Genomic DNA, 1,109,918 nt, shown 5'->3' with positions numbered 1-1,109,918 from the left:
TCGTGCACAGCATGAATGTACAGTGTTCACACCTTCTTTGTGCTATATGTAGGTCTTTTTCTCACATTTATTACGTTTTTACTCCTATTTCACAGTACCATGCATGATAGCCCAGACGCAGGACGGGCGGAGGTTTAACCTGGCGAAGGCATATCTCCGTATGGACCAGGAGGACATCGAGCAATGAGGGTGACAGTCCTATGGACAGCGCCGCGACAGAGCTTGTGAGTCCGCGCACGGAGACTTGAGCGGTGAGTTAACCACTTAGGTCCACAGGCACACCTGGATCTTGGAGAGGAGATACGCTACTTACCTCTGTTGCTGTGGTTTCCATGGCACCCCAGATGTCCTTATACACGTCAAAGGCATCGGACGTGGTCCGGAGTAACATTATCCCTCAACCAAGATGGCCGCCGGCTCACAAAGCCTTTGGGCGCATGCGCCAATTCTCAGATGACGGCAACACAATAGCACACACAAGACTTCCGTGTAGTCCGGAGCATCAATTGTAGAACACCATGTGTTTCCTGCAGGGAGCGACAGACTTCGCGCCTGAACACAGCAGGAGACACCATCACACCGAGTTTTATGAATGAAAGTGCCGAGACGTGGGAGGATCCGTAAGCCGATTGGTGGACTATTGTTTTTATGTATGAAATTCACATGCATTTTTATGCACTTTTCACTATGAATTTTCACTGTATGCATATCATACTAGCCTTTTTATTGCACTTGTATATATATTTTGGATTGACACGTGTATAATTATTAACCATTTGTCATTTACTCACAATTTGTATGAACCAATGAAATGTACCGTTTGCCTATATATGTTTGTGTGCTGGCCACATTCACCATGCTTGATAAAGGCTCGTAAGGAGCTGAAACGTCGCTTATGGAATAAAGACACCCACTTTATTTGACACTATCTACGGAGTGCTGCCTTTTCCTGATCTAACATTTTAGTCCCCTGGCCTGGGGACTCACGGTCTGTGCACCCACCGAAGTTGCTGGGCTGCTCCGAACTTTCCCTTATCCTATCTATCTATCTATCGATCTATCTATCTATCTATCTATCTATCTATCTATCTATCTATCTATAATTTGTCTATTTCCTATCCATATCTCTGTCTATCTAACCATTTATCTATTTATTTTTTTTACTATTTATTAATCCGCATATCTTCTATCTACCTACCCATCTCCAATCTATTATCTATCCATTGATTTTCTATCTTTCTTCTGCTCTATCTATCTCTCATATCTATCTATCTTCTATCATCTATCTATATATGATCTACACTCACCGGCCACTTTATTAGGTACACCATGCTAGTAACGGGTTGGACCCCCTTTTGCCTTCAGAACTGCCTCAATTCTTCGTGGCATAGATTCAACAAGGTGCTGGAAGCATTCCTCAGAGATTTTGGTCCATATTGATATGATGGCATCACACAGTTGCCGCAGATTTGTCGGCTGCACATCCATGATGCGAATCTCCCGTTCCACCACATCCCAAAGGTGCTCTACTGGATTGAGATCTGGTGACTGTGGAGGCCATTTGAGTACAGTGAACTCATTGTCATGTTCAAGAAACCAGTCTGAGATGAATCCAGCTTTATGACATGGCACATTATCCTGCTGAAAGTAGCCATCAGATGTTGGGTACATTGTGGTCATAAAGGGATGGACATGGTCAGCAACAATACTCAGGTAGGCTGTGGCGTTGCAACGATGCTCAATTGGTACCAAGGGGCCCAAAGACTGCCAAGAAAATATTCCCCACACCGTGACACCACCACCACCAGCCTGAACCGTTGATACAAGGCAGGATGGATCCATGCTTTCATGTTGTTGATGCCAAATTCTGACCCTACCATCCGAATGTCGCAGCAGAAATCGAGACTCATCAGACCAGGCAACGTTTTTCCAATCTTCTACTGTCCAATTTCGATGAGCTTGTGCAAATTGTAGCCTCAGTTTCCTGTTCTTAGCTGAAAGGAGTGGCACCTGGTGTGGTCTTCTGCTGCTGTAGCCCATCTGCCTCAAAGTTCGACGTACTGTGCGTTCAGAGATGCTCTTCTGCCTACCTTGGTTGTAACGGGTGGTGATTTGAGTCACTGTTGCCTTTCTATCAGCTCAAACCAGTCTGCCCATTCTCCTCTGACCTCTGGCATCAACAAGGCATTTCCGCCCACAGAACTGCCGCTCACTGGATGTTTTTTCTTTTTCGGACCATTCTCTGTAAACCCCAGAGATGGTTGTGCGTGAAAATCCCAGTAGATCAGCAGTTTCTGAAATACTCAGACCAGCCCTTCTGGCACCAACAACCATGCCACGTTCAAAGGCACTCAAATCACCTTTCTTCCCCATACTGATGCTCAGTATGAACTGCAGGAGATTGTCTTGACCGTGTCTACATGCCTAAATGCACTGAGTTGCCGCCATGTGATTGGCTGATTAAAAATTAAGTGTTAACGAGCAGTTGGACAGGTGTACCTAATAAAGTGGCCGGTGAGTGTACTTTATAGAAGAAATTGCCATAGACTTGACACTGATCCCTCCAATGGCTTATGTGGAAACCCAACATGCTTTTGCACAGAATTTTCTTGAGGAAGTGACATGTGAGTTTTATTTTTTTTATTAATGCATGACATGCATTAGAAATCTGCACTGCCATGTTCCCATCCAAACCAAAAGAATGTAAAATATCCACTAAAATATATAGATTTAGCAATGTGTACAGTCCAAATCTAGGTGCCACCGCCATGTCCTCAGGGGTGTAACTCGAGGGGGTTACAGAGGACCCCAGAGGCATAGGGGGCTCATAAGGTGTCACTTTCCCATATAAGAAGACTAATACTATAAACCTTAGATTTTAGTAGGGTGGCACAGACTTTGCCCATAAGCTTCAAGTTATACGCCACAGCACATCCTCCATTCTTTACAAAGATGGATATTTTCTGGCAATTTTAAAAAATTATTTTTTTAGCCATAAATCAAAAATATAATAACTTTCAAGTACGGGAAAAGCGAAAAACCATTATATTTACTAAATATTTACAGAAAAGTAAACGCTGCGTGTAATTTTCTACTAAAAGTGATGACAAGGTAGCGAGCGCTGCCAAACGCAATCAAGGAAAAGTTAATGCTCTGGGTTTTGGTTTTGTAATAATTTATTCATTGTTTACTATGAAATTTCAACACATCCTCCCCTCCCCCCCATGTGATTAACCTGGCAGTGACACTGCCTGCTGCTCTTTGGCTGACACTGGGATCTGCCGTTTGTTTTATTGAAGACACAGGCGTAATGTTCACGAAAATTTGCTTAATTTGCTATGTTAATATTGGATAAACAAACATTGTGCCATTTTCAGTCAATCAGCGTGCGTGCCTAGCTGTAAAGTAGTTTTAGTAATTAAGTGTTCTGGCTGTTTTAGGATGTCAGCGCTTTCATTATCACTTTGGTTGGGAGTGAACATTAGAAGGTGCATTATTTTTGTCAACGTTAATGAAATGCATTGGAATGAGAGCGGTAGACTTGGCAGGGAAAGAGCATTATACATTCATAGGATTTGTTATATTCAAGCACGTAATGAAATGCACTGGTCTCATTAGTCATCTCTTCAAGGGGGGTAATTGAGCGGTTCTTTTTCTCATAACTACATGAAAGGTGCTATGTGAAAATATTCAAAACAGGGGGGAAAAAGTCCTCACGTTCTTCAGAAAATGTATATTCTCAAGAATGTGTTCACTATAGAAATAGAGATTAGGGAAAAATTCATTAAAACACAAGATACAATGGTTACCCCTTTACCAAATTGTATGTTTTTTCCTAAATTCGAACAAAAACTAATTTACATTTTCGACGCAGTTTTAGGAGTAGATAGAGTACCAGATCAAGGAGATAAGTCAAAACAGATACGACTTGGTCATTCATTTGTTAAGTAAAATGATCAAATATTATATATCTGCGAGTGATAAATGTGTGAGAACATTTTCTATCTGTTTCTGGTGTGACCACAATAATTTGGACATCAATAACTTCATTTGGGTAATTGCATATTTGTCTTGTAATCAACATTTGAGCACAGTCCTCCATAAAAATTGTGTGAACTCTTATATTGGTGGGTTTATCCCCTAGAACTGTTCAACTGGATTGTAAACAGGCGGTTTAGGCGATAGCCCGGGGCCCAAGGATTCTAGGAGGCCCATGGCCACCCACCAGATATTATACTGAGAAGGGCCTTCACCCATGAAATCCTCATACATCCTGCTCTCGATAAACATGTACACAAGAACCATTTCAGGACCTTTGAAGGCCCACTAAAGGTCCTGAAACCACAGATTGAAAGCAGCCTAAAGGAATACATCATCCATTCCCTACGAGTTTCAGAGTTGTAGGGGGCTATAATATTCATACAGCCCAGGGCCCATGGTAGTCTTAATCTGCCCCTGGCTTCAGGTGCTACCACTACATTCTTTTGGATCAAGGTGAGGGCATTGACTTTGCTGTTCCAAAACCTGAACTTTATTTCACTTATTTCAAAGTTGTCTTGCTGCATGGCCCATTTTCTCTCGAGATATAGCTCATGGAGATGTGTCCTGGCATCTTCCTTTAAATGAGCAGATATTACTCAAATTCTCTGTTTTATCAATGATAGCAATTTTTTCTTTTGGTTTTTGGTTTGTTTACTGCATCCATCCAGCAGAACATTAGGGGGGGATTAGTCGAGACTTGCAATGGTGTACAAGTGTTAAAAATTTCTGACGCAAGGCCAAATGGGTAGGGTGTGAAGTGGGTCATACTGGGCTATAGAGAGGAAGGTGCGGCATTTTCCCAGGTCCTCTTGCTGGTAATATAATGTCCTGGAGTTTGGCCATTATAAAATTTAACTCTAGCCCCAGGGATCTATTGGGATTGATAACCCCATTAGCATGCCCAACTCCAGTAATCTGGGTATTAGGGCCTCATTAGCACCAAGGATCACTTTAAATGCTACATTTTAGCCCTTAGTTAAAGGGGTATTCCGGGAATATGAACGTCTGACACAAAAACCCTTAATGATATAAATAAATTAATACAACAATACTCAATGTCATTAGTCACAAAACGGAGCTAAAATAATATGATTCTATGATTTACAAAATTTATGGCCTCTCTAAAGTAGGTGGAGTTATCACTAAGATGGCCGCCACTGGAAACTACAAGTTCCATGATCCTTTAGTTCTCAGTAACTCCTCCTACCACTTATGCTCTGCTAACAGTGATGATGTAACAGGTTTTCTTGCTCTGTTACCATAGTAATGATGTGTAACTGCCATCACCACAACACTGATCATACTGCATGCACTGCAACCAACCGACTACAGCCAAACGTAGTGGTGATCACATGACCCTGCCCAGGCAGGTACAGGACATGTGATGTGGACATGTGACCAGCGGCCATCTTCTTTTCTGCGACGGACAGCGCGGAGGAAATTAACGGACTGATTAAAGGGCCGGTAGCATTTTAATTCTTCAATTACAGTCTATGTCATCAGCATTTTCTGCTAAGGGGAGCTAAATTTTAAATAACAACTAATTGCACATTAGCTTATATTTTGAGTGCCCACTTGTATATGAATTATGCTGATTCCTGGAATACCCCTTTAAGCTGCATGGCTCATTATTACCACCAAGCGGGGATAAAGGCATTGTATGTGCATTATGATTATTATTGCATGTAACCCAAGGGTTAAATGTTTGTTTACATTAACTATGCTAAACTACCTTCCTGAGGCTTAGCAGGCTCATTGTTTGGCTATCCAGAGTGTCTAGACAGAAGTATAGCTCTGTCTAGAGCTCTGGGCTCTTCTGAGATGGTCTCTGTTTTGTGCTGTGAGCATACCAGATTGTATGCCGACTGTAGTACTGCTAATGCAACAGAGCCGACCCAGCTCACCGGAAATACTTGTCACCCAAGCTGATCGCTAGACCAGGTTGACTTTTCTTACTGCCACCACCAACCATATCATAACCCTGTGAAGGAAGGAGTCTGTAGCCAGCCTGTCATCTGCTGTGGTAAATTCATCTCCTAATAAAGGGACCATGAGTTGTTTTCCAGATCCCCCCTTTCTGTGTGTGTCACTGGCCTGCCACAACCATCATGGTCCTCTCTCATTACCATCTGCTGTGGATTTGTCAACTACACTGTGAGTGCCCCAGGGGGAACCCTAACTGTCACGTGGCCTGTCTCTTATTTAACTTCACCTTGTCGGCCCTGATGGGTTTGGATGAGGCCTACCACTAGGACCAAAGGCTTCCATGACAACAGCGGTCTAGCCGCCAACAAACCGGTCACTTTGGTCCTAGCCTTCTGCTGCCCCCAGATACTGTTGCCCCTTCCCCGGTGAGGACGTTGCACAATTCTACATCAGACAGGGCCTGGTTGGAGGCTGATCTTCCAGCTCTATTCTCTGTTTTGCTCCAATCATTTTAAAGAATTCTATCACAAATTGTTAAAATAACACTGCCACATATTTCTCTTGGAATTTGCCAACCAAAACACCTCTATATTTTAATTACATAATACTTCCATAAAATGACCTTTGTATGGAACAAGTATCATAACTTTGGCAGTTATGATGGGATTTTACCGTTCTTTAGTTATTTGATTCTGATATCTGGACACTGTGTGTTATTATAATTTAGCCACATTATTTTTTGGTTAATGTGGTGGTATTGTTGTTATTTGAGTAATATGTACAGAACTATTGGATCCCATGTACTTTCAACATCTATTCTTCTTAAAGCCTTTACCCTAACCCCATGCACATCTGAAATAGCCACACAGATGACTCTTTTAATAGGATGAAAAAAAGGTGCACTCCAGCACTGTACAAAGGGAATCCTCGTTGAGTCTTAGGCCAATTGAATTATCCTTTATTCATTAAAAAGATGCACAAATTCACATGAGGAGACAATAAGGATGACCCGTTTCAACGCTGAGCGTCTTAATCATAACTGTTATGGAGGTTATGATTAAGACGCTCAGCGTTGAAACGCGTCAACCTTATTGTCTCTTCATGTGAATTTGTTCATCTTTTTAATGAATAAAGGATAATTCAATTGGCCTAAGACTCAACGAGGATTCCCTTTATACAGTGCTGGAGTGCACCTTTTTTTCATCCTTTTATCCAGACGGTTGTGGATGATCTTTCTGTGCACCAAAGGGGAGCCGAGGTCGGAGTGCCATCTTTTGAGGTCTTGTGGTTGGGTGAGCTGGCATTTTTTTACTACTTCACTGTAGTGGGATATATATTTTTTTACACTCTTTTACTAGGGTACATCCCAGCACAATGAAAGCAGATGGTTTTATGTTATACCTTGTTCAGCAGGGTCGGATTTCTTGTATTAGTAGAGATCCGGTCATGCCGACTGGTGTGCACTTTATTTCCATGGTGGATGTTCTTGCCTAAATTGTACAATGGCCCGAGGCCTGAAATCTGTTCAAGTAAAAGACTGTTTTTAGCACACCATACACAGATCTTGGATTCTGAGTTACAAAAAGATTAAATCAGTGGTTTAAGTAGAAAAACAAAACTAAGAAAATCTTGACCTAAAAACCTACAAAAACTTACTAGGATAATTAATACAGACATACTCAAGTATGTACATTTCTTAGAATGTACCTTCTTAATGAGACACTAATTATGAATTTTTTGTGCAGAACTGTGCAACCAATTTGTAAGCATGAGAGCTCCAAAAACAAGCAGATCTTGTTTAATAAATGTGAACTGTTCCTATGTAGCCGGAGGCAATTCATTATATGTCCATTTTTAATCACTTGAAGTGAATTAATCCAGAAAACTATGTGACGGACAGCCATGAGTACACAATTTAGGATGGACAATCTGAAAGTTTTTAAAGATGGATTTGTGTACTTCATAAAGAAAGCCATTTTGTTAGCCTAAAAACTTTTTCCGAGGAAAAAAGTAAATGCCTATCAGTAGGACATAGGGGGTTATTTATCATTAGGCAGCTCCTTGGGACAGCTCTATGTCTATTATTGGAGCTCCGCTACCCATCAGATTAATAAAAGTGGCTTTTTTTTTTTCTCAAAAATTCCTCAAAAAAGTCTCAAAATGCTTAAAAAGTCCCAGCCCATAGACCGAAGGGGACTGTATTGACTGTGAGACTTATGTCTCAAGTCACAAGACATGAATATGGCTTTGCATGGTGTGGCACTAGCAGTAATGTTTACACCAGATTAAATGGGTTTTCCCATGGATAGGGCCTAACTTTTGTTAGTGGGAAAACCCCACAGATCACAAAAATGATTGCTCCCAGGTACCTCCATCGGACCCCTCAACGCTCTGTCAGAGTAATGGAGCAGAGGCTGCACATGACCGTTCTGCTCCAATAATCTCTATGGAGCTGACGGAAATTGGCGAGCGCCACACTCACCGATCTCTGTCAGCTCCATAGAGATTATTGATTATTGGAGCAGAACAGTCATGAACAGTCATGCGCAGCCCTGACACCTCCCATGCATAGTGCCTAACTTTTGTTCATGGAAACACCCCTTTAATGAAGAGGTGGAAATAGTCCTGTGAGACTTTTTAGCAATGAAAAGTCTCAAAAACCCTCAATGCGACCATAGACTTTATTGTGACCATTCCCCACTTTTATAAGCCTTAGCTCCTTGCATCCTTTATTAGGCATTGTATCACAATAGCAAACTAATTTAAATTATTTCTCTGGCCACCACCATTCCTGACTGATCAATGTCATAATTTTAGGATCTCTATCGTAAATGGTTGGAGCCAAGTTGTCGGTTCCAGCCCAGGGCCACCCAATAGAAATCTGGCAGTTTTATTGTAGTTTCAGTAGCCAATGTGCTAATTGGGGTCTCTACCTCCAGTTGGGTGGTCTTGGGCAGGAGAAGACAGCTTGGCACTACCCATCTAACAGTTGTGATCCAAAAATAATGAGTTTATTTGCCTGGGAACTTTGGGGACTAGAGAGAAAATTATCAGTGGATCTTTTTAAAGGATGCAAAGAGTTGGAGTTAATGGGGGTGGTGAAAGCTACGGCAGTAGTTCAGCACAGAACTGTTAAAGGGGTTGTACAGCCACTCAAGGGACACTCAATTGTCGGTGGAAATAAGGATTAGTTTTAGGCACTGCGGAAGTAGTCACTATGACTTGTCCCATGAAATAGTGTTAGATATCTTAACATAGGTATCACCAATAATACAGGCAGTTTGGACAGTAGCCCGGGGCCCAAACCCTCTAGGAGGCCCATGGACACCCAAACCACCCACCAAATTTTATACCCAGAGGGACCTTCACCCATGAAATCCTTGTGTATCTGTTCCTGCTCTTAATACACATGTACACAATATGAGGACCTTTCAAGGGCCTCCAAAGGTCCTGAAACAGTTGCTTCCTCCATTCCCCAACTTTGATTCTAGAACCATATGTTGGAAGTGAATTCCGGACTTGTAGGGGCTATAATATTCATACAGCCCAGGGCCCATGGCAGTCTTAATCAGCCCCTGGGTATCACTTCCAACACTGACTGCAGCTTTTAATAAACCACAACCAAGTAAAGTTATGTAAAAGTGCATAAATATTAACCCAGAAAATAATAAAAGTTATGTTTAAAAAAAAAAGAGACGACTATTTATTTCGGACACATTTTGTTTTGTTTGATATGATAAGCCCATCATGTTCTCTGGGGATCTTGCTTATTTTGGCTTACCTAAAATGTCAGCACTGGATCAATGCTATAGTCTAGTGCCAACGCAGTTGGGGTCTCTAGAGGGCAGAGTCCTGGCTTAGCTAAGATTGAAAGGTCTCTTGTTATTTCTGTATACAAAGAGAAGTGTCAATCATAGTGAGGCCAGAACTATATGTTCTCTAGAACGCTAAACTGGATTTTGAACAGCTTGATCTTGGGAAAAAGTTCTGTGTAAAGTGTCTTTTAATAAAGTTGTTGACAACCCATGGTGACTTATTCCAAACCATTGGGGTTTACATTCAAACACAGTCTATGGTACCATGTTGTCAGAGCGGGTCAGACATGAAGAAGAGCCGATTCATTCCCCAGTTGGTAGGTAACCCCCATCCACTACTGATCATAGAATGACGCTGACATCAAATATAGATTTGACCAGCGATAGCATAATTTCAATAAACAATAAAATAAACAATTTTAGAAAAAGGAAAATGAAAACATGCAAAAATGATAATCTGATAATCTGACCTTCTTCTCCTGACCTCCAGACCCCTCTGTCCTCCTTAAAATCCCTCTGTCCTCTTCCTCCAAACTCCTCTGGCCTTCTCCTCCTCCTCCAGACTCCTCTGTCCTCCTCCGCCAGACTCCTCTGTCCTCCTCCTCCTGACGTCCAGACTCCTCTGTCTTCCTCCGCCAGACTCCTCTGTCCTCTGTCCTTCTCCTCCAGACTCCTCTGTTCTCCTGCTCCAGACTCCCCTGTCCTCCTACAGACTCCCTTCTCTTTCTTCAGGCTCCTCTATCATCCTTTAGGCCTCTCTGTTTGTGTAAAATATGTGTAATTTTAGCGAAAGATCAGTATTTTATGCAAATGAGCTTCTCTGTGCTATGAGTCATCACTTTATCTTCTCTTCTAAACTTATTCATTACCCATACATCTTCTTTCAATGAGCGATGTCCTTGTGTAAAGAGGAGGTGATTGGCAGCAACTAGACAATAGAGAAAGAAGAAGAAAAACTGAAGTTTATCAGGAAGGTTATGCCTGGAAAGCTCGTGAAGTGCCCTACATAACACCATTTTTACTTATCAGATGTTTTGCCAGCTGGTACCACCACTTATAGTATTTTTTTCTCTTTAACACATCACTGATTATCCCGTACCATACCTTAATGGTGACAGATGGTGGAGTAATGGGCACATCTGTGCTCCCCTATTCCAAACAGGTTACCAAACATGATTCTCCAAAAAAGGGAACATTGAAATCTGTAACCAATATAAGCGCGGTTTGCTCTGATTAGTTTATTAGAGGAGCAGAAAGACGGCATAAAAGGGTTTTCATGTACTTTTCTGCTTATAATTTATGATCCACACTGCTCCGCATCACATCTACAGTCCTGGTTTCATAGGTCTGTGTATGTTCTTACTGTTGTCTTTCACTTACCACTTGTTTATTATCATATTTTGACATACTGTCCTCAGAATTGTTATTCTTGGGCCCAGTTTTATAAAACATTGATTTAAAATGAGAAAAAAAAGGTCACGGACCATGAAAATAGATGAAGTCATGCCCTCCCAAAGTAAATACTTTGCTTAATAAACATACGGCTATTTTAATATGTTTGTATATGGAGGTAAAATTGAATATTAACCCTTATCTATGTGAATGTCTTGTATTATGGAGATATCAAATGACATAGGAAGTGATGATGACATTCAAGTGATGATGTGGAGTATCTATTGATGATGGGAACTGTGTTTTGTGAATGGAGCAGTCTGAGACGTTAAGAATATCTTCATGTCTTTCAAAGAATACAGCTAAGGGCTTATTCACATGGTCATTCTGATGCATGATGTGAGACCAGATCATGGTCCCCTTAGACCTCTATGGCACCCGGTCACAGTGCGGTGAACATACGGTGCACCACGACACTGTGGCTAAAGCCAGGCGGACATGTCCTATACTTTGGCAGATTTGTGGCGTAGCCGCTCAGTATGCCTATGGAGGGGGGTGAAATGAAAAGTGCCCCCCCTTCACATCCTGCTCCCCACCCTGTACTCTGGACCAGGCGAGCACATGGCTGTGGAAATAAAGCGTGAGACTAAGTAATAGAGAGTAGTTGTGGACCCACTATGCCACCAGACATCTTTGACTCAAGGCTTATCCCTATACTGTTTTCTGAATGACCCTGTTTTCTCCCTTGACCCCAGTAGAGGGGTCTGGATTTCGCTGTTATATAAGAGGGCTAATATTTTTCAAAGTTTTTACAGTACTGGTGGAGGTGGCACCAGGGTTCACACAGAGAATCCAAAATATAAAGTTAGTACTCTACTCCTTGTGATATTATCAAACACGAGAAACTCTCACCACCTTAATTATAATTTTAAAAAAAACTAAAAATTTAAATCACCCCCCTTTCCCTAAAACTGATATAAATATTAACCCCTTCCCAACTTGCATGTTAAAAATGGTGCTTGGTCTGACTGAGCGCCGGAACGCGCCCTAATTTATGTTGTGTATTGCCTAGTGCAGCTGCACCACAAAAGGGTCGCATGCGACACAATAGTGGTGCAGAGACTTCTTAAATACCTGTGCACGCAGTTTACACCTAAAAGAACATGCAAAGTGTGACAGAAAAACGGTGCAAAACCCTTAGTAAATGAGTCCCAATGTGAAAGGGTGCATTTACACAAACATGTGTTAGTCGAACACACGTCAGTGAGCTGGAGAGGAGGAGGGATGATGCAGGGTCAGCTCCAGCTATCAGTAGGCCCCTGGGCGACAGAATCTTAGTGGGCCCCTTTGCAGTGACTTATGTGGCGGCATTAAAAATTTGGAAACTAAACCAGTCTCCTGTTCCCTAAAATATTCCCTAATTTATCATCCCAAACAGTCCCTCATGGTTATTTTATATAAAGCCCCCCTCACCCCCGATGGATTCTTAGATACAGCCCCCTCACACCCTATGGATTCATTATGTACAGCCTTATGTGGGACCAGTGCTGGCTCCGGCCCAGTGATGAGGGATGGCACAAGGTAGAGAAGGCTCTATCTTTTTTGCGGCACATTGTGCTGACTGGCCGCCGCCGGGCTCCAAAGCTTCTACGGTCCCCACAACTTTCATCTGAATGCAACCTAAATTTTAAAAATAAAATAGGGAAACCACACACACATACATGCAGAATATATTGACCTTGTAATTGAGGAGCTTGGATCCATATGGATGAATCTGTATGACTGTAGAGGAAAATAAATGATTTTTTTCGACAAGGATAAATTATGAAGACTTTCGGATTTTCAATGTAAATGTGGAGTAACAGGAAGTCTTTCATAAATGATGTGTTACATGTTAACAATTTACTTTAAGGGTTTTTTTTATGTCTGTTTATTTCTTTTTTTCTATCAATCAGTGCCTGCCCTGTCCAGAAATATCTTGGCATAAATAAAATAAAAGTCATGTGATTTTAGAGGCATTTGTATAATTATTTCTTTTCCTGTCAGATTTGTTCCCTAACTCTGTAAATTTTCATGTTACTTATTGTCACTGCAGATTCATACACTTCCTATAAGAGTTTTACATGGAAGGATACAGGTAACACTTGGTAAATCAATATTTCATCATCATTTTCATCATATTTCATCATATCCGACCTGTTGGTCCAGAGGACTAAGTGTAGTTCCCTGTAAAAGGGGATCATTGAACTTCGGACAATTGTGGATGTTTGAATATTTCCCCTATGCAAACTCAACACTTCTTACTTTATTTTCTATAATAATAATATAATCCATAATCTTTTGTTATGTACATTCTGTTTATTATTGCTGTAACTAGATTAATGAACATTGGGAGACATTTAGGACTGTGTATCTCTAACTAAAGACGAGCCAGTAATTTTCCAGCTATAACAGAGCTTGTTTTGCAGAAAAAGGCAGACAGTCTGACCTTTTGAATGACAGGTCCTGTCTGGAAAGTTGTTTACACTTTAAAGGGAACCTGTCACCAGGAGACCCATTTTTAGCACTACCCCAGTCCCCACAGAGCATAGTACATGCACTGCCAAAGAGTTTTTGTATAAAAAATTGGTTTTACAGAAAAAAAGATATGTTATATTGTACCTTTCATTAGCATCTGCTGTGTGACTAGGCAGTTGCCAAATGGGAGGGGCTGGAAAGGAGCAGCCCCCCCCCACCCTTGGGAAACATGTGACCTTTTCAAATACATAAATAACTCCCCACACTCTAAAATATTCAAAGAGAAAAAGAGGTGTGCCAATAGACAAAATTATGTAAAAAAGTGATAAATCTTTATTTCAACAATAGAAAAACTTCATCAAGGCATGAAGGACAAGTTAAAAACAATTAAAAAACATACATGAGTCAAAATGTTTGCCACAACCAGGTAAGGTTCACCAAACAAACACCTCCTCCATACAGTGGAACCTGGCCCCAAGTATGATACAAGTACAATAGAAGGATGAATAAGGCCCAAGCTGTCTAATGACCCTGAACAGATGAAGATAAATCTGCCATAACAATCATAGTGCGGCTATAGGATAAATGGGTAAGTATACATTATGAGTCAGTGGTCAGCAGGCAGGCATCAGTACAGTAAGTCAACAGGGCGGCTCAGCAGTAGTGGAGGACGTGGAGGACTCCCCACGCGTTCCGTCTCCCAAGTGGAGACTTCCTCAGGGGTGAAAGTCATAGTGATCGGTGTTTTCATATATTTGAAAAGGTCACATGGAGAAGCTGTTCCCCAATGGTGGGGGGGGGGGGAACTGTTCCTTTCCAGCCCCTCCCATTTGGCAACTGCCTAGTCACACAGCAGATGCTAATGAAATAACGTATCTTTTTTTCTGTAAAACCAAATTTTAATACAAAAACACTTTGGCAGTGTATGTACTATGCTCTGTGGGGACTGGGGGAGTGCTAGAAATGGGTCTCCTGGTGACAGGTTCCCTTTAAAAACTTGCTGCCATAGAATATTAGAGTGAATCATTGTAAGTCTATAGAGGATGCTTTGTCAGTGTTCTGAAATGTAACTGTCCATCACCAGGTAGAAGGTGTATGAGGAAAACAGCCCCAGTCCCTAGTGTCTTGCAGTTTGGAAACAGAGTTTGGAGAAGAACACTGCCAGTCTACCTGAGCAACCGGAAGAAGAAGCTGAGACAGGAATAATCTTCCTTTGACCCTGGGCTCCTAACCTTTCACAGGGCTACCAAGTTTCTGAGAAAGAGAGGGACAGTAACCCCAGACCTTTCATCAGCATTGAACCCTTCTTCTACCAGAGAGAAGATTGGGGAAGTCAGTATTTTGATCTGCTTTCATTGCTTTGCACCTGAATTTCTTGAGTAAAGAAGGAAGCCGTTTACTGCAGTCCCTGCATCTCTAGACAATGGGGCAGATTTACTTACCCGGTCTATTCGCAATCCAGCAACGCATTCTCTGCGGTGGATTCGGGTCCGGCCGGGATTCACTAAGGGAGTTCCTCCAACGTCCACCAGGTGGCGCTGCTGTGCTGAAGTTCCCCGAGGCCCGCTGGAATGCCCTGAATTTCACCGGCCTATTCCTGGTGAAGGTAAATGCAAGTCCCGCAACACTTTTTTTTTTTAAATGCAGCAGTTTTTCCGAATTCGGCGGGTTTTCGTTCGGCCACACCCCCCGATTTCCGTCGCATGCATGCCAGCGCCAATGTGCCACAATCCGATCACGTGCGCCAAAATCTGGGGCAATACAGGGAAAATTGGCGCAAATCGGAAATATTCGGATAACACGTCAGGAAAACGCAAATCGGGCCCTTAGTAAATGATCCCATTCTTTCCATTTCGGTGCACCATGCCTTACCATCCCTTCCACAGAGCAGTAACACGTGGTGATACCTCGATGGTGCCTGGTGGACCCAGCATAGTGTTGGGGTAATTTCTAACTCGGGCACCATCTAACCCAATGCCGATTGGTCCATATTAGGGAAGAGATTCCTTGCCAATTCTACATATGTCAGTCCAAATGACTCTCTGGATCAATGTTCAACCTAATTTGCTGTCAATGTCCAACTTGGGATAGTTTGTGTGAAGAAGTTGTGTTGCACTATGTGGAGTAAATGGTGGGCACACTGGGTACAGACTGGTTATCTGACCATCATTGAACACCGCCAATACAGAATAAAATGCACATTTTAAAGTGTCCTTTTATTGTGGCCAGCCTAAGGCTCACCTTTGCAATAATCTCAGAAAAGCATCACTATCAAAGATTTAGACAAATCTGTGAACATTGGGGACAGGTTTTTACAACTCTGCCGGGTTTGTTGTGCTTGTTTTTGCACCTAAAAACTCACATATCGATAATTGATCCATATTTTTCACCAACATTAGTTTCACCAACTTTTGCAGCTTTTTAAATGCAAAAATAAGCACAACAAACCCATCACTGTTATGATAAATCTCCCCAATATTTGAGAGGCCATTTGTGTACATAGAAAAAGTCTAAGATCCTTGGGGGGATGTATTAAGACTGGCACAATGTGCACTAATCTTATTACTCCACCACCAGCACACAACACTAAGACGTTCCGGCCTCTCAGTAAATTCGGTCCCCAGATTTCAGCTATAACCTGTGCCAGGTTGATATCTGGTATCTACTGTATGGTATCAATAAATTGAAAATACTGTCATGCACCAGGGGTAGTGGACCCACACCTGGGACCGGAGTCTAAGTGGTACCCGGTTTTCACTAGAGCCCGCCACAAAGTAGGTTGGACTTGTTGCGACGTGGTGCCACCAGGTCGTTTCACAGGCGTGACTTTGTCCGTGGTGGTGGCTAAGGCGAGGTACACAGACGTTGACCAGTATCATAGTCAGGGACAGGCAGGAGGTCAGGACTGGCAGCACAGGATCAGCATTCGAGACGAAGCAGAAGGTCAGGGCAGGCAGCATAGGAGCGTAGTCAGAAACGGAACCGTGGTCACAACGGGAATTCAGAACACAAGCACAGGGTATCAGGAACAAAGCTTTCTCAAAGGAACAAGGCAGAAAGATCTGGCAGGGTGTGCCGGAAGAGGCTGGATTATAAGGGATTCTGGGTATGACCGGCGCCAATTAACGGTGCGCTGGTCCTTTAAATCTTCGGAAGCTGGTGCAAAAGCAGCATAGGAGACGGGATACGTGTGCACGACCACCGGATAGGAAACTGGAGCGAGGACAGGTGAGTTGGAGATGAGGGAGCTGGGGTACATAGAGGGGCAGGGGTGACCCCGCGAGCCAAGATATTTTTGTCACGGGAGCACCCATGACAAATACAAAGAAAACGTCCACAATTGTCCACAATGGACAAATAGAAAATGAAAAATCATTTATAAGGCTCAAAATCCATTTTACATCTATTCCTCTCTTTCTGATAATACACCTTTGAAATATGTCCTTAAAAACTAAAATATGTAATGCAACAGAAAAGAAGCAACGAATAAATTTCATTAGTTTTCATCATCCTGAAGTTTTTTCTCCTTACATTTCCGCTAATTCTTCCATGACGTGGGGATATGTTGATTGATCTTTTGATCAAGGGTTTACTTCTCTTTCCTAAATTTATGAATTTGAGATATTCAAATCCCAGGACCCCATAAATTTATTTACTGATCTTATTTCATTTATATTATGTAACAAGATGTTCCTGGAATATTTCATATTAAGATACTATAAATTATCTATAATCCGTAGAAATCCAAGAAAACAGGTTTTTCTGTCTCTGATAATGATTTGCGCAGGTAAAGATTGTGTTCTTCTATAATTTATAGTTTACATTATAAAGAGCTTTGTGCAGATAACTCACTGCTGCTTCTTCCATCATCTTAAATAGGATGATAAATCAGCAATCTAATAGAAATTGATGCTATTTTAATACTAGGATTTTTCCAAAGTACCGTAATTGTTGATTTTTCATTCTGTAAAAGTTGTGCTATGAAACACGAGAGACTTCACATCTGATGTAAACATTATTGAATCAAAATATAGACATGATAACCAAACACTAAGCTAAAATTACAAATATGGGAAGAGAAAAAAAATTATAATTATAATATTATTAGACATTATTAAGTCAATAAAATTTTTAGACATCTGAGATCCCCATGTGGCAATAATTAAAGAGGTTTTCCACAAAACCAGAAATACCACCTGGAGCCAGGACCGATAGAAGTGTATTTTTCTCTGGCTAACAGTTCCAGTGTCCTGGTGGTCTTTTGGTCTTCAGTACTGACGGCTCCATGGATCACATGACCCATTTCATCCAATCAGTGCTCCAAGCAGAATCCCTTGTGATGTAGGGAGTGACATCCCCTTGTCCTGTGACCTAGAGCACTCCCTGCCAAGCCACCAGGGCCAAAGACCAGAAGACTACACTTGGTCTTTTATTTGGTCGCACTTGACATGGCCCCCAGGGGATTTCTGGATAACCCATTCAGGTTGATAAGGAACTATTGCATAGTAAACCCCTTGTTACTATTAGGGTACGGTCACACGTTGAGTTTATTGCATGCGTTTAAAAATGCATTGCAATAGCTGAAGAGTGATTTGCCTAATTATACAGCTGTTAACACGTGTGTTTACAAAACGCTACAGTAAATGCATTGTTAACACATACGCTAACATTGAGGTTAACACATGCATTTGTTAATGAAATGTTAACACATGCGTTCACGCAAGCATTAACATTTGCGTTTTTTTTAATTAGGCAAACCTCCCTTCAGCTGTTGCAGTGCATTTTTAAATGCATGCGGTAAACGCAACGGGTGACCGCACCCTTACTATCCCCTTACTCCAGCCCCTGTTGCAAGGATCTGTTTGTATTTAGTTGAATCGACCTGAATTTTCTTTAAATTCCCACACATGGTGACTGGTAGCGCCACTGTGCAGTAAAAATACAAGAGCTGAGGAGAGGAGATTTGTCTAATGACAATGTTGTAAACATTTGTATTTGCGAAATGCGGTGACAACATTTGTATTTTGTAAACGCAAATGTTAACAGCAATGTAATTAGGCAAATCTCTCCTGAGCTGTTTCAAAACTCAATGTACACGTTTTGTACACTGCGTTTAAAAACGCAATGTAAAAGCCACTTGTGAACGCAGCCAAAGATTAATTAGAAATTGGGGACCCAGCCCAAATACTAATATCATGCGCCAAACTGTATACTCCAGAGTACACATCTCCACTACTACAGATTGCAGGAAACCTACAACTAAGGATCTACCCATTAAGGTAGATCCAGTGATAGGTGCATCTAACATATGTAAGGATAGCCCTTTTTAGGGCTAATTCTTTACTCCCCTCAATCTTCACAAATCTTTAATCATGGCAATATGCAAATTTTCTAAAGAGGCTACTGGGCCATGGAGTAGCTGGAGCTGAGGCTACACAACGCGGCTACTCCACGCCCCAGTAACTTCTTTGATCTTCCTACCCAGACATCTTCAGAGCGCAGTTACAAGGAGCACTCGTCCACAAAGCCGGAGTTCTGGGCTTGCGCAATAGCCCCGGCATTGGAGCTGAGACTGAGCTGTCTGCTGAGAGATGTGTAGGAGAGAGGACGTGGCTGAGACAGTTGAGTAGAAAGACTTGCTTGAACTTAAAGCAAAAGCTTGTACACTAGGAGAGAAAAATGGAGGTGATCACCTGAACCTCACCTAGATTCTGGGGGCTGTATTGGGTATAGCCATACATGAAAACTGCCTGGCGCAATTGATAGGAAATTTTGAAAACATCCCTACTGGTAAAATGATTTTAGTCTCTTTATAAATACAAAAGGTAAAAGAAAGAAGAAAACTTGGCAATGTTGCGGATAGTCTTTAAACTTCTCCATCACTGAGGGAGCTAATTGTTTATTCCTAGGCATAAAGTCTCCTCTATTTCTCCATACAAAACTGTAAAATAAATTCTTCATGTTAGATCTAACAGTGTCTTCTATTACCTGACATGACCTAAAACATTTAAAAGACTATTAATATTTTATTGTATTTTGTGCCATAAAAAGTAAAAATATATATCCATCAGCATTGAATCTGGATCCACTCGCTGGGGAGATTTATTTACAGTGTTTCAGTCTCATAAACCCTTGAGAACTTTTGGGACACATCCAAGAGAACAACTAGCTGAGGAATTCCTCGTCTCACTTATTTCAAGGATTGATCTTCAAGTGTAAAACTGTCCCTCTATTCATCAAGATTTTTAGTATTAAGGAGACGGAGAGATTGAACGCAGACCTTGTAAATGCTTCCAGCTCGTGGTTCTGTTACCAAGATTTCAAAAGCCCTGCTCTTTGTCACATTTGTGGTTCTTTGAAGATAGACTAGTTTTTTTGTATCTAGTTTTATATGGCAGAGAAGGAGTCTTAGTGATATGGGTCATAGATGTAGGAAAGCACGAGTAGCAGTTACACATAAGTCCGGAGGCGAGCACTGTCTGCTTTTACAGGGCAGGTAAGTATGCAGACATCTGAGTATCAGGTAACCGGCACAGAATCGGGGTACAAGCCCAGGAACAGGGTTCAGAATACATCTCCAGTTCTGGATTAGGTCGGGATTCAAGGTGCCTGATCAGGTCAGGATACAGGCTGGGGTACGCAGGTTTCCGAATCAAGACAGGATACAATGTTCCAGCACTCCTGGCAGGGTACAGGGTTGCAGCAAACAGACAATTTTAACAATTAAACATGAATTTGGGGTAATTTTACATACTCGCATTGAAAACAGAATATAGTTTACAACACAACATTGGGTCACATTTACTTACCCAGTCCTGTCGCGATTCCCGATCCGGACGGTCCGACAAAGATGACGTCCGGCGCCTGAGATCCTGCATCTGTCACTTCTCCGCTGAGGTCCGCCGGAGTTCACCTTCTTCTTCCCGTTGTGAGTGCATGTCTTGCGACACAATTTGCGATGCTAAATCCTGCTCGTTGTCCGAATCCGTCGGATCGTCCACCGGCCCGCCCCCCCATATGTGTTGCATGAAAGCCGGTGCCGATGCACCAAAATCCGATCGCGTGCGCCAAAAACCCCTGTTAAATGCGGCGCAACGCGGAAATCGTCGGGAAACCTGACAAAAATGCAGTCCGCGAGCCCCGCAGCGATGACTGCATAATGTAACATTTAGATTGAAATTTGATTTAATGTAGTTGTCAGCCTGTGAACACCTTATAACATTTAAATAATGGTTAAATACATGTCACTCATGGTAGTATATGATTCAAGTTGTTCCTCAATTTAGGGAACCAACCCTAATCATATTAAATAAGGAAGTACTTGGCATTCAAATGCAATGCAATACTTACCTTTGAATTTCAGTATGCAATCCAGAATTAACGTTTTGGTCAAATCACATGACCTTCGTCACCAATGGATGGCCCATGTAAGAGATGAGAAGTAATGAGACAAGCATGGTGTGCATCAGTGAAACTGCGGGTGCCATGTGAATAAGCGTCTATATAACTCAGGATTGCATACTGAAAGTCAAATGTACATATTCTTTTGAATTAAAGAAGATTGCATCGCATTTGAGTGCCAAGTACTTCCTTATTTTTAAAATTTAAAGGGGCTTTACAGTTTTATGGAAAATTCTCTGGAGGGTTGAAACAGTGTCTGGTGGAGGCCCCGCCTGAATGTAGCATACGAACACATGCTTTGCCTCACTATCTACTATCCCTGCAGTAATACATCTACATACAGCCGCCAACCCCCCATATACATCCACCTCACCCCCAGTAATACATCTACATACAGCTGCCAACCCCCCAGTAATACATTTATATACATCCGCCTCACCCCCAGTAATACATCTACATACAGCCGCCAACCCCCAGTAATACATTTATATACATCCGCCTCACCCCCAGTAATACATCTACATACAGCTGCCAACCCCCCAGTAATACATTTATATACATCCGCCTCACCCCCAGTAATACATCTACATACAGCCGCCAACCCCCAGTAATACATTTATATACATCCGCCTCACCCCCAGTAATACATCTACATACAGCCGCCAACCCCCAGTAATACATTTATATACATCCACCTCACCCCCAGTAATACATCTACATACAGCTGCCAACCCCCCAGGAATACATTTATATACATCCACCTCACCCCCAGTAATACATCTACATACAGCCGCCAACCCCCAGTAATACATTTATATACATCCGCCTCACCCCAAGTAATACATTTATACCCCTACCCAGTACACTCACCCCCTGCCCTGTACACTTGCACCCCTACCCAGAAGGAAAAAACACCTACCAGAACAACATCTATTGTATATATAGCCCCAAATAAAATAATAACATTGTACTCCCACCCCCTCCCTTGTTCCCCTGATGCAGGCCGGCCTTCTCCTCCTCTCCCACTGTGTCTGTGTACTGGCGCAGGCAATGCAGTGTGTGACATCACTGTGCTGCATGTGTAAGGACGGCGACGTTGTGTGCATGCTGCGCACTATGGCAGAGCAGGGAATGTATTGTTCCCTGCTCCATCTTACACTGAATTCAACCAGCTACTGCCTGGTTCTCCAGGCGAAGAGCTGAATAACCGCCCATATCGCCTACACTTGGTGGGGGCCCCATTAAGTGCAAAGTGGTGGGGGCCCCGGGGCGGGATCCCCACGTGCCCATCCTTTAATCTGGCCCCGACCATAAGTGCAACAAAAACTCCACCGGTGTCTCAGGACCTCAAGGTGAGCAGTGAGTATTGAAGAAATAAAAAAAATACATTTCCTCTCAGAAAATAAACTAATGCGGGTTAATCACTAACATATGAAGTATGTGGCCATAATCAACATGAAAGCAGTTCTTCAACCCATGAGCCTGAATAAAAGAAAGATACAAAAACGTGTTATGAAGTTGTGAACAAAACAAGAGCATGTGGCCATCAAAGAGAGAATAGAAGGCAGAACATCACCTACATTGTATCCAGCAGACAATTAGAATTCTCCCGTGGACAATTGACTTTCAAGAAAATGAAAGAATAGAAAAACATTGCTTGACTTGACTTTTAATACCGCACATCTTTCATGTAATTCCATGAGGAAGCGAATTACAAAGGTACAAAACCTCACCGGGGCTTTTCTACAAGCAACTGAACCGTTGTACTAAAGTGTCCATATACCGTAATATAGATGAAACAACCAGCTGATGCTTCTCTGCATTAGTGTTATTCTATGTATTGTGTCTTTTCAGCTTTTATGTGATGCCGCTGTGTACTTGATGATAGGGATGACGACTGTCAGTATTGTGGGAAGACGGAATAAAGTGTTTCGCTGTATATTATATAAAAATGAATTACAAGGATTGCTTTAAAAGCTAAACAGATAAAAGCAACTGTGCACAACCAAGATGAAGCCAACAACGAGACATCAAACTAGAACAATGGCCCCTGCATCCGCCGCGCCGCATAGAAAAACGTACCACGTTATTTCAACCCCTTCCCACCAAAGCCCATTAGAAATTTGTATTTTTACTTCCAGCATTTTCATTCCATTCAGTGAAATATAAAAGAGCTCTTTTTTTTGAAAAACAAATTATTCCTTATAATTTTGATCTTTTAATATAAGTCTGTACAATCTGAAAAAAAAAATTCGGACATTTCTCTAATGGACTTTGTTTTTAAGGCTGAAATCTACCTTCACTATATTAGGCGTGTACAACCTGAGTGCTTCTAGCAATGATTTATATGTACCAGATCCTGGGTAGTGTTGAAAACTTCTAAAAAGTGCTGAATAGGTCCGATTCTCCGATGCTTTGTGTACAGCAGAGCTCTGGGTCCTGCCACCCCATGCATATAGCCAGCTTCAGTAAATGTGGCCAGCGAGGGAGTTTAGCACTTAGACAGGGGCATAACTACAGGGCTAGCAGCTACAGCAGCTGCTATGGGGCCCACAGTGTCAGGAGGGGTACTGGGTGTGTACTGGGAGTGTACTATATGCTGTATGTTTGTACAGGCGGTCCCCTACTTAAGGACACCCGACTTACAGACAACCCATAGTTACAGACAGACCCCTCTGCCCACTGTGACCTCTGATGAAGCTCTTTGGATGCTTTAAAATAGTCCCAGACTGCAATAATCAGCTTAAAATTGTCTGCAATGAAGCTTTATTGATAATTCTTGGTCCTATTACAGCAAAAAAATTTGAAACTCCAATTGTCACTGGGGCAAAAAAAAAAATTGTCGGGAACTACAATGATAAAATATACAGTTTCGACTTACATACAAATTCAACTTAAGAACAAACCTACAGTCCCTATCTTGTATGTAACCCGGGGACTGCCTGTATATGGTATTGTATGTTATGTGTGTATTTGCTATATGTGTGTATATGCTGCATGACTGTATATAGTGTATGTATGTTTATGCTGTATGTATATGCTGTATGTGTGTGTGATTGCAACTCACATCTGTGAGTATACAAATATGTATATTATTTAAGGGGGGAGGAGGGCCATATTAAGAAGTCTGAAATGGGGCCCTGTCTCTCCTAGTTATACCCCTGCAACTAGAGCTGAAGAGAAAAATATGTATGTTTTTGTTGACTGGTCTGGGGTCTAAATTATTATAAATGGTATGATCTGTGGTTGGCATCCTTACAGATCATCTCATTTGGGGGTCTACTATCTTGCCATCTGCCTCATTATGTATCATCTGAGGACTACAGTAACTATCTGTGTCTTATAATTGTCTGGTCTGGGGCCTATGTTATTACTTTCCTATTCTGGGATCTGCACTATTTTTAATTGTCTGGTTAGAGGTCTACATTAATATTTGTCTGCCCTGGGTCTGCTTTATTTATTGTCCTGTTTGGGGTCTGTATTATAATCAATAGTCTAATCTTGGTCTATGTCTTTGTCTCTTATATTCTATTATATTTTTTATGCATAGCCTCCTTCCTTATAAATTCAACTTCTACACTTATGCTAATGAGTCAGAAGGGCTCTAGAGTCATTACCAGAGCCCCTCTGTGCTGCAGCTTCACAGGCTTTTGCACTGTCTCCCCCCTCCCCGAGAGAGTAATTCCCCCTAACCTCAGGGCAGCAGAAGAAGTTTCTGCACACAATGGGAGGGTGGGGGGCAGTTCTTCTGCAAAGTGTAGCAACCCATGAAGCTGCAGCATGGAGGGGCTCTGGTAAATATTAGCATAATTTTAAAAGTTGAATGTAAATGGAATGAGGCCGAAGATAACAAATATAAGAAGATTATCACAGCACAGTGTGTGGATCTATGAGTAATATCCCTGGTTTATCATGATGGGTCTTAATAGTAGATTTCCTTTAATGTAACACAGTTTCTAATTATTGATTCTACAGTCCCTACAACATCCAGCTCTACACTATGTGTAAAGTTTATTAATGTAATTTAGTATTGAACAAAGTTTACCCTATTATCAGCCTTTTTTCATGGCTAATTTTCTACTTATCGTGGCAGCTGGCAATGGAGGTGAGATTACAGTGTATAATTTCATGCCCATTTCCCAATTTCAGTTTACCTTAGTAAACCACTGAGTAAAGCAAAATCTAATTTACCGGTGAAGAGTGACAAAAGAAAGGCTGATAATGAAGCAAGTGTTTGCGGCTACATTTCAAGGCTGTAATCACTTGCTTATTATGCAAATAACAGGGGGTTTAATGAAGAGATTGATTGACAGTTTGTCTAATTAGAATCTAATGTCATTTTCATGCGGTTAAAGTTGTAATGCACAAAAAGTTAGACATTCTGCAAGTTTCACAGCTATGAATAGACTCGTGTCAGTACTCAAACATAACATGGAAGAGTTTTAAAACTTGGATTACCGCATATTTGAAGGAACCCCATTTCCGGTTGCCGCCATGCTGGACATCAGAAGATCCATTTTGTTGTTAATATATTTGGCCTAGTGCTACAGCAGCGTGTAGGGTCAAAATAATTACCCATTATTTACATGGGGCCCCCCTTCCCACCTAAAAAATATACATATTTGTAAACTGACACATTCAAGTTACAATCACACATTTATATACTCATGCAAACACATATAGAACATATACACTCACATACCGTGCCATATACAAACATTCAGCATATATACACACATACAGTATATACAGACACCATACAGCATATACACATACAGCATATATACATCATAGATATATTATATACATATTGGGGCACATTTACTGAGGGTCCGAATCGCTCTTTTTCGTCGTGTTTCCCGGAAATTACCGGTTTGCGCCGAATTGCCCCGGGATTTTGGCGCACGTGAGCAGATTGTGGCGCATCGGCGCCGGCATGCATGCGACAGAAATCGGGGAGCTTGGCCGTCGGAAAACCCGATGGATTCTGAAAAATAACGGTATTTTTTATAAAAAATGTGTCGCTTGACACGTGCTTACATGCACCAGGAATAGGTTGGTGAACTCCGGCGGACCTAGGCGCAGCAGCGACACCTGGTGGACATCGGGCGCAGGACCTTAGTGAATCGCCAGAAGACCCGAATCCTCGACGGAGAGCGCGCCGCTGGATCGCGACAGGACCGGGTAAGTAAATGTGCCCCATTATGTTGTACAATGTGCAGCCCAATATGTATATAATGGTGTACATCCTCTATTCTTCAGTGTATCAGGTTGGATGATGGGGCCCCCTGACACTCCGGGCCCCATAGCAGCTGCTATGGCTGCTAACACTTTAGTTACGCCCCTGATTGCCATATTGTTCTCGCCCCTCTACGCTGGGCTTCTCACCAAGTTACATGGCCCCGACTAGCCCTATAAAGTAGTGAGTTCTCATTTTAAAGCAAAGTGGCAAAAAAGTGGCTTTTCTTACATTTGGGCGTTCAATGCCGGGGATAACTGTTATAATATTTTGATAGATTGGATATTTTGAGATGTGGTGATACCTAACATGTTTATAATTTAACTTGTTTTTTTATTTTTATATCAGTTCTAGGGAAAGGGGGGTGACGGTTTTATTAATTTATTTTTATTGTTTTGACTTTTTTTTAAAAAAAAATTCTCTAATTTTCAGACCCCTCAGGGTACTTTAACCCTAGGTTGTCTGATTGATCCTGCCATATACTGTCATACTAGATTATGGTAGTAATTGGGGATTTTCCACAACATCTATTACAAAGTGCAAATCGCACATTGTAATAGATAAACTAAAACTAGACAGCGATGAAATGTGCTTTCTAGAATTCTCTTTTATATGTCAAGTCTCACCTGCTACCTATAAAAAAATTCCACCAACGTCACATGCAAATGAGAAGAGAAGTGTCACGTTTTAGAGGATGCATGGGGAGTGTCACTTCAGACAACCCTATCCTCAGTTCTATGTACCTAGTCATGCTTTGGGTATCATAGGAAAGATAAGAATCCTATCTTTCAAATTGGATCAGGCTTGTGGTTGTGCGATCTACAGAAAAGGAACTGGAGTGAGAAATGGGAACTAGATCTTTATCTGCAGATCGAATGTCTAACTATGTCTTTAACTGAGAATATAACGGGTAAGATTTCACATAAGATGGAATTTTAGAGAAGACATTTCATATGCTACCAGAGGGGGATAGAAGATAATTGGGGTAAAATCCAGTTACAGGTTATCATATATTCTATAAAGGCTGGACAATAGAAGAGGCCATTGCAAATATTTAGTACCAGCCTTCTTTTTTTTTACCTATTCCATAATTTTGCATTGTGCTGTTTAAGTCCAAAAATTTGAAAATGATGACTTCAGCTCTACTACAGGGGGCTCAATTTAAATAGTTAATAAACAACACTTCTATAATATTTAAAATACCTGTCGGTGCATCTGCCATAGGGCAATCCGAGCCTCTCGCCTCAGGTAACAGCTTTGCCTTAATTATCCGTCTACATTTAAATTGTTGTTCTGTGTGTAGATCATGAGAATTTTCCCCCAAACGAAAAAGAAACTCCTATTATTAACTTGCTCAAAGTTATAGCAACGACAAGCTAAATATATCTACATGTAAAATCCAAAAGATGAACAATCCCTTTAAAATCCCACAGTAAGAGCAAAACATATTCTCCTTGTAGGATTAAGATTTTTTTTTGCAAGGGTTTGTAGCAACAATCACCTGCTTTTACATGCATGAGTAATCTACATGTCAAGTAAACACAACATTGGGCCTATGCCGACATTCATGTTACAGCGTCTTGATGTATGTTCCGCTAAAAGCGTTCCTTTCAAATATTTTTACAACTCTTATTTTTAGCTTTTTTTTCGTGTTTAATCTTAATTATGAAAACAAAGGCTTTCAAGGAATCTATAAATCAGAATGAAGCCGGGGAGCTCTCCATCCTGGTAATGGAAGTTTAATGATGAGCTATAGAAAGAAGCCTTATACAGGAAAATTGTTATTTATGAAACTCCTTGTTTGTGTTTTTGACATGAACTGTAGTTAAAATCTCATTTACTGGATATGTTTGCACAAGTTAAGAGGCTTAGTAGCTTAGTGTAAATATATGTATTTTTAGGTACTAACACTGTACTAAATACAAGTTACTGCGTTACAATTCTGCTTTAATGCAGGTTTTTATGTAATAAATATTTTAAAAACCCACTTGCCCCCTCCATTCCAGTACTCACGGCCCAGTGCCAGCTCCTGTTCAGCTTGATAAATGATGTGTTATTCAGGACCGGTCAGTGCTGTAGAACTGACCTTAACAGCTTCCCCTACAGAATCTATAGTCATGTGACTACACTGGTCAGTCAGTTATGTGCCAAAGGTCATCACTGGGGTCACTGATTGGCTGAACAACGTTTAAAATCAACAGCTGATGACTAACCCTAATCGGTGACCCTTAAAGGGGTTCTCCTCCAACATACAAGTTAGGATAGGGGCTAACTTGCTGATCAGTGAGGGTCTCAGTGATGAGACCGCTATGGATCACGAGAATGCTGCTCTATTCAACTGTATGGGGCTGACAGAGATAGCTGAGTGTGACACTGTAGAGATGAATAACCCCGTTTTTTGTAATCTGTGGTCCTATTACTGAGACCGCCACAGATCAGCAAGTTAGTCCTTCCATGGGCCCTGGGTTGTATAAATATTATAGCCCCTACAAGTCTGGAATTCACTTCCTACATATGGTACTAGAATCAAACTGGAGGATGCGTCCCTTCTGTCTGCGTTCAATCGGTGGTTTCAGGACCTTTAAAGGTCCTGAAATGGCTCTTCTGTATTGAGAGCAGGAACAGATGTAAAAGAATTTCCTGTGTGAAGGTCCTTCTCAGTATAAAATTTGTTGGTTGTTTGGGTGGCCATGGGCCCCCTAGAAGTCTTGGGCCCTGGACTACCGCCCAAACTGCCTATATTATAATCCACTACTACCCTATTCATAACTTGTATGACACTGGAGAACCCTTTAAACATTACCTGTCGCAGGCTACAGGTAGTGCGCAGACCCACTCCACGGCCCACCACCAAAGTGGTATAGAGGATGAAATAGTCACTGCATCGGAAATTACAGCTTAATCATGGCTTGTATGCCAGTATTTAGGAGTACAAGCCAAGATAAATCCCCCCAATGTGTTGTCACCATCGTTCCCTTCCTCCACTTTTTGTCATTTACTTTTACCATCTACTTACTTTATAGAAGAGAAATCCCAACAAACACTGTTCAACCACCAACTATTTCTAATAAAGTTCAGTAACATGCGTCCAATAACTGTAGGATAGAAATATAAGCCGAGGTAGCTTGCCAGGAGATGGAAGAGCATGTCCTGCCCTCATAAACCTGTCCCGGCCACAAGGTTTGGAGACACACTTTAGCCTCGTCTTGAGACTGAAAAAATTCTTTTCTCTTGGAAGATAAATTGCGCAGCTGAGTTTCGTCATGATGAATTAGAATTAGTAGAAATTATTAGAATGGTTGGTTACTACTCCAATGTCTTGGCCTGTAACCGGATCAGATCTGTAAACATTAAGAAGTCAGGATCAGAAAAACATGACTGCTTTCTTTAAAAAATAGAAGTGCCTCATCTGTCCGCAGGTCATGTATGGTATTGCAACTCCATACACCTATATATTGCAGAGATGTAATACTACACAGCACCTGTAATGAGGTGTGGCACTGTTCCTGAAGCAAAACAGCCATGTTTTTATTATATCCTATTAGACCCCTGTAGGATTTGACTATGTAAGTATAGTCAGACTATAATATATGGTACATGGTACATTGATTACTCAAAAATTTTTAAAGAGACTTTTTAGCAAAGTTTCATGGACTTTATAGTGGGGTTTGTTGAATAAATAAAAATGCACATATAACTAAGTTAATTGACAAATTTGTTACAGGACAGAAAGACTGTTCCTGACCATTCTTGTTCTACTGACCTCCGGTCCTGTACACGATTGTAAATTTTGACCGCACTAACAATGTCCTATCTCACAGCCCCCATAGACTTTCACCTTAGCTGTTAACCCTGCCAATGTTGATTTGTACACACTGGGGCACATTTACTTACCCGGTCCCGTGGAGTTCGCGAAAGTGCATTGTCCGACAATAATGCACTGTGCCGCGATTCACTAAGATCCTGCGCCCAATATCCTGCATGTGTTGCTTCCCCGCTCAGGTACGCCGGATTTCACCTTCTTCTTCCTGGTGCATGTAAGTCCTTGGGCTTGCAACACAATTTGAATCTTAGATCCCGAGTTCAGTCCGAATCAGTAGCCACCCCCCCCAATTTCTGTTGCATGAAAGCCGCCACAATCCAATCGCCTGTGACACAATCCCAGCGCAAACCACTGTTAAATGCCTGTCAAAGCTGCGCAAATCCAGAAAACAGCCCAATAAAAGTGTGTTCGCGACCCTTAGTAAATAAGCCACACTGTGGTGTGCATTAGGCCTTAGCTTATTACTCACCTCTGACCCCTGATAGTTGTATACGTATGCTTTACCTCTCTGTACTTATGGAAAGGCGAGAATAAAAGAAAGGCCTGATTCTGGGTATATTTTCATGTAAACATTAATGTTATATGTATTGTCTTATTATCACAACAAAGTCAATGAAATTTTTTTTTAAAGGAAGTCTACCACTCGAGTAGTTATGTGAACTATGAACACTTACATGTGGACCTTTTCTTCAGTGTTCTGAAACTTCTTAAAAAACTGGTGAAAAGATAAAAAACGACTTTATAGGATATGGTAATTGGCGCGGGGTGCTCCTGTGGGTGTCAGACAGGCAGTCCAGTACTTCTTTGTTTCCTAATTATGCACACCTATGGCGTGCGCTATTGTGCTATTCCACTCCTCTTCCCCTGTCCAAGAACGAGTGACGTCAGCCGGCCCTGGGGAAGTCTCATGCATGCAAGCCGTTTTTTTACCTGAAACCTGGACCGCATATGCTCAAGACTGTCATGGGTGCCCCCGCGATCCATATTACGGATCACGAGCACACCCGTGCCCCTCTCAGTGGCGTGGTGCCCCCAACCCTGTGTTATTCCTTGTTCCTGTTCCCGTTCCCACTCTGCCCTGTTCTCCAGTTGTGACCTCGTACATGACCTGTGACCTTGCATCTCTGCCTCCAGCCCTGACTATGTGCCTGTACCTGACCTAGAGCCTGTACGCTGCTTTTGTATCTTGACCATGGCTGCCACCGCGGGCTAGTTGCACCTGTGGAATGAACTGGTGGCACCAAGCTGCAACAAGACTGTCCCTCATCGCGTAGGGCTCTGGTGAAGACCAGGTGCCACTTAGATTCCGGTCCCAGGTGTCAGCTAGTACCATCTCCCGTGGTGGTCCAGGGGGTTCAAAGACTTGACAAAGACTTTCCGATAGCTGGGTGACGTCACTGGCTCTCGTACAGGGGTAGAGGAGTGGAATAGTACAATAGCGCATGCTGTAGGTGTGCATAATTAGGAAACAAAGAAGCACCGGCCCGCCTGTGTGATGTCCAGCGCTGATTAGCATATTCAATACAGTTGGTTTTTTATCTTTTTACCTGTATTTTAAAATACTGAAAAGAAGTTTCAGAACACTGAAAAAAAGAAAATTTTACAGTATGAAGCCCCCAAGTCAGCAGCAACCATCCATTATAAAATCTGCAGGTATAATATTCTAAAATTGTTTTTGCATGTGTGGACCTTTAGTTATGGCAAACTGGAAGGATAACAAATCTATACTTTTATTGTACTTTTGACATCTAATGCATAAAATTCAATAGCTTGTACTTTATGCCTCATAAATCCATAGGCTCTCAGTCACGACCCTCTGCTTCCACATGGAGTATATTGAACATGATCTCGACCTGACGCTCTTTCTGTGGAGAGAACCTATTAGTTCTCTGATACCTGTTCTTTTATCATGGTACAATTAAAATTAGTCTTTAGCTGAAGGATTAATGTTAAAGGGGTATTTGACGAAAAAAACATAATTAATCACCTTATATTTTAATAAACCATTTGAATATTAGTGGTTATTTAAAACTTTGCTCCCTTTAGCAGAAAAACACTGAGGACATATACTGTAATGATGGAACAAATGCTACTGTGACTTTTATTTGTCCTGCACCTTTCTCCCACTACAGCAGGTAGAGGACAAAAGATGACTGCCCTCTGGGCTGGTCACATGTCTCGCAACTGCCTGTGCAGGTCATGTGATCATTGCTAGGATTGGCTGTAGCTTGTTGCTCTCAGTAGGTTTTGTGTCACAGAGGGGACGGAGCATTTAGTAAGAAGTCTGAGAAATCTCTGCAGACAGGTCAGTTCATGGAGAGAAGTGAAGATGTGTAGGGCGCAACAGGACTGTGCAGGGGAAATGTAAGGGCCAAGAGTGATGTCATTTACATTGGAGCTAAAGTGCGGGAGGGATGTACAACCTCTCTACTATATACAATCTGCTTGTCTGCTGGAAAACAAGGCATGAAAAAAGTAACAATTCCTAACCAACATCCATGCCCAACTAACACACCCAATAATAGCCCATCACCAATTCCTGCCACCACCAACCCATCAACACAGAAAGGAAAGATCCATAATGATGGAATTATGAACCATTAAACCTCCCCATGAAAAGGAAATGGTTTCCTCAGGAATCGGCTTAGGGCTACCACTGGAAACTACACTAGTAGAGTGAAATGTCAACTCATTCCGCCTGCAGAAGTTTCACTGAGGTGTCAGCTGTTAGTTACAGCTAACACCCACTAATTCCTGATGCCGATTCAGCTTCAGTAACAAACTGAACTCAGCACCGTACATATAGGGCTCTGCGTGCTAAGAGGTCAATATCTCCCACAATGCATAATATTCCCCTTAGCGGCCCACGCATAGCAAGTCATTTATCGTTTTATTTCCAGATTTGTTCAAAATAATTGCGATTTTTCCGCCCACCATCAAAGTTCGCCATGACTGAATTATATTTTGAAATTCAGATGTTGACATCTTAAAAAGTGCCAAATATTGTGCAATGGCGGCAAAAGGTTGCAATTTGTGCACAAAAAACAAAAAAACAAAATAGACAAAATAAACCCAAACACTCATAGTACAGTATCCGCTTTGTGTGGCCCCTCACTGTATATTGCTTCATGTCCAGTGATCATCTACCCCAAACTATCAAATACTCTTTAGTGTTACTCACCAAAATATAATGACCCCTTAATTTTTACTCCCACTTATCAAACCCTCCTATCTTAAGCCCCAGAAAATCTACTTACTTCTAGTTCCATTGCAGCAGTGCTGGCTATTCCGGTACTTGTTTTTGAATTAAATGGTTCACACAGTTCATCTTACAGTATAAAAACATGATAAAAGTTTTCTGCAGGTTATGATTAAGGAGATACCAAACATGTACAGGTATAGTTTACTACTTTAGCAAAATCAACACCTTTTTGAGGAAGGTTATTTGTAGCCATATTGTAAAAGCTATATATTTTTTTACACCTCAATAAAAAGAAGATTATTGGGGTTTCTTTATTGCGGGATAAGATAAAGACTAGATTCGTACATCCAACTTTTTGATCACTTGTTATTACACTTTTTTTGGTAGGTTGTATTTTCGAAGAGTTATTTATTTATTTTTTAAATAAATTATCTTTTGGCAGTCATGGAGGTCTTCCGACCTTCGGCTGACATGGCGACCACAAGGCACCCTGCTATCTGGTTGCAATCGGCAGTGTGAATGATACCTTAGACGACTTCCCTGCAAATCAATGTCCAACCCTTTCTATGGCCTTCAAACATGATTCAGGCTACTGCACGAAATATACTTATCTTATTATTAGTGAAAACTATAATTCAGTTGCCATTAATCCAGTAATTTTAGACTCTGCTTGGGATATTTTTGTGCTATTTGTATACTTTGTATCCCCAGTCTAGCAAACATTCCTAAACTCTGGATTAGCACAGAATATGATGAGAATGGAACATCCTTATAAGGTTTTGATGGAAGCATTCTTAGAATACCTTTTTATAGAAAGAATGGATTTTCATAGAAAAGTAATTCTCTGTTCCATGACCACTATCCTCATATCTATCTATCTATCTATCTATCTATCTATCTATCTATCTATCTATCTATCTATCTATCTATCTAATGTAAATCTACCATCAAAATCCATCATGATAAACCAGGGACATTACTCATAGATACGGGCACCATGACTTTGGGAATCTTCTTATATTTGTTATCCATGGCCTCCTTCCTTTTAAAATCAACTTTTAAAATGATGTTAACCTAGTACCTCTGTACTGTTCCTTCACAGGCTGTTACACTGGCAACCCTTCTCTCCCTCCTCTGGGGGAAGTGCTCCTGCACAATATAACGGCCTGTGAATCTAAAAGTAGATTTTAGAAGGAAGGAGGCCCTGGATAACAAATATAAGAAGTTTAACATAGTCACAGTGCCTGGGTCTGTCAGTAGGTGGTTTGCAATGCCTGATTTTTATGGTAGATTTCTTTTAATACTTTAAAATCGTGATCTCATCTGCAACCTTAATCATGGATAGGTTTTTATGTCCTATGACAGTGATGGCTAACCTATGGCACTGGTGCCAGAGGTGGCACTCAGAGCCCTTTCTGTGGGCACTCAGGCCATCACCAGAGATGACTCCAGGTATATTCCTGCAGTCCCAGACAGCCCAGGACTTGCTGTGCACAGAGCTATTTTAAAGTGACAGCTCAACCTGGGACTGTTTTCAGCTTTATTGGTGTCCTCAGAGTGCTGGTATCAATGAAAATCTGTGACAGAGAAGGGAGTATAAATCACAAATAGAATTTCTGTGTTGGCACTTAGCGATAAATAAGCGGGTCTTTGTTGTAGTTTGGGCACTCGGTCTCTAAAAGGTTTGCCATCACTGTCCTATGATGTTGCATCTTGGTTCCTTTACCTTCACTATTGGGGATCAGTCCCAATATACTAGCCTCAGGGGGTCAGTTCTAACTTACTAGATAGCAGCTCATATCGGAATGATCATTGTGATGGGGGACATTGGTGGTCACATTGAATTGTCACCACTATTCTGTATGGCAAAAGTTATATGAGGCGACCAAGTAAACAAGCATGATTCTTGAATTCTTCATAAATAAATGGAAAATTCTAATTTTACTTCAATTGTTTCAAAAACATTAAGCAGTTTTCAGGCTATTGTGCATGAGTAGCACAATACCATAATATTTGGTATGATTGGATTAAGATTTGTTACAAAACTAACATTTTTTCATGCACTGAAATGAATATTTAAAAATGGCCGCTGAGGTATGAGGTAGGAAAAAAGAGGACTAGAGGGGATTATGTACCAATTTCCAGGACAATTGTAGCAACTACAGTTCGGACTAATTTAATTTGGAGCCTAATCGAATCTTTTGAAAACTTAGCTGAAGCTTCAGAAGCAAATCTTGCATTCATACAAGCGTATGAAAATGGCCGTACATTTGGGTAGCACATGGCCCCATTAATTTTAATGGGAAATACAGCCATCCATTTATATGGCCGCATTGCCCACCGTACCGTACCGTAAGTGAGCCGTGTAAAAATATAGAACATGTCCTATTTTCTCATGTATTTCCGTCCCATATGCCACATGGAAGTCTTTGGGAATGTTTAAAATACGGGTTGCATCGTGTGCTTCCATATATATGTGCAGTATCCAGAAGCCGTGGGAGGTCCTTTTTTATCAGCCAGCCAATAGTCAAGCCTTCTATCTGCCAGCCAACCGTATTTTATATGTATACGGTGACATACCGATGAAAATCATCACATATATACGGAATCATACAGCACAGAAATATAGGAATGGAGAAATGTACTTCAATGTATCATCAGAGGATATCATAAAGTTGTTTCTTAATTGATAGGGGCACATGTAGCCACTAGCACCAGCCGTTACCAGCAGGTGATCCAATTCTCCTTATGGTTAATTGTTATCATGGGTGACCCATATTCCGGGTTGCAGGTGCACCGCTGTGCCTCCCTGTGCCCCCGGGGCCTGCCTGCACGAGAACTCACCTCTCTTGGCTCCAGCGACCGTCTCCTCGGCTTCCGTGGTCCAGCGCCCACATGCCTGTCTCTTAGGGCGCGCGTCCCGACTGGCGCAGATTTAGCCCCTTATGACCTGGCCCTTTTTTGTTTTTTCATTTCCATTTTTCACTCCCCACCTTCAAAAATCAATAACTTTTTTATTTTTACACATAAAGAGCAATGTGACTTCATAGTGATAGTATTGAATATTCCATATTCCAATTGATTTGAATTTTCTGTTTTTTTTATTATAATTTTTTTTTTTTACTTTCACTATTTTTCAGACCTTCTAGGGTACTTTAACCCTAGGTTGTCTGATCAATCCCACCATATGCAGAAGACCCGAGGCTGTCATGGCAACCGATCGCCGCTCCCCGATGATGTCAAGGGGAGCGACGACCCTCAACAAGATGGCGACGTTTATGCTCCCAGCGCCCATGAGAAAGCTGTATTCCAAGCCCTTTGCGATTATCGTGATTTGCCGTTGTTACCTCGATTCCATTCCTGACTCCGATCCTGTGCTGCCTGTCCTGACCTATCGCTACATCCCCGACTCTGATCCTGTGTTGCCAGTCTCGACCTCCTGCCTGTCTCCGAACATGAGTTTGCCTTACGATTCTGTACTTCGCCTTGGCCGCCACTGAGGACAAAGTCGCACCTGTGGAACGACCTGGTGGTACCACGCCACAGCAAGTCCAACCCGCTTTGGGGCGGGCTCTGGTGAAAACCGGGTCCCAGGTGTCGGCTTACGTCATACTCCGTGGTGGTCCAGTGTGTCCACTACCCCTGGTCCACTACCCCCGGATGCTTTATTACATATAAAACGTATAAAAAAAAAATCATATTCTCAATGTTTTAAAGCTGCTGACAAGTTTACAAATATCACAGACAGAATACATGGATGCCTCATAGAACAAAAAGGATAAACTCTGAACAAATTATGGCTCAGAGGATGAAAAATTATAACAAACTCCAGAGCCAGAAATTCTAGAAATACTTCAAAGGATCTATCACCTCTCCTGACTAGTCTGTTTTAGTAAAATCTTACATTCCCAATAGAATAACAGGGAGATGTACTCAACTTAATGAACTAGATTTCTGTCTCATTTTGTGCCAAAAATTTCACCACATTTATTATGTGTTTTAGACATGTATGTGTAATCATATAGGGGTATACGCTGCAATCTTTCTTTTTAAGGATCCATCACAAAACCTTCTTAGAATGGAGGAAAAAACTAGATATTAAGTAGCCTAAGGGAGTCCCTCAAACAAAAGGGAATATTCCAGAAGAATATTTTAATAAAACTTAGACATGTCTCTGCATGTATGTTTGCCTCATTTGATAGCTTGAGCCGTTCCCTGTTCTCCCCATGCTGCCCTCTGCATATTTACACAGTTCCACCCTCACAGACAGAGTGAGGAAGAGGGAATGGAGAAGGATGAGTCATAATCTCCTCCTACAGCTCCTCCTATTCAGCAGAGCTCAGACATGTAAACAAAGAAGCACAGAGAGTCGGCGCACAGCAAATCAGTAAGTAGCAGGAGTGCTTAATCACTTGATAAATATTTAGGGCATATTCATAAGGCAGTAAAGGCACACGTGCAACTTATGTAAAAGAGTGCCCAACGCCTATAAATGACTGTATTTTATGGACTATAAGACACACTTTTAGCAAGAAAAAGTCTTGCTGAAAAGTACCTGCCTCTTTTAGACTAAAATCTATAAGAGGCAGGCACTCTATATCAGTCAGTCTATTGTCTATCCTGATGTTGTAGGGCTGTGTGTGAGCGAACGGATGTAGAGGAGTTGTGTGTATGAATGAATGAATGCAGCATCGCAGGTGTGAGTGAATGTATGTATGAGAGGTGTGTATGAGTGAATGAATGTAGCTTGGCAGTGTGTGAGTGAACGATTGCAGCCCCGTTGATGTCAGGATTCAGGGGTAGTGGACCCACTGTACCACCGTGGACGATGACTTAAGCCAACACCTGGGAGTGGAGTCTAAGTGGTACCCAGTTTTCACCAAAGCCCGTCGCAAAGCGTTGGACTTGCTGTGGCATGGTACCACTAGGTCGCTCCACAGGCGAGACTTTGTCCGCGGTGGGGGCCAAGGCGAAGTACAGAGTCGTGGAGCAGAATCGTAGTTGGGGACAGGCAAGAGGTCAGGACAGGCAGCATGGGATCAGTAGCAGAAGGTCAGGGCTGGCAGCAGAGGATTGCTGTCAGGAACAGAGCCAAGGCCACAACGGGAAATCACCATAAAAGCAAGGGACATCAGGAGCAAGCTTTTCAGGCATGAGGCAAAGATCCGGCGGGGCATAAGGGAAGAGGCTGGCTATTTATTTGCTTGCCAGATGGCCAGCGCCAATTGGCGGCACACTGGCCCTTTAAATCTCATGAAGCCGCCGCGCGTGCGCCCTAGGTGATGGGAACATGCACACAGGATCACGGGAGACAGATTTGGAATGCGGAGAGGTGAGAGAGCCTGCCACTGGGCTGAGGGGGCATAGGGAGGCACATGGGTGAGGCTGCAACCCGAGAGGAGCACCTGTGACAGTTGAGTATGTGAGTGAATGGATGTAGAAGAGTTTTGTGTGAATAAATTTATGTAGTAGAGTTTTGTGTGAATACATTTATGTAGTAGAGTTTAGTGAATGAATGTAGCATAGTTTTGTGTGAGTAAATAGATGTGGAAGTGCAGTGTGTCTGAGTGAATGGATGTAGCGAGCTTTGTGTGTGAGAGAAGGGATGTAGCAGTGTGTTTTACAGCAAATACCACTAGATGATATGCTAAATATACCTATATATATATATTGGTCCGTTTGGGGGACTGTAAATTCAAGGACATGGGCCAGAAGTTGTCTCCTTGTCCCAGTTGAGACCAGAAGCAGACACTTCAACCAGAGCGCACATTAAAAGTAAACGGAAAACAACTCCTTAAGGCTCAGTCCCTGTTAACAGGGCTCCAAACAGCTCATAGGGTGGGGACTGTGTCAACTGATAGGCCATCAATAGTAAATCCTGGCCATATCTGTGATTTCTCACAGAATCTTCTATATTGAGGCTACTACCGGACTGGAGCATCCAGCATGGCTAATAACTTACACTTAGGTGACTTCACACATCACATATATTGCATATGTTTGACAGGACTTCTGTAAGGTATCGGCACACAATGACATCATACTGTACTGTTCCTTATAAAGCAAGATAATAGAAAATGGAGAATAATGGAGAGGGGTCGGTATTTTTCAATCATTCAGCTGTACAAATACATTGCGTCCCAGACTGGCAGCCTGTTATTTAGCCTTTCAATCAGACTGCTCAGCTCAGACTGGAGGAAAGCCAGAACACACTGGAAGATTTCAACGTGGACCTAATAAATTAGCCTCATAATAATTCAATTTGCCCTGTCAGACATAAAAGTCCAATTACAAGATGCAGTCTTGGTTACCACAGGTAAAAGCTTTGAATGTGTTCTCATTGCGAACAATAGATATGTACAGGGATCATTGGCCATGGAGAGATTTGACTGACGTAGTACTTTCTGGGGCTTGTAGATTTTCAATACTCTAATGATGCTTTTTACAAGAACCTCTCACCGTGCACATATGACACACGTGTCATTATATATAGGTCATGTGTCACATACGCACTGCGCACATGGATTATACACCAGACTCACACTGCTCAGACATGTTACATACCACATTCACACTACTCGTAAGTCACAAGCCGCACTTATCCACAGAGGTGGATAAGCCTGCCATGTGCCCTGGATTGTATGATTATTATAGCCCCCACAAGTGTCTGTAATACCTTCCTACATATGGTGCTAGAATCAGCTTCTAGGAGAATGGAGGATGTGTCCCTTCTGACTGCTTTCCATCTGCGGTTTCAGGACATTTGGAGGACCTTCAAAGGTCTTGAAATGGCTCTTGTGTACGTGTGTATTGAGAGCAGGAACAGTTGTACGAGGATTTCATGGGTGATGGTGTTTCTCAGAATATAATTTGGTGAATGGTTTGGGTATCCCAAAGGCTATACGGCCTACGTTATAATCCACTACTGCTTATCCTACTAACACATGGATAATATACCATAATATACACTCACACTAACTAATGGTTTACCGTATATGTCATACACTACTCATAAGCTACATGCCTCACTAATAGTACTTACATGTGGATTTTATCCAATGGATATGTTTTTGGAAGATGTTCTATGCCGTGGTTTGTGGCAATTGTTGTTTCATGACAGGAAAACTGGTTGACGTTTTAGGACTACATCCATGACTTCAGAATCTTTGTATGACGCTGGTGTTTCCCATGATATTATCACCAAGTGGTTTTGCATCATTTGAATTACACAGTAGTTATCAATTTACAACAGAAATACGTTAACAAAAAATTGGGGTCAACTTTTTGGACCTGTTTGGCTAATCCATGGGGTGGCTCCTAATTACCCAGATTTTTTTTTTTTAATTCAAAGATTTTTTTTCATACAAGTACAGGAAAGACGGTTTTATGCTCAAACAAACATAAGCACAGGCTTGCGTAGTAAATGATGACAATCACAAAATAAATAGAGCATACATAGTGACCATTATGGGTATACCGTATACAGTACCCAACTAATTCCAGAACAAACTCAATAAAAAAGGGAAAGATGCACATAGACAGGGGCGCAGGTAGGAGCATAGAAAGGGGGGAAGGAGGGGGCTGTGGAGGTCTATATAGGGCAACAATTGCGTTGCGACTCAAGCAGTTGTGATTTGCACTGTACAATATGAATTCTGGTACAATAACCACGGTGTCCAGGTAATCACACAATGAGGGACATGTATTATTGTCTCTGCGCCTAAAAAATGCCGGGATCTTTTGTTTTTTTGGGGCGCAGAATTGTTGCGGATCATTTATAATGAGTTTGCGCCAGAAAGAACAGGTGTTTCCGACTATCCAGACTCTTCCTCCCTTTTTTGCCGCAAGTGGGCGTGGCCTAACTTTTCCACATTATCCGTCACATTTATGTGTATTTTGTCGGCATTTTTAGGCGCAATCAATAGACCAGGAAAAAAATGTTCAGAGAGGAAAATTAACACGCAGTCCATGTAAGATTTTGGCGCACATCTCATTGATGTCGGCATTTTAATGGTGCACGACTGATTATTATTTACTTTTTACTTACAGCCATGCACCACTTTAAAACATTGGGCTGTGCTTTTCGGAGACTGATCTCCAATGCCGACAGTCGTGCTTGCACCAGAATTTGTAAATGGGTCTTCCTCAGGAGAGAGGGCAATAAGTTACTCCATATGTTGGATAGAAGCGATCTCAGTAAACCAGGCGTTGGGTTAGGGATTTCTCATAGAATGACAATGGTAGGTCAAACATAAATAAAAAGGGTGGCTTTCGGGGAATTAGGATTGGAGATGTGATGTCACAGATCAAAAACACTGCCCCCACCAAATGTGGTCCATGGTGCTGACTTCAGAGCCAAATCACCAACAGCTGACAGGGATTGATGGATACCATTGGTGAATAAGAGTTGCGCTGACTGCAGGGATCATTACTGGTCTCCCGATCCTTGGTAGCAATCACAGATCAGTGGTACAGGGAAGAACATTTGGACCATCGTGTCGGTGTGAAAGATTTCCCAAGTTCTGTCCCCGAAGCAGCACAAAAGGAAGGGGAGCTTTGGGAATGAGAAGAGATCAGAGAAGAGAACAGTCTATGTGGGATATTTGATTTCGCCATAGATAGCGGATAGGACATGGCTGAAGTCCATAGTCCACGTGTCCTTTGATGGAGTTATAAAAGTGCCAAAGTTCAGTGAATTTAAAATATTTCCGAGAGGAGGGAACATCTTGGAACAATACACTTAAAAGCTTAAGGGAGGTTCCAACCAAAATCTCTTTGAACCGAGAGATTTAGAAAGGGAAGATGAAAGATATTATTTATTATACGTCCCCCGGAAGACAGCGTTGTCTAGACTAGGGTGTTGTGGACCTTTGGAATCAACTGCAGCTTAGCATAAGGTGTGACCTGTGGTGAATGAAACAGCAGGCTGTGCCTAAGACCTAAAGGACCAGGTGGGTGTACCCTTATTTTTTAATACCTTAAAGTGCCATGACGTATCTGTACATCATGGAGCTGTTAAGGAGGTATAAAGAAGGCGGAGCAATATTCATAGATACCAGGTGTTTGCTGCATTATGCAGAAAACACCCACCAGAAACACCAGGCACGGATCGCTGTTAACATTTTAAGTGCCACTGGTAAAGCTGGGAGGAGCTATAAGACTACAGGACCTGTCATTAAAGGGGACCTAACACCACAAATCTACCTATAAAGGTAGATCGGACCAATAGGACGTGAGGATAGCCCTTTTAAGGGCTAATCCTCACGTCCCCGCACTGTTTTGTGAAACTATATTTAAGGTTTATGCTAATTTTGTTATGCAGCTACTGGGGCGTGGAGTAGCCACAGCTGTGGCTACACGGCGCGGCTACTCCACACCCCAGTAGCCACTTTACCCCTCCTACCCCCAATCTTCGTGCTGCAAGGAGCTGCGCGCCCTCGTCCGGCGATCCTGCCGTCTGCGCAGGCGCAGAACAGCAGGCCCGCGCCTGTTTCGGAGCAGTGACCACACAGGCATGGGCCTGCTGTTCTGCGCATGCGCAGACGGCAGGATCGCCGGACGAGGGCACGCAGCTCCTTGCAGCCGAAGATTGTGGGTAGGAGGGGTAAAGTGGCTACTGGGGCGTGGAGTAGCCACGCCGTGTAGCCACAGCTGCGGCTACTCCACGCCCCAGTAGCCGCATACAAAATTAGCATAAACCTTTAATATAAGTTCACAAAACAGTGCGGGGACGTGAGGATTAGCCCTTAAAAGGGCTATCCTCACGTCCTATTGATCCACCTACCACCCGATCTACCTTTATAGGTAGATTCGTGGTGGTAGGTGCCCTTTAAGAGAGGTTTGTCACGGCCTGTGTATAAGGGGGCTTGACAGATCACCTCCAATACTGCCACCTACTGCAATACAGTAGTATTGCAGTAGATGGCAGGAACTCTAAGGCTATATTCACACTGCCGTTGCCCGCCCGTACCGTACCGTAGCGGGCAACGGCAGTGTACGGGGAGAGGAGGAGGAGGTGAGCGCAGCTCACCCCCGCCCCTCTCCATAGCAACCTATGGCGCACGGCGCCGTATTACGGGAAAAGATAGGACAGGTCCTATCTTTTTCCCGTGTGCGGCACCGTACCGCTCCCGTAGGGTGCTGTGCGCCCATAGAAGTTTATGGGGGACGTATATCGGCCGTATATACGTCGGCCGTATATACGTCCCCCATACGTTAGTGTGAATGTAGCCTAAGACTTCATAGGGTTGAAGTACCCTATGCGGTCTACAAATACAATTAAAAAAAAAAAGTAAATTTAAAAAAACTCTGAAAATTGAAATCACCCCATTTCCCTAGGCTGGATATAAAAATAAACAAAAAAACATGTTGTTTATTTCTGCACCCCAAAATGACTGGTCTTTCAAAATATAAAAAATGACCCCTAACACCAAAGTTTGAAAAAAAGTATTAGCTTCAGAAGATGGTGAAAGAATTTTTTTTTGTACAAAAGGTGTTATTTCATAGTTTCATAGTTTCATAGTTTCATAGTTTATACGGTTGAAAAAAGACACTTGTCCATCAAGTTCAACCAAGGAAGGGAAGGGATTGGATGAGGAAGGGATTTAGGGGAACAATTCTATATAACATAACCATCAATGTTATTTAGGTGTAAAAAGGCATCAAGACCCTTCTTAAAGCTCTCTGCTGTCCCTGCTGTGACCAGCGCCTGAGGCAGGCTATTCCACAGAGTTACAGTTCTCATAGTAAAAAAGCCCTGTCGCCACCGGTGGTTAAACCTTGTTTTCTCCAGACGGAGACAGTGCCCCCTCGTCTTTTGATTTGATCTAATCTGAAACAACTTACCACCATATTTTTTGTATGGACCATTCATATATTTAAATAAATTAATCATGTCCCCTCGTAGTCGTCTCTTTTCCAGACTAAATAAATCTAGTTGTTTTAATCTTTCCTCATAACTAAGACCCTCCATACCCCTTATCATTTTTGTGGCTCTACGTTGAACCCTCTCCAGCTCCAGGGCATCCTTTTTATGGACCGGTGCCCAGAACTGGACAGCATATTCCAGGTGAGGCCGAACCAGTGCCTTGTACAGGGGTAATATTACATCCCTATCACGAGAGTCCATACCACTTTTGATACACGACAAGATCCTACTAGCTTTAGAGGCAGCTGATTGACATTGCATGCTGTTATTCAATTTATTTTAAAAAAATCTTATATAAATTTGGTATCCCCTGATCGTACTGATCCAAAAAATAAAGTGGCTGCGTCATTTGTAGCGCACATTAAGGAAGTCCACAAGAAAGGGGCCCAAATGAATTATTTCACAATTTCAGCACATTTAGAATATTTTTCCCAGCCTGCCGGCACACGACAATGAATATTCAATACCATCACTTGGATATACAATTTGTTATGCAGAAAAAAAAGCCTTTATACAGATCTATAGCAAAAAGTTATGGATTTTTGAAGATGGGAGCCAAAAATGTAAACACGAAAAACGAAAAAAACGCAGAGGAAGCCACTTCTCAGGAATAACGGAAACAAATATATCTCCCATCTAATCTTCCATAGGCAAAGAGAAAGTGATGAAGATGTCCACTCCTTCATGGGATATAATGTATCCAATTAGAAAATATTGTGTTGGCTTTGATACAGCCGCCTCACCTCCCTGACGCTTTAATTATGATCAAATCCTAAAATTTCCATACACTTGGCGTCAGCGCTGCCTCCATTACCATAATGAGCCCATTTTCATATATCTCCGAACATACCGGCAATGACTTGCCTGGAATATATTGCTCTTTATGAGCGACTATTAAAATTCTAAATTCATCAAATCCAATTTGTTTTGCCAGAATGTTGATAAATGATGAATTTTACCCAAGTGACACATACAGAACAGCTTGACAAAGCTCCGCGTTAGTTCAATATTTTACACGGATCTTGACAATTGAGGTAATTACAAAGTACGGCATCAGTCCTGCCTACACTGTCATTTCTCACACTGTATTTACAACCACTTACATGAGGTTATTGATGATAAAATTGGAGGCCTTCATCTTCATTCGTTATCTCCAGGCAAGTGACACTTCCCATTCAGATGTGGAGTTGTGGTGTAGGAGCTAATAGCGCTAGACCGTAACATAAAAGTCACATAATATTAAATGCTAAGGTAGGTAAGTGTGTGTTATTCTCTTCCCAGATCTTTCCACGAGACTAAAGAGTGAAAGGAGGACACTTATAGAGACGCTGTACAATGATACAATGTACTTTATACGGCGGGTCACAGGAGTTAGCTTTTAGTTTTCATTGCTTTGCTGAATTTGTGAGAAACATAATAATAATAATAATAATAATAGCACTTTACAAATCATAGGGGACATATACAAATATAATAATAAGCTACAGAGTACAAACAGTCATATGGAACAATAGGAGTCTTACAGTCTTACAGCTTACAGCTTACAGTCTGTGAGGATGAGGGGGTGACACAAGAGCTTACAGTCTATGAGGGGGTGACACAAGAGCTTACAGTCTATGAGGATGAGGGGGTGACACAAGAGCTTACAGTCTATGAGGGGGTTTCACAAGAGCTTACAGTCTATGAGGATGAGGGGGTGACACAAGAGCTTACAGTCTATGAGGATGAGGGGGTGACACAAGAGCTTACAGACTATGAGTATGAGGGGTTACCTAAGAGCTTACAGTCTATGAGGATGAGGGGATGACACAAGAGCTTACAGTCTATGAGGATGAGGGGGTGACATAAGAGCTTACAGTCTATGAGGATGAGGGGTGACACAAGAGCTTACAGTCTATGAGGATGAGGGGGTGACATAAGAGCTTACAGTCTATGAGGATGAGGGGATGACACAAGAGCTTACAGTCTATGAGGATGAGGGGATGACACAAGAGCTTACAGTCTATGAGGATGAGGGGTGACACAAGAGCTTACAGTCTATGAGGATGAGGGGGTGACATAAGAGCTTACAGTCTATGAGGATGAGGGGGTGACATAAGAGCTTACAGTCTATGAGGATGAGGGGGTGACATAAGAGCTTACAGTCTATGAGGATGAGGGGGTGACATAAGAGCTTACAGTCTATGAGGATGAGGGGGCGACACAAGAGCTTACAGTCTATGAGGATGAGGGGGTGACACAAGAGCTTACAGTCTATGAGGATGAGGGGTGACACAAGAGCTTACAGTCTATGAGGATGAGAGGTCAGCATCCAGCACAACCCCAAGACAGCGGGCCTGCTGCCTCGGTGCTGTAGTGATCCCACAGACCGAGATGGAGAGGTCATGGTTGGGTTGGTTAGTAGGTGGTGGAAAGATAAGTAGTTCAGTCTTAGAAAGATTAAGTTTCAAGAAGAGAGAGGACATGATGTCAGAGACAGCAGAGAGACAGTCACTAGTGTTCTGGATTAAGGCAGGGGTGATGTTACGTGCTGAGGTATATAGCCGGGTGTCATCAGCATAAAGATGATACTGGAAACCAAATCTGCTGATAGTTTGTCCAATGGGGGCAGTATAGAGGGAGAAGAGAAGAGGACGGACCTAGGACTGAGCCCTGAGGAACCCCGACAGAGAGGAACAGAAGAAGAGAAAGATCCAGAAAAGGAGACACTAAAAGTGCGGTCAGAGAGATAGGAGGAAAACCAAGAGAGTGCAGTGTCCTTTAGGCCAATGGAGTGAAGCCTCCTGAGGAGATGCTGGTGGTCCACAGTATCAAATGCTGCCGAGAGATCCAGAAGAACAAGGAGAGAATAGTCACCTTTGGATTAAGTAGTGAGGAGATCATTGGAGACTTTAGAAAGAGCAGTTTCAGTGGAATACATAGAGCGGAAACCAGATTGCAGGGGGTCAAGGAGGGAGTTAGCTGAGAGATAGCGGGTGAGTCGAGAATAGACCAGGCGTTCCAGGAGTTTGGAGATGAAAGGGAGGTTAGAAACAATGTATAGGATTAATTTACAATCTAGGTGACGTGTCAGTCAGGTCTGACTAAAGGGATACTCCAAGAAACAAATACTGAAAGGAAATCTACCATCACAATCCATCATGATAAACCAGGGACATCACTCATAGATCCAGACACTGCGACTATGATAAAGTTCTTATATTTGTTATCCATGGCCTCCTTCCTTCTAAAAATCAACTTTTAAAATGATACTAATGAGAAAGAAGGGCTCTCGGGGGTACCAAAGACCATCCAATTTGCAGTTTCACAGGTTGTTACACGGTCTCCCCCTCCCCCCTGCTCTCACAGAACTTCACCCCCTTTAGGCCCTTTGGACATAACATTGCCTGGGTACTTGCTTGTGATTATACATATTGGGGCACATTTACTTACCTGGTCCAGCGAGGTTCCCTGAAAGTGCATTGTCCGACCGTAATGCACTGTGCCGCCATTCACTAAGATCGTGCGCCCGATATCCTGCATGTGCAGAGTTCCTGGTGCATGTAAGAACTTGGTCATGCTGCACTTCGGCCACCTCTGCTGGAGGAATTGCACAAGGAAACAAAGTTTCTGTATATAAAATGTCCGGGAGTTACTGCATAACACTACAGCCGTCCTGTGGTAATGATCGCTGAATCCAGGTGGTCAGGCAGAGCTCAATTGCGCAAGTCTGGCCACCGCTGCCAAAATGTGAGGTGGTCGTATCCGAGAAAGCCATCTCGTTTCTAAGGGACAACATGGCTACATGTATGAGAAATTATCTTCACATAGGAACTTTTTTTTAAAATAACATCCAATTGCAGAAACGTTTACATGTGGTAAATGAATTAAATTTAAATGCCCAGATGGGAATACCCCTTTAAGTACTTTTTATTTTTATTAAGTTGTTTGGTAGTTGTTATGTATTCTCATCTTTTTTTGGTGGATGAGCCAGAAGGGCTCTGGGGGTTGTTACTAGAGCCCATCCAATTTGCAGTTTCACAGGTTGTTACACTGGTCTCCTCATCCCCCCTGCTCTCCCAGCACATCACAGTGTGACCAAGGCCTGGATTATAGGGGGAACTCCAGGGGCACGCCCCGGGGCTCCCACCAGCGATGTCGGACAGTCATCTCACCGGTGTCTATCTCTGGAAAAGATGCTGAGCAGCGAAGCAAACACGGCACACATGCGCCTGCCTATTCTGCAGCATCATGCTTTTCAGGAGCTGTGTTGCATGCAGTGACACCTGACCCCCATCCCCCCTCCTCCTCAGTACCTAACACTGGTTGGCTGAACTGGTTGCCAGCAAAGTCTGAACCCATCAGTATTATATTTACTTCCTCATTGACCACTCAGAGCGAACTCTCAGGGAAGCAGTGGCCCTTGGGACTGGCGACTAGGACTAGTAGTCAGTACTACTGCCACTGTGCCTGCCGGGCCAGCTGCTAGGCTAATGTATAAGGAGGAGAAAATGTTAAATATTAATGATAATTTAGAATAGTAACGTGCACCACTGTCTGGGCTACATTCACTGAGGACCCCCACCAGATTTTGGGCCCAGGGGGCCTCCACCTACCTTAATCCACTGTTGAAACTGCTGCAGCCTGCAACTTTACTGCGGCAGCGGGTGTGCACATGTCAATGTGCCATTACAGCTAAGACTCTGTATAGAAAGAGACCAGCAGTGTCTGATGGTGGACGAATGGGTCTCAGTGAGGTCATATAGACCTTTTTTGTAAATCGTCTTCCTGATGGTGGACGCCCCACACAGAACTGGAATGGGTGGGTATAGCTTGCGGGTTATATTAATATCCCACCAGACTCTATATTTATAAACCCCCCATCCCTGGTAGCCACTTTAAAAAATAAAGATAGAATATAGATAAAATATAGATGGGAGTACAATGGGGCCCACTAGAGGAATAGATTTTTAGGCCCACTGGATCTTCAGAACATGATTCAATGCAGATCTAAATGCAGGCTACCTATTTGAATAGGTGTAATATGTGCAGCTACTGTAATATTACTAATAAATCCATCTCTGTTGCTGTACAGGCGGCCATTCAGCATCTAAGTAGTAGTCCCGGCCAGTATACAGCATATCATCTCCCAGCTGCTGGGAACGGTGTATAGAAATGATCCAAGCCCTGTTCTGGTTGAATTGTGCTTCACAATAATAGTTAACTGCAATGTGTGAACACATTAACACCCAATATTATGTCATCAGCCGAGTGTGTGCCGGCTGCCAGATGGATCAATATTTTATCCTATTTTAGATGATGTTGTCAGTAATAATGGCTACTTTCCTGATACTTAGAGTAGCTCACACACAGAATCTTCTCTTTAAAATGACACCAAAGCATGTATCTAGGTCTTATAGAACTGAAGATTGGGACATCTGAAGTGACACTTCCCTTGCAGCCCCAAACTTAACTCCAATCAGATAAAAACTGCCCCTTCTCTGCTCATTTTTACATGACTTTGGAGGAGATTTTTTTTTAATTGGTAAATGGATGAGACTGTACATAAAAGAGGGGGTTGGTAGTGAAAAGGGTAAAAATTGGGTGACCGAATCCCCTTAAAAAATACTGGGGGGGATGTTCATGCAGTGCATTATATGCAGTAGACAATTCACACTAAAGTGATCAATAAAATATTGTAACTAATGAGAATGAATCTCTTTTGACTACAACAAATCAAATTAATAATAGACAGACACGTACATGTGGTTTGGGTTTTATACTTTATAGTTAGTTATAAATGTGACATAATACGGCCGGGTTATAGTCGTTCATGTCTCCGCTACTGCTAATCCCGCCACTCCATTTACATTCCTTGTTATTTATAGGATCAGAGGGGAAATGCTGCCATCTGCTGGAATGCATTCAAAACTGCATGGCTATTAGTTTTAAAGGGAACCTACCACCACAAATCTACCTATAAAGGTAGATTGGGTGGTAGGTGGATCAATGGGACGTGAGGATAGCCCTTTTAAGGGCTAATCCTCACGTCCCCGCACTTTTTTTATAACGTTTATTAGATATATATTCAAATTTACTTATGCGGCTACTGGGGCGTGGTAGCCTCTTTTCCCCTCCTACTCACCCATCTTCGGCGCGCAGCTACGCAATCCTGCCGTCTGCGCATGCGCAGAAGAGCAGGCCCGCGCCTGCGCGGTCACTGCTCCGAAACAGGCGTGGGCCTGCTCTTCTGCGCATGCGCCGAAGATGGGTGAGTAGGAGGGGAAAAGAGGCTACCGGGGCGTGGAGTAGCCGCCTCGTGTAACCTCAGATGCGGCTACTCCACGCCCCAGTAGCCGCATAAGTAAATTTGAATATATATCTAATAAAAGTTATCAAAAAAGTGCGGGGACGTGAGGATTAGCCCTTAAAAGGGCTATCCTCACGTCCCATTGATCCACCTACCACCCAATCTACCTTTATAGGTAGATTTGTGGTGGTAGGTTCCCTTTAAAAAAAAAAACTAAAGACCGGACTAAATAATTGCACTAAATTTAACGTCAACTGCAACTGTTTTCTACAAGATACAAGTAATGAAATGAATGAAAGAAAGAATGGAAGTGGTGAACACAACGTGTGAGAGGAAATGCTGCTCATCATAAGAACACCTGACACCCAGTCCCCTGAAGGCTATTCCCACCTACATCTGGACACCCATATATACTTTGTCGGACCTGAAGAAGGGAACTCGTAGACCACCAAATAAAACAATTCATCGTCACTTGCTGCATCACCTGGGTCCCAAACCAGGTTGGATATTGACACGATACCAGAATCAACCACAGAGACTCATCCAACAACATTCTGGTCATACAAGACCATATGGAGATTCCAGCATCTTACACCTATTCGCACCCTACTTCGCCTGTTATTTTACCTGTATAGGTGAATAGGTACAAGCACATATATTAAAGAGGTACCGTATTTTTCGGACGATAAGGCACACAAAAAATCTTTAGATCTTCTCAGAAATCAAAGGTGCGCCTTATAGTCCAGTGTGCCTTATATATGAACCGTACTTACAGACAACAGCTGCCATAAACTGTGCACAGGTCTGCCACCTGCTGGTCATTCATCCTTATAATCAGGTGCGCATCATAATCGGGTATGCCTTATATATGAACCTAAACTTATTAGCAGGCATTTATTGATGGTGCGCCTTATAATCTGGTGCGCCTTATAGTCTGAAATATATAATACTTTGGACACAACACTCTGCTGTTACTGAAAGTGCCAGAGACAGACCTGCCGCTCCATTCATTTGAGGTCTGTGGTGGTTCCAAAGCTTGTATCCATCTCTGTAGATGGGAATTCTAGTTACAACAACATATCCTCTTTTAGACATGTACAGGCAGTCCCCGGGTTACGTACAAGAAAGGGTCCGGAGGTTTGTTCTTAAGTTGAATTTGTAATTTGTAATTACAAAAACTGGATGGTTATGATTTTCCATTTTACTCATTAAAATATTCAGCAATCCTTCTAAGATCCAAAGTTAGAATGGATATTTTTAATAATCATGGAAGCAAGTGGTGGGCTTTTAGGCTAGTGGAGGGGGGAAAAAAAATTATATTATAATATATAAATATATATAATATATCTGTGTGTGTGTGTTTGTGTAAAAATATGGTGTGTCTAAAAGTCTGTATACAAATACATAATCATTAAATATTCTACGTGCAAAAACCAATAGAATTTACTTAATACAAAAATATATATTTCTGAAAAACACAGAATAAATAACGCTGAATGACAGAATAGAATGTGTTTTCTGTACGTACAAAACTGTACAAGACGTGAATAGTAACATCAGTGACATAACCACAGATCGCTATAAAATCTCCTGTAAAATCAGATGTAATGTCTCCAGCTCCTCTGGCTGACTCCTGGACATTTTCTTCTTAATATACTGGATCTCCACCTTCCCAGAGGCTTTGCCCAAAGCCAGAGCCATGAGATTATTGTTCTTTTCTGGTTCTCCGAAAACCGCCAAACTCAGCACCCTGGGGAGATCAGGAAGAATAAGGTGTTACATTACCAGACCATGAGGCTATTAGTCACAATCAGTCTTGAGCGGACCCAAATGTTCAGGTTTGTAGCCAATTTTTGCGAGTTCGGTTCTCCGAGACCCAACACTGAAGTAGAAGTTTTGGTAAGGGTTCGGGTCAACCCCCCTCATCTTTAAAATCTTCATTTCCCTATGAGCGAATTTTGCCAACACCATTTAAACAACTTATTCCTGTGAATGGTGCCAGAACCAATAGCGGGTACTAAAGGTTGGGGTTCAGTAACTGAACCTGGACGGGTATTTTAAATTCCAAGCTGCCCCACTCGAATTCTTACAGGTAGCTTGTCGCTAGTCACTAACTTTTCAAACACTTCACAAAAATAAACTTTACCGACAAACATATAAAAACCCCTTGTAGCAGCCCCGGCACCTGAATAATATCTTTAGGCTGGTTAACAAGAAGAGTCTTTGTTACAACAAACTCGCTCTGTGCACTTTCAAGATTTACCGGACCGAACCCAGAATCACTGACCTGAACTCAGCAAGTCCGCTCAGTTTAGCAATTCAAGGTTCATTCCTGTAAATCCTACAAGCACAGGGCCGAACCAGGAATAAAGAGCAGGTCATTATCATTTTGTGGCCCATTATGCACAAATCTCTAAACATATCGGGAAGATTTACCAGAGTGCCCGCTGCTGGATCATGAATCCAGAGATCTAGAAAACCGTGAGGAAGGGTCCTTTGTCCCTTCATTCTTCAGATCAGCAAGGGTCCGTAAGATGTGCTTTAACTAATGATATAGCATATTCTGAAAATACGCCTTTTATCCACATATTCTCCCATGAGCAAAACAATGTAAGTGGAGGTACTAATCCTGCAGATCATGGTGGGGTATGTTAGGGGCAGAGTATTCGCAGACATGTCCATATGACTTGCTGTATTATACACATCTCTTTCCAGACATTGTATCACCATCGTCATCACTCTGACACATAGTGACACCCTACGGCAAAGTCCCCAGACGTTACTCAGTCAGAAGAAAACAAACTGCATCTTTTATTTGCTTCTTTATGTCTACATTTTTTTTTCTAGCTTTGATGTAACCTGATGTTTACTTACGGGTCAGGCATAATGGATTCCTTGGCTATTGGATGCAAATCATTCTGTGACAAATCCCATATGTAGATGGAAGATGCTGCATCTAGGACGAAAAAGACGGTAGGCCTGGTGAAGGACCATTGTAGGGCGGTAATAGATTGGCCATTAGTGCTGTCATTCCACTGCTGGGCCGGGAACTCTGTGCTCATTGTGTGTAACCGTATGGAGCCATCCGAGCATCCTGCCTGAAGAAGGAAAGCATAGAGAAAAATTATTATTTATGTTATACAATGACATAGACAGCATCCTTATCTCATGTTTTGGGCTCTGTTTATATATGGGACATGAACATGAGGTCAGGGTATGTCACATGGTACATACATACCAAAAATGCAGCTGCACCACATGGTGAAAAATCAATGGCTGTGACCTGTGATGGCCGGAGCTTGCTGTGCATAGATGTGTACTGCATGGGGGGTTCAATCAGTCCATAACGTGTACCATGAGTTACTAAACCCTATAAAAAATGCATAGGAAGTTATAAAAGAACCGACAAATGTACAATAAATCAAATGAAAGAAAATAAATATCACAATAACAAATGCAACAGAATATTTGATAATGTGTACAGAATCAATGGAGACAATCATGGTCACTAAACAGGAACTCAGGGGCAATCAGAGGATCATATGCTGCCCCCTGCAGGGGAAAGCTGGTATTTATATGGCATCCAAATGTTGGTATATCTTGACTTATTGTGACTAAGACAATATAATAATTTAAATGGACAATGTGCAATGCCTAACATTCCCTGTAGTGGCACTGGTGGGAAACTTAACACTTGCTTCCAGGGTTCAACAATGAAAACAGGTAATTGCTGGGGGTAGCAGCCTGGAGACACTTGTGATCCGATAACTCTCAAGGGACCCTTCACACTGCACACACTTGTCCAAGCCAGAGAATTATTATCAAAGGGGTTGGCCACAATTACCAAAGTTTATCAGGGTAAGAACAACCTCCTAATAGGGTAATCTATACCTTATCTACCCTGGTAAACTTTCCACTTATGTCTTTATAATTTGCGGGTCAAATGGCCCCCTGCTAATGACGTCCAGTGTCCTGTGGCACTTTCAGCGGGTCAGGGTGTTGAATGCCGACTCACGATCACGCCTCTCCTGTCAACACCACCGCCATGACACTGGTTGGAGGAGATCATTGGCACCACTTCCAACCAGTGACATGGAAGTAGTGTTCAGGGAGAAGGTGTGGATAAAGTATTAAGTACAGGTTACAGCTTTACCCCCTGATGTGCCATAGGACACTGGATATCACCAAAAGTACCAAAAGCTATCACCGAAGGGTCACGTACAGCTCGTACAGGTACAAGGTGTATTTTACAAGGGTAAGCCCAATATCGGTGACACGATTAGGGGATTGTACTTGACTGGAAAACTTTAGTATTTGTGGTCTACCCCTTTAACATTATATGAAGACTAGACATTCCATCAAATCTGCAAATATTCTGTAACTCACAATATCAGTCCCAATCACAAAATGATTGAAGTCCCCAGGAAGAAACTTGATGTTCAGAGTCTGTGGGCTCCCCAGCATTAGAACATCTTTGTGAAAGAATCTAGAAAACAAAATGACAAACGTGTAAAGAAGAACGGCTTGTGATACTTTTGCAAAATAAATAATACAAAAAAATGACAAATAAATGGAAGAATCCTTACACTTGCATAGAATATAGGGAACACCACAAAACCTTACCCCTGCCATAGAGAAGGAAGATTTGATAGAGACAGTAAAATACACTGTTATCTAGACCTGACTTGGCCTTATGGGAAGAAGCAAATTCACAGTTGGGTGGATGATGTCTCCTAACCCCTTCATACATTAGAATAGAATACAGAGGAGGACACTTACCTGTCACCGAGGTGTATAGATGAGCTGTGTATGAGCTTGACTTTCCCTCCAGGGATTAAACCTAGACACACAGGTACATATTCAGTATCACAGAATACACAGAAAATGTAGAATCACAAAAAATGTAGAAAAAAAAATGTATGGCTAACTTCACACTTGACCATTTACAGAAATTCTGTTTTTTTCATGCATTAATAACAAATGTGTAACAAAAGATAAACAAAGGTCCATTACAGTCTATGGGGGAATAGAAGACCATCCCATTCACCTTACATTCTTAGTTTCCATTACGGCCTCCTTAAACGGAATCTGTCATCAGGATTTGACATTTCTACAAGATGACAGGCTCCAATAGCCTTTCATATCATAAGGGTAGTACAGGTGGTTCCCTACTTAAGGACACCTGACGTACAGACGACCCCTAGTTAAAGACGGACCCCCTCTGCCCACTGGTAAGCTCTCTGGATGCTTTACTATATTCCTAGATTGTAAAAATTGGCTTAAAAGTGTCTGTAATGAAGCTTTATTGATAATCCTTGTTCCCCTTACAGCTAAAAATTTTGAAACTCTAATTGCCACTGGGACAAAAAAAAATAATCAAGGCATCTTCCATCATCCCCCCTCCCTCATGTCTGCAGGAGATTTTTTTGCAGCTGTCAGCTCACATAGGCATGTGGAAGCAAGGATGATGGAGAATGACTTGGTGCATTGAAAGATTGATTACAAAACGCAGTACAGGCAGTCCCCGGGTTACATACAAGATAGGGTCTGGAGGTTTGTTCTTAAGTTGAATTTGTATGTAAGTCGAAACTGTATATTTTATAATGGAAGTTCTAGACAATTTTTTTTCTTTTGCCCCAGTGACAATTGGAGTTTCAAAATTTTTGGTGTAATTGGACCAAGAATTATCAATAAAGCTTCATTACAGACATCTTACAGCTGATCATTGCAGTCTGGGACTATAGTAAAGCATCCAGAGAGCTTCACCAGAGGTCACAGTGGGCAGAGGGGTCCGTCTGTAACTATGGGTTGTCTGTAAGTCGGGTGTCCTTAAGTAGGGGACCGCCTGTATTGCACTCATGATAGAAAAGGACCATCATCAGGCAGAAATGTCAAACCCTGATGACAGCTTCCCTTTAAAGGAAACCTACCACTGCTAATGGTAGGTATTAGCTGTAAACACCGGGCACCAGCTCAGGATGAGCTGGTGCCGGAGCTTACCTTTGCTAGTGTTTTAAAACCGCTATATCGCATTTAAACACACGGCCGCGCGCAGCGCCGAAGCTGCTAGCAAAGGTAAACACTATCAAAGGTAAGCTCCGGCACCAGCTCACCCTGAGCTGGTGCCCGGTGTTTACAGCTAATACCTACCATTACCAGTGGTAGGTTTCCTTTAAATGGAGATTGTGATGGAAAGTGTGAACTAGGCCCAACTCTAATAATTTAGTAACTTACCCAAGTCACTTTGAGAGCCGGCAAGGTCAACTTTTCTTAGCTCTACCACGACCTGCGGTCACAAACAATAAAAGTAATGTAACATTAATATAACATTTTTACATGAAAAGCAAAGACACTATCTTTGTATAGAGGGGCTAAGTAATTTTAAGCATAGTGTGAGTAGAAAGCAGATACAACTTGTTCCAGGTTGCACCCCCTATGAAGGATCTCCATACTGCCCCAAAAACAGTCTCTCCCATTTATTTCTGCTTAACTTAGGCTAGAGTATTTGTTAACTTGCCCATGGTGACATGATTTCTAAATTTTACTCTATGGGGCTCATTTACTTAGGGTCTGTGGACCACACAAATGTCGGATATTCAGCCGATTTCGGATTAGCGCCGCATTTAAAAGGGTATTGTGTCGCACGCAACCAGATTTTGGCGCAATCGCGCCGGCTTTCATGCGACACAAGTCGGGGGGGGCGGGCCGTCGGACGATCCGACGGATTCGGACAAACCGCGGGATTTAACTTATAAATTGTGTCACCAAGCACTTACATGCATCGGGAGGAAGATGGTGAACTCCGGCGGACCTAATCAGGGAAGTGACGCATTCAGCAAGTCGGGCGCACGATGTAAGTGAATGGCTCCACAGTGCATTATCGTAGGACAATGCACTTTGGGATCTCATCCGGACCGGGTAAGTAAAAGTGCCCCTATGTGTTCCCTATTACATGCACAAGAAACTCCTGAATGATGGATTGGTCCAAGCCAAATCTACAGTTACGAATAATAATTAGAGAGGTTCCTAAAACACAGTTATAGATTAGGAGCCTCCCTGACTGTATATTTATGGTATAGAGAATATTGATGGAGAAGGAAATCACAGTGCACTCCCAGCTAGCACAGATGCTCTTGTCTCTAAATGTACATGTCAAGCTGTGCTGAAACATTATGGGATTAATAGCAAAGTAGAAAGGAAGAGAATCAGAGGAGAGGTTGCACTGCAAAGAATAGGTGCAGTAGGTATAAAATATGTACATTGTGTTATGTTCATTCTGCCAAGTTTCCGCTACATTAAATTCCAGAATGAATAAAGTTATGGCCACATATGTGCATTTACTGTCTATGGGACTGGGTCGGAGATAGCTTATTAGATTGTTTTATAAGAAGAAGCTGCTTCTTGGGTCTGGCTAGTACAATGCCACCGCTTATGTGCCCCACGATCAGGAAAACTGGGCTGTACTACTGATCAGGGAATACGACCGCTACCAGACATAGTAGATGAAACATTTTAGGAAATCAAAAGGAACATCAAGGGGACCGCATAAAAAGTAGATCAGCAATATCTGAAAGTTTTTTTTCAGATGGCTTTTTCGATTTACTTACCCATAAAATAAGTTGCCCGCTTTCATCTAGAGAAGCCACTTGAAATGACAAACCTGACATCTCTGAAAAAGAATGATAAAAATATTCACATCAAATGTAAGCAGATATCACAAAGGGAAAACACTTTGCAAATAAGACAAATGGAAAGATAAAGGCAGGAATGATAAAGATCTTGCTCTTGATAAAAAAAAATGTGTGGCAAACTTAATAAAAGGGCAAACTTAAACATAAAATGATAAATCTGGTGTAGTTTAAAGGGGTTGTACCAACTTTGAAAGTTATCCACCCCTGTGCACACCACGCTGATTGGTGATGGTTCGACAGCTGGGACACCAATGATAAGAATGGGAACCCACTGTTGGAGATCTGAGGTAGGCGAGTATCCAGCTTAGCCCACTCATGAAAACTGGCCCATACATTGGTTCGATTTCACAGATTGCACACCATGCATAGCATGGAGTCCTTGAATTATTCAGAAGTATGATACAAGGATTTCCTGTAGGTTGGCAGAACTGCAGCACTGGAACTGTATTAACCTTTAAAAAGGAAACCTTAATGGAGAGGGGTGAGGAGCGCAGGTCCTCTTCTTGCTTTGGATGCTCCAATGCCTCTTCAGGTCCTCCGGCTCCTCTTTGGGTCACCACGCAATGCCAGCGGCACACAAACAATGACACTGGCAAGCGGCTGACGTCATTCTGTGTGCAGTGGACCCGAAGAGAAGCTGAATGACCCAAAGAGGACACAAAGGACCCAGAGGCACTGGAGCATCTGAAGCAAGAAGAAGACCTGCGCAAGGCGTCGGAAAGGCGAGTATAGTGTTAATTTTTTATTTAAGGCTTGGCATACTCGGGGCAGGGGCTGGACAGCCATAGACACTGGGGGCAGGGGCTGGCAGGCTTTATACTGGGGGGGCAGAGGCTGGCAGGCTATATACTGGGGGGGGCAGAGGCTGGCTAGCTGTGTTAAAATTAGGTACCTCAGCTTATTCTCGACCATATACGGTATGTTTTGTTTTTTTACAATTTTTTCAGGGTGTTCCAACTTTGAATGTTATCCCCAATACACAGGAGACGGGATAACTTCGAAATTGGAAAGACCCCTTTAACATTAAAGCACAACATTTCAACACAATTCTTTTTATTCAGATGAAGACTGCAAGATGAAACTGTACCTTCAGGGGAAGACAAAGAAGAAATCCCAGGATTCATGGTCTCTGTACTAGGGACGGGTTCAATGGCCTTCACTGAACGCGTGTGACTCACTTGACTAAATATTCCATCTGCAAAGAACAGATATATAAGTATTATACAATAATATGAGAGTACTGAACAGCTTACTAATAACAGGGGGCATATAATGCATAAAAGCTTATGGTCTCCCCTACAAGAAGAGTATAAAGGACATGTAGAATCATTTTACATAATGCATTCATAATAACATGGGAATGACCAGCCAACCAGTTATTGGATACTGACATTAGAGGATATAAGAATCAGGCGAGATGGATTTGTCTTCAGGACATAAACTACTTCCAGAGAGGAACAGGAGCGTTATTCTCTCCACCCATGAACACTTAATCACTCCAAGCGTGCATGTGTACAGGGGGTTAGGAAGAGTTACTTGGAGCTAAAAACTGAATTTTTTGTGCCAACTGCCAGGGAAACAGAGATGGCAGTGAAAACTTTGGATTATTGATATGATATCAACATGGTTTATTTAAAGGGAAACTGTCATCAGCAATTTTCCAGTATATTGTCAAGCGCTGTGACACCTTCTAGTTTCTGTTTCTTTCATGGACTTTGGTGGTGGCATCATCCAGAAAATCAAATTTGAAGTGAAATTTGAGAGTAAATTGTTTGTATAAAACGTCAAGGAGGCGGAGAGTTTAACACTAAAGTCAAGGTGGACAGCTCTGAACGCCTCCTCCTCTGTGATTGACATTATGCATCAGATTTAGGCACATCTGTTTAGTGATGCCTCAACCATTAATGCAGTGACCATCAATTACAGCTTTACCAATTTTACCAATTTACATCTCACTTCTAAGTTGATTTTGTGGATGATGCCACTGCAATGGGTCAGAAATAAAACACGATCTAAAAGGTGCTTAGCTGCAACATACTGGTAGTGGTTTAATAGGTCAATTTCTGCCTACAGGTCCCCTTTAAGGCAGTCAGCTATAAAATACTTAGAGTACTAACCTGTAGAAAAAGTAGCAGATCTAAAGGTCCAATTGTTGTCTTCTAGCCTCCTAGTCTGATGCATGCTGGAGTCCTCCCGTAAATCCCATACCAAGACAGAACCGTCCATTGTACCCGCAAAGACCAGAGATGCCTTCCCCGGGCTGAAACAGCAACATCTGACCTATAAAAATTCCAACAAGTCTATCTAAGAAAATGTAGACAATAATATATGAAAAGCTAAGCCTGATTCAGTGGCGAGTTACAAAGACTTGCATATCTGAAGCTGAATAGAGACAATGGGGACATTTAACAGTGCTTGCATGCAAGTTTTCTTGTGCTTAAAGGATAGGGCCTAACTTGTGGGGGTCTCAGTGATGAGACCTGTGGGGGTCTCAGTGATGAGACCCCCACAGATCACGAAAAAGAGGGGTCCGATGGGGTCCCACGTATCATAATCGTACCCCTCGTGGCTCCGGGAGAGTAATGAAGCAGAGAGCTGCGCACGACCCTTCTGTTCCATACATTTCAATGGAGATGGCAGAAATTGCAGAGCACCGTGTTCACCAATCTCCGTCAGCTCCATAGAAATAATCGCAATTCCTTGCAAATTTCCTCCTTTACACTTCCAAGTGGGCGTGGAGGGTTGTGAAGGGTGGCTTGCCTGGTGGCAGAGAGGGTCATCTCAGGGTGATCCTGGCCGCGCCTGTGCACTCACTATAGCGTGCAAAAATTCAAGCCCAAACTAATGTATTTTGTACAGCTATAGGGTGGGGCTTATATCATACGCCGGCGCAAAGTCTCTGGATGGGAAATCTCGGAGATTAGTTCAGGGAAAAATAAGGAATCTGTAATGTGGACAAACTCTCTACCATTATAAAATATTGTGTGAAAGGAGAAAAATAAACACACAGAACTTACAGGGACAAAAACAACAATGTTTTCTTACCTCAGACTCGCACGTGAGGATTTTTTGAGGAGTAGAGGGCTGCCATATATTCCATACACAGATGATGTACTTATCCCAGAGACTGGTAGACTCAGGGCTGTTGCCTAATCCATGCGCAGTAAGTAGCAGGTGTCTCTGTGCCTCTGAAAACTGCATCTGGTATACACTACGACCTAGAAAGCCATAAAGAGTATAGCGTTTATGTTATCATGGATTCATCCCAAGACTTATGGGTTTATAAAGATAGATCATTCTGTCAAACATTGCTCTTCTATCTGTGAAGCTCAACGGAATTTGATGCCGCTATATAAATAAAGATTATTATTATATCTACATCACACATGTCACATATTTTACACAGTTTATTTGTTTTGTATAGAAAATGTGCAGTCTAATACAGTGGTAGTATAGTGCATGAGACTTATCCAAATCAAATATACACTCTAGGAGAAAAAAAATCAGCAACAGAAGTGGCTTTCTGCAGCAGGGTCATAATCCGCATCATGTCCTTTATCTGTAGCAGATCCCTTGCAGAATACAACTTTTGCAATGCAAAGAAAGGTCAAGCTCTGCCCCACAGCGACAGCAAAATTGAGGCGTAAAGATTATTTAGGCTTGTTTCTGATGTTCACGGAATGGTTGCAAGGTTATCACTGTAGTAACTTCTACACCCCATATGCTACGTTTTCAGATAGCCTAAAGGTCTCTGTACACGTTGCAGAATGGCTGCAGGATTTACCCCAGCGCTAATCCTGCTGCCATTGCCCAAGCAACAGAAACCAGACAAAATCCCCTTGTTTCTAATGTGAATCTTAGCGCATTTCTGCCGCTGTTGGAGGTCAACTTTTGCATTGCAAAGGTCGATTTCCCCAAACTGATCCTCAGCAATAAGTTCCTCGTCATTTATTTGCTGCCGTTGAAGACTTACCACGGAAAGGAGATGTAGAATTTTTATGCATTGTGTGTGTGATGTCAGTTCCCTACACTATAATTCTACCATATCAAGCTGCGTTTTTTCAGCAATGTGTGAAGAAACTGTAATAGTTATATAACTGCATATAAAATGCCCATTGTCTCCACTAAATCAATGGACGTTTTAAAGGATCCATTAGACTTACATCATTATCGTTTTTGTGACAGAAGTCAATAGGCTAAGTGCGAACATAGGTGCGAATTGGGCCTAATGGAGATAGTCCATTGTTGCCCTTCAGACATAGAATAAAGTTATACCACTGATCTAGTCAAGATTCTGCAGAAGATGCTAAGATCCCCCTTTGACACAGATTCTAGAGGTGGTGTCCACAAATATCATACATTTACCACCTAGCCTTTGTTTTTGAGCAATCCAGCAGTAAAATTTTGTTCTGTAGGTAATAACGACTATTTTTTTAATTAAACATCAATCTTTCTAGGTGTCGTTAGGCTTTCATCCCCCACTTTGCTTGTCGCCAAATAAGAACCATTACACATGGATGTATATGTAATATGTGTCAGTGTATACATGGTATGGATCCGCTGTTCCTCCCATTGTACTATTCAAGCGGATATAATAAAGGGGGGTGTCAATCAGAATACATTTTCTACCTTGCAGAAAGGGGAGGCTGGTATTTAAGTGGAAGCAATTCTCGCTGAAGGACAGGCAGGGGTCTTTAGACTGAACCTTGTAATTAGATTGCGCCTCAGCTCGATTCTCTTCTAGCAGAACAGTTACAACCTAGAAATAGTCAGATACAAACAATTACAATTGTTAGGTGGTTGAAGGTTACAAATATAATCTAAAAAAGGTAAAAGAAACCAGATTTAAGAAAAAAAATGCAGCAGAAGCTGAACAGACAGCAAGTCTGAGACCAACCTGACAAGCAGAACGGAGGAATGTGGTGAGTCGCTGTGAGTCCACCCTGGTTACTGCACCTACCTCTGGCACAGCATCATTTTTTTGTCCTGCAAATTGTATAAAAACATTTTTTTAAGAGTTTAAAGGAAATCTGTTAGTTGTTTTGACCATACAAAGCTACATACATTATATGCCTGAGGTCCCATAAAAATGCTTACAGTACAGGACAGAACTAGTGCACATATGCAGGGATTCACTGCATCACAATTGACTACAATTGGCTAGGATGCTGTGAGTGATGATCCATGTACACGGTTCATAAAGAAAATATACGACACATCGAACGAGTTCTTGGGACCCAACACTGTGGTGAGCAACATACCACACACTTTCTCCAAAGAGAACTGTCAAATAGGAGCAGTGGATGATGGAAAACCTATGCAGATGCCAGATTACACCTCTACACATCCCCAAGATATGTCCAAAGTTTTTATAACTTGGCATCTCATGTTCAGGCATCAGCAGGCAGAGTCATATTCCTAACCGTAAACTCATCAATCCTGATCCACAATCTCCTAAATAATGCCTAGTTTACTTTAGGCCCCATTCACACATTGCGGCCAAATCACAACCTCAACAGAAGTTTAAGGCACCCCAGTCCGGCTGCAGTGAGCACAAAGTGTCTCACCGCACAGTGACCAAGCTGTGTGACCGCATTGCAAAATATAGAACATGTCCTATACATTGTCGGATTTGTGGCCTGGCCGCTCAACTTTCAGTGAAGAGGATAGGGGTGAGGAGCGCTCACCCCTCCTCCCTTCCCCACACCCCGGATCTGGTCCAGACGAGCACACAGTAGTGTGAATAAGGCCTTACTTACTTACTGTGTTCTCGAAATAAGTAAAACTTACTACTAGATACATTCCTTATTCATTTATAATACAATTTAGGTCACCTCCACACACAACAGCGCCTTCCCCTGGATGCTGCGTCCACTTTTCTTCCAGCTCTATTTCCTCAGTTTGTAGTTCTCTGTCAATGGCATCTTCATTGCACTGGACATATGCCTGCAATAACAAGGTGAGAGAGATGAGAGGGAAATCTGCTTCCCTACCCGCAGAGAAGATTTTTTTTTTTTTTTTTTAGGAAAAGGGGCGAGAGGTCACGTAAAAGAGGGAATTCTAGAAAGGACATTTCATACAAGCACTGTCCCAGAACAAATTATGCTCGTAATCCAAGGTTCCCATTACACCTACTACTACTCACCTGCTTTGTATTGGTCTTTCCAAAATTCCTAATGTACATTTCATATTCCTTAACAGGAGGAAGATCCAATAAAGAGAAAGTAGAAGAAAAATCTAAGTCGACGAGTCGGAGGATTTCCAAACTGCGCTTCCTTAAATGAAATATTAAAATACAAAGTAAGGGAACCCATCCATAGGCTTGGGGCATCTAAACAGTCAAAAGATAGGGTTTAGGATCCTAAAAGAGCTTATCTTATTGGTGTCCGGGACAGATAGGTGAACTGACCTCAGGACAATGCACATGCAAAGATAACATACAGAGGTGAAACTTAGCTAGGACGAATCAGATGTGCTATACATTGATAATCAATGTTTCAGTGTCTATACATTGATAATCAAATGTGAACCCAATAGTTTATAGTCCTAGTAACACAACACTATGTGTGTTTGATAATAAAAAAAACATCCTTTATGATCGATTTTGTATTGGATGACAAGTCCTGCTTCTACACAGCAGAAAGGACCATGTGTACTCTGCTGCTAGTTACCATGAAATGGGAAGAAAGGTGTCCTGTTCTCCTAGGCACTTGCATTTAGTAAACAAGTAAATAATCTAGGATCACCCTACATTACATTAAAGGGCAAAGATATAAGCAACCAAGAACACTAGGGAGTTCTAATAATGTGTTGAGAAAGGGAATTATTGTCCACAGATTAAATTAAGGGACATCTATCATCAGTTTAGTGATGGTAGATGTGTCCTAATAAGATGTTCGTTCCCCAAGACTTTTTTGTTTTAATTCTAATTCTATATGCCACAATCTCCCGGACGCCTCAGGGAGCCTCGTATCAATTAATTTATGCATTCCTCCCGTAGTGCTAGCACTCCTGTCCCACCACCAGAAGCGCATAATAGATAGGCGATTTCTTATTAGGACTCATCTATCATCAGTAAAATTTTGGTAGATGTCCTTTGAAGGTACACATCAAATGTGACCCTGCTAGGACATCTTAGAGCCAACAATAAGGAGAAGATTCAAAACCTCTAACATGTTCTTTTCTGCAGGATAACAAGCACACTATTTTTCTCTAAATATAGTAAATAACCAAATGTACATACTTCTGCTTTGTTGAGATCTGGCCACTAACTTGACGCTGTTTTGCATTTCCAAAATCTATGAATACCCCTCGCTGAGCACTTTTTCTTGGAGTAGAACTGCGCCCTAAAGATGCAGAAATAAAGATTGTTACAACAAGAAGACTATTCAATTGAGTAAACAGTAAGATAAAGGCAAAACATACATTTATCACAATGACCTCATACCCTATGTTTGACATAGTAAAATCAAGTTTTGGCCTTTATCATAATGGAAAATAATCACACATGGGGGCACATTTACTTACTCGGTCTGGAGGAGTTCCCGAATGCATAGTGCATTGCCGACAATGCACTGTGCCATGATTCAATAAGATTGTGCACTCGATTTCCCGAATGTGTTGCTTCCTCGCTCAGGTCAGCCGGAATTCACCATCTTCCTCCCGGAGTATGTAAGTGTCTTGCGACACAAATTTAAAGTTAAATCCCACGCTTAGTGCGGTGGCCTGCCCCCCGATTTGTGTCGCATGAAAGCCGGCGCCGCTGCTCCAAAATTTGATTATGTGCACCAAAATCCCCTTCTAAATACCTGTCCCAGCGGCACAATCCCCAAAAACGTCAGAAAACCCAACGGAAATGCGATCCGCGGACCCTTAGTAAATAAGCCCCATTGTGTGTAATGCAAAAGTAGGTCTCACAGAAGTGAATATGAGCTGCGCCCACAGAGAATCCGTCCCATCGGTTGGAGAGGTTTGCTTACAGCTCCATGCATAATGTAGCATTGGGCCAGAAACAGTGGGGAGCGCTTCAACCAATCAACTACTTATGACCTATCCTATTAGTAGTCCATAAAACCCCTTTAACAAGCCGCAGATTGGTTGAAGAAATTTCTGTAGCTAATAACCTGTTCCATATACTGGAATGGGTAGATTACTGCAAGGCCCCATCAGATGAATAGGAACACCTCTACAACAAATATGATACATGTGAATTCACGTATTGAATATATGGCAACTCCTTATATTGCTGAAAGTAATGAAAGCAGCTTCTCAGGTCTATTATCAGATGTCTACCATCAAAACAGGGTCTAAAACTGGACATACACCTTAGATACATGTTCACTGACAGCGATGTCTACCGATTCCCTCATACACATTATTTTTAGGTTCAGCTTACCATCATGTGTCCTAACCATCATGTGTCCTTTATGGGTCAACATAACTCCGCGACGCTTCTGGTGGGGACTTTACTCATTTCAGAAAATAAACGATTAGGCAGATTGAAACCCAATTCTTATCTCTCCTGACATCTGCTGTAGTTGAAGAATTATGAAGCTAAAATCCACACCAAATGCTGGTAAAACTACTAATGCAGATAACACACTCCTGCCACACTGTTATAATGACAGAGATTTATCAGGACTTGTACTAATCGCAGCACCTTGTGAACCGCCATGCATTGCGATTATTTTCTCTTTTATGCTACCACCATGCATAGTGGATATGGAGGGGTGCAAAGGGGTGTTGCGGCCAGTGGCTGAACAGCTGCTGGTTAACAATGCTAATCTTCACTAGGCAGGACCTGCTGTAGATATGCACGCCAGTGCAGCTGCCCTGCTGAACACATCAGGGCACCGGAACATCTTGATATATCCACTAGCACTATAGGGGCAGGAACTTCATCATACGCCAGTGCACGATGCACTGGCATGTAATAAATCTCCCCCAATGAAATAATAAAGATAACAGAGCCGCCTCCTGGCTATATATATGCTCTGGGATCAGGAGAAAAAATTTAGTAGTAAAGATGGTGTCTCATCAGCGCAGGGAAGTGAGTGCCTTTGAAACTCTGCACTTCAATTTCATACGCTGTAGTCAGGAAATAGGTGCAGGGATGGATTTTCTTGGCTGGAGTTCTTTTGCTTCTATAACACTAAACTCACCTTACAATTGTAGTTACCCAAAGTAACACAAAAAAAAGCAAAAAATAAACAAAATGAAAGTGAAAACCTTCGGAGCGTGATTCTTCATCCTGGTGATCGTATGCCTTGTGTCTGTGTGCAGCAGGGACTGCGGTGATACTTTCATTCTCCAAGAGCATGGCCTTCTGAATCTCCTCCACTTCAGCACTCCTGGAGAAGGCTTTGGGTTCTGGCGTTTTGTCTGTAGTGTCAACCTCTTCACTCTCATCTTCAAAATCATCATCGTAATCCTAAGGAATGAAATCAAAGCTTTTTAATAATAATTATTCCTTTATTTATATAGCGCGTACAGATTGCCAAAATAGTCCCGGTCCCCAATGGGCTCACAATCTAATCAACCTTACCAGTATGTTTTGGAGTGTGAGAGGAAACCAGAGGACCCGGATGAAACCCATGCAAAGTGAGTAACAACATACAAACTCTTTGCAGATGTTGACCCTGGGACTTGAACCGAGGTTCACAGTGCTGCAAGGCTGTAATGCTAACTACTGAGCCACTGTGCTAAAAAATTGGAAACCACAATAAAGTTCGGCCACTTACTTCAAAATCCTCTTCATAGTTTGTGGACTCATCGTTTGCTGTATCAGTGTTATATAGAGTCTCCTCAATTTCCTTAAAAATAAAATTATAACAGAGATCAAAAAGGAGAAAAAAAATTTTCTTTGCAATACAGAACTTCAAATAAAACTGATAAAATCCAAATTTTTTTTATGTGTTATGACGTCGCTTATAATAATATTCCAATCGGGACCCTCACCAATTTTAGTGAATTATCCCAAGGTCATCAATATATTAAACTCGGATAAAAATTCTTTAACCCCTTGACGCCTCCAAGCTGACTTTTTACTGATTAAACTTGAAGGCATTACACTTGCACATACTCTTTTTATGTACCAATAGAAGAGACACGAGGAAGAGACCCCTGTTATTGTGATCTGTAGAGTTCTTAGGCGAATCATCACTGATCAGATTGTTATCCACTATACTGTGGATGGAAGATTACAAAAAAAGGGGAACTAGCTGAAGGCTGCCATAAATGTGCATTATGAGCCGTAAAATATAGGGCAGGTTCTATTCGTGTACAGCTCTCTATGGAGAGCGCTCACCCCTCCCTTCTCCATCCAACCTGTGGTTCACAGCTCCTGTTTGACGGTTCCCACGGATGTGTCAATGAAGCCTTAGTTGGGGAGGGACTGCACCACACTGAATCGGAACACCAGAGAGGGGACCTATGTTTAAATCCCTGATCCCGGAGAGGATGAGTTAAAATTTTGCAAAAGTGCCCACAACTTCCTATCTACTTCCATGACTTAGACAGTCAATTGCAATTAAACTGTGATGTTGCAGACCCAGGAATATTTCTATAGCTACATATAATGTCTTCATCCAGTATGTGCAGGTAATAGGCAAAGGATAAACACATCCAGTGAATTCACCACTTCCCTGCTGATCTATACGCCGTTACATTGTGTGGGTGTTGGAAACAGGTTCTGAGTGCAGCAGAAAGCTTTCATCTGATCCTTATATAAATGTTTATGCCGCAGTGCACTAAAATCTGATCTAAGACCCAGGGAGCAGAGATAAAGCCATGCAAAGTGGGGGAAGAAGTGGCACTGCTGGACTAGGAATTTACTTTGAAGAACAATCAAAAGAAAAGAGCAGTGAAGGCCTATAGTGCTTATCTGGCAAGTCTCCCCAGTACATCACATACGCCTCCGTCACTATAATTATTTCCTAAGGGCAGATGCTCCGGCTCTGAACAAGCCTGGTAGGTGATGGGAATTTGTCAGACCATCTCTTGGTCTAGGCCTCCATCAGAAAAACTTTTTCCATCATAACTTTTTTCTTGTACTAACATCAGAGGAAAGAGTTGCTCTGCCCCCATTTTAATGAGTAACATTATGATTTTCCCTGAAAGCAACACTAAGAGTCAGCAAAGGTCACCGTTACCTTCTCATCATTGCTTTCCTGCTTTGCTGTGAGGTCCTTGGAGCGGCTTTTGTGTGCTGCAATGTTTTCCTATTAAAATGGAAACAAAACATTTATGGTACATCATTATTTTAGAAAATAGTTACCAAAAAGCTGCATCCAGGAGGCATTGATTTAATTGAGTCCTGGACAATAGTGAAGACACAAAATCTTTTCTCTAGGTTTCAGGAAAATGATCAGAGACAAACTACAAGCAAGTTGTGTATTCCGTTAGTTAATGCAATATTTATGCTGACAATTAAAGGGGCTATGCCACAAACGTAACTTATCCTCTACCGACAGGATAGGAAATTAGTTGCACACTGATGTGGGTACAAAATCTGGGGAAAAAGGGGTACCTCAAGCCATTTGTAACTAGTCTTATACCCATAGAATATGAGATGTTCCATAGATGGGACAACCCCTTTAAATGAATTTTTCAAACCCAATACTTGTTTGTAATGTGATGTTTAAGACCCCTTTTGACATGGCGGAAACCTCTGAGATTATAGCAGGCAAGAAAGCCACAGTAGAAAGGGGATCCAGCAACGCTAAAAAAAACCCCACCCCCGGTAAACCAGCACAATCCTAAAAGTTGATTATGGAAGTAAAGAGGCCACGCACAACAAACACAAAAAGAGCATCATAGCCACAAGGCCCAGATCCACGAGCAGGCAGAGAGCAGGAGAGTGTATAAAAAATACCCACTTCAATTCCATGCAAGACTTTGAGACGGCTGGGGATCCCACTTATTTTCTATACTCTTTTAAGGATCAATGACTACAGCAAAAAAAGTGTGTGCAGAAACATGTACATTTCATTATTCATTCAAATTTGCATAATGCCTTGCAGCACTGGGGACCTGGGTTCCTGGGTTCCTGAAGAATGGACGCTAGGAGCATTTGTGATTTTAAGGAAAATGTTAGATGCCAGTGAATCTATGAGAGCATTGCCATGTTTTACCTGAGAATCAGTTCTCTTAGTCTCATGTGCACGTGTTCTGCGGTCTTTCTTATCTCGGTGTCTTTTTTCCTTTTCTCCCTCATGTGAAAAACCTTCCTTATGATGTTTTTCTTTTGCTCGGTCTGAATATACAACAGGTTCCTCTGTGGCCCTCTGGTCTGAATGTGTCCCCCTCTCTCGTCTGCTGTGATGTCTCTTCTCTTGGTCTGCAGTCTCTCTCTGTTTTCTTTCCCTCCTTCTTCTTTCCTGATCTGCATCTTCACTGATAAAATCTTCAGTTTGTTTGTAGTGTCTTAACTTATGACTTGCGTCTTCTTCACCCTTGAAGGGAATACATGAGGTGAGGAAATATTTAATAGGTTATTTACTACTGTGGTTTCGAACGTATAAAAAATTCTATCTGTTCTTAGTCATGGTCAGACCATGACTAACAACAGATAGAATTTTTTTATACATTGGAAAAGTGTCTGTGTGTGCCACACATCCAATTTTGCATTTCACTGCTTTTAATGTAAACCAATAATTTTTTTTTTTTTATTTCATTTGAGTGCAGGAGAACCTCTTTCTATGTTTTTCTACAAACTGCTGCTAGCCGACACCGACGCGGTTTTGGAGGATCGACGAGTGCTCTCATCTACCCCCTCTCCTCTCTCGAGCACTAGTGGTCACATGGTGAATTCCTTGCAATAGGTGAGCTGATATTTTATTTTTTCAAGTTTCAATACAATGTTTTCTTTATCCCATCCAGGAAAACTTGACTGCATATTTACTGTGGGAATGAGGGTGACATAGCACCTGGGTAAGAGTTAAAAGTTGAGGGGCTGACTGCTGAAACTTCTACCAATCACAACAATGGAACGCCCAGAAATCCAGAGAAGTAATTCCTGTTTTCACTTATGGATAAAGTGCGAGTCATGGTGCTCCATTCAATAGTATGAGGGTATCAGATAATGCAGAGCGCAGTGCTCAGGTATCTCTGGCACTTCCATTCACTTTCTACGAGAGTCCTGGAGTCCAAACGCCGTTCCCTCTTCTCTTATTTCAGACACTCACATAATACTGAATGGAGCGGGACACATGCTGGTCCCAGCGCTCCATCCATTAGTAAGAACGGCATCGCATTTTATTTGTACTGAGAATCTTTAATTTTACTGCAGTGCAAATTGTGTTACATGTTAAAATTTACCTCCCGTTTCCGCTCTTCCCTTTCCCGTCTTTCTCTATGTCGTCTTTCTCGGTCCTCACTTCTGTGTTTGCTTTTTTCTAAAATTAGAAAATACATGGTCATCACTATAACTTGTATATAATATGTAACAGAATACATATAATACCAATGAACAAAAAGATACTGAAGCAGCACTCTGTAAATGTGATTCATTCCACCTTCACGATGCGACGTTTCGTCCATTCAATCAAGACATTTTCAAGCTTGAAAATGTCTTGATTGAATGGACGAAACGTCGCATCATGAAGGTGGAATAAATCACATTTACAGAGTGCTGCTTCAGTATCTTTTTGTTCTTGGATGTATGGGCCATCACTGGACCCTATTGTGAAGACCTGCACCTGAGTTTTTCTCCTTTAAACGCGGTGCTGCTCCTTAATCTCCCTCTGACCCTATAATACCAATGAGATTTCTCTGGTGTTTTTACGGTTTTTGTACTTCTGCTGCATGTCCTAGGCACAAATTGACTCTATAGTCTAATGTGTGACTTTAGAGCTCAGTGAGAACTGTCCAAACGTTGTTTCACAGCTTTTTTTTCTTTTCCAGAAAAACACCACTTGATAGCATTTTACTAGCCATGAGCAGATTGGAAGGAAATATAGATTTATACATCCTTTACTAATGTAGAAGATGGATATAACGTCCAAAATTACATTTTTCAGGAAAAAAAAAACCCCTTACACGTTTTAGCATGGTGGATTTTTTAAATTTTTTTTTAGGAAAACACAACGGGGCACATTTACTTACTAGTCCAACGGAGTTCACCGAAAGGGCATTGTCCGCAATAATGCACTGTGCCGCGAGTTAACGTTCTTCTTCGTAGTGCACGTAAGTGCATTGTCTTACGACACAATTTGAAAGTTAAATCCCATGCTCAGTCCGAATCAGTCGGATCATCCAATGGAAGGCCCCCCAATTTGTGTCGTATGAAAGCAGCACAGTTGCGCCAAAAATCAATTGCGTGCGACACAATCCCAGAGCAGATACCTGTTCAACAGATGCAATTCCCGAAAAAGGTGCATAGTTCAACTAAAGTGCAGCCCACAACCCTTAGTAAATAAGCCCCAATGTCACTTACCAAGACTGTCTCTTATCTTCCTTTCCTCTCGATTTAAGTCTCTTGTTCCATATTCCTTAACGGCTTTCTCCCTACTCTCCATTTTGTCCCTGGTTTTCTCTCTGTCCTTAGTTCTGTGCCTCTCTGATACATGATGTCTGTCCTTGTCGCCTTCTCTTGCTTTCTCCCTCTCTCTCCGGTGCTCTCGCCCATCACCCCTGTTTCGGTCAGTCTCTTTTTCATCTGCCTTCTCATCAGGCTTATGTCTGCGTCGGGCATGTTCCTCTCGATCTTCCTCTCTGTGATGTCTTCTTTCCTTATGTCTCTTGTCTTTGGCATTTTCAGACTGCATACTCTATATAAAGGAGTAAGAGATGAAGGAAAAAGCAAATACAATGAAGCTGGAGAGCGAAAACCTGACAAGTAGTTCTATAAAAGGACAGCAAATAAACAGTAATGCTACAATAACTACAGGCAGTCCACAGGTTAGGTACAAGGTGAGTTCTGTAGGTTTGCTCTTAAGTCGTATGTTATTGTTCTTGTATGTAAGTCGGATGAGGTTAATTTTGTGTAACTCCAGAAAACATATTTTCTTTGATCTTGTGACAATTGGATTTTCAGATTTTTTTGGTTTGTCATGGGAACAAGGATTAACAATAAAATTTAATGGCAAACACCTTTGATATCTCTTAGGGATAAAATTCAATAACCATAGTAAGTGCTCTGAACTTTGTCATTGACTAATCTCAAAGTTTATTGAACACAAAATTCAATAAATTACCAGCATTCAGAGAACTTCCCAGGGGGCAGTGAGGATTGTCTGTAAGTACAAGTAGTCTTAAGTCCAGGACTGCCTGTACTAATATTTATTTCTGAAAGTCACAAAATATGGCAAATCCCTATGCTTCCGGCATTAAATATAATACATTTTTATCATTTACTGCTTCACTACTCTATGGTGGGCAGAAACACTCTACATTGGCAGCTGACAATATAATCCTTTACACTTTCCCCGCAGGAGTCTTCTTATATACACCAACATGCACTGCATAGGAAATCCTACATCACTGACAACCAGGGCAAGTCTGTAATACATCTCTAATATCCAAGTTATTTCTTTACCTGCTTGTTGTTATGTGACTGACTGGGAGCCAATTGATCAAAAGAACAGGAGTCCATTGTACCCCTGGGTCAAGGAAGAAGCCGCCACATCGTTACCTGTCTATGAAACTGATGGAAATGGCCGAAATTGAGCTCACATATCTCTGGCAGAGCTGTAGATATGAATATGTGCAGCATGGTGCATGTGCAACCAGCTGATCTATTCATTTTGGGGGTACAATAGAACCCGAATTTTTGTGATTGGCATGAATATCTCCTATTCTGGAGATAGAGGAAAAGAGAAGAGTGGGGAAAGGCGAATGATTTCATCAGGGAGGGGATTCTATACACAGAGGGAGGGGGCTAGAGAAAAGGAGCAGTTTTTTGTAGCCGTGGCTAATGGCACCCGTGGGGGCTCCCGTAATGGTATTGCTATATAAATGTAACTACTTAAAGCGGTTATCCACTATCAGTAAATAATTGATCTTGTGTGTGTATTGGAAAGTTATACAAATTTCCAATATACTTTCTGTATCAATTCCTCAGGGTTTTATAGATCTCTGCTTGCTGTCCTGCTATAAAAAGCTTCTATATTTACTTTCAGTGGATGGAAATCTGTCCAAGGGCAAGTGATGTCACACAGGTGCACAAGCCTTTATTACAACGGAGAGTAATAGGATCTGTGTGATTTATGGCAACCACAATGCTGATGTGCTGATGAGTTTGACACCCCTGACGTGGGTGTTTCGTGGCTATATGGACTCAGACAGCAGACCAACACACTGTGTACTTCACTGGGGCTCACAAGTAGGAACTCATTCACATTACATCCTACGTATGACTTTTTATATAAGTAATATTTAGTTCTCTGCAGTCTCCTAGGCTACAACAAATCGTAGCGGCTCTACGGAGAACACTTTGCATCACTGATAGATGTACGTTTTTTTATTCTAAATGCAGAAAGTATATAACCTGTGACAGATCAGGAAGAATCCAAACATCATAACATTGTCTGGAAAGAAATCCTTCACCTTTAACTGTTTCTTCAGCTCGTCTGTCGTCCAAGTGTCCTCCTTGGATTTATGCTGCAAAATACACAAAACCCATCAGTCACTTCATGCACTGCATCTGCATCTCACTGCTGCGATCATATGTAACATATAGAGGAAGAGGAAGAGCTCTGTCACATAGAGGATTATGGAATCTGGAACTTGACAGGACACCTAGAAGAGAAAGCAGGAGTCTAAAATCGGTGCCTAGATGGGGTGAAGATTTATCTGTGTTAGGGTCACATGGTATTCCTATGATCCACAAGAGTCCAAGCAATTAGACACTGGTACACAACTATTAGGATTATGATTCGTCAGCCTATAATAAAAAGGACTGATAAATTAAATGAAATCAAAATAACACGTGACAAACCAGGGACTCTTACTCATAGATCCAGACATGGTGACTGCAGTATTCTTCTTATATTTGTTATCCATGGCTCCCTTCCATCTAAAATTCACATGGGTGCGCTATAGTTTCACAGGATGTTACACTGGCCCCCCCCCCCCCCCCCTCACCACTGCTCTCGCCTCCCTCTGCCAGCTGTTATCTCACAGAAGTGCTCCTGCACAGTGTAACACCATGTGAAGCTATAGCACGGAGGGGCTAATTACAATAAGATGTTGATTTGAGATGGAAAGAGACCATGGATAACAAATAAAAGAAGATTATCACAGTCACGTTGCCTGAATCTATGAGTAAGTGTCCCTGGGTTGTCATGATGGATTTTGAGGGTCTTGGATATAGTCCAAGAAAGAAACTTCTCCTTTAAGGATAGATTGAGGAGATGGTTATGTTTGGTTCAGGAAAGGAACTATTGCGTTTCTCCAAGAATACGACAGAGTAGTATTATTTGCGCCGAAAACGGGTTAGGGCGTATTTTTTCAAGATTTATTAAAAATAGAATCAGATCTTTATCTTTTGGACATCATCATAACTCTACAAACCCCAAATTCCTGAATTTCATGTGACTCTATTGGCACTTTCCTTTTCTTACCCCTTTGTCCATGTAGCTGTTTGCAGCAAATTGCATCTGTCACCTCCCTCTTCCCTGCAGCTTCCTCCTCCTCCATGCTGCCTTCAGCAGAGAGACTGGAGGGAGGACCTAGAAACACAGTTCTGGTGTATTTTTAAAGAGCATAATCTTCCTTTTAAACTGTGTAGGTGCCACAGGCATAGAGATATATAGAGTTAAAGTTACAGACCAAAGTGGGAGCTGTATATGAAAATTACACTCCCAACTGTAAATTTAACAGTGGAAATCTCCGGCTCTGTGGCACCTAGAAAAACAATCCTTATAATTTGATAAAATAGAGGGAAGTCTCCTCTTTAAAATGACACCAAAACTAGGTGCCACAGAATGTATATAGGCATTTGTAACCTACGACTTATTTTTGGGGCAAATATGTTTTCTGAGAGCGTAGCCTGGCCTATAAGACTTCATCTGCATATTCTGGGGATGGCTATATGGATTGATAACCGATTAATGTCAAAGCATTATATTTAGCAGTCAGACCCCAGTAATCAGGAAAACAGAAGCCCACTGATGTGCCCCATGTGGACAGAGCACTGATGTACATGGGTGACCTGCGCTCCATTTACTTTTATGGGGCTAAGCCATCCTGGAAGTTTTTCAAAAACTAATGGAGTTCAGGTCAGGCATTTAAAGCAGTGCTACATTCACATGGGACGCTATAGAGGACTTGTGGACCCTCCGTGATCAGACACTTAGCAGAGAAGTGTCAATAGCAGTATAACCCCTAGAGAGGTGGAACGCAGTCTGAACAGGGCCTAACCCTGTTTAAATGTGACAGGACACGGCTTCTCAGGTGCCATCTGCCAGTATGAGAAGGATAAGCTGCTCCCGTCTCTTCATTCTCTAATGCTGCACACGGCGCATATAATCTCCTCCTATTCACACTGCTGTTTGCCTCTGCAATCCTTCTATGAAGATAAACCAATCCAGCAGGATGAAAATAATCCCAGGACATGAATGTATATAAAAAACAATATAAAACACTATTAGATGAAAAATAATATATATACAGGCAGTTCCCATGTTATGTACAGGATAGGTTCTGTAGGTTTGTTCTTAAGTTGAATTTGTATGTAAGTTGGAACTGTATATTTTATAATTGTAACTCTAGACACATTTTTTTAGTCTCTGTGACAATTGGATTTTAAAAATGTTGGGTTGTCATCAGAACCAGGATTAACAATAAATCGTAATTACAGACACCTCTGATAACTGTTATAGCTATTTATTGTAGCCTGGGGCTAAAGTACAGTAAATTACCAACATCCAGAGGTCCGTTTGAAACTAGGGGTCATCTGTAAGTCAGGTGTTCTTAAGTAAGAGACCGTCTGTAAATGTACAGGTGGCTGTACACATTAGGCAGATATCCTGTCCAACTTCCACATGCATGCTGAGCCAATGAAAAAGTAGAAAAAGACTGCAGGACGCATCTGGTAATCTTTCATCTCAATCCCGAAGAACAAATAAGATTAGCTGTGATCCAACATCTGCGGCCAGTAGAGAAGACTACATACATATATTACTTGTATGGCCAGCTTAAAGGGATTGTCTAGGATCTGCTGAGTCTGCAGTGAAGAGACTGCAGAGCTCAGACAAGTCGCATGGCCTCTTGTACTTCCTATGGAGAAGATGGCTGTACACAGTGTAACAGCAGTGCTTTACCTGTCCGTGTGATGTATGAACAAGACCTCAGTAACTTGTGAAGCAGAAACAGCATTCACAGGACTGCGGTGACCGCTTCATGTACTGCTCTGTAATTGATTATCTATCCTGAAGACAGGAGATCAGTTATTCAACCTGGAATATTCCTAAATTCAGGGCTGCCCTGTGTAAGCACCAATGCTGTCAGTATACACCGATCCGGCTCTTTGGTTGTACCCTGGCTTATGCCAGATCACAAGTTTTTCACCTACAAAAGTTGGCAGAGCGAAACGAGACAAATGTTAGCCAGACAAATTTACTATAACCTGCCCTAGAGAAAAGGCCCAAAACTGGTGAAGATTTCAGTTCCGGTGTCAGTGATGCAGCAGAAATATTTTAAGGGGTTGTCCACTTTCAGCAAATAATTGATATTGTTTGTGTGATTAAAAGTTATGCAATTTTCCAATATACTTTCTGTATCAATTCCTCACAGTTTCCTAGATCTCTAGGTCCGTGGTCATGTCACACAGGTGCTCAGCTTGTTATTCACCAGGTCATGTAATATCACACAGGTAAACAGCTCGTTATATCCCTGGTCATGTGATGGGCTGTACACATGACAATAGATATGACGAGCCGTGTACCTGTCACATGCCCAGGAAGCGATTTTATCCACAGGAAGTAAACGGTTAATCTTTCCATAGAATAACAACAAGCAGAGATCTAGAAGGAATAGGTGAGGAATTGATACAGAAAGAATATTGAAAAATTATATAAGCAACACAAACAATATCAATTATTTGCCAAAAGTGGACAACCCCTTTAACAGGTCAGAACCTTTTAATAATTACTGTACATCGCTCGCCAGTGGAGCCCAGTATTAAAACCAAACAAAAAGCTCTGGTTTTATCAATCCGCCCCCATTGTGTATAATGTACTCTGCCTGTTTATTTTTCACTAATACCTTCATCAGTAATCTGACTCAGAGCTGCACATGACCGAGCGCGTTGCCCAGATTTCACAGAGAAACCACAGCACCAGGGACTCCATGCATCGTAGTCATATATTATGCCCTTACTCCTTGCAAAACACCAGCACAAAGAAGTCATGATTACAGTTTGGCAAGGAGGCAGCGACTCCATGTATTATAGATCACTATGAAACTCAGGTTCGCTGTACTGTGGTCGGTCCAGCCAGTGCATAGTGCGTGTTTCACAGACCGAGTCACACTAAGGGTGCGTTCACATTGCTTTTTGTAACACAACGCAAAGGCTGTTTGGAGGAGATTTTCCTTATTGCATCAACGCAATGTAAATAAATTGTATTTAAATTGTGCTTTTAAGAAAATGCTATTTTAATGTAATGGAATTTGGCGAATTTCCTCTAAACAGCCATTGCATTGCGCTACAAAACCTAATGTGGCAACGCATCCTCAGGCTTTTGTCTCCGTTAGGTGCAGGTCAGTGGTAACTTCTTCTTATATTTGTTATATAGCCTGAGGGGCTCCTGGGGGTTTTACCAGAGCCCCTTGTGCTGTATCTTCACAGGCAGGTACACTTCCAGACTTATCACACAGTGGGAGGGCAAAGTGCTCCAGCACAGTGTAGCAGCCTGTGAAGCTACAACCCAAAGAGATTCTGTTTACAATCCCTAGAGCCCTCCTGATTCATTAGCATAATTTTAAAAGTTGATATTAGAAGGAAGGAGGCCGTGGATAACAAACATAAGATGATTATCACAGTTGCAGTGCCTGGATTCAGGATCTGGTTGATGGATTGTGATGATAGATTTCCTTTACGCCTAATTTTCTGATTCCTAAATAGCGGTTTTTGCTGAGTGTGAGTGTGAGTGTGTGTGTGTGGGGGGGGGGGGAGTATGTCAGGAATGTTTACTAACAGCCCTATAAGGCAAGGTCATTTGGGGAGGGGGGGGTTGTTGACAGATTCCATTAATCGTTGTTTCTTGCAGGTTTCCCAGGCTGTAGCTCCCATCCATTCCCTGCTAGAGCTCTTAGGCCTAGTTCACACCTGCGTTTGGACCACCGTTATTAACTTCCATCATTAAAATGATAATAACGGATCCGTTAAAATGTCAGTTGATTTCAACAGCCTTTTAATGCCTCCTGTTACTATCATTTTAGTGGTGGAAGTTAATAGCCGAGCTCTGAATGCAGGTGTGAACCGGGCTGTAGCCTAAATGTATCCGTGTCATATGGGTCATATCACTGATCCGAACATTACTGACCCACAGACTGGAAGGAGAGACACAATCCAGTCACAACCTATCTGTGTAATAACTGCATCTACCTGATGTTGTTGTGGCGCCCCTTGTGGCTGAACTACAAGTGACAGGATGGCAGGGGGTGCTCACACACTATGGGCACAGTCAGGAATATGAAGGATGATACTTCACCCTCTCTGGCTGCATGGTCCTCTCAGCCTTGTCCCCTCCGCCTGCAGCTCTCTCCGTTACCAGGTAAGTCACTCCGTTCTGTTGACTACATGGGCCGGCGCCATGACACCCAGGCTCTTGGTTCACTGCGCAGGCGCACGGGCAGCTTCACCAAGGCAACGGCGGCGTCAGTCCTACTGGCAACCGCAGCCAGGGAGCGGCGGGCACGCGCTCGCGCGGCCGACAACCAGCCAGCGCGCGTGCGCAATCCGATACTTTATTCTTCCTTCCCATAATGAGAGTGCAGGAGGAAATATTTTCTTTTTTTTTTGTCTTTTTTATGAGGGGAAAGCAACCGTGAAACCGCTAGTTTAATATGACAAAGCTATGAGCCTATAGCTGACTTCAAGACCAAGGGGGGGGGGGGGGAATAAGTCATTTTTGTTTTGTTTTTGCAATTTTTTGTTATGTACATTGCAATTTTGGGGTTCTTCACTCCAATGTTAATGTTCAGGCAAGTTCAATGTGTTTTTCATCAATGCCTTCTATTTTTTTTTACTTTTCTGTCACCCAGTGTGGGGTCTTGTTTTCATTGGAAGGAAATGTAGTTTTTAATAGCACAGTTTTGGGTTTTATATATATCCAACTGGTGAACTTTTATTAACCCTTTCTGTGCAGTGTATTTTAAAAAGAACGAAAATCTCACATTGTTTTTCTAATAAAACTTTCTACTTTTATCATTGAATCCTAAATAACAGGACAGGGGAGATGTATCATTGTACAGTATGATAAAACCACTCCCCTACCGCCACCGCGGCAGATACATCATGAGGCTTAGACCTCATGATGTATCCGCTGGCCGTTCTGACTGCCCGCCCACTCCATTGGCACACCCACGTAGATGGCGTAGTCGCTGGAATAATAGCAATTTCTTGCAATGCGAAAAAAATTGCGATTGTATCAGTGTATCTTTGCCAAAAAAAATGGCATAGAAGCACTGACAAATCTCCCAAAAAAACTTTTTCCTCTGGGTTTGCTTCACCATCTTCCAGGCACAATAACTTTTGGTGAGGACTTTTTATTTTTTGCAAAAAGACCTGTAGATTTTATTTGTACACGTTTGTTCGTAAAGTTTTTTGAGCACGATTAATATAATTTTATTGAGTGATGGATGATAAAAAGTCAGTTTTGTCATCGTTGTTCATTTTCTATTTTAAAGTTTTTTGTTCTATGGTATAAAAACTGTTAAAGTTTTCTAGCCTGCGTCTGATTTCACTTCTTTTTTTTTTTTTTTTAATTTCCATCTGATTTTTTTTTTGCATAGCTTTTTTGATATGTTGGATAATGCACTACTAATACCGGTATATAGCATCCTTTCCTGACAGATCTGCAGCCTGGCCTAATAGATAGTTCATTGTTCCTTCACTGGATCTCAGACTGCTGTGCCACGCCATCGGCACCCTGCGATTGCGGCTGTGGCAGTGGGAGTTGACTCTCTTGCATATGGTGAACGTATTTTAAGAGCGCTGTCCCACGTTGCGTTTTGGCTGTGTTTGCAAACGCAGACCAATCTGCACTCACCCGGGCGGGTCGTTCTTGATCCCAGGCGGTGGGTACGGTTTGGTCTGCGATTTGTAAACGCAGACAAAACCGCAACATGGGACAGCGCTCTTAATGCAAGAGAAACACAACAGGGTTGGGCTTGTCCACAGCACATATGTGTTCCCACTGTAATTCATGCGTTTTGCAATGAGCAGCACATGTTTTGCATAAAACTTGTGTGTTTCAGTGGAATCATAAATGCGTTTTGGCCACATGTGAATATGGCCTCAGAATTTCTTCACTCCATCAGGAGCACATTTTCCAGAATTGTGTGCAGATGATCACCTATGGATTACATAGGCTTTGCAATATGGGAGTAGAAAAATCCAACGTAAAATCGACAATAAATCGTCATAACATGCAGATCCACCATACTTCTTGGTCTGGATTTACCTGTAGATTGAATGAATAGGGTCCTGTAATGTTTTTGATTAGTTGCCAATTAGTGCAATTCCTGAATTGTGACTAGTAGTCATGCCTTGGCCAGTCATGGTCATCTGCAGGACAACGTCTCTTTTTCTGCAAGTGTTTAGAAAGCTGGGTGACTTCAAAAGAGAACTCGAATATCTAAACGCTGACAAGTTCAAATACCAAAATATCCTAAGGGTTTTATCCTGATCTGAATGTCTGCTTTTTTCCTCTAAAGGAGTTTATTGCAGTTCACAACCTTCCTCTTTCACCTAGTAAAGCAGTACTGTATTATCACAATCATTACAGACACAATAGAACATTCACATGTGACAGGTTATAAGCAACAGGGGTGAGGAGGAACTTAAAGGGAGTTTCTAGCTTAGTGATACTGATGACCTGTCCATAAAATAGGCCATTAAATGGAACCTGTCATAAAGATTTAGAACTTCATATATACAGTACAGTATAAGGATTGTAATTATGTCCTAAATTCTTAGAGATTTAGCATAATGCAGAGATAAATCTTTGAACACTGTGCTTACATGACCTTTAAAGGAAATCAACCATGTGGATTTTGTGGTTTTAACCAAAGTATACCTGCACTCTGACGTGTGCCCCCTGAAACAGGATCCGTTCTGCATTAAGCTTAAAATGGCTTATTTTTCATGAAATAGGAGTTTTATGAATATGCAAATGAACCTAACAGGCTTTTGTGTGTGTCACAGAAGCCCCTTCTGGCTCAATCGGCTGCTAATTATTCAAGCCTTCATTTGGTGCTTATGCCGCCTCATCCTTTCCCTGTCCTGTCAGCTGACGGAGCCAGATGGGGCTTCGGTGACATACAGAGGAGCCCCTGAGGCTCATTAGCATGTTTTTGAAATTTTCCTTCAAAAATAAGTAATCAAAAGCCGAATGAAGAATGGATCCTGTTTCAGAGGGGACATACACCAGTGTGTAAGTATGCTTGGGCTAAAGCCACTTCATCTTTGTGATTGAAATATATTAAGGAGTCATGGGGGTGGAGAAGAGTCACCATAATATATTCCCTCCTGGCCTAGTCACAAGGAACATCATCACAAGTCTGGGGGTAGGGCTGATGGGGGGTTATGAGGTCAGGTTAGTGTTATTCTTCACCACGCCATGATTCTTTGGTTCATTTTTATGCAGCTTTCCAAATGTATTTATCTGTGTAGGGCCCCGTTCACACCACTGTAATTGTGACCATGATCTGACCTCACAAATTGTGGCCGTATCATGGCCACAGTAAGAAGTCTATGGCACCTGCAGTGAGCACCCAGGGGGAGATTTATCACTGCTTCTACGCCGGTTTCCTGTCTAAGCCACCTCCATGCCATGTGAGCATGGAGGCGGCTCAGAGGGGCGTTGTGGGGGTCAGAGTTTGCGGGAACGCCCCGTGCCTGTTTAATTTAACATTTTTGTTTGCCTTAATAAGGACAATAATTCAAAAGTCGTCATCTAGGAATGCCAAGTTATCTTATTATATTGAAATGGTGTGCTAACCTACTTCACCTGATATTGAGTGAAGTGTATTATACTTATCTGTGTAACTTTAAAAAACCTGTATACGTTTTTACGCAAAACTACTCCAGTAGTTGTACCTAACAGCCAGGCCCCCCCCCCTCCCAAGCTACATCAAGAGGCCTAAAGGTGATGTCACACATGGCGTTTTTAGTTTTCAGATAAAAAAAACCGCATGCGATTAAAAATGCATCCGTTTTTAAAAATGCATGCGTTTTTGTCAGTTTAAATTGCTCAAATTCGGAAAACCGGACAAAAACGCATGCGGTTTTTATCTGAAAATGCACCTAAACGCAACTAAAAACGGCCTAAAAATGCCATGTGTGACATCACCCTAAACCTTAGCAGAAGCACCGACTTATGATAAATCTCCCCCATAAACTTTCAGCAGTTCATCCCCATTCAAGTGAATAGAACCGAGCTGCACTACCAAGCCCATCCACGATACCATCCACAGAAACCAGTTCTGATCCATATCCTAGATAGAGCCCCCCTTTAACTAAGGCAGATGCAAAACGACCCCTTTAAGACAGACGTAAAGTGTGTGAGGTGCGCTATAGTAATAACATTACAGGCCTAGGACACAATAATTTAGCAAAATTAGTCACTAGATGTTTTATGCTTCGCAATTAGTTGTTTAAATAAAGCTTATTGAAAGTGGAAGAAAAAAAAAAAAGCAAGAACGCTGAGCCCCGCCCAGTTGCCGCCCCTCCTTGCACACATCCTGTAGCTGTGGCTGGGCAGGGGGCGGGGCCTGAGCAGCAGTGAGTGACACGGGAGCAGTGGAGCCAGGTCTGCAGTGGATGTGTATGGCAGCGGCAGCACAACATAGAGCAGGGCGCCGGGCGGGCAGCTCCTGATGTGTCTGTGCAGGAGCAAGGGGGAGACATTGCTATTCCTGTACCAGCTGACCTGATCACCCTGATCACTAGTGACCCTATTGTCCAGAGTGCAGGATGACCCAGGACCAGGGCACCCAGGAGGGGACTGTGCCCCCGGCAGTGCCCCCGGCAGTGCCCCCTGAGGAGCCTGGCATGATCAGTGTGGACATTGCAGGACTCTTCTACCAGTTTGCCAAGACTTTTGTGCTGATCTTCCCTGTGTATGTGCTGGGATACTTTGGGCTGAGCTTCAGCTGGTTACTCATTGCTCTCATCTGCCTGATGTGGTTTAGGAAGAATAAAGGGAATAAAAGTTCCAGGCTTTACCGGGCGCTGGCATTCCTGGAGAACGAGGAGAAGGCGGTCAAACACACCATCAGCACCGCAGACCTACCCGCCTGGGTAAGTACCCCTCACCAAGTTATCACTGGCATAGAGTATCCCTTTAAAAAAAATTGTTGTGTACTTGGGATTGTCTTGCCACACCCCTTTCTTAAATTTTTTTTGGGAGGTGGAACACGCGTCTTGAGAAAATTGCACAATTTCCACACACAACATCTGCTATCGGCTACCTATGGGTAGTACCAGCTGGTGCACTGGCGAAGGGTGTTGGCATGTTTTTCCTGCTCGTCTAGGTATCATGTTAGTAAAAAAAGTTTGCTGTAAGCTTAAAGGGATTTTCTAAATAAAAAAAAAAATTGCCCAAGGGTAGGACACTGTAAAATGAAATTTTACTCTCCTGCTGATTCGTCCCCCGATTGTTCTGCACGTGACGGCTGCAGCCAATCACCAGCCTCAATGTCACTGACAATGAGGGCGATTATTGAATGTTTTTAAATGATAATCAACACGTATTTGCTGTGAAAGGGACATCATACACAATTCCTTGGAATATTTTTCCTAAATTCTGATTAGGATTAGATTTTTATTTTGCTGCCCGTATAACATTTGCAAATTTCTTCCCAAAGTGGTATTATTGGCCTGAATTGACACTATGGACTGGTTAAATGCGTCCATATTACGTTTATGGTATCTAAATTCCGGGGCTTAATGGGGTTGTTCATCAGTTGAAAACTATGGATTGTTTCTTCTAAAACAGCGCCACTCCTGACCATGGTTTGTGCTGGTATTGCAGCTGTATAGAGATGAATGGAGCTCAGTTGCGATACCATACACTAGCCTTGATCAGAAGAGGAGCCGAAAGTAGAGGGTGTTTGGTTTATGTGTACAATGTGGTGGTTCCTGTATGTTGCATGGACCTAACAATATCAGGCCAGCAGGAGATCTATAGATGTATGGTCTGAGATTTTCTCTGTACATGTCATGGTGTCCATGGAGAGAATTTAAAAGTCACATCTCCGACAACACAAAGTTGCATCATGCTCCTCGATTGCAATAGCACCCTGGCCATAGGTATAACTATCACTTTGTTCACATAGGGAGGTTCTGCAGCAGCTCAATTTGCACTTCTCCTGCATATAGAATCCTAAAATAACTTCCAGTTAAGCTTGTTTAGGTCTGTCTGTGGCGAGGGTCAGAGTATCTGCCTGGGGCTAATCGTTTCCATTTGTGTGAATGGGATTGTTTTGGCGGCAAACATATGGATTTCTGTAGGCGTTCAGAAGAATGGAAAAGGTGCAGAAAGTGCCAAAAAAAGTATTTTCGTTTGTGAATTCACCCTTGGGTATATGATGCCCTTAAAGCGTCTATGTGTGGACTTCCATCATGGAATAGATGACAGAAAAAAAATAATGGTAGGGGATAGCTAGCTGATTAGTGAGACTGCTGGTACCCCACTGATCACTAGAACTGGACCCCCAGCTCTCCAGAGAATGAGGATCCCCTCTATGGATCGGAGATAGACAGACAGGTGCTGTGTTATGCTATTTCCATCATTCCCACACAATAGAATGGAGCTGCTCTTGCTGCGGCTTCACCTCATTTTTTTAATTATTTAATCCCTATATTTAATATAGTGCACACAGATTCCGCAGCGCTGCACAGAGTTGGTCATATCGGTCCCTGTCTCCAATGGGGCTCACAATCTCTAATCAACCTAACAGTATGTTTTTGAGTGTGGGAGGAAACCAGAGGACCCGGAGGAAGCCCGCACAAACACGGAGCGAACATACAATCTCTTTGCAGATGTTGATAAAGGGATTGCCTGGTGTCTGTTCTCGTGATCCTCTGGATCGGAGATAACTTAAATACTTGGGACAACTCCTTTATTTATTGCTGTATTGGAATTTAACTGTTGCAAGGCAAAGGTTGATCTCTACTCCCAACCAATGCAAAATTCTGGATAACTCCTGCAGGTCAAGGGTAAAAAACAAAGTAGACTTACTTCTCTCTGCTTCATGGTTCCCTTTACGCACCAGTATTACCAACCTTAGGCCACGTTCACACACAGTCTTTGTGTATTGCAAAACAATAAGTGCTCCTGAAGCACTTGTTCTTGGTAACCAGCACCACGTATTATGCATTGCTTATGTGCAAAACACATGGGGCTTCATCCCAATTGCAAGATTTTCAATGAAAATGCATCTGCAATGGGACAATCTGCTCCTTCGCAGCATTTGCGTTGCATTTCAAAATGCAACATGACGCGGTGTGTGAACATGACCTTAGTCTCCCTTGCCTATGGGAGGTAATTTTATTTTACAGACTGGCCAAAGCTATTCCTGTGACCCCGGCACCTCTGACCCAAAGCCTGGAAGTACCGGCATGACGTGGGAGCCGGCGTAGGGTAATTACACTTAGATTTTTCTTGTTTTCTTTGGTGCTCTTCTAGAATTCCTAGAAAGGCCAATTAAAGCTGCAGCAGAAACCAGTCATTTTTATCTAGTTTTTGCTGTTATTGGATTCTGGGGCGATAACTTTACCCCGCAATAACTTTACCCTAGGTAGTAGCTCTCTGCATTTATTGCAGCTATATACAGTTTCTGTACAGGATTAATCAGCACATGCTTTTGCTGGGACAGTCCTATGTGTTCACGAGACAAGGTCGATGCGCTGAATACCAAACGCTTTTTCTCACTGACATCAAAGTATGCTGATAATGTGAAAAGAAAGAAGGAGGATTCCACTAATATACAAATAACCATTCCAGAATTTTGCTCAAATGTCCAATGTATTTGTTGTGTTACTTACTGCTATGGCGATATGGGCCAGATTGTGAGCATGGTTACTAGTTACCCCATTAAATTATGTAGTGGGGAATCCTTTTACATCCTATTTGTAGGATATTTTAGACAATTTAAAAACAAACAAACAAACATATTTTATGATACCCTAGAATAACAGTTTGGCTGTCATCCATGAGATAACGGAGTGCAGACCACTGTTTGCGGCAGTCTGTTCTCTGCCAATAATTCTGCAGACACAGACTACCATAAAACGGTTCGACCTGGATGAGATGGAAGCCATGAAGTCTGATTTCTCCTGATCTATTATTGGCCTGCTCCTGCACGCTACGGGTACAATTCCAATAATAGAAGGAACTGCAGGGAATTTGTGCCGATGCCGGCAGCTATAGGATGGAGTGCAGGTGTCTGCTCTGCGTTCTGTCTTCACCTATAGTATATATGGCAGTCCTATGGGGCTGGGGATTACTGATTGAATCGCGTGTATGATCGGGGTGTGACTTGGTACATGAGAGGACTCCATTGGCAGCAGAGTGAGGAGTTCCTGTTTGGCAGCCACCCAGGTATGCATGTGATGTCCTGTAGATACTTATCTCTGATCACTGTGCTATCTTGTCGGTGTTTTTGATTAGGACACTGTCACATAACCCATGAAACTACTGCGTCTGTGTAACTTATAAGTTCGATATATAGAGAGTAAGATATATAAAATATATATAAAACGAACATCTACAGGTGTCACTTTTATGCACAATTTTTTTTTCATTCAAAAGATCCATTGAGTTCCATAAAAGAATACAACGTTGCAGAAGTTTGAGTCAAAGAATTCTCTAGGATGAGACAAGGCTACGTGACTACCCATGATACCGCCCATCTCTGCTCTGTTGTGTTGCTCTATATGAGTGTAGTAACTGTGAAACCTGTGAAGTGGGATTAATGATGTCACCAGTGGCCCCGGGCTATAGTGAACACACAGGCAGGTGTGAAGGGCGGACTTCTCTGTCGTACCAGTCATTAACCGCTCGGAAGTCCCCTATGTTAGGGGAACACATCCGCATTCAATTACCTGCAGATGTTATACACAGTGATGGAGGTTGGATTATTCATCCCTAATAATTCTAAATGATATTGCAAATCTTTACCCAAAACAAGCGCTGGAGTATAGAATTCCCGATTACTGTATGGGGCACATGTATCCATATAACTGTATAAGTCTGGCTTTTTTTAGTTACTTTTCTGCTGTTCGGATGCATCTTGGTGGTTTTTCCTTGTTACGTGTGGTGTCTGGTCTTTAGTGAATTTGCGACTTTTTAAAACAAAAGTCACAAATAGTATCCAGAGGTCACAATCTGCTCCAAGCTATTCTTTACACCTAGTCAGGGGCAGCCATAGATTTTTTTTAAAAAGTAGCAACTTTCACATCTTCATTCAGGTAATAACTCGGGGAGCACTGCAGAAAACGAGAAAATGTCTGGCTTTGAAAGGAGGCAATTTTATGCACCAATAAAGTCACAAATGAACATAACCACCATGAAAAGTCTCAAAAATTAAAGAAAAAGGCGAGCCAAAATTTTATACATGTGTGATTATTGTCTGAAGTCCATTTCACAATCTGGCCCTTGCTGGATGCTATTTATCCAGAATGAAAGGAATTTAAAGGACAATTTTCCCATATTTGCACATTGCAACACAATGTGAAGATTACAGCCGGACTCGAGAGCTCTTCTAGTTTCTCATCACATATTGCTAGGCTTTTGGAAAAGAGACAAGAAATCCATTTGGTGATGTAGCGGGATATAGCAGCGACCGGTATAAGTGTAGTGTAGCGCTGCGGGTCTAGTGCTGAGTATCCCGCTTTTCTGCTTACAAAGCTTAGTGCCATCTATGTGGTGACCTGCTTATCCACCGTGTACCTCCCGATTTCTAATAAATAAAGTCCACTTTTAATGAATGAAGTCTGTCTACTGTTTCGGGGCGTATTTTGTATTCCGAATAAAGCGACTCTATTCCTCATTAGATATGAATGGAATCTCCTGCAGAGTCATCTAAACTTTGTATGAAGTTATCAGAGTAAAATTTTATTATTAAACTTTGATGGTGAAGTAACTGCTCTCCCCAAACCTCAGCGCTGTCTAGCCACGCAATTCTGCAGGTATTATTTTGTTATACTACAGTCACAGACTCACATTCTCTGTCTATAGCAGTGCCGGTGATAGCCATGCGTTTTGCTCACTCCTATCCAATGCTCCCATAGTATTGAATCGGGGGCATGACACATGCTTCACCTGCCTTTCCATCAATAAGTGAGAACAGGATCCCATTCTTGTGATCCCTGGGGATTCCTAAGATCCATCCCCACTGATCAGATTTCTACCCCCTATCTTGTGGATAGGGGAAACAATAATAGTATAATCCCTTTAAGGTAGAATTCATTGAGTAGCATGGAAATAATATTCAACTTGGGCTAAATTGACACGAATGTGTGCCTGCCGTACCATAGCACGGTGGACACACGTCGCCGCCCGGGAGAGGAGGGGATGAGCGCTGCTCACTCCCGCCCCTCTCCATAGAGAAACATGGGGCATGGCGCCATGTTACAGGGATAGATGGGACTTGTCACATCTTTTCCCCGGGTACAGAACGGTGCTGCACGTGTGCGCCATGCGCCAATTGCTGGTCTATTGGGGACGTATGTACGACGTATATACATCTGCCGTATATACATCCCCAAATGCCCGTCTGAAAGCAGATAATTATAAAGGTTATAATGGCAAGTGTAAGCCTTTAAAGATGCTAAACTTTCACTCAGTAGATCTTTAGAGCTTTGTCATCAGTTCAAGGAACGTCTCGTATAGTCATGGTGTTGCCCTTTCTCCTAAGGGTTAATGGTATTTCTGTTCGACCCCATGGCTGAGCGCTGTGCTATTTATATGGATGCTATACCATGTCCTTGCTTCTTCTGTTACAGTATTCACAAGCGCTCTAAGTGGCATCCATCGTTACCATTAGGGTTGACCTTGAGACTATTGTTTGGGGCCATCTGTGAATTGATAGAATAAATACACTTAGCAGGGACTTGCGTTGTGATTCCCAAACCTATATATGTCTATTTGGCTACTTCTAGGTGTGTGAATGTTGACAGACTAGCTATGAGCGTCGTCTTCATGTGTCGGTGTTGGGTGACGACATTTACCATAGGTCATAGTGAGGGTCATCAGAGCTGAGTGCGCAGTGTCTGACTTCTTTCGGTAGGACCTGCCAACAGACGAATGGTGGAAGTGATCTTGTTTCGTCAGTCTCGGGGACTGCCAGAGATACAGAACAGTAAAATCCTTGGTTATTAGCTGTGCTAATGGGGACCCACAAAGGGCCGACTCTTAAAGGAAATCTTCCGTATGGAATCAATTTCTATTCTTAGTAGATCTAAGCTCGCAGAGCTAATGCTACACTGCACCCCCTGCACGTAGACGTCCGTGCCGCTTCTGAACGTAGTGGAGCAGCAGAAACCATTGCGCCTGCGTCTCCACATGGACGCACATGGCCCTGCATAGGCAGTAGTATGTAGTGCATGTAGTAGCGCCCCAAGAGCTCACAAAGGCTTCTCCAAGCCCCTAGTAACCTCTACAAGTAATTGGCATATACAGGCGGTCCCCTACTTAAGAACAGCCAACTTACAGATGGCCCGTAGTTACAAACGGACCTCTTGTAATTGGTAATTTACAGTCCTTTAGCCCTAGGCTACAATAAACAGCTATAACAGTTATCACAGGTGTCTGTAATAAAGATTTATTGTTAATCCTGGTTCTTATGACAACCCAACATTTTAAAAATTCCAATTGTCACAGAGACACAAAAAAATTTGTCTGGAGCTACAATTATAAAATATACAGTTCCGACTTACATACAAATTCACCTTAAGAGCAAACCTACAGAACTGATCTTATATGTAACATGGGGACTGCCTGTACATAAAAAAAATTGATAGGCAGCTTTACAATCAATATTTAAACAGATGCACACCATAGAAACCATTGAAAATTTCTGCAAATTCTTACCCCCATAGACTATTTTTATTCACTTGTGTTGTCTATTTCCAATGTATTTCAAGATTTATGCAGTGAATGACATTTGTAAAAACCGACTAAAAAATAAGTTAAAGAACCATGAAAAAAGAAAAACATTTTTTGAACATTTAGTTTTCTGGTTGCTTCCTCTGACATACCTTGATAACAGTGCAAAGACGACCAGAGCAGGTTTCGGTGACATTTAGATGTTGTGTTGTGTTTGTTTTTGTTTTTTTTTTTTTTTTAGACAAATTCCTAGAATTTTTCTAAAGAAAACCACATTCTCAATAAACATTTTAGAGTTCTGAAATCCCCACTAAAATGCAGCAAAAAAAAATTTTTTTTTTTAAATATATAAAAAAAAGCCCCAATCTTAGTTGCTGCTGTAAGATGAGCTACTTAGTGTTAGACTTGCAAAAATCAAATGAAAGGTGTAATTGATGGCTCCTAGACTGACCTGTAAATTTATGAGTGGAACTTCTGTTTACAATGCCCCAGACTAACCGTGTCATCTTGTCCTTTCATTATGTCACCAGCAGTGACCAGAACCTACTGATTATAGCTGAAATGACAGATCATTCTCATGATAGCGATAAAGAGATGTATTTATGCTAGAATACTAAAATTGCTTGGATTTCAAGTGGCAGAACAAATGTAAAGCAATTACCATACTGATGTGATATAAAAGATATAAAATCAATGCTACATAGATTTAAAGGGAATCCCTCAGCACAATTTACCCACCTTAACTACCATAAGTGTTAAGTTACGTGTGGATATGTCCACACTGGGCAGCCATACTTTTATTTTTTTTCTGCTGCTCCTTCCAAATCAAAAGTGACCTTTATAAATATGCAAATTAGGCTAAAGTGCTTTGGGGGGGGGGGCATAAGCAAAGCACCTTAGCAATAACAATACCTCCTGCTATACTTCCATAGTCCATTGCCTTCTCTCATCCTTCCCCCTTCAGCTGTATCACTCCTGGGTCTGCTGAAATGTTGAGCTCTGCTGAAGCATATTTCTATTCTAAAGTAATGTTTTGACATGGAAGGCGCAGCTGGACAAAAAACAAAGGTATGGGTGAAATGTGTAGACATAGCCCTACATAACATAGCAGTTACTTAGGGTAAGTAAATTGTGGTGACAGATTCCCTTTAAAGGGAACCTGTCACCAACTACCTAATTTTCACTAAGGACAGGTTGCAGAAGCTTATTACAGCTGTATTGCATATATGTCTTTCTGCTTTCTGTAAGCATTTGCATTACAATATAATTGTGTGTTGCTTCCTGACAAAATCTTCTGTGTATTCCCAGGGGTTGGGCTTTGGTTTGGCTGCATTTCAAAAAACAACATGTGACTTGTCTGTGCTGCTCACTCCTCAGCTCTCAGTCCCTAACTTTATGTACCTGTACAGCTCCTCTGGAGGAGCACAAAGGTGGGGGCTGAGGAGTAAACGGCACAGACAAGTCACAGGTTGTTGTCTGAAATGCATTCAAACTATAGCCCAACCCCTGGGACTACACAGAGGATTTTGTTAGGGTGCAGGGTAAGTTATAACACACATATATTGTAATGCAAATGCTTAGAGAAACCAGAAAGGCAGATTTGCACTGCATGTGTAATAGGCTTCTGTAACCTGTCTTTAGCGACAATGAGGTCCCTGGTGACAGGTTTCCTTTAACTCAATCTCCATGGTTACAGACTACAAACAAACATTGTGTAGTCTGATCTTAGACATACTCTCTACCTGCTCCCTACATCTTGCACCAATACTTGCAAATATTAAAACTTAATTTTCTCTAGAATAGCAAATGACTTAGAATCAGGTGCGGTATGTCTGGAAAGATTATGAGGTGCCACCATAATGCTGGTTTTATTTGTGGATGAGATTGGAGGTGGTAAACGCCTTTTTAAAAGTTGAGAGGTGCTCGATGATGTAACCGTCTGGTTTCTTTTGTTATCTTATCTTCCCTGATACCAGATCACCTCGCCTCAAAATGCATTCCATAAAAAGCTGTGTGAATTCAGCCTAAACCTCCCTCTTCACCTAGTATAGCATATATAATTGTTACCTGCATATAGATGTATCCTGCCGCACCTTCCAAATACCAGAAGGCCATAGCAGCTCTGTCACACTGGCTGTATTATCGATCACCCAATAGTTTTTTGTTTGTTTTTTTTTCCGCATTTGCAAATTATTTGCAGTCATTTGGTGGAGTATGCGGTCAGCATTACTTCACACTGACAAGCCATTGAGCAGCTGCTGCTGGATTCCTTTGGGTTTATTCTTCTATTCTTCTTGAGAGAACATCATGTGCGTGACCAAAAATACAAACATCGTAAAAATACACATTTTTGTAAGATAAAAAAAGCTACTGTGATGATGGATCTGAAGGCATTACACGCCGATCCTATGGCATAATATAAGGCATAAGAGGCTACTGTACAGCGGGTACTAATATTATAAGCATGACCTGATCATGTTGGCCGTGCAGAGGAGGAAATCACAGAAGAATGAAGGCAAACTGTGGTATGTTCTTAAAGGGGGTGTTCAGGATTTTTTTTAAAAAAAGCATCTGTATTTATTTTGACTTTAAGAATCCGCACCACATCTATTGGTTGTGTCTGATGTTGTTGTGTCTAATGTTGTTGTTGTCATGCTTGATCACCTGAAAGAGGATGAGCTTCAATACCAGATAAAGCCCCTTTCATATCCGGAACGGTTCCTGTCAACACTTTTGGGGTCCCTAAACTAGCAGCATTTTTAGTTCCCAAATTTGATAAACACAGCGTCTTGGGCTGTGGTGAAGTAAAATATTCAGTTTTGCCTCAGTTGGTCATACCAAGGCAGCCACATGGTGGGTTATAATAATATGATGGCTGTCACTCCGATCATAACAGCGGGAGTTTTGGAGGTCCCCTGTGTGAACAGAACCATATTAATCCTATGAATAGTATCTCCTCAATCCTCTTAAAGGGGTTGTACTAAGTTTGTATGTATGTATTTCTCACCTTAGATTGGGGATTACAGTCTGATGAGATTCTAACTCCTAGGACCCCCATCAATCACGAGAATTAATCCCCAGCGATCTGGGTAATAAGGTTTCCTGTACACGATTGTTGTTTTAATATGTACACAATGGTTATAGAGATGTTATTTGCAGCCAGTGTGTTAAAAGGGGTTGTCCAAGATTCGGCAAGAATAGCGAGGTGAGGGGGGGCTGCACCAAAAAAAAAATAAACATGTGCTTACCTCCTGCACTCCGGTGTCCCACGCCACGGACCCTCTGTGCAGTGCTCCTATTTGTTTACAGGGGCGCGGCACATCGGCGCCGACAACTTCCGACCGCCTGCCCCGCACACCCGTCCCCTGTCGGGTGCTGGGACAGGATGACCGGAGGGCGTGCCAGGCGCCCGGAAGCTGTCGGTGCATTGCCCCTGTAAACAAACAGGTGCACAGCACCGAGGGGCAGTGTCCCGGGACACCAGGAGCCCCTTAGGACGCAAGTACATTTATTTTCTTGCTGAATCAGACAGCCCCTTGAACTGTATTTCCTCTGTGTAACCGGCGTTTATCCACAAAGTAGGTCCATGTTCAGACTGGATGTAGTCTTTTTTTTTTTTTTTTTTTTGCAGATCCAAAAAAATTCTAGCAAATTATATCTGTAGCTTTTCCCAAGCTCTTGGAGTGTCACATGATTCTGTTGCATAGCAACTGATCCGCAAATAGGGAGAGCACACGGATGACAAACCGCATGTTATCCGTATTTGCAGAGATGTAAACAAGGCAAAGAATAAGACCTGCTCTAAGTTTTTCCTCGGGGCACGAGGCTCAGATATGAGGCTGACAAATCCGCGTAGCTATACATGAAGCAGCGAGACAGACGCGAAAAAAAAAACCATCCATATCTAAGGAAAAAATGACTGTGTGCTTGAGGGCTAAATATCTAGTACTCATACTGGAATTGTCTGAAATTGCCCAGGACAGCCTTTATCTGTCTCCAGCACTCACATTCATTGTTTATGTGAGAGATACCCCAGCGCTGTTCTCAGCAATTTCCAATGTACCATAAAACCATTACAATACTGTTGAATGGAGCAGCAGGGATGCATGTGCGTCCTGCACTCTTTATTGCTGGGGGTCCGTTTTTCGAGATCGGTGGAAGTTCCCGGAGTTGATCATTAAGACTGTTGCCCCATATCCACAAGATAGTGGGTAACATTCAAACATAATACAATCCCTTTAAGTGAATGTAGGGGTTTGGAACTAAACACATGCTAAAGTAAAATTTTTGTTGATCCCAAAGTGGTAAATGGAACGGTTCCCACATTTAGACCTTCATAAGTCACTCAAGTACCTTTAATTCTTGTGAATGTTGGGAGCTCCCAAGATCATATATTTATCATGTATCGTATGGGATATCCTTTTGGGAAATCCCCTTAATAGAAAGACGCTGTTATGGCTCCATCAGAGGGCTACCCTAAGGCATTCAGATGCTCAACTGATTGCTATGGATTTTTCCTTGCACGCGATGCACATTGATCTGGTGTGAACATGGATCAAATTTGTATCCATCAGTCTGTGGGTCTGTGATTCGGTTGTATGTACATTTTATGGGATTTTGCGTGTGTGAGTGATTTTGAATATTTGTTACATGATAAATATTTATATATATATCTTTTACTAAAATCTTTTGCTTTGCTATTGTAATTTTTTTCTACAGTTGAAAATCCCGTATTTTCCAAGGTTTCCCCCTCTGATTACATTTCTTAAATGATACATGGCCAAATTTCCTTACATGGGGCTCCGCTATACAAATTTTGGGGAGGTTTGGCAGGAAAATCTCCATGATGCAGCAGAAAAGAATGTACATTGACAGATCTTGGAGTTTTCCTGCAGACATTCCTGTTCTCTGAGTCAGGGCTCTTGTAGGTCTTCTTACATGTGACAGAGGATTCAACCCTAAGCTTAGAAACTCGTCTGCCCTACATCAGCCCCCTGACAAGTAGAGAAAACTTTAGTCTGTTATCAGCCGGTGGCCATGTGCTGTGGAGGTTCCTATGTGCTCAGCAGTAACTCCAGCTTCTATTACTGTCCATGTAAGGACAGGCTGCACCTAAGGGATATCCTTCTGTTCCAGTCAGTTATAACTTTACTTGCTTAACAAAATTTACATTTTTTTTTTTCTAAACAGTAGGACAGTTATCAGCTCCTGCCCCTTTATTCCTCTTGTTCAACAGGATCCTGATAGGCAGCACGGTGGCTCTGTGGTAGCAATACAGCCTTGCAGTGCTGGGGTCCTGGGTCCCATCTAGGTCAACATCTGCAAAGAGTTTGTATGTTCTCTCTGTGTTTGCATGGGTTTCCACCAGGTCCTCTGGTTTTTTCCCACACTCCAAAACACACTGGTAGGTGTAGGTAGGTGCTAGATTGTGAGCCCCATGAGGACAGCGACCGATTTGGCGAGCTCTGTGTAGCACTGCTCAATCTGTTTGCTCTATATAATAAAGGAATTAGTATTTATCTGAATTTAACTTCCTACTTTCAGTATTGGTGACCTCAAGGCACCAATAGGATTTGAAAGCTTTGGCAGAGCAGGGAGCAAAACGTTGCAGATTAAATTGCTGTGTTGACACTGTGATAAATGGGGGATGTTTGTTTTAGTTTGGGTACTCTGCCTCTAAAAGGATCACCATTATTGGTCTAGGGCAGTGGTGGCGAACCTATGGCACTGGTGCCAGAGATGGCACTCGGAGGCCTCTCTGTGGGCACACGGGCTGTCTCCCAGGCACAGAGTTTGCCAGACATGGCATCTTCTCAGGCAGTCCAGGTAGTGCCCTACTACTTTAAAGTGACCCATCCTGTGCTGTTTGGTCCTGTCCGAAGAGTGAAAAGGTATGGACAGGGTTGGATTGGAGCTCAAAGATTCTGGTAGCAATAAGTTTGTTACTGCCTAAATTGCCATGTTGGCATTTTGGGAAAAGCTAGAGTTTTGTGGGTCTCATTTTGGGCACTCGATCTCTAAAAGGTTCGCCATCACTGGTCTAGGGTATATGTTGTAAATGTATATAGACCTAAATCACAGATAAAAAGCTATAGTTTTCACTCATAGATCCTGATCATACAAAACCTTATTCCTTCTATTCCCTTTTTATTTTATGCTAGATATACAGTGTTGGACTGGCCTACCAGAGCATCAGACGATCCTCCAGTGGGTCCTGGCTATAACCCAGTACTGGACCCTATAGATCAGAGCTGGGCATGACGAGGCCTGTGGGCCACGTCCGGCCCTCTCAGAATTTTTGACCGACCTGCCAGGTCGCAACCACCTAATGAGAGGGGGCATTATGAATAGGGATCATAATACGATATGGGGGTGCAATGAGAGGGGACATTTGGTGTTGGGTAAAACTGAGTTAAGTATAATAGTCCGGCCCTCTAAAACCATTTCAATTTCTCATTTGGTCCCAGACTAGGGTCTTTTTCTTGGCGATTATGAAGTGGGGCCCTCAGAATAATATTTTCTAGTGAGTCCAATGACCCCAGTCTGACAATGTTGATGTATTTGTTTATATGTGCGTTAAGATTTCCAATGCAACTAGCGCCTCACTCTTGTTATATGGGTTGCATGTATGGCTGTCATTGTTTACCCTTCTTATGCAGACATCTCATAGATAGAAGATGGTAAGCCATATTTGCTGTCATATGAGAGGCGTTGTCATATCCAGTAAATAAATAAGGTTTCTCTTGGGAACAGTAAATGTTTGTTCAGTCATCAATGCCTGAGTCTAATGTGGGGATAAATATGAAGTAAGTGTAATCACGCTGATGTGATTGGAGTTTTATATCTTTGGTACAATTGACCCGAACCGTATAATCCTTGTAATACTTTTATAGGGGAAACTTAAATACCAGTATGTCTTTATGCAAGAGTTACCTGATAAAGCTTACGGTAACTAAACTTTTAACATTTCTATGCTGTGTACAGTATGTCAGATACACTGCTCACTACAGGAGAAAGAAGGAGCAGAAAAAAGGCACACAAAAGCTGTTTTAACTAATAAAGTATATTGCAAAATTTACTATTATCACCTGTTCTATTTATTTCTGTAGGTGGTTCAGCTACGCTGTAACCCTAAATTGGGCCAACTAGCCTCTCTGATTTATAAATGTATCCATCTAGGTTCAGTTCAGGTTATCACTGTTGTCAAAAGTGGCTAATTCTTGTGAGGATCTCTAATCTCAGTTGTGAGTAGAGCCTAAAGCTGTTTACAGTCATGTGCAGTGAATGGGATGTAAGTCCAGAAAAGCAAAGTTCGAATAAAGTTTAACTTCTAAAGTAAGGCAGGCAAGATGGGACGTGTAGTACTTTAAGTCTTGTGCCTGTACAAGTCTGAAGCACTGAGAATAACACACTACTGAAACACCTTATTTACACTCATACAACTTCTTATAACTTGTGCATACAATGAGGCAGAATTAAATCTATCATCAAAATCATGCACGGTAAACCGTAGACACTATGGCCAATGTTAAAAAGAAAACATAATCCTGCACAACCCCTTTAAGAGAACAAATAGCAATCTATGGCATGATAGGTAGACATAGACTCCCTGCACTGTTATTTCCTCAGTTTGAACTAAATATCAATTCCAAACATATTACACTTTAAAGGAAATCTACCATTAAAATCCATCATGATAAACCAGGGACAGTTACTCATAGATCCAGGCACCAAGGCTGTGGTCATCTTCTTATGTGTGTTATCCATGACCTCCGACCTTCTAAAATAAAATTGTATAATTATGCTAATGAACCAGAAGGACTCTCAGGGGTGTTAGCAGAACCCCTGTCTCACACTCTCTCCTGTCCCCCCCCCCCCCTCCTTGCTCTGCATGCTGAAATATCAACCAGCAGGAGGGGGAAGTGCTCCTTCAAATGGACCTTCAAATCCATCATGATAAACCAGGGACACTTGCTCATAGATCCAGGCACTGTGACTCTGGTAATCTTCTTATACATAAAATCCGCTTTTAATATTCTGCTAATGAGCCCGAGGGCATGTTCTAGCCCCTCTGTGATCTGGCTTTACAGGCTATTACGCTGTCTCACCTTCCCCCTGCTCCCTAAGCCCTTGTGCAGTGAGCACTTCCTGTTCACCGCACAAGTGCTGAAGGAGCAGGGGGAGGGAGAAAAAGGCTAAGGATACCTAGGAAGATTACCCGAGTCACGGTTCCTGGATCTATGAATAAGTGTCCCTGGTTTATCATGATGGATTTTGAAGGTAGATTGAGGTTGGATGATAATATAAAGGACAATATAAAAAAAACATATTTGCCAAAATGATGCGAATTTTGTCAATATTTGTTCAGTATGCCAATCTGTGATTCTCTGACATAATTTATTTTCCGCAAATTATTGTTAATCCGGCCCTAAAAGATAAAGTTGTGTTTTAGGTCTTGGTTTACCTATATAACTAAGCTATAACAGTAGACAACCCTATTAAGAAGTGATTAGAGTCCTGTATTCATTATGAGATATAGGTTGGGCTTGGTCTGCCCACACGTCTGTGCTATATAGGGTATAGATTTCTATGTTTACCCATATCTATACATTTGCCATTGCCGGACTCCATTGACTGCGGTTATCTCTTAAGTGAACAAAAGTATGTCTGCTCAAACTCTGTATACCCTGTCCTTTTTTCCCCCACACATATAGAATCAATGCAGAGTCTGGACTACGCCCAAGATGTTATGTTGGTCAATATATGTACCCCACTAACCCTTCTTAATAAATGACAGCGCAATAAAAGAGAAGACAAAGCAGATCTGACTGCACTCAGGCTTTGTTTGTAGTCTGTAACCATAGATACACCGAAACGAAAAAGAATCTTGGCAAAGTTGCTACATTTTATTTGATATTTTAAAATACTTTCAGTTGTGTAAATGAAGAAAAAGTAAATTCTGTACTTGTTGATAAGGGACACATGGACAGTTACCCATGGCACATGTTGGTACAGAGATAAGACACAATAACATACCTGAGAGAGAACTGTGTTGTGCTAAGTCCACAAGATAGAATATTTCCGTCCTCTGAAGTCCTGTAAATCTGCTGCTTATCTGATGCATCTGTGATCAGTGAGTCAAGGGCAGCGTGGTACGAATTCCCTCATCTACATTACATATGACCCTGGTGATCAGAGTCCATAGGACACAAAATCCACTATACTAGCAGGTGCACTGACACCACGGGTATTAGGATTTTGGGAATATATGATGATCCACGGATTCATTCATAAATCACAGCTTACACCTTTGAATATGAGTCATTAAAACGGCTCTTGTCCAGAGTGTCCCTTTCCCGTTCCCTTTAAGCAAGTATTTGTTTTAGATCATATAGCAGGTATTTCCACTATATCATATAATAATAATCTATTATAACCATCTGTATGTTACTGAATGTAATTGCAGGTTATCTAGTTTTCATGTAATTGGCTCGTAAAATCCAGGCTCTTGGGTGTCTTCAGCCTTTTAAATCCTTTCCTGACATGTATGGACATATATAGGAAAATAGAAGGTTTGAGAAAATTTACAGTTTTTTTTTTTAAGAAGATATCATGAAATTCAACTTTTGTTTAGAATTTTTTAGGATATGTTAGGAAATGGCTTAAATGAGAACTATCATCAAAATCAAGGATGATAAACCAGGGACACTTACTCATAGATACAGGCACCATGAGAGTGGTAATCTTCTTATCGCCTCCTTCCTTTTAAAATCAACTTTTAAAATTATGCTACTAAGACTGATGATGGGCTCCTGTGGTTGTTGCCAGAGCCCCTCAGGTCCACAGCTGCACAGGCTGTTGCATGGTGGGGCTCTGGTAACGCCCCTCCACCCCCCCCCCCCCCCATTCCAGGCTCATTAGGATAATTTTTTAAATTTAATTTTAGAAAGAAGGAGGCCTGGGATAACAAATACAAGATGATTTCCACAGTCCCGGTGCCTATATCTATGAAGAAGTGCCCCTGGTTTATCATAATGGATTTTGATGATAGATTACCAATCCATCAATCTAGTGTAAAGGACCATGTACGGTATATAGCAGTGATGGCGAACCTTTTAGTGGCTGAGTGCCCAAACTGCAACCCAAAACCCCCAAAATTTATTGTGAGGTGCCAACCAAAAATTAAAGCAGTAACTTATTGCTTCCTGTTCTTCAATAACTTTCAATCATATTGGCCTCCTGAGGACAAGATGGAAAATTTGCATCATTTTAGCTTCTTTCCAGTGTCCCTCTGTACACATAATCGTGGGGCCAGCAGAAGGTCCTCAAAAGATTATTTGGTCCTGTCTACACATTCTCCCTCTTTCTCCAGTCCCAAGTAGCAAACTAAGTTTAACCTTAATATATGACTGAAAGAAACATCTTTTAAAGAGAACCCGTCATGCAAAATAACCCCCCTAAACTAAATATATTTTAATAAACTGCCATTAGAGAGCATTGCCTCTATCCCTTCATTGTCCCTCTACATGCCTGTAATCCTAAGCAATGAGGTCCTAAAGCTGTATGCAAATGACCTGTGAGTTGTCCAATGAGTCATTACCATATTCAAGCTGTCCAGCTTATTCATGAGTGGGAGGCACAGCCACACCCCCAATGCATGACTGACAGCCTGTGTAATGATGTGAGCCTGTATAATGATGTGCTTGCTGGTGCTGGCGCCCCCTGCAGCCTCTGTGTGTGCATGTCTGTGTGTATGTGAAAGATACAACAGCTCCAGGCAGCCATGTTATAACAGAACATGTCTCTGTGTATTAGGAGGATGCAGCATGTCGGCAGATGCAGCACACACACTAGCAATGCATTACTATACATTACACACAGACATGGAGGAGGAGAGGGAGGAGAGGGGAGGGGTAACGGGGGTGACATCACTGCCTCTGACCATGTGAACAGCCTCATTTGCATAATAAAGAAATGATTTTGCAATGATTAATGTATGAATTGACTAGATAAAGGCTGGGATGGATCCTTGTGAGCTGCTCCAACAGGTAGAGGTGACAGGACTAGTGACACAGACCCGATGACAGGAGTCCTTTAAGTTGCTTTTAACTGCAGAATGATTCCTGGCTGGTGTGTTGGGGTGGTGGCCTGGGTACCCACAGAAAGGGCGCTGAGTGCCACCTCTGGCACCCGTGCCATAGGTTCGCCACCACTGGTATATAGCATAGTATATTAAATGTTTTATATGAAGTCTTTATTATGGACAATTAGGCACCGTATGTACCGCCAGGTTGTATGCATGATTGATCTTGACGAGAAAGAAAAATGTGTAATGCAACATACATCTTCCACCCATTTCCCACAAATGTGTTTTTGTGGGTCAATACAAAAATTACTTGTGGATGCCTAACCATTTTGAGGCAGCACTATACTTATAGGGTTATTCTAATCTTGGCTCTTTATGGCTGAGATAGGAAAACCGTTCCATATGATGTAGCCGGAGGTGGCTGGGATTATAGAAACGACTGGTCTTGCTGTGCTAAGTGAGTGGGAGTTATGGAAGCAGAATAGCACAATAATAGCTCTGTTCATTCGCTGTGCTATGCTTTTCTGTAAATCCCATAGACTAATAGGTTCACACATTGTACCTGCAGGTCAGACTCTCAGACATTTTCAGGGAGGTGATGTTGCTCAAATCTTCTCCCATAGAAGAAATGCCATGTATGGTCCATGTGGAACCACTCATTGGTCGAAAACCAGAAGGTCCTGAGTGACGCTGGAAAAGGATACGATCACATCACAGTTTGTCCATACGTTGTAAGGACATGTTGGTTGGATTCCCATTGTGTCCTTACAATGTATGGCACATACGTATGCTTATACAGTGGGATAGGTCGCCTGGTGCCTCCTTTATCCTCCCTGACTTTGGGGGAGGTGTGAACTTTGGCAGCAGCCAGTGATTGGTTCTTCCGGATGTTTGCTCAGCAGAGGTCGGGGGAAGATGCTGTACTGCTGCATCCACTGCCTTCCTTCCCATAGACCAGTGATGGCAAAACTTTTAGACACCGAGTGCCGAAACTGCAACCAAAACCCACATATTTTTCGCAAAGTGCCAATGCGACAATTTAAGCAGTAACTTATTACTCCCTGCTCTTTCACAGGTTTAAATTGTATAGGCACCTGAGGACACCAATACGATAGAAAGAAGGAGAAGTCCAGATTATCATTGTAGCTTCTTTCTGGGGTCCTGGGCTGCCTGGGACTGCAAGATGCCTTGAGTCCTGTCTGGCGAACCCTGCCCTGGGGTGATGGCCTGGATGCCCATATAGAGGATTCTGAGTACCACCTCTGGCACCCGTGCTTCGCCACCACTAGTCTATAGCAAAATATCCCTGCTCTGCTTCTTCTTCTGGTTGCTCAGGTAACTGGCAGTCTCCTCCTCCAAGATCTGTTCCCTAACTGCAAGTCACTAAGGACTGGGACTATTCTCCTTATATACTTTCTACCAGGGGAGGAAAAACAAGAACAATGGCAAAGCGTTCTCCCATAGACTTGCATTAAGTCCCCATTATATTCCATTGCAGCAAGATTCTAAAGTGTAAACAACTTTACAGACATCACCTGTCATTCTAAAGGTCAAACTGTCTGCTTTTCTGGTAAACAAGCAAAACAATATCCACTATGGCTGGAAAATGACTGGCTTCTTTTTAGTTAGAGATACCCAGTCAGAAATGTCTTTCAATGTTCCTTAACCCTTTCTACTAGTCTATACAGATACAGTACTAATATACAGAATGTATGTAACATAACAGTATAGATTAATGTAAGTTAACACACCCCTTCTGTCTTACTACTCTGAAAAGTGTCTTAATCTCTTTAGAAATGTGGTGCAATACATTTTAGAAATGTTTGGAAATTACGACAGACATAACAACATAATTTCCATTACTTGTGGCAGTGATCCAAACCCGAAATCCTATACCAGTGATGGCAAACTTTTTGGAGACCGAGTGCCCAAACTACAACCAAAATCCACTTATTTACTGTGGAGTGCCAACATGGCATTTTAAGCAGTAACTAATCGCTACCCGTTCTTCCACATTCTTCAATCATATCGCCCCCTTGAGGCCACCAACTCAGTTGAAAGAAAGGGGGCAAATCAAACTCTCATAGTAGCCTCTCACCAGGGTCTCTCTGTAGAGAAAGAATGGAGGGTCCAGCAGTATGAGCTTCAAAGATAATGTAGTCCTGTCAACACCTTCTCACTTTTCCCACAGTTCCAAAGAAGTGTCACTTAAGTTGCCTAGGGCTGCAGGAAGATTTGGTCCTATTTGGTAAACTCTGTACTTGGGGCAATGGTCTGAGTGCCCACAGAAATGGCTCCGAGTGCCACCTCTGGCACCCGTGCCATAGGTTCGCCACCACTGCCATAGACTATTATTTATTTGTTATATATTTTCCTAGCATTTGCTCTATCCCTTTAACACAGCAAGCGAGGTTAAGACTTTGTTCATGACTCAGTGCTGACGTGTAGGATTTGGCTAGCCGGAGCACTCACTTGACTGTGCTTGATGAATGGAGGGTGCTGCTTCCAAATTAGGTTTTAGTAATCTAGATCATTTGCGGCGCGTGGTTTTCCTTGGTGTCTCTGTAAGTGATCCTCTGCTTGTATTGTAGGCTGGAGGACATGTATTTATGGCAGTCATACATCCTGTGACGACAGCTGCTGTAATTGTTAACGTGTGGACTCCTGACACACTTTACCCGCTCCTACTGTACATGAAAAGAGCGGGGCTACCTTCTGTTTTCCATCGCTACTGTCTTTTATAGATTAGTCCTGTGATTGGTTATTAGACTCCAAGATCATATAGTCATACCGAAAATAACAGGACCCCACCTATTAACCTGGGGTCTGGAGTGTCCCTCACCCATCTGATATTGATGGCTTTCACATGTGTACTCGAGGTCACCAATATAATTATCTTGGAAAACCCAACAGCACCAAGGTGGAAACATACCTTAAATCGACCATTTGATTTGATGCATTATGAAGCAAACATACCTTAAAATGCTGTAGCTACACTGATGCAGGATTATATATTGGTAAATCCCTGAGCCGAGTGGTTTTGCTGAAAAACCAATTATAAAATTATGATAATGAAGCTCTGTAGTGCCTGTGGCTGGCTCGGCGCTTCTCCTCTCACATTAAGTATGCACTGTTTCAGAGAATGATGTAATCACTGTGTTGTGCCTGACAGGCAGAAGTAATCAACCCCTCCACCATCCCCAGCTGCCATTATGCTTAGGTTGATTAGCCATGCCTGGACTGTTCAGAAAGCTCAGTGTAATCAACGGCAGGCTAAAGCAATCAAGCTTTCCTGAATGTTATGTTGTGTGTGTTTGTGTTTTTTTTTTTTAGCAAAACCTCTCATATCAGGGATTGAACAAGATATGTATCTGCATCAGTGTAGCTACAGCATTCTCAAGGTATGTTTGTTTCATAATGCATGAAATCAAATTAATACCCTGGTAAATCACTTCAACTTCTATCTCTCCCAGTAAGGGATATGAGCAGCTTCTGGACATATCTCTATCAGCTATAATGTATTAGACAAGAGAAATCTAACCTGTCCTATTTATTATCTCCCTATGGCAGAGTTTTGCACCTGATTGTAATATGCGTAGTCGCTGTATACACTCATATGCTGCCGTGTCATGTCCAGTATTATATTCTGTGGATTCGTGCTGACATCCTCTAGTGACCTTGTTTAAGGCTTGAGGTTTGTTAAAATGAACATTGTGCAATATTATAGCCTTAAAGGGAACATGTGAGCAGAAACTAACCTAATACGCCGCTACCAGGATGTTGTCAAGAAGATCAACATCTTGCAGATCCTGTTTCGTTCATCTCCCAGCATGATGGGATCATCCATAAAATCAGCTTAAGGCTACATTCACACGGCCGCTGGGGTACGTACTGATTATACAGCCGCCGTATATATGTCCCCCATTGGCCGGCAATGGGCGCAAATAGCTGTGTATCTCTATGGAGAGGGGTGGGGGTGAGCACACATGTGTGTGAATGCAGCCTTATAGTGAATGCAACCTTATAATTGGCTGTATACAGTCACAATAGCAGAGAGTTTAGCACGGAAGTCAAGCTCTCCCAATTTATGCTGTTATTGAGGGACTTGCTTCCAGGGACATCATAGCCAGTTCTCCTGAAGTAAAGTGCACGGTGTCAGTCACAGCTGAGGGGGATTTTTGAGGTAGGGAGAGCTTGACTTCAGCACTAAACTCTCCACCGCTGTGACTTTATGCAACCAATTTGCAAATTGCTTCAAAGTTGATTTTCTGGATGATGCCACCACACTGTACCATGAAAGAAACACGATCTGGAAGGTACTAAACTGCTTTACAGGAAACTGGTAGTAGTTTATTAGGTCACTTTTTGCTGACAGGTTCCCTTTTAAATGGTCAACAAGGTTTCCAAAAGGAGAAACTCTGCTACTATGGATATAAAATTGGTGACTGAAGCTCCTTACGAAGCTTCTAATGTAAACGTAGCCGGTCATTGAGATCCGTGGAGAGGAGATTCGGGAGTAGAAGCTGAGTGATCGTGGAGAGGCACACACAAAGATATTGGCTGCTTGAGGAATTTTGGAAAACCCTGTGAGGACCTGGAAATGGTTGGCAAAAAAAAAATAAAGCATTCTTACCCTCCTCTTAGTCCACATCACTCTGGTACCTCCAGTCTTTGGTGCTTGCAACCAACTGGAAGTTTAGGCGCATTCTGGAATCCACTTGGGCCAATGAATGGCCTCCTTGGACCATGGGAAGCCACTTCCTTACAAGAAATGTGATCAAGAAGGCTACTCATTGGCTGAAGCGCCCAACAACACCCTCAGAACTTCCAGTTGCTGCCGAAGACTGTAAGTACTGGGATAGTCGGTGCAGTGTGTGTGCACTTTTTTGGGTTTTATTTTGGCTTTTGAGTGCAAGAGAGTTATGGGGTAAATTCTTCTATTTTGTGTGTGTTGTATAGCAACTACTCTACATCTACCATAAATGTGAATAAGCACTTGCCATGAGGGAAAACTGCAAAAATATGCAAAATAGAAATCCTACAATATCCAAAAACTGCATGTTTCCTCATGTACACACATTGTGCTATTGATCTATGTCATACTATGTTGAAAGGTTGGGTACCCTTTAATTTGAATGAATTGCACGTTAGAACATGTACACTGAGACATCACTGTGTGAATGCAGGTAATCCTGTTATGTCACATTATTAGGCCTATTGACAATTTTACTGCTGCCGTTTCTACTTTTTATTACAGCATCTTAAACGGCGACTCCATCATGTTACTAGGAAGAGTTGACATCTAGGAATCAATTTGCAATATTGTAGACGATCATTTGTCTGCTGTGGGGATGGAGCTTTGCTGGGAAAATCTAAACGCCATTTCCAGAAAGCTTTTGTGTCTAGGGAATGAATGGCCATCGGTGCGATTAATCTCTATCTCGTGTATACTATTGTAACGGTGGTTTATGCTTGTAATCTAGATGTACTTCCCATTGGCAGTGATGTAGATTCAGATTAAAGTTGTTCTTTTGTGTGTTTAATAAATCGGTAAGACACGTCCCAATACATTGTGGGGTTCTGCTGCTGAAATGGGGCCAATGTTGTTGAAAATCATTTAATACATGAATGGGAAGCGATCAATAAAATAATTGACAAGCAAACCCACCTATTTATGGGATCATTGGGGAATAAACTGAACTGGCAATTAATTTGGGAAAAAATTAGTAAGATATTCCCAGTTTACTTTACTAGCTAACTTGATTTGTCCTATGTCCAAATCTTTCCTTCAGATATGACACCATTAGGAGGGGGACTGCCATACCAGACTAAACCAGCAATTTGTATGGCATTCAATAGGTTTTCCAGAAATACCTTTCTTCTTTATAAGTAATCTAATGTTTTAAAGAAAACTGTTTTTATCATTATGCAAATGAGCTATTCAGTGCATCAGGGGGCATGACCACATTTGATGGTGTCCCCTTCTCGGCTCCCCCCCTTTATAGAAAGATTGACATAAAGATTGAAGCATAAAATGATTCTGCTAATGTTTCTACTTATGGTAATGTTTAAGCACTGGTTGACACCTTTTTTGGTAACTATTGTAACTTAAATTCACAGTTTTTTTTTTTTAGTTGTGAATTTCCTTTAAAATCTGCCGTTTTTCAGTAAGCAGCTCCTAGCGCAGTGATGGCCAACCTATGACACGCGTGTCAGTGCTGACACGCATAGCCATTTTCAGTGACACGCGGCCGCTGGAGAGTTAAGTTTCATTCTCGGCTCCTACACGGCCAGGTGCAGTAGCCAGGAGGCTGAGAGATTGTCCAGCACAATAAATAGATGATGTGGAAAATCCCCATATACTGCCATACTGTAGTACATGGTAGGATCAATCACACAACCTAGGATTAAAGTACCCTAGAAGTTAAATAATTATACATATTTGTTACTTAAAACTATAAATATCACAAAATTATGGGTTTTTTTTGTCAAGGTGACACACCACCCGAGTTATGCTCGGTTTTTTGGCGAATTTTGACACACCAAGCTCAAAAGGTTGCCCATCACTGTCCTAGCGCTACCGCATTTTTAGCAGTAGCTAATTGCAAGTTTTGTTGGAACCCCCCAATAAAGCTAGCGAATAATGCAGCGCCATGCCCTCAGAACGCCCGAGCTTACAGCGGTCCGCCGTATTCATGAGGGGGGGGGGGGTACAAGGAGGGGGTGACTGTTACATGAAGCCCGGCAGTCACTGCGGGCCTATGACGTGGGAGGGTTGGCCCGAAGTGCTGCTTCTTCCCCGGACTGCCCCTCCCACGCCATAGGCCAGCGCTCCTAGGGTACAGCATTACTGAAAACAATCATGAGTAAGAGCACGTCCTGTGCTTGAAACGCGTTGATTTTTTTTATGTCATGCCCTAAATACCTGTAAATATGGAATCCCTCTTTTGCTTCACAGCGCTGCAGTGTCTGATAGCTTTATTGGAAGGTTCTGATAAAGCTAGCAGTTTATCACTGCTAAAAATAGGGTAGCGCTAGGAGCTGCTTTAGTAAGCAGCTCCTCGTGCTTTTTTTTTTTTTTTTCTTAGGGTGACAAGTCCTCTTTTAAACACCTTTCTCTGATATTTTTTTTTTTTTTTTCCCAAGTCGGCTGACTGAAAATGTATGGTACTTTATTACATATTGTATGAATGTTTTATGGAGTCGCCGTTTGCTGTTTTTTTTTTTTTAATAAAGGGACTATAATGTTTTTTTTTTTGTGGTGCCAGCATTGCTAGACTTCATAGAAGATTATATCCCAGAACCTTAAGTGCCTGTCACTGTAAATTTAAGGTATAACTCTGAACTAATGGTCCATGGGATTGAATCCTAAAAATTGATTTTTATTTTCCTCTGCACTCATTGGCCTATCCCTGAAGGTACAGAGGAAAGTCTGACCTTCAGTTATGTGTGCAACGTATTTTTTTTTTTTATTACGTTTCCACAATGATGGTCTCTTCTGTGACGAATATTGCAATTTTCTCTGAAAAGGCCCATCCTGTCTTAAAGGGTTTTTCCACTTTCAGCAAATAATTGATATTGTCTGAGTAATGAAAAGTTATACAGTTTTCCAATATTCTTTCTGTACAATTTCTTGCTATTTTCTAAATCTCCGCTTGCTGACATTCTATAGGAAGTGTCATTGTTTACTTCCTGTTGGTAAAAACATACGTACATGGTCATGTGATGTCACACAGGCGCACGGCTCGGATTACTCTCTGTGCTGTAACGAACTGTGCACCTGTGTGAAATCATTTAGACCAGGGTCCGGTTTTTATCAACAGGAAGTAAACATTGAAACTTCCTGTTGAATGACCGCAACCAGAGATCTAGAAAACCATGAAGAATAGATACATAAAGAATATTGGAAAACTTTAGCACTTTTCATTACACAAACATTATCAATTATTTACTAAAAATGTACAACCCCTCTAAAGCTACTTTCACTGTAACCGTTCTGGGACGTGTGCTGGTTGTTATTTCATGGGATGTGACCCCATGTGAGACCTGACGGCTCGAGCCACATATCACACAGCTGGTCCTATTCCTGTCCCTTTTGATAGTCTTTTTTTTCTATTGTTATTGGCACGGGAGCGGATCTCATACAATGACACACGGGCCGCAAACAAAGGACCACAAGCCTTTTGTTTGCGCGCTGCAGTTGCACGCATTTGTGTACCGGTAACATAACCCATAGGTTTTTTACGTGCTTATTACATACCCCGGTACAGTCCACATTCCCCTCCATTATATTACTGAACCGGCTCTGAGGTAACGGGCTGACATCGGAGCTGAGGAGCGAGGCCTGTGGTACCGTAGCACTTACTACATGCTGACAGTAATTGCCTGTCGTAATAGGGAATGCAGAGACATCAGTCATAAGAATTTGTGTCTCCCTTTCAGGGTATTCACGGTGGTAAGGGGTGTTTCCCTCCCGTAAAATCTTTTTAACTATTTGTTTGGATTATAACTATTTTCCAGGTCTATGATCAGTATATGGATGTTGGTAAGTACTTCCTGCGTTGCAGTGGGGTAGGGAGGTGGTGACACCTACCACATAGCATGTATCTATGTAGTATCGTGATAACCGCGTCTACGGTCGTTTTATTATTGTTTTACAGTCAATGGGGTTGTCAGAAAATGGCTATTGTGGCGCCATCCGTAGGAGTCCGCATAGTTGGAGTTTGTCAAGAACCATCTATTGAAAGGCATACACAGAAGTCATAGGGCCTCATAACCATGGTTAAAGGAAATCTACCATCAAAATCCATCATGATAAACCAGGGACATTTACTTGTAGATCCAGGCTCAGTGACGGTGGTAATCTTCTTATATTTGTTATCCATGGCCACCTTACTTCTAAGATCAACTTTTAAAATTATTCTAATGAGCCTTAAGGGCTCCTGGGGGTGATGAAACTTACACATATATTTCTTTTTTTTATTTATGATGTTACTCGCATACCAAATATGTATTGTTTACACTGCAGCTCTTTCTCCTCTCTCACAGCTTAAGGCCTTGCGCACATAAAGGTGTGCTTTGCTTGGGCCTCAAAAAAACAGATCTATGTGTATTTCGTATGTCATCCTCATGTGACCCGTACATTATGTGTCATCCGTTTGTCACATGTTTTTGCGGATCCTCGAAAAGAAAAAAAATGGAAGGAAAGTGATGGGAAGCTTAACACAATGCCTTGAAGGGTCACATGACCGTGTTACCTGGCAACTGATCCATGTGTCGTCTGTTGTCTTGCGTTCCCATAGACTTTTATGGGAAGGGCTGAGTTGCAGACATGGGACAGAAAAGGAATTCTACTTTTGGCTCTTGCACTGATGCAGGAAAAACCCAGCAATGCACATGATCCCATAGAAATGTATGTGTTGCTGTGGTATGTGTAGAAGTAATGGATATTACAAGAAGTGAGTCGGCGATGCAAGGAGTCCCTTCTTCCCCGAGGGCTGGCAATTCACAATAGTTTGGCACTGCTGTTTTGTGGGGAAGAAGGGTCTCCATGTACCATATATATTTGTGATCCTCAGAGTCCAGTCTCTGGCACTGTTGTCGGTACGTGAAGTCTGGCGAGTGCAATGTCCGTTTTTTAATGGACCAATCACGGTTGTATTCAGCTGATCGCACATCAAGTCTGTGTGTAGAAGGGCTTAGTTTAACAAGAGTTAAAGCGAGACTACAGCTGTATCCCCCCTTCTACCCTTCTCTCTTTCATCTTTAATGATGTCAAGTTTATTTATTTGTGTACGTGTGATTTCTTATTGTTGGCAGAGCGCGTGTAACTAGGGAAAGGGGGAACTATTGACTGCTTACTGGTAAGGATGAAGTGTTTTTTTGCCTAATATCTACACTACAAAGTCTTATCTATTCTCACATACACTGCTATAGGTACATTTAAAAGGATCATTTCTCTTGGCCTATGTTTGTCCCAAAAACAAATCGATACATTTTCTGCGTTTTTGTTCTTTTGAAGGCAATATGGAAGAGAATAATATTCAGAGAATGGGAAAAAAATATAATCCTAATGCTTCTGTCCTTTTGATTTTGTATTTATCTGTCCTGATGTAATCCATGAGGTGAATGTGGCCAATAGTAGTCATGTTCTCTTTACTAATATAATTTCTTCTTACTAGCTACAATATACGGTAGATTCCATGTTCAGTAACAACATTTTTGACCCAAAAATATCTCCTCCAAATCTACATTTTAAAACAGATCGTCGTCTTGGAAATGGCCAGAGACCCATTATCCATGAAATATTGTTGTATGGGATTCCCAAGACGATGTATAAATAGGACACAATACCCGTCGTGTGCGAATCCCGGGGCTGCACAACGTTCCTGACAAGATGTTCCGCCGGCTCTAGGATATTATAGCAAAAACACAAAATCTATATTTTCTGTCTGTATAATTAGGAATGTAAAGAGGACATTGTGTCACCAAAATAACATAACGGTTCCCACCCGCTGGGGCTGTGTATTTATATCCTAAGGTTCATATTTTCCTTCTGAGAATTTATGGCAGAAAATCCCTTTTTTTGTTCTCACAAGTTTATTTGCATTCGTTACCATGAAGTGGAGAGAACTGATTGGTTTTTACTGCGAGTCTTCACATTGATCCACAAGTCCATTGACTTTCCTCATGCCCATGAGAAGTGCAGGTGGGGTTGAATGTCATCTTGCCCTATATAACATATAAATTATGGGCTCTGTTGACAAAGATAGTTCAGGGTGGATTTATGAAACACTCTAGGAGAAGAAATTTTTTTGGTGACCATAGTTATTCCTTAAAATTTTTTGGATAATTGTCTACCAAAGACTCGTGGTATGGCATAGGTAAGGTGGCTTCTGCTTTGCTTAGTGTTTTCATGGAGCTATTCACTTCAGTGGGTGAATACATTTGGAAAATGGGCCAGACAGTCCAATAAACATAATCGTGCATGCGCTATTTTTTTGTGGACTATGGATTGCCCATGGCCATGTGCATATGAGAGCTTAGGGTTATATAACAGCTGTTCTGGCACTTTGGCTTCATGCACACAACACGAGGGTAGTTTTCCAATGTACAAACCGTGAAATAATGGCAATGCCTTGTCAGGAATTGTGACTATTTTCCCCTTTTATGCCACCTCCACACAAAATGGGCGTGAAGTGGGCACGGCCGGTGGTGGACTTGGCTGGCATGGGGCGTTATTACCTGCATATTTGCTGCAGCCAGCAACTGCCTTTATATATCAACCAATTGTCCAAGCCACAAAACTCGGAGCAGGTCCTACTACTGCCGTCTGTCTTTATTACAGTCACCAGCGTGTGAGTTGGCCTCTTGGGTCGTAAATAGACCTTCACCTGGTAACCCTAGAAGAAAAAACCCAACATGTATGTTATGTTGTTGTGTCCTGTATATGATCTCAATAATAAGAACTGTCAGAGCCAGGGATTTATGATGCAGCTAATCCCTCGGCCTGGATTACGCATGCACTTTAACACCTTTCTCATACTTCTTTATGTCCCACTTTATTCACTTCATTGCAGCAAATCTTAAATCGACCCCCTATCCTGTATATGTATAGAAATATTTCTAGCGTGAAACGTTATTACATAAATTAGTGCGAGCCAAGATGCACTCCATTTGTCTGCACAGTGTGCGGCAGGTAATAACATTGCAGATTTTACATTTGTTGTTACTTTATGGTTTCTGTGAGTAATGACTGAGGATTCATTGTCTGCAATTCAATTGTGTTATTAGTCATACATTTTCATAGGATTGTTGGATGCAAACACACGGATTATGTCATTCCTTTTTTTGCCATATACTCAAGTACTGTATATATTCGAGTATAAGCCGACCTGAGTATAAGTCAAGGTACCTAATTTTAACACGAAAAAACTGGGAAAACCTATTGACTCGAGTATAAGTCTAATGTGGGAAATGCATTGGGAACAGCCCCCCTAGTATATAACCAGCGCCTGCCTCCTAGTATATAACCAGTAGCCCCTGCACACAGTATATAGCCAGCAGACCCCTAGTATATAGCCTGCCCCCTAGTATATAGCCTGCCCCAGTAGTCCCATGCCCCTAGTATTTAGCCAGACGCCTGCCCTCCTGTATTTAGCCAGTGCCTTCCCCCCAGTATATAGCCAGTGCCTGCCACCAGCCTAAAATAAAACCCAAAAACTGTTTCAGACGTCCCCCACAAGTGTCTTCAACTCCAGCTCCACACGTTGCCTTTACATATACCATGACGTCAGCCGCTTGCTGACATCATAGTGTGTGCCGATGGTGTGTGTGACACAGCGCTCAGGGACCCGAAGACTGAGCAAGAGAGAAGAGGACCTGCAGAGGATGTCGGAAAGGTTTTTGAGTATAAGCCGATTAAGGGTTTTTCAGCACTTTTTTTTTTTTTCCGAAAAATTCAGCTTATATTCGAGTATATACAGTACTCTCAAATATAATGGTATGAAAAGAAGGAACGGGATAAGTAACAAACAATTTGTTCACACGGCAGTGTTTGAGAGGGATTTTCCCCACTCATTGTACACTGCCTGAGGCTGACATCCCAAACTCCCTCTCCCTTCCTTTTTTCTGCGAGCACTCCAAAAAAAATACAAAACAAAACAAAAAAACATTCCCTATATTCGGGTGAACACCACTTGAAATATAGGGCATGTCTCAAAATTCTGCTTTAGGCAACTGATTTTGACACAGTTCTAGTGGAAAATCTGTGTCTAATAGAGTTGTGTGAAACCTTCTTTATGCTTATGAGAAAAATGTTGAGGAATATTTTTAGTTGGGGAGTTTGCAGCACCCATTAGAGGCATTGGGGGGGGGCAGAGGCAACTTTATGACATTCATAGCTCTTCCTGCTGGAGAGTGATGTATATGCTCAGCAAGGCCATTAAAAGCTATGGTGGATGTCACAGTATGGCCTTTATCTCTGGCCTGTGCTGAGCGTATGCTGTGTGTATATGAAGCAAATTTCAACTGCAGCCAATAAAAAAAGCCCTTTAAACTCTGTTTTACATCAAGAATGTGTAAGGACCTTTGTTATTGGCTGTTCCGGCACTGCATCTGTACCCCTGCCGAGCGGTGTCGGCATTTGCTGCAATCCTGAACAGGAAAAGGTTCAAGAGTGTTAATATACATAACACTTGTCATATCACTTCTTTTCATTATGTTATTTCCAAGATCTTCCCTGTTTCATCCGTATGCTAATCAGGCAGTTGGTGCATTCGGGTCAAGTCCTCAAGACCTAGAGCACTACTATTCCTGCCCAATTCCCTTGCCTTTTCTCCCAGTAATTAGGATAGTCCGGGCAGGCTAGTCCAGCTAGTCCGGGCAGGAATAACCGTGCACCAAGTACTTAGGACATGACCTGGGTATACAAACTGCCTCATTAGAATATATACAGTAGGTTAAAAACAGAATTTCTCAGAAATGGCATAATTCACAGAAATAATAATGGTAATTTTGAAATTTTACGGTATTTCTCGAAAACATACTGCAGAGAGATTGCGGTATAATGTTTGTGACAGTGATGGATTACTTTAAAAAGCAATATACAGTGCTGCTGCCAAGTCCATAAACTGTAAAAATAATATGCTGTAAAATAAGCGGTGCCACAGACCCCCAACCTAAGAACGTACAATAATGTAATGTACATTACCACTTAGTGTTTTTCTCTATTGCTGTACAGTAATATAATTCCACAGAACTGTATCCGGAGCCATGATTCATTTATTTACTAAGGCCTCATCCCACGATTCGTGCCATACAATATCATAAAGCTGAAAGACGGGTGACTAGCAGGTCACAGGGGATTAGCACCTTGTCATAAATAGAGCTTTGTAAGATTTGCTGCCTCATTAATGAATGGTGATGAAGCTCAGCGATGCACTAAATGCTGCTGACAGGTACCCATCGTACATGCAGGATTCATAATCAAGCAAGCCAGGCAAACACAGCATCCGTTTTATAACAAAATTAAAATGACTTTATTGTGTTTTTGGGGTTGAAAACCTACAGCGCAGATCACTTTGCTATACAGATTTCTAGTTCCGTAGAGAGATGAGATCCGGTAAAGCATACCTCACCTGTCAATAAACTTTGGCAAAAATCGGTAGCGCACAATGTGACTAGTAATCTTAATTTTCCCAGCAGCACTTCTCTTTGCAGTCTCTGTCTATAAATTTAGCAGTTCCCTCTGAGCTGGTGGGTGAAGTCAGCAAGTTCTAGTGACTCTCCCTGTCTTCTCCATTGAACTTCTATGTTATTGTAGCTCTTACACCTCAATGACCTTTTGTCTGTCTTGCTAGCAAAACTGAATTCCAAGTAGAATCAGATTGTGGCTATATTCACACGAAAGTATGGGGGACGTATATACTGCATATATGCGTCCCCCATACATCGCAAAGGCCCCACGGAACCATACCGTTCCGTAACCTGTAGAAAGATGGGGCATGTCCTACCTTTCGTCGGAATACGGCGCAGGGCTCTATGTTAAGCTATGGTGAGGGGAGGGGGTGAGCAGCGCCGTGGGCCCGCAGTACTACTGGCAACGGCAGTGTGAATACCCTGCAAGAGCAAATGACGAGAGCCAAAGCAGAGTAAGCAGAGAAAGAAGCACTTTCCTCTACGTTGGCTACCTACACATCGCAGACACTTCATGCTGCAATACTTATTTTGTAGTAAACATGGGTTACAGAATATATTATTCTCCAGAGCTGCGCTCACAATTCAGCTGGTTGTTTGTGGATTTATCCAAGCTCCCCTATTCAAGCAGGACATTTGAGCAATATTTAAAATCCTGACCAGATCCCAAAATTAAAATGATTTAGAATTGGCTCTTTGTTATCGTTAAGCCAGAGTTGTGCTGGAAGGTTTCAGCACTGAAGCTTATAGAATTGTGTTTGCAACTGTGAGCTATGATAGAGACTGTAATGCAGCACCGATAGAAAGTTGCTCAATGTTTCATGTAGTTTTGTTTTGTATGTAAATTAAAAAAGATGAACTGTTTTTATGGAAAGATAAGTCAGTGGGTTATGTGAGGCCACTGCTCCAGTGACATGTGTTGGTTATTTCCAATGTTCTCCTCTGTTAAAGAAGAAAGAAAACAATGGAAGTGAAGGACAGTGCTCGGGCATGATGGTCTCCATTTCCATTTTGATATCCGCAAGAGAGGTTCCAATGATAATTTGGACAGAACCTAATATTGTACATGGTGATTACATATAACAATTGCCAATGTCGACTCTGCTTCATCTGCGGCACCTGCCGAAGCTCATGATGCAAGGACACTGCATAGAGGAGGTTAGCCTCACCTTACCGAGGAATGTCTTCCTGGCATCACTTTCTTTTCTTTGTCGTTAGGAATGTTTAGTGAAATACCCTCAGCAACACAAGGCATTGTGAAGTGGAGAGTAAATAGTGGTGAACAGTCATTGGGGAGAATTTATGATTCGCTTCCTGGTGTTGAAAAACAAAAATATCTACATTTTTTTTGGTTTGCACAAACTTGCAATAGTTTTTTTTCTGCCTCATCAATTTCTTTGCTGAAAAGTCTGCACCATTTCTAAAAATTTTTAAATATCATACAATAATTGTACCATATTATACTCAAATGCCCACTTTATCCTGAGTGCTTTCACTCAAAATCTTCCCGATACAGTGGGGCAGATGCTGCACAAGATTCATATAAGAGTGTGGTGTCGGATGATAAATCTGTCGTAGTATAGAATGTCTATTCGTACTCTGCACTTCCTATAAGGCTGCATTCACACTGTTCTAGGGGGACGTAGATCTACGTCCCCCGTGTATATACGGCCTATTTCGCCCCCCCCCCCCCCCATAGACGGGTGCACGGCGCCTCTCCCCTCCTCCCCTCCCCGGCGCCGAATGAAGCCTAAGTTTGCTTATTGTACGCCAGAAAACTGGGGCAACACTCTGTTGGGTCAGTAAAGTTGCACCCCTTTCTATACGCCCCTCCCTTTTGTAGAACTAGTCGTAGAAGTGTCTGAAAACTTCCTAACGCCTTTTATAAATGTGGCGCGTACCGTGTTTTTAGTGCAAATCACAATATAATTCTGTTGTAGATGGATTCATAAAGAGGTTTTCCAGGAATCTGGAGTACAACCTGCCTGGGTCCTTTTTGTTCAGTCCTGGGACTTGCTTCAGCCAATGAGTGGCCTCAGGACCATGGCAACAATAAAGGAGGAATTGACATTCCTTATAACATGTCCCATTTTTCGTGGAGGCAGTAGTATAGGATTGACGTGGGAACCAGGACTCGGAGGACTTTGTTTTTTGTTTGTTTTTTGTTTGTTTTTTTACTCCTCTGCCCACTAGGGTTTTCCATATCCCTAGAAAACCCCTTTGACTATTTTCACTTACATGCACCTTGTCCCAGGATTTCCATTGTTTCTGTACTTCTGCCAGTGCCATCATGAACCAGGGAGATCTGGATGTAAAATCCTCTATACCCATCCTGTTTAATAAGAAGACTTCTACATCATATTGTTGGAGGACAACTATGAATTAGCTGTGCCTGATAATAATAATCTTTATTTACATAGCAGTGTCTTATTCTGTTGGGCTTTACAAATCGCTTGATACTTTTCTCTCACAGTATGGAAGTCCTCCATAGTGGCGTCTGATAACTTATTGTCTTCTTCCATTGAAGAACACATGCATGCTCTGCCAGGCTGAGTGTGTATGAAGGGGTCAGCAGGAATAGCTGTTGGCTTTTATCCCATGTCCTTTAGAGTTCACTGAAGGACACTGCTTCTGCATCTTGTTTTTCTATATTCAGATCCTAACTTTAAACCAACATCTTATTTGGAGAAAATAAGATTAAGAAAATGAGGATGAAGCAGTCCTGTAACCAGGAAGAGAATATCTGTATAACAATACTGTTCACTGGAACAACCGAACATGGGCCTAGGGGCATTCCAGGTCCTGCCGCCCCCTCCTCCCCTTGAATGACAGACACAGATGATTACAAGCTGCAAACACAACAAAGAGTGCGGATACCAGGCAGCCAATGTCTGAAAACTCAACATGCAGACCCAGAATATTGTTTTTTATGTATGCAGAAAGATTCCTATAGACGTGAACTGAGAGCTGGTACTGCTACTGGCAGGATCCCCCCAAAAAAACCCAGGTTCAGTAGACCTATTAAAACATAACTGGTGGGATCCCAATAGGAGAATCCCTACTATACTGATTTCACACAAACTCATTGAAACGTGTGCTACCAGTACCGTACCGTACAGACAGCATACAGCCACATTCGCTACAATGGGCAATATGGTCGTCTATTTAAATAGCCGTATTGCTCACCGTACCGTGATCCAGACATAGAAAAATCTAGAGCATCTCCTATTTTCTCCTGTATTTCTGTTGCATACACATCATAGAAGCCAATGTGATAGAAGCCAATGTGATGCATGCGGTTGTGCACTGTATGCCGCCATATATACGCGTAGTATCCAAGCAAGCTAGTGACATCATTTGCCATCCGTTTTCGGATACGGAACAGATTTGGTGACATACATGCGCATACAGTAAAAAAAAAAAAAGTGATTATATATATATATATATATTTATATATATTTATATATATAGTGCCAAATACGGCACTGAAAAAAAGAATATGTTCATGTGAAAGGGGCCTTACATTGTTTCTACAGGCCTGCTTACTACATTCGGGTACATTCACACGGCAGTATGCTGGGCGGGCATACAGCTGTGCGCTGGAGAGGTGGAAGATGGGACCCCAACCCCCTCCATGGAAAACAGCAGCGCATGACCGCACACACGGGCATGCGTGGCACCGTATTGCCGCCTATGGGGACATGTATGCGGCCACATATACACCCCCCCCCCCCAGACGGCAGTGTGAATGCACCCTTACTATGTATTGGCTGTGCAGTGGCAGAATCCTGAGAAGGTAGGTGGGTGTTAGTGATCCCATCAATCTTCCATGTGAAGAGTTTAATCGGTAGTTGACTCCTTGTTTAAATTTGTCTTAGTTTTTGGAGCACATTGAATATTCAGATTAATATAAGAACATCCCATTTCTGCGATGGACAATGACAGGACTATTTTTTATTTTGTTTAACCACAGACTAGCCATAAACTATCTGCACATGTACAGTAATGTCTGTGGAATCCACTTCAGTGGCAAGATCTGCATACATTCCTTGAATTTTCTAAACCAACCAAAATTCTGTGTAATTTGTAATGGGTGCGGGTGCTCTTAGTGTATCTGCACATGTTCTGTATGGTCTGCAGAATGAGGGAGAGAGGGGGAAATGAGGGTGTTGAGAAAGGCTGTGTTTGACTCTGCTCAGCTCCCTCACACCCCCTCAGGAATTCTCTTCAGTGAGTCACACACAGCCAATGTCTCCCTCAACATCCTCAGTACCATCTCTCTCCCAATCCTGAGTCGGGGGGGGGGGGGGGAGGGGGGGGGAGATAAGGGAGCTGAGCCAATTCTTACAGAGACTCTGCTCAACACCCTCATTCTCTCCTTCCTCAATTCCTGAGAGAGTGGGGGATCAGGAAGCTGAGCCTAGTCTTATAGTGACTCTGCTGAAGAGAAGACACATCCCTGTCCCACTGTGAGTCTTCTGGAAAGGTGCAAGCTCCTTTTTTTCCCCCTTTTTTACAAAAAGCTAGATCTGAGTTGTGGATTTTGTTTTATGTGATTTTTAATTTCATTTATTTCACCTGTAATGTTACATAATTTTTTGGCAATGTTAGCATAAAACCTGCATCAATACATTTTTTTTTTGGGGGGGGGGGGCGGTTCCTGCTTGTTTCACTTGCTCATAGTCATATAAAGAAAGAAAACTGAAACAAAAATCCACAAACATGAGGTTGAAAGGTGCCATTTGCATTTTCCACAATGCACAACAATTTTTGTGTGGAAAAAAGTGTTGTCCACGTCACTTTTTCAAAAGCATATTCATTTTAGTGCAACTTTTAAAAGTCGGGCAGCCTTCCCTTTTTGGCTTCTTTGTTTGTCTATTATTTTCACTGTATATTTTATTCCATATATTTGTTGTGAGCTTTTAGTGTGTTATTAGACCTCATGTACACGACCGTATAAATACGGCCGGTATATGGCCCCCATGCATTCCAATGAGCGGGACATATAAAAATATATTGTAGAGCATGTCGAATTTTCCACCATATTTCCGTACGGCACATAGAAGTCAATGCAAACATACAAATACGTGCTGCATACGGCTGTGCAACGTGTGCTACCGTACATACGTGCAGTATCCAGAACCAGTGGAAGGAACATTCTGTCAGCCTGCCAATAGCCGGCCATCCACGTTACACTACATCCCATATGTACGGCCACAATCCAGCCGCATATACAGAACATAAAAGACCATACGGTCGTGTGCATGAGGCCTTAATCCCCTGTATAACAATGTCACATTACATATAGATTACATCCACACAATAGACATGTATTTAATAGAGAACGTTTGTGTCTGAGGTAACTCTCAACTAGGCCTGCATTTTCTTTTGCTGAATCCTATATATTTTGGGGAACGCTCCTCCCTTTACACTACAGGCCAGGCTTTCTGCGCTGTTTACAGTCGCCGGGTGCCTAGAGACCAGGGTTTGTGAAATGTGCCAGGCTGCAGTGTAGTGACGGTATGACTCAGAAAGGAAACAGACTGGCTTTGCGAGCTGTCAGGGTGGGGCACTTGGTTTTTTTTCGATTACACTTCATGATTCACAGGATTGTGTCAGAAAAGAACCTCGTATACTGCGACGCTTACACAACGAGCAGCACAACGTTCTCTGGGCAGAGCCTAGAGGAGTAGCTGAGGCCTTATGATCTGCTACTGAATAATAGGGCACATTTACAATAGGATCAGATCTATTGTGTGTATTGGCGCCGTGTACTCGACACCTTTTATTACCTGATAGAGTTATTACACCTCATTCATCAGCTTGTCATGGCGTATTGCTGGAAATATTCGAGCCTTAGTCGCTTATCATTTATTTGGCGACAAACGGAACCTTCTGCTATCTAGAAAGTGTCTGTCCACGCGGAGAAAACCAATTTACATGATAAAATTGTGATTATTACTTGGTATAGGGTGCACATAATCTGCAGTGAGGCCTTGCGTGTGTAATATGTTTAGATGAGCCATTTTATAAACATGGGAGTAGGCCTGAATGCAATTTACTTAGATGGGCAGTTGTGCAGCATTTTGGCATGAAGTTTTTAGAAGGATTGCCTAGGGCGGCACAACATTTTTAGGAACCCCTTTGTTGTTAATAATTCTAATATAAAGCATGAAGCACCCACTTTCTCTGCTGTGGGTACTTAACGGGACACAGTCATCTGATTTTACCCCAATAAACTAATAGTATCCTCAGGCAGGGTAAGAAATGTCCATATTAGTATTCCCTCTTCTATATGAAATTTCACCCATTTAACCTATTAAAAACCCCTAAGAGTTGAAGAGAAGAGGGAGAGTTGAATGTGATGTTACTTGGGGTGTTGGAGAAGAAGATGGGCTCCTTGCAGATGGATATTGATTCCAGCATTTTTAAGCAGGGATTCCCAGGGGTGGCATTGGGCCATGTTTTTAGGGCTGAAGCAGTTTTCATGTTGCACAGAAGCTTCTCTGTAGGGAATAAGATTTTGGATTTTAATCAAGATCCAATTACAAAAATCAATGTTTTGAGAACTTTTTAGTTGTACAATTTTTGGTAAGGTTTTTCCTTCTCCATTTACCTACAGTTGTACGAACCCATGGCAGAAACCGCATTAGTTGTTTGGACTTTTTGCCTCTGTTCTGCAACTGGTATAGTTTCCCTTGCTCCAATCGGTGGTACCCAGGACATGGAACACAAAGCATAGACATAAAGCCTCCCCTCCTCCTACTACATGGAAAGCTGGCTTACTAGCAGAGCCGGAAACCTTTTCAAATTCTTCCCTCCACCTCTCTGTCCTTTAGATCTTGGAAAGGTAAGGAGGGGCGGGGGGTGACTGTCAAATGTCCAGCCAAAAGAGAGTTTTCCATTTTGGCTGATTGATAGTAATTGAATTCCGCTCCAAATAAATGTCACTCCGGTTTTTTCAACCCCGTGCGATGTGACTTTTTTTTTTGTATTAACAAATGTGACGTCCATTTGCAGATTGAAGCTGTTTGCGGAGCAGCTTTTAATTATAGGAGCTGACCAGCGGAGGAACATGTCATCGCGTTGATCCTGAGAAACCAATGTTCCAGTTCACTATGTTAAATAATTAAACACGAGCCATGATAAGCGAATTGGAGTTATTTGCTGTATGTCTAGATCAGCAGCAATGTCAACATCTGCTATATTTAGTGCTAGTGCGGGCGTTCAGAGGATACGGAAAGCATTGCTTCAGCTTTACCTGGCATTGTGTGTACATTATTGGAAAATCGAGCGTTGTAATATATTACTATCATTCATTAGTGATAGAGGAGGCGCCATAGATGACCGGCGGTAATGGACAGCTGTGTCTACACCACTTTACGAGATTGATTCCTAATGCAAAATGCTAATTTTAAGGAGCACCAAGACTAAAGTCTACATGTTATGAAGAGTTATTACGTAAATGGTTCTGAAGGACCTGTGGAGATGGGCTAAGGGTATTTGTACTCTGGGAAAGGTGCAATCTATAATATATTTTTGATGAGGTGCATTCTTTACCTAATCCAGACACTACAAATGGTAAACTATTCTGTATTTTTCAATCAATCAATTAAATAGGGGTCTGGCTGTAAATTAACCTCTGTCTCTCTGGTCTCCCCAAGTCATATGATGGAGTAGGTGTTCCAGATACTCAATGTTCCTACAAACTGGCCCTGTACAGGCAGGTACATACAAGATAGGGTCTGTAGGTTTGTTCTTAAGTTGAATTTGTATGTAAGTCGGAACTTTATATTTTAGCATTGTAATCCCAGCCAGAACTTTTTTGGTCTCTGTAACAATTGGATTTCAAAAATGTTGGGTTGTCATTAGAACCAGGATTAACAATAAAGCTTCATTACAGACACCTGTGATAACTGTTATTGCTGATTATTGTAGCCTAGGACTAAAGTACAATAAATTACCAATATCCAGTGGTCCGTTTGTAACTATGGGTCGTATGTAAGTCGAGTGTTCTTAAGTAGGGGACCGCCTGTACTGGTATTCTCATGACTAGAAGCTTCCCAAATTGGTGAGATGATAAAGGATTCTCTTATCTTATCCTTTTAACCCCTGTCGACAAGAACCCATTGCTAGTCCGTATTTAGACACCTTCTGGGTGCAATTAGGATCTGAATTGCTGCTAGGTGGAAATTCCCCCATCCCACTACCTTGGTTCAATGCGTCCGAAGAGAAGAAAACATCTTTTCGACCTCCTCTATTCGAAGTAGGCTTGAGAAGTGGAATTCCCTGTAAGGTTTCCAGGAATATCCCTTTTTTATGTTACTTCCACTATTTCTTCCCCACTTGCCATCTTTGGTGGTTTTGTGTATGTTCCGTTTTTTCTGCCATCAGATTCTCTATTAACAGATTTGGCTCTTAGCCGTATTGGGCATTTTTCTCGTGGTGACTAGTACTTGGGTCCTGGGACTGTTGTATTTCGATTTGTTTAATGCTGTTCATGAATTGTTGTTTTTCCATGAAGAAAGAATTAAAAAAATATTGGGCCTGTAAGAAGTACTATATGCAATACTCATATCTTATACTGACTGCTGGGACAATGGGGTCCAAATACCATGGAAATGGTGTATCTACCCCAGAGATCTCCTGGTGTATGGACCACTAAAACAGGTTGCATCTTCCCATGGACTACCATAATCGTGTCCGATTACACCCCTTATCCCCCCCCCCCCAAGTAATGAAATGTGCCTGAGCTGTGATACTAGACAGTAGTGTTGTTTCGTACATCAAGCGCGAACACAACTTTCAGTGTAGACTTTCAAGCTTGAAACCTGTTCTGTTTCTTAAAGGAAGTGTCCTGCAGAGCTCTATATACTACTGAAAGCCTTTTTGGCAACAAATTCCGGATGTATCCAATGCATTGTTCTAAGCAAATTGCCTCAGATTTCACTCATTCTGAAAGCTACGACTAGAACATGAATCATCAAGTATATGGTCATGTTTTGGAGCTGAATAGTCAATTTGCTTGTTTCACATTGGTGGGTTACGATTAAAATATGCCACCCCCGAAACGCGTAGTCCACTATCCATACAAATAAAATTTCTAACTAAAGATATTTGTGACGAATCAACTATATATCGGGCAGCGCGTCTGACAACAACCCGTTTTTTTCCGTTACCATGTTTGTGTGGAGATCAGTGCAATGACGGATCGCATTGGACTCAAACAAGAAAAACGCTCCTTGGAAAGGGGGCCTAGCTCTTCCACCACTTTGTCCTGTCAGCTCCCTTTCTCTGGAGGCCTCATGGTTGGCCTTCCAGCTTATATACATGGTTGTATTTTTGGTCCATGTTCTGTCATGTGAACAGTAGTCCTGCACATGGACCCAAAGTATTCCATGAAGGAATTTATGAATCCTTTTCTCTGTGCTGACCCGTAGTCCATACTATTTTGGTATGACAGAATGTGCTACTTGAAACTGTTTTGTCGAAGACACAGACTGGACAACCATAGAAGACAATTCTCTCCCAACAACCCCTTAGTCCGGCTCATCTGTGGACATACAGATTCAACTCATGTATTGTCCGCTTATAGCTGGCGCAACTTATTTCTTATATGACCTTCACCATCAGCCCCTTAGAGGATGTTCATATGTTTAAGATTTGATAAGGGTTTTCAAAGGCAAAATTGGAAGTAGGTAGCAAAAATGAAGAATGAGAGATATTTGGTATCTTTATTGGTGTCTTTATTGTTGGCTCTAAAGTAAAAAAATAAATGAAGTAAAATATGCAGCATGTGTTGTATTGCTTAGGGCTTAGTTATGTGTTGTTTCTAATCTTTTATGCTTTTCTTTTTACAGGTCCATTTTCCGGACATTGAAAGAGCAGAATGGCTGAACAAGGTACGACTTTACCATTCCTGTAGTTATGTGAATCTGATCTATTGTATTAATATAGATGTTGTTTGATTTACCATCAGACTCGAGCATAATAAACCTGGGACACTTACTCATAGATCCAGGCCCTGTACCTGTGGGAATGTTCTTATATTTATTATCTATGGCCTCCTTCCTTCTAAAATCAACTTTTAAAATTATGCCAATCTGTCAGAAGGGCTCTGGGGTGTTACCAGAGCCTTTCTATAAGCAGCTTCACAGGCTTTTACACTCTTCCCCTCCCCCTCTGCTCTCCCAGCACTTCACCTCCCCTCCCTCTGTCTGATGTAATCTTACGGCAGAAGAGGAAGTTTTGTCACACTGTGGAAGGAGGGAGTACTCTCGCTCAGTGTAACAGCCTGTGAAGCTACAACATAGAAGGGCTCTGTTAAAAGCCCTGAGAGCCCTTTGGTTTACTGGCACAATTAAAAAATTTGAGTTTAGAAGGAAGGAGGTCATGTATAACGAATATAAGAAGATTTCCACGGTCATTGTGCCTGGAACTATGAGTAAGTGTCTCTGGTTTATTAGGTAAATTGTACAGAAGCTGAAGTGTTCTTGGCTGTTGGAAGTGTTGAAAACACACACTAACAGAAGCCATCAAAAGTCCATTAAAAGCAAAGCACATTTTAATGGATCTGTTCGACACCCCCCCCCCCCCTCCCTATAATATTGTTTTAGTGATGGAAAATAATAATGGAGATTCAAATGAAGGTTTGAACCGGTTCTCTGTGTACCAACTGAGACTGGTGGTGATGATAGGTGCTGCACTCTACTACGAGGTGGGTATAGCTTCCCCTTGGCCATGTGTTTTAGAACCCTAATTTTTGAACAGACTTCTTTTTGCTTGGGCACTTCTGTTTTAGCCAGACTCCCTAAAATGGACCCCTTTCAAACTGGAGGGGTTGGCTTAAAGGAAACCAACCACCTAAAAAAAAGCATTTAAAAAAAATGTATTAATACTCACCGACGCTCCTCTTCACCTTCATCCTGGTGCTGTCCATCGCTAAGTCTGACATGCCTGCATCACCTAGAAAAGAAAGTTGCAATTGGGAGCACGGGGACAAGATGTCCGGTGCTCTGGGCTGCTAATTATGCACTTTCTCCCATGCTGGGAGATGGAGGTGACGTCACACAGGTGGCATGAATACACACCTCTCGCGTGACGTCACCTCGGTCTCCGATGCTCCCAGCATGGGAGAGGGAGGTGCGGGCAGCCCGAAGCACCGGACATCTTGTCCCCGTGCTAATTATAATTTTATTTTCTAGGTGATCCCAGCGTGTCAGGCTTGGCGACAGATGATACTTTTGCACTTACGTATGATCACTTCTTAGCAGCGCCACAAGCTTTCACAGTGAATAACACATGCCAGATCAGCAGGGATTGAGACAGCAGGGAGCACAATGTGCCCACTTGTAGACAGGTTGAGTAGCTAGAATATTTGTTATTTACATGGACAGGGACATTATGACTATGTATTTCCGGGAGGAATACTGGAGGCACAGCACAAGCAGAATAGTTACTGGGGCTGACAGGTTTCTCGAAAATGTTACTAACTTTTTAACCAGCTTTTCCCAAATCAATAGAGCATTTTGTAATAAATCTTATCAAATGAAAGCGCTTTATTGCACATGTCCTATGGCTCTTATCAAGCTCCCTCCTACCAATATCAGGAGATGGAGCTGCAGGAGCAGGGATAGTAGCAGTATGTGTGTGTGTCTATAGCAGTGATGAGTGTGTTCCTATTTATATACCGTAGTGGTGCGTGTGTTCAGATGTAAGAGTAGCAGTGATGAGTGTGTTCCTTGTGTGTATAGTAGTGTGGAGTGTGTTCCTCTGTGTGTGTGTAAAGCAGTGCTGTGTGTTTCTATGTGTGTACAGCAGTGATCCTATGTATGTACAGTAGTGAGGAGTGTGATCCTATGTGTGTATAGCAGTAAAGAGTGTGTTCCTGTGTGTATAGCAGTGAGGAATGTGTTCCTATGTGTGTATAGCAGTAAAGAGTGTGTTCCTGTGTGTATAGCAGTGAGGAATGTGTTCCTATGTGTGTATAGCAGTGAGGAATGTGTTCCTATGTGTGTATAGCAGTGAGGAATGTGTTCCTATGTGTGTATAGCAGTGAGGAATGTGTTCCTATGTGTGTATAGCAGTGAGGCATGTGTTCCTATGTGTGTGTGTGTACAGCAGTAATGAGTGTGTTCCTATGTGTGTATAGCAGTAATGAATGTGTTCCTATGTGTGTGTATAGCAGTAAAGTGTGTTCCTATGTGTGTATAGCAGTAATGAATGTGTTCCTATGTGTGTATAGCAGTGAAGAGTGTGTTCCTATGTGTATATAGCAGTGATGAGTTTGTTTCTGTGTGTATTGCAGTAAAGAGTATGTTCCTATGTGTGTATAGCAGTGATGTGTGTTCCTATGTGTGTATAGCAGTAATGAATTTGTTCCTATGTGTGTATAGCAGTGAAGAGTGTGTTCCTGTGTATATATAACAGTGCTCAGTGTGCGCATGTGAGTGGGTGCATTTGGGAGACCTGAGAGAATGAATGGATGTATTAGAGCTGTGTGTACTGTACTTATGTTTGACCAACAGGGAAATTTTAATATGTGTGAATTGAATTATGTTTAACAGTTAGTGATTATTTAAGATGTTTGATCCCTGTGCTTTCAATCATGATGGAGAGTTGCAAACCAGGTATGACAAACTTAAAAAAAAATCACATGATGTTATCACATGGCTAGCTTAGTATTTGTCCCGTACATAGTATAGATGCTAATTGGTCATTTTCCAGGTATATAACAGATTTCTCCCTATTTTCTGAAAAATAAGACCTCTACAATCCCTCCATCTAGCCTTTTATCACTTTTCGGTATTATGTCTCTTGTCAGGTTGTAGACCGTTCTGTTGTTGACACCTATTTTTAGCACAGCCTTATGTATTCTTAGCTCTTTATTTCAGGCATATGAACTTATGTGTCCTAATTCACTCTTCAACTTTTGTGGCACATGATTTCTTGACACTTGCAGATGACACCATATGGACATGTGCATAAACAGTGGCCCAATGCGCTCACAGTAGCGCGGTATTATAATAGAATCGAGCAGAATGGAAACATGTCTGGTCTCTATGAGCGGCGCCACTCGTGCCCTTTGTGATAATTATCTTCCTGTCTCTTGTATTTATGTAAATGTGATTGGTTTAGATTCATGAAAAATGGGAAAGAAACCAATTAGGATGATTTATTACTTCTTTACAGACGGTCAAACACATGTGGCCCTTCATCTGTCAGTTCATAGACAAGTTGTTCAGAGAAACCATCGAACCGGCGGTCCGAGGAGCCAATGCCCACCTGAGCACGTTCTGCTTTACCAAGATTGACATGGGCTCTCAGGTTAGTGCCTTAGGGTTTATGATTTGGAGAAACTGAAGAATTCACCAGTTACGATACTCATGCTTTAGATGAGAAGGTGGAAGTGTGGCCTCACAGCTGTGCTCTTAGCTCTCTATAGAAAGGCTATTTGCAGGTAAATTCTGCAAAAATTGTATCAATTTGGCTAGCATTCATTATTAAAGGGGTTGGCCTCTATCCATAAATAATTGGGGTTTTTTTTGTGTAATGAAATGTTATACCATTTTCAAATATGCTTATATAATTACATCAGTTTTTCCACTGCATTCTAGATCTCTGCTTGCTGTTCTGCTATAGGAAGCCTCATTGTTTACTTCCTGTGAGTAAACACCAGTCCATGGTTCACGGCTCGTTATATCACAGACAGTAATCAGAGCTGTTTGTCACAAACCGTGCACTTGTGTGACATCACATGACCATGGATATATAACGAGCCGTGCACCTGTGTGACACCATATGCCCAGGGATATAATGAGCCATGCACTTGTGTGACACGATATGACCAGGGATGTAACGAGCCATGCATCTGTGTGACACCTTGTGACCAGGGATACAACGAGCCGTGCACCTGTGTGACGTGACCTGACCAGGGATATAACAAGCCAAGCACCTGTGTGACATCACATGACCAGGGATACAACGAGCCGCGCACCTATGTGACATCACATGACCAGGGATATAACAAGCCAAGCACCTGTGTGACATCACATGACCAGGGATATAACGAGCTGCGCACCTTTGTGACATCACATGACCAGGGATATAACGTGCCGTGCACCTGTGTAACATCACGTGACCAGGGATACGAGCCGAGCACCTGTGTGACATCACATGACCAGGGATACAATGAGCTGCGCACCTGTGTGACATCACGTGACCAGGGATACAACGAGTCGAGCACCTGTGTGACATCACATGACCAGGGATACAACGAGTCGAGCACCTGTGTGACATCACATGACCAGGGATACAACGAGTCGAGCACCTGTGTGACATCACATGACCAGGGATATAGCGAGCTGTGCACTTGCCTGACATCACATGACCTGGTATATAGCGAGCTGTGCACCTGCGTGACATCACATGACCAGGGACCGTATTTTTTTCCACAGGAACTAAACATTGAACCTCCCTGTTGAATAATTGCGATCGGAGATTTAGAAAACCATGAGGAATTGATACAGAAAGCATATTGGAAAATTGTTTTACTTTTCATTACAAACCATATTAATTATTTGCTCAAAGTGGACAACCCCTGTAACTATGAACTGAGTGATTTGTGGAAATCATTCTGACTAGAACATACTTTTTAACACATCAGTGGTACAGTCCGTTAAAAGGTATAACATTTAGTGCACTTTAATTTTTTATAGACATTTGCCTTAATACCATGGCAATATATTAGTCTTCATAAACATATATACTAGCAGATGGAGGCAACCTTTTTGCTTCCATCTGCGCAGTATACATTGTGTAACCATGGTAAACAAAGGATGGAAAGACCAGGCAAAGCTACTTCTAACCATCTTGCTTCCTACAGCTGATGAATGAAGAATACACTCAGCTGAGGCCATGATAGCCTAGGGGGACAGATGCAATTGAATGGCATCCATCCCTGGCATCTGCTGCGCATATGTTCTGGGAGGTCCCCAGTAATGTAACTGCCCATATAAGGTTAGTTACTTCACAGGGGGACCATCCTAGGCAGTGATTGGCTGCTGACGCTATTTACTCCACCCCCTGCTTTCAGTGGGGAAGTGTGGAACTGGACTACGTATCCCACTGTATGTGAGTGCAGTGAAATACGTACAAGCCCTCTAAGGAGATCCGCCCAAGTTATCCTTACAATGGAGGGCAATAACAGGATGTGAACATAGTCTGTGGTCTAAAGAAATCCTGACTTTACAATGGCCATCTTCTCGTTTGCATTTTTTTGACAGCCGCTAAGGGTTAATGGTGTAAAAGTCTACACTGAGAATGTTGACAAAAGACAGATTATACTGGATCTTCAGATAAGGTAAGGCTTCCCAAAATCCAGCTAACACTGTGTATCTCTTTTTATTTGTATTATCATCATAATTTGTACTTTGTATGTCACTGGTATATTGAAAGGAGAACATTCAGAAAAAAATGACAATAAACATTTTTAAATGATATCATATGATTATATATATATTTTTTATATATATACCGATATATACTTTATATTTACATTTCTAGTGTATGGGACTGCACTACAGAGATATACTTTTGGTTTATGTCGGGTACAGTGTTTCCACAAATTCTTTGGGGATGTTTATCATAACCCAGCGCGGAGACGGTGTGAATGGGGAAATAATAGCAATTACTGACGATTCTCTAGTAATTTTGATTATTTCAGGACATGCACGCCAAAAAAACTGGAGTATAAGCCCCAAGAAATCTCCCCATTTGTGTACAATATAATACATTCTGGAAGAATCTGCACAAAGGAGCTTGGAGCTGTCATCCTTATTTCTCAGTAGTGTAGCCTCAGGCTAATGCCTTTCAAATTTAGCCACATGATCCACATCATACACAGTTTACCCGCACCTTGTTGACAGCTAACTAAACAAACAGAAACATGACTGCTGTGACATCATGGGATAGACAGTAGTGTGATAGATGAAATATCCTTATAGTGGGGGCTCGTTATGCTCCGCACTGTATAAAGATCACTTATCTTAGTTTGTGTGACTATTTTTTTCTGAAGCGCACTATAATAAGCACTCTGTGCCGCTGAAATCTGGCATCCTCATCCGTGTCGGCAGCTAATGGAAATGGCATGTTAGTAATTACATTGATGTGAAATATAATTGCCCGGTTTCCAATTACCTCTTTTGTTCTTTGTTTGCCTTTTTCAGTTTTGTAGGGAACACAGAAATTGATTTGGAGATTAAAAGATATTTCTGCAAAGCCGGTGTGAAGAGTATCCAGGTAATACAAGAGTATGTGCATGTGAGGAAAGCTAGAATGGTTTTGGGAAACCTAAATATTTTGTGAGATTGGGGTTTCTTGGGTCCACTGGATCAAATCATTTTGGGTGCACTCTGCATTCACCCCCTAGAACCATAGTAGTCTCTCAGTTGGGTTGACCCGGTCACTTGTACTCGAAGGTGGTGTCTATCATACGCCAGCGCATCAGCCTTCTCCGCCCTTCTGATGTAACGGGCGTCCACCGAGCTGGTGTACAATTCTAGGCCAGCCACTGCCTGATGTAGAATTGCCCTATAACCAGTGACCGTCCGGGCTATAGCGCGATTTGTGTAGGATCGCAAGAACTTAGAATTATTTCAGGGCTTGTAGCTCGGGGAAAACTGGAGTCAAATCCCTAAAAAATCTCTCCCAAAGTACGGTATCTGGAGAGTCTGCACTTGACTAATACAGGATTAGTTTTATATTGCTACTGAATATAACCCCTGTAATTCATGTTACAATATGTACAGTGCTGCTAACCATTATTGGCACCCCTTAATTTTTTCATTAGAAAGAATTAGACATGTACCAAAGTTGAATCTTTCAGATATTTTCATTTATGGTCCAAAGTAATACATTATTTTTAAACTTGCATGTTGCAATTTCAAAGAAAAAACTGAATAAACAGCATTTTCAGTAATAAAAGCCTGCCTAATAACTCTTTGAACGCCTGAGATGAACGCCTCCAATTTCTTGTATCCATCTGTAAGATTCTGGAACCTCTCAGCTGGGATTTTCTCCCATTCTTGATGGGGGTCGCGGCTGCTGGCAGAGGGGCGCGGAGAGTTCCTGCTCTGTGTCTGTGCATATACTGCAGATACATGTAAAAGTTTGCAGGTAGTAGCATATTCAGGACCTGGCATAGACAGATATGCTGAATGGCCGCCCTGTTGGATACATCAGGAGGACTTAGCCTTTTGATGTATCTGTTGCAGCAGGGATTTCATTATAAATGTATAACTTGTGCAGGGCCTTGAGGGAGGAGCAGGACTCTAGGTTCAAAAAAGGGTTCTAGGAATACAATAAAAACGAGTCATGCTCCTACCTTCAGGCCTTGCATCATAAATTCACTGAAGCTTAGACTGGAGTGTTCCTTTAAACTTCATGGGGTGCCAAGAATGATGAGCAGGACTGTAAACCTGGTCTTCATAACGTCTAAAAGTATCCATTCTTCTTTTCTAGCTCCATGGCACGATAAGAGTAATTCTGGAACCTTTGCTTGGAGACGTTCCAATAATTGGGGCTATTTCGTTATTTTTCCTGAAGAAACCGGTAAGTGAGATCCATTAGTTATTATTCTGGTTTGTCCCATGCTGATGTGAGGGGCACAAGATATTGGATATATCTTGTTTGGCGGCTACTGGGAATAAGATTATTTGGCAGAAGTTTTGGGGAGATGTTCCCATATTCAGTTTTTATCAGATGCAGTTTTTGATGTCCAAACCAGGAGCAGAGTAAAGTAAAAAAAAAAAAAGAAGAGGGGGAGAACCTTTCAATTGTATGTTCTCACCCATTATTATGATCAAAAGCTTTTGGCTTCAAAAACTGCATCTGAAAATCTGATGTTGGAACGCAGCCTTGTTGAATGAGAGTATCCACTTAGTGTTCATGTGATTTCAATACAAGGATGTAATATGGGTTTGAAGGATATTGGCGACGGATGAGATCAATTACTGCTGATGGGATGTCATTAACCCAAACTGTTCGTAAATACTGAAAATAAATTGAATCTTAATGCTAAATATACAGAACTATTGCTGATGTCATTAGTGAACTACATTGCGCAGCACGCCTGGTTATTGGATCCAGGGCCGGATTATAGGCGGGGCTCCCGGGGCTCGAGCCCCGGGGCCCCCACCATCTTGCCCCCACCAGATCGCGCCCCCGGGCCCTGACTCCTCAGCCGCCACCTTCCTGAGCCGTCCGCCCCCCAGCAAAGGTTCCCGCCTCCCTGCCCGCCCATCCCGCTGCATGGCTAAACCTCCCCGCCTGCTCGTAACCCCGCTCGCGCTCCCTCCTCCCCTGCCCGAACAAGCGGCCGTCCACTCTACCCCCCCCCCTCCTCCGCCTCAACAAACGGCCGTCCTCCGCTCCCCAACCCCGCCTGAAAAGCGTCCGTCCTCCGCTCCCCAACCCCCCACCGGCGGAACAATTGCCCGTCCTCCGCTCAACCACCTCCTCCCCCGCTCGAAAAAGCGGTCACGCCCCGCTCCCCAACCCCGACCGAAAACCGGCCGTCCTCCGCTGGCCCCCCCCTCCCCCCACTGGCGGAACAAGCGGCTCTCCTCCGCTCCAAACCCCCCCCCCCCCAGTGTATGTACAGTGTATATACTGTGTGTATATATGCATCTACATTCTATATATTTATATACTGTTTATATATGCATCTACTGTGTATATACTGTGTATATATGTATAAACTGTGTAAATGTGTATATATGAAACTACTGTGTATATATGTATATACTGTGTATATGTGTATAAACTGTGTATATGTGTATATATGCATCTACTGTCTATATATTTATATACTGTGTATATATTCATTTACTGTGTATATTTGTATATACCGTATATATGCATTTACTGTCTATATATGTATATACTGTGTGTATATGGATTTACTGTCTATATATGTATATACTGTGTATATATGCATTTACTGTATTTATACACACATATATTTGTATAAGCATATATATATATATATGATGTATGTTTATGTTTATATGCTGTGTATGTGGTATGTATGTATATGTTCTGCATACTGAATGTGTGTGTGTGTGTGTGTGTGTGTGTGTGTGTGTATTTCCCATATGTGTGTGAAAATGTTGTATATACTGAACATGTGTGTATTTGCTGTATGTGTGTATATTCTGTATGTATATGCAGCATGTGTATATATGGTCAGTGTATACTGTATGTGTGTGTATATGTATATATATATGTATATGTATATATATATTGTATATAATGTGTATGCCGTATGTGTTATGTATATATACGGTATGTGTGTATATACTTTGAGTTTGTGTTTTAGTGTATAAATGTATATGGGTACATAAATGTTTGTGTATACTTGTATATATATGGGTGCAAGCATACGAGTGTAGAACTTTATGTGTGTATATAAAGGTGTGTATATATCAGTGTACAAATGAGTGTAATTGTATAAACTGTGGGACTGCACATCTGGTGCGGGCTGAGGTGTATGTTAAATGGGACTGCATATCTGGTAGGAGAGAAGGTAGATACAAAGATGTGTTACTGGGGGTGAGGCGACTGTATGTAGCTGTGTTACTGGGGGCGAGGCGGCTGTATGTAGATGTGTTACTGGGGTGAGGCGGCAGTATGTAGCTGTGTTACTGGGGTGAGGCGGCAGTATGTAGCTGTGTTACTGGGGGTGAGGCGTCTGTATGTAGCTGTGTTACTGGGGGTGAGGTGGCTGTATGTAGCTGTGTTACTGGGGGTGAGGCGGCTGTATGTAGCGGTGTTACTGGGGGTGAGGCGGCTGTATGTAGCTGTGTTAATACGGATGAGGCGGCTGTATGTAGCTGTGTTACTGGGGGTGATGCGGCTGTATGTAGCTTTGTTACTGGGGGTGAGGCGGCTGTATGTAGATGTGTTACTGGGGGTGAGGCGCTGTATGTAGATGTGTTACTGGGGGTGAGGCGGCTGTATGTAGCGGTGTTACTGGGGGTGAGGCGGCTGTATGTAGCTGTGTTCCTACGGATGAGGCGGCTGTATGTAGCTGTGTTACTGGGGGTGATGCGGCTGTATGTAGCTGTGTTACTGGGGGTGAGGCGCTGTATGTAGATGTGTTACTGGGGATGAGGCGCTGTATGTAGATGTGTTACTGGGGGTGAGGCGGCTGTATGTAGCTGTGTTACTGGGGGTGAGGCGGCTGTATGTAGCGGTGTTACTGGGGGCGAGGCGGCTGTATGTAGCGGTGTTACTGGGGGCGAGGCGGCTGTATGTAGCGGTGTTACTGGGGGCGAGGCGGCTGTATGTAGCGGTGTTACTGGGGGCGAGGCGGCTGTATGTAGCTGTGTTACTACGGATGAGGTGGCTGTATGTAGCAGTGTTAATACGGATGAGGCGGCTGTATGTAGCTGTGTTACTGGGGGTGTTGCGTCTGTATTTAGCTGTGTTACTGGGGGTGAGGCGGCTGTATGTAGCTGTGTTACTGGGATTGAGGTGGCTGTATGTAGATGTGTTACTGGGGATGAGGCGGCTGTATGTAGCTGTGTTACTGGGGGTGAGGCGGCTGTATGTAGCTCTGTTACTACGGATGAGGCGGCTGTATGTAGCTGTGTTAATACGGATGAGGCGGCTGTATGTAGCTGTGTTACTGGGGGCGTTGCGTCTGTATTTAGCTGTGTTACTGGGTGTGAGGCGGCTGTATGTAGCTGTGTTACTGGGATTGAGGTGGCTGTATGTAGATGTGTTACTGGGGATGAGGCGGCTGTATGTAGCTGTGTTACTGGGATTGAGGTGGCTGTATGTAGATGTGTTACTGGGGATGAGGCGGCTGTATGTAGATGTGTTACTGGGGATGAGGCGGCTGTATGTAGATGTGTTACTGGGGATGAGGCGGCTGTATGTAGCTGTGTTACTGGGGGTGAGGCGGCTGTATGTAGCTGTGTTACTGGGGATGAGGGGGCTGTATGTAGCTGTGTTACTAGGGATAAGGTGGCTGTATGTAACTGTGTTACTGGGGGCGAGGCGGCTGTATGTAGCGGTGTTACTGGGGGTAAGGTGGCTGTATGTAGCTGTGTTACTAGGGATGAGGCGGCTGTATGTAGCGGTGTTACAGGAGGACGGGTATGCACGCTACACTCAGTTGGGGCCTCCACCAGATTTCGCGCCCAGGGGCCCCCACCATCCTTAATCCGGCCCTGATTGGATCTCTCTGAGCCATTACTACCTTTTGGCACAGCATTTAATGTGTGTTTTCAATGCTTTCATTTATTATTTATGTGCTTTGTATGCATTCATCTGTTTATGAGCTTAGGTTATAGATAAGTCTGCAACCTGTAGCTCACCAGCTGTTGTGAAGAAGAAGAAAGCTGTCCTTCCATGGCGGTCTAAATGTTTAGGGCGTTCTGGGCCTTTAAGTTGCTCAACTTGCTGGGTTCTCATAAATGGCAAACCCCAATGTTAGCGTATCAAATGGTATTGATCACTGACAAAGAGGGAATGTAGTTTGGCTTTTTTTCCCCTAGTTTCAATGTAATTCCCCTCCGCCCTCTTGCTTCTTGCCAGAGGAGCTCTCCCTATCGCCTCTTCTTTCGCCTCTTCTTTCTGTGTATTTATAACAGGATCCAAACAGAAAAGCTATAAGACTTCGACTTTACTAAAAGGTTCTAGACACAGGGTGTCGGCAACAAAAAATTGTGTGTATTTTGAACTGCACACCTGTATTATGACTAAGGCCGGCGGCACACGTGGCATTTTGAACCCGTTTTTGGCCCGTTTTTAAGCGGACCGTTAAAAAACGCATGCGTTTTTCACCGGTTTTATCTTGATTAAAACGGGTCAAAAACACATACGTTTTTTAAAGGACTGCTTAAAAGCTGCCCAAAAAGGGTTCAAAACGCCAAGTGTGCCGCAGGGCTGAGAGTGATTGGTACCCGAATGTCCAGGTCATTTTTTGCAGTTCTGTTTTGCACTTATTTAAATGACAATATCTTTCGAACCACTTTACATAAAATAAATAAATAAATATTTTTTTTCATCACAAGTAAGACTTTAACTTTGACTTTAACTTAAAGATTTTTGTTAGAGAATTAGTAGACAAATAATAATAATCTTTATTTATATAGAGCCATCAGATTCTGTGGTGCTTTACAGATTCCAGGGAACAGACAAATAAAATATTACATTACAGAAGAATAACATAGTCATATGAGGGCCCTGCTCACAAGAGCTTACGTTCTATGAGACAAATAAATAATGTGAAATTCTATGCTTTTTTGGTCATTTTAACCATTTACATTATTTTTTAGTCAGCATTAAAAATGTATAAATCTTTAACAAAAAAAGTTCTAGATATGTGCAGATAAACATTTTTTTTTAAACTGCTACTTTAGCAATGAATATCTCCGGTTCTGTTTTACCTACAACCACAATCCTGATATTATAATAAATGGGAGATTCTAGGTTCCTGGGTGCTATGGTTATACAATGGTTTAAAATTTGACATTTATATAGATGCTATCTGCACATGCAAATAGGACATCTATAGCCGTATGGCAGGTGTGAGGCTTTAAAAAGTTCCGGTAGCTGAACATGCCATTTTACGATCCAGAAGTCACAAGTATTAAAGGGGTTGTCCAGAGGTTGAAATACATAGCTTCTTTTTTTTTTTTCAAAAACAGCACCACACCTGATCATGGGTTGTGCTGGTTTTGCTGCTCAGCTGTGTAGAAATGAGTAGAGCCTAGTTGCAATACTACTCATGGTCAGATGAGGCGCTGTTTTTGTTTTAAAACCTCCGAACAACTCCTTTAATTAAGATTACTAGCAGAGATGACGGTTGTCCTTCACCAAAACCTGGTTAACCTTAATAAATAATAATAATGATAAAATAAAAAATTCCAATTTGTGTTGCCCTGAATACAAGGACTCCTCAGGGTCGAATATAGATATACATTTATCCACAAATGAGATCGTAGCAAGAAGACACCAAGAAAATATACAAAATGAAGGCAGAAACACCCCTATAATTAGACTCGCAGACCCAGTGAGAGGTTACATAGTTGTAGTGTTCTCATTTTTGCTCCTTTCCCCTAGATGTTTTCCATTATTGTGTGTTTTCTGTGATTTATTATCTGCAGACATTTTTAAGATTACAAAAAGAATACCTGAGTTATCATATGACTCGATGTATTTATATATGTAAGGAACTCGTTACGTAAAACCAATACCACCCATCTAAGGAATTAACCGGGCACTAGGTAACTGGTTACTCCACCTGTGATAAATATTAAGGAGGGGTGAATACTGAAAGATCAATGTGTAAAGGTTCAAAAGAGGTTGATGTGTTCTACATAGATGTTGTACATTTACATGGATGTCAATGGTGATTTGTGATTGGCTGTAGGACTTACAAATATGAAAAAAAAAGGGATAACACAGAATCTTTTTAATATAATATATTGAAGAATTATGCTTCCTCCTCTAAGTTCTAGGCTGCTTTCCTCCTCCTCATTCTCTTTTCTCTCACATATTTAACCTCACACATAGAAGTCTTTGGAGAGGGTGGGAGGAGTAGGAGGTTAGCGTTTGGCCAGTAAGTGATTTATTAATTCACACTAAAAAATGGTAGAGCTTAATTTTACTGGCTTGGTTTTAGTAGAGCTTAAAAGAAACTCCATTGTGGGTGTCACTTGCAGCCCTGTTTTAAAGCAGAAAAGAACAGGAAACTGATAAATGTTGAATTAAAGAGAACCTGTCATCAGCACTTGGCCTAATAAACCTCTACCAGTATATTGTCAAGCAGTATAACACCTCCTAGTTTTTGTTTCTTTTATGGTCCACTGCAGTGGCATCATCCAGAAAATCAACTTTGAAGTGACATGTGAAATGGTTTTATAAAGGAGGAGGAGAGTTTAACATTGAAATCAAGTTGGAGAACTCTGAACGCCTCCTCCTGTGTGATTGACATTGTGCATGAGACTTCAGAAGATCTGGTTAGTGATGTCTCTGGATGCAGGACCTTCAATTACAGTGAGGAGCTTTCTGAGACGGGGAAAGCTTGACTTGACAGTGTTAAAATCTCCGCCTCCTTGACTTTATACACACAATTTACATCTCAGTTGATTTTCTGGATGATGCCACCGCATTGGGTCATGAAAGAAACAAAACATGGAAAGTGGAAGCTGCTTGGCAAGCTACTGGTAGTCGTTTATTAGGTCATTTTTGGATGACAGGTTCCCTTTTTAAACATTTTTCTGATCAAATATTTTCCATCAGTCCGTGATGGCTCATCCCTTGAGTGTGCCAAAATTCGTACATCACATAAGTAATGTGTCACTTCTAGAAAAATCTTTGATTTTGTGATATTTTTATCTCTAATAACAAAGAGTTCTCTTCCCCCAGTATTGCTGAGTTATAATTGAGGGTAGAACAATGGCAGCAGAATGACATTTTTAGCTGCTTTAAGATGGGTTGTAAAGAGCACACACTTCTGAGACTCTCCTATCTCACCGTAGTCACTGCAGTGGACGTGGTCCTGCCATCTGATGTTGACAGGGAAACTGTAGGACACCTCATAAATTTAGCGTGGGTGGTAAATTGGGCTTCACAGCCTAACTGTCTTCACTACCAGAGGTAAAATGTCCGCCTCTCACGACATGTTCTCCGCAGGAGAGCTTCCCCACCGCCAGATGCTGACGCTGTCAGGTAGTGAAGCCAGAGTAGCAAGCAGACAGTGTTTGCATCCGTAGACGTGGGCAACTCTCCTCAGAGTGCGGTGTGAACAGCGGCCATCTTACCTCAGTTGGTAAATGGCACTCCACTCTCTGGATGGAGTCGGCTCGCTTCGGCTCAGCAGTGTCACCTCTGACACTTGTGTCATAGGTTAGACATTACTGACATAGGTTCATGTCTACACTTGCTTTATACATTTATGAAAGTTGTTTTATAATTGGAGGTAGACTTTAATTGGTAATTACATCTCATTACATCAGCACTGCTGAAAGTTACGAGTAGCATTGAGATTAGACATGTTGAATCCATATATTCTTAGAGGAGTTTAATCTCTCTAAATGCCAACTGATCCAGCATTGGGTTAAGAGATCAAATGTATTGCTACCGTAAAGGTTGTCTACCTCCTCCACCAGTTTTGCTGGCAGCATGTTGTAGAGATATACACTGTGAGTTCCAGCATACCCTCTGTCCACGATGACATTTCTGAGAAATTCCCATTCTAATCCATATGCTAATGAGGCAGTTAGTGCACTAAAGTTGTGACTTTAGTATTCATTGCACTGCTATTTGTACCTTGACCCCTACCTATTCGATTAGCAGGTGATTTGTCCATCTGAGCGACACTAATGTGATTCAGGCAGGAATAGCAGTGCTTCGGTGCTGAAGACTTGACAACTACCTCATTAGCATATGGATTAAAATGGGAATCACACTGTATTTCTCTATAACATTCTGTCCATGGATTACAACAATTGGTGGAAGGGGTAGACAACCTTTAAAGGGATATTCCTAAAGTTTGCAAACTTGTCTGCATCTGGCAATCAATGATTGGTGATGCCAGGATCTTCCAAGTAGCGTTACACTGATTTCCATGTAGATAGATGTCCCATATTTCATTGTATTTTCACTTTAACATAGAGCAGTGTCCAGTGTTGGAGCCGTCTCCCATTGTAACTCAAATTCTCTGCATATGTTAGTGACAAGGGATTTCCAGGATAATCCATGGATAGAAACTGGGATTTTTCACCTTTTCTCCTGTAGACGAGTTCTTCAGTTCCTTAAACACTTTGTATTGAGTTTTTATTGGTTGCCACATATTTAACATGTTATAAATAGCAAGTCTCTGATTGTCCTCCGAGTGGCGGATGATGAAGTGTAAGATCTCACCGCTGCCTTTCAGTGGAATTCACTGGCTGCATCAGTGAGGGTGCTGTCACACGTCGCGTTTACTGCATGCATTTAAAAACGCATTGCTACAGCTGAAGGGGTATTTCCCTAATTAAACAGCTGTTAACGCTTGCGTTTACAAAACGCAAGTGTTAACGCATTGTTAACGCATGCGTTAACATCGCGGTTAACACATGCGGTTGTTAACGCATGCGTTAACCGCGATGTTAACGCATGCGTTTTGTAAACGCAAGCGTTAACAGCTGTTTAATTAGGGAAATATCCCTTCAGCTGTAGCAATGCGGTTTTAAACGCATGCAGTAAACGCGACGTGTGACAGCACCCTAAGACAGGATTTTTGTCCCTCTCATATTTTCCAGGCCAGCATAATTGGCAGATGATCCCATTGTTGTCCCTGGAGTGTTTACAGGACTTCTCGCCCCTTATAAGGAAATCTTGTCCAAATTAATAATTATGTACATTCTTATCAAATGCGTCTCAGCAGACCCTGCAACTTCTTGTTTGGAAATGTTGTAGCGTAGGCTAAGAGACACTTGGCACTGTCTTACATAACCTTGTGGAGCGGCTGGAGAGAAAGTTCTTCTCATTTGCCATAGATTAAGAGCTTAATTTCTTTGGAAAGAGATGTCTTTGTATGGAGAGGAGCCGGAGTCTCTACCAGAGGGAAGGACGTCCTGCTAATCACTTTGTGGACCTGACTTACATTATTAGAAACAGAAACTAGTGTGTGATTTAAAAGGGAACTTTCATTTTTCTTGATGTGACTATTGTTAAAAAAAAAAAAAAAAAAAAAGCTTGAATTCTCTGTTGAAAAATTGTTAGAATTTTCTTTTCTTTCGTTTTGTTTCTCTGTAATTATTTTTAGCAATTTTATGTGTAGTTAGCAAGTAGTAGTAGTACTAAAACATATTCCAGATCTGTAAGGAGTAAAGTTTTAGCCTCCTCTCCGTATCTATCAGTTGTATACAGACTTGAAGAATGATTGCAGATACACAGTGGATGTTGTAAATGGGAGACAGCATGTTCTTGTGCCTTCAGCACTAGTTAGACATCATTGAATTCTACGGGTTCAAACGTCAAACTTTTTACACCCACTTGTCACTTAACAATTTTTTTTTTTCAAGGAGGAATAAAAAAGAAAAACGATGATTTAAAATAGTTACTGTAACTGAATTAGGACCTTGTGCTATTCCTCTTAGAAATTTACCAATAAATTGGATACCTAGATGTCAATCCATAATGGGAGAGGGAGGGGAAGCACCCATTTAGTGCTAGCGGTACCCGGCTGTGTAGTGATTCATTCCATTTAACAAGGGGCAATGATACAAATATTTTACTTGACACATACTTTGTTTATTACAGATTAACACATACTTGTCAATTAGTTCAGAAATATTAATGAGAAATAACAAAGGGACATCATGACATAGAATTAGAAGAAAAATTGACCCAGTGTTTTTATTTCAAGAGGAATAGGCTTGCCATTCGGCAATATACACGTCTAGGGAATAGATATTTTTCATGAAATTTTGCAAGAAATCTATTTAAAATAATTGCCTGTCTTTCCCTCACTTTGATTTATAAAAATCTATTACTATCCTGTGCATGTCACACAGGGGTTCCACGCTCTCCCATTAGGCCATTATGCACGCCTCCAGCGTTTCTCTAGCTAACATGTCCCGTCCCTTCCTTGAGAGCTGGTAACAACACTGGGCTCCCGGCTGCCCTCTACCTCTATCTGTTTATGTGCTACAGTTCCCCAAAGCTTGCTGGTGTCATCGGCTCTCGGGAAAGGAAATGGGAGGGGCTGGAAGTGTTAGCTAGAGACATGCTGGAGGCGTGCATAAACAGGCTAATAGGAGAGCGTGGAGCACCCTGTGTTAAATGCACAGGAGTACAAAGCCTCATTAGCATAATAGTAAAAGCTGATTTTTGTCAAAATCGGTCTACATCAGTCTGAAGGTATGTCTGCTTTGAAATGACATCTATAAAGTGGTAGATTTCCTATAAAGCAATGCATAAAAAACAACACAAAGAAACCGTTTGGTTTGAATAAAGTTTATTGCAAACTTTACTTCTATCACCTGCACTATGAATTTATGCAATAATAAAATTATATTTTTTAATTGAATGGATTAGTTTGATTAGTCAAACTTGGCTATTTTCTCCTAAAACTGTACCACGCTTGTCTGCCTGTCAGTATTTAGTATTGCATCTCTTCTCCTATGAAGTAGTTGCCACCGACGGTATGTGGGGTGGCAGTGTTTTTAGGAGAGAACAGCAATGTTTTCCAATTCTGCACAATGGCAGTAGTCTCTAAAGAGATAAGTATCAAAGATTAATCTACGTATTTTGCTGTGCTGTTTGTATCCTATGAAATGCGATGGTGTATTCACACCTAGCTTGTGTGGGTTTGGTGTATGTCACATGATGGCGGCACTATTTACTTGTAAAAGTAGCTTAAGGGAGCTGGCTGTCTTCTGGTGGCGTTCTATATTGTGTTGTGTTTTCTGGGCAGTGTGCCTACTTGTCCACAAACCGCCTGGTGCAGAAAAATAGGCACAGAAATAACCCCCTGTTGTAAGAGGAATCCATACACCACACAAGCCTCTGTATAGTAAAGATGAGCAGTTTTTTTTTTTTTTTGGTCTTGGCATAGCATAATATGTTAAATTAAAGGGGTTTTCCAGTAATTGGGAAAAACTAGAGGCTCTGGGCATAAATGGGAAAAAAAAGAAAGCAACATTCCTGTTTTTTTTCATATATAATTTTGTACATGAGGCCCCTGGACTAGGTTCTAGGGTCATCGTGCCATAATTGACCCCCACCATGAAAATGCTGCCCACCCCCAATGATGTTACCTCACACACTAGTGGTCAGTCAGTGACCCAGACATGAGTGAATTAGCGACATATAGTATCTAGTACTTTACAGGTGACAATCTGCTCCATCAGGAAGACGACTTCTTCAAGATTTCTCAAGTCAGTCAAATGTCTTCAGCTCCATGCAGCACAACTCCACACAGCGCCCCTAAAAAAACCACAGTCACTTACACTATAAAGAAGCATGTTCCTAAATACACAACACGACTGAACACCCTATTCCCCACACAAAACATCCTTTATATAGTCCCCTGAATAATTTATAGTATCTACAACACCGACAATTTATTATATATACCAGGCTCCGCATAGAGACACAGGCCAGTGTGCGTGATGAAGTCATTACGCATGCTGTCCTATGTCCTGCAAGAGCGGTGCACACAGTTGCGATGTGCTGCACCGCTCTGCCTGTCAAGGCTTTAAAGACACCAGTGTAATTGACTTTTTATGTAGTACGGACTTGCCAGCAATTGGTGAATCTGTACTAGCGGTGGGGATATGCCGCCTCTACAAGGGTCCGCAATCTGCCTTCGTCCCGCTTCATGGCACATGGGGCCCTGCCTAGATTCAGAGACTGGGCCAGGCAGCAGGATACTTATGGGACCCCTAAAATAGATGAGAGACAACGTGTGTGATCCATTGCTGGTCCGTATGTCTGCAAAGATTATCCATGTGTGATCCATTTTTGCAGAAGGCTGGCAAATGATGTCCCCATCTCAAGGGTCCCATGATTGTGTTACTTTGCAACTGATCCGCAAATCCGGGATGGATGACCATGACTGTGTGGCATCGTAACTTTCACATTCCTATCGACTTTTAGGGTGCGTTCACACGTGGCAGTAATGCATGTGTTTTCAATCTTATCTGAACAGCTGAGGAGATTTGCCTGATTACATAGATGTTAACATTGTGTTTACAAAACATATGCTTTGATGCAATGTTAACACATAAGTTTCCACATGCATTTGTTAATGCTGCGTGTTAACGCATGTTTTTTGTGAACGCATTGTTAAGGCTGGGTTCACACCATGTTATGTGGAGGATTCCGACATGTATTTCCAACGTATGGCTTGTCCCACTGCATGCCTATACAGGGGGATACGTTGTTCAAGGCTCCCCCCCCCCCCCATACCCCCTGGATGCAGGGGCAAATAAACGGGGCGTCCCACCATTGATGTCACTGTCCTGGTGTGCCATTAGCTTCAAAAAACTGATATGCGACAGATGCGCGTTGTCCGACTACAAGTGACAGCACGCAACCCCTGTGTATATTTGGAGATTTGTAAAGTACGAGGCGCGTCTAAGAAGCTGCCAGTATCTTTCCAGCCCTTGTAGAAGGGTCTCGTGACTTTAGTGGTTTGGCATTTCCTGTAATCAGTCGGGATGGAAAAATAATCATAACGGTAGAAAATCGGTGACGTCCTCCTCCAGCCGCGTCTTCTAGAGTGATGTCTTGGTGATGATCCAGATTCTCACTAGGTTTACAACATCCATTGGATGAGGCCTATTTATAAACATGTACAGATGTAGCAGAGCTGAAGGTGGTTTCTCAATGTAAGACACAGGATATTTCATGAAATTAGATTTTTATGTGGAGCATAGGGGGTCGCCCATCCCTGCCTGTGCAGAGGCATCAGCAATATGGACACCAGAGAATTTTTTAATTTTATTTTTCGTATTCAAAATTCAATAGTCATTCAACTGACAATCCCTTTAAAGAGGTTTTCCAGGACTTTGAAGGTCTTACATTTAGCTGACCCTGGTGCTGCAGGTTACATTATCAAGAATCCACGGAACTAAAATATTATTATACTTTATAATATTAATTGCCTTTTTTGTATTTCATTTTTAACAGAACAGAATTTCTGACATAAATGTGAACCGAGCCATTTTATTATTTGTTATTTGTTCTGGTCTATCGCCTCTATGTCTGCGTTCTCTATTAAATGCACATGATGCGAGATGGTGTCATTACTTGACTGTGTTAGAGATGTATAAAAAAAATGCATTTATATTCCTGGTTCTAGTTTGTGGATTGTTTTACAATGATATTTTTTTTTTGTTTGTTTTCATGTATAAAAATGTATTTTTCTATTTTCTAGCTTCTAGATATCAACTGGACGGGACTCACAAATATGTTGGACATTCCTGGTCTAAAGTAAGTGCAAACAGAGTCGTTACAGGATTAACTGGAATGCATGTGCAAAGCTTAAAGGGAAATTGTCATATGATTTTGCCCCATTAAACAACTAGTCCTGCCCATTAAAGAAAGTTCTCAAATTTTAATCCCCTGGTGATGTCTACACAATAAAGGTAAAGATCGTTTTTTTAACCCCCTTACTTTATAATTTTACTCTGTTTTATTACTAATTTAGCTCCTATAACTCAGCGAGTATGGACGGGGACTCTCGAAGCAGACACTTCATGATTCCTCGGTGCTACGACATGCTGTGTGCTGGCAATGTGCTTAGATTATCAGGGTACAAGGTGTATATACACTTTTATTTAGCTTCTGAACATTTTACTAGTATCTAAAACATAGAAAAAGAGAGATGAGACAGATAAGAGATAAGAGATTCATGAGATGGATATAAAACACAATGACACTCAAGGCTCTGCTAACTCGCCTATGCCTCCCTTCAGATACATACCTTATCTTGCAGAGTAAGTCTCTGCACACTGCTTGCCAGGAGGAAGTGCCTGTGTCTGAGCTGGTCTTGTAATGTGAGGTGAATGGGCTGTAGGCAGAGAGCACTGCAGTGTGCAGACAAGAAAAGCTATTCATGAGAAGAATCCGAGCATAGAAGATTTACGGTCATATCCAGGGGCAATAAATTGTAAACACCAGGACTCTTAGAGACAGTGTGGAATTATATCTGAGATATGCTGTATTTTATATTAAAGAATCTTGTCTTCGTGGGAATACCCCTTTGAAAAAAATGGTTTCTTTGTGCTATTTTTCTACCTTTCTTTAAAGGAAATCTACCACCAAAGCCATTTGAATATGAGCAGAGAATAGTCATATTTTACATGAGATGAGTTAAGTTTTGAGGTGAGGGAAGTATCAATTCAGAAAACCTTTATCTTGTTCTATCTACCTGTCAGCTTGTGGTGTCATATTAAAGAGAAGGAATCTCTGTCCTTTCAGATCAGCATTAGGTTTGTGGTTCTGTGATCTACAGAACCGAGATACAAGCAGTTAAGTACAGATGTAATTAGATTAAATGTGAGATGCAGATAAAAATCTAATTCATCTTTTTTAACTGTTTGTATCTCCGGTTCTGTAGCTCACAGAACCACAAACCTAATGTGATCTGAAAGGAAGAGATTCCTTTCTTTAATATGACACCACAAGCTGGATTCTCGTAGGTACTACAGAACTGGAGTTAAAGGTTTTTGAAGTGACTTTCTCCCTGCAGCCTCTAAAAGTGACTCCTCTCGGGTAAAATATGACCCTTTCCTGCTCATTTTCACATTACTTTTTAGGAGATTTTTCTTTATAGGTAAATGGGGGAAATTTTGCATAGTTTTAATGGGGTAAAAATCTGGTAACCGGTTCCCTTTAACGGATGGTATATAGCAGTGGTGGCGAACCTATGGCACGGGTGCCAGAGGCGGCACTCAGGGCCCTTTTTGTGGGCACCCGGTCCACAGCCCCAGCACACAAGACAGGACTCAAAGAATATTCCTGCAGTTCCAAGCAACTTAAAAGATGCTGCTTTCAGTGATATTTTGATACTTCCTTCGCTACTTGGGACTGTAGGAAGAGGGAGAATGATTAGACAGGGCCGAATTATCTTTGGAGGACCTCCTGCTGGCCCCACAATTTTTCCATCTTTCTACTGTGTTGCTGTTCTCAGGAGGCCAATATGATTGAAAGTTGTTGAACAGGGAGCAATAAGTTACTGATTCAATTTTTGGTTGGCACCTCGCGATAAATAAGAGGGGTTTGGGTTGCAGTTTGGGCACTCGGCCGCTAAAAGGTTCGCCATCACTGGTATATAGGGTCAAATTATTAATTGAATGACATGTGATTGGCTTCTGTGTAATCACTTGTCTCTGTACACATAAGGGCATGATAATCTGATTAAAAAAGATCAAAGTATAGAATTCTATCCTTCATACTGCCACCTAGTGGGGGTTATAGGACAATGTTGTCATTATATAAAATGGTGAAAAAATTCAGCAATTTTAATAGATATATATTATTTCACACCATACATGGAGACGGCTTAGCCCTCCCATAGTAGAGAAGTAGAGTCTTAAACAGTCTAAAAACATCTACATTTTCTAAAATCCAAAACTCAAATCAACTAAATATTTTCCTTTATTTTTATTTACAGTGGTGTCTCCGATACAATCATTTTGGATATTATATCCAATTACTTGGTTCTTCCAAATCGTATTACCGTTCCACTTGTGAGTGACCTGCAGATTGCACAGCTACGCTTCCCTATTCCCAAGGTGAGTGGTGAAGTATTCAGTATAATGCACCTGAAATCGTTGAGGGAATCTGTAAAAAAAATTGACTTTTATTACAGGATTGTAGCTGGACTTGGTCCCTGTGTGTGTCCGCACATTGCTGTTTTCATCACTTTCATTATTGCTGTACCTGATACTATTTAGATACTACAGCGGTCTCTCAGAGCATATGAGGGGGGCTGTGGAATAACTAAATACAGAAGACTCGGAGCACAGCAGTGTGAGGACACTTTTCTAGTGCGCCTGCATAATGCACCCAATCCTGAAATATGTTTCCAATCTCTGGTGCATTGTTGGCTTATGTCTCTGAATAATTTAGTGACAAATCACCCCATTGCACAGGGGATCGTGGTCCTTATTATCGCTGCACAGACACCTACATGTACCAAATGTCTGATCAACCATGATGACATTGACCAAGTCGAGTGTGTGGTTTACATAAGTATTAGTGAGTCCTGTAAATTTACCTCATGTTTACTTCATGCATGTTAACAGGGAGTTTTGAGGATCCATTTTATTGAAGCCCAGGATTTGATGTGGAAGGACACATACATGAAGGGGCTGGTGAAAGGCAAGTCTGATCCTTATGGCGTTATCCGTATCGGCAATCAGTTGTTCCAGAGCAAAGTCATCAAAGAAAACCTAAATCCCAAGTGGAATGAAGTGTATGAGGTGAGGAATCGCAAACTGCAGTTGTGGCCCAATAGCGGGATGTACGTGTTTTATTGTGTGTCTTTTACTGGTATGAAAAATATCTAAGCTTGTTCACTCACTCACGACTGCCATACAGCTGTATAAGTCCTATTTGCAAATGCCCTGTGCAGAAAGGATGTTTATAAATGTCATGACAGACACCTATATCTCCTGAACCCTGGCACCTAGAAACACATTCTGGTGTTGTAATAAATCTGGAAATCTGATATCTGGATTGTGTATGGATGCTTCACAGAACCGGAGATATCCACTCTCAGGGCTCATGCACACTAACATATGGCCGCATTGCCGTAGTCTGGCAGGCACACGTCGCCGCGCGGGAGAGGAGGAGGGGGTGAGCATATGTGATCGGCCGTGGGCCGCCCCAGTGCGCTTTGATTCTGTCACAAAACTGAATCAAAGCGCTGACGTGTGACATCGCCCTTACTGTACAGTTTGCAGAATTGCAGAAGTACATGCACCCTCTGCATTTGTAGCTGAACTTGGGAAAAGGGTGGGGGAATAATGCTGGCATATTTTGGTGTATTAAATTCTACAACTTATTTTTTAAAAACTTTGACTGCAAATGTGAAAAAAATAAGCTTTTTTTCCATATTTATCTGCCAATTTTATAAATTAAAAAAATGTAATTATAAAAAGATTGTATAAAGTTAAAGTCTGACATGTCAAGAAATAAACAAAGTAAAATTACTTTTGATAGGTAAAGCGTTTCCAAAGATATCGCCATTTAAAGAAGCTCATAACAGAACTGCAAAAATTGACCTGGGCATTCAGGCATCAATGACCCTCAGGATGGTGGCACACGTTTTTAGGCCGCTTTTAAACAGTCCTTTAAAAAATGCATACTTTTTTTACCGTTTTTGTCCATTTTTAATTATCTTAATTAAGACAATGGGGAAAAGCGGTCAAAAACGCATGCGTTTATTTACAGACTGCTCAAAAATGGCCTAAAAACAGTTTTAAAACGCAATATGTGCCCACCCCCCTAGTCACTTTGGTTACACAGGTGCACGGCTGTCAGAAATGTGTGATATAATGAGCCGTGCATCTGTGTAATTATGGTGAGATTTCTGTCCATTAGAAGTAAACATAGAAGCTTCTACAGAATTACAGCAAGCAGAGATCTAGAAAACAGTGAGGAATTGATACGGAAAGTATATTGGAAATTGGTTTAACTTTTTACAATAGAAACAATAACATTAATTTGCTGAAATGGGAACACCTCTTTAAGGAGGGAAATTTTTCCCGCCTAAAACATCTGAGGTAACTCGAGGGGTGACTGGGCTCCATTTATTCTGCATAGTGTTCAGATAGGGCCTCTTCTCACACCCTATGGAAAATGTCATTGATGAATGGGTTCTGTGAACACGGGCAACTTCATAAGTGTATCAATGGATCATTCCCCCCCAAATGTGGCTCAAATGAAGTACAAATCTACATCTCAGTTCAGCTAAGTTTGGTTCAGGCTAAGGCCGGCGGCACACATGGCGTTTTGAACCCGTTTTTGGGCCGTTTTTAAGCAGTCCGTTAAAAAATGCATGCTTTTTTTTAAAAAAAAAGCATGCGTTTTTTGAAGACTCATCTGTTTTTGACCGGTTTTACCAATTCTCTTAATTAAAACGGGTCAAAAACAGATGCGGCTTTTAACGCTTGTGTGTTTTAACGGACTGCTTAAAAACGGCCCAAAAACGGGTTAAAAACCCCACTTGTTCTGCCAGCCTTAGAAATACGCCCATCGTGTGAATTGAGTTTCCTAGCCTGATCTTGGCTGTGTGAACACAGATTTATTGCACATTTTATGTCCCCAAAAATACTACATTAGATCACAGACCAGTAAAACACTTTTTAAGGTAAAATGGAACAATTCTTTGGTTATGTAATTCAGTTCCGATCACTATCAGCGGCTTCTAGTACTTACAGGAGAAGGGTGTGGGGCATAAATACCTCATACTAAATCATGTCTTAATGCCAAACGCAGGGAATTTCACTTACCTCAGGAAATTAAAAAGTTCTATTTGATACCTGTGTGATGATGGAAGGTGACATCATCGTCTGCAAAAACTGAATGTATGTGTCATTGATTGAGTTTTGTTCTGAGCAGGTCACAAGTTACAATACATTGTGTGCAGTGTGAACCTCTTACAGGATTGTACATTTAATTTCACTTTTTCGTTGTTTTTTTTTTGCTTTTTCACATCTACATGTTTACAGGCTTTAATTTATGAGAATCTAGGCCAGGAACTGGAGATTGAGCTCTTTGATGAAGACACAGATAAAGATGATTTCCTGGGCAAGTAAGTGTCAGATTTATTTTTTCACTCCTGCTATATTTTCCTCTTAAGCTGCGTTCACACATTGCGTTTCGTTTGCGTTTAACGCAGGGGATTCCAACAGCTGAAGAGGAGATTTGCCTAATTACATTGTTGTCAACATTGCGTTTACAAACGCAAGCGTTAATGCGATATTGACACGTGTTAACAAACACATGATTAAACAAAACATTGACACATGCACTGACATCGCATGAACGCATGGGTTTTGTAAACACAATGTTGACAACAATGTAATTAGGCAAATCTCCTCTTCAGCTGTTTGAAAACATGACTTAAACGCAAAAAAACACAATATGTGATCACAGCCTTAGGGTCAATGCACACTAGAGTGGTTGGTCAGTGAATCCTGGATCGTACACTGGCCGAATTTCACAGACTGACCACAGTGGACAAGGACAGGACTCCAAACCACATAGTGATTTATGATGCAAGGAGTCGATTCTGTTCTGTGGGTTAAGCAGGGACTCTTACATCTTATATCGCCATGATACTCAGAGTCCCATCCTCACTAATGTGGTTGGTCCATGAAATATGGCCAGCACACGGTCTAGGTTTTACAGACCAATTAATTTGTCTGAATTAACCCTTATATAGAAAAACTGCTTGCAGGGTAGGAGTAATACAGCAGTGAAGAGAGTGGAGTGTACTTTAGGATGAGGCTCTTGGTGCGCTGTGTGTGCTGTAAATTGCCTGTGTGAACGAGGTGACATTAAAATAGCCCAACCTTGCCAAAGTTGGATAAGAGTCTGAGTAGCTAACAGATTTTAAAAAAATATGTCACCCTCTTATTTAAAGATAATTATAAAACATTACAGCAATTTATTTTAATTCAAAATATTTGACGCATTTGTTTTCTTGTAGCCTTTTGATTGACCTGGCAGAAGTGGAGAAGGAAAGAGTGGTGGATGAGGTAAGTCACTATGAGAACCCCTGGGTTCTATGGGGCAGATTTATCAAGTGTCTGAAAGTCAGAATATTTCTAGTTACCCATGGCAACCAATCACAGCTCCCCTTTATAATATTAATGAGCACTGGTAAAATGAAAGCTGAGCTGTGATTGGTTGCCATGGGCAACTAGAAATAATAATATTAGGTTATCGCCTAATTGGACCCTTGTGACTTGTGTGGGTGGTGATTAGGGTGTAGTGACGTACCCACCCTATCAGTTTACTTGTATATGTACTGCGGTACTTTTACATTTTTTTTGATGTTACATGTATGTATTTTTTATGATTATTGGTATATAGAATAAAGTGACTTTCTATTTAAATATTGATCCTAGTTTGGATACATAGTGTACTGTGGTATTTATCATTTCTGGGGTGGTATTTTCTGCTGTCCTGTGGTTATTGGTGCATCTAGGGTGATGGTTACTGATGCGGCATAAAGTTGAACAATCTTACATTACTGACAATATGGCCCTTAGATCAATAACATTTGTTCACCTCTGGCCCAAATTCTTAGATTAGAAATAGAACAGAGATTTATAGGAAATTTCATAATGTTTATATTTTATTTATATATTTGTGAGGTCGGTCAGTTTTATCATGACTCCCACTCCACCAAAATGGTTACCACAACCATGGATGCCATGTAATAGTAGCCTTAGAGGGTTAGTTTGATAGCACAAAAAAAAAAAATCAAGCTAGATGACGTCCTTCCATAATGTGACTACATATAATAATGTCAGAAGCACAGAAGTGTAAACATGTTCTTTTCTCTCCTTACAGTGGTTTGTTCTTGACGAAGCGACTTCTGGAAAACTCCATTTAAAGCTTGAGTGGCTTTCTCCAAAGTCCACCACTGAGAACCTGGATAAGGTATGTAGAGAAACTCGAAGTGAACTTACAGCTGATTTGGCACAATAACGTTGTGGCCGGTGATGTAGACATATGACTGCTTCTGCAGACATTCAAAGCCAATCCTGGTGAGGTAGATTTGAAAAGGAGATATACAGTCACCGGCCACTTTATTAGGTACACCTGTCCAACTGCTCGTTAACACTTAATTTCTAATCAGCCAATCACATGGCGGCAACTCAGTGCATTTAGGCATGTAGACATGGTCAAGACAATCTCCTGCAGTTCAAACCGAGCATCAGTATGGGGAAGAAAGGTGATTTGAGTGCCTTTGAACGTGGCATGGTTGTTGGTGCCAGAAGGGCTGGTCTGAGTATTTCAGAAACTGCTGATCTACTGGGATTTTCACGCACAACCATCTCTAGGGTTTACAGAGAATGGTCCGAAAAAGAAAAAACATCCAGTGAGCGGTAGTTCTGTGGGCGGAAATGGGCAGACTGGTTCGAGCTGGCAAGGCAACAGTGACTCAAATCTCCACCCGTTACAACCAAGGTAGGCAGAAGAGCATCTCTGAACGCACAGTACGTCGAACTTTGAGGCAGATGGGCTACAGCAGCAGAAGACCACACCAGGTGCCACTCCTTTCAGCTAAGAACAGGAAACTGAGGCTACAATTTGCACAAGCTCATCGAAATTGGACAGTAGAAGATTGGAAAAACGTTGCCTGGTCTGATGAGTCTCGATTTCTGCTGCGACATTCGGATGGTAGGGTCAGAATTTGGCGTCAACAACATGAAAGCATGGATCCATCCTGCCTTGTATCAATGGTTCAGGCTGGTGGTGGTGGTGTCATGGTGTGGGGAATATTTTCTTGGCACTCTTTGGGCCCCTTGGTACCAATTGAGCATTGTTGCAACGCCACAGCCTACCTGAGTATTGTTGCTGACCATGTCCATCCCTTTATGAGCACAATGTACCCTGTAACATCTGATGGCTACTTTCAGCAGGATAATGCGCCATGTCATAAAGCTGGAATCATCTCAGACTGGTTTCTTGAACATGACAATGAGGTCACTGTACTCAAATGGCCTCCACAGTCACCAGATCTCAATCCAATAGAGCATCTTTGGGATGTGGTGGAACGGGAGATTCGCATCATGGATGTGCAGCCGACAAATCTGCGGCAAATGTGTGATGCCATTATGTCAATATGGACCAAAATCTCTGAGGAATGCTTCCAGCACCTTGTTGAATCTATGCCACGAAGAATTGAGGCAGTTCTGAAGGCAAAAGGGGGTCCAACCCGTTACTAGCATGGTGTACCTAATAAAGTGGCCGGTGAGTGTGTGTGTATATATATATATCTCTTCACCATAGGCAACCATTTTGTCATACAGGATCTGTGGAAGTAAACATGGTCCTTAGACAAGTCAAATAAAACTTGGACTTGGAATTTATATGAAAGACTCCTGTGTATAATGTCTAATCTAAAGTTTTTGTTTTTCATCCTTCAGGTACTGACTAGCATAAAAGCTGACAAGGACCAGGCAGACGATGGCCTTTCTGCAGCTCTGCTAATACTGTACCTAGATTCAGCCAGAAATTTGCCTGTAAGTACGATCTGCACCCTAGGTATGGGTCTGTGTTTGTGGTATTCATTCTTATAAATGTTCTACCCTCAGCTTTAGGTAAAAATAAATCAGATTTTATCTGGAAAACATTGGATATAAGAATATTGCCTGTATTCATGTTGACCTATAGGATACTGTATATACATTACATCACATCCATCCATAGAGAATGCTGGACATGGTAGCTGAGCTTAGACACGACAATATTGTAAATCCTCCAATTTTGTAGTATACTGTCAAGACATTGAGGTTGTCTCTCTGTAGGACTCGCCTTATATGTGTTTTCTACTAGAAGTATTAGTCATAGAATAAAAGAATACCTCTATGATACATTGTTTGATAGATGGTGGTCAAATGCATTTGATTTTCAGGAATAGTGGACATGCCATTGTCACAATAGGTAATAACAAGAAAACTTGTCACCAGATTTTACTCCATTAAACTACCATCCTCCTCGGGTAGGATCTGAAATTTCCTTTGTAGAATTCCCTCTTTTATTTGAATTCTTTTTCATTTACCACTCCCCTCCAAAGTCACCGACTCTCTGATTATGTTTCATTTTCGTTGCTACATCACTTTTCTGTTATTCGTCAATATTCCATTAATCATCACATTTCTTTCCCTGCCTCAGTTAATTATTAACCATTCGATACCATTCACAGCTTTTCCACATCCGAAATTTGTCTTCTTTGTCCCAGTTGTGTTTCCTTTTGTTGTTGTTTTTTGCCCTGTTTACTCATATGCTTATTGTATCATTATTATTATTATGTTTTGCTTCGCTTTGGTCATTCTTGGCTTCCTTGCTTCATCTTCCATCTTCCAAGAGTATCTACGAGGGGAATGTAGGGTGTGGCTTCTTAAAAGAGAGGAAGGCTTCGGGACTGATCTTTTGTGAGAACACCTCCTCCCTATATAGAACATTATTTGTGAGTTTCCTGGTGGCGGCTGCGGAGTGCTGCAATAGACATGCATGTGTGTCTGCATTGCATGTTTTTCAGCATGTCCTCAATACAATTAATGGTGAATAGAAATGAGATCTAAGTAACCATCCATATGTATGTTCTATGTTCTACGTTGGATTTAAGAACTTCTAGTTTCGGATCTGTCCTAAGGAAATGATGAAGGCTTTACACGTAGCGTTCTTGTCCGTTTTCAAATGTCCGTTACTTTGTCAAACAAGGGCAAAAGCAAGGAGTTCTGCTGAGAGATGTAAAATGAGTGTTTATAGGGATTGCTAATTCCGTGAAAAAAGGATTTTCAGGAATTTAAAGTGTAAGTAAACGATTAGCGGAATTGGATAAATCAAGACTATAGATGATAATGTTCCTTTTGTCCTTCTTTTTCCGTTGCCTTTTTTCCTGTTTTTGTGTGTAACAATCAGCTGATAGACTCAACTCTGTATAGACATTCCCTGGATAGTCTTTTATGTCTTTAGTGAGATGGATTATCAAGAGAAATAGTCACTAGGCATGGAAAAGGTTAATCTTTGGCCTCCTGTTCTCATCTGGTACAGACTTGATACCACTTTCCCAGAAGTAGAGCCATAAAAAGTTTAAAGACCCCTATAAAAATTCAAGCAAATCCTTCAAAGGGTTTATTGTTATTCCCTATCCAAAGAATAGGGGGTAACAGTCTTGATTGGTGTTTGGGACCCCCACGATCATAATAATAATTATAATAATAATAATTCCTTTATTTGTATAGCGCACACAGATTACACATTGCTGCACCGAGCTTGCCAAATCGGTCCCTGTCCCCAATGGGGCCCACAATCTAATCAGCCTACTAGTATGTTTTGGAGTGTGGGAGAAAATCGGAGGACCCGGAGGAAACCCACGCAAACACGGAGAGAACATACAAACTCTTTGCAGATGTTGACCCTGGGACATGAACCCAGCGCTGAAAGGCTGTAATGCTAAGATCATGAGAATGAGTTTCCTCTTCTCAGTAATTGAACAAAGGGATAGGTTGAGCATGTGTCCAGCCACTCCATTCAATACTGCTGGAGTGATTAGAAATGGCTGGGCACATCGCTTGGCAATATCCGTTGATCCCTTAATATTGAATGGAGCGGCAGGAGGCATACTCGACCTGTCACTTCCTTTAATTCCTAAGAACAGAGGCCTCTCTCTCGATGGGTGGGGTCCCCAGAAGGTGCTATAGAAAACAATTAAACTTGGGACAACAACTTTAAAGATTCCCAGCAAAAGTTCAAGCAAAATTGTCCAAACCTTTTTTTAATCTTTTTTTTATAATGAGGCCTCTCGAGTCCCTTGGAAGATTAGGTCAGGGTTAAAATAGGATCAACAAAATAGAATCTTAACGCTGCCGTCAGAGGTTTACGGCAGAGCCTTCCTTCACTCGCCCCGTTCAGAATATATGCATGCTTGGCTCAACCGAGCATGCATGTACATGGAGGAGTTGAGGGGGGAGTAGCTGTTATCCCTAGGAGTTTTCATCTCGCTACAATTGAAGGACATTGTGACCAATGTTCACATTGAGCTGCCGATCTTATTGTAAGAAGTTGAGTCTTGTACAGTGGAAATGTTCCTGCTTTTTACCTTGCAAAAATTTGGTTGTAAAATTTTAACCATTTTTGTGTTGCACCTTACAGTCACCAGAACAGAGATAAGATTGTGTCTTTAGTTTGCTGTTGCTCCCTTCTGAACATCGCTCTCCCATTGTCTGTCTCATGTGTCGAGTAAACATGTAACTTCTATAATTCAGCCTGTTTTTTGTATTGTTCCCGTGTCGTCCTGTGGTTAACCTGCTCGAGCATCCTCCATAGCTTGGTTTATTAACCCTGCGTGTGTTCATTTTTCCCCCTGTTATAAGAGTAATCCATTAGAGCTTAACCGGGATGGCATGAAGAAGTCTGCTGTTGACAAAGCTAAAAAGGTAAAACAATCCGGTTAAACCTTTTCGGGACCTTAAAGGATAACTCAAACAAACGTGTGTTCTAAGAGAATAATACATGTATAAAGCAGAATTTTTCCCATAAGGTAACAGGCAGGTGGGCATGAGTATGCCATATTATGAGCTCTTACCCTGCCACAGTGGTAAAGGTGGCCATACACAATACATTTTGGTGGGACCGACCAATCAATTAATTGGGGGTTCCTATTTTCCGTCAACATTAAATATTATGAAAAGGTATGGTGGGCCATGTTATATCTCAACACGCCCAAGCTTGATCTTACAGAAGATATTGAGAATATTTGGGCATACCCTCATTAAGTGGATCCAACCAAGCAAGTGCTTGGCCGACGGCTATAGGTGTATGGTCTTCTTTAGTATTGGACAGACGGAATGGTCAATGGCTGCCCCCAGCATGAACAATGTCATCAGTTCCTTGGGAATTGATAGATTAGACATTGACTCATCATATAGATGGCCTATCGATGCTACGTTATTAACCTGCTAAGAGCTTGGCCCAAATAACAACCAAGTTAAGGGGGGGCATTGCCTTCCTTTATACATACCATTACATATACGAAACACCTAATGTTTACCCTATGCATGGACATTACTCATCATAAAGATACTTTGCATACATGAGGGCGTATATTTTCAGTGTCTGTAGTCTATGGCCAGCTGAGAGGGGGGCTGCAGGGAGCTTGAGCTCCCTGCAGCTTCCTTAGTTATTGTCTGGGTAATGCCAGTATATTGGATAACTAAACACAAGAAAATTACTTAAAATTTGGTTAAATTACGGGGTTGTAAAATACACTTTATAAGCTACAGTATATATCCAGTTGTTTTTTTATATTGGTTGTAATAACAGGGCACATATAATAATTTGCACTATAGGCAGTGGGAAAAAAAATTAGTCTGGAGCTACAATTCTAAAATGTACAGTTCCAACTTGCATATAAATTCAACTTAAGAACAAACCTAAGGAACCCGGGGACTACTGTACTTGCTAACACTACACAGTGCACAAGTGTGAGAAGCTAAAGGTAAACTTGCCAGACACTTAAAGGGGAAATCCTCCAAAACAATGACATGCCAAAATATAGCACTGGTGATCTTCGTCAGATTTCAGGAAGTATAAAGAGCTTGCAGAGGACTGGTCAGTTCGCAGACATGTCTTTGAGTTGTCTTGTACAGGCGGTCTGCTACTTAAGAACACCTGACTTACAGACGACCCCTAGTTACAAACGGACCTCTGGATGCTAGCAATTTAGTGTACTTTAGGGTACATTCAGAGCTGTGTGTTATAACGTGTCATGCACCTGTATGACATCACATGACCACATACAGGTTTCTATCCAGTGGAAGTAAACAATGAACAATGAAGCTCATGTTGAAAGACAGCAAGCACAGATCTAGAAAACTGTGAGGAATTAATACAGAAAGTAGATTGAAAAATTATAAAACATTTCATTACACAAACCATATCCAATATTTGCTGGAAGTAGACATCCCCTTTAATTTTTGGATTATACATCAGAACTTCATTGAGAAGGGATTTCCCCTTTAAAAATCTTTCTCACCGTATTTCTAACACCATCACTCAATATAACAGTACATAATGGTCGGTATGGCCTCTGTCACAGAAATGACTCTAAATGAAGAGTTTTACACCATATTGTACAGTAATACAAATATTATAGCCCTTGTATAGACGCCATTCATGGGCAGTTGTGGTAGTGGCTGGCGGTCTCACCAATGTCTAGTTGACAGGTGTACTTTACCATAGATGACCGTAACCCACGACCAAGAGGTCCCAGCAGGACGGAACAGCGTAAGCGAGAACTGGAGCTTCCTGACAAACGCATTTTACTTCCCTCCTCCCATTTACGCTATTTCTTTTAGTGAAATGTACAATTGTGCAGCTTGGAAGCTTTGTACATTTACAATCCTGCATACATTCTCCACTGTGTCAATGCTAACCTGCATGGGCTTGCTGTATTTTATTTTTAATTTTTTTTCTTCCGGATTTTTATTTATTCACTTTATTGCATTTACATCTGTGTTTCTTTGACCATCCTGATTTGGAATGAAAGAAATTTATTTTAGCAGATGTAATGCCAAATTTTTCTTTAACTTTCTAATGTGTAATTACTGTTATTGTTTGCCAAGCCGTGTAACATTTTGCGTTTTTCCGTTTCCCGTTCCAGTCAGGAAAGAAAATGGGCAGCACCCCTAATCCTTATGTGCTGTTCTCACTGGGGCATAATGTACAGGAAAGTAAGGTAAGAGTGGAAGATCTGATAATGCTTGTTGACATAAGTGAGGTGCACTACCTATAAAACATCACAGGGGCACTAGATCTGTTACCTAGATGTTTAACCCTTGAATAGACATAGGGGCGCATTTACTAAAAGTGTAGAAAACTGCACTAAATGCAGTTTGCCCGTGAATAAAGCTCGGTCTGACCGATTCAGCAAGAAAGTGCACCAGAAATCATGAATCTGGCGCTTCCCCGCACTGGTCCAAAGTTTTTTTTGTGGTGCACCTTTAACATAGGGTGTGCGACAGACTTTGCATGTTAAATCCGACGCGCGGTCCGATTGAGCACCAGAACGTCCCTAATTTGTGTCCCATGGTGCCTAGTGAAGCTGCGCCACAAAACGGTCGCATGCGACACATTTGTGGTGCAGACACTTCTTAAATACCTATGCACGCAGTTTACACTAGTAAGAACGTGCAAAGTCCGACAGAAAACCGGTGCAAAGCTCTTAGTAAATGTGCTCCATAGACAACATCTATAGCCCGTTACCCACCAGCGCGTTTGTTCCAAAAAACTCACTTCGTGCACTTGTGGGATTTAAAGCACTGAATAAAAAATTGCTGTACTGAGCTTGGTACTTGATCCAGTAAATCCCACAAGTGCACAGAGCAGGTTTGTCGGAAATGGGCAAATACCAAGGAACAAACTGGTTTTCCGAAGCTTTGGTATCAAGTATCCATGCCAACATTTTTGGCTGTTATTTTTACCACCGCTTATCTACTCCTACCTAGAGCATGGATAGGAAACTCTCATAGAAAGAGTTCCAAAATTGTAAACATATCCACAATCGGAAAAATTAAAAAAAACTGATTTGAAGAAAGTGACATGCTTTTACTTGCTAGGCTAAAAGAAAAATACACACATCTTACACTTTTTCATAGGTGAAACACAAGACCATTGAGCCGGTGTGGGAACAGGCCTTCACTTTCTTTGTCCACAATCCTAAAAGACAAACCCTTGAAGTGGAGGTAAGTCATCTGGCACAATGCTTTCCTTATGGCCGTCCGTATTGTAGGGCTTTGTTGTTGCAGGCTCATTGATCTGCTATTTGTTGTGTCGTCTTGCCAGCAGGAGGTAACATAAGTGTGGGCCGTGCGTACATCTTTACTCGTGCCTTTTTGCATGTGCCATCTGTCTGGGATTGCTCATTTGTGGTCTGATAATGTATTCTTTGCAGATGGTGCAGTATAAGTAAAGTTATATATCCTGAGTGAAGCCTACTGTCCAATGAGGCCATTTTTTTTTCCCAAAAAAATTTAAGGTTTCATTGTATCCATAAATATGCTAGAAGTATAAATAACATAAGTTTGTTGGATCCATGATATGAAGGTTGTGATAAGGCCCCATTCATACACAACCGTCGCTCAGCCATCGATGAAGAGGGTAGGGGTGAAAAATGCTCACTCACCCTCCCTTCTCCACTCTTGTGCTACGCCCGGCAGGCACAAAGCTGTGTAAATGAGGCCTAATATTGTGAACAGAGCCTGACGGTGCCTAATAGGGACCCTACTGATTATCTTTCTACTGAGCTGTGTCCACTCTTGCAGGTTAAGGATGAATATCACCAAAGTTCCATGGGGAACCTGACGATTCCATTGAGTAAGCTCCTGGCGAGTGATGACCTCACCATGAACCAGAGGTTTCAACTCAATAACTCTGGTCCTAACAGCGTCATAAACATGAAGATTGCACTAAGGGTATGGAGTATCTTTGTCTACTGTGTACTTCTGTTATTCTCACTGGAGTATAGGCAGTTTATTGTTACTTATCGTTGGGTCCAAGGGCTTATGCACGGCCTGACAACAAGAACAGGCATCCCGTTCTCACTTATTGTTAGAGCAGTAGTCTGAGCTTGCGTCCTGTCGGTCCAAATTGGCAACTCAGTGATAGGGTATCTCCCATTCACTGTCCGTGAGAGTGACGGACAACTGAAGGGCTGTGCTAAATATAGTGGGTTAAATATAGGTTGTTTGGTTTTTTTGGGTTTTTTTTTTTATAACTACTGGGGTTTCCATCCCTTACGACCCCTTTATGGATAGGCTATCAATTTTGCTTTTGTAAATTATAGTTTGGCAGAGTTCTGACTGTAAATTATTTTTTCTTAGATCCTGTATGTTGATAGACCAGTGCGTTCTCCTGATGAACAGCACACGTCACAAGTCAAGAGACCATCAATATTCAAGGGGAAAGCAAATCCAGCAATGCCAACTACACCGACGGCTGTAACAGAAGCGCAGAAGCCTCCGCCAACACCCAAAGCAGATGCTAATAAAAAGATTGAGAATGGGGAGAAAGAGAGTCCCCAAAATGCTAGTCCTCAGAGACCAACCGAGCTACACAAAAGCTCCTCCAGCCTCTCAGGTTCCAGTTTCACATATTCCCCATCACACCTGCCCATGAAAGAACCCACACCCAGCATCGCCTCCGACATATCTCTACCCGTTGCCACACAGGAACTCCGCCAGCGATTGCGGCAACTTCAGAAGTAAGTCTGGTTTCCATTATTTATTACAATGTGGCCTGCTTCCACTGGAGGTACGCCACTTAGGGTGCGGTCACAAGTAGGGCAGAGCTACGGCATGGGCCTCCGCCTGATCACTTTATGCATTTTTATGGTAATGCTTGCTATTGGTACGCAGAACCGGGGTCTTGCATAAAAACAATGCAAGACACCGGGTTCCGGTTAACGCTCTCATACATTTGTATAGAAACGAAGGCGCGATTGGGCCAAGGCCCATTCCCGTACATAACGCTACTTGTGACCGCACTCTTACTGTCTGCAAGCAAATTAGGTCCTAAGTAGGTGCTAAATTAGGTCCGCCTCAGTCGCACATGAAACTGGATTATCCATTGCACATACATAATCATGTTTTTATGTCTGCATTAATTAATCAGTTCATACAGAAATGTACGTGTTTGTTCCTATTATGTGCACATTAAAGGGTCAGTCCAGGAAAACTCAAGACTTAGACCCTATTATAAATGTTACACTAACTTCTATGAATGAAATATAACTTTCTTTTTACAGTGGAACATCCCTGGGACAATCGCCTCTAGGACAGATCCAGTTAACTCTTCGACACAGCTCTCACCGAAATAAGTTGATGGTTGTCGTACATTCCTGCAGGTTAGAAGTTCAGATTTTGTCTAAAAGAGAATGTGTTCCTCAACACATAAAATGAAGGGAAAACAAATGGTACCTACAGCTGCGTCATCTGCAACAGGGGCCCAAAAATTCAGGGGCCCACTGCTGACAGAGTATACTGCTTTTCTCTCACCACCTCAAACTTCATAGGGGAGAGTTATCGGGGCTTGTGTGTAAGAAAGATGTATGAAAGAAAGGGCACATTGGAGAGCTACAGAAAGAAAACTGAGAGGCTGCGATACATTAAAGGACACCTGTCATCAGGTCTGTGTCACTAGTCCTGTCACCTCTACCTGTTGGAGCAGCTCACAAGGATCCATCCCAGCCTTTATCTAGTTATTTCATCCATTAATCATTATAAAATCATCATTTCTTTATTATGTAAATGAGGCTGGTCACATGGTCAGAGACAGTGATGTCACTCCTGTTCCCCCTCCCCTCTCCTCCCCCTGCTCATGTCTGTGTGTAATGTATAGTAAAGCATTGCTGGTGTGTGTGCTGCATCTGCTGACATGCTGCATCCTCCTAATACACAGAGACACAGACATCAGCTACACAAGTACCTGACATGTTCTGCTACAACATGGCTGCATCCTGGAGCTGTTGTATCTCTCCTATACACACACAGGCTGCAGGAGGCGCCAGCACCAGGAAGCACATCATTATACAGCCTCACATCATTACACAGGCTGTCAGTCATGCACTGGGGCGTGGCTGTACCTCCCACTTATGAATAAGCTGGACAGCTTGAATATGCTAATGCTTCATTGGACATTTCACAGGTCATTTGCATACAGCTTTAGGACCTCATTGCTTAGGATTACAGGCATGTAGAGGGACAATGAAGGGATAGAGGCAATGCTCTCTAATGGCAGTTTATTAAAATATATTTAGTTTAGGGGGGTTATTTTGCATGACGGGTTCTCTTTAAAGGTAAAAGAAGCTTTTATCAGCCATATGGAACACATAGTAAAGAACACATAGTTTCTGAAATATATAGTTTTAGATTCATAAAATCCCTTTAAATTGCTAACCATCTCTGTATCCATATTAGTTAGCTTGTGGCCTTCTTTTTTTCTTCCTCCAGAAACCTTATCGCATTCTCTGAAGAAGGGTCTGATCCATATGTAAGAATGTATTTATTACCCGACAAACGGAGATCAGGAAGAAGAAAAACCCACGTGTATAAGAAGACGTTGAATCCTGTGTTTGATCAAACGTATGGCTTTTTTTTAGCTTTTCGATCATGTTGATCTCTATTAACTAACAGTCATTTTTAATGCATCTTTAAAAATTTCAATTATACAACTTATATATCATAATTTTCCATTTGCGTTGTGTTTGAGTTTACTGTTAAATTAAGCTGTTACCACTGTCAAACAGTCTATATGTTAAGAGTTTACCTATGTTATTCAAGATAAGATATCAGTAGCCGCTACCCCAGCCACTGCTACTACATAGTGTACATAGCCAGACATGTATGTACACTGAGTAGTGGCTATGCTGTGGTATTGCAACTTCATTTTTCACATATATGACATACCATCTTGTCATCATAGCTCATTGTCCTTACCCAAAGTTTTCATGTTTTATTCGCAGGTTCGAGTTTAACGTGTCACTGCCTGAACTCCCGAGGAGAACACTAGATGTTGCTGTAAAGAATAGTGGGGGATTCTTATCTAGAGACAAAGGTCTGCTTGGAAAGGTGAGTTCTCCAGTCTACTCAGCTCTTATGTGCTTGAAAATAATTACCTTTTTCCCATTGCACCGAGTGATTCAGAGCTGACAATTGTCACACACTGACAAACAATGGACTTCACTTTCTCAGTTTTTCCTGTATGAATCTACATGTATCCCGACAGGGATTTTATTAGGGGAATGCAGCTGTCCAAACCTGACATACCTGCCCCTAGGTTTGTAAAAAGGGAGTCTTTAGTCCTAGGCTACAATAATCAGCTGTAAGAGTTATCACTGGTGTCTGTAATGAAGCTTTAGTGTTAATCCTGGTTCTTCTGACAATCCAACATTTTTAAGATCCAATTGTCACAGAGACCAAAAAAGTTCTGTCTGGGATTACAATGATAAAATATATAGTTCCGACTTACATACAAATTCAACTTAAGAACAAACCTACAGACCCTATCATGTATGTAACCCGGGGACTGCCTGTATAAGGACACTGCAGTGGATATGTCACATTGACTGAACATGACTCCTGGTAACTGTTACTGGCCTCAGCGTTATATACTGAGGCCAGTGTTGGATTGCAGATGTCACATGGCATTGGCGGGACATCCCCACTATATGCAGGGACCTGCGATGACTGAAGGCTGAGTTGTTTTAACGTTTTCCAAAATTCTTCATCCCAGTTAACTCCTTTAAAGAGAACCTGTCTGCAAAAATCTACTTAATAAACCACCACCAGCAGGATTGTGCCATCCAGTTTTGTTCCTTTATGACCCAGTTTGGTATCAAAGTCCAGAAAGTACTTAGAAGTGAGATTGGTTGTATAAAGTCATGGAGGCAGAGAGTTTAGCACTGAAGTCAAGCTCTCCTAATCAAAGAACACTCCCTCCACAGCTATTGACGCCCTGGATTATTGGCTCAATTTCTGCCAACAGTTTCTCTTTAAGGAATCTATAAATGTAAAATGTTGTGATATTTTATATGCACAGACATCGCACTATGCGGTTGTACATTATTCTCTTGTTTCAATTTTTCAGTTATTACTCGATCTAAATTCAGAAGAAATTACCAAAGGTTGGACACAATGGTAAGAAGGAATTGTTATCATCTTACAATGCTCATCATTAATTTGTCTATAAATAAATATTTATCTTTTGGGATTTATTATGTGTTAAGTATTTTGTGTTTCCCTGCCCCCCTCATTCCTACCTCCCCCTTCCCCATCTGTCCCCCCCCCCCCCCAGAACAGGATATAACTATTTTCTAGGGACGTTAATCTGCCAGCCTATACCGTATGATTGTGTGCCTTCAAACCGAATGAGGACTCTACTACTGATAAGAGAGGACTAAAGCTGTTAACTGGAACTAAATAAATCCCGATGACCTACTGAACCCCTTCTCCCCCTTTTCCTTTTCTTTCCTTTCCCCTCTTTCTTATGGGTCCTAGACCCAACGTTTGTATTGATGACCCTATGTTGGGGTTTTGTTCTTTTGTTTCATAAAATTGAAAATTTAATAAATAGTTTAAAATATATATATAATTTTTTTTTTTAATAAATTAACTCTGCAAAACAAATAACTAAAGTTCTGTGTCCATTCTGCTGAAATACTTGACTCACCAAGACATGTGAATAAGCCCTGACAAGCAGTGGCAATTGCACAGCTACTCCATACAATCGAAACCAGAAGTTTACACTATAAAAAAAACATATGATGATTTTCTCACTATCTTACATGAAATCAGAATCAGAAAACATTAGGACTACCAAAATATATTTGACATATGCCAGAATAACGAGAGGGAGAGAGTTTTACTTTATTACTTTCTGCAAAGTTTACGTACACTAAGATTACTATGCCTATAAATAGTTTGGGACACCGCATATGATGATAATATTTCTTTGAAAGCTTTCATTGGCAACATCTGAGTTAATTAGAGAGATGTATTTTGTGGATGTATTTTAAGGCATACCTGAAATACATTGTTTCTGTGTGTAACATTGTGGGAAGGTTTAAAGAAATCAGATAAGATATCTGTAAGAGATTTGTGGACTTGCACAAGTCTGATTCATCCTTTGGTGTAACTGTACTTTATGAGCACACCCTAAGGATATCGGACGATTTGTTCTGAGAGAATTGTCTGCAACCGAATAGATGGGTGGTGGCATTCTCTGTGGCTGAGTTTCTGTGCCTGTAAGTGTTTGTTGTCCAGAGCTAAGAGGGTTTAGTCCTGCATCGGGGTAGCACTTTAGCTGCTGGGTTGTTCCACCAATAGCCACAGAAGCTGCAGTCCTGTACCTAATCAAAAAAGGATCACATTTAGGCTGCATGCTCATGCAATATACAGTGAGGACGTGTGCTAGCCATTGGCTAGCATACATTTGCCAATTTACTTCTTCTATGGCAGTGGTGGCGAACCTATGGCACGGGTGCACTCAGAGCCCTCTCTGTGGGCACCCAGGCCATCACCTAGCACAAAGGTCACCATTCAGGACTCCTCCTCCTGTAGTAACAGGCAGCCCAGAACGTGCCATGTTCAGCACTATTTTAAAGTGACTTGAAGAGTAAGGGAGGAGCAAGGAGGAGTGGACAGAGCTGGATTATCATTGAAGCCCCTTCTGAGGGCCTGTGATTCATCCTGTGAAGGGGACCTTAGAGGGAAGCTACAATAATAATCCAAATTTCTCCATCTTACTACTGTATTGTTGTCTTCAGGACGCCAATACGTTTAAATCTGTGACACAGCAGGGAGCAATAAGTTACATTAAATTGGCATTTGGCACTTTGTGAAAAATATGTGGCTTTTGGTTGTAGTTTGGGCACTCAGTCTCTAAAAGGTTCGTCATCACTGTTCTATGGCCTCTTCCCAGGGCCCTGTGTATGAACCTACTGCCCGGGCTACAAATTGTACAGCAGGTCCTATTTCTGCCCATCTTTGCAGGTCGATGACAGGGTGCCATAGACAAGCGACCACATGCCCTTTCTCTGTGGTCCAGAAATAGGGACACGTTTGTGTACATGAGGCTTAAGGATGATGACGCGAAGTGATAAACTTGAACATTCTCCTGCAAACCTGCATGTTTTGCATTACCTTCTCACTAGCGCATGTTCTCTTTTTTCCTTTAGGTATGATTTAACAGAAGATGGAAGGACGCAAGCCTCCAACTAACCCATCCAGCGCATCACACGGCACCTTTTCTCTGCAACTACATATGACGACTTTTATTATTTTTTTATTTTACAGAAGAGTTTTATTTCATTACCCTACGTCACACTTGTTTTTATCCTACTTTTTACCTTCTTTTGCAAGACTTTGGTGAATCCTGTCCTTGAGCTTTCATTCGCCGTTCAGCTTTACCTTCTGTCTAATCATGTGCAATAGGGTGTTTTAACTACATTAAAATCTAAAGAATGTTTATCCCTTTTATAAAACCGCGGGAGCTACGTTTTTATTTTTCACTTAGTGCAGGTGGAGTATTGCACTGTGTAAATATGTACTATTATTATATTTTATATTATTTTTCTTTTTTCATTCAAGTTTTTGGTTATTCTGATGTTCGGTTTTGTAGGGTCTAGCGATGGCATCTCCTCAAGCCGACGGATTAGTGTAAACTCTTGGTTGCTCTGAATCGCTGATCCTTTTAGCTGTAGGGATTACGGCAGCGGTACGTTGTTTGTTCTGCTGTTTCCATGTTAAAATAATTGATCCTGTCCTTTTTACGTGGATCTTGTTTTAATCAGATGCTTGTACAGAGACCATAAGCAGCTGAAATAATAAGGGTCTTGAATGGTAAATTGGCAGCGAGGAGGAAGTGATTACCCCGGATGGCCGCAATGCCGAGATTAAATTGAATGTTTCCGATACAGCTTGAGCATTGCAATTGATTTAAAGGGCAGTTCTCGACTAGAGAAATTATTTAGCTTTTTGCATTGGTTCAGAATTTAGTATTTCAGATATTGTATAAAACACCATTGAACGACTTTGTGAATTCTTTTCCTATTCATTTGCAATGCTGCACTGCTTCAGCCATTTTTATATTGTACATCTAAGTATATTGTATACTGTGTGTTGCAAGAATTCGGCCATATACAATATTTAATGTGAATCTATATGTGTATTTTTATAGAACCCCTATGTATATCAAGAACGGGAAGGGGGAATCTGATTCTATGTGACCCTATTCTCTAGGGTAATGGCGTATATCTTATTATGCGGAAAGTGCACTTTGTAGGCCGGAGGACGGTGAGGTATAAATAATTCCAGTCTGTTGTGGCATCTGATTACTGACTGGATTGTAATGTTTACTGTCACGCCGAGTAGATAGGGATACATTGGAGCTTGCAATTTAAAGGAAATCTACCATCAAGATAAAGCATGATAAACCAGGGACACTTACTCATAGATCCAGGCACCGTGACTGTGGTAATCTACTTATATTTGTTATCCATGGCCTCCTTCCTTCTAAAATCAACTTTTTATAATCATGCTAACGAACCAGAAGGGCTCTGAAGGTAGTTACCAGAGCTCTCCGTGCTGTAGCTTCACAGGCTGTTACACTGTGCAGTGAGCACTTCTTCGCTCCTACTGTGTTCTGCTGCCGGGTTTTGCAGTGATGGTGCCAGTTGTTAGACGCCTATTATTCTGATATCAATGATATCCTATTATATGGATAAGACATTAAAATAAAAATGGCAGATTACCCCATTATTTTTCTGATATGACAATCCAGACAACGGTAAGACCTCACCGCAATGGACATTTCCTGTCCCGGAAATGCCGCAATCACAACGAGCGGATTTCGCTTTAGTGGGCAAGCAGTCAAAGTCCTTATTTGTCACTAGAACTTGTAAAACGGTTTATGAAATAATGGCAACACGTAACATTCCTTTTGCCTCCCAAAATAAACAAAATTTATCAAGCTAACAACAAAAGTCAGAGGTAGAGTAGGATCCCAAAGATGTATATTGTTGCCATATTAGTGCTATAATCCCTCATGTATCCTTACATCTCCTGTACTCATACAGTGGGATAAGTCATCCAGTTCAGCTCCTCCCCAACCCCCCCTAAAAGTTGGAGGAGGAGTGAACTGCTGCTGATATTCCAGGACATAACAGTCTTTATATGAACAGTTAAATCATTGGGGAAATACAGCATATGCTCAGTGGAGGCCAGGGATGGATGCCATAAAGTTGCATCCGTCCCCATAGACTATTATGGCTTCCGCTGAGCAAATAAGTCGCTCAGTCTGATGATACAGAGCGGTCTGCTGCATTTTTTCATCCAGTGTTTTCTGCTAGATGCAACGTATACTGAGCAGACGGAGGTAAAAAGTATTAGTATAAGTAGTATGTGTGTCTGGAGCATCACTATTGTTGTAGTGTAAGTAAAGACTGAAAATAAATGAATGTTAAAGTCAGGTAAGAAGACGATTCAGGTATTAATTAAGGTGGTTAAGAAGATAATGTTGAACTATGCAAATAGAATCTGCACCTTAAAGAAGAACCCAACATCTGTAGTACTATGATATACAGTTATAAAGAATATATTATAATGGATGATATGGGAATAATGAAACCTTTTTCTGTATCCCGAACCTGGTAGCAATAATCTCTAAGTTACTTTTACCCTTGTAGCACCAAGTTCTAATGCTGTAGATGTATTCCATAAATACAGAAAATAGACCCCTGGCTGAGTTGTCTGTAAGGGGGGTCCCTGTCCTGTATTGTGTAATGCTTCAGCCATAGGAGGACATGTTAGTCTCAGTTACTGTAGATTAACATTGATGTGAGCTTATTGAGGAGAGTCCTGAATATGACAGGCGCACAGATGCAATGACCTAGTTTGCAATATGTTACCAAGCTGTTGAGAAAAGGAGATGGCTCTGTACTCGAGCACACACTTGGCAGGGTTGGGAGATATGCAGAGATATTTTATTATACAGAGCAAATAGTTTCACATATAGGAAATCAAGAGATAGACCTTGATATCGGTCAAATGTGCCTCACACCTCAGTAATAGCTCTGAAAAGATTAACCAAAGTGATGTGGAAAGATTTTTTATGAAGTTTGTAGCCCCATTGAAAGGGAAGTGCTTCTGATTGGTTGTTATGAGACTTTAAAGGAAACCCTTCAACAGAAATGGACCAAATAAATCACTACCATTAAGTTGTTAAGCAGCTCAACACCTTCCAGATCATGTTTCTTTCAGGGTGGTTGCACCATCCACAGATGGAAATTGGTTGTATAAAGTTACGGAGGTGGAGCAGTACTGAAGTCAAGCTCTCCTCATCTCAGAATGCATCCTTCGCAATAATTGATAGTCCTATGTCCCGGGAAATCACTATCCGACTCTCCTGAATTCTGGTGAATGATATCAGTCACATCAGAGGGGGCATTCTGAAGCAGGGAGAGCTTGACTTCAGTGCTAAACTGCTGGCCTCTTTGACATTTTATACATTCAATTTTCAAAGATAATTTTCGGGATGATGCCACCTCGCAGGCCCTTGAAAGAAACTGAAAGGTGTTATTCTACATGGCAATGTACTGATAGTGGCTTATAGAAGATCTGTACAGGATAACCTTTGACCTTTCTTGACCTGTCCCTATAACTATATAACTATATTTCCTTTTATATAACTGTTTCAGTAACTTTTTCTTGTAAATTGACAGCTGGGTGTTATTTACCCTGTCTTAGGGGTGCGTCCTAATGGTACAGGACACAGGAGTACGTGTTTCAAGTCCTGTTGTGAGATGTGACAGGTCTTCTTTAAAAAAAAAAAGTTTTCATTGTTCCTGAAGCATTCAGCAAAGAAAATAACTTCCAAAACTGTCCCTTAAAGAGAACCCGTCAGGGCGATTTGAGAAACAAAGCCACCCACAGGTCTGTATGGACCGGTGCTTTAGTGTTCCAAAGTGCCCTTTTAACAAGTCCTTCCATGAACGCTATAAAAAACCTTTTATACTGACCTGGATATGGGTCCGATGAGGTGCATTGGACCCATTTCTAGTGCTCCCCGCACCTGCACAGTACTTTAATGAAGCTGGAGCAGTACACCCAGGCTTCATTACGCAAGTGCTATAACTACGGCGCATGCGCAGTGTAGCCGAGGTGTAGTAGTGACTCTTCACTGTGAAGGTGCGGCAGCATCGGAACAGTGTAAGTATAAAGGTTTTTTATTTTACTAGTGTGCACATAGGGACTAGCTGTGGCAATTTTGGACACAAAACTACGATTCCATAAGGACATGTAGATGTTGTAGTGTGCCAAGTCGCCCCGACTGGTCCTCTTTAAAATAGTCTCTATGAATCTAGCTCTCGTCATGGTTATTTTTCTAACCCAGGAACGTCACTTTGAGCTACGTACGGAAATCCCTATTATCCTTAACGTCACAGCTTTGCATTAGTTATTCATATGTGAATCGTCACCATGAAATTGCACTGCAATGGGCTGACAGCATGTTATAGAGCAGGAAGAAGTGAGCAAATTGTCCATGGTGTCCTATCTGCAGGCAGCATGTTATAGAGCAGAAATGGGTAAGCAGATTGTACATGGTGTCATATCTGCAGGCAGCATGTTATAGAGCAGAAATGGGTAAGCAGATTGTACATGGTGTCATATCTGCAGGCAGCATGTTATAGAGCAGAAATGGGTAAGCAGATTGTACATGGTGTCATATCTGCAGGCAGCATGTTATAGAGCAGGAGGAGCTAAGCAGCTTGATACAAAGATCAGAGATGTGAATGGATTAATTAACCTTTTCCCACAAATCTATTTAGAAGTATTTCTCTAGTCTAGTCCTATGACTAAGCCCTATGAAAGTTTGACAGCTAAATCTCGTGCATGGAGGGCTTTGATCCACTTATAAGACTTTGCACTGGTGATAGTGATTCTTTTCCCACAAAAGTAAAATACAATTTTCTCATCTATAACATGCTGCCTGCAGATAGGACACTATGTACAATCTGCTCAGCTCCTCCTGCTCTGGAAAATGATGCCTGCAGATAGGACACTATGTACAATCTGCTCAGCTCTTCCTGCTCCATAACCTGCTGCCTGCAGATTACACTCCATTTTTATGATGACGGGTTCCCATGAAAGGATTTTACTACAGAAGATATCTACATTACAAGCTCTCTGCTATTTCAGAAACCTGCTAACCGGAGTCTTTGATATGTCATTATATATTTTTATCTTGTGCCTTAAATTACTAAATGTAAATGTATCCTCATAAAATCCAATGTTTACTGTATTGAAACTACATTGATATTTTTGTGTATGAAAGTGTAGCCTGATGAGCAGATTAGCCATATGAAAAGAGCATGAAAATCCAGATATGAATCAGTGTATCACTTGGATTTGGATTAAAGAATTATACATTGTATTGTTGATTTTTTTTTTTTTCTTTTATTCACCAGGTCATTCAGCACTTGCACACATTTACCCTATGTAGGGCAGCATAGATTGTCTGTCTGTCTGTCTGTCTGTCGCATTAAATTGAATGTGATTTGGAAAAATCACAGAACATAAAATGATTGTGTTCTTGTGCAACTTATATTTTATTTACATTAAAGTCTATGGGATAGTGAGAATCTACATCAAATCTGCACAGTTATTCTTGAAATGATGACAGATCAGGGGAAACAAAACCGCAGGAGATCGCTCCTTGCCAGGCATTTTAACTCCTTAGCTGCTGCTACTCTACTCTATTGCAGCAGCTAAGGAGTTAAACTGCCTGGCAAGGAGCGATCTCCTGCTGGCAGTGTCCCTCATGTACTACTCTAGGACATGATGTCAATAGCATGGGAGGAGGCGTGGAGAGGCAGGGAGAGCATGACTTCAATGTTAAAATCTCCGCCTCCCTGACTTTATACATCTAACTCACTTCAAAGTTGATTTTTTTGAATGATGCCACCACACTGGGTCATAAAAGAACCATGATCTAGAAACTGCTTGACAACATACTGGCAGTGGTTGTGATGATTCCACACTACTTACTGATCCAATCCTGCTCTATTGGCCTATTGTAGTCTTAATTCAAGCTCAATCTGGCTATAATAGGACATAGATTTACTATGCAGTCTGCAACGGACTTCTGGGGTAGACTGCACATAAATACCCGTGCAAACTGGTTGCACATGTATTTATGAAGCGTCTGCGCTATTATTGTGTGGTCGGCTGCACTGTGCATGCCACTACACAATACCGTGCACAGAAACAGGCGTTCCCGTATTCATGAAAGCGTCGCCTGCTGCACATTAGTCAGGCAAACTGCACCTAGGTAGTATTCTTCACTAATTATAAATCTTTTCCTAAAAGTTAAAACTGGGACAGACCCCAAATCTTGAGAGGAAAGACCCAAAGACAGAAAGAAGCAGTACTGTGTGTGAGAAGAGGCAAACAACGCCAGAGGGACGGGGAGCCAGAGATTTCAGTGCGGACCGAGGTCTTTCAGCTGCAGGGAGCAGAAGGGGCCACAGGAGGGACTGGTGCTTCTGCAGCGAAGATCCAGAGCCTCTTCTTGAGAGACGGCAGCTCGGGTCCTCACCACTGCTCGAGTAAATAGCCACGTTTGGTCACTGACCAGAGGTAGGTGTCCATGATAGAGGCCTGGGTCATGCCTAGATGCAGCCGATGAGCAGCGATAGGTCTCTGGTCATGGTGAGCTGCTACCACGATAAACATCTCAAAGGCTTCAAGGAACTTTTGTTCCCACTCTAGGGGTAAAGGCCTTTAATTCGCCATCTTGAAGCAGCTGTGTCACTCCACAAGGCACTGTAGACTCCTGCTTTGTTGATGCAGCATGGAAGAGTTTCAGGCCAGTAGGACGGGGCTTGAGCTCTTCCCGCCAGAAGTTTTGGTGGGCCTGGAATTTCTCTTGCGCAACGCTCCTACATGGACGGAGCTTAGCGAGTGCAGCTTGAGTTTCCCGCCAGTGAATTTTCTGCTGCCGAGCAAAGTACAGCAGAGTAACACAGTCTGATATCACAGTTCAATCACAGTGGGGGCCTAAACCTGTTTAGCAGAAGGGTTTGGCAACACAGTTCAATAAAATACAGTTCAATGCTACCAGCAAAGTACAGAAGTAGAAGACGTCACTTGCAAAGTCCTCCCAGCGGACCTGACCAAATGGCATGGTCGCAGCTGGATTCCCCCTGGTAACTGAGTGGCTGGCTTTGGCGCGGCCTAGCGCAATGCTTGTCACGATCGCTTGGTAGGGTGGAACTTCCCTTCTGGGCAGATTTCCATGCATCCACCAATTAGAAACCTTGGGGCAGAACAGGATTGACATAAGTAATTACAGTTCTAATTAGTTATTATATCCTGCCCTTCCAGGCAGATAACAACATGTTAAGCTGCATTACCAGCGGGCCATTACAAATACATACCTCCCAATTGTCCAGTGGGACAGTCCTGATTTTTAGGCTTTGTCCTGTGCTGGGACAGGTATGGGCTTGGGGCATTAGCTCTGTCTGTATTATCTGGAAGCTGGCTGAGTTGATTACAGTGTTCTATGGTTCTGCTGTAGCAGAGCTGGCAGGTGATGTGACAATGTCATCTCTGTCTACCGACTTCACTACTATGTCCAGCAGAAGAAAGAAGAGAGGAGCTGCTGCAGGGGAACGGTGAAAGGTGAGTATGTGTGTTTATTTCTTTTTGGGGCACAATAACAGGAGGAGCTGTGGGTGGGGGGGGAATGTCTTGGGGTGGGCACAATAAGATGGGGAGCTGTGATTAATAGTAATAGTAAAATGAAAGTGCAATAAGTAGGTGAGTAATAGTAAAATGAAAGTACAATAAGTAGGTGAGCTGCTGGGGGGAAATGATAAGAAGGGGAACTTCTGGGGGTGGGCACAATAAGATGGGGAGCTGTGGGGAGCAGTAAGAGGAAGGTAAATAAGTGGGTGAGCCGGGGTGGGGGGGGCAATGTAATTGGGATTTACTGAGTAGGCTTTAATTTAATGGATGGAGCTGATGGCACAATATCAGAGGGGCTACAATGTAAGAGGGAGATGGCGGCACTAAGGGCTTAATTATACAGTGTGAGGGAGGGGTAAGGGGAGGAGCAAAAGGTGTGGCTTACAGCAAAAAGCGTGGCTTAGGGCAAAAACAAAAAGTTTGTCCCACTTTCGCTCCTGCAAAAGTTGGGTGGTACGTTTGCAAGCCTTCAGTTCTTTTTGCGAATCCATGAAAATGTATGAAATACAGGTGACATACACTTTTGCAATGAATTACTTATTGATGACATAAAGATCGCAAAGTTGTAAAAGCTATTTTGGCATGGCTGTAATCTAATAATTTACCACTAGATGGCAGACGCGTCCTATTTACATAGAAGCAACTAAAGTATTTAATAAGTTATCTATGAATGGACTGTATGCTGAGCGGCTGCAGATGAGGAGGAAACCTATGTATCTTTACACATATGTATACCCAGGGGGATTTTTCTTGACACTTTCAAAAATTGTTTTAAAATTACATTTATTTAATAATAATAATAAAGAAAGATCATTTAGACGAGATTGCAATAATAATAAAGACACTGAAAGAAGGTGATATTACTGAAGTTTCATCCAGGTCAACATCTGCAGAGAGTTTGTATGTTCTCTCCGTGTTTGCGTGGGTTTTCTCCGGGTCCTCCCGTTTCCTCCCACACTACAAAACATACAGGTAGGTTGATTAGATTATGAGCCCCATGGGGACAGGGACTGCTATGGCAAGTTCTGTGCAGCGCTGTGTAATCTATGTGCACTATATAAATAAAGGAATTATTATTATTATATGATGGTCTTCCATCTCTCCATACCCTTGTTTTCTAGAGACATTTTCTTCCACTTGTTGTTGCTGGGATTTCTGTCTGCCTTCAGCAGGTTCTCATGCCAATTATTTCTGCCCCATCTGTGCCATCATCTGTACTTGTTACAGTGATTAAAAAAAGTCTTTGAAATAGAAACTGCTGCTACTCACCAGATTTTATAATATTAAATCAATGCAGAGCTACGCTCTTGGTGCTGCTATACTGTACCATGCATTAGAAAGTAGCCATATTAAAAGGGTTATTTGGGTCAAAACTATTTTAAACCCCTGTCAATAAATAAAATCAGATAATAAGAATACATTTACATGCATACCCCAGGGACACAGCTCTGCATTGGTCCCCAGCCAATCAGTGGACGCCGCAGAGGTCATGCACCACATTATTGGCATCATGGGGGTCTATGACCCATGGCTATGATTGGTGGCAGTGGTCACATACCATATGCATGTAAATAAAAAAAAAACTGTGCGCAGTAGCGGAAAGGCAGTACAAATCATCAGGGACAAAGATAGATGACTATTCATTCAGCTAAAAAAAAAAACCTGTATACATCCTTTAACCCTAGGGGCATAACTAGTTATTACTGGTCCCATCAGACACATGCTCCTATAATCAAGGAGATATCAAAATTTCTAGCCTCTAAAAGGAACAGCTGAATTTCTTTTCAGTAACTGATTTTTAAGGTAGAACAGTGTTTGTAGAGTCCGTATTACCGGTGGCAATCTACCGCCTGAGGCTGATACTTCATCCCGCCTCATGGCAGATGCGGCCCTGCACAGGAGGAGGCTGGGGGACATGAGGCCACAATACGAAGGAGGAGGGGTCTAAATTATACTATGCTCGGGTACAGCAAGGGAGCATGGTTTGGAAAAAAGTGTGTGGGGCATGGGTTGTGAGGTATAGGTTAGGGGCATAGTTTGAAGGGGAGCAGCTAAGGGGTGGCATAGTATGAAGAGCAGCAGTTGGGTGGGCATAGTATGAGAGTGAGCTGCTTGGGGTAGGGGCCACAGTATAAAGGGGATCTGTTGGACAGTATGAGGGGTATATGCAGGGAGGCACAATATCAGAGGGGACAAACTATGAGGATAGGGGACAATGTAAGAGAGGGATGGGGAGCACTAATGGATGGAAATATATTGTATGGGGTAGAGTAAGGAATGGGGCAAAAGATGTGGCCTAGGGTCAAAAACAATCATTTATCCCTCTGTCACCGCTCTAAAAGTTGAGTATGCATGGACTGTCTGTAAAGGGTTATTCTCATCTGGGCAATTACATTTAATAATTCATCTGCCATACACATACATTCCGTTAATTAGATGTTATTTTTAAAAAATTTACATGTGTACATGTAGTCGTACTGTCCCTTAGAAACAAAACTATCCTTGATTCTTGGATATGACCACACCCACACTCTGGCAGCGAGAGCACACATGTGCTATTGAACCCTGCCTGACCACCTGGCTTCAGCATTCATTACGGACGGCTGTGGAAAATACAGTAATGCCCGAGCATTTCATATGCAAGAACCATTTGTTTCTTTGCGGAATCCATCCAGCAGAAGTGGTCTTATCCAAGGTCAGCTATCTCATTTCTAATTGACCATATTACTACATTTATGGGAAATTATCTTCACAATGGTGCATGTTTTATATAACATCCTATTGAAGAAATGCATGTATATGGCAAGTGAATTTAAATTTCAATGCCCAGGCAAGCATACCCCTTTAAGTCATTACACACTTCATCAGGTTTCTATATACCTCAGCAGGTCAGTGACCCTGTCGTCAGATTTTACCAGGTAGGTTATGAAATGTCCTATCTAGAATTCCTTCCGTTATGTGAAATCTTGCCTGTTTCACCTATATAAATTATTCCAAGTCATGTGATAATTAGAAGAGAAGAGTCACATTTTGTCTGAAATGAGTCAAGTGTAGAGACTGTAGGGGGAGCATCACTTCAGACACTTCTATCATTGTTTCTATAGTACCTGGAAATTAAATCAAAGATAAGAATCCAATCTTTCTGAAAAGTTTTTTTTAGAGATGGGTAAAATTTCAAATTAAAGAGGGTATTCTAGAAAGGACAGTTCATGCAGCTGCCATGGGGCTCGCAGTGTCAGGGGGGCCCAGTCATCTGACCACACAATAAATAATGGAGGATGTATCCCATTAAATACATATTATGCAGCACATTGTACAGAATATGTATATAACGTATGTGATGTATATATGCTGCACGTGTGTATGGTGTGTATAAACTGTATGTGTGTATATATGCTATACACCTTTATATGGCACTGTATGTGTGTATATATGCTTTATATGTGTCCCAAAGTGTGTGTGAGTGTATGAAGAGTGTATAAATATGTGTGTTTGAGTGAAGAACTGTGTGTTTATGTATATAGGTATATACATTTGTGTGTGTATATATATATATATATATATATATATATATATATATATATATATAAATGTAGTATGTATATGGGGAGGGGGGCCCCATTCGGAGGTTTGCTATGGGGCCCTGTCTATCTTAGTTACGCACCTGTACCCGACCTAAGGGAGCTGATTGTTTAATGGGGTAAACTCTTGTTACATGGTTCCTTTGAATATGGAAGGAAGGCAGAGAAAAACAAGAACACAGGAGCAGATTTCTTTAATAAAGGTTATTACAAAGTTTACTATTATCATCTGCATCATCATTTATATCGCTGTCCGTGTTTTCATGTTGATTCAGTTACCAAAACCACATTAAGCATTAATAAACTAGAAAAATAGGCAGATCTCTGCCTTTGATTAACATCCATGAAAGGCAAATTCACTGAGTTTCCTTAGGTTTTCCAACACAAAGCCAGCTACATGTAACCTCTGTGTGAACCAGCCCTTAGTTTGGTTTTCCGTCCTTTTTTTTTTTTGCAAGAACTATTTTAAAAACTCTGTGTGAACAAGGATTTTAATACAACAACAAAAAAATCTAAATTCTATCAGGAATGGGAATATTTTACACCAGTCTCAACTTTCGCAGCTTTATTGACAGCTACAAAGAAACACAGACAATGACAAGAGGCGGTTTCCATGGAGCCTGAAAAACAAAACAGGAAGTTTCCGGAGACTTTCGCTTCTCGCGCCGTGACGCACTTCCGGCGGGCGGTTTAGGAGAATTTGAATTGAGCGCCGGGCGGGAATTGAATGAGAGGACGGTGCGGTATATAAGGAGGTAAGTGACTGGCGGTGGTGGTTATCGTAATAGTTGTTAGTGTAGTGTGCGGTCATAACATGCGTTTCTGATGCGGTTGCGAACTGTGTGTGTACAGTACCCTGTGTCACTCATACGCTACGTGTATCTTCTAGGATCTTCCCTATTTACTGTTCAGACTATGTTCACATTACATGTATGAGCTTTCTGCTTCCCACTAGTATACTTTGGAATTATTTTGTGATGGATTTTTATTTAATGCAAAATATTATTGTAAAAATAATAACAACGTGTGGCTTATGTCTGAAGGAGAAGTAGATTTCACTATAAAATACTAATGAATCGACTGCAAAAGTCCAGGTGTCCGGTGTCTGCTCCTGGATTAGTAGTGAAACGCATGAGATGTGTACATTATAGAGATCCTGCATTAGGAAAAGCAGCCTTAAAGGGATTGTCCAGGTGCTGATGTAAAACACTAGAACATATACTTATCTCTTTTTCTCCATTCAGCTCCTGTCTCTGTATACAGAGTATGGTGCGTGACTATATAACTGGCCTCATTGGTGTGAGGCTGAGGCCAGTGATGTGCTGACATCATATAAAAGCTGCAGCTGAACATCACCACTGCGTCCTCTGTATACAGACAGGGAATGATGGGAGCTGGACAGAGGGAAGTAGAAGCTCTATTGTCTTCAACCACTTCTTTTTTAATGGGTTGTTCCAAATTTGATTATTATTGTCTGACCATGGATAGATCCTAAGAAGGGGTTCCCATTATCTGTAACTGATGGAGCGGTTGGTCCTGGAGTATGTGTCCTGCTGTTCCATTCGATATTAAAGATTATGAGAACATAACCCCCAATAGTAAGGAGAATGGGAGTCCAGTTCTCACTGATGGGTGGAGTAGTTGGGCGAGTATATGTCCTGCCGCTCCATTCATTTCTATGGGATCAGCCATGGGATAGTCAAGTGCTGTGCTCTCTAATCTTTGGCTGCTTTGATAGAATTGAAAGCTTCCTAAAATTGATAACTTACGAAACGGTGAGGGTTTGCCTGCCGAGACCCTTACAGATCCACAGAATGGGGGTCCCATTCTCAATTATGGGTAGAGCTTCTTCTAATTGCTGGGGGGGGTTGTTGAGTTCTCAAGATCGGTGAAGGTCCCAGTTGTCAGACAATCATTGAATAGATAAGAGATAACTATGAAAGTTGGGACAACTGCTTTAAGATGGAAACGCTTGTGCTTCAGTTGAAAGAGAATGGCGGCATCTCATTTAATTAGCTGGTACTGTACTAGGGCGAACACGCGCTCAGTCTGTGAAATGCACCCACCATATGGTCCATGTTGAACGGGTCAAGCATGTTTGTGTGAGCTAACCTTTATGCTATTCTTCTGTCCTTCTAACCAAGAAAGAAAAAGATTGGAAATGCTCCTGAATGTCTGACCTAATGGGAAAAGGGTCCCAAACATTAAAAAAGAGAAGAATCTGATGTGCAAAAGAGGTTGCTAAAAATAGTTTTAAAGGGAACATCACATATTCATAAAATCAACTTGATCAGAGGGGGCATGTCCACCCATCCTCAGTCACTTCTACTCCATCTCATCATTCAGCACTTAATGTCATTTGATGACCAGGATGACGTCATCTACAGTCCTTTACCCACTAACATTTGCAAAAATCTACCCCTTGTTTGTATCTGATCACATGAAATTACAACATGTCTCCATTGATCTCTACTCCCCATCCTCCGTGGAGGCATTCTGTGATTCTATGTGATCACATACATACAGTAAAATGTTTGCAAATGTTTTAGTGGATAATAATGACATCATCCTGTTCACATGACATGAAGTGCTAAAAGATGCGAAGGAGGCAGGGGGAGGAGCCACTGGACTTGACATGTCCCCTTTACTTGCTGCTGATGCCAGGTAAGATGACAAAGTTGACTTTATGAGGAAGCGAGCGAAACCATTTTTAGCTAAAAGAAGGCTGGCATTTAGTTAATAGGACTCCATGGGAACCTGTCACTAGCTGGATTTTTGAAAAAGTTTGGGACAGGTTCCCTTTAAATAACATTTATGTACATGGTTTTACCCACGTAACCTTTGAAACTTCCTGTAGAATAACAGCAACTATGGATCTAGAAAGAGGAATTGATAAAGTTTATATTTAAAAAAATTGATTAACTTTTCATTATACATAACATTTATCTGCTTTATAAACTGGACAACCCCTTTAAATAGACCAAATGTACTTCCTTACAGTTGTCATTTTTCCTGTGATTTTTTTTTTTTAATTTTGTACTATATAAATATTGTAGTGTAAGATATGAAAAGACAGAAAAACCTAAAATGTGGAGGTAAGAACTCTCCAGGGACATATAAAATGTCTTTGTATAATACGGCTTAATAAGTAGAGCTACATAGCAAAACAAAACCCTAAACATGATCTGCTGTCAGCACACGTCTAGGAAGCCCCAGATGACACGTCCCTGTACGTAGATAGAGGTTGTACTGTCATTACTCATTGGTCTGATTACATACAGGGCCCCATATAGAGGTTCTGGATTAAGACAATGGGTACATGTTTTAGGACCTTTTTCCAGGTCACTGATTTTAGAAAACTGTCCAGGGAAAGGCGTACACTGCATTGAACGGATGCCTCCAGTTTGTGCCAATCACTGCACTGGCTACCTGTCTCCTTCCGTATTCACTTTAAAATAATAACCTTCATCCACAAAGCTCTGAATAATGCTGCACCCCCTATCTCTCTTCTCTCATCTCAGTCTATCGCCCCCTTCCCGTGCTCTTCGATCTGCCAGTGACATTAGATTAATCTCTACCTTAATTCGAACCTCCCATGCACGTCTCCAGGACTTCTCCCGAGTTGCACCAATTCTCTGGAATGCCCTTCCCCAGACTCTGAGACTAATACCCACCCTCCAAAGCTTCAAACGTGCTCTTAAAACCCATCTCTTTAGGCAAGCCTATCACACTCGCTAACTGCTTGAAATGTCAACTCTCCCTTTACTAATCCATCCTATGTCCTATCTCCCATCTGTTATCTGGCAAACAACTGATATATACCAAGCTCCAGGCTTCTCTGCAGTCTTTTTCACCTAGGACCCTGTAAATAAGATGGCGGCTGATGGCTGGTTCAAGCAGCAACATCGTTGTTTAGTAAATTATTTATTAAATTATTTTATATTGTTCCCTTATAAAGAATGGCTGGACCATTATACAACCTCTTGTGTCACCCCCTCATCCTCATAGTCTGTAAGCTCTTGTGAGCAGGGCCATCACTCCTATTGTAATATAGTTGTATATGTCCCCTATGATTTATAAAGCGCTACGGAATTTGATGGCACTATATAAATAAAGATTATTATTATTATTGAATGATACAGCATGTGTTATAGAGGGTTTATGATGGTAAATGGTGCACGCAGTGTTAGTCATGTGGCGGGATATATTCTCACACCCACTGTGCCATAGAAAGAGCAAATGTTTAAAAAACAAATGAATGGGAAGGCAGTGGATCCTATTAGTCATGATTGAGCTGAATAATATGTAGGACGAGTGTTTGATAATGTGCAGAGGTCTATGTGTACACACACTGTGCAGTCACTGTAAATCAAGAGATTTTGGCTTAACTCTGTATGCCCCTATTACAGATAAAATGTTATGAAGAAAATGGTAAAGTAGGTACTTTTTTTCTCTCTCTCTCTCTCTGCTCCACGCCTATCAATATTACTGGAAAACTCCTTAAAGCAAAGTAATTATTCATGGGTTAAATAGTCCGTTTTGATAATTTTCTCATTTGCTGTTTACAGATAACAATGTCAAAGCGAGAAGCGTTTATACAAGCCACAGGACGGGAGACGGTTGAAGAGTTCTTAAAATTTATCGAGCACCATGTAAGTACCATGCTATAGATTTGGTAATGGGGTTTCTGCTTTGAATAATCCCTTATTCCTGGTAGGGTACCTGGGTCTAATCAGCGGTTACCTACAGGTTCAGGGTGTCAAAAGGTGACAACACAGGATCTATTTCTAGTAAGGGTGCGCTCACATTTCTTTTGTGGAACATATTTTGTGGGTAAGCCTGGAAAGTTTTGGACTTTAACTGACAGTTGAGGACTCATTTTGACCTCCTTCTGATCAGTTAATGTCTCCATACAGCAAAGAATACATGATAAGTGTAGTAGACTTAAGAATACTATTGCTGCAAAAAAAATAAAAAGGTTGTGAGAAGCCATAATAGTCTATGGGAGACGGACGCTGCTGTATTGCATCCATCCCTAGCCTACGCCGATCATAGACCTTCGTGTTGCTCAGTGATGTAAAGGTCCATATGTGGACAATTACATTACAAGGTTAACATTCTGACCATCTGCAGCGGCAATTCAATGCCTATCTTAGATGGGGATGTCCCGCTGTGTCCTCATACAGTGGGTTACTGTGCACCTCCATTGTAAGTATACCACTAGAATCCACCTGACATATATATACCACAGAGGAAAATTAAATTTACAACTCTGGTCAACTTTTACTGCCCTATTACATTCTGTCTGCAGATTAGAAGGCATCTTAATGGTTAAAAGGGGTTTTCTTATATGCTCTCCTTAGGCGATTGAAAACAGCCTAAGAAAACCATTTTTCACCATTAAGATACCTTCTAATCTGCATACAGCATCTAAACAGAGTTGTACATTTAATTTTCCTCTGTCCTAACCAGACTAATAATTATTTATGGTTCAGTATAAAGTGTTTATTCAATTACAGTAAATCTCCGCTCTTGTATTGGTCAGTAGTAGGTGGTCCTAATCAGTGGTTGACTACCAGACCCTTATGACTGTGCATCCATTAATGACTAGGACCCTACCATCTACACCCAAAATAAATAGAGGTTGAAGAATGGGTTGAGAGTTTTACTGAATGCTTTCTTCAATAACGCTATATACAGTATTAATTAACTCAGCTCTTCCTGCTCTATAACACGCTGCCTGCAGAAAGGACACTATATACAATCTGCTCAGCTCATCCTGCTTTACAACATGCTGCCTGCAGAAAGGACACTATGTACAATCTGATCAGCACCTCCTGCTCTATAACATGCTGCCTGCAGAAAGGACACTGTGTACAATCTGTTCAGCACCTCCTGCTTTATAACATGCTGCCTGCAGAAAGGAAACTATATACAATCTGCTCAGCTTCTCCTGCTTTATAACATGCTGCCTGCAGAAAGGGCACTATGTACAATCTGCTCAGCCCCTCCTGCTCTGTAACATGCTGCCTGCAGAAGGGACAGTATAGGCTCAGCTCCTCCTGCTATATAACATGCTGCCTGCAGATAGGACATGTTCAATCTGCTCAGCTCCCCCTGCTCTGTGACTTTGGAGGCAGCTTGGCGCAGCTCATGTGTGCGGGTTTAGTTGTCAGAGCCCGAAAATCTGATCTGATTACCCATTCTTGGTATAGTCATTAGCTTTAAAACTATCCAGAGAAGCAGTGTTTCTCAGCTAGAAGGATAGGATTATGTATAATCCTGTAAATAATTCCCAATCCCAGACATATTAATGAGTAGTCAGTGGTGTGGTGGAAGTCCACTCTTCTAGGTTACACAATTCATATATGCAGCATTCTGTCTGACAACCATTTCCTTATATAGAGGAGAGCGTGAATTATAACTGTTGTGATTGTTTCTTCTTTCTCTCGTACAATTGTCATTAGACGCCTTTCAGGCTTTTTGTATTGATAATGACATGTCAAACATTTCATAGAGAGATGCGTCTGATCCTTTTGATCTGAATGAATTACTGCAAGAGTTGCCAAGGAAACAGAAAGAGGAATTATGGCAGAAGCTGAAGACTCTGCTGGCAGATACACTGGTGGCGAATCCGGTGGAATCGTGGAACAGACTAGAGGATGACAGCGATGATGACATGGAAGTGGAAGGAGCTGCCGATGTGGTAAATGCAGAGCAGTTCATCACCGTTCATCCATTAGTTGTTCTACATAGAAGATTTTCATATAATCTATTATGGGGAACTCCCACTTTCCTGCTACTGACAGCAACAGTCACTGTCTGTATGAGAAATGATTATAGGATTTTACTAGAGCCCCTCCGTGCTGCAGCTTCATAGGCTGTTAAACTTTTCAGGAGCACTCCCTCTGGTGGCTAATGACTAGCTGCTATAATGTCTCCCACACTACACATTTTGGGAAATTTATGAAGACTGGCATTTTAACCCCTTACCGACATGTGACGTAATAGTACGTTTCATGCCAGGTGCAAGCAGAGGGCTCATGGGCTGAGCTCTCTCCATAGCCGGTAAGCCCTCGCTGCATGTTGCAGCAAAGGCTTACCGGTAACACCTGCAGTCGGTGCTAGCACCAATCACGGGTGGCAAGCCGCTGATTGCTGCCGGCGGCTTAAAAAAAAAAAAAGGGTTTTAACCCTTTCATTATGCTGATCGCACATTGTAATGGATGAGGAGGAAAATCCCCATATACTGCCATACTGTAGTATTGTAGTGTAGTACTGTAGTATGGCAGTATATGATGGGATCGATCAGGCAACCTAGGGTTAAAGTACCCTAGGGAGACTGAAAAATAGTAAAAATAAAAAGTTTTAAAAAAAAAATTATAATTTAAAAAACCCTAAAAATTCAAATCACCTTCCTTTCTAGAACTGATATAAATAAACAGTAAAAATTACAAACACATTAAGTATCTCCGCGTGCGAAAATGCCTGATCTATCAAAACATAACAACGGTTTTCACTGCATTTAACCCCGTAACGGAAAATAGCGCCCAAAGTCGAAAATGGCACCTTTTTGCCATTTTTAAAAATTCTATAAAATTTTATCAAAACGTCGTACAGTCGCAAAAAATGACACCACCCACAGCTCCGTACACTAAAGTATGAAAAAGTCATTAGCGCCAGAAGATGGCAAAAAAAAAAGGTTTAAATCTTTGTAAATGTATGAAAACATTATTAAAAGCTATACAAATTTGGGTTCCCCTTGATCCAAAGAATAGAGTAGACATGTCATTTGGGGTGTACACTGAAATCCGTAAAATCCAAGCCCACAAGAAAACAGCTCAAATGCGTTGTTTCACTGCATTTGGATTTTTTTTCCCGCTTCCCAGTACGTGGCATGGAATATTAAATACCATTACTATGAAATGCAATTTGTTACGCAGAAAACTAGCTATCACACAGCTCTGTACATGGAAAAATAAAAAAGTTATAGGAGTGAAAAATGAAAATGCAAAAACATAAACGGGCTGTGGCGGGAAGGGGTTAAAGTATCACCCGGCATCCAAGATTTACTAAAAGGCTCCGGCCTCGAAAAAGATGTGGCACAACATCTTTCTTAAACCAGGTCTCATCTGGGGGAGATTTCTGTTGTAGCCTGGCAGAGAATGCATTGTGAATCACCCCCATAGGGTTATGTTTTTCTCTGCTTTCTATCTTGGACTCATCAGCAGAATTATATAGAGAAGTGATGTGAAGACTGCACCCAGCTAAATAGAAAACTCCCCCCCCCCCCCCCCCATGTCTCTCACTCGGCTCTCATTGACTACTCCCCCTCCTCTTTCCATAGACTTATATCATGAGTCACATGACACTACTGTGCTTTGCAGTCTGTCTTGCAGGAAGGTAGGATTCAGAGATCATGCCAACGGAAAAAAAAGTGGAGAAAGTAATTTTTCTGAAAAACACTTAAGAATTGCTTACATTCGACCTGCTCTATTCAGATGGTCACTAGGCACCCCTCTTATAGCTCATCTCCCTCCCACAACAGGCACCAGCCCTTGCAGCCGCACTGAGGGGCAGACGACTGCGCTTTGAGAGAGCTGAGGTCACCCAGTTCTTGGAAACACCCGCCCATGCGCAGTCGGCTCCCTCATTGCCTTCCCTTCCACAACAGGCATCTGTGCAAGCACTGTGGGAGGAAGTGCAGTAAGGAAGCCGACCGCGCATGTGTGAGCGTTCCTGAGAACCGGGTGACGTCATTGGCCTTCGAGAACATCTGAATCCGTGTGAGGGGACGTGATATACAAGTAGCAAGAGGTGTGAATAAATTCTAAGAAGAAAAGCTCTGGGTGCCCCGTGTGACTTGCACAGGAGCTCCCGGAGCTAATTTGCATGAATTAAAAAGATGATTTCTGCTAAATTTACATTGTTTTATGGCTAAAGAGAACTCCCTGCATCACTGTGCACTCAGCTAAATGTGAGTGTGCTTGGTCTACAATGTGCTTTTCTAAGTGGTAGATTTCCTCTAAGCAAGATATCTCTTTTCTTCCTAGAAACACACAATGGAAGTCATTCACGGCGTGACGACTGTTGCCACCGTTTCTGTGTCGGTCATAGATGGTGACGTAACTTACGGTTCACTTCTGGAATGTGCTACTATTCTTAAAGGTAGGGTGGTTTTTTTTTTTTGGTTGCAATATAAAGCATTTTATTCACCTAAAGTAAATGACTAGACCTCATAATCCAGATGTTTTCTTATATGGTGTCATTCCTTTCTATGGATACATAATATTATATATTCATGTGACAATCTCTTTAAATTTATTGCCTCTTTTTTGTAATTTTTAAAAATTTAGTCTGATCTCTAGAACTGTTTTTTTTTATCCTTGCAGAACTTTTGGAAGCTTTGCCAACATCGGAGTCCAAGGTGCGCATTGCCATCCAGCGTCTTTGTGAAGCCTGGTGGGAAAAGGGGCTGGATGAGAAGGAGGAGTTTGGAAAAATGGCGTTTGTCTTGCTCCTGGCCAAGTCTCTTGATGCAAAGTGTGTGGTATGTAGCAGTTTGTAAAAGACTTCATCTATATTTTTGTAAGTTTATTTTTGGTTTGCCAGGGCTAATACTTCATGCCAGGGAAGGTATGTTTGCACAGAGTACAAGAAATCTTTTTAGCAGGGGATTGGTTACAGGGGTTGCACCAAGTTTGCATGTTATCCCCTATCCTCAAGATAACAAGGGGCTAACAAGCTTGCCATTGAGTGTCCTACTGCTGTGACCCCACCGATCATGAGAACGGGACCCCAGCAATTGGAGACCGGGGGTCATGATTTAACTAATGGATGGAGTGGCAGATTGTTATGCATCCTGCTGCTCCATTCAATAGAATGGGTGTGTTGGAAATTGTCAAGCACAGAGCTAGCAATTTACAACTCACTTGGCCTATTCAATTTAAAGGGGTTGTCCGAGAGTAATGGAAAAAAAAATAAAGGTGGCCGGAGGGGGCTGCTTAAAAAAATAAAGATTTACTTACCTTCCAGAGCCCTCCGGTGTCCCACGCTGCTGTTGCTCTGGTCCCGGCGCCATGTAAACAAACATGGCCGCCGGAGCAGTGCAGGACTCCGCTTCCGTCCGGCCGTGTCCGGCCACGCCTACCTGTCCCTATTCACAGCATTGTCAATGCGGGCCGGAAGGTTGTCGGGTCCGGCCAGAAGCTGAGTCCTGCGCTGCTCCAGGAGCCATGTTTGTTTACATGGCGCCCGGACCAGAGCGACAGCAGCGCAGGACACCGGAGGGCACCGGAAGGTAAGTAGATCTTTATTTTTTTAAGCAGCCCCCTCCGGTCACCTTTATTTTTTTTTTCATTACTCTCGGACAACCCCTTTAAATTGAATAGAAAGGTAGGATACCCATTAGAAGGGACCCTGGTCCAAACAGCCGGGCCTTTACCAATCAACTTGTTACGCCTTATCCCTTTATTCATGTTTGTGTGCAGCTTCAGTGCAGTCAATGGGAGCACTCTATGCATCATGGTTTGTTTTCTACACATTTGTCACTCCATTGTTAAGTGGGCTGGTCTTTAAAGGGAACCTACCACCACGAATCTACCTAAGTAGATCGGGTGGTAGGTGGATCATTGGGACGTGAGGATAGCCCTTTTAAGGGCTAATCCTCACGTCCCCGCACTTTTTTAGTAACTTTTATTACACTTGTATGCAAATTTTCTTATTCTTTTCCCCTCCTACTCACCATCTTCGGCCCTCGTCCGATGATCCTGCCGTCTGCGCATGCGCAGAACAGCAGGCCCGCGCCTGTGCAGCCCCGGCTTCGGAGCAGTGACCGCGCACCGGTAGCTGCACGCCGAAGATGGTGAGTAGGAGGGGAAAAGAGGCTACCGGGGCGTGGAGTAGCCGCGCCATGTAACCTCAGATGCGGCTACTCCACGCCCCAGTAGCCGCATAAGAACATTTGCATACAAGTGTAATAAAAGTTACTAAAGAAAAAAAGTGCGGGACATGAGGATTAACCCTTAAAAGGGCTATCCTCACGTCCCATTGATCCACCTACCACCCGATCTACCTTTATAGGTAGATTTGTGGTGGTAGGTTCCCTTTAAAGTGATATGTGCTACAGTTAAATTTGCATGTCATCCTTTCACCTCTACTGCTGTTGAACCAGAATTAAAAAAAAAAGTTTTCTAATTTTAGAAATCCTTCATTTCACAGGTCGCAGACATTACTCGCTTGTGGCAACTGCATTCATCTCTTCTTTGCTTTGATTACAACTCGGATGAGAGCAGCGAGGTGAAGGATTTGTTGCTGCAGTGTTTTATGAGTATTAACCACGTTAAAAGAGAAGAGGTAATCCTGCACACCAGAATGAAGATATATCACGTAAAATCGTGATTTATATTTTTAAGACAGTTATTCAATAATTCTGTGGTTTGTGGCCTTTTCAAATAAGACCTTTCAAATGTTAGTTTTTGCAGCTTCATCTCTTCTTTGGTTTACTAGAGATGTAGCTTAAAGGAAATCTACCATTTCATTTCATGCATTATGAACTAAACAGACCTTAATGTAGCTACATTGATGCAGAAGCATATCTTGTTTTATCCATGAGATGAGTGGTTTTGCTGAAAAAACAGCTTGGGTAAGCTGGGTTGAATTCAGCCTGCGGTTCATAAACACATTACATGGAGCTTTCTGAACTGTCCAGGCAGGACTAATCAACCTAAGCAGGAACAATCATACAAAGAAGTTGGGGGATGGTGCAGTGATTGATTACTTCTGCCTGTCAGGCACAACACAGTGATTACATCATTCTCTGAAGCAGTGTGTACTTAAAGGGGTTGGCCACTTTCAGTAAATAATTGATATAATGTACTTTATGTATCGATTCCTTATGGTTTTCTATCTCTGCTTGCTGTACTTCTATAAAAAAAAGCTTCTGTTTATTTCCAGTGGATAGAAATCTGTCTGTGGTGATGTGATGGACATGCAGGTGCATAAGCTGTTATTATCACAATAATAGGAGTTGTGTGATAACTGCTTGTGCACCTGAATGTCTATCACATCTCCATGGACAGATTATATCCACTGGAAGTAAACTTAGTTTTCTATAGAAGCAAAGCAAGCAGAGATCTAGAAAAAGGTGAGAAATTGATGCAGAAAGTATATTGGAAAATTGTATAACTTTTCCTTACACAAACAATATGAATATCACATACAGATACCAGACATGAGTCTGAAATCTGATTTGCATATCAGAAAAATAATTGTAATTCAGGTACCGTGCCCCACTGGAAGCTAATTTTAGGTGATTTGGGTGGACTTTTAACCCTTTATCAGCAGGCATTGTAAGTCAGGAGGGGGGTCAAAATCTGGGACAGGTTCTCTTTAACTTTTGGACTCTTTTTTTATTTCAGAAATCAATAGTGCAGGTGACACAAGTATATACACATATTTCTTTTTCCCTTCAGTGTGAAATGTATTTGAAATGTGAAGTCCACAAACCTTTTATACCTTCTCCTGTGTTTTGACTGTCATCAAGGTATGCGGGCGTGCTACAGCAAAGTCAAGCTGCTTCACTTTCATTGGCCACACACAGGACCCCTTTCCTGGAATGTTATCCTCCTCTTTGGAGATCCTGTACATAGCACCGTCCGAGGTTACGCAGGGCCAGGGCCAGCTGCACCGATGTTCTGCGCACCAGGCCGCTGCAGGAGTTATTCTTTTCTTGCTTACTCTTACAGTGCGCCCTTGAGATTGTTGATGGTAGGTCTGTGCCGGCCCAGCGCATCCTCGGATGGCACTATGCAAAGGAATTCCAGGAGCAGGATAACATTGTTGAATGAAGGGCTGTGTAGGAATTGTGAGCGGATGAGAGGAGGCTGCGGAGGTTGACTCTATGCCCGAGTTCCCCCACCTCCTTGACGTTACCTTCAGAATGCAAGAAATGGAATAAAACATTTTTTTTACAATGGTGGTGGCAGCAATTTATATAAATAAGATTTGTAATACTACGGAATATGATGCCGCTATTTGAGTAAAGATTATTATTAAATAAGGGCATAATTAGAACTCTATATTGCACTCCATTAAAAGGTGCTATTTGGAGTTTAATAGGGAGATCGTTGGTCTGTAAGCCGTTTGTATAACTAGAAATTAGATCAGCTGCTATAAAATCTTTGCCCTGCTTGTCAGGGAAGGAGCAGTGTTTATAGTAGTATAACAATATAGAGAATGCCTATACAGGCAGTTCCCATGTTACATGTTACAAGATAGGTTCTGTAGGTTTGTTCTTAAGTTGAATTCGTATGTAAGTCGGAACTGTATATTTTATAATTGTAACTCCAGCCAAAATTTTTTGGTGTCTGTGACAATTGGATTTTAAAAATGTTTGGTTTTCTTAAGTACCAGGATTAACTATAAAGCTTTATTGTAGACACCGTTGATAACTGTTATAGCTGATTATTGTAACCTAAGGCTAAAGTACAGAAAATTACTAATATCCAGAGGTCTGTTTGTAACTAGGGGTCGTCTGTAAGTCGGGTGTTCTTAAAGGGAACCTACCACCACAATTATACCTATAAAGGTAGAACGGGTGGTAGGTGGATGTATGGGATGTGAGGTTAGCCCTTTTTAGAGCTAATCCTCACGTCCCTGCCACGGCTACGCGGCCACTCCTCCAGAGCTACTGCGCGTGGGCAGAACTCCTGCTTCTCGGACGAGGGCGTGCTACTACGAGGAGCTGCGTGTCGAAGATGTCAGGGTAGGAGGAGAAAAGAGGCTACTGGGGTGTGGAGTAGCCGCAACGTGTAGCCACGTCCCAGTAGCCGCTTAAGAAAATTTACATATTAGGGTATTAAAGTTTTAAAAATATAGCGGGGACGTGCGGATTAGTTCTAAAAAGGGCTATCATCATGTCCCATAGATGCACCTACCACCCATTCTACCTTTATAGGCAGAATCGTGGCGTAGGTTCCCTTTAAGTAGGGTTCCCGCGTGTATTTACAGCTGAGGGAAGGAAACTTTATCTTATTAAAATTTCCCTTTGCTGCTGCTAATATTTTTCCTTCAAAAAGTAAAAGGTCAAATAACGAAGTAGATTAAAACCAACATAAAGATATAATCCGCTCCTGTTATTTTATTTTACCATTAGGGTCGCAGATTTCTGAGTTTTCTGTTCAGCTGGGATTTCAACTTCATAAAAATGATCCATGGAACCATAAAGAATCAGCTCCAGTGTTTTCCCAAGTAAGTGTCTTTTTTTTAATTGTTATTGTGACTTTATTCTGAGCCTCCCATAGACCTATTGGAATTAGATTAAAACATTAACGTTAAACTTTTCTTCCCTCCCTACACATGTATCTTTCATGTTGGTTGCATTTATAAAAGGGTGAGGGTCTTCCAATCAATAAAATAATAATTTTAAAGTCAAGATGTTTTGTATTTTCTTAAACATTTCTAATATTTTCTGATCGCCGTTGCAATTTTTTTCCTTAAAATCAGGTCAATGATGAACAACATTGCAGATATATATTTCCGAGCCTGGAAGAAGGCATCTGGTGACATTTTAACGGTAACTATATTCCTTATGTATCTTTCTATATTTAACTGAAGACAGATTGGGTGGTTAGTAAGTTGGGAATTGGCACTAACACTATCAGATTTTGATGTTTACTTTTCATATGAGTTAGGATTAAGAGCAAAATTACTTTTCGCTTAAGAATCTTGTTTGTTAAAGATAATCGCCTGAAACCAATAGAACTTTATTTCTTTCCTTTCTAAAAGACTATTGAACATACCTGTATCCAAGACTTCATGCACCATGGTGTTCATTTGCCAAGGAATTCTCCAGTACATCCTAAAGTGAGAGAGGTAAGTAATCTCTAGTTTCTAGACTAAACTCTAGTTTCTACTTATGTGTAAACTTTCAGCGCAGCAAAGTGGATTCACCGAATAGCACCGAGCCGGTGCCAATGAAATATCGGTTATCTGTCTGTGTAAGGGCGGCTTCACACACGTTTCTTCAGCCTGTGAACCGTAGCTAGCATTTGTACTGTATTTCATGAGCTGACCAGTGATCCAGGACTAGATATGAGCAGACCCCTAGTTTCAGTTTGGGTTGGCGACACCCCCTGGCCAATCACGCAAGAGGTCACTTTGTTCTATTGGCTGTTTGGTTGCCAATCTAGCAATACATCATGGTTGCACATTCCAATTTGAACTGATACTAAGGGTCCTCTCATTTCTACCCAAGACTAAAAACCCAATTGTCATTTTTAGTACAGGTCATTATTCCTGGTGGGTGGGAGTAGTGTCTCACAGCATCATAGATCACTATGATGGTGTAAATTAGGATCAGTGTTTATAGCTTGGGGGGGCTCAGTGGTTAGCACTACATCTTTGCAGCGCTGGTGAGCTGGGTTCAAGTCCGATCCGGGTCAACATCTGCAAAAAGTGTGCATGTTCTCTCCGTGTTTGCATAGGTTTCCTCCCACACTCGAAAACATACTGGTAGGTTGTTTAGATTGTGAGCCTCATGGTGACAGGGACTGATGTGGCAAGCTCTGTGCAGCTCTGCGTAATCTGTGTGCGTTATATAAATAAAGGAATTATTATTATTCATTTAGCATTTTTATAAAATCAATAGAAAATGTCAACACAAAGTAATATGACACAATAAAAACAAAAAATATTCAAGAAGCAAGAAATGCAGTCTCACAGGACTACATATATCAACAGCATGTGCTCAAATGGTCAGAAGAATAGTGTCCGCAATGATAGAGGCTAAATATACAGGTCACATGGGAATTCAGTTTATCAGGCTGAGGTAAGGGGTAATATGCCATATGGTCTTACAAACTTGAAGGAGGAAACCGGAATTGAACCAGGAGAATCTAATATACCTATGTGTCTACTCATGGGACATACTAAGTGGGTAAGAGCATAGACACACACGGATGTAGACACAAGAAGGAAGGGGGCAATAGAAGGGGAAATGGGGAAAAGTGAAGAAGGCGAAGAGTAACTGATCTGTGGCTCTGCCCCCACCTCCCCCCAGGCAATTCAGCTGATCCCTAGTAAGTGGCAGAAAGCATTCATTTCATTGCATTAGAACTGTGATTTATTGGATCTTATTTTTTTCAGATACTAAGTTACTTTCACCAGCAAAAACTGCGTCAGGGAGTGGAGGGGATGTTGTACAGACTGTACCAGCCCATTGTCTGGAGAGGGTTAAAGGTAAAGTTTTTATGGTCTTGTTACTGTTTGCTGATGTACAGTTATGAAAAAGTAAATCCATGATAATTGTTACATTTTTCTCACTCTATTATCGGTGTATAAAGTTATCATGGGTTTATGCGTAGTTCTCCCTCTCAATATGAGCAGAGATTTCCCCGGATGAAAGGAGGAATTTACTGATTCCCACTAATCGTGAGATAGGAGTCTGTAGTACCTGCACAGTGGCAAAACACCGTAAACACCACTGTGAAGGGGATCCAGAAGTGCAGCCATTTTGGGACTATTTGCTGCTGTTCATTGATCACACGCCCCTTCTCTTACTAGTTTTAAGGGGAGACCGTTGTTTTTTTCTTTAAGACAAAATTCTGTCGACCAGATTGTCAAATCTGCCCCTTTATTTTTATGATGGGTTGAGGTCAGTTATAAAGTTGTGGTACAATATACAAATTTATAAGCTGGGAATACTTTTAAATAATAAAATGTAGTGTTTTTAAAAATATTTATTATAATTACGAACACTTGTCACATTTTGGAAATAGGCAAGGCATTCAGAGGTGCGATCCAACGCAGCATTGTTATTTGTCGAAGCCTTTCCCTTGCGGGATCCCAATATGAATCATGAGGACATGGACAATGAGATCCAGAAGCAGTTTGAAGAACTTTTTGTAAGTTTTTATTTTTATTCATTTATTTATTTTTACTATATTAATTAGGAATTTGGTCACAATAATGTATACTAACATTAATATACTTTCCATTTGCAGAACCTTTTAGAAGATCCACAGCCTGTTGTGCGATCTACTGGAGTTTTGGGGGTCTGCAAAATTTCTGCTAAATACTGGGAGATGATCCCTCCTATGATCTTGGCAGATTTTATGAAGAAAATCCTTGGTGATCTGGCTGCTGATATTAGCTCTGCTGATGTGCGCTGCTCTGTTTTTAAGGTAGTTTTGCATTCCCTTTCCCTGCCGAGCCATCCAGTTATGGTTTTTGAACAGTGGAGATGGCAAAATATTAAAAAAGGCAAAGACTTGAATGGGTTAAAGTTTAGCTTTTCTTCTCACACACAGTGCCTGACCATCCTTTTGGACAACAAGTTGAGCCATCCATTATTAGAGCAGATGCTTCCAGCACTGAAGAACAGTCTCCATGATAACTCTGAGAAGGTCCGCGTGGCTTTTGTCGATATGCTGCTTAAGATAAAGGCTGTCCGAGCTGCAAAGGTATTGTTATTGTACTGTATGTAGTTCTACCTCCTGGTTACACCCCTCATCTCCATTTCTGATGCTTCCTGGATTTCCTCTGGTCTCTAATTCCTGGTCCTGTCAAACGCAGGAATTGCCTGATCTGCCAATCATAGGCCGAAGCAGTTGGCCAAAAGGGTTTTTGTACCAGGTCAAGAAGGGACCTGGACGCTGAGACCAGAAGGGACCCAGTAATTGTCAAAATGAGAGTCTTGTGGGCACTGAGGCTGAGGTTCACGTCTCAGTAAGGTTATCAGTTATTAAGAGCCAAAACCAAGTGTATTAAAACACACAGAACTGTTGAAAATCCTTCAATTTTTATTTAAAAAAAAAATGATAAACTCACTGAAATTTAAATTGCCCATAATAATTGAATTTATTCTTAGCATGATTTACCTTTCTCAGACATCCCCATATTTTAATATTTATATATGTAGCGATTTACAGATTATAGGGTACGATAAAGTTACACAGGCTGCATTCACACAGCCATATGGGGGGCGTATATATAGCCAATGTATATATGTCTGATATACGTCCCCAACAGACGGCAGTTGGCGCACGGTGCCATGCTCTATGTTTCTCTATGGAGACGTGTGTGAATGTAGCCTTAGTCAAATATTCTCGTACAGTATATTTTATTAAAAATCTTTATTTTCGTATAATAATCTTATTCTTTGTACTTTTTTTTTTTTTACTATTTCAGTTCTGGAAAGTGTGCCCCATGGAGCACCTCTTGGCCCGCCTCGAAATAGATTCACGTCCAGTTTGCCGCCGCATTGTCAACCTCATGTTTAACTCTTTCTTCCCTGTCAATCAACCAGAGGAGACCTGGTGTGAGCGCTGTGTAGCCCTTATACAGATGAACGCTGGAGCCGCACGGAAGTTTTATCAGTACACCTACGAACACACTGCTCCGACCAATATAGGTAACAGCAGCAGTTTCTGGGTATCTTTCCATGATTTTATGAAATATTATAGTATATTATCCATCAACATCATCATCTATAAAAGAATTTTATTAACTTCACTTCTTCAGCCAAACTTATGCTGACTATAAGGCGCTGTCTGAACGCCTGCCTGCAGAAGACCATTCGTGACGAAGATGAGGAGAATGATGACGGCAATGAGGAGACTCAAAAGAAAGCTAATAAGAGTGTATGTGAGAATTTTATCCTCAGTATGGTCTGTGATCATAGTCTATATTTGTAATACGTGTGACACATCCATTGCGCCAGAATGAAATCTACGCCAGACAGTTCTCTGTTACAGGTTATAGTAAAGCTGCTAAGACCTCGCCCTGCTCTGCCGAAATAAAAATGTTTTGCATGCAGGACATAATACATTCCCCATAGTGTGTTTACACTTAGTGAACTCCTGGATAGGAGAAACAATTTGATCGGTGAGGGTCTGACTGTGAAAGCGGGATCTCTGTCTCCTGATCAGTGGGGGCCCCAGTAGTTGGGCTCTCACCGATCATCTTGTTATCCCTTATTCTGTTGGTCGCTTATAAACTTGGGGAAATCCTTTCAAACTAAACAGAGTCCCTCATCACAGAGATGTATGACGCAGTACATTTTGAATAGAACCTATATATTCTTAGAGACTGTGTGCATTATAAAGCATTTGTACATAGTATTTAATCTGTAAGGAATCACAGGTGGAGTGGCTTGTATGATGCCCCATAAGACTAGTCCCTCATCAAAAGATGATGCTACAAAAACTTGTAATAATTTTGAAGGAGTATGGGACATGATTCAGTCCAGGAAGGGACACTCCAGAATGGCTCTGGCCGTGTTCAAAGTCTGAATATAGAAGGACATTATTGTGAACTTGAGTACATTCACAAAGAGCAGTAATAAGGTGGCAGCTGTTACACCACAAAGGTAGTCTGCTTTAATCCTAAAATTACTGTATCAAAAACTTTATAAATCTCATATATATAATATATATTTCATAACTGCTTTGCTGCCTTTTCTGCAGAATAATGTAGTTTTTCCATGTTTTCAGGTGTTAGAAAATGTTCTGTCCACCGAGGATGCTGCCTCTATGGCCAGTTTATTGGAAATTGTGGTCATTCTGTGGCGTAGTATCAGAAAAGCTCTGGATCAAAATGAAGAGGCCAAAAAGTATACAATAAGTAAATTTGCTTCCGTGCTGCCGGATTACTTCAGAGTGTTTAAGGTAAGTGTGTGTAAGCATGGTGTATAAACCAAATCTGCCAGTGGTGTTACTCACTGTTCTAATATTAACCAACCAGTGCACTGTTTACAGTTTGTAAGCAGTTTAAAAAAAAGAAAACTGCACTGTGATTGGTTGCTATTGGCAACAAGGTGAGTTTTCTTCTTGGGTCTTATTCACATGACCAGGTGGTCTGTGATCCAGTTTTATGGACCCTGTTCACCCATGGAAACAAATGGGTCAATTACCGTATTTTTTGGACTATTAGGCACACCGGATTATAAGGCGCACCATCAATAACTGCCTGCTAAAACATCTAGGTTCATATATAACGCGCACCTGATTATAAGGATGAATGACCAGCAGGTGGCAGACCTGTGCACAGTTCAACGCAACTGTTGTCTGTAAGTATGGTTCATATATGAGGCGCACTGGACTATAAGGCGCACCTTTAATTTATGGGAAAATCAAAGGATTTTTTGTGCGCCTTATAGTTCGAAACATACGGTAACCTAAATGTAAGCAATATGATAAGATTCTGGACTGTGAAAAACCATGAGAATCTAAACATTCGTGTTAATGTACTGAATTATGGTAGTAACTTTGTATGTAAACGTATGTGTTTACTGTGTTTAAAAAAATAGCTAAGAGTTTCCATCATTTGCAGAGCTGTTTGCGGATCTCGACATGAAGTCATTCTGAGTAAATGCTCCATTTGTTGTAGTAAGATCATATACATTTCCATGTTTTACATTTGCATACATTTACCTGCAGGATGAGCGCTGCACTGTCGCATTAATAATCCTGGCTTCTTTTATGCCTCCATCTGCTGTTCCAACATTCAGGTAGACATTACTCAGATGTTTGGCTTTAGCTCTGTTTACTGTTAAACCTTTCGCTTATACAATCATTTTTATATCCATTATTCTCTAGCTGCTCGGTCTTGTCTAAGTTGAGAAACTTACAGAATGGCGCTGAAGAGAGCAAATACTCTACTCTCATAGACTGCCTGTGTCGCTGGGGGCAGGTGGGCCACATACTGGAGCTCATCAATGACTGGCTGTCTGACACCTTCCCAGAGAAAAAGGTAAAGCCCAAAAACGGGGACAAAACAATGTAACATGTCATTCCATTGTATAATTTCCCCAGGAGCAATGGGGAATCCCAGTGGTCAGACTCCACCAATTATAAAGCGTTGGCATGTATTATACAATATATACTATACACAGGGTTTTAAAAACTTATTGAGAGTCTACTGATTAGTTCCTGCCTTAAATTGTGTCCTTTGCTGCGAAGGACGGCAACAGGGAATGGATGGGTGATTTGATGGGGGCCTTCTACAGGCCGGAGTTTTAAAAAAACAGTTTTTAAGGCAATAATAATACCATATTTTTCGGACTATAAGGCGCTCTGGACTATAAGGCGCACCATCAATAAATGCCTGCTAAAACATCTAGGTTCATATACAAGGCGCACCTGATTATAAGGATGAATGACCAGCAGGTGGCAGACCTGTGCACAGTTCAAGGCAGCTGTTGTCTGTCAGTACGGTTCATATATAAGGCGCACTGGACTATAAGGCGCACCTTTGATTTATGAGAAAATCAAAGGATTTTTTGTGCGCCTTATAGTCCCAAAAATATGGTAAATTCAATAATTAATGTGATGTGTATATTCATCATGGGCTAATCTGTCAGTATAGGTTGTCTTAAAAATTTGTGGCCATTAAAGTTATTATTTAGAAGATTAATTACTGTTGTTTCATTTGTTTTTGTACCCCCCCTTCCTTTTCTTAGAGTCGAAAGGATTCTGGGCGACAAGTCCGCATCCAGGACACAATGGAGAGTAAGCCGGAGCTAGCTCTCGATTATATAGAGTACATCATGACCCACACCATGAATCGAGAATGTCTCCTCTCTGTGCCGACAAAAAAGTTAAACAGTCTTCTTAAGGTTCTGGAGCTTGTAAAAGTAAGTTTTACAATGTGGCTTAGAGAATAGGCTTTCCGTATCTTAAAAGGGGTTCCCATTCCCATACAGCTTGCACACAGAATGGGCTAAATATCTAGCAGATGCAGAGTCAGACCCTTGTCTTATGATCAGGGTTAGGGACCCGAATATGACAGATGTTTTATCTGTTTATCCACACGTTTGTTGCTCTCTTATCATTAACATTTTTTTAAAGCTATAGAAGAGAATAGATAAATAGGTACATCTGTGGTCAGCGCCTCAATCCTAGGGGCAGGGGATATGAGTCCCTGAACTTGGCTTTTCAGATTACAGATTTGTTGCGGTGACACTTTAAGGTTGTAATCAAACGTTTCAATTTAACTTGTTTTTCTTACATAAATAGTCATAAAGGTTCCTATTGATTTGAGATTATGAAAACTGTAAGGAATTGGCTAAAAAAAAGTATACAGCATTTTTCTTTCTATAATGGAAATGTATCTGCTGAAACAGAGTTACCTTTCTAATTCACTTACTGCTGATTCCACCACCTACATTTGCTGGAAGCCAATTCCAAGCCCCTGTAAAGCAATGAAAACAAGGTTATGTTGATCAGGATGCCGCCAGCTTTTGGTCTTTATTCCCTGTATATTTGGTGATCTTGTGGAATCAATAGACTTTCCTCTGACATAAGGTTTCTATGTATTTTAGGAGGTGCTGTGCTCTTTTATGAAGCCAATGAAAGATACTTCTCATAAGGTGACTCAAGAAACTGCTCTGAGGGCGTTCAGCCTTTATTGCAGGCTCAGTATCCACCTCCAATACAAGGTAATGTAGCTAAAGTGATTGAACCTCCAGGAGATCATAATTCGATGTGTACATTATGTTACGTCTTACTGACCACCATCATTTCTGCTTTTGATATACAGTTCAGTTCTGAAGGAAGAACATATCTCTCAGTCCTGGAGGACACGGGGTCCTGGATTGAAGACAGAGTCCTTGCACTTCTAGCATCTGATGAAGTCATTTCAGATCAGCAAAGTGATTTATCTCATGAAATACTTAAGGTGAGATCTTTTAGACTCTTCAGCTTGTGTTGGGTTTCTTTGTATTACCAGCAAACTAATTTTACAGCGGAGTGGTCATACATATTAGATGAATGCCAGCTGACCCAGAGGCAGAAAGGATGTGTATGGTGCCCTCTCGAATCTCATATACAAAACCCAGTGTGCCTGATCCAGAGATGTCTGGTCGATGGTTATTCTCCCCTCTGAAATGAGAACAATTGCACCCCCATCAGTCAAACCTGCATTTTGTACATACGGATAGGTAGAAGTAGCTATCAAATGCCAATTTGGACAACCGCCTTCTGCTTTATCCACCTTGTAAGTGGAAGCGACCACACTAAGGCCTCATGCAAACAAACGTATAAAAATGGCCATATATAGGTGTATCATCCGGCCCCATTTATTACAATGTGCAATACGGCCAAACATTTTAATGTGAGCTTGACGTACAAAAAATATACAGGGTGTCCTATATTCTCATGTGTTTTTGTTCCATATGCCCTAAAGAAGTCTATGGGAACTTATAAAATACGGGTTGCTTACAGTTGTGTACGTTTGCTGCCATATATAAGTGCAGTATCAGGGGAGACCATAACTAGTGGGAGCTGCATGCTGTCAAGCAGCCATCATTTGCCAGCCCACCACATTTGATACGTTACAGATGCGGTGCCATACGTGCTCAGACGGGTGAAAATCGTCCTGTATTTACGGCCAAAATACAGCTGTATATGCAGAACAGGAAAAAACATACAGTAATGTGCATGGAGTCTAATGTGAACTGAGCCATGGGTGAACAGGGGTATTCGTAGATATGTCATAAATACATGAAGGCTGTGTGTCCGCCAGTGACCCCCTTCCTGAAGCCTGGCCAAACCGGACAGTTTACTGCGCATTTGCGGCCATTGTGTTTAGGAAATGCTCAAATAATATGAAGCGATATGACTGCTGTGTGCGGTATGTAGTCAGTGATTTGTGCATTCTATTTGTTTCTTTTCATCAGACCTACCTGACTGTTTGTAAAGATGTTATAATGGTCGGCCTTGGCGATACTGAATTTCAAGCACAGATCCTTCAAATTGTTATCTCAACAATACAGACTGGTGAGTATGTATGACGGGAAGGACTTCACTGCTACAGGCGCGGAGAATGGAACATAAAGTGCCCAGAAATCCTTGAGAACAAATAAATACGCTGAGATACGTGTGTGTATATATGTTAGATTTAGATATAGTGTGTAAAATATATGCATTATGCAGACAATCACACACATATATACATATGAATATTTATACTTTCTGTGTTATTCACTCTCATAGAAGAAACTGTAGTGGTGTTTTGGGGCCTATTTAAAGGCAATGTTGAATGGAAAAGAAAATATATAAATATGAGACCGTCCTGCATGCACATATCTTCCATCCATTGCCTTTAGTGGAAAGGACTCTCACTGTTGCAGATGCAGAAATGGACAATCTTTTTTTTAATGGGTTTTTTTTTGTATTTATTATTAATGTATCTATTTTTAGAGATCACTTATTCTTAGGTTTTGTCATTCGTATCATGATCGGGGTCTTAGCTGTTTAAAGAAGTCAATCTGGTTCTGCTTGTTCTTCACAGTCTTGTGATGTTACTTTTCTTATGTCCTGTTTGCAGCTCAGTCCCTTTTTAGTGAAAGGGGCTCAGCTGCGATACAAAGCAAACGACATTATGTACAGTAATTTGCTAAGAATGGGAAAAGTAAGTAGCATAAACTTGAATGACAGGTGATGAAAATAGTGAGAAAGGTAAGATGAAATTAAATGATGCCGGTATGTGATCTAGCGAGGAATGTTAAAGTATTTGGATATGTGGAGCTCCTCTTCAGTACATGCGCTGTACTTTTTTTTTTTTTCTGTTTTTTTTTAGAGAAGTCCTATAACCTGCTGCCAATGCTGGTTTCTGTACTGAAGGAGATAACAGAAGTCTGTCTGGCTCATAAAATGAGTAACACTTGTGCTGACTTGGATAAACACCTTGATGCTATTCAGACAATCTTCCACAAAGCTTTAGAGACGGCCGCTCGTAGACTGAGGAAGCAGCAGGAGGAAGCGCTCCAGGTATTCATCAAATGACTCCATGTAATACAGGACACACTGGGACATGGTTTGCATAGTTTCTCCGTGTTTCGTTTTGTAGTTCTTTTCAATTAAAATATAAATGTGTTTAATTCTTTTTCCCTTTCTGCTTTATGGTGCAGCTTCTACAGTCCATGCAAGTTCCTCTCAGCCAGTTCATACACACGGTTCAATGCTGGCACAGCGCTTCTACGGAGGTGCACCGGGGCATGCTCTCCACCCTGCTCGCCGCTGCTGTGGCAGAAATAAGCCATTCTTTACGCAAAGTACGTATTGGTATGCCAAAGAAATAAACTAATGTGTAATAGATATACATCTAGTCTTTTAGCCCAAATTCCTTATATATTGTACTTTTCGGACTATATGACACACTTCAAAAAGAAAGAAATCTTGCTAAATAGTGTCTGCGTCTTTTAGTCTAAAGGTCAGGAGGATCCAGCACTGACCACTGTTCTGGAGATCTGGCGAATCACTTACAAAGATTTTACCTGATCTCTGAAAAAAACAGCTCTCCCTCTCATTGCTCATCCTACCATGACTATTCCCGCCAGAACTGATTACATACTTTTCAGGTCTTTAAACCCTTGCATGCTGCCAGGGGCTGCGGCCAGAGAAGATATTGCGCTGGACTGTGTATGAAGATGTCTTTGTGTGTGAGAGAGGTAATGAATGGATGTAGCAGTGCTGAGTGTGTACATGTGAATGAATGTATGTAGAAGATCTTGGTTAGTGATGAATGTAGCAAGAGGTGTGTGAGCGATTGCATAAAGCAGAGCTGTGTGTGCTTGTTTGTCACCAACAGGATAGTTGTAATTGGTGTGAAATATACCATATTTTTCGTACTAAAATATATCTGAATCTTACAAAGCAATCTCTTAGGATGCAAGGGTTATTTTCTGTGTAATTTCTCCTACTATATAGTTGAAGAAATAAGGGAAGAGGTTATAGAGACCAGAATGAAATAGTGATCGCAGAAAATTTCTCACATTTTTGCTAGTTCATGTCCACTGCTTGAAAAAAAAGTGCAGATACAGAGACTGCTTGTACCCAAAATTATTATTCTATTTGTATATGTCCTCTATGATTTGTAGAGCGCTACAGAATATGATGGAGCTATATAGATTATATAAAGATTATTATTGATATCACACCCTACCAAAATAATCAACTCTGTATGTAGATTCCAGTTATAAGCCCCTCTGAGCGTTCAGCCTCCATCATAGATAAGACTAAGACACCTCACATCAAAATATCATTCATTTTAGATTTCGGATCCAACAGAAATTCCCACACCAGCGGCTCCTTCAGATCTGCCACCACTCTCGCGCTGTCTGATGTCCATTGTTATAAAGACAACCAGTGTGCTGAGGTAAGTTTCCCGCCATGAAAACTGTACATTGTCTCGATCTGACCCCTTAAATGGGTCGTTTCTTTCCAGAACCGCTCCTCTTTGGACTATGGGGTAGTGCGTGGTATTGCAACTAAGTTCTATTAATTTCTATACAGTTGCAATACCAGCTCAATCCATGGTCAGGTGTAGTTGCTTTTATCCATAAACTGCGCTATAATTTGCAACCTCTGGACAATCCCTTTAATCAGATAGTGTCCTGTTAGAGTACTATATCTGGTTGTGATACATTTCCTGCCGGTGTATCTATATCTGTAGTTGTTAAAGGGGGATTCTTATAACATGCTATCCCCTATCCACAGGGGGTAACCCGCTGATTAGTGGGAGATCCTATTGGTGGGATCATGAGAACTGGGGTGCTTTTATATTAACAAATTAATTGAGCTGCCAGTTGAGGATGCATTTTATCACTACCATCTGCTCCATTCTTGATCATAAAGCTCGCTGTGACCGTAGTACCCCATACCTGTGGTGGGGGAGTTCTTCACTCTAGATGTCGTCATTTGTATTTAGGTGTTTTATGAATTTTATTTTGTGTCCTTTCCAGTTCATTTTTAGGAGAACTATCAGAATTCATCTCATTAGGAGACATTGATGGAATCCTGAGTCTGACTGCATCCTTACATATAGTAATGGTCTGCTCCAAAGGTACAGTCTCTTGTCTGGATGTAATAGAATTGCATATTAAAGGAGTTGCTCGGATGTTGATGTTGCTGACCTGTCCTTAGTAAAGGTCATGCGTATCAGATTAATGGGAGGATATTATAAAATGTCTGATGCTTTGCTTGGTAAGAAGAGATTAGGCTGCGGCACTGAATGTGTGTAATGAGGAGGAATCTCTCTCATAGGCTGCAGTCTGGGATTTTGTCTCAGTGTGAACTAAATAATAGCACCCAAACATCTTAGTATTAGTACTTAGTACTTCCCATCATTACACACCCTCAGTCAACCTTATCACAAAAGTCTTGTTATAAAGTTATAACTAATGTTCTTAACTAAGGACACTAAGGTTAGATACTGAGTTTTTGAATGACAGAAATGAGCATTATGCTAACATTTATTAATTAGAAACTTCTAGGCAAGTTGTTATCTGAAGAATTTGTAATTTTATTTATTTTTTTGAAGGTAAAAGAATGTCTTCTGCCACTAAAGACATCGCTTCAACCATTCATCAGAAACTGAAGACGTATAGAGAGATCACGATGGAAGATGATGAAAACATAGAGAGGTAAATTGTGAATATTGAAGGGTCAATGAGGGAGGTGTTCTGTGACCTTTTAGCACTTACCAGACATAAGAGACTTTGGAATAGAACTATGTGTAGTACCAGTTGTAGCCACTACAGGATGTATAGCGCTGTCTGGTAATCAAAAGGTCACAGCACTTCCCATATGGAAAAACCATATACAGACACTTAAGTTTTTATTGCTTAATATTACATAGCTGTTCCCAATTCTGCTCTCAGGTTGATAATAATAATTATACTGTGCAAATTATAGGAGACAAAAGAAAATAAGACACTATAAACAGTCATATGGAACAATAGGGGTGAGGGCCCTCCTGAGAGGGCTTACAATGAGGGTGAGGGCTGCTTAGGGGGACTTGCAATTCTCCATACTGCCTATACCAGTGGTCCTTATTATCAGACACCCTGCAATAAGACTTTTATCCCCTATTCTGTAGGGAAACCCTTTAATGAAGTTTATATGAACTTCATCAGAGTCACAAATAGATGTATACAACATGCAGCATGACCAAGAGTTTGCATAGACTATAAGTGAATGAATCAACTCATCACAGACATCCGAGATTAATCACCCTGTGACGTGAGATCTTTGCTGTATGTCGGGAAATAACCCTACAAGTGTGTGTGCTCATTACCCATCACACAGATACAAGGGGCTTGTCGTATGTTTGTACTGACGTAAGACAAAGGCTCTATGTATTTTTATCTGATCTGCATCAGCCTCGGGCTAGACTGACGCACAATAATGTAAGTGTCTTTTATCTTTTCAGGGCCATTTATGAATCATCAGTGAGAACTTTGGATCAGCTCCTGTTGCCTTAATTTCATCCCCGGAGAATATATGTTTGTTGTAATTATAGGGAAATGTACTGACTGGGATATTAATGTAAGATGGGACATGAATATCGGAACAGTGGGAATCCTAGCATCATTCTCCATCAAACTAGCTGCTGAGCTTTGGGTCAGTACAGCACTGTATAGTGGGTAATGCTCCAGAATGGTACTGCAACATTGATCCAATTTAACAGGACGGAAGTATCACTGAAGTATCATCCTGGCCACCAGATCATTGAGGGTGACACTGCCGGAAGACTCGCTGACACCAGAGGGAAGCCAAAGACAACATTTGAATGCAGTGGCGGATCCTCCAGGGTGCTGCCGCTTTGTTCTTCTCTGTGAGACCGACAATGTGAGGACAATCTCCTCTGGTGATTGAAGAATACACCAGCCCAAATTCTTGACCAACATTGTTTAAATGGGACATATTCTGGGGATGTGTCTGCAATGGCTTTACCAGTTATAAGAGATATAACTTCTTATTACCAGTAGAGCCCTTTAAATATCTTTATAAAAAAAAAAAAATACTTTTTTTGTAATGTACAATAAATTTTTGCAGTTTTCTGTTATGTACATATAAAATATATATATTATGGAGATGAATCTGTATATTCTGATTTTATCTGACTAGCTGTAGTACCCCGGGGGTTGCCCTGGATCGTAAATAATTGCTCTTATAGAACGGGTCAACAAAAAAATATATATATATTTAGTATATAAAAATCACAAACTGATGGAAACATTTCACATCATATATTTAACATTGCAACACCGATTAACTAAATGATTCCCCAAGAAATGTGAAGCTTTATATACAACTAGTAGTATTTATATACAACTCGTTATTCCAGAGCCTTTTGATAAACAACATTCTTCATTTTTCCTTATGGTGCAAAGACGAACAGGTTCTTGGCAGTTCCTACTCTTGAACAGGCCACCATGAGACCATGAGAAAAACACCGAAATTGTGAATCAATTCCTACTTTCAAAGACTGTCCCTTAGCCTTGCTGATGGACATTGCAGATACCAGATAGACTAGAAGCTGGAGGCGTTTAAGATGAAAAGGTAAATATCCTGGAATAACCCCAATGGTTGGAATAAGAACCTCCTCTCCTTTGGCACATCCTTTAAAAATAGTTGCAGCAATTACAGTACATGTGAAACGGGTTCCTAAAACAGTCATTTAGTTTAACAAACTACAGATACTTACCTGCGCCCCTTTTCATCCCAGCTTTACACCTGACCATGGTTGGTGTCGGTGTACTTGGAAACGCAAAGTTTCTAGTAACCGATCCACCGCTGCTTTTTTTTCATGATGCTTTTAGATCCCTGCTGCACTCTATTTAATGGTTGGCTCCTGACACAGTGATGGGTCATTTGTGACCAAGCTGGCATAAAGAACCGGCTTTTTACAGTGAACAATGGGAGCCGGCTCCCACCTGAGAGATGAGTCAGTGACCCAAAGAGGGTCGGACCAGGCAGTAGGACAGGACATGATGATGTTTATTGGGGTCTTTCCTCCCTCCTGACCCGTCCAGCTCTCTGTTTCTAATAAAATGACCCTGCACTAGGCTCCGAGCAGGATGTCAATGGTTCAGTAAACTTGCCCCTTCGTGGTTGACTCCAACCCTGAATGGAGACACCTTATATTATATTTAATAGGGAGCCGTTCAGGAGCTAGAAGAGCCGGCTCATTTCAGTGAGCAGAACCTAATGATCCAGCCCACTAAGAAGATCCGGATTGCCCATCACTAGCTTGACCGCACAGGAAGCACTTGGAGAGACCAAACAGTGATAACAGCAATGACTCAAAAACTCGCACTCAGTCACTGAGTGGCCCCCCATGACATTGCCTATGTGTTCAGGAGTTAGAGTTGTAGGTTGTGATCACTTTCCTGGACGCCTTAATTTATCATTTTGTTTCTGCCAAATTCCTTTAATTCAATCAAAATTATTTTACATCAACAGCAAGAAAAAATGGTTGCAAAAGTGATCACTCCTTTAATGTATATGGATGTTACGCGCCTCTAAATATGAATACTTCACATAATATAAAAAGAAAAGATTCTGCTGGCTTGTTATACATGGCATCTCTCCATGTGTCTGACATTAGTGTAGACTGTGACTTATACCTTGTCATATTGGGTGTGACAAGTGCACGGTAACCTCCCCCTCCGGTGCTCTACATGAATTACCAGGACAATCAATCTACATGGAATAAGGCAGCGGATCATATATATGCTGTAATACACCCAGTCTGACAGCCCTATTAAAGTGATGGATAGCGCTCTCTATAGTCTTAATTATACCTTTAACATCCAGGAATCATGGGACTTTGAGTAAGATGCAATAAATATGTTTATATTTAAAGGTGACCGGGGCTGTGAAATCATCTGGATAAACCGGCTTCGGCTTGGGCACAGAGAATGGACATACCACTGAACGGGAAGAACTACTACAACAAAATACGCACCATGCGTTGCTTAGTTAAATAGAACCTATCATCAGGGTTTCACCAAGACTTATGTGGGAACCTGTCATTAAGTTTAATGGTGAATCTTTTGATGTCAGTGCCACAAACAATACGGTCGTGTGCATTTAGCCTAAGAGAGGTTATTAAAAGTAGTTCTGGGTAGTGTAGACGAAAGGAGAGCAAATCTTCAGGTGAGAGGTCTGCTTTAAGGGGTAAAAGATGCAAAGTGTTGAAGTTGGTAAAAGTTCCTACTGCCTGATGCGGTCAGCGAGAGTTGCGTACAGTGGGCGGAACATGGAAAGACCGGACATGGAAGACACTGCGGCGCCGGGAGTTACGCAAAATACGTAGCGACTTCCACACTTGCTCATGCCCAGATGAATGCGGAGACCTTCCATCTGCTTCATCTGCACATGACCGGGCGCAACATTGTGCAAGATGCTCACCGCACAGGCACGAGAATGCCTAATGCGGTCAGCGAGAGTTGCTGGCAAAACATGGATTGGTGATGTCTGCTGGGGGGCAAGCCAGGGGGCGTGAAAATGATGGTAGAAGGGCAGGTGAGGGGCGGTATTAGTCATTTGAAAATCACACACAGAGGAACGGAGGAGCAGTTTGGGGGGGGGGGGGACTAATCCTCTGTGGACCCGCAGGGGGCGAAGTGACTAGTCACTGAGCACATGGCATTGTAAGTTAATATATAACTTATCATTTTTTCTGTAAAACCTATTTTTCATACAAAAACTTTTTGACAGTGGAATGCTCTATGGGGACTGGGGGGTTGCTAAAAATGGGTCTCCTAGTGACAGGTTCCCTTTAATCTCCCCCATTGTCTGCTGGCTATAGAGTGTACACATCTCCTTATTGGAGTTTCGTTGTTTGTTAATATTCTGGCTTGTAGAGGATATTTATAACTGAGGAAAAAGATGTGGAAATGATGTGATACATGAATGCGGAGGTCCATATGGTGAGCTGACAAAATGCTTCAAAGTCTATGGAGCTTGGATATTTCAGTGATCACGGATCGTCTTTACTTCCCCCTGAACAAATGTTCACCTGCAGAAACACAAGGTAAACTTGGGAAATCAAGGGGTTTATTGCTAGATTCGTAAAGCGCTGCAGAATGTGGTGGCGCTGTGTAAATAAAGATTATTATATGATTATTTATTCATCCGTAAGTAAGAAACTGTTCCGGCTGTTATCAGGGAATAGATGTAGATGTGGAACCTATGATGATATAGCACATGTGCCTGGTGCTAGTATCCTGCAGTCACTGCTATCTGCATACTGTAGATGTGGGAACTGCTATTTTACATAATAGACAACACAGGAATAGTGGGAACAAATACCCGGGCCTCCTACCAAGGTGGTTAGCACCAAGGAAAGCACAAGTGGTCGCTGGAGGACCTGGTCCTGGTAAATGATGGCGCACGCAAACGGCTCTACCAAAGTTCAGGAGTTATTAGAACCCATCAAATGGCTTTTGTTATAAACTGGATGAAAGCAGGTTCAGAGCCTAAACCTGTGAACCTCTTTGTAACAAGCAGCGGGTATGGACCCACCATATTAATCCACTGGTTTGATTATGGGCCACCTCTAAAGGCCCTATCTCTAAACACCCCACTAACTTCACCCCTGCAGAGACACCCCAAGGCTGATACCTATGTAGATGGACAGCAGGGCAAGAGTGCATGGCACCAAAGGATGGGCCAAGATAAGGGCAGGCAGAATTCGTCCAGGGTCAGAAATTAGGCAGAGGGTTGAGGAAACCGACATGGGATCATAGATCAGACTCAAGCTGGCGTTATACACTGCTGAGAGTAAGTGATCATGAATGGAGTCAACCCAGGGGTCAATCAGTGAGACAAGGCTTACCATGAAGCAGGACTGGACTAGCTTGAACTTTTATTCTGGTACTGGGGAATAGGACATGCTTAAATTGTAGTAAATCCTACTAAACATGGTCTTTTAAATAATGTATAGGTGCTTAGCACAGCTTTAAAGGGTAGAAAGTCACAAAGTTGCACAAAATGTGTAACTTTTTTTTAAAGATCACAAAACTACTATGGATGTCCTTATAATTACTCTCCTTGTATTTTGCCTCCTCCAACATACAAAGAAGCATCACTGTAAGGAGAGGAAACCCTCCAATATCATGGATGGTGCAGAATTAACCAGAATCGGCTCCGTTATCTGTGAGTTTTATGTATTCCCTGTTTGTGGAATATTTTGAGTTTAGCTATTTGTAGTATCTCCCCATAGAATAACATGGGGTCCCAGCGGAGGAAGCAGCCAGTTAGATCTTCACTCTGCAGCAGATGTGGTTACTTGACATAAAGCCCAGAAGAGCAGGGACGGGATGAGGCTGAACAACAACACTCGGCGCTCTCCGGTATATATACGGTTTACAACATTAGGAAATCTTATTTCACTCTTTTGCTTCATCGTGATCTACGTTCATCCAAATACAACTCTTCTATCCTTCAGTAGAAGATATTACGGAGAAAGAACAGAGGATTTGTAATTTATTTGACCCATATTACGATATTGTGCAAGTCATTAACGGGCATTCAATGAAAGATAATTACCAATTTCTACATGGAAAATTGCTCCCTTACAGCACTGCATTGGTAAATGAGAAATTTGATAGCTCGTTTAACGCTATGGTTTATTACTTTCAATTGAGAGGCTTCTGAGCAAGTTTTATCTATGTTCTAACTAATGGAAATTAAAATAGTTTCATACCTGACTGATTGTGCAAGAAATGTGTGTGGGCTTCTCACTTTGGATGGATGATGCTCTTGTTAAGGTGGACGATCTTATAAGGAGACCCCCTCTTCATATGAGTTATTGCTCCTGTACAAATTGATTTATACCATTTGCATGCATAAGGATTACACCAGAAAAAAAATCTTGGTCAGCGGCAAAGACGGGGCCGCATAATAGGTGGGGCACCAAATGTGGGCGATTCGGGCAGTCGCATGACCACAACCACTATATAATGCATGGCAATATGCTTGGTATCTGAACACTACAGTCTCTTCTAACAGGTGAATAGGGTGGGCGGTGGTCAGACCCCCTACACATCTCATATTAATGACCTATTCTGGAAGAGCATAAGCTGCAGGGAAGGAAGCAGAGAGACCATTTGGCAACATAGGGCACCAAAAATAAAAAAAAAGTCAAGGCCAGGATTTTTGACTCCTCTCCCCCACCAAGTGGGCGGGGAGGTGAGTGAAGTGTCATAGGGTGTAACTCAATTCTATGTCAGACAGGGCCTGGCGTAGAATTGATCTGTACGTATGGTCACAGTCAGCCTGCAGCCTCTTAGTATATCTGGCACAACCAAGTACTTAAAGGGGACCTGTCATCAGAAATTGACCAAATAAATCACTACCAGTATGTTGTCCAGCAGATTAACTCTTTCTAGATACCCTAGTGTGGTAACATTATTCCGAAACTTTGGAGTGAAATTGATTGTATAATGTCACAGAGGTGGAAAGATCAATGCTGAAGTCAAGCTCTCCCTGTCTCAGAATGTCCTCTCTTCTGTGATGGACACCTTGCACCAGACTTATGGAGTGCTGGCTACTTGCATTCCTGTATGCATGAACCTCAATTACAGTTAAGGGGGCATTCTGGGACAGGGAGAGCAGAGACTGTCCGTCTCTGTGACTTCATAGAACCAATTTACATCTCACTTTAAAGTAGATTTTCTGGATGATGCCATCACGCAGGGCCGGGACAGAAACATCATCTAGGAGGTATTAATCTGCTTGATAACATACTGTTTGTTGTTTATGAAGTTAATTTCTGCTGACAAGTTCCCTTTAAAAAATAATTCCATCATAAGGTAGAAGATTCCTGGTAGTAATAATATGGACCTTGCAGAACCCCAAAATCATGACCCACCAATCTGTCTGGGATTACATGAAGGAATTGAACAAGCCTACATCTAGATATGTTTGGAACAACCTCCCTGCAGAGTTCCTTCTGGAGCTCTGTGAAGGTGTAGTTAGAAGAATTGACACTGTTATAAAGGTAAGTGGTGATTACACCAAATATTGAGCAAGATAAATTATTAACACCTCTATTTTTATAGCTGTCTCACTATGCACCATTTTCCACACACCTGCCCGTGTATATATCTCAATTATTTATCATTTCAATGCTGAGGCCCGGTAGGAAATAACAGGAAAGTGAAGCTCTACACTAAATATATAGTCACATTCTGCTATTGTGTTTCCTTTTCTTTACCGTCACAGAGGGAATAGGTCTTTATCTGTAAATCAAAGTGTCTTGTAAAGTCGCCGCGACAATGTGGGTTTTCAGAGAAAGAGGGAAAACTTCAAATGAAAATTGGCTTTTCTGTTGAGGACACATTTATCGGATACGTTGCGGGCCCGGATTCTTTGTAGACAATAAAATAGTAGAGAGAAGAAATAAAAAGGAAAGGTAATTATGGAGAACTAAATGTCTCATTGCGCTATTGAGACTTCAAAGCCCGGGTCAGGAGCCGTGGTACGATACGTGATCAGACACTGAGAGTAAGGTTTTCATCATGTTCCATGTCGCTTGGTTAGAAATGTATCTATATATATTAAAAAAAACTCCCCTGGATCTTGTGGCTATGTGTCCTCATGGACAGGGCAGGCGCCAGCACCTGGCATACCTGGGCAAGTGCCGGGGCCCAGAGCTGCTGGGGGGGCCCACATAAGTCTTCAATTAGTAATCCATGGAGGTGAGGGGGTGTATCTAATGAATCCATAGAGGGAATGGGGGGCTTATATAAAATAACCATGAGGGGGCTGTTAAGTATGATAAATCAGGGAGCAGGAGAATATCTTAGTTTCTAAATTTGTAATGCTGCCACATGAGCTACTGCAAAGGGGCCTACTGAGGCTCTGTCGCCCAGGGGCCTACTGATACCTGGAGCCGACCCTGCTCATGGATTAGCGTGTAATATTATAATTGTGCATTATTGTATACTGGACTAGACAGACCTTATGATGTGCAGATATATTGTAGTAATACAGAAACTAATGATCTACCATGAAAGAAGCAAGAGGCCAGATTTATTTTTAGAGTCTTTTATTATCTTTTTTTTCTACTACTCTGGGGGAGGGGGATGTAGATTCCAAAATAAACTTGTCTAGATAGTCCAAAGTTAGGGGCACAGCACAGCTTTGCGGAAAATGCCCTTCTTGATAAATGCCCCCCATAGACAGGACAGTGAAGGGGGTAAAAACCATTATCAGGTTTTTACCATTAAACCTAATGACAGGTTACCACAGAAGACTTCATACTTTGCCCCATGATTTTTTTAAGATTAAAATCCATAGCTCAGGTCTAACAAAATCACTTTTGAATAACAGTAGTTGGCACCTTGCAGAGAGACTTACAGAGTCACAAGGGGCTTGTTTTCTCTTCATTTGAACCACTGTGTAACACAGATCAGCTCCCTCACTGCCCCCACCCTAGTTTCTCACTGAAAGAAGGAGATGAGAGAGATAATGGCTGTGTGTGACTCGCTGCAGAGAATTCCTAAGGGAGGGGAAATGAGGAAGTTGAGAAAAAGATGTTGGCTGTGTGTACCTCACTGAAGTGAATTACTGAGGGAAGGGGCAATTAAGGGAGTTAAATGCTCTTCTGCAATTTACACACAGCCAACATCTCTCTCAACTCCTTCATTCCCCCTCCCTCAGGAATTTTCTTCATCGAGTCACACACAGCCAACATCTCTCTCAACTCCTTCATCCCCCCTCCCTCCCTTTCCATCAGCTCCTTCATTCCCACTTCTATCAGGAATTTCTCTTCAGCTAGTCACACGCAGCCAATGTCTTTCTCAATAAGGAAACTGAGCCATGTTACACAGTCGACTGAAGAGAGAACATGCCCTTTAGCCACATTGATTTGAAAGATAATCAATATTAAACCCCTCTTAATCAAACCTTGGTCTGATCCACCCTAGGATTCTCCTCTCTCCACCATTAGGCCAATACACTTATGGTGAGTCCCCAGAAGGTTACTTGAATTTATCCTGGAGGCTATATAAAGGGGGCTTCAAGAGAATAAAAGTGTGTATTCATCTCCTATGACAGTTCGGATTTTCTAATTGGATAATGGATGTTTAATTGGGATGTAACAAATCAGGACAAAATTCAAAGATATAATAGAAGGGGGACAAGGCCTACTTATAAGGCAACTCAATGGTAAAAAATGTAACACACCCATTGTGCTATTTAACTGGTTTGGGCCTCACACTAAAGGGCATTATCCCTGGACCTCTCCGGTATTCACCCTTTTACCCCTATACAGGGATCTGGACTCTGCTACGGAGAGATTGCAAGGCCGCTTCCTCTTGTGGTGGTCCCAGTGTGGATAGCAGCTAGCCCAGTGGGCAGAGGGACACCGGTACATGGTACCAAGTGGTCAGGCAAAGCCACTAGTCAAATTCAGTCCAGAGTCGAATCAGGCAATGTACAAGCAGAAATGTAGACAAGCAGAGAGTTGTGGGTGGCAGCTTAGGCTCAGAATACAAGGTTCCCTCGGGTCAGGTACCAGGGAACACGGAGCAGAAACAGAGCCGGAGGATGAGCCTAAGGTCACACATGGGAAGACAAGCAGAAACAGACACCATCCAGCAAGTTTAGACCTAACTAACAACCTTTCTCAGGAGCGGGAGCAGGGCATGCTGGACAATAAGGCAGGAGCCACCTGCGCCATATGGGAGCTGGTGCATGGACGACACGACATCTGTACGGAGACCTGCAATGAGGAGTGTGACCAGGGATGGAACCCGTCGCCAGCGTTACCAAAAAGCTTTTATAGTCTGATTAATGTCAGATCTAATTAGTTCTGCTGCGATTATTTGATAAAGCGTATTTCTTGTGTAAAAATACCATTTTTGGTCAAATAATCTTGCAATTTTCGCAGATGAATGAATGACTCAGCTCTCATAAACTTTGTAACATTTTACTTTTCACAAAACAGAGACGGAACGAGCGCTTAATGGAAGGAAATTATAGGCTGATAAAACTAATAGCGGCAGATTAAGCTGCACTTCAATAACTCCCCATTATCTACACACGTGACAAAGCGTGTGTAATACGCCACAATGTCATAAACTTTAATGAGAAAATTACACATAATGCAGATGTTCTAAAAAAAAAATGGATAAAAACAGTAGAGGCACAAAGACTAATAGAGAATAGAATTATATGAAGAGCTTTGTACAGGATTACAAGGGTGCGGACGCCTTTCGTGGAGACTTATAGGGCTTGGCTGACACTGGGTCGATTTAATTAATATTTTTGGAAAAAAAAAAAAATTAATAAACTTACCTGATCCTTTTGCTCTAATACTGGATGCAGTGATATCTAGTAATATACTGTTCCAGGGCAAGCCACCATCTTCAATATCCTTAATGGTGACCTCTACACACACAGCACGTAACACATAACATCAGGTCGTAGCCATCAGTTGTATCCCAACCAGTGGCGTAACTAGGAGCTGTTGGGCCCCAGTGCAAAGTCTGTGCCAGGCCCCCCTGACTATATTATGATTAAGACGCAGTAGCGTTGAAACCCGTCAATCCATTTTTGTTGTCCATCCATATGTTGTACCCCACTGATTAGTAATAAAGGCCAGCCTTTTATGGGACAGCACCGGCGCGGTTTCTTGGAGTGCCGCTCTTTTCCTATTTTTGCATTACTGTGGTCGTGGAGTCGAGGACCTGGAAGCTGGCACCGCCACTTGGACTCTCTGTTTGGAGGCTACTACTGGTGATTGGGTGAACGAACCAGATACACTTTTTTCTCTACATGACTATAATGTACGGTTCATAGTACTAGTCTTCTCATATGGGAAAGTGAGACCATATGGGCCCCCAAAGCCTCTTGGGCCCGGTTGCGACCGCATCCTCTGCACCCCCTCAAGTTACGCCCCTGATCGAAACGTATCTTTACAACAAATGGCTAGGATGCACATACAGTGGGATACGTCGTCCTGTTCCTCTCGTCCCCCTGAATTCAGGAGGAGGGGTGAACATAGACAGCAGTCAGTGATTGGCTACTGTCGATGTTCAGGGTGGCAAAAAGGAAGTCCCCACTTGCATGAAAAAGTACATGCATAATATTTTCAGCTCTCCTGCTCAAAAACCAACCCATCTGACAGTAAAGAGTGTAAGTTGTTATGGTAGTTACCATGCAGCTGTAATGTTATTTGCATGAGAAGGGAGGGTTTACATGTTGACCAATTATAACTAATGTTTTATGATTGTCCATCCTGTTCTGTCCCCAGGTCCCCAACTGGTGGATGTCTGAAACTCCGGCCAAAGTGGAAGATAACTTATACTCCCTCAAGCTGAAATTCCAGAATAATACCCAGAGATCTCTACATTGCACATACACCAGGAGAGCCCCAGGGGGAAGAGTTTCCATCTTAGCCTGCATTCACACACATGTATGGGGGATGTATATACGGCCGATATACGTCCCCCATACACTTCTATGGGCTCACGACCCTTCTATGGGCTCACGACCCAGCACACGTATGGCACCGTACCGCTCCGTAGCCCGTAAAAAGATAGGACATGTCCTTTCTTTCTACATGATACGGCGCCGTGCGCTGTATATGCCTATGTAGAGGGGCGGGGGTGAGCGGCGCTCATCCCCTGCTCCTCTCCGCAGCGCCGATGTATGCCCGCCGTACTATGGTAAGGCAGGCATACATCGTCTGAATGTAGCCTAATTGTGGCCTCATCCTCTTCTTGCAATCCCCTCAATGACCCCACCTGGCTTGGACCTGGGCCTGTTCACCTGGACCAATCGACCGTGAGAAGTTTAGCGCTAGGCAGCCAAAGACAACTACTCAGGTACCAGTAGAATCCAGCTGGCCCCAAGCCGAAAGGTCCGGCCCGGTGGGAGGACCCCTTTAATTTTTTTCAACTTAGAAACCAAATGAGACATGTACTTCTGCAGGGGGGTCTCACACCTTGTACACCCCTGCAATTCCTCTGCTCATGTCTCTAGCAGACGGTTTTAGATGAGAATTGCTGAAAGAGCCAAATGGTTTTTGGGAAGCATTAAGTGTCAGAGCTTCTGCAGAATTATTCATGAAAAACCATTCTGATAAAAATAAGCACTTTCTCTGAGCTAATTACCATTTTTATTGCATGGGATAATGAAACACATTCTAAAAGAGCTTTATTTGCTCAAATCTTCATTTTTATCTTACTACTTATGTATTTCTTTCTCAAATTGTCCTAAATTGTACTTGTCCTTGTATAACATTCCAGAAAGGTTACGATTTTTCCATCTACCTCCTCCCTGTATGTTACTAGTTGAGATTGAGATTTTTTTAGCTTTCAATTTTTTCAGGTCTTTAAATAAAATACAAGTTTAAATAAAAGTTTAGAGTTTTTCCAGTACAAAAAGGATCTCCCGAAATAGATAAACCTCTGCTCATTATGTGCATTATTAGTCATAGTTTTTACTATGTTGCTGCCTCGTCTCAACTATTTTTCCTGTAAAAGGCTTCAGAGTTTAGGAGTTTTCTTCCTTTGTAAAAGTTATCTGTGGCATAAATGGTCCAGTATGCTAGGGGGCGCTACGCAGCTCTTGTGTGATGTCCTCGTGGTTCCATGCTTGTCATACTGATCCAGATTAAGTATGAGGCATTTATAACGTGGCTGCTATTTTGGCATTTTTGTGTTTCAGAGGTAGCAACCCTATTAAAGGCAACTATTAACCATGGGACCCCAATACATGGAATGGGGCTCCCAATGCAACATAACAATTTGAGAAGCACATTTCAAAAGGCTTAATAATAATAGACGGCGGTGAGGTCACAATACAGGTAAATGTCATAGAACGGAAATAATACACACAGTAATGTCACAGTACAGGGATAATACACACAGTGATGTCACAGTACAGGGATAATACACACAGTGATGTCACAGTGCAGGGATAATACACACAGTGATGTCATAGTACAGGGATAAAACACACAGTGATGTCACAGTGCAGGGATAATACACACAGTGATGTCACAGTACAGGGATAATGTACACAGTGATGTCATAGTACAGAGATAATACACACAGTGATGTCACAGTACAGGGATAATACACACAGTGATGTCACAGTACAGAGATAATATACACAGTGATGTCACAGTACAGGGATAATATACACAGTGATGTCACAGTACAGTGATAATACACACAGTGATGTCACAGTACAGTGATAATACACACAGTGATGTCACAGTACAGAGATAATACACACAGTGATGTCACAGTACAGGGATAATACACAGTGATGTCACAGTACAGGGATAATACACACAGTGATGTCACAATACAGGGATAATACACACAGTGATGTCACAGTACAGGGATAATGCACACAGTGATGTCACAGTACAGGGATAATACACACAGTGATGTCACAGTGCAGGGATAATACACACAGTGATGTCATAGTACAGGGATAAAACACACAGTGATGTCACAGTGCAGGGATAATACACACAGTGATGTCACAGTACAGGGATAATATACACAGTGATGTCATAGTACAGAGATAATACACACAGTGATGTCACAGTACAGGGATAATACACACAGTGATGTCACAGTACAGAGATAATATACACAGTGATGTAACAGTACAGGGATAATATACACAGTGATGTCACAGTACAGTGATAATACACACAGTGATGTCACAGTACAGTGATAATACACACAGTGATGTCACAGTACAGAGATAATACACACAGTGATGTCACAGTACAGGGATAATACACAGTGATGTCACAGTACAGGGATAATACACACAGTGATGTCACAATACAGGGATAATACACACAGTGATGTCACAGTACAGGGATAATGCACACAGTGATGTCACAGTACAGGGATAATACACACAGTGATGTTACATTACAGGGATAATACACACACTGATGTCACAGTACAGAGATAATACACACAGTGATGTCACAGTACAGAGATAATACACACAGTGATGTCACAGGACATGGATAATATACACAGTGATGTCACAGTACAGGGATAATACACACAGTGATGTCACAGTACAGAGATAATACACACAGTGATGTCACAGTACAGGGATAATACACAGTGATGTCACAGTACAGGGATAATACACACAATGATGTTACATTACAGGGATAATACACACACTGATGTCACAGTACAGAGATAATACACACAGTGATGTCACAGTACAGAGATAATACACACAGTGATGTCACAGTACAGGGATAATACACACAGTGATGTCACAGTACAGGGATAATATACACAGTGATGTCACAGTACAGGGATAATACACACAGTGATGTCACAGTACAGAGAGAATACACACAGTGATGTCACAGTACAGAGAGAATACACACAGTGATGTCACAGTACAGGGATAATACACACAGTGATGTCACAGTACAGGGATAATGCACACAGTGATGTCACAGTACAGGGATAATATACACAGTGATGTCACAGTACAGAGATAATACACACAGTGATGTCACAGTACAGGGATAATACACACAGTGATATCACAGTACAGGGACAATACACACCGTGATGTCATAGTACAGGGATAATACACACAGTGATGTCACAGTACAGAGATAATACACACAGTGATGGCACAGTACAGGGATAATACACACAGTGATGTCACAGTACAGGGATAATACACACCGTGATGCCACAGTACAGAGATAATACACACACTGATGTCACAGTACAGGGATAATACACACAGTGATGTCACAGTACAGGGATAATACACACAGTGATGTCATAGTACAGGGATAATACACACAGTGATGTCACAGTACAGGGATAATACACACAGTGATGTCATAGTACAGGGATAATACACACAGTGATGTCACAGTACAGAGATAATACACAAAGTGATGTCACAGTACAGGGATAATACACACAGTGATGTCACAGTACAGGGATAATACACACAGTGATGTCATAGTACAGGGATAATACACACAGTGATGTCATAGTACATGGGATAATACACACAGTGATGTCACAGTACAGGGATAATACACACAGTGATGTCACAGTACAGTGATAATACGCACAGTGATGTCACAGTACAGAGATAATACACACAGTGATGTCACAGTACAGGGATAATACACACAGTGATGTCACGGTACAGAGATAATACACACAGTGATGTCACAGTACAGGGATAATACACACAGTGATGTCACAATACAGGGATAATACACACAGTGATGTTACATTACAGGGATAATACACACACTGATGTCACAGTACAGATATAATACACACAGTGATATCACAGTACAGAGATAATACACAAAGTGATGTCACAGTACAGGGATAATACACACAGTGATGTCACAGTACAGGGATAATATACACAGTGATGTCACAGTACAGGGATAATACACACAGTGATGTCACAGTACAGAGAGAATACACACAGTGATGTCACAGTACAGAGATAATACACACAGTGATGTCACAGTACAGAGAGAATACACACAGTGATGTCACAGTACAGGGATAATACACACAGTGATGTCACAGTACAGGGATAATGCACACAGTGATGTCACAGTACAGGGATAATATACACAGTGATGTCACAGTACAGGGATAATACACACAGTGATGTCACAGTACAGAGAGAATACACACAGTGATGTCACAGTACAGAGATAATACACACAGTGATGTCACAGTACAGGGATAATACACACAGTGATGTCACAGTACAGGGATAATATACACAGTGATGTCACAGTACAGGGATAATACACACAGTGATGTCACAGTACAGAGAGAATACACACAGTGATGTCACAGTACAGGGATAATACACACAGTGATGTCACAGTACAGAGAGAATACACACAGTGATGTCACAGTACAGGGATAATACACACCGTGATGTCATAGTACAGGGATAATACACACAGTGATGTCACAGTACAGAGATAATACACACAGTGATGACACAGTACAGGGATAATACACACAGTGATGTCACAGTACAGGGATAATACACACCGTGATGCCACAGTACAGAGATAATACACACACTGATGTCACAGTACAGGGATAATACACACAGTGATGTCACAGTACAGAGATAATACACACAGGGATGTCACAGTACAGGGATAATACACACAGTGATGTCACAGTACAGGGATAATACACACAGTGATGTCATAGTACAGGGATAATACACACAGTGATGTCACAGTACAGTGATAATACACAAAGTGATGTCACAGTACAGGGATAATACACACAGTGATGTCACAGTACAGGGATAATACACACAGTGATGTCATAGTACAGGGATAATACACACAGTGATGTCATAGTACAGGGATAATACACACAGTGATGTCACAGTACAGGGATAATACACACAGTGATGTCATAGTACAGGGATAATACACACAGTGATGTCACAGTACAGGGATAATACACACAGTGATGTCATAGTACAGGGATAATACACACAGTGATGTCATTCTCAGAATAATGTACACAGTAATGTCAGCGTGCAGGGAAAATATACACAGTGATGTTCCAGTATAGAAAGGAATAATACACACAGTGATGTCACAGTACAGGGATAATACACACAGTGATGTCACAGTACAGGGATTATACACACAGTGATGTCATAGTACAGGGATAATACACACCGTGATGTCATAGTACAGGGATTATACACACAGTGATGTCATAGTACAGGGATAATACACACAATGATGTCACAGTACAGGGATAATACCAATGGCTATCATTCTCAGAATAATGTACACAGTAATGTCAGCGTGCAGGGAAAATATACACAGTGATGTTCCAGTATAGAAAGGAATAATACATACAGTGATGTCACAGTACTGGTATATTAAACCCAAAAATGTGGTTATCTACTAAGTAATGTTAAGACACCAACTGAGACACCACAGGGATTATAAAATTAAATAAAGTGTTAATTGATAGACACAGCTCTGTAATAAAGCTCAGTCAAGCAAAGTAAAAGTAAAAATTTGCCACCTTTATTACTAACGGCTCCCTATGTCTGAGCTGATATGGTCCTCCTTGTGAGTGAATATTAGAGGAGAAAGAAACACTTCAAAGTTTTATTTTTACCAGTAATACATCCAAAGTGTGTGACCATTTGATCTTTGATGTGTTTGCCTTATGTGTAGACACACAATGGTTTCATATAATGCATATCCATTATCATTTCTCTGACAAGGGAGTTGGGTTTGCTTTCTTAAAATCATCTATTTTTATTTTTTTAAAACATTCTGGTTGGTGGCAACACATTCTCTATAATATACCAAGTTGCTGACGTAGGCAACTTGACCTCTGGGCAAAGGTTAAAGGGGTTGTCAACTTTTAGCAAATAATTGGTGTTGTGTGTGAAGAAAAGTTATACAATTTTCCTTCCAATATACTTTCTGTCTCGATTTTCTAGACCTCTGCTTGCTGTCATTCTATAGGAAGGTTCCATGTTCACTTCCAGAGGATAGAAATCTGTCCAAGGTCATGTGATGTCACACAGGTGCATGAGCCATTATTTTCACAAAGAGCAATCAGAGACACAGCATAATAATGGCTGGTGCACCTGTGTGACCATGGACAGAATTCTTTCCTCTGGAAGTAAACATAGAAGCTTTCTATAGGAGGACAGCAAGCAGAGATCTAGAACACCGTGAGGAATTGATACAGAAAGTATATTGGAAAATTGTATAACTTTTCCTTACACAAACAATATCAATTATTTGTTGGAAGTGGACGAGCCCTTTAGATAAAAAAGGAAGCAAACCTAGAAATTTGGCTTTACATATAGAATATTGGAATAAGAAGGATGAATCATCACATTTACGCAACAGTAACCACATTCTACAAGAACATCTGCAAGGATGCAAGTAACTGCAATGCTATGAAGGCAAAGCTGAAGGACATGACATGATGACCATGGAAGATACAACAACCTCAGCTGGGTCTGAACATCTGGGATATAAAATTAGATTTCTTCTTCCATTGCTAATTCTGGATACAAGCATTGCCTTGCTGTCAGCCATTCTTCAGGCAATCGTATATGTTACAGATGACAATATGGTTATATAGTATAAGACAGAGCCGGGTACACAGATCTATCTCCCTCTAATGGAGAATGGTAATAACATTAGAGCATCTAATAATGAAATTGCACAGAAACAGCTGCATGTTCCTGCCGGGAAACAACCACAATTAGCTCCACTGCTTAATGTACTGCAAATTTATGAGCGTTCATAGAAAACTGCAGAAACCAAGAGGAACACAAGTTCTTCGTATGGTCAAGAGTGAATTTATCTCATATAAAAGGCAGTCATTTGCTGGTTACAGTTCAGACACTAGACATGGTCGTTCACAGTAATTGTCTGTATATGAGGTCCCAGACATACACTGAATGACCACTTTATTAGACACCCCCCATCTATTAGTACCGGAGGCTACAGGGGCCTAACTTCTCATGTTACTGGTTAAATGCACAGTTACAACTAATGTTAAATAGACTTTTAAGTGGCTTTTGTTTTGTTAAGTGTTCATTTAAAGTTTGCTGCAACGTTGTTGTTCTGAGGGATCAAGTCTCTTTTATAAGTCTGGAAGTTGGGTAAAGTTTACCATAGTGGGCACTATAGTAGCAGGGGTGCACTAATAATATCTTCAAGGACATAGATTATTACAATCATATCAAGGCAATGAGTATTTTCCATGACTCAACAACCTTGGCCGGGATATAATAATAAAACAACAAGAATTTAAAGGGGTGTTCCCATCTCAGCATTCAGATTTAATTTAATGCATCTGCCATATACAGTGGGTACAAAAAGTTTTCAGAGCCCTTTTCATTGCAGCCAATTGGTAACTTCAAAAAAGATCAAGATCAGAAAAAAACGGAAATATCACATGGTCATAAGTATTCAGATTCTGTCTTTACAGGAGCTCACAGTACATGTCAGAGCTCGTGAAAATCATGAGGTGCAAAGAACTGCCCAAGGAGCTTGGAGACAGAATTGTGGGAAGGCACAGATCTGGTCAAGGTTACAAATTTCTGCAGCACTCAAGGTTCCTAAGAGCACAGTGGTCTCCAAAATCCTTAAATGGAAAAAGTTTGGGGCGACCACAACTCTTCCTTGACCTGGCCGTCCTGCCAAACTAAGCAACTGTGGGAAAAGAGCTTTGGTAAGACAGGTGAAGAAGAATCACAAGATTACAGTGTCTGAGATCCAGAACTGCAGTAGGGAGATGGTAGAAATTTCTACAAAGTTACCTACCACTGCAGCCTCCACCAGTCGGGGCTTTATGGCAGAGTGTGCCGACTGAAGTCTCTCCTCAGTGCAAGACACATGAAAGCCGTATACAGTTTGCAAAAAAACACACATGAAAGACTCCCAGACTATGAGAAATAAGATTTTCTGGTCTGATGAGACAAAGACTGAACTTTTTGGTATGTGTGGAGAAAACCAGGTACTGCTCATCACCTGCCAATTACAATCCCAGCAGTGACACATGGTGGTGGCAGCATGCTCTGGGGGTAGGGACAGGGCTACTGGTTGCAATTGAAGGAAAGATGAATGCGGCCAAGTACAGAGATATCCTGGATGGAAACCTCTTCCAGAGTGCTCTGGACCTCAGACTGGGCCGAAGGTTCACCTTCGAACAAGACAATGACCCTAAGCACACAGCTAAAATAATAAAGCAGAGGCTTCAGAACATCTCTGCGACCATTCCTGACTGGCCCAGCCAGAGCCGTGACCTACACCCAACTGAGCATCTCTGGAGAGACTTGATAATGACTTCCACCAACATTCACCATCCAACCTGAGGGAACTGGAGAGGATCCTCAAATCCAGGTATGAAAAACTTGTTGCATCATTCCCAAGAAGATTAATGTCAACACAATACGCAGTCCTCAATTGTGGAACTACACAGTCCCGCACCAGTCCCTCAGTTCACGTATTCACAAAATAACCACCAGTTCTCTATGCTTCTGATCTTAGCTCAAGACTTCATCCAGCTTCGGCTACCCGTGCATTTCTTCCCTCCAGTGTACACACAAACACTTGTCAATGTCTTCACTATAGGAGATAATACACACAGATAGCACACAAACATTAGTATACACAAGAACCCCAAACCCAACAGATATCACATCCAAAAATAATCAATAAGTACATTGTCACAGTGTTCTAGATCAATAAACATCAGGTCCAAAAATAACACATACTTATCCCACCTTAGGTCTGGTGCTTTGGGTTTCTAGCCCTGCACCCAACCATAATTTCTGGAGGTGTCACAGCACCCGCTTTATACAAAGAGTTACCTCCTTAGATAAAGGAACAACGCAGGAAGTGAAGTCCCTTGGAAACTGGAGGAGGCCAGTCATTGGATGAAGTGGATCCTGTGACCTTGCGGAACTACAAGAGGATTGTAGGACCTGGGGGCCGGAGCGGGGGAAGTATGTGATCTATTTTTTTAAATTTACCCAGCCCCCTAGGGTTTTTTTCCATATTAATGGCAAAACCCAAGATACAGAGGTGTGATTCAGTCCCTTTCTATTCATGATTTAGATCTATCTACAGTATGTTAATAAAGTGAATCAATTCTATTTCCATACTTCTGTTTACCTCTAACATCTTTCATTCTAACTTTTTATATTCATAAAATATATCTATCAATATGTTTTTATTTTTGTTTTTCTTGACATCATCATATTGTAAGTGTTGAGATATTCCAATGAGAAAGCCCTCACTGTAATAAGCCTTGAGGTTTCTATATATAGATAATCAGATGTGAGCAGGCACAGGGGCTATCTCCTGCTTTGACAGCTGTTTCGTTAGACCCCACTGCAGACAGACATGCTTTTATCACCATCCACTTACTATTCTGGGGGATTTTTAAGTGTTTGATGCCAGAGAAAATGTTTTATGAAGCACAGAGAGATACGGTAATAGCAGTGTCAGTATTGTCTGCTTTCTTAGTCAACTACAAAGCTCATATTAAGGCTGCGCCTTTCTACACATGGACATACCTAGGGTTCCAAGTATAAAGAGGACTACAATCTTTCACCTACAGCAATGGGAGGGATATTCTCACAGGCTTTCAATGTGAAATACAAAAAAATAGGACGGTATAGTGCACAGTATATGAAAAAAGTGTAGTCAACTACAATATTACATCCTGCAAAAAAAGTGCGTTACAATGGGGCTTATTTACTAAAGGTAAATGCGGCCACATTTCTGTCGGGTTTTCCGTCATTTTCGGGGATCGCGCCGTCGGGACAGGTATTTACCAGGCGATTGTGTCACACGCAATCAGATTTTGACGCAAATCGGGGGTGCGCCGTCGGATGAACCGATAGATTTGGACAAACCGAGGGATTTAACTTAAAAATTGTGTCGCAAGACAATGCACTTACATGCACCAGGAGGAAGAAGGTGAACTCCGGCGGACCTGAGCGGGGAAGTGACACATTCAGGAAATCGGGTGCACGATCTTATTGAATCGCCGCACAGTGCATTTTCATCGGACAATTCACTTTCGGGAACTCCTCTGGAGTGGGGAAGTAAATGTTCCCTTTTGTGCCAGATTGATGTCCAAAAATTAAAAAAAATTGAAAAAAATTATAAACAAACAAACACACAACGGATGGTGGTTAATAAGGGCCCATAAGGTGGTAGTTGATTACAAAAAATGTATTTTCAGGTGGTGTTGCCCGGCTGTGGCGCTGAGAAGACGCTTCTGATTTGAGCCCTTGTGTTTTCTGCACCCCTCATATGGACCACTACTCTGACCACCTCAGTGGTTTACCCAATCTAAGGTTGAAACAGTTGCTGAATTCCCACTTTTTACTACTGTTCTGTTTTGAAAATGTTAAATAAAGAATTAAAAGTGAAACAAATATCAACAGTTTGTAAGTTTGTCTGTTCAGGTTCAAGTTTGGTGCAGCTATAAAGAGTATCTTCTGCTCTGGAGGAACTATTCTGTCTATCATTACTTAAACAACTTGCTGTGTAATGTCTAATTTCCCCTCTTGCTGCCAAGTTCTCATGTTGTTTTGCCACATCAGGTGGCAAACTATGTTTTCCCCTATGCGCAGGATACGGGGCTAACTTTCTGATTGTGAGGGTCAAATGGATCACCAGAACAGGGGTCCTATGTACCCTCAAATGAAGATATTAGGTGATGCAGGGATAGCAGAGAACAGTAGGCTGCTACTTCTGTCAGTGTTGGGGTGCAGCGTGAATACCCATCCTGCCACTCCAGGGGAACAACAGACCCCTGTTCTGGTACCCGCACCACTGCCACCCACATCTATCAGCAAGTTATCCCCTATCCTGTGGAGGACACAAGTTGAGGACATCTTTCAAATATACAAACTGGTAGAGATACTCGTCATGTGACTGGAATACAAGGTATTATGTATGAAAATTTCTACTGAAAAAGAAACTAACTGCCATGTAAAGTCTATAACAGTAGAAAATATTTTTCATGTTATCAATTACTCTACATATAGTTGAAACCAGAAGTGTCCTACCAATTATTGTGAGAAGCTTGTAGAAGGATATCCAAAACGGGGTTCTCTGACATTAATAAAAATTTTTACTGATGAACTTGGAGGGGGTGGGGGGTTTGTTGTGAAAAAATATAAACCTATACTTACGTCTCTCGCCTTTCGCCGTGTAGCAGCCACTGAGCCAGGTCGGCAGAAGTTGTCTGGGGTACAGCAACGAAGGATGGAAGGTGGGACACTGGGACCGCCAAGGGAGGTACGTATAGAGTTTTTTTTAATAGCCCCCAGTAAAGTTTTTATTAATGTCAGGCAACCCCATTAAAGTAAATCTACCAGTTAAAAAACACAATGTAAACTATTCACACTCACATTTAGCGGTTGGCACCTTGATGCAGGCACTTTCCTTCACTATCCATAAAAACTCGTAATTTCTTGAAAAATTGCCTCTTTCAACTATGCAAATTAGCGGAGGGTACTCCTGTGCACCTCACACTGGGTGCTCCTTTGCTAGAAATTTATCCATGCCTCCTGCTCTTCTATCCAGCCCCGTCCCTCCGATTCCCAATTCCCGAGTGCCAGTGGCGTCACCCGATCGGACCGCTGGTGCGTGTGTGGTCCGCTCCCTCAATGTGCAGTGTGATTTCAATGAGCTTTCCTAAGTGTTAGATTTCCTTTGGGCAGTGGTTCCAAATAATAATTAATTTAATGTAAATATTAATGTAAATATATATTAATATACCGGTAAATAAAATTTGTAAGCGACCTAAAACAGGAAAGGTTTATTCTGATTTCATGTCAGAAAAACAAGTGTATGTGTCTTTTTATGTAGTGTATGTAAACTTCTGGTTTCAACTGTAATTGTAAAATAAAGCGATATGACTATGTCTGTCAGGAGTTGTAGTACTCCAGGGAAATCATAAGATCTAACCTCTCCTGACAGGCATTGCAGTAAATAATTCTCCTTTTCCTCTATGGAATAAACAGATCCCATTGTACAGTATGGAAAAATTGTCAATGGCGTCCTAGATAAGCAAATCATCCAAAAGAAAAAAAATTCCAGGATTCCAGTGATGATCGCTGAAGGTTTAGTTCCATTGTTTGCAACTGTTTCTTTAAACTGAACCTGTTACATGTAAACTAGCACCACCCTCAGGTATCAGATGTCCTTTCTAGGATTTCTTATTTTAGGTGAAATCACACTTATTTGACTATTTAAAAAATCTTCTACAAAGTCATATGAAAATGAGCAGAGATTAGTGACTCTTAGAGGCTGAAAGGGGAGTAATAATGAGATTTGCATATCTAATATCACACCAAAAGCATGGTTCTTGGTGCTATAGAGCCAAAGATAGGGATCTTTGTATCTATAGCACCCAGAACCATGCTTTTGGTGTCAAATTAAATATAAAATTCCACCCACAGACTTGTGTTTTCTTTAAGCGAAAGCACAAGTTATGTACCTAAAGGCAGTTATGTAGATTACAGAAGCACAAGCCTTATACAATTGGAAATATGGGATTCTATATCAAAAACAGGGTTCTGAGTACTACAGAACCAAAGATAGGGTTATTGCAGGTCACGATCCCCATGCACCCAGTAAAAGTGACTTATCTCAGCCTATACATAACTCTTCTCAGCTCATTTTCACAAGACTTTGGGGAGGTAATAGGGTGAGATCTCTCATAAAAGGGGAATTCTATAAGGGACATTTCAACCCCACCTGACGGGGCTAGTAGTTTATTAAGGCAGAGACTCTTGAAAGAGTTTATTTAAATGGTATCAAATCACAAAGAGTGTCTTGTGTTTTGTAGGATCTGGCCTGTGAAAAGCTCAACTCCCTCTGTGGTGACATTGTAGGGAACCCGAAGAATTTATTATCTATTCTTGTAGATCACACAAAACATTTCTATTGGAATCAACAGCATATAAATATGTTCAGTGTAATTTACCCATTAAAAAATCTCCTCCAGACGATAAAGTTGAATATTTGATGATAATTGAGACACATCACATTCACGTCCCCGTTGAGCCTTTGCCGCTTTTTTGTACGACAGAGCCCATTGTGGAATGGAAGATGTGTCCCTTCTGCCTGCTTTCAAATTGTGGTTTCAGGACCTTTTGAGGGTCTCCAAAGGTCCTGAAATGGCTCTTGTGTACAGGGCCATCTTAGTCTAAAATTTGGTTGGTGGTTTTTGTGGCCAAGGCCAACTAGAAGGCTTGGGCCCCGCTACTGACTGTATGCTCGCCCAGGCCATACCTTGCCGTAGCGTACAGCCAGCTCTGTTACGGTGCACTGGTTGCCATACGGTCAAGTGCAATTGGCCTAAAAGGGAGGAGGGGGCCCACAAAGCAAGAGGGAGGATCACAATGTAAGAGAGGGAAGGGGGCCACAATGAAAGGGGTGGAGGGGGCCACAATGTAAGGGGTGGAGGGAGCCACAATGTAAGGGGTGGAGGGGGCCACAATGTAAGGGGTGGAGGGGGCCACAATGTAAGGGGTGGAGGGGGCCACAATGTAAGGGGTGGAGGGGGCCACAATGTAAGGATGGAAGGGAAGCACAATGTGGGGCATAGATAAAGATGGTGCAAAAATAAAATGGCTGAATTTAAGTGGGGATCAAAGAGGGACAAACAGAAATAGATTATTATGAGTAATGGGCTACAGAAAAGATGGAATCAGGGGGGCTACAGCATGGGTCATTATAAATAGGGTCTAAAATTAAGGAGGAACATTGTATTTTGGTGGGCCAGATGACAGGGTTAAGTTGCGTCTTAAATTGGGAGTAATGCCAAATCTGTCGATGGGGGGATAACAATATAACTTGGTACAACCCCTTTAACAGTAAAAGTCACAGTGCCCCCACAACAGTGACACAAGCTACTTGTTCAGCATATTGCTAACCTGTAACTTTCCTGACAATGAGAACCTGTACAGAACCATTTTCAGCCCCGTGAGGACATAGAACAAAACTGAAAACCAGAAATAAATAAGAACAAAGGGTAAATGAGCAACAGATCACAGAACTGGTGGAAGGAATCTGATACCTGCATGACATGAAACACACCAGGAGTGAGAGCTAGAATTATACACACACATATATATATATGAATAAAACGTATTTTTTATGGAACACATGAACCCTATATATATAGACCATTATAAATCTGTTATGGTGATGGGGATAAGGCCCTGCTGGTGGCCCTCATGTAAGCCATCTCTTATGTTATAATTGTATCCACAGTACATCATTAATTACATACAGTAAAGATAATGACATGTTTAACAATCTGAACAGTAAAAGTTGGTTCAGCGCTGTTACAAACGACACCAAATGATAGAGACGAAGTCACTCAGGAGACAAGTTAATTACTATAATCCATACCAGTAAGAAGGAGGCTCAGGAAACAAATTCCGATTTGACCTGTAATTATTTTATAATGGTTTACAGTGGAAATGATTGCAGAAAATATAGGGGAAAAAAAACTCATAAACCCAGAAATATGCAAGATCTGTGCATTCAGAAGATCCACTATGAAAATATAGTTATTACAGATAGGGAAATTATTGGGTCTGAGCTGCAATACCTGACACAGCCTACACACACGAGTGGCACTGTTACTAAAAAAAAAAAAAAAAAAGAAGAAGATTGTCTTTTCTAATTTCAAACGGTGGCTCAGTGGTTAGCACTACAACCTCGCAGCGCTTAGGTCCTTGGTTCAAGTCCCATCCAGGTCAAGAGTTTGTATGTTCTCTCCATGTTTGCGTTGGTTTGCTCCGGGTCCTCCCACACTCCAAAAACATACTGGTTGGTTGATTAGATTGTGAGCCCCATTGGGGACAATCTGTGTGCGCTATATAAATAAAGGGATTCTTATTATTATTAACCCCTATAAGGATCCTGGGCATCGAAAAAACTTTTGAATCAAAGGTTCATTTTCCATATTAGATAGTCGTGGGTTGTGTACTGTATATGCATACTAGAATAAGACAAGTGTGCAGGGAATATGAATCCCTGAAGATTGGAGTATATAAAATAATATATAAAAAAAGATGCTTAAGTTGCTATGCTAAAAAAAAGCACCGATCAAAGTTAAGATGAAAAAGATTACTTTTTTTTAATAAGTTTTTTTGTCCTTTCATCTAAGAATTGATTAATGGTGCTATTTCAATATTTTAATTTTACTCATAGATCCAGACACCGTGACTGTGGTAATCTTCTTATATTTGATATTCATGGCCTTCTTCCATCTAAAATCAACTTTTACAACTATGCCAAAATAGCCTGACGGGCTCTGGTGGGTGTTCCAGAGCCCCTCTGTTCTGTAGCTTCACAGGCTGTTACACTATTCAGGAACATGTCTCCACTCTACGTCAGCACTTCCTCCCTCTGTCTGATCTAATCTCACACAATGGGAGGGAGGAAGTGCTTGTGCACAGTATAACAGCGTGTGAAGCTACAGCATGGAGGAGCTCTGGTAACATGCCCAGGAGCCATTCCGACTTATTAGCAAACATTTACAAGCTGATTTTAGAAGGAAGGAGTGGATGGATAACAAATATACGAATATTCCCACAGTCACAGTGCCTGGATCTATGAGTAAGTGTCCCTGATTTTAATAGTAGAATTGCTTTAATTTATTAGTACGGTCATGTTAGAATATAATTTTTTTCATATCTTTTTTTTCCCACAATGTGCGCGAAATGACTATTTTGTGCATTTATCCCTGGCCATCAGGTCACACCTTGTATGACATGTTATATCAGGATGAAGGTGCTGAGGAGAAGGTTCCGGATGCAGATAAGAAGCTGTGAGCGCTGCACATGTCACTTGTGCTATTTTTGGACTTTGTTTATTGAAAGCGATCACATGTGGCTTCACTGATGGAGATGTCACATTTTCTGCTCAGCAGTCGGTGCTCCTGATTCTCCCACCGCTCTTTTGTTCTTTTTATGGATTTTGGTGGCGTTCTGACATACTGATTAAAGTGGGTTACCAGATTACGGCAGATTATCAGGATTATGTCCTTTTGTTGTCAGTCGTTTCCCATCATATTTTATGGTGGAATCCCTAGGATGTAAATCAACTGGGATTAAGGCAGAAATGTCAAGGTTTCACATGAATGATAGACATAGATGAACTCAACCTGTCTCACAGCTGAGCTGGATGGGGTGTGTGGAGGATATATCACCGCTTCATTCTTTCTCATCATTCCTGATGCTATATCTATTGTTATCATATTACCTATCTATTTATCTTATATCTATCATATACTGTATACCATTCCTCTCTCTTCCTGAGCCAGGCTATAGAATGGTGCTCCACTCCACTCCTATTTTTAAGTGTCAGGACCTTCTTTGTAGCAGGTGACTGCCGCCCCCCAACCTTGCTGCAGGCGGTGCCGCCTGAGGCAAGAGGCTCAGCTCACCTTATGGCTGGTGCATTTCCTGTAACATTCTCAATCAGAAAATCGAAGTTATGATTCAGTTTTATTAGAAGCTGTCCCATATATAATGAAATATCTTCGAGACGACCCCCTACTATTGACTTCAGGGAGTGGGGTCCTCTCATAAAACACTGCTAGTATGTGAAATTAAAAGGTCAGGTCACACAATTGTATTTGTCCTGGAATTTTATAGTGGAAAATCCAGTTTCAATAATACCAAATCAACAGTTGGGTTTGGGCACTGATTTGGAACGACGTGTCCTATACATCGATCTGCAGTCTCACATTAATTTCAATAATAGTGCAATTTTCCCAGAGAGAACAATTTGTGTAAAGGAGCCAAAAAGCAAGAAATATAGTCTGGATAAAAGAGAGGATGCTTTGGTGAATCTTTTTTTGCATTATACTTCTGCATAATGTATGTTAGAGGAAATCTACTCTCAGAAATATACTTACTGAAGTAGATCCCATTGTAGATTACTCACAGCTTCATCATCTCTAAACATTTTTTTGTTTATATTCCTTAGTCTGCAGCCTTTTTCCTAAAAAACATTGGGGGTCATTTACTAAGGGCCCGAGTTGCCCTTTTTCGCCGGGTTTTCCGAAAATTACCGGTTTGCGCCGAATTGCCCCGGGATTTTGGCACACGCGATCGGATTGTGGCGCATCGGTGCCGGCATGCATGCCACAGAAATGGGGGGTGGACGTGGCCGTCTGAAAAAACGCGGTATTTAAAAAAAAAATGTGTCGAATCCTCGACAGAGAGCGCGCCGCTGGATCGCCACAGGACCAGGTAAGTAAATGTGGCCCATTATTTTATTAATAAGCAAATTTCTTTCAGAGGCTACTCAGAGAGTGGAGTAGCCCGTGTGAGCCTCAGGGGCTCTAAGGTTATTCCCCATCCTGAGTTTCCCTGCAGAGCCTCCCTGCACATCCATGCGGCCGGCACAGGCACATTGTACTATATATACTTCTACATACCATACTTCTTATACATATAATCGTATTGGAAACCCCCTACACGGTACCCCCGAAAATTACGGGGTGAAACTCGATAGAGGAGGGGATGAGAGAAGGGAGGGAGAAACAAAAAGGCGCTTTCCTAGTGTAGTAGGTAGGTAAAATTAGTAAGAGTATAAGGTGTCAATATCATGCGCTCACCTTGTAGCGCTAGAATTAGCGCTTATATGCAGAGTTTGTCCTAAATGGCTTGCCGATTCCTCCTTCCTCACGGTCGTCTGCTCCAAACAATCAGAGGACGCTGTGATGATCCATGCAAAAAGGGCCCAAGGTATAGGGTACGGAAGGTATCTGGTGCCGGCGCTCGTGGATGGAATGCTCCGCAGATGATAGTTACTTAAGATCGTGTTTTATTTAATATGCAACGCGTTTCGGCCCGGGAAACGGGCCTTCGTCAGGCATAAAACATTATAGGGTACATACATTCACAGTTATATATCTTTCCGGTGACCGGAAACGGTCATCAGGTGTACACGTTAAAACTGTTAATAGATCATTTTTAAATATAAAATCAGTTAAAATAGTGAATCCATTTCATACAAGTGCTATAAAATGTGTTTGTCTTATAATAAATATGAAATACTAATCCAAGGAATAAATATGAAATCCCAATCTAAAAAGTGTGATTACTTGAGTCGTCAGGCTTCCGGTTTGCCGTTCGACTTCCGGTGAAGGGTTGTAACCGGCGTCCTGTTGCTAGGCAGTGTGGATGTAACCTACCGAGCTCAAGAACTTCCGGGGCATGTTTGGTTGCGGGGCAACCCTACCGCTGTAGTGATGCTGCCGGTAAAGGAGGATGCCGTGTGGTGGCGCAATGCACTTTGGTAAGTGGTGAGTTAAAAAAAATGTCAAAAATATCAAAAGATTAATGCATTGTATTCAATCGGATGTACGGACAAGTATAATGGTGCAATTATAAAATGAAATTTTTATAAATATATATATATATATAGTTTTTGTTATATTGTTTCCAGTTTCTCATTTAGACCATTGGGTGTTAGAGTGTTTAGCTTATATATCCAAAATGCTTCTCTCCTATTGAGAGTTTTAGTCCTATTGTGCTGATGACTAGAGATTTGTTCTAAGGGAGTTACAATGAGGGCTTCAAAGGAACAATTTTTTTTCTACAGTTAAGTGCTTGGACAAGCTGTGTTTTAAAAAGCCCGTTTTGGCTCTATGTCTGTGTCCGTTTAATCGGACTCGAAGAGATTGTACTGTCCTCCCCACATATTGGAGACCACAGATACAGTCTATCACGTATATGATAAAATTAGAGTTGCAGGACAAATTCTGTTTGATCATAAATCTTTCTCCCGTGGATTTTGATGTCAGGTACTTTGCTTCCACGTTAATACTCTTACAGCAAAGGCACTTTGGATGTCCGCATTTCTTCACTCCGTTGTCCGAAATCTTCGTCCCTTGGTGTGTTTCGATCTTTCTTAGTTTACTAGGGGCCAAGATATTTTTAATAGTCGTCGATTTCCGGAATGTTATTCTGGGCTCATTGGGGATAATTTCTCTAAGTAAGGGATCCCCTTGGAGGATACCCCAATGCTTGTTGAGGATACTCCTAATTTTCTTGTTCGCTTTGTCATAAGTTGTGATAAAGCTTAATGTGTGGTCCTTCGTTCTTGTTGGAGTAGTTCCCACAGGTTTTTTCGTCCGCGGTTCTAGGATTTCCTCTTGTCCTCGATTGAGGTTTAATTGATAAGCTTTTTTAATCAAACCTTCAGGGTAATTTTTCTGTAAGAAACGTCTTTCTAGGATCGAGGATTGTTTCCTATAGTCCTGTATTTTACTGCAATTTTTTCGGATACGGTGGAACTGGCTGAACGGTACATTTTTCAGCCATTTTGGATAATGTGCGCTTTTATATTCGAGATAGCTATTGGTATCAACCGGTTTGAAATGTGTCCTTGTTATAAGCTCTTCATTTTCATGCGTGATCTCCAGGTCTAAAAAGATGATTTTCTCCTTTTCCAGACTCTAATTTTATCATATACGTGATAGACTGTATCTGTGGTCTCCAATATGTGGGGAGGACAGTACAATCTCTTCGAGTCCGATTAAACGGACACAGACATAGAGCCAAAACGGGCTTTTTAAAACACAGCTTGTCCAAGCACTTAACTGTAGAAAAAAATTGTTCCTTTGAAGCCCTCATTGTAACTCCCTTAGAACAAATCTCTAGTCATCAGCACAATAGGACTAAAACTCTCAATAGGAGAGAAGCATTTTGGATATATAAGCTAAACACTCTAACACCCAATGGTCTAAATGAGAAACTGGAAACAATATAACAAAAACTATATATATATATATATTTATAAAAATTTCATTTTATAATTGCACCATTATACTTGTCCGTACATCCGATTGAATACAATGCATTAATCTTTTGATATTTTTGACATTTTTTTTTAACTCACCACTTACCAAAGTGCATTGCGCCACCACACGGCATCCTCCTTTACCGGCAGCATCACTACAGCGGTAGGGTTGCCCCGCAACCAAACATGCCCCGGAAGTTCTTGAGCTCGGTAGGTTACATCCACACTGCCTAGCAACAGGACGCCGGTTACAACCCTTCACCGGAAGTCGAACGGCAAACCGGAAGCCTGACGACTCAAGTAATCACACTTTTTAGATTGGGATTTCATATTTATTCCTTGGATTAGTATTTCATATTTATTATAAGACAAACACATTTTATAGCACTTGTATGAAATGGATTCACTATTTTAACTGATTTTATATTTAAAAATGATCTATTAACAGTTTTAACGTGTACACCTGATGACCGTTTCCGGTCACCGGAAAGATATATAACTGTGAATGTATGTACCCTATAATGTTTTATGCCTGACGAAGGCCCGTTTCCCGGGCCGAAACGCGTTGCATATTAAATAAAACACGATCTTAAGTAACTATCATCTGCGGAGCATTCCATCCACGAGCGCCGGCACCAGATACCTTCCGTACCCTATACCTTGGGCCCTTTTTGCATACTTCTTATACAGACATTCAAATATCCTATCAATCAGACTATGGTTCTAAATACCAAGTCCTAGACTAGACTTAGATTCTAGTCTAGTTATATGTTGCTTATGTTATATATGGAACTATATACATTCTATATACTTCTCTGTACATCCATACATACACTATTAGGGTGGTCATCAAGGGGGACCGGTCAGTATATTGGAGAGGAACCAATTTCAAGAGCGGTCCAGCTCGGTGCTCGGAGCTCAGCAGTACAGCAGGGGGGGGGGGGGGGGTACTTATTTGGAGACTTCACAGCCATTGGTCAGTTTCATCATGCTATGAAGTATCTGATTAATAATTAGCAGGTTGTAATGACATGAGATGACATATTGGATGTTAGGCTACAAGGAAATAAAAAGTTATAATCAAAGAAATATTGAGAACTGGGAGAAACAACTTATTGATGACAGCCGTGTAATTTTCACATACGATTGATAACAATCTTATGTTCTCCAGTTTATAGCTTTTATATGATTATATGACAGATCAAAGTTCTTTCATGCAAATGAAGTTTCCACAAACTTACATAAAACACCCATATACAGGCGGTCCCCTACTTAAGGACACCCGACTTACAGACAACCCATAGTTACAGACGGACACCTCTGCCCACTGTGACCTCTGGTGAAGCTCTCTGGATGCTTTACTATAGTCCCAGACTGCAATGATCAGCTGTAAGATGTCTGTAATGAAGCTTTATTGATAATTCTTGGTCCAATTACACCAAAAATTTTGAAACTGGGGCAAAACAAAAAAAATTGTCTAGAACTTCCATTATAAAATATACAGTTTCGACTTACATACAAATTCAACTTAAGAACAAACCTCCAGACCCTATCTTGTATGTAACCCGGGGACTGCCTGTAGTGCTATATTGTTACAAGTGACTTAACATTATTTGCATATAATATGGAATATATCCCTATCACACTATATGTACTGTATTATACGTACACTACACATAATTCTCTGTACAGTTATACATACACTATATGTGGGGGAGATTTATCATCACGTTTCTTAGGTCAAACTGTTCTATTTGCTCATTTCAAACCAAATAGAGCTCAGCTTTTATTTTATAAACTGCTGTGGGAAAATGAAAGCTAAGCTGTGATTGGTTGAACAGTTCTGCTCTAGGAGACTTATGATAAATCTCCCTATATGTATTATATGTACTTTGTATACACACCATACAAAGTTCTCTACATATATATATATATATATATATATATATATATATATACACACATATATATATATATCTCAAATGTAAGTCATGCATACATTATGTATAGTATTATATAGTGATACTACTATATATCCTATCCTATGCAATATATAGTACTATTTGCAGCCATACATTAAAGAGAACCCGTCAGGCAAAATAACCCCCCTAAACTAAATATATTTTCATAAACTGCCATTAGAGAGCATTGCCTCTATCCCTTCATTGTCCCTCTACATTCCTGTAAACCCAAGCAATGAGGTCCTAAAGCTGTATGCAAATGACCTGTGAAATGCCCAATGAGTCATTAGCATATTCAAGCTGTCAGGCTTATTCATGAGTGGGAGGTACAACCACACCCCCAGTGCTTGACTGACAGCCTGTATAATGATGTTAGGCTGTATAATGGTTTAATGGCTCCTCCATGTGCTTCCTGGTGCTGGTCACGCCCCCTGCAGCCTGTGTGTGTGTATAGGAGAGATGCAACAGGCTCCAGGATGTAGCCATGTTATAGCAGACCATGTCAGGTACTTGCGTAGCTGATGTCTGTGTCTCACACATGTGTATTAGGAGGATGCAGCATGTCAGCAGATGCAGCACACCCACCAGCAATGCTTTACTATACATTACACACAGACATGATCAGGGGGAAGAGAGGGGAGGAGTAACATGGGTGACATCACTGCCTCTGACCATGTGACCAGCCTCATTTACATAATAAAGAAAAGATGATTTTACAATAATTAATGTATGCAACAACTAGATAAAGGCTGGGATGGGATCCTTGTGAACTGCTCCAACAGGTAGTAGTGACAGGACAAGTAACACAGACCTGATGACAGGTGTCCTTTAAGCATACACTATCTGTAACACTACTTATAGTCAAACATACACACCATATATAGTACTGTCATAAAAGTATAATGATACATACACTATGTAGCACTATATGCAGCCATACATACACTATATACACAGTATATAATTCTATGTGACTTCCCAAATTTACACAGAAAATTGGTCTTTTAAAGGGGTGGACTGCTCAAAGGGGGGGTCAAAGGTGAGCAGCTACCATTGAGTATAATGGGGGAAAAAATGGACAGTTATACATACACTATACATAGTTGTCTGCACGGTTATACATACTTTATATGTATTCTATGTACTTTGTATACATACACTATACACAGTTCTCCTTGCAGCCATACATCATATATAGTTCTCTGCACAGTATACACTACATGTACTATATGTACTCTGTTATACACAGTCCTGTGCACAAGTTGTACATACACTGTATGTATTCTATATACTCTGTATACATACAATATACCTGTTCTCACTTTCTATATACAGTCATACACATCATATTTAGTTCTCCATATACGGTCTAAGTTGTCTGTATACATACACTATACATAGACTCTTCATGCAGTCCTACATGTATGATCTATGAGCCGTATATACATGTATGGTATATGACCAGTATATACATGTATGGTATATGACCAGTATATACATATATGATCTATGACCAGTATATACATGTATGATCTATGAGCCGTATATACATGTATGGTATATGACCAGTATATACATGTATGGTATATGACCAGTATATATACATGTATGATTTAAGAGCCATATACAGGCGGTCCCCTACTTAAGAACACTCGACTTACATACGACCCCGTGTTACAAACGGACCCCTGGATATTGGTAATTTATTGTGCTTTAGTCCTAGGCTACAATGATCAGATGTAACAGGTATCACAGGTGTCTGTAATGAAGCTTTATTGTTAATCTTGGTTCTTATGACAACCCAACATTTTTAAAATCCAATTGTCATAGAGACCAAAAAAGTTCTGGCTGGGATTAAAATGATAAAATATACAGTTCCGACTTACATACAAACTCAACTTAAGAACAAACCTACAGTCCCTATCTTGTATGTAACCCGGGGACTGCCTCTATACATGTATGGTATATGACCAGTATATACATGTATGATCTATGAACTGTATATACATGTATGATCTATGACCAGTATATACATGTATGATCTATGAACTGTATATACATGTATGATCTATAACCAGTATATACATGTATGGTATATGACCAGTATATACATGTATGATCTATGAACTGTATATACATGTATGATCTATAACCAGTATATACATGTATGATCTATGACCAGTATATACATGTATGATCTATGACCAGTATATACATGTATGGTATATGACCAGTATATACATGTATTATCTATGAGCCGTATATACATGTATGGTATATGACCAGTTTATACATGTATGGTATATGGCCACTATATACATGTATGTATGGTGGCAGCAGTCTCCATTCATGCTGCCGGTCCAGCGGCCGGGCGGGCGCTCGCCCCATTCATCTCCTCCGGAGGCCGGGCTCCGGTCATGTGATCAGTGTCGGCGGGGGGCGTGGCATGCGCCGTGTAGTGGGCGGGCCGGTGCTGGTCGCTGTCCAGGGTGTTGGAGCTGCCGGGGCTAAGCGCTGCCGTCCTGCCGCCGTCCTGCTGCCCCGTGCCTGCTGCTCTCTGTAGACTGATGGATTATTATTGCTCGGCATGATGGGCTCCCTGCACGCCGCACACCTCCTCCTCCTCCTCCTGCTCTCGGCTTCTGCTCACCTCCAGCCTGCAAGTGCTGACTCCAGATTCGGTGAGTGCCCTGTCCCCTGCTCCGTGCACTGGGAGGACTGGCTGCAGGGGGCGCTGCACCCATACCCTCCTCTCTCTTACCATACAGGTGGGGGTAAGAGGGTAGGAGGGTCTCCTGGAGGTTGTGGGGGGCAGGAGGGATGGGGGAGGGTGCTGACATGGAGGGGGGACATCTGCACCCTTTATATACCCTAATATACAGGTGCCCCTGCACTGCCAGTCCTCTCATTGTAAACAAAAGGTGCAGATCCTGGGGGAGGGGGGGCACATGTACCCTCATTGTCCTAAACTCATCGCAGCTCCGTCCGTCATATCCCCCAAAATTTTACACTATATGTGGCATCTCATTGTGACATGCTCATGCCACGTGATTAACCCCTGGTTGGCTGCCGTGCCACTTTCTCTGTGGTACCTGTGCCCTTTTGGATAGAGGGGCAGGAGGATACAGGTGCAGGTGCCCCCTGGACATAGTTGCAGTTTCTGTACCCGTTCTTGTTGTATATAACAATAAAATATCAAATCTATTGTGTTTTCTCATCAAGGTCGTGTTATTTGGGTCTTATGACCCTTATATGAGTAGATTGTGAGCTCAGAGGTCAAGTGCTGGTGCATAGTTATCGCTAACATCACTGGAGCTCCCAGTCCCCATGAAATGGGACTTCCCCTTTAAATGCTGTCTTCTACTTGGTTGACTTGGCTTTCCCTTAAATAACTTTTGTCGCTCTGGTATAGGAAGGGATCTGCCTACTCGTTGCTAAAACTCTCCCTCCATCTATTCCAAGTTTGAAACGGCAGCTTGCATACAAAGAGGTTCTGCAGCAGTGATTATTGAGCATTGATTTTTCAGGCAGAATCCAGTGATTGTATAAGACGCTCCGGAGCCTCCGGATGAAAAATTCCTTGCAGATTCTAATTTTAAATGTGGGAACTGTGCAGTCTTGATGTCGGTGTTTTCCTCGGTGGCTTATTTCCATGATAATCGTATTCCATAAATAGGATTTAAGGCCATGTTTATGTTTTAAGACTAGCGAACAGAATAAAGACGGAATTACTGGCGTGTGATGTCATCAGTTACTATGTGGAATTCTAGGAATCTTTGGAGAATGTAAAGCCGATTCATGAAATCTTCACCTGTTACACGTTTTAGTAGAAATGCTTCAATATTCTGAATTATTTCTTAAAATAAAAAAACTTCTAGCCAGCATTTATTTCGCTTGCTTCTCCAAATCTAACGTAACTGAATGTCATGGTTGCAGTGGATCTCCAGACCGGGCTCCTTTAAGGTCATGATGTCATGAACAGCCCTGACCACTGTATAATTCAGTACAAAATAACTTCAGGACCCAGTATAGGAAGAAGTTATTTGTGCAGGAGATCTGAAGGTATTATGTTTAAGGAAAAGTTAGAACCCTCCCCCCCCCCCACAACTTATAACAAAGTAACAGCTGAACTCCTTCTTGTAGCTCAGACTTGTATACTATACATTAGGCCTCAATGATACCTCCATGCACTGCGCCCCTCTCTGGACCACAAGGGAACTGTATGCACGGACTCAGTTATATGTCCATGTACTGTGTCCCTCACTGGACAACACTTGAAGTATACACTAGGCCTCACTGATATGTCCATGTACTGCGCCCCACTCTGGACAACTTGGGAAGTATACACTAGGCTTCACTGATATGTTCATGTACTGCGCCCCTCACTGGACAACTTGGGAAGTATACACTATGCCTCACTGATATGTCCATGTACTGCGCCCCTCTCTGGACAACATTTGAAGTATACACTAGGCCTCACTGATATGTCCATGTACTGCGCCCCTGTCTGGACAACATTTGAAGTATACACTAGGCCTCACTGATATGTCCATGTACTGCACCCCTGTCTGGACAACATGGGAAATATACACTAGGCCTCACTGATATGTCCGTGTACTGCGCCCCTCTCTGGACAATATGAGAACTTCAGGCGGTCCCAGGTTACGTACAGGATAAGTTCTTTAGGTTTGTACTGGAGTTGAATTTGTATGTAAGTTGGAATTGCTATATTTTATAAGTGTAATTCCAAACAAAGAATTTTTTTGTCCCTGTGACAATTGGATTTTCAAACTTTTGTGCTGTCATGGGAACAAGGATTATCAATAAAGCTTCATTACAGACACCTTACAGCTGATCATTGCAGTCTGAGAGTAAAGTAACGCATCCAGAGAGCCTCATAATGGGCCGAGAGGTCTGTCTGTAACTTGGGGTTGTCTGTAAGTCAGGGGTTCTTAAGTTGGGGACCGCTTGTATATACTATGCCTCAGTGACATGTACTACGTCTCTTTCTCAGACATGTGTGAACTACACACTAGGCCTCACTTATATGTCCATGCACTGTCCCCCTTTCTGGAAAACATGGGGACCATACACCAGGCCTTAGTAATATGTCTATGTGCTGTGCCCCTTTCTGAACCACATGGGAACTATACATTAGGCCTCAATAATATGTCCATGCATTTTGCCCCTTTCTGGACCGTGTGGGAACTATACACTAGGCCTCTGTGATATGTTCATGCACTGCTCCCCTCTCTGTACCACATGAGAACTATATAATAGGCCTCCGTGATATGCCCATGCCCTGCGCCCCCACTCTGGATCACACGGGAACTATACATTAGGTCTCAGTGATATGCCCATGCCCTGCGCCCCCACTCTGGATAACACGGGAACTATACATTAGGTCTCAGTGATATGCCCATGCCCTGCGCCCCCACTCTGGATAACACAGGAACTATACATTAGGTCTCAGTGATATGCCCATGCTCTGCGCCCCCACTCTGGATCACACGGGAACTATACATTAGGTCTCAGTGATATGCCCATGCCCTGCGCCCCCACTCTGGATAACACGGGAACTATACATTAGGTCTCAGTGATATGCCCATGCCCTGCGCCCCCACTCTGGATAACACAGGAACTATACATTAGGTCTCAGTGATATGCCCATGCCCTGCGCCCCCACTCTGGATAACACGGGAACTATACATTAGGTCTCAGTGATATGCCCATGCCCTGCGCCCCCACTCTGGATAACACGGGAACTATACATTAGGTCTCAGTGATATGCCCATGCCCTGCGCCCCCACTCTGGATAACACAGGAACTATACATTAGGTCTCAGTGATATGCCCATGCCCTGTGCCCTGTGCCATTGGTTTTGGGTTACATATCTTAAAAAATCTCTGATCTCCATGTGTCCTCACTTATAAACCTTGAACAGGTTTGGACCAAGGCTGGGAAAAGTCAACTATGGAGACAGCTGCCGAACATATCTTGTTGTTGATTTTGTTTGCACAATGTTGATCTGAAGTTTCAAGCTACTCCTGTATATTTTTTGGAAAGATAGTGAACAAAAATATGATTTACTCCTCTTTTTGGATCTTGGTGTTGAATGAAAGTTTGTGCATACGTCTGAAGGTTCTCATCATCTTCTGGTGGCCTTGGTTTGGTCAGCTGCTGTCACTATGGAAATGTCTGAGATGCTTTGTCTGTCTCTCGCTAATTAAATGAAGCAGAAAACCCCGAGCAGGTGGGGGAGAGGAGGAAGGTAATAACACATTATGTAAACTCATTACAAGTCGTGATGTTTTTTCCCTCTCAGTAATACGTGTATTATATCATTTGCTGAAAATGATTCTCTTAAAAAGGCAAATCCTAGAACCTTTGCCCGTTATGGCATCAACAATTACATCAACTTTATGTATGACATTATGTGGGGTTTTACTGGGCTGTGTGTGGGACATGGTCTTTTTTATGTCTGGGGCTGAGGTTACGATTTTTTGTAAACTCTATTGAAATGAATGTGGCAGTTTCAGAAAAGTTTGCAAAAAATTAGCAAAATTGGATGTATTCTTAGCAAATTAGCCTCAGTAGTCTTGGCGAGAGCTAGCTGCAGTGCACAGTAGCACCAAAGTGGGTGAAATGTACCACAAATGAGGAAGTACCATGTGTCCCACATAGAATAAGCCCTCTTATAGCTTTGTAAATTAAAACAACTATGCATTTTTTTAACTTAAAGTTTAAGCTATGTCTGTAAAGCGAATGTCATTTTTAACTGGTGACAGGTTCCTATAGCCCAGTGGTGGCGAACCTATGGCACGGGTGCCAGAGGTGGCACTCAGAGCCCTTTCTGTGGGCACTCAGACCATCACTCCAGGACAGAGTTCACCAAATAAAGTGACACTTCATTGATTGTTTGGAACTGGGGGAAAAGTGAACTGCAATATATTTAGAGGTTTTCATTCTGGACCCACCATTCTTCCACTACAGAGAGAAGCTACAACGAGAGTCTGATTTTACCCTCCTTCTTTCAACTGTATTGGTGGCCTCAGGGGGCCGATACGATTGAAAGATGTGGAAGAACAGGTAGCAATAAGTTACTGCTAGAAATGCCATGTTGGCACTTCATGGTAAATAAGTGGATTTTGGTTGTAGTTTGGGCACTCAGTCTCCAAAAGGTTCGCCATCACTGCTATAGCCTATGCTATGCTGATTTTAAAATACATTTGTGAGCATTCTGAATCATTTCAGTACTTTATAATAATTTATTTTACATTACCCGGCTCCCTTCCAGCACTGTGTGGTGAGTCCTGTCGTGGGGAGGGGCAGCTGCAGCCTGTGTGTGCCTGTGTCTCCTCATGTAATCTTCCTCTAATTCACACTATTCCCCTCCCTCCCCTGCCTGCTCAATGCACATGACAGGAAGTGGGGAGGAGGAGGGAGCTTTATGAGTGTGGAGGAGAGGAGACTGATACAGGCACACACAGTCTACATTTAACCAGCATCCTCCCCATCCCCCCAGGACTCACCATACGCTGCTTGCAGGGAACCAGGTAATCTAAAATAAACTATTATTAACTACTGAAATGATTCAGAATGCTGACAAAGGAACTTTTAAAATCGGAATAGCGTAGGTTATTGGAACCTAACTAAAGATGACTTTCTTAGTGACAGGTTCCCTTTAAAGGGTACATATTCAAAAATGTATTTTTGGTGTAAAAATAGATTTCAAACCATAACATAGCATAGGCAATATGTACACTGCCTAATTATATAACAGTTTAACCCTAAAGTACTAGTTAATACATCAGAATATCAGAGGGAATAAACTTTGTCCTTTCCCTTTCCATAGAACATTAGTTTTCTCCAATTACTATAATCAATGGTGTTCAGGTATTTTATATTAATGTGATAATAGTTTCCCCCAGAGATTTCCAGTTTACAGATTATTCCCCGGGAGCTGAATACTATTTCACTATTAGGAAATGTTCTCTAATATGGAAATGTCTAAATATAGCGCTATTGATAAGCAGCTTGAGCAACAAAAGGTGTCCTTATCTCTTCTCCCAGGAGTTTGTCATGGAAAAGGAACAGACAAATATGTGGCAGACGGATGGATAAGGTTTCTGTTCGCTGCGGGTCTAAATTATATTGATATTTAAATATGGGAGTTAAGTGCATGGAAAATATGTTAGTTATCGATTATGTGAATTGTCGCCCAACCCTCAAAGGAAGAACTGACCTAGAAAGCAACTCAGTCCAAGGCTGTGACAGAGGCTATTTGGGACCTACGAGAAATCCAGTTTCTTGTAGGAAAAATATATATTTATAGATTTTAGACCCATTTATCACAGTCAGTCAGTTTTCCCGGAGTCCAGGGCATGAAAAAGTTGCAGTACCTGCCACACGGTCAGGATTTGCAAAAATTTTTTCTCCCTTACCCCAGTGAATTGACTATAGCCTGTGTCGATTTCCTGGTGTAGGTTATTCTGCGATTCTACGCCAGACAGTACCTGCGTCTGCATGGACCTTAATCTGGCATGGGGGGGGGGAGGTAACATCAAGAGCTGGTTCACAATAGCCACTTCTTGCTGATTACCCTCATTTAAAGAAAATATACAATCAAAATCCATCATGATAAAACAGGGACACTTACCCATAGATCCAGGCACCGTCACAGTGGTAATCTTCTTATATTTGTTATCCATGGCCTCCTCCCTTCTAATATCAAATTATGCTAATGAGTCAAAAGGGCTCATGTGGGTCTTATCAGAGCCCCTTAGTGCAGTAGTTTCACAGGTTGTTACAATGAGCACTGCAGGGCGATATTCTGCTCATTGTAACATCCTGTGAGGCTACAGCTGTGATAACGTCCCCAGAGCTTTTCAGGCGCATTAGCATTAGTTTATTTTAAAAGGAAGGAGGCCATGAATAACAATTATAAGAAGATTACCACAGTCACGGTGCCCAAATCTACCGGTATGAGTAAGTGTCCCTGGTTTATCATGATGGATTTTTATGATAGATTTCCTTTATTTCCTTTGATGGCAAATTTTGACAGCAGCTAGTGATTTGCTGTCGCCAATGTTCTGGGTGTCTTCCAAGTGGCATAACTGTCCAAATTTGGACTGTTCTATCATGGAGGAAAAACCCAGAGGATAGAGGACGGAGATGGAATATTTACAGTTGCATCTTTCCTCCACAGCCTCCAAGCATCTCATCAGCAGGGCTGTAGAGTCGGTAAGACAAACTTCTGACTCCAACTCCGACCCGACTACTCAATTTCCCAAAATGGTACAGACTCTAAATTCACAGTATTGATTTCCTGGTCCCTCTAGCAAACCTTGAGATGAATGCAAGCATTGCTTCCCAGTTCCTTACTCCTCTAATCTGTAGCAGAGGAGCTTCACTCCAGAGCATGTACATAAAGTGCAGCACACATTCATCTCAACTAAAAGGTTGGTCAGGGCTGCACAAGCCGCACCGACAGGCCACACGCAGCCTTTTTAATGGAATGGTTCTTGTCAAATGTACTGCTCCTCGGTCCTGATGCCGCCGCAAACAACCAGCACTGGAGTCAGAGCAGAAGGACACATGGAGGAGAGAAGAGGCCGCAGTACGGTGCAGGGAGGAGAAGAAGAACCAGGGAAGGAGAGGATTTATTTTTTGTCTGCTTTGTGGTCTTTTGTATTATTAGTTTTATAAACTAGGGGTGTCCAGTATTGTCTTCTATGGGGTATCCAGTATTATTGTTTTCTGCTTTATTATCTGCTATGGGGGTTCCAGTATTGTTAGTTTGCTCTGGGGGGTCTCCAGTATTGTTAGTCTGCTCTGGTGGTCTCTAATATTAGTAGTTTTATGCTCTTGTGGTCTCCAGTATTTTAAGCCTACTACATGGTCTACGGTATTATTTCTATCTGCTCTGGGGTCTGCACTATTATTGTCTACTCTGAATGCAGTATTTGGTTTCTGGGGTGGTATTTTGTGCTGTACTGTGGTTGCTGGTGCATCTAGGGTGCTGGTTACTGATGCAGCCCCTTGTTGAGCAGTATGACAATGAGGCCCTTGAACCAATAAATATTCTTCACTCCTACCCTAAATCATTAGATCAGGAATAGAAGAGACATTTAAAGGAAATCACATTTTTTATGATTTATTATATGTTTGTGGAGTGAAGTCAGACCATTTTATCATGATTTCAACTCCAACAAAATTGTCACAGACTCCGACACCACAACCTTTACATCCCAGTACAGTGTAGGGAACTGACACTACATAAACTACTCCAGAGACACACATAAGGCCATGTCCCCCTTTTAGTAGAAGTTGAAAAAGTTTGTTAAACTATCTAAAACACTTTATAAATGTGACACAAGGCATTATAGAGCAGAATCTTGGCACAAGTTTTACACTCTCTGAATCTGTATTTCCAAGCTGTTATCTCAAGGATTTTTTTCTTACAAATCTCCATAACACTGCAGTTTTTATGACTGCGCAGTAAAGTGCCACAGAGACTCTACATGTGCAGTGATATCTCAAAATAATTCCCATAAATTCTATAAATAATTTCTTCCTAATTTTGTTATCACTAGAGAGACTCTTGAAAGTTACCTTTTCTTCCTCATTCTTCTTCTTACAATCCCCTATTGTGCATTGTACGTTGCTTTTGTGCCTGTTGTGTATTTACGTCTTTTACTAAATCCAATAAGAGAGTCAGAATATATGCTGACAGACGCAATCGTACAATACGGCAGCTGCACAAGTCCCAAGAATCACTTCAATCTTTAATGACCTCATCAATCAAAGATGGAACAATTGGAGTGAATGGAGTAAGAAGCGGGGATGCAATTTGATTTGTAGAGGATGAGGGTAGATGCTATGAATATTAACTAAAATCATATCACGTCAGTAGGAACACGTATCATGGGTACCAGTGCTGCGGAGATGATATTCAAATTAGAGAACTTGGAATATGGACATTTATGGATCTGTGGAGGATTAATGTAGTGGAATAAGGGGGCTGGAAAGAATATATTTTTCTTATGGGAAAAGTGGGAGCAATAGAAATCAGACTCCATGAATATTCTTTGTCCAAGTATTCACTGGGCGTAGCTGAAGCCTGTCCCGAGCCTTCCCTCTGACACGTGTTGTCCAACAGGGAGTCCTAATGCCTCTCTCTTACCATTGACCCCGGCTCTGCATGAACCTCCCCCCGACCCACACTATAGCTTTCTGTCTCCCAATGAAGCTACAACTTACAGATTTTGTTAAAACATACATGCCAATAGAAAATTGGCCACAAGCGAACAAGTTACCAATAGATTGGGGGAAAATGACTAAGCTAAAGATGATAGAATTCCAGTGTAATTTGTCACGTCACTTGCACCACATATAGGAAGTGTTTTAGACACTTTTTAGACATTTTTATAACTTACAGGGGTTTTTTACCACAAACAAAAGTTAGACGCTATTTATGGGATATTGCCTAACTTGCACATCAGTGGGGGTCTCGGTGCTGAGACCCCCACAGATCATGAAAAAGAGAGGTCCGTCGGACCCCTCGTCACTCTGTCAGACTAATGGAGCAGACGGCCTTGCATGACCACTCTACTCTATTAATCTCTATGGAGCTGATGGAGATCGCCGAGCACGGTGCCCGGTAATTTCTGTCAGCTCCATAGAGATTAATGGAGCAGAGGGGTCATGCACGGCCGTCTGCTCCATTAGTCCGACGGAGCGACAAGGGGTCTGACGGAGGTGCGTGGGACCCCATCGGACCCCTCGTTTTCGTGATCAGTGGGGGTCTCAGTTAGGGCCTAACTTTTGTTTGTGGGAAAACCCCTTTAAAGAGAAAAAGGGTGTAGCCTACATTGCTATACGGTATGCCTATTATTTTCCAAATTTAGAACGCTATTTTCAGATGTGAATGAAGCCAATTAATAGGAGTTTATAAGATATAATGCCCTTAAAGAGAAGCTGTCAGGTCGACCCTAAACCAACAACAGGTTCATTAGGACTTGTGGTTTAGGGTACGGTATGGAATCTCTTTTCTAGAATTCCCTCTTTTATGTGAAATCTCACCCTTTTACCTATAAAAATCACCTTCAAAGTTGTGTAAAAATGAATATATTTTTCCTGAGATGAGTTAAAGGGGATTTCCCACAAATCAAAGTTAGGTCCTATCCACAGAATAGGGCCTAACTTGCTGATAAGTGATAAGACCCCCACAGATCACGAAAATGAGGGGTACCCTTCTCGCTCCCCAAGAGACGGCGGCGCACGGAGCTCACTGATATGTAAAAGTGTTTGAAAGTTTTAATCACTGATAGTGACACATATTATAATCACTTAGAGTCGGCCGTGTCAGGAAGATGCAAAATGACCAAGTCGTAAAGGGGTTAACTGCCTTTATCTCTAGCTCTGTAAATCACAGAACCACAAGCCTGATGTGATCTAAAAGATGAGATTCTCATCTCATGCAAAATGTGACTCTTCTTCTCATTTTTATATGACTTCAGAGGAAAAAGAATTTCTAGATAAAAAGGCACATTAAGTTGCACATAAAAGAGGGAATTCTAGAAAGTACAGATGATAATTACTATATAGCTATAATCAGAGATCGCATTAACGCCTCACCAAGCGTCATAGACGCATGATGAGGCGCCATTACTCCCCAAAATAATTGCCAAGCGTAAAAGTACGCTTGGCAATTATCCCTGGCTGTAGTGTGTGAGCTTAGCGGTCCGGAGCGCACAGCAATGGTGTGCAGGACATTACACTGGCAGCGCACGGGCCGGCACTGCTCAGCTCACACTACAGCGCTGGAAGCCTGTAGAATGGAGCTGCTCCGAGGAGCCGTGATGTTACGACAAGGGGCGGGGCCTCCGGGAAAGGGGCGTGGCTTACTACGCAATCTCCTCACAGGAAGTAGAGCTGTAATGGCTGCCTGCAAGTAGAACGTGTACAGGTACTGTGTGCATGCATGTGTATGGAGGTGAGGGGGCCTGACAGGAGTAGATGTGATAAGGTCAGGGAAGACCTTTATGTTACATGGGACTGCATGTCTTGCAGGTGCTGAGTTGGCATGAGGTGTATTTTACATAGGTCTGCATGTCTGGCAGGTGCTGAGGTGGCAGGTGTGTGTTACGTAGGACTGCGTGTCTGGTGGGTGCTGAGGTGGCAGGTGTATGTTACATGGGACTGCATGTCTGGTGCTGAGGTGGCATGAGGTATATGTTACGTGAGACTGCGTGTCTGATGGGTGCTGAGGTGGCATGAGGTATATGTTACGTGGGACTGCGTGTCTGGCGGGTGCTGAGGTGGCATGAGGTGTATGTGAAACAGAACTGCATAAACAGTAAAAACACGTAAAAAATTACAAAGACACAAATTCAATTAATAAAAAAACCTAAAAAAAAAACCCCTCCCCCCAACAAAGACACCAAAAAAAATAAACCAAAATTTCTTTTTAAAAAAAAACATTTTACAAAGCAACTATCATGGATTTGCAGTGTCGGCTGCAGTCTGGCCACTGAGGCTCGGCGGCGGCTGCCACAGTCTGGTCACATGGGGAGGGGGATACATTGTGCGATAGCCGCAGTCTGGACGTTTGGTGTCAGCGGCGTTAGCCACAGTGTGGTGGTGGGAGGATTTGGCGGGCCGCAGAGTGGTGGTGGGAGGTTTCAGCGACTGTGGTTGGGGGGTTGGTGGTGTCAGCTCCAGTCTGGGCAATGCATGATGTAACATCACTATAACTGCCTCCATTCGCTATTTAAACACAGAAGATACTGACACATGATTTTCTTATATAATTAGCGTCTATCAACATTATATACAGCTATGAGTTATATACTTGTATTACTGAAAATTTCATACTCCTTCCCGGCTAAAAATACTCCTCAAAAATAGTAAGAGGAGAATTATTACCCTGCTAGAAATATGTTAGTGCGACCTCTGGCTATAATAAATTAGCTTCATTCTATAAGGATAAGCATCCTTCACATATATGTAAGGGTTCTACTTGTAGAGGTCCTTACTAAGGGGTTTGGCCACATTCATCTGTAACGTTCTGAAATAAACCTGTAGAATCCGTCAGATTCTCCTCCATGTGAAAATGTTGCTCTTATTATGGACAGAAAAAAATACTTTGAGCTTCCTTGTCTTAACTATGACCTGACTATACCCTGTGCCGACAGACGGCATGGAAGGTCTGATTGTGAAATATCTCACAATCATAGGTGTCAATAAAACCGTGGGCAAGAACCAATCATCTAGAATTTCTGTAATTGTCCCTTTCAGAATCAATTTTCAGTTCAGTAGATATGATTATATTCCTCCAGGTAGTCAGGTTTTCCAGGCCTCCCATGCTATATTGGCCATCAGCCCCGCCAGCATGACCCATTTCTACAATACAGTTATGAATTAATTTTATTTTATTTTTTGTTATAAACTTACCTGAAACAGTCTTTGTTACCAAAAAAAAAAAAGAAAAAAAGACACATAACAGATTGCACATTTAAAAACCCACCATATTTGATTACATTTATTAAACACTCAATGTGCAATAAGCCTAAGGTTTAAAGGGGCGGCACAAGGTCATTTCTGGATGTAAACTACAGTAAAGCAGCAGGACCAAAATACCTACAGAAAAAAAAAAACATTCTGCATATATTTTTTTTCAAGATTGGTGGAGGACCTACTATTACAAAGTTCTTCTAACCCGCAACGCTAGATTGCAGAGGATACATATAAAGGGGTTACGTACAAGATTTTTTTCATTTTAATTTTTAAAATGTTGGGTTGTCATAAGAACCAGGATTAACAATAAAGCTTCATTACAGACACCTGTGATAACTGGTATAGCTGTTTATTGTAGCCTAAGGCTAAAGTACAGTAAATTAACAACATCCAGAGGGCCGTTTGTAACTAGGAGTCGTCTGTAAGTTGAGTGTTCTTAAGTAGGGGACTGCCTGTATAAAGAAATATTGTATCGTATGATTAATAAAAGTGATCAATAAGTTAGAGGAAAAATTCATTAGCGCTTGTGTGCCATTCTTTTTTTTTTTTGCGTAAAAGCCCTGAAATAATCGGAATTCCTTGTGAACCGCCAGGCATTGCTATCATATTCCACTTTGCGCCACGTCCAACAAAATAGACATGGCGGGGGATGATGGATGGATAGTAGAGTGGACCAGCGAAGGACGTTCCTGTCCCAATTCCCTTTTAAGCCTGGACGGTCACTGGTAATAGCGCAATTGTACACCAGGCAGACCCTGATAAATCTTCCCCTATGAGTCCATTGTATTCATGAGCTTAGTGCTCCCCCGATCTGCTGCTGTTTATACCTATATAGGGTAGCGCGGTCTGATTAGGATACCGGCATATACTTGTGAAGTTAATATCTGCTCATTCCGCGTGCTGAAATTCCTCTTAGTAATCTCTTTGTACAGAACAGATTGCTCCAGTCACAGTTCTTAGATAAGAGTGGCACTTGAAACAACATGGAATGAGAAGCTTGTCACTCTGTAAAACACTTTTATTACTAAGAAGTACAATATTAATGTGTCATTTTAAACTAAAGTATAAAAGATATCTATAAAAGGTTTCTTTGGTTTTGAATCCTGTAATAACATCTTGGAAAATCAAAATGAAGCCTGATAAACCAGGGGGACTTAATCATAAAACTAGGCACCGTGACTGTGTTCATTTTTTATATTTGTTATCCATGGCCTCCTTCCTTCTAAAATTAACTTTTGAAATTATGCTAATGAGCCTAAAGGGCTCCTGGGGGCATTACTAGAGCCCCTCCACGCCATGGATTCACAAGTCGTTATAGTGTGCAAGGAGCATTTCCCCCTGCTACCCTGTGCTGTAACTTCCTCTGTTGCAGTGAGATCACATCAGGCAGAGGGAGGGGTGAAGTACGGAGGAAGCAGGGGAAGGGGGGAAACAGTGTGACAGCCTGTGAAGCTATAGCATGGAGGGACTCTGCTAACAGTGTTGGTCAAACTAGCAAGCAAACATTGCACAGAAAGTGTTACAGCCACATTGTGCCTTACCCAACAAGTGGGTGTGATGTTATAAAAAGGGGATTTGGGTTTTCCTAAATGGCAGATTGACTTAACAAGCATTAGTTTGCACCATTAATATGTTGCAAAACTGTAAGTTATACTTTCATAGTATATAAGGTTGGAAAAAAACACAGGTCTATCAAGTCCAACCTATAAATCCTACGTTGTTGATCTGGAGAAAGGCAAAAAATAGCTTCCGATTGAGTCCCAATTAGGGAAAAATTACTTCCCTACCCAAAGGTCAAAGTATTCCAAACAGTACGTGGTATATGCTAAGACTGGAGAGTATGAAGATACACCAATTTATTATCCAAGAGCAATTAAAGGGATAAATGACCAATTATACCAAACTGTTTAGGATACATTTAAGACCCTTATAGGGTCACCCATATTACAGTATCTTGTTCATCACTTCCTGCAACTTCCAGTGTCCTTGTGTCCAGTGTCCTTGTCTGCAGATGGAGGAGGCTGTGCACTCATCACTGTCTGCACACTCCCTCCATCATACCCCATACCAGTGGGTCCTTCTACCCGGGGGTCAAATGACTTGGGGCAAATGAGAAAACATCCACTTCATGTTTCATCACAGTTTGTGACGCAGATTTCCCTGTATCACATCATCGTCACTACCTTCTACCTTCAAATTCTTAAAATGGTTGCCCACAAGTGCATTTGGTCTGAGAAAGTCGTTCTGTGCCCTGACGGGATTTCCAGGACTAAAGTTTGGACCACTGGACTGAATTGACATTTTGGGGCTCACTAAGGCTTTACGAAGGGTCTGAACGCCGCCGTCGGGTTACCTGAATATTTCTGTTTTGCGCTGAATTGCCCTGGGATTTTGGCGCATCGTCGCCAGCATTCACGCGACAGAAATTGGGGGGGATTCGGACAGATTCGGACAAACCGCAGAATTTAAAAAAGGATTTGTGTTGCAAGATCAAGCACCCACATGCACCAGGAAGAAGTTGGTGAACTCTGATGGACCCGAATCCTCGTCGGATAACGCACCGCGGGATCGCGACGGGACCGTTTAAGTAAATCTGCCCCTTTAAGTTCACTCAATTGATAGAAGGTTTTTGCAGGAAATGCTGCAAGTCTCTTGCACCTAGCTCACCTGCAGACCCATTCATGCGCCGTGCATGCATGTTGTTTCTGGTTGTATAAAAGGCGCATACACAATTGCACACCCGGGTCATATAGGCATGCCGGGATTACAGCACGTGGTGCATGCCCCCCACCGATCACATATTGAAAGTTCATTGTAAGGATACCTCTTCATTGTTGTAGTCATGATGGGGAATACAGGAAGGATGTCCAGAGATTCTCCATCGGAAATATTAGCCTCTATCTCTTATGTAACCAATGATACTACAATATGTAGATGTATCTCTTACGAAATTCATGGTGTAAAGATGGTAAGCTGGTGCTAAAAGTGTGGGATGTGTTTATGCTCATTTTAACCTGTCGAGGGAATTCTTAGCATATTCTATCTAGAGGAAGTCATTGACGTGTGGAGCTGAAGTGCGAACGAAAAAAAAAAAGCGCCTCTCGAGTCCCTCACGATAAGCAGTATGAACAGCTGACACATCTGTGACACTGATAGAGGGGGCTGGAAAGATAAAATAAGATACAGTCATATCCATATTTTGATTAGCAATGTTGATATGAAGGCTTTATATTGTATTTATGTTCTAACAGGGTAAATGGACACCATTAAGGGACTACCATATGCTTGGGTCTTCTCCTGGCAGGGCCTATCTATCCTTATACTATAAGGACAACCATTCATCTGAGCAGGGCCGGACAGAGACAACTGAAGGTCCTGTGAACACTGGGTATTCCAACAGTGTATGCAGCATGGTGGCTCAGTGGTTAGCATTACAGTCTTGCAGCGCTGGGGTCCTGGGTTCAAGTCCCAGAGTCAACATCTGCAAAGAGTTTGTATGTTCTCTCCATGTTTGCATGTGTTTCCTCCGGGTCCTCCGATTTCCTCCCACACTCCAAAACATACTGATAGGTTGATTAGATTGTGAGCCCCATTGGGGATAGGGACCGATTTGGCAAGCTCTGTGCAGTGCTGCGTAATCTGTGTGCTCTATATAAATAAAGGAATTATTATTATCTCCACAACTTATTTTTTAGCCCCTGCTTTCACTACTTTGGGGTCCTTGATGATTGAATCCCATCTAGTGGTGATCTCTCCTGTATGTATGGTCTGAATAACAACACCACTAGTGGTATAACATATTACAGAGCTTGACAGGAACCTAACTGGTAGGAGGATGCTTGTACAATATACCCTGGGTAGCATGAGCCTCTTCTGCTGTCTGCACCCCTGTGTTGCTACACAGTAGCACATGCTATATGTCACATTATGGCTGCTATGTAATTATACCTGGCTGCCCAGGGCCTATATTACCCCATGTGACCAACTTCAGCCAGTCATTGAACTCATTGAACATGTACCTTAGGGTTGGTTAGTGGTTAAGGTGGGTTTGTATATGTTGTGTTCTTAGATGACAGTGCTCTAAGTTGCTATAAGGAAGTATTCCCGCAAAGACAAATTTCACAAATGTACTATGGATAAGAAAATAACACATTCTCTTATTCAATGTTATTAACAAAAATACAGCATTTCACATATATAATTCCAACCTGTCTCCATCAGTCCTAGTGTATAGAATTTTGGTTGCCTCAGGATCTGACCATAAATCTTCTGATAATAGTTGGGCAGGGCAGATTCTCCTCATGAATAGCTTTTCCTGTCTGCACTATGCAGTGTGATCTCTGCCCCTCCCTCCTGCATTATAAGATAAAATTACACACAGACACTCCCTGCCAGCACGGTCGGGATCTTGGTACGGAGAGATAGGTGGGGTACTGTCAAATGTGGCGCACACAATGATTCGGAATGACTCGTCAGATGGGATAATGAGGAATGTTTATTACTTGTCTCGGAACACAACGTGTTTCGGAGTATTAGGAACTCCTTTCTCAAGTGATAAGAGACTGCCGCGCGGGGAGTGGAGTGTTTGTCCCAGTGGCTGGGACAAACACTCCACTCCCCGCGCGGCAGTCTCTTATCACACCATGCCACGCCCCCGATTTCTGACGCGTGAAAGCCAGCGCCGATGCACTACAATCCAATCGCGTGCCAAAATCCCAGTGCAATTCAGCGCAAATCGGAAAAATTAGGGAAACCCGGCGGAAAAACGTGATTCGGACCCTTAGTAAATGTGCCTCAATGTTTAAATTATTCATTCTGGCCAACCAAAATCTCCAGTGTACATCCAGCTTTTGCCCATGTCCACCTCCAGCAAGACTTTCCAAGAATGGGATTTGCAATATGTGAGGGACTAGGAAGCAGCTCTGGAATGGGGAAAAGATGAGGAAGAAAAAATGATGAAACCTTTTCAAAGAATGGATTATTTTATTCAACAATAGAAATTGTAGATATTTTGGCCTAAAGGTCAGAAATTGAACAGAAAGACTTTACCCGCCGGAAATCCTACTGATCTCTCTTCATCCACTTGTGTCTTGTCTCTCTCAGTTTTTGAAACCTAAATACACAATGACACATGACCTTTACGCAGCTCACAGACATTAGTTATCTGTAAGATTAGATTACAGTTCAATACAATGACGGTTTCATTTTATGGAAGACAAAATGGAGTCCTCATGGTCAACAGAATATCATTTTTGGCAACAAAAGTTACCATTCGGCCCTCCATTGCCAAAATATAAAGCCCAATGAATATTGGAGGTAGGAAGCTCTGCTGTAACTAGTGTGGACGGCCGGGCTCTGCTATAATAACTGAGGAAGGCCTGCCTCTGCTATAATAACTGAGGAAGGCCGGGCTCTGCTATAATAACTGAGGAAGGCCGGGCTCTGCTATAATAACTGAGGAAGGCCGGGCTCTGCTATAATAACTGAGGAAGGCCGGGCTCTGCTATAATAACTGAGTAAGGCCAGGCTCTGCTATAATAACTGAGGAAGACCGGGATCTGCTATAAATACATGGGAAACCTGGCTCCTGCTCTTATTACTGGGGAAGGAAAGGTTCGACTATAACTACTGGGGAGGCCAGGCTCTTCTGTAACTATTAGGGAAGGTCGGGATCCACTCCAACTACGGGGGGCTCTTCTGTAAGTACTGGGGAAGGTTTGGCTCCCCTTTAACTATGGGGGAGGCTGGGCTCTGATATAAATACAAGGGAAACCTGGCTCCTGCTTTAACTACTGGGGAAGGTGAAGGTCCACTATAACAACTGAGAAAGGCCAGACTGTGCTGTAACTACTGGTGGAGGCTGGACTCTGCTGTAACTATTAGAGAAGGCAGGGCTCTGCTGTAACTACTGGGAAGGCCGCACTCTGCTGTAACTACTGGGAAGGCCGGACTCTGCTGTAACTACTAGGGAATGCCGGGCTCTGCTGTAACTACTAGGGAATGCCGGGCTCTGCTGTAACTACTAGGGAATGCCAGGCTCTGCTGTAACTACTAGGGAATGCCGGGCTCTGCTGTAACTACTAGGGAATGCCAGGCTCTGCTGTAACTACTAGGGAAGGTGAAGTTCCACTCTAACAACTGGGGAAGGCCGGGCTCTGCTGTAACTACTGGGAAGGCCGCACTCTGCTGTAACTACTGGGAAGGCCGGACTCTGCTGTAACTACTAGGGAATGCCGGGCTCTGCTGTAACTACTAGGGAATGCCGGGCTCTGCTGTAACTACTAGGGAATGCCAGGCTCTGCTGTAACTACTAGGGAATGCCGGGCTCTGCTGTAACTACTAGGGAATGCCAGGCTCTGCTGTAACTACTAGGGAAGGTGAAGTTCCACTCTAACAACTGGGGAAGGCCGGGCTCTGCTGTAACTACTGGGAAGGCCGGGCTCTGCTGTAACTACAAAGGAAAGGCCGGGCTCTGCTGTAACTACTGGGGAAGGCTGGGCTCTGCTGTAACTACTAGGGAATGCCAGGCTCTGCTGTAACTACTAGGGAATGCCAGGCTCTGCTGTAACTACTAGGGAATGCCAGGCTCTGCTGTAACTACTAGGGAATGCCAGGCTCTGCTGTAACTACTAGGGAATGCCAGGCTCTGCTGTAACTACTAGGGAAGGTGAAGTTCCACTATAACAACTGGGGAAGGCCGGGCTCTGCTGTAACTACAAGGGAAGGCCGGGCTCTGCTGTAACTACTGGGGGAGGCCGGGCTCTGCTGTAACTACTAGGGAAGGCCGGGCCCTGCTGTAACTACTAGGGAAGGCCGGGCTCTGCTGTAACTACTAGGGAAGGCCGGGCTCTGCTGTAAATACTGGGGGAGGCCGGGCTTTGCTGTAACTACTGGGAAGGCCGGGCTCTGCTGTAACTACTAGGGAAGGCCGGGCTCTGCTGTAACTACTAGGGAAGGCCGGGCTCTGCTGTAAATACTGGGGGAGGCCGGGCTTTGCTGTAACTACTGGGAAGGCCGGGCTCTGCTGTAACTACTAGGGAAGGCTGGGCTCTGCTGTAACTACTGGGGAAGGAAGGGAGACTAAAAAGACAGACTCTGGCAACGCGGCCGTTTCGTGCTCTATGGCGCTTTCTCAAGATCGGCTTGAGAAAGCGCCATAGAGCGCGAAACGGCCCGTCTTTTTACCCCCCTGCATGCCTCCCCACCAATAAAGGACGCTTTCCACGTTTCTGGAACCGGTGAGTGCCGTCATCTTTTGCTATGTATTGCGTTTGGATATCTTTCTACTTATATCTGATTGAGCACCACCGGGCAGTCCTGCCATGATTGCCTCTGCCCCTGGAAAGTCGAGCTCCGTGTTGGGCTGTCGGCAGTATCGTTGGGGCTGTGCCCGCCAGAGACATTTCTTCATTTAATATTAATTTACATGAACCTTAAAGGGCTTTGCTTTCCATAAGGAAATAATATATTAATAATGTGAGATGAGTGGGTCCTTTAAAAGTCTGATATCACCGATCTTATGGATAGGTCATCAGTATTATAATTCTATAAAAGGATTTAGATTTCCTTGGGCTCCAGTATAGTTATAATAGGAAAGTCAGATTTTTTTTTAGGAATACATGTGCTATGATGTTATATTTTTCTAAAATCACTGTACTGTTAAAATATAATTAATCTCTCAACATCTAAGCCAACCTTACATCTTATCAAATTGTATCATTTGGAAAAGAGCAGGCAGCCCCCGAGGTACATATTAGAGCAGTGTTAGATGTGCCCAGCATGATCCAGTTATGTGCAGCGTGGCGCCTGCGCCTGCCCTCTGCCGCTCAGATTAGGATTATCATAGGCGCACAGCACTAAACATGTTTGTTGTTATTGTTACAGATTTATTCTTCATCTCTGTCCTTGTTGGGGATATTATATCTGTAATAAACCAGCTGAAATGAAGAATATATATGGCTTGAAAAGGCTGACATTTACATTTTATACATAATGACCTCCATAGAGATAACACTGACCCATCATTACTTCACTACTTCCAATAGATGATGTCACAGCTTATCTCCTCTCCCTCCCTGTACAATGACCTATATATAGATAACACTGACCCATCATTACATCACTACTGACAATAGATGATGTCACAGCTTATCTTCTCCCCCTCCCTGTACAATGACCTCTATATAGATAACACTGACCCATCATTACATCACTACTGACAATAGATGATGTCACAGCTTATCTTCTCCCCCTCCCTGTACAATGACCTCTATATAGATAACACTGACCCATCATTACATCACTACTGACAATAGATGATGTCACAGCTTATCTCCTCCCCCTCCCTGTACAATGACCTCCATAGAGATAACACTGACCCATCATTACTTCACTACTGCCAATAGATGATGTCACAGCTTATCTCCTCTCCCTCCCTGTACAATGACCTATATATAGATAACACTGACCCATCATTACATCACTACTGACAATAGATGATGTCACAGCTTATCTCCTCCCCCTCCCTGTACAATGACCTCTATATAGATAACACTGACCCATCATTACATCACTACTGACAATAGATGATGTCACAGCTTATCTCCTCCCCCTCCCTGTACAATGACCTCTATATAGATAACACTGACCCATCATTACATCACTACTGACAATAGATGATGTCACAGCTTATCTCCTCTCCCTCCCTGTACAATGACCTATATATAGATAACACTGACCCATCATTACATCACTACTGACAATAGATGATGTCACAGCTTATCTCCTCCCCCTCCCTGTACAATGACCTCTATATAGATAACACTGACCCATCATTACATCACTACTGACAATAGATGATGTCACAGCTTATCTCCTCCCCCTCCCTGTACAATGACCTCTATATAGATAACACTGACCCATCATTACATCACTACTGACAATAGATGATGTCACAGCTTATCTCCTCCCCCTCCCTGTACAATGACCTCTATATAGATAACACTGACCCATCATTACATCACTACTGACAATAGATGATGTCACAGCTTATCTCCTCCCCCTCCCTGTACAATGACCTCTATATAGATAACACTGACCCATCATTACATCACTACTGACAATAGGTGATGTCACAGCTATTCCCCTCCCCCTCCCTGTACAATGACCTCTATATAGATAACACTGACCCATCATTACATCACTACTGACAATAGATGATGTCACAGCTTATCTCCTCCCCCTCCCTGTACAATGACCTCTATATAGATAACACTGACCCATCATTACATCACTACTGACAATAGATGATGTCACAGCTACTCTCCTCCCCCCTCCCTGTCCTCTACATAGATAATCTTGGTGCACCTCCAGCACGCCCTGCTTCCTGCACCTGAACAAAGGTTCCTAGCTTGCTTGTCCTTCTGAATTGGTATTTTGTTTCTGTATACTGCCAGTGTGTGACTCCCAGCTTGTTCCTGACTCTGATTTGACCTGCGCTCCCCAACCTGTTCTTGAAGCTGCCACAACCCTCTCCATGTCTCTGAATTCAGATTGAACGCCACCTACCTTGACTATGGACTGACACTGACTACCCGCCTTATCTGACCCCTTGGTACCATGTACCGGTGTCTCTGTGCTCGCTGGGCCTGCTGCTGTCTATACTGGGACGACCACAAGAGGAAGCGGCTTTGCAATTTCACTGCAGCAAAGTCCAGATCCCTGTATAGGGGTAAAAGGGTGAATATCAGAGAGGTCCAGGGATAATGTCTTTAGTGAGAGGCCCAAAGCCAAACCAGTTTTATAGCACATTGGGATAACACCCGCTGCTTGATACAAGGAGTTTCTATGATTTAACATTCAAAATTGTGTCGCAAGCCATGCACTTACATGCATCGGGAAGAAGATGGTGAACTCCGGCGGACCTGAGCGGGGAAGCGACACATGTAGGAAATTGGACGCACGATCTTAGTGAATTGCGGCAGCTCCAGATCCTCGTCGGACAATGCAGCTCGGGGATCGCGACGGGATGGGTAAGAAAATGTGCCCCAATGTTGAGAGTGGGCAGGAGACTTAAGGGAAAGGATGTTGTGGCACATTTACTTACCCGGTCGCTGGAGTTTACTGGAATTAGATTGTCCGTCTTTAATGCACTGTGCCGCGATACACTAAGATTGTGCGCCTGATATCCTGCATGTGTTGCTTCCCCGCTCAGATCTGACAGAGTCCACCATCTTTTTAGTGGTGCATGTAAGTGCTTGGGCTTGCGACACAATTTAAAAATTAAATCCCGCGCTCAGTTCGAATCAGTCAGATTGTCCGAAGGTACGGTCCCAAAATTGCGTCGCATGGACGCCGGTGCAGCTGCGCCACAAAAGGGTCGCGTGTGCCAAAGTCCCAGCACAGACACTTGTTAAATACCTGTTCAAGCAGAGTAATCCCGAAACAGGAGCACAGTAGGGCGTTCGCGGTTCATTCGCGATCCAGTGGCGCGTTCTCTGTGGAGGATTCGGGTCTTCCGGCGATTCACTAAGGTAGTGCACCCGATGTCCACTAGCTGTCGCTGCTGCGCTGAAGTCCATCTGAGTTCACTGGAGTACACCAAGCTATCGTGGGTGCAGGTAAACGCGTGTCAAGCGACACTTTTTTTTTTTTTTTTAAATACAGCGGTTTTTCTGAATCCGTCTGGTTTTCTTACGGCCTGAACTGAATGGGACAAATGTGCAATAATGAAAGATAGCACTTTATACCTCTTTACATTCAAGGGACAAATGTGTAATAAAGAGACATAGCATACAGCACCTTAGAAACTCTATGGCCGCATATGTCCCATCATACAAATCGTAGCGATCCAGAACACATTCCTAAAGATACCTGACACTTGAGAGTTTTTTAGATTCATAGTCGATTAAATCACACATATGATATTTTTAATGCATATCAAATAAAAGTGATATTTTATTTTTCTTTCTGTAAATACCACCTATGTATTCCTTAAATCTGATTACACTGGAAGATATAGGTCATTCTATGAGTTATTAGTAAATATACAGGCAGTCCTCGGGTTACGTACAAGATAGGTTCTGTAGGTTTGTTCTTAAGTTGAATTTGTATGTAAGTCAGAACTGTATATTTTATAATTGTAACCCCAGCCAGAATTTTTTTGGTCTCTGTGACAATTGGATTTTAAAAATGTTGGGTTGTCATAAGAACCAGGATTAATAATAAATCTTAATTACCAACACCTTTGATAACTGTTATAGCTATTTGTTGTAGCCTAAGGCTAAAGGACTGTAAGTTACCAACATCCAGAGGTCCGTTTGTAACTAGGGGTCGCCTGTAAGTCAGGTGTTCTTAAGTAGGGGGTCGTCTGTATTACTTTTTTTAGTTTTTGCGTTTATTAATGTTGTGGATGTGTCAGCTTGGTTGTTCCATTCACTGATATGTATATTGATCCTGAATGCTTTATAGCTGCCTTTATGGCCGTTTGCAATTTTCTATGTCTTATCTTGACTTTTGTGAAGTTATAAGGAGTGTTAAAGAAAATCTACTATAAAAATCAAACATAATAAACCGGGGACTCTTACTCATAGATCCAGGCATAGTGACTGTTATGCATGGCCTCTTTACTTCTAAAGTCAACTTTTAAAATATATATATATATGAGGGAGCCGTACGCCAGGCAGTAACCCCTCACCACTCCACTTTTAACCCGATTGTATCAGGTTAAAGGGGGCATGGTGAGCCGGTTAGGGGCGGGGTTGGCCGAGCGGCTCCCGTCGTTAACGAACTAGAGCTGGCTCTTAGAATAGGCTTGTTCGCGAACGACACAGTCTAACAACAGCCTACGAATCCAAAGCACAGTGGACTTTTGGCTCATTAGCATAATTTTAAAGGTTGCTTTAAGAAGTAAAAAGGCCATGGATAACACACATAAGAAGATTACCACAGTCACAGTGAATGGATCAGTGAGTAAGTGTACTTGGTTTATCCATGCTTGATTTTAATGTCTTTTAGTAGTGATTCTTTAGTTTTATACATTTTTTAGTTGAAGTGTTTTTTTTTTTTTTAAGTAAATTGGGATAGACAGTAATCTCTGTGTAATTAGAAGGTGAAGAGAACATTGAGAAATGATTCATTTCTGGATATCGGTGATAGATGAATGCTTTTCTTTTCTGCCGTGAGCTGTGAAAGAGCGATACGTGGGAAAGAGATGTGCTGTCAGGCTTAAATACATGTTATCTTAATAACAGGGAGCGGGAACAAAGAAAGGTACAAGTGGGCACCGACATCATGATGGGGCAGGCTAAAACCTACTATTCTACAGAAAGGTCACTTCCAACCAATAGCTTATTACTTTCAACTATTGGACAGGTTTACTTACTCGGACAAACTTGGAAAGACAGTCTGAATGTGAGGGGTGCCGGATGTTAAATATTGTACATCATAAAAGTATCTAGTTTAGGTTTGGTTGTCTTACTTTGTCCAAGATCTTTGGACAACACTGTCACTTCATAATCTACATCCTATTTTAAGAAACCACAACGCCCATTTGCTTAAAACCACATTCCCTTTTTAAAGTGCACAATAAATGGGGAGCAAAAAATGTAGGCCAGTTTTTGGCCACACATTTTTTTAAAATAAAGCCACATTTTAGGGTTTAGGTAATCTCCCTATATGCGAGTTTCAGCATGAGTATTTAGTTAGTGGGACTGGCAGGTGTTTCCCTGCCTCGATTGTATTTGCATCCTCAGGAGTAGATATAGATGAATATGTCAGGATCACAGACTTGATTCAGGAAGGAATCCTGCTGGGTCATACTGGACCCCCTCCTGACAGCTATCCACCCTCCAAAACCTAAGTGATTTTACCTGCCACCACTCGTCATATATAAGGCTGACAATACACCTTGCATAGACTATGCCCAAATACAATATTACACGATAATACAAAATACAATATTACACAAGTTATGGAATCGTTATAACACTAAAGTGCACTTATTAAATTGACGTTTTATTAGACAATGCTTAAAAACAGAGAGGTTATCATACAAAAGGGTGACATAAACAAACTTATACATGCAATGCAAAAATAAAAGTTTGATAAAATAAAAGATATAAAACACAGAACTTAATACATTATGTGATGTTATAATTCTGGTGTCTGCTAGGGATACCCAAAGAATGACCATTTCTATATGGAAATTTCCATCCAAGTAGGATTCCAAAATCGTCAATACCCAAGTATAAACAGAGGTACATAATTTTAAAACAAAAAAAGGTGAAAACTGATTGACTCGAGTATAAGCCCAGTGTGGGAAATGCATTGGTCACAGCCTCCAGCCAGTATATAGCTAGCCAGCCCCGGCCCTTAGTATATAGAGAGCCAGCCCATGCCCCTCAGTATGTAGCCATTCAGTCCATGCCCTTTAGTATATAGCCAACCAGCCCCTGTCACCTAATATATATGAAGCCCATTCCCTCCAGTAAATAGTTAGGCCCTGCTCCCTAATATATAGCCAGCCAAACCCTGCCCCACATTATATTTCTAGCCCGTGCTCCCAGTATATAGCCAGCCAGAACCTGCCCCCCCATATATAGCCAGTCTGCCCATGCCCACTACTATATAGCCAGCCTGCCCCTGTCCCCCAGTATATAACCAGCAGCCCCTGCCCCCTAGTCTATAGCCAGTCCATGCCCACTAGTATATAGCCAGAAGCCCCTGTCCCCAGTATATAGCCAGCCCATGCCCACTAGTATATGGCCAGCAGCCCATGCAGTGGCGTAACAACAGCCGTAGCAGCTGTAGCGGTTGCTACGGGGCCCGTGCTGTACATGGGCCCGGGATGGACGGTGATACCAAGAATTCTTAGTGCCGTTCTCCCGGGCCCCGTCTGCTATGCTGAACGCAGAGCTGCCCACTTGTGCTGGCCCGCACTCTCCTACCAGCCCCAAACTCATGACCCGCCCTCCAGTACGTCCTCTTCACCTTCCCTTCCTGCGTCCACGTCTTCCCTCCCCCGCGCCCGCCTTGCACATTCCTCACACCTGCCGATCGACAGGTCCTCCCGCTGACCGGTACTTTCACCCACTCGTAAGCTGCCACTATCTCCCTCTCCTTCTCGTACTTTTGCCGGCCGGCACTTCCTCCTAACGCCGGCCGACGTGTCCTCCCGCCAGCCGGCACCCGTGGTCAAGTTCCTCCCACCTGCTGGCCAACATGTCCTCTCACCGGCCTGCACTTTCCCCGCCAACCGGCGGCCCGACGCGTCCTCCCCACCCGCCGGACTACACAGCCTGCTGATCTTGAAGAAGGCAAGACCAGCCCACGAGCAAAAAAGCAAGTAACGTTTTCTGTATATAAGTGTATATGGTGTGTGTGTATGTATATGTATATATGTGTATATGCTGTGTGTATGTATACTGTATATGTGTATATGCTGTGTGTATGTATATAAGTGTATATGCTGTGTGTATGTATATATGTGTATATGCTGTGTGTATGTATATATGTGTATATGCTGTGTGTATGTATATATGTGTATATGCTGTGTGTGTGTATGTATATATGTGTATATGCTGTGTGTGTGTATGTATATATGTGTATATGCTGTGTGTATGTATATATGTGTATATGCTGTGTCTATGTATATATGTGTATATGCTGTGTCTATGTATATATGTGTATATGCTGTGTCTATGTATATATGTGTATATGCTGTGTGTGCATGTATATATGTGTATATGCGGTGTGTGCATGTATATATGTGTATATGCTGTGTGTGTGTATGTATGTATATATGTGTATATGCTGTGTGTGTGTATGTATATATGTGTATATGCTGTGTGTGTGTGTATGTATATATGTGTATATGCTGTGTGTATGTATATATGTGTATATGCTGTGTGTGTATGTATATATGTGTATATGCTGTGTGTGTGTATGTATATATGTGTATATGCTGTGTGTGTATGTATATATGTGCATATACTGTGTGTGTATGTATATATGTGTATATGCTGTGTGTGTATGTATACTGTATATGTGTATATGCTGTGTATGTATATATGTGCATATACTGTGTGTGTATGTATATATGTGTATATGCTGTGTGTGTATGTATACTGTATATGTGTATATGCTGTGTGTATGTATATATGTGTATATGCTGTGTGTATGTATATGTATATATGTGTATATGCTGTGTCTATGTATATATATGTATATGCTGTGTGTGTATGTATATATGTGTATATGCTGTGTGTGTGTATGTATATATGTGCATTTGCTGTGTGTGTGTATGTATATATGTGCATATACTCTGTGTGTGTATGTATATATGTGTATATGCTGTGTGTATGTATATATGTGTATATGCTGTGTGTATGTATATATGTGTATATGCTGTGTGTATGTATATATGTGTATATGCTGTGTATGTATGTATATATGTGTATATGCTGTGTATGTATGTATATATGTGTATATGCTGTGTGTGTGTATGTATATATGTGTATATGCTGTGTGTGTATGTATATATGTGTATATGCTGTGTATGTATGTAAATATATGTGTATATCGTGTGTGTATGGATATGTGTGTATGGGGTGTAAATGTGTGTGTTTTTATAAATTTGTCTTTACAAATTTATATAATTTTTTTTTTATATGGTGAAGGGGGGGCCCCATGCAGAAATCTGCTATGGGGCCCAAGCTCTCCTAGTTACGCCCCTGAGCCCATGCCCACTAGTATATAGCCAGCCCATGCCCACTAGTATATAGCCAGAAGCCCCTGCCCCCAGTATATAGCCAGCCCATGCCCACTAGTATATGGCCAGCAGCCCTTCCCCTGGCTTATATGCCTATGCTTATGAGCCTATAAAAAAAATTAAAACTTTACTGTAGCTGGCAGTCAGGGGGGTTTTCCTCTCAGTGTTCCGCTCACTTCACATTCTGTGGTGTAATACTTACTGGAAATAAATGTGATAATTAACATATAATAAGTGTAATATATAGTACTATGAAAAATCTTCATATATTGAAAATTTCACACAAAAATATCTGCTGGTGACAGGAAGTGTAGTCTAACTTCTGCACTGCCATGGTGGAAATCCTACAGTGTAAAGAATGTTATGATGCAGGATTGAAGAAATCTTGTGTATCTATGGTCTAAATCAATTTAAAACTTTTTACTGAATATTTCTTTGAAAGGTTTCTTTAACTTTAGCTTTGTATGTGGAATTATAGTATCCTTTATATCCCTATTTATAAAATGATCTTTATTAGGATTTTCCAGGGTAGAAAAAAGGGTCTGCTAGGGCCAGTAACAGAGTAAACTTACTGCTTCCAGATCCCCCACTGTTCTAGTAGCGCATTGGGAGCGGAGAATGGTAGATAGTTATATTATGTCACTGGCTCTCCAGAAAATCTCTTTTCAAAATAATTTTGCTTAAAGGACATCTATCGCCAGATCAAGGATTGTATACCAAGCCCCCTCTGGCAGGATCTTCTGCTCTTTTAGCTTCTTATGCTGCTGTTTTTAAGAAAAAAAGGCTTTAAAAATTATGCAAATGAGTCTGATTAACTCCTATGGAGCCGGAAGCCCCTCTGACTCATTTGCATAATTTTAAAAGCCTTATTTGTAAAAAAAAAGTGAAAAAATTTCTATTCCAGGATTGTAACTGGACACTGGGGGAATGATCTGGGGGATGTTTGCACCCTTCTGCGCTGTTAGATCTCTGCATCACACTGTACCACACTTGTTTTAGTACAAGCAGTTCAATTCAGAGCTCTTACAGTACAACAGTGTGAGGAAACTCCCTGTTGCACCAAGTCCAGCTACAATCCTGAAATATAAATCCATTTTTTACAGTCATGCTGCTACTTACAAGTATAATTACACAGATCTCCAGGGCTTCTATTTAACAGATTTTTGCATGGTCAGAATTGCTGATACACTCCCTTTGAAGTACATTGTGATTTTATGTTTGTTGACCTAATAAACCACTTTATTTTTGTTGGATTCTTCATCACGTCCTGCAGAACTCAAAGTACTACACCCCCTCCCCCCTTACAATATCCAGAATTTGTAGAATAGTCTAAATATATCACAGGGCAGCCATTAATCCGCTTGGTTTGGACATGTTCTTCTTATTGCTTCCTTCCATTTCTGTAGCAGTTTTTTTTTTTACTTCTGACATGCGACTTTTTATTTCCTGGAGTTAGAAAATTTTAAGGCAATCTTTCAGAGCCGGATTTCTCACCAGAGGATTCAGAATTAGTTTGTTTTGTTCTCTTTGTTGCAGCTTTATCTCTAAACTTCATAGGAAGGTACCATGAGAAAAAGACCTGGAAAGCGTCCAATTATATTACCATTTCATGATTTCTGTTGTTACTGCACAGCGATTTTAAGGCTGTGAAACTTTTTTTTGTTATGTTTGTTTTTATTTTTTTATTTTCTAATTTTCTATGTCTCCTTCTTAAAACAGGGAACAGGGGGTCCTATGGCTATTTACTGGGGCCAGGGGGCTGGCAGGCTATATACTGGGGCCAAGGAGCTGGCAGGCTTTATACTAGGATCAGTGGCTTCTGGCTATATACTGGGTACAGTTGGCTGGCTATATACTGAGGGACAGGGGGCTGGCTAGCTATATATAAGAGGGCATGTGCTGGATGGCTATATACTGGGGGCAGAGGCTGGCTAGCTATATACTGGGTGGAGGCTGAAACCAATTCATTTCTTACCCTAGGCTTATACTCAAGTCAATAGGTTTTCCCAGTTTTTGTGTTCAAATTGGGTACCTCTACTCATACTCGGGACGGCTTATACTCGAGTACATACGGTAAACATCACAATCCTAAAATTTTGCAGCCTACTTTCTAAACATTAAGTGCTTGGAATTAGATGACAGCTTTTGTAAAAATGATTTCTTGTTCATCAAAGGGCAGGGTTTCAATTAAAGAGCTACCCAAATGCAGTCACTGTTTCACGGCACCTTATGATGTTATACATTGTTTTGTTGTTATAATGTACAGTAAAGAGGACCTTTCACCACCTCAAACATGAGGTGATGCACATACCATTCTGTAGGGCCTCCTACAAAGATTCAAGTGCACTTTGAATTTTCTTACTGAGATATCAGTTTCAGTATCTGACCATTGCAATCCTCTCCATTGTCAGTGAGGAGGTGCTGGTGAGGAGGAGGGGGTGTTATGATAAACTTCTCTTGCACTGAGACATTGAGAAGTTTATAAAACTTAGAACTTATATGCTCCAGCACCTCTTCTCTGACAGTGGAGGGGATTACAATGGTCAGATACTGGACTGATATCTCAGAAACTGTTGGGGCTAAAAGAATTTTTTAATTGTCCTTGAGTCTGTGTCCCATGCATTTTGTATGCTCCTCACCATATGTGTGAGGCGGTGAAAGGTCCTCTTTAACAGGACACTTTCATATATGAGTGTGTTATGTTTTATGTCCCAGAATGTTCTTCAGTATTTGCTCTTCTTGAAACATTATAAAGAAAGAATATTGAATCTAGAGAATTTTCCTATTTATAGATAACACAGGATCACATTATTAACAATAGGTGACTCAGATAGAACATTCCTTCTCCATCCTCTTTCTACCTGGACAATGACATTTAAGTGTGTCAGGCTTTTGGGGTAGTGAACCCCCCTGGACCATCGCGGACTATGATACAAGCCGACACTTGGAACCAAAATCTAAGTGGCACTCAATTTTCACCAGAGCTACCGACTTGTTGCGGCGTGGTACAACCAGGTCGTTCAACGGGTGCGACTATGTCCGCAAAGGTAAGGTTAGTCGGCAAGTTCATGGTGGGGGACAGGCAGGAGGTCAAGACCGGTGGAGGCAAGAGCAGAAGGTCAGGGCTGGCAACAGGGAAGCGTAAACGGGAACAGGTCCGGGGTCACAATGGGAGGTCAGCACACAGGAGTATTGCAAGGGTCATAGCTTTCTCTTAGGCATATAGCACGAAGATCTGACAGGGAATGCTGGGAGAAGCCGCCTTTTATCTAATTCTGGGAAGTGGCCAGTGCCAATCAGCAGTGCACTGGCCCTTTAAATTTACGAGCGCCGGAACGGGTGTTAGCGATGGGTCTTTGCTGCGATATGCAGCAAAGCTCATCTCTGTATGAAGAGGGCTCAGCCAGTGAGCCCTCTTCATACACCCTTCATAGCTCTCCGGCGGATATATCCATCACAGAGCGTGAAGGTGTTAAAAGGGTTTTTCAGAAATCCTGTAAAAATCCCTTTTGGCCATGACACTAGCCATGTTGAGTCTGTTGTCTCCGACAGCACCTCCTGCAGCATTGTGGGGGGCGTCATTAGGAGTGCATTCATCTGCTACAAAGCAGAACTTGACACTTAAAAACAGTGGGGCTCATTTGCTTACACGGTCACCGGAGTTCACGGAAAGTGCATTGTTTGCCTCTTATCCACTGTGCCGCGATTCACTAAGATCGTGCGCCCGATATCCTGCATGTGTCGCTTCCCCGCTCTGGTCCGACAGAGTTCACCTTCTTCTTCCTGGTACATGTAAGTGCTTGGGCTTGCGACACAATTTGAATATTAAATCTGCTCAGCCGAACAGTTGGATCGTCCGCCAATTTGTGTTACATGGAAGCCAGTGCAGCTGTGCCAAAAAAAAAGGTCGCGTGTGAAAAATCACAGCGCACCCACTTCTTAAATACCTGTGCAAGCCGTTTAAGTGGCCAGTGTGTATGAGGTCTCTTGTTAAAGACATAATTCTTGTTAAATATTAATCTTTTTATAAAATCTTTAAAAAAAATCATTTTAAGGACAAACAAATGACCAAAAAAAAAGAAAGAATCAAGGAAACATAATGTATATAAAATTGTTTATAAAATATCATATTTTGCAAAACCTTAGAGATGTCTCCAGAAACTATCCTGTACCTGCTGCTTCATTATATGAAAAAGCCGCAGGCATGTTAGTGCCTAACACTGGGGAACAGGTTTTTTAAGGATTTGTGCCTTAATAAAAGCAATATGTGACTCCTGGAGGGGTTGCCAAGCAACAGCACAGAAAAACAATTAGAATTGCTGATGGATAGGATCAAGTGTGGAAGTGAAGAGTTGGAAGGATACAACTGAAATTGGAGACTGATTAACCTTGCATATTAGTTCTCTGAATGTATCACACGTGGGAATCACCCTGTATTACCGCACAGTCTATACCATCAGTATTGAAGTTGTAAAATTTGTTTTGCAAACTGTGGATCATGAATCAGAAGCTAAACAATGAGAATTTCCGATGAGGGTGGTGATACTTCTAGGTGGAGGTCATTTGGATGTCTCCTTCCACCAGTATTGGTTCTACAGACTGGAGGTTCTATAAGGAGCAGGAGGTTTTGGACCTACTGTTCCAACTTACTAGTTTGTCTCGGGGCTACATCTAAGGCTACATTCACACTAATGTAGGCTCACATACGTCCGCGGCGATGGAGAAGAGGAGGAGTGACTCCTCCCCTCTCCATAGAGATACATGGCGCACAACGCCATAATACAGGGAAAGATAGGACATGTCCTATCTTTTCCCTGGGTACAGAGTGGTACGGTGCCACACGTGTTCTGCACCGTACTGCTCAGTACATATATATATATATGCCGGTCGTGTGAATGTAGCCTATGGGTGTTGTATAAGTACCCCCGTCCGTTTCCACCTTGTACAGGGATCTCATCTTCACAGCCAAACACATCTGTGTGGTAGAAGAGTTTTTGGTCACCCTTAGCAATAGAACCTCTTGATCGTTAAAGAAAATCTACCATTAAAATCAAGTATGGATAAACCAGGGACACTTACTCTTTATATATGTCATCCATGGCCTCCTTCCTTATAAAACCTACTTTGTAAACTATGCTAATGAGCCTCATGCGCTACACTAGCCCCTTCTGCGATCTAGCTTTACAGGCTGTTACACTGTCTGCCCCCTGCTCCCTCAGCACCTGTGCTGTGAACACTTCCTGCTGTTATCTCAGTACTGTGGGAGCACAGAGGAGGTGATTAAACGTCACAGTCTGTAAAGCCACTTTACAGAGAGGCTAGGGTAGCCCATCAGGCTCATTAGCATAGTTAAAAAGTTGACTTTGGAAGGAAGGAAGCCATGGATAACAAATATAAGAAGATTACCACAGTCACAGGGCCTGGGTCTATGAGTAAGTGTCTCTGATTTATCATAATGGATTTTGATGGTAGATTTCCTTTAGTCAGTCCGGGGACTGCCTGTACTTGCAAATACCGTTCAAGTTTCCATATATGATAGGATAGGGGAGATTTGCTGATCATGGTATCCAGTGACCGGGGATCCATTGTAACTTTAAGTTTAGAACTAATATTATGCATATCAGGTAACCACTTCGCCAGCCGTCACTTCTAGCTTTACCCTCCAGTTATATGGCATGTACACCTTCATATGTTTTGGGGTCTTATAGTGGCCCTTTTCTCAAGTGGCAGATTTCTTTACTTGAAGTCCGGCTTCTCATTCGTGCAGCTGAGACATGCAGGACAAGCCGGACACTTCTTTCACTTAAGAAAAGAGCCCGAAACGCGTTGTGGTGTACATATATAAAATATAAAATAATTCAATTTGCTAAATGTCCGATCAAGAGTTATCCGGTGTGGGCCAAAATTCTGTTCCACTATTTACATTCCAGTTGACATGTTTGTAGGTACAATCCAAACGAAGAGCACTGTGGCACGATGTTGGTGAACAGATTCGGCTGTTTAGGGAGGTATAACAAGCTGGTGTACGATTGTTTTCTTATGTTTATGTTAATATTAGCACTGACATTGTAGTAGTTTATACTTTAGTGGCTGAGAATGATAGCTCTGCATAAGTACACAGATCTCTAGACCCTTGTTCATACTACAGTGAATTTTGTGTCCCATCTTTAATGGTTATAAAATGTATTCAGGAGGTGAATCGCGTCGGCGCTATCCTAAGAACTGAGCAGTGCGATTAATATTGGAGAAAAATGCAGTTTGCCTTTTTATGAATCGTGTTTGCAAATTATAGACCGAGAAATGTGTCATTTCGGATGCAAAGTTTTATCATAGACTAAGAAAAGATAATGCGCTCTGGAAATCTGAAGTGAAAGTGTTCCCATTTGCAGCAATGTTTCTTAAGAACTGTTCCCCCGGTCATCGCTTCTTCTAGAAATGGAGCAGGGAGACGTTTATCGAGGCGGCGTAATGAGCAGTTTGCCTGTAATCTTCATGGAGTTGAATTGCAGAAAGTGCTAAAATGTGTTAATGTTCTTGAAAAAAGGTTTTCCAGGCAGGCAATATTAATGGCTTGCCCTTAAAGGAAACCTACCACTTGAAGTGGCAGGTTTAAGAAGAAAACTCCGAGCACCAGCTCAGGGTGAGCTGGTGCCGGAGCTTATTTTTGTTAGTGTTTTAAGCCGCTGTATTGCGGTTTAAAACACTTTTTAAACTGTATAGCCGGCGCAGGGAGGTACGCGCTCGGCGCTTACCATGCACGCGACCGTGCGCGCGGCTACATAGGAAGTGAAGGAGAGCCGCGCGCATGGTAAGCGCCGAGCGCGTACCTCCCTGCGCCGGCTATACAGTTTAAAAAGTGTTTTAAACCGCGATACAGCGGTTTAAAACACTAACAAAAATAAGCTCCGGCACCAGCTTACCCTGAGCTGGTGCTCGGTGTTTTCTTCTTAAACCTGCCACTTCAAGTGGTAGGTTTCCTTTAACCCTTGTATAGTCAGGAGTCAATGGTGCCTGAAGGTCCGAATTCATTTTTGCAGTTCTGTTTTGCTGTTCTTTAAGTGATTTTATCTTTGGAAGAGCTTTATCTATCATAAAAAAAATAAAAATTCATAAAATAACTTGTCATGATATGTGAGACTATTACTTGATAGGTTAAGTTTATTAATCACATGTGTTTTGGCCATAGAATTATCAAACGACTAAAAATGTGAAAAAATACCCTTTTTTGTCATTTTTCCCATGAAAGTTTTTAATAAGTAGTAAAATTAAGTAAACCTTTGCCAAAATATGTTAAAATATATGCAGCGTCAATCTGTCTCCCTTCCCCAGGTTCAGCTACAGATGCAGAGGGTGCAAGTACTTGTCCAAAATGTTAGTTCTGTCTCTCCGCAGCTCCTATTCCAGTGTTGATTTCAGTTGACGGGGCGGAGGTGGGTGGGAGGACTTGAAACACCTATATCTCCTGAACCTAGACACAAAGATTGTAGAAAGTTCTGGTGTCATATTAAAGAGGAGAATCTTCCCTTTAATATCATATTGGGTTTGTGTTTCTAGGTGTTACAGAAGCTAGAGATACACAATGTTATAGTTACAGTCAGGAACGGGAAGCTGTATAAAAAAAAAAAAAACACATCAATTTTAACAGTGAATATATCTGGTTCTGTACCTATAAACACAATCCTAATGGGATATTAAAGGGGAGAGTAGTCTTCTATTTATGGATATGCTTGGAATTCTGTGTCAAGAGGGAAAACATTCTGTCAAGGGGAGACATAAGGATAGTTTTGTGTGAGGGGAGAGCAGTCTGTTAGAGCAGGACATGAGGAGATTCCTGTATAGAGGGAGGCATAAGAAACATTCTGTATCGAAGGGATGACAGACAGTGGGATAAGGAAAAGTATTCAGATCCCTTTAAAATTTTTAGTCTTTATTTTATTGCTTATTAATGTACACTCTTCTCCCATCTTGACAGAAAAATACAGAAATGTATATATTTTTTTAAAATTAATTTATTAAACAAGAAAAACTGAAATATAACATGGTCATAAGTATTCAGTGATATTTAACTCACATGCTGTCCATTTCCTTCTGATCTTCCTTGAGATGGTTCTACTTCATTGGAGTCCAGCTGTGTTTAATTAAACTGATTGGCCTTCATGAATAATAAAGGCATGCTCTTAAAGTGCACCTGTCACCAGGAATGTGATCTTAAGCTGGTGGCAGGTTCTCAACCTATGCTACGCTGATTTTTAAAACGCCTTTGTCAGCATTCAGTATCAGTTCAGTAATTCACATTACCTGGCTCCCTGCCAGCAGTGTGTGGTGAATCCCTGGAGCTGCAGCCTATGTGTGCCTGTGTCAGTCTCCTCTACTCCTTTCCCATGCAGCTCCCCCCCAATTCCTGCCATGTGCATTGATCAGGCAGTGGAGGGAGGGGGATGGTGTGGAGAAAGAATACATGAGGAGACACAGGAACACATTGGCTGCAGCTGAACATCCGCCTTCCCCTCAGCACTCACCACACGCTGCTGGCAGGGAGCCATTTAATATAAATCAAACTAGTATAAACCACTGAAGTGATTCAGAATGCTGACAAAGGCATTTTTAGGATCAGCATAGCATAGACTATTGGAACTTGTCACCAGCTAAAAATCACATTCCTGGTGACAGGTTCACTTTAATATCCTTATTATAACCCATGTCACTGAAAAATAAGGATTACCTAAAGCCGAGCGATGCAGTATTTTCACTCCTCCAGTAACCAAGCCAATAAGATAGGTCTCTACACGATGAAGAACACGATTGTACAGAAATGTTCTCATTAGTATGCGAGAGCTGCGCAAATTACAGAAAAAGAATCAAATTGTTTATCAGTTCCAGCAACCAAGATATCAAACTGTATTACTACACCGTGCCAGAATCTTTTCACAAACGTGCTCTTAAGTAGATTTCGGTTATGTGGAGTGAATAAAATAAATCTCTGAATAGTGAAAAGCGTTTTGCGTGGTTTATATAATAATGGATTAAATAATAATGTGCTTGTATTGCTCAGGATACATCGTTCTCAATACATTGATCTGAATATTTTGGTCCTGAGTAATGACCTTGTGCAACATGGCAGCGGTAAGGCTTCTTTTCATCTTTAATGAAAACCTACCATCACGTAGATCCGATGGTAGGTTCCTGCTCTAATTCTCACCCCGATAGTGTTTTTCGATAAACTTGACATTCAGTAATTTCACATAAAAATGTTATCATGTAAATGATCGGCGTAGCCGCGACGTGGCAATTGTTCAAGGACAGATAGAGATCACATGACCCTCCATGTGCGGCCATTTTATGTACAGGACTGTCTGGCTGATGAGGTAAAAGTCAGGAAGATTCACTTCACATATCAAGAAAGCGGTGCAGAATTATTAATAGATGTATATTGGTAAATTATCTAATATCCTGCTCCCCCCCACACTTACACACACATTACAAAAACATGAGGTAAAGTGGCCAACCCCTTTAACGTCAAGCTAGACACCTATCCTTCAAGTGTATATGGGCTCATAACAGCCAAAAAAAGTCATAAACGTCTACAATTAATGGGGGTGTGTCCTCTGTGTGGTATGAAAAGGTTACCGCCCCCTTGACTAGTATCACATAAATCACATATAAACTTCCGGAGACCAAATGTTTTGAACAGATGGATGGATATTAAAATAGAAAATTCAAACAGATCAGCGGCGCAGCGGAAATCCAATAAGTTATGTCATACAGCATATGGTTTTGTGGGGATAGTTCTTCTTTAAAGTTTAGAAACACAGTATAGAACACAAGCAGCCATATAGAATAACAAACAATTAGACAGACCTTCTCTTCCTCGGTCAGTTCTCTCTTGTTACCTTGAGGCACGGCAATGGGTTCTGTACTCTTTTACTCGCCCGCAGAGTGAGAATTGTAAAATTGATTTCTTGTCTGTGGCGCTTAAGAATATATTGCAGCCAATCTGAAATTCAAGACACAGGCTGTTTAATAAAGACGTCTGGACAGGGCGGTTGTAAATACTGAGTAATGGCTTGCAGTAATTACTATTACATGGCACTGCTCTATATAACCTTCATTCACTGTGATGCGGCTAGACGGTCAGTACTTATTGCACTCTTCCATGTATCATTAGCGCTATATACAATACGGCTAGTGTATATGGTGTGGAGAAGGCATTGGTACCAGCATTGCTTTTAAGGGGGTGTCTGAGATGAACATGTTATTGGCTGTTACTAGGTGGTCTCTCTCCACATTGGGTGACCACTGCAGCCTATAACTGGCCTAGGGGTTGGGACCCTACCTATTCTGCTTGTGTACCCGAGTCGTATCTCAAGGTTATTAATTTATTCATACAAGAGAAATAACAGAGGAACAGTTACAACATCTAATTTGTGTTGTCACTAATGAATGCCCCACTAATGATATCAATCATGCAGCCTCCCCTCACTAATGAAATGCCCCATGCAGCTTCCACAGTTATTGAATGCCCAATGCAGACTTCTCTAACTAATAAAAAATGCCCCATGAAGCCTCTCTCAGTAATAAAATATCTCATGCAGCAGCCCTTCCCCAGTAATGATATGCCCCATGCAGCAGCCCTTCCCCAGTAATGATATGCCCCATGCAGCAGCCTCCACTAGTAATGAAATGCTCCATGTAGCCTCCCTCAGTAATGAAATGCCCCATCCAGTCCTCCTCCACTACTGATATGCCCCATGTAGCCCCCCCACCGTAAAGATATGCCTCATGCAGCCTCCCCCTGTAATGAAATGCCCCATATAGCAGCCTCCAATAGTAATGTAATGCCCCATGCAGTCTCCCACAGTAATGAAATACCCCATGCAGCCCTCATGCCCCATATGCCCCATGCAGCCCTCCCCCTAATAAGGATATGCCTCCTGCAGCCTCCCCCCAGTAATGGAATGCCCCATGAAGCAGCCCCTCATTGTATAAAACAAAATTAAATGTATATACTTACCCTCCGATGGTTTTCTTCCCTCTTGTATTCATGTGTATCAGAGTGAACAGAGATGTGTCCATTCACTCTGCCTATGTAGACACCTGACTACCTGCGCTGTGCACAATCATGTGAAGCCCCTGGGATCGGGCCAAGATGTTCGTGTGCATGAGCAGGAAGCCGCGGCGACACGAGGAGCTGCTGGGGAGCGCCGGAGGATAAGTATTTTAGTTTATTTTTTTCATATACAGACTGATAAACTTGGCTTATGTTCGAGTATATATGGTATTTATCACACAGTGCCAAAATGGCAATTCAAACATTAACTTATTACTCCCTGCTTTGTCCTATTGGCATCCTGAGTACACAGTAATCTATTGCTCGCTGCTTTGTCACAGTTTTCAATCGTGTTGGCGTCCTGAGGACACCAATACAGTACTAAGAAGGAGAAGAAATTTAAATTATAATGTAATGTGTAGCTTCCCTCCAGGGTCCCCTGTAGAGGAAGAATTATGGGGCCCACAGTAGGAGCTCCTATTGTAATCCAGTTCTGTCCACACCTTCTCTCTCCAGCCCATGATGTGTCATGTAAAAATAGCGCTGATCACGTCCTGCGTGGCCTGGTACTGTAGTCCTGCCTGGTGAATTCTGCGCTGGGGTGACCCACAGAGAGGGCTCTGAGTGCTACATCTGGCCCCCGTGCCATGTGTCCACCACCAGTGCCCCATAGTTACCAGCTGTTTACAGTCCAACATGTGTAACTTCCCTTAGATCTAGATGACCCAATATGTAGGTGACATGAGGTATCGGGCCAGCTTTGCCTTATCTCTGTCTTATATCTGCTCCGGCCAAAAAAGAGAGAGAGAAAGTGATCAGTGCTCAGTGTTTCCGATGAAATATCTAGAGATCCTCGACCATACCATTGCCTTTGTTTGATGGATCCGACTGTGAAATGTTTTTCTGCATTTACTTCTGTTGACAATGTGAAGCCGCTGTGAGGATTTGCGTAGAGAAGCAGCAGATTTAGTATCGGAGTTACATGGATGAACCTGGCAACTGTGTATTTTTTGTCGATTGAAGTGGGGAACAGATGGTAAAGTGGGTTTGCCAGCCACAAATGCACAAAGCGATGGTAGGGAATGAATGTTACATATCTTTCTGCTGTTCTCATATTGCTTCACTATGCTCCAGTTACAATGATGTATTGTCTCATTACATAGGTATCCAGGATGTAAGAGGCATTATATAAACATCAGGGCAATGAGCGTTACATCACAAACAGCTATGAAATGTATCCGGATGCGGATGGAAACCTCATTGATGATTGCATATTAAGTATTGCTGTCAGTATAAATATGTATATAATATGTATAGTATAGTGCATGAAAAGTTTTAATTATCCTAAAGATACTAATTGAAGAGGACAACAATTGCTAGTGAACTAATATGGAAATATCTTGTAAAGATAGATGGTTCTTATACAGAGGGGCTCATTTACTTACCCGGTCCTGTCGCGATCCTGCGGCGCGTTGTCCGAAGCAGATTCGGAGCTGGCCAGGATTCACTAAGGTCGTGCGCCCGATGTCCACTAGGTGTCACTGCTGCGCTGAAGTCCGCCGGAGTTCACCACCTTCGTCCCAGTGTATGTGAGTGCTATTCTTGCGACACAATTTTAAAAAAAAAATCCATGTTTTTTCCGTATATGCCGGGTTTTCCGACGCCCCCCCCCCCCCCGATCTCTGTCGCTTGAAAGCCAATGCGACACAATCCGATCCCGGGGCAATTCGGCGCAAATTGGAAATATTCGGGAAACCCTACGAAAATGAGCGTTTCGGTCCCTTTGTAAATGAGCCCCAATGAGTATTTCGCTGATAAGTAAAACACACATAATATACGTAAGAACATGTCTAATACCCCTAATGGCTACACCATCGTTTCACATCAACTCGGGGACGAGTAGTGAAGATGTACCGTACATGTACTGCTTCATAGCTGCCTGAAATTCTGAAATGACCACCTAGGTGATTTCTAAAGGAGTTTTCCAGGGAGCACCCCTTCAGGGCCAGGGCAGGGGGGTTGCAAAATAATTTAATGTTTACTTGTCCTTCTCCATCTCCTGCATCTTCTGGTGTCCAGCTTCTGTGCCTTGCTGGAGATACAGGAGGCTCACGGCTACGGCTTCAGCCATTCCTAGGCCTCCTCGGAACATGAGTCATAATTTTTGACGTCAGTGGAAATGGCATTGCATGATCTGAGGATTCCATCTTTTGTCTTAAGCTGATCCCATGACCCCCCAGCACTTTTGGCTTGGCACAGGTGCCAATTACCAGAAGTACTGATGCGATTCTGCAACCACAAGGAGGTTAAATCCCAGATTTCCAGAAAAATTCCCACGAAATTGAGGTGTATGGTCTTCCTGGATAACAGATTCCACAGAAGCATACGGTAATTGGTCTGAGATTTTGGTGATTTGGAAGCCAAGTCAAAACCTTGGCCAAGTCAACAACAACACACTGTTACGCCATTCTGGTTTGCAGCATTGCAGATGCCATATGTTTCTGGAATAGGCCACTACTGTTAGAGAATAATGCTACCAAGCAGGGGTGTATGTAGATTTTCACATTAAATGGTTTAGTGGTATTTTTCAAAATAACATCCACATCATGATTTCCCAGCAGGCCAAAGCAGAGCAGTAGCACTCATTTGTCTTCTTGGATTATGGTGCTATGGGTGTGTTCACATTAACGCATGCATGGTGAAATGCATTTATAACAGCTGAGAAGAGGAGGTTTGCATGATTACATTGATGTCAACATTGCGTTTAGAAAATGCATGGGTTAACTCCATATGTACACACCTTATCTCTTCCCTGTACAAGGGGACAACAATCAGTATAATGTAATTCCTCACACCTGGGCTAGATTTTTCCATTGTTGCAGTTCCGATGTCCACATACCATTGTAGGAATATATTGGGGTCAGCATGGGCACTGTGATGTGTCATATCTGTGCAGAACCATATACGACATCTTTCATGAGAGCCAAAGTAAAACTTTTGCTGGCAGTTCTTTTGTGGGATTGGACCAGATAAGCCTTTTCCCCCGCACACATGAGCTTTGTGTTACTTTGACTTCAAAGATTCTTTCCAATATTTTGGATAGGTTCTAACCGCTGCCATGTTAACACAAACTAATTTTTGGGCAATGTTGCAATCCAACCATCTAATAATTGCAATTCACCTTTTTCGGTTGACTCGGATCCCTACACTTGTCGGTTTTCTTGCTTCCTACTTATCTTCTAATTGTTCATTCGTCACCATAGCATTTTACTTAGCATATATACTCGAGTATAAGCCTAGTTTTTCAACACAAAAAAATGTGCTGAAAACTCAAACTAGGCTTATACTTGAGTAAAAAAAATATAGGTTTTACCAGGTTTATGTGGTAAAATTAGGGGTCTCGGCTTATACTTGGGTCGGCTTATACTTGATTATATACAGTATATGGTAATCAAGCTAAAACTGTGGCAAAATTGCTGCAAAACTACCCAAGGGAAATTCAGCTTGGGTAGTTTCTTCCTGAGAATTTATGCCTGGAAACATCAGTGTATATTCATAATGCAGGACGCCACATTAACCAAGTGTAAAGAGAAATTGAGGGGGATTTAAGGATATTACTAAAATCTTGATGAGAGAAGACAGATGAACCTCACAATCCTAATTAGAATTTATTACTGATCATTATCTGGGGTCTGCGTTTCAACATGTTTTTGTCTGTCTAACTCCATCTGTCTCCTGTAGATCCTCTGTACAGCGGAGCTGCCATCTTCTATTGTCTGTCCTAATAAAAACACGCACATGCTGGAGTGCGCTTCCACAACTACTACTGGCTCGTAACACCGCCCGACCCAAATTATATGAAATGAAGTGTATTACAGCTCAGCCATAAAGGAAAAATACTCAGCAAGGAGGCAACATCTAGCTAGACACATAACCACATGCTGAAGATGGTTTACAGCTGCACAAACCATATTAGAGAATTATATTATTGGTATTGGGGAATTACTCTACCAGTTGTATAAAAGTGTCTTGAAAGTAAGGATATGTATGGAGACATACAGAGGGAGGACCGCATTTCTGGCAGGTTCCCCGACTATTTCCGATTTGCGCCGCATTTAACAGGGCTTTTTGGCGCAATCGCACCAACTTTCATGCGACACAAATCAGGGGGTGGGCCGTCGGACAACCCGACTGATTCGGACTAAGCGCAGGATTTAAAATTCAAATTGTGTCGCAAGACATGCACTCACATACACCGGGAAGAAGAAAGTGAACTCCGGCGGACCTGAGCGGAGAAGCGACACATGCAGGATACCGCCGGGCTGTAGGTTTGTGTATTGTATGGGGAATTGCTCTGGTAGATGCCTTGTAGCAGTGCAGGAAGCAGGGACACACGCAGAGTTAAAGTCCAAAAAATCAAGTGTTTTATTCACACTTCCTTGTCAAAACGCAAATTCAGCCTTGGCTTTGGCACATACAAATTACAAAATAAACCCTGCCCGGCTGGGCACTGCCTAATACAATAACAGCACCTAACTATACATGTACCAGGATGCCTGGCACACGCTCTTGGCCAGCAGAATATCTGGAGGCACTCAGTTACCTTTGCTGTGTGAACACGGTCCAGCCTTCAGCTCTCCAGGTACTGCCTCACCTATTGCTTCTGGCTTGCAGACTAAATCAGGCTCTAACGAGGTCTGTGACCTGCACCTGTGGGCTATACAGAAACCCAGGGCCGAAGCCCGGGTGGAGAAGGAGTCCCACTACCAGCCTACCGCTACTCCATAATAAGCAGGCCCAGTACGGACATTACAAAGCTGTCTATGCTAGCTAGGCCAACATAGACAATACAGACTTCTCCTGCTTACCACATGTCTGCATTAACCCTTTGGTTACTGCAGACAAATCCAGGTCTTTTACCACATACTTTTTATCTGCCTGTAGGACAGATAGCGGTTCTCCCACACGACAGTCACTTTCTCACAATACGTAGTCTAAGGTGTATATAGGCTGTTTGCCCCAGGCCTTCTGCATCTTACATACTTATCTAGTTGTTGGCCCTTGTTCTGGCCCTGTTATAAAATTAGCATAACACAAGGGTGATTCACCACATTCAATAACACTTTACACATCCTTCTCCACATCCACATGTGGTGTTACCAGTGGCAAAGCGTCAATGAGACTACAATGATTGGCTTCTCTGGCGCCTAGGAGCATTATAGAGTGTGACATAATGGGGGAGATTTACTTACCCGTCCGACCGAGTGCATACCCGAATTAGTTGGATCGTCGGACGGCACACCACCCGATTTCTGTCGCATGAAAGCCAGCGCAGCTGCGCCACAATCCGATTGGGTGCAACACAATCCCAGCGCAAACCCCTGTTAAGTACCTGTCATCGCTGCACAAATCCCGAAAACCCTTAGTAAATAAGCCCCAATATGTTATGAAATTATATTTTATTTTTTACATTTTTTTTCTGCTGTCTTGTCTATATTTTATGACATCCAAACCTCAGCCTCTGGGCTATGTGGAGAACATTTGCTGTTGGATCAGATAACATCATTATTTTCCAGCTCTTTTTCCAGCTCTGTGATCTATAACACTGGTGGATCCATTAGGTTAAGTACTAAGGCTTCTAAGTGTTTTTTGTACTGTGATATTATAGTTATTGTTCTGTATTTTTGGCATGGTGGCATGGGTGTGTTAACTGCTTCCATACCATTCGCTGCAGGTCCATATATACGTCATGGTTGTAGGATGGTAATTGGAAAAGTAAATAAAGTGACTCTTTATCTTACGGCCTAGTAATATTATGATAATCAATCTTTATTTATATTGCGTTGTCATATTTCGAGCTGTTTACAGATCATATACAAACAGAATTACACTACTTGTTTACCCCCTAGACACCACAGTCAGCAGGGGTTCATGGCATCTTTGTGGTTACACAGGGGGAGAAAGCCCATTCCATCACCTCATTGGCCCTCCATAAAGGAAATCTACCACCAGGATGAAGTATTGTAAACCAAGCACACTGACATACTGCTGCGTGCCCCCTTTGGCAGGATCTGCTCTTCTTTTTGCTTCATATGTCCTAGTTTTTACAAAAAAATTATGTAGATGAGTCTGAGGGGCTCCAGGCTTCATAGAAGTTAATGGAACCTGGAGCCCCTCAGGCTGATTTGCATAATTTGCTTGCTTTATAATCCTTTATCCTGGTGGTAGATGTCCTTTAGATGTCCTCTAATTGTGTCCGTAAATCGCTATTGCCTTAGAGGGCCTGACCCAGATATTTGTCTACTAGATGGTCTTATCCATTGCCTGTCAGTTTTATCATTGAGAGGCAATAATTGTTTGTCATACCTACGGTATGACATTATATAAGAGGTCACTAGATCTAATTGTGATGTCTTGCACCTAAATTATTTTTTGTTTTGTGATTTTGCAAAAGTGTTAAAAGTTCTGAAATTGTGGTTTTGGTTCATCCTGTCTTCCATAAAAACATAAAATGCATTAATTGAAGTGTGGCCTTTGTTCAGCCAGTGTACTGTATGTCAAAAACAAAAGGAAATGGATTTAATAAACTGCTCTATTCTTTAAAAAATAAGTTAAACACTCTTTAAAGACCAGGCTATTTTTTTTTTTTTTTGCGCTTCCATTTTTATTTTCCTGTGTATAGAGCTGTTGTTTTCTGTGTAACAAATTCTAGAGTTTTCATTCATTTTATTCCATGTTGGTACTGAAGGTGGAAAAAAATTCCAAATGCCATGAAATTCTAAAAAAATTCATATTTACGCCATTTTCTTGTGCACATTTTACTGGTTTCACTGTGCACCACAAGTGACACCTCTCGTCACTTACGGATTACAATATAGGCAGTTTGGGTGGTAGCCCGGGGTCCAAGCCCTCTAAGGAGCCCATGGCCACCCAAACCACCAACCAAATTTGATCTGAGGGGGACCCTAACCCATGAAATCCACATACATCTGTTCCTGTTCTCATTACACATGTACTCAAAAACCATTTTAGTACTTTTGAAGGTCCTCAAACCACAGATTGAAAGCAGGTAGAAGGGACACATTCTCGATTCCCCAAGAATCTTGATTCTAGTATCATATGTAGGAAGTGACCTCCAGATTTGTAGGGGCTATAATATTCGTATAGCTCAGGGCCCATGAAAGTATAAATCCGCCCCTGCCTCTCATGTATTTTTTGGTTTGGTTTTTATTATTACCGTGTATACTCAAGTATAACCCGACCGAGTATAAGCCGAGACCCCTAATTTTAACTTGAAAACCTATTGACTCGACTCAAGGGTGGGAAATGCATTGGTGACAGCCTCCCCAGTATATAGCCTGCCAGCCCCCTGTAGTATACAGCCAGCCCCCAATAGTGTATAGTCTGTCACCCCCCAGTAGTGTATAGCCTGAAAGCCCCCTGTAGTATATAGTCTACCAGCCCACTGTAGTATATAACTTGCCAGCCCCTGTATTATATAGCTTGCCAGCCCCTGTAGTATATAGCCTTCCAGCCCCCTGTAGTATATAGCCTGCCATCCCTTTAGAGTATATAGCCTGGCAGGCTCCTGTAGTATATAGCCTGCCAGCCCCCTGTAGTAGACAGTTGTGCGCCGCCAGATGTCGCGGACCTGCAGCCGGCATGAAGAAAGAAGAGGCGTTGCATGCGCAGCTGTCGCGGACCTGCCGCGAACATGAGGAAGGAAGGAGCTGCGTGGGCCGTCAGAATGGTGAGTACTCAGTTTATTTATTTTTTATATACCCGAGTATAAGCCGAGTGCTGACAAACGCGGCTTATACTCGATTATTTACGGTAATTAAAAAAAATTAAAACATTTTGAATAAATAATATTTTCTTCATTTTGCCCTATTCTGACACTTATAACTTTTTCATACTTCAGTGTACGGTACCGTGTAGGGTGTTTTTTTTTTTGTGGGATGAGCTGATGTTTTCATTGCTACCATTTGGGAACTACAGTATTGTAGTATATGGATACGCTAAGTATGACAGGTCGCTGAATGACAGGTCCTGGAGTCTTATAAAGACTCCAAGCTGGCATGAGAATAGGTCGCTCCTTCATGACATCACAGGAAGCGACGATCCCCGCCAACACCGAGAGTATTTAGATGTATGCCAGCAACGACTGCAGATGTTAGCAACAGGTGTTTGCTGCATTATTAGTAACGCAGGCATCAATTGCAGATGCAAATCCTTTAAAACGCTAGCGGGCATGACATCATCGGGGAGCAGTGATCCTAGGGAAAATGGCAGCACTCATGCCAGCACTGAGCGCAGGTAATAACGGCGCGGGTGATCCCAAACGCCGAACCCAATCTTCTGACTCAAGTCCAGATACATTGCGGTTCAGGTCAGGTCATTACTACTCTTAAAGGGGTTGGTCACTTTAACTCATGTTTTTTGTAATGTGTAAGTGTGTAGGGGGCAGGATATTAGACAATTTGTCTATAAACATCTATCTACAGTTCTGCTCTGCTTTCTTGATATGTAACGTGAAGCCTCCTGTCTTTTACCTCATCAGCCAGACATTCCTGACCATAAAATGGCCGCACATGGAGGGTCATGTGATCTCCAACGGGCAATTGCTCATGGACAGATAGAGATCACATTGCCATTTTATGGTCAGAAATGTCTGCTTGATGAGGTAAAATGATGAGGTAAAAGACAAGAGGCTTCACTTCACATATCAAGAAAGCGGAGCAGAACTAGTAATAGATGTAAATTGGTAAATTACCTAATATCCTGCCCCCCCACAGATTACAAAAAACATGAGGTAAAGTGGCCAACCCCTTTAAGTCTAAAAAAACTGGGGGAAGAAGCCTGCCCAATGATAACCGCTTTCCCCCAGGACTGTGTAATAACAGTGCCTTCGATCTGTTACAGAGCCATGATGGGGGACATAGTCAGCATTGTGAAAAGATGCCCAAAATGTAGTCTCTTGTCATCTTCATAATAAGAATTTCTGCTTCTTTTTAATATATTTTGTGGCCAAGTTCTGGAATAAAATATTCATGTATAAATCAGTTTTATGGACAGTTTGCCTCCTGGTTCACGGCACAAACATTTCTGCAGAAACTCTAAATTTCCTAAATTCTACACTAAAAATAATGAATTTGAGAAGAGCAAAGTGAGCGGAGGGTCCCCGCTGTGTATTAATAATGGATCGCTCCGTTATACTATTATGTAAGGCAGATATCAGTTTTAATGTATTCTCCATTGGAGGCTCTGGGAACAATTCCCTGCATTGTATCGCCACATTTGTTTGTTTGCTTTGTGTGTAGTACATGATTCACCGAGCTGTCGTTTCGATATTAATTTCTCGACTGTCCTCCGAATTAATAAATGTGAGCGGAACATAATATAATGAAGTCACATCTAACTGGGTCGTGCTTGGTTTATGAATCACTAGAATCCAGACTGTAATCCAGCATCTCACCCATTCATTCTCTATGGGGGTTTAATCCCCTACTGACAGCGAAGGAGCTGGAATATGAGATACATTGGCGGCTGTCACATGACGAGGAGATGGCGATCATACATTGACATGACAGGAGGGCTGGAATATAAATACATTTATGGAACACACGGAGATCGGAATGAAATGTCTCCGATTAAAAGGTGGAGATGAAAAATGTGTACATTTATAAATAGCATCTTTACATCTGTCACAACAGAACACAAAATAGATTCTATGAAGGAAATCTACCATCAAACCCATGCATGATAAACCAGGGACATCCAGGCTCTGACTGTGATAATCTTCCTATATTTGTTATCTATGGCCTCATTTAGAATTAAGCTAATGAGCCAGAAGGGCTCTGGGGGTGTTACCAGAGTCCTTCCCTGCTATGGCTACACAGGCTGTTGCACTGTGCATGCAATCTCATTGCAGCAGGGAGGTTAAGCACACATTGGCAGGGGGATGTGCTCCTGCACAGTGTAACAGCCTGTGAAGCTACATCACAGAGGATGGAGTGCCTCTGGTAGTGCCCCCTAAAGCACCTCTACCTCATTAAGATAATTTTATTGATTCATTTTATTGATTAAATAGATTTTAAAAGGAAGGAGGCAATGGATATCAAATATAAGAAGATTACCACAGTTAGGTTGCCTGCATCTATGAGTAAGTGCCCCTGGTTTTTCAGACTTGACTTTGGTAGCAGCCCCGGAGATCTGTATTATCATATACCTTTGTGTATGTTGTGGACTGCAAAAAACTATTCCCTATGTAATTACATATAGAAGCATTCAGGAGCACGAAGAACCATTTTTTTTTTAGTTACCTGAGACAAAAGCCGAACTTCCCATCACAATACTGTGCAGTGTTAAGCTGCAGCAGGCTTTTGGTTGAAAACGACAGCAGTCACTCAGAGCAAAGAGGAGGGGCTGTTCTAAGTTTAGCTACAATTCTGGAATGTAATTTCACTTTTTACAGTCCACAACTTCCCAAAGGTCTGATAATACAGCTCTCCTGGGCTGCTAGTTTACACTGCTGAATCAAGTCCAGCTACAATTGTGGAAAATAAAGGACTTTTTCACAGTCCTGCTGGTACTAACAACACACATATCTATTTAATTACAGAGATCTCCAGGACTGATACCTTACTCTGTCTGCAGCTTTATACGCAGGGGCGTAACTGGAGGGGGTGCAGAGGTTGTGCTCGCACCAGGGCTCAAGAGGTTTAGGGGGCCCTTATGGTGTCACTTTCCCATATGAGAGGACTATTACTATAAACCATACATTATAGCCGGGGGCCTGGCACAGACTTTGCACTGGGGCCCATCAGCTTCTAGTTACGCCGCTGTTTATACGGTCACAACTGCTGGTAGACTCGCTTTAAAGGGGAAATCCTTACACTTTCTCAAGTCTTCTCCAGACTGTACATGTACTCAACACTCCCTTTAAGAGATACTAAGCACTGACTAAAATAGATGAAAAAAGACTATACTTATTTATACTGTTACTTTACGTACTTCTTGGCTAGTGGTGCTATTGGTATATTAGTTCTAAAACATCAAAAAATGCAACAAGCTACGTTTTAATTTGGAGTCATAAGGGGGTTGTAATTTCTTCCAGCTAAAACCGTTTTTCGTATGGATCCTTTTCTACTTCCTGCTAATGAAACTCTGGGGATTTGATAGCCGCGCCATGTTCTGTATAAGAAAATCCCTAAGTAACATCATTGTAAGTCTTCATTGAATATAATAATGAAGGGTCTACAGGTAGGCGGATTTATTTTCGCCTGGCTTTTTTCCTGTAATTTTGCTCATATAATGGTCCTGTGGATCCATTATCTCCTTCTCCGTTCTTCTTTTATTTCTTAGGGGTGAGGAGGGCAGGCATCCTCCTGGAGGATTGTGCTGGAGGCAATTACCGTCAATGGGTTTCGGCGCGCTCGCTGTGTTCTCCGGCCCTTCACCTCTTTTTTTTTCCATCATGGCTTCGTCTACAGGTGTTTTACCTACAATTACTTAATGAACATCACAGATGATTAGCGCCACGTCAACGTGTGAGCGCTACAGAGGCCAATTATAGAAAACCTCATCCTACCGCTGTCTGAACAGGACAGCACGAAAGGAAAAGAAACTGGATGACGCTAGTAATGGTTCGTACTATGTCAATATTCTGCTGGGTCTACCGGGTAAAATAGAATAATGACTGTCAACCAGTGGCGGGCGGAATAAAAATAATGTCACCGTTTTCTTTTTTTTTTTTTTATTAAGTTAATGTTGCCATTTGCACAAACCGAAAATGATGTTGACGCTGCACGATAATGACATATGACAGACAGAAAGGGAATAAAATGGCAGCTGAAATTTTACGCTGATAAATGTAAGGCTGTGCACCCAGACCGGGGTTAGATCCTTCGTGAAAGGTGAAGGGGAAAGATTTGTGGTAAACAGAGCTGAACTTTTTAGAGGGAGATTTCTAAGTTAGAACCTAATCTGGTCAACTGTGTAATCTATGATAAATGTATTCACCTATACCAGAGATGTACAACCTACAACCCATTGGCCACATGTGGCCGTGACTGCGTCAAGTTGTGGCCTGCACGCTACTGTCTCAAGTTGTGGCCTGCACGCTACTGTCTCAAGTTGTGGCCTGCACGCTACTGTCTCAAGTTGTGGCCTGCACGCTATGGTCTCAAGTTGTGGCCTGCACGCTACTGTCTCAAGTTTTGGCCTGCACACTACTGTCTCAAGTTGTGGCTTGCACGCTACTGTCTCAAGTTGTGGCCTGCATGCTACTGTCTCAAGTTGTGGCCTGCATGTTACTGTCTGAAATTGTGGCCTGCACGCTACTGTCTCAAGTTTTGGCCTGCACGCTACTGTCTCAAGTTGTGGCCTGCAAAACCACCTGTGTCTCAAGTTGTGGCCTTCACGCTTCTGTCTCAAGTTTTGGCCTGCACGCTACTGTCTCAAGTTGTGGCCTCCAAAACTTGTGGCCTGCAAAACCACCTGTGTCTGAAATTGTGGCCTGCACGCTACTGTCTCAAGTTTTGGCCTGCACGCTACTGTCTCAAGTTGTGGCCTGCAAAATCACCTGTGTCTCAAGTTGTGGCCTTCACGCTTCTGTCTCAAGTTTTGGCCTGCACGCTACTGTCTCAAGTTGTGGCCTCCAAAACTTGTGGCCTGCAAAACCACCTGTGTCTGAAGTTGTGGCCTGCACGCTACTGTCTCAAGTTGTGGCCTGCACGCTTCTGTCTCAAGTTGTGGCCTGCACGCTACTGTCTCAAGTTGTGGTCTGCACGCTACTGTCTCAAGTTGTGGTCTGCACGCTACTGTCTCAAGTTGTGGCCTGCACACTACTGTCTCAAGTTTTGGCCTGCACGCTACTGTCTCAAGTTGTGGCCTGCACACTACTGTCTCAAGTTGTGGCCTGCACACTACTGTCTCAAGTTGTGGCCTGCATGCTACTGTCTCAAGCTGTGGCCTGCACTCTCCTGTCTCAAGTTGTGGCCTGCACACTACTGTCTCAAGTTGTGGCCTGCATGCTACTGTCTGAAATTGTGGCCTGCACTCTCCTGTCTCAAGTTGTGGCCTGCATGCTACTGTCTCAAGTTGTGGCCTGCATCTGAAAAACTGAACGTGTGGACACACCCCGAGGGTGCAGTTTAGGTTTAAGGTGAATGACATTTGTGGAACAGGTTTCCCCTTCAAAATTTAATTCACCAGTTCAGTTCGTGTCATTCATCTGTTAAATTAACAAAAACCACCTAAAACCACCTCAAAACTGAATGTGACTGCAGCGTGTGACTGCACCCAAATGGTTGGTAGTGTCTACCGTGTGACAAATTCACCATTGCATCCTGGGTTAGATTTTTAATACACAATCACAACGCAGCTGTCACCTGCTTTTTTCCAAGCTATTCCTACTCCACTACACTTTACTCCTGATAATAACTATTCCATTGCTCTCTTTTTTTATAACTTCTGGAGTCCAGTTACTTTTAAAAACAAATTTTTCCTCCTGGGATAAATATGTAAATGTGGGCTGTGATGACATCCTTGGTTCCGGCTAAGGCCGGCGGCACACGTGGTGTTTTGAACCTGTTTGAACCATGTGTTAAAAAACCCATGGAAAACGCATGCGTTTTTGACCCGTTTAAATTAAGATAATTGGTAAAACCAGTCAAAAACTGATGCGTTTTCAAAACTGCTTACAACTGGCCCAAAAAACGGGAGCCGCCACGTGTGCCACCGGCCTAAGTCGTCCCTCTCGTGATAGACCAACAACGGTCTCCCACCATGGAAATCTTGGTGGCAGACATGATGAAAAGGCCAGTGTCATAGGGGTTGAAGTGTGCAAGCACTGGAATTCAAGTTAAAGAAGAGGCTTTCATGAGAAGAAGGCAGTGTCCGGAGTTCCTTCTTGTAAAAAAAAGTTGGGCATCAGATTGGGGAGGCGTTTATATATGATGCAAACAATGCAAAACACGTTGGGCTTCTTACCGATCACGTGAGTTTTAGTTGAAACGTATCCAAAGCGAATTGTATTTCATCCAGAATGTGTGGACGTAGCATCATCCCCACCGATCGCTTCCTTGTGCCCATTTGTAAAGCGGAGAACTTGATCAAATCACTTGCCTACATCCTTCGTGGTCTTCATTCATGATTTCGAATGTGTTGTGTGCTCTGTAAAGGCACGCAGGATATTTTTAGCAAGTCCACTAGAGTTGTGTGAGTCATAGAGCGATAGAATATTTATATAAGAATGAAACTAGTTCCACTTCTTATGACTCATCCCATTCAACTGCAACTGATCACTTTTGGGATACTGCCCATTGCTACGAGGATTTTAGGCTGTAAAACAGAAAATTAAAAGGGAAATTTTCTGGCGGTATAAGTATATGTTTTTTTTGACTAAGGGCACACAATTTGTTGAAGTGGCCAGAAACGCGTCAGCCCGTATGGATGGCAATACCTACCAGTTCGTTTTTAACATGTACTTAATAAATCAAGTATTTTTAAAGGAAACCTACCACTTGTAGTGGCAGGTTTCCGATGGCAATACCGGGCACCAGCTCAGGGTGAGCTGGTGCTGGAGCTTATTTTAGTTAGTGTTTTAAACCGCGATATCGCGGTTTAAAATACTTTTTAAACTTTATAGCCGGCGCAGGCAGGTACGCGCTCGGCGCTTACCGTGCACGTGGCTACATAGGAAGTGAATGAGAGCCGCGTGCACGGTAAGCGCCGAGCGCGTACCTGCCTGCGCCGGCTATAACGTTTAAAAAGTGTTTTAAACCGCGATATCGCGGTTTAAAACACTAACTAAAATAAGCTCCGGCACCAGCTCACCCTGAGCTGGTGCCCGGTATTTCCATCGGAAACCTGCCACTACAAGTGGTAGGTTTCCTTTAATTGTGGTGCTGGGATCCTTCTTCTTTTTCAAGCATAAGAAGACTATAAATTACTTCTTTTAAAGGGGTGGTCTGTATCCTATGGGCTAAATATTAACATTTTGCCTATATCAACATTTCTTAGACCCCTTCCTCTTGATTATTATTCCAGCCTCCCACACATGAGCAGACTACTGTTATTTTTAAAGGGGTTAAATAGCCCCCCCCTCCCCCAAAAAAAGTACATTACTTCACCAATCTCATCCATTGGCAGACGCCATGATGACATAATCACTGAAGGTTTATTGTTATGGCTGCTCAGTATATAAATGTGAAGGTCAAGTCACAGGTAATTCAGGTTACGTCTCCAGCTTTTACATAACACATTGTTGGTAAATGTTGTCTAATAAACACATTGCTTTGTAGTAAAAGACTCAATTAATGTTCAGGTAATAGTGTAGGAGGTCGAAATAGAAGAGATCGAGTAAAAGTGTCTCACGCATTAAAGTGATTAATTAATCATGACGTCCATAACTAAGTGCTTTACATTGAGAAGCGTCTAATCCGCTGCCTCCGCTCATTACCCAGCACAGCTGTACGGAGCACCTGGACATTTGCTGGCATTAAACATCTCCAAGGTTGTTTGAGTTGTGTTACCTATATTGTATTACTGTACAGGTTCTATTCATTTTGGGGCACAATGAACCCCCATTCTGGTGTCCAAGTGATGGGACAGCCACTGATTTCAGTTTCATAAAGTATGAGCAGTGTTCCTACAACACACTGTGACTCCTTCTACAGTCCTCGGGTTACGTACAGGATAGGTATGTAGGATTGTTCTTAAGTTGAATTTGTATGTAAGTCGGAACTGTGTATGTTATAATTGTAACCCCGGCCAAATTTTTTTTGTTCTCCGTGACAATTGTATTTTAAAAATGTTGGGTTGTCATCAGAACCAGGATTAACAATAAAGCTTAGTTATAGACACATTTGGTAACTGTTACAGCTGATCATTGTAGCCTGGGGCTAAAGTACAGTGAATAACCAATAACCAGAGTTGCGTCTGTAACTAGGGGTCGTCTGTAAGTCAGGTACTCTTAAGTAGGGGCTTGTCTGTATACAACGGTGGGGGGATTCAGCAAAATTACCACTTCCTTCAGTTACCACCCGTTTTTCGTTTTTGTGTTTTAATTTTTCACATTTCGGATTCGAAAAAAACATATCTTTTATATTTTTCTATTTACATAGCCCAACAATGGCTTGTTATCTGGGGGCACATTGTACTACTCGATGGCACTATGAAGTGTACTGGAATTGACAACAACAACACAGTTGTGCCATTTTCTTACATGACATCACAGATATGTCTGTAAAGAAAAATATCCTTAACTCGCCCATAACTTTTGTACGTTTTTGTGGGATGAGCTGGTGTTTTTTATTGATACTATTTTGGTGGTTTGATCACTTTTTGTTCAAATTGGTGAAGCATCATTTGGATATTTGTACCTTTGTTCTGTTACGGAGTTCACCATATGGTATGATTATCTTTGGAACAGTTTTTTGGGAGGCATGGAATTTGTTTATTTATGTATTTGTTCCAGGGAAATGATTGGGGCTTGATTTTTTTTTTGCTGATTCCTAAAAAAAAATATATTTTTGATACTTTTTAAAATTTGTTCCTTATTATATCCTTATATTTTCATTCGGTGCAAGCACTTTACACACTGACAAAATGGGTGGTGCAGATCCCAATGCCCAGTATATATAAAGATATGAAACAAAAGAAAACATACACTTGGCTGGCTAAGAATAAGCCTTGGAGGCGAAACCCTGGGTCGGGCGTTTTGGCTAGCGCGTGTGTGCATACAGGATTTTAAATGCAGATTTTAAAATATTAAAATGAGAGTTCTATGTATTAAATCATTTTATGTGAATTATGGTTGGGCTACGCTATGTGCATCTATTCTTTTCAGTAGAAGGAATATGAATTACATGTCAAATAGGGTGGAAAAGAAGGAAAACGCACAGTGGAGTGGTGTGGGTTGTGACTTATTCACGGCTTGCGGCTTATATACGTCCACTATAGGCCGGCAATGGCCATATGAAGTGGTACGGTGCCACACACATGCGGCATCGTGCCACCCTGTACACGGGGAAAAGAGAGGAAATGTCTTACCTTTCCCGTGTTACAGCGCCGTACACTTTGTATCTCTATGGAGAGGGGAGGGGTCAACCCTCCTCCTCTCCATGGTGCCGGCTACGGCCTGGTGGACATACGTTCGTGTGAATGCAATATATATTGTATCTTGACACAAGAAAAATATAATATAATATTGATTTCTTGATGATCGAATTTTTAACAGTGGGCGTGTAGCAGCCTAATATATGGCCTTTTTGTTTCATATCTTGTTCCTTACTACTTTTTCAAAACTACCGTTTTTGCAGTATATTGCCTCACACAGGCTGCGATATGAAATGCTGTATGACACCCTCAGAGCCTGGGTTGCAACAGGATGTACTTAAAATTAACTATTGAGCTTAATCTTATTCACATACACTCATAGGGGAGATTTATCAGAAGTGCCTGAGGTAAAACTGTTCTAGTTGCCCATGGAAACCAATCAGAGCTCAGCTTTCATGTTATAAACTGCTGTGGGAAAATGAAATCTGAGATCTGATTGGTTGCCATGGGCAACAAGAACAGTTCTGCTTTCAGGTGCTCCTGATAAATCTCCCCCATAGCCCAAACTGATTTCCATTACTTCTCTCCACAGCACATTAGATCTCACTTAATGTAGATGCTGTAAGTTGCGCTCTACCTGATTCTAAGTTGTTGAAATCCCATTAACTGTTTCATTCTATAAAACATCTGGGCATTTTGACAAATGATAGTAATTATACAGATCCTTGAAAACCGTCCCTGCAGTAAAGTTGTGCCTTAAGCATTTATACAATTCGAAACTGAGAATTTGTTTTTTTAAACTTAAATTGGCAATTCAGTCCTCTGCTTACCTTAATGGAGGTCTTGTGCCTATAACCAAAGCTAATCCCTTATTTTGTTGTTTTTTTTATGTAATATTGAATGTAACCAGCCTTAAAGCGGGAATATAGATCATCAAGGTCTTTACGTAGATGGAAGCAGTTGACTCTTCTCTTCGCAGTGATCGGAAGCCATAATCCATATATCGTGTATACTCGAGTATAAGCCGAGTTTTTCAGCACAAAAAATGTGCGGAAAAACAATAAATTGGCTTATACCCAAGTCAAGCAGCTGAGGTCATGGTGTGTGCGATTGGTCCACGCGGGAAGCCGAAGATGGAGCTGGAGCTGAAGACAGAAGAGGACCTGCGAGGGGAATAGGAAAGGTAAGTACAGTGGGGGTTTTTCTTAGGCTGAGCAGGGTCTGCTGGCTATATAGTAAGGGAGCAGGCACTGGCAATATACGAGGGGGCAGACACTAGCTATATACTGGGGGACAGGCACTGGCTATATACTAAGGGAGCAGGTACTGCCCATATACAAGGGGGAAGGCACTGCAATATACAAGGGGGCTGCTGGCTATATACTGGGCAGGCACTGGCTATATACAGGGGGGAAGGTACTGGCTATATACAAGGGGGTTGCTGGCTATATACAAGGGGGCAGGCACTGGCTATATACAAGGGGGCAGGCACTGGCTATATACTAGGGGCAGGCACTGGTTATATACAAGGGAGCAGGGGCTGCTGGCTATATACAAGGGGGCAGGCACTGGCTATATACAAGGGGACTGCTGGCTATATACAGGCGGTCCCCTACTTACAGACAACCCATAGTTACAGACAGACCCCTCTGACCTCTGGTGAAGCTCTCTGGTTGTTACTATAGTCCCAGATTGCAATGATCAGCTGTAAGGTGTCTGTAATGAAGCTTTATGGATAATCCTTGGTCCCATTACAGCAAAAAATGTTTAAACTCCAATGGTCACTGGGGCCAAACTTCTTTGTCTACAATTATAAAATATACAGTTTCGACTTACATACAAATTCAACTTAAGAACAAACCTCCGGACCCTATCTTGTACGTAACCCGGGGACTGCTTGTGCTAGGGGGCAGGTGTTAAAATGAAGCCTCGGCTTATACTCAGGCCGGCTTATACTCGAGTATATATGGTAACTCAATAAAAGTATGTTAAATTGTAGTATCTGTTTACCAGAAAAGGACATGTCTTGGTGCATCCAGTTTTGCGTGAAACCAGCCTCACACTGTTCATCCTCCGTGGATGTTAGGGCATAAAATATTTTAACTGTATTTTATATACATTCTATCTTCGATACGTCCCATGTGCTCCAGACACTGACCTTTGCCACCATCATATTATTCCCCATGATATAAAATTATTAATAAGATATTCGGCTGTAACACCACAGACCTGCCAGCGAAGCAAAAATGAGCCCTCCATATATACAGCCATGGGCTGTTCTCTGGTTAATCACCTCCAAATGACCAATTGGCTTTTATGTCCCAGTGAATAAGAGTAAATCCGCTGCCCGGGGAGCTACTTAGCGGCTGTAAAGGATATCTGGAGGCAGTATCCATTTATGTAAATGACAGTCATGTTTTCAATGAAGAGCCCAGCATCTGCTATGTCCTTAATTGCCAGCGTTAAAAAAAATTCACAGCTCAGCACTGAAATATAAATAGGTCCCTTTAAAGAGATTGAGCGATGCAAGGTATTCCTTAAGGCATCTTCTGTTTATTTGGAAATTATTTGGTGTAAATTGGAAAAAATAAAAAATTGTCAAAAGGAAAAGTTCATCTGAGAAAAAAACGCATGTTGCCGGGTTCTCAGCCGTGACATGTTATATAACGTCTTGTCTTATCTTAAGGATGATTAAGAGTTCAGGAGCTGGAAATGATTAACAGTTTGAGCAAATCTTTCGCAGATGTGCTGTATATTTTGCCCACTTGAGAGTGTGATATGTTCAACTCCCATCACACGCGCAGCAACTGCTGGCTGCAACGTCTGGCCCCAGCGCTGAACATCCGGAACTGAACTGACATGTGGACTTCAGTTGTGGTTGCTCAGAGTTTGCCTATGGGCAAAATATACAGGAATTTAGATCAACAAATTACAATTAAAGTGTAACCGTCATTTCAAAAAACTTTTGATATGTTGTAGGGCAGGTAATTTTAAGCACTTTTGCAATTGGATTAGTTACCCGAATCGTGCTGCTTCCTCTTGTATTCTGCAGACTTCCCCTAGATGTCAGCAATCTCACATATGTCTGTTGCTAAGCTCATCCCGTCTTCAGAAAGAAGCTGAGACTATGGGGGAAGAGACACGCCCTCATCTCTCTCCCTCCAATCAGCTGATTACCTCATAGCTCAGTGCTGCAGAACTCATGTGTCACTGCCCCAGCAGTCAGTCATGTGTAGGGAGAAGCCCTCACTAATGTAGTGACCAAGCACCTACACTTATCTCTCCTCAGATTCCCCTACACTTGTGTATAAACCAATAATCCACACAGACAGAAACTGCAGCCCCCCCCTCCCTTCCCTAGATAGATAGATAGATAGATATGAGATGGATGATAGATAGATAGATAGATAGATATATATGAGATAGATAGATAGATAGATAGATATATGGATATGAGATAGATAGATATATGGATAGGAGATAGATAGATAGATAGATAGATAGATAGATAGATAGATAGATAGATATGAGATAGATAGATGACAGGAGGAAGTCCCGCCCCTCCTTCTTGCTGATTGATTTTTGAGAGCGGGAAACCCTGGTTGCTATGGGCCAAAAAAGATACTAAATGAGGAACCAGAGGCAAAATACTTCACAGGGACACAGGAATAATTCACAGGGACACATGGAGCAGAATTATGTATTTAGTTTTTTTTTTTGCTCAGAATGACGGTTACACTTTAAGCATTATTCAATCTGTTTAGAAACTCCAAATCTGTAAAACACTGCCTAAGAATGGGACACTATGTACAATCTGCTCAGCTCCTCCTGCTCTATAACATGCTGCCCGTAGATAGGACACTATGTACAATCTGCTCAGCTCCTTCTGCTCTATAACATGCTGCCTGCAGATAGGACACTATATACAATCTGCTCAGCTCCTTCTGCTCTATAACATGCTGACTGCAGATAGGACACTATGTTTAATCTGCTCAGCTATTCCTACTCTATAACATTCTGCCTGCAGATGGGACACTATGTACAATCTGCTCATCTTCTCTTGCTCTATAACATGCTGCCTGCAGATAGGACACTATGTACAATATGCTCAGTGCCTACGGCTTTGTAACATGATGCCTGATGATAGGACACTAAATTCAATCTGCTAATCTCCTCTATATAACATATTGCTAGCAGATAGGACACCTTGTACAATCTGTTTAGCTCTTGCTGCTCTATAACATGCTACCCACAAATAGGACACTAAATGTGCTCAGCTCCTTCTGCTCTCTAACATGCTGCATGCAGATAGAACACTACCTATAATCTGCTCATCTCCTCCTGCTCTATAATATGATGCCTTCATACAGGGCACTGGGGCAGATGTATCATAGTTTTGTCTGAGGTGAATTTTAGAGACTTTTGGCGGCTAATTTTTGCACCTTATGTATGATCCTGTCTTTTTACCTGTGATACATGTTCAGTTTTTCCTATCCTGGCAGGCAGCAAATTTTGGCTTCTTTTTGAGACTTTTTGTTGCAAATGTCTCAAATCCACATGGACGTAAACCACATAAGGGGGTTATATACAGGAGAGGATACAAGCCACGTGAGGGGGTTGTATACAGGAGAGGATACAAGCCACGTAAGGGGTTATATGCAGGAGTGGACACAAGCCATGTGAGGGGTTATTTACAGGAGTGGAAACGAGCCATGTGAGGGGGTTATATACAGGAGAGGATACAAGCCATGTGAGGGGTTATATACAGGAGAGGACACAAGCCATGTGAGGGGTTATATACAGGAGAGGACACAAGCCACATGAGGGGGTTATATACAGGAGAGGACACAAGCCATGTGAGGGGTTATATACAGGAGTGGACACAAGCCATGTGATGAGGGGGTTATATACAGGAGAGGACACAAGCCATGTGAGGGGTTATATACAGGAGAGGACACAAACCATGTGAGGGTTATATACAGGAGAGGATACAAGCCACGTGAGGGGGTTATATACAGGAGAGAACACAAGCCATCTGAGGGGGTTATATACAGGAGAGGATACAAGCCATGTGAGGGGGTTATATACTGGAGAGGACACAAGCCATGTGAGGGGGTTATATACAGGAGAGGATACAAGCCATGTGAGGGGTTATATACAGGAGAGGACTCAAGCCACGTTAGGGGGTAATATACAGGAGAGGACACAAGCCATCTGAGGGGGTTATATACAGGAGAGGATACAAGCCATCTGAGGGGGTTATATACTGGAGAGGACACAAGCCATGTAAGGGGTTATATACAGGAGAGGGTACAAGCCATGTGAGGGGTTATATACAGGAGAGGATACAAGCCATGTGAGGGGTATATACAGGAGGGGATACAAGCCATGTGAGGGGTATATACAGGAGAGGATACAAGCCATGTGAGGGGTTATATACAGGAGAGGATACAAGCCATGTGAGGGGTTATATACAAGAGAGGATACAAGCCACGTAAGGGGTTATATGCAGGAGTGGACCCAAGCCATGTGAGGGGTTATTTACAGGAGTGGAAACGAGCCATGTGAGGGGGTTATATACAGGAGAGGATACAAGCCATGTGAGGGGTTATATACAGGAGAGGACACAAGCCATGTGAGGGGTTATATACAGGAGAGGACACAAGCCATGTGAGGGGTTATATACAGGAGAGGACACAAGCCACATGAGGGGGTTATATACAGGAGAGGACACAAGCCATGTGAGGGGTTATATACAGGAGTGGACACAAGCCATGTGATGAGGGGGTTATATACAGGAGAGGACACAAGCCATGTGAGGAGTTATATACAGGAGAGGACACAAACCATGTGAGGGGTTATATACAGGAGAGGATACAAGCCACGTGAGGGGGTTATATACAGGAGAGAACACAAGCCATCTGAGGGGGTTATATACAGGAGAGGATACAAGCCATGTGAGGGGGTTATATACTGGAGAGGACACAAGCCATGTGAGGGGGTTATATACAGGAGAGGATACAAGCCATGTGAGGGGTTATATACAGGAGAGGACTCAAGCCACGTGAGGGGGTAATATACAGGAGAGGACACAAGCCATCTGAGGGGGTTATATACAGGAGAGGATACAAGCCATGTGAGGGGGTTATATACTGGAGAGGACACAAGCCATTTAAGGGGTTATATACAGGAGAGGGTACAAGCCATGTGAGGGGTTATATACAGGAGAGGATACAAGCCATGTGAGGGGTATATACAGGAGAGGATACAAGCCATGTGAGGGGTTATATACAGGAGAGGATACAAGCCATGTGAGGGGTTATATACAGGAGAGGATACAAGCCATGTGAGGGGGTTATATACAGGAGAGGATACAAGCCATGTGAGGGGGTTATATACAGGAGAGGATACAAGCCATGTGAGGGGTTATATACAAGAGAGGATACAAGCCACGTAAGGGGTTATATGCAGGAGTGGACCCAAGCCATGTGAGGGGTTATTTACAGGAGTGGAAACGAGCCATGTGAGGGGGTTATATACAGGAGAGGATACAAGCCATGTGAGGGGTTATATACAGGAGAGGACACAAGCCATGTGAGGGGTTATATACAGGAGAGGACACAAGCCATGTGAGGGGTTATATACAGGAGAGGACACAAGCCACATGAGGGGGTTATATACAGGAGAGGACACAAGCCATGTGAGGGGTTATATACAGGAGTGGACACAAGCCATGTGATGAGGGGGTTATATACAGGAGAGGACACAAGCCATGTGAGGGGTTATATACAGGAGAGGACACAAACCATGTGAGGGGTTATATACAGGAGAGGATACAAGCCACGTGAGGGGGTTATATACAGGAGAGGACACAAGCCATGTGAAGGGTTATATACAGGAGAGGACACAAGCCATGTGAGGGGTTATATACAGGAGAGGATACAAGCCATGTGAGGGGGTTATATACAGGAGAGGACACAAGCCATGTGAGGGGTTATATACAGGAGGGGATACAAGCCATATGAGGGGGTTATATACTGGAGAGGACACAAGCCATCTGAGGGGGTTATATACAGGAGAGAATACAAGCCGTGTGAGGGGGTTATATACAGGAGTGGGCATAAGCCACGTAAGGGGTTATATACAGGAGTGGACGCCACTGTTAATTTAGGATTTAACATGTTTAATTTTTAATGCATTTTGAAACTAATTACAACAGCTGAGGAGAGTTATTTTTCCTAATTTCATTACTTTTAACATTTGAATTTACAAAAAAAACTGCGTTTTGTAAACACAAATGTTAACAGTAATGAAATAAGGCAAATAACCTCCTCAGCTGTTGTAATTAGTTTCAAAATGGATTAAAAACGCTAGTAAACTGCTACATGTGACCTCACCCATAGAAGTAACCAATTAAAAAAAAATAATTAAGAATTTTGACAAGAGGTTACTGTGCAAAATGTTAAACATTTAAAGCATGTGGAATAATTCCAATTTACATGTTAAAATCGGGTCCATGAAATAAAAACTTCCTTTGCACCTGCCCTGGACCAGGTGCAGATTTGCGCCTAAAAAGTTGCAAACATAAGCAAAAAAAGTGATACATAAGTGAAAAGTCGCACAGAACATCTGGGATACAATGATACATAAGACACATTGCACAAAGTGCAGACCAAGGCGTACTTGAAAAACGACAGGTGAAAAGTCGCAAAAAAGTCGCAAATATGACAAAAGTCGCAAAAATGAGACAATTTAACTAGCAGAAATAATGATACATGTCCCCCACTGTGTACAATCTGCTCAGCTCCTCCTGCTCTATAACATCTTCTGTCTATAATCTTCTTCCTTCTCTGTAGCATGCTTCCTGCAGATGGGACACTATGTAGAATGTATTAGTTGTACTTTAAAACACCCGTAGACTTTCTGTCAGTAGATAATTCTGGTAGAGGACATACTGGTAAGTTTACAGATTAGTCACCTTGAGGTGGCGCCAGAGAGGCAGTTTTCTTTCCATTTAAGGAGAGCCGCTGTGTACTGTAGGGTATTTTTTAGGCTTACATCTTCACATTCCCTAGTTTCATGTTGCATTTTGTAATTGACTATAATGTGCTACTCCGAGCTGTACGTGAACCGAATGCTCCTCTGCATTTTGCTAAAAGTTTTATCCTCAGACAGATGATCATCTTACAAGACAAATGACCTTCTTGCTGCCAAACTCAAGGTCGTCACACGCTGCTTACATTAACTTTGCCTTCAATCAGTTTACCAATTAGTCATTTTGTTGCATGCCAAAGATTGTTACAGTGGATTGTCACTGCAGATAACAGATCTATGGAGTCAGAGGCGCGGAGGATTGTAAATCTTAATATTGCATCTTCGTAAGGACTTTACAACATATTTATTTGTAGATTGAGCAATATCATCACTTACCTAAAGGGAGTCAAGTAATTCAATTTAGCAGCAGAAAATCTTATAAAATAAAATTATCATTCTCCCACAATACAGAGAATACATTGTCAATACAGAGGAAGAGGTGCAGTCCCTGCCTACTTTCCCACACTGCACTTATCCGTAGGTGATAACTGGATGACAGTCTCTACTCTCTATATGTTCTCAGAACAGATGGCAAACGGACAGAGAGATACAGACATTACCATGTCAATACCAAAATGGCGGCAAATAACAGAATTGTGAAAGTAGTTTAAAATATAGCAAGGATCAGAATCAGTTGAAATGATGGACAGTCAAACCAATCAGTGGGCGAGGTGGCATCCAGGGAAATCCACATATACCTACTCTTCATTTGACTCAGGTGCTGGTTACACTGGTCTCTTGACACTTGTATTTTTACCTCTTCTATTGTGCTCCTCCCCCTTACTTCTCCATAGAGAGCCAGAAGGGTGTGCCGCAAAACGGGCAGGAACAGGACCTTCTCAAGTGATTGTGTTGCGGCTGCCCAGCTTGGTCACAGTGCAGTAGGACACAAAGTGCTTTGTGGCCAGGTGTAGTAGACATGTATGGGTACCATTATTTGGTGACAATTTTTATGCCATGATTATGACCCCCAATAGGATTGTGTGCATGGAGTCTTATTTAACTGTGATAATCCTATATTTGTTATCCATGGCCTACTTTCCTCTAAAATCTAATTATGCTAATGGACCTTAAAAGTTGTGGGAATTCAGCAGAGGAGTTGTTATGTATGGTAGTAACCGTAAAGGGGTTTTCCCACTGATCAGCAAGTTAGACCCTATCCCGTGTATAGGGCCTAACTTGCTGATCAGTGGGGGTCTTAGTGCTGAGATTCCCACAGATCGCGAAAACGAGGGGTCCGTCCGACCCCTCCCCGCTCCTCAGACTAATTGAGCAGACAGCCGCGCATGATCGTTCTGCTCCATTAATCTCTATGGAGATGACGCTGATTGGAGAAATCAGTGTCTTTGAGGGAAAACCCCTTTAAAGAGGAGGTCTGATAAATTTTTCTCCTATTTCCCTAAACTTTACAAGTTATGAAATAGAAATGACCTTTAGCATACAATGAATCATGATCCATCATGGACCTCTTTCGGTGCTCCCAGTCTCTGAATTGAGCCAAATTTAAGGACCAACACTCACTCACAGTTCTGGGCCTTCCGATTCAACATGGAATTTGGGAGCACCGCAGGAGATCCAGCTCTGGATCAACTTTTGGGAAATTTGGCAAGTTTTATCATATAACTTGTGAACCATGGGGCACTTAAAAGAACACGTTTATCAAAACGAATTCATAGAATTCAACCGTGTGCAAGGCCTTAAGGGAGGAGCTGGACTCTGGCACCATGAATTATTAAATGAATTGACTTTGACTGGAGTCTTCCTTTAAAGGGACCAAAAATAGCTGCTTGGATGGTGAACTTCCACAACAAAGTTCTGGTGTTCCTTAGCCATGGAGCCAGGAGTCTTAGCCATGATCAGCAGCAGAATGAAAAGAATGGGCCACATTTGCCACGGCTTGTACAGGGAGGGGCTGGTGCCGCCCCATGCTTTGGGCGTACTGTCTATAGCCTGCGCCCGTTATCTCCTAGAGCTTAGCTGTTGTAGCTACTGCGTCATCACAAATTAACATGGCCAGGTTATTCTAGGGTCATTAGCCATCATTTATTATTTACGTCATACAGATGAGACATCACAATTGGGAAAAAACCCCAGTTCTTTACTAACATTGTCGGATCTTTCATAGTTTCTGGACTTCACACTTTCATTTCTTGTTGTACAGATAATTGATTTAATAAAACAATAGAAATAACAATGGATTTTGAGATTATTTTTATGAATTATGTTCGATGGCACTGCACTAGTGTGTGATGATTTTCCCCCCACTCTGCAGCCGGAGGCTCCTGTCTGGTATATAGACTTGTGCTATAGCCTGCACCTGAATACACAACTCTTATACACGAGTTAATACAGCCAGCCCAGCACTTTTAAAATAAACTTATATACTCACCCTCTGGCGGCCCCGATGCGCACTGTGCTCCCCCAATGTCAGCGCGGGTTCTCTTCTGTCTCCTTCTGTCTTCTTTCTTCGATAACATCCTGCAGGACGCCGCCATGTTTTTCTCCCGGCCGGCGCACAGTATGACGTCAGCAGCGGCCATGTATGACGTCAGCCGGGCCACGCACTTCCTGGCTGACAGGCGCATAGTAAGACAGAAGAAGGCAGAAGGCACGGACATCGGGGGAGCAGCGCTACACATTGGGGCTGGCTGTATACTACTGGGGGCAGGCTGGGCTGGCTGTATACTACTGGGGGCAGGCTGGGCCGTGCTGTATACTACACGGGGCAGGCTGGGCTGGCTGTATACTACTGGGGGCAGGCTGGGCTGGCTGTATATACTGGGGGCAGGCTGGGCCTTGCTGTATACTACACGGGGCAGGCTGGGCTGGCTGTATACTACTGGGGGCAGGCTGGGTTGGCTGTATACTACTGGGGGCAGGCTGGGCTGGCTGTATACTACTGGTGGCAGGCTGGGCTGGCTGTATACTACTGGGGGCAGGCTGGGCTGGCTGTATACTACTGGGGACAGGCTGGGCTGGCTGTATATACTGGGGGCAGGCTGGGCTGGCTGTATACTACTGGGGGCAGGCTGGGCTGGCTGTATACTACTTCTGTATTCCACTACTACCCTTCTTCTGTGTGGAATAACTATTACAATTCTGTGCTGCTGTGGGTAAGATGGGACTCCTTCCATTACACATCACTATGATGCATGGAGTCCCCTCTTTGCCAGTGTGGTCTGTGAAATCTGGCCACCACATTGGTACACGACCTTGAGTGCACCAACTACCTCATCAGTGTACAGATTGAAATGGGAATTTCTCATATAATACTGCCAACAGATCATAATGATTGAGGAGGTGGTAGGCTCCGTTTAACCCTTCATGACTGCCATACGGCCATATAGATCCTAATTGCACATGCCCGTGTAGATAGCACATGAATAGAAGTCATGGCAGTGGCCTATTTCAAATGGCTATATCTTCTGAATCATGGCACCTAGAAACACAGTTCTGGTGTCATATTAAAGAGGATTCTATGTGCTATAAAACTGTAAATATTCACAGTTAAAGTTGTTGGAAAACATTAGATTTTTCTATACATCTTTATATTCCTGATCTAAACAGGTCTCTTGTTGTGCGACACCTAGAAACATCGTCCTGATGTGATACTAAAGTGAAGATTTTCCTTTTTCATATGACAAGACTGTGCAAGTGTGAACTGTGTCTCCCCTCCAGCCTGTCAGGTGAAGACAGAAGGTTGAAGTAGATGCAGGGAGATTGAGATGAGAGTTTGCAGAAGCACATGCACACTCTGCATCTGTAACTAAAATTAGGGAAGACAAATGGATAGATGTCATATTTCCTCACAGATTACGAAAGCGAGGGGTCCGTTGAATTCAGACTAATGGAGCAGATGGCCGCACACGACCGTTCTGCTCCATTAATCTCTATGGAGCTGATGGAAATCGGTGAGTGCAGCGCTCTGCAATTTCCATCAGCTCCATAGAGATTAATGGAGCAGAATCGTCATGCACGACCGTCTGCTCCATTAGTCTGACGGAGCGACCAGGGGTCCAACTGAGGTCTCCTCGTTTTCGTGATCTGTGGGGGTCTCATCACTGAGACCCCTAATGATCAGCAGGTTAGGCCCTGTCCCGTGTATGGGACCTAACTTTTCTTCGTGGAAAAAGCCCTTTAAACCCCGAGCAGGGCTTGGCAGTTTCCATCAGCTCCATAGAGATTAATGGAGCAGAACCCGTGGATGGGTCTCTGTCAAGTGACAGTCTTGTCCTATACAGGCAGTCCCCAGGTTACATACAATATAGGTTCCATATGTTTGTTGAATTTGTATGTTAGTCGAAACTGTATATTTTATAATTGTAGTTCCAGCCCCAAAAATTTTTCGGTTGCAGTGACAATTGGAGTTAAATTCTTTTTTGCTGTAATGGGACCAAGGATTATCAATAAACCCTCATTACAGACACTTTACAGCTGATCATTGCAGTCTGGGACTATAGTAACATCCAGAGAGCTTCACCAGAGGTCACATGGGGCAGAGGGGTCCGTCTTTAACTAGGGGTCGTCTGTAAGTTGGGTGTCCTTAAGTAGGGGACCGTCTGTATGTGGAAAATGTCCACATAGGAATGTGAGCATAGCCGTCTAGGATATCCCTGCCTCTATGTTTTCCTGGTAACCAGCTGTATACTGCTTTATACTGTTTGTATATATCCTATTATTGAAAAGGCAAATGAAATGGTATCATCCTTAATCTCCCTTGAGTCTTCTATTCTGTACCTCCCGTGCAAGTTGCTGATATATTCTGTAAATAAGAGATAGACACAGGTGGCCAAAGCACCCAAAAACTTACCACTGACACCTTACTATAATAACCAACCAACTTTGACTTTCAGCTTCTCAGCTTTTCTAGGGGGTTTGCCTGAAATATCCTAAAAGCTATGGGAGTAGAATTTGGTGTGGAATTGGTGACACCTAGTGGCAAGAGGATGAACAACAGGTGGGCTTCTGTTGAAGACCCTTTTAGCTGTGATAAAAGCTGGAATTATGTATATATTCTCTTTTACTTTCAGAATAATATGTTTATATAGCGATAGATAGATGATAGATAGATAAATAAGATGGGAGGTAAAAAGATAGAAATTAGATAGACATGAATAAATATTAGATATATAAAATATAGATAGATATTGGGTAGGTAGTTTGATAGATAGATATTATTTCTTTATTATAGATAGATAATTATTCCTTTATATAGCGCACATAGATTATGCAGCGCTGCACAGGGCTTGCCAAATCGGTCATCGGTTTTATATATATATATATATATATATATATATATATATATATATATATATGTATATATATATAAGCCAACAAAGTACGACAAAGAAAAGCTCCATGTAATATATCAAAGATAAAGGCAGCACTCCAAGCTCAAAGTGAACCACCTCGTTTCAGCCTCTACTGATGCCTTTGTCATGCATTTACAAAGTGTTACTTACAAGCCTTTCTAGGGAGTGACCTTATATCCAATTATATAAATATACATCATAATTCCATGTATTATAGCGAATAACAGTGAATATTTACAAAATTCCATAGTTCATATTACTTAATAAATATAGTGATATTGATTCCACATACAGTCATGTATTAGTATGTAATATTAAAGTGAATGGGGGATATTTATCATACGCCAGCGCTCGTGCGCCAGCATATGATCGCCCCGCCGCTGCAAGCTCGCAGCCCGATATATCAAGAGGCTTCTGCCTCTTGATGTATCGGGGCTGATTGCAGCGCAGGGCCTGGTGTAGAAAAAAGCGTAGCCGGCGGCTTTTCACGTCGGCGGCCACTCCCGTCCGGCCATGCCCTCTGCTCGGCCGGCCCGCCCCCCCTTCACGCCCCACTGGAGTGAAGGTGGCGGATCGGGGCAAATAATCGCAAAAGCTAGCAATAAGCTAGCATTTGCGATTATTTAAGGGCCTCTGCGCCACTGGCGGTGCACAGAGGTCCTGATAAATATGCCCCAATGTGTGCATCTAATAAATGGTTAAAAATACCACAGGTTTATACACTGGTCTTCACCCTCATGTAAACATAATAGGGCAGATTTACTTACCCAGTGCTGTTGCAATCCCGCGGTGCGTTGTCCGACGAGGATTTGGGTCTGCTGCGATTCACTAAGATCGTGTGCCCGAGTTCCTGCATCTGTCGCTTCTGCGTCGAAGTCCGCTGGAGATCACCTGCTTTTTCCCGGTGCTTGTAAGTGCGTGTCATGCGACACAATTCTAAATGTTAAATCTTGCGCGTTGACCGAATCCGTCGGGTTGTCCGACGGCCCGCCCCCCCCATTTCTGTTGCATGCAAGCCGGCACTGATGTGGCAAAATCCAATCTCGTGTGCCAAAATCCCGGGGCAATTCGGCACAAAACGGGAATCGTGGGGAAACCCGATGAAAATGCGCTCCACGGACCCTTAGTAAATGAGCCCAGATGAGTCTATACACCAGTTTTATTTGTGGTATTGTGAACACTGTCATGTCCACCTGAGACTGTGACAAGTCAGTGAGTAGGGCTGCGGTGCACCACAAGGACCAGCTATCCCACAGGTAACAGCACCACCATCAGCGTTCATCTCGTCCCATTAATCCAGAGCTCAGTGCTATATACAGTATACAGTAGAGAGGAACCAAAACACCTACAGACTTTGCTAATATGGTGGTGGCTCACTAACCCCGCCCCCAAACTGCTCACCACACCCCCTTTAACCCAATGAAATCGGCTTAAAAATGGTGTGGGGTGACTTACTGGCCTGCAGCTCCCTATTTTATATTTCATAGGGAACCGTTCAGGAGCCAAAAGAGCCAGCTCCTCTTAGTGAGCAGAGCCTAATGAGCCAGCTCGCTAAGAAGAGGCGGACTTCCCATCACTACCTGGCACACTGCATGATTACACATCTCTCCAAAACCAATAACTTACAATGTATGAAAACAATTGACAGATTCACTTTAGGCCCTGCCCCTGGATCACCCATGTACCCTCCCATGAATTTCTGGCCACACTCCTGAACCACTATGTGATTTTATAGGCCTTGTCCAATTTTTGGACAGAAAGCCCCATCTCTAAGAAAATGGACCATCATGGAACGGTTCATTAGCAAGTATCCAAATTTATTTGCACAAACAAGAGGGACACTCAGTGACCCCAGAAAAGTTATGGTGCATATCACTTTTGTAACTTTTCCTGTTAACAATACAATATGGTGATCAAGAGACGAAAACCAGGAATGTTTTGATAACGTCAGTCTGTGAGATAACGAAAAAGCAGCCTCTCTGGTAAAGGGGACTTCTTTTTTGTAGGAGACATATTTAGTTTTGATAGTAGGAAACTTTTGGGCTTCAGTCTTCCATTTAGTGCAGTTTTAAGTAAACCTTAGAAATTAGAGGGTGATTTTTTTCACATGGAATAAAGTGGGAATAGGGTCCCTAAAAAATGAACTTTTCAACTTACCAAAACTACACCAATAAACAGGGAATGAGCCAACGACCCTCTGATCAGGTAGCGGTGGCATAAACGACACCCCATAAATTTCTAATCCTGCTTTACACACAGTCTTGTACCAGTGATATACATAATAGAAGCTTAGGTCCCGGATATAAGAAATGTAAAACATTTTTAAAAAATTCTAATATCTTTCTTCAGTGACATTTACCCTAAATTCCCAGAAGATAACCGAGTGCGGAGTGATTTTTGGAATAATACAGCAGCACATGTGAATCATTCATACTTGGCCTCCCTGATGAATAGACTCTCCCCTTTGATATGCACAGGCAGCCCTATAACATTTAAACAGTTGTGTCATACGAGAAAGGGCAGCGTCGCGGTGAATATGGAGATGATCCGCACCTTTTATTATTCCGACACATTTGAATAAAAGCAAAATGCGTTGACCTGGGGTCAAGGGGTTTTTAAGAATACCTCTAACATTTAGGAATTTTATTTAATTTTTTTTGGTCATACATTCATAATGTTTCAGTGTGACAAACACACTGGGGAAAAACAAGCTTATTCTTAACCCTTTTGTGCACATTGCCTAAACATGAGATATGTATTTGTTATTCTGGCTTTCTTACTCGGGGCAGATTTACTTACCCGGTCCATTCGCGATCCAGCGGCGCGTTCTCTGAACAGGATTCGGGTCCGGACGGGATTTATGAAGGTAGTTCCCCCGCCGTCCACTAGGTGGCGCTGCTGCGCTGAAAATCATCTGAACGCGCCGGAATACACCGAACTGGACCAGGTGAAGGTAAGCGCTTCCCAAGCGACACATTTTTGGTTTTTAAATGCGGCGGTTTTTCCGAATACGTCAGGTTTTCGTTCGGCCACGCCCCCCCCCGATTTCCGTCGTGTGCATGCCAGCGCAGATGTGCCACAATCCGATCGCGTGCGCCAAAATCCCGGGGCAATTCAGGTACAATCGGCGCAAATCGGAAATATTCGGGTAACACGTTGGGAAAACGCGAATCGGGCCCTTAGTAAATGACCCCCACTGTGTAACATCTGCTCTGCTCCTCGTGCTCTATAATATGCGGCCTGCAGATAGGACACTGTGTACTATCTGCTCAGCTCCTTCTACTCTATAACATGCCACCTGCAGATAGGACACTATGCACAATCTGCTCAGCTCCTCCTGTTCTATAAAACCGGCAGATAGGACTCTGTATAAATTGCTCAATTATCTCCTACTCTCGTAATGCGAGATGCGTGGAAAATCGTAGAACTTTTCATCATAAAAAACATTCGATTTACTTGCTGTAAGTAGATACCCCTTTAAAGGAATCTACCAGTATTAGAATGTAAAATTAAACTACAGATACTTACCTCTAGGTAAGTAACAGCGCTCTAGGCTGTTAATTATTCAGGCCTCTTGTGTGAAGTCACCTCCCTCTCCAATCTTGGTCTCGTGAAAGGCGTGAATTCACAACTGCTGTGCGATAGATACTTTCCTTTCCCATGTTGAAGAGGGAGATGACATCATGCGAGTGGCATGAATAATTAACAGCCTGGAGAATTGGGGCATCGCATCTCCGGGCTGCTTTTTAGAAAAAAAATTTTCCAGCGATCCCGGCGTGTCAAGATTAAAGGGAACCTGTCATCAGAAATTGGCTTAAAGAAAATCTACCATTTGATTTGATGCATTATGAACCAAACATACCTTGAGAATGCTGTCACTAAACTGATACTTAAACATATCTAGTGTAAACCCTGTGCTGAGGGGTTCTGCTGATTAAACAGCTATAAAATTATGGTAATGAGGTTTTGGTCACTCCTGTGTCTGGCTTCTCCTAGCACATTAGTTATGCACTGCACCAGAGGATGATGTAATCCCTGGGTCATGCCTGAAGGCAGAATAATAAATTGCTGCACCATCCCCCAGCTGCTGTGTATGAGTGATCCAGCTCAGGTTGATTAGTCATGTCTTGACTAAGCTCAGTGTGTAATGACAAGCTCTGTGTGTAATGTCTGTATGTAGACAGCCAACCTTACCCAGCTTTCCCAAGGTCCTGAATGTTATAATTGTTTTTTCAGCAAAACCACTCAACTCAGGGAATAACCAAGATATGCTTTTGCATCAGTGTAACTACAGCAATCTCAAGGTATGTTTGGTTCATACTGCATAAATCAAATGGTAGGTTTCCTTTAAGCCCCTAAGCAGCTTCTAGGTCATACTTCTTTCTTGGCCTGATGTGGTGGCATTATCCAGAAAATCAAATTTGAAGTGAGATGTAAATTGGTTTTATGAAGTCAAGTAGGCGGAGAGTTTAACATTGAAGTCAAGCTTTCCCTTCCCTAGAACACCCCCTTTACTGTAATTATGGTCCTGCATCCAGTGAAAAAGGTTCTCCGCTGCTTCACAACACACTGGTAGCGGTTTCCTATGCCAATTTCTGATGACAGGTTCTCTTTAAAGAAGACCAGTGCCGGGATTGAGGTGAAGAGGACTACAGGTGAGTATCTGTAGTTTAATTTTACTTTATATTACTGGTAGATTTCCTTTAAGGAAACCACTCAATACAGAGAGGTGTGGCAATACCCTAGGTTGAGCAGTGTTTTCTCCACTCACTGGGGCAGATTTACTTACCTGGTGCAGTCGCGATACCGTGGCTCGTTGTCTGACGCTGATTCGAGTCTGCCGGGATTCACTGAGCTCCGTGCGCCCGATATCCAGCAGGTGTCGCTGCTGCGCCGAGGTCACCTTCTTCGTCCCGGTGCATGTAAGTGCTGATCTTGCGACACAAATTCTTTTTTAAATTCCACAGTTTTTCCGAATCCGTTGGGTTGTCCGACGTGCACGCCTCCCGATTTCTGTCGCGTGAAAGCCAGCGACGATGCGCACACAATCTGATCGCGTGCGCCAAAATCTGATTGTGTGCGCCAAAATCCCGGGGGAATTTGTCGCAAAACAGAAATATTCGGGAAACCCGGCGAGAGTGCGGCGTTCAAACCCTTAGTAAATGAGCACTGTGAGGAGATTCGGGTGTCTATTTAATCACTTCTGAATAAATCTGAGAAGTTTGGCTGCTCCGATATCACATTTTCATCCCTTACTCCATTGATTCCTTGTTTCAAAATGCTCTCCGAACCTCTATAGGATTGTTGGGGTGCACAGATAATCTAGTTAAAAAGCCTCCTTCCTTTTTATAGTTTGCTTACTTTTCCTTTAGTACTTTTTGGCATTGCTGTTCAGAGTCCATCCTCCCGGCAGTCTGTATCCAGCAAAAATGATACAACTGCTATCCGTCATTATAAAATATCCATTTATTCTTTTATGCCCTGCGAATAAAAGCCCCTAAAACTAATTTTTCTTTATAAATGTATTAATTTTTTGTTGCCTTTTCATGGTAACTCTGGGTTTTACAGCGATGAAAGAAACGGGTCTGCCAAATCCGATGCTTGTTATGGATCTATAAAAGAAAATATCATGCACAAGGCAGCAGTCCTGAAAATTGCAGTAATTGCTATCCTCGCTTTATAACCCTCAAAATAATTTATCGAGCTTGTGTTTTCATGAACTGTAAAATGATGGAGGGTTTGTTAAAGGTTCCTAGGGGTCGCCTCTTGTTTCCATAGCAGCAGTCAGCCTTTAAATTCTTCATCGCTAAATATTCTTTTTGTCTACCTTATCTGTCAGATGATGTTAAACTCAAAAGGTTCATATTCCCATTGCTATAACATCACAAAGTCCCCTGTTCTGGTACATGTCCACGGTCCCCATCCGAAATTGAACTTTGCTTTGATATTGAGGACTTTGTAACGAAATACAATACATGTTCATGAAACTTAAAAGAAGGAAGACTTGATACAAAAACTTTCATTGGGGGACATTTTGCAAGCAGTGCCTGCCCCTCTGCCGTTGCAGGAGCAGGGGCAGCTTAATACAACCATGGGCCCCGGGCTATATAAAAATTGTTGGTCATTACAAGCCTAATTTTTTAATGGCATTTACTTGAGAAAGGAGGGGTGTCCCTTCTGTCCGCTTTTAGTTCTGCAGTTTGCGGACATTTGAAGGACCTTTATGGATGGAGATCCTTCTCTTTATTACCTCTACAGGAAAGTATCAAACTTGGGGATTGGTTAAGGTGGTAATGGGCCCCTCAGAAGCCTTGGGCCCTGGGCGACCACCCAAACCACCTATACTATAATCCGCTACAGGTCCGTCTGCATTGGCCAGGTCTTGCCTGGCATAGAACCGCGCTGTTACCAGCAACCATTCATGCTTGAACAATCAATGGCAATAGCGAATGTGCAGGCAGGAACACCCCTCGCCAAACCACTCCGCCGCTGGACATGTCCCATTCACACCCCTCCACCCTCACTTGGCATAAAGGGGAACATAGTTGCAATGCCTGGTGGTTTCTTAGGAACTGTGATTATTTCAGGACTTGTAGGCTAAAAACTGCCATGGCAGTCCTGAAAAATGTCCCTGCAAGATGTTATTTTCTGTAGAGTTACTCTTGGGTCAGTGGTTTCCTTAAAAGTTTGTCCACTTCCAGCAAATAATTTATAGGGGGAGATTTATCATCAAGTCTTTGAGGTAAAACTGTTCTAGTTGCCTATGGAAACCAATCAGAGCTCAGCTTTAATTTTGTAAATGGCTGTAGGAAAATGAAAGCTGAGCTCTGATTGATTGCCTTGTGGAACTTGAACAGTTCTGCTCTCACAGACTTTTGAGAAATCTCCCCCATATTGTTTGTGCAATGAAAAGTTCTGCAATTTTCCAAGGTACTTTCTGTGTCAATTGTTTTTTTGCGATCTTCTATAGGAATATTCATTGTTTGTTTCCTGTGGATAAATACCGGTCCCTCGTCATGTGATGTCACACAGGTGCACGTCTCGTTATATCACACAACTCTGATTACTCTCCATGATATAACAAGCCATGCACCTGTGTGACATCACATGACCAGGGATATAGAGAACCGTCTCTCACCTAGAAACAAACTTTGAGCAAACTTTGCCAATGAGAATTGGAGATGTTTTTTTCTTTAGTTCTGCTCTATAAGTGATTTTCTAAATGAATTCATTTTAATTGAATAGATTGACAGAAAAACTTGGTGTAAAACTCCTGCCACTGCCATTTAGTTGACCAAAGAAGCCAAGCGTTGGGTAGTCAGAGGGAGCTAAACTTTTTTTCATGTAAAAATCCCTTTTAATTAACATTACTGCTACCACTCACTTTTAAAAGTATACAAAAGTAAAGCTAGCTTCCTGCCACCAAACTGGACTGAGCCACAGATTCATCATCATTATCTGCCCACTGCTCTTACAAGTCTACTTCCTCCTCCCCTCCCCTCATGCAAACATGAGCTGACAGAGGTTTGCTTGCGGCACAGGGTCAGCTCATGGGGGGTAGGGAGGAGGAAGTAGAGTTCTGAGAGCAGTGTGCAGATAATGGTGATGACTCTGTGGTCCGATCCATTTTTCTGGCAGGAAGCCAGGTCTACTTTTATATACTTTGCAAAGTGAGTGGAAGCAGTATTATTCATTATAAAAGCAGGTCAGGAATTTGTATTAAAAAGGCTATGGGAATCTGTCTTTAGTTCAAGATGTGACATCCTGATGACAGGTTCCCATTAAACTATTAATGACATATCCAAAAGTTAGGTCATACTTTGCATTCGCAATCACGGAATGCAGTAGTGTCAGCGATACTGCACTATGGTCCCAAGGATATGCCATAATTACATGATAGGTAAGGATCCCACCTTTAGGGACCCTCACTTATATCAAGAACGGTGACTCCCTACCCACCATTGGGCTGAATGAAGAGTTGTGAATACCGGACCACTATGAATTGTGGATGGGTCATTAAAGGGGTACACTGGTAACGGGGATAGTACATAGCTTGCTCATCAGTGGGTGTCAGTGGTGGGACCCCATCATTCACAAGAATCAGGTTTTTATAGTTTAGTATTGCAATATCAAGAGAACACAGCAATAGTTTGTATACACAACTTTTTATCTCTTCCCATTACTTGTCTCCAGTGTTGCAAGATGTGAAGTCAATTTTCCTGCATGGAGCTTAAGCTAACGTTAGGTTTTAATTACTTTGTTGATATAACAGGGAGGCCTGAACCGTCATAAATTATTCATTTTGGAGCCTGAATTTGCAAATGTTTTTTCATGTGTTTAAAGCAAGTTAGAATAATCCGTGGAAACGACAGCAGCCTTGGCTTGCCATATGGTTCCTGATCAGAAAGCTTTCTTGGAATTTCATGTAAGACAAGTGGTGTGACCTTTATAATGAGAGCGGCAAGTCTGCTCTGTTCCTCCATATTCAGTATTAATCCAATGGATATACATATTTTATGTAGGAGGGGAAATCTGTTTCACAATTTTAGGAAATGTTTATGTGTAGAATGTCATCTTACAGTGAGACGGATCGACGTGGTGGCAATTTGAAGATCACACAATGTAGATGCCACATGTATTCAGGATAGAATTGAAGGATATTAAAATCTATGCAATTTTATATGTCATAGTAAATGTTTTTAAAGAGTATTTCAAATCAAAGCCCCTCCTCTGCCCAACAAGCCACACCCCTTCTTAACATGCCACACCCATGCTTAACAAACCACACCCCTGCTTATCAAAAATACAATTGTTTAAAACAACCTAATGTGGAGACTTCACCTGGATATACTAAATAGTCATACACTGACTCCTTAAAGGTTTATTCCCATCTCAGTGTTAACGTTTAATATAATTCATCTGCCATATATGTTTATTTCTTCAATTGCATGTTATTAAAAAAATGATTCTGTGTGAATATAATTTCCCACACATGTAGTCATATGGTCCCTTAGTTACACAGGACAGCTGTCCTTGGATACAACCACCGATGTTGGCGTGATTGCACAAAAAAGTTTTTTTATGAATATGAAATGGACAAGAGTAGCTCCAGGTGATCAGTCAAGCCTCAATAGTGCATGTCTGGCCACTTCTGGAAGAGTGCATTGGTGGTCTTATCTAAAAACAACCATCTTGTTTCTAAGGAACAACATGACTAGAGCAATGGGAAATTATCGTTTTTAGCTTCCGTTACAGTCTTCTAAAGCGGAGAGTATAGCGAAAAACCCTGATGCTTGAGTGAACTGCCCACTAAAACCTCTGTAAGAAAACATGGCCTTATGGGGTTTCTAGAGGAATAAATTGATGAAGCAGTGTCCTATAGTCATTTAATTTATTCCTCACTACTTTTCTATTAACTTGGCTTTAACTTCTGTGAAGTTAAGTTCACTCTGTTCAGCAGAGGAAAACCAGTCACGGTAATGAAGCGAGAGGGCATTTATGATTAGACGCCTGGAGTACATGATTTAGCAATAATCTTGATTAACACCAGGTAGGTCTATTTATAAAGCTGATACCGAGAGTCTTCTCAGCACATTATAAATCCATTACACTCCCACCTTCAGCAGATTTCCATATGCATAAGCCTCATTATTGTAATTAAGGCTGGGGTTGTGGTGCCATGCGTTCTCTTGGATGATCACATCCGAAAGTAGAGGGATTTCCTACAGGTTTAATAACATAGTAAAAAATACACTAGGCATTACCATTGATTCACCATGCCAGTTCAGGATTTGTTTTGGACTTTTTTTTCTAGGCCAGTAGAGGGTTTTTTTTTTTTAAGAATTTGAATGTGTTATTAAAAGGGACTTTTTATATAAGTCACAGATTCAGTATATTTATGGATTATATTTAAAAAAACATGTTCTTCGAGAAAATATTGAAAAACTTAATTGGGGAAACAAAGTGTACTTACCTTGCTCCAGCTCCTGGTTCCTGCATAGCTCCAAATCCTACAACACAACCACTTCTCTACAATCACTGAATACAACCGACTGCTAGACTCTTTTAGCCCACATGGAGCAAAGTGTCCAACAAATAAATGACAAGGCAGACTGAACCGTTTCTCAAAAACATAAAGGAAACCTACCATGAGGAATCTGCTATCAGAAGTAGACATGATGGTAGATTCCTCCTGCTGCCTCTGCCCTAATCTGTAATGTAATAATCCTGGAACCTAACTTGTTAAAAACTTTATTTTTAGTAATTTGTAAATTAACTGCAGAGGCTACTGGGGCGTGGAAGAGCATTACCTCCTAGAGCCCGGCCAGGCTAGTACACACCCCAATAGCCTCTGCAGTTAATTTACATATTACTAAAAATAAAGTTTTCAGCAAGTTAGGTTCCAGGATTATTAAATTACAGATTAGGGCAGAGGCAGCAGGAGGAATCTACCATCAGATCTACTTGTGATTGAAGATTCCTCATCGTAGGTTTCCTTTAATATCATCTCTATAACCTGATATGTTATGTAATATCTATACTGTTTGCATTTTGTACTGAAATGAATAGATACTGCTAAATTGCTAATAAATATTTTTCCCCCTTTGTTTTAGGATGCTTGTTTGAAGACGACCTTTGCAAACAATACGAGGTGTGCTTAAACGGTAAGTCTCATGTAATAAATAGTCTCAAAATGGAAAAGAAAAAATTCTTAGATAGGTTTGAGTAAATTAGATAGTTTATGTCTGTTACATGTCATCTTCTATAATTAGATATTTGGGGATATTTATAAATGCTGGCACATTGTGCATCGGCGTTTAATCTCCCCACCTTCCCTTTATCTCAAGTCACCTACATCAAGAGGCTCCGGCCTGGGAATTGTGTACAGGGCACGGGCCACTACACACTCTCCACGACCACTTGACATGAAAGGGGAACTGGTCGCAATTCCTGACCTGAAATCGTCAGTTCTTGCACAATAGGAAAGTAGCTGTGATTAACATAAGTAAATGTCTGATGTATTAGAATGACAATTATTAATGAATCGCCATCTGTAATCCATTATGGTAACTTGGCACACACCGAAAACCTGAAGACAAATCTTATGTCCACACGTTATATATTTTCTCGGAAGAGATGACAACAAATTTACAGTATATATCACACTGTTTATGTACTGTGTATATAACATGTATCGATCTATATACTAAGCTGGGTATATACCCTTAATTTACTCATCTATATATTACACTATGTATATACACTCCATGTACTTATCTGTTTATTATCATTACAAAGGACAAGGACAAAATCCACATGCCGAAGCGTGAAAAAGTTATTGGCGTCAGAAAATCATTTTTGTACAAAAGGTTTTAATTTTTTACAATCTATTAACAAATAATAAAACCTATATAAATGGCCTATAAAGAAGCCGCTCTGATCATAGGGCATGTGTGTGAAAACCCGCATTGGAAAGTCAGATTTCATATTTCGACACTGGGTCAAATACTGCCTTGTGAATATACCGTTATACTGTGTCCAAGTTTCTGATCTTGACTCTGTTGTACTATTAGACTGTCTAGTTTCACTTTACAACTCCTACTAGTATCACGACTTGGACCACACCCCCACACCTTATGGGAAAACTTCTCCCATAAGCCAAGCCCTCTTTTCACACAAGTAATCAAATCGCCTAAGAATGGTCAAAACACCTCAAATTTATGTGTCACTGTATACCAGAAATGTTGCACAAATTACTCTGGAATTCTGAAAGATTTTGTTTATTGGCAACCCCTCTATTATACATATCTTTATCTTATGCTTCCTGACAAAAAATGCTATAATTGCACTAAAAATGATATGACACTCTCACAACATAACATATATACATATACTATAACTATATGTTATACTATAACATGCTAGATGACACATTGACATGCTATAGATTCATTGCATAATTTTATTTTTCTAGAATCCACTCTAGTCCAGTATATTGTGTCAGAACTATCTGAATGGGTTCTTGATGCAGGGTTTTGCGATTATGAGCCACTTCCATGGTTTCTTTGCTTGAAGCTGTTATCGACAGACTGCTCTGCAGAGTTTAGTTCCCTCTCTGGGTGTGTCCTGTTGAAAGAGAGTGGTTTCATCTTGGAGCTTAGTGTGTGTCAGGTGTAGTTGAGTGAAAGACAGTTGAACCAATCTGTGCCTGTGGCGGCATCTAGGAACTCCACATATACCTGCTCCTCTTTTCACTCAGGTTCTAGTTGTACTAGTTTCTTGCTTCTTGTGGGGCTATTGTCTTGCTATGTATTCTGACCCTTGCTTAGTTATGTGACTATTCTTTTGCCTAATGATTCTGTACCTCGCCACCATCATGGATTTGACCTAGTTACTCTGACTTTGCTTATGTCTGTTTATTTATCTTTCTGTTTGTCTCTGTCTGTTTGTTTGTTTTGTGTTCTGAACACATACTGAGAGTAGAGACTGTCATCCAGTTGTCCCCTGCAGGTTAGTGCAGTACAGGCAAGTGGGTAGCTCAAGGCCTGCATCTCTTTTTCTGCCTTGACAGTTTTTGTCTTTAGGACAAGACAGCATAAAATAGTTCATTCAATGTTTTAATGCAGGTGTGAACTTTGGCTGTCTTTGGCTGTAATAAATTAGAAGGTACTCATGGTGGATGATGCATTTTGCCAACAAGTTTGCAGAATCTGATTTTAATAGTTCTCAGAGAGTCTAGGTAGATGTTATGTCTTTACTGAGACACCAATGGATATTCTTTTATAAAAAGAAGGTCAGTCATCCAGGTGGACATGTGTACTCACTATACTTAGGGTTATTATGTGCTATCATGCTCACTATTATGTACAGTTAGCGACTTTTCTATTTGTCCTTAAGAACTATGCCTGGCACTTATAATAAGTATATACATCAATTGATGATACTATTGTAAATCTCCCCATATATCACGTCCCCCAGATGTTTTATGTTGGCATGGCTGGCATTTTTATTTAAGCCTTGTCTCACTGTATTTTAAATAAATAACTTCAATAAAATTTGATATTTTTGCACAATATATCTATGGAATTCTGGCTTCTTCTGTGTAGGCTTTAATTCTTTTATAAAATCCAGATGTCTTCAAAATAGAAATTACCAGTAGGTACCAATTGTCTTTTAATACCTGGTTAGATATTAACTTTTTTTTTTACAAACAAAGCTTTGTATGTGTCAAACATTTTAGCTACAATGAGAACGGTTTGCTAGTTTTTCCCATCGCACGGCTGACAGAGACAGGTGTTGTGCGATTATTGAGCAAATAAAGCCGAGTTCTGAAGTGATTAGCGCTTTAAAGGCTAAACCGGATTGGCAGGGGACTTGTTTAGCTGCGTGAATAATTGTTAGTTTGACCTGGTTATACAGCAAAGGTTTTAGTTTTGATATCTCAATATGTAAATGTGAAATAAAGCACCTAAACAAACCACTAAACGGGTCTCATTGAATTATATATCTGATGGCCCAGTTTAAACCTCCTTAAAAATACTCCTTAGTAAGTAAATTTAAGTTTCTCATCTAGAGTTGAGTTTAGCTTTATTTAAGTTGCAAGGAGAAAGGTTGGCTAACAGTGGTGCTTTACTTAAACCTTGCTGATAGGAGATAGATAGCAATGAACATGAAATTGTAGATAAAATATCTATTTTACTAGAGCAGTGATGGCGAACCTTTTAGAGATCGAGTGCCCAAAATGAGGCCCAAAACATCTTTTCCTAAAGTACCAACACGGCAATTTAGGCAGTAAGGCTACATTCACACGATGTATACCCGCCGTACCGTAGTACGGCGGGCATACATCGGCGCCGCGGAGAGGAGCAGGGGATGAGCGCTGCTCACCACCGCCCCTCTCCATAGGAAGATACAGACCCACTGTACCAACAATCTGTTGGATTGGAACAGCTGGCATCCCCAACCATTAAGATCTGGCATACCCATCGGACAATATCTCAGAGCACGCAGAAACTGCTCTGACGAGGCTACCTTTAAGAGGGAGTGTGATAATTTGTTCAGGAGATTTAGGAATCGGGGGTATCCTAAAAAATGCCTATATAAGGCTTATTCCAGAGCAAAAAATGCGGATAGGAGTACCCTCTTTCAACAGAAACATCAACAACCAACTCAGTAAATCATTAGATGTATTGGCACATATGACGCTTATGCAGATACCATCAAGAAGATCCTCTCTAGATACTGGCCAATCCTCACAGCAGACCCAGATTTGAAAGAGAAATTGACCTATAAACCTACTATCACCTATCGTAGGGGGTCCCAATTTGAGAAATCACTTGGTACACAGACATTTCACGGAAGCCGCAACATCTATTCGAACTGCGAGAAGTCCCATAGTAGGATCTTACCCGTGTGGCTCTTGTTCTTTCTGCCCCCTGATGCCTAGAACAAAAACCTTTACTAACCCAGCGAATGGAGAAAACATCTCCATTAGACATTTTCTGAACTGCAAAAGGATTGCAGTAGTCTATGTGGCACAATGTCCGTGCCCAGGACTGTACGTTGGAAAAACTATTCAACAACTACGGAGAAGAATTTCCAGCCATGTCAGCTCTATAACGACTAATAAAGATACTCCAATTTCCAGACATGTGAGACTCCACCATGGGGGGCAATGCAAGCACTCTTAAATTTTGGGCGATCGATCAAGTCAAAACTGGACCTCGTAAAGGTAACATTGGCCGCAAATTATTACAACTTGAATCGAGGTGGATCCATCGCCTTAAATCCTTGAGCCCCCTGGGCCTCAATGAAGGTTTTACCTTCACCGCATTCATTTAAGCCCTTTGACTTTATGTATTCATTTTGTGTCAATATTAGTGATATACTTGCTTTATTAATACCACCCAGATGACTGTAGGCCCTTCTAGAGGCTACTATGATTAGTGTTTATAATTAATTAAGTGTTATATATTCATAATACTCCTTCTCCACAATGCATCCCTACAACTTCTCCCTGATTAATTCTCCCTAACAAGTTCCTCCATAGTAGGCAATACCCTAATAACATATCTCAGGTTATTTACAATATGATATGAACTGTACACATGACCATCCAAGCCTTCAAGATATCAAATCCAGCAAGACATGCTCAATATATACTGAAGATATTCCACAATCTAAAACTACTTACCTAAGCATTATGCTGACCTTTATATCTATATCAGTGGCATATACTTGCATCTAGTCTGCAGTCATGCGCAGTGTCATGCAGACCATCACCTCTTAAGGCTGGAATGACGCACCTCGCACTAAGTCCACAGTCATGCGCATTATGACAGGGCATAGTGCCGATATCGGCACTAAGTCCGATGTCATGCGCGGGGTTCCGTCGGGCCGGTAGTCAGCTGACTCTATGAGTCAGCTGACCAGAGGGCTTGACGGCATATCTAGCCGCTATTGGAAGAATAGTACGAGTCACACCTCCATTTTTTTCTACTGGGAGGAGTCATCACCTTTCAATGTACACCTCATTGGTTTATTATGGTGCCCTTTATTGACTCTTCAAATGGGATGCGCCTCTCTGGGAGGGACCCACTTTCATAGGTCCCACTTGGTCATACGGGGAGGGGCTTTATTGTTATATACTCGGCGTGATAGCACCGCGTTTAGCATTTAGCCCAAACCCCTGATGAAACCAGTTGTACTGGTGAAACATGTCGGGGGGCTAATGTTTGAGAAATTTTAATCTGCAGTGTGGCATAGTCATTGGCAGGCAGTGGCAACAAATATATCACCATCAGTTGAGATAGGGACAGATAGTATCATTCCTAGACCTTCCAGTCCAATATTTCTAACTATATTTCTAACTATAGGACTAGGACCTCCATGTAGTATTTATAACAATACAGCCTGCTACCATAGCGGCCCCTGCTGGGGCAGCACAGGCAATACTTCTATCCATGGTCTAGGTCAGTGATGGCAAACCTTTTAGAGACCGAGTGCCCAAACTTCAACAAAGACCCACTTATTTCTCGCAAAGTGCCAACACAGAAATTTATTTGTGATTTATACTCCCTGCTCTGTCACAGTTTTCATTGATACCGGCACCTGAGGACATCAATATAGCAGAAAATAGTCCCAGGTAGAGCTGTCACTTTAAAATACCTCTGTGCACAGCAAGTCCTGGGCTGTCTGGGACTGCAGGAAGATACCTGGAGTCCTCTCTGGTGATGGCCTGAGTGCCCACAGAAAGGGCTCTGAGTGCCACCTCTGGCACCAGTGCCATAGGTTAGCCATCACTGGTCTAGGTCGTCATTCTAGGGCTCTTATCCATACAAATAATTGGTCTAGGTCTAGGTCGTCATTCTGGGGCTCTAATCCATACAAATAATTTACATTACTCTAGCAGACAACACTGCGTAGGACAGTCCACGCTATTTGGCCAATAGTGGACTCACAGTAATTAATATAGGTGGGCTTAGACCCCTTTTTGTGTCCGCTATCTCGCACTTTGTACCACTAACTATCTACAACTGCCCATGACCCAGTACACACTGTGTTTTTCATCCACTGTTTGTCCTGTGCATCTAGTGGTTTATGCCACAACAGTTTGTAATATAGAGCAATCTCTTTTAAGAACTTCTAATAAAAGTGATGTTTTATTTTATATTTTTTTCATTTGTCCGGATATGGGTCAATTTTGACTGCCCAAAGCCAGTTTTATAAAATAATCCCTAGGAAGATACAGCGCACAGCGCCGTATCACGGGAGAAGATAGGACATGTCCTATCTTTTCCCGGGCTACGGAGCGGTACGGTGCCGCACGTGTGCCGCACCGTACCGCTCCCGTACAGGGCTGTGAGCCCATAGAAGTGTATGGGGGACGTATATCGGCCGTATATATATGTGAATGTAGCCTAACAAACTGAGGAAGCAATAGGCGAAAGGCGTGTCTGGGCGAGGGGCGAACGGCAGCCACTGCAACGAGGTAATAATCAGCCTAATATCTATTTTACCAAAGGACTTTTGGATAAATGAGACAGAGATGTCAGTATGAATTAAGAATAGGCACATAAGAGTATCATCATCATTATATAAAAGGCAATACCGGACTGCTTTTGTTTGGTTGCCTAGCTCCATTTACTCTTGGGATCAGTTTTAAAATGTTTGTAAAAATTACTTTAATGTGTGTTTTTATTTTAAATTGATGAAATAAAAAATAATATATTTTATCATATAGTGGATGAGTTCCCCTTCTTTGTAGGGTGTTTGATTTAAGGTTAGGGGGAAGTCATCCTAACTCTAAGCAAGGACGCAATACATTTGGGTTATATTGTAAGTAACAAACTTATTGCTACCAGAATCTTTGAGCTACATTTTGACCCTGTCCACAAAGTTTCACTCTTCGGACAGGACCAGGCAACACAGGATGGGTCACTTTAAAATATCAGGGCACTACTTGGACTGTTTGAGACTGCAGGAAGGTGCCATGTCTGGCAAAATCTGTGCCTGGGAGACAGCCCACGTGCCCACAGAAAGGTCTCTGAGTGCCATCTCTGGCACCAGTGCCATAGGTTCGCCACCACTGACCTAGAGTATGGACAAGTTGCCCTTGAATTTGTAGAGCAAACTTGCTATCTTATAATGTCCTGTGATCACAGCAGCATGTGCACTATTTTATCATGCAGTCTCTACAGTAAGCTGGTGAGAAAGACCAGCAGGTATAATGTCAGCTATTAGTGTAACATCTGTATCCGTGTCATCTACTGTCCGTGGAATGCAGCTGAGGAGGCCCTGATTGTGGCGTTGCGTCCTTGAACACTGAAGTGTGAATGTGGATTGATTTGCACCACACCCGTCTCTTTCCTTTAGCTTGGCACTTTAACCATAACCCTCTGTGATTGACTGCTTCACACACTAATCACATCACTCCCCTTATCTCTGTATCATCTAGTAGTATTGAGACTCTGAGATAATATAAAAGTCCTGCTCGCCCTAGCTAGGATTCTGGCTAAAGAACTCTCTTCATTTGCTCCATATCATTTTTGTGATTCTGATCTCTGCTTGCTGGTTACCTGACTTACCTTACTCGTGTTCAGACTATTCTGCAGTCTTGTCTTTTTGTACAGTGTTTGCCCTCTTTGTTGTGACCTGGCTCTAATGACTCTTATCTGTTTGACTCCTTATTTTGCACTTTGGTGTAGGGAGGGATTGTCAACCAGTTGTCCCATATAACTAGGGCTTGCTAGGCAATTGGGTAGGGAATCCTGGGTAGTTTGCTAAGCATTAGGGCTCACTTTCTTAATCTACCTTCCTTGTCTTCCCAAAGCATTACAATTAAACTTGTAGATATAGTGGCCAAGGCTGCAACTGGACTGGATTAGTAGTGGTCAAGACAATTGTATAAATATTCTGATTTCTGTAAATAAATAAGAAGATCAGTTACCTAGTATGAATAACTAAGCTCTAAAAATATTCATCGTTAGAAACTTAGAGTACAGTGACATTTTTCATTGGGGCATATTTAAATGGAATATATAATGCCATTGTCATTATATACTATATATTATATACTTAGCTATCAGAATATATAATATAATAAATTGTACTGCTGTGTTATTGAAGTGCAATGTAGACAATGTTTTGTGTGTGTAGCCGGAGAAGCATTTCATGTTTTAACTCAGACAAGTTGAATATCTGTGATCAATACCTTCTAAAAATTACTGTCTCAGGCAATTGACTGGCAAAGCCGGCATTAACAGCTAGCGTCAATTCAGTGAACTTTACAGCCATCTACTCTGAGCTGGGAGCTTTCTCTTGAAGGATTTTGAAGGACTCGACGAATCAATAGAAGTACAAACTAAAGTGTATGTCATATACAGAGACCTATGTCCAATAAATTCAGAATCTGAGTTATACTAGAAAGTATAATAATTTTAAATAACTTTTTGATAGCATCCAGAAACAATTTCATGCCCATGTTTTGCCCAGTACAAATTAAAGAGTTCTGTCTAATATTTAAATGAGTTGATCATTAAGACACTAGGGGATTTTTATAATCTGAAGCGCCAATTTATGATAAAAGCCCGCTCTTCCACCTGACCTCCTGATCTGGCAGTCGGCTGTGCTTGCTGACTATTCTAGAATTCTGAATGATACTGACCATTGACCATTCTGAATGGTCACAGGCTACAGCTAATACGCAAGTGCAGGTGGGATGCCCACTTGGCGTACAGGTGGCGTAAACGGGGAAATAATTGCAATTCTAGGCTCTTCACAACGAATTGGGATTATTCCAAAGTTAGCTTGACAGAAAACGGGCCTATAAGCTCTGATAATTCTCACCAACAAAAATTTTCACAACATTCTATGCCTTACAAAATTCTGCAGGGTAATTTATGAAAGTTTGACGTTATGGCTGTATCGCACCCTCTTGTTTTCTGGCATTTTAGAAGGAGTACAAAGTAGTTAGTGTTTTATGGTGCTTTTAGTGAACTTTTTTGTGGAGTTTTTAGGAGAAAAGTAAAAAACATACAATACCCACAGCATACTGCATACTGCTAGTTTATGTAGTGCATTTTATATAGCATTAAAAACATTGCAGAAATGAATTGTAGAAGTAAACTCTGGAAACTCTGTAATATATCTTACTTGTTGGATTATATAGAAGTTCTATGGAGAGGGGAGGGGAAGCGATGAGTCACAAATGCTAGATATCCTCCTATCTGCACAGAGAGGAACGCAACTTCATAGACAGAGACTGCAGAGATATGTGATAATAGACAATGAAAATGACCAGTAACATAGTGGGGGGATTTTGTTAATATTGGCATTTACAATGTTAGTCTTAAAATTCCCCCCACTGGCAGTCCTACAATCATATTCATTCAGAAGTTCCGACCTCTTAGTGAATATGGGCGCAAACTCCACTAGTTCCGACCTGTAGACCATATTGTAACTAGAAGAGTTTTATGCTATATTCTCCACCAGTTTTCCATTGGAGTCTATAATAAAAGTGATTGGCCCACCCTTTGCCTTCCACACTCCTCTCCCGTTCCCCGTTGAAACGCCCATAGTGGAGGGCGGGTCCATGTGGCATTGAATGCCATAATGAATTTCTCCTATCTTTTACTACTTATATGCACACAGGAATACTGATGTCTGCAAAGTTTGTTGAAAGGTTAGGGGTATGCTACTGTATTAATTAACATCTAATAATTTTGATAAAATGTTTAAAAAAGAAAATTTGACACCAAAAACCTAGAAAAAAAACAAAATGCCCTGCTTATGCCCTTTTATTTCTAGCGAATGCGTGGCCCGTCCAACTACACATTCGCATGGATCTATACAGCAGATCTTGTTGTAAATATGTGTCCAATTTTCAATTTAAACCTTAACCAACAAAATCTGTGTTTTTTTTTTTTACAGTTTTATTATACAAACATAAAAACCATTAAAATATATTCTAAAGGCAAAACAATAACTAGAGACCCTGATCGGTCTATCAGATCAATAGCAGCTCATTTAATAGGCACAAATTGGCCATAACCATAAAGAAGGTTTACTGCAACGGGCCCTGAAGAATTTCACTTAACCATGTCAAGTAAGGAAATGAGATTTTTATTTTTCAGTCAGTGGAAAATAACCTACACAGCTGACAGATGCTTACCCGGTATTTAATACCAACTGGTCTTACCGCTGGAAACCTCACCGCTAATTGCTTTAATTATTTACAGCTTTTCAACGCTCCGTGCATATAAACACAGCTCTGCATTGTGGAACAGCACATTAACGTTACTAATGTTGAAATGACAAACAAAACAAGTGGTTTGTCATCTCGGGGTCCCGAGCCAGAACCGGCTTGATTGACAGCCTGAACTATTGACTAATCCTCAGCTGACATTTCACCATGGAGAAGAAAGTTCGGAACTGATTTTTTTTCTCCTGATTTTCCACTTCGGTAACTTTATAATTATGTTATAACCATTAACCAGGGACTTTTACTAAAAACAGAATGTGTCCTTGACGTCCTTACGTTGTGTGTATGGAGACTGAACAGAGACCCGTAGAGTTTAAGAGACTGTACGACATAGTGTTATGCTTCTACGGATGGATGAGAAGATATTCTTCAAAATACATAGATATTTTTTTGTACTGTAGATTCTAATTTCAGAAACCCATATGGCAAAGACAACTTTTTAAGTAATAGGTTTCAGGTTTTCACTGGAAAAAACTTGGGGAAAAGGGGCAAGAAACAAAAATCAACCAGTAGGAAAAAATTTAAAAAAGCACTATAGATACTCACCTACCCCCCTCTCTTAATCTGGATCCCGACGCTTGTGTTCACCGGGATCATCTAGAAAAGAGATTTATAACTAGCAGGCTGGAGCATGAGGATGCCATGTCCGGTGCTCTGGGCTGCTAATTATGCATGGCCCCATGTCATGAGGATGGTGTGAATTAATGGCTTTCACGTGATGTCACCTACCTCTCTCAGAATTGTAGAGGTGGTGAGGGTGTGCATTATTAGCAGCCTGGAGCGCCGGACATCTCGTCCCTGCGCTTCGGGCTGCTAATTATAAGTTTCTTTTTTTTGGATGATCCCGCTGTGTCAAAATTGGCGGAGACAAGCACTGGGATCAAGATGAAGAGAGGCGTAGGTGTATTGTGTAGTGTTTCTTTTTTTTACTTTTTCCTACTGGTTGGTTTCCTTTAACCTGATTATTCACCCCATTCCTAAAGGCAGACTCCCAATTTTGTTGTGTACACTTCTTGCTATACCACTGCAGCCAAAAAGTGGCGTCACTGCTAAATGCAACAATTCAAGTAACCTGAAGGATATGTTTATTTAGAATATACAAAAATTGGGACAAATCAGCATTATACACAATTGTTTTGACGATTGCAGCAGAAGCGGGCAATGACTATCCCCAAAATTAATTTTAATACCCAAAAGTTCATTAACCAAGTGCAGTATATCTCTATACTCAATGCGTGGAATCTAGTGGTATTGCTGAGCATTCTTGTACCCATCCATGGCCAGTGTTTCTATCTCCGCTCACAGAAGGCTCAATGACAATTTGAAACCTGGAGCAGGGGAGAGAGTTACAATCAAGGACTGTTAAGAAGTGAATTATTAATAGTGTACATATGTACCCTCATCTGTCTTTCCGTTCCCAGCCCCCTAGAGTCCTTCAGCTGGAATCTTTGCACTGACAGCTCCGACATCAGAGTGTCTGCCAATAAATATTTATACCCGGATTGAGCAAATAGAAATGAATAATCAATAGATGATTTAACCTTGCAAATTTTAATTTTAAGTGCCACTTCAAAAGATTAAGGGGTTTCCAAAACATGTCATCAATATGAGAATGGTGGGGATCAACAGGCAGCGTCCTACAGATCAGCTGTTCATACAGAGAATAAAACATGAAGAAGTGGGTATTCTTGAGGAATAATACTATTTCTAGCCATTATGTCTTGTATTCTAAAGCTTTTAGTAGTCTTCCCCTCTGTAGGTCCTATTTCAGAGCTGGTAACTGGAGACTAGCTACCATGTTGTCTCCCATACACTTCACTTAGATAGTAGGAAAAAACATACTTGAGGTATGATAGGAACTTATTATTTAGCTTCAGCCTGTGTCTTTCTGTGAATCATGTTATGAAAAGTGATGAGCGGACCCGGAACCCAACCAGCAACACCCGCAATTTGTGCTGTTTCCAGCTGCATTCAAATGGCTGCGGCTACCCACCGGCATCAACCGGCTGTCATGCTGACGCCGACGTCATTGCTCCTCTGATGACGTCATTGCTCCCGAAGACGTCATCAGAGAGTGATGATTCTCCCCAAAATGAAAGCGTCCAGCACCTTTTACAGAGTTAATGCCTGTGATTGGTGCTGGTTAACCACGGGGGGGAAAGTTGAGTTGAACTTCTAATAAAGTTCATGGTCGGCGCCAGAGCCAGCAAGCTCGGAAAATTTGGTATGAGCCTGAACTTTTCAGTTCCAGCCTGCACAGCACTAGATATTAAAACTGATACCTCTGTGAACTGAAGAACTGGTTTTCTGAGACTTCAGATTTAGGTTAGCAGACTGGAGGGGCAGGAAAAATCCTGATGATTGGAGGAAGAAGCTATTTCTTTTCTAATAAAGATTAAAAAGAGATTTTCTAAACTTTGTTTCTACAAAGTTTATTAAAAAGCTGTTGGCCATTTAGGTATCCATATATACTCGAGTATAAGCCAAGGTATCTAATTTTACCACAAAAAAACTGGGAAATCTTATTGACTTGAGTATAAGCCAGACGCTAGTCTTTGATATAATGTCCAGCAGCATACCTCCTTATTAATTTATGGCTGAATACATCTGTACTGTAATGTTGTATGAAGCCACCATGTATTGTACCAGGGGCAATATGGTCCATAATACCGGGTTAATCCACATACCGTATATACTCGAGTATAAGCCGACCCGAGTATAAACCGAGACCCCTAATTTTACCACCAAAAACTGGGAAAACATATTGACTCGAGTATAAGCTGAGGGTGGGAAATGCATTGGTCACAGACCCCCCCCCCAGTATATAGCCAACCAGCCCCCTATAGTATACAGCCAGTCCAGCCTGCCCCCAGTAGTATACAGCCAGTCCAGCCTGCCCCCAGTAGTATACAGCCAGCCCAGCCTGCCCCCAGTAGTATACAGCACTGCCCCCAGTAGTATACGGCACTGCCCCCAGTAGTATGCAGCACTGCCCCCAGTAGTATACAGCCTGCCCCCAGTAGTATGCAGCACTGCCCCCAGTAGTATGCAGCCTGCCCCCAGTAGTATACAGCACTGCCCCCAGTAGTATACAGCACTGCCCCCAGTAGTATGCAGCCTGCCCCCAGTAGTATACAGCCTGCCCCCAGTGGTATACAGCCTGCCCCAGTAGAATACAGCACTGCCCCCAGTAGTATACAGCACTGCCCCCAGTAGTATACAGCCTGCCCCCAGTAGTATACAGCCCAGCCTTCCCCCGGTAGTATACGCCTGCCCCCAGTAGTATACAGCTTGCCCCAGCATTAAAAAAAAAAAAAAACTTATGTACTCACCCTCCGGTGGCCCCGATGTGCAGCGCTGCTCCCCCGATGTCCGCGCGGCTCGTCTTCAGGCTTCCGCGCCCGTCTTCTTTCTTCTGCCGGGCGCCGCCATTGCTCTCTCTCTCGGCCGGCGCCTAGTATGACGCGCTGCTGCTGACGTCATACTAGGCGCGGACATCGGGGGAGCAGCGCTGCACATCGGGGCCACCGGAGGGTGAGTATATACGTTTATTATTTTTTAAGTATTTTTAACTTCCTATATGACTCGTGTATAAGCCGAGGGGACGTTTTTCAGCACATTTTTTGTGCTGAAAAACTCGGCTTATACACGAGTATATACGGTAGTTGTATACAATGTATGATGTATCACACTAGGCTTAGATATCGGGGAAGCTCTGCTGCTTCTGGGAGCAAATATATTGTAATATTTTCCACGACAGTAACTAAGGCTTTCATAAAAGAACAGTACAGCATTATCCATTATCAGTACATGTCACACCACATGATATTACCCTTCTCTTCTATGTTCCATTTATAACTAGACAGGTGTGATGGAAATAATAGGGGTGCCAGATTGCATGTAGTGAGCAGCCAGGTGTTGATGGTAGTATGTATAACATGACCACACTGACACCTCTTATTCGGTACATTTACTATACAGATGAGCTATTCTGCAGAGTTACTATAGAGACACATCTAGCCAAAACAAACAGTATAGTTGCTAGCGGGAGCCATTAGTGTTTATTGGATAGATACATCTAGAAAATACTCTCAGAGCAGCTCCGCTCATATCTGTCAGCATGAAAACATGATCACTGGTTCCGATATTACTAATTCCCTGTGTAGTGTTAGAAGAATATCACAGTCGGGTCTTATATTCTAGATGTTTTTACAAAAACTTTACATTTTTTTAAATTAATTTTTTATTGGGAACAGGGACATTGGTAAACAATGTGTACTTACCCTGCTCACAGTTTTCAGCACCTACACCAAATTTGAAGCAAAGAGGTGGTAATTGGACCCACTTTGACCAATCAGTGGTCTCCTCGATCAACACAGGACTTTACTTCTTCTGACATAAGTGATGTCCTGTGGTCATGCCAGGTACAGGTGCCAGATCAGGGTAAGTACAAGTAAGTGTTTCTTCCACCTCTTCCCCAGTCCTGTAAATTCCTGGAAACCCCATTTCAAAGGGGTTTTCAAGGATTAGCAAACTTACTTCCCTAAGATCTACAGTGATGATTTGCCTTCTTTATGTGCGCACTACAGCCAGTTACAAATAAGACCCGCCCACAGTGCACTCAGAGGCTGTCTTGTAGAGGTCAGCTTGACATATGTTTTTGAACATACATGATTATTGTGCTTCTTCTCTAAAACTGCCTGTACTTTATTATTTATGTAAATTAGGCAGTGGGTGCGTGGTTAGCAAAGGCCTTCTGGGCTCTGTCTTCACTGGCTTCTCCATGCCCGCTGCAGCACTTCTATCCGGCCCACTGCCTCTACCGCAACTTCCTCTAGCAGATCACATCACTTTCTCTCATCAAACCTTGCACATTCACACTTTGATCTCTTTTGTGCAGCTACCATGTACTCACTGCTGCTAAGAGATGAGCCGGAAGTATCATCGATCAAGAACTCCTTCAATAAGGAGAGCCTGGATAGGATCTGGTAATGCCCCCAAAGAACTTCTACCTAATTTACATACTTCCTGGACTGGCCTTGAAGAAGGCTGTAGGGCGGGAAGGGGGGGGGGGGACTGGGGAATTTATCATTGCTTGTATTGGCGTAGGAATTACACAATAGTGACTTTTACCCTTCCTACACCACCCCACCGCAACACCATGTGGGCCCTGGTGGTCTACAGAGTGGCCCAATTCGGGGAGAGGAAACCCCACGCCGGTGCACAAGCTACAGCCTGCATCCGTTCCTGGCACAGGTTATAGTGCTTGGTCATACACTGGCTATACTAAGAGGCCTGGCTACTCTGTGACTTTATTATCTAGATCTTTGTACTATTTTGACGGTGTTCTGCTGCCGAATATATTCTGTACGGATTATGAAAAAAATTCTATGTGACCGCTCAGTTAAAGTGGCTTGTAAGAAACTCCATAAAAAGACGGAGGGGGTGACGAGAGACGTCTCTATCTGGACTTCTTTATTCAGTTTTTCTATTTTATTAACATTAGCTCTGCTTTCCTCTTTTAGCGGCTTCTCAGTTGATTTAACAAGATAGATATCTGGGGCTTTTTGTGAGGAAAGGTCACGTTAATTTGGATCTTAAAGTGGTGAAATTCACTCCAGGAGCAAAGTGCAGCATAATTTCAGCAAAGGAGTCTATTGACTTTTTATTCTTTGTAAAGTTGCTAATTATAGCATTGCATGCACGGCTAGCTGTATCTAATGGCAGAGAGAGAACCACAGTTTTTCCAAGAGTGCAAAACATTCCGAACAGATCTTTATTCTTCCGATGGAATGTTCTTATTTTTCTTTAATTAGCTGCTTTATTAAAATGTCATTAGGAGAGATTAAAGGGGTTGTATCACAAAAAATATTGTGCTCATCAAATCAAAGCTGCAAATCAATACAGTTTGTCCCACATTATTAAAAACTGTGCAGTCTGTAATAATAATAATAATTCCTTTATTTATATAGCGCTCACAGATCACACAGAACTTGCCAAATCAGTCCCTGTCCCCATTGGGGCTCACAATCTAATCAACCTACCAGTATGTTTTTGGATTGTGGGAGTAAACCGGAGGACCCATGCAAACACTGAAAGAACATAGAAACTCTTGGCAGATGTTGACCTGGATTGGACTTGAACGCAGGACCCCAGCGCTGCAAGGCTTTAGTGCTAACCACTAAGCCACCGTGCTGCCCTATCTACTGTACTACGTGCAGTTTTCCTGTGTATAGCGCATAGGGCGTCAGATTCTCGAATTCTGACACCCGTTTTCCATGAAACAGGGGCTCCCTGCACTGCCCCAAAATAGTGCACACACTTTTTTTGGTGCACCTTTGATATGGGGCGTGTGCCAAAATTCTGTCACACTTTGCATTATTAATATGGCGCACGGTCCAACTGAGCACCAGAGAGCCGGTTTTAGTGCCGAATTTTGTGTTGCGACAAGTAAATGTGTAACGGACACTTTATAAATACATGCGCAAGAAGTTTACACTGAAAAAAGGAGCAAATTCACTCAAAAAAACTGGCGGCGAGGGTTTAATAAATGAGGCCTATTACCTACCTGGTAATTCCTATAGTTCCACATGCCCAGTAGGTCTTTACTTGGCTACGTGCCTGTCCCCCTACATGACTACTGCGACCACTTTGGCATGAGGATCCAATTACAAACCTTATACGGTCTTGTGTTTTACAGACCATGAACTACTTTGTCCCATGTGCTCATCCATGTCCATCCTTTCACATAATATAACAGGTATCAGTAACCAGATGATAATTAGCTGGATATTTGATTATTAACTTGCAATCATCTTGTTAATTTGCTGTGGAGCTATTTGGCACTCGGATCTGGTGTAAATGATTGCAGCTGTCCTTTTTAACACTGGGAATTTTGACTGAAATACAATAATTATATTTGCGAATTGCCAGAATGTCAGTCTTAATATTCAACAAGGTTATGAGAATCCGAGGCACTGATGGATATCGCTGGCTCCTGCTGTTATCTGGCAGCCATTTTGAGTATTCTCAACTACAGTCACTGCGAAATATAGCGCTGGCTGCACACACCGCAATTTGGAAGATGGTAGAAAAGAAAATGTTACTGCAATATAATCCAATTTTTAAAAATTACACTTATAGACTTTTGGGACATTTAAGACAAAACTGCAAACATATGAGCCAATTATTTTCCCACAGAAGTAAGATACAGTCACTTTTATGTGACATCACAGTGTGTATTATCCCTGTACTGTGCCATCACTGAGTGTATTATCCCTGTACTGTGACATCACTGTGCGCATTATCCCTGTACTGTGCCATCACTGTGTGTATTATCCCTGTACTGTGACATCACTGTGTGTATTATCACAGTACTGTGACATCACTGTGAGTATTATCACTGTACTGTGGCATCACTGTGTGTATTATCACTGTACTGTGGCATCACTGTGTGTATTATCACCGTACAGTGACATCACTGTGTGTATTATCCCTGTACTTTGACATCACTGTGTGTATAATCCCTGTACTGTGACATCACTGTGTGTATTATCCCTGTACTGTGACATCATGTGTGTATTATCTCTGTACTGTGATATCACTGTGTGTATTATCTCTGCACTGTGACATCACTGTGTGTATTATCACTATACAGTGACATCACTGTGTGTATTATCCTTGTCCTGTGACATCACTGTGTGTATTATCCCTGTACTGTGACATCACTGTGTGTATTATCCCTGTACTGTGACATCACTGTGTGTATTATCTCTGTACTGTGATATCATTGTGTGTATTATCTCTGTACTGTGACATTACTGTGTGTATTATCCCTGTACTGTGACATCACTGTGTGTATTATCTCTGTACTGTGATATCATTGTGTGTATTATCTCTGTACTGTGACATCACTGTGTGTATTATCACAATACAGTGACATCACTGTGTATATTATCCCTGTACTGTGACATAACTGTGTGTATTATCCCTGTACTGTGACATCACTGTGTGTATTATCTCTGTACTGTGATATCACTGTGTGTATTATCTCTGTACTGTAACATCACTGTGTGTATTATCCCTGTACTGTGACATCACTGTGTGTATTATCCCTGTACTGTGACATCACTGTGTGTATTAACCCTGTCCTGTGACATCACTGTGTGTATTATCCCTGCACTGTGACATCACTGTGTGTATTATCCCTGTCCTGTGACATCACTGTGTGTATTATCCCTGTACTGCGACATCACTGTGTGTATTATCCCTGCACTGTGACATCACTGTGTGTATTATCCCTGTCCTGTGACATCACTGTGTGTAATATCCCTGTACTGTGACATCACTGTGTGTATTATCTCTGTACTGTGACATCACTGTGTGTATTATAACTATACAGTGACATCATTGTGTGTATTATCCCTGTCCTGTGACATCACTGTGTGTATTATCCCTGTACTGTGACATCACTATGTGTATTATCTCTGTACTGTGACATCACTGTGTGTATTATAACTATACAGTGACATCATTGTGTGTATTATCCCTGTACTGTGACATCACTGTGTGTATTATCTCTGTACTGTGACATCACTGTGTGTATTATCACTATACAGTGACATCACTGTGTGTATTATCCCTGTCCTGTGACATCTCTGTGTGTATTATCCCTGTACTGTGACATCACTGTGTGTATTATCCCTGTCCTGTGACATCACTGTGTGTATTATCCCTGTACTGTGACATCTCTGTGTGTATTATCCCTGTACTGTGACATCACTGTGTGTAATATCCCTGTACTGTGACATCACTGTGTGTATTATCTCTGTACTGTGACATCACTGTGTGTATTATCACTATACAGTGACATCATTGTGTGTATTATCCCTGTCCTGTGACATCTCTGTGTGTATTATCCCTGTACTGTGACATCACTGTGTGTATTATCTCTGTACTGTGACATCACTGTGTGTATTATCCCTGTACTGTGACATCACTGTGTGTATTATACCTGTACTGTGACATCACTCTGTGTATTATCCCTGTACTGTGACATCACTGTGTGTATTATCTCTGTACTGTGATATCACTGTGTGTATTATCTCTGTACTGTGACATCACTGTGTATATTATCACTATACAGTGACATCACTGTGTATATTATCCCTTTACTGTGACATCACTGTGTGTATTATCTCTGTACTGTGACATCACTGTGTGTATTATCCCTGTTCTGTGACATCACTGTGTGTATTATCTCTGTACTGTGATATCACTGTGTGTATTATCTCTGTACTGTGACATCACTGTGTATATTATCACTATACAGTGACATCACTGTGTATATTATCCCTTTACTGTGACATCACTGTGTGTATTATCTCTGTACTGTGACATCACTGTGTGTATTATCCATGTACTGTGACATCACTATGTGTATTATCTCTGTACTGTGACATCACTGTGTATATTATCCCTGTACTGTGACATCACTGTGTGTATTATCCCTGTCCTGTGACATTACTGTGTGTATTATCCCTGTACTGTGACATCTCTGTGTGTATTATCCCTGTACTGTGACATCACTGTGTGTATTATCCCTGTACTGTGACATCACTGTGTGTAGTATCCCTGTACTGTGACATCACTGTGTGTAATATCCCTGTACTGTGACATCACTGTGTGTATTATCCCTGTACTGTGACATCACTGTTTGTATTATCCCAGTACTGTGACATCACTGTGTGTATTATCCCTGTACTGTGACATCACTATATGTATTATCCCTGTACTGCGACATCACTGTGTGTATTATCCCTGTACTGCGACATCACTGTGTGTATTATCCCTGTACTGTGACATCACTGTGTGTATTATCTCTGTACTGTGACATCAATGTGTGTATTATCACTATACAGTGACATCATTGTGTGTATTATCCCTGTCCTGTGACATCACTGTGTGTATTATCCCTGTACTGTGACATCACTGTGTGTATTATCTCTGTACTGTGACATCACTGTGTATATTATCCCTGTACTGTGACATCACTGTGTATATTATCCCTGTACTGTGACATCACTGTGTGTATTATTCCTGTCCTGTGACATCACTGTGTGTATTATCCCTGTACTGTGACATCTCTGTGTGTATTATCCCTGTACTGTGACATCACTGTGTGTATTATCCCTGTAATGTGACATCACTGTTTGTATTATCCCTGTACTGTGACATCACTGTGTGTATTATCCCTGTACTGTGACATCACTGTTTGTATTATCCCAGTACTGTAACATCACTGTGTGTATTATCCCTGTACTGTGACATCACTGTGTGTATTATCCCTGTAATGTGACATCACTGTTTGTATTATCCCTGTACTGTGACATCACTGTGTGTATTATCCCTGTACTGTGACATCACTGTGTGTATTATCCCTGTAATGTGACATCACTGTTTGTATTATCCCTGTACTGTGACATCACTGTGTGTATTATCCCTGTACTGTGACATCACTGTTTGTATTATCCCAGTACTGTAACATCACTGCGTGTATTATCCCTGTACTGTGACATCACTGTATGTATTATCCCTGTACTGTGACATCACTGTGTGTATTATCCCTGTACTGTGACATCACTGTGTGTATTATCCCTGTACTGTGACATCACTGTGTGTATTATCACAGTACTGTGACATCACTGTGTGTATTATCCCTGTAATGTGACATCACTGGTTGTATTATCCCAGTACTGTGACACCACCATCGGACGAATACGATTGATGTGGACTAAGCACGGGATTTCACTTTGAAATTGTGTCGCAAGCCATGCACTTACATGCATACTCCGGCGGACCTGAGGGGGGAAGCGACACTTGCAGGATATCGGGCACACGATCTACGTGAATAGCGGCAGAGCTTATCCTTGTCGGACATTCCGGATTGGGGATCGTGCAGGGACCGGGTAAGTAAATGTGCCCCATTGCCTTCAAACAGGACGCTATACACAATCTGCTCAGCTCCTCCTGCTCTATGACATTCTGCCTGTAGACCGGATATTATGTACAGTCTGCTCAGCTCCTCCTGCTCTATAACACAATTCTTGCAGATAGAATATGGTTGGGGTATGCAGTACCTGTACCTGTAAGTATGTGTGATATGTGTAAATGATCATTAGGGGACAATCAATCTTTCCTTCTAGGTTAACGTAAATCAATACGTACAGTATACAAACATTATTGGAAGATAACTGATGTGTAATTCAGAGAGAGATTAATACTAGCAGCTGTTCTGCGCTCGGCTTGCTGGATTTGTCTTGCTATGGAGCAGCCTGTTAATTACATTTACCTCCTCTTTTTTTTTCTCGCCGCCTGCTGCTAATTAAATAATCCGTAAGAAAAGCACATTGGGCATTAGAGCTTATTTTATAGCATTGATCAATCATTAAAAAGGAGAAGAAAATATTGTAATTAATGTTCCTTCATATAGAAGATTATTACATAGTTTTATAACGTTAGTACTATTTGCTTAGTATTTGTGAGGCATATTTGCATTCTCTTATGAAAGGGGAGAGATCAGTCGTTTTCCTTATCCACCCCTTTCATAAGAACATTCATTTCTTAAAGGGGTTGGTCACTTTACCTCATGTCTTTGTAATGTGTGTGTGTGTAAGGCCCCTTCCACACTAGCGTTGCATTTCACGTCAGGGTGCAATGCGTGAAAAACTGACGTTTTTGGCTGCGTTTTTGTTCCATTTTTCCATGGAGTCATTAGCGTTTTTGCGTTTTTCACGCGCGTGTTGTTCGCGTTTTTTGCATTTTCGGTGCGTTTTTCATGCGCGTTTTTTAAGTCAATGGGACTTTTTCAAAGGGACCATGGTTCGGGAATAAAATGTTTTATTTAATTGAAAAGGAATGTCTTCTGATAAGTTATCAGATGTATGCAAACATCTGCAATCTATTCTTCACTGTTCCGCGCGTATATTATCTCCCGACACGTTAGCAGATGTGAAGAACAGTGAAGAATAGAATAAAAACAGTGAACACAGTGAACACAGGATAATTTAAGTGAAAAACACAGTAAAGAACACAGTGAAGAATAGATTACAGATGTTCGGCACATCTGCTTATTTGTCGGGAGATACGTGCGGAACGGTGCGAACAAAATAGCATGTGAAGAACAATATATATGTGTGTGTAGAACACATTGCAGGACAGGACGCTCCCTCTGCAGCCGCTTAGACATGTTTGACTGCGGTGTCTGAGGTGTTAAACACCCGGGTTTCGGGTAACGGGAGGTGTCACTGTGGACCAGAGGTAAGGATCAAGTATTAGTTCTTCCTTCTTGAGGAACCACCTGAGATCAATAGTAATTAAAATATTCAGTCCTGGACATAACCTTTAAGTTTTTTGATTCAAGTAAAGTGAAGGTTTCCACTTCTTTTTGTGTTTTTGCACAGAGATACTTTACATTCAAATGCTATAATTTTAGGATCTTTGAATATTTATAACAACCGCAGGATTGAGCGCGTCCCGTCTTCTCCCAAAGTCATTTCTGCAAGTTCTCGGCCATGTTTTTCTAATCTCTTATTTCATCTCACACCATTGTAATTGTGGATCTACTTGAAGCATCTTTCTAAATAGCTATTGTTGCTTTCACAGCTGCCTCTGCGGTGCAGCAAGTGTAAGATTATTCTACGTGACATTTCCTTTCTATGAATTGCAACTGAGAAAAGTGAATTTTAATAAGAACTGGCTGCGATTTATAATTTATGAAACACCTTGGAAAGTTTGCTTCTATCGTGCGCTGAAAAATTCACTTCAATTTGTCTTCACATTATTCATCCCATCATTTCTGTGTCTACAGCGTCATATTTAACGTATACAATACATATATCGTATATGTATAGGGTATGCAGTACATGTGCATTTACTTATTTTTTTTAGAAAACTATTATTAAATACTTTTATTTGTTAAAACAAAATCCACAATGATTATTACTGGGATTAGATATAAGAACTGGGCTCTTGGATATTAAAGGAGATAAGAGACATAGAAGCCATTGATTGCCTGACATCAACATGGTATTCTGTAGCTCCCGTGTGTTTGGATATGTAATCCAAGGTTGCTAAGTGAGATTTAAAGGGCTGCACTACTAATTAGGACAAAAACCCTAATAGGGTCATCATATTGATAAAGTTTCTCTGTAGCCTGGGGGAGCTGTCGGTCACATGACCTCCCGGCAGTAGGACTCAGTACTTCCTGTGACATCCTGTGTCCTGCTGACTTCTGGTGGATGAAGGGAGAAATGCAGTCATTGCTGTATGCATGCCCCTTCTTAATAATGCTCCACCAATTCCAACACCCTGTGGTAGTACCAAGGTTATCTTTCCAAGGAGCCTGTATGGCGGTCCAGTAAAGCTAGAGTAGTACATACTATATATAATATACATCTCCATAACCTTCAGGTGCAAGGGCTCTAAGTATAAGTTTTTATTTTTGTTGAGGATCTATACAACCAATCATAATGAACTAATAGGAGCTTTAGTGCCCTTACTTGATACTATGAAAAAACTTCAGTAGTTAATTTGAAGAAATACCGGTAATGTGTCACCGAAGTGGCCCTGGTCATGCCAATTTTTGATTTTTTCTGTGCTTCTGATTATTAACCACCATCCTATAAATTAATAATAATACCATGGATTGTACCGATTCATTGATTTCCTATTCTGACATGTATTTGCTCTGACTGTGGCAATAAAACCTATTCCCTATGTGCTGCCTATTACCTGTATCTTTATGGAACCCCTATTTGTAGAGGGTTATGGAAATTGTTTGAATTTCTTTTTGAGATAAGTGAGCTATTTCTCAAGCTCGATAACCTTATTTAAGCCCGGGTCCATTTATTGCTCCCATGTTATGTTGTTACTTGTGGCGATATGGTAGCTATTTTCAGTAAGGTAGATAATATTATCTCCTACCGTACGAATTGGTTTATTAAATTAAGTGGATGGGTAACGTACAAGATTTTATATGCAGTGTGCGATTTCCCATTTTCCGTAGAGATATATCATATTTTAATGTAGACCCTGATGTCACAATGGCGCCATGATTTTGGGAAAGCAGAGTTGGGAAGTGAAACGCGTCGTGCTGTTGTTGGGTTTCTCTTTTTTTTGGCATGCATTTCAGGTTAGTCCTCTCTTACTGAGCCGCTAATGGAAAATCTCAGTAGGTGAATTTGATGTATTACATTTGAGATTGTCAAGTTCCTGATTTCCTGCAAGTTCTTTCTCCCGCAGATGCAATTACGGATTATGAAATTTCGTTCCTGCCTTCAGATGTTTATTCAGATAGGGGTTTTCAGATAAATACACTTCGGCGCCTCACTAAATGTATCTTTTTTTAATCAGCAGCAAGAAAGCCGGATGATTTATATGTATTTTAACAACTGTGGGCAACTATTTTACTGGCGGGGAGAAGGGTGTAAGTGTAATGTGTGCTTAGCATGTCAGGGGTAAAGGACATTGCAAATAAAGTTACTGAATTCAAGGTCATTTGGCGATCAAAGTGTAACTGCCGCTTGAGATCATTTTTAATATTGTGTCATGTTGAGTATTTCTGATTTACTGTATTAAGAAATTCTCCTTAGTTTGTAAAAAATCATACTGCAAAACTCCCTTCTTAGAAATGGCTATTATCTCTGGCTCTGTATAGCTCTGTATTCCAGCTGGTATAATATGTGTCTATGGAGGCTAACTACATGGCTAGATCTAATCTTCTTGTGTTTCTTTATGCAGCTCTGAGCAGTGAAGAATAACCTTTTCTTCTCTTTGAATGACTATAGTATTCTATGAGCACTATTTTATAACAGAACTGTTTATTTAGGTCTTACTGCTCAGTCCTCTTTGCTTATTTAGCTAAAAGTGAAATCAAGAGACAGGCAGAGGAACAATATTATTAGAAAATAGTGCATATAGAAAACTATAGCCAGGCAGAGTGCAGAAATGGTTAAGCCCACTGCTTAGAGATGTGTACACACACACAGGGAGAGCAGAAATAACCCCCCTAGTCTGGCTGGAATAACATCTTCCTTATCAACAGAGACACAAAGATGTTACCAAGGTGCACTTTGCAGTTTGTTTCATTAAAAATAAAGCAGAATCACTTAATACAGTGTATTAGCAAATGTTCTCAATGCTTAATTTGTTACAATATAAAAATATTTCTAAATTGACACCTACTCTTAACTGGTTCTTCTAGGTGCAACTACCCTTTCAACTGCCTTAGGCAAAAAGTGAGATGTTGCCCCATGTACACCCCAAAATCATCTTTTACATGAACATCACAACACTGCAATACCCAGAACAACCTCTGCAGATCACTTGGCATGTTTAGCTCAATCATCTGGCATCTAATGTAAAGTGTAGTGCCGTTAAAGAGAAGATCAGGTGGTTGCCAAAAGGAACTGCCTCCACTGACACCTTGGGCACCTTTGAAAACATTTTGCATTGACATTTTGTCAATGTTTTCATGTTTTCCCCAATCCACACGATAGGGGATAACATGCTGTTGGTAGCCCCCATTGATCACAAGAATGGGGTTCTAATTTACCATACTGCAAGGAGTGACAAGAGGTAGTTACAGGGTGACATGTGCAGCCATTAAAAGCTGCTTGAAAAATGCTGCTAGAACCCCTGATGCAGCCACCTACCCCCATTCCTGAAGGTAGTGGTGCCTGAGGTAAAATGCTCTACCAGCCTCATGGCAGGTGACCCCTACATATTTGTACAGATAAATAAATATAGTTACAATTTCATGTGAAGACGACTATTGACCTTATTGGAATATTGAACGTGTTGCATTGTTCTTAGCAGAGAAGGGAATGGACAATTGTGGGCTCATATCCTTCCCTTTAGCCATGCTACCACCAATTTACATCTTCTTTTATTTAAAGGGAACCATCATCAAGAACAGATACAATAAACCTTACTAACCCCCCACTGTGCCTTTGTTGAAAAGTGTAATGCAGACGTCCCTGCCAGAATCCTGCCTTCTTCCACCAATAAAATCATCCTCAAACTTTTTTTGCCTTTGTCTATGTGGAATCCAGTCGCTGGTGTGTGGCCCTGCCCACTGCTGTGTGGCTCCACCCATTGTGGGGTATATGAAATGGTGACAAGCTCTGCAGTTTCCCACACAGTGCTCACTGCTAAATTCACCACGCAGTGAGGGGGACAGCATTCTGATAAGGACAGGAAGTGAATAGGGAGAGGACGCCCTGCCTGCTCAGCATCGAAGAGAGACACTCAGCTGTCAATCAAAAGAAGGAGGCGTGGTTCACTGGCAGCCTGGAGCAAACATGACTCTTCTTTTCAGACTCATCTACACTCATTTGAATATCAGAAAAACGTCTTTAATTAAAGTACAGTGCTGCATTGGCAGATAATTGTAGGCAATATGGGTAGGACTTGTAACCCCATGTATAACTAGTGTGAGGGGTAAAATTCTGGAGACAGGTCTTTTTTAAAGGGGTATTCCAGGAATAAGCATACTTCATATACAAATTGGTCCTTAAAATATAAGATAATATGTAATTAGTTATTTAAAACTTTGCTCCCCTGCTGTGACATACGCTGTAATGAAGAATTAAAATGCAACTGGCCCTTTAATCAGTTCGTTGATTTCCTCCACGCGGAGCAGACACAGGACAGAAGATGGCTGCTGGTCACATGTCCACATCACATGTCCTGCACCTGCCTAGGAAAGTCATGTGATCATCACTATGTTAGGCTGTAGTTCGTTGGTTGCAGTAAATCCAGTATGGCCGGTGTTGTGGTGAGACCCATCTCAGTGATGCCATGTATAGGGATGGCAATTATTACATCACATCATTACTATGGTAACAGAGCAAGAAAGTCTGTTAGATCATCACTGGGAGCAGAGCATAAGAGGCAGGAGGAGAACTAAAGGACCATGGGACTTGTGGTTTCTACAATCTTTCCTTTCTGTACTTGTCCTGTAATATAGGTTTTGGTCAAGAGTAAAAACTTCTGACTCGTGGCTAAAACAAGAAGTAGCCCGTCATTTTACAGGGAATTCCCGACTTTACCCTGAAAACAGATGATGTTGTTGTTCTCATTTTTGGGAACGCTGTCAAGATGGACCAAAAGCAGGTTTCTCTCCTCTCCACATTTATTCTCCATATACTTTTAGCCAGATGTGTGTGGAGTCATCAAGCAACTTTACAGAGTAGATATTTGATCTCATGGAGCCTTTTTAACAGAAAATTGGGTTCCCAAAATCCAGCAGAAAAGTAACACGTTTGGAGTTGACTTTTTTTAAATCAAAACAATTTTTGGGTAAAACAAAATGTACCTGTGCCAAACACTCTAACAAGTGAACAATCCCTACTATATCACCATACACGAACCTCCTACCATGTATATATAAAAGATGTGGTATTTTGGGGTCTAGATGGTAATTTGCTATTAAATATAAGTGGATACCTGGTGATGGTGGAAACCGGACCTCCTGGTCTAAAGTGGATACAGTCCCTTTTCGTGCTGGAATCCGGAAATATGGTAGAGTCCACGATTATGGTTGTCCAGAAGGGTTTCTTTCCACAGGTAATCCAAACTGGATGTTCATAGACTTGAACTTGAAATATGGTAGAGTCCACGATTATGGTTGTCCAGAAGGGTTTCTTTCCACAGGTAATCCAAACTGGATGTTCACACACTATATGCACAGTGACACAAATTCCCTGATGAAGAAGGCAGCAGCCTTCGAAACGCGTAGGAAGAAGTTTTGTCTTTCTGGACTTACCGTACCGGGTGACGTCACCACATGGATTGCAATCAGAACTGTGTATGGAGCAGTAGTCACCGTCCGGGGCTCTACTCCACGTGCAAACACTAGCGATCCTCAAGTCTATGAACATCCAGTTTGGATTACCTGTGGAAAGAAACCCTTCTGGACAACCATAATCGTGGACTCTACCATATTTCCGGATTCCAGCACGAAAAGGGACTGTATCCACTTTAGACCAGGAGGTCCGGTTTCCACCATCACCAGGTATCCACTTATATTTAATAGCAAATTACCATCTAGACCCCAAAATACCACATCTTTTATATATACATGGTAGGAGGTTCGTGTATGGTGATATAGTAGGGATTGTTCACTTGTTAGAGTGTTTGGCGCAGGTACATTTTGTTTTATCTTGTTTTTAGTAGCTCCACTAGTTGGATCTATACTCAAGTTGGGGTGCAGGTCACCACCTTTGTTACCAGCGACTTCAGGCTATTGTCCAGTGTTTGCGCTGACTCATTCCTGTTATCAAAACAATTTTTATTTAAATATTTTTATTGTGGTTTTGCATCCTTTTTTCCACCCACGTTTCACAGCTCCCTGACTTTTCAAGATGAAGTTTCCATGTCTGAATAGACAACAGATTTTCAGCTTTATAATTTTGGGGGGTTTCATATAGTAATAAAATAATAATTGTCTTGACTTGTTCCTTCTTGATAGAGAATGTCAGTCTCTGTTGATGTGTCACCTGTGGCCATTGTCCGGCCAGCTGCTATACAGGGAATACTTCAGAACGTTTATGAAATACGGCATCATTAAAGTTTATTGCTTTGTGTTGAAGCCGAACACCAAAAGCCGTGATTCCGAGATGATATTTTCTTACTTCTACTGGAGTCATCCTTGTAATCAGCAATTTCTGATTGAGTTTCAAGCTCACTTCATAGCAAAGAAGTATAAAATTAGCAATTGGTTCCTACGTAAGAACGCTGTATATCATCTCAAAGTATCAGTGAAGTTTTCATTTGTTTCCTTCTTCCACCACATTACCTAAATTATGCTTCTTTTGGTCACTTTTGACGTATACTCCAGCCTAAATTACCCAAAGACTAGTGATGGTGAAACTTTCATAGGCCCAGTGCCCAAACTGCAGCCAAAAACTCACTTATTTATTGTGCCGACATAGCAATTTAATTAGGAACTAATTGCTCCCTGTTCTGGCACAGCTTTCAATTGTATTGGGGTCTTGAAGATACCAATTCCGTTGAAAGAAGAAGGGGAAATTCTTATTATCATCGTAGCTTCCCTCAACGGTTCTCTGGAACACAAATAATTGCAGGGACCTCCAATGATCCTCCTAGCTCCTATGGGCTACAGGGCTGCCAGAGGATGCCAGACTCAACCTTTCTGGAAAACTGTGTGCTGGGGTGATGGCACAGGTGCCCACACAGATGGCTCTGGATGCCACTAAGAGAGACACATGTATGCCCCTTTTTCTATAGTTTCGCTTAACGTGTTATTTTTCTTATACCCCCTTTCCCCGGCTTTAGGTACCCTTCCCCCACCACCACATTTTATGCCTGCCTTTAGTGCCAGTCTTTGCTGTCTACACTTTGACTGGTCTAGGACGCTCTCTCCATGGCCCCCATAGCCACCACTATAGCTGTTACTTGTTCCACTAGTAGTCACATCATGTGGTAGCTGGAAATGGACACTATCCCAGAAACTGGACTCCAAGTTCAGTAGGGATATACGAAGCAAGAACTCTCTTACGCACAATGATTTTCTCACTTGTTTCTCTCCTTGCATCGTATATATCCTTTGATTTTATCATTATTATAATATTTAAAGGAATACAGAACAGAAATGTTTGTGATGAACATGAAATATCACAAATCATTATAGGGAAATTCAAAGAATATAGGAAAAATGTTGGGAAAAAATTTTGAAAGATCAGTCAGTCTTAGGCCTCATGCACACAACCGGATGGGCTTTGGCCGTCTGTTTTTGAGTCCGTTTTATGGAAGCAAAAATGGGACATGTGTCACCCGTATGTAACCCATATGGCACTGATAACTTCCCCTATCTACAAAAAAAATGGTGGGCTGGCACGAATGTGACCTGGTCTCTTGGACAACTCACTGCAAAAATTGTTGTTTTTTTTTTAGACTTCTATGGAGAGACCATACCACAAAAACGTAAAAATATAGGACGTGTACTATTTTTTACTTTGCATTCTGAAGGCCAGTGCACGGTGCGGTGAGAAATCCCGTAACCAGATACATAGCCATACTTCCTTCCTTATTAAAGTCAATGGGGCCGTTTTTTAGACCCCCAATAAAACTTGCGGTGGCTGTTTATATATCTAAGGCCTCATGTACATGACAGTTGTAGACGTATAAACGGCCATCGCAAGTTTTTTTTTGGGGGGGGGGGGGTCTATTAAAAACTATAGCTATGTATCTGGACACCGTATTTCGCACCACACCTTGAACTGACCGTTAGACCGCAAGGTAAAACCTAGAAGAAGCCTATGGGAGTACAAAAAAACTGCCTGTACGCAGTGTTGTCCTCTGTATACGGCCCGTTTTTGCAGGAGACCAGGTCACGTGGGTGCCAGCCCACCGTGTGCATGAGGCCTTACTATGTGAATCATAACATCAAAAAAATCTCTATATTTGCAGCTACCAGCAGATGGCAGTGCAATGCAAGGAGCCCCTGCCTTTCAGTTTGCTTCCTGCTGTATTATTAACCATACACCTGTTAGTTTTATTCTTTACATTAGTCATGTCCTCTCAAAGGAACAGTGCTCAGACTTGGCTTCTACTGTATATCATATACAGTGAAATCTCTGCAAAAGACCACTTCTTTGAGAAGTTCCCACTGTTGCGAAAGACCAGATTTTTCAGTGTCCAATTTTTTTCACCATTCATTTCTGTGGAAGCTTCTCCTCTATGCACAGAACCCCCCATTAAGACCAATTTTCTGTGCAAAATTTGGCAGTAAGCTCATAGAGGTTTCATTGTACGGTGTTAAAATGTATTTGAATTAACTATTTAGCTGTGGGTAACTGTATATCAATGGGCATAGAGGTGCTACCCAGTACAATTGCTGCATTTTATATTAGGGTGCCACCCTATGCTGTCTCTCATAGTGTGCTTGAGAGATATTGTCACCAAATGTAGAAATAAAAAAAATACTACATCAGTCTCAGTGTTTGTACTGGGTGATATCTGCAAGGTATGGTTACACAGATCTCCAGGGACAATACTAACACTGATGTCTTCTAATTTGTGTGGTCAAAGGTGCTGGTAGATTCCCTTTAAAAGCTTAAAGGGGGTTTCTGGCTTCGCATAATAAAATGATGTGCAAATAGTTCACAGCAGCAATATGAGACATTAAACAAATTTTCAGGGCTCGGGATCAGTGAACCCCATGGACCACCGCATACGAGCCGACACCTGGGACAGTCATCTAAGTGGCACCAGGTCTTCACCAGAGCCCGCCGCAAAGCAGGATGGTCTTGCTGGGGCGTGATGCCACCAGGTCGTTCCACAGGTGCGACTTCTCCATGGTGGCAGCCGAGGTTGTGGTACAGGAATGTTAGGCAGTCTCGTGGTCAGGAACAGGCAGATGGTCAGGGCAGGCGGCAATTATGCGAAGTCGGGGACGGAGCAGGAGGTCAGGGCTGGCAACGAAGGAGCGAGGTTAGGTTCAGGTCCAGAGTCACAACGGGAGAGCAGAGCACAAAAGGTACGCAGGGGAAGCTTTCTCATAAGCTTGAAGCACTCAAATCCGGCAGGGGTTGCTGGGAGAAGCCGGCTTTCAAGGGAAACCCAGAAGTGGCCAGCACCAATTAGTGGTGCGCTGGCCCTTTAAATCTGCGAGTGCCGCCCTAGGAAAACGGGACCTGCGCGCTGGCAGGCGGGGACTGGAGCAGGAACGAGGAGAGGTGAGTCCGCACGTAACGGGGTGCTGCCACGAAGACATGGATCGCAGGGGCACGCGTGACACAAATAGACTGTAATTTCTAACATTTCATTAATACTGGACTCATTTGTAAAGCACTGCAGAATATAATGGCACTATATAAATAAATATTTATCTTCTTATGAATACTAACTGAATTAATTCATTCCCGTTGAATGCAATAAGTGCTAAACCCATAAAAACTATTGTAGGATTGCCTTTTTTTCCCATTTCACAATCTTTTTTTAGGTCGGGGTTCAATACATGCAGTGCCACAAGTTGCAGTCCACACTGTCCAACCAAGAAGCATAGCAAAGCAATTGGGGCTGGTGCCCAGGTCACAGGGAGTCCTCTCCGACATCCTCTTCTGCTGCTCTGGCTGTTGACACTGGATATTTGCACCAGCAGCAGGACTCAGAATAAAAGCTGTGCCCAATGCTGGAGAAGATGAGTGATATGTGCCAGTATCCAGGCTGGTAATATGTGCCAGTGTCAATACCCAAAGCCGAGCGGTACCCGGATCAGAGAAGACTGTCCACAGTGGCAGGGAGGAGAAGAAGAGCAATAAAAGGTGAGTATTTTTAATCTCTATTTTTCCTGCTCTGGGGTCTCCATTATTATTATTTATCTACTCTGGGGTCTCCATTAATTAATTAATCAATCAATCCATTAATCTCCATTATTGTAATTATCTACTCTGGGATTATGGGGGGGATCATTATTTGTCTTCTCTGGGGCCCCCATTATTTTTTTTCTGGTTTGGATCTTTGTTACTGGTATTAACTGCCCCGGGGTTTCTAATATTTAGTGCTTTGTCTGGGGGTCTGTATTTTATTAGGTAGAGGAAATAAACATTTTTGGGTAGTGATATCACACCCCAAGATAGAACACACAGAAACAATTACCTAATTTAAGTAAGAGAATGGGAGAAATGAGAAATTTTAAGAATGGGAGGGAAAATTGAGAAAGGGAAGGCAATGAAAGGGGAGAGTAGAGGATCAGGGGATGTCCGGCGGGTTGGAGCTCTCAGAAAGTGGCCGTGGAGCTGAAGGAAACCCAAAGGGGTCTGTATTAGTTATCACCTGAGTGCTATATTTGATTTCTAGGTAAGTATTTAGTGCTGGACTGTGGTATTTATTGTGTGTAGGGTGGTGTTTTTCCTGTACTACTTTAGTTGCTACTTCAAAGGTGCTGGTTACTAGTGCCGCCGAGTCCTCAGACCAGTAAAGGTTGTGCACCTTTTAAGTCATAAGTAATTCATTGGGTAAATTTAATGTAAGATTAAAAATATGATACCTTATTCGTCAAAAAAGATAACACATGTTGATAAAAACGTTAAAAAAAGTAAAGCATTTGATGTGTATATAGAAGAGCGAGAGGTCATACAGTATGCGTTGTACTGAAAAGGAAAGCACTTGTGATGTTTTGTGTTGGTGGAAATATGGCAGGATGACACATTAGAGATCCATTCATTGTGCTCTCTGTGATCGGATTGTATTTCCTGCATATCTAGCGGTGAAATCATCCATAATGTGTAAGAAAAGACAAGCAGGGAGATATGGAAGACGGCTATTATAATAATGGTAATAGAGGCGTTAGTCATCCTCTCCTCTCCTAATGTCTATATAATGGGATGATATTGAGGTGTGGGTGTCATCACTCTTTTCTACAGCGGGATTAAATAGTATATATTCCGCAGAAGGACCGTTTTGCTCAGATTAAAATTAGAGCAATCATTTTTATGGCGAGCTAAGTATCAATGCGGTTATAGAAAAAAAGATAACTGTTCATTTGTATCCTATATTATATATGAATGAAAATTACAGTAGTATTTGTTATAGAAGTCAGTAAATATTAGTATTTGGCCAATACCGTGCCATATAGGAGATATTTTCCATTTTCATGGAGAGGGTTCATCTTAAAGGTTTTTTTTTCTAAATTTATCTGCCATACATATACATTTCTTCATTTGGATGTTATTTTAAAAAATGAAATAATGTTGTCCCTTAGAAACAAGATAGCTTCCTTGGATACAACCACCTCTGCACTGTGGCAGCAGTGGCCAGACATGCACTATTGAGGTACCTGACCACCTGGATTCGGCGTTCATTACCACAGGACGGCTGTGGGACCTGCAGTAACTCCCGGACATTTCATATGCAAATACTAATTGTTTATTTGTGCAATAGCTTCTGCACCGGTGGTCATATCCAAGGACAGCTATTTTGTTTCTAAGGAACTACAGGGCTACATTTATAGGAAATTATCTTCACACAGGAACTTTTTTTTTTAATAACATGCAGATAAGGAAATGTTTGTATATGGGAGATGAATTAAGTTAAATGAGAATGCCCAGATGATAATACCCCTTTGAGTTATACAATGTTGTAGGTCTCCTTGTCCCTGTACTGTTTTTTATGAGCTGTTGCCAATTTACTGAACTATAAGTTATACAATGTTTTCCATGCCGCATGAACTGTTACTCATTTTTGGATACTACAGCCACAACATATTTTGTACTTTATTATATTATGTGATAGACCAAGTCAAAGTATCAAGTTTTCTGAAGTGTAAAGAAAGTGATAAATGCTTTTTTGCCAAAAAGAATGGAAAGTGAACTGTTAAATATTCAGCTTCCTGTACTCTGACACTCCTAAATAACGCCCTACGTTATAACTTATAAGAGTATAAATCACCGGAGCTGTTTTGTGAAGGCCTCAGAAGTTTGTTAGAGAACATTAATGAACAAACAATTTCAAGAATACAAAGGAACACACTACAGAGCTCACTTCACATATACTTGATACTATGGGGCTCATTTACTAAGGGTCTGCGGACCGCACAGACATGGGATATTATGTTGCATGCGACCGGATTTTGGCGCTGGCTTTCCTGTGACACAAATTGGAGGGTGGGCTGTCGGACGATCTGACGGATTCAGACAAACTTAAAAATTGTGTCGCCAGCCATGCACTTACATGCACTGGGAGGAAGATGGTGAACTCCGGCGGACCTGAGCGGGGAAGCGACAGATGCAGGAGATCAGGCACACAATCTAAGTGAATCGCGGCACAGCGCATTATCGGCAGACAATGTACTTTCGGAATCTCCTCCGAACCAGGTAAGTAAATGTGCCGCTTTGTGTTGCTTTGTCTTGTCTTTATTGCAATGAAAATATTTTAGTTTGTGGCTGTGAATTTTAAAATTGAGGAAAAATACAAGGGGCATGAATACTTTTGCAACACCCTGTATTAATTTAGGTTATCCTGGCAAAAAAACAACTTGTCTATGATCCTGCATGTTGCTCGGTGTATAGTTCATTAAATTTCTGTATGCCACACATGGCTTAGACATCATCTGTCCCTAGCCCAAGGCTCTGTCCAGTGAGACTTCTGTCAGCATTTCCTGAAGTTTTGATAACCAGAATAGTGTAGTCTGTTGTCATAGATACAGGAACTGCAATGGAGCCCATTAATGTCAACGGGGTCTGTAAAGATTTGCTGAGTCTTGTTAAAAACAAGAACCAACATAGCTATTAAGGTCCTGTTATAACCGGGATATGTGATACTGTGTTATTAATATTACTATGTGACGATGTGACGTTAACCCTACATTTGTTTAGTAAATCCTTAAAATAACACATTCTCTAAGAACTGGGAAATGCCAGAGAGATTTAATAGAGTGATCCAATTCAGAATTTTGGGAAGTTCATTTCCTGAATCGTTATTTGATGGAGAATATAAACTTGTACTAAAATTGACATATAGGGGCACATTACTTACCCGTCCGCTGGGGTTCACCGAAAGTGCATCATCCGACGATAATGCACTGTGCCTCAATTCACTAAGATCGTGCGCCCGATATCCTGCATGTGTCGCTTCGCCGCTCAGGTCTGACAGAGTTCACCTTCTTCTTCCCGGTGTATATAAGTGCATTGGATTGTGACACAATTTGGAAGTTAAATCCTGCACTCAGTCCAAATCAGTCGGATCGTCTGACGGCACGTCCCCCGATTTGTGTCACATGGAAGCCAGTGCAGCTGCGCCAAAAAACAATCGCGGACGACACAATCCCAGCACAGACACCTGATAAATACCTGCCCAAGCCATACAATCCCCGAAAAAGTTGAACAGTCCCGACGAAAGTGCGATCCGCGACCCTTTGTGAATGAGCCACGTTGGGGTTATATTTATCAGGGCTTCTGCGTCACGTTATCTTATAGCTAGCACTTGCGATTATTTTCCCCAATCCGCCACCTATATGCCAGGGGATTATAAGGGGGTGGGTCTAGTGGAGTAGGCGTGGTCTGCAGTGAGTGGGCGTGGTTTTCCTGTACACTATGCACTCGCTGCATTTGGCAAATTTTCATACATGAAAATTCACAGGCTGCGTTTATTTCCACGCCAGGTAGGGCCCGACGTATAGATAGCCTCTACGTATCATACGCCAACACACGATAAATAAGCCCCATATAGTCAGGGCCGCACTCATGTTGTATCTTCTCTGATATCACTCAGACAGGACTGAAATAACATTAGTATTGATCCTCAGTCCCTACCAGCTCGATAACCTCAGATAACTCCATGTGTTCCCTGTAGACCTTGGAGGCGGCTCCCACCCACATTCATATGGAAGACAAAAGAAATCTCTGTCACAGTTTTTGCACTAATGAAATATATATATATGGTAGATTGTACAAGTGCAGTGCAATCTCCCACTAGAGGCAGAGGCTAATGCCAGTCATTAGTAGCCGTATTATGTGTTATTATGACAAGTGCTGGAGAGCTGTCATCATATTCCTCCTGTCTGTGTCATAATTACATTTATTCCATAAGTAAAATGTACTGTGGAAATCCCTGGATGACATCTTTTGGTGCCTTCAGGCCGTGTCCTTATTGCCTCTTCTATTTTACCGCAAATTGTTTCTTCTATGGGGTACAATCTGTCAAGACTTGATAGAAAAGCCTTTAAGAGTATAAGTTCACGTTAACAAATATACCATTTTTATGTGGGCTTCCTACGCAAAACTAAGACCCCCTACTATACATTACATATTAGCATCACGTTTTAAAAGCCTTAGATCAGGGGTCTCAAACTCAATTTACCTGGGGGCCGCTGGAGGTAGATTCTGGGTAAGGCTGGGCCGCATCAAGTTTTCCACACAAAATGCGCTTACAAAATATCATTATTCAGATTCAAATGTCATGGCGTCTCCCAGCGCAAGGAAAGCCCCGAGCTGGGAGACGTGTTTTCTCTATGAACGCGTCCTGTGTACCGAGGGGTCCCAAGCTCCTACCGCACTGAGCCCAGTCAGGGGCTCAGTGCGAAATTTGATAATATGTTCAATGATATCATTTTTAGGACTGTACGACCTTTTGATCACTTTTTATAGATTTTTTTATATTTTTCAAAATGGCAAAAAAGTGCCATTTTCGACTTTGGGCGCTATTTTCCGTAACGGGGTAAAACGCATTGTAAAAAACGTTATTATATTTTGATAGATCGGGCATTTTCGGACGCGTCGATACCTAATGTGTTTATGATTTTTACTGTTTATTTATATTTATGTCAGTTCTAGGGAAAGGGGGGTGATTTGAAATTTAATTTTTTTTTATTCTAATTTTTTTTTAAAAAACTTTTTTTTATTTTTATTTATACTATTTTTCAGACTCCCTAGGGTTCTTTAACCCTAGGTTGTCTGATCGATCCTACCATATACTGCCATACTACAGTATGGCAGTATAAGGGGATTTTCCTCCTCATTCATTACAATGTGCTATCAGCACATTGTAATGAAGGGGTTAAAACGAAATAGCCTCGGGAAGACCCGAGGCTACCATGGAGACGGAACGCCGCCCCCCGATGACGTCACGGGGAGCGGCGATCCCATGTAAGATGGCGGCGCCCATGCGCCGCTATCTGTTTGAGGCTGTCGGCAGCTTTGCCGGCAGCCCACGCTGTAAAAACACCCGCGAACGGTGCTAGCACCGATCGCGGGTGTTACCAGTAAGCCTTTGCTGCAATATGCAGCAAAGACTTACCGGCTATGGAGAGGGCTCAGCCCGTGAGCCCTCTCCATCCAGGTGGGGGCCGCAAAATGTTGTCCCGTGGGCCGCAGTTGGCCCGCGGGCCGCGAGTTTGAGACCCCTGCCTTAGATAATGCACACTGTTATGTCACAGTACAGGGATAATACACACAGTGATGTCACAGTACAGGGATAATACACACAGTGATGTCACAGTACAAGATAATACACACAGTGATGTCACAGTACAGGGATAATACACACAGTGATGTCACAGTACAGGGATAATACACACAGTGATGTCACAGTACAGGGATAATACACACAGTGATGTCACAGTACAGGATAATACACACAGTGATGTCACAGTACAGGGATAGTACACACATTGATGTCACAGTACAGGGATAATACACACAGTGATGTCACAGTACAGGGATAATACACACAGTGATGTCACAGTACAGGGGTAATACACACAGTGATGTCACAGTACAGGGATAATACACACAGTGATGTCACAGTACAGGGATAATACACACAGTGATGTCACAGTACAGGGATAATACACACAGTGATGTCACAGTACAGGGGTAATACACACAGTGATGTCACAGTACAGGGATAATACACACAGTGATGTCACAGTACAGGGGTAATACACACAGTGATGTCACAGTACAGGGATAATACACAGTGATGTCACAGTACAGGGATAATACACACAGTGATGTCACAGTACAGGGGTAATACACACAGTGATGTCACAGTACAGGGATAATACACACAGTGATGTCACAGTACAGGGATAATACACACAGTGATGTCACAGTACAAGGATAATACACACAGTGATGTCACAGTACAGGGATAATACACAGTGATGTCACAGTACAGGGATAATACACACAGTGATGTCACAGTACAGGGGTAATACACACAGTGATGTCACAGTACAGGGATAATACACACAGTGATATCACAGTACAGGGATAATACATACAGTGATGTCACAGTACAGGGATAATACAAACAGTGATGTCACAGTACAGGATAATACACACAGTGATGTCACAGTACAGGGATAATACACACAGTGATGTCACAGTACAGGGATAATACACACAGTGATGTCACAGTACAGGGATAATACACACAGTGATGTCACAGTACAGGATAATACACACAGTGATGTCACAGTACAGGGATAATACACATAGTGATGTCACAGTACAGGGATAATACACACAGTGATGTCACAGTACAGGGATAATACACACAGTGATGTCACAGTACAGGGATAATACACACAGTGATGTCACAGTACAGGGATAATACACACAGTGATGTCACAGTACAGGGGTAATGCACACAGTGATGTCACAGTACAGGGATAATACACACAGTGATGTCACAGTACAGGGATAATACACACAGTGATGTTACAGTGCAAGGATAATACAAACAGTGATGTCACAGTACAAGTATAATACACAGAGTGATGTCACAGTACAGGGATAACACACACAGTGATGTCATAGTACAGGGATAATACACACAGTGATATCATAGTACAGGGATAATACACACAGTCATGTCACAGCACAGGGATAGTACACACAGTATACAGGGCTCAATAGCGCATGTCTGGCCACCGCTGCCAAGGTGCGACGATGGTCGTATCCAAGGACTACTATATGATTTGTAAATGACAACATAGCTACATTTTTGGGAAATTATCTTCACATGGGTACATTTTTTTTATCACATCCTATCAAACAAATGTTTATTTGTGGCAGATTAATATAATTAAATGTGAATGCCCAGATGGGAATATCCCTTTAATATTATTGGGCCATTTAGCATTCAGATAAATAGAAGTGGACAAGTAGTGTGCATAAGTGACTCTTGAGAACTTGATGAAAGTGAATGAACTGTCAGCATGTATGGTAGACCACCACTCCATTCCCCTTTATAAGTCTGGCCAAGCTTGTACTGTTTTGTATTATTCTATTACGGCCCATTAAGTTATTTGTTAAAAGTCACTAGAGACTATGATTAGATGAAAACCATGTGCATGTTCATGGTCTTACCCTTAAAACGTTATATATTGTGGTGATTTCTATAGTTGCACATCCCTATGAACAATGGGGGTCATTTATTAAGGGCCCGATTCGCGTTTTCCCAACGTGTTACCCGAATATTTCCGATTAGCGCCGATTTCCCCTGAATTGCCCCCGGGATTTTGGCGCACGCGATCGGATTGTGGCGCATTGGTGCTGGCATGCACCCAACGGAAATCGGGGGGACGTGGCCAAACGTAAACCCGACGGATTTGGAAAAACCGCCGCATTTAAAAAAAAAAAAGTGTCGCAGAGCTTGCACTTACCTTCACTAGGAATAGGCCGGTGAACTTGAGTGCGTTCCGATGCTTTTCAGCGCAGCAGCGACACCTGGTGGACGTCGGAGGAACTGCCTTAATGAATCCCGGCCGGTCCCGAATCCACCACAGAGAACTCGCCGCTGGATCGCGAATGGACCGGGTAAGTAAATCTGCCCCAATATGTTATCATTGTACACACCCCCACATGTGACACCTCCATAGCATGTGTTATCACATGAAGTTCTCCATACGAGAAAAGGGAAACTTGAGAAATACAGTCGCTGTTCTAAAAAAAAAACCACTTGCGTAACAAACCTTCTGGCAAAAAGATGCCAAAAAAGACGCCAGCTGTTTTCCTGACAGTCTGAAAGCTATTACAGGTACTCAGCGTTACACAGGAGAAAATGAAAGAGCTCTCTGGCTGCTATTCAAACAAAGAGCGGCGTTCAGCGCGCGGCACAGGGTTGTCTATTGATTGTTCTGTAAATGCATTAAGGCTTTTTATCTCAGCTACAGTGTAGGGAAATAAGTGCAAAACAGCAGCATCTTCACAATCAGATGCCGTGCACCATCAAAGGACTGGGCTGACGTGATCCGAAAATAAGGTGGCCGCAGAGTCAAGGATTGGACATCATCAGGCAAAGCCGTCATTATCGGAATGTTCCTTCTTTCCATCTAAATGTTAAAAGAACATATTTACACTGAAAAAAAAAATGGCGGAAATGCTCCGTAATGTTCTAAATCGCTAAATGTGTACCCAATCCATTCATTCCTGAAGTTCTGTGCTGACCTCTTCATACGTATCCCTCATGGTTATGAAACTGACTGTTTTTAATAAAAGTAATTTAATTACAGGAAGTCCCCGACTTAAAGGGAACCTGTCATCAGAAATGGAACTAATAACCCACTACCAGCATGTTGCCAAGTAGCCGAACATCTTCCAGAAAGAGATATTTGCAGATTGGCTGCTGCTTCGTTTTTTCCAACTAAATTAGCTTATCTCTGGATACTTTGGGGGTCATTTACTAAGGGCCCGATTCGCGGTTTCCCGACGTGTTACCCGAATATTTCCGATTTGCGCCGATTGTACCTGAATTGCCCCGGGATTTTGGCGCACGCGATCGGATTGTGGCGCATCGGCGCTGGCATGCACGTGACGGAAATCGGGGGGCGTGGTCGAACGAAAACCCGACGGATTTGGAAAAAACGCCGCATTTAATAACCGAAAATGTGTCGCTTGGGAAGCGCTTACCTTCACCTGGTCCAGCTAGGTGTGTTCCGGCGCGTTCAGATGATTTTCAGCGCAGCAGCGGCGGAGGAACTACCTTCATAAATCCCGTCTGGACCCGAATCCTGTTCAGAGAACGCGCCGCTGGATCGCGAATGGGCCGGGTAAGTAAATCTGCCCCTTTTTATCAGAAATGTGACAAATGGGAGTAATGCAGATCATAACATTTTCTTACAGGTTGCTATGGTGCTCTATTTCTTATTGTAGTAAAGTTCATCATTACAGACCCCTTACAGCTGATCATTAAATTTGGCTTAAATTTTTGATATGTCCTTTATTTTTTACGAAATACGGTTGTCTTCACGTGCTCGCCCTGGCCGGCACCTGATCTTTATGTTTTTTTTACATTTATTTAAAATAATTTAAATAATGAAACTTTAAGTTAGTGCTATGCTTTTAAATTACATAGGATATCCAAATGAGAAGAATTGTGCCTCTTTACAAACCAGATTTTCCTGGAGCAGTTCAAACACAGAAAGCAAACACGGTTTGTCGTTACAGGAAATGCAATTTTTATGTACCAGACTGTAGATATTAAATATGGGAACAAGATATTCAGAAATAAGCTTGGTTTCCTCTCTGAATTATGACAGCTCTGAGTCCTAAGGGGAAGTCTGAAACACCTCCTACGAATCGTTTCACTGGTATTTTTTCTGCAATCGGTTTTTGGATTGGGAACATAGAATATTCCTGTTGTGTCAGTTGAGGACATGTAGACCAGAAAGGATTGTACAACCAATGGGAATCGCTTAAAGGGGTACTCCAGGAATCAGCATAATTCATATACAAATGGGTCCTTAAAATATAAGCTTATATGTAATTAGTTGTTATTTACATTTTTTCTCCCCTTAGCGCGGTCTGTTGCAGGGCATACACAGGACAGAAGATGGTCGCTGGTCACATGTCCACATTACACGTCCTGCAGCTGCCTGGGCAGGTCATGTGATCACCACTATGTTTGGCTGTAGTCGGTTGGTTGCAGTGCATCCAGTATGGCCAGTGTGTTGGTGATGGCAGTTACACATCATTACTATGGTAACAGAGCAAGAATACCTGTTAAATCATCCCTGGGAGCAGAGCATAAGAGGGAGGAGAAGTTACTGAGAACTAAAGGATCATGGGACTTGTAGTTTCCAGTGGCAGCCATCTTGATGATAACTTTAGAGAGGCAATAGAATTTTGTGAATCATAAAATCAAACTATTTAAGCTCCATTTTGTAACTAATGACATTAAGTTTTGTTACATTCATTTATTTATATCATCATGGGTTTTTGTATCAGACGTTCATATTCCTGGAATACCCCTTTAAATTAAATTATTAATAACATGAATAACAAATTAAATAATTATACAAATGCCAGAAGAGGCGATTGTTATAATAAAATAGGTGCATGGGTCAAAGTTCAAATGGATGCTTTTCTAGTGTTGCAGAGTTTGAGGATGATGAGGTTTTTTTTTAACATTTCCTTTTTTCCTCTCTTTTTCTTCCCTTTGAGAGGCAATGGAAAGTCGGAAATGTTGTGTTTCCTCCGTTGCTGTCTATATAATCCTAATCCCGTATTTCAGTTTCATTCTGATATCTTTGCAGATTTTCAGCTTTCTAGTTAGATCCAGGCTCACTGAAGTGTCAGATTCCATAAAAGTCTATTTAGAGGGGGAGTGAGTCGCATCAGCTAGACCTCCACCCAGCAGCTCTGAGACAACTGCAAATTACCCTACAAAGAAAAGATGAAGATTTCAAGTCACATAATGACCAGAAACATTGTTACTCCTCAGGTGCATAAACTGCACTACTGACTTGTTGAACCTGGACCTTATCCTAACCAACAGACCTGATAGGGTATCAAAACTACAGGTTGGGGGGAACCTGGGGAATAGTGATCATAATATCATTGATTTTGTAGTACGGTTTACTAAGAACGTTAGGGAAGGGGCAACCAACACTCTAAACTTCAGGAGGGCAAATTTTCAGCAACTAAGGGAAGACCTTAAAGGCATAGACTGGGATAATGTTCTCAAAGACAAAAGCCCCCCCCCAAAAAATGTGAATTTTTCTCATATATTCTGAAAAAGTCCTGTGAGAAACACATACCTTATGGGAAAAAGCATAAGAGGAACAAGAAACAGCCAATGTGGCTAACTAGTCTTGTAAGGAAAGCAATAAGCAAGAAAGATAAGGCGTTTAAGGTGCTAAAACGTGAAGGTAGCGATGAGGCATTACAGGATTCTAGAGAGAAAAATAAATCCTGTAAAAAGCAGATAAAGGCTGCAAAAATAGAGACTGAGAGAAAAATTGCCAGAGAGAGCAAAAATAATCCCAAATTATTTTTAAAGTATATAAATGATAAGAAACTAAAAACAGAGAGTGTGGGTCCCCTTATAAATAACATGGGGGTCATGGTGGAAGGAGATGAGGAAAGGGCCAGTCTACTGAATGTCGCCTTCTCAACTGTCTTTACCCAGGAAAATCCCCTGGTGGAAGACACAATGAGGAATAATGTAAATTTTTTTTGGAATGTCAACAGTTTAACCCAGGAAGAGGTTCAGCGCCTCCTCGCAAGCACTAAGATAGATAAATCACCGGGGCCAGATGGCATGCACCCCCGGGTTCTGCATGAACTATGTACCATGATAGACAGACCGTTATTTTTAATATTTGAAGATTCACTGAGGACTGGTTATGTTCCACAGGACTGGCGCAAATGTGGTACCAATATACAAAAAAGGATCAAATAGCGATCCTGGAAACTACAGACCCGTGAGTCTAACTGCTGTGGTGGGGAAAATATTTGAGGGGTTTGTTAGAGATGCTATCCTAGAGTATCTCACTGTGCACAACCTTATAACCCAGCATCAGCATGGGTTTATGAGAGATCGGTCCTGTCAGACTAATCTGATTGGTTTCTACGAGGAGGTAAGTTCAAGACTGGATCTGGGGGACGCTGTGGATGTTGTATATCTGGACTTTTCAAAGGCATTTGACACCGTGCCACATAAAAGGTTGGTATATAAAATGAGACTGCTGGGAATAGGAGAAAATCTGTGTATTTGGGTAAGTAATTGGCTTAGTGATAGAAAACAGAGGGTCGTCATTAATGGCACATTTTCAGATTGGGTTGAGGTTACTAGTGAAGTGCCACAGGGGTCAGTATTGGGGCCACTTCTTTTTAATATTTTTATTAATGACCTTGTAGTGGGTTTACACAGTCAAGTTTCAATATTTGCAGATGATACTAAGCTGTGTAAAGTAATAAATACAGAGATCGATAGTTTAGCATTACAGAGGGATTTGTGGAAGCTTGAGGAGTGGGCAGAGAAATGGTTGATGAGATTTAATGTAGATAAATGTAAAGTTATGCACTTGGGCCATGGAAACAAAAAGTATAATTATGTTCTAAACGGTTAATTACTTGGTAAAACTGGATCTGAAAAGGACTTGGGGGTATTGGTGGATGGTAAACTTAATTTTAGTGACCAGAGCCAGGCAGCTACTGCCAAAGCAAATAAAATTATGGGATGTATCAAGAGATGAATAGATACTCATGATAAAGACATAGTTTTGCCCTTATACAAATCGCTGGTCAGACCACACATGGAATATTGTGTACAGTTTTGGGCACCAGTGTATAAAAAGGATATAGTAGAGCTGGAACGGGTGCAGAGGAGAGCAACCAGGATTATTAGGGGAATGGGGGGATTAGAATACAATGACAGATTACAAAATTTGGGATTATTCAATTTAGAAAAAAGACGACTGAGGGGAGACCTCATTACAATGTACAAATACCTAAATGGACAGTACAAGGATCTCCCCAAAGATCTTTTTATACCTAGGCCTGTGACCAGGACAAGAGGGCAAAGGAGAGGACATTCTACCATCACCATAGACAGGGGGCATCCTCTACACCTAGAGGAGAGGCGATTTTACCATCAACATAAAGGTTCTTTACTGTAAGAGTAGTGAGACTATGGAACTCTCTGCTGCAGGAGGTTGCTATGGCGGGCTCTATGTACATGTTCAAGAGAGGCCTGGATGCCTTTCTGGAGAGCAAAAATATCACGGGTTATGGGGATAAAACATTTATTTAATTCTTAAAGGTTGGACTTGATGGACTTGCGTCTTTTTCCAGCCTTATATACTATGATACTATGAATTGTGAAGTGCAAAGATGAAATAAATATTCCATTAATGAAGGATGGTAAAAATAAAGTCACTTCTTCGGTATCTTGTTGTAGCATATCATAAGTGGTATACTGTAATGGGATACAGATATAGACAGTGAACCCTGAATCAAAGCCCCCATCCCCATATCAGCTCTACTTACTTGCCTCTGTGTACCTTAAATGGTACAGGAAAACTAGAGGCAGTCCCAACCTATGCCAAAGTGTAAAAACATAACAGGTCAAATAACACAAACATAGAATAATAGTCAACAAGGCAGGTCACAACAGAGATAGCAGTGAAGTATCGAATCACAAAGCCAGGAGAATAGTCGGAACAGTAGCAAAGATTGAAATACCAGAAATATAGCAAACAGCATCTCTCTCAAAGGCAATAAAACGGATCAAGATAAATTAAAACCCAGCACGGGACAGAATGTGAACAAAACACTTATCGGAGGCAAGAATCTCTGATCCAGGACAATTGAAGCAGAGCTCAGTCACAACAGTTAACCATTGTTGAAGCAGTGCAGACTGTAGGAGATTAAAGGGGACCTACCACCACGATTCTACCTCTAAAGGTAGAACGGGTGGTAGGTGGATGAATGGGACGTAAGGATAGTCCTTTTTGGGCCAATCCTTACGTCCCGGCTATCCTTTTGTAAACTTTAATCAGTTGATATGCTAATTTATTTAAGCGGCTACTGGGGCGTGGAGTAGCCGGACATGAGGCTACCAGTCGCGGCTACTCCCCGCTCCAGTAGCCTTGTTCCTCCGCCTACCATGTAATCTTCGGCGCGCAGCTACGAGGTAGCTGCGCGCCCTCGTCCGAGCACCCGGCGTCTGCGCATGCGCAGTAGCGCCGGCCTCGGAGCTACGGCCGCACACCCGTAGGCCTGCGTCCTGCGCATGCGCAGAACGCAGGATATTCGCACGTAGCTGCGCGCCGAAGATTACCCGGTAGGAACAAGGCTACTGGGGCGTGGAGTAGCCGCGACTAGTAGCCTCATGTCCGGCTACTCCACGCCCCAGTTGCCGCTTAAATAAATTAGCATATCAACTGATTAAAGTTTACAAAAGGATAGCCGGGACGTAAGGATTAGCCCAAAAAGGGCTATCCTTACGTCCCATTTATCCACCTACCACCCGTTTTACCTTTATAGGTAGAATCGTGGTGGTAGGTCCCCTTTAAGGGCATGGTGCAATTAACTCCCATTTGGCCAACAAACTACATGCTTGTTCACACAGGCTAATAACATGAAATATATAGACAAAATCAACATCTCTTCAGATTGACCCCACGAACTGAGGATGACGCTGGAACAGATTTTACACAAACATTCTGGAATTGGATTTTTTTGTGACCAAATCTATCTTACAAAGCAGAAGTAATGCAGTATTCAACCTATGTTAAATGAGAGTCTGGGTCATACAGAAAACAGTTTAGATCTTAGAATAATTTAAATCGACTTACCAGCATCCTTAATTTTGGTGCTATTAGATACTGTCCGTGGAAGGTCAATGCTGGGGATAATTGAAGGCCTTAGCAATGACATTTGCTCCCATGGCACATCGCCTACTGACCTCTGCATTGATATGTTGTCCATGTAGGAGTGTTGTCCATTACTGAGCACAAAGCTACTACTAAAAGACTATTCTCATGTAAAGTATTTCTGACTCTTTATATCCGAATTCGGCCGTGCCAAAGGGCAAATTGGCCACACATTTCCGACCACCTTCTATTCAGGTCTTTGATAGCACCACAAATAGCCAAGTCTGTGTTTGTGCTATCAAATGCTTAGATGGGAATACCTCTTTAAGGTGATTTTCAATTCATTAGTTTGCAAGATTAAAGCAGCCATCACCAGCCTTTTTGCCCTGCTTGCCACTTGGATATGGGGGGGGGGAGCAGAAAATGGGCATGCTGGGACTTGAAATGCCTGGCCCGCCGCATTTTCTGTAGTCTCTATAGGAAAGACAGTGGAGACTATAGCTGTAATCTCCAAGAGGTCAGACCTGATCTAAACATAGAGGAGATTGTGACACAGACCTACTAATAGGCTGTATCCTCTTAGATCTAGGCAGTGGAGCACCAGTGGGGTAAATTTTAGGACTGGCTTTTAAAACGCCTGACTTAAAAAATTCCCCCCATTCTTTTTCAAGTGAAAGGGTGTGTACCTGCAGTAAACAGTGTAGGTTTTGCGTCTCTGTCGCCGTACATTACAATTTGAGCAAAGGCAATGCCAAAGCAATCGGTTTATGATGACCTTTCCTAAGTCTGGACCATTAATATCAAAATCCTGATAAATCCCTTTAACACACAAAATATACTGTAATTATACATTATTATGATCATATAATTCTATTTTCTGACATAAGGCACATAATTTCACATGAGCTTCACAGTTTTCTTAGATACTGAGATAGACCACCCGCAGATTGTGCCAGATTATGATTAGGATTACCATTTCCCCGCTATCAGTCTATTTTATCTCTCTGCCCTTCCGCCATAAACTGTCCTTGATAAGAAAAATAGAAATTAAATTAAATTGAGGAATCCGCCTTTAAGCCTCAAGTTACACATTCCTTCTATTTTTTTTATGTTGTTATTGAAGCAACCAAAATGAAATGCAAATCCTAATTCCATTTCGAAGCGGCTCACAAAGGTTTTAAATATCCTGTTCTGGGAGCTAATGGACTTGCAGTAAATTAGCAATGGGCTGTAGCTCCGTCTTCCGCATTGTGTTCCGACTTTCATCTGAGAGCTCTGTTATCAGGCAGGATTTCATTAACGGGAAACACTGCTCATCATATAATTCACATCAAAATTATAATCAATCACGTAACCTTCATATCTTCTGCCATTCTCTTGCCTTTCTTTTTTTTTTTTTCGTCAGAATGAAAGTGGAACATTCAGAGTTTTTCTAAGTATCTAAATGCCTCTTAAAGTTTTTCTTCTTTTTCAAGGTACATTATAGACAGTACTTAAAGAATTACTATAATGCTCCTTTATCGTTCCCATCTCTTCCTAAATGACCCGTCTTTTGTTCCCCATTATCTGTCTGATAAATAGCACAGATGGCCTAAAAGGTTTTTCTTCTATCCCATGTTTCTAACTTCATTCACAAAAATCTTAGTGTTTTGCCGATTTAAAAGGCTTTTATACACAATTCTGGTGTTTTCTAAGGGTTCTAATGTTGGAGTCGGAGGAAGCACAAGTTTTAGAGGAATATAACATTTTCTGAATGTAAATTTGCAGTTATGGATATAAATGATACCATACAATGGGGCACATTTACTTACCCGGTCTTGTTGCGATCCCCGATCCGGGCTGTGCGGCAAACATGAAGTCTGGCGCGATTCACCAAAATCGTGCACCCGAGATCCTGCATCTGTCGCTTCCCCGCTAAGGTCCGTCGGAGTTCACCTTCTTCTTCCCGGTGTATGTGAATGCGGCTTGTGTCACAATTTGACATGTTAAATCCCGCTCGTTGTCCGAATCCGTCAAACGATGGATCGCCCCCCCCCCCCCCCATTTGTGTCACGTGAAAGCCAGCGCCGATGTGCCAAAATCCGATCGTGTGCGCCAAAAACCCCAGTTAAATGCGGAGCAAAACAGAAAAATTTGGGGAACCCGATGGAAATGCATTCCGAGGACCCTTAGTAAATGTGCCCCAATATCTCAATTAGCTGGTGTGTGGTATTTAAAGGTATCCTATTTATGCTCACAAGCTGTCACCAGCCTGTTATCCCGGCCATTACAGATCATTCTATGCAGAAAAAGATATTTATGTGTGGATGTGTAAGGAGTCCTGTAAGAGATGAGAAGAGTCACATAGGCCTATCCCTTCTTAGCTTTATTGATGTCATATCGGTCATATACTTCTTTAGAAGCTGCTGTCCAAATTGATGATGCACCTGGCTTATGGGACATCAGCCAAGCCAGTAGGATATAACCAATTATCAGAATTCTTCTGCAATGTTTTGATGCTGTCTTTCATGAAGTTTCCCAATAAGGGAGCAGAATTTCCTTTTTTCTCCATTTGCAGTGTATGCACAAGCTCAGGGACAACTAAGATTTAGAGATTGAGCCTGCAGAGGGGAAAACTGCTAAATGCAGAATGCATGTGATATAATGGATAGGCAGAAATATTCTTATGCATCATGTACAAATACGCAGATACATTAATATTTTTACTCAAGTAGCTTCTACTTCACTATCAGTGGAAGGATAGCCAAATAGCAATTCAATGTTGCCAGAATTCAGACAATGGTGGTGCATAGGGCCTTGTGTAGAATTGCGCTAGAACCTGGGTGCGGAACTGTCTATAGCTAATTCTGGCACAGCAATTCCTAGCCTTGTGCCAATGAAAACCTTGATAAATCCCCCACAATGTTCCCTAATGTGCTTGCTTTTTCATTAATGAACACTTCAGTCTAACTCCTATGGCAAAATGTAGTCACCTGTAGGTTGTGGTAGTATTTCTATGCCGTGAAAGGCCTGTGAGAATCAATGGCTGTAAGTCAAATGGAGTGTTTTCCATAAGAAGAGCTCTTACTTTCTGACCCTAGTCAAAAGCCTCTCACTCAGCTAAACCAGTTCCCTACACTGTACTGATGAGATGCAACAATATCGAAACAGCGCTGTCTACAATTGGGAATCTGTTCCTTCTGGAATATATATATATACAGGTGGTCCCCTGCTTAAGGACACTTGACTTACAGACGACCACAAGTTACAGGCGGACCTCTCTGCCCACTGTGACCTCTGGTGAAGCTCTCTGGATGCTATTACTATAGTCCCAGGCTGTAATGATCAGCTGTAAGGTGTCTGTAATGAAGCTTTATTGATAATCCTTGGTCCAATCACAGCAAAAAATTTTGAAACTCCAAAAAATGTTTTTTTGTCTGGATTCAGTAAGCAGAACTCTTACACCCTGACCCTAAGAAGATCAGCTTATGTTTGAAGAAATGTTATGGATTTTGAAAAAAAACTAAAAAAAAAATCAACCAACTTAATTCAGAAAAAGGAAAAAAGTTGGAACTCTCCACAGAATACAATGCCTGGTCTACATTTACTTCTTCATAAAAGCAGACATGCGACACAGGGAGGGATGAAGAGCGCAGGGGATAAGGGCATGTGAAGGACGACCCATTTTGAGTTACACAGAGCACTTCCTCTTGCCTCAAAGCACTTAGCATGCACACCTGTATTTAAATGGTGGTGCCTTATGGCGTCTCTATGCAACAAACATAAACAAACACATTTAAAATCATCTGATAGGTTAAAAGTTAGAAAGTAGGTAGGTCCATTGTGGTCACGCCTGCTCCGGCAACAACAACTGAAACTCTACTACTACATTGGACATATATCAACCAATCTATGCCTGTTTTTTGGCATAGATTGCAAGTGCTAACTGGTTGCACAAGTATTTATGAAGTGTTTCTGACAGTATTGTGTCGCAGCTGCATTATACTGTGTGCCAGTCTTCATAAATCGGGTGTACTCTGCACGATAGTGAGGCAGTTTACCTCTCTATTAGTAATTTTGGCCCTTAGGGTACATTCACACGTCGGTATGCCCGCCTGGCACTTGAGAGGAGGAGGTGACCCCTCCATAGTGGGGCATGGCCTCACAGTCGGGAAAAGAGCATGCTTTTCCTGGTGTACAGCGCAGAACGTGGCGTGTACAGCACTGAACGTGGGGCGTACCGCCGCCGGCCGCCATTGCAATCTATTGGGGCGTATATGCGCCCACAAATTTGCGGCTGCATATACATCCCCCCAGACGGCCCTATAAATACAACCTTACTGTTTCTATTTAACAATGGATGACTTTTTCAAAATACCAGATTCTACTGAAAATGTTCTAATTTTTTATTTTATTTTTTTTTAATTTTTTTTATTGAAAAAATTCTAATAAACATGTACAATACCATTCCTCAAAATACATATGTACAAGTAAATACCATATAAATTACACAATATTGCACATAATACTAAAGTGCGATCTAAACTTGTGATACCCATACCACCCCCCTACCCTCCCACCCCCTCCCGCACCCACCCTACAAGGAGGATGGGGAGACTCGAGACCGACCCATATAAACCGAGGCTAAACAAAAGAGAAAAATAAATAAATAAATAAAAAATAAAAAAAAAATATCAAAAAATAAAAAATAAATAAATAAAAAGAATAAAACATAAAAATAAAATAAAATAATAATAATAATAATAATAGTAACAGAGAATCCTGTCTTATATACCCACACACCAGACCTTCTTCCATTTATTTATAGATCCGCCTCTTTCTGCAGTGAGTTTCTCATAGCTTTTGCATTTTTGTACCTCTGACATAAATTCTCCGCAGGACGGGGTTTCTGCGCTACCCCATTTCCTAGCAATGATCAATCTAGCCAGAAAAAGAAGTTTATGAACTATCAGCCTTTTCCTACACTCATCTCTCCCCAAGTCTATGAGACCTAGGAGCAGAACCCGAGCTGAAAAAGTAAGTCTCAAATTATAAGTACCATTTATATAGTCCAGTATCCCATTCCAATAGTCCCTCAACTTCTGACAACCGAATGCTACATGAAGAAAGTCCGCATTCTCCAGGGGGCACCTCCGACATCTAGAATCGGCCCTAAGTTTCATTTTGAATAAACCCCTGGGAGTATAATATAACTGGTGAATAAAGTTAAACTGTACTATCTTATGATTCCAAGACTGAGAGGACAATCCGATACCCTTATAGCACAATTTCCAGTGCTCTTCTGATATCTCCCCCACTTGCATGTGCCATTTATTCCTCGAGGGATGAACCACCCCTTTCACAAACCCGTGCATGATATATTTATACATCTGTGAAGTCACCTTCTTCCTAAGGCTCGTGCTAGTCAAAAATTCTATTCCTACATCTGTGCATAACGTGAATCTATCTTTACACAGCACCGCATTGAATGCATGATGCAGCTGCATAAACCGAAAAAAACTCGAATTCCCAAACACCGTATAATCGCATAATTGAGACCTATCCAGAATCTGTGAAAAAAATCGAACCCCCTACTTAAACCAATGCTCACTATCCGGAATAGATTTAAATTCTTCAAAGTGAAAATTCTCCCATATTGGGGTAAACCACAAAATGCCCTTTATACCCTTTAACTTTTTATATGTTCCCCAACATCTATCCAATAACTCCGCCATGTGAATATTCTTATAATTATTAAATCTAAATTCCCCACTTTCTAACAGAGAGAAAATGGAATCCCTACTTCCCACACTAAACTCTATTAACCTACCATAGGCACTGCAGTTCTTTCTTATAACTAAAAAAGCCAGTTGAGGAGCCAGAAAATAACAAAAGAAATAGGGAACCCCCAGCCCCCCGTCCTCCAGAGAACAATAGAGAGAGGACAACCCGATCCTGGCCTGCCTTTTCCCCCAAATCAAGTCTCTGACCAGACCTTCAAGAATTCTGAACAGTTTCCCGGAGAGCCAAATTGGGGATACCGCTAGGGGGTAGAGAAGCTGTGGGAGGAGGATCATTTTGACAATAGCTACCCTATCAGCTCTAGAAAAGGGCATTTTTATCCATCCCGAGATATTCCTTCTTAGCTTATTAATGAGCGGGGTTATATTTAATTCCACATACCTCCCGAAATCCCCGGAAACCCATATTCCTAAGTATTTAACGGAGGCACCCCTTTCTAACCGGGAAATAGGGAGGTCTTCCTCTCTTCCCACCCCATCCAACGGTAGAAGGACTGATTTGCCCCAATTGATCTTTAATCCCGAAAAAAATCCGAACCCATCCACCAATTTAATGACCTCCTGTATAGAGTCGTCTGAACTCTGGATAGTCAACAAAATATCATCCGCGTAGAGCGAAATCTTGTCCCTCTCTCCCCCACACCCCCAGCCCTTGATGTGATCGGAATCCCGGATCAAAATGGCCAACGGCTCAACAAAAAGGGCAAAGAGGAGGGGGGAGAGCGGACATCCCTGCCTAGTCCCCCTGTACAATTGGAAGGGCTCAGAGAGCAAACCATTAACACACATCCTCGCTATGGGAGAGTGATACATGGTCTTAACCCACCTAGCGAAGACTCCACCTAACCCGAATCAATCCATCACCTTCCATAAGTAAGGCTACTCCACCCTGTCAAACGCTTTAACAGCGTCTAATGACAGGATGGAGCGGTCCCCTTTGCTTCCCAATTGCATATCTGAGAACAGCCTATGGAGGTTATGTCCCGTGCTCCTTGACGGGATAAACCCGTTTTGATCCGGGTGAACAATGACGGAGATTACCTTTTTCAACCTGGAGGAAAGAATTTTTGCTAAGATTTTTATATCGGAATTCAGTAAAGAAATCGGTCTATAAGAACCCATCTCAGCTCCATCTTTATCCTTCTTAAGAATCAGTACTATGGCGGCCTCCGTCATTGATCCCCGTATCGCCCCCTCTGCAAATGCTGCTGCAAACACCGATTCTAATATCTGAGACAGGACATTTTGATACTTTCTATAGAAGGCGAAGGGTAAACCGTCTAATCCGGGTGCTGAATCTGATGTTGAAGTCCTAATAGCCTCCAGAATCTCTTCTACCCCTATAGGATCATTCAGTGGGAGCCTCTCTTCTTCTGACAAACTAGGGAAAGGGATCGACTCCAGAAAGCTATTTAACTGACCATCCATATAACTTGCTTCGGATGCATAGAGCGCCTCATAAAAGAGCCTGAAGCTCTCCAATATTGCTCTTTGATCTTGGACCAGTTTCCCAGTGTGGTCCAAGATAGCGTGAATCCCTTGGTTACTCTCTTTTTTTTTAGAAAGTTAGCCAAAAGTTTGCCCGGTTTGCCCCCCTCCGCATAATTTCTATATCCCCTAAAAAAAGCTCTATGTTGGGATTTCTCTGTCATGAAGGTGGTATAAGCCAATTGGGACTCCAAAAACTTATCTCTATCTGCTTCCATAGAGGTAGCAGCCCAGGTTTTCTGGCTAAGATCTAATTCGTTTTTAAGTTTGAGCTCCCTCTGCCTGAATTCCTTTTTCTTCCAGTTAATCTCTGAAAAAAAGATACCACGCAGATAAGCTTTCAATGAATCCCACACCCTCCATGGTTCCCCACTCCCCAAGTTACAAGACCAGAATTCTTGAATCAGTCTATTGATCTTCTCCTCATTATTCAGGATTGAAAGCCAGTGAGGGTTAAGTCTAAAAAAGCTTCCTCTTTCCAAACATGTTCCCTTCTGCATCCTCAATAAGAGGGATATCCCGCCATGGTCAGAGACCGCTATAGACTCATACTTCATTCTCTCTATAAATCCAAAAAAGGCGTCATTAGCCAAGCATAAGTCAATCCTGGAGAGAGATGAATGAGTCCGACTAAAACAAGAGAACGCGGGTTTATCCAAATATTTAGTACGCCAGACATCCTTAAGTGACCAACTCTCACAAAAAGTTCTTAAGCCCGAGGACCCCCTATCCCTATGCCCGGCAAGACTACTCAGGCTACGTCTGTCCAGATCTCCATCAAAAACTGTATTAAAATCCCCTAGGACCAGGACCGGATTGTCCTCTCTGTCTCTAGTAAACTGGGTTAACTCATTTAGAACTTCCATTGAAAAGGGAGGCGGGATATAAATAAAGGCCAGGACACACAGGAGTTTATATAATGAACAAAATAAGAAGATGAACCTCCCCTTTTTATCTGTCTTGACCGCTAAAATTTTTATATCCACCCTATTATGAATGAGAACGGATACTCCCCTGGAGAATGCGGACCCACAAGAATGGAAAACAAAAGATTTCCTTCCTTCTATCTAGCCAGGCCGTAGTGTGGAGTGTAAGATGTGTCTCTATTAAACAAACAATACCAGGCAAATGTCAGGCCACTATGTCATTTACGATACATCGCTTACGGCGATTGTTCAGGCCCCTGACATTCCACACAAAAACTTGAGTAGACATAGATTAAAGAGAAAAGAAAAAAAAAAAGAAAAATCCCCTTAGCCAGCTCGATATGTCTCTCTATCCCCCCATCCCTCCTATCCCACCCACTCCCCCCACCCCTTCTCCCCCCCACCTTCTGACCTGCCACTAAGTGCAGGACTCAAAAAACCTCCTAACTTCCATTCCGACCCCCCCCCCCTCCTCTCCACCCAAACCGCCCAAAATGATACATGATACAACTTTATTACAAGATATCCGCCAAGGCAAACCTTCATTCTTAGAAGCCCTTTGATTCCAGCCAATTGGAGGCTTCAATAGAACTATAAAAAAAGCAGTGTGATCATTATACACCATCCTCAACTTGGCTGGATACAACAATGAGAACTTCATCCCTGCCTCATTCATGCGCATTTTAACATCTTTAAACTTCACTCTTTTCTGCTGTGTTGCCAGTGAAAAATCAGGAAAAATTGAAACCCTGACCCCATTATAAGTCAAGTCTTGTTTAGAACGTGAAAACCTTATAATCCTATCCCGGTCCTGAGAGCACAAAATTTTAGCTAGGATGACCCTAGGGGGGGGGGGGGGGCACCTGGTATCGGGGGTTTACCGGGGACCCGGTGGACCCTCTCAATCATAAATAGAGAAGAGAGCTCGTCGGGGCCCATTATTTCTTTGAGCCACGCTTGAACCCATTCCGTTAGGGAATTTTCTCCAACTTCCTCGGGGAGGCCTATTATACGGATATTAGAACGCCTAGAGCGGTCCTCTAAGTCCGTCAGTTTCTCCCTCAGGAGAGTCTGTATTTTCCCCATACCCCCGACTTCCTTCTTCAGACTTTTGGTTTCCCCTTCCAGGGTCCTAACTTGACTCGACACATTGGAGACCTTGTCCCGGATCTTAACCACTTCCTCCTTCACTAGATCTATTTCAGTTGATAGGGCCGAGACCTGTTTGTCTAACCCCTCCACCGTTATCCCTATCTTCTGTACAGTTGTTAAGATTTCCACCCAGATTGGATTAGTGGCATCTTCTGTAGCCTCTATTACACCCTCCGGGGTAGATTTAGCAGGACATTCACCCTGGAGGGGGGGAGAGGGGGTAATACCACTTTTTGCATTTTGACAGGTTTTTGTGATTGGAGAGTTCCATATTTTTTCTAGTTTTCCAGACGAATCTGTTTTCCCACCACTCCGGTCCTTCCCTTCCTTCGGGGACCCTCCAATCCCTCCCCCAGATTTTCTCCCTGTAGATTTTGGGGGCATTTTTTTATTTTTTTCCCTCCTCCCCTTTTTTCTGTTCTCGACCCTCTAAGTTAAACAAGGTTATATATACGCACTTATCAACACGATTAACTTACAACATTCCAGTTCAATTACAAAAAAACAAAACAGAGAGAACAAATTTATAAACTGCCGTGGGGGGGGGGGGTAATACCAAAAAACGCCACTTGGGGGGCTTGTAGAAACCCTACGGATGGAATAGCCGGAGAAAACAGCCAGCAAGATATTATCAAAGTCCACTCCAGCAAAGAGTAAAATAGTCCAGAGAGGGGACAGAGGCAAATGGCGCCCGAGACTAAGCTGAAGCCCCAAAACACAATATGTCCTCTAGTATATTTCAGGAGAATTCACCCTTATACTTCAATTAACACCCAAACAAAGAGGGGAACTCAGAGTTAGTTAGTTTAAAAATCTTATAAATTCTTTTATTTCATAACACATAAAACCAAATACAGACATTAACTTCAACAGGTTAAAAAAATGGTCCCAAATTGATGGGGGAGACTTCAGCAATTCATCCTATATATATTCATTGTGCCTTTAAACATTATGCTAGATGATAAAGTGCATTGTATAATATAATAAAGTGCTAGGCAATAAAGTGCATTTTTCTCATTTACAATCAATGGTATGAGGATTATTACCTTGCTACGGCTGTTTGTCTACCCCGCGCCCCGACGCACGTTTCGCTTACTGCTTCCTCAGGAGGCGTGAAGCTGAAGCCCCCCTTTTTCTTTTTTTTTATCCTTCCCCTTTTCCCTTCCTTCGTCCTCTCTCTTTCTTCTCTTTCCCTTTTTTCTTCCTCCCTTCTTCCTTCTCCTTCTTCCCCGCAGAGAGGATAAAGTTAGTTAGTAAGTGTAGTTAGTAGGGAGAAGACACTGACCAGGGTTTTTCGGGCAGGGAGCGTTAATTAGCAGCACAGTCAGATTAGTAGAGTTTTAGTAGACAAAAAGCAGAAGGGGGTAGCAGTTATCTATCGTTAGAGAGGGCGCAAGCCAGCGTAAGGAACCTCCACACAATAGGCCCCAAAGGGACCACAACTCCTGCGACACAAAGGTATCTCACCACCAGCTGTTCAGGCGACCCTTGGATCTCCCTTGGCTCTCCGGATCCATACCACGATTCCAGGCGCGAACAGGATCCATGCACAACGTCGTACAGCCCACCGAGATGACAGCAATGGGCCCTCCAACCGAGCAACAGCCTCTGGACCGCCCGACAGACCGATGTTAAGGTCCACTCCAGCTCTCACGTGGAGCATCCGACATGAAATGAGGCCCTCGGCTCCGGCCCCACCTGGAACGCCCAGCCTCCACTCACTGACAATCGGCCTCAGCTCCAGCTCTCACCAGGAGTTGAATCTGTTTCTCTGCGTGCCGACCTCAAGGCACGCTCTGAACGCCGGGCCAGAGAAGCCGTCACGATACTGGGCCACTGGCTCGGCCTGGCAGCGCCACCCCGAACAGCCGGAACCCACTCGGAGCCGGCACCAGGCTAGAGCAACAGCTTGGCGGGGAAAGCGACCTCCGTTACCTTGGCGGCATCAGCGGGACGGCTCGCGGGCAGAGTGGGGGAGAGGGGGCGGATCCGGACGTGCGTGCACTCGTCACGGCATGCCGATCCGGAAGCCGCTTGCTGCATTCGAAAATGTTCTAATTTTAAAGCATTATTATATATTATTTTAGAAAAACATTATATTTTCGGTCATTCTTTATACATGTATTGATACCTTCCCTGATACCGGTTCAGTCTATTAGGTGTTTTCTTTGTATACAAACTATACGTCAAAAAATGACGATGATTACGAAACCAAACGTTTCAAAGGAAAAAAAAATAAGAACAATAGCTTTGAAAGATCCATTTGCATCATCTGTTCCAACAAGACGTGCATTAGCCATCAAAGTGGTGGATGATGTGCTGGCAAATTGTGAAGGGTTGTTTGTGTGTGACTGACATTGCCACCTAAGAAGGCGCTAGGCCTCATCCATAATTGGCATGAAGCGGATTTGATGTATCTGTGAATGGCACTGTGTAAATCCATCATGAGAGCTCTGCCATTTCTCCCTTCCTTTGATGTATAATGCCATTTGAAAATTGTCCCAGCACCTGATGAACAAACAGCTCTGTGCGAGTCTTGTACGGCGGGTTAGACTGGCATGTGATTGTCTCTGAGCACACAGTGCTGTAAAGAGACTTACGCTGTTAGCAGTACAGAGCGAATGAAAAAATTAAGCAAGAAAATGTCAGCGTTTATTAACCTGATGTGTACCTGGAGAGCAGACAATAGCGGAGCCTGACTCCTGTACTCGCCCCGCTGTCGTGGTTTCTGTGGCTAATGGAGGAGAATCAATTATTCCTTAAAACGGCACAACATAATCTCAGGCCTGCCAATGCGATTTGTTTTAGTGTTTCCTTGCCAACAGATTGCAGCATGTTATAAGTGAATTAAAAAGATTTGATTTACTAGGGTAAAAAGATTGCACCGATCGGCCATGAGATTAAAACCAGATGAAGTGGACAATATGGATTACCTCATGAACATCATGGATTACCTCATAACGGAGGAGATGGATATACCGTATTATACAGCAAGTAAACAATCGGTTCCTAAAGAAATATATGGATATGAACTACTTTTATTGAATTTGAGGTCAATGTGGGGGAATTTATTTGGTGTATAAGACTTAGGGTACATTCACACGGTGGTATGCCCGCCGTGCGGGCATACCGCCGTGTGCTGGAGAGGAGGAGGAGGCGGCCCCTCCTCTCTCCATAGAGAATAGTGGCGCACGGCCGCAGACACGCTGGAAAATAGAGCATGCTCTATCTTTTTGCGGTGTGTGGCCCGGATCGGTGGCACACATGTGTGGCACCGTATCTGCGCCGCTATTGCCGTCTATGGGGACGTACATGCGACCGCAAATTTGCGGCCGCATGTACGTCCCCGTAGACAGCCATGTGAATGTGCCCTTAAAGGGGTTCTCCGGTCACTATATGTACTTTTTTTTTTAACTAACCAGTTCTTTTGCATATATTATAGTTGCACACCCTTACCTCACCACCCTGGGCTGTATACTTTCTTTTCCTTCACTTGTCACTTCACAGCTCACTGCTGCAGCTGCATAACTCCAAGATGGCTGCCCCCATTCTGCTAAAAGACTACATCTCCCACAATCCCCCCAGCAGGGAACAAGGAGCTGACTGCACATGTCAGACCAGAGAGCAGAGACAGTATACAGGTCATTTCTATGGAAACTCTAAGTGTAGCAGGAGCTGGCAGTGCACAGGAATGACTTTGATTTCATGAAAAGGGGGCAGAAGATTTAATGACACTGAATTAGTAAAGTGATAAGTCTGGGGAGATAATGTATAGTGAGGTCAATCTTTGTCACCGGAGAACCCCTTTAAGCCACCTCTATGCTAAGTGGCCATGACGAGGTGGGGAGTAGGTTGGGCTGTTGACGCATTTTCTGTAACAGGTTGTAGCAGAATTCTACACCAGGCACTACCAGTAGCGGGAAGAGTATCACCAAGTCGGGAATTCCCCCCCGCCGATTGAATGTCTAAATGATAGGATCCCAGACCATTAAGAGGGATCCACATTACTACTGGCCACTATTAGGTCATATTTAAGGGTTACATTTTTGAAGGGAAAATCTTTGTTAGGTGACAGCTTTGGGCCTGAGAGTTAAGGGGCTACATAACATCTGTCCAACTACAAAGTGTTGATTGGTTAATAATTTTTCTAAACATCTTCAGGATTTATTATTTAAAGAAGGTCCTAGGTCTGCATAAAACAGAGTACCACTTCTGACAACTGTGCAGCACTAAAAGAACCTACAACGGGTATATGGGTATCTTACCTTGCCCAGATCTCATGAATCAAGTGTCCCTATTTATAATGTGTACCATTAGATCCTTGTTCCAATTGTAAATTCTGGGTCATGGAATTCACATTATGCAGATATTGCTCAGTCAGATACAACTAAACATTGTTGTAGAAATTGACACCCCTCTGTGGCGGTAACCCTAATAGTAGTGGCTACATAGCAAAAGTTTTGGGAACGGTCCCCAAAGATGCAGGCCCCAGATCTTTTGTCGTAGCTTCGCCGCTGGTGTAAATGCTTAGCAGAAAGCCAGAAGACTGCTAGTTGTCGATAAATCCGGAAGACTCCATTCTATCGTTAACGTGTTATTTATTATAGGACAGAATAGTTCTACTTAAGTGGGTGTTCATGGGTATTTAAACAAATAGAGACTTCCCTCCCAACAACCCTCTAATATTATAGATTCCAATAAAATGCTTTTTGCTCATCTTAGCTAAGTCAACTTTCTACATTTATTTGACTTTACTGCACAATTTCTCTTTCCACAAACTTCAAATCTAATTTTCTTTTTAAGCTATTATTGTGGGAATGTTTCATTATAGCACTTTTAGTATTAAGAAGACATAGAAAAAAGACATTTCCATGGGGCTTTATCGCTGGAAAAAGAGGAGTCCTCAGACATGTTTAATGCGGTTTTTAATTAAGTTTTATTGAGGCACTGAGTTCTTGATATGACCATGGAAAAAAAAGAAAAGGCGTTATGTCTGGTAATTCAGAGACAAAATGCCATCAGAAGTGTTTCCTTTTCATTGTTTTGTTGGTCTGAGCCACAATTTGATAAATGACCTTCATTTCTCATCCAGTCATTGTATATTTATATTTTTCTTTTAGTCTCAATGTCACATTGGGATCTACTATGTCCACCAGTCATTTTAATTAAAAGAATCACAAAATCTGTTGTACATGTTTTTTGACCATAGAAAATTCTAAATAAAACCTGTTTAACAGCGAAAAGGTACAAGGTTATCCCAAAGTAGAACCAAGTTACAATTATCCCACGTGAAGCTCTATTCAAAGAGGAAAGTGATCTCATCTCTAAATTTTTTTACTTCAGATTTACTATGTGCATTCAGATACATTTATAAAATTAGAAGCTTTCGAAAGTCTCAAATTTAGGCACCAATCCACTGTAACATCTCAATGGCACAGAAACAACTGTTTTGCGACTTTGTAGTTAAAAAGTGTCCAATGCTAAAATAAAACCACATTTATCAATCTATTTTAGCCACTAAACTATATCAAATGTGCAAAATGCACCAAAAGGGCTCCGAAGACACCCCCCAAAAAACAGGAGTAGGATACAAGTGTACAAAAGACAAAAGACACAGATGTTAGGACTTACACATTATGGGGGAGCCCTCTATTCTGTGTATTAGCAACACATATTACAGGTGGTCCCCTACTTAAGGACACCCGACTTACAGACGACTCCTAGTTAAAGATGGACCCCTCTGCCCTCTATGACATCTGGTGAAGCTCTCTGGATGCTATTACTTTAGTCCCCGGCTGCAATGATCCGCTGTAAGGTGTCTGTAATGCAGTTTTATTGATAATCCTTGGTCCCATTTCAGATAAAATTTTGAAAATCCAGTTGTCACTGGGGCAAAAACATTTTTTTGTCTGGAACTACAATTATAAAATATACAGTTCCGACTTACATACAAATTCAACTTAAGAACAAACCGATGGACCCTATCTTGTACGTAACCCGCGGACTGCCTGTATATTGAAAGTAGAATGAATGGCCAACAATCCAGTCTGAATTGTAGAATCTTCGACCACCTTATTAACTGTATCTTATTTAAAGATGTCTGCCCATCAGTTCCACCATTTTGTCAATCATTCTTTCCCACCATCAAAAGTTATGGACATTTATTGAAGTATCAGACCATAAGCCTATATGGGCACAGTCAATAAACACATTTATAAAGGCTATGGAAAAAATTTATCATATGCTGGCACTTTCTGCCGCAGCCACGGGCCTCCTAATGTATCTGACGGGCTGTGGAGCGCACAGTTTCCACTATTAACCATCAACTGTTGAGCTTGAATGGTCGCGGTGTAGCGAGAGCTGTTCACGTACACTGTACAGTCAAATATTCTGGATGGAAAATTACTATACAGGTAGTCCCCGGGTTACGTACAAGATAGGTTCCATAGGTATGTTCTTAAGTTGAATTTGTATGTAAGTCGAAACTGTATATTTTATAATTGTAACTCCAGACAAAACATTTTTTTCTGTCCCAGTGACAATTGGAGTTTCAAAATTTTTTGCTGTAATTGGACCAAGGATTATCAATAAAGCTTCATTACAGACACCTTACAGCTGATCAGTGCAGTCTGGGACTAGAGTAAAGCATCCAGCGAGCTTCACCGGAGGTCACAGTGGGCAGAGAGGTCCGTCTTTAACTGTGGGTCGTCGGTAATCACAGTTGGGTGTCCTTAAGTAGGGGACCGTCTGTATGTTCTACTTAATCTTTAGTAATTATGTTGGAAAGTTGCTAACCAATCTCCCTCCTGGTTAACCTCACCCACATGTGCCATCTGTTGTGAAATTGTTATGCCCAAATCGTAGCAAATATTGATAATAACTGCTGCTATTACATAGACTGTAATAGATGGCTCTGTATATGCATAGACCTGTTTATGAATATCAATTCGGCCTTTTATGTATTTGTTGTTTTGTGTTGCATAATACCGTTTTTACGTTTTACAAATAATATAATAGAATAGAATAACAGGAAAAATATAATTTTTCATCTACAAAACTTTTGTGTTTCTCTGAACTTTTCTGTTTTCAATTACCGTACGTTCTTTTTTTTTTTTTTTTCAAACCATGTACCCGGTACATCTGCTCAAGAGCGGTGCCAGGCTTCAATTAAGAATAGGCTCCATGCCAGGCAAAGGTAGATTATAGAGAAAGAGAAAAAAAATACTCAACGTCAACTTCATTCTGGTAAACAGAACCCGACAGCTTTTGCAAAACTCAAGGAGCAACTTTTCCTATCAAAAAAATCTTGTGAAAAATTAATTACAGTCTCTTTATTTGTATAAAAAAGGAACATTCATCTCCCCATTTGCAAAACTAATAGCGAGCTGAATGCAACTACGGAGCTGCTGCTAATACACTCCACAATAACATTATGGAAATTGGAAAAGCAAATTGACGGCTTGACCTCATGGCCTCTCCCATTTAGCAAGAAGATGAATTCAGACATAAAAATGGTTCAGTAATTTGTTATTACTCTTCCGGAGAGTTTAAAGGCAGTATCAGAATATAAATCCATTAATTCTCCAGAGTTTTTTGGCCGGTGAAAAATACTTTGTAAATTGAGGTTTTAAAGCAACTGTTAAGTCATAGCCAGTGATTTCTGAGTTGTTTTACATTTACTTGAGATTGGTGTTTTACTCAGAGTGTAAACATGTAAAATTCTCTGTCAAAACATGTAACTGTCTTTGGGTTAAAATCAATAGTCAAGGAGATCTTGTTTTATGTGACATATAAAGTTTTTCAATTTGAGATCAGGCAATGGTAAAACATTTGTAAGGATACATCGGGTATCTGCCCTAATCTGTAATTTAATAATCCTGGAACCTAACTTGTAAAACAATTTATTTTAGTAATATGTAAATTACCTGCAGAGGCTACTGGGGCGGGGAGTAGCCTTAGCTCCTAGTGCCCGGCCAGGCTTGTACACGCCCCAGTAGCCTCTGCAGGTAATTTACATATTACTAAAATAAAGTTTTTAACTACTTAGGTTAGGTTCCAGGATTATTGAATTACTGATTAGGGCAGAGGCAGCAGGAGGAATCTACCATCAGATCTACTTCTCATAGTAGATTCTTCATGGTGGGTTTCCTTTAAAGGGTGAAAGAGTGAATGTCAAGGGTGTCCTTGGTGAAGAAGTGAAAAATAGTGGCACTAGCTTCTAAATCTTTTTTTTCCAAACAACAGATGTCGTTGTAATCCACAATAAGGCAACTGTAGAGACCTTGCGGTTCCAAATGCTTTGCGGTGCTGACAAGCCCCCAAGTTGCACCAAATATTGTTAGTCACAAAATAGAAGCAGGAGGCGGCACTCGCTGCTTGCAATCCTATCAACTTTATTTCTCTGGCAAAGTAACCCAAGTACATGGATGCCGAGACTACACTGTTTCGCATGTATAGCACTATTTTTTTTTTTTAAAGCGCTATATGTGGGAAAGAGCCGGTTTGTCTGATTTTGCCACAGCAATAAAATTGATGGCATTGTAAGCAGCGAGTACCGCTTCCTACTTATACTTTGTGACTTATGTAAAGGGTGTGCTCCTGTGGACCTCCCTGAGGGTATGCTCAGTTGAGGCCGGAAGATGGATGCAGTACTGCTGCACCCATTCCCCATAGGGTATTATGGCCTCCACTAAGTGTGTATGGCACATGCCTCCTGACGAAGCCGCAGGGTGAAACGTACGTCGAGGTTTTTGGACCGCGGCGTGTCTGTGTTCCTTTTGGCAAGATGACGCAAGGTATACATAGGTTTGAATATCTTGTTTGATTTGGGGATGTACTCTTATCTTGAGACCTTTCCCTATTTCTCATTCCCAGCTTATTAGATTCTTACTCAGTTTCTGGGGTGATTTTTGGATTATTTATTGGTGTCATTGCTGCTGGTAGTGCTGTATTATTTTGCCCTATGTTTTACCTTTGCCATTGTTATCCATTCACTCTTTACCTATGAGTACATGTTATAACTGGTATTGCCCTCATAGTCCTTTGGCCTTAGCCTCTTGCCAGTTACACATTCACGCTGTGGTAGCTTCTATATCTACCCACCTTTTAGCCAGTCATTGTAAGTGTGATTTGTCTTACGGTCTCTCCTTATGATATGTGCTTTTGTGATTTTTTATGTTTACATCTATGCTCTTGTACTATTATCATGCTTGAATAAAATTTGGATAATTCTTATTGATTATATGGTTGTTGTACTCTCGCTCTTTTTTTGGTATATAGTAGTGGCTTTTGAGCCGAGCGAGTGGGTGCATTTGGGTGATGACCCCCCTCTTTGAGGTTCCCCTTTTTTTCGGTTAACTTGTGCATGGCACTTAGCATGAGTAGCAGAATGTAAGTACCATTAGCCTGCCTAGGAATGCCTTCTTTCAGTTGGCGTCTGCACGAACCCTGTTCCCCAGATAACTGAGATAAGACAAATTTACTGTTATGGTAAAAGAAAATTTGGGACAGTTTGGGTCTGGGTATGGGTCAATCTATGTTCATCACTGCTCAGGTACGGGACGTTCAGTGAGTCATCTATGGGTGAGCTCCGTTCACTCGCAAATGACTGCCTGGGACACAAAAACAAGCAGGAATAGGCCCTGTTCTATGTCAATTTCAAAGCCCTGTGCAAGAGAGGGACATGCGCAGTTAACCTTATACAATATTTTGTACTAATTGACCAGAAACATTCCCAACTTTTGGAGTTCATCTTGGTACTTGTGTTTTCAAAATGAGTGCATCTTTGGGGACAGGGTAAGATTAGGAAAGGTATGAAAATGTATTTCTGAATGGAAATTTTGGGCCCCCACCATATCAGTTCTACAGTATAAGAACTGTTGAAGAAGTTTTGAAGGTCCTGGAAGGACTATCACATATATGGATGTTGAAAAATAGCACATTTGTATCAGGAGTTCAGGGCTGGAGACCCCTCTCTTTCTCATTTCTACAGAACAGTATCAAACTTTTTGAGGGGTTTGTGCAGTCAAGAGCTCTCTTGAGACCGTGGCTCCCTGGCACGCTGCCCAAATTACCTATACAGGCAGTCCCCGGGTTACTTACAAGATAGGGTCTGTAGGTTTGTTCTTAAGTTGAATTTGTATGTAAGTCGGAACTGTATATTTTATGATTGTAATCCCAGCCAGAACTTTTTTGGTTTCTGTGACAATTGAATTTAAAAAATGTTGGATTGTCATAAGAATCAGGATTAACAATAAAGCTTAATTACAGACACCTGTGATAACTGTTATAGCTGTTTATTGTAGCCTAAGGCTAAAGTACAATAAATTACCAATATCCAGTGGTCTGTTTGTAACTAGGGGTCGTATGTAAGTCGAGTGTTCTTAAGTAGGGGACCGCCTGTATTGTAATACACTACTGGTCAGATAGACATTTTAACAGTGGAACCAAGGTGTGTGTCTAATCTCTACTTAGTGGACGCTACTACTCTTATTGATCTTGGCACCGAGTGCTTGTTTCCAAACTTGTTGCCTGAACCTACTGAGAAGCGACTAACTGGACATTGTTTCATTTAATCAACTTAAAGAGATATTAATGATTGCAGTTGCTGAACCCCAATACAACATCTGTAACCAATTTCCCAACCCTAATGCATTTTTATAGAACAAGTCTCTTAGTACCAGAAGGGGCACCTTATGGGTCCCCTATGCTTCCTGGGTACACTCAGAAATAAAAGCTTCCTCACGTTATACGATCAGCCGACCAAAGCCATTAGAAGTTCTTGGATTGCATGTGTTTGCCACAATCTGTATTATAACACTATTGCCTGTTTAAAACCTTAAAATAATATTGGTAACAATAACAGCTTTCCCCTTTCTCTGTATACTTCTATACTTCTTTTTATTTTTTACTTCTTTAATCCAAAATAAATATTTTTATATCACTTTGAGAACCATCTACCATTGCTCCTACACAACACATAGCTGCTGTTCTTAACTTCTTATCGCCCTAAAGCTTGTACTATTTGCTGCTGTTTTGGCTTTTTTAGGCAAGCCCACCTACTGTAATATCATAGTTGACAAGACTCAAAAAACCTTTACCTAGTTGTCAGAACGTGTTCTGTTTGATCAACTTTTGGATGGATTACCTAAGTGTTTTGCTCTGCGGAACATTTTTGTTGTTCATCATAGAGCCGAGTTTGTGCCAGGTGTTGTTTGAGTTATGGACGGACGAAACTAATCAGTGTCCAGGGTAGCGTCCAGGAACTCCATATTTACCACTCCAGTCAGTACTGGTTACAATAGTCTCTTGTAGTAATTCTTTCTCTATTGTACTTATTGCTGTGTATTCTGAACCTTTATTTTTGTCATTGCTTCATGATCCTTTACCTCACCGCCATCTTGGTTTTGACTCAATCTACCTGTCTACACTTATTTCCGTCTATTTGCCATCTGTTCTCTGCACATATCCAGAGTAGGGATCATCACCCAGTTGTCACCTGTGGTTTAGCGCAGGGCCTGGCAAGTAGGCAGGGACACAAGGTTTTAGATAGGCAGGGCTCATCCCTGTTTTGACATTAGTTCTGCTTATTATCCTGCAATGTTGTTCTTTCTCTGACCCAATAATCTCAGTTCTCTTTTATAGAGATATATTGGAAACCTTTTAATTAGCCGCCGAGGATGCCCTATGTACCAGTTAAAAACCTGGGCATTGATAGATCATATTTTACATAGGCATTAGGTTAATTTTTTACATAAATATCCCACATTTGTTAATCTTTTAGTGTATATTATTGCTGCGGTCACCTGTCTTTGATCCCCAACATCTGCAATTTAAGAAAAAAAATTAAACAAAAATGAAAAGTAGGTCATGTCACTGAATGATAGCAGAATACAAACCTATCAATGGTTTTCTATCGCTGCTGGTGCCAACATTAAAATGAGAAAATCTCTTGTTGCTGGATTCCAAGACCCAGTATCATTGTGTAGAGAGCGAAATGATGGCACTCCAAAATGTTTGGTCCTTATGTAGTTTAATTACTATCTAACGCTAGTGAGAATCAGAGGAGAGGCAGCAGACAACATTTCCGCTCAAGCAGCTGGCAAAGATCATGATGTGAGGATGTTGGCACAGCTTTGACATATCTGTTGGCAGTTCTGTGTTCGTGAACCAACAAATGACACATTCCAGCCAAGACTGAGTGCCAAATAAGCATTTTCCCCTCTTTTGCATCCTACTGTGAATCACTCTTTGGGACATGATGAAAGATAAAACCGGACTTATTTTTTTCCTTCAAAAAAATAATGGCTGCTGTTATTTTTTATACCATATGCCAACATGGCTGCTTATATACCACCTGCTTAAAGAGGTTCTGTCCAGGTGATTTGGGACGCTCAACCACCCATAGGTCCTTAAAGACCATTGGTTTAGTGTCCAAAATTGCCCTGTACCAGGTTCCTCCGTGGGCGCTATCTAAAAAACAAACCTTTACACCTACCTAGAGATGGGTCTGATAAGACGCATCGGACCCATCTCTTGTGATCCCCTTGCCTGAGCAGTACTTCAATGAAGCCAAAGCTGTCCCACTTCAATGAAGCCGAAGCTGTCTCCCCCTACTTCATTCAGCAAGTGCCAAAACCACAGCGCATGCGTGGTGATGCCAGGGTGTAGTACACCTGCTTCACCATGCAATGGCGCAGGCGCAGGGAATTCCAGACAGAGCTGAGTATAAACATTTTTTATTTTAATAATGGGCACATTGCTTATGGCGCTTTAAATTATGAAATACAGTTCCGGCTTCATTGAAGTACTGCACAGACGAGTGGAACACAAGATATGTCTCATCGGCCCCATCTCCAGGTAAGTGTGAAGGTTTGTTTTTTTTAGATGGTGACCATAGTGGGAACTGGTAAGGGCCATTTGAGACACTAAACCACTGCTCCTTAAGGACCTGTAAAGGGGTTACTGTCCCTAATTGCCCTGACAGGTTTTCTTTAAGTATGTATAATACTATACCTCCATGGTGATGTTGGATGCATCATAAGCTTTCCAAACATACCTTAAGTTTTACTTTCCAGACATACCTTAAGTTTTATACATTTTTTATATTTTTATATAATACCTTTGTACAATATAGAAATTCGTTTCTGGGTACCTTGTGTTGTGGGGGTGTGGTTGTGCCCACTACAGCACCTTTTTTTTTTCTTTCTATACTTCATGTAACTAGTAAACTCCCCGTAGTTACATGATCACTAACATTTCCCATAGAAAAATCATGTAGATAGAAGAAAGCAGTTGTACCAGCAGGTACCTGGTATACTGAAAAGCTATGTTCCATAAAGATAAAATCAAATTTTCATAGAATGCAATAAAAGAAAATTAACTTTGTTTTATTTGTAGGTTTAAATAAAGTGATGTCATACAAAATTTTATTATATACGGTAAATATAGATTACACCATTGTGTTTTTTCCTCACTTTATTTTATACTGTTGAACATATAGGGGCACATTTACTAAGGGTCCGCAGCCGCGAATCCGTCGGGTTTTTCCCGAATATTTCCGCTTTGCGCTGTATTTCACGGGATTGTGGCGCACGCGGTCGATTTTTAGCGCAATCGCGCCGACTTTCACGCGACAGAAATCGGGGGTGTGGCCACCGGACAACCCGAAGGATTCGGAAAAAACGCGGAATTTAAAAAACCATTTGTGTTGCAAGATCAAGCCCTCACATACACCACAAAAAAGCAGGTGAACTCCGGCGGACCTCGGCGCAGCAGCGACACCTGGTGAATATCGGTGCACGGACCTTAGTGAATCCCGGCAGAAGCCGAATCAGCGTCGGAGAACCCGCCGCTGGATCGTGACTGGACGGGGTAAGTAAATGTGCCCCATACAGTGCTACTCACTGCGCTGGATTCGGGTCCGGCCGGGATTTAATAAGGTAGTTCCTCCGCCGTCCACCAGGTGGCGCTGCTGCGCTGAAAAGTATCTGAACGCGCCGGAATTCACCGAGGCCGGCTGAGTGAAGGTAAGTGCGTCCCGAGTGACACATTTTCCGTTTTTAAATGCGGCGGTTTTTCCGAATACGTCGGGTTTTCGTTCGGCCACGCCCCCCGATTTCCGTCGCGTGCATGCCGGCGCCGATGCGCCACAATCCGATCGCATGCGCCAAAATCCCGTGGCAATTCAGGTACAATCGGCGCAAATCGGAAATATTCGGGTAACACGTCGGGAAAACGCGAATCGGGCCCTTAATAAATGACCCCCAATGTGTATTTTATAATGTAAAGAAGATAAAATATTTTTTTTTCACTAACCCTAGGCTAACATTAGACTAAACTTAAGTTAACTCTAACATGGACTTAACATGGTTAAAAAATGTTAAAGTGGCTTGGGTGGTTCCCTGCTCCAACCAATGATTGACTGAGCATACATTTCCTAGTTTTTGCTGTGGTATCGGGATATTTACAGATAAATAAATATTTACTGGGTAAATAAAAATATTTCTTATTGGTCAGGAATCGGTACCATCAGCAGCAGGATGCATTTTCCTTTTTTATCGCATGACCTACCTTATCATTACCTTGATTTCCGTGATCCCATTTAAAGAGAATATGCCATTGAAACTAACCCACCTAAAATAATACTTCAATTAAAAAGCATTACCCTTATCCCCCTTATCCCTCAATAGTTCCTTCCCATGGCTGCAATGGTAGTGCAATGTTAGTTTGTAAACTCATCTAAGGTCCAATGAGGCTAACAGAGTCCAGTGAGGTGTGGTATATTCAGTGGTTACTGCATTGCCCTGTCTCTTCATTCTTGATTAATAGGTCTCAAGCTATGATATCCTACTGTATGGAACATTGAGATAGCTCTCTGTTACATCATTGGGCACTTAAAATTAGGTGGCCATAGTGATGTCATCTAAGGTCCTGTTACATCTGTAACATCGACCCCATGTATGTATCTGATCACATTAAATCACAGCAGCCTCCATGGATTTCAACTCCTCCCCTTGCTTACATGAAGGCATTCTGTGATTTCATGTGATCATATACATACATGGGGTAGAAGTTACAAATATAGCAGGACCTTAGATGGCATCACCCTGGTCACATGACACAATGTGCTGAATACTTAGAAAAGGCATGGGACTATGGGAAGAGTAGCAGCCAAGCAGGATCCTCTGATGCCAGGGAATATAACATAAAGTTAATTTATGGGGATGTAAGGAAGCAATTTTAGCTAGAAGAAGGGTGTCAATTAAAAAGACTCTTTAGGAATTTGTCACTATTTGTGAAAATGTGACGACAGGTTCCCTTTAATAACAGCTAGCTGAGATCTTAAAGAGACAAAAAATGTAAAATAATACAGAAAATTGTAGCAAATCTAAATATTATTTAATGGGGTTTCCAGGAATTTCGGAAAACCTGCCTTGGATTAGGGCAGCTATATAGATAAAATAAGTATGCTTACCCTGCTCTTTGTTCCTGTTCCAACTGCATGCCTATAATTAGTTCAGTGACACTCCTGTATGTGGCGGTAGTCCCGGGTCTGCTGCTGCCAATCATTGGCCTCCTTGGTGATATCATAGTTACATAGTTTATATGGTTGAAAATAAACACATGTCCATCAAGTTCAACCAAGGAAGGGAAGGGATTGCATGGGGAAGAGATTTAGGGGAAACAATTCTATATAACATAACCATCAATGTTATTTAGGTGTAAAAAGGCATCTAGACCCTTCTTGAAGCTCTCTACTGTCTCTGCTGTGACCAGCGCCTGAGGCAGGCTATTCCACAGATTGACCGTTCTCATAGTAAAAAAGCCCTGTCACCTCTGGAGATTAAACCTTGTTTTCTCCAGACGGAGACAGTGCCCCCTTGTCTGTTGATTTGATTTAACAACTTTCCACCATATTGTTTAAAATCCCCAGGACCCTCAGGAGTCCACTGAATGTCAGCAAAATTATTGAGGTCTCAACGCTGGGAAAACCCCTATAACTTCTCAATCTGCAATGACTAAACTTTACTAAATCTCTAGTATTAAAGACCAGATGAATGAGATGGCTTGTCAGACGTCAGGGAATGTTTAGTAACTCTAGTAAATATTCTGACCTTCAACATTACATCAGATTATGGTGTTTTATTGAGTGTGATGTGGAATGTGCCGTGGAAGTGTAACAATATGCAATGGCTGGCGCGGCTCTCGCTGGTTTCACATTACTTGAGTCTGCATATGGACGGCTTCCAGTATTAGATTCCGCGTCTATATTTCTCACAGGGTTTCTGTGCATTTGGACTACACACGCCGTGTATTAGTTCAGATTCGTTATATTAAAACCTGTCACAGAAAGGGAACCAATTTCATAAGGTTTCCTGATTAATGAGAGTCTGGTTACGTGTTGGTTGCTTTCTTTATACATCTGGACCTCGTTATAATCTGCCATTCTTAATCAGATTTTAATTTTCACATAAATTGCTTTCATTATCCCTTCATTTACAATACCATGTGTGCTTACTGCTCCTTAATGTGCCGCCTCTCCTTTCCTGAGACAAGGCTTTTAACCCGTCACAGCTTTTTTTTTTTTTTTGCTGTGATTAAAACAGATTAAGACAGTTTTTTTTCCAACCTCAAATGACTTTACATGTTTTAGGGTGTCACTTATCACAACTGCTTGTTTTATGCAGAGTGTATGCAAAATAAATTACAGGTTGCAAAAAAGGATTCTGTAGTTCTACTGGAAAAAATCCATCATGATAAACCAGGGACACTTACTCATAGATCCAGGCACTGTGACTGTGGTTATCTTCCTACATTTGTTACCCATAGCCTCCTTCCTGCTAAAATCAACTTTTAAAATTATGCTAATGAGACTGAAGGGCTTCCTCACTGCAACAGAGGTAGTTTCAACACACACTGGGGGGGGGGGGGGAACTCCTGCACCATGTAACAACTTGTGCAGCTGCAGCATGGGGGGCTCTGCTACTCATTAGCATAATTGTAAAAGTTGTCTTGAGAAGGAAGGAGGTCATGAGTGACAAATATAAGAAAACTACCTAAATTATCTATGAGTAAGTGTCCCATGCTTGATTTTGATGGTAGATTTCCTTTAAGAAATATAAAGTCAAACTTTCTTAGTCTAATTTTAAAGTGAGGATCCACTAAACAGATGATTTACATACTATATAATAGGTGTACTAGAATGTTATTACTGTGGTGCATTATTAGCAGAGTGCAGACATGTTTCTGGCAAATTGTGCACTGTGAATGGGCTCTTGGCAATCATTTTTAGTACCAATAGTAATAAGGAAGAGTTAAATTGGTTAAGAAGATTTGATGAAGACTCTAGCCAGGAGTTTACATGGATCCTGTACAGCAGCTTGTTATCCTGTCACCAGGTTTTACTCCATTAAACTACTAGCCCCCTCAGGTAGGCTATGAAATATCCTTTCTCTAATTGCCTCTTCTATGTAAAATCTTTCTTGTTTAGCTATTAAAAATTCTCCAAATTTTTGTGTGAAATGAGTCAGCCTTAAAGCGTTACAGGCAAAAAATAGCTTTAGCACAGCTGGAGAGAGCCATTCCAATGATACCTGTATCATGCTGATGTGGGTGGGAACTTGGGCAGAGGTTGTGACATCAGTTCAGGGCACTGAAGCCAGAACAGGACAACATGTTTGTAAATGGACGACCTGAAGCATGTGATGAGTCAAGTGAAGTATAAGCAAGAAGGCCAGCTCACCTCCCGTTCAGGACACGCCGAGCGAGGCACGGGCCTCCCCTCTGCCAGGGTTAGCAATCCAAATGAACGAAAATAACGGCTCAGCCAGGCTCCAGGCAATGCATTTAACGTCCTTTATTTATGCATAAAAGTGCAACATCCACTGTGTGGGGAAACAGCAGCAGCTGACGCGTTTCGGGCAGGTTAACCGTCCTTAGTCATAGCTGACACATTGTATCCTAACAAACTTTAGATACTAAAAACACAGTCTTAAGCCCCGCCCCAACACCTTAAGCCCCGCCCCCACCGGAAGTCAAGTGCCATACCCACAGAAAGCAAGAAAAACATGACATTTGCCTGCAATTGAATATATACAATCAAAGAAGTGAGTGGGCGTTTTCCCAAACACTAAATTAGACATCCCTTGAGCATGTAATACAGTCCATTACATTTGGAAATAGCATATGCAGTAATACAGATCAGGTGATCGTGGGGTCACGTGTCACATGATCGGGAGGTCACGTGACCGCGTCGTATCCGTGGCAACCGCATCACATGATGCGTAGTCATGGAAGCAGGACGCCAGTTGAAAATGAACAAAAAAAAAAAAAAGGGGGGGGGGGGATTCGTTCGGCATCGCCACGGAGATCAGTGGAGCGTGCGGGAAGCCAAGGGCCGTCTGTGCGGCATGGGTGGAGAAGGGACCGGGATCAGCGCGGCGAAGCCGAAGTCGCATCCTCCTTGGAGGTGGGTAGGTGGGGCATGCATCTAAAAGCAGATAAGACAACGTTAGTGGCTAAGAAACAATTTGGATAATATCATAAGAAAGGATAAAAACAACAATAGGACTCGTAAGGGTAGAGAGAGTAAAGAGAAAGCTGGAGATAGAACAATATTCCATTGGGTCACGACTATCCCTGGTATGAAAAAGAGGGGAATTAATAATGGTACATGAGTTCACGTTTTGCATTCAATCCATGTGGATAACATGTTTCTAGTGTAAATATCCAATACGCCTCTCTATTCAATAACCGGGAAGTTGTACTGCCACCCCTGATATTTCTGGTCATTCTTTCAACGGCAAATGTTCTGAGAGAGCTAACGTCACCTTTGTGTACCTGAACAAAGTGCTTAGAAGCACCCGACAGATTACGGCCCAGAGGGTTAGAAATATCATAGAGATGTTCTACGAACCTGGTTTTAAATGTGATGAGTCACATGCTCATGACATTACTAAAGGTCCTATGGCCCCTCCTAACAAGCCTCCTGTCATCTCTACATGTTCTATATGGTTTCCCATGGCTACCAGACAGCATGGGAAATGGAGATTAGCCTGTGCCCCTACATGTTTTGGGATTTATTTATACACTGCATTTATATACATGGCGTGCGCCCAGTGTGAGAACAACACTGTGAAGTGTTTTACTCCTCTGTTTTCTATCTGACCCTAAAAAGCCATCTGTTGGAAACTTTGCTGGCATAGCGTGAAGTATTGTCCTTCACTGCAGTGCACTGAACACCTTAGGGGGTGTTCCTTTGGAAGCTTCCTTTTAATAAATTTGTGTATTTTAGTCGGACCTGAGGAAGGGAGTGATCTGCTCCAGAAACACGTTGTTTTACTAATTAATTGAATATTCTACCTGTTCCATCTACGACCAATTATTGAGGGAGCGCACCAGTTTTACCTGTTTTTATCTACACTGTTTTGGGGCTTTTTTGGCCAAATTGCAGAGGGCGTGGAATCTAACCCTTGTATTACAAGAATGGTAGTAGCCCCATTCCTCCTGAGCTTTAACATCATGATCCTTCTTTGTATATACCTGGGCCCCCAATCCCTCATTTATTTATTATTCTGTTTTTCTCCCGGTGGCTGTTTGATGTTCCTAGTTTTAGCTTCAGAAGCCATTAAACACATCTTTAGTAATTATATTGAAAGCATAGATGAGTGGCTGCACATTATTGAAACACTAATAAATGTCTTCACGCTACAGTCCCTCCAGACAAATAGGATGTAAAATCTATTACAATTTAATGCAGCGCCTTTTATTTTTTTTGGTTTTATGTATGATAAGAGTTTATTCAATGTTTTGTAAGTGTTGTTAGTAGAAAATTGGATGAATAGCTTTGTAGATGACATCATTTACATATTTCTGAAATGATTTACCTCCAAGCCTTTTTTAAAAAAGTTTGCATACAGATAAAATACAGATATTGAATTTGGACTAGAAAAGATTTTACCATGCATAAAGATTGAGTAAGGTTATGTTTGAAGGAGGGTACCGTAATTTCGAGGGATTTTTAAAGGCTTTTCTGGGATCAGGTTTTTTTTTAATGGGCCTATGGGGGTCCAAAAATAAGGCAGGGCCTATACTCACTACTCCATGGCACTCTAATTCAGCGCCATGCCTTCCGTCAGCACCGGCCTCCGTTGGTATACTGTGGCTCAGTGGTGATGTCATGTTAACAACTGTACATCTGATGCAGCTGTAGAGAGTGCGTTGTAAATGCTGCTGAGCCACTGACCCAATGGTTACTGCAGGTGCCATGCCAAACCAGAGAGACCCGGAATGAGGCGAGTTTAGTGTGTTTGTTATTTGTATATCTCCCTTGGCCCATATTCCAAAAAACCCTTATTCTGGACAACCAAGAAAACCTGCTGTCCGATGTTTCTTCTGCTTAGCTTTTTAGATACTCGGTATGCTGGACCAATCAGAATCGTGACTTAATTGTCCAATCCTATCCCTTTGTTGAGTTTTAAAGTCTCAATACGACCTTTTTCGTCAACGTTCATTGAATTCCTACATCCAATTTTCAAAATACCATATATACTAGTATAAGCCAAGTTTTTCAGCACAAAAAAATGTGCTGAAAACCTAAACCTGGCTTATACTCGAGTAAAAAAAAAATAGGTTTTACCAGGTTTTTGTGGTAAAATTAAGGCTTATACCTGGGTCGGCTTATACTCGAGTATATACGGTAAATGTTTGAGGTTTGATGTATTTCTATGTTCTCTTGGGTCTTTCTTGCATACTCTCTTTTTGATCCCTATTTAGGAAGAGAACTTTTTTGTACAATCCCATATGATAAGCCATAATGTGAAGTCATAAAGGTGTACTGACAGTGAGTGATGGTTACAAGCCGAAAGGGGTGGAAATTTTTTCTTGCCTCCAAGTTAGATACATTGGGTTGTACATTTCCAATAAGCTTTGCGCTATGGATTATTTAGGGCTTTTGCAGATGGAGGATTTTACAAAAATAATGGGCAGGTTTGAATGGTGTTCTGTGGGGTTTTTTTGCCATAGATTCATGACTGATAAGTTCCTTTCAATGGGTCTATCATGTCAATCCTGCAACATGGACTTTGAATAAACTGTGGCTAGAAATCAATACACGTTTTCCAAAAAGATATTAGTGCAGAATATGCAGCAAAATACATATTATAAATATAAAATATAAATATAAATATCAGCTGTGTGAACATGCCTCAAAGAGTAAATAATACATTTTGTAATATACTGCACTAAGAAAAGCAGCTTCTCCATTCTTTTTTCCGCTCCTTTTTTCTCCTGTAGTGAGCAATGATAAAGATAAAGACAGGAGGCTAAAGATGATCTCTTTCCATACCTAGATAATTTTTCCCTTGATGATTCAGCAGGGACAGTAAAGCGTTAAGTCATTAGACACATTTTATTAGGTTAATTTATTTCTCGGCTGTCAGTGGATACAGGACAGAAAGCTGATTTACACAAATTGCTTAAAGGGGTATTCTCGTCTGGGCATTCCCATTCAGTTTGATAAATCTGCCATATATAAACATTTCTTCAAATAGATGTTATTAAAAAAAATGTTCCTGAGTGAAGATAATTCTCCATAAATGTAGTGATATGGTCCCTTAGAAACAATACAGTTCCCTTGGATACGGCCACCTCTGCTGGAGGGATTGCACAAATAAACAAAAAGTTTTTGTATATGAAATGTCCCGGAGTTACTGCAAGTCCCACAGCCGTCCTGTGGTGATGATTGCTGAATCCAGGAGGTCAGGCAGGACTCAATAGCGCAAGTCTGGCCACCGCTGCCAGAGTATGAGGTGGTCGTAACCGAGGAAGCTATCTGGTTTCTAAGGGACAACATGGCTATGTTTATGGGAAATTATCTTCACACAGGAACATTTGAAGAAATGTTTATATATGGAAGATTAGTGAAACTGAATGTGACTGCCCAGACCAGAATACCCCTTTAAATAAGGAAAAAAGGAGGGAAATAGAAGGACACATGAACAGATTTCTTTACTAAAGTATATTACAAAATTTACTATTATCATCTGCACTATTCATTAATATAATTTTGTTAAAAGTTTATTTAGACTTTAAGAGATGATTTATCCTACTTAAAGTTTGTGGTGTGGTATTATTATAGATATATAGTACATGTATCATATTTAATAAATGTCCGGTAATCCCTGGTGCCCTTGGTCACATAGACAACAGTCTGCGTTATGGTGACAGGGAAAGCCATGTGTTCAATGTAAAAACAAATTCATTTTCTATTAGCTCTACATTGCAAAGTAATAAAGCACATAAGAGCACAATTAACACATTTCTAATGAGATGTCAGTAGACAATCTGCCACCTGCTACTGTACATCTCTATAAACTCCTATTAATAGGAGTTTAGTTTGAAAAATATGGTTATGTAGTTGTCACATCGTAAGTTCACTTTGCTTCAAGTACTACATATTAATTCCAGACCACACACACACACACACACAACCTGTTTTCCAATAGTCACATGCACAGTAGATAGCAATGCTGTGTATACAGTACTGTGCAGGAATTTTAGGGAGGTGTCCAAAAATGCAGTAAAGAAGTTCTTTGAAAAATAAAAGTAGTTACAGTTTATTTTTGACAATTAAGAAAAATCTAAATTGACAATAGAGAAATCTAAATCAATTTAGTTTGTCCAGTGGCCATCCATTAAATGGATTTTCCCACAAAACAAAGTTTGGCTCTATCCACAGGATAGGGCCTAAGTTGCTGATTGGTGGGGTGCTCAATGATGAGACCCCGGCAGATCATGAAAACCAGGGGGTCTGAAAGGGTCCGAGGTACCTCTGTCAGACTCCTCATCGCTCCACGAGATGAGTGGAGCAGGCAGCCTCGCATGTCTGTTCTGCTCCATTCATTTCTATGGAACTGATGGAGATTGGCGAGTGGACCTTACTTATTTTGTGGGAAACCCCCTTTAAGGTACACAGTTTTTGAAGCAACATGGGAGGAAGGTTGTTCCAAACATCATGGAGCACTAACTACATATCTCTTGTGGATGGAGGTCTCTTTATGTGATCTCAGACATACTTAAAGTGGTTTTTCCAACTGGGCGTTCACATTTAATTTAATTCATTTGCCATATGTGAACATTTCTTCAATTAAATGTTATTAAAAATTTTTCCTGTGTTAAGATAATTTCTCATAAATGTATCCCTGTTGTCCCTTAGAAACCAGATAGCTTCCTCAGATACGACCACCCCACACTCTAGCAGTGATGGCCAGACATGTACTATTTAGTACTGCCTGGCCACCTGGATTCGGCAATCATTTCCACATGACGTCTGTGGGACCTGCAGTAACTCCCGGACATTTCATATACAAAAACCATTTGTTTCTTTGTGCAATCCCTCCAGCAGAGGTGGCCGTATCCAAGGACACAGTCTTGTTTCTAGGGGACCATGTTTTGAAGAAATGTATATATCTGTCAGATTAATCAAACTAATTGTTAATGCCCTGACAGGAATACCCCTTTAATGATGTTGAGGTCAGGGCTTTGTGGGGGCCTTATACCTGCCAGGACTTTGGCTGTATGTTTTGGGTCATTGTGCTGCTGTAGAGTACATTCCTAAAACTTCTATTTTGGAATTCTTCCCACACCTGTCTAAAGACAAAAATAATCAAATCAAATATGCAAACTTTTAGGAAGAGTAACTAAAGGTCACATTGAGCTTGACAGATCTAGTGAACCTCTTCATGGCCACATAAAAGAAGAACATTTATACCCATTATCTGGAACGCTCACATCTACGTGTCGCAGTAAACCTCGGCATCACTGTGCAAGCACCAATATTATCCCATCTTCACTTACCGCAACCCCAGAAGAGGAATCTGTGTGGGATCTGCAGAGCTGAGTCCCATGTACCTCCTCTGACTCACATCTAGGTAAGTATAAATGTTTGTTTTGGTAACTGAGGACACCCAAAACAAATATACAAGTTTATTTGGAAACCTAAACCACAGATCCACATGGACCCGTAGGTGGTTTAGGGCCCCAAACTGACCTGACATATACTTTTTATGTTGAATCAGTTTTATTATATGCAGTACGTATAGAACATTTAACAAGCAACAAATTGAAAAAAGTATATGCAGTTACAGTCAAATGATAGGAGACTGAAATGAGTTTGGCAGGACAAGCAGGTCCGCCGTATCAGAGAAAAGATATAGCCAAAGGTAAGAGCTATTCACCGAACTCTAGTAACCTCAGAGAGCAGCAAGGACCCAATGTGCACCAAGCCCCAAGAGCTCACTACTATGTCCAGAAGTGTCCCTCCAACCATCATATCTGCCTCGAGGGAGCTGCACTCTAAATATACATAGAAGGAGGCCTTTTGACTTTTTTGACCATCACCGTGCACAACACCCAACTTACATGACTAATCAAACAGACACCAGACGTACACATAAGGGAGTGGACAGGAGGATAAGAAATGATCTCCAGATGGCACAGCTAAAAAGATTGAAATAGAAGAACGGGTGGAGAGAAGTATTGAGGACTGTAAAGATAAAGATATGGGCAAATCATTAGGCCTAAACCACAAAGAAATCCCCATACTCCTGGGAATCTCTAAATCTCATCCACGGGGTCCACACCTGCAGGAACCTCTCGTTATATATCCTCTTTAAATGATTTGTACTGTAAACTGTATTGTTTTAAAGATGCTTTGGGCAGTTCCTCCCCCTCTGAATTCACCCTTGAAGAGTGAAGTCCCACACGCATTGTCAAGATTGTCAAGTGGTAGGTCTAGGTTAGGCCCGATCCTCTCTCGCCAGAACCTTGGATAAACCATACAACCTCCATTGTACGTAAACCTTAGGGTCAGTTCACACAATTTTTCTTGGGCAAAATCCATATCCTATTGAATTGAATGAGAGTCCATTGTGTGTTTTTTTTCAGCAAGTGGCAAGACTGGGACTAAACCGAGACTTATTATTACTATTGCATGGCATATACCATGGATTCCACCTGTAGCTCAAACATTAAAATAAACTTGCAGTTCCAAAATGTGGAGGTGTAGCCCTGACCCTAAATCCTTAAAAAAAATGCCACAGTGACCCCCATGTAGTTATACCATGCTGTTCTAAGCCACATGGTGCAGTACTGTCCTGCAGCTTTGTTACCCCTATAATTAAGGCTTCTTGGTCTCATTCCAATGAATATGCCACTAACAGCAGATTGTATATAGAACAAGAACAGTCATATAGAGAATAAGAGAATTGTTCTATCCTTTTTATGAGCGATGGAAGAGCCATCGAAATTGTGACACAACCCCCCCCCCCTCCCTCCCTCCTCCAACGGGAAGCCAACTTAATGAACGACTCTCCAAATAAAGCCTAATTAGTAGTTAATTAGTAGGTATACACTAGAATCTGTTGATGAGGAGGCTGTCATTTTGTTCTGATGGCATATAACGAAATGAATGAGGCTCCGTTATTACTCCATTTTCCTCTGAGTTTTCTTTCCCTTTTTTATTAGAAAATACACTTCAGCTAATTTGGCACATTATGCGGCAGTGCGCCTGCTTTTAAGCACATATACAGCTTTGTTTGCTATTTATATTGGGACTTAATAGACCTCCTAAGTGGCATGCTAAATGTCTTCATAAATGCAAGGAATGTGCAATGTACAAACGACTAATAGAGGGACATTATGTAACAGATGTTACATTGTGTTTGCTTTGTTGGGGGCAATTTTTTTTGTTAAAATATATTTACTATAAAAAAAGGTAAAAGCTTCTAAAAAAAATACCAAAACTGCAAAAGCAAAAATGAAATGAAAAATTACCCCCCAAAAAAGCTAAATAATGTAACATCTGTTACATAATAGCGGCCGGATCATGGTCTATGGCACCTGTTCACACTGTATCCCACTGCATCATGACCGAGCCGTGACCACTCGGCTTTCAGTTGAGAGGGGAAAGTAAGGAGCGCTCACTCCTCTCCATTCCTTGTCCACAACTGTGTGAATGAGGCCTAAAACCTACATAGCAGAAACTGTCACATTTTTAATGTTTTGGACTCAGTGCTGGTTTTGTTCTCTTGTGGATGATTACTTATTATTATTTTATCAAAATGTTTTGACTTTTTATTTATTAAAAAAATTAGACTAAAAAGTTTGACTTCATTGTTCTCAAAAGGAAATTTAGCCTAAAAAAATCAAGCATCATAAACCGATAAACCAGGGACACTTACTCATAGAGCCAGGCACTGTGACTGTGGCAATCTTTTTATATTTATCCATGACCTCTTTCCTTCTAATATCAACTTTTATAATTATGCTAATGACTCTTGGGGCATTACCAGAGCACCTCTCTGCTCTGGCTTCACAGGATGTTAAACTGACCCTTCTCTGCTCCCTTAGCGATTTTGCTCCCACATGGTGTGAAGCTAGGAGGGGCTCTGGTAAGTCCCCCATAGCACTTCTGGCTCAATAGCATAATTTTACCGGTGGACTTTTGAAGGATTTCCACAGTCATGGTGCCTGGATCTATGAGTAAGTGTCCCTGGTTTATCATTCTGGATTCTGATGGTAGCTTTCCTTTAAAGGGAGTCTCCCACCTCCTAACACCCCCACAAGTAAAACCAGCTTTGTGTTGAGGACTTTATAAGCTTTTCAGAAATACTTTTCCTGTGTTTCTACCATTGGTCATTTTTGTAAAAATTACATTTTTTTTAATGCAAATTAGCTTCTTCTAATACAACAATACACCCAACATCTCGCCCTTGCATATTGACTGCCACCCCTTTATGCTTTGGGTCAGTGCAATCACAAAGATAACAGATATATTTAGTTTCTTTAATACATATTTTTATATTTTTATGATATTATTAATATTAATTTATAATAATATATTTTATAATTTTTTTTACATATTTTAATATGTTTAAAAGCATTAAAAGAAAACATTAAAAACAATAATAATAATACCTTATTCTAACAAATGTAACTTTTGTATTTGATTTACAGAGCTAAGAGATAGACACTGAGACCATTTATGAAAATGTATGACCTTTTGATCACTTTTGATGAGATAATGGGTGTCGACAATCTCATCCGAGATTGTGGTCATGAAGTGTAGCGGTCATATTAAAAACAAATGTAAAAATGTTACGTTTTCGACATTGTACTATCTAATCTTAAGAGAAAATATTTCACTCATTTCCCATTCATTATCATTTGTTATTTTTTACTATCGCTCATTTCCTTTTTCCATGGCAGCAACAGAAGACGAAAATTCAGATATGAAAAATAATGCATTTCTTGTCACATTTTCGACAATCAACCGACTAGACAAACACCAATTAAAATCCTCCTCTACATCATGAGCGCTCCTAGATACTGTATATCTCCGTCATACACACTCAGGAGATGGAGATTTATATGCCTGCTGAATGTTAATGTGCTTTTATACAAGATTTATTGCCACTGTTTATTTTATATGTTACTTCACCAGAAAAAAATCATCAATCACATAATTTTTTCCTCTAAGTGTTTTTCCTATTTGCATCCTAAGTACTGTTTATCTGCTGCACTGAGTAATGAAATGTTGCATACAATTATAGACAACATACTTTTCATAACAAGTTTTAAAATATGTCTTTTATTTTCTCTTAAAAAGATGGAGTGTTTGGGAGGTGTCAGCGGCTACCAGTGAGAGACGTATACAAGTATCAAGTTTCGCCTCCTGTTATCCAGCGTCTAAGGACTATACTTCAGAAGCTTTCACACAGAGGTAAGCGGTTGTGTATAAACGTTTTGTGAAAAGGACTGCCCCCAAAATATTTATGTCAAGGAGGAGTGTCGTAAAAGACAGATTTTGGAAGATTAAATTGGGCAGATCGTGTATGAAATGGGTTTCGGCTTTTATGGGAAATGGGTGTGTCTTAAAGGGAACCAGATCTTCACTAATAAGCCTAATAACAAGTTTACATCTATCCAAACTTGTGCCCACACAGTTTTTAGCTAAAAATACATAGTTCCTATTTCCAGAGAATGAAGTTTGTAAGCTTGAAGGATCAGGGTGTCCCACAAGCGTGTGCTATTCATGCCGGGCTGTGTCTCTTACCTCATGTCTGCTCCCCCCCCCCCTCCCTCCTGCAGTGCAGAGCAGACGAGGACTCATCACCCAAATGGAAGGGGTTGTGGACCTGGAGTATGGTGTTAAACGCGAACCTTTGCATGTTTAGTCACCAGGGGGACAAGCACAAGAAAAGGGCGCAACCCTAGTGTGATACCATACGGTAAAGTGAAGTATAAACGAGAACACAATAAGGACTCTCACCTGGTCCCAGATGAGATATGGACCTTGAATAATACTGGTGATGGCAGCCCGTCCAGCCTGTGACCTCGTCTCGGGTGGACCCAGGGAACCACTTCGTCGAGTAAGATAATGAACGTAATCCCGTGGAATAAGCAAATGGCGGACCGGCGCCCGGTGAATAAAAAATTCTGGAGAGCCTCGTCTCATACAAGGAGCTTTATTGTAGTGACGCGTTTCAGCCCCGTAACGGAACTTTCATCAGGCATGACATGTAGAACAAATCATTCAATATATATACAAAGCGTTAGACCGGATGCCGTGATGACATCACGTTCAGGTGACCGGGGGGGGGGGGGGGTAAAAAAAATCAAACTAAAAAAAGACCACATATGATGCAATACATACTAAAAACCACAAACACATATAGTAGATAGATAATAGAATAAATAATTGGGGAGGATGACCTATTTTATGAAAGATGCGGAGGACAGTGTTGCCCGCACTCCCCGTGTACTTAGCAAATTTTGATAAAACTTGGAGTTTAAAATTTTAAAAATACCACAAGGAGGACATGATATAAAGGATAGAATTAAAACATTCACTTTAATAAACTAACTTAAGTTAAAGTGGATTTTCCGCCACTTTATGAGCAGAGGTGGGTAGGGATCGTGCAGGCATGTGGTCGCGAGAACGCCCCAGACTACTGTATTCATAGCTGAAGTCCAGTTAGGTGAGACCTGGTCTTACCTGGTGGAGATTCATTCCATATCTACTATGAGGCCAGATTCTCTTCTAGAATGGGCTGCAGAGCATTGGCAGGGGGAAATATCAAAACTGGCGTGCAAAATGTACCCTAGTGGACCCGGGTGGTGCTTAAAAGACCACATTGGACTTGAAGGATCTGTTTTCCATACTGTACATTTTAATGCAATCTTTGCAATCCTCCAAGTGCAGCCTACAGTGTAGTTGTGAATTTAGATTTAACCATCTCCTGGTTCCTGTACTGTTGACAAAAGACAGCTGACGTAGTTAAGGCACTTACCAAAAATACTACGGTAGGTTTCAGGATCATAGCACTACTGCATGAGATCATTTGTAAAGTATTTTTATTCAGAGGGGGTTTTCCGTAAATCATTGGAAACTCCCTGGGGGCTGTGTCAAGGGTAGAAAAAAAATGTAATGGGTTCCTGGTTTTAGTGTTCTTGTAGTCTTCTGGTATTCCGAACTGCCAACTCAATTGGAATTCTGGAGTCAAGGGATATGGAGTCAGTGGACACAATGGCACACAGTAGGTCACTTCTTCTACGTCACAAGTGCACTTATTTTATGGTTCCTATGGGGTTCTTCTGGATTCCTGGAAAGTTTTTGTCATCTTAATCCATACTAAAAACACCCAACTATCAGCAGGCCCTGACATTGTACATGATGTGTGGTGGTTGTTTTAGTTGCACCATGGTAGGTAAGTATTCTGCACCTATAAATGTTTCTTCTTCTGAACCATCTGAGACTACAGTGAGTTGCCAAAAAGTCAAACTTTCTAACTCTCCAAGCAACCAAAATATTCATGCACGCCAACAACACATCCCACTTTGACAAGTGCAACCTTTTATAGCAAAAACAACATCAAACAAACTCAACAACCCTGGGAATAATCAAAGAGCAAAAGGAAATGGATGTTTTCCAGCAGATGGTGAAGTATAATTAATTCCACGATGAGACAGATCATCACATTCATCAAAGTAACAAAGTGATAGTGAGAAATAAAAGATAAGAGAGTATGTGCAGCTTATCACACTCACATTGACTTTAATGTGTAAGATTAGTATGGGTTGCTTTGCATTTTACTAACCACCAATACATATACCGCATGTATTACAGCTTAGCTTCATTGTCTGTCAGTCATGGACTGACAGTCATGGACAGAGAGATGAAATTTGCAGATTTAATTTAAGAGGGTCGATCACAGGTTTTCTGTGTAGTGAACTTTTGCTTTTTAACTACTAAAGTGTGGTGATGCATGCAAGGACTCCCTACTTCCCTACTCCCTTAAAAATTCCCATAGCAGTGTATAGACATAGATAGAGATAAGGAAGTGAAATTTGATCCAAATTTAATGAGATTCTACAAAAATAGAAAAAATTAGGAAATTCATAGTTTCATAGTTTATATGGTTGAAAAAAGACACTTGTCCATCAAGTTCAACCAAGGAAGGGAAGGGATTGGATGAGGAAGGGATTTAGGGGAAACAATTCTATATAACATAACCATCAATGTTATTAATGTTAGGAAAAAATTAGGAAAAATTGTGGTAAGGAAGATCAGAGACCAGGAGATTGTGAAAGCCGTAACTGATCTTGTCTAGACCTTTCCAATCATGGCTGAACAATTCATCCTTTTGCCCTGGTTGCGGCAGAGATGCTGCCAAGACCAGTAGCCTCTCAAAAAGTAGCGACACTCCTAGAGCCCTGACTCAGCCAGGAGGGTGGCACCTACCTGTAAGTATGGAAACAGGAGGAGCCGGTTCCCCCAGGCCAAATCAGGGCTGCAGCTACGTTTTGAAAAAAATCAGTAAATAAGTTGAATCTAATTTCTGAAAAATTTGCTCTGTGCTAAAGATATTCATGCAATGCCACCACTCTGCCACTGCAAGAACATAGAATACTGTCATAGATGCTGCAAAGGAATGTGACAGCGGTTCATCTGAATCGCTTCTCGTGATCTATGGGGGTCCCATCACTGGAGGCCCTAACTTTCTTCTTGGGACAGCCCCTTTAAGACCTTCTAAAGACCAGTTATTTATTCATTTATTATGCCCTGATATATAAAACCATAGGAGGAGATTTATCAGAATTTTGCGAGAGATGAATTGTTCTAGTTGTAAACCAATTAGAGCTCCGCTTTCATTTACCCACAACTGTGTATAAAATGAAAGCTGCACTCTGATTGGTTGAAAGACTAGAACAGTTTTGCTTTTCTTTTTCTTGTATATTGATATGCAGAAAATCCACCATAACCTATAGGTTACCATACACATATGTTTCTGCTATTCTTAATATAAAACCATTGTGTTATTAAGAAAGGGCCTCGCGACATACTAATGGCATTGGCAAGTAGTAACACTCCTCTAGAATACGCGACAGGATGGCCTTTGGCATGACATATGTTCTGATCTTTCAGAAAAACATGTTTTTTAATTTATTTATTCATTTTCTATTTTTTTCATGGTTTCCTGAGGCAGAATGTCATATTTTGAGTCTGTGTGTCCTTCTGATATATAGCTCAAGGCTGCAGCCTGTCGTCGGCATCACAATGTACAATCAAATGTAACAGAAAGTTCTAGTAGAAATATAAAGTTGTTGCTACTTATACTGTATATTGAATTATTCCTTTTAGTTTAGTTTAGTTCAGCCTAACTTAAAGGGGTTTTCCCACGAAGAAAAGTTAGGCCCTATCTATGGGCTATCCACAGACCCCTCAATTTCGTGATCTATGGGGGTTTCAGCAAGTTAGATAGGGCCTAACTTTTCTTCGACCGGAAACCCCTTTGAATTCTACAGGGGTGGGAGTTATGAGAAGCCATTAAACTAGTAGTAGGGCTGGGCCTGCTCATTAGCTATAGCCTCCTCCAGGATCGGATGCAGGCTATTGCACAGGTCTACGTCACGTTGGACAGTGGGATGCGCCCAGCATCGGGCCCACGCCAGCAGGCATTTATTGGGAGGATGGACACTCTTCTCGGGTGCCAGGGGGTGGGGTGTGAGTCATATGGGTTGGAATTGCTTATGCTAGAGCTAGTCATTGTTGGAAACACGGGAACAGTAAATTTAAGGGGTTTCTATCATATCATCATTTTATTTAATGTGTAGTCTAGGCCACATGCAAGATATTTGAAATGTAATTTATTTACTTAATCTGTGTTATTTAAATAAAAGAACTGTATGTAAAACAATTCCTCCTGAACAACTTTTTTTTGGATCAAATACATTTTTTATTGAAAAACCAACAATGAGTTTTCCATTTTTTCATATTTAAACATTATACAAACCCTTGCAACTAACCCCTCCCTCCCCCTCTAAGCAACTCTTTAAAAGAGTGTTTAAATGTGTCAGGGCATATGCACACAAGGGCAACAAGATTTTGGTTCATCTGCATGCAGTTAGTTCTTGAGCTCCCTCTAGTGGTGAGATGTAACTAAGCAGCTTCAATTATTTCATGTAAGATCACTTCTAAACAGGGGATTTTGAGTTCTGTAGTATTCAAGGACAGGTAGAATAATAAAGTATGAAGTACAATGATGTATGCACTTGCCTTGTAATAAATGAATAATGTAAAAACTTGAATACATATGTTTTGTACAATAAAAAGATCTACAGAGTATATTATATATTATATATTTGTATTGTATGTTTAGCTTTATACAACATTATGTCATGTATTCCATCATCGATGGGTTCAGCAGATGATTTCTTACATTCCCTCTTTAATGGTGATACGCAGAGCCACACTAAAATACAATACATTAACCGAGTTTAGCAGCCTTGACATGCAAAAGATATATAAAATGAATGTTCTCGCCATCAGGATTTCACTAGACCAGTGATGGCGAACCTTTTAGAGACTGAGTGCCCAAACTACAACCAAGACCCACTTATTTATCGCAAAGTGCCAACACAGAAATTTTATTTGTGATTTATACTCCCTGCTCAGTCACAACACCTTCCCACTCCTCCTGTAGTCCCAGGTAGAGCTGTCACTTTTAAATAGCTCTATGCACAGCAAGTACTGGGGTGTCTGGGACTGTAGGAAGATACCTGGAGTCATCTCTGGTGATGGCCTGAGTGCCCACAGAAAGGGCTCTGAGTGCCACCTCTGGCACCAGTGCCATAGGTTCGCCACCACTGCACTAGACTGTTATTAACAAAGACACTTAAATAATGTCAACTTTTCTGCCGTAAATGTATTTCCACAATTCCTATCCTACATTATAATGAATCTTTTACTGTGAAATAGGGAAGTCAATTTTGCTCGTACAGAAAGTTAAATACTCAGGCTGTAAAATGCTTTACCTAACATTGATAATAACAAGTGCGGCCTCGGATAACACCATCTATTTAGTGAGGAAATGTGCAGCAGTTGATGCTATAGAAACGGCCTTTAAAAGGATGTAGATTCTTCTATATACTTACTGTATGCATTTACTCAATTGAATCCGCTACTGCATTACTTTCACAGTATCACATAGCAGGGCATGATGCAAAAAAAAAAAAGAACATAGTACCATGATCTGTATAGTTATAGGTAGGTAGTAAAATGAGTAAAAGCAGGGTGGGCTTAATTTTGGAGAGTGCCCTATATTAACTTACATGATCCCCTACAACAATAATAATAAGAGAGGCAGCAGTGTTTTTTTTAGGCATAAACATAGTTTGAGATAACTCGTAATATTGCGTGGGGTAGAGTGTTGTTAACATTTTTCTAATATTTCTAATTTTTCTTTTTTTTTAACAAATTCTGCTTAGTTAAGTAAAGAAACTGGCTGCAATGCCCCTTCTTGTAGAGATCCATATCTAAAAATAAATATTCTCCGTTATTTTGTTGGTTCCTGCTTTTTTACTTTTTTACTTCCTGGATCACACAAGAAATGATTGCTCAGCTAAACCCTGGTTACCTCTGAGGCCAGTGATTGGTTGAGTAGACATTTCAAGGCATTTCCTGTTTGTCAAGTCAAAAAACTGTACTGGTGGCTCCTCCCATTACTGTTAATGACCTCCCATACAAAAATCAATCAGCTGAATGCAACAATGCTGATGCATCCCTCAAATACAGAGTATGGTCTAGAGACAAAGCTGTCTCCTACCAGCTTCAGATGTAGTGTTACGGTACATCCCCACTACTGCACTCAGATAATCGGCGGGGATACCAGGTGTTGTACCCCCCACTAATTACTTACCTATACTATAAATTGCTCACTCTAAGGCAGATATCATGATAGGAAATTGCTCCTGGTTCATCTTGGGATGTTTCATGATAAAACTAGAGGATGGCGTAGAAGAAAAAAGGCTGCAAAGGTCCTATAGGGAAAGGATTCACCTTTAACACTATTGTGGATGAGCCTTAGATAGGGGTAGTTTCTTCTTCTTTTATATCTGTTTGACCATCTATCTATTGAATTTATACAATATCCTTATTTTGTTCAATCCAAATACTTATAAAGACAAAATGTTGACAGAATACCACAACCAGTTCTATTTTATCTTCTTTCATCTGACTATCATTTCCTCTATTATGTTCCAATCTGCTGTACAGGATATCTCTAGGTGTGGGACAGAATGGAGACTCAGGACTATTGTTATTCCACAATGGACTCTGTACTCCTAATTTTTTATTCCTATGTCCAAGGGCAAAAGATCGCTTACTGTTTGATGACTTGGAGAGATGAGCATTGTGTCGTGTAATGTACAGCCCGATGTAATGACATATCGCTCCAAGGATACAAGAGATAAATTACTCTGGATGTGTTAGGTATTTATCTTGTTACAACTTCCTGAATATGAGACATTTTTCCACGGTAGGCAAGATAGAAGTAAGTTACCCTACAGGTTTGGAGAGGGGAGATTTAGTGGGGCTTGTGATCGCTTTATGGCTTCCATTTACAGCCATGGAAACTATGAGGGATCCATTCCATATAGATCTTAAGAGATCCTGGCAGATCTTAAATACTTTCCGGTGTACCGCTCACTCTTTACATCTTCATTACTATAATCAGATAACCTAGACAAATTCTGTCTTTGGACAAAGTAAACAATGAAGGATTCTTTTCATTGACTGCAACCAGAGAACTTGGAGATTGTAAGGCACTGATAAACAAAACTCCATGTACTAGAAAGTGTAATATTTCCATAATAACCACACCGGTCTTCTGTCAATAAAACAAGTCATGATGTTGCATGTGTGTTGGACCTTATTATCCAACCAACTAAGCATCTCACCAACCTTACAACTGGTTGTGGGTAGTATTACTGAGACAGAATTTTGGATCGCCAAGGCGCTGGTCACCATGTTCCTGTGGACATTTTACTGCTACCACATGAACTTCTGATTATTCTAGACCTTTTCCCCACATGCTGTCTTTTCTATATCACTTGAAACCTGCCTTGTTTAAACATTTCAAACAGATTTGGCAAATATAAACTTCAGTAGTTACAAAATTGTGTCAATTTTATATAGGGACTCATTATAGCCCCAAAAGTATCAACATTTATGTCATGATCAGAAGTAGTGGATCCTCTGAACGACCGCAGATGATGACACAAGCCAACACCTGGGACCGGAGTCTAAGTAGCACCCGGTTTTCACCAGAACCCGCCCCAAAGCAGGATGGTCTTGCTGCGGCGTGGTACCACCAGGTCCTTCCACGGGCGTGATTTGTCCGCGGTGGTAGCCAAGGTCAAGGTACAAGAACCGCAGGCAAACTTGTAGTCAGGGACAGGCAAGAGCTCAGGACGGGCAGCCCGGAATCAGTGTCGGGAACGTAGCAATAGGTCAAGGCAGGCAGAGAAGGAGCGTAGTCAGGAACGGAACCGGGGTCACAATGGGAAATCACAATAACAGCACAATGCATTAGACAAAGTTTTCTCTAAGGCACAAGGCACGAGGATCAGGCAGGGTGTGCAGGAAGAGGCAGGCTTATATGGAATTCTGAAAATGGGCAGCGGCACGCTGGGACTATAAATCTAGAGAAACCGGGGCGCGCGCGCCCTAGGAGTTGGGATCACGCGTGTAAGTTGGAGGGAGCCGAGACAGGAGCCGAGACGGGTAAGATGCGCGGGCGATGCGCCAGCGGGGGTAGAGGGGCAGGGGTGAGCACGCAACCAGAGATTGGGTCACTGGACTACCTATGATAACTTAAAACAGTATATTGTATTTTTTCTTCTCAAATAGCAAAATTTTCAAAACAGCATGTTATTCATGGTCATGCTTGATGTGAAGGGAGCTGCCTAACAAGGTAGCTAAAAGAGGCGTGGTTTTTCTTATTCTGTTGTTGAAAGCCTATTTGCATGCTTTCCCAGAATCCGGTAGTGGAGCATCAATGGCTATAATTCTCCACACACCTACAAGGGGGCCATAATTGGCAAAGTCTCCGTAAGGTCAAAACAGCGCTGTCTACAATTGGGAATCTGTCCCTTCTGGAATAGAAATACTGGTTTGGTCTTAATCCCACATCATGTCATTAGGCTTCCTGAAGGTCTTGCTTGATGTCAAGGTTTTCCTTATCCCATTCCTTATGCATCCTTGCATAATTTGCCAGAATCCCCTAGTGGAGCCTCAATGGCTATAAGTCTCCATTGCCTACAAGGCAATTATATCTCACATCAGTTAAAAAAAATATATATTCCCCCTGTTCATGGACACATTGCATGGTACCATAGACAGTAGTACTATTCATCCTATTATGGGTCGATCAAAGACCATTCCTTGGCATGAGGCGATCTAGATGCTTCATTTACTCTACATACTACTTTGCAAAGACAGCAAACATTTTTGGGGCACGCTCCCTTTCTCAGACATGACCACTCAATCACCTCTTAGCTTGATGAGCTGAAGTTATACGATGAAAAGTGAGTATATATAATATTTAACAAAACACATTTTGACAAGACACTGTTGATATAGCACAAAGATAAGAATGCAAATTCTTGTTCTGGATCATTTAATGAATATTATGGCTACAAGATGATTAAACACCTAATGCAATGGCCCACATTTGTCAAAACTTCTGAATATAATTCATATAATTAACTATAGTAAATTATCACAATTTTTATAAGGCATCTGAGTATATATATATATATATATATATATATATATATATATATATATATATATATATAGTATGGTAACTATTATTCAATGTCACTCATTGATCCATTGATCTTCACACAGGGAGTGACCCATAAAGTAAAATATGATAGGACCATGAGCTCCACAATATTACATCAACAAAGTTTGTTAGTAAATGATAGTTGGAGGGAGTTCCTGTCATATAGGAATTTGGCATATTTTTTAGATCATTCTTTTTTCTGTGTTAATTCAATTTAGATGGAAATGTAAATAGTTTTTTTGCACTTTACCCATAGTGACATCTACTGACAAGATAGGAAACTACATTGTTCTTAGAATTTTTGTTTGCATTTTTATGTTTATGGTTTCACATGCGTCATAATTTTGTATTTTATATCTATATAGAACTAAAACATGCATGACTTTATCATAACCACAACATAGATACCATATACATTAATATATTAAACCCCCCTAAAAATTTAGTCTTATTTCCAGTTATCAAATTATAATATCCTTCAGGCTATAGCAACTCTATAGTTTGGTAAAGAAATGATTATGCTATTTATCCCTGAGCAAGATTAGTCTCCTGCTGGAATACACTTCCTGTTTCCTCTTGACTCACAGGAAATGACTGCTCAGCCAATCAGTGGCCAGAGTCCCCTAGGGTTTATAGCAATCCTGGAGACTTAATGCTTCTTTTACTTTCTGGTCTGTCATCGTAAACGTTTATTTGTGCCTTTTTTGGCGCAAGGAGTCGATTGTGCTTATTTTTGTGACTTTTTAAAGTTACACTGCATTTACACAGTTAAATCCTGATAGTGCGGTTGGGTACTGCCTGCTACAGTTCATCTGTTTAACCCCTTAACGACCTGACCCTTTTTTTTTTTTGGATTTCCATTTTTCAATCCCCACCCCATTGTGCGAGGACTTATTTTCTGTGTAACAAATTGCACTTTATAGTGAAAGTATTTAATTTTCCATGCCGTGTAATGAGAAGCGATCTGCCATCTTCTGGTGCCAATAACTTTTTCATACTTCATACTTTCATACATTTTAAGGACTGTACGGCCTTTTGATCACTTTTTTTTTAAATGGCAAAAAAGTGGCATTTTCTACTTTGGATGCTTCACGGGGAGAAACTCCAGGGAAAAAACGTTATTATATTTGATAGATCAGACATTTTGCGACAAGGCGATACCTAACATTTTTATGATTTTTACTGTTTATTTATATTTATATATTTATATAGTTCTAGGGAAAGGGGAGGATTTGAATTTTTAGAGTTTTTTAATTTAACTGTAAGACATGGGTTAAAATCAGACAGCCTTGGGCCTTTGTATGTCCCGAGGCTGTCATAATAACCGATCGCCTTCCAATGATTTCACAGTGGGCTGTGATCAAATCCAACATGGCGACACCCACACGCACCACTGTCGGGATTTAAATGCCTCTGGCAGCTTTGCCGGAGGTATTTACAGGTTTAACACCTGCGATCATTACCATATGCAGCAAATGCTTACCTTGTATGGAGCATTATTCATACAGCGGGAGCTGACGTCACATGTCGGTAAGGGGTTAAAGTTTAACTAAACCATTAAAGCAAATGTACAGTTGATAATAGTAAAGTTTATAATAGATTCCATTAAGTAAGCTACTTCTCTGCTTCTTTCTCCTGTAGTGAGCAGTGTATTTGAAGTTACCCACAGCATCGAGATAAGGAAAAGATGCTAAAGATTATCTTTTTCTATACCTAGAGAGTATTTCCTTTGACAATTCATCTCTCTGAGGAGATTAGGCTATCCAAAGACTGTCTGTAAAGAGTTAAGTCATTAGACAATTCATCTGGTTCCTTTATCTCTCAGCTGTCAGTAAATACAGGACAGAAACTGCTTAAATAAGGAAGAAAGGCAGAGGAAAAAGAAGGGCACATGAACAGATTCATTTGCTAAAGTATATTAAAAGTTCACTATAATCATCTGCACTTTCACTATTGAATTAATGCTATATTTCTTACTACCTATTGATTCACCTTTATTCTTCTTTTTCCTGATCATTATTTGTTGTTAAATTCTAGAATACAAAGAAAATCTACCTAGAGAAAAAAAATGTATATTAGTCAAGACGACTTCTAAAATAGCGCACAAGTTGTTAATAAGTGTTAGCAACATCCAGTCTCTAAATAACATTCCTATTAATTACTGTTTTAATACAATTATTTTGTAGATATCAATGACCTCAACAGCGAGGGATCTCATCATCCCCAGAATCAATGCTTCACTTATTTATATAATTTGTGGTGTGACATAAGATTTTGGGACATATTTTCTATTACTTCCCTAATGAATGAAGAATTTTGAAGAATTCTCTCCTTGTATTCTACGTAAGTGGAAAAGGGATATTACCAAACATTTCATTTACATATCAACTGGCAGCAAATGCTGGTTCGGTCGGAAGAATTAATAATGTATTAAATCTTCTTTAAGCTTTCAGTGTCCTTGTTTTAGAAAAAAAAGCTTTCAAAATTATGCAAATGAGCTCAAGGGGCTCCAGGCTGCATTAACATTTATGGAGCCGGAACCCCTTATTGCTCATTTGCTTTTTTTTGTAAAAACTAGGGAATAGGAAGCTTAGATATATGCAAATGAGCATAAGAGGCTCCAGACTCCATAGATGTTAATGGAGCCTGGAGCCCTTCAAGCTCATTTGCATAATTTTTAAAGCCTTTTTTTCCCTAAAAACAAGGACATAGAAAGCTGCAAGAAGAGTGGATCCTGCCAGAGTTGGCACACACCAGTATGTCAGTGTGCTTGGTTTACAATCCTTCATCCTGGTGGTAGTTTTCCTTTAAGCAGCTTTGATTATAGATGAAAATAGAAAGCGACATTAAAAAAAGGGAAACTGTCCATAGAAACTAGTTTGTTTTGTAAAGTAATTTATTTTTTATGCATTTTCTTCACTTCTTCTATTGTACTTTGTAAATACAGGCAGTGCCCAGGTCACGTACAAGATAGGTTCTAAAGTTGAATTTAGAGTTCTAAAGTTGAATTTTTATGTAAGGCGGAACTGTATATATCAGTGATGGCTAACCTATGGCACTGGTGCCAGAGGTGGCACTCAGAGCCCTTTCTGTCGGCACTCAGGCCATCACCAGAGATGACTCCAGGTATCTTCCTGCAGTCCCAGACAGCCCAGGACTTGCTGTGCACAGAGCTATTTTAAAGTGACAGCGCTACCTGGGACTATTTTCTGCTTTATTGGTGACCTCAGGTGCTGGTATCAATGAAAACTGTGACAGAGAAGGGAGTATAAATCACAAATTAAATTTGTGTTGGCACTTTGCAATAAATAAGCGGGTCTTTGTTGTAGTTTGGGCACTCGGTCTTTAAAAGGTTTGCCATCACTGGTATATATTATAATTGTAACCTCAGACAATCTATTTCTGGTCTCTGTGACAACTGGATTTTAAAAATGTTGCTTACCTTATATACTCGAGTATAAGCCTAGTTTTTCAGCACAAAATTTGTGCTCAAAAACCCTAACTCGGCTTATACTCGAGTCAACTAAAAACAAAGACAAAACTCACCATTCTGACGTCACCCATAGGAGACAGTCTGAGCCAGAAGAGGACCTATGGGGGACGTCGGAAAGATGAGTACAGTTTTTTTTGCTACTACAGGGGCTGGGCAGGCTGCATGCTACAGGGGCTGGGCAGGCTGTATGCTACAGGGGCTGGGCAGGCTGCATGCTACAGGGGTTGGGCAGGCTGTATGCTACAGGGGCTGGCAGACTATATACTGGGAGGCTGTAACCAATGCATTTCCCACCCTCGGCTTATACTCGAGTCAATCGGTTTTCCCAGTTTTTTGTGTTGAAATTAGGGGTCTCGGCTTATACTCGGGTCGGCTTATACTCGAGTATATACGGTAATTGCAGACGCATTTGATAACTGCTGAAGCTGTTTATGGTAGCCTAAGACTAAAGTACAGTAAATCCACAGGACGGATGATAAATGTTAGACTGGGGGTGGTCTGACTGCTGGGATTCCTTCACATCTAACATCTATCACCTATCCCATAAAATTGGATAAATGTTGCTGACCGTGGTGTCCTCTATTTTTTCTTCTCAAATCTTTATTTATATAAAGGTAATCAATATATAATTAATTCAATATATTCTGTATTAGATCAAGAGAATAAAATTGTGTAGGGAAATGAAGAAACAGTAATGCAGATTAAGAAAGAGAGAGAATAAGAAGAGAGAAAATATTTCCATGGAGTGTTAACTAGACATACATTTTCTTTTCTTTTCCATCAATTATATTTGTATGTAGCCTGGCCAGCCTGCACATAGGTCAGTGAAGTTCTTTAATCTAATATTCCCTTTTTCCCACATAAATTACTCAAAATGCCAAGTTTCATTTACCTGGGAAATAACCTCCTAAATTGTCTGGGTAGCTGCCCTTTTCCTCTTCTTAATTACGGCTGATCTAGATGCCACACATATTTTATTGATAATCCAACAATACTTTTTATTGTGAGCTATATTTTATATTCCTTTATTTATATAGTGCACACAGATTACACAGCGCTGCACAGAGCTTACCAAATGTGTCCCTGTTACCAAGGGGCTCACAATCTAATCAACCTACCAGTTTGTTTTTGGAGCGTGAGAGGAAACCGAGGACCCGGAGGAAACCCACGCAAACACGGAGAGAACATACAAGCTCTTTGCAGATGTTGACCTGGTTGGGACTTGAAACCAGGACCCCAGCGCTGCTTTCATATTGATTAACCCCTTCCTTTGTGTGCTGGTACAGAGCTGAGCCCTCTCCATAGCCTGTAAGTCTTGGCTGCATATTGCAGCCAAGACTTACCGGAAACACCCCTGGTCGGTGCCTGAGACAGACAGTCACTGAAAGAGTCTGCTAGAGACAGTCACTAGAATGAGAGTGGCCAATATAGACAGTTACTGGAATGAGAGTGGCCGATATTGACAGTTACTGGAATGAGAGTTCCCGAGACAGACAGTCACTGGAATGAGAGTTCCCGAGACAGACAGTCACTGGAATGAGAGTGCCCGAGACAGACAGTCACTGGAATGAGAGTGCCCGAGACAGACAGTCACTGGAATGAGAGTGCCCGAGACAGGCAGTCACTGGAATGAGAGTGCCAGAGACAGACAGTCACTGGAATGAGAGTGCCAGAGACAGACAATTACTGAAAGAGACTGTCTCAGACTGTTTCTGACTGTCTGTCTCTGGCAGTCTATAGATAGATATAAAATATTTTTTGTTAACCCATTCTATTTTGTTATAGCTAAGAGCAGTTATTTACTGCTTAATAACCACCATATAGAGGAGCCATTGTCTTCTGCTATGGCAGTTAGAAGCTGAGCCGTGATTGGTTGCTGTTCTACCAAAAGTCATTAATATGAGCTCTGAGCTTTGTTTGGCTTCTACAGGCAGTAAGTATAAAACAGCTTATGTGTAAGGTAAGATGGATAGAGAAAGAGAGACAGACAGGTTGTGACAGGGACTGAGACAGCATATGGCATGAAGGTTTTCAGATGAAATTTTCACCCCAAACTTTCCAAAATCCACTCATTAACCACCATATATTGGAGCCATTGCTGTGGCAGTTAGAAGCTGAGCCGTAATTGGTTGCTGTTTTGCCACAGGTCATTAATACATAGGTCAGTGTATACTCTCATACACTTCTCTTAAATCATAGAGAAAGTGACAGTCAGAGACAAATCCAGAGGCGGTCAGAGGCAGTCACAGTCAGAGACGTTAAGAGACAATTGTAGACAGTCAGAGACAATCGTAGGCAGACAGTGTCAGAGACAATCAGAGACAGTCTGAGAAAGTCAGCGAAAGACACAGTCTGAGAAAGTCAGAGACAATCAGAGACAGTCAGAGAAACCTGGAGTCAGTTGGAGACAGAGAGACACAGTCGGAGACACTCAGAAACAGAAGCGGTCAAAAACAGACACAGTCGGGGATGGTCAGTGCCAGAGAAAGTCAAAAACAAACACAAACAAAAAGTCAGAGACACTCAGAGACAGAAAAAAAATCTGAGATAGAGTCAGAGAGAGATAGATACAAATAAAATACCCAGTCCCATTCTCAACTTCGCTTTTTCCCAACGTATTACCCGAATATTTCAGATTTGCTTTGATTTTTTTCCTGAATTGCCCAGGTTTTTGGCGCACGCGATCGGATTGTGGCGCATCGGCGCCGGCGTGCACGTGATGGAAATCGGGGGGCCTGGCCGAACGAAAACCTGACGGATTCGGAGAAACCGCCGCATTTTAAAAAAAAGTGTCGCTGGACACGCGCTTACCTGCACCAGGAATAGGATTGTGAACTCCGGCGGACCTCGGAGGACTTCAGTGCAGCAGCAACACCTGGTGGACGTCGGAGGAACTACCTTAGTGAATCGCCGGAAGACCTGAATCCACCGCAGAGAGCGCGCCGCTGGATCGCGAATGGACCGGGTAAGTAAATCTGCCCCATAGAGCCTATAAGCATGAATTTTTTCTTGTTAAAAAGTGTTTTATAGTCCGAAAAAATATTTTTTTTTACACTGCATAACAAGCTGCAGAATGTTCATCTGTGGTATCCACAACATTCTGCAGCTTGCACTGTAGTGTATACATAAAAAGCCTTGAAGTGGCTGTGGCTAAGTTATAAACCACAGTAAAGTGTTCTGGTATCTCCCAATACATGTACATTAGACACAAATTTCATTTACTGTCCATTTTCACCGCAGTACTCTGTAAATCAATAAAATGCTTCAAAATAATGCCCAAAAATAAATGACACCAAATGGAAATAAAGTAATAAACTCCGCAGCGATCAGTAGCGGCGATAGAGCGCACTTCCTGTAATGAGGACTGTTTGATTAAGAATGTAAATTAGAATCATTTTTTTCCAGCAGGGATTTTGATAAACGATTCCCAAAATGACTGATTTCCTCTGGGATTTAGGTGCTGCGGTCATTATAACAAGTCTGGTATTTGGGTCCAGGAGAGCATCTGTTCTGCAGAAAACAATCTCTCTTCAGACCGGACAAGTCATTTATTATCTCCTCCTCAGAACACACATTAACAATCCAAATACTTTGTGTTACCTTAACTCCTTCCAGCCAAAATAAGGAGTGTGAGGCCTCTTGCACACTAGCGTTGCGTTTCACGTGCGGGTGCAATGCGTGAAAAACTGACGTTTTTGCTGCGTTTTTGTTTCATTTTTGTTCGCGTTTTTTTGCGTTTTCGTTGCGTTTTTCACGCGCGTTTTTTTAAGTCAATGGGACTTTTTCAAAGGGACCAAGGTTCGGGAATAAAATGTTTTATTTAATTGAAAAATAATGTCTTCTGATAAGTTGCAAACATCTGCGATCTATTCTTCACTGTTCCGCGCGCGTATATTATCTCCCGACAAGTTAGCAGATGACAAAATAGCATGTGAAGAACAATATATATGTGTGTAAAGAACACATTGCAGATGTTTCCATGCATCTGCAATGTCTTCTTCACACATATATATTGTTCTTCACATGCTATTTTGTTCGCACCGCTCCGCGCGTATCTCCCGACAAGTAAGCAGATGTGCCGAACATCTGTAATCTATTCTGCACTGTGTTCTGCACTGTGTTTTTATCTTAAATGATCCTGTGGTCACTGTGTTCACTGTGTTCACTGGTTTTATTCTATTCTTCACTGTTCTTCATTGTGTTTTTTTAATTAAATGATCGTTCGCGAGCAGGGGAAATACTGTTATACTGGTCACCTAGCAACCCTTACGTTTAAAACGCATTGCACTCGCATTGCACTTGCAATGTTTGCGAGTGCAATGCGTTTTTGATACGTCCCCATAGACTTGAATGGGGCGTGAAAAATGCGCGTGAATCGCAAAAATAGAGCATGCTGCGATTTTGACGCGCGTGCAAACGAACGCAAGCACGCGCGTTGAAAACCACGCAAATGGAGAAAGACCCATTGAATACAATGGGACAGAGTGCAATGCGAGTTCTGCGCGTCAAATGCACGCGCAGAACTCGCGCGTGAAAAACGCCAGTGTAGAAGGGGCCTGAGGCCTTTACTTATGCTCCATCAAATGAATGAGTGTTTTGTTTTTTTTTGTTTTTTTTTTTGTGCAAAAATCTCTTCAATAATATGACACTGTGGGGGAGATACATCTATATGTAATTGCACCTTTATGTGCCAAAAATGACATAATTACAGCCATTCAACTTTTTAGGCTCAAAAACAAGCACAACAAACCCATCAGATTGATAAATCCCCCTTATGAGTTAAGCAGTTTGTACAAATTCCCAGTCCTTCTTCACTACTAAACTGTTATATGGAGTAGTTTGAATGGAGCAGTACTTAAAGCGTTTTTTTCTACAAAACAAGTTAGGCCCTATCATCAGGATAAGGCCTAACTTGCTGATTGGTGGGGGTTTCAGTGATGATCACAAGAACGGGGTTTCCGATTTACCTCCATCAGACCCCTCGTCCCTCCACAAAATGAGCGGAACAAGCGTCTGTGCTTGGCCGGGCTGCCCCATTCATCTGTATGAAACTGCCAAGCACCGTACTCGGCAATCTCCGTCAGCTCCATAGAGATGAACAGCGCAGCCCCGATATGAGTGATTGGCTGCTCAGCTCATCCCTGGGAGTAAAGAGGGGTCGAACCAAGGTCTCATCACTGAGACCCCCTCCAGTCAGCAAGTTAGGCCCTATTTAGTGGATAGGGACTAACAGTGCAGCTGCCCATGGAGAGGGGAGGGGTAAATAGCTCTCACCCCTCCCTTTCTTCAGCTGGCAGAATGCTGTGCCTGGGTTTGAGTAATGAATGGCTGAACCACTTAGCTGCTGGGGGCAGTTTCCAGGAAGTCCTTTTATATCTAACCAGTTCTGATTGCAGGTTGCTACACTTTGTATCTATCGTTATCAGTTTGCTACTTTGTGCATCTGACCTCTGCTACGTTTATTTGAACGTACTGTGCCTAACAGTTATCTTGGATTCGACTCATTTCTTTCTGACTTAGGGTACATTGACACGGTGGTATGCACGCCGGGTAGGCATACGGCCGTGTGCTGGAGAGGAAGAGGAGGTGACCCCCTCCATGGAAAACAGCAACGCATGGCCGCACACACAGGAAAAGATAGAGCATTCTCTGTCTTTTTCCGGTGTACGGTGCAGAACAGTCCCACTCATGTGTGGCACCGTACCACCACCGGGTTGCCATTGACATCTATGGGACGTATAATTTGCGGCCGCAAATATATATCCCCACAGACAGGCGTGTGAATGAGCCTTGAGTGTTGTTTCTCCTGTTGCTTCCCGGCTTTCCCTGACTCAGACTTGTGTTCGTTTATTGCCTTGACAAAGTAAGTTTTCCTCTTACCTTGCAGGGTCTCTCAGGGTTTATTAGCAGATTCCTGATAGTGGCGGTTTATCCGCTGTAGGCAGGGCTCTAGTCCAAAGCGATAGTGCACGGTGAGTTCACCACCACTTACCCTGTTTAACAGTTCGCTTCAAGTTTGTCTGTGGTTGTGCTGGATAGGTTCCTAATAACACCCTTTGAAAAATATGGCACCTTAAACCCTCTTCTGGGGGTTTCTTCTGGGGGTTCCTGTGTGTCTCAGACAATCTGCATTGCCAGAGATAAAGACTGTAAAGGAGAAAAAAATTATATTGTACAGTACGTACATTATTCTCCAAATGAGAATACGCCTTTTATTCTCCCTCACGTGCCACATACATAATCTAGGTCTAGGACCTATCGCATTGCATTCAATTTTGTTAACTTTTGTCAGCTTAATAAAATGGAAAGCCCCTCTGTAAAAAATGTTTTTATTTATTAGAAGATATGCATATTTTAAATGTATATATCATACCACTGTATTTTTAATGCCAAAAGTTATCATTTTGACCCATCAAAACCGTCCAAAAAGATACATTAAAAACAATAAATATATAAATTTACATACCGTAATAATTATTCCCAACACCATTCAATTAAAATATACATCTTGTCTTCCAAAAAAACAAGCCCCCTGTACTGTTACAATGATTTTCTTTAAAGTTTGGAAATCCAAAGATAAAAAAAAAACATTGATCATCTGATCATCTCAACAGACAATGACCGTCTATACATTTTTTACTCTTTACTAGGTAATAAGAATGGCTTGGTATAATGCACTGATAATATGTTGCAGTAACACAAGACCCGTGCTCTCAGACTCCGCACTTGTTTCACTTCTATTTTTTTTTCTCTCATGGACAATCTCTTTATTGGAACAGCCTTGCGCTTGTATGGGCGGACAGTGCGGATTATCTGGTTGGTGCGATTCATCATATTGGAGACATAAATGTAATGAAGCGAGCAGTAACTTTTTACAACACGTCAGCCGAACACTTCCAACAATTTGTTATCCTCATAGATAGGCCATGTGAAGTGTGTGGCTCTCATTGTTCATTGTGGGAATTCAAGGGATCGAGAGTACACAATGTTGACAGGTCTCCAGCAGGGATGGTTAATCGGTAGCGGGGTGTCCCACATGGTAGTGACATGGAATTAATGTGTTCAAAAGAGAATCACTGTGATCCTGTTCATCCAGGGAAAGTAAATTATTATAATTGGGTTGAGAGCCAAGAGCAGTGGCGAGGTGTAGTACTGCAGACAAAGGACACGGGAAACTACCATACGTTACTACTCAACATTAGTTTCTGGTTTTGTTGCTATAATGGAAGATGTCTTGTCAGACACAGGATGTGACTGTGAAACCTTAATTTATTTATTATGGAGTACAACAGCGAAGAGCGACTATTTTTGGGCAACATTAGAACCATTGGCAAATTTCTTTTTCATGTTTACATAGCAGTGATCCACCTTCATTATAGCTTCACACATATTTTCAAGACTTACTGTCCCACAATTAGAAAAATTAAAGGGCATGGCTATTTTACATTTTTTAATGTAATGTAATGTATGTTTGTTATGTTTGTATTCATGAAGAAAATCTTAAGGTTCTGGAAGGTAGATTGTCATGGACAGATAGAGATCAGATCACATGACCCTCCATCTGCGGCCATAGACAGCAATTGCTGCCCAATGGCGGTACGGTGCCACACATGTTCCGCGCCGTTCCGTACCTTACACATGGAAAAGATGGAGCATGCTCTATCTTTCCCCGTGTGTGTGGTCGTGCAGCGGTTTTCTCTATGGAGGGGGGGGGGGGGGTCACCCCTCCTCCTCTCCAGTGCACAGCGGTATGCCCGACCAGCTGCAGCCATGTGAATGTACCCTAAGAAAGCGGTGAAGAACTTTTAATATATATATATATTAAATTATTTTAATATATAAATATGTAAATTACCTAATATCCTAATCCTTACGTTTACACACACATTACAATAAACATGAAGTAAAGTGGTCAACCCCTTTAATATTAAAACAGAGATGCTCCATTACAGTGGCACATTCTGTGTTATTTTTGCACAAATGTATGCGTTTATATATTTCAACAAGTTCATATATCAGCTAATTAACAGGTGATTTTTGGTTGAAATAAGGGAAAGACATTTTTTATTTCCATAATGCACAGAGAGACTCCTCCTTAGGGAAAAAAAAGGTTGCCTCCATCGTGGCTGGTATCTGCTCAGGGACATATTTTATAAATGGAGCATTGGATTTAAATACATAAAACACAGCAGTAACAAAACAAGACATCATTTTTTTTTTACTGGAGCTGAATCAGCATCCGGAAGCACCAAGTGTCTGTAACTAGCAGCTGACATCCCCATATAACACCCAGGCTCGCAGCATTTAAATTGCCTGTGGGACTGCTCACCCCCATGACAGGATCTTACAGGCACTGGGGCATATTTATCAGGACCTCTGCACACCACCAGTGGCGCAAAGGCCCTGAAATAATCGCAAATGCTAGCTTATTGCTAGGTTTTGCGATTATTTTCCCCAATCTGCCACCTTCACACCAGTGGGGCGTGAAGGGGGGGAGCGGCCGGCCGAGCAGGGGGCGCGGCCGGACCGGAGTGGGCTGGCGTGGGGTGTTACTGTGAAAAGTCGCCAGCTGCGTTTTTTTCTTGATGTATCGGGTTGCGAATTGGCAGCAGCGGGGCGATCATACGCTGGCGCTCGTGTGATAAATATGCCCCACTGTGTCAGCCTAAGGGTCTGCATCCTTATTGCAGATACGTTAGTATTGCAGGGTATTATAATCAACAAGCAATCAGATGATTTCTTGTTCATAGTGGGACTATTAAAAAGTAAAAAAACCCTGTAAAACAAAATATAAAACAATAAATCCCTGTGAATGCAGCAATCTTCTTATTTTTGCTATCAACTTTTAAAATTATGCAAATGGGCCTGAAGAACTCTGGAGGAGTTACCAAAGCCCAACAGTTCTTCAAATTCACAGGCTACATTGTGCAGGACATCTCTCACCAGACCCCCTGCCCTCTTCCTCTGTCTGTGTAATATAGCAGCAGCAGGAAGTGCAGGGGAGGGGAGACCAGCTCTGCTCATTGCAACAGCCTGTGAAGCCACAGCACTGAGGGCTCTGGAAACACCCACCAGAGCTCTTTAGGCTCATTAGAATGAATATTACAGTAGATTTTAGGAGGGAGGCCACGGATAACAAATATAAGACTTGATGGACTTGGACTTGATGGACTTGCGTTTGGACTTGATGGACTTGCGTCTCCTTCCAGCCTTATATACTATGATACTATGATACCACAATCACAGTGCCGGGATCTATGAGTAAGTGTCCCTGGTTTATCATGCTGGATTTTGGTGGTAGATTTCCTTTAAAGTTGGGGCAATACTATTGAAATCCCAACATACATTTTACTACCATGATCATAAAATACTCCGTAACTTTCAATCAATCTGTATGCTTTAAAGCCATTTCAAAGCAAAAAAAAAAGCAAACCAAAAAAAAGCATTCTGACTGCAATCTATTGCAGAGAAAAGAACCTTGTGTATCTCTACCATAATTGTTTTGTTCTGAAAATTCCTGGCAGTCATCATATATGTTTTCGAATAAATTAAGTATAATTGGAAAATTTCTGCAACAAAAACAAAAAAACCACATGAAATTACACATTTGATTGAAAAAGCTTTAATCATTCCGTGAACGTTATAATTCAGTAAAGTACAAGATATATAACAAACAATGATCAGCCTTATACTTAAATAGGGTAGCAGAATAGGAAAAAACAGACACACTTTAGATGTCCCTGTTACCTTGTATCTTCATGTTAAACTCTTGTTCACATTTTTTCAAGAGTTTATTTAGTTTTATCAAGGGGAACAGCAGATACTGTACTCTGTATTCTGGACACACAATTCAAAGTTTGACAAACCTCTAGAGCTGGTGACAGGTGGTTGGATAACACAATAATAGTGAGAAAATCTTTGAGGGGGGAGTGTTTCTGCTTTTTAAATACATACATAGCAAAGTGATGGTTTTACTTGTTTCTGCAAAGTTATAATTTAAACTCATTTCAGCAGTGTGACAGTTTTACTCATTGTAGCAGTGTGACAGTTTTACTCATTGTAGCAGTGTGGCACTTACACATGGTTTACTTTTGTCAATAAGCCAAAGTTTTTTTATATCATTAACCAATTCTATTTGATTCTGTTTATCTTAACAGTTGCTTTTAAAATGCAACTAAAACCTTTCAATGAGTGGTAAAAGTTCATAAATTCATAAGATCAACGAAAAGTAAATGGTAATGTAATTTTCTTTTTTTTTTTTCAGGAAAAATAAAGATGTATTATGTGATTGAGTCTCTTAATATTCTTTAGCAGGATGCTGAAAAAATTGTAATCGTTTGTTTGTCGCTTTAGGTTTAACTTGGAAAGATGATTACACTCAACATATCATTGCGAATGAATTATCAAATATTCGGAAAGTCTATGGAAGACAACCGGATTCAATTCCATCTGATGCTTCCACCAATTCAAGGTAAGAATCTTGTGACTGAATTTATTGTACACTTTTTCCTCTGAGCTACATACAAAATGCAAAAAGGAAGCAAATAAAAAAGCTGTAAAGCCCCCAATAATTAGATGTAGTTGTTAGGCTATTTTATTGATTTATGATAACAAGTGGTGTAACCAGAAACCAGTGGGCCCGGATTTGAACTTTGGGTCAGGGTCCCCATATAATTAAAATTGCATGCCACCCCATCCAACACATAACACATTCGAAAATACACATATAGGATACACAAACATATACTCATAGAACCATACTCATACATCTTCATACACCTCATGTCCAGCAGCAGCCTCCCTTATTAAGATACTGTCTCACAACCCCACTCATCAATAAGAAGTCCAGCAGCAGCCTCCACTTAATGAAATGGACAACAGCAACCTCCGCTCAATAAAATGTCCAGCAGCAGCCTCCACTCAATAAAATGAACAGCAGCAGCTTCCACTCAATAAAATGTCCAGCAGCCTCCACTGAATAAATTGAGCAGCAGCGGTCTCCACTGAATAAATTGAGCAACAGCTGTCTCCACTGTATATGAGTAACAGTAGCCTCCCCTTAATAATAAGATGTGCACAACCGCCTTTCCTCATGAATAAATCGTAAATTAGCAGTCATGGTGCCCCTCTGTCATATTTAAAAAAAAAGAAAAATGGTTTCTCTCTATGGCAGTAAATCGGAGGTTTCTGCCATGATTATTGTTCCCTCTTAGCCTCTAGCTAATGATTATAGATCCTATAGAACTGTTTTAACTGACAGCTCAGTCTCTCTTCAAATCTTCAGGGGGAAACTGTACTTTAAACCACGTTAACCCACCCACTGTGTGCAGGACCAAAGGGTGATGGCAGGGGCCAAATAGTGGTGGGCAGTGTCTTATTTCAATGGAGCATAGCCAACTTTGCCAAACTTTCAGGAAGCAATTTCCATAACGAGGAAGCGGATTTGAGCCAGTATGTGGTGTTACTCGTTGGGCGGAGGGTGTCTGTTATTGTGTCTGTTATAGATGACAGGGTTCTATTAACCAAACACATTTGGTGCTTTAGCATGTGGGATAAAGGCTGAGACCAGACAAGACAGAACCCTAAAACACACACACAGATATGGGCTTCTCCTCATTACTCCCTTGTACCTACACAGATTTCAAACATGGAGAAATGAGAAAAATGCCAAAAATAGGCTGATAGCCAGAGAGAAAAAACTAGTGCACGGAAGTATGATAGAATGTTATGTAATTGATGAACTGCAGAAGGGAGTTACTCAATAATGGAGGCATCACAAGGTAACGGCAGAAAAGAATGGATTTTCCAATTAAAAATTAATTATATTTCTATAATATTGCTTTCCTTTCACTTCCAGAGTTTCAACAATAAATTCTGAAAGCAACAGAGATTATGAATCTGAAGCTAATAAGAATTTTGCCAAATCTTTTCATCAGTATCTTCAGTATCTTGGGATTCTGCCACGGCCTGTAGCTCCAAGCTTCTACCCAAGGACAAAGAGTGAGAAGCCTGTGATTACGGTAATAACCTCAGAAATTATTAATAACTTCCTAAGCACTTCTGCATTACAATAAGGTGACAAATACTGTATTATTTAAGAAAAGGAAAATTAGAAATAAACCTCCTTACTTTAATTATCTTCCCTGATAGGACGGGTATGCTGAGAAGCTGTGGCTAGCATACTTTTTTGGTCAGCATAGTATTTTGGGGAATCTTTGGTTTGGGAAGTATTTGGGTCAGCTAAATATTGGGGGCATCTTTTAGGTTCAATTTGTGTAGTATAATGTATAAATGAGTGAATAGACTATGAAGGTTATTTCTAAATATATTACTACGTCTACAATTAAAGGGGAATTTATCTCGAATTTTCTCAAATATTAGACCTGGCGGTGTTGTAAAAGGAACCCCCTGTTGGCCCTGGTAATTTCTGTGGTGGTCACTGGCAGTTCTCCAATGATGACGTCACCTATAACATCGTACTGTACAAAGCTTCATTGCTTGAGGACCAAATCTAATAGTTATATTAAGCTTTTTATGTTGTAATATAATTTTTCCTGCTTACAGTGAATCTACTGGAAATGCCAAGACACATCCATTCACATACAGGATACAGGCCCACTTCAAATTGGCATAATAAGAACAGACCATATGACCATATTTTCTGGCCAAAATACCACCCAGGGACTCAGAATCCTAGAATTATTGCCATATAGGATTCTATAGCATAGGGTTGTGGAACTCGTGCCCAAAGTACAGAACTGTAATGGTGGAGCCCCAGAAGTCTATGGAGCCTTACTTTTGTAACGTATGGTGTACAGCTATATTCACTGCTCACAATGGGTGTATCTGTTACATGATGCAATAAAACTGCACTATATGGCAGTAGTCATTGACCCCGATGTATCGTAGTTTGTGTACCAGCTTTTGCCATAGAAGGCACACATCATGGAATTTTAGACACTTTACCCCTTTTGGGACACTTTTAGTAAAAGTCGGTGGGGAACAATGTACTATAACAATTTACAATAGATGTCACCAGTAGAGATGAGTGCACCCAAACGTTAAGTTCTGTGTTTTCCATTCGCCATCTACGCCTAACCTGGACGTGTTGCTTGATGGCCATTCAAGCAGCTTTATGCCCCTAGCAACTAAACATGGCTGTGATTGGCCAGATTTGTCCACCAGGTATCTACTTGGCAAATCTCAGCCAAGCAACACATCAAACAACATGTCCAGGTTAGACGAAGATGCCGAAAGGAGGATGTTGAATCTAAGGTTTGGGTTGGCTGATCTCTAGTCACAGGTCATTGCTGAAATCTATGCCTGCTACACCAGGCATAAATTTTGATTCCGCTACATGTCGTCGGAACCTCTTCTTTCCATTGATTCACAGGGTGCGCTGATCATCAAGACCGGCACACAATGCACAATTGGTCCCATTGAGCTTATGACTTCCTTTTATGGAGTTGTAGGGACATACAGGCTTTGTGCACACAGCTCTGCCATGCATGGGTCAAGCAAACAGTGTTTACGATGGATACTTTATTTATCTGACCTTTAGACTGAAGTATTCAAAATAATCTGAAGGAGGGAATGATGTGAAAAATACTCAATAAATGAGGGATTTCTGGCTTTCAATCTGCCGACATTCCAAGTTCTTGTTAGAATGTCTCTGTCTTTTAGCCTTTATATATTATTGATTTGTGCTGAAAAGTAACTCTGCTTGGTAAAACGGTAGAAATGTTTTAAAGGGCAAATCTAATACAATAAAATGATAACTAATTCAAGGCTCTTTTTATACCAGTGATCTACAGTTCCATGTTTTTATGTGTTTTTTTTATATATGCTGACCTCTGATCCAACGGAATAAAAAAAAAAATCCTCAAAAATGTTATAATTTCACTGAAATGTAAAGACTGTGCGCAATTATATTTAATGAGAAGAAGACAAGTGACCTGCTGGGACTTCATTGTGACATCAACAATAGCATTTTTCAGATGAAAAGCTAAAACAATATTAAATGTAATCTTTGCTAATTAACTGTTATGCATAAAACATAGAACTGAAATGATTAAGACTGTTGTGGGCGCAGTAATTATACTTTATAGCCGCGCAAGTCAAATATTTGTTGGGATAATATGAGAAGAAATTAGTACATTTATGGTGCACACAAATGGAAGTCTTATAAAATATAGTAAATTTCATATAATTTGACCTTAACAGCCCTTTCTCCATAATCAAATACTCTGGATTGTTAGAGAACCCAAAATAAAATATTAACATAAAATAGATTACTATACAGGGGCAAACACAGAAATGAATATGTTTCTGGGTAATTCTGGAGAGTATTACATTATAGGAAGACTTGTCACCAAGAGGTCTCGCCAGAGGTATATAAACAATATTTATCACACTACCAGTTACTTTTTATTACTGTATATACTTAAGTATAAGCTGAGTTTTTAAGCACAATTTTTGTGCTGAATAATTCCCACTCATCTTATGCTCGGGTATATAAAAAAATAAACTCAGTACTCACCTTTCCGATGCCCCCCCCCCCACCACCACGTGTCCTCTTCTTGCTTCCTCTGCGCCGGCAGCAACAGGTCTGTGCATGCTGGCTGCGCACACACTTTGACATCATATTGTGTGCTCGGCTGTCACTGCCAGTGCACAGGAAGCAAGAAGAGGACCTGCAGGGGGTGTCGGAAAGGTGTGTACTGAAATTATTTTTTTATACTGAGTACTGAGTTTATTACTTTTATGTGCTGGGCATACTGGGGGAAGGTGGCTGTCTATAAACTACTGAGGGCAGGCCAACTATATACTACTGGGGGTTGGCTGGCTATACACTACGGGGTGTTGGCTGGCTATATATACTACTGGGGACTGGCTGGCTATACACTACCGGGGATTGGCTGGCTATATACTACTGAGGACAGGCTGGCTATATACTACTGAGGGCTGGCTATATACTTCTAAGGGCAGGTTGCCTATATACTACTGGTAGTTTATAGCCAGCCAGGCCCTAGCAGGATATAAACTACCAGGGGCTGGGTGGCTATACACTACTGGTGGTTGGCTGGCTATATACCGCTGGGGGCTGGCTATATACTCCTGAAGCAGGTTTGCTATATAATACTGAAGGCAGGCTAGCTATATACTACTGGGATCAGGCTGACTACATACTACTGGGGGCTGGGCGACTTGCAGGCTATGTACTGGGGGGAGGCAGTGACCAATGACTTTCCTACTGAAATCAATATGTTTTCCCCGTTTTTTTGTGGTAAAATTAGGGGCCTCAGCTTATAGGCAAGTATATATGGGCAAGGTTTGGCGTCCTCGTGGAAATACTTTGATATGCGCATTTTTTACCTATTTATGTGAGTAGAACCTGAAATAAAATGTTTTAAATTCTTAAACTGTCTACACTATGTCTGGATATGTCTCTCATATACAGTGAGTGGAGGAGACTAGGACAGGAGTGAGAATATTGCGGGTTCTGGTCTGAATGGTGACTTAGTGATCCCTTGTGTTTTGTATACAAATAAGGAGGAATCATGCACTAATCGATATTTGGGATCATGAGCTCCGGTCATTGAAAGAATTATTCTCTACAAGTATATATGGGTTAGTTGGATTTGATTGATGTCCCACAGCTTAGGTATGGCATCAAACTGGAACCTGGTGCATGGACACAATACAGATGTAGGCAAAGCTAATACACCAACTTTACTGCGCAAGTGGTGGATAAGTCTATTTTTTTTTTTTTTTAAATCAGGTAATTTTTATTAACTACTTAACCAATTTTCCATTTTCGTTACACAGATCCAGTACAAACAATACATTGCACAGACATCGGTGATACATTAGGAAAATGACAACAGTTCTGAACATACAAACATATAATCATAACCCCCCCCCCCCATCTCCCCATCCAACCCATCCCAGACCGAGATTAATAGTAAACCAAGGTGATGTATTATTCAACCGACCGGATAAAATGGCTGAGCTTCTAAACACAAACCTTATCCAGTATTAGTATGTTCCTTATAGTAGCATCCTATATATTTGATAACTCTATGCATGCATTAATGCATCCCTTAGTAAGGCACCAGTTGGTAATCCCGGAGCGGCCATCCATTTTCCCCAGGTAGTGTCAAATTTCTTTAACGCTGCCCTTTTTTTATACACCGCTCGCTCCAATCATATATAATTACTTAATCTGCTACGTAATTCCGCAGAAGATGGGATAGTAGGCTGGATCCAGTGTGCCGCTATGAGCTTTCGGGCTTGATATAAAATGTGTGCAGTAGTCAGCGTGACCGTCCTTTCGCTGGATAAGGCTATTGTTAAAAAATTGGCATCCAAACATGCTGTTTTTATATCTTGAAAACATTCAATTTGCAATTTTGTCTTATGGACACTACAAGGACAGCCCTTTAAACTGAAGCATCTGAAAGGTATAAACATGTTAATCAATTGTTCTCTTATACAACTATTTCCTTTCCACTTCGATATAAGGATTTTACATGTATGTTTTAAAATGTTTAGACGTTCTTTCATTTAGTAGATTGCCATTTTTAATGTTATTCCACTCTCAGGAAATCAAGTTTCTTACAAATAAACAAATGCTTCTTCAGGGATATGGGAACAAAATTGTTAATTAAAGATTATTTGCAGCAAGACCAATTGGCTTTTATTTATTTCCTCTGCTTTATTTGTCTTCCATAATTGAGAATTTGCCTCCGTTATTTGCCTGCGATAGGAATATTGACAATTATATTGCTCTAAATGTTTTATTCTTTGTTCCTTGTTTTCTACTTGCGGACAATAAACTTTGTCAACTGATTTTTTCAGAATTCAAAAGGAACATCTGGTCTGTTATTTGCGCCAGCCTCCCATCAAAAAGTTCTTGAGATACCTTCAAATGTCCTACCTAAGACTCTGGTTGAAAAGCCACCCCAAGAGTCTGAAGCCGACCTTGAAAAAAAGACTTTACTAGCAGCTTTGAAGACCTACCTGGCCCAAAAAACAGTATCTCAAAATCCTGATAGCCTAAATCCGAAAGGGAAAGCATCATTTTCTTCATTATACACCAATAAATACCGTCCTCCACAAATTGGTCAACTGGATGGAGGGCTTCCTAAAAATGAAGAAGAGGATAGTTATCGGATAAAATCTTTTCTTCCAAGACCAAGAGGCCGAGTCTTGTCAAGGCCAAAAATTGGAGCACTGATTTATAAATCCACTTCTCGCCAGGAAAACCCAAAGGACCCGCTGAGTGCTGTAGATGGTAATACATGTTTATTTTCTGCAATATGTTATCCTATAGAATACAGGGAAATTTCGTAATACAAAATAAATTTGTTCTTTAAATTTGTTGAATATTGCTGTTTTTGAGTTTTTTTGGTCTTAAAAAAATTACTTACCTAGTTCCCTGGCTGAAAATCTATCTGTCTATATAAATATCAATCAAGTCTCAGTTTGTCAATCTAAATCAAGTGGGAATCAATGTTCACCAAGAAAACCATTTATCACAGAATAGATGAGACATTTATAGTGTATTAATGGGAGTCTGAATACTGGAATGGGGGTGCATGACCACTGCTCTTTTTGATACTGTAGGGCTGACGGAGCAGTGTACTCGGTTAGCTCCATCAGTCCTACAAAAATGAATAGATTGGTGGTCACATATATCCACGACTCCCTCTTGGAGGTCGGTGAAGGTTCCAGAAGTTTGATCTCTAGCAATCATACATTTATCACATGTCTTACATATTTTTTTCAATAAAAATGTAAGAAATCACAGCACTCCAAAGTATAAGATGCATAGTATGTAAAACTCACTCAATTTAATAAGCATCGGTCACCAGAATTTTAGCCTTCACACCAGTAAAAGCTGCTGGTAAAGGGTTTAAATGCCTCCACATATCACCTAAAATTATTTGACACTGAGGCACTGTAAGTTTATTACACACATTTTTCTGACATACAAATGAGATGAGTCAACTTCTGAGGAGAAGAGTCAGGTTTTCTCCCAAGCTGCCAGTGGCTCACACCTCTTTCTTTTGACTGTCAACTCAGTGTCTCTTCAAATCTTGGCCTGAGCAGACAGTCCCCTTCCTGTCCCTTGCTGTCCCTCTCACTGCATGGCGTATTCAGAAGTGAACATTATGGCCTACGATTGGATCAGTTGACATATCCAAATACAACTTGGACCAAATGGTCCAAAGGCTGGGAGACGTCGGAAGAGGGGACAAGGATTTTTTTTGGTTTACCCTTAAGCTTGGAAAAACCCCTCTAACTTTTTATTATACATAAAACCTGGTGTAGCAAACGTAAATCAATCTCAATGATTGATGCAAATATACCGTATTTTCCGGGTCATAAGGTGCACCGGACTATAAGGCGCATTACTAAAAAAGGCCTTATATATGGAATAATTTCATATGTAAGGCGCAGGGTCCGTGGGCATGGAGGAGGTCCGGGGGCGTGGAGGAGGTCCGGGAGCGTGGTGTGAAAACCAGCGGCTCTCCACAGACCCGGCAAGAGGTGAGCGGTCTCCCCAGGGAGATGGGGAAGGAGGTCCGATCAGGTGGAGGAGGGCAGCGGACCCACCTTATAGTCCGGTGCGCCTTATGTATGGAGGAGTTCAGCGGACCCTACTTACATAGGTCCCCGCTACCGGAGACAGCAGATCTCCAGCGGGAACTGCAGTTCCCGCTGGAGATCTGCTGTCTCTGGTAGCGGGGACCTATGTAAGTAGGGTCCGCTGCCCTCCTCCATACATAAGGCGCACCGGACTATAAGGCGCACTTTGGATTTCTAAGGAAATCTTAGGTTTTTATGTGCGCCTTATAGTCCGGAAAATACGGTATATCTAATAAACCAGCATTTATACAGATGCTCTCAAATTGATTTCTTGTGTCTGACATTAACACCGATGTCTTGTCTTTCACTTAGAAACATTTATTCAGAATGTTGTGAAGGAGCTTGGAAAGCATAAATTTAACTTCGATAATCTCAGCCCTAAAGAGCTGGATGAACTAGCAGATGTGATCGCTGATACTCTTCAGATTGTTGATGGTGATCAAGTTGATGCTCGTAAAATTGAGACGGAAAGAGGAGATGAAGAAGTTAAAAGAGTGGATCCCTATAAATCGGAGGAACGGGATGAGAACAAAGAGAATAATCAGACTTCTCAAGGTATGAAAAATGAAAGATAACAATATGGCCAAGACTATAATTAAAGGGGTATTCTTATTCCATCAAGGAAGGAAAGGAAATTGAATGAAGTATGAGATTGGGAATCCAGAAGTTGCCCATAATCTATTTTCTATTTATATCTCATTCCATGGATGGGTGATAATTGTTGATCGAAATCAGTTTGAGTTCCCCAAAGTGGTACCAATATAAGAAACTCAGGAACATACCCCATTAGGGTTCTAGTAAAAACAAGCAGACTCTACTCTCACAATGTATGATTAAAGTGCTCAGAAAGTTCTTCCTCCATCAAGTTCTCAGTAACCAACATTCCCTTTTGTGCTAGATTGATTTCTCCAATGGTTTCCTGTTTTATCCTATTTTCTCTCTATGAAACATTATAAAGTTATATCGTTTAGGCAAAAACCAAAGTCTGGCAATTTTCTAGGGCATACTGCACTTTTAATGTTCTGGAAACTAGGATGAGCCAAAAGTCCCAGGACACTTTTATTTCAGAAATTATTCTCTATAGCCCAGCACATAGTGGGTGAGAGGGCCTTTCCTTTGGGCTCAAAGGGAACTTGTCATCAGGAGCCTTATTTGTGGTTCCCTCATGTGCTCACAGAGAATAGTCTATACATTGCCTAGTCTATACAAAAATAGAGTTTTTGTAGTAAAAATAGCATTTACTCAAAATGACTTAGAGAAAACTTTACCTATATTGTATGCAGAGACCAGTCTCTTGTCCCCTGGGTGTGGCTAGAGAGGAGCGCCCTGAGTCCTTGGAGAAACCACTACGTCATGCGTTCTTTTAAAATTAAAAAAGAACTTCCCATCCCCCATGTAGCTCCGCCACTGTTGCTTCCCCCTGCAGACGTCATGCATACAATGCCCCTCAGCCATCTCCTCTTCCTGCCGAAGGCAATTCTTGCGCATGCATGGTCAGCATCTGCCTGAATCTGCGGCTGGCGCATGCACAGATTGATGTTGGAACTGTGCGGCTGGATCCACATCCATCTGCACATGCGCCAGCCGTTGTAGTAATAAGGTTGCATTGAGGTTTCTTGTGGAGCTGCAATTCTTGAAAATTTTTAAGGTCATAAAGCCTTATCATTGTTGAGAAAAATAAAACAAACACAAAAGTAACTAAAAATGTTATATCCATTAAGAAAATGTATTATGTTAAAAGAAATTGTCAGCTGTATTATATGTTTGCCCTTCTGTTCTCCAGTCGTATATCTCTTTACTGTGTAAGTGTATGCAGGTGCTGTATCTGCCTTAAAGAAAATGACACTTCATAAACAATCAAAACCATTGAAACAATCATCTTAGAAAAGTGTATGTTTATATCTTACTCACTCCACGGGAAACACTACATAAATAACACGCTTTGCAGGCAGCCGCTTGACACCTGTGACCCGCAATCAATAGTCTCCCGCTGTAAAGTGCAGGAAACTAACCTTGAAACTTGTTGTTAAGCACTAAATTTGCACAAACTGTGTGTTCGAAGCAGAAAGAATATTTGCATAATCTCTTTCTACAAGATCAATGTATTGATTTTCCCAATGTACAGTTCAGTAACTTGTGTAACAACAAGTCGTCGCCTCAGAGTCAATGAGTTGGTGCTACAGGCGTTATAATTTATCGGTTGCATATTTGCATATATTTATGCTCTAGAGAAAGGAGTATTAAGTAATTCCTGATCGGTAGGGAAGGTTTAGGCATCTTTTGGTTAAATTGCAGCAAAAAAAGCTAACAAAGCACATTTTTGTTTTATTTTTTGTAAAATGAATCGAAAGGAGACATGTATTGCAAGCACTTTATGACATGAGGTTTAGCTTTTATCTTTTAGCTTTTATTTAAGTGAGGAATAGATCCAGCTAAATCAAATTTAATGGGGTTGTTCAATTTTAGAAAATATAAATAAAGTTATACAGCTTTATAATATACTTTCTGTTTCAATTCCTCACAGTAGACCAGATCTCTGCTTGCTGTCATTCAAACTTAAGCTTCATTCCTTCATTCAGTGGATAGAACTCTGTCCATGGTCATGTGATGTCACACAGGTGCACAGCTCCTTATATCACAGAGAGAAATCAGAGTAATGCACCTGTGTGACATCACATGACCAGGGATATACCAAGCCGTGCACCTGTGTGACATCATATGACCAGGAATATAACGAGTTGTACACCTGTGTGACATCACATGACCAGGGACCAACAATGAAGCTTCCTATAGAATGACAGCAAGCAGAAATCTAGAAAGCAATGAGAAATTGATATAGAAAGTATATTGGAAAATGGTATAACTTTTAACTAACAAAAGATAATATTCATTTGTCGAAACTGCAAGAGGGTCTCAGTGATGGGACCCCCACAAAAAAAGAGAGCAACCACTGATGGACATTGCCATGGAGTATGACGCTAGGCTTTGCACATTGTAATAGACAAGGTGTAAAATCCTCATATACTGCCATACTGTAGTATGTCAAAATATGGTTGCATCAATTAGACAACCAAAGGTTAAAATACCCTGGGGGCTATGAAAAATAGTAAAAAAAAAAAATTAAAAAAGAAAAAAAAATTTCAAATCACCCCCTTTCCCTAGAACTGATACAAATATAAACAGTAAAAATCATAAACATGTTAGGTATTGCCACATCCTATAATGTCTGATCTATCAAAGTGTAATAATGGTTATTCCCAGCTTTTAACCCTGTAATGTAAAATAGCGCCCAAAGTTGAAAATGCTTTCTTTTTTTGCCATTTCGATAAATAAAAAGTGATCAAAAGGCCGTGCAGTCCTTGGTAGCATTGAAAACATCATCAAACATTGCAAAACATTATAAAACCAATATAAATCCCCGTAATTGTACCGACCCAAAGAATAAAGGTGACGTTATTTGGGTGCACAGTGAAAGCCGTAAAATCCAAGCCCACAAGAAAATGGCATATTTTTTCACCAATTTCACTTCATTTGGAAATTTTTTCCTGCTTCCCAGTACATGGCATCTAATATTAAAATACTGTCACTATGAAGTGCAATTTGTTACACAAAAAAAAACCCTCACACAGCTCTGTACATGGAAAAATAAAAAAGTTATAGATTTTTGAAGGTGGGGAATGAAAAACGATAAAATGGAGAATGGCCAGGTCGTTAAGGGGTTAAGAAATGCCACCGCTCAGGTCACCCAAATTCTGCAAAGATTTTGGCATTACAAAGATTAAAGGAAAGATTAAAACAACTAGATTTGTTTATTCAGGAAAAGAGACAACTACGAGGGGACATGATTAATTTATATAAATATATGAATGGTCCATACAAAAAATATGCTGGTAAGTTGTTTCAGATTGAATCAAATCAAAAGACGAGGGGGCACTGTCTCAGTCTGGAGAAAACAAGGTTTAATCACCGGAGGCGACAGGGCTTTTTTACTATGAGAACTGTCAATCTGTGGAATAGCTGAGCTCAGGCGCTGGTCACAGCAGGGACAGCAGAGAGCTTCAAGAAGGGTCTAGATGCCTTTTTAAACCTAAATAACATTAATGGTTATGTTGTATAGAAATGTTTCCCCTAAATCCTTTCCTCATGCAATCCCTTCCCTTCATTGGTTGAACCTGATGGACATGTGTCTTTTTTCAACCGTATAAACTATGATACTATGATATCCTAGGAATGTCTCGTACTTTCTCAGTTAGGGGTACACCACCGGTATTATCATCTTATGTATTTCCTATTGTATAATTCGATACCATCATGTGTTGATATTATTATGTGATTATCCATATTTGTTAAGGTGATCTTTATGTTAATTTATAGGTCAGGAAACAAGCAAGGAGCAGTCACAAAATGAAATAAAGGTACATTAACTTTTTAAACTGATTTTCGCCCTTTATTTTTTTTTTTTTAGAATAATTTATATATAAATAGTAAATGATTAGGGCAAGCGGCTTATTAAATCATTGTATACATCGATACAATCACATATATACAGAATATACATATACTATAGAGATGTGTCTGAAAGGCCTAAGCTTGGTAAGTTTATGCAAATATTGCCGCAAACTAACAACACACAACATCTATGTGACTGCACATAAAAACAGGGGGGATATAACTTTGTAACGCAATATCCAAAAACGACAAACCAGTGATCCCTCTATGGCAGGGGTCAGGAACCTTTTTGACTGAGAGAGCCATGAACGCAACATATTTTAAAATGTTATTCCGTAAGAGCCGTACCATATGCACATGCCCCCCAGTAGATAGGTCGTCCCAGTGTCACGGGTGCCCCTGCGATCTAGGTCTCGGTTCGCAGGCACACCCGTGCCCCTCTCTGTGGTGGTACCCCTTTCTGAGCTCACTCAACTCACCACTTTCCGGCTCCCGTCCCGGCTGCCCAGCATGCGTGCGCCGGCACTCACAGGTTTAAAGGGCCAGCGGGCCGCTGATTGGCCTGCCCACTCCTGGGTTCCCATAAAGACCGATGGCTCCCAGCGTTCCCCGTTGGATCTTAGTGCTTCATGCCTATGAGGAAGCTTTCCACACTGTTTCCTTCCCAAGTGTTGATCTCCTATTGTGACCCCGGAGCTGTTCCTGATTCTGCTCCTTCACTGCCAGCCTTGACCTCTTGCTCCATCCCCGACCTCGCATCATTGCCGCCTGCCTTGACCGTCTGCCTGTTACGGACCACGAGACTGCCTAGTGATCCTGTACCTCGACCCTGGCTGCCACCGTGGACAAGTCGCGCCTGTGGAATGACCTGGTTGTATTACGCTATAGTAAGACCCTCCTGCTTTGTGGCAGGCACTGGTGAAGACCGGGTGCCACTTAGATTCCGGTCCCAGGTGTTTGCTTACATCATTGTTTGCGGTGGTCCAGGGGGTTCACTACTCCAAATCCTGACACCCACCACATGCCTCCCAGTAAATAGGTAGTCCCAGCACATACCCCCAAGTAGATAGGTAGCTACAACACATACTCCCAGTAAATAGGAAACAATAGCACATGCCTCCCCCAGTATATAGGTAGCCACAGCACATACTTCCCAGGAGAGAGGTAGTCACAGCACATGCCTCCCTGTATATAGGTAGCTCCAGCACATACTCCCAGTAGATGGGTAGCCACAGCACATACTCCCAAGTAGATAGGTTGCCACAGCACACGCCCCCAGTATATGGGTAGCCACAGCACATACTCCCAGTAGATAAAAGCCAGAAAAGGGATGAGGGCGGCACTGTGAAGTGGATTCAAATCCAGGTGGGTGCAAGCTCTTTGGGCCCGACTCGAGGCACCAGAGGAATCCAAAAGAAACAGCAGGAGAGCAGCACTCCGTGGTGACTAATATTTATTCAAACACCAGTGGTACAAATAAGCAACGTTTCGGTTAGCTCCATGCAGCCATTTTCAAGCTTGAAAATGGCTGCATGGAGCTAACCGAAACGTTGCTTATTTGTACCACTGGTGTTTGAATAAATATTAGTCACCACGGAGTGCTGCTCTCCTGCTGTTTCTTTTGGATTACTCCCAGTAGATAGGTAACCCCAGCACATACTCCCAGTAGATAGGTAGCCCCAGCACATACTCCCAGTAGATAGGTAGCCACAGCACATGCCCCCAAGTAGATAGGTAGCCACAGCACATGCCCTCCAGTAGATAGGTAGTGACAGCAAAAAAAAAAAAGAATATTCACTTACCAGCGCTACATGCAGCCAGCTCCTTATCGCTCCCACGCTCTTCTCTTTGACCCAGTCTTAGGCGATGGCGTCAGGGTCGTACAAAGGACGTAGGCAGCGGTAACATTGCTGTCTGTGTCCAGTGATCAGTCTAAGACACACACAGCAGCCATCACTATTTATTAAAAAATCTGTCTGAGAGCCAGATGCAGCCAACAAAAGAGCCATATCTGGCTCCCGAGCCATAGGTTCCCTACCCCTGCTCTATGGGGATCATATACACATTAGACTAAAGGTTGGACAACAATAGTTTCATTACATTATTGTCTTAAATGAAGTTGAACTTTTTTTCATTTTATATTTCGTTTTTATTATTTGACGCATGATATTCCGTTATTAATATTTATTTTTAATAACGGTGCTGTAATGGACCGGTTCACATACATTACATTAACCCCTTCACAACCGTCCACCAGAAAAATATAAGTGGTCCGGATGTAAAGTGGAGTATCGAGTAGTCACAAATTGAGCCCTTTTTATACCAGGCAGGTAGGTGTCAGCTGTATGACACAGCTCACACATGCCGGGAACTGCCACAGCCGCTGCTGGCACAGATTGCGTCAGTTAAACTTTTAGGAGCTGCAGTGAAACCCAATCGCAGAACCTAACGTACCTTTAGCTGGACGCCTCTGTGACTTCATCGCAGAGTGCTGATGGACGCAATGACCTTTTGGGTCCTTTTAAATGCTCCCATAGCTGTCATCAGTAATCCTATATTACAGTCTGAAATGGAAAGGAGATTATGATGGTCGACGTTGCTATCACTGTGGCTCGAGTTCGGTATCAATGACTTTACCCGGCATCGTGGACACAGCAGTCCGGGGTGCTCATCCAAAGTACAAGTCCATAATATACAAAAATTGAAGGAAGAAGCGTGACTGTCACCGAAACTTTTAACAAGGATGTTTATCTTAGAGCCATCAGAACAGGCGACGGGTCGTGCTTTCTCAAGTCTTCTGATGTCAGCCATGCAGAATAAATGATATACCGGCCTCTCAGGCAGACGTCATCAAAACAGTAAACTACACATGATTATATTGCAGTCTGTCTACTATATCTACTATGTATAGACAAAAAGAAAAAAATAGTAGAGATTCAGCTCACCCTTCTGTGGTCAAGACATCAGGTGCCGGTGCGCGGATATGCTGAGCCGATTCAGTGCATCTTGGACAAACAAACGATTGATCCAGCATCCAGGCTTGAAATAAGTGCTATAAAACTTCTATTTATTTCATCAAGGTATAAAAAGGTTTAAAAAAAGGTACCGTTATACAGACATCTGTACAGACATCTGGATGCTGGATCAATCGTTTGTTTATATCTACTATGTACTGCAATACAGTTGTATTGCAGTATATTGTATAAGTGATCAAACCCCCTATGGCTCAAGGACCTTTAGTTGGTTTAGTGTCTCAAATTGCCCTGACAGGTTCTCTTATGATTTCAATGTCCTACATCCCAGAGAAGTGAATGGAGAGCTGATCTTTATTCCTATTTTTGGACACTTTTGGGGACTTGGGTTTTCATCTTTATTCATGACATTGAGGAAATATGGTAAAGCTGTATTTGATGCTTTTTTTTAGGAAAAAGAAAGAAGTGCAAAGAAAGAGGATCTTCCTGATTTTAATAGTAACTCTATGTCACACGAGTTCATGTCAGAGCCTTTTGAGAATGGATTTAAGAGATTTGGGGATTTTCATTACACCTCAGATGATGATGACTATGATGATGAAAAGAAAGTAGGGATTGAGAATGTGAAGAGTGAGACGTACACTAGAGAGCTGACAGCTCAGAAGAAGTCAGCTGAAGACGACTCTGATTCTAAGGAAGAGATTGAGCTTCAGCGCTGGGTACAGGAAAGTTATGCTCAGGACGACAGATCTTTCGAGGAAAAACCAAAGAAAATAGGACAAGAAGTGGAACTTCAAGTGAAGTCTTCCAGCAGTGACAAGTATGGCTACATTGTAACACAAAAGAGGTAGGTGTTTCACATAAAGTATTTCAAAGGCCTTGTGGGGATTGGGTTCCCCCTGCAATCTACTATATTCTGTAGTTAAACTGGGCAACAAGTGTATTTTGCACTATAGCATGATCACTGGATAAATTTAGGACAGGTCCTCCAGAGAGAAGCTTTTTGTAAGAACCCAAAAAATCTCCTATATTGACGGTACTTAGGTACTGTAGGTTCTCCAGAGGTGAACTTAACCAATGCCTTCAAAGATAACTCAACCGTTTTGAAAAATTGGTATATCCAGATTCAAGATTAAAATGATGTCACCAACCTACCCTGGAAACATTGATGCAAAAAACAGTCCCTGACTTAAGTACACCAACATTCAGACAACCCCCAGTTACAAACGGGCTTTAATTATCTACTGTAACATTTACCAAAGGTGTCGGGAATTAAGCTTTATTATTAATATTTGTTCTTATGACGACCCAAAAATGAGAAAATCCAGTCACTGTAAAAAAAATTTGGCTTGAGTTTTGTCTTACAAAATATACCTGATCCAGCTTTCATACAAATTCAACTTGTGTATGTAACATGAGGACTGCCTGTACTTTATATATAACAGCATGATTTGCTACTTCCAAGACATCATTTGTTCCCACCAGCCTACAGATTTGTTAACGTTGAGGTATTAGAACTTCCAACCGAGTTGTAAATCAGAAAACATGTTCTAGCGAAAGTACTTGCCAATGCTTCTGGGGACCCCACTTTTCTCTACTTCCTGGTCTTCCTCAACAGAAGACGTGACCAGTCATGGGTCATCGTTGCATCCTGTGTTTGTTTCCTGCTTGTTGAGAAGGAACAGGAAGTAGACAATTATGTAGGACCACGGAGGTGTTGGGATGGAGGCAATCTAGGATCAGGTCATTGAGGTGAATATGTTTATATATTTTTTTGCTATTATTACCCTACAACCTCTTTAAAATGTAAATTGTAATGGGTGGCTAGCTAAAGAATGACGGTGTCTGGGAAGATTGAAATATATCTTCCCCTTGAGGGAACCAGATGTGACAGGTATGTGTTTCGATATGTACCTTTTATTTTCATTACCAGACCCCTTTCTGGCCATAGTCTACAAAATATACACAGCAAGAACAGATTTGTGCACATCATTTATGGCATCTGCTCCCTAATGTAAATTCATCTATACCATTGGCTTCTCATCGCTGGCCTATAACACATATCTATGTTGTAACTAACAGGAAGAACAGAAGCTCCCTGTGTTTCTGTCCTTACTTTTGTCTCGAAAGTGAATTTCCAGCCAGCTGCATATAAAGCAATGTTCAAAGTTTATTATTCACTAGACGGCTTGATCACACCCAGGAGACACAGCATTGAAATCCATTATTATAGTCTATGGGGCTGAAATGTCTGTCTTCTTTCTGTCAAGCTTCCCCAGGTTAAATGAAATGAGCCATTTTTCCATTCAGTCAGAGGTAAGAATTTCTATCAGGGATGTATCTTGAGCCGTAATGTTTAAATTGACCTCACAACACTTGGAAGGGGTACAGCAATTTCACCAGGTAATTTTAGCACCGTTTTCCCTGCATCTTGGCCTAAAATAATTTAATGACTCTTCAGCTTCAGCTGGTGAAATAATCAGGGGACTAAGCTTGGTATTCGTTGGGGTGATTTGCCATTTTGAGTTATTTTAGTGCTTTCTGAACCCTTGAAATAGATGGCTCTTCGTTCCACCATTGAGTCAAATTGATTTTTGCACTCTGAACACTACAGATTTCCATAAAAATGTATTAAAAAAAGGGAACATAAAAACTTGCCATTCCACTTCTACATTTCTTTCAAATACAATTGACATTAATTATTTTTTTGTGAATTTATACTTTTGTTTTTTTCCCTGTGTAGATTATAAAAGAAACAATACAATGGTTTCTTTTTAATTTATTTTTCACTACAAATAGTTGTAAGCAGACATGAAATGTGTATCTTGTAATTTTGTGGGGGTTTTTTTGCCTTTTGTTAAGGATATGTGTCAGTATTAAGCTAATGTCTCGATTTAGTTTTTTTTAAAATGGAATCTGTCATCAGAAATTGGCCTCATAAACATTAGCAGTACCGTATATGCTCGAGTATAAGCCGACCCGAGTATAAGCCGAGACCCCTAATTTTACCACCAAAAATTGGGTAAACCTATTGGGTAAACCTCCAGTATAAGCCGAGGGTGTAGTATACAGCCAGTCAGCCCCCTTTAGTATGATGCCAATGCCATGATGGCGCATGATGCCAATCACATAAGAGGAGGTGTTCAGAGGCAGGGAGAGTTTGACTTTAATGTTGAACTCTCCGCCTCCCTGACTTTATACATTTAATTTACAACTAACTTCAAAGTTGATTTTCTGGGTGATGGCATTAAGCTGGGTCTTCAAAGAAACAGGATCTGGAAGGTGTGCAACTGCTTGACAGCGTAAAGGTAGTGTTTTATTAGGCCAATTTCTGATGATAGGTTCCCTTTAAAGTTGTATTGTTTCAGTGTTATATTTGTAATCTGATTTTGTATCTACTGTTCTGTAGGGAAAATAAGTATTTGATACACCTACACCTTCCCACCTATAAGGAATGGAGAGGTCAGTGATTTTAATCATAGGCACGCTTAAGCTGCCAGAGACAGAATCTAAAATATTGCAAGATTTTTAAATAATTAATTTGCATTGTATTTCATTAAATATGTATTTCATACAATAGGGAAACATAACTCCTCTTCTTCTTCTATAATTTTCACTGCAGCAGGTATTTTGGCCCAGTCCTCCATACAGGTCTTCTCCGGAAGATTTAAGGTTTTGGGCTGTGTAGGTGCAACATTGAGTTTCAGCTCCCGTCAGAGGCTTAGCTAGGGGTTCAGCAAGGAGGGGGGGGGGGCAAAACACACCAATTGGGCACCCAACACCGGTATACCAAGATTACCACCATACAGTCAACATGTAATGTTAGATACTGTTTCTACATAGTGCAGGACATAACAATGTAGTAACTTACAGGTGACATCTCTGTGGTCATCCACATATCTTGTCTCTTTCATCTGACCAGGCCACCATGACCACTTCTACCGACTGCAACTTGGAGCTGTCATATTAAAATGGCTTTCCATGATTATATGAAATTATTCCATTACAATTATACTACTATAACTGTGCTGTGTTCATATATACAGGATAGGAGTAGTTGTATTGTGCTGTGTCTATTTAAACAGGATATGAATAGTAGTACTATGCCATTTCTTTATATACAGGATAGGAGTAGTAGTACTGTGCTGTACTCATATTTACAGGATAGGAGTAGTAGTACTGTGCTGTACCCATTTATACAGGATAGGAGTAGTAGTACTGTTCTGTACCCATATATACAGGATAGGAGTAGTAGTACTGTACAGGGCTTGAGTAGTAGTACGGTGCTATGTCTTTATAAACCGGATAGAAGTAGTATTACTGTTATGAGCCTATATACACATGATAGGAGTAGTAGTACTGTGTCCATGTATACAGGATATGGGTAGATATACTGAGCAGTACTTAAAAAGAAGACAGGCAAACAGACAGAAGACTACAAGCAGACAGACACAGAGACACAAACATAAACCCATACTTACCTGACACATGTGCTCTGTCACTCCCTCTTTGTGCTGTGCTCACCAAAAAGGACCTTTGGAGGTCTGTCACAGGTTCTGGAAGGTCAATAGTAATACATATATGTTGGGAGTCAGCACACATATATATCCATTGAGACTAGAGCAAGGCTGCACTTATCACTGTATACAACTCTATCCTAGGGAGTGGGCCCCTCAAAGCTCTGGGACCTGGAGCCACTGGCCCTTTGCCCCCCTGGTAGCTACGTCTCGGGCTCACTCCAAAGATTTTTGATTAGGTTAAGGTCTCAAGACTAGCTAGACCACTCTGGGACCTTGAAATACTTCTCAGCGCCACTCTTTAGTCATGGCCATGTGTCATACTAGAAGACACAAAGATCTTACTTGTTTAAGAGGAGCAACGTTTAAATGAATTCCAAGTTAGCCTGTACCATATACTTTAAGTATAGGATTGTCCTTCTAGGCCAAAGCAGTTCCACTCTGAATAACCAAAACCGGCTTTCCCAGACCTACAACAAGGTCTTATTTGTGTCCCAAGGCTTGTCTCAAAAAAAGAACTTGGAAATTAAAGGACTTTTCCCACGAACAGAAGTTAGGCCCCCATTGAAGGGACCCCACACGGATCACGAAAACGACGATCTCTGTCAGCTCCATAGAGATTAATGGAGCAGAACGGTCATCCGCGGCCGTCTGCTCTATTACTCTGATGGAGCGACAAGAGGTCTGACAGAGTTACGTGGGACCCCATGAAACCCTTTGTTTTCATGATCTATGGGGGTCTCATCACTGAGATCCCTACCGATCAGCAAGTTAGGCCCTATCCTGTGGATAAGGCCTAACTTCTGTTCATGGGAAATCCCCTTTAAGGCAAAAAAAGAATTGGCAAAGAAGAGGAAAATCAACTTGTGGGTTGTAGCACTTAGACAATGATAAAAAAAATTTTTTTTGTTGCAGTTACAAGTGGGATTGGCAACTCTGGGATCAGAATGGCAGAGTTAGGAATATATCAGAACTGTATTGGCGTCCTGTCCTATGGATGCTTCCATATGTTGACATTTTGCTTCTCCCAGATTCCCCAAACCAGATTCTGGGCCCTCCTTGTTCTTTTGAGGCCAAATCAATTTCCTGGGTTGCATTATGTGTAAATCTACCCCTGTCTGCAGTACAATTTATGTAGTTGGTTGTGTCTAAAGTTCAAAATAAAAATTTATTTAATTAGTTCTCTCAGATAGAAATTCCTAATTATGGAGAAAATCACATGACATCAAAATCACATGACAGAGATAAGGCTATTTGCACGTTGGAATCGGTAACTACTTAGTTTTCATGAAGTTCATGTTTCCTTATATGTAACGATATACACTTTTTCTACAAAGAAAACTTGGCTTCAATCTCAGTTTCTCTCTGGCAAGTTTCAGAAACGCTGGAGAGAAACTCATGCCAGAAAGGATGCCGTAGTCTTCTATGGGATGGTTTCTGGCATCTGGTGCATCAGTTTTGATGCCAGATGTCTCCCTTCACAGGATGCTGTGTTTTCTGCCTGGCTATTCTCTCTGTATGGGTGCCAGATGGGGGCATTCGGTGCAGCTAAATGTCATCATTTGTGTCCGGCTTTAGTGTACAACTGTGAATGCAGCCTTCAAAGGCTCCTTCCAACTAAAGTACCTACATCTTCTAAGCCATTACTTCCAAGCCCGCTTAATATTGTACCGTTTGCCAATTGCATTTGGGTAGGAAAATGGGATTAATTAATTTGACCATAAACAATGGTATCTCATGCAATGAAAAATAAAGGATTATTGGCGCAGTGGGACAGTAGGCGCACATATAGAGCCTCAGTCAGGCCTGTGTGTAGGTAACTATAGAACATTTTTATTTCGGGTGGGTTCACATCTCGTTTTTTGCATACTGTTGACGGATCCGTTTTTTAATTGAGAAACACTTGTGCTACAACGCATCCATTCATGCCTATGGGCACGACAGATGCAAAAACAGTGCACATTTGTTGTCCTGTGAGTCTTTTCCCTTTTTTTCGTTTTGGTTGAGAATAACATGGATGCAAAACGTATCCTTTTTTTTACCATTGGTGTCTATGGACGATGTATGCAGAAGGTGTTACAGCATATGCATCCATCTATCACATCCGTTTTTATGCCCACATACAGATCTTATAGATCTCATCTTAAAAAAAAAGGTAAACGTTTTATCTCAACGTTTTTAAAACGTTTTTATCACTACGTACACAGCGAATGCAATGTATAGGTCACAAAATGTAGACATATGAAGAAAAATGCATCAGTTTTTGTAAATTTTGCAGCAAACGTCTAACAAATGCAAAAAAAGCCAAGATGTAAACCCAGCCGTACGGATATCAGAGTAATCTGCTGTATAAAGTAGATGGAAAAGTTTCCTAATTACAAATTCCAGGTAATTCAGCACGAGAACATATTTCTTAGAATCACATAACCTCTTCATTTGACTGACGATAGAAACTCTAATTATTGGGTTTCCGTGTATTTTTAAAAATGTTCTCGGCTGATAAATAATTCTATTGGATTCAATGTACCAGAACTTAAGTTAGAAGTCATTGGATTCTGCCTGTGAGAATTTTTGGCATTCAAATTAAAAATGAAATCACTTTAATTTTGTCCACGTGCTTGTATCTTCTCTAGAATTACAATGTATTTCTATTTTTTTATTGGTAAGAATTCCACTAATTTAGTTTGTATAGAAAATACGTTTGGAGCCGTGTTCTTGCTTCATATGATTCTGTTACGCCATTTGCCGGCGTTGGCTAATCCAATATCTAATTTGTATGAAAGTATCATGTAACCTGGATCAGTTTAGCCTGTCACGTCCTATTTCTTGCCAAGTCTGTGCAGCAGACAAGGAAATAGGGGCGTATTTTGATGTGAATTCCATATGACACATCCAGATCTTCTCTTCTATAATAGCCCTGGAGACTTAATTCCCATCCATTCTGCTCCATTACTACATTAAGGGGGCCTTTCTAAATTTTAGTAATCTTCACTGACCTTCGCAGGTGAGTATCTGAAATTGATTTTTACAAACTGTCACCCGAGTTGTAATTGGTTCAGACGTGCATCTGTGTTGAGTTAGGACAAGTATTCATCACGCCCATCGAGGGACGACAATGAGCAGCACGGGGAGCATGAAAACTGTGTCAACCAGTAAATATGTTAAAATTGGAAAAGATTGTCGCTGCTTTATCCTGCTGGTGTGATGTATTGTAAAATGTCACCTTAAGATACCCACTAGAAATAAATGCAGAGATTTTTTTGCAAGTTTTTGCTGTAAGTTTTACCTTCTAAACAGATTCCGAATAGAACATTCCATTTTTAACGTAAATTGTCAATGAATTGCACATTATAGGAAATGGTTTCAATTAGAATTATGTACGGTAGGTAAAAATAAAAACTTTCAACAGGAGGTCAATATTGGGTGTGGCATGATTTGTTTCTATGGTTATGTGGTATATATATATATATATATACATTTTTTAGAAAGTAGGTATATCAAAAGTATTTGTACTCTTATTTCTCGACATCAACCTTGGCAGTTCTCTGTAGAGGGATATACAGGCAGTCCCTGGGTTACGTACAGGATAGGTTCTGTAGGTTTGTTCTTAAGTTGAATTTGTATGTAAGTCAGAACTGTATATTTTATAATTGTAACCCCAAACAGAATTTATTTGATCTCTGTGACAATCGGATTTTAAAAATGTTGGATTGTCATAAGAACCAGGATTAATATTAAAGCTTATTTGCAGACATATTTAATAACTGTTACAGCTGTTTATTGTAGCCTAGGGCTAAAGTACAGTAATTTAACAATATCCAGAGGTCTGTTTGTAACTAGGGGTCGTCTGTAAGTCGGGTGTTCTTAAGTAGGGGACCGCCTGTAACTTCTACTACTTGTAATGTTGCATGACGATACTAGCCAGTCATGGCATTGCCATTTGATATTGCATCAACAAAGCGTTGTCATGATTATTATTTATTTATAGAGCAAGATTAATTTCTTACAGTACAACAGCTCAATAAGGGGTTCACCAGGGTCGGCTCCAGGTTTCAGTGGGCTCCTGGGCGACAGAGCCTCAGTGGGCCCCTTTGTAGTGAACTGGTGATGGTATTAAAGATTCAGAAACTAAAAGAGTCTCCTGTTCCCTAAAATATTCCCTAGTTTATCATCCCAAATAACCCATGGTTATTTTATATACATCCCCCTCATGGTTATTTCATACAAAAGCCCCCTCATCTCCTACGGATTCATGAGATACAGCTACCGTCACCCACATGGATTCCTAATGGTCAGGCTCATGTGGGCCCCTCTAGCAACTCCGGGCCCCGGCACTTGTCCTTGTATACCCAGTGCTGGCGCCGGCCCTGGGATTCACATACATTACATTAAATGGAAGAACTAAAGATAGAAAGATACATTGAACTACAAAAAGTATAAGCTACTGGTAGTACCAAGCACAATCACTCAATCACCATGAATTTAAAAAATATACAATAATGGGCACAATTAGCAGGCACCACAACCAATAATTCAACTTGGATATTGTGTAAAGCCTCAAATTTGCATTGCAGCAAACATTTTATAAAAGCCGTCCCTAAATGATGTATAGTACTATCAGTTTCATTTTCTAAGTAAAGATGTTCATGGCTCCTGTAAGCCACTGTCATCATATTGGGATTCATGGTAGGAATAACCACATTCAGCTGTCACCTCAGTAACAGTGAGGAGAGTATTCATAGGGGATGTTCAATGCTAAACTCTCCAACTCCGTCATTTACATCTCACTTCAAAATTGATTTTCTAGATGATAGCACCAAACCAGGTCATGAAATAAACATGATTGGAAAGGTATTAACCTGTTTGGCAACAAACAGATAGGGATTTAATAGATCAATTTCTGCTGGCAGGTTCCCTTTAAACCCATATTCTAAGAATATTTGCCGATGTTCATCATAATGCTCATTACAATTGTAAAAAATCCTGGGGTTTTTACACTGACCAGTAGACCTAATAATGGAGTGAAATTTCTGTTCTGTTTTCAGTTCTCTACTATTTTCAGCAGTTGTGTCATTTTCATCACAGACATTTTTTACAAGGAAGAATAACACCTCTATTTTAACCTCCACTTTTTACAATAGGTGACGGTGAAATCTTATCTACTCCCTCTCCTAAAATATCCACTTTCATTGACCTCAATAACTATAAGACACCAACAACCGATTGTCCATGTTACTGCAGTAACATCAACTGCCACCCCCATGATTACCCACAAAAAATTTGGATACAAAAAATATGATAAAAAAAAGATTAGAAATAAGTTTTATAAATACAAAAAAAAACCTGATGATCCTTTCCCTTTAACATACTGGGGCACATTTACTAAGGGTCCGCAGGCGTGAATCCGTCAGGTTTTTCCCGAATATTTCCGCTTTGCGCTGTATTTCACGGGATTGTGGCGCACGCGATCGATTTTTGGCGCAATCGCGCCGACTTTCACGCAACAGAAATGGGGGGGGGCGTGGCCACCGGCCAACCCGAAGGATTCGGAAAAACAGCGGAATTTAAAAAGCCATTTGTGTCGCAAGATCAAGCACTCACATACACCAGAAAAAAACAGGTGAACTCCGGCGTACCTCGGCGCAGCAGCGACACCTGGTGAATATCGGCGCACGGACCTTAGTGAATCCTGGCAGAACCCGCCGCTGGATCGCGACTGGACCGGGTAAGTAAATGTGCCCCATTGGGGCACATTTACTTACCCGGGCCTGCGCGTTCCCCGATCCGGAGTGTCCGACGAGAGTGCACTTTGCATTGTGCGCCCGATATCCTGCATGTGTCGCTTCCCCGCTCAGGTCCACCGGAGTTCACCTTCTTCTCCCCGGTGCATGTAAGCGCTTCGCTTGCGACACAATTCTGAAGTAAAAACCCGCGGTTTGTCCGAATCAGTCGGATCGTCTGACGGCCCGCTCCCAGATTTGTGTCGCATAAAATCCGATCGTGTGCAACACAATGCCCTTCTAAATCCCTGTCCCGGCGGCGCGATCCCTGAAAAGTCGGAAAACCGGACAGAAATGCGCTAGCGGGACCCTTAGTAAATAAGCCCCATTACTTTACATACAAAGGATCTGCAGTCCTGTTAACATGGCTTTAATCTTCTTCCTCCCAATCAATATTTCCTAGCTCAGAAGTTTTTTCGATGCCACTATAATCTCTTCCCGCCGCTGCTTAGGAATATAGAGTAGAGCTGACAGCGAGCATTGTATCATTTTGTGGGAATTCAGACTGCTACATTACATGACCTAAGCTGAACTTTTTCAACTGAGATGATATCGTCCCCCCCACTTTGGATAAGTATTGTTATAAGGAAAGACACATCTACATTTGTTCAATTTAGTCTCTAGTGTTTCTTCGTGGCAGCACAAAATGGTCTCTGGGAAATGCTTGTTAGAGAAGAGGAGAGCGGCGGAAAATGACATAATTTGTCTCCTATAAATTGCCCGTTAGCTCTTCGCCGTTCAATTTAGAAATAATATTTAGTCTGACAATCCAGATAGAAAGCTCTAGAATATCACGCGATGGTCGGACGCTCATTTCATGCTTCCGATGAGCTGTTGTTTACACAGTAATTACCTATGGGCAGCTACTTAGCGAGCCGACAGCCCAGAAGATCACAACGTAGGTCACAATGAAATGTCGCTATTTCTAGACGTAAGGCCACCGAAGCTGGAGATGAATAGGCTGTATTTTATTTTTTGCTAATTCCATACATCCATTCCATACAGAAAACGCGTGACGTCAATCCGCATGCAGTGAATGCCTTTTCAAGTTCCTTTTGCGCAAACTGCTGGGATTTGACCCTCCACCGCTGTGCTCCGCTTAGCAATCACTTCCTCACCCACTGTGTGTAAAAATAAACCCCTTATTTCTGCCAGAACAACATAATAAATACAATATTCCCTCCATTTTATAAACCCTGCTTTTAAGAATTTTTTTTTTTTTTAACTCCGTGAAGTCTGGAAGAACACATAAATGAGCATTAAGCGTCTGCAGCTGCTCCACACTCCTACTTTAACGTATTCTTGTCTTGTCAATGCCAGGCCACGCAGGGAGTTGGTGGAACAATAATGGCCTAATGGGGAAATGCCAGGCAGGAGCCATTGACACAATAACAGTGCGGAAAGAAAAGCTTTCATTAACATGAGTGTAGAAAAAAAACGACTCTAGTGAGAAAGAGTGAGTAATACAAAGCACGTTAAAATGTATATTCAGACGTGGCAGAGCTGGAGTCTTGATTTATTGCTTTTACTGTAAAAATATAAAACTATGAAAACGATCCAGTTCAGAAATGTAAAAGTATATAGAATTCACGTGTAAGGTTAGAAGGAAGTGCAAAACGTGTAAAGAAGTCATAAAATATAAATATGTGGTCAGCCCCTTTTTAGTGTTTTTTTCTGGTGCAGTTCCCCCTATACTGTACTATATAGATCTCATCTTCATAGAGAACTCTTTGCACATTCGGGAGGTCCATCCAAGACTTTTCATGTTAAATCTGGAACGCCCCCATCAGTGCTGAAATTTGTGAAATAGTACAACCGCGCCACAAAAGGGTGACGTGCGACACAAATTTGGCGCAGGCACTTCATAAATAACTTTGTAAGCAGTTTGCGCCTAAAAGAAAGTGCAAGTCTGACTGGCGTCCGAAAACTGGTGCATGGCCCTTAGTAAATGTGCCCCATCGTGTCTAACTTTTGGAAAAAAACAAAAGACAGTCCAAAATGTTACAAATCTCTTAAGAATTTTTGATGATTTGTTTTTTTTTCAGTATTAATAAAATGTTTTAACAAAAAGTACTATATGCTATTATATGCTGCCAATTAAAGATAATGTCAAGCAATTTTTTTATTTTTCTTTTACATGCTTTGAGAATGCTGTAGCTACACTGATGCATAAACATATCTTGTTTTTAGTCCCTGAACCGAGTGATTTTGCTGAAAAAACAATCATAAAATTATGATAATGAGGCTCTGTCGCTCCTGTGGCTGCCGCGGCGCTTCTCCTCTTATCCTAATTATGCACTGCTCCAGTCTCATCACTGTGTTGTCCCTGACAGGCAGAAGTAATCAATCACTGCACCTTCCCCCAGCTGCTGGGTATGAGTCATCCAGCTCAGGTTGATTAGTCCTGTCTGGACAGTTCAGGAAGCTTTGTGTTATGCGTTTATGTAGGCAGCCAGCATGCAAACCAGCTTTCCCAAGGTCCTCAATTTTATAATTTTTTTTTGAGCAAAACCACTCGGGTCAGGAATTAAACAAGAACTGTTTCTGCATCAGTGTCGCTACAGCATTCTCAAGTTATGTTTGGTTCACAATGCATAAAAACAAATGGCAGACTTTTTTTTTAAGTATTACAACAAGCAAAAAACAGCCGCCTCAGGAAAGTACATAGTACAATAAATATCAAGCATTAGTGATACAAACAAGGAGTAAGAGTTATACCACTAAAAGATGCCACACTTTTTAATATGCATGTAGGTATCCTGATCCCACCAATGTGCCCAAACCTAAGTTCCCTAGATAGATAAGCCACCCTGTAATCATCTGACATGATCAAGTGTGTATATAAGTAAGGAGCAGGGGCGTATGTAGGAGTGGGAGGGCCCTATAGCAGACTTCTGAATGGGGTCCTTCTTCCCCCTCAAAAAATATATATATATTTGTATACTCAGACACTCTTACACACATACACACATTTATAAACTCATGTGCACACATGTATACACTGATTCATACACTTATACTGACCTGTCCCAGTAGCTGCTGACCACATGGGGAAAGTAGAAGGCAGGAAGTAGAGATGAGAGATTCCTAATCCTGATGTTCTGCTGTCTAATGATGGGAAGTCTGGCTTGTCTTAGTGAGCTGGATCATTATGCTCCTCTCACTAAGAAGAGCCGGCTCTTCTGGCTCCCGAACGGCCAGCCACTTCACTAAACGCCACTTTTAACCCGATTTTATTGGGTTAAAAGGGGTGCGGGTTTAATGAGCTATCGGCATTCACGCGAATGACCTATCACTACTGCTGTCCCCTTCCCCTCCCCTGACTCATTCTGTGCACTGTTATATACTGTACATATTATGGTTTACAATGTGCAAAGTAATATGTATATAATGGTCCACATCCTGCATTCTTTAGTGAGCCAGGTCAGATGCCAGGGCCCCCTGAAACTGCAGGCCCCATAGTAGCTGCTATGGCTGCTACCACTGTAGTTACTTCCCTGGTAAGGAGTAACTATGAAAAGCCTACCACCTCAAAGACCTACCACCCCAGTGTTTATTGCTTAAACCCTTACTACCTCTAACTTTATCTTGTACCTTTTGTGGGCCTTTAGTATGTGGTAACTTTAGTACCGTAGTATAATCCAGAGTTGCTTCCTTACGAGTCTGCCAACTTTTATCTACCTTGTGTCATTTATTATCGCCATTTTAATCCTGGTCTATTTCTGATAACCAGAATGACGTCAGATTTTTTGTATATTCTACTATATCTTCCCTTTATTATATAACACGTCATTTATATATAGATTAAAATATAAAAAAATCTAACATTTGTAAAAAAATTATAAAATCTAAAAAATGAATAATATAATATATATAATATCAAGGGTGGTACGGTGGCTGAGTGGGTAGCACTTCTGCCTTCTGCCAGGGGGGTCCTGGGTTCGAATCCCACCCAGGTTTACATCTGTAAGAGTTTGTATGTTTGTGTGGGTTTCCTCCGGGTCCTCCGGTTTCCTTCTACACTCCAAAACATACTGTTAGGTTGTTTAGATTGTGAGCCCCATGGGGACAGGGACCAATTTGACATGCTTTGTGCAGCGCTACGTAATCTGTAGCTGCTATATAAATAAAGAATTATTATTATTAAAATATAAAATAAATAATATAATATAAAATAAATAATAAAAAGATGTTTATCCTTACAAATGATTATATATATATATATATATATATATATATAAAATTTTTATATCAAGACACACATATGACAGTTCATCTTTGGATGGATTGGGGACATCATACACTTCCTAAGGATTTCATTTACACTATATTGTTTGTCCTATTGCTGGAAAATTCAGGTGATTCATCATGTTCTCCAAAGCACCTGATCCCTATTCCCTAGATATCACACTCTCAATGTGACAGGAATATAGCAAGCTATGGCTTTTATATCTTGAAAGGCCAAGGTGATAACTCTTTTGGGACTTAAGCCTTTCGCCTATTGATGAGTTCCATTTTTTTGCTAATGCTTTTTCTCTGCTCTCTCCTTACAGCCCCCTGACTGTGGAGAAGGGTCTAGAATTATTAAACGAGGTGGCCGTGCTCCTGCAGCAGCCGATGACCGTGTTTAGTGATGTCAGGTAGGTTTCATTATCTGCCTGCCTTCATATTTTATTCCGTCCTGTGATCCTCTTTGCGTTTGATTTCCATCGCCATTCACAATCCTTAGTAAAGTTATACTGACCTGCTTGAGAGAAGACCTTGATATGTGGGTATCAGAAGCGTTCTCTAAATAAAAAACAGACTCAGGATAGATTTTTAGAGAAAATTTCAGTGAGGAAAAGTCGTGTCGTTAAGGATACGGCGGGAATATTCTACTTGATGAATAATGCTATATCATTTTACCATTACAGAGAAAACTTGGAGATTTTTTTTTTTTACATTTCAAGGCTTCCACCGAAAGAGTTAGAATGAGAAATAGCAAAATTGTAATTTTATTAATAAGATACTTATCCGTCAGAAATAAGATTAACTATTTGTTTTAGGGAGGAAAAGTAGAAATAGATATATTTTTGCCTATGAACCATTATGTATGGTAAAGTCAACTATACATCACAATTAAAGATGTATGTAACATAATGGTAATGCTTTCCATAAGCGACCGGACAAAGATGGACAGTGAGCCCTAAAGCTGTTCCTGCCTAATTGATGACAATTGGTAGACGTGACCTTTCTGCACCATAATGCAAACATAGAGACAAAAAAGTACAACACAAATAGTTGTACAAATGCAGGTCAAATCAAGAGGACAATGCAGTACAGAATCTATAGTCTAGAAATGCTAGCAAGCACCAAGGAGGACAGGTTCTGGAAAATGGGCAGACAATCCTCTTATTAGATATCAGAGTCCTGGTCTAGAAAGTTCATCACGGCTAGCTTAACTGTCTGCAGCCCAGAACAAACTCAACAGGAAACAAACAGGAGTGGAATAAGGCAGGGTACAGACTAGTGCAGGACAGAATACAAATTAAGTACATGAGCGTATCTTTTGAGTCACTTTACAGGCAGCAGATGACACTGAAGCCTGAACAGGCACAGAAGTTACAGTAACATAATTTTAGTATTAGCAACTCTGGCATTATATCATTAGGATTTGTAATACTTTTGGTACCAGTCTATGGGGATTTCTAGCTACATAATGCAGGATACTGTATAGAAAACTCATAGACCTTTCGATCCTTTTGATGGTGGTATATAGGATGGTTCCCTCAATCCATCGCTGATGGACACGCCAATGCTACCAGTTTTTATATACCTCAAAAACGTATTAAATAACTTACATATTCTGCTGTAATTATAGTTGTTATGAATACCAAACATGTTTCTGACGTGTGAGTAAATGCAATAAACATCATTTTAATAAAATATATAAAATGTAAAAAGGTTGAATTTAAAAAAGTTGTAATAGTACGGCACACATCGGGTGCGGGTGCATGGAGAGGGCTCACAAGCTGAGCCCTCTCCATAGCTGGTAAGTCTTTGCTGCATCCATGCCATGACAGCCTTGGGTCTTCCGAAGACCCAGACTGTCTCATTTTAGTATGGCAATATATGGTAGGATCGATCAGACAACCTAGAGTTAAAGAAAAAAGGGCGTACGGTCCTAAAAATGGTAAAAAAGTCATCAAAATTAACAAAAAATGACACCACCCACAGCTCCGTACACTGAAGTATGAAAAAGTTATTCGTTCCGGAAGATGGCAAAATCCCCCCCCCCCAATTTTTTTTTTTGTAAATGTATGAAAACATTATAAAACCTATACAAATTTATTGTGATCACACCGACCCAAAGAATAAAGTAGAATTGTCATTTGTGGCGCACAGTGAAAGCCGTAAAATCCAAACCCACAAGAAAACCGCCCAAATGCGTTTTTTCACCAGTTTTACTGCATTTGGAATTTTTTTCCCGCTTCCCAGTACACAGCATGGAATATTCAATACCATCACTATGTAGTGCAATTTGTTACACAGAAAACAAGTCACAGAGCTCTTTACGTGTAAAAATTAAAAAAAGTTATAGATTTTTGAAGGTGGGGAGTGAAAAATGGAAATGAAAAAACAAAAAATGTCCGGGTCGTTAAGGGGTTAATAAAATTGCTGAGGAAATACTTACTTGCTTCCAATGTTCTAAGCACTGAAAATTCCATTTCCGTGACATATTTGCTGGAAACGCTCTAGATATTAGCAGAAGATATTAGGGGACCTATATAAGTATAAAAAATGGCAAGCTGTACATTCATAGGAGACTGATTTCCTTTTATTATTACATCACAAATTATATTATATGCCATAATCTTGTTTACAGCCCTAATAATCTGCCCAAACCAATGGTTAATAGGTTTTAGCCTATGGCTAAGCATAGACTAGTACTGTCACCCGTATCCTTCTAATAACACTGCTGGAAGACCTACCCTCATCCAGAAGGCAGGAAAGATAAAATTAATGATGTAATATTGCAAAATGAGAAATAGTGTGCAAAGACCGATATCACGCCAAAGGGCTAGGCCTCACTGAGACAATTGTCTGCCTTTATAAGTGCTATGTGTATGCACTGTGCCATCACAGGAACACGCTGAAAGTTAATACTTGACCTGTGTCAGAGGGAAAAAATATTGTTGTGCTGTAGATTCCATATAAAGAACTTGAAGTTTCTAATAGTTGTGGATGAAACCTGCTAAGTTAAGATAAATTCTATGGAATATTGAGAGTTTAAGAGTTTGATAAAGCAGGGCCAGTGCCAGCACCTGGCAACCCCAGGCAAGTACCGGGGCCCACAGCTGCTGGGAGGCCCACTCGTGGCCCCATACCCGTCCCCAGCAGCCTGGCCGTGCCGGGTGCTGGTGCCCTAAAGCGGCACTACGTGTGCTGCAGGACGCATGTGAATTGCTATGCGGCTGCGGGCAGGAGGAGGAACTTGGCAAAAGGGAAGCTCCAGAACTGAGCAGAAGACAGAGGTGAGTACTATTCTTTTATTTTGAATACTCATGTTTACTAGGCCGTGGGGAGGAGAGGCTGTATATAATGAATGGGGGATGAGGAGGGGGCTGTATATAATGGATGGGTCGGTGTGGAGGTGCCTGCATATAATATATGGGGGTGAATATAATGTATGTTTTACTGATGTCTCTATCCCTCCAAGTCATGGAAAGGATCTGCAGTATACAGTTTGTATACCCCACCTCCTCACTGACGCTGACAATGCAAACCCGTCACCCCTCATGAATTAAAGAGACATGTGACTCTCTGAAAAATTCCTGAGGGCAACTTGAAGTTTTTTTTATCTTTACATAGCCATGTCTCCCTCTGCTCCCAGCTTTCTGAGCAAGTGGTTAATGATGTAGCAGTGCTGAGTCACACAACCACTGTCTGTATGTGTGTCTCTCTCATTGCATTGCAGCAAGGGATTGTGTACAACTTCCTTTTCCCTGAAGGTGAAAGTAAAGACAGCTGTATATGTCTGTAGTTGAATATTGGCAGACAGTCTAGTTCCATAAGGCAGCATGTTTGCAGAAGTGAGACCTGTCAATCAGGAACAAAGAGGCATGGTAGCGCAGAGAACACTGAATATGCAGGACCCCATTACTATCACTGGACTCACATCAGGTGAGTTGCATATAAGTTTACAAACTGATTTCTTTAACAGTGTACCATGAAAATTAACCATTTAAGGATAAGGGCAGTGATTTTTAATGAAGTATTTATTTGGGGTGGGTTTAAATTACATTGCAGGTTCTCTTTATTATTTAGTTCCATACTTGATTTTTGCACCCTTGTAGTGTGTACTCTGTTTGACAAATGTTTTTAGGATTTGAACTATATATACTGTTTATATATAGTATGAGTCTATATTCTCAACCGGGTCTCCATTCCAATGGCAATAAATAAAAGCTCATAATATGAAACATAATGGTTTCCGACGATGTGACTGCTATATCTGCATTTCTTAGGCCCCTTCCACACTAGCGTTGCATTTCGCGTCAGGGTGCAATGCGTGAAAAACTGACGTTTTTGGATGCGTTTTTGTTTCATTTTTCGTTGGAGTCATTAGCGTTTTTGCGTTTTTCACGCGCGTGTTGTTCGCGTTTTTCTTGTGTTTTTGGTGCGTTTTTCAAGCGCGTTTTTTAAGTCAATGACTTAAAAAAAGACTCGAGCATTTTTCAAAGGGACCATGGTTCGGGAATAAAATGTTTTATTTAATTGAAAAAGAATGTCTTCTGATAAGTTAGCAGATGTATGCAAACATCTGCAATCTATTCTTCACTGTTCCGCGTGTATATTATCTCCCGACAAGTTATCAGATGTGAAGAACAGTGAAGAATAGAATAAAAACAGTGAACACAGGATCATTTAAGTAAAAAACACAGTAAAGAACACAGTGAAGAATAGATTACAGATGTTCGGCACATCTGCTTACTTGTCGGGAGATACACGCGAAACGGTGCGAACAAAATAGTATGTGAAGAACAATATATATGTGTGAAGAAGACATTGCAGATGAAAAACGCTAGTGTGGAAGGGGCCTTACAGCTATATCCCTGCTTGTACATTTTGTAAGGGATCATCTTTTTGGTTTCACTTCCAATAAAAGACATAAAAATGTAAACAAAATCTTCTGCCTTGAATGTGAGAATTACATCTACTTGGAACCAGCACTTAGGCTTTTCCGTACCATCCAAATCGCAGCTGAATTGATTAAAAATCCTGTGCCCTGTATATGATAGAAATACTACTTCCTAATATGTTTTGTTAATAGCTATGTAGCTGTCAAATAATATCCATTATTCCTTATTACATCATTAAAGACCATTAAAACGACATTAGCATGCTCATGTAATTATGCAAGCGGACGTAAAATGAGCGTGGTTATGATTTGATCATCTCATTATGGGCCACGGTATAGCCTATAGTGATTGATAGTGGACCAATCTGGAGGAGTATAGGTGTCGGCACTAGGATGCATGACCATTAAATCCCAATATATCCTCCTAAGCGTTCGTGATGTCCTAGGATTTTTGGGCACGGTACTCAAACTGCCTTTAAATCACGATTACATTAATTCCCTTCACCAAAGTTGTAATACCCATAAATGCACCATGGTGCAAAGGAATTAAATGGTAATTTGTCTTGTATAAATTTTGCATGGGATCTTTTCCGGATGATAAAGTGCTGCCTATAAACGTTTATCATGGACGTAAATTCTGTTTGTGGTGATTGATTGAAATTGACGTCCTGCATCTGTCCTCGGTGGAGCTGGAAGAAAAGCGTAGACATAATGCACTGGATCTATCTTTAGAAATCGACTGGTCCTTTCATTAATTTTAATGAATGTTTGCCCATCATGTCTTGAGTATGGTCGCTCTCAATCACTAGTTTTTATCTCGGATCATCATTATAGTGCTCTCTGGGGAGAGAAAATAGTGGATTGTGACAACCTGAAAGGTCTTATGCCTGATGTAAAATTGCCTCATATCCATATATTGCCATTTACTTTTATATAGAACCTCTTATATAATGTTTTTTTGAGGCTCCATACACTGTGAGTACTTAAGGACATACACTGAATGTATGGTTGAATTTTTTACATCTGAATATGTCTTCTATGGACTCTCCTATGCTTTTTTTTGTAAGATGCCTTTGTATAAGAAATATGGCTCTGTATTTTTATTATATTAGTTATATAATATATTACATATTGGGGCTTATTTACTAAGGGTCCCGCAGCCGCATTTCCGTCGGGTTTACCGATTTTTCTGGGATCGTGGCGGGGATTGTGTGGCATGCGATTGTTTTGTGTCGCAATCGCACCAGTTTTCACGCGACACAACTCGAATGGGCGGGCCGTCGGACGATCCGACGGATTCGGTCTACGCGCGGAATTCAATTTGTGTCGCAAGCCATGGACTTACATGCACTGGGAGGAAGAAGGTGAACTCTGGCGGACCTGATCAGGAAAGCGACACATGCAGGATATCGGGCGCACATTCTTCATGAATCGTGGCAGATGGGCATTCCAGCGGACAACGCACAGCGGGGATCACGCAGGGACCGGGTAAGTAAATGTGCCCCATTATGTTATGTTAAAATGTATTCGGGTGAATATTAATCAAATTTATGAAAATTTGTAATTTGGGATAGCAGAAGTCTCTGCATTTCTTTTGTTAGCACTTCAGGAGTATTTCCCCACTGAACCATAACTTCTGTTTCTATATAACTTTATTGTTGTAAAGGAAAGATGGAAAGTTCGGACAGACATTGACAGTGACCCTTAAAACATGGGCCTAATTGCCCATCCTACCCTAAGGAATAAGTGACAACTGGCTGACATTTCTCTCCTAGTAGTAGTAGTAGAGCAACTTGCAAGGTTTATTAGAAGTTCAGGATTGGGGCCAGGTTGGGTTCCCAAATTTTCCCATGGTTAATGTCCCCAATCGCTGATGTCAGCTCTTTATATGCTGCTGGCAAAGGTGCCAGCCGTATTAAAATGTCCGCGGTCACATGGAGATTAACCTGCCAGCAGAGCTGGATGCTGCCATTTTGGAGAGGATTGTTGGTACCCAATGTTGTAGGGGCAAGGGGTCAGGAGTGACAACCCCCACCCCCAAAATGGCGCCATGAAGCGGTGCTGCCGGGTCAGTGCTAGAACACGCTCCTGTAGTGGTTTAAATGGCTCAAGTGACTATTCCAGAAAAAAGATTTTTAAATTCGGGTTCAGCTGAATCCAAATTTCAATGGGTCGACTCGCCACTAGTCTTGAGCCAAAGTAAAAACAGAGACAAAAACAGAACAGAAGAAGGACACAGAAGAAAAGTTGTACAAATATGGGTCAGAACCTGTAGTACAGAATTAAGAGACAAACAGATGGTCTGAAGATAGGGTCAAAGAATCCAAAATACAGAATTCCAGAAAACTCTAGCAAGCACTGGGAGGAGGCCAGACAATCCTCTTATGTGATATCAGAGATGTGGTCCTCAAAGTGATTGTAGGTGGTATACTTATAGCTCCAGGCACTGCGACTATGGAAATCTTCTTAAATATGTTATTCATGGCCTCCTTCCTTTAATGCTAATGAATCGGAAGGCTCATTGTCTCCAGAGCCCTTGAGTGCTGTAGCTTCACAGGATGTTACAATGAGCACTTCCTAATGCTAGATTACACAGGTCGACTTTTCGAGAATTGCGCCGCCGGGACAGGGATTTAGAAGGGCATTGTGTCGTGATTCGGACAAACCGTGGGATTTAACTTTAAAACTGTGTCGCAAGCCAAGCACTTACGTGCACCGGGAAGGAGATGGTGAACTCCGGCGGACCAGATCGGGGAAGCGGCAACATGCAGCATATCGGGCACACGATGTAAGTGAATCGCGGCACAGTGCATTCTCGTCGGACACTCCGGATCGGGGAACACGCAGGACCGGTTAAGTAAATGTGCCCCAATGTGTATAGGGCACAGTATGAAAGGGAGCAGACAGCAGAATGACAGGACTAGGGATCTCTCATCTCTAGTTCCTACTGTGTACTTGCCCATGTGGTCAGCAGCTTCTTGGGCAGATCTGTGTAAACGAATACACTCACCGGCCACTTTATTAGGTACACCATGCTAGTAACGGGTTGGACCCCCTTTTGCCTTCAGAACTGCCTCAATTCTTCGTGGCATAGATTCAACAAGTTGCTGGAAGCATTCCTCAGAGATTTTGGTCCATATTGACATGATGGCATCACACAGTTGCCGCAGATTTGTCGCCTGCACATCCATGATGCGAATCTCCCGTTCCACCACATCCCAAAGATGCTCTATTGGATTGAGATCTGGTGACTGTGGAGGCCATTTGAGTACAGTGAACTCATTGTCATGTTCAAGAAACCAGTCTGAGATGATTCCAGCTTTATGACATGGCGCAATTTCCTGCTGAAAGTAGCCATCAGATGTTGGGTACATTGTGGTCATAAAGGGATGGACATGGTCAGTAACAATACTCAGGTAGGCTGTGGCGTTGCAACGATGCTCAATTGGTACCAAGGGGCCAAAAGAGTGCCAAGAAAATATTCCCCACACCATGACACCACCACCACCAGCCTGAACCGTTGACGTCAAATTCTGACCCTACCATCCGAATGTCGCAGCAGAAATCGAGACTCATCAGACCAGGCAACATTTTTCCAATCTTCTACTGTCCAATTTCGATGAGCTCGTGCAAATTGTAGCCTCAGTTTCCTGTTCTTAGCTGAAAGGAGTGGCACCCGGTGTGGTCTTCTGCTGCTGTAGCCCATCTGCCTCAAAGTTCGACGTACTGTGCGTTTAGAGATGCTCTTCTGCCTACCTTGGTTGTAACGGGTGGCGATTTGAGTCACTGTTGCCTTTCTATCAGCTCGAACCAGTTTGCCCATTCTCCTCTGATCTCTGGCATCAACAAGGCACTTCCGCCCACAGAACTGCCGCTCACTGGATGTTTTTTCTTTTTCGGACCATTCTCTGTAAACCCTAGAGATGGTTGTGCGTTAAAATCCCAGTAGATCAGCAGTTTCTGAAATACTCAGACCAGCCCTTCTGGCACCAACAACCATGCCACGTTCAAAGGCACTCAAATCACCTTTCTTCCCCATACTGATGCTCGGTTTGAACTGCAGGAGATTGTCTTGACCATGTCTACATGCCTAAATGCACTGCGTTGCCGCCATGTGATTGGCTGATTAGAAATGAAGTGTTAACGAGCAGTTGGACAGGTGTACCTAATAAAGTGTCCGGTGAGTGTATATGTATGTATATGTGCATAATTGTGTACGCATAAGTGTATAAATGTTTGTAAGAGTGTATAAATGTATATATCAGTGCATATGTGTGCCCATAAGTGTCTAAATGCGTTACCAAATATGTATGTTTTCTGAGGGAGTAAGGGGGGGCCCATTCAGAAGTCTGTCACGCCCCTGTCCAACGCCATCCATTCCCTTAATAGAAAGCTGCAATGGCTTTCAGAATCTGTAATCTCTAACAATGTCTCTTCCATTTTAGTGAGATGTAATAAATATTTGCTTGGGATCCTTGTGCCACCAGTAATAAACATGAATACGTATCATCTGCATATTCTGAAGACGGGGAAGAACATCAGAAACCCGCTGAGCTGTAGAGAGGTGTCACTATAAATATCTGCTGTATTTATTCCACTTAGTTGTGCGATACAATATCCCGCAGAACGGATAAACTTGTCATAGGTCACCGATACCCATGTGGGCTGTGTTATAAGTCAACATGTCAGGCGGTTGCGTTCTGCTTTCTCTAGCGCGCTCGCAGTGTTTACCCTCTCACACCTCAAATAGCTAATCAGCCAGTGGATTAAATGCACTCAACCTAAACGCTAAACCAGTCTTCCGTCTTTCCACTTCATCATGCTGATTGATTATGACATCCCCCCGGTGCTGTAATAAATGTGAACACATGAAGGAGTGATTGGAAGCCGTAGGGATAACTCAGACTGGCTGGCAGCTTTATATACGTGTTGATACTCTACCACCATCTAGATAACTACAGACATCTATTCTTAACTTTTATTTGATCCGACATTGAGAAGCTGCTCTATGGCGCGTGAAGTCTGGGCTCAGTATACAAAATGTTTCACCCCATCTAAAGGAGTTCAAACGAATGGAGCTGCCGCCTAGATAAGTATTTCATTGACTTGGCCAGGCGTCGTCGTCCGTCACTAAACATGGGGAAAGAAACAAGCGCAAATACAGTGACTCATCGTCTTCTAGTCGAATTGTGTCTATGCCTTGGAGGTTGTCTCTTTTTAGCATTTCTTTTCTTTAGGAGTTTTATTTAATAGTTCCCCAGTAGAACACATTACCGTATTTTTCGGTATACGGCGCACCGGATTATAAGGAGCACCATCAATAAATGCCTGCTAAAACATCTAGGTTCATATATAAGGCGCAACATCAATAAATGCCTGTTAAAACGGCTAGGTTCATATATAAGGCGCACCAGATTATAAGGATGAATGACCTGCAGGTGGCAGACCTGTGCACAGTTCAAGGCAGCTGTTGTCTGTCAGTACAGTTCATATATAAGGCGCACTGGACTAATCATGTAGAGTATATCAATAACTCCCTAGTCCATAAGGATAATATATGCAGTGATGTCACAGTACAGAGATAATACATCTACTGATGTCACAGTACAAGGTTAAAATACACAACTATGAAACAGTCCAAAAACATACTGGTAGGTTGATTAGATTGTGAGCCCCATTGGGGACAGGGACTAATTTGGCAAACTCTGTGGATAGAAATGGCAAAAAAAAAGAGTACTTAAAAGGGATGAAGACATATTTTTATATAGTTTTGTATTTTTATATTTCCTCCTCTTTTATATCCCTGTTTCAAAAAAAAATAATAGGATAACTTTCAGTATCATTTGAATGGCCATAAGACCAATGGACACAGCTTAACTGGCCTTAGAAAAGAGAAGCAAAGCCGCCTCCGATACTAGCCTATTGTAGAGATACCATGTGTTGGACCCCCACCAATCTAATGTTGATGGAATATTCTAAGAATAAACCATCTATATCATATTTCATAAAAGCCCCTTAAAAAGAACCTGTCACCAGTGACCTTCCCACAAACCACACACAGTACCTCTTAGAGGTCTTTACGCATTTTCACTGTTACCTCTATCCTTGTAATTAGAGCCACCATTCTTCTAAAAAGACTTTTATTGATACCTCTGTTTCAGTCCCAGAGGTGGGGAGCTACACAGTAAAGTCAAGCTAACTCGCCCTCCTCACTGACGCTGACACAACTAGCCTGGCTGAAGAGAATTCCTGAGGAAGGGGTAGGGAGGAAGGTTGAATGCTCTTCACAAAGCCAGCACCACTCTTAACCCCCACCTTCCTGGGGGAGTGGTTAATGATGTAGCAAAGTCGAGTCACTCACATCCACTGTCTCTCTCTCTAACCCTTTGCTCAGGAATTCTCTTCAGCCTCACAGAGGTTTCTCTGTCTTAAAGGAAACCTACCACTTCGGATAGGGCTTATAAGCAGGACATGCCGTGCACCAGCTCAGGGTGTTTTTAAACTTTTTGAAAGCATTTAATCACTTTATTAATGTTTATATCTGAAGTAGCTTCCCCGCACTGAGGTCCGCGCTCGGCACACCATGCGCGCTACCACTTCCTATGCAGATGCACACACGGTCACACGCATGGTGCGCTGTGTGCGGACCTCGGTGCGGGGAAGCTAGTTCCGATACAAACATTAATAAAGTGATTAAATGCTTTAAAACAGTTTAAAATCATAACGGAGATAAGCGCCGGCACCAGCTCACCCTGAGCTGGTGCACGGCATGTCCTGCTTATAAGCCCTATCCGAAGGTAGGAAGCGGTTTATGTCTGTAGGTGAATAGTGGCAGACATGGTGGTAGCTCTGAGACCTGTCAATGAGGAACATGGAGGCAGCGCAGTGCAGGCAACCATGAATATGCAGGAATCACTTACTGTGATTGGACTCACCTCAGAATTGCATGTAAGTATACAAACTGATTTTTTTTAACATAGCAGCCATGGAAAGAAACCTTTTAGGAATAAGGGAAATGCTTTATAATTGTAGTTTAATTTGAATGGCCGGTTGCCTTTAAATCCAGTGGCTGTGAAATTTTTAACATCAACCCCTGTTAAATCAAGTAACAAAGGGACATTCTTAATGATTATTCCAAAATGTATAATTTTACTTGAATATTTATGTAAAAATATAGAATGCAATGCTTACACTCACGGCTTATACTAGTATGAGGTATGTTTGACTCCATAGGAGCAGATTGCAGCATGTACAGGGCATTTATGATTATCATAAGGAGTCAAATGAGGAGAACAAAGTTTTGTTACATAGTGAATGCTCTTTTTCTGTGCCCTCCTTTGTCTCTGCATCATATGGTTCTGCTCTTCTCTATATAACCCTCTCCTTTATATTCTGCACGGCTCTCCTGCCATTCTCTAAGAGTTTCCTTGAAGTGGTTATTCACGGAGCCTCACACAGCCGGCAGAGGCATTGCGGCAGGAGGTCACAGCTGCACGTCCCAGAGGTGCTGACACCAATGTCAATTCCCCAATCTCTAGGAATCCCATTGATCACTTCATACATAAATACATAATAAATATATTACCCGACACCTCAGCAATCTCCTGCTTATTCCTGACCAGGAGAGATACCATGGAGAGCTGGGAATCCGTGTTTGGATTTTCAGCCACCATCTTTTTTTGCAAATGATTTGCTTTGTGCACTTTGTTGTGGAATATAGTATGATGAATTTTAATAAATCCTAGAGATACTTTATTATAATGTATACCCACTAGTCATACAAAAATGTACCAACAAAACTTCAAATAGATATTCCCAGCCAATTATGGGGGTCATGCAATAATTGACCTTTAATAACCGATGTACAGATTAGTTGATGTATAACCACACAAAAGAGGGAAAACAATTAAATTGGTTGTTCCTGCCATTTATTCTATATTTACTATACATATAGGTACGCCATATCATCCAGACATTAGGATATTTAAAGGGAACCTGTCACCAGAGTGCTATTTTTTTTATCAGGGTACAAGTTGCTATACACAAATTATTGTATATGCCAAATATGTTTTAAAAAAATCTCTGTGTGAGGCTACATTCACACTGACGTATGCCCAAATGGCTACTGCCAGGCGGGAATACGTCGGCCGCAATAGAGAGGAGAATGGGTGACCCCTCCTCGGCACTGTATTGCTCTGTGCAGCCACTGCTGTCTATGGGGGACCTACTGTATGTATGGCCGGATGCTTGTAGTGAGATGCTGGAGGGAGAGGGTGAGTAGTGAGCTGACACGGCATCAGGGGGAGGAAGGGGCAGGAGCCAGGAGTGACCAGGAGAGCAGTGAAGATATTAAACAGCAGACTGAAGTTGTCAATTGAAATTTTCCTCTCTAAGACTCGGCTGAAGCATTTGGCAGTAAGCCAGGTAAAGTTTCACATACTTTAATGATATCAGCATGTATTCCTCATGTGCAATTATTTGTGGCTCTTTATGTGGATGTTTATGTTTTTCAACCGACAATGAGATCCACCTTGTGAAAATATTCCTGATGGGTTAAGAAAAATGTAAAGAAAAAATCAAAAACATATGTCTCCGGAGGTTCCTTAAAGCTATCGATCTCCAGTGTTCTAAATTCACATCAAACCAGAATTTTGGATGTCACGTTTATAAGTTGCCTGTGACCACTGGCCTGAGGCATAAGCAGTCATTTGGCATTCATTAATAAATGAAATTCTGCCTCACTTTAATTGACTCCAGTTTTGATATGAGAAATCTGCCGTAAAAGTTGGTAAATCCGACGGACCCACCTTTGTCATGCCCTCGTCACACACACTTTTTGGAAAGTGGTGGTGAAAAACCTTTGAGGAACTGAGGTCCCATTTCTTCGGAGGGGCAAAAACTGTCAATATACTTCGAAGGTGCCTTCAGAATTTATTCTGTGTGGCAATGTTTAACTCTTCCACAATCCGTGCCGTACATTAAGGCATATTGCAGCAACCAATCGCGAGTGACAATTCTTTGGGCAGATCCATGGGTGCCGCCATATTTGTGAGACTTCATCGGAAAGCGGTGATCGATGGCCATTACAGCTTCGGGTCTTCGTCAGGCTGCATGGTTTACGAACAATGAGCCAGTGGCCATACAGTAATATGGAACGATCAGACCATCTAGGCTTAAAGTACCATTGAAGGTCTAAAAATAGTAAAAAAAAAATTTACAAAAAGACAATAATAAAAATTAATAATAAAAATTCAGATCACCCTCCTTTCCCTAGAATTCATATAAAACGTAATGAACAGTAAAAATCACAAACATGTTAGGTATCACAGTGTGTCAAAAGGCACAATATATCAAAATAAAAAAACGGTTGTTCCCGGCGGTGAACCCCATAACAGAAAATAGCTCCCAAATGTCTGAAATGCTACTTTTACACCATATAATTAATTTTACATCACTTAAAAATATAATTCAAATTGATCAAAAGGTCTCATAATCCTCAAAATGGTAGCAATGAAAACATCAGCTGATTTTGCAAAAAATGACACCTCGCACAGCACTGTGCACCAAAGTATGAAAAAGTTATTGGCTCGCTTAATTTTTGAAAATGTATTTTAACACAATATACATTTGGTATCACTGTGATCTTACCAAACCAAAGAATAAAGTAGATGTATCATTTGCAGCGCACAGTGAGAGTTGTAAGAACTGAGCCCATAAGAAATTAATGCAAATGCATTTTTTTGCCAATTGCTGCACAATTTTTATTTTTTTCCTGCTTCCCAGTATAAAGCATGGAATAATAAATACTCGCACATAAGCTGAGTTTTTCAGCAAAAAAAATGTGCTGAAAAACCTCACCTCGGCTTATGCAGGAGTCAAAAAGAAAAAAAAACGTACATACTCACCCTCCGGCACCCCAATGCTCATTGTGGCCCCTGGTGGCTCCTCTTCTGTCTTCTCTCTGCTGTATTACACACTATGATGCACCGGAGCATTGGGAAGCTCCGCCAGGCATCAGGAGCGCCCGAAGGTGAGTATGTAAATTTGTTTTTTTATGTGCTGGGCAAACTGCGGGCTAGCTGTATACTACATGGGGCTTGCTGGTTGTATACTACATGGGGGCTGGCTGGCTATATACTACTGGTGGCAGGCTGGCTGTATACTACTGGGGCAGGCTGGCTGTATACTACATGGGGGCTGGCTGGCTGTATACTACTGGGGCTGGCTGGCTGTATACTACATGGGGGCTTGCTGACTGTATACTACATGGGGGCTGGCAGGCTGTATACTACATGGGGCTGGCTGTATACTACATGGGGCTGGCTGGCTGTATACTTCATGGGGGCTGGCTGTATACTACATAGGGCTGGTTGTATACTACATGGGGCTGGCTGTATACAACATGGGGCTGGCTGTATTCTATTGGGGGCTGCCTGTATACTACTGGGGGCTGGCTGTATACTACTGGGGGCTGTCTGGCTCTATACTACTTGGGGGTTGGCTGTATACTACTGGGGGCAGCTGGCTGTATACTACATGGGGCTGGCTGGCTGTATACTACATGGGGCTGGCTGTATACTAAATGGGGCTGGCTGTATACTAAATGGGGCTGGCTTGCTGTATACTACATGGGGCTGGCTTGCTGTATACTACATGGGGCTGGCTGAATACTACATGGGGCTGGCTTGCTGTTTCCTACATGGGGCTGGCTGTATACTACATGGGCGCTGGCTGTATACTATATGGGGCTGGCTGGCTGTATACTACATGGGGCTGGCTGGCTGTATACTACTGAGGGCAGGCTGGCTGTATACTACATGGGGGCTGGCTGGCTGTATACTACATGGGGGCTGGCTGGCTGTATACTACATGGGGGCTGGCTGGCTGTATACTACATGGGGCTTGCTGACTGTATACTACATGGGGGTTGGCTGGCTGTATACTATGGGGGGCCGACTGGCTGTATACTACATGGGGCTGGCTTGCTGTATACTACATGGGGCTGGCTGTATACTACATGGGGCTGGCTTGCTGATTACTACATGGGGCTGTATACTTCATGGGCGCTAGCTGTATACTACATGGGGCTGGCTGCATACTACTGGGGGCTGGCAGGCTCTATGCTAATGGGGGCTGGCTGTATACTACATGGGGGTTGGCTGGATGTATACTACTGGGGGCTGGCTAACTGTATACTATTGGGGGGTGCCACGCTATATACTACATGGGGGCTAGTACGATGTATACTACTGGGGGCTGGCTGGCTGTATACTACATGGGGGCTGGCTGGCTGTATACTACTGGGGGCTGGCTGGCTGTATACTACATGGGGCTGGCTGTATACTACATTGAGCTGGCTGGCTGTATACTACATGGGGCTGGCTGGCTGTACACTATATTGCGGCTGGCTGTATACTACATGGGGCTGGCTGGCTGTATACTACATGGGGCTGGCTGTATACTACTGGGGGCTGGCTGTATACTACTGGGGGCTGGATGGCTGTATACTACTGGGGGCTGTCTGGCTATATACTACTGGGGGCTGCCTGGCTATATACTACTAGGGGCTGGCTGGCTGTATACTACAGGGGGCTGGCTGGTTATATACTACTGGCGGCTGGCTGGCTGTATACTGCGGGAAGGCTGTATACTACAGGGGGCTGGCTGTATACTACTGGGGGCAGGCTGGCTATATACTGGGGGGGTCTGGGACCAATGCATTTCCCACCCTCGGCTTATACTCGAGTCAATAGGTTTTCCTAGTTTTTGGTGGTAAAATTAGGGGTTTCAGCTTATACTCAAGTATATACGGTAAAGTCACTGAGAATTGAAATTCATACACAGACAGAAAGTAAGCCCTCACACAGCTCTGTACTTGGAAAATTGAAATAGTTATGAATTTTTGAAGGCAGAGAGCAAAAAATGAACGAAAAATCCCCTGTCCTTTAGGGGTTAAGGCCTCTATCTGCCATGACCCCTTTTTTTTTCCCGGTACTAGGACCTCAGAAAGTGCGATGCTATAATTTATAGTGATAAATCTGTAAGGAGAAAACTTTGTATTGTCCTTTGGGATTCATTGTTGTAAAGAGGGTCAATACTTGAGCAATACTTCAGTATTGAGCTGATGAATATCAGATTTCTGTGTAAACTTTTATACTGGTAGACGAACAGATGTGCACATTGACAGATAAGATTCTAGACTTCCTTTTTCCACTAGAGGGTATAATCAACCTAACAAATACGTCTTCACATAGTGTAATGAAAACATTGCTCACCAGGGATCATTTAAGGCATGGAGAATGAATACATAATTTACTCCTATTGTAAAAAGCTCATTGTTAAAGCTGAAAAGGAAATAAACGTTCCAGGCGCTGGACCGGAGATGGGATATTGATCATGAGCCTCGGATATAGGTTTGATCGGTTTCTATCCTGATATATTTTGATTACGGTATGATAAACTAATATTAGAAAAGCTGCACATGAGGTTCTGCTATAAGATAGAGCCATAAATAGATGATAATTGTAACTGTCACTATATAATGGGGGGCATAAACTTATCAAAATTGAAATTGGAGTGGTAGATTTAGCAAAGTGAATTTAACTTTCACCTTTGTGATTGTGTCAACAGGAAGGACACATTGGGGCAGATTTACTTACCCGGTCCGTTCGCGATCCAGCGGCGCGTTCTCTGCGCTGGATTCGGGTCCGGCCAGGATTCATCAAGGTAGTTCCTCCGCCGTCCACCAGGTGGCGCTGCTGCGCTGAAAAGCATCTGAACGCACTGGAGTTCACCGGGCCGGACCAAGTGAAGGTAAGCGTGTCCCAAGCGACACATTTCTTTTTTTTAAATGCGGCGGTTTTTCCGAATCCGTCGGGTTTTCGCTCGGCCACGCCCCCCGATTTCCGACGCGTGCATGCCAGCGCCGATGCGCCACAATCCGATCACGTGCGCCAAAATCCCGGGGCAATACAGGGAAAATCGGCGCAAATCGGAAATATTCGGGTAACACGTCGGGAAACCGCGAATCGGGCCCTTAGTAAATGACCCCATTATAGTTGATATGTGCCTGATCACTGAGGTCAGGGCCGCATCTGCCATGAGGCAAGATGAAAATCTTGCGTCAGGCGGCAGATGGCAGCTTCCTGTAGGGGGCGGCATTGCAGAGCACAGTAACCTCAGGGACCCACAGCCTGCACTTCTGGAGCCAGTGCTGCCGCCTCACAAGAAGAAGTCATTGCTGGAGAGTAGGGGAGCGTCACCACAGAGGTGACAATGCTAAGAAGATCAATCTCTTCCCTGCCAAACCTAGAGCAGGAGAAGCTGATACAGTATGTGGGAGTTCCGTGCAGGACAGTGAGAGATCATCCGTTCCTGCCTCACTACATTGTTTGCCTCCTCCCCCGAAGTCCTTACCCTCTTGCTGAACAAGCAGATGACTGGCCCTGGAGACAGCAAACTAGATGCTGGAAGGTATGTGAGGACTAGAGGATTAAACTGTCCATAACATGCAGGTCCCCAGCATACATATATTTCTCCCCCTCCCTGGTGTACTGGCAGACATGTTTTTTCATGGTTTTAAACAGACTGTCTGCCCTAATTCCATATGCACTATACACATTCACATGCTGAGATGTAGCAGTGCTGAAAGTGTTGTGTAGCTGCATTAAAAGAAATAAATAAAACCCTGGGGCACATTTACTAAGGGCTTTGCGTCAGTTTCCTGTCGGACTTTGAGCTTTCCTTTAGGTGGAAACTGCTTGCAAAGGTGCATAAGAAGTGTCTGCGCCACATTTCTGTTGCACGCAACTCTTTTGTGTCGCGGCTGCACTCTTCTTCATGCGAAAAACACTTCGTCATTGAAAGGGGCGTTCCAGTGCTCATTCAGACTGTCACATTTATCATGCAAAGTCAGACAGAATTGTGTCGCACGCCTCATATTATAGGTGCACCAAAAAAAGTGGTGCACTCTGTCAGGGCGGAGCAGGGAGCGCCAGATTCATGAAGAACGAGCATCAGAAATCCTGCACTATAGACAGGTAACTGCACATAGTACACCCTGCACTGTTCTTAGTAAATGTGCCTCAGTGTATCAGTGGTCAATATAAACTTCTACACTATGGGGACATAAATTATTGACCGTTTATGTTCTATTTATTTTTCTTGTATATATGGAGGAGCAGTGATGTTTCTTTCCGGCAGGTTTCCATAACTTTTTCAAGGGCTCAATACAGCTATGGTTTCCATTGGCCGATTATGAGCAGATGCCCGGGCCGTCTATTGTTTTGTCATCTGCACTCATCACTTTTATGTGTCCCAAGACCTGCGCACGTTCATGTGAAGGTCGCCGAAAGGTGTAAAAGGATGATCTTTGCCTGATTTTATCACATATTCACACCTGCCCTCCAGTACTTGTCCAAACAGTTGCACAGAACATGTAACATTCATATTAATGAGTAATTTTTTTATTTTACCCCGTCCCTCCCCTATTTCTACCCATGTTATGGTGGTCTAACTCAAGTTCCTATGAACTATAGGAGGTTCAGTAATCATACTGCTAATATAAAGCACACATATTACACCCATCTAAAAGTTACATTAGTTGTCTCATTAGTTATTCTTAGGGATATATAGTTATTTATTTTGGTTAGGATTTCTTATGATTGGTGTAGGTGTTAGCGAGGGGGGGGGGGGCAGCATTTTAATTTTCGCCTCAGGCAGCACAATTGCTAGAATCGGCCCTGACTGAGGTCCTCTGTTCCTCTGGAGTGCTGGTCATGTGCTCCATTCAAATTTGCTAATTTATGGGACTTTTTCTCTTAGTGGGTTTAGTTTACACCTGAAAAATGTGCAAACATTTTGGGTGCACTGCCCTTTTCCCAAGAAACCATGACTCTTTTATTTGACCATACTACTATTAGTCATAAAAGGGTCTACAGCCTTACCAAAATCCTTGATAAGATTGACAAATGTGCCAAATTGACTGGAATAAGAGTGCACATGTGGTAGGACAACTAGAGATTGTTAAACACTTTTCATCTATTTTGTGGACTCTTAAAGGAAATCTACCATTTGTTTTATGCATTGTGAACATACATTGAGAATGCTGTAGATACACTGATGCAGAAACATATCTTGTTTAATCCCTGAACCAAGTGGTTTTGCTCAAAAAACAATTATAAAATTCAGGACCTTGGGAAAGTTGGGTGCTGAATGTCTTCCACCTATAAAAGAGCTGCCTGAACTGTCCAGACAGAACTAATCAGCCTGAGCTGGATGACTCATACACAGCAGCTAGGGGGATGGTGCAGCGATTGATTACTTCTGCCTGTCAGGGATAACATAGTGATGACGTATTCTTGGCTTATGCTGAGCAGGACAAGGCTGGAGCAGATCATAATTATGGTAAGGGGAGAAGCGCCGGAGCAGCCAGAGGAGCGCCAGAGCCTCATTATCATTATTTTATAATTGTTTTTTCAGTAAAAGCACTTGGTTCAGGGATTAAACAAGATTTGTTTCTACATCAGTGTAGCTACAGTTTGCTTTATAATACATATAAGAAAATGGTAGATTTCCTTTAAGGCTGCTAATATGTAGACACTGAACACAGATATTTTCCTAGAACACGCATGTCAAACACAAGACCATGGTCCGAATGTACCCTTCCCACCTCATTTTATGTGGCCCACATGGTCTGCATTTTACATGCAACAGTCATGGCCGGATCTTCATGGGAATGTGTGTGCCCAGTATTTGCCCTGGCAAATGACATTCTGTCCTTAAATGTCAGCTATAGGGCAGCACTGTGACTGAGTGGGAAGCACTTCTGCCTTGCAGCGCTGGAGTCCTGGGTTCGAGTACAACCCAAGTCAACATCTGCAAAGAGTTTGTATGTTCACTCCGTGTTTGCATGGGTTTCCTCTGGGTACTCCAGTTTCCTCCCACACTCCAAAAACATACTGGTAGGTTGTTTAGAAGAAAGGATGGTGCCTAACTTAGTTGAGAGGAGCATGATACATTTATACAGTTTTAGAAGTACCACCGACCCTTTGAAGACAACTATATGGCTGATGTGGATATTGGAGACATTGAGAAGCGGGAATCATCTTTACATTTCTAGTCTGATAGAGGACACTGTGATTTTCTTTTGCTTGGTAAAAAATTGTAACCATATGGAAGGGCAGAAGAAGCTTTATGAACCACTGTAGCAGCCCAATACAACGCAATCCCTAAATCCAAGCTCCTTTCATAATTTGTGATGTGCAGCACGCAGGTTTAATGGAGATAAGACACATATGGTGTGCGCAAAACAGATTTTTTTATGGTAGCTCCTAATTTTCACTAGGGCGTTTGGTAGAATAGCCTTTTAATTGGCTCAAAAATATAGTCCTAAAGCATGACAGAAACTGGGTGGACCCACCAGTCTACCACCTACCACCAGTATGAAGGAATGTAAACCAAGCACACTTACATGCAGGTATGCAGGATTTGCTCTTCTCTTAGCTTCTTATGCCTTGGTTTTCACAAAAAAAGGCTTTTAAAATTATGCAAATGCACCAGAGGGGCTCTGGGCTACATAGGTGTTAATGGTGCCTGGAGCCTCTCATTTTAAAGTCTTCTTTTTTTAAAACCAAAGGCAAAAGAAGCGTAAAAAGAGCAGATCCTGCCAGAGAGGGCAAGTACCTGCATGTAAGTGTGCTTGGTTTATAGTCCTGCTCCTCATGATCCTGGTGGTAGATGTCTTTTAACACATCCAGATGGATTCTATTAAGTCATTAAGATCTGTTTGTTAAGGAGGGGTCGATAAAGTTGAACCATCGTTTATCTAAAAAAGTTGCCCACATCTTGGTCCAAGCGTTTTCTGGAGCGGTAGGTGCCAAGAGGTTGGTCCCTCTCAATCAGTAGCTAAGAGTATTACTGCGCAGAAGAAATTTTGTATGGATCTTATATGTTTTGGAGTGTGGGAGAAAACTGGAGGAAACCCACCCTAACTCTTTCAGATGTTAACCTGAACCCCAGTGCTGCAAGGCTGTAGTGCTAACCACTGAGCCACCGTGCTGCCCTTAAGCAAAATAATAAGCATCCCCTACCCATGCCTGCTCTGGACCCTTGGATCCCCACCCTTGAATGCCACAGATACCGCGCTTGACATAGTTAGCCAAGTGTAAACACTTCTGTTTTTTTAGATACATATTTGAACTCCATGATACCCCACCTTGTATGTATATCAATGTCTAATAGGAGCTTTACTTACTGTTCTTGGCAAGCTATCACAATTTACAGAGATGACACCGGAATGTAAGCAATTTAAACATAGAACAATTAGAGCTTGAACCCGGCTGCCCTTTGCTGATAACGAACCGCACTGTTTGGAGGATTTTAATTTTTAATAAACTACAACAGTGCTGCATTTCCTAAGTGATAGAGATATGGCATAAAGCCGGCTAATTAATTGTCATGCGGTAGAATACAAGTTCACCACAATTATGGCTTCATTTGTGTTTTTATATATACTTTTTACAACTTTTATGGCATGGTCGTGGGGCTTGTCAGAAAAGGTTATATTTTTCATATTTTTGATTTTTCAGTGGGTAACCCCAATTAAATAATCAACTGATTTATAAAGTACCATTGGTTATTTCACATAAGAAGCAGTTACCTGCATCCATTAGATGATCCTTTTATCTAGTTTAGCACGCTCACATATTACATTATAAAGGGAACCTGTCACCAGATTTTACCCCATTAATATAATAGCCCCCTCAGGTAGGGTTTGAAATGTGTACAATTCCCTTTTTATGTCAAATTTCACCTGTTTACTTATAAAAAAAAATCTCCTCCAAATTTGTGTGAAAATGAATAGAGAAGAGTCATTTTTTGCCTGAAATGAGTCAAGTCTAGAAGTTTGGTATTTTGGTTTTATAGTAAAGATAAGAATCTCATCTTTCAGATTGTATCAGGCTTCATGTCCTGTGGACTACAAAACATACAATGACATAGTTGGAAATCGGAACTGCAGATAAAGATTTGGTTTCTGATTATTTCTTCAATGGAGTAAAATCTGGTGAGACTGCTGTGGGGTTGAAATGTAGTCATTTAAAGGGATAATTATTTGAAAAGTGGAGCTTACCCACCAATCAGTTGACCAATAGAGGTCTGGATTTAGCAGCCCTAGTGATCAGCTTATATTTTTGAAGGAAGTTGCCAACTAAAATCTTAAAGGGGATTCTGGTTTTGGTTTTTGAATTTGGGAAACAGCTGATCAAATGGGGTCCAGGTTTCCATCATACGGTCCTAGAAGGGAGATAGGTCATTGACAGTTATAGGTCGCATTTTATGGACGGGAATGTCTGGCTGATGAAGTAAAGACATTTCTAAAGACTTACACACACATTACATAAAACATGAGGTAAAGTGGCCAACCCCTTTAATCCATATGGCTGCTTTGAAATCCTCTTTTAAAGGCAAGTTGAAGTATGTAATAGGTACCTTAGTGAAGAGGTTTCTGTTTCCACCTTTACACTTGGTCACACTTGGTCACCTTTTGGGCCTATTGTTAAAGGGGTTTTATCCCACAAAGAAAAGTTAGGCCCTATCCACAGGATAGGGCCTAACTTGCTGATCAGTGGAGGTCTCAGTGCGGAGACCCCCCCACAGATCACAAAATTGAGGGGTCCGATGGGATCCCAGTACCTCCATTAGACCCCTTGTCGCTCCGTCAGACTGATGGAGAAGACGGCCGCGCATGACCGTTCTGCTGAATTAATCTCTATGGAGCTGATGGAAATTGCCGAGCGCTGATCTCCATCAGGTCCATAGAGATTAATGAAGCAGAACGGTCATGCGCGGCCGTCTGCTCCATTAGTCCAACGGACCCCTCGTTTTCGTGATCTGTGAGGGTCTCACCACTGAGACCCCCACTGACCAGTAAGTTAGTCCATATCCCGTGGATAGGGCCTAACTTTTTGTCGTGGGACAACCCCTTAAACAATCGGCCCAAAAGGTGACCAAGGTACCAAAGTGTTTGTGGGAAAACCCCTTTAGGGATACTATAATTCAGACTGGTTGGTAAGTAACTGCATGTTTTATGGACTGTATATTTCATAACATACTAAATCCTTCCAGAACATTATTCTAGTGAAACGTGGTAATATAACAGTATAAGCATATGTTACAGTGTTGGCTAGAGCTGTTCTAAAGGAACAAAAAGGTCCAAAAAACAAACAAACTTCATTTGCCTATTAACAGAAAACTTCTGAAATTGATGTATATTTGTGATCACAATTGTTTGAAGTGCGAGATTTTGAGTTCTAAAGTCATTGTGTGCTCATTATAAGGCTATAAATAGACATTTCACTTTCCTTTATGTAACATTCTAGAACGACTGTGCCACTTGCCGAGAAAATAACAAGTTGTAGCAGAGCGATTCTGTTTTCCAAGCAGAGACTGGCATTTTATATTAATATTAGGTCCTGTTGTGCAGCCAGCATGCCAAAGCGGCTCGCGGTGTACTGCAGAACATTGCGTCCTAATAATAGGTATATAGCGCGTGACCTCAAAAGTGGGTCCTTTTTACGTACCATTCCGAAGTGTAACCTCCAAACAATTCAAATGTTTGACATTTAAACATTGGACTATAAATACATTCTCTACTGTATATTAGGGTCTGTCAAGTACCCAAGAAATTTTCAATAAAATCAAATAATGCTGTTCTTCTATTAGTACCTGAGACCATGACAGTATGAGTAACAATACTGACAGAGTGGGGGAGATTCATTATGGCTTCACCACCAGTTTTCTGGCAGAGAAACAACAAGTGGACAACCCTCCACTGAAACGGGCCGCATGCAGTGAACAACACCTCATGTAGGCCGTTTATTTGCACTCCCATTGAAAGACTGTACTGCAAAAACGTTAAAAAAATAGGACATGGTCTATTCTGTTCTGGATTCCACAGTCTCAGGAATAAGCCAACAGTATTTTTCCATTGTCATCAGTGCATCAGCACCCAATCGAGATGGCTTGGGGTGAACTTGACCACAGAGTGAAGGCAAAAGGGCCAACAAGTGCTAATCATCTGTGGGAACTCTCCTGAGACTGTTGGAAGACCATTTCAGGTGACTACCTCTTGAAGTTCATCCAGAGCATGCCAAGAGTATGCAAAGTAGTAATCAAAGCAAAAGGTGACTACTTTGAATATTTTCAGTTGTCACACTTTTTTGTTAAGTATATAATTCCACATGTGTTAATTCATAGTTTTGATGCCTTCAATGTGAATTTACAATTTTTATAGTCATGAAAATACAGAAAACTCTTTGAATGTCCAAACTTTTGGTCTGTACTGTATATATATACAGGCGGTCCCCTACTTAAGAACACTCGACTTACATACGACCCCTAGTTACAAACGGATCACTGGATATTAGTAATTTATTGTACTTTAGTCCTAGGCTACAATAAACAACTGTAACAGTTATCACCGGTGTCTATAATTAAGATTTATTGTTAATCTTATGACAACCCAACATTTTTAAAATCCAATTGTCACAGAGACCAAAAAAGTTCTGGCTGGGATTACAATGATAAAATATACAGTTCTGACTTACATACAAATTCAACTTAAGAACAAACCTACAGACCCTATCTTATACGTAACCCGGGGACTACCTGTACAAGAATGTTCTCCCAATGACTCCCGATCCTATTCTTACCCCGAGTTACCGTGGGTGCCCAAATATAATATACAAGTATAGTGCACATCCAAATATCAACACAGGCGCCTTGCGCTGTAGGTCATGGGTGTTGTGTCCCAAACTGTGCTGGTCATTCATCACATCTACTCAGCACCTTAATATAGACCTTTCAAATGTCTCGTCTTCTTACTGGAGAAGATCACTGGGTGAAGGTTTGGCCAGTCTTGCATAAAAATTGGTATTTTGCTGAGGTATGGTTTCTCATACAAATATTTCGAGCAGTGTAATGATGGTGGCAGATAATGTATGGAACCACTGAGAATATCGACAAAATCGACTGTGACAATATCAATGGAGTATCAATTACTATAAGATTCAAAGAATTAAAGTTGTTGGAATGTGGAGATGGTGAAATGTCCTCCTCAAGACTTCTGTCTGTATATTTTGAATAGAAGGATAGCCTTCCATACCTATTTGGGAGATTGATCAAATTTTTTATGTATGATCAATCCATTTTAGCAATGAGGAACAACATATTATTTCCCCTTCCTGAGAAAATTGTCATTACGGATTCATGGAATCCTTCCCGATCTGACAGTGCTACTTGTGAATAGGCTTTAAGGCTTTAAATATTTCATTCTCGGTCCTGTTTGCAATGGGTCAGGATCTTGGCTCCTGCAAATCTTCTCATTCTGGGATGCGTGGCATGGAATAAAATGTTCTTTAAATAATCCATACACTCAGCGCCTTCTTTTGAACTTAAAATCTTTCACAGCATTCTCTATTAATTTAAATCAAAGTATATCTTGCCAGCGCCATTCTTTACAATGCCGTCTCACTTGATGTGCCGTTTTGTGGTTTAGTTTGTGATCACACTGCCTTTCTTTCAATCTCTTTTGATTTCTCCTCATCACACCACACAGACCTCCTTCTCCTGTGAATATCTGATTTTGTGCGGCTACAGCCATCATGACAAATTCTAAACCCAGTTTTGTTGCCATAGTAACATAGGTGTGTGTGTTCATACATTCTTTTGAATTATTCTGTTTATTTCATTATTTTGGATAAGTGTCAGTGATTCCCCAGTATATCATTCAATTTGGTGTCAAAAACATAAACTGTATCATTAATAAAAAGTAGGAAAATAATGTCTATTTATGAATTTCTAGATATCATCAAATTTACTCACTTTTGTTTTCCTTCGGAATCCTTGCAGTGTCACAGGATCAGCGGTTGTTTTCCAGTTGCGCTCCAGCGTCCAGAATGTGACCGCCGAAAATGTGGCGAATACAGCAGGTACGCCTCTACTTTTCTTATCAAATGAAATTCTGTGGAAACCTTGCCTAAATTTCTCATGATGATACATAATTAGTATTACTTTTCTCCGTGGACAGATCTGACCAATCCCATTGTGTCTGATTTTTTTGGTTTAGAAAATATATAATAAATAGATGCCTCACCCTTACCCCTTCCCTCAGAACTTCCATTTTATCTGATACCTCAGTGACTCACTGTACATCATGCCAGAAAGTCAGAATTCAGCAGAGATTTCGGAGAGGAATTCATTTTATCAGCAACGGAGGGAACAAAAGAGACGTAAGCGTTGACAGGGACACCTTTTTTTCTGACATGTTATTTGATTGTTAAGTTTCTTATGTTGTTTTGTACAATTGCTTTATGCTGTATATGCAAAGTTAGTGACCATTTTGAATAACACATTGTTCTATATAAAAGGTTACGTGTTTTGGAGCTTAAAAAGAGACTGATCCTTCTTCTGCTTTGGGATCTTTGTGTCCAGTGAGCTGTACACATTGTACATTGTACAGTGAATGACAGCTTGACAGACTTGTCCTGCCAAAATGTTTATTGTGCATCATCTTCTGTGAAAATTTCTTTTACTTTTTAAAAATTCCATAGAAGCTGCTTAGAAACCACCAGCGTTGCACATCCCGGAGCATCCACTGTATGGCTAATTTCCATCTCAATACATACAATTCCTTGTTTTTATATACAAATGAGTATTTTTCCTGTTATTTGCACAGCCCCGCATATCTCTGTGGACCGGTTGTATTGACCCACATCAGTCCATAGTATAGCTGACATTCTTATCCAAATGCCCCACAAGCCCTTCACTACTATAGAGACTGATGTGGCACAACCACAATCCAGCTAGAGTGTTTGTTGGTAGGTAGAGGCCCCAACAATTAACTGCTTCATAATATCTAGGTGTCAGGTTCGCAGGGGGGACCTCCGATGCTTCTCTGCGCAAACTCCACCTCTCGTCCGCTACCAGCGGTCTCTGGCGTGCGCTCCGGGCAGCGGCTGCTAAGACCTTGCACTGTTTAAGGGCTGTGTTCTGGACTGCTGACAGTTGTGGTACCTCTACATGGTGTCTGCAATTGTGCTTGGTTATTCTGCATCATGAGGGGTTGATTCCCAGAAGTTGTCCAGCTCCTATCAGGTTCTGGAGGTGGGGTCCTGGCTGCATAAATTTCAGCTTCACTAGTCACCTGTGCCAGTGTTTGAATTCCCTTTCATCGCTTGCTCCTTGCTATAGGTTAGACTTGCTCTGTGTTCTCAATTGTTTTGATCTTGGCTAGTTTTTGACGTTGACCCTTTTGCTTACTGATTTTGCTATTGATGTACCCTCTCGTTGTGACTCCGGCTAGTTTACCATTCTTTTGTGTTTTATGTTTGTCAGTCTGTTTGTGTTGTTCCCTTCCCGCACTTATCTAGTGTATTCCGAGTCTTCAAGTAGTCGCCCCACGGTTTAGCATGGGTGGGATATAGGAAGGGACAGAGGTTGGGGCACACTATCCCCTGTCTTCTGTGTTACCAAACCCTAACACTAGGGTCTATGAAAAATCATAGTTTGACTAATCTTCTTAATAATAAAATCTCATATTGGTGGAGGCGACCTTTAAGATTTGATATCCAGTGAACTTATAAGTATGTTTTTGTCAACTTTTTATTATGTTTTCTTACAGTAATTATGGTTTGTATATTATCCAAAAAAAAAACACTTAATGGTATTTTTGTTGTTTCGGTTCCTGATCCCTTTAAACATGTTGATCACTTTGGTTTGACCTATTTCCATTTCTCCAATGTCAGTTCCTTCCCTGCTCTATAACATGTTTCCCTCAGATAAGACATGGGGACACATTTGCTAAAAACACTGCAAAGTGTACTAAATGCAGTTTGCCTGTGTAGTGTGCAGGGGGCACAGGATTCATGATTTATGGTGCCCGTTCTTCATGAATCGGGTGCTCCCTGCACTGCTCCAACAGAGTGCACCCCCTGTTTGCCGCGACCGCTAGTAATTAAGCCCCAGTGTGTATAGTCTGCTAAGATTTCCCTGCTCTATAGTATGATACCTGCATAAAGTAAAAAGCTAAAACCTTGTAACTGCCTTCCCTTTCCCTCTGCTAAACTTTGTACCTCGAGGGCTTAAACATTAATACAATGAACTGTTCCCTTTCACATTGTGTCCCAGTCAGAATATTCCACATGTAATACATAGATGTAAAATCCTCAATGTTGAAGTGAATACCAAGCTGTTCTTTTTATCGTTGACCATCATTGTCGTTCCACTTGATTGATTTGCCTTGGAGAGGCCTCATTACCTACAGTACATTACTAAAAGTGGTAATTTTATTATACTCTTCCATTTTCTATGTGATCTTAATTTGGAAAATCTGACATTGATTTTGGTAACAGAATGGGCAGGAGACAAATAGGTCAATTAATCCAGTCAGTCCAGAGTCCAGGAGATCAATATTACAGACTTGTTGTTACAAGAATAATTTAGTACATGACAATCCCCTTCACACGTGTTCATGTAGTAGCACAACTATAGCTAAATTCACAGCTCAGAACCAAACATGGATGTATCTAGAACCCTACATTGATTTAAGTCCAGTTTATTACAATGTATTGGGTCGAGTCTATTATTGTAGAATGCACGCTAATATAAGCCATATAAGACCACGCAAAACTAATTTAAAAGATGTTGGTTTTTTTTATGGAGTCAGATACTTTTTTAAAATATGCAAAAATGTTCTTTTTTTTGGTCTTGTAAATTCATATAGAACCCCATAACTGGACATGTCTCTTGCCTGAAAATATAATTGGAATTTTTAAAGTATGTTGAGTCTAGAGCCTAGACCAGTTTAGTGTTTGCTTCACCACCAGAAACAAGCTCTTCAGACTATGATATACCCCCTATGATTTGGTAGTCTGAACACATTGCAACTGAAAGCCCAGAAAGCCCATAGAAAGCCCATAATCTGTCTTTTTTTTACCCTTTTTGGCAACAAGTGCAATAAATAGTGCATTCGTTTAAGCTAGGTAACTGAAAGTGGGCAAAAGCCCGGGGCCAGATGGCTTCACGCCTAGATTTTATAGAGTCTTTGGGGAAGCCCTAGCTACACCTCTGGCAGATTTTTTCAATTCTATAGACATAGACAGTCCCTTCGACCCACAATCTCTTAGAGCCCACATTTCAGTTATCCCTAAACCGGGTAAGGACCCCAACCACTGCGGAAACTATAGGCCCATCTCCTTGATTAATATTGATCTCAAAATATATTCCAAGATTTTAGCCACGCGCATTTCCCCATTTATACCAAACTTAATTCACCCTGAACAGGTGGGCTTTGTCCCGGGTCGTGAGGCAAGAGGCAATACCCTAAAAACGCTCACCCTGATCTCGTGGGCTCGTCGCTCGGGAACCCCTCTGTGTCTGTTCACGGTGGATGCTGAAAAAGCTTTTGATAGGGTACACTGGGGGTTCCTGGAGGCCACGCTCACGAGGATGGGTCTGGGAGCAAAGACGAGGAACAGAATTATGGCTCTTTATTAGTGATGAGCGAGTATACTCGTCCGAGCTTGATGCTCGGTCGAGTATTAGCATACTCGGACCGGCTCGTTGCTCAGACGAGTATTTGCCCTGCTCGATAACGAGCATTTAATTAAAAAAAAAAGTGAAGAATAGTAAAAAGATACAATTAAAACATTTAATTTAATTGTTTAATTGAAGAAAACAGTGAAAGAACACAGTGCAGAACAGATTGCAGATGTTCGGGAACATCTGCAATCTGTTCCGGAGACACGCGTGCAGAACGGTGTTCTCCGCAATAGTATTTGAAGAACAATATGTGTGAAGAACAACTTGCAGATGTTTCCAAACATCTGCAAGTTGTTCTTCACACATATTGTTCTTCAAATACTATTGCGGAGAACACCGTTCTGCACGCGTGTCTCCGGAACAGATTGCAGATGTTCCCGAACATCTGCAATCTGTTCTGCACTGTGTTCTTTCACTGTGCTCGTTAAGTTTATAATTTTACTGAAAAATGCTCGGGTCTCCCATTGATTTCAATGGGGCTCGTTACTCGAAACGAGCACTAGAGCATCTGGAAATGTTCGGCTCGAGTAACGAGCACCCGAGCATTTTAGTGCTCGCTCATCTCTACTCTTTATACAAATCCGTCGGCTTGTGTCAGGGTTAATGGGTCGGTTTCCTCGCCTTTTCCCATTTGTAACGGCACGAGACAGGGGTGTCCATTGTCTCCCCTTCTCTATATCCTGGTGATGGAATCTTTGGCATGTGCACTTCGCGATAACCCGTCCGTAAGAGGCCTAGAGGTCAAAGGAAAACCGTATAAGCTCTCACTGTTCGCTGATGACTTACTCATTTATGTTTCGGACCCGGTGGTAAGTTTACCTAATATTGCGGGAATTTGAGGCTTACAGTAGAGTAAGCAATTTTAAGGTTAATGTCCAAAAATCTGAGATCTTGAACATCAATATCCCGAACCTTCTGGTCTCCTCCTTGTCCTCCTCCCTTCCCTTTAAATGGGCGAATGGGCATATTAAATATCTAGGAGTGCACATTCCATTAGATCTGAACCAAATTTACGCTTTGAATTACGCTCCCCTGCTTAAGAACATAGAAACTGATCTCAAATCATGGTTCTCTTTCCCTATCTTGGTTTGGTAGGATGAATACGCTTAAGATGGACTCCCTGCCCAAGATCCTATACATTTTTCAGACGGTTCCCTTAGATCTAAGCGCCGCTTTCCTAGATCGCCTCCGGAAGCTAGCCACTAAATTTGTTTGGAGAGACTCCCCCCCTCGGATAAAACACAGTATTTTAACAAGACATAAAGAACTGGGGGGGGCAGGTCTCCCAGATTTCTCACGGTAGCATAGGGCGGTCATAAGTAAAGTGGTATTAGACCTGACAAGTCGAAACAGCGGGAAGTTATGGGTAGACCTGGAGTGTTCCCTCCTTAATAATGGACATCTCCCAGATTTGTTTTGGCTTCCCCCTAGGAGTGACTGGGATTTCTACAATATTTCACCACTAATGATACACATCTTGAAAGTCTGGGGCAAATTTGCTATCAGGGTTAAACTTATTAATGTCCCCGGTCCTCTGTCCCCGACCTTGGGACTCTCCGGAATACCGGAAACCTTAAAAAACTGCCCTCTCTTACTAAATGACTATGGTCGTCATAAGACTCTGGGAGAGATATTATCCACAACAGGGTTACGGCCCCTAAAAGACATATTAGGAGATAGAAGACCTTATCCTGGGGTATGGCTACATTATCTTCAACTACGTAGTGCTATTCAAGCTCTGACTTCCGGGGGAACCTTGACCTCCACACCTACGGCTTTTGAGTCTATCTGCAGATCGGCCAAACTGACGCCTCATGGAGTGTCTCTAGCCTATGGGATGTTGTCGGGATGTGAGGGGGAGGACCTACCATTGCCATATATGAGGTCATGGGAAAAGGAGCTGGGTAAAACCTTCACTAAAGAACAATGGGAAAAGTCCCTCCTCCTAACTCATAAGATGTCGGTGTCTAACAAAATCCAGGAGACTAATTTTAAAATCCTTACCAGATGGTATAGAACCCCCACTCGCCTACACAGCATGTTCCCTTCGGCTTCTCCTATCTGTTGGCGGTGTCACAAGGACAGGGGTACCATGCTTCACGTATGGTGGGACTGTGGAGTGGTGGCAGCAGTCTGGAATGCCATCTGGGATCTTTACAAGCAGCTATACGGCTCCATAGGGAGCATTTCTCCTGATATTGCTCTGTTGTCAATGCTCCCAGGGCGGCTTAGAGACATCAAAAAAGGTCTCCTACGCAACTGTATAGTGGCAATGAGACTGGTAATCCCTAGATTGTGGAAATCCACCTCTCCACCTACCAGATTACTGTGGGTGGAAGAGATGGATAGGCTGAGACGTATGGAGGAATTGAGAGCATTAGATAACAATCAATATGATGTTTTTCATAAAACCTGGTACAGATGGGACACGTTCAGGAACTCACCCGCTCTACTCTCTTGGATATAGGTGACTTAATAGTGGGTCTCGCTGACCCAGCAACATAGGGCACCCCCCAACCTTGAGGTGTAGTGATTGATTCCATGTCCCCCCCCCCCCCTTTTCTTCCCTCCCTCCCTTCCCTACCCCCCTTATTTTTTCACTTTTGGATGTTTGGTTAATTATAGATATGTTCATGTTTGCTTTGCTGAGCTTGAGACCTACTTGCCTATGAATCTTTGTCATAACTAAATATGGGGCTGCGAGCCGAACATGTGCCTGACCTGTAGGCTTTTCGCTCGCCTGCAATAAAGTTTATTGAACCACAAATTTAAGCTAGGCCACTGGAGTCTATGGGGGAGATGTATCAGGGCTTGTATGCAAGAGACAATCTCCGAAATAGACACGATTTCTGGTGTGCAGCCAGGAATTGCACCTGGGGGGGCGTGCCTTGTGTTGGAGTGGACCAGTGCAGGGAATATATGCTGGGCCTGACGTATAACTGCCCCACCGCACACTGGTCGCCGGACTTATCAGGGGTCCGGAGCCTTCTGATAAATCCAGCGGGTGCTGTGGAGTGGGGCTCAAGTCATACTCTGGCACACCATGCCCTAGCGTATGATAAATCCCTGCTGTGTATTTATCCATCATGTACCCCAGAGAAATATCTGCAAAACCACTTTCTATAACTGTTTTCCAAAATATCAGAGAGCAAAACTTTTCCAAGTGTCTGACTCCCAACTTTTGCTTGGGCTGGTCCAAAGTAGGTAAAATTTGTCAATGGCATCTATTTTTTCAGATTTGGTTGCAATTTTTTGATTTGATGAGTACTTTTTATATTATATTTTTGCACATCTTAAAAACTGACATTTTGTGTAGAAAATAGGGGAAGCATGAGGAACCGTTATTAATAGAGGTGGATACACCGCCTTTTCTTCAGCCGCCAGGTAATGACTTTTAACTTTTTGACAAGTGTTTTCTTGGAAAAAAGGTCACAGCTGTCAGTATAAGGAATCTATGCTAATCTGCTCAGCGAGACACAATACAGGAAGACAATATTGCCGGCTCGTAATTGGAAGTTGTGGAAGATAGAAATAATAATTCACCGTGTGGGGTGGGGGCTGTACATAAAACAATGGATGTCACTCAATCCTGATCAACAGTCATAAGAGGTTGTCGGGAAAATTAATCCAAATAAGCAGGATAATTCACATCTTCTATATACGGAATTTTATCAATAGTTTGTAGCCTTAAAATGTCAGTCACTGTCACAGGTAAAACAGACCGGAGATCTCTGAAGCCTTCTGCCTAAAATAACTCCACATCCCTTCAGAAAAGCCTTCGGGCTGCGCTCGGCGGTCACCAAGTTATATTGACAAGTCCAGTTTAAAAAGTGTTTAGATTGACATGTGCCACTTAGTAAGCAGCTGGAGAGGAGCAAGCGGCTGCTAAATTGGCCGATCTGCTGATATGGAATCCATAAGAGTATTATAATTAATGAGGGCTCTCTGATGGTCAGAGCAAGGTCATCACATCCAAGGGGCTCTTGCCATTTCTTCTTCAGCACTTGTGCATAGTTAGCACTTTATTCCGTCGCTAATGGGACAGCCATTTTGGTTCTAATTCTAGGTATGTGTTACTTTCGAAAGTTTGTACAGGCAGTCCCTGGGTTACATACAAGATAGGGTCTGTAGGTTTGTTCTTAAGTTGAATTTGTATGTAAGTCGGAACTGTATATTTTATCATTGTAATCCCAGCCAGAACTTTTTTGGTCTCGGTGACAATTGGATTTTAAAAATGTTGGGTTGTCATAAGAATCAGGATTAACACTAAAGCTTCATTACAGACGCCTGTGATAACTGTTACAGCTGATTATTGTAGCCTAGGACTAAAGTACAATAAATTACAAATATCCAGTGGTCCGTTTGTAACTAGGGGTCGTATGTAAGTCGAGTGTTCTTAAGTAGGGGACCGCCTGTATTTCCCATCTTTACGTTTTTGATTTCTCATTTGAATTCTGTAGTAAGGCTCATGCTCGCGGCGTGCACCATACTGTGCCCTGCAGGGGCTTAGTCTACGCAGCTTCCCATAGACTCATTGTGGTCCCATTATTATAGACAGAACAAAAAAAAAATCTGAAAAACTAAACAGATTAAGAAAAGGCTACAGAATGTTTCCCTATGTGATGTTTAGGAGTCAAATAAAGGTGACATATTCCCTTTAAAGACAACCAGCCACCCCTCCTGTCTTGTGTGATAATAATTGGATTTGTAATGAGATAACTAATCTAAAGTGTGATTTGTAATGCTTTTATATTATTACTACTAATACTGTAACAGACAGTTAGGGGTGTGTCCATAAACACTCTGACACTGACCAATCAGAACTACTAATGTCAGACTTTGTATGGACACACCCTTCTGCTCCAGAATTATTTTTTATGAGCCATGGTTACCTATTGAAACACGCTAGTTAAGAGTGGTGCTTGCCGATAGGACAACATATTTATTCTGTTTGGCCTTCTTGTTCTGTAACTTGTCGTTTACAGATTAGACTGCATTTTTGGGGTTATAGGTTCCACTTATAGAAATTTTCAACATTTATGACTGTCAGCTCACTGACACAGTATCAGGAAAACAGTTGGAACAGAAAGTGTTGCCCAAAGAAAACAGTCAACAATGTTAGAAATTTAGCCGATCTGATTGGTTGGATGTCCCACCACTAACTTTTTGTAAGAATAGTTCTTATACTTTATCTCCGCCTTTCAAGCTTATGAGACTTGGTTCGTAATGAACACAATTAAGGATCCCATTTTCTCTAGACCATAACCAGTTTGCTTATTTAACCATTAATATTAATAGTCAGTCTATTTTTCTTCAAATGCTTGAATTACTTAATCGGATGATCGCTGCTAATTAGATCCAGGTAGACAAAACACAAGCAGCAAGATTTCACCATTTTGCAGTTCATAATTTATTTCATCTTAATAAATGATGTATAATGACCTTTTAAACCATGCAGAAATTTCCTCCTTGAGCAACGGGAGATGTTTGAATGGGAATTGGTAGCAAAATCTTTTGAGTTCATTCAGTCCTCATGTTATTAGTGCAGCGGCTGCCCTTTTCTTCATAAAAGTGTATGATGTTCTTTCCAACCCAAGATGTAATTGCAGATATTAATGTCAATAAATAGTGAAGTATACCGCTACTGTGTGACATCAGGAAAATGTCAAATAAAAAATAATTTATAATTCAGGTATTTGAAAATAGAAGCTTTGGAATAAACCATAGTTTATGATTATTAGCTAATTAAATATCATAGAAATTAAAATCACATCAATATTTGGTGTGTTTCTTTTTTCTAGTCTACAATTACATAAAGTTTTTAATTTTATCAGCAGTGAGGTTGTTCCAAACATCATGGAGGATCAACCACAAATTTCCTGTGAACATAGATTTGCTGAAATCCTTCATTCTCTTCATGTCATTTTATACAAACCCGATGATGTTGAGATCAATGATCTTTTTCTTGGTAACATTGTCTGTATATCTGGGGTTGTTGTCCTCCTTCTCTTTCCAGACTCTTGCTCAGGACTATCATGCAGTAATTAAAAGAGGTTTCTGGTTTTTTATATTGATGGCTTTTCCATAAGATAGACCATCCATCGATCATGTTTGGTGGTGGGCTTTCCCCACGGCATTCATCAATAAGTAGAATGAAGATTTTGATGGTACAGGTTGGTGGTAAAATAAAGCCAACCGGTACCAATCGATAAAGCCATTGGTACCCTTATATGATTATAGTTGATTCAGGATTGATGCTGATGGGGGTCCAAACCTCCACATCCTCACAAACTAATTCATCATTCACACACCCGTCTGTGGAGATGTTTATGCGACCGCAAATTTGGTTACCACCATCTGAATATACCCTAAGAGATAGAACAGACCATACATTCACAGTGGTTTCAGCTACAAGGACCATATTGATGGATAGTGCCATCCTGATATGCCACAGTAAAATTTTACTGAATCTTCCCATCCTGTGAGCATTTTGGGTTCCACTTTTTGGCTTCAGAGGACACATTAACATCTGAGAATTACAACCTCCACAGACTAGAATAAAGTAATTATGTATGGCCATCCCTTTGCCATATGGGGGTTGTACCAACTTTACATGTTATCCCTTTTCCACTGGATAGGGTATAACTAGTTGATTGGTTTTTCAACTCTTGCGTAAAACTTTTTTTTTTTTTAAATCTTTAAACGTGAATCTATTAGAATTTACAGCCAATACGGCCCATGTACACGACCGCATAGGGGGCAAATCGTATGACCAGATCATGACGCCTATTGAGGTCTATTACACCCCGTCATAGTGTGGTGAGAAGGGTGGCCTCGCTGCAAAATACAGAGCAGGTCCTATCTTTGGACTTATTTGCGGGACAGTCGCTAACATACCTATGGAGGCCATGTACTCTGCTTGGCCGTTTCCGTGCCTGGGCTCCAGCCCCAGTGAAGCACATGGTCATGTGCATGAAGCCGAACAGACTGAAGCTTTCTACATCTATATTAAAATTCCTCAGCCATAAGCAATACTGTATCATCTATGTGTTAAATAATATTATATTTTATAATGTGGACGATTTACAAGTGTAAACAGTATTCCTGTCCCTAAATATGGTAGAATTTTTCTGTGCTCGTTGCACATTAATGAAGACAATCCTGACATTGCAATACACTTTGCGAGCACAAAAGCCAGTTCATCAGAATGCCAGACATGTTCCCAGCTCTGAAAGCACGCAACCCAAGGTTGGTGGGATCATACTATAGGCTCAGCTGCCCTGCACAGTTAACGCACCACCGAGCAGCCAGAGAAAAGAGCTCACTTTGTAGAAAGCCTTAACACTGATTAAATGAGGATCTCATAATTGCACTTTTTGCATCTGCCGGCCGTTTTGCAGTCTATCAACACCTTGTCTCATTATGATGGCAAAGTACAAAAAGGTGACTTCAATCTGAATAGTCTCCAGCGGTAATTAAAGTCTTTTACATAACTTTGCAAGACTTGTAAGTTTTCCGTTGTGTCATGAAATTTAACCCTTCCTTGGCCTGATCAGCAACAAACGATAGTTAGAATGTTCTAGTCTCCGTAAACGGACTGTATTCTGTGTTGTGTACAAAACTTTATTGGTTTACTGCATTTTTTTTTAATACTGCTGATGAATGTATATGATCTATAAATTGGCTATTTCTTAGAGGCAATGTTGATCTAGTAAAGTTTTTCAAAGGTAAATCTTCCTGGGCCTGGCCCAGAAGCTACCATCTTAGAAAAATTTCAGAAATGGAAAGTTCATGGGTCGTGTTGGCAATGATAAAAGATATCTGAGGGTCCAGAACTCAGTAAAATGATTTTTTATAAATTATCATTTCCTTATAATCAGTAGTTGAATATAATATGGACTGTTTAGGGCCTCTAGGGGACCGTTGACCACCCAAACTACCCACTATGCTTTATATTGCCATGAAGGGATGTCAATGAGAGAAGGGTCTCCTGCTCTGAAATATATAAATCTAAGCCAACAGCAGAGACCCACCCTCCTTTCCAAGAAAGGTTGTGGTAACATATGTAAAAAGTAAATTTACATTTTCTAAATTTACAATTTCCATACGGCCGAGTGCCCTTTGGTGTCTTTATCTGGCCCTGCTTATCCTTGTCCAGTGCTGCAGTACATACTATCAGTATAGGATCTTTTGGCTTTCTCTCAGCGCTGTTCAGAATTTCTTTTAACTCTGGATAATGGATGGAACTAATTTTGAACTAGGAAAGCATTAGTGGACTTTATAAACCCATTTGAAGACTCACTGAGGACTGGTTATGTTCCACAGGACTGGCGTATAGCAAATGTGGTACCAATATACAAAAAAGGATCAAAAAGCGATCCTGGAAACTACAGACCCGTGAGTCTAACTTCTGTGGTGGGGAAAATATTTGAGGGGTTTGTTAGAGATGCTATCCTGGAGTATCTCACTGTACATAACCTTATAACCCAGCGTCAGCATGGGTTTATGAGAGATCGGTCCGGTCAGACTAATCTGATTGGTTTCTACGAGGAGGTAATTTCAAGACTGGATCTGGGGGACGCTGTGGATGTTGTATATCTCGACTTTTCACAGGTATTTGACACCGTGCCACATAAAAGGTTCGTATATAAAATGAGACTGCTGGGAATAGGGGAAAATCTATGTGTTTGGGTAAGTAATTGGCTTAGTGATAGAAAACAGAGGGTCGTCATTAATGGCACATTCTCAGATTGGGTTGACGTTACCAGTGGAGTGTCACAGGGGTCGGTATTGAGGCCACTTCTTTTTAATATTTTTATTAATGACCTTATAGTGGGTTTACACAGTCAAGTTTCAATATTTGCAGATGATACTAAGCTGTGTAAAGTAATAAATACTGAGGTCAATAGTTTAGCATTACAGAGGGATTTGAGGAAGCTTGAGGAGTGGGCAGAGAAATGGTTGATGAGGTTTAATGTAGATAAATGTAAAGTTATGCACTTGGGCCATGGAAACAAAAAGTATAATTATGTTCTAAACGGTCAATTACTTGGTAAAACTGGAGTTGAAAAGGACTTGGGGGTATTGGTGGATGGTAAACTTAATTTTAGTGACCAGAGCCAGGCAGCTGCTGCCAAAGCAAATAAAATTATGGGATGTATCAAGAGAGGAATAGATTCTCATGATAAAGACATAGTTTTGCCCTTATACAAATCCCTGGTCAGACCACACATGGAATATTGTGTACAGTTTTGGGCACCAGTGTATAAAAAGGATATAGTAGAGCTGGAATGGGTGCAGAGGAGAGCAACCAGGATTATTAGGGGAATGGGGGGATTAGAATACACTGACAGATTACAGAATTTTGGATTACGGTATTCAGTTTAGAAAAAAGACGACTGAGGGGAGATCTCATTAAAATGTACAAATACCTGAACGGACAGTACAAGGATCTCTCCAAAGATCTTTTTATACCTGGGCCTGTGACCAGGACAAGGGGGAATCCTCTGCGCCTAGAGGAGAGGCAATTTTACCATCAACATAGACAAAGATAAATTCTCTGCCGCATGAGGTTGTTATGGCGGACTTTATGTACATGTTCAAGAGAGGCCTGGATGCCTTTCTGGAGAGAAAAAATATCACGGTTTATGGGGAAAAAACATTTATTTAATTCTTAAAGGATGGCCTTGATGGACTTGTGTCTTTTTCCAGCCCTATAAACTATGACTATGATTGTACTTTTATAATGTTAGTATTATAAAATGGCACAAAATGTTGTGCAAGTGAACTCAAAATGTTGCAAATATCCTATTTTGCCATTTTTTTTTAAAACCGGGGTTCAAAAAGTTGCATGTTAATGGATATATGGATAAAAGATATAAAAAATGACATATATATACAAAATCCATAGACTCATACAATATTTTACCTCTCTTGTTCCTACGTGCCCTCCAACATTATGTTATTATGTAACAATATGTATTTTGCTGTGTTTGTTACTACACCTTCTTGTACGCTACAGATCATAGAACAGACCATATAACATTGCCATAATTACAAGTACGGTAGATATTGTTGCTTGGTAATGTGTGTAATGAATTCATTAACATCGCTGCCAGATGGTAAGTACTAGTTCATTACTCTTGAGAACACTTTTCCACTGCCGTGTAGTTCAATGGCATTGGACCACTCCATATGTCACTTGGAAATGCCCATTGTGATCTTAGGTTTGTCTGCAATTGATTTCTGATCTAGGAAATTCCAAAAACTCCTTCAGCAGACAATTTTGTCATAAGTATTCAGGAATCTGGTAGCCAGATGGTTTGTAAATACCAAACATTTCAGCACGCACTGTGGAACTGCTGTTGATCATAGACCCTTCTGCTACGTTGGTATAAACATTTATAGAACAAAAGTAGATCCCTACAGTGTCATCCCTTCAGTAGGTCTTGCTTTCAAGAAAGTTCTAATACTTACTATGAAGATTCTATGGAACTTGAAGCCATGTGCAACGTATTAGAATAATCGTCCACATCTAGTCTTGGAGTAAGGGGTTGTAGAAGGTGGTCATCTCCCAATGGAAGGTCAAATTGTTGAAGACCTTTGAACTATTTAGTGCAATTATAATAAACTAGTGGCATAATTTGTCATACATTAGTTTAAATTGATATCTATTGGAAAAGAAGAACCTTTTTCCAAATTTTTCAGTATTTTTTAAAAGCAGGTGTTGTGATTTGGTTTACGGTAAGTTGAATGCTCCTAAATTTCCTGTTAGGCACTGAACCGAGCCAAGCCACGGTCTGTGGTTATTTGGATGACTGAACAAAGTTATATCTCACTGTTTACAATGATTGCTAACATTCTCAACTAGATAGGACATATTAATAATACTGGATTCCATGAAAGGATATTTATAAGCTCAAAATTAGCAAAGGACGCCCTGTGAGGTCGTGTCAAGTAAAATAAAATCTCACTCTTTTTTTCTCTCATGCTTCATTCTCTAATAAGTATCTGATCAGTGGGGGTCCAATCACTGGGAAGAGGCAGATTATGAGAATGACATTCCCATGTCCCCCCATTTGCATGGATCAACAATAAATAAAAAGTACACCGTCTTTCTTTGTCATTGGGTGTGTGCTTAATAGCTGATAAAAATGGAATTGAAAATATAACAAGCCATGGATATCAACAAGGAGATTTTGGCAAGGTTGCCTCTCACCTTGCGGACAGGAGCAAAGCCTACTTGGTCATTATGGAGGAATACTTAAATATGATTGTTTTACGAAGTTTTATGTTAGTTAGAATGGGTATATTATTTTTCTTAAGTTTTATGTTAGTTGGAATGGGTATATTTAATAAGAAAAAAAATTTTTTGGTCCCTGTGACAATATTGAAACTTTTGATGTTAACAAGGATTAACAATAAAGCTTCATTGCAGACACCTTACAGTTGGTCATTGCAGCCTGGGGCTCAGACAGTAACATTAAATTATCAGCAGTCAGAAAGCTTCCCCAGATGTCACAGTGGGCAGAGAGGTCCTTCTGTTACTAGGAGTTTACTGTAAGTCACGTGTTCTTAAGGCGGGGATCACCTGTTTGTGTTTCTTTGATGATACCCATGACGATTCCCTTTAAAGCAACATCGATAACAGTTGACCTATACTACATAATGATATGCTCTATCATTGCGTTTTCTAGCTAAATGCAATAAATTTAAAGATGGGATTCAGGTTCTAAATAATAACATTAACCCCCATTAGAGATAAACCTGAAACAATGGGAATTCTTAATAAGTTTAAAAATGAATGCACCTTCACAAATAGCCATTTAAGTATTTCTTCACGGCACAATAATGACATTCATTTTGGCTAAGCAACAGGAAGTCATGTAATGTGGCCCGGTTTAACATCTGACCTTGTATCTGGGGCTCACATTGTCATATTTAAATATTTTCTTTCTAATGAATAATTTTTCGCATAGGCATGAAAATCAGTTTGGGTTTTATCTTTAATTAAATCCACAAGTTGCTATTCTGTGAAGCTCCTGGTGGATTTTTTTTTACTTAATTATTGCAAAAGTGAATTATGTTAAGGTTCCTTGCAGTGCCATATTTTAATATTCTAATTTATAATTCATTTTTGCTATTCTTTTTAATTGGACTAATCATTTTAACGCTTGCCTTTTAATTTTTTTTTCTATTTGTAAGTGTGCAGCATTTATAATTTTAATACGCTACATTAAGAAGAGAACTGTAAAAGAAGAAGAAATGTAGGCAGCAGGACATAGTATATAATGTGTGAAATGAATGTATGTAATGAATCTTTTACATTTTTCATTTGGTCATGGGATTTCTTAAAATAAAATATTGCTGAAATTTTGCATGTAATGTTTGTTAAGGGTTTATAAGTTAAGGGAGCTAAAGTGGTATGAAAATTGAATTTTGTATGATAAACCATACACTTTCTTACATTATACCTCCTGGCATTGAATATAATGGACAGCGCCTTATGGACCCACCATCACTCCTCATCACTTTGGACTACTCCCAGGGACACTGTTTAAATTGTCACGGGTGCCACTGCGAGCCATTTTCCGGGTCGCAGGCACACCGGTGTGCCTCCCTGTGTCCCCAGAGCTTGGCAGCTTCACTTACCTCACCACGCTCCAGTGATGGTCTCCTTGCTCTGGCGCTCGTCCCCATCTCCTAGGGTGCACATGCGCTGCCGTCTAAGATTTAATCATAAAATTGGCGCTGGCTGTCCTTCCCAGTTAAATTCCTGGCCCCTTCCTGTGTCCCCTGCCGGATCTTTTCGCCTAGTGCCCTAGGGAAAGCTTGTTCCTGATGCTATATGCTGATATTGTGAATTCCCATTGTGACCCCGGCCTTGCTCGCCTTGCTCCTGACTCCCGTGCTGCCTGTCCTGACCTCCGGCCTGTCCCCGACTACGATTCTGCACTACAACTCTGTACTTCGCCTTGTCACCCACCGTGGACAAAGTCACGCCTGTGGAGCGACCTGGTGGTATCCTGCCGCAGCAAGTCCAACCTGCTTTGCAGCAGGCTTTGGTAAAAACAGGTGCCACTTCGCTCCCAGGTGTCGGCTTACGTCATTGTCCTCGGTGGTACATTGGGTCCACTACCCCTGAGTCCTGCCATAAATATCCCTTTTACTATCTATTCACCTTCTATATTCTTACATGGATCTTGACTTCAATTCAATAGGGTCACCAGGTCTCCCTGACAAAAGGAACATGCCAAAGGTTGTCCAGAGTGTCATGCCACAAGGCTTTTTGAAAGTCAAGCATTGATCTACAGGGAACTTATTTACATATCCTTTTTAAACTCTGTACATCGACAAATACAGCCTCTTTAAGGAGATTAATTTTATCCCCATGAACTACATCAAAAATCTCTCACCTAGCCTAACTAGCTCCTTATGATTCATTGATTTAAAACATAATTTCCTTATGGAAGAGATTCACTGGTTTTGGCATTATCTTATGCCTCAAGGCTTCCTGAAAGTCTGCCAAAGAGAGCAGCCTTCTTCAGCGTACGCTAGAGGCATCATTTTTCATTTCCCATCTTGGAAAACTTCTTATTTTTCCCAGAATCCTTAGAGTAGCATGTATGTCCTAAGATGTTAAAGATTTGCAAAGGCAATCACCTTAAAGAAGTTTTCTATGACTATGGAAAACGCCTTGGTGGCCTGTACTGAGGAAAGAAAAATATATATATTTACTGTGTTTTGGGTTCCGGTTCCCATGTTGTTCTGGTACTTCTGGCTTTGGGCTGTCCACAACTTTGGTATTGTATATACTTGCGTATAAGTTGACCCGAGTATAAGCCGAGGCCCCTAATTTTATAACAAAAAACTATGAAAACGTGTTGACTCGTGTATAATCCTAGGGTGGAAAGTGCATTGGTTACAGCCTCCCCAAGTAATGAATTCCCCCAACGCAACCCCCCACTAAAGAAATGTCCTATGCAGACCCCCATAATAAAATACCCTGCAGCAGACCCCCTAGTAATGAAATCACCTGCAGCAGCTGCCCTAATTATAAAATGCCCTACAGCCCCCTTCAATAATGAAATACCCTGCAGCCCTCCAAATAATGAATGCCCAGCAGCCTCTCGATGTATAAAAAATAAACATAAATACTCACCTTCCGATGCTCCCTGTGGCTCCTCTTCCTTCTTCTCTCTCTTCTCTTCTCTGCTTCCATGCGCTCTGCCCACTAGCGCACACTTTGATGTCAGCAGGTGCAATGACCGCTGTTTCATAGTTTGCACCGACAGGTAGAGGGCACAGACGTGTCTCTAACTGCTCTGTTACACGTGAAGAGAAGAAGGAAGAGGAGTTGCGGGGAGCATCAGAAGGTGAGTATGTAAGTTTATTTTTTATAAACTCATATATAAGTCGAGTTGGGGTTTTTCAGCACATTTTTTGTGCTGAGAAACTCGGCTTATACACGAGTATATACAGTACTCTTCAATCAATATGACCCTCCCTCCCATCCTTGAAAAATACAATTTATTTCCAAGTTATAAGAAGCCTAATCCTTATATAGCAGCACACAATGTCGAGCCGTAAGCTGTAACAAATGCTTTAATATAATGTCCCATTAAAGCAGGGGGAATTTCTATATATATAAATCTAATCCCATTAAAGTGATTCCATAATCCAGTAAAATCCAATTAGTAACTACCTGCCAGCATAGTTAACAAATGATGAATAGAAAATTAGTGTCGCAGGTGACACAGGATGGAGATAAGACAATCGATATCATTCACGGCCATCAGCTCCAAATAGAAATACTGTACAATTTAACAGAAGCCACTGATACAAAAACACATCCATTAGCACAACAGAAAACTCAATATTTTGATCAATACTTGTGATCACCTCCAAGCGATGCAAGGCAATTACAGGCTTCATCTAACAATCTAACAGTCCGCGTGTCTGACAATGAATGCACTGGTAGCATTGTGACAAGGCTCCGCGTGGTGGAACAACTTACACAATCCATATACTTCGAGGGTTATCTTTCAAGATGACAGTCAGCGACCAGAGGACTCTCATCATCCTAACAGAGTCTTACAAAAAATATTGTGGTTGTCTTATATGTGTACGGTTTAATGATAAGAAATTGAATTCTTTTAGATGTTTTGGAAATTGTCAGTAGTGATGTAATGATGGGTCAGTGTTATCTATATAGAGGTCATTGTACTGGGAGGGGGAGGAGATAAGCTGTGACATCATCTATTGTCAGTAGTGATGTAATGATGGGTCAGTGTTATCGATATAGAGGTCATTGTACAAGGAGAAGGGAGATAAGCTGTGACATCATCTATTGTCAGTAGTGATGTAATGATGGGTCAGTGTTATCTCTATAGAGATCTTTGTACAGGGAGGGGGAGGAGATAAGCTGTGACATCATCTATTGTCAGTAGTGATGTAATGATGGGTCAGTGTTATCTATATAGAGAACATTGTACAGGGAGGAGATAAGCTGTGACATCTATTGTCAGTAGTGATGTAATGGTGGGTCAGTGTTATCTCTATAGAGATCTTTGTACAGGGAGGGGGAGGAGATAAGCTGTGACATCATCTATTGTCAGTAGTGATGTAATGATGGGTCAGTGTTATCTATATAGAGGTCATTGTACAGGGAGGAGATAAGCTGTGACATCTATTGTCAGTAGTGATGTAATGATGGGTCAGTGTTATCTTTATAGAGGTCATTGTACAGGGAGGGGGAGGAGATAATCTGTGATATCATCTATTGTCAGTAGTGATGCAATGATGGGTCAGTGTTATCTATATAGAGGTCATTGTAGAGGGAGGGGGAGGAGATAATCTGTGACATCATCTATTGTCAGTAGTGATGTAATGATGGATCAGTGTTACCTATATAGAGGTCATTGTACAGGGAGAGGAAGGAAATAATCTGTGACATCATCTATGCTCAGTAGTGATGTAATGATGGGTCAGTGATATCTATATAGAGGTCATTGTACAGGAAGGAGGAGGAGATAAGCTGTGACATCATCTATTGTCAGTAGTGATGTAATGATGGGTCAGTGTTATCTATATACAGGACATTGTACAGGGAGGAGGAGGAGATAAGCTGTGGCATCATCTATTGTCAGTAGGGATGTAATGATGGGTCAGTGTTATCTATATAGAGGTCATTGTACAGGGAGGGGAGGAGATAAGCTGTGACATCATCTATTGTCAGTAGTGATGTAATGATGGGTCAGTGTTATCTATATAGAGGTCATTGTACAGGGAGGGGGAGGAGATAAGCTTTGACATCATCTATTGTCAGTAGTGATGTAATAATGGGTCAGTGTTATCTATATAGAGGTCATTGTACAGGGAGGGGGAGGAGATAAGCTGTGACATCTATCGTTAGTAGTGGATTTAATGATGGTCTACGTGATTTTATCTACACTCACCGGCCACTTTATTAGGTACACCATGCTAGTAACGGGTTGGACCCTTCTTTTGCCTTCAGAACTGCCTCAATTCTTCGTGGCATAGATTCAACAAGGTGCTGAAAGCATTCCTCAGAGATTTTGGTCCATATTGACATGATGGCATCACACAGTTGCCGTAGATTTGTCGGCTGCACATCCATGATGCGAATCTCCCGTTCCACTACATCCCAAAGATGCTCTATTGGATTGAGATCTGGTGACTGTGGAGGCCATTTGAGTACAGTGAACTCATTGTCATGTTCAAGAAACCAGTCTGAGATGATTCCAGCTTTATGACATGGCGCATTATCCTGCTGAAAGTAGCCATCAGATGTTGGGTACATTGTGGTCATAAAGGGATGGACATGGTCAGCAACAATACTCAGGTAGGCTGTGGCATTGCAACGATGCTCAATTGGTACCAAGGGGCCCAAAGAGTGCCAAGAAAATATTCCCCACACCATGACACCACCACCACCAGCCTGAACCGTTGATACAAGGCAGGATGGATCCATGCTTTCATGTTGTTGTTGCCAAATTCTGACCCTACCATCCGAATGTCGCAGCAGAAATCGAGACTCATCAGACCAGGCAACGTTTTTCCAATCTTCTACTGTCCAATTTCGATGAGCTTGTGCAAATTGTAGCCTCAGTTTCCTGTTCTTAGCTGAAAGGAGTGGCACCCGGTGTGGTCTTCTGCTGCTGTAGCCCATCTGCCTCAAAGTTCGATGTACTGTGCATTCAGAGATGCTCTTCTGCCTACCTTGGTTGTAACGGGTGGCGATTTGAGTCACTGTTGCCTTTCTATCAGCTCGAACCAGTCTGCCCATTCTCCTCCGACCTCTGGCATCAACAAGGCATTTCCGCCCACAAAACTGCCGTTCACTGGGTATTTTTTCTTTTTTGGACCATTCTCTGTAAACCCTAGAGATGGTTGTGCGTGAAAATCCCAGTAGATCAGCAGTTTCTGAAATACTCAGACCAGCCCTTCTGGCACCAGCAACCATGCCACGTTCAAAGGCACTCAAATCACCTTTCTTCCCCATACTGATGCTCGGTTTGAACTGCAGGAGATTGTCTTGACCATGTCTACATGCCTAAATGCACTGAGTTGCCGCCATGTGATCGGCTGATTAGAAATTAAGTGTTAACGAGCAGTTGGACAGGTGTACCTAATAAAGTGGCCGGTGAGTGTATGTAGAGTTGATATCTACTATTGAAGTTCTGTTTTTATAAAATATAGTTTTTTAAAACACTATTTAAAAAAAGACAAAAATAATATATTTACTATAAAAAGTTTGTTAAAAAAGTAGTTAGAGTTTTTTTTACATCTTCCCTTTAAAATAAAATCTCATGAAAAAGCCATTCCAGATTCCCAGTGCTATGTAGACTCTTGCTGTACCTGGAAGGGCCTGGTCTTCTACACTGATACTTTAGGTGGATGTGGAGATGTCATCTACAAGATCTTGAATAAAACACCTAAAACGTGGTGGTGGAGTCTGTTGTTTTCCAGTCAGCGCTTTACTTTTTCTTTTCTTTATTCTGCTTGGAGAGGTGTGGTATATATATTATTGGCTGGCACACATTTAGTTTATTGATGGACATCACTGCAAGTATTCTACAAATCAATGCCTCCTTCCTTCACGTCTCCTTCAAAGACCCGGGAAGCATTTTAAAGTTGTGCTAGTTAGAGAAACCTTTTAATCTGACAAGTAATCAAATGATATTTGCCATTTGGTGTTAACTGCTATAAAAGTAACAAAATGATTTAACCTTCGGTGTCTGGGTAAATTAGACATTTGATGGTGATAGATGGGCGACTGTAGAGTAGCAGACAGCTTGAGTATATCTCATTACCTGCACAGACCTATAACCATCTCTGCACCTGTCTGCTTCCTTTCTCTTATGCTCTCAGGACATTCATTAAATGGAAATCAAACTAAGCCGTACTGCTGAAAGGGCTTCTCTTAAAAAAACCTTGAAAGAAAATATCAAGTTTGTTTATTTATGAAAGCAAAGCCTATGTGAGTCCGTCGTCCTTGTTTCCATTGCCTTTGGTGGTCAAAGTCAACCACTGGCAAATTGATTGACTAGATTTAGAACTCTGTCTGAGGTCTGTAAGTTTATGGACTTGGAAGAAAATTGAAAAGAAATTGTACTTTGTGTTTTGGTGCTGTGTATCTATTCAAATTCCTTATAAAAGTGATCAGCATGGGAAGAAAACTCATAGGGGATGACCAGGATGGGCCAATATATATAAAAAAAAATGCACTAAACTCTCTTCTACCTCGTGTTTTTCGCTCTGGATAGTCAACAGCAGGCTTTATTGGTATGTCATGGTACGCAATTCATTTTAGAGAGGTAATAAGTCCAGTATTAGACTGGAGCCATCATATCCTGTTGATTTAATCAACGTACCTCAGCCTAACACCACTGGGTCCAGGCTGCAGTGGTCACCTGCCACTATATGGAGATTGGCGGTGTATGGACAGCCACACTCAGAAACAAAGGCGAGAATACAGGTAAGGCTTTCCCATTGTTAAGATTGGAACAAAATTGTCTTTTATTCCACTAAAAATAACGGAAGCGTAAGGGAAGGCTACAGAAGGCCCATTGAAGTCTACGGGGATCGGAAGATGAATGGAAGACATTCCGCTCTTTTGTTTCTTGCTATTGTTACGCTCTCCTAAAACAAAGGTTTTAACTTGGTCTAAGCATAAGTTCTTATTTTATTTTTCCACTATCCTAGGAGGCACAGTTCGGTAGACATAACCAATCTGATGGCAGTCTTTATAAGTATTTTCATATCTTTTAAAAGAGTTGATTCACATAGAAGTATTATGGATCTTAACACTAGGTGAAGATTTGGAGCCAATAAAGGGATCAGACTTCAACCGTATCTTCTTCTTCAAAATAATTTTTTGCAACGGTTCCAGACCTGTCCTATGCACCAGATTAATGGGATTTTTGTATGGCTATATGCATGACATAGATTGTCGCACGTTGCAGCAGTATATACATCATAAAATTGTAAGGGATCAGTTGTTATCACTAGAATAATGTTTGCAACTAGATGCTACTTTAGGAGCCTCTGTTGCAGAGACTGTCAAAAATCTTTCCCAATCTGTAAAATAACAGACACTATAAGTGAAACCCCATGGACTTCATTATAGTCAATGTTGTCCAATGGAATTTATTTGTGTCTTTAATGTGACAAATGCTTACCTGGCTTTACATTTTCCTGTTCCTTTCACACAACTGAAGAACGGAAAACTTGATGTAGATGTGAACTCATATTAAGCTGCAGTAGTCCATCCATTTATCCTGCAAATGAGTGCATACCTTGTATTATCAAGACAGACAGGCCTAGCCAAAGCCTTAATAAGGCATGTGGAAAAGGGTTTTCTCAGTAAAGACAACTTTCATAAAATATAATATTTCTTATTTGTTTCATAACTTTATGAATAATTTTTAGTCAATTGTCCAAAAATAGGAAATGAACCAAGGCTTCTGTAAGGAAATTATATATGGGTAGCTAATCTTTTGTAGCCAATATACCAACACTGAAGTGCTCACCAATGTATCACCATAACTATATACCTCACTGTAGAAACAGTAATAGCCATTTCTTACAATATTTTACAATAATTGTCTGTACAGATGCTATTTACTGCCTTCCACAGGTGTCATTGTCCATTTTTTTTCAGGTCACCAGAGATGAACAGATCCAAACTTCCCGTATGGGGAAAAGGGTTCGCGACCTGGTTGCCTATCTGGCATTTTAACACCTATAGCACTGATTAGCCAGTGCTGTTCCCTTGGCCAGTAACAACCATGGCTAGTAGCTAGGGGAATTAATTAGCCATAATTGTTGTTTGGCAGCCAATCCGATAATGTGCCTGGATCGTGCTTGGCTCACCTAACCCGGGTCTGCTCATCTCTTAAGACCATCTCTTAACCATTCTTATGACAAAGGATCGTAAATTATCTTTGGAAAGTATGACTGGCCACAGGGCCGGCATTAGGGGGGTGGCAAACTGGGCATTTGCTCAGGGCCCCCTGTCCTAAAGGGGCCCCTTGCAGGTGGACTTTGCAGGCAGAGGATGTGTTGCTCTTTTAATACCCCTTAGTTGAATGCCCGGGTGAAGATGCTTATCATCTATCTCCTGTCTATATTTATTTTTCATCTACTGTCTAGTTATTTATCGCCTATAGTTTGTCTATTTCTTATCTATATATCTGTCTGTTTAGCTATTTATCTATCTGATTTTCTATCTATCTATCTATCTATCTATCTATCTATCTATCTATCTATCTATCGTCTTTCCATCTATCAATCTATCTTTTATCTCTCTTCTATTCTATCTATGTCTGATATCTATCTTCTATCATCTATCTCACTATCTATATATAATCTACTTTATATTTCTGCATCTATAAATCTATATCATCTTTCATATCTATCATCTATCATAAATCTACCTCTTATCTGTCTATCTCTTATAAAATCCTCCTACAGCCCCATATTACAGATACTTACCTACTACTGCTTGTAAAGTACAACATATTATGATTGTGCAGGACTAAAGGAGCCTCTTACTGACTGTGACAGTTGATAAAATAGTCTTATTTTGGGGCCCCACAGTTTAAACCCTGGGCCATACTTTGTCTAAAATTGGCCATACAGTATATAGACATTTGCAGGTTTACACCTTATCATTCCATATACATTAGAAGTTAATATGTTGCTGTGCATAACATTGGTTCCTTACAATCATCACACCTAATAATGTGCACAATGGGCACTAACCAATTTTTACATTTTAAATAGACAATTCTTCCAATAGATGAGGTTCCCATCTGACCAAAACCATGCCATCTATGATAATACAATCTCTTTGAAGCAGTCTCTAGCCGTAATGTATTGGGGCTTTTATTTTTTGGAATCAGGGGCTAAATTTCCATTTTTTGATGAGATAATCTGACGTGACAGCCTCATATGCAGATTAGGAATCTCTTGTCAATAATTCTTTCTATAGAGGCAAATGTCTATATTCATCCCGTCTCTTCATGCATGAGTAGTGTTACCTTCCGTCTCCATTCAGGTAGGTTCACCGTATTTAAATATACCCATTTGTCTGTCTGGGTAATGAATGCACGGGGCTTCACAGAAGGCTTAGCGGTGGCAACTCTGTCTATTTGTTTAAGTGTAGAACCTATTGTGACATTCAAATTTACATGCAGAATATTTAATCAGTCGCACTGATATGCTAATTGTATTCATCTATGAAGCTAGACGGGGAGCAGCATTTTGGAAATATAATGAACGGAGCTTATTACCAGCTGAGGCACTTGGTAATTACTAATATGTGTCATCAAAATGCAAAGAGGAAAGGAAGCAACACATATATTACAGAAAGCAGAAAACTTAATACAGTATAACAGAAGATTGTCCTGGAAGAATAAAGGAGAATATTAGAAGGTGAAAATACATCATTTTAATATTTACATCTGATTCCAAGATCTCTCGACTTGCCTAAAATTAACACTACGGGGCACATTTAGTAGGGTCCGCACATCACATTTTCTTCAGGTTTCTCCACTATTTCCGATTTGCGCCGCATTTAACAGAGGTTTTTGGTGCACGCCGACTTCCATGCGACACAAATCGGGGGTGTGGCCGTGATTCCGACCGAGCGCAGAAGTTAAAATTCAAAATGTGTCGCAAGACATGCACTCACATACACAGGGAAGAAGAAGGTGAAGCGACACATGCAGGATATCGGGCGCATGATCTTAGTGAATCGCGCCAGACTTCATCCTCGTCAGACAATGCACCTCGGGGATCGCGACAGGACCCGGTATGTAAATGTGCCCCTATAATCTCAGTAAGTGGTGTTCAGCCAATATTACCTTTCTTACCTTTTTATATGGTTTATAATTGGCTTGAAAATGATTTAGTAAAACTATGGAAACGTGATGTTTTATGACAAAAACATGATAATATACAATAAATGCATTTCTCCTGATGAAGTGGATAGATTTTGTAAATGCTGGTAACTGTTTCTGCAGTTTTCCAAAATACAATGCTACCAGTGTCTCTTAACACCACAGAAAACCTGCCGTCCAATAAGCCAATTAGTGTCTGAGATGAGTCACTGCTATCATTAATGATTGGCTAACTGTCCTGGCTTAAAGGTGATGTTCCCATTTCGGCAAATTAATGTTATTGTTTGTAAAATAATAAGTTAACTAATTTTCCAATATACTTTCTGTATCAATTCCTCACTGTTTTCCAGACCTCTGCTTGCTGTCCTTCTACAGAAAGCTTCTATGTTTACTTCCAGTGGACAGAAATCTGACCATGGTCACACAGGTGCACGACTCATTAGTGTCATAGTAATCAGAGCCGTGTGATATAACGAGCCGTGCACCTGTGTGACCATGGACAGATTTTTATCCACTGGAAGTGAACATAGAAGCTTTCTATAGAATGACAGCAAGCAGAGATGTAGAAAACAGTGAAGAATTGATAGAAAAAGGATTTTGGAAAATTGTATAACTATAACCATATGAATAGGGGATAACAATCTGATTGACAGGGGTCTGACTGCTGGAACCTCAACGTTTGTGAGAATGGGTGTCCCATTGATCAAGCGGCAAATCGAACAGGTGTCCCGTCGCTTCATTCAACATTGCGGAAGTGTTGGAAATTGCCAAGCTCTGTTCTTGGATATCTCCGGTGACAGTGAATGGCAGTGCCTATCGATACCCGAGGGCTTTGCACAGAAATTTCCAACACTCCAATAATATTGTATGTAGTGGCAATATGCAAACTGGAACCGGCTCTCTCTCAGTCTGCCAGAGCAGGACACCGATTTTTATGATCAGAAGTTAGTGCCCCAACAATCAGATTATTATGGATATTATGTGGATATGGGATAACAATATTACTTGATATAGTTGTAGTTGCATTTACTCATTTGGGCCCCAAACTGGTACAAATGAAAACTAAGTAGTTTTTTACAGTTATATTCACAACAGAACACAACAAAAACATTATTCTGTTTATGGGAAAGCATTAGTGTAGGATTGTTGCAGTTTGTGGTCTCATTCTATACAGATTACCTTATCTATGTTGTGTTGCTTCGATACAAACCGTAAGGTTCTGTCCACACTCTTTGTTACTACGGATTAGCCTATACATAGATTGGGTTTTGAATATTTTGACCTCAGTTGACATTAAAGCCAGAAGAAGCAGCTGCCTCAGGGATTGTAATACCATCTGTAAATCGCAAAGTTCATGCATCCAATGTGTTTCATTTTGTTTTCTCTTAAAGCGTAAGATCGGAATGAAGACATTTGTATCGGGCTGCATCTGGCCTTATGTATTTATAGCACATAAATTCTAACGCGTCGGGTTGAGTAACTGATTGTCCGCTATCTCCATAGAACTTAGGGAAAATATTCCGTACTAGTCATTGGCTGTGATGGAAGTCAGCCTTCAGTATAAACTAAAATGCAATGACATAATCACGTCTGAAAATTTATATCTACATTTCAAAAATGTTATCTCTCCTGCATGATAAAATAATCTTACCAAACACATATTGAGAATACGGATTGGACTACACAGTGAGGTTGACTGCACATGGCCTGTCCGTGAATCATAGATCGTACACTCCTGGGATTCACAGACCAATCACAGAGCCGAGGATAGGGCTCTGAGCATCATTGCGATTTATGATACACAGAGTTCCACACAGGAACTGTAACACTGAACTACATTACTATTACTTCCAGTTTGGCACTGCTGCTTGGTGGGGAAGAAGGGACTCCTTGCATCATAAATCACTATTTTAATCCAAATTATAGAGGCAAGAATCTTTTTGAACAGAGGACCATTGTTTTTTTTTTTTAATTTTAAGATGACTTCATAAAAAATGCAACAATCAGAGAGCATGGCACAAACCAATGGATGGATTTTCTTTTTTCTTTTATTCACATAATTCAAAAAAATGATATGACTTTGCTGTAGTATATGAAATAATATACAATAAGGAAAAAGAAATCTCACTTACCCGGGCTTCTCTATAGGTAGAGTCCTGCAGGTGAGTGCTCCTCGGCGTCTGGCATGCAATGCAATCCAAGGGAACAGTGAAGGAAAGCCGGGGCACATCCAAAGAAAATCCAAATGTCGTCTTTATGAGATACTCATTAAAAACGGCACACAAGGAGTCGGTGTAGGTACAGCACACCTACGCGTTTCGGCTTAACATAAAGCCTTAGTCATGGTATGGCTGATGACTAAGACTTAATGTTAAGCCGAAACGCGTAGGTGTGCTGTACCTACACCGACTCCTTGTGTGCCGTTTTTAATGAGTATCTAATAAAGACAACATTTGGATTTTATTTGGACGTACCCCGGCTTTCCTTCACTGTTCCTGTGGATTACATGTAAAAATAGTATCACATAGAAAGCAGATCAAAAATTGCATGACATTTCGGTCATCATGACCTTTGTCAACTTAGATCTGTAATATGGAACATGAGGAAGAAGGGGATGGTGAGGCATAAAAAATGCAGTCAAGCAACTAATAAACTAATATACACATAGAATTAATATAACTGTATAAAATGTTAGTGATATATGTTATAAATCTTGCATTTACAATTTTACAAAATATATGTCTGTGTTATAACAGATACAGTGACCCCCTGTTTTGTCCATGTATTCTAATATGTGTGTATTTTGAAGACCCCTAAAGGCATTGAGCTGTCACTCAAAGGGATTGACCACTTTGGGCAACTACTTCTTGATGGCAGGTCCCCTGGCAACTATGTGGTCACTCGGGTCACACTGTTCGAATTTCAGAGACTCATTATGGAATTTCTCAGATAATTATTTCCCCTCCAGTGATGGTCAAGGGAAGTATCACAGGACCATGTGTAGTTCTAGAAAACCTTCCAGGAGCAGCTTCTATTACAATATATTAAAGTAGAATATACAATATTGAAAGTGAATTCTCAGTTCAAAGTTTTGTCATAATATTTCAATTGAATATATGATTATATATTATTGAAAATATTGAATATTATTGATTACATATCAAATAAAAAGGCCATATTTATCAGGACGTGTAAAACGGAAAACTGGCATACGAGCTCTGAAACGGGCATAGTACCTGCACCTATTTCCCATTACACCACCTTCACACCAAGTGGGCATGGAAGGGTGTAGAAGGGGCAGGCCCGGGGCTGAGTGGGCCAGTATGGGGTGTTCCTGCCCCCTGTCTATGCACTAGCTATAGTTCTATGTCAGGCCGGACCTGACAGTGGTTTATGAGTAGACCAGAGCCTCGTGATAAATCTGGGAGTTGTAGGGAGTGGGGGTAACATCATATGCTGGCTCGCATAGTGCCTGTGAACAATAAGTCTCCACCATTGTGTTAAGATTTAGTCCCTGGTGGTTTATATCAGGTGGTTGCAGCTGACTATAGACTGTCCTTCCCTACAGAGAGTGTACATCGACCTCTGAACTATCAGCTTACGTATTAACAAGGGAACATTAGAAAACCCCTTAAAGAGGCATGGACATATTATAGTCAGTGTCAAAACCAGCAAATATATATCCATTCTTATGGTGATAGCAACTTTTATAAGTCTGTAGATATGCCAAAAAATTTCAAGGTAAGAATTCTTAATTGTAAGCTAACACAAGAATAGATAGTGGACATTGCTTTTTTGGAGGAAAATTAAGTTCTTGGAAGCAACTTATGTATTTAAGGAAAGAAGCCTACATCTCACTTGTAAAACCTTTTTGATTTTATGTCCATGAAAAATTTGCTTTCATTTCATGTACTTAAAGGGAACCTGGGAACCATAAACAGTGTTAGGTATCGGCCCTGGAAAACTGCGTAACCATAATTTTGTGTCTGTTATTAGTAGCAGCAGGACCATGAAAAATGGGGACGTTACCTCACACTGCTTTGCTTTCAGCTCTGTGCATTGTTGCCTTACAGCCCCTCGTCTCTGCTCTAATTGAAAACTGTAGTGAGTTTATGGTTGAATACTATAGTATTCATTAGATAGCGTACAGTATAAAGTGCCCTGCAAAATGCTCGTTTGACGTGTGGCTAAGGTGGTAGACTTCCTTTAAGCCCTGGTGCTAAGGCAGACTGTGTTTCTTAAAGACCTTCATAAATATCTATGAAATTCTTTGGATGCCTTACACACATCCCCCTCATTTGTTTTTGTATGCAACCACTTGAAACCACCAGTTAAAGGGGTTTGCCCATGAAAGAAAGTACTCAAATTTTAATCCGTCGGTCATGTTTACACAATAAAGATACATTCTAACCCCCATACTTTGCAATTTTAGTTTGTTTTATTGCTGTTTTTGGTCCTATTAATCCCTAGACAGGTCAGTGAAAGAATCCAGAGTGTGGGCAGACACTAGCTGAGCACTGACACTTCATGATCCCTCTGTGCAATGAGTTGCTGTGTGCTGACAATGTGCTTAGATTATCAGGGTACAGGGTTTATCTTCACTTTTATTTAGCACTTGAACATTTTACTATCATCTGACACATAGAAAAAAAGATATGAGACAGATCAATGTCATGAAATGGATATAAGACATAATGACACACTCAGCTCCGCTTCCTCACCTAATCAATAAGACACAGAGTCAGCACTGATATGCCTCCCCCTACCTTCGGATACGTAACTTATCTTGTTTGTAGAACTTACGTCATCTCTTCCACGGTGATGAACGAGGAACTGTGATTGTCTGTAGTGTGCACACTGCCTCTTACCCATTCCCCCACTGAGAAACTAAAGGAATCTGCCGACCATAGTCAGCAGATTTACCTTCGGAATCCAGAGACAACCAAATTGTAAACATGAGGGCTGATAGAGACAGGTTGGAATTGTATCTGTGAAATGCTGCATTTTTGTTAAAGGAAACCTACCATTTCAAATGGTAGGTCTAAGCTGTAAGTACCGAGCACCAGCTCAGGGTGAGCTGGTGCCGGAGCTTACTTTCGTTAGTGTTATTAACCGCTGTATCACGGTTTTAACACTTTTTAAACTTTATAGCAGAAGCTGCTTCGGCGCTGCCTACATAGGAAATGCCGGAGACGTTGCGTGCACAACCACTCTCCTTCCCAAGAGGCCTTCTTGCTAATTTCCATAATTTTAAAAGTTGATTTTAGAATGAAGGAGGCCACGAATAACAAATATAACAGGATTACCACAGTCTCAGGACCTGGATCTATGAGTAAGTTCCCCTGGTTTATCCACGCTAGATTGTCGTTTTTCCTTTAAATAATGTGCAATAAGTTTACAATCACACTTCTCTTTTTGGCATTTGACATAGGCAACCCACCACACCTTAACTTAACTGTATAACATGGTGATGTACAAACAGCTAGATTTAAAAGGAACAAAAAAATTATTTAAAAAGGTAATAAACCTGAAAGAGTTAATGCTGAAAAAAATAAAGGAATTTTGGTATTGAGCACTATTTACTATGTTCTGGTAACTATTGAGTCTATAATATCGACAATATTTCCCTGTTATTACTTTAATAACACGGTTGCGAAATCAGGATGTGATAGAAATCGTCGTATTATGACAGTCCCGATAATCACCACCAGGGGGAGATAGTATATTGGATGTGCCGCATACACACACTCCAGGGTAATTTAAATTCCATGGCGTCCTGGACTTTGATGTACTATTGTTATTTTGTAATGTTTATCCGTAGAGAATATTAGTGAAAGCAATTCTGCGCTTATGAGAAATTGGCCCCGCTTTTATAATAAATAAAACCACTCCCTTCCTCAGGGGATACAATCATCAAATGATTAAATGAAAAGTACATTAAGAAAAGTGCAGTGATGAGCTGCAGGCGTTGCGCTCACGAGGCACTACATAGAGTGACAGCTTGTGTCACATCCGCACTGATGTTCTGTACGCTCCTGACAGAAACTATTATTCAAGCGACGTGAGGAAGTGGCGTTATCAGACAGAATCTTCCTTTAGCGATGATACATACATCGCTTGGTGAGGAGGTATCACACGAGATCATCAGCTCCTATTGTTGTGCGAATAAATTATAACAAGTAGAAAAGTCCCACAATTTCATGCCGCTAGCCAGAGCCGGACACGGCCTAACTCCACGCTTGTCTAGAATTGACCACGTAGGAATATTATGTAGTACTGCACATCGATAACTGGATTTAAGAAAAAAAAACGTAACATTACAATTTTTAACAATCCCCCCCCCCCTCCCCCATTGTTGCCAAAATTGAAAAGGTTTATACATATCAAACTCCATCTGCTCTATTTTTCAGCATTATTTGTAAAAATTAAGCTTTCCAGCTTCGGAATTTTGATGACCTAAGCAATGTCAAATCAGTTGGATTGACACATGAGAGCCCTGAAGAAGCCCCTATACATGGCGATACGAATGGGGCCCCCTCTGCCCCTTTCCCTTCACTTCAAAGATAGAGGTCCCGGGACTTGTTTTCTGCCTCAGCATGTAGGTTTATTGTAGGTTTACTGTTTACAAATAGCATAATCACAGGAACAGCAACAATGTAGTTGAGAAAGGCTTGGGACACGAGTCGAAACGCGCCCTACTGTTGCTGTGATTATGCTATATCCTGCACACTAAACCTAAATGCTGAAGCAGAAAACAAAAGCCGGGACCTCTACCAGGGAATTGTATGTTGTCTTGGTCCAAACCCTGAGCATGGTGAAAAGCGAAGTGCCATGTACCTATACCTTTACCTTCACTGTCTTCTTGATATATTCAGTAGTATATACAAACCACACATTAGGGAACATTTACTATTATTTAAGAGCTGTGCAGTTTTTTGTTGGACTTTCATGTACAAACTGCTTGCACAGGTATTTAAAGGAAATCTACCACCAGGATGAAGGATTGTAAACCAAGAACACTGACATACTGGTGTGTGCCCCCTCTGGCAGGATGTGTTTTTCTTTTAGTTTCTTATGTCCAGGTTTGTTTTTTTTTACAAAAAATGGCTTTTAAAATTATACAAATGAGCCTGAGGGGCTCTGGGCTCAATAGGTGTTAATGGATCCTGGAGCCCCTCAGTCTCATTTGCATAATTCTTAAATCCCCTTTTTCTTAAAAACAAGGACATAAGCTGAAAGAAGAGCAGAAACATGCCAGAGGGGGCACACACCAGCATGTCAGTGTGCTTGGTTTACAATACTTTATCCCGGTGGTAGATTTTCTTTAAGAAGTGTCTGCGCCACATTTGTGTCATACGCAACCGTTTTGTGGCATGGCTGATCTATTCTTCACGTGACACAAATTTTGGCACTGAAGCCTATTTATCATGCGAAGTCTGACAGAAATGTGTTGCAAGCCCTATGTTAAAGGTGCAACAAAAAAAGTGGTGCACTCTGTCGGGGCAGTACATGAAGAATGGACACCACATAATATGAATCTAGCGCCCCCTGCACACTACACAGGCAAACTGCAAATAGTACTGTTTTTTGCACTGTTTTTAGTAAATGTGCCCCATGGCCTCCCTTTCTTCTTATATTATTGGATTAATACTTGGGACACAGACAATTCTGGTGACCTCCAGCAAAGAACCGAGTTGGAAGTCCAGCTTCATTCTGTATTTAGTCGTCAGTCCCTGGAACTTCAGATCAGCCAATTCTAATGTTTCAAATTTGCTATTGATGTCCAAAACTTTGGACTTTGGAAAATGCATTAAAAGGGGTTAGCCGGCATTGACTGTTGGTAGCTCTTGTCTCCACTGCATGGGCTGCCATGATTACAGAGGCTGCTCCCCATTTACCGACTGCAGTAGTCTTACAGGATCTCTTGCCCCACGCCAGCCCACTCCCGTCCGGCCGTGCCCTCCGCTCGTCCGGCCGCGCCCCCCCCCTTCACGCCCCACTGGCGTGAAGGTGGCGGATTGGGGAAAATAATCGCAAAATCTAGCATTTGCGATTATTTCAGGGCCTCTGCGCCACTGGCGGTGCGCAGAGGTCCTGATAAATATCCCCCAATGTTTCTTATATGAGCGTTCTTTTACACTGATTCACGTTCAGTGTGATAAAAATTGCAGCATTTTCTGTGTTTTTTTTTTATCTCACACGTGGACCATGGGCTTACATAGAAGTCAGCAGATCTGCAAAAAGAATAGAGAGCACAATTCAGTTTTTTTTTTTTGCGGAAGTAAAAAAAAACAAAAACAAACCATAGCAATGTGGACAGGAAAAAAAAATGGAAATAGATACAATACTGGCACAAAATAGGCTGAAAATGGATCTTTTTGCAGATGTGCATTGGACGCACCTATGTGTTTAAGGCAATCAATTACCAGGATCAAGGATTGTAAACCAAGCACACTTAGGCCCCTTCCACACTAGCGAGTGTGATGCGATGAACTCGCATCACACTCGCAACGCAAGCTGCCGGGAACGCACGGCCCGAACACTGCACCGCGGGAGTGAACTGACATGCTGAGTTCACTCCCGCGGTGCAGCGTTCGGGCCGTGCGTTCCCGGCAGCTTGCGTTGCGAGTGTGATGCGAGTTCATCGCATCACACTCGCTAGTGTGGAAGGGGCCTAACATGCAGGTGTGTGCCCCATGCCTTTGTTTTTACAAAATAAGGCTTTAAAAATTATGCAAATTAGCCTGAGGGGCTCTGGGCTCTATTAACAGCCATGTAACCCCTCAGGCTCATTTGCATTCTTTTTTAAGCCTTTTTTGTAAAAACAAGGACATAAGGAGCTAAAAGAGCGGGCACAGACCGGCATGTCTTTGTGCTTGGTGTATGATCCTGGTGGTAGAATTCCTTTAAATTTATTCTGTATAGATTCAAAAAAGTATATGAAAAATGTGATGATTCTGGAAAAATCATTTGGGGCACATTTAGTTACCCGGTCCCTCGAAGTTCACTGTGCATTGTCTGCCGATAATGCACTGTGCTGCGATTCACAAAGATTGTGCGCCCGATATCCTGCATGTGTCGCTTCCCCGCTCAGGTCACCTTCTTCTTCCTGGTGCATGTAAGTGCATTGGATGTGACACAATTTGAATCTTAAATCCCGCGCTCAGTCCGAATCAGTCGGATAGTTTGACGGCCCGCCCCCGTCTTCTGTGGCATGACAGCAGCGCAGCTGTGCCAAAATCATATAGCGTGCGACACAATCCCAGTGCAAACCCCCGTCACAGGGGCGCAAATTCCGAAAATGTTGAAAAGTCTGACGAAAATGTGATCCGCGGACCCTTAGTAAATAAGCCCCAATGGGGCTTATCTACTAAGGGTCCGCGGCCGCACTTTTGTCATTTTTTTCCGACATTTTCGGGATTGTGTCGCATTTGATCGGATTTTGGCGCAGCTGCGCTGGCTTTCATGAGACAAAAATTGGGGAGTTTGCCATCGGACAATGAAACTGAGCGTGGGACTTAACTTTCAAATTGTGTCGCAAGACAATGCACTTACATGCACCACGAAGAAGAAGGTGAACTACAGTGGACCTGATCGGAAAGTGACACATGCAGGATATCGGGCGCGGCACAGTGCATTATCGTTGGACGATGCACTTTCGTGAACTCCGAAGGATCGGGTAAGTAAATGTGCCCCAATATGACTTTCCTGTCCTCAACACCCAATCGAAGCTCCTCTCTGATCTCATATTTTGCTTTCGAAAAGTGAACGTCGTGCTGTGATTGGTTGTTGTGGGCGACAAGGGCAATTTTAGCTCTTTTAGGCATATTCATAAATCTGCCTCTTTTCCATTGTCAGAAACATAATTAAGGATCCAAACAATTGATTAGTCTTTTTGCTACTAACAGCCAAGACACATGGAGCAGCATTAGTATTACAGACACATTTCAATTGCACTTACAATACATTAAAATATCAATTATAATAAATGGAAATAATAGACGGGGAGAGGGGGGGGGGCGCATTGTTGTGAAATGATTGCACATTTAGAAATGTCGCCAACACATAGTGACAAATAGTCAGGGCGTCACATACATAAAGGAAAGGTCCCTTGAAAGTCAGAGCTAATCTTCCCCATAGCGCCCTTATGTATTATGAAGATGGAACTTGAGAAATGAGAAACTTCAAAGAGTTCTGCAGCATTCACAGGGTTCTGGCTTCAAAGCCCGACAAGCTTTTGTAGTTCTAGACTTGGGATAATTAATATGTTTTAAATATTATGGCTAAAAACAACATCTTTGTATTTTTAACATTTGTTTTGTTGTTTTCAATGATTTTTTTTAAATTTATTTTTTTCGCTTTATACAGAACAACCTCCCATAATACAGGTCACGGCTAGGAGAACAGAAGGTTCTTATTAAAAACTACCTCTTTGTACATTGTCATAAATGGGACATAACATATAGCAAATCTGTTCTACCCACCAAAGCACCATGTCCGTGTCCATCAATAGGCTACATGCTTTTGTAAAGGGATTTTTCCCAAACACTATTGAAGTGTATGGGTGCTGATCCTGCAGATGTGGCACATGGCTACATGTTTATGAGTATGGAACCACTTATTTCTTAATTAAATGTTTGAAAAGCCTTCCACAATTCATTGTTTTTTTTTAACTTGTTGTGCTCATAGTACAGAGCCATAACCGCCTATGTGGGACGTATGTACGGTCATAGGCTTGCGGACATACATACTTCCCCCAGACGGTCGTGTGCATGAGGCTTTACTGGCAGTACAATTCGTCTTCTCAAACCTTCACAAAATATCTTCACCAAATACTATTTGAACTCCATACGTGGGGTCTCCAGAAGCTCCATAGCTAATACCCTGATTGGCCCTATAATTAGGTAGGCAAAACTTGAAACATTCCATGAAGACAACATAGTTCTATGTGATCTGGTGCATGATCTTCCTTTGAAAATGTATTGTATCTATCCTGGGAAGATGTGGACTATGTCCTTTGTCTGTCTGCATAGTTTTCCCATTTCATAGTTGCCAACTCTTTTCTAGTTTAAATTGGACCATTGATCATCTGTTTGCTATGGGTCCATCTTCCGAAACCTGTGACAATAACAACAGGTATTAACTATACTTTAAGACTCAAACAAATAACACTTTGTGCTACACAGTCCAGTTGGGTATGACAAAGCAAGAGCCACTTGATGTAAATGTAACACCACTCGTAGAGGAGGTCTTGTATAAGGGATACATGTATGTGCCCTGATCGGCATCATGAAAAGTTTTATCCAGGTGTGACTCAATCACTAAATGTAGTGGTAAGACCATATTTCTAACCCATCAAAATATGAGAAAAGTGAATTATACTCTAGTTACTGAGTTCTTTTCGTAAATTCTGCGTGAACCTGCATCCCACTGCTTCCAGAAATATCTATCCATAGAATAAGTGACGTTAGCAGCACATTAGTACAGTAGAGTGACTCAGAAATAAGTGATACTTTTTGTTCAAACAGTCAAAGCAAAGTATCTTTTCCAACTGAAGTATGTTATATAAAGGACCAGGTGATTAATAGTCCCTGGGCATCGCCATACCGTAACTGCGGGAAGCAGCACGTTGACATATATTTAACATATACATGGCTGTCATCTATTTCATTCAATCCCCCATCAAAACATCTTTTGTCACATAGGGTTGACCCTCATTGCTGGAGATAGGTCGAGCCCCATTTTAATTTCCTCGAATAAAAGAATGGCTAGAATTGCGCCAGTCTTCATCCTGAGCGATAGCAGATCCATACATACACAACACATCATGCTTCTTGTGATTTTTCTTCTTACTATAGGTGGCAAAATTACTCCATCTGTCACGTCTTCAGGGGTCAAGACTCCTTCAGCAGTTTCTCTGATGCTCACTCAATACTAAATACTATGCCAAGATGGATTGGCCCTGTGGTTAACATCTAAAGGGCCTTATGGCTCAACTAAGTATTGGAAGGAAAAATATATAGACACAGTTTCTCTAGTATGTATGAGGTACTCAACCAAAGCAAATAGAAAGAGAAGAAAATAAACTTCAAAAAATCCCCCAAGGCAGTGGCCACATGGGTCAGAATCACCGCGGTTATATTGCTGGCGGCTAACCTGTGGCGATATACTGTAGCAGAGTAGTGGGATGCAATACAAAGGGTGAAAGCTGCAGGAGGCTCCAGAATTTGATGGCGCTATATAAAGATAATTATTATTATTATTACTATAAAGAAACTATGAATCCGCTACTACATGTTACGTCCACTGCAGCTATTTCAGTCTCAAGATATGTTTAGGGCCCCAGAAATCTCATCACCACTAAACCCTTACAGTAACCCTGGAATAGCTATCAATAGCACATCAATGGATTTGTTGTGAATCTACACATGATAAGAGCTGTGAAAGGTTGCTGACATTCTGCCGTACAAATTTTTTTACCATACACAAGGAAGTCGGCATACCTGGTCTGTGATGCTCTATTGCTTTGGTTTTCTAAAATTTAGGACACAGTTCACCTCTCCAGGACTGATAAGGACAGGTGGAGAGGGGTCACCACATGGCTTGCTGCAAGATCAGTGGACAGGTGCTCCATGGTGACCTAAATCAAAAGCCAAAATATTGAGATTCCTTTAAAAACATATGTATGCGAAAGAAGAAAAACACCATGAACATGTTTCAGTTTAGAGACCATAGTCCGTCAGCCTTTATGTCTCAGGACACACAACCTGTCCAAAATATATCATAATTTTTTAGTAGAATCCTAATAAATATATTTTGGTGTTAAACCCCCACCCCCAATTCTAATATTTCCTAAAATGGACACCAGCTACATCAGAGAAGTTCTTTGTGTAAAGCCTGTTACACACGAGCGAGTTTGGTCTGACAAACTAGCTTCATGTGCTTTTGGGATTTAGCAGACAGAACATAGAATCGCTGTGGGAAATTTATCAGTAGTATCTGAGAGCAGAACTGTTATAGTTGCCCATGGCAACCAATCAGAGCTCAGCTTTCATTGTATAAACAACTGTGGGAAAATGAAAGCTGAGCTCTGATTGGTTTCCATAGGCAACTAGAACAGTTTTGCTCTAAGGCACTTCTGATAAATCTCCCCCACTGAACCGAATAAACATGCTGAGTTCAGCTGAGTTCAGATTGATGAAACACTATACCAACTACAGGTCCCCGCAATGCGGCAAGTGAAGTTGGCATAACACCAATCATGTGCTGTAACTACAGCACTTGCATGTAAAGCCAGGATGTACTACATCGGCTGCACTGGGAGCTCCGGATGAAGGTAATTATAACACTTTTTTTTTTCAAACAAGTAGAAACTTTATAAAAATCAATTAGGGACAATAAACTAACAGTTCAAAATGACCTGTGGGTGGTTTAGTGTCCAAACTTACCCTGACAGGTTCCCTTTAATTCACATGCAGTGCCGGTGCCCTTTATGGTATTGTAGAGGGTTTGTCTTTCTGGCTTGCAGCTTACTTGCAGAAGTCAGTGACCAATTAACTAGAGACCCAATAGTATGAATAAAGAAACACAAGGCACCAGGTATGTTGACTACACATGCCTAATGTATAGACAAATTGTGTATTCTGGATAAAGTGCTTTGCACTGTCCATGCACATTGTTAACAGATAAGGCCATTTCCCAAACTAATCATGTGCTCAGTTCATTTACTAAGGGTCGTGCTCTGTACTTTTGTCAGATTGTGCACGTTCTTCATGGCTAAAATGCACAGGTATTTACAAAGTGTCTGCGCTGCAATTGTGGCGCACACAACCCTTTTGTGGCGCAGCTGCGCTGGCCTCCATGCAACACAAGTTGGGCTATCGGACGGTCTGACTGATTCGGACCGAGCAGGGTATTTAACTTTCAAATTGTATTGCAAGCCCTGTGTTAAAGGTGCACCACAAAAAAGATGGTGAACTCGGACCAGTGCGGGGAAGCTATACATTCATGATTTCTGGCGCACGATCTTAGTGAATCACCGCATGAGCATTATACATGGTAGTAGCACTTTTGGTGAACTCTAGTGACTTTGTAAGTAAATGTGCCCCAAAGGTGCACATTTACTTACCCGGTCCAGTCGCGATCCAGCGGCACGTTGTCCGATGAGGATTCGTGTCTGCCGGGATTCACTAAGGTCGTGCGCCCAATATCCAGCAGGTGTCGCTGCTGCGCCGAGGTCCGCCGGAGTTCTCCTTCTTCTTCCCGGTGCATGTGAGTGCTTTATCTTGCAACACAAATCTTTTTTGAAATTCCGCGGTTTTTACGAATCCGTCGGGTTGTCCGACGGCCACGCCCCCTGATTTCTGTCTCCTGAAAGCCGGCAATCCAATCGTGTGCGCCAAAATCCCGGGGCAATTCGGCGCAAAACGGAAATATTCGTAAAACCAGACTAAAGTGCGGCGTTCGGACCCTTAGTAAATGAGCCCCACTGTGTTAACTTGTGCAAATTTTGTTAAATCAATGAAACATAAAACTTGAAGAAGAACAGTGATGTATGGAAGTGCACCATAACGGCATTTACCGAGTCAACAAAGACATTCCCTCCCGCCTTGTAGCTTTCATTATTCCTTGTTATGTCACTTGCCATATAAGAAATAGAATTCCTTACAAATCCAACAAAAACTATTGTTCGATTTTATGACCACACGTTTAACTCAGCAAAAAATTAGATGACTGTGAGGAAACTTCCATGATCCCGTCTGTCTGTGCAAAAAAAAAAAAAAAACAGGTTAATTGCCAGGATAAAAGGTGCAAGAAATTCAATTCAACCTTTCTTTTTGCTTTATATGTAGCATAAGAGGATCTCGAGGGATCAGGTTAATTTGTTGGCGCTGTGTTTTGAAAAGATAGTCAGATAACCCTGAGTCCTGAACTTGTCAATCATTGTGTCCAGATTTAAAAAAAAAAAAAAAACATAAAAGGAAAGTAATTATTATTTTTGGCTTTAAAAACATTGACTGTGGGGAAGACAACGCAATGTTCCCGTGGGATACAATGTCTCGCAAAACGCTCTTGGTGAGATGGTAAATGTCACTAGATTATGGACCAGATATACCGGAATCAGTAGGGTGTGAGATATACATTGCCTGGAACGCAGTATAAACCTAGGACATAAGGGGACAATGAACTTTTAACAAGACGAAAAGCTGGAGACTAAGTTGTAGTCTTTGTTAGATGTTAAGGTGGGAGATGTATGTTCTGTATGGTTGAGCATAGACTGTGGATCTATAGTTTTTTCACTCTACTCCATCACATTATTGCAGTTATTTTTATGCTACATTATGGCTTGTTTTAGTTCTATACTGGTGGATAAGATTTCTTTCAGAAGAGCAGTGAGATGGAACACCTGTCATGGTGCCGAACATCAGTTTGACATCAGAACATGGCGTTTGTCTTCTGTTATTCCACAATATCTATGGTTGGATATCGTCAGTGGTCATCTGACAAAGTCTGCTGTAGATCAAGGTAAGACATAGTGGGATATTAAAAGGTTGTTTTTTATATAAAGCAACTACAACCCATGGAGAGCTCGTACTAGTGAGATAAATTTCCTACTTTCCATGTCATGGCATCTAAATATTCAATAAAAAAAAATAACAATAAAACTCCACAAAACATATTTATCACAAAACTGCCTTCGTAATTGTTGATTAACTTCCATCTTACTGACTGACAGCTTAGGGCTTACAGATGGTGACCTGACAGAGTAGCCGTGTGTGGATTTACATAATGTTACATTATGTAAAGTAGCACAGAGGTAACCACTTGTGAAGGACTCGTACTTGGAGTTTAGTGTTTGGCGAAATGCTATGTTTTTGCCCTCTATTTATGCTGCATATATTGGACCTCTTTACGTGTTTTGGGACTAAACACAGTTTGACATAAAGTCTATGTTTTGATCATAAATCTTTCTTCATCTAAAGTCTGCATTTTTGTGCTTTGTGTACTAAAAAATGTAAAAAATGTGTGAATTCCTTGGCAATTCCAACTTTGGCAAAAGTCATCCATTCTTGATTTAGTCGTGATTTTTTTTTCTGTCATGGTGGTAAAACTCCATATCGATTTGGATATCATGCCCCTAAGGGCTTATTTAGAAGGCCTTGTGCTTGCCCGGACAAGATCCTGGACAAGCACAGAGCTGGAAGGAGGAGAGGGGACGGTTAAGCGATCTTCACCCCTTTCTTCCTCCATAGGCAGACGAGCAGCCGCAACAAATCTGACATGTCCTATACTTTGTGGCACTGCCGGCCTACTCGGTCATGGCGCCGTGAGACACCCTGTGCTCACCGCACTGTGACTGGGAGCCGTAGGAGTCTCTGGGGACCTGGTCGCAAATCAAGTGGCCATATCACTGCCCCCATAACAGGGTGTGAAAGCGCCCTAAGGCTGCATTTACACGAAAGTGTGCCCACACGGCTACGACCGGACGGGCACAGGTCGGGCACACCGTAGAGAAGGAGGGATAAGCACTGCTCACCCCTCTCCCACCATAGAAATTAGAGCCGCACAGCCGTTCTTTTGGCCAAAGATAGAGCATGTTCTATCTTCTTTGCGGCCAGAGACGACTATGGGGGACATATATCCGATCGAAAATTTACATTTGTGTGAATGCAGCCTAACAGTATTCACTTTTCACAGCTATTTTTTTCTTCCTTAGCATAGAATGGGATTTGAAGTGATCTCATCCACTATGCTACCAATGTCAATCAACATGGGTTAGCCGCCGGCGACTTAACTGTGGCCAACCTGCACTTGTTACTCTGCTTGTGTTCTCGGGTTGATGTTGAGAAAATTTCTTATGTTTAGGCAAACACTCCAATTCATACACAGGATATTTTTGCTTATGATAGTGTGTTATATAATTCTTCTACATTTGTGGAATGTACCCCATAAGGGGACGACACATCAAACCTAGAATCTATGACATGAAGGATGTGAGATGCCTCTCAACCTCTGCTGTCTGCAGGCACTGGCCTGAGGGCATGGCCTACCTTTACTACACACCTTGAATAATTCAGTAATAATGCAGAAAGTTTTGCAGTTTTACACATCGCCGACACCTAATATCAACACAATAGACGGGAATCTTACAGTCATTATTTCGGAGGAAGACGAGTCACATTTTTGTGCCACTTGAAGTTTTGAAAAAATAACAAAATCCTGATAAAACAAATAATGAATGCCATCTAAATATTACAATTCCGAATACAAAGAAGCACGTTAAAGCATTATCCATCTGTAAAATGTCAGGACGTCGTGTGGCAATTTTCACATCAACCGACATTCTGAAAACTCAATTTACACCTTGCTCAATAACTACCCAATGCTGTCAGATTCATAGCAAAGCTGCATTTTGTCACTTTCCAGTACAAAAGCATCTTTCACAACAAAGCAAATATTGTATTGCAAATCAATTATGTCCAATTTTTTTCCCCAAACTACTCTGACAAGTACATGCAGCCTAATGCAGTCTCCGTATAACAAAATTACTACCTTACCCATAGACGTCATGGAAGGATGGCCCCGATGTATCTCTGTGTGTTATTGTTATGTACATTATATTCGGAGCTATTATTATTATGTATTAGAAACGCTGTGTTTTTGTAAAACATTGGGGCACATTTACTTACCCGATTCTGTTGTGATCCAGCGGCTCGCATTCTCCGACGAGGATTTGGGTCTTCCGGCGATTCACTAAGGTAGTGCGCCCGATGTCCACCAGGTGTTGCTGCTGAGCCGAGGTCCGCTGAGGTCCGCCGAGGTCCTCCGGAGTTCACCTGGTTCTTCTCGGTGCATGTGAGTGATTGATTTTGCGACACAATTAGTTTTTTAAATTCTGCGTTTTTTCCTAATCTGTCGGGTTTTCCGACAGCCACGCCCCCCGATTTTTTTCGCGTGAAAGCCAATCGTGTGCACCAAAATCCCGGTGGAAATCGGCGCAAAAAGGAAAAATCTGGGCAACCCGACGAAAGTGCGGCCGCGGAGCCCTTAGTAAATGAGCCCCTATATATTTATTATGTAAGCTGCTGAAGCTGTTTATCTTTAAAGGGGATGTTTGGGATCATTTATTTTTTCAATGTTGGCAATAGCTTATCTAAATAAAAAAAAAAAAGAAATGGTACTTACCATTCTCCTTCACTTTGTTCCAGCACAGTGACAATACTGACCTGTTGCAGACAGCATGTTACTTCTCTAGTCTATCAGTGACCTCAGCTGCTAGTCGAAGGTGATGCACCGGACCAAAGCGGAGATAAGGAGTTAATATAGGTTCTTTTGTTTTTTCAGAGCAGCCCCTATCATTATAAAAAAATATACCCTTGGAAAGTGAACTTCTTTGCATTTGCGTTGGTGGAATATTATTTTAATGTTATACTAATAAGCCTCCACTGAAAATTACCCAAAGGGGCAATATCAGGAATGAAAACTTTACCATAGTGGAAAGAAATGACCTCTTGCTAATACCCCTCAAGTACATCATGAACTTGCAGAAAATGTGTGTTATTTTGGGCATAGATATAGGACTTAAATACTGCAGCAGCTACACCTGGGTCCTAGTGTCCCTTTACCAAATAACACCAACAGGGTAAGGGCCCTCTTACAGATTTAGCATTTTGGGGCTCACTATTGCTATTTCATCCACCTGTTTGACATTTTGGGGTCTGTTACTACCCCCAATATCCCTAGATTAGTACCTTGCATATGTTCCTATTTTAATATATATGTAACTATAATAAGGCACATCCACTTCATCTAGATGAAAGAAGGCTCCACCACCATCCACAATGATAACAACCCAAACCATTAGGGTCCTGCAAGAAGCCTATATGGTCATAATTGTAGAGGGCCTGAGTGATTTTTACCAGTGGCAGATACAAGGGTCATTATAAGGCCCCAGCTTTATAGAAACTCATCGTCACAAGCGAACACTTTTGAAAGGATTGAAAATAAAGAGTTATAACCACATTGCCAGGATTTTTCTGTCTTATGAACCTGAAGTATGGTGGCAGGAGCAGCTAATGGCCTTGCTTTCGCACCCAATGCCTCCACAAAGTGAAACCGTACAACCTTTTAAAGCAAAGTAGATGTACTAATTCTGTCTTAAATATAAACAGCTTACAACTAAACTAAATGGTACTTTATTAAGACTGGTGTTTGTAACGCTAGTCTTAAAATTTCCCACCACCGTCAGTGTTCCAGCGTCCAACTAAGAGGCACCAGCTTCTTTGTAGACTCAGGCATCACTGTCAGGATGGAGATTTTTTCGGTAGTTTTCGACAGAAATAATTTCTCAGCAATGGTAGGAACTGTGCTTAGATCACTCGTGTTGAGCCTAATAAAGAATCCAACTAATAAAAATTGGTGCTGGTGCCTAAAGGCCCTCTTGAAGGGGAACATGTCAGCAGAAATTGACCTAATAAACCACTACTAGTGTGTTGTCAAACAGCTGAACACCTGCCAGATCGTGTTTCATTCAAGGTCCAGTGTGGCAGCATGGTCCAGAAAATCAACTTTGATGTGAGATGTAAATTGGTTGTATAAAGTCATGGAGGCGGAGTGTTTTACACTGAATTCAAGTTATCTCTGCCTCACAACACCTTCTTCCCTGTAATTGATGGTCCTGCACCCAGAGACATCACTAAGCAGATCTCCAGAGGTCCGGTGCATGATCTAAATCACAGGAGGAGGTGTGCTGAGGTGGGGAGAGCTTGACTTGAGTGTTAAACCCTCCGCCTTCTTGACTTTATACAGCCAATTTACATCTCACTTCAAAGTTGATTTTCTGGATAATGGAACCATGCAGGGCCATGAAAGAAATATGAACCGGAAGGTGTAAAGCTGCTAGATAACATACTGGTAATAGTTTAATAGGGCAATTTCAGGTAGCCTTTAAGTCAGTATAGATTTGGGTTGTTAGTATTTCAGTCCCGAATCTATGCGCTATGTTTTTTTTCCATCACAATGTGCCGCGTTTGTTTTGGCTCTCAGATTTTAATACTTTAACATTACGGGAAAACAACACTTGCACAACACAAGGACAATATTTCCATCTGTCCTCTCCCTTGTGTTCTCAGTTTGACAGTATAGTGAAAATTGTTGTGCTGGTAGAACATCTTTCCTTTTTGGTGGATGTGATGATATCCTTTTTATTACAGAAAACTACCTTGTCGAGTCCGCCATTTCCCCTGCCTGTCTCAGCGCTATTTAAATCTGGGTTAAGTGCTGTCTGTCAACTGATAGGATCAAAATGTCTATTTTCTCCCTCTCTTCTCTAGTACGGGAAGCTTTGATTAACACGGTAGTTCAGGAATGAAAGCAATGTCTGTATTTTTTCCTTATAGTCATTGACATTTTAACGGTTTTTGAGGTTATTTCCCACATAAAGTAGACTGAGCCGATAGAGTTACAGTGTTTTTTTTCCCCTTCAGACTCCAGTGAACATCGAAATTAAAGCAGAGAAATATTTTAACGTACTAGTATGATATACATCCATAAAAATAAACAGCACAATAATAAAAGTGTTATAATAGCGTTACTTAGCGCAGAGCATGAAGGTAAGTGCAAAGGGATTAGAAAATTGTAAAATTGTAACCATGTAAAAATTTCAAGCTATAAATATAAAATATTCACCAACACTTTGAGTTTTTATAAAAGAATATAAAAATGTTTATCCCTGAGGTCTAGCAAGTACAGTATTCATAAACAGAACAATCTCATATATTTATTTACTTATACTGAAACTTTTTTTTAATATACTGTATATACTCAAGCACAAAAAATGTGCTCAAAAAACCCCAACTTGTCTTATACTGGAGTTTATAAAAAATTGAACACTTTACTTACTTTTTCAATGCCTCCCGCAGGTCTTCTTCTTGATTCAATTGCTCCAGCTCCGTCTTTGGGTCAATGCACAATGGCGACACCCACATACAATGACGCCAGGAAGCAGCTGGCGTCATACTGTGTGTGCTGGCCGCATGCGAGGTCCCAAAGACGGAGCCGGTATACTGAAAGCAAGCTGCGGGGGCTTTCGAAAGGTGAGTATATTGCTAATTATTTTTATAGGTTTGGCATACCAAGGACAGGGGCTAGCTGGCTATATACTGGGGGGCAGGTAGGCTATATACTGGGGGGCATAGGCAGGCAGGCTATATATTAGGGGCAGGGGCTGGCAGGCTATATACTGGGGCAGTCAGGGGCTGGCTATATACTGGGGGGGCAGGGGCTGGCAGACTATATATTGGGTGGCAGGAGGCTGGCTGGCTACATACTGGGGGCAGGGGGCTGCTGGATAAATACTGGCGGCAGGGGCTGGCCGGCTGTATACTAGGGGGCATGGGCTGCCTTGCTATATACTAGTGGGCATGGGCTGGCTATATACTGGGGGCTGGCCAGTTATATCCTGGGATGGAAGGGGATTGGCTAGCTATATACTCAGGGAATGGAACTGGCTAGCTATATACTTGCTGGAGGCTTATAGTCGAGTCAATAGGTTTTTTGCTTGAGCTACTGATAAGAACGATGAATTGCAACAGCTGCATGGACCACAAGTAGCTGTGGTCTAGAGAGGAATTATTGACTTCTATGAAAGATGTTGGACATGCTCTTTGACTGCACGGGGAAGGAGGGGGAGCACTGTTCCTACCTGAATCCTGTCTTATGAATACATACAAATATCATGAATGAAATGACTGCTAAAAAGTTTTGGGCAAAACATGAAGTGTTGGAATTATATGAGACTCATTCCCCATTCTGAAGACATTTGGGGAACATTTTAGGTTACCTTTTTTAATTTCGATATTGCCATGGAACCTGGGAATATGGAAACCGCAGTGATGATGGGAAAATCTTTGTGTCCATATGTAGAGTTAATAAAGAATTCCTGGTAGGTAAAGCTTTTAGTGGGGCCCATTCTTGTAGAACTATGATGGCATGAGACCTAAGAATAACCATTAGACCTACCTAGACCTTATGTACCTCAGTCACCCGGTTGATGCTTGTGAAGTAATTCCTAGTCCTTTTACTAATTTAACAATTATTTATAGTTCACATAAATATGCCACCAGTCTCAAATATGAGCTTTATTTTTTAATCTGTGATGGGAAGCCAGAGGAGACTTGTGAGGAGACGTTATGAGCAGCAACTACTAAAACCCTCATTCCACAACCATCATAAATAGTTATTAGGAATTTTACCAACTCTATGCTGCTAGATTTTTCCAGCAAATGGTGAATGTGTTTATTTCCACCTTAATGGTGGGTGTCAGCTATCCACTTTCTCTGGAGATGGGGAGTTCTGCATCAATTGTTGCTCTCCAATAGCAAAAGAGATGGAATCATCCAGGGTGGAGCCCCCTCTCAGCAACAGTACTTCATCAGTTGCATTAACAGATATAGTAGGTCCCGCACTCTCATTCTACCGCAATCCATAGTAAATAGACCATGATTGCCTGAATTCCACTGAACCTCCAGAGTTCAGTATTGGGTTAGAACTTGGGCCAACATGAGAATCTTGTGGTACTCTCTTAGGCCAGTCTGCTATTGAGTAGGGCTCAACATGAACTGTAAAATAGAGCTATAAATATTACAATTACTTGATCTTATTTAAAGCATAGCTCTGAAGTTATAATGATCTTACCAAATTGTCATATGTGATTCCTCCTTTAAAAACAAACAGAACAATGCATGTTGTGTTACTCTACCTATTCTTTCCAAAGTTATGGCATTTTTTGAAAGTGTTTGACAAAAATCTTTCTCATTGGTGGTGAAGTGGGCGGAGACTAATCTCTTCCTGTATCTGCCCTGAAGCTGAGCCTGATTCACTCTTCTAATAGATCCCACAATACCTTACGATACCTTAACAGCAAATCCAGTGAGATTCCTACAAGTAAATCCACTGGACACTGCACAGTGCCTATGCAGGATGTATATGGTGACTAGCCTGGCAGCTTCCATCAAATGGAGGAGCATGGAACATAATTAAATAAGTAAAAGAAATCATAAGTAAAACAGATACATGAGGTATATAGTCTATGCTGTGTGAGTGCTAAGGGTTAATAACTACTCTGCATGATGCATAATGTGCTTTGTAAAAGGTGTGGTGGGGGTGCAGGTGAAGAGAGAAACAGAGAAAGTTTTGGAGGATCACAGACTGGAAGGAAGGGGCTTATAGGAAATTGGAGATCTTGTACCTCTGTGTAGGAGACATCTGTATCTACAGTCCTGAACACACTGTCACATGACCTCCCTCATCTTCATCCCCTGTGAGCAGGGAGCAGCAGCCGCTCCTCACCTGTGAGTGTGAGTGTTTACAGTATGGATTCACAGGGCTTGTCAGCACAGGCAGTGGAAGTAGCTACCTCAAGACAGGGCTAAACTGAGGAGGATAGCAAAGAAATTACTGGATGTAGGTAGCAAAGATAATAGGAAAAGATGTTCTAATCATTTGTGGAGGGAAAAAATGTTACGGTTGTCCTTTAAATTAATCCTATGTACTGAACTGAAGTGATGCACATAATTGGGTGCAGGTAGTCCAATGTCAAATTCCTAGAAAAACTTCCCCTATATTGCTGCTTCTCCACTTTACAACTAACCAATGATATCACTTAAAAGCTTCATCAGCTGAAGAGAATGTACAATCTCAGTAAGAGTGCCTGATAAATGAAGCGGGGGGTCGGGGGGTCAGTGGGACTACAAGGAAACGTTACCTTACCAGTAAAAGCATTTATCGGAAGCAAATATTAAAGGATGTAAATTGCTGGAAACTAGAACTACATTGGATTCTGCCAGCACAACTGATGTTCATTAATTATTCTTCGTAGTCTATATGGTGTTTTCAAGTTTCATAGCCCTGGCTGCTTGGCAAGCATTTTGCAGGAAAATAGCGAGATTCAGATACTCCGGTTTTAAGTTTAATTGGAAGGAGAAATACATTTCTTTGCACATATGAATCATTACTTTGAAGATGTTAGTGCAAAGTAATAAATTTGGTTTATGCTCTTGATATTTTACAAATTTCATTGTACTACAAAGTGAAATACTTTATATTTATGCTGCCTGTTCCGAGATGATCAATTCAGCCCAGCATAATATGTTTTTCTATTGAACCTTGTTGCAAAATTATTACTGTAGTTTATCATCTTATGGTGTGCTGTGTACAAATATTAGCCTTTTAAAAGGGACTGGTCATCAGGATCACAGATTTTGACCAAAGTAAAAGTTTTTTTTTTAATTTTAGATTCCCGATCTGCTTTTATAATTAAAGGGGTATTCTGGGGATATGAACTTCTGACACAAAAACCCATAATGCTATAAATAAATTAATAAAGCAAAACTCAATGGGGCACATTTACTATGGGTCAGCGGACCGCGATTCTGTTGGGTTTCCCGAATATTTCCTTTTTGCTCCGAATTGCCCCGGGTTTTTGGCGCATGCGATTAGATTGTGGCACATCAGCGCCAGCTTGCATGCGACACAAATTGGGGGGTCATGCGGCCAGACAACCCGACTGTTGAAGCACTTACATGCACCAGGAAGAGGAAGGTGAACTCCGGCGGACCTCAGCGGAGAAGTGACACAGGAAATTGGGCGCACGACCTTAGTGAATCACGGCAGACCCAAATCCTCGTCAGACAACGCACAGCGGGGATCGTGACAGGACTGGGTAAGTAAATGTGCCCCAGTGTCATTGATCACAAAATGGAGCTTTAATAGTTTGATTTTATGCTTCACAAAATGTTATGGGTTTTCTAAAGTATGTAGAGTTGTCTCCAAGATGGCCACCAACTTCAACTCCAATCATCCTTCTGTTGCCAGTTATGGTTCCCCCCTCACATGTTCTGCTCCTGGTGCTGATCTAATGGAGCATTCTGCTCTGTTACCATAGTAATAATGTGTGTAAGTGCCATCACTGAGATGTGACGCACCACAACACTGGCCATGCAGGATGAACTACAACAACATACTACAGCCAAACATAGTGGTGATCACATGACCTGCCAAGGACTGTTTAAAGAGCCCGTAGCATTTTATTTCTCCACATTTTATTACTCCACATTTTTCTTATAATGAGGGCTAAATTTTAAGTATAACAATAACTAATTACATATTGGCTTGTATTTAATGACCAATTTGAAAATGAATTATGCTTATTCTTGGAATACTCATTTAACATTACTGGTTACACTCACTATTAAAATCATGTAAAAGTTTACCTGGCTTCCAGCCATTAAACTGCATCAAGTCATGTAAGAATCTGAGCATGGCTATGGGTCCCTGTGTCATCATCATCATTATCCCCTCTCTACTTTGCTAGCTCTTCCTCCCTTCTGCAGATGTGAGCTGACAGAGACTTGGAGCAGAGGGTCTTCTCAAGGCTATATGGGAGCAGGGGGGGGGGGAGATCTAGCAGAGCATAGAGCAGATAATGATGATGATTGCAGGCAGGGAGCCAGGTAAACCTTTTTTTATTTATTAAATGATTGCAACCAGTAATGTTAATTATAAAAGCAGATTGGGAAGATTAAACAGCCCATGTGAACCTGTTATAAGGTGAAAATAAGTGATCCTGATAACAAGTTCCTTTTAAGGAATTGCCCCATCAGGAAGACCATCTTATGTATGACAATGCCAACTTTGTGCTGATCTTAAAAGCACCAACCACTGAAACCATCATGTTACAGATAATTTTCTAAATGTAATTTTGATTCTACTGCAGCACTAGTTTTGGGGAGTTAGATCAAGTTCAAACATGGAAGGGAAGGGATAATGAAGGGATGTAAAGCAACTCTATATAACATAATCATTAATGTTATTATGATGTAAAAAGTCATCTAGATCCTTCTTGAAGCTCTCTGCTGCCCCTGCTATGATCAGCTCCTAAGCTTAGCTATTCCACAGATCCACAGTAAAGAAGCCTTGTCTCCTCTAGAGATTAAACTTTGTTTTCTCCAGACAGACACAGCACCCCCTTGTCTTTAGAATTTATAAATTTTTTGTAACCGCCAAGATTTCTACGGTACTTCATAATGAGTTAAGTCACTGTTTCATATAATCCTTTATGTGTACCTGAGTTATTAAATCACATATTACTCTTAGGACCATTGATCTTGGTAAGGGATGACTCCTTTCTAAGCTTTCTTGGCATAAATCCAAAACCATAGAAGAATTACATTGGTGTTGTGACGTTGTCCCTTTAAATGATCCACTCTATTTAAGAAACTATATCAGGGAAAGTACAGCATGGCTTAGCATTTGCCCTCGCTAAAAAGAATTATGGGGTATTTTAAAAACAAACAGATTAACAGAAGTATTAAACCAAAGCTCTGTAGGTGGCAGAACTCAGTTATCGTTTGTACGATTCGTTTCACCTTGTAGCCGTCTCTCGGAAAATGCAATTAACAGTTTCATATTTAGCGTAGCCGACTGTTTTTTTTTCTGTCTCCCTCTCTCTCCTCCTGCTGCCTGGTGTGTAACATTTGCATCATAAAAAACTAGCTAATTGGTAAACATATCCTTGCCAGATTCTTTGCCATTCACCCAATTCTCGCAACGTTAATTGGCTCAGCTTCAACACACAGTGGATGGGTTTTCAAAGGGAGCCGCGGATTACAGAGAGCTTGCAAGCACTTGTGTTTCACAGTACTGACTCCAAGGAGACTCGGTGTAAAGAAAAAAAAAAAAATTTAAATTAATGCCGAATCCAGGCGCTCTCATGTCCGGCTGTTACCATGGGAACCGTTTTGTCTTCTAATCTGATGGCAGAGTGTGTGTGTTTATTAGTATACAAGGTACTAATGACCTTCACAGTCTTAACCCAGTAAGACAGCAACATTTCAACAGCGCTCACAGTCAGCAGCTAAGTGATCTTTTCTTCACCTCTGCCATCGTAGCATTTTTGTTTTTGATTTCCGCTAAAGTTTTTGTATTCCGTATTTTGGCAACATTAAATCTAGCTAATTTAAGTCTCAACAGTTTACTAGTGTTTAGAATCTGGAACGAGAGCTGCATGCGTTAGTAGGTATGTTGAGATCCGGGTATTTTTTTTTTATATATAAATGTATTTTTACAAGTAAACGTGAGAAGTCAAATTTGCATAGTAACATTAAGGAACAAAAAGTATGCAATAAGTATTGAACATATATAAACCATGGTCCTGACAGTTTGGGTAGGAAGCCCAAGTGTCAGGGTAGAGGGTAAAATAGCAGACTACTTATGTAAGAGAACACAGACCGGGGAAGTACACAAAAAAGGAGTGGTACCAATTGCATTGTTAGGTTTTTGAGATGTGCGTATTCTTACAATTATAGGTAGTCATCCAGAATATTCAAATACAAATCAAAAATCAAAACAGAAATAACAGTCTTAGAATTTAGGGCTTATGCTTTTATGCTTCTTGTCCATGTTCATTTATGCAGTCAAGGAGGCGGGACAGCTTTCTGAGCCACTCAAGCTTTGCCCGCCTCCTCACGGCTGCTCTCGCTTGAACTGACAAATCAAAAAACTTCCCCTGCTCTACGTCACTACATGCCGTTTCAAACTTCCCCACATGTCCAGTTAGTCTGGCATTGGCATGCGCGTCCACGACCGGCCCTACCCCAATACTGGGCTCAAACACTCTGAATTGATGTTTTCTAACAAATAGCTCCCTCCAGATGCTCTTAAATACAGAATGTTTAAGGTTTTTTTTTATTGATCACCTATTCTTGCTATAGGTCATCAATATCAGATCAGCGGGGGTCTTAGAAGTCCACTAGTAAATTTATAAGTCACATGGCCTTCAAACTAAGTATACCATGCATAGCAAACTAGAAAAGGTCGTGCTCGGCACAGCTCACCCACTCCTCATAGCTAACATCCATTATTAGCATTCACTAGGCATGGGGAAGGGAGACAGTCCAGACCGCTGTTACTTAATCCAAATGAAACAATAAATCCCAACACTGTGATAAAACTTCAATTCTTTATTCCTACATTTTAAAAGTCTTTATAATCATACAGAGAAATTTGTCTGACGCGTTTCGAGCCGTTAATGCTCTTAATCTTAGCGTGAAAAAAGATGGTACAACATGGTTTTAAGTACTTTTGAAGGTCCAATTAGTCAGGTCTCTGAATGCATGTGGTGGCTTAACTCTATACATGCCAAGCCATCGTGAAATGATCAAAAACCACTCTAGAGAGTGTTAATGGACTCTTACAGTGTGGGTTTATATTGTTTGGTGACAGTTTGGCATGTATGGAGTTAAGCCTTCTTGTGCATTCACAAATGACACTAATTGAACCTTTCATAGTATTTAGAACCATGTTGGACCATCTTTTTTATGCTAAGATTAAGAGCATTAGCTCTCGAATTGTGCCTGCCAAATTTCTCTGTATGATTATAAAGACTTTTAATATATAAGAATAAAAAAATTGAAGTCTAATCATAGTGTTGGGATTCACTTATACCAAGCATAGCCCCATATAATATGTATGGAACTGTGCTTGGTAGGATGTAATGAGGCCACACAACTTTTCGGAATGCTGTAAACTCTTTAACAAGCCAATTGATATTGATCACCTATTCTACGTATAGGTGATCGTTAAATAAATTTCTGAAGAACCGGAATAACTAAGGCATCAACATTGGGCAAGTTTTATAGCGTAGAAGGCATGAAAAAGTCGTAATTAGGAGCTTTTTGAGCTCTTGGCTCCCTGTTTACCACCACCATCCACAGAGACAGTTAGATTTACAGAAAACGGTGCAGGCTATGGCAGACATCAGAACCAGCCCTTGACTGGCATACAGTAGATCTAAATTTAGATTCAAGTTATACATCAGCATTTTTAAGAGGTTGGAACCTCTTTGAAGTCCTGCTGGCTCTAGTGCCAGTGGTACCAAAAAATTGAAGTACAGTAATCAGTGCCCAGTAGGCTTTTGGGCCTGTAATTTGGTCATAAGTGGTTATATATGAAATTGTAAAATATTTAATTTAAAAACAAACTGACCTAATTTGTCCTGAAATAAAGGCAGAACGAGGTCAGACTGAAAATGTACTAAATTTATCATACAAACATCAAGGTTAATCTTGTCTTTTTACCACCTTTTATATACTGTATTTACTCTACAGCAATATTAAATACAAAAGCAATAGTACAATCATGAACAAAATATAATTTTACTCCTCTTAGCCCTTATTTAACATCTCTCAGGAAGGCAATGACTCTTGGCATCATAGATATGTTATTGTGGGTCCAGGTCAATGGCAACATTTTTAGTCAGGGTGAAATAGACAAGATATAATCTGTACTTTACTGACTAATACGCTCATGTGAAGCATATAAAAGGTCTAAACCACATAATTGATTTCTTATTTTTCTGCACAATATTTTACTCAAGCGCCTCAACGATTGTCCAGTATATTTTGCTACTGATCGTGTAGAAACTGGAGGGTTAATTTAAGTAGTAATCAACATTGAAAGAGGCACCCAGCAGGTCTTCAGAATCCGGAAAGAATTAAAATTGTGGGGAGAATAACCTAAATGTAATAGCAGTCATCCACTTGAAAAAATTGTCCTGACATTTCAGTTCACACTTTGTAATGAGAATATCGAGTGTGATATTGTACCCTATCTATGTGTGCTTCATCTTGCACGTGTGTAAAAGTACTACGCCGAGAAAACAGAGAGACGATGCAATTATTTACTGGAATGAGAAGACAGAGATAAAGCTTTGTGGACAGAATAAAAAGGGAAAGCTACTTTTTCATCTAAGTCAAGCTATTCCTGTACATCATTTGTAGAAGACAGATGTGTTCTCCTTGACTGCACCCGATTTACTCCTAACTCTTGGGTCAGCAAGGAGCTTGAAAATTCAGACTTGTGCCCAATGTGATCACGTCTAACAAGAGCGACAAAGTGTATATACTGAATTGGGATCTGTACTGGTGAAAGACACCCAATCAGAGAGCTACACACATGCAAAATTGCACTGCATAAATGAGAAAAACCACATGTGTAAAGTAGCGGATGAAAATAGAAATAAACTTTATTAGAATTTGGACATAAGACAAACATTAACAGGACAAAGAAATCATAAAATCATTTAAAAGGAATGCACCCCAGTGCATCCATATATACAAAATCTTCTGGAGCCCGACACCTGATAATGGCGGGTATAACCAGACCTGGGCCACACAAAAGAACCAGCTCCCTAAGGTATCATGAGTGTATGCATGAAGCCTGTGTCTGTGGGAGAAAGAATGAACAAATGAACAATGATGGTTATCAGTCAGTCCAGTCTGAGGATGTGTGGAATGTAAGCACAAAGTGCAGATGGATCCTCTGCGCTGGAGTGACTGAAAGTGGATGAAAAGGACCCACTAGACACTCATTTGGCCTGTGATATTTACCAATTGTGTGAGGAGGGGGTGTGGACCCAGGACAAATCGCCCCACGCGTTCCGCCGCGTATCGCGGCTTCCTCAGGGGTGCCCCGCTAACGGAGTATCCAGATTTTTATACCTGTGCCCGATGTTGTTTGATGAGTGGCCGGTGTGTGTTGGGATCGCGTGCAGGACGGCGTCACCGGAAGTGGGGAGAAGCACAGCGAGGTCCGGCGTCACTACCGCAAACGCGGATTGCCGACCACGCATGCGCGCCCCTGTATCCAGGCAACGCTGACGACGCGATGATAAAGTTACTGTGGGCAAAAGGTAGGAGGATCAAATTGGTAGATTGTAATTCGTGGGCTGAGGTGCAATACTGTTGTATACATGCAGAGCAATATGCAAAACAGGATGTAACATGTTTTGTGATCAATATACGATCGTGAATATATACATATATAGGACAATATTAAGACAGTAGCATAAAAAATATATAATAAATTTGTATATACATGACAGCAATTCTAATAAGGGCAAAAGACGTGCACGAGTACATATATAATTCATACAAAGTCTTATATGGAGGGCATTGTGACCAGTGTCAAATTGTAACAAATAGCATTTTAACAATATCAAGGAGATAATTGTATATAAATGACAGAGGTTTCAGAGTATAAATATTAAAGTGCAAAGTGCATGCGTGATTTGTGTAAAGTGCAGCATGGGCATGAGCAAAGCACCAATAAGCCTCACAAATATGTCTCAAATCTTTGATGAATATGGTCACACTCAGTCCAGCATGTATACTTGCATGGGCCCATGCACATTCACCCGTTCACCCAGCACTCATACCAGAATATAATGGGCACATACATAAGGACGCACAGAAGTGCGAAATGGATACTTGGTTTGTCAGAGAACCAAATTGGTCCTAAGCGCAGGATTGTATACGGTGATAATACACGGAAGGTGGAGCCCGAGATGTAGGAAGCAGACATCGATTTTCACGGGGAGGACCTGGATTAGGCAAGTAGAACATAAGTTTTTAAGGATGGAGACATGGACGGGATGGAGTGGAGAACCTGGAGGTAATAGAGTAATGCAAGGTTATACACGGCCCGTCCCCAGTTATGGGCCAGATAGTGAGATAACAGAGGGCGGCCAGGCGAGGTGGACTGAAGACCAATAAACGGAGAACAAGTGGTGAAACGCTCGAAACAGAGGGCAAGAAACGAAACGGAGAAACGAAAAGACGGAAAGACTGGCCCCTAGCAAGAGGGCCCGTGCCCAGCTGCTCAAGTGAACCAAATTGGGGGTATCCAAGATACAGAACAGAAGTGACAGGGAATTGGAGAGGGACAAGTGAGAGTGAAAAGAGAAAGTGAACGAGAGAAGAAAAAAGAAAGACGAAAGGAAGCCGTCCGGGCGGTAAGCCAAGGCGGAAAGGGAGGAAAGAAAGAAGAAGGAGTGGGAGACGTGTGCCAGAAGGGGACCCAAATAAATATGAGTACCTCGAAGTGATAAGTAGAGGTGCCAAAGGGTGAGGGCCCCTATGACCGGGGTCCAGCCAAGTGATAAGAGGCTGGTGGGTGCCAAAGTGAAATACCTGGGAGAAATAGCCATGCCATAGTGGTGATGTAGAATATAAATTGCCTGATGTGTGGCATGTGTAAAGAGAATGTGAAGTGTGCAAGAAATGTGAGGAAGGGGTCACAGAAGCAAAAGGTGACCCGGGGTGCAAAAGGTGAATATACAATGAGAAGTGAACCGCAACGTGGTGAAGTGAATGCCAAGTGCCTGTGGGTGAGGATGTAGGAAAGGGAGGGGGGGGGGAAGGGAGGGAGGAAAGAGGGGAAGGGGAGGACAGGGGTATATGTGAATACTTACTTTTTGTAGAAGCCCGAGAAAAGCATATCTTCATTGATCCCCAAAGGAGCCAGCGTTTTCAGTTCGAATATCCATTTGGCTTCAAGGCGGAGTAAAGCCGGGGTTAGATCCCCTCCCCTTATGTTGGATTGTACTCTGTCAAGGCCTATGATTTTGAGGCTGGAAGGGTCACCCCTGTGCACGCTAAGAAAGTGTTTAGCAACTGTAGATAGTTGTTTCCCGTCTTTAAGGTCTCGTTCCGCATTATTAATCGTAGAGATATGTTTTTGCACCCTTTTTCGTACCTCTTGGCCCGTTTGCCCCACATACATCTTAGGGCAGGAGCAAATAAGACCATAAATGACACCACGTGTCCGACAATTCACATAAGATCGGAGTCTAATAGTCCTGGAGTCTGAGGGATTTTGAATATTATCGCCTCTTAAGATCAGGGGACAGATTGTACAGTCTCCACATGGGTATGTACCAGAGAGTCGTTGGCCATGGCCTATTGTTCTCGTGGGTCGTTGAAAGTGGCTCCTCATTAGATTGTCGCGCAGATTTTTAGCTCGTCTTGCGACCATTTTCGGTACAGGGGGAATGTGTATATCCAATTTGGGCTCACTTTTTAAGATGCCCCAATTTTTGTGTAGTAATCTGTAAATGTCCGACCATTGGTTATGATAGGTCGTAATCAGGCACGGTTTTCCATCGGAAGTTTTTGTTCTTGGTATAAAGGTGTCTTGTCTTGGAGTTTGTTTAGCACGAGTGAAGGCTTTGGAGATCACTTTTTTTGGGTAGGCACGGTTCTTAAATCTGGTTGTTAGATCTCTAGCTTGCTCCATAAATTCTTCTTGTGTGCTGCAATTTCTCCTAGCGCGTAAGAACTGCCCTATTGGGATGCCATCTTTCAAATGCCGGGGGTGAAAGCTCTGGTAATGTAAGAGGCTGTTCGTCGCAGTTTCTTTCCTGTACAATGTTGTTTCGATGACCTTCTGCTGCAGGGAAATCCGTAGGTCCAAGAAGTTTACCTCTGTTTGGGAGAATACCGGTGTTAGCCGTATTTGCCATTCATTAACATTAAGATCCTCCACAAACGTGCGACAGGTCTCGGGTGAACCCCTCCAGAGGACAAGCACATCGTCGATATACCGGTACCAACCGATGACATGCCTCTGGAAGTCACGGGATGGGTACACCCTGGTCTCCTCCCACCAACCTAAAAATAAGTTGGCGTAGGAAGGAGCACAGCGTGCACCCATCGCCGTACCCGAGACCTGCCTGTAAAAGACCCTGTCGAACACGAAGTAATTATGCCTCAGTATGAACCCCAAGAGTTCCAAAAGGAACAACTGATGGCGCTTGTCCCCCACATCCTCCTTTTGCATGTAGTATGCCACTGCACTCACACCCACCTCATGTAAAATATTGGTGTAAAGCGACTCGACGTCCATGGATATGATCCAGATCTCCTCCTCAATAGCCGTGAGATCCAGTTTGTTAAGTTGGTCGATCAGATGTGAGGAGTCTCTAATGTATGAAGTTAGCTTGGTGACCCGGTCCTGCAGAAAAAAATCAATGTAAATGCAAGATTTTTCACATAGGCTGCCAATACCCGCCACTATAGGTCTCCCGGGGGGGTTTTGCACCGCCTTATGCACCTTCGGTAACATGTAGAAGGTGGGCGTCACCGGTGTCCTTACTGTAAGGAAGTCTTTCTCTCGTCGCGTGATAATACCTGATCTCCAGGCCATATCCACAAGACGATCTAATTTGGTCTTAAAGACGCTGGTGGGGTCTGAAGGTAAAGCAGAGTAATATTGTTGATTACGTAATTGCCTATGGGCTTCAGAAATGTACTGTTCCGTTGGCCATAGTACAACGTTCCCGCCCTTGTCAGCCTCCTTTATAACAAAGGCAGTGTTCTTACGCAGATCTTGGATTGCCTGCCGTTCGTCTCTGGACAGATTCTCAAATTTTCGTGGTTCTTCCTTAAGCTCCCGTATGTCCCGGACCATACAGTCGAAAAAGATTTGAATAGCTGGAAATAAGCGTAAATTAGGAGTGGCCTGTGATGGTATACGTGGGGTGAACCGTGACCTACCTGTTGTCCTATCTTGTGTGTCCTCATTTTCTCTTAGAAGATCCAAGAGATCTGAGAAGGTCCTACGATCCAAGTCTGACATATGGTCCATGAGAGAAGGCTGGTGGTATAAGAGTTTGAAAGTTAGCTGCCTGCAGTACAAATATACATCTTTAATGAGGGTAAATTTATCAAGCCTTTGCATCGGCGAGAAGCTCAAACCTTTGCTCAGGACTTGCTGTTCGATGGCGGTAAGTCTATAGGAAGAAAGATTGACAATTTGTAAGTCATGCTTACCTTCCGTGATTAGTTGTTGTGTTTGGGTTTTTGTGGGCCCCTCTTGTAGCTTGGCGACCACCGGTTCCGGAGACCTCTTTTTCTGGTATTTAGTATGTTTGTGTCCGAGTTCCCTGGATCGCCGTCTAGTTCGCTTGTGTCCGATGATAAAAAATCCTCACTAGATGACATTTCTCTGCTCTCTTTTGGTCTAGTTGTACGTTTCGGAAATGTCCTCCTATTGCCCGTGTGCGTCCATCTATAGGCTTTTTTCTTTTCATAATCACCCCGATCTCTGGCAAATTTATTCCGTTTCTTTTGTATGATGTCTTTTTCGTATTTGTCTATTGTCTCCTTCAGTTTCAACCGGAATGGTTGTACCACCGTGCTTTGGTCAAATTTTGTTAATTTCGTCTCCAGAGTTCGTATCTCGTCCTTCGTATGTTTCAGCAGGTCATAATCATGTTTCAAGAGTAGATCCAGGAGAATGAGAGAGCCTTGATGTAGGCCTTTTTCCCAGGTAGTTTTAAATTCCCCCTGTACCTCCCAGGCTGGAAAGATCTGTATACGGAGTCCTCTGGGGATAATATTCAGCTTGCGATATTCCTCCAGGCTCCGAATATTCCACCAGATACGAGTGATGCTTTTGTGTGCATCAGTCAAATCATCTGTCACCATTCTAAATTCTACGTCTTGCCCCGTATCCCCCGGGGTGTCAAATACTGTGGATACCTGGCAGTTCCAGGCTGCCTCCCTGGCCTCCAAGTCCATTATCCCTGTGAGTGTATATAAACCGTGGTTATACATACAGTAATTTAATAATAAGATTAATCACAAAAGTATTACTAGGCGAAAACCGCCTATACCAAATACCGTAAACAGTAAATCAAGGACGACAAAGAGCGACAAAGGACAACAAAGCAGTGAATATAATGCAGGATTCAGATATAGGCTTTTGAGAAGTAGGGCTTCACGTGACCTGTTGACTACAATAATAAAGCTTGTGTTTTAAATTAATGGTTGAAATTATAAAACAACCTTAAACCCCAGAAGATCAAAAATTTGACTTACATACTTGGTGGCTTCATTTTTCTTCTAAGGGTCTATGATTTAAATGCAGCATTTTAGAAACCAATGTGGAGAAAGTCCAGATTCTTCTCCAGTAAATTCCCACAAATTCTTCTCGATGGTTTTGTTCATAAAGGCCAAATATACATCATTAGTCTCGGAAGGACAATAGTTTTGGCAAAGTAGACTTTTAACGCAGAACATTTCAGAAGATGTGCCAATTGTTTCGTAAATGAACATAATTGTATTTACAGTTCACGCAGAGGGGTGATAGTTGGATGAGACCTAGACACTCAACATTTGGTCTGAGCGATCAGATTGCTCCCAGCTTGCTCTTTTATCTCAAAATGTGGTTAAAAATAAGCAAACACAAGATGTTCAGGTTTCATTTTTTAACTATAATCCAAATAGTGCGCACAAAAGCTAATATATGTAATTCATATGAATACAAGATCTGGTTCTTTTATTGGTTCAACAGCTTAATAGGTAAATCTTTGCTGGTAGTTCAGTGTAAATCCTCCTTGAATGTTGCTTTTTTGTTCTAGAATCCTACTTGTAAGCTACATTTTTATGCACTGCATACTATAGATCAAAAATTCCAGGCATTAGTAGAGGATGTCTAGAATATGCTACACGTTTTTGTCCATTACCTGATGAAGGTACAGGTACAGGATCAATACGCATATTTTTTTTTTTTTTTAAACTTCTTTATTGTAAAACGCAATATAATCAAGTAAACAAAAACATCAGACTTTCAATCAAATCATGCTTACAATGTTATATGATATTACATACATTGCTTTGTCTGAGTTTCAATATAACAATAAAATCATAATAAACAACAAGTATACCATTGTCCAGTTGAGTTATCTTGTTCTGCGTTAACTGGGTGTTCTTTATATTCGAGTGAAAGTATTATGTTTGTGATTGGGTGCACCTTGATTCCGCTCCTTTCAAATAGTTTGAGTATGTTTGAATTTACATATGTTCCCAGCGCCTGTACCCTAGTCCCCTCCACCCCCTCCCTTCCCATACGGTTGGGATCCAACTCTTGGCTACCCTTTACAAATCTCTCATGGCCATCCTGAGTTTAGGCGGTGAGTAATTGGTTCTAGGCGTGTCACACCAGTCCCCCCAGATGTGACTAAACTTGTCTGGTTTTTGTCTGTGCTTGTAAATTATTTTCTCATACGGAAGGATTTGGTTCACCTGTAGCTTCCACATACTTAGGGTAGGGGTATTGGGGGAGTACCACCTTAGTGCTATGCATTTCCGGGCCATAAACAATGTTTCTTGTAAGAATATTATTTGGTAATGAGTCCAATCTACATCAGGAATTAGGCCCAATAAGCATGTCTCAGGGGAATGTGTTAGTGGTACCGGTAGGATGGTTGATAGGAAATCTGTTACTTCCTTCCAAAATTTTTGGATTGGAGCACAGCTCCAGCTCATGTGCCAGAAGTCTGCATTGAGGTCTCCGCACCTGGGGCACGCCATGGTAAGTACTCGACCCATATGTCTCAATCGCACAGGCGTCAGGTATGCTTGATGTGTGAAGTATAGTTGGATGAGTCTATTATTTATTGAAGGGGAGACTTTGAGGTGTGATGAGAGAATATCTGAAATTGATTCATCCTCTAGTGAGGGAATACGTGATTTCCATTTATTTATGGCGGTGATTGGAGATTTAAGAGTCTTTTCCCGGATTAGGTGGGTGTAGAGTGCTGAAACCAGCCCCCTGGGTCCCTGTGTCCTGAAGATACCAATTAAAGGGTAGGAGGATATGGGTGGGCGGGGTGTCGGGAACTGAGCGTCCAATGCGTGTCTGAGCTGCAGATACTTGTAGAAGAAGCTTCTGTCTAGCTCGTATTTAGTTTGTAATTCTTGATAGGAGCAGAGGATGTTTGTTGTGTAGATATCTCCTAATGTTGCTATGCCTTTCTGTTCCCAGTGTATCTGTCCCTCCAGAGTGTGTAGTTGGGAGAGTGTAGGGTTATGCCATAGTGGAGTCTCGGCAATTATATCTGAAAAGCCTGCTATTTGCTTGGCTGCCTCCCAGACCTGTCTAGCTATCTTATGCAGGGGTAGTAAAGACATGTTTAAGTCTCGGGGTGGTTCAAGAACCGGCCATAGGGATTTGAGATTCAAGTGGTGTTGCAGGTGGTGTTCTGGGTTAGGTAGGGTCTGCCCTCCCATCCAGCTGTTTAAGTATCTAAGCTGCCCCGCTAGGTAGTAATTGTAGAAATCGGGGAGTGCCATCCCAGCTTCATCTTTTGGTCGCTGTAGCGTTTGGAGACTAAGTTTGGCTCTAGAGGTGGCCCATATAAAAACCCCTGTCAGTGAGTGCAATTCTTTAAAGAACTTTTTGGGTAGTGGAACTGACGCATGTTGTATAATATATAGGCACTTTGGGAGAATTATAAGTTTGACCAAATTAATTCTTCCCGCTACTGAGAGTGGAAGTGTTTTCCAAACCCTGTATTTCTCCCTTATATAGGAGAGTAGTGGACCTGTGATGTGATTACGCGTGTCTTGATATGTTTTGGTAATCATTATACCTAAGTATTTAAATTCTGTCACTACTGCCAGTCCCTCCACTATTGCTGGGCCCTCCCAGTTCTGAGTGCCCAGTGGCATGAATACCGATTTTGTCCAATTCACCTGTAATCCTGAATAAGTGCCAAAGTTATTGATGAGTGTTATGGCGTGTGGTAGGGATGTGGTGAAGTTGGATACGAACAGGATCATGTCATCGGCGTACAGGCCCACTCTATCCTCCCTCTGTCCCAACACGATTCCTGTATATATGGGGTCCTGTCGGAGTTGGGCAGCCAACACCTCAATGGTAAGGGCAAACAATAGTGGGGACAGTGGGCACCCCTGACGTGTTCCTCGGTGGAGAGTGAAAGTTGGGGATAATTCTCCGTTGACCAGTTGTCTGCTGTTGGGGTTTGAATACAGTATACCTATCCATTTACAGAATCGGGGCCCGAAACCGAATTTCACTAGACAACGGCTGAGAAAGGGCCATTCCACCGAGTCGAATGCCTTTGCTGTGTCTAGGGACGCCAGTGCCCAGTCCCTTCCCCTTGTCTGTCCGATTTGGGCTATAACCTGGACTCTCCTGATATTGTCCGAGGTAGACTTCCCCGGCATGAATCCACATTTGTCAGGGTGGATTAAAGTTAGGATAACCTGGTTGAGTCGGGAAGCTAGTATCCTGGTAAGAACCTTATAGTCGGTGTTTAGTAACGCTATTGGCCTGTAGGATCCGCAGTCCAGCGGATCCTTACCAGGTTTTAGGATCAGGATAATTGTGGCTTCAGTCAGCGATCTCGGGAGTTCTCCCTCTGTAAAGGTAGTTTCATACATTTCCAGTAATTTGGGAAGGAGCAGGTCTTTGTATTTGTTGTATATTTCTTTGGGAAGTCCATCTGGGCCCGGTGATTTGTTGTTACTTAATTGGTCTATTGCGTCTTCCACCTCCTCTAGTGTTATTGGTCTTTCTAAAAGGTCAGCGTGTTCGAGAGTCAAAGTCGGTAGCGTTATCCTGTCCAGGTACTGCTCTATGTCCTCATCAGTCCGTGCCAGGGATGAGCTATATAAATGTTCATAAAATTCTGTGAACCTGGCTAGGATCTCTGAGTGTGTCTGTAACACTGTCCCGTTTGATGAGTGAATGCGTAGGATAGGGGGTGACATTGAGTGTTGTCTAGCTATATGGGCAAGTAGTTTGGCTGATTGGTTGCCCAGTTCAAAGGCGGTCTGTTTGTAAAAAAACATTTTATTGTCTGCCTTCTCTTTTATTGTGTGGAGATATAATCTACCTGTCTGTAGCCAGGCTTCCCTGTTAGTGTCGGATGGGTTCTCTATATATCGCTGCTCTAAGTTGCGGCATAGCTCTGCTAGTTCAGTTTCTTGGCGCCTCGACTCTTTTTTAACGTGAGAAATGGTTGACTGAATGCATGTGCGTATATACGCTTTCATGGCGTCCCATTGGATTCTGCGGTCCTGTTCTATTGCGTGGGCTTGAAAAAAAGCGGCCAATTGTTCAGGAGTTCTATCTTGGGAACTTATTAACCCTAACCAGAAGGGATGTATAGCTTGTCTGTACATAATGGATGTCGTTCTTGTGCCCAGTGTACAAGTTATTGGTGAGTGGTCCGAAGTTCCCCTGGGGAGATACTGTATATTTTGTATGTGTGGGATCAACGTAGTGGAGCCCACTATATAGTCGATGCGTGAGAGTGATTTATGGGTTGCGCTGTAGCAGGAGAATACTTTTGCCTGGGGGTTCCGGTACCTCCATAGGTCCGTCCAGCCTAATTCGGCTAACAGAGCAGACAGTGGCGTGGGCCTGGGGTCCGACAATGCGGCCTGAGTGTTCTGGAATCTATCTAGGTTTGGGTGTAACAGGGCATTAAAGTCTCCCATACATAGGTTCAGGGCATGCGGGTATGTTGTGGCGAATACTGCGGCTTGGCGCAGTACCGTCAGAGAAGCGGGTGGAGGGTTATATATCCCTAAGATGTTATATGCCACTCCATCAATGTGGGCATGAACAAAAGCAAATCTGCCCTCAGTGTCCACCAATTGGGCTTTATCCTCCCATCGTAGGGATCTATGTATTAAGATTGAAACCCCTCTAGAGGCTGAACCATGGTATGAATGCAGTCCCCACTGCACCCAAGGTTTGTGTAGAGTGTGCGATTTGGATGGGATCAAGTGCGTTTCCTGAAGGCATATTATGTGCGGATTTTGTCTAGTAATCTGTGAAAACACCATAATCCTCTTCCTAGGAGTGCCCAATCCTCTCACATTCCATGAAAAAAGGCGTATTTCAGACATAATGCGGGTGGGTGTTATGAGGGTGGGTCCTAGGCTTGTCAGCTAGTGCCCCCAACCTAGACTGTGTAAATAATAATCTCTCTTCCTCTGCATCCTTCAACTGGTTTTCAGGTTGGTATACATGACAAACTTTAAACATAAACTTAATGTAACTTACATTACAAACAACTATTCGGGTCGCCCCTCTGTCCTTCCGGCCTAACCATGGTCGTGAAGGTCGTGAGGCGTTCCCGACAGATTTGGCTAGGAAACTGGGATACTCTTGCCATTCCTGGTGGATCATAGGCAAAGAGTATATGCGGTTTTCCTTAGGACCCAGACACTTAGACATTTGTCCCCAGGCTATTGCAGATCATTGTATATCTTATCGAGTATAGACTCTCGCTAAAGGTTCTGAACTGTCAACATATATGAACACAGTTATAATTACAGTAGTTAGTAACCCGTTATGGACGAATAACATCCAAATTTACATAAATGCTATAATGATTATGCTTCCCTTTCTTAAACACTGTCCCCGTGCTCACGTGCTCCTCCTAGATGTTGGGTTGAGGATTGCTTGTCTCGGGGATTCTGCTCAGCGTTGTCTCGGCGACGCGTTTCTGCGGAGGTCCAGCCATTCACTGGCCTCCGCTGGAGAGGTGAAGAAGATAGCTTTGTCGCCGTCTATGACTCTCAGACGAGCTGGATAGGCCATAGAGTAAGGAACATTTTTTTCTCGAAGCCTGCGTTTCACATCTGTGAAGGTTGCTCGTCGTTTCTGGAGTTCCAGGGAAAAGTCTGGGAAAATGGAGATCTTCGCATTATCTACACAGATGTTCGGGTGTTTGCGTGCTTGTTGGAGGATCATGTCCCGGTCTTTGCAGTTTAGCATTCTTGCAAGAAGTGGACGCGGAGCTGCTCCTGGTGGGGGCGCTCTAGCCGGCACCCTGTGCGCTCTTTCCACCACAAAGGCCGGTGAGAATTTTGCAGCGGGGAACAGTTCCTGCAGCCATTTTTCAAGAAACTCTTCTGGACTTCTGCCCTCTGTTTTCTCTGGCATGCCAATTATTCTGATATTGTTTCTGCGGAGCCGATTTTCCAAGTCGTCCGCCTTCTGTTTAAGTGAATCAGACTCTGACTTGAGAGAGGAGAGGGATCTCGGGACATTGGCTGTGTGGTCCTCCACCTGCGATATTCTTTCCTCAGTGGTTTTGACACGGTCTCTGAGGTTTTGCAAATCGTGGCGAAGCAGGCCCACATCAACTCTCACTTCATCAAGCTTGCCTGTGAGAGAACTTTTGCAGGAGTCTATTGCCGCTAGCACTTGTAGGGTTACTTGTTTCAGAGTAGGTTCTTCTGCATCCTCCTCTGCTTCTATTTGCGATGTTGAGGCAGTCGCATTAGGTTTAGCTCTGGTGTGCACCGTGCGCTGTGGTTGTGGAGTACGTGCAGGTTCTGCCGAGTCTCCCCTTGCAAATTCCCTGAGCTTGTCAATGGCACTCGCTTTAGGGGGGCTCATGTTGCCTTCAGATAGTCAACAGTTTTGGTATATCAGAAGGATTCACGCAATGTAGCCAAGGCAGTAATTCTTTGGCAGGCTATTGCTCAATATGTACTCTTGTCAGTAATAGTCCACTGTGCAGATAGTAATGCAGGGTTTAATGCTAGTGTAACTTACAGTCAGTTGTGGGTATCTCTGAAGCCTCTGCTGAGTGCTTGCTCCTGTGTGGATCTTATGCTCTTAGGGTGCTGCTATCTTCTGCAGTCAGTCCTCTCTGCGCTGTTGACTGTCCCCAAAATGGCGCTGCTGTTTTGGCGCGTCTCCGGACCTCCCTCTCAGCAGCCGTGTGCCGATTACCTCAGCTGCCTTAGTCCTCCGTGTATCGGAGCGACGGCGCTCAATGTGTGTGGGCAGATGCTGGTGTGCCTTTGTTCTCGCTGCCTCCTCCGGTCAGCGAGTAGCAGGATCAGGGCTCTTCTTTGCAAGATGGCGCCGGCCACCTGTGAAGGCGCGCAGCCCGCGCCGATTTGCTCGGTGGCTCCCGTGTCCGACTCCCGGGCTCCGACTGCCGCAGCTGTGTCGCGGGGCCTCTCACCGCTCCAGTCACTTTCTTGGCGCCTGTGGAGTGTTCCGGCCCGCACGCTGACCCGCGTCTAACCGGTCCCCGCTCCTCACGGTCTCCTGCGGCAGAGTGTTCCGGCCCGCACACTGGCCCGCGCCTGTCCGGTCTCCGCTCCCTGTGGGCTCCCACGGCGTTGGAGTTGCTCCCGGCGTCTCCCGTGACTGTGGTAAGTGGGTTCACTGTTTACTGCCGGTGTTAGCCTGGGGAATTCAGGATTTAACCTGCGGATTCTTAGGGTCTCCACGGAGCTCCGCTAAACACGTCTGGCCATCTTGGCTGCTAGCCACGCCCCCCAATACGCATATTTTTATTATAAAATCTGAGTACGTCAAAAAATTTGTGTCAAGTTCCCTTGATAGTCGATTATCTAGACATCCTCTTCCTGAAGGTCAGCCAAATTCATCCTTCTAATGTTCTCCTGCTCACCTGGAACAGAGAGGAGATGTGCAGATCAGGATTGGCAGCCAAAACTTTGATTCAAAGCGAGGCCAAGTGAGAGACCACCTGACCATACAACATTCTTACAATTGTTCAAAATGGTTTTAGACTGGGTGGGCTCTCCTCTTTCTATTTTTGTGCCATCTTTTCACTTTTACTTAGAGACGTCCACCTACCAATGGTTTCTCTGCCTCCTTCCCAGGTTATACATTTCAGAATAGTCAACAAGCAATGTAATAGTCAATGAATAATGACTATTATAACTAATAATTTATAATTAATACCTTCTCCAGTTTTCGGACAAAGCATTTACAGAGCCCCATCACTGCCTGTTTCTAAGCTTTTCCATTAGGCAATTACTATAGGCGTGACATGGCAAGGAGTAGGAGGGAGACTCTCTTTTCTCATATGAGAAAACTATTCCTTACCTTTCAACAGACTTTGCAGAAATCAGGAGTTCAGTGTGTGTAATGAAGGAGTAGCACATTTTCTTGGTATTCTGTGCCATTCAATCTTCATTTTGTACGTATTTTCTTTCCTCTCTAAACCTGTGAATTTGCTTTTGTCCACTGGGGAGAGGGTCTAGCTGTTGTGACATACTGCCCCTCCTCCATAAAACTATGTAACGTGACATCTTATTGGGCTTCTGTCCATCTTGCCAGCAAGAAGGAATTCAGAAAAAAACTGAGTGAAACCCAGATTAAGGAGGAAGGTGAGTTCAGCATATTCTCACACAAAGCCCAACTGTTTGATTGATTAAATAGACCAAAGACACAACAGGGATAGCCAGATATAAACAGGAATCCATGTTTTCCGTGTTCCAGAAAGACAATTACCTTAATATTTTTTTATTTTTTTAAACCAAAACCCTTTTGATTTCCTAATCATCTGCTAAGAAGAAGAACTAAAAGAACTCTCAACATTGTAGCTCTTTTTCTATGTATTTTCTTGCTGTCCGGATTCCCCAAGGAGGCAGCGATCCTTCATATTCACATCAAAGCACTGAGAGACGCCAAAGGCACGCACAGCACAAATGTACTGAATGGATTGCTGAGAAGTGTTATCTTTCATTATGTATATTTGCAACAAAACAGAAAAGAAAGATAGCACATCAAGAAAAAACCCCGACAATTTCTAAAGCGCATTCTAATGAATAGTAAAGATATTGACGCAAATATCATGCACCGGCCTTTGATGAAATGTTGAAAACCTCACATAGAAGGGCGCAAACAAACCCTCCTGACATTTTTTTTTTTGGATCTGAGCATTTTAAGGAATGTTTCATGAATAAATAGTTTATTTCCTTTGTGCTTTGATAGATTAGAACATTCCAGCCCCGCTGATTCATTCTGCTTGGCGACCTTTTTTCTCCACTGCAATTTTGATTGGAGATCAACAAAAGACAATAGTAACCTTTCCAAATTCATTCTAATAGGCTCAGCTGACCTTAAGAAACATCTACGAGTGTGTACTGTTCATTTCCCTATTACCTGTTTTATGATATTAGCATTTCACTATCCTATTTGGATTAGGTGGATTTGTGGAATTTGTTCTAAGCCTGACTAGGTTTTGTTGCAGAGAAAATTGCCAAGGAAATTACATCGAAGAAAGGCTGGATGTCCCCTATTAAAAATGTATACGGTAGGATCGCCTAGATTTATATTTATAAGTTCTAGCTTAGGATGCCTTCATCAGAAGAGGACTTTAGAAGGGTTAAATGTCAAGGTTATAGATCACCTTGAGATTGGGTTTGTGTCAATGGTATCTGTTTAGTTGTAGATGCTCCAATGATTTTTGAAGACTCAGTGGGCCCAAACTTTCTTCTAAAGCATAAGGAACTTATAAATGGATTGGGTTTGCATAAGTGGTATCTGGTCAGTCAGCGTTATCCTCTGTCTGTGGTGTACAACAGAGGAGATGCTGATTTTGTCTCTGTATTTCATTGTATTTTTTGTGTTAATATGAAGTTAGCTTGCTGGTGGTTGAGAAGTTGATCACACCACATCTTTCACCTCCTGCAGTCTGATCTGGTCTAGCAATGATTATCTCTTGTGACTGTCAGCTCCCTGCTCTAATCACTTTGGAGCTTGAGGTCTAGTGTCCCATAAGTGTTCTGCTCACATTCAATCAATGATCGCTATAGCTTATCTTGACATGCTCCATACCTTGTGAGAGTAACTCTATTTTATGCATTTGTGGTGTTCTGATCTCGGCTCACGTTGTAGACTACTCTTCCATTTCAGTGCTTGTTTACTATTCTTCCCTGTTTGCATTGTTTTTGTGCTGTCCTGTTACTGGTTTGCGCTTCAGTGTACAGAGGGACAGCTACTTAGTTGTCCTGTACCATTTAGGATACATGAGGCAAGTAGGTAGGGCCCTTTTAGGGGCTTCCAAATCAAATACTGTCTTGTCCGTGTCCCTCATTATTGCCACAATTATTTTTGAAGACTCAGTAGGCTCAAACCTGCCTTCTAAAACCGTTTCTGGAGTTCTTTGTGATTTATAAATGAGATGGTTTTCATGGTGATGTTAAAATATTACTGTATCCATCAAAACTATGTGATGGTACTTCACTGTGACCATTTTCACTCAGCTTACCCTACTGCCCCTTCAACATGCTGGAGAGGATGTAGTATACGTGGAATTTTTAACCATATACTCTGGAGATGTCCCAAACTAATCCCTTTACTAGAACACCTAATAGGCCCAGTTCCCGGTAAAGGCCCTGCCCAAGCACTGTTAGGGGTTTTTTCATACTCTGTTTTTATGATATATTTACAGGATATGTCATAAATACATGATAGGTTCAGGTTCCACCTCTGATTCCCTTTCCACTGCCCAACCGAATGGGGAGTTTGTTGTGCATCCCGCGGTTGCCGGCCACTATATATGTGTGTACATAAATTATGGTTCATAGGTCTGAAATATGTTATTACTTCTGGAAAAATTGCATTGTTTGATTTCAGCATTATTGGCAAAGACTGCAGGTGTGTATGGCATCCATTCTTATCAGTGAGTGATTGGTTTCAATAAGCCAAGCATGATGTTTATAGTAGTGGGACCTCCCTCTAGTACCCAAACTACTTAATGATTTCTCATGTGTCCTTTGAATTGAGAAAGCAATGGGAGCTACAGCTTTGATAGTCCACCACACAGAGTCTTGTTCAGTATTGGACTTATATGTGTATACTTGTGTTTAAGCTTTCATAATTATTATTTATGGCTTCAGGAGACCAGCAAACAAAATTTCTTTGCTTATACATTTCATTATATGTCTTGGATATCAATGAATAACGTTAGCATCACAATCCCATTACAAATGATTTTCTTTCTTTAACCAGGTCTTGGAGGCTGTCAAGGGTTCTTGTAGTATGACATGTTATTTTCAGTGGTGAAAGCTGTTACCTGTCAAAAAACAATTTTCGGGCTATAAAATAAGTCAAGGCATTTTAAAGGATCATACACTGGGTTAAAGCATAATACCAGAGAGCAGAACAGTTCAATGGCTAGGTACACATGATGAGAGGTTCTTGTCTTAGGATCTAGATTGCTTTGTAGAGAACACCCCACTGTTATATGGGGGGATTGCTACTGGTGTGATTGGGAGTGTTCAGGGATTACATCAATAGAGATCATAAATGTTATTCACATGGGCTCTTTTTTTTGCCCTGGGTGGCAATTCTGGCCAGTATCAGAATCTCAGCCATACTGTCCACTCTCATGCTGTAGTTTCCTTTGTGAGGACACCTGTAAACATAACCAATGGGGATAAATGAGACTTGACGTTATCGACTTGTTTGCAACATCCAGATGTCTTGTTGAGGAGAAAGCCGTGGAGTCCCAAAACAGCAGCCCTAGGTTGTAACGATTCAGCAGATAAGTAATGCGTATGGAAAAGATACAGACAAGGACAGTGAGCCCTAATCTTAGTCTCCAAAACTGGGACTTGCCTTCTTATAAGGTCCACCCTAAGTAGTGGCCAATAACTGTGTGTCTTTGCCATCCTGTGCCAAGGTGAAAACATGTAAAAAGGCAGACAAACAAATAACACAAAGGGGAGATCAACAATCCATGTCACAACTAGATAGCAAGTGAGGTACAGAATTTAAAATAATGGAGAATAGTCAAGGATGTAGCCAACATCAAAAACCATAATAAGACAGAATAGCAAGAGTTCTGAACGGAAGCTTACAGACACGGAGCTCTAAAGGTATGTGAGCTTTAACCCTTGTTTGTCCAAAACAAGAGTTGCAGATTTCCATAATAATTGTTTTATTATTCTATACATTTCCCCCCCCCCAAGTACCATTTTTGATGCCTGAAGAAAAACCCTAATACATAATTCTTTAGCAATGATAAAAAGTTTTTTTAATTCCATATGTAAGATATGATTTGTAAAGCGCTACGGAATTTGATGGCGCTATATAAATAAAGATTATTATTATTATTATTACATACAGCAAGATATAGAACCTAATAAGGCTTATAAACAGTATAGTGAGGCCTCTAAAGTTTCTCATTTTTTATCAGATTTGGGAGAAAAATTGTCATAATCTCCTGGGGATTCCCAGAAGAGTCTGTAGGGTGAGATTAAAACTCAAGTGTAACTAAGCAGGGAACATCCAAAATATTAGAACTTTGTAATTTTAATTGATCTCACCGACCTGCATATTCTCTGTATAAAAAGTTTGAGCATAAGCCCCAAGAAGTATTAAGTTATAAAAAATGTAAAAAAAAAATATTATTTATGTAATTTGCATGATGAATTATGTCACTAGATCTATATGATTATTACATCGGTGGTGGCCTGTGATAACTTTATTTCTCGTAGTAAACACTTGATACCTGCCTCTCTCTCTTGGCTTGTTTGCAATTTACTGAAAGTGTCAAAAGTGCAGCTAGAGAGGCGATCAGGTGAGGCCGTAATTGTAGCTGGTGAACATCTCTCATTTGTTTCTATGGGCTAAGTAATTTTCCAAATCAGAAATTCCTCTGCAGTTCATTCTGCATGGGTTGACAATAAGCGAGCCTATTGAGTGGCGACTGTGGTGACCGTCTAAGGGCAAGACTGTCATTGCATATGTGATTAGAAGCATGGAGAGAGTGAGAGGGAAAAATATTACTCAATCAATGAGGTTTACTCGTCTCTGTCTACCTGTGCTTACTCTCGGCTCGGAGCAATTAAACAGAAGAAAAGCTGTGATAAGTTTCAAAGCTCAGAATTCAATGTTACAGTAATACGTCTAATACTGCTTTGATGTCAAGATAATGAGACAGTTACTTAAAGAAGGAAGAAAAAGACAGGTATTGATTTGTAGGCTTTAATAAAGCATCTTTTTACTTACTCTATGGGGGTCATTTACTAAGGGCCCGATTCGCGTTTTCCCGGCGTGTTACCCGAATATTTCCGATTTGCGCCGATTTTCCCTGTATTGCCCCGGGATTTTGGCGCATGGGATCAGATTGTGGCACATCGGCGCCGGCATGCACGCGACGGAAATCGGGGGGCGTGGCCGAGCGAAAACCCGACGGATTCGGAAAAACCGTCGCATTTAAAAAAAGAAATGTGTCGCTTGGGACACGCTCACCTTCACTTGGTCCGGGTTGGTGAACTCCAGCACGTTCAGATTCTTTTCAGCGCAGCAGCGCCACCTGGTGGAGGGCGGAGGAACTACCTTGATGAATCCCGGCCGGACCCGAATCCAGCGCAGAGAAAGCGCTGCTGGATCGCGAACGGACCGGGCAAGTAAATCTGCCCCATTGTCTCCTAAAATAAGCCTAGCTTGATTTTGCACTCTTTCCAGACTATGAAATAGAAGTTCTACACCAAAATGGCTCTATCTTCTGAACCGTGGCATCTTTGAATACGTTTTGGTATCATTTTAAAGAGGAGACTCCTTTAATATCACACAAATTGTGTTACAGTCTGGAGTGTGATTTTCACATACAGCTACCATTCCTGACTATAACTTTTACAGTGGGTATCTCTCATTCTCTGGCACCCAGAAACACAATGCACATTCAATATTAAAGGGGGAATATTCCTCTTTAAAATGACACCAGAAGTTATTGTTCTAAAGCCCTACAGCTTGTCACAGACACCTCCACTTCACCTCGGCACTGAAAATAAACATCTTCCATTAGTAGAATGCAGATAAGAGGAGGAACTCAGGAGGTCGAGAAATTTCTCCATACTTTAAATGTTTGTCCATTATAAACAACTGCTTCACTTAATTATCAATTTCCTGCCTAAATAGACAAAAAGCGCCATTGTAGCGCACAGCGGTCAACGTTCTTGCTAAAAGATTTTATTTTTTGGTGCCGTAGACAAACAGAAAAGAATACTTTCCCTGCTTATTTTCAAGGACAGCGGGGTTCAGCCGAATCCAACCTATTATTTTCACTAGATGATTGTAATGTCATTTTTAAGCCCTGTTCAGTATGCCAGGGAGATGTCTGTCTTCTACATTCATGTAACTACAGTCTGTGACATTGCTCTAGGATGGGGTTTGTTATGTTGTTTTCGAAATTGAAGATGTAGTTGATCAGAATGATTTCAAAGATGAATCCACATTAATAGAGGAATCTGCTTAGCGTGAGACCCACTGAAGAGACTCTGCTCTGCCTGTGGAACCATATAAAGAATTATAATTAGAAATAATATAATTAGTCATATTGTTTCATATCTTTGTAAGGCTAAAGGGAATCGCAGTAGCCAACAGTAAGTCACCATATGGTGCCTCATGCATTGTCACTTGCCATGATTTTTGTAAAGCATTCTAAAGGATTGCATATAAAAGACAAAAACATCTCCTTCTAGTATTGTAGTTCATGGGGGCTCTATCTGCTTCATAATGGGGGTTTAGTATAAATAGTGATCCTTATAATAGACTTATTAGGAAAAAAACCCTCAGAGACTGGTGCAAAGGGTAACAAAAACTCAGTATATGTCCTCTGCTCCTGGTTTCTATCATCAATGATTCAAGTCTTTTGCATCTGCCCTGGCCAGAAGTTACAGCCAGGCTGTGATCTCCTTGGATCATATGATGCCATTTCCTCCTGTGACACTAAAAAGTCCTGCCGCAATGAGGAAGTCGGGAGCCTGGAGCAGGTTAAGAAATCTTGGAAAACCACTTTAAGCCCTAATCTGTGTCTTGGTTAAAGTCAGGAGTATGTAAAATTTTGTTTTTTAGCAGGTGAAAAAGCTTCTAAGAGGGACTTGATAGTTATGCATTTGCATCTAAATGGTCAACCATTTGCATACCAAAAACAAATTGAAGTGTGATACATATAAAAAAAGATGTTACATGTACAATCCCCTCAAAAGGAAAGGGAGAAGGTGTCAGGATATGAACCGTCGTCTTGTGGCCTTACTGGTCGGTTCTGTACCACTTTGCTACGTAGCCTCTTTGTTTTACCATTTCCTGCTGTTGTTTTTTGTCTCAGCTGAGTTAATTTGTATTATCCTTTCACTGGCCCTGTTCTGTTGGAACATCTATACTTTCTAGTAGCTTGTTTCTTTGACTGTGGTGAGAGATTCTGTCAAGTTTGGCTTTTCTCTTGTATTCACTCACCACTTTCTTGTCTGTTCCCCTTTATCTGTGTTTATTTTCTAGTGAGTGCTTTTTGGACCTGCTCTGGTTGTTACCTGTTATTCCTGTCCTTCCTATTGGCATTCTTCTTGCATTCAGTCTTGGTTGTGTGTTTGTGTTCAGAGAGAAGTTGCTGGGTCTGGAACTAGTCTGGGTAGGCTGACCATCACCCGCAGGCAGGGACTAGTTTAGCCTTAGAGTAAGGGTGAATTCACATGAACGTATGGGAGACGTATGTACGGCTGCTAAGTCCCATCTTTCCCCTTGTGCATGGCCCTACGCCATGCATCTCTATTCAGAGGGAAGGGGTTACCCCTCCTTCTTTCCAGCACGCCGGATGTATGCCATCCAGAGATCTTCACCAGAGGTCACATTGGGCAGAGAGGTCCATCTGTAACTAGGGGTCGTCTGTAAGCCGAGTGTCCTTAAGTCAGGGACTGCCTATAAACCTGCGTAAAAATAAATTGTATTAGTTGTTATCTACAAAATCATCCATAATCACAAGTAAAAACATGGAAACTATGACAATGGGTCTGTATTGATCATCTGCTCCATACATGCCCAAATAACTGTGCTCTTGTGTCTGCCTGTCCAGTTCTCTTGGAATTAAATGGAAGCCTGTGGTCATGTCGAGATTTTTTGCTGCCTGACTTCACCAGGAAATAGTGATGCTGCTTTCATCCAGCACTAACCTAGACTTGGATTGTCAGGGAAGCTGTGCATGCATTTCTAAAAAGACCTCCTGCTAACTCTTGTCACATAGTTTCAGTTTTATGTCCACCATACTGAGAACAGACGTTTTACCTGGTCAAGAGAAGATCTTACCATCTTACAAGATATTCAAGAGCTGATCTCAATTTTACTACCTATCTATTGTAATGTTTTTTTTATTATTGGGGTCAAAATTTAGGTTCATTAGTTGATGTCTGTGAATGATAGATGGGGAGAATGGCCAGGACAATGAAAAAAATTTATGTAGGCAAAATTCCAAGCTCTTCATTTGATGAAGGTGAAGGCAACTTTAAAGAGGACCTGTCACCTAAATTTTCGGCAATAGGAGCTGCTTACTAAAGTAAGCAGCTCCTAGTGCTTGAACAAAAGCCGCAGTGTTAGAGTGATAGCGTTACCGGAAACCTCCGGTAACGCTATCAAACACTGCGGTGGAGTACAATGTAATCATCGGACAGCTCGCAAAGCTGTCCGATGTATTCATGAGGGGGCGGTCCGAGGCGCTGCCTCTTCCCCGGACCGCTCCACTCGCTCCATAGGCCGGCAGTGACTGCCGCGCGCTAGGCGGCAGTCACCGCACCTAGCCACGCCCCAACCCCGCCCCCTCATGAATACGTCGGACAGCTTTGCGAGCTGTCCGACAATTACACTGTACCCCGCCGCAGTGTTTGATAGCGTTACCGGAGGTTTCCGGTAATGCTATCACTCTAACACTGCGGCGTTTGTTCAAGCACCACTAGGAACTGCTTACTTTAGTAAATTGGGTGACAGGTCCTCTCTAATGGGATAAAAATTAGAATGTTAATAGCCATGACTTTATGACAGTTGATCAATATCTGATGGACCCCAATCAGCTGTTGATAGCATGTAACATAAGAATGAACTTCACAGTCTCTTCACTTTTCACTGGACCCAGCACTGTGCTTTGTTTTTTTTCAAAAAGACAGGAATAGGCACTACATCATGCTTCCATCACACCCATTCTCAATTTTAAAGTGAGATTCCAGGATGTCCCTTATGAAGCTATTTTTCTGAAGGAAGTACTGTTTGCAGCTTGCGAGGATATTACTATATGATGTCTGACCACCCTCCCACGATTTCTCAGTGGAAAAAGATAGTAAATCTGACCCTGCCAAATGAGAATATAGTTAACAAACACTGGAGCTGCCCAGACAAGTTCCAGAAAGTGTGCGGCTCCTGGTGCTCTTCCCCGGACACCCTGTTTAATGTTCCTAACCTTAGGGAGGCGCTACCGGACCTTCTTTGGTTTCTGTGACCGTGAATATTTTCTATAGTCTGTGTTGGATACCCAATTTGTATTTATTTATATATTGGTCTTGGTAGGGATTCCTAGATTATTCTTCCGCTTTTGGCCATTCCGGCATTTCTTTTCCTTTAATTTTGTTGTTTTCTCTGCTCCCCTCGATGAGGATTGTTACGGTTTCATGCATATTTTAGAGGAGAGGTTTTTGTGCCGTTGCCCTTGTGAAGGGAAAATCACCTGGTTGTCCCTTATCACTAAGAGTAAAGTGAGGCAAATAGGTAGGGGCAGCTGCATTACATGGTGCAACATTGTGAGTTTTCAACACTTAGACCTCATTCACACAAACATATGAAAATGGCATATATATGGCCATCTATATGTGAATCATACGACCCCATTCATTACAATGGGCAATACAACTATCCATTTTAATGGCCATATTGTTCAACGTACTGTACCATATCGTGAGAGAGACATAAAAAAAATATAGAGCGTGTCTATTTTCTCATGTATTTCCGTTCCGTGTGTCTCATAGAAGTCTACGGGAATGTATAAAATATGGGTTGCATATGTCCTGGGTACAGTTGTGCACCCCATGCTGCTGTATATACGTGAATTATCCAGGGAGACCAGAACCAGTAGGAGGTGCAATCTGTCATCCAGCCAATAGTAAGCCATCATTTGCCAGCCCGTTGTATTTTATACGGATACAGTATGCACACCACAGTATGGTCTTCTCTGATCTGTATACACTCACCGGCCACTTTATTAGGTACACCATGCTAGTAACGGGTTGGACCCCCTTTTGCCTTCAGAACTGCCTCAATTCTTCGTGGCATGGATTCAACAAGGTGCTGGAAGCATTCCTCAGAGATTTTGCTCCATACTGACATGATGGCATCACACAGTTGCCGCAGATTTGTCGGCTGCACATCCATGATGCGAATCTCCCGTTCCACCACATCCCAAAGATGCCCTATTGGATTGAGATCTGGTGACTGTGGAGGCCATTTGAGTACAGTGAACTCATTGTCATGTTCAAGAAACCAGTCTGAGATGATTCCAGCTTTATGACATGGCCCATTATCCTGCTGAAAGTAGCCATCAGATGTTGGGTACATTATGGTCATAAAGGGATGGACATGGTCAGCAACAATACTCAGGTAGGCTGTGGCATTGCAACGATGCTCAATTGGTACCAAGGGGCCCAAAGAGTGCCAAGAAAATATTCCCCACACCATGACACCACCACCCGTTGATACAAGGCAGGATAGATCCATGCTTTCATGTTTTGACGCCAAATTCTGACCCTACCATCCGAATGTCACAGCAGAAATCGAGACTCATCAGACCAGGCAACGTTTTTCCAATCTTCTACTTTCCAATTTTGATGAGCTTGTGCAAATTGTAGCCTCAGTTTCCTGTTCTTAGCTGAAAGGAATGGCACCCGGTGTGGTCTTCTGCTGCTGTAGCCCATCTGCCTCAAAGTTCGATGTACTGTGCGTTCAGAGATGCTCTTCTGCCTACCTTGGTTGTAACGGGTGGCGATTTGAGTCACTGTCAGCTCGAACCAGTCTGCCCATTCTCCTCCGACCTCTGGCATCAACAAGGCATTTCCGCCCACAGAACTGCCGCTCACTGGATGTTTTTTCTTTTTCGGACCATTCTCTGTAAACCCTAGAGATGGTTGTGTGTGAAAATCCCAGTAGATCAGCAGTTTCTGAAATACTCAGACCAGCCCTTCTGGCACCAACAACCATGCCACGTTCAAAGGCACTCAAATCACCTTTCTTCCCCATACTGATGCTCGGTTTGAACTGCAGGAGATTGTCTTGACCATGTCCTAATAAAGTGGCCGGTGAGTGTATATGGCTGTATTCTGGCCGTAAATACAGGACGTATTACAACCATATGGCAACATATTGCACCGTATGGCACCATATCCGTACCATATCCTAGGAACCCAGGTTCCTTCCACAGGCCCAGGTCTCCATTGAAACTGAACTTGTATATGGCAGCATATGGTATTTTATACCTTCCCATTGACTTCTATGGGCCGTATGGAACGAAAATAATATACTTGGTGATAATAATAATGAAAAAAATAACATGGATAGCAGTAATAATTATATCAAGAAGAAGAATAACAACCATAAAGTCATTTGTTTGCACTGATAATTTGTTTTACATGGACGGCCTTTGTTTATTCTGATAATTCCTTTGGTTTTTATTGATAATTTCTTTTGCCCGGACCTTCGTATACACCAATCCATTTATCTTCTGTAATTTTCCTATCAGATGCTTTAGGGTATAACATGAGCAGGGGGTTTTTGTGCGATGTTGTTACTTTAGGCACCTAGAATGTAAATTTTTCTCTGCCTTTAATACTTTAATGTAGTTAGCTCAAGCTCTGTCAAAATAAATCTATCAATGCATTCCCGCTGTCTCATCTGCTCGGATGCTAAGAATGACATTAGTCCTCAGACTGGTGCGATAGGCAGAGCCATCGATGAGCTCATTATGCCGGAATATTTGTTCCGCTACTGTTATTTAAAATGTCAGCTTCACCTCTTATTAGGTTGTTAAAGTATCTTTTAGCTATCGATTCCCCAGTGATTTGGATTTGTTTAGTCTGTCAGCATGTTGAACACAACTGGGAACGCTGGCAGTGCAGAAGGTATACACAGCTCAAGGCCAAATGTAAATGAGATGGTTTGCATGAAGTCCCATAGGTTTTAATTGCTGCAAAAAGACCTCACATGAAATAAGCAAGTGGCTTGTATCTGGAGACTGTGATGCTCCATGCATGTTATCTCACAATTATCTCCATGGTAAATGCCTTCCAGATAATACTAGTCCCATGAATAGACTTCTAGTGCCTTACGTGAGGTGGGTAATGTCACTACAACTTCTGAGATGAAGTGAATTAGCTTGATAGCTCCATAACTGGCCCAACATTAGGTAAAGTCCTCCATTGCCATTCTTTGCTTTGCCCAATATTTTGAGCTCAGGTTGTACTATAAATTATTCGCAAATTAGTAAAGTGTCGTAGAGTGTAGTTTCATGTGCTTCCTATAGGTGTCTATGTTGCGTTTTCTATGATTAAGAACTTCTAAGCAAAATCTGCAAGAATCCAGAACACATGTGTGATATAGGACGTATACAGATCTATTCCTGCAGAATTGAACATGATGTTATAAAGAACAAGTCATCATTCACTTGCTTTATTATGTGGCTTGTGCATCATAATGGTTAAGCTGAACTATCCTGGAGCTGCATTTGGTACCCAAAGAAAACTTACCACTTCCGATGGTGCTTCTAAGCTGCAAATGCCGTGCTCCATGCGCGACCACTTTTCTAAGCTGCAAATGCCGTCCTCTATGCGCGACCACTTTGTGCGCCTGAATATGAAGTGGTCGCGCGCATGGTGCGCCGAGCGCGTACCACGGCACGGTGAATCTACTTGGTATATAAAGATTACTAAAGCGTTTAAAGCTTTAAATCTGTTTAAAAACATAACAAAAATAAGCGCCGGCACCAGCTCACCCTCAGCTTAGAAGCACCATCTGAAGTGGTAGGTTTCATTTAAATGAAATGTTCCTTACGAAGAATACTCAATGGGGCACATTTACTTACTTGTACGTGGAGTTCACTGAAAGTTCATTGTCCGTCAATAATGCACTGTGCCGTGATTCACTAAGATCATGCGCCCGATATCCTGCATGTGATACACTCAGGTCCGACAGAGTTCACCTTCTTCTTCCCGGTGCATGTAAGTGCTTGGGCTTGCAAAACAATTTGAAAGTTAAATCCTGCGCTCAGTCCGAATCAAGATCGTCCGACAGCATGCCCCCAATTTGTGTTGCATGGAAGCCAGCACAGCTGCGCCAAAAAACGATTGCGTGCGATAGAATCCCGAGAAGACACCTGTTAGAGACCTGTACAAGCCGTGCAATACCTAAAAACGTTGACCAGTCCGACAAAAGTGCGATCCGCAACCCTTAGTAAATAAGCCCCAATGTATTTTCTGCAATATAATTATCACTGCCATCAGTTTAGGGAGGGAGGAGTAGCACTTGTGTGGTTACCTTGCAGAGGTTTTTACACTAATCCTCCTTAGGGCACGGTCGCACGGTGCGTTTTGGTTGCGTTTTCATTGCGTTTTGAAGGAGAGGGCATTTGCCTAATTACATTACTATTAACATTGGCAATGAAATCGCAACCAAAATACACCGTGTGACTGCGCCCTTAGTGAAACATATCTTGTTTAATCCCTGAGCTGAGCGGTTTTGCTGAAAAAACAATTAGAACATTCAGGATCATGAGGCTCTGTCTCTCCTGTGGCTGGCTCAGCACTTCTCCTCTTACACTCTCAGGAGAATTATGTCATCACTGACAGGCAGAAGTAATCAATCGATGCACCATCCCCCACCTGCTGTGTATGAGTGATCCAACTGAGGTTGATTAGTCCTGTCTAGTCAGTGCAGACAGCTCCTGTAATGTGTTTATGTACTTCACAAAGCATTGCATCCAGCTTTCCCAAGGTCCTGAGTGTCATAATTGTTTTTTCAGCAAAACTACTAAACTCAGGGATTAGACAAGATATGCTGTTGCATCAGTGTAGCTAAAGCATTATGTTTGGTTTATAATGCATGAAATCAAATGGTAGATTTCCTTTAATTTTCCCGCCTCCAGTGTTCTGCAAACCAGATATACTGCTTATAGATATACCACACGCCAAATATACAAAAATACTCCGGCCTTCTAGTATATCTGGAATGGCACTCCAGAATGACGCCGGAATGAAGATTTCGAATATAGTCTAGAGACTATAGCAGATCACCCGCTCTTGCCCCCCAGCTTCCTGCCTTGTCATGCCCAAAATGGTGTGTTGGGCAGAAAACCAAAAAAATGTCAGTGATGGGGCTTTTAACATGCCTTATCCGCCAGAAAACTAGTGGACAAGGCTTGGTAAATTCCCCCCCCCCCCAATGTGTTGCCAAGTCAACATGATAGATGATTTTCCTTTCATTGTAATGAATAGGATTTTGTTTATTTTTTTGCATACATTCTACCTTGTGAAAAGTTGTTTTTGGATAAATATATATGTAAATTTTCGAATCTGCATTTGAAATATACATTGCACAAATATCTATTTAAATTCACCAGCCTGCAAACAAAAGCAATCTGACCAGAACCCAACTTCTTTTCACATTTGAAGAAAAAAATACCATATTTAATTCATATGAGTTTTGCTTTTGAACGTATTATTCTTTATTGCGGTTCTCACAGTTTAATGTATAAGGCCCCTGGGGGTTGTATTCAACATGTTGCGAATTGAATGGAACAGGATTTGTTGTTAACTGTGAGTTAACCAGGGTCTTACTATACTGAATGGGAAAAAGCACATTTGGAAGAATGGCTCGTCGTTTGCCATGACATAATCTTTCTCTCTAGGGACAATTTACTACAGTGTATTTTTGTGGCCGCATATAGGAGACTTGACAAGTGCATACCAGAAGCGATGGCGGCATCAGAATGTAAAGAAAGTAGTTTGCGGTATACACTGTTGAAAAGGACTTTCACAGGCTCTCCCATAAATGAAGAGCACTCATGTCGCTCGGCTGAATAGCCGCAGAAAAAATCTATTTCTCGCCGAGAACAACTTCAGCATTCATGATCAAAAATAAGTTTTAATCACAGGGAAGTACATTCTTTTTTTCCTGCAATGAGGCTACAAAGTATTCTGTGCGGTGTACACCAAAAGTATTGATGGCCTTTGAAGATTTCTTTACTGACAGCTTTATAGGACCTTACTGACGTTAGCTTTCCTTTATGTACTATGACATGTGAACATGTGCTGTATTACAATTGTAAAATACAAAAATAACAAAAAAATTGGATTTTTCAATCTTTCAATCAAAGGGTAATTATCATTTCAGGAAAAAAAAAACTTTTTGTGGTGATTTATAAGAAGTTGTGATCAGTGGGAACACGGTAGCTGGGACCACCTCCGATAACTATGGCCTAAAGGTGTAGAGGTGCTCAGCCAAACACTCTACCCCATCATTTCTGGTCCTTTGAAGTCCTTAGGGGAAACCTTCATTGTGGAATTGCAGTTGTCCTGTAGGATATTTAGTAAATCTCAGGGTCACTAACAAAAAACTTCACAAAGGATGTGCTTGCTGTGATCCATTAAATACTTTATTTATATGACTGCCAACCATGTGCTGTCTGTGATTCGCGAAAAAATTGAGCATTTACAGATCTGATTCCACCACTGGTCCATGGAAAAGGTGTACCAGATATGGGATAGTTTTTGGAAGAGAATTGGCACTGTTACAAAGGGTTGCCTTCCAGGCTGAATGCCTCTATAATATAGTATTATGCAATAAAAATACTTCATTTCTTTGAGGAAGAATCTTTCCTCAGACGGTCTAAAAGGTGTATAAATGTGTCACACAAATATATTGGCAAAAAAGTCCATCTCACCAGTACTATGGGGGCAGTTTCTGTGTGTGCTGTAGATCCCTCCTCAGGCTTGAGTAAGCAGTGCAACAAAATACCAGATTGAAACGTTCCAGTTATTTAAGAAGCGGTTGCGCTTATATGAGTAGGTGATATGATGTTTTATGAATTGAATGAGGTTTTCAAATAAAATCTTAAGTCAAAAGTTTTTAAATAACTGGAGCGTTTTGGTGCTGGATCAATCTGCTTTTTTGTTACTTGAGTAAAAAAAAAAGAAAGAAAGTCATTACTCAGATTTCTGACACGCTTCGCAGGTCTTCTCTTCTTTGGCCTGTTGGACTGAAGAAGGAAAATACCTGCAGGGGTGTCGGAAAGTTAAGGAATTACTTTTTTTTTTTAAAATAAGTATAAGCCAATTTTAGGTTTTTGATTGCTGGCACACACAATATTATGGCAGCATTGACTGACATCACAGCTTGTGCGCTGGAGCCTCACATGGAAGACCTGCTGGGGGCAACAGAAAAGGTAAGTATTGACTTTCTTTTTTTTAATGAATTGAGCAAACTGGGGCTTGCTGGCTAAATATAGGGGCAAACTTGGGCTGTCTGGCTATCTATATGGGCAAACTGGGGCTGGCTAACTATCTATAAGTGCAAACTGGGGCTGGCTGGTTATCTATCTATCTATAGGGGCAAACTGGCGCTGGCTATCTATCTAAAGGGACAAATTGGGGCTGGCTGGCTATCTATAGGGGCAAACTGGGGTGACTAGCTATCTTTAGGGACAGGGGGGTGGCTATATACTAGAGGAATGCTGACTGGCTATATAGTGAGGCAGGGGGCTTGCTGGCTATATATTAGGGAAGAGGGCTCCTAGGCTGTATTCTTGACCTGGGGGCTGAATATGTACTGGTGCAGGGGGCTGGCTATATACTGGGGGAATGCTGGCTATATACTTGGGGCAGGGGCTGGATGGCTATATTCTTGGGGGGGAGGGGACTAACTAGCTATATACCGGATGTTACCAATGCATTTCCCACCCTAGGCTTATACTCAAATAAATAGATTTTTCCAATTTTTTTGTGGTAAAATTTGGGGCCTCAGCTTATATTCAGGTCAGCTTATACTTGAGTATGTATACGGTAATTATATAAATGTACTTGATTTTATAAACATGTGTACAAATATGTATATTTTTTAAGGGAAGAGGGGTCCCCATTCAGTAGTCTGCTATGGGGATGAGTCTCTCCTAGTTTTTCCCCTGGCTTAGCTATAACTGTAGTGCACCCCAGACAGTAGGCACTATTTCCATATACGGTCACGTCGTTTATAGCTTATTGGAGTCGGATTTATGTTATGATCTCCTGGAACTTCTTTCAACGGGGAGATTCACTTTGAAAATAATAGTGGCTCTATAAGAAGTACCTCGCAGCTTTGATAGACAAGTTCATTTTACATATTTCACCCCTCCTAAGAGAGTAGAATGCAAGTTAGATGGATTGCCTATCTCTCGAATAGGCTACATAATCATTAGTTAAGCATTCTTACAGCAGGTACGGACTGGCAGAACCCATTTGCATTCTTTTGAGAAATGGTTTGCCTTTTTCCGAGCCATATACAAAGATTTATGTACCTTGATTAACACAGACAGTTTCTTCACATTTTTCAAAAAACACCCTCCATCAATTTTAACTGAAATAGCCGAGCTTCGGCACAGACTGCTGCCATAGTCAAAAATGCTAATTCATTTGCTAAGTCTGAGTCTGTCCCCGCAGTGTAATTGTGCTTCGGAATTGCATTAGAGCATTCTCACTGATGTTAGGAAGTTCAAAATATTGTTATAACTTCAGACATCTCCAGATTGGTTCTCTTTGCCGAGGCTGATTTAAAATATCAATGAATAAAAATGAGATGTGAGCTGAAAAGTGGAATTTTAAAATGTTGAATTAAAAATGATCAAGACAGTAAAACAAAGAACATTTCCTGAGTAATTTAACAGGGAGAGATAAATGCACAGTCAATGTGGCTTCATACAGGAGAGATTTAACTTGCTCTATTTTATTCTTGGCGGAAATGGCAGGTCCAGCGGGCACATATTTTTGTAGGCATAAATTTTATCTGGCTTTTACTTCATCGTCTGTTTTAAAATCCACTTTTTAATTTAAGAAGATGGGTTTAAGTCCTGTGCCACAGTGACCATTTTTATACTTGCAAGATCCATAAAACGGCAAAAAAAGTTATCTCGATCTTACTTAGGTTATTGCACATCAATGAGGTGATTCCAAAACCAAGAGATGGCTCTTGTTGATTCATACAATAATACATAACACATAATACATTCATTCGACCATTATTTATCTGTGCGACCATTGTTCTCATCTAAAATACATTACTTTTTAATTAATTTTGTCGTCAACCACAACTTTTTGAGACCAAACATGGTCACATAGGTCCTCATATTTTATGAAGCTAAACACATTTATACAGACTCAAATATTGTGTGTCACGTCCATGCCAAAACGTCTCTCTATCCGCAGTTGGCAGAATAGGTGGCGTTAATTTGTGTGTGAACTGTGGCTTAGTGTTTGGGTTTTATTATCTGAGCCACACCCTGCTCCTTGATTTCAGCTCTGCCCAGCAAGGGTTACTAGCTTGATTAACAGTTTCCCCAGTGTGCTGCTGGAGGCGTGTCTGGGAACTGCCTTATATACCTGCCTACTCCCATCAGACCTTGTTGGTTAATTCAGTCTGCTGTGTTATCTAGTGCTTTTGCTTGTTTCTGGCTATACTGTATATCAACTTCTGCTTTGCCTACTGACCATTCTATTTTGCTATACGATTCTGTACCTTTGCTGCCATCTTGGTTTTGATCCGGTTCTGTCCGTCTCCGCTTGTCTGTCTGTATCTGTTGTTTGTCCCTCAGTGTTGTGTCTCTCCTGGTCTTATCACGCTTTCCCTGTCTCTGACCTGTGTTAGTATTCTGTGCAACAGTGTGAACACTGGTCTATCTCAGTATTCCGGTTACAATCCAGCAGCTGCCACACAAAGTAAGTCTTCCCTGTCATCTTGTAGGGTGACTCTGTTAGGATCCTGATCAGATCGGTTTATCTGCTTTAGGCGGGGTCTAAGCCCGCAGGGACGTCACAGGGTGGGTTCGCCACCACTTACGTAGTCTGACAGCTACCGCCAAGCCTGGTTGTGGTTGCGCGGTTGCTGGACAGGTACTGACATTGTGTGACTAAGAATAATTGTGTGTCATGGTCAGAACTGAATTATAATATATTTGGACTGTGACCTGTGTCCCAAACCTTTTAGGTTGCCCATGGACACCCACCAAATATTACATTGAAAAGGACCCTCACCCATGAAATCAACATGTAACTTTTACTGCTCTCAATACAGATGTACACAAGTGGCATTTCAGGGCCTTTGAAGGTCCTCCAAAGATCTGAAGCAGGCAGAAGGCACGCATCCTCCATTCCCTAATAAGCTGATGCTAGTACCATATGTAGGAAGTGAATTCCAGACTTGTAGGGGCTATAATATTCAACACATGGCCCATGGCAGTCTTAATCGGCCCCTGGGCATAGTTGCAGTGCTTTGCACATCAGTTGGCTTCATTTGGTGCATCTTGTTGTATCTGAAGTTATACCCTTATCCTGATGAGAAGTGAGGTACAAAATCATCACTATGCTTGGCTGTAGTCGGTTGTTTACTGCGCATCCAGTATGGCCAGTGTTGTGGTGAGACGTCATTTCAGTTGAGGCAATGTGCAGTGATGGCAATTACACATCATTACTATGGTAACAGCAGAACAGTCTGTTACATCATCACTGGGACTTGTAGTTGTAAATGACAGCCATCTTGGAGTTGACTCTGCCTACTTTAGAAAGCCCATAAAAATCTGTGAATTATAAAAGCAAACCATTTAAGTTCCATTTTGTGACTAATGTCATTGAGTTCTGTTGTATTCAATTATTTATAGCATTATGGGTTTTTGTATCAGACATTCATATTCCCGGAATACCCCTTAAACTGAATGTGCTTAAAAATGTGTATTGTTATCGAGAGGTACCAATTTTGACCATGTTTGCAGTTGATAATACAGGCAGCCCCAGGTTACTTACAAGATAGGTTCTGTAACTTTGTTCTTAAATTGAATTTGTATGTAAGGCAGAACCATAATATTTATTTTTTAAAGTATTTTTTTTTTCGTCCCTGTGACACTTGGATTCTCAAAATTTTGGGCTGTCATAGGAACAAGGATTAATAATAAGGCTTTATTGCAGACACCTTACAGGTGATCATTGCATCCTGGGACTAAAGTTTAGTAAATTACCAACATCCAGAGAGCTTCACCGAAGGTCACAGTGAGCAGAAAGCTTCATTGGTAACTAGAGGTTGTCTGTAAGTCAGGGGGGTTCTTAAGTAGGCAATCATCTTATATACCATTGTCAATAATGTATCATGTAGCATATCTTAAATATTACCGGAGTTTTGAGTTAAGTTTATCTTAAAAAAAAAAAATTACATTTATATTTTACATTATAAAATACTTCTACAAGAAAACCAACAAAAGGACTGAATAATATTCACATACCTGAGCATTGTAAGTTGTGTTTAGTACAAATATATCCTACAGATTCTTAACTATAGCTTAGATGAATTGGGTAGTTCAAAAGAGGTGATAGTCCATTTATATAAAAAAAATAATAAAAAAAAGTCATAAAAAATGAGTTGACAGTTCAGTAGATGTTGTACTCTTCCACGGTACATATTCATTTTCCACAAAAAGGAAATTCTTATGGTGCAATAGTATTTTTCATCTCTAATCACTGGTACTTGGTGTCAGTATCTTTTTTCTCCTCTCTTTTGAATGGCACAGTGTGATATGTCTAATGACAGCTAGAACAAATTTCAGTAATGAGGTCACCTTGGTCCTGTATTACGCCTTTGACTGCTGTTTTCCATAGAAATTATTTGTGAAAGCGGGCCCCGTGCCTGGAATAACTTCCTACGCTTTTCTGGGAAGGATGAAGGAAAGGATGTGTTAGAACCTGCAGGATTCTGATTGTCTTCTCCAAGCAGGTTTTAACATAGGCCTAAAAATGATTGAAAAAATGAAAAAAAAACAAGTATCACCTTGTCTTGTTTAAAAAAAAGTGTGAAATTAAGATGTTATAGATCTGTCAATCTTATCTACAGTGCTATGAGGAATTATTGGCCCACCACCCACATTTTATGATGCACCCTTTTATTTTTTAGACATTCTGAATAGAATTTTTTTAAATTGATAACTACAAATTCTGATACAAAATCCTCTTGCCAAAGGTCCACACCAACAAAAATTTGGTGGACTAAGAGAAAATAAATTGGCTTAAAGGGTTTTTCAATACACGGCATGCGACTGGTCATAAATTAGGTTCAGAAGGTTATCAAGATCAGTGTATGATATGTGGGTGTCAGGGTTAGTGGTAGTGGACCCGCTACCGTGGACAATGATGTAAGCCGACACCTGGGAGCGGTGTCTAAGTGGGACCCAGTTTTCACCAGAGCCCACCGCAAAGCAAGTTGGACTAGTTGCAGCGTGGTACCACATGGTCGCTCCACAGGCGCGACTTTGTCTGCAGTGGTGGCCAAGATGAAGTACAGAGTCATAGAGCAGAATCGTAGTCGGGAACAGGCAGGAGGTCAGGACAGGCAGCAGGTCAGGACAGGCAGCACGGGATCAGGGTCAGGGATGTAGTGGAAGGTGACGGCAGGCAGCAAAGGAGCGTAGTCAGGGATCACAACGGTATTTCACCAAACAATCACAGAGCATAGGAACAAGCTTTTCACTAAGGCACTAGGAACAAATATCCGGCTGGGCATAAGGGAAGATGCTGGCTACTTATTAGATTGCCAGGTGGCCAGCGCCAATTAGCGGATCGTGCGGCCCAGTGCTGGATCCCGGACAAAACAAGCAAAAAAACAGACACTCAAAACATTTTCAAAGTGTTCCCTTAAACAAGAGAAGACAAATATACAAAAATTAGATCAAACAACAAAAATATAGTAGTCACCTCGCTCCCTGTGTTCAGGATAATGTATGTCTCAAACTGTAATATAGTGTATTTTTCTCCGCTAATTTCAGAAAAAATTCTGCAGTTAAATTAGAATGTATTAAGTAGCTGAGCTGATAAGCTGCCAGATACCTGATTACCTACAGTGATCCTGAAGCCGGACAGTCTACACTAAATACAGCCCTATGTCATTTCTCGGCTGTGCCCTAATCAGCTGTGAATCTAAGAAGATTAAGCAGAAAAGCAAGAGACTGAGATTTATTTTAAATTCACGTGTTTCTTTCATCGCCACACAAGATTGGTCGGGCAGATCTAATTAGGTCCAAGCCATTCCAAGAAAAGTAACCGCCCTCCTGTGTAAATGACAAATGGCCAGATTTCCATATGCTGTGTTCTGCTAATTAATTGATAGATTATGGGATTAAAGATTTATTACCACAATCCTTAAATGCACTTTGGCTTTTTGGTGGTCATGTGACGCTCATTTTTTGTAAAAATTTTTTATTTTGTAACAAAAAAAAATTATCATGAATAAAAAAATGTTTTAAAAAAAAATCACATTTATAACAAAGTTGGCAATCATATTGATTCTAAATAAATATTAGTTTTAATTAAATATTGAATTTAAGTGTTTTACTATGCCTTTCTGCCACGGGTGCCGGACCTTTGTGTTTTAAGACACACCTAACATCCCTGGATATATGTTTTCTCGTTTTAAATCCAATGATGGTCTGTTTCATTTCCATTGCAAACTTCTATGGCTGGATGTAGTGAGATCACAAGAACAGCTTCCAAATGCAAATAGCACACCTGGAATCAACTTCAGACCCTCCAGGTCCACAACTTCCTACTTCACTGATGGTAGATCAATGGGCAATAGCCCACTCATACCATTTAGTAGCTTTTGGTCTCTTAAAAAAGAGAGCTACAAATTAAAGAGCTGTATTCCCCAAACCCTTCCTCCAATATGGATGTAAATACCCCCAAATTAGAGCGGGTAGTTTTCACTTTAATACTATATTGATACATTTTAATTTGTAAACATTTTTATTAATATACCTTGAATATATTTTGATTACAGCTAAACTGTTAAAACATATGTCACTGATTGATAGAGTTCTCACTGTGTACACAGAAAGAATACTGTGCAGGGGTGGGGCTCTCAGAACTCTCACTGTCAATCACCATGTGTGGGCGGGGTAATGAGGCCTCTTGCTGTTAATCAATGTATGTGGGTGGGATGATCAGGACTCTCACTGTCAATCACTGTGTGTGTGGGGTAAGCAGGATTCCTACTGTCAATCACTCTATGTGGGCGGTGTAATTGGGACTCTCACTGTCAATCACTGTGTGCAGGCGGGGTTATCAGGACTCTCAATGTCAATCAATGTGTGTGGGAGGGTAATCAGGACTCTCACTGCCAATCACTGTGTGTGGGCGGGGTTTTCAGGACTCTCACTGTCAATCACTGTGTGTGGGAGGGTAATTAGGACTCGCACTGTCAATCGCTGTGTACGGGCGGGGTTATCAGGACTCTCACTGTCCATCACTGTGTGTGGGCGGGGTAATCAGGACTCTCACTGTCAATCACTGTGTGTGGGCAAGTTAATCAGGACTCTTACTTTCAAGAACTATCACTATATTACTATATAAACTTGCATAATCTATCTGCTAGTTTTTGTATAAAAACACGCTCAATATATATTTATAGAACAATGTAAAAATAAGTGGTCAATATTTCCCTTTAAGAAGGATATGCTGATTGGCTCTCTTGTAGGCTTTATTCACACTCTTTTGACTGGACCATGTTAACATTGTTTTATAAATTACCTTGCCATTTCATATCTGACTTTACCCACTCGGCTTTTTATATGTGGAGACTGAAGTAAAATGTTATTGCTACTATTCCAGATAGTACTGTTTGTTCTAAAACCTATTCAATGGCCGTCACTCAAACAGAACCATATTTCGGCTGCTGCGAGCCGCAGCATAATTCCCAGAAAATACGACACTCTCACATTTTGTGACTAATAATGAACGTGAGATTTACAAGTTATGCAGTAGGTTCACATATTTTTTTTGTGGATGCAAATGAAAACGTCTGTATGTCAAGGCAATTTTGTGTTAGAATTATGTAGACAATATTACGTCTGTGACATTTTTCAATGTAATCTTCTCCATCTCCTACTGTATCGGGTGTGAATGAAATATCTAGTCACCACTTAAGTCTCACATGCAGCATTTTTATGTCTCCCTATAGAAGTTGAACAATTGCAGATATTACAGATTCTTTAGAATGTTTAAAGGATCATACAGGTTTTTTTTAATTGAAATTCTATCCATAGGGTAGGACAGTTCTAGATCTGTTCTATTGTCTGTTCCTGGAGAGTTTGCCTCCCCGTATTGGACGCACACTACTTATTCACACTACCGGGGGATTTATATACTGGGCCATCGTACTCTACTGTATGATTATAGTTCCCCCTGGTTTTCACCAGAGCCCGCCGCAAAGCAGGTTGGACTTGCTGCTGCGTGGTACCACCAGGTCGTTCCACAGGTGCGACTTTGTCCCCGGTGGCAGCCAAAGTGAGGTACACAGACGTTAGGCAGAATTGTAGTCGGGACAGGCAGGAGGTCAGGACGGGGAGCACGGGATCAGAGTCGGGGACGTAGCAACAGGTTACGGCGGGCAGAACAGGATGAAAGTCAAACACGGAACCGGGGTGACAACGGGAAATCAACAAACAGGCACTAGGCAAGTGTGGGCAGCACAAGCTTTTTCGGCACAGAGTATGAAGATCCTACAGGGAATGCTGGGAGAGGTTGGTTTTTACCCATATCCTGGAATGGCCAGCACCAATCAGCGGTGCGCTGGCCCTTTAAATCTTCGTGAGCAGGCATTATCATTTGTCACTATCTAAAAAAAGGGACGTTAGAGCAACGTTTTCTTATTCCATCCAAGCCTATTTGCATATTCGTTTTTCAGAACTTTGGATTTAATTTAATGGGGTTTTCTGGAACTCTATATTCTATAGTAAATGATTTCCAATTAGCAAACAGATCGGATGCTGTATCTAAGTTATCTGTGAAGGAAGCTTTCTTCTCTGCAGCAGCCCCTCAGCTAGCTTGGCTAGTGATAATGGTAGACCATAAATTTTATAGCCCAAGAAAACCCCTTTAATAGAAAGCTGGCATCAAAATACTGGCAGCAAGATACTAAAAGATCTAGGAAATGTGACTGTGGTTATTGTTATCCATGGCCTCCTTCCTTCTAAAATCAACTTTTACAATTATGCTAATGAACCTGAAGGGCTTCTATGGTGTAACCAAAACCCCTCTGTGCTGCAGATTCCCAGCCTGTTAAAGTGCGTAACCCTATGTGTGCTTAAACTTCCTCTGCTTCAGTGATCTCACATCAAACAAGGGGAAGTGCTTGGAGAGCAAAGGGGGAGGTTGAGACAGTGTAACAGCCCTGTAAAGCTGTGTCACCAAGGGGCTATGTTAACACTCACAAGAGCCCTTCAGGCTCATTAAAAAAAATCATATACATGTTAGGTATTAAAAGGGTTATTCCCGGCAGTGAACCCCGTAACAGAGAATAGCGCCTAAATGTCCAAGACATTACTCTTTTGCCATTTTGCAATGCATACAATTTGGAATAAAAAGTTATCTGCGTTAGAATATAGAAAAACTAAGATTCTTTTTTTTTTCTTATAAAGGTTTAAATGTTTAAAAATCTAACCCTAATTAAAACATAATAAAACCAATATAAATTTGGTATCCATGTGATCATACCAACCCAAAGAATAAAGGGGAGATGCTCAGTGAAAACTGTAACAAGTGAACCCACAAGGAAATGGCGCAAATGCGTTTTTTTTCAATCAATCATTGTATACGGCATTAAATATTTAATAGTAGGAAGTACTATTTGTTTACCTCGATCAGCTCTGTTTACACAAAAATAAAATTTTTTTAAAAAAGCTTGTGTCATTAAGGGGTTAAAGCCAATAACCATCACCATACTAAATTACACAATACTACAATAAACGGTGCATAATAATGTTAAAGTATCCTTTACTTGTGTTTCATTTGCATAGATCTTGTCGGAGCATGCCCGGAAGTGTTAGCTCCTCAGAATTAATTTCTGTCTCCGTCTCATCTGGATTGCCTATAGAAATGTGTTGTTTCTTAAGATGCCACCTATTATACAGTGCACATAACACAGAATGGTGACACAAAATGTATAGCATATGTGCTAGAATGTGAAGTTGATTTGGATCTAAAAATCTTTTTTGTTCTAAATTTTTAATTATTTTTCAAACTACACAAAAAGCTTTAAACTAACCTTTATCTATAAAAAAAATGAGGATCTGGTGGTTTTAGACTGAATAAGCAACTCGGAAATTTGGTAAAAAAATTATAGTTTTTAACATATGATGTTAAATGATGGACATTAGTCATGCAGTCTTCATGAATAAGATGTATAGTTTGCTTGTTTGAATAACTTAATAAAATATGTAATAAAAAGCATTAAAGGCGTTTTCCATTAGTCCTCTAAAACCCCACAGGGGCTTTCACATGAAGTAGGTTTTTTGTTCAGTATAGTGTCGGGGTCACAGAATCTGCTTCAGCCAATCAGTGGACCCAGCAGGCCCCAGGGACATAGAACAAGTGTCTGGCCCTCCAATTTCTGGAAAACCTATTTTCCTTAATTCGGATTTCTAGTACATTTCAGGGTACTGAACAAAATCCTTGTATCTCAGAAACATACTTAGAGAGTACATTAGGGCAGGGATGGATCTGGCATTTCAGGGGTCCAAGTAAACATATGCTGGGGGCCTTCGTAGTATTCATTTCTCTTATGAATATAGAGCAAAGAGTCTTTCTTAAACCTTATTGACATCCCGTGGAGGCGTTTCAGATTTTATTTGCATATTCCACAATTCACAAAGTTACAAAACCAATTGCATTATATACAGGTATCATCATAATAAACACACAATACAAAAATAATCCAACTACACAATACTTGTTGCAACCTATCCAATTCCCCCATCACTCAAACCAACCATATTCCACCTTAGGGGAGAGAATAGGAAGACAAGAAAAGGGGGAGACCGAAATATTCAACCTCTTTGTGTTGAAGCTTACCGATCTTTTTTGCTTCTTCAAAAATATATCTTCTCTTCGTTGCCTACAGTACAGTGAATGGCAAATTTAGTATTCATGGAGAATGGCATCCCACTTTTTTTTTATCAAGAATTCTGTAGAATTGGTTGCATCCCCCCATGGTGTTAGGTCCCAATCTATTTCTTGGGTTGTCTTATGGCTGGATCAGCCTCGGCAATAGAGCTAATTTAGCTAAATTGCAAGGAACCAGAGAGAGCCCAAGCAACACAGGGAGAGCATACAAATGACCCTATTTTATTAAGATTTTTCCTAATCGAAATAATCATGCCTACATCTCTCTTTCCGTCTGCTCTGGATAAGCCCTTGCTGCCTTTCACAACGACCCCTGAACCTTATCGCAGGTTTTATTTCCCTTTTTTTTGCTCACTTTTTCTTGGTAATAAAAGTAGTTCTGTTTTCTGTAACGGAAACTCTTCACTTTAGATACTCACTTGAGTATGAAGACGTGAAGTAGTGAGATAAGAAATGTAATCAGATAGTTTAGGTGTAACCAAGTTTAATTGGTGACAAAGAGTCCATGAAATTAAAAGGCTGTCTTGTGATGCATTCTGGGCCGCTATCTGGAAAGCGCATCTCAGAATAGTTTTTCTGCAATGCTTATTTTTGAGACAAATACCGTGTTAAAGTGCGTCGCGCTCGCTAGTTGTGCGGTGGACTTTCAAGGGTTCAGTTTAGATAAAAGCTTAAGAATTCTTGTAGGTCACGTAATGGCTTTCTGAAGACTCTTCATTTTTGTTTTGTCTCGTATAACTTTACAGCACACTTTATGGCTTTGTCCCCCGCATTCAGCTCATCTGGTCACAGATGATTTTATTTTTTTCACTTGACCATTTCTGTGAACTCGACTCTCTTTTCCCTCTTTTCTAGTTTAATCTTATCCCTGCGCTATGACTCGCAGTAAAATAGCTTTCTCCATCATACACTTTGGTCTACATTTTATGTTCCTTTCATGTTCATTCCTATCCCCCGGCTATTGATTTCTCTCCAGTGTTGGTGGTGTTCATAAAACTCTTCCTTGTGAAGACTTTAGCTTTTTACCAAGCTAAGTTTTTTCTTTTTTTTCCTTACTGGTTAAAATTGGAAGTTATTCTGTTTGGAACAGTATGGATAATGTTTTAGGAACCATTTACAGCCTTTCACTACTATACTGTTATCATCTACAAAGCGAAGGCGTGGCTGTAAAGAATTTTGGATCGTTGTGATAAGTTGCCCATACACATTAGATAAATATCTGCTGAAATTGAGAATTATGACAGGCACAGCCTATTATTTAATATGCTTGTGGAATCCTGGCTTTTCCTCAATGAAAGACGTTGAGAGGAAGAAGGGTCAGACATGTTGGATTTGTACATCCTCAATCTTAAGCTGCTGACAACTTCCTACACCCATTCTCATAACGCAAGTACATATGGCCAGGCTCACCATCCTGACACCTGCTTATTGCAATTATTATTAGCTTTCCACCACCTACATGCCAGGAGATGTGAAGAGGGGGTGTAGACGCGGCCGTCAGGGTGTGGGCCGGTCCTGGGCTGTCCATTCACTGTCTATGGAACTGACTTAGCTATTTCTGTCAGCACCCTAGAGATGAATGCACGACTGGCGGCTTGATATATTTGGGGTACAACAGGGGTACAAAAGACCCCTTTGAGCAGGTATATGAAAACTAATATTGGAAATATGATTGCTTACCACTGCCAATGTCTCTACTTCCCTGCACTTAGTTTCATACATGAGACCCTGCTTTCTTTTTGTGATGCTCTTCCAACTACACCCGCACCCCACAGCCAAGTGCCTGTGTGACATAAACAGTGCAGGAGACACCAAGTATTTGTATACTGGGAGACTTGTCACTACTCAGTAAGAGTGACAGGATACTCAAGAAGGAGATGAAGGGATTATAAGGAAGATGAGACAATTAAGAGAACCAGTAGTGAATAGTAAGCTCGGCAAGCAGACTGACTGCTAAAGTCCTACAGCTAGAATATTTTTGCACTTTCATCCATTAACATTTGTGTTGCAGGAAAAAAGCCCCTTTTAGATTTCACACTGCATTATTGAGCAAAGGCGTATTATTTGAGGGCATTAGTGTCTCATAACAAGTCCCCTTTTGAACAATTTGAGAAACTTTTGTCGAATCAGTATTTTCTCTCAACATTTTGTGCTCACGTTGAATGTTATTAGCAGTATTTTCCTATTGAATGTAGTCAGATGTGCCCCTTTCAGCTTTTCGTACCATGTTGAAGAGGGAAAATGCTTCATAGCGCAGAGGTTTTGTCATTGAACGCACCACAGTGATTCAATCAGCATCATCTCTTTTCACTGAAGACTTTACACATCTGATTATCTTGGTCTGACAGGTCCCTCGGGAAATAGATCCTTTATATGCATTAGATTTTCTCAACACCTTTATCTTTTTTGCCTCCTGAAATGTATTAGAGCTTACCTGAATTCTTGGGATTTTTTTCCTTTGGAATTATCAAACAATATCAGTCTGCAAAAATATCCTCAGGCTTAACAATGAACTTTGGCAGCCGTGACCAGGGTAGTTCCCAAGACTCAGAATTAATTGTCTCGCTGGGGCCAATTTATATACATATATTGGAGCTTTACAGAAATAATGATCAAGGAATTTTTAATGAAAGTTCACTCGTTGCTTTTCAGGCAGCGAAATAATTTGTATCTGGTCAATGTATATTAGCTTACTCATCAGAAATGATACGAGATAGCTGTAGGGTAGACCCTACTGTAAAAGAGAAAACATCTAAGCAAATGACTTACATTGTGGCTAAAGCCACTTTGTTCAACTATGTTATTGAAATGGTTGTAAAGACAAGTTAGAATTGATGGCAATTTATTTTTGTGGAGGCACTAGTGATAAACATAAGGGTTAGTAAACTAGGACTAGCTTAGTTAGAGGTTGAGGAGCTCATAGACCAAATGAAATGCATAAATCCTCTTAAAGACTTACTCAGTTTAACCTCCATAATGTAATGTAGTGTCTTCGTGTCATGTTCAGAAGGGTCCAGGAAGCTCAGAAATATAGTTGTGTTCATCAAGTTGCTCATCTTGAAGTTACAATTTACCATTAACAGATTACAAAAAATAGCAAAATAGATGATCCTCTTCAGTTGACCATGCACATTAAGATTGACCCACTAAAATGGCCAATTACTGTGGGAGTTAGTCTGATGTCTATTGAATTTATGGGCTCCTAATTCTCCACCAAGAGCAGCATGAGAGTCAGGCACTTGGATTTCAATTCGTTGATCCTCTTGTTTATTTCTCTGGCAACAACATATTCAAATCGTTTTAGATGCGGCTTCCTATGTTCTCCCACTCTCGATACCAAGAGTCTTGACCAAAAAACATTAGTCAAAATCAAATTTTATTGCACACATGGGAACTATATATAAGACATACAAAACAATAAAAAGATATTCATCTGCAATAGTTATACACCATGAATAATGCAGAGAGATTGATCATGGTGCGTCCTACCAAAGTATAAATGGATTTTTATGTTGTTTATGTGAAATTAAAGGAAGTTGCTTATATGAACCATTAGTAGTCTACAAAGACCAGCATCTTTCCAAACACCATACACCTCAGCAGATTATATACGCTGGTGACATTGTTCTCCCTAAACTGTTGGATATCGTGTCAGCAGTGTCCGTAAACTGAGAAGAACCTACTGCAGAAGGCCCAGTTGGTGGTTCTACTCCAACCCAAATTTGTATGGTAGTCTTTGAAGACTACTGATTGTACTGCTGATTTTTTTGCAACCTTGCATGCAATACTACCATATCAGTATGTTCATTTTAGTTCACATACAGGCCCTACACATCCATTTATACTTTGGTATGAAGTCCTATGATTAATCTCTCCACATCATTCACTATAAGGAGCACAGGAGGATACTTTTGTATTGTCTTTACCTCCACTCAGTGCCACCAAACATTGAAATTGCACTCTAGTTACCACCACCAGGTGGTCATCTGTTGCCATCCACTGCCCCACATGAATAGTGCAGTACACATTTTTCTTTTAAGACGTACAAAATTAAATGGTGGCTCCTGGATAAAACATTTTAGATGTTTCCCATTAACCGACCATATAGACTCTAGGCAGAGCCAAGTGTATTCATGTTTGGAGAGACAAAGAAAAACTAGATTTAACTACTTTATGTATAGGGCCATCATTTCTCAGAGCTGTAGGTCTCTGATTCCCAACATGATAAGGATGCATAGAGAGGGATAAAAATATTACTGGAAACTATCTGACAATGGTAGATGATTTTTATTTCACAAACACCTGTTTCCTTCTTCAACTCTAATTCTTTTGACAAACTTTGCTTTTGATAAATGTTTTACCTTTTTTTTATTGTATAACAGGTGTGTTCCAGGCAAATGCCTCCGACAGCCTAAAAGCCATCTGTGTCTTAGTAATTATGGCTGGTTATGGAATATGCTACATTGTAAAATCTGTTTTATAAGGGCTCCACTTTGAATCATTTTGTGGATAATTATCTGAACCTTGTGAATGTCAAGTACAAACACCTCTATACAGCTTTCTTTACACCCTCTCACATATATTTTGCCAGGATGTAATTCGACTTTTGAAAGGAAGCTTGTCAACATAAATTTTTCCATTGGGGTTGGAGCTGAGATTTATAAAATTTTATAACTGCTGGTTCAAAGAATTAGGTGGAATACTTTGTGTCAGGAATAAAGAAGTGTCCTCTAGGGATAGAGGGTTAGTTATAGCCCCTTCCACTATGTCGTCTGTACTAAAACTTTTTTTCTTTGCATGTCTTGTCATCATGGTTGAACATAGTAGAGACTAAATTATCGACAAAGCTGATGCCTTTTCGGTAAATAATATTGCTGTTATAGGAGGTAATGATTAGCATTACTCTGCCAATGCTCATCACTTGAGTGATGTCTTTTTAGACACAAGGTTCTCTTGGCAAGTATTGCAAACATTTCCCTGATCCCATGCCGGTCCGTATTCAGCAAGGGCTATGATGTATGACAACTACTGCCAGTCACTGGCTATAGCGAAGATTTCTCGAAATGGAAAAAAAAATTGATGGACGATCCAGCACTCGTAGAATAAAAAATCCTTTATTTCATAACATTAAAAAGTGATTAAAGTGTAAAATGCAAGCTTGCATCCACTAGTTCCAACAGTAGAATTCCCTACACATTTCGGACAAAAAACATTTCAGTCTACCATTCAACATACTGAAGCTCATATAAATACCACTCCTCACTTAGGTTTGTTTACACTCGTGTTTATATGAGCAGGGCCGGCTCCAGGATTCAGTGGGCCCCTGGGCGACAGAGCCTCAGTGGGCTCCTTAGCAGTTAAACTCATGTGGTGGCATTAAAAAAATATAGAATTTAATGAATTAACCTCTTAGCGCTTTATACCGTACATGTACACATTGTAACGAATTTGGAATTTTTTCCAGCTTCCCAGTACACGGCATGGAATAATAAATAGCGTCACTGAGAAGTAAAGTTTGTTATGCAGAATAAAGCCCTCACACAGCTCTGTACACAGGAAAATGAAAACGTTACAGATTTTAGAAGTTGTGAAGCGAAAAAATGAATGTAAAACACTGCGTCCTTAATGGGTTAATATACAGCCCCTCAAATTAATATACAGCCCCTCAAATGAATACACAGCTCCTCAAATGAATATACAGCCCCTCAAATGAATACACAGCCCCTCAAATGAATACACAGCCCCTCAAATGAATACATAGCCCCTAAAATGAATACATAGCCCCTCAAATGAATACACAGCTCCATTTACCTGTAACAGCCAGTCTCCATTAGTTAGGAACCATATAGTGGGCAGTAGAAAAATAATAAACGTTAACTCACCTCATGCAGGTCCAGGACTCCATCCCGCGCTCCTCTTCTTTTCTCCTCTTCTGGGACCACGATCTTCAGGGCAGAGTCTACTGTGCAGCAGCAGGGACGCTGGCGGCGTGAGGTCATGACGTCGCCGGCGAGCGTCCTGCACAGAGACGCTCTGCCTGTCAATTGCAGAGTCCTCGGAGGGACCCGCTTGCGGCGCCGCCCCCCTGTCACCCGCGCCAGCACGCCGGCTCTCAATTACATCGGCGGCACAAGGTAGCCGATGTAATTGACTTTTATGATCGAGCCAGCGTGCGCCGTGGGCCCCTCTGGAAGCTCTGGGGCCCCGGCACTTGCCCGGGTAAGCCGGGTGCTGGCGCCGGCCATGTATATGAGCTTCACTATGTTAGACCATGAGTAAGGACTGAACTGTTTTTTGACCGAAACGCGTAGGTAATTCCAGTGTTTTAATGGACGCAAGCTTGTTTTGCACTTTAATCTTTTGCTTCACTTTTCAATCTCATAAAATAAAGGACCTGATTTTTTTATGCTAGATTGTCCATCAATTTTTTTCCATTTTGTCTACCTCGGTTTTGCTTGGATCCTGCACACCAAATAGCTGATAGAGCTGTTGGTTTCTTTTCTTTTTTTCTACTCTTCTCGAAATGGCCGAGGTAAGTGATTGGTTGCATCGGTCATAATTAGATGAGTTTTGGCACCAGAATATAAAAACTTTAATACTTTAATAATTAAATCACGAAAAACAAGAGGGAAACTAGTTGACGCGTTTCGGCCATTCAGATGTTATTAGTAATAACTCCATCAGTCATGTCTCAATAATGTGTGCAGGAGTCGAGAGAACTCAAAGAACCCTGGAAGTGATGTCACTGGAGCGACAGGTATTTAGTAATATGATTTTTACCATTTTTGTGAGTTTATAATGCATACTAGTCTGGAAAACTCCTTTAACTAAGTTTAACATGTAGAGTAGGATTCATCAGCTGTGTTTTTCTTTTTATATTGAGAGAATTTGTTATTATGAAGCCTCTGAAATTATGTAAGATTTTTTTGTGTGTAAGTGGATTTAGTTAAGACTGGGTAAAAATAGTTAATCTGTTAGACATTGTGGGAATGTCCAAAAGTTCTAGTATGAGGTCTTAGTCAGGATTCAGGAACTTGCTGCACGCTGTGGCTGCTGTTTAGTCGCTGACAAGAGGGTTGGGTGTTGAATCACTTCCTCAGTTCAATAGGTTTTCCCACATTAAGATCCCGCTGTGTTCAGCTATTGTACATCTCCTACCTTTTATATTGCTTTTTTATATGACACTGCTTTGACAACAAAAATGATTGCATCTCATCAACGTGGAGAAGTGCAGAGAAGAACTTTCAATGTCCTCTTTTGTATTCTATTTTGTGCCTCCTTTTAAGATAGATACATATGTCTAGTACTGTAGAATTGCTTCATGCTGATTATATAAGTCCATACTGCATCATAAACATCTATAGTAATACCACCAGCCCATTCATATAGTAATAACTATATAAGTTTATACTTGAGGAAAGTTTTCAGCAGCATAATTGTAAAAAAAAAAAATGGTGGGTGCAAGCTGCCAGGGTCAGGCAAACGGGTCCTCCAAAATATACAAGGAAAAAAGCAGAACTCCAACGCAGGTAAATGTAAGGTGAAGAGGTGGTGATTTTATTCAATAGTGATAAGTGGTGACGTTTTGGCTCGCTTGAGAAAGACTCACGATACTACTACAAGTAGTATTCAACCCCCTGCAGATTTAGGAGGTTTGATAAGAAGCAAATGAGTTAGAGCCTTCAAACTTCAAACAAGAGCAGGATTTATTAACAGATGCATAAATCTTACAAACCAAAAAGTTATGTTGCTTAGTTATATATTAATAAATTTTAAACATAAAAGTATGGGTCAATTATTATTCAACCCCTAGGTTTAATATTTTGTGGAATAACCCTTCTTTGCAATTACAGCTAATAATCGTCTAGATCAGGCCAGCACAGGTCTCTGGAGTTATCTTTGCCCACTCCTCCATGCAGTTATCTAGGTTCTTTGGGTGTCTCATGTGGACTTTAATCTTGAGCTCCTTCCATAAGTTTTCAATTCGGTTAAGGTCAGGAGACTAACTAGGCCACTGCAACACCTTGATTTTTTCCCTCTTGAACCAGGCCTTGGTTTTCTTGGCTGTGTGCTTTGGGTCGTTGTCTTGTTGGAAGATGAAATAACGACGCATCTTAAGATCCTTGATGGAGGAGCGGAGGTTCTTGGCCAAAATCTCCAAGTAGGCCGTGCTATCCATCTTCCCATGGATGCGGACCAGATGGCCAGGCCCCTTGGCTGAGAAGCAGCCCCACAGCATGATGCTGCCACCACCATGCTTGACAGTAGGGATGATATTCTTGGGGTCGTATGCAGTGTCATCCAGTCTCCAAACGTCACATGTGTGGTTGGCACCAAAGATCTCGATCTTGGTCTCATCAGACCAGAGAACCTTGAACCAGTCTGTCTCAGAGTCCTCCAAGTGATCATGAGCAAACTGTAAACGAACCTTGACATGACGCTTTGAAAGTAAAGGTACCTTACGTGCTCGCCTGGAACGGAGACCATTGCGGCGGAGTACGTTACTTATGGTATTGACTGAAACCAATGTCCCCACTGCCATGAGATCTTTCCGGAGCTCCTTCCTTGTTGTCCTTGGATTAGCCTTGACTCTTCGGACAAGCCTGGCCTCGGCACGGGAGGAAACTTTCAAAGGCTGTCCAGGCCGTGGAAGGCTAACAGTAGTTCCATAACCTTCCACTTCCGGATGATGCTCCCAACAGTGGAGACAGGTAGGCCCAACTCCTTGGAAAGGGTTTTGTACCCCTTGCCAGCCTTGTGACCCTCCACGATCTTGTCTCTAATGGCCTTGGAATGCTCCTTTGTCTTTCCCATGTTGACCATGTATAAGTGCTGTTCACAAGTTTGGGGAGGGTCTTAAATAGTCAGAAAAAGCTGGAAAAACAGATAATTAATCCAAACATGTGAAGCTCATTGTTCTTTGTGCCTGAACTACTTCTTAATACTTTAGGGGAACCAAACAGAATTCTGGTGGTTTGAGGGGTTGAATAATAATTGACCCATACTTTTATGTTTAAAATTTATTAAAATTTAACTGAGCAACATAACTTTTTGGTTTGTAAGATTTATGCATCTGTTAATAAATCCTGCTCTTGTTTGAAGTTTGAAGGCTCTAACTTATTTGCTTCTAAATCTGCAGGGGGTTGAATACTACTTGTAGGCACTGTACCTGCGTTGAAGTGCTGCTTTTTCCCTTGTATACATATATGTTTAAGGTTTGTACTTAAGTTAAATTTGTATGTACTTTGTAATTGGTATTATTTATAATTGTAATTCCGGGTAAAATTTCTTTTTGCCCCAGTAACAATTGGATTTTCAAAATTTTGTGCTGTCATGAGAACAAGGATTATCAATAAAACTTCACTACAGAAACCTTACAGCTGATCATTGCAGCCTGGGACTAAAGTAAAGTATTCAGAGGTCATAGGGGGTCGAGAGGTCCATCTGTAACTAGAAGTCAAGTGTCCTTATGACATTTCTGTTAAGTAGCTCATATTGTGTAAAATCATCTTTGAAACCATTGATTTCCATTGATACTCAAATAAACTCTAATTGGTTGAGTTTTCAGGATTTCCGTAAAAAGTAAGTATAGATGTTCATTTCATAAAGCTTTTCAGATGTTATAGTAACAAATTAGAATCAGCCAAGTACTTTTCCACTTTGGTTGAGGTTGACTTTGCATAGTTCTCTTTAGAGAGCTCAGTGTATGGCATTTGGATGGATAAAAGGCATAATAGCCTGTACTCCGAACACTCATCTCTCCGAGTGTTACATTCAGTGGGTTGTGAACCCACTGTCCCACCGAACTGATTTGACTGTGGGCTGCTCCCAAGGGTGTTTTCCATGTAACATAGTTGGTCTTCAACCTTCAATCCCTGCACATAGATCTGGACTTTGCTGTGACAAGTCACAAGCCACTAGGATTTCCATATCCCAATTTAGTTTCCTATCTTATACAACTACACCACATTGCATACATATCGTTAAGACTACCATTAACCCTGGAATATTAAAATGATTGTGGATTTAGTTCAGAAACAGTAAAATAACAGAACCTGTTGTGAAAAAATGTTAACTTAACTAAATATATGACATGGGGACAGTACCAAAACCAATTAATTGCACAGATACAGCTCTGGAACCCAACTTACTACATAGAAATGGTAGCAACACGAAAAATACTAAATAAATACATTACCAGAAGCAAGATACCTACCTAGATAAGTTAACAGAATTAAGCCTTCTACATAAAAACAGCACCATAACCAAGCTTACTGCTCATATACACTCAGCGGCCACTTTATTAGGTACACCTGTCCAACTGCTCGTTAACACTTAATTTCTAATCAGCCAATCACATGGTGGCAACTCAGTGCATTTAGGCATGTAGACATGGTCAAGACAATCTCCTGCTGTTCAAACCTAGCATCAGTATGGGGAAGAAAGGTGATTTGAGTGCCTTTGAACGTGGCATGGTTGTTGGTGCCAGAAGGGCTGGTCTGAGTATTTCAGAAACTGCTGATCTACTGGGATTTTCACACAAAACCATCTCTAGGGTTTACAGAGAATGGTCCGAAAAAGAAAAAACATCCAGTGAGCGGCAGTTCTGTGGGCGGAAATGCCTTGTTGATGCCAGAGGTCAGAGGAGAATGGGCAGACTGGTTCGAGCTGATAGAAATCACCACCCGTTACAACCAAGGTAGGCAGAAGAGCATCTCTGAACGCACAGTACGTCGAACTTTGAGGCAGATGGGCTACAGCAGCAGAAGACCACACTGGGTGCCACTCCTTTCAGCTAGGAACAGAAAACTGAGGCTACAATTTGCACAAGCTCATCGAAATTGGACAGTAGAAGATTGGAAAAACGTTGCCTGGTCTGGTGAATCTCAATTTCTGCTGCGACATTCGGATGGTAGGGTCAGAATTTGGCGTCAACAACATGAAAGCGTGGATCCATCCTGCCTTGTATCAACGGTTCAGGCTGGTGGTGGTGTCATGGTGTGGGGAATATTTTCTTGGCACTCTTTGGGCTCCTTGGTACCAATTGAGCATCGTTGCAACGCCACAGCCTACCTGAGTATTGTTGCTGACCATGTCCATCCCTTTATGACCACAATGTACCCAACATCTGATGGCTACTTTCAGCAGGATAATGCGCCATGTCATAAAGCTGGAATCATCTCAGACTGGTTTCTTGAACATGACAATGAGTTCACTGTACTCAAATGGCCTCCACAGTCACCAGATCTCAATCCAATAGAGCATCTTTGGGATGTGGTGGAATGGGAGATTCACATCATGGATGTGCAGCTGACAAATCTGTGGCAACTGTGTGATGCCATCATGTCAATATGGACCAAAATCTCTGAGGAATGCTTCCAGCACCTTGTTGAATCTATGCCATGAAGAATTGAGGCAGTTTTGAAGGCAAAAGGGGGTCCAACCCGTTACTAGCATGGTGTACCTAATAAAGTGGCCGGTGAGCGTACTGCTCTAGGATCAAGAAGCAGCACTGGAACCAAGCTTACTACGTAAATATGGTACCAAGATTCCTAGATACACACAGGGCCAGAATTGAAGAAGAATGAAATGACCTTTTTCTGCAACAGATTTGTCTGCTAGAAGTTTGATCCTCTGGTGTTTAGTCAAAAACAAAACAAGTTCTAGGCAGGTGAAATACTAGCGGAGCAGAGACACATGTCAAAGGTCTAGGCGAGCAGCACTGATTTGAGTTTAGGTCAGACCTGTGGTCATCACCAAGGGTGAGTGGAACAGGATTGCAGATTAGTGAGTTATACATTAGCTGAGGTTAGGAATATGGAAACAGATAGCAGCAGATTGTAACATCTACACAAGAAACTAGCAGGCTAAGGACATATAATGCTCAGGCACCTCAAGGGAAGATACCTTTTATAATCAGGAATGCAGTGGGATTGCTGTTGCTTTTTAACCGGGCTTGTTTTTAGTCTCCTCCTTCCCCCGTAGCCAATGCTTAGCACATTCCTAAACGTTTCTCAAATCAATCATAGTTTAGAAAGAAAAAATTATAATTAATGTCCTGTGTCCTGTGTATCGGGGGTTTGTCTAGTGAGGAGTGGTTTCCCCCCACCGTCGGCAAACCGCTCTGTCTTCAGCTAGGTTAAAAAAAATAAAAACACCCCATCCTTAATCTATTCTCTACCGTTGAGGGCACAACTATGTACACGCCCTATGTGCCCGCCCCTTCTCTCCTCACTGATTGCGGCAGGCAACCATCTTGTGGCAGACATGCACCAATCATGGGGAACCGGCGGCTCTGTCTCCTCAATGATCTGCGCATGCACCGTACTATGCTTGCTGTTGGCCTAGAGGACTGAGATACAAGTAAACTTTAATATAACTTTTCTTTTTGTCTAAAAAAAACCCCTTGCTTGATTATTGAAAACAGTTTGGTAATGTGCTAAGCATTGGCTATGGGGACATTGGGGAGAATAAAAACGAGCCCCTGCTGACAGGTTCCCTTTAAGCTGTTGAGTCACCTGATGGTTCAAGTGTTCAATCTGTTCACATCCAACCAATAAGTGAAATTTGGGTTCTCCGGGAATTATGTTTTATCTTGTGTTTTTGATTCGCCAACCTGTTTTAGCATTAGAGAATAGATCAACATCTGTGCTTCATATTCACTTGGAAACTGGGGAGAAATTTGTAAAGAAGGATGCGCAGCTCAATAGCGGTATTGTAGATAAACGGCTTTATGCTACGAAAAAAAAAAGACCATTGTAATCTTTGTGCAAGATTGTGTTATCAACATCTCTGATGTATGCTTCTCAGCGAGTAGGAATATAAGATCGGTGTATAATGGAAGTAAACCACGGAGTGTAATTATCGCATTTGTTGGAAAGATATGATTAAAAAATGTATATCCAGAAAAGACGACATAGTGACATTGTGAAGGATGATAATGTGTTCAGAAGGACAGCAAAATAATTACGCAAACTGTAGAGTGGAAATGAAGGCTATTAACATGGAAGGACTGATGGCGAGGACTCTTGTGGAGAAGAGCAATAATAGAATTTACAAATCAGATAAAATGATTTTTCAAAGAATATAAATGTATGGTCACACGCACACTGTATATAATGGTAGATAAAGGTTATCTCTTACCCACGTTATCTTCTTTACCTTGTGTTTAGAGAGTCTGGTGTTTGCTATTATTTAGTATTTTATTTCGAAGACATAAATAGGCCTTTATTGTGTATTGAACACATTCCTCCGAGTCCGCAAGAATAATTTCTACTTGTGTTAGAAGCAAACAAAAGCCTAGTGCCCTCAAGACATTTCATACTTTCTAACATTTTTGCTTCAGTTGAAAACATTTAGTTTTGCATTAATAAGTCAGGCTGTTAATGGTGGCCTCTGTCCAGGACACAATTATTTCTAAAGTTCCTTTTCTGTTAAACTTAGCCTTAGTTCCTTCATTTTGTTGTATTAGTAGCTCATAATGCAGCATAGAGGTCTGTTTCAATATTTGAGAGTTAGAGCATCAGAGAAGCAAGGTGACCACTCTAGAAGAAAAGAAAAGAAGCGGCAAGTTTTATACTCGAATATAAGCCGAGTTTTTACAGCACAAAAAATGTGCTCAACTTTCCGATGTCTCCCCGCAGGTTGTCTTCATTCTTTTGGCAGCTGCAGGTCCGTGTGCTGCACACTATGACATCAGCCGCCGCTGTCATGTCATCAAGCAGCTGACGTCATACTGTGTGTGCACGGACCGGCCAAGGCCCTTGAAACAAGAAGAGGACCTGTAGGGGGTGGCAGAAAGGTGAGTGTTGAGTTTATTTTTTTATATACTGGGGGCTGTCAATATACTGGGGCAGGAAGACTCGCAATGTACAATCGACAGGTGCTGACTATATACATGGCAGTTGTTGGATGGCTATATACGAGTGGCAGATTCTGTCTAGCTATATACTGGGGGCCAGCTGGATAGCTATATAATGGGGGTGAACTGGCTGGCTATATACAGGGGGCAAGTGCTGACTATGAAAATGGCAGTTGCTGTATGGCTATATACAGGTGACAGGTGCTGTCTAGCTGTATACTGGGGGCCAGCTGGCCACCTATACAATGGGGGTGGACTGGCTGGCTATATACAGGGGACAGGTGCTGACTATATACATGGCAGTTGCTGGATGGCTATATACAGGTGGCAGGTGCTGGCTATATACTGGGGACTGTAAAGATGTAGTACATAATGTAAATTACATGGAATTTTTCCCCAAGTTAATGGTAACTAGGGATACAGACCCAATTTATGGCATAGAGTCACTAACTTTTTCTTAGATGCAGAGCTGTGCTTGCCCAGCGTAGTTCACTTCATAAGCTGCAGGTCCTTCTGAATGTCATTGATGTTTTGTGAAGGAATTGATTTTTTAAGAAAAATCTATGTCTTTGCTAAGCAGGTCCCAGATCAGAACCAAAGTTGTATATGTGGAGTAAGCTGTCAGAAAGCTGATGGCCAAACCAGAGGGACAAAGAATATTGGTGATCAAACTAAAGTCAAATCCAGAAGCGCATGAAATTATAGAATAATAAAAACAATAATAACCAGGAACCTTGGGAAAAAGAGTCAAAATCAGGAAACCAGCCACTGGACAGATTCATTGTCAGTCAGGTTTACATACCTCTGATGCCTATGATTGGAGGCTGAACTGAAGCCCTGAGCTTGGGCTCCATAACTCTTTTGATTATTGTGCCTCAAATTATTCCTAAATAGTTTGATGTTGATGTTGTTAGTTGAAGCCTCAGTTATCTCCTTTAACGGTGGCTGTAAGGGGGAAGAATAAAAAACACAAACCTACTCCGATTCCTGCACCACTCTAGCTTCAGGGGCGGAATGGTGTGCCCAACCGTAAGTTCCAAGGGTGGTCTCCTCAATCATAGGATTTCCATTTTCCAGGGGAATTCACTTCCTCAGTTAAATTCTAGAAGTAAACAAACAACAGACATAAGTAAATTGATTTGTCAAATTTGGGTCCATTACTGGATATAGGTAACTTGATTTGCCTACCTGAAAGCTTGAGGTGGTCGAATTAATCCTGAAAATTGGCAAAACAATTTGTACATATTCACAATTTCATTAGAGAACAGAGAATCTCAAAATTGGTAAATTCATTTGCCCATTTCTAGTAGAGCGTTATAGCAAATTCTATAAATTTGCATGATAAGTACTCGTACAAAACTTATTTTTTACGAAAATATTTTCTGTTGATAGGAGAAATGAAAGGTTAATTGAACCACTAACCTCAGAACTGCTAATCACCCCAAGAACCAAGTCACTAGACAGAGCTGCAGTAAATTGAATCTACAACTCATTGGGGCACATTTACTTACCCGTCCCTGGCTCATTCCACTATGTGCATTGTCCGACCGGAATGCACTGTGCTGCGATTCAATAAGATTGTGCGCCTGCATGTGTCGCTTCCGCGCTCAGGTCCGACCGAGTTCACCATCTTCTTCCCGGTGTATGTAAGTGCATTGGATTTTAATCTTAAATCTCTCACTCAGTACAAATCAGTCGGATCGTCCAACGGCCCGCCCCCCAATTTTTGTCGCAGGAAAGCTGGGGCTGCTGCGCCAAAATCCGATCGCGTGCGACACAATCGCCTTCTAAATACAAGTCAAAGCGGTGCAAATCCTGAAAACGTCGGGAAGTCTGACGGCAACGCGATCCGTGGACCCTTAGTAAATAAGCCCCATTGTCAATGTTTTTCACTTGTATTTATCTTTTTTATATATTTTGCAAGAATTTAAAAATTCTTATCCAGCTTATGATATCAGGACATGGTGCAGGCGCTAAACTTCGTTCAACAGATTGAGCGCCTTCAGTACTCTATGCATTAAAATAGCGATTACATATAAAATACATACCATAGCTTAGCAGAAGAAGGTAATACAAGTGCAATAAGGCTGTGAAGTGTCTGCACACCAAACTCTAAGAAATAGGAGCGAATACTAAAGCAGATTGGAAATTGAAATTGTACGGTTCATAGCATTTCACATTGGGAGAACTTAAAGGTCTCTATGTCTGCTTTTTTAATTTTCTCCTGTCTATTATCACTTGCCCTTCTGTTAACTTAAAGATTTTTAAGGCTCACAAAAATAAAATATTCAGGCGTGGAGCGATACTGTAGCATACATAATGTTGAATATCTCTCAAATATTATTTTAAAACGCTAGAAGAGATATATTTTATTTTAAAGGTAATGCCTAGTTCATGGCTGATTTAAACAGTTTCGGGTTTTATTATCTAAGACAGAATAAGTTCTATAGACCTGTGGTGGATTAAGTGTTCCATGGGCCCCGGGCTGTTAACATGAATAGGGCCCTACTAGCATCTAAAAAAACATGTGCCTGGATGATAGGACTTAAGGAGTACTCAATATCCTCAATATCGTACTGTTCATAAAACTAATTTAATGATGAACTTCAAACCGGCTCTTATAACCCATCTATCTAGGAAAGCCAATCACATTCCCTAACTGCATGAAACCCCTCAACCGACTACTGTCCAGGAGATGTGGATGCTGCTGGCTGGCCCGGCCTCTGTGTGCTCTGCAGTTGAACTCCCCCTGTACTGTAAATGCTTGCGTATAAGCCGAGGCTCGTAATTGTCCCCCTTTACAGAAATGTCCACTGGCAGAGTACTCCTTTGAAGAAATGTCCACCAGTAGAGTCCCCCTTTACAGAAATGTCCTCAGGCAGAGTCCCCCTTTACAGAAATGTCCACCCGCAGAGTCCCCCTTTGCAGAAATGTCCTCCAGCAGAGTCCCCTTTTAGAGACATGTCCACCAGCAAAGTCCCCATTTACAGAAATGTCCACCTGCAGAGTCCCCCTCTACAGAAATGTCCTCAGGCAGAGTCCCCCTTTACAGAAATGTCCACCCGCAGAGTCCCCCTTTGCAGAAATGTCCTCCAGCAGAGTTCCCTTTTAGAGACATGTCCACCAGCACAGTCCCCCTTTACAGAAATGTCCACCAGAAGCAAGGCCCTCTTGAAAAAAAAATCTATACTTACCTTCGGCTACTTCTCCCCAGCTCTGTCTTCTACTGGCGGCTCCGTCAATTCATCCGCCTGGCCGCGCAGCACATACACTTGATGCCACGTGGCCACGACACCGACGCCTTATAGTGACGCACCCGGGCCTGGAACATGAAGAACATGAACCCGTAGGGCCAGGGAGAAGACTGATGGTGTATCTTACATGGCTCACTAGCATATATATATATATATATATATATATATATATATATATATATATGATCTGCAATTGAGTGTAGCATTTGTTCTCGAATTCTGTAGAATTCTAGAATTCTGGTAAAATTGCTCTAGTAAATCTGTCACAAAATTTTACTCAGCAAATGATGCAGAAGTTCTTTAGATTTGTCCTTAAGTTGAATTTGTATGGAATAGGTATATTTTATAATAGTAGCTCCAGACAATTTATTTTTCGTCCCTGTGACAACTGGATTTTCAAAATGTTGTGCTGTACTGGGACCAAGGATTATCAAAAAAAATCATTGCAGACATCTTGCAGCTGATCATTGCAGCCTGGGACTAAAGTAACGCATCCAGAGAGATTCACCAGAGGTCACATTGCGCAGAGAGGTCCATCTGTAACTAGGGGTCATCTGTAAGTCGAGTGTCCTTAAGTCCAGAACCGTCTGTATCATGGTTCCATATATTATATTATATTATATCATATTATATTGTATTGTATTGTACACCCTTCATGTAAACCCTATTATCCTCCAAAGTAGGTAGTCTTCTGCTCTCTGTTTCTGGGTTCCAATAATAACATGAGTCTGGGTCCATTGGAGGATCATCTAGTACTCTGGTGGGTGTCTGATACTGACAGTATCTCCATGAAATGTTGTGTACACGTTGCTATAAACTGTAGTTTACCGTTGCGTGCACATGCTACTTTTTTGGCTATCACGTGGTTCTTTGTACACTATGTTAACTGCACAGGATAGAATTCAGTAGTCCACTTCTTCCAATGCTCAAATTTGCATCTTGGTTTGCATCTTGGTTTTCATCACAAATAGCACCCAAAAAGCAGTTCTAGGAAGGAACTTCCCAATTATCTTGGGTGGGGCACCCCTAGGTACTGGTATAGGATGCCTATATAGAACAAAAATCCTTGTAATAAATGATGAAATATAAACAATTTTCCATAACTTTGAGGAGCAGGTGACCTTTCTCTGACTGATGTTGAAAAATGATTAAGCTTAGAGTTAGACAAGAACTCGTGAAGTAACAACTATGGTTTTTAACTAGAAATGTGCTTAGACTAATTTGACTTCCTCGGTTCTTCTGTTCCTTGTTGGTCACACAGTCTGCTCTTGAATGAGCACATGTGAAAGCTCTGCTGTTCCACTGCCAAAAATAAAACTAGTTGTCTGTAGCGCTAAATAAATCCCTGAGCACCAGGATAAACACAAGTTCCTTGTAAAGCATCGAAGGCAAAGTTCATTAGATAAAAAGGCAACAAAAATAACAAGCACAACCCTTAGTGAATAGTGATGACCCGATTCTTTTTTTCCAGGCATAAGGTTAGACAGAATATTTTGTGTATTTTCAGCAAATGTCATAAGACATAACAGAGCACTAAGTCCGATCATCTCCAGTATTACACGTGTTTACTATTTTTCTCTAGAGTTCAGTGGAAAATGGTATAAATAATTAAACTTGGATTTACATATAAATAAATTCTGGCCATGTAAGTGGTTTCTATTGTACGAGGAAGGATGGAGACTTCATTTGCATTCATTCCTAAATCCGTATCGCATGGTTTATTTCAAGTAAAAGAAAAACATGGAAAAATTTGGTAACATTTATATTGTAAAAGCAATAGACGTTAAAAACAAAATTGACTTTTCCCGTTTCTGCATGTGGAGCGCCGGGAATGGCTGCTGGATTATTACAGTTCAAAGTTAGTGCAAATGATCGTAGGTGACATTTAGGATGAACCAGCCCCCTGTATTTCTCATCTTGATTACCGAGAGCCGCAGTCAGCGGAGAACCATAGGACGTGTGTTGTAAAGATCATGTGTTAATGTTTTATAAACAGGAACTTCAAAAGCACATAAAATAGAATATCTGTCTTTCTACTGGCGCATCGCTTCCTCTCCTCCACTCTTTGTAGAAATGTCCTCTCTGCACAAATAAATGTGATATTTTCATTCAAGACTCCTCATGGACTTCAAGAGTGACTTGGCTTTCAAGATCAAAGAGTTCTGTCGAATTTAGGCCGGTTCAAAAGTAGTCAAGGACAAATATTTAAAAGCAAATGCGGCTAGTAATAACGCGATGCTGGCTGCACTTATAGCAATTTATTTTGTTGAATTATATGAGAGTCAGTTCTAGTTATGGTGTTTTACGTTAAAAAAGCTTTTAGGGGAGGATAAAAAAAATATTTTTGATGCATATTTTATGTATACGTTTAGACATTGTATCATGTAAAAATGTTATTATTATAGTTCATACAGTTGAAAAAAGACACATGTCCATCAAGTTCAACCAAGGAAGGGAAGGGATTAGATGAGGAAGGGATTTAGGGTAAAAATTCTATGTAACATAACCATCAATGTAAAAAGGCAGCTAGGCACTTCTTGAGGCTCTCTGCTGTTCCCACTGTGACCAGCGCCTGAGGCAGGCCATTCTACAGATTTACAGTTCTCACAGTGAGGTAACTTTGTTGCCTTTGGTGATTAAACCTTGTTTTCTCCACACGCAGACAGTGCCCACTTGTGTTTTGTATTGGTTTTACCCGGAACAACTTTCCAACATGTTTTTTGTATGGCCCATTCATATATTTATATAAATGAATCATGCCCCCTATTAGTTGTCTCCTTTCGAGACTAAATAAATCTAGTTGTTTTAATCTTTCCTCATAACTGAGACCCTCCATACCATTTTTGTGGTTCTTCGCTAAACCCTCTACAACTCCAGGGCTTCCTTTTTATGGACCAGAGCCCAGAACTGGACAGCATATTCCAAGTGAGGCCGAACCAGTGCCTTGTACAGTGGTAATATTACATCCCTATCCCTAGAGTCCATACCACTTTTGATACATGACGATACATTTATGTTATTTTTGTCCAAGAGATACACTTTTCAAAAGTTTCTAACAAGCCCACAGCTGTAATAATTTACATACCTCTATGAGACACAGCTGCATTACGAATTTTGCAAAAATCTTGATTTACTATTTGTGTATAAGTGTATGAATCAAAATTGGGAATACAGACAGTCTTCGACTAAAGGACACCCAATTTACAGATGACTGCTGATTGCAGATGGACCTCTAGATGCTGATAATTAACTGTACTTTAGCCCCAGGCTGCAGTGAACACCTGTAATAGTGTCTGCAATGAAGCATTATGGCAATCCTTGTTCCCATGAGAATCCACAAGTTTGAAAATCCAGTTGTCATAATTTCAGAAATATTTTGACTGGAGTTACAATTATAAAATATACCAGTTCCGACTTAGATACAATTACAATTTAAGAACAAACCCAAAAAACCTGTTTTGTACATCCCAGAGAGTTCACCCTAAAAGACAATGGAACTGATGTTTGATGCAGATGCGTAGTTAAAGGATTAGCACCAATGACCGAAGAGCTTTTTAAGATGTACAATAAAGTTGTCCATGAACAGATCAGATACAAACCTATATTTCTTTCCGTAATCCTCTTCTTACTCCATTTGAAAGCTGAGTCTAAATCACTCACCGCTATTATGGTGGCACCATGACTTCTGATGCCAATGATTAGCAGTCATGTGTGTGTTGCATCATCACTGCCTGCAAATAGGCAGAGTCTGGTAAGGACCACCAGAGAAGCAACGTTGTAGTGACCGGTAATTGAAGAGATTATTACATTGTGGTCTAGGTGCAGACCTAGACGTAGATCATTTAGCGCCTCAGCTAGTTCTTCAAATTATGTTGCTTCAACTTCGTTGAAAAAAATTTAACAAAAGCAAATATGCAATCCTGTGTGTATAAGATCTACACCAGTGGCAAAAAAGGTGTCGGAGAGTTCTTTGGATCTTTGGATTTCTTGGGAAAGCCCCACAGAAATATTTCCCTTTACCTGAAGGTGATGGTTCAGAAGAAGAGAGCAGCTCAAGATTTCAGGTAGAAATGTAGTCTATTGAGTGTAGTATTCTAGCTGTTACACACACACACACACACATATATATATATGATTTTTTTAAAAACTTAAATTAAAAAAATTATCACAAATGTCAAAAAACAACCCCTTTAAATTCAAATTTGTATGTGAAATCATTCCAACTTCTATTGCTTAAGACCATCACTTCATAGAATTAGTTGCAGCCAATTGTCCCACAGAAACCCAGCAAAGGGATATGAATTGTGGACTTCACAAAAAAATTGGAGAGGCAAAGATAAGAGTAAAATATGATATAGAAAAGCTGATCAGAATAATGTTGAGCACCTTTGACTTTGGTTGGTTAAAGGCTAAGAAGAGGTTCTTAAAGGTCATCTGAGGGCAAGGCAGATTTAAAAAAAATATTTGATAGTCAGAAGGGGTAATATAAAAGGTGCAGATTTTATACGGATTCCTCACCCCAATGTTAGACATTCATGCAGACAGCAGAATTCTCATCTTGAACATAAGTTACTGTGGTCATTCCACTATGGAAGTTCTAGTAATAAGAAACTGATGAGGTTAAAGGTTCAATCATCTATTATTCCAACTGAATAGACAGGATTATTCCTTAAGAAAAAGCAATCAGACAGTTTACATTGGCTTGTAAATGCCTTAGTAATGGAATCGGTATATGGGTTATGTCAGGATTCAGGTATTATGTGATGATCGGTCTTGACAGCAATTTATGCCATGATCCGCTCCTGGTGACAGATCGGTTTTTATTTGAAAGCTTTTTCCCTTTGCTATTGTGTAACAGTAATGAAATGCAGAAAAAGAATCAACAACCCCCCTCATTAATTTAGTCGTTACGTTTGGCTGGAATAGAACATACCGCAGTATGAGAGTTGACTTACGGTTTAATGCCATATATAGAACACATGATTATAGCCCGGGCCCTAATAAACATGAATTAAAGATGAAGACAACTCCAGGCTGCTATGTTATATTCTTAAGTGTGTAGTTGATGGAACTGGACGGCTGTAACATGTTATGGCCAAGAAGTCTGTTCCAATGTAATGTGGGAGCTGACACTTAATATTCTCATTCAGGGTAAAGATAGTATGTCCCACGATCCTTTGTTGTATAGTAGATGGTATGCTACCGATAGCCGCTTCCATACTCACTGAACACTGATACGCTGTGTGTGTCTGGAGTTTTCCTTTAGAAATTCAAAATGGAAAAAAAATGCTACATAAAACTGTGGGCTGCACTGTTATGTCTAGAGAGGGGGCATGTTTTGTTTTTTTTCAATGTGCGTTAGTTTTCTGCTGGAATTAGCAGAGAGTAATGGAAACTAAAAATGGAAGATTAATGGAAAGTCTTCAGTTGACTAAAGACTTTAATGTATGGAAGGATACCCTCCGTTACGCTTCTGGAAAAATAGGTGGACTTTGTTTTATAATGGAAGGGGGAACGGAACCATCCAAGTGTTGGCCTGGAACAGATTTTCCAGGCTGATTTATTTATAGGATTATTTATTTAACAATAATTCATAGGAATCACCCAAACTCCTGCAATACCATTCAAATTCAAGTCCAACAATGCTTATGCTAGACAATGAGCTGCAAGAAGACAGCTCCATTCATCCAGGCCAACTGCAATGGAAGCTGCATATGCAGTGAGCATGGATTAATGCCTGGCTATAAATTAATGCTTTGCTATAGCGATGTAATACTTCCTTTTTTATCGAGAGATCATGAATAATTAACACTTGAACAAAAACCCTATGAAAAAAGGGATAGCTTCTATAAAGATATTGCAAATCTTTCTTCAACTCTGCCTCTGCTTAACACCATGGCCGGTCCACATTTACTTAAGCCCCTCCACCAGTTTTTCAGTGGACTTTGCACATTCTTTCTAGTGCAAACTGCTTGCACATGTATTTAAGAAGTGTCCGTCACCACATTTGTGATGCACGTGAGTTGTGACTGCACTGTATCTGACGCAACACAAATTTCTGCACTGAAATGGGCATTCCGGTGCTCAGTCATTTTAAAGGTGCACCAAAAAAAGTGGCGCACTCTGTCGGCAAAGTGCAGGGAGCACCACGTTCATGAAGAATGGGCGCCACAATTCATTAAACTTGCACCCTCTGCACACTAAACAGGAAGTTTGCACTATTTTAGTAAATGTGCCCCCATGTTTTGTTTATTGGTCGTTGCCCTACATTGGGCAGCAACTGTGAGGGTCTACAAATTTCTTAACCTATATGTCATGTCTTAAAGAGCAGATGTGTACAGAAAAACCTAACATCCTGTGGGTATTCCTTTGTTGTGATCAGACAATACCATTTTTAGGAAAGGATTTGTGTCATCAGCATTGCCACTGATTTTGAGAACGACGTCTCAGGAAATAAGGGGCAAGCAACAGCAACCAGATCATCAAAACTCTCTACAAACAGTAGAGTCTTGTCCACCTTCAGATGCAGGACATGACAAATGTTTTGCATTAAAACTTGTTTACCGTTCTTTTAAAATGATTTCTCCGGACAATTTGAAAGAAAACTCATTTCAGATCCTATTTTGTATGATTTTGGAGTAAAGTGGTTTTCAGATATCTCATAGGACGGACTGGTGAAATTGTTTTATGGAAAATATTTGTCCAAATCGCAAGCCTTCAGAATTTCAGATAGTAGTGAGATCCATTCCGTCATTTTAACTGAATTCCAAAAACTGGAGAGTGGGGGGGGAGTTACAAAGTTAAATATTATCTTATATTGTGCGGCCTAACGACTTTGCATGTGCCTGTTCAACTATAGAAAAGCTGCTGAGATATTTGACATCAATCACATTTAGGCTCTTTGTAAAGGTGGCCAAAGCTTTTTTCATTCTTATGTCTGTCTTTATGTATTTAAAGGGAATGTGTCAACAATTTTCATTTTCACTATTTTCTTTTTTTCTATTTTGATTGTATTTTTTTCTTTTATTTTCTGTTAAGAATTATGGGGTGCTTAAGCTGTAGTTACAGAATTTCTGAATTATTGCCACGGGTACCAATAATCTGGAGATGAGGCAATGAAACCTATGGCAAGCTTTCTAGGCATGCTCTGTGGAGGGAGAAACATAGGTGTAAGCAGTCTCCTTATATCATGATGCAATGATGGTGTTTTATATAGGGGTTTTATAGGGGTTTTACCTAGCAACTGATCCAGATGACACATTGGGGCACATTTACTTACCTGGTCCTGTCACGATCCAGCAGCGCGTTCTCCGTCGAGGATTCAGGTCTTCCGACGACTCATTAAGGTAGTGCGCCCGATGTCCACCAGGTGTCGCTGCTGCGCTGAAGTTTGCCGGAGTTCACCATCCTATCCTGGGTGTAGGTAAGCGCGTGTCAAGCGGCACTTTTTTTTTTAAATACCCCTTTTTTTACGAATCTGTCGGTTTTTCCGACAGCCACGCCCCCGATTTCCATCGCATGCATGTCGACGCCAATGTGCCACAATCCAATTGCGTGCGCCAAAAACGCGGGGCAATTCGGCGCAAACCAGTAATTTTCGGGAAGCCTGACGAAAAAGAGCGTTTCGGGCCCTTAGTAAATGACCCCCAAAGTTGCATCAGTATTTTGTCCCAGCCCCAAAGACTTCTATGGGATTGCAGAGCCGCAAACACGGCCAAGAATAGGACCTGCTCTGAGATTTTCTCCATGGCCTGTAGTCTCAGATATGGGTCTGTAAAAACAACGGCCATGTATGTGAGGACATAGAAATACATGTGGCCGGGTTCTAGCCGTAGAAACAACAGCTAGGACATAAACTTAAATAACGGCCATGTGAGGGTAGGCCAAGTTCACACCTGAGTTTATGAGGTTCTGTGATTCGGGCCCTTAGTAAATGACCCCCAATATGTTTAAAATAAAAATAGGTTAATTCATAGGTCAATTTCTGGTGACACCTTCCTTCCTTTTTTTTTTTTTCTTTGGTGAATTTTTGAGACATTTGGCAGCTCTTTTTTGCGTCTTTTGTATGGTCATGTCTTTTTACCTGTGATACATGTTCAGTTTTGCCTTTCCTGGCAGGTGCAAATTTTGTTTTCTTTTTTAGACCTTTTATTGCAAATGTCTCGAATCCACATGGACACAAGCCACGTGAGGGGTTATATGCAGGAGTTAACCCTAATGTAAATTTTGGATTTGAGGCTGTGTCCTGCATTTTTAAGGACTCTAGTGACACCCCAGGGAGATGACTACATATGAGGCTGCGGTCACACGTGGTGTTAAGGGTGCCGCCACACGTTGCGTTTTAATTACGTTTTGAAACACATTGCAACATCTGAGGAGAGGTGATTTGCATAATTACATTACTGTTAAAATTTTCTGTTTACAAAACACAATATTAATGCAACGTTAACACACTTCACCTCAGCCTTAGAAGTAACCAATACATTTTAAAACTGTAAATGCTAAAATTTCAGAGTTTTCAACAAAGAGGTTACTGCGCAAAATTTTAAACATTTAAAGCATGTAAAAAATAATTCCAATTTACATGTTAAAATAGGGTCCATGCAAAAAATCCTTCCTTTGCTTCTGTCCTGGACCAGGTGAAGATTTGCGCCTAAAAAGTCGCAAAAATAAGCAAAAAAAAGTGATACATAACTGAAAAGTTGCATGGAACATCTGGAAAACAAATATACATAAGGCACAAGGTGCAGACCAAGGCGTACTTGAAATACGACAAAAGTTTTTTGTCTGGCAGAAATAAAGATACATGTTCCCCAATAAGGCACATTTACTTACTCGGCCGCTGGAGTTCATCCAAAGTGCATTGTCTGACGATCATGCATGTCGCTTCCCCGCTCAGATACGCCAGAGTTCACCTTCTTCTTCCAGGTGTCTGTAAGTGCATTGTCTTCTGACACAAATTGAAAGTTCAATCCTGCGCTCAGTCCAAAACCGTCAGATCGTCCGATGGCACGCCCCCCGATTTCTGGCGCATCTGCACCAAAATCCGATCGTGTGCGACACAATCCTCCTGGTAAATACCTGTCACAGCGCCATGAACAGTCCGATGAAAGTGCGATCCACGACCCTTAGTAAATAAGCCCCATTGAGTCATATAATTCAACAGAGATCAGGTAGAAGTTCTGTCATAATTTGTAACTTTTTAAAAAGTATCTATAAAGCTTTGTTGTCCTTGATGTTGCTTGTACACTCAGATAAAAGCCTGAGATAATAGCCATAATGCAATTACAAGCTTGCGCTATAGAATAGCATTGGTTCTCTAGGCACTATTCATTCAGGCTGTCTTTGTGTACTGAACTGAACCATACAAGACCTTCACAATAGGACAACCTTTTCACAATACCAACCATGTTAATTTAAAAGCTAAATTATACTTACATTTTATCGAATATTCTACTGACCAATTTCATACAATAAAGAGAAATGATTAATAGAGTAAATGTATATTTTATATCCATATTAAATTTCTAATCTTTTTTTTGGACAGTATGTATAATATTTCCCTAAATGAAGGTACAGTAAGGCAATTTTATTCTATTACATTCTATGTCTTTGTTAGGTTTACTTCCCTCCACTACCATTCATTAAAAAAATGTAATACAGAATCCATAGTTGTATCATTTATTTCATGCCAAACACACATAGTTAGATAGGGGACTGTTATCAGTGCTTTTTTTCATTTCAACAGCACTTAAAGGGAACCCATCATCAAGATAGCAAATTTTCACCTAATGACATGTGCAAATGAAAGAAGAGAACAATCTAAGATCACTGGTTTGGTGATAGATTTGGATGAAGGAAGAGTGGTAGAGAAGTGCAGCACTGTGCAGAGCTTTGTGGATGAGGGTGACTAGTTTAGAATTATATTTCTTTTTTAACTTAAAGGCCTACAATTTCTCTTGCTAATAATTTAGTAAATAGCACAAGACATGCTAGAGTTTTCTAGTGTGATATATAGTTTGATGAAATATATGAAACATACAATTTTGGTAAACTAAACTCCCATCCGAGCATCTGTATGTTCACAAATCAGAAGAGAAGGTATTGCTGTGTGGCAAATTGCCTTTCTAATCATGGCATCCACACCAATTTCCATTCAGAATTTCGGTGTTGGGCTTTAGAGTACAAATAAAGAAGTAATTTGTTTTTAGCCACGTTTAATTCATCTGTGGTAATAAAGCTAATGAACGACGCCTGAATTACAGTGATAAAATGTCGCCCTAGAGGCTCCTCCTGGGTAACCATGTCTTAGACTGAGACTGCTTAACGATAGAAAGAACAATATCTAATAGTTACCCACATGAGATACTAATAGACATCCCCTAAGTCCAAAATGTCAGCAGCCCCAAGGACGGTGTACGATGGTGATGAAAAATTCATGTTTAGTGTTACTGCCATAAATGTATGTCCATGGATCTTTTGTCTTTATTAAAAGTTCAACATCCTTTTTCAAGACTTTCTCATTTAACCTCAATATTAAATCTATAATATCATAATGCTTTTTGGACTGAGTGTTAATTAGATATTAGTTATGGCAATAGCTGTAGGACTCCCTAATCCAGGAAGGAAATGAATGGACAGGGAGACCGCACAATGCGTAGCTATCTCTATTCACATCTATTAGAATCTTAGAAACATCTCAAAAAAGCCAAGCTGTTGCTTCCATCAATGTAAATGAAAAAAATGTCTCAATTTACTCAGCTGCAAGAATTAGGTAGCTGGTGGTCACCTCAGCAGGAAAGGCGGTTGAGTAGACTCCCATTCTGTGGCGTTAATAGGAGAGGCAGGGCCCCATAGCACCCTTCTGAATGGGGACCCCCTCCCCGATTAAAATACTCACTCATGCTGGTTACAATCACACATTTAAACTCTTATACACACACATACAGTGCCATATACAAATGGTCAGCATGTATACACACTTACAGCTCGTACACATCACATATACAGCATAGATATCACATATATGTCATATACATATTATTCTGTACAATGTGCACCATAATATGTATATAATGCTTCATATCCTCCATTCTTTAGTGTGTCAGGTCAGATGATGGGGCCAAAATAAATGATTAGCGCCACTGGGGCAATCTTCAGCTTCTACCACGTGGATTTACCTTGCATGGGGAGAGCACGGATCCTCATTCCATTTTTTTGGGTAACATGGCGCACAAATTATAAATATACAGACACATCAATTTTCCAACGTGTTTCAGACGCTAGAGTGTTCAGGCCGTCATGTGACTTTCATGCAAGAATGCATCGAGCAAAGCATGAATAAAGAAAAAGATTTTCACCCAATTCCTTGGTCCGTGGGATTTGAGCTGGAAAAGAATCATTTGTGTGCAGATGATGGGGCCCCCTGACACTGCGGGCCCCATGGCTGCTACCACAGTAGTTCAACCCGTGATGTGGGTAACAGAGATGGAACTTGTATTTATGTGATGTCATGTTATGTTTATGTCATGCACAAGTTAAAAGTGGTGTGTATTTCCCGGTACTGTGGTAAGATATCCTATGCCCCCATACTTAAGGGGATGACCATTTATCTCCATGTTATCCCTACATACTATTAACCCAATATTTCCTCTTTTGGATCGATTCAGTTGTGTTGCAGTTACAATAGTAAAACCTAAACATATTTCCAAAAGAAAATGATCCAGAATTTTTAAAATATTGTTATTACATTGGTGACACTTTTATTTTTTGAAATAGACATAGTCAGTGGATGTGATGGGTCCTCTCCATGACTGTCTTATCAGTACTCTCTGCATGCGCTGTGCATGCTAGACAGTGTCCTGATAATTCTGGATGGATGCTTAGCAACAGGTTCTATAACCAGCAAATGACACTGTTTGATATCCATTAGTGTGAGAAGATCAAGCAGTGTCACTCATAGTTAGACAGCAGCACGTTGGCATATATTTCTATATGTCCCTATCTCTACCATCCTATGCATTTAACTGTAGGATAATGGCCATGAATATCCATTCTATCTATTGTTGCAGTGTAGAAAAGGGATAATGATTGGAGACAATGCAAGGGTTCCTGTTATTAACGCATATCTTTCTATGGCACTACTTAGGTAACCTGTATGTACATTTCTATGTGTGTCCTTAAAAAGAAGAAATATTCAAATACACTTATGTGCCATAGGGTATTTCAATTTTCAAATGGACTATGGCCTACTTCAGATAATGACAAATAAAATGATTCAGCATTCAAATTCGAGGTGAAATATATTCTTATTTACTTACATCACATAGCATTTCACATATGTTTGATGCTTTGGTCAATTCAACCTTCTTAGAAACGGATTGCTGGAGGGTAAGGTGAGAAAAAAAACAAGGAAACAAGGCCAGGAAGTGGCCAAAGTAGTGGCCAAAGTAGTATGCAGCGTCTGGAGAAATGTGGTACACAAGCTCTTGTGTGGTAAGCGCTCATGATCATCTAACTACTTCAGCTGATGACACATACCGTGTTTCTTTTTAGCTTAGTCAAAAACCTTGTAATTATCTTCTCCCTTGCCTGGATATCTCTATATGTGTCGTGAGATGAAGCTAAGGTATATAGTCCACCAAATTAACAGTGGTGGACCTATTAGTTAAATGGTGTCAAACTCAGTTACACCAAGGGCCCAATCAGTACTGGCCATTTCCTAAATTCTACTCAACACCCAACCAGCTGAAAATGTAGTGGAAATGTTGAAATGTATTACGAGACTGGACCATTGCAGGACCTGGAGTAGAAGCTCCAATGACAATCAGGCCTTGGATGTTATGGATCTTTCCATGCTAAAGACCTCAAGAACCACACAGAATCGGATGGATCAGTCCGCATTGGGCCGAGTTATTGTGTGTGAGTTATTTGCAGTGTCAGGCTGGAGTTCCTTGGGCATACCCAAAAAATTATCTTGGGGGCCCTGCATCCATCAACCTTTTAAAACTTTTGACCCAAGTACGCTCCAAATTGGTTTGCCTTCTGCTGGACTTCTCGTGTCCAGTATTGGACACTGTTAGAACCTGGGCCAAAGAATATCTGGTACCCTGGTGGGCCAGCCCAACACTGGTTATTTGTTAAGCAGTAGTAATTCCACTGTAATGAAAGGAATTGCCAAAACTATTCTGTTCTGATGTTTTCCCCGTTTGCTACAACTTTGCATCCTAATCCTTATCTCTGATTTACCTTTCTTACAAAATCATTTCCTGCTCTCTAAATTTCCTGTTATTCAAAAGATTCAGGTTTGATCCCCTCCATGTAAAATCCCCCTAACACAGTAGACATTGTCCAGTGGCGCAGCAGATAAAGCAGAGTAGAAGAGCGTTAAATATATCCGACAAAATAACTTTCATTATTCTCCAACAACAAGATATTTCTTCTTTGTAGTTTTGTTGCAATGAAAAATTAAAACATTTTACATGTTGGGGTTAAAAGAGTCCTCAAAATAAAGAGAAAATTGAAGCTAGCATTTTGTAATAATAAATGGCCGGCTTCCCTTTGATGAAAACCACTCTCCCATTCCAAGTACATTTTGTTCTACACCAAAGGAGCCACTTCTCTTTGAACAGTTGCTGTTCGTATCCTGAATAAAAGTAGAATTTTTTTTCTTTTTTTTAAAATTTTTTAGCTCTTTTCTTTTCTCAACCAGGTTCTTAAGTGTTTGCTGTGACGTATTGCTGTCCACAAATTATTTAGGTCAAAAGGCATAAAACTTTAAGTGAAATTAAAATCCTTAAATGTATTTTTTCTGTAATGTGCTTTGATAATTTTTTCGCCCAAGAGCCACATGATAGGTATACACTCCGCACCTTTGATTTTTTTTTCAATACGTACATTAATTATGTTGAAGCGGGAATGGTTGATAATTGACTTGAAATTGAAATTGCACATAGTACAGGGACAAAGAAGAAGAAAAGATCTTAAACACAGGCCTTGCGCTGAACAATAAAAGGCTTATATTAAACATAGACAAAAGGAAGATTATACCATACAGGCAAACAATATAACCAATAATTGTCCCTAATAAAGCCATGTAATGGTAACAATGCTGTAGAGCCAGGCACAGAATTGTAAAGGGTTAGTGACGAGCACGTACGGATTAAGTAAAATAATATTGATGTTTTCGAGGTAAGAAAGCACAATGTTCTGAAGAGAATTATTAAGCACACATAAGGGGATAAACAAATAACCCATTTTAGTTAACAACTGTCTGGATCAAATAAAACTAAAGAAAATAGAGTACATTATAAAAGTTTGTGTTAGAAACCTCCTGTGATCATTGTCTGCAACATATTCTATTCTGAAAATACGGTTGATAAACAATGACTCTAAAATCTCAACTTAATCTTATTTGTGTTTGTTGGAAATGTTTCCATAGCTTTATTGTCTCTTTGTGCGATGAAGAGACACAGTTACAAAGGTTTTTAAGAAAAGGCATTTACGGTATATCCTTACTACTAAACCTAATAACGGAGTTCTGTAAGGTTTTTCTTCGCAGCCTCATTTACATTACAGACAAGACAAAAATGTAATTGAATATAACACTTCTATATAAATAACACTATAGGTGATGTCACAGCTTATCTCCTCCCCCTCCCTGTACAATGACCTCTATATAGATAACACTGACCCATCATTACATCACTACTGACAAAAGATGATGTCACAGCTTATCTCCTCCCCCTCCCTGTACAATGACCTCTATATAGATAACGCTGACCCACCATTACATCACTACTGACAATAGATGATGTCACAGCTTATATCCACCTCCCTGTACAATGACCTCTATATAGATAACACTGACCCATCATTACATCATTATTGACAATAGATAATGTCACAGCTTATATCCACCTCCCTGTACAATGACCTCTATGTAGATAACACTGACCCATCATTACATCACTACTGACAATAGATGATGTCACAGTTTATCTCCTCCCCCTCCCTGTACAATGACCTCTATACAGATAACACTGACCCATCATTACATCCCTACTGACAATAGATGATGTCACAGCTTATCTTCTCCCCCTCCATATACAATGACCTCTATATTGATAACACTGACCCATCATTACATCACTACTGACAATAGATGATGTCACAGCTTATCTCCTCCCCCTCCTGTACAATGACCTCTATATAGATAACACTGACCCATCATTACATCACTACTGACAATAGATGATGTCACAGCTTATCTTCTCCCCCTCCATATACAATGACCTCTATATTGATAACACTGACCCATCATTACATCACTACTGACAATAGATGATGTCACAGCTTATCTCCTCCCCCTCCCTGTACAATATCCTCTATATAGATAACACTGACCCATCATTACATCACTACTCACAATACATGATGTCACAGCTTATCTCCTCCCCCTCCCTGTACAATGACCTGTATATAGACAACACTGACCCATCATTACATCACTACTGACTATAGATAATGTCACAGCTTATCTCCTCCCCCCCTGTACAATGACCTCTATATAGATAACACTGACCCATCATTACATCACTACTGACAATAGATGATGTCACAGCTTATCTCCTCCTCCTCCCTATACAATGACCTCTATATAGATAACACTGATTCATCATTACATCACTACTGACAATAGATGATGTCACAGCTTATCTTCTCCCCCTCCATATACAATGACCTCTATATTGATAACACTGACCCATCATTACTGATGATTTATTGGAAGATAGACCAGGGGGGAGCAAAAGCTATGGGAACATAATTATTTTGAACTGGATACCTCCTTTATCAGCAGCAAAGAAGGTTTACTCTATGTTTTATGTGAACTCTCTTGAGAACCTCCAACTTAGATTAACATCTGAAAACCCTTTAAAACCAGTGTGTGACTTTTTCTGTAAAATAATAATCTGTTTAGGAAAGTCCTTGTGACAGCTGTATTGTAGACAAAGCATATATATATATATATATATATATATATATATATATATATATATATATATATTTACAAACTTATATACATATTTGTAAAAGTGTCCCCTTTACCTAAATTCCCTGTTGTATTACCAGATCTATAGTATATGTTATGTTTAGTTTTACTGACCCAATATTTTCTTGGAAAGATTTCCCTGTGGACTTACACGGGTCAATGCTGAGATATGGAAAGGCCGCTAGAGACAGCATACGGTTGTCTGTGTTTTATTTAAGAGCTTTGTATTGTATTGTACTGAGCCTTATTTTTTACTTTGCCCTTGTTCTATTCTTACATGAAAGTATACATAACACATGAGTAAAATCATCAGCCCGTGATGAATTGATTACTTTATTCATATTGATAAGATTGGTTAAAGACGCAGGCACAAGTCCAGCCTAGAAAGAATGAACTTTTTTATATTATCAAATTAAAATAAAATAAATGAAAAAATACATGAAAATGTCACATCTTTTCAAGCCCTTTCTAACCAAATGTAGACATAGATGTCTACCACCGGTATGACACTAATATTTTGCATGTATGTCGCTGTCTCTTCCAGCTTTATCCTCTTCTGAGTTTTTACAACAATATTTTCTCAATATGAATGATTAAAATAGTAGAAATACATTAACCTCAGCCAATGCCCTTTTTTGTTTTTGCATTTCCATTTTGTGACTTTGTGTTTTGCCATGCATAGAGCTTTCTAAGGGCTTGTTTTCTACATAACATATTGTACTTCCTAGTGGAGGTATTTAATATTCAATGCCCTGTACTGGGAAACTGGAAAAAATCCAAATGTTGGGAAATTAATGGAAAAACTGTTTCTTGTGGGCTCTGTTTGTAGTTTTGTAGGGTGGTCCCATGACCCATATTGCGGGTCGCGGGCTCACCTGTGGTCCTCTGCCCCCGCCAGCACATCGCTCGCGCAGCTCACCTGTCCCGGCTCCTGTCTCGCTCCCATCTGCCATGCGTGTGGGTCCCCGACTCCTAGGGCACATGCGCCGGCTTCTATAAATTTAAAGGGCCAGCGCGCCATTAATTGGCGCTGGTCATTTTCACAAATTCTATTTAATCCTGCCTCTTCCTGCAAACTCTGCCGAATCTTTGTGCCTCGCGCTGGGGTTAATGCTTTGTGCTGTTATTGTGATTTTCTGACAATATCACAATAATTGGCAGAAAACATCTGCAAACATCTGCAATGTGTTCTTTTAGTGAAAAATGCTTGAGTCTCCCATTGAATTCAGTGGGGTTCGTTATTCGATACGAGCACTCGAGCATCGGGAAAAGTTTGACCCGAGTAACAAGCACTCGAGCATTTTAGTGCTCGCTCATCTCTAATGACAACCCAACATTTTTAAAAATCCAATTGTCACAGAGACCAAAACAATTCTGGCTGCGGTTACGATGATAAAATATACAGTTCCAACTTATATACAAATTCAACTTAAGAACAAACCTACAATGACCTTGTACGTAACCTGGGGACTACCTGTATTGTAGCATTTTTTTATTTTGAATTTTTTTCTTACTCCCGCTTCACAATTTTTTTTAACAGCGTGCAGATGTGGTTAAATGATAATCTCTCAGCTCCAGGGTAGAGTTTGTTGTGGTCATATTAATAATTCCTTCATATACAGAAACATTCACAGCCTCAAAAACAAGTACATGACACTGATATAATCGATTATTCCCTATGTAGCTCTAATGTAGAAATTCCATCAGGGCTTTACGATGTAAAAATCGCTTGGCTCAGAAAGAGTGGTCAGAGTGCAGCGCGCAGAGCCTGGGGCTCCTTCACAATGAGAACCCCCGCTGACTTCTGCTCCTTATATAGAAATTCTGCTACTAGGTTTAAATATAGCCTCATGGGTTCTATGAAAATAGCGCACACAGCCTTTTGACTTCATAACCCAATGATTGCCGTGTTCATTGCCGGCTTGTAGGAGAAGATATTTGAAGAAGTAGATGAGAACATGGACATATTACCCTCATAGTAAAGCAATATGATTTAACAACACGCTGTGCTGCAGGCCAGATGGTTTCCAGCAAAATCATATTGAACTGCAGTTCTAGTTATTGGTTCACATATATATAAACACCCCCCCCCCCATACATCAGTAACACAATTGTCATATTTCTCTAGTGGAAAGATCCTCAGAAGATAAGATATTTCATACTAGATAATTTATAGGTCTTCCCCTTTAAATGGACCTGTGGATGGTGGATACATAGAGGAATAGCTTATCCGCAATTGGTTTATCTCATTTTCTGTTAACAATGGTGTTTTAAAATTACTGATTTCCTACAGTTCCAAGACAATGAATTCCTTAAAGGGATTGCAGCAACTATTTTAGTGAAAGAGGTACAGGCAGTCCCCGGGTTATATATAAGATAGGGTCCGGAGGTTTGTTCTTAAGTTGAATTTGTATGTTAGTCGAAACTGTATATTTTATAATTTAGATCCAGACAAAAAAAAAAATGGCCCCAGGCTTCATTACAGACACCTTACAGCTGATCATTGCAGTCTGGGACTATAGTAAAGCATTCAGAGAGCTTCACCAGAGGTCAGAGGGGTCTGTCTGTAACTATGGGTTGTCTGCAAGTCGGGTGTCCTTAAGAGGGGACCGCCTGTATTCTCTTCTGGGCATTGACAATTAATTTAATCCAGCTACCATGTACGTGCATTTTTTTCCATTAGATGTTATTAAAAAAATGTACCCGGGTAAAGATAATTTCGACCAAATGAAGCAATGTTGTTCCTTCAAAATGAGATTGTTGTCCTTGGATACGACCACTCTGCTGAATTGCTTAAATAGATAAATTGTTTTTGCATATGAAAATGTCACAAGTTACTGCATGTCTCACAGCCGTCCTGTGGTAATGAACGCTGAATCCTGGTGGTCAGACAATCTACAGTAGTTTTGTCAGCACTGATTGGATGGTGACACTGTAAGGACACCTCACAACTAGTAACACCCAGCTGTCAATGAATGCATGCACCACTAATGGGAATAATGGGGGAACAGTCAACTAAAAATTGGCATGGCGGCTTGTCAGTCTATAAAGGGCAGTGCCCAATTGTCAATTTACTTACACATTGGATACCTAGGACCCTCAGTAAAATCTGTTCTTGGTGCCCATCACAGTACCTCTACGTGGAAATACTATATTATTTATTATATATATACCAATTTGCAAATTCCTAAAAAACAGTACTCAAACTTTGTTTTGATAGTAGGTTAATAACCTAGGTAGGTTAATGGAGCTCATTTACTAAGGGTCCGCGGAGCGCATTTTCGTCGGGTTTCTCCTCGATTTCCATTTTGCGCCGCATTTAACAGAGGATTTTGGCGCACGCGACCAACAGGAGTGCAGAGCAAGAGTGGCCAGTCTACCAATGTGCTAGATTCATGCAATACCACATATACAGTTAATCTGGTCAAATTGAAAACTATATTGTCTATGTTTTCGTTATTTAAGGATAGTAATGCTATAAGCTCCATTGTGGTCCAGTCTGCTAAACATATGGATAGTTCCATTTCAGCATTCATTTTTTTTTTTTTAATCGGTAGATTATCAAAATTACAAAAATGTTCTTCAAAACGATCTAAAGGAATTTAAATGTTGACGTTGAACTTTTTTCCTTTCTGTCTTCATCTTTATCGAGAAGTGTGGATTTCAGTTTGATCACCTCTTTGTATCATTTTGACCCCTTATTCCACTTGGTACTGGGACCACTAGACATGACATAGAGGGCAAAGGCTGTATTCTGTTGATAGAAAACGCTTCCCGAAATTCCCTAAGGTTATAATTCAGGGTGCCGACTAAATTATTTCAGTGTAGAAACGTGCTTAATTATATGGATTACTGAATAAATTGTCAAGTGTAAGGAATTATTCTGATAAATTAAAATACTAATTAAACAGGCTGTTGCAGAATTTTGAGAACATTATAGGGTTCCGCTTCTTCAGGTAATTTGCATATCCTTCATCTATGAATTTAATTTTGAAGGGCTTCATTTTTGTGTTTCAAAACCCTTTGTTTCCCACAAATACAAAACGAGGTCTTATGTTGCCCATTGCTTTGAATGTTCCAAATGAGTTCTACTTTTATTAGAAAAAAAGAAATTAAATTCTAAAATGTGTCCTTTTCTATTCAGGATAAATTGTAGAACTGCAATATGAAAAGAGAAAGATTTGATTTAAAAATAATGAGATTCTCCGACATTTTCAGCTTTTGCTTAATCCCTGAGAATGAAAAAATGAGGATTTTTTTTAAGTACAAAGGGTTGATCTGGTTTTGTATTGATAGATTACTTATAAAAAGGTGGTATTATTTTATAATACTGATAGAGGCAATCCCCAGGTTATGTACAGGATAGGTTCTCTAAGTTTGTTCTTAAGTTGGATTTGTATGTAAGTCAGAACTATATATTTTATAATTATAACTCCAGACAGAATGTTTTCGGTCATGGGACCAAGGATTATTAATAAAACTTCAGTACTTTATTACTTCTGGGTCTAAAGTAACATCCAGAGAGCTTCACCAGAGGTCACAGTGGGCATTGAGGTCCGTCTGTAACTAGGGGTCATCTGTAATTTGGTGTCCTTAAGTTCTTACATTAAGGTGTTGGGTCACCCTTGACGGTAACACGATCGCTGCTGGCTGGTGCACAGACGCATGGCGGCATTTAAACGGTTAAAGGGAACCTGTCAGCAGAAACCAAACTAATAAACCACTACCAGCATGTTGTCAAGTATATTAATACCTACCTCATCATTTATATTTCATGTCCCAGTGTTGTCGCATCATCCAGAAAAATCAACTTTGAAGTGAGATTGGTTGAGAAATTGGTTGTATAAAATCAGGAAGGCCCTGACTCAGAATATCCCTCTGCTTTGATTGACATCATGCACCAGACTTATGGAGACATGGTTGGTGATGTGACTGAATGCAAGACCATCAATCACTGCAGAGGGGACATTCTCAGGTGGGGAGAGCTTGACTTCAGTGCTAAACTTTCTGGCTCCTTGACTTTATACAATCAATTTACATCTCACTTCAAAGTTGATTTTCTGGATGATACCACCATGCTGGACCATGAAAGACACATGATCTGGAAGGTTTTAATCTGCATGGAAACATACTGCTAGTGGTTTATTAGGTCAATTTCTGCTGGCAGGTTTTCTTATACACCACCAAAACCTATTGGGTCCGCCCATCCCTACTGATTGCATCATGTCTGGCTTCACATTGTGTTTTTATGTTATGTTTGCATTGTATGTCTGCTGTGTACTTGGGAATTTTCAGGTCCTAATTGAAACATTCTGAACCGATACTGCATCAATTGACCTGGAATTTGGCATATTACCGTAACCTCTCCTCCTAAAAAAAAAAATTCTTACAAATGCCCTATTGTGTTTTGTTAATATTTTACAGTTTTTGTAATTCTCCTTCGCCTATCCTCCCTCTCCCAAAGCTCTGGGACAGAATTAGCTTGCGGCCATTTTGAAATCAGAAAAGTTTTGGTTCGATTTGGTTTCTAAAAGATACCAGAATAGAACCGCTTCTCTGAACCAAGCGAAAATACTTGGTCATCTTTAATCTGGAGCATATTGGGAAAATCTATTTTACAGTAAAGAGTGAAGAGGGTCAGTAAATCAGGTTACTGATGTCTAAAGGGAGAAACATGAGCTCTACGGGTACTGTGCGTGCAAATTTTTTTTTTTTTAAATGGTCCTTACATGGCTGGCGACTGTTGAGAGCAATGTGATGGTCTGTTTCACAGTTTCATTTACTGAAATATTGCTTGAGTTTTGCTAGAGGGCAATTTTCGGCTCTGTATCCCACCCATAGTTATTTTGTAGTCCGCCTGTGCTTGAAATAGGAAGAAGTACAGATTAGGGTCAGCATTAGTTAGGTGCTATGGAGCAAATCACTGCTGCTTTTGTTATTACGTTACGTCTGTATAAAGTTTCTTGGCATTATGCAGTTGTTGGAAGGGCGCTAATGGCCTGACACAGCTGCCATGTAGGTGTTATGACAATAATAGCTTTAGAAAGGAGGCATATGCTGCCTGACATGCTAATCACAATGGCTGGCTATCATACTCATGCTTTGTCTTCAGCCCTTGGTAAAATAATGCTTTATTGTGTCAATGGTCGGCATAAGAACGAAATATAATTAGAATAGTTGTCTTTCACAGTGATTCCCTGTCTAAAGAGAGGTACTGATAGAGCACATACTTACTGAAGACATGCTGAATTATCGTCGTGAGACCTTTACCTTCAAATTACATTTGGTTTTTTTTCTCATCTCTTTAGCTGCCAATAAAGAAAAGCTGGAAAAATCTACAGGACTCCGGATCTTGCAAACGGGAGTTGCTGAGGTAGGACTTAATTTATGTGTTTTATGTTGAAATAAATATGTTATTTTTCTATTGAACTTAAAGGACACCTGTCATCAGGTCTGTGTCACTAGTCCTGTCACCTCTACCTGTTGGAGCAGCTCACAAGGATCCCATCCCAGCCTTTATCTAGTTATTTCATACATTATTCATTGTAAAATCATCATTTCTTTATCATGTAAATGAGGCTGGTCACATGGTCAGAGGCAGTGATGTCACTCCTGTTACCCCTCCCCTCTCCTCCCCCTGCTCAGGTCTGTGTGTAATGTATAGTAAAGCATGGCTAGTGTGTGTGCTGCATCTGCTGACATGCTGCATCCTCCTAATATACAGGTGAGAGACACAGACATCAGCTACACATGAATCTGACATGTTCTGCTGTAACATGGCTGCCTGGAGCTGCTGTATCTCTCCTAAACACACACACATGCACACACAGGCTGCAGGGGGCGTGGCCACCAGCACCAGGAAGCACATCATTATACAGCCTCACATCATTATACAGGCTGTCAGTCATGCACTGGGGGTGTGTCTGTGCCTCCCACTCATGAATAGAGTGGACAGCTTGAATATGCTAATGCTTCATTGGACATTTCACAGGTCATTTGCATACAGCTTTAGGACCTCATTGCTTAGGTTTACAGGCATGTAGAGGGACAATGAAGGGATAGAGGCAATGCTCTCTAATGGCAGTTTATGAAAATATATTTAGTTTAGGGGGTTATTTTGCATGACGGGTTCTCTTTAACAAAGAACTAGAATTCTATAGGTTGACCTAATGCTGGGCCAGGTCTTATGGTATCAACCTTAAAGGGGTTGGCCACTTTGTCTCCTTTGAGAGCTTCAGTTTTCCCTGTTCTTACAATAGTGCCCTCTGCATATACAGTATATAGAACTTCTTGTTTATCACTCCTTCAGTCCGTCACCCACTGTGCCTCTTTCTCTCACAGTCCGTCTCACTTACAGACACAGGGAGAGGGGAGGGAACCGGATGAGTAATAACTCTCCTGCTGCAGTCCCTCCTATTCATCAGTGCTTACACATATAAACATCTAAAAAGATTAACAGAGAGTTTGCAGGTAGCACCAAAGTAAGTATAAGGACTGCTGAATTACTTGATGAACATTCAAAAATTATCATAAAGACATTAAAGGCACATGGGCAATTTATGTAAAAGAATGACCATCCCCTTTAATCATTTAGTCCCAGAGAACATATATACACTTCCTTTTACTTAAAATAAATCTACCATCAAAATCAAGCATGAAAAACCAGGTACACTTTTTCATAGATAAAGGCACCTTACGTCATCTTATTTTATTTGATATCCATGGCCTCCTTCCTTCTAAAATTAACTTTTTTTAATTCTGCCAATGTGCCAAAAGGGCTTTGGAGTTTTTACCAAAACACCTTAGCACTGTAGCTTACACTTTGCAAATATAGTTGCAGAAAAAAAGATAAGAAAAACTATACGGGCGCCATGTGTAAATTCTGGATAGATTGTTTTCACTTATTTAAAAGGCAATTTTGCTCACCTTGTTTGGTTGTACAATCGGTACAACACGTTTTTAGGTTTCAGCGGTAGCCCGAGTTGTTTAGGAAGCCTATCCTGGATTTCCTGGCAGGATTTGCTGGGGAAATGCTAAGCAGTGGATGGGGGTTCCCAAGATGTTCTTGCTTTATGCAACTGATGAAGAGCCCGTAGAAACACGTATTACTGAGTAGACCAATAAAGAAGTTTGATCGATACAAAATTGCTACTTTGAGTGATTGGCGCCAAGAACATCCTGGGAACCCCCATCCATTACATTTTGCAATGAGCACTTCCCCCTCCTACAGTGTTCTGATACTTCTTCTACTGCTGTGATATTAAAGCAGGCAGAGTGAGGGAGAGGTGATGAGGGAGTAAGTGGGAGGGGAGACAGTGTAACAGTCTGTGAAGCTGCATCACGGAGGGGCTCAGGTAAAGATCTTCTGACACATTGGCATTATTTTAAAAGTTGATGTTAGAAGGAATGAGGTCATAGGTAACAAATATAAGAATATTACCACAGTCACGGTGCCGGGATCTATGATTACGTGTCCCTGGTTTATTATGATGGATTTTGATGATAGATTTCCTTCAAGTCAAAAATGTGTGTAGAAGATCTCAGAGACTACAACATTGTGAACTATTTTTCAAATAGGCCATACGTTAAGGTACAGTAGCAGACACAGCCAAACGTATCGATGACTCAATTTCCTGTAATCTGTCTCTGACAGTCTATCATTGATGCCTGTGCCAAGGTTGGACCATCAATGTTCAAGTCCTTGAAAACTCTCAGTCATTATGTAAATGGTAAAGGAAATCAATAAAAAAAGTATAAAAAGTTTATTTTTGTTGGAATTATAGTAGGTTTTTTAATACAAAAGTAACACAGTATGAAGAGTGAGGACTACATAGACCTGTGGTAAAGCAAGTGATCATCAAAGCTCTTCATTTGAAAAGCTGCTGGTCCATAGAGAAAAAGATATATTTTTTATTAAACTATTGTACTTTGTCCATGGAGATTTTGTCCACATGGTTCTTTCACGAAAAAAGACAGTTTCCCTCTATGTCAGTAGAAGATTGTCTAAATTGGGAACCCCACCAGTCTCGAGAATGGAGGTTCTTTACCTTATGATTGGTGCTTGATCCCGTAGTGTAGGAAGGTAGTGGCGGACCGGCGCCGGAGCTGAAATGTGTCGCAACATTGCAACATTAAAGCCTTCATTTGCTATACAAGGCTGTTTGCATTCTCCTCATTGATCGAGCGCCGGTCCGCCACTACCTTCCTACACTACGGGATCAAGCACATTCTCCACCTCGACGAAGTGGTTTCCTGGGTCCACCAGTGACGAGGCTACAGGCTAGACAGGCTGCCATCATCCTTTCAACGTTTTGACTCATCTGAGACCAGGTGAGAGGCTCCATTGTGTATGGTTTTCAAGTGGTCACATTACCAATACGATATCATACTAGGGCTGCGCCTTTTTTGTGCTTGCTCCCCCGGGGTTTTCATACAGGCGGAGATTTCCGTGTGCCCCCGCTCTCCAGGTTCTACCTTATGATTGGTGAGATGGATGAACCTGTCTGCTTAACCTTCCTTGAGAATGCAAAAACTGAACACTGTCATGTAGGTAACATTGTGCAACCAGTGATCAATGTATCCAGATCTTTATTATTAAGAGTGGTCGGATCTCCATATTTCAAAATATTTGAGTTTATCTATACGAAAAACAATACAGTCTTTTGAAGAACTGTAGGTTTTTCCATTGTTTTTCCAGAGTTAGTAGACATAGGTGGTTGAACTAAAAACTACATTATTTTACGAAGCAATATTTGAAATCTGAATGAATGTTTGGATTATGGTTTTTCCCAAAGTATAAGGAGAATAGGTCTCTGCTTCACAAGATCGTTGTATTCTTTTAGATCCACATTGGTGATCAATTGGTTGATCTGTGTCTTTTATCAACATGACTATTACTATGGTTTTATTTCACTTGTACTGTGTGATATTTTTTTGGGTTGCCTTATTTAATTGTTTAATGTTTATCTAGCATCAGATTCACTGATTGTAGATGATTAATAATCACCTCCCCATCCCATTCCCCGTGCAGTAACCTTAGTTTTCTTATTTCTTGAAATGCCCACATTTTGAAGAAAACAACATTTTAAAAAAATATTCAAATTAGGTGCTTTGTGGGGGTGCTTTGTGGAGCACCTTTCGGCTCTGCTGGTGTGTTTATGCACACCCCCAGAATTGTGTTGGCCCGCCGGCACCACCTACACAGTTTGCAGTGATTGCAATTTTTGTGCAGCCGGCAGGTTAGCAGGGCGGATGCGCCAGTAATGTAATCATCTTGCATTTGCAGAGATTCACAGAGAGTCGGTGACGCCGTTGGCTCTGTAGGCGTTGCCAGCGCAGTGTCGGGGACTTACATAAATTATATCTGCAGAACACCTCAGGCTAATTTAAATATTTTAGAAATGTTGTTTTCTTCAAACCTTGGTCATTCCAAGAAATTACAAACTAAGATTACTGAACAGAGGGATAGGACGTGAAGGTGAGCACTAATCAACCAATCATCATCTAATCAACCAATCATCTACCATCAGTGAATCTGATGATAGATGTCCTTTAATGAGATGACTAAAGATTGCATGGTAGAAAAAAATTGTCATCCACATGTTGAGTTGTAATTTTAAGCATGAAGTGAAATTATACATTTAGAGCCAAATTTACCAAAATTGTGCATTTTATGCAGATATCAAGCAGGGTAAATACCCTATTTCCTATTTGCCATATACTGAATTTACTAGTCAATGCAAGTTGACTAGTAAATATCTTCTTCCAAAATTATTTAATACCTAGAGTATATTCAAATCAATACAAGGCTTCTTTTTCTTAATATGTCTAATATTAATATGTTTAATGATTTGTACCTTGTGAATAATACTCCACAGATAATTTGTCCGTTCTACAGTAAGAAAAAAGTTTTTAAAAAATCCACATATACATTATAATTATTATCTGTGGTTATAGACAGCACGAAATAAAGGATTTAATAAGTGAAATATCATATTGACCATTCAGTGTAACCTAAGGGAATCCATATTATTCTGTATTGTTCGAGGTTTTAGAAAATTCTGTATTTTTTGTTTCCCCTTCCTTGAGCTGTTGCAGTTGGAAAACAGTCTCATTCCTGTATTCCATGATCAAGTGAATGAATTTCTTCTCCAACTACATATTTATAATTATATTGAATTATGCTTCCACTTTGATTTTTCTTCCGGGGATTTACATTATTGTCTAAGTTTCACTTATCTAACAGACGTTTTATTTAGCTGAGCTTTTTATCGTTTATAAACCAGGTTCAAAAAAAGGGTTGAATGATTTTAATTTTGGGATAATGTAACATGAATTTTGTAAAATGTGGAAGTAATTTTGGGAGTTTATACCTTTTAGAATTAAATTATATTAATTGAAATTTTTAACAGGAAGTCATTGCAATCCAGGAGGTGAATGAAGTATCTAATTTCTCTAATTAAATAAGCCAAACTGTGGCGTGTTTTTGGTGCACCTTGTTGTCCCTTTTTCTGTTGGCAAAGCTGGGCTGAGAGTGTTGTTTTGCTCAGCTGCCAATCAGTTAGCTCCTTAGTCAGCTATAAAGCCTCCTTGAGACAGGTAGTCACTGTCAGTTATTTGGATTCCTGCCTGTGTGTGATTCTACTTGATTTGGATTCTAGTTGTTTATTATCTGCTTTTTTATGATTTTATACTATGCCATCTGGTTGTGCTTTTAGTGTATACTTTGACCGTATCTGTACTATGTTTTTGTTTCTGATCTACTCGCTCAGTTTTAACTAACTTGTTAACAATTGCTTTGGTTTTCCTCAATTTAATATTTGTCTTCTATGTAGGGGTTTTCATATCAGGGATCCTCTTCATCTAAACCTTTCTGACCTAAAACTTTAGCCCTTTCCACAAGCCCTCCCCATTCTCATTAGCCCCACCCCTAAATAAAAAAAGTAAATAAATGCAGTGAAATGCAGTTTGGCAAAAATGGTACCATGATAATGCCAAATTGTAGTAAATTTCACCTTTTTAAAAAAAATTGTAATAGGATAAAAATAATTATTCTTCGTCTTCTTCTTTATATTTATTTTTTACTATTTAAATATTTTTATTTTACTATTTAACATTACAATCGTTTCCTTCTAATAATTATAGAAAGGCGGACAAGGAAAGACCAGATATCGCTCATAGAGTAGTATTGCTGTAACCTGTGGGGGTAATTTGAAGGATTGGAAAGAGGCTCACCGCATCTGGTTGTGCGGAGTTAGGCAACTCTATTGAGGGTGTGTTGGAACGGGTGTCAATGCCTCCAGGTGCTGCCTATGGACATGGGTCGTCAAGACGCTGTTGCCACACCGGTCTGAAATTGAATCCGGTAGATCAGGAAGGGTATTTGTCATGGTTGGTGCACACAGGTCATTCACATAGATAGAAAATATATTGTGAAATAATTTTTATTCCGTATCTCTGGAACACAACGTGTTTTGGAGTCTAATATGACTCCTTTATCAAGTGGGTAGAGACTTGTGTATTCCAGAGCTGGACTGTCTGATACTAGAACTACTTTCCACACATAAGTGAAGCCAGGGATGAGCTAGTGTCAGGCAGTCCAGCTATGGAATACAGAAGTCTCTACCCACTTGATAAAGGAGTTATATTAGACTCCGAAACACGTTGTGTTCCAAATACGATGTGTTTCCAAATAAAAATCCTTCTAATAATTAGAAATTTTCAGTATACATCAGCCTTTTTTCTACATTTACTATTCATACTATACAGTATTTTGTTTTAGAAATAAAAGAGTAAATTAATGGCTCCCTAAGGTGATTTAGTGTACAGTTTCCCTATGTAACCTCTTGTCACATCTTCAATAACATGGCATTAACTAGAGTGCTTCAGGCACTATCATTGCTTATGTTTTATATTACTGTGCTCTTCTTTACGATGCAGCAAGTTTTAGGCAAGCTTATGTTTCAATTTAACAAGATTATTTTATGAGATGTTCATCTGAAGTTTGCTAGGAAATAGATAACACAAATAAAAATTTGTTTAATTTAATATTTAAAGGAATTTACCATCTCAAACACATTGGGGCAGATTTATCAAGCTGTCTGAAAGTAAGAAAATTTCAAGTTGCCCATGGCAACCATTCACAGTTCAGCTTTCATTCTACCAGCGCTCGTGAATATTTTAAAGGGGAGCTGTGATTGCGGGGCAACTAGAAATATTCAGACTTTCAGACAGCTTGATAAATCTGCCCCATTGAGAGGGATTTATGAAAGTGTCAGTGGATAGACCAGTGCAGAGTTAGAATACACTGTTGTATCCTACGCCACATAAATCTTGCCGGATGCTTTATCAGGAGTAGTCTCGACCGTGTAGTCGGATTTAAGCCAGCTATTGGTTGGTCTACTTTGCAACTGAATTTTCTGGGGCAGAGACTAAATTTTCTGGTGTCCAGACAAAGCCATGCCCCCTCCAACAGAGGTCCCTTTATGGACAAGTCAGAAAATTGCCTTAAAAAGGTCTAAAATCTTCCCCATTGTTGTTTGAATTTTAAAAAAAATTGTTTCGTTCCATGGAAAAGTGTTTACCCCTCCCTACAAAACCAGTAATAGGTTCCTAAAGATAAAACTGCCTTAAAAGTGATTTCCAAAAAAATTAATTTGTGGCTCCACATGGAACCACACAAGGCTCTATGCTGATAGCCACATTCATTATTTATTTAACCCCTTGACAAATCTGACCCCTTTTCAACTTTGGGTTTCCATTGTATAAGGGCTTGTTTTCTGCTTACAAAAAACTAGTAGTTCCTAGGGTCTGTATTTAATATCCTATGCAATATACTGCAAAGCCGGAAAGAATTCCAAATGAGGGGAAATTGATGAAAAACATATTTGTTTCATTTACTTGTGGGCTATGAATTTTCCGCTTTTACGGTGTGCCCCTAATAACACCTCCCCATCATTCTTTGGGTCGGTACGATCAATGGGATACCAAAACTATGTACGGTAGGTTTTATTATGTAAAAAATATTAATCTTGTACAAAACAAAAATCCCTAAAACATGTTTAAGATTTTATTTCATGGGGAACAGGGGAAAAGGGGTAATTTGAATTTCCATTTAGTCTTTTTTTTTTTTTTTTTTTTTTTTACAATTTTCCCCACCTCTAGGGTATTTGAACCCAAGGGGGTCTGATCACGTTTACCATGTACTGCATATTTACTGGATTGCTGTATATGAGGATTTTACTGATGATCTACTGTATAACGGTCAGCCAACTCCTCTGAGGTCTACATTCCACTATTACCGTAAATGTTACATTGCCGGTCAGGGCCGGCAGAAAAGGAGTCCTTGCATTATTTTTCTGTGTGATTACTGTATTCCTTTCCTCTACACTGTTTACAACCCATTGGATCAACCAATTTAAAAGCCTATTTTCGATGCCTAATACTCTTTTGTGGTATAGTATAGTATATTATGCAGGGTATCGTAAAGTTAGGATAGGATATCGTTAGATAGTTAGATAGGATATCGATATAGTATAGTACACCATATTGTAGTGTACATAGTGCATGCTGTCAATGTGATGTCAGTGCCTCAACCTCTGTATACCACCACAATACAACTCCTTAAAGCTTACAAATGTGCATTTTATATATGTATTTAAGCTATGTTATTACATATTAACTGATTGTGTCAGAATATTCAACAAAAAATAGACAAAAATAGCCATGCCTCTCCTGCCAATAACAGACCATGTCAAGGTGAGAGGCGTATAACAAGGTAGATTTATGATTATACTCCAGAATGATTATCCAAGTAGATGAGAAAACACCCCCAGCCTGTGAAGTGATCCATATATTAAAAGCCACCGCTGTCAGACCGATAATTTACCAAATGATTGAAACACTGTCTGGTTTGCAAACCTTGGCATAACGTGTCCACATATTAATTTTCATCCCGTCGACGATGATAGCGATGAAAAAGAAAATATTTAATTCCTAGTTAACACATGAATAAGCAGATACTGTCATTTCCCAACAAACAATAACAGGATTATCTCGAGAACTGTCAGTTTAGAGCAAAACGCAGCGCTGCCCAAATTTTAATATATAAAAAAAAAAAAGCAGTGGATAGAATTCAAGATCAGAGTAATGGGACGAAGGGAAATCTGCATTCATGGTAATAAATATTCATATTTGTCTGCACAGGAGATGGAAATCTAATCAAGGGGCTATTGATGCACTCGCTACCCTGTCTCACTCTCTCTCTCTCTTTTTTTTTTCAAGCAAGGCGTTTCATCTAAATTGAGTTTGATATGGAAATTTATCTCTCTCCAAGTCCTTCAGGCCACGAGCATGCTGGGATAACAGGGGAAGTGTCCAGTATATTAGATGCTGCTGTTGGCTGCCATTGTTGTAAATGGCATAAAAGTGATAAGACGAGATTGTTTTGTGCTTCTCACGGACGACCTTGAATGAAGATTATTTTTTCTTTTTTATTATTATTATTATTATTTACTTTATTATCTTTATTAGTTTGAGGATAACTTTTATTATTTATTTTGTTTCCTATTCTTTCACCACTTAATGTATAGACCTGAAAAGGCTTCAATGACTTTAGTGGCCTCAGTTAAAGCGTAACTGTTAAGTTACTGACAAAAAATTGTTTAGTACAGCTGGAGAGAGCCTTTGATAACAATTGCAGCGATACCTGTATCATGCTGCTGGCTTCTGCCTAGCCGGAGATATATCTGGTATATTTAACATTAGATTTAGATTTAGCTATTCCTGATGTGGGTAGGCACTTCCTGGTTGTGACATCAGCTGACCCCTCTGAAGTCAGAATGTTTGTAATTGGCCGATCTGAAGCATGTGATCAGTCACATGCTTGTGACATCATTGAAGGCCCTTTGCATCAAATTCTGTATTTTCAAATGATGCAGGACCGCTTGTTTGTAATTGACCGATCTGGACCATGTGATGAGTCACATGCTTGTGATATCATTACAGGCCCTACAGCCACTCCCAACAAGCCTCCTGTTTTCTCTATCTGTACTATACCATTTCCCATGGCAACCAGAAGGAGGATAGCTTGTGGGGCAAGGTAAAACCTCTGCTAGCTGCTAAACTCCTGCAGATAGCTAATTATAGTAAATTAGAGAATTGTTTATTTTTGCTTATTGCAGAGTTAGGCATAACTTTTTATACAATAAAGTTGTACTTTAAATGAACAGCATATGACCAGTGAGGACAAGGATTGGCTCCTCGGTCACATACACAATAAGACTTCATGGATATGACAATGTGAAATTCCTGGGCCACAAGTAATGGGTCCCGTACCGTTTCTTGTGGACCGTAGGACATCAGCAGGGGAGCACCACTTACTCCTCCCATCTCCTTTGAAAATTACTGCCCACACTACAAATCCAGCAAGAATAGGGATTGTTCTTTACTTTGTGGTACTGGAGCTTGTGTTTTCAAGATGTCATGAGAAACAGTGGATGCACCATACCGTGAAAGTACACAATAGAGGTCAATGGGGGTTATTTGCCATACACTGGCACATATTGGAGCAGATTTACTTACCCGGTCCATTCGCGATCCAGCGGCGCGTTCTCTGCGGAGGATTCGGGTCTTCCGGCGATTCACTAAGGTAGTTATCCCGACGTCCACTAGGTGTCGCTGCTGCACTGAATTTCGTCGGAGTGCACTAAAGTTCACCAAGCCAGGCCGGATGCAGGTAAGCGTGTATCAAGCGACACAATTTTTTTAAAAAATATGGCGGTTTCTCCAAATCCGACGGGTTTTCCGACGGCCACGCCCCCCGATTGCCGGCGCGTGCATGCCGGTGCCGATGCGCTATAATCTGATCGCGCGCGCCAAAATCCAGGGGACAATTCAGGGAAAATTGGCGCAAAACGGTAAAATTCATGTAACCCGACGTAAAAACGCGATTCGGGCCCTTAGTAAATGACCCCCATTATGTTCCCCCAGCCCCTCCTGCACACCAGATAGATTAGGAGGCTAAAGCCTGAACGGGGCAGGATATAGGTGTAGCATGGGGCAGTCCCCTCTCTACACCCCTCCATGCGCACTTGGCTTGGAGGTGGAGTAAACAAGGAAATAATGGCAATTCCTGGCTTGTGTCAGGAGTTGAGATTATTTCCAGTTTTGTACAGAAATATTTGTAAACATATCACCAAAATGTGTGCAATGAATTAGCCAAAGCATGTTGTCGTCTAAATGTAGTACTAAAGATGTGGGGGGTCTTTTCCAGAAGAAAATGTGTATTTTTATTTTAACAGAATCTACCAGAGAACCAGAAAACCTGTTTAAGAGCTTTAATTCCTTATCAAGTGTTTATGTCCTGGTTATTAATATCTGTCCACTTCAAGGCGTAATTGTCTACAATAATTTGTCTGTGTTATTTGCTGTGATACTTCCTGTTCGCCTATGATTCTTTATTTTTTTTTGGACTGGCTGCTAAGCATCCGGATAAAATATTTCAATACATTTAGCAACTTGATAGAAAATGTCCTTGTCAGTTTTAATAACACATTTTAGGAAGCATGGTTATTAGCGGGACATGTTGTCGGAAATTGAAACGTGTCAATTTCTCTGTTGGTGTAATTGGAGAAAATAGAAAATGTTTTTTTGTACATAAACAGAAAATTAGTCACAAGTCGAAAATGTTCATTTCTCATGCAGGTATTCTTATCGAATCTAAAAATAAAAATGATGGCAGGCCTGTCCCATTAAGGAGCCATGTGATGGCAGATGAGGTTGGTCTTCAGCAAGTACCTGTATGAATAAAAAAAAATGAAAAGGCCCATGAACATTACCATGTATATAAGACTTTGTTATCTCGGATAATGAATCATGATTTTCTGAGCATCTTTTATTTTTTTAAACTATCTTTGTTTTTCTGTGGATAAAAAGTTTTCAAAAACTTTATTACTCAGGAGGAAAGGAAACTTTTTTGTCAAAATCCTTTTTATTACCTGTCAGGATGATATAGTATCCGTTATCACCTTCAGCAGCCGATACATAATAGAAAAACGGTCATTTATGTGGTAGAAGCTAAAATGTGAAGTGATGAAGTTTTTATTTATAAGGAAACTGCCCATAAGTAGAGATGAGTAAGTAGTCATTGAGCTTAACGGTGGGTGGGATTCGCGTTTTCCTCACCCAATTGCTAGTTCCAGCCTCAAAATCTAGCGCAAGTGCCGCAGCTTCAACTTCCTTATTCCCTATTCCAGTTTTCAAGAGGACTTGATCACATGCACATTGTGTCCCACAGGGTGCCCCAACCGCAGAAGTGGCTATTTATGTGTATAACCTCTTGAATGAAGAGGTTATGTACACATCACTTTGGGGACCCAACGCAACTGATCCCAGCTATGGATCCCAGTGGTTGGACGCCAAGCAATCTGTTGATGATAGGCGATGAGTGTTGCTTTTGAGGAAAAACCCCTCTGAGACAACCTAGTTCCCCATTCTATCCAATGTGCTGTCATATATAAAGGTCTATGACACTTTTTGTAATAATCTACATGTTTTGGTGACATAGTCGATTATCTGGCACCTCTCATTTTTGTCTTTTGGCTCTGAAAATTCATCACAGTCATCATTTAGTAATAAAACCCTTTTAGCCCTTTAAGGTCTAAGTTTACTAAATGCATCTGGATGGATCTGAACTTATCTATCTTTTCAGCATTATACCAACTTGTAATGGTCAAAATATCTTATTTGCCTGTTCTATAGATCAAACCTAACAAGATGACTGTGGGTCCCCAGTGAGACACTTAATGGGGATTTTCATCAACACCTTTTCTATCACCATTTAGCAGGTACTACAATTAAAAATGTAATGAGACTACTGGTGATGACTTTTCATGGTCTTACTGCTATGAGAGCATCTCCCTATTTTAACTGAGTAATGATTCTCACAATCACTTTCTAGAGCTATCATTAAAGGAAACCTGTCATCAGAAGCTGACCTAATAAACTTATACCAGTATGTTGTATAGCAGCGTTACACTTTACAGATCACATTTCTTTCATAGCCCAGCATAGTTCCATCACCAAGAAAATCAACTTTGAAGTGAAATGCAAATTGGTAGTATAAAGTCATGGAGGTGGAGAGTTTAACAGTAAAGTCAAGCTCTCGCTGCCTCTGAAAACCTCCCTGCCTCTGAAAAACATTATGCTTTAGACTTCAGGAGATCTGGCTAGCGATGTCTCTGGGTACAGTACCATCAATTACAGTGAAGAGGTATTCTGAGACAGGGTTCCCTTTAAAGGGTATGTACAAGATGAGAAAAACATGTCTGCTTGTTTAAAAAAAAAACCTGTTCCATGCATGTCTAGAAATGTCATAGATTTATGTACACACATCATTCCACCAAGATACACCTAGAATGGTATTATGTATAATAAAAAGTGGTATTCAAAAAAGCACCTCTTACACTAGACCTTTCCTGTGCTGCATTACATGGATTCAGTAGTCACTGGAGATGAGGGGACCTGACTTACAAGTTTGTTCCGCCTCCAATCTGGCAATATGTCCCGGCCAGGGTGCTGAACCCGAATGCTGATCTCTAGTAGGTACAGTTTAATTTAACCATAGGTGGCACTGCAGGGGAATTGAGTACTTCCTTATCAAGTTAGGGAGACACTTTGTGATCAGTGTATTATTGGTGAGAACTTCTCTCTAGTGTAGCCTATCTGATGGGCAAAATTTACACCAGTCTGTACATATATACTTCAAGATTCAAGATTTCAATTCAGTCCTGAACACAATAGTTTTACTTTCATGTAAAAAAAATTCATATAAGATAATATATTATTTTTTTTTTATACATTTTCAACATATTTAAAGCAAATCTATCATCAAAATCCATTTTGAAAAACCAGGGACACTTATTCATAGATCCAGGCACTGTTACTGTGGAAATCTTCTTATATTTGTTATCCATGGCCTCCTTCCTTCTAAATTCAACTTGTTTAATTATGCTAAAGAGCCAGAGAGGCAGTGGGGGATATTTCCAGAGCCCCTCCATGCTGTAGCTTCACAGGCTGTTACTATAAGCACTTCCTGTGCTTGATTACAAAGGCGAAGGGAGAGAGCTTGAATTGGGTGAGAAATGTCCTGCTCATTGTAACAGCCTGTGAATCTACAGCATTGAAGGGCTCTGGTAACATCCCCCAGAGCAGATAAGGCTCATTAGCATAATTGTAAAGGTTGTTTATAGAAGGAAGGAAGCCAAGGATGACAAATATAAGAAGATGACCATAGTTATGGTGCCTGGGTCTGTGTGTAAGTGCCTCTGGATTAATCATGATGGATTCTGATGGTAGATTTTCTTTAAGGAATAACTGTAGTTGTTTTTTGTGTTTCCTCTGTGGATCCTGTACTTTTACGGAGCACTCACTATGACGGAATTTTAAATTCAATTGTTTTGCCACTTGTTCATATTGGGATTTCATCCAGAAAGCTCTACTTGTCCACTGGGATCCATCTGCATTAAAATTTTAATGAGGCTTGTAATTTAAGGCATGGGACCAAAATATCTGGTGGCCTGGGCATTTTTGGGCATCAATCCAATAGCCATTGATTAGTTTGGCTGTAGGAAAAGTGATCCTAGCATTACCTTCTTCTCATAGCAAATGACACATCTTTCCAGATAATAACTATAGAAGTGAAAGTCAACCATATATTTACTCCGAAAAAAAAACTTTATAAGGTTGTATGTCACTGAACATGGTGAAAATAATAGAGTAATAGAGAACCATAAAGAGAGCATAAGGCAATAGTAAACTTTGTAATATAAGTCATTAAAGGGGATGTCTTAGACCTATAAAAAATGCCTAAAAAAATAAACATGTACTTAACTCCTTGGTCCCTCTCTCCTGGCTGTGGCCCCTGTTTGTTTACAGGGGCTTGGAAGTTGTGCTTAGACCACCTTCTGACCGGCCGAAGTGGCCAGCCACTCCCACCAGTCCCCGTGTGCATATGTATCGAGTCTTTCTATCTATACATTCATCTCATATTTTTTGGGTTATATCTGTCTGCAATATGTATTATCTGTATATTTATTACATCTATCCATGTAATGAAGAGTCCAGAGCAGCAATGCAGACATATATACTTCTATGTACTAGATGTAGTATACAAAAAAATGGAAGAAATGCTTTTCTTCCCCTCCCTCCTTCTCCCTTGTGCAGTCATGAGCTGGCCCAGTGCTGCAAGCAGTTCATATCTACATGAGGGAAGGGAGGAAGGAAGGAGCAGGAGGGACGGGGGAGGGAGAGGAAGCAGATCAGTGATGACACAGGGACTCACAGCCTTGCAAAGATATCCCCTTTTTGCTGGCAGGGAGCAAGGTATACTGATGACAGGTTCCCTTTAAGATTCTGTGTGTCTGTAACGGTGAACTACTAAGGTAAAATATCCATAAGGAGTTTACTTTCACCCTGAACCACCATCTATCTATGTATCTGATATATCTCCAATTCCTGAAATAAAATAGATACGATATAATAACAAATCTAAATAAATTACCATAAATATCCAAATATGACTGAACTTGTATATCTCCTAGATTCACCAAATCCTCATTTAGAATTTGTTAACAAACAATATATTCCGTCACTTAGGTTTGTAGATGTAATGTTTTACCACAGTAAATTAGAAAACAATGGGAGTTTTCGTTTAGCGAGAGAATTCTCTAAAGTGTAAGAGGAAGTTGGAGCAGATCAAAGACTAAAATCTAGATTTGCAGAATAAGTTGTCGGAGAATCATTTGCAATTCTTTATCAACTACCGATACCTCCTCCGTATCTTCTTCTATCTTATTAAGAAATCATTCCTTTTCCTCTTGAAACTTCAAGTGTGATTATGACACATCAAAAACCCGAGCTGTTCAGGTCTATCTCGCTATTAATTTGATGACCACGTTAATGATGAAATAATTGGTGGACGTCTCTTGACAGAATCGTTCCGGTGTTTGTGGTTTTCGTGTAAACTGCTGGTTTAGAAAGTGTCTTGAATTAATTATACTTAAAACATTTTACAAGATTAATTGGATTAAAGAAATGTTTGTCTCTGTATAGGTGCATTACTATGGAAGGAAACTTAAAATAAATGGGTGATGAAAAAAGTTATGGGGGAGATTTGCCTGTTTTTTTTTTTACTACTTTTTAAGCATATTTCGTCTCAGTTGTAACTTAAAAGTTCCAATGAGTAGTACAACGTGGTGATACAGCCCCCCATGGAGATTTGGAGATTTTTAAGTAGTTCATAAAAAGGTACCCTGCACAGGGGATAATGTGCCAAAAACAAAGGGATTGATAAATATTGCAATAAGCCTCAGTTACTAATCCACAACATAAATATCGTGACTTTTTGATCTTTGCCATCATGTTTGTTAAAAAAAGTGGGAGGATCAGTGGGATATATATATCCCACTGGGACAGTACACAGACATCTTGGCCCCATCCTTGCATAGATTTCTCGATCAAGGGATGCAACAGAATTATAAGGTTGGAACCTCTTAATAATGTTCTCTTTGAGTGTATTTTTTCTTTAAGGGGTTGGCCACTTTAGCCCATGATTTTTGTAATGTGTCTGTAAGTGTTGAGGGCAGGATATTAGGTAATTTACCAATAAATCTATTAAAAGTTCTGAATCACTTTTTTTAAATGTAAAGGGAAGACTTTTGTGTTTTACCTCATCATGCAGACATTCCTGTTCATAAAATCACTGCAGACAGGGCTTGTTTTAGAGAAAGTGGGGCTCTGGGCAAAACTAAAAGTGGGGCCCCAAAATAAAACTATTTTATGAACAGTCAAAAGAACGACAGTTAAAAGAACAATACATCCTCTGCCCACAAAAGTCCACATGTAGGGGGCTCCTGTAGCCCTGGGAAAATGCCCAGTCTGCTGTTCCCTAATACCGGTCCTGGCTGCAAATGGAGGGTCATGTGATCTCTATCTGTCCATGAATAATCACCCTGCTATAGTATTCATGATCAAGGCAGAGCGAGAGTTAGGATCAAATGACCCTCCATCTGCAGCCATATTATGGTCACAAATTTGTGGTTAAAGAGGTAGGAGACGGGAGAAAGTGATGCAGAACTATTAATAGATGTTTATTTGTAAATTAATAGATGTTTATTGGTAAATTACCTAATATCCTGCCACTCCCGTTTACACACACATTACAAAAACATGAGATAAAGTGGCCAACCCCTTTAATCAGAAAAGGGATTTTAAAATTAAAACAAATATTGTATTGTGTAGCTCAGCAGCTTGGGCCCCTGTGGTTAAGTAGACTTTCAATTTTTTTCCAATCTTTCTTTTCTAGCTCTATGCCGCATGGTTGTTTTCAAGTCTGTGCCCTGCAGCACCATAATGTATTGAGTGTTTCATACAGTGCTTGAATATTTCCAGCACTTCCATTTGCTATCTATGAGAATTCCATAGATAGGCAAGTACTGTGCTCGGAAACTTCCGATGATTCCTAAATAATGTTTGGCGGGGCAAGGACGCATTCAATGCTGATCCACCGGTCAGGAACCGTTCTCGCGATTTCTGGGGTTCTCAACAGTCGATCAGTATGTTAATCCTGTGGATAGGGGCAAAAAAAAGCAAACTTGGTACATCCCCTTTAAGAACCTTTATAGATCTTATAGAACTTTTTGGAGGCGTACTAACTTTTCTTTGGCAAAGATTTCCTATAAATCTATGAAGAAATAAACCTTCACTTGCATCTTACCGTCAGGAAACTCTTTTAGTGACAAACCTTTTAGGTCACCATTTTCTACAAAGGGTAAAAATATCCATTTTCCAATAAAATAAATCCTTGGTCTTTCAGTCTGGTTACTTGAAATGCTTTAAACTGGGAAAGTTTCTTGGATATATTGATCTGATCCCTTCACAACGGGTGGATTCTTTCTTATTTACCCGTTTTATTTTTTTAATATTTGTTACGTTTTCTCCAGCAAATCATCTGTGCCCTCTATCAACATGTCGTAAACAAAAATGTCTGATTATCGAGATTCTATCAGAAATCCTAATTAAGTTTTCCAGAAAATACCAGCATTTCCTCCTTGCAATTATACTTACCTATTATGCTGCCAGTGTAAGACATTAATTGTGTGATTAGTTTTATGATTTCTTGTGATTACCAATTAAACTTTTTTTCTGTGTTTCATGAATACCATTAGATTTTATGGGACACATTTCTTAATTTGTCACCTAGCAGGGGGTTCCCACACTTCCCACACATTGAAAATGGGAATTATCAATTCAATATATTGCCAAGGTGTTATGTTATTTGTGCTTTCGATGATGAAATTTTAATTTATACACACATATATATATATATATCTTTATTTTTGATTGTAGGAACACGTAAGGACAAAATCAACATTTTCTTCTTTCGGAGGCTCTCGACGTCAGGCGTTCTTTTAGAATGTCTTGCACATACTGTGTTGTTCTCATTATAAACTGTTAATTCCATTCTGGGAGCCGCCTGCAGCTCTCCAACAAGTAACTGGCAACTGACCAAGTGCTTTGAAGAGATTGCTGCAGCGACTTAACTGTTTCTGTCCCAGAAAAGGACACAATTACACCCCAGATTTAAGTCTAGAACTTATCAAATTTATTTTGGGTCATCTGCATCTAGTATTCTTAAAATATCAATCAATTTTCAAGTTCAAAATGGCCCCATTATTTTTGGGCCATTGCAAGGAATCTTCTCAAATCGTTATTCCCGACATAATTCACCCTAATTTCCTGCTTTCAGCATGGTTTCTGCTCTTTATATTGGATATTAGCCCTCTAAATATAGTCCTCAGCATGGTTAAGATTAGTGTCCTTCCCCTGTCTTTCTACGTCACGGCTGCCGAAATCTTTATAATATGTAAAGTTGTTAAAAGAAGTCAGAACTTCAAGTCCAACATATAAATCATACAAAAATATCAAACAAAAAAAATACAAGGCTGATGCCAATTGGCCCAATACAGGGAAAAATCCATTCCTGGCCTCAATAGAGCAGTCAGAATTACTCCCAGGATCAAGATCAACTACTTACCAAATGTTTTGCTACCATTACATGTGATATTTTTTCTCTTGAGAAAGGTATCCAGGCCTCTCTTGAACAGTCATTAAAGGACATCTACCAACAAGATGAAGGACTGTATGCAAATGAACCTGAGGGGCTCCAGGCTGTATTAACACCTATCGAGCCTGGAGCCCCACAGAATCATTTGCATACAGTTCTTCATCCTGGTGGTAGATGCCCTTTAAATGACATCTACCACCAGGATGAAGGATTGTAAACAAAGCACATTGACTTGCTGGTGTGTGCCCCCTGTGACAGGATCTGCTCTTCTTTTAGCTTCTAATGCCCTTGTTTTTTAGAATAAAAGGCTTGAACAATTATGCAAATTACCCTGGGGGCTCTAGGCTCCATTAAAACCTATGAGCCCCTCTGTCTTATTTGTATAATTTTAAAATCCCTTTTTTGTAAAAACAGGGAATAAGAAGTTAAAAGAAAAGCAAATGCTGGCAGAGTAAGCATGTAAGTGTGCTTGGTTTACAATCCTTAATCCTGGTGGTAAATTTCCTTTAAAACATCTTGTGAACATCTTGCACATATGCAATAGGTAATACAGTAGTCAGGGAAGTGATGTAGAAAGATGAGGGGAGAATAGGGGCGACCGAGAGGTGTGACTGAGCAGCTCCAGGAGTGGGCTTTACAGTGGTAGAGCAAAGTGCTTGTGGAGTCATTTGACTGATACAGGCGGTCCCCTACTTAAGAACACTCGAATTACATACAACCCCTAGTTACAAACGGACCTCTGGATATTGGTAATTTATTGTACTCTAGTCTTAGGCTACAATGATCAGCCATAACAGTTATCACAGGTGTCTGCAGTGAAGCTTTAGTGTTAATATTGATTCATATGACAACCCAACATTTTTAAAATCCAATTGTCGCAGTGACCAAAAAAGTTCTGTCTCGGATTACAATGATAAAATATACAGTTCTGACTTACATACAAATTCAACTTAACAACAAACCTACAGACCCTATCTTGTATGTAACCCGGGGACTGCCTGTATTTGAAACAAAGAAGCTGTTTTGCAGTATAAAATGTGCAAAATTGAAGTGTGTAAGGAGCGCTACCAGAAAGCATGGTTATCTTGGAGGAAAAAAATAATTCTCAGAAAGGTGGTGTAATTCAGAGGTAGAGATTTTCTCAACTCGGCTTATACACCCCGATGCACAGCGTGGCTCCCCGATGTAAGCGCGGCTCTTCTTCTGTCTTCCGCGCCTGTCTTCTTTCTTCTGTAACAGCCTGCAGGGCGCGGCCATGTATAGGAGGGTGAGTATATACGTTTTTGGGTTTTTTTAGTGCTGGGCTGGCTGTATGCTACACGGGGCAGGCTGGGCTGCCTTTATACTACTGGGGGCAGACTGGGCTGGCTGTATACTACTGGGGGCAGGCTGGGGTGGCTGTATACTTCTGGGGGTAGGCTGGGCTGTGCTGTATACAACAGGTGGCTGGCTGGGCTGGCTGTATACTACACAGGGCTGGCTGTATACTACAGGAAGCTGGATGTATACTACAGGGGGCAGGCTGGCTGTATACTATAGGGGGCTGGCTATATACTACTGGGGGCTTGCTGGCTATCTACTGGGGGGGGGGGTCGGTGACCAATGCATTTCCCACCCTTGGCTTATACTCGAGTAAATAGGTTTTCCCTGTTTTTGGTGGTAAAATGAGGGGTCTCTTGATGAAGCTGGCATAGGACACACCCGCCATCACTGCACCATAGGCATTTCATAGACTATAAAGTAGGGGTATACTTCGGCGGCCTCATTGCGTCTTATCAGACTTCCCTTATAAAGTTAGGGTAGATGTTTGTTTTTTTATGGGGGCCACAGAACAATATGATACAGGGCAATATAATGTATAGGTTGGACTTGATAAACAAATGTCTTTTTCTAACCTATGATACTATGACACCATGAGACATTAAATCACAGATCGATAAGGACCTGTAATTGGTTTAGTGTCCAAAAACTTTCTTAAACACTATATGGAACTATATGCTAAATTATGGCAGATACAAATATAAATTATGTATGAAATTATTACATTTTGAACATGATTGATTTTCCTTGTGGCAAAGTTATGGCAAAAAATAAGTACAAATACATGTATATTTTTGGTATATTTAAAAAAATCTCTTACAGAGCGTGTATATTGATGTATATACATGGCTGAGCACAGCCTCAGGTGGTATAAAGATTTGTCATGTAGCTGGAACAATTTCCTGAGATCCGTATATATAAAGGGAGAATTATAAATATGGAAATAGGTTTGGATTAGGTTATATCAAAGTTTTTTCTATTTCTATGTGAAATACAGTTCAATCTTTTATCCCATAATTTAAAGAAGGCTTTTCATAAAAGGATGTTTTATGGTATATTAATAGAGATGAGCGAGTATACTCGTCCGAGCTTGATGCTCGTTCGAGTATTAAGGTACTCGAAACGGCTCGTTGCTCGGACGAGTATTTCCCCTGCTTTAGATCGAGCATTTAATTAAAAAAACACAGTGAAGAACAATGAAGAATAGAATAAAAACAGTGAACACAGGATCATTTAAGTGAAAAACACAGTGAAGAACACAGTGAAGAATAGATTACAGATGTTCGGCACATCTGCTTACTTGTCGGGAGATACGCGCGGAACGGTGCGAACAAAATAGTATGTGAAGAACAATATATATGTGTGAAGAACACATTGAAGAACACGGTGAGCAGGACAGAGACAACGGGGAGCAGCACAGAGACACCGGGGAGCAGCACAGAACACCGGGGAGCAGCACGGAGACAAGGGGCAGCAGCAGCACGGAGACATCGGGCAGCGGCACGGAGACATCAGGGCACGGAGACATCGGGGAGCGGCACGGAGACATCGGGCAGCGGCACGGAGACATTGGGCAGCGGCACGGAGACATCGGGGAGACTTCAGTGGAAGAAGAGCAGCGGATCCCGGGACAGCGTATCTCCCGGCAAGTAAGCAGATGTGCCGAACATCTGCAATCTATTCTTCACTGTGTTTTTCACTGTGTTTTTCACTTAAATGATCCTGTGTTCACTGTGTTCACTGTTTTTATTCTATTCTTCGCTGTTCTTCACATCTGCTAACTTGTCGGGAGATAATATACACGCGGAACAGTGAAGAAAAGATTGTAGATGTTTGCATACATCTGCTAACTTATCAGAAGACATTCTTTTTCAATTAATTAACACATTTTATTCCCGAACCATGGTCCCTTTGAAAAATGCTCGAGTCTTCCATTGACTTCAATGGGGCTCGTTATTCGAGACGAGCACTCGAGCATCTGGAAAAGTTCGTCTCGAATAACGAGCACTCGAGCATTTTAGTGCTCGCTCATCTCTATATATTAACCCCTTTCAGTCATTTGACCTTCCACAACAGCGGGCAGTCTTATTTAGCAGCCCCAAAGAGCGGTTTGGTCATATCTTTGTTTTTAGAGTTTAGAATGGCAGGAATATGAAAAATAGATTTATATACAGACTTAAGAACACTTGACTTACAGACAACCCTTAGTTACAAATGGACCTCTCCGCTAAACTTGACCTCTCTGGAAGCTGGTAATTTGCTGAATTTTAGCTCCAGGTTACAATGTTCAACTCTAGGGTGTCTACAGTGAAGCTTTATTATTAATCCTTGTTCCCTTGTCAATCATTTTTTTTTTACATACACATATCTGAGAGACCAAAAATAATTTGGTTGTAGTTAAACTTACAAAATATGATCTGACATACAAATTCAACTTAAAGGACATCTACTACCAGGATCAAGGATTGTAAACCAAGCACACTGACATACTGGGGCGTGCCCCCTCTAGCATGATCTGCTCTTCTTTTAGCTTTCTTTTCCCTGATATTTACAAAAAATTGGATTTTAAAATTATCCAAGTGAGCCTGAGGGGCTCCATGGTTTTTAATGGAGCCTGGCGCCCCTTGGGCTGATTGGCATAATTTTTAAAGCCTTTTATGCTTAAAAACAAGGGCATAAGAAGCTTAACGATAAGCAGATCCTGTCAGAGGTGGCACACACCAGTATGTCAGTGTGCTCGGTTTACAATCCTTCAGCCTGGTTGTAGATGTCCTATAAGTGCAAACTAACAAAGCCTGTCTTGTTCATAACCTGGGAACTGCCTGTACATAGTGCTCCAAAACCCCCAGGCATTGAGCAAAAGCTGAAACAAGCTTCTGGTTGAATATTACAGCAGTTTCTAAGCGCAGAAGGGAGGGGCTTTTGAGCCATCCAGTTCAGAGAGTTAAGAACACTGCAGTGTCCTCTGCATTGAGCTACCCTACCCTCTGAGAAAAAGATGCAACAAGCTTCTGGTTGAATACTATAATAGCTTTTCCGGAGGAGAAGGCAAATCCCGTTGAGCAAATCTACAGTGAGCTGATCCAAAGTCCCTTCCTGTAACCAGCTTTTGGTTCCATAGTACAGCAGTCCATCAGAGCAGATGGACATGCCCCCGTGCACTAGAAGAAGCCACAATACTGAAAAAAAAATATATATTTTGCAGTCTTACTGCTTACCCCCTCCAAGATTCCCTTTAATTTTTATGCTTTGGGCACAGATGATCATGTGCTGATTTTCTTTTTCTCATAGGCTTCTTTCAAGATCTGTGACTTTTTTTTATTTTTCTGTTGACGAGGGCATTTTTTAATTTTTAATGGTGGGGGGGGGGGGATAACAACTCCACGCTTATATACGAACACATATACATCTGAGGTCTCCCTTGTGTGATAGTCATCATGATGTATGCTGTCATGAACAAACAAATGCATATTGCCCTGAAAAGAAAAATCCCTCTTTGATTCTCCCATAGGTTTTTATATTAAAAGTGTGCATCGAGCTTTAGCCTCCTCAGCCATACACTAATCTACTCCTCTCAATAGGTTTTTTTTTCAGCTGAAATGTCTTTGATAGATCAAAAGACATGTAAATGAGAACATCTGCACAAAACTTGTGCAAATAATACATAAGCCGTGTCCTTGGTGCCCATTGTTCCCTGAACTGAGAGGATTTGAAGCAGTTTACATTGGAGTCCTATTATTTTGTCGAAATATGTAATCAGATATATTGTGTCCTCGTATGTTGATGAAGTGTGTCTGCTCGGAAGAACATACATCCCATAAGGTCATCCATCCTCTTAATCCAAACACAAGTGTCATAGAGTTTACTCCTGCATCTCTAGAGAGGACAAGCAGAGGACATGCACTGCATCTGCAATCAGTCATTTCGTAAAGTGCAATTTACTAAATTAGGGCAGATCTGATTGATTAGTTTGGACTGAAATGTCGCAGAATCTAAAATATTCGAATGGAGATTGGAAAGAGATTTAAATTGTGTTGTCGACCTAAATGGATTCATCACGTTTTTACACAGTCGAATAGTGGTCAAGTGGATGTCCTTCCGTAATAATAATAATTCCTTTATTTATATAGCACACACAGATTACGCAGCGCTGCACAGAGCTTGCCAAAGGAGTCCCTGTCCCCATGGGGCTCACAATTTAATCAACCTAACAGTATGTTTTGGAGTGTGGGAGGAAACCGGAGGACCCGGAGGAAACTCATGCAAACATGGAGAGAACATACAAACTCTTTACTGAGGTTGACCTGGATGGGATTTGAACTTGTGTGAATATGTCAAAACCGTTCGTTAATATGTCTGCGTTTTGGCCAGGGCTCCTTTTTTTATACAGAGCTCCAAATATCTCCAAATAATAAGTTTTATTATTATCTACTATTCTTTTCATCTTTTTAAAGTCCGATGACTTTAGCATTTGCTTGTGCTGGTGTCATGGCTCCTGTTATATTCCAAGACATGAGAGTGTAAAACATGAACAGTTATGATGCATTGCCTGGAAGCGCTGCTGTAATTAATGGGCAGTCATATTCATATTTATGTCACTGAAAGAGAAGCGGAAGAGTTGCATTTGCATTCATGTAACAGTGTGCGCTCATAGTGATATAGTGGTGGTCACCGGACATGGTAAATCCTACTGTCAGGATCCCCAGTGAGTGGCCACACATCAGCTCTTTCCAATTAGCACATATTGTTATCTATCCCCCTTGTATTTCAATGTGACCCATGTCTCTGCCTCTGTAGAATGTTTTACTTCATCCTAATACTACAAGTATTTGCCATGAGTGCTACATCATGTTATACACAGGAGCCCACTATAATTTGGTAATAAATATTACATATAAGAATAGCATATTGTTGAAATCAAACGTTAAGGATAGACACATTTTAATGAGGTCAAAGAAAACATTTCCCTGGCTATGGGAGACTTCTCCTCTACCAGTCATTTTAGATTTCCATCAGTTTGCCGAGATAGAATGAAGCTGCTTGTCCTAATTCGCAGTTAAGAAACCTTATTAATATAGTGTTTTTGAACTTCTTTCCATACCTTCATGACTATTATGACAAAAGGTGGCTTTGTCAAAACTTTGAGAAATGGTTTTGGCACAATCTAGACCAACACATGCAGGTACAGGCGGTCCCCTACTTAAGAACACTCGACTTACATACGACCCATAGTTACAAACGGACCTCTGGATATTGGTAATTTTCTGTACTTTAGTCCTAGGATACAATAAACAGCTGTAACAGTTATCAGAGGCGTCTGTAATGAAGCTTTAGTGTTAATATTGATTCTTATGACAATCCAACATTTTTAAAATCCAATTGTCACAGAGACCAAAAAAGTTCTGGCTGGGATTACAATGATAAAATATACAGTTCCGACTTACATACAAACTCAACTTAAGAACAAACCTACAGACCCTATCTTGTATGTAACCCGGGGACTGCCTGTATAAAGTTGTAATAGACTATAATAATAGTCTTGAATTGAGTATACCAGCAGTTTTGACCATAAGCTGGAGACATTGGGGAAAATTTACTTACCTGGTCCTGTCGTGATCACTGATTCGGATGGTCAGACGAAGATGAAGTCCAGCACGGTTTACGTAGGTTGTTGTCCTTGCATCCGTTGCTTCCCCGCTGAGGTCCGCCGGAGTCCACCTTCTTCTTCCTGGTGTATGTGAGTGCATGTCTTGCGACACAATTTGAAATGTTAAATCCCGCGCGTAGTCCGAATCCGCCGGGTTGTCCAATGGCCCGCCCCTCCCGATTTACGACGCATGAAAGCCGGCACCAAAATCCGATCGTGTGCGACAAAATCCCCTGTTATATGCGGCGCAAAATGGAAATCATCCGAAAACCTGACAAAAATGCGCTCCGCGGACCCTTCGTAAATGAGCCCCATTGTGTTAGGAAGCAGCACTGGAGATCTGTGCAATCATATCTTTGGATGTGGTGTTTAAAAAATCCAGGATTGTAGCTGGATTGTAGAGGACAGAGGGATTGTCCTTCCATTGCTGTGCTCTCGGATCTCTGCACTCAAACTGCTGCACAGCCCCTCCCCTATGCTGTAATACCTTACCAGAAGCTTGTACTGCTCGTACTGAAAGCAGATGGGAAGTATTTTCACTGTCTTTGCTATTTTCTGTTTTTTTTGTAACATAGTTTGTGTACATGAATGGGTTTATGCATATAGTGTCATTACATATGTCCTTGGGTACTTCTACTTCCATCTGCTACACTTACTTTTAAAACTAAAGGAAAAAAAAACAAATGATGTACCAATCATCTGCTCTCCATATTGAAATGACCCCATGACTGCACTTGAGTATCTGTAGTGTGTAGTAGTGGTGTTTGTGATCACATTACTTAGATAAGATCAAGGTACATAAATAAGAAATGTATAAATATAAGAGGTTTCAGATGTCCTTGGTTTACTGTTTTATTTCTTACGTGATTATGATATGTTCATCTACACTATAACTACTAGTCTACAACTAGCATTACTACTGCTCGGAAAGAGAGCATTAAATAAATGGGTTAAATATGTGAATAAGGCAGACCTCAAGTTTCATTAAACTTTGTACAACTTCATAGTCTAATGTGTGTGCACAAAGAGTAAAACTTTAGCGAGCAATATGTGTTTTTTATGTTTGTTTTTAAGCAGCTCCCATCTCATCTGTGAATTTCCAGTCTTCTATGGGGCACAAGGGTCCGCGGAGCGCACTTTCGTCATGTTTCCCGGCGATTTCCGAGTTGCGGCACAATTAACAAGGGATTTTGGCACACGCGATCGGATTTTGGCACATCAGCGCACAAACACAAATCAGGGGGTGTAGCCGTTGGACAATCCGACGGATTGGGACAGCGCACTGGATTTAACATCGGAAATTGTGACGCAAGACACGCACTTACAAGCACCGGGAAGAAGAAGGTGAACTCCGGCGGACCTCGGCGGGGAAGCAATGGATGCAGGAACTCGGGCGCACGAGCTACGTGAATTGCGCCGGACTTCATCTTCGTCAGACCGTCCGGATCGGGGATCGCGACAGGACCAGGTAAGTAAATTTGCCCCTATGTGTTTGTGTCTGGAGACATAGCTGCTGGGGCCTATAGATTCCCTTTTGCTTTGCAATGAGCTTCTATGTAGTTCTGACTGTCTATCTTTCTAGCAAGATGGAATACAGAAGGATTTCAGATAATAATTATAACAAGAGAGACGGAAATCATTTGATATAAGGGTGAAAGGAAGAACTTATCACTTGAACTGAACATTTGTACAAAGTTTCATGACAAGTTACTGACAATTTAAGGTTTGCCATCAACTAAACAGACATTTAAAAAGGTTGGCCACTTTACCTCATGTTTTTTGTAATGTGTGTGTAAGTGTGGTGGTGGGAGGGGCAGGATATCAGGTAATTTACCAATATACATCTATTAAAAGTACTGCTTTCTATATATGTAAAGTGAAGCCTCCTGTGTTTACCTCATCAGCCAGACATTCCTGACCATAAAATGGCCGCAGATGGAGGGTCATGTGATCTCTAACTGGCGATTGTTCATTTTATGTACAGGAATCTCTGGTTGATGAGGTAAAAGACAGGAGGCTTCACTTTACATATCAAGAAAGCGAGTAGATCTATTAATAGATGTACTATATTAGTAAATTACCTAGCATCCTGCCCCCCCCCACACTTACACACACATTACAAAAACATGAGGAAAAGTGGCCTTCAGGCTCTTCCACTATCTGCTACCCCTGTATACACATGCAAGCATTTTGGTGAGAATAAGTATCTTTTCTTGAAATATATAAAAAGACCACAGACAGGGACACTTATTAACTATGGGGCATATTTATCAGGACCTCAGCGCAACGCCAGCAGCGGGGCGTTAGCGTATGATAAATATCCCCCTGTGACTGTTAAATGTGTTATGTTTGTTATCCATGGCCTCTTTCTTTCTAAAAGCAACTTTTACAATTATACTAATGAACCTGAAAAGTTATTGAGGCGGATACCAAAGGCCCTCCGAAATATGCAAATTAGGAAAGAAGGAAAGAGTCTAATAATAATATTCTTTGCTGGAGATTTATCAGAAGTTTCTCAAAATAGAACTGTCTTAGTTGCCCATAACAACCAATCAGAGTTCAGTTTTTTTTATTTTCCCACAGCTGTTTATAACATTAAAGCTGAGCTCTGATTGGTTTCCATGGGCAACTAGAACAGTTTTACCTCAGACACTCCTGTTAAATCCCCTTCTTTGTTTCTATAGCTCCATCATATTCCATTGCACTTTACAAATCATGGGGACATATACAAATAAAGTAAGACAGGAAAGAGTGAAAACATATGGAACGATAGGAGTGAGGTCCCTGCTCGCAAGAGCTTACAGTCCATGACGATGAAGACTGTATAAAAAAAGGTATAAGAGCTTGTATAATTGTCAGTCCATTCTTTATAAGGAAATGGAATAAAATAAATTAGTAAATAATAAAAATGCTCCTGCTTGAACCAGTCCAAGGTCAATGGGTCTGCAGAGAGGCCTGTAGTATTTGGATTTATCCACATAACAGATGGGCCAGAAAGGGTAAGCAAAAAGAGAACTGAAGCGTCATGTAGTTCGGTAATGTGATAAGTTTGGTAATGTGATAGGCTTTGCCTAAAGAGAGAGGTTTTAAGAGCACGTTTGAAGCTTTGGAGGTTCCGGTATTAGTCTGATAGTCCGGTATAGGGCATTCCAGAGATTTGGTGCAGCTCAGGAGAAGTCTTGGAGATATGAATGGGAGGTTCAAATTAAGTAGGAGAATAATCTAAGATCATTGGCAGAGCAAAGAGCATGGACTGAGTTGAGGGAAGTGAGGTAGAGTGATGCTGCATTGTGCAGAGCTTTGTGGATGAGGGTGATTATAGTAAATTGTATTCGGAAGGAGAAGGGAAACCAGTGCAGTTACTGGCACAGACTGGCAAGAGTCACACATATCGGTGGCCCTACATATAGGAAAGCTTTCTCCTCACAGCCTTATAGAAGCAAAAAGGCAACTCATTGGGGTCTATGGAAATCTTTAGCAGATGCTAGCTATGCTAAATGTAGCAAACACTAAGCTTTACAGAAAATGTCGTGCAGTGGTAAGTGACCCTCACATGAGATAAGGAGGGGGATGTGATCAGTAGAAGCCAGTCCTTGTCTTATGGATGTGTCTTAAAAGCTAGAAAACCGCTCACAATGCCATAAATATCCCTCCAGTTGTATGTTGTCCATCTGACCTCTAATGCTGACAAGGTTGAAATCTGTCTCTTCCAGAGAGTGCGCAGTCACAGTCTTAACATGTTTCTGGCATGATGGCCGTAATTGTAGCAAATAGTCATGTACAAACCTCACCGGAAAGAGCTCGGCTGAAATGGCCCCTCACAGCTTGTAATGGAAATCTGACATTTACACTGCGTTTGTGCTGTTTGAAGCTCCTGCCCATTATTGAGAACATCAGCCTGTCTCTCACGCCGCCTGCTTTGCTTTTCAAAGGTGTTTCAAGAGCACAGAATCTTTCCAGCGGATTGAAAAGTGAAGTTTAGAGAGAAAAGGAGCCAATAAATAAGTAAAATACTTTCTATTTTCTGATACTCTCTCGCCTGAACTAGGAAAGAAAATGAAATGTAATGGCAAATATTAGGGCATTAATCTCACAAATTAAAGGGGAGCTCAAGGTTTGCACACTCCGCAATGAAAGTGCATCAAAAATAAAAAGGGGGTTCTGTGTCCACACTTTCCATAGCAGCGCTGATTGTTCCAGATAATTTAACACCGAGTGCTGCTATTGGATTATCTGGAGCAACCTGCACATGATCAAGGCAAAGTGTACTAAGGCAGATAGCACCAGTTTTCGTATATCTGCCCAGTATTTCAATAATCATCATAGCAGGACCACTGTAGATGTCACTGTCAGGGTCGTAATCGACAATTAACCGGTCCAGTCAGTCACCTCAAATTAGAGCAAGTGTGCACGTTTTCAAGATAAAATCTGAGATAAGATTATTCAATTTTAATCTTAAACAAGCTCTGCACTCCAGCTTTCATGACAGCAAGATAGCCTTTATTTCTGTGTTTGTAGCTTTTATACAAAAGAGAAAAAGGTGTGGTTATACATCATATAGCATCATAGTGGGCAAGGGTTAAGCAAATTTGTCTAGCATCCGATGTGCCCTGGTTGGTCAGTTCCAGTATCTGGACAGATAATGTCCTGGGCGTTGAGTTTCGATATGAGGGATGAAGCCTTCTTGGAATCAGGAATGTTGTTCTCTTCCTGGATATAGGGCATTGGCTGTGTGGATGCCGGCGCCATCTTAAGTAATATATCTGAGCATATTGCTGAGGAGGAAAAACTTTAGTATTTGCCAGCTATATAAAAGTATAAAAGTATAAAAATATAAAACTAGAAGCTCATATACAAATATTCCCCTTTATGTATAAAACTATAAAACTATAAAGCTCATGTACAGATATTCCCCTTCACATCACATTTGCTTGACATTTGTTCTATCTCAATGAATCTAAAATAAAAATTAAGGGAATAGTCTTAGGCTACATTCCCAGCTCATTTTTTTTTATAAACACACAGGGTATACGACCAGCAAAGCTCTAATTATTTATAATAAGGTGCCTCTTTGTGACAGTCCGTCTTTGTGTGTCCTCTGTTATGTGCGTTGTTTACGACAGTGGACCGTTTTAGTTGTTTACCTACAGAAATCACGCAATGAAGCATCCTGTAGAATAACAGCAAGCAGAGATCTTGAAACCGTGAAGAATTGATACAGAATGTATATTGGAAGATTGTATAGTTATTAATTACAGGCGGTCCCCTACTTAAGAACACTCGACTTACATACGACCCCTAGTTACAAACGGACCACTGGATATTGGTTATTTATTGTGCTTTAGTCCTAGGCTACAATGATCAGATGTAACAGGTATCACAGGTGTCTGTAATGAAGCTTTATTGTTAATCCTGATTCTTATGACAATCCAGCATTTTTAAAATCCAATTGTCACAGAGACCAAAAAAGTTCTGGCTGGGATTACAATGATAAAATATACAGTCCGACTTACATACAAATTCAACTTAAGAACAAACCTACAGACCCTATCTTGTATGTAACCCGGGGACTGCCTGTACACAAACAATATCAATAATTTGCTAGAATGTGCTTAAAGTGGACAACCCCTTTAAAGGTGTTTTCCCACGAAGACAAGTTAGGGCCTATCCATGGGTTAATGCCTAACTTGCTGATCAGTGGGGGTCTCAGTGCTGAGACCCCGCAGATCGCAAAAACGAGGGGTGCTCCACTCCTTAGACTAATGGAGCAGACGGTCGAGCATGACCGTTCTGCGTCATTAATCCCTCTGTAGCTGACGCAGGGGTCGGTTAGACCCCTCGTTTTTGCAATGTATGGGCGTCTCAGCACTCAGCACTCAGACCCCCACTAATCAGCAAGTTAGGCCCTATCCCGTGAATAGGGCCTTACTTGTGTTTGTGGGAAAACCCCCTTTAATGAAGAGCAGGTCGATGTATCCCACTATACATGCATTAGTGGGATACGCACTTATCCTTCATTGTAATTAAATTTCTCCTGTCTTATCCTTACAAAGGAGGTACTAAACAGGGTGTGAACCCGGCCTTACGTTGTCTTCCATATAAGCCAATGGGGGTCATTTACTAAGGGCCGATTCGCGTTTTCCCGACGTGTTACCCGAATATTTCCGTTTTGCGCCGATTGTACCTGAATTGCCCCGGGTTTTTGGCGCACGCGATCGGAATTTGGCGCATCGGCGCCGGCATGCGCGCGACGGAAATCGGGGGGCGTGGCCGAACGAAAACCCGACGTATTCGGAAAAACCGCCGCATTTAAAAAAAAAATTGTGTCGCGAAAATTTCACTCACCTTCATCCTGGGTAGGCCGGTGTATTTCGAGGCATTCCAGCGGACTTCAGCGCAGCAGCGCCACCTGGTGGACGGCGGAGGAACTGCATTGATGAATCCCGGCCGGACCCGAATCCAGCGCAGAGAACGCGCCGCTGGATCGCGAACGGACCAGGTAAGTAAATGTGCCCCAATGTGTCTCTATGGTAACAGACTACAAACAACCTCTTTGGTTTTCTAATTCTAACAAGAAACAACATAGTTATTATTATTATTATTATTATTATTATTATTATTATTATTATTATAGATCTATATTTGTAATCTAATATTTCAGTGACTGATCCATATTGCAATTGGATCCCAGGCCACCCTTATTTTTTATAAAAATTGGGACGATTTAGCAAACAGAATTTAGAAATAGAGGATGCGGCAAAAATTCTGTAAATGCGCCAAAATCTTGGCACAGTTTTCTGATGGTGCAGAATATCACTAGATAGTTTATACCAGATTTATCATCTAGCATCAGAATTTGGCGCAGTACAGGATTGTCTAGTCTAAGGGTACATTCAAACGAATGTGTGCAGCTGGGTCAGCTCCATACAGAAGAACAGGGTCCGTGCCATGATGCGGCAAAATATAGCACATGTTAGACAACGTGTGCTCACGGCACAGTGACCGGGCGCCAAAGACATCAAAGGGGATTGGTATCCGGCCACAAGTGGTGCGACAGCATATCGGTTTCCATTACGTGGGAATGAGCTCTTACTCTGCAGTGTCTGACTTTGCAACACTTTCGATGAATCTGCCCCCTTTTTGGGGGCTCAGTTTATTTGGTAAGAGACTTAGCTGTTACTACTTACCAGAAAAAATAGAATCCCCCTCAAAATCTTTCCAAAACTCTTTCCTTAGGAATATGCAGAATCGGTGAAGACTGACATGCACGTGCATGCACTGTTTACATCTACTGTGCGTAGCTACAATAATTACCGTAGATCACAGCCTCTCTTTTACGTCACAGAAAATCCATTGTGAATAATTATTTATCTACCATACAACAAATATTTGGATATACGCTTGTGCTTTCATTGCTTGATGACCGGATCTTCTAAGTATGAGTCCTGTCACTTTGCAGTGGGCGGCGTGACTAAATGGCTTGACATAAGAAACTAATCAAGATTAAGGAGCTGACAGCGTTGCCACAACAAACGCCAGATTCTTAACTGCAAAATGAATTCCAAGATTGATAGTAACACTGTCCGCCTTACGGCGGGGAAATTAACATAACGACCGTATCCCTTTGTCTTCCCTGTGTAACTCCTTCCTTATTAATCCTAGTATGAATCCTATGGGTAGCACATATTTTGGGGGACATTCCTGTTTTGGTATTATTTGTTGTTAAGTTTAGTGTTAGTGTTATTAGCTGCTCAGCTCCTCCTGCTCTATAACATGCTGCATACAGATAGGGTACTATGTACAATCTGCTCAGCTTCTCTTTTTCTATAACATGCTGCCTGCAGATAGGACACTATGCAGAATCTGCTCAGATTCTCTTGTTCTATAACATGCTGCCTGCAGATAGGACACTATGCAGAATCTGCTCAGATTCTCTTGTTCTATAACATGCTGCCCGCAGATAGGACCCCATATTGCAGAGCAGCTCCTTTTGCTCTATTACATGATGTATGCAGATAGCAAACCATGTACAATCTGCCCAGTTCCTTCTGCTCCATCACAGGTTGCCTATGCATTGGACACTGTGTACCATCTGCTCAGCTCCACCAGCTCTATAAATTGAAGCTATACACATTGGAGATTGTGTATATTCTTCTAAGCTTTTCCTACTCTATAATATGCTACGTTCAATCTTTGCTCCGTCATGCTTGGTCTGTAAGAGGCAACCTGCAAATAGGACAATATGTACTATCTACTAAGCTCCCCCTGCTCTATAACATGCTGTATGCAGATGGCAAACCATGGACAATCTTCTCAGCTCCTCCTGCTGTATCACCTGCTGCCTGTATATAGGACACTGTGTACAAGCTGCTGAGCTCTACCTGCTCTATAACATGCTGCCTGCACATAGGAGATTGTGTATAGATTCTCCTGCTCTATAATGTTCTCCCTGCATCCGTCCCTCTTTCTCTATAACATGCTTTCTACAGATAGGACATTACCTACATTATGCTCAGTTCCTCCTGCTCTATTACATACTAGTAAGTTATGTACAATGTGATATTCTGCTCCTGCTCTGTTACATATATGACATCAGAGGACTGTGAAACCACTTTATCGTCTTTCTTTTCATCTCTCTGTGTATCATTGTGCTACTGTGTATCTACTTGTCTACTCTACTAGTCTATTCCTTCATATTGACTCCACAGCCAGGAAGTAGACCCGTGCGAACCGGACATATTGCTGAATTGGCTGCCGGCATATTGAAGCCCCAAGCAGCTAGCCATGGCCTTGATTGGCGAGAGGTGTCCCCTTAGCCAATCAAATCACAGCCATAGTTTTTAGCTAGGGGCGTTAATTTGCCAGATTAGCTGTTCAGCAGCCAATCCAGCAATATGTCCGGGTTGCCCTGGTCTACTTCCTAGCTGTGGAGTCAATATGAAGGTAAAGACCAGTACTGTAGAGTAGACAAGTGCGGGTTTTGCAGGACACATACAAACCACAAACCCGAAAGGAAAGTGCGGATCTGCTCATCTCTACCAGAAACATTTACACATGTGCTTAAAATTTTTTTTGTTATTAGTTTTCATTAGAAAAATACTTTCTTGTATTTTTATGTAAACTTTATCCTTTGTGTAACTGTGAAATACAGTAAAGTAACACTGCTGCATTATTCTCCTGCCGTTGTTACCTTCTATTGAATTAGCTGTCGTGAAAACTAACGAAGCAACAGGCAAGACACTATGTCAGAAACCGCAAATACTGTGAAAATCATAAGAAACGCTAATCATTTTTTTTTTAAAAACAACCTTGCTACGACAAGGAAAGGCAACAACAAAAGCACACAGCCTCCAAAAGTCACAAAACAGAGACATCATTTAGAAACTTGTTTATTGGGGAGGTTTAAAAACTCATTTCTATGCCAGGGAAAAATAATTGGCGAGACTGAACAGATTCCGCTTCTGCAATACTTAAAATAAATTGATAGGGTGCACCAGCATCTCACAGCCAAAAGTGGAATTAAATACACACAAAACACATTTATTTTGTTGGTAATTATAATAGTGTGTATTTTTCAGTGTAATATCACAACTATAATTATAAATCCTTATTAATATATACAACATACAGCACAAACACTTTCTTACGCTGTGGCAGTAAATACCATAGTAATATGTGTAGAAATAAAACAGATAGTTTTATGTTCTGGAATTTGCTATTCACATATCCATATAGTCAAAAATGTTAAAGAGATTCCAAAGTATGAGAAGAGCGTGAAAGTTTATGTTGAGAAATACTGGTAAATGACAAGACACGTTACATGTTCTTAATTTGAGGGACCTCCTTGTCCACTTTGGCAAAATAGCAATGATTAGAAGGAGTCATTATTAAGTGCTATAGGAACATTCACTTTATTTAAAGTCCATGGCCCTAAAGGAATTGACTGGGTCCTTGAGTAAGCCTTATATGTTTTCTTGAACACAACTTTTAAAAGGGAACATGTCAGCAGAAATTGGCCTATTAAACCACTACCAGTATGTTATGAAGCAGAGTAACACCTTCCAGCTCAGGTTTCCTTCATGACCCAGCTTGGTGGCATCATCCAGAAAATCCACTTTAAAGTGAGGTGTAAATTAGTTGTATAAAGTAATGAAGTACAAAGCTCAGCGCTGAAGTCAAGCTCTTCCCCCCTCAGAATTCACCCATCACAGTAATTGATGAAACTGTATCCAGAGACATCATAAGCAGCTCTCCAAAGGAGTGATTGGTGTCAATCACAGCAGAGGTGATGTGCTGAGGTGAGGAGAGCTTGACTTTGGTACTCCATGACTTTATACAGCCAATTACATCTCACTTTAAAGTTAATTTTCTGGATGATGCCCCCAGAAGCGTTCATGAAAGAGACAGGTGTTAATCTGCTTGACAACATACTGGTAGTGATCGGCTGACAGGTTCACTTTAAGGCGGTTGTATCAAGTTTGCAAGTTAGTAACAAGATGATCTATGTGGACTCAACTGTACCACTAGCAATTTATAGAATGGGATCTTATTTTCACGCATGGGTGAATCGTATGGACGTGCATCCAACCTGCCGTTCCATTGAATAGTATGAGAGTCTCCAAAATTGCAGAGAAAGGGAGTGCTGGAGAAACAAAGACTGTAAAAGGGAGTGCTGGAGAAACAAAGACTGTAAAAGGGAGTGCTGGAGAAACAAAGACTGTAAAAGGGATTGCTGGAGAAACAAAGAAAATAAAAGGAAGTGCTGGAGAAACAAAGAAAATAAAAGGAAGTGCTGGAGAAACAAAGACTTCATTTTCCGACACTTCCATAATATTTAATGTTACTCCTTGGGTGGCAAAGCCCACTTTGATAATGGCCAAGTGATAATGAATCCAGTCCAAATTGGGTGCAAGCTTTAATGGGCCCGACTCGAGGTCCAGATATCCAATACAACCCAACAGAAGAAAGCAACACTTCATGCAGTTGAAGAATTTTATTCACCTGTGGTGCAAGGTGCACTTTTTCGGCTCATTCAATGTAGCCATCTTCAAACAGTCATAAAGTTGGCAACATTGAGTTAGCGAAATGTTGCACATTGCACCAAAGGTGAGTAAAATTCTTCAACTGCATGAAGTGCTGCTTTCTTCTGTTGGATTGTATGGGGGGGGGGGGGGACTCAAATAATCATCTAATATCTTTACACCATTGATATTAACAGGCCAATAAATCTGAGACATGTTGTACCAAAACCACAGTTGCGAATATTCTGTTTGTGTCGACTATTTTTGTTCACCAGATACAAGAGCAATATCTCTCTACAAGGACATGGCCTTCACTGGAAGCCAGTAAGCCAGAGAAGAATATTAGATGTGGCACTTAATTAGAAATGATGGGGGAGAGTTATTTGCCCGTATCAGAAAGTAAATTTATTTTTGCTAATGTTCAGTAATTGCATTGAAATAGGAGTGCAATTCATTTAAGCATTTAATAACGCCGGCTTGTGGCTTCGAAGCTTTACGTAACAATGGCAGCTTTCACCTCTCTTGTCTGAACATTAATCACAGACAAATTTTGGGGAGATTGTTTAGGCCTGTGTACGGTAAATGCATTCATGCCAAAGGGTTTTTCACTTGTTTTTTTTGTTATCCTTTGCCTGATGTCAGGTTGTCTTTGTAAAAGTTGTAGATGGTCTTGAAATTTATGTACATGGAGTTTTGGAACCATACATAGCTCTAGAAATAACAAATATGGCGATTGACCATATAGATCAGTGGTGGCGAACCTATGGCTCGGGTGCCAAAGGTGGCACTCGGAGCCCTTTCTGTGGGCACAGAGCACAGAATTTACCAGAGAGAACTCAAGGCTTCCTCCTGCAGTCCAAGACAGCCCAAAAGTAATATATAGTCTTTAAAGGGAACCTGTTATCTTAAATAGACCTAATAAACCACTACCAGTATGTTGTCAAGCATCTTAACACCTTCCAGATCCTATTTCTTTCATGGCCCAGCGTGCTGGCGTCATCCAGAAAATCAACTTTGAAGTGAGATGTGAATTGGTTGTATTAAAGGGCACCTACCACCACGAATCTACCTATAAAGGTAGATCGGGTGGTAGGTGGATGTATGGGACGTGAGGATAGCTCTTTTTAGAGCTAATCCTCACGTCCCCGCTAGCGTAGTATAAACTTTATTGCCCTAATATGTTAATTTAATTAAGCGGCTACCGGGGCGTGGAGTAGCCGGACACGAGGCTACACGGCGCGGCTACTCCACGCCCCAGTAGCTGCTTTCCCCCGCCTACCCTGTGATCTTCGGCGCGCAGCTCCTGGCAGCTGCGCGCCCTCGTCCGAGAACCCGGAGTTCTGCGCATGCGCAGTAACTCCGGTCAAGATGCGCAATCTCGGGAACGAGGCCGGAGTTACTGCGCATGCGCAGAACTCCGGCTTCTCGGACGAGGACGCGCAGCTGCCAGGAGCTGCGCGCCGAAGATCACAGGGTAGGCGGGGGAAAGCAGCTACTGGGGCGTGGAGTAGCCGCGCCGTGTAGCCTCGTGTCCGGCTACTCCACGCCCCGGTAGCCGCTTAATTAAATTAACATATTAGGGCAATAAAGTTTATACTACGCTAGCGGGGACGTGAGGATTAGCTCTAAAAAGGGCTATCCTCACGTCCCATACATCCACCTACCACCCGATCTACCTTTATAGGTAGATTCGTGGTGGTAGGTTCCCTTTAAGTCAAGGAGCCAGAGAGTTCAGCACTGAAGTCAAGATTTCCCTGTCTCAAAACCTCCTTACTGATGTGATTGACATTGTGCACCAGACTTCAGGAGAGCCGGTTAATGATTTCCCTGGATGCAAGGGCATTTTACAGTAAAAGGGGCTTTCTAAAGAGGGGAGAGCTTGACTACAGTGCTTTTTCTCTACCGCATGTTATGCAACCAATTTACATCTCACTTTAAAGTTGATTTTCTGGGTGATGCGCCTACATAGGTCCATAAAGGTTGCATGATCTGGAAGGTATTAAACAGTTTTACAGCAAATAGATAGTGGTTAGAGATGAGCGAACATGCTCGTCCGAGCTTGATGCTCGGTCGAGCATTAGGGTACTCAAAACTGCTCGTTGCTCGGACGAATACTTCGCCCGCTCGAGAAAATGGCAGCTCCCGCCGTTTTGCTTTTTGGCGGCCAGAAACAGAGCCAATCACAAGCCAGGAGACTCTGCACTCCACCCAGCATGACGTGGTACCCTTACACGTCGATAGCAGTGGTTGGCTGGCCAGATCAGGTGACCCTGGGATAGACTAGCCGCTGCCCGCGCTGCTCGGATCATTCTGTGTCTGGATGCCGCTAGGGAGAGAGCTGCTGCTGGTCAGGGAAAGCGTTAGGGTGTTCTATTAGCTTAATGTTAGGCAGGAGTGATTCTCAAAGAACCCAACAGCCCTTCTTAGGGCTACAATAACGTTCTACTTTTTTTATTTTAATTTGCATCTAGTACCATTTTGTGAGGAATTAGCAGGGGGACTTGCTACCGTTGTGTTTAGCTCTTAGTGGCACACATATCCATAGCAAAGACCGAAGTGGGAAAATTTAGTAGGGGTTGGATTTCAATTAGGCACTAACTCAGTGTCATCTCATCTGGCATAGTAGTGTGCTTTGATACTTGGCTAGAAAATAGCCATAGGAGAATACAAAGAGCTTACTTACGCCTACAGTAGCGTTCTATATATTTGATTTCTGGTTGATCTGCTGGTGGCTGTACTTTCTGCAGTGCATGTACTAGCCAATTCTGAGCAATTTGTAGTGAGACTTGCGACCGCTGTGTTCTGCGCTTAGTGACGCACATATCCATAGCAAAGACCGAAGTGGGAAAATTTAGTAGGGGTTGGATTTCAATTAGGCACTAACTCAGTGTCATCTCATCTGGCATAGTAGTGTGCTTTGATACTTGGCTAGAAAATAGCCATAGGAGAATACAAAGAGCTTACTTACGCCTACAGTAGCGTTCTATATATTTGATTTCTGGTTGATCTGCTGGTGGCTGTACTTTCTGCAGTGCATGTACTAGCCAATTCTGAGCAATTTGTAGTGAGACTTGCGACCGCTGTGTTCTGCGCTTAGTGACGCACATATCCATAGCAAAGACCGAAGTGGGAAAATTTAGTAGGGGTTGGATTTCAATTAGGCACTAACTCAGTGTCATCTCATCTGGCATAGTAGTGTGCTTTGATACTTGGCTAGAAAATAGCCATAGGAGAATACAAAGAGCTAACTTACGCCTACAGTAGCGTTCTATATATTTGATTTCTGGTTGATCTGCTGGTGGCTGTACTTTCTGCAGTGCATGTACTAGCCAATTCTGAGCAATTTGTAGTGAGACTTGCGACCGCTGTGTTCTGCGCTTAGTGACGCACATATCCATAGCAAAGACCGAAGTGGGAAAATTTAGTAGGGGTTGGATTTCAATTAGGCACTAACTCAGTGTCATCTCATCTGGCATAGTAGTGTGCTTTGATACTTGGCTAGAAAATAGCCATAGGAGAATACAAAGAGCTTACTTACGCCTACAGTAGCGTTCTATATATTTGATTTCTGGTTGATCTGCTGGTGGCTGTACTTTCTGCAGTGCATGTACTAGCCAATTCTGAGCAATTTGTAGTGAGACTTGCGACCGCTGTGTTCTGCGCTTAGTGACGCACATATCCATAGCAAAGACCGAAGTGGGAAAATTTAGTAGGGGTTGGATTTCAATTAGGCACTAACTCAGTGTCATCTCATCTGGCATAGTAGTGTGCTTTGATACTTGGCTAGAAAATAGCCATAGGAGAATACAAAGAGCTTACTTACGCCTACAGTAGCGTTCTATATATTTGATTTCTGGTTGATCTGCTGGTGGCTGTACTTTCTGCAGTGCATGTACTAGCCAATTCTGAGCAATTTGTAGTGAGACTTGCGACCGCTGTGTTCTGCGCTTAGTGACGCACATATCCATAGCAAAGACCGAAGTGGGAAAATTTAGTAGGGGTTGGATTTCAATTAGGCACTAACTCAGTGTCATCTCATCTGGCATAGTAGTGTGCTTTGATACTTGGCTAGAAAATAGCCATAGCAATAGGATAGCATTGTTTGGTTTTAAAAACTCAAAAAAAAAACAAAAAACACAAAAAAAAACAAAAAACACAAAAAAAAACAAAAAAAAGTTAAAAAAAAAATAAAGTTATAACTCTCATTTTAAAAATGTTTAACCCGAGGGCTAGGGGTAGAGGACGAGGGCGGGGACGTGGGCGTCCAACTACTGCAGGGGTCAGAGGCCGTGGTCCTGGGCGGGGTGAGACACCACCTGCTGATGAGGGAGCAGGGGAACGCCGCAGAGCTACACTCCCTAGGTTCATGTCTGAAGTTACTGGGACTCGTGGTAGAGCACTGTTGAGGCCAGAACAGTGCGAACAGGTGATGTCGTGGATTGCTGACAATGCTTCGAGCAATTTGTCCACCACCAGTCAGTCTTCCACGCAGTCCACCCATGTCACCGAAATCGCCACTCCTCCAGCTCCTGCACCTCAGCCTCCTCCCCCCCAGTCTGCCCCCTCCCAGGAAAATTTGGCATTTGAACCGGCATACTCTGAGGAACTGTTTTCTGGACCCTTCCCACAGTCACAAACCACTTGTCCGGTTGCTGCTGAGCAATTTTCCGATGCCCAGGTTTTCCACCAGTCACAGTCTGTGGGTGATGATGACCTTCTTGACGTAGTGGAAGTGTGTAAAGAGGTGTCCGACGATGAGGAGACACGGTTGTCAGACAGTGGGGAAGTTGTTGTCAGGGCAGGAAGTCCGAGGGGGGAGCAGACTGAGGGATCGGAGGATGATGAGGTGACAGACCCAAGCTGGGTTGAGAGGCCGGGTGAACACAGTGCTTCTGAGACGGAGGAGAGTCCTCGACCAGAACAGGTTGGAAGAGGCAGTGGTGGGGCCAGACGGAGAGGCAGGGCCAGAGCTGGTGCATCAGCGCCAAATGTGTCAACTAGTGAAGCTCCCGTGGCGAGGGCTCTTGCGGCGAGGGCTAGATCTTCAGAAGTCTGGAGGTTCTTTAAGGAAACACCGGATGACCGACGGACTGTGGTGTGCAACATTTGCCAAACCAGGCTCAGCAGGGGTTCCACCACTACTAGCTTAACTACCACCAGTATGCGCAGGCATATGAATGCTAAACACCCCACTCAGTGGCAACAAGCCCGTTCACCTCCGGCCGTGCACACCACTGCTCCTTCCCCTGTGTCAGCTGCTAGTCAGCCCCCTGCCCAGGACCCTGCCACAAAAACCCCATCGTCGCCTCCACGATCCTCCACAGCATCCACCAGCGTTCAGCTCTCCATACCCCAGACGCTGGAGCGGAAACGCAAATATAGTGCAACCCACCCGCACGCCCAAGCCCTTAATGTGCACATCTCCAGATTGCTTAGCCTGGAGATGCTGCCCTATAGGCTAGTAGAGACCGAGGCCTTTCGCAACCTCATGGCGGCGGCCGCCCCTCGGTATTCGGTCCCCAGCCGCCACTACTTTTCCCGATGTGCCGTCCCAGCCCTGCACCAGCACGTGTCAGACAACATCATCCGTGCCCTGACCAACGCCGTTTCTGACAAGGTCCACCTGACCACGGACACGTGGACGAGTGCTGCCGGGCAGGGCCACTATATATCGCTGACGGCACATTGGGTTAACTTGGTGGAGGCTGGGACCGAGTCTGACCCTGGGGCTGCTCATATACTGCCGACGCCGAGGATTGCGGGGCCTACCTCGGTCCAGGTGTTTCAGGCCTACTATGCCTCCTCCTCCTCCCACCCCTCCTCCACCTCCTCCTCCGAACTACCATCCGTGGGCACGGCGCCATCAGTCGGTAGCTCTAGGCACAGCAGCAGTGCCGTCGCTAAGCGACAGCAGGCGGTGCTCAAACTGCTGAGCCTAGGCGACAAAAGGCACACCGCCCAAGAGCTATTACAGGGCATCACGGCGCAGACTGATCTGTGGCTGGCACCGCTGAACCTCAAGCCGGGAATGGTTGTGTGTGACAACGGCCGTAACCTGGTGGCGGCTCTGCAACTCGGCAGACTGACACATGTGCCATGCCTGGCCCATGTGTTAAATCTGATAGTTCAGCGTTTCCTCAAGACATACCCCAATCTGTCTGATTTGCTCACGAAGGTGCGCCGCATCTGTGCGCATTTCAGGAAGTCCAGCCCAGATGCTGCCACTCTCAGGGCAGCGCAGCGCCGCCTCCAACTGCCCGCTCACCGACTGTTGTGCGACGTGCCCACGAGGTGGAATTCAACACTGACCATGTTATCCAGAGTTTACCAGCAGCGCAGAGCGATTGTAGACTGCCAGATGTCAACTTCCACCAGAACTGGTAGTCAGGTCACTCAGCTTCCTCAAGTCTACAATGAGGAGTGGACGTGGATGTCTGATATCTGTCAGGTGCTGAGTAACTTTGAGGAGTCAACACAGATGGTCAGTGGCGATGCCGCCATCATCAGCCTCACCATCCCGCTGCTTGGCCTGTTGAAAAACTCTCTGGTCAGCATGAAGTCGGAAGCTTTGCGCTCGTCACAAGAGACAGGGGAAGAATATTCCCTTGTTGATAGCCAAAGCACCCTCAGGTCTGTTTCTCAGCGCATATCGGAGGAGGTGGAGGTGGAGGAGGATGAGGAGGAAGAGGAGGAGAATGTTGGCGAGACACAAGAGGGGACCATTGTTGAGTCCTTCACTGTTCAGCGTGTATGGGCAGAAGAAGAGGAGTTGGAGGAGTTGGAGGAGGAGGAAATGGACAGTCAGGCCAGTGAGGGGAGTGAATTCTTACGCGTTGGTACTCTGGCGCATATGGCAGATTTCATGCTAGGCTGCCTATCCCGTGACCCTCGCGTTCAAAGAATTTATTCCAGCACCGATTACTGGGTGTTCACTCTCCTGGACCCACGGTACAAGCAAAATCTTCCCACTCTCATCCCTGCAGAGGAAAGGAGTGTGAGAATGCATGAATACCAGCAGGCCCTGGTGCACAAGCTGAAACAGTATTTCCCTTCTGACAGCGCTTGCGGCAGAGTGCGTAGTTCTGCGGGACAAGTAGCGAGGGAGAGTAGGCGAGCAGGCAGCTTGTCCAGCACTGGCAAGGGTACGCTTTACAAGGCTTTTGCCAGCTTTATGTCACCCCAGCAAGACACTGTCACCTGTCCCCAGTCTCGGCAGAGTAGGGCTGATCTTTACAGAAAGATGGTGAGGGAGTACGTAGCTGACCATACCATCGTCCTAAATGATCACACAGCTCCCTACAACTACTGGGTTTCAAAGCTGGACATGTGGCACGAACTGGCGCTGTACGCCTTGGAGGTTCTTGCCTGCCCTGCCGCTAGCGTCTTGTCCGAGCGGGTTTTCAGTGCAGCTGGTGGCATCATCACCGATAAGCGTACACGCCTGTCGACTGACAGCGCTGACAGGCTGACGCTTATTAAAATGAATAAAGGCTGGATTTCTCAGAATTTCCAATCTCCACCAGGTGAAGGAAGCTCAACCTGAATAATTGATCCACTCCTCCTCCTCCTCATTTTCCTCCTTCTCCTCCTCTTTGTACAGTAAAGCAGAGGAAAATGGCTATTTTTTGACAGGGCCCACTGGCTCTTGCTATAGTACTTCATGCATTTAATTTTTCTGGAGGGCCACCTACCCGGTCCTCTGTTTGAAACAATTTTTGTGAGTGCCACATACAGGCACTCAATCTATTCCATTTTACTGCAGGGCCACCTACCTGCTCCTCTGGTTTGAAACATTTTTGGGACTGCCACATACAGGCACTCAATCTATTCCATTTTACTGGAGGGCCACCTACCTGCTCCTCTGGTTTGAAAAATTTTTGGGACTGCCACATACAGGCACTCAATCTATTCCATTTTACTGCAGGGCCACCTACCTGCTCCTCTGGTTTGAAACATTTTTGGGACTGCCACATACAGGCACTCAATCTATTCCATTTTACTGGAGGGCCACCTACCTGCTCCTCTGGTTTGAAAAATTTTTGGGACTGCCACATACAGGCACTCAATCTATTCCATTTTTCTGGAGGGCCACCTACCCGGTCCTCTGTTTTAAAAAATTTTTGGGACTGCCACATACAGGCACTCAATCTATTCCATTTTACTGGAGGGCCACCTACCTGCTCCTCTGGTTTGAAAAATTTTTGGGACTGCCACATACAGGCACTCAATCTATTCCATTTTACTGGAGGGCCACCTACCTGCTCCTCTGGTTTGAAAAATGTTTGGGACTGCTACATACAGGCACTATCCAAATTAAATTGTCTCCATAGCAGCCTCCACACGTTGTCTCCATTGCTACCTCCAAAAGTCGTCCATATAGCTGCCTCCATACATCGTCCCTTTATCAAACGAGGTGTGTCAGGCAGAAATTTGGGTTGTTTTCATGGATTCCACATCAAAGTTGTTAACTTTGTCGCCACCCTGCTGTGTTATCCACAAAATATACTGGCAAACTTTTACCATTTAGGGATATTATTTCAGCGCTTCTTGCGCATCTGTTTACATTCCCCTCACCCGGCATATCCTAAACTTATAAGAACGCTACTACACTTGATCTTATACAAAAGGTTCTTAGAAGTGCTGTTTGGGGAGTAGCCTAGAGACAGGGGCTTGGATTGGCGAAAGCTCGCCTGGCAGCGGAGCGCCAGCTCCATGCGCATCATGCGCTTCTTGCGCATCTGTTTACATTCCCCTCACCCGCCATATCCCAAACTTATAAGAACGCTACTACACTTAACTTGGTGCAGGCTGGGACCGAGTCTGACCCTGGGGCTGGTCATATACTGCCGACGCAGAGAATTGCGGGGCCTACCTCGGTCCAGGTCTCAAAGGCCTACTATACCTCCTCCCACCCCTCCTCCACCTCCTCCTCCTCCGAATTACCATCCGTGGGCATGGCGCCATCAGTCGGTAGCTCTAGGCACAGCAGCAGTGCCGTCGCTAAGCGACAGCAGGCGGTGCTGAAACTGCTGAGCCTAGGCGATAAAAGGCACACCGCCCAAGAGCTATTACAGGGCATTCCACATCAAAGTTGTTAACTTTGTCGCCACCCTGCTGTGTAATCCACAAAATATACTTGCAAACTTTTACCATTTAGGGATATTATTTCAGCGCTTCTTGCGCATCTGTTTACATTCCCCTCACCCGCCATATCCTAAACTTATAAGAACGCTACTACACTTGATCTTATACAAAAGGTTCTTAGAAGTGCTGTTTGGGGAGTAGCCTAGAGACAGGGGCTTGGATTGGCGAAAGCTCGCCTGGCTGCAGAGCGCCAGCTCCATCCCAAGATCCAACTAACATAGTTGCAGCACCTTTAATCTACTACTAGTTCACTGCCTCCATAATAATAATAATAATAATAATCTTTATTTATATAGCGTCATCATATTCTGTAGCGCTTTACAAATCATAGGAAACAAATACAAATGTAATGTAACAGAGCACAACATTTGTATGGAACAACAGGAGTGAGGTCCCTGCTCGCCAGAGCTTACGGTTTATGAAGATGATGGGGTAACACGAGGTAAAAGAATATTTAATGGTCAAGCCATTCTTCTTAGGGAATAGAAAAAAATATAATAAATGGAATTGCTGTCGCTTGAACCACTCAGCCGTCATCTTATATACCAGGTCCAGGGTGAATGGGACTGCAGAGAAGTCTGGTGCCTGTTGGTTGCTGGATAACAGATGGGAGGACGACACAGGACGGGTTAGTAGAAGAGTTAAAACTTCATGCAGTTAATGAGTGTTATAGGCTTGCCTAAAGAAATGGGTTTTAAGAGCACGTTTGAAACTTTGGAGGTTAGGTATTAGTCTGATAGTCCGGGGCAGAGCATTCCATAGAATTGGTGCAGCTCTAGAGAAGTCTTGGAGACGCGAGTGGGAGGTCCGCACTAGGGTAGAGGTTAATCTAAGATCACTGGCGGATCTAAGAGCACGGGTTGGGCGATAGACTGAGATAAGAGAGGAGAGGTAGGGGGGTGCAGCATTATACAGAGCTTTATGGATGAGGGTTATTATTATTTTAAACTGTATTCGAAAGGAGACTGGCAGCCAGTGCAGCGACTGGCATGAACTGTAAGCATACATGGTCCCCTTATCAAACGAGCTGTGTCAGGCAGAATTTTGGGTTGTTTTCATGGCTTCCATGTTAACTTTGTCGCCACCCTGCTGTGTAATCCACAAAATATACTGGCAAACTTTTATCATGTACCGATATTATTTGAGCGCTTCTTGCTCACCTCCTTTGGTTCCTCTCTGACACCCATTGGTTTGAAGCCTGAGTCCAATTAGGGTATGTCGCCATGCCACTCTCTAGCCTGCTGCCGCTGCCTCTGCATGCCGTCCCCTATAGTGTCAGGGTCAATTATTGGATGTTTTAGATGCTATCTAGCTTCATTCTGTCACTCTGTCATGGCCATGCTGTTGCCCATAATTTTGGCATAATGGTGCGATTAGGCAGCCTCAGAGGCATCCATGCATGCTGCCCCTGCTGTTTCCTGTCCATTTCCGTGGTGTTTCCATCCTTTTCTGAGGTTCCCAGGTGTTTGGCCAAGCTTCCCTGTGCAGAGCCTTGGTCCCCTTGAAAAATGCTCGAGTCTCCCATTGACTTCAATGGGGTTCGTTATTCGAGACGAGCACTCGAGCATCGGGAAAAGTTTGTCTCGAATAACGAGTACCCGAGCATTTTAGTGTTCGCTCATCTCTAATAGTGGTTCATTAGATCAAGTTCTACTGACAGGTTTCCTTTAAGATCCATATGCACCAGTGATTATATGTGTTTTCTCTCTTTGCCAAACATCTACACCCTTGGGTTTCCATAATGTATTTTTATGTCTTATACCCAACACATTAAAATGCAGTTAACATATCTGGTAGAAATGTCATATATAGTGTGTAGCCTGTTTCTGAAGGTAAAAAGAGTCTTTCCTAGATGATCAGCAATGTGTAAATATTCCCAAGTAGCAGAGGGTGATGTGGGCAAAGAGTCCACATCACCCTCTGCACACGTTCCATTCCAGGTCTATCATATGGATGGGTAACCAAATACTTACCACTTATCTGTGCTTACTCTAGAGTGTGCCTTTTTTGCTTTTGTTCCTGTCACATCATATGCATGTTGTCAAAGGGAATTTCTAGCAGTCTATTTTGATTTTTCATTGTGTCATATCAGCTCCCTCCTATAGATACCTTCTCTACAGGGCAGAAGCAGGCAATTGATTTATTGTCTTTATAGGGTCATGTGTTATGCATAGACCTATTGTGGTCACATGCATGGGTCAAATTGCATGTACTTTTGTAAGTTTTAGGTGTTTTTAAGATATATGCATGTTTTGTAGTGTTTACAATTTTGATATAAATAAAGATTTGTATATAGACATTTTTGGCCTATACACACTCCCCTTTGTCTTTCTTTGTTTTCTTTTGGTTACATATGGGAACCTACAATTGTTATCGGAAATTTACAGATAGTTTTGAATCCAATATATTAAAATTTGCAAAATATAGGTTAGCATGATACATGTAGATCTACGGAGGGCCATCATTTTTAGATCTTGATTTATTGGTGTGACAAAATCTAAGACCTAAGGTCTTGATAAATTCGTCCAACTTGTAACTATTTATTGCATTGCTACGATACTTTCTGATCATACTAGCTAGGACATCTTCTAAAGACTTCGGATATATTTACTATTGGGGGGATTTATCAAAGCTTGTTCTCCAGTTGTCTGGTGTATAAGCCTTGAAATAGAAATACGTAGTGGGCCGGGACAGGGTTGGAACATCGAGGACATTAGCTATAGCCTATCGTAGAATTGCCCGTCTCTATGAAGGGAAGGCGGCTGCATATTATTAATCCATATATATCCGTATATAATGAATCTAGGGTGGTGAGGAGGCCGTATATAATGAATCCATGCCGCTACTCCCCACTGAGGCGTTGTCGCCCAAGGGCCTACTGAAACCTGGAACCGAGCCTGGTAATAGGAATAAATACTTTTCGTGACCGATGATTGCAGAAAAGGGGGGGAAAATCTGTAATGAAAATGACAAAAAAAATCTTTATAATACAAACTTCATAAGAAATATATCATTTTCTGATAGTCCATATTATATATAGTTTCTATTAAAATGGACCACCCAAAGATGCTTCTTATATATAAGGTGGTATCTTTGAGTGGTCCATTTCACATGTGATAAGTCAAATATATTGTAATGGATTTATTGCAGAATGTTAAGGTTATCTATGCTTGTTGTCTGCAGTAAGAGCTAAAGACATAGCTAAAATTGTGAATGAAACAATCCAAATAAACTTGAGGTACAAAAGTCAGTAGGACCACAAAATAGTTTCTGCCCGTCCCGTTTTCCCTGCTGCTGAGTGATAATCAGGTGAGCCAAGCTATCTATTGCTTTTTAGACAACATGGAGACTTGAGGTTGTAAGGATCACACTGGGGTTTCATTATTTGCACAGAATAATAGAAATGTAACTTTATTTCGAGTTACTTATATATAACACGGAACAAATGATTAAAAGAAAACCTCAGCTTGGTGGGATAACTAACAATAAGAATATAACACAATCTAAAATGTTCCAAGCTTTTCAATTTACGCTGACGTTCTGTAATAAATGGAAGGGAAATTGCTAAATGGCACAGGTTTTACTTTCTTTATGAAACATCCAGAATGAATCTTTTAGTGTTGTAAAGAATTTCCTATATTTATATGTTGCTTAAAGGAAATCTACCATTAGATTTCATCTTTATTAACTATAAACACTGCTGGGTAGATGCCAGTATTGTGATTAGATATATGGGGTGATATACTAAGACTGATATTTTAAACAGCATTCTTCGACCCCCCACCCCCACCCCCCAACAATGAACCACCCACTGAATTTACTCCAGCCTCTTAGTTATTCGGGCATGGTCGTCAGCCGCTCTCGCACAGCTGTCAGTTTTGACTTGCTTAGACAAGTCAAACCTGGTCTAAAAATCAGTAGAAGTCTCTGCCGTTTTCAAGCAACTTGGGCCCGTCACGACCAAAGTGGAGTGCGAATCGTTAACAGCAAAAAAAAGCTGCAACGCTGGTGGACAAGGCTTAGTACAGTGATTGCAAACCTTTTAGACACCAAGTGCCCAAACTACAACCAAAACCCACATATTTTTCGCAAAGTGCCAATGCGACAACTTAAGCAGTAACTTATTACTCCTTGCTCTGTCACATGTTTAAATTGTATAGGCACCTAAGGACACCAATACAGTAGAAAGAAGGAGAAGAAGTTTGGATTATCATTGTAGTTTCCTTCTAGGGTCCTGGGCTGCCTGGGACCGCAAGAGGCCTTGAGTCGAACTCTGCGCTGTCGTGATGGCGTTCCATAGATTCGCCACCAGTGGCTTAGTACATTTCCCCCAATAAGTTTATTAGGAACTTTGTTCCTTTGCGTTACATTAAAATTAACATTATTTGTATGTTACCGAAGCATAAGCTCTGTGCTGCCGCAATATTTCCGTCAGATAGCAGGAGGAAGGGAAGTGTCAGGGAGCACGGATTGGGAACACAAGTGCTTTGGGCATGTGTAACAGCTGGAGGTGATGCCCCCTCTTGCACTTGTGCCCGCTTCCCTGCTCCTGGTGCTCCCTCCCACTGTCTGCAAGAAATATTGCATCAGCACAGAGCTAATACTCTGTGGCAGAAGTGGACCTTTAAAGTGGACCTACCAGACGTGTATTATGAAAACCAATTTTATAAATACATTGGTCACATTGTTCTTCTTCTTGACATTACAAGAATGATTGCACTAGAGTCAGAGTAGAGCAATCTAATGACAATATGTTAACTTTTGAATAAAACTGTTTTAATGTATGGTCCTTTAAATTACTTTTTGTTGTTTTGTTTTCAAAAAGCTAGGTTTTTGGACCATAGCTTTAGCTGTAGTTTAGTAGTGTTATTAGCCTGGGAACAGTAGTGGACTAGAATATAGGCGGTTTGGGCGGTAACCACGCCTTCTAGGGGGACCATGGCCACCTTAACCACCCACCAAATTTTATACCGAGAAGGACCTTCACCCATGAATTTCTCATACAACTGCTCCTGCTCTGTGGTCCTGAAACCACAGATTATTATTCACAGAAGGGACATATCTCACAATCTCCAAGAAGCTTGATTCCAGTACCATATGTTCATAGTTTATACGGTTGAAAAAAGACACTTGTCCATCAAGTTCAACCAAGGAAGGGTAGGGATTGGATGAGGAAGGGATTTAGGGGAAACAATTCTATATAACATAACCATCAATGTTATTTAGGTTTAAAAAGACATCTAGACCCTTCTTGAAGCTCCAAGTGAAGTGAATTCCCGATTTGTAGGGGCTCTAATATTCATACAGCCCAGGGCCCATGGCAGTCTAAATCAGCCCCTGTCTGGAAACCCCCTTTTAAAGAGTTAATGTAATTTCAGAGTCACAACCAGAAGTGAATTGAACAAAGAGGAGAAGTATGTCCTCCCTTTGTATTTTCTAACTTATGTGGAATTTTTTTTCAAAAAATTCTTCCCATGACTTCGCCCTCATATAGTTCTTCATTCTCCTTCCAATGTTCATCTTCTAGTCTTTATGATAAGGGACCTAGACCATCAAACTTATACAGTAAATTAAAATATGCACAGACTTTTTTTTCTTGAGTGATTGGTCATATAAACAGTCTAACTATAAAATATTGTCAAGAATACATCAAATCTGCATTAATCTCCTACATTCAGAGATGACATTTCTGGATAAAATTACATATACCTGTATAATCAAATTACTTGTGAAAATGACTTACCGTATAAAGGTGATATAGTGTGAAGGACACGGAAGGATAACATCATGCTAAATGATCTGCAGCAAATGAGATGGTTTCATGCATTCATTAAAATACAACTTGATTAAAAAAAATTGTTTGTTAAATGAGCAAGATAGAAAACAGGGAACAAGGAGCTGAAAAGACCGGAATATTAGAGGAAAATTGTCATTTTGTGTTACTTAGACACATAACGTAAACAGTTTTACCTAGAATAGGTACATTAATCTAGAAATCTAAAAAGTATTTCATATGAAGTTCTGATATGGTTCTTCTTCTGATGCATAGTCACCTCTGTAATACACTATTATAAAGTTCTTACCTTGAGACACCACATAGTTTTGGACAGTTGGTTTACCCAAGACAGAGAGAGGGGGTGGTTTATTATTTGACGTTAACCCTGCCTCCTGCTTGCACCCGATATATCGAGAACCTCCCACTTTTTGATAAATCCAATGGGGGGGGGGTGCCCTGTTGGGAAATTTTACACTAGTTCCTGGAGGAGGCTATAGCTAGTGTGTAGGCTTGGGCCAAAAACGCCTTGCACCAGTCTACCCAGCCACCAGGCACGGCACCTTTGACTCCTCTACACACCCACTTGGCATGGAGGTGGTATAAGGGTGGACTATTTGCAGAAAACTGACATACAAGCTCTGATAAATTCCCTCAGTAGATACAGAGAGAGAGAGAAATAAATGTAGAGAAATGATAGATAGATAGATAGATAGATAGATAGATAGATAGGAGATAGATAAGATAGATATGAGATAGATAGATAGATAGATAGATAGATAGATAGATAGATAGATAGATCTATCTTGGAATAAACCCTTCCGTTTTTCTATTTATATTCTGGAGCGCTGCCTCTATTTTTTGGATTTATATGCATGTAAGTCTTTTACCAGGACTGTTGAGTTTTTGCACCCCCCTTTTTTAGGGGCCTTTTTTTTGACACTGTGCTGCTGTGGACTTTTTTCTTTTCTAGATAGATAGATAGATAAATAGGCAATCAGAACTCCAAATGTCAATGAAAAGTTCAGGTGTAATGTAGTTCATGTGCAGCCACGTTTCGGTGTACCACACCTTTGTCAAGCAGAATACAAAATATATCCCAGGAAATATTTACAGGCTGCAACAAAAAGTTTGGGACAGTGGAGTATCAGATAGAAAAACTAAAAATATACATACATTACATTATAAATGTATTCATATTATTATATAATACATATTATTATTGACATCAAGGCAACTGTTGAACAGCACAGCAACATACTTGTTTTTTATCATGATTTTTGTATTTGTAAATCAATTTGAAATTTGATTTTTGACCCATGTTTATTTGTGTCAAAATATAACAGTTTATTATTAAATTGCATATGAGCTATTATATGTTCTATACGTTTTTTAATGTAGTATAGATCACTGTGAATTTATTTAATGTGCTTTAGTGGTTTAAAGGGGGTGATACTGGATACAGAAAATAGTATATATGGTATCTGAAAGGTCACACTGGCTACAGAGCTTGTTTAGATGGCAGTGCCGAGGTCTTTGATGTCTATGATTAAAATGGCAAATAATAGCCTCTAGACCTGGGTACAAGGATTATGAAAATCCCAGGATAGCACTGAATACAGACACAAGTTGGTGAATGGATATGTTGGGTGATTGACAAGTTGAAGAAACACAGAATAGAAGGAAGATAAGAATTTCTTTTACGGTAGCTTTTAGGTATGTTAAGGGAATCGCTCATAATTCATATTAAAAATAGTTCTATCTCCGACTGAAGAAGGATATGGAGCTATAATTGTAATCTCGTACAAGAGGGGATTAAGGTATTATTCATCTGTACATTCATTTTCTTCCATTAATGTCTCTAATATATGGTAAGAGCATGTATTAAATCCTAGGCACGAGTTAAACTTTTGGTAAAAATCCTACAGATCTGAATAGTTTCTGTGCTTTTATTGCTAACTTACAGTTGTGTGAACATCACAAAGCTGCATGAAAAGACTATCAGAAAAATATTCTAATGCCTGAGATTTTACCTGTAGTATTTCTGCACCTATAGCAAAGGTCCAGGAAACAGAATAGAGGTGGCCTGCAAATACTTCATTGCGACCTTTAGTAGGGCTTCCATTGTTGGTGAAATAAAGAGATGAGCCACCTTTAAACTACATCCGTCTCAAAATAGGGATCTCCAGACTCACCACTCGCTGGTCATGCCAAATGAAGAGGCGTCCATTTTTGTGTTTTTAACAAGTTTGGGTGAATGCAGCTTTGTCAAGTGAAAGTGCTGGACAGTGTGGGCCTCTCTTAAATATGTGGGGGCCCAGTCATTGGTAAGTCATATGATTAACACAGACCAGCACCAAAGGATGTAAATATAGGGTGCATGTGTCCTGCATTCCACAGGAGTGGCTTAGTAAAGGCATCTCACCACTTCACTGGCAATAGACTTTGTCTGGTCCTATTAACGTGGCAAGAACTTCCGCCAAAATGAAGAGGTGCCCATGTTTGTGTGACACTCTACATTTAACTCTACTGGAGAGTCAAAATTACTAGACACTGTTGAATGACACGGCTGCACAACAGAGGTCAGGGCACCCGCTGTCTTGATATAGGAGTAGATTCCAGAGGTGGGACTCACATCTATCAGGTATTTATGTCACAAATACTTTATATCAGAATGACAGTTTAAAAGCTAGAACCATATCCGTATGATGCAAATCTAGTTGAAAGGGTTCTAGTCTGAGATCTGGGACAGGTCATCTTCACCTCTGGACCTGGTTGTGGTCATGATTGTTACATCAATGCTAGTGTATTTTCCAATTTAGGCTACTTTCACACTTAACGTATGCTCAGCTGGCCGCACACTGGAGAGGTGACGGGTTGATAGAGCATATTCTAGCTTTTCCCCTTGCACAGTTTCATTCTGCCACCGGGGCGCCATTGCCTTATATGGGGACGTATAACCGAACACAAACGGCCAGTGTGAAAGGGGTCTCCGTATGGATAAAATCCTAGGAAATCTGAAGGCTGCTATTTTGAGCCATGTAACAGCTTATTTGAAGTAGCCAATGACCTCCCAAGCAAGTCTTTCCTGGATGGAGGAGACTATTGGTCATTGTTGGTGTTAAAACGTGAATGTATGTTTGTTTCTGGCACTCAATGGTTTCAAATTTGCCTAATACGATGCACATTAGTCCTGAAGTTTATTTCATCTTAACTCATATCATGGTTGTCCGAGATTTTGTGGGTCCAGCAGGAGAAATTTTTGTGGATGTCTTGAAGGCACTTTTTAAAGATTTTATTGATCTTTAATAATTATCTAATACAGGCAGTCCCCGGGTTACATACAAGATAGGGTCTGGCGGTTTGTTCTTAAGTTGAATTTGTATGTAAGTCGAAACTGTATATTTTATAATGGAAGTTCTAGACAATTTTTTTTCTTTTGCCCCAGTGACAATTGGAGTTTTAAAATTTTTGGTGTAATTGGACCAAGAATTATCAATAAACCTTCATTACAGACATCTTACAGCTGATCATTGCAGTCTGGGACTATAGTAAAGCATCCAGAGAGCTTCACCAGAGGTCACATGGGGCAGAGGGGTCCGTCTGTAACTATGGGTTGTCTGTAAGTCGGGTGTCCTTAAGTAGGGGACCGCCTGTATACCAGTAGTCTAGGAAATGCTTACCAATTTCTAACAGATAAATAAAAAGAGAAGAATGGACTTTGTGTATAAGGTAACAGTTTACTTTGGCGTATTCTGCTTTCATCTCTATTATTATAGTGAAAAATCCTGACAAGCTCAAGGTAACCCAGAGGAACGCATTGTTAGTCACCATTTAACTAGATCAGTTTGAAAATGGATCTGTCAATAGAATTGTGAAGTAATGAGATACATTTGAACAGAGCTCAAAAAGTCTCTGAAAGCTCTTAGAGGCTGGAGGACCCTGACACTGCAGAAGGTAGAACACAAAAATAACTGCGTGCTTCATGTGGCTATTACGTGCCACATTCTTGGCATAAGCGAATATGTTCAATTTTTTTACAGTCCTCCTAAAACTGACTGATTTGGTCAATAAATCCTTTTCTCACTATACTAAAATAGGTGATGTCACTTGTCACAAAGCCTTTCCCATAGGTACACAGGGGTTAAGTTGCTTGCGGAAATTTGTGCTTTGCAGACTATTATTTGGTCTACTAGCTTTCCACTGATTTAAGTCCTGTGCTGTAGGAAAGTTTCATTGTCTGAATAATTTCTCCCCTCCGATTCCCTCCACTTCTTGAAGTAAAAGTACTTCTAGATAACTATATTCCATTTCATGCATATGATTGAACCTTATCTCACTAGGCCTTGAGTACATCACACGGTTCTCAAAAATCATAGAATTTTGGTAATTTTATATCTGTTTCTTTTGTCATTCTCTTTCTTTTAACCCACTCACGAGGGTTCATTTCCTGAAAATTGTACATCCATGGACTCTGCTTTAACAATCTCCAGCTATAACGTTCAGATGTCTTTATGGAGAGTGGAGATATTTTTGACTGGTTCTATTTAGGTGAGGCTCTACCTTTAGGCCAATTTTCTTTCATTCTTGTGCCAACATATTGGAATCCATCAGGGTGGATTGTAATAGGTTACAATCTGAGTCTTTTGGTTTGCAGTTATTATTCCTCTGGTAGGCTGAGATATATTAGCCTAAAGAAGTCAGCATCCAAGCAGATAGGTTCAGGATCTGAAGACTTCCTGCTGATATTAAGAAAAGGGAGAAAAATAATCAGATAATAGTAGTAAATGGAACAAATAGCATAGTACAGGCGGTCCCCTACTTAAGAACACTCGACTTACATACGACCCCTAGTTACAAACGGACCTCTGGATATTGGTCACAAACAACAATGTAGTCAGCTCACCCTGATGGAAAGGCTTGTAGCACCTGGGACCATCCACGCACAGATCACTCTGGCTTGAGGGCAGCAACTCGAGCAAAAAAATAGGGAAGGGGAAACCACTTCACACGATCCAGCTATCAAGGAGACGCCAGGTAATAAAGTCTTCAAGGCTTTATTCTTTAGTTAAAAAGACACATAGTAGCAACGGGATACATATAACACAGCAAAGCGGTCTATGCGTTTCGGATATCACATATCCTTATTCATGACTACTTCTGGGATATATTCAAGGTAATAAATACTGGTTGGGTGGAAACACGTGATGGATTCCACACCAATCCTGATCATAGAACCTGATATATGCATGTAATAACATGAGAACAAACACAGTTTTAACAATAGAATACAAATATTCAATAATGACAAATCATATCCAACCTTTTGTTCATGCCTTTTGGGACCCGAGTATCCAAGGTGAAGATCCAAAAGGTCTCGTGATTAAGCAACTTCCGTCTGTGATCTCCACCACGGATGGGTTTCCACACCTTCTCAATAACCATGAATGTGAAGGAACTACAATCCCCATGATGCATTGCTCCAATAAATGTATTCTGATGTGAGTTTTGAGAGGACCTGCGAGTTTTGAGGGTCTGTTAAAAGATACAAAGCTTGTTATATCTCTTCTAGACGGTTACCCGTGGAATAAGTCCACCTCATTTTGGTTATCATGTGATGTTATAGGACTTTATCCTTCATTAGAACATTCAATGGTTCTTAAATCCTTGGGTCACCATCTGGAGAGGTATAGCAAATACACAAATGCGACTAAGGAATTTTTGTTGGAATCCGTTGATTTTTTACTTAAAAACAATTATTTCTTATTTGAGGATGGTATCCTAGATTTTGTTGAATTCATTAATAAAAATGATATGAATTTAAAATTCACGTTTTCCCATAATAAGGATTCCATCAATTTTCTGGACGTCAATCTCAAAGGTGATGAAGCTGTTTCAATTTCTTCTTATATTAAGCCTACAGCCACCAATTCGATTTTGGAGGCCACATCATGTCACCCACCCCATGTAATTAAAAATGTCCCCATTGGGGAATTAATAAGAACAAAAAGAAACTGTACCAACCCAGTCACCTATAATACAGAAAGTCAAAAAGTATGCAGCAAACTCTCTAAAAGGAAATATCCTAAATGGATGTTAGATAGGGCACGACACATAGTGGATAACATTGACAGAGAAAATACATACGGATAATAAGGTGTCGAAAGTCTTAGGAAAAAAAGTCAATTTTGTTTCTAGGAGAGCCCCCACTCTAAACTCAATCCTTTCGCCTAGCTTGTTTTCCTCCACCTCCCAAAAATCAAAAGGCACATGGTTATCCACTAAAGGATTTTATGGATGTGGACATAACATTTGTCTATGTTCAATTCTTCAAAAAAATTTGTTTCTTGTAGTACAGGAGTTAATTACAATATTACTAGTTTCATGAACTGTAATACTTCAAATGTTATTTATTCAATCATGTGTAACATATGTAATGTCCAATATGTAGGATGTACAGGAGGTCCTCTCAAAACTCGCATCAGAAAACATTTATTGGACGCAAGAAACCTGGATGCAGTTAATGTATCTATTGCTTCACGTCATTTTCAAGCAATGCATCATGGGGATTGTAGTTCCTTCACATTCATGGGTATTGAGAAGTTGTGGAAACCCGTCCGTGGTGGAGATCACAGACGGAAGTTGCTTAATAGCGAGACCTTTTGGATCTTCACCTTGGATACTCGGGTCCCAAAAGGCATGAACAAAAGGTTGGATATGATTTGTCATTATTGAATATTTGTATTCTATTTTTAAAACTGTGTTTGGTGTGGAATCTATCACGTGTTTCAACCCAACCAGTATTTATTACCTTGAATATATCCCAGAAGTAGTCATGAATAAGGATATGTGATATCCGAAACGCGTAGACCGCTTTGCTGTGTTATATGTATCCCGTGGCTACTATGTGTCTTTTTAACTAAAGAATAAAGCCTTGAAGATTTTATTACCTGGCGTCTCCTTGATAGCTGGATCGTGTGAAGTGGTTTCCCCTTCCCTTTTTTTTTTGCTCTGGAGATTGGTAATTTATTGTACTTTAGTCCTAGGCTACAATAATCAGCTGTAACAGTTATCAAAGGTGTCTGTAATGAAGCTTTATTATTAATATTGATTATTATGACAACCCAACATTTTTAAAATGCAATTGTCACAGAGACCAAAAAAGTTCTGGCTGGGATTCCAATGATAAAATATACAGTTCCGACTTACATACAAACTCAACTTAAGAACAAACCTACAGACCCTATCTTGTTTGTAACCCGGGGACTGCCTGTGTTAATAAAAAGATTGACTATGGTCTTCCAAAATGTTTCAAATGCAGCAAAACTGGGATAGATCAACTACCCCTGTCTAATATTTAGTATAAATTAAAAACTCGGGATGTGCAAAATTTATCAAAATTTCTCCTTGGTGCAACGTCATCTATTGGTTGGCTCAGTTTTGGTGCATGCATCCTTCAAGCTGAGGCACAGTCTTCCCTGCTTAGCCGTGTCCCCTTATTGAGAAAGGTGTACAAAGTGTCTAAGTGTCCAAAACATATCAGAAACATTCAGCAAAGCATGTTCAGACTAAAACAATGGTGTATTCAGTTTTGTAAAATTCCTTCCTAAAAACCTCCTTTTCTTTTACAGCTCCTAAGCAGACAGATGTGTCCCCATGGCAACAGACTACAAACTAATTGTCCATATTCTACTTCTACAGCCCCCTCCATTTGTTACCTACTTCTTCCTAGATCAGTAGGTAGTGGAAGGATGGGAGGGATTGTGACTATATGTACAGACTACACTTGATTTTTTGGTAGTCTGTTACCATGGAGACAGTTCTGCTGTGTATATAGAAAAGAGTCTCATTTTTTATTTGACTATTTGCAAAGTTAATTCTTTTATCAATTTTGATTTATCTGATGGTAAATTGTTAATACCCAGGCGGTCCACTACTTAAGGAAACCTGACTTACATATAACCTCTAGTTACAGACGGTCCCCACTGCCCCCTGTGACCTCTGGTGAAGCTCTCTGGATGTTACTATAGTCCCAGACTGCAATGATCAGCTGTAAAGTGTCTGTAATGAAGCTTTATTGATAATCCTTGGTCTCATTACAGCAAAACATTTTGAGACTCCAATTGTCACTGGGGCAAAAACATGTTTTTGGTGTGGATCTACAATTATAAAATATACAGTTTCAACTTAGAACAAACCTATGGACCATATCTTGTATGTAACCTGAGGACTGCCTGGTATGTATACATTTAATTTTCAAGTATTCCCCTACCAGTCTCTTTAAAGGTAATCATTCTGCTCCCAGGTCACATATATACTATGAATATGGACTTACAGGTCATGCTTACATCATAAGCATGCTTTTCTGGAATTTTTTTTTAATAATTTTATGTGAATTATCCTTTCAGTGCACCATGCCTTGCTCTAGCATCCATCACCTCTCACGCAGCATTAAAGAGTAACTAAACCTTTGAAGCTATTTCTTTTTATTCAGAAAAGTACAGTTGATAATAGTACTTTGTACTGGTACTTAGTAACTTTGTAATATGCTTTATTAACTAAAGCATCTTCTCTGTACATTGTTCCTTGTTTTTCTTAAATTGATCATTGTATCTGAAAGCCTTCTGAGCTCCATCCCCTTCAGACAGATAAGGAGGCTAATGATTACTTTTTTCCGTACCTAGAGCATATTTGCCTTGATGGTTCAGCTCTCGGAGGAGATGAGACTATCCAGGGACTGTCTGTAACAAATTAAGTCATTATACACTTTATCAGGATTCTTTATCTCTCAACTGTCAGTGGATACAGGACAGAAACTGATTTACACAAACTGCTTAAATAACGAAGAAAGGCAGAGGAAAAAGAAGGGCACAGGAACAGATTTCTTTATTAAAGTATATTACAAAGTTTACTGTTATCATCTGCTCTTTTAGTTATGCTTTAAAGTGACATGCTTGGCTCCCTCTGAAAAACTAGTAAAGATGAAGTTCACTGTACCTTGTGCCAAGCATATAAAGATATTTAAGGCCATAGGTTTTCTCAAACAAGGCAAGCTTATGATGCAGGACACTTCACCTACAAGGACATATTTTTCATATATATCGTACTAGGTTGTGACTACAGTTAACCCTGTTTTGTATTCAAGAGGAAGAAAAATGGGAAGGCTCATTGGCTCAGGTTGACAATGAGAAGAGCTTTCATTGGTTATATTAGGACACCTCATTATTTTGAGGACCCCAATTCTGGAACCCTGTGAATGGATGCTGCGGGAAAAGAATATTGCGGAGCAGAGTTTTATGTGTAGATTTGTACTTTTCCTATATCTCTGTATAAGACTTCCTGCATCTTATTGAGCAGTATTTTTCAAATACTTCCAGTACTTTTAAAAGACGTGTGAAAAGGTTCTAATCCTCTTGGGTTGTTTTCATTATTCACAAATCTGAATAAATTATTCATAAAGGAATCTAATAACATTTCAAGAAAGTTTCTCTGCAGACTGCACTACAAATGAATGGTAAGTGGGATGTATCATTAGCTTCCCGTATGCAGGGTCATATGAAGTGGCTGTGAATAGTCGGAAGGTATTATTATTAAACATCTACTGCGGCTCAACCTTGGGGTTTTTTTTTTAAGTCGGTAACATGATAGTTTTTTGTTGATTTCAACGCTCAAATATCTGAAAATATAAAAAATGAATAAATTTTAAAATATAAATTGAACAATATGTGTGGCTTTCAAAAATTTATTGTAAACTAGAGTTGTTAAAATCGTCAGAAAAATCATTGAACTAATCAATGAAAAATCCAGCAGGTTTTTTATTAGAACACCCAAAATTCTAAATAGAATGTAAAGCTTAAGCCAGCGCGTATAGATAATTTTAGTCGCTCGAATACTGCTGTCAGTACAGGCTGCGGCTTCTAAGGAGCTTGACAGAGGGAAGAGACTGTGATTGCTGTGCACCAATGGGATGCCATGGCAACAGAGGTCTCTAGGTCTTCAACAGGCTTCTGTCTTTATAGATTGTCTGGCAGCGATATGCTTTAGCTTCCCAAAAAAAGGTACTCAAACACCAGCTAAATATAGTTTCAATAAACCAAAAAAACTATAAGAAAAAATCTAAAATCAATAACATTTTATGAAAAACTTTTTGCATTGAATTTTTTTTAATAACCCAAACAATGTAAAACAAATAGTAAAATTTAATCTGCATTACATAGAGACCCTGATTGATTTTTAGTAAATTGCTAGTAAAGATTGGGGAAAGGATTGGCTAATGTGATTGCTGGGTATCAATGGGTTGCTATTGCTAACAAAGGCCTTGGGGTCTGCTATAGGGGGACTGAAAAAGATTGTTTGAAAGGAATGTACAAAGTTTTTATAAGGATTTACAAAGTTTTGTAGGTTTCCAGAAATTCTTATGAAACATTTATGGGGTTGGTCACTTATATAAAGCTTTATTTGGGTAAGTATAAAACCCTAATAGGGCCACCCATATTGTACTTAACCTGGTAAAGTTTGCCGGTAGCCCCCCAGGGTCATGTGAACAATAGGACAGGATTGTGATGTCCATGTCCTGCTGGATTCTGGTGGAGGGAGGGGACTGTGTAGTCCAGTGATGGCGAATCTTTTAGAGACAGAGTGCCCAAACTACAACCAAAATCCACTTATTTACCATGAAGTGCCAACATGGCATTTCAAGCAGTAACTTATTCTTCAACATCATTCAATTGTATTGGCTCTCCTAAGGCCACCAATGCAGTTCAGTCAACACCTTCTCACTTTTCCTGCAGTTTCATACAGCCAGTGATGTGTTGCTTTAAAATAGCACTGAGAGCAGCATCCCTTAAGTTGCTTGGGACTGCAGGAAGATTTGGTGGATGTGGTGCTGTTTGGTCAAATTGGGGGGATGGCCTGAGTGCCCACAGAAAGGGCTCCGAGTGCCACCTCTGGCACCCGTGCCATAGGTCTCGCCACCACTGGTGTAGTCATTAATATATGCATATCCCCTCTATATCAGTGGTTAGAGGGGCTTGATGATGTCCTCTGCATACCCCTCCAACTACTGATATGGGTCCCGGAGGCTATTGACAAACTTAACTAGCATAAATATGATATAGGGGACCTTATTAGGGTCTTATACTTCCCTATAAAGTGTAACACTGCTGCATCTGTTGTAGCACTAGGAGCTGCTTATATGGATGACAGGTCCTCTTTAAATTGTTTTTACTAGGGATTTGGGAAAAAACTAAATGGGATGCCAGGGAAGAGGTTTATGGGACCCTCTTTGACCAAGAAGTGGCCTCCCTGAACATGGGGACAACAATGACGTGATGTCCCGTGTTTGGAGAGAGTGACGTCCCCTGGTCTCAGTAGACCGTTAATTAGCTTAAGCAGGTCCCATGACCCCCTGAAGGTTTTGGTGGTTCAACATTGGGGAGAAGCATTAGTCGTTCAAGTGCAGTGAACATTCTATCATATATAGGGCAACATTCTTGAAGATTGAGTGACCCTTTGAAGGCCTCCTGCTACGATCAGTTTAGTGTTAATTGGTGATATCATGATTATTAAGAAAGTGTCTCTTAAACGTTGGACCTCATTGGACCTCAAGGTATTGTCTGTGTTTGTGTATTGACCTTTTCAAGCCAAACACCTGAGCTGGCGCCATTTAAAAGAGCATCAGTGATGACCCTACTGTGAGACATTTTATGTTTTCCCTTTCATTATAAGACTCCCGCTCCATTCATTCACTTGTCAATGCTGAAGATCTAACAGAAGGCGCACAATACTCTTCAAATCAAAAAAGGAAGGTTAATGAAAATAGTTTTTGGCGGTAGCGGTAACATTACGGTTACTGAATTATTCTGTTTCTGTCTGTAAAATTCAAAAAGGTTACAATTATTAAGGGTAAAGCTTTTTTTTCTTTCTCCTTCCTGAATGTATTGAAGAAATATAAAACATTATTCCGGAAATCATTCGACCTTTAAAAATACAATAAGAGAAAATCTCCAGAAGCAACTAATATCACAAAGTGGAGGGCACATAACAAGGGGCAGCGTCTCTCCAATAGCCCAATAATATAAATGTAATACACTGCGTGTAGACCAGGATTACAGACTCCTAAACCCTACTCCCCACCCACTAGCACAGGATCCTGTGTTCTTTCCTCACCCAATGATAGAATGTTTTTAAATAGAATAAACTTTTCTATTGCTATAGAGACAATAGTATAGAATTCCTAACATAACAGTTCTTCTTAACTGAATTTAACCTGTTATATGGAGAATGCCCGGACATTCTGATCTACAGGCAGCATGTTATAGAGCAGGAGGAGCTGAGCAGATTGTACATAGTGTCATATCTGCAGGCAGCATGTTATAGAGCAGGAGGAGCTGAGCAGATTTTACAGTGTCCTATCTACAGGCAGCATGTTATAGAGTAGGAGGAGCCGAGCACATATTGTACTTGATGTCATATTTACAGTATGTTATGGAGCCAGAGAAGCTGAGCAGATTGTACATAGTGTGCTATCTGCAGGCAGCATGTTATAGAGCAGGAGGAGCTGAGCAGATTGTACAGTGTCCTATCGACATGTAGCATCTTTTAGAGTAGGAGGTGCACATATTGTACTTGGTGTCCTACTTACAGGCAGTATCTTACACAGCAGGAGGATCTGTTGCAGATTCTACATTGTCTCTTATGCAGACAGTCAGAATCTTACAGAGCAGAATAAGTTTGTGCATAGTGTCCTAACTGATGGCAGCATGTTATAGAGCGAGAGGAGCTGAGCAGATTATATATAGTGTCCTATCAGCAGGCAGCATGTTGTAAATCAGGAGCTGAGCAGTTTGTGCACTGTGTCCTAACTATGGACACTATGTTATATAGCAGAAGGATCTGAACAGATTTTACATAGTGTCCTTTTAGCAGGAAGCATGTTATAGAGCAGATGGAGCTTAGCACATTGTCCTATCTACCTGTCTGCTTACCAGCAGTAGAAGATTCTTCTGGACAGTCTTTAATTTACCTTCTATTTAGAAACTGTACATTGTTCCAATCCTCGTGTTGCTGATGTAGTATTAGCAGATACAGTCACTGTTTTTATGGTTTATGTATTTAAATATTTTTTTTCCAAAACTTGTACATATATGTTAGTGTATCAGTGAATTCTAGAATAATTTAGCCAAGAGCTCTCTGCTGCCATCTAGTGAGCCCCCTGCTTTGTACTAGTTCTGATAGAGACAGATGAGGGTATCCCATGACTGCTGCGTTTTACTCACTTTTAGTAAATTTGACATTTTTTTGGGCAGAAAGTGAATTACGATGTTCTATCTCATGGAGCAGATTTCCGTGTGTCATAAATTGATGGACACTGATAATGTGACTATACTCATTACAGATATGAACTCAAATATATACTGTAAGTGTAGAAAATAATAACCTGAGAAGAAGACTATAGCGAGTCTGACCCAAGGTCCGCCACGTATTCCTTTTAATAATGTCCAAGACCAGAAAACCGACATGACATTTAATGAAGGCGAGTGAGGAGAGATGAGCGCTGATAGAAGTTTGAGAAGAGAAATTTCCAAATGATTCACAGTCTCATTTTTAGTTCCTTTTTTTATTTTTGTATTTTTTCTGCTTCTTCTATCTCAACCTGCTGCACCGTTTGATTGACATCTTATTACTTGTCAGTCGAGATTTATTCCTAATTTGCTATTATCAGAGAATGATCACTCCTATACACCTCATGACTCAGAGTCCATTTTTAGAAAAAAAAAAAAATTCCAGGGAACTGTCATTTAAATGTTTTTCTCTGCTCCAGAAATCAGTAGTTTCTAATATTTTTATTCCTTGTATATTATTTAATATGTTTTCTCGTGCAAAGAACGCATTTCCTGGAAGGTGCTTTTCCTTCCATCAAATATGCAATAATCACTCACTCTAAATTCACAGCTCAAATTTGTCTTTGTAAAAGGAGATTTGCAGCTCACAGAAGGATCAGATTACATCTGCCTCATAAAAGTCAATGGTGGAGTAGCTATTGGAGAGAGGCTGGGAAAGAGACACAGATACAGACACTGCTGACAAATGATTTAAAGGACATCTACCGTATATACTCGAGTATAAGCCGACCCGAGTATAAGCCGAGAACCCAAATTTTACCACCGAAAACTGGGAAAACCTATTGACTCGAGTATAAGCCGAGGGTGTAGTATACAGCCAGCCCCCATGTAGTATACAGCCAACCAGCCCCCATGTAGTATACAGCCAGCCTCCAGTAGTATGCAGCCTGCCCCCAGTAGTATACAGCTTGCCCCCAGTAGTATACAGCTTGCCCCCAGTAGTATACAGCCCGCCCCCAGTAGTATACAGCTTGTCCCCTTGCAGTATACAGCCTGCCCCCAGTAGTATACAGCTTGCCCCCAGTAGTATACAGCTTGCCCCCCGTAGTATACAGCTTGCCCCCCGTAGTATACAGCCTGCACCCAGTAGTATACAGCTTGCCCCCAGTAGTATACAGCTTACCCCAGTAGTATACAGCTTGCCCCCAGTAGTATACAGCACAGCCCCCAGTAGTATACAGCACTGCCCCCAGTAGTATACAGCCTGCCCTCAGTAGTACACAGCACAGCCCCCAGTAGTATACAGCTTGTCCCCAGTAGTATACAGCCTGCCCCCATCAGTATACAGTCTGCCCTCAGTAGTATACAGCACTGCCCCCAGTAGTATACAGCCTGCCCCCAGTAGTATACAGCAGAGCCTCCAGTAGGATACAGCACTGCCCCCAGTAGTATACAGCCTGCCCCCAGTAGTATACAGCACTGCCCCCAGTAGTATACAGCCTGCCCCCAGTAGTATACAGCTTGCCCCCAGTAATATACAGCCTGCCCCCAGTAATATACAGCACTGCCCCCAGTAGTATACAGCCTGCCCCCATGTAGTATACAGCCAGCCTCCAGTAGTATACAGCCTGCCCCCAGTAGTATACAGCTTGCCCCCAGTAGTATACAGCTTGCCCCCAGTAGTATACAGCCCGCCCCCAGTAGTATACAGCTTGTCCCCTTGCAGTATACAGCCTGCCCCCAGTAGTATACAGCTTGCCCCCAGTAGTATACAGCTTGCCCCCCGTAGTATACAGCTTGCCCCCCGTAGTATACAGCCTGCACCCAGTAGTATACAGCTTGCCCCCAGTAGTATACAGCTTACCCCAGTAGTATACAGCTTGCCCCCAGTAGTATACAGCACAGCCCCCAGTAGTATACAGCACTGCCCCCAGTAGTATACAGCCTGCCCTCAGTAGTACACAGCACAGCCCCCAGTAGTATACAGCTTGTCCCCAGTAGTATACAGCCTGCCCCCATCAGTATACAGTCTGCCCTCAGTAGTATACAGAACTGCCCCCAGTAGTATACAGCCTGCCCCCAGTAGTATACAGCAGAGCCTCCAGTAGTATACAGCACTGCCCCCAGTAGTATACAGCCTGCCCCCAGTAGTATACAGCACTGCCCCCAGTAGTATACAGCCTGCCCCCAGTAGTATACAGCTTGCCCCCAGTAATAAACAGCCTGCCCCCAGTAATATACAGCACTGCCCCCAGTAGTATACAGCCTGCCCCCAGTAGTATACAGCTTGCCCCCATCAGTATACAGCCTGCCCTCAGTAGTATACAGCCTGCCCCCAGTAGTATACAGCCTGCCCCCAGTAGTACACAGCACAGCCCCCAGTAGTATACAGCCTGCCCCCAGTAGTATACAGCTTGTCCCCAGTAGTATACAGCCTGCCCCCATCAGTATACAGTCTGCCCTCAGTAGTATACAGCAGCCCCTATACAGATAAAGAAATAAACTTAATACTCACCCTCCGTTGACCCGATGTTCGTCGCGGCTCCCGGCGGCTTCCGATCCCCATCGCAGCTCCCGGCGGCTTCTTCACTCTTCTCTGTCCGGGAGATCGCGCTGGCCGTCGCACACTGTGATGGCGCGCTGTCGCCGCTGATGACGTCATCCGCGGCGACAGCGTCGCATCACAGTGTGCGACGGCCAGCGCGATCTCCCAGCCATTGAAGAGTGAAGAAGCCGCCGGGAGCCGCGAGGAACATCGGGGACACCGGAGGGTGAGTATTAATGTATTTATTTTTATCACTGACTCGTGTATAAGCCGAGGCGAGGTTTTTCAGCACATTTTTTGTGCTAAAAATCTCGGCTTATACACGAGTATATACGGTACTACCAAGATGAAGCATTGTAAACCAAGCACACTGACATACTGGTGTGTGCCCCCTCTGACAGGATCTACTCTTCTTTTACTCTTCTTATGCCCTTGTTTTTTTTTAAAAAAAGCTTTAAAATTATGCAAATGAGCCTGAGGGGCTCCAGGTTCCTTTTCCATATATAGATCTCAGAGCCCATCAGGCTCATTTGCGTAATTTTAAAAACCATGTTTTTGTAGAAATCAGTGCATAAGAAGCTAAAAAAAGAGCAGATCCTTCCAGAGGGGGCACACACCAGTATATGAATGTGGTTGTAGATTTCCTTTAAGCCTCACCTCATTGTTTGGTTCAAAGCTAAACTGCTCAATCCTGCCCAATACATAGGGGCGTAGGACCTATTCTGTTTTCAGTATATTGGAGGCCTCATAATAACTAGTCTCGACTCGACTAGCTGAGGGGGAACTTAGAATTAGGTATGGAGTCTGCAGAGGGGAAAACTGGCAAACAAAAGGGCATATTCAAGTTATTTAATGTAGTGATATTCTGTATGAAGTCATTTGAATTATTATAAGTATCTGTTTAACTCTCGGACCTTAGAGGATATTTGCCATACATGTTAACATTTTATTACAATACCATATTAAAAAAGGGTTTTGCAGTGATGGGAAATGAAAGAACACATAATTACCATTTCCCAGATCCCTATTGGGTACTTGTGTACTTCTGGTTCTGATCCTACGGGGTGATGAAACACACTTCAGCCAATAATTGGCCTCTTTGGACCAAAGGACTGTTGACCATGGGAAGTCAATTTTTTAGGTGTCCTCTGGAAGAAACAGGGCAACACGGGTAGGGTAGCAGGGTAAGCAAGGTAAGAATGCTTTCTTCCTTTAGTCCACCCCATCCCTGGGCCAGATTTCTAGAAATCCCCTTTAAATTAACTATTATTTAGTAACTTTTTTGAAGGTTTAGTAACTTTTTTGAAGGTTATGGCCGACTTATTCAGGTTTCATTAGGGTATTCCCTCCTTTACTTTACAAGCTGTGAATTCCATAAACACATCAATTTCTAACATTTAGAAACATTTAGTTTTAATTTCTTTTCTCGTTTTGCTCGATTATTTCACCGATAACAAGAAAATAAATGGCTTCTTAAGTCCAAACAGCCATCCGGCCAACCATGACTACTAGTTTTGACATATAGACCTGATAAAGATAGTTGTTTTTGACTATAAGGGTAAAGTGTTAGCAGTAGAGCAGAGGAACTATAGTATTGTTCCAGGTTGAATATGGGTTAGCAGCGAGACATCTGTTTCAACTGTTTCCACTTCTAAACGAACACCCCTAAAGTAATATTTATGTTCACCGTAACACTCTCAGAAAAATTCCTTTTGTCAATGTTGTATGAGCAGAACTTGAACAGCCAATTTTGCTTGTGGATAGAACAAAAGCATTTTCAGTGAAACAAGGGGTTAAGCCATTATACGTTTGATTGCTGTTGGCTCATTAGCATTGGCCACGCTCCCTCAGATTAGCTATAATTAAACTGTGAAATCGGGCCGATTGCCTTGAAGTTGAGACAGCATACAGGCCTGTCACGAGAAATCACAAAGGATAAATCAACAGCCCTGTGCATCACTCCTCACCCTTGGCATGGGTAAGAGGGGAGAGCATCCGAGGGATAGCATCCGGATAATAGGGGCATTGAATGTTGTCTGTCTCGTTGGACACTTGGCAGACAAGTTGTGGAGTCGTTGTCATGACAGTGACAGGAAGACACAGCCAAACGAACTTCCATTAACTGCCGGTAATAAAGATAATAATGAAAAATTATGGTAACACTTTCTTAATCTTTTCTTGGACCTTACGTGGAATGAAGGAACACAATGGTTGACAGTAATTTTGAGCTTAGAAATAAAGATGTAAAACACCAGGCTAGAAGACCTACAGTTCATTGGGCATGGCACCCTAATGCCCAATAAACAGCCATTTGTTCTTTCAATGTGGGGGGGGGGGGGAGGTTGGACTGATGAAGACTGAAATAGGAAGGAAAAAGAAAACATCTCTAATCGCTGCTTATTGTGGATGACAATAAGGTCCTGCAATTAAACTAAATACGGCTATAGGGCCACTTTGCCTTGACTATTCAAGCGAGATTAAGGGAGGAGAGAACCAACAGAAAATACATTAAACAAGGGTTGTTGGCACTGGCTTCCTGGTGTCCTAAATCAGCAGGATTACTGTTTAAGGGCTGTTGATCACACCCCGTATATTTGTTTGAGATCTTAAAGGTTCTGTTATTTCCTCTGGGTAAATAATGTCCCAGCAACAATCTGGCTTCCTTTTGATTTAACAGAATTTGTGAGCTTAACACAACCCTACTGTAATGAGATCAAAGTCTTTTTGGCTAAACATTACTCAAGTTCATATTATGAGATACATGTCTTCGGTTTATCCAAAGTTTTTGCATATTGGGTTAGATCTAGTTCTTCATTGGAGCTGGAGTTTGATTAACTAGTTTGTGGCTATGTTAACTTTGTGTTAGAGATGAGCAGACTGGTTCTTCCCCTTTAGTTTTGGTTGCTCACCACGCGACCCAGGCATATTACCAGATTGGCTGCTGAATAGCCAATCCGACATATTAATGCCCCTATTAACTAGCCATGGCTTTGATTGGCCAAGGGTGTTCCTATGGCCAATCACAGCCATGGCTAGTAGCTAGGGCTAATAGCAATGAGCAGCAATATGTCTGGGTCTTGTGTGATGCACCTGGACTCGAACAGTTACGATATTTTACGATTGTGGCAAGTGAGAATCTGGGACAACGTCTGTTTGCTCCTCCCCGATCTAGTTGCTGGTTATTACTAGTCTTCTAGTTCCTCTGATTTGCTATCTCTTACTGTGTATTCTGACCCCTGCTTCATTTATTATTGCTCGATTCTGTGCCATCTTGGATTTGGCTCAGTTAATCTGACCTGACTATTCTCTTGCTACTTGATTCTGTACCTTGCCGCCATCTTAAATTCGACCCAGTTTAACTGACTTCGCTTGTCTGTTTATTTGTTGATTTGTTGCTGTTTGCCCATCTGCCTTTTTTGTCATCTTTTCTGAGCATCTACTCAGTTTATGGATTGCCTCTAAGTTGTCCTCTGTGATGAGCACAGCCAGGGCAATCAAGTAGTAACCCCTTTATCATGACAGTCCCACTGGAAAACTTTGGAAACCATTGTAAACAATTGTGAAATACTTGATCTTTAGCATAATTCTACACTTCAAAAGTTACCCAAGTTTTAAGTCTTACCTAATTCAAAGTACATTTCTTCTGCCTCCATACTGGGTTCAAAGGCAATTTTTTATGGCCATCCACACTCTTGGAACCCATTTAAACTATTTCCTTCCCTTCATGTAACCAGATTGAAATACATTTAATAGATGAAATACATTAGGGATCAAAGCTTCCACGTAAATTTACTAGACCAATCTATTTCAGTGAAAAAATATATCAGTTAAAAAATAAAAATTGACATTGATAGGAATATTACATGTATAACCCCCGTGTAATCATACTGTCTGAACTTTGGCCCCCCTGAGTCAGAATAACTTTATTAACAAAATATACTGCTAGTTATAACATAGTAAAGGGTTTAACGATAAAATCCCAGGGCAGTGAAGGAGTTTATAGATTAATCCCTGGTGGTCAAAGAAGGGATTCGTAATAATATTTTATGATCAGCATGAGACAGAGACCGATAAATACTAGGAGCGGTGTGCTTGTAAGGAAGGGAGTGTTGGCCAGTGATGAAGTTATACTTGTTTTAGTGCCTGGCCTCCTCCATTCCATGCCCCTCTGCTTCCTGTTTTGCAATACTGTACATTAATTCCAGCCCCTGCTATGGCTTACTGTGTATTATAGCAATGATCTTCTTCTTCTGTCAAGGGCTTCATCAATATGACTCGCATTTCAAAGGAGTGATATTTTTTGAAGGAATCAGTTTCCAATACCCTACAAGACAGTTCTCAATAGAACCGTATGACTCAATACATGTGTATATTACAAATCCTTTTCATTGGTTTCAGTGGGAAATGTGGAATTTTTCTTTTATGCAGTAAAGACAGTGGGTCATCCTGTGGTAAGAGCAGCTATGACAAAGAATTGAATTATGTTACTAAGATATGACATTATTGTGTTGCAGGATTGGACATTTGTGACCAAATTGAATTAAAATTGCTAGGAAATTGGATGTTTCTCTTGTTGGCTCTGCTTGGGCCATATAGAAGCTATTGATTGTAGTGGGTCAAACATACCTAAGTAGTGGCATTATATGATGAAGGACTGTGACATTCTCCATCCTAGAACTTCTATGTTCCAGAGATTATCACTAGTCTTCTACCATTCCACAATCAGATGTTCCATTGATTAAAGAGGTATTACCGGAAAATTAACTTCTGATACAAAAACACATAAGGGCAGATTTACTTACCCGGTCCAGTCGCGATCCAGTGGCGCGTTCTCCGACGCTGATTTGGGTTCTGTCGGGATTCAATAAGGTCGTGCACCCAATGTCCACTAGGTGTCGCTGCTGCGCTGAAGTCCGCTGGAGTTCACCTTCTCCGTCTCGGTGTATGTGAGTGCTATTTTTGCCGGGGCAATTAACTGCAAATCGGAAAAATACAGGAAACCCGGCGGAAAAACGCGATTCGGACCCTTAGCAAATGTGCCCCACAATGCTATAAATAAATGAAGACAACAAAACTCAATGTCAGTCAATCACAAAATGGAGTTTAAATAGTTTGCTTTTATTATTCACAAAATGTTATGGGCTTTCTAAAGTAGGTAGCGTTATCTCCAAGATGGCCGCTATCTCCAAACCAGAGCTGCCATGATCCTTCAGTTCTCAGTAGCAGCCCCTCCCTCTTATGCTCTGCTCCCAGGGATGATGTGAGAGACACCGGCCATACTGGATGTACTGCAACCAACTGACTACAGCCAAACATAGTGGTGATCACATGACCTGCCCAGGCAGGTGCAGGACATGTGATGTGGACATGTGACACGTGACATCTTCTGCCCTGTGTCTCCTCCACAGGGATGAAGTCACAGGACTGATTAAAGGCCCAATAACATTTTAGTTCTTCATTACAGTGCATGTCCACAGCATTTTTCTGCTAACGACAGCAAAATTTTAAATAACTAATTACATATTAGCTTATATTTTAATGACCCATTTGAATATGAATTATGCTTATTCCTGGAACACCCCTTTTATGCATTATGCTAGAGATGCCAATTGAATTGGAATTTGGTTGAACTGCATAACTATATAGATTTGTTTCTGCTAAATCCCTTCCTCATCCAATTCCTTCCCTTCCTTGGTTGAACTTGATGGACATGTGTCTTTTTTCAACAGTATAAACTATGATACTATGGTATAAGTCTGAATATCCTGGGGATGTGTGGTGCCAAATTTCAGAGACTTGGAGGTCATGGAAGTCATGACTGACCTTCTGGAGACCTTTCCTGCGTGGCCTGGAGCTTCCTCCCAGTTGCAGCAGTATTTATGTCAAGACAGGGAGGCTCCCAAAAAGTAGCCAGCTTCCTGTGAGGGAGTCCCAGAGGTGGAGAACCGGAGCAGCAGCACCCCAGGACCATCCACCAGGTGATGCATTTCCTAGAAGGCTGGTAGCCCAAGGACATGGTCCAACCCAGGCCAAATTTGGACTCCAGGAGGGCAACCACTTTTTCAGAGACCTTCCCGACTTGGTGTTTTTTTTTCAACACAAGGTCAACACGGCGAGCCTTGGTGGATAGAACTCTTGAAAGTCAGATATGGCTTACACAACCTTTCACTTCAGACTGATTCAATTTGAACTCAAATAAAATAGCAAAAAAAACTTTAGAAGCTCAATCGAATAGAATTTCTGAGAAATTCTCGACATTTTGCCATAAAATTTTTTTTGGGCTATCCCTTTAAGGAGGGCATCTGGAAGAAACTTTATACAAATATGATAACAATTGATGTAACCCCCCCCCCCCTTTCCTCTCTTTACGCACACAAGTGCCATAGATGATCACATATCAATGATATTCAAATGTAATGGTGGTCACCCTAGTAAATATTCAGACATTAATGCAATGTATTCAGTATTAAAGCAATACTTACCTTCTAATGAGTAACGTGTAGAAATAGATGCCTGTAAAGTTGTTGGCCGACTTTTTGGATGGATGAATAAACATCTCATTAAGGTTGTTGGATTTTGGATCGTGCCTCTGAAAACTTCAAGGGAGAATGCAGCAAAACAATTATTTGTTGTGAACCTTGGTTATCATAATTGCCTCTGTCCTTGAATAGTTATTAGTCTATATTACAAAGCACATAAATTACTTCTGTGTCCACAGCGATATAATTGGACTAATCTTACAATAGGTGCCTGAGCAGTTCTGTGAGCAGTTAATGCAGAAAACATTCTGTACCCAGATTAATAGAATAACAATGCAGCAACACATTATTAAATTTCTCCTTTTTCCCACCAGTGTGAAAAAAACATTGATACGGCCTCGTTTGTATCAGGCATTATTCATAGAGATATAGGGTCTGCGCCACAAAACACCATAACCTTGTGCATTAATGAATATCTTGAGCTCTATCAAGATCAAGAGATCATAGTGAAAAGATAAAAAACATGTTCCAAAATGGCTGTGCCTCGCCGTAGCCCAATACAGGCATAATTAACGTAGCAAGTGTCAACTTTGTAATTTCTGCTTAAAGGGGTCTTACACAAAAACCCATGATGATATTAATAAATGAATACAACAATACTCAATGTCATTAGTCACAAAACGGAGCTTAAATAGTTTGATTTTATGATTTACAAAATTTATGGCCTCTATAAAGTAGGTGGAGTTATCACTAAGATGGCCGCCACCGGAAACTACAAGTTCCATGATCCTTTAGTTCTCAGTAACTCCTCCTCCCTCATATGCTCAGCGCCCAGGGATGATGTAACATGTTTTCTTGCTCTGTTACCATAGTAATGATGTGTAACTGCCATCACAATAACACCGGCTATACTGGATGCAGTGCAACCAGCCGACTACAGCCAAAATTAGTGGTGATCACATGACCTGCCCAGGCAGGTGCAGGACATGTGATGTGGACATGTGACCCACGGCCATCTTCTGTTCTGTGTATGCTCTGCAACGGACCGCGCGGAGGAAATTAACGGACTGATTAAAGGGCCAGTAGAATTTTAATTCTTCATCACAGTCTATGTCATCAGCATTTTCTGCTAAGGGAAGCAAAATTTTAAATAACAACTAATTACACATTAGCTTATTTTTTTAGTACCCATTTGTATATGAATTATGCTGATTCCTGGAATACCCCTTTAAGTAAACTATGTGCCTATACATCATCCCATCAGATTTTGTGTATGGTGGTCTCCAGATATTTGTTTAGAAATAAAGCTCAGCATGCAGTCCTATTCTTCGAAAATTTAAGCATATGTAAATAGAGCCTTAAAGGGGTGTTACAAGCTGGGTATTCATATTTAATTTAATTCATCTGCCATACACATACATTTCTTAATTTGGATGTTATTAAAAAAACTGTCTCTGTGTGAAGGTAATTTGCCATAAATGTAATCATACGCTCTAGCGGAAAGGCAGTTCTACCATCACCATAGACAGGGGGCATCCTCCACACAAAGAGGAGAGGCGGTTCTACCATCGCCTTAGACAGGGGGCATCCTCTACACCTAGAGGAGAGGCGGTTCTACCATCCCCGTAGACAGGGGGCATCCTCTACACCTAGAGGAGGCATCCTCTACACCTAGAGGAGAGGCGGTTCTACAATCACCATAGACAGGGGGCATCCTCTACACCTAGAGGAGAGGAGGTTGTACCAACACCATAGACAGGGGGCATTCTCTACGCCTAGAGGAGAGGTGGCTCTACCATCACCATAGACAGGGGGCATCCTCTACGCCAAGAGGAAAGGCAGTTCTACCATCGCCAAAGAACAGAGGCATCCTCTACACCTAGAGGAGAGGCGGTTCTACCATCACCATAGACAGGAGGCATCCTCTACACCTAGAGGAGAGGAGGTTCTACCATCATCATAGTCAGTTGGCATCCTCTACACCTAGAGAAGAGGTGGTTCTACCATCGCCATAGACAGGGGGTATCCTCTACACCTAGACGAGAGGCAGTTCTACCATCGCCATAGACAGGGGGCATCCTCTACACCTAGAGGAGAGGCAGTTCTACCATCGCCATAGACAGGGGGCCTCCTCTACACCTAGAGGAGAGGCAGTTCTACCATCGCCATAGACAGGGGTTATCCTCTACACCTAGAGGAGAGGTGGTTCTACCATCACCATAGACAGGGGGCATCCTCTACACCTAGAGGAGAGGCAGTTCTACCATTGCCATAGACAGGAGGCATCCTCTAGACCCAGAGGAGAAGAGGTTCTACCATCATCATAGTCAGTTGGCATCCTCTACACCTAGAGGAGAGGTGATTCCCCCATTTCCAAAAAAGGGTCGCTCTCTACACCTAGAGGAGAGGAGGTTGTACCAACACCATAGACAGGAGGCATCCTCTACACCTAGAGGAGAGGCGGTTCTACCATCACCATAGACAGGGGGCATCCTCTACACCTAGAGGAGAGGAGGTTGTACCAACACCATAGACAGGGGGCATTCTCTACGCCTAGAGGAGAGGTGGCTCTACCATCACCATAGACAGGGGGCATCCTCTATGCCAAGAGAAGAGGCAGTTCTACCATCGCCAAAGAACAGAGGCATCCTCTACACCTAGAGGAGAGGAGGTTGTACCAACACCATAGACAGGGGGCATCCTCTACACCTAGAGGAGAGGCAGTTCTACCATCGCCATAGACAGGGGGCCTCCTCTACACCTAGAGGAGAGGTGGTTCTACCATCACCATAGACAGGGGGCATCCTCTACGCCTAGAGAAGAGGCAGTTCTACCATTGCCATAGACAGGAGGCATCCTCTACACCCAGAGGAGAGGAGGTTCTACCATCATCATAGTCAGTTGGCATCCTCTACACCTAGAGGAGAGGTGAATCCCCCATTTCCAAAAAAGGGGCGCTCTCTACACCTAGAGGAGAGGTGGTTCTACCATCACCATAGACAGGGGGCATCCTCTACACCTAAAAGAGAGGCGGTTCTACCATCACCATAGACAGGTGTCATCCTCCTCACCTAGACGAGAGGCGGTTCCACCATCACCATAGACAGGGGGCATCCTCCACACCTAGAGGAGAGGTGGTTCTACCATCTCCATAGACAGGAGGCATCCTCCACACCTAGAGGAGAGGCAGTTCTACTATCACCATAGACAGGAGGCATCCTCCACACCTAGAGGAGAGAAGGTTCTACCATCACCAAAGACACAGGACATCCTCTACACCTAGAGGAGAGGCGGTTCAACCATCACCATAGACAGGGGGCATCCCATAGACAGGGGGCATCCTCTACACCTAGAGGAGAGGCGGTTCAACCATCACCATGGACAGGGATTAATTACTGTAAGAGCAGTGAGACTATGGAACTCTCTTCCACAGAAAGTTGTGAGGCCTGGAAAAATATCAAAAGTCATAGTAGATGTTAACCCAGGGAGTCGAGGAAGATTATTTTGCTGTGTGTGTTGATTGGCATCAGAATTACAGTGTTTATTTTTAACTTCCTCTGGATAAACACTGTGTTTTTTACAATTAATACAATGGACTTGATGGACCAATGTCTTCTATTGCCTAGCCCCCACCCCAAATGCTTAACTTTATTTCAAATAGCAGATCAGAGGATCTAATGCATCATGTATCTGCATGAACTGACAACTACATGTAGTTACTGTGGAAAAGTTTGCTTCTTAGACTCTTAGATGACTGTTATTATATGGTAATCTAAGGTATAATTTATGAGTAGGAGCAGAACCTGAATAGTGTAGACGTTGTGTGTCTGTCATAGCTTCCAGTTATTATCTGTACTTTAGGTGGTTACAGACCAGCGATCTCTTCTCCTATATCTGGATGATATTCTCTGTGATGCATTACCGTGCTTCATTAGGCGTCAGTGCACATGACATGAGCCATTCTCTCCCGCTCCAGGGCAGGTCACTGCTGTATGTGCCTCAGGCAGGGAGATAATCACTGGTAAACAGATTAGGGAGAATTAATTCCAGCTATCAATCTAGGTATAAACAAGGGTCACATACATTTACGAAATTGATAGTGTCAAAGGTAATAAAACTTTATGATGGTGAAGGTATACAGTATGATTAATACTCTCATTAGAGGTGTTTGGAAAAATAATATACATAATATATACTGATCAGCAATAAAATTAAAGGGACTAAAATCACTGAAATCCCAGAATTCTCCTGTGGGGTATGAGAAGCCCTTTCTAGAATTCCCTATATGTTAAAATTCTTATCCTAAGTCGGATGCGAATGATTAGGAAAAGGTCATTTTTTGCCTGCAGTGAGCCAACTGGAGGGTAAGTGTCACTTCAGACATGCCTATCGTGGGCTCTATAACGGCTAGAGACAGGCGGGAGATCTATCACCACATTGGGGAGTATTTATCAGGGCTACTGCACCACGCCAGTAGAATGGAAGCCCTAAAATAGTCACAAATGACCTATGATAACTAACCCCCATCGTCTGGTTTCTTGTACTAACGTTTAAGACTTTTTTGTCTGGTTTATTGTATTAATGTTTGAAACTTTTTGGTCTCAACTGAGTCCATAAAGTCTCACAAAGTAGTACAAGAAACCCAACAAGATGGTGATAGATCTCCCTCATGGTGTCATTGTAATGATGAGAATCTTATCTTTCAAATGACATCAGTCTTGAGGTTCTATAGGTGCTATAGAACCAGAGATAGAGGCAGTTAAAGAGGTTTTCCCATCTTCTGTATTCATAACATATTGAAAGAATACGTTGTACTTACAGTACATGATAGGTTTTGCTTGCTTACTGGTCCAACATAGTCCTTAAGAACATGGGTCCATTGAGCCAATGATGGCATCCATGCTGATTGGAGAGTATGCCACGCATGTGCAGCCAGTCTTCGTTCAGCTCCATGGAAATGCTGGAGATACCAGAGCAAATGTCAGATGGCCATCAAACTTTACATTTGGCCCAGCTGCAGGATGAGGGCAGCCAATCCCAGTCCTTCAGATAGGTGTATGTCCCAAAGGTGGGGCCCACGTTTTTAATGTATCTATGACATAATAAATCACTAGCAGTATGTTGTCAGGCAGTTTAACACCTTCCAGATCATGTTTCTTTCACGGCCCAGTGACATCATCCTGAAATTCAACTTTGGAGTGAGTTGTAAAATTGGTTGTATAAAGTCACAGAGGTAGAGTGTTTATTACTGAAGTCAAGCTCTCCCTTCCACTGAATGACCTCTGTAATTGGCGTCCACAGAGATCAACAACCAACTCGCTAGAAGTTTGGAGCATGATGTCTATCAAAGCAGAGGGGACACTCTGAGGCGGAGAGAGCTTGACTTCAGTGCTGAACTCTTAATTTTTATTACCAATTTGAAACTCACTAAAAATTTCATTTTCTGGATTATGACACCACAGTAAACTACATACTGATGGTGGTTAATCAGGTTTATTTTCCTGACAGGTTCCCTTTAAATACATATTTATGTAAAACAAATGAAAATCCAATTCATACCTTTGTCTTTAACTGCCTGTATGTCTGATTCTATAGCACATAGAACTATGTGCCCGATGAGCTTCTTATCTTTAATTTAATTCAAAATTCATGGTTGATTTTTTTAAATTTTTTTAAAGGGAATTAAAGAGGACATTCTAGAATCAACATTTTATACCCTACCTGAATAGGCAGGTAGATTAATATGGTAAAAGTTGATGACAGCTAACAAAAGTCTCTCTCTGGTAATTGTGTATTTGTTTGATAGTATGGGGTAGTGCATTCCAGAGAATTGGTGCAGCACGAGAGAAGTCCTGGAGATGCGAGTGGGAGGTTTGAATTGAAAACCTGAATAGACTTATATCCAGGTTGGTCCATGGACTGAAATGAGGGAAGAGAAGTAGGGAGGCGCAGCAATGTACAGAGCTTCTCTTCTATCTACTATCGAATAATGGATCCATCTTGACATTATTGGACAGTGTAGGAACCTCTCTGACAAGGGGAATGGTACTACCAAGCTTTCCATTAATTTAAACCTTTCCAGCAGGAATAACAGAGGAAAGTTTTGAGTCATTTTGAGAAGCTGCATTAAAATGATAAAATATTACATTAATAAAAAATCCCCCATTAAATTCCAGTATTGTCTCTGCTTTCGTAGCTTTGGAGGTGGTATAATAATACACGTTTTTTGTTCAGCAGAATCCTATTGATGGATTCCATAAAACAGGATGAAACATTCAGCCTCTTCGTCTGGGTCTCCAGGGTAACCATGGATTTGGTTATTATTAGCACATTCCTATGGATAAAGGGAGTGATCACATAGATAACGTTACATTAGAGAATTACTATTTATGCAGGTAACTAATATTTTCTTTCAATTGGTTTCAATTAGGGATTTTCGCCTTCCGACAACAGGTAGATAACAAATACTGTAAAGATTATGCACATTTTATAGCCAGTATCTGTCTATATGTAGCCGCTGTTAATATTCGGAAGGAGAAATAAAAAGAACTCCCCGGTCTGTTCATCTGCCTGTAAAGACTATATAATGTGACCCTTCCGCCTGTTATATGATTTATATGCCACTAACCTTGTGAACAGTGAATCATTAGATTGGAGATTACAGGCCATCAATCCACACAGCGGCGCATACTACATCCAATGTTATGGCTCCGGAGCTCATCAAGGGATCATGAACACTGCCATATTATGTCTCCATACAACCTTCAAACTGTATGGAGCAGCAGTGTATGTCTACAATGGAAGCATAGATTTTTGTCGCTAGGGAATTATAGAATGAAAATTTGCTGTATCTTAAAGCGAACCAGGAATGTCATTTTTAGCTGGTGACAGGTACCAATAGTCTGTGCTGTGAGAATTTTAAAAATGCCTTTGTCAGCATTCTGAATCGTTTCAAAATTACCTTTATTTCACATTATCTGGCTCCCTGTATGGTGAGAAGGGGCAGCTCCAACCTGTGTGTGCCTGTGTCAGTCTCCTCTCCACACTCTTTCCTCCCCCTTCCCTGTCATGTGCATCTAGCAAGCAGGGGAGGGAGGGGGATGGTGCGCAGTAGAAGAAGAATGTGGAAAGAGGAGACTGAGACACAGGCTGCAGCTGCCCCTCCCCAGTGACTCACCACACGCTGCTTGCAGGGAGCCAGGTAATATAAAGTAAACTTTTATAAATTGCTGAAATGATTCAGAATGCTGACAAAGGCATTTTTAAAATCAGTGTAGCAATGGAAGTGGTCACTAGCTGAAAATGACATTCCTGGTGACAGGTTTTCTTGGTGGATGAGATTTGAAGAGGTCTCGTTTCTAAAAATTTAGGATTGTACCTCAGAATCTAGGAAATTATGACTTTGACCATTCTCCTTCCTTACCTCCAATTATCCTTTTGTGCTAAATTCATGAGCGTTCTATCCATGGAAAGAGGGGGAGCAGTAAGTCATAGCAGCAAGATCTTCACCTACCTGCACAGAGAGAACTGTAGATTTAGTGAATCAGTGATTGAGTCTGTAGAAAGGAAAGATTTTTTAAAATGAAGATTACAAGGCACATGATAACCAGAAACAGGTTACTCCTCATGTGCAAACCCTGGACTACTTGTTTCAGCAAAGTGTGTTTTATGTTTAAATTGATCATTTTACTTCTTGTTATTTTCATTTTATGATAGAAGAAAGCAACAAAAAGCGGTTACTGAGTTTCTGTATGGAACACCATATGGCGGAACATGTGTGCTGCCATATATAAACTCTACGATACGTGTGAGGCCTCGTGTAAGTGGACAACTAAGATGTTAGAATGAGGGAATCTGTAGTAGCTTGTGTAAACCCCTATCAAGGCTCATTGTAAGGATTGAATGACGCTTCATGCCCCCCCCCCCCCCCCCGCTTTTGTTATTTCACCACATTTCTTCTATTTCTTATTTTTTTTCTAGAACGCTTCTGCAATTCTAATCTGGTGGAGTAATTACCGGGCTCCCCATTTATTTCTTCAGCTCATGATGGAAAGTTAATTTGTTTCTAGAAAACAAACACAGGAAGAAATGTCAATATGGGAACGTTACGCAGAATACAAAGCCCTCCACTAACAGTCTTCCCTAAATGATTGGGTAATAAAAACACTGAAATATTTAGTTACATTAAGACCTTAAAAGCTCATTTAGAAATAGTTATTTTTCTAAGTTCACACTAAATGATAATTTTCCAGTGAAAGCCGGCATCAATATTAACCTGTAGGCTGCTGCTTGGAAATGCGATGTAAATACCTGATTTTATTTTACATTTTTCCAATGTTAGTATCGTGGTTATAAAATCACATCACAGGTCGTAGGATGGAGAAGATGCCAAACTAATTTTCCTAATTTGTCCGTCCCATCGGTTACAGCACGGCATTAGCTTAGAGGGGTTGGTCAATTAGTGATATTTATCCCCTGTCCACAGCAGACGCCCCCCCCCCCCCCTCCCACACACACACAATCAGCAGAACAGGTGATCATAAGTCCCCTGCATCTGCTCTATACCACTCATGACTTACAGGTTTTGACCATCCTATAAGCCACTTTGGAAGTCCTATAGAAGTCATTGGTGCACAGAAGGCTTCCAGTTTATAGGGGATACATATGATCAAGAATACAAACTCTTTATAGGGGTATTCTAGATTATTAAAATGTATCGCCTATACTTGGCAAAAATGATCAATAATCTGACACTCCCTCCGTTCAGTTATTTGTGGTTGTCCTAGTACTCCACCAAGCGCTCCTTCTACGTCACAGGTCAGATATGTCATGTCCAATGGTCTCATGCCCAGTTTCCTCTCAGTGGCATTTCAGTGACTGACTGCAATATCCATCACCGGGTATGTAGGGCTTGAGGATCTGGGATTTAAGGCTTTTAGGAGATCTGGGATGTAAAGCTTTTAGGAGGTCTGGTATGTAAGGCTTGAGGAGATCTGGTATGTAAGACTTTTAGGAGGTCTGGTATGTAAGGCTTTTAGGAGATCTGTTGTGTAAGTCTTGAGGAGATCTGGTATGTAAGGCTTGAGGAGATCTGGTATGTTAGGCGTATATGAGATCTGGTATGTAAGGCTTGAAAAGATCTGGTATGTAAGGCTTTTAGGAGATCTGGTATGTAAGGCTTGAGGAGAACTGGTATGTAAGACTTTTAGGAGATCTGGTATGTAAGGCTTGAGGAGAACTGGTATGTAAGACTTTTAGGAGGTCTGGTGTGTAAGACTTGAGGAGATCTGGTATGTAAGGCTTGAGAAGATCTGGTGTGTAAGACTTGAGGAGATCTGGTATGTAAAGCTTGAGGAGATCTGGAATGTAAAGCTTGAGGAGATCTGGTATGTAAGGCTTGAGGAGATCTGGTATGTTAGGCGTATATGAGATCTGGTATGCAAGGCTTGAAAAGATCTGGTATGTAAGGCTTGAGGAGAAACCAGACAGACAAACTCCATTCCTTTGAGCCAAATAAAAATCTTCTCCAGTAGAAAGAATACTATCTTATAACCAACCACCAATCTGTAAATAGCGGTTTTGAGGTTCCAGACCCTCATCAGGATACTGATACTGAGCAGGATACTGATTGGGTTGATGAGACGATTGTAATCTAGCTTGGGTAGTATGTGTCCATCCAAAACATAGCACTACTTTTGTTTAATAACTCTTAACACAATTTAATACAATAGTATGCTAAAAAACAGACTTGAGTGGCCACATAGAGATATTTACACCATAGAAAGTGGCTTAACCTTATTTACTTGAAAAGCTGGTCATCTCGTGCTTCTATGTACCTATTCATCATCCTTTAGGGAAAAGGGAAAACAAGAATGGAAGGGTTTAGTGCTCTAGATGTAATATATGACAGAAAATAGAATCTAGACTGTTACATCTTATACACTTATTTGCTTTGCCACTTTTTTCTTGAAATATGTAAAGATATGACAATCCCCTTATTACAAGATGCAGTCCTTATGGTCCATAGTAGCCAGAATGTTTACATTTTTGTTTACTTGGAACACATCCATGGATTAAAAACGCACTTTCCTGAGAATAGGTACACTTAACTGGTAAATAAGTTACAGCCAAACAACTGAGATTTCCGGCATATACAAATGTAATACTCCCATATGCTCCTCAGCAGATTGTACAAAAGACACTTTGTACGAAAGAGTACAGACTTTTATAGCGGCAGAACGTTATCCTTCCAGGAAGTGCTTTAGTATATTTATTTTGTGCTATGAAGTGTACTATATAATATGTGTGGTCTACCCAATGGTTCTATAAAAGTAAATAGAGACATATATACAAGTACAGGAGCCGATATCTAGTGCCTCTCTATAAGGCATTGGGATAAGTGGAGGCAAAAGAGGATGAAAAAGGGACTAAGGGTTGATCCGGACTCCATTATTACATCAGATTCTCATATTTATTCTACTATTATAAAAACTATGAAAAAAAACTGTGGAAATGGAACAGACAATAGATGGCAATATTCTGTATTGTCAAGGATCATATTCTAAGTTATAAATGTATATTCTGTATTGTAAAATGAGGTAGAATTGTTACTGGTATTGAGCGCACCGGAACTTTGTGGATTTAGGTCCCCTGTACCCAACCCCAAACTTCACCCCCCTGCTGTTAACGCCTGCGATTGATATCTCTTTAATTGCTGCTGGCAAAATTGCTAGCGTCATTTAAGTGTTTGCGGGTCTAACATGGCAAACTTGGCCAAACCCAAATTCTTATGGGAAGGCTCATCACTAATTGTTACTGAAGACTCAAAATTGGGTTACTGTATGGTATGTTGTATATCATGGTTTACATACCAATGTATCCTTCTTTACCCCATCAATTGCCCTCTGGAGATGAGATGAGTGGTGCGAGATGACTGGCTTTGACAAAAAACCTTTGTGTTGTTCCAAAAAAGTTATTTGCCTCATTCCGCTCAGCTGTCATTGAATCTTGAGGACAAACTTCCAGTATAAACTGGTATGCTACTGTACAACTAAGCTGGTTAGGAGGTACTATGAGGATCTATCCTTAAAGGGGGTTTCTCAGCTAAAAATATTGCTGAGTAGGTCATTTCAATGTTTAATACATAGAGAATAGAACAGAAGGCAGACAGCTCCATTCTCTGTGTAGTGGTGAGAGCGGGTTACTGCAAATCAAATACCATTCACTTAAATGGGAGCTGAGCTGTAATTACTTGCCCATGCCACTGCACAGGAAGTGCAGCTGTCTGCTTCCTGTTCCATTTTTGGTTTATTAACTCCTGTGAGCATCTAATCAATAAGGACTTAGGAATGTCAGATGCCCCACCAATCTGATATTGATACCCTATGCTATAAATATCATTAGCCTGGAGACACCCTTTGTGGACATCACAGAAGACAAATAATTAGAATGCCTGCATTAATTGACTGAGATATTTTAAGAAGGGTGTATAAATATATTTAACAAATATGGGTCTCCTAAAACCTATTGGCTGGTGGAAACTTGTGTAAGGCTCCCCCTCTGAGGAACCTATTTTTTGTTAGCAAAATACACAATAGCCAAACTCATGGAAAGGTTGTGTAGGAGAAATCAAACCTCATGAAAAACCTCACTTGTAGGAGGTTGGGTCAATCTGTGCTATGATCCTCTACATAACATCCAAAAACAGCAGAAAAATTAAAGGAGGAATATGGATTTTTCCATCAATTTGAAATCTGAATGTCTTCTCTTATATTGTGACATTATCTACCATTATTCGCGGCCTTCATTACAACCCATTGTATGGAGTTCACTTACCTCCACCTTGAGGAGTGAAATTGTCTGCAAGAAAAGGTGTTATTTTTAGCATTAAAATATGGCATTTATATCAATTCAGACTTTCTGAGCACAGAAAATATAGATGAAGAGCCTGGAGAATGACTCGGTGGGCTGCTGTTTCTATAATGAGGGGCCCTGGTGCTTCTTTACTATGAACGAAGCGCTTTCTTTTTTTGAATTAGGGCAGCGTGGGCTTTAAATTAAATGTCAAATATAATTTAACATTTCTAACATGAAGGGGCTGACTGTGTACTTGGAAAAAGTGACAGGCCTTCTGCGGAGTAGTTAATTGCTATGCGCCCAATAATGTGTATGTAAGTGGAAGACACTTTTGTAACTAAATTTTCAACATACCAGAAATTACATCAGTAATTGTTAGCACAAAGGGAAATCATGTACAAAATCTCCTGTGAGATAGCAAAAATGTTTTACCTTTACTTTGTACTTATGATTTTGGTCATACCAATGGATATTTTTAATCAGGGTATACTTAAAGAGGTTGTGCCAAGTTTGTATGTTATCCCCATTCACAGGATAGGGGATAGCAATGTCCGACTGGGGGTCGGTCCGACTGCTTTGATCGCCACCGATCACGAGAATGTGATTCCCGTTATTAATAATTGTGACTATTTGTCCTGAGGCTCCATTCGATACTATTGGAGTGGCTGAAATTGCTGGGCACAGCGCATCGGATATCTTAATCACTCTCATAGAAAGTGAGTGGCCACAGAAAGATTTCTGACAGGCAATATTGGATGAAGCAGTAGGAAATGTGCTCAACCCCCAGTCTCTGGATCATGGGAGTGTTATCCTCATCCTGTGTTTTAGGGATAACAATGAAACACTTGGTAACACTTCTTTAAAGCCATGTTAACTAGATGTTATGATGAAGAAAAAACTAGAAAAAAACTAGATGTTATGTTTGGCAAAATTCAACAGTCCTCTTCTTACATGATGTCTCTGTTGACCACTTTGAGGGAATCCGTTAGGTAGATCTTTTATTGGATATGTAAATAAGCTTGTAAGTGCACTGGAGGGGGACACCTGATTTTCCAGAATTACTAAGTAACAGTCATGAAATAGGCAAAGGCTGAACATATCTATTATGCGCTTAGTGGTGTAGGGTGGTGTGTGAAAAGTAATAAATGCAAAGCCGATTGGGTCTTTAACATCTTTTAAATCTGTGCTTTTTCCAAACAGATATATATTCCTCGCAATTGACTTTATTATATCTTATCTTTTTAAGGAAACCTACCATCACAGGTCTACCTATTAAGGTTGATTCAGTGGCAGGTTCATCTATTTCTAGGGCTTATCCTTTAGACCCCTATAACTTTTATAATCTTTTATGACCCTAATATGCAAAGTTCTGAAAGAGGCTACATGGCGCGGCTCCTTCATGTCCCAGTTAGCTTTTTCGATCCTCCTACCAAGACTTTTTTTGCTTGCAGCTCCTTGTATCTGCATGCACTTGTCTGTGCTATGCATAGACTATCTATGCAGAACTAGTGGCTGCCCGTTCTCGACTCCGAAGCTGGAGCTACTGCGCATGCTCAGAAGATGCCTTGGTAGTAGGATTGAAAGAGGCTACTAGCCGGCTGCTCCACGCCCCATTAGCCTCTTTCAGAAATTTGCATATTAGGGTAATAAAAGATTATAAAAGTTACAGGGGTCTAAAGGATTAGCCCTAAAATAGGCTATCCTACTATACGTTAGATGAACCTGCCACCACATTACCTATTAGGTAGATCCGTGAGGGTAGGTTTCCTTTAATTTAAACCAAGAAAGGAAAGTGAAAGTCAACAGACTGATAAATTAATAAAATAAACTTTAGTGACAAAAGATATTTCACATTTATGTTTAAAAAAATCGGAAAAAAAGCACACTAAATTGAATTGTTCCCAGACTAGAACCCCTCAAATTTCCCTAACTACCGATGGTGCTAAACTTTCCACCCCCAAGATTTTATAGTTGATTTCCTGGGGGACGCCACGATGCTGGACCATGAAAGAGACATGATCTAAGTGTAAACCTAGTTGACAATACACTGGTAATGGTTTATTAGGTCAATTTCTTCTGACAGGTTCTCTTTAAGCAATTATTCAGAAAAGAACTCACTGATCTTCTCAGTGGCGGTAAACATTTTCTTTTTCTGTCATTCTTTTCTTTAGAACTTTTTATATTACACAGGAAGTGTAAAATTCCCCAAACTGCAAGTTAAAATGATAGTCAGACTATGGTTAAGTAAAAAAATGAAGAAATAATAGTGACCTTTCAGAACATCAACACTATCAGCCGGTGAATGTAATTTTTTCCCTTTATAAATGACTTCTCGTTTAAAACATCTGCTCTTTAAAAGGTCTGCCCATCCAGTCATTTTGTAATGGCTTTTCTGACCTCAATACTCTTTGTCTGCCGTCTCCCATGTAAGTATGATTAATTCTCCTGTGCTCTGTCAATGAGAGACTGGCCGCGCGGGGGAATCACAAAGGCATCCCCACAGCAGGTGAGGGTTAATAAGTTGATGCATTAGATTTGGGAGGTCAGATAACACATTGAAGATGATCCCCCCCCAAGAAAAAATCTTTAGCGATCAATCACTAGATAACACAGAAGGAAATGGAAAGTCAGTGTAGATCCTACTTTGTTAATATTTGGTATATTTTGGGAAAAAATTTAAATTCTATGTGAATGGAAAGATAGAACAAAGATAGATAGAGTTAACTCAGCAGCCTTGAGCAATGGGTGCTAATCCAAAGGTGATAGCCTCAGCTCCAGCCATGTAAGGATTCATCAGACCAATCTTGTTGGTGTAGCTTGTAGGTAAATGGATAAATAGATATTAATTATTATTCTGTCCAAAAAGTTTCTTTCATTTTAGGCTATTGGCTGCATTACACCCGCAGCCAGTGCCATTACTGCATTGTCACACATACTTGTAGATTGTCAGTAGGACTACTATCTGCTACCCGGATGGTGGAAGTCCTAGGCTTTCTCTTCATACTAATAGAAGCCATTCTCTGACCATTCTGTCTATATGTAATTTAAATAAATTGTAATAAATCTTCAAATAGGGATCTGACGATAGAACTATTAAAGTGATCTAAGGGAAGAATGAACTATACAACTAAAGCATACATTTCTCCTAATGTAAACTTATATTTTGGGTTTGTATGATTATAGCCTGAAATCCCTCATGCATATCAGATGAATAACATTCAAATGTTTTGATTTTGTGGTGTTCAAATCTTTGGATCTTGTTGTGTTCAAAACTTTTTTCATTTTGTTGTGTTAAAATCTCTTGATCAAATTATGTTCCATACATGTGATTTCTTTGAGTTCAAATCTTTTGCTTTTGTTATGTTCAAAACTTTTGATTTTGGTTTGTTCAATTGAGCGTATAATGGAATTCCTCCAAAGTCTCCTGAAACTGTCTATCAATTAAAGATGTAGTGGGAGATAAGGATTGGGCAAGTTGCAGTTACCAGTCCTTTTACCCTTCAAAGATAGGCAACTGGTAGGAAAGACTTGTAGCTGCTCCTTTTACCCTTCAAAGGTAGGCAACTGGTAGGAAAGACTTGTAGCCGCTCCTTTTACCCTTCAAAGATAGGCAACTGGTAGGAAAGACTTGTAGCCGCTCCTTTTACCCTTCAAAGATAGGCAACTGGTAGGGAAGACTTGTAGACGCTTTCACTATTTATTACACTAGTAGTATCAGCAAAGACTTTCCCAAACCCTCTCATTAGGCTTCCTGAAAATCATTAGGCTTCCTGAAAATCATTAGGTAAAAAACAGGTGTGGTCTATAGGAAAACCTATTTGCATATTTTCCTCTTTCCAGAACAGACATTGGACACATATAGATTTTTTTAAATGTAAACGACCAACCACTGTGGTGAAAAGAAATACACAGAGTTGGGCACAGTGGTTTGGACTAGCTGTCCCTCAATTGTTAAAATCAATCAGTAGCACTATAAAATATCTTGTAGAAGATTAGGTTTATCTGATGGGTTAATGAACTCAATTCTAAATTTTTACGAACATCCAGGCAAGATCGAGTTTTGACCTTAGAGGGGAAGGGACAATAGATGCAAGTTAATAAAGCTTGTGTCTAAAGCACATGTAGGAAAATCCAAAGGAGGCATTATGGAATCCATCAAGAGGAAGATGAAGAAGGTCTCAAGACTATAATTTGAAGAAGTACAGCACAAGAATCAGATGTATGGGGCAGAGTCTGCAATTTAATGTTTATTTTCCATTTAGCATCAAGGTCATCCATAGCATGTCTCACCATGATCAATTGATGCATGTAAGTATGAGCATTACAGGAGGCAGATGTAATTTGTCATCCATCGAACGCTCCATATGACATCTTGACATGAAAAACAGTGGCCTCCACTTTCTCCTTACAGCACGTCACTCTTCATATGTTTTTTGGGATTTTGTGTCATGGGCTTCATATTAAATTTGAACAAAAAAATTAAGGTTTTTCACATTATAGTCTTAGATCTGAATGGCATTCACTACTGCTATATCAGACTTTGTTGGTCCAGCTAGAAACAGATGGTCAGACCTTAAAACTTGTCCTATTGCTTCTTACTGTTCTACAAAGGTGACTTTTTTGTGCCAGCCCATTTAATAGTTAATAATTTCAATGTAATGTAAATTTATTCCCTGTCAAATTATTATCATAACTTATCCCCGACCCATATACAAATTCTGCTCTTCTAATGGCCATCTTTTTATTACTCATCTCCTCTTGGCAGTAGCTTATCTTCTCTGTAAAAAAACTTTGCGTAAATACATCAATTGACTACCTACCATCGCTCATACGTTGAAACAGTCCATAATTTTGTGTAAAATTATTAGAAGTAATAAGAGACAATTTGTCTTTTCCCTTTTCATAAGAATGGCCTGTGCAAATACCACCTGAAAGTGGGTGTTTCCAAGGAAGCTTGGAGGTGACAAAGGAAATTCCCATAATTCCTCATAAAATTGGCTCCAAAGTATCCCCAACAGTCTTCCAATAGAAGATATTGGGACACATTTAACCCGTCCGGAGGAGTTCACCGAAAGTGCATTGTCCGCCGATAATGCACTGTGCCATGATTCACTAAGATTGTATGCCCGATATCCTGCATGTGTCGCTTCCCCGCTCAGGTCCGACGGAGTTCACCTTCTTCTTCCTGGTGCATGTAAGTGCTTGATCTTGTGACACAATTTGTCACAGAGAGGGGGAAATTAGACTGACTCCAGTCTTCATAGATTTCCCCCTTTTAGTTGTGTGTAGTTTTGTAGAATATGGGTGTCGCTTAATTGCTAAAATCAGTGGTGCTACAAAATGATGGTGTAGATTAGGCTGATGGGTTAATCTGAATTCTAAAGTTTTTATGAACATCTAGGCAAGTCTGGAGTAATTTCTGACTCTAGATGGTCAGGGTCAGCCGAGGCAAGTTAATAGAACTTGTGTCCGTGGCAAAAGCAGGTTAATTCAATGGAGACATTTAAGGTTACACGTCTTAAGTTACACGTCAGCTGGGGGATGCACCACTTATGTAGACCTTTTATGAATAGACAGAGGATAACACTATCCTTGCCATTTGCAGTTCTTAGTAGTTATTTATGTAGCTCCCTTCCTTGTGGTCAGGAGAAGAGATGCATACTGCCATCTTGACCATAATTTAGTCTGGAACATCCCTGAAATGTTATAACATGTACCAGTATAGAAACCCATTCTGCTTTGCGCCATTGGGTTGTAAATATATGGGTAAACAGGGTTTAATTTAATTACCATTAATTGTCTTAAATATCTTCACTTATGGTGAATCTCGGCAAATCGGCAAGGTCAACAGTCACTGGGCACTGAATACAAGTTTCTTGGGTCAAGTTAATTTCTTTAAATTTAGCAAACATCAGATTAAATCTTCAACTACAGTGCAAACATTGCAAAGTGCTTAGCATATAGAGGTGTAGAGAAAGACGTGTGTCGGGGATATCTCGGATGAGAGACAGCGTTCTATGAATGTAAAGTAGCCAGGCTTGTTACATAAATAAAATACTGTAATACACCTACAAATTTGTCAGACCCTTGCTAGCACTTCTTATAAGTATCTCTTAGTACATAGCACTGGCCACTTGTTACGGGGACGGCTCATTCATTCTATACTATCATTTTTATGTATAGCCAATCACTAGCTTTGTAATCTTTATACACTTAGGCTGGGTTTACACTTTCTGGTGAATAAACATAACAAAAGCCACATCCAGGAAATAAAATACATTTTTAGGCTGAAAATTCACATTTGGTTTTCTGTTTTTTTATGGAGATTTTGACAGAAGGGAATTTATATGGAAGGAGCACCAGTAACTTCTTTCAGATTTTCTATTCCCTGCTAACCCATTTGTGGGTTAAGACTCCATACGCCTGAAAAGGTGATCTGAAAAGAAAATCTCCATAATGAAAATTAACTCCTTCCCGACCTACATCATTGGCCTCTCAACCAAGCCAAACTAGTTCCCTTTGTTGTACTGATGAGATGTATTAACATTGAAACAGTGCAGTTGAGATTCTGTTCCATATAGAAAATGTCATCTACCATCAGTTTGGTGATGGTAGATGTGTCCTTTTAAGAAGTTCCTGTGAAACAATGCTGCTCTGGACGTTCTTTATTATAACTCTATGTGCCACGATTGCAGAAATATAGGTTAATAAAAGTTATGCTAATTACCCAGGGTCACTCATGCTATGTCACCCTAGAGCAGTGGTGGCGAACCTATGGCACGGGTGCCAGAGGTGGCACTCGGAGCCCTCTCAGTGGGTACTCAGGCTGTTGCCCCAGCACAGAATTCACCAGACAGGACTTGAGGGAACCTCCTGCAGGCCCAGGTAGCACAGGACGTGAGGCATCTGGGTCTAACTGAGGCTACAGGAAGAGAAGGTGTGGACATGGTCAGATTATTATTGGAGCCATTGAAGCTCTTGCTCTTGGCCCCTAAATTCTTTCTGTTCAGGGAAGTTCCAATGGGAATCTGAATTTTCCCACCTTCTGTCAACGATATTGGTGTCCTCAGGACTGTTGAAAGCTGTGGTTTAGCACGGAGCAAGAAGATTTTCATTTTAACAATTTAATGCTAGAATTGCTGTGTTGGCACTTTTAAATAAATAAGTGGGTCTGGTTTGCATTTTGGGCACTCGGTCTCTAAAAGGTCCGCCATCAGTGCCCTAGAGCCTAAGGGAGTCCCGAACTGAATTTATGTTCTCACTCCCATAGCACTAGTAGTCCCGTCCATCACATGCTCTATGCGCTGTGGGGGTGGCGGGGAGGGCGGTTCTGCAAGCGCAAAGGGGGGAGTGCATAAATTAAAATATGAGGCTCCCTGAGGCATACCCTGAGTGCCTCAATGTTATTTGCATATCTTCTATAATCTATATTTCTGCAATCGCTGCATAAAGAGTTATAAGTACTGAGGAACATAGTTCTTCAGGAACTTCTTAATAGGATATCAACTGATGGTAGATGTCCTTTAATGGTTTGGCTTACTATCCCAAGTCATGCTACTAGGCCCCCTAGACATTGATATTGAGGGAGATGCATTATTTCAAGAAAATCTACCATCAAAATCAAGCATGAGAAACCAGGGACAAAAATTCTGACCCAGGCACAGGGGATTGTGACCTTTAAGGAAGCACTGGATTCATAGTTTTCTGTTTTCCATCTTGGAAAACCTATTTGCAAAATCCTGAAAAACAATCCACAGCGTGAATGGCCTTAAAGGCTCCGTACACCTGAGAAGGCAATCTTCATGAGGAGAATGAAACCTTTCCTAACATAAACATCACATGGTAGATTGGGGTTCTGTCATGTTTTACATTGTCACCCATGAGCTTCAGGTTATTTCTCTGCGCCGAGGGACGTCCAGGTATCAGCTTTTCATCGGACAGCCATTCTTACAAGAAGGCTTTGTCGATCCATGTTGTAAAGCTTTGTTCAGCTGACTCCTCAGTACATCCATTCTCGAGCTCTCAATGAGCAAACACATGTCCGCACGTCTTCTGCAATATCAAAACACTTTACTATAGAAAGTGTCCTCTTCCCAGGAGATGAAAAAACCCATAAGAAATAAGTAAAGGTATTTTATGAATGTCTGTTCCCGCAAATAATATCATATTGGAATGTGTTCACTCTTCTTCTTACATTTCACCCTTTCTGGTTAGATTCGGGTTCACCTCTTCCGATTCCCTTGTGCTTCCATAGAAACCAGCATTGATCTGCATAATACTTTGCAGGCTCCCATAATACTAGATTGAGTTAAAATATTAAACTGTTTGACTAACCCACACAGGAATATATGAAGTTTCAGTGTAATTACTATTCGGCGGCACTGTGAAAAAAAAACTGGAATAACTTAAAGTCATGAAATCCCACTGGAGGTTTCTTGTGCCAGAGGCAATACAGAAGCTGCGTGTTTTTTACCTGATTATTAACAGTCGTGCTGTAAATGTGCAGCTATTCCTAGCACACTCACAGCCAGCCTTCTCGTTGATCATGCTAAATTATATCTACATATTATTATGCATCAGAGTTATCCGTATAGCATTGCACCAGCGGGCTGTGTATAACAGCTGTGTTCCTATATAGATGCAGGACGTGATAGATTGCGCTCATCATGGAAACAAAGCCAACGTTCCCAATAAATGGGGTTAATTTGTCCTTACCCATTTATTTAGAACTACCTTTACTGCCCTTCATTCGTGCAGAATCTGGATGGTTCTAAAGTTGTTATCAAGAATCTTAAAGGAAATATACCTTCAAAATCTAGTATAATAAGCCCATCAGGCTCATTCGCATAATTTTAAAAGTTGATATAAGAAGGAAGGTTAACAAATATAAGGAGATTACCATGGTCACGGTGCCTGGATCTATGAGTAAGTGTCCCCGGTTTATCATGATGGATTTTGATGGTAGATTTTCTTTTAAAAAATATTCTCTTACTTAGTAAGAGCTACCAATTCCTTGCTGCTCCCATTATGGGTCTCTCTGCTCTTTGTATACTTAAAGGGATTTTCCCATCTGGGCATTTACATTTAATTAAATTCATTCATTTGCCATTTCTTCAATTGGATGTTATTAAAAAAAATGTTCCTGTGTGAAGATAATTTCTCATATATGTTGTCCCTTAGAAACGAGATAGCTCCCTCGGGTACGACCACCTCACATTTTGGCAGCCATGGCCAGACATGCGCTATTGAGTCCTGCCGGACCGCCAGTATTCAGCAATCAGTACCACAGGACGGCTGTAGGACCTGCAGTAACTCCTGAACATTTCATATACAAAAACCTTTTGTTTCTTTGTGTAATCCCTTCAGCAGAGGTGGTCATATCCAAGGAGTTAGTCTTGTTCTATGGGACCATAAGACTACATTTATGAGAAATTATCTTCACACTGGTAAAAAATGTTTTCAATAACATCTAATTGAAGAAATGTTTATAAATGGCAGATTAATGAAACAGAATGTGAATGCCCAGACGAGAATACCCCTTTAAGTCAATATGGCAGATGAAGAAAGAATTGATCAACACAGAGACCTCATTGGTGGTATGTCCATGTTGAAGAATCTTAGTGGGAGGCCTAGGATGACAAGTTTGTAGAATTTTTAACTTTCGATAAAAAAATTCAAGGGAACACCTAATATTTGAGAATCTTTCAAGTTTATGCTGCCCTTTCTGAGAGTAGGATGAGAAGGCTAGCAATACAAGTTAGGAGTGGTTAATCAATGTTCTTGTGTGTGGCCATACCAACTAAATGTCAGGGGATAAGGAATTGTTCCCATGAAAGAGAGGCACAACAGAAGTTTTTTTTCCACCAATCATGCTCTCTCTGATGCATAGTGGAGTTGTGAAGAATAGATTATGGCCTGTTTTAGGGATAGCCTGATTATTTCGAAAGGATACATATTTTTAACAAGTATTGAAATCCAAACATGGTCACTTTTTGAAATACATTGGAGTTCGCCTATATGTCTCTCAACCTTTGATGTGTCAATTACAGTAAGGAGACTGGTGCAAATAGTAATGGAATGAGATCTGTCTATTATAGAGTAGGGTATGGCAGAGACTATCAGCCCATTGGGCACATCATTCCAAAAATGCTTCTTTGACCAGATACCAATGGGTTTCTATTGTATGTAGAAGGTACAAGCACTAACCTCCTATAAATTATTTATGCTAACCTTAGATGGGAACGGAAGAGATATTGTAGATGACAACAGCCCCCTTCATATTTTTCTACAAAGTCTCAGGTCTTTGTAACAAACGGTCTTTGTAGACTGGATGAAGTAATTGGCTTTGGTATGGGTGATAGGCAGCTCATACAAATGAATCATATATTTACAGAGCTTCAGGCTCAGAGTCATTGAAGAAACGTAAAATTGATTAGATGTCTTTTATGTTTGATTCATAGTAGATTCTGTAGTTGCCGGGCTATTTCTGTTTTTTTTAAAGTTTGTTTTATATTTGTGATCAAAAGCGGAAGACAAGTGCCCCGCACCATAGTGCCTTCATGAAAGAAGGAGCACCCGGTCTTTTAGTCTTCTCTACAACACTGCTTGCTGGATACCAGCCACTAGACTACTCTAAGAAATCCTAGAAGTCGTAGAGATGTTGGTGTATCATTAATCTGAGCAACCCTTCTAGGCTTTATTTATATTTAATATCTTAAATTAATGATCAAAAACAGGGCAATTAATAATATTGAGGCTAGAATACTAGTGATATGAGACTTCTTCAAAGATCAGAAAGTCAATGGTGGAAAATAACTGTAGATCCTTCACAATTAAAGAGAATTCTTCAAAAAGATTTTGAAATATACAGTAAATGTGATTTAGCGGTGTTTCAAGGCTGAAGGCCAATAGAGTATAACTCTAACGGCATACTCAGGAAGCTGTTTATTGGCTGGCCAACTAACCTTGGTATACTCTGGGCTCTTTCTAGCGTGGAACTGGTTACATACACTTATTCAGGACTCATTGTCTAAGGACCATAACACTTGTCTCTCAGTGCTCACTTCTTCAAGATCACTTCTGGCTCTTTGCTCTCCTTCTTGACCACCTCACCTGCTACCATTGTATTAAGTCATTAAGACCTGGTCAACCCTTTCTGTCATCCACTCACCAGGTGTACTTTCATTCAGTCTTGCTGCCCTTCAGCAAAGAACCTACCCATCTTATTGTAACACTTGGTACTCCCCTTTCTGATGTACTTCATGTACTAAGTGTACATTCATGTCATCCTTTGTAGGCCATGCCAGGGTATCAAAAATTGTCATTCACTGCTTTCACACCCAATTGTAAGCTTACTTCATACATCAAAATTATCTCACACAACAGAAAATACTCAACAATAAACTTCAAATTGATTCATGATTGTCACAGAACTGCTTAGACTAACAAATGGCTTACTCTCCTAACAAATGACAATGAACCATCACCTCTAATAACAGGTCTATATCAGTAAAAATTATATTGTCCTTGAAACAGCACTTTTGGGCCATTTTTTCCACACTGTACCAGTCCTCAGTTAATGAATTATGTAAATATATTAAAACATTGGCAACTGGGTGGTGCCAGTTGGAGACAAGTCCCTGTCACTTACCAATCAGCTCTTACAATTCCGACTGTATAGGGACACATCCCATTGAGAAGGGCAATGGTAACATCCAGTTGTCAATTTATTTACATATTTCTTGAAGGAAAAATACAGTGAATAGAGTTTTAAGAGTGAAAGCTCCAGAATTATTATTTGATGGGGCGCATTTACTAAAAGAGACATTTCAAAAGGTTTTCTGTAAAACTATGTGGGAAAATACTGATGCCTGTTCATTTCCCGCTACATATTTAGACCAAAAGGAAGAGATAATCTAAGAAAAATTAGTTGTGATAAAATTGGCTACAAAAATGTATCTAACATTCTTTTTGCAACTTTTTCTAAGTGTTTTCATCACTTTTTGTATGCCTTTGTGACTAGTATGACAAAGAGGCATGGATTTTCAGGAATGGGGATGTGGTATTGGTATAACTAGAAGTCACCTACCATAAGTAATGTTGCCTTAGGTTTAAAAAAATTGCCTAATTTTGAACCATTTTCTTGCAAAAAGCCAAATATCAGAAGTCAGACCAGGCAATGCAGTGTCCTGTTTCAAAGAGCAATTGCTCTCCAAAGGCATAATCATAATTACAGTTTGGCACTGTAGTTTAGCGGGGAAGCAGGGACTCCTTTCATTATATATCACTATGATTGTGGTGAGTGAGTGTGGTTGGTCTGTGAAAAAGCACACCGCGCTACACATATAGACCACAATCCTTACACTGGACAGTCTTAAAAGGGGTTTTCCGACAAAGCAAGTTAGGCCCCATCAAAAGGATAGGGCCTAACTTGCTGATCGGTGGGGGTCTCAGTGATGGAACCCCCACTGATCATGAGAATGGGGGTCCGATGGGGTCTAATTGGGTGCCCCGTTCATCTTTTTGGAGCTGATGGAGGTCGCCAGGCACAGTGCTTGGCAATCTCCGTCAGCTCCATAGAGACGAAGGGGGCAGCCCACTAAAGCGTGACGACCATCTCGGGTGCGACTGGGGTACATCAGACCCCATTGAACCCCTGTTCTCTTGATCTGTGGGGGTCCCATCACTGAGACCACCCACCAATCAGCAAGTTAGGCCCTATCCTATGGATAGTTCCTAACTCGCTTCGTAGGAAAACCTCTTTAAACTATGCCAGGTTAACTATTGCAACAATTTGGAAATCTGGTGCAGTGTGGGGCACTTTTATTCAATTTCCCCATAAGATTGGGAATTTTCTTTATAAAGATGAGCAAAATACAATTTTGTAAATCTTATTCTACAATTAGTAAAACCTTTCGTAGGACAATGTGAAGCCCGACACCATTATGGGGATACTCATCAATCTCTTCATCAAACGTTCAGTATAAATTTTTAACTGTGCCCTTAGAAGGTAGGTAGGCAATCATCGCTGAAGTTACCTGATCACAGACTGTCTCTGCTGGATGATATTCTGCTCGATCCACACGAGATACGTGACATTCACACTTGATGCGTACTGCTGACACTCCAATCACTAATTGCCGCTGTCTAGTGTTTGTTTGACAGCTGCACCGCACAGTGTGCGGATGATCAGGGAATACATTTAGCATATGAGTAAACTAATGGTGTCTGCAAACTTGATATTTTATTATAATTAAAAACCAGTGTCATATTCAATTTGTTACGATCATTACATTCCATCAGTGCGTTTCTACCTCCATTTAAATTAATTATTCTCGTTAAAAGGGACTTTTGTTTTGCATAACTAGTGACTGCTTAGGCATAGTGAGGACCGACTGCCTGCAATACAGATGTAGGAGACTAGTCATTTTTTGGGGTGTTAGTTTTAACTTTTAGTCCAGGTTGACCCAATTTTGAGCTTCAGACCATACAACAAGACAAAATAGATCTGACAGAGTTGTTTCATGTGAATTAATGGATTTGAAATGAGAATTAAAGGGGATGTACCAAGTTTGCAGGTGAGGGGGGTAACAAGCTGATTGGGGGAGGTTCATTGACTACAATGGCAGCCGTGATCTGGCCACAAATTGTTCTAATCATGTACAGCGGTGTTCATATAAACCTTATTTGTAGCTAATATCTGGAGCATAGATCATTTTGGTTGAACTCACACAAGGCATTTTGGCCTCCATCTATCAAAACAGTGCAGTCTGTACTATGTGCAGTTGCTTGTGTAGTGTGCAGGGGGCGCCAGATTCGTGAATTGTGGCGCCCATTCTTCATGAATCTGGCGCCCTCTGCACTGCTTTGACAGAGTGCACCACTCTTTTTTTGGTGCTCCTTTGACATAGGACATGCAACACACTTCTGTCCGACACTGCATGATAAATGTATCGCACTGTCTGACTGTGCACCGAAAAGCCCCTTTATGTGCCGAATTTTGGCCCTCATGTATTAAAGCCTCTGCACCAGTTTTCTGCCTGACTTTGTACATTCTTTTCAGAGCAAACTGATGCATTCACACTGAATAGAAATGTACCATAGTTGTCTAAATGCTGGGTTTACACTTTCATTATAGAAATGTCATAAGTATACAGTCAGGAAGGCTGCCTGTCACCTTCTTCATTCTAACTGTGTGACAGTAACCTGTCAAATTATAATTTGTAGCTGAGTTTTTGTCCCCCCGTAGACTAAAATATATAATGCAAGTCACACTGCTGCTAAGCAACCATCCCATAGAAATAGAGAACACTAATACATAATATAGGTGAGGGACAGACCCTTAAAGAACATGGGAAACTTATTTCTGCTGGATTGTCTTATTTCTATTTGGATTGGTGTTTGTGATTAAGAACTGTTCATTACTTGAATAATTGGTAATCTGAATTTAAAGGGAATGTGTTCCTAATCCTGAAATAGTTTAGCCCGAAATATGTTTTTGCAGTATGTTTCTTGCTCCTGACTATATATATCCTGTCACCATTTGTACAATGATAAGCATCTCAGGAGTATCCTTGACATATGTCTGAACTGCAGGTTACTACAATGCTAACCTAATGTAGCGATCCTTTTATTGTTGATATGGGAAAGACAGCTACTGATGCCAATTTTTGTATTTTTCTGCTTTATTTTCTACATCCAAATAGGTGAAAACATTGAAGGATCTTAATTTCCAACCACTGCAGTAACAGGTCATTTGATCTCTAAATCAACCAATTAAAATAGAGAGTAATTATATTTTTATCTTGCTTAGGTTAGTGTCTGTAGAGTAAGGCTACCTGAGGTGTCCATAAAGCATATTTCGAAGTATTTACCAGCCAAGATTTTTTAATCGAGTCAGGTTGTTGTTTAAAAAAAACGATTCATCATCTCGTCCTGTCTCTGCTTCTTGGCCTCTGTTACTCTACAATATGATTCTTTACAGGGTGATACCGCGCTCCATATATAGGAGAGATGTGGTGAATCAGATGGTGATAGGGGGGAGAAGGGATGTGACTAAGGTAGTATATGGTCCACAATGGGGTTTAGGAGTGGGTGAAGCTGCTGCGTCCTCTGGTTGTCAGGCGTAAGGGCCTGATGTACCTAGAAAAATTTTGGAGATTTGAAACCAGTAGATAGGTCGCGCTGCTCGTTGTACAGTATTTTTATGATAGTCTTAGTGGTGTAGATGTTTAGCAATTGTTCTGCAGACGGAATTAGATTCGTAAAAACAGCATTTAATACATCGAGAGTTTAGAGTTCAAAGTAACAGTATAAGGGCAAGTGGACAACGCGTTTCGGGGCGGGATTGGCCCCTTCTTCAGGTCCGATGGTTCTGTAATATGCAAAAATCATAAATGGTAGCTATAGTCGTTACAATTAAAATATTATTATAGACAAAAATTGATAATAAATAGACAATAAATATAAGTCAGTGCATAAAAGGTAGAGGACATCGGTTTGTTGATATACATATGACCAGTATTACATAAAAAATATATATTAAAATTAATAGAATAATGAATAAAATGACAATAGATCAAAATGATCAATTGGTAATTCTTACAGAGACCATTCAAGTAAATAGCTTCATAAGGGTAAGTATACAAATTTTAAAAATACAGTCTTATTGGATGTGTATAAATATATATACATATATATCAAAAAGGTATGTAGAGATGGGACTGACCTTTCTGTACTTTAGTTTGGTAGCTGGTGTGGGGGGAAAAGGAGAGAGGGAGGGTAATATATATTATAGAAAAACATTGTAGGTGCATCAGTAGGATGGAAGAATTATTTCCTTAAATTACTAAATAACTAACCTCTTATACTGAAGGGTGGGAGGAGGGCAACCGAGCATGAGGTGACCAATATTAAAGGGTACCTAAGACAGCTGAGGGTGTAAAATGGGTATGTTCAGTAGGTATTGTGGGAATGGGCACAGCACCAAAGTACCTGTGGAGGGAGACTCACTCAGTAGTCCGTCTGTCCCGGCCGGCAGCAGCTAAGAGAATGATCGCTGCCGGTGACGGGCGGGGGTTTTTTATAGTGTAGGAGGAGAGGTGCGCATGCGCAGTACGTGCGGCTTTTTGCAACGATCTGCGCCTGCGTGAGTTTCGGAGTTCGGCAGGCGATCTGTGCCTGCGTGGAGGACGGAACTGTGTCAAGGTGTCGGAAGGATAAGATGGTATAGCGGGATGTGGGTAATCAAGTTACCTGGTAAGAGGAAATGAGAGAGTTAAATATATATATGATTTATTAGAGTGGGTTACAATGTATAAAAAATGAGTGGTTATGTAGCCTGGTGGGTGAATGGAATGAAGGGAGAGGGGAGGAGTATAGGTAGAATGTCAGCATAATAGGATCAGGATGAAGTTAGTGAGATGGAGAAATAGTATAAGTGTGTGGAATCCATTGGTAGCAGATGTCTTGTGTCAGGCTCTAAATATAAGCAGATGGAGATTGGTTTCTGAGCTTAAACCTTTTCTATTGATTCATTTAGGCCAAAGGGGCTCATTGTGTTCAATTTAAAAATCCAAAAATTTTCCCTTTTGGTAAGTTCCTCTGATCTATTCGGGTGACATTTTGGGATCTGTTCAATTATGCTGACCCTAGCAAGGGAGAGATCCTTATTATGATGGAATTTAAAGTGTCTGGAGACACTATGCAGAAGGTAGCCCGCTTTGGTCTTGCTTCGGTGGGCGTTGATTCTCTCCCTGAAAGGTTGGGTTGTACGTCCGACATATTGAAGAGAGCAGGGGCAAACTAATAGATATACGACGTGGTCTGAGGAACAGTTGACATAAGACTGTATGGAAAATGTCTCGGAGGTGGTATGGGACGTAAATGTTAGTGCTTTGTGTTGCATAATTGGGCACGTCAGGCATCTTTGGCTATTACATCTATAAGTGCCCTTGAGTGACGGGAACATAGTATCCCGCTGAGGGTTGAGGACCTGTTTTTTTGAGATAGGTCGCATCTTGGTCGGTGCCAAGAGTGTTTTCAGGGTCGGAGCCCGTTTGAATGTGAGCATAGGGTTCTTAGAAAGAACTTTCGCCAGGTAGGGGTCTTGTTGGAGTATCGGCCAGTGCTTTTGCAAGACTGATCTAATTGTTGGGTGGTCTGATGAATAGGTAGTGATGAAGTTAAGGGGTCGGTTTGTTTCTGGTTCAGAAAGTCCTCGGGATGGGAGTAGACACTCTTCCTGGGTGAGGTTATTTGCCCTTTGGAAGGCATCTTTGATGATTTTGAGGGGGTATCCTTTTTGTGTGAACCGTTCTTTCAAAATGTCTGACTGTTCCTTGTACTTGGGTTTATGGGTACAGTTTTTTCGTATCCGTTTAAACTGGCTGTATGGAATGTTATTGAGCCATTTCCTGTGATGGGAGCTGGAGTATTCCAGAAAACTATTAACGTCAACGGTTTTGAAATATGTTTCTGTTGTTAAGGTTGTACCTGTGTGGTCCAAAGAGATTAGCAGGTCCAAGTATTCAATACGAATAGGTGAGATGTTTAGGGTAAGTGTGATACCCCATGGGTTGGTGTTAATGATCTGTAAGAAGTCCTCGGCCTCCTGTTTAGTGCCATCCCAGATTAGAAAGAGATCATCGATGTATCGTTTAAACATCTTGATCTTATTGTTGTAATCTGGATTACCAGTGATAAAATTCCTCTCGAATTCCCCCATAAACAGGTTCGCATAGCTCGGGGCGAACTTCGTCCCCATTGCCGTACCCCTTTTTTGAGAGTATATGGAGGTCTGAAAGGAAAAAATGTTATGGTTCAATATGAAGTGAATGCTCTGGAGTAAGAAATCAATCTGTTGTGGTGGCATTTTATGATCTCTCTGTAGGACTTGTAAAATTGCTTGTAAGCCTAAATGGTGGGAAATGTTGGTATAAAGTGAGGTGACATCCATTGTTATCATATAGAATGTGGGTTCCCATTTGAAATCTTTGAGTTGTAAAATAAGTTCTGTTGAATCTCTTAGGTAAGTTGGTAGGAGTTTTACATAGTCCTGGAGTAAAGTGTCCACGTATTCCGAGAGATTGGACGTCAAGGAGTTTACGCCTGAGATTATTGGGCGACCCGGTGGGCGGGTGGGATTTTTGTGGATCTTTGGTAGGTAATAGAAAATAGCTGTCCTCGGATTTTTGGGGAGGAGATATTGATATTCCTTTTTGTTGATGATGCCAGATTGATGGGCATCATTGAGTAGTGTGGTAAGCTTTGCTACGTTATCCTGTTTGGGGTCCTCATTAAGGAGCATGTAGTACTCCGTGTCCGATAGAATTTTAAGAGACTCTTGGATGTAGTCGTTCCTGTTGAGAAGGACAGTACCTCCTCCCTTATCCGCGGGTTTTATAATGATTTCCGTGTTGTGCATAAGATTCTTGAGGGCTTCCCTTTCCTTTTTGTTCAGGTTGGATATTTGCTTAGGTGGTCTTTTAAGAACCATTAAAAGACCACCTAAGCAAATATCCAACCTGAACAAAAAGGAAAGGGAAGCCCTCAAGAATCTTATGCACAACACGGAAATCATTATAAAACCCGCGGATAAGGGAGGAGGTACTGTCCTTCTCAACAGGAACGACTACATCCAAGAGTCTCTTAAAATTCTATCGGACACGGAGTACTACATGCTCCTTAATGAGGACCCCAAACAGGATAACGTAGCAAAGCTTACCACACTACTCAATGATGCCCATCAATCTGGCATCATCAACAAAAAGGAATATCAATATCTCCTCCCCAAAAATCCGAGGACAGCTATTTTCTATTACCTACCAAAGATCCACAAAAATCCCACCCGCCCACCGGGTCGCCCAATAATCTCAGGCGTAAACTCCTTGACGTCCAATCTCTCGGAATACGTGGACACTTTACTCCAGGACTATGTAAAACTCCTACCAACTTACCTAAGAGATTCAACAGAACTTATTTTACAACTCAAAGATTTCAAATGGGAACCCACATTCTATATGATAACAATGGATGTCACCTCACTTTATACCAACATTTCCCACCATTTAGGCTTACAAGCAATTTTACAAGTCCTACAGAGAGATCATAAAATGCCACCACAACAGATTGATTTCTTACTCCAGAGCATTCACTTCATATTGAACCATAACATTTTTTCCTTTCAGACCTCCATATACTCTCAAAAAAGGGGTACGGCAATGGGGACGAAGTTCGCCCCGAGCTATGCGAACCTGTTTATGGGGGAATTCGAGAGGAATTTTATCACTGGTAATCCAGATTACAACAATAAGATCAAGATGTTTAAACGATACATCGATGATCTCTTTCTAATCTGGGATGGCACTAAACAGGAGGCCGAGGACTTCTTACAGATCATTAACACCAACCCATGGGGTATCACACTTACCCTAAACATCTCACCTATTCGTATTGAATACTTGGACCTGCTAATCTCTTTGGACCACACAGGTACAACCTTAACAACAGAAACATATTTCAAAACCGTTGACGTTAATAGTTTTCTGGAATACTCCAGCTCCCATCACAGGAAATGGCTCAATAACATTCCATACAGCCAGTTTAAACGGATACGAAAAAACTGTACCCATAAACCCAAGTACAAGGAACAGTCAGACATTTTGAAAGAACGGTTCACACAAAAAGGATACCCCCACAAAATCATCAAAGATGCCTTCCAAAGGGCAAATAACCTCACCCAGGAAGAGTGTCTACTCCCATCCCGAGGACTTTCTGAACCAGAAACAAACCGACCCCTTAACTTCATCACTACCTATTCATCAGACCACCCAACAATTAGATCAGTCTTGCAAAAGCACTGGCCGATACTCCAACAAGACCCCTACCTGGCGAAAGTTCTTTCTAAGAACCCTATGCTCACATTCAAACGGGCTCCGACCCTGAAAACACTCTTGGCACCGACCAAGATGCGACCTATCTCAAAAAAACAGGTCCTCAACCCTCAGCGGGATACTATGTTCCCGTCACTCAAGGGCACTTATAGATGTAATAGCCCAAGATGCCTGACGTGCCCAATTATGCAACACAAAGCACTAACATTTACGTCCCATACCACCTCCGAGACATTTTCCATACAGTCTTATGTCAACTGTTCCTCAGACCACGTCGTATATCTATTAGTTTGCCCCTGCTCTCTTCAATATGTCGGACGTACAACCCAACCTTTCAGGGAGAGAATCAACGCCCACCGAAGCAAGACCAAAGCGGGCTACCTTCTGCATAGTGTCTCCAGACACTTTAAATTCCATCATAATAAGGATCTCTCCCTTGCTAGGGTCAGCATAATTGAACAGATCCCAAAATGTCACCCGAATAGATCAGAGGAACTTACCAAAAGGGAAAATTTTTGGATTTTTAAATTGAACACAATGAGCCCCTTTGGCCTAAATGAATCAATAGAAAAGGTTTAAGCTCAGAAACCAATCTCCATCTGCTTATATTTAGAGCCTGACACAAGACATCTGCTACCAATGGATTCCACACACTTATACTATTTCTCCATCTCACTAACTTCATCCTGATCCTATTATGCTGACATTCTACCTATACTCCTCCCCTCTCCCTTCATTCCATTCACCCACCAGGCTACATAACCACTCATTTTTTATACATTGTAACCCACTCTAATAAATCATATATATATTTAACTCTCTCATTTCCTCTTACCAGGTAACTTGATTACCCACATCCCGCTATACCATCTTATCCTTCCGACACCTTGACACAGTTCCGTCCTCCACGCAGGCACAGATCGCCTGCCGAACTCCGAAACTCACGCAGGCGCAGATCGTTGCAAAAAGCCGCACGTACTGCGCATGCGCACCTCTCCTCCTACACTATAAAAAACCCCCGCCCGTCACCGGCAGCGATCATTCTCTTAGCTGCTGCCGGCCGGGACAGACGGACTACTGAGTGAGTCTCCCTCCACAGGTACTTTGGTGCTGTGCCCATTCCCACAATACCTACTGAACATACCCATTTTACACCCTCAGCTGTCTTAGGTACCCTTTAATATTGGTCACCTCATGCTCGGTTGCCCTCCTCCCACCCTTCAGTATAAGAGGTTAGTTATTTAGTAATTTAAGGAAATAATTCTTCCATCCTACTGATGCACCTACAATGTTTTTCTATAATATATATTACCCTCCCTCTCTCCTTTTCCCCCCACACCAGCTACCAAACTAAAGTACAGAAAGGTCAGTCCCATCTCTACATACCTTTTTGATATATATGTATATATATTTATACACATCCAATAAGACTGTATTTTTAAAATTTGTATACTTACCCTTATGAAGCTATTTACTTGAATGGTCTCTGTAAGAATTACCAATTGATCATTTTGATCTATTGTCATTTTATTCATTATTCTATTAATTTTAATATATATTTTTTATGTAATACTGGTCATATGTATATCAACAAACCGATGTCCTCTACCTTTTATGCACTGACTTATATTTATTGTCTATTTATTATCAATTTTTGTCTATAATAATATTTTAATTGTAACGACTATAGCTACCATTTATGATTTTTGCATATTACAGAACCATCGGACCTGAAGAAGGGGCCAATCCCGCCCCGAAACGCGTTGTCCACTTGCCCTTATACTGTTACTTTGAACTCTAAACTCTCGATGTATTAAATGCTGTTTTTACGAATCTAATTCCGTCTGCAGAACAATTGCTAAACATCTACACCACTAAGACTATCATAAAAATACTGTACAACGAGCAGCGCGACCTATCTACTGGTTTCAAATCTCCAAAATTTTACTCTACAATATGGCTACATTCACACTGACGTATGACCGCACGGCTATCTCCTGCGCCATGGAGAGGAGGAGGGGTGACTCCTCCCCTCTCTATAGAGATCCATGGCTCACGACCCGTAACACGGGGAAACATAGGACATGTCCTATCTTTTTCCTGTGTATGGAGAGGTATGGTGCGGCACGTGTGTTTTGTTTTCATCTCTTTTCTTTTTATGAAATATAGACCGGTCAACCCCAGCTTTAAAATTCAAAAACAGGAAACTATTAACTTGAAAATCTCCAGATTATCTACTGACCAGGTCATGGACGTTTGAAGTTGTCACATTCTCTCCTTAAATGGAGTGTTCTGCACAATTTAACAAGTATTTATAATTAATCTTTGAATCATATATCCGGTTATCCACTGGGAGTTATATTCTATTAAATTCTGTGACTAATTGTATTTTTTTTAAATAGCAATCCAGTTCCCACCCACCTCATTAAGGCGAATCTGTATTGTAATTAGTTTCATACTGTATAGTAGGCATTTTAATTTTTTGGAAATAAAAATTGGTTGTTGACGGAGACCATTTGTAATGAATGATTATGGTAAAAAATAAAAAGTGTTTATACAGGGTGTAACAAAAAGGTTGGGGCAGTGGAATATCTTATTAAAAACACATTGGATTGAAAAACTAAAAATATACATTTTTTAATATTTTTCAAAAATCTATCCAATGATACAAAATCTGCCCCCCTACTCCCACCCCCTGGGAGACTTTAAAATAAATATAAATGGGAATCCCAATTTTTTTAATTGCAGGTTAAGATTTCCTAGTAAAAATTACATTGATTTGACGCTGTAATTGCCAAAAATGTTGAAAAGGGGAATATTTCGTCAGATCCAAAATCTCAAAATAGATGTATGCAATACTTTTCTAAAAGCTATCCAATGTTACCAAATTCTAGCACTTAATGTAGAGCTTTCCATATTTGTAAACTATGTAGGCAACAAGAAAAATCGCCATCTTCAGAGGGGAGAAGACTCAGATGTGTATTTCTCAAGATATCCCCATTTTATAATAATTTTTTTACCAATTTAGATTTTTGGCGATAAGAGCGCCATCTGCCAATGAAAATTACTTGAATCGTAGATAAAAGCAATGTAATTTTTCCAGGGGAATCTAAGGGGTGGAGGTAGGAGGCCGAGTCTGGTTTTATTGGATAGATTTAAAAAAAATATTTCACAGGTATATTTTTATTGTTTTGATTTAATTTTGATTTTATTTGTTATACCCTGTATATAATCATGTCTTGTTTCTGATGTGCCCATGCTGCTATTACAATAGCAAAGTAGCAAAAATTAACATTGGACGCGAGTCCATGTGCTGGTCAGATCCAACAAACCAAGCACAGTGCAGTGGATGTGAGTCCTTGCATCTGCTGGTTGTAAAGCAGCAGTCAGTGGGACCTGACCAGTACATGGCTCGATTTTAATGGACCCAGCGTGTACAAACCTGTATGAGCAGGTTTCCTTACTACTACGTTTTGCAAACATTGGGGCATTGTTTCATGAAGCAGGTATCTTGCATATTTTTTTAGCACATTTTAAGCTCTTGTGGTGCATTTTGTATGTAGGGTTATTACACAGCTTGTTGGTTTTTATACATTGGCTCGCCAGCTTGCATGTGCACCTGGCGTACAAGGCATGATAAATTCCCCCCATGGAACAAAGGGTATCGCTTACAACTGGCAGTAGTGAGGGGTCCTGCTCCAAAAGGTGGCGGGACTTACATACTGGAGGACTGGAGTTGACTGAATTTCAAAAAGTTTTGCTTCAGAAATCTGTCTAGATTCAAATGGTAAATCTGAGATGAAATGGGATGCCACACTCCCCCCAAAAATTGTTAATTTTTGAAACATTTTTTTCCAAAAATCTTATATAAACTCAGTCATTCATTAATACACCCCCAAATTGTCTTCTAATTTTTCAGATGTGTTTACCCAATATTGTATTATGCTATGACTATGATACCACTATATATAATACTTACCCTGAATGTTTCCGACGAGACTTGAAGGATCTCATATATGCAGAGCCCAGGCAGCCGGTGACTCTTGTGTCTCCCAAGCTATCTTCTGCTTAATTGACTTTTCCAGAGAGATAATTACACATACTGGTTTGTTTATTCATACAATATAAACTGCAATCTCACAACATTTGTCATCTCCATGACAGCACGCTTACTCTTTGAATGTAGGAATGTGTCCCGGGTCCCCCTACTGAGATGTGAACTTGTCACCTTTCGCCACAAAGCCAAGAATGTGCCCTCGGTAATAATGAAGCCGATGCAAGGAAAATCATAATTATCACTTTTCTCACTATTAATCTGTTCACCTGTCTGTACATTTGCTCCTGTGTGTAGTTGTGAATTACTCTGTTTCGTTATTAACCTTGAACAGAAACCCATAAATTTCTATCAACAAATACTTTTAGATTAATGAGTGAAGACTAGGCTCTATAAACACCGGCTGATACAGTCATGACTTCTTAAAGGAAAATATATCAGTTTTTTAATAGGTACACAGATTTTTGAACGTCTTGAAAGGAAACCAATTAACAATGTTAATTGTCTGCTTTTTGTGATGATATTTAGCAAAATGTATTCACTGCTTCATAAAAGATTTTTATTAGAATTTAAGGGGGGTTGTAGCAAGTTTGATTTTTATAACCAATCCACAGGATACAGTTTGGTGGGGGTCTTACTGTTGAAGCAGTCTCCCACCTGTCTGCTGTTTTGTTGTCTACAAGAGATACCCAGGGGCTGTTCTGATGCTCAAATAATATAGACAGGAGTGGCGGTACATATGCTCAACCTGGTGCTCCATACAACTTCAAGGGAAACTATCAGCGGAAATTGATCTAATAAAACACTACTCATACCTTTCAGCTCATGTTTCTTTCATGACCCAAAATGGTGGCATCATCAGGAATGTTAACTTATAAATTGACTGTATAAAGTCAAAGAGGTGGGGAGTTTACCACTGAAGTCAAGTTCTCAGAGACCAAGTGCACCAATGTAATTAAAGGTCACCTTCACATTAAATATTTATAAATATGCCCGCTAGAATAAAATAAAGTTGTTACCTCCCCCCCCCCCAGTCTGAGTTATGGGTGATAAACCCACTCACCCATTCTCTTTTTGGGTCTCTGGTCCTTTCTGCGGCTTCCGGCAATGCCCCTGACTGGAGGGAATCAGTGCTCCCATCTTCTTTGTGTACCCTTCATGTTCACCAGCAGCAAAGCGGCTGGGCAGGCTGCAGCATGTGAGCATGCACAATGGATTGGAGGAAGATCACATGTTCCCCCAGTCAGTGAAATGGCATGGATGGCCAGGAGGAAAGAGAAGAAAGAAGCAGGAACATGCAGGAAGATACAGACAATGAGGGAGAATTTTTAATGAAGGTACTTGGGACAAATATATATTAAGCTGCCTCTAAGGCAACCCCAAAAGTTCATTTAAAGTGGCCAACCCCTTTAATGACTCTGCATCCTGACCATCACTAACTGCTTGCATCACCAGTGAAGCCAGCGATCGGCTGTAGTGCTCAAATCGAGCTGCAGCAAGATTAACCAGGACTGGTGGGGACCACCAAATGACTGGTTCTGGGGCAACAAGAGGATTGAATAGGTTCATTTTATGGTCATTTTTAAAATATTGCAAAATATTGCATTCAAGATTTCTTGTTGTTAGCTTAATATCTAAAATTTCTTTAACTTATAGAAAAACTTGACAAATTCTAGTTTCCTAAAGTAAGAGTTAAATTATATAAGTCAAGAAAAGCGAATATGTGATGACTGAGCATTTACACAACTTTTTGCAAGCGACAAAAAGCCTTGAAGACACTTGTACGGTGTCAGAGGCTCTGCCGTCTGCGGCAGAAGTTTTCTCTTTAATTGTGTAAACATCTGAAGAAATTGGCTGGCGTCAGTTCAATAAGAGTAATCAGATTGTGGATACATTCTAGCTACCCACTGAAGAGAACGGCTTAAGAGTCATCTTCACATTTTCCAGTCTGACAGATCTTTTGAGGAAATTTCAATAACTGGAAACTTCAAACAATAATCATTGCCAATTAGTCAGAATTACCTGGCATCGCGCGGAAATCAGAAGTAACTTCACTCCAAGGACTTTCTGGTAGAGCCCTCACTCCATGCGAAGCCTGAAGTTTTTTTTTGAGAGGGAGTAGATATCTCAATGGATTGAGGATGCTCATGAGCAAGGTGAAGCACTCTCATATTAAAAGAGTCAAAGGAATGATCAGATAATAATTATGGCGAATGAGTGACTAAAAGGAAAAGTTAATGTTCAGCCAGGTGTTTAGGGAATTAACATGAAGTCATCTTAAGGAATGTCAGGGCTAAGGAGTTGTATAAAGTAACAGTAATTAGAATCGTGAGGCTACAAAAGGGTCTTGTGTTGTTGAGGACCTCTGTTGGTGTAGAATCTATTCAAAGGGTCTTTCTACTGGATTTTGCACATTAGGCCATCAGCCATATATTAATTGCCCACATTTGCTAACTTTACACTGCTGTTGTGTTATATGCCCAGAATTATTACATAATGGAAGCCCCCAACAGAAATGACCCCTTTGACAACATTGTGCCATGGAAGCCTCTTGAGATATTCATTCGTGTAGGGTACACTTTGTGAGAATACAATGTGAAGAACAAGCTTACACGCAATATACAAATTGTCCCAAGAAGACTTGTTCCATTTCATTCGCGGAGAATGGTCATTGAGGGAGATTTATTAAGGTTTTTAGGTCAGTTTTCAGGTGTACCATCCCTGAAATAATCACAAATCCTTAGGAACCAACAGGAGTTCTAATTATTTTCTTCTTTTGAACCACCTTTATGTCATGTGGGTGTGAAAGGGTGTAAATGGGGGGGGGGGGGTGTCAGAGTAGGCCAGTGTAAGGGCTTTCTTGTACCTGTGCACTCACTATAGCCTATGACAGTTCAAGCCTCAACGGTCTACGCCCGGCAGGATTAAATACCGGCACAGCCAGTTGCCATATAGATTGGGAGGCATATGGTAAATGCCCCCCATTGTTTCTTTAATGTAGGCACACCAATGATGATGTGACTTATGTTTCATGGTACCACATCAGCAAAAACATTCTTGAAATCTTGTTCATGTTCCATGGATCTTTCTCTCTTGATTGGATAGTTTTCTGCTGTCTCACATTGACATCACGTTCACATTCCTTAGCCTCGAAGCTTTTTAGGTGCGGTCTAAGATGTTGGCGCCATCTTGAGATCATTGTTTCTATTCCAGTATATTTTAGGAAAATAAGAAAGTAGAAATGACAGGATTTGATCTATCAGCTAGGTTTACATTAACATTACTACCTTTAAGGGGTTGTCCACTTTCAGCAAATAATTGATATGGTTTGTGTTAGGAAAAGTTCTACAACTTTCCAATATACTTTCTGCATCAATTCCTTGTGGTTTTCTAGATCGCTGCTTGCTGTCCTGCTAGAGGAAGTTTCTCTGTTTACTTCCAGTAGATCTGTCCATGGTCATGTGACGGACACGCAGTCACACAAGCCGTTATTATCACACAGAGAGTATTCAGAGCCGAGTGATAACAACGGCTCATGCACCTGCCTGTCCATCACATGACCATGGAAGGATTTCTATCCACTGGAAGTAAACATAGACTTTTCAATAGCAGGACAGCAAGCAGAGATCTACAAAACCATCAGGAATGGATACAGAAAGTATATAGCAAAATCGTAGAACCTTCCATTTCACAAACAATATAAATGTTTGTTGAAAGTGGACAACCCCTTTAAGTCGTTATAGTTATGGAATATCTATGATTTATTTTTAATTGATGGAGCTTAGTGGTTTCGATGTCACTCATGTTGAAGTGTTATAGATGCTTGCATCCTCCACCCTCAATAATTCTCTATTTTTTAGTGCATGGTAAAGCACGATGTGCCCGCCGTACCATAGTAGCCGTACCCTAGTAGGGCGTGCACCTGTCGGCGCCCGGGAGAGTAGGAGGGGGTGAGCGCTGCTCATTTCCCCCCTCTCCATAGCGATGTATGGCACACTGCGCTGTTTTTCAGAGAAGGATAGGACATGTCCTATCTTTCTCCCCGATATGGGACGGTACGGCTACGGTATGGTGGCTGCACCACTCCTGTACGGTGCATTACGCCCATTGCCGTATATGGGGGACATATATACGGTGTATATACGTCGGCCGTGTATACGTCCCCCATATGGCCGTGTGAATATAACCTTAGTATGGATCTTCTTGCTAGTTATTCTCCTTTAAGAAACCTCTATTTATTGTAGGCACTTTCTTGCTCATCTTAATAGAACTACTTTTATTATCGCTTCTTTTATTGCTTTTACTTCAATATGTTTTTATTACTATTATTTCTTTTTTAACTTTATTACTTTCATTATTTCATATTATTATGAACGTGAAAACTGAGGTCATTGAAGCTGCTACTGGCAGGTGTTTATTTGACACTTGACACTTGTCCACTTAGAATTATTGATAAGTTAAAGTGTGATGTGTTCAAGAGGCAAATGTATGGGAGGGAGTGTGGGATTAGAGGTATGTTGTAATCCTATCGGTGATGTAAATGAGGTGACTGCTGAAAACAACCCCGTTATAGAATGAGAAAGTGTCAGCCATTTAGTATTTATTGGTCTGATGGGCACTCTTTGATGTCCCATGTGCAATGAACGTGATCTCCAATAGTCTAATTAAACTGACAGTTGCTAATTCTGTAGTGGTCTTGTTTTCAGCAGTCACCTCATTTACATAACAGAAAGGATTACAATACAAGACAATCTAGACATCATGTTCTTTCCACATGTGTCGTCATCACAGACTGCCCAACTGGAACTAAAATGCTGGGGATGGGACAGTTGCCATGTGAGCCATAAACAGATTGGTCAGTTCGGCACCATACGACCGTTCTCGGAGCTCAATAAAGTGACCGTGTGCTGGCCGGCACAAGGCTGGGATGAAACTCCTAACATCATAGCAAAATATGATGTAATGAGTTTTTGCTTCACTGTTAAACAGCAGAATAAAAGTACACAATCATTTTCGGTACTCAAAAATGGACCATGCACTGGCCAGAATCTATACACCTTGCACAGGGCTGGGGATGGGATTCAATAGCGAAATGATGAAATGATGTCGTGAGTTCTTTCACCAAACTGTAGTTAGGGAGTCCCGTCCCTGACACTGTGCTCAGTCCATGAAATCCTTCCAGTGCACGTGTTGTGTTTTCATGGACGGAGAATGTTTTTTGTGTTTCTGCTTAAAAGGGTCTTCTCATCTGGGCATCCACATTTAATTTAATTCATCTTCCATATGGATACATTTTTCCAATTGGATGTTATTTAAAAAATGTTCCTTCATCAAGATAATTTCCCATAAATGTGACCATGTTGTCCCATAGAAACAGGATTGTTGTCGTTGGATATGACCACCTTTGCTGGAGGGCTTGCACAAAGAAACAAATAGTTTTTGCATATGAAATATCTGGAAGTGACTGCATGTCCCATAGCCGTCCTGTGGTGATGATTGTTGATTCTAGATGGTCTGGCAGGATTCAATAGCGCATATCTGACCACCGCTGCAAGGGTATGGGGGTGGTCTAGGAGAGGCAGGGCCCCATATCAGACTTCTGAATGGGGCCCCCCTTACCCCTTAAAAAATATACATATTTATATGATCAAAAATGTGAGTTACAGTAGCACAGTGTACACATATAGAGCATAATGCAGTATATATTCACATCATACTTTGTGTAGACATACAGTATATAGACATCACAGATACATCTTATATACATCACATATATGTTATATACATATTATGTTGTACAATTTTTACATAATGGTGTCAATTCTTTTGTCAGGTTGGATCATGGGGCCCCCTGACACTGTGGGCCCCATAGCAGCTGCTATGGCTGCTACCACTGTAGTTACGCCCCTTGTCATATCCAAGGATAGCTAAGTGCTAACATGGTTGCATTTATGGGAAATTATCTTTACACAGGAACATTTTTTAATCACATGCCCTTTAAATATATAGTTCACTTTCAATTTCCACTCAAGTTCTGCCCGTAATGGGGAAACTCCCTTTAATGTTTCCTGAACTCGCTAACTACAAAGAGCAATTTACACATTCAAGTCCAAGAATAGAAGACCTCATACCTATCATGAATCCACTGTACAGAATGTGGAATATAAATCCCGTGTTAAACATCCTATAACAGAGTAGTATTTGGGGACTGACTTTTTTACACTACATTTTACAGGGAGCCCTTTAAATGTGCTTTTCTCAATTCCCATCCTAAATCACCATCCAGCAGGTATAAAACAGCTCAGCTGTGTGATTTGCCTGACCCATAAAATTGTCTTTATGGCAGTAGATTTTCGGAGTAACTCGGGAGTATATTTAGTAACATGGTTGTTTAGCCTCTAATTACACTACAACTGTCAAGTGCACAGCGACCAAAGACACATTTAGATTGCTGTCCCATAACTTTAATGCTAAATAATCAAGTCGTACATCATTTTTATGGGCTGTATGCGGCCTGTGAATATTTTGGGCGGAATTACTTGTAGAATTGGAACAGCTCATGCTTGCATTTATTTCTCATCCCTTGAACTTAAAATTACATTAAGGGAACCATGGATTGTTAAACGAGTAATGTATTAATAACTTGGCCACCACGCAACATATTTATACAGATTTTTATATCTGGGTTTTAATATGTTTAATCCCTCTGTGGCACATTCAAAGGATGTACTCGATGATGTGAGCAAAGATGGATATTGCCTTGGAAATTCATATTGTTGCGAACAGACGCTGCAATTTCGAAGTCTACAGGCAGTAGTTCCATCTTCACGCTTGAAGTTTTAGTCTTCCCTGGTGTCTACAACCTCTCGGTCAGCTAGTTGGTCTATGGCTTGAGGATAGCCTAATCATATCCAAGCTCTTATGAACCTCCACATTTCCAAATGTTTCCTTTTAAACAGGAGCTGGCATGGGGGAGATTTATCAGGTCTTGTCCGCCAGTTTTCTGATGTACAAACCCTGAAATAATTGCAGTTACTAGTGAACCATCAGTAATTGTGATTATTTCCCTCTTCACATCATCTCCATGCCAACTGGGTGTGGAGCGGTTTAACTGGGGTCTGCCACAATATTTGGGACCGGAAAAGATCAAGACGAACGGGCCAGAGCAGGTATAAGTGGGTTTGTAGTGGAGGTGTGGAATAGCCGAATATCTGAAGTGGAATCTACCATGGGGAATCTTTGCAATAGTAGATTACCCATGGTACCATCTATCGGGCCTGTCAAACTCTCTTGACAAACTCAAGGGAAGAAGCATATCAGACAGGGTGGACTTTCCCTGTCTAATTCTATTGTTTCTCCTGAAATAAGACACTTCAGAGATGCCTGACAGTTCCCTTCTGCTTCCAAAGACTTAATGGGGTACATTTACTTACCCAGTCCAGTCACGATCCAGCGGCGCATTCTCCGACGAGGATTCGGGTCTGCCGGGAATCACTCAGGTCCTGCATCCGATATCCAGCAGGTGTCGCTGCTGTGCCGAGGTCCGCCGGAGTTCACCTTATTCTTCCTGGTGCATGTAAGTGCTTGATCTTGCGACACTAATTCTTTTTAAAATTCTGCTTTTTTTCCGAATCCGTCGGGTTGTCCGACGGCCACGCCCCCAACTTCTGTCGCGTGAAAGCCGGCGCCGATGCGCCACAATCCAATTGCGTGCGCCAAAATCCCAGGGCAATCATCGGGAAACACGACGAAAGTGAGCAATTCGGATCCTTAGTAAATGAGCCCCAATGTGTGTCTTCTGTTTTTTTTTCTTTTTTTAAAACATCTTTCAGATGACTATTATCCCGTTTCCATGACCACCCGTTGACTTCTATGGTAACTAGAGGTGTAAAGGGGTTTTAATACACTGTTACTATTCTATACTATTACATTATGCCCCATTTTTTGGATCCAGAACAAGCAGTACCATAGCAGACTATAGAGTACAGTTTAACATAGGCCATGCCACTTTAATTCCTACACATTTTCATGCAGTCATTAATGTTTGTGAGCCAATCCCATATCAGTGGGAAGACCTTGCTGCCTGGGGGGTTATCACATGACCTGTGGCTCCCAGCAATGCACACCAAACTATAACAGGTTAAGTGAAATATGGGTCACCCTATTGTTAAAGTTTTGTTTAAGTATCCAACCCCTTTAAATAGTATTAAAGGAATATGATTAACATTATACATGTATCCAATATCAGAAGGACATGCCACACTTATCTACAGGTTGCAAGTGATATTGCATCTTAATCGTAACAGGGCTGTCAAATTGAATACAACACTAGAACAATAGTAGAGATTTTTTTTTAATTTTTTGGGGAAAAAAAAGCCATGTTTTTCAAATTGTTAACAAATCCTTTAAACCTCTAGTTACCAGAGAAGTCAACAGTGGCCATGGACAGATAATAGTCATCTGAAAGATGTTTTAAAAAAAAGAAAAAATGGTGCAACAGAAGAAGCACATTAAGTATTTGGAAGCAGAAGGGTTGAGGAACTGTCAGGCATCTCTGCAGCGTCTTATCTCAGGAGAAACAATAGAATTAGACAGGGAAAGTCCATCCTGTCTGATATGCTTCTTCCCACGAGAATGGATTTCCAAGAGCGTTTGACAGGCCCCATAGACGGTAGATTATAACAGCTTGGGTTATATCTAGCTAGTGTCATCTCTTATGGAGCAGGAGCCTCTGAACCTCAGTGAACTTTTTGTAGTCCACCCCTCTGACACCGCTGGGGGTCTGCTTGTTGAATGTAGTCATCATCCCCAAGGACAAAACTCATTCATTATGAATCACCTCTGCGATTGTCTGGATTTCCATCTCAGCACTTATCTGCATCTATTTTATAAATGCTCCACTAAATTTAATGAGAGAAATTTGTTTGGAGGCATCGTTGATAAATTACACATAATGCAATGTGGCATGAATAAGACAGATTACATTAATAAGCAGGCATTAGGTGTTAACAAAATATTTGCCACTTGTATGAAAATTATCAACACGTTCTCTCTACCGATGGCCAGCGAATAACATATACCTTTACCGTATAAGACGAGATTGTCAGATGTTTCTGTTAGCATTTATAAGGTCCATATTTTCTGTAAGGTATGGAAAGGGGTCAGTGCTTTGACATAAAGCTTGGTCAGTCTTACACCACTCACATCAAATCTTGCAGCAATCTCTCATAAAAGAGAGATGTATTATGGGAGTGTGAATGCCATTCCTCCAGTTACACCAGCCACATGATTCTTCATTGACATCCAGATCTAGAACATGCTAGAAAGATTGGAATCATAAACTGAAATTATGCGGGAAAGCACATATTGCAATTTTTTAAAGATACCTACATAATATGATGGATATTGGGTGGATTTTTCCTTTAGTCATAGTTAGGGGCAGATTACAACTGGCAAATCAGTGGTTGGGGGTTGTGTGGATGTTCTTGGCACATCCTTCTAACCACTGATATGGGAATGGGGATCATACATGGGGAGTGCATACAGCTCCCTTCATCCACCGGATGCCTGCTGCCGATAGGTCAGATGACTGTTTGCTCCAGGCAACTACACAGAAAGTTTGGCAGGGTACATTTAACATACGTGACCATATTAGGGGTCTTATACTTGTAAACTTTAAAAATTTAAAAGGAACCTGTCACCACATTTTGAGCAATTCCAGCAATTGACAGGTTCCCATAATAATATTAATGACCATCTTTATTTATATAGCGTTATCAAATTGCTTCACAAATCAAGCACTCTAGAACTCTATGACGTACGGGCCACCTTTTTTAGTTTTTTTGTTTTTTATTTTTTTTATTTTTTTTTATTTTTTTTAGTTAAAAAATCTATCACCATAAAAACAACTTTTTACCCTTACCTGGCGGCTTCCCATAATGACCAGCGCCTCAGAGGTGGAGGTTCATTTTCCAACCACCCCTTTTGTTGAAGGATGGCGTCGAAAATAGCTGGGAGTGAGGATGGAGGGGTGGGTTGACTCGGAAGAAAAAGAATAGGTTGACTTGCTTTGACTTGCTGCTCGTTCTGGCAAGCTGCCAAGTAAGATTAAAAAGCTATTTTTATAGTGATAAAAAGACCTGATTTTTTTAGCTAAAAAAGGATGGCCATTACGTAATATGCTCAAATTATAACCCTGCGTGCTGTTTGCACAATAAAGATTATTTTTACCCCCTTACTTTATAATTTTACTCAGTTTTACTGCTGCTTTAGCTCCTATCACTCAGTGATGGTCAGTGTAAGGACCCACAAAGCCATAATGTGATCCCTGTGTGCTGACAATGTGCTTAGATTCTCAGGGTAAATGTTTATCTACACTTTAATTTAGCTTCTGAACATTCTTCTAGTATCTGACACATAGAAAGAGAAATGAGAAAATCCATGAGATGGATATAACACACAATGAGAGTCTCAGCTATAACACACACAGTCAGCTCTGCTATATGCCTCCTTCCCCTGCTATAAAGATCCTATCTTATCTGTAGCTTGTAGAGTAAGTCTGTGCACACTGCTGCTTGCCGGTGGGAAGTGTCTGTGAGTGTCTATGAAAGCTTGTCTTATAACGGAGGGGGAGGGGTAGAGAGCACACTGCATGGAGCAGACGAGAGAATGAATTAATGAGAAGAATCTGTCCTGCCTGACAATAAAAATTTACGGTCAGATCCTGGGGCAACCAAAATTGTATACACCAGGACTGAGACAGGGTAATTTTATATCTGTGAAATTCTGTATTTTTCCTAATAACAGTGAATTAGATTATTTGTTTTCCTGAGTATCTTTAAGAATCTAGTCTTAAAGTCTTGCATACTCAGTAATGTAAATATGCTGATATACCCTCTTTGGTGTCATTTGGGGGAGCTAAAATGGGAAATTAGAATGAACCATTCCTAATTTAGAGTTGTTTATGGCAGGTGAAAAACACAGAATGAAACATTTATATTATGTATAAGAAATTCAGTAGGTTCATTTTGATCAAAAGTTGATGACACAGGGTGAGCCGTGTTGAAACTTCTAAGTGGTCACTTAATAGCACTTTTCGTTTCTGATTTTCATTTATGAAATATCTCAAAAGAATAGATGATCATGTAATGCCAATGTAAGCTGCTAACTAATGAGCTAGAATGTATCCACAGGAACCTAACGCAATATACATTGCATACATGTCCACTATTTCAGAGGAAATGCTCAAAGGAAAAAAATTGCAAATTTGTTCCATTCTCACACAACACAGCTTGTCATTAAATTATAGATACCTGGGGTCATCCAGCATAATATTATAAAGAGGAAGTGATTTTCAAAATTCCATTCACATGCTGCAGTAAAAAAAAAATTATTTGGATTTTAGGACACAGACTATTTAATTAAAGATTTTACTTGTGGATATTATCTATTTTAATTAAATGGGGAGGGTCTACATGCAAAAAAGCATTACATTGTGTAAACATTGTTTTATCAACATCTATAATGTGTCAACAGGAAGTGGCTGTGAGTTAAGAGACTGAAAGTGCACTAGATAAATCACAACTAGTGATTAGTTGACCCGTCAAAATTCGGTACCAAACCTAGACCCCCAACCAGTGCCAGCACCAAATTCCACTGGTCATGTGCATGCCAGCACTAATATGCTGGTAGCTCTGGCCGCCGGCAAGTAAAGTGGCTTTGACAGCGTCCTTTAAAAAGTTAATGGCCGAAATCGGTGCTGGCAACAAACTTTGCGATTTGGGTCCGCTCATCACTAATCACAATGGGGCAGATTTACTTACCCGGTCCTGTCGCGATCCAGCCGCCCGTCCTATGTGAAGGATTCGGGCTTTCCGGCGATTCACTAAGGTAGTGCACCCGATGTCCACGAGGTGTCGCTGCTGCGGTGAAGTCCATCAGAGTTCACTGGAGTACACCAAGCTACCCTGGGTGCTGGTAAGCTCGTGTCAAGCGACACTTTTTTTTTTAAATACGGTGGTTTTTCCGAATCCGTCGAGTTTTCTTACGACCACGCCCCCGATTTCTGTCGCTTGCATGCCGGCGCCGATGCGCCACAATCCGATCGCGTGTGCCAAAAACCCGGGCCAATTCAGGGAAAATCGCCGCAAAACTGTAAAATTCGGGTAACCCGTAGGAAAAACACGTTTCGGGCCCTTAGTAAATGACCCCCAGTGGCTCACTTCAGTCAATCTAAGGCTTCATGTTCACAAACATAGAATACTATTTGTAATTTTGGGCTCACATATCTGGCCATGGTTTCCACTCCAGGTCATAAATTATAAGGTAGGTTCGATTCCTGCCAGTGTTTGCGGCTTGGGCAATCTTTTCTACTGTGATGGCTATTTCAGTAGACTTCACATGCCGATGACACACGGCACTGATGTTTGTGGCTCGAGATTCTACACGTTCTTACACAGTTAAGCTGAGATTTTGCACTTACTAATAGTATGTCTAGTGTGTTTAAAATACTTTTGCAAAATGTTGTCTTTGCAAACCATGTTCACTACCCAACAAGCCAGTCCCTTTTCCTTTAAGGCATACCTTCATTGTCGGTTCAGCAGAAATTCCATAAATTTTGTTTTACATATTTTTTTTCAATATTGGCTAAGTGTGAGTAAAAATGCAGTAGTTATGCATTTTTACATAACTACTGCATTTTTTCAGCATCTGTCACACCATTTCAGTTTGCCCAACTAGATATTCTAGACTATCTTTCTTGATGGTCCTCATTAAGGTGTACCTAATCCAAAAATACTATAAAGCTACAAAATGCTTTGATATGAATATTTTTTTTAAAAATCCAGAAAATCCGTTTAGCATTGTTGTGCCAAGGTAGAACTTTTAAAAAGTGGTCTTAGAGAGGCATTTCTGAAGAATTTGATAATTAAATTTGATTAAACACCTACTGTGTTACTAAAAGTAAAAACAATACATTTTTTTTTTGCGTGTTCTTAATTATAAATCCGAAAATATTAGTTAAATCACATGGAAGAAACAAATTCCTTGTTCCGTGCACTAGTTCTTTCGAAGACACAGATAAATCATTTGGCTGAGTATGTTAATGTATTCCTATGCTATGAATAGGCAACCGGTGCCGTAACATTTTTTTAGCGAGAGTATTTGCATAGGTATAATGTCGTTCCTCTATCATCGATGAAACCGTGGCACCGATCCAGCGTTTGTTTCATACATCAAGGTGGTGTAAATGCCTGGGGCTTCACCGGATCAGATTTGCTACTTCATTGTGTGTGTAATTTTTTTCCTCCTTACACAGATGATTTGAAGATCTTCTTGACGGCACATACATTTAACCAACTTCTTTCTCAATCATTGAAAGAAATAACATATTCTCAGGAAGTAACTAGTGGGTAACGATGCTGTGTCTTCCTTAGCATGCCACTGCTTGTCCTCGTGTCACCTCTTATTCTCTATTATGTTCCGCATCGAATACATTTGCAGGTAATGATTGTGAGCTGAAAATGGCAAAATCTTTGTGATACATGATGTATAAATGTGATAGTTTTTAAGAAACACAAAACACAATTAATGCTCACAGAAAGATTCTAGCACTTCTTAGGGAACCTGTCAGCAGACATGTATTTAATAAGTCACTACTAGTATGTTTCCAAATGGGTTTACACATTCCAGATCATGTTTCCTTCATGGCCCAATGTGGTGGCATCATCAAAAATGTCAACTTAGAAGTAGATGTAAATTAGTTGTACAATGTCAAAGAGACAGCCAGTTTAGCACTGAAGTCAAGCTCTCCTCACCTAAGAACCTTACACTTCGCCTCTGTGACTTTGTACAACCAATTTACATCTTACTTCAAAGTTGGTTTTGTGGATGAAGCCACCACACTCAGTTATGAGAGAAAACAGATTTCTATGGTGTAATTTGTTTCACAATATAATTTTGTGGATTAGTTTCTGCTGAAATCTCAGTGTTTGTCTCGGTGTTGTTTTGTCTCATATGATAATTTATGCTAAGACAAGCCAGAGCTTACCCATGCTCCAACCTCATCCTATCTGCAGTAGGACAAACATGGTAATCACAACCTCACACGAACGTAATGGGAATCGATATGCGGCCGCACCATTTGTGGCCGCATAGCGGTCCCCATTGATGTCTACGGTGCGGTGACCGCGCCCGACGAAATATAGAAAATGACCTATATTTCGCCCTGTTATGGCGCCAGCCCTTTGCTGCTCTATAAAGAGGGGAGGGATGAGCAGGATCCTTCTTCCTCTCCAGCATGCTAACATTTTCCCTGCTTGGCCATATCGTTGGTGTAAATGTTCCCTTAGCAGGTGAAATAATGCATCTCCTTTATTTTTTGGGTCATTTCAATTTCTTTAGATTTTGTTATGTTTTTATGTCTTAGATCATTAAAAGATCTAACAATGAAACCAAATATAAAGTCTTTTCAGATTTGTTGGATACAGATTTTGGTAATTTTTTGGAAATGAGACACTGATCCAAGGATTAATTCTCATTGCCATAATTGGAGTCAGGAAAGAGGGCATTTTCCTTTTGGTTCCTCTTGCCTTTCTCTGGTTCAACACTGCAGAATTATACTGTAGGCTACACCATTTTTTTTAACCCTATTAACTATGTATACTCCTTCTCGAACCACTAGACTGGATTCTTATAAATTGTGTTACAAACCATGAAATGACCTTCATGGTGAGTTGCCGACAACTGCACATTATTAGGCTCTGTAAAATCAAAGGTTTACCTAGACACATAAACTATTCAGTAAGTAAAATTTCATGCTAAAATTATTCCACAATACCAAACATCTCTTTGGAGAAACCTAGAAATCCATATGCAGAAGATGTATGTAAAGCTAGAAGGTTACCACTGTATCTATGTGAAAAGGGAAGCTGTCATAATAACTGTATAAAAACAATTAATGAGGCAGATGTGATAAAGATAATAGTGAAGCAGCGTAAAGACATGATAAATGCATTGTGGCAGCGGGAACATCATACGCTGGTGCACTTAATGCCACCATATAAAAAATGAGCCCCAGAGAGTTCACAGTTAGACAAAACAGTCTTAGGCTTCATTTACACGGATGTGTTTTTGCCTGGCCATAGCCCAGGGGTGAGCACACGTCGGCCCACTGTAGAGGAGGGATGAGTGCTACTAACCCCTTCCCATACGAAAAAGCAACGTACGGCCGCAAAAACGGGGAAGGATAGAGCACAGCACCATAGTTAGCCATAGCCATCTGTGGGGAAGTATTTGCGGATGGAAATGCAACCCCACAATGGCCGCCTAAAATCAGCCTTATGCAGTACCCGGTTTATCATTGTGTCTGATACTGAATGTTAAATCTGGTGTAGTCTAAGACTTTCTAGTCATATTGTGACCGTCTTTAGTTAGTCCTTTAGGTGATCGGTGGCGACCCAACTGCTAAGACCCCCACTGATCATGAGAATGGGAAGATCACTATGGAGCAGCTTGCATCCAGCAACTTAATGGAATATTATGGGTCAGAAATCTCTAACACTAATCTCTATCTCTAACACTCCCTCCCGTAAAACTGCAGTTTCACCCCATCACACAGATTTTTGTCCTGTCCTATTCTTTCGACTGTTATCCGTTTGAGGATAACAGTCAATCTTAGTACATCCTCTTTGATTTATATGTAATTCTTTTTTTTTTGTACCTTAACCTTTTGTACCTTAACCTTAATTTGTTGGATTACAAGTCATAGTCATCTGTTTACGGACAGAATTAACATCCAAAAACTTTAACATTTTGCACTACACTAATAAAAATATTTCAGGCAGTTTTTAGACAATTTTAAGACTTGTGTGTCAAAAGAGACGTGTCCTTGGTAAAAAGGGTGCGGTCTCTTTAAAGGGGGACAAAAATAATTTTCCGCACCAACCAATAGATGGTGTAAAGTGCCACTACACAATGCCAGATTTCAGACACTTTGATCTGCTGCCACATACGATTGTCTCATTGTTACCTCCTTACTTTCAGACACTTTTTATAAATCTGCCCCATAATGTCTCCCATAGCTGTCACTATCATAGCTTTCATACTTTTCTGTATTGGTTATTCAATCCTTCCATTTGGAAGCTTTAAAATTTGCCTTTCGTTATCTCAAATCCATGAGCAAGGACCGAATGAGATTCATTCCCTGCAGAGCCGTACTTTATTATTTTCAATAGCAACGAATAACAATGTCCAAGAAGGAAAGTTAAGTATTAGAAGAACAGAGCGACATTTATCTCATTATATTAATTTTAGGTTATGATGATTCTGTTCAAGGTTATGCCTTTGTGTTTTTTTATTTATTTATTTATTTTTGTCTTTTTCTTATATCTGCCCAAGAAATCTCTAGCATCTTCTATATCATTACATCTCGAAAGAAATTGGTTCACTTTTGGAAACTAAGCAATTTTGTGTCGGGTTATCCAGATATTCTTCCGGCATTGCGTGTTATTATTGGACATATGCTGTATCTGGGGAAAGGATAAAAAAAATTGTAATGTGTATTATTGATGAAAAGATTGCTTTTCTGACAAGTATTTAAAGCCTCAAAGATCTCCGTCTGAATGGTTTTCTTTCCTGCTATTAAAGAGTGTGATTTGCTGTTGTGTACCTCTCACTTCTTCTCAATGTCAATATTCCACAGCACAGTGTGAATGAGACACCAAAGTTTATGTCTTCCATGGAAAATAATGGAGAAAGGATAAGACAGTTTGGACTGCGATGTATAGTTTAAAATTGTCCATAACATTGTAGATTGCATGTCGTTGTCAAGGACGTGTTTTATAGCAGGGATGGCATTGTGTAAGGCATGCATCGTGTGACCTTCAGGCAAGGTCACTGATAGGAAATTTGAAAGAACTTTATGGGAATACTGGATGTTACGGGTGTAGATATATTTGTGACTAAATGTTGACATGTACTTATTAAGTCCATTTAATTGCTCCTTAAGGGAGTTCTGCTCCAAGTAGCAGTTGTGTTTTTGCAGAACGGTAACACAACATCTTAGCATTTATGAGAGAACGCCGCGCCAGGTGTTCTCACATTAAGATTAAATTTGCAGCATAAAAACAAAGAAGAATATAAAAAATATACAATTCAAAAAACTGTGAGGGAATCTGATTATTTTCAGGTTTTTTTAAGGCTTCTTCTATTCTGTAGTTATTGGGTGTCAATCCGGAGTGTAATGTGTGTTACTGGTAGTTTGTGTCTAATCCAATATGGTCTCCACATATCAAGCAAAGGACAATTGTGTCACTGCCTCGATGCAAGATCTGCTGTCAAAGCCAGTAACCAATTCTAACCTTTACATAAAATTTCTAAAAAAAAAAAACAAAAACCCACAAATGTTAAATAACAGTGAATAAAGTTTTAAAATGAATTTTTGCTTTATTTTTAGATCAAACAATGGGGTTGATGTACCATGTCTTAAGTAACAGCTGTACCTTGCCCACATGCCATGGAACGTACAATTTCCTGGCCCCCTTTGCAGCACTTTTGGCTTTTTGTTTTTTAAAAAGTAGGCTTGGTGAGAGCAAGGAACAAGGCGAGACAGGGTGAGGACCCCATAGCTCTCTAAATTTACGAACAATAGCCTGTGCCAAAACAGGACTTAGCGTAGATTTCAGTTGTGGAGTTGGAACCTGACTTGTGACACCATGTACGCCGATCACAGTGCACCAGCCTTAAAACATAAAAAAATATAACTAAAATATCTGAATTTAAATATGTCAAAAATTTGAAAATGTTAAATAACAACATACAGAGGCAAATTTATGTTCTATTCACGGCCGTAAGTAGTGTGAAAGTGTGTGGCAGGGACACCCCGAGCTGGCCCATTTTGCCGTGGGACAACCAACTTCACTCCCCGTTTATGGAGGTTGCATAAAGGGGTAAAAGAGTGCTGTCCCTGGCCATGCACCAGGATCTGCGTCTCCTTCCACGTTTGCACCCCAGCTTTCAGCCATCAAAGCCCTAATAAATGTGCCCCATGAAGTTTCGAAATTAATTCCTTTTTTAGTGTTATATGGCATCAAGGGTAAAATAAAAAACTGTAAAAATAACATATTTACTTTCCTATTTTACAAAGAAAATATAACATTAAAGAGGAGTTATAGTCACCAGGAGACCCATTTTTAGCACTCCCCCAGTCCCCACAGAGCATAGTACATACACTGCCAAAGTGTTTTTGTATTAAAAATTGGTTTTACAGAAAAAAAAAAGATACCGTATATACTCGAGTATAAGCCGAGGTCCCTAATTTTACCACCAAAATCTGGGGAAACCTATTGACTCGAGTATAAGCCGAGGGTGGGAAATGGATTGGTCACAGACCCCCCCCCCAGTATATAGCCAGCCAGCCCCCTATAGTATACAGCCTTCCCCCAGTAGTATACAGCCATCCCAGCCTGCCCCCAATAGTATACAGCCACCCCAGCCTGCCCCCAGTAGTATACAGCACTGCCCAGCTTGCCCCCAGTAGTATACAGCACTGCCCAGCTTGCCCCCAGTAGTATACAGCACTGCCCAGCTTGCCCCCAGTAGTATACAGCACTGCCCAGCTTGCCCCCAGTTGTATACAGCACAGCCCAGCTTGCCCCCAGTTGTATACAGCACAGCCCAGCTTGCCCCCAGTAGTATACAGCACTGCCCAGCCTGCCCCCAGTAGTATACAGCACTGCCCAGCCTGCCCCCAGTAGTATACAGCCCAGCCCAGCATTAAAAAAAATAATAAACTTATATACTCACCCTTCGGTGGCCCCGATCTGCAGCGCTGCTCCCCCGATGTCCGCGCGGGTTCTCTTCTGGCTTCCGCGCCCGACCTCTGTACATTGCGCTGGGCGCCGCAATTGCTGTCTCCCGGGCGGCGCCTAGTATGACGTCATCAGCGGCGCCCGGGAGACAGCAATGGCGGCGCCCAGCGCGATGTACAGAAGGGAAAAGAGGCGCCGGGAAGCCAGAAGAGGACATCGGGGGAGCAGCGCTGCAGAAGAGGACATCGGGGGAGCCAGAAGAGGACATCGGGGGAGCAGCGCTGTAGATCGGGGCCACCGAAGGGTGAGTATATAAGTTTATTATTTTTTAAGTATTTTTTAACTCGTTGTGACTCGTGTATAAGCCGATGGGACATTTTTCAGCACATTTTTGTGCTGAAAAACTAGGCTTATACACGAGTATATACGGTATGTTATATTGTACCTTTCATTAGCATGTGCTGTGTGACTAAGCAGTTGCCAAATGGGAGGGGCTGGAAAGGAGCAGTTCCCCCCCCCCACCCTTGGGGAACAGCTACTCCATGTGACCTTTTCAAATATATGAAAAAAAACCCTTACTTGGCTTAGCAACGCCCCCTGCTCCTATGCAGCCAATCCCGAGTGTGGGGAGTTATTCATATATTTGAAAAGGTCACATGTTTCCCAAGGGTGGGGGGGAACTGCTCCTTTCCAGCCCCTCCCATTAGGCAACTGCCTAGTCACACAGCAGATGCTAATGAAAGGTACAATATAACATATCTTTTTTTCTGTAAAACCTATTTTTTATACAAAAACATTTTGGCAGTGTATGTACTATGCTCTGTGGGGACTGGGGTAGTGCTAAAAATGGGTCTCCTGGTGACAGGTTCCCTTTAATGTTTGCTATGTGTGGGGTTTGAAGTTCAGGGACGTTAAACAGACGGAATGATTTAGTGCTATTGCTAACATGTAATTGATTGGAAGATCAATGGCTAATATCATCAGTCATACTTCTCTACCTTCATCCTTTTATAAAGCTCTAAGGAAACATGATTGAAATCCTTTAAAAAAATGTTTTCCTAATAAGACAACAATGTGCCGAGCCTATTGTAAGTGTTTATACATGTTACTGTTATGTACCATATGTACAGCGTTAGGGTCCAAACTAATTGAATAATAGTATCATAAGAGAAATTCCTAAGAGACAAACAATGAGGACACAACAGGACAAAGAAAACACAAGGGGGGCGTTTTTTGTTATTTTTGTAGCTCATGTGGCCATTGAAACATTTTCTGATTCTGGACAGGGAACCTGTCACCACCCATACCCCACACAGTACCTTATAGCACACTTTATAAGTCTACCATTAATGTTGTTATATAGAGAATTTGTGCCACCATTTCTCTAAAAAGCTTTATTTACCCCCTTGATAAAGTCAAGGAGGCAGGGAAGCTCCATGAAACAGTCAAGCTACCGATCCCTCTCATCCCTTAAGACTCCAAATTCAGCCCCCTCATTGACAATGTCATCCTCCTCTGCTGCCGAGGCCTCATGTGAACCTGGCACCATCCTGCTCGACCCTGATAGGTCTTACAGGCGGATCACACATGGGCCATCCCAGTACCCATACCGGGAGCACTCCGGCCTGAATGTGCACATTATGGATGAGCATCAGACCAGCTGACTGATGAGTGCTACTGCTATGTGCTCCGTGGCAGCGCACGTGCGGTGTGCCTGTGAAGCAGGTTGGGGATGTGCAAGACTGGTGTCAAGTTCAAAGCCTCGACACTTGCAAGACCTTAACATCAGAGCAAGATGAACTCTCAAAGTAGAGGTCAAGATTAGGAGTGTAGAGGGGTGAGAGGTGGTGGTAGCTTGAATATGCCCCCACCATAACTTTATAAAGGGGGTGAATAAAGCTACTTTTTAGAGAAATGGTGCCACAAATGCACCGTATAGAAACATTGATAGAAGGCTTTCAAGTGTGCTATACGTTACTGTGTGGGGTCGTGAGGGGTATGGGTGGTTCCCTTTAAGGCTATCTGCCTAAACTTGCACTGTCCAACTTTTGCACTCTTTCAGTAAATCGGACCTAGTAGGCCTGTCACTACTTCATGGCTCATTTGGGTTTTCCAGAGCAGTACATCATCCATTGCTGGTCAAAAGTTTGAGCGAAGCATCATGAACGGTTGACTTTCTAAATGTTAAGGTTACATTGTCTTCTTTTAGAAATGCTTAACGGTTTAGAATGAGGTAAGAGGAATGTAAAGTATTAAACATTACAGTTAAATATTCCTCACTTTAACTCTCCCTGGTCCTCTAACCTCAAGGATCAAACATCAAGGGAGTCAGAGAACTTTAATAGTAGTATGTCAAGGGCTTAAAAGATAATAGTAGTGAGTGATCCTAGTACTGTGACAACCTAATGTTAATTCCTTAGAACAGTTTCCCTCCTGGCATTGATTTCAGCAATCTTTATTGCAGATTTCTGCCATAAAAGATGACAACTTGCTCAGATAACTGAAAAGAATACATGATACATGGCCGCCATTGACTGTGACTGCCCACTGGACTCTTGAACAGAAAACAGAACATATATTAAAGATGATTTAAAGGGTATATGGTACCACAAAACCATATATCTATTTGTTTAGGTTCTTTATGCTCTATAACATGCTACCTGCATTTTCATGGTGAAATTGACATGCTTTTTAACCAAGTTTAACATATTTTTTGAGAATTTTTAAATGATTTTTTGTACAAGAAACTTCCATGTCAAAATGGCTTTTTAATAAGAGAGCGTACAAATTCCTGAAATATTCAAAATGGAAACTTGCCCAGACTGTACAATGACTTCTATATAGATAACACTGACCCATCATGACATCACTACTGACAATAGATGATGTCACAGCTTATCTCCTCCCCTCCATGTACAATGACCTCTATATAGATAACACTGACCCATTATTACATCACTACTGACAATAGATGATGTCACATCTTATCTCCCCCTTCCTGTACAGTGACCTCTATATAGAAAAGACTGATCCATCATTACATCACTACTGACAATAGATGATGTCACAGCTTATCTCCTCCCCTCCATGTACAATGACCTCTATATAGATAACACTGACCCATCGTTACATCACTACTGACAATGGATGATGTCACAGCTTATCTCCGCCCCCTCCCTGTACAATGTCCTCTATATAGATAACATTGACCCATCATTACATCACTACTGACAACAGATGATGTCACAGCTTATCTCCTCCCCCTCCCTGTACCATGACCTCTATATAGATAACACTGACCCATCATTACATCAATACTGACAATAGATGATGTCACATCTTATCTCCTCCTCCTCCCTGTACAATGACCTCTATATAGATAACACTGACCCATCATTACATCAATACTGACAATAGATGATGTCACAGCTTATCTCCTCCCCCTCCCTGTACAATGACCTCTATATAGATAACACTGACCCATCATTACATCACTACTAGCAATAGATGATGTCACAGCTTATCTCCTCCCCTCCCTGTACAATGACCTCTATATAGATAACACTGACCCATCATTACAGAACTACTGACAATAGATGATGTCACAGCTTATCTCCTCCCCCTCCCTGTACAGTGACCTCTATATAGATAACACTGATCCATCATTACATCACTACTGACAATAGATGATGTCACAGCTTATCTCCTCCCCCTCCTGTACAATGACTTCTATATAGATAACACTGACCCATCATTACATCACTACTGACAATAGTTGATGTCACAGCTTATCTCCTCCCCTTTCCTGTACAATGACCTCTATATAGATAACACTGACCCATCATTACATCACTACTGACAATAGATGATGTCACAGCTTATCTCCTCCCCTTTCCTGTACAATGGCCTCTATATAGATAACACTGAAACACCATTACATCACTACTGACAATAGATGATGTCACAGCATATCTCCTCCCCCTCCCTGTACAATGACCTCTATATAGATAACACTGACCCATCATTACATCACTACTGACAATAGATGATGTCACAGCTTATCTCCTCCCCCTCCCTGTACAATGACCTCTATATAGATAACACTGACCCATCATTACATCATTACTGACAATAGATGATGTCACAGCTTATCTCCTCCCCCTCCCTGTACAATGACCTCTATATAGATAACACTGACCCATCATTACATCACTACTGACAATAGATGATGTCACAGCTTATCTCCTCCTCCTCCCTGTACAATGACCTCTATATAGATAACACTGACCCATCATTACATCACTACTGACAATAGATGTCACAGCTTATCTCCTCCCCCTCCCTGTACAATGACCTCTATATAGATAACACTGACCCATCATTACATCACTACTGACAATAGATGATGTCACAGCTTATCTCCTCCTCCTCCCTGTACAATGACCTCTATATAGATAACACTGACCCATCATTACATCACTACTGACAATAGATGATGTCACAGCTTATTTGTTCTTTATATGTGAAAATAAAAATCGGTGATACGTTCTCTTTAAGATTTCCATCTAAAGTTGGACTTGTTGCTCGCTGTATTTCGATATTTAGTTCCAGGATCTAGCGAGCAGTATCCTCTCTGTCATTTGTGTAATAACAACCCATCGTCCTCATCAAATAGCTCGGCATAAAATGTCAGCAGTGTGTACGGAGAATGATAATAATACTTATGTAGTGACTGTGGTTAGAGATGGCGGATCTGTGTTTTTAGGTCATTAGTTTCCATGGTTTCTATATAATGCAGTTGGCAGCAGTGTAAATAATATATTCATGTGTTTTCTTTACTTGTGGGGGTATTTTCTAATATTAAGACGTGAACATGTGCCGAGGCGAGGTGGATAGATTTGGATGTGGACGGATAATGAACCTCTATTTAGTCATTTGTGGAATCATGTCTTTTAGACTTCAGTTTCCATTACCCTTTCTTCTGCATCGCACATTCACTACTAATAAATCAATCTCCCACACCTTGTGCCGGGCCGGGCTTTGTGCTCCACATCAAAAGCAGGACTGACACAGGCTGACATCTTTTATTACCGAGAGTAGAAAATGGACCAGGTGCCCATCCCCCACCCTTGTATAATGCACAGTATGTTGAAAGGCAGCAGTCGCTTAAATACCCCCTGATATTTCGAGCCATTTTGTGGCGGTGAGTCCCGATGCTTCAATTGTGTACAGAATACCACTGGAAGTAGATTGAAGTGTATGCCGCAAACAGCTCGGGGGCTAAATTGACCTTTACTTCTGTATAAAAGGTAACATACATCTGTGGTCACATGTATGACAGGTTTATTCCAATTACAATTTATAGCAGGGCACTATTCTGCTCAGGGTGATTTCTGTTATGAGATGCCAAGTTTTTATAAAGGTTGAATTTATTCGGGTAATGTGACCGCACGTACATAAATTACCATGGGAAGCTTCAAAATGTGTTTTCTGCCATATGTCAAGGCTTCCAGAATGTAAGGGAAAAGTAGAAATGTTAGAACTGTTGTTTCTGATGTTAATGTGGAGCGGATCGGGATGGGCGGATGATCGGAATGGATCGGAATGACTTAGTAGCGAAGCGCCAGCGTTGGGGGATAAAAATGTATTGAAGAGGTATTCTTTAGTTATTTATAATAAATCCATTGGATATGTCACAAATATATTATATATATATATATATATATATATATATATATATATATATATATATATAGCAGGGTCAGAGGTAGATTAAGGAGCAGCACCGCGTTTAAAGGAGAAAAGCTGAGGTGCAGGTCTTCACAATAGGGTCCAGTGATGGCCCATACATCCAAGAACAAAAAGATACTGAAGCAGCACAGTGCTGCTTCAGTATCTTTTTGTTTTTATATATATATATATATATATATGATGATCCCCCTTCCCGCAGCTCAGACATATTCAGGCATATAGCTTCCCCTATATTCAGTGCTCCTATAGGTGCTCCTGTATAGACTAGTATTCTCTTTTGACAGAGTAACAGAAAACTAGCGTCTGGGACCCCCATCTAATTTGGGAACGGGGTCTGGTGACCCCCTTCTCACAGCCTGGGCAAATAAAAAGTTTGCCACTCTCCATTCATGCCTATGGGAGACAAACATATAGCCTCAGATATTTTCAATGTACCAACACATTTGGCCAGGCTACAGCAAGGGGATCAGCGGAGTCCCCATCCTTAAAATATCCTGTGGCTATGTCATATGTACCTGACTTATGAGTACCCCCTAAGGACTTAGGGACACTCTGCCGTCAGACGGGCTCCCCTTCACAACCCCTTGACTCCCATTTGGCGTGAAGGGGGCACAAGGGTATTTCCTATTGAAATGCACCTATTTCGGGGCTTGTACACCAGAAAACTGATGCAGAAGCTCTGATAAATGTGCCCCTAAGTTTCCATCTATACCAGTTTCCAACAATGTTTAAAACTTAGATCAGATTTTTACTAACACAAAGTAATTCTAGATTTTACCATATGTGTTAAATTGTACTCAATTTTGGGTATTCCTTTTGTCTCTGCCATCATAATCCCTCATGATAAACCAGGGACACTTACTCATAGATCCAGGCACAGTGACTGTGGTAATTGCCTTATTTTTGTTTATTGCCTTATTTTTGTTATCCATAGTCTCCTTCCTTCAAAAACCAACTTTTATAATTATGCCTATGAGCCTGAGGGGCTCTGGGGTGTTTCTAGAGCCCCTCAGTGATATCTTTTTACTGGTTGTTAAATAGCTCCCCTGAAATTGCTGCTTACTACATTTTACTACATTTTATCTGTAACAGCCAGGCATCTTTCCACCATGCAACTGGAGTCCTAACTTACGACTATTTTCTGACTACATTAAATTGTCCAGCATACACAATGACGTCAGCCGCTTGCCGACATCATTATTTGTGAGCCTCCAGCATCACGTGAGGAGCCGAAGAAAAGGACCTACGGGTGCGTCGGAAAGGGGACTACAGTGTTAGTGACTTGAGTAAAAGCACAATTTTTGTGCTGAAAAAATCTACTTATGCTTGAGTATATACGGTACTCACAAATTTATACATTATTACATACATATATACACTCAAGCACACAGATTTATGCACTCTTCACATGGACATATGCACGCATGGCATACATCCGCCGAGGTGGAGAGGAGAAGGGGTGACCCCTTGTCACAGACGTACCCGCGATCCTCAGTACGGATCACTGATACACCCGTTCCCTCCTATGTCGCATGGAGTCCCCGTCCCTCAGCCCGGACTCACCTCTCCTGGCTCCTGATGCTGAGTCCCATCCAAGCCACATGCCGGCTTTCCCGACTAGGCCGCACGCTCCCGCTGCTAGGGCGCGCTGGCACCAGCCCATCCTGCCTTATAGTTCCAGCGTCTTCCTGATTGGCGCTGGCTAATCCGGCTCAGCCCTTATAATCCGGCAACTCCCTTCACTCCCCGCCGAATCTTCTCTGGGCATAGACTGTCTCCTGCCACCGTGGGACTAGTTGCACCTGCAGAATGACCGGAATGACCACTTAGACTCTGATCTCAGGTTGCGTCAACTTCCGTTGTGGTTCAGAGGGTCCACAGGCTCTTCCCAAAGAGACTTTCCCTTACAAGTGCGTTCCTGACACCCCTCTCCTCTAGAGATGGACGGCCTTGCACACGGGGAAAGACAGGATATGTTCTATCTTTTCCCCATGTACGGAGCGGTACGGTGCCACACGTGTGCACCACCATTTTGCTCAGTGCGACTATTGCCGTCTTTGGAGATATATACGGCCGTACATACATCCCTGCACAGTTGTGTAAATGTAGCCTTACACACAATTGTCATATATTTATACACCATTCATACATTTATACACTTATACACAGATCTATCCCAGTAGCTGCGGACCACATGAGTAAAGTACACACAAGGAAATAGAGATGGGATATCCGTAGTCCTGCCATTCTGCTCATGGTCAGATCCAGGTTTCAGTAGGCACCTGGGCAGCAGAGCCTCAATGGGCTCCTTTCAGTAAACTTACATGGCGGCATAAAAAATTCAGAAGCTAAAACAGTCAGCTGTTCCTTAAAATATTTCCTAGTTTATCATCCCAAACAGCCCCCTCATGGTTATGTTATATAAGCCCCATCCCACCCTATGGATTAATTAAATACTGCCCACCTCACCCCTATGGATTCTTTATGTACTGCCTTATGTGCCCCCCCCCCCAGCAGCTTTGGGCCCCAGCACTTGCCCGGGTTTGACCAGTGCTGGCGCCGGCCTTGTGCACTTTGGAAGATGGGACCTGTTATATACATATTATGCTGTACGTATGGTGCACATCCTCCATTATTTAGTGTGTCACGTTGAATGCCGGGATCTCCCTGCTTCTGCGGGCCCGAAAGCAGCTGATGTGGCTGCTACTGCTGTAGTTAACCTGCTGTAGCCGAACCTCAAAACAGAAATTTAAGTCATACCAATCACTACATTTGGGCCAATATCTATTGTTTGCTAACACCATAGCTCCTCAGTGTACTATGGTTCTTACCACCATACAGCAGAGGGAAGAGGCACTTGTGGTGAGGTACCCTTGTTTCTTGGGCCTCACAGGAGGTGGGAAACCTTTGATACCAGGACGGGCCTCAGGAATTAACACTTTTGCCATTGACATGCTACGACAATAAATTGTGATTGCTCTATACAAGGACGCCAGATATAGAAAGTGCTTCTGCTTTATCATTTCAGCATAAAAATATTAAAAAACAACAAAAAAATATAAATGATTTTCTCTCTTGAGTAGTCAAACAGCGACTTTTTAGTGTCAGATGATGTCACTGCCTGGAAACATCTCCTACGAATATATCCTGTGAATTACAGCCAGAGAAGCACAATTGAGATTTTTCTTCTGCTTTATGAACCTTGACATAGCAAATCCTGATCATGTGTGGAGATATATATCTACCTTAGTGTCCAAACAGGTGATAAACTATGATTTAGTAAAAGCCTTATCATAGACAAAGTGCTTATATAAAGGCTATCATGGCTTATATCATTTCCAAAATTTGTAATGGTCCTTACTAAAATAAAAATAAGAACAGAGCATCAGAGGTGGGCACCACAAATCTGACTCCATACAGATATGACCACTCACTTCTTGAGGTATTACCTTAAAAATCATGTTAAATCCCACTTGTGATTTTAATCATAAATTCCTAGAAAGAGTTAAAATAAATCTACCATGGAACAATTTACCATGGACATATACTCATAGATCCGGGCACTGTAGCTGTGGTAATCTTCTTATATTTTTGTCCTTGACCTCCTTCCTTTTAAAATCAACTTTAAAATTATGCTAATGAGACAGAAGGGCTCTGGGGGGTGTTACCAAAACCTACCAATGCTGTAGCTTCACAAGCTGTTACAATAAGTATACACTCTCTCCCTCTTCCCTGGAAATCTAGGGGGAGACCTGCTCTACTCATTGTAACAGCCTGTGCAGCTACAGCACTGAGGGGTTCTGGAAACAACCACTAGAGCTCTTCCTGACTTATTAGCATAATTTTAAAAGTTGACTATAGAAGGATGGAAACCATGGATAACAAATATAAGAAGCTTACATGGATAACAAAGATAATAAGTAACTGTCACAGGTTTATCCTACTTGAATTTGATGGTGGATTTCCTTGAAAGAGGTATGGTCCCAACTAGAGGTTTTTGAAAAAAATCTTTAGAAGGGTTTTCCAGAAATGTATCTACTAAATTGTCATGTCAGGGTTGATCAATCCACTTTAAAAGAAATCTACTGTCTAAATGAAGTGTGACAAACCATTTTTTAATGGCCTCCTTCCTTCTAAAATCAACTTTTAAAGTTATGTTAATAAGCCTTAAAGGCTCCGGGCCCTTACCAGAGCCCCCTGCAGCTTCACAGACTGTTATATTGTGCAGGACTACTTCCCCTCCTCCAACTATGAGAGATTAAATCAGACAGGAGATGTACTCCTGCACAGTTTAACAGACTGTGAAGCTACAACATGTAGGGGCTCTGGTATCTCCCCCCAGAGCCCTTCTAACTCATTAGCATCATTTAAGGTTGATTTTAGAAGGAAGGAGGCCATGGAATAGCTAATATAATTAGATTACCACAGTCACGGTACCTGGATCTACAAGTAAGTGCCCCTAGTTTATAAGAGTACTCAGAGATCTTTCTGTGGGCATGCAGGCCATCGCGCAAGCACAACGTTTGCCATAGAATACCCAAAACTTTCTCCTGTAGTCCTAGGTCGTCCAGGACGTGCCGTGCTCAGCTCTACTTTAAAGTGACACCCTGGGCAGGAACATGGAGGTGCAGACAGACTGGATCATCATTAGAGCTATTGGAGCTCCTGCTGTGGGCCCCACATTTGTTTACTTTTTTAAAGGGGCTCTGGAGATAGCTCAAGGATAATTTGGATTTCCTCTCCTTTTTTAAACAGTATTGGTGTACTTTGGATAATGTTGAAAGCATTGGCAGAGCAGGGACCCAAAAAACACTGCTTACATTTCCCTACTGGTTTCGGGTTGAGGTTTGGGCAAGCCATCTCTTAAAGTTTTGCCATCACCATTGGTTTTTAAGACTACCGTATTTTCCGGACTATAAGGCGTACTTAAAAGCCTTGGATTTCCTTGGAAATCAAAAGTGCGCCTTATAGTCCGGTGCGCCCTATATGAGGGCAGCGGACCCTACTTACATAGGTCCCCGCTACCGGAGACAGCAGATCTCCAGCGGGAACTGCAGACCACGCGGCACGAACAACTTCTGCCGCGTGGTCTGCAGTTCCCGCTGGAGATCTGCTGTCTCCGGTAGCGGGGACCTATGTAAGTATTCCATTCTCCACCTCCCCCTCACCTTCCCCGCTCACCTTCCCCGCGTTCCGCGTCTCTTCTCGGCGTCGCGTCCCGTCGGGTCTCCGCTCCGCCCCCGGACCTCCGTCACGCCCCCGACCCTGCGCCTTATAGTCCGATGCGCCTTATATATGGAATTATTACATATATAAGGCGCATCAGACTGTTGCGCCTTATATTCCGGTGCGCCTAATGGCCCGGAAAATACGGTATCATCCTTGTCACCATGGTCATCACTATCACTCTATAGGACGATTTGGGACACTAAACCAACAATCAATAAAAATCTGTGGGTGGTTAGTGTCCTAAATCGCCCTGACAGGTTCCCGTTAACATTTCCAAAGGAACATCATCTTTCATGGGGCTGTTATTACTGTCCTATAATCTCTTATAATTTCTACTATAATTTGATATGACTCATTTAATTCCTTATGTAATTGGATACATCGCAGGAACATTTCAGGTTTTCAGGCACATAAATACTCTCCTAGGGTTTTTATCCATTCTATAAATCCGGCATAACCACTTCTGTTGCTGAATTAGACCAAAAATAGTTAAAACATTTACATATTCAATAATCCAATTAAGTGAACTGCCTATTGATTTTTTTTTTTCCCCTTTCCCTTAACACTGTGCAGAGGATGCCGGACACAAATCTCTTTCTCTTCATAAAAAGGGAAAGAGGCTTATAGAGTCTCAGCAGGGAGGCAGAGATGGGAGAGGATCCCGTGGAGTTTGTGGATGGAACAGCACAAGCTGCATTGTATATTTCGAGCTTGCAAGATCAATCTTGAGACTCTTCTTCCCAAGCCATGAAGGAACAAAGGCTTCTAACCTCTCAACCCTTTCTCTGTGAGCTCGGACTACAGTCAGCCTCATTCTCTGTCTCCTCCTAGAAGCGGGAAGCTTAGAGCCCTGCACGCCCTTTTTGTAATTATTTTTTGTCGCGTATGTATCATTTTGGTCTGAATACTAGAGAGTTCTCCTGCGGTCAGTGATGGACAGATGGTATTCTGCTTCACTACAGGGCAATTGTATGAAATCACATTAAAATAATGACCCAAGTATATCTTATACATGTGTATTATACGAACACCGGCTATTTACTGATGGACAGCAATGCATTCACATCCAACGTTGGGTTTGTGATAGCTTCTTCTTCCATTAGGCAGTATTTTGGATACCTATAACAAAAATCTTCTGTACTCTACATCTCGTAGAAGTCTTATGTGCTCCGTACGGCCCATTAGCTTTTGTACAGTAAAAATAATTCAATGCTATAGATTCACAGCTAGAGTAGAGAAATGATTTCTAGTCGATATTTGTGCCACCAGTTTACCTATGACTTGTAAACCATTTAGCTACATAATGGAAGAACTCATCTCAAGGAAGGGATTATACCTGCTATTGTATTCTAGTACATACTCCAACTTCTAAAATTTACCTTCAGGGTCATAACAATAGTAAGTAAAGAGGTAGTAGTCGCACCCAAGTCCGGGTGCAGAAGAGGAATCTGAATCCACCACATAAGATTTGTCATAATTGGTCCATTATATATGAAGGAGCTTGGCACATATTTTACTTTGTGAGTTATTTAATCTCTGCTTAAAGGGAACTTGTCATCAGGAAGGTCATTTTTACATGATGACAGGTTCCATTAGCCTCTGGCATGTTGATTTTAAAAAATGTCTTTCTCAGGCATCTGAATATCTCCAGTGCTTTTTAATCACTTCTTTAAAGTAAATCTACCATCAGGATCAAGGATTGTAAACCAAGCACACTTACATACTGGGTTGTTCACCCTCTGGCAGGATCTGATCTTCTTTTCGCTTCTTATGCCCTTGTTTTTACAAAAAGAGGTTTTTAAAATTATGCAAAAGTTCTCATTTGCTTAACTTTTACAACCAATTTTTGTAAAAACAATGACAAAAGAAGCTAAAATAAGAGCGGATCCTGCCAGAGGGGGCCCAGACCAACGTGTAAGTGTGTGTGGTTTACAGCCTTTAATCCTTGTGGTAACATTTACTTATTATTTCAATGGCTCCCTGCCAGCAGTTTGTGTGAGATCCGGGGGAGGGTGGGCGGAGTTCAAACAGCACAATCCCTCCTCCCCTCCTAAATCCCTCCTCCCCTACTCATTACTTATTGCCCTTCCGCCTTAAGTCAGCTCCCTGCTGCAAACAATTATTGCTTGAACTGCCATTCCACTGCCCCCGGGACTCACCACCCACTGCATGCAGGGAGCCAGGTAATGTTAAAGAATCATTTAAAAAGCATGCAACTGTTTTATTGTATGTGGTATCCACTGTTTCGATGGATAAAAAATTCCTATGGGCTCGCACACATGGTTGGGGTTTCCACGGGCCGACTGAGCCTCAAATTAGTGAGTGGGTCCTGGTTCCTGCAGTTTGCAACTTGGGCAGGGGTTTCTACTGCCATTGTTTTGTGAGCAAACCATGTAGGCCAGAGACAGTACAACGGACCATGGGCCTGTCCATTTCCTCCTACTTTTCATATTGATCCATGAAAAAAGAGCATGGCATAGAAATCGCCCACAAGTGATACAGAAAACCTTTACTGCCATGTGGGGATCCACTGCCACTAATTTAGGGTACATTCTTTTCCATAAAGCACACTCTGTAACCGCTAACGATGGTGGTGAATAACTGGTTAAGTGGTTCCTTCTTGTAGGTTCTTAACACGTGAGGGTTCTTTGGACGCCCAGTTTTCGCACATTCTCCTATTTTGTAGACATTAATACATCACATTTATTCCATTGTTTCTGGCTCATAATGAAGCTTTGATTCCTTTGTGAGTGGATCAGTAATGATGTGATATTATACAGTAAGCGGAATTAAATGTGAATATTCTGATATGTGGTAGATGAAGATACTAATTAGTAGAAGTGGCTTACCGCTGGCTTCTGAGTGCTGACATTTGTTCTCTGGAAGAAGCATCACTTTGCTAGATCTGTTTACCTGTGGTACAAAGTAACCGCCGTACCATAATTATACTTTAACATATTAAATATCATGTCTTGTAAAATGTACTTTAATGTCAAGACAAGATTCATCTGAAATAGACTGAGGTCTTAAAGAATTGGAAAACGATTTTTGATATTTTTTTCGCTCCATTGAACATTCATTTAATAGCAAAAAAGAAAAATATTTCTATATAAGAAAACTAGTCACTGCCGTATAGATGTGAATAGACCACCCCTATACAAGGTGTGTGCTTCGCCTGCTATGATGGGGGTGTCACTACTGAGAAATTCCGCCTCTACCCATTTGTTTCAGATATAAGTGTAAGACACGTTTAAAATGTTCCATTTTATAGGCCTTAACACATATGAGAAAATTCCGACTAGCCTGCCCATTCTGGCAGGATCAGCCAATCAGGTTATATGTAGGGGCTCCTCACACTACTACAACTCATATGGGGGAATGAAGGATCGGCATGTTGACCAATATTTGTTTCCCAAGTATCTGTCATACATACATGCTTGGCCAAACAGCTGGTGGATAGTTTAGAAAGTAATACCCTTTGGGTCAATACCCAAATATTACAATTATTTGTTTACCCTAAAGGGGTAAGACAAGTCACAACAAGTTAGCCCCTATCCACAGAATAGGGGCTAAGTTGCTGATCGGTGGGAGTCTCTCCATGGATTGTGAGAATGGGGGTCCGTTGTACCCCTGTTGCACCCCCAAATAATAAAGTGGCAAGTTGGATATGCACGCTGTTGCTTCATTCACTGTCTCTGGAACTGATGGAGATAGCTCAGTATGATGCTCGCTATTTTAGTGAGCACCATAGAGATGAAGAAAGCAGCAGGGCGCATGGCAGACTCCCGTTCTTGTCGTCTACAGAGGTCTGACACACTGAGACCCCCACCGATCAGCAAGTTAGCCCCTATCCTAACTTGTTATGACTTGACAACCCCTTTAAGTAACTAATAATATTAGGGAAATATATATTCATCCTATATGGGTAGCTTCTCTAAACGTCTCCTTAGAGCATTTATACTTTCAAAAATCTGATTTGCCGCCAATCCTAACCCCTTCCACCCTCCTCCTCCTTTCCTGCCTGCTACCTCCCTATGTTATCTCAGTGCTGAAGTAACGTAGCCAAGATGCTGTTATTTCAATTTTATTTTCATTTTGCCCACCATGTAGTCAAATATTTTTTTTTCATATTAATAGTTATTTTCATGCAAACATAATTAAAAAAAAAAATAGAAAAGCTCCTTTCTATTTAACATCATAAAAATATAGCCGGATAAGTTCCCTTTTGTCCCTTCCGGTTAGCTGCAGCTGTGAGCTCCGAGCAATCAGTGAATTGTGCAAACCCTTGCTTATTTGTAGGCTGCAGATAATCTTTCCCTATTAAGAGGTGTCTATTGTGGTTGAACTAATTAAGCTGTTTTTCTCCTCCCCTCAGTCTAAGAAACAATTCCCAAAATAGTCTACTCTTCCAACATCCAAGCAAAAAAAACGGGATTGTGGCTAATGTTCTGTATAGGTAATGAATTAATAGCTGTGCCATTATTTACTTGTGTGGTCTGTATTTTCTGCCGTTAGGTAAAGTTCTATGCTAATGACTCTTCATAAAGCAGCATCTGGACACCGGTAGAGGTTCACTCAAGCTAAGCCTATGTCATGTTAGGACGGGATGACGTCACTGAAGACGTCGAAGAAGGCCATGTGTAAATGCAGGCATGTTCATTGGATAGTTTTGCAATTTGATTTGCAAAAGAACCACATGTAAATTTAGCTCCATTCAATAGGGGTTAAACTGTGTGTGGCCCACCATGGGGTCCTTGTAACGTTTACAAAAGAAATTGATAGTTCATATATTTTGTTCTCTATGTTTAGTGGAAGTAAGTGGCCAGATTTTAACTAGAATTTATATAAAATGTACCCATATGTAAGTTTGGAAGTGATATCTGATGAAATATATATTTTGGATGAATATAAATGAATATATACTAATCATGGGTATGACTATAGCTACAGAGGTAGATGGGTTGCTTTCAGGGTCAGCTCCCTTTGCAGTGAACTCGTGGCGGCGTTAAAAATTCACAAACTCCTGTTGCCTAAAATATTCCCTAGTCTATCATACCAATCAGCCCCCTCATGGTTATTTTATACAGTGCTGCTATTTTATATCCCATGGATACCTTACGTACCGCCATATGAGGGCCCCCCAGCAGCTCTAGGCCGCAGCATTTGCCCTGGTATGCCCAGTGCTGGGGCTGGCCCTGGTTGCTTTAATACAGTAGGTAAAAGAAAAAATAGAAAGATCATCCCAGTTCAATGAAACAACATACTGGAGGCCCCAACTAACAAATCCCTAGAAGTATCCAAACCCGTCATTCAGGGACAATATAATTCAATTTCCATGATTTATTCCATTCCATTAAAAACATTGTTGTTGGTTACAAAAGAGAAGACCTACACATTTCACATTTAGCCTTAATCCTTTTCCATTAAAGCACATCTACCATTAGATACCCTGATGGTAGATGATTACTACTCACCTCCCTGTCCAATCCCCCATTGCAGTAATATGATTTCAGTATAGACAAGAATGGCCGCTTTTAGAAGAGAATTTTTTTTTTAATTATTATTTAAATTAGCTTGAGGTGCTCTGCAGAGCACTTCCAAGCTCATCCATCTTTGATTTATCACTGCTCTTTTCTTGGCTACCGCCCACACTGCAGAAAGCTGGTGCCATCACTGGGTCTCTGTGCTAGTGTGGGACGAGGCAGGAGGCAAGATGAGAACAGTGAATGTATTGAATCCTCATTTAAATATTTTTATTATAAAACTTTTTTTTTTCTATCCTATCTATACTAATCAGATTAGTGCAAAGGGCAATGGGATGGGAGGTGAGCAGTACTCATCTACGATCAGGGAATCTGATCACTGATTTCAGGGATGAGATCCCCACAGATCATGATAACGGGGGGGTCCGATGCGGTCCGCGTTACCTCTGTCCGATCACACATAGTTTCCAGAGATGATCGGAGCAGACGGCCGTTCATGCCGATTCTGCTCCATTCATCTCTATAAAGCTGACAGAGATTGCCGAGCACAGCGCTGTTGGCAGTGACCTTTGAGCTTTTTTTATCATGAACATTAATACATGGGTTCCACTTGACCGTGACAATTACCCTGAAGCTTGCCAAGAAATTTCCAATGTTCTTGGCATTGGCACCAACTTTACTTTTGCCAATTTTTGTAGCGTGTAACCCCAATTTTAACTATTTCCTCCTCATGTCTTAATGTGTCTTAACAGTTGCAAATTTAATAGACCTGGAACGATAGAACATTATTTGGTTATGTAAGTTAATATCAAGCTACATGCCGATGTACAAGTGATAATAAGAATCTGACTTTATTTTTACAAGTCGTTTTTGCACCTACCGATGCTGAGTTTCCCCTGGTCTTTAGAAGGTGTGTATAGAAAGCTGATTAAGTGACTTAGGTACCAACAGAGATAACTAGTTTGTAATGGAAACTATAGGGCAGGAGCAAGACTTTTGCGCCCTGGCCATCAAGTGAAGTTATTTAAGTACGTGCCACTTACTTAATGGATACATAGCAGTGACATAATTGGAGCATAATGTGTCCCAATACAATACAGGCAGTCCCCGGGTTACATACAAGATAGGGTCTGGAGGTTTGTTCTTAAGTTGAATTTGTATGTAAGTCGAAACTGTATATTTTATAATGGAAGTTTTAGACAATTTTTTTTCTTTTGCCCCCGTGACAATTGGAGTTTCAAAATTTTTGGTGTAATTGGACCAAGAATTATCAATAAAGCTTCATTACAGACATCTTACAGCTGATCATTGCAGTCTGAAACTATAGTAAGGCATTCAGAGAGCTTCACCAGAGGTCACATGGGGCAGAGGGGTCCGTCTGTAACTATGGGTTGTCTGTAAGTCGGGTGTCCTTAAGTAGGGGACCGCCTGTACTGTTCTAGTCCTATTTCTATTTGTCATGGAAGCTGAAGGAGAACGAAAATACAGTATTGCAGCTCAAAATCTTGTAAAGCTTGTAGAAGTCTGCATTGAGCTTTGTCTATAGGAAAGGGTTCTGAGGGTTACTTTACATGCAGAGTTGTTTGCAGCACATGGATGAACTTTTGTTAAAAAGCAAATCAACTTTACCCTGAACAAAATACAGTGGATTTTCCATAAAGAATCCAAATGGAAAATCCGCATCATATCCAGTACATATGAATATATCCTAAGCTTAAAATAATTGTGTTTTTCCACTTCGGTAGCAGATTTTTTTCCTTATTAGAATCTTCTCACACTTGGTTTATTGCTGTACAATAACTAATAGTAACGGCACACTATTCATGTGTCAAAAATCTGCCGTACCCATTATACTGGAAATATTTGAGGGGCTTTGAATGGAACATTTTCCCAGTTTACTGTACTGAACATACATATATGTATATATATATGCGGCCATATATGTGTTGTGCGGGTGCACATCAGTTTAGGAGCGTAACTACAGGTGTAGGAGACATAACAGCTGCTATGGGGTCCGCAGCAACAGGGGCTCTCAATATCGGGGGTATTGGGTGTGTATATGCTGCATGTGTGTGATGTGTATATACTGTTTGTGTGTGGATATGCTGTATGTCTTTATATGGCATTGTATGCATGTGTGTATTTGCTTTATATGTGCGTACATGTGATGTGTAGATTCTCTATGTGCATAAGAGGTGTGTATATTCTGTCTGCATGAATAGCACACAGCCTTAGCGTCCATCATGTTATATCAGGGTTCTGTTGCGCTTTCAGTATTAGAATACAGAATGCTTTTTTGGTGGGGGTCTCACAGCTCGTACCCCCATAAAGTGATGGCATTTGATAGTGATAGTGACACCCTACACTCTACATCCTCCCAGAACTCCCACAAGTAAACTCAGCATTGTGTAGGACACTTTATACGCTTTCCAGACATCAATTTCATGTTAGTATTACGATATTAATGTTTAATATGTATGAAAATTAGCTTCCCAGTGCACCAAGGTCAAGGTCATGTTCTCCGGTGTACCTGTTTTCCTCTGGTGTAGACAGAAGACACTGCCCTATCCTGTTGCTCCAAGAAGTAAATTTGCATAAGAATACAAATGGAATTTTTTCTACAATAACAGAGCGCTTGGAATAAGGGGAGGTATCTCTGGAAATCCAAGGGCCCTACACAATGCTGCTCTTAGGCCCCATGAACACGACTGTATATAGCGGCCATAAACTAGCTGTACAAATTGCTCATGTCCGCCATTGACTTCTGCTTTGTGTGCACGGTCACGGGGCAGTGAAGTCTCCGCTGTATCTCACCTCATTGTGACCCGGCCGGGTTGCAAAGCAGCCAGTTATAGAGAAGGTCCTGTTCCTGCAATTGTTACAGTGTGGCCAGCCGCCTCCTATGGAGATGTCCAATCTCTGATCTCCCCCTGGCCAAATCAGCCGCAAACGGGAATGTGAAAAAGAGGAGGGGTAAGGGGCACATTTCAGCAAACGGTTGTGTGCGGGAGGCCTTACTTGTCAAACAGTTGTAAGACCCTTTAATAGGGTTCATCAAGGTTCATTGGGGTGTTTAATTGAGTTTTCCCATTTTGCTATAAAAAATAAGGACTAATTCTAAACCCAATGAAATGAAATAAAGTCGAAGTTATAAACATGAGTCATATAAAAGTGATAAAATGTGCTTGTTGTATTTTGCCTTTTCCGGGCCTATTACAGTCCCAGCTCATTACAGCCGATATCAGAGCAGGATTGATGCCATGAATTGGCAGCATTTACTGAGGCTCTTAGGTCAGTTTCGTGGTATAGGTGTCATGTCTGTATGAGCCAAAATCCTGCACCTCTCCTTGCACTGGGCCTTGGTGGTTTGTTAACAGGTTGTTAGTCTTGAGCTCTGTGTCCGGGTGTCAGACTCATCACAACCACACTGTCTAGTCTCGCCTGGTGCAGGAGGATTTTGGCTTGGGGCAAGTAATAGACAGGAAGCAAGATATCTCTGCAAGCATCCCTCACGTTATCGGTGTGGTGGTGAGACATCATATTACTGCACATTTATACAGGAGAAATGATGGTGGTTATTGAAGCAAGAACAGAGCCATGAATCTGTAGCTAAGAATATATCAGCTTTACCTGAGTCTAACTAGATACCTTGGGGGCCCATAGTAAAACATGGAATGGGGACCCGGCTACAACATGACACTTTCAGGATAATGCACAAAGTGATGTCACATTGCAGGGATAATGAGCAAAGTGATATCACTTTAGAGAGATAATACACACAGTGATGTCACTTTAGAGAGATAATACACACAGTGATGTCACTTTAGAGAGATAATATACACAGTGATGTCACTTTAGAGAGATAATACACACAGTGATGTCACAGTACAGGGATAATACACACAGTGATGTCACAGTACAGAGATAATACACACAGTGATGTAACATAACAGGGAAAATACACACAGCAATCTCACAGTACAGGGATAATATATGCAGTGATGTCACAGTACAGAGATACTACACAAAGTGATGTCACAGTACAGGGATAATACACACAGTGATGTCACAGTACAGGGATAATACACACAGTGATGTCACAGTACAGGGATAATACACAAAGTGATGTCACTGTACAGGGATAATATACAGTGATGTCACAGTACAGAGATACTACACAAAGTGATGTCACAGTACAGGGATAATACACACAGTGATGACACAGTAAAGGGATAATATACACAGTGATGTCACAGTACAGGGATAATACACACAGTGATGTCACAGTACAGGGATAATACACGCAGTGATGACACAGTAAAGGGATAATATACACAGTGATGTCACAGTACAGGGATAATACACACAGTGATGTCACAGTACAGGGATAATACACACAGTGATGTCACAGTACAGGGATAATATACACAGTGATGTCACAGTACAGGGATAATACACACACACCGGTGCCAGCACTGGGCATACCCGGGCAAGTCCCTGGCCCAGAGCCGCTGGGGGGGCCCACATAAGGCTGTACGTAAGGAATCCATAGTGGTGAGGGGAACTCTATCTAATGAATCCATAGGGGGTGAGTTGGGCTTTATATAAAATAGCCATGAGGGGGCTGTTTGGGATGATAAACTGAGGAATATTTTAGGGAACAGGACAATGTTTTAGGGTTTAAATTTGTATTCCCACAATGTAAATTCCCTGCAAAGGGACCTATTGAGGCTTTGTTGCCCAGGTGTAACTAGGTCGCCTAGTGGAACCTGGAAACCACCCTGCACAAAGTGATGTCACAGTACTAGAATAATGCACACAGTGATGTCACCTTACAAAGATAATACACACAACGATGTCATGGTACAGAACAGGAATTATATGAACCATATTACGTGATGTCACATCACATTGATAATGTACAATATGATATCAGTAGACAGAATTGAAGCAAAAAAAAAGGATAATTTATACTTTGTAGTAGAGCTGATATGGGTCGGCTTAGTTGATGTTATGGAATAGCTTTAACAATGTGTTCCTCTACACAATAAACTGTCTGATCATTTTGTGTGTAATATATTCCAAGGAGTATATTCCATGGGTGCTGATGGAATCAGAGGACACTTTGTTGATTGTACCCCATAGTGAGCAGGACTACTGCCCAGATGGCCATTCTAAGGTAGCAAAAGCGGGCTGTATTATAACATATTGTTATACTAAATAAATACATGTATCAGAAGAATAAGGGTAGACAGGAAAATAAGGCCCAGATTCTGTTTAAAACATTCCGATAGGTCAATAGGTCTATGGATAAAATAAACCTTTGAATGAGTACTTGAGTATGGGAAGTAAGGCCTGGTTCACATTGTCCATTGTTCTGCTAAATGATAATAACAGAGGCCTAGATAATTAAAATAAGAACACAAATGGGGCCTAAATGATGCCATTGACCCTAATGAGGGCCTGAGAGGTTTCTGTAAAGGTGTCCATTATTTTGGTGGACAAAAAAGTCCTTTGTGAACAGGATTTATAGAGAAATTTGCTCTCCATGGTGTCTCACAGATATGACGCTAGTCTCAGATTCAAAGCCCCTGTGGCTATTTGTACATATGTGTAAAGGTTATATGAATATTAATATTAGGTAAATATCTGAAGTGTCACATCCATAAAGATGACTTGCTACACTCGTTTCACACCTCATTTTCTGTACCCTACGTTCTAAGGACTCATCAGCCCGATTCCCGGCACAGAAATATCCTACAGTATGCACATACAGTGGGATACATCTCCCGATGCATGTTGGGGGAGGAGTGAACATCAGCAGCAGCCAATGATTGGCAGGATGTTCAGGGTGTTTCCCCCAGTGATGTCACTGTCTTATATGGATAGTGACATTACTCTGGTTCTCCCTCCTGCTGAGTGACGTATGTGCTCAGTGGAGGCTGGGACGGATGCAGTACGACTACATCCGCCCCCATAGACTTCAATGCCATCTGCTGAGCGGTTACATCACTCAAAAGGAGAGAGGCGAATGAAAAAACGTAGCATGGTACTTCTTGTTATCCTGTGTTTTGCATAGTGTATAATGGAAAAAACTCAGTCCGTCACTATAAGTATAAGGCTGCATTCACCCACACTTATGGGGGACGTATATACGGCCGACATATATACAACGTATATGTCCCCATAGCAGACAATGGGCGCACTATCTTGGGCCCTATCTTTTCCCGGAATACGGTGCCGTGGGCAATGTTCCTCTGTGAAGAGGAGCGGGGTGAGCTCTCCCCAGCGCCGCCGTGAGCCCGCCGTGCTACGGTACGGCGGGCACACTTCAATGTGAATGTAGCCTAAAGTAGGCTTAGCATATACACCAGGAGCTCTCCCAGCGTATATGTTGAATTTATTTAGAAAACGAGTTGTCAATCTCGCCTAAATGCGAGCCATTACAACTCTTCCTTAACAGTTGATGTTGATAAACTAAAAGATTGGGCAAGCTGAATTTCAACATGGCCGATCCCTCATTCATGCTTATAGCTCCGGCTAGAGGTGTATGAGAACATATGCACCCCTGGCTGAACTGAACTTACATGTTTTTGTCTAACATTTATTAAAAATATATGACCACCTTTATACTATTACATTGTTGCCTAAATAGTTATAAGGATAGAATATATCTAAAGCAAATAGAATGCAAAACCCAAAGAGGTAATAATCTTGAGACATCAGTATGTTACCGATGATGAATATTCTCATGCAAAGAATTTCATGGCCTTGCAAAGAGCTTAACATCAGCCTTAAAGGTTTCTTAAGGGGGTGGAGGATGGTGGTGGTGGTGGGGGGGACTATTTTCCCTCCAGTTGTCTTTTACATTCAATTCCTAAATTGCCATCTTGCACACTGGTTCAAAATGTTAAATAAAAAGAATGAAAGGAGGGAAAAAAAAAAAAGAATAGCCACGCACAGCTATACAAATGAGTGACAAAGCACAAGCCCATTCACATCTCCACTCTAGCTAGGGTCTATTAACAGCAAGGGCCTCCACAGCCAATTGCTGTCAGCAACATGTGGAGGGATTGCTATAGCAACGAGTGGATAGGCCATGTGCTGGAGACGGGGGGCTCGGATATAAGGACCGGTCTCAGCCCTGCCTGCACTTTCCTGTCACCAGCCATGACAATGCGAAGAGGTTACACATTAAATAGTAACCGGCTCCTATCACCTGGGCCAGGTCTGACGTCTAGAGGGGAACTCTCCATGGTGCTGGAGGCACCTGCTGCCCCGATACTGCGGCTCTTAACGGCTATCCTCCCAATCTCCCATTAAGGGATCATCACTTTGAGACCCACTGGACAACAGCTGCTGGATGCCAGCTTTTACCGGATCTGCCTTGTGAGTTTCTTTTGTCTAACTCCTTCTTACTCCCCCTCTGTCTTTCTTTCTTTCTTTCTTTCTTTCTTTCTGTTGCTTACTCTCTTTCACTCAAGTGGAGAGCTTCAGGCTCTACAGAAGTTTCATGCAGAAGAAGGATTTGGTCCGTTTTCCCCCCTTTTTTTATTTGTTCCTTTCGTCAAACACCTCCAGATTTTCCGCCTGAAGGAGTCTTACTCGTCCCTTAGTATCACTTCAATGGGATCAGGTAAATAACACAAGTTTTATGGCTTCCATCAAGTCTAGTAATTGAGCCAATTTTTTTAAAAAAATTTTGTATGCCCTGAACTATTACATGTATAAATTTTTGTTTGTCAAATTTTTACATTTCGGTTGATATCAATTAAAATGGTGCTATATTGGGTTTAAGAGCCGACTATAGGGTTAATCCTGCTTTAGCTCTGGTTAGGTGAATGGGATGGGGGATGGGGAGCTTGGTGTTAGTTCTGTCCGTAATACACTTTCTTACTCTAAAATCTGCATTAAAGAGGTTTAATTAAAATCCTCATTAATATTGTATACATTCTTATTTGTGCTCGGATTTGGCCTCTGATCATCCATGGGGAGCCATAATTGTGATGTCAGGAAGTCTAAATATTTTCTTTTTTTTAATTATACAATCTAATTTTAGAGTAAATAATCTCATTTAATGGCAACATTTATATTTAGAATTTAGAATAAATCAGTTAAAGGCCCTTTCTGTATTTTTTTGTATGTAATATACATAAAAAGCATATATAAAGAAATGTACAAATTAATATTTACAAATTAATATGTGATCCAAGAGACCCAGGCCTCAGCTTTACTTATTACTACACATTAATCTAGAATATATTATTTTTAATAAAACTCAGTAATATTTTTCTTACTTAAATAGTATAATGATATATAAAATATATCTAAAATATTCAACATCCTCCAAAAATTCTAACACCCTCCTAACAAAAAAATAATGACTATGTTGACATCTAATGGTAATTTACAGTCTATAAAAAGGGGTTCTCCAACATTTTCAATCTGCAGTTGGTAAATTTCGATATTATTTACATCTCTAGTTTTATGTGTATTTGTTATACATCTGTTTTTTATTATAATGAGGGCTGTGCTAATGAGATTTTTATGGGTAAAAGAAAATGATTAGTGTCAAATAAATAATTAAAGTTATACAAAATTATTACTAGATGATTGTGGCCTAGATACAAGACGTGATCTGCCAGCAGTGGGTATTGGTAAAGATGAATGTAACCATAAAGCATATTATATAATATAACAATAACAACTAGCAGGCAAAGAGCTTGATGGTTTTATAGCAGTAAAATTTGTGAGGCATAGAGCCATCATTGGGATTGGTAATCCCTGAAATCTATGAAGGCTTCAGGAATGAGGAATTATCTATCTCCCACTCTAGGCAGATGGTATCTGGTTCTGATTTATATGGAAATTATCACTTAATATTTCAGAATAAGGTCTATTAAAAAGAAAAGTTTATAAAGAAGCTTCTAGGGAGGGTTAGGAGGCAAGAACTGTATTTAATTTATTATGAAGTGTTTGTAGTCGAATGACCTTAAGATGTTATAGGACTGTTATAGGTCTATCTATATCTATTTACCTATCTATCTATCTATCTATCTATCTATCTATCTATCTATCTATCTATCTATCTACTATCCATCACAAACCATTACAGATACAGTTACTATACTGTAAACTGCATTTAATGTTTTTCCTAAGGTGTGGTAGGACTGCTGCACAGAATCCCAAATCTATCTATCTATCTATCTATCTATCTATCTATCTATCTATCTATCTATCTATCTATCTATCTATCTATCTATCACAGATCAATACTTATGTAGTTCATATACTATCAATTGCATACCACTTGACCCTAAAGTGATGTAGGACTGCTGCTCAGGTAGATAGATAGATAGATAGATAGATAGATAGATAGATAGATAGATAGATAGATAGATAGATAGATATTGGATAGATAGATAGATAGATAGATAGATAGATAGATAGATAGATAGATAGACCAACCTGGTTATCAGTTTATAGAAAGATAGACCATAGACTTATATAACCCCCCACATCCCATCTCTTACAATCTTCTATTCTCTAAATACTTTGGCAACGCTATTTTTTATTTGAACCTGCCAATAAAACTTCTTTCAATTAAATTTAATTTGATTGAAAGATAGATTGATAAATAGATAGATAGATCTGGAATTCTGAGCAGAACTCCTATATTTTAATGTTGAGTGATATGCAATTTATAATATTATAATATAATATTATATTATATACCGTAATATTTGTATTAGATTTCCAGATTTCCAGATCTGTCTAATAGATAAATAGATAGACCTATAGTTTCCATGCAATAAACTGTATATCACTTGTATTCTTCATAGGATTTACAACATGCACTGTTCAATAATCCCAATTTAGTAGATACTGTGCACATAGTCATCAGTTCTATATCCTTACTAAGACTTGTGCATCTTTTAAACAGCACAAGTACCCCCCTCCCTTCTTCCAATCTTTAATATCCCGAGTTTGAAGGGGGGCTCGGAATACTGGATTTGCAAGTACAATTTGTTCTGCACAGAGGAACAATGCCTCCCTCAGCACAAAGGATCTTCACACCCGGGGTACACAGCCTCACCCTGCCTCCTGCTCCTTCTGCTAATAGGGAGGCAGAATACTAAGCCCCAGAGCAGGGCTCTGACACCTCACCTGCTATCTGCCATATGGGTAATGCTGGGGGAGATTTATTAGACATGATGTCATTAATACAAGGGGCAAGCCTGGTAATGAGCCACACGCTCCCCATACAAGTAAACAGAGGCTTAACATTCAATAGTCAAAAACTCTATTTAAATTTTTTTTTAACATTTTTTTGAATAATAAACGGCCACTTTTTCCAGCTGTGTAACTCTTAGGCCTTATAAAGGACCCTCTTCTTCACCGGTGGCGCCTGATCAATTTCCTGCGCAGGATTTGATTGTCTGTATTAACACCATTTTTTTTTTCTGGGGGCGGGAGGGATTATCTAAACTATAAAACTTTTTGGCGGTTCTTGATTTGTTTGACTCGCATGGATGAAAGGGAATTTAGGAGGGAACATTTTGGTTTGGTTCAACCGTTTTGAATACATAATAGGATGGGTTTTAGGGCCTACTCATCCCCGGTGGTTGGATATTTACAGCTGAAAACATGGACTACACTTCAGCTATTAATATAATACGCTGAATATTGATAGAAACGGAAGATTCTATAGAGAACGTTCTGCTGAGCTCCAGGAGACGCTGACCCAGCGCTGAGGAGAAGTGTTCTACTTTAAGAAAACATCTGACTGTAAATGTCATGTTCATTAATATTTAAGCAGCCCTCTCACCATTCCAGTTGATTCCTGACAGGATGCCTCTAATTAACCCAGGCTTCTCCCCAGCGCAGGCCCGACTCCACCATCACCACACTCTACTCCAAGAACATGGAGAAAGGAGGCAAGTCACCGAGCTGACAGCAAAAAATGAGATGTGCTTTACAGTTATCACAACATTTAACAGCAGCGGCAACACAAATGAGCTTGTGGATGTCTACGAATAGCAATATGTCTCCAGGCAGGGAGGTGGATGGATTCCTAGTCAAAGGGTAGATGGATGGATAGAGAGATGTGAGAGACAGATAATAGATTAAATGAATACAAATATAAGATAGATGATAGATAATAAGATGATAGATTATAGAGAAATAGATAGATATTATTGCCAATGAATTGATAAATATATATATTGAATATATGTGGGGCAGGTAGATAGATATAGATGCATAGAACACATATTAACCTTATGGATAGATACATAGATAGATAGATACATAGATAGATAGATATGTATAGAACGCACATTAAATTGGCAGATAGGTAGATAGACAGATAGATTACATATATATATATATATATATATATATATATATATATATATATATATATATAGAACAGCAAAAAAATGGCAGCACTCCGAGATTTGTGGAGTGCTGCCATTTTTTTTGCTGTTCTATGTTTTGATGGACCTTGGTTCAGGTCCTGGGAATTGCACCCGAGTTCATAACTTTTCCCGAGTGCTGCCTCACCTCTTTGTATCTTTATATATATATATATATATATATGTATATATATATATATATATATATATCAATCATAGTAAATTGATAGATAGATAATACATAGATGTTGACATTACAATTAGGCAGCATATTGCTGCATTCTAGCAGATAGATAGATAGATAGATACTTTGGATAAATAGATACTGAATAGAAATATAGAGGTTAGATAGATCATTAGATAAATAAATAGAATGGTTAGAAGATGGATATTAAATTCATTGACAATTAGAAAGATGTATATAAAGTATTGGGGAAATAGGTATATAGATAAATGGCTAGATAGAAAATAGATAGGATAAAAGATAGATATTAAATACATTTAACATTGAAAGATAGATCATATTGAAGAAATAGATAGTTTATGTCAATATCAAAAATGTGTCAGATTAGTTTTTGACATCAGATTGCAAAATACCTCATCAATATCCAAATATATTAATGACATTAAGATATGATCAGGTATATCTAAATATCCTCCTATGTATTGATGGGAGCACATGTATCGTGACATAATAGGATGTTCATAGCATATGGCTATTTCTATAGGTTTTATCGCTGTATGTTCCATAGAATAGGGCAGCAGTATTATATTATAGAAAATAAAATCTAGATCTCATTGCTATGACCATTCGGCGAGCAAGTGTTGCACAACAAGTCCCAGCATGACCCCGCTCAGCACCTGCCTGGCACAGCATGCTGGTACCAGTTGTTCCATGACAGATGAGCAGCTGCAATTATACAAAGTCATCAATGATGGCAGAAGACGGTGTGTTAAACAAGCATAATGTTGTATCATCCTACATTACAAGGAAGTTATATTTTATGTCCTCACATAGAGAAGACATAAAAGGATATTATATTAAACAGCAGGCGGCCCTTAGAAAAACCTATTAACAGTGGGATGGTGTCAATGAAACAGAGTCCGTCCTATAGAGAAAAACCTTATCTGGGATGGAAGGATGAACATATTAACTATAACTGTGGATGCCAGGAAAGTGCCACAGATTAACTCTCTGTGTGAAGGAAAGAAATAAGTACCGTATCACTCAAATATTAGTCTAGCCGTCGTCTTTATAAATTTAACACTTTACATCCCATGAAAGATTGGTGTGAGACAGTGGATATTGGACTAACAGCACATAGGATGGCTGGCCTTTATAAGACAGAACCTGTGACACATGGTCATGGGCCAACAATCCCCCTCCCCAAAAGGAAAAAAAAAACTTGTCCATTTAAATGCAGATTCTAACCTTTCACCCTGACGTTTTGTTCCCTCCCAGCAGAACTCAGGAGACGGATAATAAGTGAACTCTGACTTGTGTTTGATGGGGCAAAGGTTTTGTGGAGTTAAACTCTATAGGGGCTTAATTCCTTACACATCAGTGGGTGTGCATATACGTTCCTTGTAGACGGAGCTTTCTGATGGGTTTTCTCTGATACTCTGACACGGACTTGCCTTTATGTTATTTTCATGCCATCCTAGGAACTTATCCGGGCTTTGCAACATCTATAGATACATAGGGAAATATTTTTTTTTTTATTTGTACACATTCTCAGTCTTTGTATGACCTTTGATGATGGGGGTTTTGTAAGGATGATGTTGTGCAATGCTGCTAACTGGTGCTTGGCCCGAGTCACAATGGGAGTGTGCGGTGAGATATTGGACTATGATTGATTGGAGTTTTATTCACTGGTCATAAAACATTTAGGCAGGACCTGCGTTGTCCGATGATTTGCTTACTAACTTCCCACTTATTGTTATTATCATTACTTTTCGTGGAGTCTATGCTCGACTCTTGGAAAACAGAGGCGTCAGCTTGGATTGTGACTTCTGTGACTTTATCTTGTGGCTAGTTGTCTGCTCCTTACTTCTGTCCAACTGGAATTTTTTTATCTCTCAAAAACTTTTGGCACATATTGTGTTTGTATAAGTATATATATATTTTTATTATCCAGTTGTGTCTTATTTTTCTTTTTTGAAAATTTTTATTCTAAATCTTTTAAATACTAGGATATACAGGATAATGTGTTTGGGATAAGAACCATGTTCCACAATGGAAACCCTTGAGATCGGGTCACACACAGATTTTTTTTTTATTAAGTGTCAAACTCAAAAATTTAAAGATAAGTCCATTTTTCACATTTGTTATTCCCTTTTAATTCCCATCTGGCTTTGGCCCAACAAAAATGCATCAAAAACTGTAGTACATGGAAATTGTGTTATGTGATTAAAAAAACAATTTTATTTTTCGAATATTTATTACACATTCGGTTGACACTTGCAATATCTGAGTGTAAATACCGTACTACCTTGAAAGACTTGAAAACTGGTTAGAGTATCTACAAAACTGAACAAAAACTCTATCTTTTTATTTTATTCTCCTTTAAAGACTCAACAATTATTCTTCTTTATTCCCAATATAACCCCAATGCGCCCACGCCCCCTGATTGAGAGAATGAATAGATCCCTGGGCAGATGTGTAACACTTCAATGACTCCGCTTGGCACGGAGAAGAGATGGTGTACAGGACTGTGTAGGTGTGCTCATTTTTACTCAGAACTAAAAAAAAATATTCAGGCAAGTCAGAATTTATAGAGTCAGAATTTAAATCCAAGGGAGCATATATCACACAGAATCACAAGTTGTTATTCTTGGCTATTCTAGTCTGAAGCTTACAAAGGCTATATCTGAGTACAGACACTGGTAAATAACATTAAGATAACATTTTTTGTAAAGTCCAGTTGCGTATGCTTGTTTTTGATAATCTCTGGTCCTTATATTGAGTATGGGCGAGTCTCTTGCTGTTCTCGTGGCTAGAATCTTCTGGCTGCCTGTTATATATTGTAGTAGTCATAGTCCCGGCTATGCTACAGTGAACAGGTCAGAGCTGCCAGTATAAATCGATGTAATGTAGCCAATAATTATCTTGTCGACAATAAAATCCGATATAAATCTTTGTGAATATGTGAATCGCTATCGAGTTGCATTTGAAGCGTTATGAAAGATGTGCCTGAAGCCTGAAAAAGTTGTCTGCTCGACGTTGTGTTCATGTTGGGGGGCTCACCGTGACGTTTACTTAGCAATAGCCGTGCACAGTAGATTAATTTCTCCATTAACCCTTTGACTATTGAAGGAAGCTGAAGACATATACAGTAGAAATATGATATATCGAGTTCTGGGTAGACAATAGTGAGGAAGGGGTGGATCTCAGTACATGAGCAAAAGGGATCCCTGCTCCTCGGTGACTTGTTAAAATCTTGCATCGTGCAGAGGGCTGGCTATGTTTTAGGGGTACACACCCATGGCTGTAGCGTTACGTTAGGGGGTAGAGGGGAGGATCGAACCACAGGGTGGGGCCATCGAAGACTTGTTCAGTGCCTCTGACAATGAGCTGTATTCTCAGCCACACATGCATCTCAGATCCTTTCTGCTCAGCTTAGAGGGGTTTTGAATCTCTCCCCTCCCCTCCTCCTTCCTTCTCTTTTTCTATCCACCTCCTGGGGCTGCCAAACCTAACAATCCTCCTCCTCTGAAACCAGGCGAGAAGAGCTTGGGAGTCTTATTGAATGTCCATTTCCATTAACTCAGCCTATGCAATAGCTAATCCACTGCACTGAAGGCAAGAGGCTAATTAATGACAAGCTTTTACAGTCAAGACTGGCGATAATTGCTTCGGTGTCCTTTATGGTGCCAAGATAAAAATGGACCGGGCCTAACATAAGAGGCACTGTGTACACTGCAAGACAGGAGGACATTAAGAGCTGGCCAGCTGAATACGGAGCAGAAAATTACTAATAGACAAGAGATAATGAATAGGCCAGGCAGGCATTCATGGGGAAAAATCCATTTTGTTAGCACGCGAAATGAGGTGCTGGAAAGAGTTTGCTAATTGTCCTCATCTTGTAGCAGGCAGCACTGCTCCCCAATTCATTTCTCTGCTAATTGTGAGCAGGGAAGAGTGCCCACTGCGCCCTGCAGCAATCTGCCTGCCCAGGCTTTTCACATTTTTTTTCCTGTTGGGTTTTTAATTGTTGCTAATACACCTTTATAATGAAGCTAATGAGGGGGAATTATTGGACAACTTTACGCATGGATGCGAGAAGAGTGCAGTCCAGGGATTATGCGTTGATGTGTGCTCTGCTCTAGCCCATGGATTGGTGCTACCTCTCAGTACATCTTCTCGTCAGGTACAAGTTTACTTCATGTTTTCTTCCTATTTCTAACCCTCTTTGATAAGTTAGAAGCTTAGCTGATGTGTAATGATTCTCTGGGCTTCATAGCCACATCACCTTGTGACTAGTTTTTAGGGTTTACCAGTTTTACTTTTTTATGACTGGGGATTTTTTGTGACTTTTCATTTAAAATTCTTTTTGTCTTCTTCCACAGAAAAACAAACTGAAGCTTTTGCCCCATCGTTTGGAAGAGGAAGATTCAACTAAGTTTATTATCCTCACTCTGATCTCTATTGCCTGTATTATCGGGGTTCTTGCTGGTTCTGGGGTCATCTATTGCTTGCGTCATCGGTCCCACCACAAACTCAAGGAGAAGCTCTCTGCGTTGGGCACTGACAGTAATACAGATGCCACCAGCACTTACCAGGTAATTTTATATTTGCCTTTAATATTTCACACATTGCTGCAGGTTAAAAATGAATACAAACTGTAATTAATTTCAATACTATAGTATTTAGTTTAAATTATTAATTCAGAAGAACATTGAAATTGAAAAAATATCACACTGTTTCATTTTGTTTACATCAAGTATTCATTTTAAAAAGAAATTGCATCCAGGACGACAAGGGGTTAATGTGAAAGCTGTTATTTACTGAAATAGTAAAAATAATAATAATAATTTAATTTTTCAGAATTATATAAATTAAAGCTATTAACAAAGTATTACTTTTTTTTTACCATTTTATGTAAGATGTCTTACTTAATGTGAGTGGTGCTATAATAGCCTATAGGTAATTGTTCTAGTTTATGTAACAACCAAAAATGATTCAATGAGTCTTGGGTGAGCGATTCTATTATTCTCACTAGTATTGAGTAGTGTATTTTCTACTTTTTGTGAGATAATTCAACTATTCAGTTTATTCAAACTATCTTGAAAAATTATACATACGTTTCTTTGGCATACGTGTTGTATTTTTTTTTTTTAAAAACCCATAAAACGTCACTAAATTAAGGGAAATTCAGGATTTAGGCATCTGAAATATGTTTTTAATCCAAAAAGTTATGACCAACGCACAGACTTTTTGTTACATAGCTTATATTTTATTCTGAAAAGTTGAGAGGTACAGCCCATCGTGAATTAAGTATTTTTCAAAAGTGTTGGTAATATATTGTATCTGACCTTTAAATCAAACTTGTGAAACTAGCTATAAAATTGCATTAAATTGTAAGAAAAATAATGCAGCTCCAAACTTTCTGGGGCAGCTCCAATTAATAATATACATAATTTAACTCAACACAGGAAAAAAATTTTACTTCTTGTATGTGACCTTTTAGATCTACCTCCTGGGGGCATATCGGTTAAATCGATATTGATTTTATAATGAGTAATGGTGTGGTTAATAATCTGGAAAGTACACACTACATAAATTGGACTGAATTTATGGTACTGGTGACAAAAAAGTCTTAGACAAACCCTGAAGAACTATATTGTTCCAAGCAACCGGGGGAAAAAAATGTGATAATAAAAAAAATGATTGTTGATGATTTGTTGACTTGCTACTAATTGTACAAAATAATGATAAAATGGAAAAATATTTGAATACTATAAAGGTCTCGTTTTATTAGATTTTTTATTAGTTTCCTATAAATGTAAGTTTCTGTGTAATTTTTTTTATATGCTCTTTAACATGAAATTATAAGTGTGTTAATTTAGCACCATTTTTGTTCGAGAAAGGTTCCTAGTAAACAACCCCAGGAAGCATGTTGTGTTTTAATTACCATTTTTATTAGGAGACGTGATTAGTTTTATACCATCAGCTTTTATTCTCCCTATTGTTACGGTATTTTAGGAGGCTATAAACAAGCTCTGGGAGTGTCTTGTAAACAGCAGCCCTAAGCAGCACACATGGTACTTGTCACTCTGCCCATTAAAGGTGATTAGAAAAATGCCTGTGTAACTTGCCTGGGTGATCAGCACCGCTTAGTGCTGCTACATTGGCTACGTAGGATGCACATTTCAACCCATTCTCACCTGACTTACCACCTCAGTAACCCCCACCACCCACCCCCCGCTGCTCACTCATCAGTTTATTACAGGCCAGGACTGAGTATGGGATAAAATTCATAATAAAGCTAGTCGGGAAAAAAAAGTCATATGTTGTAGTAGACTCCAATTTTCAATGATTATGTAATATTCAACAAAAAAAACAACATAAAGTAAAAAAAAAATATTTCATGGTAAAAAAATCTATTACTCAAAATGCCAAAGAAAGTTGCACCTGTTAATCCTATTACCACTCTATTTTTGTACGAAGGCTTCCAGGTCTTTCGTTCAAAACCCTTTGTTCTGCTGCCATACCCCCACAATGCATTGTGACAGTCAGCATTAGATACCATGCACCCGTATACTCTCTGTGTACTAGCCTCAGCCCATGTTATTAATTATCACTCCCTTGTATACATTAATATGTAGCACTGTTATCCTCGAAGCCCCAAGGCAGGGTGGTTGGGTTTATTCATTTTTAATAAAATATATATATTTATATATATAAATGTATTTTATCAAATAAGTTAGTTGCAGAGGATACATTTATAATGCCTTGGTGTTAGGTTTTGTCCTCTACCCTTTGCACATGTACTGGTTGGCCATAAAGCGAAAAATACTACACACACCATCACAGCATTAAAATCCCTATATAGTAATTTTACTGATCTTCTATAGAACACTAAGTAAAGACTAGAAGAGTAAGGCAGCCAGAGTCTGCAGGTGCCACACATGGATCCCCCTACTTTCAGAAACCAAAAATGACCCTCTTGATTATATAGGATCTGATGTGTATGACATCCGTCTTCTTTCTTTCAATATCTTGTGTGAGGACTCAAGAAATGCAGAAGTTCCCTCTTTATACACTGCTGGCCAACATATGGTCTAGTGGCCTTTGTTAACAGAAAGGCCAACAGTCAGTAACCCTCGGACTACTGGTCTGTTCAACATATGCTCCCTTTTCTTTTGTTACTCCCTGTAATGTATTCTGTATTATGCAAGTCATTTGTATGATATTTGGCTGAATTCTAGAATAGAATCTATAAGAATAATGTGAGCTCCTGTCATGGCTTTCTCTATTCCAGTGTATCTAGTAGGTCTTTATGTGTTTTTGGAAGCCAACGCTGTTTACTTTGTGGGTGGGGAGTAGTTACTTTGCATAATGTATTGTCATCTGTCAGAGGTTCCCTCGACCATACAGTAGCCATGATTATGAATTCAAGTGCTGAATTGTTTTTAATGCTAAAGTCAAATGGGTGTGAACCTTCACTAACGTCTCTCCTTCCTCCCTTTGTGATGGTCACACAAAAGACTACCCGTCCCATCTACATTCTCATTCACTCCTTATTGTTTCTCCTCTCAGAGGGCTCCATTTAATTTCATATATTGTTCCACCCTATGTACTAATGTGGGGAGAGAACAGATTCACCGAATGCATAAAATGACCATATATTTATTCATTTCTCTCATCGCATGGGTAAAATAGCAAGAGGAAAAAAAAAAAGATGAAATATTTTACTGAAAAGTTGGGTCTCCAAAGAGCTCCCTCATTATTCTACAAATGTCAGGAGACGAGGAAGAGTGCAAAGAAAATTCTTTTATGTCTATGAAGCCATCGTCTCCTTTCTCCCTTCGCTCTTTCTCTTTGTTGAAAGTCTTTGATGTTCTCATCTCTGCTGAAAATTGTTGTCAGATTTTTTTTTTTGCTTACCAAAGAGCCCCAAGACAGAGATAAAGTCCCCAAAAAACCCTCCACCATTGGCTTATAAGTTCTTAATTGAAATTCAATTTTTTTATTTCTCGTTTTTTTTCTCGAGTTTGGTTGTTGCTATGGTTTCCAGTATAATAAGTGTTTGTTAAATGCTAGAATTAATGACTAACGTATAGGATAGTGGGCGAAACAGCTGACTAGTATCTGACTTTTTTTTACTGAATGGTATAAATGTAGGCAATTAATTGTGATACTTGTATATGAAACCCTGTTACACCATAAACCTTATTAATAACACCATCTACTGCATAATCCTTTGTGTTATTAAATAATGGACCCTGTACCATCTTATTACAATAATGGACCATGCACCCTCTGATATAGTATGGTATTAGGCACTAGAAAATGAATAATGGACCACTAAATAACGTACCACCTAGCATACACCATGCAACATATACTATGCTACTAGTAAATGCACCATGTACATGTATATAAGAACAGAAGCCGCCATGCACCATCCACTGCATCATTATATTATACTGCATGCCCCTTAATATTACTAAATGCACCATCTACAATATATTTTTACATAATACACAATGCACAGCCTTATTAAATAATACACCATCACTACATGACACACAAGCAGCGTGTACTATGTTACTGAATAATGCACCTCGTTCCAAATGAATATTTGATGCATCATCTACTACGTTTATACATAATACACCATGCAATCCACATCATTACATAATGCGCCATAATATTTTATTACATGTGCACTGTGTGTTAGGTTATTACTAAGTGCACTATTCTGTACATTCTACTAAGTTGTAATACAACAAGCAATCCGTGTTATTATATGATGCACCATATACTAAATTAGTACACAATGACATCTACATGATCATGCACCATAGTATGTTGTTAGGTATTGAGCCCTGCATTAATGCACCTACTACTGTACATTATTCCATATTGAAACCTGAGCATCTACTATAGTATCTTGCACTATAAACTGTGTAATGTACTATTGAATAATGCACCATGCATCATATTGTTACATAATGCGCCATTTACTGCATTATTGCATTACACACCGTGTACCGTATTATCAGACAATGCACTATGTTCTGTATTATGTTATTACATAGTGCATGGGGAACAGCGCTTTGTCTACTGTATTATAGCATAACGCACTACATTCCATATTATTACATATTGCACTGTGCTCCATCCACTGTATTATTGCTTAGCACACCACAAACCATATTATAACTTATGGAAAAACATTAGATTGGCACTCACCACGATTCTTCCTTAATTCATTCCGATTTATTAGTGATACTCACAAAATACATGGCGTGAAAAAATACATGTAGAGGGAGGGATGGACGCAGGGACTCAAACATATACAGGGTACATGTATGTAACCTGTATATGTGTGAGTCGCTGCGTCCATCCCTCCCTCTACATGTATTTTTTCACAACATGTATTTTGTGAGTATCACTAATAAATCGGAATGAATTAAGGAAGAATCGTGGTGAGTGCCATTCTACGTTTTTTCCATTTTGAAGAGTTTTACTGCACTTTGCCGAATAAGAGCACCACCTATCTATCCACCAAGTCTGACATATCCTGTACACATATCCGACAAGGCATGCAATATGAACATTTAACCACATGAAGTAGCGCCATTCCATCCATCCTATTATCTCCACTGGTATTATAACTTATGGCACTATATACCATCTAGAGTATTATTGCATGGCGCACTATATTATTACATATTGCACTATGTTCTTTATCGTGTTATTACGTAACACTCTGCACATGCTCCGTCTACTGTATCATTGTATGACACACCGCGCTCCATATTATTATATTGTGCACCATGTTATGACATATTGCACTATGCACTACTGTATCATTGCATTACCCAACGCACTACATATTATTATATAATCCAGGTATGCACCATCTTATTACATATTGCACATGCCCCATCTACTGTATCATTGCATAATGCACTACCCGCCATATTATGATATAATCCAGGTATGCACCATGTTATTACTTATTGCACGTGCTCCGTCTCCTGTATCATTGCATAACGTACCATGCTCCATATTATTATATAATGCACTATACACCATGTTATTACATATTGCACTATGCTCTATCTACTGTATCATTGCATAATGCACTACCCGCCATATTATGATATAATCCAAGTATGCACCATGTTATTACATATTGCATGTGCCCCGTCTACTGTATCATTGCATAACGCACCATGCTCCACATTATTTTATAATGCACTATACTCCATGTTAATTCATATTGCACTATGCACTACTGAATCATTGTAAAAGCACCGCCCTCCATATTATTATATAATCCAGATATACGCCATGTTATTACATATTGCACTATGCTCTATCTACTGTATCATTGCATGACACACTATGCTCCATATTATAATTTCAAGCTATTCACTATTCACCATGTTATTTCATATTGCACTATGCATTATCTACTGTACATATGTACCTATTTGTTTTACTAATCCACATAAGTAATATAGAATCTGCTATATAATCTAAGGCAGTAATCACGCAATTTGCACCATGTGTTATGTTATATATCCTACACATCAGTAACCATATATTAAATGGATGTATCCGGCTCCACTAAATAATATATTTTGCATTATATAAGACCAGATGCACCACCATGATGATCACTGGGATGTAAAGCAGGAGCAGCCCATTGCAAAAATTGCATATCGATGATAAAACGTAACCAACTAATGGATAAAATCATTAGAAAGGGACGCACGCCATAGGGCATTACGTCCTGTTAGCATCAAGTCTGAAGCCACAGTGCAGCTTTTCCATTTCCATGTTTCACTTGTGAAAAACAATGAATATCACGCTGAGCCTGTAACCGGCCTGCATGTTGCATGTGACCAAACGTGTCTACTTTTCATTCATTAGCATCCTGACCGTGGTTGACTTGCTTGAATACCCTGTCACTGTAGGCGTCACAGTTCTGGAGCCTGCCAGTGTATACCATGTAAAGACAAGTCATGCGTTCAATGCAGAGTGGCATCCACCCAGAGAACGCTTTTCATATTGTAGGTGATGGTGAAATGCGATTATATATTAACCCACACAGCCGAGGGTGAGACAGCCAACCTACTACGCTTACAATTACTATGAAAAGGGGATTTTGGAATATTTCTACACCCTATTCCATTGCGCTGTATAAAGAGGGCACTCACAGGGGTATCTGTCCCCTTCAGGCCTCGCGGTATAATTTCCATATCCTACCCACAGACACACGACTTCCAGTTGCATAGGAAGCTGCTAATGTTTTTGAAGTGTGGGTGTAAATTTGAGTAAATGGAAGAAACCCTGCGGAGACCTTCTGGAATTCCTTCATACCTGCTATCAGAAGGAGAAAGCGTTCGCCCCCACAGCTGCCAATATATTTACCATCATACGAGTTCAGACCTTTATTATACTCCTGATAACTACAGATTTCAGTGCTCTTGTATGTTCTTGTACGTGCAAGCAACTGAGGTTGAGGAAATTTTTACTTTGAACCTTGCACTGTGATATAATGTACCCACCATGAATCCTGGCTGTACCGCTGAATGGGCTCTAGTTTGTTATGTGCTACTCCCGAGACAAGTGGGCAGTCACGTCATGTGGTGCCAGAGCCATCAAAATGACCACTTAGCACAAGTTATTTATGGGATAATTATGTGCAAAAACGATCAAAAATTTTGATTCTAATGATCGCAAGTCAACTTTACTCAATCGTTTGATTTGAAATCAAAGATAAAACTATACGTAAATAGTGGTCTAACGAAATGGTCAGTATCTTTTTCATTTTCACTTAGTATCATTAAAAAACAGACTGTGCAATCGCTCAGTTAGCGTCACTCATGAGGATTCATGGAAAAAACGGATGGCAAAAGGGTGCGAATCAGAGGGATGCTCACATCTGAAAACGCATGACTAAAAACGGGTCTCAAAACGGCACGTGTGCCACCACCCTAAGGGTGCGACCACACATTCAGTTTTTCAGATGCAGTTTTTGACGCCCAGGAATGGAGTAAAAGTAGGAGGAGGAGCAGCACCTTTCAATTATTTGTCTCAACCCATTATGGCTTTTGGCTACAAAAACTGCAGCTGAACATGTGGACGCACCCTAAAGTATTCTGGGTGGCCTCTATTTGTTTCAGTGGGTGGCCTTAGGTAGTGATTATATTTCTATGACTACAATGTTTTGTTCCGTGACCTTAATTTACTCAACCTTATAACAGATCAAAATATGACAATACAATAGAATATTTTTTGCTCCAGAAATTCTAAGTACTCCATAAGATGTAACCCATCAGGTCTTGTAATTACGAGATGAAAGCTCCGAGGTTGTTACGTATACAGTATATCTTAATTACTAATTCCTCATGGTCCTCCTAGGTGGTATGCAGTAGAAGTGCTTCTTAATCCCGTTGTAATGTACCCCAGCAGGGCATGTTTCCAGATTCTTTCTATTCACAGGTGGAATAATAAGTAGCAGATGTAGTGAACTAATCATTAATTAATGCTCCTGGTAGGATATCCTGAGAACGTTCTCTGCTGGAGGTGACTAAGGGCAGGGTTAAGTAGCCTTGTTGCAATTCAAAGCTAAAAGTTTCAACTACAATAGGTTTAACCTCATAGAGTTATCTTGCCTTATCAAGCATAAATGTGTGTATTGCAGTTGGTATTTTTGTATTCTTTGGTATAAATGGTTTGTGTTTGTATTTCTATGTACCTGACCACTATGCCATTGGGTATATATACAGTACAGGCAGTCCCCGGGTTACATACAAGATGGGGTCTGTAGGTTTGTTCTTAAGTTGAATTTGTATGTAAGTCGGAACTGTATATTTTATCATTGTAATCCCAGCCAGAACTTTTTTGGTCTCTGTGACAATTGGATTTTAAAAATGTTGGGTTGTCATAAGAATCAATATTAACACTAAAGCTTCATTACAGACACATTTGATAACTGTTACAGCTGATAATTGAAGCCTAGGACTAAAGTACAATAAATTACCAATATCCAGAGGTCCGTTTGTAACTAGGGGTCGTCTGTAAGTCGGGTGTTCTTAAGTAGGGGACCGCCTGTATTAGCTGTAGTACCCAGATAGTAAATAACTGATGTTAGCTATAACACAACAGAATGGGGCATTACTGTCTATAATTACGATACATAAAACCCAACAGAATTAATATACACTAAAAGGGAACCTGGCAGTAAATCCCCACCCTTCACCCCCCACCCCCAAATTAACATATTTTTTAAAATTTTTATTGGCAAGCTATGCAACCATCCCTAAATTGTTCCTCCTCATGCCTATGATATAAATCTTCACATTCTTTTCCCCAAGTTATCTCACCATGTATGCAAATCACTCTATGCCAGTCCGATCTGCATCTTCCTCGGTGCTGATTCCAGCATATTCATAAGTCTCCTCCACTGCCGCGCACACAGCATGAGGCAGGGGAAATGAGGGGGGCAATTTCTTTTTAGCAAGTCACACACAGCCAATGTCTCTCTCAACTTTCCCCTTTCCCTCAGGAATTCTCTTCAGCGAGTCACACAGCCAATGTCTTCTACCTCCTTCCAGGTGACAAGGCTTTTTTACAATTGGAGCAGTGAATTTTTAGAAAAACCAATCTATGGAATAGCATGGCCCCACAAAAGTACTTGATGTCCTATTTTTATTCTGAAGAACAGTATGGTATCATGAAAACATATAGAACTCTCATAGAATTCATATAGAATATTCATAGGCATGACATACTGGAATTACTAGTGTTTTATTGAGAAGAAAATGATATGGCACAATAAAATTCTGCATCATCTGGGAACGGTTGGGTGGCAATACATATAAAACAGGACTTTGACGCCATAGTGAATGTAGGTGACAAAAATGTAATAGGGTGCAATGTTTTATTGTTGGACAGTAGGGGAGCAGCTAGAAACGTGTGTAGCATCCATTAACATAAGTCTAAGTACATATGGAAATGTGTACATCATCGGGGAGGGACAATCCTAGAGCAAATGGCAGCAGGCGCAATTGAGTGGAGATGTCTCAAAGCACCACAACCTGGCCAGTGCGATGGGACATGACCTATATTTTGCCGGATTACAGTGGTGGCTGTTCAGCTTTCACTGTAGAGGGGTGAGGAGCACCCTTCCTCCCCCTTGCCGTGTCCAATGTCCAGATTATTACCCAGGTGAGCTGTGAGCAAGGAAGCTAAAAAGGGAAAAAAGCTGCAGTCTTTTTTTCCTTGTTTTTTTATTCTTCGTGTAAAAAGTCTGCCCTGTTCTTGGAATAGGACATGCCTGGCAGGTATAACATAACCTACCAAGCCTCACTGTCAAGGGGATGTAAGATCTTCCCGCAGTCCTCAGAATTCATAATATAATACATGACTTTAGTCCCTCTGTCTATAGATCCACCTGCCTTCTGTCTCATAAAGAAAAGCCAATAATGGTGAAACACAAATATTATATAAATCTGCGACAGTAAATGTAGATGGTAATCTGCCCGCTCCAGTGAAGCGTCTTTCAGCAGTGTATTACAAGTGAGAGTCAAAGTGAAATCAGCTTAGCATTTAAACAATAGGATTATACATACTGGAGAGAGGATTGCTAATTAAAGTAGAGATTGGAAGGAGGGTAAGGACGGTCCACTGAGACACTCCACAGGCTTTATAGCTAAGATGTGACAGGATCAATCCCGCTTAAACCTCAGCACAGCTGACGGAGAGGAATTGGCTCAATTGTATGGGGTAACTTACCCCCTGGCCCACTCATGGTCCTATGGAAGACCGTTTAACTTCTCTTTCTCATAAAAAGCTCAAACTCAATCACATAATCCTCGATCTATGTCTGCAAAATTCAGTCTTTTTGAAAAAGGAAAAATTATGAGGTTTTAGAGAAAAACACGGAATGTACTGATATATTGAATTGAATAAAATGACTAGTACAATATTATGAATTACTAAATTACCAATTGCCTAAAAATCTGTACGCTATATATTGACAGGTAGGCTGTCATTTTTCATGCCGTTCTTGATACCCCTTTTTCCCAGCCAGCGCGGCGTGTATCTAATATATGAGGAGGAGCAGGCCTCACCATAAATTAGCCTAGCTACAGCAGCTTACTCTGGTAAAGGACTGGAGTCAATAGTTAGTGCTTCTCATGCAAGAAACCAAGGTGGGAAAGTAATTTCATCCGGCAGAGCCCTACAGCACTGCTTGTTCCCCTCCATTGCCACGAATCCTATTCTGAAAGTGGGCAAAGTGGTGAAAATCTTATCGTATCAGTTATAAAACTTTATGCCCTCTCTTCCCAGAACCTTTATCATTACTGTAAATTGGCCACCATTTTTTTAAACTACTCCATGCCCACTGCAAGGTATTTGGAGGCACGTATCCGAAGGCAGACAGGGTATAAAGTGTGCACATAGTAGTCACGTGTGGCTGTTTGAAAATTATGTGGGGCTGTGAAAATTTTATGTAAGAATCTTGAAGTTCTTGAACCCCATTTCAAAATCTTGTACAGGGCTCCTTGGGCTTTACTAGGCCTGGTATTTTTCTATAGCTTTCAACTTTCTAGTCTTGGTTTGGCTGTAATCTGAAGCAGTCTTAGATTGTATGATAAAATAACAGCTGATTTAGGGCACTGAAGCGTAGTGTAGTGCCAACTTGTGCCCCAAACTCTGCATGCTTCAAATTGTATGAGTGTCTTCGTAATGAGTTCATAGTTATGAAGAGCAGGAAGCAATAGCAACTCCCTGCTTTGCCGGGTAGAGCTGAGATGAGCATTAGAGGGGCCCCATATATAAGACCAGATCCAATGTTTGTCTTAACCTCCACACTCCCTGCAGTTATACCTCTGGACTGAACTTTTTATAGCTCCTTTACTTAATTAAAGCATGTATTTTATACCAATAGAATATCTATACCTATGGGATACCACTGTACATCTGCAGCAAAGCCTTCTATTTGCCCTGAGATATTAATAACACTAGTGTCTTCATATGTGGCAGAGCAGCCTTGAGGTCCCTTCTAGCATTATGGCCCAGTTATGACCCAGCTACGCTATGATACCACGGCCAAGTACTTTTCTTGCCCAATGTCCTCGATAAAACATAAACCACCCAAAATATGGGTTATAGGTAAATCCTTACTGCCTGTACTGCAGATTGAGGCTCAAAACATATGGAATAAATTTGGAAGGATGTATTACAATAAGGATATTTTCAGACATTGCAGTTTCTAGGCGATTTACATAGGTCAGCTCCGATCAACTGAACTGACATTTTTAATGTTTTTTAAAATTATTTCCTTATATTTGGAACAGAATCCAAACCGCCCAATTGTCATGTAAATCCAGTCTCCTGTGCAAAGCTAGGCATCTATTCCCCATAGAGTCTTCCCCAGCCTTACTCTGAGTCTTAGTCGTTTTGTGCTGATTGACTTGTTGTCCAACCATTGACATGGTCAATTCTCCTCTAATGTGAGGACGCCATCGGAACAATAGAACAAATGGTTATCTGTGTCTGATAAGACCTTCATCGTCTTGAAGTCGGCCATGAGTGGAAATGAAGCGAGACCTATGACCTCAGTTATTTAATTCTCTATTAATAATGAAATCCAGATTTTTCAGACAAATGTTTACTTCAATAAATTTGATTTCCAGTCAAAAATTCATTTATTTCAAGACCTTTTCTCGACATTGTGGGAATTAGCAGCTGTTCCTTTTCCCGAAATTGCAAAAGATAATTTCCAAACATAAAGCCACCATGAAAATTTTTGACGTAGCCGAAACATTTTCAAAAACTTTTTGACTTCTGAAACAATTCTTTATAAAAGATGTTGTCCCATGCGACAACCCTTTATCTTATTGAAGAGGCTCTAGAGATCAGCACTTACCATTCCAGTCATGTTTACTGACCAAAACAAGACATAGTTACAGCATCTTGTAGAAGTCTTCAAGTCTTCAAGTTACAGCAATAATTAACATGCAGTAGATTCTAAATGTGTGGGGTTTTGTAGATTTTCTGTAAACCCATGGTTTTAAACAAGTACTGTCTACCAACCTTTTGGAGAGCAAATGGTCCATATGCTCCTCTTTCATGGGACTCTCTTGTTTCAAGTTTAAAGGGGTTGGCTACTAATAAGAAAGTCTACCAGAGTATTGACAGTCCCCTTATATAGGGTCACTCATATTGGTGAACTGGTAAACTTTTTCCGAATTCTGTAGAAGCCACAGTCACGTGACCCACCACCCGAATGACTCTGGACTTCCTATGACATCCTGAGTCTTTCAGAATCTCTGGGGATCGAGGGGGTCATGAACTCCTTACTGTATGCATGAACACCACTTTCATGTCCATGGTTGGAGGGGAATGTGTATTATGTTTTTAGTACGCCCCACCAATCACTGGGCGTGGTGTTCACGGATGGATCTAGCGTACAATAATATGTGTAGTAATCTCCGACCCACATTAAGTACCAATTCTTGAAGCTAGTGGGTCACATGACCGTGACTCCGATGGGCTACAGAGAAAGTTTACCAGGGTAAGTACAATATGGCTGGCCCTATTAGTTTTGTACTTTTTTATTTACATTAGTGCCAAATCCTTTTAGTTGATAATGCTCTTGATTTTATTTTATTGCTCTTGATTTGCTATTGATATTACGGCCACCATTACACTGCATTGAAAATGACTCGCCACTGCAGCATTTCACTACTTCTCGTAAGAAAATGTGTGATTATTTTTTTGTTTTAGAGGAATGAGAACCCAGCTAATGTTTGATGTTTCTAATTGGCATCACTGAAGGCCTCCAGGCAACAATTTATTTTAATTAATATCAATATTGCACGCTTTGTCTTTTAAATAGCTGAAATACCCAGCACTTCCAAATGAAGTCATTCCAGACAAAACAATCACAGAGCGCAGCCATAATATCTTTATGCTACAATAACCTCTAGTGTGTTGGGTCACTGCGACTTCTTTATATTCTACAAAGCTTTCCTCCTGTTTAGACTGGAAGACTGGATGGGCAGCATGGTGGCTCAGTGGTTAGCACTGCAGCCTTGCAGCGCTGGGCTCTTGGGTTCAAGTCCCATCCAGGTCAATATCTGCAGAGATTGTATGTTTTAAAGAAATTATTATTGTTATTATTATGTATAAGGAGGGAGTTTGATGAACATTTTAACATAATCTACAAGAAAAAAACATTCTATAAGAAAATTCAAAATGCATCAGATTTATTAACTATAGACATCCACCTTTATTAATAATACATAACTTCTCTGATGCCATTACTTTCAAACACTTTTTGGGGGATTTATTAAAGCCGAAAACTGGCGTACAAGCCTTGAAGTAGTCACAATTCCTGGCGCATGTACAAGAATAGTTACCAACTTATCCCAACTCTATGCCCAGTAGGTGTAGAGGTGCTGTGGAGAGGTTGTCTCTGGCAATGGAGTGGGTGGTGCTGACTGTTTGGCCTGTGTCAGAAACTAGCGCAATTCTACAGCGCAGTTCTTTCCAAGGTAGGACCTGGTGTAGAATTACCCAGCTGGATGTATAAGGAGGTATTAGGAGCGGCAGAAGAGACAGGGTTTACATTAAAGAAAATCTACTTTTTTTTTGCATTGTGAACCAAACATACCCTGAGAATGCTGTAGCTACACTAATGCAGAAACATATCTTGTTTATTCCCTGAACCAAGTGGTTCTGCTAAAAAAGGATCTTGGGAAAGCTGGGAACAGACTGGCTACTGTGCACAAACACATTACACTGAGCTTCATGACCTATCCAGACAGGACTAATCAACCTGAGCTGGATGATCTATACACAGTATCTGGGGGGTGGTGCAGCGATTGATTACTTCTGCCTGTCAGGGACAGCACAATGATATTCTCTGCTTATGCTGGCAGGACAAGGCTGGAGCAGAGCATAATTAGGGTAAGAGGAGAGGAGAGGGCAGCAGCAGCCACAGGACAGAGCCTTATTATCATAATTTTGTAATAGTTTTTTTGTAAAACCACTCAGCTCAGGGATTAAAAAAGATATGTTTTTGCATCAGTGTAGCTACAGCATTCTCAAGGTATGTTTGGTCCATAATACATAGAATCAAATGGAAATTTTCTTTAAGCACTGGAGCAGCATGTGGCAGCATGTGATAAATCCCCCCTTTCATTTTTAACTCATTCAAATGCATTTTAGCAGCTCTTATTAGTGCTTGGATTTACATACCATAAAGTATTAATAGGGCAATACCAAGCGCATATACCCTGTGTAGTCCCAGAGTCCCCATAGTTTTTTTCTGTAAACTTAGTGAAACAGAACGAATCAGTAGCAATCTATGAACACGGAATCAGGGAACTGTACACCATAGATCCATTTTATGGCCATTAGTAACCAGTGAGAGAACTTTTAAGTTCTCTCTATTAGAAAATGTTACCAGACCTCAAAATACCTTTAATTTTGTAAAATACTGATACACAAGAAATAGTGATCAAATACCAATAAGCATTGCTGTACATGATCATGTTGTAGAATCATATAGTTTCTCTGTATTTCTCGGTTGACTAACAAATTAGCATAACAAGGGAAGGCACAATGCCCAAAACAGACAATGGATATGTACAAATTCAGATGGGTCTTGTGATGGTCAACATTTGACTTAGGAAACAGCACAGATGGTCTGTTTCCTATCACCAAAAGCACGAACAACTGATGTAGTGGGTGTCTGCTGGAAGATGTACGGAGGATAACACCAAATGTGCATATAGGAGGTATTTATAGAGGTTTGTTAGCTATATGTATATAAATGATGTGAAGATATGAATAATGATGTGTATGCATATCACTAGTATGGAAGCCAGTTAATTTATATCCTGTTTTGATAGGGTTTATGATAGGAAATATAGGTAACACATATCCTGATAGCTGGGATCTAGAAATTGGAGCTTAAAAATATCGAAGTACTGTTGCATATGATAGAGGGACGGAAATTAAGCTTTGTGATACAAAATTTGCAGCAGGAACGTTAAGTAAAAGGTAAAAAAAAATATTGTGATAGGATTACTAGTGGAGACCGGGGGAGTCCTGATTACCCCACCCACGCACAGTGATTGACAGTAACAGTCTTTTCACTAGCCCCGCCCACAGCTATCAATTGATAGCCCTTCCTGTATCAAGTATGTACATAGAAGGCTGTCAATCACTGCCTGTAGGTGGGTTAATCAGGACTCTCACTGTCAGTCACTGTGTGTGGGTGGGGTAATTAGGACTCTCGCAGTCAATCACTTTATGTGGGTGGGGAAATCTAGACTCACTATATGTTCTAGGAATCCCAACAGGGTTCAGTTACTTTTTATCCAGAAATCCTAATCAAAATATTTATACTTTTTTTTATCAGAGAGCTCAATTTATTTCCTTTAGTCATATAAACACCTACCGTATATACTCGAGTATAAGCCGACCCGAGTATAAGCCGAGGCCCCTAATTTCACCACAAAAAACTGGGAAAACCTATTGACTCGAGTATAACCTGAGGGTTGGAAATGCATTGGTCACAGCCTCTCCAGTATGTAGCCAGGCAGCCCCTGCCCCAGTGTATATAGCCTGCCAGTCCCTGCCCCAGTGTATATAGCCAGCCAGCCCCTGCCCCAGTGTATATAGCCAGCCAGCCCCTGCCCCAGTGTATATAGCCAGCCAGCCCCTGCCCCAGTGTATATAGCTTGCCAGCCCCTGCCCCAGTGTATATAGCCTGCCAGCCCCTGCCCCAGTGTATATAGCCTGCCAGCCCCTGCCCCATTGTATATAGCCAGCCCCTGCCCCAGTGTATATAGCCTGCCAGCCCCTGCCCCAGTGTATATAGCCAGCCCCTGCCCCAGTTTATATAGCCCCCCTCTTCCCCGTCGTGCAGCACAACAATACCGGATGGATCGCACAGAAGATCTACGGGTGCCGCCAGAAAGGCGAGTTATTTTTTTTTTACTCGAGTATAAGCCGAGTTTGGGGTTTTCAGCACATTTTTTTGTGCTGAAAAACTAGGCTTATACTCGAGTATATAAGGTATTTTAGACATATATACATAAACACCTATTTTTACATATATGCTCATATACTTTTATCCCTCTACTAGTAACTAGCACACATTGTTTTCACATATGCATTTTCTTTAAGCTTTTATATTTTTTTCATATATATTTTAGGTAGGCTTGTGATCACTCATTGAATTTCTATCATAATTTTTACATACATAAGAATATAACCTGATATTTTCTAAGCAGATGAATTTTCCTATTTCACAGAAATTCCTTTGTTCTTGATTCTATGTTAATATAGAATCTATTAAAATGATTCTGTGTCAGTCACATCCCCACCCCCAGCACTCTAATTAATTAACCAACCTCTAATTGTGCCGCACTCTACTAATGCATTGGATAATACCTACTGCCAGGCAACAAGCACCCACTCTAGCATCTTTACAGGGAGTGCAAATTGGATTGGGTACATATGGAAATGTGGAGTATAGTACTTTGTGCCATGGTTCTTTTAACCCCATATTTCTTTTTGCTATGTGGAATGTGATTAGAAATATTTTGTTGTTTGTGTATGTTCTTAGAAATGTTACCTTAATTTCTGTCTTACTGATTAAAAAAAAATTGACCAGAAGATAACTTGAATGAAGGAAGATCAGTATCTCCTGACGGGATCTTTAATAGAGATGTTTTTGTTTTTTCGGATTTCTGTTATTATTTCCCAAATTCTTTTGTTAAAGATTTTTGTTTTTGTTGATAAAGCTGGGGTTAGTTATAATTAATGCAGTTCTGCATTAGTTGATTGCAGTCCTGTCTAGGTTCCAGTATTGTATATTCTGTACTTTTTACTTGAGTGGAGCATTATTAAAATGATTGACTGCAAGGCTCTTGACACGATAGTCACTTGGGCTTATGTTACAATCTTTGTGTGCTGGTTTTTGGTCCTTTTGCACCAAAAGCGGGGAAATCTTGGCCAGACAATTTCACAGCAACCGGCACCAGGTTAAAACTGAAATCTATGCCAACCTAGGACCGCGACACATTTAATTTCTGGCAAGTGAATACAGCACCAAAATTTCAAAGAGGTTGAAACCGCTTAGTAATTTAGACATGTCAAGGGACACTTATCATGTCAGCACATCGTCACCCCTCCACCATACTGGTAATATCATCATGTATCTGGTGTCTGTCTGTGTTGGCATTCAAAAGTCTTAGTGGCCACAGGCTATAGCAAAGATACAGGTGCGGGGATGGAACCGGGTGTGCATGCCCTTCACACCCCTCCACTCCCATTTGTAGTGTAGGTTGCGTAAAAGGGGAAATAATAACAATTCCAGGAAGTTCACAAGGAATTGCGATGATTTCAGGTCTTGTAGATCAATGTGCCCCCATTGAGTGCCGGCTGTGCCAGGCAGATGTCTTAATACATGAACTCCGGCGGACCTGATCGGGGAAGCGACACATGCAGGAAATGTAGAGTGCAGAGGGCGCCAGTTTCAGGATTTCTGGTGCCCATTCTTCATGAATCTGGTGCTGTCCCTGCAGTGCTCCGACAGAGTGCACCACTTTTTTTTGGTGCACCTTTAACATGTGCCGTGTTGTGTCACTTGAAGTAAAGTGTAGCCGCACAACAAAACAGTTGCATGCGACACAAATGTGGTGCAGACTCTTCTTAAATACCTGTGCAAACAGTTAGCAGTTTGCACTAGAAGGAACATGTAAAGTCCAACAGAAAGCTGGCGCACGGCTCTTAGTAAATGTGCCCCAATATGGGAACAAGCCCTAAGAATTCCCAAATGCTATATGTTTTCTACTTTGTAGATTCACACCGGTGCCTTGTTTTGTTGCAGACTGTAATATAACAGGCTTTTATTTTACATCAGGTAAAGAAAGCAGTAACATAAACCATATTCCAAGAAAAAGATTTGTAATTGATGAAATAAATGATTTTGCTTCTTGAAGCCGCCAGAGAGTCCTGTTTCCATAGAAATATTCAAGACTTTGCAGAGTCCTATGACATGTCACAGAGCTCCATGGTGACTTCCAAAACATTTTCACTAAGATGTCCTTCATAGTGCAGCGAACATCGCGGGGAGCTCATTGATTATTTACAACGACATGACAACGCAGCATTTACACAAATCCAAACTTCACTTTCTTAACATAAATGATAAGGCGGCCGCTCCTCGAGGCGGATTATTTTACAAGAACTCTTGTAAGGTCTACGTTCTTGTATTTAGCAACAGAAAAAATTCCAGGTTTCTGTACAAAAACACATCTGCTTGAAAACATAATGAATCTGCCATCACATGAAGAGGTTTATTAGAGTGAAAGCGTGCGGGAAGCGAACCCCTGTCCACCTGTAATGACATCCACAGCCTGTATTAGCATTTGGTACATAGCTCGAACAGCAGGAGTAGTTGGCTTCATGCTGTGCATCAAAACGCTGCACCGGTGTGTTCCGGAGCTGCACTCCATGACTGGTGGCCGGAAGATGGATGCAACGTCACACAGAGTCCCAGCCACGTTTTATTATGCTAGGCTAATTGATTCTAGTGCATAAATCTGCAGGGCTGTGGAGTTATATTCAGCTATGAATCAATCATAAAGTCACAAGGCATACCCTGAAATTGGAAAACAAAATCTAATTACTGGCCGCCATAATTACTGGACACTCTAAGGGTGCCCGAGGCAATGTGTTCTGAAGGTGTTTTAAGTAAGCACTCCATCATGTAGCACCTACTGCCGCATGCAATAGCCAGCAACCAATGCAACGTAGTGCTATGTCACGTTCCATCGTATTGATCATAAGTACAATGTACAACGCAACATAAAAATCAGATTTACAATGTTACTGTAAACCAGAGATTTTTTTTTCTTTTCGTTACCATCTTACATTTAAATAAAAGGTGAATCGTTCACTTTGTATTGATATAAATTGGTCTATAAATTTACCCAAAAAATTGTTAATTCAATTCTTTAAAAGCTTCTTTAGAATTATTTGACTGTTACCAAAATACTCATCATCCTTTGTAAAGCTGTAGCATCATGTTATCATTCTATTATTATATTTAAAAGGGTAGTACCAACTTTGATTGTTATCCACTATAGAGAGGAGAATTACAGGCTCCCTCAGTTCACAATAATGGGGTTCCCAGTCTCAGTAACGGCTGAAGCGTCAGGTCGGGCATGCATCCTAGCGCTACATGTAGTGTTGTGGTGTTAGAAATTGCAGTAAACAGCATTCTGCTCTCTCTTGACTCTCTGTGACAATGATGGGAATACGGGAGTACCGGCAATTTCCTACAATCATGTAGGTAAAAATGGAACCCCCTCAATGACATCCCCTCGGGACTGGCGTTCTTCAAGATGGAGTTAGGTGGGGGGAGAGAGAAGGAAAAGACAACAGACGCTAGCCTAGTATAGTAAGCCAGGTAAGAAAAGTAGACTGAGACTGAGTAGATTGAGATATAGCATATGTGTTCACCTTGTAGTGCTCAACCTAAGTGCTTTGTATGGGTATGTTGGATGACTGTCGGCTCCTCCTTCCTCGCGGCCGTCTGTTCCAATTAGCTCTGAGGACGCTATCTTAATGCAACCAAAAGCCCAATATACATTTGGAAGCTCTGGGTGCCGGTGCTCAGAAATGGACCTCTCCGGGTGTTGTTCCTTTGAAAGCGTCTTTATTCAATGTGCAACACGTTTCGGCTCGGCTCGAATGCACCGGCACCCAGGACTTCCGACACTCATGTAGTATTGAAGGGATGAAAGCAGGAACTGCTGCTTCATTTAATTAGCGAGAACAGAACCCCTATATTTGTGAGCTGCGGAGGCCTATTCTCAAGATTGATGGAGGTCCCAGCAGACAGACTCCTACTATCCCCATGGATATTGGATAACAATCAAAGTTGGTAGACCCTTAAAGGGATTGTCTGTTATCCCCATTTCCATTTAGTTACAAGAGTGCCTAGTAAAAAAACTTATATAGTGTTGTGCCTCATTGACAACCACTTATAACTGTAATCTGCCTTTGAACCAGGAAGCAAGTGTTGTGATAAATCTCCCTGCAGCATCAATGCAGGATAAATGAGGTATTGCATGTTGCCCATTAAAATAAATAGGTTTGGCCCTCCACAGACAGACACTCTTCGTGGCCACTTATTTTTATTATTTTATAAATTATTATATTATATATTATTTTGCTTATTGATGGAGGTCGACTTAGTAACTATAAATGTGTTAATAGTATTTTTGAATGAGGGGATTTGATTGAACACTATTTTTCAATTTATATAAAACTAATATTATGTAAAAAAATATTGAATCCCTTTGCAAAAACCTTAGGGTAAAAAATACTCCGCGAAATATGCTTAATGTGGCGTAAATTGCACTAACAAACTGGCATACTTAATATCACTGAGAAATGTCGCGGTAAGTGACATACTTACCTCCAACTTCACTCGACAGTTTTGAAAGGTTTCTAGAAGGGGATGGAAAAAAGGGTCATGATTTTAAACTGGTGAAATTGAACCCAAATTTTGGTGCAGAATTTATATCTAAAGTGAGGTGGGGTAAGGAAGCAAGAAGTATATCCTCACATCAGCTCACATCTCCTAGGGATCCATGCTTGTTCTGTGTCTGCAATCAGGAGTGGGAAAACCGGTGGTTACCCTAGGAAGCTGACATATAGAAAACGATCTGTCCCACAATGCAATGCAGCAGGGAGCAATTTGTATAGAAGCTTAGCCTGGTTAGCGTTTCATCTTACAAACAGCTCAATTCAGAATCCAGCTCTGGCCTTTGGAAGGTCTCATGTCAAGTAACATCTTGTAGCAGCCGGTTTCCACCCATCACTGTTTTTTGACTCTGACTTTTTTCTACCTATACAATACATATGCATTTTTTTTACATATTTACTTCTTATCATAAGCGTTCTGAAGAATATTCTGTTTTTTGGAGTTGTCATATTAGGTGTAAAGAACATTGTAATCTGTTTTTATTGATTTCACTTGAGTTTATTGAGTTTTTGCAGTGAAGGGATTAGGAGGGCAAATCTGATTTTGTTAGTAATTCTTGAGTCTTAAGATTTAAGTAATTCAATCAGACAGTTCTCAGCAGCAGCATACAAGATAGATGATGCAAGGTTTAGTATCAAAACAAGAGAAAATTTTAATTTTGCAAAATATTGGGTGATCTATCTCAAATATCTTTATCTATCCATCTATCTAGCTAGCTATTTAACTACCGGTATATATCGATCAGTATATAATCAATCTGTCTTTTAAGCTATCTATCTATCTATTATCTATCTAATATCTATTATCTATCTATTTTCTATCTATCTATCCATATATCTATCCAAATCTGTCTATGGTCTATCTATTTAACTATAGATCCACCAGTCTATTATCTATCAATCTATATATCTTTCTATTTATCATCATTTGGCATTATCCTATATTATGAACAGGCATTGTATGATATATTCTTTTTGCTCTGCAGTGTTTCTTGCCATGTTTTTAAGATTCCAATGTATCTTTCCTTCCTTTTGGCTGGACATGTACAGTTATGCCTGCCACAAGATGAACCCCACTTCCAGATAGCCATTGTGATAGCCCTTAGGCTTCTGTTGTGCATTGATACCTTTCAGTTTTGGTTTTTTTTTTGCATGTTTTCATAATGTATTGAATTGTCTTTTTGAGAGACTGAGGTTTATTTGACTAAATTCTAAATAATTAAGGGTGGACACATCTGTACCTCAGCTGTACTTGTAAAATACTGGGGCTCATTTACTAAGGGTCCGTCGAATGCATTTTCATTGTGTCTCCCGACGATTTCCGTTTTGCGACAAATTGCCCAGGGATTTTGGTGCACGTGATCGCATTTTGGCGCTTTGGTCCCCCCTTGCTCGCATCAGAAATCGGGGGGCGGGCCATCGGACAACCCGACGACTTCGGACAACGCGCGGGATTTAACATTTATTGAACTCCGGCAGACCTCGGCGCAGAACGACGGATGCAGGAACTCGGGCGCACAAGCTTAGTGAATGGCAGCACACCCGAATCCTCATCGGACAATGCATTGCGGGATCGCGTCAGGACCGGGTAAGTAAATTCACACATAGCCTGGTGTGTTCATCATCTTTATCTGTACTTTCAAAAATGTATGAAAAGTTATGATCAAGCTAGTTACTATGGAAGGTAATAGCTATACCCAGAATTCCCTCCGCTACATATGAGCCATAGAGTGTACCCCATATAATTTGTTCAAAAAAAGTGTTTAGTCAATACATATGGTATTATATAGCACAGTATTCATTGGGGTTCAGGAAACTTAAAGGGGGTCAGCTACTTTCAGAAAAAAATTGATATTGTTTGTGTAAGGAAAAGTTGTACAATTTTGCAATAGACTTTCTGTATCATAGATTTAACGGTTTTCTAGATCTCTGCTTGCTGTCCTGCTATAGAAAGCTTCCGTGTTTACTTCCAATGAATAGAAATCTGTCCGTGGTCATGTGATGCACACACAGGTGCTAGAGGCGTTATTATCACAGAGATTAATTCAATTTGTGTGATACTAACGACTCCTACACCTTCCTGTCTATTACAGACCATGGACAGATTTCTATCCACTGGAAGTAAACAAAGAAGTTTTGTATAGCAGATCGTAAGAATGTGATACATAAAGTATACTGGAAAATTATTTGCTGAAAGTGGATACCCCCTTTAAAGGGGTATTCCAACGAAGACAAGATTCTTAACTATACTCAGGATAACAAACACACATTCTCTAATTCACTGTTATTAACAAAAAAACAGCATTTCACAGATATAATTCCAACCTGTCTCTATCAGTCCTGGTATATACAATTTCAGTTGCCCTGGAATCCAACCATAAATTTTCTGACTTAGGGTCGGGCAGGGAAGATTCTACTCATGAAAAGCTTCTCCTATGTGCTCCCTGCAGTCTCTCTCTGCATGGGCCCATTCCCCCTGCATTCCAAGATGAGCTCACACACACTTCCTGCTGGCAAGCAGCAGTGTGAGGAGACTAAATCTACAAGCTACAGGCAAAATAAGATCTTTTGTTTGTTATAGCTTGGATGTAGCAGAGCTGTGGTGTGTCATTGTGTGTTATATCCATCTCATGGATCTCATCATCTCTCATCTCTAATCTGTCTCATCTCTTCTTTTCTATGTGTCAGATACTAGTAGAAAGTTCAAAAGCTAAATAATAGTGTAGATAAACATGTACCCTGATAATATAAGCACATTGTCAGCACACAGCATCTCATAGCACAGAGGAATCATGAAGTCTCTGCTTAGAGAGTCCCCGTCCACACTCTAGAATCGACATTCACTGAGTGATAGGAGCTAAAACAGCAATAAAACTGAGTAAAATAGTAAAGTAAGGGGGTTAAAAATTATCTTTATTGTGTAAACATCACTAGGGGATTAAAATTTGAGAATTTTATTTCATGGGCAAACCCCTTAAAGTTACAGGTTTTGCTGTTTAGCCTTAGTATAACCAGAAACCCTTAAAACAAGCATCTAGCTTCTTTATGATATTTTATTCTTGGCCAGACTTCATATTTCCTACCTCAGTCTAAACCGTTTGGTTTTCACAGTGATGATGGCCTCCGTCCAATTTTTTCCTCTTTCCAGCAGGTTGACATAAGATTGCTGGAAAAGGAAATATCATGTGCAAGAATTCCTCAGGGTCCCATATTCCTAACATGTAAAATAGGACCCGCTGACACATAAGAGGACAGCATTAGTGTGAGTGCAGAGTTGTGGTAGTATACCATGATTATTACATGAAGTCTTAATATACAAGAGAGTCGTACATCCTAATCAAGTGTACAGACATTTCTTGTTTTTGGAAGGTTGTGGAAGCTGTGGAAGATACAATTATACCATAGGTTGAAAGTACTGTATAATATAGATAGATGTCAGTTTTCAATAGTTTTTTTGGCTCATTTTCATAATTTTAAGAGCCTTTTTTTTAAAAAAAAAACAGGGAATAGGAAGTTAAAAGGAGTGCAGATTCCGCCAGAGGGGGGCTCATGTCAGTATGTCGGTGTGCTTGGTTCACAATCCTTCATCCTGGTGATAGATGTCCTTTATGATGACTCATCTCCTATGAGAACAAAGGTTTGCTTCCAGACATTAATGTTTTGTGATAGCCATTGGGCTTTTGTTTTTAGTCTAACTTTTAAAATTTTACATAAGCCTTTTCCGGTGGAGGGGGGCTATACAAAGAAAAGAAACTTATACTCACCTCCTCCGGTGCTCCCGTTTTCCTGGGGCTCCGCCCGTCACTTCCGGCCTCTCGATTTACAGGTGCAGGTGCGTGGCAGTGGTTGAGACCGGATCGTCAGCCTATGTAAACCAACAGAGGCCTGCAGTAACAGGCGATGCCTTGGGGGAACGGGAGTGCCAAAGGAGGTAAGTATTTTTTTGGTTTTTAAAGCCCCCCAGGCATTATATACATTTTTTTTTAAAAGCCTTGAAACCCCTTCTATGGTTAGCCATTTACTGACAACATCCAGTACTAGAACAAAGTTTCTTGGCCAAGGACAAAGGTGGGGGGGGGGTGCCGCTTTCGATTCTGCAGTTTTTTGATTACCTTTAAAGGGCCTACAAGGGTCAAAAGCTAGAAAACATATATCTTGAGTTTATTGCTAGAGGTCTAGTCATCTTCATTATCTCTTTAGGGCAATATCCAACTTGGTGGATGGTTTGGGTAGCAATGGGCCATCCCGAAACCGTAGACTCAGGCTGTTGCCCAAACCACCCAAATTATTTTCATTTATTGTTTGTATTGTAATCTTCTCTGGTAATGTAAATCCAACATAGATAGGTATTGAAGGGAGCAACAACAGGCCTACACTCACATATAACACCCAATGGTATATGGGGCTTTATACATATTTCTAGACTATCTTCCTAAATTTTCCAGCTACTTACCCGGGTGACTAGATTGCAACCTTCAGTATTTCATCCATAAGCAATTAGAAACATATGTAAATGGTTGGATACATTTATTCTTCGTGATTAACAATGCCCCGTAGAGTATTCTACTTGGAGAAGAAAAGCAATTAAAAATTTACAACATGGTGTCACGGAAGAAGAAGTAGTGATTCCTCCATATGGGGGACCATGCCCCTAAGATATATTAAATAGTTAAATGGGTAATTGAGTGCCAAACTGTACGGAGGCGCCTACGTGTGAAACAAGAACCTCAGAATAAATTCCATGTCACGTAGGGTAAGGAAGTCCTGCGTTTTCCTGACCTTGACATTTCGGAACATGTTCGGCAGCAGAGCCATACACTTAGTGTACGTGCCCGGGGAAATAGAATGTGTTGGAAGTGAGATTTCCATCATTCTATAAACAGCACGCTGAGTGCAACCATTGACATTTGTCATCTTCCAACTAATGTACAATGATATAATGGTCAGGACATGGCCTCTAAGTAGGTGACCACGGCTGAGGACTGCAGGTCCACACGGCTAGTAATCTGCAGCCAGGTAATTTACTCCATTTCTTATTTTACAGATTGATTCGTACAACTCAGAAATGTAGTTCTAACCATAGGACGCAGAAATATTTTCCCTGATATTCCACTATTCAATGTATTCGAAATAGAACGTAATTGTATATACAGGAAAATCTGCAAAATGGACATTTGTAGTGTAGCTATTGCTGGTACGCATCTATAACAGCAGTGAATACAGTAGGTTAAAGAACATTTTGGGATGAAAATACATAGTGATAATGAAGTGAATAAGGTTATAAATAAAGCTGATACTTACTTCCAACATCTTCAAAAGAATCATTTAAAATAAAGGAGAGGAAGAATCTAAATAGTTGCCATGGACAACTACTCCACAGCAGCGCTCGTAGTACATCTCCCCTACTGTAATCATTTGATTGATTTGATTTCATATGTGATTTAGTGTTATTCTTTCTGCAGATAAGACATGATATACAATCTCCTCTGCTCATCCTGCTCTATAACAAACTGCCTGCAGATAGGACACTATGTATAATCTTCTTAGCTTCTCCTGCTCTATAACACGCTGCCTGCAGATAGGACACTATGTATAATCTTCTTAGCTCCTCCTGCTCTATAACATGCTGCCTGCAGATAGGACACTATGTATAATCTTCTCAGCTCCTCCTGGTCTATAACACGCTGCCTGCAGATAGGACACGATGGGGCACATTTACTTGTCCGATGACAATGCACTGTGCCGCGATTCAAGAAGATCATGAGCCCGACTTGCTGAATGTGTCGCTTCCCCGCTCAGGTCCACCGGAGTTCACCTTCTTCCTTTCAGTGCATGTAAGTTCTTGGCTTGCGACACAATTTTAAAGTTAAGTCCCGTGGGGTCCGACAGCCCGTCCTTTGATTTCTGTCGATTGCGCCAAAATCCTGTTGTGTGCAACAAAAACCCCTTTTAAATCCCTGTCCCAGCGGCGCAAAACAGAAATCGTCGGAATGTCAGACGAAAGTGTGGTCCGCGGGGCCCTTAGTAAATGAGCCCCTATGTATAATCTGCTCAGCTCCTCCTGCTCTATAACATTCTGCCTGCAGATAAGGCTACATTCACACGATGTATTCCCGCCGTACCGTAGTACGGCGGGCATACATCGGCGCTGCGGAGAGGAGCAGTGGATGAGCGCTGCTCACCCACGCCCCTCTCCATAGGGAGATACAGCGCACGGCGCCGTATCACGGGAAAAGATAGGACATGTCCTATCTTTTCCCGTGCTACGGAGCGGTACGGTGCCGCACGTGTGCTGCACCGTACCGCTCCCGTACAGGGCCGTGAGCCCATAGAAGTGTATGGGGGACGTATATCGGCCGTATATTCATCCCTCATACATGTGTGTGAATGTAGCCTAACACTGTATTTTCATGGTGGCAAGTTTAATTCTCTAACTTTCAGCCTAAATGAAGGCCTAATTCTCATCCCTATTCTATCTTTGATACACAACACTATTCCTTTTTGCAGCGATGCCAGTGCTCACATAGATTCAGTCAAATACTCAATTTGCAATCTGAATTGGCATGCCAACTTTAAGTGTGTCGCCAATGAATTTCTGAATCATCAAATTGCTTCAGCCGCACCTAGTAATGGGTAAAGACTTACAAATCAATTTTCAGATTGTGAATCTTGAACTTAGTAAATTGATTTTCTCATCTCTTTGTGTTTAATGAAAGTTTTAATTTAAGACTCAAAACTTTGACACCTCTCTGCACAATCACCCATGAGTCCTGCTCTGTGGATTTATTAATAGTGAGGCATTGAGGCCTGACCAGCGTACAGAGTGCACCGGATTAAGGACTCCATGAATCTGGTGCACCCTACGCTAATCTGGTGCCACAATTCTGTCAAACTTTCCAACATAAATGTAGTGCATGGTGTGAATTTGCACCGCAACGTCACTTTCTGTGCTGCATACTGCAGCCGCGACACAATACTGGTGCAAACACTTCTATACATATGCAAGAATACTGGTCCAGATTGTAATAAATTGTAATAGATTGTAATACATTTGGGCCAATGTATGGCTATATGTATACAGATATGAACTGGGTATGGAATTAGGATAGCAATAAATAACAGCAGGAATATCTCATTCACCATAACTGCTACACTAGTAGCATAGTAGGGCTGCAGATATATGTATATATGTATGTATGGCGTATGGAATTGAGATAGCAAAGAGTAACGGCAGTAATATCTCATTCCCCATAACTGCTATACAAGTAACATAGTAGGGCTGCGGAGATATGTACATATTTATGTACTGAGTATGGAATTGGGATAGCAAGGAGTAACGGAATGAATAACGCATTCCCCATTACTTGTAGGTTACATAGTGGGGCTGGGGATATATGTATATAGATATGTACTGGGTATGGAATTAAGATTGCAAGGAGTATCAGTAGAAACCTCACATTCTCTGTAACTTCTATACTAGTAACATAGTAGTGCTACGGGGATACGAAGATATGTATGTACTGAGTATGGAATTGGGATAGCAAGGAGTAACGGCAGGAATACCTCATCCTCCATTACTGCTATACTAGTAATATAGTAGGATTGCAGATATATGTAAGTATGTACTGAGTATGGAATTAGGATAGCAAGGAGTAACAGCAGGAAAATCTCATTTCCCATGACTGCTATACTACTAACATAGTACGGCTGCAGATATATGTATATATGTATGTAATGGGAATGGAATTGGAATTGCAAGAAGTAACTGCTATACTAGTAAGATAACACATCCATAATGACAGGGACTGTTCCCCTTCCATTTGTTATTTAGATATAAATCCCAGCATGTAATGGGCGAGGAGGCCTATCCTTTAGGCTATGCCTGGAACATGGCCACCATCTTGAAAGCCACCACGTTGGATCAAGGACAAGTTTTTCCAAAGAGAAAGTGATCACGTAGCAAAGACCACACACCTATGGGTGATCCAGCGCTATTGATTTCGGAGGCAATTCTGGTCTTCTTTGATACAGTTGATGAAATAACTCACCCTGTATTGTTGTAAGACACAATGCTGGAGGATCCCGAGTGTCAGAGTGCACTGGTGTCCCGTGTGCAGTGACTGCTTGGCCAAAGCTAACTACGCTTTTTTGGGGGGACTTCCTCTCTGGATATTTTTGATAGATAGTACATTGGCGCACCCCCATTCTTTGCGATATGTATGTAGGAAAAATCCTTTAGCAACAAACACTTAATACATAGTACAAAAATATTCAGTAATGTGCTGTAATTCATAGATTTAGGAAGTATTAGTATGTAGATTGCTTTAGATCTGTCCGCACTGGTCAGTGACACGGAGAGTTCATGTAAGGTGAAGGGAAGGAGAGGGGCGTGATGTGGCCTCGTTCCGTGTCTTATATCTCGCATGTTTTCTTGTCACATTCCTCCGTGTGTCTTACACTAAAATGATCTGACAATAACCTTGCTTGTCTAAGAAATTTACGTCAACAAAAATTATCGAAGGAAAGGCCACATGGTGGATTTAAAGGCAATTTTTCATATAAAACAAATTCAGTTTATAGTATAAGGGAGCTCAAGCTCGATAAAAACCTTTACCTCTGGAAAATACCGATATCCAGTGAATCTTATAAATGTAGAAAAAGACCAATCACATTAATTTTCTTATCTTGCTGGTGCAGCTTAAAAGTGAAAAAAAGGACCCTCATTGGTTTCTATAAGCAAAATTTTTAAAATTTTTACTATTTCCCTTTTGATTAATTTTATTCAATGCTCTTAAAGGGACTCTATTGCAGATTTTACCCCTTTTATCCCCTTTGGTAGGGTATAAAATTCTTCCCTCTTTTATGTGAAATCTCACCTGTTTACCTAAAAAATATTTTTTTCAAAGAGGTATGCAAATCAGCAGAGAAGCTTCATGTATTGCCTGAGACTAGTCACTTTTAGAGGCTACAAGGAGAGTGGGATTTTAAAGACCCCCTATTTCCAGTTCTATACGACCTAGATAATGCTTTTGGTGTCATATTATCTGTTTACAGATCTGGTTCTGTGATATACAGAACTGGAGATTTCGGCAGGTACAAATATAGTTGGAAAGGTGAGCTGTAGATTAATATCCAATACTGAGGGTATCTGTGGTTCTATAAATTACAGTAGCACAATCTTGTTATACTTTAAAAGATGAAATTTCTTTAAAGGGGTTTGCCCATGAAAGAAAGTTCTCAAATTTTAATCTCCTAGTGGTGTTTACACAATAAAGATAATTTCTAACCTCTTACTTTAGAATTCTAATGTTAGTTTTATTACTGTTTTAGCTCCTATTACTCAGTGATGGTCAGTGTAAAGGGGACTCTCTAAGCAGACACTTCATGATCCCTTTGTGATATGTGATGCTGTGTGCTGGCAATGTGCTTAGATTATCAGGGTCAAGGGTTTATCTACACTTTTATTTATCTTTTGAACATTTTTCTAGTATCTGACACATAGAAAAATAGAGATGAGACAGATCAGAGATGAGAGATGGTGAGATCCATGATATTTATATAACACACAATAACACACTTCAGCTCTGCTACATGAAAGCTATAACAAACACTGTCAGCTCTGTAATAACTCCTTCCTCTGCTATAAAGATCTTATTTTGCATGTAGCTTGTAGATTTAGTCTCCATACACTGCTGCCCCCTCACCTAATCAATAAAACACTCAGTCAGCTCTGCTTATCTTGTCTGCAGCTTATAGAGTAGGTCTCTGCACACTGTTGCTTGCTGAAAGGAAGTTCCTGTGTCTGAGCTGGTCTTGTAATGCAGGGGGAGGGGCAGGAGGCAAAATCTTGTCTTCGTGGGAATACCCCTTTAATATGACACCAGACTCTTAGTACTCCGTACTATGTAACACAAGATTGTGGTACCTTAACTGATGCTTAACCCTTTATTCTCTAAAAGTGATATCAGGTGAAAAAAGGGCTCTTTTCTCATCATTTTCACAAGACTTTAGAAGCAAATTTTCTCTTTTGCTAAATGTGCTAGATAGGAATTTTAGAAAGCACATTTCACACCCTTAAGAGGTACTAGTAGTTTATTAGAGTAAAACCTGGTGACATTTTTAAATAAGGTGCCGTATCTGTCTCAAAAATGGGTCCTCAGCTGTTCTCTGAAGAGTTGTTGGACACAACATGGTGGGAGCAGGAGACCACCTTTCCCGAGAAGAGGGACCTGCATCTATTAGATACCTATGGCATTTCAGCAAGTATTCCTTCACACAGTGCATTCTTACTCCATGACTTTGTTTTCATTTGAAATCTGGGCAATAAATAAATAAATCTGAGTCAAATAATTTTTCACATGTTGAGTTAACAGCAGCAAGTAGGAAAAAAGAATTGACATTTCAATTCTTTACGTACTCTGCACATAAACAGCATGAACATCATTGGCAGGTAGCCACAAGTAGCAGAAGTGGAAAAACCATAGGAAGAATCTGATGAGTTTTATTTTCTGTGAACAGGCCTTTAGTTAGTATCTTTTGTGTATTATTTTAGTTACAGTGGTTCGTTGCTATAGTAGGAGTACTGTTCTACTTTATAGGTTAGGAGCCATATATTTTGGCATGATGGAGAGTCACCATCTGGAAAATGCACCCTAGATGTGTGCGAGGAAACTGAGAGTGCTGCCTGGAACTTGCATGTAGAAATTTTTGTCCACCTATATGACCACCTGTACTATTACCAAACAATTACGGTTTCCACATTCGCAGATTTGCTTATTTATACAATTATACTGTAGTGTAGGGCAAGAAAAGATGAATGGGGCAGTTGTGTAGGACATCATTAAAGAACGAAACTGAGCATACTTCTGTTTTTTTCATTTGTGTAAAGCTGTGGATTGATCTTGGTAGATGTGTCAGGGGATAAAGGATCAATAATGGTCCATCCAACAGCCGTCATGCTAAAATTCAGGGTCTGAGATGAATTTTGAAACCACCACTGAGTCAAGAGATCTCTTCTTGTCTTGCCATTTATTAAGTTTGAAGGAGTTGTCCACCCAATGTAAATTTTTGAAAGTCAATATAATATAAGAAGTTATACTCTTCTCCACATTCTCCCGATCTCCCGCCATGTCTACTCTCATATCTCCTGGTCTGCTGATGGTTCCTGTTTGATGACCTCCATTGATGATATCCTCACATGGAGCACCACTGATGTCACCATTGTAGCCAGTCACTTGTTGCATGGGTCATATGGATATACTTTTTGTAAGTTATTTTGCAAGACCATAAAACAGGGGCTGACAGAGGACCCAAAACTGTTGCAACTGGGACGTCGGGTGATCAATATAGCACCCATGTAGTAACACTGTATCATTCAAAAGTATTTTTCAAGCAAATTATGCTGGGTGGACTATCCATTTTATGTATTACTGCAGATCCAAGATTATTTATTATAAATGTAGTAATACAAATAAGTGATACAAACAATTCGACCATTTGAGCTGCATGCTCAAATATCTTTACAGCATGGTATTTCTGCTTTGAATGTGACCAGACATGGAGTTTTCTCAGGAAGGTCTTTAATTGGACACAGCGCATACTTAGAGGGGATTTCCAGCATATAAAAAACAATTGTGGTGCAGACACTTCTTAGATACCCGTGCAAACGGTTTGCACCGAAAAGAATGTGTCCGACAGAAAACTGGCGCAAGGACCTTTGTAAATGTGCTCCATAGTGTTCCTATACACCTATAGTCTATCTATTTATGTAGGGCTTGAAAAAGAGACAAAATGTTGCTGTATTGTCTTATGGAATAAAGAGGATCACCACTTCTTTTAACCTAGATAACTTGGAGTGCTGCCTTTTTTCTATTTCATATCTATCTATTGATCTATAGTTCTATCCTATACATATGACAGTAATGGCACATAAATATACAGTATACAATCTTAGTTGTTTCCTGCAATCAAGTGCATGTATTCTATCTTACAGTGTTTTATCTATTTATCATTATATTCTTTTTTTATCTTTCTCATATATATATATATATATATATATATATATCTTTAATTTCTCTCCCTCATCTTCCTCTCGTCTATCTATCTACAGTATGTATCTATGCATGTATGTATGTATGTATTTATCTATCTATCTATCTATCTATCTATCTATCTATCTATCTATCTATCTATCTTCTCCTTTCTATCCTGTACATGTGATAAGTACAATTAATTACATTTTTGTGCTGAAAAGCCCTACTGGACTTGTATATAAGCCTTTACTGGAGTATATATAAGTGTTAAACTTCCATACTTACCCTCCAAAGCTCCCCGCAGTTCCTCTTCTTCTCACGGATCTATCTATCTATCCTCCTTTCTATTCTGTACATGTGAATGGTACAATAAATAAATATACACTATACAATATAATTTGATTCCTGCAATCAAGAGCCTTTGTTCTACCTCCAGTCTTATATCTATTTTTTGAGTTCATGGATTCTTCTACCTCGCTTATCAACAATAAACTTGGCAGGACAAAATTATAGGTAATTAAGCCAGAGCCGGGAAGTGATATTTGTCAGAGATGCTGCTTTCACATTCCCTTTTCTTCTCCTAGTGTGTTTATAAGCAGTAGGAGTCGGATAAGCGTAGAGGAGTACATGACGTGCACAATGCTGTTCTTGCATGTCGGCAGCAGAAGACTGGCAGGCTTTCTCTTAAATCCAGACTAAAATTGTACAGATTCTTGGCATGAGCTGACAAAAAAGTTCCCTTGGGGTCAACATTAATTCCATATTATTCATATTGTGCTCCTCTCTCCATCCTTGTAGGAGCTGTGCCGTCAGCGGATGGCTGTCAAGTCTTCAGATCGTCCAGAACCTGTGCACAGTTCTCGCATCAATAGCATCTCATCACAGTTCAGTGATGGACCAATGGCCAGCCCCACCGCACGGAGCAGCACCTCGTCCTGGAGTGAGGAACCTGTGCAGTCAAATATGGACATCTCCACCGGTCACATGATACTGGTAAGGATTGTTCTTATTCTTTCTTATGCCAATTCTAAAATTGTTTGTAGCATAAAAAGTAAAACGTATAAGAGATGATAAAAATCAATGACACTTATATGAATTATAAAAATGGAGATGAATGAGATAAAGCTCTGATTATAAGGGGAGACATGTTTCTGGTCTTCTGCTTATAGGACCATTTTGTAACTAAGGAATTTGGCGTGTTGTTTGTATAGAAATGTGTGTTTCTTAATATAGCTGATTACAGGTAATGTCATATAAATTTCGATATGCAAGACTAAATTTTCATTGGATATAAAGTAGCTCTAGGATAAAAAGGATCCACTACTATTATTCAGCACAATAAAAAAACAGCTAAAATACAACACAATAATGTAATAATATAAGATAATGTAAAAACTTAAAGGAGCTTTCCAGGTTCACACCTGGATGGGGAAAAAAGGATGCATACTTACACCACTCCAACTCTGCTTTACTGCATCACAGTGGTATTTCCGGTTTGTGGACCTATGTCCTGGGGGTCACAGAATCCGCTGTAACCAATGAGCAGGTTTCTCAGACAGAATAGCACTTGTTGCCTGAAGTGGGTCCTATAAACCCCTGTCAGACTCTGGCCTGAAAACCGGAAGCATGGAAACCACTTCCCAGAGAAGGTTAAAGGACAGCTATTACCAGATTACTGGTGGTATAGTGTCCTAATTAGGTTGCTCGTTTCATCTAGGGGATTGGGGGATTTTTTAACAGGTAAAATAGCTGGGGAAGTTGAGAGGCGCTCGGGTGCCGTTTTCCTGAACGCCTCCAACACTGGTACAAAGTTAATATTTCAGTATTCAAGATACAAGAAAACCTGTTAAAAACAGTCCCTCAATCCCCTAGATCAGTGATGGCGAACCTTTTAGAGACCGAGTGCCCATACTACGACCAAAATCCACTTATTAACTGTGAAGTGCCAATGCGGCATTTTAAGCAGTAACTTATTTCAGGTTCTTCCACATCTTTCAATTGTATCAGCATCTTAAGGTCACCAATACAGTTGAAAGAAAGAGGGTCTCTCTGTAGAGGAAGAATGGTGGGTCCAGCAGGAGGACCTCCAAAGATAATGCGGTTCTGACAACACCACCTCAGTTTTCCTGCAGTTCCAAACAGCCAATGTCACTTTAAAATAATGCTGAGTGCAGCATCTCATAAGTTGCCTGGGACTGCAGGAAGATTTGGTGGATTTTGTCTTGTTTGGTGATCTCTGTCCTGGGGCGATGGCCTGAGCGCCCACAGAAAGGGCTCTGAGTGCCACCTCTGGCACCCGTGCCATAGGTTCGCCTCCACTGCCCTAGATGGAACAAGTAACCTAATTAGGACACTATATCAGCAGTAATCTGGTGATAGATGTCCTTTAAGTATGTATTCTTTCTTGATTTTTTTCCTAATTCTGTATACAATTGTATAAACTTTATTCATTTTGAAACAAATCCCCACTCTATATACAGTGGTGGTCAGTGGTCTTCCTGGTTCTGGTTTGCCTGAAATGCCGGGGGTCGTAGGACCAGTTTCAGCCTTAGTAACCCCATTGAACCATGGGAGATCATTGAAACTGGTAGATGGAGCAGGGTAGGCCAACTTCATCTTTTTGGGTCATCCCTGTTCTAAAACCCCAGGATTCTTGGAAAACCCCTTCACTATAACCATTTTACCAAGTAAACCATTAAAAGTAAACCCTAGTAGCATGTGATCATTGTGTCAGAGCTCGCACCCATGACAGGTTCTTGGGGTGCAGTGATGGGCATAATACAACCTTGCTTACGAGTGATTATTGACGGTGACTGACAGTCCTTTTAGACATCAGTACCTTATAGCAAATCTTGAAGACTAAGTGCTATAAGCGTGTCCTATAAATAGTTAAACGATATCTATTAAACAGATGATGACCCGCACTCGCCACTAAGTGTAAAATGGATCCAATGTTTGCTAAATAAATACCGTTTCATTGTGGTATCCCATTAAAGGCAATGTTTAAACATAGATAGAATCCTATGAATATTTAATGGTCTTTTCCCATTAGGCAGCTGCAGACTGTTTTTACATTACCTTTGGGCTTGTTCCACATGAGTGATTTTGTTGCATGACCGGATCGCTGGTGTTTTTATTGTCTGGTAATTGTTTTTTTCACATGGACAGTTGTCGTAGCAGGGATAACAGCTCCCAAGTTCACGAGATGACTGCAATACTGTATCCATAAATGTCAGACATCTCCACAGTAACTCGTCCAAGACGTGTTTCCTTTATCTAAGCTTCATTTCTTAGTATGCATAGAATTTTTTTTTTATTATGTTAAATTTATGTTTATCATGTGGATAATAAAAAATTGTCTGACTGGCTTACAGTAGGCAAAATGTCTTCCCAAATTAGCATCACAATAATGAAATATGTAACCTGAGGAATTAGGAGTGAGGAGTTGTTTTTTTCCCAAAAATGATGTATTATGTCAGAATGCTGAAAGAGTGTGGGAGAGACAAGATAATTGTTAGCGAAAACTCAAAGAGGGGATTTATCACACACTGGTAAATTATGCACCAGCGTATGATGTAAACCTCATTCTCCACCCCCGCCGTATATATCCATAGGCTCTGGCGTCCTGATATATCCACCTGACAATTCTACGCCAAGCTATGCTCTATACGAAGGTTAGAGCTATTGCTCATTGCCCAGCTCCAGTGCCGGGGTTGAACCCCTTTACGCCCACATGGCATAGAAGTGGCGTAAGGAGGGGGGGGACATAGTCACAATTCATTAAGGTGTGCCAGGAATTGCAACTATTTTAAGGCTTGTACACCTGAAAAGTTGCATACAGGCCTTGATAAATCCTCCCATTCCGTTTATTATATAAATTGGAAGACATCTGCAAGGTTCTATTCTTAGGTGGACATTCATTCTTGTATAGATATATGATAAGGTAGCACAGTATATGTAGAGAAGCATTTTGATATAGTGACTGCTCATTCAATCAAATACCCGGCATTGCATTTCAAAAACAATTTTCTCAGGGTTTGGTCTTCTCAAAGAAGTTGACTAGCATGCCTTATACTCTGTATTGAGATGGAAATTCCACCTCAAGAAAATTGGAGGAAAACGTTTTGGAATGTTTCATTAATTTGGGAAGATAGGCTTTGGGGTTTAGAAAAGTCTTTAATCATATTTGAGTACTGTTAACAAATCGGAAGGGGATGGAGGATGGATCTTTTGGAGAGGAATCAACACATATCTAAAAGGCCCTGTCTAATGAAGACAACCCCTGTCCATATGCATTGTAATGTAATTTGTCTGTTGGGTCCCCTATTCAGTAGAAAAGGTAGTGTCTCTGTACTCTTTGGACTTTTCAAACCCCAAATGATGGTATACATAGAGGGTTCTTTTAAGAATTCATGAAAACCCCATTTAGTCTGAGGACGGGGCGCCAAATAAAATTGTACTAAATCTGCTCTGGTTACTGCATCAATCCGTTGATTTTGGTTTTGGGCCTTGCGTCCTGATGGAAGTTCTTGGAAACGGGGGGAGTTCACAGTACCTACTTTGGCCAATCAGTGGCCTCTTGAGGACAACAAATGAAGTGATGCTAGAGGAATGCAGGAACAACACTCGCCCCTGCCCGGTGGGGATTTCCAGAAATCATGGAAAATCCCTTCACATGTGTTACTACCATGTGTTACATAGACATGTGTTACTACCTTGTGTTACATAGACATGTGTTACTACCTTGTGTTACATAGACATGTGTTACTACCTTGTGTTACATAGACATGTGTTACTACCTTGTGTTACATAGACATGTGTTACTCAGTCCATTCAGGTTGGGGACACTGTACCCCTTTTTAAAGTTTCAATGGGATTCCAGAAAAACCCCTTTAATTTTATCAAGTTATTCTACCAGTATTCTCACGGCAACCAGTCACATCTCTATTTCCTTTTCCTGTATGTTGTAGAAAATTGAAAGTTGTAATCTCATTTCTTCTTATGGCATCTGCTCCAGCTTTCTACTGCACCAGTTCTAATACTCCAAAGCTACATTTAGGCCAAAGCTTATTTGTTTTCCGCTGGTGCAAATAACATCCATCATCCAGTTCATCTTCCCTTCTGTTTTTTTTAACAATGAAGTCAATGGAACAACAGATGCTGCTGATAAAATGACAGATTTTTAGGGTGACATCATATTTTTCCATCCATCATCCTATTGTTTTATCAACTGCAATCAAAAATCCCATGATGTTGCAAAGATCTTGCAAAAACATCAATCTTTCCATCTACTGAAGTAAATAATGGGACGCTGGATGGAAAAAAACAGATTTTAAGTCATTTGTTGTACATTCTATTTGGAAAAATAATTGTGTATGTAATACATTAAAATAATAATGCTAAGTAATTATATTAAAAAATGTGTGATAACAGCTGCCGAAATCTCCTGCTTTTTATCTATCCCATGTCTCTCCTAGAAAATGCCATACATCGAAGGAGACGTATAACCTTGTTGCATTGTCAAACTACATCATGGTCCTGAATCGCTATAGAATTTGGCACCATCAAAACATATTTTATTTTTAGTTCTAATTTTCTATAACATATTTGAGCCGGAAATGTATCTGAAAGGGATTTTCAGCTTTAGAAGTTTCATAGAGAGCAGCAATCAAAAATATTCCTTTATCCGGAAGACCTGCCATATTCATACATCACATTGACAGACTGTATGGACACTTTATGATGCATAGTTCCCCTTGTGGTGGCTCCCCATGGAGATTGAGCTCTTACTTCCCATTTTTTTCAAATAGATAACAGTCACAGTCCCAGAAGTAGGACATCGCCTAATTTTTGGGGAACTATTCTAAAGCTTTACATATTAAGTCTTTTGTCTGTATTATCATAAATGCAAAAAAATAATGATAACAGATTAACCAATCTTTTGTTTCATGGGAAACAACATCATCCAACACAACCAGTTGCAACATTATCTAATGGCCAGTCAAAAATGACAAGGCACCCCCTGTTCCCAAGGTGTGCTCTGAGCACTACAGGGAGGCCTTACAGGCCATTTTTAAAGAAAATTTTCATAAGGAGAATAAATCCCTTCCTGACCTACATCCATGGCCTCTCATCCAGCCAAACCAGCTCCCTAAATTGTTGTGACAAGATATAATACCACTAGAACAATGATTTCTACAGTTTGGTGTCTAATCCTATTCACTGGTTTTGTTATAATCCCATATCATGTCACTAGGCTTCTTGAAGGTCAGACATTGCATCAGAGGGAGCTTTAATCTTCCTTTTCTTACTCTTGAAAACTTGTTTGCATATTCCACAACCAGATTCTTAAAAATATTGCTGTTGGTTGGGTTCAGCTCCACAAACTTGGACAATGAGTCGGCTGGATTTACTGGCCCAAACAGGGGGTTGGCTAAACTCAAATATTGCAGTTCAGATTAAATTAATTTGTCAGACCAAACGTTCCCCATTTTTATCTAACTCACTTTTGTTTCAAAAACTACAGCATTGCTTTAAAAACTTTGGGCCAATGTATTAAGACTGACACTTAACATGCCAGAATTAAGAGGTTCCAACCTTTCCGGGCCTGCCTTGTTCCAACTTTTTTTTAAAGTGGTTTGAGTGGGGCAGAAAGGGCCAAATAGTCCCAAGTTGCAAGTTTTCCATGATTTATACGCCAAAACAAATGGAGTACAGAGCATGTTACTTTGGGCCCAATGTTTGTGAAAGTACTGCCGCATTAATTATCTGAGAGATAAAAGAATGTTCAAATTAATTACCTAATTAAGTATTGCAAATGTTACCGTTTTCTGCAAATATATCACATATCACAAGTGTTTTTTGTACTGTCTATGACTTGTGAGATTTATTCCTTTGTTTTGTAACCTCTTACAAATTGCCTTTGAGATAGTTATTTTAATCTGTTGCTTGTAATTTACTGCATATCTGCTCGGAGAGATGCGGTCACAGCACAAGCGACAGAACTGTGGCGTATAAATAAACATTCTGTTTATCTTCGAGTTTACGCTGGAATGGGTTTGTTTTTCGACTGTTTCTACAGTGACCTTTACAAGAAATATATTTCTCTCTGCTGTAAACAGCTGGCACATAAAGAGTCGGAGCTTGGAAACATTTTTCATTTTGTTAGCACATTTTAAATCTGAAGCCATTAACGCTATTGTTCTGACTTCACATCAGAGTTTTTCATATCCAAAGAGACTCGGGCCACCGTCTACTTCTGTCAAGCTTCCAAATGGGAGAGTAGGATGTAGTGGTTTTTTAGACTAAAAATTGTTGATAGAAAAGGCCCTCAATACCAGATAGATGGGGGGGGGGGGGGTCACCACCCTTCACCCCAAGCTTTTCTCGACAACTGATATATAGCCATTGGAACAGGAAGCAGCAAGCTCCGTTCTCCATGTGGTGGCCAGACTAGGTTACTTTAAAGCAGTTTTCACTTTTTTGAATCGGATCAAGGCTGCAATGACTCTGTTCAGCCACTGCACATAGAGCAGAGCTGTTTTCTTCCTGCTCAATTTTTTTTTTATCATTTGCTGAGAACATATCAGCACTACAGTGCTGAATGTTGGACCTCAATTAGTCTGAAATTAAGAAACAAGCCTTCAGATAGATCGTCAATCTTTTTTGTTTTTGCGGGTTGAAGACTCTTTAAGAAATATGTACCGTATTTTTCAGACTCTAAGGCGCACAAAAAATCCTTTGATTTTCTCAGCAATCAAAGGTGCGCCTTATAGTCCAGTGCGCCTTATATATGAACCGTACTGACAGCCAATAGCTGCCTTGAACTGTGCACAGGTCTGCCACCTGCTGGTCATTCATCCTTATAATCAGGTGCGCCTTATAGTCCAGTGCGCCTTATATATGAACCTAGACATTTTAGCAGCCATTTATTGATTGTGCGCCTTATACTCCAGTGCGCCTTATAGTCCGAAAAATACTGTACTAGTTTTCCAGTTCTATATGGAAGAACTATATCACCATCCATCCACTAATACTCATTCTTGTAAGAGATTTTGTACATTTTAGAGAAGCAGATCACTGACCATTTTAATGTCCTTCTCCCACTTCTGTAATTTGGTCCCTTTCCCAAGTAAACTCAGAAACTCTGCTCGATATACACTCACCGGCCACTTTATTAGGTACACCTGTCAAACTGCTCGTTAACACTTAATTTCTAATCAGCCAATCACATGGCGGCAACTCAGTGCATTTAGGCATGTAGACATGGTCAAGACAATCTCCTGCAGTTCAAACCGAGCATCAGTATGGGGAAGAAAGGTGATTTGAGTGCCTTTGAACGTGGCATGATTGTTGGTGCCAGTAGGGCTGGTCTGAGTATTTCAGAAACTGCTGATCTACTGGGATTTTCACACACAACCATCCCTAGGGTTTACAGAGAATGGTCCGAAAAAGAAAAAACATCCAGTGTGCGGCAGTTCTGTGGGCGGAAATGCCTTGTTGATGCCAGAGGTCAGAGGAGAATGGGCAGACTGGTTCGAGCTGATAGAAAGGCAACAGTGACTCAAATCGCCACCCGTTACAACCAAGGAAGGCAGAAGAGCATCTCTGAACGCACAGTACGTCGAACTTTGAGGCAGATGGGCTACAGCAGCAGAAGACCACACCGGGTGCCACTCCTTTCAGCTAAATACAGGAACTGGAGGCTACAATTTGCACAGGCTCATTGAAATTGGACAGTAGAAGATTGGAAAAACGTTGCCTGGTCTGATGAGTCTCGATTTCTGCTGCGACATTCGGATGGTAGGGTCAGAATTTGGCGTCAACAACATGAAAGCATGGATCCATCCTGCCTTGTATCAACGGCTCAGGCTGGTGGTGGCGTAGGGAATATTTTCTTGGCACTCTTTGGGCCCCTTGGTACCAATTGAGCATTGTTGCAATGCCACAGCCTACCTGAGTATTGTTGCTGACCATGTCCATCCCTTTATGACCACAATGTACCCAACATCTGATGGCTACTTTCAGCAGGATAATGCGCCATGTCATAAAGCTGGAATCATCTCAGACTGGTTTCTTGAACATGACAATGAGTTCACTGTACTCAAATGGCCTCCACAGTCACCAGATCTCAGTCCAATAGAGCATCTTTGGGATGTGGTGGAACGGGAGATTCGCATCATGGATGTGCAGCCGACAAATCTGCGGCAACTGTGTGATGCCATCATGTCAATATGGACCAAAATCTCTGAGGAATGCTTCCAGCACCTGGTTGAATCTATGCCACGAAGAATTGAGACAGTTCTGAAGACAATAGGGGGTTACTAGCATGGTGTACCTAATAAAGTGGTCGGTGAGTGTATGTCTTGGTATAATCTCTTCTATTCCTTTCACCCTCATATGTTCCATACTACAATTAAAACAGAGAAATGTATCAATAAATCTTCTCAGAAGAACAGCCACATCTCCTATCAGCCTATGCCTGCCTGTAAAACAACTGGCTGCAGCAGGAGCTTTGTCCATGGTACTTCTCCAATATTGCAGCCAGGACTTGCCAAGCCTTAGCTAGGAAAATCTGTCCAATCATCTCTTCTATCCGCATATTAAAAGTTTTCATGTTGTCATATGTTGCTGTAGAGATTGTCGGCAACAATTTGTAGATAACCCGAAACGCGAAGTGGAGTAGACTCTTGGGTAATACCCTTTAAGCCTTGCTCCAATTGCTTTCTCCAGCACTGTAGGACATTGGACTTTGAGACCATCTGTATTTTTGAGAGTTTTCTATATTTTTATGTGTAGGGATGATGATGGCACTTAGTTCAGGCAGCCTTTGTAGATTGACTTTAAAACTAATCCATACAGGAACCTTCTTATTTGACAGCAAATTACAACTTCATTTTAGTCCTTCTTTTTACTAAACAAGGAAATCCACCTGTGTATATATTTGTATTGCTCTTGCTGTCATTTTACCAGCTGTAGGGAAGGACAGAATAATCATTCTCTGGCAATTACAGAGTATGAAAAGCCTGAAAAACGTGTAACAAAACTGTGTTATTATGGCATGTTTTCTGTTGTCGAGAACAAAAAATCAGCTGTTTATGTTATTTGTTTTTTAAAAAAAAAAGACTTAACTGTTTTTAATAGAGGCTTCCCAAATACAGAACTGTCAGTACTCGACAGGACACATTTAATAATCCTAAAATTAGATGATGTAATCTTAAATCAGACAATCTAAAAATGTTCCATATTTATCACTGTCATCGATTCATGTTGATAAATTTGGTGTATTTTAAGGATGTCTAGCCTAAGAATGTCATGTTCTTTTTGCGCCTCTAGGGGGTCACTTATCATATCTCTGTTTGTTTTGGCTTATTTTTGCCTGTCTGTTTTCCGTCTGCTTCTTTGGTAATTTAGCAATCTGACTTGTGTGTTAAATGGTTTTGTTACAAATGTCTCAAAAATGTCACACAAATGTCTCAAGTCACTTCTTTCTATTTTCTAAGTTTTCCTTAAATATGGGTTCATCTGGAGTTTTTTGCGCCAAAAATTTTTGCTAATTTTAGACAATTTGAAATTATAATTGTCATTTGCGATATTTAGCACATTTGGAATAGAAGATAAATTTGTCTAATGACGAAAAACAAATGTTCCCAAAAAGGTACAAAAATTGCAATGCGCCAAAAAATGTTCAAAAAAAAGACATGAAGAAAAAACATTGTAGTCTCAGATCTTTCTCAAATGCAGAGTATTTTTGAAATTTTAGGGTATTTATTAGGCACAATTTATTTTACGCAATCCATACCATTGTTTTCCCAAGCCTGGTCCGAACTGAAGAATTTTTACACAAATATTTGCGCCCTTTAGCTGAAAATCAATGTTAAATCAGGTGCACACATCTGTGAGCAGGAGAAAAACGAAGTCAAATTAGGTGCAAACCAGATTTACTGCTACACGCGGACTCCAGCCGACAGATTGGAAAGGTCACAAAAAATTTGTAGATAAATTTGTGAATTTTTAACGAAAAAGTTTCTTGTTCACTGTAGACAATAACATCTTGTGTGCCCCATTCATCCAGCTGTCTAAGCAAATATGAAAAACCTGGAGCTCAAAAAGTGGGAATTGAGTGGGAATGAGGCCAGATCTTTTCTATATATTTGTATAAATTACATAAATATGTATCTGTACAGACGGTCCCCTATTTAAGAACACCCGAGTTACAGGCGACCCCTTAGTTGCAGAGTTGTCTGCAATTAAGTTTTATTGTTAATCCTGGTTCTTATGACAACCCAACATTTTTAAAATCCAATTGTCACAGAGACCAAAATAAATCTGTCTGGGGTTACAATGATAAAATATACAGTTCAGACTTACATACAAATTCAACGTAAGAACAAATCTACAGAACCTATCTTGTATGTAACCCGTGGACTGCCTGTATTGCTATGCCATTACTGATAGATTTTATTCATATTCTATGCCATTGCTGTTATGTTTTATATAAACATCTGCAGTATATGTATTTATGTTTTAGAAATAGATAAATTATTGGCCATGTATTTTTTTCATAATTTTTTCATAGGGTACCAGTTATTCCATGGTGCTGGACCTTCATATGCATAGCATAAAACAAGTAAAGAGGCCACAGCATTAGATTTTTGAGGGAGCACATGAGGGCTCACAATCTATATCTATCATTTTCTATTTTTGATATATGTACAAAACAAGACTTCCAATCTCTTCAGTATCCATTATGTGACCAGAAGCAGATCAGTGATTTTGTATTAGGTTTGTTGGCCCTGTTTACCTTTATCAGTAACTTTTCGGTTTTTATGGACTTCCAAAATGTATATTACAAGATATTTAAATACTACTGTTTTCTGCATATACAAAATAGAAAACAGCATATCTGGGCTCAGTTGGGGTTCAATTGTAGAATTTGGGCCTCAGTCCAACTATAGGCAGATAGAAAGCTTCAACTATCAATCTTTTAGCAGTTTCAGTGTTTGCCAAGAAAGCGCCAGCTCTCCGAGAACCCTCCAATCTGCTATGACAGCTCCTAGTGGGGTCTTCAGACTTAGCCAAGTACAAAGCAATAAAACTGAAATAGTATTTTCTCATCTGTTTTTTGGATGGGCAACGGCATGAAATGTTTATCTCGCTTTTCCACAGATTAGGTTCTTCGTGTGTTGTAGTTTTTTACATAGTAATACTTTAGTCCAAAATATTTGATAATTTATTATTTTGGTTTGTGAATTTTTTTTTTTGTGTTTATGGAAATAGTGTCAGTTTTAGCAAAGCACAATTTCTGAATTAATTTTATGTCTTGGCTATTGAACTGTGAGATAAAGAAAATTGTTGTTGCAAAATTGCCAGGGCTAACCCACGAAAATTTACACTCTAGGAATAACGGATGGGATTTTGATAATCCAAATACAGCACAAAATGGTTACAATGCAAAGGTTGAAATGTCCAATGTGGTCATAGCCTAATAGCTCTATAACACATAGGTCCACATTTATCAGGGCTTGTACACCTTAAAACTGGCATACAAGCCCTAAAATAGGCGCAATTCCTATGCATGGCGAAGAATTGTGGAGGTACGCCACGTTGTCGTAGAATGGTTTGAAGGAGGGCATGCCCAGTGGATAATTGTGTCAGCATTGGGGTCATCCTGCGATTCTATGCCAGAACTGTCCTGCTGGCGTAACAATGCCGCCCCACAGATTTATTGGGTGGCCAGAGCCTCCAGATATATCCAGTGGCTGTGAGAAGAAAGGGGGCGGAGACAATATTATACGCTGGGATACTAAGTGCCTGGCATGATAACTGATCCTCATGATGTTTTTTCCATGGTTCTATAATTGTGAAGAAATTTGTCCGTGAAATAGGTCTTAAAATTGTATGTGATTTTTGTGTACAGGCGGTTCTCTACTTAAGAACACCCGACTTACATACGACCCCTAGTTACAAACGGACCCCTCTGTCCAATGTGACCTCTGGTGAGGCTCTCTGAAAGCTTTCCTTTACTTCAGTTTACCGTCCAAGTGTTGTGGCACTTGTTGGAAAATTTCACTACTTTCCTACAATGATCAGCCCAAATAATGTGTGATAATAACCTTTGGCCCCCTACACATCACTATCCGCAGCATTTATTCGACAAATAATTAAAATATTCAGTGGTTTTGTAGTGCATTTTTCCTCTGTCAATGGAAGGAGAGAAATCCCCTTTGTAAATCTCAGCTGAACGGTGAAAAAAATCCACCATGAATCCACCATATAGTACATTCACTGTTGATTTTGGGATGGATTCCAAATTCTTATTGGGTTTGGAAACTGTGCACCTGTGTGCTTCCACCCTTGATGGCCAGAAATTAATAAAGTTTTTTTATTGAACCAGTATGTTCTAACATGATCCTCAGTTACAAACCATCAAAAAATAATGATGACATTTTTGGAAATGACCGTTTTCTAAGATAATGGGGCAGATTTATCAAGCAGTCTGAAAGTCAGAATATTTCCAGTTGCCCATGGCAACCAATCACAGCTCAGCTTTCATTTCACCAGTGCTCATGAATATTTTAAAGGGGAGCTGTGATTGGTTGCCATGGGCAATTGGAAATATTCTGACTTTCAGACTGCTTGATAAATCTGCCCCAATATTTTCATTATATTTCCTTTTTAATATACTGTGAAAGATCCGTGGCAACCAGTCACGTCTAGACACAATGGTTAATTATAATGTGATTATTATCTGAAAATACTGATTAGAAATTTACATTCCAGTTTTTCAAGACAGTAATTTAGATTGCGATTGGGGACAGGGACTGACAGGAGCGATGATTATCTGTGTCGTAGGTGGGCGGTATATAAGAGACCAGGAAATAAATCCTAAATATAATGTAAGGTAATTATAACAGCGACCAATAGCGTAAGTGTTTTCCTAGTGGAGATCTTAATAGGAATATAATTACTGTAAGTAAAGAAAACGAAGAATCTCCACTCCTACTTGAAAAATATAATGGCAGAAAGTGGGAAAACTATAAAAAATACAATGGATAAATATTACTGCATATACTAAAATAAGACCACCATTCAATGTAAAATAATATTGTCATACACATAAATATGATTGAATTTCAGTTTTCTGATGAAGTCTTGTCCTTGGTGCAGTAGTGAATAAATCATCACTCTTCAGTCTCAGCTTTATTTTAGTCCTACATTTGGTCAAGGACCGTTTGCCTATGATTTAATGCAGCTGTACTTATTGTCCCTTAAAAGGCAATTTACCGACCCAAACTTCTATGTAGGATTATGTCCACACATGTCACCCGTAATTTTGGTTTTATTGTCATTCTGCTCCTTACATGCCAAAACTTCACTTTAGAAATCTGCTGAAGTGAAGTGCTTGGGCAGAGCGACTCAGGGCTCCGGCTTCACATCTCGCTGGTCCTTGGAGTGAAGTGGTCCTTGTAGCCAAAGGGCTAAGGATGGAGGAAGACGCTGGACAGTTAAAGTGTAGCTTGGGGCTTTGTTATTGCTGTGGAGTCGGAGATCTGAGATGCTCAGCCCCACGAAGAAACATATTTGGAGATTTCTAAAATGACATTTTGGCACAGAAGGAGCAGTTACAAAAAACAAACATAGGCATGGTGGCCCTACGTCTCACAGCATAGCCCTACATCACACAGTAGCTAGCGCGGGTAGGTGAATTGTGGTGACAGACTCTCTGTAATGCACAACAGCTTGCCAGACAGAATGCCTCTGCGCCGAAGGCAACAGTAAAGAGGGGGTACTGCTCATTTTCAAGAACATAGGGGGTCCCATATGTCAACCTCCCATAGAGCATAAGTATCGCTATAAGATGTGAGAGCATCTCTAAGTCATGTATATGACTCATATAGTTTTAGTGACAAATATCTACCTTCTCCGGCTTCCAGCTGACATTGTGAAAGAATCTACTGCACCATTTGCTCAATGACACAAAATAACAGAGGGGGCGGAAAAGTGGGTTTGTTCTCAGCGATAATCAGTTGTCAGCTTTCGCTATCGGAGCTGTTACTAAGCCAGATTTCATGGATATTCCTGTGTGTTACCAAAAATCCGTTAATCTGGTACCGTCTTTTGACTGAGCCATCTGTGTTGTAATATGGAGTTAATCAAATGCGGATGAATGTAAATCTCCATATAAGAAACACTGGGGTTTAACCCTTTCATATCCTGGCATGACTTATATTATGGCCCACATTATAATTAAAACTTCTAAAAACATAAATGTCAAGAAGAAAAAGCTCAAAAGAGATGGCAAGGATAGGACTGAAATAATGACAGTGGTGACCTTGTCCACACTATACCGTTTTATCAGCTTTTTTAATTTGCTCGAAATTTGTATTTTTAATGAAATTTAATTAAAAATATTAAAATTCATCAAGTGATTCAGCTCCTTTTGCTTTGGTGTAATTTATGTGCATATCAAGTCAAAATCATGCCTGATTTAAGCTATGTTTTGCACTGTGATTTTATATTTTTTAGAAGTTGGTTGAATTGCTTTTTGTTGGCTAAATTATGTGCCAAAACTTGTGCCAAAAAGTGTTGAAAAACTAGAAGTGCAGGAAGAGTGTCAGGATTCAAGAGCTACTCCCAAATTAAGGGACAGAAAAAAAAGTGTGAATGTCGGAAAAATCTGTAAGAACAGTCGCAAAAGAAAAAAAACCCTGAGATAATTCGACAAAAGACAGGCGCAAAATCACTCCATTGTATTGAATACCTGTTTATTTTTTCAACATACCTTAGAGATATTCTATTTTTCATTGGTTTTAGACAAAAAGTTTCGTAGGCTTGCAATCTTTTGGGATTTGTTGTGCATGTGCCTTATATATGGCTACCGTAATTTGTGCCTGTTAAAAAGGTTTCAGCATTGACCTTGTCAGATATTCTCACCAATATGTTACTCTTGAAAATTTTGGAAACATTTTTGCACCCTCAACCCCCAAAAAACAAGCTGACAAAAATTTTGTGAAATGTTGTGATTTGACCAATATTTTGTTACATTTGTGCACATTTATACATATAATTGTTCCTCGGATAAACACTATCGACCCAACAGAAAACACATAGAGAAATAAGAAAAGCACAAAAATGAAAAGTCATAGCTAATAATACCCACTGCTGAATTTGTTACTTCATTTTAAAATGATCAGCTCCAATACCTGTTCAAAAGTCAAAAGTATATAAATTAGAATGTGGATAAAAATAATGGTGAAAATAATTTTCCATAATTTGTAATTTGACCACACAAAAAAATAAACCTTACTACATTTGAAGTTGATAGAGATAAATGAACAAACGACATGGATGAACCCAATAATTATCAATCCATAAATTTTTTTTACAAAAATTATTGCAATACACATAGACCTAAAGAAATATATTTTTAATTTATACATTTTTATCAATTTTATTTCTTCAGTAGAAAGCTCTGTAGAATAAATCTTACTTCAACCACATAGGTGAGACACAGTAGACTCATCCGCTCTTTGTGATGGCACTCACCCAGACAGTGCCAACTCTTGTAGCAGTCATCAGTATTCATCATGTCTAAGAACTTAATTGAAACATAATTAAAATCAGGACTGTAAGTGGCATTTGAGGGTTCTATGAATTTATTTACCAATCAAATATTCTAATTAGACATTTCTTCTATCGCTTAATAGAAAGGGCACAGCACTCAACCTCCACCCGGGCTGTGTCATGCTGTGGACACAAATTATCAACCAGCAGGTTCCATGAAGAGATACAAAAGATGCCAACTGGCATTTACCCTTGATTACAATGTATCATGCCCCCTAGGCATTTTTGGAGTATTTTGTGATTGATAGCATTCTTGATAATTTTTTTTTTACTGCAATGATCTAGAAATTAAAAAATGTAAGTCATTAAACAAAAAGAACATATGTCTGTAATTTTGTTATTATAGAGGACAGTATATATTGTCACATACTACTTTTATAGAGGGATTAGAGTGTTTGTAGAAAGCATCATGATACAAAAAATGTTATTGTTGTAACAATTTATTTTAACAGGGTTTCCTGGATTTTCAGATACGTTATTAATAGCTAATTGGTTCAATGCCCAGCAGTCCCTCTGATCCAGTCCTTAGTGTAGGGGCTCACCCGGCTCTAGTTGGAGCAATTTATGTGTCCACTTCAGGTAACATTTTTGGTATCATTCACATCAAAAACACTGAAATGCCTAATGCCATTTATCAAGGCTTTTAGACAATTTCTCAATATGTACGACTAAGAGGATGTGATCTCACATCAAAAAAGTCAGTGCACCAAGAAAATTAAAATGGTGTGCCACATTTTGGCACAGCCACCAGACCAACTAATATATGGTGCAAAGTAGGATTGAGATTGAGATTTATAAATCTTGGACAAACCCCAATGCTCATTATCACCAGTAAACCGGCACTTTAAATGTGTTACCCTTGTGCGCCACCATTTTCCCTTGGGGATGTTTCTAGGGGAAGTGGTGGCACGCACAAGTTTCCAGCATTTAAATGCTGCCAGTGGATTTGCCAGCTGCAATTAAACAGTTAACTACCAGCACTGATTGCAGGTGATTCCAGTGGGAGTAAGGCCCAATGCTGAACCGAACTTAGACTTTAGGCTGAATCTGGGTTCGGGTTCCCGGACACACAACGTTCTGCATGGAACTGAACATTGCAGGTTCGGGTCGATTCAACCCTGCTCCACAATTACACTGCAGAAGTATCAACCCCACCAGTAACACCCAAGATCACCAGTCAGGTTACTTGCGGGGGTGAACCCCAACTTTAGGCTCTTCAGGTCCGCTCAACCTATAGTTATACTGCACCAGATTTATAACACTGTAAAAATCTTAAGAAGACTGGTCTTGTTGTTTGGACCTATTCATACATTTCCCTCAATGATTGGGAAGACTGCAGCTTGGGTGGTTGCTATACCATGGGTGAAGCTGTCTCTGTATCGCTCTGTCTGTAGTGATAATCACTGAATTGCAGTATGGGTCTGCTGATTGGCAGGGTCCAAGGTGTCATATCCACCAATCACCTATTAATGCTGTATATCAAGCAGATGCTAAAATATAAACTCAGTTGCCACTGTGTGTTTTAAATATGCAGAATATCACTTATGAAAGATGTCAATACAATATTGCCAATGCAAAAGTTGAACTCCGCTCCCCTACCACAGATACTCTGTAGGTAATAAAATCCTATCCTCTACCCAGCTACTTTGACCCAACTATATAGAGCTTGTGTTCCACAAAACTGATGTACAAGCCCTAAAATAGGTGATCCCTGCATGGCCCAGAATTGTGCCTATATGCCTCCTTTACGTCACTTTCATGCCAAGTGAAGGGGGGTCTGACCTGACGTAGAACTGCACCACCGCACACCTCCCACTAGATAGATCAGGAGGTCAGAACCATCTGATAGATCCGGTGCATACAGAAGGAGCGGGGGAACGTAATACCCTGGTGCACCATGCGCCTGCATATGATAATAATGCAACCAATTTATCAGTATCAGATACAATGATACATTTTAAGTCATTTAGGTATACTTACTAAATCTGTCCTAATATGCAGTGAATAACTTTTGTTTAGTGTTTCACTTTACGAACTGATACATTTTTGTATGACAATCAGATGACAGCAACAACTTACTAAAATGTCCAGCGAATGAAAGTTCAGTTTTTGAAAAGTGTTTCTTAGGCAATTTTCACAATTTTGTTTTTTTTTTCCATTCCAGTCGTATATGGAAGATCATTTGAAGAATAAGAATCGTCTGGAAAAAGAGTGGGAGGCCTTATGTGCCTATCAAGCGGACCTCACTGCAACGAATATAGCGTTGAAGGAGGAGAACGCTGCGAAGAACCGCTCTCTCTCAGTGGTCGCATGTGGGTATTATTGTTACATTCATTTGTACTAGACTTTATATACTTCATGTGACCTTCATCAGTTCTTCAGATTATCCAGGCATGTCTTATGTACACCCTAGAAGGTGTTGCATAATATGTGAGAGGTGCAATACCTCAACCTTGGAGCCCAAAATCACCATTGCACTTGGATGTATATATATGAAAACTAAAAATATCAACCAACCATTTACCATAATTGATTATCCAGTGTCTTGAAAAATCTATTGCGTTCCATAAGAAAGTGCTGAAATTCCTTTATGTATTGAGTGAGTAGACAACCTACTGGTAGCATCTTTGACATTTTTGAATGCCCTTTAAACGTGATGGTCCCCACTTACTGATTACTGAGTCCATCAGGTTTTCACCACAGAAAATCTAAAACAAATTTGAAATATTTGTGGGATATTTAACAATGTTCCCTTGTTACTTTCACGGCACAGTGTAGAGGACCCCTAGCATAGGTCAGAATATGCCCCAGCATATATATACAGGTGGTCCCCTACTTAAGGACACCTGACTTACAGACAACCCCTAGTTAAAGACAGACCCCTGTGCCCACTGTGACCTCTGGTGAAGCTCTCTGGACGTTACTATAGTCCCAGACTGCAATGATCAGCTGTAAGGTGTCTGTAATGAAGATTTATTGATAGTTCTTGGTCCAATGACAGCAAAAAAATTTAAAACTCCAATTGTCACTGGGGCAAAAAAAAAATTGGTCTGGAACTACTATTATAAAATATACAGTTTCGACTTACATACAAATACAAGTTAAGAACAAACCTATGGAACCTACCTTGTACGTAACCCGGGGACTGCCTGTAATCTTATGTCTGCCTCAATTATTTCTTATCACAAACATCAAGACAGGAATGAATCTACATTGAAAACACGGACATTTAAAAAAGCTTTTGTCCCAGTACAATGTTTGCAGATCATATGTCAATGGTATGAAGCCGTTTTCACCTAAATGCCTGTACAGATCGTAGACTTTGGTGATTGAAAAGACTCATGACAAATTGTTTTCGTCCCAACAGATGACCACAACAGGATCATTCTGAAGGGCGAGAGTGGCCACGACCATTCTGACTACATCAATGCCAGTCCCATAGTGAGTATACAAATCTTCCCTGAAATACATCCATACAGTTTATTAACAAGTCATCTTGTTGCTTAATTACTGATGAATTAATGAGATGCATAGCGAGTTGAAAGTGTTTTTATCATGACCTGATTACAGACAGTCTACTAGAAAGGAATTTTGAGTCACGTTTTAAAAGATCAGCAATGATTTATCTGGTGGGTGCCTTGAGGTGGCACCAGAGAGACAGTTTTCCACCTGTAGGTGTCAGGAGACTATTTTACATGTATTTTCCCAGAAAACATTTCCCTAAAGAATTATTTCCTATTAGATTTGTGCATATAGTACCTGTTGTGAGTTTGCTGATGACTTCTTGGTCTTTATATGTCACCCAGACGCAAGCTTTTATGGGCAACACAGCGGCTCAGTGGTTAGAACTTCAGCCTTGTAGCGCTGGGGTCCTTGGTTCAAGTCCTATCAAGGTCAACATCTGCAAAGAGTTTGTATGTTCTTTCCATGTTTGCATGGGTTTCGTTTCGGGTCCTCATGTTTCCTCCCACACTGCAAAACACCCTGGTAGGTTGGTTACATTGTGAGCCCCATGGGGACAGGGACTGATCTGGCAAGCAATGTGTAATCTGTGAGCGCTATTTAAAATGAGGAATTATTATTAATATTATATGTCCATTTAGTGACCCACTTTTTCCTTTAGCACACCTAAAGGGCATTATTATAAGATAATGGGGGTTCCAAACTAAGAACCCTTATTGAAAATTAATCAGCCTATGGTAGAAAGAGAACAGAGCCAGTAGTCAAGCTTGAATAGGAACGGAGTTGCATTTCCCAAGGCCGGCCATAATACAGTCAGAAAGGTTGGAGGTTGTCGGTATCAGCTGATTGATGGGAGTCCCATGTGTTAGAACCCCCTCAATCCCAAATTGTAATTACATCCTAGGTAGAGGCTGCCAATTACCTGGAAAACCCTTGTAAAAGACTGCATTCATATAGTTGAGTTGGGGTCGTAAAACTCAGTCCTAATGCAAACTGACCTTCCAAATGACTTAAGCTGAGCTGGGTTGGGCCAGTAAATTTGGTTGGATCACAAATTGAGTTTCTTGGCCGGTACTTATCTGTATAAAAGCAGCCAAATAAAGAGGATTAATGTTCATAATTTCTGTAGTAATAGGAAAACTTACATAGCAATTAGTGATAAATGTTTCACAATTGAATGATTTGAGATCAATTTGATGATCAATACATGCGTCTATAAACGACCATGCAAGACATGGCAGGTAGTACTTCTGAGTCCGAACTATTGACCGATCTCTTGTACTGAGATCATTTCTCTTAGGATCAATCCCTAGATAAACCTCTTGGACCACCCTTCTCTCAGTACTGAAAGCCAGTGTAGCTACATATAGTACTGTGAAGTCAACTTACTATAATTTCTCATCAACCCTTCCTTGTTTTCTCTTTCGAGTCAACCAGCCCCGATGTTGGAGGATCCAAGGTTCCAAGTCCTAATGTAAAAGTTTTATCCAAAGAGAAAGTAGGGGTGATGGGTGTAAAGCCCCCACCTGTTTCATATTATTGACCTGTCCTATGTTGGGTTTGGAAACCCTTTTAATGATCGATTTAGGCTATGCAATGTCAAAGTCATTCTGTTTCAGTTTTTTCACGGCTGCTTATCTTACAATCACAACTTGGTGAGAAGGTATTTTAATTGCACATTCTGTAACTTATTGTCACATTTCAAGGTATTTGGAGTGTGCGGATGTTAACGGGAAGCTGTTGCTATTAGAATCAAGACCGTGTAGTGTTATATCGCACTTGTGTAACTGTGAATAGTTTGATATACGATATACAGACGTTCTGCTATAAACGCGAGGACGCCATTTACTTGTGTGTTAACCAGACCACTTAATGGATTGAACTGGCAGTCCTATTTCATCCACTTCTACATAAAGAACTATTGATGAGCTTCTTATTGACTCTCCATTGATTCCCAAATTGATTTAGCTTTACTTTGCTTCTAGGAAATCACTTGAGTCACCCATTTATTTTTGATTTATGCTCAGTGGGGCTTTTATGAAGCTGGTTTAACATTATTTATAGTGGACGTGGCTGATATCAATGGATGCTATTATGGATTATTTCTTAAAGCATAATAAACTTTTGAAGAAAATATTATTAATTCGGGAATAATTAGTGCATTGTAAATGTGTAATATATTAAATTAAAGATAATCTACTATCAAAATCCATCATGATAAACCAGGGACACTAACTCATACATCCAGCCACAGTGACTGGCTATCTTCTTATATTTGTTATCCATGACCTCTTTCCTCTGGGGGCATTACCAGAGTTCCTCAGTGCTGCAGATTCACACTGTTACAATGAACAGAACACCCCACTGCTCTGTTCCTCCTGCCTCCGCCTGTATAATCTAGCAGCAGCAGGAAGTGCATGGGAGACCTTCTCTGCTCATTGTAATAGCCTGTAAAGCTACAGCACTCAGGCGCTCTGGTAACTCCCTTCAGGCTCATAACCAGATGAAAAAAGTTGATTTTAGATTGAAGGAGGCCATGGATACGAAATATATGTAGATTATCACAGTCAATAGTTTCTGAATTTATGAGTTAATGCTACTGATTTGTGATGATGGATTTTGATGGTAGATTAAGTAAAGCAGCTTCTATGTACCATGTCTTTGCTCTTTCTCCAGCAGTGCACAGTGTATCTGAAAGCATTTAGAGCTGAGTCCACTTCAGACAGATAAGGAGGCTAAATATTAACTCTTTCCATACCTAGAGCCAATTTCCCTTGACAGTTAAACTCTTTAATGAGATTAGATTATCCAAGGCCTGGCTGTAAAGAGTTAAGTTATTAGATACTTTATCAGGCTCCTTTATCTCTCAGATGTCAGTGGATACAGGACAGAAAGCTGATTTTATAAGAAGGAAAGGAAGAGGAAAAAGAAGGACACAGAAACATATTTCCTTGATAATCATAAAATAATCACAAAAATCGTAAATCACAAAATTTATTTTTATCATCTGCAACATATTGTTGAAAGTTTAATCTTGCTTTAACTTTACATCAAAATACTTATTGCTTTGTCTAGACTGTGAATCTATAGTATTTCTACTAGATAATGGGTGCAACCGATGTTATGATTGCCACCTGATTTTCCCTACTATGGGCCGATTGACATCAGAATTGTAGTTTTTTTTCCCTTCCTCGGGATCAATACTGTAGGATTTATAAGTTGGACTTTATGGATCGTTGACTTTTTTCATTATCTACTATTAAACTTTTCCTCTATGCTCTTTAGTTTTATGTAAATTAAATATTGTTATTGCTGCATGCACCACAGATTTTAGAAAGTTAAGTGTAATCAATGGTGTTTATTTGCTACTAATTGGTTATCCATTAGTGGGTACCATTTCATTTTTCCAGCTACAACCTGGAATTTAGCTTTCAACGTAGTAGAGCTTTTAAGGCATAATTGTAGATGTCACTTGACAATAAGCTGATTATTACCATGACACCTCTGATCAGCAATAACCTGGTAGTAAGTGTTCAGTCCCCTACAGTCCCAAGACAGTGGATATTGAAAGGTTATTCCGGGAAAATAAACTTCTGATATAAAAACCCCATAATGCTATAAATAAATGAATACAATATTATAAAATGGAGCTTAAGTAGTTTGCTTTTATGATTCATAATATTTATGGGCTTTCTAAAGTAGTTATCTTCAAGTTGGCTAAAAGCTACAACTACAACCACCATGATCCCTCAGTTCTCAGTAACAGCTCCATCATTCTAGCTCTGCTCATAGTGACGATGTAATAGACTGTCCTGCCCTGTTACCATAGTAATGATGTGTAACTGCCATCACTGCACATTACCTCACTGGGATGACATCTAACCACAACACTGGCCATATGCTGGATGCACTGCAGCCAATTGACCACAGCCAAACATAGTGATAATCACATGACCTACCCAGGCAGATGCAGGACGTAATGTGGACATGTGATTGGCAACCATCTTCTGTCCTGTGTCTCCTCCACAGGGACAAAATCAATTAACTGATTAAAGGGCCAGTAGCATTTAATTCTCCATCATAGAGTATGTCCACAACATTTTCCTGCTATGGGGAGCAAAATGTGAACTATGCTTATTCCTGCAATGCCCCTTTTAGCATTATACAGTTCCCTTCCAAATCAATAGTTTTTCAGAGAAGTACAGAACAGGACAGGTCCTCCAGGTATTTTGTAACCTCTGATTAGAGGATTCCTGATTAGTAGATCTGTCTTATTGACACCTTCTCTATAGGTTGAAAACATAGGGCTCCTGAACTAGAGTTTGCCATTTAATATCTCCCAGAAAATGTGATAACTGGTTGATACATTGTACCCCAACCAGAGAGTCAGCTACAGTGAACCCCCAGCTCTTGGCATTTACACATACTATAGGACATTGGTGGTTAGAACAGTGATGGTATGTGGCTTACAACAGTGTTAGTGGAAGTTTATCACTAGATATATATGTGTTTACTTTTTAATAATCAGTGTTGATGTTTAGGGTCCGCTCCAGGTTTCAGTAGGCCCCCTGGGCAACAGAGCCTCAGTGGGCCCCTTTGCAGTGATATTATGTGATGGCATTAGAAATTCAGAAACTAACTAAAACATTCCCTAGTTTATCATTCCCAAACAGCCCTGTGATGTTCTTTTTTTATATAAAACCCCCTCATAGTTTAATAATATAAAGCCCTCCTCACCCCTCAGCAGGGTGCTGGGGACTGAGATTCGGCCATGTGGGCTCTGAGCCCTGGCAGTCACCCTGGTATGCCTGCTGATAGCACCAACTCTGTCGATGTCGTACATTGCATCGGCTCACGAACTACAAAAGTTGGTGGAACTGTAGTCTACTGGGAAGAGTTATGGCTGACCTTCTTTACAAGTCATGACTATTTATAGTCATAATACTTATCATTGTGGCTAATCACACTAATGGTTATACAAATGGCAGTGTTAGTATATAAGATGCCCAAACTGATTACATAAACAGTCATTCACAATTATCAATATTTGCATCAATTCTTGATATGGGTGAATGAAATCATGCACAAAAAAAACTGTAATCCATTGCTCCTGTCTGATAAAGGATAAAGGTCAAGAAAGCATTTTGCAAACTGCGAATCCGAAACTTGAAAAATTTGCTCGCTCATCTCCACTGCACAGATAGTAGGCGATAGGTGAACTTTAATTGTGTCACATCCTACGGAATGTTCCGAGCTTAGCTGTAATTATATTTAGTTCTCATAAGCAGATGGCATATTTCCTTGTTCTTAATCATTATGTTAGCCACGTTCCAGAACGCGGTTTTCTGACAGTAGCTGATTATCGCTAAAAGGCGATGAATGGTCTGTTTCTGATGTAACAGATAGCTAAGCTCCTTGACAGCACTACTCAAATCAGCATTGATTCTCTCAGCTTCTGTCTAGCAGACCATGAATGGCTGGCGCGCTACGTAACGCAGACGCGCTTCACATTTATATCATTTAAATGACAGCATAATGGCATTTCTACAAGGGAACATATGTTGCTTATGTGAGCTTTGTACTGAAGAGCCTGAATGTGTGTAATCACATATGTGTGGACTTAGTGAGTGTTTTCGTGTACAATGTGACCCTACATTTATCATGTGATAAGTATTAGACAATAAAAGGCAACACCCCAATTGTATTGTATATTTAAATGCAAAGGCATCAGTTTCCTATAGCTAATGTACTGATCTAGTACCCTCAATAAGACTTCTGGGCTCTGGGAAACTGCACAGTGTTAATATATATATATATATATATATATATATATATATATATATATATATATATATATATAGTGTATATATATATATATATATATATATATACTCTCGTATACTTACACCTATAGAGAATAAAAGTAAGAATAGTAGAAAGTAGATTTTCCTAAAAGTCGATGTAACAGATAGCTGATAATAATTCCTTTATTTAATTGCTACACAAAGCTTGTCAATGAACTCTCCCCAATGGGGCTCGCAATCTAATCAACCTACAAGTATGTTTTGGAGTGTGGGAGGAAACCTGAGGACCGGGAGGAAACCCACACAAACATGGAGAGAACATGCAAACTCTTTGGAGATGTTGACCCTGGGACTTGAACCCAGGTCCCCAGCGCTGCAAGGCTGTAATGCTAACCACTAAGCCACCGTGCCGCACCGTGCTGGCTAAGCGCCAGTCAGAGTGCAATGCGTTTTTGATGTGTCTCCACAGGCTTGTACGGTGCGTTTTTGGCGCTGAATCCTCATTGAGCTTCTAACTTGCCACTTATGAATGAATATTTGTCTTGCCCGACAGGCCAGTTGCTTCTGATTATGCACAATTTACATGCCTGTCCACCAACATCGCCTTAGGCTGTGTTCACACTTGAAGTTTACACTACGTTTTGTAACACAATTCAACAGTTCTGTAAAGGAGATTTTCCTAATTACATTATGTTTACGCTGTGTTTATGAAAACACAATGTTAACCTTATGTTAACACGTTTGTCTAAAATTACGTTACCATTGTGTTTTGTAAACACAGTTTTAACTACATGCTAACCAAAATTGTACTGCTACTTAAACGCATTTTATGTCAGACTTTACACTGCCACGCCACAAAATTCTGCACCTTAGTTTGCACCACTTTTATTACTGACGTGGCCCACAATTTTGTCTGTGCCACAGTCCTGCAACATGAACAGAGTGCACCCAAAAAAATGGTGCAAACTTCCCGAGCAGTGTATGGGGTGACAGATTAATGAAGACTGTGCGCCAGTTTTGTTTTATCTGGCCCCCTCTGCACATTTCACAGGCAAACTGCACAGACTGCACTAGTTTTTAGAAATGTTGGCCATTGTGTTTACATTGTGTTTTGTAAAATTTTCCTTTCCACAGCTGTTAAATATCAAAATGCAATGTAAATGGCACGTGTGAACCTGTCATCAATAGCCCTTTATCTGGTTCCCCCAAAAGAGAATACCGTATTTTCCGGACTATAAGGCGCACTTAAAAGCCTTGGATTTCCTTGGAAATCCAAAGTGCGCCTTATAGTCCGGTGCGCCCTATATGAGGCAGCGGACCCTACTTACATAGGTCCCCGCTACCGGAGACAGCAGATCTCCAGCGGGAACTGCAGACCACGCGGCACGGACAACTTCTGCCGCGTGGTCTGCAGTTCCCGTTGGAGATCTGCTGTCTCCGGTAGCGGGGATCTATGTAAGTATTCTATTCTCTACCTCCCCCTCACCTTCCCCGCTCACCTTCCCCGCGTTCCGCGTCTCTTCTCGGCGTCGCTTCCCGTCGGGTCTCCGCTCCGCCCCCGGACCTCCGCCACGCCCCCGGACTCTGCGCCTTATAGTCCGATGCGCCTTATATATGGAATTATTACATATATAAGGCGCATCGGACTGTTGCGCCTTATATTCCGGTGCGCCTAATGGCCCGGAAAATACAGTAATGTACACAAACTGGATTTTTCTGAAAAAACGATTAATTAGATCAAAGTTTACCCATCTGTATGCAGAGCTGTGTCCCTAGTCCCGTGGGAGTGGCCAGTACGGAGGGGGGCAGACATGTATGACGTCCTGGGGTGGGGGTAGTGACAGGGGAGGAAATATTGGTGAAATGGGAGTTTTATTTTATTTGAAATCGATGCATGATGGGGCCGTTTGCCGATGGTGGTGGGGGCTGCACCTTACTGGCCACTCCCATGGAACTAGGGACACAGCTCTGCATGGAGAAAGGTAAACTTAAATCTAACTTATCTTTTTTCCAGAAAAAGCCAGTTTTATTATAAAGATTTTTTGGAAACGTGTATACTATTCTCTATGGGGACATGGGTGGGCCGGAAAAATTAATCCAGATGACAGGTTCCCTTTAATATAGGGTTCTGTGCTTCAATTAGGTAGAATTGGAGTGCAGGACTTAAAATGCAACTCTGCATCTTCAGGACCCCTCACTAATCATGCGTAATCTGTAGGCGCTATATATATAAAGAATTATTATTATTATGAGAGCCAATGTCTAATGTTCACTTGCAAGAAGCATTCTTATATGGCGGATCCATATAGTGTAACTGCTGAAGAAAACGGAATGTTTTAGGAAGCTAAAGAGATTGAATAAAGTAGCTGTGTTTTACCAGCCATTCCATTAGATCTGGGATGAGTAAGCTATCTCCTATTCTGTGCATAGGGAACAGTACAGTATCTTCAAGAAACTGGTCAACGCCTTTAATTTAAAGGAGCAGTCCTAAAATATGCTCTGCTCAAGAGAAACCATGACACACTCTAGGTTTAGGTTTATATTGAGAATATTTTTAGTGTAGGCAAAATAGTGGGGTTTTTTTTAAATTCTAATACTAGTGACAATGTAATGTAAAAGTACAGTATGAAATATATAAGTTTTGTATATTCCTGGAAGAGGGACATCATTCTTGTGCTTTTCCATAAGATTATTCTGTTTCTACATAAATTTCAGCCCATGGTAAAGTATATAGCGATATATCATTTCAATTACAGAATAAATCAAGAATGTTTTCCAAGTAGCAAAAACGTATTATCTGATAGGTTACACGCCGAATTCTCCAGGAGGCACGAATGTGCTCTTCAGGCAATTCAGGCTCATGAATTTCTTCCTCTTTGCAGGGTCTGAGGAGTTTATTAGCAATAAATATAACATTTTACAAGGAAGAAAAAAGCAATTTTTTTCCTTATGAATCCATGTCCCTCCAAAAATAAAGGTTTTGTTTTCCATTTATTGGAAATGAGAGAATAATCAATGGGGAGCAAAAAATGTATAAATTTGGTCAAGGATATTAGAGGGTATTAGAGTTGAGCCTCGTTTCGCTAATTTTTTGGCATTTTAAAAAGAAGAGATGTACGGTAACTAGTCTAAACTTGGAGTTCCCTCTACATAGGATCTACACTTGTAAGATTAACATCAGTTAAAGCACCGATTTTGGTGTAATCAGCCATTTCATAAATATGAATGTTAGGGATAAGATGGGTCCTTTAAGGAAGCAGGAATTGTGACAGTTAGCTACTCCCTTCTCTCCAGTGAAAATACATGGAATTTGGAAGAGATGAGCATACATGTGTTTGGAAAAAGGGATCTCCGAGAATCTGCTAAATTGGCCAACTTGTATGTAAGCCAAACTTAAAGAGAACCTTTCACCACCACCACAAACTCTTTGTATCATTTGATAGATTTTGCTCTATTTCTAACCTCTACCATTCCAAAGCAATCAATGCCATTAGTTTCGGCACTCATCTTGATCTCTACTGTCAGGTAGGCGGTCCTGAGCTCTAACAGTCAGTTAGGGATTCCCACCGAGCAGACGAGAGCATATTGGGCACCAAAACCATCACTGATTGCTTAGGACTGGTGGGGGCTAGAGAAAAAAAAGTCCAGCTGCCTCAGAATAAGTGAGGGAGCATCTATTATAGGATCCAAAGAGTCCAAATTGATGGTGTTGGTGAAAAGTTCTCTTGTAGTCAGAGATGTGGATCAGTATAACCATATAGAATAATAGCTACCCTGATACCCATCACATCGATTTAGTTTTTAAGGAAAATATTGTTAGTAGTATTTACCGTAGTTTGTTGACTACTTACTGTAATGTTTTTCTCGCTTATGCAAATTATGTTTCATTTAATTATTCTAAATTTTATGTAAATTAGATATCCATTCTTTTTTTTTTTTTTTTTGCAGATGGACCATGATCCAAGAAACCCGGCTTATATTGCAACTCAAGGGCCACTCCCCTCCACTGTGGCTGACTTCTGGCAGGTAGACGGTTTATTGCTTATCTCACATGTATAATGTATTAATTAATATTTTTGTTTAATAATTAAGCATCTCTGTAACATTTTGAAATATTCGGTTCTGGGAGATATGGAACATATGATATTCATAGGTCTCACATAGACTTAGATGCATAGGATGATGCGTTTAGAACATGTCAAAATAATCTTATGCTAAATTATCATATACATTTCTGCCCTTTGGAATGCATATTGTGAAAACCTAAAATACATAGGGGTATTTATTATTGCAGTGGTCCTTTAAGTTTTTTTCTTTTTAGCTGGAAATACTTGACACTTTTGCTATTGTGCAGACATAAACAATATGTTCCCACAACAGCAGAAAGTGAATAATATATGACGAGTGACTGCTGGATATGTGGAGGTCTGTAGGGATTGTATTACTTCAAGTGTCTGTAAGTTAATGCAGGATATTGAGGTGGATTTTATAGTTATTTAGTCTTTATGTTGGTAGACATCCAATGAATTATAGATTTTTCCCAAATTTTCTAAATAAACCGCAGGAAACAACAAAATACAGTGAATAGTTTTTCCCCCTTGTTCTACATGGAAGTTCTGCAGCATGGCCATATATACTGTATGTCATCATTTAATAGATTGAGTGTGAAAACCACTGAACAAATCATAAGTAGTAGAAAAGAATATCCTTGAGATATGTCTTTGACTAGATTGTCACAGTTGTGAATTGCTTTACACCATCCAATTCAGAAATGTCTTTTTCCATCATAGTTATACATCTTGTAGGTAGTATAAGGTCGGTTTTAATCGAGTGAGTTTGCTATGACAAGCTCTATTCGTGTGTCTGCAGAATTTTTTATACAGGCGGTCCCCTACTTAAGGACACCTGACTTACAGACGACCCCTAGTTACAGATGGACCCCTCTGCCCACTGTGACCTCTGGTGAAGCTCTCTGGATGCTTTACTTTACTCCCGGGCTCCAATGATCAGCTGTAAAGTATCTGTAAGGAAGTTTTATTGATAATCCTTTGTTCCATTACAGAAAGAAAAAATTGAAAATGGAATTGTCATTGGGACAAAAAAAAAATCTAGAGCTACAATTATAAAATACATTTTAATCCAAGTATTACAGATTTGGTGATTGTTTAGTAGAAAATTTCATGTCCACTGTAGGTTTTACTTCAACTGACTAAAATGGTTTGTCAGTCCTGGTTCAGACTGGAATCACACAACCAGTTTTTGCAGTAGTTTTGGTAAAGTTTTTGAAACAATGATGAGAGAAGATTCCATAAATGACGGGTAATATAAGGGTGTGTAAACCCAATGTCATCTGAAGGGGATTATGGTACATTTTCTATTACATCCATAGCTTCAAAATGGACATTTCACCAAATCCAATTTTTTTACATCCTATAATAGACCCTCCTCTCTAGCCCCCACCATTCCTAAGTGGTCAGTGTTGTTATTTTTGACAGCAGAAAGACTATGGTAATTAGCATAGCTGTAGTGCATAATTTGTAAATTAGTCTCTACTATCAAATGGGTGGTCCTGGGCTGGAGCAGAAAATCTGGACCACCACTGTCATAGTAGAGATGCAAAAAAAACTTGTATTAGCAGGGAAAGATGGGGGCTATAGAGGAAATTTAGACTACACCAGAATCAGTGGGGTGGAACCTTTTAAAGAATGCAATTATTTGGAGATGACAGAGGTGGTTTAAAAGACATCTACCACCAGGATGAAGGATTGTACACCAAGCACACAGAATGCAGGCCTTTCATATGGGGCTTGTGTGTTATGAAGAGAAGCAGTAAAAGCAACTTTATTATTTGGTTCTTTCCCAAAGAGAACTTTAAACAACATCTACCACCAGGATGAAGGATTGTAAACCAAGTGCACTGACATACTGGTGTGTCCCCCTTCTGTCAGGATCCTCTCTTCTTTAAGCTTCCTATGCCCTGGTTTTTGAGAAGAAAGGCTTTAAAAACTTTGCAAATGAACCTGTGGGGCTCTAGGCTCCATTAACACCTATGGAACACCTAGTAAAAACCAGAGCATAAGAAGCTAAGAGGAGAGTAGATCTTGTCAGAGGGGGCACACACCAATGTCAGTATGTCAGTGCTTGGTTTACAATCCTTCATCCTGGTGGTAGATGTTTTTTTAAGGTTCTCTTTGGGAAAGAACAAATTAATTAAGTTGCTTTTACTGCTTCTCTTCATAACACACAAGCCCCCAATGAACGGCCGGGGTTCTGTGGCATTTGCCTTCTGCTCAGGCTGGCAGTTTCCACAAAGAGGAAATATTTAAATCACATATTTTCTAAATGTTGTGTTTCGCTGGGGGATTTGGAAGCAGCTGCAGAGAAAAAGTGTCTAATGAAAATGAAATTTGGATTTGCACTGAATGGAATGAGTTGTGATTGTGCGCCTGAGTGCTGTAATTACACGTGTCACGCGGTAATTAAGCGTTTGCAGTGTGGTCACGGTGTGTCTCTTCTTTGTCTGCAGATGGTATGGGAGAACGGCTGCGTCGTAATCGTGATGTTGACATCACTAGCAGAGAATGGAGTCAAACAGTGTTACCACTACTGGCCCGATGAAGGCTCAAACCTCTACAACATCTACGAGGTGCGTATCACTCACTGCCTACGGTATCCAAAACATCATTTTATATTAAGGGGTATTGATCACATAAGTCTAAAATAAAATACATGTATCATAGTAGCTAAGTTTGAAAGACAAACATCAGTCCATCAAGCCCCATTTTTTAATACTACATAATACAGTGGGGAAAAACCTCTGCAAGGCTCATGCATCAGCCCAAGTAGGGAAAGCATTATTTTCCATCCACAAATCAAAAATTAAAATTTATATTTTTTTATTTAGAGGTCATTTGCCCGTAAACTTGCTTTCAAATGGTGAGCAAGAAATTGTTTGGAGAACTAGTAGATATTTTGAATGAGAACTAAATTATACTTCAGATATAAATTTATATATTGGATCTATGAATCTGGGATAGAAAGGTTTTCATAGCGATAGATTCTACAGCAGAACCAAAAAATGCTAAAATTAGAACTGTAACATTGACGCGTTTCGGACATATTGCACATCCTTAGTCATAATGTATGACTAAAGATGTGTAATATTTCCGAAACGCGCCAAGGGGGATCTTTTATTCATGTACACATGAATTTAATCATTTCCTAATAAAAGTTCTTATTTTAGCATTTTTTGGTTTCAATAGAAAATCTCTTACTCCTCTCCTGATATCTGTAACAAGATAAGAAGTAGGGAAATAGAAGTATACAGATACTTAACAGATTTTATATATATGTATATATATATATATATATATATATATATATATATATATATATATATATAATAAAATATAATATGTCATATATATATACACAAAATAGCTAAATATTGACATGTGGCTAGAATGTAGTATATAAGATGATAATCCATAAGTAGATAAACAAGTGCGATAGATAGATAGATAGATAGATAGATAGATAGATAGATAGATAGATAGATGATCAGATGATGGACAACTTTTTAAGGGTCAATATGCCAAAAGTTGTAAAGAAAACGGGTGGTGGGTTACTTCTTGAAAAAAAGTTTTGTGATATTTGAAGTTCTAATAGCAAAAAGTTAATTTGTTAATTAATGTACTGTATTTATCAATAAAGATTTTAATAGCTGCTTTAATATAATGGTCGGGGTGTAAAGAGCACACATGCCTGAGATATCTCTCCTATCCTACCTATAGTCACTGGAATGGACCTCCTCTGCCGCTGAAAGGGAAACTTTAGGACATAGTTCTAGTGTCCCAAGCTGTCTTGCTTTACGGCCTAACTAACTGCCTTCACTAACAGAGGCAAGATGGCCGCCATCCGTGCCACACTCTCAGTAGGCGATTTGCCCTGTCTCCAGATGCTGATGCTGTCAGGTAGTGAAGCCAGACAGCTAGCAGACAGCGTTACCATCCGTAGAATAACTTTGCATGCAGCTTTCCCCTGTAAATAAAGGGCACTGTGTCACACTATCAGCAGGAGATGCTGTAAGATTACGTATCAGCAAAAACATCTCAGCATGTCATAGGTTAGCCATCACTGACCTAGATAGAGAAATTTGAACGTATGTAGTATAAATGAAGATAATCCCTAAGTCAATAGTAAAGTTTGATTAATAGATAAATAGATCTTAAGAAATACAGTGGGGGGATTTATCATTGAATATGCGCCTGAAATCAGACATAGAAGCTCTAGAATAAGAGCAGTTCAAGGTATACGCCTATATCCCCACTTATGCCACCTCCATGCCAAGTGGGCGTGGATGGTCAGGAAACGGGGCCAGTGCGGGGACTTCATGTCTGCCATAGAACTTCCGTGGTGCAAACCTGTACCATTTATACATCTGATCAATGTCGGGGGGGGGGGGGGGACATTCTCCTCCGGAGAAGACAGATCTTTGTACAGTAATATCAAGCAGATGTTTGCCAATGTTCTTAAGCCGTGCCCTATGCCTCCATTTCCATACAGGTAAATCTTGTCTCTGAACATATCTGGTGTGAAGATTTCCTTGTGAGAAGCTTCTATCTAAAAAACCTACAGACAAATGAAACCCGCACCGTCACCCAGTTTAACTTCCTCAACTGGAATGACCACGGTGTGCCGACCTCAACGCGCTCGTTGCTAGATTTTCGCAGGTACAGACTTGTTCTTTGCACCTTCCTATATCCGGTAATGACAGAACAGTGCTGTGATCTGGTTGTTGCACCTATGTTGTCCTATTTCACAGTATATTCTCATAATTCTATAATCTGTGGATGGAAGTTATTAGTGTATTGGTAATAGTGTTATTATTTGTATAGTGATAAATAGAACAGAACCACCTCCACAACCATGTCCAGATCAGGGGGGGTTTAGGACTATTGCAATTTGGTTATTGTACAGATCATAATAAAGTGATGTTAAAATATGGAGGTAACGCACAAAGAACTGTCTTAATTGAGGAATAATATATTCCAAATGGTGTTATAATTTGCATAGTAATGTCACAGTACAGGGTAATGCACACAATGATTTTACAGTATATGGAAAATACATGCAGTGATGTCACAGTACACGGATAATACATGCAGTGATGTCACAGTACAGCGATAATACACACAGTGATGTCACAGTACAGGAATAATACACAGTGATGTCACAGTACAGCGATAATACACACAGTGATGTCACAGTACAGGGATAATACACATAGTGATGTCACAGTACAGGAATAATACACATAGTGATGTCACAGTACAGGATAATACACACAGTGATGTCACAGTACAGGGATAATACACATAGTGATGTCACAGTACAGGATAATACACACAGTGATGTCACAGTACAGGATAATACACACAGTGATGTCACAGTACAGGGATACTACACACTGTGATGTCACGGTACAGGAATAATACACATAGTGATGTCACCGTACAGAGATAATACACACAGTGATGTCACAGTACAGGAATAATACACACAGTGATGTCACAGTACAGGATAATACATACAGCGATGTCACACCACAGGGATAAATACACACAATGATTTTACAGTATATGGATAATACACACAGTGATGTCACAGTACAGGGGTAATACACACAGTGATGTCACAGTACAGGATAATACACACAGTGATGTCACAGTACAGGATAATACACACAGTGATGTCACAGTACAGAGATAATACACACAGTGATGTCACAGTACAGGATAATACACACAGTGATGTCACAGTACAGGGATAATACACACAGTGATGTCACAGTACAGGGATACTACACACTGTGATGTCACAGTACATGGATAATACACACAGTGATGTCACAGTACAGGGATAATACACATAGTGATGTCACAGTACAGGATAATACACACAGTGATGTCACAGTACAGGATAATACACACAGTGATGTCACAGTACAGGGATACTACACACTGTGATGTCACAGTACAGGAACAATACACATAGTGATGTCACAGTACAGAGATAATACACGCAGTGATGTCACAGTACAGGGATAATACACACAGTGATGTCACAGCACAGGGATAATAAACAGTGATGTCAGAGTACAGGGATAATACACACAGTGATGTCACAGTACAGATATAATACACACAGTAATGTCACAGTACAGGGATAATACACACAGTAATGACACAGTACAGGGATAATACACACAGTGATGTCACAGTACAGGGATAATAAACAGTAATATCACAGTACAGGGGTAATACACACAGTGATGTCACAGTACAGATATAATACACACAGTGATGTCACAGTACAGGGATAATACACACAGTAATGACACAGTACAGGGATAAAGCACACAGCGACATTACCGTCCATGTTTATTAAACAAAGAGATGTCCCTGTAGACAGATAATACACACCTCAATGTCTGCTGATTCCTATGGCTGCATCTATGTCTGCTGGTGCTCTTGTAAGAATTATTTTTCATCAAGATAGGAATCTTTAATACAGTAAAAAAGATGTCTGTACAAGTAGGTCAGTAATTTGGTGTTGATTTAAAGTACACCTCCAATTATTCCCAGTTTTCCATAATTGAATAACACAAGTGAAGATAAGAAACTCTGTAATATAACTTGTTAGGCCAAGTCCTTCTTCTTTTTAACTTTTTCATGACACACACAGAAAACAGCAGCAGCATGGAGGACAATATACAGCAGTAGTAGGCAATGTAATTGTTAGATAGTAATATATTTCCAATGGGTAAGGGTTTCATGCAACTTGAGGAAGACTCCTCATAGGATTTTTTACAAAGTTTGGTGTACTATTGATTTATGTAAGGTTGTGTTATGTGGGGGGGCACACTTGAAGTCATATCACGGCAATGTAAACCCTAAATAACAAATTCAGCTCTGCTACGCTTGTTCTGTAACTGTAAGGAATATGCTAATTGTTTGGGAGATTGTGTACGCTTTATACACCTGAGTATCTCGGCACGCACTGCTTAATTATACTTGATATCATACAGAGAAAATTGGGGAAAACGATTTCACATAATGCGGTAGAAGGTTTTCTGTCTTGGAGGTGTTACGTGGGGAAGGAGTGAACTGTTCTCGATGTAGTGCGCGTAAATGGTACATACAGTAAAAGCACATAATTACGGTGTAGGACGGGCACTTGACACATAATCAGCCAGCGTTATTGCTTTGTGCCAGGCTTTTACGCGCAGCCTCTGCTCATCATATCACAGAAATAATAGGGGTTATGCAGGGAGAGTGCTGACCTTAATGTCTCCGGGTTTGTCATTTTTTTTCAGTTTTTTTTAGCGAATTGTAAAAGCTTTTGAGAAGATGTGACATATTGGTTAAGGAACTGTTCTCCGATGCGCAAGGTCATTGGTTCAATTCCTGCCCCTGTCACTGGTGCTCGCTGCGGTCCTGGGCAAATCCATTTATCTGGCTGTGCCTGCCTGTCACTGGGATCTAACTATAACATTAATCCTCTCCTCTGTGGTCTCTCCGGAGAATGCATAAAACCTGAAATAAATGAAACAAGTGCAGACGCTCCGGTGTGGCTCCTATACTTCTCACCACATGAAGTGTCTATATCATAGTGTCATTATAACCAATGGGCAGCATGAAGCTCGGGCCATGGGGCTAGCTAAACATTGACGTTTAAGATGTTATCCGCGAGTAGAGTCCAAGGTGTTCAGATGGATGCTGTGGTCTCTTCAATTCCTACCAAGCCAAACATTATATAGTGGCTGTGCTTCATTTTGCATCTCAGCACCATTCACTTAAAGGGAACTTGTTGTCAGGTTTCTACTGTTAAATCTAGTGACAGGTTCCCATAGCACTATACTAACTATTACCCACACAATTTAAAAAAAAATGCATAGTAACTTTGTAAAACTACCTGGTACCCTGCCAGCCACTGTGTGACTCTGCCCATGTCCTCAGCATCTCTCTCATTCCCCCTCCCTTCATCATCCTCTGCTTTTTATGGAATTTCCTACTTACAGCCCAGCTCAGTGAGGGGCAGAGCTGGTCCTCTACACATGACTTAAGCTGGTTGTCAGTTCACAGGCTCAGGAATTCAAAGAAAGCAGAGGATGACTTCGGTTGAAAGGAGGGGGGATGAGGGAGATACTGGAGCGACTCGCATGAATAACTCACAACTCTTGTGACTCGCTGTTCCTTCTGGCAGGGTGCCAAGAAATCTTACAAAGTTAATTTTTTGGGATAGAAATGATGAGGAGCTATTTATTAGGGTTAAGATATATGCAATACTCACCTCTCTCCCGCACTCTGGTGCACTGCGGAGCCTCTCGTCACTGCTAGTATCGACAGTGTGCACCCGCAAAAGCCTAACACAGGCCACAGCCAGAGACTGTAGTGGATGCGTCAACTCAGTGTCACCGCTGAACCTTTGCTAATTTTATATCCCCTGGAAACCATATTAAAAAAAAATCCTGGACAGCACCCTTTGAATAGGACTGAGCTTAAGACTGATCCCATGACAAATAAATGTAATATCACTGGACTATAAGGCAGATAACTGGAATGTCGGGGCTACATTATGAGGGAACCGGATGTAACACCCTACTGATTAGTAATTTATCGCCTATACTGAGGATAGGTAATCAGTTTCTAAAAAACTGGACTACCCCTTTAAAATAGTGATTGTGGGGCAAGTATTTCAGTGACTGAGAACCTGACAGCTCTTTACATGTCTGTTTCTGAAACTACTCAATACCAATTCAGAAGCTTTGTACTGAGTCGTTCCTCTGTTACCCCTCCTAGAATTATAAGAAGAAACTGGCAGCTAGGCGTTACCTTTCTCTTTGATTGGGCCATGACAAAGTCAGAGTCAATTATGTATATATTTTTTCAATTAGAATAAGTGGCCACTTCATTTCCATGAAAAAAAGCTTCGGAATTGTTATTTTCTTGGAAATATTGTGAGAGAGGGTTCTCTTTGCAACATATGGATAGACATAGACCGCACTGACATCTCAATGTTACCAAAACTTGTACATTGTCTTTCGGGACCTCTAGGATTCTCACTATTTTATGCACTACATGGTGGCATTAGTTGATGACATATGGACACCACGTCTGAAGATGTCTTATATTTATGCAATTTATGCTTTAAAGGGATTTTCCCACTTAATATGGAATATGTATTGAGAAAGTTTTTGAAAAAGTTGAGCGTGGAGAAGTTCCATCAGAAAAATGCAAGTTCAGCCTCACTTAGACACGTGTAGAGCATATCCCCACACCCAACACGTTTTACAGGCCTTTCACTGCCTGGCGGTGGCTCTGTGTAGCTGAGGTTATCTTGACATCTTAAGAAACCTGTAGAATAATTTCCTGTAATTCCAAGGTGTTGTAAGATTTAGATTCGGGATAACAATTTGTCATGATTGCATTAGCTGAGACAAGTGTAATTTTCTAGTCACAGGCGGATGTGTAGGGGGACAATCGAGTCGACAATCGTGTTAAAATCTAAGACTTCTAATCATCCTTTATGAGAACTGTGGGTTCTGTATTACACAGAGGCAGTTGTATTGTATTATATCACATTATATACATGTGCATTGGTCAAGGGGGATGATCTCTAGATGTGGAAATAGCACATAATCTCGCATCTTATCTTCACTATTATCAGTGGATTATCTATACATTTCTATAGGACTCTAGATAAATCCAGGAATTCTATCCAGTTGGTTATTATGGTCCTCAGAATAACATATTGAGCTCCGCTTCATCTGTACATATTGTCCCCAATAACGTAATAATGTTTGATTTGTTACATTAATACTTCAGTCATGAGGTAGACTGCCAGCTGTGGCCAGAAGGTCTCATGTGGTTCGGGCTCCAATGTCATCCAAATTACATTATCTTAATAGAACTCAGATTCCTGGATTAGAGCTCAAGAGGTTTCTTGTAACTGAAACAAGACTCCAAATAGGGGGTCTCCTCGACATATTGGATAGTTATGTACATGTTTATTTATTTCATGTTTCATTGAGGTAAGAGAGGAAAGAATATGCATCATTTTTTAACGAGACAGCTTAGATACAGAAGCTCAATTCTAAGTATCCGCATTTTACATTATATATTTTATTATAGACACCTCTATAATATTGTATGTATACCAACTGTACACAATGAGAAGAAATTACTCTCCAGATATATTCAATGATGTCTTCTCTGAATGTAGTGATAATGGGGCAAAAGGAGAATGATGTAGCCCTTGTAGCTGCATTTTTCTCTGTAGCATACATTAAAAGGTTCATGTTGTTCTAAGGTAGAGGACACTACGGGCAACTTTCCATCATAAATCACAGTGCATAGAGTAAGTTTGAAGGATTTATGATGTCTAAATTTCATACTTCAAAGCATATCAGGGTGCTGTAAAGTGCTTGCTGTTCTTCCTACGTTTATGGGCCCAATAGCAAATGCATGCATTCTCAGTAGTCACTGAGTATTAGGTTGATGATAGATGATGGGTGGAAAGATGGCTTTAAATTGATAGATTGATGTAAAAAAAAAATTGATTGTTAGATGCTGATATATTGCACATCAAGCATTTTAACGAGATACCTCCTTCAATCTTAACATCTTTTCCTAAACATCAATTTATATAAATGTCCCCTAAATGTCTTCATATTGACTGGTTGATAATGAGGAGTGAGGAGGCTTGTTTTATAAATCACTGTGTATGTAACAAGATGTAACACACTGCAACTTTGTGACATCCAACCATTTATAAGGCAATATCACAGAGTCCATATTGATAATCTAGAATGATTGTAGCATATGCTGTATATGCACTACCAAATGGCATATACAAATATGGTAGGTTATTGCATTGACTATATTGTATCCAAAAAGAGGTCCAATATATATTGTTTGAGAAATTACATGGGAAAAACCATTAAAGGGGTTGTCCGAGTTTAAAAAAATATATATATATGTGGCCGGGAGCGGGCTGCCTAAAATAATAAAGCTGTACTTACCTTCCGGTGCCCTCCCGTATCCAGCGCTGCTGTCGCTCCGGTCCGGGCGCCATGTAAACAAACATGGCCGCCGCAGCAGCAGCGCTGGATACCGGAGGGCACCGGTACAGCTTTATTGTTTTAGGCAGCCCGCTCTCGGCCACATATATTTTTTTTTCAAAACTCGGACAACCCCTTTAATAGTCTTGCCTTTACATCTATCAAGGATTTCTTGGGTCATCATATGTAGGTACAAATACAGATATTTTCAACCCTGTAGTTTTAAGCACACAAAAGTAGCCTACATTTGGCTGGAGAAGTAAGCCATGCAGCTGAGCCGTACATACAGCAAAAAATAGAGTGTGCTCTATCTTTTTTCCATCGATGATATGGTATGGTGGGCAATACAGCCATTCAAATGGATGGACGTATTCCCCATTGAATTGAATAGAATGGTTCCGTTTGCTACCCATACTGAAACCGTACGGTATAGGTAGCACACAGATGGAAAAAAATGGTTGTGTGCAAGTGGTCTATGTTCGAGTTTACATTGCAGGGATGATGAATTTTTGTGCTTTTCAAATAATTAAAAACATGGAATCGCTGAGGTTTTTTTTACAAATTAAATTGGCAAAATATGTATTTTGTTGCCTTTATACAACGTGGAAGGGTATCCAAATTGTAGGGTCTTTGGGCATTCTTCTTTACAAGGGTTGTCAAACTAAATTTGTCAGTTAGGGAAAGGATAGGTAAAGTGTATGAACCACTGAGAATCCCATTGATCATGAGAACGGGGGTCTGTGAGACCCCATTTTTTCATAGAGTAGTAGTTTGAATGTGGAACCACCATGCTCTTCACTTCTGTAGGAAAGACTCTACTCTATTACCTCCATCAGTACCACGGTAATAAGATTCCCGGTCCCTTATTATTGGTTGTTGTTCTAGTAGTCAAACCCAATGATGATTTTTTTATTCTATGGAGAGGTCCATATATAATGGACAAAACTTTACGATAAAAAAATCGAATGTAGACAAAAAACATTCCCTGGTTTCCGTCTATTCTCCAGAGTTACTTTATTTCTAAAGAATAATTAAGGTCGACCAACAATAATCTAACACCTACAAACCTATGACTTGTAACTTTTTATTTCTTCTGATTCTTTAGTTATTGTAACTTTCTAAAATGTCCAATTGTTTATGTGCCACTGTTCAATTTCCGTTGTATTTGTAACTCATGTAAAGTCAATGCAAATTTTTTTTTTTCGCCAGTTGTTTGTAAATTGCTCGTCTTATTGCTGTGTAAATGAGAAGTTGATGGGAAGGAGAAAATATGCAAGTTCTATAGAAAACCTCACAACAAAGGTCACCTCGGCATCCGCTTTGTACTCAGAGCTAATATTGACCAGTTTGGTAATCTGTTCCCTGCCGTTGTGCCAAAAACCAAACACGCTAAGAGCTTTATGATTGCTTGCATCACCTTAGGATAATAACAAAAAAAAAAAAATCCACCAAATAACCAGATAAAAGAATTAGAATACTTCAAAATCGACTTTTTTTTTTTCTTGCTGTACACACATTTGGCATTTACTAACCAGCGCTCATTTTGAAAATGGTTAAATTCTTATTTTGCCAGCTAATTAGCAGTTGCCAGTGTCATTTTTGTGATGTTGCAGCTAGTAATATGAGCCCAGTTGCATAGTCACAAAAGTGATCATTGGAAACTGTCACTCTGCTGCGGGGACAATATGGAAGCCCCTTTTCTGTGCCTCTAACGACCTTTGACCTTTGCTTGCTGACGGTTTGCATGACGAGTTTCTTTTCATTCATTGAACCAAGGGTTTGGTTTGTATCACTAATCATTCTCTCTCCCTTTCTCTCTCTCTCTCTCTCCTGTGTATACACATTAATAATACATGTTCTGCGGAGAGCGGCCTGCTTGTGGTTATCATTTTTTGCACTGACAGAATGAAATGCTTGGTTATAGATTTATTTAGGCTGGTGCAATTAACCCTTAATTATTTTGACTTCATGGCAAAACATCAAAGCATCGATCTAAAGTCATGTTCATGCCGAATGCTTAGATTATTGTACAATCAGATATTTCACAACATATGATAATACATTATTACGTACACATTTCTGTGTATCGAGTTGTTACATATGTATTGTAATACTGATTAATTATCTAAAATGATGTTATATTACCTGCTGTTATTTCTAAATAATGTGATTTATGTATTTTCACAATATAATTTTGTTAAATGTCAACTTTTACAACTTTTAATTCATGTGAAAGTGGAGTTTGCCTTTATATGGCATTTATTGAATTGTTTAAGTATAGTTTTTTTTAATGTGTTTTAAATATCAACTTTTAAAACGTTTAATTTATGTAAAAGTGGAGTTTGCCTTTATATGGCAAGTATATGTATATCGTTTTTTTTTTTAGGTGTTTTAGATATTATGCAACATTTTCCTTAAAGTGGCAGAAGATACAAATTCAGATTGTGGTGTTTTTTTCACTGTGCAAATTTTTTTCTGTTTAAACTGTAGCGATTTTCTGTTTGGGATTTTCAGTGGTTTAACGTTTACTCAAAAAACTGCTTAGCAGATAAAGGTAAAATAAGATCAAATAATTATTCAAATGTATCTTTATCTTTATAGTTTAACATTTACTCAAGAAAGTAAGAATTATTTCACTAATAATAATTTTTTTTAAAGACTTGTTTTTTTAAAAAATTAGTAATATTTTGTCATTGTAAACATTCCAATGTGATTCTGCTTGACAAATCATCCAAAATATTGATATTGTATTGAAGAGTCTGCAAAAACAACATCATTGTTATTTTTAATATTGTACAATTTTTTGAGAAAAACATTTGGTTATGGGTCTACTGGTGAAAGGCAGAATACAAAACACCTCTATGAGAGAACATTACAAATTAGCAATGAAACCTAGAGCAAAGAAGACCCGAAGTTTCCGTTAAGGTTTCGGTGGGTCCAGAGCGACCCGGACATATTGCTAGATTAGCAGCCAAACAGCCAACCCGGGTCGCACTGGGCCCACTTGAACCCTAAAACTTTGAGTCAGCTCATCTCTACAGAAAAGTGTTCTGATAGGGCAGTTTACATATGTAAATCTTGGCTGGATAAAGGGGTGGTCTTTATAAGGCAGTCATTTTGGTGTTGTAGAATTTCACTCAAATTGAAAATTTCTACTATCTGGCATTTTGGAGTCTTTACATGGTTTTCCCATTTTTAAAAGTTACTACTGTACTGTACTGTATGCCATCACGTTATGACCAGTGGTGGCTTGATTTCTTGGATCCTCACTGATCTTGAGACCTTAGTTTAGCGATCCAAGGTAGTAGTTTGATCAGTGGATCATTGACTACTGGGACAATGCCTTTTAGCTCCATATGAATGGAGAAATGTTTAGACAGGTTGTATGACCACTGCTCTATTCAGAGATGCTAATAAGGACTCCCCATCCTGTGATCCATGGGGTTCCAAGTAGTCATTAGCCGATTAGACGCCATCACCTATAAAGTAGACAGGGCTTAGACTTAGTAAGCAAACTCATTGATTGTATATGCATTCCAGCTTCTCTTAAACCAGAGATACCTAGAAATGAGCAGGTTATAAATAAACTAATAAGTCATTGGATAATTTTTGGCAATTTTTCTTTTCAACAAAAACTGTCCAAAAAGTTATGTGGAGCTAAAATGTAGGGTTTTATACGGGAAAGGGTTATAATTTTAATAACTTTACTAATATGTGCTGACAAGAGTTTAGACCATCCTATTGGGGATACTCTACCACTAAGATTCTCAATCGACAAAAAACTTTTAGAAAAAATGCAGTGTTAGATTTTGTTTCTTCAATTTTTTTTTATATTAAAGAAAGTTTAAAAGGAAAAAAAACATTAAATGCTTACTTTTCTACTATTTCCTACATAAAGGACGGAGGTAGAAGTGCTGGTTGTTTATCAGTACCTCCCCGGTGTGTAGGGCCGTTGCATACAGGCAATTTTGGTACATCTCTCAATGTCCACATGTTTGATGGATTTAACAAATTATCACAGTACAGCTTAATAGAATGCAATTTGGACCACAAATTGACCCTAAGATGGAAGTTACCAAACTAATTGGTACAGTTGCATCGAGGACATTTAGCTTGGTTATTTTGATGGTGATATAAATTGTATATTTATAAAATATATATATTTCACCATTGCCAAAAATGACTTAATTTTAAACTAAATACTTATCACTTGGTTCTCTGTGCTGCTGCTTCTAATGTCCCCTTTGGCTTCCCTTTGATGCAGTGACAAAGTAGCTGCTGACTTTCAGCTGAATTTTAGGGTGGAGGGGGGGTCACATATTTCATACTATTTTTTGTAGAAGGATGAACCACTTTAAACCCCTTGTAAATTTTAAGTTATAATTTTCCATTAAATTTTTTTTTACCATAAATGAATTTTAGATGTAAAGTACAAAAAGATAAAGAGTGTTTAAAAGATTTAGAAGTTTGAGGTCCAAAATTTAGTAATATGTTATAGAATTATATATTAACTATATTATTTGAAATAGTATTGATTCCCTGTAGTTGTAGCACAATACCAATACGAACTAGTGAATATCTGATCCATTGGATCAGTATTAAATAAAGGCAAGGAAATCTACCATCACGGTGAAGCCTGATAAAACAGGGGCATTTACCTATTGATCCAGGCACTGTAACTGTGGTAATCTTCTTATATTTGTTACCCATGGTCTCCTTCCTTCTTTAATCAGCTTCTTCAATTATGTTAATGAGGCAGAAGTGCTATGGGGGCCAGTACCAGAGCTCCTCCATTCTCTAGCTTCACAGGCTGTTACACTGTGCCAGAGCACTCCTCCTCCCACTGTTTGAGATTACAGCACGGTAAGGGAGCAGAGGGAAGGGTGCAGGGTAACAGCCTGGGCTATACTTTAGCCCTATTATAATACTGTTATATTTTTACTTTACTAAAAATAATATATTTTTTTCAATCCATAAGAAAGCATTGTATTTTTTACATATCTAAGACAAGCAGATAGTTAACAATTTATAATCTGCCTGTGAATAATTCTCAGGAGCCCGGTATTATCTAAAATATACCCGATATAATTATTTCATTGATGATTCACATCTTGTCTGTGTCCTCACATTAGATAAAATATAGAATTAGTTTTCTTTCTGGATTTAATTGAAAATATCCTGATAGAACCTCTCATTAAATTCCTTGTGACTGCACAGTGGGTCTCACCCAAAAATCCGCCTGGCTCTGTCATATCGATGATGAAGCAGTCAGACACATTTTATTTTCTTTTTACTCCTTACTATAAAGAAGATGGAGATCTCTGTGTTCCAAATCTTCGGTTTATTGGTGTGAGCCTCCGCCAGGCTTCTCAGCAACTCACCAGACACAAACCATTATTCCTCGTAGCTACCAAATTAGTATTTCTCCAGCTCCCTCACACACAAATCGAAAGGTCTACGAAGCTGATTTATGTAAGATACAAAAAAATAAAATCCACCGATACATTTTTTCCCTTATTTTTCTCTATTTCTATTTCAGTTGCTATGAACTGGTTCAGGTGATTAACGGAATGTTCCGATTTATGAACAACAATTTTATTTTTACTATGACACTTGACCTTAGTTTTATATATTTTATTGCTATTTTATAAGTTTTTTATATGTGTTGCTTTATATATTTTTTTATTCTCTGTGCGTACAATGTGACGAGTCAAATTTAGTTAAAAAAAAAAACGTGCCGTCAAATTTTTTTTAAACATGTATGAATAAGGCAGATTTGTGTGAATATTTCCAAAAGGAATATATAGATATTGAGTTAATTCCTCTCAATTCTGCTTCCTGAGCTTGGTCTGGCAAAAAAATGATCCTTTCTTTCCTCTTCTTCCCATTCTCTATGTATTATATTTTCCTACTGGCTTTTTCCATTTTTTAACTTGTTTTTTTTTCTATTTTAGTATGTTTAACATTTTGGTCGTAGTATTTTTTGTAAAATATTTTATGTAACATATTTTCATGCAACTGTTTCTATTATCTCCTTTGTCTCGCTATATGATTTGATCATATGAATGCCCTAAATTTTGCTATGTACAGAAAATAATACGTGATATTATAATGAAAAGCAAACATAAGGTTCTAAAACAGTCAAATGTTTCTTACAATTAGATGTATATCTCTGGGACTATATCCATGCAATCTCGACATGTAACAAAAGCATATGAAATTGTTCTCCCACACATCTGCCTGCATGTATTAGAGAATGGCCTTGTGTAGGTGTAACCCATTCTCTATTTATGATTTATTTCCACATATTCTCTATTATTTTCTTTTTGAAAAGTGGCGATACATTCCGATTTCGAGTTTTCTTATTGTTTTGCAAACAACAGTTTTAGCAAATGTTATTACTAGATGAGTCTTATAAAAAAAAATTATTGATTGAATTAATTGCAAGTGTTTTTTTTTTGTCATCTTGACAGCCTTTTGTTCTCTACAGCCATGATTAGATATGTATTGACAGTGTTGTAATTGGAGGTTACCAAAGCTAATAAGTCTTGTCTTCTTTATTATAGGAAAGTAAACAAGTGTTACAAGGGGCGCTCCTGTCCTGTAATAGTTCACTGCAGGTAAGTATTACTCTCTGAGCTGCTCAGGCTTTCAAAAGACTTAGTTCTCATGTACCTGGAGCCTTAAAGGGAAATTCTCATCTGGGCATTGACATTTAATTTAATTCACCCGCCATATAGATACATTTCTTCAATCGGATGTTATTTAAAAAAACGTACCAATGTAAAGATAATTTCCCACAAATATATCCATGTTGTCCCTTAGAAAAACAAGATTGTTGTCCTTGGATACGACCTCCTTTGCTGCAGTGATTGAACAAAGCAACGCATTGTTTTTGCATATGAAAATGATGGGAAATTTACTGTACTGTTATGTACTGTTACTGTTATATGCATGAGGCCTGAATTCTGTTGGGTTAATGAAACAAAAAAAATGCTACAAGTCTATAAATAAGTACAATAACTTAATATTTTGAGAGTTATATGAAGCATACAGAATCTTTCATACTTTCCTTTTACATACTTTTTTCCTGTGGCAATCCAGGTTTACAGAAAGGGCTCCATACTTCAAGTCTGATCACTTCCAGGGTCTGGGGTTGGGTATACTCAAACACATTTCTAAGGGACAACATGGCTACATTTATAGGAATTTATGTTCACATGGGTACATTTTTTTAATAACATCAAATTGAAGAAATGTATCAAAAAGGAATACCCCTTTAAGGAGGAACTCAGTACATTCGACAGAATCATAGGCACTCCATGTGCTATTGTATGGTGCCTCTGTATGTTGAATCATTTTGAGGATAGTCAAGAGGATTTGGCATTTCGGGGAACCCAAACACAGTTAAGTCTTGGGGCCTCCTTAATACACAACTTCCCTATAAGTAACACAGCGAGGAGTCAATTGATCTATGGCCTGACAAAATCAGTATCAGTGTCCTGACGACATCCCAAACCTCCACAGTTTCCTGAATTTTCTGCTTTCTGAAAACTATTCAAGACAAAACCTGCATCCCAACCATTGCATGCCCCCCCCCCATCTCCGTGGCCCTATGCAGCTGGGTGGAATGTATTATATATTATAATATAATGTACCCCATGAGATAATATAAACTTCTGCATGAAATGGAGTATAGCTCAACCTCTATATGCCATTGTATTAATTCAGGGGCAAACGGAGACGAAGTAGGGCTTGGTAGACTTTCATTGGATGGTATTAAGGCTTTGTATGATTTGTAGCTTTGACTCACAATACTGTCATGTGCATGAGGCCTGAATTCTGTGGGGTTAATGAAACAATAAAAATGCTACAAGTCTATAAAGAAGTGCAATAACTTAATATTTTGAGAATTATATGAAGCATACAAAATGTTTCATAGTTTGCGTACTATAGTTTTCTTTTACATAATTATTTAAATATGTTAAAATTTAAAATTTAAAGTAAAAAAGTATAACGTATTAAAGTATAAAATGGCATAAAAACAGAAAACAAGACACAACAAAACCAGCACTTCTCTGGTTCTGAGGCTGCATGACACAGGGGAAGTACGTGGTGTACGTGGAGGTGGAGACTAGTTTAGGACATTTTTTTAAAGAGCAGCATCCAAGAATCTGTGTGGTATTTGGGTTATTCTGTTCAACCTATTTTCTTAGTTTATATTTCAAACACATTTTGTCTGTGTTCAGTTTACATTCAGCCCCCCCCCCAAGTGTATGCCTACCGAGCAAGTGAAAGAAATTCATTCCTACGGAAACCCCTCTGCGGCTGCCGTCTTTCACTTTAATAGCTTCTGCCCCACTTTCAATTGGAGTTTATTTATTTACATTGTAACCAGATTCTTGTTGTATAGAGGCTTTTTTGTATATGTTTTTTTTTTTGTTATAGAAACTAGCTATATGGAACAATAGTTAATCCCAATGAACAGCTTGCGTTGATTAAAGGCTTTTTTGGCTTTTCGTATTTTATGTTTTATGTTACCACCCCCTCTTTTAAATCCTCTTTTGCTCAGCTTTTACCCATACTTTATTAACAATAAAATTAATAGGAGAGCAACGCCCCCTTGACTTTGTTGCTTTTCACCATGGATATGCTAACAAAATTCTCTTGTTGTTCACAGCGATGGTGCAGGGAGAAGTGGGACCTATATCCTGATTGACATGGTACTCAATAAAATGGCTAAAGGTGAGCTTCAAAAGACCTACCACCTTGTATCTGCTAAATGTATGCAGTTGCTATGGTGACAGAATACAGTGTTCAGCCGCGAGTCTTTCACTTCAGACAGAATTCCCTTTTATTTCAGTGAATTTTAATGAATTTTGTGAATTTAAGTAAAGGGGAGTTAGGTGTTATAAGCATGTGAATACGGAAAGTATATTATTACAATTGTAGCTATAGAAAATTCTAGAAGCTCAGCACTTGTATCATGGTATAGGTCTCATTTGCATGATAATACACTGTACCCAAGGCTTGGTGTTTTTTGCATAATATTTTTAAGATTAGGATTACACTATTTATCATAGAAATATAAATTAAACAAATACACAGCATACAAAAAGTAATGGGGCTAATTTACCAGGGTCCGCATTTTCGCTTGGTATTTTCGGGGATCGCGTCGCATGCAATCGTTATGTGTCGCAATCGCGCTGGCTTTCACGCAGCACAAATTGGGGGGGCGGGCCGCCGGACTATCCGACGGATTCAGACATTGTTAGGGATTTAACATTTAAATTGTGTCGCAATACCAAGCACTTACATACACCGGGAAGAAGAAGGTGAACTCCGGCGGACCTGAGCAGGGAAGCGACAGATGCAGGATCTCGGGCGCACGATCTTAGTGAATCGCAGCAGCTGTGCAGGATCGTCGGACAATGAACATTGGGGATCGTGTAGGGACAGGTAAATAAATTTGCCCCAATGTGTTCTTTGTTTAGATTGAAATTTTATGTTCTCAGGGACCCCCAAATGTTCTTAAGTTTGAATTAAAGTTCTGAGATGATTTCAATAAGTTAAAAAGTTAAAAAATATGTCCAGCAGTTTTGACCATAAAAAGCTACAGACAGTGTTAGGGAACAACCCTATAAAGCCGTCCCTGAGACCCTCATGTATATGGTTAATACTAGAGCTGTGAAGAGTAAAGTTATAATCCAGCTCCGCGGCTCTTGCAAGGGCTGTGGTTGGGTCTTTCAGTCTGCAAAGCTTTCTGCTCTCTGCATTGTGCTGCCCCACAGCCCCCCTTCTCTGCTACAAGTAGGAGCTGTATCAAAATTTTGGTTGGATACTTACAGCAGTCACTATGCAGTGGGGAGGGGCTGTGTAGCAGTTCAGTGCAGAAAGCTCTTCAGGCTGAAAGATCCACCCACAGCATTAGCATAAACTGGATTATAACTTCCCCTTTCACAGTCCTGCTGCTCCTGTTGCTCCCGTTGTCCCACGCTACTGCTTATCAGTGCGGCGCCTCTGTTTATAGAGGCAGATGCTGCCATCTGACTACTTTCGCTCCTCTGATGCAGCATTGGATCTAATGTGGCGTGGGACAATTGAAGCAATGGAGAAGGTAAATTTAAGGGTTTTTTTTATTATTACAGCCCCCCAAAGTGGATATAATGTAACATATAGACATTATAAATATGAAGCAGGACAACACTGCAAAACTCGATTAGTGCATGAAAATGTTGCACAGTTTTTGGCAAATCTGCTAAGGTGCCATAAAAAAGTTGGAAATATAAGAGAAAAATGACCACAATATTCTGGAAACTCTTTTCTTAGAACTCTGCATTATGTGACAAAATGATCATTACACTGACCTTCAAGACATGAAAATGCAATTGTGCCTTTTTGAGGCTTTTGTGCCCCACACACTTCTTTAATGAAAAAAAAATTCAGGGAACAGGATGGGATCCATACATTCTTTGGATACATAACCTTTTTACAGAGGTTATTCTCATTTACTCAAACAAATCTTTAAAAAAATGAATTATGGGGGATTTATTGTATTTTTTGGACTATAAGGCACACTGGATTATAAGGCGCACCTGATTATAAGGATGACCAGCAGGTGGCAGACCTGTGCACTGTTCAAGGCAATTGTTGACTGGTTCATATATAAGGTGCGCTGGACTATAAGGCGCACCTTTGTGAGAAATTTCTGAGAAAAGGATTTTTTTATAGTCCGAAAAATACAGTATCTATGCTGGTAGCCCATTTTTCTGCTGTACAACCACTTAATTGGTGCAATTCCTGGCGTATTGCCTATATCATGTGTAAGTCTTTAGTACCTACATTTTGCATTATTCAAAAACATCTCATTATAAGGACAATACAGTAAGTGACTCTGTGTGCAGAATACATATACTAGTGAAACTATATTTGGTTAAAAAAATGCATGACCTTTATGCAGAATATAAAAAAAATAATTAAGTACAGTATAATTTTATCATGCAAATATTATTTTGGTCCTTTTAAAAAAAAGACCAAAAAAACTCCATAAATATTTTGAACTAAACAGAGCATCAATGATAAAGGCATAAACCTGTTCATTAGCCCCCCCCCCCCCCCAAAAAAAAAAGAATTATTGACTGAAAGAGATGGCAGAAGCTGTAACAACGGGCATTGCAACATCTTTTAAACATTAGCCAAAATTAGTTTCAGGCCCATTGTTACAAGATGTGGTGGCAAAAAAAAGACAAGCCTCACAATATATACTATTTCTATCTATACAAAAGTAAATGAGTGGGATTTTTCTAGCTTCGGCCTTTTCAGTCACTCAGGTTGACTTTGTTGCATGAACACTAAAGAATGTCATTTATTGACTCCATTCTAGCATGTAATGTCAAATTCCATTTTAAGTGTGTGCTTAGTCTTGCACAATAGAAGACAAGTCATGTGAAACTGGCCGAAGAATGGAGTCACAGGGATTTCTCAGATTGGTGACCGCCATTTTGTGTTTGACCTACTCCCCTATGCCAATGGGGTGTGCAATTTGCAATCCGCTGACCTGTTGCTTAGGCTGTAGTTTAACTGAAAGATCAAAGGGCAACGCGGGCATTTCAACCCTGCTGAGGTGGGCCTTTCCCAGGCTGTCACACTGTGAGGCAGCCAAAGGTTTTGTTCTGACAGGAATCTAGGCCCGGTCTGTGAGGCCTATGTCTTCTTTGTCTGGCCTGAGAAGTTTGAGGCCCAGGTTCAGAATCTAGTGTTCATCAAAATGATCAAAGCCTTGAAGCCTTGGACATGAAATCTTTCTTTCCATTTCCTTTTTTCTTAAAGAATGAATTGTACAAGTACCAAAGAATGCTATTTTCCAAAAAGCTTTTATATTAAGTGCGAGCCCTAACTTCAGAGTCCTTCAGTTGTACACATAAAAATGTAAGTGCATTTTCAGTCTGGGCCCAGCTGCTGGACTTGCATCTATGAGTATTTCTAAAAAAAAAAAAAAAAAACTAGAAGCCTTTAAGGATTAAGGCCTTCAGTCATTGAGAGTGAGTTTCACTTTAAAAAAAAAAAGGAAGAAAAAAAAGAAACCCTGAATGATTTGCGTCCTTGTTCTACTGCTAAGTATATTAGAAAGCAGAGAATAATGTGCGTAAAATCAAAGTGATGGCTCCGCAGTGGGAATGGAGAACATCTGTAAGACGACCTTGTCCTTAAATGTACTAAAATGTATGAAGCAAGTAATATGTATGTATATACGGTATACAGATCAAATAATACAATTTTATTACTTTTAATATTTAATATTTTACTACACATTTTTTTTATCATTTATATTTAGACGGATTCAATAATCCTATTAATCCCAATTAAAATTGTGTATTCCGGACAGTAAATGTGCATCTTTTTTTCTAACTTTACACCTCCTGTAGCTTGGCTTTTCTGTGCTTATATTGGCGTCTTTTGGTCTTTCACAAGTAGAAGTGAGGGAATCTATTCCTCAAATTGTATAATCAGGATGGATTTTTTTGGCTATTTTCGGCACAAATAGTTTAATCCAAATATTTTCAGAATAATGATAGTTTAATGTATTTGTCGAAATTTACATTGCTTTGCATTTGGTTTGCGTTATTTTAAATTTAAAATTTTGTAAAAAAAAATTAACAAAACGAGAGGGCTTTTTTTATTAAAAAAACCTGTGTTTAAAAGGACTAGATGGTGTTACATATAAAAATTTCTAGGACAATTAAAGCAGAATTGGTTCAAACCACATCATTTCAAATCTGATACAAATGGGTAAAACTATAGCTCAGGGAATCTTGAATGATTCGCTCATACCTATTCATAAACCACACCCTTTTCCTTGCTTAGCCGCGCCTCTTTGTCAAGAGGTGTGTCAAAAGCATCTAATGCAGAGTAAAGCTGCTGTGGTTATTGGTCCAAATCAATTATTATGAGAAATATTACAATACGTATTATCAGACTCTAAGACTACTAATAATCATTTTATTTAGCATGGTAGTTCTCTTTTTTTTTTACTTTTTCTGTGATTTTTAATATATTTTTAACATAATTATTTTTCTAATCCGTATAAATACAAATATCTCACAATGACATTTGGGCACATTTATATAGGGTAGTGCACCAGTTTTCTGTCAGAATTTGCACATTCTTTTAGGTGTAAAGTGCTTGCACGGGTATTTAAGAAGTGTCCGCATCACTATTGTGTCTTACGCAACCGTTTTGTGGCGCAGCTGCACTAGGCACCATACAACACAAATTACGGGGTGTTCCAGTGCTCAGTGGGACCGTGCACCAGATTTATTATTCAGAGTCTGTTGCACGCCCTATATTAAAGGTGCACCACAAAAAACTTTCTTAATGAATCTGACGCACCGAGCATTATACACGGGCAGAGCACTTTTAGAGCAGTTTCCCACATTCTTAGTAAATGTGCCCCTTTGTCTCCATTATTATTTTCCCCTTTGAAAAAATCACTTAATTCCTTGTCTTCCAACTCTGGATTGATAAACAACATTCCCATCAGCAATAAAAAAGATTTTAGCAGTATACAAACATACACTTCAACTGTTGTTATATATTCTTTTTAATGTGTCTTATTTGTCACTCCATCATTAAAGATAAGCAAATTTACCAAATTCAGCGTCTCGCATCAGTCATATCAGCCATTAGAATCCATTAGTCATGCTATTTCTTAGGTTTGGGATTTGCTTTTGTCACATTTAAGTACATAATAGGTACAAATATTTCTTTGACTGTTTTTCTAGAGTGAATGATTTGGAAATCATGAGACACAATGGGCCGGGATTCATCAAGACATGACTGTTGTGCAAACCTTGATAAAGTCACAATTTCTGGCACACAGCCAGGAATTGTGACTTTTTCCCCCCATTATACCACCTCCAATCCAAGTGGGTCATGCTGAGCTGCAGAGTGGTCAGCTTTACAATTGCCTCTGCAGGTTACAGCACAATTCTGCGCTAGGCATGATGTACCAGGGCTTACTAAATCTCTCCCAATAGGGCCAATGTATGCAGGCTTAATGGCCCGTGCAGCTGGCTAGCGACGTGCCTGAATCACTAAATGGTTCCAACCTCTTAGTAAGCCACTGCATTCATGTGCCAGAAATTGAAATCTACTCCAATCCCGGGCTGATGTAGATTTCAACTATAACTTTAACTAAGGCATCCACGCCGTGGTTTGCTTTGTTTAGAATTATAATGTTTTTGTTTTTTGTTTATTTTTTTGAAGTGGCGTAAAAGGGCCAAAATTTTCAATAACAGTGATTATTTTTAAATGTCTTGTATGCAAGGCATCTGGCATCCAGGGCATGAAACATTGCCCCCCATTATATCTCTAGCTATTAAGTTCCCAAAAAGAAGGATTTTATGAGAACTTCACAAACAAGGATTTGGTATCAATTGTTTTATTTTTATCAAGGCTAACTATTTGGGTCTGTAACCCATCCAGTCACACACAACACTTCTCTCTTCATCATGGGCTATAATGTAGTGGGCAACAGAAGCTTGTAGTGATTTGACTGGACCTATGAAACTGCATATGTACATAATTAAAAATTCCTAGTTTATTAGCTCTGCAATATTATTTCAATGCTTTTCGTTCTGGCAATGTAGGTATTCATATGGTTACTGGGGGACATTTATATGTTAACGGTAATTTTTTTTCCAAGAATAATTTTTTGGGACCAACTTTTTGTTATCAATACATTTAGGTAGATGTATCTTAGCTTTTACATCTGCATTCAGATACCGTGATTCAGTTGCTATTCTCGGCGTAGAGCCCGGAACTGCACCTATTCCTCCCTCAATACTGGTTGGGGCATGCGCTCTGTCTACAGCCTGCAGGTTCGGTTACAGGCTACAGTGCAGTTGATTCACCATATCTTTTAGAAGGCTGTAACCTTATTATAGATACGGCTGGTGGGGGAGAATGACGTGCCAGTGTATGATACATAGCCCTAATATCTGTTTTATAAGGGGTATTCTAATAAAATAATGGTATATTAGTGGGATGTAACCCCCCTCCCCCCCCCTTTCTTATAAAGGACTGATTCAGTCTTACAAACTTTTTGTGCACAAGGTGCCCTAGATAGTAGAACTTCAACACAGCTCAATAATGAATTAAGATAATTAAGAGCTGGTGCAGTTGACCACACACCTGCATGACTAAGGACTGCTTAACATGAAAGGACCACAGGCAGAATCCCAATAAGACCACCTCTCCACCCCAAAGTCCCTATTACCATTACTATATAAGATTGAAATATTTCTTTAATCACTTGTAAATAAAATGACATTTAAATAAAGCATTGTATATGGTCTTAAAGGGAATATAGTGAACCCAACCTCATAAACTTCAAGTGCCTATAAAAAATTGGGGAATTTCTTATACTTGACTGTGTTGATTTTATGTCCATCCTATTCCTTTTACACATTAGCTGCTGGTTACATTACACATATATTTCATTCTTATTGATATGGACTCCTTCTCTATTTTATTAAAACATCTTTGATGCTTCTAGGTACAGAAGAATGGTCTGGATACCCATTCACATTAAAATCTCACAACCTTGCACCAATTGTGCCTTTATTTCAGCAAACGGTAATGGTCTTTATGAGCGAGATTGAAGTGATACAGCACACAATAGGCAGCCCTCCCTCATGAGTCCTTCTTTTTTTTTCCTATGTTGATGATAATCAAAGCTATACTCTTCTTTTTTTCTGTATGAACATCACAATTGCATCTGTCTGGCACGTCCACCGAGGCATGAATTAATATTTTTCAATTGGTCTGTTGTCCGAGGGGAACTGGCTAGGAAGAGATTGACAGATGCAGCTTGAATTATCTTGTGCTTAGAACTCAGCCCAATTTGTGGTTTGTTGCAGGTGCTAAAGAGATTGATATTGCTGCTACCCTGGAGCACTTGAGGGACCAGCGACCAGGAATGGTGCAGACAAAGGTACTGTCAATAATATCAGGGGATGAATGTATATTAAAGATTCTTTAGTAATTGTTCCTATGTTAAATGGAAAGCACATTCTGACCTAGTTATACACACATGACTAGCTGAGTTACTTTGCATACATTTCAAGTGAGCAGGTCTGAAGATTTATCCGAGCCCCTTCTTACTGTTTACATTAATTCTCCGACGGCCGAGGAGGTAGAGATCCATAACAATTAATATGAAATAAGATACAAAAGGAAACAATAACCTTTTCGGAGCTAATCTGAAGCTAAGATCAAAGTCTTATATACAGGATGTACTCTCAGCTACAGAGGAAATTAGAATGTTCTATATTTAATTCCGGGTATCTCTGCCTCCATTCGTCTGCACACACATAATGAAAAACCGCTACATGCTTCAAGTAAATTGTAATTAAATGCTCTCTAAGGGAACTAAGCATCAGAACCCAACTCTTCATCCGTTATGATTATTTCCTGCATATATATATATATATATGTGGGAATATAAAATACAGGAATGGCCAACTACCGTATTTGGCGAAAATCAATAATTAAAAAATTCGAAAATAGAAAGTGTCAGTTCTCTCTACCGAAGATGGAAGACACAACAAATGAGCAGAGCAGATCAACAATTATAGTTTTATAAAGTTTGCTTTAGAAGTCAGATATAAGTTTTATTAATTTTAGTTGCTAATATTAAATTATATGACTGAATAGACATTTAGGATAAGGTCTCATAAACATGGAACAATTTACAAGAACCATATATTTAGTAAGCGGAAAGACTGGCTCTGGTGGGGTTTGTATGTTTATGTTCATATGGATATATTGTCTGTAGTAGCAACATTTCTGAATGAAGTACAGGGTTACGTACAAGGTTCTGCAGGTTTGTTCTTAAGTTGAATTTGTATGTAAGTCGGAACTGTATATTTTATAATTGTAACCCAAGTCAAAAGTGTTTTTGGTCTCTATGACTATTGGATTTAAAAAATGTTGGGTTGTCATAAGAACCAGGATTAACAATAAATCTTAATTGCAGACACTTTTGATAACTGTTATAGATGTTTATTGTAGCCTAAGGATAAAGTACAGTAAATTACCAACATCCAGAGGTCCGTTTGTAACTAGGGGTCGTATGTAAGTTAGGTGTTCTTAAGTAGGGGATCGCCTGTATGTCTGTAGATAAGGACATACAGGCCATTATATGGCTATGTACAAAAGTGTGTGATTATATAACCATGTGCATGAACCCTATGGTCGATCTCTAAACCCAATTGCTTATCATTTCATTGTATGAAGATCTACAAAATCTTCATAGGATCAGATCACACAGCAGTTATTAGTTCTCTTCCGTTAAGGAAAACAATAATGCAAACCAAATACGCATGGTCGACAGAGGCACCTGTTTACCATCAGTTTCCATAGAGTTGCATTTATGAAAGGGTCATTATGGAGAAAAAAATAAAGTCAGCAGTTTTCATACTGGAAACCATTAATGGTGGTGTAATCCTAACCATCTCTATCTAGTAATTTGTCTTCAACCAGTGATTTGCTAGCCACATGCAGATTTATAACATTATTCTTATTACACTATTGTAAGTATTTTAAGCTCACACTGTATTATGTCAAGCCTCCTATTCACAAAAAAAATCCCACCAATTTCGTTAGAACTGGCCAACCATTTTATGTTCATAGAGCTGACTTTTCCCTGACAGATGACGTTGGGGGATGGAAGGATTTGGCATGTTGAATTTTTTTTTTATCATACCCAGTCCTTTGTTCTTCCGGGAGATAAGCCGCCACAAGAGGTGTCTGACAGTAGCTCGCTCTCCTCTCCTTAATGAGAGACCATGCACATTCAGCTGACAGCTATTGAATGTATATAGACACTTTAATGGAGCAGGCAACAAAAATGTATGGAAAAACAGAAGGACCTGAAGCCTGACACAAAGTTAGATTTTAGAAAACAATGTAGGGACTAATTTTGGGATTAGGTTGTATAAGTTAACTGGCAACCATTAACTTCATCCACTACAATCTTAAAAAATTCTAAAATCTAAAAAGATGGCACCCAGTGGTAGTAAAAAAAAAATCATTTCACTGTAAATCTGAATATTGATGGCCTTCATCTAAGATTAGGCTATCGATATCACATCAGTGGGGTAAGACTCTTGATCCCACCCTAAAGGGTTGTATTGCCCATCCCCCTTAACTGCAAATCGGGAATTTGAGTTTAATCCAGGACCCTTTTTATGGCTAACCTTTCTATATAAAATGCCATTATCAGTTTCATCCCTAAAAATGGACTCAAATTATTGCCACCTCTATCGATGGCTAAAAAGCCTTGTCTCTAACGGCCTTACAACAACATCTATGGTTAATTCCCGCTGTATATTATTATTTAAATAGGGGAAATATATTAATAATACAAATTTTCTGAATATGATATTTTGGTCACAGTTACAGACACAAATGATTAAAGCGAATAGTAATTGTGAAATGACAGCCCATGTATAATATAAGACTCATATAGAATTTTTGACCTTTCGTTATATTATTATTGATAATTTTTTAAATTCTTTTTTCCTTTTTGATGATTTTTTCTTTTAATTAACAACAAAACTGTGAAAAGGACACAAAAAAAGCCAATTAAATGTAAATATTCTGTAAACATCGCGCTGCCGTCATGTTGTGGGTTACGTGGTAATCACATTTCCATTCTGTTTCCAGACAGTTACAATGCCCAAATCTCTCATGGAAATGCCTGGTAAATTATAAGTATCTGATTACTTGCCAGGGCTGTGTGTTCTCAGGAGAATTAGACTGGATGGATTTAAACAAACCACACTATTCGCCAGCAGAATACTAATAAGAAATTGTGGACTTTTTGATTATTATAAGTCTTCGGATTAAAAATCAGGTTCGAAATGCCAATTAGATGACGTCCCCAGGCAAAAAGCCACCAACATTACTGTGCCAATAACATAATGACAATAGAAACTATTGTTAATATTTTCAAGGATTTTAAGAAATTTCAATTGCAATATTTCTGTTAGATAAAAAAAGGAAAAACAACAATATCCTACTGTGTATTGAACTGGCAGCTACAGTTCTTGGTGTGTTCCACGATAAATTCCCAAGGCTTTTCAACTTTTTATCTCTCATAAAATTTCACATGAATTTTCTGTCACAAAATCCATGTCAAAATGTGACATTGGCCTTAACAATGGAGATTTTGAATGGCATTTCTTTAAGAGAAGAATGGCATTTATTTCTAGAAGAAACCATATGGATTCCACTAGGAATATAAGGCATGCTGCTTCTGCCATTGGTTGCAAATTATTTAGGCCAATTTGAAGCAGAAATAGTTGGTAACTCCGTGGTTTGCAATTTTTCTACTCCATTTGAGTAAGAAGTTTTATACCAATTGAGTTTTTCACTGCCCATTGCTATTTTGAAGTCGCTATTTCCCAAAATGGTGGCGCAGTGGGGGCTCGGAAAGGCCAGAGCTGATAGGCTCTGCGAATTTAACAACTTTTGAGCTTTTTTCTGTTGAGAATGCTAGCTTAAAATGACTCTAGTCCCCTTCTGGAGTCAATTACAGTGAGCTGTATGTCATTTATATGACGAGGCCTGCAGCTTTTCATATTAGGCATAACTCTAGTCTTTATAAATGCCCCCCACCGAGTTCAGAAGTAGAGGGGTTTTGGCATGAAACACACTCTTAGGCTGGTCATACATACCTCGAGAGGCTTTTCTTTTACAAAACAAAGTTTCAACTCTGCTGTAAATCAACATGCCTTATATTAACAAATATTTGTCGGAGTAGGCAAACTTTTTACATAAAAGATAATCAGGTTTGGCTGATTTTGCTTTTATGGTGGCAGCAATAACATCAACACATTCCGGACCCCGTAAATGGTCTTTCAAAGGAATACAGCATTTTATTGGAATTTAAAGGCAATAAGGGTGGTCCCCTACTTAAGGACACCTGACTTACAGATGACCCCTAGTTAAAGACGACCCCTCTGCCCACTGTGAACTCTGGTGAAGCTCTCTGGGTGCTTTACTATAGTCCCAGGCAGGAATGATCAGCTGTAAGGTGTCTGTAATGAAGCTTTATTGATAATCCTTGTTCCCATTACAGCACAACATTTTGAAACTCCAATTGTCACTGGAGCAAAAACTGTTTTTGTCTTTTTCTACAATTTTATAATATACAGTTTCGACTTACATACAAATTCAACTTAAGAACAAACCTATGGAACCTATCTTGTATGTAACCTGGGGAATACCTGTACAAACCTTTTTAGCACCCCCCACAGATAAGGTATTGATTATCTATTCTGAGGATAGGCCAAAAAAGGTTCTGAAACCCCCTTTAAGTAAAGTGTGATAATACCTAGGTAAAGTGGTCCAGCATGCATATAGCAATATAAAGAATGCTACAACCATTGCTATAATGATAACAATAAGAGCCTAGAGGTTTCAAGCTTGCTCCTAACTTACTTATTCACCAAATTATGAAAAGAATTTAAAAGACATTGGCCATTTTCAGCAGAATAGTCCTACTGTCTAATGTGAAAGAGGCTAGACGTGCTATCACCCACAGGCTATTCCACAGAACGGTCAATCTGTGGAATAGCCTGCCTCAGGCGCTGGTCACAGCAGGGACAGTAGAGAGCTTCAAGAAGGGTCTAGATGCCTTTTTAAACCTAAATAACATTGATGGTTATGTTATATAGAATTGTTTCCCTTAAATCCCTTCCTCATCCAATCCCTTCCCTTCCTTGGTTGAACTTGATGGACAAGTGTCTTTTTTCAACCGTATAAACTATGAAACTATGAAACCCATCTTCTCTTAAAGGGTAAAATAGGATTAACATTGGAAGGAGAGGTGAAATACGGGATATAACTACTTGGTGCAGAAGGCTTCGGCCTCCTTTGCAAACCTAAGAGCGGCACTAAAAAAATCCTGACATATTTCTGAAAATATATTTATTTGGAACTACAGCAGGAATGTTTCTTGTGTTTTTAATGCAAATCATGTGTAGATCTGTTCACTTGTGTAGAGAATATATTGTCTTATGCATAATGAGCGGCTTCTTGGCAATCATGGCAGGTCCTACAATGTCTTCATGTTGATTGAAGAACATATTGCGATGATTACGATTCTCTTTCCTGGTTCTAGTAGAGCTACAACTGGAGAGACAATGTGATTTTACTGATTTTATTATTTTCTTTTTCTTCCAGGAGCAATTCGAGTTCGCCCTGACGGCCGTGGCGGAGGAAGTGAATGCAATACTAAAGGCCCTTCCACAATAAGTGTTTGACATATCTAAAGAATACCTGAGGGATCCTTCCCTCAACCCTCTTCTCCTATCAATCTCTTTAAACGTTGTTGGAAATTGTGACCTGGTGTGTGTCATGTATAGTAACCGCACAGAGACAGGCGTCCACATTTTCGTCCCCTGCTGGGAGAGCCATTTGCTCGCAGCAGCCCAATGATAGTATATAGGGAAACACAACTGGTCAGAAAATTGCTTATGCTTTTTCCTTTCGCTTGAGAAAAATAAAATGTCTTTTTTCCTTTGTTCCTTGCTTGAACATCACCATTGTTATTGTTTATTGTCTCCTATTACTTTTGCCCATACTTTTCAGAACAAGTCTGCTGTAATTCATTGCAAGCTATCGCAGCTCCAGTTCCATACCTACATCTTCAAGACCAAAACCATTGGCCTTATCATTTGATTAAATACGTTTTACTGATCAATAATTCAATTATTCTGCTTCTCACCGTATCACGTGATTTACAGGAATTCTCAAAAGTAGAAATCGACTCTGAAATTGTGGCAATTTAACAGACATTAAATTGCTTCTGTCCAGCGGAAAATTGATAAAAAAATTATGGGCAGTTATAAAGCTTTGCACGGTAAAGACATTTCAGAGTGGTTAAGGCGTACTTAACCTCCGAACTTTGCAAAAATCAGTAGTCAAGTGTGTGTACATGAGTTTGTATCTATAATGTGATCTCCTCTCTGTGCTGATGGGTAGAGATCTAGCTGCTGTGACTCAGTCCTCACCCTCCTCTCTCCATAGAACCATCTGAGCTTTTGTCCTTGCTGACAGCAGGAGGAAATTCAGCAAAAATTTCAAATTGAAAATCATAAGGTGGAAACGTAGAGATGATAAGAGCCAAAGGAAGAAGACAAATAAGCATTTTGCTCTGAAAAACTATATTACAAAGTTGATTATGTTCTGATTTACTTATGATTTATGCAAAGTTTGTCAAAATTCTAGTGACCTTTGAAGATATATAACAATAATAAAGTGTAGCTCCAGTCTAGCATGAAAAACATCTACCACTACCAGGCCTTATCCTAGAGGCTAGAGAGCAAACGGTTTCACATAAAGTTGGACAGTACTTCTTTCTAAAAACCACTCTGAGGCACTTTAAATAAATCTCTACCCTTATAACATACTTCAAAAAGTAGAGAGAATTGGAGCAAATGTAGAAAAATTGATTGCTTTAGAATAGCTGCCTATAGAAACACATGAAATCCTAACTCTCATTGGTCGAAGAGCTTTTTTTGAATGGAGACATGAACTTAATTGTTTTATATGGTCAGATACTCCACTTCATGCTCAAGTATGATAGATCTAAAGCTGTTATCCTCATGCATAAATATTGGCTGGAGTTGCCCTTTAAGTTATTTTATTAGAGAAGCGAACATGGTCGTTTTCTAAAACTTTTAGTAAATGTTTGGTAACTTTTTGTTTTCAATGCCGAATGGTAATTCTCTTGTCAAATATAGAAATCTTTACCGTACAAAGCGTTTGTAGGTAAATATGGTGTCATTTATATGATTGTCTGTACATTTTTGGGTTCATTTCCATGCATATTATTTTTATTAGACAAAATGTAGACTTAAAATAACATGTATAATTATAGAATATTATAGAATATCTCATAAAGTACAAAAATTCATGGCACATACTGAACACTGGAAAATAGGGCGTGGTAAGCTGCAATTTGTTGAGGAAGCTAGACCACTTTCCCTGCAGCACCCCTACAGGCAAAATAAACAACTACAGAGAAAAGATTAACTAGCTGAGCAGCACTGGGACATGCCAGGTCTTCCAGAAAGATTGACTTTGTAGACCCAATCATTACAAATTCCCTAAGAAAGTATTTGAAAAGAATTTTTGAAACTAGACAAGCATTTTTATAACGGTCACTTTTAGGACTTCACAGAGGGAATGCTATGGTAACAATTGCCTCTTAGCTCTGGTGTAAGAGGGGGCCTCTCTATAACAAAAGCAGATTATGATATTAAAAATTGTACTTGGTACAGTAGTTCCGGAAAATTTTGAGTGCAGTCAAAAGTGAAAGTAAAAGGGACAAAGTTTGAGATTAATTTTTCTAATACATTAGTAGTTTGCCTTGGTTTGCGCCCAAAAACTGGCCTACATGATTTGCATTAGATTTGCTTTGTGTTTTAAACATACTTAGCTTCTGGAAAAGAGAATAGGACTAACAATGGCTCTAACGTTGACCTCTAATAAAAAATTTTGCCTTAACATATTGATGTAAATCACTGGAGGCCAACCAGAGGTTGTGTAGAATACAGCATTCTATGTGTAGCAGGATGCAACAAATCTATGACCCATCATACATCATTTGGTGCATCTCTTGCCTCGTCTAGTTCGAAGCAAAATTGTGACCCTGTTTTATTACAGAATCACTGCCTTCCATGTAGCTTGGTTTAGACAAAAACATGACTATGTGTTGATAGAATCCCCATTGTGTTTTGATCCAAAGATTAACAACAGATACAATAATGGACGTACAGTGGGTATTCTTGTAAAAAATATCCCCATTGATACAAGGTGCTTAGAAAAGGCAACTAACATCGAGGTCATCATCTGCATTTGTAGCACAGGAATAGATGCATTGTAAAAGTTAAGCTATGAGACTCTTAAGACCTAAGTAGCCTGAGCTTTGCCAGTAAATCTCCGAGACTTGACAGTACATTAATAGTGATGGAATTACATCGGAAAATCAGCTGGTGCACGCCACTGCTAAAATCTGCTTCTCGTACCGCAGAAGCGTTACATTGTGTTATGGTCATACTAATCGGATTAGGGGACTTCTTGTGGACCAATTAGAGCTGACATTCATTGTAAACTACCGCAGCATTTCATCTTTACACCCATCCTATGGGATTTCACAATACATATTTTTGTCAGTGAGCAGAATATTTACAAGTCTATGCTATAAAAAGATGTGCTCTTCTGCCAGGACGGAACAGAAGCAACACTATACATATTTATTCTGATTTATTTCACAGCAGCTGAGTTATTGTTCTACATGGATTCTGAAAATACATTCACCATGAATAATTTGTACCACTTATGGCCCTTAAAATCAGCTAGGAACTGATGTACGACTTATTTTTATTCATTTTTGTATATACCTAATGTAAACCTGGGCAAAGTAATAGGCAGTGTATCCCATTGCAGTCCATCGGTCTAGAAAATGCTGTTATGTGCTGCAATGAACATAGGTACCCTACGGATTTGCAAAAAAAGTTGTCCAAACCCTAGTTTCGGACAGGCAATCTTGTATGTTACTGGCAGCCTCCCAGCAAAATCTTATCATACCTAAGTCTACATTCTCCTTGGGGATAATTGGCTGCCCTAGTCATCGGGCAGAGTTTATTACCATGTCTGCACAGCCAAACCCAACATACATAGAAATCGGGACAAGACTTACCCTAAATTACATTCACCATATAAACATTTGCTTACTTTGCGCCTTTTCCTTTTGAATGGCATATACAAACTGGAAATGATTGACAAGCAGTCAAGTAGTAATTACATGAAGTTGTACTTGATGCTAAATGTCAAGACGAAGGAGTAGGGTCCAGCAAACCTGAACTGCAATGTTTATATATGTGCCAAACATTTATGAGCCACAATATACAAAAGAGATCCAAAGATCTCATTAAAACCCATCGGTTATCATTGAGCAGCACTTCTACCAGATTTCCACCTTAAGCTAAATAAATTTAAAGGGGCTCTTGGGTCTGAGTTCTCAATAAACACCAACTGGTAAAACCCGCTGGCAACATCACTGTCAGCAGTTATCGTGGGTGTAAACCCCTTAAATGGGATCTTTCATAGGATCGTTACTTTCGAATGACATCATGTTGGGTGACAGTCCTTGGTAAAATTGTGGAACACATGCCAGTAGCATTTAGAAGATTACCAGTTGGAGTTTGCTGCATCTATGACTATCTGGAGTTTGTACGAAACTCCAGGCCTGTTATTCTGTGTGATCTGTAACAGTGTGCCATTGGCACACTGTTACAGATCAGTATCCACTTTACCTTTAAACATGCAGTTTACTGTAGTATTGCAGTATATAGTAGGAGAAAACAGACCACACAGGATTGGGTACCCAAACCAGTCTTTTGACGAAAGTTCAACTGAATTCAGTGAACCCGAACCCAAATGGGATCACTCATCAATACAAAGGAGAAAGCACAATTTTACCTTTCCAACAACCATATATACCTTATACACAGCTGCACACTATAACTATAGAAAGGAAAGTGCAAATATATGATAAAAATATATATATATGTTTGTATGTATGATAGGAGTGGTACGTAATGCGATAAAAGATACAAAGCTGGATTTGGTGGACGCAGTGTGAAGTTTCTCTTTAACTCTTTACACACCTAATAAATGGAATGTAGCTGATCAGCTATATTTTGTTTCTGCACACAAAACAACTTTTCCCGCACATTTCTCCTCATATAAAGCAATCATTCATCTTCACAAACATGAAAAATGTTACGTATATATCCACAGCCACCTTGTGTAGTACATGAACTGACATTGATAAATGGGGAATTATTCCAAATAGCTATTTGGTTACATTTTATTAGTTTGTAATACTTGGTGTTCTTAGAGGCATTATCCATCCATCTGAATGTAATTTCATCTTTAAAAAGCTTCATACAGTTACCATTTTAAGTTTACCGCTTTCCTGCATTACAGCTTGCATTATAGTCCAGCAGTACACAGCTAAAATTTACCAGCACCTTTAGTCTTTACGCCTATTACAGTCAGTCCCTGGGTTACATACAAGATGGTTTCCTTAGGTTTGTTCTTAAGTCGAATTTGTATGTAAGTCGGAACTGTATATTTTATAATTGTAGCTCTAGACAAAAAAAAATTTTCTCGTGACAATTGGATTTTCTAAATTTTTTTGCTGTAATGGGACCAAGGGTTATCAATAAAACTTCATTACAGACACCTTACAGCTGATCATTGCAGCCTGGGACTATAGTAACATCCAGAGAACTTCACCAGAGGCCATAGAGGACAGAGAGGTCTGTCTGCAACTAGGGGTCATCTGTAAGTTGGGTGTCCTTAAGTAGGGGGTCGCCTGACTGTATTGGTGAAAAAACAGCTTTCTGACTGCATAGGCTAAGGATATATCTGTCAATAAACTTTTCCTATAGTAACTATCATACCTGTTACTGTATCTCCGGATTATAAAAAAGTTGTAACCTAGGATCAATGCAAAATAACAAATGTAATTTATTTCAAAATTTACGTAAATTGTATGCAGGCAAATGTGGCTCAACAATAAATGTACATGTGCAAGTGTTACTGAACCCTCAAAAAACATTTGATGTTTCATACATTCAACAATCTTTGAATAAATCAGAAGCTCTGTTTGTATACATGAGGATTAACACTGTTTCTGGCCATTTTGTAATCCTCATTCTCGATAACGATAATTATTGATAACTTTTTTTAGTTGCCTCTGAGCGGAGCTGAGCCCTAGGGTTATTCTTTCCTCTCCTCTTTTTTTATAGAAATTCTGTGAGATTTAACCTCTGTCCTTCTTGCTAGCAATATGGAATTCATCAGAAATTAAACATTTTTCAGGATCGGAAGGTAGGATTGAGTGAACCTGAACTGCAATGTTTTGGTCCCAAAACCTGGACTTAAACCAGAAGGTTGGATTCCTCTTTTGGGCTCACAACCTATCTGTAATGCCCATGATCACTGCTGGCACTGGCAATACTGGCAATACTGATGGTGAAGCGATACCACCATTTTCCCTTTGAAAGATTAACACCTACGATCAATACCACCACCGATTGTGGGTGTTACCAGTGGATTTTCATGTTCGGGCTCCCAAACTTTTGTACAAAGTGAGGCTGAACCTGAATGGGTCATTAGAGGGAATTAAGGGACCGGAATTAGGTCCATTCCGAAGTGACATTGCATTACCTACAAATACATTTCAATGTACAGCAGATATCTAGAGGGAAAATTCAACATGTCACACGTCATATGTTAGACACTTTATTTTACAGATTTTTCGCCAATCATTCTAATCTGAAAATGAGTAGTTATGTCTTGGAGCAATCAGCAAAAAAAGTAATTATACCGCTCTGTCACCGCTCATCACTATGAACGGTTGGTCTGAGGCAATCACGACTCATTTCTAAAGTTATTGTTCCTTTCGATTCATCATAATTACATGGCGTCCACTCAGTACAGTACATCCCTCATATCAAGTCACATTTCAGTTTACAGATTTTTTTTTCCTGTTAAATATTATACAACTCATGGCAGATGATTAAAATTGTTCCTTAGTTCATAAACAGAGTTTTTTAAGGGTTACATCCAATGGTGAGGCCATCAAAAGTAATGGGGGAGAATAGGAAAGAAAAATAGAAAGTCTCCCTCTTTCATGGTAATGTAGTGATAGGAGCAGGAGCATAAGGAGAGGTGAGCCTCTTGCCTCAGGCAGCACCACCTGCAGCAAAATGGGTGGCAGCAACCGGGGACCAAAAAAATAGTGTCTCTTCACACTTGATGTCAACATTGGTGTAAGACACTGCATGGAAAACCAACTTACTAAAAAAATAACCTGATATATTACAATTGGATGGGGGGGAGTGGCGTCATGTTATAGCTTGTCTTAGGCAGCAGATAGTTTAGATTCACCCCAGGATAGGAGACATGGATGGCATCAATTTTGGTGGGATCTTTTGATTGTAAAATAATTTCCTTAAGTGTACCTGATATTCTGGGTACAGAACACACACCGGGTACTTATTGTAGCCTTTTGTTTTTTTATCTACAAATCGGAATTCTTATTGTTACACCAGCAAACAATCAGTTGTACTTGTGTATTTGTGCATGCTCCTGTATCTAGACATCGATTTGTTCTCCTCCACTTTCTGACCTGCTAAGACTGATAATTTTAGACTCTTTATATGTACATAATAAAGATATACAAAGTATTTTGTTCTACCTCTGTAAAAAAAAATCATTTGTGAATAAAGGTTACGTTGTCTGTGGAGTATTGTGAATACTGCAATATCGTCTCTTTTTCAGTTTTTTTACTTAATATAACATAATACCAATGATTTCATCTTCACCTACATTGTAGCTAGCTTGTGAGGCGTGCCATCCCGAGCCTAAATCATGGACAACATTAAAGGTTTTCTGGAAAAACTGGAGGAAGGGGCAAGAGAGGCAGAAAAAAAAATGTACTTACCCTGTCTGGCTCCCAGTTCCAGTGTCCCTGCCCCTGTGCCCATTGTCCATGGTTAGAGATAAGCAGGATTCCTTTTTAAGAGGTCCTGAGTTTGGGTGCATTCCTGAAGATGCAGACATCAGGTTTCTGGATGGCTAGCGCCACCTACTAGCTATGGCTGTGATTGACCTGGGGCTGCATGACGGCAAATAATGCAATATGTCTGAGTTTTGCTTAATGCACCCAGACCCGAACTTGAAGTTTGGGTCTATTCATCTCTATCCATGGGATCACAGACATGCTTCGGCCAGTGAGTGTGCTCCGAAGATTATGGGACATCACATCATGTGACCACAAGGGGTCACATTTTTGGTCCACAGGTATGAGGTTCAGGTGCCAACATAATAATTGAGGTCTTGGATTAATGGCCCCAGACATAGCACACAGCAGCAATATGTATGTATCTGTAGGTAGACATTTATAAGTGTGTACATGAACTCACTTTAGGTACGGCTATCTTTTGGTTATGGTTTGGCAAAAAGGCCATACAAGTGCTCCTCAAGCTCTAGAGTTATATGAGTGCTGAAGATCCTGGTCATATCATAGAAGTGCATAACGCAATCAGGGACACTTTCCTGTTGTCAGGAAAAACGAAGAGGGTGTTACAGAAATTAGAAAACCTAAGGGCGTTTCTCTTGTGAAGGAAAAATTTCAACTTGGACAACCCTTTTAAGATTTAGTGTCACATTTTCAGATACCCCATTGTGATGGAACTATTATGGACTCTGTGGAGTCTACTAGGTGTTGTTGGTGTCTACAAACAGATCTGCCATCCATTGGCATCTAGTGATGACATGCGATTCTCTAGAGTTAGTAAATGATCTTAGCAATGCCCTCTGGGGTGCTGGAAAAGGAATTTTTTACCAACTAAAAACTGTTTTAAAAATTCTACATATATAAAGAGTATGTAAATGTGGGGAAACCACCACAGATTCACCGACAAGTGGTTACTGATAAGGACATATGTGTAATTCAGGAGCTCCTTGCTAGTGAATTTTCATGCTTGGCTATGCATGTTGGTCAATAGCTTTTTTTGCTCTGCCATTTCAAATTAAGGAAATCTCAGATCAGAATTAAAGGGGTCAGGGCATTTACTGATCGCTGTGACCTTTTCTCCCAAGGCAGCCATGTCAGTTCCAGCTCACAGGCCTCTTAGTATGTGATCTTTTAACAAGAAAACCCATCAATCTGTCGGTATTACAGAAGTTCTTCAATGACAACCACAGCAAAACTAAATCTTCTTTAGGATAATTCCGACATGGTGGCTTGATCATTGATGTGGTTAGATTTACATAAAAATCAAAGCATGATGGGAGTTTCTATGGCATAAACTGTTCATTCTAGTTTACAGTGAATTTCACTCTTTCAACGTAGATGGGTAATATCCAAGCTCATGCAAAATTTTGGAATGGATCACTATGGACTTACTAGAAGTGCCCTGGGTTCCTAAGAGTTAGTCTCTAATATATAGCAGAATTTCAGCTGGAAAATTTTCATCTGCACATACTTTCCAACATGGATTTTGACAATGTACCCTCAGCATTTTTTTTTACAAAATGGGGCACATTTACTTACCCAGTCCAGCGCGATCCCGCGGTGCATTGTCTGACGAGGATTCGAGTCTGCCGTGATTCACTAAGGTCGTGCGCCCGAGTTCCTGCATCCGTCGCTTCTGCGCCGAGGTATGCCAGAGTGCACCTGCTTCTTCCCGGTGCTTCCCGGTTTGTCCGAATCAGTCGGGTTGTCCAATGGCCCGCCCCCCGATTTCTGTTGCGCGCAATCCGATCGCATGCACCAAAATTCCAGGGCAACTCGGCGCAAAACGGAAATCGTTGGGAAACCCGACGAAAATGTGTCCTACGGACCCTTAGTAAATGAGCCCCAGTGTGTATAATTCAGTTGTCTAGGATTTGGCCACTTTTAAGAACGGTATGTTAACACATTTCTGAAATGAGCACATGAAGAGATTTACATGTACTGGGCCCTGGGGTTCTTCATACGACCCCTGGGCTGCCAAGGAAGCAGTCAGCAGCTCCGTGCCCTCCGTGGAGGATGCCAACTGGCCAGGTGAGTACTTCTGTATCATCACCATGAAGCAGCGTCTATAGGGTTAAACAGCCAGTATAACGAGTATCGCGATCCTTGCTATTACTGCGGGAGCTCAACTGTCACACACAACCGAGCTCCTACAGGGATCACATGGATTCTACTTCTGAAACCAGGCGATAGCAGAGGCGTACATGTACTTCCTAATGGGCCAAGGTGTTAATATTCTGGTCCTATCAGAACTCTCTGAATGGGTTCTGGTTTCAAGGTTCTGAGCTTGTGAGCCACACCCAGGGCTGCCTATGCTGTGAGCTGGAATTGACAGCTCTGTGCTATTCTCAGCCATGGGTTGAGTGATGCAGGGCCTAACCAGTCAGCTGTTACAGAGCAGTCCAGGAACTGAATAAATGGTTAATCCTAAATTCACTCTTGGTGGTTATACTTAGTCCTGTGACTTGCAGTCCTTCTTTCTATTTGTGTTTTTCTGGAGCAGTATCCTGAAACTTCTTCCTGAGCATTTATCCAGCATGAGTCAGTACCCTGAACCCCAATATGTTTTAGAACCCTGTACTAGAGATAAGCGAACCTAATGATCGGATTCAGTGTTTGGGTTTGGGCAACCTGAAACGCACATGTTGCTGAACAGCCAATCCAGCAATTTGACACTGAAACATCCAACCATAACTATGATTGGCCAGGGGGTGTCCCTCTGGCCAATCACTGCCATAGCTAGCTTCTAGGGGTCCGCTCATCTCTACCCTGTACCTATCCCTATATCCAGTCTGAGTCAGTGCCCTTTACCCCAGTACAGGCAGTCCCTGGGCTACGTACAAGATAGGTTCTTTAGGTTTGTTCTTAAGTTGAATTTGTATGTAAGTCGGAACTGTATATTTTATAATTGTAACCCCAGCTGAATTTTTTTTGGTCTCTGTGACAATTGGATTTTAAAAATGTTGGATTGACATCAGAACCAGGATTTACAATAAAGCTTCATTGCAGACACCTCTGATAAATGTTATAGCAGTTCATTGTAGCCTAGGAATAAAGTTCAGTAAATTATCAATTACCAGAGGGCCGTTTGTAACTAGGGGTTGCCTGTAAGTTGGGTGTTCTTAAGTAGGGGACCATCTGTACTTGAGTCTGTATTCTGCCTGATGTGGAACCCTGAACCAGAACCTGTAGCCTGTATCCTGTAGGAGAAATCTGAGCCTGTTCCCTGTTCCTGATCCTGTACCCCGATCTTTGCCTGAATCCTGTTCTTGACCCTAAATGCCCTTTCCTAAAGCCATTTCCTGCTTGTCTTATATTTGTATACTTGTATTTGTCTTTCTGTTCCTTGCCACATACTCAGAGTAGGGATAGTGTTCTGGTTGATATCTGTGACGAGTACAGCCAGGTCAGTTATGTAGGGAATTGGGGTTGTGGCCTGCACCCCCTTTCTTTTTTTGCTTTAATAATATTTTTCATACTTTGAGTTGATTGTTTTAAGATATTTTGCTACCAACTTTCCCATAACAATGGTCCTGTCAAACTAGAGTACATGACAATGTGTCACTGCGCTGTATCTAAATGGCACAATCATATCATAAAGGCCTCCAGTTTTACGCCTATCATACCATAACACATTACCTTAATATTTGATTAACCCAAGCACTGGAAGAACTCTCCTATAATCGGAGAAGTATTTCCAGATTGACAAGTGAGAAGAATATAAGCATCATTATTTCGGGGAAAGCGTTGTAAGGTATGCCGCTGCCCTTTAACAACTCTTCATTTGTGGCAAAAGACAATTTCAGGGGCAGCTACAGTATTTCCACTCGGAGAAAACAAAGCCGCATTGTCCTGCTTTTCTGAACTCAATACAAAAAGGTAAAGAGAAAAAAAAATCTTTCTAAATGAAAATTGGAGTGTGCGGTTTTGTGGGAATTGCAAACAACAAGAATTGCTTTCATGGTTACTTTGTTCACCTTTCTGGAAAGAAAAACCTTCAAATCAATTCTCAGCTACAGAAACCTAAAGTAGTGGACACTTCACAGCTGGGCGGCTTCAATGAACAGTATTGAGCTTTCTAAGCAGGACGCCAGCAGTCCTCCTCTTTCTTTTTATTGACAGACGCTGGCCAGCCCCTTCTCCTTCCATATAGAAGGCACACAGCAGGAGCTACAATTTTATCTTGTGTTTGAATCAAAACTTCCAGCTGTTTTGCCCCGATGGGTGGCGCAACGACCTTGACCCGTCCTACCGCAACCTCGTGTTACTAAAGTTCTAGTGACCTTCCCTCATTTTCATTCAAGCCAGACAGCGACTAGTAAGAAACTTTGCAAGAAAAAGAAGAATTGCACAAAAGCTGTTGCCATCTCCATTGTTACAGAACTATCAAATTTTTATCTAACAAACAAAACAGAACAGGAGGCAGCGCTGCTGAATGGCATCTACCAATGCGGATACATAAGACTGGCACAAATAGAGAAATCTCTGAAGGTTGACTTTGCCTCTGAAAAGATTATGCACTTTGTGGAAAAATGCAAAGGATCCATTAGTGAAGCAGATTGCAATACGCTTTGTCTAATGCGCTCACCTTCATATCCACAATTGTCAATTGTAAAGCATTAATCCCGTAACAGTGTTGATGGAATGGGCGCCATATTCACTACAAAGGAAAGACAAGGACACATGTGATTTCTCACTTATGTACTACACATTGGCCTACTTCGTACTTGCTTTGTGCAAAAACGTTGGGTTAATGACACATTAACATGGAATATAAAACAGTAAAAAACAACACAATGAGGCAGTCAAAGTACCATATATAAAAATGAGACAACGCTACTACCAGTGTTTGACATTGTTTCGATCATAAGCGTAGAAAATGATGGGACAATATAAATGGCAGTTCATAAACAAGAACGGTTTTGGGATTACGATACAATAGTATCATACAAGCATTCTTGTATTTTCCATTTTCCCCCTAAACTGTTAAAGGAAATCTGCCATCAGAATCCATCATGACAAACCAGGGACACTTACTCATAGATCCAGGCACCGTGACTGTGGTAATCTTCTTATATTTGTTACCCATGGCCTCCCTCCATTTAAAATCAACCTTTAAAATTATGCTAATGAGCCCCTCTGATCTGCAGCTTTACAGGCTGTTAAACTGTCTCATCATCCCCCTGCTCCCTCAGCACTTCCCCTCTCCCTCTCCTTACTCTAATTTCATGGCAACACTGAGTTTCGGCACACAGCTGGAGGGGGAAGTGCACAATCTAACATGAAGGGCTCTGATAACACCCCCTAGAGCACTTCTGGCTCATTAGCATAATATGAAAAGATGATTTTTAAAAGGAAGGAGGCCATGAATAACAAATATGAGAAGATTACCACAGTCCCGGTGCCTGGATCTATGAGTAAGTGTCCCTGATTTATCATAATAAATTTAGATGGTAGATTTACTTAAAGTGTTTACATAGATCCATGACAACCCCTAATCTAAAAAAAGAGAGAGAGATAGGTCCAAATTAAATATTGGTAATGTTTAAGCAATGTAAAGCAAATCATTATGAAATACATAAACAGGTGTGTAATGTGAGGGGATGTCGGGATGTAGGGGATACACATTCACTAGGACCCAGGAGTCATAGAGACCTGTAAAAGTGCCTCTTCTTCGAGTAAACTTCGAGTAAACTTCGAGTATTACTTTAAATAACGGGCCACAGCTGCCTCATTATTTACCATTGGAGAGGGGGGCACAATAATTAATAGGCCATTACCACCAAACTACTACGTCTTTTACACCGTATAGCATCGGTTATACCGGCAGCGCTGCACTGAACTAGTTAAATTGAACACATTCATTATTAGCTGCCAAACAGTCTGCTCGGATTAAACCAGCGGGGTCTTGCAGGTCACATCAAAGGAAAAATATTTTTGCTTCCAGCATATGTATAATGAACTGATAGCAGAAAGACAGCGGGCATCTTCAATCTGACCTTTGAAGGCACGCTTGATGTGCACTAACGCATGGGCGCTTAATCTATAAGGTCGTTGTAAAAAGCACAGGCAGAAGCTTGCCTAAGAAATTATAGGTAAAAAATCTAGAAAAATAAAATATCTAAAGGATAAATAGCCAATTTCTGCGGCTGCTTGGAAGAGCCACCCACACACTAATCAGGCTGCTATACATAGTGCGCAGTGAGGAGGGATGTATATAGTAGTGTAAGTTTGTACCGCGTTCGCCGTAGACAGCAGAGAAAGAGTGAAGAATTCAGGTGATACCTTTTTGAGGCTTAGTAAGTATAATTGATGTTGAGCTTTAGAGACTACTAGTTCTCTACTAGTTTTCTTCGTCAGACATGACGTTAAGAGGGATGTATATAATTTACTGGCATGTAGGGATTTTCTACAAGAAGGAATCCCACCGGTCATCTGCGTGGAATGACTTGAACCAAGTGAAGAATTTTGCAAAAGAAAAAAACATTTGTCAACTGTGACTGTATTACAATAAATTTTGTGTAGGCCCATGTCCTTAATAAGAGGCAGGCAATGTATGCAGCTGCAACGGCACCAATGATGGGGGTTTCCAGATTTCTCTGAACTGCAAAGTACTTACCTCCCCAGGTTTCCTGCAGGTGCCACTTATAGTAAACTTTAACAGTTAGTATAAAACCCTAATAGGGTCACCCATATTATACTTACCCCTTTAAAGTTGTCAGGATCCATGTTTCACAAGACCTCCAGGAAGTGTGTCTTGGGACTTCCTGTGGCAGCTTCCAGTTTCCTGCCAGCTTCCTGCGGATGGAGGGAGGCCATGAAGTCATTACAGTTTGAATGCGTACTCCATCATAACCACTACCATAGCAGTGGTTCGAAGGGCGTGCCAATGATATATGCATGCCTCTCCAATGACTGATATGGGAGTAGTTGGGAAAAAGGGGCATGCAGACAGTAATGAAGGAACAGCCCTCTCCATCTGCCCGATGTCTGCAGTAAGTCCAGAGTCCTGCTGCTTGTGCGTCACATGACCTGCAGCTTCTGAAAACCTCAACAGGGTACATATGATATGGGTGACCTAGGCATACAAGCAAATTGCTCCCCCCCCCCCAAAAAAAAGACATCTAAGAGGCCAACTGCTACGCAATATTTACAATAAGGCCTCCTAGCAGTAAATGCAGCGTAAAAATATAAATATATGTCCCTCCAGTGAAAATACCATACTGGCTATAGGTTGCCGCCATTTCCTTTTACATCTGTGTTGGCCTTGTCCAGCCAGCACCCTAGTATATAGCCACCCATCCCCATAGTATATAGCCAGTCCCCTGTATATAGATAGCCAGCACCCTAGTATATAACCAGCCAGCCCTTAGTATATAGCCAGCCTGCCCCATAGTATGTAGGTAGCCAGCTTCTGCACCCAGAGGATGCCCTTTCAGTCTATTACCCAAGCGGCGCCATCACCAAAGCAATAACATCAGCGGCACTGCATCTGGGTCATTGAGGGTGCTTCCTGTGTCCTGCAACCCTAGACCCAATTCGGATCTTAAGCTTCATGCACAAGACCATGTGCCGAAATGGGGTGAGCTCAAAAGAGGTCCTTTTGGAATCTCAATCAAAGCATTTTTCTGGAATTTCAATTTTGTGGATATATCTTTATAATAATATACCACTACCCATCAAATGTGTAGGTAGTTATTTTCTAGAATGCAATAACCCATTTATTTTACTAAAACAAGACTGGAGCCTCACCACCCAGAAATAACCGGCCAAACCTAAGAACAATGTCTAGATCCTCACAAAATCAACACAGAAGTTTAACAAAAGAAAATATCAAAGGAGATAAATTTTAATGTCAGAATTAATTTTTTCTTTAGTAAAATGACTACATTATTCTAAGAATGAACATTACGTAGCAATTCTTTATGAAGAACTATATGGAAATAATGGAACTCCAAGGATCATATGAAGCCGTAGACAACCTATCATTCCTGAGAACATATTGATGGGAATTAAAGAACATATTAAAAGATTATGCAAAATAAATGTATTATAGCAATCTTAATACAATAAGGAAAGCCTATGGATTGTATGAGAGTGACATTTCCAAAGACGAAACAAAGACAAGGTTCAAAAATGGACGCAATTAAACCTTACTTAACAAGTGCGCCTGAGTTTGAAGGAGAGAAATGAATACAAAGCGAATGGCGGCTAATCTTTTCAAGCTATAACATCCTGAGATATTGCTGAAAGGTGAACAAAAGAATCTTAATAATTGGTACCAATTTGTAGACAAAAGATTTGTGAAATGTTCTTATCTACTATTGTTTTAAATACATATAAAACTTACATCTTTAGCACTAGCCTTATAGAAAAAAAAGTTAGTAAAGTGAGTTTAGCAGCTCCAGTATCACCCCAATACTGCTATCACCCCACAACTAAAATCTTTGATTTATATTACATAATTGATATGAATTATTTATATTTCGGGCTATATCCCACTTTTTTCTTAGACCTGATGAAGCACCCATTACGAGGTACAAAACGCGTTGTTTTTAGTATGTGCCAGTTTTATACCTTCAATAAACTGAAGTTTGGGAAGAATTTGGAGTGGAATTGTCCCATCACTTGTCCTTTTTAAGGGATTAGGGATTTAATGATCCCATTGGTCATTTTTACATTATATATAAACCTGTATTTGTGGAAGCATACTCCCGGCACAGTTTAATACCCCTCGGAGAAGACGAGGTTGCGTCATCCGACTTGACCTTATAAATCTCTCAGCAGAGTTGTGCCTACCAATTGCACAACTCATGAAGGTGAATGGATTTATCCAAAGCAAAGAAAAAATGAATACAGCTCACCAAGTGTAGACGATGACATGGAAAGGAGAAATGAGAGACTTTGCATATGGAATAAAATTTTATGCTTTTATTGCACTAGCTGGAGCAACCTGTCAGGCTTACTGGATGTGGATCCACTGGACCACTGCAGATGATGACACAAGCCACTACCAGGGACCAGATTGTAAGTGGTACCAGGTTTTCACCAGAGCCGGCCGCGAAGCGGGTTAGACAAGCTGCGGCGTGGTACCACCAGGTCGTTCCTCAGGCGTGACTTGTCTGCAGTGGCGGCCAAGGTTGAAGTACAAAAACAGCAGTCAAACTCGAGGTCACAGTCCAGGCACAGGGTCAGGGCAGGCGGCAGAGATGCAACGTCAATCCGGGGTCAGCAAAAGGTCCAAGCAGAAGGGTACGGGAACACAGCAAACACAACAGCAGCACGGAGGAACACTGGTACACGGGAACACGGAGGAGGTAAGGTAACACAGGAACACGGAGGGAGTCAGGAACGCAGGAGACACAGGAACGCAGGAGACACTAGAACGCAGGCAAACAGAGCTTTCTCTAAGGCTGAGAGGCACAAAGATCCGGCAGGGTTAGATGGGAGAGGCAGATATAAATAGCCTCCTGGGAAATGACCAGCGCCAATCAATGACGCGCTGGCCCTTTAAATTTCCTAGAAGTGTTGCGCGCGCTCCCTAAGGCACGGGACCGCGCGCACACGGAGCGAGGCTGGGACTCAGGAGCGGGGAGAGGTGAAACGCGCTGGCGCGGCGCCTGCGGGGAGCGAGAGGCACGGGTGAGCCGTGACACAACCTTTCTTCTTTTTAGTACTATTGAATGATTTGTTTTCAGTTATTTGCCTACTCAAAATCTGCATAGTGTAAGGCACATTACGGGGCTCATTTACTAAGGGTCCGAATAGCGCACTTTCTTCGGGTTTCCCGGCGATTTCCGATGTGCCCTAAATTGCCCCGGGACTTTGGCACATGCAATCGGATTTTGGTGCATCGGCGCCGGTTTTCACGCGACAGAAATCAGGGCGTTGCTGTTGGACAACCAGACGGATTCGGAAAAAACACGGAATTTAAAAAATAATTTGTGTTGCAAGATCAGCACTTACATGCACCGGGAAGAAGCAGGTGAACTCCGGCGGACCTCGGCGCAGCAGCGACACCTGCTGGATATCGGGCGCGCTGACCTTAGTGGATCCCGGCAGACCCGAATCCTCGTTGGAAAACGCTCCACTGGATCGCAACTGGACCGGGTATGTAGATCTGCCACTATATTTTTTTTTCCTTCGTTCCTTGGAATCTGTCATTTTATTTATTCTGTTATATCTTGATGAAAATCAGTTTGTTTGTGCACCAGGGGTGTGGTCGTGACTTCCCTGAGTCACAGAGAACAGCTGTGCAAAATTTGGTGATTGTAAACGCGACGGCGCAGATTCCTTTAGCGGACATACATACACACATACACATACACTGAGCTTTATACATTCGATTTGGTATTTCCAGTAGTGACCCAAATAATAAAGTAGATGAGTCAGTTAAACAGCACAGTAAAAGTTGTAATATTGCGTGGAATATTGAGCGGCGCCTCTAGGAAGTATCTTATATAATTATTAAAAAAAAATTTAAATGTTATGGTTTTTTAGAGGAACACTTTAGTCAAAGCTGATTCATTGATTTATACATTGTGCAGGGCCTGAGGGGAGGAGCAGGACTCTAGGTTCTAGAAATCCAAGGAAAATGGGTCCTGTTCCTCCCTTTAGGTTCTACACCATGTATTATTCAATGATTAAAGAGAACCCGTCATGCAAAATAACCCCCCTAAACTAAATATATTTTCATAAACTGCCATTAGAGAGCATTGCCTCTATCCCTTCATTGTCCCTCTACATGCCTGTAAACCTAAGCAATGAGGTCCTAAAGCTGTATGCAAATGACCTGTGAAATGTCCAATGAAGCATTAGCATATTCAAGCTGTCCACTCTATTCATGAGTGGGAGGCACAGCCACACCCCCAGTGCATGACTGACAGCCTGTATAATGATGTGAGCCTGTATAATGATGTGCTTCCTGGTGCTGGTGGCCATGCCCCCTGCAGCCTGTGTGTGCATGTGTGTGTGTATAGGTAGAGGTACAGCAGCTCCAGGCAGCCATGTTACAGCAGAACATGTCAGATTCATGTGTAGCTGATGTCTGTGTCTCTCACCTGTGTATTAGGAGGATGCAGCATGTCAGCAGATGCAGCACAAACTAGCCATGCTTTACTATACATTACACACAGACATGAGCAGGGGGAGGAGAGGGGAGGGGGAACAGGGGTGACATCACTGCCTCTGACCATGTGACCAGCCTCATTTACATAATAAAGAATAGATGATTTTACAATGAATAATGTATGAAATAACTAGATAAAGGCTGCGATGGATCCTTGTGATCTGCTCCAACAGGTAGTAGTGGCAGGTGACACAGACCTGATGACAGGTGTCCTTTAAGCTTCAAATGGAATTTGTTTCCTTTTATAATATTATACATATTACTATATGCTTTATGCTCTTCTGTATTGGAAACTTTTTGGCAACTTCCCATAGACGGGTCAAAAGACATCAACTTCAATAGGTTATACAAAATTTTTTTTTTGTTCTTGGCTTGTAAACATCTGGGTCATCCAAGGTTCAGTGATACTTTGCGGAACCTTTCTCATAATTTTTTATCACGTGTTCGATGAAACTGCTCCCTTTAGTTTAAGAACGCAGCAATCATCCCATTTATTTAAGCTACGGGAGACGTAAATAATATTGCAGGGAAATGAGAGACAAGAATTCAGCTTTTATTGTAATAAATGCTTCCAGACATAAATTTCAATATAATCACTTGTAGCGATATGTAACAGGAGAATGTTTATAGTTAGGATTGATAAGTGCGACTCGTGATATTACAATAGTATTAGTCACTGGGGCGCTGTGGATCTTGCAGATAACCGTGTAACTATTCATCACCATGGACTTATCTGCTGACATAGAGCTATTGGCTAAATAGCAGCATAATGTGCACATCAGTAATGGCTCTTCATGTCCTTTATAAATGTTTCGCTACTCATCTGGCTGCAATGTGTTGCATTTATCATTTTTGGATATTACCACTGCCTTTGCATTAAACTGATAGGGCTAAACTGATGGAGGACAGATCCCATATTTAGAATAACAGCACATGTCAATATGGTCAAGGAAAGTTACCCAAAAATCGTAGAAATGTACAAATTATCCAATAGAATCAAATAATCAAAAACCCTTTAAGAGCTATAATATAATGGAGCCATTAGTGGACTATATAATATAGATGGTTTAGGTGGTGGTCTGGTGCCCAAGACCTCTAGGGGGCCCATGTCCTCCCAAACCACCCACCAAATTTTACCATCTGTTCATATACATATTATACATATGTACGATAGAGCCATTTCAGGATCTTTGCAAAAGATCCTGAAACGCAGATTGAAATCAGGCAGAAGGGAGACATCCTCCATTCCCCGAGAAGCTTGATTCTAGTACCATATGTAGGAAGTGACTTACAGACTTGTAGGGGCTATAATATTCATACAGCCCAGGCCCCAAAGGCCTATAGGGTATGTGCCCTGGTACTGGTGTAAGGGGCATACTGTGCCCAAGCAGCTACAAACAAATTATTTTCCATTGGTGAAAAGTTTTTTTTTTTAAGCAAATGAGTTACACCAGGATAATCTCCATTGTCCCTCGACAAAAAGTTAAAAACCGGAAAGCCAATTTGACCCATTTCTTAAATTAGAATAGGGTCTCTGAGCTGTCCCAATCAAGCATTACTGATACAGTGTAACATAACTGCTAAACATGGTAAATTGTTTCCTCTATATTAATTAGGGGGCATTTACTATTCTTCCCCCCCCCCCCCCCCACACAGTGTTTAAGTTTTTTTTTTTGGGTTAACACATGTTTCACAACATATTTGTAGAATTACATCAGACATTTGCACATGGACAACCATCAATGTAACTAAGAACAGTAATTACCAAAGATGCAACTAGCATCTGTTAGGTATCATAGCAAGTATATATGAATAATGTTTTACAGCTTAGATTTTTTTCTTATGGGAGACATAAACAGTTATTATTGAAGTGATGTCGGTTGTGACCCTAATGGTTGGAACAACATTTCTTAAGTAGATTATTTTTATTTTATTTTTTTTTTGTTTTTGTTGTTTTTTTTCCCCCCTCCTAGTTCTCATCTTTTTCAGTACAGTTTTTAAGTACAGTTGGCTCATTCCTAAATTTCTTCTTGGTTTGTTCTTAAAAACCCCTCAAACGTATTTTACCTGTTTTCTGATAGTAGTGTGATCATATACATAAATGCCAGCCTTTATTGGAATCAGTCTGGTTGAAGATGACCCCAGTTTGGGTTGGACAATATTGGCTAAAGGGAAGGAAATCATTTTGCCATTCAGATAACACAATTGCACTAAAGAAACAGTTGGACAAGAGCTATAGGGTTTTCGCATCTTTTGTACATATGACATATCGATTGTGGGCTCCACCTCTTGAGAACGGGAGTCTTTTGATCCCCTTACCACAACCCAGCAGGTGGGACCCACAGCACCCATATATTTATGACATATCTTATAAATATGTCATATATACAGAAGATGGTAAAAGGGTCAGCTCCAGGTTTCAGAAGGCCCCTGGGTGATAGAGCCTCGGTGGGCCCTTTTGCAGTGAACTCACATGACGGCATTAAACATTGAGAAACTAAAACAGTCTCCTGTTCCCTAAAATATTCCCTGGTTTATCATACCAAACAGCCCCCTCATGGTAATTTTTTATACAGCCCCCCTCATGGGTATTTTCTTCTCACCCTACGGATTCATTAGATACTGCCCCTTCAAACACATGGATTCCTTATGTAAAGCCTCATTTGGGGCCCCCAGCAGTTCTGGGCCCCAGCACTTGCCCGGGTAATCCCAGTGCTGGCGCCGGTCCTGCATGGGAATACACCTTTACGAAAATCTCTCCACATTTAAAGGAAACCTACCATCAGAAATCTACCTATTAAGGAAGATCTGATGGCGGATGGCTAGTAACATACTAAGTTTTAATCTATATTTACCTAATCCTAAAATACTTCCTAAACTAAACTACAATTTATCTAGATTATGTGCTAATTATTGGCAGAGGCTACTGGGGCGTGAACTAGTTTTGCTTCCACTGGCCAGAGAGGCTAGTACACGCCCAGTAGCCTCTGCCATTAATTAGCATAATAGCGAGATAAAGTGTATTTTAGTTTAAGAAGTATTTTAAAAGTAGGTAAAAATAGATTAGGGAATAGCATGTTACTAGCCACCTACCTTCAGATCTATCTTAATAGGTAGATTTCTGATGGTAGGTTCCCTTTAATAGCTGTCAAAAACATATCTGCTAACTCTACACATATATGAACGCTCGGTTTGACTGAGGGGGCATATATTCTGAATATGAGAAGTATGTCAGACTGGGGGAATATAGAATTGGCCATGATAACATTCAGCATGCCTGATAAATGATGATGATATCTTGGGAGAGTTGGGGGACCAAACACACCCAAGTAGATTGGTTCTACTTACTTTTTGTTATCTTTGGACCAAGCACATTTTTAATTTTCTATCAGTGATCTCCATCCAGGCAGGTCTCAAATTTGGCAGGAGCAGATACCATAGACATGCATGAAGCAGCCATTGTTTCAATGTTAATAAATTCACTTTCACGTGCCAATTCCATGTAAGGTCTCAGAGAAGGTGTTTTATTCACAAAAACTATATATATATAAGACAATGGAATGAATTTGGAGAAAAAAAATTGAGCTCAGGATGTTCACTTGTCTTGGAGAAGAATCTGTAGAAATAATAGCTTTCTTGCTCCCCCTGCTGAGATTCAAACAATGTAGTGTTCAGCCAAGGCGAAGATGCAGTTAGAATGAAATTATAGTTTGCAAGCAGCTCAGTAATTGCTATGTGAGGAGCTTACTTCTGGTGTGCTGAAATCATGCCTCACGCAAGACGTACTGCTCTTGTAAAATACGCATAAAGTTTGTCATTTTAGTTCTATGTTTATCATGGCCTTGGACATCAAAATGAAAAGTGATTTCTAAAGACAATTTGGCTTGTGTTTTCTTGCTTAAATGGGTTGTCCAAGTGTGTTAACAAATCTACAAGTGACCTGAGGAGGGAGCGGAGGTGCTGTAAAAAAAAAAAAGTTACCTTCTCCCATTCTCTTGTGCTGCCGTTCATAGATGCCATGCCTCTGTTTGTTTGTAGGGGCAGGCACACTCTGCTCTGACTTCCGCCTACTGTCGGACTGCCCCAACGGAGGATCAAAGGATCCTATGGTGGGCCCAGGCCCCAACCTTATACTGAATTACAATGATATAGCAAAAGACAACTAAATTTGTCTTTTTTTAGTTGAATGTGAAGAGGATCCTCCAGAATAATGTTATCTGGTGGGCCCAAGGAGCCTCAGTCTGACATTTTTGTTTGGTCTCTGTGACACTTGGATTACAAAAATGTTGGGTTGTCATAAGAAGCAAGATTAACAATAAAGCTTTATTGCAGACACCTTCTATAATTGTTATAACTGTTTAGAGTAGCCTAAGGCTAAAGTACAGTAAATTACGAAAATCCAGAGGTCCGTTTGTAACTAGGGGTTGTCTGTAAGTTGGGTGTTCTCAAGTAGGAGACTGCCTGTAGAGTGGTTTATGTCTTTTAAAAAAAAGTCTCTGCTAGGCATTCTAAAAGACCCAACCACTGAAAATCCATAATGGGTGTAGCAAGATGGCGGTACTAATGTGTCAGCAGTACATGTTCCTGTTATGTGCAGAGTTGTATTTACTACTAGGCACTTGAGGACCTGGAGTGTTCAGTTAAGGAGGAGGCATCTTCAAATTCTTCAATTTTTCCTTTTACATTTATAATTTTTTAATCTCATCTTTAGCCAGACTGTTGCCACAGACTGACAATTGGGGGGGACTTAGCAATGTGTCCCAGGTTCCGCCAGTCTTTTGCTGCGCCAGATTTATCCTGTACAACGCAAGACTGTCGGTTCTTACTTTAGACCTACTTTCAGTTGGTCTTGACAGTGCACCAGAATTTTGGGTGAACAGATTATTGCCCGCAAACCAATCCCCTTTCTCGTGAGGCCACACCCATCTCCCCGAGGGCCGTGCCCTCTTAGTTGGACTTAGTAGTGCAAGTGCATTACTAAATACTCCCCAATGAGTCTAAACTATATGACAGGGCAGTTTATCACAGCTTGTGCGCCAGTTATCTGTACTCTCACTCACTGGTTACACCCTGCGCCAGGAACTGGCACAGTCTATAGTACAGTTCTATGCCAGGCAGGACTGGTGACAGGAGCGGGGTTTACATCACGCATCAATTCCCACCATAGTGTATTTTGGAGGAATAGATTTTTGGTCTATTGTACTTAAGGTACAGGATTATTATGATGTATAGGGGAGCCATAATATATAGAAATTGGATGACAAATGTTAAGACTATTGGAGAGGGTTACAAGAGGATCAATGTCGATGGGGTACATGGAAAATATAGTCTTTTGGTGTGGGATATAGTTTTATACTTGTTTCCTTTATAATAAATGATTAGAAATTATCATAATTAAAAAAATGAATGAAGCACGATGACTGTCAAGAATAAATGGGCCTTTAATTTAGCTTGTAGGAAACTATGGGGTGTAACTACGGGTCTGATCATCAGCAGGTTCCAAACATCTGATGGAGAGATTATACATAGTGGGGCACCGGCCAATCCCAGGGTCTTTTGCCCCTGTTCTGACAAATTTACAGAGTGTCGACACCACAAATACCTCAGTTCTCCGACACTGACATCTTTTTTGCCGTTCACATTTGGACTCAGCTCTTGATTCCCGACACTTTTTCTTGTCTAGTTTCTCAACCCTTTTCGTGGCGCATAATCAGACCAACAAAATCAATCTACCAACGTTTTCTGACTCTCGTTGGTTCATCTTACAGTGTGCCCAATACATTAAGGCTGAGCGCCACAATATAGAATCGGGGCACCAAAAAAACAACTCCAAATATAATAAATTCCCTCCAATGTCGTAGAGTTATAAGATGAGGCATGTCTAGAAGTATATAGCCAACTAACATTGTGGAAGTTTTGGGACATTAGGGAAGTTTCTAAAATATAACCCATCATGAATGTTTACAATGACTATACCGCTGTAATATTCTCCAGATTCTTCTGTATTGTGTTTTTATTCTACAAAATATGCAGTAAACAAAGAGCATAAGATTTTTTTTTTTACTTTTTTTTTGGTGCCCCTCCACACCACATAATAGTGGCATATTTCCTGAGCAGAACAGGTGATGGGAAATATACGGCGCTGTTCAGAATTCCGAGCACTTTAATCAAGTCTGACTTTGATGAATCTTTCACATCTCTGGTTACCAATGTACCTAATGTAGTGGATGTGAAAAACTACGCATGCAGATTGTCATTGTCATGTCAAATCCACGTTTGATGAATAGGCTCTTAAGTGCTTTACAAATGTGCATTAGAAATAAGTAATTCAAGGAAAGTTTTTCAGTTTTTCTGCGATAGTCACAAAAGTCCCTGACAGCAGCTGTCTCTACATTCACACACATTTGCGCACATTGGGGGTAATTTACTATGGGCCCGATTCGCGTTTTCCCGACGTGTTACCCGAATACCTTCACTCAGCCCGGCTCGGTGAACTCCAGTGCGTTCCGATGCTTTTCAGCACAGCAGCGCCACCTGGTGGACGGCGGAGGAACTACCTTAATGAATCCTGGCCGGACCCGAATCCAGCGCAGAGATCGCGCCGCTGGATCGTGAATGGACCGGGTAAGTAAATCTGCCCCATTTACTTACATTCCCGCTGTAGTTCACTAAAAGTGCATTGTCCGCCGATAATGCACTGTGCCGCGATTCACTAAGATCGTGAGCCCAATGCAGGATGTGTCGCTTCCCCGCTGAGGTCCGACAGAGTTCACCATCTTTTTAGTGGTGCCTGTAAGTGCTTGGGATTGCGACACAATTTGAAAGTTAAATCCTGCGCTCAGTGAATCCGTCAAACTGTCCAATGGCACGCTCCCTAAATTGTGTCGTATGAAAGCCAGTGTAACTGCGCCAAAAAACGATTGAGTGCGCCAAAATCCCAGCACAGACACTTCTTAAATACCTGTACAAGCCGAGTAATCCCTGAAAAAGGCGAACAGTATGATGAAAATGAGCAGCGCAACCCTTAGTAAATGAGCCCTATAGTGTACTACTTCACACACAATGGGGCAAATTTACTTAGAAAGTCAGAAAATGATCTAAAAGTGCTATTTCTTTGTATAATGCTCGATGCCACCGATTCACTAAGAACGTGTGCCAAAAATCATGAATGTGTTGCTTCCCTGCACTGGCCCAACAGAGTTCAACAACTCACTTTTTTTGGTGCACCTTTAACATGGGCTGTGTGACACAATTCTGTCAGACTTGTATGTTAAATATGGTGCACAGGCCAACTGAGCACCGGAAAGCCCATTTCAATTGCGAAATTTGTGTCGCGTGAGAGATAGTGGAGCCGCGACGCAAAGATGGTCACGTGCAACACATTTGTGGGGCAGATATCTCTTAAATACATGTGCAAGCAGTTTGCACTAGAAAGAACATGCAAAGTCAGACAGAAAATTGGTGCAGGGGACTTAGTAAATGAGCCCCATTATTTTTTTTAAACCAGGTTAAGAAAATAAATGAAGGAATAGTCACCTGACTGATGGCCCACTGCTCCTGCTCCAATGCTGCACAGGGAGGTCCTCCCAACTTCAATGGCCTTTGATTGGCTGTGCAGATTTTTAATGTTAACAAGGACTATGATGCAGGGACTCTTTATAGATGGGTATCCACTGTACCGTGCCAACATTTGTAGAGAAAAAAAAGATCTGGACCATACATTCACACACTATACATTGATCTATTGCCTCTAGGTTACATTAACGAATCATACTTGAGGTTCTGAGTTACACTTTGATAACTAACCACTTGATGGTGACCCTGTTTGAGTGGGTCCCTGTGCATAAAGTGACTGTGTTCTTGCTCTCAGTCAGTTTCTGAGACCACATAAAATCGTGAACATTCATGATTTGTTCACACAGTGCGGTACTGTATGTCGTCTGCTGTTTCTGTGGTGCGGTGCTGAGCCATGGGGGCTTAGCCTGGCAGTATGAGTACAGGGGGGCTGCTAGGTCTTGGTCCCTGCTGGGGCTGTGTTGTGGCAATGGTGGACACCGTGTGATGCCGCACCACTAGTGTAGGGACCCAATAAAAAGATGTCACTGAGAAGTGGTTAGTGGTTTATGCAGTTTGATCTAAACGTAACTAAGAACCTTGAAACTGATTTATTAATGGATCTTAGCGGGAATAGATCATCATATAACTTTAACCAAATGTTGGCATCCATTGCACTTGAGTCCGCTATGCCCCGTTTAGATTTTTTTTGTTTTTATGTGTCATCGTGGCAGTAATTCCTAGCGGCATCCTTTAATTGTCCATTGTTTTGAACATCTAAATTCTAAATAGTGCATGATGGTCTATGTGAGTCCCACTGGCTAGAATGAGTCTCCATGATGATGGTGTGAAGTCCGATTGCAGGGCCCGCACCAGTACTGAGCATACCTGGGCAAATGCCGGGGCCCTGAGCTGCTAGGGGGCCCAAATAAGGCTGCACATTATGGGGCTTCTCTACTAAGGGTCCGCGGAGACACTTTTGTCAGACTTTACGATGTTTTTGTTTTTTCTGTGGCTGTGACAGGTATTTAGCAGGGGATTGTGTCGCATGTGATCGGATTTTGGCGCAGCTGCGCTGACTTTCATGCAGCAGAAATTGGGGGGTGTGCCGTTGGATGATCCAATGGATTCGGACTGAGCGCGGTATTTAACTTTCAAATGGTGTCACAAGATTGGGCACTTACATACACCAGGAAGAAGATGGTGAACTCTGGTGGACTTGTGCAGGGAAGCGACACATGCAGGATATCGGGCGCGCGATCTTAGTGAATCGCGGCAGAGTGCATTATCGTCAGACAATGCACTTTCTATAAAATAACCATGAGGGGGCTGTTTGGTTTGATAAACTAGGGAATATGTTAGGGAACAGTAGACTATTTTACTTTCTGAATTTTTTATGCCGACATGTGAGTTTATTGCAAAGGGGCCCACTGAGTCTTTGTCACCCAGGACCCTACTGAAACCTGGTCACTGGACAAACAAACCAAAGGCAGAAGTGAAATCCGCTCCCCTCTAAACCTATACCGGTCCTCTGATTGTAGCTACAGAAGAATTGGCATTCATTGTGACCTCCCCCACCTTCTCATCTCTAGTAAGATTAGCTTGGAACATCATATCCGTACCATTATTGTTGAAATGCAATATTGTCGAAAAGCAAGTAAGACTTTCATGAAATGAGAATGTTTCTCCAGAGGAGCTCTTTTAATATGTGCTTTGTTTTCTGAATCTAATTACAATAAGAAAGTCAATTACTTGGTGTTATTAAAGTGTTACACTACTCGCACGCACCATTTCATTGCCTCCTTTTGGTACCGATCCCTCTGCAGCCATCTTTCTTTCATTTTACACTTTTCTGCCATTATTATTTTTTTTATAATTTGTTCGGCAAAGTATCAAGAATCTCAGTGCAGATTTGTGTACGCCGGTCAGAGTGTAATGTATCTGATTGCTGAAGGGGAAAATATTATTATGCTTTATTTATATAGTATGAACATATTATGTCGTCCTACTGAAAGAATTTATTACTTTACAATGAGCTCCGACTCAGTGGAGCTTACAATTTCATTTGTCTATCATAGGTAGACACAGTTGGATCCGTTTAGTAGGAAGCCAATTATCTTCCCAGTATTTTTATGGACACCGGGATGAAACCGGGCTGCCCAGAGTTTATGTAAAAGCACTTACTGGCGCTGCCCTAGAAACATGTAATTGTTCCAAAATGTCTTCTGCGTTGGATACATAAAAAAATAATTATTATTTTATATTTTTTTAAACAAGAGCAGAAATATGAGGCATGGCGTTCTGAAAAGAAAACACAGAAAGAACCGAGGAGATTCAGGGCCACATTTATCACTTTTGTGCGCCTAAGTGTAGTAGTTGCGCCTAAATTCAGGCGCACTGTTTTGCCAGAATTATCACAAGCTACAACCATCTGTGATAAGTATATTTTCTGCCTCTTATTAATCACTTTACTTTAACACAGTTTAGGAGCAATTTTGGCGCAGTTTAGGCACAATGTTAGATTCGGGCACTTACATGTGATCCTGCTACAAGCTCCTCTCTGCTTCTCCCACAGCCCAGAATGAAGATAACACTCACAGCAGCACCCAGGTGTGTGACACCCAGCACCCAGTGATCTCCTCAGCAGTGGCTTCTCCTGGAGGGGATCCCCCAGTGCTGGTCTCCTGCTGCACCCCTGTAATTCTGCACAATATCCCCCTCAGATACTGTGCAGAATTACATGGGGGACACTTGTTTGTAGTATCTGCAAGCTTCTGCAAACTTGTGCAAACTTCTCTTCTCTCTTGCTGTGAGCTCAGCGTTTTGCAGAATATTTTGTAAATAGAAGGTGATGTACTGTAAATAGAGTCTGCAGCTCCTGTCTGCAGAGTATCTAATGTATCTATTATATGTTCTAGTGTCTGACTGAGCTCTGCTGCTAGAAATGAGCTCTTCTGCAAAGGGGCTCAGTGCTTTCTTCTCAGATAACGCCACCTTCGGGCTGGAGTGTTTTTGCGCCTGTTTTTGCGCCTAAATGCAAAAGTCGCACGTGATGAATATCATTAGGCGCAGCAAAACATCTGGAATTGAACGATAGATGAGGGAAAGCTGCTTATTTTAGCTGCGCGGCTAATTTGACGTTTAATCGCAAAAATGGCGCAAAAACGGTGCGCCTAAACGAAAAGGCGCAAAAACAACAGAAAAAACAAGTGATAAATGTGGCCCTATGTGTTTTATTTTATATAAAAAATAAGTAACTAAATAAGATAATACTATATATTGTGATTATGATTGTTTATGTATGTGACAACCTATGGGGACCTTTATTGGGACGTATTATACCTCTAGTTAGTTTTTTTTGTTTAATCCAACAGAAAGAAACATTGTGGGAAGAGCTTTTGCTAGAAGCAATGCACATTTAGCTCTTTATTATGAGGCACCATATTGATGCCCACTGAGTGCCTCTGGGCTATAGTAATGCTCAGCATGCCTCTGTACAGTCATGTACAAGCAGCATCAGGCCCGCTAGATACGAAATGTAAATGTTATTGAAGATAACCTTCTTCCCGGTGGCTGCATTTGTGAGTTATTTGTTCCCATCAGTGTCATGTGACCAGTGACCAGTCTCTCCAACTGACACAGGAAGTAATATAGTGAAGGGGTTTTACATAAGTTGCCCATTATGCTTTTACTGAGTTAATAAATAATTCCTGACTCTTCATTAAGTGATTCAGCAGTCTTGCTACTTACTTTAGTGCTGTCTGCAAACTCCCCGTCTGAGCTCTGATGAATAGGAGGGGATGTAGTAGATGAGTAATGATTCATCCTTTCTGTCAGTGAGATGGACTGTGAGAGTGACACTGTGGGAGAAGCCATTAGGACGAACTGAAGGAGTGAGAATCAGGAAGTTGCATGCACAGGCAGTCCCCGGGTTACATACAGGATAGGGTCTATAGGTTTGTTCTTAAGTTGAATTTGAAAGTCAGGACTGTATTATTAATATATTTTATAATTGTAACCCCAACCAACTTCTTTTTGGTCTCTGTGACAATTGAATTTCAAAAATATTGGATTGTCATAAGAACCAGGATTAATAATAAATCTTAATAGCAGACACCTCTGATAACTGTTATAGCTGTTTATTGTAGCCTAGGGCTAAAGTACAGTAAATTACCAACTTCCAGAGGTCCGTTTGTAAGTAGGGGTAGTTTGTAAGTCGGGTGTTCTTAGCTAGGTCTGATTTTGAGAATTTGCCTCAATTTTCCCTCGGTTTTGTGATGGAAGCCATAGTATTCACCTGCAAAACTTTCTGCCCCACAAGCCCAAAGTGGCATGTGGAGTGAAAAACTGAAAAATGTTGGAAATGGGTCCCTTTAGATTCCTTGTCCTCCAGAAAACGGGTCACTTCAGCTTTCAGAAAAATTTCCAGAACTATGGTCATTACGTGACTCACAACCATACTTTTTCTAGCAGCTTTGTCTGTATCTGTGGTTTGACATAATTTCTGATTGTGATAGTCAACATAGCTGCTGTGACTCACTCACCTCCCTCTATACTCTGTATCTCATATTGGAAAGACATAATTTAACAGAAATTACAGAGAAAACAATGACAACAGGAAACCTACCATCACGGATCTACCTATTAAGGTAGATCCGGTGGTAGGTTCAGCTATTCTATAGCAGGATAGCTTTTTTAGGGCTAATCCTTTAGTCCCCCTATTCATCACTGCGCATACTCGTAGTTGGATCCAACTCGAAGTTGGATTCTGCGCATGTGCAGAACGCAGGCCATCGGCTGTGCATGAGCTACTGGGCATGTGCGAAATCCGGCTTTGCAGATGAGTGCATGCAGCAGAATGTAGCTGCGCGCTGCAGATGCATTGGTAGGTAGATAGCAAGAAACTACTGGGACGTGGAGTAGCTGTGCCATGTAGCGTCAGCACCGACTACTCAAAGCCCCAGAAGGCTCTTTGGTAAATTTGCATATTAGAGCAATTAAATGTTATAAAAGATACGGATGACTAAAGAATTAGCCCTAAAAAGGGCTATCCTACCATAGATTAGATGAACCTACCTCTGGATCTACCTTAATAGGTAAATCCGTGATGGTAGGTTTACATTAAGATTAGAGGTAATGTTAAAGGTTGGGGTGTATTAAATTCTTAATATATTCAATTAGGAGAAGGGATTAGAGCAGCCCCAAACCATTTTTGAACCAGCGTTTGGCTGCATGGAAATATTTTTTTTTCTTCTATCATTGTGATCTGAATTGTGGGATGTACAGTATTTTATAGGGTTTTCTATACTCTACAAGGTAGAAAATTTGTCTTGGTATAGATGTGTAAATAGATAAAAGAGAATGATAACTGGCTTCAGCCTCATCATATTGGATCTAGTGGTGCCTTCTTCTAGGCAATTACTGTAGGTTGACTCCTTTGACCCATTACTAATAATAATTCCTTTATTTATACAGCACACAGAGATTCCACAGTGCAGTCAATGTCCCCAATGGGGCTCACAATCTAATCAACCTACCAGTATGTTTTGGAGTGTGGGACCCGGAGGAAACCCACGCAAACATGAAGAGAACATACAAACTCTTTGCTGATGTTGACCTGGATGGGACTTGAACCAAGGACCCCAGTGCTGCAAGGCTGTAGTGCTAACCACTGAGCCACCGTACAGACGAGTTGTGTATTGTCCTATGTCAATCTGTAAAATCACCCACTTCACACTGACTTTATTTTCTTTTCAGTCCCCAAAATCTTAAGCAGCAATGTCACAGATTATTTTATAAGCCAATGATTTAATAAAAATGGATCCAAGCTCTATACAAAACGTGATGTCCTCATCCATCGCACTATATAGGTACCAACTGAAAGAACCAGATAATAAATAGTGGAAAGTAGTGTAGAATGTATTTTTTCTATTGATTTACATCACTCCTGCCATATGACAGCAGTACACACAACTACCATCACAACAAGAGTCCAGCCTCTGATTGTCAATCAATCTGTCGTGATTGCAGCAATTTCCTTCTTCACAACCATTAGTCATCTCTTTACCGCCCTGTAATGTCTCTGCGCCTGCAATGTCCTGTATTTCAGTGCAGCTTTCACCAGTACATCTTGTATGCCATTCAATCTAGAACCTCAAAGTTACTAAAGATTTTAGGATTTTACTCCAAATAATTTTAGATGTAACATTTTGATGGGATAACCATGATTGCTGGTCCTACCATCTACCATCTAAATCCAGCATGATAAACCAGACACTTACCTAAAGAACCAGGCACCGTGACTGTGGTAATCTCCTTATATTTGTTATCCATGGCCTCCTTCTTTCTGAAAGCATTGGTGGTATTACCAGAGCCCCTTCTTGCTGAAGATTCATAGGCAATTACAGTGTACAAGGAGCACTTCCCCCTCCTACTGTGTGCTGAAACTTCCTCTGCTGTTGTGAGATTGCAGGAAGAGGGAGGGGATAGTGCTGGGAGAGCAGGGGGGGGGGGGAGTCACAGTGTAACAGCCTGTGAATCTTCTGCATGAAGGCGTTCTGGCTCATTAGCATAATTTTAAAAGTTGATTTTAGAATGAAGGAGGCCATGGATAACAAATATAAGAAGATTACCACACTCCTGGTGCCTGGATCTATAAGTGCCTTGGTTTATCATGATGTATTTTGATGATAAATTACCTTTAAAGTTTTTTCTTTCGGAGGTTTTCATATTGATGGCCTATATTCTGGGCACATGGATAACATAGAATAGGTAATTACCCCATCTCACCAGGACCCAGAGTAATAATGGAATAATAAGTCTGGAAACTTTGGCATTCCTGAAAATGGTTGCTATTTAATACTCTATTTAAGGTGCTCCAACACGGTCAGTATTTGGTCAGTTTTTTCCATCTGTATTTGTAAGCCAAAACTGTAAACAGGTCCAAAAACATGAAATAGATGCATATCATTCAAATGCCACTCATGGTTTTGGCTTTTGAATACTGCTGCAAAATATTGATCAGATTTTGACTTATATGAAAGTAGCCTAAACTTGTAAGGGAAAAGACTGGAGGGCCATGACAGCTCCTATATTACAATGCCACCCAATTTCAAGGGGTTTAATTGAATATTGTTGTTTGTTATTTTAGTTCATGTGTTGCCAGACCCTGGTCTCAGTTGCGAGGTGCTTTACCTTGCCCTTCAGCATAAACCTATTGGTCCACATTCATTAAAGTGTTGGCACCACTTTTCTCCTCTCTGACTTGTGAAAACTGCTTGCACATGTATTTATAAAGTGCCTGCTTCAGTTTTATGTCGCGGCTGCTCTGTGTCCAACAAGACAGAAAAATGTGCACTTAAAGGGACGTGTTACTGCTTAGTTTGCGGCACAATTCTGTCTGCGCCATAGTGCTGCATCATAAACTGAGTGCACCAAAAAACAAAATGGCGCTCACTTCCTGAGCAGTGCAGGGGGCATCAGATTCATGAAGACCTGCACAAGTTTTTATGAATGTGGCACCCCCTGCTCACTAAGCAGGCAAACTGCACATAGTACAGACCGCACTAATATTAAATGTGCCCCATGTGTAGTGGTTAATGGAGTACTTTGGAGTGTCTGTTATTGTGCCTCAAGGGGATTCCATTATTTTTGCTTCTATAAAGCAGCTTTGCTCCAATAATTTGGCAGAACAATAAAAAGCAGTTCTGGTGTGAACCTAAGGCAGTGGTGGCGAACCTATGGCACGGGTGCCAGAGGTGGCTCTCAGAGCCATTTCTGTGGGCACTCAGGCCATTTTCACCAAACAGGACCAAATGCACCAAATCTTTCTGCAGTCGCAGGCAACTTATGAGATGCTGCTCTCAGCGCTATTTTAAAGGGACACTTCATTGGCTGTTTGGAACTGCGGGAAAAGTGAGAAGGTGTTGACAGAACTGCATTATCTTTGGAGGTCCTCCTGCTAGAACCACCATTGTTCCTATACAGAGAGACCCTGGAGAGAAGCTTTTTGCCCTCTTTCTTTCAACTGTATTAGTGGCATTAGGCGGCCGATACAATTGAAAGATGTGGAAGAACACGTAGCAATAAGTGCCATGTTGGCACTTCAAGGTAAATAATTGGATTTTGGTTGTAGTTTGGGCACTCAGTATCTAAAAGGTTCGCCATCACTGCCCTAAGTAATCGTTACATCTAATCATTTATTGTAATGTAAGAAATTTCTCTAAATGGAATCAAACCCAGGACCCCAGCGCTGCAAGGCAGAAGCGCTACCCACTCAGCCACCGTGCCTCCCTATAATGTCAGGCTTATAGTATGTGGTCCCATATATAATCTTATGCACGCACAGTATCCTATTAGACAGTTCTCTGTACATGATGCTATTTGTGTGCATTAATAAGGTCCCTTCTATGGTCAGTTCTTATGAAAATCATCTCAATCAGCTCCTAAACATATTAATTAAGGAATCTAATCCAGTTTTTCTAATAAAGTAATCTGAGCCAAAAAAAAAAAACTTTGCACAAATCCTTTTTTTCCCCTCTTTTAAATAATGTATAGATTCTCATTAGTTGATTTGTGCAGAAATCTTATACTTTTGGGACCGAAATCCTTAGAACAGAATGTTCATTCACATGTCTCTATCTCATTAAAACGGTCCAGATTCTCAGACATTAAAAAGTCTTTAAAGTGGAGAGAATTATTCATCAGTGGGTCTTCCCATTCAGTTTTCTTCATACTTGGCAGTAGTTATTACTTAGCATATTAGTATATGGTTTATTTCTAAAGAAATATAACATTGCAGAATATGGAATAGATTGTGTGGTGCTAAACTGGATTCTTACTGGTCATATACATTTTATCATTTACTTACATTTTATTTTCATTATATAAATTAAAATTTTGTCAATTTAAGCCACTGGTGTTAGAAGGATTAGACAACTTTTTTTTATAAAGGGATGTCATGATTTTTTTGGACAGTAGAGAAATATGCTTGGATATGTTGATGTGCAATATGCACTAACTTCACAGAGTACAAAGCACCACCGGAGAGGTCTTCCCCCTCATTTACATATTCAGAATACATTTACACATGACTGACCCATGTGTGTATGTATATGGAAATAGAATGTATATTTAGTAGAAAAAATAGTCTTAAAGGGAACCTGTCACCTGGGACCTCATTTTCACTAAAGACTGTTTACAGAAGTCCATTACAGCTGCATTGCAAATATGTATTTTTGCCTTCTCTAAGCATTTGAATTACAATATAATTGTGTGTTATAACGTACCTTGCATCCTGACAGAATCCTCTGTGTAGTCCCAGGGGTTGGGTTTTGGTTTGAATTCATTTAAAAAAAACAACACATGACTTATCTGTGCTGCAGACTGCTCAGCTCTTGTCCCCCACCTTTGTGTTCCTGGACACCTCCTCCTTCCTGCTCCTGCACAGAGGTCACAGCCTGATGAGCTGAAATCAGTGGGGGAGGGAGAAGCTGTACAGAAGGTGGGGGCTGAGAGCTGAGCAGTCTGCAGCACAGACAAGTCATGTTTTTTTTTTTAAATGTTTCCAAACCAAAGCCTAACTCCTAGGACTACACAGAGGATTCTGTCAGGAAGCAAGGTAAGTTATAACACACTATTATATTTATTGTAATGCAAAAGCTTAGAGCAGAAAAGCATATTTGCAATGCAGCTGTAATGAGTTTCTACAACCTGTCTTTAGTGAAAGTACTATTACTTGGTATATAAAATAAAAATGTATGACAAGGTCACAGTAGATAGTACTGTGTGCTTCACAAAGCCATAAGCCAGGCGAAGCACACGGCCATTTGGAAAAGGGAGGAGGGTGATGGCTCCTCACTCATCCCCTCTACCATTGGGAAGCTAGGCAGCCGCCTATCTAAGACACTAGGGCTCATTTACTAAGGGTCGCACATGCACTTTTGTCGGACTGTGCACCATTTTCGGGTCTGAAATGGCTTGCCAAGGTATTTAATAAGTGTGAGCGCTGGGATTGTGGCGCACGCAACCATTTTTGTGGCGCAGCTGCATTGGCTTCTAAGCGACACAATTTAGTGGGCGTGCCAGCGGACTGTCCGGACTGAGCGTGGGATTTAACTTTCAAATTGTGTCGCAAGCCCAAGCACTTAGATGCACCACTAAAAAGATGGTGAAATCTGTCAAACCTGAGCGGGGAAGCAACACATGTAGGATATCGGACGCACAATCTTAGTGAATCACTGCACCGTGTATAGTCGGACAATGCACTTTGTGTGAACTCCGGTGACCCTGTAATTAAATGTGTCCCAGTGTGTACTCATTGCACTGTGACTGAGTGTCAGAAGTGTCGGAATCGTGCATTTTCGTCGGGTTTCCTGAATATTTCCGATTTGCGCTGAATTTCCCCGGGATTTTGGTGCACACGATCGGATTGTGGCACATCGGCGCTGGCTTTCATGCGACAGAAATCGGGGTGCATGGCCATCGGAAAACCTGATGGATTCGGAAAAACCACGGAATTTTAAAAGAAAATTGTGTCGCAAGAGTAGCACTTACATACACCGGGACGAAGCAGGTGAACTCCGGAGGACTTCAGCGCAGCAGCAACACCTAGTGGATATCGGGCGCACGACCTTAGTGAATCCCGGCAAGCTCCAAATGAACGTCGGACAATGCGCCGCGGGATCACGAATGGACCGGGTAAGTAAATGAGCCCCTATGGGCCTGCAAATTGTACAGCCAGGTCACGGTTCCCAATACGGTCATGTGCATGAGGCCTCAAAGGGAGAGAGTTTGAGCAACACAAAATAACACACAAATTAGTTTTGTAAGAGGTCATGTAAAAAATCATTTCCAAAAAAGTTTCAGCTTAGAGCTTGATTAACTCATAGCAAGTCAACTGCTTTTAATTTTTTTAACATAGATATTTCTTTGCATTGTATTTTGCGGTTATTTTTGCTTTGCAAAGTTCCTCAACTCCAGGGCATCGACATGAGCATCAAAATGAGTTTTGTAGACTTTGAAAGCAATGCCTAAAAAACAGAGAATAGGCAATTATGTAAGAAAACCTTGGAAAAGTTCAAAAACGTTCCATTGTCCCATTCTTCAGAAGAGAGAAAAATGATAGCGACGAGAAAAATGCATAAAATACATAAAACATTAAACAGAAAAAAAAAAATCAGATCAACAAAATAAACTCCACCAACTTGACCTCAGCTTTTCAAATGATACCGTTTGATCAGTTTCCTTTTCTACCATTAAGGGGATAAAATGAATTTCAGTGCCACAACATCTGGAAGATCAAAAGAAATCAGACTTCAATCACGGCAGAGCTCTGTGCTCATTATACACAATCATATCTCCTTATTAATAGTCTGTTGCTGGATGGTGACATTTTAGTTGTTTTATCCCATAATGCATTGTGGGCACGTCTGGCATTTAGTTTATCATTTTCATCAGTGTCATCCTTGGGGTGACCGGGATGACCCAGAAATCTTATACTGTCATTCATAGTAAGTGAATTCATCAACATCGGCAGACGTTGAATACACAAGAGAGGGTTTTTTTTTTTATTTTAACCATTTGCATGGGCATACAATTTCATTATTCGCTGGTGAGAAATAAAAAAATGCCATTTTGCATACAAAAATAGCAATTTATGCAGCAGACATCGATATGGAAGAAATTATAGCACTGGGTGATTAGGATGGAAATTTATTGTGTGCATGTGTCTCGAGATTTCTTGTGCATTAAAGCCTCGTCAGGTGCCCAATCTATCGCTATTGGCTGACACAATGCCGCCGTTTTGCATTCTAAACATTGCTCTTATTTAGAGCTTTATTAATACAAATCCGTCAGTATTTCCCCTACTCCTATGCCCGACTTTACAAAGCAAGCGGCTAAATGGATTTCTCTGTTATGTTAATATTCAAACTTAAAAGAGATTGCCTGGAATCAAACTTAAAGTGAAAAAAAAATTGTAAAAAAAAAAAAAGTGTTTAATTGACTTTTGCATTTTTTTTTTTTGAAGTCTTAGGATTTGTGCTTAATAATTAGACGGAGTATTTCCCAGGGAAAATAAGGTTTTCAATGACAATAGATAGACAATTGCCAGATTATGTGAAAGCTGGATATACACTTTTGGAAGGAGATAACGCAGGGCTTTCCCGTTTTCTTTTATTTAGAATTAATTTACATCTTCTAATAAAATACAATTATTTGTGGATATGTTTGTCATTACCAACATTTCTAGAAGTCAGCCATCATACAGACAATCTATTTTTCCTCAGGTCATATAGTCGTGCTTTTTGGGACTCGCTAAAGGCAACTTCTACTTTGTATGCGTTCATAAAGGATTTCTCAACAACATGTGGGCACATGTGGGTCCGCGGAACGCATTTCCGTCGGGTTTCCTGAATTCTTCACTTCTGGCCCGCATTTAACTGGGTTTTTGGTGCATGCGATCGGATTTTGGCGCATTGGCGCCGGTTTTCACGCAACACAAATTGGGGGGCGTGGCCATCGGACGATCCGACAGATTTGTATAACATGCAGGATGTAACATCTCAAATTGTGTTGCAAGACAATGCACTTACATGCACCAGGAAGAAGTAGGTGAACTCCGGTGGACCTGAGCGGGGAAGCAACACATGCAGGATCTCTGGCGCACAATCTTGGTGAATCGCGCCTGACTTCATCTTCGTTGGGACGTCTGGATCGGGGATCGCGACAGGACTGGGTAAGTAAATGTGCCCCCATGTCTGAGACTAGTGCACCTAGAGGAAAAACTCAGAGCTGGTCTTATTCTTGACTCTGCCCTGCCATAGAAGTCTATGTGGCTGCAAAAGAAAAATGGTTGGCACACGGTTAAATAACTTTTGCCACCAATATATATGCGGGAACCCGTCGCCAGAGACACTTTTTTAGATTCCCCTAGGCCCCAACAGACAATTAAAAGCATATCCCTGAATATTTTTTATTAAAATTCTTTATTTTTTTAATCAAATGATAATTTATAATAAACTTGAACTGGCTCCCTGCCAGCTGTGTCCCCTGGGTGTGTTTAAAACAGCACTGAGTCCCTCCTCCTCCTGTGTAAAATTCTCCTCTTCCTTGAATTTGCTATAAAAAACTTCCCCCTCCTCCCAGTCACTGCTTGCCCCACCTCCCAGTCACTGCTTGCCCTGCCTCTACTTCCTCTTCTACCAATCTGCAGTGACTGGGAGGTTTTTTTTTTCCAAAGTGATGGAATAGGAGCCTTTTACTCAGGAGGAGGAGGGACTCGCCCGGGAGATACAGCTAGCAGGGAGCCAGGTAAAGATTAATATATTTTATCATTTGATCCACAAATGATAGAATTTTGATAAAAAGTTGGGGGATATGCTATTGATTGTCTGTGGGGGCATGGGGGAGGCTAAAAAAGTGTTTCTGGTGACACCCTTTAATTAGCCAACCTCCAGGTTTTTGGGGGCCTGAAAACAGGGAAAATGCAGGGGCCCAGTTTGCAGCCGTGATTGTAATGTAATGTGAAAAACAAAATGAGCAACTCCACTACAATAAAAAGACTGTAGCCAAAACTTTAATCCACTAAGAACATCTACATTTGTTACCATTCACAGTTTGTTTCCCAAAGAACCATAGAAATGAATGACAGAAGCTAAACAAGGAAGCTGATTGGACTCCAATGCCCCAAAGAGTTCCAGTTTGTGGAAAGGTAGCTTCCCTCTTGCTTCTATTATTTTGAGCAGAAAAACAAAAACTACAGCATCTGAGCCGTTGTATATTTTCCAGCTTCCCGTTTGTGTCATAAACAGAAAAGCAAACATTACTACTACTCCTTTTATATTCATCATGGCCTTTTTGAAGGTCCCTCATGATAATTAATTTTTCTAACCTTTGTCTGCTTTTAGAGAAACTCCATGCAGGAACAGTTTACGGCAACATTGGGCCAGGGGCGTAACTTGAGGGGGTGCAGAGAGCGCGATCGCAAGCAGGCCCAGGACGCTTAGGGGCCCATAAGGTGTCAGTTTCCAATATGAGAAGACTAGTAATGTAAAACATACAATATAGTCAGGGGGCTTGGCATAGACTTTGCACTAGGGCCCTTCAGCTTCAAGTTACGCCACTGCCATGGACCATGGGGTTTACGATAACTGTGGGCCCCCACTGATTTTTTTTAAAGGTTTGACACTTACTACCTGCATAGGTTTCCTCGCTTCTCAGGAAGCTTCTTGTGAAAGGGGTGTAAGGCGGGTAGATTCTTTCTTCAGGCCTTTAGTTGTGCAGTTTAGGGACTTTGGAAGGCCTTCAAAGATCCTGCAAGGGATCTTCTATACATATGTGCGAGGAGCAAGCTGGAGGTCCCGAAAAGGCAGTATCAAATCTGGGGAACAGATTGGGACATCATGGGTTCCCCAGGAGCTTTGGCTCCCAGTCAGCCGTCCAAACCACCTATTTTATAGTCCACTATTGACACCATTAGAACAAAATATAGAAGAAATTGCAAAATGAATCTTTGTAATATATCATCATATTACCAGAGCAAAGTGTCGCATTCTTCACAATACTTCAATGCATGGTACTTCACGTTATCCTTATTTTTTTAGCTGATAACGTGAAATTTCTGAAATTTCTACTGAATTCTTACTGAGGTGTTAGATGATATATAATCTCTATGTAGGTCTTCACCCAGCAGCTTTGAGACAACAGAAAATTACAGACACAGAATGCAGAGAGGAAAAGTAAAATAAGAGAACAAGTTACATAACACCCAAACATTTTGTTAATCCTCATGTACAAACACTGGATTACTGACTCCTTCAAAGTTGGCTACAAGGTCAGGAACACCTTAAGAAAATTCTCTGTACAGGTTGATCACATTGGAAATAACTGGCATTGACATATTTATGGAGGAATGCAGCTGTTTTAGTGTAACACTGCATAAGGAATGGAAGTGAAAAGGTTATTCCATGTCATGGAGCATGTTGGACTTAGTCTTTTAGGTTTAAAGCTAAAAAACGGGAAGCTGGTGCCTTTGGCCGTTGGAGACAGTGAAGATGTTCAGCAGCTCAGTTTGGCCTCATTAAGACGGCACGAAACACTGAACAAGCAGCAGGGATTTGCAGAATACATCAAGCCACGAAGACATAAAACAAGACATTTAACACTCGCCACAAAGGCAGGGAGCAAAGGGATGAATGAGGAGCTCAAATTAAGAAGGGCAGTAAAAAATCTTAATTGCAGACTCAAGTCTTTTAATTATATGCAGTTTCTCTGTGGTCAAGAAGTTGTTTGTTATACAGAGATTTATTCCAGCATTTGGAGGGTTTTTTTCCCTGATAAATGCCAAACCTTGTCACAGATATAATGTAAAAGTGTACAAAAGGAATTAAAGCGGATACTGGCATCCCAAAAATGTAGTTCGAATGTTCTAACAACAGCGGCCAAATAAAGATTTAAACTGGTTATTATGTTTTATGTTATAAATAAAATTTTGGTATTTCTCCATTTTGAGGTTCACTCCTTTCTAAAGCTGTTTACTTTTATAGAGACGTACAAGGGCTTGCTTAACCCCTTAGTGATACGGCCTGAAAAGTTTTTTAAGACCAGGCATTTTTAACACATTTTCGTAGGTGGCGGTTTAAATGCCATAACTTATTTTTTTCTGTGCCATCCGCCATTTTTTTGGGACACATAGGGGGTCATTTACTAAGGGCCCGATTCACGTTTTCCGACGTGTTACCCGAATATTTCCGATTTGCGCCGATTGTACCTGAATTGCCCCGGGATTTTGGCGCACGCGATCGGATTGTGGCGCATCGGCGCCGGCATGCGCGCGACGAAAATCGGGGGGCGTGGCCGAACGAAAACCCGGAAAAACCGCCGCATTTAAAAACCGAAAAAGTGTCGCTCGGGAAGCGCTTACCTTCACCTGGTCCAAGGTGGTGCATTCCGGCGCATTGAGATGATTTTCAGCGCAGCAGCGCCACCTGGTGGACCGCGGAGGAACTACCTTCACAAATCCCGGCCGGACCCGAATCCTGTGCAGAGAATGCGCCGCTGGATCGCGAATGGGCCGGGTAAGTAAATGTGCCCCATAGGGTTAGTTAAACATAATAAAAGTGTAAAGATTTTTTTTTCATTTTAAGTTTTATTTAGGGATAAAAGTGCATTTTTTTAAAAATGAACAAAAAATGAACATTAATTATGAATTCCCTAGTTTGTTTCCGTCGTTTTTATATATAATATGTATACTCTTGGGCAAACAGGACGACTATGGTGATGTTTTTTGAAGTGTAGTGGGGAATTTTAATACATTGGGAAATGTACCGTATATACTCAAGTATAAGCCGATCCGAGTAGTATAAGTCGAGGAACCTAATTTTAACACAAAAAACTGGGAAAACCTATTGACTGGAGTATAAGCCTAGGGTGGAAAATGCATTGGTCACAGCCTCAGTATGTATGTGCATTGAATGCATAAAAATGCATTGGTCAGCCATTCCCTTGTAGTATATAGCCTTCCAGCCCCTGCAGTCTATAGCCAACCCCTGCCCCCCATGTAGTATATAGCCTGCCAGCCCCTGCCCCCCCAGTATATATCCCTCCAGCCCCTGTAGTATATAGCCTTCCAGCCCCTGCCCCCACATTTTTAGCCTTCCATCCCCTGTAGTATATAGGCAGCCAGCCTACCCAGTATATAGCCAGCCATTCCCTTGTAGTATATAGCCTTCCAGCCCCTGTAGTATATAGCCTGCAAGCCCCTACAGTCTATAGTCATCAAGCCCCTTGCCTCCGATGCTACGGTGCCTTCTTGGGTCCTCTTTGCGTTGTTTGGATCCTCTTCAGGTCCCCGCGCATGGCTGGCACACAGAATGACGTTAGTCACTTGCTGAGGGGACCTGGCATTGCAAGCAGACCCAAAGAGGAACCAAACAACCCAAAGAGGAGCCAAAGCAAAGCAGAAGGACCCAAAGAGGCATCGGAGCATCGGAAGCAAGAAGAAGATCTGTGTGGGCATCAGAAAAGTGAGTACAGTGTTAATTATTTTATAGACTCAAATACAATCCTAGTTAGATTTTTACACAATTTTTAAGCTGAAAAACTTGGCTTATACTTGAGTATATACGGTAAATGTATTTTTATGAATATTTATTAATATTTTTGTGTATGTGTGTTTTTTTTTAGTTTTTAAACTTACAAGCAGTCCCCAAGATGACCCCTAGTTAAAGACGCACCCCTCTTTCCAAGCTCTCTGGGTGCTTTACTCTAGTCCCAGGCTGCAATGATCAGCTGTAAGGTGTCTGTAATGAAGCTTTATAGATAATCCTTGTTCCCAGGACAGCAAGAAATTTTGAAACTACAATTGTCACTGTGTCTGGATATACAATTGTACAATATCCAGTTATATGTGGTGGCATTAAAAATTCAGAAACTAAAATATTCCCTAGTTTATTATTCCAAACAGCCCCCTCACGGTTATTTTATATAAGGCCCTGTCACATCCTATGGATTAATTAGATACAGCCCAACTCACCCCTATGGATTCCTTATGTACAACCTTACTTGGGCACCCAGCAGCACTGGACCCCAGCACTTGCCCAGGTATGCCCAACACTAGTGCCGGCCGTGGGAGTGGAGAAGGGTATAAATCGCATCTTCCTACTCCCTAGTGTCTCCGAGTGTCAGGGACCCGATCATGCTCCCGTGTAGGAGCAATAGAAAACATCAGCTGGTGGTCCAAAACAAATTTTACTTCCTAGTAGCACCATTTGATATTCCATGCCTTGTACAAGGCAGCAGGAAAAAATTCCAAATATGAATTACAAAATACATTTGCGCCATTTTCAACACATATTCTGACCCCAATAACTTTTGCTTACTTGGGTGTACAGACCTGTGTATGGTGGCAAGACAAGGTGAGGTTTTTTTTTTGCTACTATTTTTGGTACTAAAAAACATTTTGATTACTTTTTATCAAATATTTTATGTGTAACAAAATGGTGAAAATGTGGCGATACAGACATTTGGACATTATTTTCTGTTCTGTTACATTATTTGCTGTCACTATTTTCTGTTAATCTGTGCAAGAGTCTTCTGCAGTTTGTACTGTCAGGCTGAGAAGTCACTGAATTCCATCTGGTTCAATTCAGTCGGCAGTCTGAACAGTGCTTTAGAAGTTGGGCTGCTGATTGAAATTACCATGCTTTGCTCTTTGCAAGCTCTGTTCTGAACCAGCCATGGTTAACATGTTCAAACTCTGACCCTCTATCCTGGTGCAGACTTCCTACTAAGATAAATATTCTGTGTGAGCTATCCTTATAGCTGGTTTAAGCTTCCTTGGTAGCTCAATCATCCATGCTATTATTTTGCTACTATTTGGCTCTCATTCTTGACTAGACTTTGTACCTGAGCTTTTGTGCCTGATTTAAAATCTCTGTTTGCTGACTTTCCCTTTGTGTAATTTGTCTGTCTTTTTTTGTGTTTACACTTTGGCACACGGAGTGACCGTCGTCATGGTTGTCCTATATTATCTAGGATATACTGAAACAAGCAGGCAGGGCTGTTGGGTGGGCTGGAGTTTTAGGGTTCACTGTCTTGTCTGTTGTCCCTGAGTCAGGTGTCCCCTGCCAGATATAAATGTTTTATGTTTTGAAGATCAGGCATTTTGGGACACAGGAATGTCTTACATGTTTATGTTTGTTTATGTTGGTTTATGTATTTTTTTTGTTCCAAGGAAAGGGGGGTGATTTTAACTATTTTCTCAAAGTTTTTTAAACATTTTATATTTTTTTACAATATTTTCAGATCCCTGGGGTACTTGGGGGCCTGATACCATATATTGCAATACAGTATACATTGTCAATTTACTGCTGGTATGCATTGGTCTGTTACTGATCCTTCAGGATGATAGGCCTGGGAGTTTCATAGAGACTCCCGGTTGCCATCGGAATGGATCACTGCTCCTTGCATTGTGGCGGCATGGACAGTTAACACAGGCATAAGGTGCTGGCATTATCCAGCAAAATATCATGTGTATTAATAGGGCTCAGCACGTGACCCCTCTTCATACATCTTTAACCCCTTACCGGCACCGATCGCGGGTGTTTTCCTGATGATCGCCGCCGGCAAAGCTGCCTCTTTCCGAGGATCGTCGATCCCCGTGACGTCATCGGGGAGCGGCGATCCGTCGCCATGGTAGTGTCGGGTCTCACGAAGACCCGAAGCTATTTCAGGTTAACCCATTCATTACAATGTGCTATCAGCAAAATCGCACACAAAGTCGAAAATGGTACTTTTTTGCCATTTTAAAAAAAATAAAAAATTTATTAAAAAGTTATTAGCGCCAGAATTGGCAAAATCCCCCCAAAAAACTTTTGTACAGGAGGTTTTCATTTTTTTTAAATGTATGAAAACATTATAAAACCTATATAAATGTGTTATCCCTGTAATCGTACCGACCCAAAGAATAAAGTAGACCTGTCATTTGGGGCGTACAGTGAAATCCGTAAAATCCAAGCCCACAAGAATACGGCACAAATGGGTTTTTTTTTACCAATTTCACTGCATTTGGAATTTTTTTCCCGCTTCCCAGTACACGGCATGGAATATTAAATACCACCATTTTGAAGTGTAATTTGTTACGCAGAAAATAAACTGTCACACAGCTCTGTACATGGAAAAATAAAAAAGTAACAGATTTTTGAATGTGGGGAGAGAAAAATTAAAACGCAAAAACTAAAAAGGGCTGCGGCGGGAAGGTGTTAATGACCCTATGATCGTACAATTCCTGAAATGTTATAAAATGTTATACAGTTCAATTAAAATGCGCATTGTGCAGCCACTGTCATTTAATTAATAAAACATATTTGGATAAATGAATATAGTATGGTAAAACATGACATATCACTAACTGACTAAAAAAGACATATCAGGAGAGGTATATACAATTAATGTATGCGATTGATTCCTAAGCTCCCTCTAGTGGAGGCTGTAGGAGGAAAAAAAGTTAGGAAAATGTAAATCTGCATCCAATCCAGCCGGTCAAACCTGTTCTATCCTCATTCTGTCTGTAAAGATTTCTGATAGGTTTCTCTACAGCCCTTCACACAGATTAGTTGCCAAAAAGTCAGACATCTCAATGAAATAAGGACAAAATAGGATTGATTATTATGCAATGTATTGTTTTTTGCAAGCAAATGTTTGAAAAGTTGGAGCTTTGAGGGCATGGATTGGTTGCTGTTGTCACATGTATCTCTGTCCGATATTTTATGTTGGCACTGGTAAAACCTAATCTAACAATAGATTATATTTAAATAAGTCTTTTCATTCTAAAAAGAAAAATACCATAAACAGTGGCAAAATAACATAAGAGATAAAAAAAATATCATACAAATGTGCAGGGCCCATGCACATGAATTACCCCAAAACGTATCCTATAATATTATGTAAATAATTATATGCAAAATTTAATCTTAAAAGTAAAACATAACACTGTATTGCAACAATGTACCTGTAAAGTAAAAACAAAAAGTAAAAACAAATAATCCCAATCTGAATTTAGTTGCCTTAGTTCTCCATACCAATACACTTGTATTTATACATACGGTAATCGAAACTCTGTAAGTTCCGGTATTTGTCTATTAGTTTACAAAATTATCGTGTCTTATTAAAAGTTCGTTAATATCAGCTCCAATAAATATTATCCAACTTTTAATAAGCCGTGTTAACTTTGTTTATGGTATTTGTCTATTTAGAATTAAAAAAACTTATTTATATATAATTTTTTGTTAGATATCCTATTTAGCAGGTTTTTTTGTTACCTGAAATACCCAGGTTATGTCAGAACACTCTAACCTGAAAACCTTTATGGCTGACGGCCCTTACATTTTTTTTAACATTTCTTATATAATTTCCAATAATTGTGTATTTATTTTACCAGTTACATTTTTATATTTCCAAATATTTTTTTTTTTTTTTATTTACTCACATACATGTAGCATATATAACATTTTATTAAAATTCTGCAATCAGGCATTGTGCAGCCAATGTGCAAGGAAGGGTTGTTGATAAGTAGATGTGTGTAATGCAAGTTCAGGGAATAGACAAAATAAAACATAAAGAGACAGTGGGCCCTGAGACTAATCCCCTTCCCAGTTTTCTCTACCTACTTGCGTCATTTTACCCTAAGTCAAAAGAAACAACTGTTTCTTCCCTGCACCAAAGAGACAAAGACAAAACTAAACAAACACAAGAATAGTCTCCAGGGCTGGGTCACTACAAAGAGGGTAGATGCAGTACACAATTTCAAGGCAGAAGGAAAGTCTGAATACAAGCAAAAGATCAAGATACCAGGATGCAGAGATCATAAATGACATGATACCCAGATATCATGAGCTTACCATAAACCGGTTCTATAGCAGTCTCGGAACTAAATGAGAGAGGATGATTTATGTGGTGACAGATTCCCAGTGTCAGGAATGATTAGAACAGGCATCCAAGTAGAACAACAAAGGACTGATATGAATGGATGGAGAGCCTGTCAGTAACAGTGGTTTAACTGATGGTGAACTGGAGTAGAGCTGCAGGAGAGATGCAAATTGTGCAAGGTGTACCGCAGACATAAATCACTTTTCACACTAGCAGTGCCAGAGTGAAACTAAATAACCTGATCAGTGATCCTCAGCCATGCTCGATGGTGAGAAAATGATGGCAGCAAAGATGTTACACTGTGACATCATCAATTGTTAGTAGTGATGTAATGATGGGTCAGTGTTATCTATGATGGCAGCAAAGATGTTACACTGTGACATCATCTATTGTTAGTAGTGATGTAATGATGGGTAAGTGTTATCTATATAGAGGTCATTGTACAGGGAGGGGGAGGAGATAACCTGTGACATCATCTATTGTCAGTAGTGATTTAATGAGGGGTCAGTTTTATTTATATAGAGATCATTGTACAGGGAGGGGGAGGAGATAAGCTGTGACATCATCTATTGTCAGTAGTGATGTAATGATGGGTCATTGTTATCTATATAGAGGTCATTGTACAGGGAGGGGGAGGAGATAAGCTGTAACATAATCTATTGTCGGTGAAAGGGCACAGAAATGGTGGTGGAGGTATCGAATGTTTCCTGGACCTCAAACATAAGGAATCCTTCGTGCCTATTGTAATAATGTGCCACTGTTGATGTAATTGATGTAATAATGTGTCATTGTTATATATATAGAGAGGTCATTGTGCAGGGAGGAGAAGGAGATAAGCTGTGACATCATCTATTGTCAGTAGTGATGTAATGATGGGTCAGTGTTATATATATAGAGGTCATTGTACAGGTAGAGGGAGGAGATAAGCTGTGACATCATCTATTGTCAGTAGTGATGTAATGATGGGTCAGTGTTATATATATAGAGGTCATTGTACAGGGAGAGGGAGGAGATAAGCTGTGACATCATCTATTGTCAGTAGTGATGTAATGATGGGTCAGTGTTATCTATATAGAGGTCATTGTACAGGGAGGGGGTGGAGATAAGCTGTGACATCATCTATTGTCAGTAGTGATGTAATGATGGGTGAGTGTTATCTATATAGAGGTCATTGTACAGGGAGGAGGGGGGAGATAAGCTGTGACATCATCTTTTGTCAGTAGTGATGTAATGATTGGTCAGTGTTATCTATTTAGAGGTCATTGTACAGGGAGGGGGAGGAGATAAGCTGTGACATCATCTATTGTCAGTAGTGATGTAATGATGGGTCAGTGTTATCTATTTAGAGGTCATTGTACAGGGAGGGGGAGGAGATAAGCTGTGACATCATCTATTGTCAGTAGTGATGTAATGATGGGTCAGTGTTATCTATATAGAGGTCATTGTACAGGGAGGAGGAGGAGATAATCTGTGACATCATCTATTGTCAGTAGTGATGTAATGATGGGTCATTGTTATCTATATAGAGGCCATTGTACAGGGAGGGGGAGGAGATAAGCTATGACATCATCTATTGTCAGTAGTGATGTAATGATGGGTCAGTGTTATCTATATAGAGGTCATTGTACAGGGAGGGGGAGGAGATAAGCTGTGACATCATCTATTGTCAGTAGTGATGTAATGATGGGTCAGTGTTATCTATATAGAGGTAATTGTATAGGGAGGGGGAGGAGATAAGCTGTGACATCATCTATTGTCACTAGTGATGTAATGATGAGTCAGTGTTACCTATATAGAGGCCATTGTACAGGGAGGGGGAGGAGATAAGCTGTGACATCATCTATTGTCAGTAGTGATGTAATGATGAGTCAGTGTTATCTATATGGAGGTCATTGTACAGGGAGGGGGAGGAGATAAGCTGTGACATCATCTATTGTCAGTAGTGATGTAATGATGAGTCAGTGTTATCTATATAGAGGTCATTGTACAGGGAGGGAAGGAGATAAGCTGTGACATCATCTATTGTCAGTAGTGATGTAATGATGAGTCAGTGTTATCTATATAGAGGTCATTGTACAGGGAGGGAAGGAGATAAGCTGTGACATCATCTATTGTCAGTAGTGATGTAATGATGGGTCAGTGTTATCTATATAGAGGTCATTGTACAGGGAGGAGATACATTTTACTAATTTACTAAACAAGAAAAACTGAAATGTCATATATTTTCAGCCCCTTTGCTCAGTATTGAGTAGAAGCAGCTTTGGAGCTGGTGCAGCCAGGAGTCTACGAGGGGAAAATGCAACAAGTTTTTTACCCCTGGATTTGGGATCCTCTGGGTCTTCCTTTCAGATCCTCTCCAGTTCCCTCAGGTTGGATGGTGAACGTTGGTGGAAGCCATTTTCAAGTCTCTCCAGAGATGCTCAGTTGGGTTTAGGTCCGGGCTCTGTCTTGGCCAGTTAGGAATGGTCACAGAGATGTTCTGAAGCCTCTGCTTTGTTATTTTATATAGACAGGTGTGTGTCATTTCTTATCAAGTCCAATCAGTTCAATTAAACACAGCTGGACTCCAATGAGGATCAGAAGGAAATGGCAGCATGTGAGTTACATATAAGTGTCACAACAAAAGGTCGGAATACTTATGACAAAGTGATATTTCAGTTTAATACATTTTTGTAGACATCTCTGTCAAGATTGTGGAAAATTGTACATTAATGGGTAAAAAAGAACTTTTTTTGATCTTACACATTGACTGCAATGAAACAAAGAGTGAAAAATGTAAAGGAGTTTAAAAACTTTCCATGCCCACTGTTTAATGAGAGAAACCTGTCACTGAGTTTGACCAGTCCAGATCTCCGGTGGATATTACACTGTTTTGAGCTTCTAAATTTATCAATGGCATAGATTTCAAGTCCAGAAATTCAAATATTGAGGTTGGCAGCTAAATTTCATTGAATGATCTGTTGTCTTTGATTTTGGGCTATGGCCCCCTCTTTTTTTTTTTTTTTTTGCTTTTGCTATAACAATTTCAACTAACGACTAACGATAAAAAAAATTGGGGGAGATTTATCGTACACTGTACTTAGGTGTATGATCTGAACCCTGGTTCTCTAGAAATAAATAATAATAGATAGATAGATAGATAGATGGCTTGAGAAAGGCTTCGGATGAAGCTGAAACGTAGCAGCTTGGGAATAAACACAACTTGAATTATTCCACTACTTTGGAGTGCCGTTCGTTTTTGTTTTTCTATATTTGGAAGGACTTGGCTGTCCGGTGGTAGCATGCACCCATCCCTTATTTTATTGCAGTGCCGCTAAGGAAATCTTTTTTTGTAGATAGATAGATAGATGTGGTAAAGTTCAAGTCCGCACAATTCCTAAGTCTCCTCAGAAGGAGGGGTGCAGTGCCCCCAAAAGTCCTGGCTTGGTCCTTGTGTAGATTTGGAAGAAACGGGCAGCACTCCAAGGTTCAAAATCAACAAATCATGTAAATGGCAAAGTTTCAAGCTCAGGCTTGAAAAAGGTGTACAACACCGAAACGTCACCACTTACTTCAATAAAGATCACCATTTTTTGATTTTGAACCATGGAGTGCTGCCCACTTCTTCCAAATAACTAGATAGATAGATAGATAGATAAATAGATAGCAGGTAGGTAGATAGATAGATAGATAGATAGATAGATAGATAGATAGATAGATAGCAGATAGATAGATAGATAGATAGATAGATAGATAGATAGATAGCAGGTAGATAGATAGATAGATAGATAGATAGATAGATAGATAGATAGATAGATAGATAGATAGGGCTTGAGAAAGACTTACACTGAGCCAAAATGTTGCTGTTCGTTGTGTTGTGGAATAAAGAGGATCACCACTTTTTCTAAACCTGGATATCTGGGAGTGCTGTATTTTTTCCATTTGTATAGATAGATATATAGATGATAGCTATATAGACATATATACATAATGGATAAGCTAGATAGAAAGATAGAAAAATAGATAGATGTGATACAAATACATTTTTTCTCATTTTTGCAGTCGCTCCTTCCCCACCTAGATAACAGCGTCACAGCTCCAGACATTACAGCCAATATTTCACACTTCTACCAACACTTTTTACGACAAGTACAAAATGTCATACTTGGGTCATACTTTATGACTGATGTCCAATCCTCACTCCACAGAATGTATTGTGACCCAGCGATAGATTTTCCACCTTTAATAATGACAGAATTGCACTTCTGCTGCCAGTGTCCCGCTTTGTGTCCGCACAATAAAACACCTCGAAACGGTCACACAGTTCACTGGAAATCCTACAAGCTTTTCCTGGACAAATAAGAGATGGCGACCTCTGACCCGCACTTTACATAAGAATTAACATGACTATTCACAAACTACTGCATTGGCGGCTGGGAGTTTGTAAATGGCAGGTCCTGATTTAAAACCTTTTTTTTTTTTTTAAAGAACCCAAAAGAAAAGAGGGAGAACTTGGACCTCATCTGCATTACAGATCAGGCCTCTTTCAGAAAATCAATCATCCATAATTCATTACATGTTTCCTGCCGGGCCTAGAGACAGGAGTGATCCTAGCAACAGGCCCATAGCAACAGTGGCTAATCCCGACCAATCCACTCTGAACATAGTCAGCCAATCGAGCTGGAGACGGTCGTTTTCGGAAATGTTGTCAACGAACTTGTAACGCTGACATGCACCCAATTTGCTCTAATCTTCTGTTAGATTCCTTGCAAAGAATTAACATATTGTTTGCAAAATAAAATGAGGAAAAACAAGAACGACCGATTTTATGGCGTTTTTTCTTTTTTTTTGCTACGGCGATGTTTTGAGATTAGGGAAAATAACTGTGAAAATGAGGATTTGATATCTATCAATTATAGTAAGACGAGAAATCTTTTCATTCTCCTTGACACGGATACGAGAGATAATGAGGGGAGACATGTGGGAGATTATTGGGAACTTAGATGTGTTCTTCACATTCGCCATTTCTTGTGCTACATAGTGGGTTGTAACATGGATTTAGAGGAGGATAGAAAGGTAGGAAGGATAAAAAGTACGGAAAAAAAAAGTTTATTCAACATACACAGAGATTTATTAGAGCAAAATGGTTCTAGCTGCTCTTGGCAACCAATCACAGCTCAGCTTTCATTCTCCCACAGCAGTTTACAAAATGACAGTTGAGGTCTGATTGGTTGCCATGTGCCGTACAGGCTTATTCAATGACCCTGGGCCAGAAATATGTTACTTATTTCTTTATTTGGGGTTCCATGACCATGGGCACCTCTTTATCTAGTGCTTTAACGGGGCTTTTATTGCTGGATGGTGCTGGAACTGCAAACGACTGATACTGCACCTTTAAGATATTGCTGGATGGTGTTAGAATCGCAAACTGTACAGATAGTATTAGGTATGGAGTGTTTTAATAGCAACAGGACTGTGATAAAAATGCATTTATATTCCAGGATTGTTGCTGGACTTAGACTGCTGTGTTCTTTGATCTCTGCATGGCTCCCCAGCTCCTCCCCTCTGTTGTAATATCTAACTAGAGGTTTGCTACAACTTTCACTCAGAGCAGAATGGCGGGGATATGAAGCAGTATATTAAAGAGCACATAACTGCATCTAGTCCATCTACATTCCTGGAGTTTAAATTAAGTTTCATAATTCTTCTGCTACTAACAACACAGACTAAGGTACGTTTACACAGATCTCGAGGGTCAATACCTAACACTATCTGCAGCAGTGCATGGTCAAATCTTATGGGAGATTCCATCTAAAATGTTGGTTCTTATAATTGTGAACAGCAACAGGAGCACTTACACATTCCCTGCTAAGAGACACTGAAGGAAACCGTAAAACAATGCAAGATGAGAATATCATCTTTAATATGAAACCAACAGCATGTTTCTAGATACTATAGAAGATAAGGGCATCTGAAACGATGTTCTCCCTGTAGTCTCTAAACTTGACACATCTCAGACAAATATCACATTTTCACATGACTTAGAGATTTTCTGTAGGTAAATGGGCAATATGGAATTCTAGAAAATATATATTATACCTTACATGAGGGGGTGGTGGTTCAATGGGGTAAAATCTGGTGATAGGTTCCCTGTAAAGAGGACCTGTCACCCTCAAAAATGGCTGACTAAATAAGCCTCCAATAACGCTAACAAACACTGCTGTGCTGTACACTGGAAAAGCTGGACCGCTCTCAATGCAGTCCGAGGCGCCGCCCCTTCTCCGGACCGCCCTGCCCTCTCCATTTGGCCAGAGGTGAATTCTGTGCGTCATGCGGCAGTCACCGCCCCCCCCCTTTTAGTAAGCAGCTGCTTGTGCCGATTTAAAGGGCATCTACCATCAGATAATTAATTACCTTCCCGTCCTGTCACCGTGTGCAGCAATCTTAATTTCTTATAATTTTGTATGGTAGCATTTCTGTAAAAACTACGTTTGTAAGATATGCAAATTAGCCAGTGATGTCACCGGCTCTATTCAAATCTTACACTGGGCAGCAAGACAGAGAGCGGTGGGAATGTTATCCTCGCCCATGAGTGAGATTTTCACACTCCCTGTGCTGCCGGGTTCTTGCCTGGTGCGAGATTTGAAAAGAGACCCGGTGTCCTCTCCTGCACTCAGAACTCGGCTGCCAGAGCTTTGGAAAGGATGTAGAGGTGAAGATAAATTGCCACACATGTGGGGGGAGTTCTCACAATTGTGGGGGGTTTTTTGCATGTGCTGTGAATACCCATATACTGGGGGGCATGTGCTATGACTACCTATGTACTGGGGGGCATGTGATGTGACTACCCATATACTGGGGGGGGCATGTGCTGTGACTACCTATATACTGGGGGTATGTGCTTTGACTACCCATATACTGGGGGCCAATGCTGTGACTACCTATGTACTGGGGGGCAGGTGCTGTGACTTCCTATGTACTAGGGGGCATGTGATGTGACTACCCATATACTGGGGGACATGTGCTGTGACTACCTATATACTGGGGGTATGTGCTTTGACTACCCATATACTGGGGGGCATATGCTGTGACTACCTATGTACTTGGGGGCATATGCTGTGACTATCTATGTACTAGGGGGGATGTGCTGTGACTACTCATATACTGGGGGGCATGTGCTGTGATTACCTAAATACTGGGGAGCATATGCTGCGACTTCCTATGTACTAGGGGGCATGTGATGTGACTATCTATATACTAGGGGGGGTGCGCTGTGACTACCTGTATACTGGGGGGGATATGCTGTGACTTCCTATGTACTAGGGGGCATGTGATGTGACTACTTACATACTGGGGGAATCTGCTGTTACTATCAATGTACTGGAGGGGCATGTGCTGCAACTACCCATATACTGGGGGCATGTGCTGTAACTACCCATATACTGGGGGGCATGTGCTGTGACTACCTATATACTGGGGGCATGTGCTGTGACTATCTATATACTGGGGGCATGTGCTGTGACTACCTATATACTGGGGGGGGGGGATATGCTGTGACTTCCTATGTACTAGGGGGCACGTGATGTGACTATCTACATACTGGGGTCATGTGCTGTTACTATCTATATACTGGAGGGGTACCCATATACTGGGAGGCATGTGATGTGACTACCCATATACTGGTGGGAAAAGCTGTGACTACCTATATACTGGGGGGATATGTTGTGACTTCCTATGTACTAGGGGGCATGTGATGTGACTATCTACTTACTGGGGTCATGTGCTGTTACTATCTATATACTGGGGGGGTACCCATATACTGGGAGGCATGTGCTGTGACTACCCATATACTGGTGGGAAAAGCTGTGACTACCTATATACTGGGGGGATATGCTGTGACTTCCTATGTACTAGGGGGCATGTGATGTGACTATCTACATACTGGGGGCATATGCTGTTACTATCAATGTACTGGAGGGGCATGTGCTGTAACTACCCATATACTGGGGGACATGTGCTGTGACTACCCTTATACTGGGGGGCATGTGCTGTGACTACCCATATACTGGGGGCGTATGCTGTGACTTCCTATATACTGAGGGGCATATGCTGTGACTTCCAATGTACTAGGGGGCATGTGATGTGACTATCTATATACTAGGGGGCATGTGCTGTGACTACCTTTATTCTGGGGGCATATGATGTGACTACCTATGTACTAGGGGACATGTGATGTCACTATCTATATACTGGTGACATGTGCTGTTACTACCATTGTACTGGGGGGGGGCATGTGCTGTAACTACCCATATACTGGGGGTCATGTGCTGTGACTACCTATGTACTGGGGGCATGTACTATAACTACCCATATACTGGGGGTCATTTGCTGTGACTACCTATATACTGGGGGGCATGTGCTGTTCAGTTCAGGGGGTGCAGTATATATAAAAAATTGGTGGTGCTGTAGGTACTATAATTCATTCCAGGGAACTATATATAGGAGCATTTATATGCAATGTGACATAATAGAAGAAGGTGGGAAACTAAAGTGTGAAGTGAAGAAATCTTGTCAATCGGGAATAACTATATGACATATGAGATTCCACTTGCAAGGCACCATATAGTATATTGTATCATATGTAATATCATTTTCTACTTGGTGCTCACTTGAAACCATCATTCTAAACTTTTATATTTTTATAAATAAGAAAAAAAAATGTAAACGAAAAAAAGTAACAGAACTTGAAATAGCTGGAGAACCCCTTTAAAAATACATGACCTATTTGCTTCATGAGTTGTATTTGGCCTATAACATATCATTTTGCAATTTTACATTATATTATATGTCATTATACAAAACTTTTTTCTTCTTTAAATCCTATTAAACCTTGAAAGTTAAGTAACTTTATATCCATATCTTATATCAAAGTTTTGCAGAAATGAAAACTATTAAAGTGACAGTATCATTTTACTGTATGAATAATGCTGACTAATTTGTAAAGCATCTTGTATGTTTCATCAAAATAATTATTCAGTTGTGACAGCAGCAGATTAGGTTTGCTAAAAGAAATGACTTTCATGCGAACACAGAATATTTCTTAAATTTAATTTAAAAACCATAGTGGAATATGCTGTCATTATCTTATAGAAGAAAAGACAGATATTTGATTTGTGATGTCGCGGGTGACATCTGAGTTATTGCAAATTTCATTGGGGACTAAACAACAAAAACAAAAAGTTTGAATTCAAAATGCAGCTTTATTTGATGTGACAGAATTTACTGATTAACTGGTTACAGACCACCATTACTATGCATGGTACCATTTTACCTTGTGGTCATAATTTTACAGTAAACACTATGAATTTTTATTGCCAATGGTCTTATATTACAGGGAGGGGATTAATTACCAAATCTAAATATAGTAAATGGAATACATTCCTTGATCAATATCCCATACAGATAATCTAATAACATATCTTTCAACTTTTGTGAAACTGACAAATTAGGTGGAATTTTTGTATGCCCATGTCCACGCCCCTAGCATTTTTACAAAGTAAAAAAACGTGTATAATCCCCTCCTAGACCCTTTAATTGATTCTACAGCCCTTCCCTTGCCCTACCTTTTTGCACCCCCAACTATTGTAACTTTATATATTGTGGGCGTCTTTTTCTTCTTCCCTACATTGCCATCCCTTCTTCCTCCTCTTCACATTGTGGCTCCATCCTCCTCCTCACATTGTGACTTCCTCCTTCTCATATTGTGGCCCTCTGTCTCTTCCTCCCTATATTGACGTCCCTTCTTCTTCCTCTTCATATTGTGCCTCCACCCTACCCCTCACATTGTGGCTTTCCCTTCTCATAATTTGGTCCTCTTTCTCTTCCTCCCTACATTGACGTCCCTTATTCTTCCACTTCACATTGTGGCATCATCCTCCTCCTCACATTGTGACTTTCTCCTTCTCATATTGTGGCCCTCTTTCTCTTCCTCCCTACAGTGACGTCCCTTATTCTTCTTCTTCACATCGATGCCCCATCCTCAGGGCCGGATTAAGGTTGGTGGGGGCCCCTGGGCGCAAAATCTGGTGGGGGCCCCCCATTAAATGTAGTCCAGACAGGGAACAGAAATCGCTATACAAAGGCCCCCCGCAATAACTATATACAGCCCCCTATAACTATATATATCTCCCAGTAATCACTACATACAGCCCCCCAGTAATCACGATATACAGCTCCCCAGCAATCACTGTATACAGCCACCCAACAATCACTAAATACAGTTCCCCAGCAATCACTATATACAGCTTCCCCAGCAACCACTATATACAGCTCCCCAGCAATCACTAAATACAGTTCCCCAGCAATCACTATATACAGCTCCCCAGCAATCACTATATACAGCTCCCCAGCAATCACTATATACAGCTCCCCAGCAATCACTATATACAGCTTCCCCAGCAACCACTATATACAGCTCCCCAGCAACCACTATATACAGCTCCCCAGCAATCACTATATACAGCTCCCCAGCAATCACTATATACATCTCCTCTAGTAATCACTATATACAGCTCCTCCAGTAATCACTATATACAGCTCCCCCAGCAATCACTATATACAGCTCCCCCAGCAATCACTATATACATCTCCCCTAGCAACCACTGTATACAGCTCCCCCAGCAATCACTATATACATCTCCCCTAGCAACCACTGTATACAGCTCCCCCAGCAATCACTATATACAGCTCCCCCAGCAATCACTATATACAGCTCCCCCAGCAATCACTGCATACAGCTCCCCCAGCAATCACGGTATACAGCTCCCCCAGCAATCACTATATACAGCCCCCCAGCAATCACTATATACAGCTTCCCCAGCAACCACTATATACAGCTCCTCCAGTAATCACTATATACAGCTCCCCCAGAAATCACTATATACAGCTCCCCCAGCAATCACTGCATACAGCTCCCCCAGCAATCACTATATACAGCTTACCCACCAATCACTGTATACAGCTCCCCCAGCAATCACTATATACAGCCCCCAGCAACCACTATATACAGCTCCCCCAGCAATCACTGCATACAGCTCCCCCAGCAATCACTATATACAGCTCCCCCAGCAATCACTGCATACAGCTCTCCCAGCAATCACTATATACAGCTCCCCCAGCAATCACTGTATACAGCTCCCCCAGCAATCACTATATACAGCTCCCCCAGCAATCACTATATACAGCTCCCCCAGCAATCACTATATACAGCCCCCAGCAACCACTATATACAGCTCCCCCAGCAATCACTGCATACAGCTCCCCCAGCAATCACTATATACAGCTCCCCCAGCAATCACTGCATACAGCTCTCCCAGCAATCACTATATACAGCTCCCCCAGCAATCACTGTATACAGCTCCCCCAGCAATCACTATATACAGCTCCCCCAGCAATCACTATATACAGCTCCCCCAGCAATCGCTGTATACAGCTCCCCCAGCAATCACTGTATACAGCTTCCAGTAATCACTATATACAGCTCCCCCAGCAATCACTATATACAGCTCCCCTAGCAACCACTGTATACAGCTCCCCCAGTAATCACTATATACAGCTCCCCAGCAATCACTATATACAGCTCCCCCAGCAATCACTGTATACAGCTCCCCCAGCAATCACTGTATACAGCTTCCAGTAATCACTATATACAGCTCCCCCAGCAATCACTATATACATCTCCCCCAGCAACCACTGTATACAGCTCCCCCAGCAATCAATATATACAGCTCCCCCAGCAATCACTGCATACAGCTCCCCCAGCAATCACTGTATACAGCTCCCCCAGTAATCACTATATATAGCTCCCCCAGTAATCACTATATACAGCTCCCCAGCAATCACTGTATACAGCTCCCCAGCAATCACTAAATACAGTTCCCCAGCAATCACTATATACAGCTTCCCCAGCAACCACTATATACAGCTCCCCCAGCAATCACTATATACAGCTCCCCCAGCAACCACTATATACAGCCCCCCCTGTAATCACTATATAAAGCACCCCAGCAATCATTGTATACAGCTCCCAGTAATCTATATATACAGCCCCCAGTAATCCCTGTATACATCTCCCCCAGCAATCAGTATATACAGTCCCCAGTAATCACTATATACAGCTCCCCAGCAATCACTGTATACAGCTTCCCCAGCAATCACTATATACATCTCCCGGCAATCACTGTATACAGCTCGCTCAGCAACCACTATATACAACCCCCTAACAATCACTATATACAGCTCCCCCAGCAATCACTATATACAAACCCCCTAACAATAACTATACACAGCCCCTAGTAATCACTGTATGCACCCCCAGCATTAACTATATAAAGTCCCCCTATAAAAACTATATACAGACCCCATAATAACTATAAACACCTCCTATAATAACTAACTATATACAGTTCCCTATTATAACTATATACCCCCCATAATAACTATATGCACCCCCTATAATAACTAACTATATACAGTTCCCCTATTATAACTATATACACCACTCTATAATAACTAACTATATACAGTTCCCCTATTATAACTATATGCACAACACCTCCTATAACAATATACCCCATAATAACTATATGCACCCCCTATAATAACTATATACCCCGTATAATAACTATATGCACCCCCCTAAAATAACTATATACACAACACCTCCTATAATAACTAACTATATATAGTTCCCCTATTATAACTATATACACAACACCTCCTATAACTAACTATATACCCCCATAATAATTATATACACCCCCTTATAATAACTATATGCACCCCTTATAATAACTATATACACCACCCTATAATAACTAACTATATACAGTTCCCCTATTATAACTATATACACAACACCTCCTATAATAACTAACTATATACCCCCATAACTATATGCACCCCTATAATAACTATATACACAACACCTCCTATAATAACTATCTACTCCCTATAATAACTATATACACCACCCTATAATAACTATATACACCACCCTATAATAACTATAAACACCACCCTATAATAACTAACTATATACAGTTCCCCTATTATAACTATATACACCACACCTCCTATAATAACTATCTACTCCCTATAATAACTATATACACCACCCTATAATAACTATATACACCACCCTATAATAACTAACTATATACAGTTCCCCTATTATAACTATATACACAACACCTCCTATAATAACTAACTATATACCCCCATAACTATATGCACCCCTATAATAACTATATACAAAACACCTCCTATAATAACTATCTACTCCCTATAATACCTATATACCCCCTATAATAACTATATACACCACCCTATAATAACTATATACACCACCCTATAATACCTATATACACCACCCTATAATAACTATATGCACCACCCTATAATAACTATATGCACCACCCTATAATACCTATATACACCACCCTATAATACCTATATACACCACCCTATAATAACTATATGCACCCCCCTATAATAACTATATACACCACCCTATAATAACTATATGCACCCCCCCTATAATAACTATATACACCACCCTATAATAACTATATACACCACCCTATAATAACTAACAATATACAGTTCCCCTATTATAACTATATACACAACACCTCCTATAATAACTATCTACCCCTATAACTATATACACCACCCTATAATAACTATATACACCTCCTATAATAGCTATATACACCTCCTATAATAACTAACTATATTCCCCCCAATAATAACTATATACATAACACCTTTTATAATAACTAACTATATACCCCACCAATGATAACTATATACAGTTATATACAGTTTATTTTATAAATAAAATTGTACATCACCTTCCTCCGTTCCCCCGATGCGCGCCGTCCTCGTCTTCTTCCCTCGCGGTTATCTTCGGAGGTGTACCAAGATGGCGTCACACACGGCGTCGCCGCCGTGAACACAGGGCGCCGCCATCTTGATTTTACACGGATCGTCAAATGGCAGAGCAGGGAACTTATTGTTCCCTGGCTCTGCCATAGCATTAAGTGTTAGTATGCCCCGGTAGTGCGGTAGTAAGCCCGGACCCAAATACACAGTGGGCGAATCGGGCGGTCATTTGACCGTTCGAATCGCCCACATTTGGTGGAGGCCCCTTTAAGAGCAAAGTGGTGGGGGCCCCGGGGCTCGCGCCCCGTGCGCCCCCCCCCTATGATCCGGCCCTGCCCATCCTTCTCCTCATATTGTAGCTTCCTTCTTCTCATATTGTGGCCCTCTTTCTCTTCCTCCCTACATTGACGTCCCTTATTCTTCTTCTTCACATCGATTCCCCATCCTTCTCCTCACATTGTGACTTCCTCCTTCTCATATTGTAGCCCTCTGTCTCTTCCTCCCTATATTGACGTCCCTTCTTCTTCCTCTTCATATTGTGCCTCCATCCTCCCCCTCACATTGTGGCTTTCCCTTCTCATAATTTAGTCCTCTTTCTCTTCCTCCCTACATTGACGTCCCTTATTCTTCCACTTCACATTGTGGCTCCATCCTCCTCCTCACATTGTGACTTCCTCCTTCTCATATTGTGGCCCTCTTTCTCTTTGTCACTACATTGATGTCCCTTCTTCTTTTTCTTCACATCTGTGCTACATCCTCCTCCTCACATTGTAGCTTCCTACTTCTCATATTGTAGCCCTCTTTCTCTTCCTCCCTACATTGACATCCCTTATTCTTCTTCATCACATCGATGCCCCATCCTTCTCCTCATATTGTAGCTTCCTTCTTCTCCCTTGCTATCATTACAGGCTTAATTTGTAAAAAGAAGAACTAACATAAAGTGTAAATAACACTAACACACAGTAACTAATTAACAGCTAAAAATATTTTAAAAAGTAAACAATTTCATTATGTATTTTAATTACATCATATAATATATATTCACAATTTAACTTCAGTATAAAAAAATTACCAATATATCTTAACACAATTTTTAATTCCTAGAATTAATCCAATTTTCAGCACCAGTGATGAGATGCACCAGAATTATTTATAAGTAAATATGGTTTATGTATATCGCGCTCCTCCAATATGAAAAAAGTTGGTATTTACCTTTTGTTGTTACGGTGCTTGGGTAGAAGGTAAGGAATCAGTGCACTGTTTTGCTTCTGCCACAGATCCGGCGCAGCCCCGGCCGGTGACCGCGTTCGGATGTGCGTGGACGCTGTTCGGAGTTCTCCGGTGTCTGCTTCGGTGACGTCACCACTGGAGCTACGGAAACAAAGGAGGAACAAATTTCCTACGCGTTTCGGAGACAAGGACGGTCTCCTTCGTCAGGGATCGTTACACTCATTTGGAAGTATCCTTAAGTAGCTGTTTGGCCTCACCTTTGAACTTCTTACAGTAAGTACTCAGTGCACCTATCGACAATTGGTTTTTAAAAGGCAAATGTTTCTATTTCGCTATTTAGTCCCCCCGGGACAAGGGTATTGAGGTTAAAAATCCACTTACTTTCAGCTCTTGACATTTTGTTGATAAAATTTCCTCCCCTTTGATCGGGGTGGATAATTTCAATACCAAAGATAGCAGTTCCGGATAGTAATCCTGAATGTTTTTCCATGAAATGTCGGGACAGTGGGTGTCCTTTATTCTTTTTCTTTATGTTTCGTATATGTTCGTTTATTCTCTTGTACAGGGGCCGTATTGTTCTCCCTACGTATAATTTTTCACAACTGCACTTTAATCCATATATCACCCCTTTAGTGTGACAATTGATTCTATTTTTGATGGTGAATGAAGTGTGGGACCCACACATTTGTACCTCCTGGACTGGATTTTTTAATTTCAGGGTCTTACACATGGAGCATCTTCTGCGAGGGAAAAATCCGTTTGGCATTTGTGTCTCCAAGGTGATTTTATTTGTGTTTTTCGGTGCTTTTTTGTTCTTAACGGTGGGTGCTATCCTAGAGTTTCCTAGATTTTTAGCTTTCTTGAAAATGAAAGAGGGTTTTTCCGGTATTAGTTCGCCTATCACTTTATCCACCTTCAGGATGTCCCAGTGTCTTTTGATGATCTTCTTAAACAAACCTCCATGGACTGTATGGTTGATTAAGAAGGGGACCTTCATTTCCATGGATTCAGTTTGTATTTTTGGTGTTCTTTCTTTCAATAGATGTTCTCTTGCTAAATCTGCTATTTTATACTTTGTTTTTTCCAGTTCTTTATCGTTGTATCCTTTTTCCTCAAATTTTTTAGATAGCACATTAGCCTCCTTCCAGTAGTCCTCCATCTCTGTACAATTCCGGCGTATTCTGGTAAATTGGCCTTGAGGGATATTTTGTAGCCAAACAGGGTAATGGCAGCTGTCAAGTGGTATATAACTATTGCTGTCGGTCGGTTTTCTATATGATTTTGTGAGGATTTTTTTATCCTTGATGAATATTGTGAGGTCCAGAAAATTTACTGATTCTTTGCTGTATATCGGGGTGAAGTGTAGATAAAACTCATTTTTATTAATTTCATTAAAAAACTGTAATAGGGAATGTTCACCCCCTTTCCATATAAAAACGATATCAGCGTTTTATAGATGATATTGTTTTTATATGGAAAGGGGGTGAACATTCCCTATTACAGTTTTTTAATGAAATTAATAAAAATGAGTTTTATCTACACTTCACCCCAATATACAGCAAAGAATCAGTAAATTTTCTGGACCTCACAATATTCATCAAGGATAAAAAAATCCTCACAAAATCATATAGAAAACAGACCGACAGCAATAGTTATATACCACTTGACAGCTGCCATTACCCTGTTTGGCTACAAAATATCCCTCAAGGCCAATTTACCAGAATACGCCGGAATTGTACAGAGATGGAGGACTACTGGAAGGAGGCTAATGTGCTATCTAAAAAATTTGAGGAAAAAGGATACAACGATAAAGAACTGGAAAAAACAAAGTATAAAATAGCAGATTTAGCAAGAGAACATCTATTGAAAGAAAGAACACCAAAAATACAAACTGAATCCATGGAAATGAAGGTCCCCTTCTTAATCAACCATACAGTCCATGGAGGTTTGTTTAAGAAGATCATCAAAAGACACTGGGACATCCTGAAGGTGGATAAAGTGATAGGCGAACTAATACCGGAAAAACCCTCTTTCATTTTCAAGAAAGCTAAAAATCTAGGAAACTTGATAGCACCCACCGTTAAGAACAAAAAAGCACCGAAAAACACAAATAAAATCACCCTGGAGACACAAATGCTAAACGGATTTATCCCATGCAGAAGATGCTCCATGTGTAAGACCCTGAAATTAAAAAATCCAGTCCAGGAGGTACAAATGTGTGGGTCCCACACTTCATTCACCATCAAAAATAGAATCAATTGTCACACTAAAGGGGTGATATATGGATTAAAATGCAGTTGTGAAAAATTATACGTAGGGAGAACAATACGGCCCCTGTACAAGAGAATAAACGAACATATACGAAACATAAAGAAAAAGAATAAAGGACACCCACTGTCTCGACATTTCATGGAAAAACATTCAGGATTACTATCCGGAACTGCTATCTTTGGTATTGAAATTATCCACCCCGATCAAAAGGGAGGAAATTTTATCAACAAAATGTCAAGAGCTGAAAGTAAGTGGATTTTTAACCTCAATACCCTTGTCCCGGGGGGACTAAATAGCGAAATAGAAACATTTGCCTTTTAAAAACCAATTGTCGATAGGTGCACTGAGTACTTACTGTAAGAAGTTCAAAGGTGAGGCCAAACAGCTACTTAAGGATACTTCCAAATGAGTGTAACGATCCCTGACGAAGGAGACCGTCCTTGTCTCCGAAACGCGTAGGAAATTTGTTCCTCCTTTGTTTCCGTAGCTCCAGTGGTGACGTCACCGAAGCAGACACCGGAGAACTCCGAACAGCGTCCACGCACATCCGAACGCGGTCACTGGCCGGGGCTGCGCCGGATCCGTGGCAGAAGCAAAACAGTGCACTGATTCCTTACCTTCTACCCAAGCACCGTAACAACAAAAGGTAAATACCAACTTTTTTCATATTGGAGGAGCGCGATATACATAAACCATATTTACTTGCATTCCCTTATGAATACCACGATAGGAGGTATCTAGTATATTGCAGCACCTAATAAACGTAGTTGCGCCAGTAAGTACCTATCTCTATTTCCAGAATTATTTATAGGTTCTGACCTATTAATGAAAATCTAACTTCAAAACAAAACATCTTAAACCAGGGACACTTAATCATAGATTCAGTCACTGTGACTGTTCTTATATTTGTTATCAATGGCCTCCTTCCTTCTGAAATTAACTTTTAAAATTATGCAAGTGAGGCTGAAAGGCTACTGGGGCAGTTCCTAGAGCCCCATGACCATAGCAGCCAATCACTGGCAACATTGTGCTGATTTCCATGATGTAATTAGATTGGTCCAAAACCAATTGGTCCATATTTATTTGAAGTCAGATATAAACTCTTTTTCAAAAAACGCTATTAAAAAAGTGATTCTAAATTGGATTTTTTTCTAAATAGGACAAAATAAAACGTAATCCCTACATGGACTATTTCTGGTGCAATACTTTTGGAAAATCTTTTCTCTGGAGCCGTTGGTTGGGTTTATAGGAACCTTACATTATTCAGCAATGTGTCACCAAGCTGATAACTTTACAGGCTTTGTGGAAATCTGACGCTTCAAACGCTAGCTTTCTTATCAGCCTGTAAATCTCCTTAATTAGGAGACTGTTTGTTCCATGCTCTTCCCGCGGCTTGCTCTGACAAAGGTACAGTATATCGACCTAGATCAAACTCTGCCGAGCTATCTGTGAGGATGGATTGGGGCAGCCTATTTGGCTGCTTCCCGACAGGAGCAAAAATAGACAAATTGATATATATACATATGACATAGACAGGAGAAACTTGGTTAACTTTCACCTATAAGTTTGGAAAACGAAGAGTGCTGTCAGTGAATAAGAAGTATCCAAAACTTGCGGAACACATGACCTGAAATATAGATCTTTAATAAGGGTGTCAACAGAAGTATATAGATACCATTGTATACTTTCAGTACACAAACTTTCTAAAAAGTTAAGAAGCTTAAAGTATGCTACCTATTTTGCTGCATAGCTTGCATAGGATCCAGTTTTTGAGACATATAGATTAGCATATAGAGTTGGTGTAGACTTTAGAGAGATAGAAAAATGGTTAGATAGATAGATAGATAGATAGATAAAATTGAAAGATAGATAGATAAATCTTTAAATGGGTTTCCCAGGTTTGAGATGACCAGAATCTCAGGCTCATAAAAGCAGCTGATTAATGGGGATCCAAATAGATAGATGCAACAATGGTGATCCCTGGTTGACTCTGTGATCTCGATTCTGGTAGACTTGGATGACTATGATTCATGCACGGGTTACTCCACCAGAACTAGAGTGCCTTCTACTTATGTGCCCTTGAGCAATCTGTGCACATCTCCTGGTAATAAAAGGCACCCACCCCTAATGGACATTGAGGTTCCCTTGTACCTGCTCAGGTGAAGTTGTACTCATTTACTGTGGATTTTCTGTGTTTTTTCCCGGCTTCATTCTGGACTCTGATTGTGCTTTGTGACTCTATATTTTGATTTGTTAACAAACTTGTCTAGTTCTGACCCTGATTGTTAAACGTCTACTTCACCACTGGCTTGTACCCCGGTTTCTGCTGAAAATCTAGACTACCTCTGACTACATCTATCTGATCCCTGGTGCTTCCACGCTGTGCCACTAACCTATTTGGGTCAGCTTCTCTCCACACCAAGATCAACACAAGAGGTAATGACTTTGCAATCCCTCCACATCAAAGTCAAGAACCCTTTTATAGGGATGAAAGGTTAAAACTAGATGGGTTCAGAGATTACACTCTTATTGGTGGCCCAAAGTCAAACAATGGGTCAGTAACTGCAGGTCATTACAGAACACTAAGGCCATAGACCCCACAGGCCAAGGCTCCATTCAAGCTCTCGCAAAAGGATATGAGAAGCCTGCATTAAAGTCAGGACCAGCTCATTCAAGCTATTTCCAGCCATCTGAACTCTGAATCGACTCCTGTGGTGCAGTATGTCCCAGCTACACCCACTCCTCAGCCTACTGTAGTTTCTACATCTTCTGGAGCTGGAATTCAACTGCTACTCCCACCTCATAATGACGGTGATCATAACATGGCTTCTTGACTTGGATTCCTGAATCAGTGTCTGATCCACTTGAATGGCATGGATATCTTTTTCCTACAGCCCACTCCAAAATTTCATTTTTTTATTCTTTACTACCGGAGAGTCATCCTGGGCAAATGTGAAAGTCCTAAATCTGGGAATCTTGCTATTTTCCTTGCAACCTTCTGCACTGTCTTGAGGAACCAGGATGAGTTTCTTCTGCTTTGTCGGCTCATTGCATTCTGCCTGTTTGCTGCCTGCCCCTTACTATTTGCCTGACATTTGGATTCTCTTGAAGTCCACCTTGAAAACCAGACTGCGTCTTACTACACTCTGCCTGGCCCCTGGTACTTCACACAAGAGATGAATACCCAAGGGGTTCATGGATGTTGTCTTTACAGGTCACCCACAATCAAACTGGTTTCATAGCAAAGTAGAACCACAACCCACTGTTGTAATAGACAGATAGCTGAGGGTGGAAGGATGAGAGATGAAGTTGAAGGCACTCTCATAGTCCCTCCCTAAGCACTTCAGCCTAATTTACATTTTTCTGCAGTAAAGTTTTGTCTTGGAAGGGCATTTGTAAAACAAAAACAAAACTTTGTGTGGCATGTATGAGCATAGCCCTACATACTATAGATGATAACTTGTGGCCATGCATTCCCTTTCAGAATGGTCATGTCTAAAGTAATATTAGAAACCATGATGTCAGTGTAAATAGGGTTATGTTTGATTTTTTTTACTATGGACCTACAAATTCTGTAGCATCTTTTATTGAAACACAAAAACACTACATTTTACTCCTTATTTGTTATTCTCCTAGAAGTTTGTGAAAAATGGCAACTGGGTGTTACCAAGGATGGTGGGGGTCACTGTACAGTCCTATACTTCCCAATACAGTGTCTGGCAGTGCCCACCATACCGTAGCACGGCGGGCACACATTGGTGCCGGGGAGAGGAGGAGCTTCATAGTGATACATGGTGCCCGGTGCCGTATTATGGGGAAAGATAGGACATGTCCAATCTTTCTCCCAGCTACATAACATTACAGAGCCGAACGTGTGCGGCAATGTACCGCTCCAGTACAGTGCCATGCGCTCATTGCCGTCTATGGGGGACGTATATACGGAAAAATACGGAGTAAATGCGACCTCTTTGACAAAATAAGTGGTAACAAGTCAGGGTTCTAAGATTTTTATATTATCATGTCAAATACAAGAATATACTAAATTATTTACCTAAAATGAGGGGTGGTCAAGAGTCCCTTGCAATCCTTTAACAAAAAAAAAAGTTATACTTTCACAAAATAAAAACACAACAATTATGAAATTTTTTTGCTGTTTATGAGAGATAAGTAGATCGGTAGGTGTTTTAGGGCTGACAATACTTTGAGGCTACTACTTGGATTGCAATCTAAAACTTTGACATTTGTTTCCATCTGACATGTGTCACTGCAGAGATAAGAACAATTCATCACCAGCATCTCCCGCCTTGTATACTTTTCACTAGCCCTTTTCTGTTTATCATGCTTGATTAAAGATATGCATACAATCATTGTAATCATTTTTCTCCCTGCTGCTTTGAATCATTGTAGAACCCAATGTTTAGGGCACTGGAATGATTTCGATGATGATGTATGGTAATGCTGCCGAGGTGGAATTAGCTAGCTGAAAGATTTCTGACAGAGACTTGCCGAATTAGAGACAAGCTAAATTATTCAAGCCAATGGGCCATCAGCTAAATTCTCTATGAAACATCCGGTTGTAACAGAGTTTAGGCTCAAAATGGACAAACTAGATAATCAAATTCTAATAGAAAAAGTGGATTTAAAGGGGTTGGCCACTTTACCTCATGTTTTTGTAACGTGTGTGTAAGTATAGGGGGCAGGATATTAGGTAATTTACCAATTTACATCTATTAATAGTTCTGCTCTGCTTTCTTGATGTGAAGTAAAACCTCCTGTCTTTTACCTCATCAGCCAGACATTCCTGACCATAAAATGGCCGCAGATGGAGGGTCATGTGATCTCTAACTGACGATTGTTCATGGACAATAAGAGATCACATGACCCTCCATCTGCAGCCATGTTATGGACAGGAATGTCTGACTGATGAGGTAAAAGACAGGAGGCTTCACTTTACTGATCAAGAAAGCGGAACAGATATAGAAGTATATTGGTAAATTACCTCATATTAATAAATATTAATAATAATCATCTTTATTTATATAGCGCCATCATATTCTGCATGTATTGTACAAATCATAGGGGACATATACTAATAAAATACTACATTACAGAGTACAAACAGTCATATGGAATAGTTGGGCAGCACTGTGGCTCAGTGGTTAGCACTACAGCCTAGCAGCGCTGGGGTCCTAGGTTCAAGTCTCATCCAGGTCAACATTTGCAAGTAGTTTGTATGTTCTGTCCATGCTTGCTTGGGTTTGCGTTCCTCTGGGTCCTCCGTTTTCCTCCAAAGCATACTATTTGTGAGCCCCATTGGGGACAGGGACTGCTTTGGCAAGCTTTATGCAGCGCTGCGTAATCTGTGTGTGTAAAGAAAATTATTAAATTAATTAATAGGAGTGAGGGCCCTGCTTGCAAGAGCTTACAGTCTATGAGGATGAGGGGGTGACACAGAAGATATAAGAGCTTGTATAATAAATGTAAAATATTCAGTGCCACACATACATTACCAAAACATGATATAAAGTGGCCAACCACTTCGAGTGCAGAGCAAGACCCCCACCTGACTATCTCTATGGTCCCCTGACCCAAATCATGCCACATGCACTAAAACTGCAAGAAAAATACCGTAAGTGCCATATTAGTCTTGGCTACTGAATGACATATTTCTGCTTTACAGACCAATTGCAGTAGGTTATATTTGCTTGCATGTGTCTGCCAACTCCATCTTGGCCACAACCTCATCGAGCTGTACTCATCATGTAGCTCAGTCTAATTAAATGAGAAGTAATATGGCATGATGGCCTTTGGCACTATCCAGCAAAGAAGAATTTATCCTGTAGCTCTGGTAATTGAAGTTAGCGTAGGAAAGAGGTAGACAACTTTTTTGTTTGATGTGAAAGGCATATAATACAAACCGTAAACTATAAATCCTTGACTAGTTAAAGGAACACTGTCTCCATATTCTACTAAACTACTAAATTCCACTAAACTAATTGACCTCTCAGGTAGGATATGAAATAGTGTATGGAAATACAAGCTGTAGATAAAGATCCAGTTCCCGCCTATTTCTGTAACTGCCTGTATCTCTTGTTCTGTATCTTAGAGCACCACAAGCCTGATGGGGTCAGAAAGATGAGATTCTTATCTTTAATATGACACCATTGTCATGTTTCAAGATACTCAAGAAGTGAAGATAGGGGTATTTACTCCACTAGCGGCCTCTAAACTTGACTCATCTAAGGCAAAAAATTACTCTTCTTTGCATATTTTTACATAACTTTGAAAGAAATTTCTTATAGGGTTGTGGGAACGATTTTATATGAAAGAGGGAATTCCAGTACATAACTGAAGGGGCTAGTAGTTCGATGGGGAAAAATCTGGTCCCTTTAAAGGGGTTATTTACATTTAAGAAAGTATAGTCATGTCCCATCAGTAGGGGTCTCACACTCAGGACCCCCAAAACCAGCTGATTCTGGGGAAAAAGCCCAGCGCTTTCTTTTTGTAGCAACGGAACCCAGACCCTACTCTTTGATGCTGGAACCACTGATTGGTAACGGACCCAAACCTTTAGATAATTTATAAATGTATTTTCCTTTTAAACACCTTAACATAAAAAATGTTAAAGGAGATCTGCCATAAAAATCATGAATAATAAACCAGGGACACTTACTCATAGATCCAGGCACCATGACTGTGGGAATCTTCTTATATTTGTTATCCATGGCCTCCTCCCTTCTAAAAGCAACATTTAAAATTATGCAAATTAGCTCTAGAGCCCTTCTGGATGATTAGCATAATTTTATATGTTGATTTTAGAAGGAAGGAGGCCATGTATAACAAATATAAGAAGATTACCAGAGTCACAGTACCTGGATCTATGAGTAAGTGTCCCTGGTTTATCATGATGGATTTGTAATGTTAGATTTCCTTTAAAGGAAATCTACCATCTCGGATCTACCTATTAAGTTAGATCCGGTTGTAGGTTTAACTAATGAATGACATGGGAGCCCTTTTTAGGGCTAATCTTTGAGTGTCCTGTAACATTCTAAATCTTTTATCACCCTAATATGCAAATATCTAAAAGAGGCTACTGGGGCGTGGAGTAGCTTGAGCTAAAGCTACACGGCGCATCTACTCCACGCCCCAGTAGTCTCTTTTGATCCTCCTACTACGAGATCTTCAGCGCACAGCTACACTCGTCCTCGCTCTGCATAGACTCTCTCGCATACTCGGCTACAAAACCAGAGCTACTGCGCATGCTTAATAGCTCTGGCTTCAGAGCCAAGTACGCGCAGCCATCAGCTTTGCATAGATAGTCTATGCAGTGCGAGGATAATTAGGAGGATCCAAAGAGGCTACTAGGGCGCAGAGTAGCTGCACTGTGTAGCTAAAGCTCTGGCTACTCCACGCCCCAGTAGCCTCTTTCAGATGTTTGCATATTAGGTGATGAAAGTTATATAAAGTTACAGGCCACTCAAGGATTAGCCCTAAAAAGGGCTCCCAGGTCATTCAATAGTTAAATCTGCCACCGATCTAACTTAATAGGTAGATCCAAGATGTTAGGTTTCCCTTAAGGCTGCTTTTAAACCACTTTCACACAGTATTGAGCATCAGTATTTTGTATCAGTATTTGCAAGCCAAAGCCAGGAATACAACACAGACAAATTAGTATAATGGAATGATTTGCGACACTGACATATTTTGGACCCGCTCCTGTTTTTGGCTTACAATTACAAATGCAAAGCCCCGATCACAATACTGCTACGTGAAAGAGGCCTTAGAAGACGCTTGCTGTGATTACCATTGACAGATCTCTTGAGTCCCCACTTGGCTCCTCCATACATATGAAAATGTGTCTTATACTCCTGTTTCTCATGATCCTGTTGAGGTCTCAGTTATAGTTAGAACTGGCAATTTCCCGGGCCCGCCGTTCTGGAACGCTGCACAATTTTAAGGCACTTGTGCTATAATAGAGGATTGTGCACAACATGAGGTCTGGGTTTGATGCAAGTGAATGCATTCATTTATCACTAAAAATACATTCTCTGCTAAAAAGCACAATGGTGGATAATGCGCCTGAAAATTGGCAAACATAACCTGGTTTATACAAATCTAGAGGAAAAAAAAAAAGTCTTCTGATTTAATGTAAATGTCAATTTCAGGTAACAAGTGTGATTTCCCCACACTTTTGTTTCCTGAAATAATCCTCTCCATTGAATGCACTCGGCTGATCACACAGAGCTCTGACGCCCACGATCATACACGTACATTTGGCTCCTTTGCACATGCTGATCAGCTAAACCCACCAGCAGCTCAGAAGAACGGTACAGCGAAGGCAGGAAGGAGCAGCGGGAGCCCCTAAGTATGGATCTGGAAGGAAATAGTTTAACCTCTAAATATCTACTCAGATTTTACTTCACTGACATGTCGGCACACAATACTGCTTACATTCTTTGTCTTCATATGTTCAGGGTCAGCTCCAGGTTTCAGTAGGCCCCTGGGCAGCAGAGCCTCAGTGGGCCCCTTTGCAGAGAACTCACATGGCAGCATGAAACATTCAGAAACTAAAACCTCCTGTTTCCTAAAATATTCCATAACTTATCATTCCAATAAACCCCCTCATGGGTATTTTATATAAAGCCCACCTCACCCTCTATGAATTCATTAGATACAGCTCTCTCATCCCCATGCATTCCTTATGTGGGCCCCCCAGCAGCTCTGGGCTCCAGCACCTGCCCGGTTATGCCCAGTGCTAGCACCAGCCCTGTCACCACAAGAGGAGCAAAGATGCATGGACAGACCTGGATTAAACTTGGAGCTCCTGCTCTGGGCCCTGCAATTTTTCTTATTCAGGGAATACTGAAAGAAAGCTTCAATGATAATCCAAATTTATTTGCCTTCTTTGTACTGTATTGGTGTCCTCCGGATGCTGATATGATGAGGTGCCGACAATTCAATTTTAATAAAAAGTTTTGTTTCCCCTGTTGGGTAGATGACCAGAGGGGGCCCCATCAGTGTCAAGGGCCCACCTGAGGATCCTCCGGTCCTCTGCTGGGCCAATCTGACCCTGATCACTGGTATAGGTCATTCATGAGGATATGCATTGACTTGCATTTTGAAAGACAGTGAATAAAAGACAAAGTTTTAACCATATTTGTGAGTGCTGGACCTACTGCTCTTTTCTGAATAACATAGGTTTCTCCTTCCAGCTCCAATAAATGTGGAGTTAGCCAACAGCACCACAGAGCTTAGTCAGTAGAGGCACCAGGTGTTAAACCTCCACGATTATTTATGGGTTGGTCATGGGAAAAAAAGGTATCTCAAGGAAAACTCCTTTATCCTTTCCTTTGGAATAAAGCTTTTCAGAGCTCAGCTTTTCTTTTCTCACAGCTGTTTATAAAATTAAAGCTGAGCTCTGATTGGTTTCCATGGGCAATTAGGACCGTTTTACTTCAGACACTTCTGAGAATCTGCACACAGAACAAAAGTAAGTAACAGGGCTGCTGAATCTTTTGATGGACATCCAGGGAGTATCATCAAGGCAGTAAAGACAAGTGGGGAGCTTATGATAAAGAGCGGCCAACCCCTTTAACATTTGTTTAGAGCTCTCCTACTGCTGATTTAGAGACCCTATAAACTCTTTATAAGTAATCTAATGGTTACAATCTAAGAATGGATCCTAGTGTTGCAGCCACATTTACTAACTATTAAGGGGCGTCTCCAGTTTTAGTATTGTTTGTGTAACGAAGAGGTATATCAATTTTCTGATATACTTTCCATATCAATTTCTAATGATTTTCTAGATCTCTGCCTGCTTTCATTTAACTGGAACCTTTAATGTTTACTACATGTCAACAAAAAAACATCAAAAATCATGTGCTGTCACACAGCTGCTCTGATTACACAGAGGCTAATCGGAGCTGAGTTTAATAATGCCATCGCTTGCCCATAGAACAGTTTTCATCTACAGGAAGTAAACAATGAAGCTTCCTATAGAATGACAGCAAGCAGAGATCTAGAAAACATCAAGAAAATGATACAGAAAGTATGTTGGAAAAATGTATAACTTTATATTAAACAAACAATATCTTTTATAATTATTTGCTAAGAGTGGACAGCCCCTTTAAGCAACACTCAGCTTTCACAATAACTACACTACAGCATAACAGATAAATGAGATAGATATTATCTTATATATATTCCATTTTTTTGAGAGGCAACCGAGATGTGAAGTAGTGGGGGAACGGGAGCTACAGCTACTCCACGTCCCAGTAGCCTCTTTCGATCCCTACTAAGGATTCTCTTCAGCGTGCAGCTCCCTGTAGATGCTCACACTCATCTGTGAAGCCAGAGTTATGCGCATGCGTAGTAGCTCCTGCTTCGGAGACGAGGTTGACCTGCACATTCTCTTCTTTAAAGCCGGTGCTGCTGCACATGCGCAGAACTCCGGCTTCATAGACGAGTGCGCACAGCTACAGCGAGCTATTAAGTTCTGGGGCACTAAAAGTTTTACTAAAAGAAGGAAATGGCTCCCATAGATTACAGGAACATTCCACCAGATCTACCTTTTTAGGTAGATCCGTGATGGTAGGTTTCCTTAAAAGGACATCTACCACCGGGATGAAGGATTGTAAACCAAGCAAACCTCTATGCTGGTGTGTGCCACCTCTTGCAGGATCTACTCTTCTTTTAGCTTTTACGACCTTATTTTTTTCAAAAAAGGCTCAAGACTCCATTCACATAAGCTCTGCAGTCTTTTTGCATAATTTTTACAACTTTTTTTTTGAAAAAAAAGGGCATAAGAAGCTAAAAAAAGAGCTTATCCTGCCAGAGGGGGCACACACCAGTATGTCAGTGTGCTTGGTTTACAATCTTTCATCCTGGTGGTAGATGTCCTTTAGACAGGGGCATTTACTATGTATTGTGTTTTCTCTGGTGCCAGAATCTTTTCTTGTTCTCACTCCTTTTTTTTTTTCTTTGATGCTCAATTTGGGTGCTGCTTTTGATTCCCTCCTGCAATTCTAGTTTCTAGTTTTTTTGGCACAATTTTTTTTACTTGGGTCTACCATCTTCTAAGTGACTTTATGAATGTGGTATGTCAATTCTGGCACTCATTTGTTTATCTAACGGTGGGCCAAATACGGTACATTATGGCCATTTTCCACAATTTAAAACAAAACACTGCTAAAATTAAGTACAAAAAAACCAAACACCTAGTGCCAACAATAATAAATGCCCCTGGATGTCTATAAGATTGTAGCTTCTTAAAAACAGGACACAAACTCTACGAGTAAAGTGAATTATGTGCTAAGCAGTTCTGCTATGGGTGACAGATATAATTACGTAGAGCACAAATAATGGAGAGGTGTAAAGAAGTCGCTTTAATATTCTTGCTAAATCCTGTGATAAATGGCATACAAGTCTAAGGATAAGAGGGCAAAGCCCGTGACAAGGAGACAGTGATTAATGGATTTGGTGGGATGAGAAATTCCCTTTAACCTGCCTGTGACACCCTTTTCATAATGACATCTCGCCCTGAGAAATGCTTAAAATAAATAGTTCATTTAGGCTTTTGCTCAACCTTAAAGGAGGATTCCAGGAAACCTGATACATAGGGGAGAAGAATTAAAGTAAATGAGAATCTAATTTCCAAGAAAACATTTACCATATATATAGACCACATTTATAGTGTCTTTTTAGACAATCCAAATGGTTCCAGAATTTTGCTGCAAAGCATTGAAGTAAACCAAGCAAGAGATGGTGTAAGGAAGATGAAAGTGTATAACTTGTCTAAGAAGATGCATAAATCTATCCTATAGCATGAGGATGGTTGAAATCAGTCTAGTTTTTATTAGTTTGTGGTTGTATTCAGACTAGAAGTACATACTTTGGGGGAGATGTATCATATATTGTATTATATATTGTATATATCGGGGCAGGGGCTGGCAGGCTATAGACACTGAGGCAGGGGCTGGCAGGCTATATACACTGAGGCAGGGGCTGGCTGGCTTTATACACTGGGGTAGGGGCTGGCAGGCTATATACACTGGGGTAGGGGCTGGCAGGCTATATACACTGGGGCAGGGGCTGGCTGGCTATATACACTGGGGTAGGGGCTAGCAGGCTATATACACTGGGGCAGGGGCTGGCTGGCTATATAGTACAGGAGGCTGGCTATATACTCCAGGGGGCTGGCAGGCTATAATCACTGTGGCAGGAGCTGACTGGCTATATAGTACAGGAGGCTGGCTATATACTCCAGGGGGCTGGCAGGCTATATACTGAGGAGGCTGTGACCAATGCATTTCCCACCCTCAGCTTATACCCGAGTCAATAGGTTTTCCAAGTATTTTGTAGTAAAAGTAGGGGCCTCGGCTTATACTCGGGTCGGCTTATATTCGACCTGTATGATAAAGGTCTGGCCTGACATAGTTTTGTGAAAAAAACCCACAAATGTCCATTTGCAGGTTTTTTGAAAGTACGCAGGTACAGGCAGGAATGAACCCATGCCAGCCCCTCCACCGGCGGTCACACCCCTCCGCCAGTGGCCACACCCCTCCACAGAGTGTGAAAGAAATTGTGATTATTTTTTAAAAAACTGAAATACTAGCGCTGATAAATGTCCCCCTATATTTTCCACTTATATTTCTGTTACAGTGTGTCATGTCATTGTTTAGCTGTAATGTTACTTACCACTTCTGCCTTCTCCTTTTCTCATACACAGCGCTGTGCAGAGAGTAGAGGCAGTGGCTGGTCCGACAGTTTGCTTCCAATCGATCATATGACCGAATCTGTGATCACTGGGATACTGGTACTGAGAGGCTGCTGCTGGGTCTATCTAGACCCAGTACAGCCCAAATAGCGACAAATGTCACTGTGCACTTTATCCATGTAAATGGGGCTGCACAGCAAGTAAAGTGTAAAAAAACAATCACTGCCTATATAATGTTATTAGTGGTTGTTGGTTGAATCCAAAGCCTTTTGCGAATTGAAATGGAATGGGAAATATAGAGGAAAAATGTATACTTCTCCTTCCTGCTAAACTCACTTTTGCAGTAAATTATTCAACCAAAAAAAAAACTAATTTAAAAAAGCCATAAAGTGCTTGTACTAATAATAATAAGTATTATTGTTATTATTATCATCTTCTATTCACAGGACCAGGGATAAAAAATATGATCAGTTGGGGCCATATAGGTGGCACCTCCACCAGTCCCGATAAAAACCTCACGAGAATGTGGAATTCCCTTTATCACTAATTGAATGAAGCAGCAGGTATGACATGTGTCCTGCCATTTTATTGAATACTATGGGAGAACTGTAAATTGCAGAGCTTAGCGCAAGGGTCTCTCCGGCTCTCCCATTCACTGTCCTGCTAATTTCCGACCACTCCCATAGTGTGGAATGGAGCAGCAGGACACAAGTTTGATCTGCTCCATCAATTAGTGAGAATAAGACCCCTATTCTCGTAATTCTCAAGATTGTCCAGCAGTCAGACACCAACTGATAAGATTCTTATCCCGTAACAATGAGATTTGCTACAACACAGTTACCACCATTTAGGTAGGAAGTATGATAGATCTATTTGGACATACAGTACCCATGTGTAGTGCAGACACACTGAACATATCAGAATGTTGGATAATAGTCAGTTATTAGAGCTCTATAGGAACCTGTCAGTGGCTGTATATGTGCAGATGTGGTGACAGGTTCCCTTTAACATTATTTTTAATCAATAAATATTTTAAAACAGGTCAGGCAAAAGCAACAATACTGTGTTTAAGTGTTTTCTGGAACATTAACCTTGTCCCGGTGTTACCCCCATGATTGTTTTGCTCATGATTTTCATGCTTAAAAGGTCAGTGGGATTGTAAATGACACATTTATGTTCCGCGTCCTGATGCCATTATATTATCTCCATAAATATGGAGGGAGAAACAATAAACAGATCAGACATGGTCATCTGCGCTGTGATATGTGAACTGATGAGCTGCGGTGACACAGACCTTAACTGATCCTCATTCCTCTACTATAAAGGATGACGTGATATTTAGTTTCTCTATTTGATGCTGGATACATTATCTCTTCAACATCCTGGCAATTTGTCATATTCAATAATTTGTCATACGGTAATTATTAATACACCCTCTGAGCTCCATGATCATCATGATCCAGTATGATACTGTATGGACGGTAATCAGTGCCCCTGGATGGGGTTTATTTTCCCACCAAGTTATTTCGGCTATATTGTAGTGGTAACAGTGGAGAACCAAGGGCTCCCACATTAGGGCACATTTACTAAGGTCCTTGCTCCAGTTTTCTGGAGGACTTCTTGCACATGTATGTAAGAAGTGTCCGAGGTATATATGTGGCGGAAGCAACTAACTTTTGTCACAGCTGTACTGCACCCCACGCGACACCAAATTTCTGTACATAAATGGGCATTCTAGTGCTCAATCGGACCATGTGCCACATTTATCATGCAAAGTCCGACAGAATTGTGTCGCACACACCATGTTAAAGGTGCACCAAAAAAAAAAGTGGAGCAGTGCAGAGAGTGACAGATTCATGCAGATTGGGCTCCACAAATCCTGAATCTGGCGCCCCCTGCACACTACACAGGCAAACTGCACATAGTACAGACTGCACTGATTTTAGTAAATGTGCCCCATAGTGTAATGCTAAAAGGTAAGCATTGTAGTCTACACATGTTCAATGTCTTGTACATGGATTTGTATTATTACAGACATGGGCGCGACTTGAGGGGAAGCACACGGTGCCATTGCAACTGAGCACAAGAGACCTAGGAGGCCCAGTATAGTGTCCCTTTCATATATGAGAAGACTAGTAATATAAAGAATATATAGTAATTGTGGGTCTGGTACACATTTTGCACTTGGGCCCAACATCTTCATGTTTCCCCACTGATCACAGGCACCTTAAATATAGCAGACGAACTACAGAAGAACAATGGAGCACATTTACTAAGAACAGTGCAGTCTGTACTATGTGCAGTTTGCCTGTGTAGAGTGCAGGGGGCACCTGGTTCAGGATTTCTGTCGCACGTTCATCATGCATCTAGCGCCCCCTGCACTGCCCCGACAGAGTGCACCAACTTTTTTTGGTGCACCTTTAACATGGGGCATGTGACACAGTTCTGTTGGACTTTACATGTTAAATCTGGCACACGGTCTGACTGAGCATTGGCACACCCCCTAATTTGTGCGGTATGGACACTTCTTAAATACCTGTGCAAGCAGTTGGCACTAAAAAGAACATGCAAAGTCCGACAGAAAACTGGCGCAAAGCCCTTAGTAAATGTGACCCAATGTACATGACTATGCGCTAGTGGTGAGCCGGGATACTACATAGGGCTTGTAATACAAAATTCCCCCAATTAACAAGCGTATTCACTATAGAACTAGTCCACAACATTTGAAAAGTTGGTGTCGTCTGAACATTTCATTACGATGGTGTAATATATGGATGGTCTGAGTCGACCAGAGACTGAGGCGCTGTTTGGATGGTGCTCTAAGCTTATACTATTTTTATGGAGGTTACATGGCTCAAAACTTTGTTGATATTAGTGCACACACAGAACATATCATCAATGACTTCTATTATGGTATTTGTGAACAAAGCCATAAGAAGTAGACCCCAGTAACTTCTCACCTCCCAATGGAACCCTCATGCCATTATGTATTATTATTTTATTAAAGTATTGGAGATAGACATTGGTACATTAGTTGTCAAAGTAGCAAAGCACTATTCATACTAAATAGTCATAAAATCTAGTATACAAAAAAGAAATGCTGTGTTCTCAGTGCCTGAAGAGGGGCCGTTTGCTAAATAGGGGGTCATTCCCCATATTCAATTTTACTGATATAGACTATCCCATACACTTCGAATTGTTGTGGTTTCAGAGCCCCGTAATTAAGCGACTAATCTTTGACATGTCTTCACTTCCTGAGAGTTGGCACACTATTGCATCGAATGACCCATTTCTATGATTTATTCTGCAGTACTTTTCTTAGCCTAATAGCAATATTCCATCATGCAGCTACAAAATACTGTTATATGGAAATATATGTACATGTCTCCATACTGTCCCTGCAATGAAATAGATTGCTATTGAGGCTTTCAGGCCAAGAAAATCCTCACATTAATAACAAGGGAGTTTTGGCACACGACACTAGGTTGTGGCCTCTAAGGGTTAAAGGCAGGAGCATAATTACAGTGGTAGCAGCCATAGCAGCATTTGACCTGACACTAAAGAATGGAGGATACCTACCATTCTAGATATATTTTGCTGCATATTGTACAGCATAATGTATATATATATATATATATATATATATATATATATATATATATATATATATAAAATATGTGATGTATATGTGCTGTATATGTGTGTGTATCTGTGTTGTTCATATGGTGTATGCTGTGTATATAGTATATACTGTATTTGTGTTTATATGCTGTTTGTCTGCATATGGCACAGCAAGTGTGTGTATATGTGATTTGTATATGCACTATGTTAAAAAGACCAGCTAGCCCATGGTGGAGATAAAGGCACATCATGCCGAGGCGCAGAGCAGTGAGCAATGGATAGGGCTGCTCGGATTGGCGGTGCCCTCACTCAGCTATCTATGAAGCCGCTCCCTCCCTTCTCCACCTGTCCAAAAATGGGCCTGGTACGCCACCACTTTGTGTGCATGAGGCCTAAGCTACTTTCAGCTTGGTAAATCTATCAAAAAATATTTAGTTTGGTTTACATTTTACATATTTGTTGTGAATATTAAAATGAGGACACATTTACACAGTTAGGGTCTGTCTGACTTGGTTGATTTTTACCTTAGAAGGACCGTTTCTCATGATCAACAGTGGATGAGTAGTTTGTATCTGTGTTGTTCACTCGAAAACAGATGTGGAGAAAAAACATCTAGTTTGTAAAGAGGTTTGTACTTCTTAAACGTCACTCCAGTCTTGATGAATTTTCTCTGACTTTCTCTGCGTAAAGCCACTATTTTGGCTTCTCCACTAAGTACCTTGCTACTTTCCACTTGAAGAGAAGATACCTTGAGACCACTTGTGGCTGAACATCCAGTAAATAGTGCAGGGTAAAAATTATTATTAAAAAAAAAATCAAACAACAATGGACTGGAATAGGTTCTACCAGTGGTGCCAGAGCTGTCTTATCAGTAAAGATGCCTCTGCTGACCCTTGGCATCCATCCATTTATGTGTCCTCTATCATTCTCATATAACATTGATAGCAAACTCAAAAGACATCAGTATTCCGACAAGGCTTCAGGCAATTTTGGGAAAACAGAAGTCTGGCAATGTTTCCAGGACTATTCCTCAGGGGTGAAAACAAACACAGAAAATTATTTGTAAGAATAAACGTAATCCTGTCCTCTCTGGCAGTTTCCTCTATCCTTTAATCACACATAATTGCTCTCACTTGCGGCCTTCACAATGAAAGGTTGCAATTGTTGCAACTGAAATAAGTTATCACATTTCTCAAGCCAGTCAGGGATGGTAAGAGATGAATAACACTAGGCCCGTGGGAAACTGAGCCTTTATAGATATAGATTTTTATATGTATGCTTCTGTCCTCTATTTATTGTATTTAATTAAAGGCAAGATTCTAAAATGTACTTAGGAAAACAAAATAACACATTCTCTAATTCAATGTTATTAACATTAAAACAGCATTTCACATATATAATTCCAACCTGTCTCTATCAGTCTTGGTGTATACAATTTCAGTTGCCCTGGGATCTGACTGTAAATCAGAAGTTTAGGGTCAGGCAGGGCAGATTGTTCTCCTGACCGATGCTGCAGTGAGCTCCTCTGTGGCTCCTGCCTCTCCCCTTACATTCCAAGACGAGTTCAAACAAACACAGAGACTTCCTTCAGGCAAACAGCAGCGTGAGGAGACTTACTCTACAAGTTACAGGCAGTGGGAGGCACAGCAAAGTTGAAAGAGTATGTTATGGCTGAGATTGTGTGTTATATGCATCTCATGGTTCTGAACATCTCTCTCATCTCTGATTTGTCTCATCTCTCTTTCTGTATCAGATAGTAGTTGCATGTTCAGAAGCTAAATGAAAGTGTAGATAAACCCTGGACCCTGATAATCTGAGCACATTATCAGCACACTGTATCTCACAGCACTAGAGGGATCATGAAGTGTCTGCTTAGAGGGTCCCCGCCCACACTAACTATTACACTGACCATCACTGAGTGATAAGAGCTAAAATAGCAATAAAACTCAGTAAAATTGTGAAATAAAGGGTTAAAAATTACCTTTATTGTATACACATCACTAGGGGAATAAAATTTGAGAATTGTATTTCATGGGCAAACCCCTTTAACAGTCACAATCAGATCCAGATTCATGATGGTAACAGAAGCAGCATTTGACCCTTAAAATGCTGTGGTATCCAAACCCCCCAACAGTACCCAAGAATTTTGCATTTCTTCCCCGGAGCTTCAACTTGCCATTAAGTCAAAAACCATCTTTCCTGAAGCTTTTTTGGAGCATAATGTTGTTTCGACCGATGACATTTCTACTGCAATTTTCAAAAAAGCCTTAAAGAATTGTTAGTGCCGACGACATAACTTGAGAATAACAGTTTTGACAGTAACCAAGTATTTATTGCCTTTATCAAATGGGAAAACAACACCTTCCATATCATCTACTTAAAGAGAACCCGTCATGCAAAATAACCCCCCTAAACTAAATATATTTTCATAAACTGCCATTAGAGAGCATTGCCTCTATCCCTTCATTGTCCCTCTACATGCCTGTAAACCTAAGCAATGAGGTCCTAAAGCTGTATGCAAATGACCTGTGAAATGTCCAATGAAGCATTAGCATATTCAAGCTGTCCACTCTATTCATGAGTGGGAGGCACAGCCACACCCCCAGTGCATGACTGACAGCCTGTATAATGATGTGAGGCTGTATAATGATGTGCTTCCTGGTGCTGGTGGCCACGCCCCCTGCAGCCTGTGTGTGCATGTGTGTGTGTGTTTAGGAGAGATACAGAGGCTCCAGGCAGCCATGTCACAGCAGAACATGTCAGATTCATGTGTAGCTGATGTCTGTGTCTCTCACCTATATATTAGGAGGATGCAGCATGTCAGCAGATGCACTAACTATGCTTTACTATACATTACACACAGACATGAGCAGGGGGAGGAGAGGGGAGGGGTAACAGGAGTGACATCACTGCCTCTGACCATGTGACCAGCCTCATTTACATGATAAAGAATAGATGATTTTACAATGAATAATGTATGAAATAACTAGATAAAGGCTGGGATGGGATCCTTGTGAGCTGCTCCAACAGGTAGTAGTGACAGGACTAGTGGCAGAGACCTGATGACAGGTGTCCTTTAATTGAAGAACTTTTGGCAGGAAGTTCACCAATGTTTGTTCCCCGACCTGTCGATGTTTACTTTATGTCTTCATTAGACAATGGGGCAAATTTACTTACCCGGTCCATTCGCGTTCCAGCGGCGGCTTCTCCGCTCTGGATTCGGGTCCGGCCGGGATTTAATAAGGTAGTTCTTCCGCCGTCCACCAGGTGGCGCTGCTGCGCTGAAAGTAAACTCATCGCGCCGGAATGCACCGAGCTGGACCAGGTGAAGGTAAGCGGTCCTTATGCGACACATTTTCGGTTTTTAAATGCGGCGGTTTTTCCGAATACGTCGGGTTTTCGTTCGGCCACGCCCCCCGATTTCCGTCGCGCGCATGCCAGCGCCGATGCGCCACAATCCGATCGCGTGCGCCAAAATCCCGGGGCAATTTAAGTACAAGCGGCGCAAAACGGAAATATTCGGGTAACACGTCGGGAAAACGCGAATCGGGCCCTTAATAAATGACCCCCAATATGAGCAGCACAACTTTTACTGTATTATTGTAGATAGCTTCATAATTATTTCATGGGTAACAGACTACATCTCATTAGTGAACAATGAAGGTCATTGGAATCACTGAACTTTTCTTGCAACTGTATCTGCATACATTGGGAAAAGGAAAATCCTAACATCCCTACTACTTATATCTAACCATATAGAATAATATATTACGTTTTTTTCGGACTATGAGGCGCACCGGATTATAAGGCGCACGATCAATAAATGCCTGCTAAAACGTCTAGGTTCATATATAAGGCGCACAGGATTATAAGGTGCACCTGATTATAAGGATGAATGATCAGCAGGTGGCAGACCTGTGCACAGTTCAAGGCAGCTGCTGTCTGTCAGTATGGTTCATATATAAGGCGCACTGGAGTATAAGGCGCACCTTTGATTTCTGAGAAAATCAGAGAATTTTTTTGTGCGCCTTATAGTCCGAAAAAAAAGGTAGCCTTTTTTTTTTGCATACAGAGACAATGGCTGGGACAGATAACTCCTAGTTACAAATGGACCACTTTGCCTTATGTGACCTCTGGTGGAGCTCTCTGGATGCCAAAAATTTACAGAACTTTGGTCCCATGCTGCAGTGATCAACTGTAAGCTTTCTGCAATGAAGCTTTACTGTTAATGCTTGTTACATTGGCAACCCAAATTTTTCAAATTCCAATATTCACGGTAGCCAAAAAATAATTTGTCTTACTAAATATACCTGTTCTGACTTACATACAAATACAGTACAAACTTAAAGGAAACCTACCATCTACCCACAAATCTACCTATTATGGTAGACCTGATACCCTAAACCTAAAATACTTTGTGAATTAGGATACACTTTATGTAACAAATTAGCTAATTATCGGCAGAGGCTACTGGGGCGGGGAGTAGCCTTTACTTTCACTGCCCAGAGAGGCTATTCCACGCCCCAGTAGCCTCGGACAATAATTATCATATTATTTTGTTTAATTGTATCTTAGTTTAGAAAGTATTTTAGGTTTAGGTAAATATAGGTTAGGGTATTTACTGGCAACCTACCATCAGATCTACCATAATAGGTAAATTCCTAATTGTAGGTTTTCAGATTGTAAGTTTGTATTTGTATGTAAGTTGGAAAAAGTAGATCAAGTGCAACTCCAGACCAATTATTTTTGGTTACTGTGAAAATTAGATTTTTAAAAACAGGGGTTGCTCATGCTAATTCAGCAATAACAATAAAGCTTCATAGCAGACACCTTAAGTTTCCTTTAAAGGGGTTTTCCCTTAAAGCAAGTTTGTCCCTCAGGAATCTCCATCAGCTCCATAGAGATGAAAGAGGCAGTCCATGCATGCACAACCGGCTTCTCCAGTCATCTTGAGAAGCTGATGAGGAGTGCGACAGAGGTACATTGGACTCCCATTCTTGTTATCTGTGGGGGTCCCATCACTAAGACCCCGACGATCAGCAAGTTTATCCACAGGATAGAGCCTAACTTGCTTCGTGGGAATACTCTTTGACCCTTTCCCCCGAAGGCCCTTTTTGTTTTTTGTGTTTTCATTTTTCACTCCCCACCTTAGAAAAAAAGAGCTGTGTGATGGCTTGTGTTCTGCGTAACAAATTGCACTTAATAGTGACGGTATTTAATATTCCATGCCGTGTACTGGGAAGCGGGAAAGAAATTCCAAATGCTGTGAAATTGGTAAAAAAAAAGCATTTGTGCCGTATTCTTGTGGGCTTGGATTTTACGGATTTCACTGTTTGCCCCAAATGACATGTCTACTTTATTTTTTGGGTCCATACAATTACGGGAATAACAAATTTGTATAGGTTTTATAATGTTTTCACTAGAGATGAGCGAGCACTAAAATGCTCGGGTACTCGTTATTCGAGACGAACTTTTCCCGATGCTCGAGTGCTCGTTTCGAGTAACGAGCCCCATTGAAGTCAATGGGAGACTCGAGCATTTTTCAAGGGGACCAAGGCTCTGCACAGGGAAGCTTGGCCAAACACCTGGGAACCTCAGAAAAGGATGGAAACACCACGGAAATGGACAGGAAACAGCAGGGGCAGCATGCATGGATGCCTCTGAGGCTGCTTAATCGCACCATTATGCCAAAATTATGGGCAACAGCATGGCCATGACAGAGTGACCGAATGAGGCTAGATAGCATCTAAAACATCCAATAATTGACCCTGACACTATAGGGGACGGCATGCAGAGGCAGCGGCAGCAGCGGCAGGCTAGAGAGTGTCATGGCAACATACCCTAAATGGACTCAGGCTTCAAACCAATGGGTGGCAGAGAGGAACCAAAGGAGGTGAGCAAGAAGCGCTCAAATAATATCGGTACATGATAAAAGTTTGCCAGTATATTTTGTGGATTACACAGCAGGGTGGCGACAAAGTTAACATGGAAGCCATGAAAACAATCCAAAATTCTGCCTGACACAGCTCGTTTGATAATGGGACCATGTATGGAGGCAGTGAACTAGTAGTAGATTAAAGGTGCTGCAGTTAAAACTATGTTAGTTGGATCTTGGCATGGAGCTGGCGCTCCGCTGCCAGGCGAGCTTTCGCCAATCCAAGCCCCTGTCTCTAGGCTACTCCCCAAACAGCACTTCTAAGAACCTTTTGTATAAGATCAAGTGTAGTAGCGTTCTTATAAGTTTGGGATATGGCGGGTGAGGGGAATGTAAACATCTGCGCAAGAAGCGCTGAAATAATATCCGTAAATGAAAAAAGTTTTCCAGTATATTTTGTGGCTTACACAGCACGGTGGCGACAAAGTTAACAAGTTTGATGTGGAATGCCCTGTAATAGCTCTTGGGCGGTGTGCCTTTTATCACCGAGGCTCAGCAGTTTGAGCACCGCCTGCTGTCGCTTAGCGACGGCACTGCTGCTGTGCCTAGAGCTACCGACTGATGGCGCCATGCCCACGGATGGTAATTCGGAGGAGGAGGAGGTGGAGGAGGGGTGGGAGGAGGAGGAGGCATAGTAGGCCTGAAACACCTGGACCGAGGTAGGCCCCGCAATCCTCTGCGTCGGCAGTATATGACCAGCCCCAGGGTCAGACTCGGTCCCAGCCTGCACCAAGTTAAGTGTAGTAGCGTTCTTATAAGTTTGGAATATGGCGGGTGAGGGGAATGTAAACAGATGCGCAAGAAGCGCTGAAATAATATCCGTAAATGGTAAAAGTTTGCCAGTATATTTTGAGGATTACACAGCAGGGTGGCGACAAAGTTAACAAGTTTGTTGTGGAAGCCATGAAAACAACCCAAAATTCTGCCTGACACAGCACGTTTGATAAGGCGGCCATGTATGGAGGCAGTGAACTAGTAGTAAATTAAAGGTGCTGCAGTTAAAACTATGTTAGTTGGTTCTTGGCATGGAGCTGGCGCTCCGCTGCCAGGCGAGCTTTCGCCAATCCAAGCCCCTGTCTCTAGGCTACTCCCCAAACAGCACTTCTAAGAACCTTTCGGATAAGATCAAGTGTAGTAGCGTTCTTATAAGTTTGGGATATGGCGGGTGAGGGGAATGTAAACATCTGCGCAAGAAGCGCTGAAATAATATCCGTAAATGAAAAAAGTTTTCCAGTATATTTTGTGGCTTACACAGCAGGGTGGCGACAAAGTTAACAAGTTTGATGTGGAATGCCCTGCAATAGCTCTTGGGCGGTGTGCCTTTTATCACCTAGGCTCAGCAGTTTGAGCACCGCCTGCTGTCGCTTAGCAACGGCACTGCTGCTGTGCCTAGAGCTACCGACTGATGGCGCCATGCCCACGGATGGTAATTCGGAGGAGGAGGAGGGGTGGGAGGATTTGGAGGTATAGTAGGCCTTTGAGACCTGGACCGAGGTAGGCCCCGCAATCCTCTGCGTCGGCAGTATATGACCAGCCCCAGGGTCAGACTCGGTCCCAGCCTGCACCAAGTTAAGTGTAGTAGCGTTCTTATAAGTTTGGGATATGGCGGGTGAGGGGAATGTAAACAGATGCGCAAGAAGCGCATGATGCGCATGGAGCTGGCGCTCCGCTGCTAGGCGAGCTTTCGCCAATCCAAGCCCCTGTCTCTAGGCTACTCCCCAAACAGCACTTCTAAGAACCTTTTGTATAAGATCAAGTGTAGTAGCGTTCTTATAAGTTTAGGATATGGCGGGTGAGGGGAATGTAAACAGATGCGCAAGAAGCGCATGATGCGCATGGAGCTGGCGCTCCGCTGCTAGGCGAGCTTTCGCCAATCCAAGCCCCTGTCTCTAGGCTACTCCCCAAACAGCACTTCTAAGAACCTTTTGTATAAGATCAAGTGTAGTAGCGTTCTTATAAGTTTAGGATATGGTGGGTGAGGGGAATGTAAACAGATGCGCAAGAAGCGCTGAAATAATATCCGTAAATGGTAAAAGTTTGCCAGTGTATTTTGTGGATAACACAGCAGGGTGGCGACAAAGTTAACAACTTTGATGTGGAATCCATGAAAACAACCCAAATTTCGGCCTGACAAACCTCGTTTGATAAAGGGACGATGTATGGAGGCAGCTATATGGACGACTTTTGGAGGTAGCAATGGAGACAACGTGTGGAGGCTGCTATGGAGACAATTCAATTTGGATAGTGCCTGTATGTGGCAGTCCAAAAAACTTTTCAAACCAGAGGAGCAGGTAGGTGGCCCTCCAGAAAAATGGAATAGATTGAGTGCCTGTATGTGGCAGTCCAAAAAATTTTTCAAACCAGAGGAGCAGGTAGGTGGCCCTCCAGAAAAATGGAATAGATTGAGTGCCTGTATGTGGCAGTCCAAAAAAGTTTTTAAACCAGAGGAGCAGGTAGGTGGCCCTCCAGAAAAATGGAATAGATTGAGTGCCTGTATGTGGCAGTCCAAAAAATTTTTCAAACCAGAGGAGCAGGTAGGTGGCCCTCCAGAAAAATGGAATAGATTGAGTGCCTGTATGTGGCAGTCCCAAAAAATTGTTTAAAACAGAGGACCGGAAAGGTGGCCCTCCAGAAAAATTGAATAGATTGAGTGCCTGTATGTGGCACTCCCAAAAATTGTTTAAAACAGAAGACCGTGTCGGTGGCCCTCCAGAAAAATTAAATGCATAAAGTACTATACCTAGAGCCAGTGGGCCCTGTCAAAAAACAGCCAGTTTCCTCTGCTTTACTGTAGAAAGAGGAGGAGAAGGAGGAAAATGAGGAGGAGGAGGAGTGGATAAATTATTCAGGTTGAGCTTCCTTCACCTGCTGGAGATTTGAAATTAGGAGAAATCCATGCTTTATTCATCTTGATAAGCGTCAGCCTGTCAGCGCTGTCAGTCGACAGGCGTGTACGCTTATCGGTGATGATGCCACCAGCTGCACTGAAAACCCGCTCTGACAAGACGCTAGAGGCAGGGCAGGCAAGAACCTCCAAGGCGTAGAGCGCCAGTTCGTGCCACATGTCCAGCTTTGAAACCCAGTAGTTGTAGGGAGCTGTGTGAACATTTAGGACGATGGTATGGTCAGCTACGTACTCCCTCACCATCTTTCTGTAAAGATCAGCCCTACTCTGCCGAGACTGGGGACAGGTGACAGTGTCTTGCTGGGGTGACATAAAGCTGGCAAAAGCCTTGTAAAGCGTACCCTTGCCAGTGCTGGACAAGCTGCCTGCTCGCCTACTCTCCCTCGCTACTTGTCCCGCAGAACTACGCACTCTGCCGCTAGCGCTGTCAGAAGGGAAATACTGTTTCAGCTTGTGCACCAGGGCCTGCTGGTATTCATGCATTCTCACACTCCTTTCCTCTCCAGGGATGAGAGTGGAAAGATTTTGCTTGTACCGTGGGTCCAGGAGAGTGAACACCCAGTAATCGGTGCTGGAATAAATTCTTTGAACGCGAGGGTCACGGGATAGGCAGCCTAGCATGAAATCTGCCATATGCGCCAGAGTACCAACGCGTAAGAATTCACTCCCCTCACTGGCCTGACTGTCCATTTCCTCCTCCTCCAACTCCTCCAACTCCTCTTCTTCTGCCCATACACGCTCAACAGTGTAGGACTCAACAATGGTCCCCTCTTGTGTCTCGCCAACATTCTCCTCCTCTTCCTCCTCATCCTCCTCCACCTCCACCTCCTCCGATATGCGCTGAGAAACAGACCTAAGGGTGCTTTGGCTATCAACAAGGGAATCTTCTTCCCCTGTCTCTTGTGAGGAGCGCAAAGCTTCCGACTTCATGCTGACCAGAGAGTTTTTCAACAGGCCAAGCAGCGGGATGGTGAGGCTGATGATGGCGGCATCGCCACTGACCATCTGTGTTGACTCCTCAAAGTTACTCAGCACCTGACAGATATCAGACATCCACGTCCACTCCTCATTGTAGACTTGAGGAAGCTGACTGACCTGACTACCAGTTCTGGTGGAAGTTGACATCTGGCAGTCTACAATCGCTCGGCGCTGCTGGTAAACTCTGGATAACATGGTCAGTGTTGAATTCCACCTCGTGGGCACGTCGCACAACAGTCGGTGAGCGGGCAGTTGGAGGCGGCGCTGCGCTGCCCTGAGAGTGGCAGCATCTGTGCTGGACTTCCTGAAATGCGCACAGATGCGGCGCACCTTCGTGAGCAAATCAGACAGATTGGGGTATGTCTTGAGGAAACGCTGAACTATCAGATTTAACACATGGGCCAGGCATGGCACATGTGTCAGTCTGCCGAGTTGCAGAGCCGCCACCAGGTTACGGCCGTTGTCACACACAACCATGCCTGGCTTCAGGTTCAGCGGTGCCAGCCACAGATCAGTCTGCGCCGTGATGCCCTGTAATAGTTCTTGGGCGGTGTGCCTTTTATCGCCTAGGCTCAGCAGTTTGAGCACCGCCTGCTGTCGCTTAGCGACGGCACTGCTGCTGTGCCCAGAGCTACCGACTGATGGCGCCATGCCCACGGATGGTCGTTCGGAGGAGGAGGTGGAGGAGGGGTGGGAGGAGGAGGAGGCATAGTAGGCCTCAAACACCTGGACCGAGGTAGGCCCCGCAATCCTCGGCGTCGGCAGTATATGACCAGCCGCAGGGTCACACTCGGTCCCAGCCTCCACCAAGTTAACCCAATGTGCCGTCAGAGATATATAGTGGCCCTGCCCGGCAGCACTCGTCCACGTGTCCGTGGTCAGGTGGACCTTGTCAGAAACGGCGTTGGTCAGGGCACGGATTATGTTGTCTGACACGTGCTGGTGCAGGGCTGGGACGGCACATCGGGAAAAGTAGTGGCGGCTGGGGACCGAATACCGAGGGGCGGCCGCCGCCATGAGGCTGCGAAAGGCCTCGGTCTCTACTAGCCTATAGGGCAGCATCTCCAGGCTTAGCAATCTGGAGATGTGCACATTAAGGGCTTGGGCGTGCGGGTGGGTTGCACTATATTTGCGTTTCCGCTCCAGCGTCTGGGGTATGGAGAGCTGAACGCTGGTGGATGCTGTGGAGGATCGTGGAGGTGACGATGGGGTTTTTGTGGCAGGGTCCTGGGCAGGGGGCTGACTATCAGCTGACACAGGGGAAGGAGCAGTGGTGTGCACGGCCGGAGGTGAACGCGCTTGTTGCCACTGAGTGGGGTGTTTAGCATTCATATGCCTGCGCATACTGGTGGTAGTTAAGCTAGTAGTGGTGGAACCCCTGCTGATCCTGGTTTGGCAAATGTGGCACACCACAGTCCGTCGGTCATCCGGTGTTTCCTTAAAGAACCTCCAGACTTCTGAAAATCTAGCCCTCGCCGCAGGAGCCCTCGCCACGGGAGCTTCACTAGTTGACACATTTGGCGCTGATGCACCAGCTCTGGCCCTGCCTCTCCGTCTGGCCCCACCACTGCCTCTTCCAACCTGTTCTGGTCGAGGACTCTCCTCCGTCTCAGAAGCACTGTGTTCACCCGGCCTCTCAACCCAGCTTGGGTCTGTCACCTCATCATCCTCCGATCCCTCAGTCTGCTCCCCCCTCGGACTTCCTGCCCTGACAACAACTTCCCCACTGTCTGACAACCGTGTCTCCTCATCGTCGGACACCTCTTTACACACTTCTTCCACTACGTCAACAAGGTCATCATCACCCACAGACTGCGACTGGTGGAAAACCTGGGCATCGGAAAATTGCTCATCAGCAACCGGACAAGTGGTTTGTGACTGTAGGAAGGGTCCAGAAAACAGTTCCTCAGAGTATGCCGGTTCAAATGGCAAATTTTGCTGGGAGGGGGCAGACTGGGGGGGAGGAGGCTGAGGTGCAGGAGCTGGAGGAGTGCCGATTTCGGTGACATGGGTGGACTGCGTGGAAGACTGACTGGTGGACAAATTGCTCGAAGCATTGTCGGCAATCCACGACATCACCTGTTCGCACTGTTCTGGCCTCAACAGTGCTCTACCACGATTCCCAGTAACTTCAGACATGAACCTAGGGAGTGTAGCTCTGCGGCGTTCCCCTGCTCCCTCATAAGCAGGTGGTGTCTCACCCCGCCCAGGACCACGGCCTCTGACCCCTGCAGTAGTTGGACGCCCACGTCCCCGCCCTCGTCCTCTACCCCTAGCCCTCGGGTTAAACATTTTGAAAATGAGAGTTATAACTTGTATTTTTTTTTTAACTTTTTTTTTTTTTTTGTTTTTTTTTTGTGTTTTTTAGTTTTTAAAACCAAACGATGCTATCCTATTGCTATGGCTATTTTCTAGCCAAGTATTACAGCACACTACTATGCCAGATGAGATGACGCTGAGTTATGAAAAAAATAAACGTAAAATAAAAAAGGAAATGGCAGACTGTGCCTAATTGAAATACAACCCCGGGCCCTAATAAATTTTCCCACTTCGGTCTTTGCGATGGATATGTGCGTCACTAAAACACAGTGGTCGCAAGTCTGACTCCAAATTGCTCCCAATTTGATAGTAGATGCACTGCAGCAAGTACAGCCACCAGCAGATCAACCAGAAATCAAATATATATAACGCTACTGTAGGCGTAATTAAGACGTTTGTATTCTCCTATGGCTATTTTCTAGCCAAGTATTACAGCACACTACTATGCCAGATGAGATGACGCTGAGTTATGAAAAAAATAAACGTAAAATAAAAAGAAACTGGCAGACTGTGCCTAATTGAAATACAACCCCGGGCCCTAATAAATTTTCCCACTTCGGTCTTTGCGATGGATATGTGCGTCACTAAAACACAGTGGTCGCAAGTCTGACTCCAAATTGCTCCCAATTTGATAGTAGATGCACTGCAGCAAGTACAGCCACCAGCAGATCAACCAGAAATCAAATATATATAACGCTACTGTAGGCGTAATTAAGACGTTTGTATTCTCCTATGGCTATTTTCTAGCCAAGTATTACAGCACACTACTATGCCAGATGAGATGACGCTGAGTTATGAAAAAAATAAACGTAAAATAAAAAGAAACTGGCAGACTGTGCCTAATTGAAATACAACCCCGGGCCCTAATAAATTTTCCCACTTCGGTCTTTGCGATGGATATGTGCGTCACTAAAACACAGTGGTCGCAAGTCTGACTCCAAATTGCTCCCAATTTGATAGTAGATGCACTGCAGCAAGTACAGCCACCAGCAGATCAACCAGAAATCAAATATATATAACGCTACTGTAGGCGTAAGTAAGCCGTTTGTATTCTCCTATGGCTATTTTCTAGCCAAGTATTACAGCACACTACTATGCCAGATGAGATGACGCTGAGTTATGAAAAAAATAAACGTAAAATAAAAAGAAACTGGCAGACTGTGCCTAATTGAAATACAACCCCGGGCCCTAATAAATTTTCCCACTTCGGTCTTTGCGATGGATATGTGCGTCACTAAAACACAGTGGTCGCAAGTCTGACTCCAAATTGCTCCCAATTTGATAGTAGATGCACTGCAGCAAGTACAGCCACCAGCAGATCAACCAGAAATCAAATATATATAACGCTACTGTAGGCGTAATTAAGACGTTTGTATTCTCCTATGGCTATTTTCTAGCCAAGTATTACAGCACACTACTATGCCAGATGAGATGACGCTGAGTTATGAAAAAAATAAACGTAAAATAAAAAGAAACTGGCAGACTGTGCCTAATTGAAATACAACCCCGGGCCCTAATAAATTTTCCCACTTCGGTCTTTGCGATGGATATGTGCGTCACTAAAACACAGTGGTCGCAAGTCTGACTCCAAATTGCTCCCAATTTGATAGTAGATGCACTGCAGCAAGTACAGCCACCAGCAGATCAACCAGAAATCAAATATATATAACGCTACTGTAGGCGTAATTAAGACGTTTGTATTCTCCTATGGCTATTTTCTAGCCAAGTATTACAGCACACTACTATGCCAGATGAGATGACGCTGAGTTATGAAAAAAATAAACGTAAAATAAAAAGAAACTGGCAGACTGTGCCTAATTCTACTCAAACCCCTAATAAATTTTCCCACTTTGGTGTTTGAGGTGGATATGTGTGTCACTAAGAGCTAAACACAACGGTAGCAAGTCCCCCTGCTAATTCCTCACAATATGGTACTAGCTGCAAATAAAAAAAAAAAATATATATAACGTTATTGTAGCCCTAAGAAGGGCTGTTGGGTTCTTTTAGAATCACTCCTGCCTAACAGTAAGCTAATAGAACACCCTAACGCTTTCCCTGAGCAGCAGCAGCTCTCTCCCTAGCGGCATCCAGACAGAGAATGATCCGAGCAGCGCGGGCAGCGGCTAGTCTATCCCAGGGTCACCTGATCTAGCCAGCCAACCACTGCTATCTACGTGTAAGGGTACCACGTCATGCTGGGTGGAGTGCAGAGTCTCCTGGCTTGTGATTGGCTCTGTTTCTGGCCGCCAAAAAGCAAAACGGCGGGAGCTGCCATTTTCTCGAGCGGGCGAAATACTCGTCCGAGCAACGAGCAGTTACGAGTACGCTAATGCTCGATCGAGCATCAAGCTCGGACGAGTATGTTCGCTCATCTCTAGTTTTCACACATTTACAAAAATTAAAACCTCTTGTACAAAAAATTTTTGTTGCTATCTTCTAGCGCTAATAACTTTTTTATACTTCAGTGTACAGAGCTGAGGTTGGTGTCTTTTTTGTGACTTTTAAGAACATTTCCAATTATACCTTTTTAGGACTGTATGATCTTTTGATCACTTTTTATAAAATTTTTTATATTTTTGAAGTGCCATTTTCGAATTTGGCCGCTATTTTCCGTTACATGGTTAAACACACTATTTTGATAGATCGGGCATAACCAATGAGTTTATGATTTTTAGTGTTGATTTATATTTATCAGTGCTAGGGAAAGGGGGGTCATTGAGTTTTTAGGTTTTTTTATTATAATTATTTTTTTACTATTTACTTTAACCCTAGGTTGTCTGATCGACAATAATGGGAAATGTCCATTATTTGGTTTTTATTTCCCTCCATATAAATAACAGTTTACTGTATATTTAGTATTAATATATAGTATCCAATCTAAAAATATATTACAAAATATTACACACTATAGAAGAGATCACAGTTCTTTATTTGGTATGGCAATTACGGTCTAATGAAGACAAGCACAGCCATTATTAATAGTAGTACGCTCCAGCAGCTGCATGCTTATATTAGCATTAGTTACATGCAAATATCCATTTGATGTGTCAGTAATTATAGTTTTATTAAAGCTTTTTATATGTATTTCCCCAGTCAAAACTTACAGTGTAATTGCATCGCTTGTTACATTTTCAAATCTGTAAATAGGGAAGAATTTATATATTTCTGTTATAGATTGGTATTTGTATTACTCGTAATTTAGTGATCCATTAAGTCAACCAGTGATAGTCATAGAGCTAAGGCTGGCAGCCCCTGTGCCATAGTGATACATCTCTATGAGGTTTCTAATCCTACAAGGAGTTAATTATAATATAAATTGTAAACCAAGCACACTAACATTCTGGTGTGTGCCCCCTCTGGTAGGATCTGCTCTTCTTTATGCTTCTTATTCCCTGGTTTTAAAGAAAAAAAGGGCTTTAGAATTACGCAAATGAGCCTAAGGGGCTCCAGGATTTGTTAGCACCTATGGAGCCTGGAGCCCTACAGATACAGACTCATTTGCATAATTTTTAAAGCTTTTTTTTTTTTGGAAAACCAGAGCATAAAAAACAAAGTGAAAAGCAGATCCTGCCAGAGGGGGCACACACCAGAATGTAAGTGTGCTTTTTATTGATACCATTTTCAATTAGAAAATGACTTTTTGATCCCGTTTTAGCCCGTTTTATGTGTTCGGCAACATGGACAAAAGTTCTAACGTTAATGTTTTTTACAGTGTTCACTATACGGGTTCAGTAATGATTTATTTTTATTGTACAGGTTGTTATAGAGGAGGCGATACCTAATATGTTGTGTTTTTTAACAGATATTTTGGCTTTTGGGGCATTTTAATTAATTTTATTATTGATTTTTTGAATAGGGGAAAGGCAACTATAGAAAAGGGATAAGTATCCACTACATGGTTTAGAGCTGCAGAGGCTGAACATCTTTACCTCCCCTTTCCAGATCCATTCTACACCACGGAGCTGACAGAAGACTACAGAAACATGTCTTCATATCGATCCAGTCCTGGTGGCCAGATGTCAGATCATCAGATTGAGGACAACGCTATTGAGCTGGCAGCTTGTTTCGCTCTATCTTGTTCCTATAATAAACTAGTTGTACCAGACTTCAAGAGATTCTCACTTATTTCCGCTGTTCTGCCTTTTCAGTCTTTAAATTGCCGCTATAGGAGAGTCCTGGGTGCATCTGCAGGTCCTCCATCTTTCTACACATGGACTGGTAGTGAGGGAGACAAAGTTGTAAAAGAGCCAAGTGTGAACATTCATGTCAACAAAGTAAATCGTGACTAAATAAGAAAAAAAACTGTATATTCAGATTAAGGTGATATCTATTAATAAGATACCAGTATAATCCAGTATATCACAATAGAAAGTGTAATATTATGTGGTTATATCAAATACTATACTGAATACCATGTATATTCGAGAATAAGACAAGTTTTTCAGCAAAATTTTTGTGCTGAAAAAGCCCTTAGTACAATGCCCGGGCACACATTATGACGCGGTGGTGTTGCCACCTAATGACATCATAGTGTGTGCGAGGGATCTCTAGTGTGATGTTACAAAGGAAGCTGAGAGGGACGAGGAGCTGAGTGAGTGGAGGCTGCTGGGCATTTCATTAGTGAGGGGAGGCTGCTTTGCATTTCATTAGTAAGGGGAGGCTGCTGGGCACCGCATTAGTGAGGGATGGATGCTGGGACTTTCATTTGTGGTGGGAGGATGCAGGGCATTTCAGTTGTGATGGGAGGGCGCAGGGCATTTCATTAGTGTGGGGAGGCTGCTGTGTATTTCATTAGTGTGGGGAGGCTGCAGGGAATTTCATTAGCGAGTTCCTTTAACACCTAAATAAAGTGTCAAGTATAGAGTGCCATAAAGAAGTCTAATATATACCATACCATAAAGAAGTGTAGAGTATGTTATATCAAAAATAAGTGTAAAATATATTAAATCATGATAAAGTGTAAAGTATACAGTGCCATAGAAAAGCATGTAGTATACAACCCCATAAAGAAGTGTAAGGCATACAACCCCATAAAGAAGCTGCAATTATACAATACCATAAAAAGGTGTAAAGTATACAGTGCTATAATAAAGTGTATAGTATACAACCCCATAAAGAAGTGTAAAGTATACAATACAATAAAGAAGTTTAAATTATACAATATGATAAAGAAGTGTAAAGTATACAATACAATAAAGAAGTGTAGAGTATTCAATATGATAAAGAAGTGTAAATTATACAATACTATAAAGAGGTGTAAAGTATACAATACATTAAAGAAGTGTAAAGTATACAACCCCATAAAGAAGTGTAAATGATACAATACTATAAAGAAGTGTAAAGTATACAATACAATAAAGAAGTGTAACGTATACAACCCCATAATGAAGTGTAAATTATACAATACTATAAAGAAGTGTAAAGTATACAATACAATAAAGAAGTGTAAAGTGTACAATACCATAAAGAAGTGTTAGGTATACAGTGCTATAATAAAGCATATATTATACAACCCCATAAAGAAGTGTAAAGTATACAGTACCATAAAGAAGTGTAAAGTATACAGTGCTATAATAAAGTGTATAGTATACTACCCCATAAAGAAGTGTAAAGTATACAACCCCCATAAAGAAGTGTAAAGTATACAGTACCATAAAGAAGTGTAAAGTATACAGTGCTATAATAAAGTGTATAGTATATAACCCCATAAAGAAGTGTAAAGTATACAGTGCTATAATAAAGTGTATAGTATACAACCCCATAAAGAAGTGTAAAGTATACAACCCCCATAAAGAAGTGTAAAGTATACAGTACCATAAAGAAGTGTAAAGTATACAGTGCTATAATAAAGTGTATAGTATATAACCCCATAAAGAAGTGTAAAGTATACAGTGCTATAATAAAGTGTATAGTATACAACCCCATAAAGAAGTGTAAAGTATATAAAATTATGATAAAGATGAAAGTTTACAGTGCTATAATAAAATGTATAGTATACAACCCCATAAAGAAGTATAAAGTATACAATACCATAAAAAGCATACAGAATGACAGTCATTTTTATTTCCTTTTGTGTAAACATACTGTAACGTTGTACAAGATAGATTTGTCTTATTGTTTTATTTCTTTTTGTGCCATGCTCAAGGAAAGATTTATTAGTGCCAATTCACATATATATCAAAGGATATTGTACATCTATACATGATTGCATGGCTGGCCAGGCAACATTATAGTTAACATGCCGGTCACATCTATCCCTATGGGAATCCTTCCCTGTATTTTTGCATGAATAACAATAAGTAGAGAATCTAAAGAGAAATAGGACACATGCAGCACCGAGCATTATACACTCAATTACCGCTTACACTATGGAACCCGGCAATCCTAACAATGCAAAGGATTTTTTTTTTAGTATTTATATATATTATTTCAGGCTCGCAGCGGTAGTGGGAGTTTTGTGTTTGTATGTTGTTTTGTTCAATGCTCGTATCTTATTGTTATATAGCATCTTAGATGAATTTTAGATCAATCTCACAATTTTAGCAACAAACGGTGTGTGACAAAGATACATTTATCAGTGACATTGTAAATAAATGCCTTCAATATCAGCTTCAATAGAAAATGCTAGATAAATCTCATTACATGAAGTCTAAGTTATAGGATCTAAAGAGGAGGCGTCATTTTATAGTCCGTTTGTTTCTTAGCTTTTTTACTTCTTTTTCTCAGTAAGTTCTCCCATTGCCTGTAATGGTGCGTGTAATCAGGGGCCTAACTTGAGGGGGTGCAGAGGGTGCGGTCACAACCGGGCCCAAGAGGCTTAGGGGCCCATAATGTGTCACTTTCCCATATGATAAGACTAGTACCAGGGATGATTCTAGCCTTTTTGCTGCCTGAGGCTAAATATTCAATGCTGCCCCCCTACCCCATAGCGCTCTATACCTTGATCCCGTACTGTATTCGGCACACTGAAATTACAAACAAAAAAGCATCTATAAACTGCACAGGCTGTCGCTTGTATCACACACTAATATCAGCCAGTGACAGACATTAGTAGCATCTTGTACTTTTCACATGATGATCTGCTCCATCAGGAAGAGAACTTCATTGTTTTCAGCTCCCTGCAGAACAATTCCACACTGCATCCATAAAAATACAACAATCACTTACAGTATAATGTCATCTGGATAAAAAATTTCCCACACTCTGCTCCTAAATAATATTTATTAATAACTACAAAATAAATATAAATAAAATAATAATTTAGACAAGTCCCACGTATAACTCATCTTTTATATAGGCCCCTGTATACTGTAGCCTCCCATAGTATAAATGTATATTGCCCCATAGAAGTTATATCTATCTATCTATATGTAGCCCCCATAGTAGTGTATGTATATAGTAGTGATATATATAGCCCACATAGTAGTGATATATATAGCCCACATAGTAGTAATATATACACTCACCGGCCACTTTATTAGGTACACCTGTCCAACTGCTCGTTAACACTTAATTTCTAATCAGCCAGTTACATTGCGGCAACTCAGTGCATTTAGGCATGTAGACATGGTCAAGACAATCTCCTGCAGTTCAAACCGAGCATCAGTATGGGGAAGAAAGGTGATTTGAGTGCCTTTGAACGTGGCATGGTTGTTGGTGCCAGAAGGGCTGGTCTGAGTATTTCAGAAACTGCTGATCTACTGGGATTTTCACGCACAACCATCCCTAGGGTTTACAGAGAATGGTCCGAAAAAGAAAAAACATCCAGTGAGCGGCAGTTCTGTTCTTTGGGCCCCTTGGTACCAATTGAGCATCGTTGCAACGCCACAGCCTACCTGAGTATTGTTGCTGACCATGTCCATCCCTTTATGACCACAATGTACCCAACATCTGATGGCTACTTTCAGCAGGATAATGCGCCATGTCATAAAGCTGGAATCATCTCAGACTGGTTTCTTGAACATGACAATGAGGTCACTGTACTCAAATGGCCTTCACAGTCACCAGATCTCAATCCAATAGAGCATCTTTGGGATGTGGTGGAACGGGAGATTCGCATCATGGATGTGCAGCCGACAAATCTGCGGCAACTGTGTGATGCCATCATGTCAATATGGACCAAAATCTCTGAGGAATGCTTCCAGCACCTTGTTGAATCTATGCCACGAAGAATTGAGGCAGTTCTGAAGGCAAAAGGGGGTCCAACCCGTTACTAGCATGGTGTACCTAATAAAGTGGCCGGTGAGTGTATATCCCCTATAATAGTCACATATATAGCCCCAGGGCTATACACTACCTCTTTTTCTGTCAACCGCGAAGCGTCTCGAATGCAGAGACGCTCTGCCCTGCAAGTAACGACTTAAAGACACTGATGCTAATAATTTTTCCGATAGTAAGAACGTCGGACAATCTGCCGCTCTTATTAAGGGTCTGTCATCTGTTTATACCGCCTTATGGCAGATGCTGCCCTGACTAGTACTATAAACCATACATTATAGTCGGGGCATGGCACATACTTTGTACTGGAGCCCATTAGCTTCAAGTTACTCCAATGCATGTAATGCTAATATCTGAATACAATGACATCTGGGGGAGGGAGGGGGGTTCGTACCCCTTACTGCCAAAAGTGTATGATGAAATCAGAAGATAACACAATCTTATGACATATTGTAAGTTTCACAAAAACAAACTGCTGAAGCCAGGGGTGAACCTAAACTCTCTGATGCCTGATGCAGGTGGGTTATAGAATGGCGCCATCTCCATCTCATACAGTAGCAATATATCAGGTTGTTTTTTTAGTATATGGGTTCTCTATGACATTATGTGTGAAGAAAACCTATTTTCACGTGTCCTCCCTTGTAGCAGGTGACTACAACCCTAATGCTGCCAACCCCACCTTGCTTCATGTTGTGATGCCTGAGGCAAGAGGCTTAACTCGCCTCATGGATGGTGCACCCCTGGCTGAAGCTGTCCAGAAGATAGTGTTAAGGAGCCCCGTGTTTTGGCCACATTGACCCTGGGCTGAGGAGGTTGTCTAGTTGGCCACTTATTGCTCCAATAACATATTACGTACCAAACTAGCTGTCCAGTTGTTTTAGGAAAAATTATTCAGGTTTTAATGGAAAATGAGACTCAAAGGTGTGTTAAATGTTCTTTTTTTCGGAGCTGGAAGTACTGTATGTTAGAGTAGATTGTGTAAAATCAGTAGACCTTTTGAAATTTTGGTAAAAAAGGAACCACTTTATCTATAATCTTCTTAAACTGGGCAACTGATTTAAAGGAAATTTACCACCAGGGTTAAAAATTGTAAACCAAGCGCACTTACATGCAGAAATGTGCCCCCCCCCCCGACAGATATTTGCTCTTTTATTAGCTCTTATGTCCCAGTTTTTTTTAAAAAGGAGGCTTTAATAATTATGCAAATGAGCCTGAGACGCTTCAGAATCCATTGTCTGTCAATTATGCAGACCTCCAAGCAGGCTTACTGCCCGCCTCCTCCCTGCTGCCCAAGCCAGAGTCACCACTCATTGGCTGACGAGGAGGTGTGCAAGTAAGCTCTAGCAAGCAGGGCCCCCATTAATATTGTTTCATCTGACTATTTTATTACTTTGTTATGTGTTATTTTACTCATATATGTAGCCCATCTGTACAGGGCTGAAAAATATGATGGCACTATACAGTTAGTACGAAAAATATTCTGCCAGGAGTCTTCTTGGGAAGATGCAACAAGTTTTTCAGACCTGGATCCTCCTCCTCCTTGCAGATCCTCTACAGATCCCTCAGGTTAGATGGTGAACGTTGGTGGAGGCCATTTTCAAGTCTCTCCAGAGGTGCTCAATTGGGTTTAGGTCAGGACTCTGGCTGGGCCCGTCAGGAATGGTCACAAAGATGTTCTGAAGCCTCTGCTTTGTTATTTTAGCTGTGTGCTTAGGGTCATTGTCTTGTTGGAAGGTGAACCTTCGGCCCAGTCTGAGGTCCAGAGCACTCTGGAAGAGGTTTCCATCCAGGATATCTCTGTACTTGGCCGCATTCATCTTTCCTTCAATTGCAACCAGTGGTCCTGTCCCTGACCCCCATAGCATGATGCTGCCACCACCATGTGTCACTGTGGGATTCTGTTTGGCAGGGGATGAGCAGTGTCTGGTTTTCTCCACATACCGCTTGGAATTGACACCAAAATGTTCAATCTTTGCATCATCAGACCAAACAATCTTATTTCTCACAGTCTGGGAGTCCCTGATGGTTTTTTTTTGTACACTGTATGCGGCTTTCATATGTCTTTCACTGAGGAGAGTCTTCTGTCAGCAGACACTGCCATAAAACCCTGATTGGTTGAGGCTGCACTGATAGGTGACTTTGTGTAACTTTCCCCCATCTCCCTACTGCATCTCTAGAGCTCAGCCACAGTGATCTTGGGGTTCTGCTCTACCTCTTTCACCAAGGCTCTTCTTCCATGATTTCTTAGTTTAGCTGGACAGCCAGGTAAAGGAATAGTTGTGGTCGTCCCAAACTTCTTCCATTTAAGGATAATGGAGACCACTGTACTCACTGTGCTGCAGAAAGTCTTTTGTAACCTTGGCCAGATCTCTGCCTTGCTAAAATTCTCTCTCTGAGCTCCTTGGGCAGTTCTTTGGATCTCATGATTATCATGTGCTCTGACATGCACTGTGAGCTCCTATATAGACAGGTGTGTGTCTTCCCTGATGAAATCCAATCAGTTGAATTAAACACAAGTTGAATCCAATGAAGGAGTAGAACCATCTCAAGGAGGATCAGAGGGAAATGGAAGCATGTGAGTTAAATATAAGTGTCACGGCAAAGGGTCTGAATACTTATGTCCCTGTCATATTTCAGTTTTTCTAGTTTAATAAATTAGCAAAATCTACATTTCTGTTTTTCTGTCAAGATGGGGGCAGAGTGTACATTAATATAAATATTTATTTTTATTATATTTGCCCTCTGCAGGCAGCATGTTATAGAGCAGGAGGAGATGAGTAGATCTCTTAAAGTGTATGTTATAGAGCAGTATGTTATAGAGTAATGGTATGTTATAGAGCAGGAGCGATTAAGAAGATTTTATAGTATCCTTTCTGCAGGCAGCATGTTATAGAGCAGGAAGATTAGATTAACAAAATATGACCTCTGGAGATGTCTTCCTTTTTATGTTGCACTATCCTAAATGAAAGACTGTCAATTACTAATAAGATTGACTTTTCGACTTCTAAACATACAAAAGGGACATATATAAATGAAACATTGCATTGATATTACATCTGCTCAGCTCCTCCTGCTCTATAACATGCCATCTGCGGATAGGACACTATGTACAATCTGCTCAGCTCCATCCGCTGTATGACATGTTTCCTGCAGATAGGACACTATGTACAATCTGCTCAGCTCCTTCTGATCTATAACATGCTGCCTGCAGATAGGACGCTTTGTACAAACTGCTCAGCTCCTTCCACTGTAAAACATGCTGCATGCAGATAGGACACTATGTATAATATGCTCATCTCCTGCTCTATAACATGCTGCCTGCAGATACGACACTATGTACAATCTGCTCAGCTCCTTCTGATCTATAACATGCTGCCTGCAGATAGGACACTTTGTACAAACTGCTCAGCTCCTTCCACTGTATAACATGCTGCCTGCAGATAGGACACTATGTATAATCTGCTCATATCCTCCTGCTCTATAACATGCTGCCTGCAGATAGGACACTGTGTACAAACTGCTCAGCTCCCTCACTGTATAACATGCTGCCTGTGGATAGGACACTATGTAAAATCTGATAAGCTCTCCCTGCTCTACAACATGCCACCTGTAGGTTGACAATTTTAAAACATGTCATATTTTTAAGAAACATTGTTATTCCCCCCCCCCCCCACCTTTCCTTTTTACATCCAGAGATTTTAATTTCTGCATAAACAGGCAAAAGTGAGCTACATCTAGGAAGAGGAACGAACACCTACCATCCATTTAGTGCATTTAGAGTTACTTCTTTGCTTCATGTCTAGAATAGGATACATCAGTCTTTTTTGTGATCATCTATTCATCTCATATTTTAAATGAAATTCTGAATAACATTTAGTGATCGCTGATACCCGGATCCTGCATCAGTGGTAAATATAGGTAAATATAATATCTGCTTATCTCTGTGTATGAGCCTTCTCTCCATAGATACATAATAACAGTATTTACTGCTATAGAGCACATTGCTTTTTCTTTGCGCCCGTATATTTGTTGGGGGTGTATTTATTTAGTTTTATCTTCCTTAGATGGGATTGGGAATTAACCTTGTAAGCTCATGAGCGAACATTAATCAATATCATTAACTGCTGCCATATCAGCAAACAGTATTTAATACAGTATAATTAGGTTGTTGATATAGCGGTAGTATATGGCGGTCTACAATTATCTTTGCAGTAAATGCTGCCCCCAAGTGGTTTAGTTGGGGTAGTGCAATGATGAATCAGACCAAATCAGATATAGCTTTTTATGTGACCATAATGTGTGTTATATACAGTTTCTGAATATAAAATATTAGCATGATTATAAAATGTGATAGGATATGTTAAAAGATGGGATGCTCATCGATATTAAATTTGGATTTAGAGTGAGATTTGGACAGAAAACAGGACGCTAAGTATTAAAACACATTTCCTGTAATGGCCTGTTGATTGAATTGCACATTACACCCACTTAGAGTTGGTAAAACTTGTTGGTGTCAAGTATTACAGAGCATGTGCACTAGTATTTCAGGTGAAATAAGCCAAAAAGACAAGTGATATACAGTATATAATATAAACTCGCAACATATGTATTATGTAGCATGAGACAACTCTATGACTGTCAGACCTACAAATCTGCGCCAGTGATTTATGCCTGGTACAAGAATGTTCTTTTAATGCCGGCGTCATGTTCCACCACCCCAGGCCTGGCACTAGAATACAGCGGTTTGCTCAGTAATGTTCTTTTAATATTTAATCGACCATTAAAATCAAGAAAGAAAGACCAGGTGCACTTACTCATAGATCCAGGCACTGGGACTGTAGTACAGTAATAGTATATTTGTTTTACCGCTAAAACTTTTAAATTATGCTAATGAGCCTGAAGGGCTCCATGCTGTAGCTTCACAGGCTGTTACACTGTCTCACCAATCTCCTCTGCTCCGTCAGCACTTTCCCCCTCCCTCTTCTTGCTTTAATCTCACACAGTGGGAGGGAGGTACTCCTAACAATGTAACAGTCCAGGGGCGTAACTTGAGGGGGAGCAGAGGGTGCGATCGCAACCGGGCCCAGGAGGTTTAGGGGGCCCATAAGGTGTCACTTTCCCATATGAGAAGACTAGTATTATAAAACATACATTATAGTCAGGTGCATAGCACATACTTTGCACTGGGGCCCATCAGCTTCAAGTTACGCCACTGTAACACCCTGTGAATCTGCAGCACCAGGGGGCTCTGGTAACAACTTCCCATGGCTTTTCAGGCTCATTAGCATAATTTTATTTTAGAAGGAGGCCATGGATAAGAGATGTAAAAAGATTAAAACAGTCACGTTGCCTGGATCTATGAATAAGTGTCCCTGATGGTAGATTTACTTTACATAAGGTAAGAGGGGTTGCCTAGGATCAGGTGTTTTTAAATATAGGTCACTGGGAATCTTACAAATACCACTGGGCCTTTGAAGGCGACCATATGGCTAATATGGTGGAATAGAGGACGTATGCGCTCGGCAGGGTTGCGGGGAGAGATGCAATGCGCTGCATCCGCTCCCCGTAGCTGTCCATTGCCTCCGCTGAGTACATACATTGCGCAGCCGGAGGTTGTAGGACGAAAAGACATAGCTTGCTGCATCCTCTTCATCCCGATCCCGGCGTTTTTCTTCTTTAATGTTGCCACACCGGGTGTGGTGTCACCTCCCGCTCCTGGAATGGGAGAGGGGACAAGGGCGTGTGCATAATTTGCAGCCCAGAGCGCCGGACATCAGGTCCCTGTGCTCCAGGCTGCTCTAATTATAAGCCTTTTTTTTTGTAGGTGCCAAGATTAAAGAAGAACCCCGCTGGGATCGGAACAAAGAGGAGCAGGGGTGAGTATCTGTATTCTTTTTTTTTTTTAATTACTAAGTGGTTGTTTTCCTGCAAAAAAAAAAAAAACTGGAATAGCGAGCTAATCCCTGTCATTTATGACCTAAGCCAAAGACAGTTTATCAATAACTCAATCCTGGGAAAAAATATTAAAGAGGCTGCACCCAGCTGGCAAATCCTGTGGATAGGGGATAACCATCTGATGAATGAGGGTCCTACTTTTGGGAATCCCACTGATCACAAGAATGGGATCCCCCAACAATCTGGAGAACCCATTAAATAGTTGTGGAGTGTAGGAAATGGCAGAGCCCTGTGAATGGAGCAGCAGGACATATACTCAGCCCGCCCCTCCATGGATCACCATTCTTCGGATTGCTAGGGGTCCCCTTTGTGTGAAAGGAGGGGTTCCAGCAATTGAACCCCCACCAACAGCTTGTTATCCCTTGTCTTGTGAAAAGGGGATAGCCTGCTATTTTTTTTACTACCCCTTTGACTCAAGAAAGACGATAAGGCAGCACGGTGACTCAGTGGTTAGCACTACAGCCTTGCAGCGCTGGGGTACTGGGTTCAAGTCCCATCAAGGTCAACATCTGCAAAGAGTTTGTATGTTCTCTTCGTGTTTGTGTGGGTTTCCTCCCACACTCCAAAACATAATGGTAGGTTGATTAGATTGTGAGCCCCATGGGGACAGGGACTGATTTGGCAAGATCTGTGCACACGCTGTGTAATCTGTTTGCGCTATATAAGTAAAGAATTATTATTAAATACCTGGGAGTCATTTGATGCAGCTGAATTTGCTGACAAGTTCCCTTTAACAGATGAGAATTTAGAAAGTGCATAAATGGAAGAATGGATCTGCCCACCCTATAATCAAACCCCCGCACTACCGAGCCTCTACGCTCAAGACATTGCAGCAGGTTTATTTGCAGGAGTACAAATGGCAAAAAGCACAAGTTGTTTTAACTGTGGATCTTTATTGTAATTACGATACATTAGTCACACGGCATCATAAATGAATGTTCTCTGGTCTGGAACAGGCTGAACATTGTTCTTAGAAATAAAAAGTACGGCTTCTAAATAGAACAAAAATGTTCTTTACTCACATAAAATACAGTAATAAACAGCTTCTCAGCAGATGTAATACCATGTACCGTACACAGCTCTGCAGCTGATTCTAAATGTGGTCATAGCAAATGTACCGGATTACAAAAATATGGATGCCTATATAACCCCCCATTAAGATGATGGGAACAGCTTTCTCACTTTCTGCACCAAAATTTTCATGTACGAATACACATTAAAGCAAACCTGTCAACAGGAATGTCATTTTTAGCTGTTGACAGGTTCCAATAGCCAAAAAGGGTCATGACCAAAAAGTTGGGGAGAGATGATGTAACCAGTGGGTGGAGGTTCATAATTAGGACACTACCAGAGGAGGGGCTGCTGAAATGGGGACATTATAAGAAGGGCAGGAAAGGGGGTTTGTCTGGTCCCTTCTGTAACATGAGGACCAGCATCGGTGATCAGTCCGGGGTTTATGAGACAAACAACCCCCCCCCCCCCCCCTAATGATCTGCTACCAATGTCATCCACAGCTCATTTTTTATTGTGAATCAACCAAAGAAAAGAGGAAAACTGGCAAATAATCACCAGCTTGTCCCAGCCTCTTAAATTGTCCCAGTTATGTAACCAATAAATTGATCTGCAAATATTGATAGTGTTTGAGGATTCTGAACAAGGAACCGTTTCTCCCACATGATCTTTGGGACGTTTTAGTTCTTCACTGTGGATCTGAATATCTTCGAAAGAGTAGCTATAAACCCTGATGGGCAGACAAGTAGATATAATTGTTTTAGGCCATAGAAGTAGCTGCACTAGAGCTCTGGGGGTTTCATTGTGGCACTATAAGGGTGTCCTTAGTGTTTTTTTGCTGCTGATCCATAAATTATAAAATATAAAGGTGCCCACCTCTTGACTAGTTTCAATAGTTTAAGTTAATTTCAAAATAAACTTGGAGGAGTCATATTGAACAGGTTTTATATTGGATATCAGCAGTAAATGGGGTATGCTATTCGGGATTTTGGACTTGGCGACCGCTTCTCTTTTGGTGACGGAAACATTGTGTGTGTGAATGGGATATGACTATACAACCTACCAGTCATATCTAAATTTAGCAAATGCAAAGTGGAAATATGTAAGAACACTTGAACCATGACGCTGTTGGTGAAAGCGTTCGCGGAGTCTTGCTTATATAGTTCCAATAAATTCTGTTGATTTTTATTTTGGTCAAATCTAAACCAGGACCCAGTGTTGCAAGGTAACAGTGCTAACTAGAGATGAATGGACCACCATCTACCACCAGGATGAAGGACTGTATGAAAATGAGGGGCTCCAAGCTCCATAGGTGTTAATGGAGCATGGAGCCCCTCAGGCTTATTTGCATACAGATTTTCACCCTACTGGTAGATGTCCTTTAAGGTTCAGCAGCATTGCCTAACCTGGACATGTTGTTTGATGGTAGCTTTACACCCCTAGCAACTAGACATGACTGTGATTGGCCAGGTGTGTCTACCAGATTTCCAATCACATGTCCAATCACAGCCATGCCTGGTTGGTAGGGGCATAAATCTGCCTCATTGGCTGCATCAAGCAACACGTCCAGATTAGGTGGAGCTGAAGAAGAGCGGACATTGAACCTAAAGTTTGGGACAGCTCTTCTCTAGTGCTAAACTCTAAAGTGTCATAAGCGGCACGACATACACCAGGAGGGGTCTAATATAGAATAGACTTGCTTAATAGACCGATTATTTATAAACATATTACAAAGTAGACCTAAACAATAGGATCTATTGTATGGCTCATGTTTGGAATAATATGGCTGACAACTGAAAACAGAGGGATGCTAAAGGAGACATAGGCTAGTCCTATACATTCCTGCTTTTATTCCATTTTGGTTGTTGAAGATCAGTTTAAGGAGTTTTCCATGAATGCAGAAATACTATGATTTGGAACTTCTGGTTTCAGGCCAGCACCAAGTTCCAGGTCACCGGACCTGCTCCATCCAATGAGTGGCCTCCTCAAACACTTCCATTTTCCTGGGGACTTCACTTCCCGTATTGTCCCCAGGAGCGAGGAGGCATCTTATTGGATGAAGCTGGTCCTGTGATCCTCTGGAACTTCCGGTCAGATGTAGACCAGAGAACAGAAGTACCCAACCTGAGAGTTTTCCCATATACAGGTGGTCCCCTACTTAAGGACACCTGACTGACAGACGACCCATAGTTAAGGACCCCTCTGCCCACTGTGACCTCTGGTGAAGCTCTCTGGATGTTACTATAGTCCCAGACTGCAATGATCAGCTGTAAGGTGTCTGTAATGAAGCTTTATTGATAATCCTTGCTTCAATTACAGCAAAACATTTTGAAACTCCAATTGTCACTGGGGCAAAAAAACATTTTTGTCTGGATCTACAATTATAAAATATACAGTTTCGACTTATGGACCCTATCTTGTATGTAACCCGAGGACTGCCTGTACATGTAGCATAAAACAATAAAGTACATAAATAGTATAGAATACAATGTATCAGATACATCTGGTCTTAATTCTTAATATCTTGAAAAGTGATTGATATCAGCTTCAGAGTTCTTGGTTGGCAATGCAGCCGGGCATCGTGATACGGTACACAAGTAGGTAATGAAGGCGGCATGCGGGTGTGATTAATGTATTAGTCGCACTAAGGAAGTGGTAACTACCAGCCACAGAAGAGGAAATTCTCTTCATTTTCAGCATTTAGTTCCCAACATGATATGGCTTCTGCAATAAGTATACTGTATCAATGGAGTAGACTCAAAACTTTTAAGTGTAGCCCAGAATTGGAGCTTGTCATAGTTAGCAAATCTTTGGTCTGGCTCATAAAGGATGTCTTAAAGAGCATTTCTACTTTTAGATCATTTTCTAGCAGCCCACCTCTCTGAACAAGGAGACACCTTACTCTTATAAGACATAATACAAAGTTGTAATTTCACAGTATAAATTGATTTATGCAGTTTGTTGTTAAAGGAAATCTACCATAAAAATGCATCATGAAAAACCAGGGACATTACTCATAGATCCAGACACTGGTAATCTTCTTGTATTTCTTATCCATGGCCTTTCTTCGAAAATCACTTTTTACAATTATGCTAATGCCCCCCCAAAAAAGAGCTCTACCAAAGGCTCTCACCCTCCATCAGCACTTCCCCCTTCATGTTGTAATCTGAAGGCAGCAGCACCAAGTGGGAGGGGAAGTGCAGAGGGAGCAGGGGAATGGAAAGTGCAGGGCATGGAGGGGCTATGATACAGCCCTTCTGGCTCATTAGCATAATTCTAAAAGTTGATTTTAGAAGGAACGAGGTCACAGATACCATATATAAGATCATTATCACAGTCACAGTACCTGAATCTACAACTGCCCCTGGTTTCATGATGGATTTTGATAGATTTCCTTTAAGGTTCACAAACTCTACGAAAGCTGTAATGTGAATTATTGTACAGATGACCATACACACACATGCATGCTCGGCTGAGAAGTCCAAGTTCTATTAACTGGACAGGAGAAAAAGCTATTTGCGGACAGGTTTTTGCAGATAAACTCAAGAACAAAAGGAGCCACAAACACGAACAGGAATAGGATCTGCTCTGAGTTTCTACAGCCTCCACGCGGATCTGCATGTGCATGGGTCCAGTGAAATTAAGAACAATGTTTGCTTTTAACCTAGCCTAAGGCCTCATGCTTGTGATCATGTTCTCAATCCGGCAATAACCCGGGAGGTGCCGGAGGGTGAAGGTATGAGAGACCGCACCATAAATACATCAGAATATAGAACACGTCCTATATTTTGTGGTGCGGTTGCCCAGCTTGGTCACAGTGCCCGCCGCACCGTGAACGAGCACCATAGACCTCTAAATGGGTTGTGATACAGCTGCAAACTGTGCGCCCATTTCACTAGCCCCCACAAAGTAGGCTTTCGTTGTAAAACACAATAGATAACACAATGAAAACACGGAGCACATTCCACATGAGCCAGTGTGGCACATTTATTTCCAAGGCAGGGTACATAGTTTATATTGTATAACAAGCATTGGCAAACCAGTCCTACTGAAATCCCTCACTACTAAGCATGTTATGTACCGGCTGCTTTATACACTGAAAAAAAAAAAGAGAAGGAAACAAAAAATATCTAGTGCAACCACAATATAATTTAAACCCCTAACAATTCTGGGAAATAACAGGATCAATGACCAAACTCAAGGGCACTGCAATCTATCCTACACCACGTGGATACGTTTCCCTATGCTGGGCGCCGGGGCTTTCACATTTGCTGAGTAGATAAGACGCCGCAGCAGAGGGAAACTAATTCACAACGTGCAGAAGGATGGGCCCCCCCCCCCCGGCGGCAGGAGCCGTCTCTACTCAATGTACTTTAACTTCAGTCTAACAAGGTGACAAAGCATCAAATAAAAATATATATACAAAAAACAGGATCGGTGGTAACGTTGCGATGGAACGGTGGTGCTCTTCGGTGTACGGTATGTAGATCTGCGGTGCCACGTTAGTGGTACGGTTTGGAAGACTTGATTTTCTTCTGCTCCTCTCGGTGCTTCTGTCTCTTCCTCTTGCTTCCTTCTTTGTGTCCTGAGAAAAAACGGTCGATGAACAACTTTGTTGTGAGGTTTCATGTACAGGTATAAAAAGAAAGCAAAATTCTTGTCCCTACAGTCCTTAAAGTTGACAACATTTACCAATAAATTACCATTTACTTGCTTCCATTGCACCAATCTTCTACAGCAGTGGTGGCAAACCTATGGCACGGGTGCCAGAGGTGGCACTCGAAGCACTCACTGTGGGCACCCAAGCCATCACCCCAGCACAGATTTTCCATACTGGACTCAAAACCTCCTCCTGCCGTCCCTCGCCACCCAGGATGTGCTGTGATCAGGGCTATTAAAGCTACACATCCTTCCTTAGCTGTCTGGGACTACAAGAAGGGCAAGGAGGTGCAGACAAGGCTGTGTTATTATTGGAGCTCCTGCTCTGGGCCCCACAATTCTTCCTGTTCAGGGATAATTTGCAATGATATTGGTAATGATATTTCCACTGTATTGGTGTCCTCAGGATGCCGATACAATTAAAAGCAGTGACAAAACAGGTTGCAACATGTTCTTGCTTAAATTGCCACGTTGGCACTTTGCATTTAAATAAGTGGGGTTTGGTTGTAGTTTGGGCACTCGGTCTCTAAAAGGTTTGCCAGCACTGATCTACAGTATAAGACAGTGAGGCTCCGCACATCCATTAGAAAGATCCTTTTATGTAGGATGGTTTATCAAATCCCATTATTAAGGGGGAGGGAAGAGCCAAAAAGGTAAAATATTAACTGTACTTTAAAGCTAGAGACACCTTATGATGCATCTCTTACCGAGATCATGTGCTTTTGGCTGAACTTTTTTCACTCTTATTTCACATTTGGCATCTACAGCCTGAAATGTATACGGTAACCTTACATAGAAAGGCTGCAGTATTCCAGGTTTCTGATGACCCATCTATAAGATTAGACCCTAATTCTCAGGCTGCTGGGAGTCCAACGCTTGGGACCACCGCAACGCATGAAACGGGGAACTATAGATCTCTTTAACTACAGCACGGTTCACATTCATGACTTCATTTCACTTTGGGCTCCGTTCCATTATGTGTTGTTTCTAGAACCCCTCCCCCCCTAACAATATCATTGACGACCAGTAAAGTGGTTTAATGGCTCCAATTGCAAACCTCTACAGAGAGAAGTGGAGAAATGTCCAGAAGGGCCTACTTTAAAGGGTCTTAAAGGTTTATTTTTTTGATGAATATGTGCCCAGCTATAAGTTCCAGAGGGTCACAAGACCCGTTTCATCCAATAAGTGGCCTCCGTGGATCAGTGGCAGGAAATGAAAGGAGGCCATTTAAAGGTTGAAGGAGGGAGGAGAGGTGCTCCCTCACACTCCTCCCCTATCCATAGGAAGCCGAGCAGCTCTGTCATGGTGTGGTGAAACATTTTGTGCTCACTGCACCATGGCAATAGACCTCTACGGGGGCTGTGATACGGCTTTACACAATCACCGGCCCCATATGGTCATGTGGATGGGGCATTATAGTCATAGAGATAACAGCACAGTCACCTGGGTGTACACTCACCACTGGCAATCTCAGATTTTGTAGGAGAATATATTGGAAGGGATTATTATACTGCCCAACAGCAGGAAGAGATGGCCTGTAAATACCCATGTGATGCCCTCCTGATACATCATGGGTAACAGAAAAGACAGCACAGAAGAAGTAGAGACAATCTCATCATGATTGTGTCTGATGAGAGGATACAGGAGGTTGCACTGCTGGGAAGTGAAGGTCTCTCATATAGTCAGGTAAGGGGTGAGTCAGGTAAGTGTTTCTATAAAAAAACGTAATATTTTTGTTGTTGGAAAACGTGATTCATTTTAAGTGATGTTGGTGACAAAATTGCCGTTTTCTCCAAAGCTCCTTTGGTTTTAGTGTAAGACCCATTTCCACCAGGCAGCCATTTTTATTCATTTACACGCTGGACAACCCCTTTAACATACATAAATTCCTTCTGACAGTCCTCTCCCATCGGCTCCACGCACCACTAATGTTTAAATATACATTTACTTTACATTGATGAGTCATAGATCTGAAAGAAGGGCGGTAACAGAGTGAATAATGTACATATAGGTGCGGCCATGCTTCGGTAACCCCCCTCCTATCAATCACTGCATACGCTTATCAGTATCTCCTACTGTGATCCGAGCAAATCAATAGACTGACATGTAAGGGGCCAAAGACAAACCCCTTTTACATTAACAATAATGCCTTTTTATTTGTGTTGTTCTCTGCTATACGCTATGGTAGCCTTCCACTTCCACAGTGTTTTTTAGAATTGAGTGGATTACAATATGACATGCAGGGAGGATTACTAAGGAAATGCACAATAAAAAAAGTGAGCCCCCTCCTCCTTTCCAAACTTGCAGTTAGTATTTCTGTGTGTTATATCATGATTAGATTATGAGCCCCATTGGGGACAGGGACTGATTTAGCAAGCTCTGTGCAGCGCTCCATCATCTGTAGGCGCTATATAAAGAATTATTATTATTATATCCAAGCACTAGACATAGTGCGTTTCTTCATGTCACCTATAGGTGGCGCACATGTTCCAGCACTTATACCTCCATCATGTTATCACCTGTCCTCTGCAGCCGGAGAAAGTTTAACACTTCATTATACATGGCAGCCCGAGGCGTCACCTGCCGACTGAACACGCCACCGCTCCTCTATACTGCAATTGTCTATAAGAACGGTTACGGCCAACGTAGCACAAACCATCCCAAGCCAAAGAGAGGATTATGCTGGACTGTGCGCCTCTAAGAAGGGACTTAGGATGAATTTAGGATCAAGACAGAATAAGTTAAAGCTGATTGGGAGAAGAACATGCAAAATCCACTCTGCCACAGCGACGCCAGAGACACGGTGCCATCCAAAACTGCAGGGGCTACGGTAAGAGACATTTCATTATCACCAGAGATGGGGCCGGTATAGGGATGGCAGATTTCATACAATATTACGTATAATAATACAGTTTTGCCATAGTTTTGCATTTTGATAGGAGTACAGTGTGAATATATATGCAGCATAGTTACAGGGAACCTGCCACCTACTTTTACCCAGCTATTAACCCCCTCAGGGAAGGTTTGATATATCTTTTCTAGAATTCCCTTTAACTTATAAAAATAAGTCTCCACCTATGTTGTGAAAATCATCAGAAACACTAGAGATGAGTCAGGCTCAGAGGCTGGGGCGGGGGGGGGGGTCCTTAAAGGGGTATTCCCATCTCAGCATTCACATTTAATTTAATACATCTGCCATATACCTACATTTCTTCAGTTGGATGTTATTAAAAAAAAACTGCCCCTGTATAAAGATAATTTCCCATAAATGCAGATATATATATCAGATAAATTAAATGTGAATGCCTAGATGGGAATTCTCCTTTAATTTAGAAGCATATATATTGGTTTCTATAGCACCATGATTCTGGTATAATGTTAAAGAAAAGAAAATCATCTTTTAAACCACATCAGGATTGTGGTCCTGGGAGCCCCGTACTATGGGGCCTACCTCAGTGTAGTTTCACGTAAAAACCTGCAAAGTTTTTGCAGGTTTAAAAAAAAAAAAATTTAAAAAATTTAAAAAAATTACAGGCACAGGGTAGGAAGGCCCCAAGACCCACATGAATTTCATCTGCCATCTGTGGTTCTGGGCACTACAGAACCAGAGTTACAGGAATTAAAGAAAAGGGTGGGAATGGGATCTGCAGTTATGAATGTATCTGCCTATATCTCCGGTTCTATAGATCACAGAACCCCAAGTCTGTGGTTTGAAAGATAAAACACCAGAACCATCGGTCTAGCTGCTAGGTCTGATTCTTCCCCTCCTGGCTCTCAACTTAACTCACCTCTGGAAAAAAATGACAGTTTTCTGCTCATTTTCCCATGGAAGAGGGAATTCTAAAAAGAACATCTTATACCCTGCCCAAGTGGCTGGTACTTTAATGGGGAACAGTGGGTGTCAGGTTCCCTTTACTATCGAATTTTCCTCTTAAAGTTGTAGCAATAAGCAGAATAAAAACTAAAGCATTGTCATGCAATCTGTCAGGATCCCAGGATTTGCCACCCCCCCCCCCCATTAATTATAAAGTGATGGGCATGTCTTAGTGTTATGCTCTTTATAAATAATGAATATATGAATTGACCTAAAAACATACCATTTAGCTTCTAATCTTATCAGGGTAAACTATTTTTTCTTAACATATAATAATAGCAGTCACATTTCTCTTTTCCCCGATACATAGATCCAAATCAACATATGTTTTAAAGTGCACATTCACGCTAAATATAATGGGTCGTTCTCCAATAATCAAACCTTTGTGGAGGCAGGAATGTAACTAATCTCATATTGAGTGCCTGTAGCCACCACTAGAGGGAGCTTATTACATACAAATATACAGTACAGGGAAAGCTCCCTCTAGTGGTGGCAGCAGGCAGTCAGCATCTCATTCTTTACATTTCTGCCTTTACTAGGTATTACTATATTCCAATCCCTACAAATGTATTTTATACGTTCCATAATCCAACTAGGGGCAATGCCTAAAGAATATGTAGTAACATCCATATGTGTGATAGCAGTGTTTATAGACCTGTAGGACAGGTTTCATTACAATACGACGCAGCAGTGTTTGCCCTTCTTCTCAGGCAGCGTTGTGCATTTACATGACTGCCTGCTATGCACATTGTCACCTGTCGCCCCCTCCCCATTTTCTCTTTGCACACCTGAGGTATAAACAAGAGGCTCTCCTAAGAGGTTGGAGGCTCGCAGCCTTTCGTCTTCCTCCTCATCGCTTATGTAGGTGTGACCGTGCCTGGAAAGGGCAGGAGGTCTGTGAGGTCTGGAAGTCGTCCTACTGCTTGATGGCAAAGCGTTCTGTCCCCGGCGTCTACATTCTTCTGCGAGGGCCAGTTCATCCGCTACACCTATAAGAAATGGGACAAGAGTTTAGAAAGAGGACATCTATAAGCTGCATCATATCATGTCTGGACATCAGTCTCTTAGGGACCTTCATTGGAAGCCAAGTGACCTACACAATGTCCCATGGGTGGTCCACTGCGACCAAGTGTCATTGGCTGAATCAATGCTACTCGCCCCATCTCATCTGCAGGATACCAATAGAGCCATCATTACCGGGTGAAGGGGTGAGCCCTAAAAACGTCAAAAACTGAATACACCAACACTTGGCTTATGAGTCCTAAACCAAACATTTATAAAATGGGTCAACATTCTCAAGTAATGTTCTCAATATTGACTTCTGTCTTCTTCTGGACCTAATGGGTCCTTATTTTCCGGTCTGAACATGGTCCTATATCACCATCTATTCCTCAGTCCTGGATTGTATACGTGTTTCACTCTCTAATACTCTTTACAGGGTCAAAACTAGAAACTGTAAAGCAGCACTGGTGGCATCTAAATGAAGCTCATCTTCCAGTATCTAAAAGTGATTCATCTCAAGCAAAAACTGACCCTTCCCAGCATAATTATGTTACAAGAAGACGAGTGAATTTTAACATAAATGAGTATAGAATAATTGTGCAGCTGCTAGTTTGGTGGTGTGATAGCTGGTGACATGTTACAGTCAATAAGGAAAGAACAGAAAATCTTGTGTCCTACAGATTTACTACATCGATACCACAAAGGAATATACTCTAAGATAGCATTTATGAGTCGATAGTTGCATAAAGATCCTATTTTAATCTTATCATTTTGTGATATCTACCAAGGTTACCAAAGATTTCGAGGCAGCAAGTTAGAGAACAGAAACAAAAAAAACAGTGTTCTATCTGCAGGTAGCATGTTATAGAGCAAGAGGAGCTTAGAAGATTGTACTTATTGTCCTATCTGTGGACAGCATATTATAGAGCAGGAGGAGCTGAGAAGATTGTACTTATTGTCCTATCTGTAGGCAGCATGTTATAGAGCAGGAGGAGCTGAGCAGATAGGACACTATGTACAATCTGCTCAGCTCCTATTGCTCTATAACATGCTGCCTATTGCTCTATAACATGTACAATCTGCTCCGCTCCTGCTCTATAACATGCTGCATGAAGATAGGACACTATGTACAATCTGCATACAGCATGTTATAGAGCAGGAGCGGAGCAGATTGTAAACAGGGTCCTATCTATAGGCAGCATGTTATAGAGCAGGAGGAGCAGAGCAGATTGTACATTGTGTCCTAGGTGTAGCCAAATCAATAACGTTTTATGAAAAAAACATTCAGAAGAGCTTGAAATTCATGCACTTTGCCCATCCTTGCCAAAAGAGTCCATAGGGCAGTCTTATAAGTGACAACCACTGAAAAGACCCCCCATTGGACTGACAAATATGGACTGGTACTGCATATCTGTCAGATGTGTCCGTCAGTGCTGTAGATGAGCCCCTGCTGAGGAAAAATCCCAAGTGTTACAAATTTATGGAAGCTGTGTATAGCCATGAGGTGGCTCCAGATGACATAGGTAGGTGGTCTGCTCTCACCCTGCGGAGCACATTTACTTACCCATCCACTGGAGTTCACCAAAAGTGCATTGTCCGACGATAATGCACTGTGCCGCTATTCACTGACATTGTGCGTCCGATATCCTGCATGTGACGCTTTCCCGCTCAGGTCCCACAGAGTTCACCTTCTTCTTCCCGGTGCATGTAAGTGCATTGTCTTGCGACACAATTGAATGAAAGTTAAATCCCGCCCTCAGTCCGAATCAGTTGGATCGTCCGACAGCCCGCCCCTCGATTTCTGTCCACTGAAAGCCGACGCAGCTGCGCCAAAAACCGATCGCGTGCGACACAATACCGTTAAATACCTGTCACAGCGGTGCAAATCCCAAAACCGCCAGAAAAAAGCAACGAAAACGCATCCGCTGACCCTTCATAAATAAGCCCCTATACGTCTACAGACCTGCATTATAGGTGATAACGGTGCGCCGCTCTTTGCACTTGTAGCTGATAAGTTATACAACTCTATAGGAATCTTGTCAATTATTTAACGGCAAAACAAGATGCAACAAGTTTCCCTTTTGCTGAAAAACAAAGTATTTCCTTGAAAATGTAATCAATTTCATGACGATGCAAAAGATAAAGAAGCAGAGCCCCAGGGGACAAGGAAGCTGCACACAAGCTGCAAACATTGTGCAACAAGCTCTCACCATACTGGATAACAGCCATCACTGCACATCCCACGTCCATGTATTCACCAGGACACATCACCACTAACATCACAGGGAACGAGGTCACAATTTTGCATAGTGATCTTTTTGTGCAAGGGAACCAACACTGGGCCGCAAAGGCTAATGAGGGAGACCTGGATTCCATCTGCTGGGTCACAGGATTCACAGAATTACAGTTCAACAATGGGTGATTTGTATTTAAAGGGGTTTTTCCATTAAACTAGTAACTTGCTGATCGTTGGGGTCTCAGTGATGAGACCCCAACAGATCATGAGAACAAGGGGTCCCAGGTACCTCCATCGGACTCCTCATCGCTCCCCAAGATTCACCTCTATGCAGCTGACGGCAATCTCCATCAGCTCCATAGGGATAGGGCCTAATTTGTTTTGTGGAAAAACCTCTTTAAGAGCTGCAGGCTTATGCTGTGCACCACTGATTGACAGCCTGTTCTTTATGCCCACATACAGAGTACGCAGTCAATCAGTAGTAGATGGGCTGGGGCAGCTGGCAGGCCCTAAATACTAAACTTATTTGGATGAACCCAATAAATCCTTATAAAATAAGTAAAATTTTATACTGTGCACAATGTCCTTTCCGACAATCCCTCTTTTTTGTTAAATCACCTCCAAAGTCATATGCAAATGAGCCAAGAGTCACTTTTTGCCTGAGATTAGTCACTTTTTAGGGGAGAATCACTTCAGATGCTCAGGTCTTGGATTTTAGGTATTTAAAGCGAAGAATCTCATCTCTCAGACTGCATCAGGCTTGTCATTCTGTGAGCTACAGAGCCAGATATACAGACAATTAAAAAAAAAAAAAAGGCAGAAATGTTTTTCTTTTTACCTGCAGCTCACATTATGACCAATAGGGAAAATTTATCATACTCGAATGCATGGGACTTTGGAAGCCCCACTGCTCTGGATACATCGAGAGGCTTAGGCCTCTTTATCTATCCAGCAGGTGACTGCCCCGGCAGTGAAAACTACGCATCTGCTAGCATGGGTAGTTTTGCACAAAATCCATGGCAGGTAGTGTGGTGCGTTCCTGCCCCGGGTCGGCCCACTCTTCCACTCTTCCCCCGTGGAGCTGGAATAGAGGGGATAATAATCCCAAGGCACGCGGTTCACAAGGCAGTGCGATTTCAGGGCTTCTACAGCTGTTATCTGATAAAAGTTCTGCTTTCTCTTTTACTGTCTGTATCTCCAGTTCTGTAAATCGCAGAACCCCCAAATGATTTGAACAATGAAGATTTTAATCTTAAATGTGACACCAGAACATAGGTGCTATAGAACCAAAGATTGACGAGTGACGTCTGAAGGGACAACCCCCCTGCAGCCTCTAAACTTGACTCATCTCAGTCTACCTTGATTCTCTTTACAGCTTTGCATAGGACTTTGGAGTTAATTTAGTTTTCTAGGTGAATGGGCAAAATTTAACATGAGAGAGGGGCTAGAAGAAAGGATTGATCATAACCTACCTGAGGGGGTGCCAGTATGGTAAGGAGAAAGCTGGCGGCTTTAAGGATCATGAATATGACGGTATTACAGCCCTGTGCCAATTTAGGATGGAGCTGTAATATGGCAGCATAGACTACATAGACTATACATTGAATATCTGCCTGCCCCCGATTTCCTGTATGTAATTCTTCTCAGAGATAACATCTGGTATGGCACGGTGCCATATGACGGCAAACTCCATGTGTCTGTATAGGACCTATGAGTGCCAGATATATTATAATATATATCTATATCCAGCCTAATCCACTGGGGTGCAAGTATTCAGAAGTCTGAACTGTCCTTAAACAGGAAGGGAATGCAGGATGTGACTCGTACCACGACCTCTAACCCATAGGATACCTCAGCACCTAAAAGGTGAGTAGCTCCAGGACTCCTCGTGATGCATTGCAGATTTCATCACATCATCGTTGTACACCATGAGAGCCCTCCAGGCTACGGAGCCCAAATCCCACTAATCATCCCCGGACGTCCAATTACACTCATATGTTTAGTAAATGAGCACAAACATCTTCACAATTTCTTGATCCTTACACAGGCCTTCAGGATTCGGATTCTTAGTTGCCATAGAAACATGAAGGAAGACTCCACAATTACAGCGAGCACCCGTCGAGGGGACGAGGAGGAGAGACTCCCACACTGGTGTTTAACCCCTGTATTTGCACACGTTGGGTAAGTTAATATTTTGTGCGCAGCGATCACCCAGTCTTCAGACTGAATCATCTGTAATCCCATAGAATCTTCAGGTAAACATAAAGCTCTTATAGCGCAGTGCGGCTTAGGAATAGGACCTCAGGGACATTTAGTGACCAGTGCGTTGTCATAAGGGTATGTTCACACAGATTGGAAATACCCAATCCAATCTGAAAAGATACGGAAAATGTATTGGAAATCCTCATGGAAAGACAGAGGTGTACAGCTCGTTATATATCCCTGGTCATGTGATGTCACACAGGTGCACGTCTCGTTATATCCCTGGTCATGTGAAGTCACACAGGTGCACGGCTCATTATCATCCTGGTCATGTGGTGTCACACAGGTGCACGGCTCATTATATCCCTGGTCGTCTGATGTCACACAGGTGCACAGTTCATTATAATAATGGTCATGTGATGTCACACAGGTGCACAGCTCATTACAATCCTGGTCATGTGATGTCACACAGGTGCACTCTGATTAATATAATTAGCCGTGCACCTGTGTGACATCACATGACCAGGGAGCGGTTTCTATTCGCCAGAAGTTAACAATGAAGCTAACTGTTAAATCGCAGCCAGCAGAGATCTAGAAAACCGCAAGGAATTGATACAGAAATTATATGGGAAGATTGTTTAAACTTTCGTTAGATCAGGATTTCAGGTATAACCACACAGAGAGAAAACATTTTGAAACTTCTAGAAAACATAACCTTCTGGGGGGACATCCATATTAGAGCTGAGAACCCCATAAGAATTAATAACTCTGGCGTATGGCATCATATGCAGCTGATGGGGATAAGGGTAGATATGGTCAAATACTTTGCAACATGGAGAATCCCACTGTGTGGGATTGAGGATTTTGGATGCATATTCACTTATTATATTGTACATTGTCATAAGGGATTTAATCTAAACTCTGGCACATACCTGCAATGTCTGAAAGGGACTTAACCCCTTAAGGACGGAGGGTTTTTCGGCTCATTTCTCGCTCTCCAACTTCAAAAATCCATAACTTTTTCATTTGTCCGTGTACAGACCTGTGTGAGGGCTTATTTTGTGCGTAACAAATTTTACTTTCCCGTAATGTTATTTATTTTAACATGCCGTGTACTGCGAAGCTGAAAAAAAATTCCAAATGTGGAAAAATTGAAAAAAAAAACGCACGTGGACGTTCTTGTGGGCTCGGTTTTTACGACTTTCACTCTTCGCTCCAAATAACACGCCTACTTTATTCTTTGGTTCGGTGCGATCGCGGTGATACCAAATATATATAGGTTTTATTGTGTTTTAATACATTTTCAAAAATTAAACGAATGTGTACAAAAAAAAATTTTTTGCCATCTTCTGACGCTAATAACTTTTTCATACTTTGGCGCACGGAGATGTGTGAGGGGTCATTTTTTGCGAAATGAGGCGACGTTTTCATTGCTACCATTCTGAGGTCTGTGCGACATTTTGATCATTTTTAATTTCATTTTTTATGTTATGTAAAAAGGTGTAAAAGTCGCATTTCGGACATTTGGGCGCCATTTCCCGCCTCGGAGGTCACCGCCGCCTGTAACCGTTTTTATATTTTGATAGATCGGGCATTTTGGGACGCGGCGATACCTAATATGTTTGTGATTTTTACTGTTTATTATGTTTTATATCCGTTCTAGGGAAAGGGGGGTGATTTGAACTTTTAATATTTTATTAATTTTTTTTATTTTTTTTTAATTTTTTTTCACTATCTTTTAGACCATCTAGGGTACATTAACCCTAGATGGTCAGATCGTTGCTACCATATACTGCAATACTTCTGTATTGCAATATATGGCATTTTTGCAGCACATTCATTACAATGAGCCACTGGCTCATTGTAACGAATCTGCAGCTGCCAGATAGCCTCGTGTCAAAAGAAGACACGAGGCTACCATGGCAACCGATCGCCGCCCCCCGATGACGTTCGGGGGCGTGGTGATCGAAATAAAGCACCGACCGCGGTTATTAGCGGTGGGGGTTTTATGCATTATGCAAAAACCCCCACCTTTGTATGAAGAGGACTCAGCCCGTGAGCCCTCTTCATACATCCCTTATACCTCTGCGCCGTAGAGCTACGGCGCAGAGCGTTAAGGGGTTAAAGGAAAGCTACCATTTGTTTTTATGCATAGTGAACCAAACATACCTTGAGAATGCTGTATCGACACTGATGCAGAAACATATCCATAATCCCAGTGGTTTTGCTCAAAAAACCTTGGGAAAGCTGGGTGCAGACTGGCTGCCGTACATAAACATATTACACAGAGCTTCCTGAACTGTCCAGACAGGACTAATCAAACGGTAGATTTCCTTTAAACACAGCCATGCACATTAGGTAAATATCAACTAACCCCATAGATTACTGGATTACCGTCTAATACGTGTCCAGACTCTAATCTGATGGCAGATGTCACTGGAGGATTAACATGCCTAACTCTTCTATATAGAGATGAGCTGCTGTCAGTGTAGCCTTGGGACACCATAGTCCACGAAACAAGCATGCCAAGTGTGCATGTGTATATGGGGTGGCTGATGGAATAGCCATAGCAGCAGATATACACTTCCTATTTAGTACAGAGCCATCAGCACACAAAAACAAGCAGATGTCTGTAACAAATGAGCACAAGGAGAGAACTTTTGAACTCAAATCAAAATCTATGATCTATTGTCAAAGTGACTACATATCTCCGTCTATGTCAGGCCTAAACACGTCCTTGTAGGGATATCCATCCACAAGCAGGAAAAAAAAAATCAGACTATAACGAGACACGAAATGTAAAAAAAAATAACAAATAGCAAAACTTGTAATATCATAACAGACCCGGTCCAGAACACAACAATCTCATAAATCTGATAAAACTAGATTAGGATTTGGAATTTTGCAAGACCAGAAGATGAAGATATTGGAAACCAATAATAAAATGTCTCTAAATAAAAGCCATAAATAAGATTTAAATACAGTTTTTTTTTACAGGGGGTAAAATGGAAGGTTTTCTACAAGTTGATGTCATGTACTTCTCTTTGTCTGTCCAACAACACAAAATACTGCACACTCACAAAGGTATATTAAAAGTGTATTACCGGTATATAGAACAAGGATTAGCCAACTTCTTTTTTTTTTTAATTTATAAGGATACGACCCCTTGGACTCCCACCCATTATAAGAATGTCTGGGTGCGGTACGAGCCAATGACCATGTTTTGCTATTTTTGCATGAGGAGGACTGGGATAGTTACATCTAGTGCTTTGCTTTTAGGATTAAAATAATAATAGAGATGATAGAACAAAATAAACATAAAAACATACGGAAACACATTACAGCAGAACTTTGTCGGAAAGTTTTACACTGTAATTTTTAGCCTACACCGGCGTCGGCTCAGGTGGGGAGGCTCCGTGGACAATGTGCCATGGATAGGGATCAGTAAATAACACTACACTTGTACTCAGTAAACATAATACAGACGCTGAAAGCACATTAAGGATTAGAGTATGAGGACTGCAGAGCTGACATGCAGCAATCTGTGCTCCGGATCCTCTACATTTCTACTTGAAGCACCATTTCAATAGCCGGCTAGTTGTGGATTCATGATGGAGAACACAATGTTCCCCTAATTAGGAGCACGCTCCGCCGGATCAGTATTCATACAGCATGTACTTGCTATGTTACCCTCATCCGCTAACACCAGAACAAGGCAGGTGTCCGAGGACATCCCAAGGCTTTCGGCTGAATATTCTAGACGACATCCAGAGTTTAAACTAAAGTCACCGTAGTCCTGAGCACGGGCACACGTATAGAAGTGAGGAGCAAATGACAATCATTAGCTATGGAAGCTGGAGTATCGCTGGCACGGGGCCCAGAGGAGTGCGACGGAAACAAGAAATTGGCATTCACCTGACGCCTAGACGTGACTATGTGACATTTGTAATAAAGAAAACAGGCTACCCAATGTGAACGGGGACAGATGGAAATGATCCACAGACATAAACCTACATCCTATGTGACCAAGTCTAGAACAGCCCAAACCAAGAGAGAAGGTATGTGATTCTACATTGACAATAAAGTGAACACCACATACACCCCTTCACCACTGAAAGCGTTAGAGTTAGACTTTATTTTGGGGTAGGCGATCAATAGTGGTCCATTAAAGGGAGACTACCACCTCGCTTTATAACCCGCTCACAACATGGTGTAGAAAAAATGCCTTGTGATTTCCATCCTACCTTTATCATTTCTGTCATTTGTAAGATATTTCCCAGTTTAATCTGTATGCTAATGAGGCAGTTTGGTGCACCCAGGCCATGTACTGTGCTGTTCCCACCTAAATCACTTCACTCTTCTTCCAGTGTCGCCCCGTTATTCTCATAAGACAAACCACCTGCTTATCTGATGGAAAGGGTGGTAGTCATGTGCTCTGGGTGCCATGGACATGCCACCAAGCAATGGAATAATTAAAAATAAATCCCTAGGTATATATATTATTTCTAATCACTGTCTATTTCTCCGCAGCAAAATTATGATTCTTTATGAGGTGTTTTCTCCCACTAATGTACTCATAACCTATACTGGGAAAGATGCACCGATCTCCCTCTATCAGAGTTGGGACCTCTCCAAACTGAAGATGTAACATCTTTATTCTAAACACATTGGACTTTTTTTGAGCTAGGGAACTCTTTGCTGCCAAGCTATGGGGTAAAGGTTACTGGCTACTGCCTGTAATCGGGTCCAAGTCAAATCAGTCCCAAATTAGTGGGCACTGAACTACTGAACTGCATGAATGTCTAGGTACAGGTCAAGAGCTGCCCCTATGGACACCAGGCGGCAATCATTTAATCCATTTAATTTTATTAGATTGGATGTATTTCAACTTCATAGTGAACAGTGAGTTTCTCCGATATGGGTTTCTATTGGATATCCCCAATTCGATCAAAGAAAGTTTGGCGCGGTCCGTTCCGTTAGTATTTTTTATTATATATAAAATCAAAATATAATAAAAACATAAAAAGCAAAACGCGTTTCGAACCGGTAACGGGTTCTTCGTCAGTTGCCTTTCTTTGATCGAATTGGGGATATCCAATAGAAACCCATATCGGAGAAACTCACTGTTCCCACACCGGACGGGTAAACCCACCGGAACCCCAAGAGGCTGCAGACCGCTCCAATTTTATTTTATTATATGTGTTGTGCCATTTTGCGCAACTCAACAAGGTGAGTGTACACCTATACAAATTATTGATATCCAGCTATCCTGAGTTAACCTACACATCCAGCGCCCTTTTTTCTTGTCTCCTGTCCCCACTTTAACTTCATAGTGAAGAGTGAAATCTGGTAAAAATTTACAAAACCTGTTGACAGCCTGCAGATATAAAAGCCATACTAGAAGAAACATTTCTATATAGCAAATACTGGAGCAGCACTAAGGCAGGTACAAATGCTACAAAATACTTCCTGTAAAACATCCTGTGTGGTTACCTCCAAGTAGAGACACATGTTACTAAATAGGTCTAAATATATACATAAATATAATATAAAAATAAGTATAAATATGTTACTGAAGCTTACTACTACCAAGATCATAAACCTCTCATGCCGGTTGTAAATCCCACTGTAAGGCTATAAAAGTGATGGCATGTACATGATGAAAGTCTCCTCAATGTGGTTTTTACGAGTGTCAATATTTGGTTAAAACAGTTTCTATGAAATCATTTGCAGTAAGTAAGTAAATAAGAAACTTCAATCATCTTGTTTCTTTCCTGGTAACCTTCTTCTACAGCCTAAAAAAAAAAACCCCAAGCCTTCCCCTCGGACTTGAAGAGTAAGTATTACAAAAATATCCACAACAATGTCACACAGTGGTTATTGTCAGTATTGTGAAAATGTGTGGCCAATTATGAAGGTTTTCTACAGAGAATACTTAAATCTGACATTCATTTAAAGGGGTTGTCCAGCCACATTACTTTAACCCATCCTCAGGGTAGGATATCACTTGTGGATCGGTCGGTGGGAATGCCGGTGGTCGGACCACCGCATATAAGCAAGTTTAGGAATGCAATAGTAGCACAAGAATGATAGATGGAGATGAGAATGATTACATTTTCTTTATTGAGCATTGATAAAAGAAAATACATGAAGTGGATTGAACTGGCAAGTTATGTTCTATTGTGTGGATAGGGGAAAATTTTATGTAGCAATTAAAGGGAAACTACCCCTAGGATGAAGGATTGTAAACCAAGCACACCTAAATGCTGCCGTGTGCCCCCTTTACTTATGCCATTGTATTAAAGGAAATCTACCACTTGGATATAGGATTGTACAACAATGGAGCCCAGAGCCCCTCAGGCTCATTTACATAAATTCAATAGCTTTTTTTGATTAAAAAAAAAACAGGACATAAGAAGCTAAATGAAGAGCTGATCCTGCCAGAGGGGACATACACCAGTATCTCATTGTGCTTGATTTACAATCCTTCATCCTGGTGGTAGATGTCCTTTAACAAAAGGGGGCTTTAAAATTATGCAAATGTGTCAGAGGGGCTCTGGGCTCCATCAACATCTAATATGCTAATTGTTAAAGCCTTCTTTCTTAAAAACAAGGTCATAAGAAGCTAAAACAAGAGCGAATCCTGCCGCCCCAGTATATAAATTTCATGGTTTACAGTCCTTTATCCTGGTGGTAGACAACATTTAAAGTGGATGCACAACCCCTTTCAAATTTGGTAGCATGTCTCACAAGTCGCCACAGGAAAAAAAAACTATTAAAATAGGATGGGTTTTGCTGTTCCTCACCTGCTGATATGCCTCGAGTCTAATGCAAGCCCTGAAAGCGGTAGATGAATCAACAGCCCAGATCATATGTCCTATGTCCTGCAGGCTTTCATACATTAGGATTTATCAAAGTTATAGGTATAGTTAAATAACATGTGCTTTTTACAGACTGCAAACATTGACTGCGACCTGTGTCTCATCGGAGGGGATTAGCTCCGCTCACATGCCGGTGAAAATAGAAAAAAAAAATTTGAGAGTCACAAACCCAGAAAGAATAGGACCTGCTGCATCTAAGGCCCTTGCAGTTGGCTCACATCCATAGAAACCACAGCTAAGTGTGTGAGCCCATAGAAAAGATATAGGGAGGTGTGCTAACTTTTGCAACACCTCCCAAAATTTTTTTTTAAAAAACACGTTCATGTACATGAAGCCGTATACGGCACCGAAAATATCTGATTTATATAGCTCCACTCTCTAAGAACTGTGAACAGTCGAGAACTACTGCTGCTGCAAAAACATCAAAGGAAGGAAAAAAGGGGAATTTTAGAGAATTGTGGGGGAAGCTGTAGGTTTTGGAGGTGGAATTCACATTAGACATTTACGACATATCCCTTTTTTTTTTTTTTTAATCCAAGATAGGAATGTCATTTTATTCTATATTCTGGTCACTAAATATTGTCATATATCCTATCCGATACATATACCCGTGCAGGTGTTATATACATACACATATTTTTGCTGGGAAAGAGGACTCCCAACACTGCACCACTGAAGGGCTTTGTTCTACCAGCAACGTCCCTTTTCCTCACTTATCTTGTAGTATTACATAGAATAATAAATCTTCCCAAATTCACGGCGTTTACCACAGAAACGTGTACTGTAAGTGCACTCTCCAAACCTCCCAAAAGTTATTTCATCCTTCTCGCTATACAAAGAATGGCTGCTCAGTAAATGTCAGCATTATATATGGTTAATATAAAACAGGCCCTTTGCCTGGAGCTTTGTATGGGAAAAAAAACGTAACCCACTGCCTAGGAAACCATTAAACAAAATATACATGTATAAGGAAGTGTATGTTGTAGTTACAATGGAGCAATGATTTATTGGGAGACATAAACCTACTGTGACAATACACTAAGCCATGATAATATCACACACATACATAAAGACGCATGAAGAATATTTTTGCCTGTGCTAAATATTGTCCATTTAGGAGGGGGGAAAAAGGCAATAGTACAAATTACTTTAAATTTACCATATATACTTGAGTATAAGCCTATTTTTTCAGCACAAAAAAACGTGCTGAAAACCCAAACTCGGCTTATACTCGATAAAAAAAATATAGGTTTTACCAGGTTTTTGTGGTAAAATTAGGGGCCTCGGCTTATACTTGAGTATATACGGTACTTTAAATTACTTTGGTTTGGAAGGTTGCATGTCTGGTATTGAAGGGATTTCCTGCTATCATGAGGAGAGATGCCAAGTGCCTGCTCTCTACTCTTTTCAAGAACTGGAGTCTATGTGAATGGTGTGGCAGGGTGCACACTCTAAGGAACTCTGGTCGACAACGGGCACCCACCATGAGCTGTAGCTGGGACTGAAGCGGGTGCACTCTTTTAAAGCCACGTTACTGTTGAGCCTCTATATACAAAGACTAATGATGACGAGAGGTGCCGCACTGTAGCAGAGCGCAGGCCATTGTTATTTTATTCACCCTCTGGTGCCCCATATAACAAAAAACTCCTTTTTAAGTAAACGACTCACAACCCCCCAAGGAGGTGGAGACATGGTAAGTCACGGGGAACACAACATAGGAAACCAAAACATGGCCAGTACCTTCCTCATTTCTTCCAGACCAAGTGGAATTACTTTCATCTACATCGGTTTACACCAATTCAAAGAATGGATATAATAATGGATATAATAATGGATATAATAAAAGGTAAAAACACCACAAAACTACAAACAGTAAAGCCATTGCTTTTCAACCTTACTGGCACCAGGATAATGTCATCTGGCCTTTTTTTTTTTTTAATTTACCAAAATGGGACACAACAGCCTAGTGGTCTTCAAACACAACCAAAAGGGAGTTTACCACCTCCACCAATTGTTCTAATCTGCTAGCAGCAGGTTGTAGGGAAATGCACCGATTCACATCAAATGGTTAATATTTTTGTCCATTATGTCAAAATATTTCCAGTTTAATCCATATGCTAATGAGGCAGTTGGTGCACCCTGACAGAGTTCTCAGCACCCAGACCACTGCTATTCCAGCTTGACATCTATCACAGGATGAAGGTTTGTAAACCAAGCACACTGACATACTGGTGTGTGCCCCCTCTGGCAAGATCTACCCTACATTTAGCTTCTTATGCCTTTGTTTTTAAGAAAAAAAGGCTTTACAAGTTATGCAAATTAACTCCAAAGGTGCTAATGGAGCCTGGAGCCCCCAGGCTCATCTGCATAATTTTAAAAGCCTTAAAAAACCTAAGGACCTAAGAAGCTAAAAAAAGAGCAGATTCTGGCAGAAGACACACACAGCAGTATGTTAGTGTGCTTGGTTTACAATCATTCATCCTGTGATAGATGCCCTTTAAATCCCTTCCCTCTCCTACAAGTGTCACCCTGTACTTCTAACAAGACAAATTTCTTCCTTATAATAATGGAGAGGTGAGAAGGTCCAGTCAGGCGTTGCAAATGCCTCATTAGCATACAGATTAAAATGGGAATAACTTGGGAATGACATCATTGGCAAAACTAATTAAGACATTTTTTAAACTAATGCTTATTTCTCTATAACATACTCGGGGGAGGTGATAGACTCTCTTTAGGAAGTTGGACATAGCAGTGTCAATATCTTGTTAATAAGTTACAACAGCAAATTATCCCTTGTAATTGTTATAATTAGTACTTACAGTACATGTTTGCAGACACATTCTTTGCTTGGTAATACACATTTACTTATGTTGATGTAATGGTAAATTTTCCGTTTTACTTTTGCAGAACACTTCTCTATATTTGATAAAAATCTGCTTGAGCCAAAAGCAGCTGTTCTCATGAAAAAACAATGCGTGGAATGCGGAGGAAAGACTGTCGCAACATGAAGTTTAGAACATTCCAGATGTTCTACAAGGAACCGCTGAAAGGTCACTTACATGTCGTCACCCTATTTCATCTAAAATTATGCAAACTCCAAGATTTGGGTTAAAATCGGGGCATACACTACTTGGGTCCGATGTTTACACCAGGCTTGTCCATCAAAATCAATGGGTCTCTGATAATGACCTGCACACAATTCACTGATGTGAAAAAAAAACCACAAACTAATGCAAATTCAGAAAGGAATGACTGAAAAAACAGACGAAAAGAAAACACTAAGATGATCAGCTTTGATTTTATTTTTTTTTCTGACATAGGCTAAGAGACCTGTTAGGCACATCAAAGTCTCAGGGAACTATATGGACTGAATAATTCCGATAACTAGTCTAGTAGTGTGTGATCGGCAGCATGTGGTCTGCACCTGCCTCATGAGTGCTATAAACAGGTATGTACAGTAACAAACAAAAAAAAATTCTAATACAGTAAAAAAAAAAAAAAGAGGTTCTCTAAGTCCCTAAAAGGACAGCATTTGAACTTAGCTCTTTGAGGGCATCCTCAGCTCCTGCAACATCCATCCATTCTCTGGTGCTTACTGTCCCTATTGGGCAGTGAGATATATTATATATATAGACCTGACGAGCAGGTCAATTCTTAGCCTCAGATGTTAAGCATAAGTTTCCACACCCACCCAACAAACAAACAAAAAAAAAAAACACTCACATCACCCAGCACAGACCCGGAGACAAAAGAGTGATGTTTAGCAGAGCCTAATGTGGATGTAGGTATGAGATTGCCTGATTATGGCTACTGCTTTTTCAAGTTCGATATTGCGGGGCAATAGTCTGGAGAAGAGATGACCAAGTGGGGACATGATAAATTTATATAAATATATGAATGGTCTATATAAAAAAAAAAAAAAAAAATAGCGGAAAGTTGTTCCAGGTTAAATTAAAAGACAAGGGGGCACTGTCTCAGTCTGGAGAAAACAAGGAAAAAAATCAACACAGGGTTTTTTACTATGAGAACTGTCAATCTGTGGAATAGCCTGCCTCAGGCGCTGGTCACAGCAGGGACATCGGAGAGCTTCAAGAAGGGTCTAGATGCCTTTTTACACCTAAATAACATTGATGGTTATGTTATATAGAATTGTTTCCCATAAATCCCTTCCTCATCCAATCCCTTCCCTGCCTTGATTGAACTTGATATGTGTCTTTTTTCAAACATATAAACTATATAATTATGGAAACAAGGGCTTTGAATTATCTTGGATGTATTAGAGCCCATTGCAACATTCCCTATCAAATGATTGAAGAGGAGGTGAGCAGGCAGCCACAGGTAGAAAAGGGCTGATCAGCTGAAGTGGCCCCAAAACTCTAACTCTAGTAAATCTGGAAAACCAAGTACAGTTTAAGCAAAGCTGGGATAAGCCGGGGCTGAGGTCTTAAAATAAGGGTGATTTGCAAAGGGACAACCTTATTGAAGAATATATAACGCTACGATAAACCTTGTAATAACCATAGGGCCTTTAAAATATGCTTATTTTTTATTGCTTCTTTTAACCCTCAGTCAACTTTTTTTTTTACCATTAATTTTTTGCTCAAATTTAACTTACTCAGTGACGTCATTTATTATCCCATGCCGTGTACTATTCCAGCCGAGAAGCTGGAAAAAAAATTCCAAAATGTGGTGAATTTGCATCATTTTCTTGTTTACTCAGGTTTTTATGACTTTCACTGTGCGCTCCAAGTGATATATGTCTGCTTTATTCTTTGGTTCGGTACAATCATGGCGATAACAAATTTAAACAGGTTTTATTCTGTTTTAATGCATTTACAAAAATTAAAACAATGTGTACAAAAAAAATTATATTCATTTTGCCATCTTCTGATGCTAATAACTTTTTCATACTCCGTTGTACAGACCTCAATTGTGCAAGATGAGCAGGCTTTATTTTATTTTTTTTTAAACTATTTTTTAGACCCCAGATGATCTGATTGTACCTGCCATATACTGCAATGTCTGAAATGCTGCCAGCTGGCAGCAATCAAGGGGTCAATAGCCGCAATCAGTGCTAGTAGTTAGCAATGGGTATTTGCTGAAATATGCAGCAAACCCCATGTCTGTATGAAAAGGGCTCAGCCTGTGAGCCTACTTCATACACCCTTAACAGCTGGCTGACGGATATATCCGTCAGTGACTGTTAACGAGTGAAGTGTCTAAAAGCCCAAATACGTACTGATATTAAATTACCTGATGCCACTGATTTATTTCAAATTGGTCAGCTAAGCAGTTTGGTTACATAACCTGAATTTGAGGAAAAATAATATATAATCATATAACCATATTCACCGTTATAACACTTTAAAAACTAAACCGCCAAAGACTTCGGCATGTGAAGTGCCGCTCTAAGAGTTTATGATATTTTTAAGCTAGCAGCACATTATTTGTTCTCTCAAACGCCTACATTTAGCACAAAAAGTCAGCGAGACCTTTCAAAAGTTCCAATTAATTTCTGAGCAGCCCACATGCTGAAACACTAAATTAAAAGTCTTCATTAAAAAGGCACTGAAAGTTTACACAGGGGGGGAAAAAAAAATAAAAGAATCATTTGCACCTTTTTATTTTCTGAGTCACAAAAAAAAAAAAAATGAGCGGCAACCGACTAGAGCAGCTAATTTATTGTCTTCTCTTGTAAGAGTTTAGACAGGGACATTTTAACATAACGGCATAGTTATTTCCTACTGCAATATCACAGATTAGTAGAGCTTAAAAACAAAGTAAAAAAGTTTTACCGCGAACTTTGCTTAAAAAAGGTGAATTGTTGTATGTGGAAAGTATTAGTGAAGGTTCTCACTTAAAGGGGCTGCGATGCTAGAGGTGTGCGGTACAGACAATAAGCAAGGCCTGGTCTCTACTACCTGTAATCTGCTCCTATACAGATGTAGTTTGCCCCATTGCTTAGAATAATGCAGCTTCAAGACAAAAGCTAAAGGGTGGGAGAGAAAGAGCTGACGACCAAACTAAAGTTATGATAAACCAGGAACACTTAACTCATAGATCCAAGCACCGTGACTGTGGTAATCTTCTTATATTTCTCATCTATAACCTCCTTCCTTCTAAAATCAACTTTTATAATTATGCTACTGAGGTTTCCAGTGCCCCTTCGTGCTGCAGATTCACAGGATGTTACACTGTGCAGGAATACTTCCCCCATTCCACTATGTGCTGGAACTTCCTGTGCTGCAGTGAGATTACATAAGGCAGAGGGAGGGGGGGGGGGAGCCAGTTCAAAAGCCTGTGAATCTGCAGCAAACAGGGACTCCGAGAACTGCCCTAGTAGCCTTTCAGGATCATTAGCATAATTGTCAAAGTTGATTTTAGAAGTAAGGAGGCCCTGATTTATCAGGATGGATTTTGATGGTAGAATTTCTTTAGCTATTAAATGTGCCTGAGCCACCTAAAGGAGATTTCCCATGAAAGACACTCATGGCATAGCCACACAATATCCCCTAAATATCTAACAGATGAGAGTCCCCAAACAAATAAGACCTAGAAGACCATAGCCCCGCAACTCACTCTTAATGCCATAGTCAAAGCCAGACTCAGCTTTGTATGGGTTTTACCAAAACAGTAGAAATCTCAGTCGAAAGCAATGACATTTCTGTATGAGTAAGAGCTGCAGAAAATGCAAAGCGTCCCGTCCTACTGTGTTTCCATTTACTGTACATTTGACTGGTAGTATGGACAGAAAACAGGCAGGACCTGGGGGGCAGCCAAGTTTTCCTATCATTAACTCAAATGCATTTCCAGAAGAATCCCTGCAGGTTATCTTTAGTTTTAGTAACAACCCCTCCAACAGAATCTACAATGTCAATGTGACAAGATACAAATCATATTCTGCCAATCCAGTGAGGGGAAGAGGGGGGCTATAGCTATTAGGTCGGCCAATATTTATCTATTTTGATCCCATAAAGGGTTCTGTAACAAGGTTGTCCCCTCACTACTACCCCTCCCGAATTGTTATCATTTTGCTTGTAATTGGCAGCATGCAGCGTCCATGTGTTCCGGAGCTTTGCACATTACAAGCCTCGGTATGTGCTGCAATCACTGACATTTAGGAGTCTTACAGATGTTGAGTATTACCATATAAAGGCAACAGATATTCTTCATGTGTATGATCACGAGGCAGTGTTCAGTCCAGGAAATATGGGGAAACATATAGTCCATATTTCTTGGCCTGAATAGGAGTACTTTATGCCAAAAGCTCCAACACAGCTTAAAGGGGTTGTCCACTTTCAGCAAATAATTGATATTGTTTGTGTAAGGAAAAGTTAGACAATTTTCCAATATACTTTTTGTATCAATTCCTCAGTTTCCTAGATCTCTGCTTGCTGCTTCAATAGAAAGAGTCTATGTTTACTGCCAGTGGATAGAAATCGGTCCCTGGTCATGTGATGTCACACAGGTGCACGTCTGGTTATACCCCTAGTCATGTGATGTCACACAGGTGCACGGCTCGCTATATCCATGGTCATGTAATGTCACACAGGTGCGTGGCTCATTCTATCCCTGGTTCAAGTGATGTCACACAGGTGCATGGAGCGTTATACCCCTGGTCATGTGATGTCACACAGCTTGACACATCCCTGGTCATGTGATGTCACACAGGTACGTGGCTCGACATACACTTGGCCACGTGATATCACACAGGTACACAGCTTGTTATATCCCTAGTCATGTGATGTCACACAGGTGCACGGCTTGCTATATCCATGGTCATGTAATGTCACACAGATGTATGGCTTGTTCTATCCCTGGTCAAATGACGTCACACAGGTGCACGGCTCGTTATATCCCTGGCACGTTTTACTCCTGTTCATGTGATGTCACATCGGTGCACGGTGTGTTATACCTCCGGTCATGTTATGTCACACAGGTGCATGGCTCATTCCCTGGTCATGTAATATGTCACACTGTTTGCATCCCGAGTCTCATCTGTGTACGAGCTCCGCTCATGTGCTGATGACCATTGAAAGTGACAGCCTGGGGCGCAAACACAGCCAGGAATTGGCCTTTTGTGTCTCATGCTGCGTCCTCACATGCAGGGGCTGTAAAATTCACAACCATGTGCATAAGCCCATAGAGTCGAATGAGGATGTGTGGTAGCTGTAGAAAATATGGTCAGCACACATCCTCATTTCCTCATCATGTGCAGGTAGCTTAATACCTGTGTGACATCACATGACCATGTGACCAAGAGCAAGCAGAGATCTAGAAAACGGAGAGGACACTATACTGGAAAATTGTAGAGCTTTTCATTACACAAACAACATCAATTATTTGCTGTAAGTGAACAACCCCTATAAGTTTTGTTTATAGATAGAAAAAAAGAATTTCCCATCAAGTAATGCCATTAGAAATCAAAGTCGGTCAGTCAATGTTGGACTACATTGTGTTCACACGCAGCATTTGCATTGCGGTTAGAGGGAGTCTGATCTCAGTTTTGTTTCTACTGAACAAACTCCATGTGTTTTGCACTGTTTATATGCAAAATAAATGGAGCTCGTTCCCGAATGCAAGCATTTCAATGGAAAGGCACCTGCAATTGGGCTACGCTTCCCTCGCAGTATTTGCAATGCATTTCAAAATCGCAACACCAACGCTGTGTGTGAACACATCCTGAGAGAATGTAGTTCTTGCTATAAGCAGAAGCTGTGATCAGAGCTTAAATTATTAATGTTAACTACAAGAGTAACCAAAAGGGTCGGGTGACATTCTGGCGATATAGAGAGGAATGTCTTATAGAAAAATATTGAAAATGTCTTTACAATTAATATTAAGGTCACTATTTCCCACACCGTATGGTAACAATTATTCCCTAAGGATCAGCCGGCAGTGAGAAATCAACAGAAGAACGACTTACCTCAATATGGCGATGCTGGGATCTGCATTGATTGTTTCATTGTTTTCAAATTCTCTCGACAACGTTGGAGCTTCTGGAATATCCCACCGTGAGCAGTGGACGTCCTGCCTGCACTACACTGAGGCTACTCAACCGGCTCCTATCGTATCCCAGCAAATCAAAGCAAGTGACAAGCTCATACCAAAGGCTGCCGCTTGTGTGGAACCAGACCAGAGAAGACCACTAAATCATCGGCAACACAGGGCATTGAATAATATTGAATGTTGCACAATTATTAGAACACGGCTTTCATACATTTTAGGGGGAATTTATCAATTGTAGATGTACACCAACCCCAGCCCCCCCCCCCTACCACCTCACGCTGGATACAATAGGATCCAGCCCACCCCACGCTCAATTGACTCAACAGATCGCACAGGGACTAACTCATTTCTATGCGCCAACCCACAAGGACGTCCTTTGCGTGGGCCTACGTGTGAATTGGCTTCCCTAAACACAAAAGCAGGTCCTATTCCTATCGGTGTTTGCAGCTTGGTCAATCTTTTCTATAGTCATCAGTGGGTTACTGGACCTCACGTACTGATGACACCCAAGCAGAAGACAGACCAAGCAGCCCTTGTTTTCGTCTTGGTAAAGCACGAGTACTTATGCATGTAGGGTTATAGGCAGGATAGACTGGAAGAGCAGCAACTCCCTTACCACATCATTTATGAGAAAAAGGGGAAAATAACACAATAACCAGGTTAGCGTCAACATACAAGTAAAAAAAAAAAGAGAAAAGGTAAAAAGATAATAGGATTGTTCTTGCTGTTTTCAAACAGGCCGGCCCTATTGTTTCTATAGGTGCAAAGGCATTAACAGAGGGAATGGGACACTTGACCCAAGTGACATATCCCAGCCCTAAAGTTACAAGTACCATTTAGTCATAGTAGACGGGACACACAGCACAGATGTAGGAGTGCTGACCTGTGGCTTACTTGCAGTAGCAGATCTCAGTCTCAGTATAAAGTGGGTAATCATTAAGAGTTCAAAAAGGAAAGGAAAATAAGTCAGATACAGATAAAAGGTTAAAAAAAAAAACAAGCCAATACCTTCATTTTTATAGCCATCCATTAAGTTTTATGAAGGAATTGTCTGATGACAGACATTGACGATGCATTGTCAGGTCTGACCGGAGGCTCCAGTCGTCTGCCTAGAAGGTTGGCTCCACATGGGACGTACAGGTTATAAAATTACAGGCTAAAAATGTGCAAAGTTTATAGTAATCAAAATGGCTACGATTAGTAGCAACCATAAGCTGCAATAATCAGAGGTTGATCCCAATGATGAACACCTTGGTAATGACCACAGTCTATAGCAACCACAATGTGACATCTAAGGGGTTTGAGGTGCCACCAGTCTATGGGTTGTGTCAGGTACTGCAGCTCAACCGCAATCATGACCTCATTAAGACCTCCACTAGAGGAGAACTGGCTAAATCTACCCATTTTGGTGGGTTCACCTAACCCACCTAAAACTAATCCAATTTCCCAGACTCTCCTGCGCAGCAGACATCACAGAAGTTGAGGAATGGACAAGTTGGAGTGAAACGTGTTCTTCGGCTGGATCCCACAGACTGGCCGCAATGCAGAGGATGGGACTCCTTACATCACATATCACTATGAAGCTCGTAATCACGTCCTCGGCACTGTGGTCAGTCCCTAAAATCCAGCCGGGGCGCAATCCATTCCTCATGGGACGACCATGGTTGTGTGCCACTTGCCTCACTTTTCTATTTGTGGCTTAAGGTCTGAGGCTGGTGAATTAAGTTTTGCTTAAAAAAAAAAAAAAAAAAAAAATTGTGAAATTTATCACAAGCAGCCAGTCCATGGCTACAAAAATAGTGAAAGAGCCACGAATAAGAACAGGAGTAATGAAGAGAACCAGGATGTAACTGCTCTACTCAACCCCCGGAGCATTTGTTGAAGCTTCCTCATAACGGGAGGAAAAAGGCGCAGAAACATGAAGTGCAAGGACAAACTTTCCGGGGCTTAGTGTTACCTGTACTGATTCATCATGTTAGAAACAATAAGCAGAAAAGGTGTAGTAAAACTACAGAGGTTAGTATTACATATACCCCTCAATCTGGTCATCCACTCTTGCCCCAGCTGTGTATGCAGGGAGTGGGGGCAGATTAGAAGCATTTGCTATGCCAGTAGGTGTATTTTGCCTAATATTTAAAGGTAGCAACACTACCAATATTCTGCTTATTTGAGAGGATTGGTGGGGGTCTATTTGGACAATGTCCAAATATCATGTGTGAATGATGGCATAACTGGCATGACCAGCATTCCATTCCACTACAAGAACAATGCATCATTCTCATAGAAGTGAGCAGAGCGATAGTCAAGCATGTGTAATCAGTGACCATGCAAGTGGACTAAGGGACCCATCTAGATGCTGGATAAGTGTAGTTAGCCAGAAGTGGCTCAAGGTTACTGACTTAGCAAGGTGGGTTATAGAAAGCAGAGGGACACTCCATTTAAGCTCTCACGGGTATGTCAGCAGCCATGTCGTGGGTGGATATACAAGTACAGTAAAAATGCCATCCTAAAATCAACACTGTGTTATGGTAAAAATTTCAGCTAAATAAAACCAAAAGATATTATTTCTGCTGTTCCCTTCACACCCATAATATAGTATCCGTGTTGGGTACGGCATCAGGAATCCCCTATGATATAAAAGATATGCCCATGAGCACATTAAATCAGTAGGTTTCCATAACTTGCATGGGGAACGAGTTTGAATATTTGGTTCCCAAAGGAAATCTAATATCAAAATCAAGAACATATAAACCATGGACACCTACTAATAGATCCAGGCACTGTGACTGCTTATATTCTTATATTTGTTAGTCTTGGCCTCCTTCGAAAATCAACTTTTAAAGTTATCCTAATGAGCAAGAAGGGCTCTGGGCTGTAGCTTCACAGGCTATTACACTGTACAAAAGAACTTCCCTTTTCCACTGCGGAGATTACATCATTTTGTAGGTGGGGGAGTGAGAGTATAATAGTCTGTGCTACAGCCCAGAAGGCCTTTAGTAATACCCCCTCCCCCACAGCGACAGTGCCTGCATCTATAAGGCCCCTTCCCCACTTGCGAGTGTGATGCGATGAACTCGCATCACACTCGCAACGCAAGCTGCCGGGAACGCACGGCCTGAACGCTGCACCGCGGGAGTGAACTGACATGCTGAGTTCACTCCCGCGGTGCAGCGTTCAGGCCGTGCGTTCCCGGCAGCTTGCGTTGCGAGTGTGATGCGAGTTCATCGCATCACACTCGCAAGTGGGGAACGGGCCTTAGTGTCACTGGTTTATGCAGCTGGATTTTGATGTAAAACTTCCTTTAAACCATAGTTTAAAGTATTATTATTAAAGTAGTGTAAAGTTGTTGCTTTTGTGTGTAACCAAGCATAAGAGAACCTTTCTCCAACAACTCCAAACTCCTAGAATCCTTTACTAGGGGGTTGCTCCAATTGAGGTGCAGTTGTAAGATTTTCTCCGGTTCCCATGTTTCTGAAACAATTAGTGCCAATTTTGGAACCCAATTTAATAATTAGACTCAGACCCATAAGACAAGTGGTGCTAGGCAGGAGCCTGGCACTGTCCAAACAACAGTAGTTGCTAACTCAGCACATAGGTTTTGGCACCCAATTGCTGAATAGAAGTTCCATCACAAACTTGTCCGGCGCTAGTGACAGGAAGAGCACCAATTAATGGATGCAAAGAGTTGGAGAAGTGGTACTAGGTTCCATTTCATTAATAAATCAACACAAAAATTAGATGTGAGAAATAATAATTGTGCTTTGTGTAAAACCAGTGCAATAAACCATGCAGGTGGCAAACCATAGACAATAAAGAACTCCATTTCCTATTGACTTCACATACTGAATCAATAAAAATCCAAACAGAGCAGTGTATAATGAGAGAATAATGGACACAAAGGTGGATGTATATACCGGTATATTGCATGCCGGGTAATACTCCTGCTTTCTGTTCCATGTGTATACACTGCATTCACTTTGGAAAATATGAGTGTATGAGAAGATCCTGTTTTAGGGACTTAAAGGAACACTAAACCTGGTAAACAAGAAATATATGGGACCCCAATACAAATCGGGGTAGGTGTGTGTAGGCGGGGTGGTAAGCGGGTTCCAGCCAGGAGATAGTATTCTTTATTTCAATTACATGTAAAAGGGGAACTCAATATTTTCTGTGTTTACTGTTCCTGTATAACGTTCCACTCCATTTGTGCCTTAAGAAACCAGTATAACTATAACCTATGAATTTCCAGTGTAATCATTAGATAATATTAATAAGTTTCATTTTTGATCATATCAGTAGATCTATTACGGGTTTCTTGAGTACTTTAATGTAAGTTGTATTAGTGTTGTGACTAGACGGCTATAAAGTCAAGTGCTAAAAGAAATAGTCGTACCACAAGAGAAATCTTGCTTGCAATTAATTTCCAAAAGCATAATGTAATCTACAGAGCCAGTGATGTTAGTGAGAATGTTACCATACACATGTCAGACACTGTTCACACCAGTTTTGAGCCCTGCACTTACATACAGAAAAAAAAAAAAAAAAAAGTATCTTTAATCTTTTTGGCCTCCAATTGGTCTATACAAAAGATGATAAGCCCCTGTACACATCTTTGTGTAATGGTAGGGGACATATCTGTACAGTATTACGTCTCTTCAGTGGCAAACATCCGACTTCTAAGTCAGCCACCATTCCTAACATTTAAATCCGGCAGAAGACTAAACTCTGATGTGAACAGCGCCTTAACTGTAATGTGTTTTTAGTAAAAAGGGTTTTCCCCAATATTGCAATGTGTCATTGGCAGCATAGGTGACAAGTGCCTGCTCGGTAGGGGTCCCACATATTGAGAAGGGGAGTCCAGTGTTACCCAAGTGAATGGCATTAGTGATCAAGTGTGTGCATTTCTTGCTCCAGTTAAGTGTAAGGAACCACCAAATGGAAATATCCGAGTCATCTCCACTTGGGGGGGGTGGGGGTGGGGGGCGCCTGGGGAAAGGACACCGAAATGTATTGCGAAAATAAAGAATCCTTGGTTCCTCAAGTTCCGGTATATTTGGTGTGTGCCGGATTTCTATTCCATGTCTCACTACCACTGAGCAATGTGGCAACATAGGCCTAAGGGGTCCCTGTATAACACCACCACCCTTGAAGACTATATAGTATATCCCATCATTAGAGTTGAGCCAAATGTGTAGCATTGTTTATTTATATACATAACCATTGTTCAGGGCCCCCTCTCCCCGTTTTGACTTTCTACATTTAGAGTTGAGCCATTTCCGGAGGGACAGCAGAGAGTTCGTGCACACATGAATCATGCTCCATTCACAGAGTAATCTGGACGTCTGCTCTCATGATATGCGAGTTCCCCGTGTTTTAGGCACTTATCTATCCTTATTGTATTGCAAACAAGATTTCTCCATTTTGTGGTCCGGAGTAGTTTGTCATTTAGAAATTTACAGAAGAGAAGCAAAAGCAAGTGGTAAAGAGTGCAGCCAGGAATTCCTTTTTTTGGAAGAAATTCCCTTGTATCATTCACAATGCTGAAGTGAGGGAGGTAGATGTGGCTGCCTCGCTGTGCGAAAAGCAGAATCTGTAGTGAGCGTGACGGAAATTACCCACAGACACAAGAAGGCTACAAGCACCAGGAATAAAAGAATGCACTACAAACATTAGCATTTATTCAAATCCAACTTTTAGCAAATGACAAAATAAAAAAAAAGGTGTTGTCTGTTGCCTGGCGCAGTTACAGGACAGTACCAGGCTGCTGGCACTCATGCAGAGATAGAAAACAAACCTGGAAATACACAAACTGGATATCCATCGTCATTTACCATTCTCTAGTGTAAGGAGATGAAAAAGTCCGTACAGAAAACTTTTGCTGGGGGAAGTTGGATTAATTGCAGGTTTCGGAGACAGCTAACAATTGGTTCACATTTTTTTTTTTTTAACAAAATGAGTAAAACGAATCATGCGGTTAGTGAACGTTGCGTTCAACCACTAATGAAATATCACGGCTCACTTCTCATTTAACCCTTCTGCTTCCAGAGAGGTCTATAAAGCGGTATGCTAACGTGACCCCCCCACCCACCCCCCTTACCGGCAATTTAAAGGTAAACGCTTGAAAGTGCATACAGACAGAAACGTACGATATTAAGACAAAGAACAGAAACAATATTTAAAAAACAAAATAACTGTATGGTCCTATGAGCGTGGTCCCAAATTTGAACTGAGTCTATGACAAACACCAGAAACTCTCCACGAGCTTCTTTTAGTTATGCCTTAGAATACGTACAGACAAGTTCTTTAGATTTCTTCAAAAAAATGCTCCTGATCATCCACAAATGGTGCTTGTTTAGGTTAATATTTCTGACACATGAGCGCGTTGAATTTACTTGTTATCCAAGCGTAGCAGCTGCTCCTTACCATTTATTGTTAGGGACTTTAACTGACCGTCTTCTTCGACTTCAACGCGTTCCTGGCCATTCTCAACAATCCTGCAAGACAGAAGCCGGGAGATTGGTATATATGCACCAAAATATCACATTTTTCTGATGTCAAGGGCAAGTTTTACTAGACGGATGTTGAATAGCAATAGTAAAAATACCGTATATACTCGAGTATAAGCCGATCCGAGTATAAGCCGAGACCCCTAATTTCAACACAAAAAACTGGGAAAACCTATTGACTCGAGTCTCAGACAGAAGAGGACCTACGGGTCACGTCAGAAAGGTGAGTTTTGTCTATTTTTTTTAGTTGACTCGAGTATAAGCCGAGTTAGGGTTTTTGAGCACAACTTTTGTGCTGAAAAACTAGGCTTATACTCGAGTATATAAGGTACATGCTATGCTATTACTCTAGAGCAGTGATGGCAAACCTTTTAGAGACCGAGTGCCCAAACTACAACAAAGACCCGCTTATTTATCGCAAAGTGCCAACACAGAAATGTAATTTGTGATTTATACTCCCTTCTCTGTCAAAGTTTTCATTGATACCAGCGCCCAGAGGACACCAATAAAGCAGAAAATAGTCCCAAGTAGAGCTGTCAATTTAAAATACCTCTGTGCACAGCAAGTCCTGGGCTGTCTGGGACTGCAGGAAGATACCTGGAGTCATCTCTGGTGATGGCCTGAGTGCCCACAGAAAGGGCTCTGAGTGCCACTGGTTAGCCATCACAGCTCTAGAGTTTAGCGTGTGTTATGTTCTGAGCAGCTTCTAAGATCCTCTAGCATTCATAACCAGGCCAACAGCTAGTTTTGGGCCATGTGCATAGAACAAAAAGGATGAAAGATTGCAGCCCACTGTGGTCATGTGACGCACTCACCACTCCCATATCTAGAGGAAAGGAGCCACATCACAAAATTTAGAGCAGGTCCTATTCCTGCTCCTTACCTCACGCTGCATGCCCAATAGACCTCAATGGTGGCCGTGTACATGTAGCCTTACACATATGGCCATTCAAATGCAGAGGGAATGTAGCAAATATAAGTCTGGTCTCTAGTAGACCAAGCGAGCGCAACATTAACTTTGATCTGTGTATTCAAGTGAAAAATAGATGCAGTGTACTCAGATCATCATATGGAAAATCTGCACAAAACCTGATGCAGTCACACAACTTATAAACTTTAGTAAAATAGCAACCAGCGCTTCATACTAAGCTTTGATTTTGTATTCCAAGACCCTCGTCCCAGGTTCCCCCATTGCTCTTAAAGGGCTTGTCCCAAGTTTTAAAAATTCTCTTATCCACAAGGTATTTAGTTGGGTTCCCAGTAGTACAACCCTCAATCAATCACAAGAAGGGGGGAGGGGGGCAGCCAAATCAAATTCTGAATGGAGAATCTAAGACTATTGAGACCTACAGTAATGAAGACTTAAAAATATTGTGATCTACTTCAATTTGGACCATCCCTCTGCCTTATGCAATCTCACACAGTGGGATACTGTATTTTGATGGTAGATTTCCCATGTCCTCACCAAGGATAAAGGTTTCCAGGAAAAAGCCTCAACAGGGGGTTTCCATGGTGAGGGAAAAACAAAACACCTAACACAGACACATACAAGATTCTTACAGATCTAGAAAACATTCAACAAGGATCTCCGTGTGTAATACTCAAACATACGGAGCCTGAAATCACAAACTGAGGATTTATTTTTTCACATTGTTAAAGGGATTGTCCTGTCAGAAGTAAAAAAAAAAAAATTGCAGAATATGATTGCCCTATGGAAAGATTTTATTATTATTGGGTCTCGTCATTAGTTTGTGAAGTTTCTTTTGACCACGCCTGCAGTTTTGCTTCCATAGATTTGTTGCCATATATGCCATCTGTGCAAAATCAAAAATGATTAGATCAGATCGTAGACCTCCGGTAACAGGAGAATAGCTGAATACGACCATTGCTGAACTTTTGCAACAGTAAAGACTGGAGGTTTGCTTTAGAGGCGTTCTGTCCATAAGTGTTTAATTATGTAGATTTGCAGAAGATTCCAGGTATGGACCCAGGAGACCTGTGTAACCACCATATCTGTGTGTATTAAGTAGTAGGACTTTGAAATGTGTACTTATAAAGGAGATGTCCCTGGAGCAGAACAGAAATGCGCGGCTGTGGATAGGGCCTAACTTGTTTGGTGGAAAAGCCCTTTTAATTTAGGTTTTCAGCTCCTCCAAATTGCTCTAAGCATGTGTGTCAGCCTGAAGAGCTTGCTTCTCTCTACTCAACTGCTCCATAGCCCCTCCCTTCTCCTCAGAGGCGGCTGTAAATCTCCAACCAAAATCCTGATAGGCTCCTACATGTAGCAGAGGGGAGGGGCTGTGGAGCAGCAGAGAGCAGAAAACTCTTCAGGCTGGAAGACCCGCCCACAGCAAAAGAGCTGGATTACTATGGCTTTATATGCTGACAGATTCTCTTTAAAAGGGAACATTGTCAATTGAGATTTGTGACACAAATGCACCCATAGGTACTTCTTGACTGGGGGGTTCAGTGTTCCACACAGGTCTATATCGCTTCTGCCCAGGGCTGCAATAGAAAACCTACACCTCGTAACAACCTAGGTCAGTTGTTTAGGTTAGATTGCATAGTACACCAAGACTGATAAAAGCACATGTTTCAAGGGTGTGTATCAGCTATATCAGATGTTTTACAAAGCGATTTGCCCTGGCTGCATTCACTCATGGGCAAGTGGGCTTGGAGTGCCAGAAACTGCAGAGCACAGCGCTTCATCAGATGAGATTATCCCCTAACCTTTGAACAGAGGTTGATGATCAAACTTTGTAACAAACCATTTAAGGACATATATGTTTAGCTTTAAAGAGTAACTGTAAAGTATTTATTTATTTTTCACAAATCAATAGTTTTTGGGATCTAAAACAAATTTGCCTATTATCATTATTTACCTATATTTCGTAGCTTCTTTGCTATCCCCCTCAGGGTACCTTATTGCTGCAATGGCTGCCTCCTCTCCATGTGCTGATAAGCCTTATGAATCCCTATGTTGTTTACACTTTGTTTCTGTCGGTTTCCTGGGAGGGGAGGAGCTGCTGCTCCCTGCTCACAGGGGAAGAGGTCATTTTTCAGTGAATGCAGCAGAGCTGGAAATGTGTAAAGCAATAAATTGAGATGTCTCCTGCACAGAATAGTGAGGTAAAAGATCTCCCTGTTCCCCCATCAATCACTCCATCCCAGTCCAATTCTTCAGAAGTTTCTCTGTCTCTGCTCACTTTCCCCCACCTTGTCCTCGGCACTATTAGCTCTTTCCAGATAAGCTACTAATCCTCAGTGCTCACATCACAGGCTATAGACTGCATGTAACTGCTCCTCCATGTGATGGGAGCTGCCAGGCTGTCACCATATACAACCTGTATGTGCACTGCGCAGTGGATTTACTTGTGGGAAACTATATGGATTTAATGCGAAATTACACAAGGCATCATGGGATCTGTGGGCAAGCTAACTGGCCTCAGCCTGAGGGCAAAGACTGACAGACATTAGTCTCCACCTACTTCCCCCTCTGGTGAGGAATATTATTGGCAAACACTATCAGAACAGAAAATGCCAGAACTTTGGGAGAAAAAAAAAAAAAAAGGGAAAAAGGGTGAGCAGCACAAAGTAGGCCACGTTCTGTTTTCAAAGGGGGAATCACATATAGTAATTTGGTAAAATCACTACAGCTTTACAGTTATGCTTTAAGTCGCCACATGCCTATAAGGCAGTCTTAACTGGCAAACTTTCCATAAGGAGAGGTCTAACTTCCTAACCCTAGTCAAAAGACTCTCAGACAAACCAGTCATCTACGCGAAACAGCGCTATCTACAGTTGGGAATGTTTCTTCTGGAATAGATGAATTGGTTTGGCTTAATCTCACATCATGCTATTAGACGTCCTGTAAGTCATGCTTGGTGTTAAGGGGGCTGCCTCTCAAGGTAGCAAAAGGAGGCATCGTTTTCCATTTTCCACCTTGGAAAACGTATTGTTTAGTTGTGGTGTTGAAATAAAAATGACAAAATATATTTTGTAAGTCGGTTTGATTAAAAACGCTTGCTTTTGTTTGTAGAATAGTGTGTGCACATACAATCTATAGGTGGTTGTTAGTCAAACCAACAGACTGCCAGAAGGCTCCTGCTCCAGTCCTTATCTCCACTCATCAGAGCAAACTTTAAAGAGGACTTGTCACCCATTAAAAGGCACTAGGACCTGCTTCTTAAAGTAACCAGCTCCTAGCAGTTCCGATAAAGCTAGCAGACACTGCCGCGCTCAATGCGGTCCGGCGTACTCATGAGCAGGCGGGATGGGGGCGGGACCAGGAGGCAGTGACTGCCACATGATGCCCAGGCCTTACCTTTGAGTACGGTCTGGCGTTCCTATAGTACTGCGCGGCAGTGTCTGCTAGCCATATCAGAGGGTTCCAATAAAGCTAGCAGTTTATCAGCGTTAAACATGGGGTAGCGCTAGGAGCTTTTTTTAATGGGTGACAGGTCCTCTTTAAAGCCAGCTCAACTGTGGCCCGGCCATAGATCAACTTACAGGGAATGAGTCAGCAGGAGACAAAAAAAAAAAAAAAAGGGAAAAGATCTAACTTACAATAGAAGAAGATTGGAGAAAAACAAACAAACAACACTTCCCTCACCACCGTCAACAGCTTAACTTAACCTCCCTGTACAATGACCTCTATATAGATAACACTGACCCATCATTACATCACTACTGACAATAGATGATGTCACAGCTTATCTCCTCCCCCTCCCTGTACAATATCATCTATATAGACAACACCGACCCATCATTACATCACTACTGACAATAGATGATGTCACAGCTCATCTCCTCCCCCTCCCTGTACAATGACCTCTATAGAGATAACACTGACCCATCATTACATCACTACTGACAATAGATGATGTCACAGCTTATATCCACCTCCCTGTACAATGACCTCTATATAGATAACACTGACCCATCATTACATCACTACTGACAATAGATGATGTCACAGTGCACACCTAGACAAATCTCCCATAGGACCAGCCCTCCAGCCTAGTGAAGTCTAGGGCTGAACATTCATTGAGCAAACAGCTCCATCTCAGAGTCTGGGACTGAACAGGGTCATGTTAAAGAGAATGTTCCATCTCAGTTATATTGTCCAGAAAAACAACGTTTGAGTCCGCATCCAAATGGTCTAAATCAGGGCATGCTTACATTGTGGTGGATGCCCGCAACTGAAAGATCCCAGTTGCATGGGTCCAAGAAGATGCAATTAAGGAAGAAGCCCCAGCACTCTGTTGTAATCCAGTAAATGAAGCATTCTTTGTTCGGACAACGTTTCCACACTCGACCTTTGTCAAGCATTGCTCGACAAAGGCAGCGGCAAAACGTTGCATGTATTTCTGATGCTGCTGCTTCTTCCTCAATTCCATCTATGAGTTGTATAGGATCTATGAGGACTCGTTGAAACAGGCGTTTTTGAAGCTCATATGCTATCCGTTTTTTGCGGATGGCATACTGACCCGTTGATTTCTATGGGTCTGTTCACACTTTTTTTTTCTTTACAGATATGCAGACAGAGTACAAAAATTACGGCGTGCACTATTTTCTTGTCTCACATGCAAATCATGGACCTCCATAGAAGTCAATGGAACGGCCAAAAAAACCTCTCTCAATGATGAAGGCGTTTTGATCTAAGACAATTTTTCTGTGTTTTGTACAAAACACCAAACAGATCTATAGACATTCATAGGCAAATCTCAGACGTGTAGTTATATACGTAGTAATATAATAATGCCAGGGGGGAAAACCCCTGGTATAAGGAGTTATACCACAGACATGTCGGATGCAAAGGCACAAACTATCAGTAACGTATAAGCGACAGAGCACAAGCGTACCTCTTAGTTGTAACTTTCCTGCCATTGATCATTTTGGTCGAAGTTGATACAGATTTGAAGTTGCCCATTCCAGAACCACCAAATGATGAAGAGGAGAACGAAGTGAAACCACCATGTCCAAGGGAACCAAAAGATGAAGTAAAACCTGTGGAAGAATAAAGATGTTATATGTTTAACAAACTTTTAATAACTGCAGCATTTTCTCCATTTTGTTTAATTTCTTTTAAATACTTTAAATGGGTTGGCCACCAATACAAAACGTTACCAGAGTAAGTATAAAACCCCCATCTATTTAATACCTTTAGTGTAGTATCTATTTAATACCTTTAGTGTAGTATACAGGTTCAGCAGGTAACATGACCTCCAGATGCAAGACTCAGAATTTAGGTTGCATTTACATGGACGAATGCCTAATCTGGACGGGCATACAACAGGTATGCTGCTCACCCCTCCCCTCTCCATAGAGAATAATGCCGCTTGGCTGTTCTTATGGCCAAAGATAGAGCCTGCTGTTCCTTTGTTTTCAGCCACGGTATGGTGCGCACTCGTTGTGCTCACTGTACCAAGCCGGGACACCAAAGCCCCCTATGGGGTACGTATATATGTAGCTCATACAATCATGTGAATACACCCTTAATGTTATGTCCTGCTGACTTCCAGTGGACGGCAGAGGCGTGCAGCAATTACTGTAAGCACGCCCCTACAACCACCGAAATGAAACATGGGATATCCCCAGTTCTGCTAATCAAAAAAACATTGCAACTCTGAATGCCTGGAGAGCCACTATAAAATACTAAGGTGCATAGGGAAAAGGGTGTTACTAGGGACAAGTGACAGCCAAAATACAATTGCAGGCCTGTAAACATACAAAATGAAGGGAGAAGGGGGGAGAAGGAGGGAGAAAGCCACTGTATGCACCATGCAAAAGGGCAAGAAAATAAAAAAAATACCTGGATCGAAAGAAGAAAAGCTCGGACCAAAACTAGGAAAACCTCCAAAAGCTGAGAAGAAAGAGCCTTGAGGCCTACGATTTGGTCTATGGCCTCTTCTATTACCAAAGAAGTCATCAAACGGGTCCTCTACAAGGGAGATAAAAGTAAAATTAATAAGTAGTTAGTAAAAAATATTGTACACTCAGTATGAACAGCCTGGACGTACATTTCCTAACCTGTGTTTATAATAACCAAATTAAACCATATACAGTCTCTATAAAACACAAAAAGCACACAAACAGAAGATATACATAGATAGATAGGATGCTTGATAACTATGTCTTAAGTACAGAGCCTTAAAGATGACCTTTCCCATGCCTCACACATATGTTGATGCACCATAATGTAAAGGCTCCTACACAGATTATGGGGCACTTTGCACTTTTTTTATCTAACCCCCACGATTGCTGAGATATCAGTCCCAGTATCTGACCATTATAATCCTGTCTACTGTCAGAAGAGGAGCAGTGGCGTATGTGTTATGATAATCTTCAGTGTCAGAGAAGATCATAAGGCATGCCCTCTTCTCTATTGCTCCAGCTGCTTCTCTCTGATAATGAATAGGATTACAATGGTCAGATACTGGGTCTGATATCTCAGCAACCGTGAGGGCTATAAAAAAAAAAAAAAAAAAAATTAGCCCGGAATCAGTGATTGAGCCTCTACATTAAGATATGTCCATATTACAACACAGATCTGCTGTTCTCAATGTGTAGTGGTCAAACCAAATAAAGAGACCAAATTCTGCAGTAACCTGGTATGTCCAACCGGAGATATAGGGGTGCAAGCTTTTCAACTCCCACCAAGGAGATATTAAAGTTGTTTTCCCAAGAAAGAAAATTCGCAAAAATTTCAATCACCTAGTAATGTTAACATAATAAAGATCCGTTTAACCCTTTACTTCACAATTTTACTCAGCTTTATTGCTGTTTTAGCTCCGATCACACCCTAGGCTAGTCAGCGTAAAATTCCATGGTGTGGGCGGGGACTCTAAGCAGACACTTCATGATTCCAATAGTGCTGTGAGCTGACAATGTGGTCAAATTATTAGGGTACAGGTTTATATACACTTTCATCTGCCTTCTGAGCATTTTACTAGTATCTGAAACATAGAAAGGGTCGAGACAGATCAGAGTAGAGATTATGAGATCTATTAGATGCCTATTGCACATAATGACACGATCAGCTCTCGTACATCTCTGCTATTCCACAACACGCTAGGTCTGCCGTGCCTCGCAGATAAATAACTTGTCTGTAGCTTGTAGTACTTTTCATGCTGCTGCAGACAGGATGTCAATCTATGCGTCTGTGAGCTCCGCCCTGCACTGTAGGAGGGTGGGGCTAGAGCGCAGGAAGCAGAAAGAGAAGCTCCGTGAAGTCTCAGGCAAGATGGCTGCCGACCCCAAAGTCAGACGTTACAGGGTCGTCTAGGGGCAACTGAAATTGTGTACACCGGAACTGATTGAGGCAGGTAGGACTTATAGCTGTGAAATGCTGTATTTTTGTTAATTAATATTAAATTAGAGAATTAGTTATTTTGTTATTACATTTAAGACATTTGCCTTCATGGGAATACCCCTTTAAGAACAAATGCTATGCAAAGGACATCAACATTTTTGGTCCACAAAACTGTTTAAGGCCACATGCAGACATATTTGTTAATACAGGATGTGATATGCCACCAAGACATGGAAGCTTGTAATGGAAATATTATGAAAAAATATAATGATTGAAGCATAAAATTCAGCCCTCTGCTGGTCTTTCTAAAACCACAAGTTCTGTACATTTACCATCACAAAAGAATGCCAAATGTATACTTTACCAAAAAAGTCAAATGAAAATGGATCTCTTCCTCCAAAGAATTCCCTGAAGACATCATCTGGGCTCCTGAATGTGAAGCCAAACTCAAATGGATGGTCATAGTGACTTCCACCTAAAGGGAAAATTTACATTGTAAATTGAAGTAGAAAAAAAGCCCTTGCCAACAAGTTTCTTCATACAGGTCATTAAAAACATAGTAAAGATGGACACAGCACTTACCACCACCTCCACCACCTGCTAAGCCTTCTTTGCCAAATTTGTCATAGATATCCCTTTTCTTGGCTTAAAAAAAGAAACAAAAAGGACAATATTAACTCTCTAGAAGGTAAAGGACTATGTACAGATGGTAGCAGAAGAGGCTGGACTATGTGGTAGAGCAGTTCTGACTCTGCCCCTTCAGTTACTGATGGCAGATTATCCTCCCATTGGCAGATTATATTTATAAAGAATGCAGTTAGACCCAAATGTTTGCAGACCTTAAAAAAAAATAAAAAATAAAATACTTACCATCTGATAAGACCTCATAAGCTTCTGCAACTTCTTTAAACTTCCTTTCGGCTTCATCTTTATTATCAGGATTTTTATCAGGATGCCACTTAAGAGCTAATCTCCGGTACCTACAAGGAACAAGGAAAAAACTTGTAAAAATTCATTACATTCACAAGGTCTTACGTGGCAATTTCCATATCTACAGCCAGCCATAAATCTCACACTAGACATGGTAGAGACTGCTCCAGATCATGGTAGAGACGCGTCCAGCTTGGATTCGGTTTGCACCAACAATACAGTGGGGGGGGGGGGGGGGGGGGGGGAGACTACTAATTGGCGCTCCAAAAGAGGGTGTAATTTAGTGAGAAAGTTTAGGGATAAAGATTAGCAAAATTGATCCAAATGGTCCACATTATACAAAAAAACGACAAGTCAATTTAAATGTGGAATAGAGTAAAGAGGTTTTCCTGGCTAAAAATAAGGGATGACCTATGCAGAAGTTATTTTTAGCTCAGTGGTGGGGGGGTCCAAAACGCCCAGTGCCCCCACAGATCAGCTGTTCTGCGCAGCTGATAACAGGGAATTGAACAGGAAGCAGACAGTGGAGTTCTCAGAGCCGTCTGCTTCCTGCTGCATTCTCTGTGGATGCTGAGAACAGCTGATCTGTGGGGCACTAGGTGTTGTATCCAATATTTTAGCCCAGATGTCCCATTTGAACGAAATAAAGCCCTACTTACGCTTTCTTAATATCCTCTGGAGTGGAATTCCTCTGCACTCCCAGCACTTGGTAATAATCAACCATGATTTACACAGACAACTGTAAAAAAAAAAAAAAACACACAAAAGTTAACACAAAACTAGAACTATGGACCAGGAAGAAAAATCACAATGCAAATATCAGAATGCATGAATATCATATTCAGGATTTGGCTGATCATCCAAAATGTAAAACAGTATGCAGAAACACAAATGGAAAGCGATGGGAGGTGCACAGGGGAACAACAAACCCCGTCAGCTGATTCCTACTTGCCAGACACTAGGAACGGTATATTTAGAAACCCTCGCTCACAGCAGCGCTGCAGGGTTCATGAAGTCACCCTGTGACCGGCTGCATGTGATGTGAGCCAATCCATCAGGCAACACACACAGGTACAAACACAAGTACAATTATCCACCAAAAGGAACCAACTAAACAAAAGATTAAGGGGCAACTCCCGGCACGTGTATAGACCCTAAAAGAAGCGGCTGAGCGCATGCTCATCCGGCCACTCCATTAATTAGCGAGAACAGGACCCTTATACTTATGAACTGTGGGGGAGGTCACAGCATTCAGTACCCCACCAGATTGTTCTCCCCTACCCCATGGATAGGAAACAACAATGAAACTTGGAACTACCCCTTTTAACACCAGACACCTGCTGCACACAGACTTGGCAAATTTTGGTTGCATACCTACTCTTGGGCCCCATCCACTTGTCAAACAACGCAAAGGCAAAAAGATGTCCAACGAGAGGAGGATGACTACCTGTACATCAAATAATACCCAGCTCTTTAATCATATTTTTACCAAAAATTGTCATTTAGTATAGCTATGGAATGTAGTTTGACACCTACTCATAATTCCATCCCTGTAGTAGGCCATCATTATAGTCGGACTATAAAACGCACTTTAAGCAAAAAAAAAAAAAAAATCTTATCGCCAGGAGGATGCAGCACTGCCAGACCCTCCATACCGCTGTAATGGAGATCGGGTGAGGCACCGGCATAGCACTTCACACAATCTCTAAGAGCAGAGCTTCTTCACTGCTCTGTCCCTCTCCTAGCCGTGTCCAGAATAACAGGACCTGGAATGACTGACTGGATGGATATAGCTGTGTGGTGTGTGTAAATGAAGGGATGACCAACAGGGATATTTTAATTGGTGTAAAATATATATATTTTTGTAAGACCAAAACTGGGGTGCGGCTTATGGCAAGGAGCGTCCTATAGTCAGAAAATTATGGCAATCTAAATTTTAGGGGATAGGTACAAAGTTTATAAGAGAACTAAAGTTTGTGTTTTCATTTTAAAGAGCAACTACCTTGTGCTACAGATTGTTGTAAATGTAAATGCAATTGTTGCATGTAATAAAAAAAAGTGCTTTCTCTTCCGCTCATATTGGTAAAACAAAAAAGAAGATACAAGCAGCAGTATCGGGCATCAGTACACAAATGCCCTTCCCTCCCAACTCACTTCGGACTAGGACCAAATATTCATTGGGCATCAATAGAAAATTATGCAAATTCCTAAAAAATTTTTATAACGCAACGCACTGAAAACCCTCCAGAGAACAAAGTTGGAACTGAAATGTTATAAAAGGCCTTTAAAAAAAAAAAAATGTCAGTTAAAACATGTGTCTACAAGTGACAGAACTGTGTCATACCAGCCTCATACAGATGAGACAGGGAAGATGTGCCAGCCACCCTCGCACCTCTGGAGGGGATACCCACCGGGCCTCAGCTGCTGACTAAGGTAAGTATTACACAACACATGCTGTCTGAGCCTGCTGGGAAGCCGTGCTCTAAAAAACCCTATCCTTATTGTGAAATAAACATGATGTGATCAAAATCTACAAAAGGCAAAACGACAACTGCCCAAATCCTTGCAGTGCACTCGCCGCACTTCACCAGGGATGTGTATGGAAAGTTGAAGGTCATGTTATGAGAATTCCAGCTCTTCCAGCACCCCCACACTTGCTATTTATATAGACCTCGGCTCTTCAGAGAAGTGATAGCAAAAAGCAGCGCCTGTTTATGAAGAGATTTCCTCTCACATCACAGGACGATTCAATAACAATTTCTACTTAGGGAGAGAAATGTTCACGTTTAAACATAGGAACATCTTGCACCCACAGGAAACTGAAATGTTCCTTAAAGAATCCTGTAGGGCAGTGGTGGCGAACCTATGGCACGGGTGACAGCTGTGGCACTCAGAGCCCTCTATATGGGCACCCCTGCCATCACCCCAGGGCAGGGTTCGCCAGACAGGACTCAAGGCCTCTTGCAGTCCCAGGCAGCCCAGGACCCTAGAAGGAAACTACAATGATAATCAAAACTTCTTCTCCTTCTTTCTACTGTATTGGTGTCCTCAGGTGCCTATACAATTTAAACCTCTGGAAGTTTAGGGAGTAATAAGTTACTGCTTAAATTGTCGCATTGGCACATTGTGAAAAATATGCGGGTTTTGGTTGTAGTTTGGGCACTCGGTGTCTAAAAGGTTTGCAATCACTGCTGTAGGGATTTACCAGGATAAGAAGTTGAGGGAATTGTGTGGTCAAGCCATTGGCACCCCTGCCCTCAGGCCAGCACCTATAAAGTGCTCATATCAGCCCCTCGGCCTGCGTGTAGGACACCTGTGGAGGTCCTTGCAGTCTAGTCCTTGAAACTAAAAGAATATAAAGCTGCCATATCAAGACAGAGCGCTTCCAACCTTAACAGTCCCTGCAAGACCAAGTACACCACTATAGAAGAGACCAGTGACAACATCTAGAAGACCTATAAATACCCAATCACTAAGCATCTTGTAACCCAATACACTTTCCTATGGAGAACATTTTTTATGTTAAACATATACCATGGCATAAGTCGATGTCTGCGTTTGTTGTGCATGTGTAAGCTTATGCTAACCTTTGCCGTCTGTTGTTATGCCCCGTCTCCAGTCAGCGCCTCCGTTTGTATACAGAGGCCAGGCATGGCGACCCAACCACTACCATGCCGGACTCTGCATTAGATTCAATGCTGTAGCCAGCAGTCAGTAGTGGGGTCAGCAGCCCCGACCTCTAAACAAGCAGGGGCACAGCACTGACAGGAGATGCCGGTTATAGGTTTATCATTAACACAGACAACAACCCCTTGCCTCAAGCAACTGGTTCTCTGTAACAATGCAGAATTCCTGTAAGAAGCCGTCACCTGGTTTTCCCTTCACTACCAGCCCCTTCAGGCAAGGCAGGATTTCCCTTATTAATGTCAAAGCTCCCACATTTACCTTTAAAAAAAAAATCCCCTTAATGTTAGGCAAATACGACTCTACTCCCCATATTTGCACATTAGAGAAGTCAAGCTTAGTGGTTGCAGGGGGAGTGTAACTCCATCTATTATAGACCTAGAAACATTCTGGATCTCATTTGTCAGATTATATCAGGCTTGTGGTTCTATGAGCTACAGAACTGGACAAACAGGCAGCTAAAAAATAGGCGGGAACTGGATCTTTATCTACAGTCTGCATTCCCAACTATATCTTTAGCTGCCTGTAACTCTGGTTCTGTACCAAAGCCATAATAAGCCTAATGTGATCTGAAAGAAAAGATTCCTATATTCAATATAAACACCAGCAGCCAATTTGTAGGCGCTATAAAACAAAACATAGGGGCTTCTGAAAAGACACTGCCCCTGCAACCACTAAACTTCACCCATCTCACGTGGAAAACGGTCTGAGAAGAGTCTTGACTTTGGGGGAGATTTTCTATAGGTAAACAGATGAGATTTCACACAAAAGCCCGAGCTGCTCACAATGAATGAGGTAACAATCACAGGCATTTACTGCTGCGACATCTCTTCTCTTACACACGCCTAAAGACAAAGAGGTTAGTGGCACCACAGTGATAAATGGAGGTCCCAAGCACTCGGATCCTCTCTGATCAGACACTTCTGTCCCTGGGCGCGTGCATATAACACACACCCCGAGTAAACCCTTCAAGCCTGCAGTAACACATAATTTGTGTTCTGACCTTATATTTTCCGTTTATACATACTGGGGGCCATACTAAAGACACAGATCTTTATGTATTTTCTGTATAGGCTATAAAGCAGCAGACCTGCAACAAAGCTGTAATAAAAAAAAAAAAAAAAAAATACATTCATTCAATTCCCACTCCTGTGTGATATTATTACAGTAGCTATAAAGTCATGGCATACAGCCCCCTCCCCAGAGACCAGGAAGCAACAGGGGAGCTGCCTACAAGGTCTGATGTGCACAGAGCTTTATCTATGCCTCCGAGCATACAATAATATCATAAAATAACCGGCCATGTAAAGGTAATGTAATGGAAATTCAGACAAGACTGCGTGCAAGGTTGGAGTCTCCCTAATCGTTCAGTGACTCCATATCCGGTTGAAATATTTGTAAGGACACTGCAAGTTTACAGAGGTAGAAACATTAAATATATCCCAAGTTGTGTAACTGGTTTAAAAGCGACACTTTTGTCATGATGAGGTCATTTACCAAGACAATGAAGCAGTAAGCCTTTAAGTCTTCTCAGCGTCGGCAATGTAATGGTTTTTACTATTCTAGGTGTGGCGTGATTTCAGGTTTCCACTTACAAAAGATGTCTGCTGTTCCTCAAAGACGACACCAGGGACTTTAAGATTCAGGGTAAAAAAAAAAGTCACCTTATCCTCTAGGCATTGTAGAGAATGAGATACAAATCTTCAGATGCTTCAAGATACAGTCATGTCATCTTCATAAGGAACACAAACAGCTTTTAGTGGTTAAGGGCTTACAGCATTGAACGGGTCTGATGCAATAATGATCGACAATTTGTAATACTGATCCGGCTATACATTCAAGAGAATTGAAGGGATATTTCCTGAGGCATTTAAGGCACATTCACACCTATCAGAGAGGAGCCTGTGCAGCTCTCCATTCATTCCTGCAGGACTGGAGCTTTGTTTACTTGTCCACTGGAAGCTTCCATCAGAATTCACACACAAAATAGTTTTTGTTTGGTAAAATCACACACACTACAAATACCATGTTTCCCCAAAAGTAAGACAGCCTCTAATATTAATTTCTGCACTTTTTTATTATTATTTTCAGAGGATGTTTTATTTTTTTCCATGAACAAAAATTTACATTTATTGTTGAACAAAAATTCAATAATATAACCGTATGAATCCCATCAAAAAAGTCTGGTGACTTTTCATGTAAAACAATGGTACATTTAAAGGAAACCTACCACCACGGCTCTACCTATTAAAGGGAACCTGTCACCAGGACACCCATTTTTAGCACTACCCCAGTCCCCACAGAGCATAGTACATACACTGCCAAAGTGGTTTTGTATTAAAAATTGGTTTTACAGAAAAAAAGATATGTTATATTGTACCTTTCATGAGCATCTGCTGTGTGACTAGGCAGTTACCAAATGGGAGGAGCTGGAAAGGAGCAGTTCCCCCCTCCCATTAGGCAACTGCCTAGTCACAAAGCAGATGCTAATGAAAGGTACAATGTAACATATCTTTTCTGTTAAACCTATTTTGTATACAAAAACTCTTTGGCAGTGTATGTACTATGCTCTGTGGGGACTGGGGGAGTGCTAAAAATGGGTGTCCTGGTGACAGGTTCACTTTAAGGTAGATCCGGTGGCAGGTTCCTCTAATGTATACAAGTATAGCCTTTTTTAGGGCTAATTCTTTTGTGGCCCACAACTTTTATAAACTTTAAATTCCCCGACATGCAAATTTCCTTAAGAGGCTACTGGAGTGTGGAGTAGTCGGAGCTGAGGCTCCACGCCCCAGTAGCCTCTTGCATTCCACCTACCAATGCATCTTCAGCGCACAGAACCCAGCTTTGACGAGAGTGCGGAGCTCCTCATAGCTGTGTGCTTAAAATGCATTTGTAGGCGGAACGCAAGAAGCTACTGGGTCTTGGAGTACCCTCCGGCTACTCCACGGTCCAATAGCCTATTTAGGAAATTTGCACATTGGGGGAATTAAAATTTATAAAAGTTCCAGCCCTCAAATGAATTAGCCCTAAAAGGGGCTATACTACCATACATTAGGGCAGGGGTTCTCAACCTGTGGGTCGCGACCCCGGCAGGGGTCGAACGACCAAAATACAGGGGTCACCTAAAGCCATCGGAGCCTCGATTTTATCGCGTTTTGGGTGCAAATACAACATTCTTGTACATGGTTTGGGGTCACTGCAACATTGGGAACAGTATTGCGGGGTCACAGTATTAGAAAGGTTGAGAACCTTTTTTGCTGCGTTTTTTCGGGGCACATAGACCGAGTAAAAACATAAAAGTTTAAATGTTTTTCATTTTTAGTTTAATTTGGGGTTAAAAGTGGAAATTTTTTTTTGCCATTTATAGTGCATATTTTGTTGAGTTTTCAAATTAACTCCAAATGAACATTATTCCCTATTTTGTTTCGGTCGTTTTGATATATAATATGTATGGTCTCGGGCAAAAGGAGCAACTACGAATTTTTTTGTAATGTAGCAGGGGATTTTTTTTATTATATGGGAAAATTTTAATGTACTTTTATGAATATTCATATTTTGCATGCTTTTTTAACTTTATATGTAATATGAGGTCATAAAAGTTCCCGGATGTACAGATTCACTTATTTTTCTTTTAAAAGTTTTCCACTGTAACTGGGGCATCTATTAGCAGGCGGTCCAAGAGGAGTTGTCTATTATGTCACCAACTTCTCCAACATCCTTCTGACTCTCCCAGTGCTAAATTTCATGCAACTATTTCTATTAGAATCATAGTTCCCACTCTCTCATGTTTAGCAACACTTTCCTTCAATGAGCACTTCTTGTCCTGGTAGCGCATTTTCAACACAACAGTCAGTGAATATTACCCTATTAACTCTGTCACAACCTCTTGCAGTATTTAAAGGGGTATTCTCATCTGGGCATTCACTTTCAGTTTCATTAATCTGCCATGTATAAACATTTCTTCAATTAGATGTTATTAAAAAAATGTTCCTGTGTGAAGATAATTTCTCATAAATGTAGTCATATGGTCCCTTAGAAACAAGACTGTCTCCCTGGATACGGCCACCTCTGCTGGAGAGATTGCACAAAGAAACAAAAAGTTTCTGAATATTAAATGTCTGGGAGTTATTGCAGGTCCCACAGCCGTCCTGTGATAATGATTGCGGAATCCAGGTGCTCAGGCAGGACTCAATAGTGTATGTCTGGCCACCGCTGCCAGAGTGTGACGTGGTCGTATCCGAGGAAGCCATCTCGTTTCTAAGGGACAACATGACTACATTTATGAGAAATTATCTTCACACAGGAACATTTTTTTTAATAACATCCAATTGAAGAAATGTTTACATAAGGCAAATTAATTTAATTAAATGTGAATGCCCAGATGAGAATACCCCTTTAAATTATCTACTAAAAATAATGTACAGCAAGGAGGGATCTGTATTTTCAGGTGAGGCCTTATATTTCTAAGCCAAAAAAAAAAAATTGCAGTGGGTCTTATTTTTAGGGAGACAGGGTAGTAACAGCCAGACTGTCACGGGGATTGAATCCGGTGATGGATAAGGCATTCGTCTGAACATTTTTCTGTTCACTATCTTTGGTGTTGGTGTGTGTATGTGAATGGCCGTTTACATTCGTAGGTATTCATTCTGGATGGCTGGCATTACCCTGTACACAGATATTCGGAATTTATACTAACAGCACAGAGTGCAGCAAGTCCAAAATTTTAGGAGCCTTAATGATATTTAACAGGACCTGTGAGATCCTAGCACATTGTAGATATACCATAAGAGTCTATTGACAGGAACAAACCCATTATATAGAGCACTGTGGTCAAGTGAAAGAGGCGGCCACAATATACATATCATCAGTGCAGGCCCTCCTGTTTGATCCAGACACCCTATAATGGGAACCGTTCGAAGATTAGTAATTTGAGCACCAAAAGAACCAACTACAAGTCTCCAATTCACATATAAAGCAAATCCATGTGCAGAACAAGTTACAGTAAACTTTATTAGATGCTTTAACTTCTTATCAGATAACCACTATGCCTAAATATGGGTTTACAAATCTCAGGCTCTAGAAGCGGTCTGCAGATTGTTACAAGAACATTTACAAGTCATTTACTATGGTAAGGTTTGGCATTTTCTATACTTCCCAAAGAAAGAAGCCACCAGGAGTCTAGCAGCAGCTTTCTTCCCTCTGGACTACAGAACTTATACATGCTCGGGCCAAGCAGGAGACTATGGGTGGGTGATGGGAGGCTTGTTAAGCCGACCCCTTTATATGGTGTATGGACTGGCTATCCAATATCATAAACTCACAGGACAAATAAATACTGGTTAAGACTAGAGGGGTTAACTCCTTATAGAGAGGATAACAGGAGTAAAGAGAAACACTGCTCTCTGAACCCTCCTGGGGGCTGGGCGATATTGATAACAAGCAACTTTAACCCTGATGGAAACAATATCATCTCAGATGGTCACAAATCTTGAAATACAACTTTTTCCCCCCATGTGACAAAAAGATGGATGGTTTACAAACAGATTAATCCGTAGTACTCCGTGATCTAGAACAGTGTGCAACAGTATGGGTTTCCAGGAAACTTTAGTAACTCGAGACTTTCCCCAGCAAAATCCAAATCTGTCACTTTTACAATAGGGAAGGCGCACTCATCTCAGCCTGAACAGAGATGCTTTGCAAAGCAGTAAAATCTCACCCAAAATTAAGCCCTTGAAAATAATCAAAATGTTTCACCAGCCAGGAATGGTGTTGGTTCCTAAGGAGCAGACACATAACTTAGGGAAGCACCTAAAGCAAAGTGAATATTGCCAATAGAAGTTTCAACTGTACCAAAACAAACAGGGAAACAAGTAAAATAACGTTCACAAAAAACAAAACATGTCCTAAAAAGACATCTACACATTATGTGATATGCAAGACATCGCACTTCAGTCTTTCACCTACATCAAATTTCTATGTATTGGAATAAAGATTAAAGGGGTTATCCGGGTTTTAAAAATAACTGAGACCCTGATTGGGGAGGGCTATTTAAAAATAATAAACATGTACTTACCTCGTCCGGCGCCGCGGCCGGTCTTCTCTGTGCGCCGGTTTCATTACAAAGCTCCCATCCGACAGGGACGGATGGGAGGAGCCGACCACATCGCGGACCGGAAGCTCCTTGCGCGCGGCTTCCGTGCCCCTGTAAACAAACAGGGGCGCGGATCGAAGGGACCGCGGCACGGGACATTGGCAGCGCCGGAGGAGGTAAGTACATGTTTATTATGTTTAAATAGCCCACCCCAGCCCGGCCATAAGAAATTTTTAAAACCCGGATAACCCCTTTAACATGAGCTCCGATCCATCAATGAAAAGATAACAGGCAAAATAATCCACACATAAAAAGGCAGCATGCAACAACCTATCCAGAATAGGTAAACCTCACTAATGTAAAGTTCCTGTCACCCCTTGCATCTTTTTAATGTAGCAGTGGTTGAGAACAGACACTGCAGCTCCATTGAAAGCTGTGGGATGGCAGTACTCAGATGCCATAAGATCAGACAGTAGGTGTTCTCCTTATGTAGTGATTGCCAATTAAGGCCATCTCAAAGGAAATCTACCACTTTAAAAATGGTGGTTATAACCCTGAAATACCTTGCACCAGCTCAGGGTGAGCTGGCGCCGGAGCAGACCTTCATAATTTTCAGAAACTGCTGTATTGCTTGAAAAACTTGTTTATTCATTAGATTGTACCCCCCTTTGGTGCACCATCATACGTTCTCGGCGCACCATGCGCGCGACCATGCACCTGAATAGGAAGTGCTGGAGGGCCGGTGACGTCACCAAGCTCTATGGCACACTCGCGCCTGCGCAACTTTGCGCAAAACAATACCTCCTTTCGCTACATAGAAAGGAAGCCCCCTTAACACCAAGTATGGCCTGCAAGAAGTCTAAGGATATGGTGTGGGATTAAGCCAAACCAGTATATCTATTCCAGAAGGAACAGACTCAGACACTTGTTACCTAGGGGTTTATTGTATAAAACAACTTTCATTCTAAAATACAAGTAGTTGTACCGTTCCCTGCCATTTACACAGAATTTCCCTTTCACATGTCCATCATTTCCAAAGTAGGGAAAGAGATATTTAAGGGATGTCAAAGAAACTATCAAACTACTGTGGCCCCAGGTAGGAGACAGAACCAGTTAGACTGCAAGTGGATAGCCTTTATCTGGATACAGAAGTCGCATAACTAAGCATTTTTGGATAAAGGCTTTACCTTAGGGGGGGGGGGGGGGAATAATGGGATCTTAATGTTACCCTTGCAGTTCACACTGGAAACACCAGTGGTCTTTACAACGTGAGGCTACATATAATTTTACCTATACTGGATGTGGGCACTAACTGTCTCAGACTTTGTTGCAATTTAAACGATAAAATTTTAATATTAAAACATTCAATAAATTTAAAAAAATCATCAGATGACATGCAATAAATATTATGCACTTATATCCAATTGTACAATATTATTCTAGATGGTTTCTGAGAAAATGTCCAATAGTGTTTCTTCTTAGTTTGAAGTTAAATAGTATAGCATCAGAAACCATCTAGAATAGTATTGTACAACTGGATATAAGTGCATAATATTTATTGTATGTCATATAATGATTTTTATTTTTTGAATGTTTTAATAATAAAATTTTATCGTTTAAATTGCAACAAAGTCTGAGACTGTTCGCACTTAGTGCCCACATCCAGTATATATAAAAATTCTTGTTTACAAACTTTTTCTTCTTTGGTGTAGAAGATTATGTGGTAGCACGCGGGACTGATCGATAAAAGTTGATAAGTGCCACTGTCAAATACTTTTTCTGCTTTGAATATAATCTTACCTATTGGACTATCATTTACTATTACCGTAGATGATCAGTGGCCATGGCTACTTCTCCTGCTGGGCTGGCCATATACACAGACAGGCAGCCTGAGCAATACACATGTACACTGAGCTTAGCCAAGCGTGCCTACGTTCTACAGAGGATTAAGCTGCAGTCAAGACACCTAAAATCCAGCATCCTGATCCTTATCTTCAGCATAAGATGGTTGGATAATCCTGTGGAATCAGCACGTTTGCCAGACGTTACTCTAATACGCCAGGCTAAGTCATCGGCATTGTCAACAATCTCAACTCAAGACTTCCTAAAAGATAGTTGTAAGAACTCGGGCCTTTGAGAAGACAGATCGGTATCACTATTGCTATGTGAAGCATGTCAGCAATGATATACATAAAGTAAAGCCGAAAAAATAACTTCACGTGTGCCCAGGATACAGCGGCTCAAAAACGATACAATAACCAGAGGGCAGGGAGTGAAAACTTGGCAGCTGGCATGCAGTGCACATTTTCACTGGACCGTAAAGTGGCACTGATCACTACAATAGCAATGCAAGATTACGTGGTAACAAGCCACAACCCCCTTCTTACCAGTGATTACAACAAGAGCCATCTGCTTGTCCCCCTACTACGCCCTGTGCTAACTTGTATGCAGAGTATGCTGGGAAACAGCTGACTGCACCCTCCCACCCCCAACAGAGCAAGGAAATTACAGATCCTGTCATGTTACCCCCACACACAACATACAGCGGCCTAGGAGCCAAAAGGCACAAGGAACGATGATCACTGGCCACACGTAATCACATAGCAAGACCGTCCCCAAATAATTACTAGAAACTCAGCAGATAACTCAATGCTGAGGTTATTGTCATACAAGTGTGAAGGCAAATTCATCACTAACCGATGCAGCAACCATTCAACATTCAGTGGTGTTTGAAGGCATAAGTACGAGTGGTTGGCATTTAAATAAATGCCTTCTAGTCAGCCCACAGGGGAATTAGGCAATTTCTGGGGCAAAGTCCCAATGACATGTACTCCCTATGCATGCTTCCATACACCTTTCTATGGCAACTCTACAAGGACATTTCAGTTACTAGAGGTATTATACGACCTTTTGATCACTATTTATTAAATGTTTTATATGTTTGGACATTTTGGGTGTGGGAATACAAAACATTTATGATTTTTCACTTTTTTTTAAATACATTTTTAGCTTTAATTTGGCACGTAACAGATCTGCAGAAACCATACAGAGTAGGGGCTTATAAAGATGTTGTCACAGGGGGCGATGATGTCAGCACCCATAAGCTAGAACCGATCACAGGTGTTTGCTGCAACTCTTTTCATACACCAGTGATGGCAAGCCTTTTCGAGACCAAGTGCCCAAATAACAACTAAAACCCATTTATTTATTGCAAAGTGCCAACGCAACAATTTAACCCCTAGGCGCACCAGGACGTTATAGTACGTCCCCGGGGCTAGATGCTTAGTGCACGGGGACGTTCTATAACGTCCTGCTTCTGGCACCGGTTCACGAACGGAGCCGGTACCAGAAGCAGCGGCTGTCAGCTGTCTAGTACAGCTGACAGCCTGCGCTAACACCCGCGATCGGAGCCGGCTCCGATCGCGGGTGTTAACCCCTTACACGCCGCGGTCAAACATGACCACGGCGTGTAAGGGTGTTTGCGCTGTGGATCGTATCCCCCATGCCGCTTACCGGGGGATCCGATCCACTTCTGGGCAGCTCCGAGGACTGGCATGTGCCCCGGAGCTGCCCGGTCTCCATGGCAGCCAGACCCCTTCCGGGTCTGACTGTAAACTGTCTGAGCATGCGCAAGCTTGCTCAGACAGTTTACACTGCTCTACAATAAAATAGTATTGTAGAGCAGTGTATTGAAATTAAACCAGTGATCAGAGCATCACTGGTTCAAGTTCAAGTATGTATAATTAAAAAAAAAGTCAAAAACACTAAAGTTAACACATTAGAATAAATAAAAAATAAATGCATTAAAATATAAGCCCCTAAAATGTCACTTTCCTATAAAAACACTTAATAAAGTATAAAAAACACAAAAAAACCCCGCATATTTGGTATTGCCGCGTCCGTAACAATCTGTATAATTAAACAGAATCGTTACTGGACCCGCACGGTACACGCCGTAGAAAAAAAAACGCAAAAACGTTCCGAAAAAAGATCATTTTTAATTAATACCCTATAAAAAAAAATGCTCTAAAAGTAATTTAAAAAATGTTATGCACTCCAAAATAAGCCCACTAAAAAGAACAACTCTTCTCGCAATAAAAAAGCCCCTAACCAGATTAGTCAGCCGAAAAATAAAAAGTTATGCATATGAAAAGATGGTGATGCTAAAATGAACAAGATTTTCTCCAAATTGGTTTCTATTCAGTACAATTGAATAAAATACACAAAACCCCCACATATTTGGTATCCCTGCGTCCGTAACAATCTGCTTAACCCCTAGGCGCACCACGACGTTATACTACGTCCCCGGGGCTAGATGCTTAGCGCACCGGGACGTAGTATAACGTCCAGCTTCTGGGACCGGCTCACGAACGGAGCCGGTACCAGAAGCAGCTGCTGTCAGCTGTCTATCACAGCTGACACCGCGCTGTAACACCCGCGATCGGAGCCGACTCCGATCGCGGGTGTTAACCCCTTACACGCCGCGGTCAAGCATGACCGCGGCGTGTAAGGGTGTTCCTGCTGTGGATCGGATCCCCCGTGCCGCTTACCGGGGGATCCGATCCTCCTCCGGGCAGCTCCGAGGACTGGCATGTGCCCCGGAGCTGCCCAGTTTCCATGGCAGCCAGACCCCTTCCGGGTCTGACTGTAAACTGTCTGAGCATGCGCAAGCTTGCTCAGACAGTTTACACTGCTCTACAATAAAATAGTATTGTAGAGCAGTGTATTGGACTTAAACCAGTGATCAAAGCATCACTGGTTTAAGTTCAAGTATGTATAAGTAAAAAAATGCAAAAACACTTAACACTACACATTATAATAAATAAAAAATAAATACATAAAAATATAAGCCCCTAAAATGTCACTTTCCCATAAAAACACTTAATAAAGTATAAAAACCATAAAAACACAAAAAACCCCCGCATATTTGATATTGCCGCGTCCGTAACAATCTGCATAATAAAACAGAATTGTTACTGGACCCGCACGGTAAACGCCGGAGGAAAAAACGCAAAAAACGTTCCGAAAAAAGATAATTTTTAATTAATACCCTATAAAAAAATGCTCTAAAAAGTGATTTAAAAAATTTTATGCACTCTAAAATAAGCCCACTAAAAAGAAAAACTGTTCTCGCAAAAAATAAGCCCCTAACAAGATTTGTCAGCCAAAAAATAAAAAAGTTATGCATATAAAAAGATGGTGATGCTAAAATGAATAAGATTTTCTCCAAATTAGTATTTATTCAGTACAATTGAATAAAATACACAAAACCCCCACATATTTGGTATCCCTGCGTCCGTAACAATCTGCATAATAAAACAGAATCGTTATTAGATCCGCAAAGTGAACCCCGTAAAAAACAACCTAAAAAAACTCTCTGAAAAAGATGATTTTTTATTAATGCCCTTTAAAAATGCTCTAAAAAAAGTGATTTTAAAAAGTTACGCAATCTAAAATAAGACCACTAAAAAGAGCAATCCTTCTCGCATAAAATAAGCCCTTAAACAGATTTGTGAGGTGAAAAATAAAAAAGTTATACATATGAAAGACGGTGATGCTAAAATTAACAACAATTTTGCCAAATTCCTTTTTATACAGTAAAAATGGTAAAATATTAAAAATATATATAAATGAAGTATTTTCATAATCGTGGCGACCGATTGAATAAAAATAATATACTATTTTTATGGTATGGTTAACGGCCAAAAAAAAAAAACACATAAAAATTTTCCTAAAAATTGATGATTTTCATTTCCTCCACCAACAAAGAGTTAATTAAATCTCACCAATTAGCTATAGAGGCTCCAAAATTATGTATTAGAAAAGTGCATCTCATGTGGCAAAAGAAATAAGCCCCTATAGGTCCACATTAAAAAAAGAAAAAAATTATAGCCTGTACAATGTGACATAGCAAATCTGATCTGGATGGCGCCTCCTTCCCTTCTATGCCCGGCCGTGCGCCCATACAGCAGGTTACCACCACATATGGGGTATCCGTGTACTCGGGAGAAATTGGGTATCAAACTTTGTGGAGCCTTTTTTCATTTAATCCATTTTAAATGTTTAATTTTCCACCCAAAATGAGTGTATTGTGAAAAAATATTACAATTTGCAGACTCCACCTCCGTTTTGTTTTAACCCCTATAAAACACGTAAAGGGTTAACAAACTTCTTAAAAGTGGTTTTTCATACGTTGAGGGGTGTAGTTTCTACAATGGGGTAATTTACGAGTCTCACTATTATTTAGGCCTCTCAGTGTCAATTAGAAGTTGAGCAGGTCCATCTAAGTACGGGTTTTGGCGATTTGTAAAAAATGTGAAAAATGGCACCCAAATTCTGAGCCTCATAACATTCTAGTAAAATATGTGGAATCTTAAAAAACCATGCCAACATAAAGCAGACATTTGGGAAATGTAAGTTATGAATTTATTTGGGTGCTTTGACTATCTGCATCAAAAGTAGAGAATTTAGAACGTTGAAAATAAAGAATTTTTCAAAATTTTTGCCAAATTTTGTTTTTTTCATAACTAAACGCAAAAGGTTTCATCCAAATTTTTAAACTAATTTGAAGTACAATGTGTCACGAGAAAACAATCTCAAAATCCCCTGGATATCTCATAGCGTTCCAAAGCTATAACCACTTATAGTGACACAGGCCAGATTTGAAAAATGGGGCCGCGTCCTTTAGGCCAAAATAGGCTGAGTCCCCTAGGGGTTAATAAAACAGAATCGTTATTAGATCCGCAGAGTGAACCCCGTAAAAAACAAAACAAAAAAAAGCTCCGGAAAAAAGATCATTTTCAATTAATACCCTATAAAAATGCTCTAAAAAGGGATTGAAAAAATGTTATGCACTATAAAATAAGACCACTAAAAAGAACAATCCTTCTCGCAAAAAATAAGCCCTTAAACAGATTTGTGAGGCGAAAAATAAAAAAGTTATGCATATGAAAGACGGTGATGCTAAAATTAACAACATTTTTGCCAAATTACTTTTTATTCAGTAAAAAAGGGAAAAAATAAAAAAAATCTATATAAATGAGGTCTTTTTGTAATCGTGGCGACCCATAGAATAAAAATAATATACTATTTTTATGGTATGGTAAACAGCCAAAAAAAACCCCATAAAAATCTTCCTGAAAAGTGATGATTTTCATTTCCTCCACCAACAAAGAGTTAATAAAATCTCACCAATTAGCCTATAGATTCCCCCAAATTACGGACCAGAAAAGTGCATCTCATGTGGCAAAAGAAATAAGCCCCTATAGGTCCACAATAAAAAAAAGAAAAAAATTATAGCCTGTACAATGTGACATAGCAAATCGGATCTGGATGGCGCCTCCTTCCCTTCTATGCCCGGCCGTGCGCCCATACAGCAGGTTACCACCACATATGGGGTATCCGTGTACTCGGGAGAGATTGGGTAACAAACTTTATGGAGCCTTAATTCATTTAATCCATTGTAAATGTTTAATTTTCCACCCAAAATGAATGTATTGTGAAAAAATATTACAATTTGCAGACTCCACCTCCATTTTGTTTTAACCCCTATAAAACACGTAAAGGGTTAACAAACTTCTTAAAAGTGGTTTTTCATACGTTGAGGTGTGTAGTTTCCACAATGGGGTAATTTACGAGTCTCGCTATTATTTAGGCCTCTCAGTGTCAATTAGAAGTTGAGCAGGTCCATCTAAGTACGGGTTTTGGTGATTTTACAAAAAATTTGAAAAATGATACCTAAATTCTGAGCCTCAACATTCTAGTAAAATATGTGGAATCTTAAAAAACCATGCCAACATAAAGCAGACATTTGGGAAATGTAAGTTATGAATTTATTTGGGTGCTATGACTATCTGCATCAAAAGTAGAGAATTTAGAACATTGAAAATAAAGAATTTTTCCAAATTTTGTTTTTTTTTCATAACTAAACGCAAAAGATTTCATCCAAATTTTTAAACTAATTTGAAGTACAATGTGTCACGAGAAAACAATCTCAAAATCCCCTGGATATCTCATAGCGTTCCAAAGCTATAACCACTTATAGTGACACAGGTCAGATTTGAAGAATGGGGCCGCGTCCTTAAAGAGAACCCGTCATGCAAAATAACCCCCTAAACTAAATATATTTTCATAAACTGCCATTAGAGAGCATTGCCTCTATCCCTTCATTGTCCCTCTACATGCCTGTAAACCTAAGCAATGAGGTCCTAAAGCTGTATGCAAATGACCTGTGAAATGTCCAATGAAGCATTAGCATATTCAAGCTGTCCACTCTATTCATGAGTGGGAGGCACAGCCACACCCCCAGTGCTTGACTGACAGCCTGTATAATGATGTGAGGCTGTATAATGATGTGCTTCCTGGTGCTGGTGGCCACGCCCCCTGCTGCCTGTGTGTGCATGTGTGTGTTTAGGAGAGATACAGCAGCTCCAGGCAGCCATGTTACAGCAGAACATGTCAGATTCATGTGTAGCTGATGTCTGTGTCTCTCACCTGTATATTAGGAGGATGCAGCATGTCAGCAGATGCAGCACAGACACTAGCCATGCTTTACTATACATTACACACAGACATGAGCAGGGGGAGGAGAGGGGAGGGGTAACAGGGGTGACATCACTGCCTCTGACCATGTGACCAGCCTCATTTACATGATAAAAAATAGATGATTTTACAATGAATAATGTATGAAATAACTAGATAAAGGCTGGGATGGATCCTTGTGAGCTGCTCCAACAGGTAGTAGTGACAGGACAAGTGACACAGACCTGATGACAGGTGTCCTTTAAGGCCAAAAGAGGCTAAGTCCCGTAGGGGTTAAACAGTAACTTATTACTCTCTGTTCTGCCACAAATTCAACAGAAGGAGGACCTCCATCGATAAACCACTCCTGTCCGTACCTTCTCACTCTTTCTACAGTCCAAAGAAGCCAAGGATGTGTGGTCTCAAAATAATTCTGAGAGCACCATCTACATTCTTTGAGTCGTGTCTGGTGAACTGGTTGGAGCAATGTGGCCTGGGTGCCCACAGAGAGGGAGGAGGGCCACCTCTGGCACCCATGCCATAGGTCGCCACCACAGCCATACACCCTCAGCCTACATGTGATGTATTAGTGAATTATGCCAGGACCCTGAAAGGCTACTTCCCTTTTAGATTTCCTTTAATCAGCAACTTATTGCTAACCTATAGAGATCTCTATTCTGCCATTCCTGAGGACACTGATACAGGCGGTCCCCTACGTAAGAACACCCTACTTACAGATGACCTCTAGTAATTTACTGCACTTTAGTAACGGTTACAGCTGTTTATTGTAGTCTAAGGCTAAAGGTTTCTGCAATTAAGCTTTATTGTTATTCTTAGGTATTGTGACAATCCAACATTTTTAAGATCCAAACGTCACAGACAAAAAAATAAAAAGTTGGCTAGAATTATAAAAATAAACAGTTCCGACTTACATACAAATTCAACTTAAGAACAAACCTACAGAACCTATTCTGTATGTAGCCCAAGGACTGCCTATACTTTAGAAAGAAGGGGGGAAATTAGGGCACCCTGGAGGGAAACTACAAAACCAGTAGAATCATTGCCCTGGGACAAAAGCCTAGGTGCCCACAGAGAGGGCTTTGTGCGCCATCTCTGGCCCTTGTTCCATAGGATATTTACAACCATAGAATATTTACAACCTCCATAACCCAGAAAGTTTACATAAAGAATTAAAAATAAACCTTGACAGTATAGTACAGTGATGGCGAATCTATGGCACTAGTGCCAGAGGTGGCACTCAGAGCCCTTTATGTGGGCACTCAGGCCACCAGCCCAGGACTGAGTTCACCAAACAGGAACAAATCCATGAAATGTTCCTGCAGTCCTAGGCAATTTATGATATGCTGCGCTCAGCACTATTTTACAGCAACACTTAATTGGCTGTTTGAAACTGCTTGAAAATTGAGAAGGTGTTGAAAGAAGTGCATTATCTTTGGAGGTCATCCTTCTGGACCCACCATTCTTCCTAAACAGAGAAACCCTGGAGAGAAGCTATAACGGTCTATAAAAGGTTCGCCATCACTGGTATAGAATGTATGAAAATGTCAAGGAAAACATAGAATTGTGCTTGTGTATAATTTGACTCCATGAGAGTATGTTTTCTTAAATAAATAGATATTGTCTCGGATTATGTCGCTATAAAAAAAAAAAACTAAAAAAAACTAACAAACTGAAAAACGTTTCTGGCAAAAGCCTTTTATTTTATTCAATAAAATTTATGATTATTGAGGAAGACAAATTACTTCAATATTGACTCTTATGTCACGATTTGAGTACTGAATTAAACTCTTAAACAATATACCCATGGACCATGTTGTGAATATATTCTACAAAGATTTTTACTCACATGGACTTAAAGGGGTATTCCCATCTGGGCAATTACATTTAATTTCATTTATTTGCCATATGTAAACATTTCTTCAATTGGATGTTATTAAAAAAAAATGTTTCTGTGTGAAGATAATTTCTCATACATGTAGTCACGTTGTCCCTTAGAAACGAGAGAGCTTCCTCAGATACGACCGCCTCACATTTTGGTAGCCGTGGCAAGACATGCCCTATTGAGTCCTGCCTGACCTCCTGGATTCTGCAATCATTACCACAGGACGGCTTTAGGACATGTAGTAACTCCCGATCATTTCATATACAAAAACCTTTTTTTTTTGCTTTGTGCAATCCCTCCAGCAGAGGTGGTCGTATCCAAGGATTTAGTCTTGTTTCTATGGGACCATAAGACTACATTTCTGAGATATTATCTTCAGTCAGGAACATTTTTTTTAAATAACATGTAATTGAAGAAGTGTTTATCCATGGCAGATTAATGAACAGAATGTGAATGCCCAGACGAGAATACCCCTTTAATTTTTATGATTTAAGGTACAGATGCACATTCAGGTCTTCACATGCCAAACCAAAGGACACCTTCTAAATACACCAAGATTGATAAAACCCCTAAAAGCCACATTTTACACCACCTGCTCAGAAATGTGTGAATAACATGCTTAAAAGGAAAACTACCATTTGATTTGATGCATTATGAACCAAACATAGCTTGAGAATGCTGTAGCTACACTGATGCAGGATGATATCTTGTTTAATCCCTGAGCTGAGTGGTTTTGCTGAAAAAAACAATTATGAAATTATGATAATGAAGCTCTGTCACTTCTTTGCCTGGACTCAGGGCTTTTCCTCTCACATTAGTTATGCTCTGCACTAGAGGATGATTTAATCACTGTTCTCCCTGCCAGGCAGAATAATCAATTGCTGCACCATCCCCCCACCTGCTGTGTATTGTAATCCAGCTCATGTTGAATAGTCCTGTCTTGGTTCAAAAAGCCCATGTGAAATGTGGATCCAGCTTGCCCAAGGTCCTGAATTTTATGATTGTTTTTTCACAAAAACCACTCAGCACAATGGATTATGTTTAGCTCATAATGCATGAAATCAAAATGGTAGATTTTCTTTAAAGGACATCTACCACCAGGATGAAGGATTGTAAATCAAACACACCGACAAACAGGTTCGCTCTCCTTTTAGCTTCTTATTCCCTGTTTATTAGAGGAAAAAGGCTTTTAAAAAAAATATGCAAATGAGCTTTAGGGACCCCAGGCGACATTTGCATTATTTAAAAGCCTTATTTTCTTAAAAACAGGGGAATATGAAGTTAAAAGAGCAGATACTGCAAGAAGCTGCACAAACACCAGTGTACTTGGTTTACAATCCTACAACCTGGTAGCAGGTGTCACATGTAATATTTTGATAATTTGGCTGTAATTGCAGCAAATTTCTTTCAGAACTTTGCAATATTCTAGATATAGACAACTTACATCAGTGTGAACAGAGCCTTATAAATATGGTATGCAGAGCTGTTTGTATACACAGGTCTCACCCATAAACAATGACCTCCTTCAATCTACACAACACATACAACAAGGATGCCACTATCTCATCGAAGTACCCCAATACACATGCATACCCAGAAATTGCCTTCACCATATGCTAGGCAGTGAACCAGGCTCTCAACTAACTACACCAATTTTTTTTTGCACACATCGTCTTAAAACATTTAAAAAAAAAATGCAAACAGAATAAAACCTAAAATGTAGAATCCCCACAATCATACCGACCCAAAGAAAGTGGACATTTGGAGTACACAGGGAAAGCAGTAAAAACTGAGCCCACAAGAAAGTGCTGGAAATTTTTTTTTTTTTTTGCAACTTTTCTTTATTTCCAGCTCCCCAGTACACTGAATGTTATATTAAATGTCAATGAGAAGTAAAACTTGTTACGCAGAAAACAAGCCCTCGCACAGCTCTGTACACAAGAAAAAAAATCTAAAGTTATAGATTTTTGAAGGTGGAGAGTGAAAAGTTAGTAAACGAATAGATCTGCGAAGCAAAGGGGTTCAGGGTGAGAGCAGAACACAACCATCATCCATGCACAACAGGAGAAATCGCAATAAATATGTAAGTGTATATGTACAGTACAAATTTTCCATTATTTAGCAAGTGTCGCCTGGTGCTACAGCCGGTTACCACACACAGTTGCTACGGACGAGACATTACCGTAGGGCCAATGATTGGCCACAGATGTCACATGACATGGAGCACACAGGACAATAGAAATATCCCCAACACAGAGGGATGGTTTATGCACAGCCAGTGTCAGGGAAGAGGTCAGCTGACACAATGAGGACATGCTGGGCCTTGTAGTACTGCGCCCTATCACCAGATGCAGCCGCCATGATAGGGATTACATTGTGCACACAGCCCCGGGCGCTGCGGCTCCGTGCATCCCCCTCGCCCTTCTCCTCCCGTCCCCTGCTATGACCTCTCTGTCATACCGTAGCGGGCACCCTCCATTCATATTATACCTACCTCTGCCCGTAGCTAATAGTACCTCAGTCGCGGCTCCCCCCTAGTGTCTGCTGCCTCAGACGCAGTAAGCTGCCGAGCGCCGGATGTGAGCGTTACTAACGCGAGCTTTGGCAGAACGTCACTTCCGGGTTCTCTCGCGCGCACGTCACTTCCGGTCTCTAATTCCCGCGCCTTGTGCTGTTGTGCCTGAGGGAATATATTTACAGTGATGGTGACCCGGTTTATAGTTTATACTGTTGGTGCTACGTCATATGTGTGAGAGTCCTGTGTAAGGCAAATGGCGATAATGTGAGGGGTCATCCCATCAGGACTCTCCTACCTGAGCCGCAATGGAGAGCAGCTCTGCCAAGCTAACTACCATTACTGTGTAGAACTCAGGACCTGCTCTCCGCATTACACATTATTAATAGTTACATTTTTTTTTTAAACTTCAAAAATCACTCATTTTTTGTCTCTAAAGGGCGATAGTACAATTTACCATAGATAAAATACAGTAAGTTTGGGCCTTTTTGGGTTTTTTCCATTTTTTTCTTCAAAAATCTAACACTTTTTAGTTTTTTAATTGTACAGAACTGTGTGAGGGCTTGTTATATGTAACGGTATTTATTAGCTCAGGTCGTGCTCTGGGAAGGAGGGTAAAAAACACCAAATGCACCGACATTGGGGAAAAAACACCTAGACGGCTTTTTCTTGTATACTCCGTTTTTGTTATTGGTCGGTACGATCACTGCGACACACATTTGTATAGGTTTTAATACATTTTAAAACATGAAATCCTTCTGTATGTAAAAAAACGTAATAATTTTCACCATCCTCTTGACGCTAATAAGTGTTTCATGCTTCAGTGTACGGAGCTGTGTTAAGTGTAATTTTAACTGACGTTATCATTGCTACAATTGAGGACTGTATGATCTTTTGATCACTTTCTATTAATGTTTTTGTGTGTTGCAAAAAGTGGCATTTCAGACAATTTGGCACTATTTTCCGTCACTGGTTTAAACGCCGGGAGTGACAACATTTTATATTTTGCTACATCGAGACTTTTAGGATGTGACGATAACTAAGATGGTTTTTTTTACATTATTGAAATAAACAAGAAATTACAAATTACAAAGGACATAAAGCATCCTATTTTCTTTTGAGGTATGCAAAACTTACGCTACAGTGACAAGTAACAGACCGTGTGGTACAATGCATAAGTAGGGCTAAATGTATGGCCAAAACCATTGTGAGAAACGTAGAATGATAAGACATTAGATTACAGTCAAAGTGGAGCCGTAAGAGTATTGAGGAGAAGGTGGAAAAACAAAAGCTGCAAAATGTAGACACACAGGCAGAAACGGGTAGGAATAAAGAAGAGAAGGGAGGAGGATAGGGAGGGTTACCACTTGGCTATCACGCAGATAAATCAAGTAAATGATTTGTATTCTGGGATCTTTTAGAAAAGGACCAACTCTAAAGGTAGTGGCAAACAGTGTTATGAAGACCAGCTGTCGCATCCTCTATTCTTTGGTTTGATAAGATTGCTTATGTCCTATGGTGGTTTTCCATATCCTGTGGATAACGGTTCTAGTTGCAACCAAAAATTGGCTAAGTAATGACCAAGAAGGTTTACAGACAGGGTATGGAAGTAGTGACAGTAATATTTACTGGAGGACCATTGTCAAAGTTAATCCCCAACAAAAAAAACCCTGATCGGGGACTCATCCACCTGTTGATCCCTAACATGAAGAAATGGCTTGCGGAAAAAAAATTTAGCTCAAACAAGGAAGTCATAGGCAAGACAGGTGTATTTTGGAGAGTTCGACAAATCCTATATTTTGGAGGGCTTGAAAAAATGGCAGGAACGTTGGGAGAAGTGTATCTTTCTAAAAGGGGACTATGTTGAAAGATAAAAAAAAAAATTATGAAAAAATGGTGTCTTCATTTCTAACACGGGTACTTATTGAACCGCCCTCATATAGCTCCCGCCCCGGGAGCATTGCCAGTGTCTCACACTGACACATAGATGTGATGCAGCTTAGAGGTAACCCTGTACCACCGGGAGAGGATTTTGTAATTGCAGACCAATGAGAATCCTTGACATTATTCAAAAGAATGTTGTTTGGCAGCCATTCGGCAATTCATGCTCTTAACCCTGGACTAAAAGAAGCAGAGAAGAGCAGGAGTCTAGAGCTATATCATAAACGACAGACACCTTTTGGTTAGTCTGAGGAAATGCATAGCTCTCAAAGGGAAGGAGGGGGTGAGCAGCAGATGTTGATAATCCCACGGATCTCTACGAGACCTCTCGCAGTTCGCTAGTATCGTATCACAATGGGGAACGTCGGTGGCAGGAAGCTACTAGCTACCAGTCCAGGGATAAAGTCTGTATTGGGACGAGGGGGCCATCAGAAATAAGGAGAGGTGTCCAGTCACAGGTCGAAGAGTGGATATCATCTGAGAAATGACAAATAGCAGATCAGAGGTCTTACAGTCAGTGGGAGAGAGCCAAGGAAGAGCAAAAAGTAAAAACTATGCCAGTTCCGCCTCCAGATGTACAGTCAGGCCAAAAATTTTGAGAATGATACAAATGTAAATTTTTACATAGTCTCCTGCATTAGGTTTTATAATGGCAATTTGCATATATAAAGTCAAAGTCAATATTTGCCTAGAAAATGAACTTTTTCCCCCAAAACACATTTCAACTTCATTGCAGGCCTGCCTTTGTTTCTCTTCTGTTAACCATAGTTAGCTCTAAAGAAACACAAGCAGTCATCATTGCACTGCACAAAACTGGCCTAACAGTATCGCAGCTAGAAGGATTGCACCTCAGTCAACAATCGCATTATCAAGGAGAGAGGTTCCATTGTTGCCAAAAAGGCTCCACGGCACCCAAGAAATACCAGCAAGCGCCTGGACCATATCTTAAAAGTGTTTCAGCTTCGGGATCGGGCTACCAGCAGTGCAGAGCTTGCTCAGGAATGGCAGCAGGCAGGTGTGAGTGCATCTGCACGCACTGTGAGGCGAAGACTCTTGGAGCAAGGCCTGGTGTCGAGGGCAGCAAAGAAGCCACTTCTCTCCAGAAAAAACATCAGAGACAGACTGATATTCTGCAAAAGGTACAGGGAGTGGACTGCTGAGGACTGGGGTAAAGTCATTTTCTCTGATGCATCCACTTTCCAATTGTTTGGAACATCTGGAAAACAGCTTGCTCTGAGAAGACAAGGTGAGCGATACCACCAGTCTTGTCTCATGCCAACTGTAAAGCATCCTGCAACCATTCATGTGTGGGGTTGCTTTCAGCCAAGGGAATCGGCTCTCTCACAGTCTTGCCCAAAAACACATCCATGAATAAAAAATGGTACCAGAATGTCCTCCAAGAGCAGTTTGGTGATCAACAATGCCTTTTCCAGCATGATGGAGTACCTTGCCATAAAGCAAAGGTGATAACTAAAGAGATTTTGGGTCCATGGCCTGGAAACTTCCCAGATCTTAATCCCATTGAGAACTTGTGGTCAATCATCAAGAGACGGGGGGGGAAAAAAAACTAACAAATTGTGACAAAATGCAAGCATTGATTGTGCAAGAATGGACGGCTATCAGTCAGGATTTGGTCCAGAAGTTGATTGAGAGCTGTCAGGGAGAATTGCAGAGGTCTTGAAGAAAAAGGGTCAACACTCCAAATATTGACTTGCTGCAGTAACTCATTCTAACTGTCAATAAAAGCTTTTGTTACTCATAATATGATTGCACTTGTATTTCTGTATGTGATAAAAACATCTGACAAACCCACATAAAAACCAGAAGGCAACAGATCATGTGAAAATATAATATTTGTGTCATTCTCAAAACTTTTGGCCATGAATGTACATTTGTACATATATCCTTTATACGCACCTTTGTTTACTTGTATAAAGTGTGTGTATATATTTCTTTATCATTTTGCTCAGGCCTTTGCATTTTCTTTCATTTTAGATACAGATTTTACTTGGTTAGTTGTTTCGGTGAAGGTCATATGTTATATCTGTCACGGGTGCTCCCGCGATCCCTGTCTCGGATCGCGGGCGCATCCGTGCTCCTCCGTGTGCCCCCGCTGCTGCCCGGTCTCACTTACCTCTCCCGGCTCCTGCTCCTCCCTGGACTGCCGTGCGCGCGCGTCCCTGCTTCCTAGGGCGCACGCGCGGCTCCTGCCGAAAATTTAAAGGGCCATCGCACCGCTAATTGGTGCACTGGCTGAACATCTCACCTTTAAGAATCCTGCCTCTTCCTGTGTTCCCTGCCGGATCTTTGTGCCTCACAGCCTAAGAGAAAGCTTCCTGGTGATTATTCCTGCGTTCCTGTGTATTCCTGCGTTCCTGGGTATTCCTGCATTCCTGTGTGTCTCTGCTCCCGAGTCCTGTGTAGCCGTTTTACCCGAGTTCCTCCGTGTTGCTGTGTTCCGTGTGCCTGTGTTCCCGTTCCCACCTGCCTGGACCTCCTGTTGCTGCCCCCAGATTTGGACTTGAACTCGCATCTCTGCTGCCTGCCCTGACCCCGAGCCTGGACCTGACTACGAGACTGTCTTCTGCTAAGGTACCTGGGCTGCCACCGCGGGCTAGTCGCGCCTGGGAACGACCTGGTGGTATCCTGCAGCAGCAAGTCCAACCCGCTTTGCGGCGGGCTCTGGTGAAAACCAGGTGCCACTTGGATTCCGGTCCCAGGTTTCGGCTAGTTCCATCTCCCGCGGTGGTCCAGAGGATCCACTGATCCTGACAGTAAGATCCGGCCATGGATCCCGCCGAGGCTCCTCCTCCCAGTCAGCCTGATCTCGCCACCATCGGGATCCACCAGTTCCGGCAGATTGCAGCACAGCGGAATCAGCTAGAGCAAGTCACCGCCATGCTACAACAACTACTAGCTACCCAACATCAGCAACTGTCTCTTGAAGCGGCCGCTGCGACTCCTGCTACCCCGGCTTATCTTCCTGCTGCTGAACCCAGGCTACGCCTCTCTTTGCCCGGCAAGTATGATGGAGATCCCAAGATGTGCAGGGGCTTCATAACCCAGGGTCGGGTGTATCCGCTCTCGGTTCCTGAGACTGCCGCTATGTCAGAATATGTTAAGGAAAATCTGCAAAGAGGTTTCATCCGCAAATCCTCCTCGCCAGCTGGCGCTGGTTTCTTTTTTGTCATTAAGAATGATGGCTCTCTGCGCCCCTGTATAGACTATCGCGGTCTTAACAAGGTCACCTTTAAGAACCGCTATCCTCTGCCGCTTATCACGGAGCTATTTGATCGTCTGCGGGGTGCAAGAATTTTTTCCAAATTGGATCTTCGTGTGGCCTACAACCTCATCCTTATCAGGAAGGGCGACGAGTGGAAGATCGCCTTTAACACCCGTGATGGGCATTTTGAATATCTAGTTATGCCCTTCAGACTTTGTAATGCGCCAGCCGTTTTCCAGGAATTTGTGAATGATATTTTCCGGGACTTATTGTACAGTTGTGTTGTGGTTTACCTGGATGACATCCTTGTGTATTCTGCCGATCTGGAGTCCCACCAGTCTCATGTACGGCAAGTTCTCAGCCGCCTCAGGACAAACCACCTCTATGCCAAGCTGGAGAAGTGCCACTTTCATCAGAGGAGCCTTCCATTCCTCGGCTACATAATTTCTGATAAAGGTTTGCAGATGGATCCTGCCAAGTTATCTGCGGTTCTTCAGAAGCCACGCCCAGTCGGACTGCGAGCTATACAAAGATTTCTGGGCTTTGCTAATTATTATAGACAATTTATCCCACATTTCTCATCTCTGGTCGCGCTGATGGTGGCACTTACGAAAAAGGGTGCTAATCCCCGTGTCTGGCCACCAGCAGCAGAAGAAGCCTTCCCGAAATTAAAAACTGCTTTTTCCTCCGCTTCAGTCCTTACCCGACCGGATACTGAAAAGCCGTTCCTGGTGGAGGTTGATGCCTCCTCCGTGGGTGCTGGGGCAGTCCTTACCCAGAAGGGTCCCAGGGGACGAACACTCACTTGTGGTTTCTTCTCCAAAACCTTCTCCGCGGAGAGAAATTATTCCATTGGAGATCGGGAGCTTCTAGCCATCAAGCTGGCTTTGGAAGAGTGGCGTCATCTGCTGGAGGGAGCCCGATTTCCAGTCAGCATTTTCACGGGCCACAAAAACCTTCAGTATCTACAGACGGCTCAGCGTTTGAATCCACGTCAAGCCCGGTGGTCCCTCTTCTTTTCTCGCTTTGACTTCCAAATCCATTTTCGTCCTGCAGAGAAAAACATCAAGGCTGACGCCTTGTCCCGTGCTTCTGATGTTATGGGGGAGGACTCTGCTCCGAGGCATATTGTTCCTCCAGAGAGACTTGTGCTTGCCGCGCCGGTGGACCTCCGGCAGCTGCCTCCCGGCAAGACTTATGTGCGACCTGGTCTCCGAAAGAGGATCCTGACCTGGGGACATTCTTCTCATGTGGCTGGGCACCCTGGGGTGAAGCGCTCTGTGGCCTTAATTTTCGAAGATGTCTCACTTAGTCCCTCTACCAGGTCTGCCTTCTGCTCCACGTCTCGCCAGCCTCTTCTTCCAGCATATTTTCCGGCTTCATGGTCTCCCTCAGCACATCGTCTCGGATCGAGGAGTTCAGTTTGTGTCCAAATTCTGGAGATCTCTGTGCAACCAGTTGCAGGTGAACTTGGACTTCTCTTCTGCCTATCACCCACAGACTAACGGCCAAGTGGAGAGGGTGAATCAGACTTTAGGTTGCTATCTCCGCCACTTCGTCTCTGCCCGTCAGGACGACTGGGCCTCTCTTCTACCATGGGCGGAGTTCTCTTACAAATCCCTGGACTCCACTTCTGCCGGTTCTGCTCCCTTTTTTATTAACTATGGACTGCATCCTCGGCCTCCTCTTCCGTTACCCATGTCTGCAGATGTTCCTGCTGTGGAGGACCTGTTACGTAATCTGAAAGCCATCTGGGAGCAAGTCCACACCTCATTGCTCCAAGCTACAGCCCGGACCAAGCGTCAAGCAGACAAAAGACGCCGACCATTTCCTGTTTTAGCTCCCGGTGACAGGGTCTGGCTGTCCGCCAAGTATGTTCGGCTGAAGATCCCGAGCTATAAATTGGGACCCCGGTTCTTGGGTCCATTTGAAATTCTCAGCCGCATCAACCCGGTGGCTTACAAGTTGCGTCTGCCTCCCAGCATGCGCATTCCTAACTCTTTCCACGTTTCTCTCCTTAAGCCAGTCATCTTCAACCGCTTCAACCAACAAATTACTCCTCCTCCGGCACCACAAGCTGATTCCACCGATGTCTTCGAGGTGAAAGAGATCCTGGATACTAAGACAGTGAGAGGTAGGCGGTTGTTTCTGGTAGACTGGAAAGGATTTGGTCCTGAGGAGAGATCTTGGGAGCCAGAGGATAACATCCTGGACAAGAGCCTGCTCCAACGTTTTCTCAGGCCCAAGAAGAGAGGGAGGCCGAAGGGGGGGGGGGGGTACTGTCACGGGTGCTCCTCTGTGCTCCTCCGTGTGCCCCCGCTGCTGCCCGGTCTCCCTTACCTCTCCCGGCTCCTGCTCTTCCCCGGACTGCCGTGCGCATGCGTCCCCGCCTCCTAGGGCGCGCGCGCTGCTCCTGCCGAAAATTTAAAGGACCAGCGCACCGCTAATTGGTGCACTGGCTGAACACCTCACCTTTAAGAATCCTGCCTCTTCCTGTGTTCCCTGCCGGATCTTTGTGCCTCACAGCCTAAGAGAAAGCTTGCTGGTGATTATTCCTGCGTTCCTGTGTATTCCTGCGTTCCTGTGTGTCTCCGCTCCCGAGTCCTGTGTAGCCGTGTTACCCGAGTTCCTCCGTGTTGCTGTGTTCCGTGTGCCTGTGTTCCCGTTCCCACCTGCCTGGACCTCCCGTTGCTGACCCCGGATTTGGACTTGACCTCGCATCTCTGCCGCCTGCCCTGACCCTGACCCCCAGCCTGGACCTGACTACGAGACTGTCTTCTGCTAAGGTACCTCAACCTCGGCTGCCACCGCGGGCTAGTCGCGCCTGGGAACGACCTGGTGGTATCCTGCAGCAGCAAGTCCAACCCGCTTTGCGGCGGGCTCTGGTGAAAACCAGGTGCCACTTGGATTCCGGTCCCAGGTTTCGGCTAGTTCCATCTCCCGCGGTGGTCCAGAGAATCCACTGATCCTGACAATATCATATCTGAATTAAAAGAAAACTGAATCTATTTGATGTGTGCCGTGTCTCCATATCCTATTAAATTGGATTGAGAATCTTACATGTGTGCCACCTACTTTTGAGTGTGCGGTACCCATACCTCCTTCTATATTCTTGTTGTGGGCATCATACCACTCGTTTGTGGCCTCATCATAGCATTCAACATCGAATGTTGTGGTAAATCCATTGAAGCCTCCTACAACAAAAAGACAGTTGTCTACTACTTGATTCCAAAGTTGGTTCATGTTGTTTACATGTCTGGTATTGCTGATATTGTAGGCTTCTGCACTTCTTGGATTCAATTCTGGAATAATCTTCTAGATATTTGATTAATAAATGAATTTCTTGTTTATTAAATTTGTTTTGCCAAAATAGGAAGGAAGTTTGGATCTTTTGGAACAACTCATTTCATTGAGAGAATCAGAGCAAAAAGGTCATTATCTACTTACCTTGTTATTTAGTGTAGGGCGCTGGCATCGCTCCTTTGCTCATTCATGGGTGATATCAGTGCATGGGACCTACTTCCTGCCTGGATTTCTCAATTGGGTCAAAACATTTTACAGTGTTCAAATAATCCACACTATCGAATCTACCAATGATATACAAATACCCCTTCAAATATGCTGTTCCATGATAAGCTCAATAGCATTAGTAGGGCTACCTCTGCTCCAGCCACCAACTGCAAACAAGGCTTCACATAAAGGCTTTTGAAATACTTATTTGAGTAGCCATTTGTGTTGAGGTCAAAAACAGCTCAAAGGGCATCAATGATAATTAGTTTACAATGTTCAACCAAAAATTAGAGAAGTAATGAGAAACTAACAGTATATAACTTTGTTTCCCCATATTTTGAGATCTTTAACATTTTTAATATGAACTAACTTTGCAAGTTGAGTATTTATGGCTTTTTCATCCCTTTCTCTAAATGTCTTTGTAGGTGAAGCAAAAAGAGAAATATTATGCAATTAAGGGGGGCTCAAATCAGGTTAGTATGTGCTTTGCGTGTCTGGAATAAAATATCAGGGTATCACTGATACAAAAACTTATATTAAATATGCAAATATGGATTTAGGGCAATCACATATTAGGGGTGTTCCCACAGGAATCAATCCTCCACATTAACGGTGTTCCCAGCAATGGCACCCGTGTGCCTCCCTGTGCCCCTGGATCGTGTCTGCAGCGTTACTTTCCTTCCCTGGATCCAGCGGCGGTCCCTGTACCCGCCTCTTAGTGCATGCAACTGCTCTGTAAGATTTAAAGGGCCAGCACGCCGATAATTGGCGTTACATCCCCGACTATAATCCCGTGCTGCCTGTCTACGACTCTGTCTCTGCCTCGCGATTCTGTACCTCTCCTTGGTCATCACGACAGACAAAGTTGTGCCTGTGGAGCGACCTGGTGGTACCACACTGCAGCTTGTCCAACCCGCTTTGCGGCGGACTCTGGAGAAAACCCGGTACCACTTAGACTCCGCCGTGGTTCAGTGGGTCCACTACCCCTGAATCCTGACAGTAAGATCCGTGGATCCTGACAAAGGTTCTGCTACCTGAACTGGCTGATCTCTCCACCATCGTGACCCAGCAGATTGCCGCACAAGGCCATCAACTTGGACAACTCAATACTATCTTGCAGCAACTGTTGGCAACCCAGCACCAGCGTCGAGTAGCTGCGGTACCATCCTTTACTATGGCTACGCTGTCTACTGCTGAACCCAGGTTGCGACCCTGCGTGCCCAGCAGGTTTGACGGAGAGGTCAAATTATGCAGAGGCTTTATCACCTAGTGCTCCTTGCATATTGAACTAATGCTTACACAATTTGTCACACAATGGGGGTCATTTACTAAGGGCCCGATTCGCGTTTTCCCGACGTGTTGCCCGAATATTTCCGATTTGCGCCGATTGTACCTGAATTGCCCCGGGATTTTGGCGCACGCGATCGTATTGTGCCACATCGGCACCGGCATGCACGCAACGGAATCGCGAACGGACCGGGTAAGTAAATCTGCCCCAATGTGCTAAAGTGGCTTTCGTGATCAGCCTTCTCTTTGGGAAAGCCCTGGAAACCACATGCTCCTGTCTATTCAGAGGTTCCTGAGCTTCGCTAATTATTACCGGCAATTCATACCACATTTCTCTTCCCTCGTATCTCCCATTGTGGCGCTGACGAAGAAGAACGCCAATCCTAAATTCTGGCCTGCGGCGGCTGAAGAGGTTTTCTCTAAGCTGAAGTCTGCCTTTGCCTCTGCTTCCGTTCTCACCCGGCCTGATACTGAGAAACCGTTCCTGCTAGAGGATGACGCCTCATTCGTTGGTGCTGGAGACATTCTCACCCAGAAGGGACTCGAAGGGCGAACCTTCACCTGCGGCTTCTTCTCTAAGACCTTCTCAGCCGCAAAGAGGAATTATTCCATAGTTGATTCTGGTCATAAAGCTAGCCTTCGAAGAATGGCATTAACTTCTGGAAGGAGCTCGTCACCAGGTCTGTATCTACACCGACCACAGGATTCTCCAGTATCTCCAGACTGCTCAGCATCTCAAACCTCGACAGGCCCGCTGGTCCATCTTCTTTTCTCGGTTCAACTTCTTGATTCACTTTCTTCCAGCCGAGAAGAATGTCAAAGCTGCCCTCTCTCATGCCTCTCATGTTGTTGGGGAAAATCCGGCTCCTCAACATATCGTTACTCTAGAACGACTGGTTTTTGCTGCTTCTGTGGACCTACGGCAGCTTCCTCCTGGCATTTCCAACCAGCTCTTCAGAAGAGGATACTAACTTGGGGACATTGTGGCTGGGCACCCTGGGGTGCAGAGATTTATCACTCTTATATTTCGTTACTACTGGTGTCAAGGACGTTCAACATTTTGAGTTCCTGCGCTTACCGTGGATAGGGCCTAACTTTACTTTGTGGGAAAACCGCATTAAGAGCACTGGAGTGAGGAGGATCCTGCTGCAGGGAGTGCAGGTAGGTGAGTATTAATTTTTTTTATTTTATTTTGCAGTGGCTACTTGTTGGTGGCTACCTATGTACTGGGGAGCATGTGCTGTAACTAAATATCTACTGGGGGCATATGCTGTGGCTACCTATATATTGTAGGGGCATGTGCTGTGGCTATCTATTTGGGGGCAGGTGCTGTAACAACATATCTACTGGGGGCATGTGCTGTGGCTACCTATATATGGTAGGGGCATGTGCTGTGGCTATCTATTTGGGGGCAGGTGCTGTGACAACATATCTACGGGAGGGGGGGGGCATGTGCTGTGACTACCTGAGGGTAGTATAAAAATATACAGCAATTGCGAAGAACAAGTATATTACATATATCAAGATATTTAGTTATGTCTTGTAGATGTACAGGGGATTAGCCTTCAGTAATAAGTATTTGTAAAACACTTAACACTATTTGTTTTAAAGACCCATAAACTGGCTATAAGTATAGGTTGATGATTAGTGAGAACTATAGTTATATCATTCCAACACTAGGAGTCACTATTTCTCCTACTAAGGAAAGAGTTTTACATTTGTGTCATTTTGATAAATTGTAACATAACAAACAAACGCGAATGTCCACATAGAATTAAATCTGTTACATCAAATTGCCTGTACAGGCAGTCCCTGGGTTACATACAAGATAGTTTCTTTAGGTTCTTTCCTAAGTTGAAATTTTTTTCGTTCCAGTGACAATTGGACTTCAAACATTTTGCTGTAATGGGACCAAGGATTATCAAGCCCGAGACTATAGTAAAGCATTCAGACAGCTTCACCCAAGGTCACAGTGGGCAGAGAGGTCCGTCTGTAACTAGGGGACTGCCTGTATTACATTTTGTGATCAAAATAGCTTATATTCTTGGTGTGACATACTGTCATCTACATATTATGCTACACTGATATCTGCTTGGTAGATCAAATATAAGCTAATAGTTGGTGGCTCCTAGGATAGCTCAGATCATACAACTCAATTTATTTATATATAGGCTATCACAATTGGGTCAACGGAATTGTAGGTCACTGTACTGTGTAGTAACTATAATCATTATATCCGCTAGGCTGCTAAATAAAATGCATAAACACATAAACAATACAGCCCTCCCTTGGAGTTAACTGTCTCTGTTTCCATCTCTGGTCAGGCTATAAAGCCTCTGTTTGTGATGTCATGTATAGTGACATCATAGAGACCGATAGTAAGTCACCAATACTGGGTCACCTAGTATCCATAGGTGGTATTCAGTTGAAAGCCTAAACCCTTACCCATTGATTACGTCAGTCACGCATGCGGCTCAACTTTTAGATCAATCTCAGAGCGAACTGAATGTGCAGCTGCATCAACACTTGCTAACCAGTATGTGTATATTTCTGCTAATGCACATGCGACAATGGTCCATGTATGCGTGCCATAATTAGTCCAAGTAATCTACAAGTAATGCGTAAGCATAGGGTTGATTCACATTTACATTTTATTAATCTCCGACAGTCATGGCCAAAAGCTTTGAGAATGAAACAAATGTTAATTTTTATTAAGTCTACTGCATCAGGTTTTATAATGGCAATTTGCATATACTCCAGAATGTTATAAAGAGTGATCAGCTTAACAGCAATTAATTGCAAAGTCAATATTTGCCTAGAAAATGAACTTTTTCCCCCAAAACACATTTCAACTTCATTGCAGTCCTGCCTTAAAAGCAGCAGCTAACATGGTTTCAGTGATTGGTCCAGTAACACAGGTGTGGGTGTTGATGAGGACAGGACTGGAGATCAATCTGTCATGATTAACCCTTTCACGACCCGTGACGTAATGGCACGTCACGGGTCGGCCGCGGGTGCATGGAGAGGGCTCACGCTCTGAGGCCTCTCCATAGCCGGTAAGTCTTTGCTGCATATTGCAGCAAAGGCTTACCGGTAACACCCGCAATCGGTGCCAGCACCGATCGCAGGTGTTTTCCCGCTGATCACCGCCGGCAAAGCTGTCGGCGGCTTCAAAAGGATGGCGGCGCATGGGCGGCGCCATCTTTTCGAGGATCGCCGCTCCCCGTGACGTCATCGGGAAGCGGCGATCCGTCGCCATGGTAACCTCGGGTCTCACGAAGACCCGAGGCTACTTCGGGTTAACCCATGCATTACAATGTGCTATCAGCACATTGTAATGTATGAGTAGTAAAATAAACATATACTGCCATACTGTAGTATGGCAGTATATGATAGGATCGTGCAGACACCCTAGGGTTAAAGTACCCTAGGGAGTCTGAAAAATAGTAAAAATAAAAATAAAAAAAAGTTAAAAAAAAAAAATTATAATAAAACCGCCTAAAAACTGAAATCACCCCCCTTTCCCTAGAACTGATATAAATATAAATAAACAGTAAAAATCATAAACACATTAGGTATCACCGCGTCCGAAAATGCCCGATCTATCAAAATATGATAACATTTTTTCACTGCGTCTAATCCCGTAACGGAAAATCGCGCCCAAAGTTGAAAATGGCACTTTTTTGTCATTTAAAAAAAAAAAAAAATTCTATAAAAAGTGATCACAAGGTCGAACAGTCCTAAAATTGATAACATTGTAAACGTCATCAAAATCTGCAAAAAACGACACCACCCACTGCTCCGTACACCAAAGTATAAAAAAGTTATTAGTGCCAGAAGATGGCAAAATCCCCCCAAAAATTTTTGTACAGAAGGTTTTAATTTTTTTAAATGTATGAAAACATTATAAAACCTATATAAATTTGGTATCCCCGTAATCGCACCGACCCGCAGAATAAAGTAGACATGTCATTTGGGGCGCACAGTGAAATCCGTAAGATCCAAGCCCACAAGAAAACAGCACAAATGCGTTTTTTTACCAATTTCACAGCATTCTGAATTTTTTTCCCGCTTCCCAGTACACGGCATGGAATAATAAATACTATCACTATGAAGTGTAATTTGTTACGCAGAAAACAAGCCGTCACACAGCTCTGGACATGGAAAAATAAAAAAGTTATGGATTTTTGATCATGGGGAGTGCAAAATGAAAATGAAAAAACAAAAAAGGGCCAGGTCCTGAAAGGGTTAAGTAAGAATCATACCACTGGACACTTTAAAAGGAGGCTGGTGCTTTGCATCATTGTTTCTCTTCTGTTAACCATGGTCTCTTAAAAGTGTTTTGGGATCGGGCTACCAGCAGTGCAGAGCTTGCTCAGGAATGGCAGCAGGCAGGTGTGAGTGCATCTGCACGCACTGTGAGGCGGAGACACTTGGACCAATGCCTGGTGTCAAGGAGGGCTGCAAAGAAGCCACTTCTCTCCAGAAAAAAACATCAGGGACAGACTGATATTCTGCAAAAGATACAGGGAGTGGACTGCTGAGGACTGGGGTAAAGTCATTTTCTCTGATGAATCCCCTTTCTGATTGTTTGGAACATCTGTAAAACAGCTTGTTCGGAGAAGACGAAGTGAGCGATACCACCAGTCTTGTCTCATGCCAACTGTAAAGCCTCCTGCAACCATCCATGTGTGGGGCGGCTTCTCAGCCAAGGAAATCGTCTCTCTCACAGTCTTGCCTAAAAACACATCCATGAATAAAGAATGGGACCAGAATTTCCTCCAAGAGCAATTTCTCCCAACCCTCCAAGAGCAGTTTGGTGATCAACAATGCCTTTTCCAGCACGATGGAGCACCTTTCCATAAAGCAAAGGTGATAACTAAATGGCTCTGGTAACAAAACATAGAGATTTTGGGTCCATGGCCTGGAAACTCCCCAGATCTTAATCCCATTGAGAACGTGTGGTCAATCATCAAGAGACGGGTGGACAAACAAAAAACAACAAATTGTGACAAAATGCAAGCGTTGATTGTGCAAGAATGGACGGCTATCAGTCAGGATTTTGTCCAGAAGTTGATTGAGAGCTGCCAGGGAGAATTGCAGAGGTCCTGAAGAAGAAGGGTCAACACTGCAAATACTGACTTGCTGCATTAACTCATTCTAAGTGTCCATAAAAGCTTTTGTTACTTATAATATGATTGCACTTGTATTTCTGTATGCGATAAAAACATCTGACAAACCAGAGGGCAACAGATCATGTGAAAATATAATATTTGTGTCATTCTCAAAACTTTTGGCCATGAGTGTAGGACTCCAACAGTTCACTGTATGTCGAGGTTGGTGCATATTACTAAGGTAATTTGAAACATACAGTGGGTACGGAAAGTATTCAGACCCCTTTAAATTTTTCACTCTTTGTTTCTAGCCAAATGGTAAGATCAAAAAAATAAATAAACAAAAATAAAATTTTTTACTCATTAATGTGCACTCTGCACCCATCTTGACAGAACCCATCCCCTCCAAAAAAAATGTCGATATTTTTGCTAATTTATTAAACAAGAAAAACTTACATATCACATGGTCATAAGTATTCAGCCCTTTTGCTCAGTATTGAGTAGAAGCAGCTTTGGAGCTAGTACAGCCAGGAGTCTTTTTGGGAATGATGGAAAAAAAAATTCACACCTGGATTTGGGGACCCTCTGCCTCTTCCTTGTAGAACCATCTTAAGGAGGATCAAAAGAAAATGGACGCATGTGAGTTACATATGAGTATCACAGCAAAGGGTCTGAATACTTATGGCCATGTCATATTTCAGTTTTTCTTGTTTAATAAATTAGCAAAAATATCTACATTTCAGTTTTTTTCTGTCAAGATGAAGACATGGTGCACATTAATGAGACAGAACTTTTTTGATATTACCAATTTGCTGCAATGAAACAAAAAGTAAAAAATTTAACGGGGTCTGAATACTTTTTGTACCTACTGCAAGTATAAATATATACCCCTAATATACATTCAGCTTACCAATTCTTAATATAGTAAATAATGCCCTGTGCGGCTCCCCAATCAATAAGCAAAATTTATATATCAAAAATGGGGGACCTAATCTGGAAATGACCATACTTCAATTACAGGGGGAATAGATCATACTGAACATCAATCCTATGTTACATAAAAGATAAAGCTACGACAGAAACTTAAAAAAAATATAGATAATCTTTACCATATTCATATTACTATTAAATTATATGGTAACTTGACTATGAAGTTGTCTAGGAAGACTAAATCCATATAAAATTAACACAATTTGAAAAATTAATAAAATATATGCAGTGGAAAAAATCACCCTGGTGGACATGTACCGAGAGAATAAAGCTAGAAGGTAGATAACGACCGGAACCTAATTTAAATCCGATATCCTTCAAAGAAAAGCTGTAAGTGTAAACCCATCGTTCAGACCATTTAGGTTTAGACTCTCCAGATTCCCCTTTCGGCGACCTGGCTTAAATTATTCAGGTACCTAAAATTTAAGATGATTCATGTCACCATAATAAAAACGATGGCAGGTCAGACCTACCATATTTTTGCCAGCTGGATGTAGAGAAAAAGAACCCCCGAAAAAGGTGCACAGTCAGACGAAAGTGAGCAGCGTGACCCTTAGTTAATGAGCCCCATAGTGTCCTATCTTCAGGAAGCATGTTCTAGAGCAGGAGGAATTGTGAAGATTTTACATAGTATTGTATCAGCCGGTAGAGTGTAATAGAGCAGGAAGAGCTGGAGATGTATGGTATACTGAAGATTTTTCCATCAAAGCATATCGGTTTATGTACCTCTCTCTGCTCTGTTCCATGTTTCCTGCAGATTCCTCTGCATGTGGCATGTTTCCTTCAAAATAAGATTGAATGCCCATTTTGTGTGAATGTGTCCTCCTAACTCTCCATGGACAGAATATGTTGGGTTCCAATGGGCTAATCCTATTGTTTTCAGTGAAATATTGTAAACTTCCACCCCCTTGTCTGGGAGAATCTTGTACCTTTCACCCTGGAATTGATACATGCACTGCTCTTCAGATCCAGAGGACAATGCTATTTTATTGAAACTAGTGTTTAAAAGTCATATGATACTGGTAGTGAACTTGCAGAGGAGGAAGATGTAGCTTCATGTCTGGAAAAGATATCTCGGGGGGCAGCATAGTCTCTGATGTTAGGGAGACCAGATATCACACAACAACTTAGGGCACTGCGGTAGACATTAACATCGTGGGCATCATACCACTCATTTGTGGTTTCATCGTAGCATTCAACATCAAATGTTGTGGTAAATCCATTGAAGCCTCCTACAACAAAAAGACGGTCGTCTACTACTTCAATTCCAAAGTTGCTTCGTGGTGTGTACATGTCTGGTACCATATGCCAAGTATTGCTGATAGGGCTGTAAACTTCGGAACTTCTCAGACGATTATGTCCATCAAAACCACCAACCTGAAAAAGAAAATATAACACTGTGTGGGACTTATAAGTTCTTTTCAGAGAAAAAAGGATATACACCACCACACTAACAAAGAAAAGCTGTGTTATGTTTACAGTCCCCTGCGAAAGTATTCGGCCCCCTTGAACTTTTCTACCGTTTGCCACATTTCAGGCTTCAAACAAAAAAATATAAAATTTAAATTTTTTGGTAAAGAATCAACAACAAGTGGAACACAATTGTGAAGTGGAACAACATTTATTGGATATTGTAAACTTTTTTAACAACTAATAAACTGAAAAGTGGATTGTGCAATATTATTTGGCCCCTTTACTTTCAGTGCAGCAAACTCACTCCAGGAGTTCAGTCTCTGATCTCTGAATAATCCAATGTTGTCCTAAATGACTGATGAAGATACATTTAATCCATCTGTGTGTAATCAAGTTTCCGTATAAATACACCTGCTCTGTGATAGTCTCAGGGTCCTGCATCATGAAGACCAAAGGAACACACCAGGGAGGTCCATGATATTGATGTGGAGAAGTTTAAAGCCGAATTTGGAAACAAAAAGAGTTCACAAACTGAAAACAATCTGAGGAGCCGTGTGCAAGCCATCATATTGAAATGGAAGGAGCATCAGACCACTGCAATCCATCAAGACCCGGCCATCTCTCTAAACTTTCATCTTAAACAAGGAGTATACTGATAAGAGATGCAGCCAAGAGGCCCATGATCCCTCTGGATGAACTGCAGAGATCTACAGCTGAGGTGGGAGAGGTTGTCCATAGGACAACAATCAGTCATACACTGCACAAATCTGCCCTTAATGGGAGAGTGGCAAGAAGAAAACAATTTCTCAAAGTTTCCCATAAAAAGTCTCAATTAAAGTTTGCCAAAAGCCACTTGGGAGCCACCAAACGTGGAAGAAGGTGCTCTGGTCAGATGAAACCAAAATCGATCTTTTTGGCCACAATGCCAAACAATATGTTTGCCATAAAAGCAACACAGCTCATCCCCCTGAACACCCCATCCCCACTGTCACACATGGTGGTGGCACCATCCCCACTGTTACACTTGTTGGGGCAGCATCATGGTTTGGGCTTTTCTTTAGCAGGGCACGGGAAGATGGTTAAAACTAACGGGAAGATGGATGGAGCCAAATACAGGACCATTCTGGAAGAAAACCTGTTGGAGTCTGCAAAAGACCTGACACTGGGACGGTGATTTATCTTCCAAGAAAATTGTCCCAAACATAAAGCAAAATCTACAATGGAAGGTTCCCAAATAAATGTATCCAGGTGTTAGAATGGCCAAGTCACAGTCCAGACCTGAATCCAATGAAGAATTTGTGGAAAGAGCTGAAAACTGCTGTTCACAAATGCTCTTCATCCAACCTCACTGAGCTCCAGATGTTTACCAAGGTAGGATGGGCAAGAATTTCAGTCTGTCGATGTGCAAAACTGATAGAGACCTGATACCCCAAGTGACTTGCAGCTGTAATCACAGCAAAAGGTGGCAATACAAAATATTAACTTTGATCCTCCGTGTGCTGCTAGCGGCCCGCATCCTCTTACCTGTTCCCGCTTCTGGCTCCCGCCCGGCGGACATGCTAGCAGCCCTATCCCCTAGGACATGCACACGCCGGCTTTGGAAGATTTAAAGGCCCAGCACTCTACTGATTGGTGCTGGTCCTTTTCAGGAAATGGTTAAAAGCCGGTTTCCCTCAGCATTCCCTGCCAGATCTGCATGGTACATCCCTAAGAGAAAGCTTACTCTTTTGCCTTGTGCCTGTGATTTGATTTCCCGTTGTGACCCCAGACCTGTTCCCGTTTACACTCCTCCGCTGCCAGCCCTAACCTTCTGTTTTTCCTCTGACCCTGAAACTCTGTCGCCTGTCTTGACCTCCTGCCTGTCCCCGACCATGAACTTGCCTTCCGACTCTGTACCCCGCCTTGGCTGCCACCGCGGACAAGGTCGCACCTATGGAACGACCTGGTGGAACCACATCACAGCAAATCTAACCCACTTTACGGCAGGCTCTGGTGAAGACTGGTGCCACTTAGACTCCAGTCCCAGATGTGTCATCATCTGCGGTGGTCCAGTGGGTCCTTACTCCTGAAGCCTGACAGTAAGATCTGGCCATGGACCCCTCCAAGGTCCAGCTGCCTAAACTGGCTGATCTTACCACCATTGTGGCCCAGCGGTCCCAGCAGATTGCCGTACAGGGAGAACAGCTTGGTCAAGTCACCGCCATGTTGCAGCAACTGATGGCTACTCAGCAACAACGTCAAGCTCCTGTGGCCCCTCCTGCTATTCCGGTTAGCCTGCCTGCCGCTGAACCTAGACTGAGACTCTCCATGCCCTCAACGTATGATGGAGACCCCATGTTGTTCAGGGTCTTTATTACCCAGTGCTCCTTGCACTTTGAACTTATGCCATCTCAATTTGTCACAGAAGGGTCTAAGGTGGCATTCATCATCAGCCTCCTCTCCGGGAAGGCCCTGGCCTAGGCTACTTCTCTCTGGAACAGAGAAGATCCAGTTGCGGCTACTCTAACAGCATTCCTCGCTGAAATCCAGTCCGTTTTTGAGGAACCTCCACGGGCATCTTCAGCCGAGACTGCACTGCTGAAGCTGCATCAAGGGGACTTGTTTGTTGGTGACTATGCAGTTCAGTTCTGTACCCTGGCCTCTGAACTCACCTGGAACGATGCAGCCCTGACTGCGACCTTTAAAAAAGGACTTTGACAAGTTTAAGATGCACTGTCTGCACAAGACCTGCCATCTACTCTGAGTGGTCTCATCACTCTGGCCACTCAGATTGATATTCGTTTTAAGGAGCGCGCTAGAGAGCTACGTCTTGAGCAACCGCAAGCCCGTGCCTTCCAAAGGCCGCTTCAGACTCCTGCTGTGCCTTCTGCAGAGGATCCTATTGGACAGAGCCCGACTTTCTCCCCAGGAACGCTCCACACTTGAAACGTTGGCACAGGTAGCCAGTTTCAAGTGTGTGCCTTCTTGGACTCCAGGTCTGCAGGAAACTTTGTGGATGCTGCTCTGGTCTCTCAGCATCACATCCCAGTGGCCCGCCTCAAGAAGCCACTAGTCATCTCCTCGGTCAGTGGCCAGATTCTCTCTGATCCAGTCTGGTACCACACACAGTCCTCGTACCTGCAAGTTGGAGCCCTACATAAAGAGAGACTATCCTTATTTACTGCCTCGTGCCACCTCGCCCCTCCTGCTGGGTCTTCCATGGTTGCAGCTCCTGTGCTTAATTGGAAGACGGGGGAGATTCTTTGTTGGGGGCCAGATTGCCAGGCCCGCTGCATGGTGATTCCTCATGCAGTACCCATCATGGCCTCTTCTGTGGTTCCCAAGCTTGCTATCAGGACTTTGCTGACGTCTTTTCTAAGAAGTGAGACAAGACTTTGCCGGCTCACCACCCCTATGACTGCTCTATTGATCTCCTACCGGGTACGTCTCCTCCTCAGGGTCAGGTGTACCCACTCTCTGTACCTGAAACTGCTGCAATGTCGGACTACATCAAAGAAAACCTGCAGAGGGGGTTGACACGTAAATCCTCTTCCCCGGCTGGTGCAGGCTTCTTCTTTGTGACCAAAAAGGATGGGTCACTCCGTCCATACAACCTACTACCGCGATCATAACAAGTCACCGTTAAGAATCGCTATTTGTTACCTCTGATCACAGAGTTGTTTGACCACCTTAGTGGAGCCAAGGTCTTCTCCAAACTGGACCTTTGTGGGGCCTACCTTATCTGCAGTTGCAAGGTCTTTAACACTCTTGATGAACACTTCGAGTATTTGGTGATGTCATTCGGACTTTGCAATGCACCTGCCGTCTTCCTGGAATTCGTCAGCGGCATCTTCAGGGATCTACTATATACCTGTGTAGTGGTCTATCTTAACAACATTCTGGTGTTCTCTATGGATCTCGAGTTCCACCAGTACCACGTACGACAGGTCCTCAGTCGCCTAAGGACCTAAGTATGCCAAACTTGAAAAGTGCCAGTTTCACCAATGGAGTCTTCCTTTCCTTGGCTATATTATCTCTGACGGAGGCTTCCAGATGGATCCTGCCAAGCTATCTGATGTTCTTCAATGACGCACTATACAGCGGTTTCTGGGCTTCCGCACTTCTCCTCTCTGGTGTCTCCTATTGTGGCGCTCACCAAGAAGGTTGCCAACCGCTGACTCTGGCCTTCAGCAGCTGAAGAGGCCCTAACTAACTTAAAGTCTGCATTTGCTTCTGCCCCAGTTCTTGTACTTCCCAACACAGAGAAGCCTTTCCGTCTGGAAGTCAATGCCTCCTCAGTAGGGGCTGGAGTGGTGCTTACGAAGAAGAGCCCCAAAGGCCGACCCCTCACCTGCGGCTTTTTCTCTAAGACTCCTCAGCAAAGAGGAATTACTCCATAGAGGACTGAGAACTGCTGGCAATTAAACTTGCCTTAGAAGAGTGGCGTGACCTCCTGGAGGGAGCTCGTTTTCCGGTCCGCATATACACTGACCACAAGAATCTCCAGACTGCTCAGTGACTCGATTCATTCACTCATTTTATTTTCGTCCAGGTGAGAAGAACATCAAGGCAGATGCCCTCTCTCGTGCCTCGGATGTCATTGGGGAGGAACCGGCTCCTCGGCATGTCATCCCTCCTGAGCGACTGGTCCTGGCCACTCCAGTGGACCTACGACAACTACCTCCTGGCAAGACCTATGTCAGACCGGAAGATAATTCTGACTTGGGGACATTGTTCACGTGTGGCTGGGCACCCTGGGCTCTGTCGCCCTCATGTCCCAATTCTACTGGTGGGCAGATCTGGTCAAGGATGTTCAGGACTTTTTGGCTTCCTGCACTTCCTGTGCCCGGAATAAGCCGTCTTGTCTCAAGACTGCTGGTCTCCTTCTGCCGTTGCCAATACCCAGCTGCCCGTGGTTTCACAAACTGCATCACGGATCTTCCGCCTGTTAAGATTGGGTAACACATAAGACAGGGGATAGTGTGCCCTGAGCTAGCCCCAACCTCTGTCCCTTTCTATAGCCCCCCCACGCTAAACCGTGGGGCGACTACTTGAAGACTCGAAATACACTGATAAGTGTGGAAGGGAAACACAAACAGACTGACAAACATAAAACACAAAAGAATAGTAAACTAGCCGGATTCACAACGAGAGGGTACGTCAATAGCAAAATCAGTAGGCAAAGAGTCAATGTCAAAAACGAGCCGAGGTCAACAACGATACAGATACAGATACAGAGCAAGTCAAACCTAATGCTGAGCGAGTGGAGAAGGGATTTCAAACACTGGCACAGGTGACTAGTGAAGCTGCAATTTATGCAGCCAGAACTCCACCTCCAGAACCTGATGGGAGCTGGACAGCTTCTGGGAATAAACCCCTCATGGTGCAGAACAACCAGGCACCAAGCAGAGGTAGCACAAGTCCCAGCAGTTCCGAACACAACTCCTAGACAGCGCGAGATCTTAGCAGCCGCTGCCCAGGACGAGAGGTGGAGTTTGCGCGGATACGCGCCGGGGTTCGGAGAACGCTGCTGGCACCACCAGAAGAACCAGAAGTCCCAGCATTCTCCCTAGCGAGCCTTCGGACCCCTAGATCTTAAAGATGGGTTTTGAGGGTAGGCCTGATGGAATAACCTGAGTAACCGCGGAGCATGAACATCTCTAGCCGGAACCCAAGACCTATCCTCAGGACCAAAACCTTTCCAATGGACCAGGTACTGCAGGGAGTTACCTACCCATCTGGAATTCACAACTTTTTCCACCTCAAATTCCAGATTCCCCTCCACAATAGATGGAGAAGAAGGGTCAGGAAGAGGCAAAACAGGCTCAACATACCGCTTCAGAAGACTCTTATGGAAGGTGTTATGAACCCGCCACCCTGCTGGAAGTGTAATCTTGAAGGAAACCGGGTTAACAATATGAGTAACAACAAATGGACCTACAAACCTGGGCGCAAACTTCAAAGAGGGGACCTTCAATTTAAGGTTTTTCGTGGATAACCACACTTTATCCCCCACCACAAACGTATCAGAGTTAGTGCGCCTTCTTTCAGTCTGTTGGACCATAGAATTTTGTGCCCTCTGAATATTCTCCCAAACCAGACCAGAGCGAGCGCAACTTGGATGTAATAGCTTCCGCTCGAGGAATATTAGAGACAGGCACAGATGAAACGAGGATGAAAACCATAATTGCAGAAAAACGGAGATACCTGTGTGGACGAACTACAGTGGTTATTAATAGCAAATTCTGCCAACGGAAGGAATTTCGCCCACTGGTCCTGACTGTCTGAGACAAAGAGTCGCAGATATTGAATCATCTCCTGATTCATTCTCTCGGACTGACCATTAGACTCAGGGTGAAACGCCGACGAGAACGACAAATTAACTTCCAGTCTAGAACAAAATGCTCGCCAAAATTTGGAAACAAATTGTACGCCCCTATCTGACACAATATCATCTGGTATACCATGGAGGCGTACAATATTCTGTATAAACAATTCAGCTAATTCTTCAGCTGAAGGTAACTTTTCTAATGGAACAAAGTGTCCCATTTTAGAGAAACGGTCCACTACCACCCAAATCACTGTACAGCCTTGAGATGCTGGCAGATCAGTGACAAAATCCATAGACACTTTAGACCACGGCCTGGTGGGAACTGGAAGCGGAAGAAGAGGCCCCTCAGGACGTCTCCTGGGAGTCTTTCCTCGCGCACAGACCTGACAGGCTTGGACAAATGCGTGCACATCATTAGTCATATGAGGCCACCAGTAACTTCTCTTTAAGAGATCCAAGGTACTCTGCATTCCCGGATGACCTGCCAATACCGAGCAATGCGTCTCCTCCAACACTCTCAAACGACAAAAAAGAGGAACAAATTTGCCTTCCGGAAGGTCTTTAGGTGCAGATCTTTGTCCTGCTAAAATTTGAGAGGAGAGGTGGGAGGAGACAGCTGCCAGCACAACCCCTGTAGACAAAATATTTCTGTCAGTAGCCTCTGGAAGCTCAGGAGTCCCGAAGCTACGGGACAAGGCATCAGCCTTCACATTTTTTGACCCAGGTCGGTAGGTGACCACAAAATTAAAGCGAGAGAAAAACAAGGCCCACCTAGCCTGACGTGAGTTCAAGCGCTTAGCAGTATCCAAATATACTAAGTTCTTATGATCCGTGAGTATAGTTATCGGATGAAGAGCTCCCTCCAAAAAGTGCCGCCAGACTTCAAATGCCCACTTAATGGCAAGGAGCTCTCGATTACCAATATCATAATTCCTCTCACAAGAAGAAAACTTTCTAGAGAAATATGCACAGGGCCTAAGTCTGGTGAGAGTGGAGGACCCCTGAGACAACACTGCACCTACTCCTACCTCGGAGGCATCAACCTCCACAACAAACGGTAGAGAGAGGTCAGGTTGAACCAAAACTGGGGCTGACGAGAATGCCGCTTTTAAAGTTTCAAACGCAGAGCAAGCGGCAGGGGACCAATTGTTTGGATCAGCACCCTTACGGGTTAGATCCGTGAGGGGTTTGGCGATCACGGAAAAGTTCTTTATAAAGTTCCGATAATAGTTAGCGAAACCTTAAAGACGTTGTAGGGCCTTAAGATTGGTAGGCCGAACCCAGTCCGTGAGCGCCTGAACCTTACTCGGATCCATCTGTACATCAGAGGGAGTCACAACATAACCTAAGAAGGAAACCTTCTGGATGCAAAAGACACACTTTTCCAGCTTAGCGAAGAGGTGGTTTTTGCGCAACCTGGTAAGTACTTGGCGGAGATGTTGCTGGTGAGAAACCATATCAGGAGAGAAAATCAAGATATCGTCTAGATACACCACCATAAACACACCGATGTAATCATGAAAGATGGAGTTCATAAACCCTTGAAAAACCGCTGGGGCATTACTCAAACCAAAGGGCATAACCAGGTATTCAAAGTGTCCCAAAGGTGTATTAAATGCGGTTTTCCACTCATCCCCTTCTCGGATCCGAATCAGGTTATAAGCCCCTCTGAGATCTAATTTAGAGAAAACTTGGGCCCCAGAAACCTGATTTAAGAGATCCGGGATCAAGGGGAGAGGACCTGAGTTTTTTACCGTTATCTTATTTAATTCTCGATAATCAATACACGGCCGTAAACCACCATCTTTTTTCTCAACAAAAAAGAACCCGGCCCCAGTGGGCGACTCAGAGGGACGGATATGTCCGATTGTCAAGCTCTCATCAATATAACTCTTCAGTGCCTCCCGTTCTGGTACTGACAGGTTATATATACGACCCTTTGGTAATTTAGCATCAGGAAGAAGGTCAATTTTACAATCAAACTCCCTGTGAGGAGGAAGGACTTGGGACAAGGGTTTTGAAAACACATCTGAGTAATCAGAGAGAAAACCTGGAAGACTCTGATCTTCCGCCACCACTGTACATAATGAAACTCTGGTCAGGTGATCCTTACAGTGAGGACCCCAGTGAACCAGCTCCAGAGTTTCCCAATTAATTACCGGATTATGGATCCGGAGCCAGGGTAGACCAAGAATGACGTTTTCAGACAAGTTTTCCATAACTAGGAAAGAACACCATTCTTCATGCATAGCTCCTACCATAAGCTTTATCTGCGGGGTTCGGAATTTAATCAACCCTGCCTATAGAGGGGTCAAATCCGCACCCGACATCTGGATAGGAGTGGACAATGGAATCAATGACATGCAAAACTGAGAGACAAAATTATAATCAATAAAATTAGATGCAGCACCTAAATCCAAAAAGGCGCGACCAGTGCAGGAAACAGACTGAAACTTAACCGTACAAGGTAAATACATTCTAGACACAATTGGGAGTACCTGAGCTCCTAAGCAGTCCCCCCGACTACTGCTTAGGAGCGGAAGTTTTCCTGCTGCTGCCTCTTGGAACAGGTGTTGATCTGATGATCAGGACTTCCACAGTAGAAACAAAGATGACGTCTCAGTCGATGTTGCTTCCGCTGTGCAGGAGGGATGTTATCCAGCTCCATGGATTCCAATTCTGGACTACCTGGAGACAGACTGGCCGCTGGCTGACAGTCAGAGGACACCCGAGGTGATCGCCTGGATCTTAGGCGACGATCAACTCGGATGACCAGAGTCATAGCATCATCTAATGTCTGAGGCTCGGCATAAGCTAAGACTAAGTCCTGTACTTGGTCTGACAGTCCGGACATAAATTGGTCTTTTAGGGCGCAGTCATTCCATTGCGAGTCAGTCACATACTGTCTGAACTGGGCACAATAATCTTCTACTGTCCGTTTTCCCTGACACAGAGATCTAAGGTGGGAAACTGCCAGTGCTCGGTGGTCAGGTTCGTCATAAATCTGGCCTAAAGCAGAAAAAAAAGCGTCAAGAGAAGAACGGGATGGAGAGTCAGGTGGGAGAGAAAAGGCCCAATTTTGCGGATCCCCACGCAACAGGGAAATTACCACGCCCACCCTTTGAGTCTCTGTGCCCGATGAACGAGGGCGTAAAGAAAAATAAAGTTTACAGCCCTCCCGAAATGAAAAAAATTTCTTACGGTCACCAAAAAACAAGTCAGGGAGAGGAACCTTAGGTTCAGGCATGGGTGGCAGTGGGTCCTGCGGTGGTGTCTGCCGTGGAACCTGCATAGATTCCTGAATTTGGAGACGGGAAGCTAGATCCTGAACAAGCTGAGTTAGGGTCTGGACCTGAGCGACCACAGCTGACAAAGGCTCCATGGGAGGAGAGAATGTAGCAGGTCGGATACAGGATGCAGACCTATGTGTGGCCAGTGTTTCTGTTAAGATTGGGTAACACAAAAGACAGGGGATAGTGTGCCCTGAGCTAGCCCCAACCTCTGTCCCTTCCTATAGCCCCCCCACGCTAAACCGTGGGGCGACTACTTGAAGACTCGAAATACACTGATAAGTGTGGAAGGGAAACACAAACAGACTGACAAACATAAAACACAAAAGAATAGTAAACTAGCCGGATTCACAACGAGAGGGTACGTCAATAGCAAAATCAGTAGGCAAAGAGTCAATGTCAAAAACGAGCCGAGGTCAACAACGATACAGATACAGATACAGAGCAAGTCAAACCTAATGCTGAGCGAGTGGAGAAGGGATTTCAAACACTGGCACAGGTGACTAGTGAATCTGCAATTTATGCAGCCAGAACTCCACCTCCAGAACCTGATAGGAGCTGGACAGCTTCTGGGAATAAACCCCTCATGGTGCAGAACAACCAGGCACCAAGCAGAGGTAGCACAAGTCCCAGCAGTTCCGAACACAACGCGAGATCTTAGCAGCCGCTGCCCAGGACGAGAGGTGCGGTTTGCGCGGATACGCGCCGGGGTTCGGAGAACGCTGCTGGCACCACCAGAAGTTTCAGCATTCTCCCTAGCGAACCTGACACCGCCTTCCTCAGGCAATACTGTCATCTGGGTGGTAACTGACTGTTTTTCCAAAGTTTCCCATTTTGTCCCTCTTCCAGGTCTGCCGCCTGCTCCACATCTTGCCAGTCTCTTCTTCCATCACATCTTCCAGCTCCATGGACTTCCCTAGCACATCGTTTCTGATCGAGGGGTTCAGTTAGTCTCCAAATTCTGGCATTCTCTGTGTAACCTGCTACAAGTAAAGTTGGATTTTTTTCCGCCTACAGTCTAATGGTCAGGTAGAAAGAATTAACCAGACTCTGGGCTGCTATCTCCGCCATTTTATTATGGCCTGTCAGGACAACTAGTCCACTCTGGTGCCATGGGCGGAGTTTTCCTATATCTCCCTAGATTCCGCTTCTGCCGGCTCAGCACCTTTCTTCATCAACTATAGACTGCATCCACACCCTCCTCTTCCTCTACCTGTGTTCTCGAACTTACCTGCGGTTGAAGAATTGGTACAAGATCTAAAGTCCATTTGGGAGCAGACTCGCCTTTCCTTGCTACAGGCTTCTGCTCGAACCACGCTCCAGGCTGATGAGAAGTGCAGGTCTCCTCCTATCTTCTCTCCAGGTGACAAGGTCAGTTTGTCCTCCAGGTATGTCTGGCTAAAGATCCCTGGCTATAAACTTGGTCCTTGTTTCTGGGTCCCTTCGAGGTGCTCACTCGCATCAATCCAGAGGCCTACAAGCTGTGCCTTCCTCCCACCATGCGCATCCCAAACTCCTTCCATGTCTCCTTACTCAAGCCTGCCATCCTGAACCACTTCTTCCGGCAAGTACCTCCTCCTGCTCCTTCGGCTGACTCCACCAACATCTTTGAGGTAAAGGAGGACCTAGATATTAAGATGGTGAGAGATAAGTGGTTCTTCTTGGTTGACTGGAAGGGGTTCGAGCTAGAGGAGAATCCTGGGAACCCAAGGATAATATTCTGGGCCTCCGTCTCCAAAGAGGGGGAGGCCGAATGTGGTGGGGTACTGTCCTGACTGCTCCCGCGACCCACGTCTGGGGTAGCGGGATCACCCATGATCCACCGTGTGCCCCTCGGCATCCTCTTACCTATACTCGTTCCTGACTCCTGCTCGGCAGCCGTGCACACGCGTCCCTGTCTCCTAGGGCGCTCACCCCAGCTTCAGAAAATTTAAAGGGCTAGCGATCCGCTTATTGGTTCTGGTCCTTTTCAGGAAATGGTTAAAAGCCGGCTCACCCCAGCATTCCCTGTCGGATCTTTGAGAAAGCTTACTCCTTTGCCTTGTGCCTGTGATTGGATTCCCCATTGTGACCCCGGACCTATTCCCATTTACGCTCCTCCGCTGCCAGCCCTGACCTTCTGCTCTGCCTCTGAGCCTGAACCTTTGCTGCCGACCCGACTGGTCCCTGACCATGAACTTGCCTTCCGACTCTGTACCTTGCCTTGGCTGCCACCGCGGAAAAGTCACACCTGGGACGACCTGGCGATACCACACCGCAGAAAATCTAATCCCACTTTGCGGCAGGCTCTAGTGAAGTGACCGGGTGCCACTTAGACTCTGGACCCAGATGTCGGCTTGTGTCATCGTCTGCAGTGGTCCAGTGGGTCCACTACCCCTGAAGCCTGACAAAGGGGCCGAATAATATTGCACGCCCCACTTGTTAGGTTTTTTTTTTTTTTACAAAAGCTTAAAATATCCCATAATATACATTCCACTTCACAATTGTGTCCCACTTGTTGTGGATTCTTCACCAGAAAATTATAATTTTATATCTTTATGTTTAAAGCATGAAATGTGGCAAAAGGTAGAAAAGTTTAAAAGGGCCAAATACATCCGCAAGGCACTGAAAGTGCTTACAGCTCAAAGGCTAAACTGTTATTGACCTGTTCACCATGAGCAGCCAGATTTGTTCTTCACAACTTCCTACACTGGTAGCATCATTAAGCTGAACACTCCCTGCTTCACATGTCCAATTAATTCAAGGTCATTCAGCTACGATCACATCAAAGGTTCTTCAGATGATTAATCACAAGATATTGACCTTAAAATAAAGGACTAGTGGTAGCCAACTGACTAAGTGGCCCATTACTAGACTGGTTTGTCATCTCCAATGAAGTTGTACTGTATAAGCTATTATGGTCTGTGACTGCTAAGCTTACTCATGTTCAAGGTTTGTCTCATGTCAAAATATCTCCTCCATACCGCATATACTTTTTCTCTATAGGCGATGGCTCCCACTCCGCTTCTCCGGTTCATCATTGGAGAAATTGTGCTCCATTGCTTGGTGTCAGGGCTGTACATCTCAGCAGTGAACAAACACTCATTCCCATTGAACCCTCCACATATATAAATCTGTAAAAAAAAATAAAGATTGACATCAATTTTATATATACCCATAGAAGTAAGACCTCTTAATAATAGGGATTTATTTGGTCAAGGACACACGGCCCATTATGTAGTAGAGAGTTATCTGAAGGGGCACTATTGTTTGTCTTATCTCTGAAGTATATGCTACTCCAGGTACTTCCGCCTTAAATAAAGGAGATATGACCCTTTTTGTAGTCTCTTTGGTGGTGTTCTAACTCATACAACAGTCCATACCAGAAACTTTTTCATGTAGACATCGCAAGTGAAAAAGAAAAGTTGGCACTAACCATTTTCTTTAAAATAATTTTTTATTTATATCTTCATTAAAAATACCGGGGAGAGGATAAGGAGTAGGAGCACTTTCTTTGACAACTTGTTTTGCGCTAATCCTAGCGCTTCATATTTCCATCTAGTTTGGCAAGATGAAGCGATAGGATTAGAGTGAAACGAGTCGTCCCTAGAACATGCTCCTACTGCTTTTCCTCTCCCCTGTATTGACTGCAATTTTTAATGAAGATATAAAGAAAAGATGGTTTTTAAGAAAATGGCACCAACTTTTCTTTTCTACTTACAATGTACACACAGTCCATAATTGGTGCAGCTTAATTGATGTGGCGCTATTAGCCAATAATCCTATATGTATGGGATTCATACCAATCCTATACTTATGTTCCGGGGGAAAAAACACTGGAACTGATTTTCATTGTGGGTTTCATTGCTGTGGATTTAGAATTAAAGCTATGGTTGTAGAAATTCCAAACCATATTCTGGAGAGTAGACATTCTTTGGGTGCAAGACACTTGCATTCGATGCTGGAATAATCTTCTGGATGTTGGACTAAAAAATTAATTTCTTGTTTATTAAAAATGTTTTTTTTTCCAACATAGGAAGGAAGTTTGTATTTTTTGGAACAACACATTTCATTGAGAGAACCAGAGCATAAAGTTCATTATCTCCTTACCTTGTTGTTTAGGGTAGTGGCGCTGGCATCGCTCCTTTGCTCATTCATGGGTGATATCTGGGTCCACTGATTGGTTTTTGGCTCGTAGCACTCTGCAGTGTTCAGACGTACATGGCCATTAAAGCCTCCCATTGCGTAGATGTTTTCATCCAGGATAGCAACACTGACATAACACCTTTTTGAGTGCATGGGTGCTACTTCCTGCCAGGATTTCTCAATTGGGTCGAAACGTTTTACATTGTTGAAATAGTCCACACTATCGAATCCACCAATGATATACAAATACCCCTTCAAATATGCTGTTCCATGATAAGCTCTTGGACTCATTTCTTCACTTGTTATTTGGATCCACTGGTCAGCACGGGAATCATAACATTCAATAGCATTAGTAGGGCTACCGCCGCTCCAGCCACCAACTGCAAACAAAACTTCACATGGAAGACGGGGTCGGCTCATGGGGCTTAAATCTGTATTTGAGTGGCCATTTGTGTTGAGGTTAAACATAGCTCGTAGGGCATCAATGATAATTGGTTTACACTGTTCATTCCCTTTTATATAGTTGTTCATTTTGACATTGATGTTGAAGAAGTCTGTGTTCATAAAGGCAAAGCGAACCTAGAAATGTCAATTTATGAAAAAAGACAACCAAAAGTTAGAGAAGTAATGAGAAACGATCACATACAGTATACAACTTGTTTCACCATCTTCTGAGATCTTTAATAGAGATGAGCGAGCACTAAAATGCTCGGGTACTCGTTATTCGAGACGAACTTTTCCCGATGCTCGAGTGCTCGTCTCGAATAACGAACCCCATTGAAGTCAATGGGAGACTCGAGCATTTTTCAAGGGGACCAAGGCTCTGCACAGGGAAGCTTGGCCAAACACCTGGGAACCTCAGAAAAGGATGGAAACACCACGGAAATGGACAGGAAACAGCAGGGGCAGCATGCATGGATGCCTCTGAGGCTGCTTAATCGCACCATTATGCCAAAATTATGGGCAACAGCATGGCCATGACAGAGTGACAGAATGAAGCTAGATAGCATCTAAAACATGCAATAATTGACCCTGACACTATAGGGGACGGCATGCAGAGGCAGCGGCAGCAGGCTAGAGAGTGGCATGGCGACATACCCTAAATGGACTCAGGCTTCAAACCAATGGGTGGCAGAGAGGAACCAAAGGAGGTGAGCAAGAAGCGCTCAAATAATATCGGTACATGATAAAAGTTTGCCAGTATATTTTGTGGATTACACAGCAGGGTGGCGACAAAGTTAACATGGAAGCCATGAAAACAACCCAAAATTCTGCCTGACACAGCTCGTTTGATAAGGGGACCATGTATGGAGGCAGTGAACTAGTAGTAGATTAAAGGTGCTGCAGTAAAAACTATGTTAGTTGGATCTTGGCATGGAGCTGGCGCTCCGCTGCCAGGCGAGCTTTCGCCAATCCAAGCCCCTGTCTCTAGGCTACTCCCCAAACAGCACTTCTAAGAACCTTTTGTATAAGATCAAGTGTAGTAGCGTTCTTATAAGTTTAGGATATGGCGGGTGAGGGGAATGTAAACAGATGCGCAAGAAGCGCTGAAATAATATTGGTAAATGATAAAAGTTTATTAGTATATTTTGTGGATAACACAGCTGGGTGGCGACAAAGTTAACAACTTTGATGTGGAATCCATGAAAACAACCCAAATTTCTGCCTGACACACCTCGTTTGATAAAGGGACGATGTATGGAGGCAGCTATATGGACGACTTTTGGAGGTAGCAATGGAGACAACGTGTGGAGGCTGCTATGGAGACAATTTAATTTGGATAGTGCCTGTATGTGGCAGTCCCAAAAATTTTTCAAACCAGAGGAGCAGGTAGGTGGCCCTCCAGAAAAATAGAATAGATTGAGTGCCTGTATGTGGCAGTCCCAAAAAGTTTTCAAACCAGAGGAGCAGGTAGGTGGCCCTCCAGAAAAATAGAATAGATTGAGTGCCTGTATGTGGCAGTCCCAAAAAGTTTTCAAACCAGAGGAGCAGGTAGGTGGCCCTCCAGAAAAATGGAATCGATTGAGTGCCTGTATGTGGCAGTCCCAAAAAGTTTTCAAACCAGAGGAGCAGGTAGGTGGCCCTCCAGAAAAATAGAATAGATTGAGTGCCTGTATGTGGCACTCCCAAAAATTGTTTAAAACAGAGGAACGGGTCGGTGGCCCTCCAGAAAAATTGAATAGATTGAGTGCCTGTATGTGGCACTCCCAAAAATTGTTTAAAACAGAGGACCGGGTCGGTGGCCCTCCAGAAAAATTAAATGCATAAAGTACTATAGCAAGAGCCAGTGGGCCCTGTCAAAAAATAGCCAGTTTCCTCTGCTTTACTGTACAAAGAGGAGGAGAAGGAGGAAAATGAGGAGGAGGAGGAGTGGATCAATTATTCAGGTTGAGCTTCCTTCACCTGGTGGAGATTGGAAATTATGAGAAATCCAGGCTTTATTCATCTTAATAAGCGTCAGTCGACAGGCGTGTACGCTTATCGGTGATGATGCCACCAGCTGCACTGAAAACCCGCTCGGACAAGACGCTAGCGGCAGGGCAGGCAAGAACCTCCAAGGCGTACAGCGCCAGTTCGTGCCACATGTCCAGCTTTGAAACCCAGTAGTTGTAGGGAGCTGTGTGATCATTTAGGACGATGGTATGGTCAGCTACGTACTCCCTCACCATCTTTCTGTAAAGATCAGCCCTACTCTGCCGAGACTGGGGACAGGTGACAGTGTCTTGCTGGGGTGACATAAAGCTGGCAAAAGCCTTGTAAAGCGTACCCTTGCCAGTGCTGGACAAGCTGCCTGCTCGCCTACTCTCCCTCGCTACTTGTCCCGCAGAACTACGCACTCTGCCGCTAGCGCTGTCAGAAGGGAAATACTGTTTCAGCTTGTGCACCAGGGCCTGCTGGTATTCATGCATTCTCACACTCCTTTCCTCTGCAGGGATGAGAGTGGAAAGATTTTGCTTGTACCGTGGGTCCAGGAGAGGGAACACCCAGTAATCGGTGCTGGAATAAATTCTTTGAACGCGAGGGTCACGGGATAGGCAGCCTAGCATGAAATCTGCCATATGCGCCAGAGTACCAACGCGTAAGAATTCACTCCCCTCACTGGCCTGACTGTCCATTTCCTCCTCCTCCAACTCCTCTTCTTCTGCCCATACACGCTGAACAGTAAAGGACTCAACAATGGTCCCCTCTTGTGTCTCGCCAACATTCTCCTCCTCTTCCTCCTCATCCTCCTCCACCTCCACCTCCTCCGATATGCGCTGAGAAACAGACCTAAGGGTGCTTTGGCTATCAACAAGGGAATCTTCTTCCCCCGTCTCTTGTGACGAGCGCAAAGCTTCCGACTTCATGCTGATCAGAGAGTTTTTCAACAGGCCAAGCAGCGGGATGGTGAGGCTGATGATGGCGGCATCGCCACTGACCATCTGTGTTGACTCCTCAAAGCTACTCAGCACCTGACAGATATCAGACATCCACGTCCACTCCTCATTGTAGACTTGAGGAAGCTGACTGACCTGACTACCAGTTCTGGTGGAAGTTGACATCTGGCAGTCTACAATGGCTCGGCGCTGCTGGTAAACGCTGGATAACATGGTCAGTGTTGAATTCCACCTCGTGGGCACGTCGCACAACAGTCGGTGAGCGGGCAGTTGGAGGCGGCGCTGCGCTGCCCTGAGAGTGGCAGCATCTGTGCTGGACTTCCTGAAATGCGCACAGATGCGGCGCACCTTCGTGAGCAAATCTGACAGATTGGGGTATGTCTTGAGGAAACGCTGAACTATCAGATTTAACACATGGGCCAGGCATGGCACATGTGTCAGTCTGCCGAGTTGCAGAGCCGCCACCAGGTTACGGCCGTTGTCACACACAACCATGCCTGGCTTCAGGTTCAGCGGTGCCAGCCACAGATCAGTCTGCGCCGTGATGCCCTGTAATAGCTCTTGGGCGGTGTGCCTTTTATCGCCTAGGCTCAGCAGTTTGAGCACCGCCTGCTGTCGCTTAGCAACGGCACTGCTGCTGTGCCTAGAGCTACCGACTGATGGCGCCGTGCCCACGGATGGTAGTTCGGAGGAGGAGGTGGAGGAGGGGTGGGAGGAGGAGGAGGCATAGTAGGCCTGAAACACCTGGACCGAGGTAGGCCCCGCAATCCTCGGTGTCGGCAGTATATGACCAGCCCCAGGGTCAGACTCGGTCCCAGCCTCCACCAAGTTAACCCAATGTGCCGTCAGCGATATATAGTGGCCCTGCCCGGCAGCACTCGTCCACGTGTCCGTGGTCAGGTGGACCTTGTCAGAAACGGCGTTGGTCAGGGCACGGGTGATGTTGTCTGACACGTGCTGGTGCAGGGCTGGGACGGCACATCGGGAAAAGTAGTGGCGGCTGGGGACCGAATACCGAGGGGCGGCCGCCGCCATGAGGTTGCGAAAGGCCTCGGTCTCTACTAGCCTATAGGGCAGCATCTCCAGGCTAAGCAATCTGGAGATGTGCACATTAAGGGCTTGGGCGTGCGGGTGGGTTGCACTATATTTGCGTTTCCGCTCCAGCGTCTGGGGTATGGAGAGCTGAACGCTGGTGGATGCTGTGGAGGATCGTGGAGGCGACGATGGGGTTTTTGTGGCAGGGTCCTGGGCAGGGGGCTGACTATCAGCTGACACAGGGGAAGGAGCAGTGGTGTGCACGGCCGGAGGTGAACGGGCTTGTTGCCACTGAGTGGGGTGTTTAGCATTCATATGCCTGCGCATACTGGTGGTAGTTAAGCTAGTAGTGGTGGAACCCCTGCTGAGCCTGGTTTGGCAAATGTTGCACACCACAGTCCGTCGGTCATCCGGTGTTTCCTTAAAGAACCTCCAGACTTCTGAAGATCTAGCCCTCGCCGCAAGAGCCCTCGCCACGGGAGCTTCACTAGTTGACACATTTGGCGCTGATGCACCAGCTCTGGCCCTGCCTCTCCGTCTGGCCCCACCACTGCCTCTTCCAACCTGTTCTGGTCGAGGACTCTCCTCCGTCTCAGAAGCACTGTGTTCACCCGGCCTCTCAACCCAGCTTGGGTCTGTCACCTCATCATCCTCCGATCCCTCAGTCTGCTCCCCCCTCGGACTTCCTGCCCTGACAACAACTTCCCCACTGTCTGACAACCGTGTCTCCTCATCGTCGGACACCTCTTTACACACTTCCACTACGTCAAGAAGGTCATCATCACCCACAGACTGTGACTGGTGGAAAACCTGGGCATCGGAAAATTGCTCAGCAGCAACCGGACAAGTGGTTTGTGACTGTGGGAAGGGTCCAGAAAACAGTTCCTCAGAGTATGCCGGTTCAAATGCCAAATTTTCCTGGGAGGGGGCAGACTGGGGGGGAGGAGGCTGAGGTGCAGGAGCTGGAGGAGTGGCGATTTCGGTGACATGGGTGGACTGCGTGGAAGACTGACTGGTGGACAAATTGCTCGAAGCATTGTCAGCAATCCACGACATCACCTGTTCGCACTGTTCTGGCCTCAACAGTGCTCTACCACGAGTCCCAGTAACTTCAGACATGAACCTAGGGAGTGTAGCTCTGCGGCGTTCCCCTGCTCCCTCATAAGCAGGTGGTGTCTCACCCCGGCCAGGACCACGGCCTCTGACCCCTGCAGTAGTTGGACGCCCACGTCCCCGCCCTCGTCCTCTACCCCTAGCCCTCGGGTTAAACATTTTTAAAATGAGAGTTATAGCTTTAATTTTTTTTTAACTTTTTTTTGTGTTTTTTTTTTTTTTTGTGTTTTTGAGTTTTTAAAACCAAACAATGCTATCCTATTGCTATGGCTATTTTCTAGCCAAGTATGAAAGCACACTACTATGCCAGATGAGATGACACCGAGTTATTAAACAAAATAAACGTAAAATAAAAAAGGACAAATGGCAGATTGTGCCTAATTGAAATCCAACCCCTACTAAATTTTCCCACTTCGGTCTTTGCAATGGATATGTGCGTCACTAAGCGCAAAACACAGCGGTCGCAAGTCTCACTACAAATTGCTCACAATTGGCTAGTAGATGCACTGCAGCAAGTACAGCCACCAGCAGATCAACCAGAAATCAAATATATAACGCTACTGTAGGCGTAAGCCGTTTGGATTCTCCTATGGCTATTTTCTAGCCAAGTATGAAAGCACACTACTATGCCAGATGAGATGACGCTGAGTTATTAAACAAAATAAACGTAAAATAAAAAAGGACAAATGGCAGACTGTGCCTAATTGAAATCCAACCCCTACTAAATTTTCCCACTTCGGTCTTTGCAATGGATATGTGCGTCACTAAGCGCAAAACACAGCGGTCGCAAGTCTCACTACAAATTGCTCACAATTGGCTAGTAGATGCACTGCAGCAAGTACAGCCACCAGCAGATCAACCAGAAATCAAATATATAACGCTACTGTAGGCGTAAGCCGTTTGGATTCTCCTATGGCTATTTTCTAGCCAAGTATGAAAGCACACTACTATGCCAGATGAGATGACGCTGAGTTATTAAACAAAATAAACGTAAAATAAAAAAGGACAAATGGCAGACTGTGCCTAATTGAAATCCAACCCCTACTAAATTTTCCCACTTCGGTCTTTGCAATGGATATGTGCGTCACTAAGCGCAAAACACAGCGGTCGCAAGTCTCACTACAAATTGCTGACAATTGGCTAGTAGATGCACTGCAGCAAGTACAGCCACCAGCAGATCAACCAGAAATCAAATATATAACGCTACTGTAGGCGTAAGCCGTTTGGATTCTCCTATGGCTATTTTCTAGCCAAGTATGAAAGCACACTACTATGCCAGATGAGATGACGCTGAGTTATTAAACAAAATAAACGTAAAATAAAAAAGGACAAATGGCAGACTGTGCCTAATTGAAATCCAACCCCTACTAAATTTTCCCACTTCGGTCTTTGCAATGGATATGTGCGTCACTAAGCGCAAAACACAGCGGTCGCAAGTCTCACTACAAATTGCTCACAATTGGCTAGTAGATGCACTGCAGCAAGTACAGCCACCAGCAGATCAACCAGAAATCAAATATATAACGCTACTGTAGGCGTAAGCCGTTTGGATTCTCCTATGGCTATTTTCTAGCCAAGTATGAAAGCACACTACTATGCCAGATGAGATGACGCTGAGTTATTAAACAAAATAAACGTAAAATAAAAAAGGACAAATGGCAGACTGTGCCTAATTGAAATCCAACCCCTACTAAATTTTCCCACTTCGGTCTTTGCAATGGATATGTGCGTCACTAAGCGCAAAACACAGCGGTCGCAAGTCTCACTACAAATTGCTGACAATTGGCTAGTAGATGCACTGCAGCAAGTACAGCCACCAGCAGATCAACCAGTAATCAAATATATAACGCTACTGTAGGCGTAAGCCGTTTGGATTCTCCTATGGCTATTTTCTAGCCAAGTATGAAAGCACACTACTATGCCAGATGAGATGACGCTGAGTTATTAAACAAAATAAACGTAAAATATAAAAGGACAAATGGCAGACTGTGCCTAATTGAAATCCAACCCCTACTAAATTTTCCCACTTCGGTCTTTGCAATGGATATGTGCGTCACTAAGCGCAAAACACAGCGGTCGCAAGTCTCACTACAAATTGCTCACAATTGGCTAGTAGATGCACTGCAGCAAGTACAGCCACCAGCAGATCAACCAGAAATCAAATATATAACGCTACTGTAGGCGTAAGCCGTTTGGATTCTCCTATGGCTATTTTCTAGCCAAGTATGAAAGCACACTACTATGCCAGATGAGATGACGCTGAGTTATTAAACAAAATAAACGTAAAATAAAAAAGGACAAATGGCAGACTGTGCCTAATTGAAATCCAACCCCTACTAAATTTTCCCACTTCGGTCTTTGCAATGGATATGTGCGTCACTAAGCGCAAAACACAGCGGTCGCAAGTCTCACTACAAATTGCTCACAATTGGCTAGTAGATGCACTGCAGCAAGTACAGCCACCAGCAGATCAACCAGAAATCAAATATATAACGCTACTGTAGGCGTAAGCCGTTTGGATTCTCCTATGGCTATTTTCTAGCCAAGTATGAAAGCACACTACTATGCCAGATGAGATGACACTGAGTTATTAAACAAAATAAACGTAAAATAAAAAAGGAAAAATGGCAGACTGTGCCTAATTGAAATCCAACCCCTACTAAATTTTCCCACTTTGGTGTTTGAGGTGGATATGTGTGCCACTAAGAGCTAAACATAACGGTAGCAAGTCCCCCTGCTAATTCCTCACAAAATGGTACTAGATGCAAATAAAAAAAAAAAAAAGTAGAACGTTATTGTAGCCCTAAGAAGGGCTGTTGGGTTCTTGGAGAATCACTCCTGCCTAACAGTAAGCTAATAGAACACCCTAACGCTTTCCCTGACCAGCAGCAGCTCTCTCCCTAGCGGCATCCAGACACAGAATGATCCGAGCAGCGCGGGCAGCGGCTAGTCTATCCCAGGGTCACCTGATCTGGCCAGCCAACCACTGCTATCGACGTGTAAGGGTACCACGTCATGCTGGGTGGAGTGCAGAGTCTCCTGGCTTGTGATTGGCTCTGTTTCTGGCCGCCAAAAAGCAAAACGGCGGGAGCTGCCATTTTCTCGAGCGGGCGAAGTATTCGTCCGAGCAACGAGCAGTTTCGAGTACGCTAATGCTCGAACGAGCATCAAGCTCGGACGAGCATGTTCGCTCATCTCTAATCTTTAACATTTTTAATATAAACCTCTTTGCAAGTTTGGGTATTTATGGCTTTTTCATCACTGTTTCTAATTCTCTTAGTAGCCAAGGCAAAAGAAATATTGACTGAGAGGAGAATCTATTCATCACTACTAAGATTTAATAAGAATCTGGTTATTTTCAGTCAACAAAAATTAATCTGAGTATTTTCCGTCTCGCTCCAGACTTATATGGTATATATGATGATAACTTTGTTTTATTGGAAACTGCGATTTTCAATTTTCTTTAAAATGTATAGAATGAAAGAGGACCTCATTTCTTATTTTAAAAACAACCTTGTGTTTTAGAGGACAATTAAATCAATTGTCAATTCAATGGGGATCATTTATCTTTCCTGTTCGTCCTAGGGCAGCATATACATAAGGGTTAGTGTCCTCCTACTGTCGGATAGAAGAGACATGTTAATTAGCAGTAAAGAAGAACTTAATTAAACTAATTACATGGTACCACTGCATATAGAAGAGAGAGAGAAGGTTAGGATTCATTTTTGTTTGTCTCTATAAGATCGAAGAAGATATTAACTTAGTGAATAAGGGACTGAGTTATCTCCCAGGTTTCGAATTTCGCCCTTGAATTGAGAATTGATAATTCTCCTGTCATAGAAGCAAGGAATCGAGTTTCTCGCTTTATAGTCAGGGATTGATATTCTACCCTGTTTCTGGGATGACACTGTCCCAGGAACTATATGGTATATTGGGATTGATTGCTGTCCCTGTTTGATACCAAGTGCTGTAATTTGCTTACACTTAGCGTGGAAGCCACACTTCCGGGCATGCACCAAACAGATCTGGACGGCTCATGTGCGCGAGCCCGGGCAAGTACTTGAGTGTGGCGTGTGATGCACTTCCTTTCCACGCCTCTTTGTTGTCCCTAAGATACGCATTTTGTTGGGATGGTTCCGCCTCCGGAGGTGAAGCTGGTAATTGGCACCCTTATTTAACGTGATGTGGCTCTTAGGGGAGCTGCACTCTGCCAGGCAGCGGACCCCTCTGCATCCCATGGTATTTATTGCTGCTTTTAGTCCCTGTAGGTGTTTTTACAATGCTGTAAACTAACATAGTATCTATTTTTCACGGAGATGGGCTCTACAGTCTCCACACCTCTGGCCTCCTTGCCGCGATTAAGGAAAAGTAGGTTCCTCACTCTCCCCCCCCCCCCCCCCCCTCCAGGCGCACCTTTCTAAGACGTCCATTTAGAAATCCTGTGATATGGCGAAACTTTCACCAAAATTACAGACAACACAAATATAAAACAGAATAGAGCAAATTGTTCCCTAAGAAAAAGCTGTTCTCTGATCAGAAGGACCAATGACTACAGGAATCCCTCTCCAATAGGAGAAGACTCAAGAAGTTTGCCCTTCAGTGGACCCATACTTCCAAAGACGCATGGGTAACCTCTCCCATTTCTCTAGTCTAAAATTCAAGGTGTTTCCAGAAGAAAAATACTTCATAAACAAGAAAGAAAACCCAGTAGTATGCCAGTTGTTGGAAGAATTTATTCTAAAAAGAGCATTGGAAGAGCTTCCAAAAAACACCTCAAGGGAGTCTGCTCTCCTGTGTTTGCTCTTCTCAAAGATAGAGGAGATTGGAGGCTGGTAATCCATTTCACTTACCTCAATACATTCTTTGTAAAGAAAAATTTCGAATGGAGTCCATATGATTGGTAATAAATCTGGTACAACCAAATTACTTCTTTGACAAAATAGACCTCACAGATGTATATCTACATGTGCCAATATTGCCAAATCAAAAGAAGTACCTACACCCAGCATACATATTTCAGAAAGAAACCAGACACCTACAGATTACTTGCCTACCCTTTTCCATCATTTCAGCACCCCAAGTATTCACCAAACTTATAGTGGTCTTGAAGGCAACTCTGAGAGAGTCCAGTGTGTTTGTAGTCCCTTATCTGGATGACTGGTTGATTCGGGCAAAGTCCCAGGAAATCCTGAGAGCTCATGTATCTGCTACCCTAAACATACTATCCCAAGATGGGTTTATCATGAATATGAACAAATATACACTCACCACTTTATTAGGTACACCTGTCCAACTGCTCTTTAACACTTAATTTGTAATCAGCCAATCACATGGCGGCAACTTAGGCATGTAAACATGGCCAAGACAATCTCCTGCAGTTCAAACCGAGCATCAGTATGGGGAAGAAAGGTGATTTGAGTGCCTTTGAACGTGGCATGGTTGTTGGTGCCAGAAGGGCTGGTCTGAGTATTTCAGAAACTGCTGATCTACTGGGATTTTCACGCACAACCATCTCTAGGGTTTACAGAGAATGGTCCGAAAAAGAAAAAACATCCAGTGAGCGGCAGTTCTGTGGGTGGAAATGCCTTGTTGATGCCAGAGGTCAGAGGAGAATGGGCAGACTGGTTCGAGCTGATAGAAAGGCAACAGTGACTCAAATCGCCACCCGTTACAACCAAGGTAGGCAGAAGAGCATCTCTGAACGCACAGTACGTCGAACTTTGAGGCAGATGGGCTACAGCAGCACAAGACCACACCGGGTGCCACTCCTTTCAGCTAAGAACAGGAAACTGAGGCTACAATTTGCACAAGCTCATCGAAATTGGACAGTAGAAGATTGGAAAAACATTGCCTGGTCTGATGAGTCTTGATTTCTGCTGCGACATTCAGATGGTAGGGTCAGAATTTGGCGTCAACAACATGAAAGCATGGATCCATCCTGCCTTGTATCAACGGTTCAGGCTGGTGGTGGTGGTGTCATGGTGTGGGGAATATTTTCTTGGCACTCTTTGGGCCCCTTGGTACCAATTGAGCATCGTTGCAACGCCACAGCCTACCTGAGTATTGTTGCTGACCATGTCCATCCCTGTATGACCACAATGTACCCAACATCTGATGGCTACTTTCAGCAGGATAATGCGCCATGTCATAAAGCTGGAATCATCTCAGACTGGTTTCTTGAACATGACAATGAGTTCACTGTACTCAAATGGCCTCCACAGTCACCAGATCTCAATCCAATAGAGCATCTTTGGGATGTGGTGGAACGGGAGATTCGCTTCATGGAGGTGCAGCCGACAAATCTGCGGCAACTGTGTGATGCCATCATGTCAATATGGACCAAAATCTCTGGGGAATGCTTCCAGCACCTTGTTGAATCTATGCCACGAAGAATTGAAGCAGTTCTGAAGGCAAAAGGGGGTCCAACCCATTACTAGCATGGTGTAACTAATAAAGTGGCCGGTGAGTGTATCCTACTTCCCTTTCCCAAAATAAAGTTTCTAGGATACATTGTGGATACCATCCAAGTGAAGTTATTTCTCTCTCAGAAAAGAATAGAGAACATGATTTACACCCTGAAGGGCAAAGGGGAGATTCTGGGTCCTACTGCAAGCAGTCCTCAACGACTGGATCTCCATCACATATGAACAACTGGATGCCTGTACCTCAGAAAATGGAACTTTAGTGGTGGCTGGCTCCCCATCATTTTCAGAAAGGTCGTTCCTTCAAGACCTTGAAACCAATAATCCTGACCAAACCTCGGCTGGACTGCTCACTTAGGATTCTTGTGGTTACAGAAAAAATAGGCTCCATATGAGGAAAGGCTCTCTTCAAATTCAAACACTCTCTTATAAGTTTTTCCTTCCATTCCTCTAATTCCAAAAGTCCTAAGGAAAGGTCAGGACAAAGGGGCGGAAGCAATCGCAATTTTGCCCCATTGGTCAGGGAGGGCTTGGTATCAGCTTGTTTTACAACTTTCGACAGAAATAATCTTTCACCTAGCACTGAAAGAGAATCTGTTGAGCCAGAAAGGGTTTTATCATCCGAACATATAACATCTACCATCTAGCAGCATGGAGGCTGAGCGGCTATGCTCAAAATCCGAGAGATGACGTTATGAACACACTTCTGGCTTCCAGGAAACCTAGTACAACTAAAAAATATTCCAGGGTCTGGCGAATTTATAACTCCTGGTATATTTGAAATAATACGGATACAGAGGAGGTTTTGTCTGTACTTCGATTCCTTCAGGAAGATTATTCTAAAGGCTTAAAACCTAACACACTCGAAGTCCATTTCACTGCAATCAACACTTCTCTAGAAGGGAAGTATTGTGGTAAACCATTAGTATCCAGGTTCCTGAAGGGCATCCAGAAATTAGACCTACATTTCGTCATCTACTACCTCCTTGAGACCTTACCTTGGTCCTGAAACAATTGGCCTCCGAAGGCCCTGAAACTCTTACTGATATTCACATCAGAAGGTTATCTCTGAAGACACTGTTTTTGATGGCAATAAACTCTGCTCAACGAGTAAGTGAGCTTCAAGCTCTTTCCATTACAGAACCATACTTAAGGATTCTTCCAGCTTCTGTTATTCTCTGAACCACGCCAGGGTTTCTTCCAAAGCTTATAGCTGTGTCTAACATCAATTAAGAAATAGTTCTCCCTGCTCTATCTGAACCGGTTTTTCAAAGTTCAGACATTAAGAGTGTATCCTAGTGTAATCCTAGTGTATCTGGAAGCTACCAAGATCTTCGGGAAATCAGAGGTCCTATTTGTACAATTCCAAGTCCCTATAAAGGGAAGAAAACCACCAAAACAACTTTGGCAAAATGGATTGCCATTAAAGAATTCTACATATTAGAGGGTATTTTACCCCCTGCAGGTATCAGAGCACATTCAACTAGATTAACTAACACATACATGAGGCACTATCGACTGGACATCCTGGATGTAGAGGGTTTGGCCTTTGGCGCAAGAGTGATCCAGGCTGCTTTTAACAAATCCTTCCCTGGTTGGGATTAAGTCTTTTATGCATGTCCTGCCATAGGATGAACAGGAATAGTGAAATTTGCTTACGTGAAATATCCATTTCCTGGAGTTCATAGGCAGCCCTTATGATTACTGCTTTTAGTGATGCATCCTAACCTTCTCTCTCTCCTATATACAGTGGTACCATGGTTTCACTGTACTGCTAATTGACATGTCTCTTCTATCCCACAGTGAGCGGACATAAGCCCTTATGTATGTGCTGCCTATGGACTCCAGGAAATGGAAATTTCAGGTAAGCAAATTTCACACTTAGTCAGGACATTTGGCATGTCTTTCTTTGCTTTTTCTGGGTTTTGGACTTGTTTCATTTATCTTAGAGGTTGATTGATATAAAAGGCAGCTGAATCTGTGGCATTTTTAATAAAAAGTTGCACAAAAAATATCAGGTGCAACTATGAAAAATTATTGTGTGCCGCAATTTGGTAGGTGAGTGGAAAAGTTGCAGACACAAATATACAAATGTACCAAAAAGTTGCTAAAAGTTGCTGAAAGATAAAAAATAAAACAATCCAAAGATTAATGACCGCCAATAACTCGCTTATCTCTAAAAGGCACTAAATATAATTTTATATTACTGTATATTATCGTTCACATGCCTGAAAGCCTCCATGGGGCTTCCATAACCACAGAACTGCTCCCAAAATCTCATTCTTTTACTGGAAGGAGCCTCATATCACAAAATGACTGTTAAGATACTGTCACAGTTGACCACAGCATCTGAGAGGTTGAACATCCATGATTTGAATTGCTGGCAGATGTCTACGCTGTAAAACTATAATCATCCAGATCTGGCACAAGCTCCTACACTGCGCCATGTATAATCTGTAATGTGTTCTGTGCTGTGTTATGTTGTTTGTAACAATATATAAATTATAATTGCAAAAAGTAAAAAATGATTATTACCTCTGGAAGAAGAAGTGAAATGTGATGTTTTCGTTGTTCTGGGCTATGACTGATCCACTTCACAATAGCTTCAAATGCAGTTTCCTCCTGTTTGATGTTTAGTTCGTCCTTTTCTAGAAGGCCTTTAAGTTCCACGGCTGATAAGTCAAGGAACTCATCTGAGAGCTTAGCTATATCTTCAAAGTTGTGTAAGATGTACATGTGTGCCTCCTGGTGCAGCTCGGGGGAGTAATAACACTCTGTGAACCTATAGAGTCCAATACAATTTCCATGGCACAGTTGTTTTTTCAGAAATTTGGAGCAGAGTTGTACGAGACTAAGAATATTTAAGTAATCTGCCGCAATAAACACACTTTCCACATTATTACAGGTGATTGGGACGGTCCAGGTGTAGGCAAACTCTATGATCAATTTCATAATCTCCGGATCGATACCAGGGATGTCATACACGTCATCTTCACTGCTGATCCAGCTGCTGGTGAACAATGCTCTGCAGGTACAAATACATTGGCCTTACAAGCATGAGCTAACAACAAAAATACATGAAAGATGTAACTGGAACAAAGTAGGTTACAAAAGGCAAAACATAAATTGACTTCAACTCTGAGAGAGAAAAACAGTCTCTCAAACATCAAGAGAAACTTAGTGTTAAACTATCTCTAGACAACTCTGCGCTGACACATGTAAAATCTCTGGAAAACACGAAGGGGAAGAGACAAGCCGGAATACAAACTTTAGCTGACTTATACACTGATGGGGTGCTGGCTTCATCTGAATTTGATCTGGATCATCTCACACCAAAGTGTCCCCGTCTGTAAATAACCATATGACACAATTATATATTTTCCATCAGGCATACCTCACTCCGGTGCACATGCAGAAAATGGGTCGGTACAGTCCTACATGTGGCTCTTTGGATGCCGACTTCATGCATATGATATGGGAATGTACCCCTATAGCAAGATTCTGGAAACATATTGCAGATTATCACACGGTCCCATGTGTACCCAAGGTGTACCTCCGGACAAATCTGGGGCACATGGTGGGACAGAACAGTCCGGTCATAAGATAAGGATACTTTAACGGCACCTACAGATCCAAAGTTACCAGAATCCCCTTGCGAGTAATGTTTTGTTTCTGTTATCCGGTTGCGTTGTACTAGGACATGGAGTAGGCCTATGATACGACTGATACACAATAAACCACAGCTATGGAGACACATGATGTAGGGGAGGCGGATGGTAGAATATTTAAGCGACTACTGAAAGAAAGTGTTTCCAATACTCCAATGTCTCCAATTTTTTTTTATCGGCATGTACTAAATAATTGTGTATAATGCAGCTGTATTTCTTTTTTTTTTTCAATAAAAAGGTTTAAAAAATCTGCAGACATTGTGGTCCCGGATTTCGGGCTCTCTCCTGCTGTTCCACTCGGCGGGACATAAATTGGATGAATTTCTATGGTGATACAGAGAGGGAACAGGGGAGCAGAGAGGGAGGGCACAATAAGAGGGGGAGCAGATAAGGGGCATAATAGGGAAGGGGAGCAGAGAAATGGGGACCAAAGAGGGGGAGCAGAGACTGGTTCATAATAAGAGGGGCAGCAGAAAAAGGGACCACAATAAGAGGGGAGAGGGAATAGGGCATTGTACATGGTGGTGTAAGAGCCATTATTCTAGGAATTATACTGTGTGGGCATACTAGGGGGTGGGGCAAGGGGCGTGGTTTATCATGCTAACAAATTTGTGGCATGCTACTCTTTTTGTCCCTCTTTCTTCATCCCAAAGGTTGAGAGGTATGATCTGATATCCTTTCAAGAGAAAATTTTCACTTTGCCATAACTACAAAAAAGGATGCAAAAATCCAAAGAAAAGGGACATGATCATTATTTTAATTTCCACTTTGGGTGTAGTGCTGCACTCTTAACTTTAACCCTCTCGGAGCTAAAACAACGGTCCAGGACTGATCCAGAAGTCCCAATGTTAAAATATAAAGAGATAGAAATAAAAATATATAGATTTCTTATCTGACCGGAGCTCCAGACGTTCACAGAGGTTTTCACTCCAAACCTTCAAAATAATTGTTCTCGTTTGTTCTCCGTTCTGCTCACAGCACAAATCCACAGATTCTCCAGATAAGAGTAGCCCACTGTTCAGACCCACGTGGATGCAGTTTTCGTTCCTCCTATTGTTACCACCGTTCACCACAGCGGACCACTAGAAGAAACACGCACTCCAATCGTGTAGAATGTCTTCATAAAATGCTTTAATAAAATTGAATACTACTCACAAACGTTTAGTAAAAATGCGCATATCTATAGAAAGGACACCAGCCTCACACAACCGCCCGACCCTGGGTTTCGCCGACACAGCTTCTTCCAGGGCGTAGCTAGTGTCTAACTCCCGGGAGCTAACCCACCCGGGAGTTAGACATCAGCTACGCCCCGGAAGAAGCTGTGTAGTATTCAATTTTATTAAAGCATTTTATGAAGACATTCTACACGATTGGAGTGCGTGTTTCTTCTAGTGGTCCGCTATTTAACTTCTAGCCAACTGCACATAATACATATGCTCATCTTACAGCATACAGCACTCTCTCTGATCACCTACACCAATAGGCACACTGGGGGATAGGTAGCTGTAGCATGCCTTACAGACAACCCCCTATAGGTCATGCTCAGATCTAGGCACATCATATTTGTGCTTTTTAAATGTTTTTAAATGTTTGTTCAGAGTGAGATTACTATTGTTAAATAAAAAACTTTTTTCGATTACAACGATATGTTTTAAATCGTACATTCTTAGCCATCATATACAATTCCCCTCTTTGCTTTTTAATTTTTGAAGTACTTATCAGGGAGTTGTGGCTACTATAGTCCACAGGCATACATAAAACGTTCTTAATCATGTCATGGTTGACCATAGTTAAGAACGGGTGTTCCGCGTTGGTTTTTGTCAGGAATGCACTGTGGAAATATGATAGGAAAATCCAATAGACTTGAATCTTTGAAGTTCGGCTGGAGCATTGGAATTTTTTCATTACAAGTTTACCCAAGCAGTTGGTTGGTTCCGTGCTTCATACAATATGTTCTGGGGCTGGAGGTGAGCTGGATTTAGCTATCTCTCTGATAACTTATGGAGGACTGCAGAAAACTACACAGTGGCGAACTTTGAAAAGAGACTGTTTTAGGTGCAAAAAAGTGACAAATGAGCACAAACACTATGAAAAGTCTCCAAAATGGCAAGCCAAAAGTTTGATACATGTACCCCAAAGAGTCTTTGAACATAATAATCACTGACCTAAAGTAAGGACTACAGCCACAGAGGATGTTCTTATGAGCCTTGAACTCCACCCCGCTGGCTTTAATCACCACGTCACACAGCTTTCCCTCCAATCTCAGCTCATTAAATACAGTGTAAGCCATCGGGTCCATTTTATGTTCCATGTTGCTGGTGGGGATGTTATCTTCGATCTCCATGGTGGACATATCGTGGACATATCGAGGTCTATACTGTCATTTCACTTCGTCTATCACCTCTTCTATAATGACATCACAACCTGCATTGTACATGAGGATTCTATACAGAATAGTTAGGAAGGGGCATAGATGTCGGATATGTTCTTGTACAGTATATGCAGATCTTTATTATTTTGCTCCTTTAGGATTTTTATACTAATAAATAGTACATATATTATACATTTAGGAGCATTATCATCTTTTCACTTTGACTGGAGCAATGCTTTTATCAATATAAATTTGGATGGTTACCGCAAACACATCCTCCTGACTGTAAGAGGAGACCACCCATCAAACGGTGTGAGTTAGCTGGGAAACTGAGCAGATTGTACATAGGGGAACATTTATCAGGGCTTTGCACCACAATTCTGGCATTCAAGCCCTTAAAAAGTGGCAATTTTGGCAAATGGCCATGATGTGCGACTATTTTTACTGTTACTCCACCTCCGCGTCAAATAGGCATGGAGGGGTGTGAAAGGGGTGTGTCCGGCAGTGCAGTGGAACGGTGTGGAGTGAAATTGACCCATACCCGTGCACTGCCTGTAGCCTGTGTTCGTTCAGGTGAAGGCTAGACCGCAATACTACAGGGAAAAGACCTGCTGTAAAAGTGCCTTGTTGGTGCTGTGCATCATGGCTGCCTACCGGGATTTGATCCAGCGGGGGTGGGGTGTGCTATAATGTCCCCATTTTGAGCTATCTGCAGGCAGTATATCATAGAGCAGGAGGAGCTGGACATATTGACATATTGCATAGTGTCCTATCTACAGGCAGTATGTTATAGCGCAGAAGGAGCTGAGCAGATTGAACACATTGGGGCACATTTACTAAGGGTCCAAACACCGCATTTTTGTCAGGTTTCCCGACTTTTTACCGTTTTGCCCTGAATTGCCCCGGGTTTTTGGCGCACGCGATTGGATTGTGGCGCATCAGCGCCGGCTTGCATGTGACACAGATCGGAGGCGTGGACGTCGGACAACCCGACTGATTCGTACAAACCGCGGAATTTAAAAACCAAATTGTGTCGCAAGATCAGCACTTACATGCCCCGGGAAGGAGATGGTGAACTCCGGCCGGCCTCAGTGCGGAAGCGACACATGCACAATATTGGGCACACGATCCTAGTGGATCGCGGCAGACTGGAATCCTCATTGGACATTCCGGATCGGCGGCGTCAACGGGACGGGTAAGTAAATGTGCCCCAGTATCTTATTTACTGGCGCTGATTCATTGCATATAGTGTTCTATCTGCAGGCAGCATATTAAAGGTCACGAGGAGGTGATTAGATCGTTTACTGTTTCCTATTTGCAGGCAGCATGTTATAGAGCAGAAGGAGCTGAGAAGATTGTGTATAGTGACCTATCTGCAGGGGGCTGGCTGGCTTTATACTAAAGGGGTATATACCTGGCTATAGTATATAGCCAGCCAGTATATAGCCATCTGGCTATAGTATTTAGCTATTGTATATAGCCAGCCCCCTGTAGTGTATAGCCATCCCACTTTAGTATATAGCCAGCCTCCTGTAGTATAAAGCCACTGTATATAGTCACTGAGAAAAACAACTCAACAGGTAAACAATAAGCCAGCTCTGTCAACCAAAAAATATTAAATTTATGTCTTTGAAAAGATATGAAAAACAAATGAGATTTTCTCTATATTACAGTATATACTCAAGCATAAGCCGGCCCAAGTATAAGCCGAGGTACCTAATTTTACCACCAAAAACTGGGAAAACTGATTGACTCAAGTATAAGCCAAGGGCTGGAAATGAAATGGTCCCAGCTCCCTTTAGTATATAGCCAGCCCCCTGTAGTTTATAGCCAGGGGTATATACTACAGGGAGTTGGCTATATACTTAAGGTGGCTGGCTATATATTACGAGGGCTGGCAGGCTATATAC

The 1,109,918-nt window shown here is 41.2% G+C and overlaps 6 protein-coding genes and 2 long non-coding RNA genes across 13 annotated transcripts; 4 read left to right on the top strand and 4 right to left on the bottom strand.

Moving 5' to 3' along the window:
- Nucleotides 1-52,014: 52,014 nt before the first annotated feature.
- On the bottom strand, nucleotides 52,015-80,096 carry DYNC2I1 (dynein 2 intermediate chain 1). The gene is made up of 23 exons (XM_072153973.1): nucleotides 79,917-80,096; nucleotides 74,809-74,862; nucleotides 72,698-73,031; nucleotides 71,581-71,657; nucleotides 70,395-70,715; nucleotides 69,414-69,482; nucleotides 68,004-68,075; nucleotides 67,492-67,693; nucleotides 65,507-65,609; nucleotides 64,409-64,538; nucleotides 64,098-64,209; nucleotides 63,161-63,249; nucleotides 62,893-63,022; nucleotides 61,309-61,481; nucleotides 60,381-60,543; nucleotides 59,351-59,458; nucleotides 58,180-58,241; nucleotides 56,807-56,858; nucleotides 55,352-55,412; nucleotides 54,959-55,058; nucleotides 53,811-53,942; nucleotides 53,447-53,670; nucleotides 52,015-52,322 (listed from the first exon to the last, which is right to left on the bottom strand). Exons 1-23 carry the CDS (start codon nucleotides 79,929-79,931, stop codon nucleotides 52,151-52,153), a joined length of 2,955 nt encoding a protein of 984 aa, XP_072010074.1. The 5' UTR covers nucleotides 79,932-80,096; the 3' UTR covers nucleotides 52,015-52,150.
- A 4,083-nt stretch (nucleotides 80,097-84,179) lies between these two features.
- Nucleotides 84,180-175,076, top strand: ESYT2 (extended synaptotagmin 2). Of its 4 annotated transcripts, XM_072153969.1 has the most exons (24): nucleotides 84,181-84,730; nucleotides 126,684-126,725; nucleotides 130,015-130,149; nucleotides 132,108-132,184; nucleotides 133,050-133,122; nucleotides 134,344-134,433; nucleotides 147,767-147,822; nucleotides 150,008-150,128; nucleotides 150,642-150,818; nucleotides 153,072-153,154; nucleotides 154,055-154,103; nucleotides 154,924-155,013; nucleotides 156,507-156,602; nucleotides 159,459-159,521; nucleotides 161,326-161,370; nucleotides 161,747-161,821; nucleotides 162,741-162,827; nucleotides 163,407-163,556; nucleotides 163,965-164,344; nucleotides 164,888-164,986; nucleotides 166,092-166,223; nucleotides 166,604-166,709; nucleotides 167,728-167,777; nucleotides 169,817-175,076. In XM_072153969.1, the coding sequence occupies exons 1-24, from the start codon at nucleotides 84,404-84,406 to the stop codon at nucleotides 169,857-169,859; spliced, it is 2,646 nt and encodes an 881-aa protein (XP_072010070.1). In that variant the 5' UTR covers nucleotides 84,181-84,403; the 3' UTR covers nucleotides 169,860-175,076. The 4 variants fall into 4 exon arrangements, with proteins under 4 accessions (XP_072010071.1, XP_072010070.1, XP_072010073.1 ...); XM_072153970.1 differs by lacking the exons at nucleotides 159,459-159,521; nucleotides 161,326-161,370 and adding an exon at nucleotides 157,448-157,549 and having other exon boundaries at nucleotides 84,180-84,730; XM_072153971.1 differs by lacking the exon at nucleotides 161,326-161,370 and having other exon boundaries at nucleotides 84,182-84,730.
- Nucleotides 175,077-181,577: 6,501 nt separating this feature from the next.
- Nucleotides 181,578-209,843, top strand: NCAPG2 (non-SMC condensin II complex subunit G2). The gene is made up of 28 exons (XM_072153968.1): nucleotides 181,578-181,722; nucleotides 185,536-185,619; nucleotides 187,485-187,673; nucleotides 190,021-190,135; nucleotides 190,360-190,517; nucleotides 192,188-192,322; nucleotides 195,123-195,217; nucleotides 195,473-195,542; nucleotides 195,755-195,841; nucleotides 197,114-197,206; nucleotides 197,746-197,871; nucleotides 197,971-198,150; nucleotides 198,277-198,429; nucleotides 199,157-199,379; nucleotides 199,490-199,608; nucleotides 200,461-200,634; nucleotides 201,406-201,476; nucleotides 201,565-201,718; nucleotides 202,428-202,601; nucleotides 203,289-203,405; nucleotides 203,507-203,644; nucleotides 204,645-204,744; nucleotides 205,547-205,737; nucleotides 205,878-206,021; nucleotides 207,021-207,124; nucleotides 207,711-207,811; nucleotides 208,289-208,391; nucleotides 209,180-209,843. Exons 2-28 carry the CDS (start codon nucleotides 185,542-185,544, stop codon nucleotides 209,229-209,231), a joined length of 3,444 nt encoding a protein of 1,147 aa, XP_072010069.1. The 5' UTR covers nucleotides 181,578-181,722; nucleotides 185,536-185,541; the 3' UTR covers nucleotides 209,232-209,843.
- Nucleotides 209,844-244,543: 34,700 nt separating this feature from the next.
- PTPRN2 (protein tyrosine phosphatase receptor type N2) lies at nucleotides 244,544-889,050 on the top strand. The gene is made up of 23 exons (XM_072153967.1): nucleotides 244,544-244,787; nucleotides 324,523-324,573; nucleotides 408,813-408,926; nucleotides 432,182-432,299; nucleotides 433,686-433,848; nucleotides 438,689-439,124; nucleotides 440,795-441,037; nucleotides 444,857-444,897; nucleotides 448,356-448,750; nucleotides 462,754-462,840; nucleotides 489,231-489,310; nucleotides 625,243-625,307; nucleotides 786,387-786,599; nucleotides 820,419-820,613; nucleotides 838,411-838,558; nucleotides 839,614-839,687; nucleotides 849,461-849,538; nucleotides 852,039-852,158; nucleotides 854,078-854,244; nucleotides 867,203-867,256; nucleotides 869,317-869,381; nucleotides 876,557-876,630; nucleotides 881,889-889,050. The coding sequence occupies exons 1-23, from the start codon at nucleotides 244,694-244,696 to the stop codon at nucleotides 881,958-881,960; spliced, it is 3,147 nt and encodes a 1,048-aa protein (XP_072010068.1). The 5' UTR covers nucleotides 244,544-244,693; the 3' UTR covers nucleotides 881,961-889,050.
- On the bottom strand, nucleotides 279,638-285,581 carry LOC140134261 (uncharacterized). The gene is made up of 3 exons (XR_011856164.1): nucleotides 285,485-285,581; nucleotides 282,254-282,389; nucleotides 279,638-279,863 (listed from the first exon to the last, which is right to left on the bottom strand). It is a non-coding gene; the product is annotated as an uncharacterized lncRNA (long non-coding RNA).
- Nucleotides 889,051-994,455: 105,405 nt separating the features above from the next.
- On the bottom strand, nucleotides 994,456-1,058,956 carry DNAJB6 (DnaJ heat shock protein family (Hsp40) member B6). Its single transcript, XM_072153965.1, has 10 exons — nucleotides 1,058,799-1,058,956; nucleotides 1,036,766-1,036,845; nucleotides 1,036,047-1,036,156; nucleotides 1,035,759-1,035,821; nucleotides 1,035,541-1,035,651; nucleotides 1,033,677-1,033,805; nucleotides 1,032,727-1,032,871; nucleotides 1,026,780-1,026,850; nucleotides 999,815-1,000,015; nucleotides 994,456-995,078 (listed from the first exon to the last, which is right to left on the bottom strand). The coding sequence occupies exons 2-10, from the start codon at nucleotides 1,036,828-1,036,830 to the stop codon at nucleotides 994,996-994,998; spliced, it is 978 nt and encodes a 325-aa protein (XP_072010066.1). The 5' UTR covers nucleotides 1,036,831-1,036,845; nucleotides 1,058,799-1,058,956; the 3' UTR covers nucleotides 994,456-994,995.
- On the top strand, nucleotides 997,632-1,015,276 carry LOC140133598 (uncharacterized). Its single transcript, XR_011855930.1, has 3 exons — nucleotides 997,632-997,982; nucleotides 1,004,312-1,004,445; nucleotides 1,014,255-1,015,276. It is a non-coding gene; the product is annotated as an uncharacterized lncRNA (long non-coding RNA).
- A 16,897-nt stretch (nucleotides 1,058,957-1,075,853) lies between the features above and the next one.
- On the bottom strand, nucleotides 1,075,854-1,108,034 carry LOC140134260 (kelch-like protein 10). 3 transcript variants are annotated; one of them, XM_072154843.1, is made up of 6 exons: nucleotides 1,107,803-1,107,894; nucleotides 1,105,238-1,105,316; nucleotides 1,104,505-1,104,994; nucleotides 1,089,987-1,090,601; nucleotides 1,088,861-1,089,010; nucleotides 1,075,854-1,076,261 (listed from the first exon to the last, which is right to left on the bottom strand). In XM_072154843.1, the coding sequence occupies exons 2-6, from the start codon at nucleotides 1,105,273-1,105,275 to the stop codon at nucleotides 1,075,887-1,075,889; spliced, it is 1,668 nt and encodes a 555-aa protein (XP_072010944.1). In that variant the 5' UTR covers nucleotides 1,105,276-1,105,316; nucleotides 1,107,803-1,107,894; the 3' UTR covers nucleotides 1,075,854-1,075,886. The 3 variants fall into 3 exon arrangements, with proteins under 3 accessions (XP_072010944.1, XP_072010945.1, XP_072010943.1); XM_072154844.1 differs by lacking the exon at nucleotides 1,107,803-1,107,894 and adding an exon at nucleotides 1,106,535-1,106,718; XM_072154842.1 differs by lacking the exon at nucleotides 1,105,238-1,105,316 and having other exon boundaries at nucleotides 1,107,803-1,108,034.
- Between the last annotated feature and the right edge of the window lie 1,884 nt (nucleotides 1,108,035-1,109,918).

This window comes from Engystomops pustulosus, chromosome 5, assembly GCF_040894005.1.
Source record: "Engystomops pustulosus chromosome 5, aEngPut4.maternal, whole genome shotgun sequence".
NCBI classification, from domain to species: Eukaryota; Metazoa; Chordata; class Amphibia; order Anura; family Leptodactylidae; genus Engystomops; species Engystomops pustulosus.
This window is presented reverse-complemented; position numbering and strand designations above follow the sequence as displayed.

Excerpts from the sequence above, each read along its gene's own strand:
- DYNC2I1 (XM_072153973.1), bottom strand. Across the intron at positions 59,459-60,380 it reads ATCTGCTACTTTTTCTACAG|ATGGAATATTTAGTCAAGTG; the intron begins GTTAGTACTCTA and ends TGTTCTTTGCAG. Across the intron at positions 55,413-56,806 it reads CGGCTCTCAAAGTGACTTGG|GTTTAATCCCTGGAGGGAAA; the intron begins GTAAGTTACTAA and ends CTGTGTGTCTAG.
- ESYT2 (XM_072153969.1), top strand. The coding sequence starts at position 84,404 with ATGACCCAGGACCAGGGCACCCAGGAGGGGACTGTGCCCCCGGCAGTG. Across the intron at positions 154,104-154,923 it reads AGGAAAGAGTGGTGGATGAG|TGGTTTGTTCTTGACGAAGC; the intron begins GTAAGTCACTAT and ends CTCTCCTTACAG. Across the intron at positions 164,345-164,887 it reads CGATTGCGGCAACTTCAGAA|TGGAACATCCCTGGGACAAT; the intron begins GTAAGTCTGGTT and ends TTCTTTTTACAG.
- NCAPG2 (XM_072153968.1), top strand. The coding sequence starts at position 185,542 with ATGTCAAAGCGAGAAGCGTTTATACAAGCCACAGGACGGGAGACGGTT. Across the intron at positions 207,125-207,710 it reads AAGACAACCAGTGTGCTGAG|TTCATTTTTAGGAGAACTAT; the intron begins GTAAGTTTCCCG and ends TGTCCTTTCCAG. Across the intron at positions 207,812-208,288 it reads AGTAATGGTCTGCTCCAAAG|GTAAAAGAATGTCTTCTGCC; the intron begins GTACAGTCTCTT and ends ATTTTTTTGAAG.
- PTPRN2 (XM_072153967.1), top strand. The coding sequence starts at position 244,694 with ATGATGGGCTCCCTGCACGCCGCACACCTCCTCCTCCTCCTCCTGCTC. Across the intron at positions 625,308-786,386 it reads TGCAAACGGGAGTTGCTGAG|AAAAACAAACTGAAGCTTTT; the intron begins GTAGGACTTAAT and ends CTTCTTCCACAG. Across the intron at positions 852,159-854,077 it reads ACCTCTACAACATCTACGAG|GTAAATCTTGTCTCTGAACA; the intron begins GTGCGTATCACT and ends ATTTCCATACAG.
- DNAJB6 (XM_072153965.1), bottom strand. The coding sequence starts at position 1,036,830 with ATGGTTGATTATTACCAAGTGCTGGGAGTGCAGAGGAATTCCACTCCA. Across the intron at positions 1,000,016-1,026,779 it reads AAAGTCCCTAACAATAAATG|GTGTAGCGGATGAACTGGCC; the intron begins GTAAGGAGCAGC and ends CATTTCTTATAG. Across the intron at positions 995,079-999,814 it reads GCCTCTTGTTTATACCTCAG|GACACAAAGAAGGAAGCAAG; the intron begins GTGTGCAAAGAG and ends GTTTTTTCTCAG.
- LOC140134260 (XM_072154842.1), bottom strand. The coding sequence starts at position 1,107,990 with ATGTCCACCATGGAGATCGAAGATAACATCCCCACCAGCAACATGGAA. Across the intron at positions 1,104,995-1,107,802 it reads GGCTGTAGTCCTTACTTTAG|AGCATTGTTCACCAGCAGCT; the intron begins GTCAGTGATTAT and ends TTGTACCTGCAG. Across the intron at positions 1,090,602-1,104,504 it reads TTTCACTTCTTCTTCCAGAG|GTTCGCTTTGCCTTTATGAA; the intron begins GTAATAATCATT and ends TGACATTTCTAG.